The sequence below is a fragment of the Hypanus sabinus genome, chromosome X1, assembly GCF_030144855.1.
Source record: "Hypanus sabinus isolate sHypSab1 chromosome X1, sHypSab1.hap1, whole genome shotgun sequence".
NCBI lineage: Eukaryota > Metazoa > Chordata > Chondrichthyes > Myliobatiformes > Dasyatidae > Hypanus > Hypanus sabinus.
Window position 1 is genome coordinate 5599529 of NC_082738.1, and position 1153433 is coordinate 6752961.

At 41.0% G+C, this 1153433-nt stretch overlaps 5 protein-coding genes and 1 long non-coding RNA gene across 9 annotated transcripts; 1 reads left to right on the top strand and 5 right to left on the bottom strand.

Moving 5' to 3' along the window:
* Positions 1-24045: 24045 nt before the first annotated feature.
* LOC132384545 (myosin light chain kinase, smooth muscle-like) lies at positions 24046-98582 on the bottom strand. The gene is made up of 17 exons (XM_059955711.1): positions 97736-98582; positions 74462-74578; positions 73474-73626; positions 71277-71480; positions 67567-67605; positions 61723-61847; positions 59975-60128; positions 57359-57658; positions 51592-51697; positions 50369-50572; positions 47637-47854; positions 44658-44781; positions 40185-40337; positions 38556-38676; positions 35391-35487; positions 33057-33194; positions 24046-30245 (listed from the first exon to the last, which is right to left on the bottom strand). The coding sequence occupies exons 1-17, from the start codon at positions 97878-97880 to the stop codon at positions 30019-30021; spliced, it is 2625 nt and encodes an 874-aa protein (XP_059811694.1). The 5' UTR covers positions 97881-98582; the 3' UTR covers positions 24046-30018.
* Positions 98583-272284: 173702 nt separating this feature from the next.
* Positions 272285-327200, bottom strand: map3k14a (mitogen-activated protein kinase kinase kinase 14a). Of its 2 annotated transcripts, none has more exons than XM_059955712.1 (16): positions 327088-327200; positions 302039-302293; positions 299760-299829; positions 298873-299083; positions 296346-296963; positions 294969-295106; positions 294097-294226; positions 292824-292955; positions 292475-292576; positions 291644-291807; positions 290105-290264; positions 288375-288860; positions 288134-288240; positions 287377-287527; positions 284868-284968; positions 272285-277109 (listed from the first exon to the last, which is right to left on the bottom strand). In XM_059955712.1, the coding sequence occupies exons 2-16, from the start codon at positions 302253-302255 to the stop codon at positions 276945-276947; spliced, it is 2952 nt and encodes a 983-aa protein (XP_059811695.1). In that variant the 5' UTR covers positions 302256-302293; positions 327088-327200; the 3' UTR covers positions 272285-276944. The 2 variants fall into 2 exon arrangements, with proteins under 2 accessions (XP_059811695.1, XP_059811696.1); XM_059955713.1 differs by lacking the exon at positions 327088-327200 and adding an exon at positions 305630-305751.
* Positions 327201-355079: 27879 nt separating this feature from the next.
* Positions 355080-370465, bottom strand: LOC132384442 (uncharacterized). The gene is made up of 4 exons (XR_009508898.1): positions 370393-370465; positions 367711-367865; positions 359835-359910; positions 355080-355241 (listed from the first exon to the last, which is right to left on the bottom strand). It is a non-coding gene; the product is annotated as an uncharacterized LOC132384442 (long non-coding RNA).
* A 163-nt stretch (positions 370466-370628) lies between these two features.
* On the top strand, positions 370629-937823 carry myo1d (myosin 1D). Of its 2 annotated transcripts, none has more exons than XM_059955714.1 (22): positions 370629-371007; positions 479786-479994; positions 485998-486091; positions 490379-490544; positions 494125-494178; positions 498167-498262; positions 499256-499372; positions 513898-514101; positions 522317-522462; positions 530340-530454; positions 531584-531754; positions 543174-543244; positions 553537-553611; positions 560779-560911; positions 568134-568300; positions 605300-605507; positions 726385-726608; positions 736367-736511; positions 765570-765668; positions 781664-781777; positions 794727-794881; positions 933519-937823. In XM_059955714.1, exons 1-22 carry the CDS (start codon positions 370913-370915, stop codon positions 933673-933675), a joined length of 3015 nt encoding a protein of 1004 aa, XP_059811697.1. In that variant the 5' UTR covers positions 370629-370912; the 3' UTR covers positions 933676-937823. The 2 variants fall into 2 exon arrangements, with proteins under 2 accessions (XP_059811697.1, XP_059811698.1); XM_059955715.1 differs by lacking the exon at positions 370629-371007 and adding an exon at positions 469204-469332.
* Positions 937824-973927: 36104 nt separating this feature from the next.
* Positions 973928-975684, bottom strand: LOC132384440 (cyclin-dependent kinase 5 activator 1-like). Its single transcript, XM_059955595.1, has one exon. The coding sequence runs from the start codon at positions 975090-975092 to the stop codon at positions 974184-974186; it is 909 nt and encodes a 302-aa protein (XP_059811578.1). The 5' UTR covers positions 975093-975684; the 3' UTR covers positions 973928-974183.
* A 16987-nt stretch (positions 975685-992671) lies between these two features.
* LOC132384549 (26S proteasome non-ATPase regulatory subunit 11) lies at positions 992672-1038840 on the bottom strand. Of its 2 annotated transcripts, XM_059955716.1 has the most exons (14): positions 1038691-1038840; positions 1028143-1028244; positions 1026721-1026845; positions 1026069-1026140; positions 1023319-1023376; positions 1016544-1016738; positions 1014915-1015059; positions 1013477-1013537; positions 1012323-1012385; positions 1008955-1009080; positions 1004925-1004960; positions 999471-999522; positions 997665-997807; positions 992672-993173 (listed from the first exon to the last, which is right to left on the bottom strand). In XM_059955716.1, exons 1-13 carry the CDS (start codon positions 1038779-1038781, stop codon positions 997665-997667), a joined length of 1269 nt encoding a protein of 422 aa, XP_059811699.1. In that variant the 5' UTR covers positions 1038782-1038840; the 3' UTR covers positions 992672-993173. The 2 variants fall into 2 exon arrangements, with proteins under 2 accessions (XP_059811699.1, XP_059811700.1); XM_059955717.1 differs by lacking the exon at positions 1004925-1004960.
* Between the last annotated feature and the right edge of the window lie 114593 nt (positions 1038841-1153433).

Here is a 1153433-nt window from a genome sequence, read left to right on the forward strand (position 1 = left end):
ACTTTGTGTGTGTTCCATGCTGACTATGGTGCCTATTGAAAGTAGTCAAGTCAAATCAAGTCACTTTTTATTGTCAGTTTGACCATAACTGCTGGTACAGTACACAGTGAAAACGAGACAATGTTTTTCAGGAACATTGTGCTATACGAAACAATACAAAAACTACACTGAACTACGTAAAAACAACACAGAGAAAACTACACTAGACTACAGACCTACCCAGGACTACATAAAATGCACAAAACAGTGCAGGCATTACAATAAATAATAAACAAGACAATAGGCACAGTAGAGGGCAGTAAGTTGGTGTCAGTCGAGGCTCTGGGTATTGAGGAGTCTGATAGCTTGGGGGAAGAAACTGTTACATAGTCTGGTCATGAGAGCCCAAATGCTTTGGTGCCTTTTCCCAGATGGCAGGAGGGAGAAGAGTTTGTATGAGGGGTGCGTGGGGTCCTTCATAATGCTGTTTCCTTTGCGGATGCAGCGTGTGGTGTAAATGTCTGTAATGGCAGGAAGAGAGACCCCGATGATCTTCTCAGCTGACCTAGTCCCATTTGCCTGCATTTTGTCTTCTCCCTCTAAATCTTTCCTATTCATGTAATTGTCCCAATGTCTTTTAAATGTTGTTAACGTACCTGCCTTAACCACTTCAGTCCATGTACACATCACCCTCTGAACGAAGAAGTTGCCTCTCAGGTCCATTTCAAATCTCTTCCCTTAAGAGGAGATGACTCATGCCCTCTTTACAATGATGGGCAGTTACATCAAGTTCACTATTTATGATGCTGGTCAGAATGAGTGGACCTTGTTGTACGTGGCTTTTCCCATTCTCCCCCAGAAGCAAGTTGTTATGGATTACAGGAAACCTTCAGGTTACCCGACTGTAAAGGCATACAGGCCTGGCAGTGCGTCACCACCAAGGGGTTTTTCGAGTTCTGCCTGAACTTTGTGGCGGTTGTCAGGATGACTTAGTCCTGCAGCAGTCCAACACTGAGATCCAAACATCCTCTCCACGTCCACTCTATCCAGGCCTTTCAGTATTCAGTAGGTTATGATGAGTTCCCCCTTATCTTTCTGAATCAGTACAGGCTCAGAGACATTGAATTTCCTTAATCAAATACCACTGTTCTCAGGATATTTTGGAATCAACTATGTTTTAACTTGTCATGACACCAAAAGTGTTTGCTTTCTAAAAGTTTTAATTTAACAAATTGTCATCAATCTGGAACATGAACTCTGTTTCTCCCCTTACAGTTGCTGCTAGACCTACTGAGTGTTTCCCAGAATTATTTGGTTCTGGTTTATATTTCCAGCACCTGCAGTTTTTGTTTTGTTGTTGTTTGCCCTGAGATAACAAAGGTTCTTCACACTGAGAAGAAGTTGTGGGAAATGCCAGAGGAATGGATTACCAGGGTCCCCTCATCACTGAGAGCTGTTAGGCTTCAAGAATTCCCACCAACTGATACCTTGTTGGCAATCTCTCATAGTCTCCCTTTCATTCTCTGCATCAACTGAAACTGATCCTACAAACGGATCTCTGCCAATCTCTGTTCTTTATCTAAATGTGCTAAAAGCCCTGTTGATAGTGATCGACCAGTGAGGCCATCAAGTGATGTATATATAGAAGCATAGAAAATAGGTGCAGGAGTAGGCCCTTCGGCCCTTCGAGCCTGCACCGCCATTCAGTATGATCATGGCTGATCTTCCAACTCGGAACTCTGTACCTGCTTTCTCTCCATACCCCCGATCCCTTTACCACAAGGGCCATATCTAACTTCCTCTTAAATATAGCCAATGAACCAGCCTCAACTGTTTCCTGTGGCAGAGAATTCCACAGATTCACCACTCTCTGTGTGAAGAAGTTTTTCCTCATCTCGGTCCTAAAAGGCTTCCCCTTTATCCTTAAGCTGTGACCCCTCATTCTGGACTTCCCCAACATCAGAAACAATCTTCCTGCATCTAGCCTGTCCAATCCCTTTAGAATTTTATACTTTTCAATAAGATCCCCCCTCAATCTTCTAAATTCTAGTGAGTATAAGCCTAGTCGATCCAGTCTTTCTTCATATGAAAGTCCTGTCATCCTAGGAATCAATCTGGTGAACCTTCTCTGTACTCCCTCTATGGCAAGAATGTCTTTCCTCAGATTAGGGGACCAAAACCGCACACAATATTCTCGGTGCGGTCTCACCAAGGCCTTGTACAACTGCAGTAGAACCTCCCTGCTCCTGTACTCAAATCTTTTTGCTATGAATGCCAACATACCATTTGCCTTTTTCACTGCCTGCTGTAGCTGCATGCCCACCTTCAATGACTGGTGTATAATGACACCCAGGTCTCGTTGCATCTCCCCTTTTCCTAATCGGCCACCGTTCAGATAATAATCTGTTTTCCTGTTCTTGCAACCAAAGTGGATAATGTCACATTTATCCACATTAAATTGCATCTGCCATGAATTTGCCCCTCAAACACTGAACCATTATGAGCTCAAACACTGAACCATTGCTGGAACATTGTGTAAAATACCATACAGAGACTTGTGCAATAACAAATCTTTTCCTCTTCCTCTTCTTACATCACATACATGGCACAACCTTCACCACTTTAGTGGAGCTCGGGGCAGGCTGTTCAGATTCCTGATCCATGATACGCTTGGGTCCTGTAAAGTGTGAGCGCACAGTTTAAGTGACAGACCTGGGTCAGAATGGGGTGGGACTGTGAGGAGAGCAGACAGGGAGGGGATCCTTCATTTCCAAGCCCTCTTTCACCATCATTCCACCCTCAAACATCCCTCTAATCAGACTTTACTGCGTAACGTTGAGTGACTAAGGGAAGCATCTGTCCACAGGTTCCAGATGTCATTCATGGTGTGCCGGCCCCAGGTGTGCCATTGCATGCTGGTGTGTTTAATATCGAAGTCTGCAGCTTCTGTGTAGTCAGGACATCACATTACAGCTGTACAAGATGTTAATGAGACTACACCTGGATTATTGCTTTCATTACTGGTTAATTGTGGTATTGGAAGGATGTGACAGGGTACAGAAAAGATTTACGAGGCCAAGAAGGTCTGAGTTAAAGGAGAGACCACATAAACTGGGATTGTTTTTCCTGCAGTGAAGGAGGCAGAGATAAACTTGTAGATGTTTATAAAATCATGACAGTCATAGATAAGATGGATTGAACCATCTTTTTCCCAGGGGAGTCTAAGACTGGAGGTCATGGGTTTAAGCTGAGAGGGGAGAGATTTAAAGGGGACCTGAGAGGCAAGGTTTTCACAAACTGCCAGAGGAAGTAGTGCACAAGGGTACAAATACAATGTTTTAAAGATGTTAGACAGATACATAGAAAGAAAAAGTCTAGAGGGATATTGGCCAAATGCAGGCAAATGGGACGATCACAGCAAGGCACCTTAGTCAGCATGGGCAAGGTGGACTGAAGGGCCTTTTTTCTATACAAAGCATCATCACAAAGGCATACATGCTTATAGTCATTCAATCATACAGCATAGAAACAGCAACCAGCACCCATCTAAACGAATTCCATCTAACAGCACTTGCTCAATAGTCCTGACAAATCAAATGGTCATCTTAAATATGGTGGGAGTGCCTGTCTCAGACCGATGTTTGAGATGTGTCTATTTTAACACAAGAAGTATTGTGAACAAAACAGATGAGCTTAGAACATGGATAAGTACTTAAAGTTATGATGTTGTGGCCATTACAGAGACTTGGATGGTTCAGGGGCAGGAATGGTTACTTCAAGTGCCAGACTTTAGATGTTTCAGAAAGGACAGGGAGGGAGGCAAAAGAGGTGGGGGCGTGGCAATGTTGAGCAGAGACAGTGTCATGGCTGCAGAAAAGGAGGAAGTCATGGAGGGGTTGTCTACTGAGTCTCTGTGGGTGGAAGTTAGAAACAGGAAGGGGTCAATAATTCTACTGGGTGTTTTTATAGACCACCCTTTATAAACAGGGACATCGAAGTGCAGATAGGGAGACAAATTCTGGAATGGTGTAATAATATGATGGGAGATTTTAATTTCCCCAGTATCGATTGGCATCTCCCTAGAGCGAAGGGTTTAGATGGGGTGGAGATCGTTAGGTGTGTTCAGGAAGGTATCTTGACACAATATGTAGATAAGCCAACAAGAGGAGAGGCTGAACTTGATCTGATATTGGGAAATGAACCTGGTCAGGTGTCCGATCTCTCAGTGGGAGAGCATTTTGGAGATAGTGATCACAATTCTATCTCCTTTACCTTAACATTGGAGAGGGATAGGAACAGACAAGTAAGTAAACTGTTTAATTGGACGAAGGGAAAATATGAAGCTATCAGGCAGGAACTTGGAAGCATAAATTGGGAACAGATGTTCTCAGGGGAATGTATGGCAGCAAAGTGGCAAGTATTCCGGGGATATTTGCTTGGAGTTCTGCATAGGTACATTCCAATGAAATAGGGAAAGGATGGTAGGATACAGGAACCATGGTGTACAAAGGCTGTTGAAAATCTCTTCAAGAAGAAAAGAAGAGTTTATAAAACTCTTATAAAAGAGTTTATAAAAGTTTATAAAAACAGCCAAATCTGCACCAAGTGTGTCGAGCTGCAGCTCCTGAGGGACCGAGTTAGGGAACTGGAGATGCAGTTCGATGACCTTCATCTGGTTAGGGAGAGTGAAGAAGTGATAGAGAGGAGTTACAGGCAGGTGGTCACACTGGGGCCACAGGAGACAGACAAGTAGGTCACGGTTAGGAGGGGGAAGGGGAAGAGTCAGATGCTAGAGAGTAACCCCTGTGGCTGTACCCCTTGACAATAAGTACTCCTGTTTGAGTACTGTTTGTGGGGGGATAGCCTACCTGGGGAAGCGGCTTTGGCCGTGCCTCTGGCACAGAGTCTGGCCCTGTGGCTCAGAAGGGTAGGGAAAGGAAGAGGAAGGCAGTAGTGATAAGGGACTCAATAGTTAGGGGGATCAGACAGGCGATTCTGTGGACGCAGGAAAGAAACTTGGATGGTAGTTTGCCTCCCAGGTGCCAGGGTCCGGGATGTTTCAGATCTCATCCAAGACATCCTGTGGTGGGAGAGAGAACAGCCAGAGGTTGTGGTACATATTGGTACCAATGACATAGGTAGGAAAAGGGAAGAGGTCCTGAAAACAGACTACAGGGAGTTAGGAAGGAAGTTGAGAAGCAGGACCTCAAAGGTAGTAATCTCGGGATTACTGCCTGTGCCACATGACAGTGAGTATAGGAATAGAATGAGGTGGAGGGTAAATGTGTGGCTGAGGGATTGGAGCAGGGGGCAGGGATTCAGATTTCTGGATCATTGGGACCTCTTTTGGGGCAGTTCTGACCTGTACAAAAAGAACAGGTTGCATTTGAATCCCAGGGGGACCAATATCCTGGCAGGAAGGTTTACTAAGGCTACTGGGGAGAGTTTAAACTAGAATTGTTGGGGGGTGGGAACTGAACTGAAGAGACTGGGGAAGAGGAGGTCAGCTCACAAATAGAGAAAGCTTGTAGACCGTGCGAGAGGGAGGATTGGCAGGTGATAGAGAAGGGACACACTCAGACCAAAGGCTTGAGATGTGTCCATTTTAATGCAAGGGGTATTGTGAACAAAGTGGATGAGCTTAGAGCGTGGATCAGGACTTGGAGGTATGATGTGATGGCCATTACAGAGACTGGGATGGCTCAGGGGCAGGAATGGTTACTTAGAATGCCAGGCTTTAGATGTTTCAGAAAGGACAGGGAGGGAGGCAAAAGAGGTGGGGGCATGGTACTGTTGATCAGAGACGGTGTCACAGCTGCAGAAAAGGTGGACACCATGGAGGGATTGTCTACAGAGTCTCTGTGGGTGGAGGTTAGGAACAGGAAGGGGTCAATAACTTTAATGGGTGTTTTTATAGGCCACCTAATAGTAACAGGGATATCGAGTAGCAGATAGGGAAACAGATCCTGGAAAGGTGTAATAATAACAGAGTTGTCGTGATGGGAGATTTTAAATTCCCAAATATCGATTGGCATCTCCCTAGAACAAGGGGTTTAGATGGGGTGAAGCTTGTTAGGTGTGTTCAGGAAGGTATCTTGACACAGCATGTAGATAAGCCTACAAGAGGAGAGGCTGTACATGACCTGATATTGGGAAATGAACCTGGTTCAGTGTCAGATCTCTCAGTGAGAGAGAGCATTTTGGAGATAGTGATCACAATTCTATCCCCTTTACCATAGCATTGGAGAGGGATAGGAACAGTCAAGTTAGGAAAGAGTTTAATTGGAGTAAGGGGAAATATGAGCCTATCAGGCAGGAACTTGAAAGCATAAATTGCAAACAGATATTCTCAGGGAAACGTACAGAAGAAGTGTGGCAAATGTTCAGGGGATATTTGTGTGGCGTTCTGCATAGGTACGTTCCAATGAGACGGAAAGGATGGTAGGGTACAGGAACCATGGTGTACAAAGGCTATTGTAAGTCTAGTCAAGAAGAAGAGTTTATAAAACTTTCAAAAAACTAGGTAATGATAGAGATCTAGATGATTATAAGGCTAGTAGGACAGAGCTTAAGAATGAAATTAGGAGAGCCAGAAGGGGCTATGAGAAGGCCTTGGCAGTCAGGATTAAGAAAAACCCCAAGGCATTCTACAAATATGTGAAGAGTAAGAGGATAAGACGTGAGTGAATAGGACCAATCAAGTGTGACAGTGGAAAAGTGTGTATGGAACCGGAGGAGATAGCAAAGGTACTTAATAAATACTTTGCTTCAGTATTCACTACAGAAAAGGATCTTGGCAATTGTAGGGATGACTTACAGCAGACTGAAAAGCTTGAGCATGTAGATATTAAGAAAGAGGATGTGCTGTAGCTTTTGGAAAGCATCAAGTTGGATAAATCACCAGGCCTGGACGATATATCCCCCAGACTACTGTTGGGAAGCAAGGGAGGAGATTCCTGAGCCTCTGGCAATGATCTCTGCATCATCAATGAGGACAGGAAAGGTTCTGGAGGGTTGGAGGGTTGCAGATGTTGTTCCCTTATTCGATAAAGATAGCCCAGGAAATTATAGACCAGTGAGTCTTACTTCAGTGGTTGGTAAGTTGATGGAGAAGATCCTGAGAGGCAGGATTTATGAACATTTGGAGAGGCATAATATGATTAGGAAGAGTCAGCATGGCTTTGTCAAAGGCAGGTCGTGCCTTACGAGCCTGATTGAATTTTTTAAGCAACACGCACAAAATGTTGGTGGAACGCAGCAGGCCAAGCAGCATCTATAGGAAACAGTACAGTCAACGTTTCGGGCCGAGACCCTTCGTCAGGACTAACTGAAAGAAAAGCTAGTAAGAGATTTGAAAGTAGGAGGAGGAGGGGGAAATCCGAAATGATAGGAGAAGACCGGAGGGGGTGAGATGAAGCTGAGAGCTGGAAAGGTGATTGGCAAAAGTGATACAGAGCTGGAGAAGGGAAAGGATCATGTGACAGGAGGCCTAGGGAGAAAGAAAGGGGGAGGGGAGCACCAGAGGGGGGTGGAGAACAGGCAAGGAGTGATTGTGAGAGGGGCAGAGAGCAAAGTGAAAAAAAGGAGGGGAGGAGAAAGGGGGGGAAATAAATAAATAAGGGATAGTGTAAGAAGGGGAGGAGGGGCATTAATGGAAGTTAGAGAAATCAATGTTCATGCCAACAAGTTGGAGGCTATCCAGATGGAATATAAAGTGTTGTTCCTCCAACTTGAGTGTGACTTCATCTTGACAGTAGAGGAGACCATGGATAGACATATCAGAATGGGAATGGGATGTGGAATTAAAGTGTGTGGCCACTGGGAGATCCTGCTTTCTCTGGCGGACCGAGCGTAGGTGTCCAGCGGAACAGTCTCCCAGTCTGCGTCAGGTCTCACCAATATATAAAAGGCCACACCGGGAGCGCCGGACGCAGTATACCACACCAGCCGACTCACAGGTGAAGTGTCGCCTCACCTGGAAGGACTGTCTGGGGCCCTGAATGGTGGTGAGGGAGGAAGTGTAAGGGCAGGTGTAGCACTTGTTCCGCTTGCAAGGATAAGTGCCAGGAGGGAGATTGGTGGGAAGGGGTGGGGGGGACGAATGGACTAGGGAGTTGCATAGGGAGTGATCCCTGTGGAAAGCATAAAGCGGTGGGGGGGGGGGGGGGGAGGAAAGGTGTGCTTGGTAGTGGGATCCCGTTGGAGGTGGCGGAAGTTATCTAGAATTATATGTTGGACCCAGAGGCTGATGGGGTGGTAGGTGAGGACAAGGGGAACCCTGTCCCGAGTGGGGTGGTGGGCGGATGGGGTGAGGGCACATGTGCGTGAAGTGGCAGAGATGCGTTTGAGAGCAGAGTTGATGATGGAGGAAAGGAAGCCCCTTTGTTTAAAAAAGGAAGACATCTCCTTCATCCTGGAATTTTTTAAGGATGTGGCTAAACACTTTGATGAAGGTAGAACAGTAGATGTAGTGTATATGGATTTCAGCAAGGTGTTTGATAAGGTACTCCATGCAAGGCTTATTGAGAAAGTAAGGAGACATGGGATCCAAAGGGACCTTGCTTTGTGGATCCAGAAATAGCTTGCCCACAGAAGGCAAAGAGTGGTTGTAGATGGGTCATATTGTGCATGGAGGTTGGTGACCAGTGGTGTGCCTCAGGGATCTGTTCTGGGACCCCCTCTCTTTGTGATTTTTATAAATGAGCTGGATGAGGAAGTGGAGGGATGGGTTAGTAAGTTTGCTGATGACACAAAGGTTGGGGGTGTTGTGGATAGTGTGGAGGGCTGTCAGAGGTTACTGCGGGACATCGATAAGTTGTTTCATTTAAACAGTATTGCTTTTCATGGAGTATTTTTTATGATATAAACTGCTTACAATCAGTGAACATTAATAAATGCTTGTTCGGCATTTCATGTAAAAGAGTGCCTAACTGCAGTGCCCAAATCTCTGTGGGATTGCTCCAATTAAACTGTTCATTGAATGTACAAATAAACGATAACCAGATAAAATTGCAACATTTTGTACTTTGACATCAGAAACACTATTATCTTTCCAGCTGAAAAAAGAAAGATACGATCTATATTCTTAAATTTTCAAACTGTCCTCTAACAATAATCCCTTGAACTTGTTTGTGTTTTCCAGACAGAGGTCAGTACCTTTAAACATAGTGCAGGTTAAAGATGGAGAAAGACCATTCCCACAATTGCCTGTACGTTCTCCCCATGACAAGGTGCTCTGGTTTCTAAGATGTAGGTTGATTGGTTACATGGGTGTGATTGATCAATGTGGCCTGTTACTGTGCTGCACCCCTAAATTTAAAAAAAACTCACTGGAGCCAGTTGAGCTCAATGTCCCAGCACCATGTGGGAAATCTGGGTGGAACTCTCTAAAGGTTTAACAAAGCAGTGCATAATAGACTTGAGCAGAAATGAAGCAAAAGGGCAACATAGGTATTCTATTCATTCCTACCATCAGAGAGGAGATACAGAAGCCTGAAGGCACACTTTCAATTGATTCAGGAATAGCTTCTTGCCCTCTGCCATCCAATTTCTGAATGGACATTGAACCCACCTCACTACTATTTCTATTTCTAGTTTTGTACTAATTACTTAATTTAGTATTTCAAATATATGAGACCTTTTTAATTGGGCCTCTCTGGAGACGCAGCTCGTTAGCCCCTCACTAACAGCCACTGGACTCAGCGGTGAGCAAACCACCTTTCTCAAAGTCCACACGTCTAGGGTTGATATGACCTGGGTCCCAGCAAACCCGAGAGGTTGGGATGTCTCGCCCACCCAGACCCCAATCCGTGTGAATACTGTGTAACTTACTGCTCCCGTGCAATCGCCCAGTGGTGAGAAATAACAGACTGTACACTACATACAATTATAAAGAAAGGATAGTTATGATTTTAGCTTAACCAAACAGATATTAAAGAAGAGAAAAAAAACAAAAGGGCCCATCATAATTAAACAATCAAATGTGCACAGGTTGGAGCTGAAATCTTCCAAAATCTGTTGTGTTCAATGTACTCATGGCACCAACTCATATTCACCGATCACCAGTAGAATTTCCCTTCTTGGGCTCTATCAGATCGCATATTCCCACCAGATCGAATCCTATGGCCAGTTTTCTCCATCTCCCACTGCGAAAAGACCTTGGCCTATCCCAATGTCCATCACAAAACCTCTCCCCAGCATTATCTAGAACATTCTCCCAGTTCTACCATCCTCATTGGATGACACAACATTCCTAAGCATCCCAAGCACTCCTTACCTTTAACAGTTACCCAAACACTACCAGCAGAACACACTGCTTCTACAGAAAACCATTACATGAAATACCCTACAGCATTATAAATAAAATCTTTACCAGCGTGTTACACACTTCCACCACCAAAAATAGTCATGTCCTCATGACTTTGAAATTTATCAACTGATCATTAATAACATAGCTTTAAAGGAATTTTATGATGTCAGGGCCTCCAATCCATTTGTAAATGCTAGTGACAGAAGGGGATAGATGCAACACTCTGTTCCCCTGGTGCATTATAGGCCAGCCCATTTGGAGATTTCCTGACTCTTTGAGACCTTATCCCATCATCCACTTTTTCAGTTTCAGACACTCTTTGGGGTCTTTTCTGTCTATGTGGAGAGACACCCCTTGTCCATTACTAGTGCCTTCTGGCAACCCTGTCACTTGATGGAGCTCAATTTCATCCCCAGTTACCTTGGAGCCCTGTTCCCCTTCATTATCTAGCCACAAGCCTGCCTGTACACTGCTAGTCCCGCCCCCACTACATCCACATCTGCGTGGGGAGATTCAGAAATCTCTTCATCAATTATTGGGGAGTTTGCATAAGGTAACGTACCACACGCCTCATTTTCTCACCCTCTGAGTCCGTACAGCATTCAATGGTTATGTCCCCTTCATTGTCTCCACTGATTGTCTTTCTGTTCTCTCACTTCACTGCAGAGTCCTCCTACTAGGTGTAGGGTTCATGTCAGGCTCTGGGTCAACACTTACCTCTTGTCCCAGAGGTAGAAGGTGGTTCCAATGGAGAATTTTGACAGGCCCATTCCCCTCTTCTGGCTTCACCCAGAAAACTGGCACATTTGGCATCTGACTCTCCACTAGATAGGGCATAACCACCCAGCAGTCAGCCAAGTTGTGTTTCTCTGGTAGCCCCAAATTCCTTACTAGAACTCTATCTCCAGCCATCAGTTGGGAGAACCTAATCATATCTCCTCTTATTTCCTTGGTTCTAGAGACCTCTGCTAGTTCATAAGCCTTTTGGATTTCCCTCCTCATATCAGCCACATCCTTCAGATAGGACTTCTGTGGCAAATTTTTCCCACCCATCCCAAAACAGATGTCAACAGGCAACCTCGCTTTGTGCCTCAACATCAAATAATATGCCAAGTACCTGGTGGTTTCATTCTGTGTACACTTGTAGCAGTGGACCAGATGCCCAATATACTGACTCCATTTATTCTTCTTATTGATCTCCAGGGTTTCAAGCATGACTAGCAATGTCAGGTTGAACCTCTCAGGCTGGGGATCACCCAGGTATAAGGCATAGTCTTGACTTCTTGACTCTAAGCATGCTCAGTAACTCATGTATGAACCTACTCTCAAAATCCCTTCCCAATCATTGTGGGAAGGTCATAATGAACACTATATATCTACTTACTGTAATTCATGTTTTTCTCTATTATTACATACTACATTGTACTGCTGTTGCACAGGAACAAATTTTATAACATATGCTGGTGATATTAAAGCTGATTCTGATTCTGACTATGGGCTTGCAAATATGGTGTGCAACAGTGGTGAACCACTGTTTCTCAGACTGGAGGTGGAGCACAGTGGTCTCTGATAAATTAATGACTTGGCTTGTGTATGCAGCAGAGTGGGTACTTTTGGATTGATGCAACACAGACTGAATGTGGGCTCAAGGGATGAAATCTCCTCCTTCTGTGGCATAATTTACTCCTGCACTTTTAACTTGCACAAGTTAAAATCTTTGCACTTACTGTCTTTGTCACACAGATGGGAGTGTCTGAAGAACACAGATCACCATGAGCTGCTAGCATCAGAGTATACAGTTTGGGATGCAGGGGCCACTGCACAGCTGCAGAAAATTGAAATTCAGTCAGCGCCATCATCTTTGCATCAGTCTTCACTGTGGAAGACACTAGCAGTGTGCCAGAGGTCTGTGAGGGTCAGGGAGCAGGAGTGTGTGCCATTGCTATTACAAAGGAAAAAGTGCTCAGCAAGCTCAAAGGTTTTAATGTGGATAAGTCACCTGGACCAGATGGACTACATCCCCGAGTCCTGAGAGAGGTTGCTGAAGAGATAACTGATGCGTTGGTCATGATCTTTCAAGAATCATTTGATTCTGGCATGGTACCAGAGGACTGAAAGATTGCAAAGGTCACTCTACTCTTTAAGAAGGTGAAAGAATGGAAGTTATAGGCTAGTTATCCTAACCTCCTTGGTTGGGAAAGTGTTGGAGTCCATTATTAAGGATGAGGTTTCAGGGTACTTGGAGACAAACGATAAAATAAGTCAAAGTCAGCATGGTTTCTGTGAAGGGAAATCTTGCCTGACAAATCGGTTAGAGTTCTTCAAGAAAGTAACAAGCAGGGTGGACAAAGGAGAGATAGTTGACATCATTAATTTGGATTTTCAGAAGGCCTTTGATAAGGTGCCACAGATGAGGCTGCTTAACAAGATAAAATGCAGTGGCATTATAGGAAACATACAGGCATGGTTAGCAGAATGGCTGACAGGCAGGAGGCAGCAAGTTGGAATAAAGGGGGCCTTTTCTGGTTGGCTGCCAGTGACCAGTGGTATTCCTCAAGTATCAGTACTGGGAACTGCTGCTTTTCACATTGTTTGCCAATGATTTAGATAATGGAATTGTTGGCTTTGTGGCAAAGTTTGTGGATGACATGAAGATGGGTGGAGGAGTAGGTGGTGCAGAGGAAGCAATGCGATTGCAGCAGGACTTAGACAAATTGGAAGAATGGGCAAATCGTGGCAGATGGAATACAGTCTTAGGAAATGCATGATAATGCATTTTGGTAAAGGAACAATAGTGAGGACTATTATCTAAATGGGGAGAAGGTTCAAACATCAGAGGTGCAAAGGGAATTGGGAGTCCTTGTGGCAAGGCTCCCAGAAGGTTAATTTATAGGTTGAGTCTCTGGTAAAGAAGGCAAATGCAATGTTGGTATTTATTTCAAAGGGAATAGGATATAAAAGCAAGGAGATAATGCTGAGGCTTTATAAGACACTAATCAGGCTGCACTTGGAGTATTGTCAACAGCTTTGGGCTTCATATCTCAGAAGGGATGTGTTGTCATTGGAGAGAATCCAGAGGAGTTTCACGAGGATGATTCCGAGAATGAAGGGGTTAACATATGAGGAGTGTTTGGCAGCTTTAGGCCTGTACTCACTGGAATTTAGAAGAATACGGGGTGATCTCATTGAAACCTAGCGAATGTTGAAATCACTAGTTAAGGTGGATGTGGAGAGGATGTTTCCTATGGTGGAGGGATCCAGAACTAGAGGGTACAGCCTCAAAATTGAGGGGTGACCATTTAGAATAAAGTTAAGGAGGAAATTATAGCCAGAAAGTAGTGAATCTGTGGAATGCTCAACCATAGACCGTGCTGGAGGCCATTTCATATTTAAGCCCGAAGTTGATTGTTTCCTAAATGGCAGAGCAGATTCAATGGGCTGAATGGCCTAATTCTGCTCCTATGTCTTACGGTCTCATGGTCTTATGATCATGGGCACTAGCCTCCCAACATCAAGGGCACCTTTGAAAGATGCTGCTTCATAAAGGTGGCATCCATCTTTAAGGACCTCTATCACCCCTATTACACCAATTGCCTTGAGTGAAGACACACACTCAGCAATTTAGGAACAACTTCTTTCCCACCACCATCAGATTTCTGAATGGAAAATGAGCCTATGAACACTACCTCACTATTTCTTTTTTTCCCCTCTCCTTTTGGAATACTTATATCAGCATATAGGAAGGAGATTGAAAGTCTGGCTGAGTGGTGCCACAACAACAACCTCTCACTCAATGTCAGCAAGACCAAGGAGTTGATTATTGACTGCGGGATGAGTAAACTGGGGGTCCATGAGCCAGTCCTCATCAGCGGATCAGACTGGAGAGGGTCAGAAACTTTAAATTCCTCAGTGTTATCATTTCAGAGGACCTGTCCTGGGTCTAGCATCAAAGTGTCATTGTGAAGAAAGTACAGCAGTGCCTCTACTTCCTTAGGAGATTAAGAAGATTCAGCATGACATCTAAAACTTTGACAAACTTCTGTAGATGTGTAGTGGAGAATATATTGACTGGCTGCATCACCGCCTGGTGTGGAAACACCAATGTCCTTGAATGGAAATTCCTCCAAAAAGTAGTGGATACGGACCAGTCCATCATAGGTAATGTCCTCCCTCCATTGAGCATAATCTAAGCAAAGCGTTGTTACAAGAAAGCAGCATCCATCAGCAGGGACCCTCGCCACTCAGGAAATGCTCTCTTCCTTCTGCTGTCATCAGAAAGAAGGTACAGGAGCCTCAGGACCCACATCACCAGGTTCAGGAACAGTTATTACCCCTCAACCATCAGGCTTCAGAATCAGAGGGGAAAGCTTCATTGAACTTTACTCGGTCCATCACTGAACTGTTCCCACTATTTAAGGACTCCCTTTCATGGACTTTTCATCCCACATTCTTAATATTTATTGCTTATTAATTTATTATTATTATTATGATTATTTCCTGTTTACCTTTCTTCTTGTATTTGCACTGTTTGTTGTCTTTCGCATATTGTTTGTCCGTCCTGTTGGTGCTATCTTTCAAAGTTCTACGTACGTTTATTATCAAAAGATATATACTATATACAACCTTTAGATTCATCTCCACACAGGCAGCCGTAAAACAAGAATTTGCAGAAGAACCCATTTTAAAATATCCAACAAACACCCAATGTGTGGAGAGAGAGAGAAAAAAAGACAAATTGTGCAATCAATAAAAGCAAGCAAGGGCATTCAGGACCATAAATATGAAGTATGGAGCAGCCAGAACAGGCCCAGAGCCTCAGACTTAGTTCTGCACATAGCAGAGCAAATGTTATGGAGCAGCGAGCAAAACCGTCCTGACCCTCGTCTGTCATCCTGACACCCTGCCTTTTCAATCCATCTGGCCCGGCGTTTAAATCGTCAAAACATTGGGCCATTCTTCACTCAAAAACCTGCACCCTAACACATCGATACACTTTGGGTCTGAACCCTGCCGCATCATTTTGGCCCAAATTGGCCCGGTACTTAGATTGATCAAACCTCACTCTCAGTTCAGGAGGACGGGCTCCAAAACTCCTCCACTCCACTCACTCCAACTCCACCCACTTCTCCTTAAGCATGCCTTAACTTTCCAGTCAGCCTCACCTTGGGTTGCCTCTTCATTGTTTGTGGTGATGGTTTAGCATAACTATTTACAGAAAAAAATGTTATTAATAAAGTATTTACTTGTAATTCTTGTCTTGCGAATGCCAATAATTTGTCACCCACCTTCAGCCACACCACCTTACACCATGATTTTATTATGGGTATTGGATTTATTGTGCATGCCCGCAAGGAAATGAATCTCGGGGTTGTCGCTGATGGTGGGGCCAGAGACAAGGCCTCTCTGTTGCTTCCACCATTTGTGATGGATACAACTCAAAGAAGTTGTCAGGTAGATTCACAACACTGAGCTTTTCAAGTCTGAGGCCATGGTGTTGGTGTCTTTAAACAGTGTATCATAGTTTCCAGACTTTCTCCACAGCTTTGAACCCCCATGACAACAAAAGGTCATTCTTTGAAATAACAGAAATATGATAACAGAATTGTTTTGAAGTAATGGAAAAACAAAGTGTGGCTTTATCACAAGACAGGAAGTGGCTTACTGACAAAGCAGTGTGTTTTTAGTAGGACAATGTCACAAAAGTTCTCCTTCTCTCTTAATATCCAACTGTTGTTAAAGTTGTGAATCTTACTCAGCACTGGTACCTGGTCTGCCTGGCCGCAGTGAATGAGGGATGACATAGGACTAAAAGGTTTCTACCAGAAACAGGCCTAAAGGAACAAAGAGTGTGTGTGAGTGAATGTGCATTTATGCACACGTGCAACTCTGTATGTGTGTGCGCGCGTTCAAGTCTGTATGGCTGCCTGCATGCATATGTGTGTGTGTGACTAAGTGTATGTATGAGTGTGCATGTCGGTGTGGTTGTACGTTTGTGTGTTTGAATATGTTTGATAGTTTGGATACATGTCTGTGTGTGTGAATGTATGTGTGAGGGTTTGAGGGAGACTATGCATAAATTACACATCTTCTGATGCAGCTGCATAAATTAGATTGTCAATTATAACAATATTCCTCAGTGACAGCCTACCTCAAACCCTATCTCTACAATGAAGGATAACCTAAAGCAGTTTGAAGAAAAACTTTGGGCATTGGAACCATTTCCAAAAACATTCTGAACTGTTAATGTGCATCAGTGACATTAAAAGCTTGCGTTCTAAAGAAGTGAAGTCACTTGGTGACTCAGGTCATTTCCCCGATATGGAGACACCAGTCACCACCACAAACATAGAGTCAGAGGTCACTCTCCATACACACGGGGTCAGAGGTCATTCCCCATAAATAGAGACAGCAGTCAGTTTCCAAGTTCACAGACATTCACTACTCACTGCAGACACACACACATACAAAGATCACTCTGCACACACAGAGATTACTGGTCACTCCTCTCACACACATCAGACACTGGTCACTTTTAATGCACACAGACACTAATCACTCACCATACACATCCCTTTGCCCCCTACTCCCACAACACACACACATGCAGGGCACCTCCCATGTACAGATCTCTGGTTTGAACATCTCTGATGTGCACTGTATTCCTGTGAGAATCTCTCACTCCACCTCCCTCTCCCCAGCACTAACAGTCATTGGTCAGTTTTACTGTGTTGCCATTCGTCATAACTTCACAAGGAGAATTCTGGCCGTATCCGACACATGAAATCTGGCTCTCCTCTGTCAGTGGGCTATCAGTGGTTCATGCCTGCCACCTGGTGGAATACAGAGGCATTAACCTGATAGTCGCACAGGATCAGAAGCAGTATAGTTGCAAGAAGTCTATCTCATCACTAACATAGGGAAGGATCACTCTGATAAATCTGCATCAGTTCCAGGGGGGTTCTGAATGTATATGTCCCCCTCACTACCCTCACCACCTTTTCTGGATGATGATGATGATGATGATTCTTTTCATCTCCATCCTCAGTGGCTAATGCCTTCCTCTGAGCTAATGACCCCGGTTCGACACACCACAGCCAAGGCAATCACCCTCTCTGCATCTACCCTGTTGGTTAATAACAGTTTTGCATGTTTCAATAAGATCTAAACTCAGGAAAAAAGAGTTCCAACTCGCTTCACCTCTCCTGTTAATTATTTTATTTTATTTATTGTGATACAGCACGGAACAGGCCCTTCCGGCCCTTTGAGCCTCGCTGCCCGGCAACCCCTGGTATAATCCTACTCTAATCACAGGACCACTTACAATGACCATTTAACCTACTGATCAGTACATCTTCGAACTGTGGGAGGAAACCAGAGCACCGGAGAAAACCCACACATTCCACAGGGAGGAAGGACAGACTCCTTAGAGAGGAGGTCAGAACTGAACTCTGAACACCGATGCCCCGCACTGTAATAATGTCACACTATAATGATCATCTGTCAGACAGGGATCAGTCTGGTAAATCTTCACTGCAATCCCTCTATTGCAGCTACAGCCTTGTGCAGAGAGATCTTACTTAAGCAGAATAATCAGGGCCAGTCTCATCAAAATAATTACAGGATATTTTTATTTACGAAAGGCTGCTTGATCATTTACCTTCTGGATTGCCTGTTATACCTGCACTGTAAGTGATTTGTTCAAGTGTGCCTGAGTCCCTCAGAATAACAATGCATTCCATTCTCCTGTCCTTGAAAAATAGACCATGAATGTTGCGTGGTAGCTACCTACATGATAATCATACCAGTACGCAAGCCTGGGCAGGACGATATGGAGAGCAAGTGGTTGCCCATGTAGCAAGCTCCCCCTCTCCACACTTCTGATACAGTTCGGTACCAGCAGCATCACATCGGTTTCCAGTCAGCATTGAACTCAAAGTAGAACTGCCTTAAAGACTCCATCTTTGGATTTTTTTATTCCCAAAGCCTTCCCCATGAGTGGATACAGCTGCAAGGTAGGGGAGGTTTGAGATCAGAGTTTTCCTTCACCCAGGTGAGCTGCCAACCACGGCTGATGAGCCCCATCTGCCCAAAGTGACTGGTTTTAAAGTGTCAGTAACCCTCCTTGGCCCCTTCTCCTGGGACCATTTAATAGGCAGTGGGAGCTTATCCCCACCATCCCACCCCAGCTGTAATAACCTTAAGAAGCCCCTTGAAAAATAATGTTCTACTTTTCCAGTTTTTTTACGAAAAGGGAGCACCTCACAATCTGCTGCATTACACTCTATTACATTCTGAATCAGGTCCTCGCCATTCATGTCACTCATCTCATCTCCCTGATTGCGTGTGTTCAGCACTGTGCATGGAGTTCCGATCATTAATGCCAATCCACTCTTAAATCACTTGTTTTTGACATGATACAAACTGGCATAATAAAACTTACAGTGAACCCCATCAGTTCAAAGGGCATGCAGGAAAGGGGTTTGATGAGTTCATGGGAACTTGGGAAATAGAATCAGGGTGAGTGTAAATTACTGATTGTACTGAAAATCCCATTAGATTAATATGGCAACAGAGCCCTGTTGTGTCAATGGAACCCAGGTCCCATTGTGTAGAGGGAACCTCAGGAGCTGCAGCCCCAGTATTTTTAAAGGAGGACAAGAAGTGGGGCTTTGGTGTGTAATGAGTGTGTGGGAATCAGGACCCTGATGTGTAGAAACCAATGGGTGTCAGTACCATGTGGGACAGATTTCAAACTATCAGCATTTCTGAACAACTGGATGGCAGATTATCAGCTACGAGTTCCCTTAATCTCTCCAAAAAAAAAACTACCACTAACATTTATCTATTTACTACACAACTTACTGGGTGGAGATATCTCTCTCCCGAATGAGGCGTAAAGCGCTCCTTCCCTCTGCTAGCCAGCAGTCACCATTGAGCAAGTGTAGCACCTGCTTAGCCCCCCCCACCACCCCCGATGAGGGTCACGTGAAGCCATGGCAGCAGGTAATGGATGGTCGTATGAGCAGCTGGCACACATCACAAGTCCTGGTTATGTGACCACTGACACCAGACAGACACAAGAATATCTGCAAATGCTGGAAATCCAAAGCAGCGTACACACAATCGACCTACCTGGGAGAACCAACAGCGGCTGTGCTCAAAAGGATAAGAAACTGTAGAGGATGGCAGCAGGGACACTATAGTCAGTGGGACAGATAGGCGATTCTGCGTACGCAAAGAAGAAACACAGATGGGCCAGATGCCAGGGTCCACGAAGTTTCTGATCGCGTCAACAATATCCTGAAAAGGGAAGGTGAACAGCTGGAGGTCGTGGTACATATTGGTACCAACGATATAAGTTAGAAAAAGGGAGGAGGCCCTGAAAACAGAATACAGGGAATTAGGAAGGAAGCTAGGAAGCAGGACCTCAAGTGTAGTAATCTCGGGATTACTGCCTGTGCCATGCGACAGTGAGGATAGGAATAGAGTGAGGTGGCAGATAAATGCGTGGCTGAAGAATTGGACCAGGGCACAGGGATTCAGATTTCTGGATCATTGGGACCTCTTCCGGGGCAGGTGTGACCTGTACAAAAAGGGGTGGATTGCACTTGAATCCAAGCGTGACAAATATTCTTGAGGGCAGATACACTAGAGGTGTTGGGAGTGGTTTAAACTAATCTGGCAGGGGGATGGGAACCAGGATGATAGAGCTGAGGATGATCCAGCAGGTTTACAAGTAGATGACGGGTGTAACATGAATGTAAGTAAGGACAAGCCAATGATTGGGTACAAATGCAAACAGAGCAAAGAGATAAATTGTACCACAGAGGCAAAATTCAAAAGGGCGAAGAACGCAGGATTGAAGGTGCTCTATTTAAATGTGTGTAGCATTCAGAATAAGGTGGATGAACTCGTGGCGCAGTTACAGATTGGTTGGTATGACGTTGTGGGCATCACTGAGTTGTGGCTGAAAGAAGGTCATAGATGAGAGCTTAACATCAATATGCTTTGTATCAAAAGGACAGGCAGGAAGGCATGAGCGGTGGTGTGGTTCTGTTGGTAAGAGATGGAATTACGTCTCTAGAAAGAAGTGATACAGGGTCAGAGAATGGTGAATCTTTATGGGTGGAGTTGAGAAAATGCAAGGGTGAAAAAAACCATTATGGGAATTATATATAGGCCTCCAAATAGTAGCCAAGATGTGGGGTTGAGATTGCAAAGGGAGCTGGAAAGGGCATGTAATAAGGGTAATGACACAACTGTAATTGGGGACTTCAATATGCAAGGGGACTGGGAAAATTAGGTTGGTGTCAGATCACAAGAGAGGGAATTTGTTGAATGCCAGTAAGATGGCTTCTTAGAGCAGCTTGTACTTGAGCCTATTAGGGGAAAAGCTATCTTAGATTGGGTGTTGTGTAATAATCCAAATTTTATTAGGGAGCTTAATGTAAAGGAACCCTTAGAAGACAGTGACCATACTATGATTGAATTTACACTGCAGAATGAGAGAGAGAAGCATAAGTCAGATGTAAGAGCATCGCAATGGAATAAAGGGAATTACAGAGGCATGAGAGAGGAGCTTGCCCACGTGGATTGGGGGAGGATATCTGGTGAGGATGATGACAGAACAGAGGTGGCCGAAGTTTCTGGGAATAGTTCACATGGCGCAGGATAGATTTCTCCCACAGAAGAAGCTGTTCTCAAATGTCAGGGGTAGACAACTGTGGCTGACAAGGGAAGTTAAGGACTGAATAAAAGCCAAGGAAAGGGCATAGAATGTAGCAAAAGTGAGTGGGAAATTGAATGATTGGGAAGCTTTTAAAATCCAACAGAAGTCAGCTAAAAAAAGCCATAAGAAGGGAAAAGATGAACTATGAGGGCAGGATTCCAAACATTTTTTCAGTTATATCAAGAGTAAAAGGGAGGTGAGAGTTGATATTGGACCACTGGAAAATGATGCTGGTGAGGTAGTAATGGGGGACAAAGAAATGGCAGATGAACCTAATGAGTACTTTGCATCAGACTTCACTGTGGAAGACACTAGCAGTGTGCCAGAGGTCTGTGAGTGTCAGGGAGCAGGGTAAGTGCCATTACTGTTACAAAGGAAAAAGTGCCAGGCAAACGCAAAGGTCTTAAGGTGGATAAGTTACCTGGACCAGATGGACTGCATCCCAGAGTTTTGAGAGAGGATGCTGAAGAGATAATGGATGCATTAGTTATGATCTTTCAAGAATCACTTGCTTCTAGCATGATCCCAGAGGACTGGGAGATTGCAAATGTTGCTCCACTCTTTCAGGAGGGAGGAAGGCAAAAGAAGGGAAATTATAGGCCAGTTAGCCTAACCTCAGTGTTTGGGAAAGTGTTGGAATCCATTATTAAGGATGAGGTTTCGGGTTAGTTGGAGACTATTAATAAAATAAGGCAAAGTCTGCATGGTTTCTGTAAAAGGAAATCTTGTCTGACAAATCTGTTAGAGTTCTTCAAGGAAGGAACAAGCATGGTGAACGAAGTAGAGGTGGATGTCATTTACTTGGATTTTCAGAAGGCATTTGATAAGGTGCCACAAATGAGGCCACTTAACAAGATAAAATCCCATGGCATCACAGGAAAGACACAGGCGTGGATTGAAGAATGGCTGACAGGCAGGAAGCAACGAGTGGGAATAAAAGGGGCCTTTTCTTTTTGGCTACCAGTGGTGTTCCTCAGGGGTCAGTGTTGGGACCACTGTTTTTCACATTGTTTGCCAATGATTTAGATAATAGAATTGATGGCTTTGTGCAAAATTTGCTGATGATACAAAGATAGGTGGAGGGGTAGGTAGTGCTGAGGAAGCTATGTGATTGCAGCAGGACTTAGACATATTGGAAGAATGGGCAGAAAAGTGGCAGATGGAATACAGTGTTGGAAAATGTATGATAATGCATTTTGGTAAAAGGAACAATAGTGCAGATATTTACCTAATTGGGGAGAAAATTCAAACATCAGAGGTGCGGAGGAACTTTGGAGTCTCTGTACAAGACTTCCAGAAAGTTCATTTATAGGTTGAGTCTGTGGTAAAGAAGGCAAATGCAATGTTGGCATTTATTTGAAGGGGAATAGAATATAAAAGCAAGGAGATAATGCTGAGGCTTTATAAGACACTAATCAGGCTGCCCTTGGAGTATTGTCAACAGTTTTGGGCTTCATATCTCAGAAAGGATGTGTTGTCATTGGAGAGAGTCCAGAGGAGGTTCACAAGAATGGTTCCGGGAATGAAGGGGTTAACATATGAGGAGTATTTGGTAGCTTTGGGAATTTAGAAAAATATGGGGGGATCTCATTGAAATCTACCAAATGTTGAAAGGACTAGATAAGGTGGATGTGGAGAGGATGTTTCCTCTGGTGGGGGTATCCAGAACTAGAGGGCACATACTCAAAATCGAGGGGTGGCCCTTTAGAACAGAGGAAAGGAGGAACTGTTTTAGCCAGAGAGTGGTAAATCTGTGGAATGCTCTGCCACAGACTGTGGTGGAGGCCAAATCTGTGAGTATATCTGAAGCCGAATTTGATCATTTCCTGACCAGTCAGGGCAACAAAGGATATGGCGAAAAGGCAGGTGTATGGGTTGAGTGAGGTCTGGGATCAGTCATGATGGAATGGGCTGAATGGCCTAATTCTGCTCTTATGGTCTATAATGGTGGAGCAATTCAGCAGGGCAAGCAGCATCTGTGAAAAAGAGTAACCAAGACCCTTCTTTAGGACAAGCTCTGAAGAGTATTAATAATGGCTGGGTTCATCCAGTAAAGTTACTGCCCAGACGAAGGCAATTGTAAACCACTTCTGTAGAAAAATCATGGTCATGAGACCTTCATCACCCACATAATATGGCGCGGCACATAATGATGATGGTGACATAAATTACATCAAAGTTTTCTGCTGCTTGCACTTTCTTGGCTCCACAAAAAATTCTAATTTTTTGCTGAGCTAAGATCCCTTCCTACAATTCTTTACCTCAGACTCAGAAAAATTACCTCCTCTACTTTGCCTTCTCTTTTAAAAGTTGAGTTCCCTGGAACTTTTATTTCCCAAGCTTGTTAACTTTGTAACTATGCCTCCTTAATACCTATTATTTTGTACTGGTTCCTTTTGAAAGCTATGTCTAGTCAGAGAAAATGCCTTCTATTTTTATATTTTTACCATGTTCAGGAAGCCTTTATGTTTAACCGGACCACACCTTCCTCCTCACTTGGTCTCATCTGTCACCTGCCAGCTTGTATTGCTTCCCCTGCCTCTACCTTCTTATTCTGGCCGCTGCCCTCTTCCAGTCCTGAAGAAGGCTCTCAGCCAAAACATCACCTGTTTATTCCACTCCACTGGTGCTGTCTGATTTGTTGAGTTCCTCCAGCATTGTGTGTTGCTCAAGATTTCCAGCATATGTAGAATCCCCTGTGTTTGTGTATATACAACATTGTATGCCTTGTCTCTGAACAGTCTTTAGCCATTAATACCCACTTTGCAACAATCCCTACCACTTTGCGCTTTTTTATTACCTGTGTCTCGACCCGAAACATTGACTTTCATTTTCCTCTGCTGCTGCTGCCTGACCCATTGAATTCCTCCAGCATTTTGTGTGCTGCTTAAGATTTTCAACACCTGCAGGACCTCATGTCACTTGTTAGTACTTGCTGTGAGTTCATTAGTCACTGTACTTTCCAAAGCACAACACTGGTTAATTCTGGATTGCACATTTTTGTGATCAAATCCTTTATTTTCTTTTATTTTGGCCAAAATGTCATTTAGTTACAAGCATTTAAAACAATCTGTTTGATTGTCTTCTTTTGCATAAATATTCATTAACTGCAGGAAAAAAAACATGAGCATTAAAAGGGTCGGATTAACTGTTTCCTTCAATTAGAGGTTATGATTAAATGCAGGTTGCTGTTGTTGATTTGATACAAATGGTGCATTCAGTCCAGCGATCAATGTTGCTCACAAAACAACATCAATCCTTTGCCAACTTTCTATGACTTCCCATGTTGCCATCAATTCAATCACCCATCTACACTAGTGTATTTACAATAGCCAATCAACTCAAAGCCTTTCAGATGTGGGGAAAAACCATATTGTCAGGCCTGCACAGACAGGCACCTCCCAGTCTCCACTCAGCAGACAGGAGTCACCTGCCATTCATTTCCAGCTTGTCACCTGCAGCCTATTTAAACCCAGCTTTCATCCACAGTCCTTTTTCTCTCACTGAATCAGCCAGAGTATCCATTCTCTCAACATATTCAGCATCCAAAATCACTGCAACTGTGAGGTAGCTGTGGTACTATTGCTGCCCCCATTCTTATAACTAAACGAGAACATCCAGTGAAAACACACATTAGTTTTAGTGCTGTTATGATGTTATTCCCCGGGATTTATTATTCCCACTGATAAGAGTTAGCTGAATGTAGCTTATGTGCAATATTGTGGGCTGCCTCACAATCACTTACTCAGCAGAGCTGCTGAAATAGTTTCCCTTAGCTTCTATCACTTCACGTTTAATAACTTTTCAAAGATATAGCTGACAAAATTTCTAAGGCTGGCTTCATGGTGAAATTTACATCAGTATTTGGTTGCGAGAATAGAGTCTGCAGGCCAAATTCCTCTGGCCCTTCCCAACTATTCCAAAGGGAAATGCTTACCATTGACTCATAGAGAGACACAGCATGGAAACAGGCCTGTCTGGTCACCAAGTAGGTGCTATTAACCATCCATTTGCAGTAATCCTCATTTTTATTCTCCCCATGCTGTCAGCAACCTTCCTCAGACTCTATCACCCATGTACATGCTAGGTGCCATTTTAAGTTGCTAATTAGTCAACAAACCCACATACCTCACGGTGAGAGAAAACCAGAGCATCCAGAAGAAACCCATGGTCAGAGAGAGAGCAGATAAACCCCACACACTCTGCAATCAAACCCAGGTCTCTTGCACTCTGAAGCAGTGGTTCTAGCAGTTGTACTACAGTCTACAACCTAGGCCCAGGAGTGAAAGAATGAAGATATATTTTCAAACCAGGGTGATGCATAAATTCCAGGGAAAAATACAATGGTGGTTTACCAATGAGTCTGACACCCTGGTATTTTCAGGTGGTCATTGGAGAGGTCCCATTGGTCACCCCCAGAAAATAACTGAAATGTGTTTTGCAGCCACTGGAGGGAGGGAGTGTTTTGGGCGCATATCAACTAGGCTGCTTTTCCCTTGATTGTGTTGAGCTTCTTAAGCACAGAGGCAGGGAGAATGCATTTTAAGGTGCACCATGATAAATGAAGGGAAGTATTTGAGGAGCCAGTTTCATTTTAGGTTCTGGCCAATGGTGAGAATGCTGTCAATGGAGAAGTAGATGGTCAATAAAATTATTATTTCCAAAGGATGTTGAGAAGCAGCTTCTTGGCCACTGGGAAAAGTGGTTGAGGAGAATCCTGGGTGATAAATTCCCCTGTGGCAGGAAGCAGAGATGCCCACAATTAAGTGTTTTCTTTCCTGGGGTGCTCAATTGAAAAAATCTGGAGGTCCCCTGGCATGTCCTCCCCTGCTTAGCATTGGAAGAGGAAGCTACTTGAAGGTTCTCTCCATCCAATTTTCGAATGTGAGCAGGGATGCCATCTTCTTTTGAGACCTTATTGCTTGTCAGTTGAATTTTTCAGCTAATATCAGTCTAAACTGGTGACAAGACTGGAGCAGATGGTACACTGCGGCATTAAGTCAAGAACACTCAGGAATTCAGGAGGGCGAATTCTACCAGAGCACCAAACTTTACAACAAAACTTGACCTCAAATACCAGAGACAAAATGACAACATCTGATGTTGGCAAAAGCCATTTGATAACTATTTAACTTTACTTGTAAAGTCTTCATAATATTTGACTTTATTGCTGAATTCTGACATAACACTGAATACAAATTGCCCCAAGAACCTTTCTTTACAATGCACAGGTATCATAACATGAGCTCCAGAATGTTAATTATGCAAAAATATACTATGTTAGTAGATATTATGATGCCTGATTAAAACCCTTTCAAAATACAATTGTTTTACAGGTTGAGTACCCCTTATCCAAAAGGCTTGTATTTTGGGATTTAGGAATATATAATGAGATAGTTGGGATCGCCATAATTTCCAACTATGAATTTACGTGCTACCAGTAAGCAGTCTTTGTCTTACACTTGTTCATCACACGTATGTACTTAACAGTGTTCAGGGTGTTAGATTTTCATCACTGATGATCTTGGCAAACTTATCAATAAATTTCTCTGCTGCTCTGTGATTAGTAGATACCTTATCACCACAAATCTTTAAAAATTTAATGCCATGCTTATTCTTAAATTTTTGCAACCAGCCTGCAGAATATTCACAATTATCTTCGATTTTCAGTTCATCTTGATAGCCTTTGCTTGTTTCTTGATCAGCAGACCATTAAGTGGCATGTGTTCACTCTGACAGTGATGAAACCAATCTTTCAATACAATCTTTCGATATCTTCATTGTTTGCTCTATACAACATTTTTCTTTATTACACATGGGAGATCATTTCTCAGAATTGTCCATGGTGCGCAGAGATCTGTGCATTGCCTGGGAACTTTACCAGTGCCTGGTGGAACTTTCTATTTGTGACACCATGTCAGCAACTCAAAGAAAATTTGGATTCCAGAGGTTTTTAGATGTTGGAATTACGGAGGGTGTTACTCAATCTGCATCAAGATTTTACAAGCTGAAAGCAAGCAAGTTCTTAACCAAAGCTGCATAGAATATGGTATCAATTTATGCTTAATCATGCAAGGTTTAAGAGTAACTTTATGGCATGGATGGAAGATCACAATTTTGTTATTTGAGTTTTAATGCAAGACTGTTAAATTAGAAAAGATAGATTTCATTAAAGTGTGCAGGGCTCTTAAAAAACTGCAGATATTAGTGGGAGGTTGGAGAATTGGGAAGCTTTTAAAAACTAACAGAAGGCAACTAAAAATTAATTAAGAAGGTACAGATGGAATATAAAAATAAGCTAGCTAATAATATTAAAGAGGATACCAAAAGTTTCTTCAGATACAAAGTATAAACGAGAGGCAATGGTGAATATCGGACTGCTGGAAAATGATGCTGGAGAGGTTGTAATGGGGGATAAGGAAATGGTGGATGAACTGAATAAGTATTTTGCATCAGTCTTCACTCTGGAAGATACTGAGAATATGCTGGAAGTTCCAGGTGTCAGGGGTCATGAAGTGCGTGATGTTACAATTACTAGGGAGAAGGTTCTTGGGAAACTGAAAGGTCTGAAGGTAACTTCATCACCTGGACCAAATGGTGTACACCTCAGGGTCCTGAAAGAGGTGGCTTAAGAGATTGTGGAGGCATAAGTAACAATCTTTCAAGACCCACTAGATATTGGAATTGTACTGGAAGACTGGAAAATTGCAAATGTCACTCCACACTTCAAGAAGGGACAGAGGCAGAAGAAAGGAAATTATAGGCCTGTTAGTCTGACCTCAGTGGCTGGGAAGATGTTGGCGTTGATTGTTAAGGGTGTTGTTTCAGGGTACTTGGAGGCACATGATAAAATAGGCCGTAGTCAGCATGGTTTCTTCAGGGGAAAACCTTGCCTGACAAACCTGCTGGAATTCTTTGAGGAAATAACAAGCAGGATAGACAAAGGAGATTCAAATGATGTTGTGTGCTTGGATTTTCAGAAGACGTTTGACAAGGTGTCACAGACGAGGCTGCTTAACAAGCTCTGAGCCCATGGTATTACAGGAAAGATACTAGCATGGATAAAGCAGTGACTGGTTGGGAGGAGGCAAAGAATGGAAATAAAGGGAGCCTTTTCTGGCTGGCTGTCATTGACTAGTGGTGTTCCTCAGGGGTCTGTCTTGGGACTGATTCATTTTACGTCATATGTCAATGATTTGGATGATAAAATTGATGGCTTTGTGGCAAAGTTTGCAGACTATATGAAGATAGATGGAGGGGCAGGTAGTTTTGAGGAAGTAGAGATGCTTCAGAAGGACTTAAACAGATTAGGAGAATGGACAAAGAAGTGATAGATGGAATATAGTGTCAGGAAGTGTATGGTTATGCACTTTCAGAAATGAAAGGGTTGACTATTTTCTAAATGGAGAGAAAATACAAAAAACTTAAGTGCAAAGGGACTTGGAAGTCCTTGTGTAGTATTCCCTAAAGGGTAATTTTCAGGGTGAGTCTGTGGTGAGGAAGGCAAATGCAATGTTAGCATTCATTTCAAGAGGACTAGAGTATAAAAGTAGGGATGTAATGTTGAGACTTTATAAAACACTGTTGAGGCCTCATTTGGAGTATTGTGAGCAGTTTTGGGCCCCTTATCTTAGAAAAGATGTGCTAAAACTGGAGAGGGTTCTAAAGGGTTCACAAAAATGATTCCAGGATTGAATGGCCTGTCATATGAAGAGCGTTTGAAGTCTCTGGGGCTGTATTCGCTGTTCAGAAGAATGAGGGGTGACCTTACTGAAACCAGACAGATAGTGAAATGACTTGATAGAGTGGATATGGAGGGGATGTTTCCTATGAATGGAAATGAGAAGAAATTTCTTTAGTCAGGGAGTAGTGAATCTGTGAAATTCTTTGCGACAGGCAGTTATGGAGGCCATGCCTTTATGTATATTTAAGGCAGAGGTTGATAAGTCTTCAGCTTATGGGATCTATTGACTGGTGTCAGTGGTTAAAGATAAAGGCCAAGTTCTAACTGTTCAGAAACAGGATGATTATCTCATATTCTCATCTGCTATGGGGCTGCTGCAGGAAGTGACAGAGCCCAGCAGAGCCCACAACTTGTTGAGATTCCGGTGATGAGATCACTCTGCATAAACTGTTGTGGTATTTGAGTAAGGTTTAACCTTATGATTTCTTCACAGTCCTCTCTCATGTTTTGCCTTAATTTAAGCCTTTTCTCTTCACCTTTCTAGGATACAGATCTTCAGGCTGAAAGCCAGGTGCAGAGAGTGCCTGCACTAGGATAGACACTGCACACCTGCTTGCTTTTGCCACAGCCTTTGCACTCTGCTCACCTAGGCTAAGATCAGAGACTAAACTAAACAGGATACACATCTAGTTTAAAGCAGTAAAAAATTAAAAACATGAAAAAACATTTAAAATGTCTTTTTTCAAAAGATGCAGTAGTGCCTCTATGTTGTCCAGAGTTGGACCACAAAAGCAGTTGTGTTCACTTTTACCATTTTATTCAATAACTGTTTAAAATATCCTGTGCCTAACTTTTGGAATCATGCCATCAAATGCTTAACCTTCAGCTTCTGTAAATCAAAGGTAAGAGGTGACACAGCAAGAATCTGGCTGCAAGGAACGAGTGAAATGGCTTGAAAGCCTGAAAAGTTAATCCTGTCTGCATTTAATGAGCTCTAATCATGGCTGAGAAACAGCTTATAAAGGCAGCCCTCACACTGCAGTGCCTATTCATTCAACACAAACTAAGAACTGAGAAAGCTGAAAGTCTGATTTTCAATCCCTGAAATTTTCATGCTTTGCTGTGGTGTGTACATTGAGGGTCACACCCACCTAACAGTGTTTCCATAACAACCTCTCACCTAAGAGTAATGGTGGGCATTAAAAGTCACCTAGTTGCCTTCTGTCACTGATAACTGCTGCGTGCATTATGATACTGAGGACTGAGTTCTGGGTAGCAGACATATTGTACAATTGTTCATCTCTTGATGCCATGTTTCTATCTGCGATGGACCAGCTCCAGGGGGTAAACAATCAATCTGGCTGAACAAGTCTTCTCACCCAATGCATTCATTGCTTTGCATGTGTAATTCCCAGAGTCTTTCTGAGTGACATTCGTGATGATCAGTGAGCAGGTCCCATCCTCTTGATAGTCTATCTGATAATGTGACGACTCAGTGAGTGGATCACCATTTTTGTACCAAATCACCTCAGGGTCAGGATAACCTGAATCAGAACAGAAATGGGCAGAGGATGACTTTCAAAGAACCTTTCCCCAGAACTTAATCCAAATGTTGGCGTCTAGTTTAAAGTTCAATCTATGATCACATTACAAAATATTTCTGAATCCCACCCACCCGTTACCTCCCTCCCTAAACTTAGAAGATGCATAAAGTCAAAAAAACTCCAGATGATGGAAATCCGAAGCAAAAACAAAAACAGCAAAAAACATCAAGTAAGTCAACATCTGCGGGGAGAGAAATCTAACATTTTAAATCTGCATACATGGTTAACAAATTGGTTCACTGCCAATGCCATCCAGATGAAGTGATATTATATAACACAAGAAAAATGAAACAAGTATTTTAGGAAACATCCCAGAGAATTGCAGCAACTGACGACTTATGAAACCCACTAACTTATGAGGGAAAAGGTGCTGCCATTTTGTGTAAAGTCCCTCTAAATAATGAGAGTTTTCACTTATAATTATGGAAGATAATTATCCAGATGAGCTTTCTGTCATTCTATGGAACAAGCAACAATCAGAATATATAAATAAAAATATCAATGCATTTTTTTGGTTTAGAGCATTAGTTCTTTAATCTGCTCTTTACTGGAATCTAATAGAGTGAAGCTGTTTGTTACTTTATGTACAATGTACTGTGTATGTTAATCAAAATGGCTTCTTTGGTTTGCTAGAGTAGGAATGCTTTTATGTTTGATAAGTATTTTCTCTCGCAGTTGTTTAGCTTTGGACTTACTGATATGGGGACTGTATTCATTTGTTAACCAATGGGGAATGTTATTTTGTCTTGTGAGGCTGGGAGCTTGGGGGTTTTTGTGGTCTTTTCAGGGGAGTCGTGAAGAAGACGCCGAGGAAGGTGGACGTGCGCTGCACTGCTCGGTCGACCACCGGGGGTGGTCCCAGGTACGAGGACGTGGAGGTCGGAGGAAAGTGATGAGGGGTCGAATGGTTCGATGGTTGAGCTCCAACGATGTGCACTAAACTGACTGAACTTTGATAAGTTGGCGCCCTTTACTTTATTTCCTTTTCCTTTATATATAAAGTATTGCATAGTACTCTTTTAGTTTTAGTAAAATCTTTAAAGTGTATTCTATAACGGTATCTGGTGTGAGTTTGATATGGTGTGTGTGCGCACACGGCATAAACTTGATTCTCACAGCACCTGCGTGTACGGGAGGTGGGGTTGGTGAGTGGCTGGATCTCCTTTTCCTTTAGACATACGCCAGCCTGTTGGGTAAGTGTTACATTTAGAAAAAAATGAAATGACCACCAATTTAAAAAGAACATTAAATCATCAGCTTTAATCGGGCAGACCACAGTGAAAAGCTCAGAACCAATAAGAGGAAACCCTGAAACACACAGGAGGATTTTCAACTTGCCAGTCAGAATTTCCTAATTACTGAAAACAATGGGAAAGACATTCAGTGACAATTCACCAGTACTAGCTCTAAACCTAGTTAAAATTCTATTTCTATATAATAAAACAAAAAGAATTCAGCCACAATATCCAATTTGTTTGCAAAAAGGTCTAAACTCGATTCTAGCAATAGCTGAATAGTTACAGAAAGTGAAAGAGTCAATGAAGGGTCAGATTTGTGCCTTCTCAAGACGTAAGAACAAAAAATAGGCACTGATGGTGTATGGAGGGAGGTGCATATTGCAGATGCATCTTATGGTACCATTTTGAAGAGCAAGGCGGTTCCTCTTGATGTCCTGTTCCTGTAGGACTTTCTGGTAATTGTCACATTATCATTTGTGGGTACACACTTTGAACAATTTGCTTGCAACCTTTACTATATCACAACATTAATTGCACATCACTTTCAGTATTTTCCCAATAGGGAAGCTATGGTAGAGGAGGACTGAGGATATTGGGGATTTGGAGTATGACCCTGAAGGAGAAAGGGGAAGAAGTTAAAAGATTAAAGGAACTGAGAGGGTAGTGATAAGGAGAAAGTCTGAGGTTAGAAAGACAACCAAGAGGGACATCATCATGGAGTACCAATCGCAGATCGAGCAGTCTCTACAGGTGTGATTGGGGGAATTTTTGCAGATGTGGAGCCAACACTGGTGCATATCGTAAGGAATGGTATGATGTTCTGGATCTGTGACAGTACTCCCAGGGAAGGATGGGCCCTTTAATTGACAGGAGTAGTTTTAACCTTCCAGAGCTCTACCTCCTCGGAGCCCACACCATTCATCAGTCCATGTGCAAATTGTAACAATCATGTTGTAAGCACTGCTCGGGACTGAGAGCTGAGATTGTGAGGGCCTTATATATTTCTTCATCTCTGCACTGCTAACTTTCCAACTGACTCAGCAGATCCAGTTGTGTCAATTACACAGAGGATGAAATTTATAGGTACACACCAAGTATGCACATATGCAGATGCCGTGAAGTGAAGCACCTTTCCTCTAAGTAGTACTACTGTCAACCTATAATTTTGATTTTGCATAGATAGATTTTAATTATCTTTAAGTGCAAGTGCTTAAACAGTCTGAAGAATTACAACATAATTGAAAGGCATAAGTTTCAATACAAATTCATCAGTGGTGTAAAGCACTTTCAACATCTCGATATCACAGAAGGTCTGTATAAATGCAAGCCCCTCCTTTATACAACTGCAACATATGAACCACCTTCAAACTTGAAAAGAAGCACAAATAAGTTACTGAAGTCTCATCCGACAGAAAGAGGTAGTATCTGCAAATATCATTTGTCGTGAATAGCAACACAACAATACCAAGGCTCTTCTCTATAATTAAGAACTGATAGTTGAAGAAGCACTCACCCTCAATGTGACATTGTAAACAGGATGCGCTGCCTTCAAGCTCTTCCGAATCCTTCAGGGCTTTGGTGAACAATGGTTTCCTCTGAATTTGCTCATCCATGAGAGACAACACCTTCTCGTGTTGAGTTGGACTCAACACTGAAAAACAAAAACGAAAGACAGTGAAGAAAGGATGTTAAGTGACCTCCAGTGTACACTCACGGACAATAATCATCTTTCCTTGATCCAGGGAGTGGGTGGACTCCTTTATTTTCACTGTCTCCAAGTACATCAGTCTTGGGTGGTGACAGTAAGTAGCAAGGTTAAAGGAACCCACCTAAAGGAAAGTAGGCTCCTTGGAACTTGATAATGGCCTAGGAGATTCTTACATAGATTCTACCCTAATCCCAATTTCCATTTCCAGTGTTTTGTCTATTTAAGTACCCATCCAAATATCCCTTAAAAATAGTAACTGTATCTAATTCCACAATCTTCTCTGACAGTGTCTGTGTAAAATACATACCACTCAGAACTCCTTTTAAACTCTTTCCTCTCACCTTAAGGATATGCCCACTTGTTTTTGATACCTCAAGCATGGGAAAAAGATTGTGACTACTTTATTTTTGCCATTCATAACTTTATATATCAGGTCACCTCTCAGCTGCCTCCTCTCTAGTGAAAATAAGTCTCACCTATCCAAACTCTCCCCATAACTGAAGTCTGGTATGGAAACACCAATACTCTTGAGTGGAAAATCCTATAAAAGGTCGTGAATACGGCTCAGTCTATCATGGATAGAGCCCTCCCCACCAATGAGCACATCCACAAGGAGTGTTGTTGCAGGAAACCTGCCTCCATCATCAAGAACCCCCACCACCCAGACCATGCCCTCTCTTTGTCACTGCCATCGGGAAGGAGGTACAACAGCCTCGGGACTCCCACCACCAGGTTCAGGAACAGTTATTACCCCTCAGCCATCAGGTTCCTGAACCAGTGAGAATAACTTGACTCAACTTCACTTACCCCATCACTGAAATGTCCCCACAACCAATGGACTCGCTTTCAAGGACTCATCTTCTCATGTTCTCAATAGTTATTATTTCTTTCTTTTTGTATTTGCACAGTTTGCAGTCTTCTGCACATTGGCTGAACACTCATGTTGGTGCGGTCTTTCATTTAACCTATTATGGTTATTATTCTATAGATTTATTGAGTATGCCCACAAGAAAATTAATCTTAGGGTTGTATATGGTGACATATATGTACTTTGATAATAAACTTGCTGTGAATTTTCAAGTCTGCTAATACAGGTAGCATGCTGGTGAATCTCCTCTCCATTTTCTCCAGCACAATCACATCCTTCCTATCGCATGACAACTGAAACTGTAACAGAATGCTATGTTCAACACTTGGGTATTTCACAGATAGAATTTTTCACAAACAAGGTGTTTGACACCACTGTATGTGCTCAATGACATTTTCTGCATTAATGCTTCACACACAAGTGTCAACAATAACCAAGGGGACAGCAAAGAATTGTTTTTCTGGCTATTATGGTCAGGTTTGAAAGTGTTCCCTAGTCTTGAGTTATATTTGGAGATACACAAGAACATACAAATTAGTAGCAGGGATGGACAATATTTTGGGTAACTTAAAAGCAGTTTAAAGTCAAAGTTGTCAATAAGATAAATGTCCTAATGAAGGAACTAAACTAAAGAGTGGAGTCACTGGGGCAGGGAACATCTGACTGATATCTTTTATCCTGGAAACTAATTAGGAGTGATTGCAAAGACATTTGGTGGATGGATTCCCCACAGGTTCCACCAAGAGAACCAAAACTTTATAATAGTTTGGAGGTTTGCATATCAATGACCCAGAGAACTATGTTGACTGGAGTCAGAGCTTTATGCTTTGGCTCTTGGTAGGGTCACCCGTGCCAAATAGGTCAGAGGCCAGACTATGAGTGGTCCACCAGTCCTCCAGGTTTAGGGGTTCAGCTCAGGGCTAAAAACCCCGACTGGTAAAACAAAATTGTTATGGAAATAGCAATGAGGAATCCTTCTTCATCTGAGTGTGATGGTATTCCTGAGTCTCCATCCAGGATTGGCATGACTGCCAGTAGTGAAAAAGGAGCTACTGGCATGTTGAAGGAAACTCCATCGCCGTCAGAGATGGAGGATCTTCATTACTGCCCTGAATGCCAGCGGTGTAACAGGCAGTAAGTAAGGATTCCCCACAGGTCACTATAAGGTTAGATCATTGCTCAAAGGAGAACAGAAAGTAAACAAGGATAAAGAACAAAGTGGTAGCTGCCCTACAGTATGATTGACTTTGAACTGAAACTCATTGGATTACCATTTTTGTCTGGAGAATCAGCCACAGATTCTGCATCATCATGCTTGTTTAATGGGAAAGCCAGTCTTTTGAGAGCGAGTAGTACCTTGCCTGCTTTCTGAAATGATAAAAAAATGCATAACACTTTAAACTTCTCAACAAATAAAAGCACCCTCTTTTTCTAAAAATAGCTACAAAAGCATGGCACAAAATATATTGAATGGTGCAGTCACAAACAGGAGAAAATCTGCAGATGCTGGAAAAGCAAGCCAGGCAGCATCTATGGAAATGAGTACAGACAATGTTTCAGGCTGAGGCCCTTTATCAGGACTGGAGAGAAAAAATGAGATGACAGAGTAAAAAGGTGGGAGGGTGGGAGGAAGAGTACAAGGTAGTAGGTAATAGGTGAAACTGGGAGGGTGAGGGTTGAAGTAAAATTCTTGGAAGTCGATTGGTGAAAGAGATAAAGGTCTGGAGGAGGGGGAGTCTGATAGGAGAGGACAGAAGGCAATGGAGGAAAGGGAAGGGGGAGGAGCACCGGAAGGAGGTGATGGGCAGGTATGGAGATAAGGTGAGAGAGGGAAAAGGAGATGGAGAATTGTGGAGCGGTGGGGGCGGGGGAACATTACCAAGAAATCAATGTTCATGCCATCAGGTTGGAGGCTACCCAGACAGAATATAAGGTGCTGTTCCTCCAACCTGAGTGGGGCCTCATCACAACAGTGGAGGAGGTCATGGATTGACATATGGAAAATGGAATTAAAATTCCACTAGGAGATCCCGCTTTTTCTGGCAGAGGGAGCATAGGTTTTCGGCAAAGTGATCTCCCAATCTATGTCGGGTCTCATCGATATACAGAAGGCCACAGCACGAGCACCAGATACAGTAGATGACCCCAACAGGCTCACAGGTGAAGTGTCGTCTCAGCTAGAAGGAGTGTATGGGGCCCTGAATGTTAGTGAGCGAGGAGATGTTGGGGCAGGTACAGCGCCTGTTTTGCTTGCAAGGATAAGTGCCAATGGGCAGGAATAAATGGACAAGGGAGTTGCTAAGGGAGCAATCCCTGCAGAAAACAGGAAGTGGGAGGAGGGAAGGATGTGCTTGATGTTGGGGTCCCATTGGAGATAGTGGAAATTACGGAGAATTATGTAATGGACATGGAAGCTGTTGGATAGTAGGTAAGGACAAGAGGAACCCTGTCTCTAGTGGGATGGTGGGAGGATGGGGTGAGGCAGATGTGGGCAAAATGGAATAGATGGGGTTCAGGGCAGCATTAATGGTGGAGGAAGGGAAGCCCCTTTCTTTGAAGGAGGACATCTCCTTAGTTCTGGAATGAAAAGCCTCATTCTAAGAGCAGATGTAGTGGAGACAGAGGAGTTGAGAGAAGGGGATGGCTTTGTTATATGTAACAGGGTCGGGAGATGTATAGTCCAGGTTAGCTGTGACAGTCAGTGAGTTTATAAAAGACATCAGGAGATAAGCTGTTCCCAGAGGTAGAGACAGAGTGATCAAGAAAGGGGAGGGAGGTGTCGGAAATGGACCAAGTAAATTTGAGGGCAGGGTGGAAGTTGGAGGCAAAGATGATGAAGTTGACGAGCTCCACATGGGTGCAGGAAGCAGCACCAATGCAGTCGTCAATTCAACATTGGAAAAGTGGGGGATGGACACCAGTGTAAGCTGGGAACATAGACTGTTCCACATAGCCAACAATAAGTTAGGCATACCTAGGACCCACGCGAGTGCCCATGGCTACAACTTTTGTTTGAAGGAAGTGGGAGGAGCCAAAGAAGAAATTATTAAGAGTGAGGACCAGTTCTGCCAGACGGAAGAGATTGGTGGTTGAGGGGAACTGATTGGGTCTGATGTCCAAAAAGAAACAGAGAGCTTTGAGGCCTTCCTGGTGGGGGATGGAGGTGGGTAGGGACTGGACATCCATAGTGAACATAAGATGATGGGGGCCAGGAAACTTGAAATCATTGAAAAGATCCAGAGCGTGTGAAGTGTCATGGATGTAGGTAGGAATGGACTGAACCGGGGGATAAAACTGAGTCAAAGTCTGCTTCCGCATCCAGCACATTATTCTCCATAACTTCCACCATCTCCATCTGGATCCCATACCTTGTTCAATGGGACAGGAACAAGCTGAAACAATGGGTCTATCTGGACAGGCAGGTTTGTGGATCTTGGGTAGGAGGTAGAAATGGGAGGAGTGGGGTTTGAGAACTATGAGGTTGGTGGCAGTGGATGGGAGATCCTTAGAGTTAATAAGGTCAGTGATGGTGTCGGCAACAATGGCCCAGTGCTCTTTAGTGGGGTCCTGAGAAAGTGATTGCTTTCCAAAGAGTTCCTTCCTTTGTGTTTTCCCCATAACTATGCAAGTAGTTCCATTTTATGTTAGAATTAATTTGCCTTTATAAAAGTATTTTTGAATCTGCTTCCTCTCTCCTAGGCTCCTAGGCATTGAATTTTAGTTGTAAAACCAGTTTTGAAAAAGCACTCTTTCCTTCATCCTATCTGCTTATTTTGCCAATGATCTTAAATGTATGCTTTTTGCTTATGGTTTGTTGCAAGGGAATAAAAAACTTATTTCATTCCACTCAATCGAAGTCCCTTTTAATTCTAAACACTTTCATTAAATTAAAGAAGATACCCAGAATAAGGCAGTGCATATTCCCAGATAATCAGGAAAGTAGCTGGTGCATTAGAAAATGGTCTTCAGGTAGAATCCAAAAGCCTTTAGGCATAAGAGGATGCTATCAGGGACATGGATTTCAGTAAGGGTTCTGCTGTAAGCTCTTTTGGAACCAGCCAGATAAAGTGATTACTGATTCCTTTACTTAGACCTTGGCATTACCCTTAAAAGGCAAAGTCAATAGATCAGATTGATCCTTGGAGAAGTTTCGGGCCATGTTTGTAATTTATATTTCAACATCTGTTTTTTTTTGGTAACCTGTGCCACATTTCTTGCCAGCCTTCATATCAAATAGATTTCCCAAAACCTATTCAGCAGAAACATGGCACACCACACAGTGTTGTTGTTTCACAGCTCCAGGTTTGATCCTGACTTTGGTCACTTGAAAAGTCTCCTTCTTTAATCTTGCCACAGGCCCAGTTCTTTGGATCCATGTCTTATTTTCAATTGGAAGGAGAGCAAAGCAGCCTCCAAGTTACTGCTGAGGTCCTTACCCGCCATTTCTGCCTGGCTAGGAACCGTTTCATTCTCGCCTTTGACAGCATCTTGGCTGAACCTTTCTCCATGATCTGAAGCCATGGGTGGTTTAGGCAGTCTCCACTGGTTAAACGTTTTCTAGATACAAGATAATGATCATAAAGTTAAATATACCAGGCACTTGCCAAATAAAACAGAGCTGTTGGCCAACTTGTAATAATATTAAAGATACAGGAGACCAAATTGCTTAAGTTTACCTAAATCTTTGATACAATGCTTACACTCCAGAGGCAACAACAAGGTTTAGATCAGGGCAATCAGTTTCATTGTGATAATCAACACCAATGCACCTCAGGGGTATGTGCTTAGCCCACTACTCTAGTCTATCTACACCCGTGACTGAGCCACAGCTCAAACACCATCTATAAGTTTGCTGACAGCACTTCTATTGTTGGCAGAATTTCAGATGGTGATGAGAACATGTGTAGGAACAAGCTAGATCAGCTAGTTGAGTGGTGTCACAACAACAACCTGGCACTCAACATCAGTAAGACCGAAGAGATGATTATGGACTTCAGAAGGGTAAGATGAAGGGACACATACCAGTTTTCATCAAGGGATCAAAAGTGGAGAGGGTGAGCAGTTTCCAGTCCCTGGGTGTCAGTGGCTCTGAGGATCTACCCTGGGCCCAACATATCGATGCAGTTACAAAGAAGGCAAGACAGTGACTTTATTTCATTAGGAGTTTGAGGAGATTTGGTATGTCGCTAAAACACTTGCAAATTTCTACAAATGTACAGTGCAGAGCATTCTAACTGGCTGCATCACTGTCTGGTTTGGGGGGGGGGTGGTGGTGGGCAATGCACAGGATTGAAATAAACTGCAGGAAGTTGTGAACTCTGTCAGCTCCAACATGGGCACTAGCCTCCCCGGCAACCAGGACATCTTCAAGGAGCAATGCCTCAAAAAGGCGGCATCCATCATTGATCCTCATCACCCAGGACATGCCCCCTTCGCTTTGTTACTATCAGGATTGAGGATCAGGAGCCTGAAGGTATATACTCAGCATTCCAGTAATAGCTTCCTTCCCTCTGCTATCAGATTTCTAAATGGACATTGAACCCATGAGCACTACCTCACTACTTTTTTTTCTCTTTTTGCACTACTTATTTAATATAACTTTCTCATATATATACATACATACACTTCCAGTTTTTATTGTTATGTATTGCAATGTACTAATGTACTGCTGTTGCATAACAACAAATTTTATGACATATGCCAGTGATGTTAAACCTGTAAGTCTGTAAGCATGCAAAACAAAATAGAGCCTAGGTAGTTTCAAATCAGTTTAGAAATCATTGTCCTCAGAGTGATAGATTCAATGACAGAATCCCCTCTCATGTCTGAATCATATGGGCGCACCAACTCCCTTTCCCTGAGATGGAGGTACAGGAGGAAAAATGTACTTGAAGAGCAGTGAACCCACGGCCCTAACTAACATGTCAGTGGTTTAATATCAACTGTAAAATTCTCAGAGTTTTACAGGAAGTTGCCAGAGAAATGAGACCTATCCATAATACCGGATATGGGAAGCTGTAGATCCAGAGAAGAGTTACAAAGGAACATTTGAGAAGTTTCTTTACCTCATATCCTTCTGTAACAAACAAGTGATAAAATTCTTTGCATTTTCAGAGATCTCAGCAAATGCGTCCTTATCAAATTCCCAAGAAGCAGCAGTAACATTACTTAGGGTCTCGGAGTCATTGTCACCTTGGAACGGAGACAAGCCACTCAGCCTGCAATTGAACAAGGTTCACACTCAAATTCTGATATCCAACGGCAGTTTACAACTCATGAAGTTCTTTAAATCTGTAGTCATTTTTGCAGAATGAAAAATACAACATCACTCTGTAAACAGTGTGTGGAAGGGCAGAAACTCTCTGCTTGTGAGATGGGCAATCGAATTGGAATTGGGTTTAGGATTATCACATGTCTTGCATTGCATGTATACACATCAATTAATTACAGTGCCCTGAGGTGGCACTAGTGAATGAAATAACAGAATGGAGAATTAAGTAAAATAATTACAGAGAAAATGGAGTGGAAGTGTAGTGTGTTCAGTTCTAGTCGCCTCATGTGGTAGCTTCACGTGAAGGTGGAAGCTTCAGAGACGCTGCAGAGGAGATTTCCCAGGATGCTGTCTGTAAGAGAGAACATGTTTTATGAGGGTAGGCTGAGCGAGCTAGGGCTTTTCTCTTTGGAGTGAAGGAGGATGAGAGGTGACTTGATAGAGTTGCATAAGATAAGAGACATAGATAGAATGGACAACCGGAGTCTTATTCCCAGAGTCGCAATGGCTAATACACAAAGGCATAATTTCAAGGTGTTTGGAGGAAAGTATAGAGGGGAATGTCAGAAGTAGGTTTCTTTCACACAGAGAATGGTAGATACATGGAATGCCCTACCAGGGATAGTGCTAGAGGCGGACATACTCGGGATATTTACAAAACTCTTAGATAGATGCATGGATGAAAGAAAAATAAAGGACTATGTGAATGGTTAGATTAATCTTGGAGTAGGTTAAAAGGTCGGCATAACATTGTGGGCTGAAGGGCCTGTACTGTACTGTACTGTACTATTCTATGTTCTACGTTCTAGGTAGACAATAAGGTACAAGGTCATAATGAGGTAGATGGAGAGGTGTCTGCATATTGGGCTCTGTATCTAAAACCTGCCTTCCAGTGACATTAATGGAGGCAAATTTCCAGTTTAGACTACAACGCCTGGTAGCTAATTTATTTCACTTTGACCACATTAACAGAAGCAGATTTCAAGGAGAACTTGAGAACTAAGAAAAGATTGAATAGGTTAGGACTTTATTCCTTGGAATGGAGAAGATTGAGGAGAGATTTGATAGAGGTATACAAAATTATGAGGGGTATAGATAGGATAGATGCAAGCAGGCTTTTTCCACTGAGGTTGAATGGGACTACAAATAAATTTGAGAGGAATATGAGAGGAAACCTCTTCACTCAGAGGATTGTGAGAGTGTGGAACAAGTTGTCAGCACAAATGGTGCATGGGAGCACAATTTCAATATTTGAGAGAAGTTTAGATAGGTATATGAATAGTAGGGATATGGAGGGCTATGGTCCCGGTGCAGGTTGATGGGAGTAGGCAGTTTAAATGGCTTCAGCATGGACTAGATGGGACAAAGGGCCTGTTTCTGTGCTGTGCTTTTCTATGACTCTAACTTGTTTTCAACAGTTTTAGACACAGACACATGAGGATACAGGATGGAAACAGGCTCTTCAGTTCTCTGAATTCATATCAACCATAAAGGAATATTGACACAAATCCTACCCTAAACCTATTTCATTTTTCCACAATCTCATCATCACATCTCCCAACAGATCCCAGATTCTATCACTCACCTAAATAACTTAGAACAGCAAATGAAGGGAAGAAGGGAAAAGGAAGAAAATTATAGGCCATTTAGCCGAACTTCAGTGGGCGGGGAAGGGTTGGAGTCCATATTAAGGATGAGGTTTTGAGGTACTTAGAGATTAATCATAAAATAAGTCAAAGTCAGCATGGTTTCTGCAAAGGGAAATCTTGCCTGAAAAATCTGTTTGAGTTCTTCAAGGAAGTAACAAGTAGGGTGGACAAAGGAGAGGCAGCGGATATCATTTACTTGGATTTTCAGGAGGCATTTGATAAGGTGCCACACATGAGGCTGCTTAACAAGGTAAAGTCCTATGGCGTTACAGGAAAGATACAGACATAGATAGAGAAATGGCTGACAGACAGGAGGTAGCAAGTGGGAATAGAGGGGGCCTTTTCTGGTTGGCTGCCAGTGACTAGTGGTGCTCCTCAGGGGTCAGTATTGGGACCACTACTTCTCACATTGTTTGTCAATGATTTAGATAATGGAATTGATGGCTTTGTGGCAAAGTTTACAGATGATGTGAAGCTTGCAGATGATACAAGTGCTGAGGAAGCAATGAGATTGCAGCATAACTTCTTAATTAGAAGAATGGGCAAAAAAGTGACAGATGGAATACAGTGTTAGGAAATGTATTGTAATGCATTTTGGTAAAAGGAACAATACTGCAGACTTTTATCTAAACGGGGAGGGTTCAAACATTAGCAGCCCAGAGGGACTTAGGAGTCCTCGTGCAAGACTCCCAGAAGGTTAATTTACAGGTTGAGTTTGTGGTAAACAAGGAAAATGCAATGTTGGCATTTACTTCAAGGAGAATAGCAAGCAGATAATTCTGAGCCTTTATAAGACACTACTCAGGCTACACTTGGAGTATTGTCAACAGTTTTGGGCCCCATATCTCAGAAAGGTTGTGTTGTCATGGGAGAGAGTCCAGAGGAGGTTCGTGAGGATGATTCTGGGAATGAAAGGGTTAACATATGAGGAGTGTTTGGCAGCTTTGGGCCTGTACTCACTGGAATTTAGAAGAATGCAAGGGAATCTCATTGAAAACTACCAAATGTTGAAAGGACTTAATAGGGTGGATGTGCAGAGGATGTTTCCTATGGTGCAGGTATCCAGAACTAGAGGGTACAGCCTCAAAACTGAGGAGAGACCCTTTAGAACAGAGGTAGGGGGATTTTTTTTAGCCAGAGGGCAGTAAATTTGTGGAACACCCTGCCACAGTCTGCGGTGGAGGCCAAGTCTGTGGATATATTTAAGGCGGAGTTGTCTGTTTCCTGATTGGTCAGGGCATCAAAGGATATGGTGAGAAGGCAGGTGTATGGGGTTGAGTGGATCCAGGATCAGCCATGATGGAATGGCAGAACAGACACAATGGGCTGAATAGCCTAATTCTGCTCCTATGTCTTATGGTCTTATGGAACTTCCCGACCTGTTTGCCCTGACATCAGGACGCCTTGCTTTCCTGCAAGACGGCATCGGATTATTTCTACATCCACCCAGTGGGAAACAAGGCTGACATCTAGCATTGCATCCAAAATTCAGCACATCAGGATTGCAACAGGCAGAATTATTTGTTCTTTGGCCAGGTGGAAAATGGATCATCCGAATCTGTGACTGGGAGAGTGAGCCACAGCTGGCGCCCAGATGTGTGGGACAACTCAGATGTCATTTTGACAACAATGTTCCCCAGTCCAGGCTCCTCCACGGCCCCATTTCCCTAATGTTGCCAATAAACGTGTCGACCATGAAGCAACTTCAACACTACAAACGGACCTCACTGTAAGAATAATAAAAACACTACTGCGAAAAGGATCAAGGTTTGAAGCAACACACAGAAAATGCTGGAGGAGTTCAGCAGGTCAGTCAACATCCATTGAAATGAATAAACAGTCGATGTCTCAGGCTGAGACTCCTCTTCAGGACTGGAAAGGAAGGGGGAAGACACCAGAATAAAAAGGTGAGAAGAGGGGAAGGCAGCCAGCTGCAAGGTGATATGTGGAGCCAGGTGGGTCGGAAAGGGAAAGGACTGGGGAAGAAGGAATCTGATAGGAGAGCAGAGTGGACCATAAGGGAAAGGAGAGGTGGAGGGTCCCGGGGGAAGTGATAGGTAGGTAAGAAGAGTAAAAGGCCAGTGTAGGGAATAGAGTAAAAGAGGAGGGGGTTGAAATTTTTATTTTACTGAAAGGAGAAATCGATATTCGTGCCATCAGGTTGGAGGCTACCAAGATAGAATATAAGGTGCTGCTCCTCCACCCTGATGGCGGTCTCATCTTGGCACAAGAGGAGGCCATGGATCGACACATCAGGATGTGAATGGGAATTAGAATTAAGATGTTTACCCACAAGGTTTGAAGACCTTTTTCCCATCATGTGGCATTGCAGTGGAGGAGAAAGCTGTTCTCACCAAGGCCTGAAGACCAAAGTTATACATATTGCAAATGAGTGTTGGATCTCTCAGTAATACCTTGTTGAGAAGCTAGGTTGCCTAGTAACAAACCACAACAAGTGTATTAAATCAGAGGCTGTTACTAGTACAGGGGACCAGGTAAAAAATCAAGATTAAGTAGATTTTAGAAGAAAACAAATCTGACAATGAAGAATAGAGCTAGCTATGTCTCGGTGGTGATGATGATTTGATCTTCTTTCTACAATAGCTATGTTCACTTACAGGATATAACAGATGACACCAATGCTCCAAATATCTGTGGGGAATCCTACTGGATCGTAATTGATGACCTCTGGTGCCACAAACTCTGGTGTCCCAAACAGGACTTTCATCACATCATTTGCATCTGCAGAGAAGGAGAGCAAAAGCAAGTAGTGTTCGGGTAATCTGCAATACCACACAATACCAGTATATGGAGCTGGATCACTGTCCAAGAAACTGAGCAGCAATGGCCTTGAACTCAGAACAGCGCAAGTTAGATATTAATTAAAAGTTAAAGGCCTAGGTTTTGTTCTTGTCATCTCAGTCCAAAGGCGGAATCGATCAAAACAGTATGGAGAAATATGTATTAAATACATTAATCTCCAAATCACCAGCATTCATGTTGTCCAGGATTAATTTACCTGCATGGATCAAGGTCAACTCTACATAATTGCTAACATAACAGATCAGGAAAAGCTCATAAAATAGCACTGACTTTCCTGGGAACACAAGAGTTTACATATCAAAACCAAAAAAAATTAAGATAAAATAATTGAATAATACAAACTTACACAACTATGAAATGGTTCGGTGAAGATGAAAAAAACTAATTTTCAATGGTTTTAATTTTTTTTAAATTTTATTTAGAGAAACAGCATGGAGTAGGCCATACTGACCCAACAAACCACACTGCCCAGCAACCCACTTATTTAACCCTAGCCTAATTGCAGAACAATTTACAATGACCAATTAACCTACTAACTGGTACATCTTTGGAATGTGGGAGGAAACCTACATCCTCAGGAAGATCATACATCATCAGAATTGAACTCTGAACTCTGATGCCCCAAGCTGTAATAGCATCGCGCTAACTGGAAAGCCACTGTGGTAATTATTTTGTTTGCTGATGGAGCAATGGACACACTTATCAAGGATGGCACTAGAGTGTTGGCAGTGCTGAAGTTGCACTGGGGTGGCTCTTCAATTGCGGGCTGCCGCACAACATTTGACAGTGAATAGAGTCTTTCCATTAATGTGACATGATTGCTCAGATGTCTGGAAGGGAAATCCAGCCTTTGTGATCATTTCAATGGATTATTATTCATACTGCTGCTTGTATATATGTTTATGGAGTTGAGATGCCAGAAAAGTACAGCACAGGGGCTGGATTTTGAGGGTCCCTATAGGGAGGGAAGGATAGGGCACTCATTATTATTGCTGAAACTTAACAAACTCAGCCCCAACATCGTGTGGCTGCATGAGAAGGTCAGATGGATGTTCTGTGGTGACTCACCTGACACGTCAAACCCTTTCCAACATTTACATACCACAAGTCAAGCAAATCCTCTGCATTTGCCTGAATAAATGTATCTCAGTACTCAAGAAGCCCCATTTTTAATACTTCCCCTGGCAGCTCACAGGAAGATTCATGAACAAAAATTAATAATGAGACACAAGATTAGAAAAAGTTGACTAAATACATAATGAACATAAAGTGGCTGATCAATTATTTCTGGAAAACAGAAAGCAATGGTAGCACTCAGCAGGTCTGACAGCTTCCAGGTCAAGGAAAAACAAGAGCTGGTGTATCAGATCAAAATAGTAATTCTGATGCTAATCGCCACCCATAAGCAGTTCTAGACTGTTCAAGGAGTTGCCCACGATTGCTGGTGGAACTTTTAACTTTTCTGAGTCCATCAGCATCAACAAGTTGTTCTAACCTTAACAAAACATCATGCTGTCACATGGGATGGGCTGGACTGAGCCCATTGAACACATCGAACAGCCAAGCCATAGGCTTAAATGGGCTTGTTATCTCAAGGATTTTCTATGTTTCTAAATGCTAGTGGTCAAAAGATATATTTAAAAAATCAATAAAATGTTGTTAATGAAATTATTTTTTAAAGTTAAGAACAATTAACTAAACTCTGCTTACTGAAATTAATAAATTATCTAATGTCCTCTCTTGCAGTCATTGCCCTCCTTTGAAAGTATCACACCAAGTTCACTCTGATGCAGTTTCAATGGACCGTTTCGGTGATGAAGTTCAACATTCACCCTCCACCACTGCAATACACATGGTACCTTCTGCAGATACTAATGATGATCTCACCATGGTCAGAATTCACTTCAACTACTTCAGAACTTACCGCTCTGACAAAAGAGTGAGCAATTTCAGATTCCTGGGCATCAACATCTCTGAGGATCTATCCTGGGCCTAACGATTCGACGCAGTTACTAAGAAGGCATGGCAGCAGCTATATTTCATTAGGAGTTTGAGGAGATTTGGTATGTCACCAAAGACACTCACGAATTTCTACAGCTGTACTGTGGAGAGCATTCTGACTGGCTGCATCACCACCTGGTATAGAGAGGGTGAGTGGCACTGCACAGGATCAAAATAAGCTGCAGAAGTTGTGAACTCAGTCAGCTCCATCATGGCTATTATCCTCTGTGGCATCGAGGACACCTTCAAGGAGCGATGCCTCAAAAAGGCGGCATCCATCATTAAGGACCCCCATCGCCTAGGACATGCCCTCTTCTCACTGCTACCAGGGAGGAGGTACAGGAGCTGAAGGCACTCACTCAGTGATTCAGGAACAGCTTCTTCCCCTCTGCCATCCGATTTCTGAACGGACATTGAATGATGGACACTACTTCACTACTTATTTAATTAGCTATTATATATATTTACTGTAATTCATTTTATTGTTATTATGTATTGCATTGTACTGCTCTCACAAAGACAACAAATTTCTGACATTTTCTGGTGATATTCAACCTAATTCTGATTTGGATTCAAACATCTTTTAAGTGCTGATAACTCTAAAATTCCCAGCGTAGCATTCAGTGGTTGTGCACAGACATTCCTCAGGCAGTCGGGTTGGGATGAACGTACTCTCGCAGACAAGAAGGGCTCCTAGAGGTGAAGAGGAAGTCAGGATTGAGGCTGTGTGGCAGCGACTCTACTCACTACACCACATCAGACAGTTTACTCACCAAGTTTTCGGGCCAATCCAAAGTCAATGATTTTGATACGCGTGCTGTCCTTACTGACGCACACTACGTTCTCTGGCTTCAGGTCCAGGTGCACGATATTTTGCTGATGCATGAAGTGGACCCCTTGCAGGATCTGGCGGACGTACGAAACACATGTTGGCTCCGTGAGCTCAAAATCCTCATCCACGATTCGCTCAAAGAGCTCCCCTCCAGAGACACTGTGTAAGACAAGTCACATCAGAACACTGCAACCATTAGCTTTTCAAATGTAATTTGGAGCCTGGGCTGACACTGCTTTCTGAAATAGTCTTTATAAAATTCATCGAGTGAATCTATTTAACCTCAATGGCAGCAGTGCCAGAGTCTGCAGGCAAACACTCCTAACTTTCTGTCATTCCATTTCTCCTAACCTGAGCAAACATATCGAAACTCGATATTACAGTCACAGTACATTTTGTCCCAGTGATTCCCAACCCCATCATATCTACCACTCTGATGTTTCTCTCTGCTGAAGATGTGTTCATCTTCTAGTGGCAGGAGGGCCTCAGATAACCTTGCTCAGCACCGGGAGTTTGTTCATTATCTGCCCACCTTTGGTTCTCTAATCAGCTGTTTTGTTCTGCATGCGGAGGATTTGGCCGTGATATTGTTACATAACAATGACAGTGATCTTGACTAATACCTTTGTCAGAATGTTGTACAAAATGCTTATGGTCTGAACGTGTCAAAGTGTTGGGTGTGCTCCTAAATTCCGATGCAGTTTAGGCATAGAAGCACTGACCTCTGCCCGTCTGAATGGCACAGAAAATGTAGGATGGAATGAACCGGTCATGAACTTGTCAGCTATGACTGTAAAAGGAGCTCTGTTTACAGTATGTTGCGCCGTATGTGCATCACATTGATGATCTGGCCGGCCACCCAACCATAGGTCAAAATATCAGAAAAGGGGTATCATTGGTTTTGGATGACAGCTTTCAACACCCCCACCAGATGGCTGTATAACTGCCCAGTTATCAAGGGAGGCCCACCCTGATGACCTCAGTCAAGGAGGCATTACCCAACAAGACTGCACTAGCTTTGACACAAACAAAGCAGACACTGATGCAGCTTTGTCTGAAATGGTAGCCATGAGGACAGGGACCCTACAAAATGTATTGGCAAAGGGAGGAGGTGCCTGCACCATAAAGGCCAGGAGTGTTGTACATACATCCCTCATGAATCAGAGAATACAACAGATCTGGCTGACTATATCCATTACATATAAAATATGTAATATAGGATTATAGTTCCATAACTGTTATACCCTGGGAGGGAGTTGCTGGTCATTTGAAATGCCAGGAGACTGGTAGGGCAAGCATAGTGTGCTGTGGCATTATGATAGTCATTCTGCTTTTATGCTTAGTAGTTTTGCAATTTGTTTGTAATACAGTGATGTGTCCATGCAGGTTGTATTAAAGCCTATGGGTTTGAAGTAACGGGGCAGTGATACTCGGTGTATTGTAAAGGGTTACTCTTTGTGCTTGCCAAATGTCTTCACCACCATGTCCTTGGGTGGCCGTGACTATGTGACTAGCTGGAGAAGTTTTGCTTCTGACAGTAGGGGATGATGGGGATACAACTGTGAGAACACGGAAGTCATCTGGACACAGGGGTGAGACTCGTGAAGTGTGGTGACAAGTGATGGTTGGTTTGGTGTTTTGAGGTGGCCCACTGACTGCAGCACTTTATATCAGTGGAGTGGGTATAAAGTAGAGTGGTTGGGAACTCAGTAGATTTTGGGGCTTCGCCACAGATCAGATAGAATAGGAGGTGTGCTGCAGTGTGAGGGGCTCACGCACACCTAGGTACATGTTTTAATGCTTGCTAATCTGTCCTAGTAAACAAAAATAGCTAGTTATAAGGAGATCATTGGAGTTTGTGCCTTTCTGCCTTAGCGAGCCCGATCAGTGAACCTCTCGGCATAATGTAACATGACTGTGAGTGGTTCAGAGCGAGAGAGATTAGAATGGGCCACATGGATGTTCAATGAGAGGCGAGTTTGGAGCAAAACAAATTTAAACATTACACCAGTGACCCTTGTGAGGAAATGCCAGCAGTAAGTACTTGTTCTGTGCTCAAGGGCTGTGGCACCTAAGAGTCTCACATGCACAGCAGAATGATTTTCAATGAGCTGTCCCATTCTGATTGACATCACTGAACATGGCTTGGTGCCTCCAGGCACTTCCATATCATAAGCAGAGAGAAATGGAATTGAATGTCCAGAATTGTCTCCATTACACATCAGCTTTTAATAAAATTGATTTATTACACAGCAAGGAGAACCTTTTGGCCTTGGGACTTTAACAACAATCTGGTAAAAACTCACAAATGATTAAATTTATTGAACAGTGGCAGGATCTGAGCAAAATTAAATCCTGATCTGTTGGTCCATCTGCATCACATCCATAAAAACTATAAAAGCAACAAAATAAATGCTAGAGGCTCTATTGTCTATTTTGTTGGGCCCAGCTACTGAATCATATTGTTAAGATGAAATGCCTCCTAATACCCCCGCTCAGAAGCACTGAATTCACTCTATACTCAAAATTCAACGGAATGTATTTCAGAGGACTGTTTGACCAAAATGTATTCCAGAAATGTTACCACTGATATAAAGACTACCACACTTAATTCTTTATATATAATAGCAGCCTCTCATAAATTAGATTTGTTATATACATTATCTTACTTACTATTCCATCACCATGACAATCTCCGTCCGACTCTCAAAGGCATCAAGACACTGCACCAACTTTGTGTGGTGTAGACAGTTCATAATTGCTATCTCATCACGAGCACTTTTCTTGTCTTTAAGACTGCGGGCTTTGTAAAATTTGCCTGCTCGGATCTTTCCAGTGGATTTTTGCAACAACTTGTACACCTTACCAAACGCTCCTCTGGGGGCAGAAAAACTTCTTGGTTAGAAAATTACTTGGTTAGAGACCACTTGAAAGAAATTTGAGTCAGTCTGACATTTCGGTCAGCTCAGATGTTGTCAATTCGTATGCACCCAATACAACTTAAGTCAATGATTGGCTGTTGTTTTGTGCTCTGCCAGTGCTACTACCTTGTTACCTGCAGATCACTGGGAAAGCAGGCGGGCAAGATCAAATGGTCTCTCATGGGTTAGCATTACTGTTTTGCCCATTATCTTTACTACTAAGCAGGCACCTTATTCATCTCTGATTGGCCCTGTCAAATAATATACCATTGGAGATACAAGTGACAATTCCAGATAATGAGGGAGTTCAGCAGTACTTCAAATTGAATGTGGTGGCACTTACACATTATGTGCTTTCTCTTTGATAAAAGAGAAAGAATATTTCCTGTGACTAGATTTCTTTAGTCTCTGAATTTCACAGTAGAAACAGGCCCTGAGTTCACACCCACCATCAAACCATGCATCTACGTTAATCCCATTTTTACTCTCCTCTTGTTCTCAACTCCCTTCCCAGAGTATTTAATAAGCAATTTAATTTCTTTAATTCTAGATTTCTTTATTAACCACAAAAAAATCCTTGATAATAGAGAATCAGCTTTTCTTACTATGAGATTTTGTTCAATAAAATCTCATGACCAAATAAAAAATATTTGTTCCTCAGTATCCTGATGAAGAAGACTTACTATTCATCTCCAAACAGATCCAATTCACTGGCATGTCAAAATTAAGAGGGCATCTCACACTAAATAAACACCACATCATCATGTAAATTAGAAAATTAAAAAATCTTGAAACAGAAGCTTGTGCAGCAATTTTAAACACAGATATAATGCATCTATGCTACTTCTTGGTACAAGTACTTAACTTGGAAAAATGGACATTATATGCACCTAATTCCAGAGATCCCAGAAGTGCAAGGTTGGAGTGTCTGTGCCACTTTAGTAAGACAGATGGGCTGACAATGTTTGTACTTACACGCCAAGACATTCCTGTTGTATGTACAGATCAGTTAGCTTCTGAGAGGTATTAATTATCACATTAACTGCTACCTCTTCCTCCTCCTCCTCCTCCTCTTCTTTTTCTTCAAAAAAAAAGAAAACTGTATAAGATTTCATTTAAACATATCAAATATTAAAAGGCCTACATTGAGTGGATGTGGAGGTGATGCTTCCTGCAGTGGAGGAATCTAGGACCAGAGAGCACAGCCTCACAATAAAAGACACCCCTTTAAAATGGAGATGAGGAGGAATTTCTTTAGCCAGAGAATCTGTGGAATTCATTGCCACAGATGGCTGTGGAAGCCAAATTATTGGGTATTTTTAAAGTAGAGTTTGATGGGTTCACATTTAGTCAGGGCATCAAAGATTACATGGAGAAAGCAGGAGAATGGGGTTGAGAGGGATAATAAGTCAGCCATGAAGGAATGGCGGAACTGACTGGCCTAATTCTGCTCCTATGTTTTAGAGTCAGTAAGAGGCGATGATAATTCCCACACCCATAGTAAATGTAAAGGTTACTTGCAAACAAACCCAAACCACTGCGAGACTGAGTACGGGAGTTGACACTGTATGACGCGCTTCCAAATTACTGAGCTCCAACCTGAAAAAGTACAGTCGGTCCTTTATTGTAAAACTAGCAAAGATGAACGATTTTATAGCAATAAAACTAATGAGTTGTATGTTTCTCCCTTATTAGGAGAGAGAGAGCCAGCAAGCATGTCAAATTATCGGGTGAACAATGTAGTCTTTGGGGTAACTGCAAGTCTGTAATTTTGCTATTGCTTTGCTTACACTTGAGTGCTGGTAGCGGGTGCGCTTTATTTTCGCCGGTGGGGGAGGGGGATCATTGCTCGCTGCCGCTTACGCGCAGGAGGGAGGGGAGCTGGGGGGGTACTTTGGGGTTCTAACATTTAACGGCCGTTCGCTCTTGGGGCATTCCTCTGTTTTCGTGGAATTTTGTGAAGAAAAAGCATTTCAGAATGTATATTGTATACATTTCTCTGACATTAAATTGTACTTTTGAACCTTTGAAAATAAATTAGCGATATAGCGAAATAAGAGTAATTGGTGTTCAAGTTAGGGTAATTAAGCATAATAACAAAATAAGCAAACATTCTCTACTTCCTTAGAAATTTGCATAGATTCAGCATGACATCTAAAACTTCGACAAACTTCAATAGATGTGTGGTGGAGGGTATATTGACTGGCTGCATCACAGCCTGGTATGGAAGCACCAATTGCCCTTGTCTGGAAAACCCTACAAAAAGTAGTGGATACAACCCAGTCCATCACAGGTAAAGTTCTCCCAACCATGGAGCACATCTACACGGAGCGCTGTCACAGAAAAGCAACATCCATCATCAGGGACTCCCATCACCCAGGACATGCTCTCTTCTCGCTTCTCACACCACCAGGTTCAGGAACAGTTCTTATCCCTCAAACATCAGACACTTGAACCAGAAAGGATAACTTCACTCAACCCATCACTGAACTGTTCCCACAAACTATGGATTCACTTTCAAGGAGATTGCATCTCATGTTCTCGATAGTTATTGCTTATTTATTCTTGTTTTGTATTTGCATATTGTTGTCTTTTGCACACTGGTTGAATACCCAAGTTGGGTGTGGCCTTTCATTGATTCTATTATGGTTATTGGATTTATTGTGTATGCCTGCAAGAAAATGAATCTCTGTATTGTATATGGTGACAGACATGTATTTTCAGAATCAGAATCAGGTTTACTATCACTGACATGTCTTGAAATTTGTTAATTTTACAGCAGCAGTACAATGAAATACACGATAAATAAATAGAGGGGAAAAACTGGATTACATTAAATATATATGTGTATTAAATAGTTAAGTTAAAATAAGTAGTGAAAAATAGCAGGAAAAGAAGTAGTGGAGTAATGTTCATGGGTTCAATAACCATTTAAAAATCAGATGGCAGAGAGAAGCTGTTTCTAAATTGCTGAATGTCTGCCTTTGGGCTTCTGTACCTCCTGCCTGATGGTAATAGTGAGAAGAGGGCATGCCCTACATGGTGGGGAGGGGAGGGTCCTCAATGATGGATGCCACTTTCCTAAGGCATCACTCCTTGCATAGGTCTTGGATACTATGGAGGCGAGTTCCCAAGATGGAGCTGACTAATTTTACAAGTTTCTGCAACTTACTTTGATCTTGTATAGTAGTGACCCCACCCCTGCATACTAGATGGTGATGTGGTCTTCCAGTTAGGAAGTCAAGGATCCAGTTGCACAGGAAGTTACAGAGGCATAGGTTCTGTAGCTTTTCGATCAGGACTACAGGGATGATGGAGCTAAATGCTGAGTTATATTCAATAAACAGCATTCTGACATAGGTATTTGCAATGTTCAGGTAATACAAGGCCACGTGGAGAGCCATTGAGATCACATCTGCTGTAGACCTAATGTGGTGATAGGCAAATTTCAGTGGGTCCAGGTACTTGCAGAGGCAGGAGTTGATTTTGGCCATGACCAACTCTCAAAGCATTTCATCACCATAGACGTGAGTGCTACTGGGCAATAGTTATCAAAGCAGCTCACACTACTTTTCTTGGGCACTGGTATAATTGTTGCCCTTTTGAAGCAGATGGGAACTTCCGACTGCAGAAGTGAGAGATTGAAAGTGTCTTTGAACACCCCTGCCAGATGGTTGGTACAAGTTTTCAGAACCTTATAAGGTACTCCATCAAGGCCAGCCACCTTGCAAGAGTTCACCCACCTAAAAGACAGTCTGACGTTGGCATCCAAGACAGAGATCACAAGGTCCACCGGATGCTGCAGGGACCCTCATAGCAAAAGCATAAAAAGCATTGACCTCGTCTGGTAGTGAAGCATTGCTGCCTTTCATGATGTTGGGCTTTGTTTTGTAGGAAGTAATGTCTGCAAACCCTGCCAGAGTTGACATGCATCTGATGTTGCCTCTAACCTCACTCAGAATTGTTTCTTCACTCTCCGCAAGTCCTAACTGGTTTTCTTGTACAGATCTGGATCGCCAACCTTAAATGCCACAGATTTAGCACTCAGCAATCAGCAATTAATCCTCAATTCTCACAATAATCTTCAAGGGATCTTCAAGAACTCTGCACTAATTGACAGATGTAAACTGAAGCCTCACACTAACATTAAGGGTAGAGTTGGCACAAAAATTATTAGTAGCCTAATTATTAGAACTTAAAGCCCACTTTCTTTGCTGTCATTGAGAATGGTAGTGCTTAGTGTCCAACAAGGTCACCATTGCAAATCACCATGGATGAACCGGAGATTTGTAGTCTATTGAGTGCTAGACCTGTGGCATTCAAGACCAGTGATTCAGCACTATACAGGAAATCCAGGTACGACCTACGTAAGGGTATTTTAAGAGTGAGAAAACAATTCCAGTTGAAGTTAGAGGCCTTGGAACACCTGGATAATAGTAATACATACATCAGGCTGCTTTTTTATTGATTACAGTCCAGCATTCACACAATCCTATTCTCAGTTGTAATTAACAAGCTCCAAAACCTGGGCCTCTGTACCTCCCTCTGCAGCTGGATCTTGACTTCCTCACAAGGAGACCAGAGTCAGTGCGAATTAGAAATAACATCTCCTCACTGACAATCAACAACGGCGCTGCTCAAGGATGTGCTCGACTCTCTCTAGACCCATAGTAATGGTGCTAGATGCAGCTCAAACACCACCTATAAATCTGCCAATGACACAACTATTGATGGCAAAATTTCAGATAGTGACGAGGAGATGTACAGGAGTGTGGTAGGTACAGGTTGAGTAATGTCGTAGCAACAACCTTGTACTCAACATCAGTAAGACCAAGGAATTGATTGTGGACTTCAGGAAGGGGAAGTCAAGGGAACTCTAACCAGTCCTCATCAAGGGATCAGCACTGGAAAGGGTGAGCAGTTTCAAGTTCCTGGGTGTCAACATCTCTGAGGATCTATCCTGGGTCCAATATATTGATGCAATTGCAAAGACGTAATGACAGTGGCTATATTTCATTAGGAATTTGAGGAAATTTGGAATGTCACCAAACACTCTCACGAATGTCTACAGGTGAACCATGGGGTACATTCTAACTGGTTGCATCACCAACTCTTATTTGTAGGGTGGGTGCTTTCCATCGCACAAGATCTGAAAAAGCTATACAAAGTTGTAAATTCAGCCAGCTCCATTGTGAGCACTAGCCCCCCCCCCCCCCATATCGAGAATGCCTTCAAAAGGTGATGCCTCAAGAAGGCGGATGCCATCTATCATTAAAGAGCTCCCATCACCCAGGATATACACTCCTCTCATTGCTACCATTAAGGAGGCAGTACAGAAGCCTGAAGACATACATTCAATGTTTCAGGAACAGCTCCTTCCCTTCCACCATCAGATTTCTGAATGGACAATGAACCGACCCGTGAACACTAACTCACTATATTTTTTTAGACCAATCACAAACAAGAGAAAATCTGCAGTTGCTGGAAATCCAGAGCAACACACTCAAAATACTGGAGGAACTCAGCAGGCCAGGCAGCAACTATGGAGAAGAGTACAGTCAACGTTTTGGGCCGAGACTTTTCAGCAGGACTTGAAGATTCTCAGCCCGAAACATCGACTATACTCTTATTCATAGATGCTGCCTGGCTTGCTGAGTTCCTCCAGCATTTTGTGTGTGTTGCCTATATTTTGTTAGCTCTCTTTTTGCACTAAGTTCTCAATTTAATTTATATATTGTAATTTATAGTGTTTATTATTATGCATTGCATTATACTGCTGCCGCAAAACAAATTTCACAACATATGTCGGTGATATTAAAGCTGATTCTGGTTCTGATACAGTTCTCAAAGGCAACTATGGATGGGTAATTAAATGGTGGCTCAGCCTCTGAAGCCCAGTCTTGAATGAATAAAAATGTAAAAGATGTACCATTATAACTGTAAAAGCCATGTATCTAATTCTGTCTGTTTGTATTGTATTTTGTGTGGTTTTTTAAATTATTAGTTATGGTATTTTGTCACGTGAGTTTGGACATTGTAGAAGTAAGTATGTATAATCATGTATGTATTTATGTTGTTTGCTTAGTTAGAGAGTAAGAAAGAGATATTTTTTGTTAACCACTAATTTTGCCTTCGCTACACTAATTTTGTTAGTATTTATCGCTATTTTTGATCATTTGTCTTTGCTAGCTTCAAATGTACTTTTCTTGACTTGGAACTCAGTAATTTGGAAGTGCGTCACACAGCGTTCATTCCCTCACCCAGTGTCTCAGTGGGTTTGGTTTGTTTTACAAGTAGCCGCTACAATAACCATGAAAGATTGAATGAGATTAGCACATTAGCATTCTGGTGAGATCTGGATAAGGTCTGTACTATCTAGAACAAAGTTAAATCAATTTACAAATTTCATCCTCGTATATTTTCACAATTCCTTGCAATGCTCAAGTGGTTGGCTTGAGCACAGCAATGGCACAAGTCCTTGGAAGTGTAATTCTGATGGTCAAGACCAGGAAACTGACCGGGAGAAAATTTGAAACTTCACGTATTTATTTTAATAAATTTCACAAAGTGTCACCTGAAGTATACTTGAACATTTTTACAGCTGATGATACAAAGCAAGGTGCTAGCAATGGCTATGAAGAAGATTCAGATAAAGATGAAGACAACATCCCAAAATTAAGTAGTATTAATTTGTAATTTAATATTTTAATCCACGCAGAACTTGCAGGGTCCATGTCCTTACCTTCAGTGGTAATCTTGATGGGCTTGGATTCTTCACCTACTTCACTAATGCCATATGAGTTCATTGCATAAACACGGAAGATGTACTCTACACCGGGTTTCAGTTTGTCCACATGATACGATGTGTCACAACAGAAATCGGTCAGTGTTTTCCATTCCTTATCACCAGATTGCTTCACCTCAATAACATAGTTCTTGACAGCACTGCCGCCATCGTAACATGGGCCTGACCAGGACAGGTTGAGGGAATTCTTGCAGAGATCAGAGACACAAGGCCTCCCCACTGGAGGCTCTGGCCTGTCTAAGATGAAATAGAAACTGGTTTTAATCTATTTGCCAATTATTCCATTGTCGTTTACCGACCATATGACCCAGATGTATGAATTCCAACTGAACTTCAGTAATACAGCATACTTCCTGCCACAATGAGGTGAAGTTCCCAGAGGAGCCATTGATTACATATTGAAACAAGTGGTTAGAGATTAGCTGGAGAGAGATGAGACAACAGCTGCTGGAATCTGGAGCAACACACAAAACACTGGAGGAACTCTGCAGGTAAGGCAGCATCTAGGAAGGGAAACAGTAAGTCGACATTTTGAGTTAAGACCCTTCATCTGAATTCTGACTAATTATTTCTCTCCTGACCCACTGAGTTCCTCCAGCACTTTGTGTGTTACATTAGAAATTAGTTTGTGTATTGCTGTCTAATTTGCCAGGTCAAAATCAATCCCTCCTGAATCTCAATCTGCTATTTTCCAATCCAATCTGCACACTTAATGTGATTACAAACACATTACAGGAAAAGACATCAACATTTCTTTTAGAGCATACAGGGGAAAATCCAAATTATCCAGTAATGACAATCATCAAATGTTCTGAGGGAATCTTGGTATTTACAGCACTGTGCCATCAGATCCAGGACAAGTCACTGACTTAACTTCAATAACCTCTCAGCTCACAGTACAAACCACCCCCCGATCCACCAATCTCTTCTCATCCCACCATACCTCCGACCAAAGGCAAAAGCCTCAACCACCTCCAACCTCAGACCTCCTCACAATTCTATGACCCCTCGAAGACCTGACCAATCCAGCAAACCCATGGTGTCTCCAGCCTCAATGAGCAACTAACGTTCAAAGTCATCCAGCAGTCCCAACCCTTCCTGTAGCAGCTACTCACATGGTCACAGTCTCCAGCTCCCAGTGCCATCTGGACTACAAACACCAATCCCAATCCATCCACCATCTACTATCCACAACCTACAGGACTCTAGTTTGTGACACAAAGGTTGGGGGTGTTGTGGAAAGTGTGGAGGACTGTCAGAGGTTACAGCAGGACATTGATAGGATGCAAAACTGGGCTGAGAAGCGGCAGATGGAATTCAACCCAGATAAGTGTGAAGTGGTTCATTTTGGTAGGTCAAGTATGATGGCAGAATTTAGTATTAATGGTAAGACTCTTGGCAGTGTGGAGGATCAAAGGGATCTTGGGGTCCGAGTCCATAGGACGCTCAAAGCTGCTGCTAAGGTTAAGAAGGTTAAGGTGCATTAACCTTCATCAATTGTGGGATTGAGTTTAAGAGCCAAGAGGTAATGTTACAGCTACATAAAACCCTGGTCAGACCCCACTTGGAGTGTTGTGCTCAATTCTGGTCACCTCACTACAGGAAGGATGTGGAAACGATAGGAAGGGCGCAGAGGTGATTTACAAGGATGTTTAAAGAGCAAATACGAGGAAATCTGCAGATGCTGGAAATTCAAACACACACACAAAATGCTGGTGGAACACAGCAGGCCAGGCAGCATCTATAGGGAGAAGCACTGTCGATGTGAGTCTCCCTATAGATGCTGCCTGGTCTGTTGTGTTCCACCAGCATTTTGTGTGTGTTGATTACAAGGACGTTGCCTGGATTGGGGAGCATGCCTTATGAGAGTAGGATGAGTGAACTTGGCCTTTTCTCCTTGGAGCGACAGAGGATGAGAGGTGACCTGATAGAGGTGCACAAGGTGATGAGAAGCATTGATCGTGTGGATGGTCAGAGGCTTTTTCCCCAGGGCTGAAATAGCTAACACAAGAGGGCACTGTTTTAAGGTGCTTGGAAGCTAGTACAGAGGCGATGTCAGGGGTAAGTTTTTTTACGCAGAGAGTGGTGAGTGTGTGGAATGGGCTGCTGGCAACGGTGATGGAGGCTGATACGATAGGGTCTTTAAAGAGACTCCTGGATAGGTACATGGAGCTTATAAAAACAGAGGCCTATGGGTAACCCTAGGTAATTTCTAAGGTAAGGACATGTTTCGCACAGTTTTGTGGGTCGAAGGGCCTGTATTGTGCTGTTAGTTTTCTATGTTTCAATCATTTGTGACCGAGTAGGCTCTTAGGTTCTACTTGGGTTTGTGGTAATTAGTGGCATGTTGCTGCTACAAGCATCAAGAGCACTCCCTAGAGTGACTGCTTTCTCTCACTTGTCTCACAATCTTGGGTAATGACAAGCTTTCAAGTGGCAGAGCTTCAAGATGGGTGGATATCCCAGAACTCGAATTATTCGCAGAATGTCCTGTTAAGGCTTCCTTTGCTCAAACCTTTAAGTTCCTGAGTAGCATATTTGATGTCCACCTACCTACAACAGCCAAATGGATCTGATGTTGTACGTTCCCATTTTGGTCTTTCACCACAAGTGTGTAAAGTCCAGCGTCACTCACTTCCACAGCTCTTATCACGAGCTTGGTCCCAGCTTTGGTCGTGTCCACAGAGATTTGAGAGCTATTCACAATCTAATGGAAACAAATGAGAAGAACCGGTGGTGCAGCTCCCAATTTCAGACCATGTTGATGTTATACCAACTTTCAAATCATTCCAACATTACACATGAATGTTTTTCTTAAAGCAGATAAAAATACAGAATTAAACAAAGTCGAGCATTTCTGTTTTGATCTCCACCAAACAATCATCTGCAGTATAATACCAATTATACTTTATTTGCCTCCACATTCCCATCAACTCCCCACAAGGGCATTTTTCCATGGCCAATTAACCCAACAAACCGCATGTCTTTGGGATGTGGGAGGAAAGCAGAGCACATGAAGGAAAGTCATACAGGCTGAGGGAAAATATGCATGCTCTGCATAGACAGCACGTGAAGCCAGGACTGAACCAAGGTTACTGGAGTGGAGAGTCACCAGCTCTACTGGCTGAGCCATTGTGCCTTTCCTGAAAAACTGGGCTCCAGTTGTAGAATCTGTGTGAAATCCAGCAAGTGCACTGTGAGAGGTTCAGTCCAATAAGTCTTGGACATCAGACCAGCAGCACACGAGAGACTCCTAGACTTAGTCAAATTTTAACCGTGTGACAGTTCCAATTCATTGGTGTAAATCAGATTCAGGTCTCCAGTGAAAACATCCTGTCTTATCGCTTTCACGTACCCCAAGGACTCACTTTGTAACAAGCTACCACCAGCACCCTTTAACGTGCAGAAGGATATGTAGGATAAACCAAGAACTTTGCTTCTAGATGCCTTTAGAGAAGGAAAGAATAAACAGCCAATGCAAAGTGTTAGAATTTTAAGTTCTTGGAAAAATGGTGCCGCAATAAGTCTTCACCTCAATACAGATTTGAAGGTACATTAGATGAAACAGTTGGACGACAGGTAGACAGCTTGACATCAACGATGAGAGCAGAAATGTGGCACAGTTGGAGAGGTTTCAGTGCAACGGGAGAAATGGGGTGAGTCAACAGAGTTGAATGGGAAATGATAAAGGTTGTAAATGAAATCAAAAACAGAATTTTATTTGCAATGGTTTACAGTTGTCTACAAACCCCCCACATTGGGATCAATGACCTAGTGGTGGTCAGATTTGTGTGGAAAGACTCTGAAGGAGAAAGTTAACATCAAAATATAAATATTGGATGGAGTATGCTCCTCTCTAAAATAAATCAAATGTTGTTAATAGTACAGGAAATGAGAATATCTCTACTCTGGTCTTCTGCATTTCTGCATTCAACAAGGAAGCATGGTAGCATAGTAGTTAATGTAATGCTTTACAGCGCCAGTGATCGGAAGATCAGCATTCAATTGTCACCGCTGTCTGTAAGGAGCTTGTATGTTCTCTCTGTGACCACATGGGTTTTCCTCCAGGTGCTCTGGTTTCCTCTCAAATTCCAAAAAGCATTATTGGGTTCAGTTAGTGAGTTGTGGGTGTTGGAAGCTTGGTGACATTTGCATGCTGCCCTCAGCATATCCTCGGACTGTGTTGGTCATCGATGCAAATAATGCATTTCACTGCATGTTTCAGTGTACAGGTGACAAATAAAGTTAATCTTTGGCCTTTAATTTGCTAACAGAATCACGAAGCCTCACTTTCTACGCACCTGGGTTTTCCCCTTCAGCCATGTTGCAGCAATGGGAGGGGTTCCTACAATCCCAACAGTCAGTTCAGCTCGCTGCCCTGCCTTCACCTCCACATGAGTCTGTGGCGCCAACAATCGAGGCGGCCCTAAGGAAGATCAAATGTCAAACTTAACCATTACAACCACTCAAACATTTCAAGCAAATAAGAATTTTTTATTATGAACCATCTAATAACATTGTGTGATACAGCTGCAAGCATGCCATCCCCCTTAAAAGTTACTTTATTATTTATTGAGATACAATGTAGAATAGACCCTTTCAGCCTTTCAAGCCACGCTGCCCAACAACCCCTGATTTAACCCCAGCTTAGTCACCAGATAATTTACAATGACCAATTAACCTACTAACCTGTATGTCTTTGGACTGTGGGAGGAAACTGGAACATATGGAGGTAATCCACACATTCCATGGGGAGAACATTATACAGGACACCAGGTTTGAACTCAGGAACGTCCTGAGCTTTAATAGCGTTGTTCAAACCACTATGTTACAGAGGCGCATTTGCGGGGAATAGAACTGTGCTCATTATGAAAAGTTTAAAAAACACCTTTATTCAAGACATCAGGACTGTTCACTTCAACTGTGAACACACTGTCACGTAGACCAACCAAATGCACAGTATCTCTTCTCCATATCAATGGTGACATGATGGGATAAAGCAAGTTGGGACATGGGGCAAGCACACACTGAGCAGAACCTCTTGTCACTTCCCTGTAATCTGTTAAGGGCTGTGTATGAAATGAATTCAGACATTGTAAAATGCTAGCCTCTAAAGCAGTTTACTCTTATAGCAGAACAGTCTCTACACAATGAATTACTTCAAAACATACAGGAACAAATGAAAATATGAGTAGTTAGCCCCTCAAATCAGCCCCGACATTCAATCTGCTCATGGATGATTTATCCTGGCCTGAACTCTTCTTACATTAGAACATAAAAACATAAGAAATAGGAGCAGGAGTAGGCCATCTAGCCCATCGAGCCTGCCCCGCCATTCAGTAAGATCATGGCTGATCTGTCCGTAAACTCAGCTCCGTCTACCCGCCTTTTCCCCATAACCCTTAATTTCCTTACTATGTAAAAACCTATCTAACTATATCTTAAATATATTTAGTGAAGAAGCCTCAACTGCTTCCCTGGGCAGAGAATTCCACAGATTCACCACTCTCTGGGAAAAACAGTTTCTCCTCATCTCCATCCTAAATCTTCTCCCCTGAATCTTGAGGCAATGTCCCCTAGTTCTAGTCTCACCTACCAATGGAAACAACTTTTCGACTTCTATCTTATCTATCCCTTTCAAAATTTTGTATGTTTCTATAAGATCCTCTCTTATATTTCTGAATTCCAGAGTGTATAGTCCCAGGTCACTCAATCTCTCCACATCGGTTAACCCCTTCATCTCTGGAATCAACCTGGTGAACCTCCTCTGCACTGCCTCCAAAGCCAGTATATCCTTCCTCAAGTATGGAGACCAGAACTGCACACAGTACTCCAGGTGTGGTCTCACCAGTATCCTGTATAGTTGCAGCATGACCTCCCTGCTCTTGAATTCAATCCCTCTAGCAATGAAGGCCAACATTCCAATTGCCTTCTTAATAACCTGTTGTACCTGCAAGCCAACTTTTTGTGATTCATGAACAAACACTTCCAAGTCCCTCTGCACAACAGCATGCTGCAATCTTTCACCATTTAAATAATAAGCTGCTCTTCTATTATTCCTTCCAAAATGGATGATCTCGCATTTACCAACGTTGTATTGCATCTGCAAGATCTTGGCCCACTCACTTAACCTATCCATATCCCTCCACAGACTCTCCACATCCTCTGTACAATTTGCTTTTCCACTCAGTTTAGTGTCATCAGCAAATTTCACTACGCTACACTCAGTCCCCTCTTCCAAATCATCAATGTAAATGGTAAACAGCTGAGGGCCCAGCACCGACCCCTGCGGCATCCTACTCACCACTGCCTGCCAACCGAAGAAACACCCATTTATACCAACTCTCTGCCTTCTATTGGTTAACCAATCCACCACCCATGCCAATACACTTCCTCCAACTCCATGCATCTGTATCTTATTTATGAGTCTCTTGTGCGGCACTTTATCGAATGCCTTCTAGAAATCCAAGTATACAACATCCACCTGTTTCCCTCTATCCACTGCACTCATTATGTCCTCAAAGAACCATAGAACACTACAGCACGGTACAGGCCCTTCAGCCCTCCATGTTGTGCCGACCCATATAATCCTTAAAAAAAAGTACTAAACCCACACTACCCCATAACCCTCCATTTTTCTTTCATCCATGTGCCTGTCCAAGAGGCTCTTAAATACCCCTAATGTTTTAGCCTCCACCACCATCCCTGGCAAGTCATTCCAAGCACTCACAACCCTCTGTGTAAAAACTTACCCCTGATGTCTCCCCTAAACTTCCCTCCCTTAATTTTGTACATATGCCCTCTGGTGTTTGCTATTGGTGCCCTGGGAAACAGGTACTCACTATCCACCCTATCTATGCCTCTCATAATCTTGTAGAGCTCTATGAAGGCCCCTCTCATTCTTCTATGCTCAAAAGAGAAAAGTCCCAGCTCTGCTAACCTTGCATCATATGACTTACCCTCCAATCCAGGCAACATCCTGGTAAATCCAGTAAGTTTGTCAAACAGGACCTTTCTGAATCCATGCTGCATCTGTCTAATAGAACCACCCCTTTCTGAATGTTTCGCTATTTCTTCCTTAATGAAAGCTTCAAGCATTATCCCGACTACAGATGTTAAGCTAACTGGCCTATAGTTGCCCATCTTTTGCCTATATCCTTTTCAAAAGTGGTGTGACATTTGCTGTCTTCCAATCCACCGGTTCCTGCCCAAAGTCTAGAGAATTTTGGTAAATGATTACCAACACATCTGCTCTAACCTCCGCCAATTCCCTCAGCACCCTGGGATGTATCCCATCAGGACCAGGGATCAAGCCCTCTAGTTTGCTTATCACTATCTCTTTACCGACAGTGATTTCATTGAGGTCTTCACCTCCCATTTCATCCATAGTATCATTCGTTGGCATATTAGGCATGTCCTTCACCGTGAAGACCGAAACAAAATAGTCATTCAATGCCTCAGCCATTTCCTTATCACCCAATATCAATTTCCTCTTCTCGTCTTCCAAGGGACCAATGTCATCCATCCTATTCCGCTTTATATATTTATAAAAACTTTTGCTATCTGTTTTTATATTTTGTGCTAATTTACTTTCATACTCTATCTTCATTTTCCTTATTTCTTGTTTAGTTGTTCTCTGTTGCTTTTTAAAGTTTTCCCAATCCTCCAGTCTCCCAGTACTCTTTGCGACTTTGTACACGAGCTTTTAATTTGATACTATCTTTTATTTCCTTAGTTATCCAACGCTGGCTCTCCCCACACTTACTGTCCTTACTTTTAACTGGAATATACTTCTGTTGAGCACTGTGAAAAATCTCTTTGAAAGTATTCCACTGTTCCTCCACTGTCCTACCAAATAGCCTGTGCTCCCAATCCACATTAGGCAACTCCTCCCTCATCCTGTTGTAGTCTCCCTTGTTCAAGCATAATACACTAGTTTTAGATCTAACTATTTCATCCTCCATCTGTATGTGAAATTCAATCATACTATAATCACTCTTTCCAAGAGGATCCCTGACTACGAGATCGTTAATCTTACCTGTCTCATAGCACAGGACTAGATCTAAGATAGTATTTTCCCTTGTGGGTTCACTAACATGCTGTTCAAGAAAGCCATCACGGATGCATTCTATGAAGTCCTCCTCAGGACTTCCTTGACCAACCTGATTCACCCAATCTATGTGGAAGTTAAAATCCCCCATGACAACTGCCGTTCCGTTCTTACAAGCCTCAGTTATTTCTTGGTTAATCGCCTCTCCCACTGCAATATTTTTATTAGGTGGCCAATAGACAACTCCCACCAGTGATTTTTTTTCCCTTTACTATTCTTAAACTCTACCCAGATGGACTCAACATTCTGCTCCATAGATCTTATATCGTCTCTCAGAATGCCCTGATCTCATCCTTAATCAAGAGCACCACCCCACCTCCTTTGCCTTCCTGTCTATCTTTCCATATTACCTCAAAACCTTGGACATTTAATTCCCAGTCATCTCCGCCTTGCAACCAGGTTTCTGTAATGGCCACTAAATCATATGGCTTGGTACTGATCTGTGCCACAAGTTCACTAACATTGTTTCTAATACTACAGGCATTTAGATAAAGTGCCCTTATTCTCATTGTCCTTTTAGAATCTAGTGACCTATGGGATTTTTGCTGTTTACTTTTATGCACCCTACTCTAACTTTTTTCTTCACTAACACTAGCTTTGGTCTCTGCATCACTTCCCTCTTCTTTTCTGTGTGGGTTCCCATCCTCCTGCCATATTAGTTTAAAACCTCCCCCAACTGCACTAGCAAACAATCTCTCTTGGACTTTGATCCCGGCCCGGACCAAATGTAGACCGTCCGGACAGTACTGGTCCCCCCAGAAGTGGTTCCGATGCCCCACGAATCTGAAACCCTCCCTCCTGCACCACTGTTCAAGCCACATATACATTCTAGCTATCCTGCTATTCCAGCTCTGGCTAGCTTGTGGCACCGGTAATAATCCTGAGATTACTACCTTTGAGGTCCTACTCTTATTTTATCTCCTAGCTCCCTAAATTCAGCTTGTAGGACCTCATCCCGCTTCCTTCCTATATCGTTAGTACCTACATGGACCACGACAGTGAGGCAGCAGCCGACAGTGCTGGCCAGGTTCAATCCTGATCCCCAGTGCTCTCTGTGTGGAGTTTGCGCATTCTCCCAATGAATGCCCAGATTTCCCACAAGCACTTCTTGTTTCCCGCCACATCCTATAGACCCGCCGATAAGTTAATTGCCTACTCTGAATTACCTCCATGTGGGCAAGTTACAAAAGAATCAAAGGGAAGTTGGTGGGCAGTTAAGAGGGAATAAGTTGCAGTTAAATATAACTGATGGCAAAGCTCTGCTGAGAGCCACCCTGAATGTCCAAATGGCCTCCTTCTGTGTAATTGAGAGATTCAAAGGATGGAGAAATGGAAATATTTGAGATATTTCTGGAATTGTTAGGTTAGGCACTTGGATGGAAAAACCAGGTAGTTCAAAAGATCCTTGAAGACTATTCTATTAAACAAGATCTGGAATTCAGTGTGTGCTGTTAAAAAAAACCCTAAAACTTAAAAGCAAACTAAGAGGAAGAAAGCAAAACCTCAAATTAAACACAGCACATTGGTTGTAGAAAATGCATCATAGATATACATGATGTTGTCTACGGGATAGATTATTATCATAGATAATTTCCCTAGATGTTGAAATATAATAAACTTGCTGATCTGAGGAACGAAGGGATGTGTTCCATGCAAAAATGCAGCTGGGAGTGTCCCTACCCCCACTGCGAGTCAGGCTTGATCCAATGAAAATTGGGGAAGTCTGAGTGCTGGTGGTTGACAATATTAACCTATTGCAACATAATTTAGAAACATTTCCTCATGTTTCAGTGAGAGATTGAGAAGCCTGTTTTTTTAAAAAAAATCAAGCATGCAAGAGCAAGAGTGCCCATATGTTTTGGGTAACGTCAAATGTTAAGCTGCTGCACTCCACCTACCAGCTCAGGATCGGGCTGAGCCAACTCTGCAACTCCCTACATTTATCCATTTGGCCCTTCTGGGCTAGCAGTGCAGCTAGACTCCAATGACAAACACCACTACCGTCTCTAACTGAGCTGTAAACAAGAAGGATCACCTGATTTTGAAGACGGCTTCTTCTTCAAAGGGGATAAATCTGTAAAAAGAAAATGAGGTGTTAAAGAGGTGAATGAAGGATGCATGCTGATAAATGACTATGAAGAAATACCAATGCAACCCTCAGTACTCATGCTTTGTGCAAGCAAATCATTCTGTGCACACCTAAGCAGATACCGGTGGCTCAACCCCTGTTATGGAATCTGACTTTTGAATATATTTTTGTAACACAACTGGAGTTATATCTTTCAAACTCTGAAGAGGCCCCCTTTCATTTCTTCCAGGGGTATAACTATTCAATCTGTTCTCTCCTTCCCTTATGTCCAGTGTTTGCAGCGTTTAGTGGATGTATGATTTGCCTTGTGTCGGGGTTCACAGTGCCCGAGTGTATGGCAACAGCACCAGAACACATTATTGATTTGGAAATATAGGTCACCATGTTTGATTGAATTCTGCTTCAGCACAAGGTCACAGGTCTCTTTTAGTAAACTCCCCACCATCATCAGTCTGCATGCAAATTTTACTGGCTTCGCTGTTCTTTGCCTTTCCATGTAAATCAATGGGGTGCCACAGCAGCATAGCGGTTAGCGTGATGCTATTACAGCTTGGGGCATTGGAGTTCAGAGTTCAATTCTGATGTCATCTGCATAGAAACTGTACATACTCCCCATGGAAGGCCAGTTTCCTTCCACAATCCAAAGACGTACCACATAGTAGTTGTAAATTGTCCCGTGATTAGGCTAGGATTAAATTGGGCATTGCTGGGGCAGCATGGCTCGAAAGGCCGGAAGGGTCTACTCCAGGATGTATTTTCTAAATAAATAAATAAAATAAATACAAATAAATTGCCTGTCTTTTTTAAGTCATAGAGTCATAACGTCAAGTGTGAATCTGAAAAGAGACATTAGTTCTGAATCCAGAATTGACATTTGAAGAAGTGCAGGAAGAGCAGCAAAATGACACTGTATTTTGCTTTAGTGGCTTTGTTTGGTCGAAACACAAGACAATTCAATTCTTCCTTGAATGCTGTTTTACACCAACTATAATCCATCCTGAGATATGAACCTTCCTTTCACATCACCATCCTGCACTCATAATGAACTAGGGAAACATACAGTAGTCATGGGAAGCAGTTTTGTGGTTCAAATGTGCCGTGGTGATTGTGGAGCAGATGTTGTTGCCAATCCGTAGTGGGATCAGCAAGTGAGGAAGTTGAGGATCCAGTTGCACAAGGAGGCATTGAGGCCAAGCTTTTGGAACTTCAGGAGGGGTTTTGAGGGGATGATTGTGTTGAATGCTGAGTGTATGCATCTTCATTGTCCGGGTGTTCCAGAGCTGAGTGAAGAGCCAATGAAATAGCACCTGCTTTTGACCTGGTATGGAAACACCAATGCCCTTCAATGGAAAATCTTACAAAATGTAGTGGATATGGACCAGTCCATCACAGATAAACCCCTCCCCACCACTGAGCACATCTACATGAAATACTGTTGCAGGAAAGCAGCATCCATTATCAGGGACCCCAACCACCCAAGACATACTCTTTACTTGCTGATGTCATCAAGTAAAAGGTACAGAAGCCTCAGACTCTCACCAACAGGTTCAGGAACAGTTATTACCCCTCAACCATCAGGCCGTTGAACCAAAGGGAAAAACTTCACTTGCCCCATCATTAAAATGTTCCTACAACCAATGGACTCTTCATCTCATGTTCTCAATATTTATTACATATTTATTATTATTGTTATTTATTTCTTTTTGTATTTGCACAGCTTGTTGTCTTTTGCACACCAACCCTCAAGTTGGTGTGACCTTCTATTGATACTGTTATGGTCATTATTCTATGAATTTGTTGAGAATGCCCACAAGAAAATTAATCTCAGGGATGTATATGGTGACATATATGTATTTTGATAATACATTTACTTTGAACTTTGACCTTGTCATGATGGTAGGCAAATTGGAGCAGCTCCAATTCACTCCTTGGGCAGGAGTTGATATGCTTCATGACCAGCCTCTTGAAGCTCCTCATCACAGTGGATGTAAGTGTTACTGGACAATAGTCATTAAGGCAAGTTACCACATTCTTCTTGGGAGCCGGCATGATTGAAACCTGCTTGAATCAGCTGGAGTAAGAGAACCTGTGCTCTGTCTGCAACTGGTATCTTGAGCTTCCAGTTGTATGTCACTTCAACTCCCCTTCCCACTCTCACCTTAACCAGTCTGTCTTTGGCATTCTTCACCTCCACCATGAGGCTAAAGACAAAGTAGAATAACAGCACCTCATACTCCACTTGAGTAGCCTATATCTCAATGGTATGAATATTGAATTTCTCAGTTTCAGGTAACCCACAGCCACTGCGTCGCTTTCCTAGACCTGTCAGTCTGACGAGGTTTGCTCCGCATTTACACTCCTTTCTTATTTCCTACTGCTCAGCACTGCACGTACCTATCCAGCTGGGCTTCTTTTCCTCTGGCCTACCCTCCCTCTCCTCTCCCTTACCTGGTTCCAAGTGCCCATTGCTTTTCTTTTTCTTATCCATTTCAACCTATCACCCAGCAGCCCCCATCTCTAAACGCCCCTCCTGTCTCCCTCTACCCATCACCTACCAGCCTGCCTCTGTCCTCCCTCCTAACACTTTTACCAGCTACCTTCCCTCAATGTTCTGAGTCCCAATGCAGAATCTTGACCTGAAACATCTTTTTCTCTGCAGATACTGTTCGCCTGCTTAGTTCTTCAAGCAATTTGTTTTCTTGCTCCAGATTACAGCATTTCTTGACTCAGCCCAAAACATCGACTGCTTATTTATTTCCATACGTGCTGCCTGACCAGCTGGGTTCCTCCAACATTTTGTGAGTGTTGCTTGTGACTGACACCAAGAAATTTGAAATGAGCAACACAAGCTAGTATCTCTAAGCTTCAATAAGATTTTGCCTTCAAGGGGACTTGAGTTGTTGATATGGAGATTGCAGACTGGTTGGTTTGAATGTAAGCCAGCAATTTTACCTGGTGTTGTGGAAGAAGAACCCAATGTCTGAACTCCCTGGCACACATGCAAAGCAAGTACCAACAGTCATTCGTAAGACTGATTAGCATCAATAGATTTGCACAGCAGTCAAGAAAGGATTTCACAAACCATTGACTCTTCTAGGAAAGAATCCTGGCTGGGATCAAAATATCTTTGAATTTAGTGCAGCAAAATGAAAGATCAAATAGGAAAAACCACAAAGCTGGGAAGTTTGGTGTGACCCTGACCAGAGCTGCCTGGGGCAAACTAGTCCAGACACCCATCGTCCCGTTTCAGTTCAGTAAGGTTGAACACTCGAATGGAGTCAAGGTTTGGGTAAGACACTATTTTGAGGTCATTTACAGAGGGAGAATGGGTAGATTCTCACCAATAAAAAGGCGCCAACAAAAATCCTACTGTACAGTTGGAGTTGAATTCCCTCTCAGAAACTAACAGAGAAATCTGACCAAAGATCCTCTTCTCAGAAATAAGCCCACTCTCAACTGCACAGCGCCCATTCAGCAAAAGGATTCTTTGGCTAAAGTGTCCGCACTTATACAAAGCATACAAAATGAATATAATGTTGGAAAATAAATAAATAATTCAAGGACAGAAGAAGTGAAGAGGTATCTCTGGCTGGTTTTAATTGTAGGTGTATTCGAAAGTACAGCTGAACTAAAGTAGATCAAATATTAATCATTACCTTTAGGAAAGCTTCTGTTCCTAGTATTTTGATTCACATCATCTGGACACAAAAGATCAGTTGAAAATTGACTTGGTTCATCCTGGGACTGCAAACTGTAACTTTTTGTTCTGTGTTCTGAACGGGTCTCATCAAGCCCTCCATCACCATCTGTACTTCTCATCTGTTTGGGCAAATGCTTTGAACGCTGAAGAGTTTCAAAGTCTATTAAGCAGAGGACATATCTTAGTTATCATCTCAATCTGTTCTTACAACTCTAAGCAAAGAGAATATACTAGGCATTCCCTATCTAAAGCCACTACACCACTTCCTTTTTGAATGGCTATTAACAGTTTTGGGCCCCTTATCACAGAAAGGATGTATTGTCATTGGAGAGAGTCCAGAGGAGGTTCAGGAGATTGATTTTGGGAATGAAGGGGTTAACATATGAGGAGGGTTTGGCTGCTTTGGGCCTGTACTCATTGGAATTTAGAAGAATGTGGAGGGGGGTGGATTTCATTGAAATCTACCAAATGTTGAAAGACTTGATAAGGTGAAAGTGGAGGTGGGGGTATCCAGAACGAGACAGCACAGCTTCAAAATTGAGGGGCAGCCTTTTAGAACAGAGATAAGGAGGGTTTTTTTTTCACCAAAGAGCGGTGAATCTGTGGAATTCTCTGCCACAGACTGTGGTGGAGGCCATCCATGGGTATATTTAAGGCAGAAGTTGATTGGTCTATCAATTCCTGATTGGTCGGAGCATCAAGGGACATGATGAGAGGGCAGGTGTGTGGGTTTGATGGGATCCAGGATCAGCTATGGTGAAATGGCAGAGCAGACTTGATGGGCTGAATGGCCTAATTCTGCTCCAATGTCTCACGGTCTTATGGTCTTATTATTGTATGCTATTTTGGTTTACTGTAGATTACTGTCTGCTTTGATGAACCGGCTATGCATTTATGAGGATCACACATACGGCGATTAGAGGATTGCTGAGCTTTTTTTTGTGCTCCATCTGTTCAGAAAGAGAAACTGAATGAAATAAGGCAGCAGCAAGTCAGTATCAAACAAGTGACAGAGACAAATGATTAAAATAGTGGTAAAAACTAATGAAACTAGTGTATTAGCGAAATTAGCGGTTTTAATGAAATGAGCGATATTAATTGTCAACAAAAAATATCCAAGTCCTTACTAAGTCTCTAACTAAAACTAACAACACAAAGGGCAAATACGTGAATATACTCATTTAATTCTACCACACCCAAACCCATGTAACAAATTATTGTAACCCATAATAAAATTGTGCAACACAAAATATAATACAGACAGAAGATCCCAGATACGTGTCTCCTGCAGGCAATAGAGGCGATCCAGGAGAGGTTAAGCACAATGAGAATTTATTATTGATGCTGTAGAAGACCAGTCGAAGGTGTGACGAATAAAAATGGTTTTAGATGCCACACAATACACATGACAGATTTAAGGCTGAGATTTGAGCATGTAGACTGAGACGGGAGACTAAGAAACACATATTGGGTGTGGTATGAACAAAGACAAGCCACGGCTCGTAAGGGTGAGCAATTGGAAAATAAGCTGAGTTTGAGGCTCAACTGGATCAAAGCTGCAGAATATTGTATCAAATGGGGATTATGTTGAGTTACAAGAATGAGAATGAGTGTTATGTAAGACTAAAGCACACAGATTTAATGGACCAAGTATGCTCTAATATTAAATGTTGAACAGTTCAGATTATTGAAAAAGAGTTGAACATTGATAAACTGGAACAACTAGCGGTCAAATTTTATTTTACTTCTCAACCACAGTCACAAAGATTAGGTTACAGTTCCTCTCTAGATTGCTTATGTCCAATTTATTGACACCCCAACGTACCAACAAGCTCCCATAGCATTACTAAAATTCAAAAGACCAACACACATACTCATTCCTGAGAATGGCAGAACTCTCCACCTTTAGCAAAATTGTTCTTTCCTATCAGCCTTTTGTGTTTTTTTTTAGCTCACATTCATTACAATATTGTGTATGGTTACTATATCAAGTGACTTCTGTGAATTTTGTAACTTACAGACAAAGTTAACTTAAGGACGTCTGTAAAAGCAAAACCCATTCATTACCCAGAGATAGCCCGTATGGCTTATAATTCCCTATCATTCACTTAACATCGATCATTGGAATAAGCACATCCACATTCTTCAATCACCTCGAATTGTTACTGTTGCACTGCTTGAAGCTTTTCCCAAGGCATTTTCTGCAACGCACATGTACGTGCCTGCATCTTCAGGCAAACAGTCCTCAATCACCCATTGGGCAACACCATTGTTGAACGAAGCTTGGCCAAATTTTGCAGCTTTACCTGAAACAAACCAGAAAGCCATCAGAAATAATGTCTATTGGAGTATTATGTAACATGCAGTTCACTGACAATACCATTTAAAATTAATATAGCTTATCAATGTTCAAATATGAGAAGAATTGGGAATTTACTGCTTACTATGTTTGTAGGAAAACAACAGTGTGGGGCTGTTCTCAAACTGAGTGACTGCATTTGCAATGCCACCAAATCTGTCACTGGTATTTGTGACCTTAATGTGACATTAGGTCCATTCCTTTCCCCACTCCATTCCTTTGGAGGTAGTCAGCATTATTTTACATTGATTTTACATTGGTATTTGAGCTTATTCCAGCTGAATGCACTGTGTAATGATTTGATCTGTATCTTGGTACGTGTGACAATAATAAAGCAACACCAAACCAAACCATAATGACCTACTAAGGTCCACAATGATACAAGGCTGCTGCTCACCAATGTCTCATCAAGAGTAGGGTAGGCCAATAAATATTGTCCTTCACAGTGATACCCACATCTCAAAATATTAATTTAAAAAAATTAAGTAATTATTCTTTAGGCAAAATAGGAGAGTGCAGTCATAGAAAGAGTGAGGGAATTTAACCATTTACAAAGAAGTTATGGGTTATCAGCCAATCACCAAATTCAGGCATTTAATATGCAAACATTCTGATTGAAGCCATTTCATGGGTTCAGCATTGAAACCGAGGCTGTCCTATTACATTAACTAATTACCCTTGTGACTCCTGGTCACTACAGCCTTGAGTGCTTATAGCCAGTCTCTAAAATAAGCATTGCAATTGAGTTTTTCAACACTTATTTAACCAGGGATCAACCTCACCATTTAGAAACCAGGAGATGGTAATTGGACTCTTTCCAGCAACTGTGCCCCACAGTAAAATGGTGCTGCTTTCATCTGCAGTGACATCTGTCAGGAGCTTTGTGAAAACAGGACGCTCTGCAAGCACATAAGGGTCAGTCAGTAAAAGTACAAAAACCCAGTCATACAAAACTAAAATGGAACTTTGCACCAGGGTTCCTGGAACTGACTGAGATCATCAGTGAGGCCTATTGATGTTGTTAGGTCTTTCCTTTTAGAATCCAAAAGATAGTAGTAGTGGAGAGTGGAAACTTCAACCCATCAATACAGAAGACACTTGTCCCATGATGAAGGGTAACTTTTAATTTTATTTAGAGACACAGCAAGGAACAGGCCTATCCAACCCACTGAACCACACTGCCATCAACCCACCCATTTATCCTAAGCCTAATCACGGGGAAATTTACAACGACCAATTAACCTGCTAACTGGTATGTCTTTGAAACACACACATTCCACAGAGAGACCATTCAAACTCCTTACAGAGGATGGCAGGACTGAACTCTGATGCCCCAAGCTGTAATAGTGTGATGATAACCTACCTTCTGAATTACTGTTGCCAATAATTTCATTGAAAGGCATGTTTTATACACACATTGTACATAAGTTAATATTTATAAACATTATAATGTTTACCATTATAAGAATTCCAAATGTATACATGAAGTGACCGAAATGAAGAAACAGGAACAATTGAAGTTTAATTGTGGACAAAATGATTGGGTGAGGATAGTCATGTACCAAAAGGTAGGAGAGCATTTGGCAGTGTGAAATCAGTTGCCAACACTGGCTGGATTTATTCTTAGGAAGTTTCATCTTTTGGCATCCAATCACATGACATAGTCACATTTTGCTAACCTTACATCACCTGAACTCCTTATTCTCCCCATAACTTACAAAAATCTATCATCACAGAAACACTCTCAAAACACCCAAGTAACGTACGAAATATCTAATGCACAGGTACTTATAAACAGAGGCTGCACACTGTCTAATTGGTCAATATGGAAATAGCAGGGAATTAAGTAAACACTTTTTGCCTGTCTCTATGGAAGAAAATACACAAAACCAGGCAGAAATATTAGAGGATGTACGCTCTTGTGAAAATGGGTAACTGAAGGAACTATTTATTAATCAAAAAATATTACACAAGAAGCTAGCCTTATCCCAAGGCCAATAAATCCTTGTGATTTGCAGAACTTGAATGCCAATAATTACATCTCAGAGTTTTGAAAGAGGTTCAAAGTAAATTTATTTGAAGGTACATATATGTCACTACATACAACCATTTTCTTGTAGGTATATACAGAAAATACAGAGCCATAATAGAATCAATGAATGTCTGCACCCAACAGGACAATATGCCAAGAAAACAAACTGTGCAAATACAAAAAGAAAGAAAAAAAAGCAATAATAATAATAAATAAATAAGCAATAACTATTGAGAACATGAGATGAAGAGTCCTTGAAAGTGAGTCCATAGGTTGTGGGAACAGATCAGTGATGGGGCAAGTGAAGTTGATTGAAGTTATCTTGTATCCACTGGTTCAAGAGCCAGTGATAAAGACAGCGAATCCTCTGGTTACCATCTTCTAAAGTCATAAAGATTCTGGAACTGTTCCTGTGGGTTACAGGGAAGGAAATGAGAGCCCACCATTTAAGAATGGAAGGGGAGAGACAACAATGAATTGATAACACATTATCACAATGTCAGTGGCAACAGAATTAAGGAGATGATAATGGTACTAAGCAGAGAGAACATGCATTTATGAAAGGAAAAATCATGTTTGACTAATAAGCCATGGTATTTTTGTTTAGGCTGTGACAGGTAGAACAGACAAGGGAAACCAGTGGATGAGATTTGTTTGGATTTTCATAAGGCATTCAATAAAGTCCCACACAGGAAGCTGATGAACATTACGTTATCAAACAGGGACAAAGACTGGGTATAACAGATGGCTCTTGGGCGGGCAGGTTTTGAATAGTGGTGCAATATAGGGACACACACAAAATACTGGAGGAACTCCGCAAGCCAGGCAGATCTATGGAAAAGAGTACGGTCGATGTTTCAGCCCAAGACCCTTCAGCAGGACTGGAGAAAAAAGGCAGCTACTGTAGGGTCTCAGCCCAAAACGTCGACAGCAATCTTTTCCATAGATGCTGCCTGGCCTGCTGAGTTCCTCCAGAATTTTGTATGTGTTATCTTATTTCCATGTTTGCTGACAACGAACTCTACATTGGGTGAAATTATGAGCACAAAGGCCGATGTAAAGAGGCTGAGTGTACAGATGGGATAGAATTGGAATACAAGTGGTGCTACCCACATACTGTATCATAGAAAAATGAAGTACATAGAACGTAGAACAGTATAGCACAGGACAGACCATTCAGCCCACAATGTCGTGCCAAACCAATTAAATTAGTGATCAAAAAACCAAATAAACTAATCTCTTCTACCTACACAATGTCAATATCCTTCCACTTTCCTCACGTCCATATGCCTATCTAACTGTCTCTTCAAAGTCTCTGATGTATCTGCCTCTACAGCACCCCAGGTAGTGCTTTACAGACACCCACCACTCTCTATTTGATAACATTTGCCCCTCACATCTCCCCTGAAATTACCCCCTCCTACCTTAAATGCATACCCTCTGGTATTAGACATTTCAACCCTGGAAAAAAGATACTGTCTGTCTACTCTATCTATACCCCTCATGATCTTATAAACCTCTCTCAGATCTCCCCAAGCCTCTGCCACTCCAGAGAAAACAACCCACATTTGTCCAACCTCTCATTAGAGTATATGCCTTCAAATCCAGGCAGCATCCTTGTAAGCATCATTGGTACCCTCTCCAGCGCTTCAACACTCTTCTCATAGAGGGGTGCCCAGAACTGTGTGCAATACTCCAAATGCAGCATGCAGCCTAATTAGAGTTTTATAAAGCTGCAACATCTGCCCATTCACCTCCAATTCAGGGCCCCAGGCAGTCCTTCCAGGTGAGACAATACTTCACCTGTGAATCTGCTGGGATTAACTATTGTGTCTGGAGCTCCCGACGCAGACTCCTCTTCATTGGTGAGACTCGTTGTAAATTGGAGGGGGCATTTTGTTGAACACCTCTGCACCACCTGCCACAAGTGGGACTTCCTGGTGACCAAACATTTTAATTCCCACTCACATTCTGAAGTGTTGGTCTATGGCCTCCTCTTATGTCAAGATTAGGCCACCCTCAGAGTGGAGGAGCAACTCCTTCCAGTAAAAAAAATTCTCCCCCTTTCCTCCATTCCTTACTCTGACCTTTTACCTCTTGTCATCTGCCTAGAGACCCTCCTCCTCCCCTTCCTTCTATGGTCCACTCGCCTCTCCTATCAGATTCCTTCCTCTCCAGCCCTTTACCTTTCCACCCATCTGGCTTCACCTATCTCCTTCTAGTTAGTCTCCTTCCCCTCCCCCAACCTTTTTATTCTGGCATCTTCCCCCTTCCTTCCCAGTCCGGAAGAAGGGTCTCAGCCCAAAACCTTGACTGTTTATTCATTCCCACAGATGCTGCCTGACCTGCTGAGTTCCTCCAGTATTGTGTGTGTGGGGGAATTCCAGCATCTGCAGACTTTCTCGCATTTATGATTTCCATCATAGCTTACTGACTTTTGAATTCAAAGCCTCAATTAATAAAGGCAAGCATGCCACATGCCTTTTCACCACCCTAACAATCTGTGTAGTCACTTTCCAGGAGCTATGAACTTGGACCCCAAGATCCCTGTGCTCATCCACACTGTTCAGTGTCTGGCCCTGAACAGTGTACTGTCTCTTTACATTTGACCTACCAAAATACAACACTTCACATTTGGTTGGGTTAAACTATCTTCCATCTTTCCATCCATATCTGCAACTGATCTACATCCTGTTCTAGTTTTTGTCAGTCATCCATGGTATCCACAACACCTACAAACTTACTAACCCACCCATCTACATTTTTGTCCAGGTCATTTATATGCATCACACACTGGAGAGGTCCCAGTACAGATCCCTGCAGAACACCACTGATCACAGACCTCCACAGACCACTAATCTCTGTCTTCTATGGGCAAGCCAGTTCTCAATCCAAACAGCCAATTCAAAGTATTTATAAAATTGTGAGTGATTTGATCATGATGATGCTGAAAGAGACCAAGCATGCTTGTGCACATACCAAAGCACTAAGTGATTAATAGTATGAATGGTATATTAATTTTAATTAGAAGATTTGAATACAAGAGTAAGTAAGTCTTATTTTAGTTCTATATGTCCTTGGTGAGACTGCACCAGGTGTATGATGTTGATTTTGTCTCCTTACTTAACCAAGGTTCCTGCTGTAAAGAGAGTGCTATGGTTCCCGGGATGGCAGCTTTGCTGAAGGAGGACTGATTGAGTAGAGTGGAACTGCATTTGCTGAAGTTTTTAAGTCTGAGACAGGATGTCATTGGACCATCCAAAACACTTGACAGGAATGAGCATTTAGGACAGAGCGGGGAGAAAATTCTTTAGAGTTGGCTGAATACTTAGAATTTTCTACCACAGAGAGCTCTGGCGGCTCAGAATTCATAACATAGATTGATAAATTTTTAGGCACTGAGGGCAAAAGATATGGAAATAGTGCAAGAAAATGGCAGTGAGTTAGAAAAGCAGCTGTCAACTTAACAAATGGTGGAGCAGGCTGGAAGGGCTGAGTGGCTGCTCCTTCTTGTGGCATGTAAACATGTTCAAGATCAAATAGACCAGCTGAAAGGAAATTGAAAAATTCTCATTCCACAGTTAACTCATGATGCTTTGACTGTGCTATTGCATCAGCCAATTGTCACATCTAGAAATCCGAATTTTATTTGTCTGTCATAGAGTCATAGAACACTACAGCATGGGAACAGGCCCTTCACCCCATCTAGTCCATGCCAAACCAATAATCTACCTAGTCCCATCAACCTGAACCTGGACCATACCCCATCCATCCATGTCAAACCGTAAGAAGTCCTGAAATCATACTTAGGCAGTGTGGTTCAAAATTTTCATCATTTTGGAGCTAGAATTTCAATGACGAAGCTGGAGCAGTTTAGGAGATTGGATTGCCTTTTGCGGGTATTGGAAATTTCCACGACTTCACTTTCTCACTCCAAACATCACAAGGAACACAAGTAGAAAGCATAGTCATAGAAACACCGGCAACTAGCCATCAGATCGCTCCTGACTTGATGATCCTGCCACTAATGTAGGGAATCACAGATTGCTGGCACTTGCCCAGGGAAATTCTGTGTTTACGCTGTGGTGAACTATGTGCCTGTCGGGACACGCCCCTGCTGACTGCTCCTGTGGCTCCTCCCACAGGCCCCTGTATAAAGGAGATCTGAGGCCTGACGCTCGGCCTCAGTCTCCAGGACATAGTATGATAGACACTCACTCCTGGTTCCTTCTTCCAGTCAATAAAAGCCGATATCTCGCCTTACGTCTCAGTGTGAGTTATTGATGGTGCATCATACGCATGAACTGTTAGTGTTTCCTACAAAGCAGGGTGATTGTCTGCAGTGACAGTAATTGGTACTTGATCTCCAGCCACAGCTAGAATTGAACTTCAGGGGAAAAAAATACAAGGGTGTGATATTTATGGAGCAGGTCATCATGTGAATATTGATCAAAGCTGGATGACCAGCCAGATTAAAACTCTTTCAGGGCCAAATAAGGAAAAAGAACAAGGTTCATAAACAGCAAATAGCATGTGGCAAAGTTAACAGGTCAAGTCTTGTGGTGAACTATGTGCCTGTCTGGACACGCCCCCTGCTGACTGCTCCTGTGGCTCCTCCCACAGGCCCCTGTATAAAGGCGATCTGAGGCCTGACGCTCGGCCTCAGTCTCCAGGACATAGTATGATGGACACTCACTCCTGGTTCCTTCTTCCAGTCAATAAAAGCCGATATCTCGCCTTACATCTCAGTGTGAGTTATTGATGGTGCATCAAGTCTGTTCTTCTTTCTGTACATTTGATCATATTTAAGCCCAATTTTTTAGCACTTTCAATGGATAGTTGTGACATCAAGAATAAAATGAAGAACAAGTCATTGTGAAATAGAAGAGACACTCCAAACGCAATATCATATTGAACGCAACAATTTACAATTAAATTCTAAACAAATCATTCACCCAGAAATGGAGACACGCTGGAAGGCACATGCTAGTAATTATTTAGTTAACTTCCTATGCTTTGTGTGCAACTATAGAAAAGTGAAAAATTTGATATCAAAAGTCTATCCTTGCAGATTAGACTTTATGAACATCCTAAAGGTAATGACAGGTTTCAAGAGGTCAAGTATGTGATTGCAGCAGAGGTGCAGATTTGTCACTTGTAAGGGAGAGAAATGATGGGTTATGTTAGCACGTCTCTTCTGGACTCTTCATTTGTTTCCATACTTCCCCAGTATTTTTATATACATTACAAATTGATTGGTGCCTACAAAGATGCACTATGGCAGGAGGTCCCAACTTGAGGTCCACGGACCCGTTGCTTAATGGTATTGGTCCATGCCGGTGCAGAGAAAGCCTACTTCAGTCTGAGTGGAGGTCATGCACACTCGTAGGGTGAGATGGAGTACCATGACAAACTGCTGCACAGCTGCAGTCACTTTCCTTGTTTTTAAATTCCATTATTCAATGAAAAAGGGGTGTTTCGAGCACCTAAAAATGGCACAGTGTAATCCAGATTCTGGCCAATGTTATTTTGGGCACACACACCAAACATCATAACAAATGCTGGTTTACTTACTCAGATTTTCCATATTTTTTCTTTTTTTAACTTTTTCGGTATTTTTTACTTTAATTGAAGATCAGAACCAACAAGCAGATAATTTTACTACTTAATAGAAGGTTAAACATATTATGTTTTAATCCCAAATATTTGCTCAATTTACCACACAGATCCTTCAACTAAAAAAAGAATCACATATTCATTCTCACACAAATGACCTTCACACCTCACATTAATTGCCAAAATACCAGGCACCTTCCAAAGCTTTGTGTTGTGTGTAAATAAACCTTCATCTTTTCAAACATCATTGAATTAAATTTCGATATTGAAAGCATAAATTTAACAAAGAAACAACTATAGTTTTCTTGGTAGATTGGTTTGCTTGGTAAGTATAGTGTGCCCACCAAGTGCACAATAAGTCACCACATGATATTATAACAACCATTTTGGTTCCTCGTCTATTACTGTGAACTTTAATAGCATGCAAGGCCTTTATATATATTACCACTACCAGACAAACATTGCAAACCTTTGCAATAAAAGCCCTAGGTTAGGCCAAGCCAGGTCTGGGAGTACAGGAAGGTGGTAGAGTTTGGAAGTTTGGGAGGTGATGGCAGCACAGTGGCAAATCTGGTGGAGCTAGTGCCTCATGGCACTGAAGGCTCCAGTTCAATTTTGACCTCAGCTCCTGTCTCTGTGTAGATTGTACAATCTCTTTATGACTGCATGGTTTCCCCTGGTCTTCCAGTTTCCTCCCACATCCCAAAGTCCATTAATTGGCCATTGTGAATTGCCCTTGATGTGTAGGTGACTGGTAGAATCTAGCAGAAAACTGATGGAATGTGGAAAGAATAAATAAAAATGGACTCAGTGTAGGATTAGTACAAATGTTAGTTGATGGTGGGCACAGACTCTGTGGGAAAAAGGGCCTGTTACTGTGTTGAATGACTCTCTGGTGAGAGCCTGGGCCATCAAAACACTATGAGACAGGCCACAATGAGCAGGCCTCGGGGTGACACAGTTTATCCCACTCTGATGGAAATGACATCTCTTGCACCAGAGCCACTCAGACTATAAAGTGGCCGGTCAAATTTACAGAACAGCTCAAAAAAAAAACCTAGATGTCATCTCCACATTAATTACAGTGTGTAGCTTTGAAATAAGCAGCAACATGCAGTCTAATTTCAACTAGTTCAATGTTCTCAAACCCTCAGGCACGGAATATGCAGTAAACAAATACACGTCACTGGTGATAAACACTCCACATTGCACTTGGAGGGTCACATTTGGCTTTGACATGGGAAAAGTGAGTAATGCTAAGAGAATTTCCTACAGCAGTTTTCACACAACAATATGTTGGATTTCTGTGTTCATTGATGAATATATGAAGCTTGTTATTTCTCAGTCCCAGAGCTGGAATCATTTTCTGCTGTTTCTCCCTTCTGGTACTCTACCGCTCATTCAAGTACCACAAGCAGAGTCTCACTGACATATCCTCACTCCTTGCCTTCTCAGTCCTGCTTCAAACGAGTTCTCATCCTCAGTCCCCATCTCTGAGCAGAGTTTACTGCTATCATTGTGAACTCCCTATGACCATTCTGTGAAACATCTCGTGTACATACTGTCTCAGTGATCTGATCCCAGAATTGATTACCAGGGAACTACATGAATGGAGGGATATAAACTTTGTACAGTCAGATGGGATTGGTTTACAGAGACACAAGAGATTCTGCGGACGCAGGAAATCTTGAGCAACACACGCAAAATGTTGGACAAACTCAGTAGGTCAGGCAGCATCTGTGGAGGGAAATGAGCAGTTGACGTTTCAGCCTATTGACTGTTTATTTCCATCAAATGGTTGCTGTTATGTTTTGTAACCCCAAATCTAACTGAAAGGAAAACACAGGGAGTCCGGGGATAAACATATCTACTTTGGTCCTACTTTAGAGAGGCATGCACATATGACATGGTGGCATAATGATATATGACAACAAAGAATGCTGAATGAAACAATAAATTCTGCATAAGATGTTCTCAAGCTTCCAGCTGGGTACAGGGTGTCAATTTTAACAAACGTTTTGATGACAAACTCTGCCATTTTCATCAGGGATGATGCCTGGGTATGCCTAGTCTGCTGGTACATATAACCCATCCTCCATCCCTCCTGATTGGTTAGTCCTCAACAAATCAGATTTTCACATCTCATCTTGATTAAAATTGTATTCCAGCTCTTACCTAGAACAAGGCCTTCATCTTTGTCTAATTCCCGTCAGTCCATTGAGCTCATGCACACCATCAACCACCGATTTGCACTAATTCTATAATAATCCCATTTTATTTCATCTCCATGGGATCACATCCTGTTGTGGGCCAAAGGGCCTGTTCCAGTGCTGTACTATTCTGTGCTCCCTCAACCCTACTAACCCAACTTGGGGTGTCAGAGTTCAGGCAGCCTCTGTAAGAAAGTTTCTAAGTTCTTCCCATGTGCACAGAGGATTCCTGCAGGTGCTCTAGTTTTCTCCCATAGTCCAAAGATGTACCGGTTAGTAGGTTAATTGATCATTGTAAATTGTCCTAGGCTAGAGATGAAACAGTGAGTTGCTGGGCAGCACGGCTCGGTGGGCCTGGGACCTGTTCCGCACTGTATCTCTAAATAAAATTTTAAAAAATAAATAAAACCTCAACTCCTATAGGTCATGATCTAAGCTTTGCATTAATACTTCTACAAAATGCTTTGTGAACCTTTGTTACATTAAAGCAGCCATAAATGGATTTTATTGTACTTGTAAGAACACTTTTACTTTTGCTAATTAACTTTTTTTGTTGTGAGAGCAATCATAGTGAAGTAAGAACATAACTCAAAGGCATGAGTAAGTAGATAAAACTATGAATAAACTTGGTAGAATAAGAATGACTGGAAACAGAGCTGTATCTCTTCTGTTTGAAAGGTGTGAACAATGAGGTGAACCACTCCAATAATTATTCACAAGCACATCAGTAATAAGCAGTAGAAACTGAAAGACTTTTCACAAAGTACGCCCAAAGTTTAAACATACTTAACCAGATTTCCTTTTAAACTAACTTCTAACAAATATGTCAAGACGAAGTTGGTACTACCGTCCACCTTCCACTCAGTCAACTAGTCTACTCTACAAGGGGTACTGATGGCAAACTTGTAATCATTTGGAAAGCAACTCGTATACAGTGCTGGAGGAAGAAGGGTCTCAGCCTGAAGAGTCAACTGTTTATTCATTCTCATAGATGCTGCCTGACCTGCTGAGTTCATTAAACATTTTGTGTGCTTTGCACCTACAGAATTTGTCGTGTTTATAATAATTTGTTTCATGGCTGTTCCTTGTTTGGTTACTATGCCCTCTTATAATATTTATAAGTGCTGAAACAAAAAAGCAGTACAAGGTACAAGAAAGTTTGAATACAATAAAGAAAGAAAATTGTTTGAAAAGAATTACAATTGGACAATTAGAGAAAACCAAATTAAAATTTTTGCTGAGCTGAAGATAGGGAAGAAAGAGAAAGAAAGATCCCAGAACATCTCATGCAAGCCAACAAAGTCCCCAGTGGCCAATTCTACATTCAGAACATTAAAGATGTTTTCAATTCTCACACGCCAAGACAATTGTTTTCAACTTTGCTACTTGTAGATACTTAGAAGCTGACGTCAACACTAATTTAACAAGGGACGATGATACACATGTACAACAAGCTTGATCCCCCTGCATCTGCCTTATCAGTGATCTTTCTTCATTTCAGTAATAATCTGCCATTAAATTCTTCTAAACAAAGTTTTCTCATAATTTCTCCACATTAAACTCTCTGGAATTCTCCACTCTCAAGGGAGATCACTCAATGTGTTTAAGGCGGAGATAGATATTTGAAAGATTGGGGAATTGTGGGATTTGGAGAACTGGTACAGAAGAGGAGTTGAGGCCAGTATAGTACAAGAGTGAGATATGCCAACTAGTGGAATGGTGCCACAGCAACTTGGCACTCAACGTCAGTAAGATGAAAGAGCTGATTGTGGATTTCAGGAAGGTGGATAAGACGAAGGAACACATACCAATCTTCATAGAGGGATCAGAAGTGGAGAGAGTGAGCAGCTTCAAGTTCCTGGGTGTCAAGATCTCTGAGGATCTAACCTGGTCCCAACATATCGATGCAGTTATAAAGGAGGCAAGACGGCTATACTTTATTAGGAGTTTGAAGAGATTTGGCATGTCAACAAATACACTGAAAACGTCTATAGTTGTACCGTGGAGAGCATTTTGACAGGCTGCATCACTGTCTGGCATGGAGGGGCTACTGCACAGGACTGAAAGAGGCTGCAGGAGGTTGTAAATCTAGTCAGCTCCATTGTGGGTACTAGCCTACAAAGTACCCAGGATATCTTTAGGGAGTGGTGTCTCAGAAAGGTGGTATCCATTATTAAGGACCTCCAGCACCCAGGGCAAGCTCTTTTCTCACTGTTACCATCAGGTAGGAGATACAGAAGCCTAAAGGCACACACTCAGCGATTCAGGAACAGCTTCTTCCCCTCTGCCATCCAATTCCTAAATGGACATTGAATCTTTGGGCACTACCTCACTTTTTTAAAACCTATTCAATATACATAATTGATTTACTTATTTATTTTATTTATTATTTTTTTTCTCTCTGCTAGCTTATATATTGCATTGAACTGCCATTGCTAAGTTAACAAATTTCACGTTGCATGCTGGTGATAATAAACCTGATCTGATTCTGATCCATGATCATATTGAATGAACGACCAAGTGTGAGCGGCCTGCTCCTCCTCCTATATTTTTGTGTATCTACCAAGTATTTGCCGACTCTCTCCTTTCGTATTTGCCTTGCTCTATTCTCGCTGCTGCTCAAGATGGAGGTACAGGTCCACACTACCAGGTTCAGGAACAGTCATCACCATTCAACCATCAGGCTCTTGATCCAGAGTGGATAACTTCACTCAATTTCACTCAACCCAATACTAAACTGTTTCCATAACCTATAGACTCACTTTCATGGACTTACATTCATATTTACTGCTTACTTATAGTCACCTTGTGTACAGACACTCCTGTGCCTCGTGTCACTTTACGGACATACAATCTGTATACACAAGCTATCTTATATATTAATATTTATTATGCTTTTTATTATTGTGTTCTTTATCTTATTGTGTTTTGTTTTTGTGCTACGTTGGATCCAGAGTAACAATTATTTCATTTTCTTTTACGCTTATGTACTAGAGATGACATTAAACAATCTTGAACCTTATTATTATTATTTTATTGGCTTCTTTTTTCTCTTTGTATTTGCAGTTTGTTGTCTTTTGTGCATTGGCTGTTTGACCATCTTGTGTGTGATTTTCATTGATTCTATTATGTTTCTTTGTATTTACTGTGTACGCCCACAAGAAGATGACTCTCGGGGTTGTAAATGGTGACATATATGTACTTTGATAATAAATTTAGTTTGAACTTTGAATTGACTCAACCTTTATGCATTCATCTGCAGAGTCCTATTATCCCTATTGCCTTCCTACCTATTCTTACAACACTTAGTTCTTCATTAATCCCCACCGAAGAATGACTTTTTGATTCCTGATGATACGTTGGAAGCTGTAACTACACTTCCCTCTTTGAAATATGGTTCAAAATTATGGTCAGAGAGTAATGGCAGTTAAGAAAATAAACACAGTTTTTTCTTTAGAAAGAAAAATGGAAAGCTACGTAGGAGAGAAAGGTTGGACTGATATTGGAGAAGGTTGCTGCATCAACACAACATCGTGCGCTCTAGTGTTCTATGTTCTATGCTCTGTTACTATCTCCAACCTAGCTTGATAATTAACTTACTGTGGTGAACAATACTACAGGATACTACAGTGTTACTGCATTTAGTTCAGTTAGTGCAGCTATTTCACAGCTCTAAGACTCTGGGTTTGATCCTGTAACTGTCTATGTGAAATTTGCTTATTCTCTATGACTATATTGGTTGCCTTTGGCTGCTCTGGCTTCCTCCCGCCAGTTTTGCTAGTTGGTAGGTGAAGTGGCCACTTTGTGATGGGTGCCTGAAGAATTTGGGGGTTGGGGTGAGGTGGTGTGTTAATGGATGTGAAACAGAGAACAGCTTATAGGTGAATGAGATTGCTTTAAGAGCTGGCATAGACTTGTTGAGCTAATGGCCTCTTTTATAAGAGAAATATGAGAACTTGAAGGCCCAATTAATAACCTACTTATTCAATAAACTAAATTTCCTTTTACAACACAGAATTATGGTAAACAGAAGTGATCTCAATTAAAGTAACTTCCTTCCAATAAGGAATCTAGACAGCAAATTACAAACTATTTATACAATATTAGTAGCTTGCATGTCCACAAAAAGTCAACAAAATTAGTAGAGTTTGAAGGACAGACCTTATTTTTGTCATCTTTTAAATTACAATGGATGTTTGTCAGTATATTGCTGCTCAACTCCCTTCAACAACAGTTACCCTGAAATTGTTATCATAATTGCAAATTTTAACCTGATTACTTGGAAGATGCACTGACCTGTTGCAAATGTCACATTGCACACATTTTGCAAACTGCTCAAAATATTTACAGAGAGTGTTTCAGGAACCTCTGCAGAATTTGGACTCTCAGCTGGTAGAGTTTGACTTTAGTGACATTCCCTTTCTGCATCTGTTATAAGCCACTGAACGAAGCCCAATTTTAAGAAGAAGGCAGTTTACAAGCAACCTGCTCCAAAGCCTCAACCTCCTGCCAGAAGGATTGGTCACTTCTGCAAATCTTGCCCTCACACTATACTGTACATGGGGCAAATGAAGGAGGAAGTACTTAAATTCTAGTCTGAACTTCCTTCTGAAGCTATCAATAAAATTTATTTCAAGTATGCAATGTGGGAAAGTGGTTACATTACTGTATATTTAATCTTTGCGGTGCGTCCACCACTCAGTTGGCTGGTCGCACTTGCAACCCAGCTTGTTGTGCTTGTAGTCCAATCACCTCACTGCATCTGCACCAGTAATGGCTCATTGCTCCCTAATTGGTCAATGTTCCCACTGTTTCCCCAGCATCACATTACTGTTCAACTATTTATCCATTTGAATTTACTCCTTATAGTTATTATTATTCTTTCTTTCTTTTTGTATTTGCACAGTTTGGCATTTTCTACAATCTGGTTCAATGTCTAGTTGGGCGGTTGTTTGTTGATTTTCTTATGGTTATTATTCTGTAGATTTATTGAGTATGCCCTCAAGAAAATGAATCCCGGACAAGAGAAAATATGCAGATGCTGGAAATCCAAAGCAATACACACAAAGTGCTAGAGGAACTCAGCAGGCCAAGCAGCATCTATGGAAAAGAGTACAGTCAACATTTCGGGCTGAGAATCTTAGGAGTGTATATGGTGACACACATGTACTTGGAAAATAAATATACTTTGAACTTTGAACATTCTTCATTAAGTTGGAGAGTGTCATGATATATTCTGAAACTACAGTCCTGAAACTAAATAAAGAAGTGACTCTGTGATCAGTTCAGAATGCAAAAAAAGAGGACCATGGGATTAAGAGGAAAATAGACTATTACAGTAATCATGTAATCAATAATAATTATAAACAATTCTTTAGATGTGCAAGGAGAAAAAGATTGACAAAGACAAATTGAGATCTCTTACAGGCAGAAATAGAACTTATAATAGGGAACAAAATTTGCAAACTAATTGAATGCATACTCTGGGTCTAACTTCACAAAGGAGGAACTCAAATAAATAAACTCATAAATTTTAGGGAATCTAGAGTCTAGTAAGAGAGAGGTAATGAAAGAAGTCAATATTAGTAACAAAATGGAGTTTGTTAAATTAAAAAAATTTCAGGTTAATAAACCCCCACAGCCCAATGGCTTGCATCTCAGAATACATCAGCAAGTGATCCTAAAACCAAAGGCAGAATATTGGAAAGCAGTGACAGGGATCAATCAAAATCATCATGAAATTATGATTTATATTATACTTGGCAAATTTACTGGAATTTTGAGGATATGACTAAGTAGGTTCAGAGAACATACCAATGTGGTTATTTAAAGCTTCTGAAGGGTTTTGATAAGACTATAAGTGATTAACATGCAGATTTAAAACATATGGGATTAGTGCTAACGTACACAAATTCATGGTTATCCACATACTTAGTATCTACGTATCTGTGCAGGGTTCACCATCTATTACAGGAATTTGGTAAACATCATGATCCACCAGATCCCTCTTCTGTGGTGTCCGTTGACTCCTATTTGCCATGAAATGGAGTGCATTTGATGTCATGTTTTGACAAACTGAAACAATGAACCTGAAACTTGCGTGGAGAGTTAGTGTACTGTCATGGATAGAGAGATGGGTGGCAAACAGGAAAGAAAGAAGAGCAATAAGCAGGTTCTTTTCCAAGCAGCAGGCGATGGCCTGTTACACAGTACAAGGTTCAGTGCCTGCATTCTAGCTGTTTACAGTGATTTAGTCAAGCAAGTTAACTGTAATATTTTAACTCTGTAGAAGCGTGAGCTATGAGGAGGATGCAGAGAGGTTCCTAAATGATTTGGGCTGGTTGAGTGAATGAACAAATGGATGGTAGATAATGTGGATAAGGTAATCATCTTCGATGGTCAAAATAGGATGATGGATTATGATCTGAGCAGCAAGCAATTAGGGGTAAGTACAGTGGCAGTTGGCAGTCCTCGTGCACCAGCCAATAGAATTAAACATGCAGGTGAGGCAGGCAGATTGTTTATCAGCCTTCACAGCAAAAGGATTTGAGGATAAGAGCAAAGATTCTTGATTGGTCAGGACATGAAGGGATACAGAGAGAAGGCATGAGATTGGATCTGAGAGGAATATTGATAATAAATTTACTTTGAACTTTAAATCAAACCTAGCTTCTTAATTTCCTCCACATGACCAAAGTCCCTCATCTCTGAAACCATTACAGTAAGTTCTTTCTGCAATTTTTCAAGCACTTTGACATCCTTCCTGAAAATATGATGGCTAAACTGACCATGCATCTCCAACTCATGTTACAGCTTTACAATACTCTAGATCTATCAATAAAAACAAGAAACCTGTACACCATTCAGTAGGCTGTTGAATTTATCTTCCTGCTGTCAAACATTTCCAGTTTCCCCACCCCTGCTATTTAATTCTCAATAAAACTCTCTCATTTTATTATACTGCCACTCTATATTTCCCAACCCAGATGTTTATAGCAAAGTATGAAGTAATACATCTCCTGCCAGGTCTGACTGTTTTCTGTACCCTGATCTCTACTAGTCATTTACTAGTTAATTACTTCTGCCTGCAATTTCTACAATGCATTGATCCATGTAGCAACCAATTTCTGTATATGCCTGCAGGTTAAAGTTACTGAGGGAAAGGGGTACTGGAGCTAGATATGCAGGTGAGTGTCTGGGGAAATGGGATAGCTGTGGGTGAGTGGGAGCAGAGATAGTAGGATGGGAGTAATTTATCAGAGCTGGTGTGCTGAGGCAGAAAACGCTAAGTGTAGGGACTTAACTAATGATTTAGGAATGTTTCACACTTAACCATAAGTCTTTTAGAGATTAAAAGTACATACTCCTGGCAGTGCTTGACAAAAGACACTATTCCTCCCTTCCACTATCCACCCCTAGATGCACTTCCCCTGTAATGCCCCAAAAGGTGTGTTACACAGCATATCTCATCATATCATGTCAAAAGCATGATAGAATGGCAAGGGTTGAGTGCCTAATCAAATTTCACAAAATATATTGTGCATTCAAATTTTTGATCTAGTCACTTTCCATAGTATATGTGAAATGAAGGATGTATTGAAAATCTAAGGTCTTTAATATCAATAGACCTTAATTCTTCAAATGTAACCTGGGTAATACTGCGATGTAATCCTGATCAGTATAATAAAGCAGTGTCCAGCAGTAATTTCTGCTTTCTGTTCCTTGGTAAGTTTTGTATCTACATTCTTCCTGATTCTTTAAAGCTGAGTTTCAATTTTGGTTAAACATCTTTGTGCTTAGTCAAATAACACTAAAATAGGTAGTGTTTTAGACAGTGAAGGCAGGTTATCAGGAATTACAGAGGGATTCTGTCTCACTGAGTAAGAAGGCCAAAGAATGACAAAAGGAGTTTAATTTGTTTAACGTGATGTGTTGCATTTTTAAAAGACAATTCAAGGTAGGACTTTCTCAATGAGAAAGAGGGCCCTCTAAGAACAGAGGGGCCTTGGAATACAAGTAGATGGTTTACTGAAAGTGGTATAGGTAAACAGGGTGGAGAAGGCAGCCATTGACACATTTGTCTTCAACAATTAGGTTTTGAGTACAGAAGATGGGATGTCATGTTGCATTTGTGCAAGGTGATGGAGAGGCTACATTTGGACCATTGTGCTCAGTCTTGGTCACCCCATTAGAGGAAAGATACCATTGAGCCAGAAAGATACAGAGGAGATTTATGAGGATGTTGCTGGGAATAAGGGACTGAGATGTGGAGCGAGATTGAGCAGGCTGGGATTTTTTCATTGCAGCATGGGAGAATGAAAGGTGATCTTAGGGGTGCATCTTTTTAACCAGGGTTGTAGAAATTGAAAACTAGAGAACATAGGTTTAGAGTGAGAGGAGAGAGATTTAATAGGAACCCAGCAGTCAAATTTTTCACCCAGAGGGATGGAATCAGCTGCCAGAGGAAGTGCTTGAGGCAGATATATTAACAACTTTTTAAAAGCACTTTGAAGAAGAGGGATACAGATGGAACCCAGGCCAACAGGACTAGCTTGGATGGGAATATTCATCAAAATGGAACATTTGGACCAAGGAATCTAATCCAGTGCTTTATGACACCATGGAAGTCCATATACACACTACATACTAGACTATCCTCAATTCCCCACCTTCATCCAAGAGCACAAGTCAAGCATAAATTGTACTTAACAAATTCTGACTTGAATTAATGAAGCATATAGGAGGAAGATTGAGCCAGTGAGCCAGTCCTCATCAGAGGATCAGCGGTGGAGGGGGTCAACAACTTTAAATTCCTTGGTGTTATTATTTCGGAAGACATGCCATGGGCCCAGCATGTAAGTGCAATTATGAAGAAAGCACAGCAGTACCTCTGCTTCCTTAGGAGTTTGCGAAAATTCGACATGTCATCTAAAACTTTGACAAACTTCTATAAATGTGTAGTGGAGAGTATACTGACTGGCTGCATCACAGCCTGGTATGGAAACACCAATGCCCTTGTATGGAAAATCACACAAAAGTTAGTGGATACGGTCCAGTCCATCGTGGGTAAAGCCCTCCCAACCATTGAGCACAGTGTTGGTGCAGGAAAGCGGCATCCATCATCAGGGACCTCATCCACTCAGGAAGAACCTCTCCTCTCACTGCTGCCATTAGGAAGAAGGTACAGGAGTCTCAGGACTTACAGCACCAGGTTCAGAAATAGTTAGTAACCCTCAACCATCAGGTTCTTGAACTAGAGGGGATAACTTTACTCAATTTCACTCCCCCCAACAGTGGATTTTCAAGGACTTTCAAGTTGGTGCAGTCTTTCATTGATTATGGTTATTATTCTAATATGGCTTTATTGAAAAAGCCCGCATGAAAATCAGAATCAGAATCAGGTTTATTATCACCGGCATGTGATGTGAAATGTGTTAACTTAGCAGCAGCAGTTCAATGCAATACATAGTCTAGAAGAAAAATATAACAATAATAAGTAAATCAATTACAGTATACATATATTGAATAGATTAAAAATAGTGCAAAAAACAAAAATAATATATTTAAAAAGTGAGGTCGTGTCCAAGGGTTCAATGTCCATTCAGGAATCGGATGGCAGAGGGGAAGAAGCTGTTCCTGAATCATTGAGTGTGGGCCTTCAGGCTTCTGTACCTCCTACCTGATGGTAACAGTGAGAAAAGGGCATGCCCTGGGTGCTGGAGGTCACCACCTGAGATTCTACCAACAATATTTGTATCGTCAGCAAATTTATAGATGGTATTTGTGCTATACCTAGCCACACAGTCATGGGTACAGAGAAAGTAGAGCAGCGGGCTAAGCACACACCCCTGAGGTGCACCAGTGTTGTCTTGGGTTGCATATGGTAATATATACTTTCATAATAAATTTACTTTGAACCTTGAGGCTAGATTTACTAAATGGCATGTAACTTTGTCTAGCATTGTTTCTCCTTCAGGTAGCATGAAACCGGCACTAGATGATAGTTTACTGAATTCGCAGCCATGCTCTTGAATACCATGAGGGGTAACAATTGCAATCTGTTTGAGCGAGATTATGGATTAACTGTAACCTGTGGATCTGAATTCCAGCAAGAAATGAGAAAATTGGGAATGGGAATGTAAGACCTCAACATCCACATACTCACCTTTATTCCATACCCCATGGTATTCTTCTCAACAAGAAGCTATCAATCTCAGGCTTCAAGCAGCAGGTCAAAGATCAATTAGGTCAGCATAAAAACCTAATGATTTAGATTATCTTTACTTGTGGGTCAAAAATCCACATGTAGTTTAATTCACCTTTTATAACCCCAGGAATGACTTAAATCTTCTGCAATTAATAAGCTACTTTCAACTCGGTCTTTATGCGGCTTTCCGACCTACAGAGACAGCGGCTATATTTCATTAGGAGTTTGAGAATATTTGGCATGTCACCAAAGACACTCACAAATTTCTACAGGTGTATCGTGGAGAGCATTCTGACTGGCTGCATCGCCGTCTGTATGGGGGGTGGGTGTGACTACTGTACAGGATTGAAATAAGCTGCAGAGAGTTGTAAACTTAGTCAACTCCATCATGGGCACTGGCATCTGTAGTATTCAGGACATTTTCAATCCTCAAAAAGGTGGTGTCCATCATTAAGGATCCCCACCATGCAGGACATGCCCTCTTCTCATTGTTACCATCAGGGAGAAGGTCGAGGAGCCTGAAGACACGTACTGAATGATTCAGAAACAGCTTGTTTCCCTCTGCAATCCAATTTCTGAATGGACATTGAACCCATGAACACCACCTCACTACTTTTTTTTAATTTTTATTTTTGCACAACTTATTTAATTTAACTTTTTAATATATACATATACTTACAGTAATTTGCAGTTTTATTTTCTCTACTATCAGGTAATGCATTGCACTGTTGCGGCAAAGTTAACAAATCTGTCATATGGTGGTGATGTTAAATCTGATTCTGATTCTGATCCTGACCCAAAACATCAACAATTCCTTTGCTCCCATAGATGATGCTTGACTCACTGAGATCTAGCAGGGTTCAAACAATATAATTACCCTTTTCTTACGGTTTGCATATCATAACTGTCTTCTAATTACACTTTATCTTGGCAGGAGTTTATTTGTATTTTGGTTTAAACTAACATTAGTTCAAAGGGTAAAACAGATTAAGGACAAGCCAAAAGCCTGGCTCTGAATTCTGTTGTCTGTTTGTTTTCAAAATAAATTTCTCAGAATCTTAATGATGAAGTAAGTAAATAAATGGAATAAAGCAAAATTCTTATTTTATTAACCAGATGTTTCCATTGATCCTCCAAGAGAGCCACAGCCTTGTCATGGTTTGAAGGCTTGCGTGCCTCAGTGAACCGGAGCGCTATGCTGGCTGGAGTCAGGGCTTTGGCTCTAGGTGGGGTCATCTGTACCAAGCAGGTGGTCCACCAGTCCTCCAGGTCTGGGGGTTCATCTCAGGGCTAACAACATTGACAAGTAAAGCAAAATTGTTTCAGAAACAGCAATGAAGAATCCTTCTACATCTGAGTATGAATGTATTCCTGAGTCTCCACCCAGGACTTGCATGACTGACAGTAGTGAAAACCGAGAGGAAGATACTGACACGATGAAGGAAGCCCTGAACACCGCCAGAGATAGAGGACCTTCATTGCTGCCCTAAACACCAGCAGCTTAACAGGTGGGTGCAGTTTCCATTGATGGGAATTTTTATTTGAGTTTTAGCTAATCCTACTAAATCATTTTAGCACTAAACTGAATAGATACAACACTACCATTCAACAATGTACAAATGGGTAGTTTATGTGTAGTTCTAATGTACAATTCTTGCAAAACTTTCCTTATGTAACTAGCTTATATCTGCATCTCAGTGATGGCAACCTTGCCACCAAATCAAAAGATTGTAGGGTTAAGATTTCAGCTCTCAGTCCAGGCCAAGAGCTCAGCCCAGCACAGAGATGTGATGCCGAACAATGTTGTTGTTACACTACAAATCCTCCCATGTGGATACAAAATCCTACATGATGATAGCTCAATGAGCTGTGAGTTCTTCACTGTGGCTACACAATATTTATCCCTAAAAGGAAATATGAAAAAATTAAGTGTTTATTAGTATACAACACAAACTATCACAACTCTCTCAAGAAATGTTTCAAGAAATATTTCAGTGGCTGCAGAGTGTTTTGATACGTCTGAAGAATAGAAAAGGCAGTGTATAAACACTGAGCTCTCTCCTATGCATTTCAGGGTACATTTATCACATTGTCTGTCATCATTCAAAACAAGGTGTAACCAATTCAGAATAGTAATTAGTGACAGACAATAACTGCTGGTCAATAACAGTAACGTTCACATCCCAACTCTGAAACCCCAAGTCCAGGTCAACAATATATCGATTATAGAAGGATCCTCTATTCATAGAGAACTCCAAATAAAGTAAAAACAACATTTAGTAAAAATGCTGGGTTTGAGATAAAACCAGAAAATTATTATTCCCAATTTACTGAGATCAGTAGAGATTTTTCTTTTAAATTTTGTTTTCTTGTTTTCAAATTTAAGAAAATATTTTGTTGTCAGAAACAGCAATACATCTTTCCTCATCATACAGCACAGAAATTGGGAGGCGTCATCCCAATTTCTCCATACCAAGCAAGATGCCTACCCGAGCAAGCCCAGTGCACACCTTTGGACTTAATTCCTCCAAACCTTACCTATCCCAGCATTTGTCAAAATGACTTTTACACTTCTAACACTGGTATACTCACCATCCACTTCCCTCTAAAATTTAAATACTTCCCCCTCACCTTAAACCTATGACCTTTAGTCTAAGACTCCCTACCCTGGGAAGAGTACTATATCTAGCTTATCTATACCCCTCAAGATTTTATAAACCTCTGTAAGGTCATCCCTCAGTCTCTTTCACTCTAGGGAAAAAAGTCCCAGCCTGTCAAATCTCTTCTTGTTGCTCAACCCCTCCTGTCCTGGCAACATTCCTCTTAATCTTTTCTGACTTAATTTCATCCTTTTTTCTTTTTTTATTTTGTATTTGCAAAGTTTGTTGTCTTTTGCACATTGGTTGTTTGTCCTGTTGGGTGTAGTCATTCATTGATTCTATCATGGTTCTTGGATTTTCTGTGTCTGTCCTCAAGAAAATGAATGAAATAGGATGTATATGGTGACATATATGTACTTTAATAATACATTTACTTTGAACATTGAACTACAAGTCGACCCTCTCTGAAATACTGTGCACATTCTGCTTTATGACAGAAAAATAAGAACAATGCATTTGATATTTTAATAACATCTGTAAAAAGTTTTCACACAACTAGGAAATTTTAAAAAATAGTCAATTCAAAAATGCAACTTCAGATAGGGACCAATATATTGTGTATAAATGTATATTCATATATAAATTAAAATACATTCTTGTTCCTTTTAACAATCTCTGGAATGTACTCAATTCAAAATACAAATTAAGTTGTAACATTTCCATGTTCCATTTATCTAGCATTCATTCTTTATGTGGTGTGTTGTATGACGTGGGCGATCATGGTCTTTTGACCATGATTGGTCTTGTCAATTTTTTCTACAGAAGTGGTTTACCATTGATTTCTTCTGGGCAGTGTCTCTACAAGGCAAGTGACCCCAGCCATTATCAATGCTCTTCAGAGATTGCCTGGCGTTAGTGGTCACATAACCAGGACTTGTGATCTGCACCAGCTACTCATACTACCATCCACCACCTACTCCTATGGCTTTACATGACCCTGAATGGGGGCCTAAGCAGGTGCTACACCTTGCCCAAGGGTGACCTGCCGGCTAGCGGAGGGACGGAGCGCCTTACACCTCCTTTGGTAGAGACTATCTCCACCCTGTCACCCTTGCATTGCGTAATTCAAATAGCAGCGAATTTCAGGATTGAAATATAGGAACGTGTGTGAAATTGAACCAAGTTAAACTTCTGTTGTGGAGATTATTGCACACAGATGTGCATTATGATCTCCACAGCAGCTCCTGCACCAGAGAAGACACACACACACACACACACACACACACACACACACACACACACACACACACACACACACACACACACACACACACACACACACACACACACACACACACACACACACACACACACACACACACACTTCTCACCTGCCGGGGCTTTCTCAGAGACCTGTCTCTGAGTTCCAGTTTCAGGCTCTGCCGGCGATGTAACCCTGCCGGCTGGATCCCGCCTGTCGTCCGGCGGCTGAGAAGGTTTCTGCAGTCTGACGTGAAGAGTAGAAACGTAATTCATTGCTTTCGCTCTCTCTCTCTCTAGTTCACAATTCAATCATCTTTTTCCCCATCCAGTTCAACCTCTTCTAAGATACGTTTCAAACACTGTCTTGTCAGAACTCATTCCCGCAAATGAAGCCGATCAATATTTTAATATTCCGCCTCCACTACGGGAAACGCAATGCTTCTCTGTATCTGATCTTGTGTATTTACAAGTGCCGAAGCTCGGTTTTTATTCGCAGCTCTGGCCAGGCTCCAGGACAGTCCTCACGATCTTGAAAAGACAGACGTGTGATCGCACAGTGAACAACACATCCGATCGGGAAACTCCTCCAACATGGATCTCTGTCAAAATCTAACGTATGCGTGACCCATGCTTTTAAAGACAAAGGTCAGACCAGTTTCTGCCAGTAATCCGATTAAATAGCAATTTGTGTGCGATAAAAACCTTTCAGCATTGTAACAAGCTACTGGCTGTGTTCAAACCGACCGTTCTCTATGAATGGCTGATTTGTACATCGGGAACAGTGTACACGTGAGGCCCCAATAACTGAAATGCAGGAAAGAAACTTATAAATGCAGAACAATGCAGAAGTACCCAATGATGGGACATATTTTTCATTCGGATATTTATTTGTTACTCTTCACGTTTCATAGTCATTTGGTCAACTAACTCTGATGCAAGCCTCCACAAAACCGAACCTGTCCCCCTCCCAAAGTGATAGCACCACCACCCAGTAAGCATTGAGTACCATTGATGAGATCATTTGTCATTCATGATCCTAATGTGGTGGGGAGGGCAGAAGGTTCTCCAAGGCAGCCCACTCATTACACTCCCCTAGCTTCCATCTGCCACAGAGATGGTGGATCTGGTTCTCCAACATGTATTTAACCTCCAGGACTTCCCTCCTTACATTATGTCAGACTGGAGTCCACAGTTCATCTCCTGCTTCTGGCGAGACCTCTGCTCCCTCCTCCTCACTTCAGCGCGTTTGTCCTCTGGCTATCATACACAGACCAATGGACAGTCGGAAAGAGCCAATCAGCAAGGGGAGAAGCTGCTGCGATGCTCCGCTGCCTCTAACCCTTCCATGTGGAAGAAGTATCTGCTCTGGGCTGAGCTGTCCCACAATCTACACTCCTCCTCTGCCACAGGTAATGTCACCCTTTGAAATGTTACATAGCTACCAAACCCCGCCGTTCCCCATGGCAGAGCCAATGGTGAAGGTCCCATCCTCCAAGCCCCTGTGTCACTGATGCCAGGATGCTTAGAAGAAGGCACGAAGGGCCATCCTAGCTGCCAATTGCACCTACTGCCATTGGAGCCCAGCCAGACTACTCTGAGCTGAGGAAAGTCTCCAGCTGTCCACCCGAGATCTGCCCCTGCACACCAGCTTTCGCCCTGGTTTATTGGTCCCTTCAAGATTACCTATCGCATCAGTCACACCTACCTTTCATGTTCTCATTTTCAAGCCCGTTATCCACCAATCACTTAACCCACCTGAACCTGAACCTCCAGAATCTAAGATGGTGGAAAGTGGCCTGGTGTACACTGTTCACTGGTTGATGGATTTGCATCACCGTGGATGGTGTGTGAAATTCTTGGTCATCTGGGATGGGTATGGCCCAGAAGAGACGTCTTTGGTGTTGTTCTGCTTCATCTTGAATCTACCACTCATTGAGAAGTTCCACTTCATCTGGAATGGTGGGTGGGGGAGGGGGTTCCCATCAGACCTGCGCAGAAAGGCTCCTCCTAGTCTCCACTCAGTTAACTGCAGTCACCTGCCACTCGTTTCCAACTCATCCCCTGCAGCCTATTTAAACCCAGCTCTCATCCACAGTCCTTGTTTACCAATATGAACCAGCCAATCTCAACCAGTTGCTCCTAGCCTTTAGTTACCTTAAACACGTACAAACCAGCTGGATGAACTCAGCAGGTCAGGCAGCATCCGTTGAAAGGAGCAGTCAACGTTTCAGGCTGAGACCCTTTGTAAGGACTTCAGTTACCTTGTTGCCTGGTCATGTTGACTATCTGTTCTCTGTTGTTTTGTAGTCCCTTGTGGCTTGTTATTTTGCAGTTTAGTATTAAAGCTATCACTCACCACTAAATTGTCTCCACTGCTCTGAATTTGTTTCAAGTTTCGTCTATATTTCCTGACATCCTGCTAACAACATATTGTTATTACTTTCAGGAATTACAACAATGGCCATATATCTTTGGTCAAAGATCATGTTAAATGGGATGTAATGCTAACGTTGTACAAGGCATTGGTAAGGCCAAATTTGGAATATTGTGTGCAGTTCTGGTCACCGAATTATAGGAAAGATATCAATAAATTAGAGAGAGTGCAGAGACGATTTACTAGGATGTTACCTGGGTTTCAGCAATTAAGTTACAGAGAAAGGTTGAACAAGTTAGGTCTCTATTCATTGGAGCATAGAAGGTTGAGGGGGGATTTGATCGAGATATTTAAAATTTTGAGAGGGATAGATAGAGTTGACGTGAACAGGCTGTTTCCATTGAGAGTAGGGGAGATTCAAACGAGAGGACATGATTTGAGAGTTAGGGGGCAGAAGTTTAAGGGAAACACGGGGGGGGGGGGTATTTCTTTACTCAGAGAGTGATAGCTGTGTGGAATGAGCTTCCTGTAGAAGTAGTAGAGGCCAGTTCAGTTGTGTCATTTAAGGTAAAATTGGATAGGTATATGGACAGGAAAGGAATGGAGGGTTATGGGCTGAGTGCGGGTAGGTGGAACTAGGTGAGATTAAGGGTTCGGCACGGACTAGGAGGGCCAAGATGGCCTGTTTCCGTGCTGTGATTGTTATATGGTTATATGGTTAAGATACTTGGGACACTAAACAGGTTCTTCATAGCTGCCCACTCAGCCAACTGGGAGCTTTGAGAACAGGAGCTTATATTAGTCTTAACTGGTGTACCTACCACAATAAATACATATACTGTAGATCAGGGACCAACTTCATTAAGCAAGGAGTCCATGGACACCAGGTTGGGAACCCCTACTCTAGATAATGTCTCCTGCATTTCTGTGAGCGACTGAAATGGTGATTGGATTCTAAAGGAGCTTGATCATGTAAAGTAAATAATAAAGAAAGTTTCACACCACTCCCACCTGTCACAAAGATATCTGCAAATCCTCAGGTCACTTTCAGTGGCTACAGTGTTTGTGCAATGGCAACATTGATCTTTGACCTCTATCTATAACTCCTGCCAGTCATTGTTAACAGGTAAACAAATGGAGAGGTCAGTAACAATGTGCAAACATCTCAAAATGACCTTAGCTTCAGAAGTAGTGGGAGGTTAGGACAACAACATTTTTTAGTACTTAGCTTCTTGTGTTCAACGTGGCATGTATGGTGGGATGTCAGTAATTAAAAGAACAGTGGAAAAAGGAATAGTACAAAAAAAATTTGGAGTTCTGTTGTAATAGATTAATGGTGCTACCCATGCATATCATTAGATCAATGCATCTATTAGAAAACCTCTTTATTGCTCCTTTGTAGTAACACTCCTGTCTCTGGGTTCACAGGCCTCTCCAGAGCTCAGAGCACAAAATCAGAGTCATATTGAGGAATTGGTACTTTGTCTGAAGTTCTGTCTTCCAAATTATATTTTAAACCAAAGTTTGTCTCTTCAATGACACTTTTCTGAAGAGGAGTTCTCTTCAGACTTATCAGTCCACAAAACATTGCTTAAAGGCAGATTTTCTCAACATTGATTCTCTGGTGCTTGAGAAGGTATTTGTGCCCAAATTTGTCATTGTATTCCTGTGTTACAACAGCAATTATACTTGGTAAGTACCTCACTGAATGTAAAACCCTTAAACTCATCTCATGGTAGGCATCAGCTGGATTTAAATCTCTCACACTTAAAAAATTATCAGAGCTCATTTCATGCATAAGTTATCTAGAGTCCTTAAAATTTACAGAAGAACAACTCCAATTCAAGGTTCTAGGTCACATGACATGCTTCCAAAGGTGGCACGATATCTGAACTTTACTTTGTTAAAGATATTGGATCACAGTGAGCTGATGCTCCTTTTGCCTTCTGCCAGCAATTCCGTTGACATGGATAGACCCCCAGTCTGCCTATGGTTGACTATAACTCTCCAACAATAGAATATGGAAAGAGTTGCCTCCTGGGCAGTTCCTCTGGACTGACAAAGAGTTGCCTTTACTCAGATTCTGAAGAGTAGAAGATACCTCTGTGTGTTCTCTTTCAATGTGGGGTGGCAGGCTCACACCAGCAATTAAATGCACCAACAGAGTAGGGACTTGGTCCATTCGTAGGAAGGTCAGAGCAGTTAGAGACCAGGCACTGATGCATATACCTGGCACACAGGCATTCTAAGTATACACAATCACCCTCTGACCAAATCCACAGAGATGCAAATGCACAGTATCACACATCCTTTACTTCAGTAGCACTTCCTCACACCCCTGCACCTCAGTCCCTTCACTTCATCAACCCCTTCCCTCAATCACTCTATCAAGTCTACTAATTGCTGCCTTCACATCTTGGTTCTCCATGCTCTCAGATGTCTCCCACATTACTCACATCCTTTGTTCTTGTTCTTTCCCTCTTCCGTTACCTGCAGATCCTCATGATTTGCTCACATTCTCTTACTCTTCTCATTCTCTCCGTTAGTGAAGCTGCTACCTGTCCTCTTCCCTAGTGCTATTCAACCACCTGATCAGGGAATCCTAAGACAGTCTGGACTAAACTACCTTTTGCGGTTGCCTACAAGGCCTCTCTCTCTGTAATAGTTGTCTTAGCAATGTTGAATTCCAATATTAGGGTGTGTAAAAGAGGTGAACCTTTATGTTTATAAGTGAAGGAGGTGTCACCACCACAGACTCTGCATTGGGGTCTGCGCACCCTTGCAGGCTGGCTGCAGAATGAGTCCAGCAATCACGTTCACAAGTATGGATGTTTCAGCCAATTAGTGTTTCACTGTGGTGGTATTTAACTCCCTTCCTCTCATTTCAGTCTTGTCGAGACTCAGCCAAAAGCAGGGCAATCAATGTCAAGGCTCTTTGCTTAACTTATCCTGGTTCCGGGAAAGAAGACGTCCATTTAAGCTGACTCTGTTAAGAAGTTGAATTTATTTAGCAGTATGCTACCACTGCCAGGCTGCTGTATCAATGTTAGCTTTAGTTTGAAAGTTCTAGCTAATGGCCCTGTTCGCCTAGCATTTATTGTTTTTCCTTTATTTCTTCACAATTCCTATTAAAAGTCAATAAACTGTTGATCAGCTTCAGTGTCTCTCTCTTGGCACTTGGGCCATAATGTGCATCCCTGTAAGGAAGCCTCCAGTAGTTTCTTAGCATGCTAAAGAGGGGCAAGGTATGCAGATGTTTCCAATGAATGGACAGTCGCAAAGCTACTGGACTGGACAGCATCCCAGGGTGAGTATCCACGATGTGCGCAGCACAACTGGCAGATGTGTTTACTGACATTTTTAATCTCTCCCTCTCCCAGTGTAGAGTGCCCTCCTGCTTCAAATTATCCACCATTGTCCCTGTACCAAAAAAGACCAAGGTAACATGTCTGAACAGCTGGTGTCCTGACGCACCCACCTCAATGATGAGAAACGCTTTGAGAGGCTGGTCAAGGATTACATCTGCAGCATGCTACCACCCAAACTGGACCCCCTACAAATCACCTACCAACACAACTGATTGACAGACAACACAATAGCCATTGCTCTACACACCGTCCTTGCACATTTGGAGAAGAAGGATGCTTATGTGAGAATGCTGTTCTTGGACCACAGTTCATCATTCAACACCATCATTCCCTCCAGACTCGACAGCAAGCTGAGACCACGACCTTCACCCTGCCTTGTGCAGCTGAATCCTGGACTTGCTGTCAGATCACTGGCAGCTGGTAAGAGGGAGCTCCCTAGGAGCCCCTCAGGGCTGTGTACTCAGTCCCCTCCTTTATTCCCTGTATACCCATGACTGTGTCGCCACCCACAGCTCTAACCTGCTAATTAAATTTGCCAACGACACTACATTAATTGGCCTGATCTCAAACAATAATGAGGTGGCCTACAGGGAAGAAGTCATCTCTCTGACACAGTGGTGTCAAGAAAACAACCTCTCCCTCAATGTCACGAAAACAAAGGAGCTGGTTGTAGATTATAGGAGGAATAGAGACAGGCTAACCCCTATTGACATCATTGGATCTGAGGTTGAGAGGGCGAACAGCTTCAAGTTCCTCGGTACCCACATCACCGAGGATCTCACGTGGTCCGTACACATCAGCTGTGTGGTGAAAAAGGCACGACAACGCCTCTTTCACCTCAGACAGTTGAGGAAGTTGGATATGGGCCCCCAAATATAACCATATAACCATATAACAATCACAGCACGGAAACAGGCCATCTTGGCCCTCCTAGTCCGTGCCGAACCCTTAATCTCACCTAGTCCCACCTACCCGCACTCAGCCCATAACCCTCCACTCCTTTACTGTCCATATACCTATCCAATTTTACCTTAAGTGACACAACTGAACTGGCCTCTACTACTTCTACAGGAAGCTCATTCCACACAGCTATCACTCTTTGAGTAAAGAAATACCCCCTCGTGTTTCCCTTAAACTTCTGCCCCCTAACTCTCAAATCATGTCCTCTCGTTTGAATCTCCCCTACTCTCAATGGAAACAGCCTGTTCACGTCAACTCTATCTATCCCTCTCAAAATTTTAAATATCTCGATCAAATCCCCCCTCAACCTTCTATGCTCCAATGAATAGAGACCTAACTTGTTCAACCTTTCTCTGTAACTTAATTGCTGAAACCCAGGTAACATCCTAGTAAATTGTCTCTGCACTCTCTCTAATTTATTGATATCTTTCCTATAATTCGGTGACCAGAACTGCACACAATATTCCAAATTTGGCCTTACCAATGCCTTGTACAACTTTAGCATTACATCCCAACTTCTGTACTCAATGCTTTGATTTATAAAAGCCAGAGTTCCAAAAGCCCTCTTCACCACCCTATCTACATGAGACTCCACTTTCAGGGAACTATGCACAGTTATTCCTAGATCTCTCTGTTCCTCTGCATTCCTCAATGCCCTACCATTTACTCTGTATGTTCTATTTGGATTATTCCTGCCAAAATGTAGAACCTCACACTTCTCAGCATTAAACTCCATCTGCCAACGTTCAGCCCATTCTTCTAACCGGCATAAATCTCCCTGCAAGCTTTGAAAACCCACCTCATTATCCACAACACCTCCTACCTTAGTATCATCGGCATACTTACTAATCCAATTTACCACCCCATCATCCAGATCATTTATGTATATTACAAACAACATTGGGCCCAAAACAGATCCCTGAGGCACCCCGCTAGTCACCGGCCTCCATCCCGATAAACAATTATCCACCACTACTCTTTGGCATCTCCCATCTAACCACTGTTGAATCCATTTTATTACTCCAGCATTAATACCTAACGACTGAACCTTCTTAACTAACCTTCCATGTGGAACTTTGTCAAAGGCTTTGCTGAAGTCCATATAGACTACATCCACTGCCTTACCCTCATCAACATTCCTCGTAACTTCTTCAAAAAATTCAATAAGGTTTGTCAAACATGACCTTCCACGCACAAATCCATGCTGGCTACTTCTAATCAGATCCCGTCTATCCAGATAATTATAAATACTACCTCTAAGAATACTTTCCATTAATTTACCCACCACTGATGTCAAACTGACAGGTCTATAATTGCTAGGCTTCCTTCTAGAACCCTTTTTAAACAATGGAACCACATGAGCAATACGCCAATCCTCCGGCACAATCCCCGTTTCTAATGACATATTAAAGATCTCCGTCAGAGCTCCTGCTATTTCTACACAAACTTCCCTCAAGGTCCTGGGGAATATCCGGTCAGGACCCGGAGATTTATCCACTTTTAAATTTCTTAAAAGCGCCAGTACCTCCACCTCTTTAATTGTCATAGGTTCCATAACTTCCTTACTTGTTTCCCACACCTTAGACAATTCAATATCCTTCTCCTTAGTGAATACCGAAGAGAAGAAATCATTCAAAATCTCTCCCATCTCCTTCGGTTCCACACATAGCTGACCACTCTGATTCTCTAAGGGGCCAATTTTATCCCTCACTATCCTCTTGCTTTTAATATAACTGTAGAAACCTTTCAGATTTACTTTCACCTTATTTGCCAAACCAACCTCGTATCTTCTTTTAGCTTTTCTAATCTCTTTCTTAAGATTCCTTTTACATTCTTTATATTCCTCGAGCAAATCCTAAGAACTTTCTACAGGGGCACAATTGAGAGCATCCTGACTGGCTGCATCACTGCCTGGTATGGGAATTGTACCTCCCTTAATCGCAGAATTCTGCAGAGAGTGGTGCGGACTGCCCAGCACATCCGTAGATGTGAACTTTCCATGATTCAGGACATTTACAGAGACAGGTGTGTAAAAAGTGTCTGTAGGATCATTGGGGACCGGAGTCACCCCAACCACAATCAACTCCAGCTGCTACCATCTGGGAAACAGTACCGCAGCATAAAAGCCAGGACCAACAGGCTCCGGGACAGCTTCTTCCACCAGGCCATCAGACTGATTAATTCATGCTGATACAACTGTATTTCTATGTTATATTGACTGTTCTATTTATTATAAACTATTATAAATTACTATGATTGTGCATTGCACATTTAGATGGAGATGTAACATAGAGATTTTTACTTCTCATGTATATGAAGGATGTAAGAAATAAAGTCAATTCAATTCTTGGTTGAGTGGATTCTATCCCAGAAAACAAGACCTTTATTGCTTTATTTGTTGCAGTTTTATGTTCCATTTATTTGTGTATGCATATTTCGTCATGTGAAAGAATTGAACCCCACTGACCTAAAACAGAAACCAGGCCAGTACTAGGAAACTGATAAAATAATGCGTTTATTACATTTTTTACCCTTTGTTTATCAGTGAGTCACTCATCTTTCACTCATCCTTTAAAACTAATTTAACCAAACAAGTCCAGCTTGTTATTTTCCCAATAAGGGAATCAAGTTGTACAGGGTTTGTGCAGGAGAGTGACACTAACACAGAGAAGAGTTGGTTTCTTAGTGGGCTATTCCTACTTCACTCTCTATTGTTCTTATTTTTCAGATTTTTTTCTCTTTTTAAGCATGTTTATGTTGATAACAAAATAACTCATTTCTGCTGTTCTTTTGCTGTACAGTTTCATAAATCACATGTTGGGAGCTTTATTTGGGCTAAACAAATTGAAAGGGAAATCTCCAAATAATTTGAAAGAAGATAATAAAAATAGTATGTACAGTGTATGTTTGTAGACAAGAACAGTTTGTGGCACATTAGTGTTCAGTCCAGACTGCCTTGTGTCACTTTCTGGTTCTCTGCTTCCAGAGCCAAAAGCTGATGTAATTTCTCAATTCCTAAAAGGAAGGGTTTGTCCTTCCATACTGTGCTCAAGGAAGCATTTTTCTCAGGCCTGGAACAAAATGGTTTACAAGACTCGGTTACTTGATAATCTGCTTTAAAAGGGATTAAGTTAACTGAGCACTTCTACCATATCTGGTCTATTTAAACATGCAATTTTTGTTCTCAATATGTAGGCAAAGAAAAATAAAAGGATTAGCCATTTGTCATTGCCCTATGGTGATAGCTTGGGGTTACAGGACAGAACATTCATCTCACTGCTCCAGTTTACACAGGTTCAACACTGACCCCTGCTGCTATCCACATGGACATAGTCACAGAAAATTACTTGAAAAGATTAATTCAATGGAACAAAAGTGATTTGAGGTCCTCAGGATTGGTTTTGTTCATTGTAGCCTCTTCCATTGATTGGCAAAGTCAATAGATTTGAAACACTACCAGAGGCAAATGTATCCCTAATCAGCAAGGCTAAACACACACTTACCAGTTTTGAATTAGGCCACTGAATTCAATGGAACTGAATTTTTCCTTGAAGTTCCAGTCGACCATAATGTTTACTCTGGGGAATTCCAACCATATTAGTTACCATCCCACTGCATAAAGTTAGGATTTGATATTCGAGGGATGCCAGCAGTTGGAATTGGGAATCGTTAGTTGCTGGGTTGTCAGGTGAGTACAGGACTGGGTAAGGGATTAAGACCATAAGACCATTTGACATAGGAGCAAAATTAGGCCACTTGGCCCATCAAGTCTGCTCTGCTGTTTTATAATGGCTGATGCACTTTCCCTCAGCCCCAATCTTCTGCCTTCTCCCTGTGTCTCTTCATGCCCTGACCAATCAAGAACCTATCAACCTCTGCTTTAAATATACATAAAGACGTGACCTCCACAGCTGCTTGTGGCAACATATTCCATAGATTCACCACTCTCTGGCTAAAGAAACTCCTCCTTATCTCTGTTCTAAATGGACATCCCTCTATTCTGAGGCTTTATCCTCTGGTCTTAGACTCCCCCACCATAGGAAACATCCTCCCCACATCCACTCTATCAAGGCCTTTCAACAGTCAATAGCTTTCAATGAAGTCACACCTGAATTCCAGTGAGTAGAGGCCCAGAGCCATCAAACTCTCCTCATATGACAACTTTTTCAAAACTGGAATAATTTTCATGAACCTCCTTTGAACACTTTCCAATGTCAGTACTTCCTTTCTTAGATTGAGTCAACTACAGTAGTGGAAGGGGCCTCGGATTGGCAGATCAGTGGGGAAGGCCGGAAATGGACAAGTCTCTATGGTGGTTGGATACAGTTGGGGGTGGAAGGGAGAGGATAAAGGGGCTCCAAGTGAGTAGACACTACTTAAACAGGCTTTGAAGCGGAGTCATGTAAGTACATTAATGTGGACCTACCCGGATACAGTTCCCAGCACTGGCTCAGTCATTTGACACTGAGCCAGGCTTCTGGTGCACCACGAAAGGTTATTGTGACACAAGCAGCCTCGCAGGACATGCAGCCATAACTGCCATTATGGAAATAACATCTGAATTCATGTTGCTCTTTGTTAGACCACACTGCAAATGTGTAGTTCACTCTTCAGCTGCATTTTTTATTTCATTCAAATCGAATAGTATGGAATGCAACATCTTGGTACTGAGTAATCCAAGCCCTAGGTAGGCTACTCTGAGGGACTGAGGTTCAGAACAACGCATAGTGGGCAGTGGCTAAAGGTGCTGTCTCACAACTCCAGAGGGAAGGATTCAATCCTGACCTCAATTGCTATCCATGTGGTTTCCATGGTCTCATTGGAACTATATTGGATTCTCTACATGTTCCTGTTCCCTGCAATGTTCCAAAGATGTGCAGGTTGTTTGGTTAATTGGCCATTGTAAATTATCCCCAGAGTGTGGGGAGGCATGGTGACTTGATGGGAATGTGGGAAGAATTGGTGGATTAGGATTAGGCTACATGAACATACAGTAGATTCCTTGGTACTTAATGGTCTTTTATCTGTCATTGGAAATATTTATTTATTTATTGGGATACAGTGTGGAACAGGCCCTCCTGCCATTCGAGCCACAATTCCCAGCAATCTCCTGATTTAACACTCATCTAACCACAGAACAATTTACAATGACCACTTAAGCTACCAAATGTAACGTTTTAGGACTGTGGAAGTAAACCAGAGCACCTGGAGGAAACCCACGCATTCCACAGAAAGAACATGCAAACTCCCTACAGGCAGTGATGGGAATTGAACCTGGGTCACCTGTACTGTAAGGTATTGTGCTAAATGTGTCACCCACACTTTCATAAGGGCATGCTTCCACATGCAAATACAGAAGGTGACAAAAATAAGGGATTAGTGCAGGAAGAAGGAGAATATCCCTCACTTTCTGAAACAGGGTGATACATTGTTAGAAATGCTGAAAAAGCCATGAGAAGCCATTCTATTACATGTACATAACTGCATAATTTCTTCCACCTTCCTGCTTCACTCTATTTGTATGCATGCTCCAGCATTGGGTGGAATCCTGAAATGTGATACCATGATAATCTGTGTATATCAGATCAATGAGGGAAATGAATAAATTAAATGAAGTTTTTTGGTGTAAAGAATTCAAAGTCCTGAACTCTTGGAGATAGCAGTGAGAAAGCTCTGCACTGTCAGATATTCAGTACAGAGGCAGATTTGAACTCTCTACTTTCTGGGAAAAATGCCACCCCTGACATCTAATCTACTTCTGTCTTAACCTCATTTAAGATCATGATTTAATCTAATTAACTGAAATAACTCTTCCTCATGAATGCAACTTGATCCCTTAATCAATGCACAAAACTTGGTTAGGTTGGCGATTAACACGAAGATTATGTCGTCTTTAATATAGTAATAGATTAGCCAGATAGGTAGAGAAAAGAGAAGAACTGATAAAGAAAAAATTAAAGGTGTTCTTGGGTGCAATATACAATGCAGCAAGATGAATATAGTGGAATGGAAGTGCATTGGAATTGAGGATGGTTTCTCAAAGTGGTTTGAAGTAGACGTGGATGCATTGTTCTCTTTTGTAGACTCTTCAATTGACTGTGCACATCAATCACTTGGAAAAGGGACAAAAGGCAAGGGTCATCAACCTGAAACCTTACCTCTGTTTCTCTTTCCACAGAATCTACCTGACCTGCAGGGTGTTTCTAGCTTTGTTTGGTTTTAATCTTAAAACCTGCAAACAGGTTATTTTCAAGTGTTTAAAACATCATTATGCACATGTCGCATAGCAGTTAGTGCAACGCTATTACAGCACGGGATGTCAGAGAACATCCTCCCCGTGGAATGTGCTGGTTTCATCTAGGTGCACTGGCTTCCTCCCACAGTCCAAAGATGTACCAGTTCGTAGGTTAATTCGTCATTGTAAATTGTCTCATGATTAGGCTAGGATTAAATTGGGGGTTGCTGGACGGCTTGGCTCAAAGGGCCAGAGGCCTATTCCACATGTATCTCAATAATAAATAAATATTGGAATCCTGGCAATGTGCTGGACCGTCCCACCTGACAGCTGTGGGAGTAACTCAGAAGTTTCCTGCCTCTCCCATCAGCTGGTGGGCACTTTGTTAAAGGCACCATCTCATCTTCCACAGTTCAAGCCCATTCCTCGCTGTGTGGCTGATGGAGCTGAGAAACTCCCAGTGTTGGACAGCCACTACTACACACAATCCAGCCAGTAGCAGGTGTTGAATGGCAGGAGGCCTCTGCCTGAGGGACAGCCTCAAGTGCAGGGGTGGTGCTGCACTGAGATTTGCAATGCACAGAACTGCACCATGAAGACCCTACTATAGTAATGACCTTCCCTTCCCCCCCCAACCCCAACCCCAGCTGTCCACAGTTACCCTAGTTTCTACCTTGGACTGCAGCATACATGTTCTGCTGTCTTTTTAAAATTATATAGTATATACATAACTTACTCAATGACAATAAGATCATAGCAATATATTATACAAGGTCTGAGAGACAGAGCGACAGAGAGAGGCCCTCTTTCAGTCCCAGCTCTCTACATGGTATGCAAGCCAGGTCAGTATGACATGGAGAGTAAGCTGTTGCCTATGCAGCAGGCTCCCCCTCATCATGCATCTGATGAATCCAAAGCAACAGCAGAGACTGATACAGTTTGGCTCCAGCGATGTTGCAGGAGTTGCCAGTCAGTGTTGAACTCAATGTGGGACTGTCTTAGGGACTCCAGCTCCTTTGCCCCAGCTTTTGCCCCTTCTACTGTTAGTAGAAATCGTTCTGCTGGGCTTAGTAGCTAAGACACCCGTGAAGGCCAGAAGCTGGATTTGGTTGTCAGAAGCTATTTGAGATACACGCCATTGGGAGCATTTAATAGGTAGTGGGAGCTTATCCCCATTACATCCCCAACTATAACAACCTTAAGGAACCATACAATAATCAGGACTTCATAAAACACACTATTCACAGTTTCAAAGTAAAATATGATTATTGCTATCTACAACGTGCTTGAAGTCCTGAGGGGCAAAGTGACAAGATTAAATGTTTTTATTCTCATGTCCCAGCCCAAAAAAAGGCAGAGTAAATACATGTCACCCAGCATCTCCATGGAAATTACATCATCAGCACATGCGAGAACCAGTCACCATATGAAGATGTCGGTAGGGAAAGGGACTTGATGCTGGGATAGACTGCTGGCAAGTTTGGCGAGGCTTTGCACGTGGTGCATGCTTCATTTTCAAGTTTATTGTCATTGGCATGAATATCCACGATATAAATCCCATGTACATTTGTTGTTTTTTTACAGTAGCAGCACAGTACATTACAAGATTAGGAGAAACATCAGTTAACATAAATTATAGACTGTGACTTCAGATGCTGATGCTTTGTTGGAAAGGGGATCAAGCAGGGTACCATTTCTGCCAACATGCGTAGTGCTTTACCTTCAGTCACTGAGGAATAACAAACCTGTTTACTGACATTAATAGATACACTGATATTGGAGGCAGTCCAAAGGAAATACAAGTCTCATCAAGTCTACTGTCACGTCAACCAGTATCCATGTGTGCACGGAGGCAATGAAAAAAATAACTACAGCAGCAGCACAGGCACACAGCATCAGATATACAATATTCACAAGAAAAATGTATATAACATCAGAACTGTGTAAGAAGGAACACAATTAGAACAAAGAATTGCAAATTTCATTGTAGTCCAAAATGATCATAGTGTTATTATACCGAGGTAGTAAATAAAGTTGTGCAGATTGCTTTAAGAACTGAACAGTTGATGGGAAGCAGCTGTTCTTGAACCTGGTGGTGTGGGACTTTGAGCCTCCATGCCTGCTGTCCGATGGTAGCTATGAGAAAATGAACACAAAATGCCAGAGGAAGTTAGCAGGCCAGGCAGCATCTAAGGAGAGGAACAAAGAATCAAGTTTTCAGACCGAAACTCTTTGTCAGGACCATCATTGATTGTTGGAGTTTTTTGAGGGTGTAACAAGGATGTTAGATGAGGGTAAGCCAGTAGATGTTGTGTACCTAGATTTTCAGAAGGCATTCGATAAGGTGCCACATAGGAGATTGGTGAGTAAAATCAGAGCTCATGGCATTGGGGGCAGGGTTTCAACATGGATAGAAAACTGGTTGGCAGATAGAAAGCAAAGGGTAGCAGTGAATGGGTGTTTCTCAGACTGGCTGGTGGTGACTAGTGGGGTACCACAGGGCTCTGTATTGGGACCACAGCTCTTTACGATTTATGTCAATGATTTAGATGAGGGCATCGAAAACTATATCAGCAAGTTTGCTGACGATACTAAACTGGGTGGCAGTGTGACATGCGAAGAGGACGTTAGGAGAATACAGGGAGACTTGGATAGGCTGAGTGAGTGGGCAGATACTTGGCAGATGTCATTCAATGTAAATAAATGTGAAGTTATCCACTTTGGAAGCAGGAACAAGAGGGCAGAGTATTGTCTGAATGGTGTCGAGTTAGGTAAGGGAGAAATGCAAAGAGACCTAGGAGTCCTAGTTCACCAGTCAATGAAGGTGAATGAGCAAGTGCAACAGGCAGTGAAGAGGGCAAATGGAATGTTGGCCTTTGTTACAAGGGGAATTGAATACAAGAGCAAGGATGTCCTTTTGCATTTGTACAGGGCCCTGGTGAGACCACACCTGGAATATTGTGTACAGTTTTGGTCTCCAGGTTTAAGGAAGGACATTCTGGCAATTGAGGAAGTGCAGCGTAGATTCACTAGGTTGATTCCTGGGATGGCAGGGCTGTCTTATGCAGAGAGATTGGAGAGATTGGGCTTGTACACGCTGGAATTGAGGAGATTGAGAGGGGATCTGATTGAAACGTTTAAGATAATTAAAGGATTTGATAGGATTGAGGCAGGAAATATGTTCCAGATGTTGGGAGAGTCCAGTACCAGAGGGCATGGATTGAGAATAAGAGGTCAGTTATTTAAAACAGAGTTGAGGAAGAGCTTCTTCTCCCAGAGAGTTGTGGAGGTGTGGAATGCACTGCCTCGGAAGACGGTGGAGGCCAATTCTCTGGATGCTTTCAAGAAGGAGCTGGATAGATATCTGATGGATAGGGGAATCAAGGGATATGGGGACAAGGCAGGGACTGGGTATTGATAGTGAATGATCAGCCATGATCTCAGAATGACGGTGCAGACTCGAGGGGCCGAATGGTCTACTTCTGCACCTATTGTCTATTGTCTATTGATTACTAATGGCCTGAAGCATCGACTGTTTATTCCTCTCCATAGATGCTGCCTGGCCTGTTGGGTTACTGTCTAGCATTTTGGGTGTGTTACTCGATGTTATGTTTTATAATTCCAGAAACTAATCAAAAGAAAATCACAGGAGATCAGAGATGTTTTATCTACTTAGTGAGGCACTCACAGAAGATGTGGTGGTATCAACAGAGAATGCTTAATCAGAATCAGGTTTATTCTCACCCGCATGTGACGTGAAATTTGTTGAGTTAGCAGCAGCAGTTCAATGCAATACATAATGTAGAACAAAAAAAAATAAGTGAGTCAATTACAGTATACATATATTGAATAGATTAAAAATCATGCAAAAAGCAGAAATAATTGTATATTAAAAAAGTGTGGTAGTGTCCAAGGATTCAATGTCCATTTAGGAATCAGATGGCAGATGGGAAGAATCTGTTCCTGAATCACTGAGTGTGTGCCTTCAGGCTTCTGTATCTCCTACCTGATGATAACAGTGAGAAAAGGGCATGCCCTGGGTGCTGGAGGTCCTTAATAATGGACACCGCCTATCTGAGACACCGCTCCTTAAAGATGTCCTGGGTACTTAGTAGGCTAGTACCCAAGATGGAGATGACTAGATTTGCAACCTTCTGCAGCTTCTTTCAGTCCTGTGCAGTAGCCCCTCCATACCAGACAGTGATGCAGCCTGTCAGAATGCTCTCCACGGTACAACTACAGAAGTTTTTGAGTGTATTTGTTGACAGAGGCCCAGGTTCTGCAACTTCTCAATCAGGATTGTGGGAATAATGGTATTAAATGCTGAGCTATAGTTGATGAACAGCATCCTGATGTAGGTGTTTGTGCTGTCCAGGTGGTCTAAGGCCGTGTGAAGAGCCATTGAGATTGCATCTGCCGTTGATCTATTGTGGCGATAGGCAAATTGCAATGGGTCCAGGTCCTTGCTGAGGCAGGAGTTCAGTCTAGTCATGACCAAGCTCTCAAAACATTTCATCACTGTAGATGTGAGTGCTACCAGATGATAGTCATTAAGGCAGCTCACATTATTCTTCTTAGGCACTGGTATAATTGTTGCCTTTTTGAAGCAAGTGGGAACTTCTGCCCGTAGCAGTGAGAGGTTGAAAATGTCCTTGGACACCAACCAGTTGGTTGGCACAGGTTTTCAGAGCCTTCCCAGGTACTCCATCAGGAGCTTCCGCCTTGTTAGGGTTCACTCTCTTTAAAGATGGCTTAACATTGGCCTCTGAGACAGAGATCACAGGGTCATCAGGTGCAGCAGGGATCTTCACAGCTGTAGTTGTGTTCTCCCTTTCAAAGTGGGCATAGAAGGCGTTGAGTTCATCTGGTGCCGTTCATACTATTGGGTTTCGCTTTGTAGGAAGTAATATCTTCCTGACCCTGCCACAGTTGCCGTGCATCTGATATCGCCTCCAACCTCATTCAAAATTGTCTCTTCGCTCTTGAAATAGCCCCCCGCAAACAATACCTGGTTTTCTGGTACAGGCCTGGGTTGCCAGACTTGAATGCCACAGATCAGCATTCAGCAGACAACGTGCCCTCTGGTTCATCCACAGCTTCTGGTTTGGGAATGTACAGGAAGTCTTTGTAGGCACACACTCATCCACACAGGTTTTAATGAAGTTGATAACAATGGCAGTATACTCATCCAAACAATGTATTTACAATATTAGTCAAATATTAAATAGACAACATTCTTCCCTGCTGAGCTATAAACTCCAACTCAATGGAGAATGCATCTCAACTGTATACACATTGTCATACTGTATATTATATCCTCAGCAAGTTAAATTTTAAAATGTCCTATTCAGACTTAAAGACTTAAATCTGTGGAAGCCTTCTTACTCTTGTAGGATAACATCTTTCCTGACCGGGGGTGGGGTGGGGGGGATGTTGCTCTGTCACTCTGTTTGGCTGTGAAACTCTTTCAGGTTCTGGTCCCTCCTCCGTGGTGGTTGTAGGAGCTGACTCTGGGACTGTAGGAAGTGGTTCTGACAGCTCTGGACACCTCTGTTGTCCCTCACTAGGACTATTTGCCCAGGAGTAAAACAGTAAACCTTCTTGTTTGAGGAGCCTTCAGCTGTTTGTCCTGCATCCTCCTTCTGAAATTGGGTTTGAGGAGATCCAAGTGTGAGCGCAAAGGACGATCCAGGAACAGCATAGCTGGTGAGTTGTTGGCTGTGGAGTGTGCTGCACTGCAATATGCAAGGAGGAAGTTGGCGAGCTTCTGATTCAGTGTTAGTTTAGTGTATTCTGCTGACATTGCTCGTAATGTATTCTTAGGCTCTGGACTAACTTCTCCACCAAGCCATTTGGAGCTGGGTGGTATGGTGCAGATATCTTTGGAATGACTGAAACTGTTCCACAACAAACTGTGGTCTACTGTCACTGACTAAGTGTTCTGGAACACCAGTTCTTGAGAAGAAGCTTCTCAACACATCAACAGTGTGTGAGGCTGTAGTGGAGGCTATTGGGAGCACTTCTGGCCACTTTGTAGCTACATCCACTACTACTAAGAAATAGTCTAGTAAAATCCAACATGACTCCTCCGCCAGCAGGCCATTCCCAGGGATGGAGAGCCACTGCTCTTCGCACCTTCTGCATGTGTTGGCATCCTGAACAGTGCATGGCAAGCTATTTGATCTGCTGATCTACCCCAGGCCATCAGACAAAGCTTTAAGCCAATGCTTTAATTTTAACCACACCTAGCTGACTGATATGTAGCTCCTCCAAGGTTCTAGCTTTCAGTTTGGATGGTACAACATCTCTCAATCCCCACATAAGGAAATCCCCATCAAAGGCAGTTCATCTGGTGCTTGAAAAAATGGGGTAACTGGGATTTCTACTGCACATTTCAATGCCATAGACACAATTACTAACCATACCATTGTTCTTCTGTTGTTGTACTAATCACAAATGATAATAAGTCAGCATTCAGGAGTGAGATAGGACGGCTGGTTGAATGGTGCCACAACAACAATCTTTAGCTCTACACCAATAAAACTAAAGTAGTGTTTACAGACTTCAGAAAGGGGAAGGAGGACAAACATGCATCAGTCTACATTAGTGAATCAGCAGTGGAGAGGGTTAGCAGCCTTAACCCTTGGTCATTAACATATCAGGTGACCTGTCCTGGGCCCAGCACATAGGTGCTGTCACAAGGAAGGAGTGCCAGTGTTCCTCATTTCTTAGAAGGTCAAGAAGGTTTGTTATGTCACCGAACTCTCTAACAAACTACTATTGATGTACTGTTGAAAGTATCCTGGAAGTATCCATTGGACCAAGATTTTTGCTCCGCCCAGGGGCAGCTCATCCACCTTTGGTCCCCACCTGCCACCCAGCTCTCACCTGTGGCTTCAAGTAACTGTTTGCATGCAACAGTGGCTACTCCTCAGTACATTTCTTCAACAGATGGGCTAAACCAGGTGAGGGTACCCGGGATATTCCTATCCCAGCTGGCGAAGCCAGTTCTGGCAGACTGGGCAGATGAGATCAACTAAAGAGATCCAATGGCCAAGAAGGCAGTGCTGCAAAGCTTCATGGAGACCGAAGGGCATGACAAGGCACGGAAGGCGTCATTGCAGCTGAGGAAGTCTCCTGCCATGACGATGTTTTGTACCATTGGACCAAGATTTTTGAGGCCGAGAGAGTGGAACTGCCCCAGTGCAACAGCTTTCTCGCTACAAAAGTCCTTCCGCACAGGTTACGTCATCGTCGGAAACAACGGACAACCAACATGTCTGTATAGAGAGTAGTACAGGGGCGGAGCACACAGCCATGAGTTTCACCTGTGCTGATGATCAGTGAGAAGGAGATGCTATTAGTAATCCTCATTGACTAAGATTTGCCAATGAGGAAGTCGATGAGCCAGTTGCAGAAGGAGGGACGTGGGCCCATTTCTTGAAGCTTGGTGATGTTTGGAGGGAATGACTATGTTGAACATCCTGGTGCAGTCAGTGAACAGCAGACTGAGCAGAACTGAGCAGCATGAGTTCCTGTTGTGCACTGGGCTAATTGCTAGGATGACAGGGTTGTCCTATCATGATAAGCTAAAGAAATTAGATCAACATATTTTAAAATTCAGAAGAATAATGGGTCAGACATTGTAGGATAGATATTGAAATGTTTCCTCCAGTGGAAGAATCTCAAACAAGTGGGGATAGTTACAAGCTTAGTGGGTGGTCATTTAAAACGAAGGTTTGCAGGGTCTTCTGACAGAGGGTGGTAACTCTCTGCAATACCTTTCCTGGGTTGTTCTAAGTTCAAGTTCAAGTTTATGTTCAACTGTACACATGTTTACGGATAAATGAGACAATGTTCTTCCCCACCAAGGTGCACAACGCAATACATATAACTCACGCACACAATACATAAGGTAATATTACCACAAATACATTAACAAATAAAAAGGTGCATATACGCTAGAAGTTAAGAAGACACAGTATTGCGCTACTGGCATTTCATACATAATGAGACCTGGGTGGTGACAGGCAGTACAGTAGTCTCACAGCCTGGGGGAAGAAGCTGAGTCCCATCCTAACAGTTCTTGTGCTAACGCTACTGATTGATGGTAGGGGTCAAAGAGATTGTTGAATGGATGAGAGGGTTCATGCTAAGGGCCCTGCGAACGCAGTGCCCCTGATAAGTATCTCTAATGGGTGGAAGACAGATCTCGATGATCCTGTCAGCAGTCCTCACAATCCTTTGCAAGGATATGCATCATATGCCTTGCAATTCCCATACCAGATGGTGATGCAGCTGTTATGAACATTCACGATTGTACTCCTGTAAAAGGTGGTTAAAATTGGTGGGGAGAGGCAGTGGGAAGCCTCTCTTGCCTCAATATCCTCAAGAAATGGAGATGCTGCTGTACTTTATTAACCAAAGAGGTGGTGTTGAGGGACCAAGTGAGGTCTAGAGACTAGATCATTGAGAGCATTTTTTTTTTAAAAGTGAGCTTTTGAAAGATCAGAATACTTTGGGCCTTTGGGGAAGTGTTGGCATAGAAGAGGAGATGAGACCTAGGGCAGATCAGTCATGATCATATCGAATGGTGGAGCAGGCTTGAGGGACTGAATAGCCTAATTCTCCCCGTTTTCTTGTGTTCATACACTATACAGTGCAATTCAAGAAATTACCTTTGAACAGCAACTTGGTGGTTAAGTAATGTCACATGAAAACAAACAGAAGTACTTCACAAAAATATGCAAAGCAAGTGTGCCTACATTTCAGGTGATAGAAGAAGGCGGCATGGTAGCGTAATGGTTAGCACAGCGCTTTACAATACAGGTTCAATTCCTGGGGAGTTTGTATATTCTCCCCATGACCATGTGGGTTTCCTCTAGGTGCTCCAGTTTCCTTCCACCGTCCAAAGATATACTAGTTAGTAGGTTCATTGGTCATTGTAAATAGTCCTGTGACTAGGCTAGGGTTAAACAGGTAGGTTGTTGGGCTGCATGGCCTGGAAGGGCCTATTCCATGCTGTATCCCAATATCTTCAAAGAAGATATGCAGGGCAAGTTTTTTACACAGAGAATAGTGGGTACCTGGAATGTGCTGCCAAGTGGGATGGTGGAAGCAGATATGATAATGAGATTTGTGTTTCTTAAATTAGCACATGAATATGCTGTGATTGAAGGGACGTGGACTATGTTCAGGGAGGTGGGATTAGTGTAATTAAGCATCATTAGCTTAAATGGGTTTTGCAACATCATTGGCCAAAGGGCCTGTCCCTGTGCTGTACTGTTCTACGGTCAATGGTTCATAAATAGCACAGAATAAGGCACAAGGTCCATCACAGCTCCAACGTACATGCTCTTCCATTCAGCTCAGACTTGAATGTACTCCAGGATATAGGGAAATTAATGTGGGTGGATGCTCATGCAGTCCAGTTCCACTTGGAAAGTTCTCAAATGGGTCAGATGATTTAGCTTACTGATCTATTTGCATGTTTTAAGTCAGATATAATCCTATGCAAACAGAGCCTACAGTCCATAAGAGAAGGTGTAATCTGTGCTGTATTAACTGAGCCACATTACTGCACATTCTGACCCTACCTGTACTAACCCTCTCTTAAACTCCAAGAACACCTCATATTTAAAATTATTTTTCTCCTTAAAATTCCTGGTATCAGACTCTGAAAAAGGACAAATTCAGGGACTGATGTGTATACACTTTTCTGTTAATGTCCAGGGTTTTAGGATTAGAAATCTTAATATAAGACCCTGGACACCTTATCTTTTATAGGTATACAAAATTATGAGGGGTATGGACAGGGTAAATGCAAGCAAACATTTTCCACTGAGGTTGGGTGGGACTACAACCAGAGGTCATGGGTGAAGGGTAAAAGATGAGAAGTTTAAGGAGAACATGAGGGGAATTTCTTCGCTCAGAGGGGGGTGAGAGTGTGGAATGAGCTGCCAGCTCAAGTGGTGGATGTGAGTTCAATTTCAACATTTAAGAGAAGTTTGGATAGGTACGTGGATGGTAGGGGTATAAAGGGCTATGGTCCCAGTGCAGGTTGATGTGACTAGGCAGTTATATAGTTCAGTACAGACTAGATAGATGAGCCAAATGGCCTGTTCCTATGCTGTAGTTTTCTATGATTCTATGACTCTAAGAAGAATGTATCTAACTCATTAAGTGTTTAGAGGTTTTGCAAGGGAACCATTCATATATTTCCTGTTGCTTGGAAGGTTCAAGGCATTCACTTTGCTTCTCTGTACTTTACCCACCATCTAAAGTGGTCAGGATTTCCTGTGGTAATATGAGAGAATACTTGGTGGTTGGGGGCTCTACATTTATACTCTTTCCTTACCAATTCAAATGTCATATTTCAGTCTCGATGGCTGCAGGTCATCTGACCAACCTATATCACCTTCTTATTGGCTCAGGTCCATTCCAGACACAGATCCCACCATTCACAAATCTGCATGTTATGTTAAACCAAAGCACACCTTGCAAATAATTTCTTATTTGGAAATTACCTCTAGTCCAGCAAATTACCTGAAGCACCATTGTGTCTCCTTTAAAACACTGATGCAGCAAAGCAAAACCAGGTCACAAGATGAAGGATGCAGAGCAGCTTCACAAAATGGCAGCCTCCATTCCTTCAACCTCATGGCAAGAACAGAGACAACTGATGCACCTGCATCCACTCTCTTTGATTCTTTCAAATTCACTGATTTGTAGACTGTAGTTCTTTCTGGCCGACAGCCTCTATATTTATGGCCACATCTTCAAAAGTTTTGAATGTAGATAATAAGCTCCAGAATCAGAATCACAACCAGGTTTATTATCACTAACATATGCTGTGAAATTTGTTACCTTGTGGCAGCAGTTCATTGCAATGCACAGAAATATCTGCAAGTTACAAAAATAAATAAATGGAGCAAAGGATGAATAATGTTTCATATAACATTCAAAATCTGATGGTGGAGGGGAAGAAGCTCTTCTTAAAGCATTGATTGTTGGACTTTAGGCTCTTGAACCTCACCCCCTGTGATATTTGCTAAAAGAGGGCATATCCTGGATGGTGAGGTTCTTTAATGGTGGATGCTGCCTTCTTGAGGCAATGCCTCTTGAAAGTTAGGAGAACACAAACAAGTTCTCATTGAGGAGTCAGTGGTGGAAAGGCTGAACTGCTTCACATTCATGTGTATTAACATTTGGGAGGATTTATCATGGGCCCCACACATTGATGCAATCATGAAGAAGGCATGACAGTAGCTCTATTTCATTAGGAGTTTGAAGAGATTTGGTATGTCACCACATACTCTTGCAAATTTCTACAGGTATTCTGACTAGTTGCATCACAGCCTGGGCTGGAGCCTCTAATGCACAAGATTGCAAGAGGTTACAAAGAGTTGTAAACACAATCATTTTCCTCACAGGCACCACTGCCTTGCTGACGTTGAGCGTGAGGTTGTTGATAGGGTTTATCAGCTTTAAGGTTCATTAAGGTTTCTAGTAGTTTTACTTCACAAAGTCCTTTCATTACAACACAGTGGGAATACTTTCAGATCTACTGTGAAGGCAGACACAATGTTATAATTTAACTATTCTGCTTCATTGGTGCTAAGATCGTTGAATGGAGGCACATTGTCGAAGCCACACAATTCACAGCCAGAGGAACCTATTGTGGTGTAATTTAACAAGGAAATCATCATCATCACGTTCCATGTCAGCAGGATCTGATTTACATGGGTGCAATGATGAACACGATTGTGCTAAATGTATAAATTTCTCAGCCTAGATATCCATATATGTACTTTTAAAGTGTTCTTTTCTTCCTGTTTCAAATAAAACTCACTGCAATGCTGACATGAGGAGTCTGTGGACATGTAGAAAATATATCATAGTACTGGTTTTCATGCTGCTTTTAAATAGATTTTAAATAGAAAAGCAAGTGAAACAAAGATTGCAGTTTGAGCTACAACCATACTGGGTCTTTCATTAAGGTAAGTGCAGAGCCTGCTTTGTTCTAACAAGACTGGTCAAATGAACTCATTAAGTAGCTTTAATTTAAGGAAAGGAAATTATAGGGAGTGAGGTTAACCATGCCCTAAAATCTATTGATGTAAGGACAGGAAGGGATTCTGTGCACATTTCGGTTTCCTTTTTTATCGTGCATTTGCATTAACACAAATAACAGTGTAAAAATAGTAGAAAATTCCTTTCCTACTTTTCAACAGACTTACCCTCTAATGTGTTCACCAATTTTAAATTTTAATCATTGCAGGTAAATAAAGCTACATGGCTAACTGTGGAGTGTAATGGCATCAATTAGGGATGATCACATAACTTACACGCTAAAACGTTGTCTAACAACTGTGACATAGGTAGACATATCTGAATGGGTTGGCACGGTAGCATAGCAGTTAGCATAACACTAATACAGTGATGGGGACCCAGGTTCAATTCCGCCGCTGTCTGTAAAGGGTTTGTATGATCTCTCTGTGACTGTGCGGGTTTCCTCCCACATTCCACACTGGTGTGGTTTAGTAGGTTAATTGGTCACATGGGTGTAACTGGGCAACACCGGGCTAGTTAAGCTGGAAGGGCCTGTTACCACGTTGTTTCTCTAACTAAAATAAAATTTAAATTTAAAAAAATGTTAGCCCTGGTTCAGTAGATAACAACAATCTGAATTTTAAAGAAGTGATTGTGGACTCAGGAAGGCTCAGGTCACTCACATCAATGGCTCTGTTGAGCAGAGAGTGAAGAGCCTCTGAGACTCACAACACCTCCTCATATTATCTATACTTTCTGACGAGACTGAGGCGTACAATGTTCCCTGCTCCTATTCTAACAACTTTCTACAGGAGCATCATAGAGAGTGTCCAGTCTGGTTGCATCATTTTGTGGCATGGAAGCTGTTAGTCATTGAACCACAAGACCCTACAGAGGACAGTAAAAACTGCTGAGAGGATCCCTGGTGTGTTCCTCTACCAGGACCCCTCCCCCCACCTGTGATGTTTATCAGGGGCATTGTAGCCTAAAGGATTGTTGAGGATCCCTACCATCCATCCCACAATCTCTTTGAATTACTGCTGTCAGGAAGGGGGTACAAGAGCATCAGGACTAGGACTGTCAGACTGGATAATAGCTTCATCCCTCAGACTGTGAGACAAATGAATACCCTGCCTCTATCGATGTCTCACACTGTTTACTCTTCACCTGTGCTGGGCTTTACTGCATGCATTTTGAATTACATTTATGAATTTATTTGTTGTAATATTTTGTTTTATGTGCTGAGTGTGATGTATGATTTGTGGGTGCACTGTTGTCCGGAAGAACATTGTTTCATTTGGTTGTGTATATGCACAGTCAGTTGACAATAAGTTTGAACTTGGCCTCTGAACCAGTGGGATCCAGATTGAATTCAGTAGTTTAAGAGGTGACTAATGCAAAACTGAGGGATTACTGTCCTGTCTAGCAAAACTCTAAATCCAGCTTCCCTCTGCCTCATCAGGTCTTGTGGTGCTATAACAATGAAGAACAGTTTAATGTGTTGCACGTTTTTGCAATGGTGCACATTTCAGCATAGTGTGGCACAGGAAACCCAACATCTCTGTTCAGTGAACCTTGCAAATAATGTGTTTAATCTCTGTGTGAGTTCCACAAACTGCTTAAACCACATTACTGTTTTAATACCAAAAAAGGGATGTGGAGCAATTTTTAAACCAAATTACTTATTTCCATAGAGGAATAGTCTGTCTAAGCTAGTTAGATTAAAAGTAACATCCTACCAGAGGACTGACCACATATCTGGTTCAAAGTACAGTGAAGGATAAACAAAAAATAGGCTTATCAAGGGAATAAGTAATGACACATATTAGGAGCAGTTTAAGGTCAGGACCTAGTGACAAATATGAAATGAGTGCAATGGGATGGACTATAGTACTGTGAAAGGAAAACAAAATAAATCATATAAAATAAAGCTAGAAGAGTATTTCATGATCAGTACAGATGGCAGTACCAAAAGAACGTGGATGCACATGAGCGACATATAGATTTAAACAGATAGATTAGAAAAGTCTATCCTGAATTACTGGAGGGATTCTATAATGAGTGATTAGCGAAAGCTCACAAAGCAGCAGTGTGCTCGAAGATGTTATGATTTCTCTAGTGCAGGGTCACCCAACCTTTTTTATGCCATTAAGTAAGGGGTCTTTGGGCCCCACACTGGGAACCCCTGCTATAATGCCTCCCCTGATCTTCTGTAAATATGAAGGCAGATTTGTGTGAGTCCAATAAAAATTCTTTCCCTTTCATATTGAAAACTAAATAAATGATGCAATAATTTATCAGTCTGGATCAGGGTCAATGAGTTCAAACTGCAGTGAGGTAGTGAATTAAGCACTTCAACAGGACAGATCTCTACTCAATGAAATTTTCCCATTTTTCTAGAACTTCTGGTATCAGGCTCCAACCATCACACACACACACACACACACACACACACACACTGCCTCAGTGTTGCAGGAAGCCTTTATAAAGTTGTCTGGCTCATGGTGACCTGTGCTCAACAGAACACTCCCCCTCTCCAGCTGACCAAATCTCCCACACCCCAACAGGTCCAAATCACTAGAGTCATCAGCAGATTAATACCCTCCCACCGCGTGCTACAGAAGGACACATGACACTCTCCTGCAGAGGTGGGCATTTGGTTCAATGGGGTAGTCACTCCATTGGCATCACTTCCATCTCATGAAAAATTCCTGATCAGTTTTACAAACGCAGTAGCATAGCAGTTAGCACAATGCTATTACAGCTTATGGCGGCTTGTTTCCAGCGTCCTCTGTAAGCAAATTTGTACCTTACTTCCTGTGCCTTAAAAAATCTCTAAGATTGGTTAGACAAGGCCTACCACACACAAGGTCACATTAACTATCCATAATCAGGTCCTGTCTATCTAAATACTTATATATCCTGAACCTTAGAATTCTTTCCTGTGATTTATCCACTACTGACACCAGGCTCACCGGCCTATCATTTTCCACTTTATCCTGAGAGCCTTCCTTGAACATCAAAGTATCAATAGCTCTCCTCCCATCCTCTGGCACCTCATCCGTGGCTCAGGACATATAATCATATTGTCAAAGAAGGAATCACGTTGCCAAGTTCACTGATAACACAACAGTGGTGGGGCTCATTACCAACAATGAAGAACAGTCTGCAGAGTGCCAAACAAATAACTTCTTTCTCAATGTCAGTAGGATAAAGGAAGTGATTATCAACTTGCACCACTTACACCCCTCTTTACATTGGGGCACAACAGTGGAAACCGTGAACAGTTTCAAACAAAAAACTGTGGTAGGGGATTCCATGGTAAGAGGAATAGAGAGGAGCTTCTGTGGCCACAAACGGGACTCCCGTATGGCGTGTCGCCTCCCGGGTGGAAGGGTGAGAGATGCCTCAGAGAGGCTGCAGGGCAGTCTGAAAGGGGAGGGTGAGCAGCCAGCTGTTGTGGTCCATGTAGGTACTAACGAGATAGGAAGGAAGCGGGATGAGGTCCTACAAGCTGAATTTAGGGAGCTAGGAGATAAATTAAAGAGTAGGACCTCAAAGGTAATAATCTCAGGATTATTACCAGTGCCACAAGCTAGCCAGAGTTGGAATAGCAGGATAGCTAGAATGAATATGTGGCTTGAGCAGTGGTGCAAGAGGGAGGGTTTCAGATTCTTGGGGCATTGGAACCACTTCTGGGGGGGGTGGGACCAGTACCGTCCGGATGGTCTACATCTGGGCAGGGCTGGGATCAAAGTCCTCGGGAGATTGTTTGCTAGTGCTTTTGAGGAGGTTTTAAACTAGCATGGCAGGAGGATGGGAACCCATACAGAAAGGAAGAGGGAAGTGATGCAGAGACCAAAGCTAGTGTTAGTGAAGAAAGAAGTAAGAGTAGGGTGCATAAAATTAAAAAGCAAAAATCCCATAGGTCACTAGATTCTAAAAGGACAATGAGAATAAGGACACTTTATCTAAATGCCTGTAGTATTAGAAACAAGGTTAGTGAACTTGTGGCACAGATCAGTACCAAGCCATATGATTTAGTGGCCATTACAGAAACCTGGTTGCAAGGTGGAGATGACTGGGAATTAAATATCAGGTATTACGGAAGGATAGACAGGAAGGCAGAGGAGGTGGGGTGGCGCTCTTAATTAAGGATGAGATCAAGGTGATTGTGAGAGACGATATAAGAACTATGGAGCAGAATGTTGAGTCTATCTGGGTGGAGATTAAGAATAGTAATGGGAAAAAAATCACCGGTGGGTGTTCTCTATAGGCCACCTAATAAAAATATTGCAGTGGCAGAGACGATTAATCAAGAAATAATTGAGGCTTGTAAGAACGGAACGGCAGTTGTCATGGGGGATTTTAACTTCCACATAGATTGGGTGAATCAGGTTGGTCAAGGAAGTCTTGAGGAGGACTTCATAGAATGCATCCGTGATGGCTTTCTTGAGCAGCATGTTAGTGAATCTACAAGGGAAAATACTATCTTAGATCTAGTCCTGTGCTATGAGATAGGTAAGATTAACGAACTCGTAGTCAGGATCCCCTTGGAAAGAGTGATCATAGTATGTCTGAATTTCACATACAGATGGAGGATGAAATAGTTAGATCTAAAACTAGTGTATTATGCTTGAACAAGGGAGACTACAACAGGATGAGGGAGGAGTTGCCTAATGTGGATTGGGAGCACAGGCTATTTGGTAGGACAGTGGAGGAACAGTGGAATACTTTCAAAGAGATTTTTCACAGTGCTCAGCAGAAGTATATTCCAGTTAAAAGTAAGGACAGTAAGTGTGGGGAGAGCCAGCGTTGGATAACTAAGGAAATAAAAGATAGTATCAAATTAAAAGCTCGTGTACAAAGTTGCAAAGAGTAGTGGGAGACTGGAGGATTGGGAAAACTTTAAAAAGCACCAGAGAACAACTAAACAAGAAATAAGGAAAGGGAAGATAGTGTATTTAAGCACAAAATATAAAAACAGATAGCAAAAGTTTTTATAAATATATAATGTGGAAGAGGATGGCTAAAGTCGACATTGGTCCCTTGGAAGACGAGAAGAGGAAATTGATATTGGTTGATAAGGAAATGGCTGAGGCATTGAATGACTATTTTGTTTCGGTCTTCACGGTGAAGGACATGCCTAATATGCCAACGAATGATACTATGGATGAAATGGGAGGTGAAGACCTCAATGAAATCACTGTCGGTAAAGAGATAGTGATAAGCAAACTAGAGGGCTTGATCCCTGGTCCTGATGGGATGCATCCCAGGGTGCTGAGGGAATTGGCGGAGGTTAGAGCAGATGTGTTGGTAATCATTTACCAAAATTCTCTAGACTTTGGGCAGGAACCGGTGGATTGGAAGACAGCAAATGTCATGCCACTTTTAAAAAAAGGATGTAGGCAAAAGACGGGCAACTATAGGCCAGTTAGCTTAACATCCGTAGTCGGGAAAATGCTTGAAGCTTTCATTAAGGAAGAAATCGCAAAACATTTAGAAAGGGGTGGTTCTATTAGACAGATGCAGCATGGATTCAGAAAGGGAAGGTCCTGTTTGACAAACTTACTGGAGTACTTTGAGGACATAATGAGTGCAGTGGATAGAGGGGAGCAGGTGGATGTTGTATACTTGGATTTCCAGTTCGATAAGGTGCCACACAAGAGACTCATAAATAAGATACAGATGCATGGAGTTGGAGGAGGTGTATTGGCATGGGTGGTGGATTGATTAACCAATAGAAGGCAGAGAGTTGGTATAAATGGGTGTTTCTCCTGTTGGCAGTCAGTGGTGAGTGGGGTGCCGCAGGGGTCGGTGCTGGGCCCGCAGCTGTTTACCATTTACATTGATGATTTGGAAGAGGGGACTGAGTGTAGCGTAGTGAAATTTGCTGATGACAGTAAACTGAGTGGAAAAGGAAATTGTACAGAGGATGTGGAGAGCCTGCGGAGGGATATAGATAGGTTAAGTGAGTGGGCCAAGGTCTGGCAGATGGAATACAATGTTGGTAAATGTGAGAGCATCCACTTTGGAAGGAATACGTAATAGAAGAGCAGATTATTATTTAAATGGTGAAAGATTGCAGCATGCTGTTGTGCAGAGGGACTTGGGAGTGCTTGCTCATGAATCACAAAAAGTTGGCTTGCAGGTACAACAGGTTATTAAGAAGGCAAGTGAAATGTTGGCCTTCATTGCTAGAGGGATTGAATTCAAGAGCAGGGAGGTCTTGCTGCAACTATACAGGATACTGGTGAGACCGCACCTGGAGTACTGTGTGCAGTTCTGGTCTCCTTACTTGAGGAAGGATATACTGGCTTTGGAGGCAGTGCAGAGGAGGGTCACCAGGTTGATTCCAGGGATGAAAAGGTTAACCTATGATAAGAGATTGAGTCGCCTGGGATTGTACTCTCTGGAATTCAGAAGAATGAGAGAGGATCTTGTAGAAACATAGAAAATTTTGAAAGGGATAGATAAGATAGAAGTAGGAAAGATGTTTCCATTGGTAGGTGAGACTAGAACTAGGGGATATTGCCTCAAGATTCAGGGGAGAAGATTTAGGACAGAGATGAGGAGAAACTGTTTTTCCCAGAGAGTAGTGAATCTGTGGAATTCTCTGCCCAGGGAAGCAGTTGACGCTTCTTCACTAAATATATTTAAGATACAATTAGATAGGTTTTTACATAGTAGGGTAATTAAGGGTTATGGGGAAAAGGCAGGTAGATGGAGCTGAGTTTATGGACAGATCAGCCATGATCTTATTGAATGGCAGGGCAGGCTCGATGGGCCGGATGGCCTACTCCTGCTCCTATTTCTTATGTAAAATCCTGAAGGAACTCAGCAGGCCAGGAAACCTGAAGGGTCTCAGCCCAAATCGTCGACTGTACTCTATTCCATAGATGCTGCCTGGCCTGCTGAGCTCCTCCAGCATTTTGTGTGTGCTGCTTTGGATTTCCAGCATCTGCAGATTTTTCTTGTTAGTAGCTTCAAACTCTTGGGAGTGCACATCTCGCACAGCCTCTCATGATCTCAAAATACATTCCACAGAATAGGAAAGCTCACCAATGCCTCTCCTTTCTGAGGAGGCTGAAGAGAGCTGGACTTTGCACATCTGTACTCACGACCATCTGCAGATGTGCAGTAGAGAGCGTCCTGACAAGCTCCATCACTGCACGGTACGGAAACTGCACTGCAGTGGACAGGAAGCCTCTACAACGGGTAGTCAAAACTGCCCAACGCATCACCGGCACCAGCATGCCCACCATCAAGGACGTACATACGGAAAGGTGCCAGAAAAGGGCCAATAACATTCCCAAGTAGTAAGACTGATCAACACCTCCACCCACTAACCCACCTCTCCACACCCCCCTTCACCACTACTTTATCATTTCCTGTCAGTCACCTTATGTACCGACACTCCTGTGTCTAGTATCACTTTATGGAGATTCAATCAATCTATGTATATAAACTATCTTATGTATTTATATTTATTGTGTTTTTTATTATTGTGTTCTTTATCATATTGTGTTTTTTTGTGCTGCATCAGATCTGGAGTAACAATTATTTTGTTCTACTTTACACTTCTGTACTGGAAATGACATTAAACTATCTTGAACATCTTACTGCAATTTCACTCATTGTTTCCGATCAGTGATAATTCTGTCTAGTGAGTCTTTTTTTGTCTAAGTGTGAGGTTGGTAGTTACTTTCCGATAACAGAATGCAATGTGCTGTGTAAACATTCTTGTGTATTTTTGGGCTTCAGGCCTTATGTGTTTAAACAAAGTGAGAATTTATTTTACTGACTGTGAATTTGTCTAATTGGTGATACTTTTCAAATTAATGATACTCAGTAGTGATTTGCCAAATTGATCATGATAACTTTAATTAATTAGCACTTTTAATTTATTAGTGTATTTTCTACTTACAGAATTTACTGCATGTGTGAATGCAAGGATGAAGGATTCTCCTGACCCTAGTGGTATATCAGTTGCTGAGGGATTAGGTGACAATCATATAGTGAAACTTTCCAGGGGCTCAGAGCTCTGTGAGGAAAGGTGCTGACTGTACAGAATTCATTTCCTGTAACATAACACCATAAGATATAGGAGCAGAAGTAGACCATTCGGCCCATTGACTCTGCTCCGACATTCAATCATGGGTGGATCCAATTCTTCCAGTCATCCCCATTCCCCTGCCTTCACCCCACACTTGATGCCCTGGCTAATCAAGAACCTATCTATCTCTGCCTTAACTGCACCCAGTGACTTGGTCTCCACAGCTGCTCATGGCAACAAATTCCACAGATTTAACAACCTCTGACTAAAGTAGTTTCTCTGCATCTCTGTTCTAAATGGACGTCCTTCAATCATGAAGTCTTGCCCTCTTGTCCTAGACCCTCCTACCATGGGAAATAACTTTGCTATATCTAATCTGTTCAAGCCTTTTAACATTCAGAATGCTTCTGTGAGATCCCCCCTCATTCTCCTGAACTCCAGGGAATACAACCCAAGAGCTGCCAAATGTTCCTCATATGGTAATCCTTTCATTCCTGGAATCATTCTCGTGAATCTTCCCTGAACCGTCTCCAATGTCAGTATATCCTTTCTAAAATAAGGAGCCTAAAACTGCACACAATACTCCAAGTGTGGTCTCACGAGTGCCTTATAGAGCCTCAACATCACATCCATGCTCTTATATTCTATACCACTAGAAATGAATGCCAACATTGCATTCGCCTTCTTCACAACCGAATTAACCTGGTGGTTAACCTTTAAGGTGTTTTGCACAAGGACTCCCAAGTCCCTTTGCATCTCTGCACTCTGAATTCTCTCCCTATCTAAATAATAGTCTGCCCATTTATTTCTTCCACCAAAGTGCATGACCATACACTTTCCAACATTGTATTTCATTTGCCACTTCTTTACCCATTTCCCTAAACTATCTAAGTCTCTCTGCAGGCTCTCTGTTTCCTCAACTCTACCCATTCCTCCACATATCTTTGTATCATTAGCAAATATAGCCACAAATCCATTAATACCATAGTCCAAATCATAGACATACATCGTAAAAAGCAGCAGTACCAACACCGACCCCTGTGGAACTCCACTGGTAACCAGCAGCCAGACAGAATCAGATCCGTTTTTTCCCGCTCTCTGTTTTCTGCCGACCAGCTAATGCTCCACCCATGCTAGTAACTTCCCTGTAATTCCATGGGCTCTTAATTTGCTAAGCAGCCTCATGTGCAACACCTTGTCAAAAGGCCTGAAAATCCAAGTACACCATGTCTATGGCATTTCCTTTGTCTTCCCTACTTGTAGTTTCCTCAAAGAATTGCAGTAGGTTTGTCAGGCAGAATTTTCCTTTCAGGAAACCATGTTGGCTTTGGCCTATACAGTCATGTGCCTCCAGGTACTCCGTAATCTCATCCCTGACAATCGATTCCAACAACTTCCCAACCACTGACGTCAGGCTAACAGGTCTATAGTTTCCTTTCTGCTGTCTCCCACCCTTCTTAAATAGCAGAGTAACATTTACAATTTTCCAGTCATCCAGTACAATACTGGAATCTACTGATTCCTGAAAGATCACTGTTAATGCCTACGCAATCTCTCCAGCTACTTCCTTCAGAAACCAAGGTTGTATTCCATCAGCTCCAGGAGTATCTCCTGCTATAATTTGTAATCCACATTCTGGCTGCTGTTTGGAAGCCTGTATACACCTGCCATTAGGGTCCTTTTACTCTTGTCATTTCTTAACTCAACCCATACAGACTCTACACCTTCTGATCCTATGCCATCTCTTTCCAATGTTTTAATATTATTTCTTATGCACAGAGCCACACCACCCCCTCTGCCTACTAACCTATCTTTCCAATATACTGTATATCCCAATGACAGCCATCCTTTAACCAAGTTTCAGAGATGGCCACAATGTCATATTTGCCAATCAGTAGCTGAATTTCAAGATTGTCCATTTAAGTCCTTATGCTGCATGCATTCAAACACAACACTCGCAGTCCGTATTTGTTGCTTTCTGTTTTAACTGCACCACACCTCTATTGCACTGTAGCTCATGCCACTGGCTTTGATTAAGTCTCATCTCCTGCCTGTTCTTTCTATAATCTCTGTTGCACGCTATCTTTGATTTAATTTTGTTTTCCCCTTCCTCAGCCCTATCACTCCAGTTAGTCAAAGCACTGCTCATCTGCCAGTTTGTGGATTGCAATGCCCATAATTTATTAATTGGCTGGATGTATATTGGTTATATTGTTCTTTGCAGCCAGATTATAAGGCAGCAGTGATAAAATATTAGCACTTGTTCCCATGTGGTAGAATTATCACGTGAATGTCAACAGCAACCTTCATCGAGCTTCTTTCACTGCTGCTGACCCATTGCACAGATCCTTGAATGACACATTTCCATTCTCCAGTTATCCAACCAACCTTTGCCATCAGTGGCCTTAAAGGGAGCAATCCTGATTGTGTTCTGAAGGATTAAGCCAAATCTGAAGATTTTAAAGTGACAGAGTCATGAATCAAATCCAGGAGATGCATGAGAGAAAGTAAATATTGTCCCTTGGTGTTCTTTGGACTGGTTGGAATGTGGCTGAAGGGAGTCAATGAGTTTAATCCTTGGTTTAGTACATTTATTATCAAAGAATGTATAAATTATACAACCTTGAGATTTGCTTGCTCACAGGTGGCCTCAAAGCACGAATCCACAAAATATCCAATTAAAGAAAAAAAGAATAAAAATAAAAAGCCAAACCCCAATGAAAAAAAGAAAGAAAAAAATCACAAAATCATGCAAACAATTGAAGCAATCAACAAGATTCTGAATCAAAATTGAGTTCTCAATTTCATCGAACGTCTTGCTTGCTGGCTTTTCCATGGTTAACAAGGTTGTGTAAGAGACTGTACATCCTAGGTCCAATTAAGCTAAGAAGTGTGGGGTCTTTCTTTTGTTCCTCCACTTTGTCCATGTTACAGTACAGTTCCGCCCTCTCGATATACGACTCTCATTGTTCATTAGCACTATCAAATTCATCACCCTTCCCAACTGAAGACATCGCCATGCTATTTTCACTTTAACTTTGCTAGTTGTGTCTTTCACTGTGTACTATGCAGTTAAACATGGGCCCCTTTGCTAGCACCCATGATGGCCTTCATGCTGTTTAAATCTCGCTGTTTCATCCCGTAACTGTCAGTGCAGTTTGTGACATTTTCTAACATTCAGGTTCATACTCATCACCAATTTGTTGTGTCTGTGCAAAACTACATATCGATTAAATAAAAGCACACATGTGGGAGATGGCTTTAACTGGTATATTCACATTACAGTGAGAGAGAGAGAGAGAGAGAGAGAGAGAGAGAGAGAGAGAGAGAGCAATGTGTATACATTGACAATAGATCATGCATAGTGCTAAGAGAGTCATTGCTCTAAAAGAAATAGATCCATACAATACTCCAAGTACATTCTGACCAGTGTCTTATAAAGCCTCAGCATTACAACCTTGCTTTTGTATTCCAGTCCACTTGAAATGACTGCTAACATTGCATTTGCCTTCCTTACCACTGACTCAAATTGCAAATTGACCTTTAGGGAGTCCTGTACGAGGACTCCCAAATCCCTTTGCACATTTGATTTCTGAAATTTCTCTCCATTTAGTAAATAGTCTGTACCTTTATTCCTTCTACCAAAGTGAATGATCATACACTCCCTACACTATATTCCAACTGCCACATCTTTGCCCATTCTCCCAATCTGTCTAAGTCCTTCTGCAGACTCCCTGCTTCCTCAATATTACCTGTCCCTCCACTCATCTTAGTATCGTCTGCAAATTTGGCCATAAATCCATCAATTCCATCATCCAAATCATTGACATATAATGTGAACAGAAGTGGTGGCAACACTGACCCTGTGGAACACCACTAGTCAACAGCAGCCAACCTGAAAAGGTCTCCTTTATTCCCACTCTTTGCCGCCTGCATGTCAGCCAAGTTTTGATCTATGCTAGTATCTTTCCTGTAATCATGGCCTCTTATCTTGTTAAGCAGCTTCATGTATGGCACCTTGTCAAAGGCCTTCTGAAAATCCAAGTACACAACATCCACTGATTCCCCTTTGTTTATCCTGTCTGTAATTTCCTCAAAAAACAGATTTGACCGCTGAGATTTTCCCTAAAGGAAACCATGCTGACTTTGTCCTATCTCACCCTGTGTCACCAAGTACTGCAAAACCTCATCCTTAATTATGGACTCCAACATCTTCCCAACCACTGATATCAGGCTAACCAGCTGATAATTCCCTTTCTTATGCTCCCTCCCTTCATAAAGAGTGGAGTGACATTTGTAATTTTCCAGTCCTCTGGAACCATTCCAGAAACTAGTGATTCTTGAAAGATCATTGCTATTGTCTCCATAATCTCTTCAGCCACCTCTTTCAGAACCGTCATTTAAGTTTTTATTGATTAGCAACAGAGGAAAAAGTCAGCCTGGCAAATGTAGTTGTTGTGGTGATCTCATACTGGGTGAAATCCCCTACTTGTACCACAGTTGCTAGGTTGTCAGCATAGATAAAATAACACAAGTTTGGTCACTCATGAAAGTGGCAAATTGTAGAGGAAGCAAAGAAGTTTCTTGGAGTAGTCTGTGGAGTTTCAAAAGATAGAAGCAACATTTTTGTCTCGGGTTGATGTAAAAGCCTTGATGAAATGTTCCTGTTGTGTTTGATGCACATGTCTTATTGAACATAGAACATCAAACAGTACAGGACATAAACAGGCCCTCAAGCCAATAATGCCTGTGTCAACCATCATGCCAAATTTAAATTTACATCTGTCCATATTCCACAATTCACTGCCTGCTTACTTGCCTCTCTAAATACCTCTTATTGTTATAAATCTCCAAAGAAAAGTTTAAAAATTAAAGGAACAAAGTGACAGAACAGATTCTTCTTATTTCTTCAACCAGCTCCCATTCATCTGTAAAAGATTTGACTTGATCCAGCGTAAGCTCAATTTATTGGGAAAAAATGGAATAGAAGCAAAAATTAGTGTGTATTTTCCTTTTTGGAAGTTATGCACTTTTCAGCAAGAGTAGCATTCAGTCAAAATTACTTTAAAATTAAAAAACATAAAGACAACTTAATCCTTTAAGTAGTTCCTCATTACTCTGGGCACTGCACTTGTGATGACGAAATTAACATGGAGTTTATATTTTGCTCTACTTCCTGTTTGTAATGTCCATTGCTGAAGAGGTAATCTAAACCAGTTGTAATTGGGCTTCTTCCTGTTCCAATAAAAGCAAAACTCTGCACATAGAAGAACGTACTCAGATCATCAACATTGCCATAACCTATCTAGCTTTCCACTCTTCACAAGTTGCAATTTTGACAATAAATTAAAATTGTTAAAATTATTTGACTAATGCATTATAGTGAAAACTGGTATGATCACCACAGCCAAGAGCCTTTCATAATCCTTAAAAATCTGAGTCACATTTACTCAAAGTTTCAAGAGGTTTCAAATGGCTGATCAGGACTCTGCTCTCAGGCACTACAGTACCAACTCTTAACGTTAATCTTGGGAAAACAATATGGTCACAGCATTAGGTATGGTTTGTAGTAGTTTGGAGGCTAACTTCTCTCAATGACCTGGAGCGCTGTTGGCTGGAGTCAGAGCTTTGTGCTTTGGCTCTTGGTAGAGTCACCCATGCCAAACAGGTCGAAGGGTAGAGGCCAGACTAAGAGTGGTCTACTGGTCCACCAGGCTCGGGGGTTCAGCTCAGGGCGAACAACCATGACTGGTAAAACATGGTCAAACCATGATGAATTGTTCTATGTGCAGCCAAGGACACTGTTGCCCTAACTGCCAGCGGTGAACAGGCGGTAGTAATAGGCTGCACAAAGGTGATATTGTTTAATCAAAAGCATTTTGCTGTCATTGGCTGCTTAGACATCAATCTGTTTGCATTTTAGGTCACAGCGCTGCAATAATTATACCCCACCCCTTTGTCATTCTACTTAACCATTTCAACAATATGAATATGTACCCCTTTCCTATTGCACAATTCCAAATAATGCTCCCTCCAGCAAATGCTCAATGCTGGCTCTCTGAGTACCTCAGGCCCTCGACCCTTAAGAGAGGTCCAATCTCCAAGCATACTTGAGTCCTAGCCCCTTACTGATCTTCACCCTCTCAAAACTCTATTGCGTTTCTTGTACCTACTGTGTATGCCTGCAAGAAAATAAATATAGTGACATTTATGTACTTCGAACAAATTTACTTTGAACTCTGAATAGACCTAGGCCTCAGTCTGGGCCATTGTTACATATTCAAATGTATCAACAGTCTCCCCATCACCACCTCTTTTCCATTCAGCACTGATAGTTTGTACAGTCTAAATTCTGTTATTAAAATTATTTTGAAAGGGCCCCTAGAAAATTTGCCTTGAAATAAGGTTTGTGCTGTGCACAAAAATCACAAATCCTGGGCGTTAACCACACATGTCTAGCTCACAGCAGTAACAAGAGCCATAGGGCATTAACTTTATTTACTCTCAGTATGTTAGGAGCTCTTAAGGTAGTAACCACTGCTTCATCCAGCCATGAGGCTTCAGAACAGATCCATCTCTATGCGGCAGGACGTTGTAGCAATACTGTCAGCCACGTTCCTGCTGTGAATGCCAGCAGGATCTGGCACCAGTGAAAGTTGGCAGCCCAGGGATGGATCCTGGTGGTGGAGAAGTGCAGCTCAAATGATCGATTCACTTTCAATGAGATGGCTCACCTTAAGCATATGTTGCACCAATACTAAGCATGGAATGGAGACACAAGAGTCTGCAAAGTTCAAAGTTCAAAGTAAATTTATTATCAAATACATACATGAGATTCATTTTATTGCGGACATTCTCAAAAAATCCATAATTTAGCTAATAACCATAAAGAAATCAATGAAAGACTTTACCAACTTGTACGTTCAACCAGTTTGCAAAAGACAACAAACTGTGTAAACACAAAAGTAAATAAATAAATGGGTAGATAAATGGATGGATGAATAAATGAATGAATGAATGAATGAATAAATAAATAAATAAATAGATAAATAGATAGATAAATAAATAAATAAATGAGCAGTAAATATTGAGAACATGAGATGAAGACTTCTTGAAGGTGAATTCATAGAATATGGGAACATTTCAAAGTTGAATGAAGTTATCCCGTGTGGTCCAAGTGCCTGATGCTTGAGAGGTAATAACTGTTCCTGAACCTGGTGATGTCAGTCCTGAAGCTCCTGTACTTCTTCCTGATGGCAGCAGCGAGAAGAGAGCATGACTTAGATGCTGGAGGTCCCTGATGATGGATGCTGCTTTCCTGCGATAACTGTACGTAAAGATGTGCCCAATAGTTGAAAGGGATTTATCCACGATGGACTTGGCTGTATCCACTACTTTATGTAGAATCTGCCATTCAAGGGCATTGGTGTCTCAATACCAGGCTGTGATGCAGCCAGTCAATATACTCTCCACCATTGATCTATAGAAGTTTGTCAAAATTTTAGATGTCATGCTGAATATTCAGAAACTCCTAAGGATGTAGAGGCACTGCTGTGCTATCTTCATAATTGCACTTACATGATGGGGCCAGAACAGGTCCCCTGAAATAATAACAGCAAGGGACTTAAAGTTGGTGACCCTCTCCAGCTCTGATTGCCCAATGAGGACTGGCTCATGGACCTCTGAGTTCCTCCACCTGGTCAATAATTATCTCCTTGGTCTTGCTGACGCTGAGTAAAAGGCTGTTGTTGTTGCACCCTCACACCCAAATTTTCAATCTCACTCCTGAAATCCATATGCTGGAATCCAGAGCAAAAAACAACAACAATCTGCCCTGTGCATCAGGCGGGGTTTTGCCTGAAAAGCTGACAATTAACTTCCCCCTCAGATGCTGCCCACCCCGTGAGTCGTCCTGCAGATCGATTGTGGCACTGGGCATGAAATATTGGATTTAATAAACATAGGAAGTAAGGAACTATTAAAGCACTCAATATTTTTGAAAGATTTAGAATTTTTTTTAAGATTTTGAAAATGACCAAACTACATCACTTGGCGCTGTGGTCCAAATGGCCTCCTTCTTTGTAAAAATAGTATGGTGCTAAAATTGGCATCATTAATCCAGCTAACATAAGGCATCAGGCGAGGTAAGGAATTTCAATGCTGGTTGTCACTGTCCCTGAATTTCTGCAAAAGATTTGTGTAAGTGATAACTGGCTGCTGACTGCTCACTCACTGACATTAATGCACACACTCTACTGTTCATTTCCTGAACTGCCACAAAATAAAATATATAGTACATAAGTAATAAGGACATGCAAGCTGGTGAGTTGATTGGCTACTATACATTGTCCCTAATGTGGATAGAAATGTAGGAAGAATAAAATGAAATTAGTGCAGGGTTAGTGCAAATAGCTGTTTGATGGTCAAAAGTTCAAAGATCAAAGTGCATTTTTTATCAAAGTATGTACACATTATACAACCATGAGATTTGTCTCTTTACAAGCAGCTACCAAACAAGCAACCCAAAAGAATCTATTAAAAAATATCCAACAAGCACACAATGTGCAGAGACAGAGAAAAAATACAAATCAGGCAAACAATAAAAGCAAGCAATAGCATTCAGAATGAAAGTGAGTCCATAGACATGAAGTCCAGAGCAGCCGTTGTAGGCCCACACCCTCAGCCTCAGCGATGCAGCTGAGAGCGGAACCTCGTCTCTTGCCCTAACACTCTGCCTTGTCAACCCATCTGGCCCGGAGTTTAAACTATTCAGTCACTGGGTCATGCCTTGCTCTCAGATCTGGGCCATGTCGCATCGATACATAATGAAGACTCTGTGGGTTGGAGGGCCTGTTTCCATGCTCCATATCTCTGTCTGGAGTCTGAAGAAAATCACAGAATTTGTGGGCGTCCTACATAACAAAGATTTGCCAATCTCCTAAAGTTTCCAGTACTTATAAAATAAAACTCCCACACAAAGCAGTAGGTTAAAAAGTCATTCTCAAATTCAAGTTAATTGCCATTGACACAAGTATGTATATGCACTGAAAAATCCTACATGTAGTAGCATCAGAGGCACATAGCATCATGTAAGCAGAATTCACAGAAAAAAAAAATAAATTAAACATGGTTTAGAAGAAAGCACAATTAGAACAAAAAACTATTTTAGGGCATAAATGGTCAAGGTTCAGAGTGTTGCTGAACTGTAGTGATTAGCATTGTGATGGTTGGTTCAAGAATTGAATGGTGGAAGAGAATGGTGAATTGAATGGTGGTAGCTGTTCTTGAACCTGGTGGTGTGGGACTTCAGACTTTGGTACTTTCGGCCCGACGGTCACTACGAAAAGATGGCACGGCCTGAAGGTTGGATCTTTGAAGAAAGATGTTGCCTTCTTGAGGCAGCACATCAAGCCTCTTCTTTAGATAGTGCACAGGGATGTGCCTATAATGTATTGGGCAGAGTCCACCATGTCCTGTAGCTTCTTATGTTCCTACATGGTGTAATTGCAATACCAGACTCTTTAAGAAAGGAGGAAAGCAACAGAAAGGAAATTATAGACCAGTTAACCTGACCTCAGTGGTTGGGTAGATATTGAAGTCAATTGTTAAGGATGAGGTTATGGAGTACTTGGTGACACAGGACAAGATAGGACCAAATCAGCATGGTTTCCTTCAGGGAAAATCTTGCCTGATGAACCTGTTGGAATTCTTTGAGGAGGATGCAGTGGATGTTGTATATATGGACTTTCAGAAGGCCTTTGACAAGGTGCACACATGAGGCTGCTTACCAAGTTAAGAGCCCATGGTATTACAGGAAAGTTACCAACATGTGGCTCAGAAGGGCAGGGAAAGGAAGAGGATGCCAGCATGATAAGGGATTCTATAGTTAGGGGGTCATACAGGCAATTCTGTGGACCCAGGAAAGTAACACTGATGGTAGTTTGCCTCCCAGGTGCCAGGATCTGAGATGTTTCTGATCGCATCTACAATATCATGAATCTGGAAGGAGAAAAGCCAGAGGTCATGGTGCATATTGGTACCAATGACATAGGTAAGAAAAGGGAGGAGGTCCTGAAAACAGACTGTATGGTGCATTGGCCATCATCAACCATGGGATTGAGTTTAAGAGCCAAGCGGTAATGATACAGCTATAAAGGACCCTGGTCAGACCCCACTTGGAGTACTGTGCTCAGTTCTGGTCACCTCACTACAGGAAGGATGTGGAAACTATAGAAAGGGTGCAGAGGAGAATTACAGGGATGTTGCCTGGATTGGGGAGCATGCCCTATGAGAATAGGTTGAGTTAACTTGGCCTTTTCTCTTTGGAGCAACAGAGGATGAGGGATGTCCTGATAGAGGTGAATAAGATAATGAGAGGCATTGACCATGTGGATAGACAGGGGCTTTTTCCCAGGGATGAAATGGCTAACATGGGAGAGAACAGTTTTAAGGTGCTTGAAAGTAGGTACAGAGGAGACGTCAGGGGTAAGTTTTTTACGTGTAGAGTAGTGAATGTGTGGAATGGGCTGCTGGTGACTGTGGTGGAGGAGGATACGATAGGTTCTTTTAAGAGGCTCCTGGATAGGTACATGGAGCTTAGAAAAATAAAGAGCTGTGGGTAACCCCAGGTAATTTCTAAAGTAAGTACATATTCAGCACAGCATTGTGGGCGGAAGGGCCTGTATTGTGCTGTAAGATTTTCTATGTTTCTATGTAACTACCTGTGTCCATTTTCAAATATCCTGGGTATATAAAACTGCAGTGGAAGAGGCTTGCTCTCTTATTTCTTTGCTTAACGCAAAACCATTGGAAAGGTCTGCTCTGCGCGCACTTTTAACTAAGTATGTTTGCTGAATCTATGTATGTCTATTGAGTACTCAGCTTTGTAGCATCTGTAACCTGGGGGACATGAATGTTTGGTCAAATTTTTACTGTTTGTAAGTAAATGATTAACATAGCTATTCATAGAGAGTGTTTTCTGTATCACTTGCCAGACCCACAAACCTGATTCAACATGTTGGATTGTTTCTGGCATTTTTTGCATTTACCAAAAAATTTAGCAATTTTTTGTGTTAACCACTTGGTCATATATTGAAAAGGAACCCATCTGATTCTGGGAAGAGGTCTCAAACTCTGAGCCAGGCATTCGACGCTTCCTTGTCAACATCTAGTCTGCTCAGATCATGGGGATGTCTTCCATGGAAGGTCATGCTCTTCCATTGGTTTATTATTAATATCATCATTACTGGTTTATTAATGTCAGCTGTACCAAGGTACAGTGAAAAGCTTGTCCTGCAAACTGTTTACACAGATCAAATCATTACATAGTGAATTGAGCAAGAACAAGGAAAACAGTAACAAAGCAGAATAAAGTGTAGAAGCTACAGAAAGGTAAGGTGCAGTGCAAGTAAATGATAAAGTGCAGGCTCATAACAAAGTACCGTGACCACACATTTACCTGTTTATTAAAGATTTATTCAAAATCCAATACTCACCTCCCTTATTTGGTTTTATGCTCCAATTTCCTTTCCAATCAGATTCTGCCATCTGCAGCCCTTTCACCTCCAGCTATCACCTCCCAGTCTCTCTCACTATTTCCGCTCTTCCCTCCTCACCTGGATTCACCTATCATTTGCTAGCACTTGCTGCACCCCGTCCCTCCACTATCTTTTATTGGCTATTTCTCCTGTCTTTCAGTCTTAAGGGCCTTGATCCAAAACATCAACCATCTATTTCCCTCCATAGATGCTGCTTGATCCATTGGATTGCTCCTACAGTTTGTGTGTTGCTTCCAATTACGACATCTGCAGTCTTTTGTGTCTTATTAAATATTCTGAGCCTGGAATCCTGTTTGGTATTGGATTTTTTCACTCAGCATGCTGCCCACAAACATATACATTGCCACTATCAGTACATTTATTTTGAGTCCAAAAGATTCAATGCTTTTACTGCCAGTCTCCAGCCTAATCTCTTTTTCACACTATCTGACTCTTAATCATCCATATCCATAGCTTAGCAACACGTATCCACAAAGCCTATGGAATCTTTTAGCAACCATGGCTACACTTCCTTCTTCTCTGTACAAACATTCAATCCCCAAGCTTCTACATCTATTCTATGAGGATCACTGGCCCCTCAGGTTGGAGGTCAGAGGTCCATGCAAGTTTGGGGTTTGAGGCCGAGAGTTCAAATTCTGTGATTCGTGTGCCCTGGTGCTGCTACCAAAGATTGAACCCCGAAAGTAGAGGACTGAAGTTGACGAGTCCAGAATTCGAGGTCTGTTGGTCAAAGCCCTCGGTTTGGCATATCCGGGAGTTGGAGGCCCAATGTATGCAAGTCTGGGCCAGGTTCCAAACCTTTTTTATGCCACTAAGCAAATTACTGGACTAAAGGTGGTCTATCCTAGGGTTGGATGCCAGTCTGTATGTGTGAGTGGGTGGTGGATGGTAGAGAGGAAAGGGGCTCGTTTTGCTGCTGTTGTGTTGTTGCTTGTGTTCCGCAAACAAGGTGGGTATGATATGTTAGCGCCAGAATGTGTGGCAACAAATGCAGGTTGCCCCAGCACATCCTGAATGTTTCAATGTGCACGTGATAAATCAATAAATCTGAATCTGAGAACGTGAAGAGAATGAAAAATTAGATTAACAAAGAATTCATGTAAATCGGGGTTCCCAACCTGGGATTCATGGAGCCCTCAGGTAATAGTAGGGTTCACGACATATAAAAGGTTAGGAACCCCAGGTGTAAAGGGAAGGTTGGTGACCAGTATAAGCCATGGGGCCTATTTCCTTGTTTTATCTTGCTTTGGCTACGTAACTTTAATGAACACTTTGATCAATCCACAGAGTTGGTCCTGAGTTTCCAGCTGTCTGTCACTTTAATTTTCCATCCCACTCTCACTCTGATTCTCTGTCTGTGACTTCAGGCATTATTCCAAACAAAAAACTCAATGTGAAACCCAGGAAATACCTTCAGACTTCTGTTCTCAACACCAAGTTCAATAATTTCATATAATTAGCCATTCCAGTCTTGCATCTCAAATTCATTTCCTTTAGGTGTTTCTTATCGCTCTCTCCTCTCCTGGTAATTTCATGAAAGGAAGGCAAGTAACAAAATCTGGGTGAGTTTTGTGGAGCACAAGGAATCCATGGTGATTGAAAGGACTGTGGGAATCTGAGGCATTGCACATAACAAAGGGCCATGGTGTTAATAAAGTTCCGTTAGTGTAACTGGAGCAGGAAGTAACTTAATAGCACTTTAATTGTATTCTTCCTAACAGGTGCATCAATAAATTGCGAGATGGCAGGGCGTGGAGTATCTATCTATCCTGTAATTTGTGGAACTCTGAGATTATATTAATTTTTTGGACAAATAGATGAGCAGGAGGTGTTGAACTGCAGGGGTCAGTGTTGGAACCCTTGTAGAATCATTGTAGATTTGGATTCGAATGCGCAAGGCTTGATCAGAAAGTTTGCAGATGACACAAAATTTGAAAACGTTGTTGATAGTGAAGAAGGTTATCATCAGCTACAAGAGGATCTTGATCAGTTAGGGAAATAGGCTGAGGAGTGGCAAATCGATTTCATTATACATAAGTGTGAGGTGATTTGATGCATTTTGGAAAATAAAACCAGAGTTGGACTTATACTCTGAATGGTAGGGCATTAGGGAGTGTAATGGAACAGAAGGACTCGGATGTACAAGTGCATAGTTCATTGAGAGGGGTGTCACAGGTAGTCAAAAAAGCATTTAACATCAGTCAGGATATTGAGTGTGCCAGCCGGGATATTATGTTACAGTTGTATAAATTGTTGTTGGGCCACACTTGGCGTTCCGTGTACAGTTTTTGTTCATCTTGTTCAAAGTTCAAAGTAATTTTTTTAATCAAAATATATACATGCCACCATATACAACCCTGAGATTTATTTTCCTACAGGCATATTCAGCAAATCTATCAAATAATAACTGTAAACACGATCAATGAAAGAGCAAGTGCATCGAAGACAACAAACTATGAAAATGCAAATATAAATAAATAGCAATAAATAACGAGATCATGAGATAACAAGAGAAAGAGTCCTTAAGTGAGATTGTTGGTTGGAGGAACATCTCAATTAATGGGCAAATGAGTGTAGTTATCCCCTCTGTTCAAGAGCCTGATAATTGTGGGGTAGAAACTGTTCCTGAACTTGGTGGACCCTGTTACAGGAAAGATATCGTTAAAGTAGAAAGAGTGTCAATAGGATTTACAAGGATTTTGCCAGGACTGAAGAGCCTGATTTATAGAGAAGTTGGCCAGTTTATGTCTTTATTCATTGGAACTTGGGAAAATGAGGTGTAACCTTTTAGAAATGCTTAAAATTATGAGAGGCAAGATAAGGAGGATGGTAACAGTCTTTTCCCTGGATTAGAATCCAAAACTAGGGGGCATAGATTTAGGGTGAGAGGAGAAAGATTTAAAAGGACGGTGAAATTTTTTTCACACCAAGGGTGGAATGATCTGCCAGAGGAAGTCATTGAGGCAGGTACAATAGTATCATTTAAAAAGTATTTGGATAGGTACATGGTGGGAGAGGGCCAAATGAAGGAAATTGGGACTAGTTGGGTGACCACATGGTCATTGGACAAAGACCCTATATCTGTGCTGTATTGTCTATGACTCTGAGTAATGTGATTGGAAGACTGCGCTGCTAGATTTGAAGCTTGAGCATCAGCTGATGTCATCTGAGAGACTGAGTGTTCTACAAATAACACATTTCAAGTGATGGTTACCCTGTAGCTGGGTGACTGCAAAGCAGATGAAAAAGTAGTAAGCAATTAATCCAGGGAGGTAGCATCCATTATTAAAGACCTCCAGCACCCAGGGCATGCCCTTTTCTCACTGTTACCATCAGGTAGGAGGTACAGAAGCCTGAAGACACACACTCAGTGATTCAGGAACAGCTTCTTCCCCTCTTCCACACGATTCCCAAATGGACATTGAACCCTTGGACACTACCTCACTTTTTAAAAAAATATACAGTATTTCTGTTGTTGCACATCTTTTTAAAATCTATTCACTATACATAATTGATTTACTTGTTTATTTATTATTATGCTTTATTTTATTTATTATTTTCTCTCTCTCTCTCTGCTAGATTATGTATTGCATTGAACTGCTGCTGCTAAATTAACAAATTTCACATCACATGCCGGTGATAGTAAACCTGATTCTGATTCTGAAACTGAGGCCATTTCCCTCTGCAATCAGAATTCAGTTCTGGGTACTGATGGGGTGGAGGGGAGTCATGGAATTCCCCCAGGAAGTGCAACCAGAGACAAAAAGTAACTCAGCTGTAGAGGGAGACAAGACAACAGTCAAGAGTGTGTTAGCATTGGGAGATCCTGTAGTCAGAGGAACAGGAAAGAGGTTCTGTGACTGCAGATGCGACTCCAGTATGTGTCACCCAGGTGCAGAATAATCTGGTGTGGTGGGTAAGGGTGAGGTAGGGGACAAGATGGTGAACAGGAAAAGCTCAACACACACAAAATGCAGGAGGAACTCAGCAAGTCAGGCAACATCTATAGAGGGGAATAAAGAATTGGCATTTCAGGCCAAACCCTTCATCAAGACCTCCAGATTTCAAGCACAGATTTCCATGCTCAAGATTTGCGTCGTCGTCAGAATATCCTGTGAATAGATGAGGTTATTGTCCATATTGGTATCAAGACCATAAGACATAGGAGCAGAATTAGGCCATTTGGCCCATCAAGTGTGCTCTGTCATTCAATCATGGCTGATCCTTTTTTTCTCTCCACCTCAACCCCAGTTCCTGGCCTTCTCCCTGTAACCTTTGATGCCATGTCCAATCATGTCCATCTTCTCAACCACTGAGGTCAGGCTAATTAGTCTATAATTGCTTTTCTGCTGCCTTCCTCCTTTCTTCAAGAGTGAAATGACATTTGCAATTTTCCAGTCCTCTGGCACCATGCCAGAGTCCAATTATTTTTGCAAGATCATTTCTAATGCCACCATAATCTTTAACACTACCTTTTTCAGAACCCTCGTGTCCAGTTCATCTGGTCCAGGTGACTTAGGTGCTTTTAGCTCTTTCAAGCTTTTTGAGTACCTTCTCTTTTGTAATAGTAACTACACCCACTTCTCTTCCTTCACACACTACAACATCTGGCACACTGCTAGTGTCTTCCACAGTGAAGACTGATGCAAAATAGTCATTTAGTTCATCAGCCATCTCCTTGTCCCCCGTTATTATTTCTCCTGCTTCATTTTCTAGCCGTCCTGTATCTACTCTCATCTCCCTTTTATTCTTAACATATGAGTGGTGATTGATAAGTTCGTGGCCTAGGGTAGAAGGAGTCAATTTTAGAAAACATAGCACATTTATCTTTCCTACATTTACACACTTAGTCCAGCGGTCATGGAGCATAGGGATCCCTTCTTTGTAGAAGTTGGTGTCTTGGACCTCCAGAAGTAGTCCACAGCAGGGGTGATTGATATGTTTGTGGCCTAAGGTAGAAGGAGATGAGTTATTAACTTCAAACTTTCTGCTTTTTCACTCAAAGAGTTGACCTGCACATGCATGTAACAAGAGCTGTATAACTCATCTCCTTCTACCTTAGGCTACGAACTTATCAATCAGCCCTGATGTGGACCACCTGGAGGTCCAAGATGCTCTTATTACATGCACGTGCAGTTCAACTCTTTGAGTGATAATGCAGGAAGTTTGAAGTTAATAACTCATCTCCTTCTTCCTTAGGCCACGGACTTATTGATCACCCCTGCTGTAGACCACGTCTACAGAGAAGGGATCCGTATGCGCCACGACCGCTGGACTAAGTGTGTACATGTAGGAGGGGTCAATGTTGAAAAATAAATTACGCTTAGTTTTCTAAAATTGACTCCTTCTACCTTAGGCCTCGTTCTTGAAAAAGCTTTTACTATCCACTTTCATATTATTTGCTTGCTTGCTTTCATATTTCATCTTTTCCCTTCTATTGATTCTTTTAGTTGCTCTCTGTAGGTCTTTAAAAACTTCCCAATCATCTATCCACCCACGAATTTTTGCTTTGTTGTATGCCTTCTCTTTTGTTTTTACATTAGCTTTGACTTCCCTTGTCAGCCACAGTTGTACTATTTTGCCATTTGAGTATTTCTTCGTTTTTGGAATAACACATTGTCCTGCACCTTCCTCACTTTTCCCAGATATGCACGCTATTGCTGCTCTGCTGCCATCCCTGCCAGCAGCTCCTTCCAATTTACTTTGGCCAGCTCCTCTCTCATACCACTGGAATTTCCCCTAGTCCACTGAAATACTGCTACGTCAGACTTTACTTTCTCACAATCAAATTTCCAAGTTGAACTCAATCATATTGTGATCACTGGTTCCTAAGGGTTATTTTATCTTAAGCTCCCCAATCGCCTCTGGTTCATTACATAACACTCAATCCAGTATAGCTGATCCCCTAGTAGGCTCAATGACAAACTGCTCTAAAAAGCCATCTCTTAGGCATTCAACAAACTCCCTCTCTTGAGATCCATTACCAAACTGATTTTCCTAATCAACATGCTTGTTAAAATCTCCCATGACTATCATAACATCACGCTTTTGACACATCTTTTCTATTTCCTGGTGTAATTTGTGGTCCACCTTGCTGCCACTGTTGGGAAGCTTGTATAAAATTGCCATCAGGGTCCTTTTACCCTTGCAATTCTGAACTCATCCCACAAGGATTCAATATCTTCTGATCCGATGTCACATCTTTCTACTGATTTGATGCCATTCTTTACCAGCAGACCCACACTACTCCCTCTGCCTGCCTTCCTATCCCTCCGATATAACGTGAACCTTTGGACATTCAGCTCCCAACTATAACCATCCTTCAGCCACAATTCAGTGATGACCACAACATCATACCTGGCAACCTGTAATAGTGCAACAAGATCACCCACCTTATTTCTTATACTCCATGCACTGAGATACAACACCTTGAGTACTGTATTTGCTACCCTTTCTGATTCTGCATCCCTAATACACTGATGCTCACCCTGTTCGTTGTGACTATGTCCCATCACCTGCCTACCCTTCCTGACAGTCTGACTGCACTCTATCTTGACTTTTTTACCATACGTCTGATACTGATCCCATCTCTCCAGTTCCCACCCCCCTGCCAAATTAGTTTAAACCTTCCCCAACAGCTCTAACAAACCTACCTGCTAGAATATTGGTCCCTCTCAGGTTCAAGTGCAACCCGTCACTTTTGAACAGGTCATACCTCCCCCAGAAGAGATCCCAATGATCCAAGAACCTGAAGCCCTGCCCCCTGCACCATCTTCTCAGCTACACATTTATCTGCCAATTTATCCTGTTTCTACCCTCACTGGTGCGTGGCACAGGCAGCAATCCAGAAATGACTACCTGGGAGATCCTGCTTCTCAGCTTTCTACCTAGCTCTCCAAAATCTCTTTTCAGGACCTCATATCTTTTCCTTCCTATTTCATTAATATCAATATGTACCAAGACATCTGGCTGCTCCCTCTCCCTTTCCGAAATGTTGTGGATGTGATCTGAGACGTCCCTGACCCTGGCACCTGGGAGGCAACATATCATCAGGGTTTCCCATTCAAGTCCACAGAATCTCCTGTCTGTTCCTCTGACTATGGAGTCCCCTATCACTATCAGTCCCCTCTTCTCCCTCTTGCCCTTCTGCACCATAGACCCATGCTCAGTGCCTGTTACCCGATCACTGTGGCATTCCCCTGGGAGGTCATTCCCTACAATAGTATCCAAAACAGTACACTTACTATTGGGGGTAATGGCCACAGGTGTGCTCTGCTCTAACTGCCTATTCACATTTCCATTTCCCCTGACAGTCACCCAGCGACTCGCCTCCTGCAACTTCGGGGTGACTACTTCCCTGTAACTCTGATCGATGATCTCCTCACTCTCCCGTACAAGCCAAAGGTCATCCAGTTGCTGCTCCAGATCCCTAACGTTGTCTTCAAGGAACTGCAGCCGGATGCACTTCATGTAGATGTAGTTGCCCGGGAGACTCTGGGTCTCCCAGGACTCCAGCTTCCAGCAAGAAGAACACACAACCACCATATACCAGGGACAGTAAGAGAAAAACAAAAACAGAAGCTTACCCAGAGACAACACCTCGTCCGAGCTGAAGCCTCCTTTGAGCCAAAGCCTGACGCTTCTACTCTCGCCACTGGCCTACTCCCAGCTTTGGCTACCCCACTTGTCCCTCCTGTACTTCTATTTAGTTTGCAGTGCTCTGCTCCCACCACCAATAGAGCCTCTGCAATGGCCAAATGCCCACGAAGCTCTCTTTTTAAACCAGCATTGCCAACCTGCGAGAGACCTCTTCACAGTGCTCTGCTCACGTTCCTGTCAGGGCCTCTGCAATGACAGGTAGAAGATGGGATAGACTCTTGCAAGCAGAGGTTAAAAATATTAGGAAGCCAAGCCTCAAAAACAAACATTTACATTACTCCTCATAGAACATAGGCTAGAGAGATGGTGCAGGAGGATGGGCTTTAGATTCCTGAGGCATTGGAACAACTTCTAGGGGAGATGAGACCTATTCAGGCTGGATGGATTGCAGTTCAACAGAACTGGGACCAATGTCTTTCTGGAAAATTTTGGTGCTTTGGGAGAAGTGTAAAGCAATAACATGGAAAAATAACATTTTTCTCCATTGCAAAGGAGAAAAATGACATAAAAAGAGTTGTGACAGATAAAAAGCATCACAGTAAGAAACTGCAAGATTTTAGAAAGGATCAATCTAAGAAAGTGTACATGAAAGTCTAAGCTAATTTTACAATATATGCACCTAGTCACAGAAGCCAAAGGAACAAGTTTGATGAACATTTGGAGGCTTTATAAGGCATTGGTCAGACTATGTTTGAAGTATTGTAAGCAGTTTTGGGCCCCTAATCTAAGAAAGGATGATCTGGCATTGGAGAGGGCCCAAAGGAGGTTTAGAAAAATGAAGTGGATCTCATTGAAACCTGCTGAATATTGAAAGTCTAGATAGAGTGGATGTGGAGAGGATGTTTCCTATAGTGGGGGAGTCTAGGAGCAGAGGGCACAAGTTCAGAATAGAGAGATGTTCATTTAGAGCAGAGATGAGGAGGAATTTCTTCAGCGTGAGGGTACTGAATCTGTGGAACTAATTGATCCATACAGCTGTAGACGCCAACTCATTGGGTATACAATATTTAGATCAGAGGTTGGTAGGTTCTTGATTAGTAAGGACATCAAAGGTTACCTTGTACAACCTCTCCTTGTCACTAATACTTTTCAATCCAAGCAGCATCCTGGTAAACCTCATCTACACACTCATCCTTCACATCCTTCCTGTAGTGTAGTGACACACAGTACTCCAAATGTGGCTGAATCAATTTTGTACATATATAGCTGCAGCATAATTTCTCATCTTTTAAACTCAGTGCCCTGATCAAAAAGGACAAACATATCACGTGCCTTCTTAATCACACTCTTCATTGGTATTACCACTTTCTGAGATCTCTAGAGTTGCTTCCAAGGTCACTCCAGGCATCCTTTCTCCTAAGGGTCCTGCCATTTACTGCATTTCTTGCATTTCACCACCCTAAATGCAGATCTCACACTTCCCTGGGTTAAATTCCATCTTCCATTTCTCTATCCAAATTTTTAGCTGAGCTCTTTTCTGCTATGTCCTTCGACGTCTTCCACCATTATCCACAAGACACTAATTTTCATGTCATCTGCAAAATTACTGATCAGATTATCTGCATCTTCATCCAAATCAAGAGTTTCCAACCTGGGGACCACGGACCCTTCAGATTATGGTAGGGGTCCATGGTGTTAAAAAAGTTGGGAACCCCTGATCTAAATCCTTAATAGATTACAAACAATAGGGGTCCCAGTGCGACTTAAGTACCTGCAATAGGAAAACACCATTCTACATTACCATCTGTCTTCTGTGACCAAACCAGTTATAGATCAACCAACACACTGTGGATCCCATCATAACCTAATTTTCTGGATCAACCTATGTGAGGGCCCTCATAGAATCCATGCATACAACACAAACTATTGTATCTTCATCAATTAGCTTTGCCACTTCCTCAAAAGTCAATCCAATTTGTGAAACAGGATCTGCATCGCACAACTCCATGCTAACTATACCTAAAGGGTCCATGCTTTTCTAAGTGTGAGTAAATCCTGCCCCTTCTTTACTCTTCCCCAATGATTTCCCTACCACTGATGTAAGGCACAGCAGCCTCTAATTTTCTGGTTTATTACCGTTGCCCTTTTCAAACACAGAAACAACATTAGCTACTTTCCAATCATCTGGAACCTTGCCTGTGGCTAAAGAGGATAAAAAGACCTTTGTCGAGGCCCTAGCAATCTCCTCCCTTGCTTCCCTCAGTATCCTGAGATCCAATCAGGTCTTGGGGACTTACTTATATTAACATTTTTAAGACAACCTATCCTTCCTTCTTCCTAATATCAACATGCCCTGGAATATCAGTATAACCCTCCTTAATCTCATGATCACCTATGTCTTTCTCCGTAGTGAATACCAATGTAAAGTGCTCATTAAAGACCTCAGCCACTTCTCACTCCACACATAAATCTCCTCCTTTGTCCTTGAATGGATCTACCATTTTCCTAGCTACCCTTTTGTTCCTAATATACACATAAAGTTTCTTGAGATTCACTTTAGTTCAACTTGATAAAGACATCCCATGGCCCATTTTAGCCCTCTTAATTTCTTGTTTAATTTATTTCCTGCTTCATTTGTATTCCTCAAGAGCTTTGCCCACTTTTCAGTTCTCTGAACCTTACATGTGCTACCCTTGATTTTTTTTTGCTAAACTTGTAATATCTCTTGTCTTTCAAGGTTCCTGAATCTTGCCATCTTGACCTTCCATTCTTATATCCTGAGTTCTGAACAGATAGCCTTAAAAGACTACCACATATCAAAAGTAGATTTCAAAACATAGAAACATAGAAAACCTACAGCACAATAAAGGCCCTTTGGCCCATGATGCTGTGCCAAACATGTACTTACTTTAGAAATTACCTAGGGTTACCAATAGCCCTCTATTTTTCTTAAGTTTCTGAAAAGACCCTATCATATCCGTGCCCACCACAGCAGCCAATTCCATGCACTCACCGCTCTCTGCATAAATAAATTACCCCTGACATCTCCTCTATATCTAATTTCAAGCACTTTAAAATTGTGCCCTCTTGTGTTAGTCATTTCAACCCTGGGAAAAAGCCTCTGGCTATCCACACAATAAATGTTATCTTATACACATCATCTTATACACCTCTATCAGTTCACCTTTCATCTTCCGTTGCTCCAAGGAGAAAAGGCCAAGTTCACTCAACTTATTCTCATAAGGCATGCTCCCCAATCTAGGCAACATCCTCGTCAATGCACCCTTTCTATAGTTTCCACATCCTTCCTGTAGTGAGGTGACCAGAACTGAGCACAGTACTCCAAGTGGGGTCTGACCAGGGTCCTGTATAGCTGTAACCATACCTCTTGCCTCTTAAACTCAATCCCATGGTTGATGAAGGCCAATGAACCATATGCCTTCTTAACCACAGAGTCAACGTGCGCAGCAGCTTTGAGTGTCCTATGGACTCGGACCCTCTGATCCTTCACACTGCCAAGTCTTACCATTAATACTATATCCTGCCATCATATTTGACCTACCAAAATTAACAACTTCACACTTATCTGGGTTGAAATCCACCTGCCAGTTCTCAGCTCAGTTTTCCATCCTCTCAATGTCCTGCTGTAACCTTTGAAAGCCCTCCACACGATCCACAACACCCCCAACCTTTGTGTCATCCACAAATTTACTAACCTATCCCTCCACTTCTTCCTCCAGGTCATTTATAAAAATCATGAAGAGAAGGGGTCACAGAACAGATCCCTGAGGCACACCACTGGTCACCAACCACCATGCAGAATATGACCTGTCTACAACCACATTTTGCCTCCTGTGGGCAAGCCATTTCTGGATTCACAAAGCAAGGTCCCCTTGGATCCCATGCTGCCTTACTTTCTCATTAATCCTTCCATGGGGTACCTTATCAAATGCCTTGCTGAAATCCATATACACTACATCTACTGCTCTACCTTCATCAATGTGTTTAGTCACCTCCTCAAAAAATTCAATAAGGCTCATAAGGCACGACCTGCCTTTGTCAAAGCCAGGCAGACTATTCCTAATCATATTATGACTCTCCAAATGTTCATAAATCCTGCCTCTCAGGATCTTCTCCATCAACTTACCACCACTGAAGTAAGACTCACTGGTCTATAATCTCCTGGACTATCTCTACTCCCTTTCTTAAATAAGGGAACAACATTTGCAACCCTCCAATCCTCTGGAACCTCTCCTGTCCCCAATGATTATGCAAAGATCATTACCAGAGGCTCAGCAATCTCTTCCTTTACCTCCCAGAGTAACTTGGTGTATATCCCTTCCGATTCCAGTGACTTATCCAATTTGATGCTTTCCAAAAACTCCAGCACATCCTCTTCCTTAATGTCTATATGTTCAAGCTTTTCAGTCTGCTAAAAATCATCCCTACAATCACCAAGGTCTTTTTCCATAGTGAATACTGAAGCAAAGTACTCATTAAGTATCTCTGCTATCTCCTTTGGTTCCATACTTACTTTACCACTGTCACACTTGATTGGTCCTATTCTCTCATGACATCCTCTTGCTCTTCACATACTTGTAGAATGCCTTCCGGTTTTCCTTAATCCTGCTCGCCAAGGTCTTCTCATGGCCCCTTCTGGCTCTCCTAATTTCATTCTTAGGCTCCTTCATGCTAGTCTTATAATCTTCTAGACCTCTCTATCATTACCTAGTTTTTTAAACCTTCTGTAAGCTTTTCTTTTCTTCTTGACTAGATTTTCAACAGCCGTTGTACACTACGGTTCCGGTACCCTACCATTCTTTCCCTGTCTCATTGAAACGTACCTTTGCAGAACACCACGCAAATATCCCCTGATCATTTGCTACATTGCTGCCATACATTCCCCTGAGAACATCTGTTCCCAATTTATGCTTCCCAGTTCCTGCCTGATAGCTTCATATTTCCCCTTACTCCAATTAAACGCTTTCCTGACTTGTCTGTTCCTATCCCTCTCCAATGCTATGGTAAAGGAGATAGAATTGTGATCACCATCTCCAAAATGCTCTCCCACTGAGAGGTCTGACACCTGACCAGGTTCATTTCCCAATACCAGATCAAGTACAGCCTCTCCTCTTGTAGGCTTATCCACATACTGTGTCAGGAAACCTTCCTGAACACACCTAACAAACTCCACCCCATCTAAACCCCTCGCTCTAGGGAGATACCAATCAATATTGGGGAAATTAAAATTCCCCCATCATGACAACCCTGTTCTTATTGCACTATTCCAGAATCTGTCTCCCTGTCTGCTCCTTGATGTCCCTGTTACTATTGGGTGGTCTATAAAAAAACACCCAGTGGAGTTACTGACCCCTTCTTGTTTCTAACTTCCACCACAGAGACTCAGTAGACAATTCCTTCACGACTTCCTCCTTTTCTGCAGCCATGACGCTATCTCTGATCAACAGTGCCACATCCCCAGCTCTTTTGCCTCCCTCCCTGTCCTTTCTGAACCATCTACAACCTGGCATTTTAAGTAGCCATTCCTACCCTTGAACCATCCAAGTCTCTGTAATGGCCATAACATCATAGATCCAAGTACTGATTGACATATTTGGAGACTTATCCCCAAAACAGCTGCTCACAATCTACTTCTCCCAGTTTCTGCTTAATGTTGTAATTAACCTTCCCTCAAACTGGCACCTTCACCCGAGGACCAATCTTATCCTTATATATCGCTATGTTAAAATTTACAGACTTATGATTACTGTTCCAGAAATGCTTGATCAGTGAAAGTTAGATTATCTGGCCAGGTTTATTTCCTAATATAACGTTTCATACAGTCCTTCACTGGCTGAGATATCTACATATAGTTTCAAATCAGTGAAACGTTGCATATCAAATTGTAAGGAGAATTAGTTGACATTCTGAGGATTGATGCCTCTTTTCTTAAAATGTTTTAGTGATTTGGACTCTTATCCAGTGAGCACAGTTTCTGTCTTCAAATGTGATACAAAATTTAGAAAAAAAATAGAAGGTGTGCAAAAGGATACCAACACCTCTACTTGCTCATGAGGCTAAAGAACTTTGGCAAGTTCCCATCAACCCTTACCAATTTTTATCAATGCCTATAGACAGCATCCTATCTGGATGCATAATAGTTTGGTATGGCAACTGCTCTGCCTGTGACTGTAAGAAACTGCAGGGGGTTTTGGACACAGCTCCTGTCTTGTTGGGCAGAAGATACAAAAGTCTTCTTTTGTACCACCAGGCTCAATGACAGTTTCTAACCCTCTGTTACTGGGCTTTTGAACAGTCTTCTTGTACAATATGATGGACTCTTGACCTCACAATGTAACTCATTATGATCTTGCACTTTATCCTTTGCCTACACTGCATATTTTCAGTAGCTGTTTCACTTTAATCTGCATTGGTATTATTTTACCTTGTTCTACCTCAATGTGTTCTGTATGAACAGTATGCAAGGTAAACCTTTCACTGTATCTTGATACATATGACAATAATAAACCAATAGCAAAATTTAGATGGATAGTGAACTGTGAGGAGGATGATCCAGAGACAGAGAAAATCTGAGGAGTAGATAGGTTGCAGAGAAACATGAAGAGTTATATTCGGCAGGGAGATGAGAGTAGATAAAATAAAGCAGAATAAATTAGAGAGCATAACTCAAAAGAGGGACAAGAACAGGGAGATTTGAAGTTGTATCTGTATGGTTTATTGTAAGTAGTAGGGCATGCGAAGAAAGGAGCTCAAACTATATATAGGATGCTGCTCTATATCAATACTGAGTTTAAGAATAAGGCACAATTTACATTATAAATACTTATAATATATATTCAGCACAATGGGTATATGTTATGTCGTCTGCCCATCAGACTTCTTAAAAGATTGAAAGACTTACAGAGGATATAGGACAAACTTACTAAATTCCAAGGATGAGAGGTGTTCTAATGTGGGTAGATGACAGAAGGTTAAGCTTTTCTCCCTGGAATAGAGGAGGGTTCGTGTGGAGCTGATAGACAATTCTGTGGGATATAGTGTAGATAGGAAGAAACTGTCTGTAGAAGCAAAAGGGCACGTGAAATTAAGTACATTGGCAAAAGTATCTAAACTGATATGCAGCGTGGTAAACCTTTCATCCAACATATTTTTCATTGGCCTGTCAGCAGGAAATCCAGTAAGACCTAAAACCCAAGAGAAAGATTTGTAGAAAGGATTTGGTAATAGCCTAGGGCTGATGTTCAGGGTGTGAGTGTAGGTCATCAACTGAGAATGGAGTGCTGTGATCATCATTTGTAGTTGGATTGGAGAGCCAAGGATTGCAGTCATTAGGGGGACTGGGCACCTAGCAGAGAATAGCTGATCTGGAGCCTGGGCTTTGTCACGTCTGGTCAATAGATTAGTGGGGGCTGGTCAGTAACCTGGAGGGTTGTAGGGGTCACTACTGTACTGTGTGGGGTGGACAGTTAAAAGGAAGACTTGGTAAGTAAACTACCTAATATAGACAGGACCTGTCATCTGCCAGGGAGCTCCTTAGAGGACCCTCCAGTCAGATGGACACAGACCTTGTTGACAGATTGAAAGCCTTCTGCTGTTGTCCACACTACCCATTCAGACCCCACCAATGAGAGCGAAATATTCATCCCATGTTGTTGGAGCCATTCTACACATCCTGGGATCCCTGAGTGTTATGGTTAAAATGCACAGGGAATCCCAGAGAACAATCATGGACTTTCCTGTCTTAACGGTAAGTCCCCAATTTTCATTTTTCTGATCAAATAAATTAAACTGCCTAATGCAGAAACCACTACTGAACACCATTTAGTTCTTGGGCTTTGAACTTAAACACATAGTTGTGCTTAAAAAAAAAACCCTGCTTCCTGTCCAAACAGCAGCCTAGCCAAGCAGCTTGTCACCGAGGTAGTGGAGGGAGTGTCATGATCCATTGGGTTGAATTTAGAGTTATAGGGTAGTAGAGTAAAGAAACTGACCTTTTGGCCATTGATGGTCATGTCAACCTTTGTATTGATCTGCACAAATTAGTGACTCTCTAAATTCTTTTGAAGATAGTAATTATATATGATTTCCCACTGGATATATATGATATCCAGATATCAAACACTCTTTGTGAAAAAAGACTTACTCCTGAGGTCCTCTTGAAAACTCCTTCCACTCAACTTATGTCTTGATTTTTTTGATACCCTAACTATGCTAAAATGATCAATGCCCCTTATGATCTTAAAGTCATAGAAAACTACAGCACGGAAACAAGCCCTTCAGCCCATCCAGTCGGTGCCAAATACATTTAAACTGCCTAGTGCCATTGACCTGCACCCAGACCATAGCACTCCATACACTTCCTGTCCATGTACCTATACGAACTTCCCTTAAATATTGGAATCAAAACTGTATTCACCACTTCCACCCCGCAGCTTGTTCCACACTCTAACCATTTTCTGAGTGAAGAAATTTCCCCTCACGTTCTCTTCCAACTTTTCACCTTTCACCCTTAACCCATGACCTCTATTTGTAATCTCACCCAAACTGTTATATAATTCTATCAGGTCACTCCACAGCCTCTCTTGCTCCAGGGAACGAAAGCTCCCATCTTATCCAGACTCTCCCCATAGCTCAGGTTGTTCAATCAGCAACATCCTAATAAATCTCCTGCACAATCACATCTTTCTTACAGTGTGGCAACCAAAACTGTACACAATACTCCATGTGTGGCATTACCAATGTTTTGTAAAGTTGCAGCATAGACCTCCAGATATTATATGCCCCAAGCTATGAAGAGAACCATAACATATTGACTTATGTTTCCACTTTCAGGGACCCATGGGCTTGGGCCCTAGGGATGGTTAATCAGGAAGGAAAGAGGGGTGATCATGGAGCAATGAAGGTAAAGGACAGATAGTTTGTAACAAAACCTAAGGATAGATAATCACCTCAGGAAAGGCATCGAAGCTTGCCAAGTTTTGAGGCAGCTCAATAAAGCAGTAATGCAGCATGTAGTACAATTGCTCACAACTCCAGAGACTCAGGTTCAAACCCAGGAGTTTCCATGTTCTCCTGTGACCATGTGCATTCCCCAAGGTATTATGTCTTTCTCCAGAGATTCCTTGCTGGTTGATTGGTCAATTGATCACAGTCAATTATTCCAAGTATAGATGGGTGGCAGGAGGATTGGGGTAGGAATGAAATTGAATGGGAATGCAAAAATTGAAGTGAATGCTTAATAGCTGGCATGGACAGAGTGGTACAAAGGATCTGATTCTAGGCTGGAGGATTATCAAGGGGCTAAGTGTGAGACAGTTTGAATGAATTTTAAACCAAGGTGATTATGATGAAAGATGTTAAAACGGTGATTTGTCCTGAATTAGGTGGGCACATTTCAGAGTCTCATTGTCTAACTCACCAGCCGACATTGGACTGCCAATGTAATAGTTGAACTATATAAAGCAAAGGATATTTAGCACAGCCAGTGGCCTGTGACTGGGTTACATAGCCTTATTAAATCTGAGTGCAGATGTTGGGAAGAAATGTCAGGAACATACACTCAATGGCCACTTTATTAGTTACACCTGTACACCTGCTCATTAATGCAAATATCTAATCAGCCAATCGTGTGGCAGAAATTCACTGCATAAAAGCAAGCTCTTGAATCCGAGGGGGATAACTTCACTCACCCCATCACGGAACTGCCTTGTAGTTCCTAACTTGATGAAATAGTGAAATTGTTTCATTTTCGTTCCCAGCCGTTTCTGACATCTCCAAGCCTGAATGCTTGAAACCACAGTGAAAAAAAAGAGTTCCAAATTGTCTTACTGCTTATTTTTCATCAACTATTAAAAACAAAAATCACTGCTTTTTGAATACAAACACAGGCAACTTTTGTTATTTAAAAACTGTTTGGTCTAGACCCTCCCTACCATTGAGTACATCTAAAAGAAAACAGCATCTATCATCAGGGAACCCTCCATCCAGGCCATGCTCTCTTCTTGCTGCTGCCATCAGGAAGGAGGTACAGGAGCCTAAGGACCCTCACCACCAGGTTCAGAAAGTTAAAGGTATTGACAATCATCTTGAATATGAAAATGAGGGTTTGGAGGTTTCAATCACTGCTTGAAAGCTGCCCGGTATCTGCACTAGATATCTGTGCTGATTTTGTTTATTTACAGTCAGTCAAAACAACACATCAGCGTACAATGAATTAATTGCCCTCCTGCTTCAAACTATCCATCATTGTCCCTGTACCTAAAAAGACCAAGGTAACATGTCTGAACGACTGGTGTCCTGTCGCACTCACCTCAACAATAAGCAAATGCTTTGAGAGGCTGGTCAAGGACTACATCTGCAGCTTGCTACCACCCACACTGGACCTCCTACAATTTGCCTACAGACTCAACTGATTGACAGATGATGCAATAGCCACAGCTCTACACACCGTCCTTACAAACCTGGAGAAGGGGGATGCTTATTTGAGAATGCTGTTCTTGGACTACTAACCCGAATCCACTGTACTTGTTCTTACTTTTTTAACAAAATAAAAGCAAATCAAAGAATTGCTTGTTCAGAATGGTGACATGATGACAGGGAAGTTATCCATGATCTTTGCTTCATTGAGAGATAAACAGCAGGTTTCTCATGCGACAATTCTCTTTAAGTACTGTGATCTAAAATAGACAAACTGCTGGCATATCTCTCAGCTAATCATAAACAATAGAATTTTTGACAAGCTTAAATTCTTTCCTCAATTCAGCTCTAAAAATAAATTATTAACTAGAAATTATTACACAATTCAAGCTCAGCTGTTAATTTGGACACATTAAGATGTTGTTGTCAGGGAAAGGGCAGGATAGAGTTTATTTTTGATTCATTGGTTTTATGCCCTGATGTTGCAGTTATAACTGAATCTTTTCCAAAATACCTGCGGTCATAATAGTTCTGTATCTCCTATGAATAGAACTTTGAAGACTTGTATGTGATGTGAAAGTGATCTCAGGTTAGGAGATTAACAAATGGCCTTTTACGTCATTTCTTGGCAAGAGTTATCCATCATGTCCTCCAGTCAACTTTGAAAAGCTGTATGTTGTAAGACTGTCACACTCAGTGTAAAGTTATTGTACCACCATATTTAAAGTAAGTCATTAGATGCAGAAATACATTGCTGGAAAATAGCAGTTAAATATGAAAACCACTTAAAAGGAAAAAAAAATGTTCGGAAGCTTTGCTCCATAACTTTTCAAGTGTAACGGAGTTCCACAAAGCTAATTTTGGAAAGAAACCGGGCAAAGAGGCAGGGGATTGGAGGTTGGCATACATTGGGCCTACTCAATAATTGCTAAACATATTGGATGGCATCCATTAGTCTTGCGAGACCATGGATCTGTGACTGGAAAGTCTTGCGAGTGTCCTCTCCAGGGAACAGGCCTGGGCAAGGTTGTATGGAAGACTGGCAGTTGCCCAAGCAGAAAGTCTCCGCTCTCCATGCCACCGATGTTGTCCAAGGGAAGGGCAAGGGCCGATACAGCTTGGCACCAGTGTTGTCGCGGGAGTTGCCAGAGTGATGTTGAAGGCAACGTCGGACTGCCTCGGGGACTCCAGCTCCAGATTTGTCCTCAAGGTTTACTCCCGAAGCCTTTCCCATGAGTGGGTATGGCCACAAGGCAGCGGAGGTTTGAAAGAAGAGTTTTCCCTCTCTTAGATGGACTGCCTTCCCGGGCTGATGAGCTCCATCTACCCTAAGCACTGGTTTTAAGGTGCCAGGACCCGCCTTCACCCCTTCTCCTGTCAGTAGAAACAGTTTCGCTGGGCTTAGAGGCTGAGCCACATGAGAAGACCAGGAGTTGGACTTAGCTGTCAGAGGCGATTTGAGGTGCATGCCGCGAGGAGCACTCTTAAGCAGTGGGAGCTTATCCCCATTACCACTCCTCGGCTTGACAACCTTTGAATTGATGTCACACATATATGTTTATAATTGTTTAATGAGGGCCTTCAGAAATGGTTCTCTTGGAAATGGTAAATTCTTCCTCATCATCTGCAAAGGCAATGCCAGAAGATTACTTTGCTTTACGTTACTTTACTTTATTGTCACTAAACAATTGATACTAGAGCGTACAATCATCACAGTGATATTTGATTCTGCGCTTCGTGCTCCCTGAAGTACAAATCAAAGTAAATATAATAAAAATTTAAATTATAAATCATAATTAGAAAATAGAAAAGGGAAAGTAAGGTAGTGCAAGTCAGGTCCAGATATTTGGAAGGTACGGCCCAGATCCAGGTCAGGATCCATTCAGCAGTCTTATCACAGTTGGAAAGAAGCTGTTCCCAAATCTGGCCGTACGAATCTTCAGGCTCCTGAACCTTCTCCCGGAGGGTAGAGGGACAAAAAGTATGTTGACTGGGTGGGTCGTATCCTTGATTATCCTGGCAGCACTGCTCCGACAGCGTGCGGTGTAAAGTGAGTCCAAGGATGGAAGATTGGTTTGTGTGATGTGCTGGGCTATGTTCACGATCTTCTGCAGTTTCTTCCGGTCTTGGACAGGACAATGTCCATACCAGGTTGTGATGCACCCTAGAAGAATGCTTTCTACGGTGCATCTATAAAAATTAGTGGGGGTTTTAGGGGACAGGCCAAATTTCTTCAGCTTTCTCAGGAAGTAAAGGCGCTGGTGGGCCTTCTTGGCAGTGGACTCTGCTTGGTTAGCCTAAGTCAGGTCATTTGTGATATTCACCCCGAGGAACATAAAGCTTTTGACCTGTTCCACCTGCGCACCACCAATGTACACTTTGTACATGGGGTCGCACAATCCACTACTCCTTCTGAAGTCAACAACCAATTCCTTCAACTTGCTGACGTTGAGGGATAGGTTATTGTCTTTGCACCATGCCACCAGGTTCTTAATTTCCTCTCTGTACTCAGACTCATCATTACCCAAGATACGGCCTACAATTAGCATCCTGATTGATCAAGGCATGAAGGCAGGAGATTGGGGCTGAGAGGGAAATGGATCAGGCATGACTGAATGGCAGAGCAGACTCGATTGGCCAAATGGCCTACTTCTGCTCCTTTGTCTTATGGTCTTAAGATCAAAAGGATTGTGTATGATTATGGATTCATGGAATGTTACAGTTCAAAAAGATGCTGTGAAAGAATTCATTTCCATAGATGCTGCCTGACCTGATGAGTTCTTCTAGCATTTTGTGTGTGCTACTTTGAATTTCCAGCATCTGCAGGAACTCTTGTCTTTAGAATTTGCTGCTCCTCTGCGAAGTCTCTTCAAGGGAAGTTGACTCTGAAGAAGTTTAAATCTTCTCTTTGATGGAAGTTCAGTGAGACCCTCGCTCATTGTTCCCCCTCTGTGATCTCTGTTGCCCTATTCTGTCATCTTCCCTCTTTCTTTGCTGTCTTGAGGAAGGGTTTCACCCTGAATCATCAACTGTTTATTCATTTCCATAGACACTACCTAACCTGACCTGCTGAGTTCTTCCAGCATTTTGGGTGTGTTGCTTTGGGTTTCCAACATCTGCAGAATCCCTTGTGTTTATAATTATCCCTGTACTGTCTTGAAAGTGGATGGGTCAGACAGTTTTCAGGTGGCAAGAAGTTACTCACTTACCTCAGAGTTCCTTGCTTCTGACCTGCCCAGGTAACTACAGTACTGATGTAGCTGGTCCAGTAGGTTTCTGGCCAATAGTGACCCCCTCATTCATGATGTTGATGATGGCTACAGCAACAGTAATATTGTTGAACATCAAGCTTAGTTGGTTGGACTTTTTCGCTGGGGATGGCCATTGTTCATCTCTAAGGTGGCAAAAGTATTACTTGCTATTTATCAGCCGGTTCCTGAATGTCACCCAAGCCTTGCTGCATCCAGGCATGCATGGGCTGCTTCCTTTGCTGAAGTATCATGAATGAAATTTAACACTGTGTCGTCATTAGCAAATGTCCCCACTTCTGACATTTGTTGGGGAAAACCCATTTAATAAAACAGCTGAGGGTTCAGCAGGAATCTGACCCAAGCATTTATGGAAGCTGTGAATTTCAACCTCCAGTGATCATTACCACTTTGCCCAATCACATGTAGCTGAGGCTATAATATCAGGTATACATGCAAGGTGCTGATGGTTGGGTGGGACTGTGTTCTAATTGTCCAACTAACCAAATGCCTTTTATCAGACTAGTAATCATTCTTAAAATCTATGGCTCCCATTTGTAATCCTTTCTACATCTGGGAATGTGATATGTGAACTAGTGAATCTTCTAGAGACATTGCTTGTCCAGGGATATCAAACCCCACAAGGGAGTGGTTCCCCAAAAGACAAAGACATGGGGTGCTCCTAACATTGATTGATCTCCCAATTTACAAATTATGTCTATTTATAGTTGGTACTACTTGTGAGTGACAACTAAACTGGCTGCTATAACAGCAAGAACAACTTGCTCTCTTGCATGCACTGAAGCTGAGTTCTGTTGCCTTCAGCCTGCATAAACCACCAGGTGGTGCCAGATATGCATAGTAGATTGTTGCAGCCTGGCAATCAAGGCCAGAAGAACATTCATTTGAGCACAAGGTGACAAAAGCTAAGAACTGGCCTCTCAGCCATTGTCTCCTACTCATCGACATCATTTCCTGAACACAACCTATGCAGCGTGTTTCCAGATAAAATCAGTGGAAACGCAAGATAAATTTTGAGGGAATATAATTTTTCTGTGTTGAATTCCATCTTCCCAACTTTTCTTTTTCTGTTTCCCTGTTCTGGTGGTGCCACTGTCCACATCGGTACTGATGTTGTGCCTTACATTTCACCCTGCACGCTGGCTTTTGGTTCTATTTCCTTCACCTTTTGCTCAACTGCCATCCTTTTCGGCCCTACATTTCTAACACCTCTGGCATGATGCCAGCACCAAATGTATCCTTCTCACCCCTTTTCATTCCACCATCCCACACCTTGATCACTAATGCACACACTCCCCCCTCCATAGCAGCAGAGTAATGACTGTTATCACTATCTGGGTGTCTGAATGATGGGAAGAGGAAAAAAGGTTTGTGTCTGTGTCACATGTGGCTATATGCTCCCTTTTACTTTTTAAGTATTGGATTAAATATTGTTCTCGAAAGAAAGCCATTGTATGTCATTTACAGGGAGATCTGGAACAGATGAGGATAGAGACCGAGACCAACAGATCGAGTGACACCACTCGCCCCAAAACTAAATTGCAAAGTAAAGATGCAAGATGCGGGCTGAAAGGGGAGTATTGCCCGCAATTTGGTTGTGAGCCCACAGTTCAGTGTTTCAGCTACAGCTGAGGTCCAAAGAAGCAGCTGTATTTTACAACATTCCAACATGAATTTTCTAGGAAAAGTTACTATTTTGAAAATAAGTAATTGTCCAGCAATCCAATCCCTAACACAGCGTGTTCAATTTTAATCCTGGGAACTATGATAAATGAAGTCTGAGCAATTCAGAGTTATTAACCAACTCTTCAGAAGCTTGGCCAGCAATTTCCAGATGAGAGTTATACATGTGCTTCTGACATGATTTCTGTCATGGGGCAGATGGAGTGACATTATGTCCTGTGTAACACTTACTCTAAGGTACTGCAGAGAAACCTGATCTGTGTTGTCCTGGGATCAACTGCACTTTGTCAACATTTGGACAACCAGCTCTTCACATTACTACACTGGAGTGGGACTTATCAGGAAGCTGTCCACTTACCTTTAATTGTTCTGATCTCTGCTTCCTTCCTATCCTGCACTGTAATCACTCCTGTCCCTTAGCTTATCAATGCCCCTTACTTGCCATAGACTTCTGGGCTTGATTCCTCTTTCCAACCCATTCCTAACCTTAGACACAGTGCTTCAATCTTCCCCACTATGACCCAAGCCTCTGATTATATTCCTCAACTGCAATATAGGCTTTAATTAGGCTTCACATCTTCCCATACCTGGCCTCAGACGAAATTAGCTGCCAGTGCATTTATCCTGAAATATTCAGATGTGTGCAATAAGCAATGAATTTCAGCAGAGCCCAGGAACCTCAGTGATAATTGCCCATGGGGTCATAGAGAGGTAGAGCACAGAGACACGCCTGTTGCCCCAATGTGTCTGTACCAATCGTCACCCACCCATTTACACTAATCCTACACTTGTCAGGAAATAGCCAAGAGGCTTGACCCAAAAGAACAGCAGTGCAAATGATTTAGCAGTGAGTGATAACTTTACTAATAAACTGAAAAATAATAAGCTACAAGGGAACACAAAACAAGAGAGAACAGGTACTTAACTTGACAAGAAAACAAGGTAACTGAAGGCTAGGAGCAACTGGATGAGGCTGGCTGGTTCGATGGGTGAAGAAAGATTGTGCACAAAAGCTGGGTTTAAATAGGCTGCAGGTGACATATTGGAACTGAGCGGCAGGTGACTCCTGTTAGCTGGGTAGAGACTGGGAGGTGCCTGCCTCTGCAGGCCTGAAAACATGGTTTCTTCCCACATCTGAAGGATCTTGGGTCAGGCCTAACAACATTGATCTTACTTTCTAAGCTTCTGGTGGAAACCCACATGAACACAAAAAATGTACAAACTCCACATGGACAGCACCCAAGTGCAGGATTGAACCCTGCTCTCTGGAGCTGTGAGACAATGGCTTTGTGCCATGCCATTTGGGGTTCCCTCAGCCTCAAGTGCTGTAAAACTGCCTGTTGGCCATAATTACAGGACACTGGACTCATTGATAATCTAGATTTTAGACAGATGAGCACCATTGCAACCTTTCCACAACTTCAGGATATTTCAAAAGGGCTTCAAATAAATGAAATACATTTGAAATCTACTCACTGTTTCTATTATAGGAAGTATGGAAGCCTATTCGTCCACAGGAAGTTTGCACACATTCTAAGTGCATCAGTGATCAGATTATCTGCTTTAGTAATATTTGGTGAATAAATCACTAGGCATGGCTTCTCCAATATCTTTCCATAAGATGCCAGAAGACATTTTTACATCCAATGGGGAAAGCAACCGAACTTATGTTTAATGTTTCCCCTACCCAATGACAGTTAAGTAATTCAACACTGCTTATAGAATTCCAGCCCACTTTTAGACATTTTGACCCTACAACTCTGAAGTTGGTCCAAATTCCACAAACCTTTGACTCTGAGTCAAGAGTGCTAACAAGAGCCATAACTAAGTAATGTAATAATAAATCAGTCCACGCTCATGACTGATGACAAGAATTAATCTGGGGTGCTTGGATAGGTGGGGGAAAGTTATGAAGGACTCTTTGAGCTGATATGAGATTGACCATTTGTCATGTGCAAATCAGATTCTGTTTAGACATTGGCCTTATTGCTAAATATAAGTAGCCTACTTTGGCACCCAGCCAGAGACATAGGTTAATGAAAGAGCCAAAGCTTGTTGAGGGCACTCTGCCATCCTGAGCTAATGTTTATCTCTGAACCAGCAACCATGTCTGTAAGTGGGACTTTGCTCTACTTTACATTGGTGTGTAACTGTGAACTTTCATTAGACACCACAAAACCTGTGCAGTAGCCAAGATGCTCAAATCAGACAATGCTGCCTTGATGCAGGAGAAAAATTCAGGGAATTGAATAAACAGTGTGGTAAGACTGGGACCTGAGCAAAATCAGAAGTAGTAGTGCTGCTTGAGATATGACAGATAGAACTGTAATGTACTTATCTGATTGTTTACACACAAGTTGTACTATTGAAATAAATCAGGTGCAAAGGTAATGCTCTGCGACATATCCACAGCTTCTAAGTCTTCATGGTTGATTTGAGAAAATGCCATTGGCTTGAGACAGACAGTAAATATGTGACCACTGGAATGATTTACCTCAAGCCTGAGAGCCACTTTATAAAAGAAGTCTTGAGATTGGTTAATTAGACGTCAATAAGGATAAAGAAAAGCAGACAAAAATTTACAATATTTCCTATGAAGCTGATCTACAGACTGTTAACTGTCAGTGCAAGCATCACTAGAAAGTAAATTAATCACACAAACACTTAGTGACTAATTACCTAACTTGGCAATAGCCGTTAATCTTTTGGTGGCTTGCAGTCATCCTGAAAGTCACCAGGCGGGTGTACAGGAAAGTCGCACCATGATAGACTGTGGTAGCATTTCTCTTACATTGCACAAGCTCATGGAAATTAAGGCTTCTCTCGGCAGGTTGGCCTGAGCGTTCTGAGGCATCTCCAACCCTCCTGAACGAATAGGTGAATGATCACAAACAAGAGAAAATCTGCAGATGCTGGAAATCCAAGCAGCACACACAAAAATGCTAAAGGAGCTCAGCTGAGTTCCTCCTGCATTTTGTGTGTGTTGAATAATCATCTCATTCATTGCTTTAAAAATGATTACATACAATTTCCTTGTGAACTTTATGCTCAATTGATTTCAGGTCCTGGTAAGCACGTTCAAATGGGAGATTGCAAACAAAGAAAGAGGTTACTGAACCCACTGGGAACACTCCCATTACCCCCATTCCTTTTCTTCTTATTTTCCTGTACCTCAACCTCACGTCTTCTCTTACACGCCTATCAATTTTCCTTGACTGTCATTACCATTGCCCTAATTTAGTTACCAATTCACCTACCAGCACGTATTTGGGATATGGGCAGAAACCAGAGCAATCCAGAGAATCTCGTGGCCTTATAGAAAGAATATGATAACTCAGGATTGACCATGGGTCTCCAGAGCTGTACGGCAGGAACACTGAATGTACATTGCCTCTTGCTACAGAATTCCAGTGTGCTGAGAGGAACAGCTTACATCTCAGCTAGAGTCTAACAAGAGTTTGATTTACCCCACCCATGTAAAGTACATAGCAAGCACTAGCCTGCAGAATAAACATTTTGGTGAGCACTGTCTTAGGCTTTGAGTGAATTTTTGCTACCAGAAGCAAGGATTGCTATATAGTTGGTGACGTCAATCAACAAAACCCTGCTCTGTATCAAAAGAAGCAACAACAGGGGCAAGGGCAATAGGTGAAACTACTGGCTCATCTCCACATCAGACACAATCCTTCGTATCTGTGGAATCATTGGATTTATATCCTTGAAGATGTTGCATACCAACGTGCCGGGAGCTCCTTCATCAGAGCATGCAGTCACTGAAGACGGCTTCTCAGTGGCAAATAGGGATAGATAATAAATACTACTCTTCTCATCAGTACCTGTATCTCAAAATGATAAAGATGGCATTTTTGACAATGACACCCCAAAGGGTTTACCTGCCTGATAATTATTTGTGAAGTGATTTAAGTAACACAGGAGACAGCGTTGCACAACAATTTCCCACAAAAGGGAATAACATAATGACCTAGAAATTCATTTTTATTTGAAAGTGTGAGGTCAGGTGTACAAATCTGTTCTGTGGTTTGCAGAGGTATTTTTCATCAGCACCAGAGATTTGCATGTGTAATTGGTGAGATTTGTGATACACTCTGCAGTTTCTCACATTACATTGAAATTTTAGATGCTGCACACAGTGCAGTGATTAACCATGGCCTGCCTTTAGTCTTTCTTTTAATTATTAAACTTGCTTTAACGTTGTTTTATTTTGCAATGTGACCCATGTTATATAATTGCAAGAATGACCAACCATTTCTGTTGAGAAGACAGCTGCCCTGTCAAAGTAGACATCAACTCTGCATCTACCCAGTCAAGCCCCTTAGGAATGTCAACTGCTTATTTCACTATAGATGCTGCAGACCTACTGAGTTCCTCCAGCTGCTTCAGATTTCTTGCATCAGCAGCCTCTCTTGTATCTAAGAATTTTGTATGTTTATATGCACACACCCCTCTTTCTTTAAAACTCACAAGAGTACATATCCAAATAGTTTGATGCTTCTCCATTTGACAAACATGCATCCCAGTTATCAATCTGGTAAACACTTAATCCACTCCCTCTCTTGCAAGTCTATCTTTCAGTCAGAAACCTGAATTTCTATGTATTACTCTAGATCAGGGGTTCCCAGCCTAGGGTCCACAGACCCCTCGGTTAATGGTAAGGCTTCATGGCATAAAAATAGTTAGAACCCCCAGCACCAGGTACTGTACATCTTTACCAGGTATCAATATAACTTATGTACTTAAATCTTTTTGCAAACTCTTAGTCTTCTTAATCACTTGATGTACCTCCGCATTAACTATTCACAACTTATATAAAGACACTTGCCTATTAATCTGAATATCAAGGCCCTGCAATCTCCCACTGTTAAAAATAAACTCCACCTTTCTATTCATTGTGCCAGTGTGAATGATGTCACACTTTTCCACATGTTCATCTGCCATTCCTTGCTTGTTCACTTAACCTAACTATACCTCTTTGCATATTCCTTATAGTTCACGTTACCTCCTGGCTTTTTAGTATTGACATATCGTTAGTTTGAACATATTGTACTTAATCTCCTCATTCAAATCATTTAGAATGTGAGATCCAAAGGCTCTAGCACAGATCTCTAGTCACAACTAGGAAATGACCCATTTTCCATCTGCTAGCTAACCCAAACCCACGCCAGAAAATAACACTCAGTTCAGTGCCCTTTAATTTTCTGTCATCATCTGTCATGTGGGATCACGCAGATCACTCTAAAAGATCCTTCTAAAAGTCAAATCTATCTCATCAAGTGGCTTGCCTGTATTTATACTGTTTGTAACGATCCCAAAACACTGACACACGAGAACGTCGAAAAAGAAACAGGAATAGACCATCAGGCTTCTCAGATTTGTCACAGATGATTATCCGTTTTATTGTTTTTATGTGCCTTTAATAATAGACTCCAACAATTTTCCCTATTACTAAGCTGATGTGACAAAGTGATATATCAAGCTGATGTAGCAAGATGACCTGATTCAAAGCGTTTCAGTGACTGTCTACTCTGTTTCTTCACCCAATCTATAGATTTAGTAATCCTCCTTCTGTCCATTGAGTTTATATTGGGCACGGGTTGACTTGATGTAGCAGCTCCCAGTGAAATAAAATTCACATGACCAGATTAGGAAAAAAGGGGCGGGGGGTTGGGGGGAGGGGGGAACCAACCCTCCAATGTGTACCATTAAGCTAAAAGTGGAGAAGGGCACCAAGAGACATCATACTACTCAGTTTATACCCTGAAAACCTGAAAGAAAATGAGCATCGAAAGTCAAACACCTTGAAAATAAGCTATGTCACAATGTTTGTATATGGAGGGGATAAAAATCTGCAACTGGAAGCATTCAAATCAGGTGATCTTCAAAGGAAAAGAAAGTAGATGTATTTCATAGAAATGGAAGGACCTCCCACCCTTGGAATATAAAATTGTGAGGAACTACAATTGATTTTAGATGAGGGAGACAACACTTAGAATTAAAGTAACTTTCTGATCATCCTCTAATAAGAACCAGGGCATAGCCTATCAAATGGGGCCAGAACATGAATGCTTTAGGAAATTTCAATATCACATCGTGATTTACCCCTGTGATTCTCTCCTATTGCAAAGCATCTATAAAGTTGAAGAGACAATTTGAAAGGGACCTCCAAGAGAGGAAAAGGAATAGTCAAAGTAAGTGGACCAACAGATTGTTTGAACTCTATAGTGGTGTGAGTGAGGCTGACAGGAGATGTAAAGGCATGTTTAGATTCAAAAGAATTGAAATAGTTAAGTAAAAGGGATCACTAACCAACTTCAAGATGGGAAAAATCAAGTCAATTTTGACAGTGAATGAAGTTTTCAGCAAAATTAGTACCAAGTTAAGGTATTAGATGATAAATCTTGACAACATTGAACACACCATTTGAAACCTCTAACCTTTGGTCTTCGATGAAGCCAGGACATGTTACAACAGAAAGGACACAAGGGAGTAGTGGGCGCTGCAGGTGATTAGAAACATAGAAAACCTACAGCACAATACAGGCCCTTCAGCCCACAAAGTTGTGCTGAACATGTCCCTACCTTAGAAATTACTAGGGTTACCCATAGCCCTCTATTTTTCTAAGCTCCATGTACCTATCCAGGAGTCTCTTAAAAGACCCTATCGTATCCGCCTCCACCACCGTTGCCAGCAGCCCATTCAGATGAAAAAACTTACAAAATCCACTGGCATCTCCACAAGGTGTTGGAAAGAAGCGGAAAGGTTCAAGATAAATGATAATAAGATATGATAAAAGTAAAAGGAATCCTTGGCAGGTCTCAGCTACTTTCGGCTGAAGCACTTGCTGAAACTACTTTACTCTCCAGGTAAAGTGAAGCAGAAAATGCCACAGCCATCAATGAGATGAAAGCAGCAGAGGAGAAGTTAGAACAGAGGTCCTCTCCTGGTCTAATCGAACACATGAATTCTCTCACACCTCACGTCAGAATATGCAGAAAACCTGAAAATGATGTCAAATACTATACCATGAAACAGGCTTTATCACAGAACAGCCAGAAAAATTCCTGTCGCTTAGTGTGTAACTGTTCCTTCAGGGTATTTACAAAAGCATTCGTAACAGTGACAGCTTTGACAGCCAGTGAATTTGGGAGCAGGGCCAGACCTGCTGTCAAAGCCATCCTATTAGGAGAGGGATCAGGAAAGTTTGACAAAATGAATGCTGGAATTCAACCCAGAGAAGTGTAAAGTGATTAAGTGTAGAAGCTCGTATTTGAGGACAGAATAAAGGGTTAATGGGAAGATTCTTAACAGTGTGGAGGAACAGAGTGATCTTGGGGTTGACATCCATAGATCCCTCAAAGTTGCTGTGCAAGTTGATGAGGTGATTAAGAACACATATAGTGTGTTGGCCTTCATTGTCAGAGGACTTAATTCAAGAGCCATGAGGTAATGTTGCAGCTCTATAAAATGCAAAGCGGCAAAGATGCTCTTTATCGACTACAACTCTGCATTTAATTCCATCATCCACTCAAGCTAATCAATAAGCCTCAATACCTTCTCGTACAACTGGATCTTCAATTTCCTCACTTGCAGACCCCGATCAATGGCAACAAAATCTCCTCCAACACGGGTGCACTAAAAGGCTGTGTGCTTAGCCCCCTGCTCTACTCACTTTACACTTATGACTTGTGTGGCTAAGCACAGCTCCAACGACATATTTAACTTTGCTGATGACACAACTGTTGTGGGCCAAATCAAAGGTGGTGATGAATCAGCATACAGGAGGGAAATTGAAAATTTAGCTGAGTGGTGTCATAACAACCTCTCACTCAATGTCAGCAAGACCAAGAAACTGGTTATAGACTTTAGGAGAGGGAAACCAGAGGTCCATGAGCCAGTCCTCATTGGACTCATTATAGGATGAATGTAGCAATTTTAGAGAGGGAGCAGAGGAGAGTTAGCAGGATAGGATGCTGTCTGGATTAGAGAGCATGTATTCTGAAGATAGGTTAAGCAAGCTAGTGTTGTTCTCTTTGGAGAGAAGGAGAATGAGAGACAACTTAAGATGTGGACAAGGTGAGAAGAGATATAGATTGAGTGGACAGCCAGAGCCAGAGGTGGAAATGGCTAATACCAGAGGGCATAATTTTAAGTTGATTAGAGGAAATCATAGTGGGAATGTCAGGGATAAGTTTTTTTTACACAGTGTGCTGAGTGTGTGGAACACCCTGCCAGGTGTGGTGGTAAAGGCAAATAATTAGAGGCATTTAAGAAGCTTTTAGATAGACACATGGATGATAGGAAAATGGAGGGCTATGTAGGAGGGAAGGGTTAGATTGATCTTAGAGTAGGTTAAAAGGTTGGTGCACCATTGTGGGTTGAAAGCCCTGTATTGCACTTTATGTACTGTGTTCTATGTTCTATGTATCAATGTACATATTGCTGGCTCAGCGATAGCAAAGCTTGGGACTTGCATCAAATGCACTCAGGCAGTAACAAGATACACTAAAATAAAAAGAGAATTATTGGCAACTGCAGGTGAATGTGAAATGTTGCACACCTTTCCCCAGAGAAGAAAAGCAACCTCTAAACAATGCAGTGATTCTACAACTAACTGACATGTAGACTACTAGAAAGATAGCAACAACCGAAGTTACTCCTCCTGAGGCCTAAGAGTTGAGACTTAACTCTGAAACACAGATGCAAGTAATGGTCTTAGCAAGTGCACTATCTCATCTGTCAGCACAGTGGAGCACAAGGTGGATGATGGGTGGGAAGATACACTGAGACACCAACAATGTTGAGTAAGTCCTGAAATGAAGCTGACAAAGACAGTTCCAGATGCTGTGTCAATGTGACTTAGAATTAGCCCAAAATGATGAAACAAAATTATGAAAGCTTTTAGTATGCTGGCCTTTATAAATCAGAGCATTGAGTATAGGAGTTGGGATGTAATGTTAAAATTGTACAAGGCATTGGTGAGGCCAAATTTGGAGTATTGTGTACTGTTCTGGTCACTGAATTATAGGAAAGATGTCAACAAAATAGAGAGAGTACAGAGGAGATTTACTAGAATGTTATCTGGGTTTCAGCACCTAAGTTACAGGGAAAGATTGAACAAGCTAGTTCTTTATTTTTTGGAGCATAGAAGGTTGAGGGGGAACTTGATAGAGGTATTTAAAATTATGAGGGAGATAGATAGAGTTGACGTGGACAGGCTTTTTCCATTGAGAGTAGGGGAGATTCAAACAAAAGGACATGAGTTGAGAGTTAGGGGGCAAAAGTTTAGGGGTAACACGAGGGGGAACTTCTTTACTCAGAGAGTGGTAGTTGTGTGGAAGGAGCTTCCAGTGGAAGTGGTAGAGGCAGGTTCGATATTGTTATTTAAAAAAAATTGGATAGGTATATGAACAGGAAAGGAATGGAGGGTTATGGGCTGATTGCAGGTTGGTGGGACTAGGTGAGAGTAAGCATTCAGAATGGACTGGAAGGGCCGAGATAGCCTGTTTCCATGCTGTAATTGTTATATAGTTATATGGTTATAAAACCTGCCAACAATAAGATATCATTGGGCAGTTAGAGATGACAATGTAAAGCCCATACTCACTGTATGGTGTTTAGAATCCATACACTTCATCTCTCAGCAGCACACCAGGCCCACTGTCTTAACATGATATTGGTAATGGATTTGAATCTCATACCTTGGAAATATTGAAACTGAGAGCACTGAGAACAACCAGGCATTATGTCAGTTGATTTGTATGCTTCTGATTGTTAATGGCTTTCGAAGACATTCATAATAACGTCTGTTTTGAAAGCAAAAGAGGCTTAAGATAGGACTTTGCCAACTGCAAAGTCTTTCTATCTGCATCAGCAGCCATCTGAACTTGGAGAAGTATTATGCTGCCTTGAGCTGTGCTGATGAAGTGAGAGTGGAAGACCTCATGCTGAGACTACAGAGAAGAAGCAGTATGGTCCCTGATACAGCCAACTAAAAAGCTCAAAGCAATAAAAGATTTGCCCAAGTAAACAGACTCAGGGAGTTTTGAAAACATTCTGACCATATGCTTGTGTTTGGCTTATGCCTCCATAAACCTTTCTTATCTATATATCTGTCCAAGGCTGTCTACACTTTCTGGTGCGCTTAAAACATCCTAAGGCATTATTTTTGCTGAGAAGCAGCAGTGTTCATTTCTGAGACCTGTTCAATAAAGTGTCAGTAAAATAGATTGACCACACATCATCTAATAGCTGTTTGTGGAAGGTTGCTTTGCACATCTTAGTTACCACATTTCCTATGTCACAGCACTGTATAAATACTCCACTGGTTGTAGACTATGTTGGGATATGACAGGCACTACACACTGTATATTAAGCTTGCTTTCTTGATGGTAAGTGCCTGTATTCAACTTACTGACTCACACTTCCCAAGCTGTCATTTACAATATGTGGATAGTTTCAGATCTGTTATACCATTAGGACTGTTGGCAGCGATTCTCTAAAATAACAACCATCCTGGGAACGGCAAATTGGAAATCTGCTCTAGAAGTTTGACACACTCCTTTCAGTTTTGTGGTATGATATGATCTAAACCCTACAGTTTAACCACCAACTATTGTATTCACACAAACAACTTGTGATTTTATTATGTGTTCTCCACTGGAGACAATGAGTAATTCTCTGAAGAGTTTCCACAGACACCTGCCACACTCCTGTCTCAACATGTGTCCTGATTGATGCCTTTAAAACCATGGTGACATAGTATGGCCAATTGGATAGTTCCATCAGGCTAGCATCAGTGAGGATGAGCTTCGTGCCCTCACTGCTGCCTATCCACCCTTCCTCCCACCTGGACAGAGGTGCTGGTTGAACGTTACATCATTTTCCCATAACAATAAACTCAATAGAGTAAACACAGACATAGTCATACTATTAAGCATGCTGGGAATTTTGGTGATGCTGGGCTGGCAAATTTTACAGAGGGGTGGAGTTATTCTTATTAAGGTTTTGTCAGGCTGATACAGGAAGAATATTTGCTCAGGCTGTCTTTGCCTAGGATTAGAGGACACAGTCTCAGAATAAAGGAGGGTTGGTTACTTTTGAAATGTGCACTTCTTCATGCAGGAGGTGATGAAACTCTGAATTTCCCTTCACAGAGGGCTGTAGATGCTTAGGTATTGAGTTCACTCAAAACAAAGATTACTGGACTTCCAGTTATTATTCAAGTGATGGCATTATGGGTTTAATGTAGGACGTGAGGATTGAGGATCAGATGTGATTTTAATGAAACACAGTCCCTGGGAGCCAGCATCTGCCCCAATTGGCCAAATGGTTTCCTTATGTATGCATCAAAAATATTTCTTGTGTATTTTAAGGCTTCATAGTAAATTCAGGACTTCTGCATTTGCTTGATTGACCTTTGGAAGTGTTTCTGATTTTTGGTCTGGTTCTTCCTCGAAATGATGTGACATGATAATTTAGGTATGGAATCTCTATAGTCAAATGTGATCCCAGCCTCACCAGGCTTGCCAGCAGGGGTCACTATTAAACTGACCCTTCAATTTGACAAGCAGGAAGATAAAATGGTTGCTTCCAGTATCTTTACCCTTTGCTTTGTATTGATACTTTTCAGCCTTTTGTTTGATTAATGTTTAGGGCAGAATTCCATTTTGGGCCATAACACAAAATGGGTTTGAAAATCAGATAAGGAATGGAAGAAGCATAGAGCAACAAACACAAAATGCTGTGAGAACTCAGGTCAGGCAGCATCCATGGAAATGAACAAGCAGTCGAGCCAGAATCTCAAGCCCAAAACATCGATTGTTTATTCATTTCTATGGATGCTGCCTGACCTGCTGAGTTCCTCCACCATTTTGTGCGCATTGCTCTGAATTTCCAGCATCTGCAGAATTTCTCTTGTTTATATAAGTATTGATGCAATAGTGGTTTAAGATGATTGCTGAGCAAGGTGGAATCTCCAAACTGCTAGACTTCTTGTGCCTATATTTGAAAATAGTTTTCCCACCACAAATAGAGGATTTAAGAATCTCTCTTTGTTGGGACCTTACACTGTTAATCGCCAGGATATTATAATGCAAAATATTAGCAACACAAAATTCTGGAGGAGCTCAGTAAGTCAGGTAGTTGCTTTAGAGTGGAATAAACGGTCAACTTTTTGGGCTGAGACACTTCACCAGGACTGGAAAGGAAGGGCGAAGGAAGCCAGATTAGGAAAGTGGGATAGGGGGGAGTACAAGCTGGCGAGTGATAGTGAGATCAAGTGAGGGGGAAGGTGGGTGGAGGAAGGGGGGGCAAGTAAGAAGCTAGAAAGGGATAGGTGGAAGATGTAAAGGGCTGAAGGAGAGATCTAATAGGAGAGGACATTGAACCATGGAAGAAAGGGAAGGGGGAGGGCAACCAGAGGGAGGTGATGGGCAGGTAAAGAGAAAAGAGGGATTGAGAGGGTAACCAGAATAGCAAATGAAAAGAGAAAAGCAATAGGGGAAGGACTAAACAGAAGTTAGAGAAATTTGACTGTGTTGCTTAATATTTTCAGCGTCTGCAGATTCTCTTGTTTATGAAAAATATTTATGGTTGTTAATTGCTTTAGACTCTCCACATCCTCTGAAGTTTATGCTGGATGATGCAAATCAATGTTCTTTGTGACCTATTATAAAAGAGCTGCATTGCGTGCAAAGAGGGGGAACCTCAAGCGAATGGAGATGAGCATAGCTGGGTCTTTTGAATCATCCTCCTATCTATAATCTTCCAGCCGTAATAAAGTAACAAAATGTGGTTTCCTTCGAGCAATAAAACAGTTAATCCTTCCTAGTGAAATATTTTAATAGATGTCATCAGTGATATAGAATGCTCCATCCGCAATCTAATTGCTTACCCCTGGCTGTAAGCTTATGCAATCCACCCATGGCAAAGAAAAGTAATACATTATTCCTTCAGACAAAACAGATCTGTGTGGATAAGTCTACCATAAATGAAGTTTACAATCATTGTCTGCCTATATGGAGATGCAGGGGTTGGGGGCACTGCACACCACTGTAGCTCCCCATTGGGAATGTCAGTTCGCTATCCCACCGTGCAGCGGAGTGTGATCTCAGTTAATTACAGACAGAAACATGGCAATCCAGAAACTCAATAGAACACTGCCAATCACTGAACAAAAGGGGAATTTTCCACATCAGAAGGTCAACCGAGTGATATCATTCCCCTTTGGATTCTTGCCAAGGAAATGAGTCCACATGGTTCTTAGACATACACTTCATTGGGCTGGATTTAAGTAGGTCCGTCTGCATAGAAATCAACCAGGTTCTGGAATCTCACCTCAGAAGATGCTGTTTAACTTAGGCTCACTGTTCCTTCAATTATGTGCCTTCAAGCTCATGAGGTTTTTTTCAGACACAAATTTTATGATACAACCATGCATTTGCCAGTGTCATAGAGACATAGAATGATGCAGTACAGGAACAGGCCCTTCCACCCACTGAGAGAACCCATTTAAACTTGTTCTACACTAATCCCATTTTACTCTCCATATTCCCATCAACTACCACCCCCATATTCTACCACTCACTCAATTCCAGGAACAACTTAGTGGCTATTGATCTTACAAATGCATGCAGCCATGGGCAGAATGTACAAATTCCACAAAGGCTGCACTGGAAGTCAGAATTGAATCTAGTCACTAGCGCAGAGGCTCTCAGAACTGCACCACTGTGTCATCCCACACCCCTACCACACCACCAACCCTGCCAATGCCGGTCACCAATCCTCTATCTCCAAACTCAAAGCCTCCATTGCAGCCATGTGATCCAAAGCCTCTGTTTCTGTGACCTCAAGCTTCCAAGCCCCATCACAAATTCAATCACGTTCCAACCACACATCATCATCTAAACTGGAGTTGCAGGGGGATTGGAACCATTCCACCAGTTAGTGGAATAGTTGTGGAAAATGAAGTTGTTCAGCCTACAAATAAAGTCAGGGATCAAAAGGCTGAGCATGATGGAACTAATGTCTTGAGCTGTGGATATCTTAATACAAAGAGTACTGTAGCATGGATCAACACATGATATTGTCGCCATTGATGAGTTGATTGCAGGAGGGGCAGCTCAATGTTCCAGGGTTCCATTGTTTTAGACATGATAGAGCAGGAGAGATGAAATGGTGAGGGGTGGCATGAACAGTCAGGGAAAATCTCATGGCAGTGCTCAGACAGGACAGACTGGAGAACTCATCTAGTGAGGCTTTATTGGTAGAACTGAGGAATAAGAAAGATATGACAACATTAATGAGATTACATGGTAGATTACCCAACATTCTGCAGGATTTAGAGGAACAAATTTGTGGAGAGATCACATGCTGTTGCAAGAAACACAAGGTTATAGTAGCTGATTTTAACTTTCCACATATTGACTGGTACTCCCATACTGTAAAAGGGTTGGTTGGGAAAGAGTTTGTCAAATGTGTTCAGGAAAGTTTCTGTAATTGGTAAACAGCATCCCAACCAGAGAGTGTGTCATAATTGATCTGCTGTTATGGAGCGAGACAGGGCAGGTGCAGAAGTTTTTGCAGAGCAACACTTCACATCTAGTGATCACAATGTCATTATTTTCAATGTAATTATGGAAAAGGATATGTCCTTGGATTGAGATTCCAACTTGGAGAAAGGCCAATTTTAATGGTATCAGAAAGGATCTGGCAAGTGTGGATTTGGGACAGGCTGTTTACTGGCAAAGGTGTACTTAGTAAGTGGAAGACCTTCAAAAGTGAAATTTTGAGTGTAACCCTAGGTTCGGCTAGCGGCTGAATCTAGGAGAAGACAGCCTCCTGGCCTGGCCAAACTTCAGAAATCTTGTTTGGGTCGATGCTGCATGATGTGTTCCCCTGCTACAAATCAGTATCATGAAATAACAAACAGTACACAACATGCAATTAACCAACTGAGCTTTATAATTCTTAATTTGACTATATGGTTAGTAAAGAAACAAAAAGGAAAAGGGGCATTCTCATGAAACAGTCTAATACGCAATGTTGGAGCTCACTGTTCCATCCATTTGTTCCCCATTGATCTCCTTCGGGCATCATCGACCCTCGAACTCTCGTTCTAAGTCCGCTCCTGCCGGTGGTCTACCAACTCTCTCCATTCGTGTCTTCTCTCTTCATCTCGCCAACAAAAAGACTGCGAATTCCTCCTCTCAAACCCATAAGAAACAAACATGCCTTTCATTGGATGGCACACATTCCAAAACCCTGTTATCTCTAGTCATAACCCAAACATTGCTGCTACAGAGAAACCATTACGTTAGCAGTGAAACCTTACAGCACGTTACATGAGAATACAGTGTTTTTATGTTTCTGTCAGAACAAAAGGCAAGGATAACAAGTTTAGGGTTCCTTGGTTTTCATGAGATATTGAGGCCCTACTTAAGAAAAAGATGGAGGTGCATAGCAGGTATAGGCAGGAAAAAACAAGTGAGATACTTGAGGAGCATAACAAGTGCAAGTGATTATAGAGGAGGATGGACAAATCCCCAGGACCTGACTAAGTGTTCCCTCGGACCCTGTGGGAGGCCAATACAGAAATTGCAGAGGACCTAGCAGAGATATTTAAATTATCCTTCATGACAGGTGAGGTACCGGAGAATTGGAGGATAGCAAATGTTGTTTCACTATTTAAAAAAGGCTCTAAATATAAACCAGGAAATTATAGGCCGGTGAGTTTGACATCAGTAGTGGGAAAGTTATTGGAATGCAGTCTAAGGGATCTAAGAATTTTCTAAGGGTTAGACAAGGCTGATTAATGATAGCCTACATGGCTTTGAGCATAGTAAATCATGTCTACCCAATCTTAGAGTTTTTTAAGGAAGTTGCTAGGAAAGTTGATGAAGGCAGGGCAGTGGATGTCATCCACATGGGCTTTAACAAGGCCTTTGACAAGGTCCCACATGGTTGTGGGAGAAGCCGGAGAGTGGTAGTAGATTTTTATCTCTCTGACTGGAGGCCTGTGACTAGCGGTGTGCCACAGGGATCAGTGTTGAGTCTGTTGTTGTTAGTCATCTATATCAATGATCTGGATAATAATATGGTTAATTAGATCAGCAAATTTGCAGATGACTAAGATTGAAGGCATATTGGGCAGTGAGGAAGACTATCAAAGCTTTCAGCGGGGTCTGAAGCAGTTGGAAAAATGAGCTGAGAAATGGCAGGTGGAATTTAATGCAGACAAGTGTGAAGTTTTGCACTTTATAGGACTAACCAGGGTAGGTCTTAAACAGTGAATGGTAGAGCACTGAGGAGTGTGGTAGAACAAAGGGATCTGGGAATACAGATCGATAATTCCTTGAAAGTGGTGTCACAGATAGTTAGGGCTGTAAAGAAAACTTCTGGCATATTGGCCTGCATAAATCAATATATTGAGTACAGGAGTTAGGATGTTATGTTGAAATTGTGTAAGACATCCGTGAGGCCATCTTTGCAGTACTGTGTCCAGTTTTGATCACCTACCTACAGGAAAGATGGAAATAAGATTGAAAGAGTGCACAGAAAATTTACAAGGATGTTGCTGGGACTTGAGGACCTGAGTTATAGGGAAAGGTGGAATAAATAAGTTAAGACTTTATTGCCTCGAACTTAAAAGATTGAGGGAAGACTTGATACAGATATACAAATTATGGGGGGTATAGTTAGAGTAAGTGCAGGCAAGGATTTTCCACTTAGGTTGGTTGAGACTGCATCGAGAGGTCATGGGTTAAGGGTAAAAGGTGAAATGTTTAAGGGGAACATGAGGAGGAACTTCTTCACTCAGGAGGTGGTAAGAGTGTACCACCTCCTACCACCTACATGGGAGGAGTATGGAGGGGTATGATCCAGGTGCAGGTTGATGGGTCTGGACAGATTAATGGTGCAGCATGGTTTAGATGGGCCAAAGGGACTGGTTATGAGCTGTAATGTTCTATAACTCCATCCATTTCCACATTGCCAGAACCCAGCTTTCCTCTGCAACTTCTGTCTCCCCAGACTCTATGCATGGCTCCTGATCACACCTTGGTTACCATCTCAGGCTCCAATTCACAACACTAATCAACTCCCCAGATTCCACTGACAATCCTATCCCTTTCTCTGTCCGTTGATTTCAATTCTTCCACCTATTGATCCCAGCTTCACATCCTATCCCCTCTCACACCCACCCATCTTCTCTCTCACCTGCTCTCACCTATCACCTGCCAGTTTGTACTCCAACCCCCTCCACCTTTTTCTGGCTTCCACCCCCTTTCTTTCCAATTCCTTTGAAGGATTGCCATCTGAAATATTGACTTTTATCCTCCTTCATAGACACTGCCTGACATTTTATTCCTCAAGCATCTTGTGTGTGTTGTTCAAAATCTCCATATCCACAGAATTTCTAGAGTCTGAATTTCACACTTCTGCAACCTTGCAGCTGTTAGCAGTGGTGTTTGGGTTTGTTCATTCATCTGCCTTTGGGCTGGGCTGGAAGTAAACCCTCGGCTCTGCATATTTCTACATGGGAAGATGCCTGTGGAGCTTTCTCCTGTCTTTCTCAGGAGCAACTTGTCTGGTTTTGCAGCATTCTCTGCTGTTCTATTGAAATGTGGATATGATAATGAATTATCAGGGAATTTCTATTTAGCTGCAAATTTCTGAAACTGCAGTAAGTTTTGGACTCAAGTTTGTCAAACACACATCAGGAATGCTGCAATGGTTAACTTTCAGCTTTTGAATGATACTGATGATTTGGTTGAATTAAGGTGTGTTTGAAAGTTTTGACCTTAGCTGTGAGGAGATTCACTGTTGCCCTTGCTCAATGTCTACGAGGCATCTTATGTTCAACCACTGTCCACTTGCCTCCATTGCATCTCTACAATTCACATCACAACACATTTCTGAAGAAGCTTCCCAGCAAGGAGAGCCATTCATGAGGTCTTTCTTGAAACTGCTGCCTTGACAAGATATAGGGACTGTGAGCTCTAGCATTTCTCCCTTTGGTACCCACACTCCCTCACCTCTGGAAGCAATCCTTCAGAGGTGCTGAAGTCTGCTCGAATGTGGAAGTATGGAGCAAGACTACGTGATGTTTCCTGCTCCATTTCCAGCCATCCCTTCATACCCAATGCATGCAATTATTGTATCATTCAGTCAAGTGATATACCTTACCGCAACTTCTTCATCCATAGCATTGTTGTGGGCAGGTTCGACACTGTATTCACTGTTTTCAATCTGTCTTTCGGTACTCGTGGTACACAGTGCTGTACATATCACTGCCAGGACAATAGACCATTCATATACACAGAATTCATATAGGTTTTTTGGAGGTTTGGAAGAGTTTTTGTCAAAATCACTTCTAGTTACACACATGTTCATGTTCATGTTCCTCATATGTATTAGTGGAACCTCAAACTCAGATGTCACGAAGAATAGCCCCTTTGCAAGTTGACCACAATGTCTCTCAGCAAAATTGAGAGAATTGAATTAGATCCTTGGCTTACCAACACCTATCAAGCTTGAAACCCAAGGGTTACCAGGGATTCCATTGCAGTGATGACCTCTCCCTTAAACAGTCCTTCAAACTCAACTCTCAGTTTCTCTTTGTCAGAAACTGGAAAGGGTCTTGGAACTTCATGAATTGTTTACTCTTATCCAGCTCTAAATGGTATTTTCCTACCAAGTTTCTAGCTCCTTCAAGAAATAGTGGTTGAGTGAATTTGCAGTCTGCAATCTCATCTGGTCCCTAAAATATGGTGATCAGTTTATACTCCATTCCTAGATGCTGCCTGGCCTGCTGAGTTCCTCTAGCATTTTGTGTGTGTTACTTGGATTTCCAGCATCTGCAGATTCTCTTTTGTTTCTGATCAGTTCCATGGCTGCCAAGGGTCATCACACTACTCTACTGAAATACAACAGAGGCAACCTCTGTAATTCCTCCCATAAGGCAGATGAGCTTAAAGTATGGATCATTACTTGGAGCTATGATGTGGTAGCCATTACAGAGAATTGGATGGCTCAGGGGCAGGAATGGTTACTTTGAGTTCCATGCTTTAGATGTTTCAAAAAGGACAGGGAGGGAGGCAAAAGAGGTGGGAACGTGGCACTGCTAATCCGAGATAGTGTCACGGCTGCAGAAAAGAAGGAAGTCATGGAGAGATTGTCTACGGAGTCTCTGTGGGTGGAAGTTAGATACAGAAAGGGGTCAATAACTCCACTGGGTGTTTTTTTTATAAACACCCAAGAGTAACAGGGACATCAAGGAGCAGATAGGAAGACAGATTCTGAAAAGGTGGAATAATAATAAAAGGTGGAATAATAATAAAAGGTGGAATAATAATAAAAAGGTGGAATAATAATGTCGTGGTGGGAGATTTTAATTTCTCAAATATTGATTGGCATCTCCTTAGAGCAAGGGGTTTAATGGGGTGGAGTTTGTTAGGTGTGTTCAGGAAGGTTTACTGACACAATATGTAGATAAGCCTATAAGAGGAGAGACTGAATTTGATCTGGTATTGGGAAATGAACCTAGACAGCTGTCAGGTCTCTCAGTGAGAGAGCATTTTGGAGATAGTGATCACAATTCTATCTCCTTTACCATAGCACTGGAGAGGGATTGGAACAGACAAATTAGGAAAGTGTTTAATTGGAGTAAGGGGAAATATGAAGCATGAAGTTGGATAAGTCTCTGGGACCAGATGAGATGTACCCCAGGCTACTGTGGGAGAGAAGAGAGGAGAGTTCTGAGCCTCTGGCAATGATCTTTGCATCATCAGTGGGGATGAGAGAGGTTCCAGAGGATTGGATGGTTGCAGGATCTTGGAAGCATAAATTGGGAACAGATGTTCTCAGGAAAATGTGACAAATGTTGAGGGGGTATTTGTGTTGCGTTCTGCATTGGTACATTCCAATGAGACGGGGAAAAGATGGTAGCAGGAAGGAGCTTAAGAATGAAATTAGGAGAGCCAGACAGGGCTATGAGAAGGCCTTGGTGAGCAGGATTAAGGAAAACCCCAAGGAATTCTACAAGTATATGAAGAGCAAGAGGATAAGGCATGAGAGAATAGGACCTATCAAGTGTGACAGTAGAAAAGTGTGTATGGATCCGGAGGTGATAGCAGAGGTACTTAACGAATAATTTGCTTCAATATTCACTACAGAAAAGGATCCTGCGGACTGTAGGGATGTCTTACAGCAGATTGAAAAGCTTAAGCATATAGACATTAAGAGGATGTGCTGGAGCTTTTGGAAAGCATGAAGTTGGATAAGTCTCTGGGACCAGATGAGATGTACCCCAGGCTACTGTGGGAGGCAAGGGAGGAGAGTTCTGAGCCTCTGGCAATGATCTTTGCATCATCAGTGGGGATGGGAGAGGTTCCAGAGGATTGGAGGGTTGCAGATGTTGTTCCATTATTCAGGAAATGGAGTAGAGATAGTCCAGGAAATTATATACCAGTGTGTCTTACTTCAGTTGTTTGTAAGTCGATGGGGAAGATCCTGAGAGGCAGGATTTATGAACATTTGGAGAGGCATAATATGATTAGGATTAGTCAGCATGGCTTTGTCAAAGGCAGGTCGTGCCTTATGAACCTGATTGAATTTTTAAAAGACGTGACTGAACACATTGATGAAGTTAGAGTAGTAGATGTAGTGTATATGGATTTCAGCAAGGCATTTGATAAGGTACCTCATGCAAGGCTTACTGAGAAAGTAAAAAGACATGGGATCCAAGGGAACCGGTCTTTGTGGATCCAGAATTGGCTTGCTCACAGAAGGCCAAAGTGTGGTTGTAGCAGGTCATATTCTGCACTGAGGTCAGTGGTGTGCATCAGGGATCTGTTCTGGGACCCCTTCTCCTCATGATTTTAATAAATGACCTATATGTGGAAGTGGTGGGATGGGATAGTAAATTTGCTGATGACACAAAGTTTATGGTGTTGTGGATAGTGTGGAGGGCTGTCAGAGGTTACAGCGGGACATTGATAGGATGCAAAACTGGGCTGAGAAGTGGCAGATGGAGTTCAACCCAGATAAGTGTGCAGTGGTTCATTTTGGTAGGTCAAACATAATGGCAGAATATGGTATTAATGGTAAGACTCTTGGCAGTGCGGAGGATCAGAGGGATCTTGGGGTCCGAGTCCATAGGACGCAGCGCAGGTTGACTGCGGTTAAGAAGGCATATGGTGCATTAGCCGTCATCAACGGTAGGATTGAGTTTAAAAGCCGAGAGGTAATGTTACAGCTATATAGGACCCTGGTCAGACCCCACTTGGAGTACTGTGCTCAGTTCTGTTCACCTCACTACAGGAAGGATGTGGAAGCCATAGAAAGGGTGCAGAGGAGATTTACAAGGATATTGCCTGGATTGGGGAGCATGCCTTATGAGAGTACATTGAATGAACTTGGCCTTTTCTCCTTGGAGTGACAGAGGATGAGAGGTAACCTGATCGAGGTGTATAAGATGATGAGAGGCATTGATTGTGTGGATAGTCGAAGGATTTTACCCAGAGCTGAAATGGCTAACACGAGAGGGCACAGTTTTAACATGCTTGGAAGTAGGTACAAAGGAGATATCAGCAACAGTGATGAAAGCAGACACAATAGGGTCTTTTAAGAGACTCCCGGATAGGTACATAGAGCTTAGAAAAATAGAGGGCTATGGGTAACCCTAGGTAATTTCTAAAGTAAATACATGTTTGGCACAGCATCATGGGCCAAGAGCCTGTATTGTGCTGTAGGTTTTCTATGCTTTTATGTTTCTATTCTTTTGATTTTAACTTTCAACCACATTTCTCAGTCGAATACATGTACAGTCTCAGTACCTTCTTTGCCTCTTCAAGCTTCCTTATAAACTTTTCAGGAATTATATTACTCCAGACATCATGGCAACATTCTTCTTTCTATTATAGAAAAGATCCACATTAGATATTTGGCCTCTTGACTCTAATAAGTTCTTTCATTTCCTATTTGCACGGATTCAATATCATGAATTTGTCCTCTGACAGCTCATCAGCTTCTTTGAAATTGTGAACTAGTCTTGCTCCTTCAGTTACTCACTAGACTTCCACCCTCCACACTGTGTTGAAGATCAAATTATCTCCTTGTATTTGTAGCATTTCTTTCTCATTAATTGATTATTTCCCTTTCTTCCATTCACCTTGTTTGACACAATATTTGCATACTTTAAACTGTTGCTTCCTTCTGTGCTTCTGTCTGACAACATGTGTGGAATTTTACTCTTTGCTATTTATCCTGAACTCTAGGTTTAGACAGCTGCAAGGCCCCAAAAGATCTCACATACCTTGCCAGCTCTAAATTTATCCCTCTTAAGAGACACTCCCTCAATCTGACATCTCAAATGTTGTGCATAATTTTGTTACTGATCAACAAATCTCTCAGAGCACAGCTACTATTTGCAACCAGCAACTTCCATTCAGTAAAGTGCATATCAAATGTTTCCTCATTTGCCTAATATCCCTTAGAAAATGTGAATTTATCCATTGTCTTATTGTGACTAACTGATGCAGACATACACTCAGTGGCCATTTTTTAGGAACCTTCTAAAACCTCCTGTACCTATTAAATTGGCCACTGAGTGCATGTTCACGGTCTGCTGCTACTGTAGCCAGTCCACTTCAATGCTCAAGGTGTCGTGTGTTCGGAGATGCTCTTCTGCACACCACTGTTGCCTTTCTGTCAACTTGAATCAGTCTGGCCACGTTTCTCTGACATTGATCATTTACAAGATTTTTATCGCCCACAGAACTGCCGCTCGCTAGGTTTTTTGGTTTGTTTTTCGCACCATTTTCTGTAAACTCTATAGACTGGTGGGTGTGAAAATCCCAGGAGATCAGCTGTTTATGAGATACTCAAACCATCTGTGGTTAAGAAGACATATGGTGCATTGGCCTTCATCAACTGTGGGATTGAGTTTAGGAGCTGAGAGGTAATGTTACAGCTATATAGGACCCTGGTCAGACCCCACTTGGAGTACTGTGCTCAATTCTGGTCACCTCACTACAGGAAGGATGTGGAAACCATAGAAAGGGTGCAGAGGAAATTTACAAGGATGTTGCCTGGATTGAGGAACATTCCTTATGAGAATAGGTTGAGTGAACTTGGCCTTTTCTCCTTGGAGCGGCGGAGGATGAGAGGTGACCTGATAGAGGTGTAGAAGATGATGAGAGGCAGTGATCATGTGGATAGTCAGGCTTTTTCCCAGGGCTGAAATGGCTATCACGAGAAGGCACAGTTTTAAGGTGCTTGGAAGAAGGTACAGAGGAGATGTTGGGGGCAAGATTTTTTTTTTATAAAAACGCAGAGTGGTGAGTGCGCGTAATGGGCTGCTGGTGACGGTGGTGGAGGTGGATATGATAGGGTATTTTAAGAGACTCCTGGATAGGTACATGGAGCTTAGAAAAACAGGGCTATGAGTAACTTACTTATTATTCAGTTCATCCGTCATTTCATTCTCCCCCATTACTATCTTCCCAGCCATTGTTTTCCAGTGGTCCAAAATCCACTCTCCTCTCTTTTACACTTTATGTATCTGAAGAAACTCGGTATCCTCTTTAATATTATAGGCTAGCTTACTTTCGTATTCCATCTTTACCTTCTTAATTACTTTTTTAGTTGCCTACTGTTAGTATTGAAGTTTTCCAATCCTTTAAGTTTCCACTAATTTTTACTCTATTATGTGCCCTCTCTTTGGCTTTTATGTTGGCTTTGACTTCTCTTGTTAGCCACGGTTGTGTTATCTTGCCTTTAGAATACTTCTTCCTCTTTGGGATGTGTATATAATGTGCCTCCTGAATTGCTTCCAGAAATTCCAGCCATTGTTGCTCTGCCATCATCCCTGCCAGTGTTCTTTTCCAATCAGCCCTGGCCAACTCCTCTCTCATGCCTCTGTAACTCCCTTGACTTCACTGTAATACTGATACATCTGACTTTAGCTTCTCATTCTCAAATTTCAGGATGAACTTGATCATATTATGATCATTTTCCCCAAAAGATTCTTTTACCTTAAGATCTCTAATCAATTCTGGTTCATTGCATAACAACTAATCCAGAATAGTTGATCACTTAGTAGGCTCAACCACGAGCTGTTCTAAAAAACCATCTTGTAGGCATTCTAGAAATTCCCCTTCTTGGAATCGAGCACCAACCTAATTTTCCAGTCTACAGTACCTGCATATTGAAATCCCCCATGACTGTTGTAACGTTGCCCTTTTGGCATGCATTTTCTATCTCCCATTGTAATTTGTAGACCACATTCTTACTACTGTTTGGAGGTCTGCTTATAACTCCCATCAGGGTCTTTTTACTCTTGCAGTTCCTTAGCTCTATCCACAATGATTCAACACCATTTGACCCTATGTCACCTCTTTCTAATGATATGATTTCATTTTTTTTTAAACCAACAGAACAACACCACCCACTCTGCTTTCCTGTCTATCCTTTCAATACAGTGGACATTAAGCTCCCAGCTATAATTTTCTTTCAGCCGTGATTCAGTGATGCCTACAACATCATACCTGCCAATCTGTAACTGTAACAGGTTCATCTACCTTATTCCGTATACTGTGCGCATTCAAATGTAACACCTTCAGTCCTGTATTCACCCTTTTCAATTCTGTCCACCTTTTACATTGCAACTCATCCTGCTGACTAATTTTGCTTCATCAGCCTCTCCTTGCTGGGAGTCTCAGTTTGTCTCTGTTTGTAAACCAATTACCTCATCTTCAGCACTATCACTCTGGTTCCCATCCCCTCTATAAAAGCTATCTCAAGCCCCCAATTTGCCACTCTGATTTTCTCCTTGAGTACACTCCCACGTAGTCTATACTTTTGCAAGGATTTGCTTGATCCCATTTATACCTGACCCATGCCTCTTCTTTTACCTGCACAGAACTCCTGCTGGCTTTGCCCTTCACTCTAACAAGAACATGTAGGCCTGGAACTCTTCCATCGCAGCTTTAAAGGTCTCCCATTTGCCTGTCATCCCTTTGGAGTTTAAGAGGCTTTTAGATAAATACATAAATATGAAGGGAATGGAGAGATAAGGATGATACCCAGAAGACATTTAGTATAAACAGACATGAAGATCAGTGTGGGCCAAGTAGCTTTTCCAATGTTGTACTGTTTGATGCTCTATATTCCCCAATAGTAGGCTGATCTTTGTTCTCTCACTAGTAAGGCCCTATATATACTGTTTGAGGATTTTTTTCTGAATACACTTCATAAATTCCACATCATCTTTGTCTCAATCGGTATAGCATTCCCAGTCTATGTTAGGGAAGTTCAAACCCCCAACTATGATGACCCCATTATTCTTGCAACTCTCCACAATTACCCTGCAGATTTGTTTCTCTAATTCCCATTGAGCGTTTGAGGGTTTAAAGTACTCCCCGACAATGCGATTACCCCAATCATATCTCTCAGCTCCACTCCTAAAATTTTGCTGCTGAATCTTTCAGTAGTTTCATTTCTGTCTACTGACGTGAAGCTCCCCTAAATCAAAAATGCAAATACCTCTCTCATGTGTATCTAGTCAATCAGCTATGCATCTACCAGTTGCTATCTCATTGAGGTTTTATCAGTTTAGTTTTGGTCACGCAATTATTAGCAAATCCATTCTAGGAGATGAACCTAAACTCAAGCCTCACCACAAACTCTTTCTCAAATAATAATCTGTGTTGTAATGACCTCAACGGTAAGTCAGTATTCAAAACAAAACTACAACTGAAACTTAACGTCCCCAGCAGTTACCCTTTGTTGAAGTAATGCCACAGTCTTTGGGGTTCACAAGTTGTACATTTATTTCAGACCATCCTACGAGTCTGAATGTGGTCCCTGCATCTTAGCAACTCCCTATGATCCAGAAATATTTGATGTCTGCAATTACAAGGATGTGGCATGTAATTGTGTGGCATTCTGAACTTACTCCATTAAAGCCATGTGTGATGCCAGGCATTTGGTGCTAATGATGTGACGTAGTGAGAGGTCTGGACCATGGGTTCAGGGACAAGTGTTCAAATCCCAGGAAACTATTCTCAGCGACAATGACAATGTGATTGCCACATATTAAGTACCCATTGTGTTCGCTACTGTCCTTTTGGGAAGCAAATCTATAGTTGGGTAGAAAAGTGACTCCAGGCCAACTGCCTTGTCTGTCAGGATCTAGCAAGAATGGACAATAAATGCTAGCATTTTCAGTGACATCAATATCCTGTGAAGGAATAAATAGAAGAGAACATCATGCAGCCATCCCTGTCATTTCTCTTCTACTACCCTCTATTATAAAGCTCTACCGTGGATCTCTCATATGCTGAATGGTGAACTCTTAATCTACCATTCTACCTTGTTGTGATTCTTACACTTTATTTTTCTACCTGCACTGCACTTTCTCTATACCTACAACACCATATTCTGCAATACAGTACAAAAGTCTAAGGCATATGTATATAGTTGTGGTGCCTAAGACTTTTGCACAGTACTGTATTTGTCAACGTGAAACAGACAGAGTTTGTAAATCTGGCGGGAGCAAAGGATGTTGGAAATGGCAAGGGTTGAACTCATGGGAGGGGTGTGGGACAGGTGGCAGAGGAAGAGTGCCAGAAGCAGGGTTGGCAAGAATGCAGACACACCCAGCCCCGAGACGCCAGGCAAGATCATTTGATTCCAAACAATTGTTATATTGATCATTACAGAAAGTCTCTCTGGTGCTTCCCACTCCCTCCCCTCTCCCTTCCCTTTTTGCCAACCATAATTTCCCCTCTCCCTGCCCCCTTCCCACTCTCAGTCCACAATAGTGACCCATATCAGAATCAGGTTTATCATCACTCTTGTATGTCATGAAATTTGTTTTTTTGCGGCAGCAGTACAGTGCAATACATAAAATTACTACAGTACTGCACAAAAGTCTAAGGCTCTCGACCTATTGATATAGTTTTAGATACTGAATTCTACAGCTTAGGAGCATATGACTTTTGCAGTTCTGTATATTCTGTTTTCATTTTATTACCTCAATGTATGGCATATTCTCTTTGGATAGTATATGAACAAAAGCTTTTCACTCTATCTCAGTACATAATAAACCAATACCAATTCCAATGATAGGGGAATTAAGGAAAGATAGTAAATGTATGTGACCCAGTCACATTTTAGACCGTGCACTAGGTGAATGAATTCTGGCCCAGAAGCTGAAACCTTCATAATGACTTGATGGTGGTAACTGTTTTGTTCTCTGATTGAAAATACTTTTAACTTACTGAATATAGCCATCTATCTGTTTTGATTTTGGGTTTGGCTTTGATGGGCCAGGATTGTTTCTCATCCTTGATACCAACTTTGTCTAACCTCATGGGATAACGCAGGACTGTCAGGCCTGCACAGGTAGGCACCTCCCAGTCTCCACCCAGCAAACAGGAGTCACCTGCCACTCATTTCCAACTCATCACCTGCAGCCTATTTAAACCCAGCTTTCATTCAATCTCTGTTCACCCATCAAACCAGCCAGCCGCTCCTAGCCTTCAGTTACCTTGTTGTGTAGAGTATCTGTTCTCTCTTGTTTTGTGGCTTGTTTGTTTTTGATTTATTAGTAAAATTATCACTCACTGCTAAACCTTCTCCACTGCTCTACACTTGGGTCAAACTTCCTCTACATTTCCTGACACAACACAGCAACAGCAGCCTTCAGCCAATGCTGTCTGTACAGCCCATAATGGCAATTTAAACTAATCTTACTTGTTTGTATGTAGTCCACATCCCTCCATCCCTGTCTATTCATGTGCTGCTTTAACATTGCTTCTATCACCTTCACTGGCAGCACATTCCATGCACCTACAACTCTCTAAATTAAAATAAAACAAACTTGCCTCGCGGTTCTGCAATACATTTTCGCAGTCTCACATTAAAACCGTGCCCTCTAGTATTTGACATTTTTTATCCTAGGGAAAATATTCTGATCATCTATCTACTGTATACTCATAATTTTCTGCATTGTTATCAGGACTCCCCTCAGTCTCTGATGCCCCTGAGAAAACAATTTCCTTAGAGCTAATACTCTCTAATCCCGGTAACCTCTGCACCTATTCCAAGACCTCCATATACTTCTGGCAACATTTTATATAGCTGCCGCATGAATTCCCAACTGTTACAATCAACATATAGAGCAATGAATATACTTTACCAGCCAGCTATGTGCTACATGCATTGCTCCTTTCAGGAAGTTTTAGACTTGCACCCAAGATTCCTCTGTATATCAATGCTCCAAAGGGTCCTATCATTTACTGTAGACTTTTCCCTTTCATTTGACTTTCTGAACTGAACCACATCACACTTGGTTCAATTAAACTCCACTTGGCTGAATTAAGCCTCACAAACATTGATTCTCCTTCTGGTAATTATTTCTTTTTTCCCTGTCCCTTCTCTCTTCTATTCTCCACTCTGGCCTCTTACAGCTTCACATCACCACCCTTGGCGCCCCTCCCCCTTCCGTTTCCCCTATGGTCCACTTTCCTCTCATATCAGATTCCTCTTTCTCCATCCCTTGACCTTTCCTACACACCTGGCTTCACCTATCCTCTTCCAGCTAGTTCTCCTTTCCCTCCCTCCACTTTTTTATTCAGGCATCATCCCCCTTCCATCTCTGTCCTGAAGAAGGGTCTCAACCCAAGACATTTACTATTTATTCATTTCCATCGATGCTGCCTGAGCTGTTGAGCTCCTCCAGCATTTGGTGTACACTGCTTTGGATTTCCAACATTTGCAGAACCTCCTGTGTTTAAACTCCACTTGGCATTTTCACACCTATATTTCCAACAGATTTATATCCTGTTGTATCCTTGACAAACCTTTCAACAAGCAGTTAATGAAAGGTATATTACCATTGTCTGGGTCACTAAATCTATTTGTCAGCTGTGCCAGAATGTTAATTAAACAAATAAATAGATGATTTGAATTATAGGCAAAAATCCATCTCCAATCAGTAATGTTAAACAGAATGATGCAGTCTGCCTCTGACCCTTAGTTCCATTCATGTGCTTTGTGCTACTGATGAATTATTAGCTAATGTTAATCTTTCAGCATGGATTTTATACCTCTCCTGTTCACCAAATGTAATCTGCGGGGAGGGGTGTATGGGGTGTTCAGCAAGGGGTAGTACCTCCAGTGAAAGGGCTTGTAATGTTCATTCTGGGGCAGCTCACTCACCTTTGGTCCCCACCGGACAGTCAGCTCTCACCTGTAGCTCCAAGGAGCTGTTTGTATGCGACAGCAGTCATGCCTGGTACACAGCATCGACAGGTGGGCTAAACCAGGTGAAGATAGCCAGTGGCCTCATACCCTGGTGAGATCCTAGCTTCTACTTATCCTAGCATGCAAAGTCAGCTCTGGCGGGCTGGGTGGATGAGATCAACAGTGAGATCCAACGGCCAGGAAAGTGGTTCTTCAAAGTTCTGTGGAGAATGAAGGGTGTGACAAGGCATAGAAGACTTAGAAACATAGAAAATCTACAGCACATTACGGACCCTTTCGCCCACATTGTTGTGGCGACCATGTGACCTACTCTAGAAACTGCATAGCCCTCTACTTTTCTAAGCTCCATGTACTTATCTAAGAGTCTCTTAAAAGACCCCATTGTTTCTGCCTCTACCACTGTCACATTCCACACACCCACCAGTACAACAGGGAATGTCTCCTCACACTATCTTGACTGGTTCCATGAGACTCTTTACAGTCCCTTTGGAGAGCAAGGAGTTCCCTTGTTTAGATGTCATTTCCAAATAGTGTGTCTGAGAGCCCAGCACTCCCTTGGTCGTGCACTGACTTGTGGGTCAGACTCACATGCTTCTGTCTCATGAGGAGGGGCTGAATTGTTTGACCCATGTACAAGAATGTTTTGCAATAAGCAAAGGCAACCAATGAGTATAAAGCTGCTGATACCACATTGTACAATAATCCCATGTTTATATTTTCTTGCAAATTAGACAAAATACATGATGCACTGAGGCCAGCAACATTGAGTTGAAATGAGGGGCTCAGTGGAAAAACTCCAGCTATACCTGTGCCAAAGTTAAGTGACCTTTTACAATCATATCCAGTCAATTCATTTAGTTATGTCCGAAAAGTGTCCCTATTTATTTATAGGTCCCTAATGCTTCAGGTCTTTGACTGGACCTAGCTCCTAAATGCAGGGAAAAGAATGTTTAATTGGTTCTGCGTAACTGAATTCTAGTCCAGAGTCAATCACTCAAACAAGGTCCAGTAGCTATCAAAGTGTCTGCTTAGAGCAGGGGTTACCAATCTGGAGCCCACTGACCCCTCGGTTAATGGTAGGGGTCCATGGTATAAAAAAGTTTGGGAATCTCTAGCTTGGAGGAAACTTCTTTCAATCTTCTCTAGATTATTGAATTAAAAACAGAAATTGTGGAGAATGTAATTTGGCTAGTTGTGGGCAGCATGGCAACATAATGGTTAGCACAATGCTTTATAGTACAAGTGGCCTGGGTTCTATTCCCAGCACTATCTGTAAGGAATTTGCATGTTCTCCCTGTGACCATGTGGGTTTCCTCTGGGTGCTCCGGTTTCCTCCCAAAGTCCAAAGACGTAGCAGTTAGTAGGTTAATTAGTCATTGTAAATTGTCCCATGATTAGGTCAGGGTAGGGTTAAACTGGAGGGTTGCTGGGCGGTGTGGAACAAATGGGCTGGAAGGGCCTATTCTGTGCTGTATCTCAATAAATAAATAGTCACCATCTTTAGAGCTGAATGAGGTTATGGTTGCAGGCCAGTGATAAAAGCCTTGAAAGAATGAGAGGTAAAAGAAAAGAACAAAGGGCAGGTCTGTGATTGTGGAGAAAGAAGGTGATATTAAATCTCTGAGGCAATCAGTATGCAAAGTGAATGACTCCACCTACCCAAAGTTTATGTATTTCTATCAGGTCAACCCTCAGCCTCTGATACTCCAGAGAAAACAATCCAAGTTTGTCCAATCTCTTGTCACACTGATATGCTCCATTCCAGGAAACATCCTGGTGAAGCTCTGCTGCATCTTCTCCAAAACTTTCAGATCGATAATGTGGTAACCAGACCTGCACACAATATTCCAAATGTGATTGAACCAGCTGGAACGTGACTTGCCAACCTCTATACGCCATGCCCTCACTGATGAGGGCAAGTAGGTCATTGTTGTGATGGAAATAACTGGTTCTTTGAGTCTCAACAGTAGAGGCCTGGACACACAGTTTTAATAAGAAGGAATTTATTATTAAAGGGGAAGTCAGGTCAACACAAGCAACTACAATACACAGGAAGCCGTGTGGGGACAGGGTACGGTTACACATACAAAGAACAAGGGTAAAGCACTACAACAGCTATCCCCCTTGACCTTGGATAGCTGCAGCTCCCTTACCAGGACAAACGATAGACCTTCCCAAACATAAATCAATGCGCTTACCTTCAATGAGGTGGTCTGTAAGAGACATCAAGCCAGGGCCAAGTCTCACCTTTTATAGCATGGGGCAGGGCATGATAATCCAATTAAGGTGCCCAATAATTTAGGTGTGCATTGATTAGTTGGGAGGGACCAGATGTTGATTGGCATGTGGTGTGTCCTCCGACCAGCCAGGTGGCAGTGCATCTGTCACATGGCCGGTATCTCTGGATACAGTCTTATACCTTCTTTACATTCCTATTTACATGTGTTGCCACTTTTAGGGAACTGTGGACTTGTACCCCAAGATCCCACTCTGCATCAGGGTTCCTATGGGTACTATCAATTGGTGGTTGTCTATCATGTCCGACAATGACAGGAAACCTGTGTGGGAGAGTTTTTAAAGAGGAAAAGCCATTGCACTGGGGCAGTTCCACCCTCTCCACCTCAGAAGTCTGAGTCCAGTGGTACGAACAAGCATCACAACTGGGGTCTTCCTTGTGGTGCCAATGGATGACCATGACATCTTCTGTGTTTTCTCATACCCTTCACTCTCCAAAGAACCACCTTCCTGACCATTGGATCTCACTGTGAATCTCATCCATTCAGTCTGCTGGAAATGACTTTGCATGCTAGGATAGGCATGTCCCCATCTCACCTGGCTATATGGGCTGCTGCCTAACCTTACCTGTTTTATCCCACATGCACTGGGGTGTGGCTGCTGTTGCATGTAGACAGCTACTTGGAGCCACAGGTGAGAGCTGAGTGTCTGGTGGTTGCCAAAGGTGAGAGAGCTGCCCCGGAATGGACACAACAAGCCCCTTCACCAGAGGTTCTTGGACTAATAAATGACTGGTGTTATATTACCAGTGGCTTGGTGGGAAAATCAGTAGAGAAATATAGCACTGAAACAGGCCCATTTGCCCACTAATTCCACACCAACCATCAAATGTCTTTGATACTGAGCCTACACTAACCCTGTTTTATTCTCTCCAAATTCCCTCCAGATTCCACATACCAGGGACATTTTACAGCGGTCAGTTAACCTGAAAGCACACGTTTTTAGCATCTTGGAAGAAACCAGATGAAACCCATGCAGTCAAAAGGAGAATGTGCAAATTCAGTCAATAGCTACAATGAACTAATCTGCTGTTTGTCTCCAGCATTACCAACACTTCCTTGGATACAGGGAGTGCAGAAGCAAAAATAAATTAGTGACATGGTTCTCTTGGCTGCAGCATTTTCCCTAAAAATTAATTTTCTGGAAAATTAAGTAACGATGTGGAAATAAACTCATAGAATGAATAAGGAACCCTTGTTATATTTCTAGCTAAATGCATTCTTCTAAAACCAGACATTGTAAAGGACCTTCCCTTCTTTCTGATAGAATTTGATGGAGAGGGGTCCATAAAAACTCATTGATTGCAGCTTTGAATGAGAACCATCAGCGAAATGAGGAACATTGAAAAAGAAAAAACTTTGTGGGTTCGAATGCTGAATGCAAGGTGGTGTCATGGTATCGGTGTGAATCCCAGGCTGAATTTCAATTCATTTGCAAATAATTGGATGAAAGCAACCTGGCAAATGACATGTGAATAGTTTTTATTTCTATTTAAATCTGCCCAGATGCAGAAGAAAATATGCAAAACCAGTTTCTGGGAAAGTCCATCCAGTTCCTTAATTTTGGATTCGATCTGGACTTTGCTGAAGAATGAACTTTGATTTAAAATATGACAGTTTCCTTTGGTAGAAAGAGAGTGGTATTTACATCTTCCTTGCATGTGTACATGTGGTGGGAAAGATGCAAGATTTGTAAACTGGGAACTGATACCTGTCTACTAAATTAAAAAGCCTGAGAAACATCATATTTTCTTAGTTGGTAGCAGATATCATTCAGCCAAGTAAAACTTTCTGACATTCATTCTCTTACCCCCACCGTCAGTGTTTGGTCTCCTGCTTAATCTTATGCTGGAATTATTTTGAAATAGGTTTATGCTCTGAAGCTCAGGTTCATATTTCATCATGGATCTGGTTTTATTAAACAATCATCTGCTATCATTTTGGAGCACAGTTAGGGACAAGTGGGTGTAGAGGAGACAATTATGTCTGAGGCATTTAAGAGACCCTTGGGAACATGAGTGTGCAGAAAATAGAAGGATATAGACATTGTTTAGGTAGAAGGGATTTAATTAGTTTGACACAACATCATGAGCCAAAATGCTCATACTGTTTTAACTTCTTTGTGGTATGTTCTCTGTTCTAAAAGGGACCTGAGGGGCAACTTCTTCACACTGAATGTGGTGCGTATATGGAATGAGCTGCCAGGGAAAAATATAACAGCGACATTAAAGAGATGTTTGGATATGTGTATGGATAGGAAAGGTTTGGGAGGATACAGGCCAAATGTGGGCAAGTGGGATGAGGTGGCACTTAGATAAGCGTGGATGAGGTTGTGCAATGTGCCTGTTTCCATGTCATATCACTCCATGATGACTCTATAATGACAAGTGTGCATTTAAGTGAAGAATGTAAACAAACATGTTTTGTGTCCTGCTTATTCCCCCCATTGTTCATAAATGTCTTACAACTTTTTGAATTATTTTCTCTGTTGTAATGGAGGAGAGCTGGCTGGCAGACAAGTGACAGAAAGCCCCACCAATGACTGACTTTATAATGGTGTTGACTGAAGGGTAAATCGAGGACATGGCCAGGAGCACCCCCTGAGGAGACCTCAGTTGAATTTCTCACATGACGGCATCTTCAACAGTGTAGCATTTCTCCTTCCTGCCATAGAACCACATAAACGTGTTTCTGCTCTGGTCTCTGAGGTGGGACTAATCCTGACTCGGAGATGGGCATATCACATGGAACCAAGAATGGCACTAAAAATATCAATTAAGAATTGAAAGTGTATTTTAACGTAGTATTCCTTTCTATTCATCCAATTTTATTTTATTGAAAGTAAGATTGAATAAACAGAAAGTTGTCCTCTGATTCTGCAGGAGCTGCTGGGCAGGGAGTCCTTGTCAAGAACTGTAGGGAAGTATTGACCCAAACACAGAGCAACAGAAATGATTTAGCAGTGACTGATAACTTCAATAACAAACTGCAAAATAAAAGCCACAAGGGGCCACAAAACAAGAGAGAACGGATACTTAACACAACAAGGTAACCGAAGACTAGGAGCAACTGGTTGAGGTTGGCTGGTTCTTTAGGTGAACAAGGATTGTGGATAAGAGCTGGGTTTGAACAGGCTGCAGGTGATGAGTTGGAAACAAGTGGCAGTTGACTCCTGTTAGCTGGGTGGAGACTGGGAGGTGCCTGTCTCTGCACGTGTTGTTCCATGTTATTTTATGCTTGGCATTATCAAAGTACTGTCGCAAGATGACCCACAGAACTTTCAACAAAAATTGGCCATCCACTGTTGCATTTTAAAGGTTGATAGGATAAAGATTTATCTGGAACTGCTCTGGATGTCAAAATGAAGGCCTAAAGAAGCACTTTCAGCAATAAGCCAATTTAGAGAACTGTTAAAAGTCAGCAATGGGACTGGAATCACTCAGAGGCCTGAGCAGGCAAAGACCCAGAGAACACTGGTGAAGCAGTATGCTTTTTATTAAAGTTTTATGCTGGTCTTATTTTTATTAGGGAAAGCATTTTACTTCCAGATTTTTACACCTGAATTTAAAGTCCCTTTTGGCTAAAGTGAGGCCTAAGCACAAATACTTCAAGATAATCTGTTCAAAACATTGGATTAGTCATCTGGTAACTGAGCATGAAACTACTGTGTCCTTTTTGTACAAACACTTCTAAATAGAATCCACAAGAAGGAAGCAGATAAAATTGCACAGAAACTATTATGTGGAACTGAATTATTGCACTCTGTGCATTCACTATAATTATTACTCCTCAACCAAATCTTATTTCATAACCAGTTACATTATGTACATCACAGACACAAACCAATTAGCACATTGGTCCATGCCAGCATTTATGGTTATCCTAATTATGTCTAATCCTTGTTATAAAAACACTTAGCAAGTCAGGCAGCATCACTGGAAAGAGAAACAGATAATAATTCAGGTTTGAAAGTCATTTTCATAATATCCTGTTATGTTTGTCAGTCCTTCCCAAAATATCTATCTGACTGGCAGACTATCCAGGTTGGGTGGACTACAACTAGAGGTCATGGGCAGAGGGTGAAAGGTGAAAAGTTTAAGGACAACATGAGGGGAAACTTCTTCACTCAGAGGGTCGTGAGAGTGTGGAACAACTCCATGACTCTATGACTTTATGACTATCTGTGAATCGCATTCTTATTTTTACCTCTGAATCCATGAAGCCTTTTGTTTGTTTCTCTATGTAAGTGTCCCCAATGCTGGATACTATATATGTAGAGGGGTGTCTCAAACTGGTTAATGAATATTTGGTAGCCTTTACTGATTCCCTTCTAAAGTTGTTCACATGAAAGGCAACAGCAGGATGTGAGGTCTGGGCAATTCCCTTGCTGAAAAAACTGCATAGAGAAACCAGGCTAAGCAGGTGTATAAACAGCATCTCCATTGGCCTGAATGAAAATGAATAATTGAGGACAAGGTAAGTATTTACATGCTACATTTTTATGTATTGTTTAAAAGTCTTTCCAGCATATTTTCTTATTTTAATCATCGTTAAGGTGCTTTAACTTTTTGATTTTCACTTGATTTTAAATAGATTTGGTATGTTTCTGAATGCCAGGCACATGATATAAAACTTCTGCGAGGTTTGGCAGCCAGCTAAGTAGGCATTGGAGATGATGGGGCAGGTTTGATCATGATTGGTAACAAACATGTCAGGTTTCCTCTGGAGAATCCTCACCGCTTCCAGGTTTGTCTGATGCCACTGTATATTTGCTGTCATGTCTATTAAAATATGAAGTTATATTCAGGTGACTGAGGCTTAACCTCATGATATCATTTTCCTGATAATTTTCACCTTAAATCAAGGGTTCCCAACCTAGGCTCTGCAGACCCCTCAGTTAATGGTAGGGATCCATGGCATAAAAAATGTTGAGAACCCTTGCCTGAGATAAATCTGTGACTTTTTAATTTTATGGTAATTAAGCATTCTTGTCATGGCCAACATCCACTTCCTGCGACCTAAGCGATTCTGGGCAGGCAGTAATGTCTTCCTTAACTGCAGGTGTCCCTAGGGTGAAGATTCACTCATAATGCTGTTAGATTTAAAATTCCAGGATTCGGAAGCAGTGATAATGATGGATCAGCAATGTACTTTCAACTCAATTTGTTGTGTGACTTTTTGGGCAGTGGGGTTAAAGTCAAAAAGACAACTTCCCCATTTGGTCATGTGTTCCACATTCTTAGCATTTCACAGGTAAAGAAGTTTCCCTTGAATTCAACGTTTTATTAGTCATAGGGTGACAGAGTGAAGATACATCTCTACCAAAGGAGGTGCAAGGAGCTCCTTCCCTCCACTATCCTTCAGGTCACCCTTGGACAAGGTGTAGTACCTGCTTAGCTTCCCCCACCACACCCCCTGCCCCCCCCCCCATTCAGGGTCACGTGAATCCATGGGAGCAGGTGGTGGATGGTCGTACAAGCAGCCGGTGCATATCACAAGTCCTGGTTATGTGACCACTGACGCCAGGCAGACAATCTCTGGAGTATTGATAATGGCTGGGGTCACCGTCTTGTAAAGACACCGCCCAGAAGAAGGCAATGGCAAACCACTTCTGTAGAAAAATTTGCCAAGAACAATCATGGTCAAAAAGACATTATTGCCCTCAACACAGCACATAATAATGGTAGAGAGTAGCCATCTTATATTTTATGCCTCTGTAACTAATAATGCATCTACATCTATATCAAGTAAGTCCAAATCAAAGTAAGTTTGCAGATGACATAAAAATAGGTAGTGTTGTTGACAGTAAAGATGATTATCAATGATCAACTCTTTAGTTTTGCTGACATTGAGGTAAAGGTTGTTGTCATGACACCACATCACTATCGCCTTCCTGTACTCAGACTCCTGGTCATTTGAGATATGACCCATTACAGTGGTGTCAACTACAAACTTGTAGACCAGAATTTGTCCACACAGTTGTGACTGGACAGGGAGTAGAGTCAGGGGGTGAGGATGCAGGGTTGAAAATCGTAGCAGAGCTGTGGCTGCCTGCCCTTACTGATTGCAGTCTGCACCCAGTTACAAAGGGAGGTGTTGAGTCCCAGGTTACAGAATTTGGAGATGAGTTTGTTTGGAATTATCATATTGAAAGCACAGTTGTCTTTTTAAAGATTTTAAAGATCTTTCTGAATTATTATTTCTTTCTTTCTGAATTATTATTTATTTATCTCATCCCTACTTATTATTTCCTAATTAGTTAACTTAAATTACAGGTATCAACTATATAAATTATTTTTCACCTTCTCTGGTACCTTTTTACTTCATGTTTTTGTGACACAGAGGCCAGTACAATGTTGCTTCACACATTTACAACACTTGAGCTCCTATGAATGCAGATAGCAGTTCACTTTATATATCTACACAGACAGCCACCATAAACATCTGTTATAACTTTAATCATCTTCCTTTGATAACTGAATAGTGTAATAAATGGATCCAAAGAACTTTATACTGCTAAACATAAGCAAATATGATCAATATTCAGAGGAGAGGCAGTTTCGTGCCAAGCACAAATGATAATCCATGAGCTAACCAATATGCAAATATATTATCAGCAGTGTTTGAAGAATAAGGTTTAGATGCACTCCTCTTGTGTCTCCTCAGTGGCAGAAAGGAAGTGCTTTCTCATCACAAGCCATAGCTGCACTGACTGATATTTCATCAGAAAACTTTTTCCCCATCTATATGACACACCTCCTAATCCCTCAGTCAACCATCCCTCCCGAGGCCTGATCAGCAAACCTGACATCTTCCACCCAATACCTACCAGCCAGCAATACCCCATCCCTCCCACCTTCAAGGACACCCCAGACCCTAATCATCCTGTGAACACCCTCATACTTGTCATCTTCCCCTCTTCTCAGCTTCTCCTGCCTCCATTCTCTCTGATGTCAATACTCCTATGGTCATATTGGTCCTAAGAAGGCTCGCATTCCCTGATTGCCATGGCAGATGGTGCATGGTTGATGCTGAACATATACATAAAGCTGGTTATTGTAGGGTGACATTTGAGGGACAGATGAACTTAAGAACATAAGAAAAAGAAGAACATAAAACATACAAAAAAGAAGTCGAATAGGCCATTCAGCTCCTCATGTCTGCTCTGTCAAGTTGCTGAAATTCCAAAGTCTTTAAAACTACAACAATGAGTCATCAACATAAAGGCTGAAACCCTCTTGCACTATGCACAATGTTAAAATGAATTTTTCCAATATCCTGGCCAATTTGTTTTAGTTAGATCGATTCAGGTATTAAACACTGACTGTAATGAGCAAGTGACCCCTGCCCTTATTCAAATTGTGCCCAGGGTTCCTTTCACATTGGTTAATAGATAGATTTTCACATCTCAGACAAGGGACCGGTCTGCCAACAGTGCAGCATTCTCCCGAGGTACTGCACAGAAATTGCAGCATTAATCTCTAAATCTGTTAAATCTTTGCAGTGGGGCTTGAAACCATTGACTAACTGTCTATAGAGCCTTTGTCAAAACTCTGAGTACCCTCTCACTAGCTAACCTCCTCCCCATTAGGAAGTGTAAATAAAAAAAAAATATATTACAGAAAAAAAATGTGAGGTCATCCAGTTCGTGGAAAAATATAAAGCTTGAGAATTTTTGAAATGACAACAGATTGCTCGGTGTTGGTATTGGTGTTTAGCAGGATTTCAGTGTCATTAAATCGGAAGAAAAATGTATATTACAGTAAAAGAGTAGAGACATCTTTCTGTAATTATAGAAACCACACCTAAAATTCTGTCTATGGTCCAGTATTCCCATTTATGGAAGGACATACTCGCGATATAAGTGCAGCAAAGATTCACCAGATTGATTCCTAAGGTGCTAGATTCATTGTGTGGGAACATTAGGTAAATCAGACCTGTACTTGCTTGAATGTAGAACAGCGAAAGGTGATCTCACTAAAATGTACAAAATTATCATGGGACATGTCAGGGTAGTTGAAGAGTTGAGGTTTTGCACCATCAAGAACCAGGTGCCACTGTCTCAGAATATCTGTTCAGCTATTCAGGGCAGAGAGGAGAAGAAATTTCTTCACACAGAGAGAAGTGAGTCTTTGGAATTCCACACCTAAAAGGTGATGGAGCTCAGTTGATGAATATATTGAAGAGAAAGAGTAATAGACATTTAAGTACAGCCTCAGAATGAAGGGGTGGCCATTTAGAACGGCAATGAGGAGGAATTTCTTTAGCTAGAGGGTGGTGAATCTGTGGAATTCATTGCCACAGGTGGCTGTGGAGGCCAAGTCATTGAGTACATTTAAAACAGAGGTTGAATTGTTCTTGGTTAATCAGGGAGTCAAAGCTTACATGGGAGAAGGCAGGAAAATTTGGTTGAGAGGGATGATAAATCAGTCCATAAGACCATAAGACATAGGACCAGAATTTGGTCATTCAACCCATCAAGTCTGCTCCCATCGTGCTGATCCCAAATTCCACGCATGATGGAAATACGGTGCAGACTCAATGGGCCAAGTGACCTAATTCTGCCCCTGTGTCTTATGGTGTTATGGTCTTAGTTATTGAGTGAATCTAGCAACATGGGGTTAGTGCAGGAAATTGTGATGAGGTAAGTGATCAAACATGATGGGAAAATGGGCATGAAGGGCTGAATGGCCTATGCTTGCTTATGTTTCATATGTTTTATGTTCTTCTATTTCTTGTGTTCTTCTGTTCATCTGCCTTTCAAACTCTTCCCAACATAAATCAACATTAGCTAACATAACTGATGTGAATGGAGGCCACAAATGGGGAAGTAAAAGGTTGGAGTTTGCATGAGTCAGTCTCGCAGTCAAATCAGTAAAGACCACAAACTCAGTCCTGGGATATTCCTCTACTGCAGAGCTCAGATTCGCAGCAAAATAGTTTAGTTTGCAGCTCGACAGAAAGGGGAAATCTTTGTGGTTTATTGTTTGTTTGAGATTTCACGGTGTACCCTCAGCCTGCATTGTTTTGATTGCCCTGAAACAGATTTCTTGGGCTAATAGTCATTGATGATGAACCTCTTTCCTCACCCTCATTTGCAAGCAAAAATGACACCAAGTAAATGCCAAAGCACAACTGACAATGCTAGACTGCACCTGGCACTGAGAGATTCTGTTTTGGATTAAAGAGGCCTGTATTATCCAGAGATAAGATAAATTTTGAATCTAATCCTGGTCCTTTCTGATATGATTCAAAACTACACACCTTGCAGGAAGAATTGATTATAAGGGGATTTTATAGCCAGTTTTACAAATCAGCTTTATTATCCATTAATACCTAATTATAGTGATAGGATTCATAGTCAACTGTTCATTGCTGTCAATTTTATTGAACTTGAACAATAGCTTCCCTTTGACAAGCGCAGAACAGATCAAAAGGTTGATCAGATATAGTTCAATCAGCAGGCATTATAAAATAAAATGAAGGTGCCTAATATACTTACATCACATTTGTCAGGGGCAATTACTAAACTGTTTTTGTAGCTGAGCAGTGTCATGGCACAGTGCCACAGAGAAGCATGTACAAAATGCTGGCAGAACTCAGCAGTTCAGGCACCATATGGAGCGACCTGTTGGAATGGGAATGGGATGGGAATTTAAATGGTTGGCCACTGAGAAATCAGATTTTTTTTGCAGATGGAGCAGAGCTTGACAAAGCGGTCCCCCAATCTACGTCAGGTCTCACCATGACACAGCCTGAGAGAAATATGAAGCAGTGAGTAAACTGGATAAACACCCCTTGGCATGGAAACACCAATGCCTTTGAATGGAAAATCCTACAAAAAGTAGCGGATACAACCCAGTCTATCACAGGTAAAGCCCTCCCCACTACTGAGCACATCTACACAGAGTGCTGTCTCAGGAAAGCAGCTTCCATCATTAAAGACTCCCACCACCCAGGACACACTTTCTTCTCACTGCTGCCATCAGGAAGAAGGGACAAGAGCCTCAGGACTCACACCACCAGATTCAGGAACAGTTATTACCCCCACCCCCACCATCAGGCTCTTCAACCAGAGGGGATAACTTCACTCAACTTCACTTGTCTCATCACTGAACTTCTCAACAATGTATGGACTCATTTTCAAGGACTCTATGACTCATCTTCTTGATATTTGTTGTTTATTTATCTATTGATTTTTTTCTTGTTTTGTATTTGTGCAGTTTGTTACCTTTTGCACATTGGTTGTATGTCTATCCTGTTGTGGGTGGTCTTTCATTGATTCTATTGTGTCTCTTGTCTTTACTGTGTATGCCTACAAGAAAATAAATCTCAGGGTTTTATATAGTTCCATATACGTATGTACTTTGATAATGAACATACTGTGAACTTTGAAATTTGAACAGCCGATGTCTCCCAGTACCATTGTCGATCAAACTCATAATAAATAAACTTCTACACGGAAAGCTGATTTGGTTAATGGAAACTTCATTCAATACATTTGCTTCTCCATGACACATGAGGTTCTGCAGATCCAGAGTTCTGGAAATCCAGAGTAAAACACACAAAATGCTGGATCAGGCAGCATCAGGCAGCATCTATGGAAAGGAATAAACAGTCGACGTTTTGGATTGAGACGTTTCATCAGAGCTGGAAAGGAAGGGTGGAAGAAGTCAGAATAAAAATGTGGGTGAAGGGGAAGGAGGACAAGCTACATGGTGATAGGAGAACCTATTTGGGAGGGGGAGGGGGGGCAGATGAAGTGAGAAGCTGGGAAGCGATAGGTGGAAAAGGCAAAGGGCTGCAGAAGAAAAGATCTGATAGGAGAAGAGAGTGGGCCATGGGAGAAAGGGAAGGAAGAGGGGTACCAAAGGGAGGTGATAGGCAGGTGAGATGAAGAGAAGAAGTAAGATGAGAGCCAGATTGGGGAATGGAAGAAGAGAGAAGGGGGGGGAGGAATTACTGGAAGTTAGATAAATCAATGTTCATGTCATCAGGTTGGAGGCTACCTGGACAGAATATGAGGAGTTGCTCCTCCAACCTAAGAGTGCCCTCATTATGGCACATGAGGAGATCACTGACAAGTCAGAAGGAATGGGGATAGGAATAAAATGGTTGGCCACTGGGAAATCCTACTTGTTGCAGATGGAGTGAAGGTGCTTGACAAAGCAGCTCTCCAATCTAGGTCAAATTCACCTCCATTCAGGGCCCAAATAGTCCCTCCAGGTGAGACAATACTTCACCTGCAAGTTTGTTGGGGTCATCTACTGTATCTAGTGTTCCCAATGGGACTTGCTCTACTTCAAAGTAATTTATTATCAAAGTACATTCTGTATATACTGCCATATACAGCCCTGAGATTCATTTTCTTGCGAGCATACTCAATAAATCCATAATAATAACCATAACAGAATCAATAAAAGGCCACACCAACTTGAGCGTTCAACCAGTCTGCAAAAGACAACAAGCTGTGCAAATACAAAAAGAAAGAAATAATAATAATAAATAAATAAGCAATAAATCTTAAGGACGTGGCAATGCTTCGTGTAGATGTGCTCCATGGTGGGGAGGATATTACCTGTGATGGACTGGGCCATACCCATTACTTTTTGTAGACTTTTCCATTCAAGTGCATTGGTGTTTCCATACTAAGCCATGATGCACTAATCATGGACTAGTATGGAACTGTGCATTCATCCACAAGGGTCAGGGAGGATAACTAATTCCGAGCTACTGATCTGAGTATTTTGTATAAGGTCAGAGTGTGAGTAATGTGAGCTGCTGAAAAGGGTAGTTTCTTGTTTCTTGGAAAAGAAAGAGATGAGAAGGCCAGAAAGGGAAGAGGAATTGCTTTTGCAAAACTTGGTGGCATTTTCATTGGAAGTGAAATCACAATGTGTGATACTGACATTTAATTATTGTTCTGTACCTCACACGTCAAAGCAATTACCATTAGTCCTTTGGATATTTATAATATTGACTCAGCTTTCCTCTCTCCATTAGTACAGCCTGATCTACAGGACATGTGCCCCACAACCCTGCTATTGGAAAGACGTTTTTACCCTGACGAACTAACTTGGACCAGATTACATCCACAACTCATCACCACAATAATCCTAGCGTCACATAGACATTGAAAGTAGAACTGTACAGGACGGGAACAGGCCCTTCAGTCCATGATATTTGCGCCAACCATGATGCCCATCCAAACTAACCCCACCTGCCTGCAGATGGCCTATATCCCTTCAGTCCCTGTCTGTTCACTGTATGTTTATGCCACTCCTATCAGGAAGGAGACTACATAGCATCCACGCCAGGGCCACCAAACTCAAAAGCAGTTACATTCTCCAAGCAGTAAAGCTGATCAACCACCACCCACAACCCCACCACTGTTTTATCATTTCCTGTCAGTCACCTTATGTACAGCCTAGCAACACTTTATGGGTATACAATGATTATAAGCTATCTTAAGTATTTAAAATTATTGTGGGTTTAACATTATTATATTATTATTGTTGTGTTTTTTATCTTTTGTGGGGTTTTTAGTGCTGCAGTGGATCCAGAGTAACAATTATTGCATTCTCCTTGCACCTGTGTACAGGAAATGACATTAAGCAGTCTTATTAAGAGTATTTTGTTAGTATGTTCCTGTTAAAATTAAAGGCAAAGCTAACAGGTTTACGGAAACTTAGTTTTCAATGGATATTGAGGCCTAGGTTAAAAAAAAGGAGATGCATAGCAGGTATCAGCAGCAAGGAACAAAATGAGGCACTTGAGAAGTAGAAGAAATGCAAGAGAACAATAAAGAGGGAAATAAGGAACCATGAGATTTCTCTAGCAAACTTGGTGAGGAGAAGCCCAAGGACCTCCTCAGATATATGAGGGTCAAAAGGATAGCGAAGGGTAAAATTGGTCCTCTTGAACATCAGCATGGTCATCTATGCATGAGCTGAAACAGATTAGATAGATCTTAAAAGGATTTTTTGCACCTATTTACTCAGGAGACAGACACAAAATCTATAGAACTGGGACAAAATAGTAGAGAGGTCATGGACTATATCCGGATTATAGAAGAGGAGATGTTTGCTGTCTTGAGGCAAGTTGAGGTGGATAAATCCCCAGGGTCTGAAAAGCTGTTTCCACAGACCTTGTGGGAGGCTAGTGCAGAAATTGCAAGGGCCAGAGCAAAGGTATTTAAAATATCCTTAGCCATGTGCTGGATGACAGGAGATGGCTAATGTTCCACTGAGCAAGAAAGGCTCTAAGAATAAACCAGGAAATCATAGACCAGTGAGTCTGACATTAGTATTGGTTAAATTATTAGAAGGTATTTACAAACAGAAGCAATGTGTAGTGAGACTCCTAGCAGGGCGAGGCTGATGACGCAGCAGGATGAGTTGCAATGTAAAAGGTGGACAGAATTGAAAAGGGTGAATACAGGACTGAAGGTGTTACATTTGAATGTGCACAGTATACAGAATAAGGTAGATGAACCTGTTACAGTTACAGATTGGCAGGTATGATGTTGTAGACATCACTGAATCATGGCTGAAAGAAGTTCATAATTTAATGTCCAAGGATGCACATTGTATCAAAAGTACAGACAGGAAGGCAGAGGGGGCAGCGTTTCTCTGTTGTAAAAAATGAAACTAAATCTTTAGCAAGGTGACATGGGGTCGGAAGGTGTTGAATTGTTGTGAATGGAGCTAAGGAACTGCAAGGGTAAAAAGACCCTGATGGGAATTATATACACATCCCCAAACAGTAGTAGGGATGTGGTCTACAAATTACAATGGGAAATAGAAAATGCGTGCCAAAAGGGCAATGTTACAATAGTTGTAAGGATTTCAATATGCAGGATAATTGGGAAAATTAGGTTGGTGCTGGATTCTAGGAGAGGGAAACCCATATCAAGGGGCACAACAGGTGTATTCATTTGGGTTACCCAGAAAAGTTGGCAATAGCAGAACACTGCATATGCACTGACTATAGGATTGACTCCAACACCACAAAACTACTCAATGGCTTTTGGGACCGCCTGGTAAAGGAAGCCATTGAAATAAAACCAGAGGTAAAGAATTTTATTAAAGGTGAAGGTCTCGCTCTAGGTAAGAACTGAAATTTGATTGTAAGCAAGGTGAGAGAGCAGAAACCTGACTCGATGAGGACTAACCAAACAAGAGGGACAGACTACGGGACTATAAATTCTACTGGACTAGACACGCCCAGGCATCATCCCTGATGAAGATAACAGTTTGTCATCGAAACATTGGTTACAATCGATACCTGTACTCGGCTAGAAGCCAAAGAAGAGTTTATGGGGCACATGAATGTGTAGAAAATGGAAGGATGAGAACATTGTCTAGGGATTAGTTTACTTGGACATTTGATTACCAGCTTAATTAATTTGGCATAACATTTTGGGCTGATGGGCCTGTCCTTGTGCTATACTGGTCTTTGTTCTGTGTTCTAATCAACCAAGAGCTAACTGGCAGTATCAGAGCTAAAGTACTTCAGTAAATGCCACAGACATGTTAATGAGGTGATAAGAACTGTTGAAACTAGCCAGTATGTTTCAGTGCCCAAAACTTGATTGTGCTCTAAAATGGATATATTCGATAGCAGTTTGTCAAGGCATTAACCTTAGGCCCTCTGTACAGTTGAACAGTCATTGCACATTTTTGTGCACAAAGATAAGGATGAGGTAGGGATAACAGTTGTATGTTGACCCAGTTGGGGTATGTGGCATGATATGTTGAATGGGGCCACAGAACAATCAGATCCTGGAATGTTATCGAGAAAGGAGGAGTACAAACCCATCAGAGTTTTGCCTCTGTGCCACAAAGTCCTTCTTCTACAGTACAAAGGAGGTTCACCAGGTTGACTCCAGAGATGAGGGGGTTAGACAATGTGGAGAGGTTGAGTCACCTGGGACTATACTCGCTAAGATTCAGAATGAGAGGAGATCTTCCAGAAACATGCAAAATTATGAATGGGCGCTAAATGCTGCTAAAAGATAAGATAGAGGCAGGAAAGTTGTTTCCACTAGTAGGTGAGTCTAGAACTAGGGGACATAGCCTCAAAACTCAAAGGGAGTAGATACAGGATGGAGAAGAGGAGGAACTGCCTTTCCCAGAGAGTGGTGAATCTGTGGAATTGTCTGCCCAACGAAGCAGTGGAGGCTACCTCAGTAAATATATTTAAGACAAAGTTGGATAGATTTTTGCACAGTAGGGGAATTAAGGGTTATGGGGAAAAGGCAGGTAGATGGAGATGAGTCCATGGTCAGATCAGCCATGATCTTATTGAATGGCGAAGCAGGCTTCATGGGCCGGATGGCCGACTCCTGCTCCTATTTCTTATGTTCTAGGTTTGCCTCTCAGCACAATTACAGATGACAGAAGAACTTTCAAATCCACCCTTGGATTATGGCTTGACAGTGGTCTTAGAGACAGTGGACAGTAGAATGGAGTTAAGGAAAAACTTTTTCACCCAGAGAGTTGTGGATCTATGGAATACTCTGCCTCAGAAGGCAGTGGAGTTCAATTCTCTGGGTGCTTTCAAGAAAGAGTTAGATAGAGCTCTTAAAGATAGCGGAGTCAAGGAATATGGTGAGAAGGCAGGAACGGGATACTGATTGTGAATGATCAGCCATGATCACAGTGAATGGTGGTGCTGGCTCAAAGGGCTGAATGGCCTACTCCTGCACCTATTATCTATTGTCTATTAGAACACCACTCCCTAATACAGTAATGGGCATGTGAGAGGGGAGCAGCACGAGCTAGGAAGTGGAGAGTGACTCTGACTTTGACCTCCAAAGAAAATCAGTCCAGGAGCATGTATTTGAGATAGTGGAAATCCATAGATCTTAGATAAAAAAAATCACAGCCAGAATATTGGCAATCTAAATAGTATAATTTAGAAAAATGAAGGGTGTCTCTTTGAAACCTGTTGAGTATTGAAAGGCATAGGCAGAGTAAACATGGGGAGTCTAGGACCAGAGGGTACAGCCTCAGAATACAGGGAGTCCCTTCAGAGGTGAGGAGTAATTTCTTCAGCAAGAGAGTGGTGAATTTGTGGGGGCCAAGTCATTGGGTATACTTAAAGTGGAGGTTGATAGGTTCCTGATTAGTAAAGGCTTTGAAGGTTATGTAGAAAAGTAGGAGAATGGGGTTGTGAGGGAAAATGAACAAACCATGATCAAATGGTAGAGTGGGCTCGATGGGTTGAATAAACTAATTCTGTTCCTATGTCTTATGGTTTTATCTCGGGAGAAAAAGAATTACTGAAACCTGGTTCTTCTGTGACTGACTTGTGGTCAACTTTTAGATTAAAGGGTTTGAAAAACCTCGCTGCAAATAATTGTTGTATATATTAATAATGCTTTCAATTGCAGGAATTTACTAACAGTAAGACAAGAGAAAATCTTGCCAAAATATCAGTGGCAAAATTTACAGATGGATATCAGGACACCCAGGAATGGATGCAATGTTGCTCTGCTTCAGGTTGAGTAGATTGTTGGAGCTGTGTAAAGGAATGTCTAGGTCGGGGGTCGGCAACCCGCGGCTCCGGAGCCACATGTGGCTCTTTTACGTCTGTGCTGCGGCTCCCTGTTGCTTTGGGAAATAATTGGTTGTGGCGACCCTTTTCCTGGCACATCCGAACCGACTCACAATTAGATAGCCTACGGGGGTTTGCGAGCACAGAGCTTTGGAGCCTCTGCGCCATGGGGGGGGGGGGCAGGTTGAGGGAGGCTTAAAAGTGAGGCTGAAGATTTCGAATAAAGTTTTTTCCTTCGACTGCAATTACCGACTCCGTGTCGTAATTTTAGCGCTGCGTGTAGCACACCGCTACATGGTCAGTATTTAATTAAAATGTATTTTATGTTAGTTTGTTAGTTTTTGAAATGTAAATCTAAATTTGAAGATTATGGTGATCTTGTACAATCTAAATAAGACGTTGTGGCGACCCATTTTCTGACACATCCGAACCGGCTCACAATTAGCCAGCGTTCAGGCTAAGGGAGATAGCCTACGGGGGTTTGTGAGTACGTGTCTTTTGGAGCATCCGCGCCCATGGGGGGGCGGGTTGAGGGAGGCTTAAAAGCAAGGCTGTTTAGTTCGAATAAAGCTATCTTTGACTGCAGTTTACTGACTGCGTGTAGCATGCCGCTGCAACTTGTTTTTATCGCTGGCTGTCCAGAGGGGAGGTGCTGAAACGCTTTGTCGCGTGTCTGGAAGAAGTGAAAACTTTCCTGGGCAGCAAAGGGCTCACCTTTCCTGAGCTGGAACAGCCAGAGTGGCTGGAAAAGCTACACTTCATGGTAGACATGACAGCGCACCTGAACACGCTGAACACAGCTCTTCAACGGGGTAAGGACATACAGCCCTGCACATGTTGGAGGATGTTTTGGCATTCGAGCGCAAGTTGACGTTGCTTGCCAGAGATTTACAGAAAGGCACTTTGTCTCACTTCCCCAATTTGAGAGAGTTCAAACAAGGTCACGACATGATAAATTCGGAGTATTTACATTCTGCAATCATCGCAATGCAAACATCGTTTGGGAAACGCTTCTGTGAGTTCAGAGAGGAAAAAAACACATTATCCTTCCCAGTCACTCCCCTAAGCATCGATCCATCCCTACTGAATACGACTGCATTGTCAGGTGTGAGTCAACCTGAACAAGTATGATAAATATTTTAATTGCCTATTATTTTACGTATATTCATATGTTTTCATTGTTCAGTGAAATAGTCCTTTTATTTTTCAGGTTGACAGCTGGCTGACGTTATTTTTGGTTTGCTGCTGGCGGCAAATTTAAGTTTGGCGTTTTTCATAAATACAAGAAGGACTCAAATAGACGTTGAGTATTTTACTTAAAAGTAACCTTCAACCCAACGTCTCTTTTTCGGAGTTCAAAATGTTTTTGTTGCATGCAGAAATGTAATTTCGTTTTCTCTGCAGGAGTTCATCAATTTCATAAATGCAACACATTATAGTTTGTTTATACATAGCATAAAGGCAAAACAAAACGTTGTATGCAGTGTTATTTCATTTTAAATGTCAAACGGGTTTTGCGGCTCCCAGTGTTTACTTTTCTGTGGGAAACGGGTCCAAGTGGCTCTTTCAGCGGTAAAGGTTGCTGACCCCTGGTCTAGGCACTTGTGTCCATGGCATTTTTAAATGTAGTAACATTTAAATGCAGTAAATTTGCTGATGACACTGCATTGATTGGCCTAATCTCGAATAATAATAAGGTAGCCGACAGAGAAGAAGTCATCACCTTGACAAAGTGGTATCAAGAAAACAATCTCTCCCTCAATGTTGCAAAAACAAAGGAGCTGGTTGTGGATTAGAGGAGGAATGGAGACGGGCTAGCCCATATTGACATCAATGGATCTGGGGTTGAGACGGTAATCAGCTTTAAGTTCCTTGGCATCCACATCACCGAGGATCTCACATGGTCTGTACATACCGTCAGTGTGGTGAAAAAGGCACAACAGCACCTTTTTCACCTCAGACAGTTGAGGAAGTTTGGTATGGCCCCCCGAATCCTAAGAACTTTCTACAGGGGCACAATTGAGAGCATCCTGACTGGCTGTATCACTGATCACTGCCTGGTATGGGAACTGTACCTCCCTTAGTCACAGGACTTTGCAGAGAGTGCTGTGAACAGCCCAGCGCATCTGTAGTTGTGAACTTCCCATGATTCAGGCCATTTACAAGGACAGGTGTGTAAAAAGGGCCCATTGGATCACTGGGGACCCAAGTCACCCCAACTACGAACTGTTCCAGCTGCTACCATCCGGGAAATGGTACCACAGCATCAAAGCCAGAACCAACAAGCCCCAGGGCAGCTTCTTCCACCAGGCCATCAGACCGGTTAATTCATGCTGATGCAACTGTATCTCTATGTTATATTGACTATCCTGTTATACATAATATTTATTATAAATTACTATAAATTGCACATTGCACGTTTAGACGGAGACGCAACGTAAAGAGTTTTACTCATCATGTATGTGAAGGATGTAAGTCAATTCAAAGTCAATTTAATTCAATTCATGTCTCATGGTGCTTCATGTGAGCAGAAGAATATTCATATTATGCCCATAGATCACAAGCTCATTTTGTGAACCCTAATTCTTCCAAGTTCCTGAAAACAGAGATAAATTGTCACCAATGCTGGAATTTTGCTTTCGCAAACTGAATTCAGTGTGTGGATTATAATAACTGGATAATTCCTTTTACACTTTCTGATAAACTTGCCAGTGCATGTGTACTTTGTCTAAGATTGAGTAATATGTAATGTACCATGTTCTTGGTTCATCAAACCATTTGAAAAATAAAAATAAATTAGTCAGAAGTTCAAAATCAGCAATGAGAAAAGCATCAGATCCATTTAATGTTCAAGCCTTTAATTTTTTTTCAACTTTGCACTGTTAGTTTCAATCATCTTTTAGATTTCTTTGGCATTTCCAAGAAATCGATCATAAGCATAAACACACCCTGATCTAATCTTATTGGCATTCTAACAGGATGATCAAGTCCCTTGATATTTTGAACAGCCTGTCAATGATACGGAGAATATCAGCGCCCTTGTTTTTACTGCACAGAAGATTAATTTATTTGAAATAATTGGTTTCAAGTTCCAATCAGATAATCATGTTAGACTTCAAGCAGAGAAAGCAGGGTAATTGAAATAACTGTACACATTATGGTGGACTGACACCTACTCTCTGGACTCATGAAGTGGTTAACCTACTATGTTCGTAACAAAGACTGATAACACCCTACTGTAAAATATTACGAGGGAAGTTAATAGTTTGACCCTATACTATGGTTATAAATGCAGTTAGTTTTATTTGATTACTCAGTTAACGCACATTAGTATTAAAATAAGGCTTTGCAAAATGGAATAGATTATGTGTTAGACGTTAGAACAGAAGGTATGCAACCTCTGAGGTTGTAAATCATTTCCACAGATCTATCATTATCAGCACACATTTCATTCCTATTAGACCATAAGACCTAGGAGCAAAAGAAGGCCATTTGGCCCATCATGTCTGCACCGATATTCATTCATGGCCGATCCTCAGCCCCACTCCCTGGCCTTCTCCCTGTAACCTTTGATGTCATGGCCAATCAAGAACCTATCACTCTCTGCCTTGAATACACCCAACCTCCTGGCCTCCACAGCTGCCTGTGATAAGAAATTCCACAAATACACCACCATCTAGTGAAAGAAATTTCTCCTCATCTCTGTTTGAAAGGGCACCCTTCTATCCTGAGGCTGTGCCTTCTTGTCCTAGACTCTCCTCACCCATGGGAAACATCCTCTCCGCATCCCTCTCATCCTTCTAAATTCCAGCAGATACAGACCCAGAGCCATCAAACGTTCCTTGTACGATAACCCTTTCATTCCTGGAATCATCCTTGTGAACCCTCTCCAATATCAGCACATGTTTTCTAAGATGAGGGGCCCAAAAATGTTCACAACACTCAAGATGAGGCCTCACCAGTACCAAAGCATCACATCCCCGCTCTTGTATTCTAGACCTCTTGAAATGAATGCTAACACGGCATTTGCCTTCCTCACCACCAACTCAACCTGCAAGTTAACCTTCAAGGTGTTCTGCACAAGGACTCCCAAGTTCCTCTGCATCTCAGATTTTTGGATTTTCTCCTTGTTTAGAAAATAGTCTGCACATTTATTTCTACTACCAAAGTGCATGACCATGTATTTTCCAACATTGTATTTCATTTGCCGCTTTCTTGCCCATTCTCCTAATCTGTCTAGGTCCTTCTGTATCCTTCCTGTTTTCCTCAACACTACCTGCCCCTCCACCAATCTTCATATCAGTTAGACTTCATCTTGCATGGACCCTCCTCAGTGCACAATCTGTCTCCGGTCACTTTGACAATAGAATGTTTCTAAAATTTTCACTGGTATTCTCAACATTTATTTCTCATATTTCCATTTTCCTTTGTGACATCAAAAGAAGCTACTTAGCCCATATAGTATATGTCTGCTCACAAAGCAATCCCATTCCCTTACATAATTTCCTTATAACAAGCCAGCTCATCTTTAGAATGTGGGAAGATAATGAAGATTGTGGGAAGATAATGAAGATATCCTGAGGAAACACAATCACAGGGAGAACATGCAAACTCCACACTGACAGCATTGGAGGTTATGATTGAACCTGTGTTACTAGAGCTATGAGCCACCACTTACTGCACCAACCACATCTTCATATCTTGTAATCAATTTATTTTGTCTCTTTGGTTTTTAAAGGCAGGCCAATAGTTCAGTGAGCGTTCACTGTGTTCCCTGCTCTTCTTAACTAATTGCTTTGCATAGAGTTGTTTATTCTCTCTGTGATCAAGCTAAAGCTATGAGCATTTTAAGACAGCATTTTCTTGCATCATGTCTTTCAAAAGTTCAAAGTTTAAAGTAAATTTATTTTCAAAGTACATACATGTCACAATGTACAACCCTGAGATTCATTCATTTTCCTGCAGGTTATACAAGAAACACAGTAGAATCAAGGAAAGACTGGAACCGACAAGATGGACAAACAACCAATGTGTAAAAGACAACAAACTGTGCAAATAGAAAAAGAATAATAATAATAATACTAAATAAGTAAGCAATAACTATCGAGAACATGAGATGAAGAGTCTTGAAAGAGAGTCTCAGACGTGTCCCCTCCTTCATGGCAGCAACATGGCATCCTTACAATAATGCTATTGCTACACTGTTAGCATGTTCTTTCATTATGCTATTTGTTGAAGTAAATCTTTCCTTAAATTTCATGCCTCACTTATACCAAAAGGTAATGAACAAAAAGTTCATGGATACTCTGTATTTTTCATACATGAAGATAAAACAACATTCCCCTGGGAAATTGCAAATCAAGAAAACCATTTTAGATCATCCTTACATTGGGAAAAGGCCTAACCACTTGTGCCCCGAACACAGACTGATGCATCTGCTTTTGGTGACTTTCCATGAAGACTCGCCTAAAATTCACTGACACCTTCAGAGACGCTTTAATCCATTTTTGCCTGCTTCAGGACAGTATTACCTGAGTTTGCCCAACAAGAGTTTGAGACAGGATTTCTCAGGAAATGGTGTCATTGTGGCTGTGTACTAAATGAAACTATGCCATCAGTGCAAGCATGGTCCACAAACACAATAGCTGATTTGAATTCCCCGGAAATTAACAGAATCCACTTCAGAAGAAAAGCAATGTTCATATACAGGCAGCATAAGATGGAACAGCATAACACTACTCAGGCATGTCATAGTTTTTCCAAATACTGATCACTCTTAGAATAGAAACATGACTCATGGAGATTGTCAGTTTTAGACAATATTCTCACTCAAGATGGCTGGCTAACTCCTGCATTAATATTCCTATTTGAACTATCTAACATAGTGCACAGTTTAATTAAGGTTTTCTTGGTTATTTGCTTCTGGGAAATATTTTTATCACTTCCTTTAATGCCAGGTACATAGCTGCGTGAATGTCCTTTGAACCATATTTTTTGCCAAAACCAAACCCACGGTTCAACCCCTGATTAAAGTTCTGAACCTTCAAAAGCACAGCATTTTGAACATGGCAATACATCGTAGAAATGTCGTCACTCTCTTCATTGCCACCATCATAAGCAAACCACATGTTGTGATGGCTCAACTTACAATGGCCAGAACACATTGATGAGAGTACACCTGCTCTTCTTCAGATCATACTGGGTAATCTGCTCAGTCCACTAGATGGGAAAATGCAGTACCTCTTTGCTATTTCTGGTATGAAGAAAAGAACTCCCTTGACCTCACCGTAAGAATATGGTCAATAATTCATCCATGTGAATTATTCATGCTCCCATTTCTTGTCAGCTAAGATAACAAGTCACCGAACTTGGACTCAGATCCATAACTCTTTGATTCAGTGATGATGGTACAATGACAGTACCAAAACTAGCACTGTAAAATGGACTGTAAAATTAACTGTAAAATGGAGGTAATATTGCCCAGTTTATAGAACTACATATTCCTGAAATGTTGAGTATGGGTCTTAAGCCTCCTGTGCCTCCTCCCTGATGGTAATAATAAGAAGGGGTCCTCACCATGTCCTCTTCGACTCCCTCTTTCTTACCAATATTCAGTTTATAGATTAGTCTCCTTTGCGACCATCTTAGATCTACACCTTTGTCAGTATTGATTAGTTGGACTGAAGGACCTGTTTCCATGCTTTATAACTGTGTATAACTGTAAAATAAAATACAACAGAAAACAATGGACAAAGCAAGGTATTGTTATTGAATATAATTCTCTGGTAGTGACTGAGAGTTCAAAAGACTTGCAAATTAATTCTTCACCTCAATAAGTGAGTAGGTATGAAAAATGTGATTATGAGGAGGTTTACTTATTAAATTTCAGATTTGATAGTGTAGGATCACTTTATTTAGTCTACATTAGCTTTGATAGTTTTTGGAACCCTTCTTATTTCCGTGAACAAGATCCAATATACAGTTCAAATCATCTCCCCATTCAAACTTTACCCACCAGGGAGCTTCCCTCAGTGTTTCTATTATTCCTACTTTACATTTGCTGAAAGCAATTTCCAAGACTCCCAACCTAAATAGTAAGATCCATATCTCTTTTAAAAACTATCATGAAGTTGCTCCCAGTCCCATCAAACTTACAAAGGCTTCTCAGAGACATCTAAATAGGGAGAGCTGTGCCATGCATAAGTCAACCTGCAGCCTGGCATTGTTGTACTTATTGAATCCCCCACTAATGCCCCCCGTCTCTCTCTCTCTCTCACACACACACACACCTCACTGAATTCCTCCAGCAGACTGTTGCTCATTACCTTGATGATAGTTCTAAACATGGTGGGTGAGGAAGTGATGAAGAGACCACAAAGGAACAAAGAATTTACAAAGGAAAAGAAACAAGATACATGAATGACAAAGATAGCAGTAAGAGCATAATTTGGACACTAAAGCTGAAGTTTTTTACTTTGATATGACAAACGAGAAATTTTATTTCTGAAATGGAAAGCAACTGTTTAATGCTGGTATTCAAATGTATTCTTGTGGCCTTAAACATGAATATATAGGTTAAGCAAGCATTATGATGGCAAAAGAAATGTTGGCCTTAATTACAAGAGGGTTGCATTATTGGAATCATAAAATCTTGCTATGCTTGTCGAGACACAAGAAGGTGACCACAAGTTCATCAGTCCCAACCATTCAATATAATCATAACTGATTTATCTCTGACCTCAGTTCTCCTTCTGTACCAGTTCTCCAGAACCCCATAATCAATCTTTCAAACATTTATCCATTTCCTCCTTAAGTATCTCTAATGATCTGATTTCTACCACTTCAGGGGCACAGAATTCTAGAAATTCACTAGCCTCTGAGAAATGACCAGTTCCTTTATCTTATAATTATGTCCCCTTGTTTGAGGTTCTGTCACTTGTGAAACATCTCAACATCTCCCCTGTCAAATCTTCTTGGATATTTTATGGTTGAATAAGGTCATCTTTCATTCTCAGATCCAAGAAATGCAAATCCAGACTGTCCAGCCTCTCTTGACAGGACAACTATCTCATCCCAGGAATTAGTCTGGTGAATCTGCTTTGGCATGCCTCCAATGTTACTATATGTTTTTTAGGTAAAGATATCTAAACTGCAACAACACCCTGCACAAATATAACAAAACCTTCCTATTCCTATTTTTAAACTCAAAACCCCTTTGCAATAATGGACAACATAGAGGGATCAGAAGTGGAGAGAGTGTGCAATTTCAAGTTCCTGGGTGTCAAGATCTCTGAGGATCTAACCTGGTCCCAGCATATCAAAGCAGCTATAAAGAAGGCAAGGCAGCAGCTATATTTCATTAGGAATTCGAGGAAATTTGGTTTGTTACCTAAACACTCGAAAACTTCCATAGATGTACTATGGAGAGCAAGCATTCCAACAGGCTGCATCATGATCTGGTATGGGGGAAGCGACTGCACAGGATCGAAAGTTGTAAAAATCAGTCAGCATCATCTTGGGTACTAGCATCCATAGTATGCTAGACATCTTCAACAAGCAGTGCCTCCAAAAGGCAGCATCCATCATTAAGGACTCCCACCACCCAGGACATGGCCTCTTTTCATTGTTAACATCAAGAAGAAGGTACACACTCAACAATTCAGGACCAGCTTCTTCTCCTTTGCCATTGATATCTAAATGGACATTGAACCCATGAACACTATCTCATGACGTTTTTTTTTAAATTTCTGTTTTTGCACTACTTACTTTAATTTAATTATTTAATATAGATAGATAGATAGATAGACAGATATATTCCATTAACCCTAAAGGAAATTATAGTGTCACAGTAGTATTACAAGTATATACATATATTAACTGTAATTAATTAATTATTTTTTCTCTATATTATCATCTATTACATTGTATTGCTGCCACAAAGTTAACAAATTTTACAACATACGCCAGTGATATTAAACCTGATTCTGATTCTGAAATGCACTCAGTAGCCACTTTATTAGGTACTGGAGGTACCTAATAAAGTGGACACTGAATGTATTTACCCAAACTGAGGTTGTTCAATGGTATGAAAACTTGGCAAATTGAAAAGAGAGGATTATTATAAGGTATTAAGTTAAATACTTTAGATAAAAAGGGCAATTAAGTACAGGGTTTGGTTATGGGTGTCACTTAGCTTAATGACTTCTCTGCCCAATGTTGCATTAAAGAAGCCAAAAGCAAAATTGAATTTAACCATTTAATGCAGTGAATGCTGAAACTGTGAGGTATGTGCCAAGAATGGCTGATTATCATTCTGGTTTCTGGAAAGTCATGTCAGAAGATGAAATGTTATTCCTCTGGCAAAGGTTGAGCTACATCAGAACAACAAAGATGATGCAAAGAGATCTGAATGTGATTGGGTTGAGACCCGAAGCTTTGTTGAAGGTATATAACTCTGTTGTTAGGCCAATATATTATTAATGTTAATTGAGAGATAGTTGTGTGCCTTTCATTTTGAAGAGCCATTGAAGAAGACTGCAAATAGTACACTACATTTACAAACCCCATTTCCAGAAAAGTTGGGATATTTTCCAAAATACAATAAAATCAAAAATCTGTGATATGTTAATTCACGTGAACCTTTATTCAACTGACAAAAGTACAAAGAAAAGATTTTCAGTAGTTTTACTGACCAACTTATTTGTATTTTGTAAATATACACAAATTTAGAATTTGATGGCTGCAACACACTCAACAAAAGTTGGGACAGAGGCATGTTTACCATTGTGTTACATCACCTTTCCTTTTAATAACAGTTTTTAATCGTTTTGGAACTGAGGATACTAATTGTAGTAGATTTGCAATTGGAAATTTTGTCCATTCTTGCTTGATATAAGACTTCAGCTACTCAACAGTCCGTGGTCTCTGTTGTCTGATTCTCCTCTTCATGATGCACCATACATTTTCAATAGGAGATAGATCTGGACTGGCAGCAGACCAGTCAAGCACACGCACTCTGTGTCTACAAAGCCACGCTGTTGTAGCCCGTACAAAATGTGGCCTGGCATTGTCCTGCTGAAATAAGCATGGACGTCCCGGGAAGAGACGTTGCCTTGATGGCAACATATGTCTCTCCAAAATCCTAATATACACCTCAGAGTCATGGTACCTTCACATACATGCAACTCACCCATGCCGTGGGCACTGATGCACCCCTATACCATCGCAGATGCTGGTTTTTGCACCTTTCGCTGATAACAATCAGGATGGTCATTTTCATCTTTGGCACGGAGAACTTGAAACCCGTTTTTTCCAAAAACTAGCTGAAATGTGGACTCGTCTGACCACAGCACACGCTTCCACAGTCTTTCGGTCCATATGAGATGAGCTCGGGCCCAGAGAACTCGCCGGCGTTTCTGCATAGAGTTGATGTATGGCTTCCTCCTTACATAATACAGCTTCAAGTTGCATTTCTGGATGCAATGACGGACTGTGTTAAGTGACAATGGTTTTCCGAAGTACTCCCGAGCACAGGTGGCTATAATTGTCACAGTAGCATGACGGTTTCTTAGGCAGTGCCGCCTGAGGGCAAGAAGATCACACGCTTTCAACAGTGGTTTCCGACCTTGCCCTTTACACACTGAGATGTCTCTGAATTCTCTGAATCTTTTCACAATATTATGTACTGTAGATGTTGAAAGACCTAAATTCTCTGCAATCTTGCGTTGGGAAATGTTCCTTTTGAACTGACTAACAATTCTCTCATGAATTTTGGCACAATGGGGTGAGCCACGACCCATCCTTGCTTGCAAAGACTGAGCCTTTGATGGATGCTACTTTTATACCCAGTCATGATACCTCACCTGCTACCAATTAGCCTGCTTAATGTGGAGTCTTCCAAACCGGTGTTACTTGAATATTCTGTGCACTTTTCAATCTTATTTTAACAATGTCACAACTTTTGTTGAGTGTGTTGCAGCCATCAAATTCTAAATTTGTGTATATTTACAAAATACAATTAAGTTGGTCAGTAAAACTATTGAAAATCTTTTCTTTGTACTTTTGTCAGTTGAATAAAGGTTCACGTGAATTAACATATCACAGATTTTTGTTTTTATTGCATTTTGGAAAATATCCCAACTTTTCTGGAAATGGGGTTTGTATATACAATAGTGGAAAACAGCTGAGATTTTTTTTTAAAGCTAGCTTATAAAAATGGAGGCAAGTACTAAAGTACTGGAATTAAAAATGAAATTGGCAGTTTGTAAATATTGCAAAAATAACAAGGACAACCAGCTAAAAACATAACAAGAGGAAACAATGACCCATTGTAAACTGGAAACCCCCCCAAATAAGAACCAATACCTAGTAGAATTCCCCTGATTCAAATTCGGAGACAATTGGTGGACTTCAAAGGTACCCAACAAAAGTGAAGAAGCCACAATAATATAAGAAACCACAGCACAAATATTCTCATTAGTAATGGTGAGTCACACTGTTAGTGTGCTTGGAGAGGGCACTTCTCACCAATGGCTCCACCCTGATGAGAGTCTACCCAGATTTGGAATTTGTAGCTGCCAACTTGTTTGGATCATTTGGATGCTTCTAGGGTAGAAGCACCTAGTGATCAAAATAAGTTCTTTACCCACCAGTTGATTTCACAGTTAAAGAGCAGACAAAGCTGTTTCTTTACATATTAATTTCTCAAAAATCAATGTCAGAGGTTTAATATTGACCATAAATTTCTGAGCATTTACAATTGTTTCTTATTGCCTGCTGACATAGGTTTCAAGGTACATTTAATATTAGAAGATGTATTCAGTATACAGCCTAAAATTTATCCCCTTCACAGAAGTCCAGAAGAAAACCCATAGAATGATAGAAACATTGAAGCCCTCCCTTCACAGAAGCATTGATCCCCACCCATGAAGCACCAACCCCCACCCACCATATGAGCAGCAGCAGAAGCACCATCGAGTCCATCGATCGAGTCCATCGAACTACAGTTCACAACCCAGCACAGAAGCAGTGTTCTGTGATCCAAGTGCATTGTGTATTAATTTCTTACTTCTTAAGACCTGGATAGACACATACCCCATTCCATTTACTCCCAGACAGCTGCTTATGCTGGCCAACTGCTGTTGAATGTTTGCTGTTACAAATGCATCAGTTACTAAATAGAGACTCTAGATACTGGAATCTGAAGCGAAAACACAATCTGCTGAAGGAACTCAGCAGATCAAGCAGCATCTGTTGGGAGCAAAGGTATTATTGATGTTTCAGGACCTGATGCAGATTCTAACCGAATCTCCTCAACCCCTTGAGTCATTAAGGAGATTCGATTTGTTTAAAGTTCAAAGTACATTTATTTTCAAAGAACGTATACATTATACAGCCTTGAGATTCGTCTCCTTACAGGCAGCCACAAAACAAGAAACCCAAAAAGGATGCATTTAAAAAAAAATAAACATCCAATGTGCAGAGAGAGAGAGAGAATAAAAAACAAATCATGCAAACAATTAAAAACAAGCAACTGCATTTAGAACAAAAGTGAGTCTATAGACATGAAGCCCAGAACAACCAGAGCAGACCCACACCCTCAGCCACGGTTCATCTCAAAATGTCACAGAGCCTACAGACTTGATCCCCAGAGAAGGCCTATGGCTTCAGCTTCAGCATTGCAGAAAACAGAGCAAATGTTGTGGAGCGACATCAAAGGCTCTTACAAATTACTATACAGCTGTTCGTTGGAGAGCATTCTGACTAGTTGCATCACCTCTTGGTGAAGCTCCAGGTTAGGGTTAAATCGGGGAGTGTTGGAGGTTGTGGGGCATTGTGCCTCAGAGGTCCAGGAGATCCTATTCCTGTGGGAGGAAACCGGAGCACCTGAGGAAAACCCATACATTCTACAGGGTGGACAGACAAAGACTCCTTAAAGAACAGCATCGGAATTGAGCTCTGACACTCCAAGCTGTAATAATGTTGTGCTAACCATTATGCTACCTTGGCATCCAAACTGATAGGAGCACAGTTTGGAGGAGCAACATCTTAGATTCCATCTGGGTACCCTCCAACCTGATGGCATCAACGTTAATTTCCCTAACATCTGGTCACCACACCCCCACTTTGCTGTCCTTCATTCTGGTGGTCCACTCATCCCTTCTTTTCCTTTCTCCCACCATCCACTGCCACCCCTCTCTTTATTCCAGGGTCCACTGTCCTCGCCAATCAGATTACCTCTTCCACCAGTCATCTCCTAGCTTCTCACATCATTCCCTTCCATTCCCCTTCCCCCACCCAGCAAACTTCACCCTCACTGAGGCAGACCTATCTACACCTCCTCCTCCCCACCTTTTAATTCGAGCTTCTGCCCTCTTTCTTTCCAGTCCCAATGAAGCCTGAAATGTTTATCTGTCTACTCCCTCCATAAATGCTTCCTGACCTGCTGAGTTCCTCCAGCATATTGAGTCTGTTGCTTCAGAATTCCAGCATCTGCAGAATTTCGTGTGTCTACATCGATGCTGTCAAGATCAGAGCACATAATCTCTGCAGTGAAAGGGCCTTTGAATGCAGCCACTCCTCTACAGACAAGTAATTTTTGCAACTGGCAAAGGACAGTTATTACTTTGGCAAGCTTGATCAAATTTATCCCAGTAATGCTGAATTACAGGGATGTACAGAGATGGATGTGATTAGCACCTCATCCAGTATTGAAAACACACCAGCCCAGAAATGGGAAGTTCCATTTCACTCTGGTCAAACCCAATTTCCACAGCATGGCACTGACAAAAGCCCTGCAATATTATGTCCAAATTGCCTCACACTGGACACAGGGCTCCAAATTCTTTTCATCAGGAGACATTCTGGTTGCTTTTAATTCTTGAAGGATGTGTATTAAAGTGGCTACATTAGAATAATTGGTATAAAATCTTACTTGGTTTAAATATTGAGCAAATCTGCAAATTACACTCAAATGTTAATGAGATGGCCTGATTCCCTATAGTGATAGCTTTTTAATTTGATTTGCTGGAACAACAGCTAAGTCAGAGGAAAAGAGAAAACAGCAAATTCTTGTAAAAATACCATTGAATCTGGACACCTACGTCAATGATAAACCCAAACATGACAGCAGCCTTTTCTTTGACAGTAGAAGTGTGCTCCTGGTTCTCATTATTGTGCTCTTAAAGAACACAAATTCCTTCCATGTCTCTCACAGTTAACAGTAGACCAATATTAAGGGCCGAAAATGGGTGCTGATTCCCGCATCTATAACTGTCAAGAGCTTCGTCTGTACCTGTGTGTGCGTGTGCATGTGCCTCTAGACTAACAATGAGTGTCTCAGATCAGGATACCTTTGCTTACACTGTCCTCCAGTGTGTGGTAAGCCATTTCTGGTAGTTACTTCCACGGTCAGTTCCTGTCATTTCGAGTTCCATGGCTATGAGCACTCTCCTCACGCGAGGCACGGATGGTATCCCTCTTACTCTCTCTATATCATCTGAAGGTCTACATCATGTAAAGCTGAATAAGGTGGGAATGAGGGTGCCCAGACACATACACTACCTCACATATACAACCTCACGTTCAGTCACTTCAACAGAAAACAAAACTACTTGCAACCATGCCATGGCTTGCTGGACTGTAGCCCTTTGAAAGCCCAAGCCTGAATAAGGAACCAATGAGCTGGTGTGATGTATTGTTGAGAACCATATGCAAAAAGAAGCAGTCCTCAATCAAATTATGCATGAATATTTTCACAGTGATTACAATGATACTCATCTTTCACACTGCATGAGAAACTGTGGGTTGACCCTGCAAATGGTGCAGGTATGTTGGAGGATCCAATACATCTTCAGTTATTCACCTCACTCTCCAGCAGTCTCATTTCCACATCAGATGGTCTTAGATTCATTGCTCATTTCGAAGGCTTTTTTTTGAGGCAACTTTGAGCCATGAAATGATTCCACTCCCACATAGGTTCCATTACAGTGTACTGAGTTAAAAGTTCTTTAAGAGCAGGAAAATATTAAGACCAATTAACTCAGGTGGTTATTGTCATCAAAGACTTGCAAATTTCTACAGATGTGCTGTGGCGAGCATTCTAAATGGTGGCATCACTGTCTGGCATGGAGGAGCCACTACAGGATCGGAAAAAGCTGCAGAAAGTTGTAAATTCAGCCAGATCCGTCATGGGCACCAGCTTCCCCAGCATCGAGGACACCTTCAAAAGATGATGACTCGAAAAAGGCAGTATCAATCATTAAGGACTCCCATCACCCAGGACTTGCCCTGTTCTCATTGCTACCATCAAGGAGGAGGTGCAGGAGCCTGAAGACACACAGTCAATGTTTTAGGAACAGCTTCTTCCCCTCTACCATCATATTTCTGAATGAACAATGAACCTATGAACACTATTTCACATTTTTTTTTGCTTTTGCACTGCTTCTTTAATTTAATTTTTTAAATATATATTTCTTATGTAATCTATAATATTTTATTATTATGTTTTGCAATGTACTACTGCCATCAAACAACAAATTTCATGCCATATGTCGGTGATTTTAAACTTTATTCTGATTTCTGGTTGGACAAATTCCTGCTTTAATCATATGACTTGTTTCCAAAACTCCTGCTCCATCTGACATCTTCTTTATTTATGACTAGTAAACAAATGCCATCAAAGAACATGACATGGTGTTGGCAATTCTCCTGTTATTTTGTGCCTGTGTTGCCCAGAGCATCACCCTGAAATTTGTGCCTTCCAGCACTAATGCATGGGCATATCCAAGCTGCTCCCCAGAGGTCGTGGTTTCTAGCAATTTAGACAGCAACAGCAGAACAGGGCAGCCCAAGATCAGAATGCAGACAGGTACCTGGAGCACTGGAGTCTGGAGAGGTTGAATTAGATTTTATCCAATGATGCAAAGTAGTGGTAAGGTGGCAACATATCACATCTACAAATCCCAATCATGCGTTGAATACAATGAATGTCTGTCTGTCTAGGTACCATATCTTCCATACAGATCTTTGTACTTGTTCTTTGTACTTTGGATGAGTTCCATTTCCTTGATGTGTAGCCACCTGGCTAGGCTTTTGATGTACATAAGCCGAGGTCTTCAACATTAAATTTATTGAGAAACAGCGTGGAACAGGCCCTTCTGGCTCTGCCCAGCAATCCACGTATTTAGCACTAGCCTAATCACGGGACAATTTACAATGACCATTTAACGTACTAACCTGTATCTCTTTGGACTGTAGGAGGAAACTGGAGCACCTGGAGAAATCCCACACGTTCCATGGGGAAGTTGTGCAGGCTACTTACAGATGACGTCAGAACTGAATTCTGAACTCCATAATGCCCCAAGCTGTAAATAGCATCGCGCTAACTGCTGTGTTACTGTGACAACCAAATCAAATGAAGCCAAAATTTACTCCAAAAGGTGATTAATCTGTAATTGGTCCAGTGATAATGCTATTTGCATGTTTATTAAGAATCTCAGACAAGTGAGGTTAGTGAAAACCTCCTGACACATCTGGATGGAAAGGGCACATACGTGAGGATGTTGTTTGTTGATTATAGCTCTGTTTTTAATACTGTCATCCCCAGCAAGCTCATCTCCAAACTCCACCAGCTAGGTCTCAGCTCATCACTCTGCAGCTGGGTCCTGAATTTCTTGTCAGAGCTTTCACAGGCAATGAGACTGGGCCCTCACCTGTCCTCCACTACTATCCTGAACACTGGTACACCACAAGGTTGTGCATTGAGTCCCATACTCTACTTACTCTTCACTTATGACTGTGTACCTGCACTTAACACCAATACCGTCATCAAATTTGCAGACAACACAACAGTGATTGGGTTGATCTCCAACAGAGATGAATCAGCGTACAGAGCGGAGGTACAGAACTTAGTGAGCTGGTGCTCAGAGAACAACCTGCCGCTTAGTACAGCAAAGACTAAGGAGGTAATTGTCAACTTTGGAAAGTCACGGGATGATGAGTATGCTCCAGTCTACATCAACGGAGACACAGTGGAGAGAGAGTCCAGTTCCAGGTTTCTGGGAATACACATCTCAGAAGACCCTACACGGTCCACTAACACCACAACAATAGTTAAGAAAGCACAGCAACGCTTGTTTTTCCTCAGGACGCTGAAGAAAGCTGTTCTACCTGAACAGATGCTGGTGACCTTTTACTGCTGCACCATAGAGAGCATCTTAACATACTGCAGCTCTCTGTGGTATCTCAGTTGTACAGCAGCTGATAGGAAAGCACTTCAGTGGGTCATCTCTAGCGCACAGAAGATCATCGGGACACAGCTCCCAGCCCTGGAGGACACCTACAGCTCATGCTGCCTAAGGAAAGCTACAAGCATCTGTAAGGACAATACACATCCATGCAATCATCTGTTTGAATTTCTTCCATCTGGCAGAAGTTATAAGATTTTCTATACCCGCACTTCCAGACTGAAAAGTAGCTTTTTCCCCAGAGCTATAATTGCTCTGAACCAATTGATCAAGCATCATCCATAAATTTGTTATATTGCTACTTTTAATACTGGTTTTGTGGCTGTCATGCATCTGAGTTGCATTTTGTACTGCTGGACATTGCTTGTACTGGCTGGTTACTTGATTTTATTTATTTTATTTGTTGTTTTACAGCATTGAGTACGAGTGTTGCAAACTCATTTTCACTGTATTGGTGCGTGACAAATTGTACTATGCAATGACAATAAAGACATTTCAATTTCAATTTTAACCAGTCAAAGAAGGAATTCCACCTATCCCTTGACAACCTCAAGGTCTGGGAGAAATATAAGTTGAAATTGTGCAAGATAAATAAAGACATCATTCATCATTAAGGGGAACATGAGGGGAAATTTCTTCACTCAGAGGGTCGTGACAGTGTGGAATGAGTTGCCAGCACAAGTGGTGCATGCAAGCTCAATTTCCAGGTTTCAGACAGGTTTGGATAGGTACACGGATAGTAGGGATATGGAGGACTATGGTTCCAGTGCAGGTTGATTTGAGTGAGCAGCTTAAATGGTTTTGGCACAGACTAGACTGGCCAAAGGGCCTGTTTTTATGCTGTAATTTTCTGACTTGGAATGCCATGCTGAGCCATTCCTGGAGGCTCCACACTGTAATTCATCAGCAACAATATCACCCCAAATATCACAATCCTAAGGTTGTCATAGCCAGGGTGGTAGTGGGGATGGGGATAGGGATGGGGATAAGGTCCCACTACCTATAAAGTGCTCCAAATAGCGTGCGTCACTAATAGCCTCTTCTACTAGACCTGGTGGAACTGTTTCTACTGACAAGAGAAGGGGCAAAGGCGGACCATTAGCGCCTCAAAACCAGTTGCTTCAGGCAGGTGGAGCTCATCGGCCTTGGACAGCAGCCCACCTAGGAGACGGAAAACTCTGATTTTAAACGTCTGCTGCCTTGCAGCCAGACCCAACCATGAACTAAAACTGCTCACAAGACTCAGCAAGACCTTGTACAGCTGCAGCAACACAGCCCAGTTCCTGCACACAAATCTTCTTGCTACAACAACCAATGTACTAATGACTAATTATTGCACCTGAACACCTCCTCTCAGTGACTGGTGTACAAGGACAGCCAAATCTCATTGTGCTTTCCCTTTTCCCATTCTGACCATAACCTGCCTTTGTACTTTTAGAACAGAAGTGAATAATCTCACATCTCTCCAAGATTCTCATTTGTCTATCCTGCTTGTTATTTCCTCGCGTTAGGGTTAGGGTTCCGTTAATGCCCCTCCTCCCCTTCTTACCCCATCCCTGACATATTTAGTTGTTTGTTTTTTTTCTCTCTCCCTGCCCATCACTCTGCCTCTGGTTTCTCCATCTCCCTCTGGTGCTCCCCTCCCCCTTTCTTTCTCCTGAGGCCTCCCGACCCATGATCCTTTCCCTTCTCCAGCTCTGTATTACTTTTGCCAATCACCTTTCCAGCTCTTAGCTTCATCCCACCCCCTCCGGTCTTCTTCTATCATTTTGCATTTCCCCCTCCCCCCACTACTTTCAAATCTCTTAGTATCTCTCCTTCCAGTTAGTCCTGACGAAGGGTCTTGGCCCGAAACGTCGACAGCGCTTCTCCCTATAAATGCTGCCTGGCCTGCTGTGTTCTACCAGCATTTTGTGTGTGTTGTTTGTTATTTCCTCACCAGACTTTGTTCAGACATAGATTTGCAGACCTTTAGATTTGTCATCCTTGAACTCCAGCACATTTCTTCACTAATACTATTTTCTTTTTCTACTTTCCTCTCTCTGGGCTCTTGATTCCTTGAGAAATCTGGGCAGATATTTGTAACCTCCTCTTTGAAGATGAAATCAAAGTCTATTTGACTTTCCAACCTACTTTATTTTGGTCCAGTTATATTTTCACTTGTTTCTGACGATAGGAGACCCACATTGGTGTTGAACACTGAGCTGTAGTCAATAAACAGAGCCTGACATAGGTATTGCTATTGTCCAGGTGATCCAAGGTCAGGTGGAGAGACAGTGAGATAGCATTTTCTGTAGACCTATTGTGGCCATTGGCGAATTGTAGTGGGTCCAGGTCCTTATTTTGGCAGGAGTTGATTCTGGCCATGACCAACTTGTCAAAGCTCTTCATCACCGTAGATGTGAGTGCCATAGAAAAATAGTCATTGAGTCAGCTCACGCTGCTCTTCTCAGGCATTGCTATGATTGTCACCCTTTTGAAACATGTGGGAACCTCCGACTGTGGCAGTGAGAGATTGAAGATGTCCTCAAACACCCCTGCCACTTGGGTGACACAGGTTTTCAGAGCCTGCCAGGAACACCATCAGGTTCTGGCACCTTGCAAGGGTTAATCCTCTTGAAAGATGCTCTTATGTCGACCTCCGAGACAGAGATCACCGGATGCTGCAAGGATTTCGCACAGAAGTAGTTATATTAAAGACCATTTAAAAGGTATTGAGCTCATCTGGGAGTGAAACATCAGAGCTCAAAGTAAATTTATTATCAAACTACATATATGTCACCATATACAACCCCAAGATTCATCTTCATGTTGGCGTACTCAATAAATCTATAGAATAGTAACTATAACAGGACCAATGCAAAATCAACCAGAGTGCAGAAGACAACAAACTGTGCAAATGCAAAATAAATAAATAACAATAAAGTAAGATCATTAGTTGTAGGAACATTTCAACGATGGGGAAAATGAGGCTAGTTTTCCCCTTTAACTCGAGTGTTTAAAGTTCAAAGTGAAGTGTATTATCAGAGTACATCCATGTCACCACATACAACTCTGAGATTCTTTTTCTGCGGGCATACATAGCAAATCTATAAAACACTAACTGTAAGCTGCAAATATCAGGAACTATTAACTGTAAACAAACTGTGCAAAGGCTGATATAAAATAAATGGCAATAAAAAACAAGCATGAAATAAGAATGTAACAAAGTCCTTAAATGAGTGTAGCTATTCCCTTTTGGTCAAGAGCCTGATGGTTGAGGGGTAGTAACTCTTCTTGAACCTGGTGGTGCGAGTCCTGAGACACCTGTACTTCTAGCTGGTGACAGCAGTGAGAAAAGAGCCTGGCCTGGGTGGTGAGGATTTTTGATGATGGATGCTGCTTTCCTATGACAACATCTCATGTTAACACTCTCAGTGATTGGGAGGGTTTTACCCATGATTTACTGAGCCGCATCCACTACCTTTTGTAGGATTTTCTGCTCAAAGACATTGGCATTCCCATACCAGGCCGTAATGCAGCCAGTCAGCACACTCTCCACTATGCATTTATAGAAATTTGCCAAGGTTTTTGATGACATGCTGAACCCCCACAGTCTCCTGAGGAAGTAGAGGTGCTGTTGTACCTTTTTCATAATAATGTTTATATGATGGGTCCTGGACAGTTCCTCTGGGATAGTGACATACAGGAATTTAAAGTTACTGACCCTCTCCACCTCTGATCCTCTGATTATTGGCCCATGGACCTCTGGTTTCCCTCTCCTGAAGTCTACAATAGTTCCTGGGTCTTATTGACATTGAGTGAGAGGTTGTTGTTATTACACCACTCAGCCAAGTTTTCAATCTCCCTCCTGTATATTGATTCATCACCCCTTTTGAAACAGCCCACAACAATGGCGTCATCAGCAAACTTGTTTATGTTGTTGGAACTGTACTTAGCCACTTGGTCATAGGTGTAAAGCAAGTTGAGCTGGGAGCTAAGCACATGGCCTTGTGGTGCTCCTGTGCTGATGAAGATTGCAATGGAGATGTTTTTGCCAATCTGAACTGACTGGGGCCTACAAGTGAAGAAATCCAGGATCCAATTGCACAAGGGGGTATTGAGGCCCAGGTCCTGGAGTTTACTGCTTAGTTTTGAGGGGATGATGGTGGTAAATGCTAAGATGTATCGATAAGGAGCATCCTGATGTATGCATCTTTGCTGTCCAGATGTTCCAGGGTTGTTCATAGAGCCAACAAGATAGTATCTGCTGTAGACCTATTGCTTTGGTAGGAAAATTGGAGCAGATCCAAGTCGCCAATCAGACAGGAGCTGATATGCTTCAACACCAGCCACTCAAAACATTGTGGATGTAGGCGCCACTGGATGATAGTCATTTAGACAGGTTACCACAGTCTTCCTGGACACCTGCTTGAATCAAGTTGGTACCACAGACTGCTGGAGCAAGAGGTTGAAGATATCCGTGAATACACCAACCAGTCGGTCAGCACAGGTCTTCAGTACTTGGCCAGTTACTCCGTCCAGACTGGATGTCTTCATTAGATTCACTCTCTTGAAGGCAGCCCGCACGTCATCTTCAGATACTGAGACCAAAGGATCAGCAGAAGACATGGGGGTGTGTAATGGTTACTCCTGGAGATCAAAGCGAGCACAGAAGGCATTGAGCTCATCTGGAAGCGAAGCTCTGCTGTCCCCTATGTCACATGATTTAGCTTTGTAGGAGATTATGGCATTCAAATCCGGCCACAGCTATCAAACATCCCTCATTGATTCCAGTCTAGTCTGGAATCTCCACTTTGCCCAAGAGATGGCTTTCCGGAGATCATACCTGCACCTCTTGTAGCTTGATGGTTGAGGGGTAGCAACTGTTCTCGAACCTGGTGGTGTGAGCCTTAAGGCTCTTGTACCTTCAATGTGCTGGTAGCAGTGAGAAGAGAGCATGGCCTGGGTGGTGGGGATCTCTGTTAATGGATGCTGTTCTCCTTCGACAAATCTTCGTGTAGATGTGCTCAATGGTTGGGAAGGCTTTACCCATGATGTACTGTGACGAATCCACTACTTTTTGTAGGATTTTCCATTCAAAGGCATTGGTGCCATTCATGATGTTAGATTTTGCTTTGTATCAAGTAATTGCATGCAAACACTGCCAGGATGACAATGAACCCATGTACATTTCCTCAGTATTTCCCCTTCTCTTTTTGCACTACTTATTTAATGTAATTATTATTTATAGATATACACACATATTTATTGGAATTAATAGTTTATCCTATGTATTTCAATATACTACTGCTGCAAAATAATAAACTTCATGACATAAGCCAGTGATATTAAACCTGCTTCTGATTCTGGTTTAGTGTTCACTCACCATTTTCTTGTCACATATGCCACAAACTTTCACAATTAGTTTTTACATTCCTACAAGCTAACTCACCTACATCACACTAGACACAGTATCCTATTAATTACGCTCCTCTCTTATTCTGGCAGTCATCTGTCAAGGGCAAAGCTTTTCCAGGAATACTCACCTTGAAGAAATTCTGCTCCTCTCCCTGGCAAGATTTCTGTTAGATTCTTTTACACTGTCCTCAACGCTTTCAGTTTCATTTCTTGATTTGATAAAGTGTTAACCAAAACTCTCCTGCAAAGCTTCATCTCCCTCTTCAGCAAGCTGTCTGTGTTAGTACTCTCTTTCATCACTACCCTCCCTTCATTCTCTCTACTTTCCACCTTCTCTGCAAATTCTTTGATATCTAACTTTGCTCATTTTCAATGGAAGGTCACTTGACTACCTTTGAAAAGTGGGAGGAAGCTAGAGCAGCTGGGGCAATCAACCTCCACACAACACACTCTGTCCCATCCAGCCTCTTACAGTATGGGAGTCCCAGTCCGTACGTGGAGAGCTAAAATCACCTATTATATCAACCTTATGTTTCTTGCAACAGTCTGTGATCTCTCTACAAATTTGTTCCTCTAATCCCATGGACTGTTGTGTTGTCTATAATATAATCCCTTAATGTGGTCATCCCTTTCTTATTCCTCAGCTCCACCCATCTCCCCTCAGTAGACAAGTTCTCCAGTCTGTACTGACTGAGCACTGCCGTGACATTATCCCCGACTAGTAATGCCACCCCTCACCTTTTAAAACAATGGAAACCTCAAATGCAGAGCTGCCAGTCTTGCCCCTCTTGCAGCCAGATCTCACTACCTGCCTGTATACTATGAACAAAGATGTGTAAAAGTGTCAATAATTAGCAGCAACCTGAACCTGGAGACATATTTTGGTGAGGCCAAAAGAGGTAAAGCGTTAAAGACAAAAAGTGAAGATAGCAATCTTAGTCGATACCTCCCAAGTAGAGCACTGTTATCATAAAATGGTGGTATTACTCAGCAAGTCAGGCAGTGCGTGTCACTGACATTTCAGCAGGCCTAATCAAACAAAGGGAAGATTTGTATTAGGCCAGAGACCAAAGAGGATAAGTGACACAGACAGCTTGTTAAGGAGGGAGATGAAGCTTTGGAAGTGAGATTTGTTTCACACTTTATCAAAACAAGAAAGGAAACAGAAACCATTGATGGCAAACAAGGTAAAAAATCAAACGGAAATCCTGTCAGAAAGAACAGAGCATCTTCACGTTGGGTATTCCTGGAAAAGAAATGGCAATGAATTTGTTAGTAATCATTAGTCAAAAAGCTGCAGATGCTAGAAAGCCACCATTTATGTCATTTGCCCTCTCTTGATCTCCAGCCAATCATAGACTTTCCTTTCATTCTGTCCACCCCTCCCCCTTCTCTGTAACTTGAAATGCCTTTGATAACTGATGCTTTCTTGTTCTGATGAAAGATAAATGATCTGAAATTACTTTAAGTCTGTTTCTCCCTCTGCAGATGCTGCTGATGTGACGTATTGCCGATCGGTCACAGCTTAATCAGATTTTATTTCGGTTGTCCTTCATTGGACTTTCTGCTGTTCCATTCTGAGGTAAAGATTAGGTCAAAGGGTTACCATAGATTGGAAGACTTTCCAGAGCATAGTTCATTGATTTGTATACATGCTTTCAGGGGTGTACAGTTCCCATATACACACACATTGTCAAGTTTTAATGTTACTTCAAACAAAGCAAAGCCCAACATCATGAATGGCAGCGAGGCTTCACTACCAGACAATCTCAATAACCTTTATGCCCACCTACTTGTGTCACAGCAACAACCTGGCACTCAACATCAATAAGACCAAACAGTTAACTGTGGAGAGTATTCTGTCAGGCTGCATCTCTGGTATGGTGGGGATGGGAGCTACTGCACAGGATTGAAAGCTACAGAAAATTGCTAAATTAGTCAGCTCCATCAGGGGTGCTAGCCTCCATAACATCCAAGACATCTTTGAGGAACTGTGCCTCAGAAAGGTGGTTTCCATTATTAAGGACCCCCATCACCCAGGACATGCCCTCTTCCTATTGTTACCATAAGGTAGGAGGTACAGGAGCCTGAAAGCATACACTCAGTGATTCATCATCAGATTCCTAAATGGACATTGAACCTACGAACACTACTCACTTATTTGTATATTACTTCTCTTTTTTCACTATTTTAAATTTAACTATTTTATATATATGCATATACATACTGCGATTAATTGATTTTGTTTCTCTATATTTATCATGTATTACATTGTACTGCTGCCACTAAGTTACCAAATTTTACAACATACACCAGTGATACTAAAACATGATTCTGATCCTAAGGGTAAATGGAGGTTCCTCCAGCATTTTGTGTGTTGCTCTGGATTTCTAGCACCTGCTGAATTACTAGTGTTTAAGAGAATGGAGAGCAGTTTTAAATTGCACAGCTTTACCAAGCACCTGATGCCACATGACTGACACTGGCAAACACCTTGGTCAATCCTTGCCCTGAGGAGCTGGCTTTTGGAAAATCAAGTTCGGATAACAGCAGGCACCAATTAATTTTTTATTTCCTGTTGTAAGCAGTAGAAAGTCTGGAGGTGCTGGGTGACTGGACCTGCACACACGGAGTGCTGAAGGAGCTTGGTGGGTTAGGCAACATCTGTAAAGATGGGTTGGTGGTCAGCATTTTGGGGCTGGAAGGAAGAAAGGCAGAGGCAAGAGTGGGAGGGTGAGGGAGGGGAAAAAGGGTGGGGTGGTGCCCACCTGGACTCACCTATCACCTTCTAACTTGTCCTGCTTGCCCTGTCCCAGTTTTTATTCTGGTGTCTTCCCCCTTCCTTTCCAGTCCTGAAGAAGGGTTTGGGGCTGAAACATCGACTGTTCATTCATTTGCATAGATGCTGCATGACCTAGACACTGGACACTAGAATACTACGACACAGTACAGGTCCTTCAGCTCTCGATGTTATGCCAACCCATATATTCTTTTTTAAAAAAAGTAATTAAACCCATGCTACCCCATAACCCTCTACTTTTCTTTCATCCTTGTGCCTGTCCAAGAGGCTCTTAAATACCCCTGATGTTTCAGCCTCCACCACCATCCCTGGCAAGTCATTCCAGGCACTCACAACCCTCTGTGTAATAAACTTACCCCTGATGTCTCCCCTAAATTTCCCTCCCTTAACTTTCTACATATGCCCTCTGGTGTTTGCTATTGGTGCCCTGGGAAACAGGTACTGACTATCCACCCTATCTATGCCTCTCATAATCTTGTAGCCCTCTATCAAGCCCCCTCTCATCCTTCTATGCTCCAAAGAGAAAAGTCCCAGCTCTGCTAACCTTGCTTCATATGACTTGTTCTCCAAACCAGGCAACATCCTGGTAAATCTCCTCTGCACCCTCTTCATAGCTTCCACATCCTTCCTATAATGAGGTGACCTACTGAGTTGCTCCATCATTTTGTGTGCTGCATCAAGTGTTAACCCTGTTTACTGCAAGCTACGACTGTATCCAAGCTGCACTGCAAGAAAGAAATCAAGAAAACTCAAGCAATAATTTTCGTTGATCAAAATCCAGTGACTGAATGAGTGACACCTATTATTGTGGAGAAGACAAAGTGCAGCAGGAATTATAAGGTAACCATCAAAGAAGCCACAGTTAATGAACAAATCCCTCTGCTATGTCACAGGTCTGTATGTCAAATTGCCAGGGGTAAGGCATTTACAAAAGTGGATCTGCTTATTCATTATTGGTCATTTTAAGGATTTTAATGCATTTTTAGTATGTAGGATTTATTTTTTCTTCTGACACCAGGAAACAGAATAGATCTGAGGCATGAATCTATTCCTGGGCAGCAGACCACCAGCCAGGGTCTAAGCAACAGCCTCCAGTCTAGATACCAGGAATCATTCCAGGCTTGGACACTCTGGAATGACCCTTTCCCAAGCATTGAATGACACGGTGGGGAAGGGGAACCATCATAGTTCTAGGCTCGAGAGACCAACTGGAGCACCAGGCTTGAGCAGTAGGGAGAAAGCTGAGCCGAGAACCCAAATACAAGCCTGATTCTGGACACAAGAGGTCAGGGAGTATCCAAAAACCCAGGTAAGTGCCAGCAGACACAATGCTTTGACCAGAACTGCCAGAGACAGAAACTCTCCGAATACCTGAGGAATTATTCAATAAACATCACAAGCATAATGTTCATCTCCAGAAGAATAAATGAATCTCGCCCCAACTAATTGTGCAGAAAGAAGTATGTCTGAGCTTGGATGTACAAACGTTTTAAATTGTCAGCAAGGGAACAATTGAAGTTATTGTCAAGAGTAGATAACTCAAGAATATCATGATACTTTACTGTGTGTAGGCCTCCGTTAGTCTCGATAGACCATGGACTTGCGCCCTGGAAAGTTTCCAGGGCGCAAACCTGGGCAAGGTTTTTTTTTATGGAAGACCAGCAGTTGCCCAAACTGCAAGCCTCCCCTCTCCACGCCACCAATGTTGTCCAAGGGAAGGGCATTAGGACCCATACAGCTTGACACCGGTGTCGTCGCAGAGCAATGTGTGGTTAAGTGCCTTGCTCAAGGATACACACGCAGTCTCAGCCAAGTTTATAGCATAGCATATAGCATAGTGTATAGCATGGTATACACTATTCTATACTATCACTACACTATACTATACTACACTGCTCTACATACCGTATTTACACACCTGGAGAAGAAGGAAGCTTATGTGAGAATGCTGTTCTTGGACTACAGTTCAGCATTCAACACCATAATTCCATCCAGGCTTGACAAGAAGTTCAGAGATCTCGGCCTTGACCCTGCCTTGTACAGTTGGATCCTGGACTTCCTGTCCGGTCGCTGGCAGGTGGTAAAAGTGGGGTTCCTCATGTCCTTTCCTCTGAATACAGGAGCCCCTCAGGGCTGTGTACTGAGTCCCCTCCTTTACTCTCTGTATACCCATGACTGTATCCTCATCCACAGCTCCAACTTGCTAATTAAATTTGCCGGCAACACCACATTGATTGGCCTTATCTCAAACAATAATGAGGTGGTCTACAGGGAAGAAGTCATCTCCCTGACACAGTGGTGTCAAGAAAACAACCTCTCCCTCAATGTCACAAAAATAAAGAAACTGGTTGTGGAATACAGGAGGAATGGAGACAGGCTAACCCCTATTGACATCAATGGATCTGGGGTTGAGAGGGTGACAGCTTCAAGTTCCTCGGCATCCACATCACCGAGGACCTCACGTGGTCTGTACACATCAGCTGTGTGGTGAAAAAGGAATGACAGCGCCTCTTTCACCTCAGATAGTTGAGGCTATTTGGTATGAGCCCCCAAATTCTAAGAACTTTCCACAGGGGCACAATTGAGAGCATCCTGACTGGCTGCATCACTGTCTGGTATGGGAACTGTACCTCCCTTAATCACAGGACTCTGCAGAGAGTGGTACGGACAGCCCAGCGTATCTATAGTTGTGAACTTCCCATGATTCAGGACATTTACAAGGACAGGTGTGTAAAAAGGGCCGGAAGGATCATTGGGGACCCGAGTCACCCCAACCACAAACTGTTCCAGCTGCTACCATCTGGGAAGCGGTACCGCAGCATAAAAGCCAGGATAACAGGCTCCAGAGACAGCTTCTTCCATCAGGCCATCAGACTGATGAATTCACGCTGACTTGAGTGTACTCTATGTTACATTGACTGTTCTGTTTATTATAAATTACTATGATTGCACGTTGCACATGTAACATGCTGTAAGGTTTCACTGCTAAGGCTAATGTAATGGCTTCTATGTAATGTTCCACTGTTAAGGTAATGGTTTCTCTGTAGCAGCAATGTTTGGATTATGACCAGAGATAACAGGGCTTCGGAATGTATGTTATCCCATGGGAGAAATGTTGTTCTTTCTTGTGTATTTGGGGGCCGGTTTTTCATGGTCTTTTATCGGAGAGCGATGGAGAGAGAGGATGCGAATGGAGAGAGTCGGAAGACCACCAGACGGAGTGGACTAAGGAGTGAGGGTCCGAGGGGCGGCTGTGCTCGGAGGTCGACAGGAACAAATGAACGAGCAGTGAACTCCAACGATGTGCAATCTATTTTCTTTACTAACCTTCTATCCAGATTAAGATTTATAAAGTTCAATCATTTAATTGCATATGGTGTACTGTCGGATATTTTGCGGTACAGATTTGTAACCAGGCAACACATCACACAGCATCCACACGAACGAGATCTCTCAGTTTGGCGGGGCCAGAAGTTGTTTTCCCCTAGACAAACATGTGCTGGCCAAGCCTGAGGGTTACACACATTTAGATGGAGACGTAATGTAAAGATCTTTACTCCTCATGTATGTGAAGGATGTAAGAAATAAAGTCAATTCAATTTAATTGTTTGTTGGCATGGTCCAAATCATAATATTCTCCTGCCGGTATTGATATTATTGCACCAGCCTTTGAAAAAGGATGAACCAATCAGTGGGGAAAGGAGAAATATAAGCCGTAGGACCTCTGCAGGTCAGCGTATTGCATGTCACATCTTGCTTGTGTTGCCTCCACTTGCAGAGTTGGGACGATTATAAGGTGATTTATAGGCAATGGTCAAAACTAAAGATTAGGTTTATTTGTTACATGTACATTGAAACTTCGAAACCTGCAGTTTTATTTTGGATCAATTGACCACCACGTTCAAGGACAGCCTGCAGGTGTCAAGACGCTGCCAGAGCCAACATAGCATGTCCACAACTCACTGACCCTAACTGTACGTCTTTGGAATGTGGGAGGATACTTACACAGTCACAGGGAAAACAATACTCGTTACAGGAGTTGGTGATTGCTGGCATTATAAAGCGATTACACTATCTGCTACCCAACAGGAAAGTCCACTGTCAATGTGTTGCATACATTAACAAACAGAAAACAGAACTATGCTCAGATATAAATGCAGCAAATGTGGAAAATATTCAATGGGACAAGCAGCACGTGTGGAGAAAGTGGCATAGTTAAAAACTTGGGTTGAAGACCCTTCATCAGAACTGAGTAGAAGAGAAAACAAGTTAGTATCAAAGTGCAGTTAATGTCAGGGCTGAAATCGATACCAGTGTAGGAGCATCTCTAATTTGGAGAGGCCAAGGTGTCCCCGGGATAAGTTCAAAAATGAGATCATCTTCCTTAATGTATTAGTGTGGACAGTTAAGAAGATGACACCTTGTCCCTTGTTCATACAAGCCATAAGTAAGGAGGTAGAGAGTGAGAGCGAAAAAGGATCTAAATTAGATTGGCTGAAAGTGAGATCTCGAAGAGGAGTAAGCCGTGGGATAAGGCAATAACTGGGTGAGAGGAAGTTTAGTAATCAGGATAGCAGGTTGCACTGTAAAGGTTGAGAAAGGAATACTCAGTTAAACTGTATTTATTTATTTCAATGCATGAGGAATATCATCAAGGTGGATGAACTTAGAGCACATATTGGCTCTGAGGACTGAAATGTTATAGCCTTAACAGTAACATGGCTGAGAGAAGGGCAGGACTTGCAGCTCAGTATTCCAGGATGCAGATACAACAGATGTGACAGAGATACAGGTAAGTGAGGAGAAGGTTTTGTTTTTTTGATAAGGAAATACATAGCAGCAATATTTAGAGATTTCATTCCTGGGGAATTGTCTAATAAGGCTACATGGGTAGAACTTAGAAACACCAAGGGCAGTATCAGTCTAGTAGGGCTCCCAACAGTCAGTGGGAACGTAAGGAGCAGGTGTGTAGAGAAATTGTTCATAGTTGTAAGATTAATAGGATTTGATTACTGGGTGATTTTTAATTTTCCTGGTATTGGTAGGGCTACCCAGAGTGTTAAGGGCCTGGACAGCATGATATTTGTTAAAAGTGTCCAGGAAGGAGTCCTGTCTCATTATATAGAGGGTCCTGCTTCGGAGGGTGCAATACTGGACCTCCTCTTAGGAACAAGATGGCTAGAAACTGAAGTTGCAGTGAGGGAGCAAGTAGAGTAAAGTTTTGAAAGTTTTCACGTTTTATTGTTTGACAACATTGAATCACAGTGGATTTCATTTGGCTTTTTTGACACTGATCAACAGAAAAAGATTCTTCCATGTCAAAGTGAAAACAGATCTCTACAAAATGATCTACAAACGTTTGTAAATTAATTGCAAATATAAAACCAAAAATAATTGATTGCAGGAGTATTTACTCCCTTCAAGTCAGTATTTAGTAGATTCACCTTTGGCAGCAATTACAGCTTTGAGTCTGTGTGGATAGGTCTCTATCAGCTTTGCACATCTGGACACTGCAATTTTTCCCCATTCTTCTGAACAAAACTGCTCAAGCTCTGTCAGATTGCATGTGGATTGTGAAGGAACAGCCATTTTCAAGTCCAGCAACAAATTCTCAATAGACAGAGGTCTGGACTCTGACTTGGGCACTCCAGGACATTAACTTTGATGTTTTTAAGCCATTCCTGTGCAGCTTTGGTATTATGCTTGGGGTCATTGTCTTGCTGGAAACAAATCTTCTCCCAAGTTGCTGTTCCATTGCAGACTACATCAGGATTTCCCTGTATTTTGCTGCATTCATTTTACCCTCTCCCTTCACAAGCCTCCCAGGGCCTGCTGCAATGAAGCATCCCCACAGCATGAAGCAGTCTCCACCATGCTTCATGGTAGGGATGGTGTGTTTTTGATGATGTGTGGTGCGTGGCTTATACCAAACATAGCGTTTAGTTTGATGGCAAAAAAGCTCAATTTTGAGTTCATCAGACCATAGAACCTTCTTCCAGCTGACTTCAGAGTCTCCCACATGCCTTCTGGCAAACTCTAGCTGAGATTTGGTGTGTTTTTTTTTCAACAGTGGTATTCTTTTTACCACTCTCCAATAGAGCTGCAACTGGTGAAGCACCTGAGCAACAGTTGTTGTATGCACAGTCTCTCCCATCTCAGCAATTGAAGCTTGTAACTGTGAATCAATGCTGTAGAACAATAAAACGTGGAAGTGTCCAAGGGGTGTGAATACGTATTATAGGCTCTGTAGCTTTACAGTGGATTGATCCACAGCGCTGACACTTGGATTTGTGGAAAACTAGAGAACAAATTGCAGAGATGTTTGCTTCATCATTAGCCACTGGTGAAGTTCCCATAGATTGGACGATGCCTAACATTGTTCCTTTGTTTAGGAAAGGTAGCAAAGACAAGTCGGTCAGCTTGGTATCAGTAGTCAGAAGTTACTGAAGGGAATTTTGGGGGATCTAACAGTATTTTGTTGACAGAGGCTGATTAGGAGTAGTCAGTATGGCCTAGTAAATGGAAAGTCATGCTTGACAAAACTTTCAGAGTCTTTTGAAGAGGTACCCAAAAAAGGTAGATGAGGGTTGGGTAGTAGATGTTGCCTATCTGGACTTCATTAAGGCCTTCAACAAGGGCCCACATGGTAGGTTGTTCTGGAAGGTTAACTCCCATGGAGCTCGTTAAGTAGATTCAAAATTGTCTCAGAAGTAGGAAGTAGAGGGTGGTAATCAAAGATTGTTTCTCGGAACAGAAGCCGATGACTAGTGGTGAGCCACAGGGGTCAGCGTATGGACTCTTGTTATTTATTATTTATATAATTGACTTGAATGCAAATACACAAGGCTTGATCATCAAGGTTGTGGATGACATAATTAGGATGGTTGTTGATAATGAAGAAGGTTGCAGGGGGACCTCGATCAGTTAGGGAAATGGGCTAAGGATTAGCAGATAAGTCTGAGGTGATACATTTGGGAAAGACAAACTGGCATAGGATTTACATTATGAGTGGTAGTGTACTCTTGGGATTGGAATATTATGTACAGCTTTGGTCATCCTATTACTGGAAAGAGTGCAGCAAAGATTAATGAGAATGTTGCCAGAACAAGAGGGCCAGAGTTATGGTGAGAGCTTAGCCAAGCTAGGTCTTTATCACTCATAATATAGAAATGTTTAAAATTATGAGAGACATAGCTAAGATGGATGGCAACCAGCTTTTCCCCAGGGGCAGGGGAGACCAAAACTAGGGAACATAGATTAGTCCTGACGAAGGGTCTCGGCTCGAAATGTCGACTATACTTCTTCCTATAGATGCTACCTGGCCTGCTGCATTCCACCAGCATTTGTGTGTGTAACATAGATTTAGGGTGAGGGGAAAGATTTAAAAGAGATCTGAGGGGTAACTTTTTCATGCACAGGGTGGTGACTATAAGGAATGAGCTGGCAGATGACATGGCTGAGGTGGATACAATTGTATCATTTAAAAAGCACTTGGATAGGTATATGAAATGATGGGGCTTATAGAGATATGAGTTGAATGCTGGAAATTGGGATGAGCTGAGTGAGCACTGTAGTTGGCATGAACTTGTAGGGCCGAAGGACTTGCATCCAAGCTGAAGTGTTCTATGACTCTATAACATAGAAGGAGGAATGTGAAAGTTGTGACGTATAGAGCTGCAGGACAAATTCAGCATAGAGGAGACAACAAGGATTAAGCTGGGTGCAGTTCACAGGATTGGAATAAGTTTTCAGATATCCATTAGTTGCTGCTTTCTTGATTTTCAGATTGAGAAGATGCATGTTTTCCAGAATTACATCATAAGAACAGGTGAGAGATTTAGAAAGGTTCATGTAAAGCACTTCATCTAAGTTCAAGATTACTTACTTACTGTCTGTTATGGCCATTTAGGGCAGCAAGGAAAGTCCTCCATCTCTGTCTGTGCTTGGCCAATTTTGGCCTTGGTCTTGACAGTGTTCAGTGCTTTTTTCATCATGTCAGTAGTTTCATCTCAGACACACAACTCTCAGGTGGAGACCGAGGAATACCATCACACACAGATATAGAAGGAATCATCATGGCTGTTTGTTTTGTTTGACTAGTCAAAGTTGTTAGCTCCTAGCTGAATCCATGAACCTGGATTATTCTTGTCTGGCCTCTACTCTTTGGCTTGATTGGCATGGCTGGCCCTACCCAGAGCCAAGCATAAAGCCCTGACTCCAGCCAGCATAACTCTCTGGGTCATTGAGGCATGCAAGCCTCCAAACCACAGAAAAGTTATGGTCCTCTTGGAGGATTCACAAAAGAAAAAAATAGAAAGGTTTTGTGTCTGAATATAGTCCCAAAGGATGTCAAGTCATTGGAGTATCATTGGCAGTCATTAATCAAGAATCCAGAAGTGAATACTATATCAGTAACAGCTATTAAACTTCCAAGACCAAAATAAACAATAGGAATAAACATAGAAAAATAGTGAATCCTTGTTAAATTTATAATTGTTGTTTCACTCATGTATTTAATAGGGGAAAATAATATTGCATAAATCCTGTACCTAATAAATTGACCACTGAGCATATATTCGTGGTCTTCTGCTGCTGCAGCCCATCCACTTCAAGGTTTGATGTGTTGTGCATTCAGAGATGCTCTTCTGTGCACCACAATTGTAATGCCTAGTTACATGAGTTACTGTCACCTTCCTGTCAACTTGAACTAATCTGGCTATTCTCTATCCTTTTTCATTAATAAGGTGTTTTCACCTAGAAATGCCACTCACTGAGTTTTTTTTTTGTTTCTCGCACCATTCTCTGTGAACTCTAGAAGCTGTTGTGCGTGAAAATCCCAAGACATCAGCAATTTCTGAGATACTCAAACCACCCTCTCTGGCACCAACAACCATTCCACAGTCAATGTCACTCAGATCACATGACTTCCCCATTCTGATGTTTGGTCTGAACAACAACTCATCCTATTGAATGTGTCTACGTGCTTTTATGCATTGAGTTGCTACCACGTGATTGGCTAATTATATATCTGTATTAATGAGCAAGTGTACAGGAGTCTCTAATAAAGTGACTTTTGAGTGTGTATTGTCAGTATGCTAGAGTCCTGATTGAAGCTGGCAGAGCTTTAGAGCTGTTTAGTTTTCCCATAAGTTACTCCACACATCCTGCATGTTACTTCACCATGGAGCTGGAACACAGGACCATGTGCTTTACAACCAAAGAAAACAATTTTTAATTAATGTTCCCTTTTGTTAAGTGAGATATTAGCTGAGCTGATGACAAACTCTGAACCTGAAAACTCTGAGTGTAAGTTCTGTAAAAGTGAATACTGTATATAATCTGGCCTGAGACTCCAGTACAGTATTAAAGGAGTCTCCAGATGAATTATCGCTTAGGTTGTGCCTTCTTTGTAACTGCACCAATATTTTGGGCACAGGATAGATCGTCAGAGATGCTGACAGCCAGAAACTTGAAACTGCTCACCCTTTCCACTACCAATTTCACGGAGGACTAGTGTGTGTTCCCTCAACTTCCCCTTTCTGAAGCCCACAATCAATTCCATGATCTTACTGACGATGAGTGGAAGGTTGTTGTTGCGACATCATTCAAGCAGCTGATCTACCTCACCCCTGTACGCTTCCTCATCATCATACGAAATTCTGCCAACATTAGTTGTGTCATTGGCAAATCTAAAGATGGCATTTGAGCTGTGCTTAGCCAAACAGACATGGATGTAGGGAGAATAGAACTGTGGGCTAAGCACACAATCCTGAGTACACCAGTGTTGATTGTCAGAAAGGAGATGTTATCTCTGATCCGCACAGACTCCTGGTGAGGAAGTCAAGGATCCAGGTGCAGAGGGAGGTAGAGTGGCCCAGGTTTTGACGATGGTTGATTAGAACTGAGGGTGTGATTGTGTTGAATGCTGAGCTGTAGCCAATAAATGCCAGCATGACACAGGTATTAGTATTGTCAGGTGATCCAAGGCCAAGTGGAGATCCAATGAGATTGTAACCATGATAGACCTATTGTGGTTTAGGTACATTACACTGGTTCCAGATCCTTGCTTAGGCAGCAGTTGATTCCGGCCATGACCAACCTCTCAAAGCACTTCAGCACAGTCGGGGAGTTTCAGAAGACTTGGTCTGTCACCAAAGACTTCCGCGCATTTCTAAGATGTACTGTGAAGCGGATTCCAACTGGTGGCATCACCGTCTGGTATGGAGGGGTCACTGCTCAGGATCAGAAAAGGCTGCAGAGAGTTGTAAACTCAGCCAGCCCCATCATGGGCACCAGCTCCCCATCAACAAGGACACCTTCAGAAGGTGATGCCTCAGAAAGGTGGCATCCATCATCAAAGACCCTCATCACACAGGACATGTCCTCTTCTCACCCCTGCCATCAAAAATGAGGTGCAGGATCTAGAAGATACACACTCAATGTCTGAAGAACAGCTTCATCTCCCCACCCCCATACGCAGCCTTGGTATCACAGCTGTGGGTTGGATCTGGGGAAAACGTACTTGTGCAATAAACAGTGCTTCGCTAATGAGGTATTCATCCTGTATCCCTGATGAGGGGTCTTGACCTGAAATGTCAACTGCTAATTTCTCTCCATAGATGCTGCCTTACCTGCTGAGTTCCTCCAGCATTTTGTGTGAGTTTCTCTGGATTTCATCTGCAGAATTTCTTGTGTTTATGCCTCTTTAACGCTTAGAATGTGGGTGGCAGGATGGAGGTATGTCTCTCCCAAAGGAGGTGTAAAGTGCTCCTTCCATCCACGAGCCTGCAGGTCATCTTTGGGCAAGGTGTAGCATCTGCTTAGCCACCCCTCCCCCCTCCCCCTGATCTGGTCATGCGAAGCCGTGGAGGCAGGTGGTGGATGGTCGCCTGAGCAGCTGCGACACATCGCAAGTCCTGGTTATGTGACCGCTGACACCAGGCAGACAATCTCTAAAGAGTGTTGATAATGTCTGGGGTCACCGTCTTGTAAAGACACTGCCCAGAAGAAGGCAATGGGGAACCACTTCTGTAGAACAATTTGCCAAGAACAATCATGGTCATGGATAGATCGTAGTTGCCCACGTCATACAAATGAACAAGTGCTTAGACTGAGATACATTTATTGTTGGTCCAACATGTATGAGGGGCTGTGTGTGCCATACCTGGCCTAGGAATGCTTAAGGCTAATACCAGTGAAATACTCCAGAGGTAACAGATGTTACCTCTACAGTACAAAATGCACAATGGAGAGAAAAAAGTGAAATCTCAGAAAACATATCTTAACTGAAAACTCAACAAAAATAAATTGTCCAAAACACATACTGTATGTCTCTTGGGATCATCATTTCAGAGGAGTGATTCAACAACATTTCTCTGAGAAGCCGCAAGAGCATAGTGTGTGGGTGAGAGGAAATTTCAGTGATTAATCATGTTGTGCTGTTGCAGCTGTGAGTTTAAGGTTACACAGTTCCGCATTTTGCTCCACTGAGATCAAAAACTATTTCCTGAATGCTGTCCAGCTATTAAAAACAAGCTCTGACCCACAATCTGTTTAGTAGTTGAAATGTAATAATCCTGTGCTGTATACAGGAGAAAAATGAAAATACCAGCTTCTGCCCAGGTGAACCTGACTCTTTGAACTGTTCTGGTGCTTCATGGGCTTTGCAGTCTCTCTGGCAGCAGGTTCCTCTTATGAACAAACTGAGTTTCACTTCCCAGCATAAATGCCAACAAAAACTGGCAACCAGTGGAGGGAAATGTGTCATTCAAAACAACTTATTGGATGCTGTAATAGCTTCTATAGTGGCTTCCGCACATTGGTTAGTTTAAATGAAAAGGTATTTTTATTAAAATAAGATGGTATGATTTAATTCCAGCACTGATTTCTTGAACTATCTTCTCTTTCAGCAAGTCTCAGTTTATTTTCCAGCCAATAAAATACATTTGGAAGCACAAAAATTAATTAGGAAACAAGGCAACATACTTATAAACACGAGGAAATCTGTAAGAACACACGCAAAATGCTGGAGGAACTCAGCAGATCAGGCAGCATCTGTGGAAACAAATAAGCAGTCGATGTTTAGGGCCAAGATCTTTCTTCAGGACAACATACTTGCCTGGAGAGGCTATCATAAATAATGATGTAGCAGATAAACACTGTTTTAATGATATTGGTAGCATGTTGTCTGGGTCGCTGGGAAGAACTTTTATAGTCTCTCGAGATGTTTTTCTGTCCACCTGAACAGATGTTTCACACATAAGATGGCAACTCCAGCATTGCAATATTCCTAAAATACAACATGATAGTGTAGTCACAAATCCTTAGAAGGCCCTACATATCCACAAATCTCTGATTCAGAGAGGAAGTCTATTTACACTCAAAAATAAGAGTCCTGAAAGATTTTTTTCATGGGCATTAGATATGTGATTTGTATGATATGTATTCAGTTTCAATGGGAAATCAATTGTAAACAAAGATCAGGGACTTATTAAAAGAGCTATTCCGTCTGGATTCCAGGCCAAGAAGTCAACCTCTGCGAAACTGCCTCGGGTAGGTTCACCTTAAGTCAATGTCTGCATCTTCCTTGGGCTTCCAAACCCACTTCTGGGCCATGAATCCCACAGACCTCTGCTTGTCATCATTACTTAAAAACTCTCCTTCAAGATAATCTTTTTGCCCTATCTAACCTCCGAATCCAACCGTCATTATAAATCCAGTATCAGTTCCTGGGCTGACCTTAGGCCTGACCACTCTACAGAGCCTGCTACCAATACCCATGAAGCAATCTTTGCCCTAATGCTCAAACTACTAAACCCCCTAACTATCCACAGGCATCCACCTCCATGCCTTGCTCACCTACAACAACTGCCCAAACCCTAGTTGCAAACATCTCCATGACTGAAACTTGAGCAACGAGGTAAATTGATCTGCTTTTACATACAGCTGGTATAAACTTGTTGGTCTTAATGGCTTCCCTCTGTTCTAGAATCATTTTTTGATACTTGATTAATTGTACTGTAATTCTTAAGTATTTTCATCCATAAATATGTCAATTTGTGCCTTTAGTAAATAAGGCTATATCTTTAAGTGCTTAACATCCACAGCCATAAGATTCATCAGTGAAAATAGTCAGTGTGATCAGGGCACAGACACCAGCCATGTACAGTATATGCTACAATTTCAACCTCTGTGGCTCTGTGTCTAACAAAAGGTAGTGGATTCAGCCAAGCACATCACAGGTAAAACCCTCCCATTGATTGATCACACCTACATGAAACGTTGCCATAGAAAAGCAGAATCCATCATCAAAGATCCTCACCACCCAGGCCATGGTCTTTTCTCACGGCTACCATCAGGTAGAAGGTACAGGTGTCTCAGGACTGCACCAGCAGGTTTAAGAACAGTCACTACCCCTCAACCATCAAGCCCTTGAACAAAAGAGGATAGCTACACTCATTTAAGGACTCTTTATTCTCGTTATTTCATGCTTGTTATTTATTACTATTTATTTGTATCTGCATTTACAGTTTGGTGTCCATTGATCTTGTTTACAGTTACTGTTCTGTAGATTTGCTAGGTATGCCCACAGAAAAAAGCATCTCAGGGTTGTATGTGGTGACATGTATGTACTCTGATATTAAGTTTTACTTTGAACTTTGGAGAGGGCCGTAGCAATTAACATGGCAGTAACCTCACACACTGAGTTATAACTTTCAACAGTGCTTTTAGCTATACGATTTCAGAGGGTACACTCCAGTTAAAGTAGCATACTTTGGGTCAAAGTAGTAAAAAATGCCCCAAAGTCATCAATGAATAAGATGATTCTTTTACAACAATCAAGTGATTTCATGGTGAATTTTCATAGAAATGTGGTTACGTAAATAATCAAGCTTGGGAACTAATTATGACCAATTATTTAATTTTTAGAAGAGGTGGGCAATGTGGAAAAGGAGTAATGATACAAGAGACTAGAGATGCAGGAATTCTGGAGCAACACATAAAGGATCTGGAATGACTTAACGTGTGAAGGCTGCATCTCTGGAGGGAAATGGACAGTTGATGTTTCAGGTCAAGAACCTATATCCAGATCAAGTGAAGGGTCTCTCCCTGAAACAGCAAATAACCATTTCTCTCTGTGGATCCTGCCCTTACCCGCTAAGTCCCCCAGCTCCTTTGTGTGTTGCTACAGAAGGAGTGGTGGTCCTGATGAAAAAAAGAATAAAGGCAGTAGAGAGAAAGAATGTTATTTCAGAAAATTAGGAAGTAGGTCAATTTGGATGGAGCTGGAAAAAAAACACGGAAAAGAGCAGTGAAAGTTGTGTACAAGCCCAACAGTAGCAAAAATGTAAGGCAAGGAATGAATCAGAAAATTAAAGGTGCATGTGACATGGATAACTACTGCCGCCTGTAAGGAGTTTGTACATTCTCCCTGTGACCGCGTGGGTTTCCTCTGGGTGCTCCGGTTTCTTCCCACAGTCCAAAGAGGTAGCAGTTGGTAAGTTATGTGTCCCATGATTAGGCTAATATTCAATAGGGGCATAGCTGGGTGGCATGCTCAATGGGCTGGAAGGGCCTATTTCATACTGTATCTCAATAAACAAATAAATACTACAGTAGTCATGAGAAACTTCAATTTAAACATAGATTAGGCAAACTAAATTCACAGTAATAGTGCCAACGATGAATTCTAGGTCAGGAAACTGAGCAACTAATGAGGGAACAAGCCAGTAATGAGAAACGGTGAATTAATAAACTGATAACTAAAAGTCCAAAAGGGAAAATAATATGATAGAGTTTTACATGAAGGTTGAAAGTGGCTATCGGGCACATGGGGCTCATCAAACTTCAGACAGCATGCCTCGGGGAAGGAAATCTCTGATTTTAAACCTCTGCTGCCTTGCAGCCAGATTTTCCCATGGGAAAAGCTTTGGGAGTAAGCACCGAGTAAGAAATCCAGAGCCGGGGTCCCTAAGGCAGTTTCATGTTGTTTACAACTTCACTCTGGCAACCTCTGTGCTGACCATCCCTGCGGCAAATGGAGTTCAACCCAGGTAAGTGTGAGGTGGTTCATTCTGGTAGGTCAAATATGATGGCAGAATATAGTATTAATGGTAAGACTCTTGGCAGTGTGGAGGATCAGAGGGATCTTGGGGTCCGAGTCCATAGGACACTCAAAGCAGCTGCGCAGGTTGACTCTGTGATTAAGAAAGCATACGGAGCATTGGCTTTCATCAACCATGGGATTGAGTTCAAGAGCCAAGAGGTAATGTTACAACTGTATAGAACCCTGAGCAGACCCCACTTGGAGTACTGTGCTCAGTTCTGGTCGCCTCACTACAGGAAGGATGTGGAAACTAGAAAGGGTGCACAGGAGATTTACAAGGATGTTGCCTGGATTGGGGAGCATGCCTTACAAGAATAGGTTGAGTGAACTCGGCCTTTTCTCCTTGGAGCTACGGAGGATGAGAGGTGACCTGATAGAGGGGTATAAGATGATGAGAGGCATTGATCGTGTGGATAATCAGAGGCTTTTTCCCAGGGCTGAAATGGCTAACATGAGAGGACACAGTTTTAAGGTGCTTGGAAGTAGGTACAGAGGAGATGTCAGGGGTAAGTTTTTTAACGCAGAGAGTGGTGAGTACATGGAATGGGCTGCCAGCAACAGTGGTGGAGGCGGATACGATAGGGTCTTTTAAAAGGATCCCGGATAGGTACATGGAGCTTAGAAAAATAGAGGGCCATGGGTAACCCTAGGTAATTTCTGAAGTAAGTACATGTTTAGCACAGCTTTGTGGGTTGAAGGGCCTATATTGTGCTGTAAGTTTTCTATATTTCTATGTGTTTCTATGACACTGGTGCCAAGCTGTATCAGTGCTTTCCCTTCCCTCGGACTACATCAGTGACATGGAGAGGGGGAACCCGCTGCATGGGCAACAGCAGGTTCTTCAAATCTTCCCGCCCAGGCTTGCACCCTGGAGAGGGCACAGTCCACCAAAAGCGCAAACCCATGATCCCCTGAGATCGACGGCTGCCAACTACTGTAAGTGGCTAGCATTTAATTAAGTATTATGTTGTTTGCAACAAATACAGAAAGAAAATTTCAACTATTAGTCCAGCCATGGCTAATAAGAGATTAAAGATAATAGAAGCTCAATGGAAAAGGTTTATAAAGTTGCCAAAAAAAGGGCAGGAAATCTAAAGACTAAGAACACTTTAAAATTCAGCAAAGTGTGGGGTGGGGTGCAGGAAGAGCCATCGTGTGTTTATGAAGTTTTTGTATGCAGGTAGCAGATAAGGATGAAGCATTGGGTGTGGTATATTTTGACTTTCAGAAGGTCCACGCAATTGGTTACAGGCAACACCCACAATATGGCCATTTGGGTTACGGAAAGTTGCCCTTACAGAACTTGCTGAAGTTTGAGATATAGAATATCATTGCCTCTTACAGGGTTATATGAAAAATGTAAACAAAACAACAAAATTTTTCTTTCAACTTGCATTTCTTGATGAATGCACAGATAATGTGGCTTCATGTTGTAGAATATCACCATAACACTGATGACAACTATATTAAATCAAATTAGATCATGTGGAATAGGAGGTAATGCACAAGGGTGGATTAAGGAATTGTTAACTGACAGAAAACCAAAAGAAGGAAAAAAATGTGTCGTACTCTGGTTTGACTAATGTGGTACCACAGCCACCAACTGTCCATAACTGTCAACGATGTCAATAAGTGGACCAAAAGTAGTGCATCCAAGTTTTCTGATAAATAATTGTGTGTCAGTGTGGTTGTGAAGAAGATGCAGAGAAACTTCAAGAGGATGAAGAAAAGGTAACTGAATGGGCAAGAACATGGCAGAAGGAATTTAATCTAGGACCACCCCACCAGCCTTCATGTCCAGCACATAATTCTCTGGAACTTCTGCCATCTCCAATGGGATCCCACCAACAAGCACAACTTCCCATCACCCCCTTCCACTTTCTGCTTTCTGAAGGGATCGCTACCTACATAACTTCCTTGCCCATTCATTCCTCCCCACTGATCTCCCTCCTGGCACTTATTCTTGCAAGTGGAACAAGTGCTACACCTGTCCCTACACCTCTTCCCTCACTACCATTCAGGGCATCAAGCAGTCCTTCCAGGTGAAGTAACACTTCACTTGAGAGTCTGTTGGGGTCATTTACTGTATTTGGTGCTCCCGATGTGGCCTCCTGTATATTGGTGAGACCCGACAAAGATTGGGAGACCATTTCACCAAGTGCCTACACTCCATCCACCAGAGGAAGTGGGATCTCCCAGTTGACACCCATTTTAATTCCACTTCCCATTCTCATTCCAACACGTCTATCCATGGCCTCCTCTACTGTCATGATGAGGCCACTTTCAGGTTGAAGGAGCAACGATTTATATTCCATCTGGATAGCCTCCAACTTGATGGGATCAATATCGATTTCTCATCTCAAACTTCTGGTAATGGCTATTTCCCAACCCCTTCACCATTCCCCATCTCATTTTCTCTCTCTTACCTTACCTTGTTGCCCACCCATCACCTTCCTCTGGTGCTCCTCCACCCTTTTCTTTCTCCCATGGCCTTCATACTATCATACTCCCCCTTCTTCAGCTGTATCTCTTTCACCAATCAACTTCCCAGCTCTTTACTTCACCCCTCACCCTTCAAGTTTCACCTATCACCTTGTGTTTCTCTCCTCTCCCCCACTGTTTAAATATACTCCTCATATTTTTTTCTCTAGTCCTGCCAAAGGGTTTCGGCCCAAAACGCTGACCGTAATTTTTTCCATAGATGCTGCCTGGCCTGCTGAGTTCCTCGAGCATTTTGCATGTGTTGTCAAGAGGTTCAGTTGTTGTTCAGATCAAACACCAAAATGGGGAAGAAGTGTGATCGAAGTGACTTTGACCATGGAATGATAGTTGGTGCCAGAGAGGGTGGCTTGAGTATTCAGAAACTACTGTTGTCTTGGGATTTTCGTGCACATTAACCTCACAAGTTTACAGAGAATGGTGCAAAAAACAAGAAACATCCAGTGAGCAGCAGTTCTGTGGGTGAAAACACCTCGTTAATGAGAGAGGTCAGAGAAGGATGGCCAGACTGGTTCAAGCTGACAGGAAGGTGACAGTAACTCAAGTAACCACCTGTTACAACAGTGGTGTGCAGAAGAGCATCTCTGAATGCACAACACATTGAACCTTGAAGTGAATGGGTACAGCAGCAGATGACTATAAACATACACTCAGTGGCCACTTTTTTAGGACCCAATATTGTGGCTCCTGAGTATATAGACTGCTATGTTTAGTAATCTCACTACACACAAAAAAACAAGAAAAAAGGATGACAGAATCAAATATCCAATCTTCAGGCAATTAGAAAGAAGAAGGAAGTTATTTAAATTTGTAAAGTTCAAAATCGTAATGTGCTCAGGAGAAAGATGAGTTTTCTGCTTTGAGCTTGTGTTAAGCCTCTGTGTAAAAATAGAGAAAACTACTGACAGAGAGGTCAGATTGGGAGTGTGATGGGGAATTACATTGGCAGGGAACCAGAAGCTGAGAGTCACATCTGCAGACTGTGCACAGTTGGCGTACAAAACAATCATCCAATCTGAAGTTGGTTTCTCTGGTGTAAAGGAGCCCACATCGTGAACACCAAGTTTAGCACACCAGATTCAAAGAAGTGCAGGCGAATCACCTGAAAAGACTGCTTAGGCCATAGGATGGTGAGATGGGAAGAGGTGAATGGATGAATGTTGCATCGCGTATTATATCATGAGAAGGTTCCATGTGATGGGAAATGGTCAGTGTGATGGGAAATGGTCAGTGTGATAAAATAATGGAACAGGGAGTCGCGAAGGGAGCAATTCCTTAGAAATACTGGCAAGGGGAGAAGACTATGTGTCTGGAAGAAGAGAATAAAGAATCCTTGTAATTCTCTTCCCCTGAAAACAGTGATGGCTCCATCTTTGAGTATATGCAAGTCCAAGATAAATAGATTTTTGGATTCCAGGCAAATTATGGGATATGGAGTTTGTACAGGAGAGTTTTGCTAAAGGAAAAGATCAGCCATGAACACAGTGAATGGTGGAGCAGATTTGAAGGTTTGAGTGATCTGCTACTCCTAGCTCTTATTTCCTTATCTTCTTTGGTACTGCTTTCATCCTTAATTCAGTGTGGAAAATTCCCCTAATACAATCTCAAACCACACTTCAGCTAATATTGCAAGTTTTTGGTTGGGACCCAATTGGACAGTGGTACTGAATGTTTGGGAGCATCAAAACTGGTTGTAATCCAGTGAGTAGGTAAAGATATCAAATAATAAATATTTCTACTGGTAGACCTCACATGGGGAGATTGTAGGTCTGCTTCAGGCAATTGTAAATATCTGGATTGTGAAGTGAAATGTACTCAAAAAAAAGTGTTTTATTGCTCTCTACCAACACACCATCTTGAAAAGTGGTTTGAGATGTAAAAGGAAGATTAATGAGATTATAAATGACTAGAATTTCAAAATGCTTACTACTAGTTATTTAACAATGCCATTAGTTTCGGGTCCTGACAAGGTGTTCACTTCCTGTGGGAGGCAAGTGCAGAAATTACCAGGGCCCTAGCAGAGATAATTAAATTATCCTTAGCAACAGGAAAGGTACCAGTGGATTGGAGGATAGCCAATGTTATTCAGCTGTTTAAAAAGAGGCTCTAAGCATAAATCAGGAAATTATAGGCCGCTGAGTCTGACATCCACTGTGAGAAAGTTATTGAAGGTATTCTAAGGGACCACATATATAAGTATATGGATAAATATGGACTGATTAAGGATAGTCAGCACGGCTTTGTGTGTGGTATCTCATGTCTAACCAATCTTATAGAGTTTTTCAAGGAAGTTACCAGGAAAGTGAATGAAGGCAAGGCAGTGGATGTTGTCAACATGGACTTAAGCCAAGGCATGGGAGGTTGGTCAGGAAGGTTCAGTCACTTGGCATTCAAGATGAGACAGCAACATGGATTAGATATTGGCTTTGTAGGAGGAGCAAGAGAGTGGTAGGAAATAGTTGGCTCTCTGACTGGAGGCCTTTGACTCGCGGTGATCTGGATGATAGTGTGGTTAATGCTATCAGCAAATTTGCAGATGACATCAAAACTGGGGGTGTAGTGGACAGTGAGGAAGGTTATCATGGCTTGCAGAGAAATCTGCATCAGGGAGAAAAATGGATTGAAAGATGGCAGATGGAATATAATTCAGACAAGTGCGAGGTGCGAGGTTTTGTACTTTGGTCTGACCAACTACGGTGAATAATAGGGCACTGAGGAGTGTGGTAGAACAAAGGGATTTGGGAATACAGGTACATAATTCTTTGAAACTGGCATCACATGTAGATCGGGTTGTAAAGAAATTTTTTGGCTCATTGGCCTTCATAAATCAGTGAGTACAGGAGATGGAATGTTATGTTGAAGTTGTGTGAGATGTTGGTGAGGCCTAATTTGGAATACTGTATGCAGTTTTGGTCACTTGCCTACAGGGTAGATATAAATAAGGCTGAAAGATTACAGAGAAAATATACAAAGATGTTGCTAGGTCTGGAGGACCGGGGTTATAAGGAAAGATTGAATAGGTTAGGACTGTATCCATAGAACATCGAAGACTGAGAGGAGATTTGATAGAGGTATACAAAATTAAGAGGGATATAGAGAGGGTAAATGCAAGCAGGCTTTTTCCACTGATGTGGTGGGACTACAACAAGAGGTCATGTATTAAGAGTGAAAGGTGAAAAGTTTAAGGGGAACCTGAGGGGAAGCTTTTTCACTCAGAGGGTCGTGGAAGTGTGGAATCAGTTGCCAGCACAAGTGATGTATGCAAGTTCAATTTTAACATTTGAGAAAAACTTGGATAGGTACATGGATGGTCCCAGTGCTGGACGATGGGAATAGGCAATTTAAATGTTTTCAGCATGGACTAGCTAGGCCAAAGGGTCTGTTTCTGTGCTGTACTTCTCCATGACCCTATATGTCAGCTAATGGTATGCTGATCATGAAACAAAGAAAGATCTATCATAATAAACTGAAAATTGAGGGTAATTGTGAATATTCAGCAGGAAGGTTGTAGAAATTAAAGAAAAGGCATGGCATTTAATTTTTAAATATTTGTGATGATAAGGCATCTGTAGCATGAAGCAGCAGAGAAATTCATTAATGAGTTTGCCAAGATCGTCATTCATGAAAATGTATCACACTGAAAAGCTGCATCAGTTCATATGTGTGATGTAAGACAAAGACCGATTACTGGCAGCACATAAATTCCGAGTCGGAAATGATGGCGACTGATTGTCACCTAGGTGGCTGAGCTTACCTTTCTGATGGCTCAATGTACTCAATATTGTTTCATACACAAAATTAATAAAATATCATATAAAGTACCTTCAAGGTGTAAATCTGAAAAATCCAAAGTCCAAGACACTTTTGACCTCAAGCATTTCAGAAAAGGGGTACCCAACCTACAGTAAAGCTTTCAAAGAAGCAAACTATTGCAAATACAATGAAGCTTAATGAATTGAATTTTACTTCAATTTACTCAGTGAAATTTCAACTTTATCTGTGGATAAAACTGCTTGCAAAATTGTTAAAATATATTTTAATGTCTTCATATCACAGCGTGAGGTGAGGTTTTGTATTTTTAAAAACACACTTCATAGTTTAGATTCAGCAGATGATTTGCTTTCTTTTTGACAAGACAGTCCTCAGCTATGGGATGAGTGAGTTACAACCAACACCATTTTAAACCATCTACTTAGAGTTGAGTGAATGACTTGTTTCTCTTCATAATGGTTAATGCTATATCTTATTCTGTTGCAGACTAAGTTTCTCTCCTTCAGCCTCTCAGATAAGGAGTATACCCAATTCTCAGGGAAATATGAAATATCATATGGCATTATTAAAAAAACAGCATATGAATTCTCTCTTGGCCAATTTGTATATCTGAACCAATAGCAAACAATCCAGAGATTATAATATAGATTTTTGAGAGGCATTTGTTAGGTAGAAGTTGAACTTCAGAAGTACTTTATTTGTTCTTCTCAAATACCTCCTGAGTTTGTGACGAGTGCTTTATACAAGATAGGTTCTTAATTAGTCAGGGCATGAAGCGAGAAGGCAGGAGATTGGGGTTGAGAGGGAAATGGATCAGCCCTGATGAAATGGTGACACAGACTCGATGGGCTGAATAGCCTAATTCTGCTCCAATGATTTATGATCTTATTCAAATTACTAATATACGTAAAGTTATTTCATTCAAGCTCTGTCCTTCTTAACTGCTATTCAGCTTTTGTTCCTGCAATTAGTAGCATAACCACTGGATGATCAAGATGCTGCTTAATTGCACTCAGGATGTAACAGGCGTATGACCTACTCTTGTGCAACAGGACAAGATAATACAAAGTCAGCATGGTTTCCTTCAGGGAAAATCCTGCCTGATGAACCTGTTGGAATTCTTTGAGGAGGTTACAAGTAGGAAAGAAAAAGGGGATGCAGTGGATGTTGTATATTTGGACTTTCAGAAGGCCTTTGACAAGGTGCCACATGTGAGGCTGCTTACCAAGTTCAGAGACCATGGTATTACAGGAAAGTTACTAACATGGTTAGAGCACTGGCTGATTGGCAGGAGGCAATGGCTGGGAATAAAAGAATCTTTTTCTGGTTGGCTGCCAGTGACTAGTGTTGGTCCACAGATGTCAGTGTTGGGACCACTTCTTTTTATGTTGTATATCAATGATTTAGATAATGGGATAGATGGCTTTGTTGCCAAGTTTGCAGATGATACGAAGATTGGTGGAGGGGCAGGTAGTGTTGAGAAAACAGGTAGGATGCAGAAGGACTTAGACAGATTAGGAGAATAGGCAAGAAAGTGGCAAATGAAATATAATGTTGGAAAATGCATGGTGATGCGCTTTGGTAGTAGAAATGAATGTGCGGAGTATTTTCTAAACAGGGAGAAAATCCAAAAATCTGAGATGCAAAGGGACTTGTGAGCCCTTGTGCACAACACCCTGAAGGTTAACTTGCAGGTTGAGTTGGTGGTGAGGAAGGCAAATGCCATGTTAGCATTCATTTCAAGAGGTTTAGAATACAAGAACAAGGATGTGATGCTAAGGCTTTATAAGGCACTGGTGAGACCTCACCTTGAGTATTGTGAACAGTTTTGGGCCCCTCATCTTGGAAAAGATATGCTGGCATTGAAGATGTTCTCGAGGAGGTTCACAAGGATGATTCCAGGAATTAAAGGGTTATCATACGAGGAATGTTTGATGGCTCTGGGTCTATACTCGCTGGAATTCAGAAGGGTGAGGGGGGATCTCAATGAAACCTTTCAAATATTGAAAGGCCTAGACAGAGTAGATGTGGAAAGGATGTTTCCCATGGTAGGAGAGTCTAGGACAAGAGGACACAGCCTCAGGATAGGGGGCCAACCTTTCAAAACAGAGATGCGGATAAATTTCTTTAGCCAAAGGGTGGTGAATTACTGGAATTTGTTGACACGTGCAGCTGTGGAGGCCAGGTCATTGGGTGTATTTAAGGCAGAGATTGATAGGTTCTTGATTGGACATGGCATCAAAGGTTATGGAGAGATGGCTGGGAACTGGGGTTGAGGAGGAGAAAATAAAAAGGATCTGCCATGATTGAGTAGCAGAGCAGACTTAATGAGCCAGATGGCCTAATTCTGCTCCTTGGTCTTATGGTCTTATATCGAGAACCTCAGGCTTATAATATTGTAAGTGCCGTTTTGTTTATCATTGTAATGGTAATGTTAAGGATGGGATTTTCATAGAGTCATTGAATTATAGAATTATAATTTCAGAGATCTGTAACTACAGTATTAAGGGAACAGTGCAGTTTAGTTGATCCAGGACCTTGGACCAATAATCCAGAGACAAGTTAAAATTCCAGTACAGTAGCTGAAGAATTTAAACACAATTAATTAAATAATCATGGAATTTTAAAATAAAAAAAATACCAATAATGACCATAAAACAAATCATACGTTACCAAATAAAGTACCTCACTGATGGGCTTCAGGAAAAGAAGTCTGCCCTGCCCTTGTTGAGTTTGACTACCTCTGAGCAGTCCTTTGAAATGTGCTGAGCAGAATATACCATTACATCAAAGGCAGTTCACCATCAGCTTATAAAGAATAATTAGCAATGGTTAACAAAATGCTGATTTTGCTAGTGAGGCACTTCCTGAAATATAAAACAATCCGTGATAACCTTTATAATTTGTCAAAATGCCATAAATTGTTGAAGTACAAAAAAAGTATAATATAATGGAATCTTGCTGGTTCTAACCATATTCTGTTCACTCAAGTTTATACTTCATAAAAAAAAAGTTGTTTATTTACAGTCAGGCTTGTATCTGCAGTCTGCTCATGAGCACGTCTTCTGAAGTGACAGTAGCATTGTGCACTTGTGTACACACCAGAGATCTGCTGTGATATGTATATCATGTAATTGCTTACAATAACAATGATGTAATGCCCTAGTTAAGAATTTTACTGCTATGCTGTATGCATTTCATTTTAGTAGTTAGAAACATAGAAAACCTACTGCACAATACAGACCCTTTGGCCCACAAAGTTCGACCCACGAAGGACCTTAGAAGTTACTAGGCTTACCCATAACCCTCTATTTTTCTAAGCTCCATGTACCTATCCAAAAGTCTCTTAAGCAATCCTATCGTATCCATCTCCACCACCGTTGCCAGCAGCCCATTCCACGCACTCAACACTCTCTGCGTAAAAAACTTATCCCTGACATCTCCTCTGTACCTACTCCCCAGCACTTTAAACCTGTGTTCTCTTGTGACAACCATTTCAGCCCTGGGGAAAAAGCCTCTGACTATCCACATGATCAATGGCTCTCATCACCTTGTACACCTCTATCAGATCACCTCTCATCCTCCTTCACTCTAAGGAGAAAAGCGCGAGTTCACTCAACATATTCTCATAAGATATGCTCCCCAATCCAGGCAACATCCTTGTAAATCTCCTCTGCACCCTTTCTATGGCTTCCACATCCTTCCTGTAGTGAGGTAACCAGAACTAAGCACAGTATTCCAAGTGGGGTCTAACTAGGTTCCTATATTTCTGCAACATTACCTCTCGGCTCCTAAATTCAATTCCACGATTGATGAAGGCCATTATACCATATGCCTTCTTAACCACAGAGTAACCTGCACAGCAGCTTTGAGTGTCCTATGGACTCGGACCCCAAGATCCCTCTGATCCTCCACACTGCCAAGAGTCTTACCATTAATACTATATTCTGTCATCATATTTGACCTACCAAAATGAACCACTTCACACTTATCTGGGTTGAACTCCATCTGCCACTTCTCAGCCCAGTTCTGTAAAAGCAGTGTGTTCTGCTTTTAGAATGTTTTGGTTTCAGCTAAAAGATAATGGCTATGATATTCAAGCTAGGAATGTTCTGACAGCCAATCAGGAGTAAGTTTGACAGAGCAGGATGGAGAGAGATTTGTGATGGACAGTGTGGTTTGCAGGTTTTTTTTGGCGGGAGCTGTGGAAAGGACAGGAAGGAAGATGGCTGAGAATGCCATGGGATAGAGCATCCCTGTTGCATGAAATGCTTTGTGCAGATGACTGGCAGAGGACTCCCAAGAGAGAGCCCATTTGCTTGAGATGGATTTTAAGCGACGTTCAGAATGTAGTATGTGCTTTCACGCAGACCGTGGGTGCAACGTGTGAGTAAAATGGCAACTTCAAGATGAGCTCCAACTTCATGTACACGTTCGGTCTGGGTTAACTGAAATGGGCCCTTTCTATTTTTTTCCCTTTTCTTTTCCCTACTAACTGTTCAATAAAGCTGAAACTTGTAAATATACTTTCTTTATAACTTTATGCAGTGTATGATCTGTTATTTCTTGCCGACAATTGTGTATGGGCAGTATTTACACAGCATTCACTCAAATCAAGGTTCCTTTAATCAAAACATCACCATATTCCTGTTTGGTTGAACCCCAAATCACACTGATCGTAGATGCCGATTGTTTATGAAAGGTAGCCTTCTCACCGCTGAGTCCTGTGGCTGTTAGCAGGGCTGGCTAAAGCGCAGAGTTTACATACAAGCCTGGTGAGAGTTCTACAGTATCTTTAAGAATATTAGAAGCAGAGATACGTTTAAAAGAACTATGCTGCTTCATGGGATGTAATGTCTTGACACTACTTTTGTGCCAAATCTTGACATTAAACCACATATTAAGGAAGATTATGCAAAGATTGCCTAAACAGGAATAACAGGAATAGCTTAACAGAAAAGAAAAGTGGCAAGGTTTAAGGAAGAAATTCCAGAGATTATAACCAAGGCTGCCGAATTTTTTGTCACCAGTTGTGGATTAGTTAGCACTGAGATGTAGAAAGGAACTTGAACAGGAGGAACACAAAGATATTGGGGTGATGGGGGAGATAAATTGATATTAGGCAGTAAGGATATTCTTCATTGATTGAGATCCATTTGACTGTTCACAGGATTGAATGAAGATGTTGAACCAGAAAGATTAGGGAACAATCATTAGAAACTTTGATTTTAGGATTACTTTCCCACCATTCTTTGTCTGGTACATTCTCCCCATAACCAGGTGGCCTTCCTCCTGGTGCCCCGGTTTCCTCCCACATTCTACAGATGTATGATTAGGGTAAATAAATTGTGGGCATGCTATGTTTGTGCTGGAAGCATGGTGATCCTTGAAGACTGCCCCAGCATATCCTCGGACAATGCTAAGTGTTGACACAACTCATTGTATTCTAAAAATCCTACAAATGGTAGTGGATTCGGGGTAAAGCCTTCCCAACTATTGAGTGCATCTGCATGAAATGTTGCTGTAGAAAAGCAGAATCCATCATCAAAGATCTTCACCACCCAGGCCAGGCTCTTTTCTCACTGCTGCCATCAGGTAGAAGGTACAGGTGTCTCAGGACTCACACCACCAGGTTCAAGAACAGTTACTACCCCTCAACCATCAGGCTCTTGACCAAAAGGGGATACCTACACTAATTTACAGAGTCTTTTACTTTGTTATTTCATGTTCATTATTTATTACTATTTATTTATTATCTGCATTTGCACAGTTTACACTTTACAGTTCCTGATGATTATAGTTTACAAATCTTGTTTACAGTTACTGTTCTACAGATTTGTTAAGTATGCCCACAGAAGGAAGAATCTCATGGTTGTATGTGGTGACATGCATGTATTCGGATAATAAATTTTACTTTGAAATTTGAAATTCATGTTTCGATGTGCAAGTGACAAATAAAGCTAGTCTGCGGATGTTGTAAATCCAGAACATCACACACAAAATTCTGAACTCGATAGGTTAGACAACATCTATGGAAAGGAACATTTCGGGCCGAGACCTTTCATCAGGACTGGCTAATCTAATCTAATATTATACTATCTAAGGACACTGCAAATCATGAGGCTAATTTTATTTCCCCAAATGTTGAAGGTCGGAATGAGAATATCATCATACTGAAACTATTCACATTAGGGCATAAGATGTAAGAAAGTATCAACGGACTTTTAAAAAGGAGCTGCAAGAAGTATGCTTTAACTAATCAAATGACAAACATCTGAAAATTGATATCATTTTCACTATTGCAACAAATAGACGACTCATATTACAATCCTAGAGCATCCAGTCTACACAGGCATGCCTTGGACTATGCAGGGGTTCCAAACCTGGGTCCACAGATCCGTTACTTAATTGTATTAGTCCATGGCATAAAAAAGGTTGGGAGCCTGTGGCTTAGACGCATCTCAAGCTCCTCAAATAAAAGAGCAAGAAGTATACAATTATACCTCTCAAAAATATATCAGCATTTTATTTACTTGAAACTGTAAAGACAACTTGTAAAGGATCAATACTTGACTTCTGTATTCTCATTGCATTTGGAAAGTGTTACATTAGGAAGAAAGAACACCATTCTATTATGTAAAAGAGAAACGTAATTTGTGTTTCAGGGCAAAACATTTAGGATGTTATTTTACATTTAAAATCAGTTTCACTATAAACTTATCAGCTTATAAACTTATTGATGTGTGGATGCATAATGATTCCTTATGAGAGAAATTGAGCCGTTTGTTTTGAACAATTTGATGTCTCGATTTATTCATAGAGGAATTACAAGTTTGTAGAATTAAAAATGTCAATCATTTTTGGGCCAATTCAACAACAATTCTCAGCTCAAAGATGTCCAAATCACCAAAATTTGCATAATTTTTTAAAAAACATGAATCAACCATTTCTCAATGATTATTGGGTGGCACTGTAGCACAACGCTTTACAGTACAGGTGACCTGGGTTCAATTCCTGCTGCTGTCTATAATGGGTTTGTAGGTTCTCCCCATGACCACATGGGTTTCCTCTGGATGATCCGATTTCCTGCCACATTCCAAAGACATACCAGTTGATAGGTTAACTGGTCATTGTAAATTGTCCTGTCATTAGGCTGGTGGTGTGGCTCGAAGGGCCAGAAGGGCCTACTCCACACTGTTACTCAATAAATAAATTAATTATCGAAGATCTCATGTTCCTATTTCCTCATGTGCACCATGCTAAGGGGAAGACAAAACAGACTTGAACAGTGGGAAGTGCTTTTTAGATGGTGAAATGAAGAGTGAGTTAAACTATTGTGACACAGACCTTACTGCTGTTGTCTCACAGCTCTCAGTGCCTGAGGCAATTCTGATGTTGAGTGCTGTGTGAAACGTACATGTTCTATGTGTGACCATACGGATTTCTCCTCTACTTTCCTGTCATATCCCAAACAGTATACTGTAAGGTAATTGACTGTTGTAAATGTAATCCCTAGTGCAGACAAGTGGCATAAGAATGAGAAGAGGGCTGAGAAATGAGAGAGATTAAATTACAGAGCTGCAGAGAAATGTAGAGAAATAGTGGAACTGATGAGATTGCTCTGTTGGGAGTTGACATGAATTAATGTATTCCTTTTGCATGATGGAGGGAAGGATTTAAAAATTAAGATATTGCTGTACTAGTGTCAAAATAATAACATTTTTAAGTTCAAGTTTAACTGTCATTCAACCATACATGAATACCTATGAATACAGACAAATGAAACAGCATTACTCCAGGGCCAAGGTGCAAAACACAGTACCGACTCTCACACACAGCACAAAGCACATATAGCATGTATAAGACAGCAGTAAAAATATAGTCCCACACCAAAAGCATAGTCCAAGACCCTGAGTCCATGAATGTTGCAGCAGTCTGTAGTCAAACACAATATACCTTCTCTGCTCTTGAGTGTTGTCTGGACAGTAGCTCTGACTCCAGCATGGGCACCACGGCACTGCGGTGAGCGCACTGACACCAGCTCCTCTCTCCTGGGCAGCTGCAAACGGGTGACACTGGTTTGAGGCCGAGTCCTCCCTACAACTGAATCCATGCAGTTCCCTTGCTGTTCACACCCGCCATTTCAGTGAAATGGACACAGCAGTCCACATATCTAACAGTGTCTTACGATCACAAGAAATGCAACTAAGACAATCACCCACTGTTCGACTGCACACCACCTTTATGCACCAATGCCTTTCTGTCTCAGGTAGCATCACTGTTCGTGCCAAGTCCAGCTTCTCCACCAACAAACAACTAACTGATATGGTAGACCAGAAGTGCTTTAAGTTCTTAATGTCCAGCAGGGTCAATAGGGTTAAAAAAGTCAATAAGAGCTTTAGTTGGCCCCGTAGAAGCTGCAGTGTCCAAGCATGCCACCGTCTTACTGGAAGATTCCATATTTAGTACAGGTTGCATGAAGATAAAAACAATGAAAAATAGTCTGGGGAATTCCAGTGGTTAATGTGCTTTTGAGGCAACTTGAATGTTTAGCAAGGATTAAACTAAATAAATTGCAAGGACAGATGTAGGCAATTGATATTTTGTTCATTTTTCACTGAGTCTTTTAAAACTACAGAAGATCTTTTCTGGGGAAAGTATGACCTGTACAGAATGGAGGGGTTACACTTGAACCCGAGGAGGACCAATATTGTTGTGGGCAGATTTGCTGGAGCTGTGGGGGATGTTTTAAACTAATTTGGCAGGGGATGGGACACAGAACGACAGGGCTGAGGATGGAGCAGTCAGTATTCAAGTAGATGTTTTGTATATTGAAGCTGTCATGAAGGACAGGCAGATAATAGGGCAAGCCGTGGAATTAATTCAAGTGTAACAAGGGGCCAAAATTTTAAAAAAAGATGATGAATACAGTTCTGAAGGTGTTATATTTGAATGCACATAGTATACAGAATAAAGTAGATGATTTTCTAGTGTAGTTAAAGGCTGCTGTGGTGTAATCATGGCTGAAAGAAGATCATAGTTGGGAGCTTAACATCCAGGGATACATATTGTATTGAAAGTACATGCAGGTAGACAGAGCGGATGGGGTAGCTCTGTTGGTAAGAAAAGATATCAAAACCTTAGAAAGAGATGACATAGGAACAGAAGATGTAGAATCCTTGTGAGTAAAGTTAATAAACTACGAGGGTAAAAAGATCCTGATGGGAGTTACATACAGGCCCCTGGACAGTAGCCAGGATGTGGGATATAAGTTCCAATGGGAGACAGAATAGGCATGTAATAATGTTTGATAGTCATGGGGGATTTCAATATGCAGATAGATTGGGAAAATCAGATTGATGCTGGATCCCAAGAGAGGGAATTTGTCGAACGCCTATGAGATAGCTTTTTAGAGCAGCTTGTGGTTGAGCCCATTAGGGGAACGATGATTCTGTTATGTTATGAATCAGATTTGACTTGGGAGCTTAAGTTAAAGGACCCATTGGGAGGCAGTGATTGTAATAGAATAGAATTTACCCTGCAACTTGAGAAGAAATTTTGGGGGAAATTCAGAAGATGCAGGATAGATACATCCCAAAGACGAAGTAGTATTCTAAAGAGAGGATGAGGCAACTGTGGATGACAAAAGAAGTCAAAGACAGCCTAAAAGAAAAAACGAGGGCAGATAATAGAGCAAAAATTAAAAAGGTTAAGAGGGTTGTGAAGCTTTTAAAAACAAACAGAAGGCAACTAAAAAATATCTATAAGGAGAGAAAAGGTGAAATTAAGGTAAACTAGCCAAAGATATCAGAGAAGATACAAAAGGTTTTCTGAGATATACTGTATGAAGTATAAAAGAGGCAAAAGTGGATACCAGACCATTGGAAGCAGACCCTGAAGAGGTAGACAAAGAAATGGCAAACGAACATAACAAGTATTTTGTGCCAGTCTTCACTATGGAAGACACCAGCAGTGTGCAAGAAACTCAAAAGTGTCAGGAAGCAGACGTCAGTTGTATTGGTATTACTAAGGAGAGGTGAATGGGAAGCTGAAAGATCTGAAGGTAAACAAATCACCTGAAACGATGGACCATGCCGCAGGGTTCTGAGGCAGATAGTTGAAGCGATTATGGAAGCATTAGGAGTGATCCTTCAAGAATCAATAGATTCTAGCATGAAATTGACTGGAAAATTGCAAATATCACTATTGGCCAGTTATCCTGACTTCAGAGGTTGGGAAGTTGTTGCAGTCCATCATTGGCGCCATGGTAGAGAAGCAGCTAGTGCGACACTGTTACAGCTCAGAACGTTCCAGAGTTTGGAGTTCAATTCCATCACTGTTCCGTAAGGAGTCTCTGTATGTCCTCTGTGGAATGTGTGCATTTCCTTTGGGTGCTCCAGTTTCCTCCCACAGTCCACAGATGTACCAATTGATTAATATAGTTTTTGTAAATTGTCACATTTGATTAGGCTAGGGTTAAATTGGGGTAGTTGGGGTCTGCTGAGGTGGAGTGGCTTAAAGGTCTGGAAGGACCTACCCACACTGTATTGCTAAATAAATAAATAATAAATAGACTTCTGGGTACTTTGAGGTGCATGATAAAGTAGGCCAAAGACAACATGGTTTCCTCAAGGGAAAATCTGGCTCGACAAATCTGGTGGAGCTCTTTGAGAACTTAGCAGGCAGGAGAGATAAAGAAGAGTCATTAGATGTTGTTTACTTGGTGCTGCAAGAGGCTGCTTAACAAGAGCCCATGGTATTACAGGAAAGGTTCTACCATAGATCAGCTAATTGCTAATTCAGCTAATTGCAGGAGGCAAAGAGTTGGAATAAAGGGAGCCCATTCTTGTTGGCTGCCAGTGACAAGTGGTGTTATGAAAGGCTTGGTATTGTGACCACTTATTTTCATGTTGTATGTCAATGATCTGGATGATAAATGTGGCGAAACTTGCAGACAATACGAAGATAGGTTGAGGGCCAGGTAGTGTTGAGAAAGCAGGGAGTCTGCAAGACTTGGACAGATAGGAGAATGGGCAAAGACATGGGAGATGACATATAGTGCACAGGGTAGTGTCTGGTCGGGCACTTTGGTAGAAGAAATAAAGGTTTAGACTATTTTCTAAGTAAGGAACAAATTCAAAAAACAGGGGTGCAAAGGGATTCAGGAGTCCTTGTGCAGGATTTCCTGAAGGTATATTCATAGGTTCAGTTGGTGGCAAGGAAGACAAATGCAATGTCAGCATTCATTCTGAGAGGACTAGAATATAAGAGAAAGGATGCAATGCCAGGGCTTTATAAGGCATTGGTCAGACCACACTTGGAGTATTGTGAGCAGCTTTGGGCCCATAATCTAAGAAAAGATGTGCTAACATTGGACAGGGTCTAGAGGAGGCTCATGAGCACAATTGAGGAAATGAAAAGGTTAATGTATGAAGAGCATTTCATGGCTCTGGGCCTATACTCACTGGAGTTTAGAAAAATGGGGAGGCAGCAGGAAATCACATTGGAACCCATCGAATATTGAAAGGCTTAAACTGAGTGGATGCGGAGAGAATGGTTGTCATTGTGGGGGAGTCTAAGACCAGAGGACACATCCTCCGAAGAGACATTCATTTAGAAAAGAGTTGAGAAGGAATTTCTTTAGCTAGAGGGTGGTTAAGCTGTGGAATTCATTGCCATGGACAGCTGTGGAAGCCAAGTCATTGAGTATATTTAAAACATTAAAAAAATTGTTCTTGATTAATCAGGGAGTCAAAGTTTACACGGGAGAAGGCAGGAGAATGGGGTTGAGGGATAATAAATCAGCCATGATGGAATGGCAGAGCAAACTTGATGGGTCTAATTCTGCTCCTGAGACTTATGGTCTCACAAAAGATTTCTCAGGAAAGAAGGCAGGTTTTGCTCAATTTGAGAGGACAGAGGGAAGCATTCAATAAAATATAAAGCACAGCAAACCCCTGGAGGGGTTTCATCAACCAGTTGGTTTCTTTCTGTGCCACATTTCCCTTTGTCCAACCTTTTATCATCTTAGAAATAGCAGAGTGTAGTCCATGGTGCTGTGCAGTAATGTGGACCCCAGTCATTAACAGGCATTCAAAACACAAACTCCAAAACAGATGCACACTTAAAGAAATATTTATTCTTTTCTTGTGTAACACAACTGCAGGAAACAGTCCAGAAGAACGAACAGCATGAAATTTAAAAATACATTCATGTTGCAGTATCTTATTTTTATACAAATGAAATAAATATTTCATAAATTTTCACTGGATGCAACTACATCATGCTTCAGAGCTATTGTTCACAAACAGGTACATTCACATCAACAACAATCGTTTTAAGATGCATTTTGAAATAACAGCAGCAACAGTACATGTCTGGCAGATTAAATTAAAAATATAGAAAGTTATTCCAAGCAGTATTGCCATAAGTGTTTTACTGAAGACCAACAGGGGGGACGATGTCAGACTTAAGTTTATTTATTTATTTTCACATTAAGACACCAGTAAAAACTCCCAAATGCATGCCAAGAATTGTTTTCTTTAGCTACATACAAATGCATGTTTAGTGATTAAAGGTTTGATACCAGCAGTAAGAACAATATTAGGTCATGAATTCATACATCACTTTTTAAAGTACTTAAGTTAAATGGAAGATTTTTTTAAATTAGAAATAATAGAATTTTAACCACATAGGAGGTCATTCATTCACCAGATGTGCTGCATCTCTGAAAGATCCATCCCACATTATGAAGGAAAGATCTTTTTGGGAACAATCTCACTCAATAATCTTTTGACACATATTGAATATGCTTGCATCATCCTTTCAGGCAGTGCACACCAGATTATAATAATCAACTGAACCCCGCCAAGGATGGTCCCAAGCCTAGCTGTGAAAGGAAGGTTGGGCATGTGATTAGCAACACCATCCCATAAAACCCAGAGCTACAGAAATGCCAATAGAAGCTCCACAAACCTCTTCCCTGGGAGAGGAAAGATACACCAAGAAGATGGACTACACCTGGAAAGGCTAGCCCAGGGCAGAGGACTCTCGTGTGCTACTGTTGGTGGCCTATGCCCCAGTAGAGGTGATGAGCTTAAGTAATTAAGTGAATTACTAATAGTTTGCATTGTTCATAACCATGTTGACTATTTAGAAAATTTGTGTTAAATTTTGCAAGGGGTCATAAAATTAACAAAATACATAACTATGCTTTGACATAAATGACACCATCAACTTTAACCATAGATTGTACCAGATGTGGAAAATTGGAGGATTACCTGAATAAATATCCCCCTCTGTGAAAGGTCCAACAGTATGATAGAGTTTCAAAAGACCAAATGAAGATGAAGACAAAAGAGCATTCAAGACAAGTCAGGGAAATGATAATAGAGAGGCACAAATCCAGGTAAGGGTACGAGAGTATCTCAAAGGCATTGAACATACCTCAGTGCTTAGTACTGTCCATCATGAAAAAAAGTGGAAAAAACATGAAACTATAGCCACACTGCCTAGTTCAGGCTACCCCTCTAAACTTATCCAGCAGAGAAGAATGGCGCAAGTATGAGAGGCTATTGTGATGCTAACAATCACTTTGAGTGAGTTGCAGAAGTTAGTGGCTGCAACTGGAGATGACGTTCATGGCTCTACAATCTCGAAGGCCTTGCACAAAAAAGATATTTAAGGAAGGGTGGCAAGGAAGAAATCCTGGATTTAAAAAAATAAAGCACATCTTTGCCTGTAAAGAATTTGTAAAGCATCACTTAGAAAATACTGCAAAGATGTGGAAGAGGGTCTTGTGGTTAGATGAGACTAAAGTGGAACTTTGTGGCCTCAACAATAAGTAGTACATGTGGCATAAATCTAATGCCATGCATCATTCAAGTATCACCATCCCTACTGTAATGTATGCTGGAGGTAGCGTCATGCTGTGGGGATGCATCTCAGCAGCAGGACCTGGAAATCTGCTAAATACAGAGAGATCCTGGATAAAAACCTGCTACCCTCTGCCAAAAAGCTTAAACAGGGAAGGAAGTTGGTCTTTCAGCAGGGTAATGACCTAAAGCACACTGCCAGAGCAACCATTGAGTGGGCCAAAGTACTGACTTTAACCCAATCGAACATCTCTGGCAAGACCTTAAGGCTGCTGTCCATCGCCACTCCCTAACAAACCTGGCACAGCTTGAGCAGTTTTGCAAGGTGGAATGAGCAAATCTTGCTCCATTGCATTGTGCGCACCTAATAGAGGCTTATCCAAAAAAAATAGCTGTAGTAGCTACGAGAATTGGATCAACTAAGTATTGAGAAAAGGGGGATGAATACTTTTGAATGGCTGACATTTCGGGTTTTGAAATTTTAGTTATTCATGTTTGACAATTTTCCCAGTTTTTTGGGGCTCTACTGTGGGAAAAAAAAGAGTATGTCATTTACAAATCCAAATTCTCAGTTAAATTGGTCAAAATCCCTAGTTGTAATACTCATATATGTGAGTGAAGGGCTGGGGCTGAGTACTTTTACAAGGCACTGCATATTAAGCAGAGAGAATATGCATGAAAAGCAAACTTGCAATTCACCATGCCCCCTCATGCTACCAAAATTCCGGTTTGATGTTAATTCTGTGCAATCCACGACCATTAGAAAAATGAAATATTTTAGTTGCCTCTCAGATCATAAATATTAAAAATCAAATTGCCTATTATTTTGTTCCAAATATTTTTTCTTCTCCTTTGTATATGTTAGTCTGACTTCCTAAAGTTCCTAAATGATTTCAAGTTCCATCTTTGGATGGGCAGGTAATCAGGACAATCCCACTGCGTTGGTCTTGAATTTCTGACAACTTATAACTCGGCTAACTAAAAGGCAAGGCAACATTCTCACAAGAAAAGAGCATATCATTATGATAGCACATTACTATGGGATTGAATTCTTAACCTTGCCACTTCCAACAGAATGGTAAAAATCTCGTATGATAGCCAATAATTCTGCTCTTCATCTTTCATGAAGACAACAGAACACTATGCATGATTTGGCTGAAGGCACATTAACAGGGTGAGGAGGGGAGAGAAAACAGTCAACTACTGCCTGGACCACCAATATCAAGGTTGATGGCACCTTCAGTGGAAAATACATGAACAACTTAAAGTGCCTAAAGACCACTTATGCTCAGATTACTGCAAATGCTTAGGGTAATACCTCTTTTGGTTCTGGACACATTTTAAAATAGTTGTGGATAATCTTTTTCTCTTTGGTGCTAAATCACACACGATGAGAAAAATCATTGTTCAAATGTTACATAAAAAGCTTATTATGGTTAAACATAATCAGGATGTATTAAAAAATACATTGACTCAGTAACAGAAAGATAGTATTGGCTCAAAAGTCCTTTGAAAAACTATAGACAAATTGAAGGTGAAATCATGCTCAAGAGTTCATGGGCAAATTGGCTGATCTTTGTAGCTGAACAGTGACATCTTAACTAAGTGCAGCCGATGCCATCATAAAAGCTCAAATGAACAGCTCAGAGTAAAATTCAGTTCCATAAGCATTTGCTATCTGACTTCACCTTTGTAAATGACTACCAATATATAGTACCAATTCACACTTGTAATGCTTCTGTGTCACCTACGCTTGGTTACATGTCCCCACATTCGAAGAGGCATAAAGTATCAATTTACCTTCTGCTTTTTATTGTGTAAATACATTAGGAAAGATCGGGAGGGGGTTGAATGGACTTCATTTCTTTCAATAAAGCTTCTATGATATTCATCTGTATTAACAACAGATATAGAAGGATTTATAAAGGTTGGATTGGAAGCATGTTGTTAACCTCACCATGCCCCTTGCAATTCTCTGAAAGAACATTTAAATTAGTCCCACCACCCATATAGTCCTACAAGCCTCTTCAAATAGCTAGTTAATTTGCCTTTGACTGAATCTGCTTTCACCACTTGGTCAAGCAGTGCATTCTAGAACTTTCTGCATTAAATAGTTCTCCTCCTTTCTACTGCACCAACCATCAAAAATCTACATCCCCAGATTCTTGGCCTTCTAACAAAACCCAGCACTTTTCCTGCCATCAGTGCAAATCTTCTCCACATATGGACAATCAGACTCCCAAATCACATGAAGACAGTTATTTTTTTAATTCAAACTTTAAGTGATTAATTGAATTTGATTATTTGCATAACAACAACTGCAATGTTACTTTCCCTTCTAATGCAAAAGACATTCCATTCATTTCAGTGAAGTCATTCAATTTGAAAGTTACCATTTCAGGCATATGCAGTTCAAAGTGGCAAGGTAAGTGGGCCAATATCATTTAATAGTTTTGTCTCTTCTTTTTACCAACCATTAAGTCAAACTAAGCCATATTACAGGCACACCAAACTGGAAACAATATTTCTACAAGATAATTCAATTAAGTAACATTGAATAGACTTCGAACAGTGAAATCTTTTAATACGAGAAAATCTGCAGATGCCGAAAATCCAAGCAACACACAGAAAATACTGGAGGAGCTCAGCAGGCCAGGCACATCCTGGGTCTTGGCACAAAACTCTGATTGTGAGCCTGAAACATCAACTGTTTACTCTTTTCCATCGATGCTGCCTGGCCTACTGAGTTCCTCCAGCATTTTGTGTGTTGAGTGAAATCTTCTGGTTTTAGAGTCCTTTTTTGAAAAAAAAGTTTTGATGTCCAAATGCGTTGAAGGAAACTGAGCCTTAAGTAATTGAAATTCTAAAAGAATAAATAAATCAGCATCCAGAAAGTTTTAATAAAAAGCTTTTAAGATTTGAAGTTAAGATTTCCATCTTTAATTCTCCAGGTCCAGGAATTGCTGGAATTGGAAGCAGGAGTACATTTCAAGTCAATTCCAGAATCTGGGATTTCAAAGTCTGGAGAAATAGGATGTCCATTTTGCTGCACCAGAGAGAAACTTGGGACCTGGATCTGCCAACAAAAACAAATCAGATATAAATGTTTTTATTATAACCCATAGGCAATTAAGAAATTTTCTTGCATACATGTTCAAGTGACTTTACTGAACCATCAGCACATAGGTTAAGGACAGAGGGTCAAGACCGAACCCTTTGACCCATTGGAGATTGTGCTGTCATTTAATGTGGTCATTGTTTATATGTAATCTTACTCCATATACTTGTAATTGCTCAGTTTTCCTTATTTTATTTGGAAAACAAAATTTATATCTCAAATTTAAAATTATTAACATAACCTTATATCTCGAGAGACCTCCCAAATTTTGCTATACTTTACTTGTACAAATGTCCGCTAATTTTCGTCTATCTCTGGATTTCCTTTGTATATTTCCCCTTTTTAACATATTCCCCAACCAGTAGAAGTAATTCACTTATAAGTCCTGCATAATATCCTAAAACCTTTAACCTTATGACTCTTTACCATGACAGGTAAAGCCCTCCCCATCGTTGAGCATATCTACACAAAGCATTGCTGCAAGAAAACAGCATCCATTATCAGGGTCCCCCACAACATTCTCCTCTCACTCCGGCCATCAGGAAGATGGTACAGGAACCTCAGGGCTCAGACCACTAGGTTCAGGAACAGTTAATAGCCATCAACCATCAGATTCCTGAACCAAGGGGGATAACTTCACTCAACTTCACTTGCCCATCACTGAACTGTTCCCATAACCAATAGACTCATCTTCTCAACATTTATTGCTTATTTATTTATTTATTTATTTATTTTTGTATTTGCACATTTTGCTGTCTTTTACACAAATTCTTGAACACCCAAGTTGGTGCAGTCTTTCATTAATTCGATTATGGTTATTATTCTATTTTGGATTTATTCAGTATGCCCACAAGAAAATTAATCTCAGGGTTGAATATGGTGACATATGTACTTTGATAGTAAACTTACTTTGAACTTTAATTTCCAAGTAAAATAACCAATAGTTTTTTAACTCTTCCTTTGTAATTCAAACTTTTAAAATTCCGTGATCCAGCATTTGGTGGTCCAAAATGCGTGGAAAGCTTTGTACAAATCCATACAAATTAACTAATTCTAACCAAGATCTAATGAAGATTAGATCCTTCAAACGCTCCTAGAGGGAGCATTTGCTATTGCTGTTCAGGAGGATTTAAACTAATGTGGCAAGGGGATGGGAACAAGTGCAGAGAGACAGAGGGGTGTAAAATGAGGGTAGAAGCAAAAAGTAGTAAGGTGAAAAGTAAAAGTGGCAGGCAGGCAAATCCAGGGCAAAAAGCAAAAAGAGCCACTTTTCAACATAATTGTATAAGGGCTAAGAGTGTTGTAAAAACAAGCCTGAAGGCTTTGTGTGTCAATGCGAGGAGCATTCGTAACAAGGTGGATGAATTGAATGTGCAGATAGTTATTAATGAATATGATATAGTTGGGATCACAGAGACATGGCTCCAGGGTGACCAAGGATGGGAGCTCAACATCCAGGGATATTCAATATTCAAGAAAAGGAGGTGGGGTAGCATTGCTGGTTAGAGAGGAGATTAACGCAATAGAAAGGAAGGACATTAGCCTGGAGGATGTGGAATCGATATGGGTAGAGCTGCATAACACTAAGGGGCAGAAAACGCTGGTGGGAGTTGTGTACAGGCCACCTAACAGTAGTAGTGAGGTTGGGGATGGCATTAAACAGGAAATTAGAAATGCATGCAATAAAGGAACAGTAGTTATAATGGGTGACTTCAATCTACATATAGATTGGGTGAACCAAATTGGTAAGGGTGCTGAGGAAGAGGATTTCTTGGAATGTATGCGGGATGGTTTTCTGAACCAACAAGAGAGCGGGCCATTCTAGATTGGGTATTGAGCAATGAGGAAGGGTCAGTTAGCAATCTTGTCGTGCGAGGCCCCTTGGGTAAGAGTGCCCATAATATGGTGGAGTTCTTCATTAAGATGGAGAGTGACATAGTTAATTCAGAAACAAAGTTTCTGAACTTAAAGAAGGGTAACTTTGAAGGTATGAGACGTGAATTAACTAAGATAGACTGGCAAATGATACTTAAAGCATTGACGGTGGATATACAATGGCAAGCATTTAAAGATCACATGGATGAACTACAACAATTGTTCATCCCAGTTTGGCAAAAGAATAAACCAGGGAAGGTAGTGCACCCGTGACTGACAAGGGAAATTAGGGATAGTATCAAGTCCAAATAAGAAACATATAAATTAGCAAAAAAAAAGCAGCACACCTGAGGACTGGGAGAAATTCAGAGACCAGCAGAGGAGGACAAAGGGCTTAATTAGGAAAGGGAAAAAAGATTATGAGAGAAAGCTGGCAGGGAACATAAAAACTGACTGTAAAAGCTTTTATAGATACATGAAAAGAAAAAGATTGGTCAAGCAAATGTAGGTCCTTTACAGTCAGAAACAGGTGAATTGATCATAGGGAACAAAGACATGGCAGACCAATTGAATAACTACTTTGGTTCTGTCTTCACTAAGGAGGACATAAATAATCTTCCGGAAATTGTAAGGGACCGAGGGTCTAGTAAGATGGAGGAACTGAGGGAAATACATGTTAGTAGGGAAGTGGTGTTAGGTAAATTGAAGGGATTAAAGGCAGATAAATCCCCAGGGCCAGATGGTCTGCATCCCAGAGTGCTTAAGGAAGTAGCCCAAGAAATAGTGGATGCATTAGTGATAATTTTTCAAAACTCCTTAGATTCTGGATTAGTTCCTGAGGATTGGAGGGTGGCTAATGTAACTCCACTTTTTAAAAAAAAAGGAGGGAGAGAGAAACCGGGGAATTATAGACCGGTGAGTCTGACATCGGTGGTGGGGAAAATGCTAGAGTTGGTTATCAAAGATGTGATAACAGCACATTTGGAAAGAGGTGAAATCATCAGACAAAGTCAGCATGGATTTGTGAAAGGAAAATCATGTCTGACGAATCTTATAGAATTTTTTGAAGATGTAACTAGTAGAGTGGATAGGGGGGAGCCAGTGGATGTGGTATATTTAGATTTTCAAAAGGCTTTTGACAAGGTCCCACACAGGAGATTAGTGCAAACTTAAAGCACACAGTGTTGCGGGTATGGTATTGATGTGGATAGAGAATTGGTTGGCAGACAGGAAGCAAAGTGTGGGAGTAAACAGGACCTTTTCAGAAGGGCAGGCAGTGACTAGTGGGGTACCACAAGGCTCAGTGCTAGGACCCCAGTTGTTTACAATATATATTAATGATTTAGACGAGGGAATTAAATGCAGCATCTCCAAGTTTGCGGATGACACGAAGCTGGGTGGCGGTGTTAGCTGTGAGGAGGATGCAAAGAGGATGCAGGGTGACTTGGATAGGTTAGGTGAGTGGGCAAATTCATGGCAGATGCAATTTAATGTGGATAAATGTGAGGTTATCCACTTTGGTTGCAAGAACAGGAAAACAGATTATTATCTGAATGGTGGCCGATTAGGAAAAGGCGGGGTGCAACAAGACCTGGGTGTCATTGTACACCAGTCATTGAAGGTGGGCATGCAGGTACAGCAGGCGGTGAAAAAGGCAAATGGTATGTTGGCATTCATAGCAAAAGGATTTGAGTACAGGAGCAGGGAGGTTCTACTGCAGTTGTACAAGGCCTTGGTGAGACCGCACCTAGAGTATTGTGTGCAGTTTTGGTCCCCTAATCTGAGGAAAGACATTCTTGCCATAGAGGGAGTACAGAGAACATTCACCAGATTGATTCTTGGGATGGCAGGACTTTCATATGAAGAAATACTGGATCGACTAGGCTTATACTCACTGGAATTTAAAAGATTGAGGGGGGATCTTATTGAAACGTATAAAATTCTAAAGGGATTGGACAGGCTAGATGCAGGAAGATTGTTTCCGATGTTGGGGAAGTCTAGAACAAGGGGTCACAGTTTAAGGATAAAGGGGAAGCCTTTTAGGACCGAGATGAGGAAAAACTTCCTCACACAGAGAGTGGTGAATCTGTGGAATTCTCTGCCACAGGAAACAGTTGAGGCCGGTTCATTGGCTATATTTAAGAGGAAGTTAGATATGGCCCTTGTTGCTAAAAGGATCAGGGGGTATGGAGAGAAAGCAGGTACAGGGTTTTGAGTTGGATGATCAGCCATGATCATACTGAATGGCGGTGCAGGCTCGAAGGGCCGAATGGCCTACTCCTGCACCTATTTTCTATGTTTCTATGATCTAAAATTAGCTAAGATCTGTACTAATCTGTAGCTAATTACCCTGCCAGTTCAACTTTTACAGTCATAGCCAACAGCAATCTTGGCTGACAGTTTACAAAAACTTTAGATTATAGATAGTTCCTGGAAACCTTATGTTACCCTCTGAGAGTTTATACTTAGAAAGTGACTGTTTTCATGCTCAGAGGAAAATGGTCACAAGCAATTTCCGTGATCCAGATTTTGTGGTCTGGCACCAGTCAGATCCCATGAATGCTGGACTATTAGAGGGTTTCAAGCTGTCCAATTCTGGGAAATAATTTTAGTACAGCTTCAAAGGCAAAGTTATCTGGGCAAGGCATCAATGCATTAAATTATTAACAGAAATTTCTGGAGTGGGCCTTGATTGAGCTAGTGTTATCCTTCTTAATCTGTGTCCCTTCCTGGCAAACAGAAACAGCTGAATCTCAAAGGCCTAATCACTATTATTCTAATTTCTGCTTCAAAACCTGCAATTGTGCGTGTTCTTGAGAAAGTTGTGTCTTTCAAATAAGGTCCTATTCCCCTAACATCTAGCATGACTGGTCTTGAACTTACATTTTAACTTTTCACATGAGGAACTGTGAAGTAGTGCCCCTTCAATGAGAGTACCTCTGGTAGAAAGAAAATGGTCGGAAACCTTGTCCCCTTAGATATCTCAAAAATGTAAATATTGCAAAAACATCACCAGAAAGCAGAGTCAAGCCCAGATATTTACTCCATATTGTTACACTAACTACACAACTTGATTACCAATTTGAGGACTGGATACATCAAATATGGAACAAGGCAATACTCTACGTAGTACTGAAGAACTGCACTCCAGAACTAGCTGTGTCTCCAAACAAGCTGTTCCAGTACAGTTACAACACTAGCACTTACAATGCGGAAAACTGTCCAAGGTATAGCCCGGCCATAAAAGGGATTACTCACTGATGAACAGTGTTGATTTCTACAGGAACAGTCAGCTTCAGACTACATTACAGCTTGGTTCAAACATGGAACACAGTGTTGAATTCTATAGTTGAGGTGGGAGGGAGAGACCTCGATGTTACACCATCATTTGACCAAATATGGCATCAAGGTAATCCCAAAGCCAATGGGTATCAAAGAAATCACCACAATAGCTGGAATTGTAGATGAATGCAGTTACTGGAAGTCAGTCATACCAGTCCTAGGACATCACTGCAGGAAGCACCTAAGGCCCAACCATTTTCAATGACTTTCATTCCATCAGATGGTCAAAACTGGGGATATTCACACTGCACTATGTTCTACTCTATTCCCAATTCCTCAGCAAATGAAGCAGCCTATGCAGCAAAAAATAGACAACACTCGGCATGGGCTAATACAGGCATGGGCAAACTACGGCCCGCGGGCCATATGCGGCCCGTTAAGCTTTTTAACCCGGCCCACAGAACTTGATGAAATTATATTAATAAACCTTGTTAACATTTTTCCCCCGCAATCCTGGCGTTTTCCCAATAGATGACGCACTCTATATACATTGACCTTTGTTGAGGTGCAGCGTATTACTCCACATTTGCGCTTTACTTTGTGACCTAGTGGCGACCCATTTCCTGGCACATCCGAACCGGCTCACAATTAGCCAGCGTTCCGGCTAAGGAAGATAGCCTGCGGGGATTTGCGAGCACAGAGCTCCGCATATTGGCGCGCTCTCACTGTTCTGTCATTGTGCGGGTCGTTGTTGAGTTTTGGCACAGGGGACAATTGAATAAGAAGGAGCAGGACAAGTAGACCTGCATCTCCTACCGTTTTTGAAATAAAGACAGTCAGGAGGAGAGTGATGATGATAATATCTTGAAGGATAACAGAATTTTCAGTGCTTTAAAATAATAACTGTTACTATTAAAAAAAGCTGTATTTTATTCATTTAATTTTCAGTGTTTTAAAAGACATTTCAATAAATAGCTAAATACCATGGGACTTCAAAGACAGATATTTTGTTGTAATGCATTTGTTCATTTTCAATTGAAATTAAAGCACATGTTTTCTACATATCCCATGATATTTTATTTTCTCTTATGAGGTGTATTACCAAAACACTCCGTCCATCTGCTCCTGGTCCGGCCCCCCTGTCAAATTTTAGAACCCTTTGTGGCCCTCAAGTCAAAAAGTTTGCCCACCCCTGGGCTAATACATGGCAAATAATTCCACTGCCACAAAAGTACCAGGCAATTCCCATCTCCAACAAGAGTCTAACAAGCTATCCTTAACATTCAGTAGGATTACTGTTGATGGGTCCCCTAGACAACATACTGGGAAAATCACCATTAACAGAAACTCAACGAGACAGACACAAATACTCTGGCTCTGAGAGAAGTATGGAAGCAGAATATTCTGCAGTGACTGATTCACATCCAGCACACCCACACCTTCATCTATCTGGCACAAATTTAGAGTGTGATGAAATGGTCTTCAGTAAATTGGATCAGTGCAGTACCGCCACCATCAAGGAAATGACAGCCCAGTTGTTTGGCATCCATCAATCATCCTAAAAGTTCATACCTTCCATGCTAAACACAGTGACTGCAATGTGCTCCATCTACAAAATGCACTGCAGTTACTCACTCATGTTATTCTGAAAGAACATCCCAAATCTGTGATCTCTACTACCAAAAAATGCAAAGACAATATTTGCATGGAAAAAAAAACTTCCTACAAATTCCCATCTTCCCCATCCCTAACTAAGCTGAAAACCATTTAGAGTTGGAAATAGCTTGCCAGCCCTTTATCACCACAGGATCCAAATCATGAAATTGTCTCTCCTGCAAATGGCAGCTGATGCAAGGTCAATTGCTAAATATTTTTTTATATAAGACTGATAAATGTGTCAACAAATGTAAAATGGAAAATTGAGCACAAGAGAAAATCAGCAGATGCTGGAAATTCAGAGCAACACACACAAAATGCTGGAGGAACTCAGCAGGTCAGGCAGCATCTATGGAAATTAATAAACAGTTGATGTTTCAGGCTGAGAGCCTTCATCAGAATCGGAAAATTGGTCAATACCCAATAAATGGAGCTGGGTCACAGGTTGCTGGATGTGTCAGTATTATTTACCTGATTACTTATCAGCACTAATATAGTCAACTAAAACGGTGAAACCTACAATAATTTAAGTGATTCTGGGCAATACGTCTACAAGATTTCCCAACCAAATTTATGTAAACAAAGCTCTAATATATGCTTTTCCTTCAACCAATGCATTAAGGAATAAAAGTATTCTGGTGTGAAACGGAAGAATGGAGTCAATTGTTAAAAGGCCATTAATTCATAACCTGCCAACTAATCAACACCTGAATAGCATGCAGTTTCAGTTATAAAATCTCCCTATTGCTGACAAAAATGCTAAGTAGCTCCAGTTGTGATAGAAACAAAGTTTAGAACTGAAGTTTAGTGCAGGTATAATCTATTATGGTTCAACAACAAAAAAGGCAGTTTGAAAGTAGTGGGGACCATATGAACCCTCCTTTGGGAGTGAAGAAAACTTACCAGATTACTAATTCCAGTGGCAACCTGACCAACTGTAGCTCTTCGCACATCATGGACAATCAGACACTCCCCACTGAATGTGTGAATCCTGGCCTCAATGCCTAAAATTAAAAAAATAACAGAATATAGTCATAGACTTTCAACCATCCACATGAAAGAAACAGCATATGCGACAACAAAGTTTCGCTCCCAGATGAGCTCAATGCCTTATATGTTCAATTGACCAACAGAACATAGAGGCCCTTTCACAAACTCCCAGAGCCCAGAGTCACCCTGTGATTTCAGTCTCCCTCTAACTTATTTATTTATAAAACAGCTGTGCAGACCACCCATTGCTCTGAGCAGAAAAGTTTTACACAGCCTGAAAACCGTACGGTGCTTTAAGTGTATATTTTTTGTAATATGCATATTATGAATACTTAGAATGAAAATTGAGAAGTTACATACTTTTGATTTTATTAATTGAAGCATATAATCAAATACATTTCCAACTATGTGGCAACAAAGGCTATTTCAAAGGCAGGAGCATTTCAATGACTGCACATAAGCACACCCATACAGTTTAGAGGGAACAATGACTATTGTCCAGTAGCATTTACATCTACTGTGAAGAGATGCTTTGAGATTTTGGTCATGAAGCACATCAACTCTTTACTGAGGAGTGACTTGGATCCAGTCTGATTTGCCTACCATCACAACAGCTCAATAGCAGATGCCATTTCATTGGCTCTTCACTTAGCCCTGGAACACCTAGACAAAGGCGATGCATACATCAGGATGCTCTTTAATGACTACAGCTCAATATTCAGCACTATCATCCGCACAAAATTAATCAATAAGCTCCAAGTCCTGGGCCTCAGTACCTTCCTGTGCAACTGGATCCTTGATTTACTCACTTGTTGACCACAGACAGTTTAGATTGGCAATGACATTTCCTCCACAATCTCCATCAGCACAGATAAACCACAAGGCTGTGTGCGTAGCCCCTGCTCTATTTGTTTTACACTTATGACTGAGAGGCTAAGTACAGCTCCAATGCCACTTTTGATTGACTCCTGATGACAGCACTGTCATATACAGAATCGAAGGGTAGTATATATCATGTAGATATTAAGAAAGAGGATGTGCTGGAGCTTTTGGAAAGCATCAAGTTGGATAAGTCTCCAGGACTGGATGAGATGTACCACAGGCTACAGTGGGAAGTGAGGGAGGAGATTGCTGAGCCTCTAGCGATGATCTTTGCATCATTAATGAGGATGGGAGAGGTTCCGGAGGATTGGAAGGTTGCAGATGTTGTTCCCTTATTCAAGAAAGGGAGTAGGGATAGCCCAGGAACTTATAGACCAGTAAGTCTTACTTCAATGGTTGGTTAGAAAATGGAGAAGATCCTGAGGGCAAGATTTATGAACATTTGGAGAGGCATAATATGATTAGGAATAGTCAGCATGGCTTTGTCAAAGGCAGGTCATGCCTTATGAGCCTGATTGAATTTTTTGAGGATGTGACTAAACACATTGATGAAGGTAGAGCAGTAGATGTAGTGTATATGGATTTCAGCAAGGAATTTGATAAGGTACCCCGTGCAAGGCTTATTGCGAAAGGCAGGAGGCATGGGATCCAAAGGAACATTGCTTTGTGTATCCAGAACTGGCTTACCCACAGAAGGCAAATAGTATATAGAGGAGTTCTCATGGTAACATAGAACATAGAAAACCTACAGCACAGTACAGGCCCTTCGGCCCACAATGCTGTGCCGAACATGTCCCTACCTTAGAAATGACCTAGGGTTACCCATAGCCCTCTATTTTTCTATGCTCCATGTACCTATCCAGGAGTCTCTTAAAAGACCCTATTGTATTCATCTCCCCCATCACCATTGCTGGCAGCCTATTCCATGCCCTCACCACTCTCTGCATAAAAAGACTTACCCCTGACATCTCCTCTGTACCTACTTCCAAGCACCTTAAAGCTGTGCCCTCATGTGTTAGCCATTTCAGCCCTGGGAAAAAGCCTCTGACTATCCACACGATCAATGCCTCTCATCATCTTCTACACCTCTATCAGGTCACCTCTCAGCCTCCATCACTCCAAGGAGAAAAGGCCGAGTTCACTCAACCTATTCTCATAAGGCATGCTCCCCAATCCAGGCAACATCCTTGTAAATCTCCTCTGCACCCTTTCTTTGGCTTCCACATCCTTCCTGTAGTGAGGCGACCAGAACTGAGTAAGGTACTCCAAGTGGGGTCTGTCCAGGGTCCTATATAGCTGTAACTATCTTCTATGGTTTACAGTATCAACTTAGCATTCACTCATGTTAGTGAAACTAAGGCTCCATTGCTTGTGTGCCCAATTTTCAATTAGCAACTCCAAATAAACATATTTGCCTCAAATATGAGTAAGTTTGCAGATGCTAGAAATCCAGAGCAACTCACACAAAATGCTGCAGGAATTCAACAGGACAGGCAGCATTTATGGAACAGTAAACAGTATTACATTTTTTTTTGCTTACCATTGAAGAGACTTGGCATATCTTGCTGGTGATCTAGTCGATGACTGAGGCTAAAGCTGGTGCTAAGTCCATCAGTGTGACTATTCCATGACATTGAGTGAATTCCAGAACTGTAGTTACCACTTAGACTGGGCATTCCTTTTTGGGAATCCTGATAAAAGACAGTACATTTCAAGTGAAAGGTCAGGTGTAACACAGGAACCTCTTAAACACAGGCTACTCCTTCCTCTACATAGCCATTATAAAATATTTTAGACTATTGCTGTAGATTTCCTAACAAGCAATATTAGGCTTGATAGGTTACCACTTCACTGAGATATACTTACCAATGATGAGCAAGGTGCAGTCATGGTTAGTAGGCAGGATATTCTTACATATTCTTTAATAGTAAACTTACATTCAACTTTATCTCCCAATGATTTATTAAAACAAATCTTCCCTTTGGACACACCTTTCTTGTAGTCACACTTTCATTACCGTTTTTCAACATGAATTCCTCTGTCTATTAATTAAGATCACTTGCTTCAACACAGATACTCCCTGATTTGCAGTTGATTATGCTATTTGTTTGCCTTGGTGTAACTGACTGTAATCTGATCCCATAGCTCTTCTGCTGAAAAAAATCCTAATTTTAACACTCTCTCTGCAATTTAACACAAGATCCATCAGTATCTTTTGTTAAAGACACACACAGTAACTGTCACTATTCTGGCTAGTTGTCCTTGCCAAACAACAGTGAGTGATATTGTGATAGTACCTTGTCGTAATCATCCAATATGCTATAGGCATCACTGCTTAATGCATCCAATATGTGGTCCTCCAACTTTTCTGGGAATACTTGTGAAAGGTTATAAAGTAAAAATTCTGAAATAGAATACCACATAATATAAGCAGTCAATGAATTTGTAAATGTAGCATTCAAATTATACTTAAATGCTTGTTATCATGACAAAGAGGCATTTCCTCATCATTACTGAGAGAAGCGCGGAATGTGTTACCTTTTTGCAGGTTCCCATATTCCTCTGCAAGTTTTTTCTCTGCCTCACTAGTCTGGACTGAAGGCAGTGACATCAGTGGTGAAGGAATTGATGGCTCTTTCTCATCACTGAGAGGCTTTGTCACCTCTTCTGGAAAACAAATATCCTCATCTTTCAAATGTAGCTGATCAAAGTTACAGGCTAGTCTGATACAATTTTTTGGCTTCCTTCGGTAGACCTGTTGTGAATTTTTCTCATACAGAGGTGTCACTGCACCCACTGTGTTCGTGTTGAGTGGATCTCTCTTTGGGTAGCAAAGTCGGTGCCTGTTTGAGTCCAGAGCAGTTGGCACCGTTTCTGATCGAAGAGGCCGGCCTTTGGTGGTGTAGTATCTGGCATTCTGATTTACTGGTTGTGGTGTCATTACACCCTTATTGTTTCCATCATCTGATTTAGCAGCATAACTTCCTTTTTGAACATGATTACTCTGAGGAGTGCCCTTAATCCCTGCAACACAAACCAAAGAAATAAAAGAAAATCAAGCCCTGCAAAACAAACCCTAGGTATTATGATCCTGCCTTCATTAGGACAGAACACCTTTCTTTGTACCAAGGTCCACAGACCCCTTGCTGAATGGTATCGGTCCATGGCATAAAAAAGTTTGGGAACCCCTGCATTTTACCAATATTAACAAGTCACATTCTCTGAAATTCACAATGAAAAATTATTTTCCCCCTATTATCAGATGACTAGAGGATAAGCAAAATAAACATGAACTGGGTCATCCTTGGATTTCCCTCTCTTTTTACCAACAGTTTGCATCAGGCAACAGAACCTCAGAACTTCAGGATACAAACCCCGTCATGCTGTAATAATATTAGCATCCATCAAACCAAGCCTTTAGATAGACCTTGATACAATATTTCTTTATTTAGGATTATAGCACATCTGTTTTTTTTAAAAGAATCATAGAAATGCATGTATATCAAAAATCTCATCTGATTGACTGTGGGTTCTACATTTTGTTATGTTCTGCCTGCACTACCAAGGACCGGAAGGACACAGATCCCCAGTACTGCAGTTCCCATTTTTGTGTCATGTCAACTGCTAATACAAAATTACAGAAGCACAAAGCCTGAAAAGACATTCAAGCATTCTGGATCAAGGCATTTGAAAACATTTTTTGGAGTAACTTTACCCATTTTAAAATTAAACCACTGTACGACTCCAATAATACTTCACTGCCCTGAAAGCTGCAGCATAAAACAGTAACATTATGTCATCAGTTGCTCAAAGACAAAAAATGTCTTGAAATACCTGCAGAGTTTTTGAATGCTTACAGGGTGAAGGACATTACAACTCAGGAAAGATAAATCTCTCCATAGTTAGCGCAGTCCCTTATCCCCGGCCATAGAGCAACTTTTCCTGCTGGATTTGTGTGACATTGCCCATTATTCATAAGTGTGTTTCTTAGTTAAGCCCATCTAATGTCATCATGAAATGAAATCACAGATGTAGACTGGGGCCAACGAAGAACAAGGCTTAGATTTTTTGATCTCATTCACTTCAGTCCTTTATAGTCAGCAGAAGGTAGAAGTATTGCAACCTGTCAGTCAGAACGCAGTTTATCCCTGGTAGAACTTTTGACAACTGTTGTCAATTCTACAGTTTCATCTGCCATAACACATTATTAGACAAAAACATTCTGCTGCAAATAAAGGAAGCACAACAGAGCCAATGGCTCTACTTACGTTGTCTTAATGACGTCAATGCTCTGTTCACTGCTGTATGAAGTTCAGATGCACTAGCTCTGTACGCTGGGTTCTTCATTAAACCAGCCCTGATCACACTAGCTGTGAGAGGACTACACGTAGGTGGTATTTCATTCACTGGAGGATCCTCTGTCATAATCTGTTAGGAAAGTGAAAAGTAAGGTATTGGCAATGTATCTTAACAGTCATGTCTGTACACTGCTAAACTAATTAGTCAAAAAAAATTATAGTATATATTTACTCCTCAACAGTGGGGTGGAGATACGTCTCTACTAAAGGAGGTGTACAGCACTTCTTTCCTCCACTAGCCTGCAGGTCACCCTTGGGCAAAGTGTATCACCTGTTTATCCCCCCCCACAAAACTCAGGGTGACGTGAAGCCATGGAGGAGCTGGCACATATCACAAGTCCTGGTTATGCAATCACTGATGCCAGGCAAACTATCTCTGAAGAGTGTTGATAATGGCTGGGGTCACCTACCTTGTAAAGACACTGCCCAGAAGGTGACAATAGCAAACCACTTCCATTGAAAAATTTGCCAAGAGCAATCATGGTCATGGAAAGACCATGATGACCTACGTCTTACGACATGGCAGATAATGAATGAATGAATGAATATTTATACCATCAAACAAAACTTCGTCCAGTCTTTAGGGAACTATATTCATAGGTTCTACTGTGCCTATTGTTGTGTTGTTCTGGTAAATATAGTGGGCAGGCTATGTTGGCACTGGAATGTATGGCTTGTGGGCTGCCCCAGGCACGTTCTTAAATTGTGTTGGTTCCTCACAAAAACAATGCATTTCACTGTATCTTTCAATGTACATGTGATAAATAAATGAATCTGAATGAAGGCCTAATTTCATTAACTGATAAAACTGTAAATATATTTGTAGCATTAATCCCCACTTTCTCTGCTGCATAAGGTGAATCACACTTTATGTGTTTGATAGACTGGATTTTGAAAATTAACAGCATTATACTGTTCTTTGGCTCCTGCAATACCCAGAACACTCAGACTTTTGTCTTTCTTGTGATAAGAAATCAAACCTCCACTTAGCATTTCCCCACCAATGTTTGGTACCTCAAACCCTTTGGAAGACGGAGCATTATACAATAGTGTGAACAAGTGTTCTAATTACAAACACAGAGAGTGTCTCTCACTATTAGTTCATTATGTATCACGTCGTAAGAAATGGGCGATCATGGTCTTTCCATGACCATGAAGGATCTTGGCAAATTTTTCTACAGAAGTGCTTTGCCATTGCTGCCTTCTGCACAGTGTCTTTACAAGATGGATAGCTCCAGTCATTATCAATACTCTTCAGAGTATGGGGGGGGGGTGGTGGGGGTGGTACAGGCTAAGCAGGTGCTACACCTTGACCTGTAGGCTAGCGGAGGGAGAAAGCATCTTACACCTCCTTTGGTAGAGACTCATCTCCATTCCGCCACCCACTCAATATTAGAGCTGTTACAACTCTGCAGCTCTCCTTTTGTAGATTTTTAAAGTTAAACTCACCTTTAGCAGCAACTGCTTTGTTGATATAGTCTTCCAGGGATGATGCCCATTTAACATGTGCAGCATCATACAGGCAGCACTCCAGCAGTCTACCTTGACACCAAATTCACTACCTGCAACCACCTCTGGTGCCATATGTGTCACGGTACCTAAGCAGTGACTGCCTGAAAAAGAAGTTTTTATTTTACAATTCTATTTATAACATTCTGGGAAATGAAAAGTTAGGCTGCATAAAAACAGGTTCATCCCTTAAATGGCAATATCCACCTACTATGGAAGGATTTACGGCTGCATTTTGGGACAAAAAGAATACAAATGCCCCTTGTTTTGATGGTATATCAGATAGGGAACTGTACAACTAAGATATTTCCCTAGGAATGATTTGGAAAAACATGAGGTTACACACACACCCTAAAACATAAAGGGTGTACGCATTTGCCATATGAAAAGTGGCATATTTTGATTGTGCAGGCCATTGGTATTAACTAAACCTCTGTGGTAATTAACCTCTGCTGAATAAAACCTGAGAGATTTTTGGGAGGAGTTTCTTATTCCTAATCCAACACGAGCACCTATATCAGATCCATATTGCCTTCATAACTGCTCTCTTTTAAGACATGCAATTCATTGCATTAGACAGCTACAACCCAGTCATGGAGCCAGTTAACAAATAACCATCTGGTTATCCAGAGGCTACCTCTTAAAATAAGTGATTGCAGTTAATCACAACTCTAATCTCATCATCCTTCAGTTTCACTCCTTTCACTCCACTCAAAGTCCCTTACAAGCCTAAATCAATCAACTCAGCACTCACTTACAACCAAATCATACCTGCATATGTTGTCCTGCTTCCTGTTGGATTTAATTGTCTTGAATGTCCAAAGTCACAGAGGTAAACCTCTCGACCGTCGTGTGATATCAATACATTATCCGCTGTAAAAAAAATAGTTAATGGGATAGATGTTGCTATATCAGATGAGTGGACAAATTCAAAATAAAGTTTCAGCTTTTAAATTGTACAATCATATCAACAGGATTAGAGTAAAATTACAGTTCATTATGTGGAGAAAGATGAATGTGCACATGGGTGATAGTACAACTAATTCTGTGTCAAGATTGAAACCTGACGCAAAAGTAATAATGGAATTAAATAGTAACTTCTATCCTATTATGATTTTACCTTTAACATCTCCATGTATAATTCCAAGGGAGTGTAGATGTTCCAATGCCTCTAACACATGACTTGTATAATACAGAGCCACAGCTTCAGGAAGAGGTCCTCTATTCTCAATTAGTTGTGCCACCGAACCACCTTAAATAAGAAACCTCACATTAGTACTTGATGTCTATTGTTCATCTAATCTCTTTTATTAAATGCTGATTACCAGAACTTTCTGAATACTGACCTGTAATTCTATGTTCACTTTTGTCTAGAAACAGTTGGTTTTGTAAAGATTTGACTTTGATGGAACTGAATTCCAGAAGCAGAATATAAAATGTTGTCACCATTCTATTGCATACCTAGCATTAGCACAGAACAAATCTCTGCCACTTAAATTTTATGCCATTTAGCTATCACTTGAAAGTTTAATTTGGCCTCTTTCTGACCTTGGTTCATTATTAAGTATGAGTTCTCTACAGCAACTTTCATTTACGAAGCTTCTTTAATGAAATCATCCCAAAAAGCATTACCAAAGATGATAGAGAATGCACCCACCAAAAAAAAAACATTATGAGTCGTGAGCAAAGTTGGCCAAAGAGACAAAGAGATGGTTCATGAAGTGCTTCCTTGTAGGGAGCTTGTGGGCCAGAAGCTCAAAACAGATCTCACTGATTTCCGTTTCCAGAGCAGAGTGAAATTATAACCACTTCTGGGTCAAATGCACCATCAGAGATATTAAAATTTTGCACAAATTACCCTTGTTCATGTAATATGGAATCACACAATTTCCCTTGCATTGATTCTTTTGAGACCCCACCAATATAAGTCCTAAACTTATTTTGACCTTTCAGATTCCTCCCCAACAATATTGAATTCACAACCAAGATCCTCCCACCCGGCCTGATCCAGCTCTAACTGGTCCCTAGCACTCCAAAACCTGATTTTGGCCCTGAATTCCCAATCAACTGACTCAAGGTCCTAATCTTTACATTCAGTCCATGATTGCAGAATGCCTCCCACACAATATTTGCATGATGCAGCTTTAACCATCAAGCACTCGTATTTGGCTGCACTAGAATTTCTAGGCTGAAGTATTTTCAAGTAAAACAGGTTTGGAAACAAATGGGACTGTCATGGTACCAGCTAAATTTATTATGACAAATCAAATCCAAACTCTATTCCCTCAGCCATTCAGATTAGAGTATCATTGTGGTTGATTACTTGAATGAACAATGATCCTGCTAAAATTGAATACTAAATATTCCCACAAAATGTAAAATAGGGAGCTCACCTTGAATATACTGCATAAACAGAGTGATCATCTCTCCCTCTTGTACTCCTCCATAAAGAGGAACAACTCGTGGCGAGTCCAACTTACTCCAATTCAACAACTCCTGTGGCTGGAATTTGCTCACATGAATCTAGGAAAGGAGGTACATGCTGATAGATCCTCAGAAAGTATCATGTTTTTCTTCCAATACATGATCAGCTTAAAGCAAAGAATGTATTATGTACAGTTTAGAAGCTGGATTAAAACTCTCGTCTTTTTCCAACAAGTGATGCAAAATTGATTTTCCTGAAGTGAAATCATCCCTAGTTGAAATTATGATTTTTACAAATTTTGTTCTGGACATCAGGGATCCATGCCAACACATCTGGATGTTTATTAATTTGAAAGTGATACACGTTAAGTGTTTTTCACTGCTTAACAACTGAAAATTGTACTAACCAGTTCAGAAAATTGTTTTATGGCGAGGACAAAAATAACTTGCTCGGATCACCAGTGAAACAAGAATTAAAGCATGTCCATTCTAAAGTTGATGCTTTTGTGCAGGGTTCTTCCCAGCCTTATTTTGCAATTTTCATGATATTTGCAAACTCATTGTTTGAGCCATTAATGTTTACATTAAGGGTTTAATTGCAAGGTTTAAGATTTAAACAAGCAGTCTGAAGTGGGATTAAATTGAGCACCACTGGCAAGTGCCCAGGTAACTTCCAAAATTCTTTCCAAAAGTAGAGGTCAAGTTCAATTTCCCAGACAACTGAACTATACTCAAAACTGGAGAAACTTTAGTCCAACAGCTTTGCAAATACAAATTGTACAATTGCATCAACTTCTACCTAGATACTTCACTGAATACACTTCCAGTCGAACAAACCTACCCGCTTAGCAGCGCAAGTAAAATCAGTGGAGTGATCTTTTGCCATATACACCTCTCCAAATGTTCCAACTCCCAGCCGATTGGAGCAGATTGACCACTGCAAGTTCTCTTTATACTGATGATCCACAGGCTTCAGTTTCTGGACAATGAAAGAGAAGGCTTAACCAGTAATAACATAGTTACAAAACTTAATCCCTGCAAATTAATCTCTGGTTTATAGCATTAAACACATTTTATGTTTGTAGTATTGAGATCTAGCTCTTTTGTAGCAATGAAACCTAATTTCAGGAGGTGGGATATTATAGGCAGCTGCTTCGATTTAACTGGTTACCAATTGGGGATGAATTTCAAGGCAAATAAATGTCAACTGTGTTAAAGACCAACAACTTAGAATGCCAATCACACTTGCTGTCCTAAATGTCTGGCACTTCCATGTTTCTACAAGATACTTTCATCTCAGAAACAGGAGTTTACCTACTTGGCTGAATTGGTCGGCTTTGTCTGAATCAGAAGCTTATGCGCTGAAACCCACTCCAAGAGTCAAGTGCACAAGTATGCTTATGTTTCAGTACAGCACTGCATCATCACAAATGTTATGTTCATTATGCAAATTCAGAGCATATATTTAGGTGGGTATAAAGTAATCCTTAAAGCCTTTCTGATTACATGAAAGGTGATCGCACTGGCCAAGATTAGTTTCTAAATCAATGGAACCAATTTCAATGGTTTGTTGTGGAACCTTGTGCACAAATTGTCTACATATCTGCTTACACGAAAACAGTAATGATAATGAGACAAGACTCATTAGCAAGTTTGGGGCATAATAAGCACGACAGAATATATGGAATTTCTTTTTGGTCTTCCGGATATAACATTTCATTCGTAACTCAAGAAAATGATTTAGGTGCCACAGTAGAGTCGCAGTTAGCACAATGATATTACAGCTCAGAGCATTCCGGAGTTCAATTCCGGTGCCATTCTGTAAGGAATCTCTATATGTCCTCCCCGTGGAATGCCTGGATTTTCTCTGGGTGATCCAATTTCCTCCCACAGTCCAAAGACATACTGGGTAGGTTATTTGGTCGTTGTAAATTGTCCCATGATCAGGTTAAGGTTAATCAGGTTTGTTGGGGTTTGCTGGGGTGGCCTGGCTCAAAGGATCAGAAGGGCCTACTGTATCACCAAATAAAATGTGTGAAACTTTCTCGTTGTCAAGACTGAAATCACTCAATAAGCAACCATTAAGATAAAAACAGGGACTCTTGTTTGCAAATTCATTGAACGCTACCATAAATTATACAAGTCAGGCTGGAGAATCTGATACATACTGGAGTGTAAAAATGTGCAATTCAACACCTTGAAGTAGTGTATTACACACCTCATGTTGAAGGACGCCCTCACTGGTTTCTGGAAGTCTTTCACTCTGTTTCCACCCTTCTGAGTATTTTGCCCATCGCAGGGCTGGCATTGTCAAGCACCTCAAGTTCTCAGAGATGACATAGCCCTTGCTCGCAGTTGATTGGGAGGCAGAGAGCTGTGGTGGAGATGTCTCTTCTGCACTGATTGAATCAGGAATACGTATTCCAGTGTCTCCTCCCACATCATTGATATACAGCATGGCTGCATTACTGTTAAAAGAAATCCCTTGCTTTTTGTGTCCCCCATCCACGTTGACCTGCTTCACTTCAGATAGTGGTGTTAAATTCAAATTTAATTTCCGCTCAAAGTTATGCACGAGACTGTCATTTTTAATGTTCGAGGAAGGAATGGGTCTGACATTGGATTTCTTAACTCCGCCACTGAAATGCTTGATATTAAAAAATATATTTTCAATTCTTTTATCTTCCCGCAATCGGTTCTGCAGGCCCAATCCACACAATCCATGGGTATCTCTATGGGCAGAAGTAATGTGCATCTGTTCAAGTTCACAATGGCTGCTACTGCTGCCCAAAGTGCTGCTGCAAAAATCAGAGGTGCTGTTTTCAGCATCATCTTCCTGCAAATAGAAATAATGAAGTTCATTAAATCATAGGCCTCAAAGTTTATATTGTAAAAGAAGCTATATTTTAAAATAGTTCATTGGCTATATAGTTGGGAAGGTACTGCTAAAAAGAGAATTTTTTTCTCTTGGTCATCCAATCAAGTGATCAGATCTAGACACACTTTTATTTTGGATGTCAGCAAAGACACAGTGAAGTGCACAAAGGTGAATATATTGGAAGCTAAGTGATCATGTGATAAAATCTCTGGCAAAACATCCACAGCATGGTAATTCACATTAGGTTGCATAATCTAAGATTACACATATTAAACTAATTATTGTCAGTATTATTATTTCAGAGTCTCCTGTTCTGAATGAGTGCCATTACAAAGGAAACACAGCAGTGCATCTACATTAGAGGTTTGCGAAGATTTAGAGTGTCATCTAGAACATTGACAAACTTCTATAGATGTGCGGTGGAGAGTATATTGATTGGTTGCATCACAGCCTGGTATAGAAACACCAAAGCCCTTGAATGGGAAATCTTACAAAAAGTAGTGAATCCAGCCCAGTCCATCACAGGTAAAGCCCTCCCCTCCACTGAGCACATCTGCATGGAGCACTGTTGTAGGAAAGCAGCATCCACCACCCAGGTCATGGTGTCTTGTCACTGCTGCCATCAGGAAGAACGTATAAGAGCATCAGGACTCACAACACCAGGTTCAGGGACATTTACTGCACTTCAACTATCAGGCTCTTGAACCAGAGGGGCTAACTTCACTAGCCTCATTACTGAACTGTTCCCACAACCTATGGATTCACTTTCAAGGACTCTTCATCTCATGTTCTCAATAGTTATTGTTTATTTTTTATTATTTCTTTATTTTTGTATTTGCACACCGGTCATCTGTTGGGTGAGGTATTTCATTGATTCTATTATGGTTATTGGATTTATTGAGTGTGCCCACAAGAAAAGGAATCTTAGGGTTGTATATGGTGACATATATGTACTTTGATATTTGAATGCTTGCACTGCCAAAATGTGGAAGAGGCTAATTTGCTCAGCATCAACTTATGGAAAGTGGCTGTGACTTGTCTGCTATCTGCAGTCATCAGGTCAGCTTCGTAATAAGAGTGACAAAGGTAATCTAGTTTAGAAAGTCAGGATGATATGTTATGAGTGACCAGTTTAATAATTTTCCATTTTAATCTACTACTTAAATTTATAATTAAATTCAAACTGTTCCCCTTTCTGTAACTAATGTGGTGTATTGGTTTCTAATTGGACACTTTAATTGATTACTTTGGAATTTATCAGGTTGGGTTAACTAGTGGAAACAAATCAACAGATTCTAATGTCTTGAAGTTAAAGCAGAAAATTCCTTGGGTTCAGAGTCAATGAAAAGTACAGCATAGAAACAGGCCCATCTAGTCAATGCCGAACCATTTAAACTACATACTCCCGTTGATCTGCGCCTGGACCATAACCCTCCACACCCCTCCCATCCATGTACCTATCCAAACTTCTCTTAAACATTTAAATCAAGCTTGCGTGTACCACTTGTGCTGGCAGCTCATTACATCCACACTATCCTGGTTTCTCATTCCTGTAGCTTCTAATGAAATTTGGTTGATTGTGCAATCTGGATCTTGCACAGAGATCCTTCCAATTGAATATGCCACTGACATGGAACAAAACTATTTTTATGATGCCATTAATGTACCAAAAACAACCAGAGACATATGTGATTGAATGCAAATGAGAAAGCAATTAAATGAATAAAACTTCATATGTTTTTAAAATACTTCATTATTGATCAAACAGATTATGATCCAAGTTCATGTTTGCAATCTATCATCAAAGGAAATTAGGAATATGCTTATAATATTACATATCTAAGATCAGAGAAAATTTGCTACCTACTTGTACTGGTATTGGGGGGCAGCTCTCTTGCTCGGGGGTCTTCGATTGCTTTTGTGATGCTTTGGTCTTGTGTTTGGATTTTCTCCTCCTACGTTTCCTCCTGGGATATTTATTGAGTTGCTGGTCTTTCTGTAGCTGAGGCAGCTTTCCTTCAGCCACTTTTGCCACATTGTTTGGAACATTTTCTAAGTTTGATCTTTCTGCACGATTACTAGAAAAGAAAACTATCTGGTTAAAGAATATACCCTAAATTGTAACATACTTAATTGAATGCTGCAAATAATTTTATACAAAGTTTTAAAAAAAAATTACCCCAAGTTGCACAAGCAGCTTCTAGGCCAGGAATTTAGAAGGATGATGGACAATTCAAATATGATATGTCGGCTGATAAAATGATCCAGTGTTAGTTTGCAAGAAGGCTGTTCTTTTGGGGAAATCAGAATCAAGTGGGTAAAGTTTTATGACTATAACCAAGGAGATGGAGAGTGAAAACAGAAACACTGTTTTACACAATAGGTGTGCAGCCCTGGAACTCTCCTCTTTGCCCAAGTTGTTATAGGATGGAGACTGATGCATTTTTCCCCAAGACATTCACTTGAAGGGATATGGACCAAAAGTACATGAATGAATAGGAGATTTGAGATTTGAGGAGTACTAGGGAAAACTTCTGATGGTTCTTCCAAGCCTCTGCTACTTTCATCAGCCTTCTACACTCCCATCCCAGGCTGTTATTTATTTAATTCATTTTCACTGTCATCAGGTTAATCCCTCAACAATCATGTTTTTCTGAGCTAATGTCCCATTGCAAGATGAGCACTTCTTCCAGCCTCCTCTTCCTTCAGTTCAATTGTTGCTGGGTAAGCACAAAACTACTGAAAATTTCTTACCTGTAACTGTTAGGTGTGGCTATGAATTGCGGCTTCTCACAACTGGGTATGAGCTTCTGGTTTCCAATGCCTACAAGGATAAATAGTCTATTAAGTATTGCAAGACGGAGCCCATGTATGTCCTACAAGGCCAAATTCAAGAGCCTGTCCAAACCAAGTTACATTAATTAAACCAGGGGCAGGCAACCTATGGCCCGCGAGCAAATATTGGGCTACTATGCTTATTTGGCCCGCGAGCGATTTTTCCTTATTTTGAGTGTTTCACGCGACCACACTGATGGACGTACATGGCATCTTGTTACACTGGCCCCAGGTTCCATTTTGTTCCAAACCAAACACTTATGTACGAATGACGGGAAGGCAGACTACCTTATTAATATGTATTAGATACTCTCCGTGCATGCGCAGGTTTTCAGATGGGATCGTTCAAATTTGTATACAGAAACAGCGTCACTGTGTTTTAACAAGAAATCCATGCCAAATATCTAGATATTTACATACGCTACGATACTTGTTGAATAACTCGTGTTTCAAAAAATCAAAGCAAAAAAATTTCCAATGGCAATGAATGAAAATTGCAGGAAGGTAGACACTGACTGCCGAAATTTCCAAGACAATTGAACACTAGATTACTTCTTGTGGACATTACATCTCATTTAAATAACTTGAATTTACCACTTCAAGGGAAAAAAAAAATCAGCTGATACATGAGATGTATGGTCATATTGTGGCCTTTGAAAGAAAGCTGCAATTGTGGAGTACCAGCTTCAAAAAGCAAATTATGCACATTTTCCCACTTTTCAAAAAAGTAAAGCACAAGATCCAGGCATTTTTGTGAATATGGTCCAAGAATTGAGAAAAGAGTTTTCATCTCTTTTTGCTGATTTTCGCATGCATGCAAATGAGTTCAAGCTGTTTGCTACTCCATTTGATGTGGAAGTGGACACTGCATCAGAAATTTTTCAAATGCAATTGATTGAGATGCAATGTGACGATATATTGAGATCGAAATTTCATTCTGAAGATGTGTCAGTGCTCAACTTCTATAGAATATATATTCATTCAAGTGGGAAGTATCCTAACTTAGTGGACCGTGCAAAAAAAATGGCATCATTGTTTGGCAGCACTTATCTGTGTGAGCAATTATTTTCAAAAATGAAGCACACCAAGAACCATTTGAGAACAAGATTGACTAATGCCATCAACAAGTCTGACACCCAATATTGAGAAGCTTTCAAGCGACAAACAGTATCAAGTTTCACATTGATTTATCGACTGCTTGCATTAAAATTTTCTTTATTATACTTAATTTACCACCATTCAATGCATCATGTTCATACGTTTTATGTTTAAAGAGCCTTTGTGTCCTTTCAATAGATTCAAAAGATGCCTTGATTGAAATAAATTGCAACTGAGTTCTTTGGTTACTAATTGGCATCCTTGGTTAAGCACAAATGATTTTCTAGCATGTGTTATTCATTAATTTGAGGCAAAACATAACTAGTTGTATTTAAGTGGATAATCTCCATATTTCAAGTTTTTTTAAATGGCATTTATCTGGCCCATCGTCTGCTCATTAATATGCGATCTGGCCCACAGAGGCAAAAAAGGTTGCCGACCTCTGAATTAGACTCTGCAGGCCTTGACCCAATTTTGATTTTTTAAAAAAAGCTTTTCCTGAGCTGACAGCAATTAGCAATCTCAAGGAAATTAAGTTCTTAGGCATCAAGTACCTGGTGGTCAAGGGATCTAGCAGTATGTGATCGTCTCATAACATGCTCATGTTTTCAGTTGCACTGTTAAGTTTGTTTCCATAGTCAGGAAGATTTCATTTCAGTTACCATTTTTAAAATATTAAATTGGCATTCAGCTAATTGAAAAAATACAAAAGGGGAATGAATCAAAATCTTCCTCTGCATACCACTGTCTCCGTCATAAGGGGAAACTGTGGGTGATGTTCATTAATGCCAACAACCCACTTATCAGTTGCTACTATTGACACAATGCTTACGATGGGTTGGAGTAATTTCCATCTCTGTTTCGGTGTGGCAGCTAAGCAGTGAACAGCTTTTAACAATAAAAGAAAATATCCAGCGAGAAAAGGCACACCTATTGACAAGCTTTTAATTGGTTTACGCTACTCTTAGGAATGACTACAGCAGTGAAAAAGCCACCTTGGCCTGTTAGTGATTTTAATTGACTGCTGCTAAATTTTAATTAGTGATTTACATAACTTAAGCATAATTTAATACTGCACAAGAACAGATCTTTCTGCTTACCTGTTGCCTGAGCAATATAAGAAAATTTGCTCCCGTTATTATCCATTTCTTGCTTTGCTGTTCCCTCAGTTAAAACTTTCACTGGGAGAGACATCTTCATGCAGCGTTTGTTTTCAGTGAAATCAAACCACTTGCTTTCCATTTGGCTGATCGGGAGCTCTTGCTGGTCCCTGATATCAGATTCAGCGGTGTGCCGTGATGAACACTTGACTGCCATTTTCTATAACGGACCTGGAATGCAGGCAACAAATACACCTGTAAAAGGAAAAGATAGTTCAATCAAGAGTTCACTGTAATGTCGTGGCTCAGAAACTAATTATGTTGTCTAAGAAGGTGTGGTCTGTGGACTCAAAGCAATCAACCTCAGCTTGGATTGCAATTTCAAATCTACGGACTTCAGTGGAAGTGAATTTCAGAAGTAGCATGTAACAGACACCACCATTGTTATGTGTTTGGTGTGAGAAACAAAAGAGGAACTTCTATCCCTATTGAAAATTAGAGCTCATTTGACCTTTAAGGCATGTCCTAGCACTTTAATATTCCATCATCAATACACATTCCATTTTCATCATTTCTGGTCAGAAACTTTTAGCGATTTTATTTAGGCTTTTCCAACTTTCTCAGCTGACCAGGAACTAGAAAGCCTGGGGTTAGAATCCTAGCCATTAGTGAGTTTGTTATTATCAGCCAGGTTCTACATTTGGAAGAAAATATATTAGTTAAAAACCTAACCAAATGGTCAAGTTGTGTGGGGTTTTCTTTGCTTTGTGGCTGCCTATAAGGCGGCGAATCTCAATATTATATACATACGTTGATAATAAATGTACTTTGAACATTGAATTGTGCTGTGTCACTCCATCACCTTCACCACTAACTAGGATCCTATACAGCCATTACAAGTGAGGCAGCACTTCACATGTGAATCTATCAGTGTCATTTATTGCATTCGGTACTCCCTCCTCTACATTAGTGAGACTCAGTGCCAAATGGGGGAAATTGCTTTGTTGAATACTATCGCTCCATCCACTATAACAGCCAGGATCTCCCTGTGACCAGCCATTTTAATTCCATTTGCTTGGAAATGGGAATGTTTGCAGCCTCAAATATTGCCAAGTTGAGGTTAGAAACAGATTAAAGGAAAAACACCTCATATTCCATCTTGGTAGTCTCTAATCTGACAGCATCAACATCAGTTTCTCGGATTTCCAGTAACTACTTCCCCATCTCCCCACCCAAGGTTTCCTCTATCCTCTGGCCCCAGTATCCCTTCTTTCTCTTCCCCTGTATTGTATTCAAAACCAATGAATCACCTAAACCATCCACCCTGTGGTTTTCCCCATCTCCTTCCCTTTATTCCACATCCTTCTGCCCTCTGCCATCAGATTCCATCTTCTTCTGCCCTTTTCCACCTATCACCTTCCAGCTTCTCACATAATTCCCAATTCCACCCCCCACCTATATATCCCCCATCACCTGGATTCACCCATCACCTGCCAGCCCGTGCTCCTCTCCCTCCCTGCCAATCTTTTACTGTTCCTTTCCTCGAATGGAATTGTAAAGACTTTGATACGTTTTGTGGAAATGGGTCAAATTTAATCACACTAATCCATATAGCTGTCAAATAGTCAATGGCAATCTCTGTTGCAACTCACACAAATACTTGGTGCAGGACAGAATAAAACAATTAACTGTAGAATGACCATATTCCAACAAAGCACAGATTTCTCTAGAAAATAAGAGTAGAGAGAAAATGGGCAAGTCTAAATGAATGGAGTACCAATATAATATTCTTTTGTAACACTGAACTGGGTTCTATAACTGAGCAGATAATTGAAATGAGAGTCACTGCACACATAAACAGGTCCATTAGTCATCATATCTGACCATCAAGTACCAATGTAACAATCTCACTTTTCTGTTCACAACTGTGTAACTTCCCTTCCATCGCCCCATTTCTCCTGTTACCCACTGACAGGAGGAGCAATTTGGAGTGGTAAATTAATCTACCAAATAGACACGTAGAGGGCTATGGGTAACACTAGATAATTTCTAAAGTAAATGTTTGGCACAGCATTATGGGCTGAAGGGCCTGTGTTGTGCTGTAGGTTTTCTATGTAGGAGGAAACCAGAGCACCTGGGGAAAATTATGCATGGTAATTGGTAGTACATGGAAATTCCATACAGGTGGCACTCAAAGTCTGGACCAAACCCAATGTCTCTGGAACTGTGAAGTTGCAATATTAATTGTTGTGCACTATGCTCCCCATCATGCCACCATTTATGCTCCAAGTTATTAGACTATTCAATCCCCATTAACTGCTTCAACTAACACAGCTTTAGTTTCTTTTTAATTTTCATTCTTTTACAAGGAGGCAAATCTTTATGTACAGTAAGTATCATTTATGCTAAGAATGGAATATTTTGACATCCAGTGATGGCTTCAGTCATCTTCCAAGGTACTGTGGCACAGACTTGATACTAATTGAACTTTCGTTTACCTAAACCTGAGAATATAGTCCACTATAAATTATTTAATTTTCCTCCTCTTTACCAATCTCTGATTTTTGCATGAAATGCAGTGCCGGTTTATTTCAGGTTATTGTAAGGGGTATGGAGGTGGCAGCAGTTGTGCCTGAGACTGCTTGCACACATTCCACTTAGGAGCCTTTGTAGCTTGTCTGGGCTCAGTACAAACCTAGATCTCAGAAATAACTTAAGTTTTAAGGAAGACTGCCTGCAACCTTTGAACTTAAAACTGTTTTCATTGGATTCAATTCCAAGTTCTTATGTTTTGCTAACTGTAAAGCATTAGGACAGCCACAAGTGCTAGAGTAGTGTCACCTCTAACAGTGGCTGCATTGAAACAGTGACCACCACTTCAAAGTTTCCCTACCATAAATCTACAATATATGGTGACATTTATGGAGAAAAATAGCTATTCTGAAAAAATGCTTAAAATTGGTATTAGGCACTTCAAGTTACACTGATACAATAGTAATCCCATCACTGTCTGCACTTCTTTGTAAATTGTCTTCTAAAATTGTACCTGTCTCTTTCAGGAAAGCAGATGTACAGAGCTACAGAAGTACAATAACTGATCTGAAGCAAGCTTCCTGCCAACCAACAGCACACTTCACTGAAAATCCTCAGTTCTAATCCAAGTTATAGTAGCAATAGTCAGAAGATTACCAGAAAAACCTAAAGCAAAAAAAAAATTAAAGAGAATTGTGGTCAGTTCCATCTTTGAATGGGCAATACAGATGAAGAAAGAGTTTCTCTGGTCTAAGTAGCACAGACAGATTACATTGTGAAGTAGAACATGGAGGAAAGTGTTCAAGCATTCTGAAAACCTGTTACAACAGATTCATTGCCAAACAACATCCATTCAGTTTTAAAAAGAGAGTAAATAAAAAGTTTTTTTTAAAAATCGCTCATGACTTGGAATAAATATTGCAGTTAACTTCAATGAATTGACAAAGATATCCTTCAGAACTATTTCCTGGTTTGTAATAATAACATTAACCATATGTTAAAATATACTAACAGGAAAATTTAAACAGAAAAAAAGTTGTACATCTTTAACGTACGTACCCAATGGTTGGAACAGAGAGGATGGAACTACACTAGTCTCATCTCCTAACGCTGAGGAACAATTTCTGCAATTTCTAAGAAAGAACAGCCACAAAGCTGAAAGCTCTCGTGCTCTCTCTCTCTCCGGCTGGATCCAATAACATGGAAACCGAATGACCTCATCCTCCAAGCTTCCGTCTGTCATTGGCTGCTGTTTCTCCAGATTTACAGGAACAGAAATACCTCATTCCAGGAAGCTTTCTTAAGTGAAAACAGGCCTGGTTGGTTTGAGCATGCCTTATGTGTAAATCTGGTTGTTCTGGTTTAGAATTATACAAATAACATCCACCAGTATGTTTCTAATTTGGATGTAATAACCTATGATTTTCAGCTGACCATAGGCATAAAGAGGAACATACTTGAAACAAAAACTTAAAAGCTTATAATTTATTGAAGTAGCAATTACCAGGAGATTATCAGAAGAAACTAAAGCAAAAAAAATTCATTGAACATTTTTGATGGTTCAAGCTCCAAATGGGCATTGGGAGAGGGGGAGAGGGCACACGCACACATATACGTGTACATACATACTGATGTCTAATATTTGGATTCATTGGTACCCTTCTTTAAAAAGATTTTTTTGTCTGTGATTTACATCTGTTTCGAAGTTTTTTCCCTATTTTGCAGCTTAAGTCAGGAAATTATGCTAGGATCTTCAAATTAGTGATCCATTTCTGCATGTGAGGACTTCAACACAAACACAGCTCATTTTAATTACTTAATGGCAAAAATTGAATCAAGAGCTCATTAAGACCTAGGAGCAGAATTAGGCCATTCAGCCCACTGACTCTGCTAAACCATTCTATCATGGCTGATTCATTGTCTCTCTCAACTCCATTTGTCTACCTTCTCCCCATCAACTATGACACCCTAATTAATCAAGAACCTATCAACTTTACCCTTCAATAAATATAAAGATTTGGCCTACACATCCATTTGCGGCAAAGAATTCCGCAGATCCACCACCCTCTGGCGAAAGAAAGCTTTCCTCGTCTGTTTTAAATGGACATTCCTCAATTCTGAGGCTGTGCCCTCTGGTCGCAGGCTTCCCCACTATAGGAAACATCCTCTCCACTCCATCCAGATCTTTCAATATTCAATAGGTTTCGATGAGATCTCACCCCTTCCCCTACCCCCGCCATTCTTCTAAACTCAAGTGAGTACAGGCCCAGAACAATCAAACACTTCTCATATGTTTAACCCTTTCATTCCTCAGACTATTCTCATGAAAATCCTTCAGATTTTTTCTAATGCCAGCATATTCTTTCTTAGAAAAGGAACCCAAAACTGCTCACAGTACTCCAAGTGCAATCTGACCAATGACTTATCAAACCTCATCATTACATCCTTGCTCTTATATTTTCAGCAACACACACAAAATGCTGGAGAAACTCAGCAGGTTAGGCTGCATCTATGGAAATGTATAAACAGTCAACGTTTCAGGCAAAGACCCTTTTTCAGTACTTTGGTATACTAGTCTTCTCAAAATGAATGCTAATATTTCATTTGCCTTCCTTTCCACCGACTCAACTTGCAAGTTAACCATAAAGGAATCCTGCACAAGGACTTCCAAGTCCCTCTGCACCTCTGATTTATGAATTTTCTTCCTATTTAGAAAACAGTCTATACCTTTATTCCTTCTGCCGAAGTGCACTTCCCCACATTATATTCCACCTGCCACTTCTTTAACCATTCCCCTGATCTGTCCAAGTCCTTTTACAAACACCACTTCCTCAATACTACCTACTCTTCCATCCATCTTCATATCATTCGCAAACCTGGCCACAACACCACCAATTCCTTCATCCAGATCATTGACACACAACATGAAAAGAAGCGGTTCCAACACTAACCATTGAAGCACACCACTAGCCACTGTCAGCCAACCAGAAAAGGTCCCATTTATTCCCACTCTTTGCATCCTGCCAGTCAGCCAATCTTTGATCCATGCTTGTACCTTTCTTGTACACTATAGGCTCTTATTTTGTTCAGCAGCCTCACATTCGGGACCTTGTCAAAGATCTTCTGAAAATCCAAATAAACAACATCCACTAATTGGATGTTAAATTCCCAACTATGATCTTCTTTCAGCCATAATTTGAAGATGCCTACATCATATCTGCTAATCTCTAACTGAGCTGCAAGATCTACATTATTCCATATACTGTGTGCATTCAAATATAACACCTTCAGTCCTGTATTCATCATCCATTTCTTTTTTAGCTCTGTTACACTATAACTTATCCCACTGACGGCAATTTTGCCCAATCATCTGCCTGTCCTTCCTGAAAATTTCACTACACGCTGCCTATGCTTGTATACCAACTGCCCCATCCTCACCCCATCATTCCAGTTCCCACCCCCCTGCCAAAGTCATGAATTTTGCCTTTTGGTAAATAACTTACAATAAAACACAGAGTGCTAACAGTAGTGAATTAAAGTGACCTCTAGAATATTGATTTTATTTGCTAAGTAAATAATGCCTGCAATGTTCTCTAAAAGACCAGGAGTTCCAGCAGGAGAGCTTAAAAAATACACTTAATCTGCGACCCAATGCTAATGCTGATTGCTGGAGGTTTGCATTATCTGCATGCATTGGGCACAATTAATGCACCATACTGAGGGGTGGGGGTCCTTCAACAGGAAAACCATTGCCTTTGCTCTTATCAATCTTATTTCCTGTTCTCAGCATATTTTCAACAACATCCCCCCCCGCCCTCCACTAGTTTTCACCGCAGCCTAAGATGGCCCTGGCGATAATTCTTTACATGTGCTAGCCTACGTCTCATGTATTAGCATGCAAATGATGCAGTCGTACCTAGAAAACACCACCAGTGGAAAACTGACCTGCGTGTTTCACAATGGTTTTAAAGAGAAGCAAATCACAACAATTCCTCCACACAAGTTAACATCATTATCAAAAAGAGAGCTAAAACTGTGAAATAGTTTAATATTTGCATAATCTATACTTTGCAGGGTGGAGATGCATCTCTACCAAAGGAGGTGTAAGGTGCTCCTTCCCTCTGTTAGCCTGCAGGTCACCCTTGGGTGAGGTGTAGCACCTGCTTAACCCCCCTATCAGGGTCATGTGAAGCTATGAGAGCAGGTGGTGGATGGTCGTATGAGCAACTACTGCACATCACAAGTCCTGGTTATGCGACCACTGACACCAGGCAGGTGATAATGGCTGGGTTCACCAGACGTGTGAAGACACTGTCCAGAAGGTGACAATGGCAAAGAACTTCTGTAAAATATTTGTAAGAACAATCATGGTCATGAGACCATGATTGCCTACATCATACAATATGGCACATAATGATGATGATATCTTGCAGACCATTTCTGGTTGTATGCTCTTTGTGCAACACAGCCTATGTATAAATCTCTAAGACATCTTGGATCCTGCCCACTGACTGCTTAAAGCTTTATTTATGCATGGCAGAAATATTCCAATGGTCTTTTGGTCACTTTTCTGTGTTTTTCACTCTTCATAATCTTAAATTATCTGAAGCTGTGATTCAAAATTTATCTATTCATGACCAAATTGACGAATAGTCAGTTTCTAGGTATAATTGCTCTCCATTGTATTTTTCCTACTGCAGTACATTACTTCCTAAAATCAGGCCAAACAAACTCTCAATTGCCAGAGAGAATTACAATGTTTAAAAGGCATGTGGACTTACATAGACCAGGCGTTCCCAACCTGGGGCCCATGGACCCTTTGCTTAATGGTATGGGTCTATGGCATAAATAAGGTTGGGAACCCCTGGAACAGAGGGATACAGGTCTAATGCAGGCAAATGGAAATAGAATAGATGGACACCATGATCAGCATGGAGATGACAAGCCAAATAGCCTGTTTTTGAGCTGTAAGATTCTATGAACTTTTGTTTCATCATGTTTTATTACCTCTGCAGCAGGCTCAACACAATCTGAGCACAGTCCCAAATGACGGGAGGAACCGCAGGTGAGCATTAACAATTTCAACTACTTTAAGGGGAAAAAAAACACAGAATTTCTGCTCCTGACTTGGAATTCTGAGATTTATGGATTGGACAATAGTTAAAACTAACTGTAATTCATGTTGGCCTATTTCAGCTCTGTGCTTTTTTTGTGTTTTCTCGTCACCGATTGGCGGGTTGGGGGTTTGAGTGATCTGTTAGTTTTTGTGTGAGGAAAGGGTTAGGGGTGTTTGGGGTTTGCAAGTTTTTGTTTCTTTTCCTTTTCATACAGGTGGGGATTGATGTCTTTCTTTCAACTACTTATATGGTTTTCTGTATTTTATGGCTATCTGGAGAAGAAAAATTTCAGAGATGTATTCTGCATACATACTTTGATAATAAAATGAACCCTTGAGCTGTCACCACTAAAGTTCAAAAGCCTACGAATTCTTGCTAACTAGAATGTGTGCAATGGGCTGCCATTACAGCAAAAAGACTAGGAGGAGTGGAAGTCCCAATAGAAAATGTATTGCCCAGACCTGAAGGATACATTTTGGGGTAGTTGGGGACCACTGAGCTGGAGGATATAGTCCATTTGGCTTGGTATGATCGAAGCATAAGAATTGATTGTGGCCAGTGTGGTAACTGGAGGAAAATTTGGGACCCCAATCTGGTGGTAGAGGGATACCGGAACTGATTAGGGTAGTGAATAGATGTATGGTGTAGATAAGGTTTGGTGGTAGTGGAGATCAGAAGCACTGTCAGACATTTACAATGATCAGATGGAGCAGAACGTGAGGAATTGGATGTTAGTTGGATTGGCAGTGTCAAGAGGGCACTGGACAGGTCTTTGCAAGAGATTGTATTTGGGTGATTAGAGGATTGGAGGGTCACAGTCCTTTAGATTATAAGAACTAATGAAAGAAGAGAAGAGACATTAGTGCCACACTTAGGTAGGAAAGCAGAGAGTTGGTTCAGAAAGTTAAAAGTGAGAAGGGGATTTAACTTACAGGAATCACAATGCAGAACTTGCTCTCATGGTAATTTTCAACACTGTTCACTCCAGGGGCAATATGGTGCCCCTATGATGCTCCTAAAGAATTAGTGATATCTTCAAAAGATATAAAAAAAATGAGCAGGCAAGTGGAAACCTTCAGAGAAAGTCAAGACAATTTACAATGCCTGTATTGAATTTCACTTTGGTAAAGGTCAGTTCTCAAATGAGTAATGTTGATAGCCAACAACATCATCCAATGGAATTTCCAAGGCATATAATTTCATATCACAGGAAGAGAGTTTAAGCATTTGATTCTGTTACAGGTAGGCTCAAAAGGAATAAAAAATTAAGCTTTATTTCTCCCCCACATTAAACTAATTAGTAAATTGGCAATGTATTTTTCCCATGCCTTAAATGGCCTTTACAAAAGGACATTCAAAACAGCCAAAAATAATCTAACAGTTTCGTAAGCATTGACTAGTTAGATGCTTCTTATGGAGACCGCCCAAGTCAGTTTTGGAATCTGCTCCTTGACTTCTCAAAGCCTTATTCAAAGATGGCACATCCTCAGATAAACTATTCCACAGGTCTCTTAATTAACCTTCTGCATTTTTACCCTCAATATTTTTTAATTCATCCAAAGCTATGCTGCTCATATCCTAATTAGTACCAAGTCTTGCACATTAACTTCTCTTCGTCACTTCCCTACTTCCCCATCCCTTTTATTTCTTTGATTACATTTCTGTTCACTTGAGCCAATCAAATAGGATTTAATGTAGCTTGGTGTTAACTTCTATTTAACACAGCCCTTTTGAAATTGGATGATGCTGTTGGCTATTGGCATTACTCAATTGAGCATTGACCTTAGCCAAAATGAAACTCAATACAGCCATCTGTAAATTGTCTTGAGTTTCTTTGAAAGTTTCCATTTGCCTGCTCATATTTTTTTGTATCCTTTGAAGATATCACTAATTCTTTAGGAACATTATAGGGGAGGTTACACCATGTTGTCCCTGGAGTGTACAATGTTGAAAATTACCTTGAGAGCAAGTTATGTATTGTGATTACTGTAAGTTACTCTCTCCTTTTGCTCTTGATACTCTTCTCCACTTCCATTGGATCTTACGACGCCAAGGATTGGGCCCCTACAATCCTTTAACCCTCATGTTATCCAAATACACTCCCTTGGCTTGCTGTTAACTTCAAATTAACTCAGCTCTTTTGAAATGCTAGAAAAAGTAGTCTAGAACTCCTGGATTCCAAAGGCATAGAGTCAGTGGGCCAAAACTTCCAAATGATACAAAGTGAAGCCTCGCGCCTGAAAAATATTTAAAGTTTTCACAGCAGCAAAAACAAGACTTACCTCTTCTCACCTATAGCTGGTACCCCTCCTCCTTCCCTTTGTTCTCTGATCAGATCCTATCTTTTCCAGTCCTTTACCTTTCCCATCCTCCTGACTTTACCTATCACCTCCTAGCTATTCTCTTCCTCCTTCCCCCTCCCCCCACCTTTTTATTCTGGCATCTTCCCCTTTCCCTTCCAGTCCTTATGAAGGGTCACAGCCTGAAATGACACTCTTTCTTCATTTCCATAGACGCTGCCTGACTGCTGAGTTCGTCCAGTATTTTGTATGTGCTGTTACTGAGAGAGGTCAGAGGAGGATGACCAGACTGGTTCAAGCTAAAAAGGTGATAGAAACTAGAATAACCACACGTTAGAACAGTGATGTGCAGAAGAGCATCTCTAAACACACATATCAAACCTTGAAGTGGATGGGCTACAGCAGCAGAAGACAACAATCACTCAGTGGCCACTTTATTAGGTACAGGGGGTTCTTAATAAAGTGGCCACTGAGTGTGAATTTAGCCCCTGGGTTGTTATTATTCTCCACCTTCTTCATCGCCTTTCTAATAATTATATATTACTGTTCCTTGTTTTTTTCTTTACGATATATCAGCCCTCACCTTTTGTCCTTAAGTTGCATAGGTCACCTGCTTGGCAATGCTTTGATGTCTATAGGTTCTCAACAGTTCTCCTACTGTAGCACCCCAAGGCATGAAATAAAGCAAGAACAGTAGAAAACATAACTTTATAGAAGTGATAACAGTTTATAAAAAGATTGCTTTACAATTATTTCATTTATAAACAGCCTGTAACTGTAGTAGTTTTTGTTTAAAAGCTGTTGCTGTATTGTGATGCCCCATTTGAGAGTGAATTACTATGTTCACAATCCACCAAATTAGTAGGCAGGTAAATTAGACCAGGATCGATCACACCAATTATTTAATTTTCTCTTATACTAAGGAAGACTTCATGGCAAAGCCCAATGTATAAAAATATAATTTACAAGATTCTGGCAGGTCTTTGTCAGGCAAAGTTTTTAAATGCCTTTAATTAACTGATGTTTTTAATTTGACTTTAGAAGATATGAAAATCTCAATGGTCAAATTACCATTTGCAAACAGCATAACATCTGTTGTTTCATTAGAAAACCAAAATCCAACAATGAATTCATGCTTTCTTTTCAAAGAACTGACCAACTCTGATTAGTCATAAGTAACTGACTTGTACATTTTCCCACAGCAGTAAGGGCAATAGTACAGAAGAACTTATAGCTTACACCTGTTAATGCTTTTTTTTAAATTGCTTGTCAATTTGAGTTGTAGTTAAAAGACTGGCTATAATATAATACAAGTGAGTGACATCTTTGGGGATAAATAATTGAATTGAATTACAAACCTAGAAATTTAAAGTGTCATAAAAGGTACAATAATGGTGGCTGCATGCTGTCTCATTTACAATTTCAGCCCTTCAACCCAGAGCTGAAAGCTTGAGCTCAACTGAACTGCCTCTACACATTTACCTTCTAGCAACATTGACCGTTCAAAGGAAAATACAGCATCCAGGACCAAGGGTTGGGTAGCAGAAGGTTGAGGACAGAGGAGCAGTCACAAGCACAATAGGGACCTAGACTGAGGAAAGAGAGGTGCTGCATCTGTGGTTAGACAATGCCTGAATCTGAGCTGATGGAGAGAGTGTCCTATGCAGAGGCATGCTGCATCAGAGGCACCTGCTGGACCCCCAACTGGCCAGAGACTGGCAGCTTGTTGGAGGATGCGAAGGGGCTTCACTGTGATCTCAGTGGTCTGGGAAGACATGGATTAAGAAATAGGTGGCAAGGTGGAGATGAGTCTACCAAAGGAGATGCAAGGCACTCCTTCCTTTGCTAGCTTCCAGGTCACCTTTGGACAAGGTGTAGCACCTGCTTAGCGCCCCCCCCCCCGCCCCCAATCATGGTCATGAGAAACTATGGGAGCAGATGGTGGATGGCTATACGAGCAGCTGATGCATAATCACAAGTCCTGATCAATAATCACAAATCACTGATGCCAGGCAGTGAATCTCTGAAGAGTATTGATAATGGCTGGGGTCACCGGTCTTGCAAAGACACTGACCAAAGAAGGAAATGGCCTTAAAGATCATGATCACCCATGTCATATGACATGGCACATAATGATGATGATGGATTAAGTTGAGACAAGGGCTACAGATACTGGAATCTGGGGGGGAGGAAAAACAAACTGCTGGAGGAACTCAATGGGTTAGGCTGCACCTATGGAGGGAAAGGAATGGTCAACATTGTTAGTCAAGACCCTTCTTGTATTTAAGATGGTTGTAGTGGAAGGGAAGGTGTTGAATGTGGATTGGCATCAATGAGTAGAGAGAAGTAGTCAACAGAAGTAGCTTAACAACGTTCCAGTCAGCACAATATTAACAAAAATGTAGTTGTACAAAGATTAACCAAAGGTGATTGCTTGCAAGGTAATGTAGACAAATTTCATCAGTTTACATGCAACAACATGCCAAATGCACCTTGTGCCAATAAGACCTAGCTTAAATTTCTGAAGTAACATGAAATCATCCCCAAGACAGTGCTTAATGTATTTCATTCCAGTAACAGTGGATTTTCAGTTACACAGCAATAAAATAAACAATGCTATATTTCTTGGCAGATTATATGTAAAGCTCAACAGATCATTGCTACAGCAAACTCTGTTTCAGCTAAAACTTTGTTCTTCCTCACAGAGTGAACTTACTTTTAAACTTATGTTTTCCATGAAATATTCATGAGATCATAGGGCATATGGTGTACAGGGCCGTAGTAAAGTCAATACTGCCATGGTTGAATGAAACTCAGATATTTCAGACAGAGATTGAATCATACAGTACTAAAAAACTTCCCAAGTCTCTGGTGTGAAGCAGTGGGAGTCTGCTTTGCACGCCAGTTTATAATTTATTGCCTACAAATTATCTTGAAGTGACCAAGTTCGGGAAACAATCCTATCACTCAAAGACAGGAAATCAAAATCTAGGTGCTACATAATTTTTTCATTAAATCATCTGAAATTCAGGGTGAATGACCAAGTTTATCTAAACAGAACTAGGAATGTTTACCAGTCCAGTCTACTAATAAAATAAACTGTAAATAAATAGCTATTTTGAGAAAAAGAGGCAACTATCATGAATATATTTTAAGCAATTTAGATTTAATTGCAGTAAAATTTGATGTGCCATAAAACGCAACTATTCAGCACCTTCATTTATCATGAACCATTATGTGGTTGGGTGGAGGAGGGGGGGAATAAGAAGCTGCGAGGGGATAGGTGGAAGAGGTAAAGGGCTGAGGAGGAAGGAATCCAACAGGAGAGGACAGTGGCCCAGGGAACAAAGGGAAAGAGGGGAACCAGAGAGAGGTAATGGATAGGTAAGAGAAGGGTTGAGAGGGTAACTGGAATGGGAATGGAAAGAGACAAGAGGGAGGGAGGAGAAATCGATGCTTATGCCACCCAGACGGAATACGAGGTGTTGCTCCTCCAACCCAAGTTTGACCTCATCATTGTAACTGAGGAGGCCATGGGAATGGGAAGTTAAAATGAAATGGGAAGCCACCAGGAGGTCCAGCATTTTGCAGGAGCAGCAGCCTCAGGGTGACAGGAGTTAGAGTGGCCAGATAACACTATAAATATAAGGCTTCAGTTTTGCAATTGAGTGCTGTAAGCAAGTTTCTGTTGCAGTTCTTAACCTAAATGGTGGTGATGCTGCCTTTCCAATGCAGCACTTCAGTGGACCAAACATTCTTTACCAGAGACAAAATGGTAGGAAGGTTGACAAAAATATTAAAATCATTGGGTACTTCACAGGAACTGGCAGAAATTGACTGTTAAACAGGTCACTAACATTTTTAATCAACCTCCTGCACACACCTTAACACACACCCCCAAGCCCCCGAAGAAAGCTGGAAGCTGTTTATTGTGACAACTGCTTTTGCAATCTGTAACCAATCAGTTCCACTTCACTCATTGGCACTTTCTGAGTCCACTGTAATGGGATTGGGTATGTGCCAACTACGAGAGCTGTAAATACAGTAACCAGCTGCAAGCTTCTCATACAGAGACACAAATTATGGAAGTAACAGTCAGAGAGAAAAACAGTCTCAGCATTTAATACTGATATCTCTTCACCAGAAAGATTTTGCAAACTTCAAATCTCCTCAGCTAATCCCCGGTTGCCAATTGCAGTAGATGTGTGGTATATTTTATTTCTTGAGTGGACTTATTATCATTAACCTATTTTTTCCAGCATTGAGCCTTATGCCTTCAGATATTCCTTTTATCCTTTCCTTGTCCTACTTTCTCCTTTACTTTTTTTTTTACATATTTCCTTATATAGGAGGCCATTCAGACTATCAAATCAATGCCAACTCAGTCCCAGTAACTCATTCTATTAAATGTGCACAGTAACACTTCCTTTATTAGTACACCAGTCATGGTAGCAAATTAATCTAATAACCAGCACATCTTCAGCGCATGGAGGAACCCAGAGCACTTGGTCAAACAGAGAATGTACAAATTCTACATGGACAGCACTGGAGATCTGGAACAGAACGTGGGTCACTGGAGCTGTGAAACAGCTGTACTATCACTGTGCTGCCTGAAAAACTAAATCTCCAATATTTTCTAGTTCTAATGAAAGTCACTAATCTGAAATATTAATTCTACATGTCTGCAGATGCTCTCTGTTCCATTTTCTGGTTTGGTCTTGGAGATTACTGCCCACAGTGGAACATCCAGAGAGGCTGTTCATAGCATTAATGGAGAATCACATAGCTTCTGTTTACATTTAAAAATAAAGCTCTTGCTCCATTAACAACCAGTCAAAGCTGTTTCTAGCTCAGCCTACAAGGCTTCGTCGCATTTTCCTATCCCACTCACCAACTAGAATCTGAACATACAGTCTTAAGAAGCAACTAAATTGTCAGTGGCCTCACTCACATCGCAGGAGTATTTTTCAGATCCCTTACTGGTAAATCCAGGCCTATCATTTTAGTTAAATAAAGCTCCTCTGCCTTGTTATATTATGTTCAAATTTTCTACTGTATCAAAGTACAGTTTTCTCAATAAACATGTCTTATCAAACATACTGACAATTCAGCACAAAAAAAGCCCTTGGTTTGTTAAAATGGGTCGTATTCAGCAATACTTTAGTAAAAGTCCAACGGATAAGAGTTACTAGATGAGGGGTTCCCAAACTTTTTCTGTGCCTACCATTAACAGAGGGGGTCCATGAATCACAGGTTGGAAACCCCATATCTAGATACTCTGTTATCCATTGGACTTCTACTAAAGCATTGCCAAATACAACCCATCTTAACAAACCACAGGCTTCCTAAAATCTATATTTATCAGAATGCTAAATCGTTAGAATTGTGAGTAGCCTTTATGATGGTATTTTGAAAAATACTGATGTCTGAGTTATAACATACAAAACCAATTGTTTTCCTCATTACAAACCTGCCCATTATCATTACTGAAAAGGAGGGGGTGGCTGGGTTGGAGAAGACCTCTCATTCACCCTTTATAGTGAACAGGTTGATGATTAGCCTGAGAGTGAACCATGTGGACAAGTTCCATTTCCAAGCAGTATGCTGGTATGTAACAAGGACAAGAAGGAAGTTGGCTCCAACAAATCAGGGAGTGTTCCAACTATACTTGGGCAGTGATAAGCACAGAGATTAAATCTATTCCACAAAAGATTTTTAATGTGCTAGCAACACAAGCTCATGGTATCTCAGGTGAGTTTTTAAAGTGTGTTCATAGTTATAATGTAGAAAATGTGACAACTAATGTTCAAAGCACACTTCCAGTGAAAGTAATGTTATAACAAGAGATAATGATTTTTGTTTATTGATTGAAGTATAAATATTGGTTCGAAAACCAGGAAGAGCTCCCATGTTCTTGTTCCAAATAACAGGATAGCTGTTTTATGGAGCAAAGAGCACCTCATTGTAATCTCTCATTCAAAATTCAACACCTCTGGCAGTATCAACCTAGATTTTGTACTCAAGTCCTTAGAGTATGATTTAACCACATAACTTTCTGACTCAGCTTACAGAATGCTAATAAGAGCCGGCTGAAAAAGACTGATGAAGAAATGCCTTTGAACCCGGATTACAAGGTCAATGATACTGCTGTCGACCTGGAGGAACATAAATCAAACTGGGTGAAGGCAGCACATTTCCTTTCTTAAATTGGGCCAAGACAATCTCATAGATTCATTACTGGGAGTACTTTTTAAAAAAAAATATTCATTCCTTTAATCAACTGAATTTTCCAGCTGAGAACTAATATCTTGGCATTGTAATCCCCTAGATCTGCTTCCGTCTGAACTGTAACAGCATTCTGCAAGGCCACTGCTGAGGTTTTGGTATTGATTCCAATAACTAGCAAGTTTTTGACGGATCCTTATACAGCTCCAAAATTTTTAGCTTCCTTTCTTAACACAAGTGTGCCTAGTCTGTGACTGGGATCATAATTATTAAAGCATTCAAATAAAGGAATCATAAAGTCAGCATTGGCCACTGCCCATACATTTAATATTTCAGGGTTACCAGGTTTCAGTGGCTGTTAGCATTCAAAGTAATAAGGGTCATCCACAAGTACTTTCATTACAAAATTCTACAGTAAGTTTACTTTGCTATGCAGTTGTAACTATCCACCACTAGATACTTGTACCAACAGCTTCACTGTTATTTAGAAAGGAAAACAAAGTCACTGAATGCAAATTTTAATGCAGAGCAGGTTTATACAGATGACACTGCCATTAATTGGGTTTCCTGACTTCCAAAGACAGCAGAAAAACTCACTGCTTTTAATTGCCAGGTTTTATCTATTTATCAAGAAAGAACAGAGTTGCTGCAAGTAAAGATAGGAAGCTCATGGTTACTTAGCAACCAATCTATAGTTAGTGAGAGACCATGTTTTGAAGGATCTCAAAGGAAGATCAAGTTGAGATTGGGGAAAAGGCAGGAAAAGCTGAGATTTTCCCAAGGAGCACTGGTGGGGGTCTCTAAGCTTTCTTGGCCCCAGCATTTAAGTGAACAAAAGGGCCTTGCTCATTTTCAAACCCACTACAGATACTAACTCCCTTGCTCAAAGTCCTTTCATCAACTGATTAGAGGCAAGGCTCAACACGATACCTATTAGAGAGTTATGGAGCTTGGCTATAGGCCATTAAGCCTAGACAGTCTGTGGTGATGATTCAACACTCATTTAAGCTCATCAGTTTTTCTCACCCCAAATTCCAATCGGTAATTCTGCCCCCCTCCCCTGTGTCAACCACATGTGCTAGGGTTATTTTACATGGGCCAATACATTTCCTATCCACGTGTCTTTGGAATGTGAGGATAAATGGGAGTATCCATTGGAAACTGATTCAGTCAAAGGGAGAACAGGCAAATGCCACACCAACTGCATCAGAGGTCTGGATTGAACACAGGACACTGGAGATGTGATATTCTACCAGCTGTACTACTATGTCGTGCAGCATTCAAATGGTATTTTTATTTTCCATATTCTTCTCTCCTAGTAGGCTTGGGTCTTTTATCTGTTTATTTTGGAGTAAAGAGCACACATCTCTGCTCCTTATTATCAGTAACACAGGTCATTGTTCCACTGCTGTTTGTAGAATCTTTCGAAGTGCAAGTTATCTTGAACCCTACAATATAAAACTCAGTGCATTTCATTAAAGCACAGTTAAACCTGAGATGCCAAAAAGGCACTTTATAAATGTAAAATTTCATATTGTTTATTAGATATTACTGTCATTGAAGGACAATGCAGAACAACTTTACAGGCTGCTGTGAAAAGCAGATGTATTGTTAATTTCAGGGATAGCCAGATACTTGCAGCTGACACCATAGGACAGTTCATTCAGAAAATTAAAATGATAGGATATTTTCAGGAGGTACAGAGAAAATAAACAGCAGTGAAAGTCTCAAACAGAAGGATAGTTAACCATTAAGACCTAATAATAATGCCAACACTTCTAGATTTGCAAGACTGATGTAGGGTTTCAACCTGAAACATTAACAATTCCTTTCCTCTTCACCTGTTGAGTTCCTCCAGAAAATTGTTTGTTGCTCTACATTCTAGCATCTGCAGATGCTTATGTCTCAAGAATTTCTCTGTATCAGTTTCTCCTATCTATATTTTCCAGTCACATGTGCTTATAATGCTTTGGTGGACCTTGTGGTGATCTTTTGTAGAGGTTTTAAAATTTTCCTCTTCTTTATACTACTATTTTTCCTGTTTGGGTTTAAGGTTATGTGACAACACAGCTGAGGGTACAGCTCATAACAGCCAGCAGTGGGTGTGTGACATCATAGGGTTACAAATCTACATAAGACAAGCATCAATATAGTTAGAAATTTACAGGAATACAATCTTTATAATCTGATGTGGAACATACAGATTACTGGAAGTAACTGCATTTTCAGAAAAAAACTTATTGTTTTAAAGTATTTTCATAAATTACCATTTTAAGAAGGATTTTGTTTTAAAGAGGTCAGTGAGAATATTGAAAGTATAGTTTTCAACGTGGTGAGTTGAATTGCTAACACGGTCGGATTCTGCAGCTGAAGATTTATATTAACAAAGCAATATGAAATCTCATTAATCCAATATGGATTAATTTCTAGTACTGTTGCTGAACACAAGAAAGCACAGTATAAGACTTGATGACTGGAGACAAGAAGTCCTCTTGGTCCGAAGCCCATCCAGCACACCAATTTAACTTTCTCATCCACAAAGGGGTTTGTATGAGGAAAGCCATTTAGGCTCATGCCCAGCCTGGCCATCAGCTCACATTAAATCTTAACCAAAAGCAGTGACTGCTTCTCCTACATTTGGCAAACCCAGACAAGAATAATCTTTGACTCCACTTCTAAATGAAACTGCACAATGTCTATTAAAATAGTATGAATAACTACAGCACTGTAATCATTAAAATTGTTTGACTGAGATCTCACATGAACTTACAATTCAGGCTGAACACCTGTGTATATCAGAATAATTGCACTTGCAATAATTTCATCCTGGGCCTCAGGGGACTTTTAAACTGTAATTCAATGATATCAAGAAGTCATTTACAGAAAGGGTGCTTCTTTTTAAATATTGTCCTATATATGGTACACAAGCATACAGAAAATATGTTGTTAATACCATATAACTGTTGTCCCAATGCCCAACCAAGTCACAAAGTCAAGAATTTCAGATGGTATACTGTATACATTCTCTAATATTAAATGGAACCATTGAACCACTGAAATGTTACAGTAATGTTTCTCTAATCTTGTGAAATTAATGGATGTGTTTCTTGACAAAGCCTATTTTTCTGTTTATCTATAAATGCAGCCACCATTGTAGTAATTACTTTATTCATATTTGCCTATATTTTTATGTTTTCACTGTACTCAAACCACTAAGGAAAGCACAAGACCACACTGTTGCTAATAGCAAGAAGAAATTTCAATATGTACTTGCTTTAATAAATGCAGCCTGCCAGTATCCTGTGAAATCACAAAACTCAGATTATTCCAGTCACAGTGAAGCATACTAAAAATACCCTATTTCTTTACTACATCTCTCTTCAGCTCAGTAGGATAATTCAGTAGATACTTGGGGCTCAGACAACAAATGGCTCAAACTTTGCTCGTGGTCTTGTACAACACGCATGATGTACTTACTCTAATTACTCCCTATTCTCTGCTATTTTTATACTAGTTATCTTTGAAGAGGTTCTGGAAGACCATCAGGCAGGTCACTTTAAGCCTAGAGTTCCAAGAAAGGGAGAATTGCTCAGTTGGTTTCATCCATGAACTAATCCCTTGCATCATATCTCTCCAATTCAACCAGTGTTTAAGACTTGTTCCCCCAAACACTTGATAGGCCACACTATTCTAAGAGGCCTTAGGAGAGGCACTGGTGCTGTGTATACAGAATGTATCAACTTGATAACATTTCAAATGTATTGACTTGACGACACTATGAATGTATAGACCGTGGGACATTATTAATGTAAAGAAAGCCGCGTACTTTTTTAAATATATTTTTAATAAAAAATTTATTTTTGAAATAAAATTCCTTCAATACCTTTCAATTCTAAGCTGCAAATGATAGAGTAAATGCTTGAGTATAGTCATCCTTCTGAAGTTTCTCTCGTTTACAAAGAAATGAGCTAAGCATTCAAACCTTACAATACTCAAAAGTGGAGAGCTCACAAGCTCTGCCATGCTTTTCTGATTATGGGAAAGGACCTAATAGAAGTGTTATAATAGTTGCAATCCAAATTCAAACTTTCACAATGGCAACAAAAGCAACAGGTGCTTTTGGAACAAAATGGACAGAAGGAATTCCTTGGATCCCTATAGTAAATGGGCATTTTCTCAAACTTTCTGTACAATGCACTCAAATGGCATGAAGACTTCAATGCAGTGCCAATCCAATTTTTGACTCCAGATTTACACTGCAAATGCTAGCCTTTCGGATGACACTGCAGTTGTTATATACAGCTGAAGTTGTCCAACCACTATTAGTAAATATATAGCCACATTATTTTAATGCCCGTCTTCAGTGTTATGAATTTGTGATTAGAATATGATGTTAAGTTACTTCATAAGTAATGTCAAGGTGAAACTAACAAAGCTGAAATCACATTCACAGTAGCTGTGAAATGTAAATTCAGATTAATAATCTGGAATTCAAAAAGATAGTCATTTCTAATTATGGCTAGCAAATTAACATATTATTGCAAAAACCCATCTGATTCAGTATTTTGGGGATGTAATCTGACATCTTTAAGTCAGGCCTAGATGTAACTCCAGACCCATCAATGCTGGTGACTTAAATATCCCATGACTTCCTGATTGTTCTGCCCAGTTGAATGCTTGATTCATCTTCCATTTTATTAGAACTACAAAGCAAGGGTATTGAAAAAAAGATAGAAAATGCACAATGTACAATAGCCCTTTCATGCTTCTTGTGCATATTGGTTACAGCAGTGCCCTGGAGATTAATCTTCCATTCCGGAACAATCCATGAGAATTAGCAGCTATAAATCTCATTCGTTATCTCACCAAATTCAAAATAGAGCTTTTGGTAGGATAAAAGAACTAATTATCCACTTATTGTTCATTTTTAAGAATTTGAGCATCACTGGAAAAGCCTATGCCTTATTGTGACTAAACCATGAGGTTGCATGGGATATTTAAGTCACCAGCATTGATGGGTCTGGAGTTACATCTAGGCCTGACTTAAAGATGTCAGACTACAATGGGAACACCACTAGGAATGCAAATTCATTGTGCAGACCTCTTCCTCATCCCCAGACTAACTCATTCCAAAAACTATAGCAGTTACTGTGAATGATATCAATCAGACATGGAAGATTCCTTAATTATTATCCAACATATTGTAAAATATTAGTTTTATTTAATATAATAAAATAACAATAAACTGAAGTTATAAATATTAATGGAAATCTTTTCAATGTTTATCTCTATAAATTTTGAAATGACACCTTCAAAATAGTCAAATGAATTACAACAGATGGTTCGTCTCTCTCAAAACAATGCTAAAATCGGTACTGCATACTAAATAAACATGCTAGCACAATGTACAATAAAATCACCTGAACACTTGCGTCAGAATGGTTCATTGTCACTTAAAAAGTGCACACATACTTTCACCTAAGCTCTCCACGTGAAGTAGAACAAACCACAAGGATATATTTTCCATGCAAGGCCTTCAAGACTTTGTGGGCATTAAGGTGACATCAGTTGAGCTGGTTAAGACTAATCCTGCTCACAACAGAAAACAGAACACAGAGGCATACCATCGGGCTTAATGTGAACTGCTTAAGGTTTAAACTTTGAAAAAAAAATGATAAAGGCACTTAAGACTTCTTAAACAATTTTTCAAAATTTTAAATTAACAAATCAGCAGAGAGACTTTTGAAGGATGTGAAGGAAAGATTTCAAGATTTTTTTGTGCGTAATAAGCCTTGGAAAAATTAACTGGTTATATACTGTAAAAACTTGAACCCTTAGCACATTTGAAATCTTCTTCTGATTTAGAAAAACACTTAGACGATAAGACAATAAGATATAAAGCAGAATTAGGCCCATTAAGTCTGTTCCACCATGGCTGATCCATTATTCCTCTCAGCTCCAATCTCCCCATGTCCCTTCATGCCCTGACCAATCTGGAATCTACCAAACTCTGCCTTAAATACATATGAAGACTTGGCCTCCACAGTCCCCTGTGGCAAAGAATTCCACAGATTCACCAATTTCTGGCTAAAGAAATTCCTCCTTGTCTTCATTCTAAAAGGTTGCACCTATATTCTGAGGCTGTGTCCCCTGGACCTAGACTCTCCCACTATTGGGAGCATCCACTCTATCAAGGCTTTTCACTATCCGATAGGTCACTCCTCATTCTTCTGAATTCTAGTGAATGCAGGCCCAGAGCCATTAAACGCTCTTCATATGACAAGCCATTCAATCCTGGAACCATTTTCATAAACCACCGTTGCACCCTCTCCAGTTTTAGCACATCCTTTCCAAGATAAGGGGCACAAAACTGCTCACAATACTCCAAGTGAGACCTCACCAGTGCTTTACAAAGCCTCAACATTACATCCTTGTTCTTATATTCCAGTCCTCTTGAAATGAATATTAACGTCGCATTTGCCTTCTTCACCATAGACTCAACCTGAAAATTAACATTTCGGGAATCCTGCACAACTCCCAAGTCCTTTAGCACCACAGATTTTTGAATTTTCTCGCCTTTCAGAAAATAGTCTACCCTTTATTTCTTCTACCAAAGTGCATGGCCATACACTTCCCGACTCTATTTTCTAACTGCCACTTCTTTGCCCATTCTCCTAATCTGTCCAAGTCTTTCTGCAGTTTCTCTACTTCCTCAAAACTACCTGACCTTCCACCTATTTTCATATCATCCACAAACTTGGCCACAAAATCATCAACTCCACCATCCAAACCTCTGACATACAACTTCTTGCACACCTTCAGCAAAATTGTTTTCCAAAATGCTGCCCAATTAACACAGGCTCTCATTTGCCAAATGTTGATGTCAAACAGAACTGCATTAACAACTGACAGTAACATTGGGATTTCCATATTAGAGCACTGCAGTAATCCCAAATTTTGTGTCAGTTTCACAAAGTAGTGACAGTGAAATCAGATATAGTTTCACTGTTATTACTCCCACAATATCAAAGACAATATATTTTCTTCCATTAACTTAGATTTTGAATGTGATCCAACTCTGAATTATTGATGTAAAAATATTGTGAACACTGGGTGAATAGTCTAGAATTTGAATGCAAATATGAACACATATTGATGTTAGCTAAATCACAAAATAAATATACACTATTTTTTCTGATCAATAATGTTTAACTGATGTTTGAATGTTGGTTCATTAGCTGATCAAAATTAAGAAAAAGAAACAATCAACTCCAAGTTGTAGGCAATAATTTGTTGCAAAATTCTCTTCATGCAAAATAAGCAACAAATTTATTTGGTTTGAAAATATTTTGGTTGGTTTTCTCTGGATATCGTGATGAATTTCAAATGAGAAGATCTGCAGATGCTGGAAATCCAAGCAACATACACAAAATGCTGGAGGAACTCAGCAGGTTAAGCAGCATCTGTGAAGAAGAGTACAGTCGATGTTTCGGGCCAAGATCTTCATCAGGACTGGAGAATTTTTTTGTGTGTTACCATGATGAGTTTTGTATTTTCATTGTAACTATTAAACATTCTGTAAGATTTCTAATCTTTTATCCAAGTTGTATATTCCTGTCCTGATTTTATATTCCCTTAATCAAGAGATATGGAATTAGTGCATGATAATTCCATTAAGATCCATTACATTATAACTAGGGAATGGCTTCATATAAGTAACCTTCAAAGATTTATCTAGTAAGTCACTGTGAAGTGTATCCATCAAGTTTTAAGCATTCCATAAACTGTTGAATAGGGAAGCTTTCCGTGGCCCATAAATACCAAGCCAATTTCAAATATTTACAATACAAGGATTGGGTTGCCATACATATTTCCAATGAAAAATGAAGGGAAGTTATTTGAATACTCAGTTATTTTGGCTATTTTTTAAAATTTGTACAACTTATTTTCTGGAATCTTGACACAATGTACTTCAAGATAGCCAAGAAGTTAAAACTGCCTTAATTCGGGAAGAGTCCTGCACCTTAAAACATTAGTATTCTCTGGCACTTTGAGTTTGGCAACAATTTTTCAAGAATGTCCATTAAAAAAAAATTCACATTGCATCAAAGCAATAGGACCAGCAAAAAAAAATTGTGAACAATTGTAGTACTGTTCATGCAATACTAAATAAACCAGTTGCTTGTTTGTTTCCTCTCATTATTCCATAATATTAATGCACTTTATTTAAGTGAGACTACATTAATGGACTAAGTTAAATCAGTCACATATATTTTGATAACATTTTGATTATTAAATAGGAGCTGAAAGTACAACTATTTATTTAAATCATCTGTTGTGAACCTCAGACAAGTAGGTGCCAGTGATAAATATCATCCAAAACTAGACTGCAACTATTAAAAATATACAAAATAGATCGTTTGCAAATTAATTCAAGCTTCCATTGGAATTAACTTTTAAATAGTAATCTAGAGTAAATAAACCGTAGTTTCGCCATGCAAGCAATATTTCCAGGCATTTGCAACTAAACAATACAATTTAAAGCAATCGTACTAACAAGACATTTAGTAAGTTTTAATTGAAGAATAAATTCTTCATCGGACAACATACAGCATCGTTACTGTATTAATTGAAGAGTGCAGGAATGCCCCAAACAAGTGGAAGATACTCTAAACACTGAATGAAGAAACCCCACACCGTTAGAAAATTAATTTCACAAAATGTCCTCGATGCTGCTTGACAAACTTCCGTTTTTTAACACAATTCTGCCATTTTAATCTTTACGTTTTCTTAAACTCAGTAAGAATCTAATCAAAGCCTCTCCAGTTCAATACTAAAATAAGTATTTCACTAAAGCTTTCATCCCAACTCTCACCTGTGATTCCGGACCTAGTGAGACTCAGAAAAGCTAATAGTCTCGTTGCGAATTCCTCTCTGACCCAAATCGAATGGTGAGAATCAATGGCACTTCCCATTCGCGGGGAGTAGTTTAGAACTGATTAAGCATAAAACTGAAACTGAGCCTTTAATAGGAGCTAAAAATACACGTTACCAAATCAGCCTACAAACTCCAAGAGTGACATATTCTTGTACCAAGTAAAGGACACTTCAAAATGTAACCCACAAAAAAACCGATTTATCTGATTTCACATTTTTTCTATGTACTGGCAACATTTTATGACAATAACATTTTAAATTTCCTGTTTACGTTTACGTTCACGAGAGATTTCTTATTTGATCGCTCCCTCTGCTGGGGACCAACAACATTGTAACATGTTGAGTGAAGGGTGTCTCCTGCACTCAACTTCAAAAAACTGTTTTTAACATGGCGTTTCTGCAACCTTGGGATATCATAAAGAACTTTGCAGCTAATTGAAAGTAGTCTACGACATGTTACAGTATAAGAAATACCATGATTTATTCTTACATAGTAAGGTGCAAAAATATAAGTGAGATAACGGCCTGAGATTTCATTTTGGTTTTAGTTTAAGGAGAAATATTGATTAGAGTATCTGAGAAAGGTGCTTGACAATAACTTCACTTAGAATCTGAATCAGGTTTAATATCACTGTCATATGTCATGTGGGGAAAAGGCTGTTCCTAACATGTTGAGTGTGTGTCTCCAGACTCGTACCTCCTCCTTGATGGTAGCAATGAGAAGATGGCATGACCTGAATGATGGGGATCCTTAATTATGGATGGCACCTTTTTGATGCATCTTCTTTTGAAGATGTCCTTGATGCTGGGGAGGCCAGTACCCATAATAGAACTGGTTGAGTTTACAATTTTCTGCAGCTTTTTCCAATCCTGTCCAGTAGCTCCTCTATCCCAGACAATGATGCAACCTACTAGAATGCTCTCCACCCGCAGAAATTTGCAATTGTTTTCTGTGATAGTCTCCTCAAATTTCTAATGAAATATAGTCACTGTTATGCCTGCTTTGTAATTGCATCAATATGTTGGGCCCAGGATAGATCTTCAGAGATGTTGACACTTAGGAAGTTGAAACTACTCACTCTTTCCATTGCAGATTCCTCGATGAGGACTGATGTGTGTTCCTTGGTCTAACTGATGTTGAGTGCAAGGTTACTGTTACAAAACCACTCAACCAGTTGATCTATCTCACTATTGTATGCCACCTTGCCACCATTTGAAATTCTGTCAACAATAGTTGTGTCACTGGTAAATTTAAAAATGCTTGAGCTATTTCTAGCCACATAATCATGGATGTAGACAGAGTAGAGAAGAGGGCTAAGCACAAATCCTTAAGGTGCACCAGTGTTGATTGTCGGTGTACCTTTGCTTACTGCTAAAATCTTTACTATTCATCTGAGCAAAAATACAGGAGCTCAAGTAAATGCCTTTACCAAGTAATGGCATGGAAAAGCATAAGAAATAGAAACTAGATTCATCATATCTGATCTAATACTGTAAGTGCATGTTCCTTCCAAAGTCAAAGGCGAGTTCATTGTCATTTGCACAAGTATAAGTAAGCACAGGTGCAATGAAAAACCACTTGCAGCGGTATCACAGACATATAGCATCGTATAAGCAGCATTCACAAAAAAATCATAAATTTAACAAATTAAATTCAAGTTTTACAAGAAAGTATACAAAGTTCAATGTAAAATTATCAAAATACATATACATCACTATATATACCCTGAGATACACCATTTTCTCCAGGCTGCATGGCCATGTAGTAACTGAATTGTTCCCGAGTACATGGCCTTTATTACTACGCAGCTGGAATTTTCTTTTGTATAATGCTAATATAATTTTCAAATAATGCTAATATAATTTTGAAATCTATGTTAATATAATTAATTACAGGGCATTTCACAATTATGTGTTAATGAATACAAACCATAAATTTTCAAATAAAAAATATACCACAACCTTTACTTTGAAACATTTCAGACTTTCAATGTATTTACATTGTCAATGTTTCAAGTTACCACACTGTTACAAATTGTAACAATAAACACAGAATTGCAGTCAGTAGCTCATTGTTAATAACCTGTTGGCCTGTTAAATGCCAATACCATCTAGTCAAAACATTTTACTTTTGCCATTGTGCCTGTCAGCTGTCTTGACCGCCTGATATTGTTTACTTATGTTGTGAGTTGTAATTTGTGTTTGTTTGATGTGCATATTACACAACAAAAAAAAAGTAGTGCCTAGTTTTCAGGTCATGTAAAATTGCTCAGTGCAATTTAGTCCATACAGCTATAAAACAAATTAGAGGCAATGTTGGTAGTATATACAACAAAAATAACTATTTTAGTGCAAAGTGGCCATAGTATTACACATAGTGATTAAAGTTGTGCTGGTTGGTTTAAGAACCCAAAGGTTGAAGAGAACTAAGTTCCCATTGCCCGTGATTTTCTTGGTATTCAAAATTCCATTCACCACAGTCTAAAATATGGCCAACAACTAAGGTTTCACAGACCTCTTGGTTAGATAATCACAAAGATTCCTATTGTTCTGAGTAAATAAAATTCCTTAGGTCATAAAATGCCAAAACATCTCTTCCTGGGTGATTCCACCAACTTCTAAACCCTACAATGAAATGCTATTTTCCTTACCAAAATAACTAAAATAATTTCTCATTATATTCCATCTGTTATCCTTCTCCATATATACTTAACGAGTCAATACTTTTACACACACATTTTTGAACAAAAATGTTACCCATTTCTGAAGCACCAACCTTGAACACTATAGCCAGGATGCTGAAAAGTTCCATCAACTTTACTGTGCTCTGTGTACTCAGCTGCGTCTTGGTACTAAACTAGGTAAGATTGATACTGGGTGGGATTGTGAATATGGCAAAGGATGTAAAGAAGCTTCAAGGGGAGATGGACCACCTGAGCATATGAACGAAAACAAGATGTAAGGCCCTCCACCTTGGTGCAAAATATTTGTTAAATGATGATGAATTGGGTGGTACTGATATGCAAATAGACTTAAAGGACTTTTACATAATTTATTTATTGAGATACAGTGTGGAGTAAGCCCTTCTGGTTATTCGAGCCACACTGCTCAGCAATTCCCAATTTAACCCCAGCTAAATCACTGGGTAATTTACAATGACCAATTAACTAAGTACATACTTGGACTGTGGGAGGAGACTGTAGCACCCAGAGAAAGCCCATCCATTCCATAGGGAGCATGAACAGACTCCTTACAGATGATGCCAGGATTGAATTATGATGCCTGAGCTCTAATTGTATCGTGCTAACCACTATGCTACGACGAAGCCCTAAAAGCCAACATGCAGATGCAGCAAGCAATCAGAAAAGCATGTGATATAAACATGGACCAGTACAGTCAGGCATGGACCCTTCAGCCTACAATGTTGTGCAGACCTGTATAAACCTATTCCATGGTCAATCTAAACCTTCTCTACTACACAGCCTCCTACTTCTCCTACAGCCTCCTACCCTCCTACTTCTTATATCCACATGCCTATCTAAGACTGTCTTAAAAGCCCCTGTTGTATCAGCCTCTAACACCACCCCAGCAGTACGGCTCAAGGATCCACCACTTTCTGTGCAAATAACCTACCTTTGACATCTCCTATAAGCTTTCCAATACTTACCCTACACAGATGTCTCTAGAATTGGACATTATCATACTGGAAAAAAGGCACTGGTTGTCCACTCCATCTACACCTTATATACTTCTATCAAGACACCTTTCTTCCTCTTTCGCACCAAAGAGAAAATCCCTTGCTCACTTAATATTTAATCTGTTCTCTAACCAGGTAGTTAGACTTTGTTTGGCTTTATTATTCATAAGTTTTATTGCAAGGGAAAAGAAGTCTTATTGCAAAAGTTTTGGACCTTTCTGAAATTGCAACTGGAATACTGTGTACAATGTGACAAGTTCTCAGAATAATGGAATAAAGTGTACAACATGACAAGGTCCCGTATGGGAGGCTGGTCAAGGTGGTTCATTCGCTCGGCATTCAGTATGAGGTAGTAAATTGGATTAGACATTTGCTTTGTGGGAGAAGCCAGACAGTGGTAGTAGAGGGTTACCTCTCTGACTGGAGGCTTATAACTTGTGGTGTGCTGCGGGGATCGGTGCTGGGTCCTTTGTTGTTTGGTATCTATATCAATGATCTGGATGATAATGTGGTTAACTAGATCAAGGTTGGAGGTATAGTGGAAAGTGAAAAAGACTATCATGGCTGGCAGAGGCATCTGCATCAGCTGGAAAAATGGGCTGAGAAATGGCAGATGGAATTTAATGCAGACTAGTGCAAGGTTTTGCACTTTGGTAACGCCAACCAGGTTAGGTCTCACACAGTGAACAGAAGGGCACTGAGGAGTGTGATAGAACAAAGAGATCTGGGAATACAGGTACACAATTCATTGAAAGTGGCGTCACAGGTAGATAGGATTATAAAGAAAGCTTTTGGCAATTTGGTCTTCATAAATAAATGTATTCAGTACAGAAGATGAGATGTTACGTTGAAGTTGTATAAGGCGTTGGCGAGGCCTAATTTTGAGTATTGTGTGCAGTTTTGGTAACCTACCTACAGGAAAGAAGTAAACATGGTTGAAAGAGTGCAGAGAACATTTACAAGGATGTTATCAGGTCTGGAGGATCTAAGTTATAAGGAAACATTGAATAGGTTAGGACTGTATTCCTTAGAATGTAGAAGATTGAGACGAGATTTGATAGAGGTATACAATATTATGAGGGGTAAATACAAGTAGGCTTTTTCCACTGAGTTTGGATGGGACTACTGCCAGAGGTCATGGCTTAAGGGTTAAAGTGAAAAGTTTAAGGGGAACATGGGAACATGAGGAGAAACTTCTTCACTCAGCGGGCTGCAAGAATGTGGCCAGCACTAGTGGTCCATGTGAGCTTGACTTCTATGTTCAAGCAAAAATTAGATGGTAGGGGTAGGAGGGCTATCGTCGATGGGATTAACTGGTTTAACTGGTAAAACCAGTTTAACTGGTTTTAGCATGGACTCGATGGGTCCAAGGTCTTGTTTCTGTGCTGTACTTCTCTTTGACACTATGACTCTAATTTATGATCTCCTTAAGAAAGAATGTACTTGCCATAGTGGAATACAGCAAAGAATTACTAGACAAATTTCATGAATGGTAGGTTTGCCATAAGAGCCTAAATAGGCTGGCACTGTATTCTTTAGAGATTACAAAGATAAAAATATTTTTCATAGAAACTTACAAAATTTAATAGGCTGGATGCAGTGAGGAGTCTAGGATAAGGGGACAGCCTGACAATAAAAGGTAGTTCCTTAAAGACAAAGACCAGATTTTTTTAAAAAATTGTGGTGGTAAAACTTTGGAATTCACTAATATCTGAAAATCAAAAGAAATGCAGATGATGGAATTCTGAAAAAAAAATTGTTGAAAACTTCAAGAGGTCAGATGGCAAATGTGAAATAAGAATTATGTTTAATGCTCCAAGCCCAGGACCCTTACTCAAAACTGGCAAAGAAAGAAAACAAGTTTGACTTCATTAGCAGAAAAGGTGGAAAATGATATGTGTTGAACAAAGGATATACAGTATATATTGACCAAATAAGACAATACAACATTTGGATCCAGATGTTGCTTCTTTGTGTTACTCATCGAAAAACTGAACCATATATCAAATAGATGACAGGCAAGACAGAAAAGCTCAGCACTTGATGGAAAAGCATAGGTTAAGCCACTCTTTTTCTTATTCCTTTGTTGGTAACCCAGACTGAATCATCACATGTTCAATGTACAATGTTCACTGAAACATTCAGCATCTTCAAATAACACACACAAAATGCTGGTGGAACACAGCAGGCCAGGCCACCAGCATTTTGTGTGTGTTGCTTGAATTTCCAGCATCTGCAGATTTCCTCGTGTTAGCATTTTCAAATTCAAGTTATTGCAACTGTGTCTGGCAGAAGACAAGGTTGTTAGCTTATTAAATAAATAATACATTCACCTAATTCATGGCCTGAGCCAGAGAAGTTTGAAATGGTTAATGGAAGTGAGCGTTGATAGCTTCAGATAGCTAAATTGGTGTCAGTATGTTTGATAACAGGATACCTCGTTGCTAGGCGCTAAAGTTCCGAAAGTCATCATCATACTATATTTGGGACAGTACTATGGATGTGGATGGTTGTATTATTATGCACTGCAGGTTAAATTTCTTCCTCCCACATTCGGGTTTATAGCTGCTGACAGCTGTTGTTACCAAGTACTTTAAAGAGAACAGCTGTGTTTATGTAGCAAAAGCTAACATTAATATAGTACACAATATGAAAAATATTTTAGAATAATGTAGAACTCAAAAAAGGTAATACCACAGAGGAATCAATGAATTTGAAAGTTTAGCGGGAAAGAAGAATGAAAAGCTGCAAGGAAAAGATACTTTTACAAGCTTAAGAAGACTAACACATACAACACTGCTAATCAGAGTGCAAAAATCCACTAACAAGCTATACACTCATTTATTTGTTAATTTATTATTTATGACATAGAGGAAGGTTATATAGCTAATTAAGTCTAATGCTGGTTCCATTGCAATCCCATCATTTGTCTTTCACAATTTACATCCTTTTAACTTATCTTCTCTCATCACTTCCATATTGATTCTTCTTCCACCTAACCACGCTAGAGATACAGTGCCTATCAAAAGTATTCACTCCCCTTAGAAGTTTTCATGTTTTGTTCTTTTACAACAGTGAATCACAATAGGCTTAATTTGGCTTTTTGACACCAATCAACAGAAAAAGACTCTTCCATGTCGAAGTGAAAGCAGATCTCTATAAAGTGATCTAAATTAATTACAAATATAAAACAAAAAATAATTGATTGCATGAATATTCACCCCGTTCAAGTCAGTATTTAGTAGTTGCTACTTTGGCAGCAATTACAGCCTTGACTCTGTTTGGATAAGTCTCTATCAGTTTTGCACACTGCAATTTTTCCCCATTCTTCTGAACAAAACTGCTCAAGCTCTGTCAGATTGCATGTGGATCATGAGTGAACAGCCTTTTCAAGTCCAGCTGCAAATTCTCAATTGGATTGAGGTCTGAACTCTGACTTGGCCACTGCAAGACATTAATTTTATTGTTTTTAGGTCATCCCTGTGTAGCTTTGGCTTTATGCTTGGGGTCATGCCTTGCTAGAAAACAGATCTTCTCCCAAGTTGCTGTTCCCTTGCAGACTGCATCATGTTTTCCTCCAGGACTTCCCTGTATTTTGCTGCATTCATTTTACCCTCTATCTTCACAAGCCTTCCAGGGCCTGCTGCAATGAAGCATCCCCACAGCATGGTACAGCCACTACCATGCTTCATGGTAGAGATGGTGTGTTTTTGATGATGTGTGGTATTTGGCTTACACCAAACATAGCATCTGATGAGATGGCCAAAAATTTCAACTTTGGTTTCATCTGACCATAGAGCCTTCTTCCAGCTGACTTCAGAGTCTCCCACATGACTTCTGGCAAACTCTAGTCGAGATTTCATGTGTTTTTTTCAACAGTGGCATTCCCTTTGCCACTCTCACTGAAAGCTGGGACTGCTGAAGTGCCTGGGCAATAGTTGTTGTATGTGCAGTCTCTCCCATCTCAGCCACTGAGGCTTGTAACTCCTCCAGAGTTGTCATAGGTCTCTTGGTGGCCTCCCTCACTAGTCCTCTTTTTGCACAGTCATTCAGTTATTTCCATTTCTTGATGATTGACTTAATGTGCTCCAAGCAGTGACTTGGAAATTTTCTTTTACCCATCTCCTGACTTGTGCTTTTCAATAACCATTTTGTGGAGGTGCTTGGAGTGTTCTTTTGTCTTCGTAGTGTAGTTTTTGCCAGGATGCTGACTAAACAGTAGTAGGACCTTCCAGATACAGGTGTATTTTCCCTACTATCAATAGAAACACCTTGACTGCGCACAGGTTTATTTATAGCTGGGACACCTTAACTAATTATGTGACTTCTAAAACCAATTGGCTGCACAAGTGATGATTTGGTGTGTCATATTAAAGAGGGGGGTAGGGTGGTGGTGAATACTTTTGCAAAAAAATTATATTTCTCGTTAATTCAAATCACTTTGTAGAGAACAGTTTTCAGAACCCTAGGGTGCAGTTCATCTGGTCCAGGTGACTTATGCACCCATAGGTCTTTCAGCTTTTTGAGAACCTTCTCCCTTTTAATAGTAACTGCACTCACTTCTCTTCCCTCACACCTTCAACATTTGGCATACTACTAGTGTCTTCCATAGTGAGGACTGATGCAAAAAACTCATTTAGTTCATCTGCCATCTCTTTGACTCACATTATTATTTCTCCAGCTTTGTTTTCTAGTGGTCCTATATCTACTCTTTTATTTTTACATACTTGAAAAAGCTTTTACTATCCACTTTGACATTGTTTGCTAGCTTGCTTTCATATTTCATCTTCTCCCTCCTAATGATTTCTTTAGTTGCTCTCTGTTTTTAAAAGCTTTCCAATCCTCTCTCTTCCAACTAATTTTTGCTTTGTTGTATGTCCTTCTTTTGATTTTACATTACCTTTGACCTCCCTTGTCAGCCACAGTTGTACTATTTTGCCATTTGAGTATTTCTTTGTGTTTGGAATATATCAATCTTGTACCTACCTCATTTTTCTCAGAAACTCATGACATTGCTGCTCTGCTGCCACCCTGCCAGCATCTCCTTCCAATCTACTTTGGCCACTCCTCTCTCATACCACTATACTTTCCTTTACTCCACTGAAATACTGCTATTACTTTTTCCTAATCAAATTTCAAGTTGAACTCAATCATATTGTGATCACTGCCTCCTGAGGGTTCTTTTATCTTAAGCTCTCTAATCACCCCCAGTTCATTACATAACACCCAATCCATTATAGCTGATCCCCAGTAGACTCAATGACAAACTGTTCTAAAAAGCCATCTTGCAGGCATTCAACAAACTAACTCTTTTGAGATCCATTTCCAACCTGATTTTCCCAATCGACATGTATGTTGAAATCTTCCAAACCTGCCCATGAGAATATTGGTTACCCTTGGGTTCAGGTGCAACCTGTCATTTTTGTATAGGTTAGACCTCCCACAGAAGAGATCCCAATGATCCAAGGACCTGAAGAGCTGCCCCCTACACCAGCTATATAGCCACACATTAATTTGCCAAATCATCCTGTTTCTACCCTCCCTGGCATGTGGCACAGGGAGCAATCCAGGAATTACTACCCAGGAGATCCTGCTTTTCAGCTTCCTACCTAGCTCTCTAAATTCTCTTTTCAGGACCTCTTTGCTTTTCCTATGTCATTGGTACCAATATGTATCAAGACATCTGGCTGCTCTCCCTCCCTCTTCAAAATGTTGTGGATATGATCCAAGATGTCACTGACCCTGGCACCTGGGAAGCAAAATACCATCTGGGTGTCATGTTCACGTCCACAGAATCTCCTGTCTGTTCCTCTGACTACTGAGTCCCTATCACTACCGCTCCCCTCTTTCGCTTCTGTACCACAGACCCATGCTCAGTGCCAGTAACCCGGTCTCCATGGCATTCTCCTGGGAGGTCATCTCCCACAACAGTATCCATAATGGTAAACTTGTCACAATGTTTGGATATGGCCCAAGTGTGGAGAGTGACAGACTGAAGCGGGTCAATAGTTCACAGACTTTAATGCGAACAGAGTTAGAGGGAAAAGAGAACAATAAATGTTTGACCAAACAGGATTGTTAAATAAAACTCTAAAATGGAAAACAAAGCCGACACTGCGGCTGAAAGAAACAACTAAATATAAAACAAATACTGCTAGTCTTCAGAGTCATTTGACTCAACAGTCCAATTTCTCAGGCAAGGTGGAATGCAAGCAGACAGTGAAGCGTTACTGTGCTTTGCTCAAATCTCGACAAGCACTACGACAAAAAGAATGGAGTTAAATACCATCACAATGAAATAATAATCAGCTGACATATGCATATTCAATAGCACAATTGCCGTATCAGCTGCGCTGCCGGATCCGTGGTTGTGATAACACCTATTATCGAGGTGAATGGCCACAGGGGTGCTCCACACTAACTGCCTATTCACATTTCCACTTCTCCTGACAGTCACCCAACTACTTGCTTCCTGCAACTTAGGAGTGACTACTTCCCTGTAACTCTGATCGATTATCTCCTCACTCTCCCATACAAGCCAAAGGTCATTCAGCTGCTGCTCCAGATCCCTAACCCGGTCTTCAAGGAGCTGCAGCTGGATTCTCTTCATGCAGGTGTAGTTCCCTGGGAGACTCTGGGTCTCCCAGGACTCCATTATACAGCATGAAGAACATACAACAGCCATTTAATACGTTAGGTATAATAAGAGGGTAAAAAAGGGAACCTTAACAGAAGCTCACCCAGATCCAATGTCTCTTTCGAGCCAAAGCATCCTTTGAGCCAAAACCTGACACTTTTACCCTCACCACTGGCCTATTCCCAACAATGGCTGTCCCTGCATGTCCCTTCTGAAGAAGTATCAACTTCCTGCAAGAAACTTCATCACTGTGACCTGCTTCTGTCACTGATTGAGCTGCCAAAATAAGCCTGAATGCCTGTGAAGCTCTCCTTTTAAATAAGCGTTGCCTCAAATGGTTCACGTGCGCTGGTCGTGATCAGGAAACTAGTTGTTGTCTTGTATGGCATGACCTAGCAGGGGCAGATGCAAGTCTGTCCATTTGGGTGCTGGGGCTGGAAACTAGTAAAGTTACATAATGCATCATAGGTGTCATGAAACAAAGTTGGAAGAATGTAGTCAAAGGAAACAAGAATATAGACACAAGAGACTGCAGATACTTGAATCTGGAGCAAAAACACAACAAACAGGTGGAAGAACGCAGTGGATGAAGCAGCAAAGGAATAGTCAGGGCTTCAGGTGGCAACCCAAAATCAGGACCGAGAGAGTAGAGGGAAGAGAGCTGTTGACCAGAAGAAACTACAGTCTAATCAAGGACAGGGGAAACAGACAAACCAGTTCTCTTTGTTTCCCCCCATTTTGTGGACTCTGAGCTGATTCTTGCTCATGGATAATCTAATCAGAGCAACTGAATGTGGACTCAGGAAGCTTCAGGTAATGATCTGCTAAACCTGAGACCATTCTCAAACAATTAGTTATGTAGAGTGTGGATTCTACCAAAGAAGCAATCTGTAATCTCGTTAGACTCTGTCTGGGTTGCGTCATTTAACTGGTTTGGACCAGTCAGGGTGTAAAGACACAAATTCACAAGGCTGGGGTGGACAGAGCCATGAAACAATGTTGGTTGTAGCCCTGTACAATGACCAGTAAGAAGGTGACCTTGAGCCAATGGGATGAAGATCCAACAGTTCAATTGATGAAGAACATTAAGACTCAGGAGCTCCAAATACACAGGGGTGATAACTCTCTAGCAGCCAGAGACCAACCAGGGTGGAAAAGGAGGACCCCGTGGATACATGGAGATCAGAACCATGAGGACCACCTGGCCAGTGTAGACTCCTTTCCCGGGTAGTACCTTTTCTCTTCATTGACTGTTCATGGAGTGACAGGAGTTCTAGTAGGGTGCACGTGGGTGATTTTTAGTTGAGACAATAGAAATTACATGTCAGTAAATACAGATTCTCTGTGCCTCACTGATCATTATTACATGGGGCGATTCTTGTAACAGACCCCTATATAGAACTAAGAGTCAGAGGAGTGAGACAGAAGTTGGTACATGACATGTGGAACCAGATAAAGAGGGGATGATGGGCAGGTGTAACCATGTGAGCCAAAGGGAATGGAAGAAGGAAGGTTTGGACAGTGGTTTAGAGGGTAGAGAGAAGGCCTCAGAACTGAGAGTATAAAATAGAGTTGAGGTGGGAACAACAGAGTTCTATAGGACAAGAACAAGCTTATGGGTCAATTATTATGGTCATGTTTATGGATCTTGGTGGGGGGGAGCAAAGAAACAAAACCAATGGAAGAGTTCAGCATTGTATTGTGCTAAGAATTCATTGAGAGGGAATGTAGGGGAATGAAAGTGCTAAGGACAAGTTGTTTCTGATCAGATCAGAAGGGATAGTGAAAGCATGACAAAGATTATTCAGTACCATTTCATTGGCTCTTCACTCAACACTGGAACATCTGAACCGCATACATCAGGATGCTCTTTATCAACTACAGCTTGATCTTCAATACTACCATCCCCTCAAAACTAATCAACAGGCTTCAAGACCTTGGCCTCAATAATTCTGTGCAATTGGATCCTCAATTTCCTTGCCTGCAGACCCTAGTCAGTTCGGATTATCAGCACAGGTGCACTACACGGCTGTGTGCTTAGTCCCCTGCTCTACTTGCTTTATACTTATGACTGTGGGGCTAAGCACAGCTCCAGTGCCATACTTAAGTTTGCTGATGACATGACTGTTGTAGGCCGAAACAAAGGTGGTGACAAATCAGCATATAGGAGGGAGATTGCAAATCAGGCTGAGTGGTGCCATAACAACAACCTCTCACTCAACGTCAGAAAGACCAAGGAGCTGATTATTGCCTTCAGGAGGAGGAAATTGGAGTTCATGAGCCACATCTCATCATGCAATTGGAGGTGGAGAGGGTCAGCAACTCTAAATTCTTTGGTGTTATCATTTCAGAAGATCTGTTCTGAGCCCAGCACATAAGTGCAATTACAATGAAAGCATGGCAGTGCTTCTACTTCTTCAGGAGTTTGCAGAAGATTCAGCATGACATCTAAACCATTGACAAACCCATACGACTTGGCATTTTTGAGGTGTGTACTGAAATCTTGAAGGTACAGGACTTTTGGAGCGTGGCATGTGCATGCTGGACTTAGGTGGAGAAGCCCGGGCCCAAGAGTGGGGAATGAGCAAATGTCTGGCTGCTGCTGGAGTGGACTTGGAGCCAACTTGATGCAGCAGATTCAAGGTGAGGGGGTATGGCCTGGGCCCAAGAGCAAGGAATGAGCCAATGTTTGACTGACTTAAACTCCAGGCTAGATCAGAAAGGTTGGGTATACTCTTCTAAACTCTTGCCCAGACCTATCAAATGTTCATCATACATTCTCGTAAATCTCTTCTGGACCCTCTCCAATGCCAGCGCATCCTTTCCAAAATTGCTCACAATACTCCAAATGTGGTCTAGCGAATGCCTTATAAATCCTTGCTTTTATATTCTAGTCCTCTGGAAGTGAATGCTAACATTGCATTTGCCTTCCTTGCCACCAACTCAACCTTTAAGGTATTCAGTTCTAGGACTCCCATGTCCCTTTACACATCTGGGTTTTGAATTCACTCCGTGTTTAGAAAATCATCTATGCCTTTATTCCTTCCACCAAATTACATGACCATGCACTTCACTACATATTTCATTTGCCATTTCTTTGCCCATTTCCCTAATCTATCTAAGACCTTCTGCAAACTCTCTGCTTCCTCAACTCTACCTACTCTTCCACCCATCTTTGTATTATCTGTTCACTTGGCCACAAAGTCATCAATTTCATTATTCAGATTATTAACATATAACACGAAAAGTAGCAAAATATATCATGGAAACTTCATGTATTGCAATGGAAATTTGATCACTGGTGTTTAATTGTTAATGGAGTTGGTCACCTACGAGACCAACAGAGGGTGCTGTTACCATGTGTTCTCTGGGAATTGCCACATAGCATTCAGCATTCCTGTTGTGGTGAAAAGCTGCTAAAATTGCATATGTTCTGATGGAAAATATAGAGAATACATTATTTTCTCTTTATTTCTATTTTTTCCCCGATATTTATTGCATCCAAGGATCATGTTTAGCGATTGCTGGCAACCTCACATTGTAAAGTTCTTATTGGGAACCTACATAATAACATCCATTCAATGGCAGCAAAGAAACTGGGAATTTCATGTTGGCAGCTACATACCAGTAGCCCCAAAACTCACAACATTTCACAGGCAGATATATGAAGAGTTTAGATAAATTGGGTGATCCATTGGCTCTTCACTCAACCCTGGAACAGCTGGACTGCGAAGATGCATATGGCAAGATGTTCTTTATCAATTTATGGCTTGGTAATCAATATCATCATCCCCTCAAAACAAATCAGCAAGCTTCAAGACCTTGGTCTCCATACCTCCTTGTGCAACTGGATCCTTGATTTCCTCACTTGCAGATCCCAATCAGTTCATATTGGCAACATCTCCTCCACAATCTCCATCAGCATAGGTACACCACCAGGCTGTGTTCTTAGCCCCCGCTCTACATGTTTACACTTATGACTGTGAGGCTAAGCATAGCTCCAATGCCATATTTAAGTTTGCAGACAACACCACTGTTGTTGACCGAATCAAAGGTGGTAACGAATAAGGGAAGGGACCGAAAATCTGGCTGAGTGGTGCCATAACAACAAACTCTTACTCGATGTCAGCAAAACCAAGGAGCTAATTATTGACTTCAGGAAGAAGAAATCTTGAAGTTGTATATGGTGACATGTACATATGTACTTTGATAATACATTTATTTTTACTTTGAACTTTGAAAATGTTCAAAATGGTACAGATTTTATAAAGTAACTAAGAAGAAACTGATTCCACTGACATTAATTCAGTAAGCCCATGACAAATTTAGTGAAATTAGCAACAAAAAAAAACTTAAGGTAGATTGTAACACAGTTTGAGAAGTTTTATCACTTACCAGGAAGATTAGGAAACAGGTCTAGGCATTCTATCACTTACCAATATATTATTCTATTTTATAAGACCATAAGACATAGGAGCAGAATTAGAGTACTCAAGCCCATCCCTCTCAACCCCATTCTCCTTTTTTCCCAATGTAAATGAACAGCCACGCTTTAGCTTTTGGTTGATTAAGAAAAAGGGAATTTGAAGATTGGTAACCTCTGCAGATAGAGGTTATATCAGACCCATGTATCTGGACAGCTCTATCGATAGAGGTGAAGCTCATTGTCACCATGGATGTCTTAGACTCTGGAGCATTTCAGACACCAGTGACTTTACTATGACTTATACTCTGCAGCTTACCGCTGTATCACTAATGTCTCTAACTCAAGGGATGGAGACTTTGTTTGAGTTACTTGAGGAGTGATCATCAATCATCATGAGCATGAAGGTTTATGGGATTGAGGAACTTTTGATAGTTCATAGAGAGTGTTGCCTATGTGAGACAAACTATGTGGATCATAAAGGTTTTCATTCCATAATTGTGCCACAGATCTGCAACCATATTTCTCATATTACCTTACAACACAGAAAGAGACCATTCTGTCCATCAAATCCATACCAGCTCTTAGAACACACCTTTAAACCCCTTCCTCAATATCTCCCTGCAACTTATTCTCCCTCTCATTTTCTGATTTTCTTGTCACTTAGGGTAATACAATTGTCAATTAAATTGCCAGCATGCTTTTGAGATGTGTGGGAAAGTGGAGCACAGGGTATCCCACATGTTCACAATGATAACATGCAAACTTCATACAGACATCATTGGATGTCATGATTGAATCTGGCTTATTGGAGCTATGTGGCAGCAGCACTAATTGCTGCACCTCTGACAACAATGTCTAGAGCAGGTCGCAAGCCTTCTTCATTCTCAGACAGTTCACATTGGTATATTTTGGCTATTTAGGCTAGTTTTACAGAAAAGAGTTATTTTCCTTCCTACTTCACCCCTCACCCATCTCAGGGAACTTTTGACAGATAAGCATTCTTACAACCAGAGCAAGTAACCATCAGAAGCAGAGTGGCGGTGTGACATCAGAGTCTTTAAGTTTGTGTCTTAACTGATTCAAAGATGTCCTGCTGTACTTTCCATTAAGGGTTGAATTATTGTCTGCTATACACCGAAAATCCAGCTATTATGAGAGTTCATCCTTGGCCTGAAGCTCCTCAGCAGGGAGAGGAGAAAAAGGAAATTCCAAAGGAGCAACTTATGGATAGACAGTAACAAAAGGAGAAACTCTGTGAATGTAATGTTAGGGTACATTATGCATCATAGCTGAGAAATGATCTTGAAGGCCCCACTTCAATGGCTTGACTGCTAGGCAGGGGTGTAACAACTGGGTCTTAACAATTTATTTCAAATTGGTTAAACAAACTGCATGGTGTCTCTTCAGTATCTGACTGAAATACTTAATTTCAAGTATTACAGATGTCACTGAGAGGCTGCAGTCCTCAGCCAGTGGACCTCCAGCAACCTGGATTCAATTGTGACTTTCAGCACCACTTGAGTGGAAGTTACACCTTCTCTCTTTGGTTTCCCATTCTGGTATCTTCCCATTTCCCAATAGATTAGATCGATTAGCAAGTTGCTGGTTAATTGATCACTGTAAATTGTGCCTAGTATGCAGATGAATGCTTGAATTTTGAGCAATGGGTTGTGGTTTGGGGGGGGTATGAGTTCATGGGAATGTGCAAAGAATAAAGGTACTTGATGGTTATTGAGAAAAGCCTGTTTCCATGTTGTAGAACTCCTGTTTATCCAACACTTAATACCCACAATGCACAGTGAACATTATGGGGGAACAAGACCATGAAAATGTGATATCTAACAATCAGTGACTTTAGATTCCTGCTATATATGTGGAATTGTTTAATGCAATGATGCCACATTACTTACTAACCTTGGCAAAGCTCTCCCTACAAAATAGGTACACAATTAGCAAGGCTTAAAATTCCTTTTAGTGTTAAATGGAACAGTTCTGTCAAGCACTTAGCTTCATCCTGGCTTTTTTAAATGACATAGTTGACGACAGTAACAATAAAATTGAAAGACCATCTAAATACAGGCCTGTTGGAATGTTGCTCACAGCAGAAATACTCTAGCAACACACACAAAATGCTGGAGGAACTCAGCAGGCCAGGCAGCATCTATGGAAAAGAGTGAACAGTTAACATTTTAGGCCAAGACCCTCCAGCTGGAGTGGAGAGTAAAAGATGGTTAGAAGGTGGGGAGATGGGAGAGAGAAACACAACATGATAGATGAAACTGGGAGGGGGAAGGGTGAGTAAAGAGCTGGGAAGTTGATTGGTGAAAGAGATACAGGGCTGGAGAAAGGGGAATCTGATAGGAGAGGACAGAAGGCCATAGAAGAAAGAAAAAAGGGGGAGGAGCACCAAACAGAGGTGATGGGCAGGCAAGGAGATAAGGTGAGAGAGGGAGAATGGGAGGAAGGTGGGTATTACCAGAGGCTTTACCAGAAATGCTGAGTTCCTCCAGCAATTTTTGAGTGTTGCTTCTGCAGATTTCCTCTTGTTTTTGATAGGAACACTCTAGAACTGCATCTTTCAAGATTATGATATCAGACTAACCAACTATTTTGTTACTGTACCTTTTACATCATTACAATCCAGCAATGACTCCTGAAGATTGTTGTTGAGTTCCTTGACTTAATAGCAGCATTTGGCTATCAGATTTAAAAAATCCTGCCGCATTGGGTTACACAGTGAAATGAATTGGTCAATGTTGTACATTTCAACTAACCAATCTGTGGAGATGCTTGAAAAAAAATCAATAGCTTCCCTCAGGAATCAGTGTTGTCACTGTTTTATTACACTTGAACACTGATGACATATACTCAGTGGCTATCTTATTAGGCACACCTGTACACCTGCTCTTTAATGCAAATATCTAATCAGCCAATCATGTGGCAGCAACTCAATACATAAAAGCATGCAGACATGGTCAAAAGGTTCAATTATTGTTCAGACCAAGGATCCAATGGGAAAAAATGTAATCCAAGTTTCTTTAACCGTCACACAAAAGGCTGGTGGAACACAGCAGGCCAGGCAGCATCTATAGGGAGAAGCACTGTCGACGTTTCGGGCCGAGACCCTTCGTCAGGACTAACTGAAAGAAAAGATAGTAAGAGATTTGAAAGTAGGAGGTGGAGGTGGAATTGCGAAATGATAGAAGACCGGAGGGGGTGGGGTGAAGCTAAGAGCTGGAAAGGTGATTGGCGAAAGTGATACAGAGCTGAAGAAGGGAAAGGATCATGGGTCGGGAGGCCTCGGGAGAAAGAAAGGGGGAGGGGGAGCACCAGAGGGAGATGGAGAACAGGCAGGGTGATGGGCAGAGAGAGAGAAAAAAAACAAACAACTAAATATGTCAGGGATGGGGTAAGAAGGGGAGGAGGGGCATTAACAGAAGTTAGAGAAGTCAATGTTCATGCCATCAGGTTGAAGGAACAACACCTTATATACCAGCCGGATAGCCTCTGGGTTCCCCCCTCCCCCTTTCTTTCTCCCGAGGCCTCCCGTCCCATGATCCTTTCCCTTCTCCAGTTCTGTATCACTTTTGCCAAACACCTTTCCAGCTCTTAGCTTCATCCCACCCCCTCCGGTCTTCTCCTATCATTTTGCATTTCCCCCTCCCCCCACTACTTTCAAATCTCTTAGTATCTCTCCTTTCAGTTAGTCCTGACGAAGGGTCTCAGCCCGAAACATTGACAATGCTTCTCTTTATAGATGCTGCCTGGCCTGCTGTGTTCCACCAGCATTTTGTATGTGTTGCTTGAATTTCCAGCATCTGCTGATTTCCTCGTGTTCGTATTTTAACCGTGTAATGATTGATTATTGGTGCCAGACTGGGTGGTTTGAGTATCTCAGAACTGTTGATCCCCTGAGATTTTCACGCACATAGTCTCTGGAGTTTACAGAGAATAGTGTTGAAAATAAAATAATACATCCAATGAGCACCTGTTCTGTTGGTGAAGCTGCCTTGTTACTAAGAGAGGTCGGAGGAGAATGGCCAGACTGGTTCAAGCTGACAGGAAGGCGACAGTAACTCAAATAACCGTGGGCTACAACAGTGGTATACAGAATAGTATCTCTAAATACACAACACATTGAACCTAAAAGTGGATGGGCTACAGCAGCAGAAGATTCAGTGGCCACTTCACTAGGTACATGAGGCATAAGGTATTAGGAGGTACCTAATAAAGTGGCCATTGAGCGTAGATGCAATCACTTCAGCAAATATTGGAAATAGTGCATTTCAAAACTCAAATCCACAAGTTTCCAAATATACAATTCACACTTACTGAAGGTAGGAGACTGGTGTCTGCGTTTGCCAAGATATAGTGCCTTAAATCAAATACCAGAAAAGCAATCTTAAGTGTTTACATATTCCATAACACCAGAGTTCCTTCTTACCTCTCTGTCATCCTAGGCATTTACCCTCTGAAGATCATAAACTAGATAGTTTATTTTGGAATAACACTTGAGCAAACTTAAAGATATAAATCACATCATCAACATTAATGAGCTCAGTGTGGAATACCCTTCGTGCCTGATGCAGCTGCTCCATCTGGAATTCCATTTCCTTCATGCTACATCCTTCTGCCCTTCACTCTGTTAATCCATCGTCCTTTTATGCAAAATACCATAGGTGCTAGTGGGGCAGCTATTATAATGAAATTATTTCCTTCCACTTTTATATGTATTTACTGGTGTTGACAAAAAACACTATTTCCACTAGTGGTGCCACTCCTTCTGCATTAGCACCGTGTAAGCATAGAGAAATTTGTGGTGTTGATTTTGAACATATTCACAGCAAGATCCCTTCCCTAATAATGGCCATGGTCTTAGGTAACCACTGAATTGAGGGAGAAAAGTTATGTGCATTATTCAGAAGCAATCCGTTAAAGCTGATAGCCTGGAGAATATAATAACAAAGATATATTAAACTGAGGTAGGTGGTAGCTGAAATTCACAAATTCAGCAATTACAAGATGAACTAGGTAACACAGACTCCAGCTATTCATGGTTGAGATCAATGATTTGGCTGTGGGAACCAATGATCATATTTTCAAATTTCTTGATGATACTATAGTAGATGGTATTTTGAATGGGCTGGGAATGCAAAAAAGTTTCAAGGGGTTCTTGACAAGCTGAAAGAGTCTGCAAGAACCTAACAGATACAATGTAGAAAAATGAAAAGTTATTCACTTTCATCCACAAAACAGAAAAGCAGAGTATTTTTTAAATGAAGAGTGATCCGACAATGTTGATATTCAGAGGGCCTAAGTATCCTTTTACAACATATTGGATGCAGAGCTAGGTAGCACATTAAAAACCAGGATCTCTAAATTTGTAATCTTTGGATTACTTCTGGTGCCATGTGCTAGTATGGATAAGAATTAGAGGATAGGTCAGAGAAATGTGTGCCCAAAGAAATGGAGTAGGGAAGGAGGATTTGGATTTCAGGATTATTGGGGTCATTTCTGGGATGCTGGAACCTATACAACATGCATCTGAACTGGAATAGTGCAGTAACTTTGCTGGGAGATTTGTTGCTGCCTTTGGGGAGGGTTTAAATTAATTTGGTAGGGGACTGGGGCATAGATTGGAAGTGAATTTGTGAGTCGGTACATTCAAATATGGAAAGAAAACTAAGTCAAAACCAATAGGATTTACATAGATGTGATAATGTATGTGAGAAGAAATGCCAGGCCAAACTGTATCTACTGTATTTTAATAGAAACATAGAATAGTACAGCGCAGTACAGGCCCTTCGGCCCACAATGTTATGCTGACCCTTAAACCGGTCTCCCATATAACCCCCCACCTTAAATTCCTACATATACCTGTCCAGTAGTCTCTTAAATTTCACTAATGTATCTGCCTCCACCACTGACTCAGGCAGTGCATTCCATGCACCAACCAGTCTCTGAGTAAAAAACCTTCCTCTAATATTCCCCTTGAAATTCCCACCCCTTACCTTAAAGCCATGTCCTCTTGTATTGAGCAGTGGTGCCCTGGGGAAGAGGTGCTGGCTGTCCACTCTATCTATTCCTCTTAATATCTTGTATACCTCTATCATGTCTCCTCTCATCCTCCTTCTCTCCAAAGAGTAAAGACCTAGCTCCCTTAATCTCTGATCATAATGCATACTCTCTAAACCAGGCAGCATCCTGGTAAATCTCCTCTGTACCCTTTCCAATGCTTCCACATATTTCCTATAGTGAGGCGACCAAAACTGGATACAGTGCTCCAAGTGTGGCCTAACCAGTGTTTTATAGAGCTGCATCATTACATCGTGACTCTTAAACTCTATCCTTTGACTTATGAAAACTAACACCTCATAGCTTTCATAACTACACTGTGAGGTAACTTTCAGGGATCTGTGGATATGTACCCCCAGATCCCTCTGCTCCTCCACACTACCAAGTATCCTGCCATTTACCTTGTACTCTGCCTTGGAGTTTGTCCTTCCAAAGTGTACCACCTCACACTTCTCTGGGTTGAACTCCATCTGCCACTTCTCAGCCCACTTCTGCATCCTATTAATGTCTCTCTGCAATCTTCGACAATCCTCTACAACACCACCAACCTTTTGGTTGTCTGCAAACTTGCCAACCCACCCTTCTACCCGCACATCCAGGTCGTTAATAAAAATCACGAAAAGTAGAGGTCTCAGAACTGATCCTTGTGGGACACCACTAGTCACAACCCTCCAATCCGAATGTACTCCCTCCACCACAACCCTCTGCTTTCTGCAGGCAAGCCAATTCTGAATCCTCCTGGCCAAACTTCCCTGGATCCCATGCCTTCTGACTTTCTGAATAATCCTACCATGTGGAACCTTGTCAAAAGCTTTACTAAAATCCATGAAGGTCACATCCACTGCGCTACCCTCATCTATATGCCCAGTCACCTCCTCAAAGAACTCTATCAGGCTTGTTAGACATGATCTGCCCTTCACAAAGCCACGTTGACTGTCCCTGATCAGACCATGATTCTCTAAATGCCCATAGATCCTATCTCTAAGAATCTTTTCCAACAGCTTTCCCACCACAGACGTAAGGCTCACTGGTCTATAATTATCCGGACTACCCCTACTACCTTTTTTGAACAAGGAGACAACATTCGCCTCCCTCCAATCCTTTGGTATCATTCCCATGGACAACGAGGGTATAAAGATCCTAGCCAGAGGCTCAGCAATCTCTTCCCTCACTTCGTGGAGCAGCCTGGGGAATATTCCGTCAGGCCCCGGGGACTTATCCATCCTAATGTATTTTAACAACTCCAACACCTCCTTTCCCTTAATATCAACATGCTCCAGAGCATCAACCTCACTCATATTGTCCTCACTGTCATCAAGTTCCCTCTCATTGGTGAATACTGAAGTATTCATTGAGGACCTCACTCACTTCCACAGGCTTCAGGCACATCTTCCCCCCTTTATCTCTAATTGGTCCTACCTTCACTCCTGTTATCCTTCTGTTCTTCACATAATTGAAGAATGCCTTGGGGTTTCCCCTTACCTTACTCACCAAGGCCTTCTCATGTCTCCTTCTTGCTCTCCTCAGCCCCTTCTGAAGATCCTTTCTTGCTACCCTATATTCCTCAATAGACCCATCTGATCCTTGCTTCCTAAACCTCATGTATGCTGCCTTCTTCCAACTGACTAGATTTTCCACCTCACTTGTCACCCATGGTTCCTTCACCCTACCATCCTTTATCTTCCTCACCGGGACAAATTTATCCCTAACATCCCGCAAGAGATCCTTAAGCATTGACCACATGTCCATAGTACATTTCCCTGCAAAAACATCATCCCAATTCACACCCGCAAGTTCTACCCTTATAGCCTCATAATTTGCCCTTCCCTAATTAAAAATTTTCCTGTCCTCTCTGATTCTATCCTTTTCCATGATAATGCTAAAGGCCAGGGAGCGGTGGTCACTGTCCCACAGATGCTCACCCACTGAGAGATCTGTAACCTGACATGGTTCGTTACCTAATACTCAATCTAGTATTGCATTCCCCCTAGTCAGCCTGTCAACATACTGTGACATTAATCTGTCCTGGACACACTTAACAAACCCTGCCCCGTCTAAACCATTGTGGAACTGATCAGGTGCCAATCAATATTAGGGAAGTTAAAGTCACCCATGATAACAACCCTGTTATTTTTGCACCTTTCCAAAAACTGCCTCTCAATCTGCTCCTTGGTATCTCTGCTGCTACCAGGGGACCTACAGAATACTCCCAATAGAGTAACTGCTCCCTTCCTGTTCCTGACTTCCACCCATACTGACTCAAAAGAGGATCCTGCTACTTAACCCACACTTTCTGTAGTTGTAATAGTATCCCTGAGCAGTAATGCCACCCCTCCTCCCCTTCCACCCTCCTCTATCCCTTTCAAAGCACCGAAATCCAGGAATATTGAGAATCCATTCCTGCCCTGGTGCCAGCCAAGTCTCTGTAATGGCCACTACATCATAATTCCATGAATGTATCCAAGCTCTCAGTGTATCACCTTTGTTCCTGATGCTTCTTGCATTGAAGTGCACACATTTTAGCCCTTCTACCTTACTACCTTTACATCCTTTATTCTGCTTCTCTTTCCTCAAAGCCTCTCTATATGTTAGATTTGGCTTTTCTCCATGCACTTCTTCCTATCCCCCTGGCAAATTATTTTAAACCCTCCCGAACCATATTAGCAAACCTACCTGCAAGGATATTGCTCTCCCTTGAGTTCAAGGTGTCTGACTATTAAGAGGATTTTTGTGGTGTAATATATATTTGATGTAAAAAGTTATATTGTACTAATCTTAGTCGAACATTTATTGTATTTGTCATACTGTCAAGACATAATCTTGACTAACTTGTTTCATCAATTTTAATATTCAAATCAGTTTCCCATTTTTGTCTTGACTTATGAATTCCTTGTTTAATTGCCTGTTTGTGAATCAAATTATACATACAAGAAATAAATATTTTAATTTTTCCTTTATGAATTAAAGTTTCTATTTCATTAGGTTTCGGCAATAACATTGTTTGACCCAGTTTATCTCTTAAATAAGCCCTTAATTGGAAATAACAGAAAAGAGTGTTATTTGATATTTTATAATTATTCTTTAATTGGTCAAATGGCATTAATATACCTCCTTCAAAACAGTTTCCTATATATCTAATCCCTTTGTGAAACCAGTTATATAAAAGTTGATTATCCATTGTAAAAGGGATAAGTTTATTTTGAATTAAAGGTCTCTTTACTAATCAAGATTTCTTTATCGCATCATCAACATTTATCTTATTCCATAAATCAATCAAATGTTTTAGTATAGGAGATTCTTTCTTTTCCCGTATCCATTTAGATTCCCATTTATATATAAAATCTATATAAGAGTTGATAATGATATTAAGAATTTATATAAATTAAATTATTTGCCATTATTGAAAAAAATTCAAGAGGATCTTGATAAATGAATGATGTTACCAATAACATTAATAGGTAGAGTCAATGCTGTAAAGATGAATATATACCCTAGATTACAATATTTATTCCAAACATTACCAATATAATTACCACAGAAATTTTTTCAAGAGTTAAATAAATGTGTGAGGTAATTCCTTTGGAAAGGTAAGATATCAAGAATATCGTTGGAAAAATTGACATGGAAATTTGACCTAGGAGGGCTACAATTACCAATTTTTAAGAATTATTAAAAAGCAAATCAAATTAGATTTATTGCATCTTTTTTTGATGAAGATAAACCAGCATGGATTAGAATAGAATTAGACAAAATAGGAGAAAATATACCAGAAGATTTTATATATAAATGGGAATCTAAATGGATACAGGAAAAGAAAGAATCTATTAAGAGAATTTTTAAGGAGGAGATGGTGCTGCAACATTAATGAAAGAATCCAATAATGAGGGAGGAATGTCAAATGAGGCCACATTGGCAGAATTTAGAAATAAAAAGGGGGGGGGGGTGATCCCTTTGCTGAAGGCATACCACAGGCCTCCTGCAGTTAAAAGGAAATAGATAAACAGATTGGTAGGCAAATCGCAGACAGCTGCAAAACAATAGGTTATAACAGTAGAAAACTTCACCTTCTCTAATATTAACTGTGAGTGCCTTAGCATAAAAAGCTTAGAGAGGGTGGAAATGTTTGGAAGTTTATGTTGGACAGTCTTTTATGAGCCAGTATATAGATGGTCCTTCTCCAGATGGGACACTAGGAAACCTAATCTTATGGAATATAGCTGCACAAGTGACTGGGGAATTAGTGTAATAGCATTTTGGAGATCATGACTGTAACTCTGTAAATTTTCACATAGTTATAGAAAAAGATAAGGATGGAACAGAAAACAAGGTCCTTAATTGGGACCAGCCAGTTTCAAACATCATAGTGCAGGATCTGGCAAAAACAGACTGGGAGTACTTGTTTGCAAGTACATCTATATCCCATGAGTTTGGATTCAGAAATAAAATGGTGAGTTTAAAATAATGACATTAAGGATACAATTTCAGCTTGAAACTCCACCTGTTTGACAATTTCCAATTAAATTTTCTGTTGGCACAGCCTGTCGATCTGAGAAAGATCTGTTTCATCTTTATTCACTGTCTGATAACCAATGAATTTGCATTCTGAAGTAAAATAGAGCAATTTAATCCTTTGTGAATGAAAGACAAGGACAACAAACCCAAGGAACCCTGGATATCAAAGGGAGAGGGGGCTGGATAAAGAAAATTACAAATGTAGAGAATTAGAATAGGGGAGATCCCTTAGAGATATATAAAATGAAGGGGAATGCTCAAAACTAAATTGAAAATAGGGTTACAAAGCCGGGCTTAAGATATCCTGAGCAGTTGCATGTTTGTGGTGAGTTAGTGTGAGATTTAAAAAGCAACTGGGGCCTTTCAGAACTTTTCAGTAAGTTTGAGATATTGCAAAAAATTGCTTGTTTGTGATGAGTGAACACAAGATTTAACTGTCCCCACTACCACTGGTAGTGGACTGCATTAAATGAAAATCAGGAGTACCATAAAGGGAAAATATATTGGTAGGGTACTGTAGGAAGGGAATTACAGAGTTTAAGGCTTTCATAACTAAAGGAATGATTTAATTCTGCCCGTTTGAGCCAATCTAAATTTAAAAAGTACACGTATCTTGCAAAATTGTGGAAGCTACAGAGCTACAGAGAGAAGAGAATGGAAGGTTTGGAAATAAGGTGAGAATTTTCAGATTGAAGTGTTGTTTAACCAGAAGTCAGCTAACAGGGTAATGGTGGTTTTAGAATACGTGCAAAGTAGGACAAAGCAGCAGAGATTTGGTTGATCTCAAGGTCTTTAACGTTGAACAAAAGAGATTTGCCCAGATGCTTCAAGACATAGGTCTTGAAATAACAAAGACTGCATGAAGCTATCAAAAACAGATGAGCTGAGGAAAAGGTGAAACTGGGTCATATTATAAAGTTAAAAAAAGATGTTATTCCTAAAACCAAAATGTAAATTTACTAACTATTTCAGTCTTTCATGGTTGCCAAGGAGAGGGACAGAATCATAGTCTAGGATCATAGGGTAGAGCATATGTAGTGGGAATCAAAGACAATGGCTCCTACTAAACAGTTGGAGGTCATTCAGTATTTGATGTTAAACATACAGCCTGACATCTTAGACACAGAAGCCAAATAGGCTGATGGTAACTGAGCTAGTTTTAATCTGCAGACATGTGAAAACAGGCATTGAATTTTCAAATGAATTTTTTAATACTTTACTTCAGTATTCACTATGGAAAAGGATCTTGGTGATTGTAGTGATGACTTGTAACAGACTGAAAAGCTTGAGCATGTAGATATTAAGAAAGAGGATGTGCTGCAGTTTTTGGAAAGCATCAAGTTGGATAAGTCACCGGGACTGGACAAGATGTACCCCAGGCTACTGTGGAAGGCGAGGGAGGAGATTGCTGAGCCTCTGGCGATGATCTTTGCATCATCAATGGGGATGGGAGAGGTTCCAGAGGATTGGAGGGTTGCAAATGTTGTTCCTTTAGTCAAGAAAGGGAGTAGAGATAGCCCAGGAAATTATAGACCAGTAAGTCTTACCTCAGTGGTTGGTAAGTTGATGGAGAAGATCCTGGAGATGCCTACTGGTTGTTGATGGAATAACAGCTTTTTGTAGCTGCTCCTATATTACCTACTTTGCTGTTTCCAACCTGTTTTTAAATCTTGCTTTTAAACTTAATATTGTTTTACTATGAGGGCTGCCAACGGTACTAAGAAAGAAGATGACCCTCGTGTAACGTTGGAATCTATTATGGAGATGCTTCAGAAACATAAAAAAGAATTTTCTGAGGAATTCCAGCAGAAGTTCCAGCAACTCAGCTCTGAAATTAAACAAATTGATGTAAAATTTGTTTCTATTCAGAAAAGCCTTAAGTGAACATGATAAACGATTAAAGGAGAATGAAGATACTCTGACGATTTTGGATGCGAAAATTGAAGATCTGCAAACACTGTGAAAAATAGTCAAAGTCTAATGAAAAATTAAGACAGAAGATTATCGACTTAGAAAACAGAAGTAGAAGTAGAAATATACATTTCAGTGGTTACTATTCTAACTTTTCTTTTAAATCGTATTAAAAATGGATCATACCATTAATTCACTAAATTTTAATGTTAAAGGATTAAAACACCCTGTGAAATGGAGTAAGATATTTACATATATTAAAAAACTTAAGATCCCAATTTTTTTTAACAAGAAACTCATGTTCATAAATGTGATAATTTACACCTCGTTAGTCGTTGGAAAGGACTGCAATTTAATTCCTCCTTTCAGGCTAAGTCTAGGAGTGTTTCGATTTTTATAGATAATACTTTATAGTTCTCTTGTTCAATGTAAAGTACTGTTTGATATCAATGAGTGTTTTGTTATAGTATCAGGAGAATTAGATAATAAATTAATGGTATTTGCTAATTTGTACGCCCCAAATATAGATGATCCAGGGTTTTTGCAGCTTTTTTTCATTTCTACCTAATCTAAGTCTTTACTCATTGGTCTTGGGTGGACATTTTAATTGTTGGCTAGACCCAGTTTTAGATCGATCATCTTCTAAGCCAGCAATACTTAGTAAATCCAGCTTTGTTTATTCAATCTTTTCTAATGAAATGTGATATTGTTGATATCTGGCGTTTGTTACATCAAATAGGTAAGGAGTATTCGTTTTCTTCCCCATGTCCATCATACGTATTCCAGGATTGATTATCTTTTTATTGACAGACAATTGATTCCATTAGTTCGATCCTGTGAAGATAAAGAAATTGCTGTTTCAGATCATGCTCCTGTGTTTTTATCTTTAAATCTCCCAGGTTTCCTTCAAATAAACAGATTTTGGCATTTTAATCCAACTTTGCTATCAGATAACAATTTTTTAAAATTTGTGGAGAGACAAATTATTCTTTTTTTTTAAGAGAATACACCAGAAGAGACTTCTAGTCTTAGTATATGGGATGCCTTCAAGGCTTATATTAGAGGTCAAATTATTTCTTATACTGCGAGTGTTAAGAAAAAAGCTAACAAAGAGAGAATTGAACTAGCTAATCAGTTGAAACAATTAGATCAAAAATATACCTTTACTCCAGAACTTGCTTTATATAAAAGGTGTGTTGAAATTAAAACTAAATATGATCTTCTTTTAATATATCCAATTGAAACACAACTCCTAAAAGAAAAAAAGTCAATTTTATATTCATGGAAACAAAACAGGTAAATTATTGGCTAACCAGTTAAAAACCTTTATAGATAAATGGCAAATTAAAGAAATCAGAAGTCAGAAGTTAGGAAAAACTCCAGTGTCCTTAGATTTACTAGAATGTTACCTGGGCTTCAGCACCTAAGTTACAGAGAAAGATTGAACAAGTTAGGTCTTTATTCTTTGGAGCGAAGAAGGTTGAGGGGGACTTGATAGAGGTATTTAAAATTATTAGGGGTATAAATAAAGTTGACGTGGATAGTCTTTTTCCATTGAGAGTAGGGGAGATTCGAACAAGAGGACATGAGTTGAGAGTTAAGGGGCAAAAGTTTAGGGGTCACACGAGAGGGAACTTCTTTACTCAGAGAGTGGTAACTGTGTGGAATGAGCTTCCAGTAGAAGTGGTAGAGGTAGGTTCGGTATTGTCATTTAAAGTAAAATTGGATAGGTATATGGACAGGAAAGGAATGGAAGGTTATGGGCTAAGTGCAGGTAGGTGGGACTAGGTGAGAGTAAGCGTTCAGCATGGACTAGAAGGGCTGAGATGGCCTGTTTCCGTGCTGTAATTGTTATATGGTTATATGTTCTGGACATGTCTGAGTCTTGAAAAATACTCGAAGGAAGTATTTTCAAAATTTTTCTGTACTTTTTAAAATAAATTTTAAACCAAACTCTTTGACATCCTTATTCTGTATTGTTGGAGGAAAAGATATTATCTTGGAGACACCTGATTTGCACATTTTGGGTTTTATCTCTCTTATAGCTAGGAGGGCATTGTTGCTTAGGTGGAAGGATGTTTCTCCACCTATTCATGCTCAATGGCTGAGCGATGTTATGTCATGCTTAAATTTAGAGAAGATTAATTGTTCAATTTCTGAATCAAGACAAGACTTTCAAACATTGTGGGGATCTTTTTTGAATTATGTTCAAAATCTTTGATTTGTTATCAAGTACAGATGTTGGCTTATAATATGTTTTACTATATGATAAGGATTTTTCCCTTTTTCCTTTCTTTACCAAACAGCTTTTCTTGGTAGTGGGTATCGATTTTTTTGTATAATAAAATTATTACTTTTCAATATTACATTTCAATTTAATTTACATGAATATAGGGTAATGAGACTACAAGTGTGATTCACATATATTGTAAATGATATATATCCTCCTGTACTCTGTATTCTTTTTTTGTAAGTAATCAATAAAAAATATTGAAAAAGAAAGGAAGAGAAGATCCTGAGAGGTATAATATGAGTAGGAATAGTCAGCATGGCTTTGTCAAGGGCAGGTCGTGCCTTACACACCTGATTGAATTTATTGAAGATGTGACTAAACACATTGATAAAGGTGGAGCAGTAGATGTTATGTATATGAATTTCAGCAAGACATTTGATAAGGTAGCCCATGCAAGGCTTATTGAGAAAGTAAGGAGGCATGGAATCCAAGGGAACCTCTCTTTGTGGATTCAGAACTGGCTTGCCCACAGAAGGCAAAGAGTGGTTGTAGACGGGTCATATTCTGCATGAGGGTCGGTGACCAGTGGGGAGCCTCAGGAATCTGTTCTGGGACCCTTACTCTTCGTGATTTTTATAAATGACCTGGATGAGGGATGGGATAGTAAGCTTGCTGATGACATAAAGGTTGGAGGTGTTGTGGATAGTGTGGAGGGCTATCGGAGGTTACAGCGGGACATTGATAGGATGCAAAACTAGGCTGAGAAGTGGCAGATGGAGTTCAACCCAGGTAAGTGTGAGGTGGTTCATTTTGGTAGGTCAAATATGATGGCAGAATATAGTATTAATTGTAAGACCCTTGGCAGTGTGGAGGATCAGAGGGATCTTGGGGTCTGAGTCTATAGGATGCTCAAAGCATCTGTGCAAATTGACTCTGTGGTTAAGAAGGCGTACAGTGTATTGACCTTCAGCAATAGTGGAATTGAGTTTAAGAGCCTGAAGGTAATGTTGCAGCTATCTAGGACCCTGGTCAGACCCCACTTGGAGTACTGTGCTCAGTTCTGGTCGCCTCACTACAGGAAGGATGTGGAAGCCATAGAAAGGGTGCAGAGGAGATTTACAAGGATGTTGCCTAGATTGGGGAACATGCTTTATGAGAATATGTTGAGTGTACTCGGCCTTTTCTCCTTGGAGTGACAGAGGATGAGAGGTGACCTTATAGAGGTGTATAAGATGATGAGAGGCATTGATCGTGTGGATAGTCAGAGGCTTTTTCCCAGGGCTGAAATGGTTGCCATAAGAGAACACAGGTTTAAGGTGCTGGGGAGTAGGTACAGAGGAGATGTCAGGGAGAAGTTTTTTATTCAGAGAGTGGTGAATGAGTGGAATGGGGTATGGGCAGCGGTGGTGGAGGCAGATACGATAGGGTCTTTTCAGAGGCTTTTAGATAGGTACATGGAGCTTAGTAAAATAGAGGGCTATGGGTAACTCTAGGTAATTTCTAAGGTAGGGACATGTTCGGCACAACTTTGTGGATCGAAGGGCCTGTATTGTGCTGTAGGATTTCTATGTTCTATTATTAAAAGTGAATAGAAGGGCTGAAAGGAAAACTCTATGGAGGATCACAGAAATACTGGGACTGTAATGAGAAGTGAAAGCCATCGCAGTTGGCTCTCTGGCTTTTTCTCACTAGAAAAGAATAGATTTACATACTCAGGTACTCATACTACTTTGCCAAACTCAGGCTGGAGGAGCAACACTTCATATACCGTCTGGGTAGTCTCCAGCTCCTTGGTATGAACATCGAATTCTCCAACTTCCGGTAATTCCCTCCCTCTCCCTTCCCCTTTCACTCTGCCTCCTCTTCCAGCTGCCTGTCACCTCTCTCATGATTCTGCCTTCTTCTACTACCCATAGTGCTTTCCCCTTACATTCCTTCTTCACCTTTCCTGCCTGTCCCCTCCCTGCTTCCCCTCCCCTACCCCTTGATCTTTCCTCTGATTAGTTTTTCACCTGGCACCTTCCACCCTCCCTCCACACCTTCTTTATAGGGCCCCTGCCCCCTCTTTCTTCAGTCCTGATTAAGGGTCTCAGCCTGAAACATTAATTGCTCATTTCAACGGATGCTGCCCGACCTGCTGAGTTCATCTAGCTTGTTTGTACATGTTGATTTGACCACAGCATCTGCAGTGTACTTTGTGTTTACTTTTGGATTTACATAGGTGTTTGAGTTGCAAGTGACATTGGATTCATAATACAAAAACTTTAGTTGTAAACTTCTGTGCTTGGTACCAGAAATTATTTATCCTGACAGACATTCAGCCTTTACTGAGAAGGATACAACTTCATCTTGAAACTCTATCTGTTTGACAACTTCCAATGAAATTTTCTGTTGGCACTGCCTGTCAATCTGAGAAAGATCTTTTTCATCTTAGCTCACTGTCTGATAACCAATTATCAATCTATGTGTGCTCTATCCTTGTTGATCAATCTTCTGTAGGGGCCTTGCTGGAAGTCTGAAAATCTATAAATGCTGTATTCATTGGTTTGCCATATCTATTTTATTGGTCACATCTTCAATGAATAGGCTCAATCCCACCTTTTTGCTTGAGTTCTTTTATATTCCTTTTCAGTTCATTGAACTGCCTATCCTGGACAGGGACACATACATGCACTGCACCTGACAATCAAGTCAAATGGCAGCAACTTCAGCATCAGAATCAGGTTTAATATCACTGGCATATGTCGTGAAATTTGTTAACTTTGCAGCAATGATACAATATGTTAATAATAGAGAAAAAACTAAGTTACATTAAGTATGTATATTAAGTATTTCAATTAAAATAAGTAGTGCAAAACAGAAATAAAAAAGTATCGAGGTAGTATGCATGGGTTCAACATCCATTTAGAAATCGTATGGTAGAGGGGAAGAAGCTGTTCCTGAATCAATGAGTGTATGCCTTCCGGCTTCTGGAACTCCTTCCTGACGGTAACAATGAGAAAAGGACATATCCTGGGTGGTGGGGGTCCTTAATGATGGATGCCGCCTCTTTGAGGCATCGCTCCTTGAAGATATCTTGATTACTATGGAGGTTAGTACCCATGATGGAGCTGACTAATTTTATAACTCTCTGCAGCTTACTTCAGTCCTGCTGTAGGAATGAAGAAATTTCAAATTAGCACAGGTGTACTTACCAAACAATGGTGGCAGTGGAGGTGATGAGGTTGGTGGGAGCAGATCTATGATGGCACTTCAAGGAATATGTCCAAGCTGCATTAAGAGACAACAATATATTTGGAAGGATGGTTCTTTTGCTGTTATGGTTCCACTCTCCAAGCAATGTTAATCACTAGTCCTGTTTTACAACAGAATCTTCTTAATAGCACCAGACTGCATTAAAAAAAAATCGGTTTTGGACTACTGTATTTTTCATGCTACATCCTCCTGCCTGCTATGTTGAGTGCATGCCAGGAGAGGGAGGCATGATGATACCAATTAGCAATTCAGCCTGCCTTTAAGAAAGCATTAGCTACTTCATAAAAACAGAAGTGAAACAGTTCACACATGCATCAACATCCAAGAGATACTTTGTGTCATTTTTTTCAGGTGTTTCTAACTGAGATACTTGATACAAAGATGACAAGATGTTGGAATCTGAAGTGTAAAACAAATTGCTGAGGGAACTCAGCAGAGCAAGCAGCGTCTATGGAGATGCAAGGACATTCAATATTTTGGGTTGAGATGCTGCCTCATGATTTTGAGTTTCGAGGGAGAATAGCCAGCGTAAAGATGGGGAGAAAGAGTGGTGAGACAGGGGTGATGGGTGGAACCAGGTAGTGAGGAATAATGGGTAAGTAGAACCAGAAGATGACAGGAATAAGAAATGGATTGGACTGCAGACTATGAAAACGGAATTTCCCAATTTCAGACAACTCACACATGCAGCATTCATTTTTCACTCCTACTGCTCTACCTTATTTCCCTTTCCCTTTCTTTACCTTTTCCATTCCCTTCCTTCCCCTCTCTACGCCCACTTACCTAGATTTGATACCCACTCAAATCTAGTTCCATCTGCCGTTCACCCACAAGCCTATGCACCTGGATTTCTTCACCCTTCACCAACTTTTCCTATCATCTCCTCCCTCATCTGGTTCCATTTGCTAATCATCCCTCCCTTTTTTAGTTCCATTTATTACCTTCCAGCCCTCTTTCTTTTCCTTCTCTCACCCATCTGGTTTGATTTGCATTTTTTTTATTTCATCTGTTTCTACCCAGCAGCCTCCACCCCAACCATCTGACTCCATCTGCCTATCATCTCCCACCTTACCTGGTTTGACCTATTATCCCAACCCCTGCCTCAAGCCTCCTCCTCTCCTCTCTACACAGGCTACCCTCCCTTTACACTCTCAGCTCTGATGCAGGGTCCCATCCTGAAACACTGACCATCCTTTTACCACCACAGATGCTGCTTGACTCCCTGAGTTCCTCCAGCAGTTCATACAGCTCTTACAGAGCTGAAATTACTTTAGAAACATAGAAAACCTACAACACAATACAGGCACTTTGGCCCACAAGGCTGTGCCGAATATGTTCTTACCTTAGAACAAACTAGGCTTACCCATAGCCCTCTATTTTTCTAAGCTCCATGTACCTATGTACCTGTCATGAGTCTCTTAAAAGACCCTATCATTTTAGCCTCCACCACCGCCGCCAACAGCCAATTCCATGCACTCACTACTCTATGCGTAAAAAATGTACCCCTGACATCTACTCTGTACCTACAGCCAAGCACCTTAAAACCTCTCATGCTAGCCACTTCAGCCCTAAGGAAAAGCCTCTGACTATCCACATTATCAATGCCTCTCATTATGCTATACACCTCTATCAGGTCACCTCTCATCCTCTGTCACTCCAGGGAGAAAAGGCCGAGTTCACTCAACCTATTCTCATAAGGCATGCTCCCCAATCCAGGCAACATCCTTATAAATCTCCTCTGCACCCTTTCTATGGTTTACACGTCCTTCCTGTAGTGAGGCGACCAGAACTGAGCACAGTACTCCAAGGTGGATCTGACCAGGGTCCTATATAGCTGCGACATTACCTCTCGGCTCTTAAACTCAATTTCATGATTGATGAAGGCCAATGCACCACATTCCTTCTTAAGCACAGAGTCAACCTGCGTAGCAGCTTTGAGTGTCCTATGGACTTGGACCCCAAGATCCCTCTGATCCTCCACACAGTCAAGAGTCTTACCATTAATACTACATTCTGCCATCAAATTTGACCTCCCAAAATGAACCACCTCACACTTATCTGGGTTGAACTCGTCTGCCACTTCTCAGCCCAGTTTTGCATCCTATCAATGTTCCGTTGTTACCTCTGACAGCCCTCCACACTATCCACAACACCCCCAACCTTTGCGGCATCAGCAAATTTACTAAACTATCCCTCCACTTCTTCATCCAGGTCATTTATAAAAATCACCAAGAGTAGGGGTCCCAGAACAGATTCCTGAGGCACACCACTGGTCATCGACCTCCATGCAGAATATGACCCGTCTGCAACCACTCTTTGCCTTCTGTGGGCAAGCCAGTTCTGGATACACAAAGCAATGTTCCCTTGGATCCCATGCCTCCTTACTTTCTCAATAAGCCTTGCATGGGCTACATCATCAAATGCCTTGCTGAAATCCATATACACTACATCTATGGCTCCACCTTCAACAATGTGTTTAGTTACGTCCTCAAAAAATTCAATGAGGCTCGTAAGGCACGACCTGCCTTTGACAAAGCCATGCTGACTATTCCTAATCATATTATGCACTTCCAAATGTTCATAAATCCTGCCTGTCAGGATCCTCTCCATCAACTTACAAATCACTGAAGACTCATGTGTCTATAATTTCCTGGGCTATCCCTACTTCCTTTCTTGAATAAGGGAACAACATCCGCAACCCTCCAATACTCCGGAACCTCTCCCGTCCTCATTGATGATACAAAGAACATCGCCAGGGTCTTAGAAATTTCCTCCCTCACTTCCCACAGTAACCTGGGGTACATCCAGTCCAGTCCCAGTGACTTATCCAATTTGATGCTTTCCAAAAGCTCCAGCACATCCTCTTTCTTAATATCTACAAGCTCAAGCTTTTCAGTCTACTGCAAGTCATCCCTACAATCGCCAAGGTCCTTTTCTGTAGTGAATACTGAAGCAAAATATTCATTCAGTACCTCTGCCATCTCCTCCGGTTCCATACAGACTTTTCCACTGTCACACTTGATTGGCCCTATTCTCTCACGTCTTATCTTCTTGCTCTTCACATACTTGTAGAATGCCTTGGGGTTTCCCTTAATCCTGTCCACCAAGGCTTTCTTATGGCCCCTTCCGGCTCTCCTAATTTCATTCTTCAGCTCCTTCCTGCTAGCCTTATAATCTTCTAGATCTCTATCATTACCTGGCTTTTTGAACCTTTTTAGGCTCTTCTTTTCTTCTTGACTAGATTTACAACAGCCTTTGTACACCATGGTTTCTGTACCCTACCATCCTTTCCCTGTATTATTGGAATGTACCTATGCAGAACCCCATGCAACATTTGCCACATTTCTTCAGTATGTTTCCCTGAGAACATCTGGTTCCAATTTATGCTTCCAAGTTCCTGCCTGATGGCCTCATAGTTCCCCTTACTCCAATTAAACATTTCCCTAACTTGTCTGTTCCTATCCCTCCCCAATGCTATGGTAAAGGAGATAGAATTGTGATCACTATCTCCAAGATGCTCTCCCACTGAGAGATCTGACACCTGACCAGGTTCATTTCCCAATACCAGATCAAGTACAGCCTCTCCTCTTGTAGGCTTATCTACATATTGTGTCAAGAAACCTTCCTGAACACACCTAACAAACTCCACCCCATCTGAACCCCTCACTCTAAGGAAATGCCGATCAATATTTGGGAAATTAAAATCTCCCACCACAACATCCCTGTTCTTATTACTCCTTTCTCCCTATCTGCTCTTCGATGTCCCTGATACTATTGGATGGTCTATAAAAAACACCCAGTAGAGTTATTGACCCATTCCTATTTCTAACTTCCACCCACAGAGAATCTGTAGACAAACCCTCCATGACTTCCTCCTTTTCTGTAGCCTTGACACTATCTCTGATTAACAGTACCACGTCCCCACCTCTTTTGCCTCCCCCCCTGTCCTTTCTGAAACATCTAAAGCCTGGCACTTGAAGTAGCCATTCCTGCCCCTGCACCATCCAAGTCTCTGTAACAGCCACAACATCATAACTCCAAGTGCTGATCCATGCTCTAAGCTCATCTGCTTTATTCATGATGCTTCTTGCATTAAAATAGACACATCTCAAACCATTGGTCTGAATGCATCCCTTCTCTATCCCTGCCTATCCTCCCTTCTGCACCCTCTCCAAGCTTTTTCTATTTGTGAGCCAACCTCCCTTTCCTCCAGCACTTCAGTTTGGTTCCCGCATGCCAGCAATTCTAGTTTAAACTCTCCCCAACAGTCTTTGCAAACCTCCCTGCCAGGATATTGGTCCCCCTCAGATTCAAGTGCAACCCATCCTTTTTGTACAGGTCACACCTGCCCCAGAAGAGGTCCTAATGATCCAGAAATCTGAATCCTTGTCCCCTGTTCCAATCCCTCAGCCACACATTTGACTTCCACCTCATTCTATTCCTATACTCACTGTCAAGTGGCATAGGCAGTAATCCCGAGAGTATTACCTTTGAGATCCTGCTTCTCAACTTCCTTCCTAACTCCCTGTAGTCTGCTTTCAGGACCTCCTCCGTTTTCCGACCTATGTCGTTGGTACCAGTATGTACCACAACCTCTGGCTGTTCTCCTTCCCACTTCAGGATGTTGTAGACGCGATCAGAAACATCCCAGACGCTGGCATCTGGGAGGCAGACTACTATCTGTGTTTCTTTCCTGCATCCACAGAATCGCCTGTCTGACCCCCTCACTATAGAGTCCCCTATCACTGCTGCCATCCTCTTTCTTCCCCTACCCTTCTGATCCACAGGGCCAGACTCTGTGCCAGAGGCGCGGCCACTGTTGCTTCCCCCAGATAGGCCGTCTCCCCCAACAGTACTCAAACAGGAGTACTTATTGTTAAAGGGGACAGCCACTCGGGTATTCTCTCGCACCTGCTTCTTGCCCTTCCCTCTCCTGACCGTTACCCACTTAACTGTCTCAAGTCCCCGGTGTGACTATTCGGCTATAGCTCCTCTCTATCACCTCCTCAACTCTCCCTGACCAGATGAAGGTCATCGTGCTGCATCTCCAGTTTCCTAACCCGGTCCCTAAGGAGCTGCAGCTGGACACACCTGGTGCAGATGTGGCCGTTTGGGAGGCTGGGAATCGACCATGTTAGGCATGTTAGAAACCGTTTTAAATTAATTTTTAATCTTATAATGTAGAAAGGATGATTGAGGAGAAAGCTAAAAAAGTTGATAACGCTAGTTAAACATTCAAAGGAATTGTTTAAGGAGTAAGAAAGAAAGTAACCATATTCCACAAAGAATGAATGCAGGAGAACAAAACTGAAACTTGTGTTGGCAATGAAAACTAAATAGTTGAACTACAATCAAGCAGATTTGAAGACAGACATCAATAAAACAATATACGGTACTAAGAAGGACAGAGGAGTTAAAATTAAAAATGTAGTAAGATTGCATAGAATACCACACAAAATATTTATGGTTAATCTAAATAAACACCAGTAAAATTTGTATTTAAAGAAGCAGCAAGATCATTGAAGAATCCTGAGTGTCATAGTATTGAATAACTAAAAGATAGCAATAGCCTGAATAGTTACATAAATGGAAAGTTGCCATAGTCTGTCTTCCAAAAGGAGAGATACATATTAATTTTCTGGGCTCAGCAAAGAAATATCTAGAATAACAGAAATTACAGTTGAAGAAAGATGCCAAACAACTTGGGAACTTGAAAGAAGTAAGAGTACATGAAATGCTGGAGGAACTAATTTGGTCAGACAGCAGCTATGAAAATGAATAAACAGTCAATGTTTCAGGGCAAGACCCTGCTTCAGAGTCCTGATGAAGGGTAGACTGTTTATTCATTTCCATATATGTTGCCTGACTTGCTGTGTTCCCTTTAGCATTTCGTGTGTGCTGGTCTAGATTTCCAGCATCTGCAGAATCTCTCGTTTAAGAGAAGGAAGTATGTTTTTATAACCTATCACAAATTACTTATATTTAATTAAGAACAGTGGAATGCAGTAATCAAGTTAAAGTAGTGAAATACTGTAGCCAAACCATGGACATCTTTGTCTTTGTTACCCTTACTGGCATTTAAGTCCCAGTCTCAACCTTCTTTGGATAACACACATAAAATGCTGGAGGAACTCAGTAAGTCAGGCAGCATCTATGGAGGGGAATAAACAGTTGATGCTTCAGGCCGTTATCCTTCATCAGGATTGGAAAGGAAGGGGACAGAAGCCATTATTCCCCTCCATAGATGCTGCCTGACTTGCTGACTTCCTCTAGCATTTTGTGTGTGTTGCTCTAGACTTCCAGCAGAATCTATTGTGTTCATTGCTTCTTTGGATGAACACATTTTTCCTTAACTTCTTTTTACTGTCCTACCAGATACCATCTCATTATAGACATCTCAGCAAAGGGTAAACAATATTTCCTGTTCACTCTGCCTCAGACTTACATAATTTTATATTGCCAAATTAAATCATTCCTCAGCTTCCTCTGCTACAAAGAAAATAACCCAGAACAGACAACTTCTCCTCCTAAATTAAAATTCTAGGGCTCTGGCAAAGTTCTTGTAAATCTCCACTGAACTCGCTTTAATTCCATGACATCCTTTTCGTAAACTGCTGATTAAAACATTAGTCTACTCTGGCTGGGGCTTGGTATAATTTGATTTAAACACTTCTGACACAATTTTCCTGCCCCTAGATCTTACATCCTTTGGAATTCATAAGAACAAATACACTAATAATTTATAGACAAGAGATAAGCAAAACAGTAAACTACTCTATACTGTCTATAATAGGCAAAACACTTGAGGATACCCTGAAGGAAGAAGCAGGAGAATAAACATTGACCAATAAGAAGAAATCATGGGGTCAAATCTATTGCAGTTCTTTAAGAATTAAAAGACTTGGTAGAAAAAATGTACTCACAGAACATTATATATTTAGATTTTAATGAAATCTCTTGATAGCAACATTAGATGGTATGGTATAACATATGAATGAAATTTCAGAAAAGGGAAGAAAAATCAGTAAATCAATGTAAATAAAAATAATTCCATTTGTAAAGAAAGGGGTAGACAGTGGCATAAATGTGGATCAATGTTCGGGCCACAAGCTGAGTAAATTTTGCTGATACCATACCGTTAACCGGAACTTTTCAAATAATAAAAATAAATGTGTCATATAGAAGGAATTGGCAAAATTAATAGATGGGATTGAAACAGTATAGAATCAGTATAGAAAAAAGGAAGGTAATGCAGCTGGGGAAACACAATAAAATAATTGGTTGCATTGCTGAAATCGTCAACAATAGAGAAAACAACTAACAATAAATGCAGTCCTTCAAGTATGATTTTACTAAGATTGGAACCTCAAATTTACATTTTGATTGTGTGTTTTTGAATCGATTGACCGATCTGGTGCTTTGCTGTCTCGAAGGGAATTAAGTGAGGTTTTCAGTGGAGTGTGCAGCCTGCAGGCCTGGAGGTGGGACGTGAGCCCTTGATCAACTGCATTGCTTCTTTCCGATTGAGACATCAAGGGCACAAACCCATGATCTCTCTGACTGATTGAAAGTGCACGAATCTTGGGATCCACATTACAAGGATTGATCAGAGAGGCTGTGGGCCTCAATATGGGGGACTTTGGGGTTCCTGTTGTATGTATTCCTGGATTACAGTTGCTCTTTTTTATTGCTGTTATTGAGCATTTTGATTGGGGTAATCGATGTGGTCCAGGGTGCTTCAGCGACGGAGGCTTTGCCCTGCAGCCTGCAGTGGGCTAGCAGCGCGATGTGAACTGAACTAAACTGAATACTTACTGCTGGACTCCTGGCTTGATGTTTGATATTCTATGTGTAGTCCACTTGCTGTTTACCGTTCGTGCAATTTGTTCCTGTTTCACACATTGGGAGTTTGATTTTTTCTTGAATGAGTTCCATGCTGCTTCTTTGTTTCTGTCTGTTGGTGGATGAATCTACAAATTGTATTCAGTATACATACTTAGAATCTGAATCTTATGATGAGTTTTGGAATAATATAAATTATTATTTAATGCATGTCATGTTTAGAATTCCAAAAATGCAAGCTCCCAAGTGAAACATTTTCTGTACCCAAATTAAAATGCAAACTGACATACTATTGCAATACTATGGGAATGCTGCATTATTGGACAGGTCACTTTTGAGTTACTGGGGGAGGGAGGGTTCCAAGGAAATCTGATAAAGGAGATGGAGAGAAAATGTCCTCATTGCCAGAGGGCCATGAAATAGAAGATACAGAATGAATGCAATTCTTAAAAGAACCCAAAGTAATATGAGGGGAAAAATTACATGCGTGTGGTCATGGTCAGGAGCACACTGGCTAAGGGTAGTAATGATGATAGTTTCAACTGTAGTATTCAAAAAGAAGATGGAAGGAATGACTAGCTAGACTGAGGAGAGAGACTAGCTGGACTGGTATGACATGGAGCTAGTGTAGCCATAATGTGTCAAATGACCTCCTTCTGTGCCATAACCATTATGAGAATCTTAGTATTTCCAAAGCTATGGCTAATATTTATATGGAAATGAACTATCTTGTCATCATTACATTTCTTTGCCTGCTGTAATTTCTATATTCTGATGTTGTCACAGTTGCAAAGTACTTAATTGTCTGTAAGTTGATTTGGGATCTTCAGAAAGGGAAGTAAAAGACACTGCATAAATGCAAAGTTGTAAAATCATATGCTAACTGAAAAACAAGGCTATAGGAGCAGACAATATTTGTAGTGAAGTTTTTAAATTATGCATTCAGAGACTTCAGTTACAAATCCACAACCTTATTGTTCACTCAAGCCCTCCAGTCCAGGCAACATTCCTGGAAATCTTTTCTGCTTTAGCACATCCTTCCTACTGTATGGCAAGCAAAATTGCATGCAATACTCCAAGTGCATCTTAACTGAAGATTTGTACAACTGGAACAGAATGTCCCAACCCCCAAAATGCATCAATTCACACTTGTCCAAGTTAAATTCCATCAGTCATTCCCTTGTCCACTTTCCTAGTTGTAACCTTAGACAACTTTCTTCATTGTCCATTATACCATCCACTTTGAAGTTGGTACAATCTTTCTAATCATGTCATGTACATATATTCTCTTCCAAATTATTTATACAGATAACAGACAATAAAGGACCCTGCACCAGTGCCTGCAGCATATCATTGCCTCCAATCTGAAAAGCAATCCTCCATTAGCACCCTTTGCCTCTTACCACCAAGCTAATTTTGCTATCTCATTCAGGATCCCATGTAGCATAATTTTATGGGCCAGCCTACCATACAGAACCTCATTAAAGGCCTTGCTAGAGGCCACACAGATAAAGTTTATTGACCTATCCTTGCTAATCCTCTTGATAACCTCCTCAAAAAACTCAATCACATTTGAGAGATATGATCTCCCACAAAACCATGTTGACTATCATTGACCAGTCCTTGCCTTTCCAAATGCAAATAAATCCTGTCATTCAGAATCCCTTCCAATCACTTTCCCACTCCATGTAATGCTGACTGGTCTTTTAGTTCCCCGGCTCTTCTTAAACCACTAGCCACCCTACTATCTCTCAGTACCTTGTCCATGGTTAACAAGGTACACAAATCTCCTCCCTTGCTTTCCATTATATCCAGGGAAATACCCAGTCATGTCCTGGGATCTTATCCATCTTTATGACTTTCAAGACAATCAATATCTCCTCCTTCGCCATCTTTGTTCTTTTTCCTGAACCCACTAGCTTTCATGTCCTCTCAAAGGTAAATTCAAAAGTTAAGTAGTTATTTTAGACTTCACCCATCTATAGATTATGACTCTGATCCTAATGGGGATCTCCTCTCTTTCTTCTTACTCTCTTGCTCTTATATACTATTAGAATGTTTTTAGGATTATCTTTATCTAATCTCCCAAGGATTTCACATGACCATCTTTGCCCTTTAATTTACATGCCTTATACTCCTCAATGGACTCACATTATCTCAGTTGCCTTTCCCAAACATACACCTCTTTCTTTTACCTAAGCAGGTCCTTAAGATTCTTCATCCACCAGGGTTCTTGAAAACTGTCAATCTTGCCCTTCATTCTAACAGGAACTCGCAGTTCTGAACTCTTTCATTTTTCAAAAGCTTCTCAAGTGTCAGGTGTACCTTTACCTGTAAACAGCCACATTCAGTCAGTCTTTGTAAATTCCTATCTAATGGCACCAAAATTTGCCATGCCCCAATTTAGGACTTTAATCTGTGCACCAGTCCTATTCTCTATCACTATTTTGAAAACCAATAGAAAATCATATCATTTGTCCCAAAGTATCCCCAGTGGGTATAGTATTAGCTACTTTCCCACCTTCATTTCCTAAGAGTGGCTGGAACACAGAACACAGCCTCATCTAATCCCTTGGCATTATGGGCATATAGGATGTAACTCCCTCTCATTCATAACAACCAACATCACATTACTCCAAACCTCTTTTCACTTACACGAGGAGCTTTGGGCGGGCTTTCAAGGCAAGGAAAACCCACCGTATCTGCGTCTGCTGCAGTTGACAGTTCCATGGGTGCGTGCCAAGGTCCCGTTCCCCCTCCCCTTCCTGCGCGTACGCGTGCCTGCCCATCTCAGCAGCCAGGATCGTGAGGGCGCGCGCGCTCCCTTCCAAACGTGAGCGCGCGCGCTGGTCCGCCCAACCGCCAGTGTCGTGTGCGCGTGTGACGTTTCGTCTAGCTCAGGTGAGGTGCGGCTCTGGAGAGTTCGCCCGAGGAAGGAATCTGCAAGAAGAGAGGAACGGAAATCGGTGGGGACGGGATTTTTTTTTTGGCGAACGTTCTAGTTTTGTTATTTTATATTGTGAGAAGGAAGGGGGAAAAAGACTACGTGGAGTTTTGGGAAACCTGTGAGGGGACTTTAAAGTCCAAGGAGCAGAGCGGCTGTCCAGGGTAAAGAAAGTCTCTTTCACTCTCTCCCCTTTGCCCGTCCGGCTGTGTGCCGACAGATAGAAGAACCATGGCGGAGCAAGAGAGCTTGGAGTTCGGCAAAGCAGACTTTGTTCTGATGGATACGATCAATATGTCAGAGTTCATGGCAAACCTGAAACTGAGGTGAGAACTTAATAGAGGTACTAGGAGGTGGAGGGATGCATGTGATAAAGTCCAAGTGACTAAATGAAAATTTCTAACCATTATGAGCGATTTAAGGATGTTTGTGTTTCAAACACGCACTAATAGTAAAAGGATGGGGATGGTCTGAGGACCTGGATAAAGGAGGAAAATACAAGAAAAGATTTACAAGTAAGTGAAGTAAAACTTAATACACTGCAGGTAATTCATGCTGTTGGCGATATCCTTTGGTTAAGATAACAGGGATTAAAATTTTGCTACGTTGCTTTCGATTGCATTCCTAACAAGGGTGTTTTGTGTCCTACAATGATACAAATATTGCTGTAATAAACGTGTCATTAATTCTACGATAGATCGCGCCCTCAATTTTAACAGGAAAAGTTGATCGGTATTGCTACAATTAGCTGAATGTGTTTCAAGTTTTCCCAAACTGTTCTCTAAAAGATACCTGCATGCGGGATTTATGTTTTATATTCACAAGACCCAAAGCATTTGTGTGATATCTGATCACCCTAAGCTCCTTCCATATATGTTTCAAAGTTCAAAGTACATTTATTATTAAAGTACTTGTGTCATTTTCTCGTGGGCATTCACAGTAAATACAAGAAACACAGCGGAATCAATGATAGACTGCACCCAACGGGATGGGCAAACAACGAATGCACAAAAACAACAATCTGTGCAAATACAAAAAGAAAGAAGAAAAAAGAATAATAAACAATAAATATCAAGAAAATGAGATGAAGAATCCTTGGGTTTGGGAACAGTTCAGTGATGGAGTGAGTGAAGTTATCCCATTTGGTTCAAGAACCTAATGGCTGAAGGTTAATAACTGTTCCTGAACCTGGTGGTGTGGGTCTTGAGGCTCCTCTATACCCCTCGTATGTTTTTGGGGGGAGGGGTGGATTGCAAGTTTTTTCTTTATAGGTAAAAAAAGCTTTAAGGGTTTAACGATTTTGGAAGTGTGAGGGAGGTGGATTCAAATGGAAATTAAACATTTTCAGGGCCATAGGGAGTGGAACTAACCAGTGGCTATTTTGGAGAACCAGGACAGTCTTCCTTGCATTGAATGGCAAGTTATATGATTTTATACAAAGTGTTTTGTGCGACAGCCTTGGCTCTTGAAACACAAGATCAAATATTAATACTTAATAATGAGGGTAATGGGGATAAATCAGAATGTATTGTAAGGCTGTGATGATTGAGAAGTGGTTCTGGTTCAAATTTGACTTAGAGTGGTGGCACAGATTATGACGTTTAATTTTCTTTGCAGACATACTGATCATCTTGTTGCCACACAAGTTTGATCATATCTATTCTGGTAGTCACATGCTTCTGTGTGGTTTTGTGTGAAGTGGCTTGGAGGGAAGAATTTGTCTGAATTTGGTACATTGTATAACAGCTGGTTGTTTGTAAGCCTTTATTAGCATTCCAAATGCATATTTTGAAAAATGCCCCTACCTTAATGGCAGAATGAATCTCAAGTTTATAGCTAAATTGTGGCAAGATGGACAAAATTGCTAAAAGTAATATTTACCTTCCGTTTATCCACTAAAGTCTGCTGCAGAAGTAGATGGGTCTCAGATTGGGAGACGGATCATAATCCACACTAATAGTATGCTGGAAGTTTGAGAGTGTCAGTGAGGCAGAAGTGAATGCAGATGCTATTACAATGGAGAAGCTGCTTGGGAAACTGAAAGGTTTGAAGGTAGATCCATTACCTGGACCAGATGCACCCCATGGTTAGAAACATAGAAAACCTACAGCACCATACAGGCCCTTCAGCACACAATGCTCTGCTGAACCTGTACTTACTTTAGAAATTACCTGGGGGTTACACATGACCTTCTATTTTTCTAAGCTCCATATCCAGGAGCCTCTTAAAAGATCCTATTGTATCTGCCTCCACCACAGTCGCCAGCAGCCCATTCCATGCACTCACCACTCTCTGCGTTTATATAAAAAAAAATCTTACCTCTGTACCTATTTCCAAGCACCTTAAAACTGTGCCCTCTCATGTTAGCCATTTCAGCCCTTGGAAAAAGCCTCTGACTATCCACACGATCAATGCCTCTCATCATCTTATACACCTATATCAGGTCACCTCTTATCCTCCGTCATTCCAAGGAGAAAAGGCCAAGTTCACTCAACCTATTCTCGTAAGACATGCTCCACAATCCAGGCAACATCCTTGTAAATCTCCTCTGCACCCTTTCTATGGTTTTCATATCCTTCCTATAGTGAGGTGACCAAAACTGAGCACAGTACTCCAAGTGGTGTCTGACCAGGGTTCCATACAGCTGTAACGTTACTTCTTGGCTCTTGAACTCAAACCCATGGTTGATGAAGGCCAATGCCCCATATGCCTTCTTAACCACAGAGTCAACCTGCCCAGCAGCTTTGAGTGTCCTATGGAGAAGGACCCCAAAATCTTTCTGATCCTCCACACTGCTAAGAGCCTTACTATTAATTCTGCCATCATACTTGACCTACCAGAATGAACCACTTCACATTTGTCTGGGTTGAACTCCATCTGCCACTTCTCAGCCCAGTTTTACATTCTATTGATGTCCCGCTGTAACCTCTGACAGCCTTCCATTCTATCCACAACACCCCAACCTTTGTGTCATCAGCAAATTTACTAACCCATCCCTCCACTTCCTCATCCAGGTCATTTATAAAAATCATGAAGAGAAGGGGTCCCAGAACAGCTTCCTGAGGCACACTACTGGTCACCAACCTCCATACAGAATATGACCCATCTACAGCCACTCTTTGCCTTCTGTGGGCAAGCCAATTCTGGATCCACAAAGCAATCTTCCCTTGGTTCCCATGCCTCCTTACTTTCTCAATAAGCCTTGCATGGGGTTCATTATCAAATGCCTTGCTGAAGTCCATATACACTACACCTACTGCTCTATCTTCATCAATGTGTTTAGTCACACCCTCAAAAAATTCAATCAGGCTCATGGGCTTTGACAAAGCCATGCTGACTATTCTTAATCATACTGTGCTTCTCCAAATGATCATATATCTTGCTTCTCAAGATCTTGTCCACCAACTTACCAACCACTGAAGTAATACTAACTGGTCTATAAGTTCCTGAGCTATTTCTACTCCGTTACTTAAATAAGGGAACAACATCTGCAACCCTCCACTGAAAATCATCCCTACAATTGCTAAGGTCCTTTTCCATAGTGAATACTGAAGCAAAGTATTCATTAAGAATCTCTGGTTCAATACATACTTTTCCACTGTCACACTTGATTGGTCCTATTCTCTCACATCTTATCCTCTTGCTCTTCACATACTTGTAGAATGCCTTGGGGTTTTCCTTAATAATCTCCGCCAAGGCCTTCTCGTGACCCTTCTGGCACTCCTAATTTCATTCTTAAGCTCCTTCCTGTTAGCCTTATAATTTTCTAGATCTCTGTCATTGCCTAGTTTTTTGAAAGTTCTGAAATTTGGAGGGGTATATTAGTAAAGATCTTTCAAAAATCACTAGATTTTGGAATGGTTCCAGAGGACTGGTAAATTGCAAATTTTACTCCACTCTTCAAGAAGTGAGAGGGACAAAAGAAGGGAAATTATAGGCCAGTTAACCTGACCAAGTGGTTGGAAAGATGTTGGACTCAGTGTTAAGAATGTGGTTTTGAGGTACTTGGAGGCACATGATAAAATAGGCCAAAGTCGTCATCATTTCCTCAAGGGAAAATCTTGTCTGACAAACCTGATGGATTTCTTTGATGAAATAGCAAGCAGGATAGACAAAACAGAATCTGTGGATGTTGTGTATCTGAATTTTCAGAAGGCCTTTGACAATACGCCACACATGAGGTTGCTTAACAAGATAAGAGCCCATGGTATTACAGGAAAGATGCTTACATGGATAGAACATTGGCTGATTGGCAGGAGGCAAAGAGTGGGAATAAAGGGAGATTTTTCTGATTGGCTGTCAGTGACTAGTGGTGTTCCACAGGGGTCAGTGTTGGGACCGCTTCTTTCTACATTGTATGTCAAGGATTTGGATGACTGAATTGATGGTTTTATGGCCAAGTTTGCAGGCAGTACAAGGATAGGTGGTGAGGAAGCAGGGATGCTGTAGAAGGACCTAGACAGACTAGGACAGGGGTCGGCAACCCGCGGCTCCGGAGCCGCATGCGTCTCTTTCACCTCTGTGCTGCGGCTCCCCGTGGTTTGTTAGTTTTTGAAATGTAATTCGAAATTTGAAGATCATGGTGACTTGTACAATCTAAATAAAATGTTGTGGAGACCCCATTTCCTGGCACATCCGAACCGGCTCACAATTAGCCACCGTTCCGGCTAAGGGAGATAACCTATGGGGGTTTGTGAGTATGTGTCTTTTGGAGCATCCGCGCCCACGGGGACAGGTTGAGGGAGGCTTTAAAGCAAGGCTGTTTAGTTCGAATAAAGTTATCTTTGACTGCAGTGTCATTATTTTAGCGCTGCGTGTAGCACACCGCTACAACGTGTTTTTTTATCGCTATTAATATACATCACCACTGCCAATGCCTGACACCCGCCAGTGCGCGCTTTCTTTTAATTCTTCGATCCAAGGTAGGCTACCTATGGAGTAACCTTCAACCCAACGTCTTTTTTTTTGGAGTTCAAAATGTTTTTGTTGCATGCAGAAATGTAATTTTGTTTTCTCTGCAGGAGTTCATCAATTTCATAAATGCAACACATTATAGTTTGTTTATGCATAGCATAAAGGCAAAAAAAACCGTTGTATGCAGTGTTATTTCATTTTAAATGTCAAACGGGTTTTGTGGCTCCCAGTGTTTTCTTTTCTGTGGGAAATGGGTCCATATTGGCTCTTTCAGTGGTAAACGTTGCCGACCCCTGGACTAGGAGAATGGTCGAAGTGGCAGATGGAATACAGTGTTGAGAAATGTATGGTCGTGCAGTTTTGTAGAAGTAATAAAAGCATGGGACTATTTTCTGAATGGGGGAAAAAATTCAAAAATCTGAGGTGCAAAGGGATTAGGGAATCCTCCTGCAGAATTTCCTAAAGGTTGAGTCAGTGGTAAGGAAGGCAAATTTAATGTTAACATTCATTTCAAGAGTACAAGAATATAAGAGCAAGGATGTAATGCTGAGGCTTTATAAGGCACGGGTGAGGCCTCACTTGGAGTATTGTGAGCAGTTTTGGGCCCCTTATTTAAGAAAGGATATGCTGGCATTGAGGAGGGCTCAGGGGAGGTTCCGGGAATGAAAAGCTTATCATGTGGAGTGATTAATGGCTCTGGGAATTATCTCACTGCAATTTAGAAGAGTGGCGGGGAAGGCAGGGAAGACCTCATTGAAACCTATCGAATGTTGAAAGGCCTAGATGGAGTGGATGTGAAGAGGATTGTTCCTATGGTGGGGTAGTCGAAGACTACAGGGCACAGCCTCAGAATGGAGAGGCATCCATTTAGAATGGAGATGAGGGGGGATTTCTTTTGCCAGAGGGTGGTGTGTCTGTGGAATTCATTGCCACATGCGGCTGTGGAGGCCAGGTCATTGGGTGTATTTAAGACGGAAGTTGAAAGGTTTTTGATCAGTCGGTGTAAAAAGTTACGTGGAGTAGGCACGAGGATGAGGTTGAGAGGGAAATGGATCAGCCATGATGAAATGGCAGAGCAGACTTGATGGGCCGAATGGCCCAATTCTTCTCCTGTGTCTTGTGGTCTTATGTCACTGGTACTTGTTCAAAGGCAAGTTATGTTTTCAGTTTTATTGGTTTCGAGAAAAAATGCTTTTGTGAATTGAAAATATTTAGCTAATCGTCCTGTGCTTTTGGTGGGGGGGGGGGGGGGGAGAGAGATCTTAGCTGTGCTTAATTTCATTGATACCTATTTTTCATATATGTTTATTTAATCAGATGGAGCCACTCGCCAGTACTGAGTAGGAGTCCTAGTTGGTTTTTCCTCTAGTTCTGGGGCAATTGAGTAATTTTATCGTATGCCTTGGATAATGTGTGAAATCAGCAACGATGTTGGATGAAACCAGGAGGCTCACATTTTTATGGTTCATGATCGATGGGTATTATTGGTCCAGCTACTTCAAAGATTCAGACAGCATAGATACAGGCTATTTGGATCACATTGTCCACATTGACCAGTTGTCACTCATCTGTATTAATGCCATCTTCTAGTACTTTGTCTGTGGCCTTCTATACCTTCTAAGTAATAAAATTCTGAGCTAGAAACTTCTTAAATACTAACAATGCCTTTGCTTCCATCATTTTCTCCGACAGTGTATTCTAGGTATTTGTCATTCTCTGGGTGAGAAAGCTTCCTCTCATATCCTTTTATATCTCTAACACTGTGACCTATAGTTTTATCTACTTCTGGGGAAAAGTTTGCTGCTGCCTGCCTTTTCTATTCCCCTCAGAATTTTATATAAAATATGTCCCCTCTGAATCTTCATAATTATGTCCCCTCTTAATCTTGGGTGAAATCATACCAAGAATCTTCTTGTAATTGAAATGCTCTATCTCAAGTGACCTCCTGGTGAATCTGTTCCACATCCTTTTTAATGCTATCCCATTCTTCTTATGATATAGTGATCAGAACTGCACAGTACTCTAGCTCAGGTCTGACCATTGTTTCATAAAATTGGAGCACAATCTCTTTGCTCTTGTTTTAATATCTAATTAAATAAGGGGCAGTATGTCACGAGCCATTTTAACCATATTATTCCCCCCTTGCTAGCACCTTCAAAAGTTTTGAGTTTGTACACCAGAAACACTCTGTTCCTTGATATTCCCCATGTTCTTAACATTTATTCCTGTTGCACATCCTAAACCCTTATTCCCAAATTGCTTCCCCTCATCTTTATCTGGATTAAACTCCATCTGCCATTTCTCACCCATTTCAGCAAGAAATGTAGCCTAAGCCTTGCCTCTGTGCTGTTAACATTACCAATCTTCATGTCATTTGTAAACCTATTGTTGATGCCTTCCACATCTACATTCGAGGTCTGATTATTTTGTTCATTTGGCATGAACTGCTCTTATTTCCTTCATTGTTCTCTACTGCATCCTCATCTGACATCTGTTCCATGCTAATAGAGATTAATATTGTAGAACCAAAGTTGTTAAGAGAAATTGACAAAGTTGAAAGAGAAGTGTTTGTGGAAAGAATTCTAGAACTTGCTTTGCATTTGCTTTTGAATTGTGTACTTTAATTTGGGTTGATTGCTGTTCTGAATCTCTAAATTGCACAAATTTAAAAAAGACTACATCATCTGAATGCTTGGTCAACATCACTGGTTTGTTTTGATTTGCTTCCAGGAAGTTTGAGCCATCAGTGCTAATCCCATGTGAGAATCTAGTAGACAGTTGTTTAAACTTGAGTAATGTGGGTGAGGTTGTGATTTGTTACTGGTGATAAACTTCAAAACCTTTTGTGTAGGATGTAACATGTAACTGTCAGAAATCTTTGAGCTGTTTTGTTAAATAACACTTTTGCTGCCTTTTGTAATAATCAAAAGTACTTAGAGCTATTTAAGGGGCTCCCTTGTCTATTCGTCCCCCCATCCCTTCCCACCGATCTCCCTCCTGGCACTTATCCTTGTAAGCGGAACAAGTGCTACACCTGCCCTTACACTTCCTCCCTTACCACCATTCAGGGCCCCAGACAGTCCTTCCAGGTGAGGCGACACTTCACCTGTGAGTCGGCTGGTGTGGTATACTGCTTCTGGTGCTCCCAGTGTGGCCTTTTATATATTGGTGGGACCCGACACAGACTGGGAGACTGTTCCGCTGAACGCCTACGTTCAGTTCGCCAGAGAAAGCAAGATCTCCCAGTGGCCACACATTTTAATTCCAAGATGAAGCCACACTCAGGTTGGAGGAACAATACCTTATATACCGGTTGGGTAGCCTTCAATCTGATGGCATGAACATTGACTTCTCTAACTTCCATTAATACCCCTCCTCCCCTTCTTACCCCATCCCTGATATATTTAGTTTTTACCTCTCCTTTTTTTTTTCTTCTCTTTCTGCCCATCACTCTGCTTGTTCTCCATCTTGCTCTGGTGCTTCCCCCCCCCCTTTCTTTCGCCTGAGGCCTCCTGTCTCAAGATCCTTTCCCTTCTCCAGCTCTGTATCCCCTTTGCCAATCACCTTTCAGCTTCACCCCACCCCCTCCGGTCTTCTATCATTTTGCATTTTCCCCTCCCCCTCCTACTTTCAAATCTCTTACTATCTTCACTTTCAGTTTGTCCTGATGAAGGATCTCAGCCTGAAACATCCTGGCCTGCTGCGTTCCACCAGCATTTTGTGTGTGTTGCTTGAATGTCCAGCATTTGCAGATTTCCTTGTGTTTTCTTCCAGGTTCGTCAGGATGGTTTAGGGCAGGGGTCAGCAACCTTTACCACTGAAAGAGCCACTTGGACCCGTTTCCCACAGAAAAGAAAACACTGGGAGCCGCAAAACCCGTTTGACATTTAAAATGAAATAACACTGCATACAACGTTTTGTTTTGCCTTTATGCTATGTATAAACAAACTATAATGTGTTGCATTTATGAAATTGATGAATTCCTGCAGAGAAAACGAAATTACATTTCTGCATGCCACAAAAACATTTTGAACTCCGAAAAAAAGACGTTGGGTTGAAGGTTACTTTTAAGTAAAATACTCAACGTCTATTTGAGTCCTTCTTGTATTTATGAAAAACGCCAAACTTAAATTTACAGCCAGCAGCAAACCAAAAATAACGTCAGCCAGCTGTCAACCTGAAAAATAAAAGGACTATTTCACTGAACAATGAAAACATATGAATATACGTAAAATAATAGGCAATTAAAATATTTATCATACTTGGTCAGGTTGAGTCACACCTGACAATGCAGTCGTATTCAGTAGGGATGGATCGATGCTTAGGGGAGTGACCATGAAGGATAATGTGTTTTTTTCCTCTCTGAACTCACAGAAGCATTTCCCAAACGATGTTTGCATTGCGATGATTGCAGAATGTAAATACTCCGAATTTATCATGTCGTGGCCTTGTTTGAACTCTCTCAAATTGGGGAAGTGAGACAATGTGCCTTTCTGTAAATCTCTGGCAAGCACTGTCAACTTGCGCTCGAATGCCAAAACATCCTCCAACATATGCAGGGCTGTACGTCCTTAGCCCTGAAGAGCTGTGTTCAGCGTGTTCAGGTGCGCTGTCATGTCTACCATGAAGTGTAGCTTTTCCAGCCACTCTGGCTGTTCCAGCTCAGGAAAGGTGAGCCCTTTGCTGCCCAGGAAAGTTTTCACTTCTTCCAGACACGCGACAAAGCGTTTCAGCACCTCCCCTCTGGACAGCCAGCAATAAAAACACGTTGTAGCGGTGTGCTACATGCAGTCAGTAAACTGCAGTCAAAGATAGCTTTATTCAAACTAAACAGCCTTGCTTTTAAGCCTCCCTCATCCCGCCACCCATGGGCGCGGATGCTGCAAAAGACACGTACTCACAAACCCCCGTAGGCTATCTCCCTTAGCCTGAACGCTGGCTAATTGTGAGCCGGTTCGGATGTGTCAGGAAATGGGTCGCCACAACATCTTATTTAGATTGTACAAGATCACCATAATCTTCAAATTTAGAATTACATTTCAAAAACTAACAAACTAACATAAAATACATTTTAATTAAATACTGACCAATTATTTCCCAAAGCAACAGGGAGCCGCAGCACAGACGTAAAAGAGCCACATGTGGCTCCGGAGCCACGGGTTGCCGACCCCCGGTTTAGGGGAACAGTGTAGATTGTTAGGAGTCAGGTTAGGATTTACGATGGATGAGTGAGGATAAAGAATCAGGAGCAGGAACCTGTCTTGGAGTCTAGGTTGGTATGTTCTACAGTCCAAAGTCAGCAATCTGGAAATTGGGTCAGATCAATAGGCGCTGAGGAGACGATTGATTCTCAGGTCGCCAAATACCGAGTTGGAGATCTGTGCAGACAGGAGTCCTGAGAGCTGGTAACCCTCCTACAACCCCCTGCCACCAGGATTGGAGGTCTGTGCAAGTGCAGAAGTCAAGGTCTGAGGTGCTCTGTGGTTGAAGGTTGATGATCCTGAAGGTTAGGTTGTTCAGAGTCCAAAGATCAAACCTATCATTGTTAAGTCTTGGGGTCAAGGACATAGTTGAAGTTCAGAGCTTGGCGAATCCGGAGGTAAAGGCTGAGTCCAGACCAGAGACCTGAGGAAGGTTGGAGCCCTGATGTCTGGGAGTACAGAGCTCGAGAACTGGAGGCCCAGAGGCAGCTTGTCCTGGGTTTGGGGGTGGGGGGGTGTGTGTGTGTGTGTGTGTGTGTGGTTAGAGAGAGAGAGGGGGTGGTGGACGGGCAGGTAGGAAACTGGTTTGTTTTCCTGTTGCTGTCTTGTTTTGTTGTACTGGTGTTCTGTGTTGTGTTGTTATTGTGGAACATGCTACGTTGCCGCTGGAAAGTATTGCGACACTGGAGCTGCCCTCAGGACATCTTTGGATGCAAACAATGCATTTTACTGTATGTTTCTATGTGCATGCGATGATTTTGAATCACATTTGTTTCTTTCAGGGAGGAATGATTAGCTTTCTTAACTGTGTTTGAGAGAGTTGTGATTGGTAGACAATGATTCTGGAGGGTTTTTTGCCCCAGTTTGTTTCAAATGAGACTTTTTGTGATTTGTTGTGAATATTGACAACTTGTAATGCTATCCTTGACTGAATGCTGGTGCAGCAGAAATCAGAATTCTAGAAACTAATGAACAGAGACAATTAAATCCCTTCATTGAATGTCTTCAGCTCTTGACAGCAGTGTTTGCATTCTCTGCCATCAATGATATTGCCAAACTCGAGACAAACTAGTCATATAGCACAGAAATGAACCAGTTAACCTACTGAGTACATGCTATCAATCAAAAATCTTTCAATGCTAATATTTTCCAGCACTTGACCTATGGATAGAGATCCTCACACTGTTCCTGGTGTGAATAATTCATTTCCATATTGAGTTTGTTGGGTTAAAGCTTAGCAAATGAAGAGATCAGGAAGCCCAGAAGCTACTTTTAGTTCACAAATACATGTTGATATAGAAATATAAAACTACAAGACCGTATTGATTTTAAGCAAGATGTTGCAAAGCTAGCAATGTGGTATTGCTGTACACTTCCATGGTTGAGATTTTTGTCAAATCAGAGAAGTGAAAATAGAAGTCATATTAAAAAGTCAGATATTGCTTTTGATTATATATTAAAGACTTTGGTGGTAGGGTGGATGAGTCCCTACTAAAGGAGGTGTAAGGTATTCCTTCCCTCTGCTAGCTTGCAGGTCACCCTTTGGCAAGGTGTGGATGGTTGTATGAGCAGCTGAGGCATATCCCAAGTCCTTGTTATGTGACCACTGACACCTGGTAAACAGTCTCTGAAGAGTATTGATAATGGCTGGGGTCACCCGTCTTGTAAAGACACTGCCCAGAAGAAGGCAATGACAAACCACTTCTGTAGAAAAATTTACCAAAAACAATCATGATCAAAGACTCTGATCACCCATGTCATATGACATGGCACATAATGAATGAAAATTAAAGACAAAAAAATTTGAATGTTGACTTCTGTTTATGAAAGCTTGAGTATGTGTAGCTTATTTTTCCTTTACACACATGGGGCATTGGAAAGATATGGTAAGCAAAAAATTAATGCACATAGTGCTAGATTAGTGGGTGGAGCAAAGCTACAAATGCAATATGCGACGTAGTTCTTGGTGGATGAGTTGAATTGTTTTATTGGACTATATGGAATTTGACCTGTAGAGTATTGTGACATTACCTTTGTAAATTGATTAGAGTCAATTTACCCATGCTAAAGCATAATGTTTGAGGAGTGTCTTGTGAACAATTTGCAAGTCGTATGGTAAAACATTTAAGAATATTCATGGTCAAACTACTATTGAAATTTGTATTGAAATTAAACTGAGGATATTACTAGAAAGAATAATTGAAATGGACATTTAGTCTTGTTTAATAATTTAAGAAACTTTTGAAGAGTGTGTGGTGAATAATGTGCTATATTAGTGGTCAGTCTGTATGGCTTGCATTGAAATCTTTCAAAGTTATTGGAAAAATAGTTGTCATAAGAATTGATCATTGTGGAAATCGTACAACAAAATACTTTTTGTGATAACTATTAAAAGAAACTAATTAGAGCACTTTGTATCTTTAAGCTGAACTGAAGGAATATAGAAGTTATAATCATTATATACTGAAACTGAACACTTGCAAAATGTAGTTGGACTGTCTTACAATGCATTATAGACTGAGCACCTAAATTGCTCTGTTTATAGAAGTGAATACCCCAAGTTGGTACTTATGGGGACCAAGCATGTCTTATCAATAATAAGTAACTGCTGCACATCCAGTTTGTTCAGAAAGCTGGAGATTTTAGTGAAAATTGTGACAAAGTTTGAATTGTATTTCCACTGAAGTTATGGAAATAAATCATAATGGCTCTCAGGCTTTAATGCAAATATCGAATGCATCAGAGAGGAAAAATATTTTTAGGTTTAAAAACACACCTGCTAGAGCTTTTAAAATAACTGAAATCTAGCATCTGAAATCATTCAACATTGTGTTTCTTGTTGATCCATCCCTCTTGGGCTTGAAGGGCTGTCATTTGTCTTTAAATGACTGTTTCTGTCAATTTTCATCTCTAATTTAGACTAATTGTTATAAGTTTGTTTGAATCACTGGAAGATAGTGAAAGAGACTTGGCCTGCCTAAGAGCAACAACTTATCTCACAAGTAGGAAATACTTAAAGACAATTGAAGCTAATATTTGATCTTCAGATTTATAAGGTTATAAAATGTTTAAACATGGCCCTTGTTTGTGTTCACTGTTGTACACAATTGTTACTGCTTGTTTCACTAGGTTAAATAAGCATTGAATCCTACCAAGAAAACTTTCAGGTGTTTTGAAGCATTTTGCAACTAGTAGGATTCAAAGTTCAAAATAAATTTATTATTAAAGTACCTATGTCACCATTTACCACCTTGAAATTCATTTTATTACAGGCTTATCAGTAGATACGAAGAAACATATTAGAATCAATGAAAAACTATACACAAAGACAAACAGCCAATGTGTAAAATAAGGCAAACTGTGCAAATACAAAAAAATAATTATTGAGAACAGGAGTTATAGACTCCTTGAAAGTGAGTCCATAGGTAGCAGAATTTGTTCAATGTTGAGGTGAGTGAAGTTGTCTACACTGGTTCAGAAGCTTGATGGTTTTAAGATAATGACTACTCTTGAACCAGGTGACGTGGGACTTGAGGCTCCTATACCCCTTTTCCCATGGTAGCAGCGAGAAGAGAGCCTGGCCTAGATGATGGATACTGCTTTCTTGTGGCAGCGCTCCTTGGAGATGTGCTCAATGGTAGGGAGGGCTTTTCTTGTGCTGGACTGCTGTATTCACTACTTTTGCAGGATTTTCTATTCCAGGGCAATGGTGTTTCCATACTAGGTCATGCTACAACCAGTCAATATACTCTCCACTGTGTATAGAAGTTTGCCAGAGTTTCAGATGAGATGCTGAATCTTCACAAACTGTGAAGAACGATGAGGGGCTGCACTGTTATCTTTGTAATGACCCTTATGTGCTGGTCCCAGGACAGATCCTCTGAAATGATAACACCAAAGAATTTAAGGTTACTGACCCTCTGTACCTCTGATCCTTGATGAGGACTCTCTTATGAACCTTTGGTTTCCTCCGTATGTAGTCAATGATCAGTTCTTCGGTTCTGCTGGTATTGGGTGAATGGTTGTTGTTGTGGTGCCACTCAGACAGATTTTAATCTCCCTCCTGTATGCTGATACATCACCACCTTTGATTTGGCTTATGTGGTGTCATTAGCAAACTTAGATATAGCATTGGAGCTGTACTTGGCCTCTATAACACACAAAATGCTGGAAGAACGCAGCAGGCTAAGCAGCATCTGTGGGGAAGAAAAGTACAGTCAAAGTTTTGGGCCAAGACCCTTTGGCAGGACTGGAAAGAAAAAGATGAGTAAATTTAAAAAAGATGGGGGAGGGAAGAGGGAAACATGAGGTGATAGGTGAAACCTGAAGGGGGAGGGATGAAGTAAATAGCTGGGAAGTTGGTGAAAGAGATACAGGACTGGAGAAGGTGGAGACTAATAGGTGAGGAAAGAAGGCAATGGAAGAAAGAAAGAGGGAGAGGAGTACCAGAGGGAGGTGACAGGCAGGCAAGGAGATGAGGTGAGAGGGAAAAGGGAATAGGGACTGATGAAGGAGAGGGTGGGGGGGCCCATTACTGGAAGTTCAAGAAATCGATGCTCATGCCATCAGGTTGAAGGCCACCTAGATAGAAAATAAGGAGTTGTTCCTCCAACCTGAGTATGGCCTTGTTACAACAGTAGAGGAGGCCATGGATTGACATATCAGAATGGGATTGGGAAGTGGAATTAAAATGAGTGGCCTCTGGGAAATCTTGCTTCTTCTGACAGACGGAGCGTAGGTGCTCGCCAAAATAGTCTTCCAATCTATGTCAGATATCACACCAGGAGCACTAGACACAGTACATGACCCCAGCAGACTCACAGGTGAAGTGTTGTCTCACCTGGAAGAACTGTTTGGGGCCCTGAATGGTAGTGAGGGAGGTGGTGTAGGTGCAGGTGTAGCACTTGTTCCACTTGCAAACACATCTTCCCCCCCCCCCCCCCCACACTTTCTGCTTTCCACAGGGATCGCTCTCTATGCAATTCCCTTGTCCATTTGTCCTTCCCCACTGATCTCCCTCCTGACACTTATCCTTGCAAGCAGAATACCATCTGGTTATCTTCCAATCTGATGGCATGAACATCAATTTCTCAAACTTCCAGTAATGTCGCCACCCCCTTCACCCCCCCCCACCCCTTTACCATTCCCCATCCCCTTTTACCTCTCACCTTTTCTCCTTGCCTGTCATTAACTCCCTCTGGTGGTGCTCCTCCCTTTTCTTTCCTCCATGGGCTTCTATCCTCACCTATCAGACTCTACCTTCTCTAGCCCTGTACCTCTTTCACCAATCAACTTCCCAGCTTCTTACTTCATCCCACCCCCTCCAGGTTTCACCTATCACCTTGTGTTTCTCTCTTCTCCACCCCCCCCCCCACCTTTTTAAATCTACTCCTCATCTTTTCTTTCCTCCGTCCTGCCAAAGAGACTCAGCCCAAAATATTGACTGTACTTTTTTTCCATAGATGCTGCCTGGTCTGCTGAGTTCCTCCAGCATTTTGCGTGTGTTGCTTGGATTTCCAGCATCTGCAGATTTTCTCTTGTGTGTGACTTTATAAGTATAAAGTGTGTTGAGCAGGGGCCTAAGCACACAGTCTTGTGGTATACCTGTGCTGATGGTGATTGTGGAGGAGATGTTGCAAATCCAAATTAATGGGAGTCTGTAAGTGAGGAAACCAAGGATCCAGATGCACAAGGATTCCCTTTGCAATGCATTATTGAACAGTCAGCTGCCTAACTTTAGTGAGGAGGAATTATTGAAATATCTTTTCAAAAAGAAATTTGTGAACAATTTACTATCTGCCTCAATGAGACTTCGGTTTTGATTCTCTTCCTAGAGGTTAAATAGAAAAGCAGGAACATAAATTCTTTCATTACAAAGTTATAAACTAGCAGTTCTAATTTTCTGTGGAGAATGTCATTATTAATATATAAATTACATAAAATTAAGGTTGAGGAGGAGCAGTTGTTCTCATGGTGCTGACATGATTAGTGAAGATTCAAAATTGATGGGCAAACTCTAAGTTGTTGAATGATATACACAGTATTAACAATTGTCATCAAATTTGCTTTTCACAGAAATGATGGCTATAGTTTTCATTGGAATAACGATGTTGGAAGGCAGAGGACCAGGCTGTACATTGGTACCCGGTATCTATACACATCAATTAGGAAAATATGTTCTCTATGTTATTAGAGAGAAACTGAACATTTTGAACTGAACTGAACATTCTCCTTTGGAAAATTTTATAATAGGAATGGGAAATGGGCAATTTGTAGAGAAACAGACTGGATTGTTTGTGGAATAACACTTCCTTTTTCTTAATCACAAATTTTCTGCCCAGGGTGTGTATTTGTTGTTTAGGGTATATGAAATCTAATTCCCTTTTATAGGATATTGGGTGATGAAATATGCTTTCTGAAATTGCATTAGAGCTCCAAGCTTTTCTTTAGTGTTTAGTAATCTTAAGGTTCAGTTGAAAATAAAAAGATGACTGAACTCTTAGTGCAATGGTAGGAAACCTATCCTGATGGTTGAACAATGAAATAGATCTGACGTAAAGAAAATACTTAAATAATGGTATTTCAATTCTTTGTTCTTTACCTGTAATTTCCACCCCCCCCCCCCCAGTATGTCTAATAATGGACCTGCCCTGTCTTTTGGAACAGTAATGAGAACAATGTTTCAGATCATTTCTGCCCTTGAGCAATTGCCCTAATTATCTTCCAAAGCACTCTCAGTTTGGGAGCCATTTATTTTTATTAGGAAAAACTGTACTATTGAAGACCATAAGACATAGGAGGAGAATTAAGGCATTCGGCCCATTGAGTCTGTTCCATCATGGGTGATTTATGATCCCTTTTGATCCCATCCTCATGCCTTCTCTCCATAATCTTTGACATCCAGACTAATCAAAAGCTTATCAACCTTCGCTTTAAAGACTGATATCCAATGACTTAGCCTCCACAGCAGTTTGTGGAAATGAATTCTATGGATTCACCACCTTCTTGCTAACGAACTTGCTCCTCATCTCTGTTCTAAAGGGACATCCTTCTCTTCTGAGGTTGTGCTCTATGGTCCTAGACTTTCCCACTATAGTATGAAGCATCTTCTCCATATCCACTATATCTCGGCCTTTCAATATTTGATAGGTTTAATTGAAAATCCCCTCATTCTTCTACACTTCAGTGAGTACACAAGTTAACCCTTTCATTCCCAGGATTATTCTTGTAAACCTCCCTTGGACCCTCTTCTATGCCAGTATGTCCCTCCTGAACTGATCACCATATTCCATTGTGGTCTGACCAATGCTTTATACAGGTTGAGTACTCCTTATCCTAAATTCCAAAATCCAAATTGTTTTTCAGCAGTGACATGACATTACAAATGAAAAATTCCTCAGAGTGCTGGGAAGGTTCCCAGGCAATGTGGAGATTTCTGTGCATCATAGATAGTTCTGAGAAATGCCCTCGCATATGTAATAAACAGAAGTTTAATGAAAAAAAGAAAAAGATGTATTGAAAGAGTGGATTCAGCAGCATCAGAGTGAACATGTGCTACATAACAGTCTGCTGATCATGAAACAAGCAAAGATCTATCAAGGCGAACTGAAAATTGAAGATAATTGTGAATATTCAGCAGACCGGTTGCAGAAATTTAAGAAAAGGCACGGAATTAAATTTTTGAAGCATCTGCTAATCACAAAAATCTAGCACCAGAACAAGTCTATGATGCTGATTGTTTTTATACCTTACATAAAACTTATAAAATGTAAAGTACAAATATAGTGTACTGTAATCAAATTACGGTATCATAGGTGGATATAGGTATGCTTTTCTGCTGACATCTCCAGCGTGATTGTCAAATAGCAGTTATTTAAAGAGCATGTTTGAGAACAATTTTTACTGTGAAATTAGGCATTGTACACTTCAAGCATCCTGAACCATGCTTATTGCTCCACCCTCCAATAGTTAAGGAAATTTAAACAAGTTTCCTCTTACATTTTGTTTCAATACTTTGTGCAGTTTTAAAACATTCTACAACTTTAAACATTTTTATTTTTGTACAGTAAAATGTTTGAGAAGTAAAATTTCTTCTTTGATTTACAGCCTGTGAGGAGAATTTTATTCTTGCACTAGCTTTTCAAAGTCAAGGATGACCTGTTTCTACTCCGGTACTGCAAGTTTTAATTTGCTGATGAGGGCCATGGGGCAAATATCCATACGTCATTCATTCCCAAAACCACATTTTGGCAAGTTGGATCATTGCCCTCAAAAGCAAGGCTCCAGAGATCAAGACAACTAAGAGGTGGTTGGGTGGTGGAGGAACAGTTACAGGATTGCCTTGAGTCAGTGGACTGGACGGTGTTCAAGAACTCATTTGAGGTCCTGAATGACTACACCAGGGTCATTACAGACTTTATTAAAACAGCTATGGATGAGTGTGCCCCACGACATTGTTCAGGGTTTGCCTCACTCAGAAGCCCTGGATGAACAATGAAATCCAGAACCTGCTGAGAGTTAGATCAGAGACATTCAGGTCTAGAGATCAGGAATTTTATAAGAGGTGCAGGTCTGATCTTTGGAAAGCCATCTCTTGGGTGGTGGAGATTCCAGACCAGATTGGAATCAATAAGGGATGCACGACAGCTGTGGCTGGGTTTGAATGCCATAACCTCCTACAAAGCTAAATCCTGCAAATAGGGGATAGCAGAGCTTTGCTTCCAGATGAGTTCAATGCCTTCTATGCTCACTTTGATCTCCAGGATGGGGAGGAACCATCACACACCCTCATGTCTCCCGATGATCGTTTAGTCTCAATATCTGAAGATGATGTGTGGGCTGCCTTCAAGAGACTAAATCCAAAGAAAACATCCAGTCTGGACAGAGTACCTGACCAAGTTTTGAAGACCTGTGCTGACCACCTGGCTGGTATATACTCGGGTGACTTCAACCTCTCACTGGCAGTGTATGGTACCCACCTTCTTCAAGCAGGCTTCAACTGTACCGGTAACCTGTCGAAATGATTATTGCCCAGTGGCACTTGCATCCATAGTGATGAAGTGTTTTGAGAGGCTGAATGGCAACTTGGATCAGCTCCAACTCACCTACCAGAGTAACAGGTCTACAGCAGATCCTATCTCCATGGTCTTCACACAACCCTGGAATATCTGGACAGCAAAGATGCATACATCAGGATGCTCTTTATCAATTATAGCTTGTCATTTAACACCATCACCCCCTCAAAACTAAGCAATAAACTCCAAGACGTGGGCCTCAATACCCTCTTGTGCAATTGGATCCCAGATTTTCTCACTTGTAGACCTCAGTCAGTTCGGATTTGCAAAAACATCTCCACAGTCTTCATCAGCACAGGTACACTGCAGGGACTGGACTTAACCTGCTACTCAACATGCTTTACACCTATAACTGTGTGACTAAGTACAGCTCCAAGGCCATATGCAAGTTTGTTGATGACAGCACTGTTTTGGCTATATTAAAGATGGTGATGAATCTGTGTACAGGAGGGAGATTTGGGCAGAGTGGTGCCCAAATGTCCAGGTATACAACAACCTCTCACTCAATATCAATAAGACCCAGGAACTATTGTAGACTTCAGGAGCGGGAAACCAGAGGTCCAGGAGCCAGAAATCGTCAGAGGATCAGAAGTGGAGAGGATCAGTATCTTTAAATTTCTGGGTGTCATTATTTCAGAGGACCTGTCCTGGACACATCATATAAATATAATTGCGAAGAAAGCATGACAGCGCCTCGACTTCCGCTGGAGTCTGCAGAGCTTCAGCATGTCATCAAAAACCTTGGCAAAATTCTATAGATGTGTGGTGTAAAGTGTGCTGACTGGCTGCATTACAGCCTGGTATGAGAACACCAATGCTTTGAGTGGAAAATCCTACAGAAGGTAATGGATTTGGGCCAGCACATCATGGGTAAAACCCTTCCAAACATTGAGCACATCTACAAGAAACACTGTCAAAGGAAAGTAGCATCTATTATCAAAGATCCTCACCACCCAGACTATGCACTTTTCTTACTGCTGCCATCAGGTAGAAGGTACAAGTGCCTCGAGACTCACACCAGCAGGTTTAAGAACAGTTACTGTCCCTCAACCATCAGGCCCTTGTACAAAAGGGGATAGCTACACTCATTTAAGGGCTCTTTTATCTTGTTATTTCATGCTCATTATTTATTGCTACTTATATCTGCATTTGCACAGTGTGTCCATTGATCCTGTATACAGTGACTGTTCCATAGAATTGCTAAGTATGCACACATACATGATGATATGTATGTATTCTGATAATAAATTTTACTTTGACTTAGAGTCTTGAAATGCCATTAGGTTCTTTTGATAGTCCAGGTATACAGGTTGGAGGGCTGCATGCTCTTTCACAATTTACACTTGTCTTTTCTGTGCTTACAATGAATGAAACTGAAGTTCTTAGGACCAATCCTAAATGCTTCTGACTAAGTGGGGAAGCAATATAAGCAGTCTTGGATCACTTACTCTGCCCACTTGGTTTCCTCTTGGCATGGAGTAACTTGAAGGATGTTGGTTTTGCGTATGTTACTGAGGTAGACTGCCCATGGGAACTGACTGAGTATAATTAAACTTCAAAGCTGGCAGTATTGGCTTTGGAGAGGATGTTGATGTTTGTATGCTTTGCTGCCAGTTGATCTGGAGGATTTTGCAGACACTGTCAGAGAGCTCATTGGTGTCTAGGTGCTTGGCTCTTGTAAATTCATGACTTAAGCAGATCCCACATTAACTTAATCAGGCACCTCAACCTACAGAACTGAAGTGAAAGCATGTTATTCTCTGGAAGTAGGATCAAAAGTAAGAGTGTTTCCCACATGTAGCAAACCATGAAATTTAAAATAAATGTTTCATTAACTTGTATTCCAGTGCAATAAAAACAAGATCATAGAAGTGTTCCACATTGACTAATGGCTGTTTAGCGGACCTTATTAGTGTATTATTATTTTTTTAGCTCAATTACTGAGGTTGGGGTGATTTTGACCCGAATGGAGACATCATGGGTTGAGCAGTTTCATGTTTGTTTTGTACATTGTACTGTGAGGCTTGCTTGAAGTGAAGTGCAGCATTCATTGGGGCAATGTTGTAGTTTGTTTTCACCTGTCTGTTTTGAAATTTCATTTGTTGGCTCACATTGGACGAGATCACAGCTTGTAAGCAATCAAGCAGCGGATTCAAGATGGAGGTGAATTCCTGTGAGTAGTAAATGTGAGAAATATACTTACATCCAACATCAATAATCATGCTTCCTGTATTTCTGTTAGAGTTGATGCATGGTATGTCCATTGTGCCTTTAGATGAATAAAATTAACAGTAGAATTTGGGAAGTTCTTCGCCCAGTATGTGGAGACAGTTTAGGAGGTCTTTGGAAATGACTTTTTGTTTTTTAAGGCAGCAAGGATAGCTCTCTGCAGTTAACACAATTAGACTTGTCTCCTTTCACGATGGTGGTCATGATTAAAATGCCTCAGGTGTCCCCTGACATGTGCTGCTCTTTCAAGACATGGAGATGAAGTTGTGAATTTATGACAGAAGTTGTTCTCCAGGTATTTGAACCTCAATGAGGAAAAAGCAGTGAAAGCTAATCCCAGTAGGAGCCTCCCGACAAAATGCTAACTTGCAGGATCTTGCCATACTCTTTCTTCAGGAAGATGAGCATAGACTTCATGGCAATATCTGCATTAACATCAATGAACTTATTATTTTAATAACCAGAGTCCTCACAATCTCTATTTCATCTATTCTATGACAGGTCTGTTGCTTGTTTTAGTATTGCATACATTTCATTATGCAAGGATGAGTGGTTCATCATGTTTGGTAGTTAAACAATTTGATTTGAAATTTCTATCATAGAAATCTGCATTTTTTTTACTATTATTTGAAACATAATCACATTGCAATATTCTTCAGTAAGATTTAAAGGTCTTTATCTGTGATCTCCATCTAGTTACAAAAAGAATCTCACAGAAATGGGCATATCTCAGATTTTTTTTCTTGTGCCTTTACATTTCTTAAATTGTGAAAATCTTGCTGGAATAACTTGCTTATTTTTCATTGTTTGGAAGATGTTTGAAATGCTCCTTAATTGGCAAGACATAAATGTTTTTGAGGCTTTTTCTGGTATATGATGCTATATTCTGGAATATATTACCCCATCTTGCATGTTTACTGCAAAGTTTGCCACTGAGAAATAGATCGTTTTCCCTAACAATCCCCCAGCGTTAGTTGAAAACTGTAGTGAAATTATTCCAAATTTCCCACTCTCCTTGCAGTGCATTTTTTGGCCCCAAAGTTGACAATTTTGAAGTCATCAAAATGTGTTTGTGAAATTCACTGTTGAAGTTAATTGACCAAAATAAAACATAAAATATTAAGTAGCAACAGGGTGGGTAAGTGATAGATGGAAGCAGACAAAGGGTGTGGGTGGTGGGGGTAGTAAAGAGAAGAGGCAGATGGAGCCAGGTGGGAAAGGATGAAAATGGAGATGGAGGCTGGAGGAGCACAAAGACAATGTGTATGAACTTGATAATAAGAGCCAATAAGGAATAGATAAAAAGAAGATTTAGCTAAGTATTGGAGGGGATACAGTGGGTGAAAATATGTTGGTGTTTGAGTGGATAGAAAGGAGAGGGATCTGAAAATAGGTAATGTGGTGTGGGGGTGCATATGGAAAGAGGGAAAAAATTGTGGGGGTTAATGTGGCAATACAGGAGGTTAGCATGACCTGAAAATGGAAAACTTACTGTTGATGTTATTTGGTTATCGGCTACTGTCAGGTGGAATAAGAGGTGGTAGACTTCTAGTTTGTGCTTAACATCAGGGTGAACAGGTCAATTTTTGGATGGGGAGTTGAAATGTCATGCAACCGATAGCTCAGGATGGCCATTATGGGCAGAGTGCAGGTGTTCCACATGTTGCTTGCGTAATCTGCTGTCGAAGAGGCTATGTTGGGGCCACCAGGTGCAGTAGACTAAGTTAGAAGAGGTGCATGTGAATCTTCAGCAATGTCGACACTAGACCGGATAATTTTGAAAACGCTGGTTTTGCGTAAAAACGATAGGCATCCACATTAAGCATTTAAAAAATATCTCTGTCCATATTAGAACGGATATTTCAGCGAATCTCCTCCTACTGTGCATGCGCAGGACACATCTACCAAAAACAAGCGACATGTTTGGTGTCGAATCTCGCCGTGAAAGACTTGGTGCATGTTGGTTTAGTTACAGACTAGAAAAACTTGAAACAACGGACAGCTGTTGGGTCTCGCGCAGGAGGACTTAAAACTAAAAAAAAAAACAAATACTGGAGTGTATGAAGGCAACCGTCAGCGAGTTCACGTATAGATTGACCCGGCTGACGAGGAACATTGAAAAACTGACTAACTCTGTTGCATTAATAAAGCCCCTTGTTAAATGAATAAAACATGTCTGCATCAGTATTATCTTGTATTTCCATACAATGTTATATTAGGCTGTTACACATCTATTGTCAGGGAAGTACTTGTATAAATAGGTAAACCACCTTCATATGAGCAAGGACAGAAAACAGGGCAAAGTGAGTATACTTATTTATTCAGTAAGTTATGGGTCAAAGTATTTGGTAAGTACATTTCTAACTCTTCTGGCTTTAGTCTTGTTGCCATCTGTTCTGAAATTGTTGGGTTGCATTCAAGAAAACAATGAAATGGCGCGCTGCTGTCACCATCTGTTCCGGCACGTCATGGCAGCGTTTTTAGATTTCTCCAGTTACCCCATCCACACTGCTCCGGCCAATCTGGTGTTTTCAAAATTACACACTCTGGAGAGCGTTTCTCAAAATCTCTGTTTTTGGGGGACGAAAACGCTGTTTTAATGTGGACGGAGGGTCAAAACGAAGAGAAAAAGCTTCAGTTACGGATTTATCCGGTGTAGTGTGGATGTAGCCTTAGATTCACCTGGAAGATCTATTTAGGACCCTGGATTGTGATTGGGGGGTGGGAGGTGCAGGAACAAGTGGTGCACCTCCTATGGTGTGCTGGGAACATACATTAGTTAGCGTCAGAGAAGGATGTTTGGGGATGGATGAGTGGAACAAGGAGTCTTGCAGAGAGTGGTCCCTGTGGAAGGAGGAAAGGCGTGGAGATGGGAACATGTGGTTTGAGGTGGGATCTGTTACAGCTAGTGGAATTGTGTTTTGTTATTTACAAATTAACCTATTAAGTGTTTTGTCAGGAGATATGCAGGCAGTTGCCACAAGAATCTTGAATTCTTAGCTATTCCTCAATTCATTTCTAATTTTTCCATCTCCCCAATCTTCCTTTCCATTGTTACAGTGTTTTTGCTTCATTGTCAATTTCTCTGATAACTGAAGATTTTATAATCTGGGATATTTAGCTCAATTGCAACATTTTGGTCAAATTTCTGAAATGGCCACTGCAATGTACTCTTACTGCTGAGCTATTCTCAATAATCTGCTAATTTTTCCTTATTCCATCCATTTATGTGTATGAAAATTTTACCTGGTAATTGATTCCACCTATCCCAAAGGTTTTTTTTTACTTATTGTGCTGACTTATGTAGGTGTTTTTTTAAATATATTACCATGTTTTTTAATCTAGTTTATCACTTTGCCAAATCCCTTGAGCACAATTAGGCCACTTGGCCCATCATTCCATCAATGCTACTTTATTAGCCCTCGCAATCCTATTGTTCTGCTTTCTCCCTTAACCTTCAACGCCCTGACTAAAGAATTTGTCACCCTCCAACTTCCACCCAAGCCTCCCATATATCCATTGTGTTAGATAGTTGGTTCTCTTGGTTCAGACAGTGTGCTCCAGCAGTGTAGCCCTTTAGTCTCAGTGCTGAAATTCAGTGATAGTTAATCTCTCATTTCCCACACATTACTTCCAGCCATGCATTCAGCCTTCTGAAATAAGCTATTCAGATGTTGTTCTCTAGCTTATGTATGTTGGAGTGTCTTTTACTTGAATTTGCTGCAGTATTACTTTCTTCAGTCCCAATCATGTGGTCGTCTATTCTCTATTTAATGACTTATTTTTCTGATATGTAATGCTGAGGGATGCCTTTAAGGCACAATTTGTCCTATTTTTAGTTTCACATAGTTCATCCATGTCATCCCTTATTGAAATAAGAAAGTATTCCTTTGTTCAAAAAGAAACATGGGGAACAAATTGAACTATATAAACATTTACATTGAAAGTAAGTTGATAATTCAGTAAGCTGCAATAGCCTTTTAAATCAAGCTTTTGTTCTCCAGTCTCTGTACCCGTTCCATCAGCATTCGCAATATTACTATCATGTATTTCAAACTCTCAGTGTTCAACCTCCTCTCAGTCTTAAACTTGCTCTAAGATTCTTCTCCCCACCCCAGCAAATATTTATTCCTCAAGCTTGGCAGTGATTAAACATACTCTAGGCTTCACACTTCCTTTTATATGTATTTTATTATACATCTTGCTTCTGTATATTTTATAAGTTTGTAAAATATTGGTACACAATACATTTTACTTAGTTCCCATATTTTAATGTACTGTAATTAGATTTAATTTTGCTGAAGGTAAATTGTATTTAAGAAGTGTCTTGCATAAGAAGTTTGAATTGTAGACTTGTCCAACCATCTGATATACAGTGGCACGCAAAGAGTTTGGGCACCCCGGTCAAAATTTCTGTTTCTGTGAATAGCTAAGCAAATAAAAGATGACCTGATTTCCAAAGGCATAAAGTTAAAGATGACACATTTCTTTAACATCTTAAGCAAGATTACTTTTTTATTTCCATCTTTTACAGTTTCAAAATAAAAAAGGAAAAGGGCCCGAAGCAAAAGTTTGGGCACCCTGCATGGTTGGTACTTAGTAACACACCGTTTGGCAAGTATCACAGCTTGTAAATGCTTTCTGTAGCCAGCTAAGAGTCTTTCAATTCTTGTTTGGGGGATTTTCACTCATTCTTCCTTGGAAAAGGCTTCTAGTTCTGTGAGATTCTTGGGCCATCTTGCATGCACTGCACTTTTGAGGTCTACCCACAGATCTTCGATGAAATTTAGGTCAGAGGACTGTGAGGGCCATGGCAAAAATTTCAGCTTGCGCCTCTTGAGGTAGACTATTGTGGATTTTGAAGTGTGTTTAGGATCATTATCCTGTTGTAGAAGCCATCCTCTTTTCATCTTCAGCTTTTTTACAGATGCAATGATGTTTGCTTCCAGAATTTTCTGGTATTTAATTGAATTAATTCTTCCCTCTACCATTGAAATGTTTCCCGTGCCACAGGCTGCAACACAAGCCCAAAGCATGATTGATCCACCCCTGTGCTTAATAATTGGAGTGGTGTTCTTTTCATGAAATTCTGCACCCTTTTTTCTCCAACCATACCTTTGCTCATTGTGGCCAAAAAGTTCTATTTTAACTTCATCAGTCCACAGGACTTATTTCCAAAATGCATCAGGCTTGTTTAGATGTTCCTTTGCAAACTTCTGACGTTGAATTTTGTGGTGAGGACGCAGGAAAGGTTTTCTTCTGATGACTCTTCCATGAAGGTCATATTTATGCAGGTGTCGCTGCACGGTAGAACAGTGCACCACCACTCCAGAGTCTGCTAAATCTTCCTTGAAGGTCTTTTGCAGTCAAATGAGGGTTTTGATTCACCTTTCTAGCAATCCTATGAGCAGTTCTCTCGGGAAGTTTTCTTGGTCTTCCAGACTCAACTGGACTTCCACCGTTCCTGTTAACTGCCATTTCTTAATTACATTATGAACTGAGGAAATGGCGACCTGAAAACACTTTGCTATCTTCTTATAGCCTTCTCCTGCATTGTGGGCATCATTTGTTTTAATTTTCAGAGTGCTTGGCAGCTGCTTAGAGGAGCCCATGGCTGCTGATTGTTGGGACAAGGTTTGAGGAGTCAGGGTGTTTATAAAGCTTTGAAATTTGCATCACCTGGCCTTTCCTAACGATGACTGTGAACAAGCCATAGCCCTAACAAGCTAATTAAGATCTGAGACCTTGGTAAAAGTTATCTGACAGCTCAAATCTCTTGGGGTGCCCAAACTTTTGCATGGTGCTCCTTTCCTTTTTTTCACTCTAAAATTGTACAAAACAAAAAGAATACACTAATCTTGCTTAAAATGTTGAAAAGAATGTTTCATCTTTAACTTTATGACTTTTGGAAATCAGGTCATCTTTTACTCACTTAGCTATTCACAGTAACAGAAATGTTGACCAGGGGTGCCCAAACTTTTGCATGCCACTGCAAATAAACTCTCAATTCTCCCATCACACAAAAAGCTGATGGAATACAAGAAAAAAAACCCTTCAAGTTCTAGAATTCTGAAATACTCAGCAGGCCAGGGACCACTTATGGAAGGAGAAAAAGAATTAATACTTCAGGTCAAAGAGCCTTTTTCTGAACTGGGGAGTCAGAATCACTTTTATTATCAATCTTGTGTGACATTAAATATGTTGTTTAGCAGCAGTAGTACAGTGCAAAGCTGAAACTTCTGTAAATTACATAATAGTACAAAAAAAGAGATAGAGGTAGTATTCATGAACCATTCAGAAATCTGGAGGAGAAGAAACTGTTCCTGAATCATTGAGTGCTGGTCTTCAGGCTCCTGTACCATCTCATTGATGACAAGAAGAAGAAAAGGGCATGTCCCATATGGTGAGGGTCCTTACTAATGGATGTTGTCTTCATGAAGCAAGAGGAAGATGCTATTACCATTCTGTACTGATTGTAGTCTCCTAATGAGGAAGTCAAGGATCCAATTGCAGAGAGGCACAGAGGCCCTGAATAAGAAGGCCGGTGTTTAATCCTGAGCGGATGATGATATTGAATGCTAAGATGTAATGGATAAATAACAGCCTGATGTACAGTGACTTGAAAAAGTATTCAACCCCCAGCCCTTTGCTCAAATAAATGAGTATTACAGCCAGGGATTTTGATTAATTTAAATGAGAATGTTGATTTGCGAATCAGGTGCTTTTTTTTTCAGTAGATCCCAAAAAACAGGGAAAATTGTAAAACATGGAAAACTAAAATTCAAAAACTGAAATGTCAGCAGTTCAGAAGTATTCAATTCCCTTTGCTTAGTACTTAGTTGTAACACCTCTTGCAGCTTACAGCCAGCAGTCTTTTTGGATAAGTATTTATTAGCTTTGTATAATGTGATGGAGCAACATTTGCCTATTCCTCCTTTCAAAATTACTCACTTTTGCCAGGTTATTTGAGGAGCAGCAGTGGACAGCAGTCTTGAGGTCTTGCCAGAGATGTTCAGTTGTGTTAAAGTCAGTACTCTGACTGAGCCATTCAAAGACATCAATTTTCTGCTTTTAAAGCCACTCCATGGTTACTCTGGTAGTGTGCTTTGGGTCATTGTCCAACTGAAGGATGAACTTCCTCCCCAGTATAAGTTTTCTGACAGAGGATAGCTGGTTTTATTCTGGATCTCTCTGTATTTAGCAGCATTCATCTTCCCATCAATCCTGACCAGATTTCCAGCTCCTGCTGCTGAAAAACATCCCCATAACATGATGCTACCTCCACCACACTTGACAGTAGGGATGGTGTTATCTGACTGATGTGCATGTACTGCTTAGTGTTGAGGCCACAAAGTTCCACTGTAGTCCCAGCCGCCCACACGACCTTCTTCAGCATCTTCTAAGTGTCGCTTTGCAAATTCTTTACAGGCAAAGATGTGTTTTTTTTTAAGCTAGGGCTTCTTCCTTGCCACTCTTCCATTAAAAACCCTTTTTGTGCAAGGTCTTGGAGATTGTGGAGCCACGAACTTCATCTCCAGTTATAACCACTGACTTCTGCAGCTCACTTAGAGTGACTGTTGGCGTCACAGTAGCTTCTCTTAGAAGTACAATTCTTCTCCAGCAACTATGTTTAGAGGGACGGCCTGACCTTGGTAGTGTGGTTGTCGTTTCATATTTTGTTCCACTTTTTCATGATGGACAGTACTAAGCTCTGAGGTACGTTCAGTGCCTTTGAGATGCTCTTGTATCCTTTTCCAGAGGGGAGATAAGTTTTAACTGAGATAGAGTGGAGAAAAGAAGGATGGGTGTTAGAGGTGGAGAGAGCATAAAAAACAAGTTCAGATATATGAAATGAAGGCAATTAGAGATGGAGAATAAATTGGAAAATGCAGAGCTATGGAAGTAGTCAGAAACTTCGGCTATGCTTGCAGAGGGGACTAAAGATGAGCTTGTTTTATAGATGGGTGACTACAGCGGAATTGGATGGTTCTGTCACAATTTGAATTTGTTACAACAACACTAAATGCCACAGGACACAGGGAGATTGGGATGGAAAATTGCAGTGGTGTGTATCAGGAAACTCAGGTTTGCCCTTGAGACTGAATGCAGGTACTTCTCTGTGATCATTACATCTGCCTTTGATTTCACCTCTGCAGAGGAGACCACATTGTGAACACAATATCATAAGACCATAAGGTATAGGAGCCGAAGTAGGCCATTCGGCCCATCGAGCCTGCTCTGCCATTCAATCATGGGCTGATCCAATTCTTCGTTATCCCACTCCCCTGCCTTCTCCCTATACTCTTTGATGCCCATGGCTAATCAAGAGCCGATCCATCTCTGCCTTAAATGCACCCATTGACTTGGCCTCCACAGCTGCTCATAGTAACAAATTCTACAGATTTGCCAACCTCTGACTAAAGTAATTTCTCCGCATCTGTTTTCTAAATGGAAGTCCTTCAATCCTGAAGTTGTGCCCTCTTGTGCTGGACTCCCCTACCATGGGAAATAACTTTTCCATATCTGATCTGTTCAGGCCTTTTAACATTTGGAATATTTCTATGAGATCCCTCTCATTCTTCTGAACTCCAGGGAATACAGCCCAAGAACTGCCAGATGTTCCTTTATATGGTAACCCTTTCATTCCTGGAATCATTCTCGTGAATCATCTTTGAACCTTCTCCAATGTCAGTATATCCTTTCCAAAATAAAGAGCTCAGAACTGCACACAATACTCCAAGTGTGGTCTTGCACGTGCCTTATAGAGCCTCAACATCACATCCCTGCTCTTATATTCTGTACCTCTAGAAATGAATGCCAACATTGCATTCACCTTCTTCACTACTGACTGAACCTGGAGGTTAACCTTTAGGGTATCCTCCACAAGGACTCCCAAATCCCTTTGCATCTCTGCATTTTGAATTCTCTCCCCATCTAAATAATGGTCTGCCCACTTATTTCTTCCATTAAAATGCATGACCATATACTTTCCAACATTGTATTTCATTTGCCTCTTCTTTGCCCATTCTGCTAAACTATCTAAGTCTTTCTGCGGGCTCTCTGTTTCCTCAACACTACCCGCTCCTCCACCTATCTTTGTATCATCAGCAAAGTTAGCCACAAAGCCATTAATCCCATCATCCAAATCATTGACATACATCGTAAAAAGCAGCGGTCCCAACACTGACCCCTGACCCTGTGGAACTCCATTGAATAGCCAGAATAGGATCCCTTCATTCCCATTCTGTTTTCTGCCAATCAGCCAATGTTCCACCCATGCTAGTAACTTCCCTGTAATTCCATGGGCTTTTATCTTGCTAAGCAGCCTCACAGCACCTTGTCAAAGGCCTTCTGAAAATCCAAGTACACTACTCTTCCCTTCAGGAAACCATGCTGGCTTTCGCCTATCTTGCCCGTAATCTCATCCCTAACAATCAATTCCAACAACTTCCCAACCACTGATGTCAGGCTAACAGATCTATAGTTTCCTTTCTGCTGCCTCCCACCCTTCTTAAATAGCGGAGTAACATTTGCAGTTTTACAGTCATCTGGTACAATGCCAGAATCTATCAATTCTTGGAAGATCATTGTTACTGCCTCTGCAATCCCTCCAGCTACTTCCTTCAGAACCCAAAGGTGTATTCCATCAGGTCCAGGAGATTTATCCACCCTCAGGCCATTAAGCTTCCTGAGCACCTTCTCAGTCATAATTTTCACTGCACATGCTTTACTTCCCTGACACTCTTGAATGTCTGGTATACCTCAGACGTCTTCCACTGTGAAGACGGATGCAAAATACGCATTCAGTTCCTCTGCCATCTCTGCGTCTCTTACAATATATCCAGCATCATTTTTTTACTGGTCCTATATCTACCCTCAGCTCTCTTTTGCCCTTTATATACTTAAAAAAGCTTTTAGTATCTTCTTTGATATTAGTTGCTAGCTTCCTTTCATAATTCAGCTTTTACTTCCTAATGACCTTCTTATTTTCCTTCTGTACGTTTTTATAAGCTTCCCAGTTCTCTATCTTCCCACTAGCTTTGGCTTCCTTATATGCCTTCTATTTTGCTTTTACTTTGGCTCTGACTTCACTTGTCAGCCATGGTAGTGTCCTTCATCCATTTGGCATTTTCTTCTTATCTGGAATATATCTGTCTTGCACTTCCCTCATTTTTCGCAGAAACTCCAGCCATTGCTGCTCTGCTGTCCTTCCTGCTGGTGTCTCTTTTCAGTCAACCTTGGCCAGTTCCCCTCTCATGTCATTGTAATTTCCTTTATTCCACTGAAATATCAACACATTGGAATTTAGTTTCTCCTTCTCAAATTTCAATGTGAACTCAGTCATATTGTGATCACTGTTCCCTAAGGGTTCCTGAACCTTAAGCTCTCTTATCACCTCTGGATCATTGCACAACACCCAATCCAGCACAGCTGATCCCCTAGTGGACTCAACAACAAGCTGTTCTAAAAAGCCATCCTTTAGACATTCTACAAATTCTCTTTCTTGAGGTCCAGTACAGGCCTGGTTTTCCCCAATCCACTTTCATGTTAAAATCCCCAGCAATTACCCTGACATTGCCTTTCTGACACACCTTTTCTATCTCCTGCTGTAATTTGTAATCCACATCCCGGCTGCTTTTTGGAGGCTTGTATACAACTGCCATTCGGTCTTTTTACCCTTGCCATTTCTTAACTCAACCCATAGAGTCTCTACACCTTCCAATCCTATGTCATCCCTTTCCAATGATTTAATATTATTTCTTATACACAGGGCCACACCACCCCCTCTGCCTACTAACCTGTCTTTCCAATACACCATATATCATTGGACGTTCAGCTGCTAATGGCAGCCATTCTTTAGCTAAGTTTCAGAGATGGCCACAGTGTTATACTTGCCAACCTGTAGCTGAATTTCAAGATCATCCAGTGTATTTCTTATGCTTCTTATTTCATTGGATGAAGTTGAAGTGAATTAATCCTTCATTAAGATGAACAATTTGTGTCTTTGGGATAAGTGGCTTAAAATAAACAGGCATTCCACTTCCTGTTATACAAATGTTTGTATTTCCACTCCCATGTAATTTCATGGGAGAGTGCTGAGAGAAGGAGAATGGTAGATTAAGATGGAAGGGTGTACCTGAGAGTTAGGAAGTGAATGCTAAAGGGAGAGGAGAGGAAGATATGCCTGGCGCTGGAATCTGTATGAAGATCGCCAATGTCCAAGAACGAAAAAGCCAACAAACAGTTGTGGATGTTGTCCAGTCCATCATAGGAAAATCTCTCCCCACCATTGAGCACATCTATGAAGATTGCTGCCACAAGAAAGCACCATTCATCATCAAGGACCCTTGCCTTCCAGGCCATGCTCTCCTTTCATAGCTGCCACTGGAAAGGAAGTACAGGAGTCTTATTAGGTCCCACATCACCAAGTTCAGGAACAGCTATTCCTCTTCAATCATCAGGTTCCTGAATCAGCATGTATAACTTCACTGACTTCAACACTGAACTGATTCCACAACCTATGGACTCATTTTCAAGGCCTCTACAACTCGTCGTTTAGTTTTATTTATTATTATTTTTGTTGTATTTACACAGTTTGTGTTCTTTTGCATTTTGTTTATCGGTTTTTTCTTGTATTTCAATGTATAATCTTAAATATAATCTATTTTAAGCAATTGTGTAAGTCAGCTGTTGGAATCTTGAACCTTGGAATAACATTTAGGATAGAAATTAGTAGTTAATGAAAACAATGGAAAATCATTAGCTACTGATAAACATAGAGAAGTACAGCACAAACAAGCCCTTCGACTCATCTAGTCCATGCCAAAATCATTTAGATGGCCTATTCTGAATTACCTGGGCCTAGACCATAGCCCTCCATATCCCTACTATCCATGAACTATCCAAACTTCTCTTAAACTTTGAAATTGAGTCCTTATCGACCATTTGTGCTGGAAGGCTGTTCTGCACTCACAGCCCTCTGAGTGAAGGAGTTTCCCCTCATGTTCCCCTTAAGCTTTTCACCTAGCACCAATAAATGAGTTGCTATGGCTTTTCTTAAATATAAAATGCTTAATGCCATTTTATTTGCAAAAACCTACGTCAGCACAAGCCCCTGAGTGGCATGACCTGAAGATTGACAGGTTGACATAAATTGAGGTGCATGTTTATGTAAGGCAGTATACTGTTACTGGCACTATTATAATGAAGCAAGCAGTGATATAAATACGTGAAACAGCAGCAATAAAGGATGAAAAGTGACCAGTACAGGATGTGAGTGTGTATGTGAGTTGGGGGAGGTGCGGCAAGAGGGCATTCAGATGGGCTGCATGTGTGCTGGATGGCAGCAAGGTATTAAATCTAACAGTCTGAGGGAATAAGCTGTTACCCAGCCTGACAGTTTTGGTTCTTATGCTGTGGTATCTTCTGCCTGATGGCAGGAGGTCAAAGAGATTGGGGAAAGGATAGGAGGGGTCTATGCCAATGCTGGAAGCACTGTGTCTGCGTCCCTTCTGATATATGCCCTGAATGGAGGAAGGAGAGACCACAATGTTTTCAGCAGTCCTTACTATCTATTGCAGGGTCTTGTGATCTGATGCATTGTAATTCACACACCAGGAGATGATACAGCTTGTATGGACACTCTCGATGATACTCCGATAGAATATGGTAGGAATGGTGGTGGGGGTGGAGGTGGAAGTTGAAGAGGAACCTTGCTTGCCTCAGTCTCCTTGGGAAGTGCAGGTGCAGTTGTGCCCTCTTAGCTAAAGATGTAGTTGACCAGGTGAGGTAGTCAGTAATGTGCACAGCAATAACTTGGTGCTCCTGACTCTCACCATGGAGGAGTTGTTGGCAATAGTCATGCATTAGCAGTGTGAACAACAGCAGGCTGATCATGTAGACCTAGGGGAGGTGGGGTTGGTGCTAAGTATGATGGAGCCAGATATTGCTGCCAAAATGGACTGTCTGTGAACTTCATCAGGAAGTCTAGTTACAGAAGGTGGTGTTAGACAGTTTTCCCACCAGCTTCTGGGGAATGGTTGAATTGAGAGCAGAACTGAAGCCAGTGAACAGCATTCTGACACATCATTGCCCAAGTGTGACAGGATTCCATAAAGGGCGGAACGATAGCATCGTTGGACTAATTTGGGTGAGATGCAAACTAATAAGGATTCAATGTGGTTGGAAGGCTGGATTTAATCCAGTTCAGGACCAGTGTTTGAAGCACTTGGTTATTACTGAGGTCAGTGCCAGAGGGCGGTAATCACTGAGGCAGGATACAGTTTGCTTCTTGGGCACTGGGATGATGGTGGTGGCCTCAGAGCTTGCAAGAATGATGATCTAATGCAGGGAAATGTTGAAGATGTCAGTGAGAACATCTGCTGGCTGGGCTGCACAGTCTCTGAGCACATGGCCAGGTATGTTGTCAGCCAGACAGAGTGCCTGCTCCTAGGGGGAGAGAGATGGGCCTTTCTCACTGGCACATCTTTTAGTGTATCAAAATGTGCATAGAAGACATTTAGCCTGTCAGGAAGGGAGGTGTTTGGTGTATTTCAACAGTGAGTTTGTATGCAGGGATTGGCATAAAAGATAGGTGGTCAGAGTATCCAAGGTGGGGTGGAGGGGGTAGCGTTGTATGCCTCATGTATTTTGGTGTAAGCTATGTTCAGTGTGTTCTCTCTGGTAGCAACGTCAACATTTTGATTAAAATTTAGGTAGGACTGTACCGGACCTGTATGCAAACTTGGCACGTTAGCTGGCTCTGCTAACAGTTACGGGATTCAGTGAGAAAGTCACCTTTCATAAACAATATACGTCTTCGGTCAATAAGATTTGGGACTCAGCCAAACAGGGGCATCGTGCTGTTCCGATTAAAGAAACCTCAATTTGAGCTAATGCTGTGTAAATACTGCTCATGCACAATTGCTAGTCAGCACGAATAACAGATTGTACACAGCACAAGTTTTTAAAGGAAGTATATTTACATATTTCGGCTTTGTGGACCAGTTAGTAGGAAAAGAGCCCATCACAGTTAACCCTCTCCAAATATGCAGATAAAGTTGGAGCTCATCTTGAAGTTGTCCTTTTACTCACGCTGGGCCCACGGTCTGTATAAAAGTGCACACCACATTCTGAACGATGATAAAAATCCATATCAAACCAACGGGTTCTCTCTCAGGAGCATTGGCCTTTCTTCCCTAGAACCATTCATCTCCACAAATCACTTCATACAACAGGGACGCTCCTTCCCACGGCACTCTCTCCTGACCTCTCCACAGCTCCTGCCCAAAAAGATACCCACAAACCACACTGTCCATCACAAATCTCTCTCCACCCTGCTCTCTTGAGCTTTCTCCTGATTCTGCCATCCTGATTGGCTGACACAGCATTCCTAATTGGAACAGCATAACCCCTTATCTTTTAACCAAAATATCCTATGTTTTTACAGAACTGCTAAAATGAAATACCTGCAGCATAGCAGTAAAAATCTTCACCAGGGCATTACAACTGTTTTTAGGTTTGCGTGGTTGAAGTCTCCAATAAAAAAAATCTTTCAGGTAGTGTGATTTAAAGGTCACTCCTGGTGCCATGGAACTCATGTAGTGCTTCCCCAACATTAATGGGGGAGCGGGGTGTGATAGACTGTATGTTGCCACAATTACAGTGGCAATGAGCTCTCTTGTTAAGACATAGGAACAGAATTAGGCCTTATGGCCTCCCGCCAATCCATCATGGCTGACTTATTATCCCTGTCAACCTCATTCTCCAACCTTCTCCCGTAACCTACGTGACTTAATCAAGAACCTATCAACCTCTATTTTATCCATAGTAGGTGACTTGGCTTCTACAGCTATCTGGTACAAATGAATTCCACAGATTCACCACCCTCTGGCTAAAGAAATTCCTCCTCATCTCTGTTCTAAATCTATGTTCCTCTATCAGGAGACCATACCTTCTGGTCCTAAATTCCAGCATGATATGAAACATCTTCTCTACATCCACGTCATCTAGGCCTTCAATATTCAATAGGTTTCAATGATATTTCCACCACTCTTCTCTCTCTCCCCCCCCCCCCCCGCATTATTCTAAACTCTAGTGAGTACAAGCTTTGAACCATCTAACATTCCTCAGTCTTTAATCCTGACATTCCCAGAATTATTCTCATGATCTCCTCTGGACCCTCTTCGACGCCAGTACATCTCTTCTTGGATAAGTGTCAAAAACTGCTCACTATACTCTTCAGTGCAGTCTAACCAATGCCTGGTAAAGCCTTGGTCTGATATTGTTGACCACTTGAAATGAATGTTAACATTGCATTTGCCTTCCTTGCCACCGATTCAGCCTGCAAGTTAACCTTTAGTGATTCCTGCATGAAGAGGTCCCTTTGTACCTCTGACTTTTCACCATTTAGAAAAGAGTTTGCGCCTTATTCCTTGCATTAAAGAGCATGACCGTACACTTGCCTACGGTATATTCCATCTGCGTTTTTGCCCATTGTCCCAGTCTTAAGTCCTCTGCAGACTTCCAGCTGCCTACCCCTCCACCTATCTTTATAACATTCACAAAGTCATCAAGTTCATCATCCAAATCATTGATATATGAAAAGAGGCGACCACTCTATACACTACTGTAGTTACTGATGGCCAACCAGAAATGGCCCTCTTTATTTTCCTTCTTTGCCTCCTGCCAGTCAGTCACTCTTCTATCCATGTTAGTATTGTTTCTGTCATATCATGGGCTCTTACCTTGTTAAGCAACACCTTGTCAAAGGCCTTCTGAAAATCCAAATAAACACCATTCACTGACTCTCCTTTGTATATATCCTGTCTGTTATTTCTTCAAAGAACTCCCAACAGATTTGTCAGGTAAGATTCCCTCTTTTTAAAAAAAACCATGCTGACTTTGGCAGCTTTCACCATGTGCCTTTAAATACCTCAAAAGCTTAGCCGTAATAATGGACTCCAACATATTCCCAACCACTGAGGTCAGGCTACCTGGCCTATAATTTTCTTCCTTCTGCCTCTCTCCCTTCTTGAAGAGTGGAATGACATTTGCAATTTTCCAGTCCTCAGGAACCATTCCAGGATCTAGTGATATTAGAATGATCCGATATCCATTTTCGTCTCATTTACCCTTTGTGTCTGAAAAAACTTTTGGTAACCTCTTATATGGAAACATAGAAAACCTACAGCACAATACAGGCCCTTCGGCCCACAAAGTTGTGCCGAACATGTCCCTACCTTAGAAATTACTAGGCTTACCTATAGCCCTCTATTTTACTAAGCTCCATGTACCTAGCTAAAAGTCTCTTAAAAGACCCTATCATATCCGCCTCCACCACCATTGCCAGCAGCCCATTCCATGCACTCACCACTCTCTGCATAAACAATTTAAAAAACAACTTACCCCTGACATCTCCTCTGTACCTTCTCCCAAGCACCTGAAACCTGTGCCCTCTTGCGGCAGCCATTTCAGCCCTAGGAAAAAGCCTCTGACCAGCAAGACTATCTAATGAGTAATGCAGTTTGGAAATCCACTCAACTCAAACTTAACACCAAAATCAGAATTTTTAAAAGCAACATCCTAAGCGTGCTACTTTATGGAGGTGAATGTTGGAAGATGATGAAAGACATTTGCAAGAAACTTGACATGTGCCACCTAGGCACTAAGCGTTCAGATGTAGACGACGACGTGACATCTCCTCTGTGCCTAATCCCCAGCACCTTAAACATGTGTTCTCTTGTGGCACCCATTTCGGCCCTGGGAAAAGGCCTCTGACTATCCATGTGATCAATGCCTCTCATCATCTTATACACCTCTATCAAGTCACCTCTCATCCTCCGTCGCTCCAAGGAGAAAAGGCCGAGTTCACTCAACCTATTCTCATAAGGCATGCTCCCCAATCTAGGCAACATCCTTGTAAATCTCCTCTGCACCCTTTCTATGGCTTCCTGTAGTGAGGCGACCAGAACTGAGCACAGTACTCCAAATGGTGGCTTACCAGGGTCCTATATAGATGGAAAATCACCTCTCGGCTCCTAAATTCAATTCCACAATTGATGAAGGCCAATACACCCTACACCACCTGAGCCATAGAGTCAACTTGCGCAGCTGCTTTGAGTGTCCTATGGATTCGGACCCCAAGATCCCTCCGATCCTCCACACTGTCAACAGTCTTACTATTAACGCTATATTCTGCCATCATATTTCATCAAAATGAACCACTTCACACATATCTGGGTTGAACTTCATCTGCCGCTTCTCAGCCCAGTTTTGCATCCTATCAGTGTCCTGCTGTAACCTCTGATAGCCCTCCACACTATCCACAACACCCACAACCTTTGTGTCATCAGAAAACTTATTAACCCATCCCTCCAATTCCTTATCCAGCTCATTTATAAAAATCACGAAGAGTAAGGGTCCCAGAACAGATCCCTGAGGCACCCCACTGGTCACCGACCTCCATGCAGAATATGACCTGTCTACAACCACTCTTTGCTTTCTGTGGGCAAGCCAGTTCTGGATCCACAAAGCAATGTCCCTTTGGATCCCATGCCTCTTTACTTTCTCAATAAGCCTTGCATGGGGTACCTTATCAAATGTCTTGCTGAAATCCATATACACTGCATCGACTGCTCAACCTTCATCGATGTGTTTAGTCACATCCTCAAAAAATCCAATCACCCTCGTAAGGCATGACCTGCCCTTGACAAAGCCATGCCAACTACTTCTAATAATATTATACCTCTCCAAATGTTCATAAATCCTGCCTCTCAGGATCTTTTCCATCAGCTTACCAACCACTGACATAAGACTCACTGGTCTATAATTTTGTGGGCTATCTCTACTCCCTTTTGTGAATAAAGGAACAATATCCGCAACCCTCCAATCCTCCGGAACCTCTCCCATCCCCATTGATGATGCAAAGATCATCACCAGAGGCTCAGCAATCTCCTTCCTTGCCTCCCACAGTAGCCTGAGGTACATCTCATCCAGTCCTGATGACTTATCCAACTTGATGCTTTCCAAAAGCTCCAGCACCTCCTTTTTTTTAATATCTACATGCTCAAGCTTTTCAGTCTGCTGCAAGTCATCACTACAATCACAAAGATCCTTTTCCAGAGTGAATACTGAAGTAACGTATTCATTAAATACCTCTGCTATTTCCTCTGGTTCCAAACACACTTTCCCACTGCCACACTTGATAGGTCCTATTCTTTCACGTTTTATCCTCTAGCTCTTCACATACTTGTAGAATGCCTTGGGGTTTTCCTTAATCCTGCCTGCCAAGGCCTTCTCATGACCCCTTCTGGTTCTCCTAATTTCCTTAAGCTCCTTCCTATTAGCCTTATAATTTTCTAGATCTCTAACATTACATAGCTCTCTGAACCTTTTGTAAGCTTTTCTTTTCTTCTTGACTGGATTTATTACAGCCTTTGTACACCACAGTTCCTGTACGCTACCATAACTTCACTGTCTCATTGGAATGTACCTATACAGAGCTCCACAGAAATAGCCCCTGAATATTTGCCACATTTCTTCCGTACTTTTCTCTGAGAACATCTATTTCCAATTTAAGTCTCCAATTTCCTGCCTGATAGCCTCATAATTCCCCTTACTCCAATTAAATGCTTTTCTAACTTGTCTGTTCCTATCTCTCTCCAATGCTATTGTAAAGGAGACAGAATTATGATCACTATCTCCAAAATGCTCTCCCACTGAGAGATCTGACACCTGACCAGGTTCATTTCCAAATCCAGGTTCAGTACCAAATCAAGTACAGCCTCTCCTCTTGGAGGCTTATCTACATATTGTGTCAAGAAAATTTCCTGAACACACCTAACAAACTCCACCCCATCCAAACCCCTTGCTCGAGGGAGATGCCAATCGATATTTAGGAAATTAAAATCTCCCATCATGACAACTCTGTTATTATTCCACCTTTCCAGGATCTGTTTTCCTATCTGCTCCTCAAGATCACTGTTACTATTGGGCAGCCTATAAAAAACACCCAGTAAAGTTATTGACCCCTTCCTGTTCCTAACCTCCAGCCACAGAGACTCCGTAGACAATCCCTTCATGGCATCCACCTTTTCTGCAGCCGTGACACTGTCTCTGATCAGTGCAACGTCCCCACTTCTTTTGCCTCCCTCCCTGTCCTTTCTGAAACATCTAAAACCCAGCACTTGAAGTAACCATTCCTGTCCCTGAGCCATCAATTCTCTGTAATGGCCACCACATCATATCTCCGAGTACTGATCCACGCTCTAAGCTCATCCGCTTTGTTCGCAAGCTCATCTGCTTGCGTTAAAATACACATCTCAAACCTTTGGTCTGAGCGCGTCCCTTCTCTATCACCTGCCTATCCTCCTCCTCGCACTGTCTACAAGCTTTCTCTATTTGTGAGCTGACCTCCTCTTCCCCAGTCTCTTCAGTTTGGTTCCCACCCCCGAACAATTCTAGTTTAAACTCTCCCCAGTAGCCTTAGCAAACCTCCCCGCCAGAATATTGGTCCCCCTGGGATTCAAGTGCAACCCATCCTTTTTGTACAGGTCACACCTGCCCCAAAAGAGGTCCCAATGATCCAGAAATCTGAATCCCTGCCCCCTGCTCCAATCCCTCAGCCACACATTTATCCTCCACCTCATCTTATTCCTATTCTCACTGTTGCTTGGCACAGGCAGTAATCCTGAGATTACTACCTTTGAGGTCCTGCTTCTCAACTTCCTTCCTAACTCCCTGTAGTCTGTTTTCAGGACCTCTTCCCTTTTCCTACCTGTGTCATTGGTACCAATATGTACCACGACCTCTAACTGTTCTCCCTCCCACCACAGGATATCTTGGACACGATCCGAAACATTCCGGACCCTGGCACCTGGGAGACAAATTACCATCCAAGTTTCTCTCCTGTGTCCACAGAATCACCTGTCTGACCCCCTAACTCTAGAGGCCCCTATCACCACTGCCTTCCTCTTTCCCTTCCCTTCTGAGCCACAGGGCCAGACTCTGTGCCAGAGGCACGGCCACTGCCGCTTCCCCCAGGCAGGCTGTTTCTCTCCTCTCCCCCCCCCCCACCCCCGACAGTACTCAAAGTCAAATAAGAGTACTTATTGTCAAGGGGTACAGCCACAGGGGTACTCTCTAGTACCTGACTGTTCTCCTTTCCCCCTCCTGACTGTGACCCACCTGTATGTCTCCCATGGCCCTGGTGTGGCCACTTGCCTATAACTCCTTTCTATCACCTCCTTGCTCTCCCTGACCAGGCAAAGGTCATCGAGCTGCATCTCCAATTCCCTTACTCTGTCCCTTCAGAACTACAGCTCGATACACCTGGTGCAGATATGGCCATCCTGGAGGCTGGGAGACTCCAGGAACCCCCACATCTGACAATGAGCACAGAAAACTGGCCTCACACACGTACTACCTCCTTCCCGCAATCAACACAGTTAAACCTACCTTGCCTCGTCCCGATACCGCCTAAACCCATTGAGTCAAAGCCCTACCACTCTCTGCCTCTCACTCCACTGCCCGCTGGATATGGCGGACTTCCTTTTAAACCTTCCGCGCTCTACTGGCTGACGTCACGCACCTGCACAGTCTTGCCTCTCTTTTATCCGAGTTGTAAAAAACTCCCTTCACTCTGAAAAATCAGCCATTATTATTGGCTAGCTTGCCTTCACACTCTCCTTATGGTCTTTTTAGTTGCCTTCTGTTATTTTTAAAAGCTTCCCAAACCTCTACCTTCCCACTAATTTTTGCTCTATTTTATGCCCTTTTGTTTCCCTTTATGCTGTCTTTGACTTCCCTTGTCAGCCACAGCTTCTCCCTTTGAATGCTTCTTCATCTTTGGGACGTATCTATCCTGTGCCTTATGAATTGTCTCCAGAAACTAGAGATTGCTAGTCTGCCATCATCCCAGGTAATGTACCCTGTCAATCAACTTTGGCCAGCTCCTTACTCATGCCTCTGTAATTCCCTTTATTCCATTGTAATACTGATATATCTGACTTTATCTTCTCCCTCTCAAACTACATGGTGAATTCTATCATATTATGATCACTGTCTCCTTAAGGGTTCCTTCACCTTAAGCTTCCTCTTCAAATCTGGTTCAGTGAACAGCACCCAATCCAGAATTGTCTTTCCCCCAGTAGGCTCAACCACAAGTTGGTCTAAAAAGCCATCTCGTAGGTATTATAGAAATTCTTTCTCTTGGTATCCAGCAACAACCTGATTTTCCCAATCTATCTGCATATTGAAATCTTATTTGTCTTTCCTCACATTCTCAACTTGTATACCAACTGCCCCATTTGCAGTCCTATCACTCTGGTTCCCATTCACCTGCTAAATTAACAAACCTATCCACAAGGATATCGGTCCCCCTTGGGTTCAGGTGTAACCCATCCTTTTTGTTCAGGTTATACTTCCTCAGAAGAGGTCCCAATAAACCATAAATCTGAAACTGTGCACTAGTTCCTCTGCCACCCATTCATCTGTTCTATCATCCTATTCCTGCCCTGACAAGTATGTAGTACTGTGAGTAATCTAGGGATTACTACCTTGGAGGTCCTGCTCTTCAGCCTCTTCTCTAACTTCGTATACTCACTGCGTAGGGCTTGTCTCATTCTACTTATGTCATTGGTGCCAATCTGCACCAAGACCCCTGGCTGGTCATCCTCCCTCTTGAAAATCTTCAGCCACTCTGAGCCATCTGGACCCTAGCAAGTGAGAGGCAACATACATTCCTATCATCCCTTTTGTGGCCACAGGATCTCCGTCCGTCCCCATAACTACTGAGTCTCCTATCACTTTCGCTCTGGCTGTCTTTATCCTTCCTTGCTGAGGCTCAGAGCTGGCCACAGTGCCACTGGCCTGGCTGCGGCTGCTGTGCCCTGATGGGTCACTCTCTTCTGATATGTCAGTTACTGAGAGGAATGACCACAGGAGAACCTTACTTCTGGTGGTCACCCATCTACTGTCTGAAGGCTGCACTATGGGTGTGACTACCTCAGTAACTGTTCCATCTGTTGAGGTTTTCAGCATAATAATTAGTCCTGAGTACCCACTGCTTCAGTTCCAGTTCTTTGACCTTGTCAGTCAGAAGTTGAAGTTGGGTGTACTTCCTGCAGATGTAGTCATCAAGGAGACGTTTAGGTATGCCAAAATTCCACATCTCACAGGAGGAGCAATCCACCACCCTAACTACCATCCTACCAACAATTCTTATACTTTTAACTTCTCAAGGTTAATTCTAGCCTGCGTCTGTTTTTGAACAAGCCTGCTGAAAACTCTAGTAGTGGTGATCAGTAGCATTAACGCAACCATTTTAACCCTCCACTGTGGGTCTTATTGGAAGTGTGGCATTCCTTTCTGCACAAAGAGGTTAAACCCTCTAGCTGAATGGCTGTGTGTGAGATATTGTCCTGAAGCCATGTTTCTGCAAGAATAAGCACACATCAGTTCCTCATCTTACACTGAGTCAGCTGTAGATGAAGGCAATCCAGCTTGTTTTCCAGGGAGCAAACATTGGTGAGCAGTTTAACGGGAGAGCCACATAATGCCTGTCGTGAAACTAGCACTATGTTTGCAAATCTACCAACCAGTGTTAGACTCCTGAAACTTGTGATAACCAAGTCTACTCAGGCATCAATTTTTATGGTTTTATTTTTTAATTACTAAAAACAAAAATTGTTTGACTTAGCTCCATGATTAGCTTACATCATGGGATGCTGAATTTGCAAGTCTGAATGATTTCCTTTAAACATTTATCATCAAAATACTTGGCCAGACTATCCTTGGAAACAAGTTTTTTCCTGTACTCCTCTGTTCTCTGAGTTTCCTGTATAATATTTCAATGTGCGAAGTATCTCCTGGAAAGGAAATCAAAGTCATTGGCTTGGCTTCACTGAGCATAAAGAGGATAGTAATTTAATTCAAATGAAAATATTACAATTAACAGAAACAAAAGCTAAAATCAAATGTCCTAGATTTTGAAATGTTTAATTAATATCAATTTGAAAGAAATTACAGAATATGAGCCATTGTTGACCAAAGGAGGATGAGTGATAAGGAAGGATCAATTCAAGGTATAAAAACATACTTCTTTTTGAAGTCCTTATCCTACTAAAGTATTTCATCACATTGGACTAGGCTGTTGCATCCATGGTCTTACTTTGAATTTTGTGAGCAAACTCTAATTTAGCAGAAGTTTCATTGTTTTGGTTGCAATATCTGAAAGAATTTCAATGGACATTATTTACAGTGTAATTAGCATCATTCTTTGAAGGTAAACTAAAATAATTCTACTTTGATCCACCTGCCTGATTTTTGTAAATATCCTAGTGACCTAGTCAACCAGTAGGTCCCATTTGTTGAACATTGTATTTACAGAGATGAATGGAAAGAAAAATGAATGTAAACTGATGAGTAAGTGGCAAATATTGCAAAATAATTGATTTAGTCTTGTAGAGTTCTTGTAGCAATAAAGATTTGTTTGAATCACTTAATTTTGCTCTTGTTTCGGTTTGGTTAATACTTTGCCTTATGAAGATTATAAGCTTTGCATATAGGAATAGTTTGTTCCCAGGTTTCTGAGCTAGGATACAAGACAAGTGCTGCAATTGTGCTCAGTATATGGGCTGGGGAAGGTAGCTGGAAGGGGGAGAGACTTGTGTATTCCAATTTCTGATTGCAACTTAGTGCCAACTACAAAACATTTTGTGCGTAAAGGAAGACAGGATTAGATTTTCCTTCAGTTTGTTTTAAAGTCAAATGGCATGCAGACACCACCTATGCAAGCCAATAATAGCAGCCACGTAGGTAAGGTATTGGAGGACTGCCCCTCAGTTGGGAATCTTGAATTAGCAGAGCTTGAGGGTTTCAGGGGAACAGAGAAAAGTGAGAAATAATCCAGAATCCAGTTTTTCATTTTGCTTTGAACATTGTTTTCAGGATAAAGAAACCTTAGCCAGATTTATAGAAACAGTTCTTTGTTCTGTCTAATCTATTCTAGAGATTGCTGTTATTTCTTAATATAGCTTTGGGTATATAGTCTAGTCATTGCATTTCTTGGCTGGGTTAGATGATGAAATGAATGAGAACATGAACGGAATTTTAAAATAAGTGATCTGAATCTACAAGATTAATCCAAGCCACACTATCAGATATGTGAACACCACATACAGCAGAGATGCCATGCTTAATAACAGGATCCACTTATTTCTGAGAGTAATCTCAAATTCCATCTGCAGCAAGAATATTGCTCTTTTCTGCAAAGTAAGAATATTTTCATGGAACAAGAGAAAATCTGCAGATACTGGAAATCCAAGTAACACACAAAATGCGGAACTCAGCAGGCCATGCAGCATCTATTGAAAAGAATACAGTCGACATCTCGGCCCAAAACATTGACTGTACTCTTTTCTGTCAATGCTCCCTGGCCCGCTGAGTTCCTCCAGCATTTTATCTGTGATATTTTCAAGGAAAGTGCACTTAAGAAATATGCTCTTAATATAATCCATTTTGTTGTGTGTAATATATCTTGCAGTGACTAAATTTGTCAACTCAATTGTTTTCATATTGTGAAGAGGTGAATAATCAACAGGTTTCTGAGCTAAACTCCAGTAGTTGAACACTTTATTCCATGATGGCAAAAAGTTTGCTCCTTGGAGCAGTATTAATTACTTGAAGATTAATGTAGTGAAAATTGCAGAAATATATTGCAGTCAACAAATGCCAAGGTGGAATCTACTTCCTCTACCCCATTCCAAATTCCATTCTTTAAAGGATTGCACTAGAATTCAGATTGTCCCCTTAAACTCCAGGTAGAATTAGATTCCCTAGCTACCCAATTTATCAGTTCCCCTAAATATCTTAGAAGCAATTTATCCAATAACCCTAAATATCAGGAAATGTGCATGTGCTTAATTCCTATTGCAGGATCTTGAACAATAATGTTGAGTATCTGTTTGCCTTCGTAGATGCTACCTGACCCATTGAGTTCCAAAGAACTCAAAGAATATAAAAGTAATAAATGGGCAATTTTCAGACTGGCATATTTTTACAGATCAGCCCAAGGCCAATAGCAATTTGCAATTTATATTAATGATCTCTTTTAAAAAATTAATGATTTAAAGGTAGATAGCAAACTGATCTCGGGAAGATGTGTAATCAGTAAAGGAGTATAGCTAAGTAAATGGTTAAAAAAATTGGCAAGGGGAGTACAAATTGTGAAAAATTAAGTTGATCTACTCTTAGTACCAGGATTAGAAAAGCATTCTGGTTAAGCAATATAGAAACATGCCCTATGGCCCAACTTGTCCATGCCAATAAAGATACCTTTCTTAACTAATCCTATTTGCTTGCTTTTGTCTCATACCCCTCCAAATCTTTTTTTTTTCTATTCATATACCTGTTTAATTATCTCTAAGACATTCACATTTCTCACATATATATCAAAACATACAGAGAAATGTGTTATGCAACCTAAAGATGTGTTGGCGGCAGCCTGCAAGTATCACCCCACGTTCTGGTGCCAACATAGCATGCCTAACACGTTCAGAACAACACAAGCAACAGCAACCAAGTCCCATTCCTCCAACAACTGCAACTATTTACCTTGTGTTCTGTTATGACTAATCACTAGAATTTTTATTCTGTTCATTTATTTCCATTTTGTTAAGATGTCTTGATGTCACATTAAGTTGCATTAAATCAAATCATACTTTGATTTCAAGGGCAGTTATTCCCATCTGATCTTTAGAATTTTGCTAGACAATGCTGTGATGAGGTCTGGAACTGTGTAGTCATGGTGTACTGAAAATTGGGTATTAGTGAGTAGCTACATGTTGATGGCACTATCGATGTCAATGACCATTACTTTGATTAAGAATAGGCAGGGTGATGGTAAGCCACTTTTTGTGAGGAGGATGGTAGTCGGGTTTTCAATATTGTTGGATAAACACCAGTATTGTAAATTTGCTGAATCAGTTTGGCGAGAGGTGCAGGTCATTCTGGAGTATAGATCTTTCGTACTGCAGTGACAATGTTGCTTGGCCTCACTCTCTAACTTATCCACTGCTTTCAGCTCTTTATTGTGATGTCAGGTTGAGTTAGTCAAATTAATAGAGGTTGGCTTCTGGGATATTAAGTTTATCAGAAGGAAGCTTACATGGATCATCTATTCATCACTTCCAGCTAAATGTGGTTGGGATTGCTTCTGGACTTGCCTCCTCCAATTAGGCATTTTAGTTCTCCACATTTTCCAATTTGAGCTGTCTGATAGTCATAGAAGACAGCACAAAAACAGGCCCTTCAGCCCATCTAGTCCATGCCAAACTATTAATCTGCCTAGTCCTATTGATTTGCAACCAGACCATAGCCTGTCTTAACCCTCTCATCCATGTATGTACCTATCCAACTTTCTCTTAAGTGTTAAGATCAAACCCAAATCCACCACTTCTGCTAGCAGCTTCTTTCACACTCTCACCACCCTGTGAGTGAAGCAGTTCCCCCTCATTTTCCTCTAACAGTTCACCTTTCACCCTTAACCCATGACCTCTAATTCTAAGGCAACATGAGTGAATCTGCAGATGCTGGAAATAAATACAAAACACAATGCTGGCAGAACTCAGCAGGCCAGACAGCATCTATGGGAGGAGGTAGTGACGACGTTTCGGGCCGAAACCTGCTGAGTTCTGCCAGCATTTTGTGTTTTGTACCTCTAACTCTAATCTCACTCAAACTCAGTGGAAAAAGCCTACTTGTACTTGCCCTATGTATACACTGCATAATCTTGTGTGCCTCTTTCAAATCTATCCTTGTTCTCCGATGCCTGAAGGAATAAAGTCCTAATCTATTCAACCATTCCCTGTAACTCAGGTTCACAACTCCTGGCAAGATCCTTGTAAATTTCTCTGCACTTTCTCACCCTTAATGATGTTTTTCTGTAGGTAGGTGACCAGAACTGCACACAATACTCCAAATTAGGCCTTGCCAACATCTGACACTACTTCAACAAAACATTCCAACTGCTGCACTCAGTGCTTCCATTTATGAAGGCCAGAGTGCCAAAAACTCGTTACAGTCCCATCTACTTGTGACACCACTTTCAAAGAATATGAATGTGTTTTTCCAGATTCCTCTGTTCTACCACACTCCCCTGACGCTCCCCACACACTGTGACCATGTAAGCCCTTCCTTGTATGTTCTTCAAAAGTGTGTCATGTCACTCTTGTCAGCATTAAATTCCATATGCCAATTACAGCCCATTTTTCAATTGCAAGCTTTGATGGCCTTCCTCACCATCCACTGTGCCCTCAGTCTTGGTGTCATCTGCAAATTTGCTGATCCAGTTTACCATATTATCATCCAGTTCCTTGATATAGATGAGAAACAACAACAGACCTAGTCCTGATTCCTGCAGCATACCGATAACCACAGGCCTCCAATCAGAGGCAACCCTCTGCTGCCACTCTCTGGCTTCTCCTGTGGAGCTAAAGTCTAATCCAATTTGTTACCTCATCCAGAATGCTGAGAGACTGAACCTTCTTGACCAACCTGCCTTGCGGGACCTTGTCACAGGCCTTCTCTCCAGTATGTCCTGTATGAACCAGATTTTCTGAGTCTGTCCAACTTGTAAAACTACTCCATATGGTGTCCTCAGTGTGAAGAACAAATTTTCCAGCTATATGCCTGAATAATTGTAAATAATTAATGATATTAAGTGAGGAGATAATTTGGGGTGCTTTATTTTTAAAGGGTATCAGTTAAGTTAAATGAGGGTGGCAAGAAGAAAAAACTTGATACATCATTATATCAGACCTGGATGGTCTGATCTCGCTCTTCTTATTTAGCTGGCTTTTTGGGTCTGGTCTCACTCTTTGGAAGTACTTGGATGTTGCAGCCTTCCTTGTGTCCTGCAAGTATCTTTGGTGCCATACCAAATCTCCTCAAACTTCTAATGAAATATAGTTGCTGTCACGCCTTCTGTGTAGCTGCATCAATATATTGGGCTTTGAAGATACTTCAGGAACTTGAAATTGCTCACTCTTTCCACTTCTGATCCCTCTGAGGATTGGTGTTTGTTCCTTCGTCTTATCCTTTCTGAAGTCAACAATCAGTTCTTTGGTCTTACTGACATTGAGTACAAGGATTTTGCTGCGACACCAGTCAACTACCTGATGTAGCTTACTCTTGTGTACCCTTTCGTCACCATCTGAAATTCTGTCAACAATAGTTGTATCATCCCAAAATTAATTGACTGCATTTGAGCTGTGCCTAGCCTCATAGTTATGGGTGTAGAGAGTAGAGCAGTAGGCTAAGCATACATCCCTGAAGTGCGCCAGTGTTGAATGTCAGTGAGGATAGAGGGTTTATTTCCGATCCACACAGATTGTGGTCTCCTAGTGGGAAGTCAAGGATCCAGTTGTAGAAGGAGGTACAGAGGCCCAGGTTCCGGAGATTTTCGATCAAAACTATAGGATGCTTATTCTATGACATGATGCAAGAAATGATCCTCCAATTTTCATTTTGCTGTCAAAAGTGTAATGATGTTCTGACCTGAACTAATTTATGGATGTTTCACTACTTTTTCACGTGGTCCATTTTGAAATAAGTTCATATCAATACTGAATGCAGACATGCTCAATATTTAAGACCCTACAATAATCAAATAAATCAATGAAAACTGTAGGACAGGAGGACATTGGACTTGGAAGCCTAAGAAAATTGGAGTTGTTCTAGGTCACTGTAAGCAAAATACCAGCAGTGTCATGTTTACTGTGAAATGTTTCCAGCACAAACAGAACTGTGTACATAGAGGTTGATTTTACATGAAACAGTTTAACTGACAGTGTTAATCACAGACATTTCTTTATCTAATGTAAAAACTTGAAGTGCCTCTTTTGTTCCTTGCTGCTCATACTTACTATGCACCTCTTTCTTCTTCTTAATCTGGGCTTCAATATCTCTTAAAAACCAAGATTCCCTAAACCTGTTAGTCTTGCCTTTATTCTAGCAGGAACATACAAACTTTACTCTGAGTTTCACTTTTGAAGCCCTCCCATATACCAAGCATGCCGTTGCCAGAAAACAATTTATCCCAATCCACACACGCCAGATCCTTTCTGATGCCTTCAAAATTGCTCTTTCTCTGATTTAGGATTCTATCCTGAAGACGAGACCTGTCCTTCTATTGGAATCATGGTCACTATGTCTAATGTGTTCCTCTACATAGACTTGAGTGTTCTGCCCTGCCTCATTCCTTAATAAGAGATCCAATATTGTGTTCTCTCTAAATGGAACCTCAATATATTGTTTAAGGAAACTTTCCTGAACACACTTGACAAACTCTATACCATCTAGTCCTTTTACTGTATCTTTGTCCCAGTCAATATACAGTATAGAATGTTAAAATCACCTTCAGTCACAACTATTTTTCTTGCATCCCTCTGCTAACTCTACAAATTTGCTCCTCTAAATCCTGCTATTAGGAGGTCTATAATATTACCCCATTAACATGGTCATCCCTTTCTTATTCCTCAGTTCCACACAAATAGCCCCAGTGGTTGAGTCTTCCAGTCTGTCCTGTAAACACTGCCGTGACATTTTATAAGTGGGAGGGGTATTATCTTCCTATTTCTGGCCTCATTGACACATGGCAATGTGTCAGTCAGGCAATCCTGAGATGAACATCCCAGCGTTCCTGTCTTTTAACTTGGCACCTAAATCTCTGAACTCACCTTGCAGGACCTCATCACCCTTCCTTCATATGTCTTGCCATTAACATGCACCATGGCCCCTGGCTGCTCCCTCTCCCACTCATGAGTGCTACGGACCCTAAGATGACCCTGACTCTGGCACCTGGGAGGTGACTTACCAACCAGGAACCTTCTTCTCGTCCACAGAGCCTCCTGTCTATCCCTTTATCAATAAATCACTTGTTGCAGCTTACCTTTGATCCCCCATTCTGAGCCAGAGAGTTAGACAGTGCCAGAGACTTGACTGCAGTTGCTTTCCACTGCTAGGTCATTCCTGCCCCCCAACAGTATCAAAAGTGGTATTCCTGTTTTTGAGGGGAAGGGTCACAGAGATGCTCTGCACTGGCTGTTCCTTTCCTTCTACTGATGGTCAAAGAGATACCCATATCTTGCACCTGAGGTCAGTTACCTCACTGTATCTCCTGCCAATTAACCCCTTGATCTTCTGAATGATTTGAAGGTCATCCAGCACAGCTCCATTTCTTTAATACCAGCTGTAAGAAACTGTATCTGGATGCACTTCTTACAGGTGTAGTCATCAGGGACACCAGCAATCTCCCTGTTTTCCCACACCCTGCAAGAGGAGCTCTTCACTGTCCCTGACTGTCATTCCCGCTGCTCTATCTGTAAAATAAGAAAAAAGAAAGAAACTTACCTTAGATTCTGCCACTCCTCGCTGAAGTCACAGTTCCATACTAATTTTGGTGCTACCCACCAATGGCCACTCCCACAATTGCTGCTTCCAGGACTAAAGGAATAAAAAGTTTATCCAATTTCCTGGTCCTGATCACTTGTCAGCTGGGCCTGAATCATCAACGCTGTTTCTCTTAACACAGTTGGTACTGAGCTGCTGAGCATTTGCAGAATTTTGGTGTTTTTTTTTCAAGCTTTCAGCATCTGCAGCTCATTTTTATTGTTGAATCAAATATCTCACAAAATCTAAAACCTAATAACTGTCTTACAGGTTTTCTTTCCAATGTGAAGTTTAAGTTGGTGTTAATGTGGATAATTTTAAAACAATTCATAAGTTTCCCAACATTCTTGACTAGATGTGGTATGCAGTTGTTTTCTTGATGACTGGAGGGGAAGAGAAATGAGGCAGCTGTATAGACCTAAGTGGAGGAGGAAATGTTCAAAGGATGCCAAGTCCCTTCACCATTGCTTGTTTTGAAGATGATTGTAAACATTAATTTGAAATATTTTGCTTATAACTTCCAGGAAGTTTGTATTAAATCTTCAGTTTTATGTTTAACAAAGATCTGAGGGATGACTGTTTTAAAAAGTATCTGGTTTAGAAGGGAAAAAGTAAAAAAAAAACTGCAAATTGTTTATCAGGATATCATTCATTTGGGAACCTTCATTCTCTTGTGCTTCCAGGTGACATGACAAAAGAAATTTACTGTCATAAGTATGCATATCACACTCTTCTGTCAGCAGCAACTAATTCCTATACTTAGTCCAATAATATTGAGTCTGAGAAAAATTTCATTGTACTGAATTAACACTGGCATGCTATGTTTGAAGTGCATGTAAATTTAGAAACATGTAGGTATTCTTTCTGCTGAATCCTTGTGTACCGTATATCAGTAAAGAGATCGATCATTTAACGTATCAGATGCAAGCTTTTTTGCCATTGTACTGAATTTTGTTGAACCATGAGTTATATTAGTATATCTCTTTGAATAGTTGTGAGATAACTTTACTGCCTCATGTAATACATTTCACAGCAATTTCAAAAGTACATTGTATAATTTTTTGCAGTGTAAGCAAAGGTGACTCTTCATTGACTTTACAAGATCGCCCAGGGGTTTCCTGTCCTTGGGAAAGCTAAATAACCACTTCAGTTTTCCAAAATTTAATATCAGATTTCCTGATTCCAATTTCTGAGTTCAGGGAAACAAAGGGTTGAAGGTATGGGGTGAAGGGGGTCAGGGGCTTTAAGGGGGAGGAATAAGTTGTATGCCTAGTTGTTGCCTGGGAACCATTTTGTAAATGTTGGTTACGTCAGAAATTTAATGACTGATGATGTGGCTTTGAGTTTTAAACCATGCTGTCCAGTCCTGCACACTCAACAGAACTACAATTTTGTGTTTTTCCCTTGAAATGGCACAAAAACTGACTTTTAACTTTCTAAATCTTATAAACTATGCAAGTAACTTGAACTTAAAATCCAAGTGATGAATCAAAGGTGCACTGTCCCAAGGTAAAATCTATCATTCCTAAAGTGTGGTATCTACAATTGTTCACAGTACTTGTGGTGTAATTTAATCCCTGCCAATAATCCATTTTCTGGTTCCTGGCACACAACCAGTTTCCTATTCCGGTCAATACTTCGCCTTGTTCAGTGAGCTTTCACATTTGTTATGAGCCTTTTTTCCAGAAGTCCTCAATGAAAGAAAGCTGTAGATATTGTCAATCTTGTCATTTTCCCATTTAGGTTTGTTAGATAAATTCTTTTGTATTCTGACTCTCTAACAAACTTGCATTCAGGCATTCAATCCTTAATTATGGACTTTGGTGACATACTGCAAGCAGATTTATGCTGATTGGTCTATAATTCTCTGATTTCTGCCTATTGCCTTATTTTTAAAGCGAAAATGTGAAGTTCAGTAAAGGGTTGAAAGTATTGGAAATTTATAGTTTGGATGTCTGTGATGTTGGATGCAATTTCTTCAAACAAAATAGATCTGTTTTTGGTTTTGAATGAAAAATCTAGGAACACGAACAAATAGTTGAAATACAGGAAAATTCAAGGTAGCTTCTTTTGGTTGTAATGTTGAGACCTTGCCAATCTTTAGGTTGGGCACTTAAGGGTGAAAAGGCCTCTTTTCAGTAAAAATAGGTGCCATTTGAAGATAGACAGATGTAGCCATAGTTCTACAGCATGGAAACCCGCCTTTTGGTCCCACTTGTTTATGCCAATCAAGATACTTGAGGTAGCTCCATTTACCTGCTTTTGGCAATCTCCCTCCAAAATTTTCGTCATCCATGTACCTGCCCAGAAACCTTTTAACTATTGTTAATGTATCTGCCTCAATTATTACTGTTGGTAGCTTGTTCCACATACCCATCACCCTCTCTGGGGGAAAAAGACTTGCCCCTCAGATCCCCTTTAAATCTTTTCCCCCTCACTTTAAACCTTTTCCCATTACTTTTAGACTATACTGCCCTGGGGGAAAAAGACATTGGAATGTATCTTATTTATGCTCTTCATGATTTAATATGCATCAAAAATTTCACCTCTCAGCCCCTTTACTTCAGGGAAAACAGTCCTAGCCTATCTTTTTTTCTTATAATTCAAACACTTTAGTTCTGGCACCTTCCTTGTGAATCTTCTGCGTATCTTCATTTAATCGTGTATTTCCGACAGTGTAGCAACCAGAATTGCATACAGTATTCCAAGTGCAATCTTGTCAACAGCATGTCAAGATGGCATCGAGCTGTGGTCTCCATTGGGATTGTCTCAGACTTCATTGTATTTTTAAGCTTGTAAGGATGGTTTTGCAGACAGAGGAATTTTAGGGGCCAGGATAGGGTTTAGGGACAGAGATGGAGGAGAGCGAGGTCAGGCCTCTACTCCAGCTTCAAAATCCAACTTCAATTCTGTCATCCAGATCACTGATAAGTAACGCAAAAAGGGTCAGTCTGAACACCAACCTCTACAGAACACCACTAGTCGCCTGCAGCCAATCAGAAAAGGCCTGCTTTATTCCACTCTCTATCTCCTGCCAGTCAGTCAATGGTCTGCCATGCTAGTGTCATTCCTAAAATACTATCTGTGGATGTCGGGCAGTCCCAGGTCAGTGGGTCCTGAGATTGGATAGAAACATAGAAATTCTACAGCACAATACAGGCCCTTCGGCCCACAATGCTGTGCTGAACATGTACATTAGAAATTACCTAGGATTACCCATAGCCCTCTATTTTTATAAGCTCCATGTACCTATCCAGGAGTCTCTTAAAAGACCCTGTTTTATCTGCCTCCACCATCATCGCCGGCAGCCCATTCCATGTACTCACCACTCTCTGCGTATTTAATAAAAAACTCACACCTGACATCTCCTCTGTACTTACTTCCAAGCACTATAAAGCTGTGCCCTCTCGTGTTAGCCATTTCAGCCCTAGGAAAAAGCCTCTGACTATCCACATGATCAATACCTCTCATCATATACCTTTATCAGGTCATCTCTGATCCTCCGTTGCTCCAAGGACAAAAGGCCATTCACTCAACCTATTCTTGTAAGGCATGCTCCACAATCCAGGCAACATCCTCTGCGCCCTTTCTATAGTTTTCACATCCTTCCTGTGGTGAGGTGACCAGAACTGAGCGCAGTACTCCAAGTGGGGTCTGTCTTGGGTTTTATACAGCTGTAACATTACCTCTCGGCTCCTGAACTCAATTGCACAGTTGATGAAGGTCAATGACCGTATGCCGCCTTAACCACAGAGTCAACCTGCGCAGCAGCTTTGAGTATCCTATGGACTTGGACCCCAAGATCCCTCTGATCCTTCACACTTCCAAGAGTCTTACCATTAATACTACTTTCTGCAATCATATTTGACCTATCAAAATGAACTACCTCGCACTTATCTGGGTTGAACTCCATCTGCTACTTCTCAGCTCAGTTTTGCATCCTATCAATGTCCCGCTGTAACCTCTGACAACCCTCCACACTATCCACAACACCCCCAACCTTTGTCATCAGCATATTTACTAACCCATCCCTCCACTTCCTCATCCAGGTCATTTATAAAAATCACAAAAAGAAGGGGTCCTAGCACACCACTGGTCACCGACCTCCATGCAGAGTATGACTTGTCTGCAACCACTCTTTGCCTTCTGTGGGCAAGCCAGTTCTAGATCCACAAAGCAATGTCCCCTTGGATCCCATGTCTTTTTACTTTCTCAATAATCCTTGTGTTGGGTACCTTATCAAATGCCTTGCCCAAATCCATATACACTACATCTACTGCTCTACCTTCATCATTCAAAATTCAATCAGGCTAGTAAGGCACAACCTGCCTTTGACAAAGCCGTGCTAACTATTCCTAATCATGTTACACCTCTCCAAATGTTCTTAAATCCTGCCTCTCAGGATCTTCTCCATCAACTTACCAATCACTGAAGTAAGACTCATTGGTCTATAATTTCCTGGGCTATCTCTTCTCCCTTTCTTGAATAAGAGAACAACATCTGCAACCCTCCAATCCTCCAGAACCTCTCCTATCCTCATTGATGATGTAAAAATCAGTGCCAGGGGCTCAGCAATCTCCTTCCTCGCCTCCCACAGTAGCTTGGGTTATATCTTGTCCAGTCCTGGTGACTTATCCAACTTGATGCTTTCCAAAAGCTCCAGCACATCTTCTTTCTTAATATCTATATGCTCAAGCTTTTCAGTCCACTGTAAGTCATCCCTGCAATCACCAAGGTCCTCTTCTGTAATCAATACTGAAACAAAGTATTCATTAAGTAGCTCTGATGTCCGTGTGAGCAGGAGACATGAAGAGGCAGTGAGCTCGAGCATGGAGTTTGGGGTCCTGTCATCAGCTAGTGTATAGATTGATACCAAAGATGGAAGTCTGAAGGTCAATCAGAAAGTGAAAGCCCGAAGCCTGGAGACTGGGGAGCCTGTCCTGGATTTGGAGGATAGTCCGTGTGGGTGGGAGGGAGGAAAGGTGCTTGTTTTGCTGTTGTTGGTTTGTTGCTGTCGTGTTTTAGGTTCTGTTCTATTCTGCTAAGCATTGTGGGCATGCTATGTTGGTATGGGAATATGTGCTAACACTTGTGGGCTCCCCCATTGCATCCTTGGGTGTGTTGGTTGTTAACACAAATGGCACATTTCACTGTGTTTACATGTACATGGGATAAATCTAAATCTTAATATCTCAATTGGATAGCAGTAGAAGGATGAGTCTGAGTCAGCATGGATTTATGAAGGGAAAATCATGCTTGACTAATATTCTGGAGTTTTTTGAGGATGTAACTATGAAAATGGACAAGGGAGAGCCAGTGGATGTAGTGTACCTAGACTTCCAGAAAGCTTTTGATAAAGTCCCACATAGGAAATTAGTGGGCAAAATTAGGGCACATGGTATTGGGGCAGAGTACTGACATGGATTGAAAATTGGCTGGCTGACAGGAAACAAAGAGCAGTGATTAACGGGTCCCTTTCAGAATGGCAGGCTGTGACCAATGGGGTACCGCAGGGTTTGGTGCTGGGACCGCAGCTGTTTGCAATATACATTAATGATTTAGATGAAGGGATTAAAAGTAACATTAGCAAATTTGCTGATGACACAAAGCTGGGTGGCAGTGTGAAATGTCAGGAGGATGTTATGAGAATGCAGGGTGACTTGGACAGGTTGGGTGAGTGGGCAAATGTATGGCAGATGCAGTTTAATGTGGATAAATGTGAGGTTACCCACTTTGGTGGCAAGAACAGGAAAGCAGATTACTATCTAAATGGAGTCAAGTTAGGAAAAGGGGAAGTACAACGAGATCTAGGTGTTCTTGTACATCAGTCAATGAAAGCAAGCACGCAGGTACAGCAGGCAGTGAAGAAAGCTAATGGCATGCTGGCCTTTATAACAAGAGGAATTGAGTATAGGAGTAAAGAGGTCCTTCTACAGCTGTACAGGGCCCTGGTGAGACCCCACCTGGCGTATTGTGTGCAGTTTTGGTCTCCAAATTTGAGGAAGGACATTCTTGGTATTGAGGGAGTGCAGCATAGGTTCACAAGGTTAATTCCCGGAATGGCAGAACTGTCATATGTTGAAAGATTGGAGCGACTGGGCTTGTATACACTGGAATTTAGAAGGATGAGAGGGGAGCTGATTGAAACAAATAAGATTATTAAGGGATTGGACACACTGGAGGCAGGAAGCATGTTCCCGCTGATGGGTGAGTCCAGAACTAGAGGCCACAGTTTAAGAATAAGGGGTAGGCCATTTAGAACAGAGATGCGGAAAAACTTTTTCACCCAGAGAGTGGTGAATATGTGGAATGCTCTGCCCCAGAAGGCAATGGAGGCCAAGTCTCTGATGCATTCAAGAGAGAGTTAGATAGAGCTCTTATAGATAGCGGGGTCAAGGGATATGGGGACAGGGCAGGAACGGGGTACTGATTGTGTATGATTAGCCATGATCACAGTGAACGGTGGTGCTGGCTAGAAGGGCCAAATGGGCTACTCCTGCATCTACTGTCTATTGTCTGTTGATCAACCTGCATCATACTGACCCAGCTCCTGTATTCCATGCACTGATTAAGGCTTTGAACCCCCTTCTCCTTTTCAAAAGATATCACCACTTTCAGGGAGCTATGTATCACTAGGTTTCTCTGTTCAACAACACTTCCCAAAGCTTTGCCAATCACTCTGTATGTTTTGGCCTGGGTTAACTCCCCAAAATCAATCACTTTGTACACTTGTGTTAAATTCCATCTGTCATTCCCTATGCTCACTTATCCAGTTGATGAAAATCTTTCTGTAATCTTGGACAACCTTCTTCACTGTCTAGTACATCACTAATTTTGGTGTTATCCATAAACTTGCTAATATTGCCACCTTCATTCTGAAGCAAATAATTTATATGACAAACAATAGGGGACCCAGCACCAATCCCTGCGGTATATACCATTGGTCACAAATCTACAATGTCAAAAAAAAACACTTTTTAACTCCTACCACCAAGCCAGTTTTGCATCTTGCCTCATACAATTAACCTAGATCACGTGATCTAACCACATGAACCAGTCTATCATACTGGATCTAAAGTACACAAAGTACATCATCCACCATGGTCTTGTGGATTTTGAGCAAGAGTTTGGAAAAAGCAAGCGGGGCCAGTTGGGACATTCAGAGGGTTTGGGATCAGCTGTCTTTAATTATTGTATTATTAGAGCATTGGGAATGCCAGGCAGGTTAGTGGAATGCTCTTCTTGCAGGATGTGGGAAGACAGACCTGCAAGAGTTGCATCTAGCTGCAGCTTCATACAGACTGTGTTAGGGAACTGGAGCTGGATGAACTCCATATCATTCGGAAGGCTGAGAGATTGATTAACAGGGGATACAGAGAGGTAGTTATACTAAGTTGCAGGACACAATTAACTGGGTGACCTCTAGGAGAGAGAAAAGGGACAGGCAGCCAGTGCAGAGGACCCCTGTGAATGTTCTCCTCAATAAAAAGTATACTGCTTCAGATACTACTATGGGGGAGACAACCTGGCATAGTAAAGCCATAGTTGTCAGGTTTCTGTGGCTCAGAAGGGAAGTGGGGAAGAAGAGGCGAGCTGGAGTGATAGGGGATTCATTAGGGGGACAGAAAAGAGGTTTTGTAGACGAGAACAAGTTTCCTGGATGGCATGTTGCCTCCCAGGTGCCAGGGTCAGTGACATCTTGGATTGAGTCCATAGTATTCTTTAGTAAGTAGGTGAACAGCCAAAGATTGTGGTCCAAGCCGATACAAATGACAAAGGCAGGAAGGATGACTAGATCTGAAATACAGGGAGTTGGTGCTAAATTAAAGGACTGGACCTCCAGGGTTGTGATCTCAGGATTGCTAGTGAGGCCAGAAATAAAAAGATCATACAGTTTATCCCTGCAAGCGTAAGTGCTACGCCTGTCCCTACACCTCCTCTCTTACCACCATTCAGGGCCCCAAACATTCCTTCCAGGTGAGGCAACACTTCACTTTTGAGTTTGTTGGGGTCATCTATTGCATCCGGTGCTCCCGGTGCGGCTTCCTTTACATCAACGACACCTGACACAGATTGGGGGACCGCTTCGTTGAGCACCTCCACGCCGTCCGCCACAACAGACAGCTTCTCCTGGTTGCCACCCAATTCATCTCTGCTTCATATTCCCAATCGGATATGTCCATTCATGGCCTCCTCTACTGCCACGATGAGACCAAACTCAGGTTGGAGGAGCAACACCTCATATACCGTCTGGGTAGTCTCCAGCCCCTTGGTATGAACATCAAATTCTCCAACTTCCGGTAATTCCCTCCCTCTCCCTTCCCCCATCCCACTTTCATCCTGCCTCCTCTTCCAGCTGCCTGTCACCTCTCTCATGATTCTGCCTTCTTCTACTACCCACAGTGCTTTCCCCTTACATTCCTTCTTCACCTTTCCTGCCTATCCCCCCCCACTTCCCCTCCCCCACCCCATGATCTTTCCTCTGATTGGTTTTTCACCTGGCACCTTCCACCCTCCCCCCACCTTCTTTAAAGGGCTTCTGCCCCCTCCTCCTTCAGTCCTGACGAAGGGTCTCAGCCCGAAACGTTGACTGCTCGTTTCCACGGATGCTGCCCAACCTGCTGAGTTCCTCCAGCTTGTTTGTACGTGTTGATTTGACCACAGCATCTGCAGTGTACTTTGTGTTTTCTATACAGTTTAACACCTGGCTAAGATGATGAAACATGTAGAAAGATGTTGCTTAGCCAACATACAAAGACAAGACTCAAAAGGTTGAGTGTTGTGGGAATAATATTCTGAGTTGCATCTATTTCAATGCAATGAGTATTATAGTTAAAGCAGATGGGTTTAGGGCAATGGATCAGCATAGAATTATGGCATCGTAACCATTAGTAAGACTTGGTTGCAAGAGGGCACTACTGGTAGCTCAATATTTTGTGGTTCCAATGTTTTAGAAATGATTGAGAGGGAGGGGTGGCATTGTCAGGATGGAACTAGGTGAATAATAGTCTGGCATGGACTAGATGGGCCAAGGAACCGGTTTCTGTGCTGTAGTGCCCTGACTCTAAGATCTACTGCCTGACCTTGCCAATACCCTATCAAAAAAAACCTCTATCAAATTCAGGAAACAAAATTTCCCATGCATAAATTCATGCTGAATATCTCTAATCACTGCTTACCTTTACAATGATAGAAGCACCAACTGAATCTTAGAATCCTCTTCTGTAACCTTCCTGATCTTAGGCTCACTGACCTGGTTCCCTAGTTTGTCCCTGCAATGCTTCTTAATTAAAAATAATCTGGTACCAGCCTGTGGCTAACAGTTTAAAAACCTTAATTCTGCTCATAGAAATTCCTTCCCATGCTGTTCATCAACCTAGGATACACCTAGTTAGGCCCTGTATTCATTCAGCTTTGCACTTCAAGACCAGTAATACAACCTTTTTAATAACATTGATGTGTTTCAGGGCATCATTGTTGTCTTCCCTGAATTTACTAGCTTTTCTCAGAGTTAATATGGACAAGTATTTATTTTACACCTTCCTGTCTCCTGTGGACACACTAATCCTTGAGGGCCTACTCTCCTTAGCCCTTTGTTGTGTAATATACAGTACTCATAGGATCTTTTAAGATTCTTTATCTTATCTGCCTCTTTTTGTCTTCCTAATTTCCTCTGATGTACTACATCTCTGTATCCTACTTTCCTAGCCACTTATCCAATGTCTGGTTATGCTTTGAGGCTTTAAATCAGCAGTTTAGCTGTAATATTTCCCAGATTGAAGAAATTAATTGACTAAAGTATCTGAGAAAGTTTGGTTGCTATGAAAGGCGTGGTTTAAATTCATTATTCCCAAGAGATTCTTTTTCTTGGCTGGTGGAAAAACTGCAGTAAAGTGATCATTGGTCATACTGTGGTGTGCAGTGCCATTACTTTGGGTTATAATAGTTAGGTTTGTATAGCTATAGCTTCCATGAGGATTGTTGAAAGACATGTTCTGGGTGAAGGAAATCATTAATTTGCCATAATTTTTACTAATGATGTTTATAAAAGTGTTGAGTTGAGGGAGTGTATTGTGAAGGGTGGAGATGGTATGCCTTCCCCAGAGAGGAAATGGGAAGTATTTTTAACTCGTGCTCATGGGGCAGAAATCATCATTTCTGGGAATGTAAATTGTAGACTTGAAGTTTTTGGACTGGGTGGAGGCCCTTTCTAACGAGTCTTTTTGGAAAGTGTGTGGATGTTGATGTTGGTATTTGTGGGCTATTTCCATAGGTTTTGTGGTGTGTACAATATCCTTTTGTACTCCCACTGCTCCACATTCATGGAATTGTTAGGATAATTGTGGGCATAATATCAACTTGAGACATAGGCAATTATGGCAAAGTCTGATCAAATTGTACTTTTAAATTTCAATGGTTAAAATAGTTGTATCTTTAAGCCTACCCACTAGGTGCCCTGACAAGTTATCAGTATCTCACAGATCAGGAACCATCAGCTAATTAGAAGGCATCTGCTTCTTGGCACCTATTTCAGAACAGTCTCAAACTCTTGTGTTGCTTTCTTGAACTCCAGTTGCCTAAATAACCACAGTCCAAATATTTCGTATGCCTGCAGAAGCAAAGACAAAATAGCAACCATATGGGCTCCTTTACAGTGCAGTGTTCAACTGTCTTTAGTGCTTGACCTTGGACAGATGTAAACTAACATGTTTAAAAAAGTGATTTCTTTGACAATGTGGGATGTTGTCTTTTTTGTTGGACTTTTCAAATATAGTCCTGATTTTGCAGCAAAATTGCCTTCTTATATTCTAATTTGTTAAACTGAGGTTTCTCTCCTCCGAGCAGAGCAAACAAGTATTTTGATAATTATTTTATGATGTTTCCAGCAAGTATCCAAAGGTAATAGCTTTAAGAAAATTAATGAGGATCAGGTGTGAAGTTGAGAAATGTCCCACAGTGATCTATTTTGATCTGAAAGGTGCAGTTGCTCCATGAAGTTTTAATATTATACCTGAAGTGCAAAGGTATTGAAAGGCTATGGGAAAGGAGCAGAGAGGAAGAAACTGATGTAATTTCTGGTATTGGACCATAAGACAAAGGAGCAGAAGTCAGACATTCGACCCATTGAGTCTGCTCCGCCATTTTATCATGAGCTGATCCATTCTTCCATTTAGTCCCACTCCCCCGCCTTCTCACCATAACCTTTGATGCCTTGGCTGCTCAGCTATCTATCAATCTTTGCCTTAAATACACCCAATGACTTGGCCTCCATTGCCGCCTGTGGCAACAAATTCCACAGATTCACCACCCTCTGGCTAAAAAAATGTCTTCTCATCTCGGTTCTGAATGGGCGCCCTTCATTCCTTAAGTCATGCTAGATTCCCCCACCATGGGAAACAACTTTGCCACATCCACTCTGTCCATGCCTTTCAACATTCAAAATGTTTCTATGAGGCCCCCCTCATTCTTCTAAGCTCCAAGGGGTAGAGTCAAAGAGCGGTCAAATGTTCCTTATATGTTAACCCTCTCATTCCTGGAATCATTCTAGTGAATCTTCTCTGAACCCTCTCCAACATCAGCACATCCCTTCTTAAATAAGGAGCCCAAAACTGCACACAGTATTCAAGTGAGGTCTTACCAGTGCCTTATAGAGCCTCAACATCACATCCCTGCTCCTATACTCCATTTCTCTAGAAATGAATGCCAACATTGCATTCGCTTTCTTCACCACCGACTCAACCTGGAGGTTAACCTTAAGGGTATTCTGCAAGAGGACTCCCAAGTCCCATTGTGTCTCAGAACTTTGAATTCTCTCCCTATTTAAATAATCCTCTGCCTGTTTATTTCTCCTACCAAAGTGCATGACCATACACTTTCCAACGTTGTATTTCATTTGCCACTTCTTTGCCCATTCTCCCAATCTATCCAAGTCTCTCTGCAGACTCTTTCCTCAGCACTACCGGCCCCTCCATTTATCTTTGTATCATCAGCAAACTTAGCCACAAAGCCATCTATTCCATAATCCAAATCTTTGATATACAACATAAAAAGAAGCAGCCCCAACACAGACCCTTGTGGAACACCACTGGTAACCGGCAGCCAACCAGAATGGAATCCCTTTATTCCCACTCTCTGTTTTCTGCCAGTCAGCCAATGCTGTATTCAAGTATGTAATTTTCCTGTAATTCCATGGACTCTTATCTTGTTTAGTAGCCTCATGTGTGGCACCTTGTCAAAGGCTTTCTGAAAATCCAAATACACAACATCCACTGCATCAGATTTTCCTTTAAGGAAACCATGCTGAGTTCTGCCTATCTTGTCATATGCCTCCAGGTACTCTCTAACCTCATCCTTGACAATCGACTCCAACAACTTCCCAACCACTGATATCAAGCTAACAGGTCTATAATTTCCTTTTTGCTCCCTCGCCCCCTTTTTAAATAGCAGAGTGATATTTGCAATCTTCCAGTCGTCTGGAACCATGCCAGAATCTATTGACTTTTGAAAGATCATTGCTAATGCCTCCGCAATCTCCACAGCTAGTTCCTTCAGAACACGAGGGTGCATTCCATCTGGTCCGGGAGATTTATCTACCCTTAGACTATTCAGCTTCCTGAGTACTTTCTATGTCGTAATTGTGACTGTGCATGCTTCTCTTCCCTGACACCCTTGAGTGTCTGGTATACTGTTGATGTCTTCCTTAGTGAAGACTGATGCAAAATACACATTCAGTTCCTCTGCCATCTCCTTATCTCCCTATCTCCCATTACAATTTCTCCAGCCTCACTTTCCATCGGTCCTATATCTACACTCGCCTGTCTTTTATTCTTTATATACTTGAAAAAGCTTTTAGTATTGCTCTACCATCACTTGCCATTCAATTTCCTTAGGTGTATATCATTCTGTGTATGATCACTTTGTCCTCTCTATCCCTTCCCCATCTCTGCAATTTAAAATGTATTTGATTTCCTTTTTTATTAATGTATTTGATTTATTTCTTCCTTCAGATTATTTTTGCTTGGTAATCGTTATAATTAATTTCAACTTTCTAGGAACTGCATGATTTGATTAGCTTGTCATGTATTTAACTGCTGTGTATTGTGTGGACACTCAGTGCCATTAAATGCAGACATATTACCAGTGAAAACAATCAAAAGGAAATGATTGGTGACCTGATGTGAAATCTGCTCTTATGAGTTTCTTAAATAGGCAGAAATTCAAGATTTTTCTGTCATGGCAGACATGCCTAAGGTATTAACGTCATAAAAATATTTTTTTGCTGTAGCAATGTAGTACATTATAAACATGATGATGTTTCTGAACATATCCACAATATCCTGAAAAGGGAGGGTGAGCAGCCAGAAGCCGTGGTACATAGTGGTACCAACAACATGGGTAGAGAAAGGGAGGAAGTCGTAAAAAAAAACAGAATGCAGAGAGTTGAGAAGGAAACTGAGAAGCAGAACCTCAAGGGATTGCTGGCTGAGCCACGTGACAGTAAGGATAGGAATAGAATGAGGTGACAGATAAAATGCATGGCTGAAAAATTGGAGCGGGGGCAGTGGTTCAGATTTTTGGATCATTGGGACCTCTACTGAGACAGGTGCGATCAGTACAAAAGGAACAGGTTGTACTTAAATCCAAGGGGGAACCAATATCCTTGCGGACAGTTTTGCTGAAGCTCTTGGGAGTGATTTAAACTAATATGGCAGGGGTGCAGGAACCAGTATAATAGAGCTGAGGATGAGCCAGCAGGTTTACAAGTAGATGATGGATTGTATCATGAATGTAAGGAAGACAAGTTAATGAATGATTGGGTACAAATGCAGACAGAGCAAAGAGTTAAATTGTGCCATAGAGGCAAAATTCAAAATGACTAAGTATACAGGACTAAAGGTGCTGTATTTAAATGTGCATAGCATTTGGAATAAGGTGGACAAACTTGTAACCAAATTAGAGATTGGTTGGTATGACGTTGTGGCCATAAATGGCCACTGAGCCATGACTGAAAGAAGGCCATAGTTAGGAGCTTAATATCAAAGGTTATACTTTGTATCAAAAGGACAGGCAAGAAGGCATGAGCGGTAGTGTGGCTCTGAAGGAGGTGACGTAGGGTCAGAGAATGTTGAATGTGGGTGGAGTTAAGAAACTGCAAGAGTGGAAAAAAAACATCATGGGAATCATGTATAAGCCTCCAAATAGTAGCCAAGATGTGGAGTTGAGATTCCAAAGGGAGCAATGTAATAAAAAGCATGTAATAAGGGTAATGACACAATTATAATGGAGGAACACACACAAAGGCTAGGCAGCATCTATAGGAAGAAGTACAGTTGACATTTCGGGTCAAGACCCTTCGTCAGGACTGAATTTCCAGCATCTGCAGATTTCCTCATGTTTACGATTGTAATTGAGGACTTCAATATGAAAGGGAATTGGGAAAAGCAAGTTGGTGTTGAAATGCAAGAGGGGAATTTGTTGAATGCCTACGAGAATTCTTTTTAGAGCAGCTTGTGTTTGAGCCTACTCGGGGAAAGGCTATCTTAGACTGGGTGCTGTGTAATAACCCAGATATTACTGGGTAGAACAGTATGAATGAACTCATACTGCAGTTTGAGAGGGAGAAGCACAAGTATCACAATGGAATAAAAGGAATTATGGAAGCATGAGAGAGGAGCTTAATGGCTTTGTGGCAAAATTTGCAGATGATATGAAGATGGGTGGAGGGGTAGGTAGTGCTGAGGAAGTAATGTGATTGCAGCAGTACTTAGACAAATTGGAAGAATAGGCAAAAAAGCAGCAGATGGAATAAAGTTTTTGGAAATGTATAATAATGCATTTTGGGAAAAAGGAACAATAGTGTGGGCTATTATCTAAATGGGGAGAACATTGAAACATCAGAGGTGCAGAGGGTCTTGGGAGTCATTCTGCAGAACTCCTAGAGGGTTAATTTACAGATTGTATCTGTGGTAAAGAAGGCAAATGCAATGTTGGCATTTATTTCAAGGGGACTCGAATATAAAAGCAAGGAGATAATGCTGAGGCTTTATAAGACACTAGTTAGGCCATACTGGAGTCTTGTCAACAGTTTTGGGGCCCCATATCTCAGGATGTGTTGGCATTGGAGACAGTCCAGAGGAGATTCACGAGGATGATTCCAGGAATGAGGGGGTTATTTATATGAGGAGCGTTTGGCTACTTTGGACCTGTACTCACTGGAATTTAGGAGAATGTGGGGGGATCTCATTGAAACCTCAGCAAAAGCATTGTCAGTGTAGAATGCCAAGAAGCTGATCTTGTTGTCCTCGCTTTTTATTTGATATAATATTAGCTGATTGGCCCTTTGCTCAACCTGGGAACATCTGTACAGCAAAGATACACACATTAGAATGCTCATTATCAACTACAGCTTGACATTCAATACTATCATCCCCTCAAAACTAATCAATAGGCTTCAATACCTCCCTGTGCAATTGGATCCCCTATTTCCATACTTGCAGACCCCAATCAGTTCGGATTGGCAACATCTCCTGCTTAATCTCCCTCAACACAGGTGCACCACGTGGCTGTGTACTTAGTCCCCTCCTCTATTGGCTTCATCCTTGTGACTGTGAAGCTGAGCACAGTTCCAATGCCATATTTAAGTTTGCTGATGACACCAGTGTCGTTGGCTGAATCAAAGATGGTGACAAATCAGCATATTGGAGGGAGAATGAAAATCTGGTTGTCATGCCATGACACCTTTTACTCAAAGTCAGCAAGAGCAAGGAGCTGATTATTGCCTTCAGAAGAGGAAACCAGAGATCCGTGAGCCAGTCCTCGGGGGATCAGAGTGGAGAGGGTCAGTAACTTTAAATTCCTTGTTATCATTTCAGAGGATTTGTCCTAGGCCCAACACTTAAGTGCAATTACGAAGGAAGCACAGCAGTGCCTCTACTTCCATCAGACCGTGACATTAATAACTTTGACTAACTTCTATAGACGTGTGGTGGAGAGTGTATTGACTGGCTGTGACACAGCCTTGTATGGAAACATCAATGCCCTTGAATGGGAAATCCTACAAAATGTAGTGGATATGGCCATCATGGGTAAAGTCCTATCCACCAACCAGCACATCAACATGGATCGTTGTCAGAGAAAAACAGCATCCATCATCAGGGGCCCCACCACCACCCAGGCCATGTTTTTTTCTTGCTGTTGCCATCAGGAAGAAGATACAGGAACCTCAGGACTCACATCACCAGGTTCAGTAATAGTTATTACTCTATCTCTCCCCCCCCCCCCACAAAAACTTTACTCGCCCCATAACTCAACTGTTTCCACAACCTATGGACTCACTTTTAAAAACTCTTCAACTTAGGTTCTCAATATTCATTGCTTAATTATTTATTTTTCTCTCTCTTGTATTTGCACATTGGTTGTTTGTCCACCTTATTGGGTCCAGTCTTTTATTGTTTCTATTATGGATTTACTGTGAATGGACAGAAGAAAATGAATCTCAATGAATATGGTGACATATACATTGATAATAAATTTACATTGAACCTTGGTGACTAAACAACCCATTGGAGAGAAAAAATAAATTGCATTAAAGTTATATTTTCATAATACTTTCTCCACCAAGTTGTTATCTTCAGGTCATAAATGTTTCAGAAGTATTTTATCTTGGGAATAAGGGAAAATTTGTACTTTAATTTATGGTTAAAATAATAACTATTATTTGAGCTAAAAATTGGAAAATCAAAGATCAGAATAAAAATAAGCTTGACACTTGTACAAGATCAATTTTAAGTGATGGAGATTGCTTTGCCATTGGTTTCAAATGTGGGGGCAGTCAAAGTCTTGCATACATTTCATAATCATCAACATGCAACAATAACAAACAAATTTACCAATTTAGACCAAATAGCATTATAGACTTGGGCCTTAAAATAATACTGGCAGCTGGCCTGTAAGAATTGAATTTGTATCGCCGCAGGCATTCTTTGTGAGTGCAGCTGTTAATATATCATGACAATGGTGGCAAGAAACTGACTGAGTTTTGACTACTAGTTCATCTTGTGCTTTTGTTTCACAGAAGGAGAAAACTTCAGATTTCTAGTTTTTCCTGTTAGTCTTGTACTTGTGTATAATTTGTAATGCTCAATTAAGTGAATGTATCCTGATAGGACAGCACAGTTGAAATATAAAAAGAAAACACTCTGCTGGACCTGACCTCTGTGAGAAAATTAAAGCCAGATTATACTGTGAAAGTGCGGTAGCATTTGTCAGTGCACTAATGCAGCAGTAAAGGAAATAATGTGTAATATGAGAGCAGCTGTTAAAAAGAATGTTTCCTGAGTATTTTAAAAATAGATTGACTTCCAGTACAAGGATTTTGGTTCTAAACAATTCCATGCTTTGGTGTGAAAATAGCCTCAGTGCCACAGATTTCTCAAAATTTGTCTGGAGGCTGATCCTTGCCTGACCTTAAAAAAGGGCTACACAACATTTTTTGTTTTTTGCCCTACTCTGTATAATCATCTGGTGCAAGAGCCTTGTAAATAAAAATCTTGTTTTTAGTGTAGCACAAAATTTAGGAAAGATAAAACAAGGGAACTTGTTGATATGCAGGTGCAACAGGTTATCAAGAACATAAATTGATCGTGTGGGTAGTCAGAGGCTTTTTCCCAGGGCTGAAAGGGCTACCATGAGAGGGCATATTTTTAAGGTGCTTGGAAGTAGGTACAGAGAAGATGTCAGGGGTAAGTACTTTTTTAATGTAGAGAGTGGTGAGTGCGTGGAATGGGCTGCCAGTGGCAGTGTTAGATGCAGAAACAATAGAGTCTTTTAAGAGACTCCAGGATGGATAGATGGAGTTTAGAAAGGTAGAGGGCTATGGGTAAGCCTAGGTAGTTCTAAGGTAAGGATATGTTCGACACAGCTTTGTGGGCCGAAGGGCCTGTATTGCACTGTAGATTTTCTATGTTTCTATGTTTCTAAATGGAATATTGGCTTTCATTGCTAAATTACATTGAGGAGCAGGGAATTTATGCTGAAACTGTACAGGGTACTGGTGAGGCCATACCTGGAGTACTGTGTACATTTCTGGTCTCCTTGAGGAATGATGGGGAAGTGGTGCAGAAAAGGGTTCCCCGGGTTGATTCTGGAGATTAGGAAGTTTGTCTATGAAGAGAGAATAAGCCATTTGGGACTATATTCAATGGAATACAGAAGAATTAGAGGGGATCTTATAGAAATATAGAATTATGAAATGGATCAATAAAACAGAAGCAAAAAAGTTATTTCCGTTGAGTGAGACTGAAACGAGGGGATATAGCTGCAAGATTTGGCCAAATAGTTTTAGGACGGATGAGAAAAAACTGCTTTTCCCAGATTACAGTGTATCTGCAGAATTCTCTACCTAGGGAAGTAGTAGAGGCTACTTCATTACATACATTTGAGACACAGACAGATTTTTGCATAGAAAATTGAATGAAGAGATTTGGCAGGGGGCGGGGAGGGGGCAAGAAGATGGAACTGAGTCCACGGCCAAATCGTATACTTGTGGACATACTCAGTAAATCCAAAAACCATAATAGATTCAATGTAAGACCGCACCCAGCAGGGTGGACAAACAACTAATGTGCAAAAGACAACAAACTGCAAATACAAAAGAGAAGAGAATAATATATAAATAAATAAGCAATAAGTACCAAGAACATAAGATGAAGAGTCTTTGAAAGTGAGTCCATAGGTAGTGAGAACAATTCAATGATGGGACAAGTGAAATTATCCCCACTGATTCTAGAGTGTGATGGTCGGGGCGGGGGGTTGATAATTGTTTCTGATGATTGAGGGGTAGTAACTGTTCGTGAATCTGGTAGTGTGAATCCTCAAGCTCCTGTACTGCCTTTCCTGATGACAGCCACGACAAGACCTGGGTGGTAGGGGTCCCTGATAATGGATGCTGCTATCCTGTGACAGCGCTCATTTGTACTGTGCTCAATGGAGGGCTGAGCTTTACCCGTGAAGGACTGAGTCATCTGCGTTACTTTTAGAAGGCTTTTCCATTCAAGGGCATTGGTGTTTCCATACCAGGCTGTGATTCAACCAGTCAGTATACTCTCCACACATCTACAGAAGTTTGACAATGTTTCAGATATTGTGACAAATATTTGCAAACTTATAAGAAAATGGAGGTGTTGCCATGCTTTCTTCATAATTGTGCTTAGGAGCTGGGTCCTGGGCAGGTTCCTTGAAATAATAACACTGAGAAATTTAAAGTTGCTGGCCCTCTTCACTCTGATCACCTGATGAGGACTGGCTCGTGGACCTCTGTTTCCTTCTCCTGAAGTCAATAATCAAGTCCCTGGTCTTGCTGACATTGAGTGAGAGTTTTTTTGTTGTGGCACTACTGAGCAAGATTTTCCATCTCCCTCCTATATCACGATTTGTTACCACCTTTGATTCGGCTTACAATAGTGGTGTCATCATCAAACTTAATCGTTAGAGTAGTGCTTAGCCACACAGTCATAAATGTAAAGCGAAAAGAATGGGGGCTAAGCACGTGGCCTTGTGGTGTGCCTGTGCTGATGGAAGTAATGGAGGAGATGTTATCAATCTGAATTGACTGGGGTCTGCAAGTGAGGAAATGGAGGATCCAATTGCACAAGGGGTATTGAAGCCGAAGTTTTGAAGCTTATTGATTAGTTTTTATTTATTTTATTTAGAGATACAGCGTGGAATAGGCCCTTCTGGCCCTTTGAACCATGCTGCCCAACAACCCACCTATTTAACCCTAGCTTAATTATGGGACAATTTACAATGGCCAGTTAACCTACCAATTGGTAGGTCTTTGGACTGTGGGAGGAAACTGGAGCACCCAGAGGAAACCCATACAGTCACGAGGAAAACATACAAACTCCTTGCAGGCAGTGGCAGGAATTGAACCCAGGTCACCTGCACTGTAAAATGTTGTGCCAGCCACTACACGATATTATTGAATGCCAAACTGTAGTTGATAAAGAGCATCCTGATGTATGCACTCCTAATGGAGTGAAGAGCCAATGAAATAAAATTTGCCGTGGAACTGTTGTGCCAGTTGGCAAATTGGAACGGTTCCAAGTCACTTCTGAGGCTGGAGTTGACATGTTTTATCAACAATCTCAAAACACTTCATCGCAGTGGATGTATGTGCAACTGAACAGTAGTCATGTTGTTCTTAGGCACTGGTATGGTTGAGGCCTGCTTGAAGTAGGTGGGTACCTCAGATTGCCAAAGCAAGCAGTTAGATATATTGGTGAACAATCCAGCCAGGTAATCAGCACAGGTCTTTAGTACTTAGCCAGGGACCCCATCTGGGCTGAATGCTTGCTGTGGGTTCTTGTGGAGCTAAAATTAAACACCAACCCTTGGGGCAGAATGAAAAATTGTGTGATGATACTTATTGCAGGTGGTTGATTTGCAATTCTCATTATGTCCCTATTGCAAGAGTTGCCCAAGAAACAAGCATGTGGTTAGGAGAACACTTAACCCACAAAGGAACTCTTGAGAAGGAAATCAGGAGGGCAAAAAGACAAGAGAACACTTAAGAAGTGAATAAGGAGGGCTAAAAAAGACATGAGGTTGCCTTAGCAGACCAGGTGAAGGAGGATCCCAAGGGCTTCTCTGATATTTTAAGAGCAAAACAATGGCAAGGGACAAAATTGGTTCTCTTGAGTGGCAATCTATACATGGAGCTGAAAGAGGTGTGGGAGATTGGGAGATCTTAAATTAGTTTTTGTTTTGCATTTGTATTTACTCAGGAAACAGTCTGTAGAAGTAAGGCAAAACGGTAGTGAGGTCAGGTACAGATTACAGAGGAGGTGGTTGCTGTCTTGAGACAAATTAGGGTGGAAAGATTCCCAGGGACTAACAAGGTGTTCCCATGGACCTTGTGGGAGGCTAGTGCAGAATTTGCAGGGGCCCTAGCAGAGATAATTAAAATGTCCTTAGCCACAGGTGAGGTGCTGTGGAATTGGCGGATAGTGAATGTTCTGTTGTTTAAGAACATTTCTAAAAATAAGCCAGTAAATTAAAGCCTGGTGAGTCTGGCATCCATAGTGGGTAAGTCATTGGAAGGTATTCTAAGGTACTTGGTATGTTAGTAATTGGATAGGCAGGCTGATTAGAGATAGTCCATGTGGCTTTGTGCATGGTCGATCTTGCCTAACCAATCTTGTAGAGCATTTTGAGGAACTCACCAGAAAGTCGATGAAGGCAAGGCTGTGTATGTTGTCTACATAGACTTTAGCAAGGTCCCACATGGGAGGTCGGTTGCTTGGCATTCATAACGAGTTGGTAAAGGATTAACCAGTGGTCTGGCTGGAGGCCTGTGACTACTGATGTGCTACAGGGATCAGTGTTGGGTCCATTATTGTTTATCGTCTATATCAACAATTTGTGGATGACACCAAGATTGGGGTGGGGAGTGGGGTAGCTGACAGTGTGGAATACTATCAAAGCTTGCAGTGGGATTTGGACCAGATAGGATCATTGGCTAATAAATGGCAGATTAAAAGTTAATACAGACAAGTGCGAGATGTTGCACTTTGGGAGGGCAAACCAGGGTTGGACAGACAGTGAGCAGTAGGGCACTGAGAGGTGCAGTAGAACAGAGGGATCTGGGAATGCAAATCCATAATTCCTTGAAAGTGGCATCACAGGTAGATAGAGTTGTAAAGAGAGCATTGGCCTTTATAAATCAGCATTGAATACAGGAGTTGCGATCTTATGTTGAAGTTGTATAAGATGTTCGTGAGGCCTAATTGGAAGTATTTTGTGTCATTCTGGTCACCTACCTATAGGAAAGATGTAAATAAGATTGAAAGAGTGGAAAGAAAATTTACAAGGATGTTGCCTGGACTTGAGGACCTGAATTAATCAGAAAATTTGAATAGGTTAGGATTTTATTCTCTAGAGCAAAGGAGAGTGAGGGTATATTTAATAGAGGTGTACAAAATTGAGGGGTATCAATAGGGTAAATGCACTGAGGTTGGGTCAGATGGGAAGTAGAGGTCATGGGTTAATAGGGAAAGGTGAAATGTTTAAGGGGGATTATGACGGGAAACTTCTTCACTCAGAGGATGATGAGAGTATGGAATGAGCTGCCAGAGGAAGTGGTGGGTTTGATTTGATTTCAGCATTTGAGAGAAATTTGGATAGGTAAATGGATAGGAGGGGTTTGTGGTGCAGGTCAATGGAATAAGGCAGAATATTCAGCATGGGCTAGACAGGCTGAAGGGCCTATTTCTGTGCTGTGATGTTCTATGACTCTAGACATGATTAAGTTATGGATTTTGTTGCTTTTTAATATCTGCTTTCTTGTATATGTGGATTATTGACAATGTATATCTTGTACATAATGAATAACAAAGTACAATTAGTTGGCTGGGAAAATAGTCATTCCTTCACAAAAGTCAGTAACCTGTGTGTGAAGAAACCGGTTAAGAAAATGCTAGTCATAATGTTGAGTCTTTCCTATTTGTTAATAGATAGACAGTTCCTTTATTGATCCCAAAGCAAATCACAGTGTCACAGTAGCATTACAAGTTCTCAGATATACATATTAGAAGAGTAGTAGAAAAAATAAAAAAAAGTTACCACAAACAGTCCAACAGGAGGGGCTCATCATTTCACTGCCTAGAGGTTGACTCATTATAGAATCTAATTGCCAAGGGTAAGAATGACCACATATAGTGCTCTTTGGAGCAGGGCATTTGTCTCAGTCTATTACTTGAAGTGCTCCTCTGTTCAGCCAAGGTGGCATGCAGAGGGTGAGAAGCATTGTCCAAGCTTTTCTGTAGTGTCCTTTGTTCTATCTCAGCCTCCAGTGCATTCAGTTTAACTCCTATAATCAGTTTATTGAACCTGTTGGCGTCACCTGTTTTGATGCCATTGCCCCAGCACACCACCACATAGAAGATTGAACTGGTAACAAGAGACTGGTAGAACATTTGAAGGAGAGGCCTGATACTCCAAAGGACCACAGTTTCCACAAGAAGCAGAGGTGACTCTGGCCCTTCTTGTACACAGACTTTGTGTTGGTGCTCCACTCAAGTCTGTTATTCAGATGCACCCCCAGGTACTTGTAGGTCCTCACCACATCCACTAAGGAAGACTTAGTCTTTCTAAAGTCGATCACCATCTCCTTTGTCTTATTGATGTTGAGCTGCAGATGATTCAGCTTGCACCATTAGATAAGGCCCTCCACCAGGGTCCAGTATTCATCTTTCCATCATCCCTTTATACAATCAACTATTGCTGAGTCATCAGAGAATTTCTGTAGAAGTCATGACACAGTGTTGCATCTAAAGTCCAAGGTATACAGGGTAAACGGGAAGGGAGTCAATACAGTCCCCTGTCAGGCCCCGGTGCTGCTTATAGCCATGTCTAACATACAGCTCTGAAGCCACTCATACTGTGGTTTGTCAATCAGGCAGTCCATTATCCAGAATACAATGGAAGTGTCAACCTGCATTGAATGGAGCTTTCCCCTTAGCAATGAGGACCATATTGTATTGAAGGCACTTGAGAAGTCAAAACGGAAATGATCCTCACAGTGCTGCCCTGCTTATCCAAATAGGAGTAGGCACTGTTCAGCTGGTAGATGACAGCATCATTGACTGTAATGTGCTCCTGGTAGACAAACTACAGGAGATCGAGGGCTGATCTGACCATGGATCGGAGGTGAGCCAGGACCAGGCTGTCTAGGGTCTTCATGATGTGTGAGGTCAGGGCCACTGGACAGTAGTGATTTAAGAGTTTTGGTCGGCCCTTCTTGGTTGCTGAGACCACACATGATGTTTTCCACGCAATCGGGACCCTTTCCAGGCTGAGACTAAGATTGAAAATGCACTGGAGAACTCCACACAACTGCTCAGCACACTCCTTCAGGACCTTGGGATTCACAGCATCCAGTTCCAATGCTTTGCCATGTCTCAGTTTCCCCAAGCCCTTCTCACCTGTTTGGTAGTGAAGGTGAGTCCATGATGACTGTGGAGTTGATGGAAAGTGGGGGCTGGGGGAAGTGAAGACTGGGACAAGGAGGGGAGGCATTGGTGTTGAGGGAGCATTCGATGCCTCTGCACCTGGGCTGCTGTGCTGAGGGGTGTGTGAACAGAAGGGCAATTGTCAAACCAATTGAAGAATTGGTTTAACTCAGCCCATTCACAGCTGCATTTGAGGCTCTACAGCTAAGCTGATTGAAGCCAGTGATGTTCTTCATGCTTCTCCACATCTCTTATGTGCTACTCTGCCCAAGCTTGTTCTCCAGCTCTCTGCTGTGTTCCTCCTTACCCACCTTGATCTTCTCCTTTAGCTCCTTCTGCACATATTTTAATTCCTCCCTGTCTCTTGATTCAAAGGTTCTCTTTTTGAGTTTGAGAAAGGCCTTTAGATCACTGGTGACTCATAATTTGTTAGAGAATCAGAACCAGGTTTATTATCACCGGCATGTGTCGTGACATTTGTAATCTTAGCAGCAGTTCAATGCAATACATAATATAGGAGTGAAAAAATAGAATAATAAGTAAATCGATTACAGTACTGTATACATATATTGAATAGATTAAAAATCATGCAAAAAACCCAGAAATACTATATATTTAAAAAGTGAGGTAGTGTTCACGGGTTCAATGTCTATTTAGGAATCGGATGCCAGAGAAGAAGAAACTGTCCTGAAGGCGTCCTGGGTACTTTGTAGGCTAGTACCCAAGATGGAGCTGACTAAATTTACAACCCTCTGTAGCTTCTTTTGATTCCCCCCCCCCCATACCAGACAGTGACGCAGCCTGTCAGAATGCTCTCCACAGTGCATCTATAGAAGCAGTGAACTATCAGTTGTTAACTATCCCATGCGATTTTCTGTCACACCTGTCAAACATCACATGAGACATGGTATAAAATCAGATGTGAATGGGTTATGGGGTTCTCAGCATTTACTCTACGCTCCAAGCAATTTAATCATTTCAGATCATGGATGAGCATGGGAATCTTCTGGAAATTGCTTCCTAATTTTTTCTCTTTTCTTCCCCCCCCCCCCCCAAACTGCTGAATCCATCCTACTGTATTGAGTAGATTGAACTGATTGAAGATTCTGGAAATTGGAGCATATATGATCTGCAGGCGGAACTCAGTAGGCAAAGCAGCATCTGTTGGGGGGGGCAATATTCGTAAATTCACTTTTGTAGTATCCAGTTATTTCTTGAGTGATATTTGCTTTGCATTGAATATTCATTCCAGAAATATATTATTTAAAAAAGTGTTACTATGAAGAAAAGGTTCCTGACTCTGTTTCTTAAATCATTTGCCAATTTGAACCTGTGCAATTTTTTTTACTCTCAATCAATATAAGAACAGAATTTATTCTCCAGGGAACTATTTCCACTAATGGGTAAGAATACAATGTCCTGGAAAATGTTCACTATGATGGACTGAAATGTGTATAGAAATATTGAGAAGTATTTGATCTAAGTTGAAGGACATGCTTGAATATGATGTCCTTTATGACTTTATTGAATCGCTGGATATCCCAAAGTGGCTTACAGGCAAGTAGTTACTGTTGTAATTAGAAAATGTGATTGCTTATTTATTTGCACAGGAAGCATCTCATAAAGACCATGTATGTTTCTATGCAATGTGGATTAAGCATGTCTAATTGTACATCAAGCACTTGCTATGTCATCTTCTAAACCAATGCACAAAAGAGTAAATAATCAATGTGTCTGGCGGAGACCCTTCATGACTGTTGATTTGTTTTCCTAGATGCTGCCTGGCCTGCTGAGTTCCTCCAGCATTTAGTGTATGTTGCTTTGGATTTCCAGCATCTGCAGATTTTTTTTTTTGTGTTTATGGCATCTTTCCTAGATGAGACATCTCAAAATCTGCAGTAGCTTAATGTTCACACTTCTTTAAATGAAACAAATCAAGTTTGGTGTGATGCAAAAACTGGCTTTTCTTGATCCCCTGTAATACTTGAGAAAAGTTAAATATGTTGTTGAAGAATACTAATATATTTTGCACTACAATGTGATCCATAAAAGTAAAGTTCAGATGGTGAAATGATGGTGGGCAACAATTCAATGTGTGAAATATAAGCAGGTAAAGCTCTGCTGTGAGCAATTATTGCACTGAGCTTTCTCTGTTCTACCCACAGTATTGCTACACCAACTAACAACATTACCACTGTTCCCTCTAAGCTGTGTGCGTGCGCAGGTCCAAGGTAACTGAAATGTTTCCATGCACGTATCCTTTGTAGCCATGTAACTGGAATTTTCTTTTATATAATTTTTTTTTATTGAGGTGCCATGAATTTTCAGGCTGTGTAAAAGTAAATAAATTTCCCGCTCAGAGCAATGGTTGGTCCGCATAGCTGTAAAACAATGTAGAGGTCACGTTGCTCATACTATTTTGTTTTCCAGAAAAATACTTAAAGGTCAATGCAGAACAGAAATAAAAGTACATTTTCCAATGTGTGGTGCTATGTTGTAAGATAAGCTAAATGTTGGAAGCAAAACATAACTGAATACGTTACTTTAATGTTCAAGCCTCAAAGGATGAATCCAACTTGACTCATGTTGTAGCCATCTTAAATTTCACCTTGGGGAATAATTGTTCTACAGTTACATTGTCATTTATGGTTATTTGAAGCTTTTACTGAAAATTGCTGTCTTAAGCCAAAAGGGAGTAGACATTGTCTGATGATCTATTCCTTTTCTACTACTCATATTAACGTTTCTTTACATATTACTGAGATATGCAACATGGCTGTTCATAATGCAAGGGGAAGGTGAGCCAGTGCTCTGATGCTTCAGTAGTTTTGTCATATGCACTTGGCAGTGGGGACTTTAAACTCATGTGCAGTTCTTGTAAAGTAGCACTGCTCTTTTTCAGATATCTGGATAGTGTCTGAACTATTGACAGTTTGTTAATATTTTGACATCTGTATGCTGCTGGCAAGGTCAGCATATATTGCTCATCACTAATTGCTCTTGAAAAGTTGAGATGCTGCCTTGAGCAGTTGCAATCCTGCTGATACTCTCTCAGAGTTGTTGGGAAAGAAGATCCAGGATTGGCATCCTGTGCTAATTGAGGACATTATCATTCTTCTACAGCAAATAATATATTTGCAAACGTCTTAAATTTGATTCTGTGTAAAGATAGCAAATTGTAAGAAAAGCAGCATCATGCATCTCATGTCTTTAATAAATGAAATAATTTGAGATCCCCTGTTGAAAGCTACCAGACAAAATTTGACATTCAGCGCAAGAGGTATGTGGGTAGATGGTTAAAGAGTAGCTTTTATATTAAAAAAATCTCTTTAAATAATGAGGGAAAGAATTAAAAAATGCAGGACTCAAGCTGCAAAGACAAAAGTACCAATTTTGGAACTACTTGTTGAACAAGCTGTCAGAAGCTCATGTCTGCCAAAAGAGTTTCACATGTTTCCTATAAATGAGAACATTAATCTGCTGATTTTGTTTAATGAAGGGATTAGTTGTTAATGGCACCTTTTGGTTTTATTCCATCTCCAGAAATATTTAGGAAGAGGTGGGAGGAAAAGAAAGTGAAAACTGAAGCAAATTGAACCTTAAAGCCCATAAAATAAGTGCAATTAAAACTATAAGTTGCATGCACACATAGCTTGTTGCATTTAGTGTGAGGTATTCAGCCACATTACTCTGTCTTTGAGCATTGTATTAAAGAATGAAGAAACAGCTTTGAAAAAAAGACTCTAGTGATATTGGTCTAATTATCTATGTGATTTGGCAGTTTTAAGCTAATTCGATAGTTTTTCAACTAATTTTCAAGATGTAGATGCAGCATTTTGGTCATTTCCGAAATGCACTTGTGAAGGGATGATAAGCTGCCTTCTTGAACCACTGCAATATTTCTAGTGTGGTTTAGGAGGGAGTTCCACGAATAAGATTTGATAAGTAATGTGAAACTGACAATAGATTTCCAAATCAAGACAGTGTATAGCTTGGAAGCGAACCTGCAGGTGGTCATGGTGTCAAACAATACAGAAATGTTCAGCCCACTATGTCTATGCCAACATCAAGGTCTGTCTCTGCTAAAATAAAAAGAGAAAATCCTGGTAAAACTCAGTAGGTCAAGGCAGCATTTGTGGAAAGAAACAATTCACGTTTCAAATCTGAGACTCTGGCCTCAGTTTATAACTAAAGAGCTGACATTCAGAATTAAGCTGTTTATCTGGACTGAAGATGGTGAGATTGCCTGTATAGAAAGGGTGGATGGAAGTAGGGGAGAGGAGAATGGGAATAGTGCTAGAAGTTAGGATGTTATAGGTGGAAATGATAAAGGACTGATGGTGGGATCTAGATAGGAGTGGAAGAAGTATATGGAATTAAGGAGAAGGATTTGGGGACTGTGCAGTTGAGGTTAAGGAGGGGAACCATTGAGAGGATAGGCACTTGGAGGAGAGGTAATGGGGCTGGATAGATCACGAGAGAAATGGGACAGAGGGGGATGGGAAGACAGAGAATTCAATGTTCATGCTGCCGGGATGTAAACTGCCCAACGGAATATGAAGTGCTTTTCCAATAGTTTGTGTTTAGCTTCCCCTTGGCAGTAGAAGAGGCTGAGAATACTTCCAAATTTCAGAGTAAATTTATTATCAAAATACATATATGTCACAGATGAAGAGTCCATGGGTTATGGGAACAGTTCAATCTTGGGGTGAGTGAAATTATCCCCTTTGGCTCAAGACCCTGATAGTTGAAGGGTAATAACTGTTCCTGAGCCTGGTGGTGTAGGTCCTGAAGCTCCTATGCCACCTCCTTGATGGCAGCAACAAGAAGATTGTGTATCCTGGATTTGGGAGGGGGTTGTCCTTGATGGATGCTGCTTTCCTGTATTCCTGTATCACCGCTCCTTGTACATAGATGTGCTCAGTGGTGGGGATGGTTTTAACCATGATGTTCTGGACTGTTTTGAAGGCTTTTCTGTTTAAGGGCTTTAGTGTTTCCATACCAAGCTGTGATGCAACTAGTCAGTATACTCTCCACTGCACATCTGTAGCCATTTGTCAAAGTTTTAGATGATATGCCAATCTTCACAAATTTCTAAGAAAGTAGAGGCATTGCCAATGAGGACTGGCTCATGGTCCTCTGGTTTCCTCCTCCTGAAGTCAATAATCAGCTCCTTGGACTTGCTGACATTGAGTGAAAGTTTGTTGTTATGGCACCACTCGCCATATTTTTCAGTTTCTTTCCTATATTTGTCACCACCTTTGATTCAGCCTACGACAATGGTGTTATCAGCAAACTTAAGTATGGCATTGGGGCTCCTCTTAGCCTCAGTCATAAGCATCAAGCGAGTGGTGCAATGGGCTAAACACAGCCCTGTGGTGAGGAGATATTTATAATCTGAACTGACTAGGGTTTGCAGGTGAGGAAATTATGGATGCAGTTGCACAAGGATGTATCTGTAAAGAACTGGAAACTTTGATGGTGACCTGGTCACACGCATTCAGTGTTGAGCTAGCTGGAGCAGTTCAGAGTAAAATGTTCTCGTGTTTACCCACCCCAAGCTTGTCTTTATTTAGAACAAGTTACAGTATCGAGGCCTAGGCCCTGGAGCTTATTGATCAGTTTGACATGTTGGTATGGGAATGGGGAAGGGAGTTCAAATAGTTGAACATTTCCCAAAAGTTTATTTTTAAAAAATGGTTGACTGTTAAGAATATGAATAAAATTCACAAAGACAAAATCTGGTGAAAATGCATGGACAGATAAAATGTTCTATTAATATTGTGAAGTTGTTTAATTGGTATTAGGAGTTGCGAGAAATGATACTTCAAACTGTTTATTAAATTAAGTTTATCTGTAGGTAATTGGGGTACAATTCGGAAAAGATGAAAGGCAAAATTGCTTGTAAAATATGTGATATCAAGAGCAGATGGGTATGTCCTTTATGTTGCTGTAAGCATATTGGAAAATGTTATATATAACAGACAAGGCTTCAACTATTTGATTCAGCAAAATAACGATAATGAAGGGATCTCTTATTTATAAGAATAATAGTGGAACTATTGCTGTTGGATGAGAAGTTAAAATTTGGTGATTTTTTTTCTTCTCTGGCTGAGGAGTGGAGCAGGGAGAAATGTGTGTGTATTATCAGAGTGAAGGTTGCCTGACTTTGAAATGAGCTGAGACAGACTATGATTTCAGTGATTAATTGATAAATATTTTATTATTTAAAAATAGAGCACATAAAGTAATGAGATTAGTTTTTGGTGTGTTACAAGTTTCAGCATCATCAGAATTGTGTTATTAATCTGGAATATCTAATCATTAAACTGAAATAAGAATGTAACAAGTTGCCAGTACACATGAAATGCAGAGCCTGAAAGACCAGAAATCCACTGCTAAATTGAAATAGAAATCTTTCAACTGAGTCATCACAATATATTGGAAGGATGTAACAATGTATCTTCAGAATATTGTCCTCCATTAGTCTCTAAGTTCCTAACAAATTTGATATTCTCATACTGTGATTAACAATTTTGCTCTAGCAATTTTGAAATATTACTTGGTTCTATTATTGGCAGTTATACTGGTTTTCATTATTTGTAAATTCCAAATGATGGTATAAATACCTTTTAAGCTTCTAGCCATTCTGCATTATATCATATGTACATTTATGTATTTCCTCTCCCATTGCTGCCAATGGTTTTAGTTCCAATGGATGGAGGGTATTTAGCACTAGTGCTAAATATCAATGCATTTGTAAAGCAATCTCAGTGCCTCTTGGCATCTTCAGAATTTTTCAAAGGATTTTTAGCATTTTGTTTTCATTTGCAAAAGTGCATTGGGATCTTCTCTCATATTATTGATTGCAGGATAGGCACTCTTTGTGTGTGTGTGTGTGTACACCAATGCAGCATCTGTTTTCAGATTGCCATTCCAGCATGATTGTTTTGGAAACTGGGAGGGGAAAGTATATCACTAGACATTTTTAAAAAACATTACTGTACTGTTTATTACTCATAAACTTGTTGAAGATGGGGCAAGAAAGATTATTAGACTGCCAGGAATCATCTAACAATGTGACACTAATTGCTAACAATGGATGTGCTTATTTTTTGAATTGACTAATGAACTGCGTGCGCTAATAAATGAGTGTAGAGATTGGGCAGTGCAACACTGCAAAATGGTACAAAACACTGGTGATCTGGATATTGCATCAAAACCATGAAAGGAATCTTTACTGTTGAAGTCGTCTGCCTTGAATAAATTTTATGACTTTTGTGCTAGTGCAAGTTATTATACTAAAGTAACCCTATTGACATCAGGTTATTTTAATATAATGTAGTGGAAAATTGAACATTACTGAAAAGAAATGTGCAGTAAAATGTGAATTGACTATCAGCACCACTTTTTCATTGCATTTTAATTGTAGTGTTAAAGGGCATTAAAACAACTGTTGCTTGTTAACAGTTACCCTCAAACTGCAAAATAGAATGATTCATTGTTTGTAACATTCCATCCACAAACATTGTGGCATTACACAATAAAACGTTGCTGGCTGGCTGAGCAAAATCCAACAGACTTGTTCATTCAGGGGATGTGAATGTTGCTGACAATAACAGCATTTATTGCCCTAAATGCCCCTGAACTGAGGCAGTTCAGAGTTATTTTCATTGTCTGCAATTGCTCATAGGCTTGCCTAGCAATGATAAGAATGGTCTCCTTACCTGAAGACTAGTGGATCAAGATGAACTTTTCTTGGCATCTCGTTAGTTGCATTAATATTGTAACTGAGATATACTTTGCTTATATACACAAGCAACACACAAAAAGCTGGAGGAGCACACCAGGCCAGGCAGCATCAAGGAAGGGAAATGGATGTTTTGGCTTGAGACCCTTTATCAAGACTCATTCACACTGAGTCTTAATGAAGGGTCTTGACCAGAAATGTTGGCTATCAATTTCTCTCCATCGATGCTGCCTAACCTGAGTTCCACCATCTTGTGTGTTGCTCTAGATTTCTAGCACCTACAAGTCTTTGTTTTTTTTTAATATATTGTCTTTTGTGTGATTTAATTTCATTGGTTGAAATTCTCCAAATCAATTTTAAAAATAATTGAATCATAAACATTTGCCCCACTTCAGGGACTCAGTTACATGATCGAGACTGCAACTTCAGTGTGACACAGGAGGTGCTTCATTGTCCAAGGTACCAACTCTGGATGAACTGTTACACTATTTTTAGCTGTCACTGCTGTGTATTCCATTTAAAATGATTTTGTACACATGGTTAGTTCAAGAATTCTTATGCTGTAATGGCACAGTTTTTGAGTACTATTAGTAACCAGATAAAACTTTATTTGCACCTGATTGTGCAACTCAAAGAGAAAATAATCTGAATTACTCTTTTTGCTTATTTATAAGAATATGTTTCTAGGCAATACCTCTAATCTTCACTCGGTTTAGTTTCTAATCCACTTCCATCCTAGCTTTCAAGTCACTTTTATGGCTATCCTTCTATTTATAAGACCTATTTTGTGACCCACATCCCTATATGGATGCAATAAGATTATGGATGTATGCATTTCCTGTTTTCTGCTTACAGACAGGTTACATCAACATAGGTGCTGAAGAAGTGAAAGAGTGGAATATCAATTAAAACAATTATGATCATACACCTAAAGCAAAAACATTTAACCATTTTGCTTCCGTTTTTAATATTAACTTTGCAGTTGGTCAATAAAGTACAACTCAAAATTTCTTCCTGGAATTAAGCTGCCGAATGTTGAAATCTGCTTTAATCAAGATTAAACCATGTTTATATAAATTGATGTATCAAACAGAACCAGTTGAAGGCAGATGGATGTAATACTTAAGATGGCATCCTTCACAGTGTAATGCCTTCTTGGCCCTGCATGTGTCATCCAAGATAATGCATTCACATCTAGGTTGTTTCTGGTTTATGCTGAGTTTTGTAAAACTTTTTGTTTGGTTTGTGATTGAGTTTTGTTTTTTTTAAAAAGAAGTTAGTAGTCCAATTATGAAGGCTTAAAAAATATATTCCAGATCCCTTGTCATAACGCTGCCACATTTTAATTTGGCCAACTTCAGTTCAGAGATAAACACCAACCAGAGTTGAGCACCTCACTACCTTGGCTCTCAAGTGGATTATTCATCAGAAATGAGGAGTCCTACAGATATGTTGTGATATATATTTTTAATATATATTAAAATTTTTGTATGCTTTCCAGCTGTCATCTTCACTGAAGTTTATTTCTGTCACATCATCTTGTATTACCATCTTCACTAGGTTTAGTATCCAGTCCATTTCTATCCTAGTTTTCAAGTCACTTTTATGGCTAATCTTCTATTTATAAGACCTATTTTACAGCCCACATCCTTTAAAGAATCCTAGCTTCCTTCAGTTGTTTTCATTGATACAGCCCACTGTTCCTCTCCTGTTCCATTGGTAATAATGGTTTTAAAGTTTGAAGGCAAAGTAATGCTTTAGTATTCACCTAGCTAAAGGACCTTGGCAATTGTGGGGATGATTTGCAGTGGACTGAAACGCTTGAACATATAGACATTAGGAAAAAGGATGTGCTGGAGCTTTAAAAAGCATTAAGTTAGATAAGTCGCCGGGACCGAATGAGATATACTCCAGGCTATTGTGGGAAATGAGGGTGGGGATTGCTGATCCTTTGGTGATGATCTTTACATCATTAATGGGGTTGGGAAAATTACTGGAAGATTAGAGGGTTGCAAATGCTGTTTCCTTGTTCAAAAAAGGGAGTGGCGATAACCCAGAAAATAATAGACCAGTGAGTCTTGCTTCAATGGTGGGCAAATTGTTAGAGAAATCCTGATAGCAGGATTTATGAGCATTTGGAGAGAGACATAATTTGATTAAGGATGGTCAGCATAGCTTTCTCAACGGCATGTTGTGCTTTACGAGCCTGATTAAATTATTTTAAGGATGTAACAACACATTGATGAAGGTAGACCAGTGGAGGTGTTTGATAAAGTTCCTTATGCAAGGCTCATTCCAAAAGTAAGGAGGCATGGGATCAAAGGAGACATTGCTTTGTGGATCCAGAATTGGCTTGCCCACAGGAGGCAAATGGTGATTGCGGATGGTTCATATTTTGCATGGAGGTTGGTGACCAGTGGTGTTCTGCAGGGATCTGTTCTGGGACCCCTCCTCTTTGTGATTTTTATAAATGACCTGGATGAGGAAGCAGAAGGGTGAGTTCGAATGTTTGCTGAAGACACAAAGGTTGGGGGTGTTGTGGATAGTCTGGAGGGTTGTCAGAGGTTACAGCGGGACATTGATAGGATGCAGAACTGGGCTGAGAAGTAGCAGATGGAGTTCAACCCAGATAAGTGTGAAGTGGTTCATTTTGGTAGGTCAAATTTGAAAGGCAGAATATAATATTAAAGGTAAGACTCTTGGCAGTGTGGAGGATCAGAGAGATCTTGGAGTCCATGTCCATAGGACACTCCAAACTACTGCACAAGTTGACCCTGTGATTAAGAAGGCATACTGTTTGTTGCCATTCATCAACCATAGGATTGAGTTGAAGAGCAGTGAGCTAATGTTTCAGCTATATAAGACTTTGGTCAGACCCTACTTGGAGTACTGTGTTCAGTTCTGGTCACCTCACTATAGGAAGAGTGTGGATACTAAAGAGAGAGTGCAGAGGAGATTTAAGAGATGTTGCCTGGATTTCAGAGTATGCCTTATGAGAATGGGTTGACTGAACTTGGTCTGTTCTCCTCGGAGCGACAGAGGATGAGAGGTGACTGGATAGAGGTGTATAAGATAATGAGAGGTATTGATCATGTGGATAGCCAATGAGGCTTTTTCTCAGAGCTGAAATAGCTAACACGAGGAGTCATAGTTCTAAGGTGCTTCGAACAAGGTGTTGAGGGGATGTTAGGGGTAAGTTTTTCAGTGGTGGATGCATGAAATGCAGTGCCAGTGATGTTGGTGAAAGCAGATACAATAGGGTCTTTTAAGAGACTCTTAGATAGGTACATGGAGCTGAGAAAAATAGAGGGCTATGCAATAGGGTAATTCTAGGTATTTTCTGGAGTAGGTTACATGTTCGGCACAACATTGTGGGCCAAAGGGCCTGTAATGTACTGTAGTTTTCTATGTTCTTTGTTCAAAGCTCAGAAACTTCCTTATTAGCTGCTTCCACATCTCCTTTAAGGTCTTTCTTATAACCAGCTGGGTCATCTGCCTAGAGATTTCCTTTAATTCTACTTGTTTGTATTAGGCCTCGGGATACTTTACATTAAAAATGCTATACAAGTGCACAAAATGTGAAACTGGGAAGTTCAATTGGCTGTTTGCTGAGAAATTAACTAATCCTATCTGATGATTCAATATACTTCGCTCATCATAATCCAGAATTCAAAATTCATCTCTTCCACACAACTTCAATTTGTTCTTTTGAAAAAGCATAAGAACAAGAGTAGGCCACATGGTTCTTCAACCTGCTATGTCATTCAATTATCATGTCTGAGCAAGCAAAGTCCTCCACTGTATGTCTATATAAAAAAAATTGCAAGGTTCTTGGAGACATAACAAATCTTATCAAGCACCTAACCATATCAAGCTGCTGGTGTGCCATTGATTGGACATAGGAAAGATTATCCAGCATCTCCTATGTTGCTACAGATTCCAGACTCTGCCATCTCTTGTATCTGTCATATTTCATCTGCCAACATTTTGTACACCTGCTGAAATTGTTTATAGATTTTAGTGTCTGTGGCTGCCAAAAGAACTTATTTTTCCAGACATTTTTGCATCATGAGCAAATTTAGCTACAGTATATTCAGTACCTGTATATTGATTGTTAATTCAGATCTGTAAATAATTGAGGCCCGACCACTGGTACATATGGATCAGTCAGCTTAGAAATGACCGTGACTCTTTTCAGTTCATATTATTCCTGTACCATGAGCAGTAAAGCTTTCATCTGGCATCATGGCAATTTAGAACATTAGAAAGTTTTTGACAAGAACAGGCCATTTGGCCCAATAAAACTTGCCAAATTCCTATTCACATAGTGTGTTGGAATAACTATCGAGTTTCAATTTGAAGTCCCTAAGGTGGTACTATCAACTGCACAATTCCATGTTTATTCCATGTGGCCGTAACTCACTGTGTAAAGAAATGCTTCCTGATGTCAGAATCAGAATCGGGCTTATTATCACTGGTATGTGACGTGAAATTTATTAACTGAGCAGCAGAAGTTCAATGCAATACCTAATCTAGCCAAGAGAGAGGAAAAAAAAACATAATAAATAATTAAACAAGTAAATCAATTACTTGTATTGAATAGATTTTAAAAAATGTGCAAAATCAGAAATACTGTATATTTATAAAAAAAAGTGAGGTAATGTCCAAAGCTTCAGTGAGCATTTAGGAATCAGATGCAGAGGGGAAGAAGCTGTTCCTGAATCGCTGAGTGTGTGCCTTCAGGCTTCTGTATCTCTTATCTGATGGTAACAGTGAGAAAAGGGCATGCCCTGGGTGCTGGAGGTCCTTAATAATGGACACTGTCTTTCTGAGACATCGCTCCCTAAAGATGTAGTCTGAAATCTCCCTTTAACCAGTCTCCACCTATGGCCTTTTGTCCTTGTTGATGGATTAATTTTGAAGTAACAGCTGGCATCCACCTAACTTATTCCCTTAATAATTTTGAATACTTCTATAATGTCTCCCCTTACTGTATGTCTAATTAGGCTAAAAATATTTAATTCTTTCAATCTTCCTTCATAGCTCACACCTTGCAGACCTGGAATAAGTCTGGTCACCCTTCTCTGAACTCTCAACAGTGCCTTCACATCCCTCACTAGATATGGAGACCAAAATTGGACACAGTACTCGAGGTGTGGCCTCACAAGTGCTTTGTATTGCTTAAGGAGAACGTCTCTAGACATGAACTCCACTGTGTTATTATATAGCCCAACATTCTATTAGCCTTCCTAATTGCTTCTATGCATTATCTAGATGTTGATACATTGCACTTTCTAACTCAAGACCCCTCATTTGTATATTTATATCTAATATTTCTACTTCCTGTAGGTAATGTTAAATTTACTGACATTAAATTTCATCTGCCATTCATTTGCCCACTTCTGGAGGGGGAGGGGTGAAGTAAAGAGCTGGGAAGTTGGCTAGTGAAAGAATTTAAGGGCTGGAGAAAGGGGACTATGATAGGAGAGGGTGGAAGACTATGAAAGAAAGGGAAGGGAGAGGAGCACCAGAGGGAGATAATGGGCAGGTAAGGAGATAAGGTGAGAGGAGGAAACGGGAATGGGCAATGCTGAAGGAGGGGCGGGGACAATTACCGGAAGTTTGAGAAATTGATGTTCATGTCATCAGGTTGGAGACTACCCATATGGAATACAAGATGTTGCTCCACCAACCTCAGTGTGGCCTCATTAGGTGTGCTAACCCCTATTGACATCAATGGATCTGGGGCTGAGAGGGTTAACAACTTTAAGTTCCTCGGCATCCACATCACCGAAGACTTCGCTTGGTCTGTACACATCAGCTGTGTGGTGAAAAAGGCACAAGCACACCTCTTTCACCTCAAATGGTTGAGGAAGTTTGGTATGGGCCCCCAAATCCCAAGAACTTTCTACAGGGGCACAATTGAGAGCATCTTGACTGGCTGCATCACTGATCACTGCCTAGTATGGGAACTGTAACTCCCTTAATCGCAGGATTCTGCAGAGTCTTGCGGACAGCCCAGTGCATCTGTAGTTGTAAATTTTCCATGATTCAGGACATTTACAAAGACAGATGTGCAAAAAGGGTCCGAAGGATCATTGGGGATCCGAATCACCCCAACCACGATCTATTCCAGCTGCTACCATCCAGGAAATAGTACTGCAGCATAAAAGCCAGGGCCAACAGGCTCTGGGACAGCTTCTTCCACTGGGCCATCAGACTGATTAACTCACGCTGATTTGAGTGTACTCTATATTACATTGACTGTTCTATTTATTACAAATTATTATAAATTACTACAATTGCACATTTAGCTGTAGATGTAACATAAGTTTTACGATGTAAGAAAGTTTAGGATGAAAGAAGTTGAAGGATGTAAGAAATAAAGTCAAGTCAATTCAATTCAATAATTTGTGGCAGTAGAGGAGGAAAGGAACTGACATGTCAGAATGGGAAGCAGAATTGAAACGGGTGGCCACTGGGAGATCCTGCCTTTTTCTGGTCGATGGAGCATAAGTGCTCACTGAAGCAGTCTCCTAATCTACATCAGGTCTAACTGATATACTGGAGGCCATACCAGGAGGGCTGGATACAGTAGATGACTCCAACAGACTCGCAGGCGAAGCATCACCTCACCTGAAAGGACTGTTTGGGACCCTGAATGCAGGTGAGGGGCAGGTGTGGCACCTGTTCTGTTTGCAAGGATAAGTACTAGGAGGGAGATCAGTGGGGAGGGACAAATGATAAGGGAATCATGTAGGGAGTGGTTCCTGTGGAAAGTGGGTGGGCGGGGGAGATATATTTGGTGGGTTCGTTAAAGACATGAATGATGAAAGTCATCAGATGAGTGAATTTTAAATTGTAAGCAATTGCTCTTAGTTGTAAATGATTAAAATGTTTTTGAGAACATTATACACCAATATTATTTTTCGCAGTTTTAGTTTGGTATTTCAGTATATTTCACCTTGAAGTGAATTGTGGGCCAGCTTGATGTTAGCGAATAATGCCAATAATATTGGGGTTGGAGCTTTTGCAGGGAGCTGACATGTTTTTCTGTTTATGACTTAATCAATGTCAAATCCCACTTGGAGTACTGTGCTCAATTCTGGTCGCCTCACTACAGAAAGGATGTGGAAACCATAGAAAAGGGTGCAGTTTTAAGGTGCTTGGATGTAGGTACAGAGGAGATGCCAGGGATAAGTTTTTTTTTTATGCAAAGAGTGATGAGTATGTGGAATGGGCTGCCAGCGGCGGTAGTGGAGGCGGAAACGATAGTGTCTTCTAAGAGACTCCTGGCTGGCTACATGGAGCTTAGAAAGATAGAGGGCTATGGGTAAAGCCTAGGTAGTTCTAAGGTAGGGATATGTTCAGCACAGCTTTGTGGGCTGAAGGGCCTGTATTGTGCTGTATGTTTTCTATGTTCTAATGTTCACTTCACTATATTTTTCAGGTAATATCATTTAGGTAAGATCATTAGATACTGGAGCAGGCTCCTTGAGCCTGTTTTGCTATTCAATGTGATCAAAGCTGATCTGCCACAAAGCTCTTCACTCTTGTTTCTACAGTAATGAGGTAACATGTTCCAAGATGCTTTACAGAAGCATTATTTCAAACAAATAATTGGAGCACTTCAGAGAGCTTGACGGAGTTTGGCTAAAGCAATCAACTTTTAAGTACTTTTTATGGGGAGGGAGATGTAAAATGTCTTAAGCTGAAGTTACTGATAGGAAGGAGATGCAGAAACCTGAAGGCTCATCGTCAGCGATTCAGGAACAGCTTCTTCCCCACTGCCATATGATTCCTAAATGGACATCGAACCTATGAACACTACGCCACATTTTTAAAATGTATTATTTCAGTTTTTTTGTGCAAGAAGAGAGATTTTGGGGGTTGACGTGCCTGATCTGTTTTTGCTCAGTTTTTTGTGGGGAGGTGGGATTTGGGGGGGGGGGGTCTTTCTTTCTCGGTTTCATGGCTACCAGGAGAATTGACAAATTTCAGAATTGTATACTTTGATAATAAAATGAACCTTTGAACCTTTATTTTTGCACTGATTTTAATCTATTTAATATACATGTATAATTAACTGTAATGGATTTATTAATTTTATTTTTTCTTTTATATTTATCATGTATTACATTGTTCTATTGCTGCTGCTAAGTTAACAAATTTCACAACACATGCCAGTAATAATAAACCTGATTCTGAAGTAATGGCTTCCAGTTCTAACTAAAATAGGGAATGTTGAAAATAACTGAAATAGACAAACCACAGGTTTGAGGAAAAGAGGATCTAAGTATTTTAAATTTCATTTTTAGAATATTTTTATTGGTACATAATCTTCTGCAGCTATAAGATGATACAAAACTTCAACAAATTAATATATATACAATTAATAAAGCTGAAGAAAATAAAAAACTGATCATAATATATAAAAATGAAAAAAAATTATATGTAAATAAAAGAAAGAAAAAAAAACCCATCTAACTAAGAAAAAAAAACCATACTACAAAAAAAGGGGAAAAAAACAACATCCTCCTATATATGAGGATGGTAAGACGTATTGCTCTGCGGCTTGATTCCTAATGGTTTCATTGATGAGTCTTTTATATATATATATAGGTAGATTCATCAACCACCAATTCATATTTATATAAAATAAGATTGGAAGGAAACCATATAAAATAATTAAAATTAAATGATAATATTTGTGAAAAGAGCCCCATCTTCTCTCAAAATCGAATTGGGGATCAAAAGATCTACTTCTAATTTTTTCCAAACTGAGACATAGCATTACTTGAGAAAACCATTCAATTAAAGTAAGGACAGAAGTATCTTTTCATTTTAATAAAATAGCCCTTCTTGCCAATAATGTAGCAAATGCAATTACATGTTGATCCGAAGATGAAATACCCTGAATATGTTGCAGAACTATTCCAAATAGAACAGTCAGTCTGTTCGGTTGTAAATTAATTTTCAGAGCTTTAGAAATTGTAGAAAATAAAGATTTCCAAAACAGTTTTAATAAAGAACATGACCAGAAAATATGTGACAAAGTAGCTACTTCAGTTTTACACCTATCGCAGTGGTCATCTATACATGGAAATATTTTAGATAGTCTTTCCTTTGTTAAATCATAACAGTGAACAATTTAAAACTGAATTAAACAGTAATTGGCACATATAGAAGAAGAATTTACGTTTTTCAAAACTCGCAGTCAATCTTCATTAACAAAGGTCGTATTTTCTCTCTCCCAATCTTGTTTAATCTTTAGTGAGAGGTTCTCTTTTTGTAACAAAAGTAATTTATAAATTCTGCTAATAGAACCTCTCACTAAAGGATTCAACTTTAAAATGGTATCCAACAAATCAGATTCTTGCAAATATGGAAGCTTAGATAAATATTATTGTAAAAAATGTCTAACCTGAAGATATTGTAGAAAATGTGTATGAACGAGAAAATATTTGTTAATTAACTCTTCAAAAGTCATCAGTCGACCATCACAAAATAAATCTGTAAAAGAACAATTCCCTTTATTTCTCCATAGGAGAAGAATGGGATCGGTTATTGAAGGATTAAATAAAAAGTTTCGATATAAAAAGCTAGGCAACTTAAAGTGTTTAAAATTAAAAATATTGCGAAACTGAAACCAAATCCGTAAGGACTGTTTACTAACAGGGTAAAGATTTAAATTTGGCATTTTAGAGAGTTGTAGAGGTAATGGAGCTCCTAATATTGAAGTTATATGAAATTGTTTAACAGCTTTTAGTTCCAAATCAACCCATAGTGGTTTTTGGCTCTTGTCGAGCCAATATAGCCAAAAACATAATTGTATAATATTAACAGCCCGATAATACAAACTTAAATTAGGAAGTGCAAGTCCACCATCTTTTTTAGAATTTTGTAATTGATACTTATTAATTCTTGGTCTCTTATTGTTCCAAATAAAGGAAGAAATAAGAGAGTCAGTTTGATCAAAAAAAAATTTTGTTAAAAAGATAGGTAATTTTGGAAAATGTATAAAAATCTAGGTAAAATCATCACTTTCACAGCATGGATATGACCTATTAAAGAGAGAGTCAGTGGATTCCATCTAGAAAATAATTGTTTCATGGAGTCCATTAAAGGAACTATATTAGCTTTATAAAGCTCTTTATATTTTTTAGTAATTATAATACCAAAATATTTAAAAGTATTAATAATTCTAAAAGGAATATTATTATATATAAAAACAGGGGCATTTAATGGGAACAATTCACTTTTATTCAAGTTAAGTTTGTATCCTGAAAATTTACCAAAGTTTTTTCGTGTTTCCAAAAGATTAGGAATTGATTCATCAGGATTCAAAATAAACACCGAAAGATCACCTGCAGAAAGAGAAATCTTATGCATGGTTCCATTCATAGAGATACCATGAATATTTTTGGCTTCACGTAGTGTTATAGCCAAAAGCTCCAATACAAGATTAAATAATAAAGGGCTCAATGGACATCCCTGTCTAGTACCACAAGAAAGTGGAAAAAAAAGAGGACCTGAAATTATTAGTAATAATCGTTGCAGTAGGATTCTTATAAATCATTTGAATCCACCTATTAAATTTATTTCCAAAACCAAATTTTTCTAATACTTTAAACAAATATGGCCACTCAACTCTATCAAATGCCTTTTCTGCGTCGAGAGAGATAACACCTTGAGGTTGCTTAGATATTGATGAATATATATAATATATATATAATATTCATCAATCTCCGAACATTAGAGAAAGAGTAACGGCCTTTAATAAAGCCCGTTTGATCCATAGAGATGATTTTAGTTAATATATTTTCCAGGTGGTTAGCCATTATCTTAGAGAGAATTTTTGCATGCATGTATAATAGTGAAAAAGGTCTATATAATGAACATTCGGTAGGATCTTTATCTTTCTTAAGAATTAAGGAAATAGATGTTTCATAGAATGAAGAAGGTAAACTACTCTTCTCAAAGGATTCATGAAATATTTCCAAAAGATACAGAGAAAGTAATCTTTCAAATTTTTTGTAAAATCCTACCGAATAACCATCAGTCCAGGAGCTTTACCTGATTGCATTAATAAAATAGCTTTCTGAATTTCATGCTTGGTAATTGGAACATCAAGCATATGTATCAAAGTATTTCAAAATAAATTACTTTGTAGTGTAATCGTTTGCAAGAATCCATTTTAACTTTGACATTATCTTACAACAATGCAGATGAAGATGAATACTTTTTCAGTGTTTTGATTATATTGAAACCTCCATTTTGGTACTTGAGGAAAACTGGATTGATGGTCATATTGTGGCGGCTCATTTCCTAGCGTATGCGAACCGACTCACAATTAGATAGCCTACGGGGGTTTGCGAGCACAGAGCTTTGGAGCCTCTTCGCCATGGGGGGCCGGTTGACAGAGGCTTAAAAGTGAGGCTGAAGTTTTCGAATAAAGTTTTTCCTTCGACTGCAGTTACCGACTCCGTGTCGTAATTTTAGCGCTGCTTGTAGCACACCGCTACAATTGGTGACCCCGACGGTCCAAACGATTTTTGGACCAGAAATGACCGACGCCGCCTCTGTTCATGCGGTTTCGTTGAAACTGCCGGGTTTCTGGACACAGCGCCCGGACCTATGGTTCCAGCAAGCCGAAGCCCGATTCCACGTTCGCCGGATCACCTCAGAAGACACCTGCTACTACTACGTGGTGAGCTCCCTCGACCAGGACACAGCTGCCCAGGTCGCGGAGTTCGTACAGTCGCCCCCGGCAGACGGCAAGTACACAGAATTCAAAGCCCTGCTCCTCAGGACTTTCGGACTCTCACGGCGCGAGCGGGCTGCCCGTTTACTGCACCTGGATGGCTTGGGCGACAGACCTCCATCGGCTTTAATGAATGAGATGTTGTCTCTAGCCGAGGGACACACAGGCCTCATGTTTGAGCAGGCATTCCTGGAGCAGCTGCCCGAAGACATACGCCTGCTGCTATCCGACGCGGATTTCAGTGACCCCCGGAAGGTGGCAGCCCGGGCGGACTTGCTGTGGAACACCAAAAAGGTGAGCGGGGCGTCCATCGCACAGATCTCCCAGCCACGCTCCCGACAGCAAACCAGTCCAGGCCCGGCCGCAGAGCCCACTAACCCCCGGCCCAATGACCACTGGTGCTTCTACCACCAGCGGTGGGGCGCAGAAGCCCGCCGTTGCCGCCCGCCCTGCAAGTTCCCGGGAAACGCCAGGGCCAGCCGCCGGTGATGGCTACGGCGGCTGGCCATCGGGATAGCCTCCTGTATGTGTGGGATAGAAGGTCGGGACGCCGGTTTTTGGTCGATACTGGGGCTGAGGTCAGCGTTTTACCTCCGACAAGTTACGACACCCGCAGCAGGGCACCGGGTCCCCCCCCGAGGGCCGTGAATGGCAGCACAGTAAGGACCTATGGCACCCGTCAGGTGCAGCTACTGTTCGGCCCCAGCCAGTTCACGTGGGACTTCACACTGGCCGCCGTAGCCCAACCGCTTCTGGGTGCGGATTTTTTGCGAGCTCACAGCCTACTGGTTGACCTGCCCAGGAAGAGACTGGTACACGCCGAGACCTTTCAGACGTTCTCCCTGGGCGCGGCCCAGTTGCCAGCCCCTCACCTCGGCTCCATCACGCTGTCCGACAACGACTTCACCAGGGTCCTGGCGGAGTTCCCATCGGTTCTGGCACCGCAGTTCACAGCAGCCATGCCCAGGCACGGCGTACAGCACCACATCCCGACACAGGGACCACCCCTCCATGCCCGTGCTCGGCGGCTTCCCCCGGACAAGCTCCGACTGGCGAAGGAGGAGTTCCAGAGAATGGAGGAATTGGGGATCATCCGGCGGTCCGACAGCCCCTGGGCTTCCCCCCTGCACATGGTGCCCAAAGCGACGGGGGGCTGGAGACCGTGCGGCGACTACCGCAGGCTGAACGAGGCTACCACACCGGACCGCTACCCTGTGCCGCACATTCAGGACTTTGCGGCAAACCTGCACGGCGCCCGGATCTTCTCCAAGGTCGACCTTGTCCGAGGGTACCATCAAATCCCGATGCATCCTGACGACGTCCCCAAGACGGCTCTCATCACCCCGTTTGGCCTCTTCGAGTTCCTCCGCATGCCGTTCGGCCTGAAGAATGCCGCACAGACGTTCCAGCGGTTAATGGACGCGGTGGGACGGGACCTGGACTTCGCGTTCATCTATTTGGATGACATCCTCATAGCCAGCGGCAGTCGTCAGGAGCATCTGTCCCACCTCCGTCAACTCTGCGCCCGACTGAGTGAGTACGGTCTTACAATCAACCCTGCCAAATGCCAGTTCGGACTTGATACCATTGACTTCCTGGGCCACAGGATTACTAAAGACGGGGCAACCCCTCTGCCCGCTAAGGTGGATGCGGTCCGCCACTTCCCCCGACCCATCACGATCAAAGGCCTTCAGGAATTCGTAGGTATGGTCAATTTCTACCGCCGCTTCCTCCCTTCAGCTGCCCGGATCATGCGCCCCCTGTTCGCCCTGATGTCAGGTCCGAGCAAGGACATTACCTGGGACGAGGAGTCCGCCGCCGCTTTCGTTCAAACGAAGGAAGCTTTGGCTGACGCCGCAATGCTAGTACATCCCAGAATGGACACCCCTACAGTGGACGCATCAAACACGGCAGTCGGTGGGGTGCTGGAGCAGCTCATCGCAGGTCGCTGGCAACCCCTGGCGTTTTTCAGCAAACACCTGCGGCCACCCGAGCTCAAGTACAGTGCTTTTGACCGGGAACTGTTGGCGCTCTACCTGGCAATCCGGCATTTCAGGTACTTCCTAGAAGGTCGGCCCTTCACCGCGTTCACGGACCACAAACCGCTTACCTTTGCGTTTACGAAAGCATCCGACCCCTGGTCATCCCGCCAGCAACGCCACCTGTCCTACATCTCTGAATACACAACGGATGTCCGGCACGTCTCGGGTAAGGACAATGTCGTGGCGGATGCGCTCTCTCGCCCTACCGTTCATGCCCTTTCCCAAGGGGTAGACTTTGAGGCACTGGCAGAGGCACAGCAGGTAGATGAGGAGATTCCGAGTTACAGGACTGCAGTCTCTGGTTTGCAGCTCCAGGACCTCCCTGTAGGCCCGGGTGAGAGGACCCTACTCTGTGACGTCGCCACCAGCCAGCCCCGTCCGGTCGTCCCCGCAGCCTGGCGGCGACGTGTTTTCGACTCCATTCATAACTTGGCGCATCCCTCCATCCGGACAACTGTCCGGCTGGTTTCCAGCAGGTTCGTTTGGCACGGACTCCGCAAACAGGTCAGTGAATGGGCCAGGACGTGCATGCACTGCCAGACGGCCAAGGTTCAGCGGCACACCAAAGCCCCACCGCAGCAGTTCCATCCCGCCCACCGGCGTTTCGACCACATTCATGTGGATATCGTGGGTCCCCTGCCAGTGTCGCGCGGAGCGCGTTACCTCCTGACTATCGTGGACCGGTTCACAAGATGGCCAGAGGCGGTCCCGCTCACCGACACCACCTCCGAATCTTGCGCCCGAGCCCTGATCACCACCTGGATATCCCGCTTTGGTGTACCAGCCCACATTACCTCCGACAGAGGCGCCCAGTTCACCTCCAGCCTGTGGTCAGCTATGGCCAGCCTTTTGGGGACTCAGCTGCACCACACAACTGCCTACCACCCACAGTCGAACGGGCTAGTGGAGCGTTTCCACCGTCACCTGAAGTCGGCCCTCATGGCCCGCCTGCGAGGAGCCAACTGGGCGGACGAGCTTCCCTGGGTCCTTCTCGGCATCCGCACAGCGCCCAAGGACGACCTGCACGCCTCGTCGGCCGAGTTGGTATACGGCGCGCCCCTGGCCGTCCCCGGGGAGTTCCTACCAGCCCCGAGGGGGCAAGAGGAAGAACCCGCTGCAGTCCTGGGCAGACTTCGCGAGAAGCTCGGTAACCTGGCCCCCATACCCACTTCACAGCATGGGCGGCACCCGACCTGCGTACCCAAAGACCTACGGAACTGTAAGTTTGTGTTTGTACGAAGGGGCGGGCATCGGCCACCGCTGCAGCGGCCATACGAGGGGCCGTTTACGGTGCTCCGGAACAACGGGTCCACGTTCGTGCTGGACGTTGGGGGGAAGGAGGAGGTTTTCACGGTGGACCGCCTCAAGCCGGCCCATGTGGACCTGGCGCAACCGGCCGAGTTTCCGGCGCCTCGGCGCAGAGGCCGACCTCCCAAGCAGGTTCTGGCCCAGGCTGTGGACATTGGGGGGTGTATCGCCGGTTCTGGGGGGGGGTTATGTGGCGGCTCATTTCCTAGCGTATGCGAACCGACTCACAATTAGATAGCCTACGGGGGTTTGCGAGCACAGAGCTTTGGAGCCTCTTCGCCATGGGGGGCCGGTTGACAGAGGCTTAAAAGTGAGGCTGAAGTTTTCGAATAAAGTTTTTTCCTTCGACTGCAGTTACCGACTCCGTGTCGTAATTTTAGCGCTGCTTGTAGCACACCGCTACAATATCATCTTTTGGTTGAGGTAATAAATTGAGGCTATTGGCATTTTCAGGTGGACATAAAAATTGCCTCCATCTGTTTCTTACAAAAACAGTTAGATATTGCTACCTGAAAATATTTGTCCTTGCATCATTCTTGCAAATAAACCAAGGTTATTTGTTTATCATCTCACTATTGATTTTTGGGATCTGGATAAGTGTACTTTAGTGTCTGCATTCCTACCTTTTAAAAGATGGGGTCTTCTTGCAATGCAACGTTCCCTAATTCCAACACTGGAATGGTAATCATAGTACATTTTTCCAGGATGTAAATAGGTGTACAGATTTCTGCCAAGGTTTTTGGTGATCTGTAAAGTCGAAAGCAGCATCCTATGTCAGCAGCTACCTTTAATATTCATGACACGTGCTGGAAGCACATTGTATTGAAGACCTTGCCAATTCTTTGTGGTTTCCAAATGCCTTTCTTCTGTAAATGTGGTACAGTAGTATATTCATTTGTTTTCACTATCCAAATAATTAATATCTTATGTAAATTCACATCATTTTCATTGCTGTAGATTACAGAACAGTAGAGCACAGGAAATGGGCACTTAGGCCAATGATATCTCTGTAGGTGATTATACTGAACTGAAGTAACCCTATCTGCCTGCATATGGTCCATATCCCTATATTCCACACCAGTTTATGTGTCTGTTTAAATGTCTCTTAAATGTGCTTATTGTATCTGGCTCTACCACTTTCCATGGCAGTGTATTCCAGGCACTTACCTGTGTACTTTTTAAGAAGTATAACATAGTGATTATAGAAGTATTCATCCCTACCCCCCCCCCATTGAAAGTTTTCATGTTTTATCATTTTACAACAGTGAATTGCAATGGATTTAATTTGAATTTTTTGACACTGATCACCAGAAAAAGACTTCCATGTCCAAGTGAAAACATCTCTACAAAGTGATCTAAATTAATTACAAATATAGAACACCAAGTAATTGATTGCATAAGTATTCACCCCCTTCCTTTTAATATGACACCACCAAATCATCACTGTTGCAGCCAATTGGTTTTAGAAGTCACATAATTAGTTAAATACAGACCTGCTTTTTTGGAGACCTGTGTGCAGTCCAGGTGTTTCAGTTGATTGTAGTAAAAATACACCTGTATCTGGAAGGTTCACCTGCTGGTAGCCAATACACAATGAAGATGAAAAAACACTCCAAGCAACTATGCAAAAAGGTTATTGAAAAGCACAAGTCAGGAGATTAATACAAAAAAAAATTTCCAAGTCACTGAATATCCTTTGGAGTACAGTTAAGTTATTCATCAAGAAATGGAAAGAATATGGCACAGCTGTAAATCTGCCTAAAAGCAGGCTCTCCTTAAAAATTGAGTGACCGTGCAAGAAAGGGACTAGTGAGGGAGGCAACCAAGAGTCCTATGACGGCTCTGGAAGAGTTGCAAGCAGCAGTGGCTGAGGTGCAAGGAAATGTGCATACAACAACTGTTGCCTGGGTGCTTCACCAGTCACAGCTTTATGGGAGAATGGCAAAGAGAAGGCCACTGTTGGGAGGGGGAGAAACCTCACATGAAATCTTGGCTAGAGTTTGCCAGAAGGCAAGTGGGAAACTCTGAAGTCAGAAGAAGAATCTATGGTCTGCTGAAATCAAATTTGAGCCTTTCGGCCATCAGACTAAATGCTATGTTTAGCATAAGCCAAACACTGCACATCATCAAAAACACGGCATCCCTACCATGAGGCATGGCAGTGGCTGCATCATGCTGTGGGGATGCTTCACTACAGCAGGCCTTGAAAGGCTTATGAAGGTAGAGGGTAAAATGAATGCAGCAAAATACAGGGAAATCCTGGAGGAAAACCTGATGCAGCCTGCAAGAGAACTGATTTGGAAGAAGATTTGTTTTCAAGCAGACAGTGACCCCAAGCATAAATCCAAAGCTATACTGGAATGGCTTAAAAACAACAAGAATGAACTTCATTGTTTAGGAATATATCAAAGTGAACCACTAAAAGAATACTATGTCATTATATCATTTAAAGGTTTACGTCAACCTGAAGGAGAAATGGGCGCACCAGTTTGACATTAAAGAATTACATCTCTAACAATGATGCACTCTTGAAACAGGTCGGACTTTGAAGTATTAATGTAGGTTTCTGTGGCACAGTGCAATTTCAGCTAATATGTGACCAAAAGCTCTATCAAATTAATGGACAAGACTTTGTAGACCAGAAAGAAGTTGAGTGGTTTTGCTTGAGAATTGCCTGGTACTTGACAGCTGTAGACTGAACAATGAAGGTAGAGATTCTACAAGAGGCTGCACCTGGAGGAATAGAGACCTCAAGGATGTCATGCTGGAAGAAGCTACAGAGATCATTCATCATCGTTATGTGCTGTGTCAGCTGAAGTAGGTGATTATGGTCTTATGACCACAATTGATCTTGGCAAATTCTTCTACAGAAGTGGTTTGCCATTGCTGCCTTCTGGGCAGTGTCTTTACAAGACGGTGACCCCCAATGATTATCAATACTCTTCAGAGATTGTCTGCCTGGTGTCAGTGGTTGCATAGCCAGGACTTGTGATAGACACCAGCTGTACATACGACCATCCACCTGCTGCTCCTATGACTTCGCATCATCCTGATTGGGTGGGGGAACTAAGCAGGTGCTACACCTTGTCCAAGGGTGACCTGCAGGCTAGCAGAGGGAAGGAGCACCTTACACCTCCTTTGGTAGAGATGTATCTCCACCTGCCACCAAGGGATGAGAAATGTCAGGGATTTCAAAATAAAGTTAACTATCAGTGTTGCTGGATCGAGAGTGAGTTAACATGAGTGAGCCGAGGGTTAAAAGGTGAACAAGACTTGTTCGGAATTCAGATTTAGGCAAAACAATTTTGGGTCCACTAAGTTTGTGTTTTGTTGATAATCAAAACTAAAGGAAGTAAGAAAATAATAAATGTCATGAAAATTAAATGGGGGTATGTTTTTTTTTGCTTCTGGTCTGATTAAAATTTAGTGAAAAAATGTCAAGCACTTCTGATATGAGAAAAAACTGGTCTGGCTGACATCCTGTGGAGGAAAAATAATTGGACAGCTGTGTTTTGACTGTATTTGACCACACTGATCCGTAATTTCATTCTTTTTCCCTGCATTTTTCAAATTGAATACATTGGAATTGCCATCGCAGAACTAGGCAGACTTTAGTCTCAGATCAACAGCAGCCAGAATGTTACCCTAGCCATAATATATGATGGCTTTCTCATACATTTGATTATGGTTATGCATTGTTATTATGTATTTCTAGGTGACTTTTGTAGGTCATGAAGGTTCAATCTGTTCTGTAAATATGCTGCAGTGGCTGGAGTCAAAGCTGACTTATTCACATTTTATTGTACTTTATTCTAATTTATACTTATTTGATAAACTAACTTTAAAAAGTATTTTTGGATGGTAGTTTTGGCACAGTTACAGTATGAGTCAGAGCTGAAAAGATGCTTTATCTGGAGAAGGAACAATGTTTTAATTGCAGCTGGTGAAGATGGAGTGAAGGAAGGAAATAGCTGAGGGTGTTGGACTGAATTGTAGCTCTGCTATCATGAATAGACAGGAACCATCTTGGGGTCTGGTTTGGAAAACCAATGCCTTGAACTAATGTTTACTCCCTTGTCATTGATTTTACTGATATAACAAAAATAACGATGCACTTATTCTTCTGGTTTAACTTTAGTGTAGATTGCTATTAAGCTCCAGATTTTAAAGTGTGGATGCTATCTCTTTGTTTTCTCTGTTCCAGACTGAAGGTGATGGAATTAGATTTCAAGCTTTGGACCCCTTTAGTTTCACCCTGTATAGTCTTTTGTGGTATAAAGTGCAAGGAGCTGCAGGGGGTGGGGGGAAGGGCTCCAGCGCAAAAGGGGCTGCTTGCTGCTGCAGTGGTATTAGAAAGGGCCATCTGGCATACAATAAGCCTGCCAGAACCAAAGTCGTTGGTATGGACTTTCAAGCAATAGCCGAACAGAGTCTCAAGAATTTGCTCCTCAATTATAAATGGAAAAGAAGAATATGAGGCAGTTTGCCTCATTTTGGGAGCCCAACTGTTCAACATTTGTTTTCTACCTATGCTATCACTTTCCTTCAGATTCGATATCATAAAATACTTAAAGCTTTAACATCCATAATAATTGCTTTGTGATGAGGTGAGCAGATTATAACTGTGGACTGTGATAGATCTTTAAGCCTAGGTTATGCCAACTTGTACTTAAGCTCTTGCATTTGAGTCATGGATAGCTGTTCCTAAGTAGAAGAAACATATTGATCAAACACATGCATCCTCATTTGCTTTGACTGGAAAGTGCTAACAGCATAGTCTTTGTTTCTGCAACCACTAAGCTTCTGTCAGGATCTATTTCAAAGAATCTTAAATGTGTCCTTAGTATGGGGCATGAGCTTACTGGAACTTTTAAGCTAAAATATTTTCTGGGATTCTGGTTTCATTTGCTTTTGTTTTTACCTTTTAAAGAGCCTTTTAATATTTATCTTTTCAAACAAGCTTTTGGCCACTTTACTAGTTATGACTACAAGTTGTTTAATGTTTCTTTGTACTTGTGCTATTAATGCAGATATTTACAAATTGATTACTTAGATTGTTCTAATCAAAGTATTTCAAGCAATATAGAATTTCTCTAATCTTAATTGGTCTTGGGGTTTAGATCATTGAGATTGAGAGAAAGAAGCATGACTCAACTGTTGAATTGAATTTCTAGATTTTTTTTACAGGCAATTGTTCTTCCTTCCAATATTTCTTTCTTTTTGTAAATGACATTCATCTCCAAACTCCTTTTAACTTTCTTTTGTTCTTCACCCGCATGAGTAGTCAATGGGTTTCATCATTTTGAACTGCTGTGGGGAAAACTATTACTATTTTCAGATCATAAAGAAAATATCAAGTGTTAAGGTTTTTGGCTTCAAATATATAATATTCAAATAAAAATATCAGAAAATCTGAGAAGTGGTAACTTCAAATAAATTATTTGTGGTTACTCAGTATAATATGTTGAATGTATGCTGCAGCTCAGTTTCTGAATTGAAAACAATACCTTGAAAAACATTTGTGGAAAATTAAATTAAACTTAATATTGGATGTCTTCACTGAAGACTGAGTCAGACTAAACATGGTTCTGATGCTTTGAACTAGACAGAATGCTACTGTTGACTGGAAACTAAGAGGTTATACTGCCCTCTAATGGATAAATGTAAGACGTACATTTCTTTAGCATTTTGAATCAATCAATTACATTCAGGCTCCCAGAAATCTATCAAGCCCATTCTCTTTGGGACTCCGATAACTGAGCCACGTTGAAGCTGTAAATGGGAGATGTATTGAAATGCAATTTCTTGTTGGCGTTAACAGGAAAATGAATACAATAGAATTTATGAAAAATTCTACATAAAAACTGACAACTAACATGCAAAAGAAAAATAATGCAAATTAGAAAAAAATGATACTGAGAAATTGAGTTGTAGAATCTTGGAAAGTGAGGCTGTAGATTGCAGAATGAATTCAGAGTTGTGGTGAGTGAATTTATTCATGCTGGTTCAGGAGCTTAATGATTGTAGGGTATTTCCTGTTTCTGAACCTGGTGGTGTGGGACCTAAGGCTTCTAAACCTCCTGCACAAGGTAGTTGTGAGAAGAGAGCATGGACTGGATTATGGAGATCCTTGATGGATGCTGCTTTCTTGTGGCAGCGGTCATTTAAGTGTGCTCAATAATGGGGATAACTTTGCCTGTGAGGAACTGAGCTGTATCCACCTTTCTATAGGCTTTCCTATTCCTGAGCATTGGTATACCAGGCTGCAATGCAAACCGTTACAATACATTCCACTGTGTATCTGTAGAAGTTGGTCAAATTTTTCGGTGACATGTCAAATCTATGCAAACTTATAAGAAGGTAGAGGTGCTGGTAGTTGTGCCCTCTTTTTGATGACACTTGCATGCTAGTCCAAGGACAGATTCTCTGAAATGGTAACACCAAGGAATTTAAAATTACTAACCCTCTGCAACTCAGATCCCCTAATGAAGACTGGCTTATGGGCCTCTGACTACTTCCTCTTTTAGTCGATAACCAGCTATTTGGTTTTGCTGACTTTGAGTGAGTGGTGGTTGCTGTGGCACCATTCAACCAGATATTCAATGTCCCTCCTATATGCAGCTTCGTCACCACCTTTGATTCGGCCAACAACAGTGATATTGGCAGCAAACTTAATTACGGTATCAGAGCTGTACTTAGCCACACAAGCAGAAAATTAAGAATACTGCTTTAGTTATTTTAATCAGAGATTCAGCATGGAACAGGCCCTTCCAGCCCTTTGAGTTGAGCTGCACTGCCCAGCAATCCACCGATTTAACCTGAGCCCAATCATGGGACAATTTACAATGGCCAATTAGTTTACTAACCACTGCGTCTTTGGACTGTGGAAGGAACCCAGAGCACCCAGAAGAAACCTATGCGCACATAGGAAGGAGTGTGCAAACTTGCTTACAGAAGACACTGGAATTGAACTCTGACACTCCAAAGTGTAACAGTGTTGCTATCATGGTGCCCTGTGATGCACCTGCGCTGATGGGTGATTGTGGAGAAAATGTCATTGCCGAACTGACGGGTCTGCAAGTGAGAAAATTAGAAGATCCAGATACACAAAGAAGTATTGAGTCCCAGATCTTGGAGCGTATTGATTAGTTTTGAGGGGATGATGGTGTTGAATGCTGAGTTGTAGTCGATGAAGAGCATCCTTGTGTATGCATCTTCATTGTCCAGGATTTCCAGAGCTGAGTGAAGGACCAATTAAACAGCATCTGCTGTTGACATGTTATGACGGTAGGCAAATTAGAGCAAATCCAGGTCACTTCTCATGCAGGAGTAAATGATTAATTACAGTTCAATGGCTTTAATCACCTACTTTACCAGTTTGGATGTGGGCTGGTAACTTTGCAGAATTGTATATTTACAATGGTAGCAATACACAAAATGCAGAAGGAACCCAGCAAGTCTGGCGGCGTCTATGGAAAAGAGTGAACAGTTGATGTTTCGGGCCAAGACCCTTCTTTGGGACTGGAAATGAAGGGGAGAAGTCAGAGTAAGCTCCAAGTCCGCACAGAGATCTACCTTATTCAGTTAGTGTTAATTGGTTACACAGGTGTAATTGGGTGTCACAGGGAAATACATGTAGTATTTCCAAGTACAGTGTCTCAAATAAGAATAATTCTATAGCTGAATCGGCTGTAGCTGTCCAGGAGTTTCACTGTGATCTTCTTGGCTGCCCCCTCCCAGTCAGAGTAAGAAAGTGGGGGAAGGGGAGCCCTATGTGACTCCCTTGTCCACTCACCCCTCCCACTGATCTCCCTCCTGGTAGTTAACCTTGCAAGCAGAACAAGTACAACACCTGCCCCTACACCTCCTCACTCACTACCATTCAGGGCCCCAAACATTTCTTCCAGATGACACAACCCTTCACCTGTGGGTCTGTTGGGGTCATCTACTCTATCCGGTGCTCCTGGTGTGGCCTCCTGTATGTCATTGAGACCTGACGTAGAGTGGGAGACTGCTTCACCGAGCACCTACACTCTGTGCGCCAGGAAAAGCGGGATATCCCTGTAGCCACCTGTTTCAATTCCACTTCCCATTCCCATTCCAACCTATTATTCCATGGCCTTCTCTACTGCCGTGATAAGGCCACACTCAGGTTGGAGGAGCAACACCTTATATTCCATCTGGGTAGCCTTCAACTTGACTGCATCAATTTCTCGACCTTCTGATAATTGCACTCCCCCATCCACCCTTTGGGGGGGGGGGGAGGAGGAAGGTGGTAGGTGATAGGTAAAACCAGGAGAGGGGGAGAGCTGAAGTAAAGAGCAGGGAAATTGATGAAAGAAATAAAGGTCTGGGGGAGGAGAAATTTGAGAGGAGAGGATAGAAGGCCATAGAAGAAAGGGAAGAGGGAGAGCACCAGAGGGAGGTAGTGGGCAGGTAAGGAGATGAGGTTTGAGGGGGAAATGGGAATGGGCAATGGTGAGGGTGGACAATCTCCTGTTTGTGATTCCACCAATAATCATCTACACTGAAAGGGGATTTACAGTTGACAGTTAATAACCATCTTACCTTTGGGTACAGAAGGAAGCTGAAACATCCAGGGGAAACCCAGTTTATCACAGGGATTCTCGCTTCTACTTTAAAGATTAAAAAAAACTTATTACTAGGAGATTAAAACTAACAGAAATGATAGTCAACAAGCTTTGTGTACATTAAGACAAGCCAAGTTTCAGAACTTTGTATTACAATTCAAGCTTATGAATACATGGGGATACAAACACCATGTAAATTAGCTTTTTGCAGCAGCACTGTACATTACAAACATGATAAACCCATAAATTAACAAATTATGCACAACTTAAAGACAAATTCAACTCTAGTAAACTCTAGATGACTCTAGTAAAAGTTAAGAGCGAGGGAAAGAGATGTAGTCTGAGGTAGTGTCTGGGTTTTTCAGGTCATTTTAAGAACCTGGTGATGGGGGACAAAGTGGTCTTTGAACTTAAGATGCAGCTCGTCAGACTCCTGTACCTCCTGCTTAATTACAACATTGGGATGAGGGCATGGCCTGGATGGGATAAAAAGAGAAAACACTGGAAACACTTATTAGGCAGCATCCTTAGAAAGATAAATACATTAATAAATTGCACACTGAATATTTAATCATTAAACTTCAATTTTTGAAATAAAGGTGATGATTTTTGGCAGGAAGAATGACGCTGAGTAATCATTTGAATTTAGTGTCCAAGTGGGGTAAAGGGATACGAGTAGTCCACACTGAATGCATGTAAGGTTCAAGAGTTGATTTGAAGATAAATTCTTGGCAGAGTGGAGGATCAAAGGGATCTTGGGGTCCGAGTCGATAGGATGTTCAAAGCAGCTGTGCAGGTTGACTCTGTGGTTAAGAAGGCATACGGTGCATTGGCCTTCATCAGTTGTGGAATTGCACTGAGGAACCGAGAGGTAATGTTGCAGCTATATAGGACCCTGGTCAGACCCCACTTGGAGTACTGTGCTCAGTTCTGGTCGCCTCACTACAGGAAGGATGTGGAAACTATAGAAAGGGTGCAGAGGAGATTTACAAAGATGTTGCCTGGATTGGGCAACATGCCTTATGAGAATAGGTTGAGTGAACTCAGCCCTTTCTCCTTGGAGTGACGGAGGATGAGAGGTGACCTGATAGAGGTGTATAAGATGATGAGATGCATTGATTGTGTGGATCGTCAGAGGCTTTTTCCCATGGCTGAAATGGTTGCCACAAGAGGACACAGGTTTAAGGTGCTTGGGACTAGGTACAGAGGAGACATCAGGGGTAAGTTTTTTACTCAGAGTGGTGAGGGCATGGAATGGGCTACCGGCAATGATGGAGGCGGCGGATATGATAGGGTCTTTTAAAAGGCTTTTAGATAGGTACATGGAGTTTAGTAAAATAGAGGGCTATGGGTAAGCCTAGTAATTTCTAAGGTAGGGACGTGTTCGGCACAACTTTGTGGGCCAAAGGGCCTGTATTGTGCTGTAGCTTTTCTGTTTCTATGTTTCTATAAATAATACTAAAAAGTAGGGAGTTGTCTATCCAAAGTTCAAAATCAGTCCCAGCAATATTATAAACAATTCATTTTTATCTTGAGTTTTATGTAATGTGCTAACTCTTATATTTACATAATATTCTGAAGGTAAAAATAAGTGTGTCAAATCAGAATACTAATCTTAGTATTGTACCAGGTATACATCTGATTCTATAGAATAAAAATCTTACCTATTTCCTGCACATATAACTTGGTGTTGGTGTCCTTTCAGTTGTTTATATCGCACAGTACAATATTTGTATTATTGATGTCTAGCAATTATTTAAATTTTTTTGACAGGTTTGAGAAAGGCCGAATTTACACGTACATTGGTGAAGTGGTGGTTTCTGTTAATCCATACCGTTCCATGAATATCTATGGGAAAGAAACCATTGAGCAGTATAAAGGACGGGAACTGTATGAGAGACCACCTCACCTCTTTGCCATTGCTGATGCAACTTACAAAGCCATGAAGAGGAGGTCAAAAGACACCTGCATTGTCATATCAGGTAGTAATTGCTTAATTAAAGTAGAAGACTGAAAGTTTGTCTGTTGTTACTTTAAATAACTTGCCATTCATGCTTTGTACAGCATTTTAGGTATTAATATTGTGATTTAGTCAGGCTTGCAACTTCTGCCTTTTTTTTTGCTTCAATGATCTGACCATGTATATTTCTTCAAATTATGCAAACTGTGGGACAGTGCTTCTCAACCTTTTTCATTAGTGTGATCCAATTTAAACACTGGAAACATTTTATGACCCTAGAATAATGCTAATAATTCATTATCTTGCTTAAAAAAAGAAATTAGTCTTGCCATCTGTCCCTTTTCAACCTTTTTTCCATTTATGATTCCAAATCAGATTGCAAACTTAAGGTTGGAAACTGTTGTATTTACTGCTCAGAATACTTGCATTGAACTTTTTTAGATGGTTGAGAGTCCGGTTTGCTGCAAATTGAGCTTCATTGCATTGATTTTTATGATTCGGTTTTTTTTGTGTTGCTGCGCATGAGAATGGTCCTGTAACATGAGATTGTTCTGAAATGGTTCAATGTAAGCTTGCATCTACAGACTCTTAGCACGAACTTAAGATAGCACAAAGCATTTTACAGTAAATGTGCTTTGGAATTTTAATCTATGTTGTTGTGTAGAGAAAAATGTTAAGTAACTTGGAACAAAATTGTGTCAAGCTGCTGGTAAAGGTTGTTACGACTATCTAATGCGTAGATAGAAGCTTCAAGGCATGTGTAACACCTGTGTTGTGCTCGTCTTATCTCGTGTTACTTGTCACCACACTCTTTATGAAAAATTCAAATTATATACTGACACTAGGTGCTAGTGGGCCATCAGAAACTCTAGGTATAGCAAGGAGGCAGTGAATAGAAATCCCACACTTCTAAAGGTAAGTTTTATTTATATATATAAAAAACAAAATATTTATGAGTAAGAACAATGCAAAATTCCAACATTATAGCTTAGGTTCCAAATCTCAGATATCAAAAACCAAATCTCTTTTTAGTTGGAATCAGAGAGATTCATGAGGATAACCTTTATTACTTCAATTTCTCAAGCTAGTTAGATCTAGTGTTATTCCCTATTTAAAGGTTTAGAGACTAACAATTGCCTTTCTATTTATACAACACACACAAAATGCTGGTAGAACACAGCAGGCTAGGCAACATCTATAGGGAGAAGTGATGTCGACGTTTCGGGCCGAGACCCTTCGCATTCTGTGTGTGTTGTTGTTTGAATTTCCAGCATCTGCAGATTTCCTCGTGTTTGCCTTTCTATTTATCCCTAGTTCATTAGAAAAGTAATTGAATTTCTGTTCTTAAGTATTATGGTTAACTTCAGTTTCAGTTCATGTCAGTATGTCTACAAATTCAAATTCAATACCAAAAAATAAATGAATATACATACAGAGCTTAACTCCTTTCACAATTCTCCAACATCACAACTTTTAAACAAAGTAAAGCTCATTCAGTAACTTATCAAAGTCCTTGCAACAATACACAATTCTTCCAGAAAATCAAATTTAGCTCCCTTAAATGAGAAGTAAACTTGTACATCCAACTGTATTAAATCCTCTATATCTTGAAACATTTTGTTTCCATGTTGATTATTTTATCTTGAGTAGCTCACCATCTTGTTTTTTGGTTCATAGGTTGAAATAATGGGTCATCCAGAGAAAGTCAATTCACAATACTTGCACAAAAAATTTCACAAAAAATACCAATTTCCTTGGTATAATTTAACAGAACTAATTTCCGGTTACACAGTAGAAATCTTGGAATACTTTAGCAATATTGTCTCGCTATAGCTGCTGTTTGTTATAGCCATAGCTTCAATAAACCTTTTATATCGCCTCTCCTCCAGGAGTTCACCCTGAGGTTTTCAAGTAGGGTAGAGGTGCTCACTATTAATTACACTTCTAACAGCTTATATCTTTAGTTTCTAATAGTTTGCTGTGTTTCGCTCTCGCTTGTCCACACCTGCGACAGCCTCACCTCATTCTCGCATAGCTATTTTCCAAGTTCTCTTTTTTTAAATCTGTAAACCTTGTCTTCATCCCTCCATGGGTGAAGCTTTCTGACATTGCATCTTTGGGTTTAATTAACCTGGGTTAAGCATGTTTGTTTCATAAAGTCATGTCATCATTTGCTGTGACTTGTACAAAGTTCTATAATGCAGACAAAGTCTCCAAATAATATAGTAGATCTGAACAAGAGCATTGAAGCGATAATTTAAAGGGCTAACTTTGGCATAGGTGCTGAAAATTAGATATGCCTCTTTTCCTGAAATTGGGTGTCTTCAGAATCATTTCCCTTTCAGAAAACACTCTCACTTGTACTATCCCCTGTCCCCCCATTCATATACTTGCTACTGAGCTTCCTGTCCCCATTTAGATGTCTTGCCAAACCAGTCTGCCTGATCATTTCAGCAAACCATCTGCTGAAGGAACTCTGATTGTGGTTGGAATGCACAGTTATGACATGAAGTGTTGACCATTCTTTTCTATACCTCTCAGATGTTCCTCGACCCGCAGATTTCCTCCAGCAAATTTTGTTGTTTCTCATACCAGCGTCTGCAGACTACCGTCTGGTTTTGTTTATGCACTTCCTAATCCCATCTCAGCAACCTAGTCATGACATGAGCTTAAAGCACTAACCACGCCACCAAACTTTCACCTTCCCTATTCCCTAGTGTCACCATTTAATTGCCCTCTTCATTCTTGATTTTCTATACAACAGGTTCTTCATTATCTCCATCTTTGTATTGACAGGAAATTGCAGAAAAGAATTCTAATGAACCTGATACGTAGGTGCCCCTTCTCCCTTTCCCATCACCAACTTTAATTCACTTACTGCCCTCTGTGATTTGCTACCAGGCAGTACTTCATTCTTTGTATTGGTCATATGTTGCAGAGAAGATTCTCATGTGCATGATACCCCTGGGTGTTCTGTGTAGTAGAATGTTTGAGCCAGTGTAGTCTCCTCTGGTTCAACCAGAAGAATCACAGTTTCAGTCCAACTATACTCCTTGTCAACAAGTGGAAAATTTCCTCTGTTTAACAGTGTGAATGTTCAGGTCAGCACGTTTTAAATGAGAGCATTATAGAAACCGAGAAACTTACCAATGTTGTGATACTTGAATTTTCTCATGTTAACCAATGAATTTTGAACTTCCCTAATATGGAGGATAGTATTGTTTTGGTCATCAGTTGTTGTTTGTTCTGTAAAGATGAGCAGTACAGCAGAAACACTTTTAATTACAATGATGGTCTCCATGCTGAGGAAAACACAAAATGCTGGAGGAATTCAGCAGGTCAGGCAACATCTTTGGAGAGAAATAGTCAACGTTTTAGGCTGAGACACTTCAACAGGACAAGAAAGGAAAAGGCAGAGCCAGAGCCAGAATAAGAATATAGGGAAGGCAGGGGGAATACAAGCTGGCAGGTGAGAGGCAGATCAAGTAAGGGGGAAGGTGGTATGCAATACCAATTCCCAGGAACTGGTAAGTCTGCACAGAGCAGTGGATACAACTCAGACCAACACAAGCAAAGTCTTCCCCACCACTGAGCACATTTACAAAGGGCAGTGTCACAAGACAGCAGCATCCATCATCAAGGACCCCACCATCCAAGCCAGCTGTCTTCTTGTTACTGCCATTGGGTAGGAGGCAAAGGGACATCAGGTTCAGGATCAGTTATTACCCTACAAACATCAGGCTTCTGAACTGCATGGATAACTTCACTTATCACAATTCTGAGTCCATAATCAACAGACACATTTTAAAGGACTCTACAAATCATGCTCTCAGTATTATTTATATGCAGTATTATACAGTGTGTGTGTGTGTGTGTGTGTGTGTGTGTGTGTGTGTGTGTGTGTGCATATATATTTATTATGTGTATATCCAATGTTTTTGCACAATTTGTCATCTTTTGCATATGGGTTGTTTGTCATTCTTTGTGTATCATTTTTAAGTTCTATTGTATTTATTTATTTTTCTATAAATACTTGCAAGAAAATGAACTTCAAGGTTGTATATGTTGACATATACATACTTTGAGAAGTTTATTTTGACTTTTGACTTTGAGATGGCTGGGTGGGAGATGGAGTATGGAAGAAATTACTGCAAGTTGAAGAAATTGATGTTTCTGCCATCAGATTGGAGGCTGCCCAGATACAATATGAGGTGTTGCTCTTCCAACCGGATTTTGGCATCATCGTGGCAGTAAAGGAAGCCATGGACAGACATAAGTATGGGAAATGGAAGTCAAATTGAACTGGGCGGCCTCTGGGAGACGGTGCCTTTTTCAGCTAATGGAGCAAAAGTGGTCAACAAGGTGCTCCCCCAATCTGCATCAGGTTTCACACCTGAGGTTTCAGAGGAGACCACACCGAGAGCACAAGATAAAAAAAAAATGACTGACTCTAAGATTCACAGGAGAAGCATTTCCTCACCTGTAAGGACTGTTTGTGGCCATGAATGGTGATGAAGGGAGGTGGTGTGGGGCAGGTGTAGCACTTGTCACAATTGTGCAAAGTGGTAGTATCCTGTTGGAGGTGGTGGAAGTCACTGAGATTGATGTACTAAATGCAGAGGCTGGTGGAATGGTTTAAAGTCATTCTCTGCAACTGCTGCCATTTCCAACGGCTCCTTACTAATCGCACATCTTTTCCCCATCCCATCGCCCTTCTGCTCTCTGCAGAGATTGCTCTGTGTGTGATTTTCTTGTCCACTCATCCCAGTTCCCTTATCCACCCACCCACTGATTTCCCTCCTGGTACTTAACCCTGTCGCCATTAGAAGTGCTACACCTACCCACACATCACCTCCCTCATCACTATTCATGACTCCAAAGAGTCCTTCCAGGTGAAGCAGTGTCTCATGTATCAGTCTGTTGGATTCATCAATTGTATTTGATGCTCCTGCAGCCTCCTCTACATCGCTGAGACCTGATGTAGATTGTTGAACCACTTTTTTGAGCATGTTTGCCCTGTATGCTGCAAAAGGCAGGATTGTCCAGTGGCCACCCATTTCAATGTAACTTCCCATCCTAGTCTGACATGTCTGCCCATGGCTGCCTCTACTGCTATTGATGCCAAACTCAGGTTGGAGGAGCAACTCCTCATTCCATCTGGATAACCTACAACCATATAGATTTGATTAGCACACACAAAATGCTGAAGGAATGCAGCAAGTCTGCAGCATCTATGGAGGAAGTAAGCAGCCAGATTCATTCTGGATGCCTTCTAACCTAATGGCAAGCACATTGATTTCTCCAACTTCTGGTTATCACTCCTCCCTCTCTTTTCTATTATCCATTCTGGCTACCTTTTCACCTCTAATCATCTTCTCCACTGCCTTCATGACCTGCCCATCACCTCCCTCTGGTTCTCCACCACCTCCCCATCATTCTTTGGTTCACTGTCCACTCAGATTGGATTCCTTCTGGACCTTCTTCCACACTGCCTTCCCCCCCACCTTATTCTGGCTTCTTCCCCCTTCCTTTCTAGTCCTGATGAAGGGTCTCAGCCAGAAACATTGACTAGCTATTTCTTTGCATAGATGCTGCCTGACTTGCTGAGTTCCTCCAGTATTTTGTGTGTGCTACTCAAGATATCCAGCATCTGTAGAATCCCTTGTATCTATGCTGAGGAGCTGGGTTATTCAGCTGTCTAATTAATTGTGAAATGGACAGAAATGAGCCTACCTAATGTTGAAAGAAAAGGGAACTGTCAATGTGTTATGTGTGTGGTGGGGGGCGGGGGGAGAGGGAGGGTGAGTGGGGGAATGATCTTTTTGTGATTGTGCTTTTCAAACTCCTTCATGATAGCCTTTAAAAGAGAAATGTGTTCTGACTATAAAGAGAGCATGATTTTGAAAAGTATGACTTTAGTACGTAACCATTTATATATTTTAGCATCTTTGCTTATTAGCTAGATAATTTTTTTAAGTTTTGATGTTTGAAATTGTTAGTTATTATTTTTCTTTCTGAATTTCAGGCGAAAGTGGTGCTGGTAAAACAGAAGCAAGCAAATATATCATGCAGTACATTGCAGCTATTACAAATCCCAGCCAAAGGCAGGAAGTGGAAAGGTTGTAAATGCTTAATATAGAATTTGAAGAATTGTTTCCTTTCAATATTTTTTTGTTAATTCTGTATGAAGAGAAGCACTCTCAATGCTGGCTTCTGAAGATTTTCATGCATTCTGCTACTTGTTGCATTTATTGGGTTGAACTTTATTACAGGCCGTCTGCAGACAGTGAACACCTAGCACCTTAACATGCGAGCACACATAATTAAAGCCAGCTGGTGATGTAGTGGCATTTGCACCAGACTTCAATACGAGTGGTCCTGGGTTCAAATCTGGCTGATGCCATGCACACTTTCCATCCGTGCTGGTTGAATATTGACCTAGCAACTTGACACCCTGAAAAAAAGCAGACACTAGAGAAATGGCAAAGATGCCACCCAATGTGCCGCATGGTGTGGAGAGGAACAACAAAAATCACATAATTAAACATAAGATTCTGATGTGCCCATGCTCATTTGCACAAGTGGCAGAACAGTTTTCCCTCTCTCTCTCTCTCCACTTTTAGTAATTGTTCTCAGTCTTAAGTACTTTTGATACCTTTCATTACAATACTGCAAAGGTATTATAAATCTATTTCTGACATGGGATGGACTGTATAATTCCATGACAATCATGTCAAGAATACCCAAGGTTGATGTTAAAAGGTAGTTAAATACAGTAAGGTCCAGAAGCTGTTCTTTCACCTTTGGAAATGTGAAACACTTGCAGGCACCACCACTCCCAAAGTTGTTCAGATTGCCATCCCATGAACAAGCAAAACTATGTAATAAATCGCAGCTATTCTGAGTTTGATGAAAAATTCCCCAGCTTCATTGGCATTCTTAACCACCCTGAGGACTCAGTGCATGAGAGTAGCTTAACAAGTCTTACAATTAATATCAAAGCTGTTCCATACAATATATTCCATACAGAACAGTTGATAATTGTAATTTTTACCTAAGCTTCTATTCAATGTAATCCTTCCTGACGGATCTGGACTAAAGTGAATGAATTCCATTTAGATTCCATGAAATTCAGGGGTTTCCCTTGTCTAAAATTATGTATGTAAATGCTGTGAACATAATTATGAGGCATTGCTCAGAGCAGAATTGTGCAACTTTTTTTTACATAATGCAGAGGTGCCTTTTTCTCAGTGCATTTAATTACTATTTGATAGCACTATTCAGAAAGGGTTTTCCATGGATGAAATATTTGTACCTAATGCTTGCATATTGACAATGTTAGCTGTAGATAAGGTGGTCCAGTGCCTTGACAAGATGCCTCTTAATTTGACAACTGATTGTACTTAGAAAACATAGAAACACAGTAAATCTACAGTACATTACAGGTCCTTCGGCCCACAATGTTGGGCTGCCCATGCAACCTAATCCAGAAACTGCCTAGAATTTCCCTACCACATACCCCTCTATTTTTCTAAGCTTCATGTACAGGTGTCCCCCACTTTATGAATGTTCGCTTTACGCCGCTTCGCTTTTACAAAAGACCTACATTAGTAACCTGTTTTCGTATGACAAAGAGGATTTTCACTTTAACGCAAATTTTTCCCACATAAATAAATGGTTCTTCGCTTTATGCCATTTCAGCTTAAGAAAGGTTTCATAGGAACGCTCTACCTTTGTAAAGTGGGGGGCACCTGTACCTATCCAAGAGTCTCTTAAAAGACCTATTGTATCCACCTATACCACTGATGCTGGCAGTGCATTCCAGGCACCCACCACTCTGTGTGGAAAAACTTGCCTCTGACATCCCACTTGTACCTACTTACAAGCACCTTAAAAATATGCCCCGTCATGTTAGCCATTTCAGCCCTTGGAAAACACCTCTGGCTGTCCATATGATCAATGCCTCTCATCATCTTATACACTTCTATCAGGTCACCTCTCATCCTCCATTGCTTCAAGGAGAAAAGGCCAAATTCACTCAGCCTATTCTCATAAAGTATGCTCTCCAATCCAGGCAACATCCTTGTAAATCTCCTCTGCTCTCTCTCTATAGTATCCACATCCTTCCTGTAATGAGGTGACCAGAACTGAATACACTACTCCAAGTGGGTCCAGCATTACCTCATGGCTCTTAAACTCAGTCCCACGGTTGATGCAGGCCAATGCACCATGCACAGCAGTTATGAGTGTCCTATGAATACGGACCCCATGACCTCACTGATCCTCCACACTGCCAAGAGTCTTACCATTAATATTATATTCTGTCTTCAAATTTGACCCACCAAATTGAACCACTTCACACTTATCTGGGTTGAACTCCATCTGCCACTTCTCAGCCCAGTTCTGTATCCTATCGATGTCATGCTGTAACCTATGACAACCCTCCAGACTATCCACAACACCCCGAACTTTTGTGTCATCAGCAAACTCACCCTTCTATTTCCTCATCTAGGTCATTTATAAAAATCACTAAGAGGAGGGGTCCCAGAACAGATCTCTGCAGAACACCAGTGGTCACCATCCTCCATGCAGAATGCAAATCATTCGCAACCACCCTTTGCCATCTGTGGTCAAGCCAATTCTGGATCCACAAACAAGGTTTCCTTACTTTCTGAATGAGCCTTGCATGAGGAACTTTATCAAATTCTTACTGAAATCTATATACACTACATCCACTGCTCTACCCTCATCAATGTGTTGTGTTACATCCTCAAAGAATTCATTCAAGTTTGTAGGGTATAATGTGCCCTTGACAAAGCCATGATGACTATCCCTAATCAGATTATGTCTCTCCAAATGCTTATAAATCCTGCCTCTCAGGATCTTCTCCAAGAACTTGCTCACCACTGAAGTAACACTCAGTGGTCTATAATTTCCTGGGTTATCTCCTCCCTTTCTTGAACAAGGGAACAATGTTTGCGACCTTCCAATCCTCTGGTACTTCTCCCATCCCAATTGATAATGGAAAGATCATTGCCAGAGGCTCAGCAATCTCCTCCCTCACTCCCACAGTAGCCTAGAATATATCTTGTCCAGTCCCGGTGACTTATCTAACTTAATTTATTTCAAAAGGTCCAGCACACCCTCTTTCTTAAAGTGTATATACTCAAGTGTTTCAGTCCACTGTAAATCATCCCCACTCTTGCCAAGGTTCTTTTCTCTGGTGAATACTGAAGCAAAGTATTCTTGGAGCCTGTTTTCTTTATTTTACTCTAATAACTAGAGTTTTTTAGTAGCTCCTTCCAATGCCTAATTTTTAAACTATGACTTCTATTATAAGGTAAGTGAAAAAACATTGGATCAACTTGATCAGTAGTATTAAAGGGTAATTTCTTAATTTAATCCTTAATATCTCAACACTTCAAACTGAATTTAAAAATAATACTGAGTGTGTGCCTTCATGCTTCTGTACCTCTTTCCCAATGGTAACAGTGAGAAAAGGGCATGTCCTGGGTGCAGGAAGTCCTAATAATGGATGCTGCCTTTCTGAGACACTGCTTCCTGAAGATGTCCTGGGTACTTTGTAGGCTAGTGCCCAAGATGGAGCTGACTAGATTTACAACCCTCTGCAGCTTCTTTCAGTCCTGTGCAGTAGCCCCCAACCCCCATACCAGACAGTGATGCAGTCTGGCAGAATGCTCTCCGTGGTACATCTATAGAGGTTTTTGAGTGTTTTTTTGCCATACCAAATCTCTTCAAACTCCTAATGAAGTATAGTCGCTGTTTTGCCTTCCTTGTAGCTGCATCAGGATGTTGGGGCCAGGTTAGATCCTCAGAGATCTTGATACTCAGGAAATTGAAGCTGCTCACTTTCTCCACTTCTGATCCATCTATGAGGATTGGTATGTGTTCCTTCATCTTTCCCTTCCTGAAATCCACAATCAGCTCTTTCATCTTACTGACGTTGAGTGCAAAGTTGTTGCTGTGACACTACTTCACTAGTTGGCCTATCTCACTCCTGTCCGCCCTCTCGTTTCCATCTGAAATTCTACCAACAATGGTTGCATCATCAGCAAATTTATCGATGGCATTTGAGTTGTACCTAGCCACACAGTCATGGGTATATCAAGAGTAGAGCAATGGGCCTAGCACACTCCCCCGAGTTGCACCAGTGTTGATTGTCGGTGAGGAGGAGATAGCATCACCAATCCACACAGATTATGGTCTTTCGGTTAGGAAGTCGAGGATCCAATTGCAGAGGGAGGTACAGAGGCACAGGTTCTGTAACTTCTCAGTCAGAATTGTGGGAATGATGGTGTTAAATGCTGAGCTAGAGTTGATGAACAGCATCCTGACATAGGTGTTTACCGTACCATAACCTGTTTCTTTTTCTATTCCTGTTGCAGGGTTAAGAACATGCTTTTAAAATCAAATTGTGTTTTGGAAGCCTTTGGAAATGCTAAGACAAACCGCAATGATAATTCTAGTCGATTTGGAAAGTACATGGATATTAACTTTGATTTTAAAGGTGATCCTATAGGAGGTCACATCAATAACTATCTGCTGGAAAAAGTAAGAATCATTATAAACATTTGATTATGTTTTTAACTGACCTTTAATTTGGAACAACCAGGAAAGAGGAATAAGTAAAGTGAGCCTTGTGCTCTTTGTGTTATCAGGCTGTGTCACATTTTACAAGATCATCCCATTGCTCAATTGGTATTAAGGCAAAATGCAGATATTGTGGAAAGGAAAATGGAATTAATACTTCAGGTCTAAGACCTTTGGGTTGAATTGTTCTAACCTAGTCTTCAATCTGAAATTTTAACTCATTCTCTTTCTGCAGATGTTACCCAATCTGTGTGTTTCCCACATCTTTTGTTTTTATTCCAGAGCTTCATGGCTTCACTTAATAATTAATAATTTAATAATTCTGATACTGAAAGTCAATATGGATGCATTGGGATCCATCCAGTAAAGAAGAGCATATTGTGGCCCTTATTTTATCATAACTTGTATGAATTTGAATGTGACTTTTTGTGACTGCACAAAAAGTCAATTAAAATGCACTTGGAGTATTGTATACAGCCATGATCACCATATTACAAGAAGAATGTAGAAGAGATTCATCGGAAGGTTGCCTGGAATGGAGGGTAGTATTTATAAATGGAGATTAGATAGGTTGGGTTTATCCTTACTTGAACATTGAAGGCTAGGTTGTTATTTTAGAGTGGTTTATAACATTGAGAGGCACAGATAGAATAGGTGGTCAAAATACTTCTCTGAAGGCAGGGGAACCATGTATTGGAAAGCACAGGTGCGAGTGGAGAAATTTAAAGAACTGAGGGGTAAGTTTTCCCTACACAGAACATGGTGAATATTGAGTTCAAGAATCTGGATGCTATGTTTTAGCTGGTTAAGCGGCATCTGGACTATTGCATTCAATTCTGGTTGCATCTTCTCGGAAAGATGTGAGACTTTGGAGAGAGTGCAGAAATAGTTTGCTAGGATGCTGCCTGTATTGGTAGGCATATGCTGTAAGGAGAGATTGTACAAAATTGCTTATTCTGGAGTGGTGGAGGATGTGAGCAGACCTGATAGAAGTTTATAAGATTATAAGAGGCATAGATAGAGTAAGCAGTCAGTGTCTTTTACTGAGGATTGAAAAGTCTAATATTAGAGGGCATGCATTTATGATGAAAAGAGCTAAGTACAAAGGAAACATGCATCCACGGAGTGGCGGGTGCCTGGAATATTCTGCCAGGGGTGGTTGTTGAGGGAAATACAATAAATGTGTTCAAAATGCTCTTAGCTTGACACCTGAATGTGCAGGAAATGAAGGGATTATGGATATTGTGTAAGTCGATGGAATCTGTTTAGTGTTTATCTAGTTTGGCACAACATGATGGTCCAAAGAGTCTGTTCCTGTGCTGAATCATGCTGTTCTAACATCTGGAATGTGCCACTGGAGGAGGAGATGGAAGCAGATACATTTACAATATTTCAAAGGTATTTGTTTAAGAATTTGAATATAGGCATAGAGGAATATGGGCCTTATGTGGGTTAACAGGTCTAGCATAGGTAAGCATGTCAAGCAGGTGGGTCAAGCAGGCCTGTTTCTGTGCTATATTTCTATGATTCCAACTTTATAATTCAGCTTCAACTGTTCTCTGTTATGTGGTTGTCTGTAATTTATAAATATTTAATGCAGTTTAAAAAAAAATAAAGCTTTTGATTTTAGGTCAAGTAACCTGACAATCTATCACTTGAAACACCAAAGCCTATTTTACATTGACTGTCCATGTACAGTCAGTAATTCTGTCCAAACCTCTTCAACTCCTGACCAACACTGTTTATTGTGTATATTCATTGCTTTCCTGACAGTTCATAACATCCAGTAATCTTTTACCAGTCTTAGTTTGTGTTAATATTTTTGAAGTCAAACACCCTACTGATCACTTAGCTTTTTGTTGTATTTTATCGTTCAAGGTCATTATTATATTATATTGAACTGTACTGATTACTTTATAAGTAGAAAAAAATTTTAAACATTGAATGAACACTATAGAAAGGTTTATAAACTCAATTGCCTGTCTAATATGGGGTACACTAGAAAACTAACACTTTTTACACAGATTCTGTAAGCTGAGTACTTGCATGCATAGTTTCATTGTGAATTTTTACTTATTACTGGCAAATTGAATTAGTGCAGATTGTCATCAAGAATGACATGGCCAAAGTGTGCCATTTTCTATGCTGTTTGTTTCGATGATTCTATGTTCCAAATTCTCTGATTCAAAAGGCAAAAGAAATGGGAAATCAAGGAGACCAATGTTTTGTCTGGTCCTTGGGTACTCAAAATGAACAGGGACTGAAGAAAAAACTCTTGTATCACAACTGTAAGGCAAGGCTCACAACTGTAACATTTGTATAGTATTTGTGTAGAAATGCAGGAATGCTTAAAGTGCCTTAAAAGATCACAGCGTTGTTGGCATTTGTGACTTGGGACCCCTAAGTAATTCTGATCTTCCATATCTGTTCACTAACTCTACCATTTGTCATAATCTCGACCTAAGAAACTCCTCATGATCTGATTCACCATTGTTCTCATCCACCACTTAATTGTTTGGAGGGATTATTTTAGTATTGTAATTTAATTTTCAGGCAAAGTTTTTAAATTGCATTTTATTTTTGTGGTTCTTTTTTCAAAATTATACCCAGAGACTTGACTATCGAGTCAAGTCAAGTCACTTTTATTGTCATTTTGACCATAACTGCTGGTACAGTACATAGTAAAAATGAGATGTTTTTTAGGACCATGGTGTTACGTGACCCAGTACAAAAACTAGACCGAACGATGTAAAAAAAAACAACACAGAGAAGCTACACTAGACTACAGACCTACACAGGACTGCAGAAAGTGCACAAAAACAATGCAGGCATTACAATAAACAATAAACAGGACAATAGGGCAAGGTGTCAGTCCAGGCTTTGGGTATTGAGGAGTCTGATAGCTTGGGAGAAGAAACTGTTCCATAGTCTGGTCGTGAGAGCCCGAATGCTTCAGAGCCTTTTCCCAGACGGCAGGAGGGAGAAGAGATTGTATGAGGCGTGCATGGGGTCCTTCATAATGCTGTTTCCTTTGCGGATGCAGCGTGTAGTGTAAATGTCCATGATGACGGGAAGAGAGACCATAGTATGAGCTTTCTTGAAAGTTTCTAAACCTATTTGGATTGAAGTACATGATGGTTAAATGTTAAAACTTTTATTTTTGAATCTTTGAAAGGAAAATGTAAGTGTACCATTCACCAAGGCACAATTTTCTCTCCTGATTTCTGTTCTCTTAATCCCATTTTGTTTCTTGTTTTTTTTCACTCTGGCAAAATGGGAACAGGTTTGGGTTCATGCAAACCCGACAATCTCCAGACTGAGTGCTTTAATTTGGTCATCGAAAGAAATTTCTCATGCTGAATACTTGAATTTAATTGTAAAGCACTGAAATAAACTTATTTGGAATTTCATACAGATATTATTAATTTAACTGCCTTTTTGGTCATTTTATTGAGTTAACGCAGATGCCTATTTAATATCAAGTTGTAGTAAATCCTGTTCAACTGCCTTATCTAAATCAGTAATGATTCTTGTTTGACAGTCTAGGGTTATTGTGCAGCAGAGAGGAGAAAGAAGCTTTCACTCATTTTACCAGGTTAGTATGAATAAATAACTTTATAAGTCAGCTGGAATATTCAATGTAATGTCCACCATTGATTTTTGAAGAAGCCCTCTAGCCCTTTGTCCAAAAATGTGTTGTTTTTTTTCTGTCTTTCTCTCCTCCTCACCACATACATATGCATACACTACGACAGCAACAGTATTTTATAGACCTGCCAGCCTTTTAATACCATGACAAAAAATCTGCTCCTATGCCATTACTTGTTTCATTGTAAATGGTATCTTAGCTCAGTCCGATCATCTTTATTTTCTCTTCACATGTGCTTTTTGCACAGAAGACCACAGCTAAAAAAAAATGCAAAGCTTAATTTGCATTTCACCTTTCACAACATTGGGAAATTCCAGGCACTTTACTTTCAATGTAGTGATGGGATATCTGCAGTGAAAGAACTAGCAATTGTTTGTTCACAGTGAGAACTCTGTGGCAGAGATGATGGTAATTGGTTCATTTGTTTTTGATAATAGGTGAATAATAAACATCAACCCCATATACTGGTTAAAAACTTGGGTGCTTTTCTCTACTGCCTTTGAGTCTTTCACCCAAGAAGCCAAACAGATGCTCTGTGTAAAGTGTAACTCAGTCCATAGTATCAATTGAAAACATTCAGCATGGACAAATTAATGATCATGAGAAGGAATTGATTGCCAATTATCTGAAAATCCAGACACAACTCTCCAACAACAACACACGCAGCTTATGGCAAGGTCTACACACCATTGCAGACTTCAAAGCTAAACACAGTGGTGTTTTCAACATCGCTGCCTCTCTCCCAGATGAGCTAAGTCTTTTTTACGCTTAGCACGAGATTGCCAACACTGAGCTCCTGAGGAGAGCCACTGAAGCGACCTGCACCTTGGTCATTTTTGAGACTGAATTATGCAGATGTTTCCAGTGAGTGGACAGGCAAAAGGCTGTGGGACCAGACGGCATCCCAGAGCAGGTACTCAGGATGTGCACGGCACAACTGGCAGGTGTGTTTACAGACATTTTTAATCTCTCCCTCTTCCAGTGTAGTGCCCTCCTGCTTCAAAACATCCACCATTATCCTTGTACCTAAGAAGACGAAGGTAACACATCTGAACGACTGGCATCCTGTCGCACTCACCTCAATAATAAGCAAATGCTTTGAAAGGCTGGTCAAGGACTACATCTGCAGCATGCTACTGTTACGCCTGCAGCCCCTCCTTTTTGAGAATCGCAGGATCGCTATTGATTTGGGTCAGGAGACCCAGGAAATGAGAGAGAGAGACATTTGGAATGTCTTGACCACACCCCCCCCCCCCCCCCTGGCGATATAAAGCTGCGGGAAACGGCCATTGTCTCTTGGAGACGGAATTGTGTATTAAAATACTGTGCTTCGTGGAAGCCCTCAGGCAAAGTGGGCTGGTTGAGGGAGGGATTGCATCCCCCCAACCTGATTGACATCTGAGACCCTGTGAGTCAGGATAAAAGAGGGTCTGTGGGAACAGCCCCTCAGACGCACCAGAAGAAACGCTAGCGATCCCATAATAGCGAAAGCCGGTGGGAATGCCATGTGTGTCTGTTTCCATTTGCCCCGGAATCGGTGGTTCTTTACCACGGAAGAATGGTTTTTAGCTAACAACGGGAAAATCACCTCCCAACGACTCTTGAAGGATTGACATCATAAAAGAAATGGGCAAGTTTTAACCCGTCTTTCTCTCCAACCAAAAAGTTGCAGCTTGAATGAACTAAAGTGACTTTTATATTTCCATTGGACAATACATTATCCCCTAGACAATGATAGAGCTATTCCTTATCGATTATTATTATACCCGCGCTTTTAGATTTAGTATTGACGACGTATATTATCTGTATGTTTGCATTGATATTATTTTTGTGTATTTTTATCAATAAATACCGTTAAAAATAGTACCATCAGACTTCAATGGACCTCTCTATCTTTGCTGGTAAGTGACCCAGTTACGGGATACGTAACACTACCACCCACACTGGACCCCCTACAATTTGCCTACCAGCACAACCGATCGACAAATGAAGCAATAGCCACTGCTCTACGTACTGTCCTTACACATCTGGAGAAGAAGGATGCTTATGTGAGAATGCTGTTCTTGGACTACAGTTCAGCATTCAACACCATAATTCTCTCCAGTCTCAACAAGAAGCTCAGAGACCTTGGCCTTCACCCTGCCTTGTGCAGCTGGATCCTGGACTTCCTGTCAGATCACTGGCAGCTGGTAAGAGTGGGCTCCCTCACCTCAGCCCCTCTAGCCCTCAAAACAGGCACCCATCAGGGCTGTGTCCTAAGCCCCCTCCTTTACTCTCTGTATACTCATGACTGTGTTGCCACCCACATTGGCCTAATCTCAAATAATAACGAGGCAGCCTACAGAGAAGTCATCACCCTGACACAGTGGTGTCAAGAAAGCAACTCTTCCTCAATGTCGCAAAAACAAAGGAGCAGGTTATGGATTACAGGAGGAATGAAGACAGGCTAAACAGTATTGATATCAATGGATCTGAGGTTAAGAGGGTGAACAACTTTAAGTTCCTCATCATACACATTACCGAGGATCTCACATGGTCTGTACATACTGGCTGTATGGTGAAAAAAACACAGTAGCACCCCTTTTACCTCAGATGGTTGAAGAAGTTTGGTATGGGCCCCCAAATACTAGAACTTTCTACAGGGGCACAATTGAGAGCATCCTGACTGACTGCATCACTGCCTGGTTTTGGATCTGTACTTCCCTCAATCACAGGATACTGAAGAGAGTGGTGCGGACAGCCCAGCGTATTTGTAGATGTGAACTCCCCACTATTCAGGACATTTACAAAGACAGATGTGAGAAAAATCTGAAGGACCATTGGGGACCCAAGTCACCCAATCACAACCACAAACTGTTCCAGCTGTTACCGTCCAGGAAACGGTACAGCAGCATACGAGCCAGGACCAGCAGGCTCTGGGACAGCTTCTTCCACCAGGCCATCAGCCTGATTAATTCACGCTGATACAGTTGTATTTCTATGTTATATTGATGACCCTGCTGTACATACTATTTATTACAAATTACTATAAATTGCACATTGCACATTTGAGATGTAACATAAAGATTTTTACTCATGCATGTGAAGGGTATAAGCAATAAGGTCAATTCAATTCAATTCCTCATCCCTCTGCTGGAAAGTGATTTTAACCATTTGGATTACAGTTGTACTGTGAATAAGATTCACCACAGACTCAAAAGCAAATCCTGAGGTCTTCAGTTTCATAGCTCCAGTTACTACTTTGATAGCTTGGTTTGCAAACTGGCCAAGTGGTAAATAGAGCTATGAAACTTAAGATCTCCAGTCAATGGTTAAGGTTCCACAGAAATTATATCAAAGCTCTTATACTATGTGAGATCCATGCAAATGTTATTAACCTCTGATAATCTTGGTTTGTCAAAAGGCTTTAATGAATTTACCAAGCTTAATTTTGTCATTAACTTTGAGAAATGGCAGAAACCAACACCAGCTTAGTGTTTAACCCAGAATGAAACAATGAAAGCTGAAAAATACAAAAGTTTAAATGGATAGGCTGATTTCCAAATGCAAACTGGAAATTTTAGAGAGAGAATGCTGTGGAAAGAGGTCCTTTGTTTCATCAAGTCTGTATTGACCATCAGGCACCAATTTACATCAATTGCATGTTAATCTCATTTTCAGTCTCCACACATTCTGACCAGCACTAATCCCTCCACTCCCTGCCCTGACCCCAAGATTTTTCTGCTCACTTACACACTGGGGAGGATACAGTGGCCTATTAATCTATCAATGAATGTCTTTGAGATATGTGAGGAAACGTACACCAGTGATGTCCAAGGAAAGGATTGAACTTGGGTCATTGTGCCAGTTGATGCCACTGTGCTACCATGGGATGGATTTTCCCCTAGTTTTAACATATGTACAGTGATATGAAAGTGATGTATTTATATTTTAGTTACTCTTGGGAGGACCTGAAAAGTTGCTGCAATCTTTGCATATTGAGAAAAACCCTACTGCCTACAATTTCATCAACGGTGGAGGAGTAGTCAAGGTAAGCTTCCAGCAAGAAAATAAAAAATATGCAAACCATTTTGTATGTGTAAAGAAGAATGTAAAAAAGTCTCTATTTGAGTGGCAATTGAGGTGAGAATCTCAGACATGGAAACAGTCTGCACTGAACATTGTGAACTTACTCAAATAAATCTCATTTTTCCTCCCAATCCCATCAATTCCCTGCAGATTCCAACACTTTGCTCACCAATTTATAATGGCCAATTAAGCCTTTGTTGTCTACTGAATAATTTACATACTAAACTAATTTTGTTTGAAGAAACCAATGATAGTTTATTAATATATAACCATATAACAATCACAGCACGGAAACAGGCCATCTCGGCCCTCCTAGTCCGTGCCGAACTCTTAATCTCACCTAGTCCCACCTACCCGCACTCAGCCCATAACCCTCCACTCCTTTCCTGTCCTTATACCTATCCAATTTTACCTTAAATGACACAACTGAACTGGCCTCTACTACTTCTACAGGAAGCTCATTCCACACAGCTATCACTCTCTGAGTAAAGAAATACCCCCCCCCCCCGTGTTTCCCTTAAACTTCTGACCCCTAACTCTCAAATCATGTCCTCTCATTTGAATCTCCCCTACTCTCAATGGAAACAGCCTATTCACGTCAACTCTATCTATCCCTCTCAAAATTTTAAATACCTCGATCAAATCCCCCCTCAACCTTCTACGCTCCAATGAATAGAGACCTAACTTGTTCAACCTTTCTCTGTAACTTAAGTGCTGAAACCCAGGTAACATCCTAGTAAATCGTCTCTGCACTCTCTCTAATTTATTGATATCTTTCCTATAATTCGGTGACCAGAACTGCACACAATATTCCAAATTTGGCCTTATAGGCAAGACTATTGGAAGAATTTCCCCAACTTTATCAATATACAGACTACTGTGCCATCTATTAAATGAACTTTACTTTCTATGTAAAGAAAATAATTTGTTTAATTTTTAAATTATTTTTACACAGTCTGCCATAAATGATGCTGCTGACTTTAAGGCTGTTGCAGATGCAATGAAAGTGATTGGATTCACAGCAGAAGAGATTCAGACAGTTTACAAAATCCTTGCTACTATTCTGCACCTGGTAGGTCCATTTTGGGTAATTGATATAAACTCAAAAATTTATAATCAATTAGGATAAATAATGGAATCTCCTTTATTAAGTGCAGCTAACTGAAAAATAGATTAAATCAATCTTAAATGCAAACTTTGTTTGGTTGACTGAGTATTTTGCAAAGATAATTAAGAGTAGATGTGGCTAAAAAGATGTTTCCGATCAACCAAGATTTTCTGAAACCTTTTCATGTGCCATTAGTAAATGGTTGGACCAGGATTTGTTGCAGACCAAAAAAACAATCATGGATAACAGACCATTCTAAAGTAAGCCAAAAGTGTTGGAAGCACTCAACTGGTCATGTTGCTTCTGTGAGGAAGGATCAGCAGACTGAAGTGTTAACTTTGCTTTTCTGTCCTCACAGTCTGCTTGACTTAAATATTTTCAGCATTTTATTTGAGTGTTAGGGTTAGGGTATTTTGTTTTTGGATATTGGTTTTTTTTCTAAGAAGCAGAATAATTGATGCTGAGGCCATTGCTGTTCATGACTTTTAACTACTTGAGTCTGGAATAAAAAATAAAATTTGTTGATTACATCTGATTGATGTGTTAGTTAATACTGATGAGAACTGCAACAAATTACAGGAGATTGCAGATCAATTTAGCAGATTGAGAATATCTATGGTAAATGAATTTCAACACAGTAGTGTCAGGTATTAAAAATGTCTCAAAGTAGTCTAGGAAGAGAACTTCAGAATATTGGTACTAGAAGAGTGAAAGCACTGTAACCAGTAGTGGAGCAAGGGACCAGAATTATTGGAGCAAAGATCTCTCAGCATATTAAAGAGATGGGAGATGCAGATATAAGGATCAAGGCAATGAGGGACTTGAAAGAAAAATAAAGATTGTAAGGTGGCTAATGTAACCCCACTTTTTAAAAATGGAGGGAGAGAGAAACCGGAACATTATAGACTGGTTAGTCTGACATCAGTGGTGGGGAAAATGCTAGAGTCAGTTATCAAAGATGTGATAACAGCACATTTGGAAAGAGGTGAAATCATCGGACAAAGTCAGCATGGATTTGTGAAAGGAAAATCATGTCTGACGAATCTTATAGAATTTTTTGAAGATGTAACTAGTAGAGTGGATGTGGTATATTTAGATTTTCAAAAGGCTTTTGACAAGGTCCCACACAGGAGATTAGTGTGCAAACTTAAAGCACACGGTATTGGGGGTATGGTATTGATGTGGATAGAGAATTGGTTGGCAGACAGAAAGCAAAGAGTGGGAGTAAATGGGACCTTTTCAGAATGGCAGGCAATGACTAATGGGATACCGCAAGGCTCAGTGCTGGGACCCCAGTTGTTTACAATATATATTAATGATTTAGACGAGGGAATTAAATGCAGAATCTCCAAGTTTGCGGATAACACGAAGCTGGGTGGCAGTGTTAGCTGTGAGGAGGATGCTAAGAGGATGCAGGGTGACTTATTCATGGCAGATGCAATTTAATGTGGATAAATGCGAGGTTATCCACTTTGGTTGCAAGAACAGGAAAACAGATTATTATCTGAACGGTGGCCAATTAGGAAAAGGGGAGATGCAACGAGACCTGGGTGTCATTATACACCAGTCATTGAAGGTGGGCATGCAGGTACAGCTGGCAGTGAAAAAGGCAAATGGTATATTGGCATTCATAGCAAAAGGATTTGAGTACAGGAGCAGGGATGTTCTACTGCAGTTGTACAAGGCCTTGGTGAGACCGCACCTAGAGTATTGTGTGCAGTTTTGGTCCCCTAATCTGAGGAAAGACATTCTTGCCATAGAGGGAGTACAGAGAAGGTTCACCAGATTGATTCCTGGGATGACAGGACTTTCATATGAAGAAAGACTGGATCGACTAGGCTTATACTCACTGGAATTTAGAAGATTGAGGGGGGATCTTATTGAAACGTATAAAATTCTAAAGGGATTGGACAGGTTCGATGCAGGAAGATTGTTTCCGATGTTGGGGAAGTCGAGAACGAGGGGTCACAGTTTAAGGATAAAGGGGAAGCCTTTTAGGACCGAGATGAGGAAAAACTTCTTCACACAGAGAGTGGTGAATCTGTGGAATTCTCTGCCACAGGAAACAGTTGAGGCCGGTTCATTGGCTATTATTTAAGAGGAAGTTAGATATGGCCCTTGTGGCTAAAGGGATCGGGGGTATGGAGAGAACGCAGGTACAGGGTTCCGAATTGGATGATCAGCCATGATCATACTGAATGGTGGTGCAGGCTCGAAGGGCCGAATGGCCTACTCCTGTACCTATTTTCTACATTTCTATGTTTCTATTTCAAAACTGAAGTTTTACATCTATCAAGATGACATGATCAGCTATCATAAGGTGAATGGAGTTTCTTATGATTTAAGACAAGCATTAATTAAGGAGGGGAAGGGAATGGAAGAGAGTGGAATAATTGAGGCAAGAAAATAAGAGCAGATTTGAAAGCAGAATGAACCTGGTATGGACTGATAAGATTAAAATATCTGGCTTCTGTGCTTTGTAATTCTGTGTTGGTATTCTAAAATACAAGAGAAGTACATGCATTTTCAGGAAGAGTATTGAAGAAAGAAACATGTGAATTTGATAAGTATTTTGAATAACATGAAGCTCTAAATTTTTGGTTTTGGGTTGCATTGTTTTTGCAATTGAGGTTCAAATTGCTCATTATCTACCATACACTGCCATCTAATGGCTTTGTGTGTGAATAACCGTTATTCTGATTCAGAATAATGACTCAGAAGAATTACCCCATTCTCTCACCACCCTACCAGGGAAAGTGTTCCTCTTGTCCTCACCTACCACCCCACCAGTCTCCGCGTCCAGCACATAATTCTTCAAAACTTCCACCACCTCCAACAGGGTCCCGCCACCAAGCACATGTTCTCCCCCGCCCCCCCTTCTGCTTTTCACAAGGATTGCTCCCTGCACAACTCCCTTTTCCATTTGTCCCTCCCTACTGATCTCCCTCCTGGCGCTTATTCTTGCAAGCAGAACAAGTGCTACACCTTCTCCCTCACTACCATTCACGGCCCCAAGCAGTCCTTCCAGGTGAGGCAACACCTAACCTGTGAGTCTGTTGGGGTCATTTACTGTGTTCGGTGCTCCCAGTGTGGCCTTCTGTATATTGGTGAGACCCAACATAGATTGGGGTACCACTTCACTGAGCATCTACGCTTCGTCCACCAGAACAAGTGGGATTTCCCAGTGGCCACCCAATTAATTTAATTCTACTTCCCATTCCAGTTCTGATATGTCCATTCATGGCCTCCTCCACTGTCCTCATGAGGCTACACTTAGGCTGGAGGAACAAAACCTAGTATTTGGTTTGGGTAGCCTCGAAACCTGATGGGATGAACATCGATTGCTCAAACTTCCCTCGGGATCAATAAAGTATGTCTGTCTGTCTGTCTTCCGATAACGCCCTCCCCCCCACCCGCCCTTCACCGTTTCCCATCCCCTTTTCCCTTCCTCACTTTATTTCCTTGCCTGCCCATCACCTCCCTCTGATGCTCCTCCCCCCCACACACTTTTTCTTTCTTCCATGACCTTCTGTCTCTTTCAACAATCAACTTCCCAGCTCTTTACTTCATCCCTCTCCTTCAGGTTTCACCCATCACCTGGTGTTTCTTTCTCACCCAACCTTTTAAATCTACTCCTCAACTTTTTTTTCCTCCAGTCCTGCCGAACGGTTTCGGTCTGAAACATCGACTGTATTCTTTTCCATGGATGCTGCCTGGCCTGCTGAGTTCCTCCAGCATTTTGTGTGTGCTTTTCTGATTCAGTAATAAGTCTAACAAAAAATATTTTAGAAATTCTTTTCACTCCATAATTCTAATATTGAATATTTCTAACATTTAAAACTGAAATTTTGTAACCATCCTATATTATTGCATTGAAAAGCCCAAAGCAAAACAGTGCCAACGTCAAAAAGCTAAGCACAGTACATCATTCATAAGCTCCATTTCATTATTCTGTCAGGTCCTTTAAGTGCAAAGCTGTTGCTTTACTTGATCCCAGTATGTGTTTATTTCTGTGCGTTGATAGTCGACAACTTCTAGGCAGCTCACTGTTCACCTATTCACTAACTGTGCTTTTCAATTTGGCACATCTTCCAGTAGCAACTTTCTTGGTGAAGCAGACTTAAAACTTGTTGCATAGTGCAATGACCTCTGGACATAAAACACATCATTTGACAAGATCAGAACAAGCCTCAGCCACACACTTGCTGAATTAGCTTTTCTTAGGCTTATCTAGCCCAAAATTAACTTAAATTAGCAAAATTATGGTATTAATAATGTAACAAGAGTTCAATTCCGTAATTTGTTTCCACTTTATATTTACTGCTTTTGATTCTACGTTTCTTAATGTTTGGTAGGATTAAAATCTATCACAGTCTGCAAGTTGAGCTCAATGATTCTGGTTACCGTGGTAAAGGGCCAGAAACAGAAAGAATGGCAACAGAAAAAGTGAATGAATCATTGCCATTCCCTCTGTTAATTGCCAATATTTGATTCTAGAATGCATTTGATGTTTAATATTTTTGTGGAACTTGAGATGAGCATTATAATACTGAACTACCAGTATTTGCAATCAAGAATGATTTAAATAAAAAAAAATCCTTCCAAAAGGTTGCATCTAGACAGACACTCACATTTAATGCAAATTTGATAGAAGTAAAAAGTTGCAGTACATAGCTCAATAAGTGACCTCAATCTAGTTTTTTCAGCTTGATTCAAGCTGCCGATCAGGTAGTTTTCAATTGCTTTCCCCCCGCCCCCCCCCCCCCCCGGATTTGGCACTTGTATATTGATTGGAATTGACAAAGTGTGCTGAAGAGCCTGTTTTTATGCTGTCACAGAGATTCTACAACTTTAAGCTTGTAAGACTTGCTCAAAATTTAGTATTTAATAAACCACTACAATAAATAAAATTTTTACCACTTCGCATTTTACTGGTTAAGTTGAACTAATCTTCTACTGAATGTCTTCATTGTAGCTTTTTAAATCTGACAAACCAATTAAAATACATTATTAATTTTTCTTGTTTATGGAAAAGTTTTATGGAAAATTTTAATCAGCTTTATAAAAGTGCATAAAGGCAAAATGGAGAGGATCTCTGGGAAGTATAGTGCTGGAGAATGGAACTATGCTTGATAATGAATTGCTCTGTAGCTAAGGAATTATATTTACATATCTGCAGGAAAAGGAAGGCTTGATATAATTTTGACTAAAATTGGTTTCCACCTCTCAGAGATGAAGAATTGTAAAAATAATTATGAAGAATTCTCAGGAAACCATGAGTTATGATCTTAATCTTATCTACTTGAAATACTGGACAAACTTTTTTTTGTAAGTTTGCAAATTGTGGTGAACAACGTGTGCCTGTCTGGACACGCCCCCTGCTGACTGCTCCTGTGGCTCCTCCCACAGGCCCCTGTATAAAGGCGATCAAGGCCTGAGCCCAGCCTCTCAGTCTCCAGGATGTAGTATGGTGGTCACTCACTGCTGGTTCCTTCTTCCAGTCAATAAAAGCCGATATCTTGCCTTTACGTCTCAGAGTGAGTTATTCATGGTGCATCACAAATGCATATCAATAGGCAAGAACTTTATAGAAAATATAGAACATTTACATGAATGCTACCAGAAAAGAAAAACTAACAGCAGAAAGATAAAACAGAAGAGATTTTTCTTCCAGAAAAAGTAAGAGTCTGGATAAAGGTTTGATATGTAAAGAGGTTTGGTAGTGTAAGCACAGATTATAATTCTGGTTTTGGAGGAATCAAATCCTGGGGCAATAATATTAGATAAAAGCACTTGGAAGAAGTCTTTTTATCCAGAGTATATGGACTGCCTTGATACCAAAGCAGCATTTGACCAAATGTGGCAACAAGGAGTCTTGATAAATTTTCTTAAAAAGAAAACGTCCCAATGGTTGGAATCATGCCTTGCACAAAGGAAGATGTTTCTGGGTTTTTAAAAGTTGCTCATCCTGGCCTCGTAACATTACCACAACTTTTCCTCAGGTCATTACCCTAGGCCCAATGATCTTCAGCTATTTCAATAACATGTTACAAGGTATCTTGTACAATAAATTATATTTGAAATGTAGATTGTTTTAAAATTCTCTTAGTAATATTGATTGAAGAATAAATATTATTTGGAACACCAGTTAGAAACTGTGAATACTTCTGTGTGGTTAAGCCTGTGTGTTCATCCTCAAGAGTAAACTGAGCTTCAGATTAATATATTATCCATGACAGTGTATTCAAATGTAAACAAGTGTACATTTCAAAAGTGCATTTGGAATATTTCATTTCTTAAAGATGCTTTATAAATATTTTCCTTTACTTTGTCTTTCACACAGTTAGGTCCATCTGCAAAAGGTAATGAAGTAGCTGTGGGGGTTATCAGTGAAGTGTTTATATTTTCAATTTAACAGAAATCTATGCACAAGTTATTAGAGGAGGAGGAGGAATAGCTTGTTTTACTTATGTAATTTAGAAGTTATTATACGTAGCTTTGATGTTGGTGCCTTGAAATTGAACACAGAAGCAATGCCACAATTTGGACGTGTTCATTTCTGACTCATGGGCTTATTTAAATCATGTTGCACCACACCAACTAATTTTAGAAACAAGCCATGGATTGTAAATATATAATGAGTATGCAAAAACCAAGGCTTGCTATATAAGATTTTCAGTGAGGTTCAAAATTGAATTCTGTAAGTAAGTTGTTGCTTGTTGGTGGATTTACTTCAGAAAAAAGCATTAAGGTACTTGGTGTTAAAGCAGTAATAATACAAGGAAGTATCAAATGAATACAATATCCAGAGTTTTGGGGAAGTTGTACTTTGATTCATTATATAGTGAAAATACTGTACGTAATTTATGCATAGTCCAACGGTTTAATGTTACTAGTGTCTTAATAAGGCATGGCATCAGGTTTAAATTCAGACGAGAAAACATACTGTACCCTTCAGCCAATCAATCGATGCCAGTCCACATAGAACGCCACTTGGAAGAAGCACTGAGAATGACCAAGATTGTTGAACATAACCTTGGTTAGGGACTTCAGTATCTCTGAGTCTCTCAGTAGCACCACTACTGACCAAGGTAGCTGACTGTTTATGGATATTGCTGCTAGACTGCTTCCTTTGCTTCCTGTTGCAGACCCAATGATCTATGTGATGAAAATCTGCATAATCTTGTCTTTACCAGTCTCTGTCACAGATGCATCTGTCCGTGACGGTAGCAGTAGGAGTGACCACCTCACAGTCTGCATCAAATTATCAATTCATAGTTATATAGTATGAAGACAGCCCAACCCCTCTATGATGACCAAGGTGGCTATCTAAGCTAATCTCAGTTTCCTGTGTTTGGCCTATCTCCATCTCACCTCTTTCCTCTCCATGTACCTGTCCAAATGTTTTATTAAATGTAATAATCATTCCTGCCTCTACTACCTCTGGCAGCTCATTCCATGTGCCCAACACCCCCTGATTTGGATTTCCCAAAAATGGGGATAGTAGTTGGAACTGTGACTATCTTCCCTGTCTGTGCCCCTTCTAATTTAATGAACCTCAAGATGGTTGCTTCAATCTCTTCCAATCTAGAGAGATTAGCCCTAGTCTATCCAATGTCTCCTTAGAATTCCAGCCCTCTATTACTTTAAACAGCTTGTGAAGCTTATCTGTACCCTCTCTAGCTTAATCACATTCTTTATGAAGCATGTCAACTCAAACTGTACCCAATGCTTCCAAGTATTGCAGTCAAGCCATGATGTTCAATTATAATATTACATACCACTTCTTGTACCCAGTACCATGGCTAATGAAGGAAAGCATGCCAAATTCTTTCAAGTATGTCAGTTGCTGAGTCAGATAATGAAGCAATTCACAAACAACTGCCGTAGTTTGATGAATATTCTCTCCTGGCGAGTAGGCCTCTTGATTATTTGCTACCCTTGCTTTCTAAACACAGCAACTACCGCTTGTAAGTTTGCAAACAATTGTAAGTACAGAAACTAACAGTTGTTTGGCTTCTGGCTATAAATACAGATCTTAAAATGTAAATAGCAAGCAGTAATCAGCTTGAAGTTAAAATAATTATCTGTAGAACAGCTTTGCAAGCAAGCTCTAGATAGTAGATGCTCTGTGCAAAGTAAGATTTAGCTCACTGCACATGGTTTATTGCTACTTGAATGCAGCATAAGACAATGGGTTGTTTAATTTAGCTTGCTTCAAGCAAACTAGCTTGACTCTAAGTTGCTTAGATCAAGGAAGCTTGTAGAATCAGATGGATGTTATAACTTGACATCAAATATTTGATATGTTTATAGTTGAAAGAGTTTTGCACTTAAGGAAGTTAACCTGAAATTTTAATCGTGCACTGTGAACATTAAGGTGAGATCTCTGTCTTCAAAATGCTTTTGGACTATTCGTGTTAAAAGAGTATCTGAGGAAATATATGCATGTGAAGTCACCCAAGTAGTAGAAAAAGGGTACAAATGTAGAGAGTAGTTCAGGTTTGTTGAGAGTAGTTGAAGAAAATTAAGAATAGTGATAAGAGCATAACAAACTTCAAAGTAAAACATATTATCATGTTACGGATTCAAGCAACAATAAATATATGAGTTAGGCAGGGGTTTTTATAACAAATAACAAGTTTATTAAACACTGAAAACAAACCCCCCAAAAGTAAGCAAACCACTCACGTAACCGGAAATCAGGTGCTGTGTGGCAGCTTAAACAGTTCTTAAAGCAATGAAGCTTAAACAGTTCTTAAAGCGATGTTGCAAAAACAGTTCTTCAAAGTAGTAGTGCAAAAGTTCAAAATGCTCACAGTCCATTTAAGGGAGAGACTTTTTTAAGACGATTTAAATTCTCTTTCACGTCGTGTTGCTTCGGTTCCCAAATCAAACTTTTCCCACAAAGAATTTACATAGAATGACAAATGGAACGGCTTAAAGGCACTGACCTTTCCTTTACAGAACTGTTCCCAATCCTTTCTGCTATTTCACAGGGATTAACATGAGAACAGTCAACAAATTCTTTCCGAATGAGGATCAAACAAGGTTGAACCTGTTTCACTGTCGGAATCGATTTCCCTCGATCTTTTAACTCCCAAACTCCGATCTTCACTCTCCACTGATTCTCAACTAGCAGTATTATAAAGAAACTGCTGGCAATGACCTTTTAAACTTTAGGCATTAGATAAAACTTCATCTTTCAACTAAACTGTGTCATAACATTTAATCACGCAGTGGCATGAAGTCAACATGGCAAATTCAGCCACGAACTGCCCCTCCTCACAGGGAGGGGTCCTCCTTTTATACCCTGTTTTAAAAAAAACCCTGTCACATGACCTCTACTGGCAGGAAAATGACGTCACTCCACCATCACAAGACCATTACCTCAAGTCCAGTATAGCTTCAACCCCAGTCATGGGACAAGGGTACCACTGTCAAGTGTCACGGGTACATAACAATCAAAATACATACATCACCATGTACAACCCTGAGATTTATTTTTCTGTGGGCATACTCAGCAAATCTATAGAAGTGTAACTATAACAGGATCAGTGAAAGATCAACCAGAGTGCAGAAAGCGATAAAATGAGCAATTTCAAATATAAATAAATACTTATATGTAAAAAACACCCGGCTATGGATTCTGCATTATTGGTATGTCCTTTTTTTTTACTTTATAAAATTAATATCTCTGTTTTGGAAATTCATTGAGTTTTAGAAAATGGTTTGTAATTTGAAAATGTTTAAGATAGAAATCCTCTGAGTTTTAAATCTGTCTTAAGAGCATTGTTTGGATTTAAATGCATCTCACTGAAAATAAATGAATGGTGTTTAAACTACTTTGTTAGCGAGCAGTATCTTCTTGGTAGGGAAGGCAGTGACACACTGCTCAAATAGTGGTGAGAATAAACAGGGAAGTAAATTTGTCTTTGAAGATTGGGCAGCTACAGTATAATTTCCCTTTAGTGAAGGTACTCGTGGCTATTTATATCTAATAGGGCTTATGGTCTTTGTTTCAGTTTAGGATTTCAGTCAGCAAACCCAATGCCATCATAGCAGGACCTGGACAACATCCAGGTCTGTGCTTATAGTTGGCAAGTAACATTGATGCCACACAAATTCCAGGCAATATCCAGCAAGAGAAAATCCAGCTATTCTCCCCAGGTATTCAGTGACATTATCTCCCACTGTCAATATACTGGGGGTTACCACTGATCAGAAATTGAAATGAAATAGACAGACAGACATACTTCATTGATCCCGAGGGAAATTGGATTTTGTTACAGCCACACCAACCAAGAATAGTGAAGAAATATAGCAATATAAAACCATAAATAATTAAATAATAATAAGTTAATCATGCCAAGTGGAAATAAGTCCAGGACCAGCCTATTGGCTCAGGGTGTCTGACACTCCGAGGGAGGAATTGTAAAGTTTGATGGTCACAGGTAGGAATGACTTCCTTTGACTTTAAGTTCCCTGGCCCCCACCGTCTTATTTTCACCATGGGCGTCCATTCCCTATATACCTCCATCCCCCACCGAGATGGTCTCAAAGCTCTTCACTTTTTTTTGGATTTCAGACCTAACCAATTCTCCTCTACCACCACTCTCCTCCGTCTAGCGGAATTAGTTCTTACTCTCAATAATTTATCCTTTGACTCCTCCCACTTCCTCCAAACCAAGGGTGTAGCCATGGGCACCCGTATGGGTCCCAGTTATGCCTGCCTTTTTGTTGGCTTTGTGGCGGGTCCATGTTCCAAGTCTATACCGGTTTTTCCTTCGCTACATCGACAACTGCATTGGCGCTGCCTCTTGCACGCATGCTGAGCTCGTTGACTTCATTAACTTTGCCTCCAACTTTCAACCTGCCCTCAAATTTACCTGGTGCATTTCCGACATCTCTCTCCCCTTTCTTGATCTTTCTGTCGCCATCTCTGGAGACGGTCTATCTACTGATATCTACTATAAGCCTTCAGACTCTCACAGCTACCTGGACTATTCCTCTTCCCACCCTGTCTCTTGCAGAAAGGCTATCCCGTTCTCACAATTCCTCCGTCTCCACCGCATCTGCTCTCAGGATGAGGCTTTTCATTCCAGGACGAAGGAGATTTCTTCCTTTTTTAAACAAAGGGGCTTCCCTTCGTCCACCATCAACTCTGCTCTCAAACGCATCTCTCCCATTTCCTGCACATCTGCCCTCACCCCATCCACCCGCCACCCCACTCAGGATAGTGTTCCCCTTGTCCTTACCTACAACCCCACCAGCCTCTAGGTCCAACGTATAATTCTCCGTAACTTCTGCCACCTGTAAAGTATTCCCACTACCAAGCACATCTTTCCCTCCCCCCCCCTTCTGCTTTCCACAGAGATCGCTCCCTACGTGACGCCCTTGTCCACTCGTCCTCCCCCCCCCCCCCCCCATCCCTTCTCACCGATCTCCCTCCTGGCACTTATCCTTGTAAGCGGAACAAGTGCTACACCTGCCCTTACACTTCCTCCCTCACCACCATTCAGGGCCCCAGACAGTCCTTCCAGGTGAGGCGACACTTCACCTGTGAGTCGGCTGGTGTGGATGTGTCCACATCCGGTGCTCCCGATGTGGCCTTTTATATATTTGTGAGACCCGACGCAGACTGGGAGACCGTTTCGCTGAACACCTACGCTCGGTCCACCAGAAAAAGCTGGATCTCCCAGTGGCCACACATTTTAATTCCACGTCCCATTCCCCTTCTGATATGTCTATCCATGGCCTCCTCTCTATTGTCAAAATGAATCCAAACTCAGGTTGGAGGAACAACACCTTATATACCGGCTGGGTAGCCTCCAACCTAGTGGCATGTACATTGACTTCTCTAACTCCTGTTAATGCCCCTCCTCCCCTTCTTACCCCATCCCTGACGTATTTAGTTGTTTGCCTGTTCTCCATCTCCCTCTGGTGCTCCCCCCCCCTTTCTCCTGAGGCCTCCCGTCCCATGATCCTTTCCCTTCTCCAGCTCTGCATCACTTTCACCAATCACCTTTCCAGCTCTTAGCTTCATCCCACCCCCTCCGGTCTTCTCCATCATTTCGCATTTCCCCCTCCCCCCACTACTTTCAAATCTCTTACTATCTTTCCTTTCAGTTAGTCCTGACGAAGGGTCTCGGCCCGAAACGTCGACAGCGCTTCTCCGTATAGATGCTGCCTGGCCTGCTGTGTTCCACCAGCATTTTGTGTGTGTTGTTGACTTCCTACGATGCTCAGTGTTACATCTCGGTGGAACGAGTCTCTGGCTGAATGTACTCCTGTGCCTAACCAGTACATTATGGAGTGGATGGGAGACATTGTCCAAGATGGCATGCAACTTGGACAGCATCCTCTTTTCAGACACCACCGTCAGAGAGTCCAGTTCCACCCCCACAACATCACTGGCATTACGAATGAGTTTGTTGATTCTGTTTGTGTCTGCTACCCTCAGCCTGCTGCCCCAGCACACAACAGCAAACATGATAGCACTGGCCACCACAGCCTCATAGAACATCCTCAGCATCATCCAGCAGATGTTAAAGGACCTCAGTCTCCTCAGGAAATAGAGACGGCTCTGACCCTTCTTGTAGACAGCTTCAGTGTTTTTTGACCAGTCCAGTTTATTGGTCTTATAAACAACATAGCTAGGAACAGGAATCCTGCAGTGAATAACTTACTTAACTCTACAGAGCCTGTCTACAGTGCTGAAGATAGGAGTGTGATGGAATGATCTCTACATGTTCTGATTAATGCAGCTTCACTGATGCTATAAAAGCTTGACACCATACAGGATTTAGCAGTCTTCTTGATAGGCACCCAACACAGCTGTTTACTCGCTCTTCCACTGACACACTACGACAGCCAGCTGCTTGTCAATAGGATGCACTGCAGTACAACTCTACAAGACTCCTTCGATAGCATCTTCCAAGCCCAGCACCTCTAATAGAAAGATGAGGACAGCAACAACATGGGAATACCACCATCTTGAAATTGTTCTCCAAGTCACATACCATCCTGACTTGGGCATATATTGTCATCCCTTCACTGTCCTGTGGTCAAAATTCTGGAACACTCCCCCTAACAATATTGTTGGTATACCAGCCACTCAAGGACTGTATTGACCCAAGAAGGCTCACCACCACCTCAAGGTCAAACAGAAAGAGCAGCATGCTGGCTCAGCCCACAAAGTCCTTAGCCCTTGAATAAGTTAAGACAAAAATAGAAGCTAAGTGAAATGTGATGGTTTGCCAAGCACATTTCATAAGTTAAAGAGAAATTTGCAGGGCAAAGGGCACAGCAGTGTTCGATGAGGGAATCAGGGAATATGGAGTTAATATGCAGTAACTTGCACTATGGTTAAAGATCTCCCATTATATTTTTGAATGATGGAATAGGTATAAAGGGCCAGCTATTCTTCCATTCTTTCACAAGAATTTAACTTTGCATGTCAATGGCTGAACCATCACTAAAATCTCCCAATATCATTCAGTTACGTTGCTTGTATCCATCCTCAGTCAGTCACAGTAGCTGATACATACAGCGTCTATTACTAGTTCCAAGTGAACAGAATATGGTTTACAACCAATATGCCCATTCCAATTGTTTGCATCATTTGTGGAAAATAAAACTTCGAGACACAACTTTTAGGCAAAGGTTGAATGTTTCTTCACATGCTGATTGCACAGCCAAAGCATTGTAATTCATAGATTTCTCTAACTTCTGGAAATCTCTCCCCCTCCCCCTTCTCTTTCTTTTCTCCATTCTGGCCTCTCTTTTAGCACCTCTCCTTGCCTTACATCACCTCTCTCTAGTGCCCCTCCTCCTTCCATTTCTCCTGTGGTCTGCTGTCCTCTCCTATTAGATTCCTTCTTCAGCCCTTTACCTCTTCCACGTATCGCCTCCCAGTTTCTCACTTCATCACCCCCATCCCCACCCACCACTTTCTTCCTCACATGGCCTCACCTATCACCTTCCAACTTCTATTCCTTCCCTGCCCCCACTTTCTTTTTCTGGCTTCTCTCCCCTTCCCTTCCAGTCTTAGTAAAGGGTCTTGTAATAAAACATCAGCTGTTTATTTCTCTCTATAATTGATGCCTGAACTGCTGAGTTTCTCCAGCATTTTGTGTGTGTTCCTCTGGATTTCCATCTGCTGAATCTCTTGTGTTTATGTTGTAATTCATCTGTACTTCAGCTGTTTTTACTGTGTATTTATAGGGTTCATTTTAATTTCAGTTGTTCAGCAGTGTGATTTTTAACTTTAAAAAAGCTACTAATTTTAACTAGTTTAATTTATTGCTGATTCTGTTGTCCATGCAGCAGATTTTCCTCTATCTTGGTCTCTCTGGACTTGGAAAAGTGCATTAACCATGAAAATTTGCTTTTTGTTTTGCCCTTCTGCTTAAAGCCAAGTTGTGTATTTTATTTTTGTTTTGTTTTCATTATTCCTTATGGTTTGACCTATTTGCTTTTAAAACTAGGGAAATTTGAAGTTTATGATGGATGGTGACTCTATTCTCATCGAAAGCACTAAGTTGGTGTCAGTGATTGCAGGACTGCTGTCAACAAAAGCTGATGCAGTAGAAAAGGCTTTGTTGTATCGCACTGTAGCTACAGGACGTGATGTGATTGACAAGCAACACACAGAGCAAGAAGCCAGCTATGGACGGGATGCATTTGCCAAGGTAATTAATTAAAAGTAAGCTTTGGTTACAATAAAGATTTGAAGATTGCTCAAAACTCGAATCTGATAGACTGATTGCCAGAAGTAGTTACATGTTGCAACCTTTTATTTGTTACTCCAGCATGAAGTCTGGTTTACTGCAATGTCTATTTCTATATTAATATCCATAAAAGCTTGTATTCACATAACATCATGTACTTGTATGCTTGTAGGGCATTAAAGTCTACCTGAATCAGAAATTAATACACTAAGCACCACTGTAATAGGAAGAGATTTTGATGCTTAGAATGAAGCATTGATGCCAGGCATGTTGGTTCAAGTTTGTGGTGATGAAGTTATGGAGTTGTACAATGCAGAAGCAAGTCCTTTGGTCCACTTTATCAATGCTGCCCATTGTACCTAACAGCACTAATCTAACTTGCCCATATTAAGTATATGTCTTTCTTTGCCTTGGCATTTTAAGTACTTGTCTAGATGCTTCATGAAGGTTGTGAGGGTATCTGACTTCATCACCTCTTCAGACAATACATTCCAGACTCCAGTCACCCATATGGAAAAACAGATCCTTTTTTCAGATCCCCTCTAATCCTCATCTTAAACTTGTACATGTTTGTCATGGGTAATAAAAAACATATTGCTATCTACCCTATTTATCACACTCATAATTTTATACAACTCTGAGGGGTGGAACAATACAGAATTTTGTACTTTTGAGATCTCTTCTGGGGCAAGGGTGATCTACACAAGAGGGTCAGGTTGTACCAGGACTGGAGAGGGGTCATTATCCCAGACGCAGATTTGCTAATGCTACTAAGGCAGGTTTTAAATTAGATTGCCAGTGGGTGTGATCCTAATTAATGGAGGCGAATGAATGGTTGGGAATTAAGAAAAAAGTCAGTGACAGCAAGTTGAATAAAGATGGGCAGGAGCACAACAGGGAGTGGAGTGTGGAAAGTCTACTGGATTAAACTGCATTTCAATGCAAGAGGTCTGACAGATAAGGTGGGTGAACTCAGGCTGTGTAAAGCTCTATGGAAATAGTACATTATAGCCAAAATGGAAACATGGCTAAGGAAGGAACAGAACAGAATGTTCCAGGTATAGAAATTTTAGGTGGGATAGAGGTGGTAGAAAGGGATGAAGGGGAGTTGTATTTTTAATTAAGTGGAGCGTTATGGCAGAGATGAAATTACTGAAGGATCATCCAGTGAGGTTTCATGGGTAGAAATGGGGAGCAAGAGTATGATCACATTGTTGGGGTTTTACTATAGGTCTCCAAATATTCGACAGGAATTGGAAGAGGCTGTGGGGAATGCAAGAAAGGGTCATTGTGGTCGGAGAATTTAACTGAACTGGAATAGACTGATACTGTCATACTGCTAAGGGCTTAGATGGGGTGGAATTTGTTAAAGTCGGGAAAACTTTGTCAGGCAATGTATAGACAGCAAAGATTGACCTGCACCTGGGTAATAGAGTAGTCAAATGACTGAGATGACACTGGGGCAGCACTTTGGAACCAATGACTGTAGTTCTATTAGCTTGAAAATAGCTTGGAAAGGGACAGAACTGGTTTGTAGTTTGGATGTGACTAAGAAGGTCAATGAGGGCAGGGTGATAGACACTGTTAAGGTGGACTTCAGCAAGGCCTTTGATAAGGTTCCACATGATAGGCTGCTCTAAAAGGTTAAATTACATGGAAATCAGGATGTGGATGTGCTGGTCAACTGCATACACGGTTGACTTGATGGTAGGAAGCAGAGTGATGATGAAGGAAGGTTGGGTTTTTTTGACTGGAGCCTGTGACTGGTGGGGTGCCCTGTATTGGTGCCCTCCTTTGTCATCTATAACAATGATTTGGATGAGAATGTACAAGGCATGATTAGTAAGCCTACCGATGGCACTGAAATGGGTGGAGAAGGTTATTAAAAATTACTGGTCCTCTTGATCAGCTGAGTAAATGGGTTAAGAAATAGCAAATGGAGTTTAGTTCATTTTAAGTGTGAGGTGTGGCATTTTGGAAAGTCACATCAAGGGAACCTGTAGGGTGCTGTAGTTGTTGTAAAACACTGGGATTTTGGTGTTCATAGTTCCCTGAAAGTTGAGTCACAGATTGACAGTGGTGAAGAAAGCTTATGCAATGCTGGCATTCATCAAGGTATTGAGTATAAAAGTTAGAAGGTCATGGTGCATTGTATAAAATACTAGTGAGGCCACACTTGTATTGTTTTTACCTTTGGTTCCTTGCTATAGGAAAGGCATTATTAAACTGGAAAGAGTGCATTAAAGCATTACAAGGATTACAAAGATGAGGGTAGTGCTGTGGATGTGATCTACATGGATTTTAGTAAGGCATTTGACAAGGTTCCACACAGTAGGCTTATTCAGAAAGTCAGAAGGCATGGGAACCAGGGAAGTTTGGCTAGGTGGATTCAGAATGGGCTTGCCTGCTGAAGGCAGAGGGTCGTGGTGGAGGGAGTACATTCAGATTGGAGGGTTGTGACTAGTGGTGTCCCACAAGGATCTGTTCTCGGACCTCTACTTTTTGTGCTGTTTTATTAACGACCTGGATATGGGGTTAGAAGGGTGGGTTGGCAAGTTTGCAGATGACACAAAGGTTGGTGGTGTTGTAGCTAGTGTAGAGGATTGTCAAAGTTTGCAGAGAGACATTGATAGGATGCAGAAGTGGGCTGAGAAGTGGCAGATGGAGTTCAACACGGAGAAGTGTGAGGTGGTACACTTTGGAAGGACAAGCTCCAAGGCAGAGTATAAAGTAAATGGATACTTGGTAGTGTGGAGGAGCAGAGGGATCTGGAGGTACATGTCCACAGATCCCTGAAAGTTGCCTCACAGGTAGATAGGGTAGTTAAGAAAGCTTATGGGGTGTTAGCTGTCATAAGTCGAGGGATAGCGTTTAAGAGACGCGATGTAATGATGCAGCTCTATAAAACTCTAGTTAGGCCACATTTGGAGTATTGTGTTCAGTTCTGGTTGCCTCACTATAGGAAGGATGTGGAAACATTGGAAAGGGTACAGAGGAGATTTACCAGGATGCTGCCTGCTTTAGAGAGTATGGATTATGATCAGAGATTAAAGGAGCTAGGGCTTTACTCTTTGGAGAGGAGGAGGAGGATGAGAGGAGACATGATAGTGGTGTACAAGATATTAAGAGGAATAGACAGAGTGGACAGCCAGCACCTCTTCCCCAGGGCACCACTACTTAGTACAAGAGGACATGGCTTTAAGGTAAGGGGAGGGAAGTTCCAGGGGGATATTAGAGGAAGGTTTTTCACTCAGAGAGTGGTTGGTGCGTGGAATGCACTGCCTGAGTCAGTGGTGGAGGCAGATACACTAGTGAAGTTTAAGAGACTACTAGACAGGTATATGGAGAAATTTAAGGTAGGGGGTTATATGGGAGGCAGGGCTTGGGGGTCGGCACAACATTGTGGGCCGAAGGGCCTGTACTGTACTGTTCTATGTTCTATATTCCTCCAGGAAGTTCTCAAAGATCTCCGCTTCTTTTTGGATTCCAGACCTAACCAGTTCCCCCTCTACCACCACTATCCTCCATCTAGCGGAATTAGTCCTTAGTCTTAATAATTTCTCCTTTGGCTCCTCCCAGTTCCTCCAAACTAAAGGTGTAGCAATGGGCTAACTGTATGGGTCCCAGCTATGCCTGCCTTGTTGTTAGCATGTTCCAAGCCTATACTGGTATCCATCCCACACTTTTCCTTTGCTACATCGACGACTGCATTGGTGCTGCTTCATGCATGCATGCTGAGTTCATTGACTTCATTAACTTTGCCTCCAGCTTTCACCCTGCCCTCAAATTTACCTGGTCCATTTCCAGCATCTCCCTCCCCTTTCTTGATCTTTCTGTCTCTATCTCTGGAGACAGCTTATCTACTGATGTCTACTATAAGCCTATGGACTCTCACAGCTACCTGGACTATTCCTCTTCCCACCCTGTCTCTTGCAAAAATGCCATCCCCTTCTTGAAATTTCTCCGTCTCTGCTGCATCTGTTCTCAGGGTGAGACTTTTCATTCCAAGACAAAGGAGATGTCTTCCTTTTTTAAAGAAAGGGGCTTCCCTTCCTCCACCATCAAATCTGCTCTCAAACACATCTCTCCCATTTCACGCACATCTACTCTCACTCCATCCTCCCGCCACCCTACTAGGGTTAGGGTTCCCCTTGTCCTTGCCTACCCCCTACCAGCCTCTGAGTCCAATATATAATTCTCCGTAACTTGCGCCACCTCCAACGGGATCCCACCACCGAGTACATCTTTCCCTCCCACTCCCTTCCTCCTTTCTGCAGGGATTGTTCCCTACGCAACTCACTTGTCCATTCAACACCCCCCCCCCCCATCCCTTCCCACCAATCTCCCTCCTGGCACTTATCCTTGTAAGCAGAACAAGTGCTACACCTGCCCTTACACTTCCTCCCTCACCACCATTCAGGGCCCCAGACAGTCCTTCCAGGTGAGGCGACACTTCACCTGTGAGTCGGCTGGTGTGATATAATGTGTCTGGTGCTCCCGGTGCGGCCTTCTGTATATTGGTGAGACCCGACGCAGACTGGGAGACTGTTTCGCTGAACATCTATGTTCTGTTCGCCAGAGAAAGCAAGTCTCCCAGTGGCCACACATTTTAATTCCACATCCCATTCCCATTCTGATATGTCAAACCATGGCCTCCTCTACTGTCAAGATTAAGCCAAACTCAGGTTGGGGGAACAACACCTTATATTCCATCTGGGTAGCCTCCAACCTGATGGTATGAACATTGATTTCTGTAACTTCTGTTAATGTCCCTCCTCCCCTTCTTACCCCATCCCTTATTTATTATTTTTCCCTTTTTTTCTCTCTCTCTCTCTTTTCTCTTTGTCCCTCTCACAATCACTCCTTGCCTGCTCTCCATCTCCCTCTGGTGCTCTCCTCCCCCTCTCTTTCTTCCTAGACCCTCCGTCCCATGATCCTCTCCCTTCTCCAGCTCTGTATCTCTTTTGCCAATCAACTTTCTAGCTCTTAGCTTCATCCCTCCCACTCCTGTCTTCTCCTATCATTTTGGAGCTCCCCCCCCCCCCCTATTTTCAAATCTCTCGCTATCTCTTCTTTCAGTTAGTCCTGACAAAGTGTCTCGGCCCGAAACGTCGACTGTACTTCTTATAGATGCCGCCTGCCCTGCTGCGTTCCACCAGCATTTTGTGTGTGTTACAAGGATCTTGCCAGGATTCCAGAGACTGAATAATCAGGAGAGGTTGGAAGAGCTAGAATTTTATTCTTTGAGACAGCAGGAATAACAATTTGTATAGTTAAAACAGTTGGGCAGGTACATGGAATAGAAAGATTAGAATCAGATTTAAAATTACTGCCATATGTCATGGAAGAAGTGTGTGTATACGATATAGATTTTTTGCACTACTTATTTAGTTTAACATAAGTAGTTCAAAAAGAGAAAAAAATGTAGTGAGGTAGTGTTCATGGGTTCAGTGTCCATTCAAAAATCTGGCAGAGGTCTCTGAACTTTTGGACCGGCCTACCATGTGGGACCTTGTTAAAGATTAAAGACCTCTTGTCAATGTTGGCAACATGCATTAGAGTCCTCTCATTGCTATGCTGAGGTGCAACATCAAAAAATCAATTAAATTTGAGGGTTTCCTGCAAACAAAACAGTGCTAGCTATTCCTAATCAATTCCTGCCTTTCAAAGTGGAGATAAATACTGACCCTAAGAATTTCTTCTAATAGTGTTGTTGTCACTTATATAAGACAGAGTTGCATTTATTGTCATATGCATAAGTGACCAACCTACTTGCAGCAGTATCACTGCTGCACTAGGCATGATATAAGCAGCAATCACAAGTTAAACATAATTACACATGTATAGAATTTTTCAGGAAAGAACACAAGACAAAAATCAATTTTAGTGCAAGGTAAACAAGGTGGTCATTTTGCTGGTTGGTTCAGGAACTGAACAGTTGAAAGAAAGACACACAAAATGCTGGTGGAACACAGCAGGCCAGGCAGCATCTATAAGGAGAAGCACAGTCAATGTTTCAGGCTGAAACCCTTCGTCAGGACTAACTGAAAGGAAAGATAGTAAGAGATTTGAAAGTAGTTTCTTTCTCCCGAGGCCTCCCATCCCATGATTCTTTCCCTTCTCCAGCTCTGTATCACTTTCACCAATCACCTTTCCAGCTCTTAGCTTCATCCCACCCCCTCCGGTCTTCTCCTATCATTTTGCATTTCCCCCTCCCCTCCCCCCCCCCCACTACTTTCAGATCTCTTACTATCTTTCCTTTCAGTTAGTCCTGACGAAGGGTCTCGGCCCGAAACGTCGACAGTGCTTCTCCTTATAGATGCTGCCTGGCCTGCTGTGTTCCACCAGCATTTTGTGTGTGTGTTTGAGTTTCCAGCATCTGCAGATTTCCTTGTGTTTGCAGTTGAAAGAAAGAAGCTGTTTTGAACTTGATGGTGTGAGACCTCAGGCTTCTGTATGTTGAGGTTTATGTATTTTGTTTTTTTTATATTGCACTGTCTGTGGCTAGGCAACAATGAAAGTGGTTTTGAAAATTCCCAGTGGAATTTGAAGCTAATTTTCAGTTCAACCCTGATTTTAAAAGTTAGTAAATGAATATCAGTGAATGTGATGCAATTAACATGAGATTAGCAGATGGTGATCAAGATTTTCAGTTACAAATGCTTGAGAATACCTAGCAAGGAAAGCCCGCGCTATTTCCATTGTTTTTTTGCATTGGAAATAGTTCCAAGAGGCAGTTGTATTGAGAGTCTAGCACCCATGCAGCTTCCTGCTTACTACCAGGTGTTTATGCAGTGGAACACATTTCACTTGATTTGGCTTGGTGGAAAGTGTGAAAATAGCAAAAGCAAAAAGAGGCAAATAAATTATTTTTTCAAGCAGAGGAGATAAACATACTCTATCAACATTTTACATAGGAGAATGAAAAGGCTGCAGATAAGTGGTGAGACAATGACTAAAACAAAGTGGCCAAAAATGTGTTGAATGGAGTGGGTTGACTCCATTTGCTATGGTCCATGTTGACACTAACAACATGAAAGGGCAGGAAGGAGGTTTTGCCAAGAACTTTGAGTAGTTTTGCAAAATTGAAAAGCAGAATCACAAAGGTGTTAATCTCTGGACTATTACTAAGGTGGAGTGGTCATGTTGTTCAGAAGAAAGATGAACGTCTGCCGAAACAAATCTTCTACTCCCAGCTTAAAGAAGGCAAACGTAAGAGGCAGACAACAGAAGAGATTCAAAGATGTCTTAAAAGCCAACATGAAGAAATGTAACATTGACATCAACAATTGGGAAAATAATGCCAAGGACAGGAAACTCTGGCAAGCCATCATCTGAGAAGGAGCAGCAACTTTCGAAGTCAACAGATGTGCAGAATTAGAAGAAAAGAGAAGAAAATGGAAGGAGAGACAGCAACAACCAAACCCAATCTGCCATCTGGAACTACCTGTCCTGCATGCAGAAGAACTTTCAAAGCCAAGATTGGACTCCTAAGCCACTTGAGAACCCATAAATAAATCAACAGAACGAAGACCATCATCCTCGACCTCGAGGGATAGCCACGACGACAATTGGAGTTGTGTGAAAACTGGCAGAGGGCAAATCAGGTTAGAGAAGTAACCATTAGACTCAAAGTATTCTGTGAAGTAATACAGGAGTAGGTAGGTCTGCAATGGTGACTCCATCCCCCACCCCACCCCAATGGGAATCCTAACTCAAAGCACATTTTAGATCTTGGACTGAGATTTTATTTAATATAAAGGATTTTCCAGATGTGTTGATTTTTTTCATTTGACACTAAGAAAAAATCAAATAATACTTGCTACTTGGTCCAGACTACACATAGAATTGGTCTTTGCAATCCCTTGTTTGATAAAAGATAGACAGCTTCTGGCAGCTCAAGGCAATTAATGAAACATGCAAAGAAATGTGGCTTTTCCTAAACTATCATTACAAAACCAATTAAATAGAAAGAAATGCAAAGAAAATAATGCTTCCTGGAACCATCAGATTGGACAAAGACTACTGTACTTTCTATAAACAGTGGTCTGTTGGAGTGAAATCACTGACTTCAGTTATTTTGATTTTCCCCAGCATCCAGGCCAGGTAAAAATAAAGATGTCAATTGGCAAGTAGTTGAATGTATTTACCATTTTTGCTTGCTTTTTCATTTCAGGCAATATATGATCGCCTTTTCTGTTGGATTGTCAACCGAATCAATGATATTATTGAAGTTAAGAATTATGATGCCAGAATCCATGGGAAAAATACTGTTATTGGCGTATTGGATATCTATGGTTTTGAGATCTTTGACAACAACAGGTATGCATTTTTGAAGATAGTTTACAAGAAAGGCAATGTACATTCTGGCCTTTGAAAATCTGGACTAGGATGGAGAAAATTTCCATTAAAATGTAAATTTTACATTTGTATCCATCATAGACATCGGAGCACTGGGAAAATGCAAGTGCTTTTGGTACTACTAGACCATAAGACATAGGAGCAGAAGTAGGCCATTTGGCCCATCAAGTCTGCTCCACCATTCAATCATGGTTGATGATTTCTTTCCCCTTGGGGCAAAAAAAAACCATTGACTGGATGTACTGAGAACTGCTAAGCAGGAAAACTAGTAAGGAGGCAGAAAATTGAATGAGATTCATTGGGAGAAAAGTACTCTCTGCCATAGGAGATTTGTATGAGCCTGTATTTGGGCCCTGTTCTGTTGTTCTATTGAGAAATGTATTTAAAATCAGTTCTACAGCATGATTAAAAGTTCACCTATTTGTGACTAATGTGAGATAATACGGTGTTTCCAATTGTAAAATGAGAGCCATTGTGTTGTAGATCTGTCACCAACTTGTACTTCATGTGAAAAAGAAAGCAAAGGGTTTTCATTTCTGCCACAATATTTGCCGAAGGCTTTGTGTGCAAAATGTAATAAACTGCAATAATTGCTGGTACTCACAAATATTAAGTAAAAGATTTACGAGCTGAAGTGTTTCTGTAACTTGCCAAAAATTACTTTGGTTTGAATGTTGTCCTCAGCCACGCAATTCAGACAGGTGCAGTAAGCCAAAGAAATCTAGCCATGCTCACTCAAGCATTTGTGAACACACATTGTCATTTACTTGTTGCAAGGAACTTCTGTAGAACTTTAATCCGAAAAGTTGATAAATCCCAACACCAGTATAATATTCCAACTTTGGAGGTACTAGAAGACACACTGGCCTGCAAGGTTTCTTAACCTGTAAGGCTTAATTACTTATATAATTGATACAGTTAATGGATACATCATTGATACAGTCAGGGAACCCAACTGCAAAAGAACTGGCTGCTGGACTCTAGCTATCAACCTGGCATATTTGTCTGTTACTAAGGTAAGTAATGTTTCTATTCATAATGGATTTTGAAAACCAGGCCAGTACTGGACCTCGAGAGAGAATTTTGTAGAATGTCAAAGGGATGGCTTTTTAGGAGCAGCTTGTTGTTGAGCCCACTAGGGGATAGGCTGTGCTAGTTTGAACGTTGTGCAATGATCCCGAGGTGATAAGAGAGCATAAGGTTAAGGAACCTTTAGGGAACAGTGATCACAATATGATCGAGTTTCTGCAAAAAATGAGTGAAGTACAAGACAGATATATTCCAAATAAGAAGAAATTTTCAAAGGGAAGTAAGACACTACCATGGCTGACAAGTGAAGTCAGAGCCAAAGTAAAAGCAAAAGAGAGGGCATACAAGGAAGCCAAAGCCAGTGGGAAGATAAAGGATTGGGAAGCTTATAAGAACTTGCAGAAGGAAACTAAGAAGGTTATTAGGAAGGAAACGATGAATTATGAAAGGAAGCTGGCGACCCATATCAAAGAAGATACTAAAAGCCTTTTTAAGTATATAAAGGGTAAAAGAGAGTTGAGGGTAGATATAGGACAAATAAGAAAATGACACTGGAGATATTGTATTTGAGAGACAGAGATAGCAGAGGAACTGAATGTGTATTTTGCATCAGTTTTCACAGTGGAAGACATCTGCAGTATACCAGACGTTCAAGAGTGTTGGGGGAGTCCAGGACAAGAGGGCACAACTTCAGGATTGAAGGACGTCCATTTAAAACAGATGCGGAGAAATTACTTTAGTCAGTGGGTGGTAAATCTGTGGAATTTGTTGCCACGAGCAGCTGTGGAGACCCAAGTCATGGGTGCATTTAAGGCAGAGGTAGATAGGTTCTTGATTAGCCAGGGCATCAAAGGGTATGGAGAGAAGACGGGAGTGGGGATGACTGGAAGAATGGCAGAGCAGACTTGATGGGCTGAATGGCCTACTTCTGCTCCTATGTTTTATGGTCTTATAATGCTAAGTAAGAATGTATTTGCGTGGTCCATTGAAATCACTGGATCAATTAGGGGATTTCTTTCCACGTAATATTTGTACATTTAGTAGTTTAATATCATAACAATGATCAAAGGCAAGATTCTCTGTATCAGAGTTAAAGTATCTCCGAATCAGGGTAAGACTAGTCAGCTCTTTTGTGACTGAAACAAATGGAGTGGGTTGAACGATCACCTTTGTTCTGAGTCTTCTATGTTTTAATATATTTGATGTTCTTTCTGTACATTTTCATAAATTGTCTATATTTTTTGTGGTGTTGTGGAATCTTTATCTGTGGGCTTCCTATAGATTGATTGGATAAATATTTTCCGTACTTCATCCTACCTTATAAATTTTATTGTTAAGTTCTTGTCATCCTGAATTATTTTGTGAGTGAATATTCATAAGGAACCAAATGCAAAATATCATTCCACTCTTTAAGAAAGGAATAGGGCAAAAGATAGGAAATTATAGGCCAGTTAGCCTGACTTCAGTGGTTGCTAAGATGTTAGTGTCCTTTCTTAAGGATGAGGTTCCGGGGTACTTGGAGGCATATGATAAAGTACAGTGAAGTCAGCATGGTTTCCTTAAGGGGAAATCTTGCCAAACAAATCTATTGGAGTTCTTTGAGGAAATAACAGGCAGGAAAGACAAAGGAGAGTCAGTGGATGCTGTTTACTTGGATTTTCAGAAGGCCTTTGATAAGGCACCACAGAGTATAGCAGTTAGTGTGAAGCTATTACAGCTCAGGGGTTTTTCGGAGTGCAGAGTTTAATTCCGGTGCTGTTCCTCTGGAACCTTCGGTTTACCAGTTAGGTTAATTGGTCATTGTAAATTGTCCCACGATTAGGTTAGGGTTAATGTTGTTCCTTTATTCAAGAAAGGGAGTAGAGCTAGCCCAGGAATTTATAGACCAGTGAGTCTTACCTCAGTGGTTGGTAAGTTGATGGAGAAGATCCTGAGAGGCTGGATTTATGAACATTTGGAGAGGTATAATATCATTAGCAATAGTCAGCATGGCTTTATCAAGGGCAGGTCATACCTTACGAGCCTGATTGAATTTTTTGAGGATGTGGCTAAACACATCGATGATAGTAGAGCAGTAGATGTAGTGTATATGGATTTCAGCAAGGCATTTGATAAGGTACCCTATGCAAGGCTTATTGAGAAAGTAAGGAGGCATGGGATCCAAGGGGACATTGCTTGTGGATCCAGAACTGGCTTGTCCACAGAAGGCAAAGAGTGGTTGCATAAGTTGAACAAAGGGAACTATGGAGCTATGAGGGAGGAGCTGGCCAAAGTTAAATGGAACAATACCCTAGCAGGGAAGGTAGTGGAACAACAGTGGCAAGTATTTCTGGGAATAATGCAGAAGGTGCAGGATCGTTTCATTCCAAAGAGGAAGAAAGATCCTAAGGGGAGTAAGGGGTGGCTGTGGCTGACAAGGGAAGTAAAGGACAGTATACAAATAAAAGAGAAGAAGTATAACATGGCAAAGATGAGTGGGAAACCGGAGGACTGGGAAGCTTTTAAAGAGCAACAGAAGATAGCAAAAAAGGCAATACGCCAAGAAAAAATGAGGTACGAAGGTAAACTAGCCAAGAATATAAAGGAGGATAGCAAAAGCTTCTTTAGGTATGTGAATAGCAAAAAAGTAGTTAAGACCAAAATTGGGCCATTGAAGACAGAAACGGGTGAATTTATTATGGGGAACAAGGAAATGGCAGACGAGTTGAACAGGTACTTTGGATCTGTCTTCACTATGGAAGACACAAACAATCTCCCAGATGTAATAGTGGCCAAAGGAACTAGGGTAAAGGATGAACTGAAAGAAATTTATATTAGGCAAGAAACGGTGTTAGATAGACTGTTGAGTCTGAAGGCTGATAAGTCCCCGGGACCTGATGGTCTGCATCCCAGGGTACTTAAAGAAGTGGCTCTAGAAATCGTGGACGCATTGGTAATCATTTTCCAATGTTCCATAGATTCAGGAACAGTTCCTGCTGATTGGAGGGTGGCTAATGTTGTCCCACTTGTCAAGAAAAGAGGGAGAGAGAGAACAGGGAATTATAGACCGGTTAGCCTGATGTCAGTGGTGGGAAAGATGCTGGAGTCAATTATAAAAGAGGAAATTACGACATATTTGGATAGCAGTAGAAGGATCAGTCCGAGTCAGCATGGATTTATGAAGGGAAAATCATGCTTGACTAATCTTCAGGAGTTTTTTGAGGATGTAACTATGTAAATGGATAAGGGAGAGCCAGTGGATGTAGTGTACCTGGACTTCCAGAAAGGTTTTGATAAAGTCCCACATAGGAGATTAGTGGGCAAAATTAGGGCACATGGTATTGGGGGCAAAGTACTGACATGGATGGAAAATTGGCTGGCTGACAGGAAACAAAGAGTAGTGATTAACGGGTCCCTTTCAGAATGGCAGGCTGTGACCAGTGGGGTAGCGCAAGGTTCGGTGCTGGGACCGCAGCTGTTTACAATATACATTAATGATTTAGAAGAAGGGATTGAAAGTAACATTAGCAAATTTGCCAATGACACAAAGCTGGGTAGCAGTGTGAAATGTCAGGAGGATGTTATGAGAATGCAGGGTGACTTGGACAGGTGGGGTGAGTGGACAAACGTATGGCAGATGCAGTTTAATGTGGATAAATGTGAGGTTTTCCACTTTGGTGGCAAGAACAGGAAGGCAGATTACTATCTAAATGGAGTCAAGTTAGGAAAAGGGGAAATACAACGAGATCTAGGTGTTCTTGTACATCGGTCAATGAAAGCAAGCATGCAGGTACAGCAGGCAGTGAAGAAAGCTAATGGCATGCTGGCCTTTATAACAAGAGGAATTGAGTATAGGAGTAAAGAGGTCCTTCTGCAGCTGTACAGGGCCCTGGTGAGACCCCACCTGGAGTATTGTGTGCAGTTTTGGTCTCCAACTTTGAGGAAGGACATTCTTGCTATTGAGGGAGTGCAGCTTAGGTTCACAAGGTTAATTCCCAGAATGGCGGGACTGTCATACGTTGAAAGATTGGAGCGACTGGGCTTGTATACACTGGAATTTAGAAGGATGAGAGGGGATCTGATTGAAACATATAAGATTATTAAGGGATTGGACACGCTGGAGGCAGGAAGCATGCTCCCGCTGATGGGTGAGTCCTGAACTAGAGGCCACAGTTTAAGAATAAGGGGTAGGCCATTTAGAACAGAGATGCGGAAAAACTTTTTCTCCCAGATAGTGGTGGATATGTGGAATGCTCTGCCCCAGAAGGCCGTGGAGGCCAAGTCTCTGGATGCATTCAAGACAGAGTTAGATAGAGCTCTTATAGATAGCGAGGTCAAGGGATATAGGGAGAGGGCAGGAACGGGGTACTGTGTGTATGATCAGTCATGATCACAGTGAATGGCGGTGCTGGCTAGAAGGGTCAAATGGCCTACTCCTGCACCTACTGTCTATTGTCTATAAGGGTCATATTCTACATGGAGGCTGGTGACCAGTGGTGTGCCTCAGGGATCTGATCTGGGACCCTTACTCTTTGTGATTTTTATAAATGACCTGGATGAGGAAGTGGAGGGATGGGTTAGTAAGTTTGCTGGTAACACAAAGGTTTGAGATGTTGTGGATATTTTGGAGGACTGTCAGAAGTTGCAGTGGGACATAGATAGGATGCAAAACTGGACTGAAAAGTGGCAGATGGAGTTCAGCCCAGATAAGTTGAAGTGGTTCATTTTGGTAGGTCAAATATGATGGCAGAATATCATATTAATAATAAGTCTGTTGGCAGTGTGGAGGACCAGAGAGATCTTGGGGTCCGAGTCCATAGGACACTCAAAGCAGCTGCGCAGGTTGACTCTGTGGTTAAGAAGACGTATGGTGTATTGGCTTTTATCAATCGTGGGATTTAATTTAGGAGCCGAGAGGTAATGTTGCAGCTATATAGGACCCTGGTCAGACCCCACTTGGAGTACTGTGGTCAGTTATGTTTGTCTCACTACAGGAAGGATGTGGAAGCCATAGAAAGGGTACAGAGGAGATTTACAAGGATGTTGCCTGGATTGGGGAGTATGCCTTCTGAGAATAAGTTGAGTGAACTCGGCCTTTTCTCCTTGGAGTGGCAGAGGATGAGAGGTGACCTGATAGAGGTGTACAAGGTGATGAGAGGCATTGATCATGTGGATAGTCAGAGGCTTTTTCTCGGGGCTGAAATGGTTGCCACAGGAGGACACAGGATTAAGGTGCTGGGGTGTAGCTACAGAGGAGATGTCGGGTAAGTTTTTTTTACTCAAAGTGGTGAGTCCGTAGAATGGGCTGCTGGCAACAGTGGTAGAGACGGATACGATAGGGTTTTTTAAGAGACTTTTGGATCGCTATGTGGAGCTTAGAAAAATAGAGGGCTATAGGTAAGCCTAGTAATTTCTCAGGCAGGGACATGTTTGGCACAACTTTGTGGGCTGAAGTGCCTGTATTGTGCTGTAGGTTTTCTATGTTTCTATCGTCACAATAGGTCAATGGCAGATGCAATCCCCATGGCTCTTCACATGGCTTTAGACCACCTGGACAACATAAACACCTATATCAGGATGCTGTTCATCGACTATAGATCAGCACTTAATACCATCCTTCACACAATCCTAATTGAGAAGTTGCAGAACCTGGGCCTCGGTACCTCCCTATGTAATTGGACCCTCAACTTCCTAACTTGAAGATCACAGTCTGTGCAGATCGGTGATAACATATCCTCTTTGCTGACGATCAAACCTGGCACAGTGTTGTGTGCTTAGCCCACTGCTCTACTCTGTGTACACATGACTGTGTGGCTGGGCATAGCTCAAACACCATCTATAAACTTGCTGACGATATAACCATTGTTGGCAGAATCTCAGGTGGTGGCGAGAGGGTGTACAGGAGTGAGATATGCCAACTGGTGGACTGGTGCTGTCGCAACTATCTGGCATTCAACGTCAGTAAGACAAAAGAGCTGATTGTGGAATTCAGGAAGGGTAAGACAAAGGAACACATACCAATCCTTGTAGAAGAATCAGAAGTGGAGAGAGTGAGCAGCTTCAAGTTCCTGGGTGTCAAGATCTGAGGATCTAACCTGGTCCCAACATATTGATGTAGTCATAAAGAAGGCAAGACAGCAGCTATACTTTATTAGGAGTTTGAAGCGATTTGGCATTTCAACAAATATGCTTAAAAACTTACATAGTTGTACCGTGGAGAGAATTCTGACAGGCTGCATCACTGTCTGGTATGGAGTGTCTACTGCACAGGACTGAAAGAAGCTGCAGAAGGTTGTAAATCTAGTCAGCTCCATCTTGGGTACTAGCCTACAAAGTACCCAGGGCATCTTTAGTGGGTGGTGTCTCAGAAAGGCAGCGTCCATTATTAAAGACCTCCAGCAGCCAGGGCATGCCTTTTTCTCACTGTTACCATCAGGCAGGAGATACAGAAGCCTGAAGGCACACACTCAGCGATTTAAGAACAGCTTCTTCCCCTCTGCCATCTGATTCCTAAATGGACTTTGAAGCTTTAGACACTAACTCACTTTTTTAATATACAGTATTTCTGTTTTTGCACTTTTTTAATCATCTATTCAGTGTATGTAATTGATTTACTTGTTTATTTATTATGTTTTTTTTCTCTCTCTCTGCTAGGTTATGTATTGCATTGAACTGCTGCTGCTAAGTTAACAAATTTCACGTCACATGCCGATGATAATAAATCTGATTCTGAAGATCTATATGTTTATATACTCATTCTTTTCTAAGCTATGAGGCACAGTAGATAATTTCAGGCACTACTAATCTTAACTGAATTTGTATATCTGCAGTTTGGAACAATTTTGCATCAACTATTGCAATGAGAAGTTACAGCAGCTCTTCATCCAGCTTGTCTTGAAACAGGAGCAGGAAGAGTACCAGCGTGAAGGTATCCCCTGGCGACATGTAAGGACATAACATGTTTGTTTCTGTTCATGCTTGTCTAATTTAATGAGGACTTGGGACAGTGTGAGGCTTTCTCTCTATATTTAATGCCTACCCTTACATGGTCTACTTATGCCAAAGTCTTGCCAAGAATTTTGCTCTGTTGCTCTTCAGAAGGGCATTTATCTTAACTTTTTGCGTATCATGTACTTTATATCTATGAATTGTACAGTCTAAAACCATGGTAGTTTTTCCAAACTACTTCGATTTAGATTGAATTAGAGTTTCAATTTAACAGTTCCTTGGAAAATGAATTTAATCCTTTCAACATTGATTGTGATTCTGCAGGTAAATACAAATCCTTACATTAAAAAAATACTCATATTCCTAATCAGTGAAATAGAATCAGACTTTTGGCATTGAATTAAACTGGTGCTGAAGTGATGTTTTGTTCATTTTTCCTAACAGAACAGGATATAAATTGTGCAATGAAATGGAATACTTTGATTCAAAGCGGTGTTGAATCCTTATCTGTTAATCATACAAACAGAAGTGTTGAAAGATTACACAAAGAGCATAGAAAAAGGCTGAACTACATCTGCTGAGTCCTAAGTCAGCAATACAAATTTATTGTTATAATTAAGGCAGTATATTTTGGACATGAGTTATTTCTCTAAGGTGCTCAAGAGCTCTCATTGAGTATAAATTGAGTGGCGAAGCTATGATAAAGAATAAAGAAAGATGTGAATTGATATTATACCTTGCCTAACATAGTAAATGTTATATAACCTTTTGAAATGCTGTAGCTTTTGTGATGCCAGTCTATACACAGTAAAATACCATAAACAAAAACAGGATAACTTATGAGATCAAACAAGAGGAAATCTGCAGATGCAGATAATTTGTTTTAATGCCATTAGTTCAGTGATAAATTTTAGCCAGGACATTGCTCATTTTGCTACTTACTCAAATCATTACCCTGATTCAATACTCTCTATTGCAACTCAAGACTCAATGTGTGCCTCTGCTGATCTGAAGTTTGCAATGTTCCTTAAATTATCTGCTTCAACTTTTTTTTTTGAACACACAAATTTCTGCTAAATGATATTATATGAATGGAAGATCACTGTTTCCTTCTCCATCTCTACAGATTGATTACTTCAACAATCAGATCATTGTCGATTTAGTAGAGCAACAACACAAAGGGATCATTTCAATTCTTGATGATGCCTGTGTTAATGTGGGAAAAGTGACAGATAAGATGTTCTTGGAAGCCCTGAATAATAAATTGCAGAAACATGTTCATTATTCCAGCCGGAAGGTAAGTGTTCTTTGGTGACAAATCTGAGAGGGTTGGTTATTGTAGTATAGCTGATTCTGAATACATGATTTTAAAATTGTGTGTGTATATGTGTGAGTATATATATGTGAATATATATGTGTGTGTGTGTGTGTGTGTGTGTGTTAAATGCTTGCAATTTTGTCTACATTTAATTAAAATACTGGGAATTCAAAATCTTTAAAAATACTGAAAATCAGCTGTGAGTTAATAAAATATGCATGCAGTATTTGCTCAGAGGATATGAGTCAAAATTATTGTTCCAGTTTCTTGAAATAAAGTGATTGTCATTACCAAAAAAGGATCATCATCAGCGTAATGACTTGGCCAAACATCTTAGTGAGATTGGGACTTAGTGAGCCCTTAATAGTGAGATTAGGGGACTTTTTAAGTGATGATGTTGTTCTGAGCAGAATAATGTCGGGCACTTTTGCTTCTCAAAAGTATTTATTTTCCCTTCTGCTAAACTTCAGCCCTAGGTAAATGCAACAGGATTTTAGTTCAAGTGAAACTTGTAAGATCAAAATGACTTTTTAAGGATGTGAGTTTTTCCATTTTTAATTTTGGTTCAGCTCAGGTATTTCGTTCTTTTACCATTATTGTTCACCAATGCATTCCACAAGCAAATGGAATTGGTTTGTAATCTATGTGAATGCACTGAAAGATATTTTGAGTAATAATAAGATAAAATGAGTGAAAGTGTTAAATTCTAATGTATACTTGAACCAAGATCATTTGATTTGCTTCCCAAATCACACATTTATTGTGATCTGCTTTTTGGATAGTTTACCCTCTTTCTCTTCTGTTACGGCTTTACTCCCACCCATCAAAAAGAAATTCCCTTTTGGTGAAATAGAATTATTTAATGGGAGAATTGATTCACCAGGTAGTTTGAATGGAATCAAAGCTCCAACGGAATATACCAAAACAGAATAACACTTTGGAAGCACCAAAGGGTATGTTAACATTTCAAGTTCAAGAATATTTATTTTGAAAGTTATTTTAATATTATTCTGTGTTTATGTGAAATAAATTCACATTGCGGTGCCATTGCACATGAACACATTGAGATTTTGCAAGCAATAAATTGGATAAAGAGGGGTTCCACAGTTTTGTGTGCAGCTATTGGGTAATTAGACCAGATGTAGTCCTGTATTCATACTAATATGAACAGACAGATAGACAGACATACTTTATTGATCCCGAGGGAAATTGGGTTTCGTTACAGCCGCGCCAACCAAAAATAGTGAAGAAATATAGCAATATAAACCCATAAATAATTAAATAATATTAAGTTAATCATGCCAAGTGGAAATAAGTCCAGGACCAGCCTATTGGCTCAGGGTGTCTGACACTCCGAGGGAGTGTAAAGTTTGATGGCCACAGGCAGGAATGACTTCCTATGACACTCAGTGTTGCATCTCGGTGGAATGAGTCTCTGGCTGAATGTACTCCTGTGCCTAACCAGTACATTATGGAGTAGATGGAAGTCATTGTCCAAGTTGCATGCCATCTTGGACAGCATCCTCTTTTCAGACACCACCGTCAGAGAGTCCAGTTCCACCCCCACAACATCACTGGCTTTATGAATGAATTTGTTGATTCTGTTGGTGTCTGCTACCCTCAGCCTGCTGCCCCAGCACACAACAGCAAACATGATAGCACTGGCCACCACAGCCTCATAGAACATCCTCAACATCTTCCGGCAGATGTTAAAGGACCTCAGTCTCCTTAGGAAATAGAGACAGCTCTGACCCTTCTTGTAGACAGCCTCAGTGTTCTTTGACCAGTCCAGTTTATTGTCCATTCGTATCCCCAGGTATTTGTAATCCTCCACCATGTCCACACTGACCCCTTGGATGGAAACTAACATTGAGCAAAATAAATAAAGCAAAACTAACAGTTGAAAATAACAGATGCAGTCATAAGCTTGTAATATTTTTTTAAAATTATTTGGAACAATGTGCTTTGTAATGGCACTTTTTTTCAAATAATGGGGTGGTAAAGGCCCGTAGGTCTCTAATAGTGTGCATCCTATGAACTGACTACAGACATATTAGTTGTTTGATTGGAAAGGTGGAAATGTAACATAACTTTTCAAGAAGGGAGGGAACAGAAAGCACAAGACATCAGGTTAGTTAGTATCTTGAGTTGAGAATATGCTGGATTTCATGATCAAAAGGTAAAAGAAGGACATTTAGAACATTGTTAGCCAATCAAGCAGGTTTTATGAAAGGGAAACTGTTTAACAAATTATCTACAGTTCTTTAAGGAGGTAAAAGTGTCGGCGATTAAGGAGAACCCAGTGGATGCGGTATATGACCGTGATGGGTTTCATCAGCAAGAATGACGAGTCAGCATACAGAGAGGAGGTACAGCGGCTAACGGACTGGTGCAGAGCCAACAACCTGTCTCTGACTGTGAACAAAACAAAAGAGATAGGTATTGTCTTCAGGAGGGCATGGAGCGACCACTCTCCAATGAACATCGACAGCTCCTCAGTAGAGATCGTTAAGAGCACCAAATTTCTTGGTGTTCACCTGGTGGAGAATCTCACTTGGTCCCTCAACACCAGCTCCAAAGCAAAGAAAGCTCAGCAGTGTCTCTACTTTTTGCGAATGCTGAGGAAAGTCCATCTCCCACCCCCTATCCTCATCACATTCTACAGGGGTTGTATTGAGAGCATCCTGAAGCAGCTGCACCACTGCCTGGTTCGGAAATTGCACCATCTCAGATCGCAAGACCCTGCAGTGGATAGTGAGGTCAGCTGAGAAGATCATCGGGGTCTCTCTTCCCACCATTACAGATTTTTACACGACATGCGGCATCCACAATGCAAACAGCATTATGAAGGACCCCACGCACCCCTCATACAAACTCTTCTCCCTCCTGCCATCTGGGAAAAGGCACCAAAGCATTCGGGCTCTCATGACCAGACTATGTAACAGTTTCTTCCGCCAAGCCATCAGACTCCTCAATACCCAGAGTCTTGACTGACACCAACTTACTGCCCTCTACTGTGCCTATTGTCTTGTTTATTACTTATTGTAATTCCTGCACTGTTTTGTGCACTTTATGCAGTCCTGGGTAGGTCTGTAGTCTAGTGTAGTTTTTGTATTGTTTCTTGTAGCACCATGGTCCTGAAAAATGTTGTCTCATCTTTACTGTGTACTGTACCAGCAGTTATGGTCGAAATGACAATAAAAGGTGACTTGACTTGATATTTGGATTTCCAGAATGCATTTGCAAAAGGTTAACATATAATTGTGATGTTGGCGGTGGAGGGGTGGTGTGGTTAAGTTCAGAATCAGGACTAATATCACTGGCATGTGTTGTGAAATTTGTTAACTTAGCGGCAGCATTATAATGCAATACATGATAAATACAGAAAAAATAAATCAGTTACAGTAAGTATATGTATATATAATAATTAAATTAATAATAGTGCAAAATCAGAAATAATTTTTTAAAGTGTGGTAGAGTTCAAGGATTCAATGTCCATTTAGTAATCAGATGGCAGAGAGGAAAAAGCTGTTCCTGAATCGGTGGGTGTATGCCCTTAAGCTTTTGTACCTCCTTCCAGACAGTAACAATGAGAAGAGGGCATGTCCTGAGTGATGGGGGTCCTTAATTATGGACTCCGCCTTTCAGAGACACCGCTTTTTGAAAACGTCTTAGATACTTGGTGATAATATTATTGGCAGGGCTGTGGGTAGCAGAAAACAGAGATGGAATAAATTACTCAGTTTTAGATTGGCAATGAGTAACTAGTAGGATGGCACAGGGGTCAATGATAAGGTCTCTATTATTTTTACTTTATCTTTTTCTCTGCTCAAGCTGGTAAAACCTGAGTTATGAGCATAGCCAAACACTCTCATTTCTCAATTACTCGGAACTTTCAAACTATTCTAGTGGTATTTGATATTGTGGCTTTCTGAAGAATTATATAGATATTACTGTGTAACCCTAATTGTTTAATGCTATTGCGTAGTGTCTTTGGAATGACACCAGTTGCTGATATTACTATTGGGGACCTGTTCATTGTCCAAGGTCTTCCAATTTAATCTTTCAATTCAGCGTATTTCTGGTGTTTTTCACTTATTGATCTCTGTATGTTGTATGTGTTTGGAATGGCTACATCTATTACTTAAGTTCCTCTTACTTGCTTATCCTGTATTATTATATCTGGACAGTTATTATGGATTGTCCTATCTGTAATAACTGATCGGTCATAATATGATTTGTGGTATTCTGACTCTAAAACTGAATCAGGCTTGTATTTATAGTAAGGTCTGATTTGTTTTGAGTTTGTATTTTCAAGGAAGATTTTGATAAATGATGTTTGCCACTTGATTGTGCCTGTGTAAGTAATCAGATTGTGTTAACTACTAGTAGGCAGCCGTCGATCCGTGGGAATCTTGGGCTTGAGCCACTGGTGGACTGTGTCCTCCCTAGGGCACGAGCTTGGGCAGGAAGATTTGAAGAATCGACTGTTGCCCATGCACCGAATTCCCCCTCTCCACGTCACTGATATAGTCCAAGGGAAGGGCAAGTGCGGATACAGCTTGGCACCAGTGTCATCACAGTGGTTGCTAGAGTGAAGTTGTAAATGGCATCAAACTGCCTTAAGGACCCTGGCTCCGGATTTCTTCCTCAGGGTTTACTTCTGAAGCCTTTCCCATGGGTGGGTATGGCTGCAAGGCAGCAGAGGTTTAAAATTTAGTGTTTTCCTTTTCCAAGGTGGGCTGCCGTCCAAGGCTGATGAGCGCCACCTACCCGAGCAACTGTTTTTGAGGCTCATGTGGTCTGTCTTTGCCCCTTCTCTTGTCAGTGGAAACAGTTCCACCGGGTCTAGTAGGCTAAGTCACACAGAAAGGCCAGAGTTAGACTTGGTTGTTGGAGGCTGTTAGTGAAACACACTATTTGGAGCACTTTATAGGTTGTGGGAGCTAATCCCCACTACCACTCCCCAGTTATGACAACCTTAGGAAATGATCGTGTTAAATTTTTACAGGATCCTGTAATATATTGGATTGTTTCTGCTTTGTCTCTGCATTTTTTACATTTATCATCTTTTATTTGTTGGTCTTTCGTTATGTATTTTTGATATTTTTTTGTGTTTACCACTTGGTCCTGTATTGCCACAAGGAACCCTTCTGTTTCCAGGAAGTGGTCTCCAACTCTGAGCCAGGTGTTCGATGCTTCCTTGTCAACATATAGTCTGCTCAGATCTTGGTGATGCCTTCCATGGAGGACCAAGTTCTTCCATTGGTTAACTTTGTTTTTCAATAATGATAACGTCTTCATTTATCTGGGTTGTGCTCTCATTTACGTTTAGTGGTGTGTACTTACCCAAATTGCATATGCTTACGTGCAGTGCTGATTCCTGTTTTTGTTGATGAAAGTATATCCTTAGAAGTTTTATCTGACTGCTGTGTAGATGTTTAATGTCTGTTATTCCTCTTTCCCTCTTCTGCCCTTAGTAATGTTAATCTCAGTGCATTTGTGTGTACATAATATTTTCTAAAATTTATCATTTCAGTTCTTGTTTTATTATTATTATTGTCATTAACCCTAAATTTCTCTCCTACTGACAACTCAGCTACTTGCACAACTTTGTTTATGAAAGAGGTCAAGTGCTAGCCCTTGTCTAGTAGTCGACACCTGGCTTGAGAAGAGTTTCCTGGACATATTGTACAAATTCAGCCGCATCTAATTCCTCAGCAGTATGGCAGCCGCTCTCAGTATTAGAGAAATTAAGATTGTTTATTACAATTATTATTATTCTTATTCTTACAGTATACTGAGATCTCACTGTACACCTACTCAGATGTATAAGCAGATAAAATGAAAAAGGAGAAACTGCCCTCATTTATGAGATCATAGAAGCAATACTGAGGAATTATCTTTGCCCAGAATAGCAAAAAGAACCAAAATAGCTGGTGATGGGGGAGCTAAGAAAAATGTCTTCAAAGCCTCATTACAGGCCATCTAACACAAAGGAGGAGAGTATTCATCAAGGGATTAAGAAAAAATAAACCTGTGGCAAAGATAATGCATGATTCATTGGTGACTCAAATACATCGTCTTAGCAATATGTAGTCCTTCCATGCAACTTACAGTTTTTAAAAATGATTCATCATGAAACCAGCCAGGGAACCCCACGCAACTCCCTTGTCCATTCATCCCACCCCACTAATCTCCCCCTTGGCACTTATTCCTACAAGCAGAACAAGTGCTACACCTGCCCCAACACCACCTCCCTCATTACTATTCAGAGCCCCAAACATTCCTTCCAGGTGAGGCAACACTTCACCAGTGAATCTGTTGAGATCACATACTGTGTATGGTGCTCCCGGTATGGCCTTCTGTATATCGGTGATACCCAACATAGATTAGGAGACTGTTCCGCCAAGCACCTCCCCTCCGTCCGCCAGAAGAAGCAGGATCACCCAGTGGCCACCCATTTTAATTTCACTTCCCATTCCCATTCTAATTCCACTTTCCATTCCCATTCCAATATGTCTATCCATGGCCTCCTCCACTATTGCGATGAGGCCACATTCCGGTTGGAGGAATAACACTTTATATTCCATCTGGGTAGCCTCCAAACTAATGGCATGAATATCGATTTCTCGAACTTATGGTAATTTCCCCCTCCCACCACCACTTCTCCTTCACCAGTCCCCATCCCCTTTTCTCTCTCTCACCTTATCTCCTTGCCTGCCCATCACCTCACTCTGGTGCTCCTCCCTTCTTTCTTCCATGGCCTCCTGTCCTCTCCTATTAGATTCCACTTTCTCCAGCCCTGTATCTCTTTCACCAATCAACTCCCCAGCTCTTTACTTCACTCCTCCACCTCCCTGTTTCACCTATTACTTGTGTTTCTCCCTCTGCCCCCCAACTTTCTTACTTAGATGTTTTTACCTTTTTTTTTCTCCAGTCCTGATGAAGCATCTCAGCCCAAACCGTCGACTGTTTACTCATTTCCATTGATGCTGCCTGGTCTGCTGATTTCCTCCAGCATTTTGTATGTGTTGCTTGAATTTCCAGCATCTGCAGATTTTCTCTTGTTTGTGCTTGGATATTTAATATGCCTTTGTTAATTAAGATGTCAATAGTAAAGTGCTCACTGTGCATTTTCCAGAGGTTCAAATTAGTAGGATCTGTTCTTGATACATGTAAAGCTATTTATGTATGCAAATATGAGGAAATCTGCAGATGCTGGAAAGGGAAGGGGTGGCCACTAGACAGCGTAGCAGTAGGCAGGTAGTGCAGGAGTCCCCTGAGGTCATCTCCCTCCTAAACAGATATACTGTTTTGGATACTGTTGGGGGAGATGTCTCATCAGGGGAAGGCAGCAGCAGCTGAGTTCATTGTACCATGGTTGGCTCTGTGGCACAGGAGGGAAGGAGAAGGAGTGGGAGAGCTATAGAGATAGGGGATTCAATTGTAAGGGGAATAGATAGGCTTTTCTGCGGCTGCACACAAGACTCCAGGATGGTATGTTGCCTCCCTGGTGCAAGGGTCAAGGATGTCTCTGAGCGGCTGCAGGACATTCTGGAATGGGAGGGTGAACAGCCAGTGGTCGTGGTGCACATAGGTACCAACAATATAGGTAAAAAACGGGATGAGGTCCTACAAGGTGAATTTAGGGAGTTAGGAGATAAACTAAAAAGTAGGACCACAAAGGTAATAATCTCTGGATTACTACCAGTGCCACGTGCTAGTCAGAGTAGAAACAGGAGATATTTCAGATGAATGCGTGGCTTGAAAAATGGTGTAAGGGGGGAGGGATTCAAATTTCTGGGGCATTGGAACCAGTTCTGGGGGAAGTGGGACCAATATAAACAGGATGGTCTGCACCTGGGCTGGACTGAAACCAATGTCCTAGGGGGAGCGTTTGCTACTGTTGTTCAACAGGCTTTAAACTAATGTGGCAGGGGGATGGGAACAAGTGCAGAGAGGCAGAGGGGTGTAAAATGAGGGTAGAAGCAAAAAGTAGTAAGGTGAAAAGTAAAAGTGGCAGGCAGGCAAATCCAGGGCAAAAAGCAAAAAGAGCCACTTTTCAACATAATTGTATAAGGGCTAAGAGTGTTGTAAAAACAAGCCTGAAGGCTTTGTGTGTCAATGCGAGGAGCATTCGTAACACGGTGGATGAATTGAATGTGCAGATAATTATTAATGAATATGATATAGTTGGGATCACAGAGACATGGCTCCAGGGTGACCAAGGATGGGAGCTCAACATCCAGGGATATTCAATATTCAAGAAAAGGAGGTGGGGTAGCATTGCTGGTTAGAGGAGATTAATGCAATAGAAAGGAAGGACATTAGCCTGGAGGATGTGGAATCGATATGGGTAGAGCTGCATAACACTAAGGGGCAGAAAACGCTGGTGGGAGTTGTGTACAGGCCACCTAACAGTAGTAGTGAGGTTGGGGATGGCATTAAACAGGAAATTAGAAATGCGTGCAATAAAGGAACAGTAGTTATAATGGGTGACTTCAATCTACATATAGATTGTGTGAACCAAATTGGTAACGGTGCTGAGGAAGAGGATTTCTTGGAATGTATGCGGGATGGTTTTCTGAACCAACACGTTGATGAACCAACTAGAGAGCAGGCCATTCTAGATTGGGTATTGAGCAATGAGGAAGGGTTAGTTAGCAATTTTGTCATGCGAGGCCCCTTGGGTAAGAGTGACCATAATATGGTGGAATTCTTCATTAAGATGGAGAGTGACATAGTTCATTCAGAAACAAAGGTTCTGAACTTAAGGGTAACTTTGAAGGTATGACACGTGAATTAGCTAAGATAGACTGGCAAATGATACTTAAAGGGTTGATGGTGGATATGCAATGGCAAGCATTTAAAGATCGCATGGGTGAACTACAACAATTGTTCATCCCAGTTTGGTAAAAGAATAAACCAGGGAAGGTAGTGCACCCGTGGCTGACAAGGGAAATTAGGGATAGTATCAAATCCAAAGAAGAAACATATAAAGTAGCAAAAACAAAGCGGCACACCTGAGGACTGGGAGAAATTCAGAGACCAGCAGAGGAGGACAAAGGGCTTAATTAGGAAAGGGAAAAAAGATTGTGAGAGAAAGCTGGCAGGGAACATAAAAACTGACTGTAAAAGCTATTATAGATATGTGAAAAGAAAAAGATTGGTCAAGACAAATGTAGGTCCTTTACAGTCAGAAACAGGTGAATTGATCATAGGGAACAAAGACATGGCAGACCAATTGAATAACTACTTTGGTTCTGTCTTCACTAAGGAGGACATAAATAATCTTCCGGAAATAGTAAGGGACCGAGGGTCTAGTGAGATGGAGGAACTGAGGGAAATACATGTTAGCAGGGAAGTGGTGTTACGTAAATTGAAGGGATTAAAGGCAGATAAATCCCCAGGGCCAGATGGTCTACACCCCAGAGTGCTTAAGGAAGTAGCCCAAGAAATAGTGCATGCATTAGTGATAATTTTTCAAAACTCCTTAGATTCTGGATTAGTTCCTGAGGATTGGAGGGTGGCTGATGTAACCCCACTTTTTAAAAAAGGAGGGAGAGAGAAAATTGGGAATTATAGATCAGTTAGTCTGACATCGGTGGTGGGGAAAATGCTAGGGTCGGTTATCAAAGATGTGATAACAGCACATTTGGAAAGAGGTGAAATCATCGGACAAAGCCAGCATGGATTTGTGAAAGGAAAATCATGTCTGATGAATCTTATAGAATTTTTTGAAGATGTTAATAGTAGAGTGGATAGGGGAAAGCCAGTGGATGTGGTATATTTAGATTTTCAAAAGGCTTTAGACAAGATCCCACACAGGAGATTAGTGTGCAAACTTAACGCACACGGTATTGGGGGTATGGTATTGATGTGGATAGAGAATTGGTTGGCAGATAGGAAGCAAAGAGTGGGAGTATACGGGACCTTTTCAGAATGGCAGGCAGTGACTAGTGGGGTACCGCAAGACTCAGTGCTGGGACCCCAGTTGTTTACAATATATATTAATGATTTAGACGAGGGAATTAAATGCAGCATCTCCAAGTTTGCAGATGACACGAAGCTGGGCGGCGGTGCTAGCTGTGAGGAGGATGCTAAGAGGATGCAGGGTGACTTGGATAGGTTAGGTGAGTGGGCAAATTCATGGCAGATGCAATTTAATGTGGATAAATGTGAGGTTATCCACTTTGGTTGCAAGAACAGGAAAACAGATTATTATCTGAACGGTGGCCGATTAGGAAAAGGGGAGATGCAACGAGACCTGGGTGTCATTGTACACCAGTCATTGAAGGTGGGCATGCAGGTACAGCAGGCGGTGAAAAAGGCAAATGGTATGTTGGCATTCATAGCAAAAGGATTTGAGTACAGGAGCAGGGAGTTTCTACTGCAGTTGTACAAGGCCTTGGTGAGACCGCACCGAGAATATTGTGTGCGGTTTTGGTCCCCTAATCTGAGGAAAGACATTCTTGCCGTAGAGGGAGTACAGAGAAGGTTCACCAGATTGATTCCTGGGATGACAGGACTTTCATATGAAGAAAGACTGGATTGACTAGGCTTATACTCACTGGAATTTAGAAGATTGAGGGGGGATCTTATTGAAACATATAAAATTCTAAAGGGATTAGACAGGCTAGATGCAGGAAGATTGTTTCTGATGTTGGGGAAGTCGAGAACAAGGGGTCACAGTTTAAGGATAAAGGCCTTTTAGAACCGAGATGAGGAAAAACTTCTTCACACAGAGAGTGGTGAATCTGTGGAATTCTCTGCCACAGGAAACAGTTGAGGCCGGTTCATTGGCTATATTTAAGAGGAAGTTAGATATGGCCCTTGTTGCTAAAGGGATCAGGGGGTATGGAGAGAAAGCAGGTACAGGGTTCTGAGTTGGATGATCAGCCATGATCATACTGAATGGTGGTGCAGGCTCGAAGGGCTGAATGGCCTACTGCGCCTATTTTCTATGTTTCTATATCAAACCAAATTATTTTAAACACTGTTTAAAAGACAAAGAACATGTTAATAATCCTTCAGTCTGTAACCAATCAATTATGGAAAAGTTGCACTTTGAACTTAACAGCACATCATTCTTTTTGATCCTTTGACCTATTGATCTGCTTTTTCACCAATTAATCACAAGTGACCTAAAAGAATCTAAGCATATGTTAGTTTCACTGAAATGATTGGGCAGTGAATACAGTCTGTTTAGACACAGTTCACCGTGCTCTCTGACCTTATCAACAGAAATGGAAATGTATACTGAAAGTTGATATTTGAAATTGTTGCATATTACAGCATTGCCTTAACTCCTTGTCATTTATAAGATGGCTAACAAGCTGCTCTGAAGGAAACATTGATCTACATTGTGTCTCATGGTTTTCATCTTTATTTTTAGCTTTGTGCCACTGACAAGACCCTGGAATTTGAGCGAGATTTTCGGATTAAGCATTACGCTGGGCATGTTGTGTAAGTTTAGTGTTGGTATTCTGTACCCACACCTGGCCTCCGTTTCCTACAACATCTTGGATATTTTGTGCAATATGTCTTCTTCCTGAAATACCTGTTACAAGTAAAGTAATTTTTCCATTTCGAATGGAAAGGAATTTTACAAATGTGGTGCTCTTCTAATTGAACTTGGATCCTTTTGTCTCCTCACAGTGATAGCATAAGTCCTCATAGTCTTAATCACACTAAAACCTATTTAACCATTGCTTTGTATATACTGACATGCAGTAAGGTCACTTGAAAAAAGACTTCATCGTTGTGTTTAAGTTCTTCCATCTTCTGGCCTTCTCTTTCACTATTCTTTTCCAGTTATACAACTCAGAACCCAGTGTTCCAACAACTGACCTCTTACCTTCAAAGCTTCACTAGTGACCGAGTTCTCATCTGGGACCCACTTGATTATTCACCATCATGAGTGGTTTGCTGCCGCCATCACCACTAATTAATTTGATTGCCCTAGAAAATACAACTGCCTGATTGAATCTGCAAATGTTAGTGAATGAACCAAAGAGTACTTAGCCCTTGCCAGCTGCCCGTGTGAACATTGGTAGTAGAGACTGCTGCATATCGCTTTGTAACAATAAGGACCTAATTTAGAGATAAACAACTTGGAGGGTGCTCTACAGTCTGCTAAATTATATAGATTTAGAACTAATCTGGCAGTCTTTAATCCACTGCAGGCCATCAGCAAAAGAAACATCTATCATCATAATCTGCAACCTCATGTACTTCATTTTATTATTCCTGTACAGCTAGGCAATCAACCCAGGTTAAATGAGGAATGTAGAAGAACATCCCAAAGGCAGTACCAAGCATACTTTACAATGAAGTGTCAAATTAGTTGAGCAAAAGCTCAGAACCATTGTCATGCTAAACAGCAAGAAGAGCAAATAATAGACAAAGCTAAGTGATCTTGCAGCTATTGGTTAGAGATCTATTGTTCTCCCATATCTAGTCATGAATGTTGGGCAACGAATCAGACAATGAGCAACAGGGAGCCAAGGTTATTCTCACCCTCATTATAAACAAAGACATGACTCAGCCAGATCTCTAGCCAGATTCAATAGGTAATGATAGAGATCTAGAAGATCTAATCATATTATGCCTCTCCAAATGTTCATAAATCCTGCCTCTCAGGATCTTCTCCATCATTTTACCAACCACTGAAGTAAAACTCACTGGTCTATAATTTCCTGGGCTATCTCTACTCACTTTCTTGAGTAAGGGAACAACATCTGCAACCCTCCAATCCTCCGGAACCTCTCCAGTCCTGATTGATGATGCAAACATAGAACATAGAATAGTACAGCACAGTACATGCCCTTCGGCCCACAATGTTGTGCCAACCCTCAAACCCTGCCTCCCATATAACCCCCCACCTTAAATTTCTCCATATACCTGTCAAAAAGTCTCTTAAACTTCACTAGTGTATCTGCCTCCACCACTGACTCAGGTAGTGCATTCCACGCACCAACCACTCTCTGACTGAAAAACCTTCCTCTAATGTCCCCCTTGAACCTTCCTCCCCTTGCCTTAAAGCCATGTCCTCTTGTACTGAGCAGTGGTCCCTGGGGAAGAGGCGCTGTCTGTCCACTCTGTCTATTCCTCTTAATATCTTGTACACCTCTATCATGTCTCCTCTCATCCTCCTTCTCTCCAAAGAATAAAGCCCTAGCTCCCTTAATCTCTGATCATAATCCATACTCTCTAAAGCAGACAGCATCCTGGTAAATCTCCTCTGTACCCTTTCCAATGCTTCAACATCCTTCCTAGAGTGAGGCAACCAGAACTGGACACAGTACTCCAAGTGTGGCCAAACTAGAGTTTTATAGAGCTGCATCATTACATCGCGTCTCTTAAATTCTATCCCTCGATTTATGAAAGCTAACACCCCATAAGCTTTCTTAACTACCCTATCTACCTGTGAGGACATGTACCTCCAGATCCCTCTGCTCCTCCACACTACCAAGTATCTTGCCATTTACTTTGTCCTCTGCCTTAGAGTTTGTCCTTCTAAAGTGTACCACCTCACACTTCTCCGGGTTGAATTCCATCAGCCACTGCTCAGCCCACTTCTGCATCCTATCAATGTCTCTCTGCAATCTTTGACAATCCTCTACACTATCTACAACACCTCCATTCCAATCTTTGTGTCATCTGCAAACTTGCCAACCCACCCTTCTACCCCCACATTCAGGTCATCAATAAAAATCATGAAAAGTAGAGGTCCCAGAACAGATCCTTGTGGGACACCACTAGTCACAACCCTCCAATCTGAATGTACTCCCTCCACCACAACCCTCTGCCTTCTGCAGGCAAGCCAATTCTGAATCCACCTGGCCAAACTTCCCTGGATCTCATGCCTTCTGACTTTCTGAATAAGCCTACCGTGTAGAACCTTGTCAAATGCCTTACTAAAATCCACATAAATCACATCCACTACACTACCCTCATCCATATTCCTGGTCACCTCCTCAAGGTACTCTATCAGGCTTGTTAGGCACAATCTGCCCACAAAGCCATGCTGACTGTCCCTGATCAGACCATGATTCTCTAAATGCCCATAGGTCCTATCTCTAAGAATCTTTTCCAACAGCTTTCCCACCACAGACGTAAGGCTCACTGGTCTATAATTACCCGGACTATCCCTACTACCTTTTTTGAACAAGGGGACAACATTTGCCTCCCTCCAATCCTCTGGTACCATTCCCGTGGACAACGAGGACATAAAGATCCTAGCCAGAGGCTCAGCAATCTCTTCCCTCACTTCGTGGAGCAGCCTGGGGAATATTCCGTCAGGCCCTGGGAACTTATCCATCCTAATGTATTTTAACAACTCCAACACCACCTCTCCCTTAATATCAACATGCTCCAGAACATCCACCTCACTCATATTGTCCTCACCGGCATCAAGTTCCCTCTCATTGGTGAATACTGAAGCATTCATTGAGGACCTCATTCACTTCCGCAGCCTCCAGGCACATCTTCCCACCTTTATCTCTAATCGGTCCTACCTTCACTCCTGTCATCCTTTTGTTCTTCACATAATTGAAAAATGCCTTGGGGTTTTCCTTTAACCTACTCGCCAAGGCCTTCTCATGCCCCCTTCGTGCTCTTCTCAGCCCCTTCTTAAGTTCCTTTCTTGCTACCCTATATTCCTCAATAGACCCATCTGATCCTTGCTTCCTAAACCTCATGTATGCTGCCTTCTTCCACCTGACTAGATTTTCCACCTCACTTGTCACCCATGGTTCCTTCACCCTACCATTCTTTATCTTCCTCACCGGGACAAATTTATCCCTAACATCCTGCAAGAGATCCTTAAACATCAACCACATGTCCATAGTACATTTCCCTGCAAAAACATCATCCCAATTCACACCAGCAAGTTCTACCCTTATAGCCTCATAATTTGCCCTTCCCTAATTAAAAGTTTTCCTGTCCTCGCTCATTTTATCCTTTTCCATGATAGTGCTAAAGGCCAGGGAGCAATGATCACTGTTCCCCAGATGCTCACCCACTGACAGATCTGTGACCTGACCCGGTTCGTTACCTAATACTAGATCTAGTATGGCATTCCTAGTCAGCCTGTCAACATACTGTGACAGGAATCCATCCTGGACACACTTAACAAACTCTGCCCCTGTCTAAGCCATTGGAACTAATCAAGTGCCAATCAATATTAAGGAAGTTAAATTCACCCATGATAACAACCCTGTTATTTTTGCAACTTTGCAAAATCTGCTCCTTGGTATCTCTCCTGCTACCAGGGGGCCTATAGAATACCCCCAGTAGAGTAACTGCTCCCTTCCTGTTCCTGACTTCCACCCATACTGACTCAAAAGAGGATCCTGCTACATTACCCACCCTTTCTGCAGCTGTAATAGTATCTCTGACCAGTAATGCCACCCCCCTCTATCCCTTTCGAAGCACCGAAATCCAAGAATATTAAGAATTCATTCCCGCCCTGGTGCCAGCCAAGTCTCAGTAATGGCCACTACATCATAATTCCATGTATGTATCCAAGCTCTCAGTTCATCACCTTTGTTCCTGATGCTTCTTGCATTGAAGTACACACACTTTAGCCCTTCTACCTTACTACCTTTATACCCTTTATTCTGCTGCTCTTTCCTCAAAGCCACTCTATATGTTAGATCTGGCTTTATTCCATGCACTTCCTTCACTGCTCTATCGCTCCAGGTCCCATCCCCCTTGCAAATTAGTTTAAACCCTCCCGAACCATACTAGCAAACCTACCTGCAAGGATATTGCTCCCCCTCGAGTTCAAGTGCAACCCATCCAATCTGTACAGGTCCCACCTTCCCCAGAAGAGATCCCAATGATCCAAAAATCTAAAACCCTGCCCCCTGCACCAACTCCTCAGCCACACATTCAACTGCCATCTCCTCCAATTCTTGCCATCACTATCACGTAGCACTGGCAGCAATCCTGAGAATGCCACCCTTGAGGTCCTGTTCTTCAGCCTTCTGCCTAGTTCCCGAAACTCACACTTCAGGACCTCATCCCTCTTCCTGCCTATGTCGTTGGTACCAACATGTATCATGACTTCTGGTTGCTTTCCCTCTCATACCAGGATGTCATGCACCCGGTCAGAGACATCCTGGACCCTGGCACCGGGAGGCAACAAACCCTGTGGGTGTCCTTCTCACATTCACAAAATCTCCTGTCTGCTCCCCTGACTATCGAGTCTCCAATGACAACAGCTCTCCTCTTCTTCGTCAGATCCTTCTGCACCACAGGGTCAGACTCAGTGCCAGAGGCCCTGCCACCGTGGCTCACACCTGGTCGGTCATCCTCACCAACGGCATCCAGGATGGTAAACTTATTATTCATGGGAATGGCTACAGGGGTGCTCTGCACTACCTGTCTACCCTCCTTTGCTTTCCCCCTTTGGACTGTCACCCAACAACCTGCTTCCGGCAGCCTAGGTTTGACTACGTCCCAGTAACTCTCATCTATGACTGCCTCTTTCTCCATTATTAGTTGAAGGTCATCCAGCTGCTGCTCCAGATTCCTCAAATGGTCTTCCAGATCGCCCAGCCGCAAGCACTTCTGGCAGATGTGACTCTGTGGGAGAGGGGAGTTCCCCCAAGACTGCCACATCTCACAGGAGAGGCACATCACTGTCTCAGGAGGCATTGTAAAGACTAACTGGGAACAAGCTCGTCCTCCGCCTCTTCTCATTGAAGCCTCTCAAGTCAAAGCCTCAAATCTCCACTCCTTCACTGGCCCACTCACTCACTGGCCACTTTCCACTGCCACTGATCATTGCCAGAGCCTCAGCAATTTCCTCCTTTGCCTCCCATAGTAACCTAGGGTACATCTTGTCCGGTCCCGGTAACTTATCCAACTTGATGCTTTCCAAAAACTCCAACACATCCTCTTTCTTAATATCTTTATGCTCAAACTTTTCAGTCCACCTACCTACAATTGCCAAAATCCTTTTCTGTAGTGAATACTAAAGCAAAGTATTCATTAAGTATCTCTGCTATCTCCTCCAGTTCCATGCACACTTTTCCACTGTCACACTTGATTGGTCCTATTCTGTCACATCTTATCCTCTTGCTCTTCACATGCTTGTAGAATGCCTTGGGCTTTTCCTTAATCCTGCCTACCAAGGCCTTCTCATGGCCCCTTCTGGCTCTCCTAATTTCATTCTTAAGCTCCTTCCTGCTTGCCTTATGATCTCCTAGATCTCTATCATTACCTAGTATTTTGTACCTTTCATGAGCTTTTCTTTTTTTCTTGACTAGATTTTCAACAGCCTTTCTACACTATGGTTCCTGTACCCTACCATCCTTTCTGTGTTTCATTGGAACGTACCTATGCAGAACACCACACAAGTATCCCATGAACATTTGCCACATTTCAGCCGTACATTTCCTGGAGAACATCTGTTTCCAATTTATGCTTCCAAGTTCCTGCCTGATAGCTTCATATTTCCCCTTACTTCAATTAAATGCTTTCCTAACTTGACTATTCCCATCTCTCTCTCCAATACTATGGTAAAGTAGATAGAATTGTGATCACTATCTTCAAAATGCTCTCCCACTGAGAGACACGACACCTGACCCGTTTCATTTCCTAATACCAGATCAAGTACAGCCTCTTCTCTTGTAGGCTCATCTACCTATTGTGTCAGGAAACCTTTCTAAACACACCTAACAAACTCCACCCCATCTAAACCCCTCGCTATTGGGAGATTCCATTCAATATTGGGGAAATTAAAATCTCCCACCATGACAACCCTGTTGTTATTGCATTTTCCAGAATCAGTCTCCCTATCTTCTCCTCGATGTCCCAGTTACTATTTGGTGGTCTATATAAAACAATCACCCAGTAGAATTACTGACCCGTTCCTGGTCCTAACTTCCACCCAGAGACTCAGTAGACAATTCCTCCATGACTTCCTCCTTTTCTGATCAGCAATGCCACACCCCCACCTCTTTGCCTCCCTCCCTGGCCTTTCTGAAATATCTAAAGCCTGGCACTCTTAGTAACCATTCCTGCCCCTGAGTCATCCAAGTCCCTGTAATAGCCACAACATCCTAGCTCCAAGTACTGATCCACGCTCTAAGCTCATCCACTTTGTTCATGATACTCCTTAAATTAAAATAGACACATCTCAAACCATCAGTTTGAGCGTATACCTTCTCTATCACCTGCCTATCCTTCCTCTCACACTGTCTACGAGCTTTCTGGATTTGTGAGCCAACCGCCCCTTCCTCCATCTTTTCAGCTATTCTAGTTTAAACTCTCCCCAAAAGCCTTAGCAAACCTTCCCCCCCCCCCAATTCAAGTGCAACCTATCCTTTTTTGTACGTCATTCCTGCCCCAGAAGAGGTACCAATGATCCAGAAATCTGAATCCCTGCCTCCTGCTCCAATCCCTCAGCCACCACACTCTATTCCTATACTCACTGTCACTTGGCACAGGTAGTAATCTGGAGATTACTACCTTTGAGGTCCTGCTTCTCAACTTCCTTCCTAACTCCCTGTAGTCTGTTTTCAGGGCCTCCACCCTTTTCCTATCTATATTGTTGGTACCAATATGTACCACGACCTCTGGCTGTTCACCTTCCCGTTTCAGGATATTTTGGACGTGATTAGAAACATCCCGGACCCTGGCACCTAGGAGGCAAACTACCATCCATGTTTCTTTCCTGCATCCACAGAGTCGCCTGTCTGACCCCCTATCACTGCTGCCATCCTCTTCCTATCCCTATCCTTCTGAGTCACAGGGCCAGACTGTGCCAGAGGCACGGCCACTGTTGCTTCCCCAGCTAAGTTGTTCTGTACCCCCCACCCCTGCTCCAACAGTCCTCAAACAAGAGTACTTATTGTTAAGGGGGACAGCCACAGGGGTACTCTTCAGTATCTGACTCTTGCCCTTCCCTCTCCTGTCTGTTCCCCACTTATCTGTCTCCCGAGGCCCCGGTGTGACTACTTGCCTATAGCTCCTCTGCATTACCTCCTCACTTTACCTGACCAGATGAAGGTCAGCAAGCTGCATCTCCAGTCCCCTAACCCAGTCCCTAAGGAGCTGCAGCTTCACACACCTAGCACTGCCTGGGACTGTACTCGCTGGAATTCAGAAGAATGAGTGGAGATCTTATGGAAACAAAATTATGAGAGGGATAGATAAGATGGAGGCAGAAAAGTTGTTGCCACTGGTAGGCAAGAATAGAACTAGGAATCATTGCCACAAGATTCAGGGGAGTAGATCTAGGATGGAGATGAGGAGAAACTGCTTTTCCCAAAGAGTGGTGAACCTGTAGAATTCTTTGCCCATTGAAGCACTGGAGGCTACCTCAATAGATATATTTAAGACAAGTTTGGATGGATTTTTGCATTGTAGGGAAATTAAGGGTTATGGGGGAAAAGACTGGTCAGTGAAGATCAGATCAGCCATGATCTTATAGAATGACGGAGCAGGCTCGACAGACCAAATAGCCTACACCTGCTCCTATTTCTTATGTTCTTATGAATATTAAATTTGCTCTTATTGTCTACAGAAACCATTGAATTCTCATTAGCCGCTCAGGACCATAGCCTACTACCACTCAAGTTTAAACTATATCATTGAAGGTCTGTGCTTTTTCAAACTAATTGTGACTTTAACAAGTTGTTCCACTATCATTTACAACTAGGGTATGTAGGACACTGTGGAAAATAGTGTAAGTATGTTCATTTATCAAAAATGACATCTTATTGGGCCTATTTGCTGCAAATTGATGGAAGATATCATGTAGGGTTCACCTATAATCTGCTTTGTGTGGCTAGCTTGGATTTTATTATGATTACTACTCGAATCCAGATTTCTCCATATTGACCATTGAGGTGTATTTTAGATGGAAAGTAAGAGAAATTTATCCCTGATGTGAAAAGCACCTGTCTGAAAATGGCCTTAAGAAACTTTGGTAAAGATGAGAAAAATTGAAATCAAAGGAAGAAATACTCAACCGGTTGGACTTGCACTTCACACAAAGGAGAAAAACATAAACTGGTGGAGGAAATGGGTCAAGTAACATCAAGTGCGGGCAAAGTGTTAGTTTGTTTCCTGTAGAAACCACGCAATAGTCTTGATGCAGGATCTCAACCCAAAACATAAGCTTTCCTTTTGCTTCCATTGATGTGGCTTGTTCTGCCGACATCCTCTAGCAGTTTGTTTATTTGCTACATATTACAGCAGTAATGGTCTTTTGTGTCTCACACAAAGGAAGATGTTTGTGATTGTGAGAGATCAGTTACCTTAGCTCCAGGATGTAACTGCAAGAGCTCCTAGGGCTACTATTCTTCAGCTGCTTCATGAGTGTTCATTTTTCCCCCGTCATAAGGAGAGAAATGGAAATGCTTCCTGTTAATTGCACCATATTTAATTCTGATTGCAATATTTCTGAACATGCACATACAAGACATTGCCAAAATTCAGGCAATGGCTAGAAAGAAGGAAATAATGTATTTACCAGAAGTATCTGGCAGCAACCATCTCTAACAATAGACAGCTGAAGCTTTGACATTCAGTGAGAATATATTGCTGAGTTCTCCACTATCTGATTTCACCAATGAACAGAAATTCCCAAATAAATCTGTCATAAATACTATAACTGCAAGAGTCGGTCAGAAGCTGGCATCACCTGGTGAATAACTAGTTTGAGGCTCAAGTCTTTCCATTGCTTACGAGATACAGGTCATCATTGTTCTCCAATCTCCTGAACAGATAGAGCCCCAAAAACTCAAGAAGCTTAGCATATGTTAGGCAAAGCACTTCGCTTGATTGATGCATGTTGATAACCCTGAGCATTCATTCTCTCACCATTGGCAGACAGTGGTTGCATTGTGCACCATCTGCAAGGTAGCATGCTATTACTTGCCTAGGTTACTCCAAGAACAATGCCCAAGCCCACAATCTTCATAACCAGAAAGGAGAAGAATTTCACTGCGTGGAAATGCCACTACCTACACATTTCAAAGGTGCACATTATCAAGTGTTGGAAATATTTTGTTATATCTGGCATCATCATTGGGTCTACATCTGGAGCTGCCTGTCCAACAGTACTGTAGAAATATATTCAAAGGAATTGTAGCATTTGAAGAAGACTTACCACCACCTTGAGAACATTAAGCACTGTGCAATAAGTGGTGGCCTTGGTCCCAATGTCCAAGTCCTGAAAAATGAATAATTAAATATAAATAAGAGTTAAGCTCTGAAATTCTCCTCTTTATCCTGTATCACCAAACCTTTCACATCTATGATATCTCATTGGAAAAGCGTGATAAAGCTTTCATCAGTTATATAGAGATATATTTGTTGGTATCTATTAAAATGTTCTACTATGAATATATAAATTTTGCAACAATAATTAAGATAGACTATTCTAAAGAATTTCTGTTTGCTACTGTGGAAAAATGTTCCTGTTTACATAGCGTACAGAAATGCTGCCTAGTATATTTTAAATTCTTTGCTCGTACAGTTATCTAGCTATCTTCCGATTTCTTCATGATTTGAGTGAAAGGTGTGGAGGCTGTGGTCTCCTGCATTAATGTATCATGTTATTTTTGATTCAATGTGTGCTTATGATTGTCAATGTACTCTGAAGTGCCTCAAGATAACTGTGGCTTCCTGCTGCTGATGGCTAAGGATACTGTGGTGCAGTTTTGATGGTCTAAGATGGTCTATTCTGTTTAAATTTTTTCATTTATGTCAAGCCTTTTTTTATTCTCTCCATAAAGATACTCAGTTGTTGGCTTTATTGACAAAAACAAGGACACTCTCTTCCAAGATTTCAAACGGCTAATGTACAACAGGTAATGCAGTGAAAATAATTTGGTGATCTTCAAATGAAATAACGTAGGTTCTGCTCAATGTTGCCTATTCACAAACTGAAGTTTGAATTTGATTTGCCATCGATTGTTCAACAGCTTTCTATGTGGATCTCATACTTGCCCAGGCTAATTAATGTAATCTAACATTTACTGAATACAGAGGTTTTCATAAGAAACATTATTTCTTTTCATCTGTGAATGTAAGCTTGGAATTGATTATATGTAATGGTCACATAAATACATTGCATATTACAATTATCTGAAGTTGATGGCCAAATGACCCTATTTTTTTCACCTGTTAACTGAGAAAACCTGAGGGGGTAGTATTAGAATTTCTTTTTAAAAAAACACATTAAAACTGTTCCCAATTTATTGAAAAATCAACATTCAAGCACTTTGCATTAAGACAATGTCTCTCAAAATACATGCTTGAACTACTGACCAGTTGTATTTGCTAGGGCATGTGAAAATAGAATTCTCCAATCCATTTTTGGATGGTACGAGGGGGGAGGTGGGGGGATAAATTAGAGTTGTAGGGGGATGGGAACCAGTGTGCCAGAACATATCGTGGAGTGATGGTAGAGAAGGAAGTTGTTAAGTCTACATACAAAGTCAGGAATCAAAAGGTCAAGCATGATGGGACTAAATTTATGAGCTAATATTCCAATGCAAGGAGCATTGTACGAAGGCCAAATGAGCTCAGGGCATTGATCAACACGTGGAATTATGATATTGTAGCTATTATTGAGACTTGATTGCAGGAAGGACAGGACTGGCAGCTCAATGTTCTGGGGTTCTGTTGTTTTAGGGATGATAGACCAGGAAGGATTAAATGGTGAGGGGTGGCATTACTAGTCAGGGAAAATATTACGGCAATGTTCAGTCGGTACCGACTGGAGAACTTGACTTGTGAGGTGTTATGGGTGGAACTGAGGAATAAGAAAAGTGTGACCATGTTAATGAGGCTATATTACAACAGTATTTAGAGGAACAAATTTACAGAGAGATCACAGATTGTTGTAAGAAACATAAGGTTGTGATAGGTGACTTTATATTTCCACATATTGACTGGGACTCCCATAATGTAAGAGGACTGGTTGGCAAAGAGTTCGTCAAATGTGTTCAGGAAAGTTTCCTTAATCAGTACATAGAAGCCCCAACTAGACAGAGCAATACAGTTTCTGCTATCAGTGAATGAGTTGGGGCAGGTGACAGAAGTTTGAGTAGGGGAATACTTTGTATCCAGTGATCATAATGCCATTAGTTTCAAAGTAAAAAAAGAAAAGTCTCGGATTGAGATTTTCAATTGGAGAAGGGGCAGTTTTAATCGTATCAGAACAGATCTGGCAAGTGTGGATTGGAACAGGTTCAGGTAACCTTGATTCTCAAGAGACATAGAGGCCTTAGTTAAGAAAAAGGAGGAAATTCATAGCAGGTATAGGCAGACAGGAGTAAATGAGATACTTGAGTGTAAGAAATGCAATAGAACACTTAAGGGAATCAGAAGGGCTAAAAGAAGACAGAGGTTGCTCTAGTAGACAAGATGAGAAGAATCCTAAGGGCTTCCACAGCAAAAAAGGATAAAATTGGTTCTCTGGGTGATTAGACTAGAGCTGAAAGAGTTGGGGGAGATCTTAAATGGATTTTTTGCATCAGTGTTTACTCAGATGGACACAGTGTCTATAGAAATGAGGCAAAACAGCAGCGAGGTCATGGACCCTATACAGTTTGCAGAGGAGGAGATGTTTGCTGTCTTGAAGTAAATTTGAGTGGATAAATCCCCAGTGCCTGACAGTGTGTTCTCTCGGACCTTGTGGGAGACTAGTGCAGAAACTGGAGGGGCCTTAACAGATATTTAAAGCATCCTTAGTCACAGGTAAGGTGTCAGAGGATGTGAGGATAGTTAATGTTGTTCCATTGTTTAAGAAAAGCTTTAAAAAATAAGCCAGAAAATCATGGACCAGTGAGCCTGATATCAGTAGTGGGAAAAGTTATGCAAGGGATGGTTAACATGGCTTTTTGCATGTTTTTTGGGGAAAATACAAGGAAAGTGGATGAAGTCAAGACAGTGGATGTTGTCTACGTGGTCTTTATCAAGGCCTTTGACAAGGTTCTGCATGGGAGGTTGGTCAGGAAGGTTTATTTGCTTGGTATTCATCATGAGGTGGTAAAAAGCATAAGACATTGGGTTCATGGAAGAAGCTAGCGAGTGATTGTAGATGGTTCCCTCTATGACTAGAGGCCTGTAACTAGTAGTGTGCTGCAGTGATCAGGTCTGTTGTTGTTTGTCATCTGTATCAATGTCTGGGTGATGATGTAGGAAACTGGATCAGCAAATTTGCAGGTGATATCAAGGTTGGGGTTGTAGTAGACAGTGAGGAAGACTATCAAAGCTTGCAGTGGGATCTGGACCAACTGGTGATATGGGATGAAAAATGGCAGATGGAATTTAATGCAGACAAGTGCTGGGTGTTGCACTGGGAGGACCAATCAGTGTAGGTTTTACACAGTGAGCAGAAGGGCACTGAGGAGTGTAGTAGAATGGAGGATTTGGGAATACAGATCCTTAATTCCTTAAAAGTGATGTCACAGATAGGTAAGGTTGTCAAGAAAGCTTCTGGCACATTGGCCTCCTAAATCTATATTGAGTACTTAAATTGGGATGTTATGTTGAAATTGTACAAGACATTGGTGAGACCTAATTTTGGAGTATTGTGCCCAATTTTGGTCACCTACCTACAGGAGAAATGTAAATAAAAATGAAAGAGTACAGAGAAAATTTACAAGGATGTTGCCAGGCTTTGAGGACCTGAGTTATAGGGAAAGATTGAATAGGTTAGGATTTTATTCCCTTGAATGTAGAAGATTGAGGGAAGTTGTCATGAAGTTATACAAAATTATGTGGGGTATAGATAGGGTAAATGACTATTATGTGCCTAGGTAACCAATGGATATGGAGGTTAAGCTGGGGAGACACAGTTCAGTCAAGAGATGGCAATGGATGACCTTAAGCATGCAGCTATTATTGTCATCATAATTCAGTTGCAATTTTTTGAAGAAACTAAAAATTGATTACTTGGTTTCTATTAATTACCAAAGTGATCTAGATTTCCGGTGCTCACAGTGTGGCTTCCTTTATATTGGTGAGACCTGACATAGATTGGGAGACCATGTTGCCAAGCACCTACCCCTGGCCTGTCACGATGAGGCCACACTTAGATTGGAGGAACAACACCTTGTATTCTTTCTGGGTAGCCTCCAACCTGACGGCATGAACATCGATTTCTTGAAATTACAGTAATGTCCCCCAAAATATTCTACTTCACCATTTCCCATCCCCTTTTTTCCTCTCTCACCTTATCTCTTTGCCTGCCCATTGCCTCCCTCTGGTGCTTCGCCTCCTTTCTTTCTTCCATGGCCTTCTGTCTCTTTTTTACCAATTTACTTCCCAGCTCTTTACTTCATGCCCTCCCACTTTAGGTTTCACCTATCACTTGTATTTCTCTTCCCCCCCCCCCACCTTTTAAATATATACACCTCAGCTTTTTTCCTCCAGTCTTGCCGAAGGGTTTTGGCCCGAAACATCAACAGTTTACTCTTTTCTCTAGATTCTGCCTGGCCTGCAGATTTCCTCCCGCATTTAGTGTGTATTGCTTGGGTTTCCAGCATCTGCAGATTTTCTCTAGTTTGTGATTAGATTTTATCCAACGGTTTTAATAGTTGATATACACCTGCAATTAAAGCCAAATTAAAATTGAAATTCTGCTGGTACTTTGAGATTTACTTAAAATTATCTTGCCCTTGTGTCTGTCGTGTGCATTTTATTTGCTAAACTATTACTTTGCACATATGGTTTTTCATTTTGGTGCCTCTGGAGCAGGGGTATCTTTGTTTTTCAGAGCTGGATGATTGACTCATTGTTGCTCATTAAGAATGTCTTAGTTTTGTATGAATTAACCATTTTGTTTCCTCTGTATAACAGTACATATTTGTAGTTTGGTTAAAAACCTAAATCTCTCATCTTTTACTTATCTTGGTACTTTAATGGGAGCAAGTCATGGCTCATTTCTCTGTACATTGGTTTCTCTAACATATTCCATGCATGTAATGTTGCAATGAGGTTTGCTTCTACTTTACTACCATTTAAATCATGAATATGACTGCATGCATATTCAACAGAGAATATAGGACTCTATTTCCATTATATACAGTATGTTTACCAGGAAGATGAGTGAGGGGTGATGTTGTGTGCACAACTTATTAAAATGATCAGCCAATGCCCATTCCAGGAGAGATGAGATGAATTGATTTTCTCTGAGAGGGTCATGCGTTTTTGGCAAAAGCAGTAGAAATAATTAAATATTTTTAAGACAAAGGTAGAAAGTTTCATGTGCTGAGCTGCGACCTCCATTGAAGTCATGGCTCAGACTTGGGGTCAGGTTAGTGTTGTGAAACAGGGATGTGGGGGAGTTGGAGGTCAGGCTGGAGTTTAAGTATCTGCTCTGTGTTTGAAGGCCAGTGACATGGACGTGTGACAAAGGACATCTGTAGTTGAATGTTGGGCTGGCAGACCTGCAAGGGTGATGGCTGGTGCCACCCCCAACGAGGTCAATGAGTCATCAGTGGGTTCTGGGATTGGAGCTCTGTGTGGACAGGAGGTGTATGGCCCAGTGACCCCCTAGGTATGCAAATTGCCAAGACTGGAGGTTGAGGCCCAGTGTTTGGGATCTTGGTCAATGGAGAGTCTGGAGTTCAGGGCCTGGAGTTTGGAGTCCTCACTAATAGTCCTGATTAGTTGTCATTGATGATTTCTGAGGTTGATTCCAAAAATTGAAACCCAAAGTTCAATCGGATGTTCGGTCATTGATGCCTGATGGCCAGAGCCATGGGTCTGTGAGTCCACGAGGGAAGTTGAAAGCCCAATATCTGTGAGTGCTGGGGTTAGAGGACTGCCTGCGTGTGCACATGGGTGAGTGGGTGGTAGGGAGGAATGGGATTTGCTTTGCTCTTGTTATTTTGTTGTTACTTATGTGTTCTGCAAACATGGTGGGCATGGTATGTTGGCGCCAGCAAGTGTACAACACTTGCAGGTTGCCTCCAGCACATCCTTAGGTTGTGTAGGTTGCTAAGGCAATTAATGCATTTCATTGTATGTTTCAATATATGATGTGATAAATAGATGAATCTGAATTGAAGTTAGAGGTTTACAGTTAGCCTTGATCTGAATAAATGGCAGGGCAGGTTTGAGGCACTGAGCACTCAAATCTTGCTCTTATTTCTTAAGTTTTTATTAACAATTCAGGCTTCCAAAATGTGTCCCCAAGTATTGTCAGCTTTACTGGCAAGAAATTCGGCTTAACAATTTTGACACCAAGTCACAATATTTAAAGTAAGTCTAGAGATGGGACAAATTTAGAACAAAATTTAATTTCTTTGTTTTATCTTTATTTCTAAAAACTTTCCTATAGTTTGGCCATAATGGAAGTGAATTTATTTCAAGATAATGATATGCTTAACCCAAGTTTTATTTCCCTCCCCCAAAGAAAATGTATCATGCACTCCAGCATCTGATATTTTGGTCTGCTAAAGGTGGATCAGAATCAAAGTCAGGTTTAATAACACTGGCGTTATGTCATGAAATTTGTTATCCAGAGGCAGTACATTACAATAGATAATAAACTGAATTACAGTCAGAAGTATATATTTATTTTTTGGATTTATTTAAAGTAAGTACTGCAAAGAGGAAAAAAGTAGTGAGTATATTAGGTATTGAAATATTTGTTCATCTGGTTGGTGAAGGGAGGTTGAGAGGTTATTGATATGCAGAGTAGATTCTGATAGTGTTGGTGAAGGGCTGATATTTAGTGCATGGTTAATGGTATATTTGCATGGAGCAAGAACGTCAACTAAATAGTAAGATTAAATGCTTTTAATGAGTCACGTTAGCCACTGTACACATTGGGCAGCTTATAGTGTGGAAGTATTGAACCGGGCCTGCAAAGATGAAGAACATGCACACTTGAAAGCCTGCGCAAAAAAGAGAGTGCTTCCTACGCATAGGAGGCCCAATCAATTCACCATGCAATCAATCTGCTGCACTTGTCATATTCTTGCAAGCAATCTGATATAGTTCACCTCTGCTGGCTATAAATGGGAATTGCAGAGGAAGGAAATAAATGAGGTAAAATGAGAAAATTCATGAAATTTTATCCTGCTTGGTGGCAGTCAATTGGCCAGCACACCCTCGTGCAATGCTGCAGAGGGGTAGCTTCTCTCTCTGTGGCTTCCCAATTAGCTGATGTTGAGGACAGAGGCTTTGAATCTCCTCTTCACTTACTGATGTGTCCATTGATTCATCAGCTGGGATACTGGCTTTATCAACAGAGGATACTTCTGTTGCTTCCCAGGGTCCCCCACGAGTTCAGATTCATTCTGTACAGATTTGCTCAGAGCATCGAAGTATTTCTGCCCAAATTCTCCCAAGAGCATGCGGAGCAGCTTGAGTTTCATTGCTTCCTCCAGCTTTGCCACTGGTGTTAAAATTGGTAGAAGTTCATTCTGGTCCAGGAAGGATGCCTTCCATTGCAGCCAGGTTCCAAGGGTCAGTTTGCCAAAATGGATTGGGTGCTTGGAGTAGAACAACCATTCTTGTTTTGGCCCCACCCTTGTCGCTAACTGTTACGTACACGCAGAGCATGAAGGACAATGGAATAGTAGGATTTAACATTTTTACTAAGTCATGTTAGCCATGGTACATGATGGGCGCAACAAACCAGGCCTGCTGAGATGAGAAGCATGCTCCCTTGAAAGCCCATGCAAAATAAAAAGTGGCTGCTGCAAGTAGGAGGCCCAGTCGATCTACTGCGCAATCAATGGGCTGCTTGTGCACTTGCCATGTTCTTGCAGTTTATTCAATACAGTCCAGTTAATGGTTTAGATCCTAGAGTTTAGATTAGATAAAACGCATGTATTAGATATTCCTTGTATAGATTTTGAAATACATGAACAATTTTTTTTGTGTTGTAAATTGCTTTAAGTAATCTGAACATTCAAGCCTTTTAAGTGCTTGCTGCACTCTGATTGTGATTATTGTCTCACTTGTGTGTTTCTAACATCTGATTGAATAACTGTAACTATCTATGTAACCAGCTCTAATCCTGTACTGAAGATCATGTGGCCGGAGGGAAAACTCAGTATTACAGAAGTGACAAAACGTCCTTTAACTGCTGCCACCTTGTTTAAGAACTCCATGATTGCTTTAGTAGAAAACTTGGAATCAAAAGTAAGTAAATCATAAATGTCAATATTTCAATTTCATCTCAGTTTTCTGACATCATAAGAATTTAGAAAGCAACATTGAGGTGAAATTTCTTGCCATTGGTCTTTGATTTTATTACCTCTGCTTTAAAATGAATAAAATTTGCTTCCTTTGAATTAAACCTCAATTCACCATAAATGGTATTGGCACCAACTGAAGCTTGGATGATCCTGCACAATGTGAGCAACACGTGTGTTAATTTAAAATCAAATCGAAGTTATGTTGCTGTATCACTCGTGTGTTTGGTTATAATGGATGCCAGTAAATCGAGAGAAAATGTACTGTACTCTGTTCTAATCCAAGGCCTTGATGTATCTGCTTTTTCCATTGCAGCTGGAGCTCATAACCAATTAGCCCTATCCCCAACACCCAACTGCAATAATGACCATTACCAGAATTCCCCAAAGGTATTGATATTTAACAAATAGGTAGAGAGGAAGAAATATATTTCAGTTGAGAAGGAGCAATGTTTCAAAGTACAAAATGTTCTTCGATCATGTTAGTATTGCACTACTCTGCCAAAAGCAAGGGAGACATGAATCTTTTAAAAATGGAATTGCTCTCAGTAAATAGCATTCTAAGATCTCAGTTATCTTTTAATTGGCTGTGAGATCAACTGAATGGGTTTATCAGTTATGGTATTAACCCTTACATCCAGGTATTATTTACCGTGGTCAGAGGTGGAGACCTGCGCAAGGAATATATTAAAGTGCCACAGGGGGTGCGCCATCCCCAGTAGCACTATCTTCACCATGTTGAGGTAAATCCCGGTGGCAAGGGTGAACCCAGGACAACCGGTCCCACATCTTGGCTGCAGGAGGCTGCCGGGCACCTGGTCTGTTAAGGCCCGCCTATTGCGCGCCGCCAGAGCATTGCTTTTCTGTCAGGGTGTGCTCCCTTAGCCTTGTCTCAGCAGACTTACCACAAGGCAGTGGGGCTATTTACCCATAGCTGGGACAATGGTTGATGGGAACCAGGACATATCCACACAGTGGTGGGCCTGCACGCCACGTCTCTGGGGCCCACTGCTGCTCCAAGATCTCCTGTAGTTTAGCCTGGGACTGTAAGATACCCAGTTTCCACATGTGGCCCCGAGGATGCACTGCAGGAGTCTTGGTGGTGGAGAGGCACTGTACTGGCAGGAGGAAGCTTACACACTCGGCTCCTCTTTTCACTCTCTGTTGAGAAGGCTCGTCAGCAGCAATAGCTGTAAGCAGAGAGTAGCAAGCAGAGAGCACTATGTGGCATGCAACATGCACGAACTACAAGCACTACTACACTACTGCACTCGACTCTTCACACACACCCTGTGAGCAGATGCTCCACCCATACACAGATCAGACCTGAGGACCTGGAGGATGTTGCTGCTGACCGTAACACTTGGCGACAGTTGTGTAAGGACAGGGTTCGTATTCAGAATCAAAATCAGAATCAAACTTTAATCGCCAAGTACCTGTGCACATACAAGGAATTTACTTCCGGCAGATGTTGTCTCTCTGCTCATAACAATAATAATGATAAATATAAATGAAAATATAGATTATACATACAAGTAGTGCAATCCAAGTAATAGTTAGCCGACAGTTAACCGGCAGTTAACTGTTCAGCAAAGTGACCGCAGTAGGGAAAAAACTTCTCCAGTGCCTATTAGTCTTAGTCTGGAGGGATCTGGAGATGGAAAGAACAACCAGAAGACAGTAGAAGAGAACTAGGAGAAATGCAGCCATGGTTGCCATCACTACTACCATTACCACCACCACTACTGCATATACATGTTCCACCTGCAAAAGAACTTGTGGGTCCAGGATAGAACTGTATAGTCATCAAAGATCTCACCGTTAAAGGAGTGGATGTCGTCATCGGATTCCGATGGACACCCGAAGATGAAGAACCCTTACATACTGTTTGGGTCAAATTTGACCCGTTTTGACATTTGACAGCAGTAAAAACACCCTAAATGCCATTTTTTTAGCCGAAATTTAATGACTTTTCCTAACATGACCCAAAATGCACAAAAATGAAAATATTTAAAGATTTTATACTTCTGTACAGATGCCATTGAGTCTGTTCCGGGTCAAATTTGACCCATATCTATTGAAATGGATTTTAGATCTCTGAAACATTAATTAAGGATTAATCACCCATTTATTAATGTCAGATAGGTTATTTATACATTCTAAATAGATCTGTGGTTCAAAATTTGGTATAGACACTTGTTATGAGGGGATTCTTGGACGGGTCAAAATTGACCTGGACCATACTGTGAAGGTATAGAATATAAATAGTATATAAGGGTTAAACTGCAGTTCAATTTACACCTATTTCTCTGTATTTAACAACTTTTTAAAAGAAGTCTTTTAGTGTTCTTCAATTTATTCACTGGAGTTGGGTGTTTTCTCTAATTACATGATTTTTAAGTGACTTCATTTTAGACTGATTACAAACCAAGGAAAATTTATCATGTACTCCAGCATTTAATGTTTTGATCTGCTAAGATGACATGTCAGGTGCTGAAATATTTGTTATTCTGCCTGATGAAGAACTTGAAGGGAATTTAAAAGGATCTACTGATTAGATTCCGGTGGTAAATGATTGCTGGATTTATTGTTCATTCTTAATTATCCTTTAGATTGTGGTGTTCATTTTTAAATATTGCTGTCTGTGCAGTGAAGGTAATCCCACAATGCTAGGTGGTACAGAGATTCAGGTTCTCCAAGTTTAAGTATAGTGCTAGAGTGCCCTATGTCTTTCTGAAAACTGTTTATGAGATGCTCCCATCTTGCAGGATGAATCTGTCTCCATCTCCGATAGCCCTCCCCCAAATCACAGGGAGATCACAATCTACCAACATCAGGATAACCAGGTGGACAGCCAAATGATCACCTGAGATCTTCTGGAATAAGCTCAGAGATTTTACATGGAACCATAAAACAATACAGCACAGAAAACAGGCCATTCGGCCCTTCCAGCCTGACACAACTTTATTCCGCTGGTCCCATTGACCTGCACCCAGTCCATAACCCTCCAGACCTCTCCCATACATGTATCTATCCAATTTATTCTTAAAACTTAAGAGTGAGCCTGCATTTACCGTGTCAGATGGCAGCTTGTTCCACACTCCTACCCCTCTCTACATTTAGACTTTGGTGAGAGTGAGCAGTTGGCAGCTGAAATATTGTAGAATACTTAGAGGAAAATCAGGGGAAATCTTTGGCAAAGGTCAGTGAAGTGAGTAAGAGCCCACAAAGAGGTGAATTACTGAATGAAGCCGTGATGGGGCATAAAAAGTGATCCTGAGGGGTGGAAGACTGAGGCACTGAAGCAAGGATGCAATCCGGGTGTGGGTGGAACAAGGAAATATGAGTGCGCACACATCCATGTTTACATATGTGGACTAAATCAGTTCTTAAAAGTCTGAACTGCAAATTACCTTAGATTTCCTTGCTAGTGAATGAAAACCTTGACCTGTAAAGTCTGCATCTTAGCTAGTTTACAAATACCATCCAAGATTAAAATAATTTGTATTCAGTTGTCTTCCATTCCTCAAGTTGGAGTGAAGGCAGATCATCTTCAGTGTCAACAGCCTCCCAAAAAGACAACCCTTAATGATAGTTGAGGGTTTAAAAACTAGACTGGTTTTGAAAGGGTTCTCCATTGAAGTAGCAAGATAAGGTCTTTCACATCCACCTAAGACCTTAGTTAATTGTAAAATTCAATAATGTTAAATTAATAAGCTTAGATGCAGTGCACAAAATTATTAATGGAACAGAATTTGTCTAAAAACTCTCCCTGAAGCATTCAAAAATTTCATTGTTGGATATTTCATTTTAACATCAAAGAAGTGCAACCGTATTTGGTTTGAATTTAACAAATCAAATTCTTCATTGACAAATAGAAAGAAAAGTGCCAGAGAAAATTCTTTGTTAATAATGGGCACAGTTTGGTCAAGAGGAAACATTGTATGCTTAAAATCTGAAATTAAATTGCCATCCTTTTGTTAGAGAGGAAGCTCCATATTAATGAATAATTTCCTGGCTTATTGGACCTGAAGGTTCTAAGTGTATTGATTTTAAGGATTGTGAATCACTCATGTCTATCGCCCAGACTGATTGAAGGGAAGTTTTTGGATTATAAATGCTGGATGCAGTCTACTGTCATCTTGTTCAATTAAACAATTTCTTGGGATCAGGTTGCAATTTATTAACTATTAAATGACCCATGCCAGTTTAGGATCCGGTGCGATTGAAATTGTTACTCAGCTGCATGAGCTAACCATGTAGTTTAGAGAAGCATAAATGTAATCAACTTCTGAAAATTGGTTCCATTGACCTTAATAGCAAATTTCCAAAATGGTAACAGACAAGCCATACCATATCAATGGTGCTCAAAAAATCTAGAACTATTTTCTACACTGGCATCTTTGAATGCAGTCATCTTTATCTTAAATCTACCAGGCTTGGCCCGTTGATGCTTATTTACTGCAATACTTTAGTGACTTGCAAGGACGCAGGTAGAGACACAGACTAGTCATCCATATATTACTTTTTGAGACGGAATGCCTCTGACTCTGTCTGCAAACTAGCACTTTTACAAGAGATTAGAATCTCAACAGCTCCACCCCACTATATCGAAAACAAGTTTGCATTGTTTCTGGGTTAGAACACTTTGATCTCTTGTGTACCACAAGGATTGGTGCAAAGAATTTTCCTGTTTTTTATTTATATATATATATATATATTTTTTTTTTTACAATTTAGTTATGGATACAGAGAAAAATGGTTAAGTTTGCAGATACAGGTGATTTAGTGATATCTTTGATAGAAAAGAGAGGAATCTTGGGCAGCAGGGTAAAGTCGGTGAATTTTAAAATGTGCAGGGCAACAGGTAGAATTTATCTGCCTACCACCATCCCTAACGGCATGTTCCATGCATCCACCACTCTGTATTTAAAAAACCTACATCAGACATCCTCCTGTACTTTCCGCCAGTGACCTTATGCCCTCTGATATTAGCCATCTCCACCCTACATGGATTCCATGATCTCTCTGTTCCTCTGCACAGTTAAGAAAACAAAAGCCGGGAGATTGGGGCTGAGAGGAAGATTGGATCAGCCATGATGAAATAGCAAGAGCAGAGTCAATGGGCCAAATGGCCTAATTCTGCTCCTATATCTTATAGTTTATGATCCCAATGCAACTTGTCTACCACAGAAACAGGTCTATGGCAGTTGCCTTTTCTCTGGTTCTGGGGCATCCAGATAGTAAAGACACTGATGTTAAACTATTGTTGATTGACTACAGATCTGACTTCAGTACCATAATTCTAGGCAAACTCATCACCAATCTCTGGACGAGAGTCAGCACCTTCCATTACAACTGCATCTTTGATTTCCTGGCTAACAGACCACAGTCAGTAAGGATAGGTAGCAACACCTCCTGCACAATTATTCTAAACACTGGTACTCCTAAAGGTTGCATCCTCAGTCCCCTACTCTAATCCCTGTTTACTAATGACTGTATTGCCAGATTCTGCTCAACGAGGGGTGATTGATAAGTTCATGGCCTAAGGTAGGAGATGAGTTATTAACTTCAAACTTTCTGCATAATCACTCAAAGAGTTGAACTGCATGTGCATGCAACAAGAGCTGTATAACTCATCTCCTTCTACCTTGGGCCACGAACTTATCAATCACCCATGTTATGGACACTTTCTGGAGGTCCAAGATCCGTATGCTCCAAGAACGCTGGACTAAGTGTGTAAATGTAGGAGGGACTATGTTGAAAAATAACTCCGCTAGGTTTTCTAAAATTGACTCCTTCTACCTTAGGCCACAAACTTATCAATCACCCCTTGTAACTCTATTTACAAGTTTAAAATTGATACCATTGCAATGGGCCATATATTAAATAACAATGAGTCGGAGTACAGGATGGTGTTAAAGAGCTCAGTGACATGGTGTCGTGACAACAATCTTTCCCTCAATGTCAGCAAAACAAAAGGGCTGGTTATTGACTTTAGAAAGGAGGGTGGTGTCCATTTTTCCTGTCTACATCAGTAAGGGGTAGAGAGTTGAGGATGTGGCTTTCAAGTTGCCACATAGATGCCATGGCCAAGAAATCTCACCAAAGCCTCTACTTCCTGAGGAGGCTTAGAAAATAGTCAGCAAGCTCTGTCAATCATTGCCAGTTTTTATCAATGCACGAAAGAAAGCATCCTATCTGGATGCACAATGGCTTAGTATAGCAACTGCTCTGCCTGTGACTGCAAGAAACTGCAGGGGGTTGTGGGCATAGCTCAGCACATCACAGAAACCAGCATTCCTTTTGTGGACTCTGTACTTTATGCCTCAGTAAAGCAGCCAGTACAATTAAAGACTCCAGCCACCCCGGAAATTCTCTTTTCTCACCTTTTCCATCAGGCAGAAGATGCAAAAACCTGAAAGCACATGCCACCAGGCCACACCTTCAATTCTGCCTTTATTAAATCTTTCCCTTGTACAATAAGTTAGACTCCTCACCCCACAATCTATCTTGTTTCGATCTCATGCCTTATGTTTGCCTGCACTTCACTTTCTCTGTGACTGTTAAACTTTATTAATTCCATAATTGTTTACCTTGTTCTGCCTGTAATGATCTGATATGTATGAACAGTGTGCAAGACAAGTTTTTCCACTGTCTCTCAGTACATGCAAAAGTAATAATCCAATTCCATTTTCAAATTCACTAAAGAAGGCAGGGAGCAGACTTGAGTGGACCATGAACTTGTACACTCTTAAAGCTTAATTATGCTAAAAATATCTATAGTGTTTCAGTAGCATATAACAAGTGGTTTTGTAAAATTCTTTTGGTGATTCTAACTGAACTTGTGCAATATTGTCCAGATAAACACATCAACCTACAAACATTTAACGTTTCTGTGGGTCAAACTCAGTGCCATGTGAAGGTATCTATTGTAGGGAGAGTGAAAGTAATTTAAGATTACAATATTACCTTTGGAGTACATATTCTTGTTTTACACACATGTACTGATCAGTATTTAATTGCAAGGCAAACCAAATTTTTGCACAATATTAAGGTATTGCTATGATACATCAAATACAGTTTGCACAGTGCATCTGTTATCCAATGTATGCCATCATAATTACATATTAAGGATGTCAATTTATAGATTTCATTTTGTTTTCCAGGAGCCTTACTATGTTCGATGTATTAAGCCCAATGAGCTAAAATCTCCACTGCTGTTTGATGAGCAACGTTGCCAGCACCAGGTGGAATATTTAGGTTTAATGGAAAATGTACGTGTTCGAAGGGCAGGATTTGCTTACAGACTGACTTATGAAAGATTCTTGCAGAGGTAAAGATTTTTGACTAAGTTGTTACGTTTTGATTAAGGCCAGATAACTAGTTATGCATTAGTCATAACATTGCCACATTTCTGTTAAGCCAACAAGCACTGATATATGAAAAATTATGTCCTTGTTTTCTTTCCCTCTATTTTTTTATTGTGTAGTTTAGGACAGTGGATATTCTAGTTTCAAAATGTTAAGACTCAATCTGTGGATCTTGGAAAGTAGTATTTGTTGCATATGCATGATGAGAAAATGAGTGGTATAGTATGATTAAGCATATTTATTGAGTCATGTTAGCCACAGTACACACTGGGCAACTTGCAGTGCAGGGGCTACAAACCAGGCCTGTCCAGACAAAAAGACATGCAATCTCAAAAGCCTGGACCAGAAGCGAGGGCCCTCCGTGCTTAGGAGGCCCAATCAATTCACTGCACAATCAATGTACTGCATGCGCACCTGCCACATTTTCGCAATTGATGTGATGTGTTCACCCCTCCTCTCCCCACCCACCCCAATCGATGGGACCATAGAGGAAGGGAATAAATGAGGTAAACTGAGAAAAATGATTAAATGTCTATCCTGTTTGGTACTGAGCAACAGGCTGACGCATCTTTGTATCTTTGTAGACTGCCCCAGGGTAAAGGGGGGGGGGGGCATCTTCCTCTTACTGATTAGAGTCATAGAAGAGTACAACATAGAGACAGGACTTTTGGCCCATCTAGTCTGTACCAGCCAAACCATTTAAACTACCTGCTCCCATTAACCTGGCCCGTAGCCCTCCATCTTCTATGTTTCAATGAATAAAGTTCAAACCCGTTCAATCTTTCCATCTAACTCAGATCCATCAGACCTGGGAACACCTTTGTATATTTCTGTGCTATTTCAACCAAATAAGGTACAGATGAGCATCAAATAAGGTGCAAATGAGCACTTTTCCTGTAGGTAGGTGACGAAAATGGCACACAATACTTTAAATTAGGTCTCATCAATGTCTTGCACAACTTCAACATAACATCCCAACTCCTGTACTCAGTACTTTGATTTATGAAGGCCAATGTACCAAACACTTTCTTTCTGACCCTATCTATCTGTGACACCACTTTCAATGAATTAGGGACTTGTATTCCCAGATCCCTTTGTTCTACAGCACTCCTCATTGTCCTACCGTTCGCTGTGTAAGACCTCCCCTTGTTGGTCCTACTGAAGTGCAAGACCTTGTACTTGTCTACATTAAGTTCCATCTGCCATTTTTCAACCCATTTTTCCAGCAGGTCTAGGTCCTGCTGCTAGTTCTGACAGTCTTCCTCACTGTCCACTACACCCCCAATCCTGGTGTCACCAACAAATTTGCTGATCCAGTTAACGACATTAGCATTCAGATCATTGATATAGATGACAAACAATAACAGACCCAGCACACTTCCCTGCAGCACTCCACTAGTCACAGGCCTCCAGTCAGAGCAGCAACCATCTACTACCACTCTCAGGCTTCTCCCAAAAAGCAAATGTCTAATCCAATTTACTGCCTATCTTGAATGCTGATGACTGAACCTTCTTGACCAACCTCCCATCTGGGACCTTGTCAAAGGTTTTGCTAAAGTCCATGTAGACAACATCCACTGCCTTGCCTTCATCAACTTCCTCAAAAACCTGTAAGGCTGGTTATACATGACCCCCCATGCATGAAGCCTCATCTTCTAGAGGAACAATTTTGTTCCTTGCAGTCCTTTTGCTCTTAACATATCTGTAGATTAGCTGATGTTGAGGGCAGAGGCTATAAATCCCCTCTTCTCTTGATGAAGCATCCATTGATTCATCTGCTAGGACACTGTCTTCATCAGCAGGGTAAGCTTTTGTAGCTTCCTGTGTCCCAGGCATTTCGCTGGCAAAAATAATACTAATGTAGCCTGACAATTCCTCTGTCAGCCAGCTCATATTCTGCTACTTGACTGGAAGACAGCTGGTAACTAGGTTTCTTCCTGCAAGATGCGCCCTGTAGACTCGGGCTCTGGTAACAAACATTTGTGACCTAGTGTGTATATTGTATTACTGTGTGGCCTCTTGCCTGCTGCAAATTTGTTCCTGGATAAGATGCACTTAAACATTAACACTTTGCTGGCAGTTCTTCTTAAGCTTGAATATCACTGCCTGACCACAGTATTGTCCCAAAGCATCCACTTGGAAAACCTGCTGGTCCTTTTGTAATGGAGAAATCAATGCCGGTTTCTCCTCAATATGGTTGATGCAGGACAGCGTAATGGCATCTTTTGAATCCTATTTTTTGCCCAGCAAATTAGGCCGTTTGCTTCCATTGATCACATGCACGGGTAAGTGAAATAGGTACCCCGCTGAACCACATCTACCATAAAAACCCCATGCATGACCACACTACCTTCAGTGTAGCTGTGAAACACTGAGATCAGTGGTCATGGAGGAAATTTTGGAATCTGGTGTAAGGATAATTCACTTAACAAGGTGATGGCTGACCCCATATCCAGCCCAAATCTCACAGGCTGATTATCAACTGTAAGTGAATCCAAGTAAGGAGGCTGGATTCTGAGGCCCAAGTCATAGGTTTGGAAAGTGGTGCCCACTTCTTTGCTCCTGCTGTCTCCTTGCATGGAGTTGATGGTTGAATTCTACTGCATTCTGATGGCATGATGCTTTGTGAAGCTGAGGTACCCTACCTACTGTCAGAACTGAGAGAGTGTCTTTTGATGTTTGCAATCATGCCATTGGGTACAACTTTACGCACAGTGATAGCATCTTTGTGGAGTCTTACGTGATGTTGCCTGTGGGTTGTGGGTCGGAATTCCCTGGCAAACATTGACATCTCCAGAAGGAGTTCTTGCTCCAGTACTGCCTGATTCAGTGGAGATGGAGGTAGCTGAATCTGTATAAGGTCTCTCTTGACTGCCTCTCAGTGGCAAGCTGTGGAGTGTGCTTTGTCCCAAGACAAATCATTCTTTTTGGACAGGAGACTCTCCTGGGTGCTTCCATCTTTAGACTCTAACAATCAATGCTTGGATAAGCATCGTTTCTTCAAATTTGCTTTGGGAAATATCTTTGTACTTGCTTTCCTGTGCCACTAAGATCAGTGTTGTGATGAAATCATCTTTGTTCTCATCGGGGTCTGCCGTAGCTGTGAGAAGCTGAAGCATGACATAAAAGCATTGTCCTGCATCCCCAAACATAGTCCAAAGCCTGAAGCATGTCTGTCAATTCAGATTCATTCTGTAGGTGCAGAGCATAAATGTACTTCTGCCCAAGTTCTTCCAAGAGCAGCTTGAGGCACATTACTTTCTCTAGCTTTACCACTGGTCTTAACATTGCTAGGAGTTCTTTCTAGTCTAGGAAGGATGCCTTCCATTACAGCCAGGTTCCAGAGGTTGATCTTGCCGTGGGTGCACCCCAAAGTGGATTGAGTGCTTGGAGTAGAGTCCCCATTCCTGTTTTAATCCTTGTCGCCAACTGTTACATAAACGCAAAGCAAGACCGACAACGGAGTAGTGTGGTTAAATATTATAACTGACATGTTAGTACTGTACATGCTGCACAACTTACAGTGCGGTGGCTACAAAACAAGCCTGTTGAGACTAAAAGACATGCATACTCAAAACCCTGCGCCAAAAGAGGGTCTTCTGCGTGTAGAAGTCTCCATCAATTCACTGCGTGACTAATCTGCTGCATGTGGACCCACTGCATTCACATAATTGATGCAGTGGGGTTCAGTCTTCAAATTGAAATCTAGTTTTTCTGAGCAGTTTTTACATTTGTTAGTGCCATCAATTCTGATGAAGAGTCAGTGGGCATAGGAATACAGGTTAATTGGGACACATCGGGACAAGTACATTTTGGCCCATTTAAGTGTCTATTGTAATTTTCATGGACATAGTTACAAAGGTGTGTGTATATAACAAATTAGAACACTACCAATGCCACTACAGTGCTATAAAACTCTGTGTTAGTTGTTAATAGTTATCGATGGAGGAATTCATCCAATGTGCGTTGGTAGGTTCTTTTGACTGTAAATGAACAAAATCAGCACAGACACCTAGTGCAGATAGTAGACTGTGTTCATACAATGCTTTCGATGATTGTATCCTCTAAATGTTCATTGTGTGTAACTGCAACACGTGCATGCAACTGAGCTAGTTAGAAATTGTTGGGTAACAGTCTTCTGTCCCAATTAAGCGGCATCATGTCCCAAATAAATGAATGAATGGAATCCTGGCTCTTTTCTCGATATGATTTTGTTATTTAAGAATTGTCCAAAGTATGTAGCTGCTCTAATTAACTGATGGCGCAATTAACTGGAATCCACTGGAATCCCTTATGCTTCCATTGACATTTGTGGTGATCTATTAAAAAGTCAAGCTCAGTTTGCTCTCAGATGGTGAGATTTGACACTTGTAGATGCTCCTGCAATCATGGTCCTGAACTAGCTAGTGTTTCAGTAAATACACTACAGTCGGCCCTCCTTATCTGCGAGGGATTGGTTCTGGGACCCCTCGAGGATACCAAAATTCATGGATGCTCAAGTCCCTTATCCAACCTGTCTCTATGCGGTGGATCTTAAGACCCAGCGGAACCCAAGACCTTATTTAACCTGTCTCAGTGCAGTGGACATTAGGACCCAGCAATAAAGGTCTGAATCCAGTGTTTCTGTTCATGAAAATAATCACGATAATGATTGAAAATAAAGTGGAAATAATAAAGCGATCAGAAAGAGGTGAAACGCCATCGGTCATTGGAAAAGCTTTAGGCTATGTTGGTCAATGATCGGAACAATTTTAAAGGATAAAGTGAGAAAGGCTGTGCCCCAATGAAAGCTACAATTATTACTAATCAACGCAGTGGTTTAATTAATGGGTTTTGGGATCTTGGGTTTTTGATCCTCCACATCAACCCAGCATGGTGGAGTGCGCGCTCGGAAGTGGTCTGTCACTGGATCGAACTCGGGAACTTCTGTTCCCGAGCCCGGTGCCGAAACATACATTCTTAAGTGTTTTATATGCATAGAAAGGTAAAATATATGCTATATAGGGATGTAAACGTTTGACTAACTGACGCTAAATAATACTGGATGTAGCTGTTCCAACTTACTTAGTAAGAGAACTTACGATTTTTTTTCATTCCCGATCCACGATAACCCATGCACATCCTCTTGTATACTTTAAATCATCTCTAGATTACTTATAATACCTAATACAATGTAAATGTTATGTAAAATAGTTGTTATACTGCATTGTTTAGGGAATAATGACAAGAGAAAAAGTCTGTACATGCTTGAGCAACAAGCGCTGGAAGAGCACTTCCGGGTTTTCGCGATTCGCGATTGGTTGAATTCGTGGATAAGGAGGGCCAACTGTATTTGAGATTTCTATATGAGGATCTTTCCAAGTTATCACTTTAAACCACAGGAGGGCGCTAGGTGATCATCTGTTCTTTGCTTCTGAGGTGATTGAAAACCAACGAAGGCTGTGTTAGAACTCAATGTTGACCAGAGATGGTAGATTATTTCTGTCTTGCTGCTTCTACTAAAGATGGAAAAATGCCTTTCATTGCCTAAAATGGCTTTGGCAAAGTTGGATTGTGTGCAGTAGCAGATATGTGCATGAAAAATACTGCAGGGTAGAAAGAAAATGTGGGTGCATTACGTGAAGTGGCAGTCATTTGAGACAATGTTGTAAACAATATAAAGGAACGTGCACATGCTGATCTGCTTCAACTTGGCCATACTGCTGAGGCTTAAACTCTAGATTTTTAAAATGCAATCCTGTTCTCTTGTTTTCCTCTCTCTATCATCTCAACCCTCTCCATCTTTAAAATGCTTCTTAACCTTCACTCTTTAGCTAATTTAAGATACCTACCTTGCTTAGTGTCAAATTTTACTACTTGCTTATTTCCTGTTAATGTCAAAATGCCATATAAATATATTGTGATGAGAGCTTGGGAACTATAGAAAAATCATTCTCATGAATCTGTTCCAACGTCCTCTGTATCTCAGCTCCATTTCCTAATATGCCTCCTCATCCCACAATATGCATACTTAATGAAGGCCTTAGTTTTTCAAGGTCCAATTGTACCCAGATCCATAGCCTTAGGAGGAGAGAATTTCGAGCATCGACTACCCATAATGAGAAATGTCCTTTGTTCTTTTTTAAACCCTGAATACCTCCAGGTTCAAGCTGCTTGGCTCTCCAGTTTTCATAAGTCCTATGTAGGACCTTGTATAAAATTCAAACAACTTTGCCATAGTCTGGAGCGCTTCCTGGAACTTTCCTGCTCTGTGAGCCTTACATGGAGTCCTATAACACTTTGGCACAGAAATGGGCCCTTCAGCTCATCTAGTCTATGCTGAACTATTAATCTGCCTAGTTCCATTGACCTGCATTGACCAGCATCACAGCTCTCCATACACCTCCCATCCATGTACCTATCCATATTTCTCTTAAATGTTTAAATTGAGCTCATATCTACCTCATGTGCTGGCAGCTCATTCCAGACTCACTGCCCTCTTGAATGAAGAAGTTCCCCCCCCCCCCATGTTCTCCCTAAATGTTTCGCCTTTTACCCTTATGCTCTCTGGTTCTAGTCTCACCCAACATCAGGAGAAAAAGCCTGCTTGCATTTACCCTGTCTATACTCCTCATAATTTTCTAAACCTCTATCAAGTCTCCCCTCATTCTCCTATGCTCTAGGGATAAAAGTCCTAACCTACTCAACCTATTCCTATAACTCAGGTCCCCAAGTCCCAGCAACATTCTTGTCGATTTTCTCTGCACTCTTAGAGTCTTACTGATATTATGGGACATAATTACTTTTAACAAGGGAGATTAAGTTCAGCATTCAGAAATGAGTGAAAGTTTATAACTATAAATAGGTATAAGATTTAAATAAAACAGCTTTGTCTACTATGGAAGGAAGAGGCAATCTTTTCTGTTGGGTTCTTCAAATTTACAAAGACTTCCATTGGGTGTCATGGTGGAGTAGCAGTTAGTGAGAGACTATTTCACCTTTGGGCATTGGAAGTTCAGAGTTCAATCCTGGCATCCTCTGTAAGGAGTTTCTGTATGTCCTCCCTGTAAAATACTTGAGCTTTTTTTAGGTGCTCCAATTTCCTCCCAAAGACATGCTGGGTAGGTTAATTGTTCATTGTAAATTGTTCCCCGATTAGGTTAGGGTTAAATCAGGGTTGTTGGGGGTAGCTGGGTGACATGGCCCAAAAGGCCTATACTGTGCTGTATCTTTTTTTTAAAAAAATAAAACATATTGAGCTTTTTGTTAAGGACATTACAATAATTTGTTGTGCTTTCAGGGTAGTAGGAACTAAATCATTGTTCTAGAGAAACAGCAATCAATCTGCATATAGTAACACATAAACTACAATGTAACAATACAATGACTATTTTGTGTGCTTCAGTCATATTATTCAAAGAGAACCATTTCCAAGAACATCGGAGAAAGCTGCATGTTTTTCACCATAATGATCTTTGGGAACTTTCATGTTAGCTTGTTAAAATGGGTGTCCTTCTAGACAGATCTGTTGTACAACATTTCCTCAGTCTACATTCAATTGTTCCCAACCTGATTATTTTTTCCTTTTGAAGTTTTGTTTGTCTAGATTTGTATGGTTTTAATCTGTCTGTCCAACACAGCTTTGCACATCTCCCTCCAAAGTTAGTCTTCTGTACTTTCCCTAAATGTGAAATTCATGTTTTGTAGATTATTTTAAATAATGCTGAGTTCCCTTAAGATCACAAATGCGAGGAAATCTGTGGATGCTGGAAATTCAAGCAATACATACAAAATGCTAGTGGAACGCAACAGGCCAGGCAGCAACTATAGGAATAAGTACAGTCGATGTTTTGGGTCGAGACCCTTTGTCAGGACTAATGGAAAAAAGAGATAGTAAGAGATTTGAGAGGGGGAGGGAGAGACCAGAAATGATAGGAGAAGACAGCTTCATCCTTCCCCCTCCTGTCTTCTATTATTTTGGGTCTCCCCCTCCCCCTCCCACTTTCAAATCTCTCACTATCTCTTTTTTCCATTAGTCCTGATGAAGGGTCTCGACCCGAAACGTTGACTGTACTTCATCCCATAGATGCTGCCTGGCCTGCTGCGTTCCACCAGCATTTTGTCTGTGTTCGCTTAAGATCATTTTTTGTTTTTCTCCCTCTTCTTTGCACCACTCTTGTTCTTGGTCAGCTTTCTCTGTAAAATTATGTTTAGCTGTTAACCAAGCTAGATCAAGTCACTGCATATGTTTTCTCTATGTCTTCTATCTGTTTCAGCTGCCATGGGATCATCCAAGTGTACTTACTCTGGTTCATCTGTTGCTGTAACTCTTTTGCCAATTTTCTTTGTAACATTCTTACTGTCCCATCTGAAGTTAACTAATCTGTCAAAAAATTAAGAAGAGCTTGAGGTCTTTTCTGATGTGCATAGGAATAATCAGAATCAGATTTATTATCACTGACATATGTTGTAAAATTTGTTATTGCAGCAGTGCAGTGCAATACATTAGAAATACTATTAAGTATCAATCAGAAGTATAAACATAAATAAAGAGAGCAAAAGAGTGAGGTAGTGTTCGTAGGTTCATGACTGTTCAGAAAACTGATAGCAGTGGGGAAAAAGCTGTTCCTAAAACATTGGGTGTGTGCCTTCTGGCTCCTGTACCACCTGCCCTATGGTAGTAAGAAGAAGAGGGCAAGTCCTGAGTAGTGAGGGTCCATTGAGATCAATGCCACTTTTTTGAAACATCGCCTTTTGAAGATGTCCTTGATGGGGAGGATAGTGTCTATGATGGATCTGGTTGAGTTTGCAACCCTCGCAGCTTTTTCCAGTCCTGTGCATTTGTGCCTCTAAAGCAGATGGTGATTACAGACAGCCTCAAAATTAAGTAAATGTTGCACAGTATTTCTCATAACAGCAAAACATACAGTAGGTTGTTATTTAGTGATTACAACTTATTGTTCAACACCATCATCCACGACTACTAATCAACAAGCTTCAAAACTTGGGCCTCTGTAGCTCCCTCTGCAATTGGGTCCTCAACTTCCTTATCAGAAGACCACAATCAGTGTGGATCAGTAATAACATCTCTTCACTAACAATAAATACGTGTGCACATCATGGATGCATGTTTAGCCTACTGCTCTATTCTTTGCATGTGTACATGTGACTGTGTGGCAAAGTACAACTCCAACCTCATCTATGCTTCCCCAATACCAGTGTTGCTAGCAGAATCTCAGATGATAATGAGAAGGCAGGTTGAGTGGTATTGCAACAACCTCATTCAAGATCAGAAAGATCAAGGAAATGATTGTGGACTTCAGGAAGGGGTCAGCGTAGAAAGGGCGAGCAGCTTCAAGTTTCTGGGTCTCAGTATCTCTGAGGATCTATCCTGGGCCCAACACATGGATGTACTCAGAGTGGTGGCTCTGTTTTAATAGGAGGTTGAGGAAATTTGGTCTGTCACCAAAGACTTGGAAATTACTACAGCTGAGAGCATTTTATCTGGTTCTACGATAGACTGGTATGGAGCCTCTAATGAACAGGATTGCAACAGACTGCAGAGGGTGTTTGCTCAGTTAGTTTCATCATGGGCACATCCCTTCCCACTACTGAAAAACATCTTAGGAGGAAGTAGTATCCATAATTAAAGAAGCTCTGCATCCAAGACATGCCCTTTCTGCATTACTACCATCAAGGTGAGGGGAATGGTGGTGGGTGGTATAGGTGCCTGAAAACCCATGCTCAATATTTTAAGAACAGCTTCTCCTCTGTCATCAGCTTCCTGAACAGACAATGAACTCTACCTGGTTATTAGACATTTTTCTTATTTATTCATTTTTGGAATTTATAATGATTATTATGCATTGTACTGTACTACTGAGGCAAAACAACAAATTTCACAAGATATGTCAGTGATAATAAACCTGCTTCTGATTCTAGCCATTGGCATCAATCACAATGACATGACAAATCATTAAGCAGTAGTTGGGGAATTTAGACACATAAATAAATGTTACAACCAGGGATTTTGATCAATTGAACTGAGATTTTTTTTATTTGTGAATCACGCGCTCCTTTTTTCACAGTGGAGCCCAAAAACCAGAAAAAAATGTAAAACATGAAAAACTAAAAGTTCAGAAACTGAGATGTCAGCAGTTCAAAAGTATTTATCCCCCTTTGCTCAGTACTTAGTTGAACCACTTCTCACAGCTATTACAGCCAGTAGTCTTTTTGGATAAATCTTCATTAGCTTTGCACAACGTGATGGAGCAAAATTTGCCCATTCCTCCTTGCAAAATTGCTCAAGCTGTGCCAGATTAGTTGAGGAGCAGTGGTAGAGAGCAATCTTGAGATCTTGCCAGAGATTTCGATCAGGTTAAGGTCAGGGCTTTGGGCCACTCAACATCGATTTTCTTCATTTGAAGCCACTTCAGGTCATTGTCCTGATTGAAAATGAACTTCCTCCACAGATTAAGCTTTCTTGCAGAGGCTAACAGGTTTTTAATCCAGGATTTGTCTGTACTTATCAGCATTGATTTTCCCATCAATCCTGACAAGATTTCAGTCCCTGCTGCTGAAAAGCATTCCCATAACATGATGGTACCTCCAACATATTTTACAGTAAGGATGGTGTTACCTGGCTAATGCATAGTATTAGATCAACGCCTTGCATGCCGCTTAGTGTCGAGGCCACAAAATTCCACAAGACCTTCTTCCATATCTTTACAGTATCTTCTAAGAGACACTTTACCAAGTTTTTGCAGATAAGAAAGGATGTGCTATTTTGTTAGCTGAGAAGATCACCAGGGTCTTCCCGCCATCACGGACATTTACACTACACGCTGCATCTGCAAAGGAAACAGCATTATGAAGGACCCCACGCACCCCTCATACAATCTCTTCTCCCTCCTGCCTTCCGGGAAAAGGCTCCGAAGCATTCGGGCTCTCATGACCAGACTATGTAACAGTTTCTTCCCCCAAGCTATCAGACTCCTCAATACCTGAAGCCTGGACTGACACCTTGCCCTATTGTCCTGTTTATTTTTTTTTGTAATGCCTGCACTGTTTTTGTGCACTTTACGCAGTCCAGTGTAGGTCTGTAGTCTAGTATAGCTTTCTGTGTTCTTTTTTTTATTATTACGTAGTTCAATCTAGTTTTTTGTACTGTGTCATGCAAACCATGGTCCTGAAAAACGTCTCATTTTTACTATGCACTGTACCACCATTTATGGTCGAAATAACAATAAGAGTTGACTTGACTTGACTTGAGATTACTTCTTTGCCACTCTGTATAAATACCCTTTTTGTGGAAGGCTTTAGAGATTGTGGAACCATGAACTTCATCTCCTGTTACAGCCACGGACTTCTGTAGCTCACTCAGAGTAACTGTTGATGTCGCAGTAGCCTCTCTTAAAAGTGCCATTATTCTCGAGTGACTAATTTTAGAGGGGTGGCCTGACCTAGGCAGTGTGGCTGTGGTTTCAATTTTTTCCACTTTTTCACACTGAGTTCCGAGGTACGTTCAGTGCCTTGAGATGGTCTTGTACTCTTCCCCAGACTTGTGTTTTTCTATTATCATTTCCCTGACTTGCCTTGAATGCTATTTTGTCTTCATTTCGGTTTGGTTCATTGAAAATCTACCATACTGTTGGACCTTACTGAGAGAGAGGGTTATTTACTCAGGTAATTCTCCAATTTTCTACACCAACAAATTGGGTGAGTTGGCCAGTTTATATACAGTATTGCACCTGAGGAAAGTTAGCGTAGTAATTACAAAGGAGGTGAATACTTTCTCAGTCTCACAATTTTGGTTTTTAATTTTTAGTAAATTATTGACAGGTTTTGGAATTCTTCTTTTAGTTTTATATGATACACAATGTATTGTAGATTAGCTCAAAAATTCTACTTCAATATATTTTAAATTTTAAAAATGAGACAGTAAAATGTGAAAAATAGGTGTGGGCGAGGAATACTTTTTCAAGGCACTGTACTTAATGATTAAAAACTTGTGCTTATTTTGGAGTATGTCGGATGTGGAACACCTTTAATCAGAAGTTTTATACCCTTTTTCATTTTCAACAACAGGAAACAGATAATTAAAATTAAAATGCAACAAGTTAGTCAGCTGATTTGATTTTCAATTGCCATGAAGCAGAAATTGGCAGAAGTCTCGCTTCCCAACTGGCTTTGTGAGTTAGCAATGCAAATAGTTGATTAGAACTGCCTGTACTGTCAGCTGTTTACAGGGGACATTTGGCGAATGGAAATCTGGCCATTTCCGTTAGTTGCTCAGCTTATCAATAACTACAGGTGTTATTTAATTATCCCAAAACTTTTGTGGCTTTACCATGTATTGCAGGAAAATAGTTTCACTACAGAAGCTCCTGAGGTTTGATTTAATTTTTCTGCTGTACTGAGGTTTGATTTATTTTTTCTGCTTTGCTCATAACAGTCAACAGATGGAAGTACTCAGCAAGTCATGCAATGATAAGCTAACACTTAAAGTCCGTGAACATTTATGAGAACTGGAAAATAATAGAGAAGATGCAAAGAAACAGTAAAGTTAGTGAACATAAGTCCATAAGATATAGGAGCAGAAGCAGGCCATTCAGTCATCGAGTCTGCTCCACCATTCAATCATCACCATTCAATACCCTTTGATGCCCTGGCTAATCAAGAACCTATCTATTTCTGCCTTAAGTGCACCCAATAACTTGGCCTCCGCAGCCACTCGTGGCAACAAATTCCATAGATTTATCACCCTCTGACTAAAGTAATTTCTCTGAATCTCTGTTCTAAATGGACGTCCTTCAATCCTGAAGTCATGCCCTCCTGTTCTAGACTCCCCTACCATGGGAAATAACTTCTCCATACCTAATCTATTCAGGCCTTTTAACATTCAGAATGTTTCTATGAGATCCCCCCTCAGTCTCCTGAACTCCAGGGAATACAGCCCAAGAGCTGCCAGATGTTCCTCGTACGGTAACCCTTTCATTCCTGGAATCATTCTTGTGAATCTTCTCTGAACCCTCTCCAATGTCAATCTCTCTGTTTCCTCAACACTACTTGCTCCTCCACCTATCTTTGTATCATCGGCAATATCCTTTCTAAAATAAGGAGCCCAAAACTGCACACAATACTCCAAGTGTGGTCTCACAAGTGCTTTGTACAGAAACAACATAACATCCCTGCTCTATATTCTATACCTCTAGAAATGAATGCCAACATTGCATTCACCTTCACCACTGACTCAACTTGGAGATTAACCTTTAGGGTATCCTGCACAAGGACTTCCAAGTCCCTTTGCATCTCTGCGTTTTGAATTCTCTCTCCATCTAAGTAATAGTCTGTCCGTTTATTTCTTCCACTAAAGTGCATGACCATAAACTTTCCCACATTGTATTTCATTTGCGACTTCTTTGCCCATTCCCCTAATCTAAGTCTCTCTGCAGGCTCTCTGTTTCCTCAACACTACTTGTTCCTCCACCTATCTTTGTATCATCGGCAAATTTAGCCACAAATCCATTAATACCGTAGTCCAAATCATGGACATAAATCATAAAAAGCAACGGTCCCAACACTGACCCCTGTGGAACTCCACTGGTAACCGGCAGCAGGCCAGAATAGGATCCCTTTATTCCCACTCTCTGGTTTCTGCCGGCCAGCCAAATCTCCACCCATGTGAGTAACTCCCCTGTAATTCGATGGGCTTTTACCTTGCTAAGCAGCCTCATGTGCAGCACCTTGTCAAGGCCTTCTGAAAATCCAAGTACACCACATCGACTGCATCTCCTTTGTCTACCCTGCTTGTAACTTCCTCAAAAGATTGCAGTAGGCTAGTCAGGCAGGATTCTCCTTTCAGCAAACCATGCTGGATTTGGCCTGTCTTGTCACGTGCCTCCAGGTACTCCGTAATCTCATACCTAACAATCGATTCCAACAACTTTCCAACCACTGATGTCAGGTTAACAGGTCTATAGTTTCCTTTGGCTGCTTCCCATCCTTCTTAAATAGTGGAGTAACATTTGCAATTTTCCAGTCATCCAGTACAATGCCAGAATCTATTGATTCTTGAATTAACATTGCTAATGCCTCCGCAATCTCTCCAGCTACTGAGGGTGCATTTCATCAGGTCCTGGAGATTTATCCACCCTCAGACCATTAAGCTTCCTGAGCACCTTCTCAGTCATAATTTTTGCTGTACATACTTCTCTGACACTCTTGAATGTCGTGTATGCTGCAGAGTAGATTAGATTAGATTCAACTTTATTGTCATTGTGCCAAGTACAGATACAAAGGCAATGAAATGCAATTAGCATCTAAGCAGGAGTGCAAAAGTATAGTGTTATTTACAAAATAACTGAGAATAAAAAGTAAGTGCTACAGCATACAAATATAAAAGTACTGAGACAGTACAATATGGGTGCAGTACTGCTTAGTGCTGTAATGTGAGGTTCAGCAGGGTCACAGCCTTGAGGAAGAAGCTCTTCCTGAGCCTGCTTGTGCAGGAGCAGAGGCTCCTGTAGCATCTACCGGATGGGAGGGGAGTAAAAAGTCCATGGTTAGGGTGAGATGCATCCTTGATAAAGCTTTTCGCCCTGCTCAGGCAGCGTTTATGGTAAATGTTCTCAATGGTGGGCAATTGGGTGCCGATAATCCGCTGGACAGTTTTCACCGCACGCTGGAGTGCTTTGCGGTCCGATACGGGACAATTGCCATACCACACTGAGATGCAGTTGGTGAGTATGCTCTCAATGGTACAGCAGTAAAAGTCTGTCAGTATCCTGGGACAGAGGTGAGCTTTCTTGATGCTCCACAGGAAATAAAGGCACTGTTGCACCTTTTTGATCAGGATGGAGGAGTTCAGGGACCAGGTGAGATCATCGGAAATGTGGATACCAAGGAATTTGAAGCTGGATGCACGCTCCACTACAGCTCCGTTGATGTAGATGGGGATGTGAGTGTGGCTCCTAGCATGCCTGAAGTCCACAATGATCTCCTTGGTCTTCTGGGTGTTAAGGGCCAGGTAGTTGTCGGCACACCATGCGGCCAGGTGCTGGACCTCTTCCCTGTAGGCCGTCTTGTCATCCCCTCTCATCAGGCCAACTATTGTGGTGTCATCTGCGAACTTGATTATGGAGTTAGAACCATGTACAGGAATGCAGTCAAAGCTGAAAAGGGAGTACAGAAGAGGGCTCAGCACACAGCCATGAGGCACGCCGGTATTCAGGTTGAGAATGGAGGAGGAGGAGAGGATGTCTTTCACTGTGAAGACTGATGTAAAATACGCATTTAGTTCCTCTCCCATTGCTGCGTCTCTTATTACATTGTCTCCAGCATCATTTTCTATTGGTCCTATAGCTACCCTCAACTCTTTTACCCTTTATATACTTTAAAAAAAACTTCTGGTATCTTCTTTGATATTAGTCACCAGCTTCCTTTCATAAACCATCTTTTCCTTCCTAATGATCTTTCTAGTTTCCTTCTACAAGTTTTTAAACGCTTTCCAATCCTCTATCTTGCCACTAACTTTGGCTTCATTAAATGCCCTCTCTTTTACTTTTACTTTGGCTCTGACTTCACTTGTCATCCATGGTAGTGTCCTTCTTTCATTCAAAAATTTCTTCTTATTTGTAATATATCTGTCTTGCACTTCCCTCATTTTTCACAGAAACTCCAGCCCTTTCTGCTCTGCTGTCTATCCTACTAGTGTCCCTTTCCCGTCAACCTTGGCCAGTTCCCTTCTCACGCCATTGCAATTTCCTTTATTCCGCTGAAATACCGACACATTGGAATTTTGTTTCTCCTTCTCAAATTTCAAAGAGAGTACTATCATATTGCAATCACTGTTCCCTAAGGGTTCCTTAACCTTAAGCTCTCTTATCACCTCCAGATCATCGCACAACACCCAATCCAGCACAGGCTACACCCCAGTGTGCTCAACAACAAGATGTTCTAAAAAGCCATCCCTTAGACATTCTACAAATTCTTCCTCTTGAGGTCCAGTACTGGCCTGGTTTTCCCAATCCACTTTCATGTTAAAATCCCCAATGATTATCATGACATGGCCCTTCTGACACCTTTTCTATCTCCTGCTGTAATTTGTGTTCCATATCCTGGCTTCTGTTTGGAGGCCTGTATACAACTGCCATTAGGGTCCTTTTATCCTTGTCATTTCTTAACTCAACCCATAGAGACTCTACACTTTCCGATCCTATGTCATCCCTTTCTAGTGATTTAATATTATTTCTTATACACAGGGCTACACTACCCCCTCTGCCTACTAACCTATCTTTCCGATACACCATATATCCTTAGACATTCAGCTTCCAATGACAGCCATCCTTTAGCCAAGTTTCAGAGATGGCCACAATGTTATACTTGCCAATCTGTAGCTGAATTTCAAGATCATCCATTTTATTTCTTATATTGCGTGCATTCAAGTATAACACTGTCTGTCCAATATTTGTTGCTTTCTGTTTTAACTGTACCATGCTTCTCTTGCCATTAACTCATCCCACTGGCTGAGATTATGCCTCATTTCCTGCCTGTCTTTTCTATCATCTACATTGCACACTATCTTTGATTTATTTGTTTTCCTCCTCTTCAGCCCTATCACTCCGGTTCCCACCCCGCTGCCAAATTAGCTTAAACCCTCCCTAACTGTTCTATTAAACATGCCTGCTAGGATATTGGACCCCTTTGGGTTCAGGTGTAACCCGTCCTTTTTGTATAGATCATACCTCCCCCAGGAAAGGCCCCAATGATCCAGGAACCCCAAGCCCTGCTCCCTACACCAGTCTCTCAGCCATGTGTTAATATGCTTGATCATGATATTCTTGTGCTCATTAACAGTGACACAGGCAGCAATCCTGAGATTACTACCCTGGAGATTCTGCTTTTCAGCTTCCTATCCAACTCCCTGAATTCTCTCTTCAGGACCTCCTCCCTTTTTCTACCCATGTCATTGGTACCAATGAGTACCAAGACTTCTGGCTCCCTTCAAAATACTCTGCACCTGTTCTGAGACATCCCGTACCCTGGCACCTGGGAGGCAGCACACCATGCGGGTATCTCTATCAGGCTGTCAAAAACTCCTGTCTGTTCTCCTCACTATGGAATCCCCTATGACTACCGCATTCCTCACCTTCTTCACCACGGAACCAGGCTCAGTGCCAGAGACCGGATCACCGTGGTCATCCTCTGTCAGGTCACCCCCCCCCCCCCCAATAGCATCCAAAACGAGATAACGATTACTGAGGGGGATGGCCACAGGCATCCTCTCTACTATCTGAGCTCTTCTCTTCCCTTCCCTGACAGTCACCCACTTATCTAACTCCTACAGCCTCAGGGTGATTAACTCCCTGTAGCTCCTATGGATCTCCTGCTCACTTTCCTTAATAAGCTGTAGATCATCAAGCCACAGCTCCAGATCCCTAACACGGTCTCTCAGTAGCTGCATCTTGGTGCACCTGGTGCAGATGTGGCCATTTGAGAGGCTGGAAGAATCCGAGGATTCCCTCATCTGACACCCAGTGCAAAGTACTAAACCTACGGAACATGCCCTCTATTTCTCTGGGAAAAAAAAATGCAAGGGAAAAGACAAAGTCCACCTATCCTGCAGAAGCACGAATGAACCAAAGCCCTACCACTCTGCCTTAGACCACCTCGTCGAAGCTAGAAAAATGTTTTGATAGGGTGCAAGACAGAAAAGATCAAATAACAAAGGGGATCATAATTCAGTGTGAGAGTTGTTGACACAACTCAACACATCACAGAAACCAGCCTTCCCTCTATGGAGAAAAACACAAAATGCTGGCAGAACACAGCAGGCCAGACAGCATCTATGGGAGGAGGTAGTGGCGACGTTTCGGGCCGAAACCCTTCATCAGGGTCTAAGTAGCCTTAGACATTTTCTTCTACCCCTTCCATCAGCAAAAGGCGCAAAAGCTTGAAAGCATGTACCAACAGGCTCAAGGACAGCATCTATCCTATTGCTTATAAAACGAGCTAGATTTACAGGACCAGTAACATTATAATGTCTTACATAAACATGCACCTCACACTTTATACCTGTCAATCTATAGGCAATGTCACTCAGGAGCTTGTGCTGATAAAATTTTGTGACTGTACAGTATGTGCTGGATCATAACTATATGTGCTGTGTGGGACTATGTGTACTGTGTTTTGCACCTTGGCACCAGAGGAACTATGTTTCTTTTAGCTCTATACATGTGTGTGGCAGAATGACAGTAAACTTGAGCTTGAATTATTGAATGATCCCACAAGAAGGATTTTGGACCTCACAATCTACCTTGTGACCTTGCAGCTTATTGTCTGCTTGCATTGCACATTCTCTGTAACACTTCATTCTGCATTCTGTTATTATCTTGTAATATTTTTCTCTTGTATTCCCTTGTGCTACCTCAATGCACTGTTGCAATAAAATGTACTGTATGGACAGCGTGCAAAGCTGAGTTTTTCCAATGTACATCACTGCATGTGATAATATGAAGTTAGTTTCCCATTTTATATTAAAAATAAAGAAATTTAGAAAAAAAAATCCTTAAAGAGGTGTAAGCAAAAACAAAATCAAAATACAAAGGAATTGATAGACACAAGAAATTCTGCAGATGCTGGAAATCCAAAGCAACACATTTGAAATGTTGAAAAAACTCAGCAGGTCAGGAAAAGAAAAAACAGTCAATGTTTTGGCCTGACACACTTCATCAGGATAGGAAAGGAAGGGGGAATACACCAAAATAAAAGGTGGGGGGGGGCAGGGAAGGAGGATAGCTGAAAGGTGATAAGTGAAGCCAGGTTAGTGGGAAAAGCAAAGGGCTAGAGAGGAAGGAATCTGATAGGAGAGGAGAGTGGACCATAGGTGTAAAGAGAGGAGAGGACCCAGGTATTGGCAGGTGAGAAGCAATAAGAGGCCAGACTGGGGAATAGAAGAAGAGGGGAAAGAATTTTTTTTAAACTGGTGGGAGAAATCGATATTCATGCCATCAGATTGGAGGCTAAAATGGAATATAATGGGTTGCTCCTCCACCCTGAGGGTGGCCTCAGCCTGGCACAAGAGGAGGCCGTGGACCGACATATGGGAATCAGAATTTAAATATTTGGCAACCATAAGATCCACTTGGCGGATGGACTGGAGGTGCTCGATGAAGCAGTCCCCCAATTTACGACGGATTTCACTAAAATCTCCATGTTCAGGACGTGGAGCTGGAACTGAATGAACTCCAGATCATTTGGGGAGCTGAGGGGGTGATATATAGGACATATATAGAGGCAGTTACACACAAGATGCAGGACACGGGAAACTGGGTGACAGTAAGGAAAGGGAAAAGGGTTCAGGAGCCTGGTCAGAGTATCCCTGTGGTCATCCCCCTCAACAGGTATATCACTTTGGATACTGTCGGTGGAATAACCTAACAGGAAAGTCACGGTGGTCGGGTCTCAGGCACTGAGTCTACCTCTGTGACTTCGAAGAGAAGGGGGAAGAAGAGCCATGAAGTGGTGATAGGGGAGTCATTAGTTAGGGAAATAGACAGGAGGTTCTGTAGGTGAGAACGAGAGTCTTGGATTGCATGTTGCCTCCTGGGTGCCAAGATCCAGGATATCCCAAATTGAGCGATCAGCATTGGGAGGGTGAACAGCCAGAAGTCATGGTCTATGTAGGTACCAATGATGTAGGTAGGACAGGTGACTATGTTCTCCTTAGGGAGTTCAGGGAATTAGGTGCTAAGTTGTGATCTCAGGATTGCAACCTATGTTGCATGCTGGTGAGGCCAGAGCAAAGAAGATTATATAGTTTAATGAGTATTAAGGAGTTGGTGTAGGAGCAAGGGCATAAGATTTTGGGATCATTGGGCTCTCTTCCAGAGGAGATGTGATCTGTACAGAAGGGATGATTTGCACCTGAACTGGAAGGGGACTAATATCTTAGTGGGAAGGTTTGTTAATGCTGCACAGTGGGGTTTAAACCAGACTTGTAGGGGGATGGGAACCAGAGTGCCAGATCAGAAAGGTTGGGGAGGCAAATGTTGGTGCAAACTCAAAGTTAGGAATTAAAAGATTGAGCAAGGTGCAACCATGTCCTGAGTTGCCTTATATTTCAATGCAAGAAGAATTGTAGGAAAGGCAGATAATAGTGCTGAAGATGAGGTGGCTTGTTTACAAATAGAAGCAATGTGTAGTGAGGAGGGGGGGTTGATAGGGCAAAATTGCAGTCAGCAGGATGAGTTGCAATGAAAGAGATGGACAAAATTGAAAAGAGTGTATTACAGAACTGAAGGTGTTATATTTGAATGTGGGCAGTATACTGAATAAGGGAGATGAACTTGGAGCAAAGTTGCAGATTAGCAGGTATGATGTTGAATGTATCACTGAATCATGGCTGAAAGCAGATTCTAGCTGGGAGCTTAATGTCAAAGAATACATAATATATTGAAAGGACAGGCAGAAAGGCAGAGGGTGTGGCATTGCTCTGTTGGTAAAAAAAAATCAAATCATTAGAAATAGGTGACTTGGGGTCAGAAGGTGTTAGATCATTGTAGATAGAGCTGAAGAACTGCAAGGGAAAAAAGGCCCTGACGGGGTTTGCAAATAGACTCCCAAACAGTACTAAGGACGTGGCCTACAAATTACAATGGAAAATTTAAAAAAATGCATGCCAAAAGGACAATGTTAGATTAGTCATGGGGACTTCAATAAAGTCAGTTGTGTCAGGATGACAGTGGAGTAAAGGGAATTACAGAGAGGAGTTGGCCAGAGTTGATTGGAAAAGAACACTGGCAGGGGTGACAGCAGAGTAGCAATGGCTGGAATTTCTGGAAGCAATTTGGTATGTGCAGGATGTATACATCTCAAAGAGGAAGAAGTATTCTAAATGAAAGATGACATGACCATGGCTAACAAGAGAAATCAAACCCAGAGAGAAGGCATATAATAGAGTGACAATTAGTGGGAAGGTAGAGGATCGGGAAGATTTTAAAAAACAGCAGAAAAGAACTAAAAAGTTATTAAGAAGTTAAAGATGGAATGCAAAAGAGAATTGGCCAATAATATTAAAGAGTATACTAAAAGTTTCTTCAGATACATAAAGTGTGGAAGAAAGGTGAGAGTGGATATTGGACTGCTGAAAAATGATGCTGGAAAGGTAGTAATGGGGTACAACAAAATGGCGGATGAACTGAATAAATATTTTGCATCCATCTCCACTGTGAAAGACGCTAGCAGTATGGTGGAAGTTCCAGGTATCAGGGGTCATGAAATGTGTGAAGTTACCATAACTAGGGAGATGTTCCTTGGGAAACCGAAAGTTCTGAAGGTAGATAAGTCCCCTGGACTGGGTGGAATACACCCCAGAGTTCTGAAAGAGGTGGCTGAAGAGATCATGGAGGCATTAGTCATGATCTTTCAAGAATCACTACAGATTGTAAGGCTGGAAAATTGCAAATGTCACTCCACATTTTAAGAAGGGAGAGAGGCTGAAGAAAGGAAGTTATTGGCCAGTTAGTCTGACCTCAGTGGTTGGGAAGATGTTGGAGTCGATTATTAAGAATCAGGTGTCATTGCACTTGGAGGCCATAGTTGGCATGGTTTCCTCAAGGGAAAATCTGGCCTGACAGATCTGTTGGAATTCTTTGAATAAATAACAAGCAAGATAGACAAAGAAGAATTGGTTGATGTGTGCTTGGATTTTCAGGAGACCTTTGACATGGTGCCACAGATGAGGCTGCTTAACAAGCTACAAGCCCAGAGTATTACAGGAAAGATTCTAGCATGGATAAAGCAGTGACTGATTAGCATGAGGCAAAGAGTGGGACTAAAGCGAGCTTTTTCTGGTTGACTGCTGGTGACAAGTGGGGTTCTACAGGAGCCTCTGCTGGGGCTGATACTTGTTATATTATATGTCTGTGGTTTGGATGATGGAATTGATTGCTTTGTTGCAAAGTTTGCAGACAATATGAAGATAGCTGGAGGGGCAGATAGCTTTGAGGAAGCAGAGGGGATACAGATGAGGAGAACGGGTAGAGAAATGACAGATGGAATATAGTGTCAGGCAGTGTACAGTCATGCACTTTGGTAGAAGAAATGAAAGGGTTGACTATTTTCTAAATGGAGAAAAAAATATAAATAACTAAGGCGCAAGGTGACTTGGGTGTCTTTGTGCAGGATGCCCTAAAGGTTAATTTGCAGGTTGAGTCTGTGATGAAGAAGGCAAGTGCAGTGTTAGCGTTAATTTCAAGAGGATTAGTATATAAAAACAAGGATATAATGTCAAAATTTTATAAAGCACTGGTGAGGCCGCAGTTGGAGTATTGAGAGCGGTTTTTGGCCCCTTTGCTTAGAAGGGATATGCTGAAACTGGCAAGGGTTCAAAGAAGGTTCACGAAAATGATTCCAGGATTTTTTTTTTTGAAAACTTTTTTTATTGCATTTTTAAGTAGTTACAAAGTAAAGTATGAAAAAAATGTATATAACCCTTCCCCCCTCCCCTTAACCCCTCCCCCCTAACTGCCCTATAGAAAAAAAGAGAAAGAAAGAGAGAAAAAAAGAAAGAGTGCCTGGTTGTTGGAAGATCTCCACATGCTCCATGGAGTTCGTAATAACTTTAATATATATATTTATTTCTTTCCCCAAATAACCAATTGTTTCATCTTCAGAGCATCTATATATTTAGTCCTGTCTTTTGTAAATAAGGACTCCAAATTTTCAGAAATGTTTCATATTTATCTCTTAAATTATAAGTAATTTTTTCTAATGGAATACAGCCATAGATTTCTTTCTTCCAAGAGTCTATACTTAAATATGTATCCGATTTCCAAGTAACTGCAATAGCTTTTTTGGTTACTGCCAGTGCAATTTTTATGAATTCTTTCTGATATTTATTTAGTTTGAGTTTCGGTTTTATCCCTTCAATATCACCTCGTAAGAGTAGTATTGGATTATGAGGAAATTGTGTTCCTGTAATTTGTTCCAGTAAAAGTCTTAAATTTGTCCAAAAAGGTTGAATTTTAGAGCAAGACATGTAGAATGTAAAAAAAGTACCAGTTTCCTGGTTACATCGGAAACACTGATCCGATAAATTTGGATTTAATTTATTTATTTTTTGTGGTGTAATATATAATTGATGTAGAAAATTATACTGCACTAATCTTAACCGAACATTTATTGTATTTGTCATACTATCAAGACATAGTCCTGACCAATTTGTTTCTTCAATTTTAATATTCAAGTCACTTTCCCATTTTTGTCTTGACTTATGGACTCCTTGTTTAATTGCCTGTTTTTGAATCAAATTATACATACAAGATATAAATTTTTTAATATTTCCTTTTTGAATTAAAATTTCTATTTCAGAAGATTTCGGCAATAACATTGTTTGACCTAATTTTTCTCTTAAATAAGCCCTTAATTGAAAGTAACAAAATAAAGTGTTATTTGATACTTTATATTTATTCTTTAATTGATCAAATGACATTAATATACCTCCTTCAAAACAATCTCCTATATATCTAATCCCTTTTTGAATCCAATTATATAAAAGTTGATTGTCCATTGTGAAAGGAATAAGTCTATTTTGAATTAAAGATCTCTTTGCTAATAAAGATTTTTTTGTCTCATCATCAACATTTATCTTATTCCATAAGTCAATCAAATGTTTTAATATAGGAGGTTCTTTCTTTTCCCGTATCCATTAAGATTCCCATTTGTATATAAAATCTTCTGGTACGTTTTCTCCTATTTTATCTAGTTCTATTCTAATCCATGCCAGTTTATCTTTCTCGAAAAAAGATGCAATAAATCTAAGTTGATTTGCTTTATAATAATTCTTAAATGATTCCAGGATTGAACAGTTTCGGATGTTTTTCATCCATTAACAAATAACAAATAACAAAGGGGATCATAATTCAGTGTGAGAGTTGTTGGCACAACTCAACACATCACAGAAACCAGCCTTCCCTCTATGGAGAAAAACACAAAATGCTGGCAGAACACAGCAGGCCAGACAGCATCTATGGGAGGAGGTAGTGGCGACGTTTCGGATTGAACCAATTGAATAGTGAAAGGCCTTGATAGAGTGGATGTGGAGAGGATGTTTGTTATGATTTCAGAGACTAAGACTAGAGAACACAGCCTCAGAATAGTGGGGCATCCTTTTAGAATGGAGATGAGGAATTACTTTTGCCAGAGAGCAGTCAATCTGAGAAATTCTTTGTCATGGGCAGCTGTGGATGCTGAGTCTTTATGTATATTTTGAAACGGAGGTTGATAGATTCTTGATTGGTCAGGACATGTAGGGATACAGTGAGAAGGCAGGAGATTAGGGCTGAGAGGAAAATTGAATTGGTCGTGATGAAATGGCAGAGCAGACTTGATGGGCCAAATGGCCTAATTTGGCTTCTATGTCTTATGGTCTAACATCGAGGAGGCCTCATTGGGATCACCAGACACAATAAAGGACCCCAGCAGATTCATGGGGAGGGATGAGTGGACAAGTGAATCATGGAATCACAAAGGAATTGATTTCTTTATTTTGCGATTTCTTTTTTCATTTACCCAAATGATAAAAATAATTCAAATGCATACTTTACACCAGATTCACACTGCCCATTGTCTTTACACTGAAATGTTTTTAGCCTTTGCCTTTATGCAGTTGCTTACATCAGTGATACTTACTTATTATTGTTCAGTTTGTACTTTGAAGTACAGGACATTACAATCTGATGAAATGCCCTGATCCAGTCTGTTCATTATTAAGGGAATGCTGCACTATCAAAAAATAATGAGACAGATGGTGCTCAGTGTCACCACTAAACAGGTTGCTGAGATTCATTAACAATGTATTCCAATGCAGCATGAAATAATTGTTTGTTTTGGCCAGCATGGGTAATTCTCAAATGTAAGAACTCGTACTCCAATAGTATCTTTTGCTGTGGTTTTGAATTGTACCTATTTTTTTCAATTCCCACCAATTTCAAAGTAATTTTATCTTGTAAATTTATGGTAGATTATTTTCTTCTTTGCTCTTTTTTTTACTGCATCCTGAAAATATTTTTGGAGGTTGGAGTTCTTCTTTCCCTTCAATATCTTGCCAAAATTGGCCATGCGTGAGCCAAGACTAAGAGCCCTGCAGTTTATTTAACAGCTTTCACCTTCTTTGTTTCTGCCTAACATGTGATCATTTCCTTATTCATGCCTTCCAGCCCTGAATAGTTTTCAGTCGATTGAAATCTTTGCTTTTTCGTTCCATTGCCAAAAAGGCACTACAGATTTTGGAAACATTCTTTTTGGAGATCTCAGAAAAGTGAGGTTACCCTACCCTAGTATGAACCCGGGACCTGCTGAGCTAAATGGCTTGGACAATTCAGTCACCTAATCTATACACATCAATAGTGTTATGTTTTTGCACTATGAATATTTTGGCAAGGAGCTCCAGATGTATGCACTGTGCTTGTAATGCGAAAGAGTGCTGTTTTTTCAGAGGTTGCTTAATAAAAATGCTTTATCCAATGACATTTACAGAATAAAAATGAAGGTGACCCTTGTGTTCTGGCTAATATTTATATTGTAATCAATGCCCAAAACATCTTATCATATCATTTATCTCTGCTGTTTTTGGGACCTAATGTGAAAACTTATTGCTGAATTTCCCACAGTACAACTGTGGCTCTACACCAAATGTACTTCATTGCCTGAGTGGCATACTTATTCTGTTGTGGAAGGTTATGTATAGTGTCAAGTATTTTTTTCTGTCTGTTGAGCTAACATATTGAATTCTCTATCTGTTATCTACATCAGTTACAAAGTCATCAATGCTAATACATATATGCAATGTCTCTCAAAAAATATTCTGCATACTAACATAGCCAGGTTGGGTTGCAGTATAGCTTCCACTGTTGGATGGTTCCATGAACTTTTCACGATTAGCTCTTCATTTAGCTTTTATAAAAAGTATAATTGGGGAAGGGTAATTGAGAATGTGGACAGAATAATTAGAAGATGAATGTACAATTGGTATAAATGTATGCTTAATCTCATTTACTGCCTAATCTCATGTTTAATACTTAATCTCATCTCCAGTAAACTGCATCTCATTTACTGGAGAAACTGGGATGTTTAGCTCACGTTTGTCACTAATTGCAAATGGCCATATTCAAATTATCTTCAGGAAAAATAAATACTGGAACCTGTCAGTGCTATTGCACCATTATAAACTGCACCAAAATTCAAATCAGTCAAATGATTGTGCTTAATAACCTATTCCTGTCTACCAAACTGCTGCTTGACTAGTATTGACAAGGTAATTTGGGGGGGATTGCTAAAGTTTGGTTGCTGAATGTAATGATTTAAAATACAGTAACGATGCAAAAGTCTTAGGCACGTGTAAAAATATTCTGTAAAGCGAGGGGGTTTTTAAAAATACTGTAATGAAATGCTAAGTTTCTAAATCTCAAAAAAATTACTATAAAGAGCAGTAAACAGTTAAAAAAACACTAATTCAAATATATAGTTGGTGTGACCACCCTTTCCCTTTAAAACTCTAGGTAACCTGCCATGCAGTTTTATAAGAAAATCAGCTGGTAGGTTGTTCCAAGCATTCTTGGAGAACTTGCCACAGTTCATCTGTAGACTTCGGCTGTCTCGCATGCTTCCATCTCTCCAGGTAATCCCAGACAGCTTTGATGTTGCTATCAAGGCTCTGTGGAGGCTACATTATCTGTTGCAGAACTCCTTATTCTTTTCACTGATGGCAGTTCTTTATGACCTTGGCCATGTGTTTGGGGTCATTATCCAGCTGCAAAATGAAGTTGGGACCAATCAGACAATAGTATTGTGTGGTGGATAAAAATTTGCCTGTCTTTCTTAGCATTGAGGATTCCATTAATTCTGACCAGATCATGAACTCCAGTTGCAGAAATGCAGCTGCAAACCTGCAGGCAACCTCCACCATGCTTCACTGTTGGCTGCAGACACTCATCCATGTAGCACTCTCTTGCTCTTCTACAGACAAACTGAGCTAAAAAAAATTCTAATTTTGACTCATCAATCCAGTGCACTTGCTGCCAATCTTCAAAACCTTAATCCTTGTGTCTTTGTGCTGAAGTGAGTCTCTTGGTTTTGTTTCCACTCAGAGTGTTATGATATGGCAACAATGAATATAGATTTGAGACAGGTTTTTCATAAACAAATAAAATGTTTATAAAACACTGCTCAATAAAAATGAAAAGTAAACAAACGACTAACTTAACCGGAAGTTAACGGCTATAAGGCAACTCGAACAGTTCTCTGAATGAAGCAATAAATGCGAACACAGTTCTTAAAAGTGGTAATTGCAAAAGTCCAAATGATTTACACAGTCAATTAGGAGAGACTTCCCTGAAGTAACGAATTCCTCGACGATGTGACGTTACTGCTGATCCCAGCTGAAATATGCCTTGCCCGAAGGATTTACGACAAAAGAAATAAAAACAGCTTAAAGGAACTGACCTTTCCTTGGTGAATAATGCTGCGTCCAACCCTTTCTGCTTTCACAAGGCAGGGGCTATCTCAGATGCAGGTTACTACCTTATGAATGGGGATTCAATAAGGTCGATCCTGTATTACCGCAGACGACACCAACTTTGCTCAATCCTTCGGGTTCCTGCACTTCCATAAATTCTTCACTCTCCGACTGGACTAAAACTGGCAGCATTGTGGCGAAACTGTCGGCAATAACCTTTGAGACTTAAGATAGAAAGTAAAACTCCACTTTAAAACAAAACTGCGTAATTAGACAAATACGCAACATAACAGAGTAACTGACGATTTAAACAACGAATAGACCTGTGTCACAGCAAGGCTTTCAATGCCTTCAATACCATACAGCCCTCAGTGCTGGGAGGAAAGCTCCATTAGTGCAGATTGGAATTTCCATTGTATCCTGGATAATGGACTACCTGACTGGTAGACCACAGTTGTTGCAGCTTCAGAACTGTGTGTCAGACATGGCTATTAGCAGCACTGGGGCCTGACAGGGGACTGTATTGGCTCCTTTCCTGTTTACCCAGTATACCATGGACTTTAGATACGATGCAGAGTCACGTCATCTGCAGAAATTCTCTGTCTCAGCAATAGTTGGGTATATAAAGGGAGGACGGGAGGATGAATACAAGACCCTGGTGGAGGACTTTGTCAAATAGTGCAAGCTGAATTATCTGCAGCTCAACAGCAGTAAGACAAAGGAGATGGTGATGGCCCTCAGGAAGACTAAGCCTGCGCTGCTCCCTGTTACTCTTGATGGTGAGAATGTGAATGTGGTGAGGACCTGCAGGTACCTGGAGGTGCACCTGGATGACAGACTTGAGTGGTGCACCTACGCAGAGGCTGTGTACAAGAAGGGCCAGAGTCATGAGACCATAAGATATAGGAGCAGTAGTAGGTCATTTGGCCCATCAAGTCTGCTCTGCCATTCAATCATGGCTGATCCAATTATTTCAGTTACCCCATTCCCCTACCTTCTCCCCATACCCTTTGATGCCCTGGTTAATCAAGAACCTATCTATCTGCCTTAAGTGCACCCAATAACTTGGCCTGCACAGCCGCTCGTGGCAACAAATTCTACGGATTTACCACACTCTGACTAAAGTAATATCTCCGCATCTCAGTTCTAAATGAATGTACTTCAATCCTGAAGTCGTCCCTTCTTGTCCTAGAATCCCCTACCATGGGAAATAACTTTGCCATATCTAACCTGTTCAGGCCTTTTAACATTCAGAATGTTTCTATGAGATCCCCCCTCATTTTGCTGAACTCCAGGGAATACAGCCCAAGAGCTGCCAGGCGTTTCTCATACGGTAACCCTTTCATTCCTGGAATCATTCTCGTGAATCTTCTCTGAACCCTCTCCAATGTCAGTATATCCTTTCTAAAATAAAGAGCTCAAAACTGCATGCAAAACTCCAAGTGTGGTCTCACGAGTGCCTTACAGAGCTTACAACATCATATCCCTGCTCTTATATTCTATATCTCTAGAAATGAATGCCAACATTGCATTCACCTTCTTCACAACCGACTCATCCTGGAGGTTAACCTTTAGGGTATCCTGCACAAGGACTCCCAAATCCCTTTGCATCTCTGCAATTTGAATTCTCTGCCCATCTAAATAATGGTCTGCCCGTTTATTTCTTCCATCAAAGTGCATGACCATACACTTGCCCACATTGTATTTCATTTGTGACTTCTTTGCCCATTCCCCTAATCTAAGTCTCTCTGCAGGCTCTCTGTTTCCTCAACACTACCTGCTCCTCCATCTATCTTTGCATCATCAGCAAACTTAGCCACAAATCCATTAATCTTGTAGTCCAAATCATTGACATACATCATAAAAAGCAGCAGTCCAAACACTGACCCTTGTGGAACTCCACTGGTAACTGGCAGGCTAGCCAGAATAGGATTCCGTTATTCCCGCTCTGTTTTCTGCCGACTAGCCAATGTTCCACCCACGCTAGTAACTTCCCTATAATTCCATGGGTGCTTATCTCACTAAGCAGCCTCATGTGCAGCACCTTGTCAAAGGCCTTCTGAAAATCCAAGTAAAGCACATCTACTGCATCTCCTTTGTCTTCCCTGCTTGTAATTTCCTCAAAGAATTGTAGTAGGTTTGTCGGCAGGATATTCCTTTCAGGAAATCAGTCGTCTCTACTTCCTCAGGAGGCTGGGGTCCTTTAGACTATGCAGGCCTCTCCTTGACATGTTCTACCAGTCTGTTGTTGCTAGTACAATCTTCTATGTGGTGGTGTGCTGGGGCAAAGATATCAATACTGGTGATGCTAACAGGCTCAGTAAACTGATTAGAAAGGTTAGCTCTGTTATAGGAGTCAAACTGGACACACTGGAAGCTGTGGTAGAACAAAGGACCCTATGGAAAATCCTGGCCAATCTGGTCAATGTTTCTCACCATTTGCATGCCATATAGGCTGAACAGAGGAGTACTTATATTAATAGACTGCGACAACTGCACTGCTTCAAAGAACGCTATACGAGGGCATACTTACCCTTGACCATTAGGCTTTATAATGAGTCAAGTCTCTAGATGGGAAGTCATGGTCCTCTCCTGCTAAACTATTTGAGTTAACTTGTTTTTTATTCTTTCTTTCCTCTTTTCTAATATGTGTATATCTGTGCACTTGTAATGCTACTGTGACACTGTAATTTCCTTTGGGATCAATAAGGTATCTACCTACAGTATCTATTATTTAATATGTTACTTTAAGAAAAAAAACTTTTTCTAACATTTAATTTTTTGGAAAAATTTGCTCTTTTCTAAAGATACACCAATGGAGAAGAAAAAATAAACATCTAAAGCAAAATTTATATTAAAAACTTAGGTTGCCTAGGACTTTCTTACAGTTCTCCATCTCTGAAAATATTAGTTGAATTTTGTATCCCTTAAGATGAGCAGGAAGTTAATACAAAATGACAGGATTTTAATAATTCTATGATACATAAATAATTTTTAGATGGTAGTGGAGAACTGACACGGTGAAGTGTCTCCATGCCTTTTGAATTTGGATCTCAAAGGTGAAGAAACCTTGTACTGTTTGAGCTTACGGTCCTGATGACTACAACAGCATTGTGATCTTGTGAATGAATTTTAACTCAGGAAAACAAAATTTATCACCATGCATATGCTGACTTCCATCACACACAAAATGGAACGCAGTAGGCCAGGCAGCATCTATAGGGCGAAGTGCTGTCGACATTTCGGGCCGAGACCCTTTGTCAGGACTAACTGAAAGGAAAGATAGTAAGAGATTTGAAAGTAGGAGGGGAAGGGCAAAATGCAAACTGATAGGAGAAGACCAGAGGGGGTGGGGTGAAGCCAGAAAGGTGATTGGTAAAAGGGATACAGAGCTGGAGAAGGGAAAGGATGCTGACTTGCATGCTTACTTATGCAGTTAAATATTTAAAATGCTCTTTTATCCTCAGTGGTGTTCACTTAAATGGCCAACTAAATCTTGTAATATGCTATGTGATCTCACTGAATAACTTTTAAGTAAAGTTGTAATTGCCAACACTCCTTAGACAGAATTTCAGTATTTCTTGATATTCATACAAATTCTCAGCCTGACCGATCCCTCTACTAACTAATGGACATAAAAATGTATCTGAGCCATAACATTTTAGAGAGTTAAACAGTGTGCCATTCATTCCAGTCATGCCAGAAATGTGTCAGTACTAAAAATACTTTTCAGTTATTCTGAGAGAAAGGTGTGTGAAGGTTCTTTCAAAATGCTAACTGGTGTTCATCTTTTTACCTAGGAAAAATGCAGTGTTCCCTGATTTGTAGAGCACTACAGCAGAGAAACGAGCCCTTTGGTCCATGTAGTCTATGCCTAACCATTATTCTGCCCAATCCCATTAGACCACACTTGAATCATAGTCCTCCATACCTCTTTTATCCATGTATTTATCCAACCATCTTTTAATGCTGCAATCGAACCTGCATCTACCACTTCCAGTGACAGCTTGTTCCACACTCTCACCAACCTCTGAATGAAGAAGGTTCCTCTCAGATTCCCCTTAAATATTTCACCTTTCACCCATAACCCATGACCTCTAGTTGTAGTCTCACACGACCTCAATGGAAAAAACTTCCTTATATTTACCCAATCTATACCCCACATAATTTTGTATACCTCTGTCAAATCTCACCTCATTGTCCTACTCTCCAGGGAATAAAGTCCTAACCTGTTCAACTTGTCCCTATAACTCAGATCCTCAAATCCCAGCAATATTTTTGTAAATTTTCTCTATATTCTTCAATCTTATTGGTGTCTTTTCTCTCGGTAAGTGACAGAATTGCACACAGTATACCAAATTAGGCCTCACCAGCATCTTGTACAACTTTAACATAACATCCCAACTCCTCTACTCAACTTTTGATTTGTGAAGGGCAAGTTCTGTGACCCTATCTACCTGTGATACCACCTTCAAGGAATTAAGGATCTGTATTCCCAGATCCCTCTATTCTACTACACTCTTTAGTGCCCTTCACTTTGTATGTCCTACTTTGGTTTGTCTTCCCAAAGTGCAACGCCTCACATTTGTCTGTGTTAAATTCAATCTGCCATTTTTCAGCCCATTTTTCAGCCCATTTTTCATGCTGGTCTAAATCCCTTTGCAAACTTTTGATAGTCTTCCTTGCTGTCTGCTACACCCCCAAACTTGCTGATCCAGTTTACCATATTATCATTCAGATTATTGATATAGATGATAAACAACAACACATCCAGCACCAATACCTGTGACACTCCACTAGTCACAGGCCTCCAAGCAGAGAAGCAACCATCTACTACCAATCACTGGCTTCTCGCACTGAGGTCCAAGCAACTGAAACTTCTTGACCAGTTTCCATGCAGGACCCTGTAAAAGGGCTTTCTAAAGTCCATGTGAAAAACATCCTCTGCCTTCATCAACTTTCTCAAAAAAGCATTTGAGCAGCATTAGCTATCCTCCAAGTCCTCTGGCTCCTCACCTGTGGCTAAGGGCATTTTGAATACCTCTGGCAAAACCCCTGCAATTTCTGCACTAGCCTGATACAAGTTCCAAGGACACACCTTATCAGGCCCTGGGAATTTATCAACCCCAATTTGCTTCAAGACAGCAAGCACCTATTCTTCTGAAATCAGTATATGATCCATGATGTCACTGCTGCTTTGCTTAATTTCTATGGATTCTGTCCATCTCCCATCTGTCCAGATGCAAAAATCCATTTAAAATCTCCCCTATCTCTTTTGGCTGCCACATAAATGACCACGCTGATGTTCAAGGGGACCAGTTTTGTTCCTTGCTATCCTTTTATTCTGAATACATCTGTAGGAATTCCTTGTGATTCTCCTTCACCTTGTCTGCCAGAGCAACTGCATGTCTACCTTTAGCCCTTCTGATTTTGCTCTTAGATTTTTTTTGCATTTCTTTTATTCCTCAAGTGCCTCTGTTTGTTTTATGCTGCCTATACCTGCTATGCACTTCCTTCTCCTTAGCCAGGGCTTCAATATCTCTCAAAAGCTAAGTTTCCTTACACCTGTTATCCTTGTCTTTTTATTCTGACAGGAACATGCAAGCTCTACTCGCAAAATTTTACTTTTGAAGACCTCCCATCCAATTGCCAGAAAAAAGTCTATTGCAATCCATGCTTGCCAAGTCCTTTCCGATACCATCACAACTGGCCTTTCTCCAGTTTAAAGTTCAAAGTAAAATTTATTATCAGAGTACATGCATTTCACCACATACAGTCCTTAGATTCTTTTTCCTGCAGGCACACTTAGCAAATCTATTGAACAGTAATTCTAGACAGGATCAATGAGCAACAAACTATGCAAATATAAATAAATAACGAGTATGAAATGACAAGATAGAGCAAGATAGAGTCCTTAGAGTAAGGCCATTGGTTGTGGGAACACCAGAAATAGAATGCCTGAGAATCAGTCCCATCCTTCTCAATGATTATCTTGAAACTAATGAAATTATGACACTATATCCAAAGTGTTCACATGTACACACTTTTGTCAATTCCCCTGACTTGTTCCCTCTTAGGAGATCCAGCATTACACACTCTATAGTTATTGACTAAGGGTGCTTTCTTGAATACATTTGACAAACTCTATCCTATCCAATCCTTTTACATTATGGGAGTCCAGTCAATATGTGAAGAGTTAAAATCACCTACTATCACAACCTTGTTCCTCCCCTTCTAAAGTGTTTAAAAGTACGGAACCCTGGAACATTGAGCTGCCAGTCCTGCCTCTCCTACAAACATGACTCACTAAGGGCTACAATGTTATTATTCCATGTGCAGGTCCATGTTCTAAGCTCATCCACCTACCTACAATACTCCTTGCATTGAAGTAAATGCAACTCAGAACTTTATTCCCATCACACATAACCTTTTGATTCCTGTAGGCTTAACAACAATTTTCCCCACAACCACTCCAGCATCTGCCCTAGCATTCTGGAAACTTTAGTTTAAAACCTTGGTGCAGCATCTGCAAACCTTCCTGCAAGGATGTTGCTCCCCCTTCAGTTCATCTAACCAATTAATTCCCTATCATTATTTGCTTACTGTTTCTTCTTCTCCCTTCCCTTTTGTGTCTCAGAGCCAAAATTCCTGCCAGAGATTTGACTGTTGTAGTTTTCCACTGTTAGCCTGTCCCTGTCAATATTATCTAAAATAATATTATTGTTATTCAGGGAAATGGCCACAGGAGTACTCTGCACTGGCTACCTATCCCCTTTCCCTCGTCTGATGGCCTCCCAGTTACCTATTCTTGCAACTTAAGTGTAGCTACCTCTCTGTATATCCTATCTTATTTGGTGTTCATCCAGCTTCAGCTCCAGTTCCCTAACACAGTCTGTAAAAAGCTGCAGCTGGATGCACTTTTTACAGGTGTAGTCATCAGGGATACTAGCGGTCTCTCTGTCTTTCCAACTCCCACAAGAGGAGCATTCACTACCCTACCTGGAATTTCCACCTGTACTCTAATTGTACAATAAGAAAGAAAAAAACCTTTCTAGAATCTTGCCTTAACCTCAAGCTCTCCACTCTAACACTGGCCCACTCACACAATGGCTGCTCCTTCATGCTGAAGTATAATTAAAGATTAAGAACTTCAATGCATTTAACTAATTTATTTTTCAAAGCCAGCCTAGGATAACTAAGGAAATTAAAGAAGGCATCGAACCAAAAGCTCATGCATACAAAGTCACTAAGAGTAGTGGGAAACTGGAAGCTTGGGAAAACTTTAAAAAGCAACAAAGAACCACTAAGCAGGCAATAAAGAAAGGGAAGCAGGAATATGAAAATAAACTAGCACAAAATATAAAAATGGATAATAAAAGTTTTTATAATTATATAAAGCAGAAAGGGGTGGCTAAAGTAAACATAGGTCCACTGGAGGACGAGAAGGGGAAATTGATATTGAGTAATGAGGAAATGGTGGAGGTACCGGAGCATAAAAGCAAGGATCAACAGGCTCCAGGACAGCTTCTTCCACCAGGCCATCAGACTGATTAATTTATGCTGACGTAACTGTATTTCTATGTTATATTGACTATCCTGTTGTACATAATACTTATTATAAATTACTGTAAATTGCACATTGCACATTCAGACAGATTTTTACTCACGTATATAAAGGATGTAAGTAATAAAGTCAAAAGTCAATTCAATTAAAGCCTATTAAATTAAAGGCAATTAAATGACTATTTCATGTTGGAGGATACATCTATCATGCCAAAAAGAGATGATATGGATACGATGTGAGTGAGGACCTCGATACATCACTAAATAGCTATCACTAAAGAGGTAGTGCTGAGCAAACTTGTGGGTCTGAAGATAGATAAGTCCTCTAATCCTGATGGAATGCATCCCAGGGTACTGAAAGAAATGGCAGAGGTTATTGTAGAGGCTTTGGTGATAATTTACCAAAATTCTCTGGACTCTGGGCAGGTCCAAGTGGATTGGCAGATGGTGAATCTTACCGCAACTGTTCAAAAAAGGTTGTAGGTAAAAGGCAGCTATCTATAGGTCAGTTAGTTTAACATCTGTAGTTGAGAAAATGCTTGAAGCTATCATTAAGAAGAAATAGCGAGGCTTCTGGAAAGAAATGGATCCATCAGTCAGACAGGATGGATCAAGCAAAGGCAGGTCCTATTTGATAAACTTACTGGAGTTCTTTGAGGATATAACGAGTGCAGTGGATAGAGGGGGACAGATAGACATTATTTACTTGGATTTCCAGAAGGCATTTGATGAGGTGCTGCATAAAAGACTTATCCATAAGATAAGGATCCATGGAGTTGGGGGTGATGTATTAGCAGGGATAGAGGATTTGTTAACTAATAGAAAGCAGAGAGTTGGGATACATGGGTGTTACTCTGGTTGGCAACCAGTGGTGAGTGGTGTGCCACAACTGTTCACGATATACGTTAACAATTTGGAAGAGAGGACTGAGTGTAGTGTATCTAAATTTGCTGATGATACTAAATTGAGTGGAAAAACAGATTGTGCAGATGATACGGAGAGTCTGCATATAGATATAGATAGGTTAAATGAATGGGCAAGGGTCTGACAGAATACAATGTTGGTAAATGTGAGGTCATTCACTTGGGAAGGAAAATGGAAGAGCTGATTATTATTTAAATGGTAAAAGATTGCAGCATGCTGCTGTGCAGAGGGATTTAAGGATGTTTGTGCATGAATCACAAAAGTTTAGTTTGCAGGTACAGCAGGCTATCCAGAAGGCAAATGGAATGTTTGCTTTCATTGCTAGAGAAATTGAATTTAAGAACAGGAAGGTTATGCTGCAACTGTACAGGGTACTGGTGAGGCCACACCTGGACTACTGCATGCAGTTCTGGTTTCCTTACTTGTGGAAGGATATACAGTGCAAGGGAGGCTCACCAGGTTGATTCCAGAGAGGTGGGGATTAGACTATGAGGAGAGATTGAGTCGCCTGGAACTATACTCACTGGAATTCAGAAGAATAAGGGGAGATCTTATAGAAACATATACAATTATGAAAGGGATGGATAAGATAGAGGCAGGAAAGTTGTTTCCACTGGTAGGTGAGACTACAACTTGGGGACGTAGCCTCATGATTTGGGGGAGTAAATTTAGGATGGAGCTGAGAAGGAACTGCTTGTCCCAGAGAGTAGTATATCTGTGGAATTCTCTACCTAATGAAGCAGTGGAGGCTACCTCAGTAAATATATTTAAGATAAGTTTGGATAGATTTTTGCATAGTAGGGGAATTAAAGGTTATGGAAGAAAAGGCAGGGAGGTGGAGATGAGTCCATGGCCAGATCAGCCATGATCTTATGGATGGTGGAGCAGGCTCTACGAGCCAAATGGCCTACTCCTGCTCCTATTTACTACTAAGTTACTACTAAGTTGTAATAGATACCCTTTCTCAACACGTCCCCAGATACAAGATGATTTCAGAGTTCACATGGCCAAATCATGATATGCGGTCCGACCAAGAAGCTGTTAAGAAGCTGGTGGAGTGCTGTGAGTTTCAGCATGACGTGGCTTATGGGAAGACAAAACTCTTCATTCGGACACCAAAGACCTTGTTTACTCTAGAGGAACGGCGAACACGGATGATTGAACGGATCGTTCTTTTCCTGCAGAAGGTATGAGCTATTAAATGCTGCAGTGACAAAAACAGATAAAGAATGTGTAATTCTTTGAAAAATAATGATCATATTATTTTGAAGATGGAGTATACAATCAATTTATTTTTTATTGGAAATTATTTTGTAAAGCAAATGTTTTGTCATTGGCCTTGGGGAAATAAGTAATATAAATTTTATAATAAACTATTTGCTACCGAAGTTAAGTAATAGAATTTGAACAATTTATATTTCTACAATTTCATTATAAAACAAAAAAAATATATAATTCTGTTGTATTGACACCTGTATGTGCAATCCAGAGGTTTGAGTTGGCAATGCAAAGGGAAAGGAATACAGAGGAGCACTGACTATTAAGAACATGAAATACAACTTCTGCTAGAAGGTTTTACCTGATGTAAAGGTCATTAACATAAACCCATTGCTATGTATTTTACTCTAATTCCGATCTAGAAACTTGAGATGAAATTTCCAGATGATGCAGGTCAATAACCAAATAACTTTAGTATTTCCTTGATTAAGCTTTTGTTTTGTGTATAATGATTATAATGATTTTATATTAGCTATTTATGTCAAATTTGAACATTCGTTTTGATCCTGCCAAAGGGTTTCGGCTGTACTTTTCATAATATTCCATTTACTGTGTCCTTGCTCATTCACTTAACCAGTCCTTGTATAACCAGTCACACTGCATTTTCATCAAAGTCTGCTCTGCTGCTTGGCTTTGTACCAGAAGCAAACATGGATAAAATAAATTTGATTCCCTCATCCAAATTATTGATGTACTGTATATTTTGAACAGTGGGAACTGCTGGATTACTCCCTGATAGACGGTAATCACTGGTCACAGCCTCCTAACCCAAAAATGGCCAGATTATTCCATTTTCTGTAAGTTACCAATCCTCAATTTGCCATAGTATGTTACTCTCAAGACTGGCCACTATACTTTTGCTTAATCTTGTATGTGGCACCATATGTGGGATGCTAGTGCAGAAAATGCAGGGGCCCTAGCAGAAATATTTAAAATATCCTTTGCCACAGGTCTGGTGCCAGAGGATTGCAGAATAGCAAATGTTATTCCATTGTTTCAGAAAGACTCTAAGAATAAGCCAGTGAGCCTGACATCAGTATTGGGGAAGTTATTGGAAGGTATTCGAAGGGACTTGATATATACGTCCTGTATTTGGATAGACACTGACTGATTAAGAATAGTGAAGCTGACTCTGTGCATGGTAAGTTGTGTTTGACCAATCTTATAGAGTTTTTCAAGAAGGTTACTGGGAAATTTGAAGAAGGCAAAGCTGTAGATGTTATCTACATGGACTTCAGCAAAGCTTTTGACAAGGTCCTGGATGAAGGCTGATCAAGAAGGTTCAGTCCCTTGGAATTCATGATTGGGTAGAAAATGGGATTAGACCTTAGACAGTACGAGGATTACATGAGGAAGACTGTCAAAGATTGCAGCAGGATTTAGACAACTGGTGAAATGGGCTGAAAAATGACAGATGGAATTTAATGTAGTCAAGTGTGAAGTGTTGCACTTTGGGAGGACCATCCAAGGTAGGTCTTATACAGTGAGCGGTAGGTCACTAAGGAGTGAGGTAGAACAAAGGGATCTGGGAATACAGATCCATAATTCATTGCAAGTGATGAGCTGTAGATTGAGCTGTAAAGAAAGCTTTTGACATATTGGCCTTCATAAGTTAATGTATTGAGTACAAGTGTTGGGATGTTATGTTGAAGTTTGAGAGATTTGATAGAGGAATACAAAAGTATGAGGGGTATATAAAGAGTAAATGCAAACAGGCTTTCTTCACTGAGGTTGGATGGGACTACAGCTAGAGGTCATAGGTTAAGGGTGAAAGGTAAAATATTTAAGGGAAACATAAAGGGGAAACTTCTTCTTCAGGGTGGTGAGTGTGGAATTAGCTGCCAGTACAAGTGGTGGACATAGTGTTGATTTCAACATTTGAGAAAAATTTGATTAAGTAGCCGGATTGGAGGGGTATGCAGGGCTTTGGTCAGGGGCAGGTTGATGGGACTAGGCAGATTAATCGTTTGGCAAAGACTACATGGGCTGAATGGCCTGTTTCTATGCTGTAGTGTTCTCAACTTTATATGGAAGGCCACACTGAAGACCAAATACATTGGCTTCTGGTTAATTGTGACAGAACGGGACCAGTTAATTTTAGCCCAATTAAGCTGCTATCCAAGTCAGCTGAGGTTTCATGCAAATAGTTAAAAAGGGACTTAAAAAAAAAGAAAAACTACCACTTAAGTGAGTACTTAAATGAAACACAGAACAAATTAGAACACTACCAACAATACTACAGTGCTATCGATGGAGGAATTCATCCAGTGTACGTTGGCGTGTCTGTGAATGAACAAAATCAGTGCAGACACCTAGTGCACATAATTGATTGCCTTCACTAGCTCAGGTTCATCTTATAACCATATAACCATATAACAATCACAGCACGGAAACAGGCCATCTTGGCCCTCCTAGTCCGTGCCGAACCCTTAATCTCACCTAGTCCCACCTACCCGCACTCAGCCCATAACCCTCCACTCCTTTCCTGTCCATATACCTATCCAATTTTACCTTAAGTGACACAACTGAACTGGCCTCTACTACTTCTACAGGAAGCTCATTCCACACAGCTATCACTCTTTGAGTAAAGAAATACCCCCTCGTGTTTCCCTTAAACTTCTGCCCCCTAACTCTCAAATCATGTCCTCTAGTTTGAATCTCCCCTACTCTCAATGGAAACAGCCTGTTCACGTCAACTCTATCTATCCCTCTCAAAATTTTAAATACCTCGATCAAATCCCCCCTCAACCTTCTACGCTCCAATGAATAGAGACCTAACTTGTTCAACCTTTCTCTGTAACTTAATTGCTGAAACCCAGGTAACATCCTAGTAAATCGTCTCTGCACTCTCTCTAATTTATTGATATCTTTCCTATAATTCGGTGACCAGAACTGCACACAATATTCCAAATTTAGCCTTACCAATGCCTTGTACAACTTTAGCATTACATCCCAACTTCTGTACTCAATGCTTTGATTTATAAAGGCCAACGTTCCAAAAGCCCTCTTCACCACCCTATCTACATGAGACTCCACTTTCAGGGAACTATGCACAGTTATTCCTAGATCTTTCTGTTCCTCTGCATTCCTCAATGCCCTACCATTTACTCTGTATGTTCTATTTGGATTATTCCTGCCAAAATGTAGAACCTCACACTTCTCAGCATTAAACTCCATCTGCCAACATTCAGCCCATTCTTCTAACCGGCATAAATCTCCCTGCAAGCTTTGAAAATCCACCTCATTATCCACAACACCTCCTACCTTAGTATCATCGGCATACTTACTAATCCAATTTACCACCCCATCATCCAGATCATTTATGTATATTACAAACAACATTGGGCCCAAAACAGATCCCTGAGGCACCCCGCTAGTCACCGGCCTCCATCCCGATAAACAATTATCCACCACTACTGTCTGGCATCTCCCATCTAGCCACTGTTGAATCCATTTTATTACTCCAGCATTAATACCTAACGACTGAACCTTCTTAACTAACCTTCCATGTGGAACTTTGTCAAAGGCTTTGCTGAAGTCCATATAGACTACATCCACTGCCTTACCCTCGTCAACATTCCTCGTAACTTCTTCAAAAAATTCAATAAGGTTTGTCAAACATGACCTTCCACGCACAAATCCATGCTGGCTACTTCTAATCAGATCCCGTCTATCCAGATAATTATAAATACTATCTCTAAGAATTCTTTCCATTAATTTACCCACCACTGATGTCAAACTGATAGGTCTATAATTGCTAGGCTTCCTTCTAGAACCCTTTTTAAACAATGGAACCACATGAGCAATACGCCAATCCTCCGGCACAATCCCCGTTTCTAATGACATATTAAAGATCTCCATCAGAGCTCCTGCTATTTCTACATCACTTTCCTTGTCTTCATATTTCCTGCCTTGGTGTTTTGATAGAATGCTTTCACCGATGCATTCTCACCATGTGCTTTTTTTTAAATTAATGTGATGCCTACATTTCTATCGAGACATCCAGTCTTCTTTTGCTTTCAAATCTTACTGACCCAGCTTCTTCGCTAGCTCCTCTGATTTGTATTTTAAGCATTGGTCCACTGACGTGCACACCTCATCCAATTACAATGGAAAACCATTTATTGAGAGCTTTGTCAACATCTGGATCCTGAGCTTCACTTCTCATTTTTGGGATGTTCCCTGTTGTCCATGTCCATCCTGATGTATCAAGCACGTAATTGTAGAGTTTGGCATTGCAGTAATCTCTACCAGCTGATGATGACAAACTCTAACCCATTTAGACCTTTAACTGTATGGGAGTCCCAATCAATATATGGATAATTAAAATCCCGTACCATCATAACTTTATGTTTCCTGCAGTTGTCTGCTGTCTCTCTGCAGATTTCCTCCTCCAGTTCTCGCTGACTATTGGGTAATCTATAATACAACCCCATTAATGTCATACCTTTCCTGTTTCTCAGCTCCACCCATATGGCCTCAGTAGACAAGCCCTGTAATCTGTCCTGCCTGAGCACTGCTGTAACATTTTCCCTGATTAGCAATGCCACCACCCCCCTCCACCCTTCATCCCTCTGCCTCTATCACATCTGAAACATTGGGACCCCGGAACACTAAGCTGCCAGTACTGCCCCTCCTGTAGCCAAGTTTCACTAATGTCTACAGTGTCATAATTCCACATGTCAATCCATGCCCTCAGGTCGTCTGCCTTACCGACAATGCTCCTCATATTGAAATAGACACACCTCAGAAGATTATTACCACAACACACAACCATTCTATTTGTAACTTTGCATGAATCTTTAACATCATTTATTTTCACCCCCACTCCACTATCTGCTCTGGCACTCTGGTTCCCATCCCCCTGCAAATCTAGTTTAACCCCCCCCCCCCCACCCCCAATAGCAGTAACAAACCACTTTGCAAGGATATTGGTCCCCTGGTAGTTCAAGTGTACCCTGTCTCTCTTGTACAGGTCCCACCTGCTCCAGAGGAGGTTCCAGTGATTCTGAAACCTGAAACCCTGCCCCCTACACCAGTTCCTCAGCCATGTGTTCATCCTCCAGAGCATCCTACACTTACCCTCACTGGCACGTGGCACAGGTAGCAATCCTGAGATTACCACCCTCGAGGTCCTGCTTCATACCAAGCTCTCTATACTCACTCTTCAGGACCTCCTCACTCATTCTTCCTACGTCATTGGTACCGATGTGTACCATGACATCTGGCTGCTCACCCTCCCATTTCAGAATGCTGTGCATGCAATCAGAGACATCCCTGACCCTGGCACCCGGGAGGCACGACCACAGAACCTCCTGTCTGTACCTCTAACTATTGAGTCGCCTATCACTACCGCTCTCCTCTTCTTTCCCCCCCCCACTCCTTCTGCACTGCAGAACCAGACTCAGTGCCACAGCTTGTCTCAGGTAAGTCATCCCCTTCAAGAGTATCCAAATTGGTATACTTGTTGTTGAGGGGAATGGCCACAGGGGAGCCCTGCTCTGCCTGCACTTTCCCCTTCCCTCGCCTGATGATAACCCAATTACCTGTGTGCTGTTCCTTTGGCGTAACTACCTCCCTGAAGCTACTATATATAAACTTCTCATTCTCCCAAATGATCCAGAGGTCATCCAGCTCCAGTTCCCTAACGTGGTTTGTTAGGAGCTGCAGCTGGATGCACTTCGTGCAGGTGTAGTTGTCAGGGACACCAGAGGTCTCCCTGACTTCCTACATCCTGCAAGAGGAGCATTCCAACTTCCTGCCTGGCATTCTCGCTACTCTGAACGAACAAAACAAAACTTACCAGAACCTACCCTCGCCTCTGCCTGTTTACGCCGAAGCCTGTTGAGCCTAAGCTGTCCCACTCTGACTCAGTCTGCTACGACAATGGCAGCTGTATATGGCGTTTTTTTTAAACCTTTGGCGCTCTATGTCACATGCCTGCGCAGTCTAGCCTCTTTTCCCTGATCAGTAAAAAAAAAGCTTCTGTCCGAGATGCCTTTACTCCTTCACTCTCAGCCTCTTGCTTCAATTTAAAAATTCACATTTAAAAACAACTTGGGGCACTTCTCTTTGCATTTTAAACACACTAGATTGCTTTGATGTTGCTCAACACTGTCATGTCCTAAGCAGTGATAAAGTATGTTTCTAATACAACCCTTCTGAGAATGGTGTTATAGCCTGAATTACCTCTGTTCATCCATCTTTATCAAAGTATCTCTGAGAAGTAAAATAAATCAATAAGAAAATACAGCCCACATAACAATTGAGAAAGGCAGTCATTGAATAAGGAGTTACTTATTTACTTATTAGCGTTTAAGTGATCAGAATATACAGTCTTTACTATGGAGGCTATACTTATTTAAATCATTAAGACATATTGAGTATTAAAGACATGCCAAGAACATGTTGACAAGAGTTAAAGCAGGATCAGGGATTTTTAAACTGCAAATGACCCATTATTTAAAAGGAAATTAAAATACTTTCTAACTAAGAAATTGTTTAAAAACATTCAAGTGAAATGGAATATTAAGTAAGTAACTTTCTTGTCCCTTCCTAAAGTTAAGCTAGGAAATCTCCAATGAAGTGAATGGGAACTTTGATCTTTCACCAGGCCTAGCTGGAATAGATCAGAGAGGCAGTTTCAAAATAATATTGGAGAAGCCCAGCAAGACAAGGATCCATCAGTACATTCCTTTGGATATGCTAGCATCTGTCAGAGGCCCTAACTCATGATGGGTCTGCATAATGTCTGAAATTAAATTGAGGGAAAGGGTGAAAGCCATTGGTTACCAGTTAGAGCTGGTAAGATCCTGCCCCTTTAGAGATCATGAGTATTTTTTTGAAATTCTCATTATGAAATACAGCTAGGATGTTTGTAACTGTATTGTTGCAGGATTATTTAATATTTGAAATCATTACTGTTCAACTAGCTTTACTCTGCTTTTCTTCAAAGTAAAGAAAAAATCAATGCTGAATTATGGAAAATCAGTAAAATCCTTTCAATTCTTGCAGTCTAGCTCAAAACATTTTGCTTACAATCAATGGCAACACGAGTGAATCTGCAGATGCTGGAAATAAATAAAAACACAAAATGCTGGCAGAACTCAGCAGGCCAGCATTTTGTGTTTTTATTTTTGCTTACAATCAATGGTTACTTGGCTGCATAATATCAAATTGAATATAAATAAGAAAAATAAAGCCATTGTGTTTTACTGCAGTAGGGATACTATCAGCGTGTATGCACTTAGGCTACATTAACCAACAGAATGAGGCCTTGAGGATATTGTATTTAATGCATTATGGCCAAGATCTTACAATATTTTCTGTGGTGTGCTATACACATTACAGTGTATACTGGTAGCACTTCTCAATGCTTCTAGGTTTATGTCATGACATTAGTTTTCTTATTAAGGCCTGGTCATTGATGATTTTGTGATATAGTATGCATTTAGTGTACCAGTTAACATAATGGTTTACAAAAGCCAACTGTAAGATCAAGGCTCGATTGCCATCACTGTCTTTAACGAGTGTGTACATTCTCCCTGTGACCATGTGGATTTCCTCTGGATGCTACAGTTTCCTCCCTCATTCCAAAGACTTGTAGTTAGGGTTAATAAATTGTGGGCATGCTATATTGCACAGGAACAGGCGACACTTGCTGGCTGTTTTGGTGTACGTGCATTAGAGATAAGTTAACTCTTGTTGCAACCTCACCTTGATTTATTGAGTTATATTTCAATGTTGCTCTGTTTCTTTTGTGTCTACATGTTAATCTAAAAGGAGCAGCAATAGTACTAATTTCTGTGATCGCAAATGGTGAACAGAAGTGTATACTGGTATCATTTCTCAGCTGAGAGTGATGCGTGCAGTGGAGGTCTTGTGCTTTATCTAAATCACAGTTCTTCATGGGAGATATAAGCATACTATGCTGAAACAAGCAGGTCAAACAAAATCTATGAAGAGAAATAGGGTTAATATTTGAAAACCATGTCCTTTCATTTGGGTTTGGGGCTAGTTACAGATAAAACAATTTTTTTGATGCAGGAAAGGAGAAACCAGACTTGGTGGAATTCAGAATTAATTAAATGACAGAAGATGAGATTTTTCTTGAAACTTTTATGAAGAGTCCTGATGCAGGGTTTCAACCCAGAAATTGACAGTTCCTTTCCTCCCAGAGATGCTGCTTGATCTGTTCAGTTCCTCCTGCAGATTGTTGCTCCAGATTCCAGCATTTGTAGTCTCCCTTCAAAGTGTGAAATGTAACCACTTTGTTTTAAAATTTTAGGAAAAGATTGTTAGGAACAGTAATAATTAAATTGTTTGATTGAAGACATATTTTCAGAAGAAAGTTATAAATTTCAGAAGCAATTTATTGCCTGGATGTGAGACATATTAGAATTGATTGTGGTTCAGTGCCAAGCATAAAACACAGGATAGTATCATTACAGACAACACAATACCAACCTACAATTTGCAAGGCAAATGCCCATGAGCAATCAATTATTAGCTGAACAGTCACATGCACAAATTTCAAAATTCAAACTTAAGTGTGAACATATGAACAGAATAAATAATTATCAACAGAATAAGGAGAGCAAGAAAAAACATTTAACGGATGTTGTACAGTGACAGTTTGGGTATTACACCTGAGTGAGTTTTTTTTTTGAGAAGCTGGATAGCTACAGGAAAGAAGCTTCAGATAGCCTCCAATCTGTTTGCATGAACGTCACTTTTCCCGAACTTCCAGTAATGGCCCCCCCTTCACCATTTCCCATCCCCTTTTTCCTCTCTTGCCTTATCTCTTTGCCTGCCTGTTGCCTCCTTCTGGTGCTTCGCCTCCTTTCTTTCTTCCATGGCCTTCTGTCTTCTCCTATCAGACTCCCCCTTCTCTAGCCCTGTATCTCTTTCACCAATCAATTTCCCAGCTATTTACTTCATACCTACCCCTCCTGGTTTGAACTATCACGTTGTGTTTCTGCCTCACACCCCCAACCTTTAACTCTACTCATCATCTTTTTTTCTTCAGTCCTGTTGAAGGGACTTGGTCCCAAACGTCAACTGTACTCTTTTCCATAGATGCTGCCTGGCCTGATGAGTTCCTCCAGCATTTTGTGTGTGTTGCTTGGATTTCCAGCATCTGCAGATCTTCTTTTGTTTGTCAGAGATGATGTGTAGTCCTGGTGGTCATAGAGTTGTAGCATCTCCCTGTTGACAATTTGTGTGGTGCGTGGCCAAGTGGTTAAGGCGTTGGACAAGCGATCTGAAGGTCATGAGTTCGAGCTCCAGCCAAGGCAGCGTGTTGTGTCCTTGAGCAAGGCACTTAACCACACACTGCTCCAGTCCACCCAGCTGAAAATGGGTACTGGCAAAATGCTGGGGGTTCACCTCGTGATAGACTGGCATCCTATCTGGGGGGTGGGGGGGGGAGTCTCGTACTCTCAGTCGGTTCACGCCACGGAAACTAGCATAAGCACTGGGCTGATGAGCTATAAGGCTCGGGACAGACTTTAACTTTTTAACTATCCTGTTGACAATATGGTGAATAGGTGGCTGCTAGGGTGGGTGGAGTTGGAAGTAGTTTTTTCAGCTTTTTTCTTTGCTCTGGCAATGAACGGGTCTTTTAATGGTGGTAGCTGGTAGCCAAAGATCTTCTCTGCTGTGTGGACCACTCACTGTAATCTGGACTTGGAAGGAGAGGAGGCATCAGGAAACCAAACAGTGATAGAGATGGTCACAGCACTCTCAATGACGGCTGAGTAAAAATTCATCAGGAGCTGCCCTGAGATGTTAAGTTTCCTAAAATGGCATAGGAAGAATTGAATTGAAGTGACTTTATTTCTTACATCCTTTACATATTGAAAAGTAAAAATCTTTGTTACATCCCAGTCTAATTGTGCAATTTATAGTAATTTGTAATAAATAATATGTACAACAGTCAATATAGCATGAAATACAATTATCAGTGTGAATTAATCAGTCTGATGGCCTTGTGGAAGAAGCTGTCACGGAGCCTGTTGGTCCTGGCTTTTATGCTGTGGTACTGTGGATCTGGGGACTCATGGTGAAAGAGGCACTGTCGTACTTTTTCACCACACAGCTGGTGTGTACAGACCACGTGAGGTCCTCGGTGATGTGGATGCCGAGGAACTTAAAGCTGTTTACCCTCTCAGCCCCAGATCCATTGATGTCAATAGGGGTGAGCCTGTCTCCATTTCTCCTGTAGTCCACAACCAGCTCCTTTGTTTTTGTAACATTGAGGGAGAGGTTGTTTTCTTAACACCACTGTGTCAGGGTGATGACTTCCTCTCTGCAGGCGGCCTCAGTGTTATTTGAGATAAGGCCAATCAATGTAGTGTTGTCAGCTAATTTAATTAGCATATTGAAGCTGTGGGTGGCAATACAGTCATGGGTATACAGAGAGTAAAGAAAGGGGCTTAGGACACAGCCCTGGGGGGTACCTGTGTTGAGGGGCAGAGGTGAGGGAGCCCACTTTCACCACCTGCTGGCGATCTGACAGGAAGTCCAGGATTCAGCTGCACAAGGCAGGATGAGTGCTGAGGTCTCTGAGCTTCTTGTCAAGCCTAGACGGAATGATGGTGTTGAATGCTGAACTGTGGTCCAAGAACAGCATTCTCACATAAGCATCCTCCTTCTCCAGATGTGTAAGGACAGTGTGTAAAGCTGTGGCTGTTGCATCATCTGTTGATTGGTGTATCGGTAGGCAAATTGTGGGGGTCCATCGTGGGTGGTAGCACGCTGCAGATGTAGTCCTTGACCAGCCTTTCAAAGCATTTGCTTATTAATGAGGTGAGTGCGACAGGATGCCAGTCGTTCAGATGTGTTACCTTCGTCTTCTTAGGTACAAGGATAATGGTGGATGTTTTGAAGCAGGAGGGCACTCTACACTGGAAGAGGGAGAGATTAAAAATGTCTGTAAACACACCTGCCAGTTGTGCTGCGCACATCCTGAATACCCGCACGAGGATGCCATCTGGTTCAAAAGCCTTGCAACCGTCCACTTGTTGGAAAATAACTGCATACTGTCTCTCTAATACCAATCTTTGCTGTGCATACCTAGTGCTGAGCATAATGTGCTTGTCCCACTTCAATGTCTTGGTAATGGTAGTCCCAGGAACTTGAATGATTCAACTACAGATGCAGCCTCCCACTAATTTCCAAGGGGGGTGGGGGGATGTGGTGGAAGGGTGTTGTCAGTGGAAGTCAATCCTCATTTCCACTGTCTTGATAGCATTTAGCTCCAAGTTGTTACGAGCACATCATGCTGCAAAATAGTCTACCTCTCTTTGGGAGCAGGTTACATCATTGTTAGACATGAGACCAACTACAGTCATGTCATCCATGAACTTTAGGATTTTAATGGATTTGTCTGAGGAGATACAGTTATTTGTATAAAGTGAGACCAGGAGGGGTGAAAGAACACAGTCCTGGGGAAAGCCTGTGCTTATAGACAATGGATCAGACTTGTAAGAGCCCAGCCTTGCTTACTGCTTTCTTCCTGTCAGGAAGTTCATAATCTACTAACAGAAACTGTAGGATACAGCTAACTGGGTAGCTTACTGTGGAACAACTCCAGGACAATAGTGTGGAAGACGGAGCTAAAATCCGCAAGCAAGATCCTCATATAGGTAAACATCAAGACTCAGGGTCTCAGCCCGAAACGTTGACTGCTCCTTTCAACGGATGCTGCCCAACCTGCTGAGTTCATCCAGGTTGTTTGGATGTCCTCATATAGGTTTTGGGGATTAGAAATGTTGAAGAATATAATGAAGACAAGTATTGACTGTATCCTGAACTGAACAATTTGCTCTATAAGCAAACTGTAGTGAGTCTGAGGAGTCACAAATGATGCAGAACATTGTACAGTCATTTGCAAACATCCCCACTTCTGACCTTATGACAAAAGGAAGATTATTGATGAAGCAGCTGAAGATGATTGGTCCTCAGACACTTCCCTGGGGAACTCCTGCAGGTTGTCCTGAGAATGAATTAATTGATCTCCAACCACCACAACCAGCTTCCTTTGTGTCAGGTATGATTCCAACCAGCGTAGGGTTTCCCCCCTAATTCCCATTGACTCAATTTTAGCTAGGGCACCTTGATGCCCTACTCAGTCAAATGCTGCCTTGATTTCAGGGCTATCACTCTCACCTCACCTCTGGTATTTAACTCTTTCTTCCATGTTTGGACCAAGAAGGTGATGAGGTCAAAAGCTGAGTGGCCTTGATGGTACCCAGACTCAGCATCCATGAGCAGGTTATTGCTGGTTAGGTGCTACATGATAGCACTGTTATGATCTCTTCCATTGCTTTGCTGCTGATTGCAGGGAGGTGTTAAATATTTCAGTGAAGACAGGTGCTAGCTGATCTGCACAGTGCCTTAGAGTACCAAGAGAGGTACTATCAGGGGCTGTAGCTTTCCTAATGTCCCACTTTCCAAATAGTTCACGAATGTCTTCACAGAAAGTACAGGCTGGGATGGAGGGAGAAGACAAGAAGAGGGGAAGGAGTTGAACAAGGTAAATGGGGCTAGGATGAAGGGGGGGTGGTCATATTGAAAGAGAGGGGGTAGAGGCTCAGCCAATTAGGATCAGATGAAGCAAGAAAGCGCTTATACAGATCAAATCGGCAATAAAACCAATTGAGCTGATTGGTGTGGGGGGTAGAGGCGGAGACTTGGGAACACTTCTGTTTCAAGTTTGTAAGACTTTACAGGGAACTCCAAACTGAAACATAGAAAACCTACAGCACAATACAGGCCGCTTGGCCCACAAAGTTGTGCCAAACATGTCGCTACCTTAGAAATTACTAGGCTTACCCATAGCCCTCTATTTTACGAAACTCCATGTACCTATCTAAAACTCTCTTAAAAGACCCGATCGTATCTGTCTCCACCACCGTTGCGGCAGCCCATTCCATGCACTCTCCACTCTCTGAATAAAAAACCTTACTCCTCCGTACCTACTCCCCAGCACATTAAACCTGTGTCCTTTTGTGGCAACCATTTCAGCCCTGGGGAAAAGCCTCTGACTATCCACACGATCAATGCCTGTCATCATCTTGTACACCTCTATCAGGTCACCTCTCATCCTCCTTCGCTCAAAGGAGAAAATACTGAGTTCACTCAACCTCTTTTCATAAGGCATGCTCCCTAATCCAGGCAACATCCTTGTAAATCTCCTCTGCACCCTTTCTATGGCTTCCACATCCTTCCTGTGTGAGATGACCTGAACTGAGCACAGTACTCCAAGTGGGGTCTGACCAGGGTCTGATATAGCTGCAACATTACCTCTCGGCTCCTAAATTCAATTCCACGATTAATGAAGGCCAATACACTGTATGCCTTCTTAACCACAGAGTCAACCTGTGCAACTGCTTTGAGCATACTATGGACTCGGACCCCAAGATCCCTCTGATCCTCCACACTGCCAAGAGTCTTAACATTTATACTATATTCTGCCATCATATTTGACCTACCAAAATGAACCACTTCACACTTATCTGGGTTGAATTCCATCTGCCACTTCTCAGCCCAGTTTTGCATCCTATCAATGTCCCGCTGTAACCTCTGACAGCCCTCCACACTATCCACAATATCCCCAACCTTTGTGTCATCAGAAATCTTACTAGCCCATCCCTCCACTTCCTCATCCAGGTCATTTACAAAAATCACACAGAAAAAGGGTCCCAGAACAGATCCCTGAGGCACACCACTGGTCACCGACCTCCATGCAAAATATGACCCATCTACAACCATTCTTTGCCTTCTGTGGGCAAGCCAGTTCTGGATCCACAAAGCAATGTTCCCTTGGATCCCATGCCTCCTGACTTTCTTAATAAGCCTTGCATGGGGTACCTTATCAAATGCCTTGCTGAAATCCATATACACTACATCTACTGCTCTTCCTTCATCAATGTGTTTAGTCACATCCTCAAAAAATTCAATCAGGCTCGTAAGGCACGACCTGCCCTTGACAAAGCCATGCTGACTATTCCTAATCATATTATTATTCAAATATTCCAAATGTTCATAAGTCCTGCCTTTCAGGATCTTCTCCATCAACTTACCAACCACTGAAGTAAGACTCACTGGTCTATAATTTCCTGGGCTATCTCTACTCCCTTTCTTGAATAAAGGAACAACATCTGCAACCCTCTAATCCTCTGGAACCTCTCCTGTACTCATTGATAATGCAAAGATCATTGCCAGAGGCTCAGCAATCTCCTCCCCCACCTCCCACAGTAGCCTGGGGTACACCTCCTCTGGTCCTGACAACTTATCGAACTTGTTGCTTGACAAAAGCTCCAGCACATCCTCTTTCTTATTATCTACATGCTCAAGCTTTTCAGTCTGTTACAGGTCATCACTACAATCACCAAGATCCTTTTCCAGAGTGAATACGGAAGTAAAGTATTCATTAAGTACCTCTGCTATTTCCTCCGGTTCCATACACACTTTTCTACTGTCACACTTGATTGGTCCTATTCTCTCACATCTTATCCTCTTGCTCTTCACATACTTGTAGAATGCCTTGGGGTTTTCCTTAATCTTGCCTGCCAAGGCCTTTTCATGGCCCTTTCTGGCTCTTCTAATTTCCTTCTTAAGCTCCTTCCTGTTAGCCTTATAATCTTCTAGATCTCTAACATTACCTAGCTATCTGAACTTTTTGTAAGCTTTTCTTTTATTCTTGACTAGATTTATTACAGCTTTTGTACATCACGGTTCCTGTACCCTACCATAACTTCCCTGTCTCATTGGAATGTACCTATACAGAGCTCTACACAAATAACCCCTGAATATATTCCACATTTCTTCCATACATTTCCCAGAGAACATCTGTTTCCAATTTAAGCTTCCAATTTCCTGCCTGATAGCCTCATATTTCCCCTTACTCCAATTAAACGCTTTTCTAACTTGTCTGTTCCTATCTCTCTCCAATGCTATTGTAAAGGAGATGGAATTATGATCACTGGATGGCTATTGTTGAAGTTGAATTGTGTGCTTCATGTTTATCTTGTAATTTTCTGACCGTTTCATCATCTTTCACACTGGCTGCTAGGTTACACAAAATTTATGAGCAGAAGTAGGGCATTGGTCCCTCAAGCATGCTCACTATTCAAAAAGATTACTGCTGATCTTGTTCTCAATTTACAATACCCAATAATTCTCGTCATCGTTCAGTGGATTTCCTGCTGCATAGAATTACTTTCTTGTGCATAGTTGGTAATCATTAATTAGGGGCATTGAGTGAGTCCTTTGCAAATAAGAAATATTTTCTATATAAGCAGAAGAAATTCTTCAGATGCTGGAAATCCAAAGGTGCAACACACAAAATAGTGGAGGAACTCAGTGGGTCAGGCAGCACCTATGGAAATGAATAAACAGTTTTAGGCTGAGACCCTTGTTCAGGATTGGAAAGGAAGGGGGAGGATACCAGAATGAAAAAGTGTTGGTGGGGGAGGGGAGGAGGAGGACAGACTAGAAGGTGATAGGTGGGTAGGAAAATTAAAAAGGTGGAGAGGAAGGAATCTAATAGGAGATGAGAGTTGGCCATAGGAGAAAAGGGAAGGAGGAAGAGCATCCAGGGGAAGTGATAGGTGTGAAGAGGTAAGAGGCCAAAGTGGGGAATGGAAAAAGAGGTGGGGGGGATTTTTGCACTGGAAGGAGAAATTGATATTCATACCCTTCAGTTTAGAGGCTACCCAGACAGAATACAAGGTGTTGCTCCTCCACCCTAAGGGTGGCTTCATCGTGGCACAAGAGGAGTCCAAGGACCAACATATTTGGCCACTGGAAAGTTCTGCTTTATCGAATGTTGTGGAGGCTTTCAACGAAGTGGTCCCCCAATTTATGATGGGTCTCACCAATGTAGAGGAGACCGCATGGGAAGCACCAGACACAATAGATGACCCTAGCAGATTTGCAGATGATTTGATGACTCAGCTGGATGAACTGTTTGGATCCTTGAATGGAAGTGAGGAGGAGGTGAATGGTTGGGTGTAGCACTTTGGCTGCTTGCAGTGATAAGTCTGCACAGGGACAAATGGACAAGGGAATCATGGAGGGAGTGATCCCTGTGGAAAGCAGAAAGGGATGGGGGTGGATGGAGTTAAAGGCATGTTTGGTGGCAGGATCTCTTTGGACATGGCAAAAGTTGCAGAGAATGCTGTATTGGATGTGGAGGTTCATGGGATGGTAGGTAAGGATAGAAAGAATTCTGTCACTGTTAAGGCAGCAGGAAGATGGATTGAGGGCAGATATTCGAAAAATGGAGGAGATGTGGATGAGGGCAGCATCAATGGTGGAGGAAGAGAAACCCTATCCTTTAAAGGAGGAGGACATCTCTGATGTCCTAGCTAGGAAAGCCGTGACCTGGGAACAGCTGTAGCAGAGACAAAGGAACTGAGAAAAAGGAATAGCATTTTGTTTTATGATAAATCTCAGTGCACATAAATATTGAAATTAAAAGTGCAACAAGGCTGTCTTACCACCTCAATTATAAATTATCAATTTCTTCCCAAGGTGTCCATTCCCTCTTACAGGCATACAGCAACGCGGTCAACGTCTACAGAGGTGAATCAGCAGTCAAAGTATCATGCCAAGTCCATTCATTAGGACTCATGCAGTCCTGATGAAGGGCCTCAGCTTAAAATGTCAACTGTTTATTCCCCTTCATCGATGCTGCCTGATTTGCTGAGTTCCTCCAGTATATTCTGTGTGTTGTGCACGGTTTCCAGCATCTGCAGGATCTCTTGTGTTTACCATTCCCTCTTAGCCCCAAATGAACCAAGAAATTATATTAACATCTTAACAACACACACTTCTTTCTCTGATTGAGATTGATTTGGTTCCTTGTGAAAGATATTGATTGACCTACCTTTTTTTTGCTAGAGTATTTCCCAATCCACTATTTCTGTCCACTAACAGAAGAGAATTTCTGATAATCTGATTTTTGCCTGAGGTTCGAGACTTTTGTAATTGAATCCTGTTCTCCACACAGAAGGAAGGAGCCTCCCAACTATATAAATGTTATTGTGATCATTTGCCATAGAGAGCCTATCAGCAATTTTTAATGCTGTTATTTATACAAATGGTGTTTTGATGATTGTATAAGTTGTTAGTTTCAGTATGTTAGTTGAGATCTAATATTGAACCTTAATGGAGAACAGTAATGCTGTTCAAAACCGTGTCATAGCAACACACACAAAATGCTACAGGAATTCAGCAGGTCAGGCAGCATTGTTGGAAGTTAATTAATTGTTGATGTTTTAGGCCAAGACCCATCTTTGGGACAGAGAAGGAAGGAGGAAAACACCAGAGCAAAAAGGTGGAGGAAGGGGAAGAAGGCTAGCTGGAAGATGATAGGTGAAGCCAGATGGGTGGGAGTACGTGGGTGAAGAGTTGGTATGTAGCAAAGATCAGAGGGGGTGTTTTGCAAGATGCAGCAAATCTACAGTTTATTTAGAAAGTTACTGAACAAATGTTAAGTTATTGAGGTATTTATCTGATCTCATCTTCATTTTCTTAGGTTATTGTGTCAAATCTCACCAAAATCTTGCAGTGATAGGTCAGAATAGTAATAGTTCTACATCAGAAAAATGTAGTGATAAATCTTAGCTTCTGGTTTCTGCTGAGAATCAGAATCAGGTTTATTATCACCAGCATGTGTTGTGAAATTTGTTAACTTAGCGGCAGCGGTACATTATATAGAAAAAGAAAAAATAATAATAATAGATAAATAAATAGATAGATAGCACTATACCTATATTGAATAGATTAAAAATTGTGCAAAAACAAATAATATATATAAAAATAAGTGAGGCAGTGTCCAAAGATTCAATGTCCATTTAGGAATCAGATGGCAGAAGGGAAGAAACTGTTCCTGAATTGCTGAGTGTGCGCCTTCTGGCTTCTGTACCTCCTACCTGATGGTAACAGTGAAAAAAGGGCATGTCCTGGTTGCTGGAGGTCACTGCTGAGACACCTCTCCTTAAAGATGTCCTGGGTACTTTTTAGGCTAGTACCCAAAATGGAGCTGACTAGATTTACAATACCCTGCAGCTTCTTTCAGTCCTGTGCAGTAGTCCCTCCATACCAGACAGTGATGCAGCCTGTCAGAATGCTCTCCATGGTACATCTGTAGAAGTTTTTGAGTGTTTTTGTTGACATACCAAATCTCTTCAAACTCCTAATGAAGTATAGTTGCTGTCTTGCCTTCTTTATAACTACATCAATATGTTGGGACCAGGTTAGATCCTCAGAGTTCTTGACACCCAGGAATTTGAAACTGCTCACTCTCTCCACTTCTGATCCCTTATGAGGATTGGTATGTGTTCCTTCATCTTACCCTTCCTGAAGTCCACAATCAGCTCTTTCATCTAACTGATGTTGACTGCAAGGTTGTTGCTGTGACACCATTCCACTAGTTGGCGTATCTCGCTCCTGTATGCCCTCTTGTCTCCATCTGAGATTCTACAACAATGGTTGTATCATCAGCAGATTTATAGATGATATTTGAGCTATGCCTAGCCATACAGTCATGGGCATAGCGAGAGAGTAGAGCAGTGAGCCTAGCACACAACTCCTGAGGTGCACCAGTGTTGATCATCAGTGAGGAGGAGATATTATCACCAATTCACACAGACTGTAGTCTTCCGGTTAGGAAGTTGTGGATTGGATTGCAGAGGGAGGTACAGAGGCCCAGGTTCTGTAATTTCTCAATCAGGATTGTGGGAATGATGGTGTTAAATGCTGAGCTATAGTTGAACAGCATCCTGACTTCGATGTGTGTATTAGGTGGTCTAACGCTGTGTGAAGAGCCATTGAGATTGCATCTGCCATTGACCTATTGTGGCAATAGGCAAATTGCAGTGGGTCCAGGTCCTTGCTGAGGCATGAGTTCAGTCTGGTCATGACCAACCTCTCAAAGCATCTACATCACTGTAGATGAGAGTGCTGCTGGGCGATAGCCTTTATTCTTCTTAGGCACTGGAATATGTGCTCGATTGTACGATTACAGGCAGTATGAGGAATCAAAGTCAGACTAGATGTCATGGTGAGGTGGGTCACCAATAGCCTCTTCAGCATGTATGAGCACAACCAAAATAAACATTAGCTGTTGATTAGTATCTTCCTGAAGTACTTCTGTGAACTGCTCCCTCTCAAACCATGTATTAAAATATTTCATAAGGATCAGAACTGTGAAAATGTATCGTACAACTGCAATACAAAGTATTAACAAAGGATGCTTCAGGAAATTAACTCTTAGCTACTCAACCGATTGCATAATATTTAGTTCAGATAAGCTTTTCTGCCATGCTCAATGCCACAGGCCTCTTTCTGACCAACTATCAATCTTAAGCCAATTGTAGTGGAGTGATGTTGGCCAGTCTGGATTAAAAGAATCTACTGAAATTCAAGTCATGAAGCAATGATAAGCAGAAAAAAAACATTTAAACACTTTTAGTGATGGGCGAGCAATTCTCTGATTCAGAATGTCTGACCTCCTAAGCACACTCTAGAGAGAATGGGAATAATAATGACATTTTCACATATTGTGGATTTTTTCATAACTGAAAATGTTTTATCTATTACATTTAAAAAGTCTGGAATTTCTTTTTTTTTCCTACCAACAAAAAGTTAAAGCAAGGTCTGGCATCTGTTTTATTTCCATTATACAGCAATTTGCAGTCATGTAATGACTTTCACAAACAAATGCCCCAGGAGGCATTATGGAGAAATGGTAGAAATGGATTAGGTGCTGAAAGAGGTTTGATTTCTTAATCAAAAAGTACAAAGTATTTCAGAGTGTGGCCGAAATGGTTGCGGACTGCCACAATTGTTAGGCTGAACAGTCTGTTATCAGTGACTTAAAATGATAAAAAGATAAGGCAAGACTAGAGAAAGTTACTGAAGGAATTTGAAGATGAAAATTGGGATATCGATCTGGAAATGTTGATGAGAAGAGATTCAAGTATAATGGATATGTAACAAATACTACAAATAGGAACAGGTTAAATTTTGGTTGTATTGGGGTTTATGAAGTGCTGGAGTTGGAACCCTTGATGGAAATGCATTGAGCTAGATATGAAGATGGCAAAGATGTGGATAAAGCTTTTGGCAGTGAAAGTGCAAACACAATTGTGTGATCTTGTTAACCATTCATGGAATATGATGTTGCCTGGAATAAAGTACTATACTAAGACAGTGTGGTCTGAAAAATGGCAGGAAGGTGCCATAGAGACAAGAAGTTAAGCACTGAAAATGATAGCATTGTCATGGCTCAATAAAAGGTTGTTATCTTGAAATGCTGAACTCTCTCTCTCTCTCTGCAGATGCTATCTTGCCTGAACTTTTCTAATAATTACTGCTTATTTCAGCTTTGCATCTTTAACAGAATTTTGCTTTGGTAAGCAACACACACAAAATGCTGGAGGATCACAGCAGGCCAGGCAGCATCTATGGAAAAAAGTACAGTTGACATTTTGGGCCAAGGCCTGAGTCGTTGATGTAAAAGGTGGGGCAAAGGGAGAGAGAAACACAAGGTGATAGGTGAAACTTGAAGGGGGAAGAGATGAAGTAAATAACTGGGAAGTTGATTGGTGAAAGAGATACAGGGCTGGAAAAGGAGGGAATCTGATAGAAACATGCAGAAGGCCATGGAAGAAAGAAAAGGGGGAAGGAGCACCAGAGGGAGTTGCTTTGGTAATGTGGGTTTTCCTTACCCAAGGTGGTGTTTCCTGTTTCTTTCATAATGGTTCACCACAGCCGAGAAGGACCAAAAGGACCTGTGCTGTAATGTTCTATGGTTCTAAATACAGAAATAATTTGAATTATCATCCAGCTGCAGCTCCTGACAAACCGTGTTAGGGAATTGGAGCTGGATGAACTTCGGATCATTCGGGAGGAAGAGGCAGACATAAACAGGAGTTACAGGGAGATAGTCACCACTAAGAGTCAGGAGGCAGGTAGCCTGGTGACTGTCAGGAGAGGGAAGGGGAATAGACAGGAAGAGCAGAGCACCCCTGTGGCTGTTCCCATCAACAATAAGTATACCGTTTTGGATACTGTTGGTGGGGATGACCTACCAGGGGCAAGTTACAGTGGTTGCATCTCTGGCACCAAGACTGGACCCTCAGCTCAGAAGGGAAGGAGGGAAAAGAGGAGAGCAGTAGTGATAGGGGATTTGACAGTCAGGGGGACAGATAGGAGGTTCTGTGGAAGAGATCGAGAATCCCGGATGGCCTGTTGCCTCCCTGGTGCCAGGGTCCGCGATATCTCAAATCGAGTTCTCAGTATTCTCAAGAGGGAGGGTGAGCAGCCAGATGTCATAGTCCATGTAGGGACCAGTGGTGTGGGTAGGAAGAGTGAGGAGGTCCTGAAAGGTGAGTTCAGGGAGTTAGGCACCAAGTTAAAGGACAGGACCTCCAGGACAGCAATCTCAGGATTGCTACCAGTGCCACGTGCAGGTGGGTTTAGAAATAGTAAGATAGCGCAGATCAACATGTGGCTGAAGACATGGGGCAGGAGGGAGGGCTTCAGATTTATAGATAATTGGGCAGTTTTCCAGGGAAGGTGGGACCTGTCCTGGTGGGACGGTTTACACCTGAACTGGAGGGGGACAAATATTCTTGCAGGTAGGTTTGCTAGAGAGGCTCCAGTGGATTTAAACTTCAAATGTGTAGATACAAGGGGGGAGATGTATGAGAGAAGGAAGAAAAAGAAGATAGTAAAGTTGTCTGCACCGTTGGAGATAAACAGAGAGGAAGAGGTGGAGAATTTCTTAAATGCATTTATTTTAATGCTAGGAGCATTGTAAGAAAGGTGGATGAGCTTAGAGCATGGATTGATTCCTGGAAATATGATGTTGTAGCTATTAGTGAAACATGGTTGCAGGAGGGGTGTGATTGGCAACTAAATATTCCTGGATTTTGTTGCTTCAGGTGTGATAGAATCAGAGGGACAAGAGGAGGAGGTGTTGCTTTGCTTGTCCGAGAAAATATTACAGCGGTGCTCTGGCAGGATAGATTAGAGGGCACATCTCAGGAGGCTATTTGGGTGGAATTGAGGAATGGGAAAGGTGTAGTAACACTTCTCGGGGTGTATTATAGACCACCTAATGGGGAGCGAGAATTGGAGGAGCAAATTAGTAAAAAGATAGCAGATATTTGTAGTAAGCACAGGGTTGTGATTGTGGAAGATTTAAATTTTCCACACATAGACTGGGAAGCTCATACTGTAAAAGGGACGGATGGTTTGGAGTTTGTAAAATGTGTGCAGGATAGTTTTTTGCAGCAATACATAGAGGTACCAACTAGAGAAGGGGCAGTGTTGGATCTCCTGTTAGGGAATGAGATAGGTCAGGTGACGGAGGTATGTGTTGGGGAACACTTCGGTTTCAGTGATCACAATGCCATTAGTTTCAATATAATTATGGAGAAGGATAGGACTGGACCCAGGGTTGAGATTTTTGATTGGAGAAAGGCTAAATTTGAGGAGATGTGAAAGGATTTAGAAGGAGTGGATTGGGACAATTTGTTTTATGGGAAGGATGTAATAGAGAAATGGAGGTCATTTAAAGGAGAAATTTTGAGGGTACAGAATCTTTATGTTTCTGTTAGGTTGAAAGGAAAGGTTAAAAGTTTGAGAGAGCCATGGTTTTCAAGGGATATTGGAAACTTGGTTCGGAAAAAGAGAGAGATCTACAGTAAATATAAGCAGCATGGAGTAAATGAGGTGCTCAAGGACTATAAAGAATGTAAAAAAAAATCTTAAAGAAATTAGAAAAGCTAAAAGAAGATATGAGGTTGCTTTGGCAAGTAAGGTGAAAGTAAATCCAAAGGGTTTTCACAACTATATTAATAGCAAAAGGATAGTGAGGGATAAAATTGGTCCCTTAGAGAATCAGAGTGGACAGCTATGTGTGGAGCCAAAAGAGATGGGGGAGATTTTGAACAATTTATTTTCTTCGGTATTCTCTAAGGAGAAGGACATTGAATTGTGTAAAGTAAGGGAAACAAGTAGGGAAGTTATGGAAACTATGACGATTAAAGAGGAAGAAGTGCTGGCACTTTTAAAGAAATATAAAAGTGGATAAATCTCTGGGTCCTGACAGGATATTTCCTAGGACCTTGAGGGAAGTTAGTGTAGAAATAGCAGGGGCTCTGACAGAAATATTTCAAATGTCATTAGAAACGGGGATGGTGCCGGAGGATTGGCGTATTGCTCATGTTGTTCCATTGTTTAAAAAAGGTTCTAAGAGTAAACCTAGCAATTATAGGCCTGTAAGTTTGACGTCAGTGGTGGATAAATTAATGTGAAGTATTCTTAGAGATGGTATATATAATTATCTGGATAGACAGGGTCTGACTAGGAACAGTCAGCATGGATTTGTGCACGGAAGGTCATGTTTGATAAATCTTATTGAATTTTTTGAAGAGGTTACAAGGAAAGTTGACGAGGATAAAGCAAGGGATGTTGTCTACATGGACTTCAGTAAGGCCTTTGACAAGGATCTGCATGGAAGGTTAGTTAGGAGGGTTCAATCTTTAGGTGGTAATATTGAAGTAGTAAAATGGATTCAGGAGTGGCTGGATGGGGACTTCCGGTAAGATGGCGATTGTTTAGTTGCTCCGAACTTTTGCTCCGTTACTCTTCTTACCTTTGCACTATATATCTCCCTTCTTAAACCTTAGTTAGGTATTTTATTAGTTCTCTTTTACCTGCCTGCGAACACATCTATCTGATTATGGCTACCAAAAGTACTAAAACCGGGAAAAAGGAAACTTCTACGGCTTTGTCGGCTGACATTCTCGCTGTTCTGGAACAACATCGACAAGATACTTTAAGGGATTTTAGAACTGAATTTAGAACTTCTTTCAACCAGCTGAATGTCAAATTGGATCAGATTAATGCTAGAGTGGATGAACATGCTGAACATTTATCTCACATTGACGTAACTTCTGAAGATTTAAAACGCCATGTTCAATATCTTGAATCTCTCTGCTCCAGCCTCGAGGAGAAGAACAGGAAACTTTTTTCCAAAATGGTGGATCTTGAAAATCAGAGCAGACGTTGCAATCTACGAATTCTTGGTCTGCCAGAGGCCACCGGAAAGGGCTCTCCCGTTGAATTTTTTTCTAAGTTTCTCTGTGAGATCTTCGGGAAAGAATTCCTTCCGACTCCACCTGAGCTTGAAAGGGCACACAGGATCTATGTTCCTCGAGCAATTCTGGGTTCCCGCCCATGGCCGATTATTTTATGTTTTCATCAATAACAGGCGAAAAACTGCTTGATGATGGAGGCACGCCGCAGAGGTACTTTTGCTTTTCAAAATACGGTCATTCGTTTTGTGGAGAATTTTGCCCCCCAGGTTCTGAAGATGCGTGCTGAGTTTAAAGGTGTAATGAAAGTGCTTTTTGATCGCGGATTCAGACCCTCTCTCTGAAATCCAGCCGATCTTCGAATTATGCTTACTACTGGAGATTATAAGTGGTTTAAATCAGTGAAGGAGGCTGAGGCGTTTGTTGGAAGTCTTCCAGCCACCTTGTCTTCTTCGGAACCGGCCTGACCTTCTAAAATGGTTAATAAGTACTTCCCGGAGTAAAACTATTTTTTCCGAACTCAGACTTTACTTGAATAATTCAGTCATTATCTATTGAAGCTCTAAGGGCTGTAGTCAATCTCTCCCTGGACTTGGTGCGTTTTTTCTGAATAGATAATTTAAGTTTAATGTTTCCCTGCGAACTTTTAGATTTTACCTGTGTAATCTATTTTATTTTTGTATAACCTTATCTATAGAGAACTACAATTGTCTTTAACTTGTTTTGGAGGTTTGCAGTTTTTATTGAAGGCCTCCCTGTTGGTTGATTCATAGCTTAAGTTTTGCTTTTTTTTCTGTAAATGGTTGATAAGGACTCTCTTTGAATTTTATGATTTCCCCCTTTTCTCCCTCCCCTTTTTTTTCTCTTTTAATCTTTTATAATTTTTCACGGGTAGGTTAGTTTTAGTTTCCTTCTGATTTTCTTTGTATTAAGTTTTATACTTCTGTTGAAGTTGCTCCTATTTGTAATTCTGTTTTCTAGTGCATAAATTAGTTATTATTTGCTATATTATTTATATGGAACTTTTGTTAATGACACAGAACTGGAAGTCATACTTGGGTTAATTTTTTTGGTAGAACTAACAGCTTTTTTAGGTAGCCGTCTAATTTTGGGTTGCGGCGGGGAGTGGGTTCTCCAGTTCCAACACTACTCACTGTTTCTTTTGTTTTCCTTTGTTATTCAGGACATGTCTCTGTTTTGATTCTACTGATCTATGTTTGTATTTTTGCTCTCAGACTGTTATTGTACTGCTTGATTTTTAATATGCCTGCTACCTTATATGCACTAACAATTGATAATGCTTATTTCACTTAAATTTGTGAGCTGGAATGTAAAGGGATTGAATCATCCTGTTAAAAGAAGGAAGGTCTTCTCACATATTAAATCAAAGCTGACATTGCTTTCCTTCAAGAAACTCATATTCGTAGTTTTGATAATTCTCAGCTTCTGTCAAAGTGGGCGGGTCAGCATTTTCATTCATCCTTTGCTGCCAAAGCTGGGGGGGGGGGGGGTGGGGGGGGATCTCCATCCTTATTAACTCAAATATTCCTTTTGAACTCCACAATAAGATATCTGATACAAATGGCCGCTTTATTATTGTTTCTGGTAAATTATATAATACTAAAGTTGGACTAGCAAACCTTTATGCTCCCAATTTTGATGATGTTAATTTTTTGAATGTTTTTTCTCCTCACTACCAGATTTAAACTCGTACTCTCTTATACTGGGTGGCGATTTCAATTGTTGGTTAGATCCTAATTTGGATCGATCGTCCTCTGTTACTAGACTACCTACTAAATCTGCCTTAGCTATTCACTCTTTTCTCTCTAATTATGGTATCTCTGATATATGGCCTTTCCTTCATCCTACTGAGAGAGACTATTTTTTTTCACATGTTTGCCATACCTTTACTAGAATTGACTACTTTTTACTCGATAATCAACTTATTCCATTTGTCTATTCTTGTGACTATCAGAGTATACTGATTTCTGACCATGCCCCAATTACTTTGTCTTTAAATTTTCCTGGTCTCCCTCAGAGGAATAAACACTGGTGTTTTGACTCAACTTTATTATCGGATGATGATTTTCTAAAATTTATTAAAGATCAGATAACCTTTTATTTTAACACCAATACATCATCTGAAATGTCATCCCAGATTGTCTGGGATGCCATGAAAGCATATTTGAGGGGTCAAATAATCTCCTATACAGCAAATCTTACTAGAAAGTCCTGTGCAGATCAATTAGACCTCATTAATCAGATTAAAGAATTGGATCAACTGTATGCTCAAACTAAGAATCCTGAATTATACAAGAAGCGTGTAGAACTTCAAACTAAATTTAATCTTCTGTCTACTCAACCTGTCGAATGCCAACTTCTTGAAAGTAAGAGTCGCTTCTATATTCATGGTGACAAATCTGGTAAATTTCTAGCCAATCAGCTGAGGCGTTCCAAAGCCAAACAACATATTACAAAGATCCGGAAGGAGAATGGAGACTTTACATCAGATCACTTAGAAATCAATGACGCATTTAAAAATTTCTATTCTCGACTTTATTCCTCTGAATCTTTGAATCACAATATCTCTGTTGCTCATTTTTTAAATAATCTGAATATTCCTTCGCTTTCATCTGATTTTAAAGCCAAACTTAACATGCCTATATCATCAGAAGAAATATCTTTTGCAATTTCTGCATTGTCTTCAGGGAAGTCTCCTGGACCTGATGGGTTCCCCGTAGAATATTATAAGTCATTCTCTTCACTTCTTTCTCCTCAGTTATTCTCAGTATTATCTGACTCATTTAATAATGGTAAATTGCCACCCTCTTTTAATGAGGCACCTATTATTCTTTTACTAAAAAAGGGTAAAGACCCAACAGAGTGTTCCTCGTATAGGCCGATTTCTTTGCTTAATGTTGATGTTAAAATCTTGGCCAAAGCTTTGGCTTATAGATTAGAAACTCGTATTCCCTCTATTATTTCTGATGATCAAACGGGTTTTATTAAAAACTGTCTTCCTTTTTTTAACATTCGGCGTTTATTTAACATTTTATAGTCACCTCCAACTGAGATTCCTGAATGTGTTATTTCCCTCAATGCAGAGAAAGCATTTGATCGTATAGAGTGGAACTACCTTTTTGCAGTTTTAGAAAAATTTGACTTCGGTCAAAGTTTTATCTCTTGGATCAAATTGCTATATTTGTGTCCTACTGCCTCTGTTTTAATTAATTTTCAGAAATCCCTGTTATTTAACCTCAAACGTGACACACGTCAGGGATGCCCTTTAGGTGCCTTTCTCTTTGATTTGGGTATAGAACCTTTGGCGATAGCATTTCGAAATTTTCCTCAATTGACCGGGATTTGGAAAGGGGGCGTTGAGCATAAAGTTTCTCTTTATGCTGATGACTTATTACTTTTTCTTTCAAATCCGTCTACATCCTTGCCTCCAATGTTTTCACTTCTTGATCAGTTTAGCCAGTTCTCTGGCTATAAACTTAATTTACATAAGAGCGAACTTTTCCCAATTAATAAAGAAGCATGAGAATTAACATTTCGTGATCTCCCTTTTAAAGTAGTTCATAATCAATTTACTTGGGATTACAGTCACAAGGAAGTTTAAAGATCTCTTTCGTGAAAACTTTGCCAATCTTTCATATACTATAAAACAGAGTCTGTTACAATGGTCACCTCTATCTATGTCTTTGGTAGGTCGTATTAATGTTGTTAAAATGTATGTTCTCCCTAAACTTTTATATTTATTTCAATCAATCCCAATTTTTATTCCTAAATCTTTTTTTGATTCCTTAGACTCTATTATTTTGTCATATCTGTGGAAGAATAAGCGCTCTAGAATTAATAAAGGTTATCTCCAAAAATCTAAAAAAGAGGGTGGCATGGCTATATCTATCTTTTGTTTATATTATTGGGCAGCCAATATACGTTGTGCTACCTTTTGGTCTTTTTTCCATGGCCAACCAGAGTACCCTAATTGGGTGGCAATGGAGTTGAGTTCCACTAAAGATTTATCTATCTCTGCGCTTCTTGGCTCTGTACTCCCTAGTAGCTTGTCCAGATTAATTGTTAATCTTCTTGTTAGACACACTTTGCGTATATGGGCTCAGTTCAGGAAATTTTATGGTTTCCATGGTTTTTTCTTTTCTAGCCCTATCTTACATAATCACCTTTTTTTTACCTACTATGTATGATTCAGCATTCCATGATTGGTATAGGAAGAGCATTAGACATTTTGAAGATCTTTTTATTGATAATCGCTTCGCATCTTTTCAACAGCTCTCTGCTAAGTTCAATCTGCCCAATGCTCATTTTTTTTAGATATCTCCAAATTAGACCCTTTATTAATCCTTTAATTCCTAACTTCCCTGAAATGCCTGAGAAAAATGTTATGGATTTCTTTCTTTCTATTAATCCACTAGGTAAAGATTTAATATCATTTATAAATTAGCGTCCTTACGGCGTGCCCCGTGGATAAAATTAGAATGGCTTGGGAGCATGATTTAAATATCTCCTTATCTGATGAGACTTGGGACTCGATTCTCAAATCGATTAATTCAACCTCCCTTTGTGCTCGCCATTGCCTTTTACAGTTTAAGATTGTTCATAGAACCCATATGTCTGAATCTAAACTATCTCGATTTTACCCTAATATTAGTCCTCTTTGTAATAAATGCAAAAGGGGCGAGGCCTCTCTCATTCATATGTACTGGTTTTGTCCTAGCTTGGAGAAATTTTGGAAAGATGTCTTCACAACGTTATCTTATATTCTGAATCACCACCTAGATCCTAATCCTTTAATTGCTTTGTTTGGTTTTTTGGGTGAGACAGATTTACGTCTGAGTTCGACCAAGTGTGGAATATTATCTTTTGCTTCTCTCCTGGCTAGACGTTTAATCCTCCTTAGATGGAGAGATGTTGCCCCGCCCACGCATGCTCAATGGCTTAATGATATTATGTCCTGCTTAGACCTTGAAAAAATTCATTATTCAGTTCTTAATTTGGATACAACGTTCCATAAGGTCTGGGGACCTTTTATTGAGTACTTTCATAACCTTCCTCTTAACTAAGGTTTTTTTTTCGGTCCCTTGCTTTCAGCTCCTTTTTTTTTGGCAGTAGGCATCAATATCTTCTGTTGCTAAGTGTATTTACAGTTTTGGGGGTTTGAATGTCCTGATTTATATTCTCTATATTGTGATGTGGTTGGTCTGGAGTTTTTTTTTTGTTGCTGGGCTTGGGGAGGATACTAATTTTACATATCTTCAATTTGGGTGATTTCTCAATTATCTTCTTTTGTATTATATTATTATTGTATGTTTATTTTTGCACTGTATTAATGCTCTTCATTTCAATCTGGGTTTTTTTATCTGTAGCGATGTAGAAAATGTATAAAAAAAACTAATAAAAAGAGTGGTTGGATGGGAGATGCCAGAGAGTAGTGGTAGATAACTGTTTGTCAGGTTAGAAGCCGGTGACTAGTGCTGTGTCTCAGGGATCTGTACTGGGTCCAATGTTGTTTGTCTCATGTACCCCGTGACAGGTTAAAGAACCAGTAGAAATGGAAAACACATTGGAGTCTGGTATTGCTATTAACTAATAGTGTTTATTAGTAACTACGCAATACAGTAATATAAATGCAAATATATTAAACAGGTTAGCGATGATATATATGTACAGAAGTGTGGAAATAGGAACAAAACTGTGCTCTTTCATACCTAGGCGTGGATGGATATAGTCTTACAATGATGAAGAGAGTTCAGTTCAGTTTGAGGTAATTAGTTGAGTAACGTTGGAGAGAGTGAGAGGTGAGCTGATGCTGTGGATCTTCCCATTGTCTTCTGAAATCCCTGCTGTAGTCGCTGACTATGACCATAACACGTGCAACTGTTCTTCTGTGGTGGAATTATCACCCAGGCAAGGGTGGACACACAAGTAATTCTCCACTGGTCACACCTTTTTACACTGCGAGAGCCACCGATCAATTTCCCGGAATCGATCCTCCAAAAACCCTACCTTCCTGTGGGTGCAGCAGAGCTCGTCCAGTGGCCAAAACCATGTCTCTGGGTCCAGCAGCTGACCTGGTATTTATTTCAGCATGCTGAACACCAGCTGTCCATCAAACTGCTCTGCCCTTCTCTCTCTCTGTGTAAGAACTCACAAATAGGCAGTGTCCTTGTGGAAATGTAAACAAACTGCTGAGAAACCATAACATCAATCTTCCAAACATTCTTTGCCTCTCTCTCTCTCTTAATAACAAGATCTCTGCATTGGACACCTCCCCCACTCTGTAACAACTCAGTGTCCAAAAGCCTGTCTCATTCTTCCAACATTTTAAAGTAATACTCCACAGAAAATATGAACCCTAGGGGTACATAACATTTGTCATATACATTAATGATCTGGATGATGGGATGGTAAATTGGATTAGTAAGTATGCAGATGATACTAAGGTGGCGTTGTGGATAATGAAGTAGATTTTCAAAGGTTACAGAGAGATTTAGGCCAGTTAGAAGAGTGGGCTGAAAGATGGCAGATGGAGTTTAATGCTGATAAGTGTGAGGTGCTACATTTTGGTAGGAATAATCAAAATAAGACATACATGGTAAATGATAGGGCATTGAGGAATGCAGTAGAACAAAGTGATCTAGGAATAATGGTGCATAGTTCCTTGAAGGTGGAGTCTCATGTGGATAGGGTGGTGAAGAAAGCTTTTGGTATGTTAGCCTTTATAAATCAGAGCATTGAGTATAGGAGTTGGGATGTAATGTTAAAATTGTACAAGGCATTGGTAAGGCTGAATTTGGAGTATTGTGTACAGTTCTGGTCACCGAATTATAGGAAAGGAACGATGATATGTCTAGGCCTTTCAATGTTCGAAAGGTTTCAATGAGATCCGCACCCCCCCCCCATCCTTCTAAGTTCCAGCAAGTACAGACCCAGAGACATCAAACGTTCCTCACATGATAATCCTTTCCTTCCCTGGAATCATCCTTGTGAGCCTCCTCTTGACCATCTCCAATGCCAGCAAATGTCTTCTAAGATGACCATCCTGACTTTGAAACATATCACCGTTCCTTCACTGTCACTGGGTCGAAGTCATGGAATTCCCTCCCTAACAGCATTGTGGGTGTACCTACACCTCAGGGGCTGCAGTGGTTCAAGAAGACAGCTAAAATAGAGATGTCAACAAAATAGAGAGAGTACATAGGAGATTTACTAGAACGTTACCTGGGTTTCAGCTGCTAAGTTACAGAGAAAGTTTGAACAAGTTAGGTCTTTATTCTTTGGAGCGTAGAAGGTTGAGGGGGGACTTGATAGAGGTATTTAAAATTATGAGGGGGATAGATAGAGTTGACGTTGATAGGCTTTTTCCATTGAGAGTAGGGGAGATTCAAACAAGAGGACATGAGTTGAGAGTTAGGGGGCAAAAGTTTAGGGGTAGCATGAAGGGGAATTTCTTTACTCAGAGAGTGGTGGCTGCGTGGAAAGGGCTTCCAGTAGAAGTGGTAGAGACAGGTTCGATATTGTCATTTAAAGTAAAATTGGATAGGTATATGGACAGAAAAGGAATGGAGGGTTATGAGCTGAGTGCAGGTAGGTGGGACTAGGTGAGAGTAAGATTTGGCAAGGACTAGGAGGGCCGAGATGGCCTGTTTCCGTGCTGTGATTGTTATATAGTTATAAGGTGTGACCATATGGAAGTTAAAAAAAATCATGAGGGGTATAGATAAGGAGAAAGGTCATAGTCTTTTCCCCAGGGAAGGGGGATGGGACCCAGAGTGACAGGGCTGAGGATGGAGCAGTCGGCATTCAAGTAGATGCTGTGTATATTGAAGCTGTTAGGAAGGACAGGCAGATAATAGGACAAGCCTGCAGTCAGTGGAATGAATTCAAGTGTAAAAAGGGGCCAGAATTAAAAAAAAAAGATGATGAATACAGTTCTGAAGGTGTTATATTTGAATGCACATAGTATATAGAATAAGATAGATGATTTTCTAGTGTAGTTAGAGGCTGCTGTAGTGTAGTCATGGCTGAAAGAAGATCATAGTTGGGAGCTTAACATCCAGGGATACACATTGTATTGAAAGTTCATGCAAATAGGCAGAAGTGGTTGGGTGGCTCTGTTGGTTTAAAAAAAAATGAGTCCAAATCCTAAAAAAGAGGAGACATAGGATTGGAAGGTGTAGAATCCTCGTGGGTAGAGTTAAGAAACTGCAAGGGTAAGAAGACCCTGATGGGAGTTGTATACAGGCCTCTGAACAGTAGCCAAGATGTGGGCTACAAATTACAATGGGAGACAGTAAAAGCATGTCAAAAGGGCAATGGTACGATAATCGTAGGGGATTTCAATATGCAGATAGATTGGGAAAATCAGGTTGATGCTGGATCCCAAGAGAGGGAATTTGTAGAATGCCTATGCGATGGCTTTTTAAACCAGCTTGAGCTTGAACCCACTGGGGAAAGGCAGTTCTGGATTGGATGATATGTAATGATCCAGATCTGATTAGGGAGCTTAAGGCAAAGGAACCCTCAGCAGAAAGTGATCACAATATAATAGAATTTGCCCTGAAGTTTGAGAAAGAAAAGATAAAATGAGATATATTGGTATTACAGTAGAGTAAAGGGAATTACAAAAGCACTAGTGAAGAGCTGGCCAAAGTTGCTTAAATGGGAACACTATCAGGGATGAGGGGAGGGCAGCAATGGCTGGAGTTTCTGGGAGCAGTTCGGAAGGCACAGGATAGATACATCACAAAGAAGAAGTAGTATTCTAAAGGGAGGGTGCAGCAGCCATGGCTGACAAAGGAAGTAAATCAAAGACAGTATAAAAGAAAAAGAGAAGGCATTATAATATTGTAAAACTTAGTGGGAAGGTAGAGGATTGGGAAGCTTTTAAAAACCAACAAAAGTCAAATAAAAAAGCCATAAAAAGAGAAAAGGTGGAATATGAAGGTAAGCTAGCCGATAATATCAAAGGGGATACCATAATTTTTTCAGATATATAAAGATCATGGGGAGAATGAGGAGATAATAATCAGGAGCTACAGGGAGTTAGTCACCCCAAGACTGCAGGAGACAGGTAACTGGGTGACTGTCAGGAGGAGGAGGAGGAGGAGGAGGGGAAGTGCATCGCCAGTGCAGTGTACACTTGTGGCTGTTCCCCTTAGTAATAATTATACAACTTTGAACACTATTGAGGGTGACGACCTAGTGGGGGAGCCACAGTGACCAGGTCTCTGGCACTGAGGCTGGTGCTGTGGCTCAGAAGAGCAAAGAGGTGAAGAGAACTGCAGCATGCTGTGGAGTTCATGCTACTGTTCAGTATTTCCATACTATCTTCAGCATCCACTTGAGAAGACAGAGGGGGCCCTCAGATTAACATCTCCAGTATGAAACCTTTGAAAGTGCAATTATATTAGATACCTGATATTAGATACTGAAGCATTAGTTTAGATTTCTGTGTGAGGTCTCTAGAGCAGAACATGAAAACATTATTGCTCAAAACCCTGAAGGTTATTAGTTGAGATATACTGTAGTTGATACTTAAGAATGACATAAGCAAATGCATGCCCTTGATTTTTTACAAGATGTCCATGGATAATATTTATAAGGAAATTTTCTTAGGACACTGGCAAGAAGGTTCAATGAATCAGCATTCTGATAGGAATGATGGTGTGTTAGGAATTTATTTATTTATTGAGATACCGTGCAGAATAGGCCGTTCTGGCCCTTTGAGCCTAAATCCCCCGATCTAATCACAGGACAATTTACAATGACTAACTAACCTACCAACCGGTACGTCTTTGGACTGTGGGAAGAACCCGAGCACCCAGAGGAAACCCACATTGTCACAGGGAGAATGCACAAACTCCTTGCATGCAGTGGTGGTAATTGAATCCTGGTTTCTGGTACTGTAAAGCATTGTGCTAACCTCTACACTACTGTGCCATAGTATCTACTATACTTTTGGCTAGCACAAAATAATTAAGAGAAGTAGGGGGAAATACATTGACATTTTAAATGTAAAGCATTGTGCTTGCCAGGTAGTTCTAAAAGCAAACAAACCTCTCATTTCTACAGCTTTTTTCTGTGTTTTAAACTTGGCTTTTGGCTATGGAGCTGAGTTTACAAACAGATCAGCCATGATCTTATTGAATGGTGGGGCAGGCTCGACGGGTCGGATGGCCTACTCCTGCTCCTATTTCTTATGTTCTTACGTTTTGGTATCCATAGCTTTTCAGTCATTGTTAATCAAGATAAAGGATCAAATTCATTAGCATAACAAAGTTTCAAAATAATAGAGATGGGTTTACCTAACCTTTCTATTCTGAAAGTACCTGTATACCATATAACCATATAACCATATAACAATCACAGCACGGAAACAGGCCATCTTGGCCCTCCTAGTCCGTGCCGAACCCTTACTCTCACCTAGTCCCACCTACCCGCACTCAGCCCATAACCCTCCACTCCTTTCCTGTCCATATACCTATCCAATTTTACCTTAAGTGACACAACTGAACTGGCCTCTACTACTTCTACAGGAAGCTCATTCCACACAGCTATCACTCTTTGAGTAAAGAAATACCCCCTCGTGTTTCCCTTAAACTTCTGCCCCCTAACTCTCAAATCTTTCTTTCTTTCTTTTTCAATCTTTTTATTAAATTTCATATATAAAAAAAAACAGCACATAATAATGAATAGATTACAGATTCAATAAACTTGAGATTACATTAGTAATAGGATAATAATATCCTATTAAAACATCCATCAACAAAAGGTACATAAATCAATCAAGTCTATATAAATATGTATGGAAAAAAAACAAAAATAATCGTCGAAAAAAGAAGAAAAAAAAATTGAAATTATATATGTGAAAAAATATATGTTGAAAAAAAATACTAAACTAAAACTAACATGGGCAATACTCTCAAATCATGTCCTCTAGTTTGAATCTCCCCTACTCTCAATGGAAACAGCCTGTTCACGTCAACTCTATCTATCCCTCTCAAAATTTTAAATACCTCGATCAAATCCCCCCTCAACCTTCTACGCTCCAATGAATAGAGACCTAACTTGTTCAACCTTTCTCTGTAACTTAATTGCTGAAACCCAGGTAACATCCTAGTAAATCGTCTCTGCACTCTCTCTAATTTATTGATATCTTTCCTATAATTCGGTGACCAGAACTGCACACAATATTCCAAATTTGGCCTTACCAATGCCTTGTACAACTTTAGCATTACATCCCAACTTCTGTACTCAATGCTTTGATTTATAAAGGCCAGCGTTCCAAAAGCCCTCTTCACCACCCTATCTACATGAGACTCCACTTTCAGGGAACTATGCACTGTTATTCCTAGATCTCTCTGTTCCTCTGCATTCCTCAATGCCCTACCATTTACTCTGTATGTTCTATTTGGATTATTCCTGCCAAAATGTAGAACCTCACACTTCTCAGCATTAAACTCCATCTGCCAACGTTCAGCCCATTCTTCTAACCGGCATAAATCTCCCTGCAAGCTTTGAAAATCCACCTCATTATCCACAACACCTCCTACCTTAGTATCATCGGCATACTTACTAATCCAATTTACCACCCCATCATCCAGATCATTTATGTATATTACAAACAACATTGGGCCCAAAACAGATCCCTGAGGCACCCCGCTAGTCACCGGCCTCCATCCCGATAAACATCCTGTTCTCTTTTGAGAAATGCTCATGAATTATTTCTTTTTTGCTTTATCTAATTTTTCAATTTTTTGCAAAGTAAAATTCCATAATAACAATGACCACTATCTTATTCTGTTTGGTTTATCTGGGTCAATAGGGCTGAATATTACATTTGCTTTTGCAATTGCTGTGTAATATGGTCATAGTGAGTAAGAAGGTTAAGATCCCTGCATCTGATTCTTGCTGTAGGAATATTTATATTTACTTCATTGTCCACTACCTTCGATACTACACCACCACTCTGAATTTGGTACATTTTTTAACTTGCCCAGTTCACAGTGAGTTTAGACTGTGTTAAATGGTGTTAGAATGTGAAGTGTTGATTCTGCATGTTCTTGTATATCAATCACTAACAACAAAGATACAAGTGTAGAAAATAGCTAAGATAAAATGAATGTTGGCAAGGTGATTTGAATGCAGCAGCATACATGTGTTACTAAAATTATAAATCTGGAGTATTATGTGCAGTTTTGATCTCCTTATCTAAGAAAGGATATACTTGCTGTAGAGGAAATGTGGTAAAGCTTCACTTGACTAACTTCTGGTATACTGGAACCACAATATGAGGAGAAATTAATTTAATAATAGCTAGATTTTGGAAGAATGAGAGAAGATCTTATTGAATCTTTTCAAAATTATGTCAGCTAGACAGGCTAAATGTGAGTAATCTCTGGCTAGTTTTCTAGAATGGAGAATCACAGTCTGGTTTTGCAGGGTAGATTCCATATCATATAAAGCAATCCAATGATGTTATGCAGCACTGTTCTTTATGGTACTAATTCACTATTTTGTGAGCTTCGTGTTAGAGACAGAAGTGTGAAGCCAAGGTCAGAGTATGCTGATTTCTGAGAGCAATTGTACCCACGTGTATGAGGATACTTTTATGTTTTGTAGTATCTGCTGCTTGCTGAGTGTTGTGATGTTATGTGAGATCATTCACATGCAGGAGTGTCTATCATTTAGGTGTTTGTTATCCTGTGTAATGATTTGATGTTTCTATGCAAGGCTGCTATTTACCCTCTGATAAAGTTGGGCTCTATTTCTCCAGTGACCTGTATTACAGTTCGTACAATGCCAGAATGAAACCAGTTATTTCTCAGAAGGCGAGAACGTCTATTCCTTAGGCCACATTCTTTTCTTGGAGCATGTTCAGGTGAACTTAATTTCTAGATGTTTGATTTTCTCAATTATTTTTCATACCCTTTCATGCCTAATATATTCAAATAAACAATATATTCTACTTTTTTAAATTCTACAATGAAGTGTTTACTTCTGCTGTGCACAGTCTGAGGAACCAGAAGAATATTCATGTAACAGCAAAGCATTGTACGAAACTTGTACTTTCATAGATTGGATGACATAATGAAGTGCGAATCCAGAAATATGGAGAGTTGTAGAAACTCACTGGTGTCAGATAAAACAAATGAAGAGATGTGATGATTATAGTTTTTCATTATGGTAACTGTTCCACCTAATGTCTATTCTGACATTAAAAAACATTGCATATTGAAGGCTACAGAAAAATCTTCTGTTTTCTGAAAGGAATGGCAATTGTAGACTCATCACACTCCTTACGTATCAAATATTCCCTTAGGTTGTATTCTGGCAATCTTACATGATGTTTCCATGGTAACAATTAATTATTTCCCCTATGAAACACAGCTGATGCATTATAATTTCTCATTATTTTCAGTCCTTGTATCTGACATGTTTGATAGTTTAGTTGAGATTTTTCAGTTTAATTACCATGTAAATTTTAATAAAATGTCTGCTGTCCAAATTGCGTTTACAACCTAAGGGTCATTGCATAATATCAACAATGCATGAATTTTACATAGAAAACAGTTCATTGCAGATCATAGAAACAACTCCTGCATGTCACTTATGAGAAGCATTCAAAATACGTTTGAGTATTTTTTTAAAATCTTTTCTTTCCTTATGTCACCACATCTTGTTGGAATAAGGTTCTTGAACATAGGCATTCCTCTGATATATGTGAACACCATAAATGATAAATGTTAGAACTAAATGCTACCAGATGGGCAGTATCCAGGATTGGTGCTATCTGACAATTTGTGTGTCGTGGACCAATTAAATATATCTTGCACTTGAGGCACTTCTATGTATTTTTGTTTGTGTGGGCAATTGAGGCTTTTCCATGAATTCTCCTTGAGACTTCTCCAAAGCAAGGGGGTAGGGAGTATTGTTCTTCAGGCAGTGAATGATGGACTATATTTCCAAGCAAGTTGAGCAATGATATGGTCCAGAACTGTGTGAAGGTAGTACAATAATATCTATACTTAAAAGACAAAATTAACACATTTATAGATGTGACCAAATGTAATGTTACTTTCTGTAAAGTGCTAGCTGCTCAGAATGTTTGCTTGTCCTTTATTTTGTACATGACCTTTTATTCCAGCATTAAATATAAAAGCATTGAATTAGATTTGCTTGTCCTTAATCTCATCTCACTGAAAAAATGCCTGTACTGTAAAACTGCAGTAATTAGTACCAATGGCACTAAAAGATTTGGTCAGATTTTGTGAACAAAACAAAAAAGCCAAATTATATTCAACTTGCATGACTGAATGTGGCTGGTACAGCTGATGTCAGCATGTAGTGCCTCAGGAGATGGAAAATGGCGGATGGCTCATCACTAGTTTCTACAAGTATAGAGGTTCAGAGTTCACTGGTCTAGATGTACCCAGGCATCATCCCTGAAGAAGATGACAGAGCTTGTCATCGAAACGTCAGTTATACTCGATACCTGTACTCAACTGGAAGCCTGAGAAAAGATTATTTATCCCCTTTGCTTCAAGAATCTGATAGTTGAGGGTAATCACTGTTCCTGAGCCTGGTGGTGGGAGTCCTGAGGCTTCTGTATCACCTTTCTCAGACAACAGCAAGAAGAGAGCATGGCCTGGCTGATGGGTGTTCTTAATGATGGATGCTACTTTTCTTCAACAGCACTCCATGTAGATGTGCTCAATAATGGAGAGGGTTTTACCTGTGATGGACTGGGTCATATCCACTACATTTTTTTTTAGGACTTTCTGTTCCAGGACATTGGTGTTTCCATACCAGGCTGTGATACAGCCAGTCAGTATACTCTCCACCTATATAGAAACTTGTCAAAGTTTTAGATGCCATGCCAAATCTTTGCAAATCTCTCAGGAAGTAGAGGTGCTATTGTGCTTTCTTCATAACGGCATTTGCATGCTGAGCCAGGACAGAGTGAGTTCTAATAGATCCTAGACAGGCATATACTGCCAGTACTGTGATCTGCACATTTACAGTGTGCAGCCACCTGCGAGGGTCACTTTCCTTACCACTTTATGAAACAATGCTCTGCTTTTTTGAGGAATAAGGAATTAAGTTGATAAAGAACTTCTGTTCAATTAAGCTTCAAACACAATATTTTTTATTAAATGATAGTTGCAATTAGTATTATTTATCTGTAGTTCGATTTGATTTAGTTTTCTGTGTTGCAGTTTCAGTGAAGGAATCTTGATTGCAGTTGGCCATTAATTGAATTTCTGATTGCAAATCGCATGGAGGTTATTAAACTGCTGGAACATCAAAATCAATTTATCCTCGGTGGTTCCTTTTGCTTCAAAGCAGTGCTCATACGGTAAATAAAATTATTAGAAATTTGCTCGGTGCCATCTGACTACCAGAGCTGCACATGCAATCATTGCAAAGAAAATCATTCTATTGTTTTAAATAAAAACTAGCCCAAGGCTATCAGCTTCCAAAATTTGACTAAAATAAGATTACAGATAATGTGAACCCATCATTTTCATGATGAATTTTTCTTCCCAGCTCCTCTGATCTGCCTTTGGATGTGTCATAGAAACTTATAAAACAAGGGTTCCAATGTCCCATTATTCCTGTGATGGCTCATTAAAACAGCTCTGTGACAACACTAAACTCTCTGTTTCTACAGTAATGCATGGTTATGGGGGAATGTGCAAACTTCGGCATCCAGCACCAGAGTCAGCAGCTCTACTATCTGTGTCAATTTGTAACTTCCATGAAGTCTTCTCCCAATTAAAATCTCACACCTAGCTTTGTTTCGTCGATACATGTAGACACTTTCTCTTCACTTTTCCTCATCTTTTATTGAGTTGCAGAATGGCATCTCTCTGAAAATGTGGGGATGGGAAGGTGGATGTTGTAGAATTGGCTTGGAAAATAGAATATCAAATGTCTAGAAGCTTGAGCATAATTATGGACTGAATGGGTGTATTTCCCAAAGTCAGCCAGTTTTGATTTGGTCTTAGTAGGTCAGCCACCATCTATGGAAGGAATAAATAGTTGACATTTTGGGGTCTCAGCCCAAAATGTCAACTGTTTATTCCCCTCCACAGATGCTACCTGATTTGTGAGTTCCTCCAGCATTTTCATCAAAATGTCCATCATCTGAAGAATCTGTCCAGTGTTCAGATTATATTGTGATAGTGAATATTTCTTCTTGAAGGAATTTTTAGACTCTTGGACAAGGGAGGAGGTGGAAGGTGAAAGAGGTTGGGATCATGGAGGAATGGCCCATACAGTTACAGAAGAAATAAATGCTTCAGAATCCTGAAAGTGGATAGAGGATAGGTGGTGCAGAGATCTCTGTGGTAGAGACGTCATGCTGGAGACAGAGGTGATAGTGAAAAATGATATTCAGACCAATGCTTCAAAAATTAAAACCCAAACTGAGCATTGATCAGTAATTTTTGTTGGATTCATTCCATTTAATAGTATTGTTGAATGCACTAATCATTTTCCTGATAGATTTTAAGAATAGACTAGCAAGTGAATAAAGTTAACCAAATGATCATCTGGTTATCTTATGAATTTGGCTCTTTAATTGGTTATTTTTGGATTAGCCTTAATCTGAATTCATATTCTTGGAAATCAAAGTCAAAGTCCTGTCCCGAGCCTTTGTGGCTCATCAGGCTGGTGCTTATGCCAGTTTCTGTGGCGTGATTCTTGGAAATAGATGTAGTTAATTTTCAGAATTTTTCCCCAAGTATTTTCCAAAGATAATGCCGGTTCAAATACCGTCTATTTAAATTCTCATTATCTTTCTGCCTTAAAAGAATAATATTTTAAGAAATAATATAACACTGTTTTCTAGGGAATTGCCAAAATACATTGTAACTGATGACATTGTAACAGTTTAGTCACTGTTTTAACTTTTAATCAGGGCAGCCAATTCAAAATAAGGAACATTCCACAAAGTGTAATATGACATTGAGTAAACATTCTTAACAGGAAATATTAGTGCACACTTTAGCAAAAGTGGGGTTGCTGGCATTCTTTTCTGAGGTTAAGCCAGGGAGTACAAACTGAGGGTGGTGGGTTAGTTTTGGATCATTCCATATATGGAAACGTGATGGGAGTGAAAACTTTTTGCTATATTTGGGAGTGAGTGTGAGAAGATCCAATGTAAATGTGTTAATGAGAGTAATACATTAATGCACTGAATAACATACATGCTAAATACTGCTTGATTACTACATTTGATAGTTGTGTTCATATGAAGTGTCAACAGAAGTAACGGAAACATCAAAACAGTTTTAAAATCGTGAAATTATGCAGGTTGTTACTATGTGTGGAAAGGTTGAGGTTGGTTAGAGGTCAGGAAGGGGTGGATTTATTAGCAGCAGCAATTACTTGGGAGAAGGACATGTGGTATCTAGGTTATTAGGATAATGGGGTAGTTTTAATGTGGGGAAACTGAAGAAATGCAGGATATAGTTAAGCAAAAATAGAATATGCTGGAAGTAATCAGCATGTCAAAATGTAGGTGTTGAGGAAATATGAAATCTACTTTTCAGGTTGACTTGCTGTGAGAAATGTTGTTTCTCTCTCCACATACTGCTGAACCTTCTAAGAATAATTGCAACATTTCTGCTTTTCCTTCAGCTTTCCAGCATCTGCAGTATCTTGCTTTTACATGTAAATAAATATTTTAAGAAGTATTCAGGCAGTCCAAGTAGCTGCTGCACTGGTAAGATCATGTTGTCAAATTATCCTGCAGTCCTCCAAAGCAAGAGAAATAACATTACTTCTTACATCCTTGAAAATGAAATTCTAATCAGGGCACAGGGGTAACTTGCAATAACAAATCCACATTTGAAGTTTTCGAGTGATGTGAAACAATCTGGAAACCTTTACACGTGTATAGGTTTTCGATTGCATAACAAAGAAAACACAATGGAATCATGTAATTTAGGGATTCTCAACCTGGGATCTATGGACCCCCTTCTTAATGGTATTGGTCCATGGCATAAAAAATGTTGGGAACTCCTTAATGTATTTGAACTTCCAGGCAGCAGTCTCTTAATGCTGTTGATTAACGGATAAATGTCAGCCATCGTACCAGAAAGGACTCCTGAGAAAGAGTACCTAAGGACATGTCACATTTGAAAGACTGACATTGCTTCAGTTTAACATCTCACCCAATAAAACAAACTTCCAACAATAGAATCCATATCCAATATAATCCATAAATTTAGACTCCATAACAGAAATCAAGTGAACATCCAGAAAGATTATTTGCCTTGCTTTTATGTGTGTTAGGTTTTCAAGAGGGTAAGATGTGCTGTTAACTTGCAATCATCCTCCCTCTCATTGTTGTGCCTCACCTGGGAATATTGTTTTTCTGGCATGCTTTAAGCATTCTCACTAAAGGGAGCAGCGGCACTTGGTTCCATATCCCAACAGGGACAAGCCAGAACATAAATTCATAATTGATTTTGGTTATTTGTGTAGTCATTCTCAAAGGCACTGAAGTGCTTATGTAGAAACTGAAAATAATAAATCGATAAACCAAGGAAGGTGATTTAATAGTATCATTTTGCCTGAACATCGTAGTTTGTGAATTAGAAGGTAATTGTTCAAGTTGCAAAATAGTTCAGTCCAGAAATGTACATTGTTGGGAGAGTTGCCATCCGGAATCGAAGTCATTCTTTTCCAAAGGTTCAGGCAGCTGGTAAAATATCCCATTGCAGTATTTACAAATATCCAGCAGGTTAAGTTTCAGAGTTAATCAATGGCCCAATCAACCAATTGTTGAAGAAAAAGCTATGTTCTTTTCTAATGATGTTGCATCAAAGTATTTTTTTATATAGGTGGGTGGAAAACAGTGGCTTAAAGCTATGTAAATAAATAACTTCCTTATGTTGGATTTGGGATGCCCTTTAGTTATCAGGCTGTTGTTAAAAGTAAACATGCTGCACTGCTTTTTTGCTAGAGAAACATATAATGCATTATTATTCCTTCTATCAGGCACTTCAGATCAAATCATATCTGAGAAAATGTGTCAGCACCAATGTATCCACCAAAAGATGTGTAATTTCCTTCAATTTCCTCTCAGCATTTTAAAGCAGTCTTTGTCTTTGTAGCTCCCTGGTCTGCTCTTCTGTTCTCACTTATCATTTCCTGTCATGGCATTTTCTCTTGCAAACCTCAAGAGATGTAACACTTGGCCTTTCACTTCTTCCCTTCCCACTATCCAGGGACCCAAGTAGTTTTTCAGGTGGAGCTGTAATTCACATTTTGTTCTGTTCTACTGTAGTATACTGTATTCAGTATTTACAATGTGACATTCTCTATATTGGAGAAATCAAATGCAGATTAGATGTTAGTGGAGGACCCGGATTTAGTTTACAGATATGACTGTGAATTTCAAGTTGCCTGCCACTTTAATTCATCATCCCATTTTCGCTTTGGCCATTTTTGTCTGTGGCCTCCTTTGCTAATAACATGAGGCACAATGAAAGCTCTAAAAGTAACACCTCATTTGTCTGGGCATATTGCGGTTTCCAGAGCTCAAAGTTGGAGTCTCCAACTTTAGGTAATTTGTGCTTTTTTCGTTTCTGTCAGAATTGGTCTTTTCTGTTTGTTTTTATTTTGGCTCAGCTTTTACTTTTATCCATGTTCCATAGTCTTAACATTAGCACCACCTTAACAAAGAAGTATAATCTAATCTTAATTATTATATTAAGTCATCTGGTCTCAATCTTTCAGAGATTTACCTTTTGTTAGAGTCTTAGGGCACTACAGCACTGAAGCAGGCCCTTTGGCTCCATACTAAGCTGTTATTCTGCCTAGTGCCATCTGGACCCACACCTGAACCATAGCTCTCTCATTCATGTACTTATTCAAACTTCTCTGAAATGCATCCACCACATTCATTGGCAGCTGTTCCACACTCACACCACTTTCTGGGTTACTCCCACCCCTCCCTCTACCTCTTCTGCTTAAAAAAACTAATTAATTTTTCTCTATTTCCTAGTTTTGATGAAGGTTCTGTCTGTACCTGAAAAGTTGACTGTTTATCTTTCAATGCATGCTGCCTGATCTGCTGGGTTTTTCCAGTGTTTTCTGTTTTTATATTGGGTGATATGTCCTTATGGTACTCTCTTGGAATCATGAGATTCAATTTAAACAACTGAGTCAATTAGCCATTGCAAAATGTTTAAGGGGAAGGTATTGATGAGATGTCAGTAAAGGAAAAAAGTTTCTTCTTCTCACTAATCATTAGATAATAGGAACCACAAATTTGCCTACTTGTCAATATGATCATGGTTGACCTGCCCAAGGCCTTGTGACCTTTTCTGTACCAGTTCCCTATAATCTACAATTCCCTGATCTTTCGAAGTATTTTCTACTTTCAATACTCATTAGGAGGATTCCAGAGATTTTCCACACTCTGTAAAAACTATAATGTATTCTCATGCTATCCAGCTCAAGGATTCTCTTCCAACTAACACAATCACATTTGTTCATGAAGCTTTTAATCCCATGCATAAATTAAAGTTTAAGAAATGAGCTGCTTTGCGATTTCACCATATGACCTAACTTATGCTTCATCTTCTGGATGTTCCTCTTTTGAAGGAAATATTTGAGGAAGGGGAGAAAAACAAGAACTAATTAAATTTACATTGTAAACATTAATTGTACAAATAACATGGTATTAATCATATCTAATTGACACACTGCACATATTATTGTCCTTTTTATTTGAAAATTGTCCTCCATCAGTTAGTGATTAGTTAGTTTTGGAGATAGTGATCATAATTCTACCTCCTTTACAATAGCATTGGAGAGAGATAGGAACAGACAAGTAAGAAAAGCATTTAATTGGAGTAAGGGGAATTATGAGGCTATCAGGGAGGAAATTGGAGGCTTAAATTGGAAACAGAAGTTCTCAGAGAAAAGTACGGAAGAAATGTGGCAAATGTTCAGAGGATATTTGTGTGGAGTTCTGCATAGGTACATTCCAATGAGACAGGGAAGTATGGTAGGGTACTGGAACTGTGATGTACAAAAGCTGTAATAAATCTAGTCAAGAAGAAAAGAAAAGCTTACAAAAGGTTCAGAGAGCTAGGTAATGTTAGGGATCTAGAAGATTATAAGGAAGGAGCTTAAAAAGGAAATTAGGAAACCCAGAAGGGGCCATGAGAAAGCCTTGGCGGGCAGGATTAAGGAAAACCCCAAGGCATTCTACAAGTATGTGAAGAGCAAGAGGATAAGACGTGAGAGAATAGGACTTATCAATTGTGACAGTGGAAAGTGTGTATGGAAACGGAGGAAATAGCAGGGGTACTTAATGAATACTTCAGTATTCACTGTGGAAAAGGATCTTGGTGATTGTAGTGCTGACTTGCAGCAAACTGAAAAGCTTGAGCATGTAGATATTAAGAAAGAGGATGTGCTGGAGCTTTTGGAAAGCATCAAGTTGGATACATCACCAGGACTGGATGAGATGTACCCCAGGCTACTGTGGGAGGTGAGGGAGGAGATTGCTGAGCCTCTGGCGATGATCTTTAAATCATCAATGGGGATGGGAGAGATTCCAGAGGATTGGAGGGTTGCGGATGTTGTTCTTTTATTCAAGAAAGGGAGTAGAGATAGACCAGTGAGTCTTACATCTTAAGTTGATGGAGAAGATCCTGAGAGGCAGGATTTCTGAACATTTGGTGAGGTATAATATGATTAGGAATAGTCAGCATGGCTTTGTAAAGGGCAGGTCGTGCCTTACGAGCCTGATTTGAATTTTTTGAGAATGTGACTAAACACATTGATGAAGGAAGAGCAGTAGATGTAGCATATGTGGATTTCAGCAAGGCATTTGATAAGGTACCCATGCAAGATTTATTGAGTAAGTAAGGAGGCATGGGATCCAAGGGGCCCTTGCTTTGTGGATCCAGAACTGGCTTACCTACAGAGGGCAAAGAGTGGTTGTAGACGGGTCATATTCTGCATGGAGGTTGGTGACCAGTGGGGTGCCTCGGGAATCTGTTCTGGGACCCTTTCTCTGTGATTTTTATAAATGACCTGGATGAGAAAGTGGAGGGATGGGTTAGTAAGTTTGCTGATGACACAAAGGTTGGAGGTGTTATGGATAGTGTGAAGGGCTGTCAGAGGTTACAGCGGGACATTGATAGGATGCAAAACTGGGCTGAGAAGGGGCAGATGGAGTTCAACCCAGATAAGTGTGAAGTAGTTCATTTGGGTAGGTCAAATATGATGGTAGACTGTAGTATTAATGGTAAGACTCTTGGCAGTGTGGAGGATCAGAGGGATCTTGGGGTCCGAGTCCATAGGACGCTCAAAGCAGCTGCGCAGGTCGACTCTGTGGTTAAGAAGGCATACGGTGTATTGGCCTTCATTAATCATAGAATTGGATTTAGGAGCCGAGAGGTAATGTTGCAGCTATACAAGGCCCTGGTCAGACCACACTGGAGTACTGTACTCAGTTCTGGTCGCCTCACTACAGGAAGGATGTAGAAGCCATAGAAAGGGTGCAGAGGAGATTTACAAGGATGCTTCCTAGATTGGGGAGCATGCTTTATGAAAACAGATTGAGTGAACTCAGCCTTTTCTCCTTGGAGATACGGAGGATGGGATGTGACCTGATAGAGGTGTATAAGATGATGAGAGGCATTGATCGTGTGGACAGTCAGAGGCTTTTTCTCCAGGGCTGAAATGGTTGCCACAAGAGGACAAAGGTTTAAGGTGCTGGGGTGTAGGTACAGAGGTGATGTCAGGGGTAAGTTTTTTTTTACTCAGAATGGTGAGTGCGTGGAATGGGCTGCCGGCAACGGTGGTGGAGGTGGATATGATAGGGTCTTTTAAGAGACTTTTGGATAGGTACATGGAGCTTAGAAAAATAAAGGGCCATGGGGAAGTCTAGTAATTTCTAAGGTAGGGACATGTGTGGCACAAATTTGTGGGCCGAAGGGCCTGTATTGTGCTGTAGGTTTTCTATGTTTCTGTGAAAGCAGAATGGTCTCATCTGAGTCTGTGGCAGGAGAGATGCATGAACAGTGACATTTACCCTGTCCACACCACTGCATCAGCTTCTCTCTATCTTGTATTAGATTTAATGTCTTCACCAGTAACATTCAAAGTCAAATTAACTTCATTATCAAATCATGTATATGTATGTCATTGTAGACTACCCTGAGATTCATTTTCTGGCAAGCATATTCAGTATCCAAAAAGCATAGTACAACCAATGAAAGACTGCACCCAACAGGACAGACAAACAACCAATGTACAAAAGACAAACTGGAAATATAAAAGAATAAATAAATAAGCAATAAATATCGGGAACATGAGATAAACAGTCCTTGAAGGCGAGTCCATAAGTTGCGGGAACAATTCAGTGATGAGGCTAATGAAGTTTTCCTCTCTGGTTCAAGAGCCTAATAATTGAGGGGTAATAACTTTCTGAACTTGGTTGTGTGGGCCCTGATGTACCACCTTCCTGATGGCAGCAGCGAGAAGAGAGCATGGCCTGGATGGTGGTTGTAGTCCTTGATGATGGACATTTCTGTCCTGCACCAGCGCTGTGTAGATGTGCTGAAATGTGGAGAGGCCTTTGCCTGTGATGTACTGGGCCAAAACCACTAACTTTTGTAGGATTTTGTAGGATTTTCCATTCAAGGGCATTGGTGTTTCCATACCAGGATGTGATGCAACCATTCAATATACTGTCCACCATACATCTATAGAAGTTTGTCAAGGTTTTAGGTATCATGCAGAATCTTTGCAAACTCCGAAGGAAGTAGTAGCTTTGCCATGTTTTTTTTTCATATTTATACTTGTGGACTGGGCCCAGGTCAGATCCTCTGAAATGATAACAGAAGAATTTAAAGTTGTTTTGTCTCCACCTCTGATCCCAATGAGAACTAGTTCATGAAATTCCAGTTTTCTCCACCTGAAGAGAATAATCATCTCTTTGGTTTTACTGATGCTAAGTGAGAGGTGGTTGTTCTGGTATCCCTCAGTCAGATTTTCAATCCTATATGCTGAGTCATCACCGCCTTTGATTTGGCCCATGACAGTGGTGTCATGAGCAAACTTAATAATGGCATTGGAGCTGTGCTTAGCCACACAGTCATAAGTGTAAAGCAAGTAGAGTGGGGGCTAAGCACACAACCTTTAAAAATACATAGCTTAAAGAAAATTACATGCTGTAGTTTGCAGTTAGAGTAGTTCAAAAGAGGTCTGTTTAGAAGTTTTCTAAGTAGCCTGCAGCATGTCATTGTGGTTCACCAGCACCATCTTGTAGGAATATCCCTCTAACAAAGGGGTTTCTCAGCTTTTTTTTAATGCCATGGATCAATTCCTAGGAATAATATCAATATTATTGATATGGGATCAATATCTAGGAATAACAGTGCATAGTTCCCTGAAGGTGGAGTCTCATGAAGATAGGGTGGTGAAGAAGGCTTTTGGAATGCTGGCCTTTATAAATCAGAGCATTGAGTACAGAAGTTGGGATGTAATGTTAAAATTGTACAAGGCATTGGTAAGACCAAATTTGGAATATTGTGTACAGTTCTGATCACTAAATTATAGGAAAGAAAATTAGAGAGAGTGCAGAGACGATTTACTAGGATGTTACCTGGGTTTCAGCACTTAAGTTACAGAGAAAGGTTGAACAAGTTAGGTCTCTATTCATTGGAGTGTAGAAGGTTGAGGGGGGATTTGATCGAGGTATTTAAAATTTTGAGAGGGATAGATAGAATTGACATATTAGGCTGTTTCCATTGAGAGTAGGGGAGATTCAAATGAGAGGACATGATTTGAGGGTTAGGGGGCAGAAGTTTAAGGGAAACATGAGGGGGTATTTCTTTACTCAGAGAGTGATAGCTGTGTGGAATGAGCTTCCTGTAGAAGTAGTAGAGGCCAGTTCAGTTGTGTAATTTAAGGTAAAATTGGATAGGTATATGGACAGGAAAGGAGTGGAGGGTTATGGGCTGAGTGCGGGTAGGTGGGACTAGGTGAGATTAAGAGTTCGGCACGGACTAGGAGGGCCGAGATGGCCTGTTTCCGTGCTGTGATTGTTATATGGTTATATGGTTAATTCCATTAAGCAAAGGGTCTATGGACCCCAGGTTGGGAACCGCTGGTGTAACCAAACTTCCTCATTCAACAATGTCAGGTATTTGAGTTTTTAGATTATCACATGAAATGACATACTGATTCATCTCCTCCAACTTTTTCATTCCTCTACTCTTACTTATTGTCCTTTTTCTCCTTATGCTTCTATACAATGACATAATGTCATGCTGAGGAGGAAACTAGCCACGTACACTCTTACGCTACACAGGCAAAACAAATTCTGTGTATAAATTGTGCCCTTAACATCTTCATATTGATGAAATTAACTCGTATATTACCACAGATTTATAAATTTTATCTGATGGTTATAAGAAATCATTGTCAATGAACGGTGGATTTTATACAGCTTCTTCTCATCTGGTGATTAGCATATCAATATCTTTTGGACCATAGCTTTCAGCCCAGAGAGATGCTGTATTTTCACAAGATTTCCCCCATCCTTCCATGCACTTCCCTCCCATTTCTTGCTGGTTTAATCTAAGGGAAGGAGATGAAGGCTTCGAACAAGGAGAGTGAAAAATTGGCTGAGTGGTATAATAGCAACAACTTCTCACTCAATGTCAATAAGACCAAGGAACTGATTGTAGACTTCCGGAGAGGGAAACCAGAAATCAATGACGCAGTTTCTTTTGTCCTCACCAACCACCCCACCAGCCTCTGCATCCAGCACAATTCTCCAGAACTTCCACCATCTCCAACAGGATCTCACCACAAGCACATCTTCTTCCCCCCACCCATTCTTTCTTCTGTAGGGATCACTGCCTATGGTACTCCCTTGTCCTTGTCCATTTGGCCCTCCCCACTGATCTCCCTTCTAGCTCTTATCTTTGCAAGCAAAACAAATGCTACACCTGCCCCTACACCACCTCCCTCACTACCACTCAGGGCCCCAAACAGTCCTTCCAGATGAGACAACACTTTACCTATAAGTCTGTTGGGGGTTATCTACTGTATTTGGTGAATTGAGAATTGAGAATTTCTTGTATTGATTTCTTGTATTAAAGGATGTGTTGACATTAGAGAGGGTTCAAAGGAGGTTCACAAAAGCAACTCGGGGAATGAAAGGATTATCACAGAAGGAGTGTTTGATGGCTCTGGACCTGTATTCGCTGGAACTTAGAAGTATGAGCGGGATTTTATTGAAAAATATTGAATGTTGAAAAGCCAAGATAGAGTGGATGTGGAGAGGATGTTTCCTACAAATGGGGGAGTCTAAGATCAGAGGACACAACCTCAGAATAGAGGGACATCCATTCAGAATGGAGAGAAGAAGGAATTACTTTAGCTGGAGGGTGGTGAGTCTGTGGAATTCATTGCCACAGGCAGCTGTGGAGGCCAGGTCAATGAGTGTATTTAAGGTGGAGATTGATAGGATCTTGATTAGTTAGGGAGTGTAAAGTTACAGGGAGAAGGCAGGAGAGTGGGGTTGAGAGGGAAAATGGATCAGCCATGATGAAATGACAGAGCAGACTCAACAAGCTAATTCTGCTCCTGTGTCTTATGGTCTTATTGGCAGCGGTAAGCCATCTTGACATGTCCTGTGATGTTTGGCTTCACAATAACTTTATTTAGATGGAGTATGTCACACAAGTGACATACCCCACCATCTAGTTCATCCCCAAGAACTCTGTCTGGAAAGTTCCTTGTTACATGCTGTGAAGAATTCCCAGTAATTGAGAAACTATTCCATAAGATGTTTCTCCTACTTTGTGCCTACAAAGACTTACTGTGCATTCTCAAACCAAAAGCCATGGATGAACCAGGAGGGAGGTACATCATCTGCTTAAGGATAGATCTGTGGCATTCAAGTCTGGTGACTCAGGCCTGTACCAGAAAGCTAGGTATGATTTGCAGAGGACTATTTCAATGGCAAAGAGACAATTTCAAATGAGGTCGAAGATGACAACTCTAACAGAGTTTGCAAGACATTACTTCCTGCAAAGCGAAACCCAATAGCATGAATGGCAGCGATGCTTCACTACCAGATGAACAGTTGAATATGCTATGAATGCTTTAACTCAGTAGCTGAACTCTGGTAGATCATTTTGTGTATATGTAAAGTTGCTGGATTCTTTCTTTTTCAATCTTTATTATTATTAATATCAACAAAATAAAATTGGTACATAGATAATGGGATTACAATCATACACAATTCAACTAAACATGAAAGAATATATAAGCAATGATTACAGTATAAATGGGTATTCCCAAATCATAAACGATACAATATACAAATAAACAAGGCAAACCTATGTATATCATAATATATAATTTTAAAAAAAACAGAAAAAAGGAAAAAAAAGAAAAAATGGAAAAAGAAAAAAAAAGGGCTGTTTATAATATCTCACAAAAATACAGTTATCAGTGTCGTCAACTCCGATCCTCTCAACATATATAGAATCAAAACTGGAAAATCAAATAGGCCTGGAACAGGGTCATATTACATCATATGAAAATATTGAATAAATGGTCTCCATATCTTTTCAAATTTAATAGAAGTATCAAACACACCACTTCTAATTTTTTCGAAATTTAGACATAACATAGTTTGAGAAAACCAATGAAATACGGTAGGAGGATTAATTTCTTTCCAATTCAACAAAATAGATCTTCTAGCCATTAGTGTAAGAAATACAATCATTCAACAAGCGGAAGAGGATAAATGGAGTGAGTCCATCATTGATAAATAAAGTTGCTGGATTATGTCACCATAAAGTCAAATACTGATGTCTCATCAATAGATGTGGCCTGTTTCTTTCTAAATGATGGAGGAAGAAAAACCTTCCCATAATTATTATTGTGCACTTTTAATGTACTGTATATCTACAGTCTACCTGGGGATGAAATTCTCCGTGCCTAAAATCCTGTCAACAAGGAAATTCTCTCATTGTTCTATTTTAATTTACTGGTAATCTACATAATGCTGAGAAATGCCCATTTGTGGCTCATAAAAGAGGATTATTGGATAACAACCAAGGGCAAACATTCCAAGTGGTAATGTCTCCTTCTCTTTATTGGGATGTAATTGTCTCCAAAACGCATGAGATTAATCATTGCTAAAGATCTGAGATTAAACATGGGATCTTTATGACTCAGCACATCCCATATTACCAGTAGAGACTGAAATAATTTGTTTCTTATTTAACCATTCTGACAGCAATGATTTGGATGAGGGAGATGATGTGCTGGGGTGGGAGGATTGTTAGTAGCGCATTCACCTCAGATTTAAAATTGGTTTCATTACTTAGTAACAAGAAACACTTTGTCCAAATACCTGCTATATCAAACATAAGGAAATCTGCAGATGCTGGAAATTCAAACAACACACACAAAATGCTGGTGGAACACAGAAGGCCAGGCAGCATCTATAAGGAGAAGCACTGTCGACGTTTTGGGCCGAGACCATTTGTCAGGACCCTGCTATATCAATAGGTTTCAAAGGTACATTTAATGTCAGAGAAATGTATACAATATACATCCTGAAATTCTTTTTCTTCGCAAACATCCACGAAACCAGAGGAGAGTCCCAAAGAATGAATGACAGTAAATTGTTAGAACCCCAAAGTCCCCCCAAGCTCCCCCTCCCGTGCATAAGCAGCAGCAAAGCAATAACCCTCCCTTCCCCCACCAGCAACAAAGCATCAGCACCTCCTGAGCATTCAAGCGAGCAGCAAAGCATTAATAAAGACACACACTTACAGTACCCCAAAGACTACTTGTTCACCTGCTATTTGTCATACCACAGGCGCTCGCTCTCTCTCCCCATATTAAGGGAAAAAGAGGTGTCTCTGTTTCACAGCGAGAGGAGAGACATAACAAAACAACTCACTGATTTATGGTGTTGAAAGTCTGTTGCATCGCATTTTCTGAGCTTTGTGCCCAAAGAACTTAGGTCCTTGAGCATGCAACCAGCTCTCTGCTTTCAATCTTCCGTGTACTCCCACGACACATCAGGTAGCAGCACTGTTCTTGAATCAATCTATTGCCAAAGCCACAAAAATCTGGCACCCTGAAGGTGCACGAGTCTTTCAAACTGCATCCTTGGCATAGCGAAAAGTGGGTCATGAGGCCCTGAGAGTGGGTTCCATTTCCGCAAATAACTGAAGTCACCATGTACCTCTAGGTCAGGGTCTTCAAAAGAACCTTGAAAGGGATAAAAGAGAGATATCAAAGATAGAAATAAAGCTGTTTCTGAAGACGCAAGCAAAGGAGTCGCTGTGAGGCACCATGAGCACCAACATTAGTTCAAGTTTATTGTCATCTGACTCTGTTTTAAGTCTATACACACACAACCAAATGAATATATACATTACTCTAGACCACGGTGCACCCACACAGTACATAAAATAATATTACCATAAGTTAATAAAATTATAATTCAAAATGCATGTAGTGTGCAGCATAGGTAAACAGTACAGTAAATGGCTCGCTGTCTTAATGAGAGAATCCCAGTGGTGGCAAGGTATTCAATGGTCTCCGACCCTGAGGGAAGAAACTGATACCCATTCTGGCAATCCCAGTCCTGGTTTTTGTCCCTCCTTCCTGACGGTAGTGGGTCAATGAGATTGTGCAATGGGTGGTAGGGATCCTCAACAATGCCTTGGGTCCTTCGTCTGCAACACTTCTGTTAAGTGTCACAAATGGGGGGGGGGGGGGGGGAGGATGACCCCAGTGAACCTCTCGGCAGCTTTTACTGTCTTCTCTCGGGTCTTGCAGTCTGATGTCTTTTCTGTAAAACAGCTTAAATGGAGGTATATAAATACTGAAGCTTTCATACTTTGCTGTTGATTTGATTCACAAGCATAAAGTTCCATGTATATAACCAGCAAGTAGAGTACAAACATGAAATTGCCAATTTCACTAATGTAAAACAGCTTTTGAGGATTAACTCAGCTAATATTTTTGATTTGCATTTCAATAATATTTTTGTAAATTCCACCCACTCAAACTATTTACTGTTTTTTTCTCTCTTAAGTGCAAATCTGTTGAAGTTTCTAATTTAAATTTGAAGATCATTTTTAACTGTTGTTGAATCATAGTAATACAGCAAAGATATGGGCCTTTTGCTTAACAAGTCCATGAGACTGTGGTGCCCACCCATCCAGTCCCACTTTCCTGCGTCCAGCCTCCCACCCCCAACACACATGCCTGCATGTACTGTGGCTCTCCAAGTAATTCCATCATACCTACCTCAACTACTTCCTCTGACAGCTCATTTCTTATACTCATCACCCTCTGCCTGTTTCTTTTCTCACCCTAAATCTATGCCCCTAACCTGAGGAAAAGATTGTTACTATCCACATTATCTCTATTCCCCATGATTTTATAAACTTCCAAGGTCATCCCTCATTCCCCCATGCTCCAAGGAATAAAGAACTAACCTCACCTACCTCTGCCTATGACTCAAATCCTCTAATCATGGAAACATTCTTATAAATCTTTTCTGCACTCTTTCCAGTTTAACTACATCTTTCCAGTTACAGGAGGACCAAACTTCTACACAATGATCCAAGTGTGTCCTCATCAATGGTTTGTACAACTACAACACAAAACATAGGATCAAAATTAGGTCATTCAGCCCATCGAATCTGCTCCGCCATATCATCATGGCAGATTTATTAGCCCTTCCTCCTGCCTTCTCCCCATAACCTTTGATCGCCTGACTAATCAAGAACATATCAAGCTCTGCTTTAAATATGCCCAATAATTTGCCCTCCACAACCAACCGTAGTAGTTAATTCTACAGATTCACCACCCTCTGGCTAAAGAAATTTCTCCTCATCTCTGTTCTAAATGGATGTCTCTCCATTTGAGTCTACACCCTTTGGTCCTAGACTCACCCACTATAGGAACCATCCTCTCCAATCCACTCCATCTAGGCCTTTCAATATTTGATAGGATCTATTTATTTATTTGATCGATCAATTCAGATACAGTGCAGAATAAGTCTTTCCGGCCCTTTGAGCTGTGTTACCCAGCAATCCTCCAATTTAACCCTAGCCTAATGATGACCCCTTTATTCTGACTTTCCCTCCTGCCGTGTCCATGCTAGTACATTTCTCAGAATACCATAGGCTCTCATCTTGTCAAAAGCCTTCTGAAAATCCAAATAAACAACATCCATTGACTCTCCTTTGTCTATCCTGCTTGTTAATTCCTCAAACTTCCAACAGATTTGTCAGGCAACATTGTCACTTAAGGAATCCATGCTGGCTTTGGCCTATTTTATCATGTGCCTCTAAGTACCTCAAAACCTGAATCATGATAATGGGCTCCAAAATCTTCCCAACTACTGAGGCCAAGCTAACTGGCCTATAATTTCCTTCCTTCTGCCTCCCTTCCTCCTTAAAGAGTGAAGTAATATTTGCAATTTTTCAGTCCTCAGAACCATTCCACAAACTAATGATTCTTGTAAGATCATTAACACCTCAGCAATCTCTTCAGCTACCCCTTTTGGATATCTGCAGTTTAGTTCATCTAGTACAAGTGACTCATCTACCCTTCAGACTTTTCAGCATCCCTTGCACCTTCTCCTTAGTAATAGGAACGACACTTCAAATTTCTTGCATTTGGCTTGTGCCTTCCACGTGAAGACTGATACAAAATATTTATTAAATTTGTCCTTCATTTGTCTGTCCTCCATTACTACCCCTCGAATGTCATTTTCTGCTGGTCCAATATCCATTCTCGCCTCTCTTTTACTTGTTATATGTCTGAAAATCTTTTGGTATTCTCTTTTATATTATTGGCTAGCTTATCTTCATATTTGATTTTTCTTTCCTGGTGGCTTTTTAAGTTGCCTTCTGTGGTTTTTAAAACCATCTCAGTTCTCTAACTTCTCACTAATTTTTGCTAAATGACTTCTCTTTGGATTTTATACTGTCTTTGACTTCTTCCTTTTAGAATATTTCATCATCTTTGGGATACATCTGTCCTGGGCTTTATGAATTCCTCCCAGAAACTCCAGCCATTGCTGTTCTGCCATCATCACTGCAGGCATCCTCTTCCAATCAGCTTTGGCCAGCTTCTCCCTCTTGCCTCTGTAATTCCCTGTACTCCACTGAAATATTGATACATCTGACTTTAGCTTCTCCTTCTCAAACTGCAGGGTGAATTCTATCATATTATGATTATTGCCTGCTAAGGGTTCCTTTACCTTAATCTCCCTAATCAAATCTGGTTCATTACACAACACCCAGTCAAGAATTGCATTTTCCCTAGTGGGCTCAACCACAAGCTGCTCTAAAAAGCATCCTACAAATTCCCTCTCTTCTGATCCAGCACCAACCTGATTTTGCCAATCTACCTGGATATTGAATTCCCCTATGACTATCGTAACATAACCCTTTTGACATGGCTTTTCTAACTCCCATTGTAATTTGTAGCGCACATCCTGGCTACTGTTCAGAGGCTTGTATATAACTCCCATAATGGTCTTTTTACCCTTGCAGTTTCATAACTCTACCCACAGCTTTTCTTTCCATTCTACGTCACCTCTTTCTGAGGACGTGATTCCACTTTTTTCCAATAGAGCCACCCCACCTGACTGTTTCCCTGCCTCTTCTTTTGATACATTGTGTATCCTTGGATGTTAAGCTTCCAACTATGATCTTCTTTCAGCCGCAACTCAGTGATGCCCACAATGTCACACCTGCCAATCTCTAACTGCACTACAAGTTCATCTACCTTATTCCATATGCTCTGTGCATTCAAATATAACACCTTCAGTCCTGGGCTCTTCACCCTTTGATTTTGTCCCCATGTTACACTTCAACTCATCCCACTGACAATTTTGTCCTGTCATCTGTCTGTCCTTCCTCTCAGTCTTACTACGCACTGCATCTTCTTGTATACCATCTGCTCCATCCTCATCCCTGTCACTCTAGTTCCTGTCTCTCTATCAAATTAGTTTAAACCCTCCCCAACAGCTCTGGAAAATCTGCCTGCAAGGTCATTGTTCTCCCTCAACTTCAGATGTAACCTGTCCTTTTTGAATAGGTCATACCTTCCCTGGAATAGGCCAATATGGAAAGTGCCTTTCTTATCGCCCTATCTCCCTGTGATGGAGCTTTCGCAAAAGATGCACTTGTATTCTCAGGTCCTGTTGTTTCATTACACTCCTTAGTGCTCTACCATTCATAGTATGCCCTATATTGGTTTGACTTTCCAAAGTACATTACCTCAGTTACAGTATGTGTTTAAATTTATTTGCTACTGCTTGGTCCACGTTCCTAACCAATCAAGGTCAACACACCTCCTAATTTCATGTCATCTGCAATCTAGTTGATCAAGCCTTGTTCATTTGCATGCAAGTCATTTAAATGAATCATGAATAACAAGGATCCAAACTTCAACCCCTGTGGCATACCACTAGTTACTGGCCTCCATTCTGAGAAACAGCCTGCAGCTGCCACCCTTTGCTATCCACCTCCAAGCCAATTTTGAATCGACCTAGCTGGTTCTTCCTTGATTCAGGAACCCAGCTTTTCAGGAGCAACATCGGCTGCCCCACCACTCTACACACACAAAACAATGCTGACTCCTCATAATCAGTCGCTCTATCCAAATTCCTGTTGATCTTGTTGCTTGGAATTCCTGCCAGTAACTTCCCCACTACTGATGTCAGGCTGATTGGTCTGTAGTTCCCTGGATTGTCTTTGCTACCCTTCTTAAACAATGGAACAATGTTAGCCACCTTCCGGTCTTCAGCAATTTCACCAATAGCTAATGCTGAAGCAAGTATCTCCACAAGGCCCTCTGCATGCTCTCCTCTTGCCTCCCACAAAATCTGAAGATGCACTTGGTCAAGACCTGGTGATTTATCCACCTTAATATGCTCTAAAGCTACAAATACTTCCTCTCTGGTAATATAATTATTCTCCAAAACATCACTTTTTTCCTGTAACTCTTGAACAATCATGAGTGTCTTCCCAGTAAACAACAAGGGGAAATATTTGTTCAAAATGCCACCCAACTCCTGCATCTCAAGATGCTAAGTAGTCCTACTATCTTCCTAGCCAACCTTAAACTCTTAATGTGTTGTAAAACCTTTTAAGATTTTCCTTAACCTGTCTGTCTCTTTGCCCACCCGATTACCCTCTTAAGCGTATTCTTAATCTTGTTATACTCCTGGCCTCAAAAACCCAATGTATGCTTCCTTTTTTCCTTGACCAGATCCTCAATATCTGTCGTCAGCGAAGGTTCCCTAAACTTGCCAAGTTTATCCTTCACCTTACAGTAACATGCTGCTCCTGGACTCTTTATATTACACTCTTAAAAGATTCCCACTTACTATTTATTGCTATCCCTTTAAACAGACTCACACAATTGACTCCTGATAGATCTTGCTTTATCCCCCCAAAATTCACTCTGCTTTAGTTTAGGACTGTAATGTGTAGATCTGTCCTATTCTTTTACATCATTAATAGGAATATGGTCACTAGAACCAAAGTGCTCCCAGACTGCCACTTCATTTAGCTGTTCTGCCTTATTCCCTAAGAGAACGAGCAATATTGCACCAACAACTGCGAAATGTGAAGAAAAAGCATTTCAGGATGTATATCATATACATTTCCCTGACATTAAATTGGACCTTTGAACCACTCTCAGACAACTCCTCTTACTTGCCCCTCAAACATGACCTCACTAAGGAGCACCAGGCCATTGTCTCCCACACCATCACTGACCTTTTTAGCTCTGGGGATCTCCCATCCACTGCCACCAAACTCTGTTTATAAAAAAACAAATTTCCTGTTTATACCTCCTACCCAAGATCTACAAACCTGCCTGTCCAGATAGACCCATTATTTCAGCTTGTTCCTGCCCCACTGAACTCTTATCTGAATACTTCAACTCTGTTTTATCACCCCTGGTTCAGACCCTTCCCACCTACATCTGTGACACTTTATATGCTCTGGATCTTTTCAATGATTTTAAGTTCCCTGGCCCCCATCATCTTATTTTCACTATGGATATCCGGTCCTCATACACATCCATCCTCCACCAGGAAGTCCTCAAAGATCGCTGTTTCTTTCTGGACACCAGACCCAACTAGTTCCCCTTCACCACCACTCTCCACCATCTAGTGGAGTTTGTCCTCACTCTTAACAACTCCTCCCAATTCCTTCAAACAAAAGGATTAACCATTGGCACTCGTACAAGTCCCAGCTATGACTGCCTTTTTGTCAGCTACGTGGAATAGTCTATGTTCCAAGGCTACACTGGTATGACACTTTTTTTATGCTACATCAATGACTCCATTGGTGCTACTTCCTACACCCACGCGGAACTCATCAACTTCATCCACCTTGCCCTCAAATTTACCTGGTCTACTTCCAATACCTTCCTCCCTTTTCTCCATCTCTGGAGACAGCTTATTTATTGATCTCTATTACAAACCCACATAATCTGACAGCTACCCGGACTACCTCCTCCCACCCTGTAACTTGTAAAAATGCCATCCTCTTCTCTCAATTCCTCCATCTCCACCACATCTACTCTCAGGATGAGGCTTTTCATTCCAGAATGAAGATGTCCTCCTTCTTCAAAGAAAGGAACTTCCCTTCCTCCATCATCAACACTGCCCTCAACCACATCTCTTCAATTTCATGCACCAAGGATAGGGTTCCTCATCCTCACCTACCACCCCACCAGCCTCTGCATCCATCATGTAATTCTCTAGAACTTCCACCATCTCCAACAGAATCCCACCACCAAGCACATCTTCCCCTCTCCCCCCCACTTCTGCTTTCCGCAAGGATTGCTCCCTATGCAACTCCCTTGTCCATTTGTCCTTCCTCACTGATCTCTCTCCTGGCACTTATCCTTGCAAGTGGAGCAAGTGGTACAACTATCCCTACACCATCTCCCTCACTACCATTCAGGTCCCTAAACAGTCCTTACAGGTGAGGTGACACTTCATCTGTGAGTCCGTTGGGGTCATACACTGTGTCAGGTTCTCCTGGTGTGGCCTCCTGTATATCAGTGACACTGCAAAATAGATTGGGAGACCACTTCGCTGAGCACCTACACTGCATCCGCCAGAAATGCGGGATCTCCCAGCGACCACCAATTTTAATTCCACTTCGCATTCCCATTCCAATATGTCAATCCAAGGCCTCTTCTACTGTCAAGATGAGCCCATACTCAGGTTGGAGGAACAATCCCTTTTATTCTATGTGTGTAGCCATCAACCTGATGGCATGAACATCAATTTCTTGAACTTCCGGTAATGCCCACCCCCTCCTTCACCATTCCCTATCCCCTTTTCCCTCTCTCATCTCATCTATCTCCTTGCCTGCCCATCACCTTCTTCTGGTGCTCCTCCCCTCTTGTCTTTCTTCCATGGCCTTCTGTCCACTCCTATCAGACTCCCCCTTCTCAAGCCCTGTATCTCTTTCACCAATCAACTTCCCAGCTCTTTACTTCTCCCCTCCCTCTCCTGATTTCACCTATCACTTTGTATTTCTCCCTCCCCTCCCCCTATCTTTTAAATCTACTCATCATCTTTTTCTTTCCAGTCTTGCTAAAGGGTCTCAACCCGAAACATCAAATGTACTCTTTTCCATAGATGCTGTCTGGCCTGCTGAATTTCTCCAGCATCTTGTGTGTGTTACATCTTCCAAAGTAAGGCTCCCTATATATTGACTCAGGAAACATTACTAGACACATTTTACAAATCCATAAGTTGCATGATACTCCGGGTGGTGGAGTCAATACCAGTGTAATCTGCATTTCCCACTAATACAACCCTTTTATTTTTTAATACTGCCCTATTTTTAGTGACTTTAACCAGATTAATACAGTAGCTTAAGTATTGCTACCAATAAGGACACTAAAGGAGTACTTTATTTGCTCTGCAAAATTTCTCCAAGAGAAAAAAAAGAGTGGAACACACTTTGTCTATGATGTGCATATAATATTCAGATGCAAACTTTTACTTAGTGACAATATATCTGACAGATATGACAACAGAAATTGTCAATATTGTCCTGGATGTTTGGCTCCATAAGACACATACTGTTCAGATGGGCATTGAGATCAGTTTTTGTATCAATTTCACATGGGAATTTTGGTAATAAGACACTGTTTTTCAAAGCAAGTAAATCTTCCAGCTCTCCAGAGTAAATGAATGTTTCTGACTCACTTGGTTTAATTGGTACCTACTCATGTTTATACCGCGCATGAGCCTACTCCCTTCTCTTCACATATTTTCAGAAATAGTTTTTATTTTTCACTTGTGTTTATAGAACATAGAACATAAAATAGTACAGGACATTACAGGCCCTTTGGCCCACAGTGTTGTGCCAACCCTCAAACCCTGCCTCCCATATAACCCCCCACCTTAAATTCCTCCATATACCTGTCTAGTAGTCTCTTAAACTTCACTAGTGTATCTGCCTCCACCACTGACTCAGGCAGTGCATTCCACGCACCAACCACTCTCCGAGTGAAAAATCTTCCTCTAATATCTCCCTTGAACTTCCCTCCCCTTACCTTAAAGCCATGTCCTCTTGTACTGAGCAGTGGTGCCCTGGGGAAGAGGCACTGGCTGTCCAATCTATCTATTCCTCTTGATATCTTGTACACCTCTATCATGTCTCCTCTCATCCTCCTCTCCAAAGAGTAAGGCCCTAGCTCCCTTAATCTCTGATCATAATCCATACTCTCTAAACCAGGAAGCATCCTGGTAAATCTCCTCTGTACCCTTTTCAATGCTTCCACATCCTTCCTATAGTGAGGCAACCAGAACTGGACACAGTACTCCAAATGTAGCCTAACCAGAGTTTTATAGAGCTGCATCATTACATCGCATCTCTTAAACTCAATCCCTCGACTTATGAAAGCTTGTAGCTTCTCCTTCTAATTACATCTGTATTTTTCTTTGTTTCAGCTGCTTATGGTACCAGCTTCTAAATACTACCCACTTACCTTCAACTAAACTTTCCCAGCTGTTACCGAATGAGGCAGATTAATATTAATCAGCCATATTGTACAGGAGTGTGTGTGTGTCTCTTTCTCTCTTCTCCCCCCCCCCCCCCCCCACCAATGTCAGCTACCCCGCTACAATGTCAGCCAGCTACATCATGGTCGACGCTCAGCTGGAGGGCCGAAGAAGCACTATAAGGATCAGATGAAGAATGCTTTAAGGAAGTGCAAGATCAGACCCGAGGGCCTGGAGGATGTTGCTGCTGACCGTAACACTTGCGACAGCTGTGTAGGGATGGAGTTCATATTCTGGAGGTGGAAAGAACAACCAGAAGACAGCAGAAGAGAGCCAGGAGAGATGCAGCCATGGTTGCCACCACTACCACCACTACCACATATACATGTCCCACCTGCAATAACTTGTGGGTCCAGGATAGGACTGTACAGTCATCGAAGATCTCACTGCTAAAGGCTAAAGGAGTGGATGTTGTCATCAGATTCTGATGGACAACCAAAGAGATAGAGAGAATGACTCTATATGTGTGTGTGTGTGTTTTCAGCAGCTGCAGATTTTCTTGTTTGTGATTAGAGATAAGCACACATTTCTTAAAATTAAACTCCTCCATATTGGCAGAAATTTTCATTCTCATTCACACTTTTATCAGCTCAAAACTCTTCAAGCTATGTCAACTGTAATGCACAACACAAATTTTACTTAGTGAAAATTTCAAAGTTTCTTGTCTGAAAAGCATGTTTTATTAACTCACTTCCTCTGGAGCTCCTATTTAAAGCACAGACATGATTCTTAGTTTTCATTGAAATCTGTAACCTCATTCAGCTTTGTGTACAATCTTGGATGTGCATTTCCTGTTTGCTCATGAGTGTTTGAGTCATGGTCACTCTCACTCTAACCTCATGATTATTGCTACTCACTTCACATTAAGGATGTTACCTAAACTATACCAAGTGGGCAATGATATTTGCCTGTATTGCAGGCTTCAATGTGCAATCATTTGGGTATCGCATTCATGACCTAACAGATATTTCTAGCAAACTACCACAAAGAACACCTGGAATATGCACAATGAACTTGGCTCGTGAGCACTATGCTTCATCAGGCTGTCCCAATCCTCCTGACTCCTTGGGAGCATTCTCCTGTTCAATGCAGCATTAATTCAATCAGTAGCAACACTCCCTATACCTGAATGAATGTATCATTAAGAGCTGCCTGTAAGGTCACACCTACTGAGTTAATATCTGTGAGAACTTGCAACCCATCAATAGAGATGCTGTACTGAAGCCAGCAATTTCTAGCATGATGTTACATTCGGAAATCAAATTATTGTTTCCTGCTAAGACCACTTGAAGTTCTTGTGTTTATGCAGCTTTTACAAGCAACATTAGTGTGATGCATGGTGATGTTTTAATAACAAAAATTGCCATTAAGTAATAATGAATCATTGTAAATATGGGATTTCTGCTCATGCTTGTGTGTTAGGATTCATGCTTCACATTTTCAGTACTTCTGTAGCAGATTAGGCCAACACTGTGGCACAGTTGTCTGACAGTGCCAAAGATCTGGGTTTGATTGTAACCTCAGATGCTGTCTGTGTGGAGTGTACATATTCTTTTTATGACTATGTGGTTTCCTCCCACATACCCAAGATGTACAGGTGTATGATAATTGGCTGCTGTAAATTGCCCTAAGTTTGTAGTTGACTGGTGGATTTAGCCAGTCAAATGGTTGGTGTTAGTGAGAGAGCATTTTGGAGGTATTGACTATTACTCTATGCTTCAAGATATTTATAGAAAGGACCAAAGTGTTGGAAATGAAAGTTGTGAATTTGGAAAGAGTAAGATAATCTGGTAGCACGAGACTGGAAGCAATTACTTGCAAGTAGGTCTACTGCTCACGTGAAAGTAATTTAAAAATAACATAAGACTTTGTGTTCCCTCAAGTGTGAAACATAAGGACGTCATGTCCAAGAAATACTGGATGTTAAAGCATATTGAAAGTTGAATAAGAAATAAACATAGCATGTGGCAGATGTAGAAAACTGAAGATGGTGGGTTGGCAATATGCTTCAGAAAAATAAGTATTGGCAGACCATTGAAAAGTAAATTAACATAGAGAGTGAGTGAAAAGTATCACAGGTGGCTAACAATAAGGAAAATCCCAAAACCTTTTATAAATATATTAAGAACGAGAGAATAATCAGGGAAGTATCTAGTGAGGTCCTAAGTGACCACTTCTCATCTGTATGCACTAAAGCGAAGGCCATTATGGTGGGACAAGTCAGGAAGGAGGATGGTGAAATTCTACAACATGATTATAAAAAAAGTATTAAAATTTATAGCATGCTTGAGGTGCATAAATATACAGCTGATATACTAGCTGCTAATGGCAGGATGATTGCTGAGGCCCTGACAGATTTTTTTTAATTTTCAGAGCTCACATGTAAGCTGTTCTGACTGGAGGGCATGACATATGACATTTATGTTCAAGAAAGGTATTGGGAATAAGACAGTTAATTGTACACCAGTAAGTCACAGGCAAGTCTGTGGAAATAGCAGTGGTTAATCAAAGATGGTCAGCATGGCTTTGTTAGGAGATATAGTTGTTTGCCAATTTGTTTGAATTTTTATACAGAGGTAACAAAATGCATTGGTGAGGACAATATGTTTGATGTATTCTACAGATGTTTTAGTAAGGCCTTTCCAAAAGCCTAGATGGAAAGCTGATGCAAAAGATTAGAGCTCATCCAAGCAAGTTAGCAAATCGGATGCAAAATTGGCTTAGAATTTGGAGACAGAGAACAGTGGCAGTAGCCTGTGACCGGTGGCGTGCCACAGAGATTAGTGCTTGGATTCTTCCAATTATAAAGAAATGACTTGGATTTGAATGTGGGAGGTATGTTAGTACTTTCATAGATGACACAAAGAATTGTGGCATTATTGATAGTGAAGAGGATGGTTTTAAGATACAGGATAACATTGATCAGTCAATAAGATGGGAAGAATAATGACTCATGAAATTTAATCCTGATATATGCAAGATGATGCACTTTGGAAAGACTAATAAGAGTAGGACATATGCAATAAATGTTTGGGCCCTAGAGAGTATAAAGAAACATAGGGACCTTGTATGCCAAGTCCATGGATCTCTGAAAATGGTAACTACTGGTTGGTAAAGTGGTACAGACAGCATGCAGAATGTATAGAATATAAAAGTATTCCATATTGTATTCTTTATAAGTATTCTATATATGATACAATATAAAAAGGTAAATTAAACCACAGCTTGAGTATTCTGTACAGGCCTGCTTGCTATTCTGTGAAATGGTTGTGATTACACTGGAGAAAATTCACTGGGTGCTGCCTAGGATGGTGCATTTCAGTTTGGAGAAGAGACAAGATGGACTGGGTTTAATTTCCTCAGAGTGGAAAAGGCTGAGGGAGAAGATAATTAAGATATAATTATAAGGGGCGTAGACAGGGTAAATGGTAGGAAACCTTTCCCCCAGAGCAGAGGAATCAAACTAGAGAATATAGGGTTAGAGCAAAGGTTTAGATGGGACCTGAGGAAGAAAATTTTCACCCAGAGGTTGTTTAAAATTCAGAGTACACTGTTTGAAGGGGTAATAGAGACAGGAACTCTAAGAGTGGTAAAAAATATCCAAATAAGTATTTGAATGATCAGGGCATAGAAGGCTATAGACCAAGTACTTACTGGTAAATCAGAATAGCATACAGTCAGTGGCCACTTTATTAGATACACCTGCTTGTTATGCAAATATCTAATCATCCAATCATTTGGCAGCAACTCAATGCTCAAAAGCATGCAGACATGGTCAAGAGATTCAGTTGTTGTTCAGACCAAATATCAGAATAGTGAAGAAATATGATCTAAGTGACTTTGACCATGCCAGACATGGTGGTTTGAGTATCGCAGAAATTGCTGATCTCCTGAGATTTTCATGCACAACCAGGCATTACAACAGTGGAGTGTAGAAGTGCATCTCTGAACATTGAACATGTTGAACCTACCTTGAAGTGGCTGAGCTACAGGAGCAAAAGACCACAAACATACACTCAGTGGCCACTTTACATAATAAAGGAGGTACATAATAAAGTGGCCGCTGAGCATAGATGAGTGCTTGATGGTCAGCATTGCCATGGTGGGCTGAATGTTTCAGTTGACTGAGCAGAACCACCTATATAAAGATGAAAATGAGCTAATGCACCATTGTGTTTTATATTTGCAGCCGGGTGTGCCTATCTTTATGCACATGTACCTGCAAACATGTAGTTAACCGATATAGAACATCGGCTTCACAACAGTTCATTATAACTTGTCCTGCTTACAATTATGCCTGCCTTGTAATAGGAACTATGCTTTCCTGTTTGGACCAATTATAACTTGAAACTTTGACTTTTGTTTCAAACAGAAGACTCAATTGCACGAATTAAGTGCTGCTTGCTGATGGTTAACTATGCTGTTCAGTACCATATTTTTACACAACCAGAAAATAATAGAGAACTTGCCACTCAAGTTAAGCGTTAAACACTGCCAGTGTGTAAAAAGTGAAAGTTTGCTGATCTAAAGTCAGATAAATAAATAAGAAATGACAAAAAAGTATTAAGTCAAGACGGACTATTAAAAGAACACAAAATTGGTGAATCAACCTATTAAAGAGCAATTTTCATGATCTTCTAGAGAATGCCTTGTGCTAATTGCCTTCTCTTTCCCAGAATATAAGTGCTGGCAATGGAATCAGTCTGTCTATCCATGAATGATACACCTTAAATTAAAACCCTTTTTTCTACCAGCCCAGCAACACTGCAATTTTCAAATTTTCATCCATATCTTTGACTCTTTCTGTTCTGTTCCTTTTTCCTTTCTCTGTCACCGCATCCAAAATCCTGCATTTATTCCCCTTCTCGAATTGGCTTGAATCAGTGATGATAGATCATCATCTTGAACTTCTCCAGTGTTTTTGATGAAGCTACTTCCACTCTGCTGTTAGGCTAGTCACTAGGAGTTTCAAGATTTAGATCAAGCAATGATAAAGGATGTATTCTAACATTTAACTTGTATGTAAGAAACTTATAAAATTAGTCAGCTCTATCATGGATATCATCCAAGACATCTTTAAGGACTGGTGCCTCAGGAAGACAGTGTTCATCATTAAGGATCCCCACCACCCAGGACATACCCTCTTCACACTGTTAACGTCAGGATGGAGGTACAGAAGCCTGAAGGCACACACTGAGCAATTCAGGAACAGCTTCTTTCCCTCTACCATCCAATTTCTAAATGGACATTGAACCCATGAACATGACCTCACTACTTTTTTTATTTTTGTTATTTTGCACTACTTATTTTAACTTAACTGTCTAATAGAAATGTATATATTTAATGTAACTCATTTTCCTCTAAATTTATTTATCATGTACTGCTGTCATTAAGTTAACAAATTTCAAGACGTATGCCAGTGATATTAAATCTGATTCTGTAACTTTCAAAGGAGCCTCAGATAGTATTCCCAAGAAACTGCTAATCTTCTCATTGGCAGGGGATGTGGATTTTCATGTTACCGTCACAGTGCAACTGGAATACATTTTGAACATACCGCAAATGTAGCCGCTGTGCACTGGTGGTGCAGAAAATGACCTTTTAGGGTGGCAGATGTGATGTCAGTCAGGCAGGCTGCTTTGTTCTGAGTGGTGTTGGAGCTTCACTCAGTCAAGCAAGTGGAGATTATATTATCCTCCTGACTTGTGCCTTATAGCTGGTGGAAGAGATCTGGGGTATTAGGAGAGTTACTTACCACAGATAGCCAACTTTGACCTAGTCTTATTGTCATAGATTTTATTTTATTGATCCAGTTGAGTTTCTAGTTAATGGTAAGCCCAAGGATAACAATGTTTATAAACTCTATAGTGGTAAAGCTCAGCAGCTAGACTCTTCCTTTTCTGTGGATGTTGCTTGCTATGCCTCAATTTGCTATGACTGTTTCATGTAGACATAAAATACTTCATTTAATTATGAAGCCATGAATGAGTATCCCCACTTCTGATGTAGCAATGGAGCCGCTGAAGATGGTTGGGTAATTGCCACTTACCTGAACAACTTGTACAGCAAAGTCCTGGTGTATGAATGATAGACTCCTACAACCACAGCTGGCTTCCAAAGTGCAAGGCATGGATAGAGCCATTGGAACATCTGTCCTTTGATGTCAATTGAATTCAGTTTTACTAGGAACCCTTAGTAACACACTTGGTCAAATGCTGTTGTATCGCTAAGGAGGAGGGGCTTGGGAAGCTGAAACATCTGAAGGCAAATAAGTTATCTGAATTAGATAGACTACACCCCAAGGTTTTGAAAGGGGTGGCTGAAAAGATTGTGGACACATTCGTAGTGATCTCTCAAGAATTACTAGAGAATTGCAAATGTCACTCCAAGCATCATGCTCAAAATGCTGGAGGAATTCAGCAGGCCAGACAGCATCTATGGAAAAGAGTATAGTTGACGTTTCAGGCTCTTTTCCATAGATGCTGCTTGGTCTGCTGAGTTCCTCCAGCATTTTGTGTGTGTTAATTGTATGTTCATGTATGCTCTACTTTGTTTAATCCACTTTGCCCATCTATTTGCCAATTATGTTGTCAGGTTCTGAATTATTTATCAAATGTACATCAAAACATACAGGGAAATGTGTCACTTCCATTAACATCCAACACACCCAAGTTGTGCTGGGGGACAGTTCGCAAGTGTTACCACATATTCCAGCACCAACATAGCATGTCCACAATGTTTTTTGGCAGAACAATACAGAGCACAGCAAAGCAGAATAAGTAACAAAGGCAAAATAAGCTCTTTTCCTGTCTCCCACACATAAAGTCCTCTAACCCCAGGACAGGCCTCCATCCTTCAGCGGATTCGTGGATTCACAGACATTGGGCCAATTTCCCCTATGGGCTTATGGACTCAAACACTGGGCCTTTGACTTCCCCAGTGGACTTATGGATTCACAGTCACCAGGCCATCAATTTCCCCAGCCAGCTTGCAGAGATTTGCAGACTCGGGGCTCTGGCTGTCAGGCCTCAACTTTTGATCGGTCTTCTGTCTTCGATATTGACTTAAGGACTCGCCGATGACGACGGATGAGGACCCCGAATACTAGGCCCCAAACACTGACCTTTGCTGACTCATGACCGTGGGCATGTGGAGGGTTACCATCCTTATATCTCCTGCCCACATGGAACTCTGATCCTGAAACTTGCTGATGACTCACTAACCTGTTGGGGATGGGGGAGCTGGTCTGCCGGCCTGTCACCTGACCATGGATGTCCTTTGTCATACATCCACGTTGATCTTCAAATGGGGCACAGAGGCCTATTCTCTGGCCCAACCCCTAACTCCTCTCTCTGTCCCTAACCTATCCCTATGAAACTAAAAACAACTAAATCTGAGCCTTAAGATTGACTGAGACTGCAGTTCAATGCCACCTAGACCAGAATTTTGATCAGTCATTGTAAAAAAAAGTTATGCAAGGAAATATTTTCTGGGATGCCTGGCATATGTTTCTCTGCTCCTATTTTTTTCAGCTGGTGATTGCAGATCACCAGACCTGGAATGCAAAATATACATAGTTGATCGTTACAAGTGATCCATTTTTACCTTAATCCTGCCCTAACCCATGTTACTCCCATACATTCCCATCAAATTCTCCCTCACCCCGTACACATTCTACCACTCATCTACACATTGAGGGGAATTTACAGTGGCTAATTAGCCTACTAACCCACAAATTTTTGGGCAATGGGGAAATAACTGGAGCACCTTGAAGAAACCAGAGGTCAAAGTGAGAACAGGCAAACTCCACATAAACAATACTGGAAGTCAAGATGAAACCCGTGTTTGCTGGAGCTGTTGGGCTGTGCCACGATGTTGCCCTTCTACAAACTGTAGTTTGATAAGTGGAGATGCAGAATTATTGTGGCCCTTTGCTGCTCTTAAGATGGTGACTTTTGCATGTATAGCTCTCACAATTACAAAAATGTTGATTACTCACATTTTCAAGAAAGATTGCATCTGACCATTGTTCATCTTGCATGAACTATAAATGTGAAATTGTTCATGGTTGTCCTGAATGTATCATAGAAAAATAAACCTGAAGCGGGCGTGAAGCATTGCTGTTCCTAATTTGGATTTAGGTTGTCAATCAGGAAGGATTACTGACAGAGTCAAGCAAGTGATTGTTGGATTTTTTTTCTTTGTCCCTTAGATTATGCCCTATTTTCTTAATTGCCTCAGAAACCAAATTTGTTACATAATAATATATTGTATTCCAAAATTGCAGAGCAGACCTTAAAAGTTATTGTGTACATGTTTGTACTAATGTTACATACAAGTTCCCTCCCACACATTTCCTGACCTAATTTTCTTTGGTATCTTTTTTGCTTGGCTTTTTTAAAATCCATTCTGTCCTCGAATGCATCACTAGTCCACCGAATCACTTAGAACACTTTAGCTGCTTTTCTGCTTTTCACATTGCTTGTCAGTGATTTAGATAATGGAATTGATGGCTTTGTGGCAAAGTTTGCAGATGATACAAAGATTGGTGGAGGGGTAGGTAGTGCTGAGGAAGCAATACAATTGCAGCTGGACTTCGACAAATTGCAAGAGTGGGCAAAAAAGTGGCAGATGGAATATAGTGTTGGGAAATGTATGGGAATGCATTTTGGTAAAAGGAACAATAGTGCAGACTATTATCTAAACAGGGAGAAGGTTCAAACATCAGAGATGTAGAGGGACTTAGGAATCCTTGTGTAAGACTCCCAGACGTTTAGCTTACAGGTTGAGTCTGTGGTAAAGAAGGCAAATGCAATGTTGGCATTTATATCAAGGAGAACAGAATATAACAGCAAGGAGATAATGCTGAGCCTTTATAAGACACTAATCAGGCTGCACATAGAGTACTGTCAACAGTTTAGGGCCCCATATCACAGAAAGGATGTGGTGTCATTGGAGAGAGCGCAAATGAGGTTCATGAGGATGATTCCGGGAATGAAGGGGTTAGTGTATGAGGAGCATTTTTTTGGCAGCTTTGGGCCTGTACTCACTGGAATTTAGAAGAATGTGGGGTGATCTCATTAAAACCTACCAAATGTTGAAAGGACTAGAGAGGGTGGATGTGGAGAGGATGTTAATTATCGTGGGGGTATCCAGAACTAGAGGGCACAGCCTCAAAATTGAGAGTGACCCTTTAGAACAGAGGTAAGGAGGAATTCTTTTAGCCAGAGTGTAGTGAATCTGTGGAATGCTCTGCCACAGACAGCAGTGGAAGCCAAGTCCTTCTGTATATTTAAGGTAGAAGTTGATTGTTTCCTGATCGGTCGGGGTATCAAAGGATATGACGAGAAGGCAGGTGCTAAGAATCTCACCATTAACCCGATGTCCTACTTCAACTTCAACCTTTCATATCTCCCGATTGAACTCTATCTGCCATTTCTCCACCCAGCTCTGCATCCTACTTATATCACATTGTCACCTATAGCAACCTTCTACACTGCCCACAACACCTCCAACCTTTGTGTCATCTGCAGATGTACTCACCCACCCCTGCACTTACTCATCCAAGTCATTTCTAAAGATCACAAAGAGCAAGGGTCCCAGAACAGGTCCCTGTGGACCACCACTACTCACTGACCTCCAGGCAGAAAACGCTCCATCGTCTACCACCCTCCTCCTACTGGACATCCAAATCCACCCAGCCATGTTTCCATGGATCCTATGCCTCATGACTTTCTGGATGACCCTACCCAGACAAACCCCTTTACTGAAATCCATATACACCACATTGCTTTGTCTTCATCAGTTTGTTTGGCATCTCCTCAAATCTCAGTTTGGCTCATGAGGCATGACCTGCTCCTCATGAAACCATGCTGACTATCCCTAATCAAATATTTGTAAAACCTCCAGTAGTTTGGCCACCACTGACATAAAACTCACTTGTCTGCAATACACAGGATCGTCCCTTTTATCTTTCTTAAACAATGGAACAACATTTCTCATCCTCCAATTCTCAGGTGCCACTTCTATGCTCAAGCAGGATGCAAAGGTTATCATGAACACCCCAGCAATCTTTTCCCCCACTTCTCGTAGTAACTTGGGGCCTATACTGTTAGGCCCAAGGGAGTTATTTATCCTAATGTTTCTTTTAGAAGATTCAAGATTGTTCAATGTGATTTCCAGTACGCAAGACCACTGCACAGGATCAGAAAAAGCTGCAGAAAGTTGTAAACTCAGCCTGCTCCATCATGGGCACCAGCCTCCCCAGCATCCATGACATCTTCAAAAGGCAATGCCTCAAAAAGGTAGCATCCATCATTAAGGACCCCATCACCCAGGACATCCCATCTTATCATTGTTACCATCAAGGAAGAGGTACGGGAGCCCGAAGGCACACACTCAATGTTTCAGAAACAGTTTCTTCCCCTCTGCCATCAGTTTTCTGAATGGACAACGAATCCATGAACACTACCTCAGTATTTATTTTTTTTTATTATGTATTGCAAGGTAATTCTACTGCAAAATAACGAAGTTCGCGACATATGCCAATGATATTAAACCCAATTTTGAGGAGAATAAAATAATTGCTACTCTGGATCTGAAGCAGCACAAAAAAAAACAGTAAGATAAACAACAATTATTTTTCAAAAACACAATAAATGTAAGTACATAAGATAGCTTATATACATTGTATGTTCATAAAATGACACTAGGCAGAGGAGTATCTGCACATCAGAAGAGTTTTAAAACTACCTTTAGCTTAATCTCAACATGCTCCAGCATATTAGCTAGTTTTATGCTGACCTTGCATTCATCAAGATCCCTCCCACTGCTGATCACTGAAGGAAAGTACTCATTAAGGACCTCTCCTATGTCCTCCACCTCCAATTACATTTTCCCTTTTATCACTGAGTGGTCCTACCCTCACTCTAGTCCTACACCTGCTCTGCACACAAGTGTAAAATGCCTTCTTTTTACTTAATCCTACTTGCTCCTTTCTCATGCCCCCTTCTCACTCTTCTAAGCCCCTTCTTAAAATCCTTCCTGATACCTTATAATGTTCAAGAGCCCAGCCTGATTTTTGGTTCCTAAACCTTAAGATTGCTTCCTTAACAACCATGGTATCCTTACCCTGCCATCTTTCCTCTATCTCAATAGGATGAATAATTTCCTATGTTGTCTGCTCCTGTCATCGTCCATGGCCATAGGAGATTGTGATCACCATATCCAAAATGCTTACCACTGAGAGATCTGTCACATGACCAGGTTCATTGCCTAGATCCAGTATAGCCTCTCCTCTAGTCAACCTGTCTACATACTATGTCAGGATTCCTTCCTGAACACTACTTCTGCCCCATCTATACCTTTTGCACTAAGAAGATGCCAATCAATATTTGGGGAGTTAAAGTCACCCATGATAATAACTTGATGAAGGGTCTCAACCCGAAACGTCGACAGTGCTTCTCCTTATAGATGCTGCCTGGCCTGCTGTGTTCCACCAGCATTTTGTGTGTGTTGCATGATAATAACTTGTTATTTTTGCACCTATTAAAAATATAACTAGTTCTCTGCTCCTCAATGTCTTGGTGGCTATTGGGGGACCTATAGAAGACCTATATATGGGGGACCAATCCAGAGTGATTGCTCCCTTCCTGTTTCTGACTTCCATCCACAGTAACTCAGTAGATGATATCTCCATGACATCCATCCTTTCTGTAGCTATGATACTATCCTTTATTAGCAATGCCACTCCTCCTCCAATACCCGCACCCCTAATTTACCTGCATCCCTATCCCTTTTGAAATCAAGCAGCCAATCCTGCCAAGCCTTTGTAATGGCCAAATTTCAGAATGCTGTGAAATTTCACTTTGAAATTTGTTCCGAAGTCAGGTGCAGCCTGATTCGCAGCTCCAGGGTTCAGTCTAGGTCTCTAGTGCTGGCTGTGTAGAGTTTCACATACTTTTTCTGCAGCTTGTGAGGTTTTTTCAACATTCCAAAGGCTTGTATCTTGATAGGTAAATTAGCCACTGTATATTTCCCTTGGTGTGGGGAGGTGAGTGCTGGAATCTGAAGGAAGAATAAAATGGGTGTTTGATGGTCAGCATAGACTGAGTGGGCTGATGTGCCTGTTGCTCTGCTGTATGACCTTTTGACAGTCATATAGGATTAAATTTTGATTCATTTGTGGGTTTTCCTGTATCGGGGCACCAATTTTTCATGTCTTAGATTTGGATTTTAGCTCAATTCTCAAAGCCAGAAATTGCTTGAATTGGCCAAGCTTGTCAAGGGACATCCATGGAGAGAGAAACTTTTAAGTTTTAGCTCTATTCCTTTTATTGAAACTTGTATTCCTGAACTGGAGCTACCTGATAGTCGCATTGACAGTCTGACAATTTAGAGTTGAAAACTTGAGATTCAAGTTTAAGTTTATTGTCATCTGACTGTATATATGAAACCAAACAAAACAATATTCCTCTGGATCTCAGTACACCCACAAAACATACAACACATAAATCTAAATATTACCATAAATAAATTAATAAAATATAACTCAAAATGCATACAGCATAGGTAAACAGTACAGTAAACAGCTTGCTGACCTAGTGAGGAGACCTCGGTGGTGGCAGAGTGTTCATTGGTCTCATAGCCTAGGGGAAGAAGCCCCAGTCTGGCAGTCCTAATCCTGATGCTCCTGTTCCTCCTTCCTGACTGTACTGGGTCAAAGGAATTGTGGGATGGGTGGTAGGGATCCTCAATTATGATCCTCAACTATGCCCTTTGTATACAATGCTCCTGGTAAATGTCACAAATAAGGGGGAAGGGGCAACCCAGTGACCCTCTTGGCAGCTTTTACTATCTTCTGTAGGGTCTTGCAGTCTGATGCCCTGTAGCCTCGTTATCATACAATGATGCAGTCAGACAGGACACTCTCAGTGGTGCTCCTGTAGAAAGTTGTTAGGTGATGAAAGTTAAAAGGTAATCATATCTTGACCTGTTGTCATTAAAGTGTATATGAAATCTGACATAATGCATAGGGATGTTCATTTTTAGTGAACTGAGGATTATAAACTGAAATAAGTGCGTTGTTCACTTCTGTATTCTCTGTACCCCTAGAACTTCCCTTGTTCATCTACTTCATCTAGAAATGTATTTTTCAGGGGCACGTACTTGCCTTATCTTTCTAGCAAAATATACCACCACATACTTGTTAATAGGTCAATAGAAACCTATTGACAAGTATGTGCATTAGAAGATCTCCGGTCTGTATTTACATAATTGGAAAAGATGCCAAAATGCATTGAGTTTCCAGATTACAAGACCATGAGATGCAGGAGCAGAATCAGTCATCTTGCCCATCGAATCTGTTCCGCCATTTCATCATGGCTGATACAATTTCCTCTCAGCACCAATCTCCTGCCTTCCCTCCATATCCCTTCATGCCCTGACCAGTCAAGAATCTATCAACCTATGCCTTAAATATACTAAAGGTCTCCTTGGCTGCCTGTGGAAATGAATTCCACAGACTCACTACTCTGGTAAAAAAAAAATTCCTCCTCATCTCCGCTGTAAAAGGACACTCCTCTATTCTGAGGCTGTATCCTTTAGTCTTGGACTCTCCCATCATAGGAAACATCCTCTCCACATCCACTCTATCAAGGCCTTTCACCATTTGATAGATTTCAATGAGGTCACCCCTCATTCTTCTGAATTCTAGTGAATTATGACTTCCTAGTTTCTGTCATGCACCACACGTTGAGGAGAATACAACAAATAAATATATTTAAAATGCTAATATACAATACATTGATGCATGAAGGACATTACAGCCAATTAGCTTTTAAAATCACACTGGATATAAAAAGAAAGTACTATTAAATATTGATAACGATTAATATTGTTATTTGTCTGTTTCTGATCATTGAATACGGCTTGCTCTGAGAGATACAGATGGTAGACCTTCAACCATATTGTTCGTCAATTATACATGTCGAAGACTTTTCCCATTTTCATGCAGCATTCTGTGGTAGCAAGGGTCATGACCCCATTCCATACCAATCACTCCCCCTAGTCTGTAACCAAAAGAAATTGTTGTGCTCTGGAAATTTTGAAATTTTTTTGTGTAGTGTATAACTGTAATCTGACACCGATTCCTGTGGAGCACCACTTCCTACCTTAACATCTACTCTATTTTCCACTTTGTGCCCTGCTTAAAAAACTTGCAACCTCATCACCATAGCAGCTTAAATATGAAGACGCAAGATTTGCCACCTTTAGATTCATTTTGATCAATTAGTCAGAGATATAGACCAAGATTTACATGGTGCAGTAATATACTGTTTTGCCCTTTGGTTTCTAGCCATCTTTTATTATACACACTGTAAACCATTACCATTTGGTTTTATGGAACTATTTCAATACAAGGTTACTGTTCATGCATGCAGATAAATCATGTTGGAATTTACATATTTCTGACTTTAATGTGCTGCAGCATTATTCAAACTATTAATATTCTCTTTGAAATGCTGGCACTGCTAAAAAAAATGAACTGTTTTATACTTGAATTGATTTCAAAAGCAGGCTAAATTTCTATTTAGTTTCCTCGAACATATGAACTCTTAAATTCAATGGTAATTATCTGCACGATTGTTAGTTTGGTAGGTTACTTAACTGGCATAGTGTAACCAGGGAAGACAGGCAGGCTTCCTTAGTGAAGACCATTAGTGAACTGGGCAAGTTATCAGTAGTACAGCAGTTTCTGTGTTTAACATTTGCACGCAAATCAACAGTGGTAATTCACGATATCTTGGAATTTTCTATGGTGAGATTTCAACTGATGGTTTCTAATTTAGTGCTAGTTACGTCTTTACTAAAAACATTAAAGAAGAAAGCTCTAGTTCAGGGGTTCCCAACCTAGGGTCCACAGACTCCTCAGTTAGTGATAAGGCTCCATGGCATAAAAAAAGATTGGGACCTCCTGCTCTAGTTAGTACCCAAGTCTGACCCTGATTCTCACCACTTTGAAACTCAGTAGTTTCTCATACAGGTCTTTTATAAATGCTTTATTGAAGTCCAGTTCAATTTCCTGGATTTTTTTTTGCATAATGTTCATGGCATCACACCTTCAAAAAAAAAGCAAGTGGTTAATTTCTGTATTCATGTGAGAAGTTACTTACTGGTTTAATGTCACATGGGTATTCTTTAGTTTTACCCTTTTGTCTTAAGTCAGAATAAAACAAATGCAATCACCTGCTTCTGCTTTGTAAAACCTTCTTTAAACATCACTAGTTTCAGCCTTAGGAAGGTGGCGTCCATCATTAAGGACCCCCATCACATGCTCTCTTTGCATTGTTACCATTGGGAAGGAGGTACAGAAGCCTGAAAGCACACACTCAGTGATTCAGGAACAGCTTCCTCATCTCTGCCCTCTGATTTCTAAATGGACATCGAACCCACGAACACTACCTCATCACTTCTTAACATTTTTACACTACTTATTTTAATGCACCTATTTAATAGCCATATTTTTATGTTATATATACAGTACACACACTTACTGTAATTGTTTTTCTCTATATTTATCACATATTGCATTGTACTGCTGCCATATAATTAACAAATTTTGCAACATATGCCAGTGATATAAAACCTGATCCTGATTCTACACTTACCCATTCCTTCTTCCATCTTCACAATAATAGCCTGTCTATTGCAGTTTGAAGACAAATGCTACAATGCAGTAGAGATGCCTGGTTCATGTCCTTACCATCCAAATTGTATCAAATAGATTTTGGATTTATTTTTTTTTAAAAGAGAGCATGTTTCCTCTTTGCCCCTTTGCTGAATATTTATCATTTAATGGTTTAACTGTAAAATGTATACCTTCACTTTTGGTTGATGGGTACATTTTATAGAAACATAGAAAACCTACACCACAATTCAGACCCTTCAGCCCACAAAGCTGTGCCGAACATGTCCTTACCTTAGAGCTACCTAGGGTTACCCATAGTCCTCTATTTTTCTAAGCTCCATGTACCTATCCAGGAGTCTCTTAAAAGACCCTATCATATCCACCTCCACAATGTTGCTGGCAGCCCATTCCACGCACTCACCACTCTGCGTAAAAAAACGTACCCGTGACATCTCCTCTGTACCTACTTTCGAGCACTTTAAAATTATGCCCTCTTGTGCTAGCCATTTCAGCCCTGGGAAAATGCCTCTGACTATCTACATGATCAATGCCTCTCATCATCTTGTACACCTCTATCAGGTCACCTCTCATCCTCCATCGCTTCCCAATCCAGGCAACATACTTGTAAAGACGTACAAAAAAGCTGGATGAACTCAGCAGGTCAGGCAGCATCCGTTGAAAGGAGAAGTCAACGGATGCTGCCCGACCTGCTGAGTTCATCCAGCTTTTTAGTACGTCTTGATTTGACCACAGCATCTGCAGTGTACTTTGTGTTAACATCCTTGTAAATCTCCTCTGAACCCTTTCTTCAGTTTCCACGTCCTTCCTGTAGTGAGGCGACCAGAATTGAGCACAGTACTCCATGTGGGGTCTGACCAGGGTCCTATATAGCTGCAACATTACCTCTCGGCTCTTAAACTCAATCCCGTGATTGATGAAGGCCAATGCACCGTATGCCTTCTTAACCACAGAGTCAACTTGCGTAGCAGCTTTGAGTGCCTTACGGACTCGGACCCCAAGATCCCTCTGATCCTCCACACTGTCAAGAGTCTTACCATTAATACTATATTCTGCCTTCATATTTGACCTACCAAAATGAACCACCTCATGCTTATCTGGGTTGAATTCCATCTGCCACTTCTCAGCTCAGTTTTGCATCCTTTCAATGTCTCGCTGTAACCTCTGACAGCCCTCCACACTATTCACACCACCCACAACCTTTGTGTCATCAGCAAACTTAATAACCCATCCCTCCACTTCCTCATCTAGGTCATTTATAAAAATCACGAAGAGTAAAGGTCCCAGAACAGATCCCTGAGGCACACCACTGGTCACTGGCCTCCATGCAGAATATGATCCGTCTACAACCACACTTTGCCTTCTGTGGGCAAGCCAGTTCTGGATCCACAAAGCAATGTCCCCTTGGATCCCATGCCTCCTTACCTTCTCAATAAGCCTTGCATGGCTTATTCCATATACACTGCATCGACTGCTCATCCTTCATCAACGTGTTTAGTCACATCCTCAAAAAATTCAATCAGGCTCGTAAGGATCTACCTGCCTTTGACAAAGCTATGCTGACTATTCCTAATCATATTATGCCCCTCCAAATGTTCATAAATCCTGCCTCTCAGGATCTTTTCCATCAACTTACCAACTACTGAAGTAAGATCACTGGTTTATAATTTCCTGGGCTATCCCTACTCCCTTTCTTGAATAAGGGAACAACATCCACAACCCTCCAATTATGATTTTTATTTTGTGACTGCCCATGAATATTTATAATACTGAAAGGATTTGTTTCTTTACATTCAGAATTTGCAGCTGTGCTTTTGTCAGGTGTCGCTTGGGTGCTTGAGCCGTGCTTGTAGAATACCCTTTGAAGTTTTTGTGTTTATCCTGATTCCTTCCTACCCACCCCCCAATGTTGTATTTCTGCTATTTTAAAACTAGTAGTTAGCTTGCTTATTCTGGTTTTAGTGCTTATTTACTATATATGCAGCTTTGTGTCTTAGGTAAGTTATTGGTCTGTTTGCAAGTCCTGGAAGTGGTCTCAGTTAGCTATGAAAGTAATTAAATTAAATTATATTCAAATCAATTAGATATTTATTTCATTGTCGACTACTTGATAAGCTCTCCAGCTTTGCCAAATGCAATTTCCATCCTTATCGTGGGATTTTGAAGTTTTTGTCATATGCATTCCTTTCATTTTCTGATTATCGTTCCTATATTTTATGCTACTGACTCTGTTACAGAGCCCTGCTAGTCTTTCCACAATGTGAATTATTGTACCTCTAGGTAAATTCTCCATTAGCCTATATATTTGGACAATACGACTCCCCAAACTTATAGCAAAAAAACATTGTTTCATTCATAGTATAAATTATACAGTGGAAATATAACTACTGTGGTACAGTCTTGATTAATACTAGGTTCCCAAGTTCATTAGAGGCAGTGTAGGTTTATGGTAGAATATTATGCATTGTGTTATCCAAAAGCAGCAGTTGGGTGCAAGATGACTGTTTCAGACCTCCGCATTTACACAGCAGGAAACAGCAGCTGGTCTTCCCAATTAAAATTCTATCAGGCAGAATGTTCTCCTTCACAGCATGGTTGTTTGTACTGCTACTTACTGGCAGACATTGTCATCCAATTCTAACAGCTTGCTTTTTGGATAAATAGAGCTTTAATGCATTCAATGCAGTGAACTTGGAGTGAAGACTCCATTTCCAATATATCCCATTGCCCAATTCTTCACTAACAAAAACTACTGAGAAATTCAGTTCATAGGCAACAAAATTCTGTAGAAGGTACTACTACATATTGAGGGACTAAATCTTATTAAAGCATTGCTGATGAAAAGCCCTCCATGGAAATCACAATACTTTAATATACTTCAGGATTTTGTGAATAAGACATGCAAGAATTGTTTTATGTGCTTAACAAAAGCCTCAGCCCTTTACTGCGTGCAAACCATTGTGGACAAACCATAAGCAGTCGCCTTACACTGATGTCAATGCATCAGACATCGTCACTTAAAGTGAACACAACAACTCACTGACGGTGTTTGTGAATTATGTAGAACACTTTCTATATCTGTCACCCATAACGTTACCCTACATTGGCCCCCTACAGAATTTGCCAAACGTGGCATCATGAGTCCGGCTGAAGCTCATACAAGCAGCCCCACTCAGATCACATGCCTTGATTTGAGTAACAACAGGTGCCTCTGGCTCATTCATGGTTATGTTGTGATGTAGAGGGTATGGTAGTGGTGGGCCGGTGCAATGTGACCTACAGAAATACATTTAGGTTTACCCTTCTTATTTACAATACAAGTCTTTTCCCCCAGTTCCAAAACACACAACGGGCCATCATAAGGGGGCTTAAGGCGGAGTTGATGTGCATCATGGTGGACAAATATGACGAGGTTGAACACAAGTCAACTGGAACCCAAGAGTGCTGTACACCATGATGTGAAGTAGGAAAAGGTGTAAAAGAATTGAGTTTACTGAGGAGGGTAGAACGGTGTTCAGACGTTGACCAGACAGTTGTGGCATCAGGAATAAAAATCACCCATTACCCATAGTGGCTGCCTGTACACTCACTCAGCTGTAAAGGACTGCAGGTCTTCCTTTGGAGCCATTCTGAGCCCCAGAAGGACCCACAGAAGACAATTGTGTCAACACATCTGTCAGGAAGGCTCTCAGCACAACCTTTAAGGAATGGTGATACCGTTCACAAAGGCCATTGGACTGCCAATGATACGTTGTGGTATGATGCAATTTAACTTCGAGGTTCTGGGTCACTGCGGCTCAGAAGTCTGACATGAATTGGGGACGTGGTCGGAAAAAATATCAGATAGGGTACCGAACCAAGCGACTCGTGTTGGTGCCAGCTGGTAGTATGGTCCACCATGGTAAGGAGATGTGGGAAAATGTGGGAGGGGGTGAGACATGGTCAAACCATCACTTGAAAGATGTCAATGGTGCCTGAACATGATGGTTAATTTTCACCCACTGACACACAACACAGGCAGCAGTTCAATCTCGCGCATGCTTCCTAAGGCTGTGCCACACAAACTCTAAAGCAATCATTTTCTGTGAAGCCTTCTGCCTAAGTGCAAGAGGCTGTAAATGGAGTTAAAAAAACAGTACACCTCCAGTTTGCAGGCACTAAGGGGAGGGGGCAACTGGTTGAGACATCACACAGGAGAGAAACTCCTGCATTCCTGAACTTGATATCAGCCAACTGCTGTTCTGAAAGCCATGACTCTGAGTTTGGAGCTGGGTCGGCTGCCATCCCGGCATAGTCAACCCCAATGTGTTGACTATCAACAGCTGGCCATAAGAGGCAATCACTACAGTATTTTTTTTTTTGCTTTGATGTGCTGTATTTCAGGTATGAATTCTGAAATTAGGCCAGATGGCATTGCTGCCATGCAGACCAAGGCTCTGACACTTCGGCCATCGCATGCACGAGGGGTTTGTGGTCAACAAATGCTCTGAAATACTTACCGTCCAGTAGAAAACAAGAACGGTGGTGGTGGAGGCATTAGGGTGGAGCTGCCTCCAGCCAACTGTTCATACACAGCACCCACAGCATAGTCTGAGATGTTAGTAGTGTTGGCTATAGGTGCGTTGGGTAGAGGATGTGCCAGTAGGATCATGTTGGAAAGAGCTTTTTTGGTATCAGCAAATGCCTTGGTCATGTGCGTTGATCAGTCAAGTGTGTCATTAGGGCTATTGCCTTTAAGCGCACAATACAGGGGGAAGCATAAGTTTAGCAGCTCAGGGAGAAATGGTGATAGAAATTCACTGTACCTAAAAACTCCTTCAGTGCATTGGTTAGTGCGGGGCAGTGGGAAGTCCATAATAGTGATGACTTCCGAGGACCCAATGAGCAGGCCACAGCAAAGAGGTTTCTCACAGGTCGGTGACGCTTGTTTCAAATGAGCATTCAGGCTCATTCCAATGGCCCAGTGAGCAACATGAGCAAGCCACAGTGATGTGGTTTATTGTGGGTCACCAATGCATGTTTAAAGGTACAGTAGGGATAAGCGGGACAGCTATTGTTGGGAGTATACCAGTGGTGAGAGTAGGTGTCAAGCTAGCCCAAAGGAAGCTTCGGCTCGAAAGAGACATTGGCCCCTGGTAAGCTTCTGTTAAGGTTCCTTTTTCTTCCCCTCTTACTGTACCTAGTATAGTAAATGACTGTTACGTGTTCTTCATGCCAGATGTTGGAGTCTCCCCGGGAACTACATCTGCGTGAAGTGCATCCGGCTGCAGCTCCTTGAAGACCATGTTAGGGATCTGGAGCAGCAGCTGAATGACCTTCAACTTGTATGGAAGAGTGAGGAGATAATTGACTGGACTTATAAGGAAGTAATCACCCCGAAGTTGCAGGAAGCAAGTAGCTGGGTGACTGTCAGGAGAAATGGAAATGTAAATATGCAGTTAGCACAGAGCACCCCTGTGGCTATTCCTCTCAAAAATAAGTATACTGTTTTGGATATTGTTGTAAGGGATGGCCTCCCAGAGAAATGCCACAGTGATCGGGTAACACGCACTGAGCATGGGTCTGTGGTGCAGAAGGGAAAGAGGGAGAAGAGGGGAATGGTAGTGATAGGGGACTCCATAGTCAGAGGAACAGACAGGAGATTCTGTGGACCTGAATGGGAAACCCTGATGATATGTTGTCTGCCAGGTGTCATGGTCAGGGACGTCTCGGATCGCATCCACAACATTTTGGAGAGGGTGGGAGAGCAGCCAGGTGTCTTGCTACATTTTGACATAGGAAGGAAAAGCAATGAGGTCCTGAAAAGAGAATTCAGAGAGCTAGGCAGAAAGCTGAAAAGCAGAACCTCCCAGATGGTCATTTCTGGATTGCTGCCTGTGCCGTGCGCCAGTGAGGGTAGAAGCAGGATAAATTGGCAGATAAATATGTGGCTGAGAAGCTGGTGCAGGGAGCAGGGCTTCAGGTCCATGTAGGGACCAATGATGTGGGTAGGATGAGTGAGGGGGTCCTGCGTAGAGAGTTCAGGGAGTTAGGTGCGAAGCTGAAGAGCAGGACCTCCAGGGTAACAATCTCTGGATTGCTACATGTGCCACGTGCGAGTGAGGCAAGGAACAGAAGGATTATACAGATTAATACGTGGCTGAGAGGATGGTGCAGGAGGGAGGGCTTCAGGTTTGTAGATAATTGGGCTTTGTTCCAGGGAAGGTGGGATCTGTTCCGAAGGGACGGTTTACACCTGAACTGGAGCGGTACTAACATTTTTGCAGGGAAGTTTGCTAGTGCTTCTTGGGGGGGGTTTAAACTAAATTTGCAGGGTGCGGGGATCCAGAATGTGAGGGAGGATAGCCAGAGGAAGAATAAAGGACAGGTGGGGACTACACGGTTCTAGAATATTAAGTGTGTAGTAGAGAAAGGTGGGGCGGAACAAGTGATAAGGAGGACTCATGTACAGAGGGATGGATTGACGAAACATGGAGTTAAATGTGTTGAAAGAATAAGTAAATTTAGGAAAGACAACAAAATTCTAGGGGCGTATAGCCCGATGGGAGTTCGGGGAGCTGGGTTAAGCACAATAGGCAGTGATTCAAACAGAGAGAGGAGAAATGGGTTAAAAATTCTATATCTGAATGCACAAAGTGTCAGAAATAAGGTGGATGAGCTTGAAGCCCAGGTGCAAATGGGTAACTATGATGTTGTTGGGATAACGGAGACATGGCTGCAGGGAGATCAGACCTGGGAAATGAATGTACAAGGGTATACGTGCTATCGTAGGGACAGAAATGTGGGCAGAGGGGGTGGGGTGGCCCTGTTGGTGAGGAATGAGATTCAGTCCTTTGCAAGGGGGGACATAGGGTCAGGAGAAGTAGAGTCTGTGTGGATAGAACTGAGGAACAGTAAGGACAAAAGGACCCAAATGGGTCTTGTCTACATGCCACCAAACATTAGCATGGATATTGGGTGCAAGTTGAATAGGGAATTAACATTGGCATGTGGCAAAGGTAATGTGGCATTAGTTATGGGGGATTTCAACATGCAGGTGAACTGGGAGAATCAGGTTGGTGCTGGACCACAGGATAGGGAGTTTGTAGAGTGCCTACGGGATTCATTCTTGGAACAGCTTGTACGAGAGCCGACCAGGGACAAGACTATTCTGGATTTAGTGTTATGTAATGAACAGGATTTGATAAGCGATCTTGCAGTAAAGGAGCCATTAGGAGGTAGTGATCACAATATGATAAGCTTTTATCTGCAATTTGAGAAGGATAAGGGCAGCTTGGAGGTGTCAGAGTTGCAGATGAACAGGGGAAACTATGGAGCCATGAGGGAGGAGCTGGCCAAAGTTGACTGGACGGATAGCCTAGCAGAAAAGACAGTGGAACAGCAATGGCAGGTATTCTTGGGAATAATGCACAAGGTGCAAAATCAGTTCATCCCCCAGAGAAGGAAGGATTCGGCAGGGGGGTGGGGGGAAGGGGCCACAGTGGTTGACAAAGGAAGTCAGAGATTGCATAGCATTAAAAAAAAGGAAATATGATAGAGCTAAGGTGAGTGGGAGGACAGATGATTGGGAAGTTTTTAAGGAACAACAGAACTTAACTAAAAAGACAATACGGGGAGAAAAAATGAAGTATGAACGCAAGCTAGCCAGGAATATAAAGGAAGATAGCAAAAGCTTTTTTAGGTATGTGAAGAGAAAGAAGATAGTTAAGAACAATGTTGGGCCCTTGAAGAATGAATTAGGTGAAATTATTATGGGAAACAGAGAAATGGCAGAAGAATTTAATGAGTACTTTAGATCTGTTTTCACTAAGGAAGACACAAGCAATCTCCCAGATGTATGGATGGGCCAAGGACATAGGGTAACAGAGGAAATGAAACAGATTGACATTAGGAAGGAAATGGTGATTAGTAGACTGATGGGACTGACGGCTAACAAATCCGCAGGTCCAGATGGTCTGCATCCTAGGGTACTAAAGGAGGTGGCTCTGGAAATTGCGGATGCATTGGTAATCATTTTCCAATGTTCCTTAGATTCAGGATCAGTTCCCGAGGATTGGAGAATGGCTAATATTATCCCACTTTTTAAGAAAGGAGGGAGGGAGAAAACAGAGAACGATCGACCTGTCAGCCTGACATCGGTGGTGCGGAAGGTGCTAGAGTCCATTATTAAAGATGAAATAGTGGCATATCTAGATAGCAGTGATAGGATTGGGCTGAGCCAGCATGGATTTACCAAGGGTAAATCATGCTTGACTAATCTATTGGAGTTTTTCAAGGATGTAACCAGGAAGTTAGACGGGGGAGATCCAGTGGATGTAGTGTACCTCAATTTTCAGAAGGCCTTTGATAAGGTCCCACATAGAAGATTGGTGGGTAAAATCAAAGCTCAGGGCATCGGGGGGAAGGCATTGACATGGATAGAAAACTGGTTGGCAGATAAAAAGCAAAGGGTAGCGGTGAATGGGTGTTTCTCAGAATGGCAGGTGGTGACTAGTGGGGTGCCACAGGACTCGGTATTGGGACCACAGCTGTTTACCATTTATGTTAACGATTTGGATGAAGGCATAGAAAATAACATCAGCAAATTTGCTGATGATACTAAGCTGGGTGGCAGTGTGACATGTGATGAGGATGTTAGGAGAATTCAGGGTGACTTGGATAGGCTGGGTGAGTGGGCAGATACTTGGCAGATGGCGTTTAATGTGAATAAGTGTCAGGTTATCCACTTTGGGAGTAAGAACAGGAAGGCAGATTATTATCTGAATGGTGTAGAGTTGGGTAAGGGAGAAATACAAAGAGATCTCGGAGTCCTTGTTCATCAGTCACTGAAGGTGAATGAGCAAGTGCAGCAGGCAGTGAAGAAGGCTAATGGAATATTGGCCTTTATTACAAAGGGAATTGAGTACAAGAGCAAGGAAATCCTCTTGCATTTGCACAGAGCCCTGGTGAGACCACACCTGGAGTATTGTGTACAGTTTTGGTCTCCAGGGTTAAGGAAGGACATCCTGGCTGTAGAGGAAGTGCAGCGTAGATTCACAAGGTTAATTCCTGGGGTGTCTGGACTGTCTTACGCAGAGAGGTTAGAGAGACTGGGCTTGTACACGCTGGAATTAAGGAGATTGAGAGGGGATCTGATTGCAACATATAAGATTATTAAGGGATTGGACAAGATAGAGGCAGGAAATATGTTCCAGATGCTGGGAGAGTCCAGTACCAGAGGGCATGGTTTGAGAATAAGGGGTAGGTCATTTAGGACAGAGTTAAGGAAAAACATCTTCTCCCAGAGAGTTGTGGGGCTCTGGAATGCACTGTATCAGAAGGCAGTGGAGAACAATTCTCTGGATGCTTTCAAGGAGGAGCTAGATAGGTATCTTATGGATAGGGGAGTGAAGGGATATGGGGACAAGGCAGGAACCGGGTATTGATAGTAATTGATCAGCCATGATCTCAAAATGGTGGTGCAGGCTTGAAGGGCCAAATGGTCTACTTCTGCACCTATTGTCTATTGTCTATTATTGGGATCTCTTCTGGGATAACCTGTTCAAAAGTGATGTGTTGCACCTAAACCCATGGGGGACCAATATTCTTCCAGGCAGGTTTGTTAGAGCTGTTGGGAAGGGTTTTAAATAGTTTGGCAGGAGGGTGGGAACCAGAGTAAAGGGAGTCAGAATAGGACAGATGGTAAAAAACCAAAGATAGCATGCAGTCAGATTGTCAGGAAGGGCAGGCAGGTGATGGGACAATATTGCATCCAGCAGGGCAAGTATCAGTGTATTAGGGATGCAGAATCAAAAGGGTAGCAAATATAATACTCAAAGTGTTACATCTCAATGCACAGAGTATAAGAAATAAGCTGGATGACCTTGTTGCAATATTACAGATTGTTAGGTATGATGTTGTGGCCATCACTGAATCTTTGCTGAAGGATGGTTGTAGTTGGGACCTGAATGTCCAAGGTTACATGTTGTATTGGAGGGATAGGAAGAAAGGCAGAGGTGGTGGTGTTGCTCGGCTGGTAAAGAATAGCATCAAATCAGTAGAAGCATGTGACATGGGATTAGAAGATGTTGAATCCTTGTGGGTTGAGTTAAGAAACTCCAAGGGTAAAATGACTCTGATGACAGTTACATACAGGCCTCCCAACAGTAGCTGGGATGTGGACCACATAACGGTGGGAAATAGAGAAGGGGTATCAAAAGGACGATGTCATGATAGTCATGGGAGATTTCAACATGCAGGTCGATTGGGAAAATCAGATTGGAAATGGATCTCAAGAGTGAGTTTGTGGAATGCCTCTAAGATGGCTTTTTAGAGCAGTTTGTCATTGAGTCTACTGGGGATCAGCTATACTGGATTGCATGCTACGCAATGAACTGGAGGCGATAGGGAGCTTAAGGTAAAAGAACCCTTAGGAACCAGTGGATCACAATATGATTGAGTTCAACCTGAAATTTGATAGGGAGAAAGTATTTTAGTGGAGTAAAGGAAATTACAGTGGTATGAGAGGGGAGTTGGCCAAAGTAACTAGAAGATGATGCTGGCAGGGGTGACAGCAGAGTAGCAATGGTGAGAGTTTCTGGGGAAAATGAGGAAGGTAAAGGATATGCAAACACAAGAAAATCTGCAGATACTGGAAATTCAAGCAACACACACAAAATGCTGGAGGAACTCATCAGGCCAGGCAGCATCTATAGGAAGAAGTACAATCGACATTTTGGGCTGAAACCCTTCATCAGGACTGCCAGATGGTGAAGGAAGAAAAGTGAATGCAGTTACTATTACAAGGGAGAAGGTGCAAGACCCAAGGATACACACGTCACACAGAAGAGATGAACTGCACCCTAGGGTACTGGAAGAGGTAGCAGTAGAGATTGTGGAGGCATTAGTCATGATCTTTCAAAAGTTATTGTACTGTAGCATTGTGCCAGAAGACTGAAAAATTGCAAATGGTTCTACACTCTAAGAAAGGAGCAAGAAAGCAGAAAGGAAATTATAGACCAATTAGCGTGACCTCAGTGGTTAGATGTTGGAGTTAATTGTTAAGGATAAGGTTATGGAGTACTTGGTGACACAGGACAAGATGGGGGAAAAAATGGTTTCCTCAAGGGATAATCTTGCCTGATGAACCTAAATCCTTTGAGAAGGTTACAAGTAGAATAGATAAAGAGGATGCAGTGGATGCTGTATATTTGTATTTTCAGAAGGCTTTGACAAAGTGCCACACATGAGGCTGCTTACCAAATTAAGAACCCATGGTATTACAGGAAAGTTACTGACATCATTAGAGTATTGACTGATTGATACAAGGCAGCGAGTGGGAATAAAAGTATCCTTTTCTGGTTGGCTGCCAGTGATTAGTGGTATTCCACAGGGGTCAGTGTTGGGACCGCTTCTTTTTACGCTGTATATCAATTATTTAAATGATGGAATAGATGGCTTTGTTGCCAAGTTTGCAGATGATACGAAGATTTGTGGAGGGGCAGGTAGTGTTGAAGAAACAGGTGGGCTACAGTAGGACTTAGATTAGGAGAATGGGCAAGAGAGTAGCAAATGAAATACAATACAGTGTATTGGAAATGGATGGTCATGCACTTTGGTAGTAGAAATATATGTGCAGACAAATTTTCTAAAGGGGTAGAAAATCCAAAAATCTAAGATGCAAAGAGATTTGGGAGTCCTTGTGCAGAACACCTTAAAGGTTAACTTGCAGATAAAGTCAGTGGTGAAGAAGGCACATGCAGTATTAGCATTCATTTCAAGAGGTCTTGAACACAAGAGCAGGGATGTGATCCTGAGGCTTTATAAGGCACTGCTGAGGCCGTACCTTGTGTATTGTGACCTGTTTTGGGCTGCTCATCTAACAAAAGATGTGCTGGCATTGGAGAGGGTTCAGAGGAGGTTCACAATTGTGATTCCGGGAATGAAAGGGTTATCATACAAGGAACATTTGATAGCTCTGATGTTTGTACTCAATGGAATTTTGAAGGAAGGGGAAGGGCAATCTCATTGAAACCTTTTGAATGTTGAAATGCCTAGAGAGAGTAGTTGTGGAAAGGATGTTTCCCATGGTGGGGGAGTCTAGAACAAGAGCGCATGGCCTCAGGTTAGAAGGGTTGTCTATCTGAAACAGATGCAGAGAAATTTCTTTTGCAAGAGGGTGGTGCAATAGAATCAATGAAAGATTGCACCCAACAGGATGGACAACAATCAATATGCAAATACAAGAATGCTTTGGATGTGTAATTACAAATATTTTTACAAATAATTACAAATATTACAAATATTTTTGTCAGTAAAAGGATATTCATTGGGAGTATTCTATAAATAGCACAAATTACTTTCTGAGAGATTATTCTTGCATTAGTCACTGGAACCTTTAGAAACCATTAGGCCTTGGATCACTGTTACCAAACAATCTAACTAACAGTACAACACCAATAATTTTGTTTCCGACTGAGATTCATAAATATAATCAACTTGCTTTGTATAGAATATGTGCATCAGTAATTTACAAAAGAAAGATTTATGATCAGAATTATGCACCCATCAAATACAGAACCTGGTATTTCAAAAACATATCCAACCCACAAAAAGCTAGATAAATTAGATCCACTTAATTACCACCCCATCACATCAATCACCATCAAGCAGTACTTCTTGAGGAATCAACTGCTCAGTGATGTTTTATGGTTTTGCTAAAACCACTGGTCTCCAGACATCACATTGATCATGTGGAAAGCCAGGGGCTTTTTCCCAGGGCAGAAATGGCTAAGGCAAGAGGGCATAGTTGGAAGTAGGTACAGAGATAAGTTTTCTTTAAAAACACGGAGGGTAGTGGGTGCGTGGAATGCACTGCCAGTGATGGTGGGAGAGGCAGATACAATAGGGTCTTTTAAGAGACTTTTAGATAGGTACTTGGAGCTTAGAAAAATAGAGAGCAATATGGCAGGGAAATTCTAGGCAGTTTCTAGAGTAGGTTACATGATCGGCACAACACTGTGGGACAAAGGGCCTGTAATGTGCTGTAGATTTCTGTGTTTTATGTTCTATCACAGCTTTGATCCAAAATGGCCTGAAGAACTGAATTCTAGAGGTGGGATTCAAGGTTGCATTTGATCAAATGTGGCATCAACGTGCTCTGGTAAAACTGAAATTCGTGGGCATTAAAGTGAAAATACTCTAGTGATTGTAGTAATTGTTCATGCAAAGAAGATGGTTGTGATTGTTGGAAGTCCATCATTCCAGTTACAGGACATCACTTCAGAAATTCTTAAGCACAACCATCTTTAATTGTTTATTACCAGCCTTCCTATCATGAGAATATTACTGAAGATATTTGCTGATTAATCAATTCCAATCACAGCTCCTCAACAGATGATCCAGCCCTTACCTGCATGCAGCAAGACTTAGACAACATTTAGACCATAAAAGTGGCAGGCAATGACCATCTCCAACAAGCATGTGCCTAACCACCTACCATTGCTAAGTTCCCCCACCATCAACATCCTGGAGGTCACCATTGACCAGAAATTCAACTGGACCAATTACATAAATACTGTGACTACAAAACCTGGTCACAGGCTGGGTACCCTACCTCAAGTGATAACTGCATGATATCCCAAGGTTTCTTCACATGAGGTGGAGGTGGTTGGAGGGGATAAAATACTTTTCAATTTTCTGGGTGAGTGCAGCACTAGCTGTCAAGAACCTCCGTCTTATCCAGAACAAATCAGCTTTCTTGAGTGGCATCCCATCAACCTTTCTAAAAGGTATACAGTATTTCCCGTGCCATCAACTCACAGTCGCTTCAGTGTGCGCTGTAGTTACATGCCCAAGCTACCTGACTGCACCTTCCAATCCTGCCACAACCTCCACCACCAAAAGTACAAAGACAGCAAGCATATCAAAACTGGATTCCTGCTGGTTCCTCTCCAAACCATATGTCATCTTGACTTGAAAATACACTCAGTGGCCACTTTATTAGGTACACCTGCATACCTTGTTAATGTAAATATCTAATCAGCCAATCATGTGGCAGCAACTCTGGTTAAAAGCATGCAGATGTGGTTAAGTTGTTGTTCAAACCTACTGTTGGAATGGGAAGGAAAAGTGATCTAAGTGACTTTGACTGTGGAATGATTCTTGGTACCAGATGGGATGGTTTGAATATCTCAGAAACTGACGACCTCGTGAGATTTTTTTTTATGTACAACAGTCTGTAGAACAGGGGATCACAACCTTTTTTATTGCCATGGATCCCTGCCATTACCGGAGGGGTCCGTGGACCCCAAGGTAGGAACGCCTGATCTAGAATTTACAGAGAATGCTGTGAAAATTTTTAAGAAAACACCCAGTGATCAGCAGTTCTGTGGATGGAAATGCCTTGTTAATGAGAAAGGTCAGAGAAGAATGGCCAGGCTAGTTCAAGTTTACAGGAAGATGACATAACTCAAATAACCACATGTTACAATGGTGGTGTGCAGAAGAGCACCTCTAAATGCACAACACATTGAACCTTGAAATGGATGGACTATAACAGCAGAAAACCACAAACATATACCCAATGGCCACTTTATTAGGTACAGGAGTGACCTAATAAAGTGACCACTGAGTGTATATTGCTGGTCTTTTATTGTGGTCATGTTTAAATCTTGATCTTCCTTCTCCCTCAGAATATTTTCACCAGAAAAATTGCAATAGTTCAGTCAGCCAATTCAGCATCACAATTAGTATAAATGCCAATGAAATAACTTTGATTGTGTGTTTATATGTGTGGGCATGCACACATGATACAAATGAACCCAAAACAAATGTCAGGTGTCTTTTAGTAACAACGTCATATATTCCTGGAATATACTGCATCACATCATTCATTTGTTATGTGCCATGTTGTGTAATGTAGCCAATCATGGTCTTTCATGATTGTTCTTGCCAAATTTTTCTACAGAAGTGGTTTGCCATTGCTTTCTGCACCATGTCTTTACAAGATGGGTAACCCCAGCCATTATCAATACTCTTCAGAGATTGTCAGCCTGGCGTCAGTGGTCACGTAACCAGGACTTGTGATATGCACCAGCTGCTTATATGACCATCCACCACCTGCTCCCATGGCTTCACATGACCCTGATCCAGGGAGGTGGGGGCTAAGCAGGCTAATGGAGGAAAGGAGCACCTTACACCTCCTTTGGTAGAGATGCATCTCCACCCCAGCACCCAAACTGCATCATACAAGGGCAGCATGCTCCTTAGAAACTGATAATAATCACTTTTATGGAAGGAAAAAACAGACAGGGAATTGACAGGGATTTTGGAATGATTATCCAATAAGGATGGACAAGGAGAATTGAATGTGGATAGAAAAGTGGAAGAATTTAGGGAAGATCTTTCCAGACCAAAAAGCTAATGTGTTTAGCAGCTTGGTTGGTACTGGTGAGCCAAGGGAAGGATGATTGTATTACTAGAGGAAGCCACAGTGGTATGAAAGGATGGATTGAATGCAAAGAATGGCCATATTAACTCTGGAGCTTTGACAATAATAGAATTAAAAGGGACCTTGAAAGGATGGAACTGTTTGTTATTAATGTACATGTGGAAACTGACTCCATAATCAGTGGGTGATGCCATCAAAAGACAAACTGAAAGTTAAGGGAAAATATTTAGAAATTTCCCAAAGTGAAATTCAAGGTTCCATCAAGAATTACAAAATAAAATTTGGACCTACTTATCACTGGGACACTGGGAGAATTTTATAAATCATAGCAGAGCTTGGAACAAGATAAACTAACTAACACACAAGAGGGGGAAGGTAGGTGAGTGTGGGAGAGATAATGAAAAGGAATGATGCAAGAAGCTGGGAGGCCACAGGTGGGAGAGATAGAGGGCTAAAGAAGGAGCCTGATAGGCAAGAGCACCTCTCTTGGACTCACCTATTTCCTGCACATTGTGCTCCACCCCTTTCATAGAACATAGAACTTTCCCCTTTTTTTCTGGCTCTACCCTATTTCTTTCCATTCCTGATGAAGGGTCTTAGCTCAAAATGTCAACTGTTTATTTCCCTCCTTAGGTGCTGCCTGGCCTGTCAACTTCCTCTAGCATTTTGTGTGTGTTGAACTAATTAAGAAGTTGACAGGAGTAAATTTTGGATCTTTGGAATAAAATGGTTGCTAATTTGGAAGCTGTTGGATTATTCCTCTAATTATAATACTTATGCGATGCTTTACTTATTTAAAAGGTCAGAAGTTTTTTATTAGAAATTACAGAATAAAAATATTATCAATATATCTGCCGCTCAGTCAAACACATCTAAAGATGACAAACTATGCAGGACTGCTTTTTGTATTAACTCATTTATCATTTGAGTCAGCATCAATCATTCATTATTTTCTGCCAGAACATTGATCGTTTTAGTCAATTTATGTTTCATAAAGACCTCCTGGAGTCTCCCTAGCCCAGGTTTCTTGAAACCTAAAACTGACATTGGAAGGAGATGAAGTATGCTGACACCAAATACAATGCAAGCCAACAACTGCTCATTACTAAGGCAAGCCTAACCACTGACCTATTTACAAATCACCAAGTTCATAACTAAATGTATTTCACTGAGTAATTCTAAGCTGTTATTCATCTATTTACATACATTGCATTTTGAGATGTCACTGCATTTCAAAGGTTATTTCACTAACTATGGATAAAAATTCACTTTTATTTCAAAGCTCCTTGCAGTATTAGTGATTCACCATAGGTTATGTCAGAATGTCTATGTACAAGAAATTGGCAGCATTAGACCATTGATGATTAGTATGGCTCTTCATAGCTGAGTGGATATGAAAAAGTACAAAGCATGTAAAAAGTGAATGATTCAAGCTCAGCCTGTAGACACAGGCCATTCATCCACCCAATTTCTCTTCTTCACCTTTATATTCTTTGGTGATCATTTCTGCATTTTAGATATCATCATATCCTCAACACATTTAAGAACAACTATGGGATATTAATCAGCCTTCCTATTTTCAACTTGGGGTGCAAAAGCTTGGTGTGTCTGTACTACTTCCATTAGTTTGTGGCTGCACAAACTACCTCATCCTCCCCTAAATCACTGCACACAGTGCAGAACATTCACCTCCAAAGGTTCAATAGTTTGTTTATTTGAGCCAATAACACGGACTGCTGTGTCCAATCCAATTCATGAACTGAGAGGGGAATGGGACTGATGGCTAAGTAATTAAATTAGTTGTTAAAATGTAACCAATTTCTGAAGTAATTAATTTATAAATTGGCTTATTGTTGTCATATGCGCTGAGCTACAGTGAAAAGCTTGTCTTGCACACCATTCAGAAGATCAATTTATATTTAGTCCAAAGCTGTATCACTTAGGCAGTTGCCACCTGTACTATTCAAACATATCTGCAGTCTATTTTTTAAAAAAGTTTCTAACTTACTTCTTATTTCCTGAGTGAATTTTAGAAAGCCTTTGCAAAACAACCATCTGGACAATCTTTCATAATTGCAGAAGACTTCAATCATGTTAACCTGCTGGACATTTTACCCAAATTCCACTAACGTGTCACTATAGCCACGAGAGGAACAAACAGACTGGACCATGTTTATATAAACAGACACAGTACTTACAAAGCAATCTCACACTCTCATCTTGGTCTCTCTGACCACATCTCCATAATGTTAATCCCAGCATACTGACTGCTGCTGAAAGTGGAGAAAACATTCAAGAGGAACATCACTGTATGGTCTAAATGAAGCTATCTTTAAGCTTCAGGGCTGTTTTGAATGGGCTAACTGGCAGATGTTTAAGGAAGCCATCACAAATGGAGTAGATACAGACCTTGAGAAATATGACTACTCTGTCACTGGCTATATCAACAAGTCTGTAAATGATCTGACAATATTCTTGCTTTATATTCCATATTTTTCACTGTCTTGAATATTCGTTGATAATAGGAAAAAATCTATCCTTGAATAAGTTTTATGTCTATTTGAATAAAATGAGTAATCTCTTTCTTTTGGATTAATTCTTCTCCATATATCAATCAAATTTAAATCTTTCATCAATGATAAAGTTAATTTTGCTACTTTTGATTTTGTAACAACCTTTGTTGATCTATCTAAAACTGGGTCTAGACAAAAATTAAAATCTCCACCTATTAATATTTTGTCATGTGTGTCAACCAAATTCAAAAAGGCCTCTTGTATAAATTTTACATCATTTTCATTTGGTGCATAAATATTCATAAGAGTCCATAGTTCTGAAAAAATTTGACAATGTATAATTACATATCTCCCCGCAGAATCAATTAATACATTTTGTATTTTAATTGGTAAAGTTTTATTAACCAAAATTGCAACCCCTTGCCTTTGAATTAAATGACATTTCTGACCCAATCACTCTTTAATTTCTGATGTTCTATCTCTGTTAAGTGTGTTTCTTGTAAAAAAAAGCTATATCTATTTTCACTTTCTTAATGTATGTTAAAATTCTTTTTCTTTTCACCGGTCCATTAAACCCATTAACATTAAAACATTTAAAACTCAGTAAATTAGTCATTATTTTTAACAGGGTTACTCCAATCTATAGTAATACCTAACCTTTCAACTTTTGTAGTACCTTGGGGAATCTTCTTAAAATTCTCCATGTCGCTATGTGTCTACCCCCCCCCCCCCAATTGTCCAGGCAAAGAAAGAAAGATAAAAGAAAAATAGATTATAAAGAAAAAAATAACAAAATACCCCCTACTAATGTTGTGAATAAAAAAAACACAACATTAGCCCCCTCCGTTGTACGGGTCATGACAATCACCATGATTACACACGTGAGTCCCGGAGCAATCGATATGAAGTTCCCCCAGCTCCCCCGTAACATAAAAAAGTATATAGAAGAAAGGAAAAAATAACATCACTACTCTCGATTAATATTTCTCAAATTTTTACCTTTCTCCCCATATCATATAATTAAGAATATATTTAAATATTCTTCTGTCCTTAAACATTTCCAACCCAATCTCTCTTTAATTTCTGATGTTCTATCTCTTTTAAGTGTGTTTCTTGTAAAAAAGCTATATTGATTTTCATTTCCTTAATGCAAGTTAAACTTCTTTTCCGTGAACATTTGCCACATTTCTGCCGAACATTTCCCTGAGAACATCTGTTCCCAATTTATGCTTCCGAGATCCTGCCTGATAGCCTCATATTTTGTGTTACTCCAATTAAGCGCTTTCCTAACTTGTCTGTTCCTATCCCTCTTCAATGCTATGGTAAAAGAGAGAGAATTGTGATCACTATCTCCAAAATGCTGTCCCACTGAGAGACCTGACCAGGTTCATTTCCCAATACCATATCAATACAGCCTCTCCTCTTGTTGGCTTATCTACATATTGTGTCAGGAAATCTTCCTGAACACACCTAACAAACTCCAACCCATCTAAACCCCTCACTCTAGGGAGATGCAAATCAATATTTGAGAAATTAAAATCTCCTACCACGACAAACCTGTTATTATTACTCCTTTCCAGAATCTGTCTCTCTATCTGCTCCTCGATGTCCCTGCTACTATTGGATGGTCTATAAAAAAACATCCTGTAGAGTTATTGACCCCTTCCTGGTCCTAACTTCCACCCACAGAGACTCACTAGACGTTCCCTCCATGACTTCCTCTTTTTCTGCAACCGTGGCACTGTCTCTGATCAACAGTGCCACGCCTTCAACTCTTTAGCCTCCCTCCTTGTCCTTTCTGAAACATCTAAAGCCTGGCACTCTAAGTAACCATTCCTGCCCCTGAGCCATCCAATTCTCTGTAATGGCCACACCATCATAGCTCCAAGTACTGATCCACACTCTAAGCCTATCCGCTTTGTTCATGATGCTTCTTGCATTAAAATAGAAGCATCTCAAACTATCGGTCTGTGGACATCACTTCTGTCACATGCCTATCCTCCCTCTCACACTGTCTCCAAGCTTTCTCTATTTCTGAGCCAACAGTCCCTTCCTCCATCTCTTCAGTTCCCACCCCCCAGCAATTCTAGTTTATACTCTCCCCAATAGCCTTAGTGAACCTCCCTGCCAGGATATTAGTCCCCCGGGATTCAAGTGCAACCCATCCTTTTTGTACAGGTCACACCTGCCCCAAAAGAGGTCCCAATGATCCAGAAATCTGAATCCCTGCCCCCTGCTCCAATCCCTCAGTCACATATTTATCCTCCACCTCACTCTATTCCTATCCTCACTGTCGCGTGGCACAGGCAGTAATCCCAAGATTACTACCTTTGAGGTCCTGCTTCTCAACTTCCTTCCTAACTCCCTGTAGTCTTCTTTCAGGACCTCCTTCCTTTTCCTACCTATGTCGTTGGTACCAATATGTACCACAACCTCTGGCTATTCTCCCTCCCACTTCAGGATATCGTGGAAGCAATCAGAAACATCCCAGACCCTGGCACCTGGGAGACAAACTACCATCCGCGTTTCGTTCCTGCATCCGCAGAATCACCTGTCTGACCCCCTAACTATAGAGTCCCCTATCACTACTGCCATCCTCTTCCTTTCCCTACCCTTCTGAGCCACAGGGCCAGACTCTGCCAGAGGTGCGGCCACTGTTGCTTCCCCCAGGGAGGCCATCTCCCCCCAACAGTACTCGAGCAGGAGTAGTTATTGGTAAGGGGGACAGCCACTGGGGTACTCTCCAGTATCTGTCTCTTACCCTTCCCTCTCCTGTCCTGTTACGCACTTGTCTGTCTCCCAAGGCCCTGATGTGACTACTTGCCTATAACTCATCGCTATCACCTCCTCACTTTCTCTGACTAGACGAAAGTCATCGAGCATTATCTCCGGTTCCCTAACCCAGTCCCTAAGGAGCTGCAGCTCAACACACCTGGTGCAGATGTAGCCGTCCGGGAGGCTGGGAGTCTCCTGGACTTCCCACATCTGACACTGAGCACAGAACACTGGCCTCAGACATACTTCCTATTTCTATTCCTCACAGGTAACCTACCTCAACTCGACCCTTTATCGCTGAAGCCCCGTTGAGCCAAAGCCCCCCTACTGTCTCCCTCTACTCCAATGCCTGCTCTGTAAAGCTGAGATTTATCTAGGTGCTTTGGCAACAGCAAATGAGATTTTGTAGTGCACAATATAGTCAGGTCAATTTTGATGATGAACAGCAAACTCTACACCAATTGTACTCAAAACTATACTCTTTTGACTTATGAGACAACATCAGACTAGCAACCAGGATGTCAGAGCACAAATTTTATAAGGCATCAAAAGCTGATGAAAAATTAGGGCAATGGACTAAGAAACCAGCAATCTGTAAGTGACTTTGCAGGTGACTTGGGCTAGAATATTTTCCAGGATCATCAAAGGAGGAGGAGGGAAGGGAAGAAAAGAAAGCAAGGGTGATAACAAACAGCCATAATGATTTGCATGCTACTTTGTTGTTGGTGGTAACTGTAAATGAGGCAGAGTTGTGTGCTACCATTGTTGGTAGAATCAAAACTCAGAAGGAGATGAGAAGGCATGCAGGAGCGAGATATACCAGTTAGATGAGTGGTGTCACAGCAACAGCCTCGCACTCAATGTCAGTGAGACGAAAGAGCTGATTGTGGACTTCAGGAAGGGTAAGATGAAGGAACACATACCAATCGTCGTACAGGGATCAGAAGTGGAGAGAGTGAGCAGCTTCAAGTTCCTGGGGGTCAAGGTCTCTGAGGATCTAACCTGGTCCCAACATATCAACGTAGTTACAAAGAAGGCAAGACAGCAGCTATATTTCATTAGGGGTTTAAGGCAATTTGGTTTATCAACTAAAACTCTCAAAAACTTCAATAGATGTACCATGGAGAGCATTCTGACAGGCTGCATCACTGTCTGCTGCTATGGGGGTGGCTACTGCACAGAACTGAAAGAAACTCCAGAAAGTTGCAAATTTAATCAGCTCCATCTTGGGTACTATCTTCTGTAGCATCCAAGGAGCAGTGCTCTTTGATTATCTGTGTTGTAATAGCTTCTTAGAAACATAGAACAGCACAATACAGGCTCTTCGGCCCACAATACTGTGCTGAACATGACCCTACCTGAGAAATTACCTAGAGTTACCAATAGCCCTCTATTTTTCTAAACTCCATGTGCCTATCCAGGAGTCTCTTAAAAGACCCTATCGTATCCGCCTCCACCACGGTCACCAGCAGCCCATTCCACGCACTCACCACTCTCTGCGTAAAAAACTTACCCCTGACATCTCCTCTGTACCGACCTCCAAGCATCTTAAAACAGTGCCCTCGCGTGCTAGCCATTTCAGCCCTGGGAAAAAGCCTCTGACTATCTATATGATCAATGCCTCTTGAAAAAACTTCTGTGGTAATTGTATTGGTAGTGTTTGGAAAAAATATTGTAATCTAGTGAATATATTCATTTTTACAGCATTTACTCTGCCTACTAATGTTATTGGTAACATCATCCATTTATCAAGATCTTCTTGAATTTTTTTCAATAATGGTAAATAATTTAATTTATATAAATTCTTTATATCATTATCAACTCTTATACCTAAATATTTTATACCTTTTCTCGGCCATCTAAATTGATTTATTAGTCGACATTGACTATAATCTCCTTTAGTAAGGGGTAGAATTTCACTTTTATCCCAGTTTATTTTGTGGCCTGATATTTTCCCATATTCTTCCAATCTAGAAGATAATTTACGCAGCAAATACAATGGGTTTGTTAAATAAAGCAAAATATCATCAGTAAATAAATTAATCTTATATTCTTCCTGGTTAACTCTGAAACCCATAATATCTGGGTCCGTTCTAATTAATTCAGCTAATGGTTCTATCGCCAACACAAATAAAGCAGGTGATAATGGACAACCTTGTCTAGTTGACCTTGTTAACTGAAATGATGTTGAAATTTGACCACTTGTCACTACTTTAGCTTTGGGATGAGTATTTAAGGTTTTAATCCATTTTATAAAAGATACTCCTAATCCATATTTTTCCAATACCTTAAATAAAAAATCCTATTCCAATCTATCAAATGCTTTTTCTGCATCTAAGGCAACTCATTCCCTCCCTCTTTTGTGCCAAATTAATTATGCTAAGTAACCAAGTTACATTATCTGCTGATTGTCTATTTTTGATAAATCCTGTTTGATCCATATGTATTAATTTTGGTAAGTATTTAGATAATCTATTAGATAAAATTTTTGCTATTATTTTATAGTCAGTATTCAACAAAGAAATAGGTCTATATGATGTTGGTTTTAAAAGATCTCTAGATTTTTTTGGCAATACTATTAAAATAGTTGTCGAAAAAGATTCTGGAAGTTTTTGCATTCTTTCCGCTTGGTATATTAACTCCATAAAAGGAGGAATTAGTAAATCTTTAAACTTTTTATAAAATTCAGGTGGAAAATTCAGGAGGATTTATTACTCTGAAGTGATCCTAGAGCTTCTTTGACCTCTTTTAATGTAAAAGGCATATCTAATCCCTTCTGTTCTTCCGAATTCAATTTTGGAAGAGTTATTTCTGATAAAAAACCTTTCTATCTCAACATTATCATTTTGTGATTCTGATTGATACAGCTCAGAATAAAAATTCTTAAAAGTTTCATTAATTTCTAAAGGTTTATAAGTGATTTTATTTACACTTGTTCTAATTGCATTTATCATTTTGGAAATCTGGTCTGTTTTCAACTGCCAAGCAAGAATCTTGTGTGATCTTTCACCTAGTTCGTAATATCTCTGTTTAGTTCTTGTAATTGCTTTTTCTGTTCAATATATCTGAAGTGATTGATAGACAGATAGATAGATAGATAGATAGATAGATAGAGAGATACCTTATTCATCCCCAAGGGGAAATTCAACATTTTTCCAGTGTCCCATACACTTATTGTAGCAAAACTAATTACATACAGTATTTAACTCAGTATAAATATGATATGCATCTAAAATCACCCTCCCAAAAAGCATTAATAAATAGCTTTTAAAAAGTTCTTAAATAGTTTACTAAAGTGCATTGAGTGGTAACTTAAGCTCAGTCCTAACCCCGGCACTTTAACATGTCTTGCCCCTGGTGGTTGAATTGTAGAGCCGAATGGCGTTGGGGAGTAATGATCTCTTCATCCTGTCTGAGGAGCATTGCATTGACAGCAACCTGCCGCTGAAGCTGCTTCTCTGTCTCTGGATGGTGCTGTGCAGAGGATGTTCAGGGTTTTCCATGATTGACCGTAGCCTACTCAGCGCCCTCCGCTCTGCCACCGATGTCATACTCTCCAGTTCTGTGCCCACGACAGAGCCCGCCTTCCTTACCAGCTTATTAAGACGTGAGGCGTCCCTCTTCTTAATGCTGCCTCCCCAGCACGCCATCACAAAGAAGAGGGCGCTCTCCACAACTGACCGATAGAACATCTTCAGCATCTCACTACAAACATTGAATGACGCCAGCCTTCTGAGGAAGTACAGTCGACTCTGTGCTTTCCTGCACAGGGCATCTGTGTTGGCAGTCCAGTCTAGCTTCTCATCTAACTGCACTCCCAGATACTTGTATGTCTTAACCTGCTCCACACATTCTCCATTAATGATCACTGGCTCCATATGAGGCCTAGGTCTCCTAAAGTCCACCACCATCTCCTTGGTCTTGGTGATATTGAGACACAGGTAGTTTGAGTTGCACCATATCACAAAGTCCTGTATCAGTTTCCTATACTCTTCCTCCTGACCATTCCTGACACACCCCACTATGGCCATGTCATCAGCGAACTTCTGCACATGGCAGGACTCCGAGTTATATTGGAAGTCTGATGTGTACAGGGTGAACAGGACCGGAGAGAGCACTGTCCCCTGCGGTGCTCCTGTGCTGCTGACCACCGTGTCAGACCTACAGTCTCCCAACCGCACATACTGACGTCTGAAGTGTATTATATTGTAACTTCTTGTTAACAAGTTGTCTTCGTTTTTCTTCTGTCATATATCTTTGAGATTCCTTTTCTAATTTTGTAATCTCTTTTTCCAATTGATCTAGTTCTACCATATATTCCTTCTTAATTTTAGAAGTATACCTTATTATCTGGCCTCTCAAATATGCCTTCATTGCTTCCCATACTATAAATTTATCATCAACTGAATGTAAATTTGTCTCTAAAAAAAAACTGAATCTGCTTTTTCGTGAGATCACAAAAATCTTGATGTTTTAATAATATTGAATTAAATCTCCATCTGTAAATCGATTCCTCTTTATCCATCATTATCATTGTCATTGTCAAGGGGGAAAAGCTCACCAATGCCTCTACTCTCTGAGGAAGCTGAAGAGAGCTGGACAATGAACATCTATGCTTACATCATTATACAGATGCACAGTAAAGAGCATCCTAACATACTCCATCACTGCATGGTACAGAAACTGCACGGTACAGAAACTGCACTGCGGTGGACAGGAAGGCTCTCCAACGTGCACCAGCCTCCCACCATCAAGGACATATATATAGAAAAGTGTTGGAGAAGGGGCAGTAACATAATGAGGGATCCTACCCACCCTGCTCATGGACTGTTTATCTCACTCCCATCAGGGAGGAGGCTGCATAACATCCACCCCAGGGTCACCAGATACAAAAACAGAATCACGTTTATTATCACTGGCATGTGTTGTGAAATTTGTTAACTTAGCAGCAGCAGTTCGACACAATATATGATATAGAAAAATAAAAAGATAAAATAATAAATAAATTAGTAAATCAATTACAGTATACGTATACTGAATAGATAAAAAATCATGCAAAAGCAGAAATAATATATTTTAAAAGTGAGGTAACGTTCACGGGTTCAATGTCCATTTAGGAATCGAATGGCAGAGGGGAAACTGTTCCTAAATCGCTGAGTGTGTACCTTCAGGCTTCTGTACCTCCTCCCTGATGGTAACAGTGAGAAAAGGGCATGCCCTGAGTGCTGGAGGTCCTTAATAATGAAGCATTACTGCCACTCATGCTATTGGGTTTCACTTTGTAGGAAGTAATGTCTTGTAAGTCCTGCCAGAGTTGTTGTGCATCCGATTTCGCCTCCAACCTCGTTCAAAATTGTCTCTTCACCCTTGAAATAGCCTTCTCCAAATCATAACTGGTTTTCTGGTACAGGCCTGGGTTGCCAAACTTGAAAGCCTTCAGCAGATGATGTACCTCCTGGTTCATCCATGGCTTTTGGTTTGGAAATGTACAGCAAGTCTTTGTAGGCACACACTTATCCACACAAGTTTTAATGAAGTCCTGTAGGCGCTCTTATGCTTCCCTTGTCCATACCTTCTTGGTCCTCACTGCTGGTGTTGCAGTCTTCAGTCTCTGCCTATACTCAGGGAGTAGAAGTGCAGCCACGTGATCAGACTTCCCGAAGTGAGGGTGTGGAATAGCACGGTAGGCATTCTTGATGGTGGTGTAACAATGGTCCAGTGTGTTGTTTCTTCTGCTATTGCAAGTGATCTGTTGATGGTAGTTGCTTAGTGATATTTTTCAGACTGGCCTTGTTAAAGTCTCCCAAAACGATGGTGAAGGCATTAGGGTGTGCTGTTTCGTGCATGTTGATCCCATTGCTCAGAAGATCCAAAGCCTGATTGACAATGGCCTGAGGTGGAGTGTAAACTGCTACCAAAATAACTCCAGAGAATTCCCGTGGTAGTTAAAAAGTATGGCACTTTACTGCTAGATATTCCAGGTCTTGTGAGCAGAGTTGGGACAGCACTGATATATTTGTGCACCAAGAAGAGTTGATCATGAGGCATACTCCTCCACCTTTGCTTTTGAGAGACTCTATAGATCTATCCCAATGGTGTTTAGTAAACCCGTCAATCTGGATTGCTGCATCCGGTACGGAAGGGGTTAACCAGGATTCCGTGGGGGGGGGGGGGGAGAAAAAGGACACATGCGGTCCTAATGTCCCTCTGATTCAGCACCCTAACTCTGAGATCTTCAATTTTATTCACCAGAGACTGCACATTTGCCAGCAAGATAGTCGGTATCAGGGGTTTAAAACCCCGTTTCCTTAAATGCACTTGCAACCCTGACCTGCAACCACGTTTCCCGCGTGGAATCCTACGAGGATGAATCTGTCCCAAATCAGTATTGTTTCCGTCAGTTTTAAGCAGTGATAGTTCACTTAAATGCATTAAGACATCTTTGTTGACTGTACTGACCTTGGAAGCAGTTGTGCTTTTTAGCTGTATCAGGCTGAAATGGGAATATTTAATGAGAGTTCTGCTGCTACATGAGTCGCCTTGAGGTGCCTCAGAAGTAGAAACAGTTACTATCCCTGAACAGCAAGGCTGATCAACACCTCCACTTACTAACCAATCCTTCCATACCCCAACCGCCACCACTTTTCATCTGTCAATCACCTTATGTACAGATATTCCTGTGCCTAGCGTCACTTTATGGCATACCATCAATGTATATAAAAAATCTAATGCACTATATACTTTTTATTGTGTTCTTTATTTTTTGTGGGGTTTTGTACTGAATCGGACCCAGAGTGAGAATTATTTTGTTTTCCTTTACACTTGTGTACTAAAAATGACTAAACAATTTTGAATCTTAAATCTAACAGAGTCTGTATACAATATACAACCTGAAATTCATACTCTTCACAGCCACCCATGAAACAAGAAACCCCATAGAATGAATGATAGAAACGTTGAAACCCTCCCCTCCTCACTTTGCATAAGCAGCAGCAAAAGCAACTACCTCTGCAATGGCAGAAGTCCCAAAGAGTCCTTGATCCAGAGTCCATCAAGACTACAGTCCACAAACCAGCCTCAGACAGGCTTTCTCCCAGCGAGGGAGAGTGAGGTAATTCCAGAAACAACAAGAAGAGAGACCAGCAACTCACTGTTCCAGTGTTACAGTCTTCTGAATTGCTTCACAAACCCCCATCTCTAGGACCGACAGGTGAGACAAGAGATAGAGAGCAGGGGCTTTCCTCTGACAGCAGCTGGCAATTAGCAAACACACTACCTGCTGTCTTAGTGTTCCCGTCTTGATGTTTCAGTCTCCCACAATGTTTAAGTTGGCTAAATTGGTGAGGATCTGGGTAACCACAGGGCCACTCCCCGACATCTGACCTACCAGCCCCAGTGGTGTAGATCAGTCTGAAAACACACCACTTGCAAAGAACTGTAGTTTGAACTGTAGATCACGGACTCTGACAGAACCACTTGAGTAAAGCAAAATAATTGCACAATATAATAGGGATTACATCAATAAATTAAAGTTAAAATTACATTTATTTTTGAAGTTTGTATACCATATACAACCTTGAGATTCATCTCCTTATAGGCAGTCACAAAACAAAGATACCCAATAAAAACCATTCTTTAAAAAAGACCAATGTGCAGAAGAAAATCAAAACATGCAAACAATGAAAATAAGCAAATAACATTCAGGGCTTAAGTTCACAAAAGTGAGTCCACAGCCAATCATCGCTGCAGCCAGTCCAGGAACCCATTAGCTGCAGGCCACAGACTCAGTTCAGTGCAGAGACAAGTAAACCTCACGGAGCGTTGAACTGAACACTGGCCTGCCCCTGACACCCTAATCTTTTCAAGCTGGATCGCACTCAAATCAGCCAAACCTCTGGGAAATTAGTGAATTCTCAGAGAAATCATGGGAATCCATTCAGCTAGATCAGTGTTTTAATTTATCCCTGCAGTCACTGTCCACAGAACCCCAATATCTGCTCCTACCTTATCCAGGTGATGGCTGACCAGCTACGTCTTGGCACTCATCCATTTGATCCTAATGATGCACTAAGTAACTTTACTCCTAAGCCTCTCAACAGCCTTTGTTAAAATACTGTATCTGTTTCAAAAGCCAGTTGTCATATCAATGCCAAGATAGAGAAGCAACTAGTCGTACAGATCTCTTTCACAAGTTCATTTTGTTGATAGTGTTGCATTCTCTCTTTTAGCACTGGAAATGAAACCATGAGCCAAAAATCAGGTATACATCTTTCCAATGTCACAGATGTATCATTTAGTTTATGAAATACTTATAATTAATTTTCCATTTATTTATGCCTTTTTGCATAGAAGGTAGAAAAGTAGCTTTTTTGCTTTCTGTATTTATCAGCACCTGCTCCACTTTCTGACTGATTCCAAAAAGAATTGGATGTGTCCTTCAGCCACATGATGGGTATTTTGTAATTAAAATGCTCCATCAGTGCAACCCACTTCAGCTGTCTGCCCTAAAATTGTTATCTTTTCAAAGAATATGAAACAATAAATAGTGTCAAAAATTGAAACTCAAGCTCTGAGTATATCAGATGCTTTTAGATTACTTTCAGATACCTTATAAAAGTACAAGATGTTCAGTGATCAGTTTAAATGTTAAATGTCATATGAAGCCACATACTTCCTGTTAAATTGCATAAGCTCCCTATAATAATTTTGTGGTGTTCCATTTCCTTTCTCTTTGAATTATTCTGTTTATTTCAAATTGGGTGCTATTTTGTCATCCTACATGAACTTCCCATCTCTGATGACGTACTGGCAGTGTTATATTTTTCCCCTCTCTGGAAATAATCACAATTTATGTGCATTTGTAATTATGTAATTTATGCATTATGTAATTTACTTGCATTTATGATCATTTTTGTATCTGTATTAATCCTTAAGGCAATTCCACCTGTAAATCCTCACATTGATCTTTTTTTAAACCTAGTTCTATCCACATTTTATCCAAGGCCCATTTTGTCAAACCGTATAGCTGCCTGCAGTCCAGTTTTCCCTTTTAGCTAAATTGCTGCTATTCTGATACCCAAAGTGGATACGTGACCTCGCTATCTAGATACGCAAGCCAAGTTAGTACGATATGGAGAGCAAGCTGTTGCCCATGTAGCAGGCTCTCCCTCACCACACACATAATGAACCCTCAGGAACGGCAGAGACTGATACACTTTGGCACTAGCAATGTCGCAGGAGTTGCCAATCAGCATTGAACTCAATGTAGGACTGCCTTAGGGACTCCAGCTACAGATTTTCCCCCCTCAAGGTTTACACCTGAAGCTTTTCCCATGAATGGGTATAGCCACAAGGTAGCAGAGGTTTGAGATCAGAACTTTCCCTCCTCCTAGATGAGCTGCCAACCACAGCTGACAGGTCATATCTGCCCAAAGCAATCGGTTTTAAACCACCTTTGCCCCTTGTCAGTACAAATGGTTCCGCCAAGCTGAGTAGCTAAGCCTCACGTGAAAGTCAGGAGCTGGACTTGTCTGCCAGAAAGCTATTTGAGGTGCAAGTCATTGGGAGCATTTAAGAGATAGTGACAGCTTATCCCCAATACCACACTCAGCTATAACAATCTTAAGGAACCAACACATACAGTAATTTGAGTCAAATTAGGTCTTTAAATTCTAGTTAAATTAGGCACAGAGCCTTGGCTACCATTTGTTTATAAGACCATAAAATGGCTCATGGAGTCTACTCCGCCATTCAATCATAACTGATCCTTTTTTCTTCCTCCTCAGCCCTAGTTCCCGGCCTTCTCCCTGTAATCTATAAGAATATCCTTGATTCCAAGTGCATATAACTTTACCTGAGCCTACCCAACAATTTTCATCCTACAAATCTCCATTTGCCTCAATAGTCCATTGATGGAGCACATATTATGAATCTAACTGGGACTATTTCATTTGAAATGTGGAGCTGCAATTACCCAATCATCTTAAAGACATTTTCTTGATTAGGAAAAAATATATATTTAATCTAAGACCTTGAAATATTGAAAGGAATTGCCATAGCCATTAAGGGAATGAAACCAGCCAGCACTAACCAATTTGATTGGTGGAATCTGTTTCCACTTCCATATGATGTGATTTACTTCAAATGCTGATTGCTATGACTGCTAAGTCAATTGGTTACAAACAGTCATCACAGAATTCAAAAATATAGGATAGACATATGGAACAATGAACTCAGCACTGAATCAGGAAAAATACTAGGCAAGCTCAGTCCACCAAATTCATCCACATTTACCATCTGATAACAAGATGTGGCACTGTGGCATTTTACTTCCTTATGGACTCCACATGCCATACATATTGATCCTTTAGCATCAAAAAATGTCAAGCAAGCTTCTTGCTGATTGCCAACTATTACACATTTTGATCACAACATTTTCACATTAAGTGACTCTAGTGAAGGCTCTGTAGGCAGGAACAGAAAAATCATGTGCAGTATAGAACCATAGAACATTACAGCACAGAAACAGTCTCTTTGGCCCTTCTTAGCTGTGCCAAACCATTTTTTTGCCTAGTCCCACTGACCTGCACCTGGACCATATCCCTCCATACCCCTCTCACCGATGTACCTGTCCAAGTTTTTCTTAAATGTTAAAAGTGAGACCACATTTACCACTTCATCTGGCAGCTCATTTCACACTCCCACCACTCTCTGTGTGAAGAAGCCCCCCCCAATGTTCCCCTTAAACTTTTCCCCCTTCACCCTTAAACCATGTCCTCTGTTTTTTGTCCCCTCCTCTAGCCTCAGTGGGAAAAGCCTGTTTGCATTCACTCTATCTAAATCCATCATAATTCTATATACCCCTATCAAATCTCCCCTCATTCTTCTATGCTCCAGGGAATAAAGTCCTAACCTATTCAACCTTTCTCTGTAACTCAGTTTTTAAAGTCCCGGCAACATCCTTGTAAACCTTCTCTGCACTCTTTCAACCTTATTAATATCCTTCCTGTAATGAGGTGACCAAAACTGCACACAATAGTCCAAATTCGGTCCAGCTGGTCCAAATCCCTCTGCAAGCTTTGAAAACCTTCCTCACTGTCCACTACACTTCCAATCTTTGTATCATCAGCAAATTTGCTGATCCAATTTACCACATCATCATCCAGATCATTGATATAGATGACAAATAACAATGAACCCAGCACTGAACCCTGTGGCACACCCCTAGTCACAGGCCTCCAGTCATAGAGGCAACCATCTACTACTACTCTGGCTTCTCCCACAAAACCAATGTTGAATCCAATTTAGTACCTAATCCCAAATGCCAAGTGCCTAAACCTTCTTGACTAACCCCCCCCCCCACCCCATGTGGGACCTTATCAAAGGCCTTGCTGAAGTCCATGTAGACAACGTCCACTGCTTTCGTTCATCATCTTTCCGAATGTCTCCTTGAAAAACACTATAAGATTGGTTAGACATAATCTACCACGCACTGATGAGAGCAAACTAATTTGGGCAAATAAAGTCCACATGTTCCCTGTCACAAAATGATCTAGCTACAAAAGTATGTTAGGGGCCATACTAATCCTTATTGCAAAACTTAAGTTTTGTTGCAGCATGAAGTATAACAGGTTAACTACATGCTAAGTAGAATAGGCCAAGACAATAGCTCATAAATAGGAATCCAAAATACTCCATGAGCCACCAGTTGCAAACTGCTACATATGTATTTGTATAGGAAATTGAAATATTTCAGTGTTCACTCTCCTTCAGCGTTCTTTCCGTAAGCAGTTGCCACAAAGAAGGCATCAGGTCATCACCGTAGAATGAAGAGAAAAAGATTAGTGTTGAATACATTTAAATGCTGGTATCTCAATTATCTAATTCAGTAAAATAATTGACAAAATGCTTTTGTCATCATTGTTGATGATGAAACCCAATGATTTATCTTCAATTAATGCATATAAAGAGTTCCTTCATGACCTTTAAGCTTGTTTAGGCCAAATGTTTTACTAGGCAGAGATGATAGGGCATTAAATTAACTCAAAGTTTAATTTTCCTTGATTGTCTTTGAACTTTCTTTCCAGCAGTTAATAGAGCTCAGCTTCCTTCAGGGAGTTCTTTAAAAAGTGTAAATGAATCGAGAGAGAAATATGGATAAGCAGATGAGAAGGGAAATGATGATTATGCTAAGAACCTTAAATCAGGAAGGGAGGGAGGAGGTTCAAGTGGAGCACAATGCCATTTGGACTAAGTAGGACAAATAGGAGGATATATTTTATATCATTCTCAGTTCTCTCCAGTGATTTTTTTTTGCCTGTCATAACAATTCAGTGCTTTTTACAAGGTTGAGCTTAAAAACAATTAGACCATTTGAACTAACCACCACAATAAATGACCTCAATAATATACCTTACTACAGAGGCTGAAAATACCACATTAATGCTCATTTTTACAACTCTCTTTTCATTTTCTTTGCTGAAAATTAGAACGTCCATAATTATTTTTAGGAAAGCAACATGAGCATAATAGAAGTCTTTTTTTGCAATGATATCTGAAAGTGGTATAGCTGTCACATAATGAAGAGTCCTCCATCTCTTCCTGTGTCCCGATAGATTTATGATGCCAAGACATACTGGTAAGTAGGTTAATTTGTAACTGCAAATTGTCCTGTGATTAGGCTAGGCTTAAATCATTGGGTTGCTTGGTGGCGCATCTCAGTGGTCCAGAATGGCCTGCTGCACGCTGAATGTCTAAAATAAATCAGCAAATATACAAAATAAAGAACAGCTGGGTTGTGTAGCCTGTTCAAGTTAAGATGGCTTATATAATGTCAACATGATGAAATACAAGTGTACTGAAACATTAGACAGCGATTTTTAAAATACATCAAATTTTTCATCTGTTCATCAAACCAATTTGGTGTATGGTAGACTCACAGGGTTGGTAAATGAGTGGAAAATCTTTTGGGTATAAAAGGAATATGCCAAGACTTAAAAGCAATAAGGTGTTAACCTCTGACCTCCAGCATAGCCCCACAATTGAACACTTGCTGATAGAAAGGGAGGCTGCCGTTTTATTATTAACCCAACCAGATCTTTGTTTTCAAAGTTTCATATGTGCCATAACTTGGTTTATCACAGCTATCTGCAAAAGAGCAGAATAATTGACATTTCTTAAGTTGCATTGGTGCTTTTATTCCCTCCAATTTTAGTAAGATATATAGTATAAGGAAATGCTTAAAGTTAGAATAGGCTTCCAGTCGAGCAGGGGGTGCAGATCCATGATGATTCCTTGAGCGGCTGGTAGTATTTCCCAATGTATTAAAACTCAGTTGGAATACAAGCCTATAGACATCCAAATCCAGTATGGGAAACCTCACGTCTCCATGTTGTGCCCCTAGCCATCCATTTTGGGCCTTATGTGAAAGGTTGCATCTGTTTGCATTTTATCTTAAGTTGCTATGCAGAATATGTTAAGAGTTTTGATAACATGCATGTTATCTCTAGATTTTTAACTGAGCTATTAGCTACTGTTCCTCCCCATTCATAAAACACAAGTTAAAGCATAAAGTATTTAACCAGATTTTGTTAGCAACAAATTTTAAGTAAAAGCTTCATTGTCAAGTTTGCCAATAACATGAGAGTGGTGGGGCTCATCACTAAGACCGATGAGATAGCCTACAGAGAGGAGGTGGAAGAGTGCGAGACCTGGTTCCAAGCAAATAATCTCTTCCTCAATATCAGCAAGACAAAGGAGTTGATTATGGACTTCAGGAGAAATTTCATCACTCTCATCTCCTCTTTACATCAGCAGCACAGCGGTAGAAAGTGTGAGCAGTTTCAATCTCCTGAGAGTGCATATTGTGCGCAACCTCTCTTGGTCACAGAACATATTCTACACAATCAGGAAAGCTCACCGATGCCTCTATTTTCTGAAGAGGCTGAGGAGGGCTAGACAATACAATCTATACTCACGTAATTATACAGATGCACAGTAGGGAGCATCCTAACAGCTGCAGCACTGTTTGATATGGAAACTGCACTGCAGCATACAGGAAATCTCAACAATGGGTTGTCAAAGCTTTCCAATGCATCACCAGCACCAGCCTACCCGCTATCAAGGACATACTGTGTATACATGGTAGTGCCAGGAAAGAGCCAGTAACATCATGAACAGTAACATCCCACCCACGCACCCACCTTGGTCATGGACTGTTTGTCCCACTCCCCTCAGGGAGGAGGCTACATTGTATCCTTGCTAGGACCACCAGTCTCAAAAACAGTTACTTACCCTAAACAGCAAGGCTGATCAACACCTCCACCCACTAACCCACCTCTTCACACTCCTAACCACCACTACTTTATCATTTCCTGTCAGTCACCTTAAGTACAGACATTCCTGCGCCTAGCGTCACTTTATGGGCATATGCTCAATGTATATAAGCTATCCTCTGTACTGTATTTATAGTCGTATTTTTATTATCATGTTCTTCATCTTTTATGGCTCTATTTTTGTGCTGCGTTGAATCTGGAGTAACAATTATTTCGTTCTCCTGTATGCTTGAATATGGGAAATTTGATTAAACTGTCTTAAATCTTGTAAGGCAGTGCCTTTACTCTGTAAATTTTGTAAAGAATATCCTAACTGGTTGCATCATGGTCTGGTATGAGAACAAAAAGGCTACAAAGAATGGTGAATACAACCCTCCATCAAAGGCAATGCCCTCCCCATCATTGAGCATATTTACATGGAGTGCTACCACAAGAAAGCACCATCTAGGTCATGTCTTTTTGTTATTTTGTTGTTTGTGCAGTTTGACTTATTTTGCACATATGTTTTTTTTTGTAAGATTATGTATAGTGTTCCGTAAATTCTATTTCTTTTTGTTCCTGTAAGAATACCTGCAAGAAAATAACTCTCAAGGTAGTATATGCTTACATATACATCTTTCTTACTGCCTGCTAAATCGCTGGCATTTAGAGCAGCAGTGAAGGTCCTCCATCTCTGGCTGCGTTCAGGGCTTCCTTCATTGTGTTAGAAACTTCTCGGTTTTCACTACTGTCCCAGTTGGAGACTCAAGAATACCATAGTACTCAGATGTAGAAGATTCTTCATTGCTGTTTCCAGAACAATCGTGTTTTACCACTCAGGGTTGTTAGCCTTGAGCTGAACCCCCAAACCTGGAGGACTTGTGGACCACCTTTAGATCTGTTTGGTATGAGTGACCCTACCAAGAGCCAAAGGTTCATTTATTATCAGAGTATACAGCTTGAAATTCTTCTTCAAAGCATAAAGCCCTGACAGCGCCTTTGAACTTTTCTCTGAAGAGTATCAAAGATATTCAATTATTGCTGCTCGTCTCCACTTTCATGATTATTATCTTCTGTCTGGTTCCACAATAAGCTTAGTACCAAAGAGCCTACTGTTTAAATACAGAAATATTGTAGATCTTTCATTGACAATTTTAGATGGAAGCTTCGTAAAAGGAATGTGTTTAATATGCATTTGCTTCTTTGTTCTCTGCTACAGTTGTAAATAATTCAGTCCATGAGCAAGGAGAATAGGTGAGATAATAATACATTTTCTCCTTGGTTTGAAGGCAAATAGCATCGCATCAGAAAATCATTTCATAGCATGGTAAACAACTATTTTGATCTATTTTGTTTAAAATAAAGTTAACCTTAGACAGAATATCATTGGTAAAATGTAAAAAGAATGCAACAGTGAAAATGAAGCCCTTGCGTGTACCTTATGCCAAATATCCTGTGTATGGAAAAACATCTTAAAGCAGTGTGAACTCATCCACAAGGAGCTAATCTACTGTTTCATGTCTATTATCTTAATCTATTATTTGTCAGAAAGATTCCTTAATAAATGGAATCCAGTATTCTGAAACTAGCAGAAGGAGCTTCAATTGACCAGATAGTCAATAACTTACCACCTGCCTTTTGTTTGGCTCCTGCAGGGTTCCTTTGGTAACAGTTAACTTTTGCAGTAGCAGGGATCCTCCGCTGCCTGCTGCCACAGCTTTTCCATAAAACAGGGTAGATAATGAGATTATGTTAGACCTCAGGTAGTGCAACCTGATGTCCTATCCCCAGATGATTACTCTGGACTACAGTGTAACACGGTGGCATAACTCAAAGTTGCTTCCTCTAATGACTGACATTTAGTCGACTTCTGGTGCTGACTGTATGGAGTTTAAATTTCCTCTGGGTGCTCCAGTTTCATATCACTTCCCAAAGATGTGTGGATAAATGGGCCAATTGGCCATTGTTAATTACCCCTAGTGTGTAATGAGTAGTTGAATCTAGAAGAGAGTTGATGGGAATATGAGGTGGTACAAGAGTAATACTAGATGTTTGATGGTCAGTCAGCACAGACTCAGCTTCAGAATCAGTTTTTAAAAAGTGAGGTAGTGTTCACGGGTTCAATGTCCATTTAGGAATCAGATGGCAGAGGGGAAGAAGCTGTTCCTGAATCACTGAGGGTGCCTTCAGGCTTCCGGACCTCCTTCCTGATGGTAACAATGAGAAGAGGGCATGTCCTGGGTAATGGGGGTCATTAATAATATCTGAGGCACCACACCTTGAAGATGTCTTGGATACTATGGAGGCTAGTGCCCATGATGGAGCTGACTAATTTTGCAACTTCCTGTAGCTTCATTCGATCCTGTGCAGTAGCCTCCCCACCTCCCACACCAGACAGTGATGCAGCCTGTCAGAATGCCCTCCACAGTACATCTGTAGGTGACAAACTCCTCCTGATGAAATATAGCCGCTGTCTGCCCTCCTTTATAGTTGATCAATAAGTTGGGACCAGGTTAGATCCTCAGATCTTGACACTCTCTCCACTTTTGATCCCTCTATGAGGATTGGTTTGTGTTCCTTCGTCTTACCCTTCCTGAAGTCCACAATCAGCTCTTTTGTCTTACTGACATTGAGTTCAAGATTATTGCTGTGGCACCACTTAACTAGCTAGTATATCTCACTCCTGTATACCCTCTCACCTCCTTTTGATATTCTGCCAACAATGGTTGTATCATCAACAGATTTATAGATTGCATTTGAGCCACAAGAAATTTAATTGAGCAGTCATGGGTATAGAGGGAGTAGAGCAATGGGCTAAGTACACATCCCTCAGCATGCCAAAGGGCCATGATATGTGATGCAATGATAATTCCTGCTGGTAGTGGGACTTTTGCACTGTTTCTAGGTGTCTCTGATGAGTAACAGTGGAAATACATAATTTGGATTCTGTGGACATGAACTGGACACCCAGGTGGCATTTTGCCTCCCAGGTGCCAGGGTCAGGGATATCTCAGATCACATCCACAACATTTTGGCAAGGGACAGGCAGCAGCCAGATGTCTTGGTACATAGCGGTACCAATGATATATGAAGGAAAAGCAATGAGGTCCTGAAAGGAGAATTCAGAGAGCTAGGTAGAAAGCTAAGAAGCAGGACCTCCCAGATAGTAATTTCTGGATTGCTACCTGTGCCACACACCAGTGAGGGTAGAAACAGGATGATTTGGCAGATAAATGCATGGCTGAGAAGCTGGTATAGGGGGCAGAGCTTCAGGTTCTTAGATAATAGGGATCGCTTCTGGGGGAGGTATGATCTGTTCAAAAGTGATGAGTTGCACCTGAATCCAAGGGGGACCAATATTCTCACAGGCAGGTTTGTTAGAGCTGTTGGAGAGGGTTTAAACTAACTTGGCAGGTGGGGGGCGGGAAACCGGAGTGAAGGGACTCAGGGAAGGACAGATGGCAAAATAGGGGCGCTGAGTCAGAAAGGACAGCAAATACGGTACTCAAGGTGTATCAAAATGCGCGTAGTATAAGAAATAAGGTGGATGATCCTGTTGCAATATTACAGATGGCCAGGTATGATGTTGTGGCCATCACTGATTCATGGCTGAAGGATAGTTGTAGTTGGGAGCTGAATGCCCAAGGTTATACGTTATATTGTGTGGATAGGAAGATAGGCAGTGGGGCTAGTGTGGCTCTGTTGGTAAAGAATGGCATCAAATCAGTAGAAAAATGTGACACAGGATCAGAAGATGTTGAATCCTTGTGGATCAAGTTAAAAAAACTGCAAGGGTAAAAGGACATTGATGGCAGTTATATACAGGCCTCTCAACAGTGGCTGGGAGGTGAACCACAGGTTATAACAGGAAATAGAAAAAGCAAGTCAAAAGGGCAACGTTATGGTAGTCATGGGAGATTTTAATATGCAGGGCAATTGGGAAGATCAGGTTGGTAATGGATCTCAAGAGATTGAGTTTGTTGAATACCTAAGAGATGACTTTTTAGAGCAGTTTGTCATTAAGCCTACTAGGGGATCAGCTGTACCGGATCGGGTGCTATGTAATGAACCAGAGGCGATTAGGGAGCTTAAGGTGAAAGAACCCTTAGGAACCAGTGATCACAATTTGATTGTGTTCAACTTGAAATTTGATAGGGAGAAGGTAAAGTCTGACGTAGCAGGGATGTCAGCAGAACAGCAATGGCATGCGTTTCTGGGGGAAAATGAGGAATATGCAGGACATGTGTATTCCAAAATTGAAGAAATACTCAAAACGGTAAAATAGTACAACCGTGGCTGACAAGGGAAGTTAAAGCTATTGTAAAAGCAAAAGAAAGAGCATACAACAGAGCAAAAATTGAAGTTTTTAAAAACCTGCAGGGTGCAACTAAGAAAAAAATTATTAGAAGGGAAAAGATGAAATATGGAAGCAAGCTAGCAAATGATATCAAAGTGGATAGTAAAAGCTTTTTCAAGTATGTCAAAAATAAAAGAAATGAGAGTGGGTATAGGACTGCTAGAAAATGAGGCAGAAGGAATTATAATGGGGGACAAGGAGATGGCTGATGAACTAAACGAGTATTTTGCAGCAATCTTCACAATATGCCTGACGTTGTAGTGTGTGAAGGAAAAGAAGTTGGTACTTTTATTGTAACAAGGGAGAAGGTGCTCAAAAAGCTGAAAGACCTAAAGGTACACAAGTCACCCAGACCAGAGGAACTGTAAAGAGGTTCTGAAAGAGGTAGCTACAGAGATTGTGGTGGCATGAGAAATGATCTTTCAGAAATCATTGGACTCTGGAATGGTGCCAGAGGACTGGAAATTTGCAAGCATTTCTCCACTCTTTAAGAAAGGAGGAAGGCAGCAGAAAGGAAATTAGAGACCAGTTAACCTGACCCCAATGGTTGGGAAGATGTTAGAGTCGATTGTTAAGGATGAGGTTATGGAGTACTTGGTGACACAGGACAAGATAGGACAAAGTCAGCATGGTTTCCTTCAGCGAAAATCCTGCCTGACAACCCTGTTGGAATTCTTTAAGAAGGTTACAAGTAGGATAGATAAAGGGGATGCAGTGGCTGTTGTATATTTAGACTTTCAGAAGGCCTTTGACAAGGTGCCACACGAGGCTGCTCACCAAGTTAAGATCCCATAGTATTAGAGGACAGTTACTAACATGGTTAGAGCATTGACTGATTGGTAGGAGGGATGTTGAAAGGCTTTGATAGAGTAGATATGGAAAGGATGTTTCCCATGGTGGGAGAGTCTAGGACAAGAGGGCACAGCCTCAGAATAGAGGGGTGCCCTTTCAAAACAGAGATGCAGAGAAATTTCTTCAGCCAAAGGGTGATGAACTTATGGAATCTGTCGCCACGTGCAGCTGTAGAGACCAGGTTGTTGGGTGTATTTAAGGCAGAGATTGATAGGTTTTTGATTGGACATGGCATCAACGATTATGGGGAGAACGCCGCGAAATGGGGTTGAGGAGGAGATAGAAAAATAGGATCAGCCATGATTGAATTGTGGAGCAGACTCGACGGGACAGATGGCCTAAACCTGCTCCTATGTCTTATGGAAATAAAGTACATAAATATAATACTTTATAACAATCAAACTTATTAGAAAATATATTTTTAAATGCATTTAAAAGCCTTGGTATGCCCGTTGGCGCAATCTTTCATTAATTCTGTTATGATTATTATTCTTTTTTGGATTTATTGAGAATGCCCACAAGAAAATTAATTGCAGGGTTGTGTATGGTGACATCCATGTACATTGATGATAAATTTACTTTGAACTTTGTACTAATAAAAGCTTAAAAGAAATCCAAATATTTTGATTTATCATTTTAATCAAGGGCAATAATTCCAGTCCTTGGAATAGGGTCACATTTGTCTGGTAATTTAATAGTTAGGGCAAGGCTGAGCAGCCGGTTTATGGAATGTTTCCTTCCCTCCAATCAAACATTAGGGATCAGCTGGAAATTCTGGGGAACCCAGGGATGAATAATAGTTGTGATGTATTAACATTCAGTGTGTTCTGCATTTGTGTGCAGAGTACAGGCATGGAATTCCTGAATGTGCTCGGCTATACATTTCAGCTCACTAGCATTTCTCAAAAGAATTCCCAGTTGCCATTACCACGATCACATTCAATAACCACCTGCAGCATACCCATTTGAAAAGTAGAATTAATTGTATTGCTCTTCCAAAGAGTTAGAATTTTAAAAAACTGTAGACAAATAGCCTGTTTATGTGCTGCACAGTTGTGGAAGACCGTTCTATGGTTACAATTTCTTTTGAGCATGCACCAGTACTTGAACCCAAAGATCTCCTGTTTTATATGGCTCAATTCCTGTCAGTCATTCCTGGTCAAATCTGACAAAAGTCAACATGGCTCAGATTTCAAACACCTGAATTTCAATGAAAAGTCAAGCTGTTTTCATTAAAACACCTTCACCTGAACATTTTTCTTGTTAAACAACTTTTTATGTGTGGCTCAGTAAATAGGTACCTACTGGTTTCCATTTACAAAATTCCCAGTATTAAAACCAATTCAAAATTGAAGCCAGGTTATTATTTTGGTTGTGTACAGGAGACACTGCATTACAGGGGGTGTGATTGTGTGCCAAGAAAACAGTCTGTATGTGGGAAAGTATATGGTATGGTAGCAAAGGAGGTTTCAGTAAGGGCCAAAGTTGTGTTGTAACTGCAAACACCCAGCTAAAGCTTGTTAAAAGCAAGAGTTTTGTTTGCAAATGAACTGATAATCTGAAGAGCTGCAATGTTGATTAGTAATTGTGGATATGCTAGTAGAAAGAAAGCCGAAGTGGCTTCTTACCCATTCTGTAGTCTTGGGGTTGTTGATATCAACCACTGGCAAAAGGTGATCATTTTTAAATATTGAGAATCAGTAGAGCAGCCAACCAAAAAGCTTCACAAAGAATTTTTACTTGAAGAATTTTATACATTTTAACCAAGGATCAAATCACCATACTTTGTTGATGATAGAATGATGCAAAATAGTCTCGTGGAAGGAATTTGGTAAGGAAGAGAAAAAGTACTTTTCCATACCTGAAATAATCTTAAAGCTAATTCAGTCTGAATCAAGAAGTTCCCAACTTCAGTAAGTACATTAGAGGGCCAAAGTAATGATGTGGAAACGGCAAGTGATCAAAGACCCATTAAGGAACTATTAGGTCTTTATCAACATACCCTTATAATTCAATTCAAAACGCAAGGTTTCAGTTGACTCCATCTTGGGCACTAGCCTACAAAGTACCCAGGACATCTTTAGGGAGCGGTGTCTCAGAAAGGCAGCGTCCATTATTAAGGACCTCCAGCACCCAGGACATGCCCTTTTCTCACAGTTACCATCAGATAGGAGGTACAGAATTCTGAAGGCACATACTCAGTGATTCGGGAACAGATTCTTCCCAACAACCATCTGATTCCTAAATAGACATTGAAGCTTTGGACACTACCTCACTATTTTTAAATATATATTAGCTTTTTTGCACAATTTTAATCTATTCAATATGTATACTGTAATTGATTTAATTTGGGTTTTTTCCTTCTGTATTATGTATTGCATTGAACTGCTGCTGCTAAGTTAACAAATTTCACGTCACATGCTGGTGATAATCAACCTGATTCTGATTCAAAGATACTTAAGCTAATTTGGGCATATCTGCTTGTATGTTATGTAATCAGTAGATTTCTAGTCCATTTTCCTTAATTAAATATCCACCTTCTTTTATAGGTCTGGAGGGGAACGATAGCTCGACTTCGCTATAAACGCACAAAAGCTGTCTACATTATCATAAACCATTACAGGAAGTACAAGGTGAAATCTTATATCCGGGAGGTCGGCAAGCGTTTTCAGAACATTGGGACCATGAAGGATTATGGTAAACATGTGAAATGGCCAACTCCACCCAAGATCCTACATAAATTTGATGAAACATTGCAGTCTGTTTACCAAAGGTAAAATGCTGACCAGCATTATCAATGTGATTTAGTGATTGTGTAGCATACACCCTTAGATCTTAAAAACCACAAATATCACAGTTGCTCACCAGCTGAATTATTTTGTGGATGGTCTTTGCAAAACTGAACAAGACTTTTATTTGCTGAGAGATTTTCCATGAATTCTGTCAAGTGATAAGTCACATAGACATGGGTAGAGATGTGAACCTTGGCTGTTAGTGGGACAGCATAAAAAGAGGTAGTGTTTGTTGCTTCTGCAAAGTACTTTACATTCTTAAAAGGTCAAAATTCCCCCCAATGATTGAATAGAGACTGAAATTAGTTGGTGAAAGATTTTCTCATGAGCAGAAGAATTTGTAGTATGTAATCAATACTGTAGCATTGGGTTTTGACCACAAACTTGTGAAACTGAAAGTTAAGGGTTTACTGTACCGACATTTGAAATTCTATTTGGTTTTGTCCTGTAACTTTTGCTTAAGATTTAACTGTGGTTTATTCCAAACTTTAAGTAGGTTCCATTATCACAACTTGATCATTCGAGTTAAAATGTGCATCTTCCATTTTCATCTGTCTAATGAGCTATATTGAAATTTGAAATTCTATATTTAGTGATTTACCCCAATATGCAAAATAACTGGTGTGCAACTTCATTTTATCAGTTTAGAACATATTGTTTACCATTGCTTTGACAACTTCATCAGTTCCTGGCTATCAAACTTGACCATTTGGTCAGGCATCTTTAGGATTATATAATAGGCTAACTACAGCACAATACCCAAATTTATAGTACTTTATTGATCCCAAAGGAAATTACTGTATCACAGTAGTATTACAAATGCACAGATATACAGATACTAGAAGAGCATTGAGAAAATCTTTAAAAGTTACATTAAAAATAAGATGTACAAGATTTACAAGTCAAATATTACAAGATTTTCAAATTCTCACTAATAAAATGATAGTGCATTTACAGTATTAGACAGCAATGAGTGCACGTTCACACTGTCCAGATAAGAAGTGATGGTAGTATTGCAGTGTGTCCAGGACAGCAGGTTGTGGTAAACAGAAGTTAACAGGAGGGGGTCATCAGTTCGCCCACTATAGGTTGACTCATTATAGAGCCTAATGGCTGAGGTTAAGAGTGACCTCATGGAGCTGCTTTTTGGAGCAGCACAGTTGTCTTAGTCTTTTACTAAAAGTGCTCCTCTGTTCAGCCAAGGTGGCATGCAGAGGGTGAGAAACGTTGTCCAGAATCATCAAGATCTTCCACAGGATCCTTTGTACTACCACAGCCTCTAGTATTTCCAGTTTGACTCCTATAACAGAGCCAGTCTTTCTAATCAGTTTATTGAGCTTGTTGGCATCACCTGTGTTGATACCATTGCCCCCAACACACCACTGCATAGAAGAACATGTGAAAGAGAGCCTGCATACTCCAAAGGACCTCAAACCTCCTCAGGAAGTAGAGGTGACTCTGGCCCTTCTTGTACACAGCTTGAGTGAAGGACCAACACAGAAGTTCATCATCCAGGTGCACCCACAGGTACTTGTACCACATCCGCGTCCTCACCATCAATAGTAACAGGAAGAACAGAATCAAGAATTCTTTATCAAGCTTCAGGATATACTGTACAACAGCTTTAGTTTGCAATGTGTAAACAGTTCATGTAAGAGATACAGATAAGTGCAATATCTTCTAAGTGATTTCAGAAATATTTTACTGTAGACTGAAAAAACTATTTATAAAACTATAAAACTATTTATAAACAAACCAAAACTACTCATGTTAAGAATAAGCTTTGCTGAAAAATCAAAACTACCCCAAAGGATAAATGGAGAATAAATAGTTAGTAATTTTGCCAATAAAACTCCGTGCCTATAAATGACTAGCAATCATGCAGAATTTACATTTTGCCCTACTTTTGTTCATTTTTGGGAACATGGTCACCTCTAATAAGGGCAGTATTCCTTGCCCAACCCCATTCCTAAATGGACTTTGAAGCTTTGGACACTACCTCACATTTTTTTTAAAACATACTGTATTTCTGTTTTTGCATATTTTTTAATGATCTATTCAATATACATAATTGATTTACTTGTTTATTTATTATGTTTTATTTATTATTATTTTGCTCTCTCTGCTAGATTATGTATTTCATTGAACTGCTGCTGCTAAGTTAACAAATTTCACATCACACGCCGGTGATAATAAACCTGATTCTGATTCTGAGTTACCCTACTGAAAGTGGTGGTGAGCCATCTTCTTGAATTGCTGTAGTTATATCCACAGAACAGTTATAAAGGAGTTCTAGGTTTTGGATCCAGCAACAAAGGAACATTGATATGTATCCTTATCAGGGCACTGTTGCCTTGTTGGGGGGGGGGGGGGAGAGATCTTTGCCATTTCAATGCACCTGCAACTTTCGACTTTGTAATAGGTTTGAGAGGTGCTGGTGCAGTAAACTTTGGCACTTGCATGTCATTGTTGAAAATGGGGATGTTCTTAGAACTACTTCCTTTAGTATAACTACATGAAAGGACATGAAGATTTTGCCTAAGCTTTTCAGTCTGAGGATTTCATTTGCAGTTACTGTACTCAATAGCCAAGAAGTTCGGAAAAGAAAAAGATCAACTAACTCTAGTCACTGACAGGATCGCTTCTGGTACTAAACCAATTTACTTGCAAATTACAGTGCAAGTTTGCTTTAACTTGTGCCCATGTTTAAATAAAATACCAGCCTGAATGATGAAATTCACCACTCTGTCAAAAGAAAGATTTTTCAGCACCTCCGAAGTAGCAAGGGTTTCTTTTATGTATTCCTCCAAATTCAGGTTCAACATGTTACAAATTACAGAACAGCACCATGTCATTTGCAGAATGAGTACAGAGGAATATCACATCAGTCCATGACTTTGTCATTATCGGAACCATATATTGAAGAACCTTTGTGACTGAGGTTCCAAGTTAAATTAATAATCTTTTATGGAAAGTAAAATGAAATGAAAAATATAAGCCCTGCATATGGAATAATATTTTGGCCTCAATTGGTTGTGCAAAGAAGCATTTAAGACAATTGTACCAAGATTTTTTTTTAAAGTGAAATGCCACAATTTCTGCATATGTACATAATGTATTTATGTATCAAACACAAATTTAAGGAGCAGACACAATAAACTGTCCTCCGAAGTTACAACAGATGACAATAATGTTTCTCCTACTGTCAGGCTTCTCAGCCACACTAATAATTTATCCGTATCACTCTGTACAGCAGAATTTAGTATGCTCAAGATAACTTCATAAATCCATTGATCAAAAGCAGACTTATAAATTAAAAGAAACATTTACAGGATTCAAGGGGTGTTTATACAGTTCTGAAATTGGTGAATATCAGGAAGAAAGTCAAACCTCCCCAAGTTACAACAGGATTTCATTCCTTGTCTGTTGAAAATGCAGCTTCCCAGCAGTATACTAAAATTAAAACATAGGCTAACCAAGGGTAACATGTGCCATACCAGGTTGTTTAATAAATTACGAGCCCATGGTATTACAGGAAAGATTCTAGCATGGATAAAGCAGTGGCTGATTGGCAGGAAGCAAAGAGTGGGAATAAAGGGTGCCTTTTCAGGTTGGCTGCCAGTGACCAGTGATGGTCCACAGGGGTCTGTGTTGGGACTGGTTCATTTTATGTTATACGTCAATGATTTGGATGATGGAATTGATGGATGATGGTTTTGTTGCAAATGATACGAAGATAGGTGGAGGGGCAGGTAGTTCTGAATAAGTAGAGAGGCTACAGGACTTAAACAGATTAGGAGAATGGACAAAGAAGTGGCCAATAGAATACAGTGTCGGGAAGTGTATGGTCATGCACTTTGGTAGAAGAAATGAAAGGGTTGACTATTTTCTAAATAGAGAGAAAATACAAAAAACTGAGGTGCAAAGGAACTTGGGTGACTTTATGCAGGATTCCCCAAAGGTTAATTTGCAGGTCAAGTCTGTGGTGAGGAAGGTAAATGTGATGTTAGCATTCATGTCAAGAGGACTGGAATATAAAAAGGATTTAATGTTTAGACTTTTTAAAACACTGGTGAGGCCTCACTTGAAGTATTATGTGCAGTTTTCAGCCTCTTATCTTAGGAAAGATGTGCTGAAACTGGAGAGGGTTCAAAGGAGGTTCACAAAAATGATTCCAGGATAGAATAGCTTGTCATATGCAGAGTGTTTGATGGCTCTGGGCCAGTAATCACTAAAATTCAGAAGAATGAGGGGTGACCTAACTGAAACTAATGAAATGGTGAAAGGCCTTGATAGAGTGGATGTAGGGAAAATGCTTCCTATGGTGGAAGACCAAAGGGCACAGCCTCAGAATAAAAGGGTGTCCTTTTAGAATGGAGGTGAGGAGGAATTTCTATTGCCAGAGGGTGGCAAATCTGTAGAATTCATTGCCACAGGCAGCTGTGGAGTCCATGTGTTTCTGTACAGTGCCTATAAAAGGCATTCTCCTCCCAAGATGTTATTATATTTTATTGTTTTACAACATTAAATCAGTGGATTTAATTTATCATTTTTTGTCAGTGATCAACAGAAATTTCTACAAGTTAGTCTAAATTTATTACGACTATTAAACAAAATAATTGATTGCATAATTACTTACCCCTTCAAGTCAGTATTTAGTAGATGCATCTTTGGCAACAATTATAGCCTTAAGTTTGCATTGATAGGCCTCTATCAGCTTTTCACATCTGGATACTGTAATTTTTCCCCCATTCTTCTTTTCAAAATTTCTCAAGCTCAGTCAGATTGCATGGGGATCATGAGTGAACAGCCCTGTTCAAGTCTAGCCACAAATTTGCAATTGGTTTGAGATCTAGACTTTGACTTGGCCACTCCAGGACATTAACTTTATTCTTTTTAAGCCATTCCTGTGTAGCTTTATGCTTGGAGTCATTGGCTTGCTGGAAAACACATCTTCTCCCAAGTCACATTTGTCTTGCAGACTGCATCAGGCTTTCTCCAGGATTTCCCTTTATTTTGCTGCATTCATTTCACCCTCTACCTTCACAAGCCTCCCAGGGCCTGCTGCAGTGAAGCATCCCCACAGCATGATGCAGCCACCACAACACTTCATGCTAGGGATGGTGTGTTTTTGATGATGTGCAGTGTTTGGCTTAAGCCAAACATAACATTTAGTCAAAATGATCAATTTTGGCTTCATCAGACCATAGAACCTTCGTCTAGCTGACATTAGAGTCTCCCACATGCCTCCTAACAAACGCTAGCCGAAATTTCACGTGAGTTATTTTCCCAATAGTGACTTTCTCTTTGCCACTCTTCCATAAAGCTGAAGCATCCAGGCAACAGTTGTTCCATGTGCAGTCTCTCCCATCTCAGCCACTGAAGCTTGTAACTGCTCCAGAGTTGTCATACGTCTCTTGGTGGCCTCCCTCACTCGTCCCCTTCTTGCACAGCCACTCAATTTTTGAGGACAGCCTGCTCTTGGCAGATTTACTGCTGAGCCATATTCCTTCCAATTTTTGATGATTATCTTAACTGTACTCCAAGGGATATTCAGCAACCTGAAAACGTTCTTATATCCATCTCCCAACATGCTTTTCAATAACTTTTTGCAGAGTTGCTTGGAGTGTTCTTTTTATCTTCATGGTGTAGTTTTTGCCAGGATAGTGACTCCGGTGAATTTTTACTACAACCAATTGAAACACCATGACTGCTCACAAGTGGTCTCCATTTAATTAATTATAATTATGTGACTTCTAAAACCAATTGGCTGCACCAGTGATGATTTGGTGTGTCATATTAATGCAGTGGTGGTGGTGGTGGTGGTGGGGGGTGGGAATACTTATGCAATCAACTATATTGTGTTTTATATTTACAATTAATTTAGGTAACTTTGTAGAGATCTGTTTTCACTTTAACACAAAAGATTCTTTTTCTGTTGATCAGTGTAAAAAAAAAAGCCAAATTAAAATCCACTGCATTTCAATTTTGTAAAACAATAATGCAGAGGTTGATAGATTCCTGATTGGTCAGGGTTTTGAAGGGATACGGGGAGAAAAGCAGGAGATTGGGGCTGAGAGACAAAATAGATCAGCCGTGAGGAAATGGCAGAGCAGATTCGATGGGCCAAATGGCCTAATTCTGCTCCTTTATCTTTTAGTTTTATGTATAAGCCAAGGTGTATAACTAATCCATTTTGATTTTTTCTGCATGATGCAATGATATTGTTGTGAACTGATTTCTAGAATGACAGAAGATCCTCGCAACATTGTAGCAGCTGGAAAATCAAACTAGCCGATATCCCCAATATCATTCACGTGTATAGGCTGTCTGTAAACCAGGCTTTCATAATCTGGGGAGGACCTGTATTAAGAATGCTATTGGAGGCAGACCGAGCAATGTACTGACATTTAATTACGCAAAATTTATGCTAATTGGTACACAGCAACCGCTTTTATTCATACATTGTGATTTGATTTTTGATATGAGACAGATTACTCAAAATACATAGACAAACATTGGGTGCAGTTGCTTAAAGATAGTTAGAGAATACAGGAATCTGCAAATGCTGGAATCTGGAGCAATAAACAATCTGCTGAAGGAACTTTGTGGGTGGAATTCATCCTGGTACAGGGTTTAGACTTGAAATGTTGACAATTCCTTCTTCCCCCCCCCCCCCCCCCCCATGGTCGCTACTTGGTCACCTGACTTTCTCCAGCAGTTTGCTTGTTGCTAGGAAATACAGTGTTCAGTTAGGGCCAATTCAGAGCGGAATGAAGGGTGTAAATAACATCCAAAGAGTACAGAGAAAATTTGCAAGGATGTTGCTGGGTCTGGAGGACCTGAGTTATAGGAAAAGCTTGAATAATTAGGACTGTATTCCTTAGAACATAGAAGATTGAGAGGAGGTTTGATAGAGGTATACAAAATTATGAGTGGTATAGATAGGGTAAATGCAAGCAGGCTTTTCACACTGAAGTTGGGTGGGACTAGAACCAGAGGACATGGGTTAAAGGTGAAAAGTGAAAAGTTTAAGGGGAACATGAGGGGAATCTTCTTGACTCAGAGGGTGGTGAGAGTGTGGAATGAACTGCCAGTACAAGTGGTGCATGCGAGCTCAATTTCAATGTTTGAGAGAAGTTTAGGTAGGTACATGGATAGTAGTGACCTGGTGCAGGTTGATGGGAACAGGCAGTTTAAATGGTTTTCATATAGACTAGAGGGGTTGAAGGGCCTATTTCTGTGCTGTGCTTTTCTATGACTCTATAATGAAAGAATTCATCTACTCAGATGTGAAATTGTGTCATTTAATGATGTAAGGACATTTTAACAAAAAGTGTTAGTACAGATATCAACCTGCTCAACAAAGATTTTCCATTGAGCAGCTTGGTTTGATTAGATCTTGGGCAAGTAATAGCACATATACCAACTATTCAAAAAAAACTGACTTGAGGTGAGCAAATTATTTAGAAATTTAAATTATAATAGTTTCATAAATTTGACTAAAGTGTACCTGATTCTTTAATCTCCTCTATTATTCATTCTTCCTATTTCCACTTTTGATCATTCTGGTTCCTTGTTAATATTTTGCCACTCTTCATTTGGAATATAAATGTTGAGAAGAATCTGATTCTGACTTGACTATAATGTAATATGAGGGCATTCTTAACTAGACAGAGAAACCATGACCTTCTCTAGCTGCCAATTCTGGGGGCCTGCATCTTGTACAGACTAGGTTGCTAATCATCTGCTCACAAGCCCCAGTAATACTAGGAGTAGGTGCCCCTTCTTGAAGTTCTTCAAATAAGCCAGCTGCAAGCTGATTATTGAGGGCCAGCATGGCATAGGGTCACCCCATCCAAAATGTAGCCATGCTCTTAGGATAATTAGCTATCAATAGTGTGATAGTTTAAACTATTTGTGAGTGCCACTGATATTTGTAAATATTTAAAGTAATAAAATTAACATAAAAACAAAAATAAAATAAAAATTTAAAATACTTGCACTTCTCCCTTGCAACTGTTCCTTTCCATGAAAATAATTGAACTTGCTCTTCTTCCTGCTATTGGAAAAGTGAGCAGAGTCTACTGGGAATTTGGAGAAGTTTGCATTCTAGATTCCATTCAGAGTGCATTCAGGTAATATCCATTAGTCTGTTGTGGAAACATTTTATACTTATGCAGTTGCAGTGAACTTCTGCATAGTTATGGAGATAATTGATGGCAGGTAGGCATGGATCAACAAGCACCTAATGCAGAAGGTACATGCTGTTGATTTGAGTGAAGATAAGATTTTCACTGGTATCTCTGCTGGCTGGTGGTGTAGTGGCATCAGCACTGGACTTCAGGGTGAGAGGTCCTGAGTTCAAATCTGGCTGGCTCTCTTGCACGCTCTCCATTTGTGCCTGGGTTGAGTGTTGAGCTAGCAACTTGACCTCGTAAAAAAAATCCTGAGCAGCTTGGTGCAGCTACTCATTTTGGCATTCAGCAGAGCCAGAACAAAAACTTATAATTTATAGCTCTTCAGCTGAATACAGTTGTCATTTCTTTGAAAGCTGGTCATGGATTATAATTAGAGATTTTTTCTGAAAATATAATTGGAAATCAGAGCATTAATAACTAATGTTCCACATCATACGAAACAATAGGGAAGCTGAAAAATACTGGACTTCTTACTATTCCTTTTACATTTTAGATATTAATAGAAACCTCTAAAACATTCTATTTATAAGTCACATGCTGTGATTTGAGTGTTGAATGCAGTTTATATTTTGTAATACAGATTACTGTAACAAATTCCCATACAGTGATTACAGTACTGCTTTCAACTCCATGGTTCAAAGATAGTGTTCTCATCTCAAGTAGAATGTATGCTGAAGGCCTACTCCAGTGTCCACTTGCAGCAAAGCATTGAGGGTATTGTACACTGCTGAAACATCTTTATTCAGATGAGATATTAAACCAAGATGCTAGTGGCCTCTCAAAAGCTTTATATTTTTAATCTATTAATCTTTAAAACTTTGAATGGTTGCAAAACTCATTTTGTTGAAAGTGATAATTAAAAGTGAGTCTTTCTTGCATGAAGTTGTTTTAATTTTATTCCTTTAATTGTTTAATTTACAACGTAATAAATTGACAGCTTTATTTGGTATAATCCCTCACTATATTCATGGTATTTCTCCGTCAGACCAACATGTAATTGCATTTGTTACATTATTGGCCAGAAGGGCTATTTTGTTGAAATGGAAAGATGTTTCTGCTCCTGCTTTGATACAATGGTTTTCTCAGGTGATGTTATGTCTTAGTTTGGAGAAAATCAGAAGTCAAACTTTTGATCCTCAGTTTGATTTGGAGAAAAGGTGGGGTTCATTTGCCCTCTACTATCATCTGATTTGAGTTAATTAATATGGTTTCCTTCCGATTTTTCTTTAAATGGATTTGAGTTGGTGGATTGATTTTTTTGTATAGAAGCTTGTATGATGTATAGCTTCGGGGCTGTGCTCCCAATGTTTTTTTTTTCAGTTAGTAGGGGTTATTTTCCTTCTTTTTCTTTCAAAAAAAATATTCTTAACACTTTATTTTCTCTTATTATTGATATATTGCTTAGCTTTGTTAATCAGTTATTTGCTAATTTAATTCCTTATTGTACATAATGACATATTGATTTAATGTATTTTTTGTTGATCTTTAATAATAATTAAAAAAAAAGATTTTAAAATGAATTTTATTCCTACCAATAGATGGAGAGCATTTCAGCTGATTAAGAGTATCCCACCTGCCGACCTGCTGCAGGTCAGAGCAAAAGTTGCAGCTTTGGAGAACCTGAAGGGTCAGAGAGGTGACTTGGGCCTCCAGAGAAGTTGGGAGGGCAATTACCTGGCAACCGTGAGTATTAAGGATATTGCATTGTTGAGATCACATGAGATAACTTCCTTTCTTACTCTGTACTGATAGTTTTGCAGTGGTACAAAATTCTTAACTTTACAGTAAATGTTTGGAAATAAGTTTTTTTTCCAAATAATTTCAGTCCCAAGGATTTCTTCCTCATGCTTTGTTCTAGATATCATTCTCAATGTCATTAAATTTCAGAGAACAAAAAGGAACAATGGACTTTGATTTTGTTTTGATTTGATTGCTGAATTTAATTACTTCACAAAATGCCCTGTAGTTTTCTGCCAATAATCTGTGGATTTCATTCAGGAGGGAAAGTAGGTTAATTCACCAGGTGATATATTTCACACTAAATATGATGCCATTCAATGCCATTCAGGAACAAATTTAAAATATTTGTTATATTTTCTTTCAAAAGATTAAATTTGCCATCATATTTTTCAGCATGTGACATTCGGTTTATATGCATGTACTGAGCAGGAGATTATTTCAAATTTTAGCTTTCAAACTTCTGCCATATGTTGATAATGTCATTGTACACCATTAGCTGCAAGCCCTATTGATCACAGAAACTGTAATTTATAAAAAAAAACACTTTACCAGCATAAAATGAATACAAAATTAGGCATGTTGTAACCATGCCCATAGTTTCTCCCAAATGACATGATTAGTTGCAATTTGTATAAGACAGTCAAAATTACTCCTTCTGCATTTCACTTCTTTACTTAAGAAGTCAAGTGTAAATAATTAATTCTGCACCAGTTTCAGACCATTCAAAATGGGAAATAGACTTCTTGTTTTGATCCATTTATTCCAAAAACAGTCCAGTTTTTCAGGATCAATTTGATATAACTTTGGCTAGCTCAATGGTTGAAAGAGCAGGTATAGATTATTTAACAAACTCAGTTGAAAAGTTCAAAGTAAATTTATTATATAAGTACAAATACAAAGTATATCACCATATACAACCCTGAGATTCATTTTCTTGTGAGCACTCACAATAAATGCAAGAAACACGATAGAATTAATGAAAGTCCACACCTAAAAGGGTGGACAGACACAAATGTGCAAAAAAAATCAATTAACTGCAAAAACAAAAAGAATGAGAAAAAAATAATGGTAATGTAGCGGTGTGCTACATGCAACGCTAAAATTACGACACGGAGTCGGTAACTGCAGTTGAAGGAAAAAACTTTATTCGAAATCCTCAGCCTCACTTTTAAGCCTCCCTCAACCTGCCCCCCATGGCGCTGAGGCTCCAAAGCTCTGTGCTCGCAAACCCCCGTAGGCTATCTCCCTTAGCCGGAAAGCTAGCTAATTGTGAGCCGGTTCGGATGTGCCAGGAAATGGGTCGCCACAGTAATAATAATAAATAAATAGCCAATAAATATCAAGAACATGAGGTGAGGGGTTCTTGAACGTGAATCCGTTTCAGTGGGAACAGTTCAGTGATAGGATGAGTGAAATTGAGTGAAGTTATCTCATCTGGTTCAATGGCCTGATAGTTGAGGGGTAGGAACTGTTCCTGCACCTGCTGGTGTGGGTTCTGAGGCTCCTGTACCTTCTTCATGATGACAGCAGTGAAAAGAGAACATATTCTAGATGGAGTGGGGGTCTTTGATAATAGATGCCACTTTCCTGCGACAGCATTTCATATAGATGTGCTCAATGGTGGGGAGGGTTTTTACTGTGATGGACTGAGCCATATACACTACTTTTTGTAGGCTTTTCCTTGCAAGGGCGTTGGTGTTCCCATACCAGGCTGATATGCAACCGGTCAATATACTATCCACTACAAATCTATAGAAGTTTGTCACAGATTCAGATGACAAGCGGAATCTTCAGAAACTTCTAAGAAAGTAGAGGTGCTGCCATTCTTTCTTTGTAATGGAACTTACATGCTGGACAGATCCATGAACAGATAACACCAAGGTATTTAAAGTTGCTAATGCTCTCCACCTCTGATCCCCCGATGAAGACTGGCTCATGGACTTTCGGTTTCCTTTTCCTGAAGTCAATAATCATCTCCTTGGTCTTCCTAATATTAAGTGAGAGGTTATTGTTTTGGCACCACTCAACCAGATTTTCAGTCTCCCTCTAATATGCTAATTTGTCACCACCCTTGATTCGGCCAGTGACTGTGGTGTCATTGGCAAACTTACATATAGCATTGGAGCTGTACTTAGCCTCACAGTCATACATATAAAGCAAGTAGCACAGAGGTCTAAGCACACAGCTTTGTGGCATACCTGTGCTGAGGGAGATTGTGGAGGAGATGTTGTTGTGAATTCGAACTGACTAGGGTCTGCAAGTGAGAAAATCGAGTCAGAGAGTCTATTCCAAATGTTGGCATACCAAACACTGAGGATTGGATTAACAATTTCACGTAAGATTCTAGGGTGTACTGGAATTGTATAGACCAGTTCAAGAATTTGGTGAAATAAGCAAGAGAGTAGTTTGATGGTTTTGAGATTTTTACTTAATTAATTAATTGATTTCAGCTAATTAGAGGAGATTTCATTCTATCAAGTTGACTATACTTAGATTTCTGAGTACTGTCAATTAGTAGTAGTTAGCTTGTGAAGTTAATGCTGCCCATTGTCTGCATGTTAATGTTCTTAAACATGTTTTAATTGACCTGGAAATGTCCTGCTTTTGCTGAATGTAATAGCTACTACTACTACTACTACTACTACTACGTCGACTCAGGCCTAGGGGGCCAGCGTCAGGCACAATAACGGACTCTCCACCCCTCCCTCTCCCTCATCAGTGTGTTCAGTTCATCTACGTTAGCCACGTTGCTATCTTCTAGGAGCGTGTTGACCATAGTCTTGGGAGGGCACCCAGGGTTCATCCTCCCAAGCTTGGGCTCCCATGTCATGACTAGGCTGGCAGGTAGTGAGCATCGGTAGGTCATCACAGAGCTCAACGTTTGTCATGCGCTGTTGCCAACTCAGTCAAGAGCCATCCGGAGCATTCGTGTATATAGCAACCATCTGGTAACTTTCACATGGTCTTGGTGAATGTCCACGTCTCGCATCCGTACGTGAGAATGGACTCTATGACTGGTATGAAGATCCAGTGTAACAGCCCAGGACCATATTTGCCTTGTTTTGAATTAGGTGCCTTCTCTGGTCCCACAGATCATTAACTCCTGTCTCATTCCTTGCATCCCAACCAATTGCAAACAGTTCAGTCTTTTCACCTTAATCAACAGATGGTGCCACACACTTTCAGCTTCTTATCATTTACCATTGACATTGAACTTGGTGTAGTCTATTCTACCTAAAGTTGGTTGTTGAAGACAATCTCCAAAGTTTGCCGCTCATTTGCATCTCTCATCCACTGCTAAGCGCTCCTGTTCTTATACCATTGTTGTAGTGAATTGCAACACAAGTCAAGTTTATCCTTGATCTGGCTAGGAAGAAATGAGGTGAGTACAGAGCTAAGGAAAATAGACAAGATTGAGGTTTTCAATAAAAAAAGATGGAGGTTCTAAAACTATCTTCCTGGTTTCTGTTGCGCTACAAGACTAAAGTCAATACAATATTCATTTTCACAAAGGTAGAGCTACTTGAGGTAATATCAGAATTTTTGGTTTCACCTCTATAATATAGTGCATCTCTGAAACATTATGAATGAAATGCTTAAATATTTAAATAAATGAAAATAATTAGACACAGCTATATAATTTTCTCAAGAGTTGTTGGAAATTGGTAATGGTCTCACATTGGATTCTGTTCCTACACTGTATTTAATGATTTGGATGTATGGCCAGAGAGAGTGGTTTCCAATTTGGATGTTAGTACCAAAAAAGAAGCACAATCACTGAAATGCAAACTAAATAAAGTTAAAAGAAAAGTGATTTTTTTATGTATCAGATGAACCTCAAATGTATTGGATAATATGGCATAAATTATGAGGACCAAAGGTTTAATTCTTGAGTCAGCTGAACTCACCTGAGGTAACAATCTGATGAAAAAGATATATTTACGGTTTCCTAACTTTAGTCACTATTTAGTGATTGATGACAGAAAATTACCATCCATGAATGAGATAGTAGGATGGCAGTTGTGATGAACAAGGAATTCCTTGAAGAATTAGGAGAAAACTATGTTCAGTAAATCCTCAGTGAGTCTAGTCATATTTTATTTTATAGAAATAGCAGAAACAGTAGCTTTTCTTCAGCAAATGTAATGAGTTCAGCACAACACTGTGGTCCAAATGGCCTGTTGCTGTGCAGTACTGTTCTAAGTTCTATTTTTCTTCCAGTATTTGTATTGCATTTATGTATTTGCTTTGTGAATAAAAATAATCAAAGCTGTTTTCCATTCTCTTTTTTTTGTTGGAATCTGCCTTTTACTTCTGATTCTGAAACACGGACTGTCCTCCAGATGACATCCTCAATGCTGTCAGCTGCTACACAGTCAGAAGCATTAATACCATAATTATAGGGATTACAGTCATTCTTTACTCGGCCAGAAAGTCTTCTACCAACACTCGAAACTGCCACATAATGAGTGATAAGATTATTGAAATTACCTCTGTCAGACCCTCTTGCCCTGAGACTATTAATATAATTAAACATTATTAAAACTACTACTAACCCTTTTAAAATCATCAACATCTTTAAAACTAATAATATCACAATTATCAAAATCTAAAAGGTTCGAACTATCTTTAGACTGGTAATCTAAAAAGATGAAAACATCAAATCTTTTATTTAAAAGAAAGACAAACTTCTATATTTACTTAATATAAAAATCAATACCCAGAGACTGAGCACAGGAATAGGATTTTTAAAATCTTTTTATGCCTTTATAAATATTTGTAGAATATTGGGGCTTCTTGTAATATTTCAGTCCTGCTGAAATAAATTAGTCTTGTTGCCTTTCTGAGTCAGAAACACAGATCTATTTCAAAATTTGGAAGAACTCAGCAGGCTGGGCAGCATCTATGGAGGGAAATGAACAATCATTGTTACAGGCTGAGGGCTCCTCAGGATTGGAAAGGAAGGGGAAAGATGCCGGAATAAAAAAGTGGGATGATGGGAAGGAGGAGGAGTAAAAGCTGAGAGTTCATAGCTGAGAGTCCAAGTGAGGGTGAATGCATGTGGCTAGAAAAGGGTGGGGGGATGAAAGGGATTGATGTGAGAAGCAAGGAAATGATAGGTGGAAGAGGTAAAGGACTTAAGAAGAAGGAATTTGCTAAGAAAGGACAGTAGAGGAATCGAAGTTTGATATGACTGTCCTATTAATGTTTTTTTACTCTACCTGTTTATGTTTTTTGAGGTCACCGTATGATCCACTAAGTACACTTACCTTTCACAAGGTAGATATTCAAGTTGAGAAAATATTTTGTGGATTTCAGTTGCATTTTCAACTTGTGTTAAAAAGTTGTGAAATATAAGAATGCAACATGAACATTAGAAAAATTCTGATTTCATGAGTGTTGCAGAGAAGTGAGATATTCGGACTGCAGAGAACATGAAGAAGACTCCTTCAGAAAGTAAGGAGGCATGGGATCCAAGGAGACCTTGCTTTGTGGATCCAGAATTGGCTTGCAGAAGGCAAAGGCTGGTTATAGGTGGATCGTATTCTGTATGGAGGTTGGTGACCAGTGGTGTGCCTCAGGGAACTGTTCTGGGACCCTTTCTCTTTGTGATTTTTATAAATGACCTGGATGAAGAAGAGGAGGGATGAGTTAGTAAGTTTGCTGAAGACACAAAGGTTGGGGTGTAGTGGATAGTCTGGAGGGTTGTCAGAGGTTACAGCAGGACGTCGATAGGATGCAGAACTCGGCTGAGAAGTCGCAGAATGGACTTCAAGCCAGATAAGTGTGAAGTGGTTCATTTTGGTAGTCCAATTTGAAGACAGAATATAATACAAATGATAAGACTCTTGGCAGTGTGGAGGATCTGAGAGATCTTGGGTTCTGTGTCGATAGGACACTCAAAGCTGCTGTGCAGGTTGATAGTGTTGTTAAGAAGGCATATAGTGTGTTGGCATTCATCAACTGTGGGACTAAGTTCAAGAGCCATGAGGTAATATTACAGCTATAGAAGACCTTGGTCAGACCCCACTTGGAGTACTGTGTTCATTTCTGGTCACCTCACTACAGGAAGGATGTGGATACTATAGAGAGCGTGCAGAGGAGATTTACAAGAATGTTGCCTGAATTGGAGGGCATACCTTATGAAAATAGGCTGAATTGGAAGGCATACCTTATGAAAATAGGCTGAATTGGAGGGCATACTTTATGAAAATAGGCTGAATTGGAGGGCATACCTTATGAAAATAGGCTGAATTGGAGGGCATACCTTATGAAAATAGGCTGAATTGGAGGGCATACCTTATGAAAATAGGCTGAGTGTACTTTTCTCCTTGGAGTGATGAAAGATGAGAAGTGACCTGATAAAGGTGTATAAGATGATGAGAGGCATTGATCGTGTGGATAGTCAGAGGCTTTTTTCCCAGGGCTGAAATGGCTAACACGAGGGAGCATAGTTTTAAGGTGCTTGGAAATAGGTTACTAAGGCACGTCAGGGGTAAGTTTTTCACACAGAGAGTGATGGGTGTATGGAATGGCAGTGGCAGTGGTGGAAACGGATATAGTAGGGTCTTTTAAGAGCTTCTTGGATAGGTATATGGAACGTATAAATATTGAGCGCTATGCGCTAGGAAAATTCTAGCCAGTTTCTAGAGTAGGTTACATGGTTGGCACAGCATTGTGGGCCAAACGGCATGTAATGTGCTGTAAATTTCTATGTTATATGTTCATCTGTTTCCTCTAAAGTACTTCGGTCCATGATGAGATGAGAAGAGCTCATTTATCTCAACTACCGTTGTTAATGCGACAAGCACAATAACAGACAGAGTGCAATAGCTCGGTGAGAACTAACTCAGTCACATGCTGGTGGGGAAGGTGATTATTGCACACAAAGAGTAGCACACAAACACACAAGCAAGAAACTGTATAATCTGAGATAAATAAATGAACTTGAACACCTCACCATAATTCTACTGAACATTCACACCATGAATGCATTTTAAAACAAGAACAATAATTAGCATTGGCTGCGAGGAATGCTGGGGAGTGTTGTCGACCTTGCCCCCAGAACACCACAGTATAATTCCCAGAATTAACATGGTTCCTGCTAAAGGCTAGCTAGTGATATGTCCTTGTTTTTGTGTTCACTTCATAAACTTGTATTCCATTTGTTTTCTTCAATGCTTTCTGAATTAACCTGGTCACCTTCAAAGATTTACATCTTTGTTTTTATTTGTTTCTAACCGGCAGTACTTTTTTTGAAAATTGAGGATCATAAGGTCATCAATTTTGTATTAGGTTGACAACCATCTACCTACCTCATAAATCCAATTAGACCTGCTGGATATCTCCATGCTTGGATTATAGTGCATTTCCTTATTTATCATTTGTTTATCACTGATAATTTTGTATCCAGGTTGTCAGCATTCTGAAGTTAACATCCATTTCTATTTCCTCAGTGCACCTATTACATAGCATTTTGTCATTTGCCTTTTCAAAGACTATAAAGCAACAACTGTGGCATAATTTCATTTTCTTTGTAAAAGATTAGTTAGGCACAATTTCCTTTTCACAATTAGGTGCATCATTTATTAAAACATGCTTTTCCATGTGAAATTCAATTTTGTCCCGACATTAGACTGTAGTTGCAAGATATAATCCATACTCTTCTTTTGAAAAGGTACGTGAAAATTAGCCCTGTGGTGTCTGATATAACAACACTAAAAAGGAAACTGTATGTGGTAGTACAATGAGAATATTTGTTACAGTAGATATGGAATTAATAGGTTTTTATATTTATAATGCCAGTGTCATGAAAATTTTATTGAATGATGTTTGAATGATCAGTTTTTTTACAAGTATTGCACCATCACTAGTTAACTAGTTCACATAGGAAATTCTTAACCTTATATGCAGAATAGTTCGTTATTATTAACTATCTGTAGTCCTGTATCAACTTTCACAGGCATGTCCTTCTGGTTGATTACTTTTACAAGTAGATTGAATGTGAGCAAGGACTGGTTTTGATTGCCTTTATCATTTTTTTAATTAACCTGCAGCAAGCTGCCCTCTGTAATGTAAAAATAATAAAAATCTAGCAGGTCAGCCAGAAGTGGAAAAAAAGCTATTCATATTTTAGGTGAGTTACATGGCATCAGAAAATTTAATAGCATGGAAACCTATTTCAATGTTTTTAAATTACTCGAGCCTCCTCCCACTTTATTTGTTCACTTTAGCCTATCTGTGCAATTTGCACCCACTTTATAGTAACCCGTCCTACCTTCTCACTATTTATTTATTTTATTTCAGAAATCAAGAATCATCTGTTCGGATGTAATAATATATCTTTTAAGTGACTCCAGACCTCAAAAGGTTTAGTTTGTAAGCTGCCAGTGTTAAAAGGAGATGTAGATAGTTACAGGATATGTACTGTATATATATTCAATACTTTCTAATTTATTTCCTAAAGGAATTTATTATTTTTGGGAAAAAAAAGCATGATTATATTGTCAGATTCTTTTTCCTCTGTAAACTTCTAAATTGTTCTCATATAAACAAGTCAGGTCATCATCAGCAGCAGAAGGAGAGACCCAGCATCTACGCTAACCTTCAAATACTCACCTATTCTAATCATATTTTTCCCCTCAAATTGCCATTAAATTATAGCCACCGTTGCTCTATCAACCAGCATCTCTTTGGCACGGGGGAGGAAACCATTGCATTCAGGGAGAGAATGTACAAATTCTACAGAGAGCCCCAAAGTGCAGCAGGGTCTCTTCAAAACTCTTACCTGGATTTAAAATATTTCTTTGCATTTAGAAATTTCTGCCTTCACTTTCCCTGTAGCCAGTCATACCATGCTCCATTAATATGCTGTCTAAGAGAAAATTGCTTCTAATCTCTCACGTCTTTCTCCGCATGCTCATTTGAAACTAATGATCATTTGTCATGGGCTCACCCGCCTGAGGAAATAGTCTGTCCCTATTCACTGTATTAAAAAAAGCTCAATTTAAGCAATTCTTTCTGTTCACTCTTGCAGATTTTTGCGAACAAACATTATTTTACTGCATGGTTTTAATTTTTTTGTAGCTATTAAATGAGTGGAAACCAGGTACTGTTTTATATTTCAGATTATATTTATTTAAATCTCCTTTAGAATGCCCAGAATATTACTGAAACTGACTATGCTCACTCTCTATTTGCCTAGAAAATCTTGTACCTCATTAAGCATGCTTCCAGAGAACATCTCATTGAAGCTGAAAGAGGCTGCCTTTCCTTTCAAGCAATGAGTTCCAGATCCTGTCTAAAAACTTCCCCCATCTCCCCCTTTAATCCCTCTCACTATTAGTTTAAACAAGTACCCTATGGATTTTGGCTTCTCTGGTAAGGGAAATAGATCCTTCCTATTTATTATATCCTGGACCTTAGAACTTTATAAATCAGAAAACTATGCTAGTTTATGCAATCTACTGCCATCTACAATTTTCCCACCCTGGAAACCTTTTACTGATTTATTTTACTGATTTTACTTGACTATAATTTTGCATGCTGTTTTTATATTTCTGCATACTCTTTTCTCTCTTCTACAGTTTCTACTCATTCAGGGTTTCTGTTGTACTAAATGCACCTTGCTGACAAGATTTCCTTTAATTTTGCCTCATTCTAATTTCTATGCATTTTAACTTCTAAAGGCTCTAGATTTTGCAGTCCAATCCTTTTTGTTAATGGAGACATGTATACGTTGAACATCCTTGAATGCTTCCATTGATTGGAGACTGATTTACACTTACATTTGTGGAGTTATTTCCAAACTACCCTTATTCAATCACTTCTCAATGAAGTTAGAGTACCATTACTGTAATGTAGATTTCTTATATCTACATTAACTCTGTCCTTTTCCATAACTATTCTAAATCAAACTGAATAATAATTGCCATCAGTGCTGTGCAACATAGTAATGTAGCGTTTAGTGTAATGCTATTACAACATTGGCTACTGGGTTCAATTCCACTGCTGTTTGTAAAGAGTTTGTATGTTCTCCCCTTGACCACTGGTCCAGAAGATGAGATCACATGGGGTCCAGCTAGCCAGTTGGATACAAAATTGGTTTGGTGAAACAATTCAGAGGGTGATAGTGGAGGACTGTTATTCAGATTGAGGGCCTGTGACCAGTCATGTACTACAGGAATCAGTGGGAAAAAACAAAACATCTTCAGCAATTTATTAGAATTCTTAGCCGCAGTCCACTTAGACTAGTAGAGAACCCTCCAGGAAGGCTCAGGCCACTCCAATTCTCTCCAATAATTTACCCATCCATTTCACCATGCAAACTCAAACTATCCTACATTAGGCAAAGTCTGCAGGTCCTCATGAGACTCATTGGAAACCACAGGACAAGCAACTTAACCTGTACCTCAAGTGACTGCTTAATTGAGAAAACAATGTTATACTAGAATAGTCACAGACTCATATAGCATGGAAACAGTTCTTTCAGCTCACTAAATCTATGCCAACCGTTAAGCATGCATTCACACTAATCTAATTTTATTCTCTCCACATTCGTATGAACTGCTCCCCAATTTTACTAGTTACCTACATACTAGGGACAGTATACAGTGGCCAATTAATCTACCAAACACATACTGTATCTTTAGGATATGGGAGCAAACTGGAACACCCTGAGAAAACCCACTTAATCACAGGGAAAACGTGCACCAGAGATCAGCACTGCATGCAGGTCACTGGAACTGTAAGGCAGCAGCCCATACTAAGAAAGAGCATTGTGGCAGGCTCAAATCAAAATCCACACCTATTTTATCAACCATAAGATGTTCTACTTATGTGCTGGATGAGGCAATTTGAGAAAAGATAAATATACCTCCAGAAGAATATTTAAGTTTTTAAATAAATCTATTTAGTATAAGCTTTTATTAAAATCCATAGTATACTATAACTCTGACTCAGTCACAATGCATAATCATTCCAGTCCTATTGATTATTGTTTTGCTTATAGGGAAGCATCTGTGTTACCTTAACAAAGAGCATATTAGGATGTTGGCATAGTGGGATTGAAAAAATTGCAAAAGATTCTCTTATTATAGTAGCACAGTCAATTAAACTGAGTGAATATAGACAACAATGTACTATGATTTTTTTTTACAAAAATCCACAAACTACATCACTATATAAACATATATTTGCTAGGCATATGTCATTCAGTCATTATTGTATATGAGCTGCTGAGAGATCTTGATATTTTAGATACAAACTTGATTAGCAAGGAAGTTTAATCACTGTTACTTCAGCATTTATTACTAATGTAGTGGTGAAAAAAATGCAGAAACCTACAAAAGCTGAAAATCTAAAACAAAATATAAAATGGCTGGAATATACAGCAAGTTTACTGGCATCTGGTAGAAAGTTGGATCAAAGGTTTAAGTGAACATGAAGTTTATGAATTAAACATTGGTACTTTATTTTAATATTATCTTCTACCTTGCTCTTTGATGGGCTTGTCAAATATTTCTACCATTTTTCATTTATCATTCATAGATTTTATTTGTTTCTCTGCCTGGCCACATAATGAATTTAGCAACACGCAGTATTCGTGTATTTTTTGACTCTCAAGGCTACTTCTTTACCTGAAGACAACAGTCTGTGCATCTAGCCTTGTTTCCTCCAAGAGATATCAACCAACTGATGCACCATTAAGAATGCAATTACAATCTGTATTGTGACTAGGGGACCTTGCCAGCATCTAGTCCCACACCAGTATATCTGCCTTTTTGGCTCTTCCTTTCCTGTTGTTGATCTCAGAGACTGATTTGTTTGTACTGCTCTCATTTGCGATGCAATAGGATATGTTGCTACAGAAATTGTGTGACTGTGTGAAGGGGAAGAGGAGGAGGGAGAGAGAGATAGAAAGATATGCATTGGGGGGAGAGCAGAGAGGGCTCCTCTCAGCTGCAGTGGTTGTGCACTAATGAAATTCAGCATCCCTCTGGCTTGCAACCAAAGTTCAGCAGCTTTGCTGGGACTTTCATCTTTGCTGGAACCCACTGAGACCAGCAATGACCTAATATAATTGGCAACTCTTATTAGTGTATTTTGGGAATTTTCCTCCTTAAAAGGAATAGTTCAGCTGCTTGTTCAGTTTGTCAGCAACAAATTTTATTAATGTATTGTGTACCTAACATAATTGTAATTGCTACACCTTGATATCAAAGTATACAGAAAGAGAAAATGGAGTTGGTCTTTATAATGTTTTAAAAATATTTGAATGCATTTATTTTAATGTAAGTAAAAACAATTCTAATCTATCAACTAGCTTCGCATTTGACAATGAGGATAATAGCAGTATTGCATATTCAGGAATAGGTGCTGGCCAGCACATCAGGAGAACTCTAGGTTGTTCTTTCAAAGCTCTGGCATCTTTAACAAAAAACTGTTCCTCCAATAGTGAATTAGTTCCTTTGTGTGGTGTAACAGTTAGCTCATCTAAATTCTTTTAATAACACTTGACTGCATTATCTCAGGCAAAAGGTACTGTGGGATGAACTGAGCATATCCTTCAAGCTGAGTTTAAAACATGTATACATTTGTTTTTTGACAAAGGGAATCAGATCAAATGTGATTCTGTCTAATATTAATGCTTTCTTCTTGAAAATGACACTGTGTGGAATTTGCACATTCTCCCTGTGGATGCATGGGTTACCTCTCACTTCCCAAAGACATGCAGGTTGGTAGATTAGTTAACCCCTGTAAAATGGCACTAGTTCATAGCTGAGTAATAGAGTCTAAGATAGTTGATAGAAACATGGGGAGAATAAAAATGGGATTAATGTAGCAATAGAATAAATGGGTGCTTGACGGTTGGCATGGAGTTGGTAGGCTGAAACACCTGCTTTCCTGCTGTATTTTTCTATGCCACTAGTGCATGATTCTATAACAAATACGGTATATAAACTGGTAAGAATCTATGGTGAATTCATCAAAGCGCTCATCAAATTTATCTTGCTGGGCTTGCCCATGCTCTATATAGACTTTGAGGGAAAGAGAGGAAGTGATTTAAAGAAACACTCCCCGTGTCTGTCCCTCACCCTCAACTTCCCGTGACCTTGCCAGCTTCATAGTAATGGTATTGGATAGAAAGTAAAAAGAGGTTAGTTTGAAGAGGAAAAATTAGAATGCAAGAATATTATAGGGTGAGTATTTCTAAATAACATAGCTTTGGAAAAAATATGAGAAATATAATCTTGTGCAGTGTTACTTAAACATGGGAAGAAATGGAGAAATGTTATTTTGGTTAAAGCTTTGTTAAATATTTTGCACTTGGATCTATTTAGTGAAAAGAATAATTTTTGGCACCATAATATCAAACATCATTCAATAGCACTGTGAGCCCTTCACCAATGACACACTGGCACCAACATGTTCATATGCTTACTACCAGACGTCATTTTAAAATAGGTGTTTAACTATATCATGTTGTACATGATAACTTTCAAATATTTCTGGATCAGGTTTGAGTTTGTTCAGATGAAAAATGTTATAAATTTTCTGAATCTAAAAATCAAAATCTGTGCAAAAATAATAGCTATATTACCCTCTAGAATAAAGTAACTTTTAAAGACCTTTTGTCATAACTGACTTAAATAAGAGATGTTAACTTGTCTCATCTCTTCAGATGTTGATAATTTATTTCCACACTGTTGAGTTATTCATTTGAAGTGCAAAAATCACTCATGTTTTATTGGTCTAACAGGCCATCTAACAGTTTATTAGAATAAATAGAATCCACTGTTGTATCACACATAGATTTTTTTTAGTACATAAAGGTTATTATGCCATGGCAGGCAATTGTTGCAGAAGTCTAACATTGAAAGTGATTAACATGAACCAAGAAAACAGCAAGGCATCAAACAGTGAAAGGATCATAACAGGTAGACATTGATCTTTGATTGGAGTTAGAAAGCAAATAACAACAAACTGCTAAAAATCTGGATCCTTTTCTGCTTAGCTCTGAGATCTACAGTTGCAAGAAGAAGTTTGTGAACCCTTTGCAATTACCAGGTTTTCTGCATTAATTACTCATAAAATGTGATCTGATCTTCATCTAAGTCTGATCTTCATCTAAATCACAATAACAGACAAACACAATCTGCCTAAACAAATAACACGCAAACAATTGTACTTCTTCTCATCATTACTGAGTACTTTATTTAAACAATCATAGTCTAGGTTCAAAAAAGTATGTGAACCTCTGAGATAATGCCTTCTACAAAAGCTATTTGGAGTTAGGAGTTCCAATCAATGAGGTGAGATTGGATGTGTGGGTTGGAGAGTTGCCCTGCTCTATAAAAAAGAAACACAAAGTCAGGCTACTGACTGACCCTGCTCTTCTCAAGAAAGATCTATTTATGTACACCATGCCTCAATCAAAACAACTTTCAGAGGACCTTAGAAGAATTGTAGAGATGAATAAAGCTGGAAAAGGTTTCTGAGTGTTCATCAGCCGCAGTAAGAGAAATTGTCTCCAAATGGAGGAAACTCTGTACTGTTGCTACTCTCCCTAGGAGTGGGCAATCTTGCAAAAATCACACCAAGAGCACAATGTGCAATGCTGAAGGAGGTGGAAAAAGTACCCAAGGGTAACAGCAAAAGACCTGCAGAAATCTCTAGAACTTGCTGAAGTCTCTGTTTCATGTGTCCACTATAAGAAAAACACTAAACAAGAATGGTGTTCATGGAAGGACATCACAGAGGAAACCACTGTTTTCCAAAGAAAACATTGCTGCCTGTCTCAAGTTTGCAAAGAGCACCTGGGTGTTCCACAATGCTTCTGTGACAATGTTCTGTGGACAGATGAGACAAAAGTTGAACTTTTTGGCAGAAATGCACACAGCTATGTTTGGAGGGAAAAGGGCACTGCAGACCAATACCAAAACCTCATGACAACTGTGAAGCATGGTGGAAGGAGCACCATGGTTTGGGGCTGCATCGCTGCCTCATGGCCTGAACAGCTTACATTCATTGAGGGAACATTGAATTCAAAATTGTATCAAGACATGTAACAGGAGAATGTCAGGGTAGTGATCCGTCACCTGAAGCTAAATAGAAGTGGATGATGCAACAAGACAATGATCCAAAACAGAAGAGTAAATCAACAACAGAATGGTTGAAATGGTTTAAAAAGATGAAAATCTACTGTTTTAGAATGGCCAAGTCAGAGTCCAGATCATAACCCAATTGAAGCATCACACACAAAATGCTGGTGGAATGCAGCAGGCCAGGCAGCATCTATAGGAAGAACTACAGTCGACGTTTCGGGCTGAGATCTCTCGTCAGGACTAACTGAAAGAAAAGCTAGTAAGAGATTTGAAAATAGGAGGGGGAGGGGGAAATGTGAAATGATAGGAGAAGACAGGAGGGGGTGGGGTGAAGCTAAGAGTTAGAAAGGTGATTGGCAAAAAGGATATAGAGCTGGAGAAGAGAAAGGATCATGGGACGGGAGGCCTAGGGAGAAAGAAAGGGGGAGGGGAGCAACAAAGGAAGATGGAGAAGAGGCAAAGAGTGATTGTGAGCAGACGTATGATATCACACCAGCCGACTCACAGGTGAAGTGTCGCTTCACCTGGAAGGACTGTCTAGGGCCCTGAACGGTGGTGAGGGAGGAAGTGTAAGGGCAGGTGTAGCACTTGTTCCGCTTACAAGGGTAAGTACATAAGTACCAAGCACATCTTTCCCTCCCCCCCCTTTCTGTTTTTTGCAGGGATCGTTCCCTACGTGACTCCCTTGTCCATTCAACACCCCCCAACCCTTCCCACCGATCTCCCTCCTGGCACTTATCCTTGTAAGCAGAACAAGTGCTACACCTGCCCTTACACTTCCTCCCTCACCACCATTCAGGGTCCCAGACAGTCCTTCCAGGTGAGGCGACACTTCACCTGTGAGTCGGCTGGTCTGGTATACTGCGTCCGGTGCTCCCGGTGCACCACTCCACTATTTGGCATATTTCGCTCCTGTACACCCTCTCTTCACCACTTGAGATTCTACCAACAATGGTTGTATCGTCAGCAAATTTGTAGATGGTATTTGAGCTATGCCCAGCCACACCGTCATCTGTATATAGAGAGTAGAGCAGTGGGCTAAGCACACACCCCTGAGATGCACCAGTGTTGATCGTCAGCGAGGAGGATATGTTATCACCAATCTGCACAGATTGTGGTCTTCCAGTTAGAAAGTCTAGGATCCAATTACAGAGGGAGGTATAGAGGCCCAGGTTCTGCAACTTCTCAATCAGGATTGTGGGAATGATGGTATTAAATGCTGAGCTATAGTCGATGAACAGCATCCTGATGTATGTATTTGTGTTGTCTAGGTGGTCTAAAGCCAAGTGAAGAGGCATGGAGATTGCGTCTGCTGTTGACCTATTGTGATGATAGGCAAATTGCTGAGGCAGGAGTTCAGTCTAGTCATAACCAACCTCTCAAAAGCATTTCATCACTGTTGATGTGAGTGCTACCAGGTGATAGTGGTTAAGGCAGCCCTCATTATTCTTCTTAGGCACTGGTATAGTTGTTGCCTTTATAAAGCAAGTGGGAACTTCTGCTACTGTACTTGATCTGGTATTGGGAAATGAACCTGCTCAGGTGTCAAGTCTCTCAGTGTAAGAGCATTTTGGAGATAGTGATCATAACTCTATCTCCTTTACCATAGCACTGGAGAGGGATAGGAACAGACAAATTAGGAAAGCATTTAAATGGAGTAAGAGGATATATGAAGCTATCAGTCAGGAACTTGGAAGCATAATTTGGGAACGGATCTTCTTAGAGAAATGTATGGCTGAAATGTGGCAAATGTTCAGGGGATATCTGCATGGTGTTCTGCATAGATAAGTTTCAATGAGACAGGGAAAGGATAGTAGGGTTCAGGAACCGTGGTGTACAAAGGCTGTTGTAAATCTAGTCAAGAAGAGAAGAAGAGCTTATGAAAGGTTCAAAAAAACTAGGTAATGATAGAGAGCTAGAAGATTATAAGGCTAGCAGGAAGGAGTTTAAGAATGAAATTAGGAGAGCCAGACGGGTCCATGAGAAGGCCTTGGCAAACAGGATTAAGGAAAACTCCAAGGCATTCTACAAGTATGTGAAGAGCAAGAGGATAAGACGTGAGAGAATAGGACCAATCAAGTGTGACAGTAGAGAAGTGTGTATGGAACCAGAGGAGACAGCAGAGAAACTTAATAAATACTTTGCTTCAGTATTCACTGCTATTGTAGGGATGACTTACAGTGGATTGAAAACCTTGAGCATATAGACATTAAGAAAGAGGACGTGCTGGAGCTTTTGGAAATCAACAAGTTGGATAAGTCTCCGCGACCGGTTGAGATGTACCCTAGGCTACTATGGGAGGTGAGAGAGGAGATTGCTGAGCCTCTGGCAATGATCTTTGCATCATCAATGGGGATGGGAGAGGTTCCACAGGATTGAATGGTTGCAGATGTTGTTCCCTTATTCAAGAAAGGGAGTACAGATAGCCCAGGAAATTATAGACTAGTGAGTCTTACTTCAGTGATTGATAAGTTGATGGAAAAGATCCTGAGAGGCAGGATTTATGAACATTTGGAGAAGCATAATATGATAAGGAATAGTCAACATGGCTTTGTCAAAGGCAGGTCATGCTTTACAAGCCTGATTGAATTTTTTGAGGATGTGACTGAACACATTGATGAAGGTAGAGCAGTAGATGGAATGAGTATGGATTTCAGCAAGGCATTTGTTAAGGTACTCCATGCAAGGCTTATTGTGAAAGTAAGGAGGCATGGGATCCAAGGTGATTTTGCTTTGTGGATCCAGAATTGGCTTGTAGACGGGTCATATTCTGCATGGAGGTTGGTAACTAGTGGTGTGCCTCAGGGATCTGTTCTGGGACCTCTTCTCTTTGTCATTTTTATAAATGACCTGGATGAGCAAGTAGAGGAATGGGTTAGTAAATTTGCTGATGACACAAAGTTGTCATCAGGTGTTGTGAATAGTGTGAAGGGCTGTCAGAGGTTATAGCAGTATATCGATAGGATGCAGAACTGGGCTGAGAATTGGCAGATGGAGTTCAACCCAGATAAGTGTGAGGTTGTTCATTTTGGTAGGTCAAATATGATGGCAGAATATAGTATTAATGGTAAGACTCTTGGCAGTGTGGGGGATCAGAGGGATCTTGGGGTCGGAGTCCATAGGACAATCGAAGCTGCTGCGCAAGTTGACTGTGTGGTTAAGAAGACATACAGTGCATTGGCCTTCATCAAATGTGGGATTGAATTTAGGAGCCGAGGGGTAATGTTACAAGTCTATAGGACCCTGGTCAGACCCCACTTGGAGTACTGCACTCAGTTCTGGTCACCTTACTACAGGAAGGATGTGGAAATTATAGAAAGGGTGTAAAGGAGGTTTACAAGGATATTGCCTGGATTAGGGAGCATGCCTTATGAGAATAGGTTGAGTGAACTCGGCCTTTTCTCCTTTGAGCAGCGGACGATGAGAGGTGACCTGATAGAGGTGTATAAGATGATGAGAAGCATTGATCATGTAGATAGTCAGAGAGGCTTTTTCCCAGGGCTGAAATGGCTAACACGACAGGGCACAGTTTTAAGATGTTTGGAAGTAGGTACAGAGGAGATGTCAGGGGTATATATTTTACACGGTGAGTGGTGAATGCATTGAATGGGCTGCCAGCAACGGTGGTGGAGGCTGATACAACAGGATCTTTTAAGAGACTCCTGGATGGATGCATGGAGCTCAGAAAAATAGAGGGCTGTGGGTAACCCTAGGTAATTTCTAAAGTAAGTACATGTTCGGCAAAGCATTTTGGGCTGAAGAGCCTGTACTGTGCTGTAGATTTTCTATAGTTCTATGTGTTGGACTGACCAGCAGTTTGAAAAAACATTTGGTTGAAGGGGATCACACCAGTTATTAAAAGCAAGTGTTCATATTTATGCTGAAATAGAGAAAATTCTAAAGGGTTCACGAACTTTCTAACACTACTGTACATGAGCATTTCCTTTCTCCAACATAACGGATGTAATGAAATTAATTAGTTCCTTCCCTGTGTGAAGGTAGGAAGGGGCAAATCAGTTTTAATCACTATCTTACTGACTGTTTTCCCTGGTGGAAAGGTTCAGAAAGAACTATGAAAGCAATCACCTTCAGTCCTGAAAGTCTTAAGGAAATACCAGTTGTGTATGCTGAGGAAGCTTAAGAGCAAAGAAATCACTAAGTTTTTCCACCTAAATTTAGACTGAAGTAATTACAAATTCAAGATTGCCATCTTTCAAAGTTTTGGGTGTGAGTAGGATCAATGTTGAAAAATAGCAAACCCTTCATTTAAATAAGCCAAAGCATAGCTAGTCAAGTTACAGACCTATTTGTCTTCACTTGAATGTAGAAGTGTTTAAAATTGCTGAATAGTAGCACAATGAATCATCGAAAGGATAGGATTCAATTAGAACGGTACAGTATGAGTATAGAAGGGAATCATTTATTCTGTTCCCCCAGAGAGAAATGAAGTTAATTTACCTATGTGACTTTCAACCAATAGAAGCCACAGAATGTCCACAGTGCTTGGTCTGCTCACATGTTCAGTATAATTGGCATCTACAAAGAAGCTTTTGTTCTGTCCTAAAAAGGAAATCCGGGAGTTAATCTCAAATGCCTAGACTGGAACCTCCATTTGGCCTCTGGCTAAGAAAGATCTATTGGCACCAGAATGGTAAAGTCTAACAAAAAGCTCACAACTAAAAGAAAAATCAGTTGGTCAAGTGCTGGAGATCTAGCAGCTAGCTGATAACTACAAGATGCATGAAAACTTCATCACTGTCTAGGCCAGGGGTCAGCAACCCACGGCTCCGGAGCCACATGCGGCTCTTTCATCTCTGTGCTGTGGCTCCCTGTGGCTTTGGAAAATAAATGACGAGTTGTAACGTTCTCCTTCGCGTGTAACAAAACGCCGAATTAAACGTCGAGATAAACCACAGTCAATAAGAACCAGATCGCAGTAAGATTAACCATTTACTGTTCACTCTTCACATTAACATATGGTGAAAACTGTTGATAAAACAATACAAGATTGATACAGTATTTGTTCCTTCCTTAATATCACATTTCAATCGTAAATACTTGCAAAGGTGACTATAACAACATTACACTAAGGTGCAGTATACAGGCAGAGTTTACCTGCTCCATTGACTACTTTAAATACACTTCAATGCAAACTATCCGCAACTCTTTAACTAACGAAAGCATAAACATTATCGACCGTCGTTACTTCTAACAGGATCGGCATTAACATCTTAGTTCAATATATCGATTTTCTATTAACTTACAGCGTTGCTCTCACTGTGATTTCTCATGCCTGCAAAACAACTTCTGCTCAGGTGTGCCTCGTGGTGAGCCCCCACCCTCGCGTTAATTTCAAACTGGTACTTTCCCACAAGACACAGCGAAACCGGATGTGACGTCATCGCATGCCGATATATTTTACATGCAATGAATATACTTTAAACACTTCTAATTCTAACTAGAAAATACTATCGAATGAATTACTAGGTGAAAATATTATAAACTAAATAACTGTCGTAAAGACAGCACACGAGTATTTAATTAAAATGTATTTTATGTTAGTTTGTTAGTTTTTGAAATGTAATTCTAAATTTGAAGATTATGGTGATCTTGTACAATCTAAATAAAACGTTGTGGTGACCCATTTCCTGGCACATCCGAACCGGCTCACAATTAGCCAGCGTTCCGGCTAAGGGAGATAACCTACAGGGCTTTGTGAGTACGTGTCTTTTGGAGCATCCGCGCCCACGGGGGGCAGGTTGAGGGAGGCTTAAAAGCAAGGCTGTTTAGTTCGAAGAAAGTTATCTTTGACTGCAGTTTACCGACTCCGTGTCGTTATTTTAGCGCTGCGTGTAGCACACCGCTACAACGTGTTTTTTATCGCTATGAATATACGTCACCACAGCCAATGCCTGACACTTCTTTTAATTTTTCGATCCAAGGTAGGCTAACTATGGAGTAACCTTCAACCCAACGTCTTTTTTTCAGAGTTCAAAATGTTTTTGTTGCATGCAGAAATGTAATTTCGTTTTCTCTGCAGGAGTTCATCGATTTCATAAATGCAACACATTATAGTTTGTTTATACATAGCATAAAGGCAAAAAAACCGTTGTATGCAGTGTTATTTCATTTTAAATGTCAAATGGGTTTTGTGGCTCCCAGTGTTTTCTTTTCTGTGGGAAACGGGTCCATATGGCTCTTTCAGTGCTAAAGGTTGCCGACTCCTGGTCTAGGCCATCAATGGTGCAAGCACCCAAGGACTTGCCCCACTAAAAACCATGAAGGGAGAAAAACTTATCAAGGACAGCAAGACAGCCGGTGCCTGATGGAGGGAAATTTTGAACGACTCCTTAAATGCAAATTTGTCTTTCATGTAGGTGTCCTTGACCCTATCCCACAAGGATAGAGTCTATCTGATCTAGACTTATCACAAATGAACAAGAGGCTGAACTAGCCCATTACCAATCATGATCAACGGTGCCTATGGAGCAGATGGTGGCCCTACTGAAATTCTAAAACTTGACAGAGAGGGCCTTCTGGTATAAATTCACAGCCTGATCTCACTTACATGAGTTGAGGACCACAGGACCTCAGAAACACTAATCATGACAAAGAAAGGAGGCAAATCCGATGCAATAGGGTCTCCTGCTGCTTTGCATAGAAAGAGTCCTCTGTAATTCCCTCCTTCTGGCAATCAAAGGGCTTCTAGCTGAATCACCATGTGGATTCTGTTTCTCAATGATAGGAATGGAGAAAAGGTTTAGTATCTTTATTTTGGATTTAAGCACAGAGTTGTTTGCTGTGTTCATAGGGATGTTTTTGGAGACAGCACAGGGCATTAGGGTTCACCCTATGGTTTAGGGACTGGGATGAGGAAGACTTGGAGGTCAGGGGTAGTAAGTGAAGAGTGGGCACGAATTCAGGTTGAAGCATCCCCCAGTCAAACATCAGCTATCTTGGAAGTTGTATCGGTGAGGGGACCAGCAATACCCAAGTCAGAGTCCAATCCTCAGTTGGTAGTCTGTACAGATGGTGAGTTCTCGGTCAATAGTGGTAAGTCCCAGGTTGGAAATGGTGACCCTCCCCAGGTCACCAGATTCGGGGGCCCATGCAGGTCTGAAAGTAGAGGCCCAAAGGTCAAACCTGTGAAGTCTGGAGGGCAACGCCGAAAGTCAAAGTCAAAGGCAGAGGCCCAAAAGGAGTTACGAAAGTTCAAAAGAGTCACCAGAGCCCAGTTCACTAGGATCAGAGGTCTGTGTGAGTCTGGAAGTCAAGCCCATGATCAGCACTTTGGGGTGAAGTCTCAAATTGGAGTGAGTCTGAGGAGCTGGGGACAAAGACTGGAAGCCCAGAGGAAACCTGTCCTGGAGTTGGAGCCCTGTCTGTGTGTGTGTGAATTGCTGTGAGTGAATTAGTGATGGGAAAGAGGCTTGCTTTGCTGTTATTGTCTTTTTTATTGTTATTGTTGCTGCTTGTGTTGTTCTATGGAACATTGTGAGAGTGCCATGTTGTCACCAGAATGTCTGGCAACACTTACAAGTTGCCCCAGCACCCTTGGGTATGCTAGTTATTAAGGCAAGCAAGGTATTTCACTGTCTGTTTGGATGTATGTGTGATAAATACATCTGAATCTGAACTTGATTCTAAGGTTTAGATTATCTATGGAAAAACTTATAACCCACTTAAAAGTAAAGAAATTCAGCTGGAGATGGTCCAATTTCAGTACAGATGTGACCAGAATAAATTAGAATCAAAGCTTGACAGGCAAAACTATACTTGAAAAATGGGACACAATTAAAGTCAAACTATTTCAGCTTCAGTGTAGCAACATTCTCATGAAAGAGAAAAGTAGTGAAATTAAAACTCGAATTCCATGGATCACCAGAAACAGTGAGAATATAATATAGCAGTAAAAAGAGACCATATGACTGATTAAGGGTTGTTAAAACTGGAATGATTACAGGAAGTTCTAAGAGTAAGTGAAAAAGGAAATGAGAGACAATGTAAGACCTTCAAAAAAGAGTGGCAGCAAACACAAAAGGGAATCAAGAAATATTCTGCAGGTATTAAACAGGAAGAGGCTGATAAGCAGAGGGACAGGGCAATCAAGTCAAATAAGAAGCCTATTTATGGAGGCAAGAGGCATGGCTGACATAGTAAATGGCAACTTGACATGATTTTTTTGCATTATGTTGCACAAAGATTCTCAGCAAATGATGATCTAATTAAAATCTGGCTGATCTAAAAATACATGAACAATAGTTAATAGACTGTCAGGCTGAATATAAAATAGATAAACACCCAGGTGATACACACAAGCTGCTGGGGGGAATTCAGCTAGCTAGGCAGCATCTGTGGAAAAGAGTAAACAGTAGAGTTTTTGGCCAAGGTCCTTCATCAGCACAGATACAGGCCCTTCGGCCCAACCAGTCCATGCCAACCATGAAGCTCAGCCAGCTAGTCCCAATTTCCTGTGCCTGGCCCATGTCCCTCCATGCCCCACCACTACATATACCCCTATCCAAGTGTTTCTTAAATGATACTTTTGACCTTGCCTCAATCATTTAATCTGGCAGATCATTCCATTTACTCACCACTCTCTGTGTGAGGAGCAATGAGCCCCTCAGATCCCTTCTAAATCTTTTCCCTCTCACCCTAAACCTATACCCCTTAGTTTTGGACTCCCTACTTAGGGTGGAGAGAGGGAGGGACACTGTAACTATTCGCTTTATCTACACTCAGTGGAAACTTCATTGGGAACAGAAGAGTGCCTAATAACGTTGCCACTGAATGTGTTTCTGTATGTTCATGTTCTTCTGCTGCTGTAGCCAATCCATTTCAAGGTGCAACATGTTGTGTGGTCGAAGATACTCTTCTGCACACCACTATTGTGACACGTTCCTATTTGAGTTACTGTTGCCTTCTTGATAGCTTGAACCAGTCTGGCCATTCTCCTCTGACTTTCCTCATTAACAAGGCATTTTCACTCATGGAACTGATGGTCACTGGATGATTTTGTTTTTGTTTTTCACACCATTCTTTGTAATTTCTTGAGACAGCTGTACGTGAAAATCTCAGGAGATCAGCAGTTTCTGAGATACACAAGCCACCCCGTCTGGCACCAAAAATCATTCCATGGTCAAAGTCACTTAGATCACATTTTCCCCATTCTGATTTTTGGTCTGAATAACAACTGAACCTCTTGACCATATCTAAATGCTTTTGTGCATTCAGTTGCTGCCACATAATTGGCTGATTTGCTATTTGCATTAGCAAGCAGATGTACAGGTGTACCTAATAAAGTGGTTATTGAGTGTATGCCTCTCATAATTTTAAACACTTCCAAGAGGTCACCATTTCTATTGTATTCCAAGGAATAAAGACTTGGCCTGGCTAACCAGTCCCTATAACTCAAGCCCTCTAGTTCTTGCCACATTGTTGTAAATCTTCACTGCACTCTTTCCAGTTTAACCACATCTTTTCTATAATAAGACAACTATAACTGTACACAGTACTCCAATGCAGCCTCACCAATGACTTGTGCATGCCTTCTACTTAGTGTACAGGATACAATTTTTAGATTTTAAATAACGCAAAACTTAGTGAGCTATGAAGAAAGTAATAATAGTACACAGGCTTGCTGGATGGGTGGATAAGTGGCACATAAGATTTAATGCTGAAAGATGTGAACTGTTTAATTTTTGTAGAAAGAAAGAAGAGAAGCAATGTAAACTAGTGGACTCAGCAAGAAAAGCAGTAGAAAAACTGAGAAACCTTTTGACATTTGGTTTGGTTGACATGCCAGTATATGTTGAGAATATGATTGAATGGGCATACTTTGCTAATCTGAGCTCTGTCACAGAAAGAGGTTACCAGATGACCAAAAGAAAAGATACAAGACATTCTCAAAATCTCTGTAACTTGACTAATTTGTTTCCCAGTTCTGATCAAAGGTCTTGGTTCTGAGACATTAACAAAGTTCCTATCAGGGACTAATACACCCCTTCTACTGACACCAGTAAAAGAATAATAAATTTGATGGGCAGGTCACTTTAAAATTTTATTGAGAAAGAATCAGTAAATCCACAAGGCATGCACAAAAGCAATGGAAGTAGTCATTCATTTATTTAGTGCTAGAGGTCAGGCTCGGCAGGTTCAAATGCAGAGTAACAGACAGTTCAATGACCATACTGGTGGTTAAATCAATGAATATATCTTTGAACCCCACATTGTGCCAACTACACCACTGACTCTAAGAACATATCAATGCATCACAGGCCCAATGGTCATCAAAAAAACAATCACTATCACTCTACTAAGAAATTGCTTGCTGCATTTGGTAGCCCAGTGTAAAATTTGAGTTCAATATCAAAAGGCATGGATATGATTGACACAAATATACTGTAGTGGTAGCCAAATCCTTTGGCACACACTGGGATCCAACATTGATCCAGCATCTGAAGGTTATTATCACAGCTTCAAATGGACCGCAGGTAGCCTCTCTGCAACAGTGACGCTGAAACTGCTTGTAAATATCATAGTTGAAGAATGGTTGTTGGCATATTGTGTTCTCCAACATGCAGGTCCCAATACTATCTCAGAGGCTGCTTTTGAGATTGTATGAAAATGAATTATAAATTAACACACACTAAATGCTGGAGGAACTCAGCATGGCAGGCAGCTTAAACAATGGACATTTCATGCTGAGAGCCTTCATCAGGACAGGAAAGGAAGGAGGCAAAAGCCAGAATAAGAAGTGGTGGAAGGGGAAGGAATACAAGCTAGCAGGTGATAAGTGAGACCATATGAGGGCGAAGGTAGTTGGGTGGAGGAGGGGATGAAATAAGAAGCTGGGAGGTGATAGGTGGAAGAGGTAAAAGGCTGAAGAAGAAGGAATCTAAAAAGAGATTACAGTGGACCGTGGAACAAAGGGAAGGAGGAGGAGATGGACAGGTGAGGGGTGGGAACCAGAATGGAGAATGGATAAAGAGAGAAAGGGAGGTGGGAAAAAAATTACCTGAAGTTAGAGAAATTGGTTGTTGACACCATCAGATTGGAGGCTGCCCAGGCAGAAAATGAGGTGTTTCTCTTCTAACCTGAGTTTGGCCTCATTGTGGCAACAGAGAGGCCATGGACAGAACTGTTGGAATGGGAATAGGAAGTGGGTGGCTACCAGCAGTGCTGCCTTTTACAATGGACAAAGGTGCTTGATGAAGTAATTCCCAATCTTCAGACTCCTCTGTGTTGTTGTTCACTGATATCGAGGAGGCTATACCAGATAACCCCGACTGCTCACAGGTGAAGTGTTGTCTCACTTGGAAAGACTGTTTGGGGACCTGAATGGTGGTGAGTGAATCAAGATGTAGTGGCAGGTGTAGCACCTGTTACACTTGCAGAGATAAGTTCCAGGAGCGAGATTAGTGGGGAGGAACAAGTGGGCAAGGGAGCAATCCTTACGGAAAGTGGAGAGTGCGGGGAGGGAAAAATGTGCTTAGTGGTAGGATCCTGTTGGAGGTGGCAGAAGTTATGATATGCTGGATATGGAGGCTGGTTGGGTGGTAGATAAGGACAAGTGGAACACTATCTGTTTTACCACAGTGGGAGGAAGGGATGAGAGCAGATGAGTGGGAAATGGAGGTGATGCAGGTGAGGGCAACGTTGATGGTGGTGGAAGGGAAAAAGTAGAACATCTCAGATGTTTTGGAATGGAAAGCTTAATCCTGAGAACAGATGCAAAGGAGACAAAGGAACTGAGAGAAGAGAATATCATTTTTACAAGTGACAGGATGGGAAGAGGTATCGTCAAGATAATTGTGAGAGCCAGTAGGTTTGTAAAAGATGTGAATAGATAGTCTGTCTCCAGAGATGGAGGCAGAGAGATCAGGCAAGGGGAGGGAGGAGTCAGAGATGGAACAAATAAATTTGAGGGCATGGTGGAAGTTGGAGGCAAAGTCGATGAAATTGACAAGCTCATCATAGAAGCAGGAAGCAGTACCAATTCAGTCATCAATGTCAAACAAGATCCTATCCCTAAGTATCAGATGGGATACTAAGCACATCTTTTCCTCACCCTCACTTTCTGTTTTCCTTAGGGATTGCCCTCTACATGACTCCCTTATGCACTCATTCCTTCCAACTAAGCTCTTTCTAGCCACCGGTCCTTGCAAGTGTGACAAGTACTACACTTACCCCCAAACTTCCTATCCCATCTGGGTAACCTTCAACCTTATACCATGAACATCAATTTCGCTAACTTCTAGTAAAATCTCCTAATGCACCCTTCTCTCTTTGTCCATTCCCCATTCTGGTTCCCACTCTCACCCCTTCTCTTCTCCTCACCTGCTCCTCTCTTCCCTCTGATGCCACTCCTTCCCTTTCTTTCATGGTCTACTGTTCACTCTTATTAGATTCCTTCTTCTTCAGCCTTTTACCTGTTCCACGTATCACCTCCCAGTTTTGTATGTCATCTCCTTCCTACTCACTCTCATCTTTTTTTTATATAGAGTCAAAGTCATAGAAAATTACAGCACAGAAACAAGCACTTTGGCCAATCTAGTTCATGCCAAACCATTTCAACTGCCTAGTACCACTGACCTGCGCTGGTAGGTCATCCATGTACCTATCCAAATTTCTCTTAAAAGTTGAAATCAAGCTGACATGTACCACTTGTCTTGGCAGCTCATTCCACACTCTCATAACCCTTTGAGCGTAGAAGTTTCCCCTCAGAAATGGGTCATTTGGCCCTTTCAGTCTGCTCTGCCATTTCATCATGGCTGATCCAATTTTCCTTTAAACCCAAATCTCATGCCTTCTCCCCATATCCCTTCACGCCCTGATCGATCAAGAATCAATCAATCTCTGCCTTAAATATACATAATGACTTGGCTTCCACAGCTGCCTGTGGCAAAGAATTCCACAGATTCACCACACTCTGGCTCAAGAAATTCCTCCCCATCTCCATTCCAAAAGGACGCCTCTCTACTCTGAGGCGATGTCCTCTGGCCTTAGATGCTTCACATCCACTCTATCAAGGCCTTCCACCATTCGATAGGTTTCAATGTGATCACCCCTCATTCTTCTGAATTCCAGTGAATACGGACTCAGAACCATCAAACGCTGGCTTTCATGCTCCCCCCCCCTCCCCCCACCAACCAGCCTTCTATTCTGGTTCCTACCTCCTTCCTTTCCAGTCCTATTTAAAGCACTTTGCTGGAAACATCAACTGTTTATTCCCCTCAATTGATGCTGCTTGACATGCTTAGTTCCTCTTGCATTTTGTGTGTGTTGGTCAAGATTTCCAGCATCTGCAGAATCGCTTGTGTTTATGAGCTATAAATTAAAATAGTTAATTTGCTGATTACAATATGACTAGATGTAATATTTGTACTTCAATTTCTTCTTTCAGATAACATTTAGAAGTTTTGATTAGTGTGTAATTCAGAAGCTGGTAATTTTTACACTTAAAATGAAAGTTGTTACCATATATCATTTAATGATGGGAGCTATTCCTTCAGTGTTGCATTATAATTTTATATAAAGAACATATCTTTGCCATACAATAAGTTTTATAGTTTTGAAAAATATTGTTATAATTGAAAAAATGCAAGGTAGTTCATTTTATTGAAAATAAAAATGGTGTACAAAATTAGAATTCTGAAACAAAAACTGAAAATGCCAGAAATACTCAGTGGATCAAGCAGTGTCAATGGAAGGAAAGAGTTAACACTTCAAGTCTGACAGTTCGTGCCTGACCTGACAAGTGTTTTCTTCAGATGTTTTCTGTTTTCTTTTCAAGTCTTCTCTTGGTTGAAGCAAAATAATAGTTCATCAATAGTGCTTTTGTGGTGAGATTAAAAAGATTGCTCATCAACTCTTCATTACTCTTCAAAAACAGGATAATCCACAGATGACACCTGCCTTCTCTGCAAGAGCTAATGAATTGAAGCGAAAGGACAAATACATGAACGCACTCTTTTCCAGCCACGTACGGAAGGTAAGTATATGATTTGTTGGCACAGCAGGTTGTCATGGATTTTACCATTCAAACTAATCAGTAACTATCGAATTATTACAGCACAGAGACAGCCCACTGAGCCAATGCTGTTTCATTGTAATGCAATCGAGTCAGTCCAAATCCAGCAATTATTTCATTTCCCCCTTGATATTTGAATAAACTATTTGTTTCATTTATTCCACTGACTGTTATATAAAATCACATTTGTGTGTGATTATGGATCTAATTGATCAATGGTACAGTATCTAAAGATATTGGGGATAAGTAACTTTTTGAGAATGTAGGGTTAAAGATGTTTCAGCTTTTGTTTCTATTTCAAAGCCTTTTTATGGATTTCAAAAAACAGCACATCCTTAGCATAGCAACACTATAGTCAATGTAGCCATAGAATTTGTCACTGTTAATTCTCAAAATAGTAGAAATATTCTTTCCTGAGCACTGATATCCTTTTGAACAGAGAAACAATATTCAAAATCCTTGAAGTTACATTTGAAAATGGAAACTAGATTTTCAGATAGTCAGATACTGTTCAATAATGCCTTGTATACCACAATTAAAAATATTCACATTGATAACAGATGGGCTGCTATGTTTTCCCTTACAAGAAGGAGCAGGGTAATTTTTAAAACTTGTGTACTGTTTAGATCTCAATACGGTATGTCAAATACTGTAGTCTTTTTAAAGATTACATTTTGATCTAACTTCAAAATAACTCAACCTACTGGAATGTCAAATTCTATATTTAAATAGTGCTAATTTGGCTATTTTATTTGGACAAAAATAGGGCATGATTATGCTAAAGCGAGCTGTCCTGAATATTTAAAGTGGCCACCCCAGCTATCCATACTCCTGGGAGTTAGAGCATCTAAACCTCAGAAGGTGGCATGGCTGGGTGCATGTCATAACAGGACCCCCTCCCCTATGGCTAACTGATGGCCCTGGCTGCCTGGAAAGACGATAATTGTAGTCATGGATGAGAGCCAGATCCAAGTTGTCTCTTTCAGGTGCCAGTCATTTCTCCTCTAGTGCAAATCCTTCCCAGTCCATGAGATATTGCTGAACATCTGGAACAGTATGCAAGTCCACAATTCTTCTCATGCAGAAAACCTGCTTCCTATCATTAAAACTGGGTGGCGGCAGGGCTGATGGTGGTAGGGCTAATGGGCTGGCATTCACAGGCTTTAACTTAGAAACATGGAAAGTGGGATTGGCCTTGAGGGTCTTGAGGAGCTGCAAGATGTGGGCCACCGGGTTTACTTCCCTGAGAACTTTGAAGGGTCCAATGAACTTGGGCACCACTTGGAGAGGCAAATCCTGAGTTGACAGCCAGACCTGTTGCCCAGGCTGCAAAACTGATCCCTGTCTTCTCTTGCATAGAACATAGAAAACCTACAGCACAATACAGGGCTTCAGCCCACAAAGTTGTGCCGAACATGTCCCTACCTTAGATATACTAGGGTTACCCATAGCCCTCTATTTTTCTAAGCTCCATGTACCTAGCTAAGAAGATCCTATCGTATCCGCCTCTACCACCGTTGCCGGCAGCCCATTCCATGTAGTCACCACTCTCTGCATAAAAAACTTACCTCTGATATCTCCTCTGTATCTTCTTCCAAGCACCTTAAACTTGTGCCTCTTGTGGCAGCCATTTCAGCCCTGGGAAGAAGCCTCTGACTATCCACAAGATCAATGCCTCTTGTCATCTTAAACACCTCTATCAGGTGACCCCTCATCCTCCGTTGCTGCAGAGAGAAAAGGTCGAGTTCACTCAATCTGTTTTCATAAGGCACGCTCCCCAATCCAGGCAACATCCCTGTAAATCTCTTCTGCACCCTTTCTATGGTTTCCACATCCTTCCTGTAGTGAGGCGACCAGAATTGAGCACAGTACTCCAAGTGGGGTCTGACCAGGGTCCTATACAGCTGGAGTTACCCTTTACTTCAGCTTTCCTGGTAGAAGCTAACAAAATCTCCCTTGCCCTAGTCCATCTCTCCTTGCGGCATTAGACGAGATCTTCAGCCACAGAACCCCAACCTCTGCCCCGTGTTCAGGGAAGAGTGGCAGAGAATACCCACATTGGCATTTGAAAGGAGACATCCCTTGTGCCAAATGCCATAATGTGTTGTGAGTGACCTCTGCCCACATCAACTGGTTGCTCCACTCGTTCTGAACTTCGGAGGCCAGGCATCTTCTGGTACATTCTGTTGGACTGCAGGTGAAACCCAGAGGGAAGACTCACTGTTGCCCCAATCGTTTTGCATGATGCACTCCATAAATGTGATATAAATTGCAGACCACAATCCAACACAAGGTCCACCAGAAACCATGGATAGTGAAGACCTGCTGCAGGACAATCTCGGTCATCTCCATCACAGATGGAAGTCTTTCCAAGGCAATGAATTTGCAGGCCTTCAAAAAATGATCACAATTACTGTAATAGTCTTCCCCTTGGAAGGAACAAGACTCATGACAAAATCTATGGAGATGTGAGCCCATGGTCTTTCCACAACAGCCAGAGGGTCAAGGAGTCCTTGAGCTTGGGTGTGGGCTCCTTGTTCCAGATGCATACCTCATATGCCACAACGTATTGACAGACCTCCCTTGCCATTCCAGGCCACCAATATCTTCTCTTAATGAACTCGAGGGTCCAGGAAATCCCTGGGTGAGATGGCAATCTCAAAGTATGTCCCCACTGAAGAACCTGAGCTGGATGGGACTAGGAATGAACAGCTGACCCAGAGGGCTGTACTGAGGAATCTCTCCTTTTGCTTGGGTCTGGCGAACAAGTGTTTTGAGGCCCCCAATGAATTGGCACTATAACCTTGGCCAGTGACACCATTCCTCCAGAGCTGACTTGACCATGAGCAGTTCTCTATTCCCAATGTTGTAATTCACCTCTGCTGGGGATAATTACCTGGAAAAGAACACACACAGGTGCAGTTTATTATCTGAGGTGTCTATTGAGACAACACTGCACCCACTCTGACATCCAAGGTGTTCTCTTCCACAGTGAAGGGAAGGTCTGGGTTAGGTATGACCAAAATAGGAGCCATCATGAACTGCTGTTTGAGCTCTGTGAAAACAACCTCCACCTCGGTAAAAGGGCTCATGTGTCTCTTGGTTAGTGCCATCAACGGGGATGCCACCGAGTTGAAGTTTTGAATAAACTTTCGATAAAAGTTGGCAAATCCCAGGAATCGTTGGACCTGCTTCACACTGGATGGTGGTGGCCAATCTCTGACTGCCTGTATCTTACTAGGGTCCATCTTGAGACTGCCATTAGCAGTGATGAAGCCCAAAAAAGAAATAGTATTTACATGAATTCAGGCTTCTCCAGCTTGACAGAACGTTCATGATCAAGAAGCCTCTTTAGGATACCTCTGACGAGGGTGATACACTCCTCCATGGACTTCGAGAAGATTAGGATGTCATCCAAGTAGATGAAGGCGTACTTATGGAGAGCATCCCAGAGCATGTCATTTATAAAGACCTGGAAAATTGCTGGCATGTTTAAAAGGACAAAGGTCATGAACAGATCCTCAATTCTCTGTGTTGAATGCCGCCTTCCACTCCTCAGCCTCCTTTATGCACACTAGGTTGTATGCACACCACAAGTCCAGCTTCAAGAATACTCTTGCCTCTTGGAGAATCTCAAAAGCAGTGTTCATGAGTGGAAGAGGGCAATGATTCTTTAACGTTATGCAATTCAGCCCTCTATAATCAATGCAAGGTTCCCATCCTTCTGTACAAAGAAGAAGCTGGTGCTGGTTGGAGAGGTGGAGGGCTGAATGAATCCCAGGGCAAGAGCTGCCTTAATATACTCCATAGTGCTTCTGTCCAGGACTGCAAACACGTATAATCAACCCCACGGAGGACGTGCCTGGCAGTATATCTTTTGTACAGACGTAGGGTCGGTGCAGTGGAAGAATCGAGGCCTTTCCCTTACTGAAGACCTCTTCCAAGTCCTTATAGGTGGAAGGGACTTCTACCAGCTTGGGTACTGCAATTACCCATGAACCTTCCTTCGAGGATGATTTCTGAGTCGGTAGCAGGGGTGCTTTGGCAGACCCCAGAGTCACAATAATTTGAATTTTTTTCAGTACGATTAGATGTCTGAGCAGTACAATTCACCACATCTGTTATAAAAATAACAAATTTCATTTTATCAACTAGTAAAGTATCTTTAGTAAGAGAAATATGATGCCGACATACAGCCTCTGACTTCACATTCTGTTCTCTGATTGGTAGTACTTTATCAACATTAGGTTTAACTTTTTGCAAGGCCTCTGCATAAGACACACCTAACTGTACTTTATCCTGTTGAACTTCAGCTGCCTTCTTAAGCACTTCACATCCTCTGTAAACTGCACTATGTTCTCCTCCGCAATTGCAACAATTAAACTTTACCCCTTCACAATGTTCACACTCATGTTCCCCACCACGCTTACTACACCTTAGTTTCCCACGACATACTGCCGCAACACGCCCAGCCCTCTGACATTTGTAACATCTAAGTGGGGGTGGAATATAGGCTCATACATTATAACTAACATAGCCCTAACTAACTTTACCAGGGAGCTTCACTTCATCAAAATACATCAACACAGATAAACTATCTATCCTTTCCCCATATCTAACTAGTTGCCATCTCTTTCCCTTCTTAAACTTGCATCCCAATAAATGAGGCTTAACCTCTCCTATTGCAATTTCCACTGGAACACCTGTTATAACGCACCTAATACCCCTACTTTCATTGCGCAACATACTATCTTTTTGCCAAATAAAGTCTTCAAAAGTAATGCCTTCTCACATTGTTTCTTATCGTTACAAACAATTTACACTTTACCTCCTCTTAAAGTATGAGCACAATCTATATTCCCTCTAGCAGATTTCAACTGTGCAGTTAATTTAATGGGATTGATAGAAAAAGACTGTTCCAGGTCAAATATAAACAATACTTTGATGTATTCTTTCCTTTTTCCAAAATATCCCGCCCTTCCTCTCCATCACTTGTAATCATTCTAATATTATGTTTCTCTTTCCGTTTTCCAGATCTAGATTCAACTTCATTCCAACATCTTCCCTCCACTTTGCACTCACCCAAACCCTCCATTTGCTGCTCCTTTTCTAGATCCATCCCCCTACCTGAACCTATTCCCACATCCCCACACCATTTACAACCAGAGTCACTGACTGCCACTCCTCCAACCTCCAGCCAAGCAGAAACAGGACCCCATTCACAAGCACTGAACCCCAGTTCAGGTGCTCCTTAGATGTTCTATCGTTGGTGACTAAAGAATGATTGCCAATTAGCGGGACTGTCTTGAATCTTTAAAGGGCTACGCCAGCTATCCATACTCTGGGAAGTTAGAGCGTCTAAACCTCAAAAGCTGGTGCAGATAGGTGCATGTCATAACAATGTTGTATAAAACAAAAAGAGATATGAGGTTGCCTTTGATTAATGGAGGATTTATACACAGCAGGCTCATACAAACAGCGATCTAAAAACATAAAAGATGAACAAGAGTTTGCCTCTCAGTGCCTCTGATTTACCCCACCATTCAGAATGATCATGGCTGATCTGCCCCAGGCCTCATCTCTTCTTCTCTTTCAGTTCAATATCACCCTCAATATCCTTTTATTTACTTCCTCTTTAAATATGAAGAATAGTTCTGATGCTCTTCAGTTCTAACTAAATGTCCCAAATCATGAAACTGTGTCATCGAGTTCAAGATTCTCACACTAGTGAAAATATCTCAACATCTTCCCTGTCATGCCTGTTGCAGACTCCTCTTTGCAATATATCCTTCCAACACTTTTCATGTCATTGACAAACTTGGGTACTTAACACTTCTCTAGGTCATAAAAATAAATTGTAAATGCTTGGAGGCCACTATCTGACCACTAGGGCACTTCCAGTCTAATTTTTAATGATAATTGAGAGATGATTATTAAATATGACATGAACAAAAACATCCTTGCTCCTCTCAAGAGTGGTGTTGTGGTATCCTTTCCAACCTTGAGAGAAGATTAGTCAGAGTTTAATGTGCAGGAGGTGCCACTTACCACATTGCAGTATAGTCCAGTTTCAAACTGAAGACTGCTTTTCCTCTCTGCAATAATATCTGAGCAACAACCTTCTGACCAAAGGGATGCTAGTGCTACTGCTAAGTGGTAATTGAGCTGAAAAAGACCTAAAGTGCTCAAATAATCTTACGTTGCAGAGAAAATGTACAGAGATAAATATTAGCCAGAATGCTAGCTTGAAGTACCTTGCTGTACTTTCAATAATTAATTTAGAAATGTAGGAGAGAAAAGAATTTAGCCTAAGGAAATTATCCTAGTGGGAGGCATTGTGCTCATGGTAGCTGCCTGAGTCCACAGCTTCTGGTGGATAATGGTTGCCAATTACACCTGAAATGGAGGTGGAAAATTGAGGAAGAGAGTCTGAGATCACATGAGGACTAGAACAGGGTAAAACAAGCAGTGATAAAACTTTTTGGTTTGGTTAAGGATTATGAAGCAGAACCATTACAGTCATTAGTATTCCAGAAGAAGAGAGGAATGGGACATGACAACATTTAAAAAAGAAATATTTCATGTAGCCAACAAAGAGATGGGCTTGGACCTTTATATGCCTTTGTGACTACAGCCCTTAACTGGAATCAAGAAATCAATGTGATAGCATTGAAGCAAACAAATGAAGGAATTAGACTGATGGATGTAGAATAATTGTGTTTTGTTCAAGCAAAATAAGATTCTGGATATGAGGGATATTGAGAGTTAAAGAAAAAGGGAAAAAAAGACAGGTTCCAGGTCTAGAGAACTAAAGATCTGTGAGGCCCACAAAGAGTATAAAAATGTGCAGGTAACGCTTACAAACTATAATAATAATAATAATAATAATAATGCAATACAACTGATGAATATGAAACGTAAGTATCAGGAATATCAGCAAGCAAAGAAATTAGATCATAGTGCAATAAAGAGAAAATATTCGATGGAATTTACTTAAAGGCTTAAGAAAATCTGCCAAACAGAGCTCAATAGTAAAAATATAATGAAGGCAATAAACACTTGCACTATACCCATATTAACATATTCTTTTGGCATAATATCTTGGTCTGAAGCCGATCTGGAAAATTTACAAAGAAAATAACAACTGAAATAGCAAATTTTAGGAAATATATCCTCAGCCATTAAAATCAGTTAGCACCTCTGTCAATCCAGAAAGCCCATAACCTTTGTCAAAGTTGGAGACCAACCACATAGAGGAGATCACCAGCAGGCTTGCTCATCATGCCATCTGACTGGCATTCATTGCATCATCATCATTGACTCCAGACCTGGTCATTCTGTCAGAAACCATGAAGCATGTGATCATGTTAAAACTGACAGTGCCTTGGGAAGACCGGATTGAGGAGCCGTTTGAGCATAAGAAAGCCAAATACTTGGAGCTGGTAGAGCAGTGCCAGAAACAGGTGAAGTGCATGATGTGCATATCGAGGTGGCATGTAGAGGTTTTGCTGGAAGCACGCTCTGTAGAACCTACTCTCTCTCCTTGGCATTACAGGGCTGTAAAGAAAAGAGCCACCAGGACTGTCACAGAGTCTACTGAGTGAGCCTCCAGATAGCTATGGATTAAGAGGTGTGACCCATGAGCCAATGCTGGTGGGACTAAAGCCGGGCTCATTAACCCTGGCTGGGTCACCTGGGTGAAAGTGGCTGTTGTTGAAAGACTCGAAACACTGATGATGTGTCCCACTGCATCCTAGTATGTATCTCAGCATGTACTCTACATTCAAACACACTTAGATTAACACTACCAAGGACAGAAAGAGGAAGAGGAATAACAGATATTTAAAAAAAAATACACAACAATCGGATAAAACTTCTAAGGACATACTTTTGTCATCGAAAACAGGATTCAACATTCCATGCAAGCATAGGCAATTCTGATAAGAAGTATGCACCACTAAACTTAAACAAAAGCACAACCCAGAAAAGTGAAGAAATTATCACTACTGAAGAAAAGGTTAACGAATGGAAGAGCGTGACCCTCCATGGAAGACTCCATCTCCATGATCTGAGCAGACTAGATGTTAGCAAGGAAGCGTCGAACACCAGGCTCAGAGTTGGAGACCTCTTCACAAAAACAAAAGGATTTCTTGTGGCAATACAGGACCAGGTGGTTAAAACAAAAAAATATCAAAAATACAGAAAAAAAGACCAACAGATTGAAAATCATAAAAGCAGGAAATGCCAAGAGAAACCAGAAACTATCCAACACATTACGGGATCCTGCAACAGTTCAACTCAATTTGATTATTTACACAAACACAATCAAGGGACAAACATCATTCACCAAAATCTCGCTTTAAAATACAAACTCATAAAAGACACCATACCCTACTATAAATACAATCCTGATCCGGTTTTAGAATCAGAGTCCCACAAATTATATTACCTCTGAAAGTCTAGCAATAGCATTCTGAATGAGTTGAAGTTTGTCAATCAATTGCTTTGGAAAATCGGTAAAAAGGGCATTGCAGAAATCTAGTCTATTTACTATAAAGGTGTGAATTAGTTTCTCAGTATTATTATGTGATAAAAACAGTGACAAGTTTATCTCCTTTGGCTTTGGGACCACCCAAACTATTTCAGTATTACCTTCATTTAGTTTTAGAAAATTATTGTTCATCCATTTGTTTATTGCAGCCATACTAGAAGTCAGAGAAGATGGGGTGTAATCACCATCATGCTCAACTGAGATATACAGTTGTGTGTCATCTGCATAACTGTAGAAATCAGGTTTATGCTCTCTAATTATATCTCCTAAGGGAAGCATGTATAAAGAGAAGAATAGGAGACCAAGACAGCTTCCCTGAGCAATACCAAAAGATGCATCATATCTTTTAGAAAATTGGTCTCCAATACAGACAAAAAAAAAATTCACTAAGATATATGAATAAAACCAATTAAAGGCACTGCCAGAGAGGCCAACCCAGTTCTCAAGGCGATCTAGCAGAATGTTATAATCAGTTGTGTCAAAGGCAGCACTTAGATCTAGATTAATTAGAACTGAGGCTCTGTTTGCTTCAGTGCTGAGCCTAAAGTTGCTGATGATTTTGGTCAGGGCTGTCTCCATGCTGTGGTTTGCTCTAAAACCTGACTAAATCCTTTCTATAATATTGTTCTCATTCAGAACAGTCTTCGCAGAGAAGGCAGGAAATAAAATTATTTTGTTTGGGTGCCCACTGAAAGATATGGACATTGTAAGCTGAATGGCCTGTTTCCCTGCTTTATTGATATGATTCTAAACTGTGAAGGACTCTCAAGCTGTTCTGGTGTCATAGAGGCGAGAGAGATCTCTGGTGAATGTGAGTAAGTTGGACCAGGACACTAGAAATTTTTGAAGCAGTGGTGGGTTACAGATATATACACCAAGGTCAATGACTTTATGCTGAGCGAGACTTGCCTCTAGAGTAAGCAGTAGAATCCAGAAGGGACTGATGTGAGGAGAATAAAATAGGAATTGTGTGAACGAGCATTTGAGTACTAGAACAGATCTGGCAGGCCTAAGAACCTGATTCTGATATCATACAAATTGTGCCATTTAAAGTTCATAGAGTAAGTTTGAACTACTGGTAAAAGAACGGCTAAAGAATTATAAGCTTTATGTTTCCATACCTCAAAGATTTGCAATTCATTTTTTCTAAAGCTGTTTTGAGGCATGTGACATACCATAGCAAAAGATGTGCTAATTAACAGCCTAATTTTGTGCTGCACTGCATGGAGATAAATGACAGATGTCCTCCACTGCACTATCCAGAGCTTCACAGTGACATGCAGCTCATCAGCAGAGGAAGTGCATTACTGGCCTTCAGCTAATACCTAGATTGTGGGTAGATGCTAAAGACATATACCACCAAGCTTGGTACCTCTAGCTATTTGGCACTGAGACACCACCGGCAACTGTACAGGGGCACTGCCATCTGACCATTTATGATGCTAATAGAGATGAGTTCAGAAAAAAAAAACTTGTGAATAATACATGTCATCTTTTCCCAAAATATGTATCTAAAATTGTCAAATGTTATTGTAAAAGAACTTCATCTTTTGTGAGCTAATCTAAAATATGTGAATGAATGTTTATGCAGTCTTGAAGCATAACAGCAGATGAGGAAAGAGTATATCCAGTTGTGCAATTTTAGAAACAAAGGTTGTTTAATGTAAATAGTACATCATTCAAAGTTTTTAAGTCTCCCAAGTGAGTATTAATTGATATGACAATATGCAGGACTATACTGGATAACAGCTGGAATATTTGTTATATGGAGTAATAGAACAAAAATTACTAAATAGATGCATTACTAAGTAAATATGTGAGTCCTCTGCAAATTTTCAAGCTAGGTTTTCACATGTGCATACAATTCAAAGATAAACCAGTTAAAATTTCAAGGTACTTTAGCACTTTATGTCATTACCTAAGAGGACATTGGTAGATTCAAGATACAGATCGATAGCTGTTTGGATACTTAAACAATTAAGGGGTACAAGGTCAGTGCAGGAAGGTGATGCTAAGGCACAATATTGATCATATTGAAAGCTGGAGCAGGCACAAAAGGCCCACATTTGCTTTTGTGTTTGCTCCAAGTTTGTGATGTCACTTCTGCATTACACTATAATAATTATTATAAATAATTCATTAAAATACATTAGACCTCTACCTCTACCTGACTTTAAAGGCATAAATGATATTTGTACATATTTTCCAAAAGTCCTCTTTTCTATATTTTGTAAATTTTAATTAATTTTTTAAATGATACATTTTCCAACTGCTTATTTGCAGTATAACCCCAGGTTTTAGTCTTGCTGTGTTATTTCTATCACATTTTCTGATACTGGACATTTCCACTTTTTAGGTCAATTTTGAACATCAGCACTAGATGCTACTGCCACCTATCATATAAATCGTAAAATATAATTTGTACTCAAAGAAAATTAATGTCTAGAATGGATGTTGTGACTTGGGGAATTTCTACCTGTCATTTCTCCTCAGCTAACTGTAGTTTTCTTTTGTTCTGAGAAATCAGTCAGAGAATTGAGGACTTTAATATAGTGTCACAAGGTTCTTCATATCACATGGCATTGTCATTCATTATAGGTATTGCAAAACCTGAACTGAGATCACATCAGAATCGGATCAGATTTTGTATCATTGATATATGACATGAAATGTTTGTGGCAGCAGTACAGTGCAAAGGCATAAAAATCTACAAATTAGAACAGTACAGGCCTTTTGGCCCTGTTGTACCAACTCTTTAACCTACTCCAAGATCAATCTAACCCTTCCCTCCCACATAGCCCTCCATTGTACTTTCATCCATGTGCCTGTCCAAGAGTTTTTTAAATTCCCCCTAATGCATCTGCCTCCACCACCAGTCCAGGCAGCGTATTCCATGCATCTTCCACTCTCTGTGTAAAAAGCCTACCTCTGACATCCCCTTATACTTTCCTTCAAACACATTAAAATTATGCCCCCTATCTTATTTCTCTCCTGGGAAAAAGCCTCTGGGTGTCCACCCTATCTATGCCTCTTTTCATCATGTACACCTCTATCAGGTCACCTCTCCTCATCCTCTCCAAATAGAAAAGGCCTTGCCCACTCACCTATCTTCATAAAACATGTTTTCTAATCCAGGCAGCATCCTCGTAAACCTTCTTTGCACCCTCTCTAACTATTTCACATTCTTACTATAATGAGACAGCCAGCACTGAACACAATACTCCAAGTCACAAGCAAGAGAAAGTCTGCAGATGCTGGAAATCCAAGCAACACACACAAAGTGCAGGAGGAACTCAGCAGGCCAGGCAGTATCAATGGGAAAAATACAGTTGGCCCAAAACATTGACTGTACTTTTTTCCATAGATGCTGCCTGTCCTGCTGAATTCCTCCAGCATTTTGTGTGTGTTGCTCATAATAATCCAAGTGTGCTCTAACCAGAGTTTTATAGAGCTGTAACTTTACCCGCAGCTCTTGAACTCAGTCCCCTGACTAATGAAGGTCAACACATCACTCGTCTTTTTAACCACTCTATCAACTTGCACTGTAACTTTGCAGTATCAGATGGATGTGAAGCCCAATATCCCTCTGTTCTTCCACACTATTAAGAATCCTAGCTCTAACTCTGTATTCTGCTCTCAAGTTTGACCTTCCAAAGTGAATCACTTCACACTTTTACTGATTAAACTCTATCTGCCACTTCTCAGCCCAGCTCTGCATCCTATCAATGAGCCATTGTAACCTACTGAAACCCTCCACACTATCCACAGCACTACCAACCATAGCGTCATCTGCAAATTTACTAACCCACCCTTCCACTTCCACATCTAAATCATTTATAAAAATCACAAACAGATCACTGAGGATCATTGATCACCAACCTCCAACCAGAATACCTTCCATCTATTACCACCCTTTACTTTCTGTGGGCAATCCAATTCTGAATCCACGCAACTAAGTTTCATTGGATCCCAACTTTCCTAATGAGCCTACCATGAGGAACCTTGTCAAATGCCTTACTACAATCCATATATACTACATCCACTGTTCTGCTTCTTTAACAAGTTGTTTTATCACTTCCTTGAAAATACAATCAGGCTCACGAGACATGACCTGCCCTTCATAAAACCATGCTAATTACCCCAAACCAATTATGTTTCTCCAAATGGTCATGAAGCCTGTCTCTAAGAATCCTCTCCAGTAGCTTCCTCACCACTGACATAATAATGTCTATAATTCCCAGGGTTATCCCTATTACCTTCCTTCCCTCTAGGCATGTTACAACTCTCATAGCTCAACTCTGAATTTAAAAATTTTAGATACTCAACAATTGCAGTTTGTGTTAGAGCTGGCCAATTGTCACATAAGAGCAGGTATGTCTTTGGGGATGGGAACAGGATTGGTGTTTCCAACTGATTAAATTGGTGAATCGGTTTATTATTGTCACATGTACCAAGATACAGTGAAAGTCTTGTCTTCATAATGGTTGTACAGATCAATTCGTGACAGCAGTGCATTGAAGGTAGTACATGGTAAAAGAATAATAGTGCAGAATAAAGTGTTACAGTTACAGAAAAAAATGCAGTGTAGGTAGACAGAAAGGCACAGGATCATAATGAGGTAGATTGTGAGGTCAAGAGTCACCTCATTGTATGAGGGAACCTGTCATGCTTTTTTCTCACTCACTGGGCCCCAGGAACTACGTTTCCCTTTCAACTCACCAGGGGTTCAGTTCCCATGTTTCCTTCAGACTCATTGGCCCCCATTTCCCACACTCCTTGTTGTTCATCAAACCCTCAGTTCCCATTTCCTTTTTTCAACTCACTGAGGCCCTGGTCCCATGCTCCTTTCAGACTCACCAGGGCCCTGTTTCTCATGTTCTTCGTAAACTCAGCTTTTTCCTGCCTCGTGCTTCTTTTAAGCTTGCTTGAATTACTGCAAATTTTATTATAATTCTTTGTGAAATCAAAAATGTGCAAAGATATTAATAAAGGAATATTATCTAAAAGTTTGGAAAATCTGCTAGTATAGCAACACCAAACTCCTGAATATGTCAGATCATTGGAGTTTGACTGCATACAGTGGAGTTATTTACTGTGCCTTACTTGCATCAATAGGTGTAAGCCTGGAGGCTGGAAAATATTCCATTGTCATCAGATGACAAGCCAGTGAATACTTATGAGAAGCAGTAAATCACTGTTCTCACTACAAGGAATATGTTCTTTTTGATACTTTTTACCCAATGAAGATGGACTTGTGTGGCAAATGAAAGGAGTTAATTTGAAACTTATTTTGTTTTCCTTTTTACTGGAGATGAGTGACCCAACATGAACCTTGGTTGTTCTTGATGTTAGTCTCATGAATATATGTCACCCTAAGGTAAAATATTGTACATACCAGCAATTTTTCATTAGTCAATATTTGTTTCCTTTATTACCAGCTGACAGTTATATTATGCTTTAACCTATAGAACTCATTGGATATACCAGTGCTTGTAGTCATCACCCAAGTTGCAGGATTCCCTAGAGCTCTGATTGATATACATAAATGAGTAAACTGAGGCTTCCTTGTACATGTTTAGTGGGATTCTACAAAAGATCCCTTCACACTCTTTAAAATAAGTCCAGAAAACATAGAAGCAGAATCAGGCCATTTGGCCTATCGAATCTGCTCTGCCATTCAATCCTAACTAATTTATTTTTCCTTCTCAGCCCATTTTCCTGCTTTCTCCACCTAACTTTATACATCTTTACTAATCAAGAACCTATCAACCTTTGCTTTAAATATACCCAATGACTTGGCCTCCACAGCAGCCTGTGGCAAACATTTCCACAGATTCACCACCCTCTGGCTAAATAAGTTCCTCCTCATCTCTGTTCTAAATGGATATCCTTTCATCACAAGGCTGTGCCCTATAGTCCTAGACTCTCCCACCAATGGAATCATTCTCTCCACATCCACTCTATCCAGGTCTGTATTATTCAGTAGGGTTCAATGAGATCCTCTCTCATCCTTCTAAACTCCAGAGAGTACAAGCCCAGAACTATCAAACACTCCTCATACATTAATTCTTCCATCCCTAGTATCATTCTCATAAGCCTCCTATGGAACCTCTCCAATGCCATCACATTCTTCCTTTGATATGGAGCCCAAAACTGCTCACAATACTCTGAATGTGGTCTAGCCTCATAAAGCATTAGCATTACTTCTTTGCTTTTATAATCTAGTCCTCTTGAAATGGCAGCTAGCATTGTATTACTGTCAACTCAACTCAACTTGCAAGTTAATCTTTTGGGAATCCAGCACTAGAGCTCCCAAGTCCATTTGCACCTCCAATGTCTGAATTCTCTCCCATTTACAGATGGATTGTGCTCAGGGATATACTAATATAATAGCTATGTTAGGATCTTTTTGAAATTGTTGATCTCTGCTAGGTTGAAAGACACTTTGAGAAGATAACTATACTGTAGGTCTTGGTCCTGGAGTTTTTCAGGGAGAAATTAAACCAAAGCTCCTCCTACTCTGAAGTTTGAAACTAAAAGTTTGAACCATGAGACAATTTGAAAAAAAGCAGGGAAAATTTCTTTACTATCCTAGCCATTACCCGACAACCAAATACCTGGTCATTAATGTCATTAGTTTTTCTGATAAATAGCTAAGTGCAATTGGCTGCCACATCCCTCTGTAAAACAAGATTCGCAATTCAAATTTACATAATTGGCTGGAAAATGCTTTTGAAAGTCATGAGACCATGAAGGATTCTATCTAAATCTATTTGTTGTGCTGAAGTCAGAAGGGTAACCCTAGGATTTTCCTGATCTCTGTAGTTCATTGTCATATTTGGAACCTTTGGTGGTTGAAGTGAAAGTTCAGTGTCATCTTTTCTGAGATCAGTAATTGTTTACAAGCTGGTGCTTGTCTGTTTTGATGATGTCCAAGCTGTGCTGCAACAACATTTTATAAAAGATCACAGTTATTCTGTTGAATTCCCCTGGAGTGGATTGCTCACTGCTGATTTTATTGTGTAAAGCAACCTTGGAGGAAGTATTACCAATGAAACAGGGTTTTTTTTTCAAAAGAGGGAAAAATGAAATAATTACCTTTTGTAGGAAACTTTACAAGATAGGGTGTGAAACTCACACAGGATTGAACATGTGAGATCAGCCAGGATCTAGTTAAAGAGTATAGATTTCTAAAGAGCCTGAATAGCTTATTCCTATTTTATTTTAAGAAAACAAAAACTGCTTTAGTGCCATTTTCTAATGAACATTTTGAAGGAAAATCAGCATTGCCATTCACCTTGCAATGATATTCGATTAAGACTTTACAAATTTTTGCATTTTGTTAATTACCTTGTCTTGGGTTGGCTTTGTTATTCAGGCTACATTTTTTTGTGTCTCTCAACAGATAAACCGATTTAATAAATCTGAAGACCGTGCAATTTTCATCACTGACCGACACCTATACAAATTGGATCCACTGAACCAATATAAAGTGATGAAGACAATTCCTTTGTATAATGTAGGTCATAGTCAAAAAAAGTCTGACTTGAACAACTTTATTTAAATTCCATGTTATTTTTCTCCTTCCATCATCTGTTTTCTTAGGTGTAAATGAATAGATATCCTGAGGTTGTGGAAGTGATAATGCCTGAGTGTCTTTTACAATGCTTCCATGGCTTGTGATGTCTATGACAGAGCAACCTGCTGTGATGGTTGTGTCATTTCCATTTTATAACTGTCCACAATTAGATGACAGGAACAGCCTCTGGTGACTTGCTGGTGTATTCACCTTTCGACCTGTGCAAAAATGGAACTGCAGTTAGTTCAGCTCATTTGCCCAGTTCCTTCTTTACCTAACAAGACAGTTGTTTATCATTGTCATTTGGATATTCAACTCAAAAGATGTCATAAGCTGCTGCATGAGTGTCTAGAACTATACTTTTACTAAGCTCCCCTTCTTCAGTCTCCCCACCAAATGAAAAGCTGTCCATACAATTTAGACATAATATTTTCTACTTCACTTGTTAAGACTGACATCAATAAAACATGAGATGAGTCCACTGCCCAAAGCTTTTAAAATTATGTAGTGATGAGTCTATTCCAGATTAACAGCTACATAAACTCCATATATGAATCTTAATTAAAATCCAACAGAATTTTTTTCCAGAATGGATAGTTTTTTTCCCTACAAAAAAAAAACCCTTAAACATAAATATATACTGCTCATTGTTCAAAAATCAGGGTTTCTTTTTCCCCAACCACAATTTGTGAAATGGTGCTAGATCTACCAATTGTTTGTATTAAGTTCATTTTGGAGAAGATATACAATGATATTTGTACCATTATGTGCCCAGGTGTTCATTGGTAAATTCATCTTACTGTTAGAATCGTTCAGTATCAGCATTTCCGTGGTAACCTAGTTTCCATAGCAATCCCCTTGGGGACTACATCAGCTGATGTCTCGCTGTTTGGTGGAACATAGTTGCTGTGAACATAAAGTAATCAGGTTGCTTAACTAGCAAACCTCAATGTGTCTCTCTAAATTAAAGGAGATTGTCAGGCAAGGTCAACCATTTTGCTTGTGTCAAAGTCAGTCACAATAACAGGGCAAATTCCAAATTTACTGTTTGGGGATCTCAATTGCATTTGCTTATTGAAAATTAATCCAGTTTTTGTTTATGTTAATGACCAAATGAGAATTTTTTTAAAAATTCAGCCTGTGTCTAATGACACACCAGGGAAACCTAGTGGTCAAAAATACCCAATAAATTGTAGAGTTCTTAAGGATGTTAGAAGGAAACAAGTTTTTACAGTCCTGCTATCTTCACAGTATAAGTGGTTGTGCTCTGGATGAGGAGTTGAATACTAATAGATCTCTGAATGTTAAAAGTGTACTAACATGCGCTAAAGAATGACAAATTAAAATGGGCTGACTGGGCTGTTGTCTGTACTTCTTTGTCCCATTGCCTTTTATATTTTTTCTTGAACTGAAGATGCCTGCAGTTAGGACCAAATCTGCTTTAATTAGCAATAAAAATGACATCACTTCTCCCTGTACAGAAAACTGGCAGATGTCCACTTTGCTACTGTGCTCTGCAAAGCTGCTGTTAAATCTAAAGAAGAGAGGAAAATAAATAAGATGGAAGTTTGGGAAGGTGACATATGATTGAGATTGCTTCTGTTATGCATTTAATTAACAAAAAAACTTAGCTAAAAGTATTTAGAAGGACTAATGCTCATTTAAAATGTTTAAATGGACTTTAGTTCATCAATTTAAACTGCAAATGGTGTCAAAAAGTTAATGCAGCACAGATATAAGCCCTGGTGTGTCATCTAGTACATGCCAACCACATTTACCACCTGAATAGTTCCAATTTCTTGTATTTGGCCCTTATCCCACCAAGGCCCACCCCTCCAAGTACCTATCTAAGTGCTTCTTAAATGACACTATTGTATCTTCTCAACCATTTCCTGTGACAGCTCATTCCATATGCTCAGCACCCTCTGCACAAAAAAGTTGTCCTTCAGCTCCCTTATAAATCTTTCTCCTATTGCTCTAAATCTATGTCCCCTAATTTTGGACTCCTCTGCCCTGGGGAAAGGACTGTTACCATAAAAATGTGAGAGTATAAACAGACTGATGAATGTTCAAAGTTCAGAAGTTCAAAGTAAATTTATTATCAAAGTACATAAATGTCACCATATACAACCTTGAGATTGGTTTTCTTGCAGGCATACACAGTAGATCCATAATAGAAAATGCAAAAAGACTGAAATAATAATAATAATAAATAAATTAGCAATAAATATTGAGAACATGAAATGAAGAGTCCTTGAAAGTAAGTCCATAAGTTGTGGGAACATTTCAATGATGGGCAGGTGAAGCTGAGTGAAGTTATCTCCTCTGGTTCAAGAGCCTGATGGTAGAGGGGTAATAACTGTTCCTGAACCTGGTGATGTGAGTCCTGAGGCTCCTGTACCTTCTTCCTGAGGGCAGCAGCGAAAAGAGAGCATGTCCTGGGTGGTGGGGGACTCCGATGATTGATGATGCTTTCTTGCAATAACACTTCATGTCGATGTGCTCAATGGTGGGGAGGGTTTTACCTGTGATGGACTGGGCTGTATCCATTATTTTTGTAGGATTTTCCATTCAAGGGCATTGGTGTTTCCATACCAGGCTCTGATGCAGCAAGTCCACCACATATCTATAGAAGTTTGTCAAAGTTTTAGATGCCATGCTGAATCTTTGCAATCTCCAAAGGAGGTAGAGGCTCTGCTGTGCTTTCCTTGGAATTGCACTTGGGTGCTGGGCCCAGGACAGGTCCTCCAAAATGATAACACCAAGGAATTTAATATTGCTGACCCTCTTCACTTCTGACCTTCTGATGAGGACTCGCATATGGACCTCTGGTTTCGTCATCGTGAAAATAGTATTTAAAGTCAATAATAAATGTTTAATTATTCTAAATATTTTCACTCACAAGTATATATCATTTTCCCTTTATTTCATCCAAGATTCTTTGTTTAAAATCTCTAGAAATAAAAATAGATGTTCTCGGTGCAGTAGTAGAAGGAAATGGCTTTTTTATGGCAGAGCAACAAAAAATGTAGGAATGGAAGAATGCTTCCTAATCATTTATCCAGCTGTTTGATTCAACACACTCTCTGTAGTTCAGGATTCAAAGTGCTCAATTGTCCATTGTTGTGACAAGCATGTGAAATGGCCACAGGACCCCTGCTTGATTGAGTAAACCTAGTGAACGAACATTGGTTGAGGCAGTGCTTGCCTGCAGACTTATTATAATCACATTGAAACTAATGAAAGGAAATCATAATGTAGTCAGTAAGAATTGATATGCAGGTGATGATGCCTGGGAGCGTTTCATTTGAACGTCCCAATGAACAAGCCAGTCACCTTTGGTTGTTTTGGATTTTTTCTTTTTATTAAAATAGAATGAGAAACAATGAATCGCTGCTTCTCCCTTGCATGCAATGTTCATTTTACTCTTGCGTTATCATCTTCTGTTCCGTGCTTTTCCTTTTTATGAATCCACAGCAACAGTAGGTAATCCTTAACCACAGGCATTAGGCCACTTACCTTACATTGTCAGGAAACTAAAGTCCAGTAACCATGGATAAACTGTATGTATGTAGGTTATTGTTGATTGATTGAATAAATGAAGAGTCTTTGTGTTAGATTAAGTTAACTAATACACAGATTTAAGGTGAATCTTTGAACAGGCAGTATAAACACAAGACTGTGGCTGTTCAAAGGTTGTAAAGAAAGCTTTTGGCACATTGGCCTTCATAAATCAAAGTACCAAGTACCAGGAAATGAAATGTTATGCTGAAGTTGCATGAGATGTTGGTGAGGCCTAATTTAGAGTATTGTGTGCAGTTTTGGTCACCTCATACAGGAAGGATGTAAGTAAGGTTGAAAGAATACAGAGAAAATTTACAAGCATGAAGATTAAATAGGTTAGGACTTTATCCCTTAGAATCTAGAAGATTAAGAGGAGATTTGATGGAGGTATACAACATTATTTGATAGAGGTATACAACAAGAGCGATAGTTTTAGGGGATTCTGTAGTCAGGGGGGCAGATAGGAGATTTTGTGGGGCAGATCGGGAGTCTCGGATGGTATGTTGCCTCCCTGGTGCCAGGGTCCGGGACATCTCAGATCGGGTGCAGACTATTCTTGAGAACGAGGGCATGAACCCAAATGTAGTGGTCCATGTAGGGACCAACGATGTAGGTAAGGTGAGTGAGGGAGTCCTGCTTAGAGAGTTCAGGGAGTTAGGAGTGAAGCTGAAAGGCAGGACCTCCAGGGTGACAATCTCGGGATTGCTACCTGTGCCGCGTGCGAGTGAGGCGAGAATAGAATGATTATGCACATTAATGCGAGGCTGAGAGCATGGTGCAGGAAGGAAGGGTTCAGGTTTTTGGATAATTGGTCTTTGTTCCAGGGACGTTGGGATCTGTTTCGAAGGGACGGTCTACATCTGAACTGGAGGGGTACTAACATTCTTGCAGGAATGTTTGCCAGTGCTGCTCGGGGGGGATTTAAACTAGATGTGCAGGGGGCAGAGATCCAGAATACGAGAGAAGATGATATGATGAAGGATAAGGGACAGGTGGGGAATACACGTTTCCCAAATATTAATTGTGTAAAGGAGAAAGGTGAGACAGAACATGTGTTGGAAAAGTTACATGTACAGAGGGTTGGTCAGAAGGAGCATGGGGTTAAATGTGCAGAAGGTTTGGGTGATCTTGAGAAGGTCATCAAAATTCAAGGTGCAATTAGCCCGATGGAAGTTCAAGGAGCTGGGTTAGGTACAGTAGACAGTGTTTTAAGCAAAGAGAGGAGGAATGGGCTAAGAATTCTATACTTGAATGCGCGTAGTGTCAGAAATAAGACAGATGAGCTTGAAGCTCAGATGAAAATGGGGAACTACGATATTGTTGGGATAACGGAGACATGGCTGCAAGGGGATCAGGCCTGGGAATTGAGTGTACCAGGGTATACATGCTATCGTAGAGACAGAAATATGGGAAGAGGGCGTGGGGTGGCCCTGTAGGTGAGGAATGAGATTCAGTCCTTAGCGAGGGGTGACTTAGGAACAGGGGAAGTAGAGTCTGTGTGGATTGAGCTGAGGAACAGTAAGGGTAAAAAGACCCTAATGGATGTTGTGTACAGGCCCCCAAACAGTAGCGTGGATATTGGGTACAAGTTGATTAGGGAGTTAACATTGGCATGTGCTAAAGGTAATGCAGTCGTTATGGGAGATTTCAACATGCAGGTGAACTGGGAGAATCAGGTAGGTGCTGGACCCCAGGAGAGGGAGTTTGTGGAGTGTCTAAGGGATGTATTTTTGGAACAGCTTGTGCTTGAGCCAACCAGGAACGAGGCTATTTTGGACTTGGTGATGTGTAATGAACAGGAATTGATAAGTGATCTTGAAGTAAAGGAGCCATTAGGAAGTAGTGATCATAACATGATAAGTTTTTATCTACAATTTGAGAGGGATAAGGGCAGATCAGAGGTGTCAGTGTTGCAATTAAATAAAGGAGACTACGGAGCCATGAGGGAAGAGCTGGCCAAAGTTAAATGGGCGGATGCCCTGGCAGGAAAGACAGTGGATCAGCAGTGGCAGATATTCTTGGGGATAATACAAAAGATGCAAAAGCAGTTCATTCCAATGAGAAGGAAGGATTCAAAGAGGGGGAAGTGGCCACAGTGGTTGACAAAGGAAGTCAGAGATTGTATAGCATTAAAGAAAAAGAAGTATGACAGGGCTAAGATGAGTGGGAATACAGATGATTGGGAAAGTTTTAAGGAACAGCAGATCTTAACTAAAAAAGCAATACGGAGAGAAAAAATCAGATATGAGTTCAGTCTAGCCAGGAATATAAAAGGGGATAGCAAAAGCTTTTTTAGCTATGTGAAGAGAAAGAAGATAGTTAAGAACAATGTTGGCCCCTTGAAGAATGAATTGGGAGAAATTGTTATGGGAAACAGGGAAATGGCAACAGAATTTAATGCGTACTTTAGATCTGTCTTCACCGGGGGGACACAAGCAATCTCCCAGATGTATGGATTGGCCAGGGTCATAAGATATCAGAGGAATTGAAACAGATTGACATTAGGAAAGAAACTGTGATGAGTAGACTGATAGGACTGAAGGCTATAAATCCCCGGGTCCAGATGGTCTGCATCCGAGGGTTCTAAAAGAGGTGGCTCAGGAAATTGCAGATGCATTGGTAATCATTTTCCAATGTTCCTTATATTCAGGATCAGTTCCTGAAGATTGGAGAGTGGCTAATGTTATCCCACTTTTCAAGAAGGGAGGGAAGGAGAAAACGGAGAACTATCGCCCTGTTAGCCTAACGTCAGTCGTGGGGAAGATGCTTGAGTCCATTATTAAGGACGAAATAGTGGCATATCTTGATGGCAGTAATAGGATTAGGCTGAGCCAGCATGGATTTACCAAGGGCAAATCATGCTTGACTAATCTGTTGGAGTTTTTTGAGGGTGTAACAAGGATGTTAGACGAGGGTAAGCCAGTGGATGTAGTGTACCTAGATTTTCAGAAGGCATTCAATAAGGTGCCACATAGGAGATTGGTGAGTAAATCAGAGCTCATGGCATTGGGGGCAGGGTTTCAACATGGATAGAAAACTGGTTGGCAGATAGAAGGCAAAGGGTAGCAGTGAATGGGTGTTTCTCAGACTGGCTGGAGGTGACTAGTGGGGTACCACAGGGCTCTGTATTGGGACCACAGCTCTTTACGATTTATGTCAACGATTTAGATGAGGGCATTGAAAACTATATCAGCAAGTTTGCTGACGATACTAAACTGGGTGGCAGTGTGACATGCGAAGAGGACGTTAGGAGAATACAGGGAGACTTGGATAGGCTGGATGAGGGGGCAGATACTTGGCAGATGTCATTCAATGTGAATAAATGTGAAGTTATCCACTGTGGAAGCAGGAACAAGAGGGCAGAGTATTGTCTGAATGGTGTAGAGTTAGGTAAGGGAGAAATGCAAAGAGACCTAGGAGTCCTAGTTCATCAGTCAATGAAGGTGAATGAGCAAGTGCAACAGGCAGTGAAGAGGGCAAATGGAATGTTGGCCTTTATTACAAGGGGAATTGAGTACAAGAGCAAGGATGTCCTTTTGCATTTGTACAGGGCCCTGGTGAGACCACACCTGGAATATTGTGTACAGTTTTGGTCTCCAGGTTTAAGGAAGGACATTCTGGCAATTGAGGAAGTGCAGCGTAGATTCACTAGGTTGATTCCTGGGATGGCAGGGCTGTCTTACGCAGAGAGATTGGAGAGATTGGGCTTGTACACACTGGAATTGAGGAGATTGAGAGGGGATCTGATTGAAACGTTTAAGATAATTAAAGGATTTGATAGGATTGAGGCAGGAAATATGTTCCAGATGCTGGGAGAGTCCAGTACCAGAGGGCATGGATTGAGAATAAGAGGTCAGTTATTTAAAACAGAGTTGAGGAAAAACTTCTCCCAGAGAGTTGTGGAGGTGTGGAATGCACTGCCTCGGAAGACGGTGGAGGCCAATTCTCTGGATGCTTTCAAGAAGGAGCTGGATAGATATCTGATGGATAGGGGAATCAAGGGATATGGGGACAGGGCAGGGACTGGGTATTGATAGTGAATGATCAGCCATGATCTCAGAATGGCAGTGCAGACTCGAGGGGACGAATGGTCTACTTCTGCACCTATTGTCTATTGTCTATTATGAGTGGTATAGATAGGGTAAATGCAAGCAGGCTTTTCCCACTGGGGTTGGGTGGGACTACAACCAGAGGTCATGGGTTAAGGGTAAAAGGCGAGAAGTTCAAAGGGAACATGAGGTAAGCTTCTTCACTCAGAAGGGCATGAGAGTGTGGAGTGAGCTGCCAGCAGAAGCAGTGCATGCGTGCTCAATTTCAATGTTTAAGTGAAGTTTGGATAGGTACATGGATGGTAGGAGTACAGAGGGCCATGGTCCCAATGCAGGCCAATGGGAGTAGGCAGATTAAATGGTTTTTGAGATGGACTAGATGGGCCGAAGAGCCTGTTTCTGTGTTGTACTTTTCTCTGACTCTAAAGGAAGATGCATGAGTCCTTTTGAAACCAGGGTCTACTTTTCTATTTAACCACAGTTGTAGGGAAGTAGAAGTTGGAAATTTTAAACTGGATCAATATCTGTTTAGCCTCTGATGCATTTTGTGAATTTAGTAAACCCAATATACATTGTACATATTAACAGCATTTTGTACAATATGTGAGGTTTCAAAAATGATGTGAAGACACTTGTGGGGTACTGCTTTGAACTACAATATAGTGGTGTATGCCGTGTTATGAAGTATCAAGGTACTGCTCTCACTGAGGTGTTTACAAAACTAAAGTAAGTAACAGATTATCCAAAGAATGAGGAAAAAGATGTCAGTTTTCCACATGAAATGATTATGCTGATATTATCCATCATCATAGTGTTATTGTTATCTTAATGTACATGTAAGTCATATTTTAAAAAAGGAAATTAATTCTGGAGATGTATTAGTTGTTCCAGTGAAGGGTGGTGAACCTTTTTGAAAACGTGTACAAATTGGTGATAATCTCAAAGCTTCTCTTGAATGCCATGATAATTTTGAACAGAAGTTATCATTAATTTATGAGTTAGTAACGATAATTATGGACTTTTTTCAGGAAAAAGGATGAGTCCTGTGGCTTATTTACATGTATTCATTGCTTTACTATTAATGAAACTGCAACAGACTGTTAATAACATAAACACAAGAAAGTCTGCAGATGCTGGAAATCCAAAGCAACACACACAAAATGCTGGAGGAGCTCAGCAGGCCAGGCAGCATCGATGGAAATGAAGAGACAATCAATGTTTCAGGCTGAGACTCTTCTTCAGGACTGGAAAGGAAGGGGAAGATGCCAAAATAAAGAGGTGGGGGAGGGGAAGAAGGCTAGCTGAAAGGAGATACATGAAGCCAAGTGTGTAGAAAAGGTCAGTTTTACTCAAATAAAGTATGTTTATTGCAAAACAATAAATATTCACGGTGGTGCTAAACTATGTTATTATCACTGAATATCCAGTGTTCACTCACAAATGACAGAAGTTAGAGATTTATTGTCATTGCTGAGCACAATGAGATTGTAGTGCTACTCCACTCAGTGCAAAACAGCATACTGACAATTCAATTACTAAAACCACAATTAAAATAATGTCTGAGTTATTTAGAATGATACCTAATTTACTACTGAATTAAAAACAAACAACTCTAAAACGTGTCATTGTACAGTTGCACGATAGCCCTGGGGAAAAAGCTGTTTTTCAGTCTGGATGTCTGTTCAGAGGTGTTTCTGTATCTCCTGCCGGATGGTCAGAGATTGAGCAGCTGTTTACTGGGATGGGATGAGTCCATCATGTTGTTACAAGCATGTCATAGACACTGTGAGTTGTAGATCATTTCCATATCTGGTAGTTGATTCCCAGTGATGCTCTGTGCGGTCCTGATCACTTGTTGAAGTGCATTTTAGACAATTTTTTTGCAGTTAGTGCACCATACTGTCACACAGTAGGTCAGTATGCTCTCAATTCCACTTTGATAAAGGGTTATCAACAGCTTTTGGAGCAGATTTGCTCTCTTTAAACTCCTAAGAAAGTATAGCCACTGCTGAGCATTCTCTCCTACCAAGGGGGTGTTGGTGGTCCAAGAGAGTTTCTCTGTGATGTCCACACCCAAGAACTTAAAGCTGGAGATCCATTCCACTGCTTCACTATTTATGAGTAGTGGAGCTTGTTCATACCTTCTTAATTTCCTGAAATCAATAATTATTTCTTTTATTTTTTTATGTGGAGTGAAAGGTTTTGGCTATTGCTCCATTCAGACCATTTCTGCACCTTTTCTGTGTGCTGTTTTGTTGTTATTGGTAATCCAATCACCGTGGAGTCATCTACAAATTTGACGATGAGTTGGTGGCAGGGTATTTTTATTGTTTGTGGCATTGTCTGCACCGTATCTGATATAGCACAAGACCATAGTAGTATATTCTTCTAATTCAGGGGGACTTAACCTTTTTATGCCATAGGGCCTTGCCTTTAGCCCTTGGTGGACCCTAGGTCAGAAACTCCCAAATCATGTTTTGCTTGGCAGGTTCCAGAAAAAATATAAGCGGAGAGAAGTCAATGCCAACTGGCCCAACCGTTGATATCCAAATGCTGATGTGTACACCAGGTCTGTGAGGATTTCAAAATATATCATCCAATGTTACATGTTCTTGCAAATGTGCAACTGGCACCAAGATGGTGTGAGACATATTCTGCGAAAACATCTCACCGTTCTTGAGTTGTAAAATATCATTTTCTGCTTCATTTGGTGGTAAAGATAATCATTAGGTAGCTTTTTTTATGGGTGAGGTTTAAAGAATCAAGGGACTGCACTACATGCTGTATGCCAACAAATGTTTTACACTTGGCATCTTTGGTATATATGCCATAGGTTCACCAATTCTGCCTGAGGTGAAGCTTGAACCATACAATAATTGCCCTGTAATTATGATCCCAGCATCTATCATTAAAGCATATGAATAAAGTATGACCGCAGTGCTGTGTAATGGTCTTCAAATTTTCAAACCGAAAAAAATAACAATTTTTATTATTATTTAAGTATTTTTAAATATATAAAGGATAAAGGAGAGTTGAGGGTAGATATAGGACCAATAGAAAATGACGCTGGAGATACCGTAATGAGAGACACAGAGATGGCAGAGGAACTGAATACGTATTTTGCATCAGTCTTCACAGTGGAAGACATCTGCAGTATACCAGACATTCAAGAGTGTCAGGGAAGTGAAGTATGTGCAGTGAAAATTACAACTGAGAAGGTGATCAGGAAGCTTAATGGTCTGAGGGCGGATGAATCTCCTGGACCTGGTGGAATGCACCCTGGGGTTCTGAAGGAAGTAGCTGGAGAGATTGTGGAGGCATTAACAATGATCTTTCACAAATTGATAGATTCTGGCATTGTACTGGATGACTGGAAAATCGCAATGTTACTCCGCTATTTAAGAAGTGTGGGAAGCAGCAGAAAGGAAACTATAGACCTGTTAGCCTGACATCTGTGGTTGGGAAGTTGTTGGAATCGATTGTTAGGGATGAGATTACGGAGTACTTGGAGGCATATGACAAGATAGGCCAAAGTCAGCATGGCTTCCTGAAAGGAAAATCTTGCCTGACAAACCAACTGCAATACTTTGAGAAAATTACAAGCAGGGTAGACAAAGGAGATGCAGTAAATGTGCTGTACTTGGATTTTCAGAAAGCCTTTGACAAGGTGCCGCACATGAGGCTGCTTAGCAAGGTAAAACCCATGGAATTACAGGGGAGTTACTAGCGTGGGTGGCGCATTGGCTGATCAGCAGAAAACAGAGAGTGGGAATAAAGGGATCCTATTCTGGCTGGTTAGTGCCAGCTGGTGGCGTAGTGGCATCAGCACTGGACTTTGAAGGGGAAGGTCCCAAGTTCAAATCAAGCCAGCTCCTGTGCATGCTTTCCATCCGTGCTGGGTTGAGTAACTTGACCTCGTAAAAAAGAAGTTGCCTGCTACAGAAACGTCAACAGCAAAAAGTTGATGGCCTGTGCTCTCTCATGAGTTGAAAGGCAAATTCTTCTTCTTCTTTCTCATTCTGGCTGGCTGCCGGTTACCAGTGAAGCCCCACAGGCGTTGGTGTTGGGACTGCTGCTTTTTGCGATGTATATCAATGAATTGGACTATGGGATTAATGGATTTGTGGTTAAATTTGCCAATAATACAAAGATAGGTGGAGGAGCGGGTAGTGTTGAGGAAACAGAGAGCCTGCAGAGAGACTTAGATAGTTTAGGGGAATGGGCAAAGAAGTGGCAAATGAAATACAATGTTGGAAAGTGCATGCTCATGCACTTTGGTGGAAGAAATAAATAGGCAGACTATTACTTAGATAGGGAGAGAATTCAAAATGCAGAGATGCAAAGGGACTTGGGAGTCCTTGTGCAGGATACCCTAAAGGTTAACCTCCGTGTTGAGGCAGTGGTGAAGAAGGTGAATGCAATGTTGGCATTCATTTCTAGTGGTATAGAATATAAGAGCAGGGATGTGATGTTGAGGCTCTATAAGGCACTCGTAAGATGACACTTGGAGTATTGTGTGCAGTTTTGGGTTCCTTATTTTAGAAAGGATATGCTGACATTGGAGAGGGTTCAGAGAAGATTCAAGAGAATGTGATTCCAGGAATGAAAGGGTTACCACATGAGGAATGTCTGGCAGCTCTTGGGCTGTATTCCCTGGAGTTCAGGAGAATGGGGGGGGGGGGGGGGATCTTATAGAAACATTCAGAATGCTAAAAGGCCTGAACAGATTAGATATGGCAAAGTTATTTCCCATGGTAGGGGATTCTAGGACAAGAGGGCACGACTTCAGGATTGAAGGACTTCCATTTAGAACAGAGATGCTGAGAAATTACCTTAGTCAGAGGGTGGTAAATCTGTGGAATTTGTTGCCATGAGCTGTGGAGGCCAAGCCATTGGGTGCATTTAAGGCAGAGACAGATAGGTTCTTGATTAGCCAGGGCATCAAAGGGTATGGGGAGAAGACAGGGGAGTTGGGATGACTGGAAGAATTGGATCAGCCCATGATTGAATGCACAGCAGACTCAATGGACTGAATGGCCTACTTCTGCTCCTATATCTTAGGATCTTATGGTCTTATGATGTTATTATTTATGAGACAAGGGAATTGTATGATATTGATAGCTCTTTCAAAGCCTAGAGGCAGTGTTTTGTGTGATTTAATTCACATAATGAATTGTCAATTTCTGATACAATGGATCACTACATTTGGATTATTGCAGAAAGGTGAAAGCAGTATGCAAGATGCATATTATAATTTTTTTTTTACTTGTCTTTAGGTTACTGGAGTGAGTGTGTCAACAGGAAAAGATCAACTCATTGTGTTCCACACAAAGGATAACAAAGATCTCATTGTGTGCCTTCATAAAATGCACCCAGCTAATGAGAACCGCATTGGAGAGCTTGTGGGCGTTGTGGCCAATCACTTCAGAAGGTTAGAGAAATTGCGAGTATCTCGGTACTTTAACATGAGAATGTGTACACTAAACTGTACAAGGAATCATAGGAAGAACTAATGAATCTCCTCTTTTTCATCAAGCTGTTGTAAAATTTTTAAGAATTTGTTTCTTTTATTTATAGAATTACAAAGACTACAATTACCTACAAAATCATGTGGTATTTGCTTCTAAGTCCACTAAATATTGTTGACTTTTCTTCAGTTTAAGTAATAACATGACTATGTAAATATATTTTGGGATACTTTTCATAGATATGCTTGCAAATCAAAATTCAAGTATTAATGTTATTGCACTGTATAATAGGATGCACTGTACAGTTCCACAATCTGCAAAGAAGGTAAGTCAATTGCATCAAAATTTAATCAACCAAATTCTCATTTATCTCATTTAACATTGTGCAACAAAATCTGCTTTGGTACTACATTTTTAACTTGCATAGTGTGCCAAGGCTGTGATAGCACAAAAAAATTGTGAAGATAGTTACCCAAGGAAAATCTACATGGGTAGTCAAAACAGTAGGTTTTAAGGAGACAGAGAACAGAATGAAGTATGAAGCCTTGTTGGCTGTGTACAAATAAATTGGGCACAATGACAGATACATAACAAAGTATAAATGTGTACCAAAGTACTAATTAAGAAAATAATATGAACACTCAATCCTTCTACACCTCCACATTCCACAGTATCCTGAATACCTTTCATATTTTCCTTGAACAGAGGTCTAGCAACATCCTTCTTCATCCCATGTTCACACCTTAACTTAATTCTTTTCCTACAATAAAATATATTATGAAATTTGCATTTAAAAATGGGAAATGTAGAGCATTTTCTTCTCAAACTGATTTGACCCACACATCCACACTAGGTTAATATGGGAAGAGAGAAAGAGCAGAAGTTGGGCAAATCTGGGTGTCAGGCTGAATCAAGCACAACTTAGCCAATTATGCCTGCCCTAGATATATTTTGGCACATGATCTCACATCCTGTTTAGCTAAACATTTTAAGGTGCAAGTTCAGCATTTGAACTAAACATGTGCCAGTAATTTTTTTTAATTTGTGAAAATTCCTAAAACACAATGAAAAATGATGTAATTCTCTTGGTTGGACAATCTCCAGAGATTACAAAACACTTCAACTACATATGCTGACTGAAGAATAGCAGGTAAATATCACACAATGTAGGATGTGGTTAATTGTACTATCTCTATTGTGTGTTTATATTATATAATAAATATTGTAAATCCATTTGAGTGCTTTAGGCTGTCTTATGCCAAGTGGCAGGAATTGATATTCACACATGCCAACTCAGTCATTGCTAACCATGTTGTTTAGAAACGGTCCATTCATTCATCACAAAGGGTGAGAGGATTAGCTCACATATAGTTGCAAATAAAATCATTCTACTAATGCTTATGTTTGAACCACCTGTATCTACTAATTCTGTAATGATGTGCTTCATTGCTGGCCTGATACTTTGTGTGCTTTCATAGGGTGGTGCCTGTGATGACCTAATGTTAGCAGACTTGCCATCTGTCATGGCCTTTGGTAAATTGAGACCTGGAGAATAGTCAGGTTTCCAATGGGGCTAATGAACACTGGTGCCAGTTCTGAATGGAGGAAAGCAACCATTTGCAATGGAAGGAGTGACAGCTTTTGAGCAGTTACAATTGAGGGGCGTTGCCTTGTCTAGGACCACATTGATTCAGACTTCATTAGAATTCAGAATCAGGTTTATTATCACCGGCATGTGGCATGAAATTTGTTAACTTAGCAGCAGCAGGTCAATGCAATACATAATCTAGAAGAGAAAAAAATAAATACATCAATTACAATATACATATATTGAATAGATTAAAAAGTGCAAAAAACAGAAATATTGTATATTAAAAAAAAGTGAGGTAGTGTCCAAGGGTTCAACGTCCATTTAGAAATCAGATGCCAGAAGGGAAGAAGCTGTTCCTGAAACGCTGAGTGTGTGCCTTCAGGCTTCTGTATCTTCTACCTGATGGTAACAGTGAGAAAAGGGCATGCCCTGGGTGCTGGAGATTCTGTATAATGGACACTGCCTTTCTGAGACACTGCTCCCTGAAAGTGTCCTGGGTACTTTGTAGGTCAGTATCCAAGATGGAGCTGAATAGATTTACAACCCTCTGCAGCTTCTTAAAGTCCTGTGCAATAGCCCCCCCCCCCCATACCAGACAGTGACGCAGCCTGTCAGAATGCTCTCCACAGTACATCACAACCTAAGTCTTAAGAGACTAAAGAACTGATTTGTGAAAGCGACTGTCTTTTTCATGAAGGGAACCTTCAATGAGTGTGGTCTCAAAAATCCCAGTGAAACTGAAATTATTGAGCATCAAGGGAGAAAAAAATACACATTATACATATTAAGAAAGGTGGTTATAATTGTTGCAGGAGGATTATCCAAATTTCAGGACAGTATCAGTAAGGCTCCTTAATACCAATGTCTCGAATCCAGCTATTTTCAACTGCCTTGTCAATGATCTTCTCTTTCCATTGTAATATAAGAAGCAGGAGTGTTTGTTCATGATAACACAATACTCAATTTAATACACAATTTCTAAGGAAATGAATAGTCCTTCCCTGGATTCATCAAGGCCTGGACAACAGAAGATCTGGGCTGAGAAGTGGCAAGCATCTTCGATAGAATGGTCAGTCATCTGCCCTTAGCTTACATTACAAAGATATTGCCAAGTTATTCATGTTCATTATTGACCAAAATGTTAATTGAACCAGTCACTTAAATATTGTGGCTATAAGAGCAAATCAACGGCAGTGTATCCTATGGCAGAATTCACCATCTGCCATATCAAACCTCTTCTACTCCTCGCAAGGCACAAACCATTGAAGAGAATACTCTCAACTTGCATAGGTGACTATACTTCCAAAAACACTCAAGAAGTTCAAAATAATCTACCTGACTGGCACCTATTCTTCTTCCAGCCAGTAGTGCATCATAGTTGCATTATAATCCATCTACAAAATGCAATTATGTTTCTTGCCCAGGACAATCCAACAGCACTATTCAATTCTGCATCCTCTATCATCAAGACAAACAAGCAGACAGGAAAATAAGAATGTTACACCAGCAGGTTCCCCTTTAAGCTGAACACAATTCCTGACTTGGAAGTACAATTTTTCTTCATATTGATTGTTCTGGAGCTCAATTGTCCACTGACATTGCCTTCTTGAAGAGGAAATAATAAATATAGTAAGTGTGGGAGGCATTCAGCTGTAACAGCCACCTGGAGCACATTTTCCCTGTGTTTATCAAAGCAGTGATGTTCACTCACCCTCAAGTTTTATCATAGAATTGTTTTTTTTTGTTTCTGGGCATGTCATTGAAACATAGGAATTTCATTCATATTTTTACTTACACATTTATGCTTCCTAAATTTACAACTGGTATTGTTTATATGCATTTGTAATGTTAAGTGAACAAGAGTCTCACTGCATAGTATTCTTAGTTATAAAGGGTCACTCCAAAGATAGGATAAGGTTGTAGCCTTTTAATGTTGAAGGGCTAGAATACAACGCATAGAATCTTTAATTCACTATTCCACTCCCATCATTACCCTTTACGTTTGACTTGTTTCATTGATGCCCAACAGAAGCTCAGGAAATAGCATCACATCTTATAACACAACATGTTAAATGCCTTAGGACTTGATATTGAGTGAACAACTTAAGGAAAGCCCCTTCATTTCCGCACATGTAGCTGTACATTTGGTTCAATTTATCTCTTTCACTTTGTTCCATCTGAAAGTAAATATAACCTTTATCTTTGCTTTCTACCATATCACAGGTCCCTCTTTTTTGCTGCCGCCCCCTTGGCAACTTGAAACATGGGAAAAAAATAAGCAATCTAATGACTGTCTCCTCACTGATGTTGTCTGTCCCACTGAACACTTACAAAATTCCCTATTTTTGTTTCAGATTTTCAGCATCCTTTTTTTTGCTGCAAATTCTTAAAGAAGAAGCTAGTCCATTTAAGAAGTAACAGGTTTGATCTGAGCTTCTGCAGATCCTTGGCAGTGTAATTTGCTGGAAGTACTTGGATATTGAAAGGGTACCTTTTCCTAATTTTTTGTTCCAGAGTTTTCCCCACTCTTGTACATCTTGCAGGAAATAGTACAGTTAGGTGCTAGGGCAATATTGTTGACATTATGTGATATGTTTGATATGCCTTTCCCTGGCCTTTTTGTTACAGTTGTAACCATGGAAAATTTGTTTTATTTTTGATATATTGGTCACTGGTATTTAATATTACCTCACTAGTAACTTATTTATTTAGCTGAGTTTCACTGCATTGTTGTTAGGAAGAAGAAAGGCAAAAGTGTATATAGTATTCTGTATGTGGTTGCATTATTTCTGGCTCATTTTGACTGCCAGAATCTACAGAAATTACAGAGATACGGCAGTGGGATCCAAATCAGGTTTATTACTGGCATGCAAACAAAAGCTATTTGCTGTATCTCAGTACATGTGCCAGTAATAAAACAAATGCCAATACCAATTTCTATAGCCAATCTTAACAACCGTCCTAAACATTGCCACAGATAACTTTGGTGATAAGCAGAGATACTGCAAAGGAATCAGAATACAGTTTATTATCACTGACATATGTCCTCAAATTACAGTGCAAGACACAAAAATTGCTAAATGTTACAAAAATAAATAATACACAGTAAAAATAATAATAATAGCAACTGATGAAGCAAAATGCATTAAAATGTAATATGAAAAAAATGTAAAACTGCTACTAAGAAAGGAAAATAGAAAAGTAAAGCTTTTTTAAGTTGTGAGAGACAGGAAAATAATGTTATACAAAAGATGTAGAAGCCAAAGAAAGGGTGCAGAGGAGATTTACAAGGATGTTGCCTGGATTGGGGAGCATGCCTTATGAGAATAGGTTGAGTGAACTCAGCCTTTTCTCCTTGGAGTGAAGGAAGATGAGAGGCAACCTGATAGAGGTGTAGAAGATGATGAGAGGCATTGATTGTGTGGATAGTCAGAGGCTTTTTCCCAGGGCTGAAATGGCTAACACAAGAAGACACAGGATTAAGGTGTTTGGAAGTACGTACAGAGGAGATGTCAGGGGTAAGTTTTATTTTATGCAGAGGATGGTGAGTGCGTGGAATGGGCTGCCAGCGACTGTGGGGGAGGTGGATACAATAGGGTCTTTTAAGAGGCTCCTGGATAGGTACATGGAGCTTAGAAAAATAGAGGGCTATAGGTGAGCCTAGTAATTTCTAAGGTAAGGACATGTTCAGCACAACCCTGTGAGCCAAAGGGCCTGTATTGTGCTGTAGGTTTCAATATTTCTATATCATTGGACATGAATTTCAGAATTTTAATACATGTGCAGTAAGTACATAGGAAAGGGAAAAAAGATTATGAGAGAAAGCTGGCAGGGAACATAAAAACCGACTGTAAAAGCTTTTGTAGATACATGAAAAGAAAAAGATTGGTCAAGACAAATGTAGGTCCTTTACAGTCAGACAGAAACAGGTGAATTGATCATAGGGAACAAAGACATGGCAGACCAATTGAATAACTACTTTGGTTCTGTCTTCACTAAGGAGGACATAAATAATCTTCTGGAAATAGTAAGGGACCGAGGGTCTAGTGAGATGGAGGAACTGAGGGAAATACATGTTAGTAGGGAAGTGGTGTTAGGTAAATTGAAGGGATTAAAGGCAGATAAATTCCCAGGGCCAGATGGTCTGCATCCCAGAGTGCTTAAGGAAGTAGCCCAAGAAATAGTGGATGCATTAGTGATAATTTCTCAAAACTTCTTAGATTCTGGATTAGTTCCTGAGGATTGGAGGGTGGCTAATGTAACCCCACTTTTTAAAAAAGGAGGGAGAGAGAAACCAGGGAATTAGTCTGACATCAGTGGTGGGGAAAATGATAGAGTCGGTTATCAAAGATGTGATAACAGCACATTTGGAAAGAGGTGAAATCATCGGACAAAGTCAGCATGGATTTGTGAAAGGAAAATCATGTCTGATGAATCTTATAGAATTTTTTGAAGATGTAAATAGTAGAGTGGATAGGGGAGAGCCAGTGGATGTGGTATATTTAGATTTTCAAAAGACTTTTGACAAGGTCCCACACAGGAGATTAGTGTGCAAACTTAAAGCACACGGTATTGGGGGTATGGTATTGATGTGGATAGAGAGTTGGTTGGCAGACAGGAAGCAAAGAGTGGGAGTAAACGGGACCTTTTCAGAATGGCAGGCAGTGACTAGTGGGGTACCGCAAGACTCAGTGCTGGGACCCCAGTTGTTTACAATATATATTAATGATTTAGACAAGGGAATTAAATGCAGCATCTCCAAGTTTGCGGATGACACGAAGCTGGGCGGCGGTGTTAGCTGTGAGGAGGATGCTAAGAGGATGCAGGGTGACTTGGATAGGTTAGGTGAGTGGGAAAATTCATGATGACAGATGCAATTTAATGTGGATAAATGTGAGGTTATCCACTTTGGTTGCAAGAACAGGAAAACAGATTATTATCAGAACGGTGGCCGATTAGGAAAAGAGGAGATGCAACGAGACCTGGGTGTCATTGTACACCAGTCATTGAAGGTGGGCATGCAGGTACAGCAGGCGGTGAAAACGGCAAATGGTATGTTGGCATTCATAGCAAAAGGATTTGAGTACAGGAGCAGGGAGGTTCTACTGCAGTTGTACAAGGCCTTGGTGAGACCGCACCTAGAATATTGTGTGCAGTTTTGGTCCCCTAATCTGAGGAAAGACATTCTTGCCATAGAGGGAGTACAGAGAAGGTTCACCAGATTGATTCCTGGGATGGCAGGACTTTCTTATGAAGAAAGACTGGATCGACTAGGCTTATACTCACTGGAATTTAGATGATTGAGGGGGGATCTTATTGAAACATATAAAATTCTAAAGGGATTGGACAGGCTAGATGCAGGAAGATTGTTTCTGATGTTGGGGAATTCCAGAACGAGGGGTCACAGTTTAAGGATAAAGGGGAAGCCTTTTAGGACCGAGATGAGGAAAAACTTCTTCACACAAGAGTGGTGAATCTGTGGAATTCTCTGCTACAGGAAACAGTTGAGGCCGGTTCATTGGCTATATTTAAGAGGAAGTTAGATATGGCTAAAGGGATCGCGGGTATGGAGAGAGAGCAGGTACAGGGTTCTGAGTTGGATGATCAGCCATGATCATACTGAATGGCGGTGCAGGCTCAAAGGGCCGAATGGCCTACTCCTGCACCTATTTTCTATGTTTCTAAGTACAGGGGAAGTCAAGATGCTATGCTAGTGCGAAGTATCAGAATGACATTACAATTATATATGACCTCCGCGATACCAGGCCAAGAGTAACATGGAACGTTTCACGCTCCTCACTGAGGGAATTATTTGTTGAGAAGGAATGCAACAAAGCTTCATGCTGGAATGGTACAGCTCCAAAACCCGAGTTTGATTCTGGCCTTGTGAGCTCAAGGGTTTCTCCCAGGTGCTCCAAATTCATGCAAGTCAGTAGGTCAATTGGCCACTGTAAATTCCCCTGGTGTGCAAGTGAGTTGTGCAATCTCAAAACATTGATGGGAATGTAGAGAGAATAAAACAGGATTAATACAAGATTGGCTTGATGGTTGGCATATTCTCATTAAACCAAAGAGCTTGTTTCATAGCGTATTCTTCTGTAACTCCTCTGATTAATTTCTTGGATTGGAGAGAACAGGAATTGCCCTAGGAAAAGATATTTACTTTCTTTGAATTTAGAAGGATGTGAGGTGATCTCAGTGACGCCTAAAATTCTATGGATGCTCTACTGGAGGATGTTAAACCTGGCTGAGGAGTCAAGAATTAGGAGGTGTCATAGCCTCAATATAAGGCTTAATCATTCATCACTGGATGAGGAAAAATGTTTTCTAATAGAGGGTTGTGAATTTTGGGAATTCGCCCTTAAGTGTTTATAAGAATACTCCAATCTATGAAAGCAATCAAAATTGTCCAAAATGCACTTGAATATTACAAATGTCTGTAAGCATCAGAAGACAAAGTGAAATTATATCAGTTTGCAGTTAAGAATGAGTCAAATTAGTAATAGTACAAAGCATGTGAAAAATTTAACATTTTCCCATTTTCAGGTCTCTAAACATGTTTGGCTTGATGTGCATGAATCATAGGGAAACGAATCACATGTAAAAACAAGATAAATGGTTTGACTGGGTACTTTCCTGTTATTGTTCAATCTTATTTGTGGTTATTATAAGGCTAAGCACACTACTGTGAGTTTGACAGGATGTTCTGGTGTAATCCAATCACAAGAGAAAAACTGCAGATGCTGGAAATCCGAGCAACACACACAAAATGCTGGAGGAACTCAGCAGGCCAGGCAGCATCTATGGAAAAGAGTCCAGTCAACGTTTCAAGCTGAGACCCTTCGGCAGGACTGGGGAAAAATGCTGAGGAGTAGATTTAAAAGATGGGGGGGGTCTTCTATCAGACTCCCCCCTTCTCCAGCTCTGTATTTCTTTCACTAATCAACTTCCCAACTCTTTACTTCATCCCTACCCCTTCAGGTTTCACCTGTTACCTTGTATATCTCTCTCCCCTCCCACACCTTTCAAATCTTCTCAGTTTTTTTTTCTTTAGTCCTGCCGAATGGTCTCAGCCCAAAACATTGACTGTTTTCCATAGATTCTGCCTGGCCTGCTGAGTTCCTCAAGCATTTTGTGTGCGTTCTGGTGTAACATGCCTTTGGGATCTTGGATCTAGGATTGGGAGTATTTTAAGGTCATACACAAAGGAAATTTCAGACCAATGTAAGTGCACTTTTCCACCAAGTGTTTAGCATTTCTGATACCATATTGTATATTCAGAGAAAGAAATCCATTGCAAAATGTAGCTCAAAGTAAATCTATAGAATAATAACTGTAACAGAATCAGTGAAAAACCACCCAACTTAGGTGTTCAACCAGAGAGCAGAAGACAACAAACTGTGCAAATGCAAAAAGAAGAAATAATAATAATAATAAATAAGTAAACAATATCAAGAGCATGAAATGAAGAGACCTTGAAAGTGAGTCCATTGATTGTGGGAACATTTCAATGATAGGGCAGATGAAGTTGAATGAAGTTTTCCCGTTCAGTTTAAGGGTCTGATGTTTGAGGGGTAATAACTGTTCCTGAACCTGGTGTGGGAGTTCTGAGGCTCCTGTACCACTTCCCTGATGGAAGTAGTGAGAAGAGAGCATGTCCTGCGTCATGGGGATTCCTAATGATGGATGCTGCTTTCCTACGACAGCGTTTCATGTAGACTTAGGATTTTCCGTTCAAGGGTGTTCATCAGCAGCCTGATGGACACTACTATTGTTCCTACTCACAAGACACCATAGATTTTATAGGATATAATTTTGATCTCAGTTTTAAATTACTTCAATCAGTTATCAGTTCTGTATTTAAGATAGATCAAAGATATATTTTTGATTAGGTATCTTGCCCTAGTCACAGTATAAGAAGCCAATATTCCTTCTAAAATCTATATTTGAATTACATTTTTGAACTGTAAATATATACTTACCTGTTCGCTTTTAACAACTAATGCAATGCTTTGTGTCATTTTTTTGTTCCAATCTGTTGAATCATTACCATGTGGTAAGGTTTGGCTTAACCCAAACATAAGCCGAAAATGCTGGAAACACACTGCAGGCCAGGCCTCTGTGTACAGAGACAAAATTCACATTTCAGATCCAAGATCCTTCAAACCGAGAAACAGAGAGAACAAATTAGTTTTCAATAGCAGAGAAGGTAGGTGAGATTTGAGTGGAACATGGTGAATATCTCTGTATGGTGAAGCCAAAAGAGTAAATGTAGCAGTTAAGCAGCATGTAGGATAATATAATACTTCTTTGTCAATATAATGTTTTGCTAATAGTGAGGTGGGAGACATGCCAAGCAGACCAGACTATATAACTAGAGAAAGAAGAACTGAGCCAAAATGATGGCAGACTAGATAGCCTAATCAAATGAAAATGAAAATTAACTTTTACTTATCGTTCTGTGAACAGTTGTTTCTTTCCATTGACTTCAATAAATCTGCTGGAGTTATACCAGGTCTGACCTTTTTTTTCATTAAGTGCAATCGTGATCAATAGCCAGATCAGAAATGCTGATCAAGTCGACTAGTTCCTAAAGACAACTCTGATAGGCCAATCAGAGGGTTCACTGCTGCTCAGCAATAGAACACAAAAAAAAATCATATGTACCTGAGTCAGGCCTAGTAAGCAACTTGGCCAGCCTAAGTACTCAAAATTGTGAAGATGTCTGTACTGTCCCATTAGATAGCATCAGTCATCTCTGCAGTTGACTCATGAGCCCATTAGTTGTAGGCCACATCCCAGTTCAGTGCAGAGATGAGTAAACCTTGCAGAGCAGCGAGCTGAACACCAGCCCATCCTGGTGCTTAAGTCAGCCAAACAGTGGGTTGTTCCTCACTCTCGGACTTAAATAAATTTGAACATATGAACAGACTCATGAGGAGTCCACCAGGTGTTCCAGGATTGTCAGTTACCCAGATAACCACATTGAGATATCCAGATTAGTGGGGCATAGCTCGTAAATTAAAGCAGATCTGCAGGTTTTTAACTGACTTTTTAGTTAAAATCCAGAACATCAGCGTGAATTTGACTCAGCATGCTAAGCAACCTTCACCCCAATTCTCCCCAAGCTCTTAACTATTTGGTAATGCTTCCACTGCCTCATCACCCCCATCTTCATTTTGAATCGTTCATCAATGTAGGTACCGCAAATTAATTTCTAACCCTCCTTCTGAAAATTTATTGTTTAAAAGCTTTATCTCCCAATGTATCCAATTGTATTTTTGAGGATTATATCTTAACAATTTTGTTGTAAAGGCATCAACAAGTTGAAGGCCTTTCATTATCTCAGAGGACTGGAAGATTGCAAATGTCACTCCATTCTTTAAGAAGGGAGAGAGGTAAAAGAATGGAAATTATATTCCAGTTCGCCTAACCTCAGTGGTTGTGAAAATGTTGGAGTCTATTATTAAGCATGAGGTTTCAAGGTATTTGGAGACTAATAATAATATAAGTCAAAGTCGGCATGGTTTCTTTGAAGAGAAATCTTGCCTGACAAATCTGTTAGAGTTCTTCGAGGAAGTAACAAGCAGGGTGGACAAAGGAGAGGCAGTGGATGTCATTTACTTGGTGCCACACATGAGGCTGCTTAACAAGATAAAATCCTAAGGCATTATAGGAAAGATATTGGCATGGATAGCAGAATGGCTGACAGGCAGGAGGCAGCAAATGGGAATAAAAGGGGCCTTTTCTGGTTGGCTGCCAGTGACTAGTGGTGTTCCTCAGGGGTCAATATTGGGACCACTGCTTTTCACATTGTTTGTCAATGATTTGTTAATAGAATTGATGGTTTTGCGGCAATGTTTGCAGATTATACCAGGATAGCTGGAGGGGTAGGTAGTGATGAGGAAGCAATGTGATTGCAGCAGGACTTAGACAAATTGGAAGAATGGGCAAAAAAGTGGCAGATGGCAGACAGTGTTGGGAAGAGTATGATAGTGCATTTTGGTAAAAGGAACAGTAGTGCAGACTATTATCTAAATGGAGAGAAAGTTCAAACATCAGAGGTGATTTATGAGTCCTTGTGCAAGACTCTCAGAAAGTTAATTTACAGTTGAGTCTGTGGTAAAGAAGGTAAATGCAATGTTGGCATTTATTTCAAAGGGAATAGAATATGAAAGCAAAGAGCCTTTATAAGACATTAGTCAGGCCACACTTGGAGTATTATTAACAGTTTTGTGCCCCAGATCTCAGAAAGGATATGCTGTCATTGGAGACAGTCCAGAGGAGGTTCACAAGGATAATTCTGGGAATGAAGGGGTTAACATATGAGGAGCATTTGGCAGCTTTAGCCCTGTACTTACTGGAATTTAAAAGAATGCATGGGGATCTTATTGAATGTTGAAAGGACTAGATAGGGTGGATGTGGAGAGGATGTTTCTTCTGGTGGGAGAACTAGAGGGCAGGGCCTCAAAATTGAGGGGCAACCCTTTAGAACAGAGATACAGAGGATTCTTTTTAGCCAGAAAGTAATAGATCTGTAGAATTCTCTGCCACAGACTATGGTGGAGGCCAAGTCCGTGGGTATACTTGAGGCGGAAGTTGATAGTTTACTGATTGGTCAGTGAATCAAAGTATATGGCAAGAAGGCAGGTGTATGGGGTTGAGTGGGATTCGGAATCAGTCATGATGGAATGGCCGAGCAGACTCGATGGGCTGAATGGTCTAATTCTGCTGCTATGTCTTATGGTCTTATTATCAAAACAACTAGGAACAGCCAACTATGATTTATGTAACTTATCATCATCATAAATTCCACATCCAATATCATATTAATTTTTATTTTTCTCTTGAAATATGCTGGTTTCTTTAATCTTCATATGTGTGATAAGTTTGTCTTGTGTATTCATAAGATGTACTTTAAAGATCATCACTTGCTATAGATTTCTTTTAAAGTATTCAAAAAAATTCTAACTTTTATCCATTTAGTTTGTTTAGCTCTGTAAAATTAAGGATTAGTGAAAATAGTCATTTAAACTGAAAAAAAGGCAGGATTAGAATGGAGGTCTGGTAGGTCATTTAATCAACCAGTTCTAATTTTGATATTGCCAGTTCATGATGGTTTAGACACAGTCTGTGCAATATTTAACTGAATGCAAATTACTGTAATTGTAAATATACTATGTGAAGATATCATCATGTCGAATGTTTATGATTTTGAAAATTATAATGCCGTTAGAATGAAAAACATCACCAGCATAGCGATGTTTACTCTCTTAGGTCAGCAGCCAGGCATTTGTAATGTTCTCTTTCTCTCTGGTGTCTTATTCATTATCAAGATAACCTTGGTTATAACCAAGATATTTTCTAGAAATTAACTCTCACCCTTGGTCTGCATTGATAACTTGATTTCTTTTTGTCTCCTCTATCTGGTGGTTTCTTTATCTAGCAGATAATCTCCATTTTAACATTGGGTGTATAATCCCCTTCCCTCCTTCTCTGGTCTCTCAAAGGACTTTTGGTACCAAATCACAGCTATTCACTTCTCCATCACTGGTTGATATTCCCAAAGCACTTTCCTTTGTAACTGGAGAAGGTGAAAGGGGGTTTTGCAGTACCTATAACCTCCTCTCAACTACAACAGCAAGAACTATTTGCATAACATTTTTAACGTAATAGAACTTTGAAAACCTCTTCACACAGTTTTCAAAAAATTAACTTTCGGCTATAAAAGGAGGAAGAAAGAGGTTTAAAGGAGAAGGAAAGCAGAAGGATTTTTAGACACAAGGGCTTTCAGGATTCAAGATTGGTTAATATCATTTCCAGTACACAAGTGTAAAAGAGGACAAAATAATTCTTACTCTAAATCCTATGCAGCAGATTTCCCAGATGGTAGCAGCTGGAACACTTTGTAGTTGGGGTAACTGGGGTCCCCAATGATCCTTCAGGCCCTTTTTACACAACTGTCTTTGTAAATGTCCTGAATAGTGTGAAGTTCACATCTACAGACGCACTGATCTGTCTGTACCACTCTCTGCAGAGTCCTGCGATTGCGGGAAGTATAGTTCCCATACCAGGCAGCCAGTCACACCTCCTCTCTTCAACCAATATCACTAAAATGCATTATTTGTTATTTTAATCGTAATTTGACATATATAACATAGGGCAAATTGTTTGCCATATTCCCTACTGTATAATAACAACAACTTGCTTTATATATCAAGGCTATATACTAACACTGTAAAATTATCTCATATCATTACTTTTGAAGTGCAGTCATTGATGTACATAATCAGTTGACAAATGCTTTCATAAAAGCTGTGAAAATCATGATGTAAGTATAATTTAATTTCTTTAGTTATTTTCTTGATTTGCTGCTGGACTTGCCATCCAGTCTTCCTTTCCTCTCGGGAGGCTGCTTCAATGTGCCTGTTTTACATGCCTGACTGAGAGAGTCTTCCCACAGCATAAAACCGTTTATAGCTCTTTTAAGCATCTTGAAACATATTCACCAACATTTAACCCAATAGCTGTACTCATGAATCATTAATATGGATGTTTTCAAACTTTTCTTTGTGTGGGTTTGGAGGATGGGCATTCCCAAAAGCTGTTAATCAACAGCTGAGGATCCCCTTAAGTATTAATGCCTAACTAGAAATCACAGGGAATTATTGATGATGCTCTGCCTTGTGAGAGATAGTATCAGACACATGAACGAAAACTGCTATCATAACAAAAGGTCAATTAAAAAAAACAATCAGGGATATTAAGTGCTGTCAGTCAATAACTGCAGATAATTCTATGAACAAAATCTGAAAGTTGATGGACAAACATGATTTCAGAGATCTCTTTGAAATACCTTGTGGACTTTGAACTGGGAACGATAGTTTGAAAATACTAATTAAACATAAGTATGTTTTCATCTTTTATTGTCCATTTCTTCTTCCTCCCCTTTTTTATATAAGTGTTTTGTGTACAATCTGGTTTATCAATACAGGAAAAAAGTTATTGAATAAGCTGTTCACAAAGGTGAGAAATGATATCAATTGTGTACTATAGTAATGTTACTTCTTGTTGAAGCTTAATCATCAAGTATTCTGTCAGGCTCATATATGCAGTTCATGTCCCAGAACAATATATGCTCATTATGATGCCGTAGCAGACTGATGGTCTGTAATTTTAGACAGTGTATGACAATTGTCAGTGTATGGCTATTCTGACACTCTGCTTGGAAATGTGAATGTCAAGCATCTCCACTTAAATAGAGCAAAGAAAATCAGAAGATCCAATCATTCCAGGTAGCTGTCCTGTCTATCATGACAGATGGTTCTGGAGCAAAGTTGGTGGAAAATGGGCAAATGCTCAACTCCTGATTACATGTTGAGGGAGAAAAAATGTAAACAATTTTACTTAAGCCTGCATATGACCCACTATGAGTGACTGGCTAGATTGCTACGACAGACTCAGAGGTAATATTTGTCTCTTGATACAGTGTTAATGAAATGGATTTTTCTGTACTCCGCACAGGGGACAGAATGTTTGCAAAAGCTTGCAGATAATTCATGGAAAGGTACTAACATTTATGTAAGATTTAGTTCCCTTTTACAGATGGTTTAAAGGTAATTTCCTATTGTCTACTAGACTAGAATGGGTGTTGAAAATTATAATTGCAGATATCTTTCCTTGGGCACCACAGTTTACCATCTTTCCAAATACTCATAGAGTCATTAATGCATAGAAGACCCTTTAGTCCATTTGTCCTAATCTGTTTCTCTCTAACAGTGATCATTTTAGTTAATTTTTCCATGAGTATCTGCTTTTCCCATTTAAGTACATATCCAGATACTTTCAGAAAGCAGGAAGGAGGCTGATACTTCCTTTGAGATTTTGAGGAAACGTGCATACTGTACCTGGCCTTTGATAATTCTGGAAAATGCACTTAGTTTCTGGAGATGGTGACTACCAGCTTCATTTTGCGGCCATGAATCCTGTGTCTATGCCAGATAAATTCAACTCAAAATGTTGACTGAAAAACTGATTTACATTTTAATGAAACGCAAGACCCTTTCAAAAAGTGTACATTTGCAAATATTAATTCATTCCTCACCACCATTATGGTTGCATTCCATTTGATTGGAACATTACTAATTTTTGGAATTACTATTTTACCCATGTTCCTCTCCTTATTTTTTCGGAAAACTAATCCTGTGGACATATTCTTTACATAATTCTATGTTCTGTACTTTTCATGCTGTTAACACCTTTTTGTATAGTATTTGCCTCTTTTTTATTTTCTTCCCATCTAGTATTTCCTACTCATTTAAAATTCCTATCAAATATCATTTCCTTCCATCTTTTAGCCAAGCTTTTCTTATTATTTACTGGTTCATTCTTTTCATACCTCCCTCAGGTCAAATTCTGCAGTCAGCTGCATCCTTCAATGCCAATGTATTTTTTTCTTTCATAGCATCATGGTTAGAATTTTATACTTGCACCCTCTTGTGCATCATTCTATTCCTTCAGTTGTTCCTTGAGATCCGCTTTCTGTCTCAATTCAAAGCCAACATCTGCTGACTACTGACACAAAATTTCACACATAAAACTGATCCATTTCTCCACATCATTCTGCATTAACAATATTCTACACCTGCAATGGTGTTCTATTACTTCATGTTGATTAGTTCCCTTTTGACCGGACCAATGAGTATCATTACTCTATGGCACCCAAAGCAGAATTCAAATTCCTCAATGTGCAGAAACCATTTTGTCGTAATAATCTTGACGCGTACTACTACTCCATTATTTGTCTTTTTAATACATATTACTCATATTTTATTTTTAAAGACTCCTAGCAATTCTTTGTGAAGAGGTCCTTTTTTAAACACAGCTTCAGGGATTCCATACTGCTTCTCAGTTTGCCTTGCCCTCCTTCTCCAACTACACTATTCTCCTGGCCAGTCTCAGTCTTCATACAAGTGTTCATACTTGTTTTTTTGCACATTCTCTCATCTGTCGGCCATAGAATGTCTGTATTTCCACCCTTGCTGCAGATGAGGTTATCTCTCTCCTTCCTTGGCCCTCATTCCACCGATGTCCCTGTTCACACTAATCTCACCACCTACCCAGTGAAATAAATCTTCAAACTTATGAACTGAACTTTCTCCCATACCTAAATCCTTTTTTCTATGATGGCATCTCTACTACTGATGAGTTATCAGTCACTTCTGAGGAGGGCCAAGGCACTGGTGACCCCTGTTTCCATCCAAGGGATCAGTGTGAACATGGTGGAGGATTACAAATACCTGGGGATACGAATTGACAATAAACTGGACTGGTCAAAGAACACTGAGGCTGTCTACAAGAAGGGTCAGTGCCGACTGTATTTCCTGAGGAGACTGAGGTCCTTTAACATCTGCTGGACGATGCTGAGGATGTTCTACGAGTCTCTGGCGGCCAGTGCTATCATGTTTGCTGGTGTGTGCTGGGGCAGCAGGCTGAGGGTAGCAGACACCAACAGAATCAACAAACTCATTGGTAAGGCCAGTGATGTTGTGGGGGTGGAACTGGACTCCCTGACGGTGGTGTCTGAAAAGAGGATGCTGTCCAAGTTGCATGCCATCTTGGACAATGTCTCCCATCCACTCCATAATGTACTGGTTAGGCACAGGAGTACATTCAGCCAGAGACTCATTCCATTGAGATGCAACACTGAGCATCATAGGAAGTCTTTCCTGTCTGTGGCCATCAAATATTAAAACTCCTCCCTCAGAGTGTCAGACACTCTGAGCCAATAGGCTGGTCCTGGACTTATTTCCACTTGGCACAATTTACTTATTATTATTTAATTATTTCTGGTTTTATTTTGCTATATTTCTAATCTATTCTTGGTTGGTGTAACTGTAACAAAACTCAATTTCCCTCGGGATCAATAAAGTATATCTGTCTGTCTGTTTATTAAGTTCCTGGGCACCCAACTCATCCTCTTGATCATTATGCTAGTTGACATCTTCCTTCACTGTTTATAACATTCAAAGTTATCATTATTACTCTCTCTTCAAATACTTCATTATCCCTCTTCATCATCAATTACTCTACTTGTTCATGTCTCAACCTGTTTTCCTATGGAAGACTATTAAATTCTTTTCCAGCCTTTGACCTATACTACCCACCTAGCTTTACCTATCACCTTCTAGCTCACCTACTTCACATCCCACCACCTTTTTATTCTGGTATCTGCCCCCTTTCTTTCCAGTCCTGATGAAGGGCCTCGGCATGAAACGTCAACTGTTTATTCATTTCCATAGATGCTGCCTAAACTGCTGAGTTCCTCTAGCATTTTGTGTGTGTTGCTATTAAATGTATTATCCAACTGTGTGCTAATCTATTCAGTAATTTCTTCCTCAATTTTTTACCACTCCAATAGAACCAGTCCCATCCCTGATACTGTTATTGTTACCATCCAGTCCACAGTATCTTTGGGGCCCTCTATATTCTTTCTTATGAATGCATTCCCTTCCTCAACCACAAGCACAGAGTGAAATTCCATTATGTATGTTTAACATGCCCAGCCTGACCCCATGGCTGTCTCTGTGCTGTGAGAGCAAAAAATTCTGTCACAGTTGAATTATAACTTCCATCAGTTCAACAAATCATCTTTAATCTCTTTCCACTATTTGCTCAAGCTGTCTCAGTTCTGTTGAAAGCTTAGCATTCTATTTGCCAGTGAACTGAGCCTTGTACGATCAGGACCAATTGATCATAGCAGCTGAGTACCTTCACTTCCACAATATTGCTCACCTGTCATTGATGTCCTTATTCTGGATCCTGTATATTTCCCTCTCAGTGAAAATGTTTTCAACTGCATTGTCATTAATTTCTGGAACAGCTTCCTAAATAATTACTGCAAACCACAAAACACTTTTCAAAAACTTTAAACAAGTGTTCTGTCAACCCTTATAATCTCCATTTATCCATTTCCCTGGGTTAATACTTGTTTCCTTTACTTAATACTGGATATTTTTAACATTAAGCTTCTTGGTGAATGCAAATTATTTTCTTCTAATGCTATCTTTATTCTTCCTTATTTGATGCCAATTTAATGTGCAACCTGCTGGGGGAGTTTTCACTTTGATTTCTTTTTCCTCATTTCATTCTAAATGTTTATTTGTAAATTAAGATAAGCTATTCACATTCTCGAGTTGAAAATCTGCTGCAAAAGCAGTTCTGGTTTTATAAAGAAGCTCTGCATGACTTGTTTTAACTGGTTTAAAATCTTGCAATCCCAGTTCCACAGTCAGACAGAGAACAGTGAGAGCAGAGAACTGGCAGAGTCAAGTCAAGTCAAGTCAAGTCAAGTCACTTTTTATTGTCATTTCGACCATAACTGCTGATACAGTACACAGTAAAAACGAGATAACGTTTTTCAGGACCATGGCGCTACATGTAGGATGTGGTCAACTTTTGGGAGAACTGAGAATTTGAATTTTGAATAAAGAAGCATAATTGGCCAAGACTTGCAACTGTAATCTGATTTTACAAGGTATTTAGTAGATACAGGATAGATCATGGCTCTATTTTATACTTAAAGTAGCAACTCTAATATGAAAATGCCTACAACAATAAAGTGGCTAGGATGAATCCATTATTTTCATTTTGTGTGATCCTGCACTTTGTTGTTGTTCCTTTCTGCACCTTGTGGTGCATCAGGCAGTAACCTTGCCATTTCTTTAGCACTTTGTCTTTTTTTTAAACGAGGCTGAGTTGCTAGCTCAATACTCAACATAGTACAAATGGAAAGCATGCAAGAAGCCGGCCGGATTCAAACCTGGAACTACTCACCCTGATGCCACTACACCACCGGCCGGCTTCACTTTGGGCTTATGTACTTGTCTAACTGGTGAATGGTGCTGCCAATCACCAAAATGGCTTCCTTCTGTTCCATTTGATTGTAATTCTCCAATCTTCAAGATATAGATGTATATTGATGGAAAGCTACTGATGATGCTGGGAATACAAACTTGGGACCATACACAGCCACAGTTCATTGCTTGATACACCATACACTGAAGCCTTTGATTTAGAGTCTCACTCAGCTTGCTTTTGCACAAAGACTAGTTCCAGAAGTGCAGTTCACCACAGCTATTTTATTGATTAAGAGGCAGCACCATGGATTACTCAAAGACATCCTTGTGGAATCATAGATATGCACAACAGGTAGGATGACACCTAGTTATGATTTAATTTGAAAAACCTTCATCTAAAGGGGTAGATAGAAAATTAAGTACAAATAACAATATAATTTTTTCATCACTGAAAACGAGAATTAATGTGCTCAGTGAGTGGCCTACTGCACTGTTAATAGTATGATCTCCTTCTTAAAGTAGGAGTGGAAAAAATAAAATGGTGACATATAAATATGATGGATAAGAGGCAGAAATTGAAAATAAAACAGAATGAGGAGAATACTCTGGTCAAACATCTATTTACCACAGAGAGCTGTGGGTGCAGAGTCTACATGTGCAGTATATACATATAATGATGATCAGCAAGCGAATCAAAAGTTATGAAGAAGGGGCAGAAAAGTGAATGAGGAACATCAGATCACCCATAATTCTGTTGAATAGGGGAGAAGGTTCATGTGGTCTGAATGTTCTACTCCTGTTCCCACTTCTTGTGATGTTCTGCTTTCGTCAGAACCAGAATACACTGCCAAGGTGAGAGTGGCGATAAAGTGAAGAATTAAATTTAGATGGTAGCTTGTATCTTTTTTTGCAGACCAATTGAAATGTTACTGAGTGAGTTCTCTGCTGAATCTCTTCATTATGAAGGAGATGGTGCCATGAGAACCAGATTCAGCTGATTAGGCTGAAAGAAGTATTTTAAATTGCTATTATACTGGAAATTGTTTTTTTGAGACCGAGAACAGCGCAAAGTGAAAAAGTGTAAAGCATATAAGGAAAGCATGGTTTCCTTGGGGAAATATGGAGGGAGAGCAAAATGTGCTTGATGGCATGTACCATCATTCTGTAAGTGGTCGAAATCACAATGAATTTTCCATTGAGTACCAAACATAATAGGATAGACGATGAGAAGGGCAATAGCCTTGAACTTCTGGAAATGAGAAGAGGCTAGAGGAAACAGATATTCACATTATGAAGAAACTGGAATCTGGACAGAAGGCACTGCTATAGAAAAATCTAATGAAAGCTCTGTAACTGAGAAAATGGAGAGCCTGCACAGGATGTGGAGTAGGAGAAAATTGAATTGACTTTATTTCTTACATCCTTCACATTCATGAAGAGTAAAAATCTTTACAATACTTTTCCATCTAAATGTGCAATGTTCAATCATAGTAATTTATAATAATTTATAATAAATAGAATAGTCAATGTAATATAGAGTACACTCAAATCAGCGTGAGTTAATCAGTCTGATGGCTTGGTAGAAGAAGCTATCCTGGAGCCTGTTGGTCCTGGCTTTTATGCTGCAGTATTGTTTCCCAGATGGTAGCAGCTGGAAGGGATGACTACTGTCCCCAATGATCCTATGGGCCGTTTTTACAAACCTGTCCTTGTAAATGTCCTGAAGCATGGGAAGTTTCCAACTACAGATGGGCTGGGCTGTCCGTACCACTCTCTGCCGAGTCCTGCGATTAAGGGAGGTACAGTTCCCATACCAGGCATTGATGCAGCCAGTCAAGATGCTCTCAATTGTGCCCCTGTAGAAAGTTCTTAGGATTTGGGGGCCCATACCAAACTTCCTCAACCATCTGAGGTGAAAGAGGCACTGTCGTGCCTTTTTTCCCACACAGTTGGTGTGTACAGACCACGTGAGGTCCTCGGTGATGTGGATGCCGAGGATCTTAAAGCTATTTACCCTCTCAACCCCAGATCCATTGATGTCAATAGGGGTTAGCCCGTCTCCATTCCTCCTGTAATCCACAACCAGTTCCTTTGTTTTTGTAGTCATAGGAGCCTGTAAACTTAGAGTAGATACTGATCTATAGCCTATCCCAACAAAAAAGGAGTTTTAACAAAGGTCAATGAAAGAAGGCTAAGGGGAGAGTTGAAGGTGAACTATGTGAATGCAAGGGGAGGAGGGAAATTGTTCATCCAATTTGCCAGAGAGCAGACAACATTATCATCAATATACCAGAGGAAACAATGAGAAAGAGTGACTAAGACTGGAGCAATGAAAAATCCAAATATCACATTAAAAGACAGCGTAATTTAGCATAATTTCCTATTTCTGGATAATTTGTTTGATCTAAGTCAGATGTAAGAAGACCACTGGTGAACATGGACTGTTCAAGAAAGTACACTTTGCTGGCTTGGTGGGAATGGGGGTGCAGTGAGTTTAAATTATCTGTGGTGAATAGGAAACTATTGCAGTCAGTAAGCCTGGAACCATGTCAGAGTGGAGAAAGACATTAGACATTTATATAGGTGGGTGGCAAGGAGGATGTTGTTTGTGTGTTGAGATGAATGTTATTTTCTTATGCTGTACATACCCTGCAAATTGTTTAATGGTTCAAATAATTTTATGTATACATCTGAGTTCATTTTAATAATGGAATCATGCACTTCACTTCAATAACAAAGACACTTGTTAATGTTGGTTTTCATTTCTTAAAGAAGCTCTTAATTTCATCAGGTATTAGTTTATGATGTGCATATTCTACATATGTTCACTTACATCAGTGCTATTCTTAGAGTTTTTGCAACAGTCACTGCCTTCTTGAAAAGGCATACTGTCATACAGCACCAAGGTTACATTTGTTTGACCTGTAATAACAAAGTGACCAGGGCAGCCATTTATGAAAGACATATTGCACTAGCGGTTCTAAGATCCATCTGTTTCAAACAGCTGCTCCAGGGTTCAAATAAGTGACACTTTCAGCCTAAAATACTTCGGTGTGATCAATTAGCAAGTGATATTTACTGTTTCTGAAACAACTTAAAATTTAAGAGTCTGGAGATACTGCATACCAAACTTGATTGTAGTGTTAGAGCTAATGATTTGAGTCATAATGACTCGTAATATACCCAAAAAGAATATTCATTTGATAATCTGTATTACCATTTTGTTACTCCTCTCTAAGTACGACATCCAATTTGCCCTTTCACAGTAGAACATTAAGGTAAAGACTCATTGCACTGTTGCCTCACATTATAATTCATTCTCAGCGTTGTGGTCTCTTTGCTTCCTTTTCCAACATAATCCAAAGTGTTTAATTTTATGGCCTATTTAACCACAATGTCAGGATTTATCACAGATTCTAATTTCAATTTTTGTATAAATGGTCCTTTAAGCATTGGTCTTCCTCAGTTTCTCATCAGATCAAAGCTACTAGTAACAGGTATTGTTGACTATGTACAAAGAATGATTTTCACAATCGACCTACTTAGACACCTAACCAAGAAGCAGAAAGTTTTTTGTTTTTTAAACTTTTTACTTCCAAGGCAAATGCTCAGGGTCCCAATGAAGGATCTCAACTTGAAACATCAACTGTTTATGTGCTCCTCCAACACGGCGTTTTTTGTGTGTTGCACCATACAGTATATTTATAATTGGTTGTTCTATTGGATGAATGTTGGAATGCTTTCACAAATGGTAGAGTCTCCAACATTAGGTCATAAATACGAAGTCAGGGGAACGTCATTTAAGATGGTGGAACATAGAATTTTATTTTCTCAAATAAGGTGGTAAATCTCTGAAATGTTCTGCCCCAGCAGGTGATGCAAGGTGGATCATTAGAAGTATTTATAGTGGAGGTGAATAAATGTTTGTACATTGGGGAATGTAGGAGTATAGAGCAGTAGCATAGATGAGCTGTTGAAGCCGGTGTAGACCACTGTGATCAAATTAAAGATTAGTTTTATTTATCACATGTACATCCAAACATCAAAACATACAGAGAAATATGTAATTTTGCATCAACAGCCAGTACAATCAGAGGATTGTATTGGGGGCAGCCTGCAAGTATCACCATGCTTCTAGTGCCAACATAGCATGCCACAACTCACTAACCCCAACCGTTTGTCTTTGAAATGTGGGAGGAAACCAGAGCACCTGGAGGAAACCCACATAGTCATAGGGAGAACATACAAACTCCTTACAGACAGCAGCTGGAATCGGTGATGATGAGTGCTGTAAAGTGATTGCACTAACCGCTACGCTACCCTGCCACTCTTGGTAGTGTATTAAATGGTGGGGCTGGCTATAGGGCCCAATTACCTGCTGCTACTCCTATTTTCCTCTGTGTGTGTTCTCATGTGATGTTGTTACACAATCCATATTCCCTAACTGGCATAAGAATCGCAGTCTTAAGCCTTGTCATAGCAACAAAGTAATCCTATTTATCTAGTATCTATTAGAGAATCCAGTTGGATTCAGATCCACCCAGAGAATTGAATGCAGTGTTTTTCTTATTCAATCCTGACTCCAGATTTATGCCATTAATTTTGCTCCTTCCTTCAAACAGTGGGTTGAGAGGCTTATAAACATAATTGAGAGGACAGAATGTAGTGTTTACAAAACAGTGTATTACCTGCATTAATCAAATGATGGAGAAGAGTGGTTGTTTCCCTGTATAAAATAACAGTTAATATAGGCTACAAGTGTTGCAATGCGATATCTGAAATATAGCAGAAAATTTAAGCAGTAGGATCAGGTACCATTTTCAATTTAATTTACTGATTTCCATTTCAGAAAAGAGATTTCTGTTCATTGGAAATACCTTCAGCCTTCCCCATATTTTCTTTATGAATGTCCTCTTACCCTACTGCTATGTTTCCAGAATTATCTGATAAAGTTCCTTGGGGTCCCTTATTTATAGGGTCATGAAATGATGTAGATTTTATTAATTTTTAGTTAGATGCAAGGTAATATATGTTTGTGAGTATTAAATGGAGTTCTTAATATTATTGACTACATGAGATGTGTTGTATGTCATGTACTTGAGAGGAACAGATGACTTCAGATCTCTAGTTCCAAAATCTACCCACCACTTAGTTTTCCACTTGTAATCTCATAGATTAATTGTTAGCTATTATAAGTAACAACATCCATTATCATCAATCATTCAGCTACCAAAATTACTAGAAAGTACTCTAGATGTGTGTTAGTCTTTTCTTGAGTTTTATTAAAAGATTTGAAGTATTTTAACAACCCAGTTATTTATTTAGTGGGTGTTAGTTTCAGTTGCGGGATTCTACAGTAACAGCAATAATTCCAACACATTTCCTGCCTGTTTAATTTACATCCAGATTTTAAAAACCCAACTGTTAGGGCATTCTTGCAGGGAAAGGATTTAGCACCTGTCTGAATGCTTTAATTAAAGCAAAACAATCTTGGTAATGTACAGCTGCCTAGTTGGCCTGTGACAAGAGTTGGGGTTTGTGTATCAAAGCATTTTCCTCCATGACAGGTGCTATGTAAGTCCAATAGATCCTTTTTTTATTTCTGGCATTTAGAGTTTCCATTTTATTTTACTTCCCTGTGTAAGCAGAGAATAGAAGAATCTGTTTGCTGGCAATGTGCTACAAGCACAAGGAAGTCTGTGCTCTGTTACCTATAGCCAAAAGCAGAAGTCGTCGGACTCTCACAGAGCTAAATGTGAGATACTAAGCATTCAGCCTTCAACTAAACTGCCTGATTTGGTTAATATGTTTTTGATGAAGTAAAGAGAGAGTGAAGCATATCTTACAGAGTCATAGAAAAGTACAGCATGGAACATCTCAACTCAACTTTTCTGCACTCCCTCCAATTTATCCACATCTTTCCTATAACAGGGTGACAAAAACTTCACACTGTACTCCAAGTGTGGCTTCACCAACAACTTGTATAATCTCCCAACTCATATACTCATGATCTGATTAATGAAAGCCAGCATGCTAAATCCCTTTTTTACCATCCTGCCTACCTATCACTGTTTTCAACAAATTATCCACTTACATTCCTAGGTCCTTCTATTCCATTACACACCTTAATTCCCTTCCATTCATAGTAACAGTCTTACACTGGTTTGAATTTCCAAAATGTATCTGTATTTTGGATACAAAATACTCACTCATATCTGTATTGAAATCCACTTGCCATTCCTTAGCCCACTTCTCTAACTGATCAAGATGCCCCTGTAATCTACTAACATTCTTCATATCAATAACACTCCTTAATTGCATGCCATCCACAAACTTACTGATCAAGCCTCATGCATTTGTATTCAAATAATTTAGACTATAAGACATTGAAGCAGAATTAAGTCATTCAGCCCATTGAGTCTGTCCCACCATTCCATCATGGCTGATTTATTATCCCTCTCAACCCCAGTCTCCTGCCTTCTCCCCATAACCTTTCATGCCCTGATTAACTAAGAACCTATCAACCTCCACTTTAAATATACTCAATGACTTGGGCTCCACAGGCATTTAATATTCCCTCATTCTTCTACACTCTAATGAGTAAAGGTCCAGGGCCATCAAACACTCTTCAGATGTTAACCCTTTCATTCGTGGAATTATTCTTATAAGCCTCCTCTGGACCCTCTCTGATGCTGGCACATCTTTTCTTAGATAACAGGCCCAAAACTCTTCACAGTTCTCCAAGTGCAATCTGATCAATGCCTTATAAAGCCTCAGCAATATGTCCCTGCTTTTTATATTCTGGTCCTCTTGCAATGAATGCTAATATTTTATTTGCCTTCCTTACTACTTATTCAACCTGCAAGTAAACCTTTAGGGAATCCTACACAAGGACTCCAAAGTCCCTTTGCACCTCTGATGATTGAATTTTCTCCCCATTTAGAAAATAATCTACACCTTTATTCCTAATACCAAAGTGCATGACAATATACTTCCCTACGTGATATTGCACCTGCAACTTCTTTACCGATTCCCCAAACCTGTCTAAGTCCTTCTATAAATAACATATAACAAGAGTCCCAACACCGACCCCCTGCAGCACACCAGTCACAAGCCTCCATTTCAAGAAACAACCTTTAGTCACCACTTTCTGCTTCCTACCTCTCAGGCAGTTTAGAATCCAGCTAACATTTTCTTCCTGCTTTCCATGGAACCTAATCTTCCATTCCAACCTGCCATGCAGCAACTTGTTGAAGGCCTTGTTGAAGTCCTAAACAACAACATCCATTGCCTACCCTCATCTAATTCTTTGGATACTTCTTCAAAAATCTCTAAAGTTGCATCAAGCATGACCTTCCATGCACAAAACCATGCTAACTCCTCCTAATTGGACCCTGTTGATCCAAATGTTGGTAGATCTTGATCTTCAGTATTCCCTGCAGTAACTTCACACTACTGATGTAAAACTGACAGCCAGTTCCCTGGCTTGTTCTTGCTGCCCTTCTTAAACAGCATAGGCCACCGTCCAGTCTTATTTTTCCTTATGGTTGAAGTAAATTATCATTTCATGTTTGAAATGAGTTTTTGAGATGTATTTTTGAGATTTCAGCTAGATTTCAGCTTACTTATTAACACTGGGGTTGCACACTGAGACAGCCAAAGCTACTAAATAAAACTTCTCACAACACACACAAAATGCTGGAGGAACTCAGCAGGCCAGGCAGCATCTATGGAAAAAACTACAGTTGATGTTTCGGTCCGAGACCCTTCAGCAGGACTGGAGAAAAAAAGACAAGGAACCTTCCTCCTTTTATTCTCCAGTCGGCCTGAATTCTCGACTGTACTTTTTTTCCATGGATGCTGCCTGACCTGCTGAGTTCCTCCAGCATTTTGTGTGTGTTGCTTGTATTTCCAGCATCTGTAGGTTTTCTCTTTTGTGAAAAAAAACTTGCCACCTGGCCTCTTAACTTGTCTCTCCCTCTGGGCCCCTCCTCCTTTCCCTTCTCCTATGATCCACTATTCTCTCCTACCAGATTCCTTCTCCTGCTCGTTATCTTTCTTACCCACCTGGCTTCACCTATCACCCTCTATCTATCCGGCTTAAACCCCCACCACATCTTTATTCTGATGTCTTCCCCTTTCCTTTCCAGTGACCTTCCTGATTAAAGGTCTCAAGATGTCGACTGTGTATTCATTTCCATAGACGCTACCTGACCTGCTTAGTTTCTCCAGTGTTTTAATGTTTGTTGCTCGGGATTTCCAGCATCTGCAAATTTTCTCATGTTTAAAATAAAACTTGTCGTGCCTTAAGAACCTACTGTAAGATTTATTGAGCATTGCCACACACCTGACAGTATCTGTCCTTAGTCACCTTTAGGGGCAACAAGGTCAGCACTGCAGCTCAGTGCAGTTCCTCATAGATGAAACCACCTTACCTACAAATATTTTCCAGATGGAATAATATTCCAGGGCTGCTGCTAGGTTCATAATAGAACTTAGTCCTTATTAACATTCATTATGGATACCAGATGCGGCTAGAGCCTGCAAATCAGAAGACTGATCTGACCTAGATTTCTGATGTGTCTGTTCTATTTCCATATTTAGGAATATTCCCTCTCCCACTCCCTCTCCCTCCCCCTCTCCCTCCCACACTCTCTCCCACTCTCCTTCCCCCCCAATTACCTGTTCTCCACAGCTGTCTGTGGCAACAAATTTCACAGAATCACCACATTGTGGCTAAAGAAGTTACTCCTCACCTCCATTCTAAATGGACGTCCCTCTATTCTGAGGCTGTGCCTCCAGTCCTAGACTCCCCAAGCATAGGAAACATCCTCTCCACGTCTACCCTATCTGGGCCTTTCAACATAGGATAGGGTTCAATAAAATCCCAATTCATTTTTCTAAATTCCAGTGAGTAAAGGCCCAGAGCCATCAATCACTCCTCATTTGATAATACTTTCACTTCAGGAATTATTCTCATGAACCTCCAATGAACCCTCTCCAATATCAGCACATCCTTTCTTAAATAAAGGGCCCGAAATTGCTTACAATACTCTAGGTAAGGCCTCATCAGTACCATATAAAGCCTCAGTATTACATCCTTGCATATATATCCTAGTCCTCTTGAAGGGAACACTAACATTGCATTTGCCTTCCTCACCAGTGATTCAACCTGCACGAGGACTTGCAAGTCCCTTTGCACCTCAGAGGATTGGGTTTTATCTCTGTTTAGAAATAGTCTGCACTTTTATTCCTTATATCAAAGTGCATGACCATACACATCCCAAACGGTATTTCATCCACCATTTCTTTGCACATTCTCCTAACCCGTCTGAGTCCTTCTATAGCTTGTCTGCTTCTTCAACACTACCTGCCCCAACAACTATCTTCACATTGTCCGCAAGCTTGGCCACAAAGCCATCAATGCCAAATCATTGATATATGACAACACCGATCCATGCAGAACACCACAAGGCACTGACAGCCAATCAGAAAAGGCTCCCTTTATTCCCACTCTTTGCCTCCTACCAATCAGCCAATGCTCTATCCATGCTATTATACTTCCTGTAATACCATGGGCTCTTAGCTTGTTAAGCAGCTTCATGTGTGCCACCTTGTCAAGGACCTTCTGAATATCCAAGTACACAACATCCACCAGTTCTCCTTTGTCTCTCCTGCTTGTTATTTCCTTAAACTTTGGCCATCTCCTCTCTCATGCCTCTGTAATTCCTTTTACTCCACTGTAATACTGGTACATCTGACTTTAGGTTCTCCCTCTCAAATTGCAGGGTGAATTCTATCATATTATGATCACTGTCTCCAAAGGGTTCCTTTACCTTAATCTTCCTAATCAAACCTAGTTCATTACACAACACCCAATCCACAACAGCTGATCCCCTAAGAGGCCAAGCAGCTCTAAAAAGACACCTTATAGGCATTCTACAAATTCTCTCTCTTGGGATCCAGCACCAACCTGATTTTCCCAATCTACCAGCATATTGAAATCCCTCATGGCTATCGTAACACTGCGCTTTTTACCTGACTTTTCTATTTCCCGTTGTAATTTGTAGACCAAATCTTTACTACTGTTTGGAGGTCTGTATATAACTCCCATCAGTGTCTTTTTATCCTTTCAGTTTCTTCATTGAATTGAATTGACTTTATTTCTCCACCTCCTCTGCATACCTGCCCGCTGCGATACAATGTGTAAACCAACAGCCCTATCCTCATCCCTATCACTCCATTTCTCATTCCCCTGCCAAATTAGTTTCAACTCTCCCCAACAGCTCTAACAGATAAGCCTGCAAGGACATTGGTCCCCCTCGGGTTCAGGTGTAACATGTTCATTCCCCAGGAGATATCCTAATGATCCAGAAATCTGAAACCTTGCCCCCTACATTTGGTTTCTCAGCCACGCATTCAGAATCAGAATCAACCTTTGCTTACCCTCACTGGCATGTGGCACTGGCAGAAATCCAGATATTGCTACCCTGGAGGTTCTGCTTTTCAGCTTTCAGTCTAGCTCCTTAAATTCTCTCTTCAGGACCTCCTCGCTATAACAATCATTCATAAATATAACTCATGGTGGGATGAGTATTGTTACATTTGTATCTCTTCTATTGATACTAAGAATTAAAATTAAAAGCAGACATGCAATCAACAGTAAGGAAAATAGAGAATAAATATGTATTTATATAGTTCTTATGCTGGAAAAGAACTTGATATCACATTATCAAAATCATATTAATTGGGAAACTATGGCCAAGCTATTTGTTAAGTCATCTGTTAGAACCCTGAAGAGTGTTCAATATATACACACTAATAAAATACAGAGGGATAACACAAAATTCAAATCTAAAGCTGTACATACTTGCACAATATGAGAAGATAAAATATTTAATTACCTTGCACATATGGCAAACACATTGCAGGATTTTCCTTCTTTAGATACCAAGTACAGTATTTAAAAATTACAGAACAGATGCAGTTAAAAATATCCTTCAACTACTGCTAAATGTGTATGTAGAGATGGCAGTAAAACAAAATTGACAAATAGGGACCATATCAAAGGCATTTTAAATAGGCCCTTTCACCCACTTCCTCACCACCATCCAGGGACCTGAATAGACCTCTCAGGTGAAGCAGAGATACAAGTGCACCTGATGTAATCTGGTATTTTACATTCAGTATTCACAGTGTCACCACCTCTACGTAAGCAAGAGCAAGTGTAACTGAGGTCACCACATTAAAGGGCCCAGACTCAGTCCACAGTGAAGTTGAGCTTCTGGATGCTTGTTATTTCAATTCCTATAGTAACCTGTCTGTACTTGGCTCACTCCACTGCCAAAGTGTGACCAAAAAAATCTAGAAGAATGATACCTCATTTTCTACTTGGGTAGCCTGTAGCCCAATTGTAATAATGTAGAATTTGTCAAATTCTGGTAGTCCACATCCCATGTGTTCCTTTTCCACTCCAACCAGTCTACCCAGGTTCTCTGACCCTTTGTTCTCTTTTTCCATTCCTGCTTCCTGTCCCCACCCCCACCAACATCTTATTACCAAGACATCACCCACATACCATCTACCTTAGGTTGTTTCTTCTTTAGCTAACCTTTCATGTCCTTCCTCCATCTGCCCATCATCCCCCCCTTATCTGATTCCATGTATCACCTATCAGTTCCTATTTTTACACTCCTTGTCAATTGTATACGCTAGCTTTCTTCGTGTATGTTCTCAGTCCTAAAGCAGGGTTTCAACTTGAGCCATCAGCCAACCCTGCTGAGTTCTTCTATTTTTGCTCTACATTCCAGCATCTGCTGATTCTTATATCTAGCATCATGTATGATTCAGGGCTTCTCAGTACAATATACAGTCAATAAAATGCTTTTGAAAAGCTGTTATTGTTGTAATTTAGGAAGATTATCTATCAATTTGTGCTTAGTAAAATATACTAGATCTGGGCATTGATGACACATTTTGCATTTAATGCCCATCCCTAATTTTTGAGTGAATGGGATGGAGAGGATGCACATTTTTCTGAGTTACATCAGTCCATCTACTGAAAATTCTTTTATAAGATCTCATATATTCATCTGAGAGTTAAGTGAAGCCTTGGCTCAATAATTAATCTGAATAGCAGTGCTACTAATGGTCCACACTTCATCTTCTGCATTGAATTCCAATTTCCACCTTGCAGATCCAGTCTCTTGAATAAGATTTGACCCTACAATGTTCTGAATCTAAAAGAAGATCACTGCTATTGAGCTACAACTGATAAATAAAAATACAAGAAATCTGAGTAGAACTAAGTTCATTCTGCTTTGTACCCTGCCTTTCAGCGTAATTTAATCTTTGGCCTCGGTTTTCGTATTAGGAATCCATAATAAACAATACCCCTATACTCCAAAAATCTATCAAAATCATCTTTGATCATGTATAAAGACATGGTATCTATGACTCTCTGCAGTAGAGACTCACAAAGATGTAAGATTCTTTCAAAGAAGAAATACTTATCCCGAGGAGATGCCCTCCGATTCTATTCTTCCTGCAGCAAGGAAACTAATCCTAACTTTTTTTTTACTGTGTCACTCCACTTCAAACCCTTTTTTGAGGTAAACCTCTCATTTTTAAACTCAACGGTCTTCTCCTCTTCAAATGGGTTCACTGTATCAACTGAAGAAGTAGCAGCACCTCGATTCTTTTTTCTCAAATCCAACAGTCTTCAAGAGACTTGAATAGTCTTTTGTAATTTTTGTATGTACACTTTGTTAAAGCGCAGTGATGGCAGGCTACTGTATAAAGAACTCTCCTTTGCCAGCAGAATATCGGATTTCAGGTAAATGAGCCATATCGGCCAAACAGTGTTCAAAGAATGAAGGTACCACATGAAAAACCTTGAGTGTGTTTTCAGATGATAATCTAACCTTTCTAATTATCCCAAGGAAAGCTGTTCTTGTTTTAAATAATTAGTGATTTGGACGCAAAATGTTGGGTTTCTGCAACTTTATAATAATTAGTATGAAAGCAAACAAATTTCTGATTTTGCTATTTGCTGAATGTCTGTGCACTTGACTTATTTTAACCACCAGCAAGCTGGTTTTCAACTAAACACACCGAACTACAGTGAACCTCAGGACAAAAAAATCAGGTGATATTTTCCTGCTACAGCATTTATAATGGTTATTTATTCTAATGTCCTGTAACAATATAGGTGTGTTGCTCCTGGATTTTCTATATTATGAGTTTTATTCAGCAATTTGATTCCTTTTTCCAAAGGAGTCCCGCTGAAAGGTCTCGGCCTGAAATGTCGACTGTATTCATTTCCATAGATGCCGCCTGACCTGCTGAGTTCCTCCAGTATTTTGTGTGTGTTGCTCGGACTTCTAGCATCTGCAGATTTTCTCTTGTCTCAAAGGTACATTTAATGTCAGAGAAATGTATACAATATACATCCTGAAATGCTTTTTCTTCACAAACATCCACAAAAACAGAGGAGTGCCCGAAAGAATGAATGACAGTTAAATGTTAGAACCTCAAGGCCCCCCCATCTCACCCCTCCCACGCTCAAACAGCAAACCAACAATTCCCCCTCCCTCACCAGCAGAAAAAAACCATCGGTGCCCTCTATCAAACACTCAAGAATGCAGCAAAGCATCAAAAAGACACAGACTTTCAGTACCCCAAAGACTACTCGTTCACCCGGTAATTCAACATACCACAGGCTCTCTCCTCTCCTTAATAAGGGAAAAAGAGGTGTCTCCATTTCACAGCGAGAGGGGAGACATAACAAACAACTCACTGATTTATGATGTTAAAAGTCTGTTGCATCGCTTTTTCCGAACACGGTGCCCAAAGAACTCAGGTCACTGGACACACAGCCAGCAGCCAGCTTGCTGCTTTTGATCTTCCATCTTCCAGGACACACCAATTTCCTGCGGAGGCACCAACCTCGAGTCCGCCCGCCTCCAAAGCCATGAAATCCCGGAACCCTTAAGGCACGCTAGTCTTCTAGGCTGCGTCATTGGTATATCAAATAGCGGCCATTCCTGAGACCCTGAGAGCGGGTCCCATTCCCACAAAGAACCGATGTCAGCGTGTAACTCCAGGTCAGGGTCTTCAAAAGAACCCTGAAAGGGAAGAAAATAGAGATATTAAAGCTGTTTCTGAAGATGCAAGCAAAGGAGTTGCCATTAGGCGCCATCGTCCTTCTGAGCTCCTATGCTCCTCTGTAAACAAGATTCTGAGTTTAACCGGTATTTTGTACCACTGCAACATGACGTCCCAAGTGTTATGCTCAGTACCTCAACCGACAAAGGCAAGCATACCAAATAAATTTTCACAACCCTATACAACTGTGTTGCCACTTACAGAGAGCTATGGATGTGCACCCCACTGTTTATCCGTACATCAAGTCCCTGTTATTTACTCTATATGTTCTGGCAGAATTTGACTTCCAAAAGTGAATGACTTCATCCTTGTTTAATTTAAGTTCCATAGGTCACTGCTCCACACATATCTAGAGCTGATCTATGGCCACTGTATCCTCAGACAACCTTCTTTGCTTTTTACCACCCTACGAATTTTTTGTTATCTGCAAACTTTCTAATAGACCACCTGTATTCTTATCCATGGCAGATATAACCAATGACAAAGTACCGAGCACTGATTCCTACAGTACACCATTTGCTACAGACTTCTAGTCAGCAAAACATCTCTCCACCATTATCACCAAACCAATGTTGGATCCAGTTTTCCAACATATTTTGCCTTATCCTTCTGGACTAGTCTTATCAAAGCCTCACTGGGATCCATGTAAACCATACCTACCACTCTGCTTGCATCAATTTTCTTAGTTACTTCTTTAAAAATCTCATTTAGATTTATGAGACATGATTTCCCTTGGACAGGACAATGCTAACTCCTCCAAATCAGTCTTTCCAAGTGAGCATAGTTTTGTCCTGAAAATATTCTACAACAATTTCCCTACCACTAATGTATGGCTCACCAGCCTTTGGTTTCCAGGCTTATCCCTTCTGTCCTTTTTGAACATTAGCTATCCACTAGTCCTCCAGTTCATTACCTATGGCTAATAAAGATGAAAACATGCCTGTGAAAGTCCCAGCAATCTCTTTCTTTGCTTTCCTTAGCATCTTGCGATTTTTCATCTTAGGCCCTGAGGATTTATACACCCCAATATGCTGCAATATTTCTAACACTTTTTTCCTGAAATAAACATGCTGTAGAATAATGGAAACACCCTCCTTTAACTTTCCAGCCTCTAATTCCTTTCCCTGGTGATTACCAATGAGATGTATTCACTCAGGACCTCACTCATACCTGGTAGCATACATAAATAACCTCTTTGGTAATCTATTACCTCTGAAGAAACAGTCAGTCCTCAGCTAAGTTTTGCTACCAATATGCTTATTAATTTTTTTACAATTTTCTTTAATCTTCCTTGCCAAAGTCACTTAATGGCCTCCTTTTGCATTCCAAATTTCTTTCTTTAGTTTTCTATTGCATCCCTTATAAAGAACTCCATCAATAATTTCCTGCACCTGGCATATGCTTCTTTCACCTGATCTCACATTCAATATCCTCTGTCAACCAACATTCCCTAAACTTACCATCTTTACCTCTTATCTTTACAACAATATGCTGATTCTGAACACTTACAATCCCACTTATTAGATAGCTGGCTGGTGGTGTAGTGTCATCCACACCAGACTTCGAGGCGAGTGGTCCCGGGTTTGAATCCAGCTGGCTCCTTGCATGCTTTCAACCTGTGCTGGGTTGAGTGTCGAGCTAACAGCTCAGCCTTGTAAAAAACAGACAAAATCTAAAAAACACAGCAAGGTTGCCACCACATACTCTACAAGGAACAGAGAGGAACAACAGCAATTTATTACAAGTTTTTTTTCCTCTCTATCAGCTGTTACCAATCTACTTCTGCTAGGTCCTGTCTCAGACCATTGAAATTTGCTTTCCTCTAATTTGGTATGCCCGGTATGGAGGGGCTACTATTCAGGACCGAAAGAAGCTTCAGAAGGTTGTAAATCTAGTCAGCTCCATCTTGGGCACCAGCCTACAAAGTACCCAGGACATCTTCAAGGAGCGGTGTCTCAGGAAGGCAGCGTCCATTGTTAAGGACCTCCAGCACCCAGGGCATGCCCTTTTCTCACTGTTACCATCAGGTAGGAGGTACAGAAGCCTGAAGGCACACACTCAGCTTCCCCTGTGCCATCCAATTCCTAAATGAACATTGAAGCTTTGGACACTACCTCACTTTTTTTAATATTCAGTATTTCTGTTTTTGCACTTTTTTAATCTATTCATTATACATAATTGATTTACTTGCTTATTTATTGCTATTATTTTTTAATTTTTATTTATTAGTTTTTTTCTCTGCTAGATTAATAGACAATAGACAATAGGTGCAGAAGTAGACCATTCGGCCCCTCGAGTCTGCACCGCCATTCTGAGATCATGGCTGATCATTCACTATCAATACCCAGTCCCTGCCTTGTCCCCATATCCCTTGATTCCCCTATCCATCAGATATCTATCCAGCTCCTTCTTGAAAGCATCCAGAGAATTGGCCTCCACTGTCTTCCGAGGCAGTGCATTCCACACCTCCACAACTCTCTGGGAGAAGAAGCTCTTCCTCAACTCTGTTTTAAATAACTGACCTCTTATTCTCAATCCATGCCCTCTGGTACTGGACTCTCCCAACATCTGGAACATATTTCCTGCCTCAATCCTATCAAATCCTTTAATTATCTTAAACGTTTCAATCAGATCCCCTCTCAATCTCCTCAATTCCAGCGTGTGCAAGCCCAATCTCTCCAATCTCTCTGCATAAGACAGCCCTGCCATCCCAGGAATCAACCTAGTGAATCTACGCTGCACTTCCTCAATTGCCAGAATGTCCTTCCTTAAACCTGGAGACCGAAACTGTACACAATATTCCAGGTGTGGTCTCACCAGGGCCCTGTACAAATGCAAAAGAACATCCTTGCTCTTGTATTCAATTCCCCTTGTAACAAAGGCCAACATTCCATTTGCCCTCTTCACTGCCTGTTGCACTTGCTCATTCACCTTCATTGACTGGTGAACTAGGACTCCTAGGTCTCTTTGCATTTCTCCCTTACCTAACTCTACACCGTTCAGACAATACTCTGCCCTCTTGTTCCAGCTTCCAAAGTGGATAACTTCACATTTATTCACATTGAATGACATCTGCCAAGTATCTGCCCACTCACTCAGCCTATCCAAGTCTCCCTGTATTCTCCTAACGTCCTCTTCGCATGTCACACTGCCACCCAGTTTAGTATCGTCAGCAAACTTGCTGATATAGTTTTCAATGCCCTCATCTAAATCATTGACATAAATCGTAAAGAGCTGTGGTCCCAATACAGAGCCCTGTGGTACCCCACTAGTCACCTCCAGCCAGTCTGAGAAACACCCATTCACTGCTACCCTTTGCTTTCTATCTGCCAACCAGTTTTCTATCCATGTTGAAACCCTGCCCCCAATGCCATGAGCTCTGATTTTACACACCAATCTCCTATGTGGCACCTTATCGAATGCCTTCTGAAAATCTAGGTACACAACATCCACTGGCTTACCCTCGTCTAACATCCTTGTTACACCCTCAAAAAACTCCAACAGATTAGTCAAGCATGATTTGCCCTTGGTAAATCCATGCTGGCTCGGCCTAATCCTATTTCTGCCATCTAGATGTGCCACTATTTCGTCCTTAATAATGGACTCAAGCATCTTCCCCACGACTGACATTAGGCTAACAGGGCAATAGTTCTCCGTTTTCTCCTTCCCTCCCTTCTTGAAAAGTGGGACAACATTAGCCACTCTCCAATCTTCAGGAACTGATCCTGAATCTAAGGAACATTGGAAAATGATTACCAATGCATCCGCAATTTCCTGAGCCACCTCTTTTAGAACCCTCGGATGCAGACCATCTGGACCCGGGGATTTATTAGCCTTCAGTCCTACCAGTCTACTCATCACAGTTTCTTTCCTAATGTCAATCTGTCTCAATTCCTCTGATATCATATGACCCTGGCCCATCCATACATCTGGGAGATTGCTTGTGTCCTCCCTGGTGAAGACAGATCTAAAGTATGCATTAAATTCTGTTGCCATTTCCCTGTTTCCCATAACAATTTCTCCCAATTCATTCTTCAAGGGGTCAACATTGTTCTTAACTATCTTCTTTCTCTTCACATAGCTAAAAAAGCTTTTGCTATCCCCTTTTATATTCCTGGCTAGACTGAGCTCATACCTGATTTTTTCTCTCCGTATTGCTTTTTTAGTTAAGATCTGCTGTTCCTTAAAACTTTCCCAATCATCTGTATTCCCACTCATCTTAGCCCTGTCATACTTCTTTTTCTTTAATGCTATACAATCTCTGACTTCCTTTGTCAACCACTGTGGCCCCTTCCCCCTCTTTGAATCCTTCCTTCTCATTGGAATGAACTGCATTTGCATCTTTTGTATTATCCCCAAGAATATCTGCCACTGCTGATCCACTGTCTTTCCTGCCAGGGCATCCGCCCATTTAACTTTGGCCAGCTCTTCCCTCATGGCTCCGTAGTCTCCTTTATTTAATTGCAACACTGACACCTCTGATGTGCCCTTATCCCTCTCAAATTGTAGATAAAAACTTATCATTAAGTATTGCATTGAACCGCTGCTGCTAAGTTAACAAATTTCACGTCACATGCAGGTGATAATAAACCTGATTCTGATTTGTTGTATCTTGAGAACCAACTTTATCTTTTTCTGTGGCTACCTTGAAGCTTATTGAACTATGTTCACTGTTCCCAAAGGATTCCTCCACAGACACTTCTATCATTTGCCCATTATTATTCCTTAAGATAAGATCAAGTATTGCCCCCTCAGTAGAATTCTGTATAATCTTTTTCAATAAACCCTCTTGGATGCATTTTATGAATTCCAGCACATCTAAGCCCTTAAACCAAGAACATTGAAACTCGTTAACTTCAGATCTGTAACTATTTGAAGGGTAGTTGTGGAATCCCATTTTGGTTGAAACTATGTGGAATATGTAGAATTATTTTTACTTTAACTTGTCCACTCCCTTATTTGTTTTCCTTTGGTATATTGATAATTGTATCAGTACTGCCATTTGCTTTTGTGCAGGACCTGACAGTTCAAAACTGAATTCTCTTATACTGAGGGAGATTTATTGAATAGGTTATTTGTAAAACAAGAGGCCCCTTTTCTGATATTGTGGTGAAAAGTCTCCTGTAACATGCTCAACAGCAGGTATCTACTGTGAGGAAATGGCTGCACACTCACAAACAGGAAAAAAGAAGTAAGCGGTCCTAATTAAGGGAAGTGCTTACAAAATAAAAACATCCTTTTAAGAAAACCTTTCCTTTGTATTTTTCTTTCCCACAGACTACTGCATTGAACACTGAACTTCCTCTTCAACCTGCAGCTGACAACTATCCTTGCACACTGTACTGTGCAGCTCTTTCCCTGTAAATAAACATCTGGTCAGCAAATATTTCAGTTAAATAAATAGAAATTAAAACGGACTCTTAGATTTAATAACAGAGTTAGCCCCAGAGGAGACTTTCAAGGTGCCTGATCATCCAGGACAATGCAGTTCCGTTCATTTGCACCCTATGCATCTCTTCAGGCATCAGCTTCCCCTACTACCATTGCATTGTAGCTGCAGTATGCACTGTAGTACCTTGCCAAGTGTTTTCAGCAGAATGTCATTTATTTATGAACTCTACCACATAAAACAATAAAAGGAGTAGCTATAAAACAGGGGTTCCCAATCTGGGGTCCATGGATCCCCTGATTAATGGTAAGGGGCCATGACATAAATAAAGGTTGGGAACCCTTGCTGTAAAAGAGCATCTGCGTTGCTTCAGGTTGCACACTGTCCTAATCTGCAAATACTGATTGTCCCATACTACTGAATCAAAATCCTGAAATTCCCCAACCAATGTGGAAGCACCTTCATTGAATATGAATCAAGGTGGTGATATCACCAACTTTTTGAGCAATAGTTCAATTATGGTAGCTTACACAATGCTTTATAGTACCAGCGACCCAGGTTCAAATCCCACATGATTTCCTCGTAGAGCTCTGGATTCCTCCACAGTCCAAAGACATACTGATTGGTAGCTTAATTGGCCATTGTAAATTGTCCTGTGATTAGGCTCAGATTAAATCAGAGGATTGCTGGGTGGTGTGGCTCAAAGGACTGGAAGGGCCCATTCCATGCTGTATCTCAATCAATCAATCAACAAATTAATAAGTAAAGTGGTTCTACAGTGCTATTCAAAATGAGAAATGTCATGTGGCAATATTGACCATTTCAGTATTCAATTTTGATGACAATTTCTGATACCTTTGGTTATCTTTCAGTAACATTCATTGAAAATATTTGATGCCACATTCTGTTGACTACTTATTGTTGTGAAGCAAATTATGTGCCTTGTTAGGAAAATTATTTCATGAGTTGGGATTTTTGAGGAGGACACATTGTATTATTCATCACAAACGAACCAACATAAAGTTTCACTATTGTTTGAAAGTTTGCAAATGCAGAACGCATTAAACTGTCCACAGGAAGATACCTCAAGTTACAGTACCTGATGTATTCCTTCCTTCCTTAAACAGCAAATGAAATTCTCCAGGACATTAATAGTGAATGCTTCCCTGCCACCTCCAGACTGCACTGTGTGATTGGTACAGTCTGACATTGTCCTTGACTTGTCTGGACGAAGACTGATTGGTAATCGAACACAGCTGGAGCTGTTTATATGTGATAAGCCAAAGATGGCTCCAAATCCTTGATGCATAAATTACAGAGCTCAGGCACCCCAGGCAGAGAATAGATAATTACTTAATTCAAAACAGAATATGACCATAAGATCTTAAGAACTAGGAGCAGAATTGGGCCATTCAGCCCACTGAGTCTTCTCCACCATTCTATTATGACTGATGTATTATCCCTCTCAACCCCATTCACCTGCCTTCCCCCGTATCCTTTTCATTTGCTGACTAATCAAGAACTTGTCAACTTCCACCTTAAATATACCCAATCACTTAGCCTGCACAGTCTGTGGCAATGAATTCCACAGATTCACCACCCTCTGGCTAAAGAAAATTTTCCTCATCTCTGTTCAAAATGGATGTCCCTCAATTCTGAGTCTGTGCTCTCTGGTCCTAGACTCTCCCACAATATGAAGCATTCTCCCTACATCCACTCTATTCAGACCTTTCAATTTTCGATAGGTTTCAATTAGCTCCCCCTCATTCTTCTAAACTCCAATGAGTACAGGCTTAGAGCCATCAAATGATATTCATATGTTAACATTTCCCATTTCTGGGATCATTCTCATGAACCTCCTCTGAACCCTCTCCAATGCCATCACATCCTTTCTTAGCTAAGGGCCACAAAACTACTGTCAATACTCCAAGTGAAGTTCAACTGATGCCTTATAAACCCTCAGCTTTACATCCTGGCATTTGTATTTTAGTCTTCTCAAAAAGAATGCTAACATTGTATTTGCCTTCCATACCACTGACTCAACCTGCAAGTTAACCTTTAGAGAACCCTGCATGAGGACTCGCAAATCCTTTTGCATTTAATTTTCTCCCTATTTACAAAATAGCCCACGCCTTTGTTGCTTCTGCCATAGTGCATGACCATGCACTTCCCTACACTGTATTCCATCTGTCACTTCTTTGCCCATTCTCCCAATTTCTGTCCTTCTGCAGGTACCCTGCTTCCCCATCACTCCCTGTCCTTCTACCTATCTTCATATCATCCACAAACCTGGCCACAAAGTCATCAATTCCTTTATCCAAATCAGTGACATACAACATAAACAGCAGGAGTCCCAATACCAACTCCTGTGGCTCACCAGTAGCCTGCCAGAGAAGGACCCCTTTATTCTGATTCTGTTTCCTGCCAGTCAGCCAATGCTCTATCCATTCTAGTGCCTTTCCCATAATATCATAGGCTCTTATTTTGTTAAGCAACCTCATGAGCAGCACCTTATTAAAGGCCTTCAGAAAATCCAAATAAACAACATCTACTGACTCTCTTTTGTCTTAAAAGAATTACAACAGATTTGTCAGGCAAGATTTCCCTTTAAGAAAACCATGCTAATTTTGACCTATTTTATTGTGTGTTTCCAAATACCCGAAACCTCATCCAGAAAATCTGTATGAAGAAGGAAATGCAGTCTACAATGGATATAGAGCCAAACTTACTCTGTGAATCTCTTTGACATTATGATAGTTCTTTTAAAGCAAAGGCATACTTAAAACACATCATCCATGAGTAAGTCCATTTTTCAATTACAAAAGGGGTCTAGCCTTGAGGTCTATACCTAGACTTTTCAGACAATTATGATTAATTGCTGACAGTTTGTACATTACATTAACATGCATATATTACCACCTACCAAAATTTTACTCTCATATGCAATCTCTGTAACAGATGCTATGCTCATTGACACATTGCTGATGTGGAAGTTTGCCATAGCACAAATTAACTGTCATGCTACCTCAATTTAAACAATATTATAGTTCAAAATACTTAATTGGCTGTTTAGCTCTACAGTTCTACCTAAGGTCAAGAAAAACACAGTGTACATTTATTTTTATTAGTTCAGTTACCAGGAAAATTCAGTGAATGGGGTTAAGAGGTTTCGGTAAACCACACAACACTTAGAACATTGTATGTAGTGGCTCTGTACCAGAAAATCTTTTTGTCCAAATCCAGTGATGCATGTAGGGTTGTAGACAAGTGAAGGTGAACCAAAAAGAAGTGAGCACAAGGAGGACGGCTGCGCTAATGAACTGTAGGAAAGGTCCGATTTTCAAACTTGAACACCTTTGAGTAGTTTGCAGTGTTTTGTGTGGAAGAAATGTGTCATTTCACCTTACTGATGGCAATGGCCTTTAAACTATTCAATCCATTGTTTGACTGCTCTTTTTCAATGAATTTATAGCTGCTGAAATAAATGAAGCTTGTACCAAATCTCCTATTCAAATTTGAATACATATGCGTTTTAGTCAGTAATCTGAACTTTTGTGGAAATTGAAACAGGAAAAATTATTTCAATCTATTAACATACAGTACATATATTGATAGGATCATATTTTTACAACCATTTAAGTAATATTTAACACAAGCTAGCTTATCTCTCAAAGATAGATTTTCTGTGTGCCCTGTTCAGTACAATATTTAGTTTGTTATGAACATTCCGTTGAGGCTTCATTTTGACATAATATGGTTTTCTCATCCCTCTCTCAGGAAGTAAATATTCAGCTTCATTTGATTGCATTGCCAGCAAGACCTGCAGTAACAAAGCATAGGATTTGTTACAATAGAAACAATGTTAGCATCTGAATGATGCATGTCAGAAAATCAAGCCAATGACATAATGTCTACTGTTTACAATATGCAATCTCTCGATAATTACATATTTTGTCTTCTCAGTTTCTTATTTTTTCCACCACTGTTCATCTAACTTCCTCCTTCATTGATGGCCTATATATCTTACAAAGATTCAGATCCATGAGTACTGAACATGATTTGGTACTTCACCCCAGTGGTCTTTTTTATAACTTATGAGACTAGGCAATAGGTGGTGAAGGGCTATTTCACCATAGAACACATCACAGCTAATTTTTACCATGTGCTCACTGAAGCATGTGATTTTCAAACAGTAGGAAGATATTTGGAAATGCAATCCAATTTTAATAACTCTGGAAATAAAATGAAAATAATAACTAAAATCTACAGCTGTCATTGTTTGGGAGAACCTTGTTATCAGTGATAATTTAAGAAGTGTATGATCGTCAAAAAAAGAGAATTGAATCTGACAGTTCTGCAAGTGAGGATGTTAAATACAAACATAAGGAGATAATTCATGAACAGCATAGATTGGACCATTCTTTGAAAAATTCAACATTGGAAGTATCAACTAGGTGCAAATATAAACACGGGAAATTCTACAGATGCTGGAAATCCAAATCAACACATACGCAATGCTGGAGGAGGTCAACAAATCAGGCAACATTCATGGAAATGAATAAACAGTTAATGTTTTGGGCTGAGAGCCTTCTTCAGGACTGAGAAGGAAGCGGAAAACTACCAGAATAAAAAGGGGGAGGGGAAGGAGGCTAGCTAGAAGGTGATAGGTAAAGCCAGATGGGTGGAAAAGGTAAGAGGCTGGAGAAGAAGGAATCCAATAGGAGAGGAGAGTGGACTATAGAATTTGAAAACCTAGACATTATCAGTGGGAGCAATGAACTCCACTAGTAGGCTAATAACAAGGGGGCATAAAAGCTAAAGTTAGTGCTGAAAATATGAATATAAAAAAAAGTCTGCAGTGTCATTTGAATTACTTTTTGTACACTTGTACAAAACTCCACTGGTAACTGCCAGCCAGCCAGCCAGAATAGGATCCCTTTATTCCCACTCTGTTTTCTGCCGATCAGTCAATGCTCCACCCACGCCATTAATTCCCCTGAAATTCCATGGGCTCTTATCTTGCTAAGCAGTTTCATATGCGGCACCTTGTCAAAGGCCATCTGAAAGTACACCACATCCACTGCATCTCCTTTGTCTACCCTGCTTGCAATTTCCTCAAAAAAATTGCAGTAGGTTTGTCAGGCAGGATTTTCCTGTCAGGAAACCATGCTGGCTTTGGCCTATCTTATCATGTGTCTCCAGGTACTCCGTAATCTCATCCCTAACAATCAATTCCAACAACTTCCCAACCACTGATGTCAGGCTAACAGGTCTATAGTTTCCTTTCTGCTGCCTCCCACCCTTCTTAAATAGCGGAGTAACATTTCCAGTCATCCAGTACAATGCCAGAACCTGTCGACTCTTGAAAGGTCATTGTTAATGCCTCTGCAATCTCTCTAGCTACTTCCTTCAGAACCTAAGGGTGCATTCCAACAGGTCCAGGAGATTTATCCACCCTCAGACCATTAAGCTTTCTGTGCGCCAGTGACCAGGGATTAACCCTGATCTCCACCACTGTCTATGTGGAGTTTGCACATTCCCCCCATAGCCACATGGATTAATTCTCGGTACTCCAGTTTCTTCCTGCGTCATTCATGCAGGTTGATTGATTAAACTCGCTACTGCAATTTGACCTTGATGTGCAGATAAGTAATGGAATATTAGGATGGGCAAATAAAATCTGTTAAAGTTGGATGGATAGAAACCTTGCTGTTTAAAATTAGATAAATTGTATAACAGTGTACATAGCAAAAGTAATAAAAGAGAACTGACAGAAGTAATAAACTAAGCACTCCCAAGATAGACCTACCGGAAAATCAGATCTAGGAACTGAGCATTACAGAGTGTAATGTTTAGGAGAGATAAAGAGGGTAACTGGGGAGATAGGGTTGAAATAACATTAATGTAGGTAGAAGAAATGATGTAGCTAACTGTAAGACAAAAACTTAGAATTGATATGGAAAGTGATGAAAGACAGTCACCATAGTGGGGATCGTCTACAGACTGCCTTTAAATGTGGGAGTAAGGTGAAAAAACGATAGAAGGAAGTGAGGTATAGTTGCCACTGACATTGAGATGATGGGGAGGGGGATGATAATCCAAACAAAAAGATGTTTGAGACATCATTGGTCAGCCTCCTGCCTGGAATGAGGCAATGATGTTGGAAATCTCCCTTTTTACCACCTCTCTAAATCAAAACACTGCATTGTACTGCTACATCTATTGCTATATATCATTTTGAGATTGTTATCATTGAAGGTGGAAATCAATTCTTGAAGTGCAACAGCTCAAAAGCAAACTGCTTTGGTGGTGGTACCATGTCAATGGTTGCCTTTATTACCATTGTGCTGAAGTTCTCACAGATGCTCATTCATGAGCTATTCACTGTGCGACATCAATAACTCTTCCATTTCATTCAAATCCAGCTTCATTTGACAATGTCTTCTTTGAGACTTACAAATTCACAGAAGTCATGCACACATACTAGCCATAGACCATTTGTTGTTGTATGGGTTACCTCATCCCAAAAGGCACTGATTATAGTCAGTGTCTATTTGATTTTATGCCTCTTCCACATTCCCTGAACAATTGTCAATATCTCAACTAATAGAGGCAACCATGGCATATGCCTTAAAATATTGTTCAATGAAGGAGAGAAATGACAGATGACATGATATAACCTTAGTAATGCATGGATATCATCCAGACATATTTATTAGATTGCAGCACCCCTGGAAAAATGATCTTCAAATATCTCAATAATTTCTTTACAATTACTGTTGACACTGCTTCTAAGAAGAGTTAGCCGATTTACAGCTGTCTTGAAACTTGAAGCAGCTTTCTTTTTCTTTGAGGTGAATATGCATGATAATATCCATTCCAAAAGGACCCAGTCTCATCTATCTTAAACACTTGTTAACAGGGTGACTACTTCCACAATGATTCACTCCAGTTCTTTGGGTAAATTTCCCACAACTACAATGTCTGCTCTTGCTGTGTGACCTAAAACATACAAATAATGTAGCATTGGACTTTTCCTTGAAACACCTAAGTTAGCTATAGCTAACCTCGAACATAATAGTACTTCAAAAAGATCCCATCATCGCCTTGTGTTCTCTCAAGTCTTGCATGTTTTCCACCTTTATCTGGCAAACAAAAACAAACTACTGGATAAACTCAGCGGGTCAGTTGGCATCTGTGGATGATGAGGGCTGTTCAGCATTTTGAGTCCAGCATCAGGACTGAGAGTGTAGAGAGGAGACAGCCAGTATAAAAAGGTGAGAGGGAGGGTTGAGATGGGTTGACAATAATAATTACATCTAGGTTAGGCGAGGGTGATGGGCAGATGGAAGCAGATGGGAAAGAGGGTGGGGTTGAATTGAGAGACTGGCTGACAGGTGATAGGTAGAGACAGATAAAGGGAAGCGAAAATAGAAGTATTCAAAATTATCATGGGTATAAATAGGATAAAGGCTTGCAGGCATTTTCCCCTGAAGTTGGGTGAGACTAGAACTAGAGATCATATGTTTAGAGTGAAAGGTGAAATATTTAAGGTGAATATAAGGGGGAACCTCTTCACTCAGAGGATGAGGTAAGCATGGAAAGAGCTGCCAGCGGAAGTGGTAGATGCAAGTTTAATCACAACATTTAATAGAATGAGAGGGTTAGGGAGGGCTATGGTCTGGGTGCAAGTAGATGGAACTAGACAGAAAAACAGATCAGCATGGACCAAAGGGCCTGATTCTGTGGTGTGTGACTCTGATTCTATAGATGCAGAATGATGATTCTCCTTATTGACGTGTACAAAACCAAGGGTCACCACCTCAAGATAAGGGGTGATTCACTCTGGACTGAGATGAGTTCAACAGCTCTTTTGTAATGAAGTGAATTGTCTATTTAGGGTCCATACAGTTTTATCAGCAAAGCTTATTTACAATGAATTGAATTATTCTCCATCAAATGAATCAATTTGATCAAAATCAACAACACTTGGAATTTCCTAAAAGGCCATTTTGGTTTGATCAAACTGAGTAGTATAATATACTTTTGCAATAAGGAATGTATGTAGCTCTACCTCTTGGCAGATGCTCTACTTCAGTTAGGTAAGAAAGTCAACAAGACCTATGGCCACTTATATTTATTGGACAACCAAAAATAGTAAATTCATCCTACAATGGGGAGTTTTGAAATTGAATTTGCATATCCTGGTATCTCTTAGTTGGCCATGTAAATTGCTAAATTCCAAAATAATGAAGTGAAATTGTACTCATATTCAATCTCATACTCAGATGTGGCTTCTAGATTATGAAGCATGTGATTTCTAAGTAAAGGTGTCCTGTAATAGTTTCAAGAAAAAGCCTGACTATCAGCGTGGCGTTGGACAATAAATGTGGCGTCCTGAGCATGAATATTAGAAATCTGCAGTAAAACAGAAAATACTGAAAAAGTTCAGCAAGAGAGAGAGAAAAGCAATTAATGTTACCGGTTGATGACATTTCATCAGAACTAAGAATACTTAGAAATCCAACATCTTTAAGTTGTAGAGAAGGGAGAGATAAATATAAAATGAGTGTGTGTAATGCACTGGAGAGAAAGAGATTCAGTGGCATAGGATTTCAAGGAGCCAGCTAGCAAAGGATTGGAAAGGTTTGTTAATTCCTGCTGATCTGTCTGGAGGAGATAGAGTAAACAAAAAGCTGAATGAGAACAGTGGAGAGAAAATGATATAAGAATTATGAGGTACAAAGTAATCCTTACAGTTGGTCATCAATTCGAAAGTGAATCATTACTCTAGAATCTAGATCCTACTGTATTAGCTAGCCACTCTGCTATCCATACTATTATATTAGAAACATAGAAAACCTACAGCACAATACAGGCCCTTCGGCCCACAATGCTGTGCCGAACATGTACTTACTTTAGAAATTGCCTAAGGTTACCCATAGCCCTCTATTTTTCTAAGCTCCATGTACCTATCCAGGAGTCTCTTAAAAGACCCTATCGTATCCATCTCCACCACCATTGCTGGCAGCCCATTCCACGCACTCACCGCTGTCTGCGTAAAAAAACTTACCCCTGACACCTCTGTACCTGCTTCTAAGCACCTTAAAACTATGCCCTCTCATTTCAGCCCTGGGAAAAAGCCTCTGACTATCAACACAAATCAATGCCCCTCATCATCTCATGCACCTCTATCAGGTCACCTCTCATCCTATGCCACTCCAAAGAAAAGACCAAGTTCACTCAACCTATTGTCATAAGGTATGCTCCCCAATCTAGGCAACATCCTTTTAAATCTCCTCTGCACCCCTTCTATAGTTTCCACATTCTTCCTGCAGTGAGATGACCAGAACTGAGCACAGTACTCCAAGTGTGGTCTGACCAGGGTCCTATATAGCTGTAACATTACCTCTCGGCTCTAAAACCCAATCCCACAGTTGATGAAGGCCAATGCACCATATGCCTTCTTAACCACAGAATCAACCTGCACAGCAGCTTTGTGTGTCCTATGGACTTGGACCCCAAGATCCCTCTGATCCTCCACATTTCCAAGAGTCTTACCATTAATACTATATTCTGCCATCATATTTGACCTACCAAAATTAACCACCTCACGCTTATCTGGGTTGAACTCCATCTCCCACTTCTCGGCCCAGTTTTGCATCCTATCGATGTCCTCTTGTAACCTCTGAAAGCCCTCCACCCTATCCACAATCCCCCCAATGTTTGTGTCATCAGCAAATTTACTAACCCATCCCTCCATTTTCTCATCCAGGTCATTTATAAAAGTCATGAAGAGAAGGGGTCCCAGAACAGATCCCTGAGGCACACCACTGGCCACCGACCTCCATGCAGAATGTGACCCGTCTAGAACCACTCTTTGCCTTCTGTGGGCAAGCCAATTCTGGATCCACAAAGCAATGTCCCCTTGGATTCCATGCCTCCTTACTTTCACAATAAGTGTTGCATGGGTACCTTATCAAATGTCTTGCTGAAATCCATATACACTACATCTACTGCTCTACCTTCATCAACGTGTTTAGTCACATCTTCAAAAAATTCAGTCAGGCTCATAAGGTATGACCTGCCTTTGACAAAGCTATGCTGACTATTCCTAATCGTATTATGCCTCTCCAAATGTTCATAAATCCCGCCTCTCAGGATCTTTTCTATCAACTTACCAACCACTGAAGTATGACTCACTGGTCTATAATTTCCTGAGCTATCATTACTCGCTTTCTTGAATAAGGGAACAACATCTGCAACCCTCCAATCCTCTGGAACCTCTCCTGTCCCCATTGATGATGCGAAGATCATTGCCAGAGGCTCAGCAATCTCCACCCTCACCTCCTACAGTAGCCTGGGGTACATCTCATCCGGTCACAGAGTCTTATCCATCTTGATGATTTTCAAAAGCTCCAGCACATCCTCTTTTTTAATGTCTGTATGCGCAAGCTTTTCAATCTGCTGTAAGTCATCCCTACAATTGCCAAGATCTTTTTCTGTAGTGAATACTGAAGCAAAGTATTCATTAAGTACCTCTGCTGTCTCCTCCGGTTCCAAACACACTTTTCTACTGTCACACTTGATTGGTCCTATTCTCTCACATCTTATCCTCTTTCTCTTCATATACTTGTAGAATGCCTTGGGGTTTTCTTTAATCCCGCTTGCCAAGACCTTCTCATGACCCCTTCTGGCTCTCCTAATTTCTTTCTTTTTTTGTAATTTATTTTTTATTGCTAATTTCATTCTTCAACTTCTTCCTGCTAGCCTTATAATCTTCTTGATCTCTATCATTACCTAGTTTTTGAATTGTCCTTAACCTTGGGCATTGTTATGCAGTATCTTTTATTCAGTCCTCTCTCCACCGTGCTGAAACTGTGAAACTCCCTGGGCTACTGTGCTTCATGTCTACGAGACCGAGGCTTTAGGCCTACTCCAGGCTGCTCTGGGGATTCGGATCTAAGGACTCAATTTGGTTCAGTCTGCCTTTGCTCGCTTCTATTGTTTGCATGATTTGTGTTTTTTTCTCTTTCTCTGTATTGGGTGTTGGTCTTTATTTTTTAAATTGGGTTCTTTCAGGTTTCTTGCTTTGTGGTTGCCTATAAGCAGACAACTCTCAAGGTTGTATAATTTATACATTCTTTGATAATAAATGAACTTCGAGTCTTCGAATATCTCTCAAAATCTAAATATGCTGCATCTTTTGTTTCCCAATTATTTTGTTTGTTTAAGGATCTCAACCCAAAACGTCAACTGTATTCTGTGCCATGGACGCTGCCTGGCCTGCTGAGCCCCTCCAGCATTTTGTGTGTGTTGCTTGGATTTCTAGCTTCTGCAGATTTTCTTCTGTTTGTATTCAGCTTTTAGTCCAGTTAGTTTCCCATCTTTTTTTCTATAGTAATAAATTTCCTTTAAGGTTCCTCCCTCTTCCCCTTTGGCAGCTTAATTATCCATTGATAATGGAATGTTTTAATGTTGTCTTCCATGAAATCCAATCCAAAATAGCTATTTAGAATTTATGCCATTTCTCTATTTTTCAAAGTTAATGCCCTATTCTGATCCTCTAAAGTACCAGTGTTCTCTTTCACTGTGCTTTTCCTTTTTATATCTTATCTTTTTTATACTATTTGTGAGTCACTCTGTCTTCTTTTAAGTTTTTTTTTGCTTATCCTTTGCACATAATGGTACATAATCTAATTTTAGAAATATGCCCATCAGGCCTCAACAAATCCAACACCTCTGAAAAATTCTTAAAATATTAGTTCATAGTCTACAAATTACAGCTACTGATTTTGAATCAAACATTTCATCTATAATAGCTACGTAGAGAACAAGTATGTCTAATATAGTATTCTATCAAGTAAAATTGCTGATTTTAGAACCTAATTCTTAATCACCAAAATCCAATTTATTCCCTCCAATCCCTATCACCCCAGAAACATTACATATTCCAAATCAATGATCAATAAAGAGCTGCTCCTTATAAATCCTATGTACTGCTTTACTTTAACAGAATGAGGTCAAAGTCAGCAATCCAGATTAAAATAAGACACACCCATCCTGACTCAATGCCACACATAGAACTGAAGTATCTAGATGAATACCAGCTTCTGCCCTCATTGACCATTAGTTAAATCAGTTCTTCTGGAATTTTAGAGTATTTTCCATTTTAAGGCTTTCAAAAGACTCAATTTGTCATTAATATCATGCTCCTTGTTGAATTTGTCCTTTCATTGCACCTCTGCACTAAAACAAATTATTTGAATATTCTCTTTTCTATAGTCTGTTCTGACTATTAATCAACAAAAGATTAGACAAATTGTTTAGTTTTTTCAGACTAATAATTTGATGTAAGTAGTCACATACTTGACTAAAAGTAAATCTTAAATAATGGTTACGTTATTGTACATTGGATTGTCTTAGTTCTACAGTATTTTCTTTTTGAATTAGGCAAAAATCAGCATCAACAGATATTAATTAGTTTAATGTTCATGCACTTCCTGAGTGAACAAACTTATTTATGGTAGTAAAGAGAGTAAATTATTCTCAAAATTTCTGCGAGGTATGAACAGACAATTGTGCTGTGTGGCATTTGGACTCAATTCGATCAGCTAAGAAAAACAGTGAGGAATTTACCTGAGCACTTTCTACCTCAATGACTGATTTTTTTCTGTATTATATTCCCTCACCTGGGAAATTATGTTGGGGGGGGAAGGAATGAGGTATGAGTGGGTTTCACAAGTGGATGGCTTCAACTTGGAAAAAGGTTGCTGTAGACGATTATGTCATGATAGGGTTTAGTTTTGAACCTCCCATATATATGCAGTAAATGATTAAATGAACAGAATTTTCCTGTTGTTTCTTAATCCTATGAAACTTATGAAATGTCTATGTAACTCAGTTATCTTAAAAATGATTCAAAATCTGTCAGAGCAATACAAAAAAGAATTGTGAATAATTCCAATTAAGTGAAACCTTTATGAGCAAGCACATAGACTCATATCAAATGTAGAGGAATTACATGTTAACATAGTAATAATGTTACAGGATGACTCGATCAGAGCTCTGAATTAATGATCAAGAGACTTGAGTTCAAATCCCATCATGGCAGCTGTGGAATTTGAATTTTGTTAATTAAATAATCTGACATAATGTAAGTGTATATCTCGCCCATTTAGCAATCATTCACTTAGGGAATCTTTATTATAGCAAAAGATTGTGGAGAGCATTCTGACAGGCTGAATTTCTGTCCAGTATGGGAGGGTTACTGCACAGAACCGAAAGAAACTGCAGAGGATCGTAAATTTAGTCAGCTCCATCTTTGATACTAGCTTACATTTTCAGCGAGTGGTGTTTCAGAAAGGTAGCATCCATTATTAAGGACCTCCAGTACCCAGGACCTGCCCTTTTCTCACTGTTACCATCAGGTAGGAGGTACATGACCCTGAAAGCACTCATTCAGTGATTCAGGAACAGCTTCTTCCCCTCTGCCATCCGATTATAAATGGACATTGAACCCGTGAATATGACCTCACTTTTTTAATATATATGTATACTGTAATTGATTTACTTATTTATTACTATCTTTTTCTTATAGTATATTATGTATTGCATTGAACTGCTGCTGCTAAGTGAACAAATTTCACGACACATGTCAGTTATAAAACCTGATTCTGATTCTGATTGTATTTGATTTGTAATTAAACAAAGGTTTCATTTGCTGTAACAAAGGGTAAGAAACATGTTTGGGTATTGCCCTTCAGCCTGTAAAAGCCTAGTAACATTTAATATTCATTTTGGTCAGGTTAGTATGAAAGACTGTGAGAAAGAAACAAGCTATTTAAAATAGAAATAAAAAATCTCCCATGCACCTGTGATTTCCCACCTGGCAACAATGGCAATCGAATGAAAGGGTTGTAAGCCTCAGCTTGTGAATACAAGCACAGTTTGCTTTTGATTTACTGCATTCTTATTGGGAGAAGACTGACAAGTACCTGACCTCTTTTCTCACAGCAGCCAATTTCTCCCATGAAAGTTAAGGGTTTAACTGTACCTCGCACATTGCAAAGTTTCACAATTTGAAGGGTTCTTTATAAACCCTTGAATGGGAGAGACTTGTATCATCAATGGTGAGTTTGATTCCAACAGATTAGGATTTGACTTTAGACTCTCAGCAGTGTGATTTACTGTTAACTGGTAATATTTCCTATCTGCCTTCTGCCATTCAGATATATATGCCACTGTATAAAAATAAAATCAAATAGATAACTTAGCATCATCCGGCAGTAGATTAAAGCTTGCCCAGACCAGTAAAAATCAGGTTACAATTGTCTTCAAACATGAGCTGAAATTGAGAGAATTACAACACAGTAGTCAAATAAATGTCTCATGTTGCCATTCTCAGACTTTTAAGCTATTATACACCATAATCCAGTGGCTCTTGTATCCTAAAGCTAAACTCAAATTTATTATTTCGCATTTATTTTCCCTTGCTCCATCCTCAGGAAAAGGGACCAAGATGCAGACCACAGTACATTTCATCACTCTGCACACAGAAAACATAAGAGGTCCCTATCAGAACCTTGCTTGTTCTTTGCTAATAAGCATTATAGAAGCTCCATTTTGGTACAGAAATCAATATGACTGTATCTCACAAATATTGCAAAATGCTAACACTGCAAAAAAAATTACAATGAGAAGTATTCTAATCAGCTCTGAGAGTTGTTGATGTAAAGCAGTAAATAATATGGTATGCAACAAACACTGAGATGACTTCAGGGTGGCCTTTATGTGCTCCTGGCTGTAAAAAAGGAGAATTGATTTATCTAAAATGGTTTAAAGCCAGAACATTGTGTTGACATGAAAGCTCAAGTGGATAAAACCTCAAGGTTAAACTTGTAAATTTTGAAGGCTAGCTGTAGAGAACACCTCTTGTTGCAGTTGCATTTATTTTCTTTACATTCCCCAAGGCACATAAAGCAGGAGAGAGTATTTGATTGAATATATATTTCTTGTTCGTCTACAACAAAAGGACTGGAAAATAATTATTACTACAATTCCTGACCTCTTTTCAGCAGAGACTGCATCAACTGGGATGCCAAATTAATGGGAAAGGAAAAACATTTTCTTGCAGTCAAAACCCACTATCACAATATGTCACCATGTTTAAAAAAGAAGTTTAATGTATAATGTATGAAGGCACATTATCTTGAACACAAAGACAGACCATATTGCTGAGATGCAGCAGTTTTTAAAAGGCTACAAATTTGAGGGCTTCACAACAACTTATCCCAATCAAACCTTTAAGATTCACCATCAGAAGTATGGTTCATGGAATTCCACTATCATTTACAAACCAACCACATTACCAACCCCTTGAGGTCCACTCCACACCACCCACCACCAAACAACCCTGTCCAATTCATTGAGTTGTTGGAGATAATGAATAAATGAAAGCACTGGTACCACAGAAATGTCGCTTTGATATTATATCAGGATCTGTTTACAAGGAATTACAGCATCCCTTCAGTAGATGTCTGACTGAAACTCTGCAAGAATGGGCTGATTCTAAAATTCAGTCAGTGCCTTTTTTGATAATTTCCTTCCAAAGTTCTGGAATAGTCTTTCCTGTTCATTTTAATCCCTGGGATTAAGAATTTGTAATATTAAGCACTCATTTCTAAGATTTTATTTTTGTCCATTTGCACTGCATTTATTGCCACATGAATGCTTGGTAAATCTTGCATGAAATTCCTTCGACGTTTTCAGTAAATGTGAACTTCTTGTCTAAATGATGGGTCTAAATGATAGGTTCCTTCAGTTTTTTTTAAAGGCCAATGGAATATACTAACAGGATTAAGTTATTCTTCTCTCAAACTTGTAGATCATGGCTGTTCTCCATTTTGACACATAATTGGCCATCTTGGTACCATCTCAGTTAATGTTATTACCTACCAAAAATCTATCAATCTCAGCTCTGAAATTTTTAATTATCCCAATTTTATAGGAGTTCTGGATTTCCAACATCTTTACCTTGAAGAAGTTTCCTGAGTTGGTGCTACCTAGCCTAGCTGTGTTTTTATTTATTCGCTCTTGTTCTGGATTCCTTTTCCCAAAAAAACATACACTCTATTTTGTCAATTATTCTAATCGTACTTATCAATTAATTAGTCCATTTCTTAATCTTCTAAACTCAAGAGAGATACTCTAAATCTATACCAACTATCAATCTAATTTAACCTTTTTAACTCAATTTCAAACTGATATATCTGAATTGCACCTGCCAAGAGTTGTATATCCTTCCCACAATCCATTGCCATTGCATAAACACTCTAAGGAACTTCTCAGTGTTTTTTAAAAGGAAGACAAAGTAATATCAACCCACAGAATAAATATTTGTATGTGACTATTTGCATCATATCTTTGTTTAATCAGAGAAACAATTCCTTAAAGATGAATGAAAACTTGAAAAATAAATTCAGACAATAAAATTCGGACCTCAAGGTAGCTACCAGTCAGAGCCAGTAAACTGGAATATAAAGTACAATTTATGTCCACAATTACCACATAGTTTATTTTCAATCTCAAATACAATATCTAGGAACAGCAGTGTTCATGAAAAAGATGCTTTTCCATTTGCAACTCCGATAATCTGAAGTACAAATCTGCATTACAGACCAAAGAATAAATGTTTTTCTGTCCCTTGAAGATGAGATGAAATTATTGTCAGAGCCTGGTGGTAATGCTATGCTTTACCCACTAATAGTTCTAGTACAAAATTGATTGTTTGCTCAATCAATCATTTGTTTTCTTTTTGGGCTATCAGGCAAGAGCAGAAAAAGCTTGACATCAGTTTTGAAGACTTCTGATTGTCTCTGGTAATGGAGGGTAAAAGAAAAACTTTAATTTGTGTCATAGATAAAAGTATCATTAAGTGAATTATAGTCATTGATGTATTGATGAAGTATATTAATGAACTGCAGAAGCTAATGCAAAGAATTGTGAGATAAATGACCGTACAATGTGTTTTATTAAAATACTTGAATATAGGAGCCATGTATCTGTTCTCTACCTGCATTGTATTCTGTGTTGTGCATTTATTATGTTTATTATGGTAACTAGTCACATGAGTCGGGGTGTGGTCAAACCAAAAGAAATAAGTTACGAATTCTTACTTATTTCATGGCAGTTTGGAGCTTGGGACCAGCCGAGGTTGTATCTTTTGTTGACCATTGCGATAACGCTGAATAATGTTTAGGTTACACTTAGGTACAGTTAAGTTCATCGCATGTTGGCTAAATGCTAATAAAGGATCAAATCAAGGATTCCACTCTTTGCAACAAGAAGCTGAGGGCACGCCATGCAAGTATAACAACTCCATAGCGGTTGCAGGCAAACGGATATTGCTTTGTCTGGATTTTGGTTTGGTTTTGCTGCTACAATGAGGCATTGTGCTGTGGAATCTTTTGCTTTCACCTTAGAGGTGGACTGATGTTGGTTTATTACCTTGTTTAATAAAGAAGCGGAGACAAGAAAACATATTTAAACCAGAACTTGGTTGACTGACTGCTTGATTCAATAACCCAATACGTGGGACATATAGAGCAAAGAAACAAACTGTTGGAGGAACTCAGAAAGTCAAGCAGCATCATAGAAGACTAAGGGATAGTTAACCTTTGACGTCAAAGTCATGCAAAAGGACTGGCAGTGTAGAGGAGAGATTGCCTATATAAACAAGTTAGGGTAAAGGGGAAGAAAGGAAGGTAGATGATTGGTGAAACCAGGATGATGGCAGATAGATCCAGATGGGAGTAGGAAGGGGAGAGCTAAGAGACAGAATCAAGTTGGTAATGGGTGGAAATAAGGAAAAACAAAATCAAGCAGATGGGGCCAGGTGGATGGGTAGGGGAGGAGTGGAGGGAGTCAGAAGGTAGAGGCCGCTAGGACCACTGCCACAGTGAGGCCAATACAAACTAGAACAATATTTTTATCATTTATTTAAGTAGCCTAAAAACTGAACATTGAATTTTCCAACTTCAGATAACCCACTACTACTCACCTTGGTGCGTATCCCATTTTCCTTATTTAGTTCCACCTATCATCCACCAGTCTCTGTATCTGTATGCCCCCTTCGCCACTGTGCTCTTTCTGCTCATCATCCATCTCTTATCTGGTTCCAGCCTCAGCCTCTACCTTGTCTCTCCCCTAGCCCCACTGACATGTTTTTTGCTTCCCTATCTGTTTCCACCTATCACCCACCCTCCTCTGGTTGATGGAACAGCAGTGAGTAGCTTATGAGATAGTGCCCTTCTTCACTCACAAGAATTCTGTGTGTTTCTAATGAATGCCCTTGAGGTTCTTAATCCTATCCCAATTTTCCTTCTCCACATTAGTTGGTTGTTGACCACAGATCCTCAAGGATGTTGCATTTCTTAGTTTATTTTCTTATCAGAATTTTGTAAGTGCCAATACAATAGCAACACTTAAGGGGCATTTAGACAGACACATGAACAGGCAAGAAATAGAGGGATTAGTTAGTCTGTCATCATGATCGGCACAGACGTGGTGGACTGAAGGGCCTGATCCAGTGCTATACTGTTCTATGTTTTTTTAAAGAAGCTCTGAAGACATCCTTGAATCTTTTCCTCTGTCCAACTATAATGACAACTTAGACTAAAGTGTCTTTATAGGAGCTCTGATGCTGGTCTAGCCAAACATAGGTAATGGAAAGTAACTAGAGCTTCAGCACTGGAAGTATTGGTCTGGAAGAGGATGCTGATGTTGATTCAATTATTATTTCAGTAAATGTGGAGTGTGTTTGGAAACAGCATTGGTGAGTTTTTTTTCCAAATCCTTCAGGTACCTGCTGTAGGTGGTCCAGGTCTCAGAAGCATAAATGGAGTTAAGGGCGTTCATCTTGCTGTTGTTAAATATGAGTATTTTCTTCCTATATGGGTTAGTAATGAATCTAGGATGTTTTGGAACTCAGCCTATGAGCATACACAGTATAAACTCAAGCATCATCTGAGTATTGCAGGTCAGCCACTGAGATTCGGGTAGCCTCAATTCTGGAGTATCACCTTTGTAGGTTAAACAGTTTCCCGTGATCTCCAATCCCATGGGAAGTTTGCTGGAGATAAGCTTCAACATTACAACAAGACAGTTCTAGATAAATTTTAGGTGAGTGACACAGTCTTGATAGCGATCTTCACTAATGGGTCTCCGCTGTAGACCCATTGGTTAATATCATCGCTTGCAGACATATGGGGAGCTGGATTTGAAGAGGATGTTCATCGTGTCTCCCCCCACCCCCTGGAGCTGAGTTTGAAGAAAGCCATGCTTAGTAGTTATCATTGTTTTACCGGCATTTGTCTTGCATCTGTCATGCAGTGAGGACCTTGTGAACTATGACCCTATGTAAATAGAATCATGACTATGATTCAACCACTAGGAGGAAGCAGTTGAGGAGAACTCTGGAGTTACCTTTGTATTATGTAGTAAATAATGGGAAACCTTTGTTGTTGTCTTCCACTAACAATTTGGCTTTGCATAAATGAATAACTACTCATTCTCTTCTACTAATGCAAAGGAGTCAGATCCTCCAGCTACTAAGATTTCCAGGACTATGTGTCTAAGATGTCTGCATTACTAAACCCAATAGTGAATGCTAAATTTCAGTTTTGGGGCACTGAGATTTGGAGCCCAGCATGTGCAGTCCTGAAATGCAGAAACACCATTTAAGACTGTGCAGTTAGGAATTGAACAGGTACAGCAATGACTCTCTTGCATTTTCAGTATGCAGAGAGACATGATTATATGTTTGCAGGAAGTGTGAGTTTCTCTTGGCATTTCTGCCATTATGGTGATATATCTCTTCCTTTTTGTAGACGCTGATCTGTGGCCAGTTATTGTCCCATGTGCAGAGACCTATTTAACGAAGTGCTTGCTGTCATTAATGAGTTATGACTACAATTGCTATCAATACTATTCAACCATAGAAAGCACATATACAATTCAGATCCTGTCCTTACTCCTTGTTCCCCACAGATAACTTTCGCTCCTTGAACGGCTCCTTGAACTATGTGAAGTATAAAATGTTCTCAGCCAACAAGCAAACCTGAACTTGAACTTGAGACATGAATCTGGATTCCTTTTTCCAAATAAAATACTTTGTCTGTTTTATGAATTAGTTTAATTGTACTAAACAACTAATTAGTCCATTCCTTAATCTACTAAACTCAAATGAGACCTTCTAAATCTATACAAACCATCATTCTAATTTAACCCCATCTCCAACTGTTATTTAATAGTGCACCTCAGTTTCAAGATTACCTCAGGAGAGGCAGGGAAACTATGCACTTGTCAGTATGAATTAAAATTGTTCGAACATACACTGGATTTCCCTCACCCAAGGAAATCAAGATGGACCAATTTAATTCCAGTCCACACCTCTCACAAAACGGGCAAATGATCACTGTGTAGCCACTTGTCCCTTGCCATAATCTACCAAGGCCATCTTTGTTTTCAGAGAATTCCAGATGGAATGTAAATCAATTTAAAAGCATCTGTGAGAAAGCTCAGAAAAAAATTACTGCTTGGTTGAAATGGAAAGGGAGCATGGTGTGACCTTGATTCGGGTTGCTTTGAAGCCATGTTTGAGCTTTGAAATTTCTAACTATTTCCCATTCCCATGTGAGAAGAATTACTGCTGGTTCTATCCACTATTCTCTGCCAGAGTTCTGGTAATAAAATAATTTTCATTTTTCCAGACACACTGAAAGGGCAATAGTCTTTTTGAGCTTGGTCGTGGATGCATTAAATAAAAGATCGAAGCTGCTTCTCAGTTGTTAGTCTGCTAGGTGCTTGCAGTCTTCAATGATTTACCCATACAGCAAACATACCCCTGCGGAGATATGTCTATTGTGTGTGATTGATATCTGCAGATAACTTCAGTCAATTAGCCATCCTCTCAGTTGGGCAGTGCAGCTCAGTGGTGAGGTTCCAGTAAGGTGTTTTCATAAATGTAAAGGAATACAAGTGAAAAACAGCACCATATATTGAAGTGGCACAGGGAATTTAAGTTCTATTTTCCAATGAAGATAAAGCTCCAAGAATCAGTAGTTCATATTAGGGAACCACAATTTCACTTTATGTCAGAAGTTCATACACATGGAAACAGGCCCTTCAATCCACTGGGTCTTGGCCAACCCACAAGCACATTTTACATAAATCTCTGTTTTCTCACTCCCACTCTTCCCATTCCCTCCTCTTGATTCTACAATTCACCAGAGTCATGTGATAGTGACCAATTAGCCAACCAAACTGCATGTCTTTAACATGACAAAGAAAGCCTGCTTAGTCACACAAACATCACTGGAGGTTAAAACAGAGGAACTGTGAAACTGTTGGCCTGTTAGCTGTACTGTGCTGCCTGTGATCACAGATTCAGAATATGATTCTGGACAAAGTGCCATCGCTGTTCTAATGGTATTATACACACCTCTAAAGTGAGCTTTAAAATTTTTTATAGAGCAACAACAAAAATTCCTTCAGTAGTAAGTTGGCTAAAAGAATGATGAAGAATGAGAATATTGTGCAAGATAGATCATGGGGAAGTTTCAGCAGTGCATATAGGTCATTATGACTGAGTTGTATAAACTTGCATGTGCTATTTGAAAATATGAAGCACAGTTGTTTTCCCTCAAACCATATGAAGAATACTGTATTGTGCAAAATGTAATACTTTTACAAAATGTACCAGGGCCACAGTAGCATAGTGGTTAGCGTAACACTATTACAGCTTGGAATGTCGGAGCTCAGAGTTTAATTCCGACATCCTCTGTGTAACCCTCTCGCTGGGGCTCATGTACAAACTCGGCTCATTAGCGAACTTTGCTAACAGCCAAGTGATGCAGTAGTGAGAAGGCTGCCTTTCATGTCTGGGGTGGGTATGATTTCACGTTCAACCAAACAGGAACATTGTGATGTTCCGATTAAAGGAACCTCAATTTGAGTGAATGCTGTGTAAATACTGCCCATATACAACCATCAGTCGGCAAGACATAACAGATCGCACACCACATAAAATTATAAAGAAAGTATATTTACCAATTTCAGCTTTATCAAACAGTTAATAGGAAAAAGAGAAGTAAAGGGCCCATTACAGTTAAACCACTCCAATATGCACATGACCACTGGAGCTCATACTGGAGTGTTCGGTCAGTGTCTTTTAATCATGTGCTGGACCCACTGTCTACGTGAAAGCACCTGCCACTTTCTGAACTTCCCTCAAAGCCCATCTCGAACAAACTGGCTCTCTCTCAGCAGTATTACCCTTCCTCCTTGGAGCCATTCATCTGCACATAGCACTTCTCTCAACAAGGTATCTCCTTCCAATGGCATTCTGCAGCATCTTCCCTTGTGTCGTGCCCCACAGCTCTTTACAACCTTCTCCCATGTCCCACAATCCTGATTGGCTGACACAGCATTCCTAAATTGAACAACACGGCATCTAATCTTTAGCCGAAACCAAAACATTCTATCAGCAGAACACACTGCTTTTGCAGAAAACTGCTAAAATGAGGTACCTACAGCAGAGTAGTAGAAATCGTAACCAGGGCATTACATCTGTAAGGACTCTCTGGACCCTGTGGAATGGGTGGGTTTTCTCTGGGTGCTTCAGTTTCCTCCCACAGTCCAAATATGTACCAGGTAGGTTAATTGGTAGGTAAAATATCCTGTGATTATGTTAAGGTTAAATCGAGGGTTGCATGTGGTCGCTGGGCAGTGCAACTCTAAGCGTCTGTATTGTATCTCTAAATAAAAATGTTTTTTTTCATGTATGGTTAATTAAGGGCAGCACGGTAGCATAAAGGTTAGCATGATGTTTTACGTGCCAGCTGTAAAATCAATCTGGGTTTAATTTCCAACACTGCCTGTAAAGAGTTGGTGTGTTCTCCCCATGGAGTTCCCTCCCACATTCTGAATATGTACAGGTTAGAGTTAGTAAATTGTGACTATGCTTTGCAATGTCAGAAACATGACAACACTTTCAGGCTGCCCCTAGCATTTCCTTGGATATGTTGGTTGGTGACACAAACAAAAAATTTCATTGTTTGTTTCAATGTTTCAATGTGTATATGACAAATAAAGCTAATCTTTATCTTTATTGAACAAAGCTTTTAATAAATCTTATTATCAAGCTGACAATCATCTACTTATAAATTTAAAATACTATCCTAGATAATGGATCTCTAATCAGATATATATATATATATATTCAGGTAGTTGAAAGAGTGCAGAGAAAAGTTACAAGGCTGTTGCCAAGACTTGAGGACCTGAGTTATAAGGAAAGGTTGAATAGGTTAGGACCTAATGAGAGATTTGATAAAGGTGTACATAATTATGAGAGGAATAAATAGGGTAAATGTAAGCAGGCTTTTGATGTTGAGTGAGACTAGAATTAGACTGATGTTGCATGAGACTAGAACTAAAGATTAAGAATAAAAGGTAAAATATTTAAGGGAAACTTGAAGGGGAATTTCTTCACTCAGAGGGTGGCAAGAGTATAGAATGAGTTGCCAGCACAAGTGGTGGATGTGGGTTTGATATAACCATATATAACCATATAACAATCACAGCACGGAAACAGGCCATCTTGGCCCTCCTAGTCCGTGCTGAACCCTTAATCTCACCTAGTCCCACCTACCCGCACTCAGCCCATAACCCTCCACTCCTTTCCTGTCCATATACCTATCCAATTTTACCTTAAATGACACAACTGAACTGGCCTCTACTACTTCTACAGGAAGGGTAAACATATAAGAGAAATTTTGACAGGTACATGGATGGGAGTGTCATGGCAGGCTATGGCCCAGGTGCAGGTCAGTGGGACTAAGCAGACTAATAGTTTGGCATGGACTAGATGGCCCAAAGGGCCTGATTCTTTGCTGTAGAGTATTGAAACATAATGGTTGTGTTACAGAGTTAATTCAGAGAATGAGTTCAGAGCTCAATGTGAATTTCACTTAGCTTTTAAATCTGATTAAATCTGGCTATTAAACCACATATCAATGGTCATGAAGTTCTTGCATGTTTTTAAATGCAACTGATTCATTTATGGCCTTCGGGGAAAGAATCCTTAAAGGGTCTTTCCCATCTGGCCAACGAGTCATTTTGCAATGCTAAGCAAGACATTGGAGATGAGAAATAATACTGACCTTCCCAGTGACATCCATATCTGAGGAAAAGCAGGTCAAGTAACATCCATGTAGGAAGGAACAGAGACAAAAGTGAAACCACCAGTATTCAGCCATCTACATATCAGCTCCCCTTGGAGTTGTGTATATGTTCTGCCAAGCACAGGACAAACCATGGAGAGTAAGGTGTAAAAGGTAGAAATAGCAATCCCTAACACTGACCATCTGGGGAATGGTGAGTGTAGAACGTTTTAAGTTCTTTCCCTATTTTGTTTCATATTAAACACTTGTGGGCATTTAAAAGCATTTTTTATTATGTTTATACTTGATGTTTTTTAAATAATTTTCTTCTTGATTATCTAAATGTTTGAGAGGTCAATCAATGAATTGAATTGACTTTATTCTACATCCTTCACATACGTGAGGAGTAAAAATCTTTATGTTATGTCTGCATCTGAATGAGCAATGTGTAATTTGTAATAAATAGTATGTACAGTAAACTGTACAACAGAACAGTCAATATTGCTTTTAATATAGTGTCAATATATGACACTATTGTGTCAGTGCGAATTAATCTGTCTGATGACCTGGTGGAAAAAGCCGTCCCAGACCCTGTTGGTCCTGGCTTTAATGCTGTGGTACCATTTCTTGAATGGTAGCAGCTGGAACAATTTGTGTTTGAGGTGACTCGGGTCCCCAATGATCCTTTGTGCCCTTTTTATGCATCTTTCTCTATAAATGTCCTGAATAGTGGGAAGTTCACATCCACAGTGGCGCAGCACTATCCGCAGCACTCTCTACAGAGTCCTGCGTTTGAGGGAAGTGCTGTTCCCATAACAGGCAGGGATACAGCCAGTCAGGATGCTCTCAATTGGGCCCCTGTAGAAAGTCCTTGGGATTTGGGAACTCGTGCTGAACTTCTTCAACCAAATGAGGTGAAAGGGGCGCTGTTGTGCTTTTTTCATCACACTGCCGGTATGCACAGATCAAGTGAAGTCCTCAGTGATGTGTATACTGAGGATCTTGAAGCTGTTCACCCTTTCAACCCCAAGTCCATTGATGTCATTAGGGGTGAGCCTGTCTCTGTTCCTCCTGTAGTCCACAACCAGCTCCTTTGTTCTTGCAACATTGAGGGAGAGGTTGTTTTCTTGACACCACTGTGTCAGGGTGATGGCTTCTTCCCTGTAGGCTGCCTCGTTATTATTTGAGATTAGGTCAATCAATGTAGTATCATCAGCAAATGTAATTAGCAGATTGGAGCTGTAGGTGGCAACACTGTCATGGGTACACAGGGAGTAAAGGAGGGGACTTAGGACACAGCCCTGAGGGGCTCCTGTGTTGAGGGTCAGAGGAGCAGAGGTGAGGGAGCCCACCCTTACTACCTCAGCAATCTGACAGGAAGTCCAGGATCCAGCTGCACAAGGCAAGGGGAAGGCCAAAGTGTCTGAGCTTCTTGTCAAGACCAATGTCTTTATCAGAGATATCTAAAACGAATCAAACCTATTCAATGGTGTGAAAATGTCATACTATCATGGCATTCTGGAAGTCAACTTGCCTCAGAATCTGCTCCACCTCCTGAAACTCCTTTCAGGTGCAGAGGATAAACTCATATAGCCTCCATATTCATAAAAGATCATTTCTGGTGGCCAGCCCAGGTACCCTGGTGTTGTTTACCAAAACAGGTAATATCTAACATCATTGAGCTCAATTTAGAAAATGTAAAGCAGGAATCCAAAAAAAATGTCCATCCTCAAGCTTCATCCTCATTCTCTTAAATGGTTTTTTTGTTTCTTTCCCCAAGGAAGAAATATTGGGAGTGAGCCAACTGTGGTATCCAAGTTTTTTAGCTTGTTTCTAGCTTGTTCCAGTATTAGAAGATTGACAGTTTCTCTAGTTAAATAATTGGAAGACCAATGTTACTGTGCCAGGTCATTGCCAAAAAAGTCTATTCCCTCCCTGCTGTTCAGTTCCCCCCCCCCCCCCCCATTTCACACAAATCTGAGATTTTGACTCCACACATTGGTCATCACAGAGCCAATACATTTTCATCTGTGAAACATATATTTCATCTGAGGAATATTAGAGAAAGGAATTCTATTTAATCATGAATTATAAGACACCCATGATACACTGTAGAATAGTACCAGATCAGTATTTGTGATGGTTCAAGTGACATGCTATGGAGTTAGCAAAATTTGAGGCTGCTAACTCCAGAGAACTGTCTGTCACAGAGATATAGACTTCCTTTCCCATAGGCAGTCCTGAAAATCCGCAGGAAGCAATTATTACTAATATTATGATTCTGTCTCACTCCAGCTGTAAACAAATAGCTCTGGTTCCTCATCAATGACCAGTAGGGCCCTCTGATTCAGGTTTCAAGTTCAAGTATATTGTCATAGGCACACATAAGGAGGGTGTCAATACCATGAAAATTAGCTTTCCACCACAGCAGCATAAATTTTACATAACTTACATGTCAAATAAACATAATGACTCTAGTGCAAGTTGAGAAAGAGAAAAGGAAATACAGTCTGAGGTAGCGTTAGGGTTTTTGAAGTCAGTTCAAGAACCTAATGGCAGTAGGGAAGAAACTGTTGTTCAACCTTGAAGTGTCAGTATTCAGGCTGCTATACTTCCTGCCTGAAAAGAGGGCATTACCTGGATGATAGGGGACTCTGATGGTGGATGTTGCCTTCCTGAGACATTGTTTCTTACAGATGCCCACAATGGTGAGGAGAGCTCTACCTATGATGAAACTGGCTGAGTCCACAATTCTCCGTAGCCTTGTGTAATCCTGTGCATTGGATTTCCAGACCTGTCCATAATCCAGAATACTTTCCACAGTACATCGGTAGAATCAAATTGTAGTCGTCTCAGCCAATCAAAGCCCACAATGCTAGCTGTCCTGTTTTTACCATATACATGCCCAATGTGACTTGCTGGTTGTTATATTTCACTATTACAAATGTCATTCCCACAGCAGTTATCTTTTCTCCAGTATAAGTTCTTAATTGGATATCTGCAAGCTTCAGTTTACTATCTTTGAAATGTTGTTTAAACTCATTTTGTGGAATAACTCAGTCAAGCTCCATCTTATTCAATTTGCCATTAACTTCTAATATTACTATACGCGCTAACCAGAAGCCATGGATGACCAGGGAGGTGTGTGTGCTGCTGAGGACCCCTGACTCCAACTTCAGAGCAGGTGACAAGGCAGCCCTAACAACAGCAAGGGCCAAACTGTCCCGAGCCATCAGAGAGGCAAAGCGTGCACACGCCCAGTGAATCCACAGCCACATCCAGGACAGCGGCAACACGCGGCGCATGTGGAAGGGCATCCAGGGCGTCACCAATTACAGGACAACATCACCTGTCTATGCGGGTGATGCCTCCCTCCCTGATACGCTGAATAACTTCTACGCCCATTTTGAGGTGGAAAATGAAGTGGCGGCGAGGAAGTCCACCCCTCCGACAAATGACCAGGTGCTGTGTCTCACTGTGGCCGATGTGAGAAGAACCCTGTGCAGGGTCAACCCACGGAAGGCTGCTGGACCAGACAACATCCCTGGTAGAGTGGTCAGAGATTGTGTAGTCCAGCTAGCAGATGTTCTCACTGACATCTTCAACATCTCCTTGAGCAGTGCCACCATTCCAACGTGCTTCAAGGCTGCCACCATCATCCCCGTGCCGAAGAAGTCTTCAGTGTCCTGCCCCAATGACTACTGTCCCATTGCACTCACATCCATCATCATGAAGTGTTTCGAGAGGCTCGTCATGAGGCACATCAAGACTCTGTGACACCCCTCACTGGACCCACTGCAGTTTGCATACCGTCCCAACCGCTCAACAGACAATGCCATTGCAATCACCCTGCACCTGGTCCTAACCCACCTGGACAAAAAAGACACATACGTTCGAATGCCATTCACAGACTTCAGTTCAGCATTCAACACAGTCATCCCTCAGAAGCTGATTGGAAAGCTGAACCTACTGGGCCTGAACACCTCCCTCTGCAACCGGATCCTAGACTTCCTGACTGGGAGACCTCAGTCAGACCGGATCGGGAGCAACATCTCCAACACCATCACACTGAGCACGGGTGCCCCCCAGGGCTGTGTGCTCAGTCCACTGCTGTTCACTCTGCTGACCCACGACTGTGCTGCAACGCACAGCTCGAACCACATCATCAAGTTCGCTGATGACACGACCGTGGTGGGTCTCATCAGCAAGAACGACGAGTCAGCTTGCAGCGAGGAGGTGCAGCAGCTAACGGACTGGTGCAGAGCCAACAACCTGGCTCTGAATGTGAACAAAAGAGATGGTTGTTGACTTCAGGAGGGCACAGAGCGACCACTCCCCGCTGAACATCAATGGCTCCTCGGTAGAGATCGTTAAGAGCACCAAATTTCTTGGTGTTCACCTGGCGGAGAATCTCACCTGGTCCCTCAACACCAGCTCCATAACAAAGAAAGCCCAGCAGCATCTCTACTTTCTGCAAAGGCTGAGGAAAGTCCATCTCCCACCCCCTATCCTCATCACATTCTACAGGGGTTGTATTGAGAGCATCCCGAGCAGCTGCATCACTGCCTGGTTCAGAAATTGCACTGTCTCGGATCGCAAGACCCTGCAGCGGATAGTGAGGTCAGCTGAGAAGATCATCGGGGTCCCTCTTCCCGCCATTATGGACATTTACACTACACGCTGCATCCACAAAGCAAACAGCATTATGAAGGACCCCACGCACCCCTCATACAAACTCTTCTCCCTCCTGCCGTCTGGGATAAGGCATCGAAGCATTCGGGCTCTCACAACCAGACTATGTAACAGTTTCCTCCCCCAAGCTATCAGACTCCTCAATACCCAGAGCCTGGACTGACACCTTACTGCCCTATTGTCCTGTTTACTATTTATTGTAATGCCTGCACTGTTTTGTGCACTCTATGCAGTACTGGGTAGGTCTGTAGTCTAGTGTAATTTTGTTTCTGTGTTGTTTTTTACGTAGTTCAGTCTAGTTTTTGCAGTGTGTCATGTAACACCATGGTCCTGAAAAATCATTGTCTCATTTTCACTATGTACCGTACCAGCAGTTATGGTCGAAATGATAATAAAAGTGACTTGACTTGACTTGACTTGTATTGTTTGTCTATTGTTAGTATAGTAAATCTTAAGGCTTCTCAGTCCTGTGTCCCTCTCAGCATTATCAGATTTTTCAGCCACAGCATCCAGATTAGTGCTCTTTTTGAAACTGTAACATAACTTTTTTATCTTTCTCTCTTTCCTGTGCAATCTATTTATTTTTGTTTGCCTGACATGCTCTTTGTATGTGTCCTACTTTGTTACAATTTCTGTAAGTTTCACCTTAAAACTTGCATTGTTCTGGTGTGCGTGAGCTCCTGCCACAACAGCAACACAATTTGTTCAGTCAGTCCTGTTTCTGTTTAGACATTGCAATTTTGTTCATTCTCACTGCAACTCAATTGCATCTCTGGCTGCTGTTTCCATTGAAACAGCAATTTCAACTGTTCTTTTAACTGTGAGTTGTGCTTCAGTTAAGAGCCATTTTTGAATGCTCTCTTGTAAGATTCCGCAAACTAAATAATATCCATCCACATGTCCAATCCTGATTGTATTCCTTGCTGGACAAAAGCGTGCTTATGAGATGTTAGGTGAAAACACAAATTTAATAACGTTTAAAAAAAGCTTTAGCTTATATGATGTGTTTTACATCCTCCAGAGTTCTTGAAGTACCTCCAAACAAATAAGTACAAATATATCCCTCTCATTCAAAATGCTGTTACTCCAAGCTATCCCCTCTGACATAAAGATTCACCATTCAAAAATAAGGGGAGGGTGATTGTGGAGTTGTACATCCACAAGAATCTAGCTGGTTCTGAGCAGTTTGATTTTTGAAGCTGCCAATTCCTAACAGCACAATAGCTGTAAATGCCCATCTGTTTGGATGATCTCAATTCAACAGCAGTGAATACTCTGAAGAAATACCTTCATTTATGGTAAATTCTGCTGTTAAGGGCTAAAATCTTTGACAACAATTCCTCATTAACAGCAATGAAATATAACTCCATTCCGCATGGAGAACTATTCCAGCAGCTGAATAATTTATGGGAATTTTGCTGCAAGCAAGGCACTGACAAACTTGATTTACTGAATAAAAATATTGAGAAAAAGCCCATCTCTTGTTCAGAGGTTAATCCTGCAAACAGCCTGGATACAACATTAAACAAAGGCGTTCTTGTATGTCCTTCACCTTGGTTACAAGGTTTTGTAAATAGCTTCAATTTTCTTGCAGCTGTGAGATTCTGGAAGCAGGCGTGTTGCTGATAGTTTAATTAAAAATGCACTTTATCCAGAGAAATAGTTTATAACGGATGCTGATTTAACAGAAATGCTTATCCACAGCATTTTGAAGACTTGTATGTATAGCTGAGATTTTCATTCTTGTTTTCCAAGTGTTGAGTGTCCTTGCTGATTTGCTAGGTACAGGTGGCATAGCAACCACCACTTATTATTCTTGGAGCCTTCCTATCTTAAGGCCAAGGATGGTTGCCAATGACATGAAGAACAGCAGACCTTCATTTTATGTAAGTAGGGATTCCAACAGCCTCCTCAGTATGAAGCATTCCCTTAGTTCAAAGGGAATCTTTTGAACTTTGAACTTAATACTTTGCATTTGAGATAAAAACAACTTAGCACATGACCTACAAAAGAACCATAGTGAATTCCCAACACTGTTAGTTCCCTACTGAGTGACAATTAACTACAGTAGGTAGTGAATCTCTCAGCAGGGAGACTGGAGCGCTTATGGAAACTTCAGTGCTTTGCAGCACACAGTGAACTTTTATGTCAGCTGGCTGGGTCATCGTGTGGGCTGTCTGGTTGTTGTGTGTATTACTGAGGGCAGGTGAATTAGTGGGGTAGTACAAAAGAATAGAAAGATAGGGAAAAAGAGGAAGATGGGCGGAATGTCATCGACCATTATTAACTGAATTTTGTAAAAAAAATACCATTAACGTACTTTTGAATGTAAAAAGTGTTCTGACAGATATTCCATATCTACAGATAAGCAAGTGCATTCAGGTTAAGAGAATTATCTGTGATAATTCACATTGAATGGAGGGCTGACCAGTCAGGTCAGTGCTGACTGGTTGATCTGCAGGTGAGTCAGGATTCTGTTGTTTAGTTGGGTCAGTAAACTTGAACTTCTAAGAAGGTCCAGCTAGATTGAAGATGAATTGCTTCCTTTTTAGTTCTGCAGGCCCTAAAGTAGTTGATGAGGCCAATATGGGACTCAAAGACTCTACCACAAATAGATAGATAGATAGATAGATAGATAGATAGATGCTTTATTGATCCCAAAGGAAATTACAGTGTCACAGTAGCATTACAAGTTCACAGATATAAATATTAGAAGAGAAGTATCAGGAATAACTAATAAGTCACCACAAGCAGTGTGGTGACACATTTCCTTCAGCCATTTATTTCTTCAGCGGTTTGAACGGGGCACGACTGCACAAGTGCGTGGAGTGAGAACAGCGGGAAGAGCTTAAAAAGAAGACAGATTTACAGAGCAGGTGTCAGAGGAGCGGGCAACGGAGTAGTGGGAGACAGAGTAGGAAGGCTTTGACTCAACAGGGCTTCAGCGATAAAGGGTTGAGGCCAGGTAGGTTATCTGTTATGTGTGTGAGACTGGTTTTCTGTGCTCGGTGTCAGATGTGGGACTTCCTGGAGACTCCCAGCCTCCCAGATGGCCATATCTGCACCAGATGTGTCAAGCTGCAGCTCCTCAGGGACAGCGTTAGGGAATTTGAACTGCAGCTCAATGACCTTCATCTGGTCAGGGAGACTGAGGAGGTGATGGAGAGGAGTTACAGGCAAATAGTCACACCAGGGACTCAGGAGACAGAGAAATAGGTAACAGTCAGGAGAGGGAAGGAAAAGAGTCAGGTGCTAGAGAGTACCCCAGTGGCTGTCCTCCTTAACAGTAAGTATTCCTGCTTGAGTACTGTTGGGGGTAACGAACTACCTGGGGGAAGAAACAGTGGTCACACCTCTGGCACAGAGTCTGACCCTGTGGCTCAGAAGGGTAGGGAAAGGAAGAGGATACCACAGCAGTGATAGGGGACTCTATATGTTAGGGGATTAGACAAGCGATTCATTGGATGCAGGAAAGAAACACGGATAATAATTTGCCTCCCAGGTGCCAGGGTCCGGGATGTTTCTGATCGTGTCCACGATATCCTGTGGTGGGAGGGAGAACAGCCAGAGATTGTGGTATATATTGCTACCAACGACATAGGTAGGAAAAGGGAGGAGGTCCTGAAAACAGACTACAGGGAGTTAGGAAAGAAGTTGAGAAGCAGGACCTCAAAGGTAGAAATCTCGGGATTACTGCCTGTGCCACATGACAGTGAGTGTAGGAATAGAATGAAGTGGAGGATAAATGCATGGCTGAGGGATTGGAGCAGGGGGCAAGGATTCAGATTTCTGGATCATTGGGACCTCTTCTGGGGCAAGTGTGACCTGTACAAAAAGGACGGGTTGCACTTGAATCCGAGGGGGACCAATATCCTGGCGGGAAGGTTTGCTAAGGCTATTGGGGAGAGTTTAAACTAGAATTGCTGGGGGGTGGGAACCCAACTGAAGTGATGGAGGAAAGGGAGTTTAGCTCACAAAAAGAGAAAGCTTGGAGACAGAGTGAAAGGGAAGATAGGCAGGTGATAGAGAAAGGACGTGCTCAGACCGATGGTTTGAGATGTGTCTATTTTAATGCAAGGAGAATTATGAATAAAGCAGATGAGAGAATGTGGATCAGCACTTGGAGCTGTGATGTTGTGGTCATTACAGAGACTTGGATGGTGCAAGGGCAGGAATGGTTACTTCAAGTGCCAGGCTTTAGATGTTTCAGAAAGGACAGGGAGGGAGGCAAAAGAGGTGAGGCATGGCACTGTTGATCAGAGATAGTGACATGGCTGCAGAAAAGGAGGAAGTCATGGAGGGGTTGTCTACGGAGTCTCTGTGGGTGGAAGTTAGGAATAGGAAGGGGTCAATAACTCTACTGGGTGTTTTTTATAGACCACCCAATAGTAATAGGGCATCAAGGAGCAGATAGGGAGACAGATTCTGGAAAGGAGTAATAATAATAGGGTTGTTGTGCTGGGACATTTTAATTTCCCAAATATTAATTGGCATCTCCCTAGAATGGGGAGTTTAGATGGGGAAGAATTTGTTAGGTGTGTTCAGGAAGGTTCCTTGACACAATATGTAGATAAGCCTACAAGAGGAGAGGCTGTACTTGATCTGTTATTGGGAAATGAACCTGGTCAAGTGTCAGGTCTCTCAGTGGGAGAGTATTTTGGAGATAGTGATCATAATTCTATCTCCTTTACACTAGCATTGGAGAGGGATAGGAACAGACAAGTTAGGGAAACGGTTAATTGGAGTAAGGGGAAACATGAGGCTATCAGGCAGGAACTTGGAAGCATAAATTGGGAACAGATGTTCTCAAGGAAACGTATGGAAGAAATGTGGCAAATGTAGAGGTGATATTTGCGTGGGGTTCTGGGTAGGTACGTTTCAATGAGACATGGAAAGGATGGTAGGGTACAAGATCCGTGGTGCACAAAGGCTGTTGTAAATCTAGTCAAGAAGAAAACAAGAACTTACGAAGGGTTCAAAAAATTAGGTAATGATAAGAATCATGAAGATTATAAGGCTAGCAGGAAGGAGTTTAAGAATGAAATTAGAGCTAGAAGGGCCCATGAGAACGCCTTGGCGGAAAGGATTAAGGATAACCCCAAGGCATTCTACAAGTATGTGACGTGCAAGAGGAGAAGATGTGACAGAATAGGGCCAATCAAGTGGGACAGTGGAAAAGTGTGTATGGAACTGGAGGAGATGGCAGAGGTACTGAACAAATACTTTGCTTCAGTATTCACTACGAAAAAGGATCTTGGTGATTGTAGGGATGACTTGCAGTGGAATGAAAAGCTTGAGCATGTAGATATTAAGAAAGAGGGTGTGCTGGAGCTTTTGGAAAGCATCAAGTTGGATAAGTCACTGGGACTGGACGGGATGTACCACAGGCTACTATGGGAAGCGAGGGAGGACATTGCTGAGCCTCTGGCAATGATCTTTGCATCATCAGTAAGGACAGGGGAGGTTCCGGAGGATTGGAAGGTTGCAGATGTTGTTCCCTTATTCAAGAAAGGGAATAGGGATAGCCCAGGAAATTATAGACCAGTGAGTCTTACTTCAGTGGTTGGTTAGAAAATGGAGAAGATCCTGAGGGCAGGATTTATGAACATTTGGAGAGGGATAATATGATTAGGAATAGTCAGCATGGCTTTGTCAAAGGCAGGTCGTGCCTTACAAGCCTGATTGAATTTTTTGAGGATGTAACTAAACACATTGATGAAGGTAGAGCCATAGATGTAATGTATATGGATTTTAGAAAGGCATTTGAGAAGGTACCCCATGCAAGGCTTATTGAGAAAGTAAGGAGGCATGGGATCCAAAAGGACATTGCTTTGTGGATCCAGAACTGGCTTGCCCACAGAAGGCAAAGAGTGGTTGTAGATGGGTCATATTCTGCATGGAGGTCCGTGACCAGTGGTGTGCCTCAGGGATCTGTTCTGGGACCCCTACTCTTTGTGATTTTTATAAATGACCTGGATGAGGAAGTGGAGGGATGGGTTAGTAAATTTGCTGATGACACAAAGGTTGGAGGTGTTGTGGATAGTGTGGAGGGATGAAGTGGCAGATGAGTTCAACCCAGATAAGAGTGAGGTGGTTCATTTTGGTAGGTCAAATATGATGGTGGAATATAGCATTAATGGTGATACACTTGGCAGTGTGGAGGATCAAAGGGATCTTGGAGTCAAAGTCCATAGGACACTCAAAGCTGCTGTGCAGGTTGACTCTGTGGTTAAGAAGGCATACGGTGCATTGGCCTTCATCAATCGTGGGATTTAGTTTAAGAGCCGAGAGGTAAATAAAGCTGAAGTAAAGGGTAACTGCAGCTATATAGGACCCTGGTCAGACCCCACTTGTAGTACTGTGCTCAATTCTGGTTGCCTCACTACAGGAAGGATGTGGAAACCACAGAAAGGGTGCAAAGGAGGTTTACAAGGATGTTGCCTGGATTGGGGAGCATGCCTTATGAGAATAGGTTGAGTGAACTCGGCCTTTTCTCTTTGGAGCGACAGAGGATGAGAGGTGACCTGATAGAGATGTTCAGGATATTGAGAGGCATTGATCATGTGGATAGTCACAGGCTTATCCCCAGGGATGAAATGGCTAGTATGAGGGTGCTTAGATGTAGGTACAGAGGAGATGTCAGGGTAAGTTTTTTTATGCAGAGAGTGGTGAGTGTGTGGAATGGACTGCCGACAGCAGTGGTGGAATTGGAAATGATAGGGTCCTTTAAGAGACTCCTGGATGGCTACATGGAGCTTAGAAAAATAGAGGGCTATGGGTAAAGCCTAGGTAGTTCTAAGGTAGGAACATGTTCGGCACCGCTTTGTGGGCCGAAGGCCCTGTATTGTGCTGTAGGGTTTCTATGTTTCTATGTTCTATTTACATTAGATCTCAGTTTGCTCTGAAGGCTCTTAGAGCCACCCTGAATGCCTTTTCACTTTGAGCAACCATGGGCCAGGATGTTGCAAGTTTTTAAGGAAGTTTTGAGATTGCCCCCGAAGCATTTCCTCGGTGGGCTTGGAAATCTCTTCCCTGGACGGAGCTCAAATTAGAGTGCGTGTTTCTGGAGTTTCATGTCAGACTGAGAGCCATTTCACCTGCCCAACAAAATGGACTGGATGTAATCAGGACTTCAGTTTTGGGAAATTGGGCCTGGGAGAGGATGCTGATTTTAGTTTATTTATCCTGTCAGTGAATTTGTGATATCAGCATTGGTGGTTTTTCTCCATTCCCCTGAGGTATCATGTTTAGGTATCCAAGTCTCAAAATCATAGGGAAGGGCAAGAATCATTTATGTGTGGTATACTATGGGCTTTGTCCCACATTTCAAACCTTAATCATCAAATGCCTCCTTCCTCAGATGCCTAAAAGTTGTGCTGGCATACTGAAGGTACTGAATCTCATCATTAGTGTCCATCCTCACTCAGCAGTAGCTTCTGAGATATGGAAAGTAGTTCACTTTATGTAGAGTCTTGCCATGATCCTTTATCAGAGAATGTTGTACAGTGGATGCAGATAGAGGATCTTTATTTTTCAGATGCTCATATGCTTCATTAAACCAGTTGACAATGAATTGAAGTGTAGCCTCTGAGCAGACACAAATTGGCTGAGCACCAGAACTCAACAGCTGAGGATGGAATAGTTGTAGAATGAAGCAACATGGGTTGGACAATTTCCCATTAGTTCTGCAGATTAGTTCCACACTAGCAGGCAACATGTTAGAGATGAGATTAAAAGATGGAATGAGAAAGATGAGGAAAAGTCTTTGCTTAACGGTGGTCTGAGCTGTGATTGCTCTGTTATTAACCTACTGGTTAAGATCTCGCCATTGTGCATCATGTAAAATAAGAATTTACAGAAGAAAGAGAACTAGTCTGTCCATTGGAAAGAAGATTTCAAGGATATCCTCATTATTGGCTCTGACATGAGTGCGCTTGATTTCATCCCTCAACAACCTTTTCAGTCCAGCCTGCTGCCACACTTGACTAACAAGAAATTTGAAATACCTTATGCCTGCTCAAGAAATGGACCAAGGGGTCTCCCCACTGAAGCTCTGAAGTTGATAATGAGAACATTGACTTTGACTTTTTGTCAATCAAAAAAAACATCCACATCAGGAAAAGGGAATATTGCAGAGGATCTCAGAAACACGACAATCATAAACAAGAGAAAATCTGCAGATGCTGGAAATCCAAGTAACACACACAAAATGTTGGAGGAACTCAGCAGGCCAGGCAGCATCTATGGAAGAGAGTACAGTCAACATTTCAGGTCGAGACCCTTCATCAGGACTGGAGAAAAAAAAGATGAGAACAAGAAGGTGGGGAGGGGAGGAAGAAACACAGGGTGTTAGGTGAAACTGGGGTGGGGGGAGGGGTAAAGAACCAGGAAGTTGATTGGTGTACTAGATAAAGGGCTGGAGAAGGGGGAATTTGATAAGAGAGGACAGAAGGCCATGGAAGAATGAAAAGGAGGAGGAACACCAGATGGAGGTGATGGACAGGTAAAGAGATAAGTGAGAGAGGGAAATGGTGAGGGGGGGTCATTACCGGAAGTTTGAGAAATCGATGTTCATGCCATCAGGTTGGAGGCTACCCAGATGGAATTTAAGGTGTTGTTCCTCCAACTGGAATGTGGCCTCATCACAACTGTAGAGGAGGCCATGGACTGACTTGTCAGAATGGGAATGGGAAGTTGAATCATGGCTGGATTCAGGAAAAAAAGATACATTTTATGGTAAGCACAGTGAGTCTCCCCACTGACTACACAGGGAAATACATTGCAGTGTCCTCCTCAACTGTCTCCTCGCAGTGACTGATGTGCTGCTCCCCATGTCACAATGTCGGCTTTGCATGTTCAGAGCTACATTGGCCATGCTGTCACAATCCAACAACTTTCAGAGAAATGCAAAGGACAGCAGCAACCACAGGGCATAGCTTTTCTAGCCTCATGAAACCTTTTTGCTCCCTCAATCATGAGAGACGATGAAACATACTTTTCAACTTCAGCTGTTTGCATTTCTCTTCCGTGTTTTATCCTTAATGAAATTTATTAAAGAATAAATGTTGTTCAGTAGGATTGACTGTCATTCTTTGAGATAGTGCTTCTATTGATCATCTATTCAGAAATGCAGATCATGCAGTGTATTTTGTTACTGCTGACTGAATTATCTCCCTAGATTTTAGTCCATGTTTCCAGCCACAATTGAAGCCACAATTTCCTGACTCAGAGACAGAGGTGTGAATTACTTACAGCAGCTGATGCCTAATCAGGGCTACAATTTAAGGGAGGGTGGTATTGCCAAACCAGTAAGCAGAACAGCTGAATCTTCCCGCATAAATAGGAATGGCAAGTTCTTAAAATGGATAATTGATGGGTAATTTTGGTATTCTCCTGATGTGCATTGTGCTCCAGAAGATGTGGAATAGTGCCTTGCCATTAGAGTGGATAATTGGGATTCTACTAGATATAGTAAATTGTTTCTGCAGGTGGAAGCAGAATGTACTGTTGTTTTATGCTGCAATGAAGGTGGTGCACTGAGGACTTGTAGTCTTAAATATTAGGATGTAGACCAAAATCTTCAGAATCAGAATCAGTATCAGGTTTGATATCAGTAGCATATGTTATGAAATTTGTTGTTTTGCAGCAGTAGTCCATTGCAATACATAATAATAAAAAAGTATAACTTACAGTAATAGGTAAATATATATTGAAAAGAGGGCATGTCTTGGATGATAGGGGTCCTTAATGATGTATGCCAGCTTTTTGAGGCATTGGCTTTTGAAGATGTTCTGGATGTTGGGGAGGTTAGTGAGTTTAAAACTTTCTGCAGCTCTTTCTGATCCTGTGAAGTCACCCCTCCATACCAAATGGAGATGCAACCAGTTAGAATGCTCTCCACAGTACATTTGTAGAAATTTGTGAGACTCTTTGGTGAAATGTCAAATCTCCTCAAACTCCAAATGAAATATAGCCACTATTGTGCCTTATTTGTAACTGCATCAATATAAGACCATAAGGCACAGGATAGAATTAGGCCATTTGGCCCATTGTATCTGCTCTGCCATTCAATTATGGCTGATCCTTTTTTTCCCCTCCTCAGCCCCATTCCCTGGCTTTCTCCTTGTAACCTTTGATGCCATGTCCGATCAAGAACCTATCAAGCTTTGCCTTATACACCCAATGAATTGGCTTCCTCAGCTGCCTGTGGTAATAAATTCCACAAATTCACTACCAATATGTTGGGCCCAGGGATAGGTCTCCAGAGATGTTGACACCCAAGAACTCAAAACTGCTCAGCCTTTCTGAACCCTCGATGTGGACTGTTGTGTGTTTCCTTTACTTACCCTTCCTGAAGTCCACAATTAATTCCTTGGTCTTAATGACAATGAGTGCAAGGTTGTTGCTGTGACACCACTCAACCAGCTGATCTATCTCATTCTTGTACGCCTCCTCATCACCATCTGAAATTCTGTCAACAGTAGTTGTGTTGTCGACAGGTTTTTAGATGAAGTTCAAGCTGTGCCTAGTCACACTGTTATGGACGTAGAGAGAGTGGATTAGTGAGCTAAGCATGCATTCTTGAGATGTGCCAGTGTTGATTGTTAACGTGGAAGAGATGTTATTTCTGATCTGCACAGACTCCAGGTGAGAAAGTCAAGGATCTAGTTGCAGAGGGAGGTTCAGTGGCCCAAGTTTTGGAGGTTCTTGATTAGAACTGAAGGAATGATTGTGTTGAACACTGAGCTGCAGTCAATAAACAGCAGCCTGACATAGATATTAGTATTGTCCAGGTGATCCAAAGCTGAGTGGAGAGCCAGTGAAATTGCATCTGCTATAGACCTATTGTGGCAACAGGCAAATTGTAGAGGGTCTAGTTCCTTACTTGGGCAGGAGTTAGTTCTAGCCATGACCAACCTCTCAAAGTACTTCATCACAGTAGATGTGATTGCTACTGGACATGCATAAAAGGCATTGAACTCATCTGGGGGATGTTAGGTTTCATTTTGTTAGAAGTGAAGCCCTACAAACCCTACCAGAACTGATGTACATCTGATTCCATCTCTAACCTCAATCAGAATTGTTTCTTGCCTCCTAAGATAGCCTTCCGTAAATCATGCCTGGACTTCTTAACTAAGATATTTATTCATAATTGTGATAATTACACTTAGACATTTTTCTAGAAGAGCCTCATTGCAGATATTGAAATTTATTAAGACATCTTCTTTTGCCTCATGCATTCCAAAATGCTGCTGTCAACTTGCTTGCTCCTTTGATTACAGTGGGGGAGATATGTACTCCACAGACGACTTTAATTATGTAATTTGAATGACAAACAATGCATTATGAGAGGACTTAATACGTAATGGATCAGATGAACTGTCACTGAGCCGAAAGAGCCTGTTAACTCGCAAGTCTAAATGGTTAATTTAAATCTATGATGCATATCACCAACTGTGGCAGGCATGTCACTGTGCACACTACAATATTGCTCCCATTGGCTAATTCTGTAATCAAAGCAAGTATAAAGGTTACTAATTCTGTTACCATAGTTACAGAGCACACTTTATTCATTTGGGAGTATGGTTTTTGACAGCAAATGGTTTTTTTTGAGCGCATTATTGTGATTATCACTTACTGCTATTTTTATTCACTGTACTCATACTGAATTAATGATTTGAGGGTACCAGTTGTAGCTGTAGACACACAACCTCTTTTATCACCAGTAAAATGTGTGGTGAAATTAAACTCAAATGATTATTAATTGAGCTTCCACATTGTCTTTTGGTTGTTATCTGACTTAACAATAGGACTACAAGAATATATTTTTAAATAAATTGTGTGCTCAAATAAATTAAAGGAACATTTTTTTGGATTCTTTTAAGATGGTTGTCAAACATTTTTTATGAAGTTTATGCTCAGCAAGATGAAGCTGTCAGTGTAGGGAATTGAATATTTTTATTTTGGATATCCCCAAACAGTGCTACATCTCACCAAATTACTATTTGCTTAATGTGAACCCAGCTGTGAAATACCACTAGGCTTCTTGTTAACAGGAATTAATAATCAAGTACAGCCTTGTCCTTGCCTTGTAATTAGGCCCTGGATCCTGTTCCTATCTACCACAAAGTTCCACCATTTTACTGTGCCAGGAGCATTCAAGCTAATTGAAGTGCTTGGGTAAAACAGTATTAGATTTGGAATATTTTTCACCTATTGCCATTGCTTTCGGACATTGTGGCGCTTGATCAATATTGTTATAAGGGAAGCCAAAACTGTGGGTGGAAGAATGGTGCAGCTAGCAGAGCCATCTCCTTGCAGCAGCAGAGACCCGACCTTGGGTGATGTCTGCATTGAGCATGCAGATTCTCCCTGTGGCTGCATAGATTTTCTGGATGCTCCAGTTTCCTCCCACTTTCCAAAGGTTTTAGGGCTGGTTGATTGATTGGTCACTGTAAGTTGCTCCAAATGTGTACGTGAATGGTAGAATCTGAGGGAAGCTAATGAGAAAACATGGAAAATACAAACAAGGATTAACATTATAATGTAAATAAGCTTGGTGGGCTGAATGGCTTACATCCATGCTGCACCTCTTTTGGACTCAATGTAAGCTTTCAACAATTCGTGAAATGTCATTTCCATTATTTGAAATGTTCCTACAATCAATTATGTCACTTTAAGGACTCTTTATCTCGGTATCTCATGTTCTTGTTATTTATTGCTATTTATTTATATTTCCATTTGCACAGTTACTCAACATCATTATGTGCTGTGTTGTATGATGTGGGCAATCATGGTCTTTGACCATGATTGTTCTTGGCACATTTTTCTACAGAAGTGCCTTCTTCTGGGCAACACACACAAAAGGCTGGTGGAACACAGCAGGCCAGGCAGCATCTATAGGAGAAGCACTGTCAATGTTTCAGGCCGAGACCTTTCGTCAGGACTATTTTACGGACAGGTCCATTGCAAACAGAGAAAAAGGTGTCCCAGAGGTGTGGAAGTGATTGTGATAGGGACGCCAGGTACCTTCTCATGGTGGAGAGTGTCGCCCTCAGAGCTCGGCAGGAGAAACAACGGGAGGCAGAGTCAATTAAATGTGAGTACCTGGGATCCTCAGAAGGTCCAAATTGAGAAGCTCGAAAACGGATCCTGAAGCCAACTGGAGTCAGTTGGCAGCGGAGACACATTCCAAGGAAGGATATATGTCTGTAATAGCGGGTCTGGGTCAAAGTATGATCGAAAAGTTGAAGGGCCGAAGGAATTATAGATGGGGAGCAGCAAGAGAGGGTTTCACTGAACTCCCGTCAAAGAGAAGATTTAAACTTCTTCAGTGTAGGCATCACTGGCAGAGGCTTCGCAGTAGTGAATCTAAAGAGCAATCACGAGGAAATCTGCAGATGCTGGAAATTCAAGCAACACACACAAAGTGCTGGTGGAACCTGACGAAGGGTCTCGGCCTGAAACGTCGACAGTGCTTCTCCTATAGATGCTGCCTGGCCTGCTGTGTTCCACCAGCATTTTGTGTGTGTTGCCCAGAAGAAGGCACTTCTGTAGAAAAATCTGCCAAGGACAATCATGGTCAAAGACCATGATTGCCCACATCATACAACACAGCACATAATATTGACAGTGCTTTAATTTGTTCTGTATTTCATTTAAATGCATAATTTGTTACTCAGTTACATTATAGTTAGTCTTTTTGATACTTTTTAAAACTATTTCCATGAAACTGGCTAATTGGGACAGCTGCTCAATTGAGCCAAAATGTACTGGACCGACGTGTCCCAATTAACTGGAATCCACTGTACTTAAAAACTGGATAATTTATATGAATCTTCAGTGACTTTGGGGAATTTTAAATGATTGGTAACATAGCAGGTTGTGGAAGAAAACCACGACCTGTCAAACAACATTCTAATTCAGAAAAGGAAGTTAGTCATAGGGTCTTAGAACACTACAACACTACAAAAACACTACAACACTGCAGAAACAGGCCTATCAGCTCCTCTAGTTATGCCTAGTCCCATCAACCTGCATATGGACCATAGCCTTCCATACCCTTCCCATCTATGTACCTATCCAAATATTTCTTAATTGTTGAAATCAACCCCACATCCACCACTTGCACTGGCAACTTATTCCACACTCTCACCACCCTCTGAGTGAAGAAATTACCCCTCCAGTCTGTCCTGACTGAGCACTGACATAGAATTCTCCCGGACTAGTAATACTACTCTCCCCATTTAATCATTCTCATTCTATCACATCTGGAACATAGAGCTGCGAGCCCTGCTCCTCCTGCAACTGAGTCTCATTAATGGCTACAATGCTATAATTCCAGGTGCTGATCCATGCCCAAAGCTCATCTGCCTTTCCCATAATACTCTTTGCATTGAAATATATACATTAGTCCCACCACGCTCAACCTTTTTATTCCCGACTTTGCATGTAGATTTAAGAACATCTTTCCCCACAAGCACTTCACTAACTGCACTGGCACTCTGGTTCCCATCCCCAGGCAAGTCTAGTTTAAAGACCACTCCCCCCGCACCCCCATGCAGACCTTCCCACAAGGATATTAGTCCCCTCTCCAGTTCAGGTGCAAACCATCCCTTCTGTAAGGTCCTACCTTTACTGGAAGAAAGCCATTAATTTAAAGATCTGAACCCTCCCTCCTGGACCATCTCCTTAGCCATGTGTTAAACTGTATGTTCTTCCTATCTCTAGCCTCACTAGCAAGTTTATTACAAATATCACCATTATCAAAAGACAGTCTTCCTCCCCAAAGCCAAAAATTTACTGTGAAAATTTACTGTTTTGTCAATCTATGCCAAATACAAAACAACTGATATTGTACAAGAATTTGTTCTGAAGCTATAGTTGTCCCTTTGTTATCTGTCGTTCGTTCTTGCCGCACATCCCAGAAAATGTTTTGTTCATTGGTTTTAATATATGATTAAAAGTATTAAATTCTGCATAAAAGTCAAGTTCAGAAGTAAAATGATTTTGCTTCAGAGGAAATAAAAGGACTCAATTAGTGCTGAGTCATCTTTCCCTGGAGATTTTGTGAATAGGGGGAATGTGTCAATGATTTACTTGCAGCTGTATGTCTGAATGGAACAGGCATGTTAGATTAGGCAGGCTTTTCCCATATATTATTGTTAAAACAATTACTAATTTTTTCGCAACAATTGTGAACAGGACAACACAACAACATCTGCACAGCATTTCACATATTCCAGGCAAATTTAAAGCGACATTTCTTTTCTGTGTTTGTACTATTGTTTGGAGGTCTTCAATAATCGGTTGTATGTGAGCATGCACCACATGGTCATGGGTATGTCTGAGTGGAAGAGGTCTATCTGAACAATCAGAGAGTAAATTTGTTTCAAATAGGATAATGAGGTGGATGGGCTTACTGGGCACCTTCATTTCTGTTTAGTGAATTTTTTGTGCTTCAAAACAAAGTAAAGCTATAGATAATCCACGTGCCGTGCAAGTTCAATTACTCCTACACAAAGCAGTGAACTGATTCAGATGACAAGATGTACCTGAAGAAGAGACAGCTCTGAACAATCTATGAAAGTATTTCTAGCCATGACTCACAAAGAGACAGCATTTCTGAAAATCTCTGTAACTGAAAGTTGCATGGAATTGGAGTCTTCCTAATTGACTTTATTATGCCACAGCTGCTGCCAGTGTCCTATGGTTTATATTCATAAAATTGTGTAAAAAAAAATTGTGCATTCAGAAAACACCCTCTTAACCCATCATACCTACAGTGGTACTTTGAAAACAAAATCAATTAATCAATTTTTGAAATACTTTTGGATCTGCTTCCACCACCTGTTCAGCCAGTCCATCTAACAACATAATCACTTCGATCACAACAACTAAATTTTATCAGAATCCTTTCTAAAAACCAGATATGCTTCCTAGTATGCCTTGACATAAACATAGCACAACTGGGGCCTAAAAGAGATTTATGAAAGTTTATTTATCTTCCTAAAAAGATGAAACTGATTGATTGCCAAACAGTGTCATTCTATGCCAGTCCTTTGGCTTCATCAGCTGCATGGAGAGGGGGAGCTTGCAGCATGACCAACAACTTGTTCTCCATAATGTACTGCCCTGGTTTGCATACTGGCTCATGTATTGACTTCGACAGCGAGGATGCAACATCCATGGCTGACCCCGTCCAAAAGAGGCCAAAAAGAAGACTGAGATATTCAGTGGGTCAGGCAACAATTTTAGCAAGGGGAACAGAATAAACAGAATATAAAAATATTGCTGTTAATATTCTTCTTCATTTCTAAGAATGAAAGGCTTATCATATGAGGAGTGCTTGATGGCTCTGGGCCTGTACTCACTGGAATTTAGAAGAATGAGGGGGGAATCTCATTGAACCTATCGAATGTTGAAAGGCCTATGTAGTGTGGATGTTGAGAGGGTGTCTCCTATAGTGGGAGAGTTTAGGACCAGAGGATACAACCTCAGAAAAGGACAACCATTTAGGACAGAGATGTGGAGAAATTTCTTTAGCCAGAGGGTGGTGAATCTGTGGAATTCATTGCCCCAGGTGGCTGTGGAGGCCAGGCTATTGGGTGTATTTAAGTTGGGGGTTGATAGATCCTTGATTAATCAAGGTGTGAAAGGTTATGGGGAGAAGGCAGAAGAATGGGGTTAAGAGGGAAATGCATCAAGCATGATTAAATGGCAAAGCAGACTCAATGAGCTGACAGCCTAGTTCTGCTCCTATGTCTTAAGGTCTTATTTCCCACCTATTACTTTCAAACCAAAGTAGTCCCCTTTATCATGCAGCCCACTCATAGATGGTAATGTTTTTCTGCTCCTATACCTCAGGCTATGCAGTCATTACAGAACATAGTTTTCAGAGTCTGCTATGTAGGCCAGAAAAAGCAAAAGGCTTCGACTGTTGGAAATCTGAATTAAAAGAGAAAATTGTGAAATCTGTCAGCAAGTCACACAATATCAATTGAGAGAAACAAAGCAAACCTGCAGAGTATTTCCAGCACTTTCTGCTTGAGAATAGATATTTGACATTAGTTTATTGGGTCAGCCAATCCACAGATCAAGACTGAGAACAAAGAAAGCAGCTGATAAAATATCATTGTCACCACATACAATACTGTCCAACTATTTGATTTTGTCTATGAGCAAACAGACAAGTGGGATAGACCTGCATTTGTAAATGTTGCTTAGTAAATTCACAAATTTAACGATAACACTCAATTCCAATGTCAGGCAGCACCCCAGCATTCTAACTGAACATATAGGTATGTTCCTGAAGAACATATATGTATGTAACAGGGATGGAGAACAGCATATCGAAGGGCATATACAGTGTATGATATGTTTCTGGAACATTCAGTCATTAGAGTTAAAATAGTTAACTGTCTTTGTGGCTAACATTAATTGGAGTTGACAAAGTTGATTGAAATTGTCACTACAGTGTCACTTGTGAGACATGCTGTGTGCTATAATGGAGGAGAATAAAGGAGCCTTTCAAACATTGCCAGGTGGCAATTTGTATGCACAAATTACCATCAGTTCACATGCAAGAGAAACTGGATTAAAATAGTAGAATTAGGACTCATAATGCTAATATGTTTGAAAGCACAAACAAATTTGGAAACTTTCAGTAATTATTAGTAAAGATATGGATGAACATACATTTATATATTTACACATTTTAAATTTATAAAATTTGCACTTGGAACCACAGCACCGCAATGTGTTCTCATTCAAAAACTAAAAGTTATGTCAATTCCTGAGGAATATAAGTTAACAGTTTACATTGATATGTAAAAGTCGATGCATTCCTTAGAAAGGATGACTCTGATCAGAAAATCACCGGTGAATTTTTGAGATTTAACAGAAAGAATTGTTTGTTGGGTCTCATGGATTTTTCGTTTTTGTAGCATGCCTTGGATTTAAAAATTATTCTGTTATTTTACAGTCCTCTTGTCTTAAAACTTTATTCAGTGCTGTGTTTGTTCATTCTAAATTTCTGTTGGATAGTGAGTTGCTTCCAAGATAGTCAGTAACTCTAGTCATTCTGCATTGCAATTTGTAAAGAGTGCTTGACCTTTAGTGACATAGAATTATAGAACACTACAGCATGCAAACAGGCCCTTTGGCCCATCTAGTCAGTGCCAAATTATTATTCTGCCTAGTCCCATCAACCTGCACCCAGGCCATAGCCGTACCCCTCCCATTCATGTGCCTATCCAAGTTTCCCTTAAATGATTAAATTGAACCCATATCCACCACTTCCGCTGGCAGCTAGTTCCACACTCTCGCCATGCTCTGGGTGAAGAAGTTCCCCCTCATGTTCTCCTTAACCATTTCACCCTTCACCCTTAAACCATGACCTCTAGTTCTAGCCTCACCCAACCTCAGTGGGAAAAGCCTGCTTGAATTTACCTTATCTATACCCCTCATAATTTTGTACACCTCTATAATAATTTCCCCTAATTCTCCTGCGCTCTTGGGAATAAAGTCCAAACCTATTCAACCTTTTCCTAGAACTCAGGTCCTCAAGTCTTGGCAACATCCTTGTAAATATCTTCTGCACTCTTTCAGTCTTAAAGACATCTTTCCTATAGGTAGGTGACCAAAACTGCACACAATGCTCCAAATTCAGCCCTACCAACATCTTATACAACTTCAACATCCCAACTCCTGTATTTAATACATTGAATTATGAAGGCCAATGTTCCAAAAGCTTTCTTTACAACCCTGTCTGTCTGTGTTTCCACTTTCAATGAATTGTGGATCTGTATTGCCAGATCCCTCTGTTCTACTGCACTCCTCAGTGCCCGACCATTCACCGTGTAAGTCTGGTGTTGGACATAGGGATGACATGGACTGACCATAGTGGTGGTGAAGTGTGATCAGTGCCTCAGTTCTGCAGATAATGGTGTGTGAGGGTGCAGTGACCTTGTCAGATGAGTGATCCAAGAAATTAGGAGACGATGGTTATACTGTTAATGCAGCTTCCTCACAGCTCCAGCAACCAGATTTTGATCCTGACCTTGGGTGCTGTTTGTTGGACTTGAAGTTGTTTCTGTGACCTGGCAGGGTTCCTTTCACATCCCAAAGACAAACTGGATGGTACATTCATTGACTGCCCTAGGTGTTCTCAGGTATAGGTGATTTGCTGAGTGTTGGAGGGTAGACAATTTAATGGGGACTTGAGAGGACAAAATGGGATGAGTGCAGTGATGGGTGTTTGAGGTTGTATAGCAATGGCGGGCTGAAGAGCCTGTTTCCATGCAGGATGAATCTATATAACTCTACTGGTGGCTCTGAGGTGTCCACTTTAAGCTGTCCATGTCTGCTCAGTAGGCAAAGACTGCTTGCACACTGGAGGCAATGGTGAATTACATCATTGGTGTCATGGCTTCTGATGATATGGAAATGATGCACGTTTTTCAGAGTCTTGCCATGGCTATTGAATGTCTAGGCCAGGCTCTAAGCCGGAGTTAAATTGGTAGAGGAGCTTTGACTGGGGAGAGGGGAACATGCCGAGTATTTTGGAGATGATATAGCCATGAATATCAAGAATATGAGACAGATTTGATTACAGTCATTACAGCCATCTCTCCCTACTTAATCATGTGCCTCCAAATACCCTGAAACCACATCCTTAACAATTGACTCCAACATCTTTGGAACCATTGTGGTCAGGCTAACTGGCCTATAATTTCCTTTCTTTGGCCTCTCTCCCTTTTTGAAGAGTAGAGTGACATTTACAATTTTCCAATCCTCCAGAACCATTCCAGAATCTAGTGATTCTCCACAATCATTATGCCTCCACAATCTCTTCAGTCATCATTTCAGAACCCTGAGGTATAAACCATCTGTTCCAGGTGACCTGTCTACCTTCAGATCTTTCAGTTTCCCAAGCACCTTTTCCCTAGTAATAGCAAGTGCACTCACTTCTGCCCTCTGACACTCTCGAACTTCCAGTATATTGCAAGTGTAGACTGATGCAAAATACTTATTCAGTTCATCTGCCATTTGCTTGTCCCCAATTACTACTTCTCCAGAGCCATTTTCCAGCTGTCCAATGTCTACTCTTGCCTCTCTTTTACTCTTTATATACTTGAAAAAAAAATTTGGCATCCTCTTTGATATTGTTGTCTAGCTTGCCTTCATATTTCACCTTTTCTCTCCTTATGGTATTTTTAGTTGCCTTCTGTTGCTTATCTCTGTATTATAGTTTTAACTGTATTATATCCCCTTCCTTTTGCTTTTATGTTGGCTTTGACTTTCCTTGTCAACCACAGTTCCGTCATCCTGCCTTTAGAATATTTCTTTTTAGGACATATCTATCCTGCACCTTCTGGAACTGCTCCTCTGCCATCATCCCTGCTGGTGTCTCCTTTCAATCAACTTTGGCCAGCATCTCTTTCATGCCTCTGAATTCCCTTTACTCCACTGTAATACTGATACATCGGACTTCACCTTCTCCCTCTCATTGGTGAAACCATGCTTGGAATATTGTTTGCAGTTCTGGTTGCCTAGCAATAGGAAGGATGTGATTAGGCTAGCAGGGTGCAGAAAAAATTGACATATTCATTGCCAGCACTGGAGGGCTTGAGTTATATTTAGAGACAGTATAGGCTAAAGCAGTTAGATAGATAGACATCTCGGGCAACATGGACAGTTAAGGCCAAATGGCCTGCTCATGTGGTATAACTCTATGAATCCAGATGCAATGATGCACCTTGATCAACATCAGTATTATCCATATCATTGTCATTCTTTCCTCAAACTTTGTAAAGAAAAAAACTGACAAGAGCTGCATATATAATCTCTGTTCTTACTTACCGCATGTAACGCTGTTGGCATTTAGGGCAGCAATGAAGGCCCTCTATCTCTGTCCAAAACACATTTATGATTGATGAAGCACCACAAATGATAAATACTGAATAATATTGTGGATCAGGATAGATGTCAGAACAAGTCATTATGGAACGTTGCTAGTGAACATGCCTAGCATGTTTCCTTTGGCTTCTATTCATGAAGATCTTTATATGTTGGTGATTCACCCCTCACATCTGGATGCTCTCCCTCCTTTTCCTCATGGCGATCGGCCAAATGAAGATGGAGGAGGACTAACCATTTTTTCTACTCTATCTGCAGCCTTATCTCTGTATAGGGCCTGAGGGAGTAAAAAGTGGGACTGTAAATGCATACGTTGGTGTCTGTCTCTGATTTGATAAGCATATTTTTATGAAATAGAAGTATATTTAGTGACTACCATGAAATTTCTTGCAGCTTTGCTCCATTGTTTGGTCATTTGTATTCCTGGGCTAACTCAAACTACTTCCTTCTGGGGCCATCATGTGATGTCTCTGACAGCTCTAACTCTCTACTCACTCACCTACCTCTCCTCACCAATGTGCGCTTTCTAAAATCTTGAAACTTTTCTCTCCCCTTTACAAATTCTCTCTATGGCAGCTGTTGGTGCTGGACTGTCTTTAAGGATTGACTCCCATAGTGTGGTGCTGTTGAAAATTGTGCAGGTTGTTGCATTTTTCTTTATGAGTAGTTCTATGACTTTCAGAGATTCAATGTTAGTGCTTTACAGCACCCAAAAATGGATGCAGTCCAAATTGCTAGATATTCTAAAGAATATGCAGCCTCTTTTGGTTTTCCTATTAAAATATACCTTCTCAAATTGTCTACATCAAACTATACTTGCCATTTACACACCGTTGCTTCACATTTGCCTATACCTTCCTGTGTCTTGTCACAGCTTTTCCCAATATCTAAGTTCAATTTTACCCCTTTCAGTGTATGACTTTACTGGAATTCTCTTACATCAAGAGTTCAAGATGAAATCCTCTTTCAATTTGATTCCTGTTCAATTTATCACAATAAAAACAGTCATATATATATTTGAATTACATACTTTCTGTTCATGATTTACATAGATTCAGTTTCAGAATTGCAAGGAAGGGAAAAGAGGAAGAAGTCCAATTCCAGTGAATTTAATGAGGTGACTAACCTATTGCAAGTATCCAGTAACTTCTGCAAATTCTCAACTTTGCATAAAAACAAAATTATGATCCAGGCCTTCATTTAACAATTCAAGAAATACAAGCACCCAAATGCTGAGGAGGAGGGTGGGGAATGAAATAGCAATGTTGCTAAAACAAAGAGAAGCACTCAGCTTCATAACTGGAAATGATTAGAGAAAGTTGTCCATTAATAGTAAGAATATCTGCTCTGCAAAATTACAAAGGACTAATCGAGTAAGTAACTGAGCCTTAGAGACCTACAGTAGTAGCCCACATTTTCAGACAATAGCTGTTTCAATGTAATGAACAGTGGCAACAGGGTGGGTAAGGTTGCTGCAGCTGATCTTGGCATCTTTGATTTAGGGAGCAGAGCAGGATCATCGTCTTTCACCCCTACATATTGAACCTTCATCAGGAATGTGCACATTTGCTGTGATCTCCCTCTCTTTGCCCATTAACAACAACCACTTAAACAGCAAAGCATAAGGATCAATTGAAAAGAGAAAAAGCTCCTTAACTTCTGTAAGTTATTATACTCCAATCACAATTTCAGTATAGTAAGAGGGAAAGCGATTGGAAAGGTAGAAGTCTCAGCAAATAATGACCACTTCAGATAAAAATAAAACTGCATTTTTATTTCTTTTTATATAAACAGCTCAAAAGAAATAAATTATCTTTCAAACATATTCTTGAGTAGAAAAACATATTCTGTTTTTGTCATACTGCATAAGCAGGATTGATATTCGTAACTATTAGTCTGAAATGCACTCAGTGGCATCTTTGTTATGTATATCTGTACATAATAAAGTTAATGCAAATGTCTAATCAGCCAATCATGCAGCAGCAACTCAGTGCATAAAAGCATGCAGACATGCTCAAGAGGTTCAGTTGTTGTCCAGACCAAGCATCGGAATGGGCAAAAAATCTGACTTAAGTGACTTTGAGCATGGGATGATTGTTGGTGTTAGACAGGGTGGTTTGAATATCTCATAACTGTGATCTCCTGGGATTTTCACACACAATAGTCTTTAGAGTTTACAGAGAATGGTGTGAAAAAGAAAAGCATTCAGTGAGCTGCAGTTCTGTGGGCGAAAACCGTCTTGTTAGGAAAATGGTCAGACTGGTTCAAGCTGACAAGAAAGAGACATAACGAAATAACTACATGTTACAACAGGAGTGTGCAGAATAGCATATCTAAATTACAAAATATCAAACCTTGAAGTGGCTGGGGTACAGCAGCAGAAGACCATACTGAGTTCCACTCCTGTGCCTAACAAATTGGCCACTGAGCGTATATTCCCCGATTTAACCCTACCCTAATTTACAACCAGCCAATTAACCTACTAACCGGTACATCTTTGGACAGTGGGAGGAAGCCAGAGCATCTGGAGAAAACCCACTCATTCCACCGGGAGGATGTACAAACTCCTTACAGAGGATGCCGGGATTGAACACCGAACACTGACGTGCCAAGCCAACTGTAATAATGACGTGCTAACTGCTACATTACTGTAATGGGTTTAGTAAAACAGATTATTATTAATAACTCTTTCTCTATGAGAACCTGGAACATTCTAGCATTTAGCATATTCTAGAAGAATATGGGTGACTTTTTATTCAATTCACAGAGTTAACAGGTGACCAGGGATTAGAATATAGCAGTATTAAGTAGTCACATACAAATATCTTGGACAATAAAACAAACTATTGTGTTTGCTTAAGGATAAACAGATGTATTTGCTGAGATAGAGCAAAAGAAAAGTTCACTACGTTTATTCCTGGGAGCAGATATTGTTCCCAGGATTAATAATGAGGAAAGAATAAGTAGACAAGAACTATATTCTGTAAACTTAGAAGAGTTGAAAGCATCTAAAACTTCTCAGAAGCTTGACAGAGTAGATTTTAGGATGCTGCCTGCCCTCCCACACACCCCACTTTAGAACTAAATGTCACAATCCCAGAATGAGAAGTCTGTCATTTACAGTAGGAGTAAGATAAAGAGAAAATCCATTGCTCAAAAGTTTGTGAATTTCTGTAATTATCTACTCTCGAGTACTGTTGATGACCATACAATGGATGCATTTGGTGCTGAGATCAATAGATTATTGCTATTGAAGAAATATTGAGGGTAATGGAGATGATCAAAGAAAATGGAGTTGAGGTCAGAGTTCAGCAATGATTTAATTGACATATAGAGCAAGATTGAAGAGCTGAATAGGTTATTGATTTTCCTGTGTTTTGTGTTTCCAGAATAATCCCACCATCATATCTGGCTATAGATAAACAAACTGATCATGTATTCATTTTAACAAGCAAGGATACTACAGACCTCTGGGTGATTGTACAAATCTTTACAACACAACCTTATTTCAATGTCTCCCTGAATGTCATTCCTGTATATCTTTAACATCAATGGGCCCATCTTTTTAACAAGTCAGATTAAGGAGTCATTCACCCACTTGTTTAGTGAAAATAAATTTACTTCATTGTGATTTGGGATCTACCGGAATGTGAGAAGTACCATAGCAAAACAAGTATTTTTATTTGTGTTTGAAGTAAAGCCACTTGAATGATCTATTGAGAAGATTTCAGTGACTTCAGGATGAGTTTCAGAAAATAAAGGGAACGTGAGAAAGCTGGGGGAAAGTATAGATTTTGTCAGCAGGTAATACTAATTTAAATTGAGGTTTATGTAGAGATACTGTACAACGCAGATTAGGCCCTTCCAGTCCTTTGAGCCACACCACCTGCAACCCTCCCACAACCCTAATTAACCCTAACCAAATCACAGGACAAATTACAATGACTAATTAACCTGCCCGGTACATATTTGGACTGTGGGAGGAAACCAGAGCACCTGGAGGAAACCCACGCATTCAACAGGGAAGACGTACAGAATCCTTACAGATGATACTGGAAAACTCTGAACTCCAACATCCCGAGCTGTAGGCACTAACCACTATGCTACTGTGGCGACCATTAAAACAAAATGAAGCCGTCTCCCTCAAAATATTTGGAACTTTGAACACTGCTAAGTAATCTCAAATCTTGGAGTGTTCCAATCCTCAAAAATTTACTTGAGTCATCTAAAGGCCAGTCTAAACTGAAGAAGCTACCATATAGTTATTGTCTTCTGACAGTATACTGTGACACAGAGATACTTACGGGTCTGTAGGGAAGTTTAGTGACATTTTTCATTCCTAAGCCTGGCCTAGCCTCAGTTGCATCTGATCTTGTACATCTCCGAAAGATAAGGGTTAATTTTCTGCAGCAAGACAAAGGTTTATGCAAATAAGAAGTTGACAATTACTTCCTGAATAAAAATATGCAAATTAAATCAGTTAAGCCTATGCAGATGTTTATGCTACATGGACTAGTTTTTTCTCTGCACATTTGGTTTATATGCTTCCTTCAGATTTTTTTGCTGTGGTACCTATTTCACAAGAAGCCAAGTAATCTATTTGCATACCATATAGTGCCATCCTTACAACATTAAGACATTCATGAAGGTGATTTAAGTGACTCATATTCTGATTGTCTTTCTGCTGCATCTTCTTGTCAGTGCAGCTGCGCTGGAAGGTAGCCAAATATAAATCAGGCCAAAAACTGGTGTGTTGTCTGTTAAACCAGTGCCATGTCTCTCCTTTCCTCAGCTGATTTTTCTTATCCTCTTTCTTTAATTGGCATTGCCGGCCAGAAAGTAGATTTTACAAGCAGATTTTGGTGGCCATTTAACTAAAAGAGACTTGGTAACTGAGTCCAATTCTACCTTCATCTAGCCTGATATTCGAAGATGATTACAACGGATGACAGGTGCTACTTTACCAACACACGTAAGAGTTGATTAGCATTTAAGTAGGCTCCAGCAATCTCTTAGCATATGAAACAAAATTACAAAAATCTATAGCATAGCAATAGCCAATTTGGTTCCACGACTAAAAATCAGCAGACGTTGGGTATACTCAGCAAGTCAGACAGTAATTGTGAAGAGAGGAACAGAATGTCTGTCGGAACTGGGAAAAGATAGAGAACAGGCATGTTTTAATTTATAGTGTAATTGGGGAGGGGGAGCTGAGGGAGCATTTGTCATGGGATGAAGATCATAACTTTTAGTGCCATAGAAGGAGATGAATACTTGTTAATTAAGGCTGATTTATCAGAAAGAGTGTTAATGGAGGAAGATGATTGACAGCAGTAGAGAAAAAATATGCTGGAACTTGAGATGCAGTTGGAAAGCTTTAACAAAAACCAGTGCTAGAAATGCTTCGCAGATCAGCTAACACCAGTGGAGTGAAAAATAATTGATCTAATGGAGGAACAAGGATAAGAATTTTGAAGTAGAATAGAATTTTACTGTCATTGCTCAAGACAACAAGATTGCAGTGCTGTTCCAGTCTGTGCAAAACAGGTATTTACAATGCACGTAGTACGGCTTAATTTTTTAAATTAATAATTAATTAACAAAAATTACCATATTTACATGCAACAAGTACCTTCCATAGTCCATAATATTCAAAGGCCATTAACAAGCTGGGGTGCAGCAATATTCAGCTGCATAAAAGCCCTTGGGGAGAAGCTGTTTTTCAGTCTTGCTGTCTTGGCAAGTCTTTCTGTAGCTTCTATCATATAGCAGGAGATTCAACAGGGATGGGTCTTTAATGATATTATGAGTGTGCCGGAGACATCAAGAGTTGCAGATTGTCTTCAGGTCCGATAGTTGAGTCCCAATGATGTGCTGAGCCATCCTAAGGACCCGTCGGAGTGCTTTGTGATCAGTCTTCCTGCAGCTAGAGTACCACACTCTCATTCTGTATGTCAGTATGCTCTCCATTGCAAATCTCCATTGCAAATCGTTGGCCAGCAATTTTTGGGGCAGATTAGTTCTCCTTAAGCACCTCAGGTAGTATAGTCGCTGTTCTGCCTCCCCTACTATTGAGGTTGTTTTGATGGACCAAGAGAGTTCTTCACTGATGTTCATTCCTAAAGACTTGAAGCTGGAGACCCTTTCCGTTACCTCATCATTTATGAATAGTGGGTCTTGTTCGGGACCTCTTGCCTTCCTGAAGTCAATTATCATTCCTTTTGTCTTCTTGATGTTGAGTGATAAGTTGTGGCTCCTGCGCCAATCAAACAGTTTCAGCACCTCAAAAGTTCAAAGGTTCATTTATTATCAAAGTACTGTATGTATCCATATACAGCTCTAAGATTCTTCTTCTCTAGGTGGCAACAAAACAAAGAACATGAAAGTCATTCAGAGAAAAACATCAGACCCATCTCCCCCCACACTAAAAAGAACAACATCCCAATGATCATCTCCCAAAACGCCTCCCCACCGCCACCACCTCCTCCTCCTCTACAGATTCTACAGACTTGTTATTGTTTGCGATCTTGAAGCATTGTTGCTCCAAGAACCTATGACTCTTAATGAGCATGGGGTAATGAGTCAATATGACCTGATGTAAATTGTGATACAGCCAACAGGATTTTAATGACATGAGATTTCCGTGGGTGCAAGATGGAAGACTGACCAGGATAGCATGAGAATTATCATACCTGGAAATGACATACAATCAGTATTCCCAAGGAAAGCAGTAGCATTTAACCTAAAGCAAGGATAGAGTTCAGCATTGAATGCAGTTGGAAGTGACAGTCTTAGAAACATAGAAACATAAAAAAACTACAGCACAATAAAGGCCCTTCGGCCCACAATGCTGTGCCGAGTATGTACTTACTTGAGAAATTACCTAGGGTTACCCATAGCCCTCTATTTTTCTAAGCTCATGTACCTATCCAGGAGTCTCTTAAAAGACCCTATTGTATCTGCCTCTACCACCGTTGCCGGCAGCCCATTCCATGCACTCACCGCTCTCTGCATAAAAGACTTACCCCTGATATCTCCTCTGTACCTATTTCCAAGCACCTTAAAACTGTGCCCTCTCGTGTTAGCCATTTCAGCCCTGGGAAAAAGCCTCTGACTATCCACATGAACAATGTCTCTCATCATCTCATTCACCTCTATCAGGTCACCTCTCATCATCCGCTGCTTCAAAGAGAAAAGGCCGAGTTCACTCAACCTATTCTCATAAGGCATGCTCCCCAATCCAGGCAACATCCTTGTAAATCTCCTCTGCACCCTTTCAATGGTTTCCACATCCTTCCTGTAGGGAGGCAACCAGAACTGAGCACAGTACTCCAAGGTCTGACCAGGGTCCTATATAGCTGCAGTTACCCTTTACTTCAGCTTTATTTACCTCTCGGCTCTTAAACTAAATCCCACGATTGATGAAGGCCAATGCACCGTATGCCTTCTTAACCACAGAGTCAACCTGCGTAGCAGCTTTGAGTGTCCTATGGACTTTGACTCCAAGATCCCTTTGATCCTCCACACTGCCAGGTGTATCACCATTAATGCTATATTCCACCATCATATTTGACCTACCAAAATGAACCACCTCACACTTACCTGGGTTGAACACCATCTGCCAATTCTCAGCCCAGTTTTGTATCCTATCAATGTCCCGCTGTAACCTCTGGCAGCCCTCCACACTATCCACAACACCCCCAGACTTTGTGTCATCAGCAAATTTACTAACTCATCCCTCATCCAGGTCATTTATAAAAATCACAAAGAGAATGGGTCCCAGAACAGATCCCTAAGACACACCACTGGTCACCGACCTCCATGCAGAATATGACCCATCTACAACCACTCTTTGCCTTCTGTGGGAAAGCCAGTTCTGGATCCACAAAGTAATGTCCCCTTGGATCCCATGCCTCCTTATTTTCACAATAAGCCTTGCACAGGATACCATATCAAATGCCTTGCTGAAATCCATATACACTTCATCTACTGTTCTACCTTCATCAATGTGTTTAGTCACATCCTCAAAAAATTCTATCAGGCTCATAATGCATGACCTACCTTTGACAAAGCCATGCTGACTAATCCTAGTCATATTATGCCCCTCCAAATGTTCATAAATCCTGTCTCTCAGGATCTTTTCCATGAACTTACCAACCACTGAAGTAAGACTCACTAGTCTATAATTACCAATGCTATCTCTACCCCCGTTCTTGAATAAGGGAACAACCCTTCAATTCTCTGGAACCTCTCCTGTCTCCATTGATGATGCAAAGATCATTGTCAGAGGCTCAGCAATCTCCTCCCTCGCCTCTCTCAATAGCTTGGGGTACATCTAGTCTGGTCCTGGAGACTTTCCACCTTGATGCTTTCCAAAACCTCCAGCACATCTTCTTTCTTAATCTCCATATGCTCAAGCTTTTCAGTCCGCTGTACGTCATCCCAACAATCGCCAAGATCCTTTTCTGTAGTGAATACTGAAGCAAAGTATTCGTTAAGTACCTCTTCCATCTCCTCCGGTTCCATACACACTTTTCCACTGTCACACTTGATTGGTCCTATTCTCTTACGTCTTATCCTCTTGCTCTTCACGTATTTGTAGAATGCCTTGGGGCTTTGTTTAATCTTGCTCTCCAAGGCCTTCTTATGGCCCGTTCTGGCTCTCCTAATTTCATTCTTAAGCTCTTTCTTGCTAACATTATAATCTCCAAGATCTCTATTATTACCTATTTTTTGAACCTTCCATAAGCTTTTCTTTTCTTCTTGACTAGATTTTCAACAGCCTTTGTACACCACGGTTCCTGTACCCTACCATCCTTTCCCTGTCTCATTGGAACGTACCTATGCAGAACACCACATAAATATCCTCTGAACATTTGCCACATTTCTGCCCTACATTTCCCATACATCTGTTGCCAATTTATGGTTCTAATTCCTGTCTGATTGCTTCATATTTCCCCTTACTCCAATTAAACACTTTCCTAACTTGTCTGTTCCTGTCTCTCTCCAATGCTATGGTAAAGGAGATAGAGTTGTGATCACCATCTCCAAAATGCTCTGCCACTGACAGATCTGACACCTGATCAGGTTCATTTCCCAATACCAGATCAAGTACAGCCACTCCTCTTGTTGGCTTATCTACTTCCTGAACACACCTAACAATCTCCACCCCATCTAACCCCTTGAGCTTGGGAGATGCCAATCAATATTTGGGAAATTAATATCTCCTACCTTGACAACCCTGTTATTATTACTCCTTTCCAGAATCTGTCTCCCTATCTGCTCCTCAATGTCCCTGTTATTAATGGGTGGTCTATAAAAAATACCCAGTAGACATATTGACCCCTTCCTGTTTCTAACTTCCACCCACAGAGACTCTGTAGGCAACCCCTCCATGACTTCCTCCTTTTCTGCAGTCGTGACACTGTCTCTGATCAGCAGCGCCACACCCCCACCTCTTTTGCCTCCCTCCCTGTCCTTTCTGAAACATCTAAAGCCTGGCACTCGAAGTAACCATTCCTGCTAGGATATTGGTCTCCCTCAGATTAAAGTGCAACCCGTCCTTTTTGTACCAGTCACACCCACCCCAAAAGAGGTCCCAATGATCCAGAAATCTGAATCCCTACCCTCTGCTCCAATCCCTCAGCCACACATTTACCCTCCACCTCACTCTATTCCTGTACTGTTTTCAGGACCTCCTCCCTTTTCCTACCTATGTTGTTGGTACCAATATGTACCACGAATTCTGGCTGTTCACCTTCCCACTTCAGGATATTGTGGACGTGATCAGAAACATCCCACACCCTGGCAGCTGTGAGGCAAACTACCATCAGTGTTTCTTTCCTGTGTCCACAGAATTGCCTGACAGATAATCTTAGTGACAGATAATCTTGTTCAGCCCTTCGTAAGGTTCAGATAGAACAATATAGTCTGTATATAAGGATAAGGGTTTCCAGTGAGGAAGTAAAGACAATGGTTATAGCCATATTCATAATATTTAGTTTAAAGAAATTTGACTTTGTTGCTTCCACAAACACACCCTCACCCCCACCAACGCCTATCTTCCTTTCCTTTCTAATGTCCTTGGATGTGAAATGGTAAATCATCCTGCCTCTTCTTCTGTGAATTTTCTATACCAGGGGTTCTCAACCTGGGGTTCATGGACCTATCAGTTAATGGTAGAGGTTCATGGCATAAAAAAGGTTGGGAACCCCCTGGTCTACACTATTTGAGAAAATTGACCGTACCATCCTCTTCCTTCCACATCTCTTCACTAAATCCAGCTATTTAAACTGCATTCATCTGTTTCCACTTTCATCCAAGAGTTTATATAATAGTCAATAGACAATAGGTGCAGAAGTAGACCATTCGGCCCTTTGAGCCTGCACCGCCATTTTGAGATCATGGCTGATCATCTACTATCAATACCCGGTACCTGCCTTGTCCCCATATCCCTTGATTCCCCTATCCATAAGATACCTATCTAGCTCCTTCTTGAAAGCATCCAGAGAATTGGCCTCCACTGCCTTCTGAGGCAGTGCATTCCACACCCCCACAACTCTCTGGGAGAAGAAGTTTTTCCTTAACTCTGTCCTAAATGACCTACCCCTTATTCTCAAACCATGCCCTCTGGTACTGGACTCTCCCAGCATCTGGAACATACTTCCTGCTTCTGTCTTGTCCAATCCCTTAATAATCTTATATGTTTCAATCAGATCCCCTCTCAATCTCCTTAATTCCAGCGTGTACAAGCCCAGTCTCTCTAACCTCTCTGCGTAAGACAGTCCGGACATCCCAGGAATTAATCTCGTGAATCTATGCTGCACTTCCTCTACAGCCAGGATGTCCTTCCTTAACCCTGGAGACCAAAACTGTACACATGTTTGTAGTCATGTTTGTCCAAAATGCAAGTGGTATATAAATGAAAGATATTTATTACTGTTGTAGGTCACAAGTTTGAAAAGTCATATTGAAACTTAGCAGATGTACTACATGTGCAGACCACGTTTTCTTAACTTGAATCACAGTGTCTGAATTTACACGTGAAGGACTTATTTGCCAACTCATCATTTTCAATGAATCAGAATCACAATCAGACTCAGGTTTATTATCACTGGTATGTGATGTAAAATTTGTTAACTTAGTAGCAATAGTTCAATGCAATACATAATCTAGAAGGGAAAAAAAGAAAATAATAATAATAAATAAATAAATCTTATTCAGTATACTTTATACAGTACACATATATTGAATAGATTAAAATTGTGCAAAAAAACCCAGAAATACTATATTTTTTAAAAAGTGAGGTAGTGTCCAAAGGTTCAATGTCTATTTAGGAATTCAATGGCAGAGGGGAAGAAGCTGTTCCTGAATCGCTGAGTGTGTGCCATCAGGCTCCTGTACCTCCCACCTGATGGTAACAGTGAGAAAAGGGCATGTCCTGGGTGTTGAAGGTCCTAAATAATGGACACTGCCATTCTGAGACACCGCTCCTTGAAGATGTCCTGGGTACTTTGTAGGCTAGTAGCCAAGATGGAGCTGACTAGATTTACAACCTTCTGCAGCTTCTTTCAATCTTGTGCAGTCGCTCCCACACCCCCATACCAGACAGTGATGCAGCCTGTCAGAATGCTCTCCACAGTACATCTATAGAGGTTTTTGAGCCTATTTGTTGACATACCAAATCTCTTCAAACTCCTAATAAAGTATAGCTGCTGTCTTGCCTTCCTTATAACTGCATCAGAGATCTTGACACCCAGGAACTTGAAAATGCTCACTCTCTCCACTTCTGATCTCTCTATGAGGATTGGTATGTGTTTCTTCATCTTACCCTTCCTGAAGTCCACAATCAGCTCTTTCATCTTACTGGCGTTGAGTGCCAGGTTGTTGCTGTGGCACCACTCCACTAGTTGGCATATCTCATTCCTATACACCCTCTCGTCACCACCTGAGATTCTACCAACAATGGTTGTATCGTCAGCAAATTTATAGACAGTATCTGAGCTATGCCTAGCCACACAGTCATGTTTATATAGAGAGCAGAGCAGTGGGCTGAGCACACACCCCTGAGGTGCATCAGTGTTGAACGTCAGAGAGGAGGAGATCTTATCACCAATCCACACAGATTGTGGTCTTCCAGTTGGGAAGTCGAGGATTCAATTGCAGAGGGAGGTACAGAGGCCCAGGTTCTGCAACTTCTCAATCAGGATTGTGGGAATGATTGTATTAAATCCTGAGCTATAATCAATGAACAGCATCCTAACGTAGGTGTTTGTGTTGTCTACGTGGTCTAAAGCTGTGTGGAGAGCCATTGAGATTGCATCTGTCATTGACCTATTGTGACAATAGGCAAATTGCAATGGGTCAAGATCTTTGCTGAGGCAGGAGTCCGGTCTAGTCATGACCCACCTCTCAAAGCATTTCATCACTGTCGATGTGACTGCTACTAGGCGACAGTCATCAAGGCAGCCCACATTATTTTTCTTAGGCACTGGTATAATTGTTGCCTTTTTGAAGCAAGTGAGAACTTGCACCCGTAGCAGTGAGGGGTTGAAAATGTCCTTGACTACTCCCACCAGTTGGTTGGCACAGGTTTTCAGAGCCTTACCAAGAACTCTATCGGGACCTTCCGCCTTGTGAGGGTCCACTCTCTTTAAAGACAGCCTAACACCGGCCTCTGAGACAAAAATCACAGGGTCATCAGGTGTAGCAGGGATCTTCACAGCTCCCTTTCAAAGCGTGCATAGAAGGTGTTGAGTTCATCTGGTAGTGAAGCATTGCTGCCTTTCAATGAAAGCAACAGTTCAGGCTTCTTTTGTTCTCCTTTTCATTTGACTGCATATGTGGAGGACTCCTGATACATGTGTGATTAATTTCACCACTAAGAAATTCCTCAACTTATATTAGTTACTGGCAAAAAGTCATAAACACAAGAGAGTCTGCAGATGCTGGAAATCCAAAGCAAAACACCCAAAAAAGCAGGTCAGGGAGAGGCAGCATCTATGGAAAAGAGTAAACTGTTGACATTTTGAAGGCAACGCGAGAGAATCTGCAGATGCTGGAAATAAATAAAAACACAAAATGCTGGCATAACTCAGCAGGCCAGACAGGATTCATGATGAAGGGTTTTGGCACGAAATGTCGTCACTACCTCCTCCCATAGATGCTGTCTGGCCTGCTGAGTTCTGCCAGCATTTTGTGTTTTTATAAACTGTTGACATTTCTTGCCTAGACTCTTCTTCAGGATACTGGCTGCTTGATTAGTTTAATAGGCACCTTGACATTGTTGTCACTTCAAGCTCTCCACTGATAAGTGCAGAAATCCATAGTATATTAAGAGCCTCATCATGCAGTTAACTTTTGCGCAACCACTTAAAATTTACTAACACAAGAAAATCCACAGATGCTGGAAATTCAGGGAACACATACAAAATACTGGAGGAATTCAGCAGGCCAGGCAGCATCTATGGAAAAGAGTGCAATCGATGTTTTGGGCCGAGACCCTTCAACAGGACTGGGGAATAAAATGAGAAGTCAGAGTAAGAAAGTGGGAGGGAGGAGAGGGAGAACCACAAGGTGATAGGTGAAACTGGGAGGGGTGAAGTAAAGAACTGGGAAGTTGATTAGTGAAAGAGCTACAGGGCTGGAGAGAGGGGAATCAGAAGGCCATGGAAGAAAGAAAAGGGGGAGGAGCATCAGAGAGAGGTGATGGGCAATTTAGCAGATAAGATGGGCGAGGGAAATGGGAATGGGGAGTGGTGAAAGAGGCGAGGGGCTTTACTGGAAGTTCGAGAAATCAACGTTTATGCTACCCAGACAGAATACAAAGTGTTGCACTTCCAGCCTGAGTGTGGCCTCATCGCAACAGTAGAGAAGGCCGTAGACTGACATGTCAGAATGGGACGTGGAATTTTGGAAGAAGGTGTCAGAAATAGACCAGATAAATCTGATGGCAAAGTGGGAGTTGGAGGTAAAGTTGGTGAATTTGACAAGCTCCGCATAGATGCAGAAAGCAGCACCAACACAGTCGTCGATGTAGCGTAGGAAAAGTTGGGGAGTGATATCAATGTATAGCCAAGAAACAGGCAAACATAGCTAGGACCCACGCAAATGCCCATGGTTACACCTTTTGTTTGAAGGAAGAAACAGAGAGCTTTGATGCCTTCCTGGTGGGGGATGGAGGTGTATAGGGACATTCATAGTGAAAGTAAGATGATTGGGGCCAGGGAACTTGAAATTATTGAAAAGATCCAGAGTGTGTGAAGTGTCACAGATGTTCAATAGGTACATATAATGTCAGAGAAATGTATATAATATACATCTTGAAATTAATTTTCTTTGCAAACATCCATGAAAACAGAGTGCCACAAAGAATAAATGACAGTTAAACATTAGAACCCCAAAGTTCCCCCAGCTCCCCCCTTCCATGTGTAAGCAGTAGCAAGGCAACAACTACCCCCACCAGCAAAAAAGCATCAGCACCCCACCCCCCCACCGAGCATCAATAATGACACAGACTTGCAGTACCCCAAAAACTACTCGTTCACCCGGTAATTCAACATACCACAGGTTCTCTCTCTCTCTCCCTCCCCTAATAAGGGAGAAAGAGGTGTCCCCATTTCACAGCGAGAGGGGAGACATAACAAACAACTCACTGATTTATGATGTTAAAAGTCTGTTGCATCGCTTTTTCTGACTCTGCGCCCAGAGGGACGGCCCCAGAAAGGCTCAGCTGTCCGGACACACAACCCCCAGCAGTGAACCTGCTGCTCCAATGTTCCATATTCTCCCCCGACGCTTCAGTCAGGGGCACCGGCCCAGAATCAGCCCGTCTCCAGAGCTACGAAAATCCGGAACCCTGAAGGCGCACTCGTCTTCCAGGCCGCCTCCTTGTGATATTAAAAAACAGCCGGTTGTCAGGCCCTGAGAGCGGGTCCATTTCCACAAAAAACCGAAGTCAGAGTGTAACTCCAGGTCAGGGTCTTCAAACAAACCTTGAAAAGGGAAAAAAGAGATCTCAAAAATAGAAATGTAGCTGTTTCTGAAGATGCAAGCAAAGGAGTCACCGTTTAGCACCATCTTGACTTCACTCCACCCCTCCAATATAGGTAGGAAGGGATTGAACAAAGGAGATAAAACTGAATCAAGGTATGCAGATATAAGTTCAGGGTGGCAGAAACAAGCTAAAAAAAATGGGTCTAGCTGGACAGGCAGGTTTGTGGATCTTGGGTAGGAGGTAGAAATGGGAGGTGTGGGGTAAGAGAACTATGAGGTTGGTGGCAGTGGATGGGAAGTCTCTAGAGTTAATAAGGTCAGTGAGGGTGTGGGAGACTGTGGGCCTGGTGCTCCTTCGTGGGGTCCTGATTGAGAGGTAAATAATAGGAGGTGTCTCAGAGCTGCCACTGGGCCTCAACAAGGTAGAGATCAGTCCACCAGGCTACTATGGCACACCCCTTATCTGCAGGTTTGATGGTGAGGTTAGAATTAGTGTGGAGAGAGTGGAGAGCATTGCGTTCAGGAGGAGTGAGGAGCTGGAATTGGAGTTGAAGGTTGCGCAATCAGCGCTTTGAAGGTATGCTCTCACCTAAACAATAAACAATAGGCACTTTGGCGATATACTATAGCCATAAGACCATAAGATATAGGGGTAGAATTAGGCCACTTGGCCCATCAAATCTACTCCACCATTTCATCATGGCTGACTCTCCTTTGCCATTCCCCATTCCTATTTCCCTCTCTCTCTCCCCTTATCTCCTTTCCTGCCTATCACCTTCTGCTACTGCCCCTCCCCTTTTCTTTCTTCCCTGGACTGCGTCATTTGCAGGTGTAACGTAGAAACAACGTGGATATGACATTAAACTTGTACACAAATTATACCGTTATGTAGTAACCAAGACTTATAAGCACAAACAAGATTAGAGAGCTTGATATAAAATTATCAAATCTTTAATAAGTAAGAAGGGAACATTTTGTCTCAATAGGTGGAGAAGAGTTGGTCACCATGAAATTAGAAAGTAATAATCTATTTTTCAAAACTTTAGGGGAAAAGGGTTCTGTTGACAGACATTTAACAAATTAGCATTCACGCTGTTTCTCTAAATATTGTAAGAATAATGAGCAGTTGTTAGCTTGTCTCCGCATTGTTATTCCAATCTCATCCATTTTGTGTTGAGAGATCTTCGATCAAAGATGAAAGTGGGATTGTGGGTGAAGTAGGGAGAACTATTCCTTCAGACCATATGGCTTGTTAGTTCACATTTCCATATACGGGTGACAGCAAACCCATTGTTTATTAACCTAAGTGAAACCTTTAATAAAACTGCACATCACAGGTTTATTGTAATAAATGCTTTCATAGATAAATTCTATTTAAGATTGTAATACTACAGAATGAAATAACTAGATTAAGAATTTCACCGATGCATTTTTGATAAATGGCAAACATTAAAACATAATGTGTTCAAAATTCGTTAAAAGGGAAGCTTGTTCCTTCAAGCCTATTACTGGTCTTCATTGTGTTAACTTTTAAATAACAAGAGTGGAAGTATTGTCTGACAGATATTTGTTGATTACTAAAATACCATATCCAAACTAGAACAGCAACATATTTTGTTGAGCGGCAAACATTGATTCTGGTGATATTGACTGCAACGTTATCCACCACTGTATATCAGTTCATTACATATTGACTGAGACTTCAGTTACACTCATATTGTTATAGATTCTTTCAACACAATTATATTTTTATTGCATGTCCTATATACATAAGAAGTTGCAAAGTTAGCCAAAGACTCTGCAGCACTCCCTTCTGGATGTAGATCATTTCAAGGTGCTGCACAGGAGTGTTACCAAGTGAACAAGTTATGCCACGTCATAAGGGATATTAGGAAAAGTGACAAAAAGCTTGATGAAAGAGCTAAGTTTAAAGGATATGTGGAGATTATGTAGAGGTTAACAAGACTTCCAATGATAGGGTGAAGAAAGAGATGGACACACAAGAAGTCTGAAATGAAGGAATGCAGATTTCTCAGAAGGTCGTAAGTACAGGGATAAGGAAAAGCATTGAGAAATTTGAACACAAGGATAAGAATTTAAAATTTTTGGGATTAGTGGACTGGGTATCAGTGTTGTTCAAAGAGCACAGGCAGATAAGTAAAGATTTCGAAGACCTTCAACAGTAACTTAAGACCTAGTTGTAATTCACTTGCAACAAAGAGTACACGTAGCTCTTCAAAAATTATGGGAGCTAGCTTGTAGAGCAGGGTGGATCACTCCCATACCAATCCAATGTATTTAATTGCAGAAAGCAGTGTTGAAAGAGCCAAACTCAAGTGTTGAGTCTCAGATTACAGATGTGCATGAGAACAGTATCAATTAGTAATTGTGGACAGCACCAGTAGTCCACCAACCAATGGGGGTGGGAAGAAAAAACTCAGGATCTGGTCTCACAAACTTGCCTTTTGCCTTATTAATTCTTCAAACACAAACTTGCCTTTTGCCTTATTAAGTCTTCAAACACAAACTCCCTACCATGGGCAGCAGCAAAAGGAAGAAAGTGAATGAACAAAATGCTCAAATCAATTGTCCATTCAAAACATCTGGAAATAGATTATAGAATGTATCTGTCCTCTAGAATATTGAATGTACATTCTGTCAATATAATTGAAACAGGCTGAGGTTATTTACTTTAGGGGAGATAAGACTAATGTGTGGCATGAGTCAACTTTTTCACATTATAGAAAGATTAGATCGAATAGCAAAAAAAGTATGTTTCTATTTTTGGGTGACAGCAGATTTTGACATTTATTCATAAATCCAGCCAAAATTTTGTGAACATAATGTTTAGATTATGAAACTCTTACCTCAGCAAAGAATAATTAAAATGGAGGACTGAGATTATTTAAGGAAAAAGCATAATGCATAAGAAGGAGAGAGATTACACATGGAAGGGCAAAAACAAAAGGGGTGGTGGGTTGAGTAGCATCGATGGGCGATGGACAGAATGTGCCAGATGATGAAAGGATGGTGGAGCTGGAGGACAGAAAAGGTAGTTGGTACCATCCTTCACCTTCTATGGTTCACATATCACCTGCCAGCCTCTTTCTTAGCCTTTCCCCTTTCCTCTTTATATCAGCTACCTTTGTAGGATCTCAACTCAAAACATTAACAATCCCCCCCACCCATCTCCCACAGATGTAGCTAGACCTAATGCATTCCTCTAGCACAGGAGTTCTTAACTTGGGGTCCATGATCCCTGTGGTTAAGGGTACGGGTGCATGACATAAAAAAGGTTGGGAACCCTTTCTCCAGCTGTTTATTCTTTGCTCCAGATTCCAGCATCTGCAGTCTCTTGTGTCAACATTTGGGTGGGTTCAATAGAGGAGACTCATGTGGAGTATAAATACTGTAATAGACCTTTTCAGACCTAAAAACTTTTATCTATGCTGTAAGTACAGTATTTTGCAGAACAGGACTAATAATATTCTAATTCATTAACAAATCACAGGTTTATATACGCTCCATGGAACACCAACTCAAAGAAACTCTCTTTCACAGAGTTAAACCCTTTATTTTTTTTCTCTGCAAAATATTATAGAATGAATGTTTTGCCAAATAAGTTTACATTAAACAAGATAAATATTCATACATGTACATTAGTTTTTCATGAATTAATCATACAATGTTAATTCATGTACATAGCAATAAACTTGATTTTGACCACAATGGTTGTTAATCTTGGAATATATTATACTTGGGATCCTAATTAACAGAGAATTCACTGTCACATCGTGCTCAAAGGGACTGGTTGCTTAGGACCTATTATTCAACCATTCTTTTCTTTATATTTTTTATTTCACTATGGCTGTGTGAGAATGGACATGTTTCAAAGAATGATCTCATCCAGTTAGCTAAGCTTCCATTTTTAAGGAAAGATCCATGTGACTTGACATACTGCCTAATTTTCCAATCTGTGACAGGTGTTTTGGCAGGCTCCAGCTAACAAAGTCTGTTGCTTTGCTGAATATCTTGCTAGTAAAGATCCTTATGTCTTTGCAATAATGTGTTATCAACTAAATTGCTGTGACTGGTCTTAATTTAAATTTAAGCTGTTCTTGCTGAAACTTATTGAGCAGGTGAAGGCAAGAGCTGAGACAAGAGATGTTGAAACTGACTATTGATAGCATTTAGATTCCATGCTGTTTTTACGTTGCAAAGCTGGAATCTTGTCATCATTATTGCACAGGTTACATCCATCAAATCTGTGTAAATGAGACTTAAAGATTCAACTTGAAACAAGTATGTCTGTGAGATGAATTCCTACCCAACTTAATCTCATCTGTGATTCACATCCAGAATTCATACTGTCTGGTGGCATTTCAGTGCATTTTTTTTATTTCTAATAACTTTTATTTTGTTAAGTATTGAAATATATTTGAATAGCTGTACCCGAGAGGCACTGAAAAATAGTCAGAATGCCTTTCCCAGACAACAAGCTGTCATCAGGACATTGTTGTTGTGAGGTCTCAGGATATGATGCCGGAGACTAACTCACCATTCAGATCCCACTTCACCTCAGCAGCTGTCTATACAAGGTGGAAGGTCAGCTTGCTTAACCCTCTGAATCCGACAAAAATAGCAGGCAATGGGTAGGCAGCAGGCTGGATCTGAGTTAATCACTCAGTAAGTTTCTGAAATGTTGTTGGAGGACTTTGAGGAAGTAAGATGAAGTTACATTGTGTGGAGCTTATATGAGGACTAGAATCTTGAATTTAGTTCATTAAGCAAATGAAAGACATTGAAGATCCGAGAAGATGGTAAGCTGGCTTTGTGAGACTTTTCATTGGAACATCGTCTGCAATATCCCGAAAGTATAATAACTTGTAAAATTTAGTAATGGCAACTTAACATTCACTACTATATTTCATAACCTCAGAACATCCCAGATCATGTTACAGCTGATAAAATACTTCCCACAGTGCTAATGCAAAAAAAGGTCACATCCTTTTATTCACATTTCCACATAATTTGTTTTAGTGGGCTTTATTGAGGGATACTCACCTGCTCCTTTTTGAAACAGTGCCATAGTATAATTTACATCCATCTGAGAGTGTGCTCTCAGTTTCTTAAGTGCATTTATTGTAATGCGAGGAGCATTGTAAGAAAGGTGGATGAGCTTAGAGCATGTATTGATACCTGGAAATATGATGTTGTAGCTATTAGTGAAACATGGTTGCAGGAGGGGTGTGACTGGCAACCAAATATTCCTGGATTTTATTGCTTCAGGTGTGATAGAATCGGAGGGACAAGAGGAGGAGGTGTTGCTTTGTTTGTCCGAGAAAATATTACAGCGGTGCTCTGGCAGGATAGATTAGAGGGCTCATCTAGGGAGACTATTTGGGTGGAATTGAGGAATGGGAAAGGTGTAGTAACACTTCTCAGGATGTATTATAGACCACCTAATGGGGAGCGAGCATTGGAGGAGCAAATTTGTAAGGAGATAGCAGATATTTGTCGTAAGCACAGGTTTGTGATTGTGGGAGATTTTAATTTTCCACACATAGACTGGGAAGCCCATACTGTAAAAGGGACGGATGGTTTGGAGTTTGTAAAATGTGTGCAGGATAGTTTTTTGCAGCAATACATAGAGGTACCGACTAGAGAAGGGGCAGTGTTGGATCTTCTGTTAGGGAATGAAATAGGTTAGGTGACGGAGGTATGTGTTGGGGAGCACTTCGGGTCCAGTGATCACAATGCCATTAGTTTCAATATAATTATGGAGAAGGATAGGACTGGACCCAGGGTTGAGATTTTTGATTGAAGAAAGGCTAACTTTGAGGAGATGTGAAAGGATTTAGAAGGAGTGGATTGGGACAATTTGTTTTATGGGAAGGATGTAATAGCAAAATTTCATTTAGAGGTGAAATTTTGAGGGTACAGAATCTTTATGTTCCTGTTAGGTTGAAAGGAAAGGTTAAAAGTTTGAGAGAACCATGGTTTTCAAGGGATGTTGGAAACTTGGTTAGGAAAAAGAGAGATATCTACAATAAATATAGGCAGCATGGAGTAAATGAGGTGCTCAAGGAATATAAAGAATGTAAGTAGAATCTTAAGAAAGAAATTAGAAAAGCTAAAAGAAGATATGAGTTTGCTTTGGCAAGTAAGGTGAAAAAAAATCCGAAGGGTTTCTACAGTTATATTAATAGCAAAAGGATAGTGTGAGATAAAATTGGTCCCTTAGAGAATTAGAGTGGACAGCTATGTGTGGAGCCAAAAGAGATGGGGGAGATTTTGAACAATTACTTTTCTTTGGTATTCACTAAGGAGAAGGATATTGAATTGTGTAAGGTAAGGGAAACAAGTAGGGAAGTTATGGAAACTATGACGATTAAAGAGGAGGAAGTACTGGCGCTTTTAAGGAATATAAAAGTGGATAAATCTCCAGGTCCTGGCAGGATATTCCCTAGGACCTTGAGGGAAGTTAGTGTAGGAATAGCAGGAGCCCTGGCAGAAATATTTCAAATGTCATTAGAAACGGGGATTGTGCCGGAGGATTGGTGCATTGGTTCCATTGTTTAAAAAGGGTTCTAAGCATAAACCTAGCAATTATAGGCCTACACGAGGAAATCTGCAGATGCTGGAAATTCAAACAACACACACAAAATGCTGGTGGAACACAGCAGGCCAGGCAGCATCTATAGGGAGAAGCACTGTCGACGTTTTGGGCCGAGAAACTTCGTCAGAATTATAGGCCTGTCAGTTTGACGTCAGTGGTGGTAAATTAATGGAAAGTATTCTTAGAGATGGTATATATAATTATCTGGATAGACAGGGTCTGATTAGGAACAGTCAGCATGGATTTGTGCATGGAAGGTCATGTTTGACAAATCTTATTGAATTTTTTGAAGAGGTTACAAGGAAAGTTGACGAGGGTAAAGCAGTGGATGTTGTCTATATGGACTTCAGTAAGGCTTTTGACAAGGATGGTTAGTTAGGAAGGTTCAATTGTTAGGTATTAATATTGAAGTAGTAAAATGGATTCAACAGTGGCTGGATGGGAGATGCCAGAGAGTAGTGGTGAATAACTGCTTGTCAGGTTGGAGGCCAGTGACTAGCGGTGTGCCTCAGGGATCTGTACTGGGTCCAATGTTGGTTGTCATATACATTAATGATCTGGATGAGGGGGTGGTAAATTGGATTAGTAAATATGCAGATGATACTAAGGTAGGTGGCATTGTGGATATTGAAGTAGGTTTTCAAAGCTTGCAGAGAGATTTAGGCCAATTAGAAGAGTGGGCTGAATGATGGCAGATGGAGTTTAATGCTGATAAGTGTGAGGTGCTACATTTTGGTAGGAATAATCCAAATAGGACATTCTGGTAAATGGTAGGGCATTGAAGAATGCAGTAGAACAGAGTGATCTAGGAATAATGGTGCATAAAAAGTGGAATCTCATGTGGATAGGGTGGTGAAGAAAGCTTTTGGTATGTTAGCCTTTATAAATCAGAGCATTGAGTATAGGAGTTGGGATGTAATGTTAAAATTGTACAAGGCATTGGTAAGGCTGAATTTGGAGAATTGTGTACAGTTCTGGTCACCGAATTATAGGAAAGATGTCAACAAAATAGAGAGTACAGCGAAGATTTACCTGAATGTTACCTGGGTTTCAGCACCTAAGTTACAGGGAAAGATTGAACAAGTTAGGTCTTTATTCGTTGGAGCGTAGAAGGTTGAGGGGGGACTTGATAGAGGTATTTAAAATTATGAGGGGGATAGATAGAGTTGACGTTGATAGGCTTTTTCCATTGAGAGTGGGGAAGATTCAAACAAGAGGACATGAGTTGAGAGTTAGGGGGCAAAAGTTTAAGGGTAACACGAGGGGGAATTTCTTTACTCAGAGAGTGGTAGCTGTGTGTAACTAGCTTCCAGTAGAAGTGGTAGAGGCAGGTTCAGTATTGACATTTAAAGTAAAGTTGGATAGGTATATGGACAGGAAAGGAATGGAGGGTTATGGACTGAGTGCGGGTCAGTGGGACCAGGTGAAAGTAAGCGTTTGGTATGGACTAGAAGGTCCGAGATGGCCTGTTTCCGTGCTGTAATTGTTATATGGTTACATGGTTATATAGTTTAACATTTTAGTTGAAGGAAAGCACCTTTGACAATTACACAATCTCCAAGTATCACACTTGAATGTCAACTCAGATTATGAAGTAGGAAACTACATCTGAACTGTAAAGTAAGAGTTATATACTCAACACCTGATTGAGAGACAAGTGTGCTACTAATTGGGCTGCAGTTAATCCAATCTTAAGAGTACAAAATCAGTGCTGGAGCATGCTTTAGGATAGTGGAGGTAATGAGGAAAACGTTTACTGCATTGCTAACAAAGAAAAAGAGAATGTGAGAAAAGTAGAACTAAAAGTAGAAAATAATGCAGCAGCATAGTACAGCTATTAGCGGTGAAAGACAATTCATCAGGATATTTCCAATTCCAGCTGAGTTAGGGAATTTAATCCGACACATGATTCCACATATGATATCAGTAACAGATATTATCCCGCAACCAGCAGGCTTTTGAACCAGTGGGGATAACTTCACTGAACTGTTCCCACAACCTATGGACTCATTTTCCAGGACTCTTGAACTTATGTTCTCAATATTTATTGTTTGTTTGTTTGTTTATTTATTTAATATTATTTCATGTTTTTCCTTTATATTTGCACAGTTTGGTGTCTTTTGCACAACGGTTGTCTGCTCTGTTGGGTGATTCTATTATGGTTATTGGATTTACTGAGTGTACCCACAAGAAAACAAATCTCAGGGTTGTATATGGTGTATACGTGCTTACTTTGATAATAAATTTACTTTGAACTTTGAAGCTAATATGTAAGTTTTGTGTAATACATGTAAATTGCCTTAAGTTTTGAATATTTACCTATTTCTGTAAAGTCAGCTCTTCTGCATAATTTGAAGAATTATTTCAAATAATGTTGAAGTTTTACTCATGTCTAGGATGAGGTGTCACTGACTAGTTAATGGTCTCTTGTTGAAGCTGTTTCCAAATTGTTGTCAGGTAGAATTTTGATCTCGTGCAGAAGAATGAGTAGCAATATATTTACATAAAGATGATGTACCTGCTGAACTTGTCACCCCCGCTGATGAGCAGAGAAACTTTGGCAAGTTGTTACAAGATATCCCTTTACAAATATTGCAGCCAACTATTCACTAGAAATGGAGCAGGGTGATTTTTTTTTTTGGCCACTGAATGAAATGCCGAGCAAGTGGCTTAATTTATTTTGAATGGTTGACTGTTGTTCCATGTCTATGCCTACAGGCAAGTGGAGAGTAACTTCTCACGTTTTTGACTTGTCCCCACAGGTGACTTTGAACAAATGCAGAATGAGCTACATAAAGCAAATACCCTAGCTTTGATCTTGGCTAGAACTTGGACATCTGTATAGCTCATCTAATCATGTTTACAGACAGAAATGCATTCAGTATATTAAGAGGGAAATCAAAAGTGATCAGCTCATGAATGTCAAGAGCAGATAACTAGATGTTGTCTTGCTGCAAATGGTAATCACCAGTCACTTGTGAGGTCCAAAATTTACTTGCCACTTATCAGGTCAAGCCTGAATGTTTTAAGTTATTTCTGCATTTAAACACAAATATTAGTGAGCTGCCCCATTTCTAAGATCTCCTTCAGCGATGTCTTGAAATTGTCACTGGTGTCCAACCACAACAACCATCTTAGAAAAGTAAACATAGGTGCCTTACCAATAGCACAGCTGAAGTTACAATGGGAAGTGTGGAAACTAGAGACACATTACACAAGTAGTTTCATTTCTGTAGAAGACATAAAAATAATTTGAAAAGTAACAAGGAACCAGCAGACCAATGAGAGAGTGGAACCCAAGATCACTATTAATAAAAGCATGTACCAGAAAATTACCAACAATTATCATTCCCAGAACCAAATAATGAACTCCTTAGATTTTGATGTGAAGCCCGCAAGGAGAGCAGTTGCATTGGTTTGAAGCTCTTGAAATTTACACAATTTTAGAATGATCTGCTGCAAATGTAACAGAGCACATCTTTTACAATATAAAACAAACACGTGATACAATAAACCATAGAACCATAGAACATTACAGCACAGAAACAGGCCTTTTGGCCCTACTTGGCTGTGCCGAACCAGTTTTTTTGCCTAGTCCCACTGACCTACACCTGGGCCATATCCCTCCAAACCACTCTCATCCATATACCTGTCCAAGTTTTTCTTAAATGTCAAAAGTGAACCCGCATTCACCACTTCATCTGGCAGCTCATTCCACGCTCCCACCACTTTCTGCGTGAAGAAGCCCCCCCCCCAATGTTCCCTTTAAACTTTTCCCCCTTCACCCTTAACCCATGACCTCTGTTTTTTTTCTCCCCTGGCCTTGGTGGAAAACCTTATATTTAAGAATAGAGGGACAGAACAAAGAATGATGGGAAACTGATGTTACATAGTACATAAAAGAGTACAGCACAGGACAGGTCCTTTGGCCATAATGTCTGCGCCAAACATAATACCAAGCTGAAGCAATCCCATCTGCCTCCACATGGTCCATATTCCTCTTATTCCATGTACGTTCCTGTGTCTGTCTAAATGCTTTTTAAACATTGCTACTGTATCTGCTTTACCACCTCCCCAGGCACCAGTCACACTCTGTGTTTAAAAAGGTACTTCCCTCATAAATCTCCTTTAACTTTCCTGTGAACATATGAAGTTTTAATGAGACAAAGGAAGATTCTCGAGGTGTAATGAAGGTTCATCCAGTGATTCTTGGGGTGAGGAGTTTGTTCTCTGAAGTGAAACTAACACAATCTTTACTGGAATTCAGGAGAATGAAGTGTAATCTAATAAGCATAAAGGTATTAAGGAAATTGGAAAGATTATTGAGGAATTGAGAGAATGTTTCGCCTGGCTAGAGGCTGTAGAATATGGGACCAGAAACTCAGAATGTAGGTCAGCAACTTAGGACTCAGAGACTGCAATATTTCCACCTGAAGCACTAGAGATACTGTTATTGAATGTATTGAGGACAAATGTCAATAGCTTTTTGAATACCAGAGGAGTCAGAGGACACAGGAGTAATGCTACAGCCATAGTAAAAGATGAGCCATGATCTAACTGTATTTCAAACTGAACTCTCAAGAGGCCAAATAGCATACTGTGGCTTTTATGTTATGCCTTTCTTACTGAAACATTAACCCTATTTCCCCCATGATATCTGCTATCAGCATATATATCCAGTTGATATTTTTCAAGATCAAGGACTCAGGGGAAAAAAAACTCATACTTAATTTTTATCTTTGTGTCATAGTTACAGTTAGTGACAGGTTGAACTGCAATATATGTGGTAGTGGGGGTGGAGCCTTGTGGATAGCAAAGAGTTAAAGAGAATGCTATGTACAATGAATGATTCACTAGCAGTCTAATGCATGACCTAGAGTGTTGGCTTCTAACCACTGACCACTTCATGGAATGAACTCGTGTGAAATGCTGTATTTCTTTCCCTCCATCTGAAAAACAAATGTGAAATAGCCAACTTTGTCATCAGTGTTCTGGCTGAAAATGGAACCACTTGCTTCACATTTGTGAGCTCTTGACACTGTGCTCGGAAGTGGTTCCTTGGTTACAGTGCATCATCGAAAGCCTGCCAACAGGAGACAGCATGATGTGCAGATAACATCCGCAGGAGCAGACGTTTTGCAATGACCGTAGTCACAATTGTGTCAGATGTATCAGTAACCACAACTCCCACGAGAAGCATGTTAACAACAACATTGAGGAAGTCAGCATTAAAACAGAGGAACATTAAACCTGTTCATGCAAAAATGCTATGAACATCTGAGTATAATTTTGCTAAGATTAGATCAGGCTTGAACAAATTCTTATTCAGTGCAGCAGCTTCAGCAGACAGATACAAGAGCACTTTTTTATTCAGGCACATAAATTCCTATCTCTAATCCATGGCTTAGCAACTCTGAATATTTCTACTTCGAGCCATTCCTGGTACAATGATGGTGCAGCAGTTAAGTTACTGAACTAGTAAACCCAGATATCTTGATCAATAATCCAGAAACTAGAGTTCAAATCTCACTCTGCAGCTGTATTAAAATCAGCTAATAATCAGGAAATTAAAATTGAAGAAACTCGTCACTAATTCTCATCGACACGTGCATCGGCCATAAGCAGATTACTGAGAGTGTTCAGTTCATTGGGGTTAATGTAAAACTGCACCTGATTCACTAATGTTTTGCATGGTAAGATATTTGCCCTCCTTTACCAACCTGACCTACATATGAGGCCAAACAAATGTAGTTGAAGATTAAAGACTAGCTTTATTTGTCACATGTGTATTGAAACAACCAGTGAAGTGCATTGTTTGCATCAACAACTAACACAGTCTGAGGGTCTGCTAGGGACAACCCTCAAGTATCGCCATGCTTCTGGCATGAACATAGCATGCCAACAACTTACTGACTGTTTCTAACCTGCATGCCTTTGGAAAATGGGGGGGAAACCGGGGAACACAGAGGAAACTCATGCCGTCATCGTTGTCTTTTATTTGTCCTCTGAAATCGTTTAGCAAACTATACAGTTGTGCCACAACTGTTATGTGAAACTGGAGGTAGAATATAATGAAGTGATAGGTTTTAAAAGTAGGCATTGAATTTGTATCTGGTAATGTTGTGTTTCCTGAATTCACACACGCATCTGCCTAAATTAGGAGAACACTGACTCAAGACCCTGTGAAGTCTCCTGACAGCAAGCTAAACGTGGACACAAAAGCTTCTTCTGATTACCGCTTTATTTTCTCCCTCAGCTGGTGGATCAGAGCTGTACCATGTTGAACATTACTTGAACAATGAAAACGAATACCAGTCTTGCAGGCTAAATTCTGAAAATTGAGTAACTGAACTTAAAGTGCTTTCTGTACTTTTAGAGATCTGTATATAGAGTATGGAGTTTAAAAATTTTAAGACTTGAACAATGACAAAGCACAACCAAATTCTTATCTTTGTATATTCTAGGAAGGAGAGTACTTGATATTTATATATAACTGAAAAACAACTCTCAAGGGCACTAATGGCCTACACCTGTGGCACTTCTTTTATATAAGTGAACTGAAACTACAGGATATGGTGCAAGACCAGATCTTATGAATAAACTCTTCTTGGGCTACCAGCTGGGTACAAGTATCAATTTTAACTGACATCTCGATGACAAACTCTGCCATCTTCAGCAAGGCTGTTGCCTGGGGCATGCATTTGTACCCCCATTGTCCATCCCTCCTGATTGGTTAGTCGGGAAAGCACTAGATCCTTTCTCAAGACCAGACATTTATTATCAATATAATAATATCCTATTTGTAAAGCAGTCAAACACAAACTTTATCCACACAGATAATAGAACTACCTTTGAAATGAATTGCAGCAGTCCAGAAAGGGTAGTCTTGTTGCTGCTGTCAATGAAACTTCAGTCCTAAAATAACAAACTATTAAGAACCTTTCTGAAAAGAATTAAGATATTTGTTGCTTCAGTTGTTTATTTTAAAGGTGATTAGCTGATTTTCCTGTTTTCCTTGGGTTTAAAATGTGATTGAATGCCAGAAGCTGCATATTCAGGACAGTGGCATGGCTTAGCACCAATAACAATGAAACGGCCTACAAAGAGGAGGCCGAAGAGCTCAAGGACCGGTGCCAGGGAAAATAATCTCTTCCTCAATGTCAATCAGACAAGGAGATGGTTATCAACTTCAGAAGAACTCATAACATTCACACCCCTTTACATTAGCAGCACAACAGTGAAAACTGTGAGCAGTTTCAAACTCCTGTGAGTGCACACCTGACTCAACCACTCATGGTCCCAGGACAGATTATACAGAATCAGGAAAATTCACCAATGCCTTTGCTTTCTGAGGAGGCTGAAGAAAGTTGGACTACACTCATCTATACCTCATAGTAGATAGCATCCTAACATGCTGCATCACTGCATAGTATAGAAACTGCAATGTGGCAGACAGGAAGGCTCTATGACGGGTAGGCAAACCTGCCCAATGCGTCACTGGCACCAGCCTACCTGCCATCAGAACACATTACAGGAAGGTGCTGGAAAAGGGCCAGTAACATTATGAGCAATCCAACCAACCTTGCTCATGAACAGTTTGTTCCACTCCCATCAGGGAGGAGGCCAGGACTACCAGATTTAAAAGTAGTTACTTGCCACAAGCAGTAAGGCTGATCAAAACCTGCACCCACTAACACACCCATCCCGGCCCCCAACCACCACTACTTTATCATTTCCTGTCAGTCACCTTACGTACAGACACTCCTGTGCCTGGCATCACTCCATGGACATACAATCAATCTATGTAATAAACAATCTTATGTATTTATATCTATTGTGTTTTCTTTGGTGCTGCATTACAGTCAGAGGAACAATTATTTCATTTTCTTTTATGCTTGTGTACTGGAAATAAAATTAAACAATCTTGAATCTTGAATTTTGTATTAATGGGGTTCTGGCTCCATATAGTTCAGTTGTATTCAGCAAGCCTCATCAGTATATCATAAACCCATTTGTGAATGAGAATGTTGTCCCAGCGTTCCTAATCTTGACCTTCTGTTTCTGCAGATTCATGTTTCAAAATGTAAATCCATTCTTCTTCTCTCAAATATTTTCTTTCCCTTTCTACATGCTATAACATGCAGAGCAATATAAATGCTTCAACACTGATGCCCGTCGACTCCTCATCATGGATTGCCCTGTACAAGTAGCACTTAGTCACTCATTTTTAGTCCATCAGTAAACTCATTGGGTGTCCTTTGAACTAATCTTGCAATTATGTAGTATTATACCACCTTGATCCAGAGTGAGTCCCATTTCATTCAGTCTATAAGTTGAAGGAAGTTTGTATCCATGTAGTAGGGTGCTGGGGATACTGAATTTCTTATTTGAGGTGCTTGAGATTAGAACTTGTCTTCCCTGCTATGTAATTTTGTTAAGTTCCTGTAATGGGCAACCAGTACTTACGGCTCATGAGTTCTACACATGTTGGGTCTCTAGTTTATTATCTAGGAAAGGGTTCCTTATTAAACGTTGTTTTAAACTTCTAGCACTAGGACCTTCACTTTTTCTCAGCTGTTGTGAGCAATTATTCTCCATATTCTTAACTAGCTTAGCAGAAAGTAACAGTTCAAGCTACTCCACACCAGCAGAGTATAACCAGATTACAGTACAACAGCCTGGCCTGTGTATATTTTGTCTCTTCCCTATAGTACGATGTCCTGAGCTGCTTTTGACACTGAATTATAAATATTAGGACTGATAACAAAAACCTTGGTCAGAGTTGTCGTAAAGAAGGAGAGTGAGACGAATCAAAGAAGCTTATGGAAGGAATTTCAGAGCTTAGTGCCGAGACAGCTGAGAGCTCAGTTGCCACTGATGGAGTGATGAAAATTGAGAATGTACATGAGGACTGGAGAATGCATCCCTGAGAGGCAGGCAGACTGCTAACTTGAGCCTATGAACAATATTACTTTAACAGCATACAGTGAGTAGTTGATGGAAGCCAATCGTTTCAGCCCCAAGGACACAGTGGTTGAATTTGTAATCCTGAGGAATGGCCTGTCAATTTACATATACCAGTTTAAATTCCACTGTGTCACTTTGAAATTTAAATTCAGTTACCAATCTGCTTTTTAATCTAAAAAGTAGTCTTAGTAATGATGATCATGAAGCTACTGGATTATTTTAACAATCCATCTGGATCACACATGACTTTTTGGTTCACACATGACTTACCCCATCTGGCCTATTTACAACAGTAATGTGCCTGACTTATAACTTCCTTCCAAAACTGGAGCCCACTCAGTTGTATTATGACCACATTGTGAAAACAAAATATGAATTGAACTAAGATTTATATTTTAAAGGCACTGACCTAGCTGTCAAATTTGGGTTCAGCTAAGTCAAATTTATAAAATGTCCCCACAAACATCTGCCTCATTTGGGAAAACATACCATAGTCAAGTCAAGCCTAACACAGCCTGACAGGATCACCAGATACAGTAGATGACCCCAACAGACTCACAGGTGAAGGGTCACCTCACCTGGAAGGACTGCTTAGGGCCCTGAATGGTAGTGAGGGAGGAGGTGTAGGAGCAGGTGTAGCACTTGTTCTGCTTGCAAGGATAAGTGCCAGGAGGGAGATCATTGGGGAGGGACCAATGGACAAGGGAGTTGCATAAGGAGTGATCCCTGCGGAAAGTGGGAAGTAGGGGGGCGGAGAGAGAAAGATGCGCTGGTGGTGAGATCCCATTGGAGATGGCAGTTCTCTGTAACTTCTGCCATCTCCAATGGGATCCCACCACCAAGCAGTTCCTTCACCCACCTCACCCCACCTTCTTACTCTGACTTCTCATCTTTTTTCTCCAGTCCTGATAAAGTGTCTCAGCCCGAAACATCAACTGTTTACTCTCCTCCATAGACACTGCCTGGCCTGCTGAGATCCTCCAGTATTTTGTGTGTGCTGCTTGGATTCCCAGCATCTGCAGATTTTTTCTTGTTAGGAATGTGGTGATGATGTATTAGGATAAATCTTCGACCCCTTTGGCTCCTCCATGATGGACGTAATCTGGAAGAAGCACTGAAGTTAGCAAGGGGACAGCACATACTCTGGATAGGAGATCTCATTGTCTCTTGCTGAGGGTGCCTGGAAGCACCAGTACTAACTGAGCTAGATAAACAGTGAAGGTCATGGCTATCAGATTGAGTTTGTGAATAAACATAAAGGATAAACCTACTTATTCACATCCTCATCAACCTTTCTATAACACTGGTGAGACCTCATTTGGAATACTGTGTGCAGTTTTGGGCCCCCTAGCTTAGAAGGGATGCACTGATGTTGAAGAGAGTTTAGAGAGGATTTACGAGGATGATTCCTGGAATGCAGGGGCTAACATATGAGGAGTGTTTGTTGGCTCTTGGACTGTATTCATTAGAGTATAGAAGAATGAGAGGGGATCTCATAGAAACATTTTGAATATTGAAAGGGTTGGACAGAGTAGATGTGGAAAGGCTGTTTCCCTTGGTGGGTGAGTCCAGGACAAGAGGCCACAGTCTTAGAATTAGAGGGTACCCATTTAAAACAGAGATGAGGAGAAATTTTTTTAGCCAGAAGGTCCTGGATTTATAGAATTTGTTGCCACATACAGCTGTGGAGCTCAATCACTGAGGGTGTTTAAGGAGGAGATCAATAGGTATCTAATTAGTCAGGGTAACAAGGGATATGGGGAAAAAGCTGAAAATTGGAACTAGATGGGAGAATAGTTTAGCTCATGGTGGAGTGGTGGAGCAGACTTGATGGGCCAAATGGCCTACTTCTGCTCCTTTGTCTTGTGATATTGTGAAATACATTTATACGTGGCAACACAGGCAGAGGTGATTACTGTACAGTGCTTATGGAAGCAGACTCCAGGCAAGCTGTTCGAGTAGAATTATAAATCTACCTGACAAATGTGAAAAACTGTACCGGCATGTCCCAAAATCAAAGTAGCATCAATATGCTAGTTACCACCATAACTGGTATCCTACTAGTTAACAGTAGAGTAATGGAAGGTGATAATGAAAGTAATTTAAAGTGTACATACAATATCCTAAAACAGAAGAGATTCTACAGATGCTGGAAATCCAGAGCAACATACACAAAATGCTGAAGGAACTCAGCAGGTCAGGCAGCATCTAAGGAAATGAATAAACAGTTGATGTTTTGGGCCTGATGTTTCATCAGGACTGGAAAGGAAAGGGAAAGACGCCAGAATGAAAAGGTGGGGGGCTGTGGGAGGAGGATAGCTAAAAGGCGATAGGTAAAGCCAGATGAGTAGGAAAGATAAAGGGCTGGAGAAGAAGGATTCTGAGAGGAGAGGAGAGTGGACCATGGAAGCAAAGGAAGGAGGGGCACCAGGGGGAGGTGATAGGCAGGTGAGGAGAAGAGGCAAGAGGTCAGAATTCCCCAAGAATGGGGAATAGAAGAAGTGGGGAGAGGAAAATAAGTTACCTAAAGGAGTAATACCATCAGGTTGGAGGCTACCAAGATGGAATATTGGGTACTATTCTTCCACCCTGAGAGTGGCCTCATCGTGGCAAAAGAGGAAGCCATGGACCAACATATTGGAATAGGAATGAAGATAGGAATTAAAATGGTTGGCCACCAGTAAATCCTGCTTTTGGTGGATGGAGCAGAGTACTTGAAAAAATAGTCCCCTGGTTTATGTCGGGTCTCACCAATGTCTCGGAGGCTGCAGTAGGGAGCTCCAAATACAATAGATAACCCCAACAGATTTGCAGTTGAAGTGTTGCCTCACCTGGAAGGACTGTTTAGGGCTCTGAATGGAAGTGAGGGAGAAGGTAAATGGGCAGGTGTAGCATTTCTGTTGCTTGCAAGGGATAAGTGTCAGGAGCGAGACTAATGGGGAGAGATGAATGGACAAGGGAATCATCATAACCTGCTTACTGATGTCAGTTTAGGTTTTGCCAGGACCATTTAGCTTGAAAACACAGTACAGATTTGCAATAAAAAACTGAATTCTAGAATTGAGGTGAGAATAACTGCCCTTGACATGAAGGCAGCATTTGGCAGAATGTGGCTTTGAAAAGTTCCAGTAGAACTGAAATCAATTATCATCAATGGGGAGGTATTCCGATGACTGGAGTCATAACTCAGATAAAACAAAATATTTGTGCTGTGGTTATTAAAGACCAATCATCCCAGCCCCAGGACATTAGTGCAGGAGTTCCACACAACCATGTTCTTAGCCCAATTCATGTCATCAGCTCTTATCAATTCAATGATCTTCCAACTATCAGAAAAGCGGGTATTTGTTGCTGCACAACATTCAGAATTGGACTGATTAGTGGCAAGTAGCATTTTTTCCAGGCAGTAACGTCTCCAACTACCTACCCTTGATATTCAATAACATTGCCATAACTATATAACCCAAGACTTATCTTTGACAAGGAACTCAGCTAGACCAGCCACATAAACACTATGATTAAAAGACTAAATCTTTTTGGACATGTTGCAACAAGTAACACATTTCCTGATGCCCCAAAACATTTCAACCATCTGCAAACCCAAGACAAAAGTGTTTTATGAGCATTTTTCTATCCCTTGCCAGCTCAAACACATAAAAAGATTGGCACCCTTCAAGCACCCAAGCATTTGTTTACAGTTGCCCTTGACTTGCCACATCAGAACCACTTACTAAGCCCACAATCTCTACCACCTAGGAGGACAAGGACACAGGTAGGACCAGTCAATATCATGCTTGTTGTGTTGAGAAGAATGTAGGGAAATACTAATACAAGGAGGGAATTGGCAGAGAAGGTGATTTAAAAAGAGAGCTTGAGAATGGACTGCATTTAGAAAAATATATTTGTTCTTAGTTAACATCAGGAAGTTGTTTCACAATCTATGCACACTGCTGTCAGATTAGCATTTTATATTGAACTGCTGTAAACTTAGTGCAGAATTTGTGGTGTGGGCTTTCTAAATCCCATTTTCGTTCAGTTGCCAAGCTTCAGTAAGATGCCCCTATGATAAAAGCAGATTGCTTGTGGCTGGAATGGTTTTGGACACGCTTCAGTTCAGCAGCTAATGTCCAAAGAATGGTTCTGCAAATAAAGCATTTAATTGCAATTGCCTTGATGCTTTATACTTTGTGTCTGATCACTTGCTTCCACCCAGCCCAATAAGATGCAAATAAAAAATCAAATGAGATTCAGTGATAGATACTTTATTGATCCCAAAGGAAATTACAGTGACAGTGGTTATACACTCCCATACATATAGTAGTGCTTTATTGTTTGAAAAAAGCATAATACCATGCCGTACAAAATACTACCCAATGAAGTGTATAAACCACTTCCCTCCAGTCCTCAGAACTGCAGCAAGGAGTAGGCATCCTGTTGATCACAGTGCACTAAAAGGTCCCAGTTCTCATTGTGTCTGATGTTGTTTACCAAATGGTGCAGAATCCGTGGGGTTGAGTGTGTAATAAATCCACCTAAGGCAGCTGCTTTGAAATCCTGTGGAATTTTTTTCAGATTCAGAAGCCTGGGCTGATACAATGTAGAATACAGATAGTCACAGCAGCTGAGGAACAGATTCCCTGCAACACAGTGACAGCAGCTAAATGCATCACCAATCTTGTGCGAAGCACCCGCTGCTTAAACTGACATAGATCTAAGATGAGTTTTAGGATATCACACAGAATGGAAAAAAAACTCCCACTTACTTGAATATGCACCTCAACTGTGTAGGAGCCATTATATCAATAATATCTAGCTACAGCTTCCGCAGAATAGATTTTTTTAACTTAAACCAGCTACATTCTAAGGCTTCTATTCCTGCAGAGTAATTGTACTGTGTATAGAAATATTGAAACTAAGAGCAGGCCATTCAGCCCTTCAAACTTGCCTTACCATTCAATATGATCATAGCTAATTCTCCATGTTCAATACACTTTCTGCTGGTGCCCCAGATCACCAGATCTCTTCAGCCATTAAGCCATATTTAACAACTTGAGAAATATACTGAATGATTTGGTCTCAATTTCAATCTCTAGTCGAGAATTCCACTGGTTCACCAGTCTCTGGGTGAAAAGACTTCTCCTCATCTGAGTCACAAATGGCTTACCCCATATCATGTAATAAGTCTATGACCTCTGGTTTTGGTTTTTTACACTGTTGGGAACATCTTTCCTGCATCTAGTCTGCCCAGTCACATCAGAGATTTATAAGCTACAATGAGGGCTCTGGCAAGTTTAACCCTAGTCACCCCAAACTGTTTTCATGTATAAATCCTGCCACCCCATTGAATCAATCAACTGAACCTTCACTGAACTTCCTTCTCAGACAAGAACACCAAAACTGCACATGTACTTACAAGGTACTGTACAATTCTATTACAACATCTGTACACACGTCTGTGTGGCTAGGCATAGCTCAAATACCATCTACAAATTTGCTGACGAGAGGGCACAGTTTTAAGGTGCCTGGAAGTATGTACAGAGGAGATGTCAAGGGTAAGTTTTTTTACGCAGAGAGTGGTGAGTGCATGGAATGGGCTGCTGGCGACGGTGATAGAGTCAGATACGATAGGGTCTTTTAAGATACTCCTGGATAGGTACATTGGTTTCCACATCCTTCCTGTAGTGAGGTGACCAGAACTGAGCACAGTACTCCAAGTGGGGTCTGACCAGGGTCCTATATCGCTGCAACATTACCTTCTGGCTCTTAAACTCAATCCCACGGTTGATGGAGGCCAATGCACCTATATCTTATGGTTTTATGGTCTTATGGTCTAAGAATCAGAATCAGAATCAGGTTTATTATCACCAGCATGTGTTAACTTAGCAGCAGCAGTTTATGCAATACATAATCTAATTGACAAACTGAAACAATGAACCATCTGAGATTCTACCAACAATGGTTGTATCATCAGCAAGACGTCACAGAGGGATCAGAAGTGGAGAGAGTGAGCAGTTTCAAGTTCCTGGGTGTCAAGGTCTCTGAGGACCTAACCTAGTCCCAACATATCGATGCAGTTATAAAGAAGGCAAGACAGTGACTATACTTCATTAGAAGAGATTTGGTGTGTCAACAAGTACACTCAAAACCTTCTATGGATCTACCGTGGAGAGCATTCTGACAGACTGCATCACTGTCTGGTATGGGGGATGGAGGGGGGGGGGGCTACTGCACAGGACCGAAAGAAGCTGCAGAGGTTGTAAATTTAGTCGGCTCCATCTTGGGTACTAGCCTACAAAGTACTCAGGACATCCTTAAGGAACCATGTCTCATTAGGGACCTCCAGCACCCAGGGCATGCCCTTTTCTCACTGTTACCATCAGGTAGAAGATACAGAAGCCTGAAGGCACACACTCAGCGATTCAGGAACAGCTTCTTCCCCTCTTCCATCTGATTCCTAAATGAATATTGAACCCTTGAACACTACCTCACTTTTTAAAATATATATTATTTCTGGTTTTTGTACGATTTTTAATCTATTCAATATATATGTTCTGTAATTCATTTACTTATTTATTACTTTTTTTTAACTTTCTTATATATTATGTATTGCATTGAACTGCTGCTGCTAAGTTAACAAATTTCACAACATGCCAGTGATAATAAACCTGATTCTGATCTGCTATTTCTCTGAACCGACTTAGTCATCTCCTCAAAATTCCAGTAAATTTGCCAAGTATAATATAAATCATAATTTCATGATGATTTTGATTGATCCCTGTCACTGCTTTCCAATATTCTGCCTTTGGTTTTAGGATCACTTGCTGATGTATTCTGAGATGCAAGCCATTGGGCTGTGGGGGTTTATTAACCTGAAATTTTGTTAATTTAACAAACTCCATTTTGTTACTAATATTGACTTCCTTCATTACCTCTCTCTTACTAGACTCTAGATTCCCTAAAATTTATGAGTTTATTTATTTGAGTTCCTCCTTTGTGAAGTTAGACCCAGAGTATGCATTCAATTAGTTTGCAAATTTTGTTCCCTATTATAAATTCTATTTCTGCCTGTAAGAGATCTCAATTTGTCTTAGTCAATCTTTTTCTCCTTGCACATCTAAAGAATTGTATATAATTATTATTTATTACATGATTACTGTAATAGTCTATTTTCCTCTTAATCCCATGGTCCTCTTTTTTTTGCATTCTGAACTGATCACAGAGTCACTTCTTTATTTAGTTTCAGGACTGTAGTTTCAGAATATATCATGACACTTTATGAAGAATGTTCAAAGTTCAAAGTAAATTTATTTTCCAAGTACTTATGTGTCACCATATACACTCCTGAGATTTTTGGCCCAAAATTTTGCCTGGCCTGCTGAGTTTCTCTAGCACTTTGTGTGTGTTGCTTTGGACTTTCAACATCTGCAGATTTTCTCTTGTCTGAGATTCATTTTGATCAATGCTGTTTTCTTGCAACAGCATTTCATATACAGTGGTTGTGAGCGTTTTACCCATGACGGACTGGGCTGTATCCTCTATTTTTTGTAGGATTTTCCAATCAAAGTGTTTCCATAACAGGCTGTGATGCAGCCAGTCAGTATGCTCTCCACTACATATCCATAGAATGTTTGTTTGTTATGGTTGATCGTCCTAAAGTGGCCTTGCACAACATTGCTAATTACGCAGTTCAGTCTCCAGATCTGTTCTGTATTTAGATTCTCAATGTTCCAATTCTCAGGTTGGAGGACAACTAGGTGCCCTCCAACCTAATGCCATGAATATCAATTTCTCCAATTTATGGTAATTTTCCCCTTCCCCCTTTCCTCTTCTTCAATTCCCCACCCTGGCCTCATACCTCTTCTCATCATCTGCCTATCACCTCCCTCTATGTCCCTCCTCCTTCCCTTTCTCCCATGGCCCACAAGCCCTTTGCCTTTTCCACCTCTCACTTCCCAGCTATCTGGCTTCACCAATCACGTTCTAGATTGTCCTCCTTCCCCTCCCCACCTTCTTATTCTGGCATCTTCCCACTTACTTTCCAGTGCTGATGAAGGTCTTGGCTCAAAAAGTTGACAGTTTATTCATTTCCATAGATGCTGACTGACCTGCTGAGATCCTCCAGCATTTTATGTGTGTTGCACTGCACCCCCAGTGTACTGAATCAGAAAACCAACTCGTAAATGCCCCAGTAATTCCTCCTCTACCTTATTGATGTTAATTTGATTAGCCTGATTTATCTGTAGATTTAAGTCACTCAGTTATACTCTTATTTCATTATTCTAATATCTTGTATAAAGCCATCCCTAACAGCACCAATACTTTTTCAGGAGTATACTGTTCATCAGGTGGCGGGTGGAGATATGTCTCTACCAAAGGAAGTGTAAGACGCTCTTTCCCTCTGCTAACCTGCAGGTCACCCTTGGGCAAGGTGTAACACCTACTTAGCCACACTCCTCCCGATCAGGGTATCGTGAAGCCATGGGAGCAGGTGGTGGATGGTCGTATGAGTAGCTGGTGCATATCACAAGTCCTGGTTATGTGATCACTGACACCAGGCAGATAATCTCCGAAATGTATTGATAACGGCTGGAGTCACCCGTCTTGTAAAGGCACTGCCCAGAAGAAGGCAATGGCAAACCACTTCTGCAGAAAAATTTGACAAGAATAATCATGGTCATGGAAAGGGAAAAGAATAAGAACAACAACTTGAATGAAGAAGATCTTCCACAAATGCAATGATCAGATTAAAGACAGATGGAAGATCAATGATGATGATGACTACTCTTACTCATGTTTACTGACCCTTGGTATTTCTTATCTGTACCCATTCAGAAGTTGCATCACCTGAGGTAATAACGTTGCTGACCATTTGTTAATCTCCAATTTAACAAGCAACAGTAGCCACCTGTTCCTTTTTTGTCTGTATGGAATATCCCTAAATGTTCATTTCCCATCCGTATTCTCCCTGTAGCCATGACTCCATAATCCCAATCATATCAAACCCATTTCTATCTATTTGCACAATTAATTCACTTATTGAAAATGCTGGAGTAATACACACAAAATGCTGGAGGAACTCAGCAGGTCAGGTAGCATCTGTGGAAAGGAATAAAGAGTTGATGTTTTTGACCAAGAGCCCTCATCGGGACTCAAAAGGAAGGGGGAAGAAGCCAGAATAACAAGGTCAGGAAAGGGAAGTACAAACTGGAAGGTGATAGGTGAAGCCAAATAAGGGGAAAGATAGGTGGGTGGGAGAACAAGGGGGGGGGGGATGAATTAAGAAGGTGAGAAATGATAGCTGGAAAAGGTAAAGGGCTGAAGAAGGAGGAATTTGATAGAAGACAGTGAACCATGGGAGAAAAGGAAGGAGAAGGGGCACTAGGAGAAGGTGATAGGCAGGTGAGGAGAAGAGAACGGGTAAGAGGGGTTGGATTAGGGAAGGGAAAAATGAGAGAAGTGGGAGGGGGAACACACACAAAATACTGGTGGAACTCAACATTACAAATGCTCCATGCTAGAGATACATGGCTGATACTCCATGTCAGCCTTGAGGCTTGACTTGTTAATTAATTATACCCGCTTCAAATAATTACTGTAAATTAATTGTACAGGCTTCACTTATACCGGTGCCTAAGATAAAGGTGGTAATCTACCTCAATGACTATCATCCACTGCGATGAAGTGCTTTGAGACATTGGTAATAAAACATATCAACTCCTGCCTCATAAGCAACTTGGATCTATTTCAATTCACCTACTGTTACAGCAGGTCAACAGCAGATGCCATTTCATTCAAACCTAAAGCACCTGGACAGGGAAGATGCAGACATTATGATAATCTTCATTGCCTACAGCTCAGTATTCAACACTATTATCCCCTCAAAATTAACTAATAAGTTACAAATCTTAGGCCTCAATACCTCCTTGTGCAAGTGGATCCTCAATTTCCACACTTGACGACCCTAGTCAGTTCGGATTGGCAACAACATATCCTCCAAAATCTTCCTCAGCACAGGAGTACCACAAGGCTGTGTGCTTAGCTCCCTTGTCTACTGGCTTTATACTTATGACTGTGAGGCTGAGCACGGCTCCAATGCCATATTTAAGTTTGCTGACGACACCACTATCGTAGGCCGAGTCAAAGGTGGTTACAAATCAGCAAATAGCAGAGAGATCGAATATCTGGCTGAGTAAGGTCATAATAATGTCAGCAAAACCAAGGAGCTGATTATTGACTTCAGGAGGAGGAAACATAAGTTCCACAAACTAGTCCTCACTTGTGGGGGGGGGGGGGGGGGGGGGTCAGCAATTTTAAATTCCTTGGTGTTATCACTTCAAGGGATCTGTCCTGGGTCCAGCATGTAGATGCCATTATGAAGGAAGCACTGTACCGCATCTACTTTCTTAGAAGTTTGCAAAGAAAGCTTTGACAAACTTCTATAGACCTGTGGTAGAGTGTATATTAACTGGTTCCGTCACAGCCTGGTATGAAACGTCAATGCCCTTGTACAGAAAAGCCTACAAAAAATACATAAAGCGTAGGACATAGAAATCTACAGCATATTACAGGCCCTTGGGCCCACAATGTTGTGCCAACCATGTAACCTGCCTAGAAACTGCCTAGAATTTCACAACAGTAGTGGATATGGCCCAGTCCATCACGGGTGAAGCCCTCCCCACCACTGAGCACATCTACATGGAGCATTGTCACAGGAAAGCAGCATCCATCATCAAGGATCACCACCATCCAGATCAGGCTCTCTTCTCTCTACTGCTATCAGGAAGAAGGTATAAGAACCTCAGGACCTACAAAGCCAGGTTCAGGAACAGTTATTACCCCTCAACCATCAGGTTCTTGAACCAGAGGTGATAACCTCACTCAGCTTCACTTGCCCCATCACTGAACAGTTCCCACAACCTATGGACTCACATTCAAGGACTCTTCATCTCATGTTCTCAATATTTATTGCTTATTTATTATTATTATTATTATTATTATTATTATTATTATTATTATTATTATTATTATTATTATTATTATTATTATTATTATTATTATTATTATTATTATTATTATTATTATTATTGGGCCAATGGGAATAATATGGCCATAGCAAAACAATGGCCATAGTGTTCAACAGCTCCACATCAGAGTCCTTTAACATCCTCAGCGGAGTAAAACAGGGGCATGTCCTTGCTCCAATGCTGTTCAGCATCTTCTTTGCATTCCTGCTCAAGTCTGTTTTTGGGGAGGCCACTGAGGGCATTTATCTCTGTTCAAGATCAGACAGAAACCTCTTCAGACTGTTAAAACTCAGAGCGAGGACCGAACTGCAGATAAGGTTCCTCAGAGACTTCCTGTTTGCCGATGACGCAGCTGCTGCAACTCACTCACAGCAAGAGCTACAAGATCCCATGCCGTCCTCTGCGGAAGCCTGCGGAGAGTTCATCCTGACTATCAGCCTGAAGAAGACACAGGTGATGGGGCAAGATGTTGACGACAAGCCATCCATTAATATTGTCAACTATGAGCTGGAAGTCATCAGTGAATCCACAATCTCGAATAACCAGTCACTCGAAAGCAAGATCAAAAGCATATTGGAAAAGCAGCTACAACCTTCTCAAGGTTGACTAAGAGATTCTGAGCCAACAACAGACTCACCAGGAAAACCAAAGTCCAGGGGTGCACAGCCTGTGTTCTGCACACTTTGGTCTTCACCAGCAAAACTTGGACCCTGCACACAAAACAAGAGCAGCGACTCAATGCTTTCCATATGCTGTGCCTCAGCCGCATACTTGGTATCACCTGGGAAGATAAGGTTACCAACAACACAGTGCTCAAGAGCAGGCAGCACCTCCATGTTCACCTTCCTCAAACAGAGGCATAAGCGGTGGCTAGGCCAAGTCTTGCGCATGGCAGATGGGTGCATATCAAAAGACCTTCTCTTTGGGCGCTGGAGTCTGGAAAGAGGCCAACAGGAAGATCCCAGCTGCACTACAAGGACACCTGCAAGCACATCCTCTAAGTCCTTGTTATTAGCACCAACACGTGGCAGTAACTCGCCTCAGACAGGTGTGCCTGGAAGCAGGAGGTGAAGAAGAGTCTCTTGAGGTCCAAGACCACTTTGATGCAGCAAGCAGAGGAAAAGAGAGCCTGCTGAAAGCTCAGTGCCCAAGCTGCCCAAGATGTCAGAGCTGTCTCAGCATTCTGTTGTACACAGTGTGGGAAGGACTGTCACTCCTACATTGGACTCCACAGTCACAGCAGACACTGTTTAACCCAGTCCACCAGAGGCGCAAACCCGCGATCCCCTGGGGTCAACTGCTGCCTACTATATTATTATTATTATTTCTTTCTTTTTCTCTTTTGTTTTGTACAGTTTGTAATTTTTTGCACATTGTTTGGTTGTCAGCCCTGTCCGGTGTGACCTTTCATTGATTCATGTTTCTTGTATTTACTGTGATTACCTGCAAGAAAATGAATCTCAAGGTTGTATATGCTGTACAACATATATGTACTCTGATAACAAATTTACTTTGAATGTTGAACTTTGAGCTTTAATCTCCTGAGTAATGCTATGTTTTTTCCACCCCTGGGTGTCCCTTTCTTCCAATTTTTAATTTCTCCTTCCTGACCCCTGTTTCTATCCTAATTTCCACTTTTACTGTCCTCTGAAATGATAGTGTTCAATCCCAACAACCCCAGCAAACACTTCCACCCTCAAACCCAGTCGTGCATGTACTTGTTCCACCTTCCTCGGAACTGGTTCAGAAGTCCTACTGCTTTACATCCCTTAATGCATTAAATTAATCTTGTAGGACCTCATCCCTTTTCTTACCACAACGGTTCCCCGCCAAGATGATCTGCAGCTGCTCTTAAGTGCAGAACCAGAAAAGTGACATCCCACTTAGAGATAGATTTGAGGCAGCAATAACATCTACTTATTCTCCTTACAGTTGAATTCTCGATCATCATAGCTCTGATACTTTTTTTGCAATCTGATCCTCACTAAACATAATATCCACATACATCTCAACATGTAGATGCTCCACAGTGAATTCACTGAGCCCTCCCACTCCAAAATGCAGTTAGCTAGTAGCTGAAGCTGGACATACATCACACATGTGTGATCACCAGGGACATTAGAAGTGAACCTATTGCAGTTTCCCACATTGTGTCGGATAAACATTCCACAGATCTTGAACTGCTCTGCCATGAATTAAGTGCCCTAATGAAGTTCCTCTCTGTATTCTGTCCCAGAGCTTGGCAAAATTATAATACTGCTAAACCAAAGGCCAGTGTTAGCCCCGCCACAGACTCCCATTAATTCTACTGACTGTCACTTCTCTTTCGGTGAAGACAGGTCACTTACTAAAGCTCACACTCTGAAAACCACTGCATTTCATATCGAGTACTGTTCTATATGAAATAAATAATCATGTTTTAACAACATCTATGGAAATGAATAAGTATTCAACAGTTCAGGCCAAGACCCTTCATCAGGATAGGAAAGGAAGGGGAATGATCCGATTGATCATTCAAAGTCACATAGGAGGAAAGCTGGCTGCGAAGTTGCTCTTTAACTAGCCTAACCAAGCTTTGAAGTTAGTCTACACTGACATGCTGAAAAGCTCATCTTTCTGATGTATATAATGAAAAAAATTGAAGTGAACTTGAGTTGTCATGATCCAGGCTTTAGTGAGCATGAATATGTATAATAGAATCTCCATTCTCCACTAATTGGAAATGAATTGCTAATTTCACTTTCTGCATCCTCCCACTACAAATCGTCCTCTCCTGAAATCTCCAATCCTGGAATTTTTTTTTCAGTGCTTAAAGCATCTAAAGTACGTTGGGACTTCCTGAGATTGTAAAAGTTGCCAAAGGAAATGAAAATTCTTTATTCCTTTTAAATCTAAATGCATCATCTAACCCTAGATTCCTAATTTGCAAAATTGTTAGTCTTACAGTCCTCTGACTTGGTCTGACAGGTTGAAGGAAAATTTGTTGCTTTAACTTCATCAAGGATGTGCTTCCAAGAGGGTTTGAAACATAAATTTCAGTAAAAATATACTTTCTAAAACAGCTGGAGTAACTTTCTAAAACATAGGTATTTAAAACTTTGATGTTAAGAAATTAGTATTATCAACAATTCACATGTTACTCTTTTTTAATCAAACTATGATTCATAGTCATACGGCACAGAAGTAAGCCCTTCAGGCCAAATCATCCATGACAATCAGGATGTCTACTTGAACTAGCCTCATTTGACCCATATCTCTCTGAACCTTTTCTTTCCATGTATAGTATAGTATCCATGTCTTTCAAGCACCTTAATTGTAGGACATAGAGAACACTGAGGGAGAAGGCTATATAATCGCTATTTTCATCATCTTGAAATTTAGTGTTGGGGTGGTGGAAAGAATATTGAATCATACAAAGCAAAATTCTTCAATTGAGTATCAATTTTCATTTTATAGTGCTATGGTAACAAAAGAAAGATTTTTAAGACAGCAGAAACAGAGATAAGAGATAGACTAAAGTGAATAAGGGAGGTGAAAGAGATGGAAAGAAAATGTCACTTAAATGAAAGATCAAAGTATGTAAAGTCCCTTACACAGAATAGTTTTCGATTCAAAGCACAACTATTGCCTATGCTCAGAACTTCACATTCAAAGAAAAATAGATCATTTCTCTTTCAGTTTCATATTGGCAGTTATTGGAAACTCTAAATTTCTTCATAGACAGGGTCATGGGATAAGTCTGGGAATACTGTATATACCAAGTCTGAAATGGTGTAATGGAAACTTCCCAATTCAATTTGCATTGTGTAAGAAAAGAAAAACTTAATGTTTGAGCTAGTGCACCCAACTACTGTATATCAACGTTACTTCAATAAAATACCCAAGATGCTTGATGGAAGCATTAGCAGATAAAATTTCAACATGTAAAAATAGCCAACTGACTGTATTTATTTGCTGTTTCATTAATGTTCTAATTAAATATTGATAGACCCTGACGGGAGGGAACTCTGTGGTCTAGAGTAAGATGGTTGAATTAAAATCATTGGGGAATATTAATACCAGAGGCAAAGAAAGCAGGCATGTCATTGTGATTGTTCATTTAGTTTGGATATATTAATTGCTACAGCCAATTCTCCACAATGTTGTCAGCAGGCATTATTTATTTCTGTAACATTATGTTCTAATATTAATGAATGAATTTGCATTGGTGTCTTTACAGAACAAAGAAAGATAATTTATTGCTTTCATTCCATCCCTGTCCCAGGATCACTGAAATCTCTTCTATTTCTGATACTAGCTCACTAAAGTAGTACTTCTTTTGAATGCAATTGCATAACAAAGAAGAAGAAATTAAAAGCCCAGATATCTGAATGAGTGAGTTAAGAGACAATATTTCATTTGGAAAATTGAAGATCATGATGGAAATTGTTGCAATTTCCAATGCCTACATGCCAATTTTTCAACTGTTCCAAAAAAAATGCTGCTTTTAGCATTTTTTTAAAACCTTGAACCAATTGTCCATTTATGCTGAATATAAAAAAGGCCTTGAACCAGGGCCAATTTTTGAAGCTGAAACAATGACAATGTAATTAGCCAATGTAAGATGTTGTTTATCATTTGAGCCAGGTTGATTTGTACACAGATGTACAAAATACACAAAACTGTTTAGTTCTGGATATATGGAGGGGAAAGGATTGTGAGGTAACTTGATAATTTTGTGGGTTTATTTCTAAGTTGTTGTAATCTTTTAAAGTGATTTCAATAGTTCTTTCTAAACAGTGGAAATGCATATATAGCTTGAGTATCACATCATTAGGGCAGCACAGCAGCACAACACCTTACGGTACCAGTGAGCCAGGTTCATTTCCTGCCAATGTAACGAGTTTATATATTGCCCCGTGACCGTGTGGGTTTCCTCCAGGTGCTCTGATTTCCTCCCACAGCCCAAAGATGTACCAGTTGGTAGTTTAATTGGTCATTGTGCATTGCCCCATGATTAGGTTAGGGTTAAATTGGGGGTTGCTGGGCATCATGGCTCAAAGGGCCTATTCCATGCGATATCTCAATAAATAAATAAACTTTGTCATCATTGTTGCAATTTGCATATAGAAAGGATATATCAATATGTTGTGCTCATGGCCTGTTGATAATAATACATGTTTAATGGTGAAACAAGCTGGCAATTACTTTGGACCAAAAAGAAGAAAGACACTTTGCATAACTTATTGGTTTGATGACTTGAGGCCAGTGGATTCTTTATCACCTGAAATAGAATCAGAATCAGGTTTAATATCACCGGCATATATTGTGAAACTTGTTGTTTTGCAGCAGCAGTAAATTACATTGCAATGCATAGTAATAAAAACTATCAATTGCAATAAGAATATACAGTAACAATTTTAAATTAAATAAGCAGTGCAAAAAAGAGGAAAAAAATTACTGAGGAAGTGTTCATGAGTCCTTTCAGAAATCTGATGGAGCAGGTTCCTGAATCCTGAATTCCTGAATTGTTGAATGTGTATCTTCAGGCTCCTGTACCTCCTCCCTAATGGTAGCAATGAGAAGAGGGCATGTCCTGGGTGATGAAGGTCCTTAATGATGGATGCCATCCATAATGAAGTTGGCTGAGTTTCGACTTCATGCAGCTTTTTACAATTTTTACAATCCTGAGCAGTGGCCCCTCCATACCAGATGGTGATGCAACCAGTCAGAATGCTCTGCACGGTACATCTGTAGAAACTTGCAAGTGTCTTTGGTGACATACCGATTCTCCTCAAACTCCTAATGAAATATAGCCACTGTCATGCCTTCTTTGTAATTGCATCAATATGTTGGGCTCAGGACACATTATCAGAGATCTTGACACCCAGGAACTTGAAACTGCTTATGCTTTCCAGTTCTAATTCTTGATGAGGAATGGTGTAGGTTCCCTTGATTTACCCTTCCTAAACTCCACAATCAATTCTTTGGTCTTACCAATGTTGTGTGCAAGGTTGTTGTTGCAACACCACTCAACCAGCTGATCTATCTCACTCCTGTACGCCTCCTTGTCACCATCTGAAATTCTGTCAACAGTAGCTGTGTCATTGGCAAATCTATAGATGTTGTGTTCATGGCACCTGAGTGATCATTTGGATTTTTGAAGTTGGTGGGACGAATTATGCAAGTTGGAAAACTTTGAACTTGCCACAGAAAGTAAGCCCTGTATGACAGCAGTCTTAGTGTAGCACCAATAAGCATCAATTATTCAACACCTGGATGTTACAAAGAGCCAGTAAAATTTGACCTATTAGTCAGCAGTTAGAAGTTTTCTGAATTTTATGAGTACTTCTGCTTTTGATACCAAACCACATTTAAAAATTCACAAAGGCTCAGAAAATACACGATATTCAAATGAAGTTAATAATTTTTATCTTGTTGGTGCTTTTTTTGTATGTACCCTCACTCTGCTCCAGGATAAATATTAAATGGTGTCAGTGCTTAATAATAGCAAGCGTGTCCTACAAGTATCTGATATACCCAAGCATGATGTCTAAATCCAGTCTCAAACCAGCAGTAGAAATCAATCTTTCTTTTGCTTTGAGATGTTCAAACTCCTGCAGTGCCATTGTCAGATACCATTTTATAACAGGATTTCAACCTTTTTAACTTGAAGATGTGCCTAATTAATTAATCCCTGTGGGGCTATCATGTGTTGCTTTGCAAGACTGCAATAATGCAAGCCAATTTCCATTTATTTACTGCTAATTGTAATTTTAAATTAAAGTGTGCTTATCTGTTTGTCCTAATGCCATTGCAATTAAAATAAAACTAAAAAAGGCAATATATTAAAGCTTCACCATCCTTGATCATGCAGCTGTTTGTTTTAGAAATGTTGCTGGAAAATTTTCCAATGTTGCTATCCCTTTTAATAAAACCAGAGCAACAGTGATAGGAGACTCAATCACTATCGCTAACAATAGTGATCAATAGTAAGGAGGACAGGCGGGAGATTCTATGGTCACTGAAGAGACACTATGATGGTGTGTTGCCTCCCAAGTGCCAGGGTCACGATGTGTCGGAACGGCTGCAGAAGTTTCTCAAGGGGGAGTATGATCAGATAAAGGTTGTTGTGCATGTTGATACAAGTGACATAGGTGGAACAAGGGATGATGTCATGCAAAATGAGTATAGTGAGTTATAAAAGAACCTTGAGGGTAGTGATCTCAAGATCAGAATCAGACTCAGGTTTAACATCACTGGTATATGTTGTGAAATTTGTTGTTTTTTTTTGCAGTAGTACAGTGCAATGCATAATAAAATCATTAATTGTAATAAATATATAAATGTTAAATTAAATAAGTAATGCAAAACTGGACAACAAAAAAATTGTGAGGTAGTATACATGTGTTCATTGTCCATTCAGAAATCTAATGGTAGAGGTGAGGAAGCTTTCCAAAAAAGTTGAGTGTATGCCTGTACCTCCTCTTTGATGGTAGCAATGTGAAGGGGGCATGTCCGGGGTGATGTCCTTAATGATGGATGCTGCCTTTGGAAGATGTCCTCAATGCTGGGGAGGTTTGTGCCCATGATGGAGCTGGCTGAGTTTACAACGTTCTGCAGTTTTTTCCAATCCTGTGCAGTGGCCCCTCCGTACCAGAGGATGATGCAACCAGTCAGAATGCTCTCCACAGTACATCTGTAGAAATTTGCTGGAGTCTTTGGCGACATACCAATTCTCCTTTAACTCCCCTCCATGTACTCATAGGTACATGGAGGTGAGGGGCTTGGAGGGTTATGAGCTCAAAGCTGAAAACTGTGACCAGCAGAGAGGATGCTATGGTCAGAATGGACCACTTGATCCAAAGGGTCTGTTTCTGTGCTCTGTCCCTCTATGACAAAACTACAGACTTTAAGTAATTGCCAAATTGTTTAGCTGGTTTTGAGGTGAATACCTGTTACTATTGTGTTATTATTAAGAACTTATGCTAAAAAAGGATTGAAGAAGTGTTGTTTCTGTCGCAGTTTTGGTAATGGTGCTAGTTTTTCTTTTGCATACCCATTATATGTTAAGATAAAATAAATGTTATATTAATGATAATGTTTATTCAATATCCAAACATATCTTAGAAACATCTAAATCAGGAATTTTGATAAAATATTTTTCTCTCCCATTTCTAGTGAGAAAAGGAACTTTCAGGTGAAGGCATGTGATCCTGTTCAGTGTTTCATGCATGGCAAGAAGTACACCATCATTGTGGAGACCAAAATCAGCCAGTCGCAGCCTGACTTCACCAAGACTCGCTCAGGATTTGTCCTTTCCTGGCCTGGAAATTAAATGCCTTTTTTTTGATTCAGTGCATAATGCCCTTCAAATTCACCTGGAGGAATCCAGCATGAATGATGGGAAAAGGGGCGTGTCTGGTTCACATTTAGTAATATAAGCATTCATGCTGCAGACATACTTTCCAGATGATATGCCTCTTCTGACTGATCTGCATTAACCTCTTTGTTGTATTTAATATTCCTTGACCTGCTTCCAGCTGAAATCGGCTTTGTCTCTTTAGTCTATCATGAGTTTTGCCTTGATCTCTTTAATTATGATGCAGGCTCTGGTTTAGTTTTTCAGGGTTATAAACTTTTGCACTCGCTATTTATTTTTTTATTTAAACATTTTAATGCAATTTTAATCATGGAAAATAAGAGGGAGCAAATTCTTCCTTATGAAAATGCTTAATTATTTTAAGTCTGTAAATTCACAGACCATTATAAAGTTAACTGTTCTTAGGGTAACTCTTATGCTTCAGATGTTCATCTAATATTCCACATTTAGGTTCTGCTAATCATAACTTCTTTCTTGTGTCAGGCCAAAATTCTGATAGGATCTCTGCAAATCTGTGGGCCACAATACAGTTTGATTACATGCCAAGCAACCTACCTTTTCTTGTGTATTATGTTAAATGAGCAAAAACCTTGAACTTGCAAGGTCCTTTCTTTCCCATTTTTTAATCTCGTTCTAAAGAGGTTTTTGTCATGTCAGTCACACTGTATAACTTTCAATCAGACTTAGAACCAATCTTGGTTTTACAGAATGTCAGGTTTGTGTTTTACCACCCCTATGCCAACATTGCAATAGACACAAATATATTCACACATTTTTGAAGTGATGTGCTGACTTATTCAATTCAGATGCTGGCGAATGTGCTGTTTTCACCACAGCATCTGCTAACAATAGCATATCCTGATGAAGTGAGACTTTCAACTACTCATAAATTAACCTATATTCATAGCCAGAATTCATTTTATCACAAGATCTGACATAATCTTATTTAAATCTTCTTTTGGGGATAGCTTGTTTCTCTGTTTTAATTCCCCTTACATTTAATTCTGATTTTTAAATTTAATTCTAGACTCCATCTAGAGTCCCAACCTGGGATCCACAGACCCCTTGGTTAATGGTAAGGTTCCATGGTATAAAGAGGTTGGGAACCCCTGGCTAGACCAATGCCTCTGCTGTTGAAGGGGTGAACACAGAGTTCGGTCTGAGGGTAAATTCAATGCTACCTGTAGCAGGCTGCTAGGTAGTAATAGGCACTGCCCCCCCTTTCCCCTTCCCACTTCCCACTAATATACCCGGGTCCCATTATCTTCAGTGCCGCTCTAGTTGTTGAAACTGCAATCATAAGAATACAGAAGGACTGATATTTCCAGTCATTTATGCCATTGTAATTCAGCGCAGCTACTTAAAATGCAAAGCCAATATGCCTTGTCCAGTAGATGTCCATTTTTTAGAGCTATTTGCTTAGTGACAGAGACAATGCATGACCAGTTTCGATGCTTACCAAATTCTAGTCCTACATATATAAGGGGAGATTTTACATTCTGTAATTTATTTCTTCATTTGACTCCTGCAAAGTGAACAATCTATCTCAAACTTGTCCTCACATGTCAAAAGCCCCCAGTGAAGTAGTGGTGTGTCCCGATTATGGAATAGTGCTTACTACACAGTAAGTAAACATAGATGCTGTACTAGTCACAGAATACAGGCCATGCAGAGCAGATAAAGAGCCAGTGGGTCAAATTTCTGCAGGGTTTCCCTTTCTCTGCCCAGAAGATTAGCAGAAATCTCCAAAAAAGAAATAATTTCTGCTCTTTCTTGATGGCTCGCTGTGAAAGTTGTAAGGGGAGATCAGAAGAAAATCAAAGGACACTTCAGGTGAAAATGTTAAAAGTGTCAGTCAAGGATTGAAAGTAAAGCAAAAGTCTTCTAAGTCTTATTCCAGATCATGTCTGTGGAAGAGTTCCCTTCCATCCCTTCCAAGATTATTTAACTTGACCAGCATTACGGTTGGCTGTAAAATTTGCTCATTAATTCCTGTGGTGCCAACTTCATCAGATCAAGTGGCTAATTATGATGATTTTGAATCTTGCTGTGTAAAAATTGGGGTTTGCATTTCCTTGAAAAAGGCTGTATTTCATTAGCTATTAACAGCTTAGGGTTCTCCTGGAATGTGCAGTAATGCAAAGTATACATTCATTCCTTCGGGAATCTTGCAGTCCACAAAACACACAGTCCTTAAAAATCATAGCAGCTGGTGCATAAAGAACCTTGTGCACAGCTGAAGTTCAGTCTTACCTGGAAATGCAACCATTGAAATTTCACAAGTGCATTTAAACCACTTCCCTCCTGTGAGTCAAAGGCTTTAGTGATATAATTTCCTCTCATTATTGGTTTCTGCTATATTTTTCAATTTATTGTAAAACTGGATAGGTTTAATCTGTGACTGTCCACCTGCAGATCCTTGACCATGCGGTCAATCAACAAATGCTAAATCATGCAATAGGCTCATTGTCCAATCATCTGATTCAAGTTAATGACTGCAACTGACTGGACAGTGTTTCTTATTTTTTAAAAGTAAAGGAAAACTTCACTGTAGTTCAGCTGATTATTAAAAGAACTATATTCCTTTGAGTAAAAAATGTCACTTAAATAGACTCAGCTGGACTAATTTTTTTAATAATAGGTAGCTGAATATGAATTAGACTTCTAGAACTCTGGCCTTTTATTATGTAGTTTATGCATAGCTGACACCAGAGAGTCATAGAAAAGTACAGCGCAGAAACAGGCCCTTTGGCCCATCTGGTCAGTGCCGAACCAGATTTAATAAGCCACATTTTGCACATGCTGAAGTAATATCAGAGAATTATTACATCTTTTGAAAAGTGGATTGTCTAGAAGGTTCACTCTGATCAATTGCCTTTTATAAATGTACCATTTTTGGAAAGTTTGGCTCAAATGAAAAGAGATGATGGATTTTATTATTTGTTTCTCCCCAGAACAATCATGACAAAACTCTAAACATTGTTACTAATTAATATTGAGCTATATATCCCAATGAAAAAAATAATAACCAAAGATATGGGTGTATATTGTACACACTGACACATGCTTGTCACCAGGCAATCCTTATTTATTTAGCTGCACTAAAAATGCTTGATCCATCTTCAATAACCTGCGATGTTGTGTGGAATAGCCAAGGCTTTAATAACCTGTGAAGGATTCTTTTTTTTGCTTTTCAGAGCTCATGCTTGATGTGTTCTGCTGGATGTTAAGGTGGTGATTCTTTTTTGATTTGATTTACACCAATGAACTGCTGTTTTCTTCTGATAGATTTTATGCTTGCTGGTATCTCCAATAATTGACTTGAGTCAAACTACAATTCCCACTCTGCAACCTGGTTACAAAGCTTGGGAACATTGTTTTTTGAAAATGTTCACCACCCAAAGGACTGTAAAGGTATCAAACACTGACAAAGCAAATAGCATTCTTATTTTGTGTTATAGTTCAAGAGCTGAAGAGCTTGCAAGGGACCTCTCATGACACATATTGTGATGGAGGGGAGTTGCAGTGTCACTGGCAACAAGGAAAAAATTAGCTCAACATTTGGTACTTTCCCACCCCGCTAATGTGCTGACATATCAGCTTTAGTGATGGGCAGGTATCCAAAACAAGTTTATTTTATATTTAACATCTGATTTTACAAGAACAGGTGGGTTAGCTGAAAGAACATCAAATATGCAATAAATTGTGCCAGCAACACATGCAGTTGTTCAAGTGCCTTTATAGTTGAGAATTCTAGTGATTGGAACATGCACCTGAGATCTTCTGTATCGGCATCTTAGATATTACCAATTGTAATAAAATGATGTATTTAATCACTGATGTATCATGTATAAATCAACTTTACAGAATTCAGATTAAACCAAATATGGATAATTACGATATCAGAAGCATAATTTTGATTATGTTTTGATTAAATCAAAGTTTATGATGCAATTTTATTTGATATACTTTTTGATTTGTAAATTAGTGTTTCTGAAAAGCTTTGTAGCCTTTATGGGCTATTCAATAATTTACTTAATTTTCATAAATGCTTAAAATGTTCCACACAAGAAAAAACAATTAGTGCTTTCATTAAATAAAAACATTCCTTAAAGTTCTGTCAAGTGGTGATTCTTTCATGATTAATGCATTTGTAAAACATTTGTAAAACAAGGTATAACAATTCATGCAGACAAACACAGAGCAGACAAACTCTTCCCTCTACTCTTTATATGATGAAGTCCCAAGATGTGGTGGGTAAACAGCTAATTGTGTTTGGGATTAAAGAGCTTTTTTAAGAGAGAAACCAACATAAGGACACCATAAACATCAGGGAAAGATTTTAAAAAGATGTACATTGAACGGTAAAATGGAAAAAAGTAAGTTTTACATTTCAATGAAAGAAACAGGATAAGACTAACGAGTAAATTTGCATTGGTTGAGAGCAGGAAGATGGAACTGAGAAGAAAGAGTATGTAGGATGTCTAATTTCTACCACAAAATACTGACTAAGAAGGCAACTCCAAATGGGGCTGACTGTAGGCGTAACGGTAAAGTCATGAGACAAATGAAGGGCAAGAACGCAGCTGTTGGTCTTGGTTAACAGAGGCCCCAGGAGCATTTTATGAATTATTAAATCAGGAACTCTTTGAAATTTGGTCTGTTTGTTTCCAATATTAAGCCAAAATCTCTTTTTAAATTAAAGTGAGCTAAACATAACACACATCCTGTGATGTGGGTTCACCCGAGCACTTGACTTGCTGTAGTTCCACTTGGCCACTCACCTCACTAACTTCCCTTGCCAACAATCGTATATCTAAAAGAGAAACATAAACAGAAATTGCTGGAAACATGCAGCAGATCATGAAGCATCTCTGGAGAGAGAAATGGAGATAATGTTTCAGCTCTGATGAAGGGTCCTCACCTTGAGAATTGGTTGTTAATGCACACGACACACTTCACTAGATGTTTTGATATTCACATGATAAATGGATGCATGGTACCAGAAAAGGTATAATGGCTGCACACCTTAGGTAGGACTCCATTCTGCTGTCTGCCTGGTCCCTGAGAACTTCTCACCACCAATGTCAAGTCTTCTCACAGAACAGACTGGGCAAGCAAAGAGAATAAAATACCTCAGAAGTAATTGTGGCCCAGTCAGATCTTCTAGCTCCCAATCTGGTTAGGGCCATATTTAACTCTACACCCTCATGCTACTCAGAGATTTATATTTGGAACAGTGGGGTACAGGATTATTGGAGACAGATTTGCCATTGGATAGCACTGTGATCCAATAATATGCCCTAACTATGACCAACCCAGATGATGTCAAGGACAAGTTCTATGAAGAACTGCAATTATTGCCACTGTTCCAAAGCGGTCATTATCAGTGACTTCAATGCAAGAGTAGGGTCTATCAATACCTCCTGGTATGGGGTCATTGGGAAATACGGCACTGCAACAGCAATGGTCTTCTACTACTCCAGACATGGGCTGAACATGAATTGCTGTTCACCAACACTATCTTCTGTCTCCCACCCATAACAGAACTTTGTGGATACATCCCCACTTTAAGCACTGGCATCTAACTGACTACATCATCGTCAGGAAAAGAGACAGGCAGGATGCATTAGGGTGACAAAATCTATGTGCAGTGCTAAATGCTGGACAGGCCATCATCTCATTGGTTCTAAGCTGAACATCCATATCCAGCCCAAGAGCCACCCACAACAAAAGAAAGCCCGTAGATGGCTGAAAAGCAGCAAGATAAAACAGACTTTTGTTCACACTCTTGAAGACCACTTAATCTTCACCAACTGGACAATAAGAATATGGAAATTGCTTGGTCAACCTTTTGAGAGCTGATGTACAACACTGCTACAGAGATTCTGGGGCTTGCTACTAGAAAGCACATGGATTGGTTTGATGAAAGCTGTGTTGACATCAACAGCTGGATGAGAAACATCATTTCCACAAAGCTTTCCTCAGTGACCTGAAGTTCACATCAAAGAAGAATGCCTTCAATAACATATGAAAGACCATATGCCAGATGCAGGATTCCTCGCTGAGCAATAAAACTGATGAGATTGAAGCATTGCAGATAGGTATGATTTAAAGAACTTCTACATTGCACTAAAAGAAGTCTATGATCCCCACGAGGGGACACGCTGAACATGGACAAAGGGAAAATTCTTCATAGGTGGGCTGAGCACTTAAATAGTGTCCTGAATCATCCTTCAACTATAAATGACAAAGCCATTGATCACCTGCCTAAAGTAGCTGTCAATGAAGCACTGGATGTTCCACCAACCTAAGCCGAGACCCAGAAAGTGGTACATCAGCTCTCCAGTGGCAAAGTGCCTGGATCAGCTGAGGCCTATGAAGAAGGTAGTGCAGTGCTAACAGAAAAGCTCGATCGGCTCTTCCAACTCACATGGCGGCAAGAGATGATTTCACAGCAATTTAAAGACACATCCATCATCCACTTGTATAAGCGAAGAGAAAACTGACAGTCCTGCAACTATTGGAAATACCCTTGCTGTCTATTGCAAGCAAGATATTTGCTAGGATTCTTCTTAACTGTCTCCCATCACACCTTGACTCCTACTGGAGAGCCAGCATGGATTCTGGAAAGAATGTGCTGTTTGCTGTCACTAAAAGCCTTTGGCATCAACCCAGACACATGGGAACATATCGCCCAGCATCAGGTTTAGTGGCGCTCCTCCCTTGCAGTGACACATGAGGGAGAAAGACAATTGCAGCAAAGAGATGTAGACTGGCCAGGAAAGCCCTTGCCAGTGACCCCTAAGCCAGTGTAGCTGTCATCTTTTGTCCACACTGCCAAAGAAGCTTTCGAGTATGGACTGGCCTCTCCAGCCATCTGCGTACCCATAGAGCAGTCTAACCCATACTAATTGCAGATGACTAGACTGGTTCTCATCTTTGCATGATGGTCAAAGGAACCGATACAGTCCAGGTTTGTCAGTACTAAGTGGGGCCAAGCAAGGGTGCAATAGCACCCCAACACTTCCCCGGATTTTTTTTTTGCTTCAGTAGAGGTGCGGGATTCATGCCATGGACAGCCAGCATCTTCTTTCCAGGACAGCAATGGTCAATACCAGGATACATCTGTTTCAGGTGAAGTGGAAGAAAGTTTCAAGGGGTCGGTTTTCTACACAGGTTGTGGTGGGTGCATGGAATGCACTGCCAGAGGTAGTGGTACAGCCTGATATATTAGGGACATTGAAAGGATTCTTAGATAGGCACATGAATGTAAGAAAAATAGAGAATTATGAGCAGTGTAGAAGGGAAGAGTTAGATTGATTGTGGAGTCAGTTTATATAGGTCATCACAACATCGTGGACTTAAGGGTCCATACTGTGCTGTATATTCTATACTCAGAGGGCACTTTATTAGGTATACCTGCTCATTAATGCCTAAATCAGCCAATCATGTGGCAGCAACTCAATGCATAAAAGCATGCACACCTGGTCAAGAGGTTCAGTTGTTGTTCAGATCAAACATCAGAGTGAGGAAGAAATATGATCTAAGTGAGTTTGACCATGGAATGATTATTGGTGACAGACAGGGTGGTTTGAGTATTTTGGAAACTGCTGATCTGGAACTTTCACACACAACAGTCTCCAGAGTTTACAGAGAATGGTATGAAAAACAAAAACCATCAGGTGAGCAGCAGTTCTGTGGGCAAAAACACCTTGTAAATGAGGGAGGTCAGAGAAGAATGACCAGATTGGTTCAAGCTGACAGGAAGGTGACAGTAACAGTGGTGTGCAGAAGAGCATCACTGAACATACAACATGCCGTGAATGGTCTAGTGGATGGTCTAGAGATGCAGAAGACCAGAAACATACATTCAGTGGCTATTTATTAGGTACAGGAGGCATCTAATAAAGTGGCCACTGAGTGTATGTTCTATGTTCATCTCCAACAAACTTTCCACTGGAATGGAAATAATCCACAGGACCACAGTTAAATTGGTCAACCTGCATTCCCTCAGATGTCCATTCAAAAATCTGATAATCTGATGACAGGTAGTGTGAACCTTCAGGCTCCTGTACCTCCTCCCTGATGGAAGTAATGAGAAGAGGGCATGTCCTGGGTGGTAACGGTCTTTAGTGATAGATGCCATCTTTTTGAGGCATCTCCTTTTGAAGATGTCATCAATGATGGGGAGACTAGTGCCATGATAGAGCTGGCTGAGTTCACAGCTCCCTGCAGCATTTTCTAATCATGTGCCAGATGGTGATGCAGCCAGTCAGAATGCTCCCAACAGTGCATCTGTAGAAATTCGATTGTCTTCAGTGATATACAAAATCTCCCAAAACTCCTAATTAAATATAGCTGCTAGTGTGCCTTCTTTGTGAGGTGAGGTGTGGGCCTCCATTGGTCAGAGTTGGCCATGGATATTGTGTCCTAGCTGTCTAGACACAAGTCTGGGCAGTACAACATGGAGAGCAAGTGGTTGCTCATGTAGCAAGCTCCATCTCTCCATGGAGCTCATGATCCCAAAGGAACAGCAGAGACCGATAAAATTTGGTACCAGTAGTTTCGCAGGAATTGGCAGTCAGCATTGAACATAGGATTTCCTCAGGGACTCCAGCTCCAGATTTTCCCCTGGGGGTTTACTCCCGAAGCCTTCCCCATGAGTGGGTATAGCTGCAAGGCAGCGGAGGTTTAAGATCAGAGTTTTCCTGGGCTGCCAACCACAGCAAATGAGCCCCAAATGCCCGAAGCGACTGGTTTTAAATTGTCAATAACCGCCTTTGCCCCTTCAGTAGAAACAGTTCCGCTGGGCATAGTAGCTAAGCCACACATGAAGGCCAGGAGCTGGATTTGATTGTCTGAGGCGCTTTGAGGTGCCATTGGGAGCATTTAATAGGTAGTGGGAACTTGTCCCCATTACACACCCCTCCACCCCTACCCCTGGCTATAACGACCTAAAGGAACCTTAAGCCTTCTTTATAATTGCATCAGTATATTGGGCCAGGGATAGATCTTAAGGGATGTTGATGCCCAGAAGCTGCTCACCCCTTCCACTACTGACCCCTCAATGAGGATTAATGTGTGTTCCCTCGACAGCTACTTCCTAAAGTCTACAGTCAATATGCAGGGCCAACTGAGTGAGGTAATCAGTAGAAGTTGGCTAACGCAGCCACAGTTTGCCAAATAAAAGGATAAAGGAAAAACAGGAAACTACAGAACAGAGAGTTAAATGTGTGGCTGTGGATAAAGCTTTAAATGAAATCATATGGTGATACAGGAGAGGTTACAAAAATTTCCAGAGTAGAGAAGATGACAAAAAGTTTAGAAAGGGATAAGAAATTGACTTCAGGTAAAATGGAAATACAATTGAAGAATGCAGGACTGAAGGTGTTATATTTGAGTGCACATAGTAAACTTAATTAAGTAGATAATCTTGTAGCACAGTCAGAAATTGGTGAGTATGACATTGTGGGCTTCACTGAGTTGTGGCTGAATGAAGATCAAAGGATACACTTCATATTGAAAGGACAGGCAGGTTGGCAGAGGCGATGGGATGGATCTGTTGGTTAAAAAAAAAATTAAATCAAGTCATTAGAAAGAGACAGGTTCAGAAGATGTAGAATCCTTGTGGGTAGTATTAACAAACTGCAAGGGTAAAAAGACCCTGAAGGGAGTTACATACAGGCCTACAAGTTACAATATGGGAGATAGAAAAGGCATGTCAAAAGGACAATATTATAATGGCAATTGGGGATTTCAATATCCAAGTAGATTGGGCAAATGAGGTTGGTGCTGGATCCCAAGAGAAGGAATTTGTAGAATGCCTATGAGATGGCTTCTTAGAGCAGCTTGTGGAAAAATCCCCATTAAGGAAATATCATTTCTGGATTGGGTGTTGTGTAATGAACCAGATTTGATCAGGAAACTTAAGGTAAAGGAACCCTTTGGAGGCAGTAATATGATAGAACTGACCCTGCAATTGGAGAGGGAGAACCTAAAGTCAGATGTACCAATATTACAGTGGAGTAAAAGGAATTACAGAGGCATGAGAGAGAGAGAGAAAGAGAGAGGAGTTGGAAGGGGATACTAACAGGAATGACTGTACAGCAGCAAAGGTTGGAGTGTCTGTGAGGAATTCAGAAGGCCCAGGATAGATACTCCCAAAGAAGAAATATTCTAAAGGAAGGATGAGGCAACCATGGCAGTCAAAGACAACATAAAACCAAAAGCGAGTATATATAATATAGCAAAAATTATTTGGAGGTTAGATTTAAAAACCAACAGAAGTGACTGAAAAAGCAATAAGGAGAGAAAAGATTAAATTTGAAGGTAAGCTAGCCAATGATATAAAAAAAGGATACAAGTTTTTTCCAGATATATAAAGAGTAAAAGAAGTCACAGTCAAAAAAGTCCAAGATTTGCCTCCTTTCAGACAGCCACAAAACAACGAAAACCAATAGAACCCGTTAAAAAAAAGACCAGCAAACACCCAAAGTGCAGAAAATTGTGCAAACAATATATGCTAGCAAACAACTGAAGTTCACAAAAGTGTGTCCATAGCCATGAAGTCAGACATCACTGTGCAGAGTTCAGTGCAGAGACGAGGAGCAACAAGCTGACGCCCTGAACTTTTCAATCTGGCTCAGCATTAAATCATCCAATCCTCAGTTTGTTCCTGGTCCTCAGCCCATACCCAACCTTTCCATTTTGGCCCAGCACTCAAATTGATCAAGCCTCAGTTCTTTCTTCACTGTTGAGCCTTGCCTTAGTTTTGCCTAATCAAATCGCCTTCATGTCCACTCCAGCTATGGCTAAACATAGAGAGGCAAGAGTGGACATTGAACTACTGGAAAGTTATTAATAAGGAACAAAGAAATGGCAGACAAACTCATTAAATATTTTGCATCATTCTTCACTGAGGAAGACACCAGCAGTATGCCAGTCATTATTACTAAGGAGAAGGTGCTTGGGAAGCTGAAAGGTCTGAAGATAAATAATTCAACTGGACCAGATGGACTACACCCCAGGGTTCTTAAAGAGGTTGCTGGTGACTCGTGGTGTTCCACAGAGGTCGGTGCTGGGTCAGCTGCTTTTCCATTAATTTGTTGACAGAATTATAGTGTCATAGTGTGCTATAGCGCAGAAGCATGCCCTTTAGTTCATCTCGTCCATACAAAGCTGTTTTTTTACTTAGTCTCATTGATTTGCATGTGGACCATAACCCTCCATACCTTCCCTATATCATGTACTTGTCCAAACTTCTATTAAATATTGCAATTAAACCCACTATACCACTTCTGCTGGCAGCTTGTTTCACACGCTCACCATCCTCTGAGTGAGGAGGTTCCCCCTCAGATTCCAGCTAAATATTTCACCTTTCACCTTTAACCCATAACCTCTAGTTCTAGTCTCACCCAAGGCCAGTGGAAAAAGTTTGCTTACGTTACTGTATCTATACCCCTCATAATCTTGTATACCTCTATTAAATTTCCACTCATTCTCCTACGTTCCAGGGAATAAAGACCTAACTTATTCATCCTTTCCCTATAACTCAGAATCTCAGTCCTGGCAACATTCTTGTAAATTTTCTCTGCACTCTTTCAATATTACTTACACCTTTCCTGTAGGTAGCTGACCAGAACTGCACACAATACTCCAAGTCTTATACAAAGTCAGCATAACATCCCATCTCCTGTAATCAATACTGTGATCTGTGAAGGCCAATGTGCCAAAAACCTTCTTTACAAAAATATCTACTTGTGACAGCTCTTTCAAGGAAGTGTGGATCGGTATTCCCACACCCCTCAACACCTGACAGTTCTGACTTTGTAAGTTCCACCCTGGTTTGTCCTGCCAAAGTGCAACACCTCACACTTGTCTGCATTAAATTCCATCTGCCATTTTTCAACATGTGCAAAATGGTGCACTTAGAGCTAAGAGTATAATTTCTAAGTCAATCTTCCGGTAATAAAACACTCGTTGTGCTCGGATACCTCCATGATCCAGCCCCTGCCTAAGTAATCTTCTTCATTTGTCTGAGAACTCTGATTTCCAGTTCTGCCCATTTTTTTTTTCTATCCATGACATATTGCATTCAACTATGTTACGTTATATCATGTCAGCTCTGCAGGCCCCAACCTCTCAGCCCCTTTCTCTTTCTCTAAGACCAAACTTAGTGATCACACTTTAATCCTTATTTTTTCCTTTATTGGCTCTCTGTTACTTTTTACTCTCTCTGAAACACCTTGGGACATCTTACTCTCAAAATTGTTAAGAGATTTGTAAGAAGCAGCTGCGTTAGGAAAAATGGAGGAAAGAAACTACTTTAATCTGTCTGAAAACATCGCTGGGCACCTGGTTCGGTAATATCTGATGGTGCTCAAATTTACTTCTGTTGTGATCTTTTCCATTTCTGAACCTTATGATGAGTTTATTGAGGAGCATTCTTTAAATTAAATCACCTTGTCTGTGGGAGTAGATCAAAGAATGAAAATAAAAGCATATCCTGAAACCAAATCATTTCTCGACCTGAGCTGTATGGAAATACGTGGTGGGCTTGGAGTTGGCATCAAGCCAAGACTGCCTCTTGGTCCCCCTTGCACAATGAGAAAAGACCATGCTTACACTGGCAAGCAACATGAACAAAAAAACAGAGGATGTAAAATACAAAAAAGAACTTATTAGCATATCTCCATAGCAACAATGAAGCAAATACATTGGTTCTTCTATCATAATATTTCTTTCATTATCCCACATCCACAGCTCACAGAGGAGTTTAAACGGTTGCTAGAATGGCCAGGGGCATCCTGTTAGAAAACAGCACCACTATATTAACAGCTGCAAGTAGACACTAATGCTGTGAGTCACCGCACGCATCAGGGCACCTTCCTCTCTTTACGTGTGACAAGAGCATTTGGCAACATTTATCTTCTAGCTAATCTGTTTCTGAGGAGCCTCAGGGGACAACCAATCCTGGCGAGGATTTTGAGCAGGCCGTCTCTGCTCACAAGGTCGAAGGCCTTCGTGAGGTCAATGAAAGCGACGTAGAGTGGTTGTCTTTGCTCTCTGCATTTCTCTTGTAGCTGTCGAAGGGAGAAGATCATGTCGATTGTCGAGCGTCCGGGCCTGAAACCGCACTGAGATTCAGGATATACCCTTTCGGCTATTTTCTGCCGTCTGTTCAGGACCACGCGGGCGAAGGCCTCCCCAGCATGCTCAGCAAGGAGATTCCTCTGTAGTTGTTACAGTCGCTTCTACTCCCTTTGTTCTTATACAGGGTGACAATGTTGCAGTGTCTCATGCCTTGCGGCACTGCTCCCTCTATCCAGCACTGGCACAGTAGTTTGTGCAGGTGCTTTAACAGGACACCCTCTGCGCTCTGGATAGCCTCCGGTGGAATGCCATCCAATCCCGGTGCCTTCCCAGTGGGCAGGCTGTCGAAGGCTTCACTCAGCTCTTCGGCAGTCGGCAAAGCATCCAGTTCCGCCATGACAGGCAGGCATTCCACGGCGTCCAGCTGCTGAACCAGATTTAGCACTTCCTAATGAAGTTGTTGGGGGGGGGGGGAGAAGTACCCTGCACCACACATCTCACAGCTGTTTGTTCAAATGCCATCAGTACTAAGTCCCCTGGCCTCCATGGTTTTATGCACAGGTTGTGAGTGGAGGGTGAGTGGATGGATAGTTGGGGGAGGGAGGATCTCTGATGGTCAGTGTCAGTATGCCAGAGCAACAAGACATCAGCCACTTCTTTTCTGTACTGAAGGGGCCAACTAACGTTCCCTCTCATTTTTTTATATAGCAATGCAGACCAACCATTCAGCTTACATGGCTTGAAAACACTGCGGCACTTTAATTTTCTTTGTAATATGCACTCTATGAATATTTAGAATGAAAATTTAAAAATCACATCCTTTTGATTAAGTGAAGGATATAATGAAATACAGTATAACAAAGAAAGTATTTCATGTTGCATTCAGTGGGCTGACAATGAGCAACGGCTCACATTCGGTGTTTATTGTTACAATTTGTAACAGTGTTGTAACTTGAAGCACTGACAATGTAAATACATTGGAGCACTGAAATGTTTCGAAGTAAATTATTCATTATTTAGAAATGTATGGATTATATTCATTAACACATTACAGGGCATTTCACAATTATATTAACATAGATTTCAAAATTATATTAATGTAATTTCAAAATTATATTAACATAATGGTTCCTTAAGGGTTGTTATAGACGGGGATGGTAATGGGGACAAGCTCCCACTACCTATTAAATGCTCCCAATGGCGTGTGTCTCAAATGGCCTCTGACAACCAAGTCCAGCTCCTGGCCTTCACGGGTGGCTTAGCTCCCGTCTACTGACAGGAGAAGGGGCAAAAGTGAGTTACTGACGCCTTAGAACCAGTCACTTCAGACACAGGGGGCTCGTCTGCCGTGGTTGGCAGCTCATCTAGGGGAAGGGAAACTCTGATCTCAAACCTCCGCTGCCTTGCGGCTAAATCCGCTCATGGGGAAGGCTTTAGGAGTAAACCCGCAAGGGAAAAATCCAGAGATGGAGCCCCTAAGGCAATCCTACATTGAGTTCAAGACTGACTGGCAACTCCTGCGATGCTGCTGGTACCAAACTGTATCGGTCTCCGCTGTTCCTTTGGGTTCATCAGCTGCGTGGAGAGCTGCTACACGGGCAACAGCTTGCTCTCCATATCGTACTACCCAGGCTTGTATATCTAGACAGCTAAGACCATGGTCAACTCTGACAGGCATAGGCCTTCACCTCATTAACATAATATAAGAGACAATTCCAGCTGTATGGCAACAAAGGCTACGTGAATGGGAGATTGGGGCTGAGAGTGAAATGGATCAGCCATGATGAAATGGTGGAGCAGACTTGATGGGCTAAATGGCCTAATTCTGTTCCTATATCTTATGATCTTATAGAAGATAAGATCTTATATCTTATGAACATAGAAGAACTACAGCACAATACAGGCTCTTCAGCCCACAATGCTGTGTCAAACATGTCCTTAGAAATTACTAGGGTTACCCATAGCCCTCTAATTTTCTAAGCTCCATGTACCTATCTAAAAGTCTCTTATAAGACCCTATTGTATCCGCCTCCACCACTATTGCCCATTCCACACACTCACCACTCTCTGGGTAAAAAACTTACCCCTGACATCTCCTCTGTACCTACTTCCAAGCACCTTAAAACTGTGCCATCTTGCGTTAGCCATTTCAGCCCTGGGGAAAAGCTTCTGACTATCCACACGATCGATGTTTTATGGATCCCTAGGAATGTGACAATCATTACAGAGCTCCCCATAGTGAGTGAATATTTACTCCCCAGGCCATGCTCTCTTCCTGCTGCTGCTGCCATCAGGAAGGAGGTACAGGAGTCTCAGGACCATCACTGAACTGTTTCCGGGAAGGACGGGCAAGTGATGGGACTTAGTTGCAATCAACAGGCTGAGTATCAGCTCATTAGGGATGCAGAATCAGAAAGGACAGTAAATACCATACTCAAGGTGTTATATATAAATGTGTGTAGTACAAGAAATAAAGTGGATGATCTTGTTGCACTGTTACAGATTGCCAGGTATGATGTTGTGGCCATCACTGAATCGTGGCTGAAGGATGGTTATAGTTGGGTGCTGAATGTCCAAGGTACACGTTATATCGGAGGGATAGGAGGGCAGGCAGAGGGAGTAGTGTGGGTCTGCTGGTAAAGAATGGCATCAAATCATTAGGAAGATGTGACATAGGATCAGAAGATGTTGAATCCTTGTGGGTTGAGTTAAGAAACTGCAAGGGTAAAAGGACCCCGATGGCAGTTATATACAGGCCTCCCAACAGTGGCTGGGAAGTGGACCACAGGTTACAACAGAGAGTAGAAAAGATGTGTCAAAAGGGCAACATTATGGTAGTCATGGGAGATTTTAACATGCAGGTCGATTGGGAAAATCAGGTTGGTAATGGATCTCAAGAGAGTGAGCTTGTTGAATGCCTAAGAGATGGCTTTTTAGAGCAGTTTGTCATTGAGCCTACCAGGGGATCAGCTAGATTGGGTGTTATGTAATGAGAATGGATATAGGACCACTAGAAAATGAGGCAGGAGAAATAATAACAGGAGACAAGGGGACGGCTGATAAGCTAAATGAGTATTTTGTGTCAGTCTTCACTGTGGAAGACACTAGCAGTATGCCTGAAGTTATAGTGTGTGAAGGAAGAGAAGTGGGTACAGTTACTATTGCAAGAGAGAAGGTGCTCAAAAAGCTGAAGATGCAGAGAAATTTCTTTAGCCAAAGGGTGGTGAATTTGTGGAATTTTTTGCCACATACAACTGTGCAGGCCAGGTCGTTGTGTGTATTTAAGACAGAGATTGATAGGTTCTTGATTGGTCATGACATCAAAGGTTACGGGGAGAAGGCCGGGAACTGGGGTTGAGGAGGAGATAGAAAAAAGGATCAGCAATGATTGAATGGTGAAGCAGACTCAATGGGCCAAATAGCCTAATTCTGCTCCTATGTCTTATGGTCTGTGGTCTAATCATTTCTCCTCCAATTGTTACCAAAAAACCCCAACATCCCACTTTCAAGCAATGTCACTTGATGCCCATCCCTGCCCCTCTCACCCCACAACATACAAACTTCTCAATCATCTCTTTCCCAATCCTCTATTACCTAATCTGCTTTCCCAGACACCTCCATCTTGACATTTCTCCACTTCCCATTTACCCACTTTTTCAATCACACCCTTTTCCTACCCCCATTCATAATTGCCCTTTTCCCAATCAATCCATCTTCCTCACTTCCTTGTCTCACCTTATCCCTCTTGTCCCTGTTGCCTGGTTGTCCCTCGCTATCCCTTGCCAGAAGTCTTATACAAGCATTAAATGCCCATATCCAGAGAATAGTTTGCCCACAGCTCACCAGCACCTCCTGGTCCTCCTTTCAGGCTCTGCCACAGCATCACATTCATCCTCACACCCTGAATTAAACAACTGTTGATTTTGTTTACCTGAATCGTTCTTTCTAAACAATGCTCCTACCTAAATCTCTCAGTATTTTGGTTATGGAACTTGATTGAAAGGGAACTGATTAACACTTATCCTAACAAGGCTTCCGACAACCTCAGCAGAGTTCTTAAAATCAATTTAACTGTCTGTTTCTCACATTAGTGTCACCAGCTGTAGCTAAAGACAGCTGTAAATGATTTCAAACAAAAGCTATAATGATCCACACTCTGAAACTATCCCTTTGAAAATGGTGCAGAATAGAACATTATAATTGCATGTTGAGTAATATTACACTGTAAGTATAGCCATATAGAGCTGGATCTTTTACCGTGCATAATCTAAACAGTAACGCTTCCATTATAAACAATTCAAATAGCATTTCTAATGCTACATTCTATACATACGTCAAGAGCAAGAGGTTAACTAGGGAAAGAGTGGTACCACTCAGGGATAAAGTGGGGAACATTTGCTTGGCTGCAGAGAATGTGAGTGAGGTACTTAATGAGTACTTTGTTTCAGTATTTACCAAGAAAAACGATATGGAGGACCAGGATCAGTGTTGAGTGTACACATACGTCAGGGTGTTTAGAGGTCAAGGAGAAGGAAGTGTTAGGCTTCCTAATGAGTATTAAGTTGGATAAGTCCACAGGGCCTGATGGGATTTACCCCAGGTTATTGAAGGAGGCAAGTAACAAGGTTGCCTTTTCTTGTCCTCTCCAGCCACGGGCAAGGTCTCGGAGGACTGGCGAGTGGCTAATGCTGTTTAAAATGGTATGTAAAGGGGGTTTCTTCTTTCTTTCTTTGTTACCGTGTATGTAATCAAAATGGCTTCTTTGTTTTGTTAAAAGCAGAAATGCTTTTTTGTTGCGAGAGAGTGCTGGAAGCTTGTTTGGGTTAAAAATTACTGATAACGAGAATTGTATTCCTTTGTAAGCCAATTGGGATTAATGTTGTTCTTTCTTCTGAGTCTGTAAGCTATTGTTGGCGGGCTTTTGGGGAGATCGGCGTGAGGGGTTGAGAGAGAGGGCGCGATGCTGTAAGCTGGGCGAGGAACGGACCCTAAGCGGGGGTCCGAGGCCAGGAGGTACTCCGAGGAGAGGAGATGAAGCTAGATGTGCTTGGTTGACCACTTCGGGTGGACCTGAGCTGTGAGTCGAGGAGTTTGGAGGGGATCGAATGGTGGCCAGAAGACTTCAGTAATTGAGCTCCAACAGTTGTGCACAAAGTGGTTTGGACTTTGATAAGTTTGGCGCCTTTATCTTTATTTTTTCTCTTCATATATACTGTATCATTATTAATCACTTAGTTATAGTAACCTTTATAAATTGTACTCATTTAATTGCATATGGTGCACTGTCTGTTTTTGGGCGAGGCGGGGACATCACACAGCATCCACACCAGCTGATTACCCAGTTTGGCGGGGCCGAAGGCTGCTCCCCCAGGCGAGAACAAGCTGAGCGAGTCTGAGGCGACCCAGGAGGTTACAGTTATTTAAAAAGGAAACAAGTGAAAATCCTGAGAACTGTAGACTGGTGAGTCTCACATCAATTATAGGGAAATTGCTGGAGAAAATTCTTAGGGATTGGATATATGAGCATTTGGAAACCCATAGCCTAGTTAGGGAGAGCTAGCATGGCTTTGTGCATGGCAGGTCATGCTACACCAGCTTGATTGAGTTTTTCACAAGGTGACAAGAGAGATTGATGAGGGTCTCCCTACCATCTACTGGGGACATTTATCAGGGCACTGTGTACACATGGCCCTTAGTATTATTAAGGATCCTACCTATCCATCCAACGTCCTCTTTGACTTTCTACCATTAGGCAGAAGACTCTGATGCATAATTACATAATTGTGGGAAACAGTTTCTTACCGCAGGTTTCTGAACCCCCTGCACATTACATTCAAACTGTCACTAGCTAATCTGTTCTGTACCTTACAATATTTAATTTATGCACCACTTTGTTTATTTATGCATAATTAATCTGTAGATTTTAACCTTACTTTCCTATGTTATTGTGTGCTATTTGTGTTTTATGTGTACTGCTGTGCTCTACACCCTGGTCTGGAGGCGGTATACTTTGTACATGTATATAGTTAAATGACAATAACCTTGACCTGATTTGACTTCTTGGCCATAAAATATGGAGGATCTTTTGGAGGCTCATGGAATGGAATGATAACAGCTTGGCAAGGTGGCTCTCTGTCATGCACCAGCATTCTGACCTGTACAACAGTGTGGACGGAACACAGCTCTGGTACAGCTTCTTCCAACTTACCAAGTTTACAGTCATTTCTCACACAAAGTTGTGATCAATCATCTCAGCCAAAGCAACTGTGTGTCCCCAAAATTGTAATATCGCACTAAATCAAACAGCAATTTGAAGTTAAAGACATTCTGCTCCTGGAATTCAGCTCTTAGGGCCAAAGTTGTGAAGAACTCTGGTGTTGGCAGTGAGCAGCTTATTAGTGAATTATTGCCTTCTGATCACTTTGCTAATGATTGAGAGTGGACTGACGGGATGTGAATGAGCTAACTGAATTTTCCAATTTTTTCTTGAAAGTACATCCCTGAACAACTTTCCAAACTCGTATTTAGCTGTGTAAGCACAACTGGGTGCCTTGGTTATGTAGCGGTTAGCACAACACTATTACAGCTCAGGGCGTCAGAGCTCAGAGTTCAATCTGTACATCCTTCCCATGGAATGTGTGGGTTTTCTCTAAGTCCTCCAGTTTCCTCCCACAGTCCAAAGACGTACCGGTTATAAAACCATAAGATCATAAGACATTGGAGCAGAATTAGGCCATCCGGCCAATTGAGTCTGCTCCACCATTTCATCATGGCTGGTCCTTTTTTTCTATCTCCTCCTTAACCTTCTCCCTGTAACCTTTGATGCCATGTCCAATTGGTCATTGTAAATTATCCCGTGATTAGATTAGGGTTAAATCAGGCTTGTCAGGGGTTGCTGGGTGGCGCATTCTGAAGGGCTGGAAGGACCTACTTCACGCTGTATCTCTAAATAGAATTAAATAAAAACTTGGCAAAACGTGCATTAGCTCCAGTCACACTGAGCTACAATATTGTCAGGTCAATTGCATTTGCTAAAACAAGTTCTTTTTTTACATTTCTTGTGATATCATGAGGAGTAAATCAAATTTGAACATAAAAACAACAAAAAAAAATAGGAGCAGAAGCAGCTCCTCAATCCCTGAAATCCACGGAGAGCTTTGTGACACCAGGGACGTGAGGCAAGGTATACAAACCATACCCAATTACAAGTTCACCCTGCACATCAACGACAGTGACACCTCCCTTCCTGATGGGCTGAATACTTTCGATGCACGATTTGACCAGTTGAATGATGTGACATCAAGGAAAGAACCCTCTCTTCCTGAGATACTGGCACCCTGTCTGACCACAGCCAAGCTGAAGAGGACCCTAGTCAGGGTAAACCCATGCAAAGCTGCTGAGCTGGACAACATACCAGGTCAGGTGGTGAGGGACGGTGTGGCCCAGCTAACAGAGGTCTTAACAGACATCTTTAATATCTCTCTGAAACAGTCCACTGTCCCAGCAGGCTTCAAGGCAGCCACCATCATTCCAGTGCCCAATGATTACTGCCCAGTGTTGACTTCAACAATCATGAAGTGCTTGGAGTGGCTGGTAATGGGTCACATTGGACCGGTTCTCCTACCACTCAAACGAGCCACTGATGATGCTTTAGCCTCAGCCCTCCTCTCTGTCCTGTCCCACCTAGAAAATTATGCCTCATTGAATTCATCTCAGCTTTTACCACCATCTTCCCTTAAAGGCTGGTGGGTAAACTGTCCTCGTTGGGACTTAACACCCCTCTCTGTAACTGGATTGTGGACTCCTTAATGGAAAGACCCAAGTCAGTCTGGGTTGGCAACACCATTTCAACCTCCATCACGCTGAGCACTGGTGCCCCCCCACCCCCCCAAGACTGTATGCTCAGCCCACGGCTGTTCACCCTGCTGACTTACGACTGTACTGCCAGCTCCAGCTGAAACCACATCATCGATACCACAGTGGCTGGCCTCATCAGCAACAATGATGAGTCGGCATACAGAGAGAGGGAGAGAGGGTTGTCAAATGGTGTGAGAACAACAACCTCAGTCTCAACGTGGACAAGATAAAAGAGATCACAAACAAGAGAAAATCTGCAGGTGCTGGAAATCTGAGCAACACACACAAAATGGTGGAGGAACTCAGCAGGCCAGGCAGCATTTTATGGTAAAGAGTAAACAGTCAATGTTTTGGGCCGAGACGCCTCAGCAGGACTGGTTGGGAATTGGCCTGAAACATCGACAATACTCTTTTCCATAGATGCTGCTGGCCTGCTGAGTTCCTCCATCATTTTGTGTGCTTTTTTTTGGATTTCCAGCATCTGCAGATTTTCTTTTGTTTGTCCACTGTGAGACTCAGGTTTTGTTTTCACACCATTTGACAAACATCTCTATCTCCTCTCAGTATGCCGACTCATCACTGTTGCTAATGAGGCCAGCCACTGTGGTATCACCAAAAAGATGATCGGGGACTCAGGTTACCAACTCTCCAATGACTCTGCTGTGGTGAGAGTGACAAGCACGAAGTTCCTTGGTGTGCGTGTAATGGATGATCTAATCTGGACCCACAACATTTCCTCGCGAGACAAGAAGGCACAGCAGTGTCTATACTTTCTGAGGAGATTCTGAGCAAGGCTCCCTGCCCCCATTCTAACAACTTTCTACAGGAGCACCATCGAGAGAGTCCTGTCTGGCTGCATCATTCTGTGATGCAAGGTACCGGACTACAAGACCCTACAGAGGATGGTAAAATCCACTGAGTCGATCACCAGGATCTCCCTGCCTCCATGTTTGTGAACACTTACCAGGAGTATTGTAGACAAAGGGCTCAAATCATTGTTGACCATTCCTACCCACCCATCCCACAATCTCTTTGACCTAATATCATTAGGAAGGAGGTACAGGAGCATCAGGATTAGGATTGCCAGACTGGGTAACAGTTTCTTCCCTCAGGCTGTGAGATTAATAAACACCCTACCACCTCCAAGGCCTTGTCAGTAGGACAGCAAGCTGTTTACTGTGCTGTGCTTTACTACATGTATTTTGAATTATATTTTATTAACATTTATTGTAATACTTCATTTTCTGTGTTGTTTGTGTTTTGGTTTATGTGTTGCATGGGTGAACTGTGATCCGGTTGTTTCATCTGGTTGTATAAATGTCCACTCAGATGACACTAAACTTGAACCTGCTACACCTTCCTGCTAACATCTTGTGATTGGTGCACAAGAAAACACAGATCCCTCTCTACCCTGCTCATCAGAAATCTTTCTCCATCTAGATCAGAGGTTCCCAACGTTTTTTATGCCATGGACCCCTACCATTAACTGAGCAGTCCATGGGCACCAGGTTGGGAACCCCTGGTCTAGAGACACTTATGTCTATGATGCCATGAACCTCAGAACAAGTCTGGGATGAATTATCTGCTTGGAATTTCTGTTTGAAGGGATTGTTAGAAATGTTTCAGTCATACCAAGTTCTGGGCTCTGTCAGTGTTGAGAATTGAGATGTTCCTGGAGCCTTCTCTTTCTACTAGAGCTTTGATCTGATCCATTAGTTAGAGAATCAGTAAGGAGTGTGTACAGCACACTCAGCAGGTGCCAATACAGTGCTGGTGTTGACAATTATACCCAGTGGTGGCCTCTGTAACTCAGGCTTGTGCACTCACTGTATTTCCATGCCTCCAGGGTTACATGACACTATCCTGATTTGAACTTGTCTTCACTCAGAAATTCAACTCTTTTTGAGCTCAGGCTTTGGTGAGGTCTGGAGCTAAATGGTTCTTACAAAATCAAATTATCACCCAGAGTGCCAAGAAATGTACTAAAGATGAAATTTGTCACTAACCACATCCTATGATTCTCACGTCATTATAGGTACTTTGTATTTCCCAAAAGAAGGTACAACTTGTGTTCAAAACAGTATTCTGTGTTGGTACAGCTCCTCACCTCAGGACGATGGATTTGTGCAAATTCCAGTGAAAATCTCACTGTGCTCTAGCGTCACAAAATATGTCTAAACTCTCCAATCACCTGGACTGAATGGAGTCTTAACATTACATTTAGATATGGATTTATTGTTGAAAGACTAAACACTTCTCCAAACCACGCCTTAACTGTGGCCGGCACACTGCCCCTTTAAGAAGAGAGGTCGACGTGCTAACCGGATGGTGCATTTTTAAAATCGAGGTTTTCGACTCCCAATACCAACTAACTTGCTGGCAAACGTACAGTCTCTAGTAAATAAAATCGAAGATCTCAGAGCTAGGGTACTGTATCAGCGGGACATCAGGACCGCTTGCGATCTTTGTTTCACGGAATCGCGGTTAACCCCTTCCGTACCGGACGCTGCGATTCAGATTGACGGGTTCACTATACCCCGTCAGGTTAGGGCTGTCGAGTCTCTCAAAAGCAGAAGTGGCGGAGTATGCCTCATGATCAACTCCTCTTGGTGCACAAATATATCAGTGCTGTCGCAATTCTGCTCACCAGACCTGGAATATCTCGCAATTAAGTGCCGGCCATTTTACCTGCCACCAGAGATTTCTATGATCATTTTGGTAGCGGTGTACATTCCACCTCAGGCCAATGCCAAACAGGCTCTAGATGATCTGAGCAATGGGGTTAACATACATGAAACAGCACACCGATCATTTTTGGGGATTTTAACCAGGCCAGCTTGAAAAAGTCACTAAATAGTTACCATCAACAAATCACTTGTAATACCAGAGGAAACAACACACTGTTACTCCACCATCAAAAGTGCCAACTCTGCTTTTCCATGCCTTCACTTCGGAAAGTCTGATCACGTGGCTGTACTTCTACTCCCTGAGTACAGGCAGAGACTGAAGACTGCAGCACAAGAAGGTATGGACAAGGGAAGCACTTACAGGACAGCTTTGAATAGGTGGAGTGGACTGTATTCGGGGAGTCATCTTCAAGTCTGAATGAGTATGCTGCAGTTGTTACCAACATTATTAAAACCTGTGTGGATGAGTGTGCGCCTACAAAGACTTGCTGTACATTCCCAAACCAAAAGCCATGGTTGAACCAGGAGGTTTGTAGTCTGCTGTGGGCTAGATCTGTGGCATTCAAGTCTGGTGATCCAGGTCTATACAAGAAAACCAGGTATGACTTGTGAAGGGCTATTTCAAGAGCCAAGAAACAATTCCAGGAGAGATTAGAGGCGACAGCAGATGTACGACAACTCTGGCAGGGTTTGCAGGCCATTACTTCCTACAAAGCAAAACCCACCATCATGAATGGCAAAGATACTTCACTACCAGATGAGCTCAACGCCTTCTATGCCCCCTTTAAAAGGGAGAATATAACCACGACTATGAGGATGCTTGCAGCATCCAGTGACCCTGTGATCTCTGTCTCAGAGGCTGATGTCAGGCTGTCTTTCAGGAGGGTGAACCCTCGCAAGATGGCAGGGCCCGATGGAGTACCAGATAAGGCTCTGAAAACTGGTGCCAACCAACTGGCAGGGGTATTCAAAGACATATTCAATCTCACTGCTACAGTCGGAAGTTCCCAACTGCTTCAAAAGGACAACAATTATACCAGTGCCCAAGAAGAGCAATGTGAACTACCTTAACGACTGTCATCCAGTAGCACTCACATCTACAGTGATGAAGTGCTTTGGGAGGTTGGTCAGGGCTAGAATGAACTCCTGCCTCAGCACAGACTTGGATCCACTGCGACTTGCCTGTCGCCAAATATGTCTATGGTTCTCCAGCCTTGGGTAAGCTGGACAATATAAATACTGTTTATTGACTATAGCTCAGCATTTATCACTTTCATTCCTACAGTCCTGATTGAAAAGCTATCTATTAGCTTCTGCACCTCCCTCTGCAACTGGATCCTCAACTTCCTAACCAGAAGACCACAATCTGTACAGATTAGTAATAACATCTTGACCTTGCTGACAATCAGCACTAGCGCTCCACAAGGGTGTGTGCTTAGCCCACTGCTGTGCTCTCTCTATACCCATGACTGTGTGGCTAGGCACAGCTCAAATTCCATGTATAAATTTGCTGATGATACAGCCATTGTTGGTAGAATCTCAGATGGTAATGAGAAGGGGGTACAGGAGCGAGATACACCAGTTAGCTGAGTGGTGTTGCAGCAACAATCTAGCACTCAACGTCAGTAAGACGAAAGAGCTGATTGTGGACTTCAGGAAGGGTAAGACGAAGGAACACATACCAATCCTCATAGAGGGATCAGAAGTGGAGAGAGTGAGCAGCTTCAAGATCTCTGAGGATCTAACCTGGTCCCAACATATAATGCAGGTATAAAGAAGGCAAGACAGCGACTATGTTTCATTAGGAGTTTAAGGTGATTTGGTTTGTCAACTGAAACACTGGAAAACTTCTACAACTGTACTGTAGAAAGCATTCTGACTATCTGCATCGCCATCTGGTATGGAGTGCGTGGCGGTGGGGGAGGTTACTGCGAAAGATCGAAATAAGTTGCAGAAACCTGTAAAATTAGTCAGATCCATCATGAATACCAGCCTCTGTAGTATACAGGACATCTTCAAGGAGTAGTGCCTTAGGAAGGCAGTGCCCATCATTAAGGACCCACATCACCCAGGGCATGCCCTTTTCTCACTGCTACCATCAGGTAGGAGATACAGAAGCCTGAAGGCACACACTCAGCGATTCAGGAACAGCTTCTTCCCCTCTGCCATCCGATTTCTAATTGGACATTGAACCCTACCTCACTACTTTTTTTACTTCTGTTACTTTTCACTACTTATTTTAACTTAACTGTTTAATAGATATATATATATATATATACTTAATGTAACTCAGCTTTTTCTCTTTATTTCTTCATCATGTATTGCATTGTACTGCTGCCATAAAGTTAACAAATTTCACATATATAAACATATGCTGGTGATATTAAATCTGATTCTGACGATATATAAGTCACTTCACACATTGGGTGTTTAACACAAATTTACATAATTAGGCAACATTGCATAATGATGGGATTGCTTTCATTCCTGATTTGGGTATTTAAGGACAGAGACAGGTACAAATCCAACAATTAAAAGACACATTTAGTATGGTACATGGATAGGAAAGGTTTAGAAAGGAAATGGACCCCTTGGTTAATGGAAGGAAACCACGGTTTGAAAAAGGTTGGGAACCCCTGGATTAGAGGGATCTGGACCAAATGCAGGCAGATAGGCAACTTGGCTAGCATGAGTGTGTTGGTCTGAAGGGCCGGCTTCCGTGACATTTATCAGAGTTAGAGGGGGTGGGGTTGATTTGAGTGGTGGTGAAAAGAACAAAAACAGATTGAGAAAATAGCCGAATTCCCTTGACTTATTTGGGACACTATGCTGTGTAATTGGAGGCAGGAGACTGTTGCCAAACAGTTTCTACCTAACGTCAGTTGCATGCACATCATGTGGTCATTAGACACTACACCATGCTTAGAGTAAGCAGTTTTTAAATAACGTCAATTGCGTGTGTTTGTTCTCAAAAAGCAGTGATTTTTGTCACTAATAGTTGGCAAGAAATAAGCAGTAAGACAATTCAAAACTGTTTTGCTCTCTAAGGTTTCAAGCATTCAGACCTCGAGATGCCAGAAATGACCAGGAGTGAAAATGAAACTATTTCACTACTTCAACAAATAAGGTGCTATGAAGAATTTTAAGGTATCAACAATCATCTTGAATGTTAGAATGAAGATGGGGATTTGAATGATGCAATCATAGATATCATTGTATGAAGGTAGTCCATTATGTGTACTCGGTGTCTACAATGATTTTGTTCATTTACAGTCAATCAAAAGAACGTTCCTGCATACTCTGGATTAATTCCTCCGTCAATTACTATCAGGAGCTAACACACAGTTTTATACTGCTATAGTAGTATCAGTAGTGTTCTAATTTGTTTTTAATAAACAAGATCCACTGTATTTCAATATGATCACATCTCATTCTTCCAAACTGCACTGAGTATGGGCTAATCTTATTCAATGTATCACAATGAAGGACAACTTCATTATTCCGAGAATCAATCTAGTGAATTTATACTCGCTGCCTTTATCATTGATATATCCTCCTCTGGATACTGTTACCAAACCTGCACACAGTGCTCCAGTCTCTATAAAATAGTGGTAAAATTCCCTTACAATACCATTGCAATATTCCTAATTTATGATGAAGAACATTAAGATTTGTCTGACTAAATGCATGCTCAGCTTGTGTGTGGTGTCACTAGTTTTACAACAATAAGAGCATGAGTTGACCATGTAGCCTGATTTGCCTGCTCCACCATTCTAGATTAGAGCTGATTTGACTTGGCCTCACACATGTTCCATTGCATTCCCCTATAGAGCAAAACCCTATCAGCCTCAGCTCAATGAGTCAGCCTCCACAGCTCTCAGGGTGAGAGATCCTCAACGATCTCTCACCCTCCAAGTTAAGAAATTCCACTGTCTTGAAAGGACAACCCTTTGTCCTGAAACTACACTCCCTAATTTCAGATTTTCACAGATGGGAAACACGCTCTCAACATCTTTTATGAATTAACAAACCTGTTTCTCTCAACTAGTTTAAAAAGAAAATACTTTTATGTTCTCACCAAAATGATTAACCTCAAGTTGTCATGTTTTGTGCTTCATCCAACCCATTTGCCCAACCTAGTCTTTCTCAAGCTTGTATTCTCTTCACAACTGACTTCTCCTGCCTTGGTATCATCAGGAAACATAGATACGTTACACCTCATCCTGTCACAGAAATCGTTAGTATTCATTGCCAAAAGCTGGGGGCCCAGTACTGCTTTATGTACTATCTACATAAAATGACCTGTTTATTCCAACTCTGTTTTCTGTCATTTCCTGTGCACCCCCAAGATATTAAGTTTTTATATTGTCTTAAGAAAATCTTTCAATTGCTACTTTGCCAAATGTCTCAAAAATCCATATGTACTATACTATATGCACTGAACTTTCTTATTCCCCGCCCCCCCCCCCCCCACCCATGCTGGTTGCGCTCCCAACAACCTCTGATATAAACAAGAGAAGATCTGCAGATGCTGGAAATCCGAGCAACACACATAAAATCCTGGGGGAACTCAGCAGGCCAGGCAGCATCTATGGAAAAGCATATTGTCTATGTTTTGGGCTGAGACCCTTCATCAGGACAAGAGAATTAAAGATGAGGAGTCAGAGCTAGAAGGTGGGGAGAGGGGAGAGAGAAACACAAGGTGATAGATGACAGGAATGGGGTTTGGTGGAGAGGAGGGAGGGGGCAATTACTGGAAGTTTGAGAAATCGATGATCATGCCATCAAGTTGGAGACTACCCAGATGGAACCTAAAGTGGTGCTCCTCCAACCTGAGTGTGACCTCATCGTGGCAGTAGAGGACGCTATGGACTAACATGTTGGAATGGGAATGGTAAGTGGAATTAAAATGGGTGGCCACTGGGAGATCCCGCTTTTTCTCTGGCAGACGGAGCATAGGTGCTGGGTGAAGCCACCTCCCAATCTACATCAGGTCTCACTGGTATACAGGATGCCACACAGGGAGCTCAGGATGACCCCAACAGACTCACAGTTGAAGTTTATTTTTAATTTATTAATTTACAGGATGTGGGTGTCGCCAGCTAAGCCAGCATTTATTGCCCATCCCTAATTGCCCTTGGGAAGGTGGTGATAAACTGACTTCTTGAACCACTGCAGTCCCTGAGGTGTAGGTACACCCCCAGTGCTGTTAGGGAGGGAACTTCATGATTTTGACCCAGCAACAATGAAGGAACAGCGATATGATTCCAAGTCATGATGGTAAGTGACTTGGAGGGGGACTTCCAAGCAGTGGTGTTCCCAAGTTCTCAGGCCTGAATAGTAGTGAGGGAGGAGATGTAGGGGCAGAAGTAGCACTTGTTCCACTTGGAATGATAAGTGCTAGGAGAGAGATCAGTGAGGAGGGACGAATGGACAAGTGAGCCGCATAGGGAGCAATCCCTGCGGAAAGCATAAAGTGGGGGAGGGGGAGGGAAAGATGTGCTTGGTGGGATTCCATTGGAGACGGAGGAAGTTCTGGAGAATTATGTGCAGGATGCAGAAGCTGGTGGGGTGGTAGCTGAGGACAAGCGGAATCCTGGCCCTGGTGGGGTGGCTGGAGGATGGGGTGAGGGCAGACATGTGTGAAATGGAAGAGATGCGGTTGAGGGCAACATTGATGGTGGAGGAAGGGAAACCACCTTGTTTGAAGAAGTAGGGCATCTCCTTAGATATGGAACGAAAAGCCTTATTCTGAGAGCAGATGCAGTAGAATTGGAGGGATTGAGAGAAGGGGATGGCATACATTTCTCGAATGTGACTTTTCTTTCATAAAACCAGTTAGATTATTTTGTCATTTTCCTAGTACCTCCTTAATTATAGATTCCAGCAACTGAGCCTCAACTCATATCCAGCTAACTGTTTCATAGTTTCTGTTTTTCTTGTTTCTTTCTTGGACAGCTGTGTTGTATTCGCTAAATTCCAACCTGCAGTGATGTAATATTCTAACAAGAAAGGTTCTGAAGCAATTCAGTGCAGTACTATTCCCCTTGAAATATCATGCTTAGATACATTATTTTACTTTCCATATCTTTTGCTGAATGTGAAAACATTTTTATTCCTGCACTGGACACAGACTGCAGAATGCCCACAGCACAGAAGCAAAGTCTTTGGTCCATCAAGCCCATTCCAACCATTAAGCACCCAATTACAGCAATACCACATTCCTCTCAATTCCTCCCAGATTATACTACTCACCTACGCTCTGATGGCAATTGATAGTGGCCAATTAGGCTACCAACATGTATGTCTTTGAGATGTGGGAGGAAAACAGCATACCCAGAGTAAACCTTTGGCATAGAGAGAACATGCAAATTCCACACGGACAGCAACAGTGGGAGTCACAGGAGCTGTTAGACTGTGGTCCTACCAGCTGTACCACTGTGCCTCCCAATGTGCTCTGTGATCTGTCAAAACTATGCAAAATTTACCTTTGATCTGTCTAGGAATGTCAGCTCTTCTGTCCTGATTGAAGGGTCTGTTATCCAGGGTCCTTCACTCTCCATCTGAGAGAGAATTAGGGATTGAAATAATGTCTAAATTACAAAAATAGTAGCCAACATATTTCCTGCTACTTGACCAGTGCACAATTGAATGTCATGAAGACCTGTGGGTCTCTGGTATTTAAAGTTCTAAGTAAATTTTTTATCTAAGAACATTGCTGTCACCATATACAACCCTCAAATTCTTGTGGGCATACTCAATAAATATCTAGAATAATAACAATAACAGAATCAAGGAAAGACTGTCCAACTGGGGCATTCAACCAGTGTGCAAAAGACAAGAAAATTTGTAAATACAAAAAGGAGAAATAATAAATAAACAAACAAACAAGCAATTAATATTGAGAACATAAAATGAACAGTCCTTGAAAGTGAGTCCATTGGTTGTGGGAACATTTCAATGATGGGGCAAGTGAAGTTATCCCCTTTGGTTCAAGAGCCTTAACATTACTGAGAGTTAATCAGGCTGTTTGGGAAGGTGACTCCCCACTGTCTTCTCATTGGGAATTCAGGGTGTGAAATGAATGCAAACATTGCTACAGATGCACAGATCCTGAAAAATTAATCACTCAGAATGGGCCAATTCATCATTGAAGTGATTCCAGCACATGGCATTAAACATCACATTTCAAAATAAGCAATTAAAAATTTAAAATTGATAACATTTTTCAAAATAAGCAATTAAAAATTTAAAATTGATAACATTTTTAAATAAAAATACCTGTGCCAAACAGCTATTGTCCAGCACTTTACCGCAACATCTTACAAAAGAACCCTCAAGAGGAAACTGGGAATGCAATCCAAGCTATATAAATAACTCAAACGTATCACTGGAGCTGATGGAAGTTACCACTGGTTAAATTGTGCCCTAAGCACTCAGAAGTTCAAAATCTATAATATCATATGTATTACATAACATATTTGATTGAAAGAGTGATTTGGTTATGATAAGTGCTGTTAACAAAGTGAGAGACAGCTCCTCCAGCATTTAGTGTGTGTTGCTCAGATTTCCAGCATCTGCAGATTTTCTCTTGTTTGTTAACAAAGTGAGTTTGCTCTACTCAGCATTAAGTTCTCAACCATGCTTAGAAATATCTGCCACACTTTGGATTTCTCCCACTGTTATTATACCTACAGAGGCTCACTTGCAAAAAAATCACGAATTGGCTAAAAAGCTAATTAAAACAGTATTGGGAGTTAATGTCTGAAGTAAAATGGAACCCAGCAGAAGCTGCTTGAAAAACTGCCATTTGTCATGTTGTTTCTACACTGATCACTAGGGGAAGCTTTGGACTTTAAAAAACCTTTCTCCCTTTGAGCCACAGAACAGCAGTATAGGGGCTGCCCAGCAATCAAAGGCAAACTCAGCAGCAATCTTCTCTCTGTGTGTGAGCATCCCTCCAGGGCTAATCTGTCCTGATTGAGACTTGCCTTGACTGGCAGTGAATGCAGATGATCAATGAGGCAGGGTGTGTAGTTCTTTGTGTACCTAAATAAAAGGCTGCAATCAGTTATGAAACAACCAGTGATGAGGTTTCAAATATCCAGACATGACATGGACAGATGCCGACTGAAAGACATTAATGTTAGAATGGAGTCCCTTTAACTGACATCTCATTGATCATCACAGTTAATGTGCTCTTAATTTTTTTAGCGATGGCTTAGCTAAGGTCGTAGGTTGGCCCCCAGAAGCTCCAGTTAATGTCACTAAGGGAGGAAATGTGCAGTGCATGATGTGACTTCATTTGGTGTGTGACTGATGTTGAAGAAACATCAGGTCAAAGATGAAATTCCCACTGGGTAGGTTTCACCCCAGAAATGATTACTACTACTATCTAACTAGGTTAGATTGCTTTTTGTCTAATTTATATTAATGACATCATTTCAGTGTATTAAAAAAACTGCCACCAATGTGCCAAATAAAAGGATAACTGCACACCACAGTAGCATAGCAGTTAGCACGATGCTCAGCATGCTCCAGAGTTCGGAGGTCAATTCCGGTGCAGTCTGTAAGGAGTCCGTACATTCTTTCCTGTGAAACGCGTGAGGTTCCTCCAGGTGCTTCAGTTTCCTCCCACGGTCAAAACAAGTACCAGTTATGAGATTAATTGTTCATTGTAAACTGTCCTGTGATTAGGCTAATGTTAAATTGGTGAGTTGCTGGGTGGTGCAGCTTGATGGGTCAGAAGTGCCAATTCAGCATTGTACCTCTAAATAAAATAAAACTCCCAAATAGTTTTTATTTTTCTTACAAGGTTTTGACAATAAATACTCCTGTTTGACTACTGTTGGGGGTTACGGGCTATCTGGGGGAAGCAACAGTGGCCGAGCCTCTGGCACAGAGTCTGGCCCTGTGGATCAGAAGGGTGGGGAAAGGAAGAGGATGGCAGCAGTGATAGGGGACTCTACAGTTAGGGGGTCAGACAGATAATTCTGTGGATGCAGGAAAGAAACACGGATGGTAGTTTGTCTCCCAGGTGCCAGGGTGTGGGATGTTTCTAATCATGTCTACAGTATCCTGAAGTGGGAAGAAGAACAGCCAGAGGTCGTGGTACATATTGGAACCAACGACATAGGTAGGAATAGGGAGGAAGTCCTGAAAAAAAGATTACAGGGAGTTAGAAAGGAAGTTGAGAAGCAGGACCACAAAGGTAGTAATCTTGGGATTACTGCCTGTGCCACATGACAGTGAGTATAGGAATAGAGTGAGGTGGAGGGTAAACGCAAGGCTGAGGGATTGCAGCAGGGGACAGGGATTCAGATTTCTGGATCATTGGGACATCTTTTGGGGTAGGTGTGACCTGTACAAAAAGGACGGGTTGCACTTGAATCCGAGGGGGACCAATCTCCTGGTGGGGAGATTTGCTCAGGCTATGGGAGAGAGTTTAAACTAGAATTGCTGGGGGGTGAGAACTGAACCGAAGAGACGGAGGAAGGGGCAGTTGGCTCACAAATAGAGAAAGCTTGGAGACAGTGCGAGAGGGAGGATAGGCAGGTGATAGAGAAGGGACGTGATCAGACCGGTTTGAGATGTGTCTATTTTAGTGCAAGAAGCATCATGAACAAAGCGGATGAGCTTAGAGCGTGGATTAGTACTTGGAGCTATGACGTTGTGGCCATTACAGAGACTTGGATGGCTCAGGGACAGGAATGGTTACCTCAAGTGCCAGGCTTTAGATGTTTCAGAAAGGACAGGGAGGGAGGCAAAAGAGGTGGGAGCATGGCACTGTTGATCAGAGACAGTGTCACAGCTGCAGAAAAGGAAGAAGTCATGGAGGAATTGTCTACAGAGTCTCTGTGGGTGGAAGTTAGGAACAGGAAGGAGTCAATAACTCTACTGGGTGTTTTTTTATAGACCACCCAATAATAACAGGGACATCAAGTAGCAGATAGGGAAACAGATTCTGGAAAGGTGTAATGATAACAGGGTTGTTGTGGTGAGAGATTTTAATTGCCCAAATATTGATTGGCATCTCCCTAGAGTGAGGGGTTTAGATGGGGTGGAGTTTGTTAGGTGTGTTCAGGAAGGTTTCCTGACATAATATGCAGATAAGCCTACAAGAGGAGAGGCTGTATTTGATCTGGTATTGGGAAATGAACCTGGTCAGGTGTCAGGTATCTCACTGGGAGAGAATTTTGGAGATAGTGATCACAATTCTATCTCCTTTACCATAGCATTAGAGAGGGATAGGAGCAGACAAGTTAGGAAAGCATTTAATTGGATTAAGGGGAAATATGAGGCTATCAGGCAGGAACTTGGAAGCATAAATTGGGAACAGACATTCTCAGGGAAATGTATGGCAGAAATGTGGCAAACGTTCAGGGGATATTTGTGTGGCATTCTGCATAGGTACATTCCAACGAGACAAGGAAAGGATGGTAGGGTACAGGAACCATGGTCTTCAAAGGCTGTTGAAAATCTAGTCAAGAAGAAGAGAAAAGCTTACGAAAGGATAAAAAAAATAGATAATGATAGAGATCAAGAAGATTATAAGGCTAGCAGGAAGGAGCTTAAGAATGAAATTAGGAGAGCCAGAAGGGGCCATGAGAAGGCCTTGGCGGACAAAATTAAGAAAAAACCTAAAGCATTCTACAAGTATGTGAAGAGCAAGAGGATAAGATGTGAGAGAATAGGACCAATCAAGTGTGACAGTGGAAAAGTGTGTATGGGACCAAAGGAGATAGCAGAGCTACTTAATGAATACTTTGCTTCAGTATTCCCTACAAAAAAGCATCTTGGCAATTGTAGGGATGACTTACAGCAGATTGAAAGCTTGAGCATATAGACAAGAGGATGTGCTGAAGTTTTTGGAAAGCATCAAGTTGGACCAGATGAGATGTACCCCTGGCTATTGTGGGAGGCGAGGGAGGAGATTGCTGAGACTCTGGCGATGATCTTTACATCATCATTGGGGATTGGAGGGTTGAAGGTGTTGTTGCCTTATTCAAGAAAGGGAGTAGGGATAGCCCAGGAAACTATAGACCAGTGAGTCTTACTTCAGTGGTTGGTTAGTTGATGGAGAAGATACTGAGAGGCAGGATTTATGAACATTTGGAGAGGCATAATATGATTAGGAATAGTCAGCATGGCTTTGTCAAAGGCGGGTCGTGCCTAATGAGCCTGATTGAATTTTTTGAGGATGTGACTAAACTCGTTGATGAAGGTAGAGCAGTAGATGTAATCTATATGGATTTTAGCAAGGCATTTGATAAGGTACCCCATGGAAGGCGTATTAAGAAAGTAAGGAGGCATGGGATCCAAGGGGACATTGCTTGGTGGATCCAGAATTGACTCGCCCACAGAAGGCAAAGAGTGGTTGTAGATGGGTCATATTCTGCATGGAGGTTGGTGAACAGTGGTGTGCCTCAGGGATCTGTCTGGGACCCATCCTCTTCATGATTTTATAAATGACCTACATGTGGAAGTGGAGGGATGGGTTAGTAAATTTGCTGATGACACAAAGATCAGGGGTGTTGTGGATAGTGTGGAGGGCTGTCAGAGGTTACAGCGGGACATTGATAGGATGCAAAACTGGGCTGAGAAGTGGCAGATGGAGTTCAACCCAGATATGTGTGAAATGGGTTCATTTTGTAGGTCAAATATGATGGCAGAATATAGTATTAATGGTAAGACACTTGGCAGTGTGGAGGATCAGAGGGATCTTGAGGTCCGAGTCCATAGGACAGGTTGACTATGTGGTTAAGAAGGCATATGGTGTATTGGCTTTCACCAACTGTGGGATTGAGTTTAAGAGCCGAGAGGTAATGTTACAGCTATATAGGACCCTGCTCAGACCCCACTTGGAGTACTGTGCTCAGTTCTGGTCACCTCACTACAGGAATTATGTGGAAGCCATTGAAAGGGTGCAGAGGAGATTTACAAGGATGTTGGCTGGATTGGGGAGCATGCCTTATGAGAATAGGTTGAGTGAACTTGGCCTTTTCTCCTTGGAGTGACAGAGGATGAGAGGTGACCTGATAGATGTGTATAAGATGATGAGAGGCATTGATTGTGTGGATAGTCAGAGGCTTTTTCCAGGGCTGAAATGGCTGACAGGAGAGGGCACAGTTTTGAAGGTGCTTGGAAGTAGGTAGAGAGGAGATGTCAGGGGTAAGGTTTTTATGCAGAGAGCGGTGAGTGCATGGAATGGGCTGCCAGCAATGGTGATGGAGGCGGATACGATAGGGTCTTTTAAGAGATTCCTGGACAGGTACATGGAGTTTAGAAAAATAGAGGACTACGGGTAATCCTGGGTAATTTCTAAAGTAAGTACATGTTCAGCACAGGATTGTGGGCTGAAGGGCCTGTATTGTACTGTAGGTTTTCTATGTTTCTATTTTTCTAAATGTGTTGTTTTGTGGCAGCAGTACAGTGCAAGGCAAAAAAATTACTGTAAGTTACAATAAGAAAATATATATATAATAAATACCTAGTTCAATAAGAGAGCCAAATAGTGAGGTAGTGTTCATGAGTTCATGCACCATTCTGAGACCTGATGAGGGGAAGATACTGTTCCTGAATCTTTGAGTGTGTATCTTAAGGCTCTTGTACTTCCTCCCTGATGGTAGCAATGAGACATGGGCATGTCCTGGATGGCGGGGGTCTTTAATGATGAATATTGCCTCTTTGAGGCATCACCTTTTGAAGATTTCATCAATGGTGAGGAGTCTAGTTTGAAAATGCAATTTAAAAATTATACAAAAATAATGTTTTTTTAAATGCTCCAGATGATAGTGAGGAGTCTTCAACCAGGATTCTTATTTAGATGACATGAGTCACCTACAGATTGTATCTGAATGAAAATCATTGGAAAAAAATGGAAATGTCATTATAGAACTTACATAACTTTTGTGAGCAGTTTCCTTCTAGGCCTAGGGATGAGAAATAACTCTTTACCAATGACTGGAAAATTCAACTGAATCCCTTGTCTTATAAGATAAAACCAGAAACACAGGAAGTTATCAATGCATCAGGCACGATTTGTGGAGATGTAATCAGCTACAACCTTTCATTGGGAATGAACTTACTTTAACCTGACATTCACACATACATATGTTGGTCACAAAAAGAACAGGAGCTCTTATTGATCATGTTCCGCCTCCTCTTCGCCTCTGAGAAATAATAAGAATTTGCTTTACAAAATCACCTGCTCATACTCACATTATGTTCCAAAACAGTTAACAGGCAATGAATTGCATATGAAGTACTGAAATCCCAATGGGTGATCCCCACAATATGTTAACTCTCTCTCCACAGAGGCTGCTTCACTCACCAAAGTGTACACAAAATTTGGTTTACAGTTTTTAATCTCATGTTCAGTATTTACCTTACACTTAATCAATTATTTTGTATTTAGATTTTCCTAAGAACAGAATTGATTTTGTTGGATGTTCATTTGAAGGTTAGTGAGGTCAGTGCATTTTATCTGTTCCAACCACAATTCAGCGACAATGGCCCAAGTGCTTATTTTAATTTTCATATCAGAACAAACACCATAAATAAATTTTAGAATATTTTCCATTTCTGTTTCTCAACCAATCTCACGATCGTGCATTTAGTGACAAGATAGAGCCAATTATTAATGCGGCGCTATCTGCAAGGAAGAAGGTATCATAGATAATCCGTAATGTCAACAAAGAAATGTTGTCCTGTCAATTCTGACTGGATATGAAGTCAGTATAGACCCAATGTTATTAAAAATCACATATAAATTATACCTTATTTTGTGTTGCATGTTTTTGCACCTTTTGTGTAAAGTTCTATATCAATTTAACATTTTTGTTTTCCTTCTATCAACTGCCATGGTTCTATCAACTCCCCTGGCCAGTTCTGTGGCACCAACCATCTTAGCTGCTGGTAAATCAAAAACCTGCAAATGCTAGAAATCTGAAATAAAAACAGAAAATATTTGAAACACTTGGCAGGCCAGCATCATCTGTGATAGCCATACTGACAAAGTCTTTTACCTGAAATCTTAACTCTGTTTATCTCTCCAGAGATGTCAACTGACCAGATGTGAATTTCCAGCAGTTTCTGGTTTTACGTGTTTCCTCTCCAGCTCTTCTAAAAGCCAACCTTTATGCACAGAAGATCCCCTGTCAGTCATTCATGGAACCTAAGTATTGGCATTAAATATGATTTTATAAAAGTTGTAAGTTTCTGAGGAGTTTACTCATAATTCCTTTTTTTAATCTATCCTTTTCTGGTCTCACAAGCAAAGAAAATGAACCTGTGGGTTGAAAAAGTAATATTTTTGTTCAATAACATTATAATCAGAACAAAATAAATACATTTTCATATGTGCAGAATTGAAAATATGCTGGATAACTGTCTTTTCAACATTATTTTCTCTTAATAAAATTTTCACATTCCCAAACTCTGTTTCTGTCCCCACAAACACCTCTCAACTTGTTAAATACTTTTATTCCACATTTAACTTATTTCAGACTCTCAGCATCTGCAGTAACTTATTTTTACAATTTCCATTTAAGCAGAGAGAGGGAGGGAGGGAGACGAAGGGAGAGAGGGGAGAGAGAGAATGAGAGAGGGAGAGGGAAAGAGGAAGGAGAGAGGGGAGGAAGAGGACGAGGATCTTCTTGTTATTGGTGATGTCTATTTCATGTTGTACAGATTATAGAAAAAGGGAAAGGTGTGAGTGAAGATGATGCCAATTCATAAAATTGTAAACACAGAGTAAAGTATCCAGCCCCCCATGATTCAGAACTTTCACATCACCTTGCTTTGGAAGGTTGTTATTACTTTGTATTCTCAACCAAATATAAACCTGCAAGAACCAAAACTTTAGGAAATTCATCCATTGTCATGTAACAACATGTCAACCTTCCTTCCAATTCCGGATTTCTGTGGTGCATAATAGAATACAGTGGTAACTTAGTACAGAATATAACTTGAAACTTCTGCTACAAGTGGATTATACTAACAACCAAATCATAATTATTTTCCCAAAGAGCCTTTGGCTCATTGCAATCTAGTCATTGGTGAGTTTGCATAAAAGCACAAAAGGTTTGATGATGCACAGATTGATGATGAGACATATGGGCTGACAATCCTGTAGTGAAATGACAATAAATCTGACTAGTTTCATTGTTTGATTTTTTTTCCTAAGGGCAGGGGCGATGATTCTGCCCATCATATATATCCTGGCTCTGTAATTAATCTAATTCTTTCCCTTATTTCGATGTAATCCATTCTTTAACACTTTCTTTACCCATCTCCTCAAATTCTCGTGCCAGCCAGAGACACTGGGGTAATTTACAATGATCAATTAATCTACCAACCAAAACAGCCCTAGGGGGATCGAAATGGTCACAGAGGAGACATGCAAACTGTGTACAAAGTGCAGTGGAGCTCAGCATTGAACCTGCATCACCGGGGTAGTGAGGCAGCGGGACTACCTGCCGAACCACTGCGACGGTTGTTATTTATCTTCTTGAACGTTGATCGAGACCGAGGAGTCTAGAGCCACGGAAACCACATTGGTTAATGTTGACAGATTTCATTTCTGGATAGATGACCTTTCAGTAGATTAATTGTTAACATTAATGAGACTAACCTTTTACAAAACAAAAATCAAGATGTATGAAATTCACCAGCTGCCATGCTGGGACTTGAACTCGTGTCTCGATCAATAGTGCAAATATTTTGCCTCAATAATCTGAACATCACGCAGATCAGCAATGAAAGGCGAAGGTTCAATAGTGTTTTAAAATCTCATCCTGTTGCCTTAAAAAATACTCGCAGGCTCAATCGGTCATGAATGATCAGTGCAGTTTATTCATCACAGTACAAAAATAAATAAAAATTAAAAAAATTTCAACGTAAAATACAGCTGTCGCTGTTTACAGCATTGTGACACCAATATCCTTAAATTCACACACACTCACACACGCGCGCGCGCGCGCGCACACACACACACACACACACACACACACACACACACACACACACACACACACACACACACACACACACACACACACACACACACACACACACACCACAACAACAACAACAACAACAACAAATAACACCGTTTGGTCAACAGAGATTTTCACTTGTTTTTAAATAACAAATTGCACTGGAAACATCTTCATATATCAGCACTTCCAGAATGTACAGCTGAAGCCCATATCTGACAGACTTCCTGTGAAAATGGCACATCTTTTGCAGACTTCGCAATCCCCTGATTCAGAGAAAAACAGACACGTGCATCCGAAAACGGCAAAAAAACCTCCCTAACCCTAGACTCCATATTGATAAATACTTATTTGAAATGTTTAACCCCCTCCTCCCCCCCAAAAAAAAAGTCCAAATACTTGACATTTTCCTTAGGGTTTTTGTTTCCATGACAAGTGGCGTTCTTGTTGTGAGAGTCAGTTGTACTAAAATGATGTCAGGGACACCGATAGTTTGCATGCACAATACCACTGGAGCGATAGAGAGACAGAGAGAGAGAGAGAGAGAGAGAGAGAGAGAGAGAGAGAGAGGGGGGGGGGAGGGAGGGAGAGAGAGAGGCAGAGAGCGAGAGAGAGAAATAAAGAGAGGGAGAGAGACAGAGAGAATGAGCGAGAGAGAGAGAGAGAGAAACATGCCGATATTTGTTCTAAACATTTTTAGCAGCATGGAATAAATATCTTTTGTACTAGACCCCAATGGAACAAAAGAACAAAAAGGGTACACACTCAAGTAAATCGAGTTGTCTCGGCAGATGTATCGGTGAGTCTTGGAAGCGCCGGCAGACCATCACCGGTCCAACCCTATCAGTATCCTGCTTCGCTCGTCCTGGCCGCTCTCGTTCTTTAGATCAGCGAAGACCTGAGTAAAGAAGTGAGGATCCGCATTAATCTGCAACATTTTCGCACTCATGGCGTTGATTATACTGAGACAGCGGTCCCAGAAAGCCTCTTTACAGCTCTCCACTAGAAAAGGTTTGAGCGGGTAGGAGATCTCGTTGCCCATGTAGGAGTAGGACAGATAGAGGCAGGTCAGGAGGGTGGCTTGCAGTTCGTGCTCGGTGGCTACCTCCGAGGAAATCACGTCCCGGCACAGCATGTAAACAAAGACCACGTTAGCCGGCGTGATGAAGCCCTGATCCTGCCAACCCTGGAGCAGGAGCGAGCGGTCCACACTGCGCAGCCACAGCACAGGGTCGGTGGGCGACAGGTGCTTGAGGCGGTAGCATCTGCGGCAGAGGAACTCGCTCAGGCACTTCAGCAGCTCACTGGTGGAAGCCTGGACAATGACCCTCTTGGGAGAGCTGGAGCTACCGGACGTCCCGTGGGGCGTTTTCTTTACCGAGGAGACGGTGTTCTTGCTGCTGGGCAGTTGGTTAATACGCTGGGCCGGGGCTTGGGTCTGGGCGAAGGTGGAGAGGTTGGCGCAGGAGAGTGACTTTTTCAAGTTCTCGTTGTTGAGGTGGGTGACGTTGTTCTGGTAGTTGTTCGGGTTGACCTTCTTGGAGTTCTTCTTCTTTGTGGAGACGGCCACGATGCGCTTCCAGGGCAGCACGGAGATGATGGAGTGGCGCTTGAGGTTCTTGTCCTTGGAATTCTTGCTGTTCTGCACGGCTGTGTACTGACCCACCGTGCCCGAACCATCATCGAAGAGAGCCGCCTTCCTGTAGCTGGGCGACAGAGAGAGAACGGTGCCCATGGCTGCCCGGAGATGTGGCTGGCGGGGCTGAGGACGAGAGGCGCTGGGAGGATGGCCGTGTTCCTTTGTATGGCGTGGCCGCTGGATGAAGCTGCAAGTGCGTTGGCGGAGTTCACTCTGTCTGGGCAGAGGATGGAGATCCTCCTCTCCGGACCTTGCAGATGGGCACCGCAGCGCGTTCGATTTCGGTGCCAAAAGCAAACATCAGGCTTCTCCAGACCCTCTGCAGCTGCTGGGAAGAGCAGGTCTCCTGTGGGTTGGAGGCGCCGCGCCTGATGTACTGTGTTTATTGGCGATGTATCTCCGTGATAGAGGAGGCGTGCCCTGCTGCAATTAACCGGCAGGACCTCTGGATGTGTCCCGGAGTCAGGCGAACATCAGCTTTCTGCCTCCTTTTCGGTATTTTTTGAAGGAGGGCGGGCAAGATGTGACACAGCCCGGCCCAGTGTTTACGGCTTCTGCTCTCCCTGCTGGACCAGTATCTGCCCTCGAGGGATGGAGAGTGTGCCCGTATTTCCTTTAGGCGAGCGGCTGCATATTGAAGTTATTCCTCTGGAATTGGGTGAGAAGGTGAGCTCGGGACCCAGCGGCCTTTCTCCTCGTTTCCCCCTCCCTCTCCCGCCCTGAAACTGCTGCTTCCTCACTGACAAATGTTTTTTTTGCACTCTCTTCGCTTTGATTCTCCGCCTCTTTTCTACCGCGCCAGTCACAACACCCTACCCAACATACAACGAGGAGGAGCTTTTGCAATTTAACCCTTTCGCTACCATTCCAGCCGTGCCCATGAACTCGTCTGAGGTTGTAAATTCTGATGTGGGCGCCCAGTAGATGACCAAAGGAGTAAATCATCCCGGAAAGAGGTACTTCGGGAGCAACTGAGGACGCCGAGAGCGCACGATGCTCCGGTCGGCTCCCGCCTGGTAATTACCCATCACCCGGAACCTGAAAGCTGTGCTTGATGTTTATGGGTCGGGCGTGAACTGACTGACATTCTTCCTACGTTGCGACAGGTGCTTGCAGATCGAGATCGGAAGCATTTTGGGGCCACGTTGACATTGTCAAAGGCACCATATGAAAATACAAACCCTTCCTTTGCCGGACTGATTTGCTTTTCCCATTTTTGTATGTGTTCATTGAAAACACTCAAGTGAGAAAATGGTTTTCAAATAATACCAATCTATCATGGAGCTTCCTCATTCAGGGGTGGGGGAGGAGGAAGGGGGACTAAAATGCAGACAAGAGCTGCATCTACAGTGCAAAATGATAAGTTTACGATCTCTACTTTCTCACGGCTATCCAGCTCCAGAGATTGCCCAATAATTTAGGCAAATGAAGCTGTAAGTGGGTTCTGATGCGTGAGACAATTGTTTCGCAATTAGTGGATTCCAGTTTGGTATTACTGACACTGGATCTTGAAAAGATATTCGGCCCCCACAACTATTTTCACATTTTACTGTCTCATTTTCAAATTTTTAAATATACTGAAGTAGGAGTTTGAGCTTATCTACAAAACGTTGTGCATCATGTCAGATCAAATGAAGTATTCTAAAACTTGCCAACAATTTACTGAAAATTAAAAAAACAAAATTCTGAGGCTGAAAAAATATTCATCCCCTTTGTAATAACTACCCTTTCCTCAGGTGCAATACTGTATATTGTCTTACCAACTCATCCAATTTGTTGATGTAGAAAATTTGAGGATCACCTGAATAAATACTTCCTCTCTCTGTAAGGTAAACAGTAAGGTAGATTTTCAACAGACCAAACCAAAATTAAGACAAAAGAGCATTCAAGACAAGTCAGGGAAATGATAATAGAGAAGCACAAATCTGAGGGAAGGGTATAAGAGCATCTCAAAGGCACTGAACATACCTCAGAGCTCATGAAAAAAGTGGAAAAAATATGAAACCACAACCACACTGCCAAGGTCAGGCTGTTCCTCTAAACCTAGATGCTGGAGAAGAATTGCACTTAAGACCATAGGACCATAAGATATAGGAGCATTTGGCCCATCGAGTCTGCTCTGCCATTCAATCATGGGCTGATCCAATTCTTCCAGTCATCCCCACTCCCCTGCCTTCTCCCCATACCCTTTGATGCCCTGGCTAATCAAGAACTTATCTATCTCTGCCTGAAATGCACCTACTTACTTGGCCTCCACAGCTGCTCATGGCAACAAATTCCACAGATTCACCACTCTCTGACTAAAGAAAGTTCTCCTCATCTCCATTCTAAATGGTTGTCCCTCTATTCTGAGGCTGTGCCCTCTGGTCCTAGACTCCACCACTATGGGCCTTTCAATATTCAATAGCTTTCAGTGAGATCCACCCTCATTCTTCTAAGTTCCAGCAAGTACGGGCTCAGAGCCATCAAACGCTCCTCATATGATAACCCTTTCAGTCCTGGAACCCTCTTCAACATCAGCACATCCTTTCTTAGATAAGGGGCCCAAAACTGCTCACAATCCTTAACAGTACTTTATAAAGCCTCAGCATTACATCCTTGCTTTTATATACTAGTACTCTCGAAATGAATGTTAACATTGCATTTGTCTTCCTCACCACCGACTCAAACTGGAAATTAACCTAAAACTGCTTGAGGACTCCCAGTTCCTCAGATTTTTGAACTTTTTCTTCATTTAGAAAATAGTCTATGGCTTTATTCCTTCTACCAAAGTGCACAACAATACACTTCCTGACACTGTATTCCATCTGCTGCTTCTCTGTCCATTCTCCTCATCTGTCTGTCCTTCTGCAGACTCCCTGCTTCCTCAACACTACCTGCCCTTTCACCTATCTTCGTATCTTTTTCAAACTTAGCCACAATTCCATCATCAAAATTATTGACATGTACCATAAAAAGAATAGGTCCCAACACCAACCCCTGCAAATAATCTCTAGTCACCAGGAGCCAATCAGAAAAAGACTCGTTATTCCTACACTTTGCCTCCTGCCAATCAGCCAATGCTCTATCCATGCTGGCATCTTTCCTGTAATACCATTGGTTCTTATCTTGTTAAGTGGCCACAAGTGCAACACCTGTAAGGGTGGAAGAGAATGAATGGTTCAGGTAGGGGACCTCTCAGAACTGGGAGAGTTTAAAAATAAAAAAAATTGTTTGCTAAAAGGGATGGAGCCAAGAGGGTAATAGGAAAGGTCCTGATCAGGTGGAGACCAATAGAGACTGATGACTGTGGTGCTGGCTGAGAGGTCAACGTAAGTCTGGTGGACATGCATGCAAGATGAGATGAATGTAACTGAAATACCAGAATAAAAGGGAGAAGGAAAACAAAATGAATGATGCAATGATGATATAGAAAATTTGAATGGCTGATTATCTGAAACTTCTGAATTACTGTGAGGACAGTTTGACACTGGATTACAGCGGGGGGGGGGGGAACAAATGTCATTGTATAGCACAGGTATGGTACTGGTAGGAAGAGGTCTGTCATTGTATAATACTGGGGTACAGTACTGGGACCAGGTCTGCCACTGTACAGTATAACACTAACGTACAGGACCAGAGGGGATGGGTCTGTCACTGTAAACTGCGGTACAGTACCAGTGGGGATGAGTCCGTCATTGTGTAACACTGGTGCTGTACTGGTGGGTTCGGGTCTGAAACTGTACATTTTTCTGAATAGTTTAAACAAAATTAAATGCATTTCTCATGAGTGGCCCATAGATGTAGTTTGGATTGTTGATCTGTCCATCCCTGTGAAGGTCTTCTGCAGTACTGCATTGTAGCAAAGGCACTCTCTCTTCCCTGTGACTGGGTGCTCTCTTCTGTCAGAATAGGACTTATTGTTGTCACATGTACCAAGATACAGTGAAAAGCTTGTCTTGCATAGGGTTTATACAGATCAGATCATTGCACAGTGCATTGAGGTAGAACAAGGTAAAACAATAACAATGTCGAATAAAGTGTAACAGCTACAGAGGAAGTACCATGCAGGTAAACAATAAAATGCTAGATCATGACGAGGTAGATTGTGAGGCCAAGAATTCATCTTATTGTGTATGATGTCTGTTCAAGAGTCTGATAATGGGATAGAAGCTGACTTTGCTTTGCTGCTTTTGTACCTTCTAGTCCATTGGGAGAGAGAAGAAGAGAAGCCTTGTGGAAGGCTGCTCTCTTTTGTTTGGTGTGAGTTGTACCTCAGAAGATGAACAAATGCTCGAGCCTAAACTACCATGTGTTGAGTGGTGTTGTTGAGGAAGAGTGCAATAATTCATCTTTGCTACTTGCTTAATGCTGTAAATTGTGTCAATGTAATCTTTGACCTCAGCCAACCACAGTCCTTGTGCTCATCAAGAGGTGAAAATAATAACAGTAGCACCAATCAAATTCCATCTGATTGTGAAATTTCAAGGGTAGATTAAAAAAAAGAAATAACTGGGATCACGCCAGGAAAAGCAACTAAAAGGAAAATGAACCTATTCACACATTAACATAAAATAACTGAGTAGCTGGACTTTAGTGAAATCCTCTCCTTAGGAAGTGTTCAGCAGCTTCAAAAAGTGTGAGATTTGGTTAAAAATTTTAATTATTATTTTGCACAAAGCTGTATGTTTCAGAAGCAGAAGATAGTCTAAGGCAAAGGGCAGTGCCTTATCCCAACCCTCACCAACACAATATTTTGGAATGTCTTAAGCTTCTGAAAATTATGATATAAATACATGCCCATTTTATACACTTGCATATAGAATTCAGCACATTTAACTTAAGTTCTAATATCTCTACACCATCAAGATAATACTGCAGGTATATGCAAGCTTCAACACACATATCCTAATGTTGGCATTAGACAGTGGTGATATGGTGAATCTCTTCTCTTGAAACTCATTAAACCATAGCAAGAGTAGGCCATTCAAAACCTGCTCACTCAATCAATTGATCAAGGATGGTTATCTACATTCAGGACAGTTTTTTTTTCTGCTTTCTCATCATAATCCCTGGATCTTCTTCGCCTCAAGAAAAACATCTGATCTTTTGTGAATATGTTTATTGTTTTGATGTCATCTCATTCCTGCATAGCTTTTCCTTTTAGTTTGCTCCTGGACTCCTTGGCCATCAGGAACATTCTTCCTGCATCTAGCCAGTGCGGTCCTGTCGGAATATTGAAGGCCTTTCTTAGATTTCCTCTCATCTCAACTCTCCTGAATCAATCGAATTTTTCTTTACAGTTCAATCTCGCAATCCCAGAAGTAATTGTGGCAAGTCAAGTTACCTAAATGATTGACCATATTGTAATTACTCCTAATGAGTCCTGTGCAACTGCACCAACTACAGAATTCAGTATTTATTGAAATAGCAGAGATATCTTCAGTTATCTTTTGACTTGAATGTCATCAATGATGTACATTAAACTGACTAAAACCTTGCTTTGATTTAACATGCATTTAAACATCCGCCATTTTCCATCCAAAGCAATTTCAGGACGAAGATCTGATCACATTATAAACTGTAACACACCACACACTCTGTTCAGAGTGTTTATTCTGAATCGTGAAATCTGCAGTTCGTAGTAATGACAGTTATTGATTATATTCCCTGAATGTTAGTTATTGCGTTTGCGGGGCAGTTGCCTTCCAAACGCTGGAGAGACATTCTGCTACTGATGATTGTTTCATTGCTTTTCAGGTTGAATTAAAAGAGATCACGTTTGCCTTTGAGATCAATGCAAAATATACCATAACATCATTTAAGAGGACCACTCCGCCACTGTATTCTGATCAATATTTATTTCTCAGCAAATATCATTAAAATAGCATTCCAGGTGATGAACGATCAGTTTATCTAACTTTACAGCATATAAAACTGATGCCTCGTTTTCTGCATTACTACAGTAATCATGGGTTCAGAGAGAGATTATATAAATGCAAAGTTTTTTTGCCTATTAATTTGCGTGCATATTAGATTTGCTCTCAAAGTTCAAGCCACATACCTTGGCAGCAGTGAAGTCCACCTGGCTCCAGGAAAGGACTCACAAAATTAAAGTTTTCCAAGTGTTATATTTATAATCATTTAACATGGTCATGTGTGCAAGAATATTGCACGTTCTAGGTTAAACTGACAGTGATCAGATAAAAGGGTTTCATGTTTTGCCCTTTTAATTTGGCGTTTTGATCTGGTGCTTTATTGGAACATGTCCCCGTCAATTTCTAGCCTAGTGTATAATTATTTCAAAATATTATAATTCACTTTGCACCATTCTCCAAATATTTGTAATCCCTCAAGATTACAAGTGAAAATAATGTGCAAAATGTCTTAATTCTTGGTTGATTTATTATGATTATTTTTGATTAATTATAAACAAGACACGATTAGATGTTTAAAGATGCCCACATCAGATACTGATTTTAAATAGCATTTGGGTCAATTGAGGAAGTTGGTTTTGAACCTATCTTTACAAGAATAACCGAAAATAAATAATTATGGAAATTATCAGCAGTTAATTGGCCATTTTAAGTCTGCGCGGCTTCAGTGCTTCGAACACGCTTCTAAAGTGGAACTTCAGACTAGGACTTTTCCCGTGGTTTTCTGCCCACTGCTAATTTCAGCAACATAATATGAGATAACTTCTTGAAGAGGAATGTCCTGAGGTTAATTCAGACACATCATGGGTTAATAATTGGCTACGCCCCACGCCCACTCAGCACATTTTCGTTCAGTATGGAGATAAGCCAGCGAATATAATCAAGCAAAATTATAATTCTCTCTGCAGCCTCTCTGACAGCTTGGGGAACAATGCACTCACTGGCAATCGGCTCATTTAGTCACAGGAAAACAAAGGAATCAGAAAAAAATAACGTAATTTGCATTTTTAAATAAATTAACGAAGATCGCCGCTCCCGTTTTACAAAACCCCGAGAGCCGCTTGTCCTCTCCCGATTTTAGGGGATAACAGGGACATTTTTCCCATCAGCTGCTTTATTAAAACAGGTTTACTGATTCTCCAAACTTTTTTAAACAATGCATTAGCTGGCAACTGAGAACTTCGTGTTTTTAGTCTTTTAATCGATTTCGTGCATGATTTTTTATAATTGATATTGGTTGCTTTAATTCGTTTTAACTTAGGGTCCTGAAGAAGAGTCTCAGCCCGAAACGGTAGATGGTGCACAGACCCGTTGAGTGCTTCCAGAATTTTGTGTGTGTTGCTTTAGGGTTACAGCATCTGCAGAATTTCTCGGGTCTATTACTTATATTAGACCCGCTTCATCCCGATTTTAATATAGATAGTGGTTTAGATTGTCAGATCGAGCTTGGATCTCATTTTGCTGGGTAAAAGCACTTTGTGTGGATTTCATGCAAAGAGGCCATCCGCTGGCTACCGCAGGAATAACAACTCAATCCCTCATCTCGAAACCACGAACAAACTTCTAGAGGAACTGGGGCGCGCAACATCCCTAGGAGGAAAGTAATCGTGGACGTTTCGGATCGATACCCTTGATGCACCATCAATAACTCACACTGAGACGTAGGCGAGATATCGGCTTTTATTGACTGGAAGAAGGAACCAGGAGTGAGTGTCTATCATACAAGGTCCTGGAGACTGAGGCCGATCTTCAGGCCGCAGGTCTCCTTTATACAGGGGCCTGTGGGAGGAGCCACAGGAGCAGTCAGCAGGGGCGTGTCCCGACAGGCACATAGTTCACCACAACCCTACAAAGGCTCCTAATTTAAATGATCACCTCGGGCACGGTGCTTGCTGGTGGTGTATGTGAGGCAGATTTTCCCATAAAAGTTTCCCGCAAGATGTCTATTGATACTTAAAATGTAGTGTATACTTGGTAATAAGAAACAGGAGGACATGCCCTGTTCTCATTGTTAGCATCAGGAAGGAGGTACAGAAGCCCAAAGACACACAATCAGAGCGATTCAGGAACAGCTTCTTCCCTTCTGCCATCAGAGAGCAAGAGATAGTGAGTGAGTGAGTGAATTATACTGTACATATATACATACACACATTTACACACACTGTAATATTCTCTGCGTTTATCATGTAGTTCATTGTACTGCTACCGTAAAGTCAAATTTCACGACATATGCCGGGGATAATTAAACCTGATTCTGATTGGGTCATTCAGCCCACCGAGTCTGCTCCGCTATTCCATGTGGCTGATTAATTATCCCTCTCAACCCCATTCTCCTGCCTTCTCCCCGTAACTGTTGACACTCTTACGAATCAGGAATCCATCAACCACTGCTTTAAATATAGTCAATGACGGCCTCCACAACCGCCTATGGCAACGAATTTCACAGATTTACCGACCTCAGGCTAAAAAAATTCCTCGTCTCTGTTCGAAATGGACGTCCCTCTGGTCCTTGACTCTCCCATTTAAGAAATATCCTACCAACGTCCACTATATTTAGGTCTTTCAATATTCGATAGTTTCAAGATCCCTCCATACTCTTCTGAATTCCAGCGAGTACAGGCCCAGAGCCGTTAAACGCCCCTCATACCCTTTCAATCACAAAATCATTCTCGTAAATATAAAATAAACTGTCGTAGTAACAGTGAAACGAGATTATTGGTGATGATTTTTACAACATCCTTTCCGTAAGGAAATTCACTCCTACCCAGCCAACCCATAAGTGACGCCGGAACCTCAGCGAGGGCTGCGTTAGGGCAGGGTTCCCAAACATTTTTTTTAATACCATAAATCCTTACCATTAACCGAGGGGACACCTTGCCACGATTGCAGGGGCGCCAATATATTACCAACCCTTTCCTCGGGGTGCCCAAATTTGGACTTTATCCTATTTTCTACCCAAACACTTTTTAAATGTTGTGACTGTATACACCTCCAAATCCTCCAGCAGCTCAAGTTGGAAATTCACCGCCTTGCCCAAACTCCTCTTCCAATATTTCTCTTCACCTTAAATAGGCACTTTCTAGTTCCAGACTCTGGAAAAGCATTTAATACCTGATCAATCACCTCAATTTTATAAACCTAACGTTGCCCATAAGATACTACATTCCAGTGAGAATGTACCCTGAATTTCTAATCTCCCCTTAAAATACAACAGCTACAAATACATAGAAACATAGAAAACTTACAGTACAATACAGGCCCTTCGGCCCACAAACCTGTGCCAAACATGTCCTTACCTTAGAAATTACCTAGGGTTACCCATAGCCCTCTATTTTTTTGAGCTCCATGTACTTATCCAGGAGTCTCTTAAAAGACCCTATCATATCCGCCTCCACCACCATTACCAGCAGCCCATTCCACACACTCACCATTCTCTGCCTAAAAAACTTAACCGTGACATCTCTTCTGTACCTACTTCCAAGCATCTTAAAATTGTGCCCTCTCATTCTAGCCATTTTAGCCCTGGGAAAAAGCCTCTATCTATATGATCAATGTTTCTCATCATCTTATACACCTCTCATCCTCTGTCACTCCAAGGAGAAAAGGCCAAGTTCACTCAACCTATTCTCATAAGCCATGCTCCCCAATCCAGGCAGCATCCTTGTAAATCTCCTCTGCACCCTTTCTATGGTTTCTACATCCTTCCTAAAGTGCCACAACCAGACCTGAGCACAGGACACCAAGAGGGGTCTGACCAGGGTCCTATACAGCTGCAACATTACCTTTAGGCTCCTAAAATCAATCCTACGCTTGATGAAGGCCAATACACCATATGCTTTCTTAACCAGAAACTCAACCTGCACAGCTGCTTTGAGTGTCCTATGGACTCGGACCCCAAGATCACTCTGATCCTACACACTGCCAAGAGTCTTACCATTAATACATTATTCTGCCATCATATTTGACCTACCAAACTGAACCCTCCATCTGCCACTTCTTAGTCCAGTTTTGCATCCTATCAATGTCCCACTTTAACCTCTGACAGCCCTGCACACTACCCACAACACACCCAACCTTTGTGTCATCAGCAAATTTACTAACCCATCCATCCACTTCTTCATCCAGGTCATTTATATAAATCACGAAGAGCAGGGGTCCCAGAGCAGATCCCTGAGGCACACCACTGGTCCCTGGCCTCCATGCAGAATATGACCCATCTACAACCACTCTTTGCCTTCTGTGGGCAAGCCAATTCAGGATCCACAAAGCAATGTCCCCTTGGATCCCATGCCTCCTTACTTTCTCAATAAGCCTTGCATGGGGTACCTTGTCAAATGCCTTGCTGAAATCCATACACACTTCATCTACTGCTCTACCTTCATCAATATGTTTAGTCACATCCTCAAAAAATTCAATCAGGCTTGTAAGGATCGACCTGCCTTTGACAAAGCCATTCTGACTATTCCTAATCATATTATGCCTCTCCAAATCCTGCCTCTCAGGATCTTCTCCATCAACTTACCAACCACTGAAGTAAGATTCATTGGTCTATAATTTCCTGGGCTATCTCCACTCCCTTTCTTGAATAAGGGAACAACATCTGCAACCCTTCAATCCTCTGGAACCTCTCCCATCCCCATTGATGATGCAAAGATCATCGCCAGAGGCTCAGCAATCTCTCCCTCACCTCCTACAGTAGCTTGGGGTATGTCTCGTCAGGTCCCGGTGACTTATCCAACTTGATGCTTTCCAAAACTCCAACACACCCTCTTTCTTAATATCTATATGCTCAATCTTTTCAGTCTGCTGTAAGTCATCCCTACAATCGCCAAGGTCCTTTTCCATAGTGAATACTGAAGCAAGGTATCCATTAAGTATTTCCACTACCTCCTCTGGTTTGATACACATTTTTCCATTGCCACACTTGACTGGTCCTATTTGCTCACATCTTATCCTCTTGCTCTTCACATACTTGTAGAATGCCTTGGAGTTTTCCTCAATCCTGTTTGCCAAGGTCTTCTCATGGCTCCTTCTGGCTCTCCTAGTTTCTTTCTTAAGCTCCTTCCTGCTAGCCTTATAATCTTCTAGATCTCCATCATTACCTAGTTTTTTGAACCTTTTGTAAGCTCTTCTTTTCTTCTTGACTAGATTTACAACAGCCTTTGCACACCATGGTTCCTGTACCCTACCATCCTTTCCGTCTCATTGAAATGTACCTATGCAGAATTCCATGCAAAATCCTCTAAACATTTGCCACTTTTTTTTCCATACATTTCCCTGAGAACATCTGTTCCCAATTTATGCTTCCAAGTTCCTGCCTGATAGCCTCATACTTCCCCTTACTCCAATTAAACGTTTTCCTAACTTGGCTGTTCCTCTCCCTCTCCAATGTTGTGGTAAAGGGGATACAACAGTCAGACAGACATACTTTATTGATCCCGAGGGATCACTATCTCCAAAATGCTCTCCCACAGAGATCTGACACCTGACCAGGTACCAGGTTCATTTCCCAATACCAGTTCAAGTACCGCCTCTCCTCTTGTAGGCTTATCTGTTTGTACATATTGTGTCAAGAAATCTTCCTGAACACACCTAACAAACTCCACTCCATCTAAATCCCTTGCTCTAGGGGCATGCCAATCAATATTGGGGAAATTAAAATCTCACCATGACGACACTGTTGTTACACTTTTGCAGAATTTGCCTATCTGCTCCTTGATGTCCGCTATTGGGTGATCTAAAAAAAACCAGTAGAGTTATTGACCCCTTCCTGTTCCTAACTTCCACCCAGAGACTCAGTAGAGAATCCCTCCATGTCTTCCTCTTCCCATGCCACTCTCTTATCAACAGTGCCACGCCCCCACCTCTTTTGCCCTCCCCTCCCTGTCCTTTCTGAAACATCTAAAGCTTGGCACTCAAAGTAACCATTCCTACCACTGAGCCATCCAAATCTCTGTAATGGCCACAACATCATAGCTCCAAGTACTGATCCACACTTTAAGCTCATCTGCTTTATTCGTAATACTCCTTGCATTAAAATCAACACACCTCAAACCATCAAGTCTGTGCGGATTGGTTATAACATCTCCTCCTCGTTGACAATCAACACTGGCACACCTCAGGGGTGTGTGCTTAGCCCACTGGTCTACCCTCTTTATACACGACTGTCTGGCTAGGCATAGCTCAAATACCATCTACGAATTTGTTATTGATACTACCATTGTTGGTAGAATCTCAGGTGATGATGAGAGGGCATACAGGAGTGAGATATGCCAGCTAGTGGAATGGTGCCACAGCAACAGCTTGGCACACATTAGTAAGACGAAGGAGCTGATTGTGGACTTCAGGAAGGGTAAGGTGAAGGAACACATACTAATCCTCACAGGGATCAGAAGTGGAGAGAGTGAGCAGCTTCAAGTTTCTGGGTGTCAAGATCTCTGAGAATCTAACCTGGTCCCAAAATACTGATTTAGTCATAAAGAAGGCAAGATAATGGCTACACTTTATTAGGAGTTTGAAGCGATTTGGCATGCTAACAAATACTCAAAAACTTCTGCAGTTGTACTGTGGAGAGCATTCTGACAGGCTGCATCATTGCCTAGTATGGAGGGACAAAGGACCCAAAGAAGCTGCAGAAGGCTGAAAATCTAGTCAGCTCCATCTTGGGCACTAGCCTACAAAATACCCAGGACATCTTTAGGGAGTGGTGTCTCAGAAAAGCAGCGTCCATTATTAAAGACCTCCAGCACCCAGGGCATGTCCTTTTCTCACTGTTACCATCAAGCAGGAGATACAGAAGCCTGAAGGCACACACTCAGCGATTCAGGAACAGCTTCTTCCCCTCTGCCACCTGATTCCTAAATGGACTTAGAAGTTTTGGATACTACTCACTTTTTTTAATATACAGTATTTCTGTTTTTGCACATTTTAAAATAATCTATTCAATATCCACAATTGATTTACTTGTTTTGTTTTATTTTATTTATTATTATTGTTATTTTTTCTCTCTGTATTGCATTAAACTGAAGCTAAGTTAACCAATTTCACGTCACATGCCGGTGGTAATAAACATTCTTCTGATTCATCACCCGTCTATTCTCCCTCTGGCACTGTCTCCAAACTTTCTCTATTTGTGAGACAATTACCCCTTCCTCCGTCTCTTCAGTTTGGTTCCAACTCCCTCCCCAGCAATCCTAGTTTAAGCTCTCCTCAATAGCCTTAGCAAACCTCCCTGCCAGGATATTGGTCCCTCTGGGATTCAAGTGCAACCCATCCGTTTTGTACAGGTCATTCCTGCATCAAAAGAGATCTCAATGATCCAGAAATCTGAATCTCTGCCCCCTGCTCTAATCTTTCAGCCATGCATTTATCCTCCACCGCACTCTATTCCTATCCCGAGATTACTACCTTTGAGGTCCTGCTTCTCAGCTTCCTTCTTAACTCCCTGTAGTCTGTTTTCAGGACCTCCTCCCTTTTCCTACCTATGTCATTGATACCAATATGTACTACAACCTCTGGCTGTTCTCCTTCCCACTTCAGGATATTGTGGACACGATCAGAAACATCCCACACCCTGGCATCTGGGAGGCAAATTACCATCCGCGTTTCTTTCCTGCGTCCACAGAATCGCCTGTCTGCCCCCCAACTATAGTTATAATAAAACGAACATGTTTAATTCTTTTGAACTGTGGGTGGCAGTATACATCACAAAAAATTACTGCTGGTTACACACAACCATAAAATCACAAGTGTAGCCAAATCCTCCTTTATGATGTTGGCACTGGTGCTGGCTAAAGAATAGATCTGGGGAACTTAATTATTTTGCAGTATGGTAGTATTGCAACTTCTTAAAGCAATCTTATCAGCCCCTTTGTTCTAATGTTCAGTCACCTACTCCCACCAACCCCAATTCATTTATTACCAACCTACAGTAATGGTAATTCACAATAACCAATTAACCCATTAGCCAGCAAGTCTATGTGGAAGGAAAATGGAATACCTCAGGGAAATCCACACTTCCAGAAGGAATGTAAAAATTGCATTCAAGCACAAGATTGAACATGGGTCCCTGCTGTACTATTATGCCTTCCATCTGTGCATCAGATAGAACTCTACCAACTTTCCTCACCTTAGTTAAAATTAAAGCTTCCATGAGATTCATCAGTTCAAGAATTTACATCCCCTCATGAAGGATATGAATTTAGGAAACGAGAGAGAAAGCTTAATGTACAAGTGTTTAATGTCTCTAGGCCTGTATCTGGAGTTCAGAAAGATGAGGGAAGCTCTCATTGTAATCTACTAGCTACTGAGAGGCTTGGAGTGAGCATGGAGAGGATGTTTCCATTGGTAGGAAAATCTTGGATCCAAGGGCGCAGCCTCAAAATAAAGTAACATTCTCTTTAAGACTGTGATGAGAAGAAATCTCTTTAACCAGAGGCCATGTCATTTTTAAGGTAGAGAATGCTAAGTTCTTGATTTGTAAGAAAGTTAAGGATTATGGGGAGGAGGCAGGAGAAACAAAAATTGAATGGGGGAGACACATGATGGGCCAAATGGCCTGATCCTTCCCCTATATCTTATGGCCAATGCAGTTGTACCTGCTAAACAAATCCAAAAGGAGGTCCATTGACATACATCTGCCTCAAACTCGCAAATCTCTCTCCATTTCAGATGAATACTTAAATATAATGTGTAATTTATTCAAAAGCTGAGTTGAAAATTGCTTAACATTAGATGTTGAGGTTTTCTAATGCTAGCAGCAATCTGAAAGGACATTCACCAGGATCTTGCCTGGACTGCAGCAGTTCAGTTACAAGGAGAAGCTGGAGAAGTTACAATGCATCTGGTCTCAAACCTCTGCTGCCTTGCAGCTATACCCACTCACAGGAAAGGCTTTGGGAGTAAACTCCGAGAGAATCATCCAGGATTGGAGTCCCTAAAGCAGCCCTATGTTGAGTTCAAACCTGACGGGCAACTCTTGCAATGCTGCTGGTGCCGAACTGCACCTACGTCTGCTGTTCCTTTGGGTTCTTCAGATGCGTGGAGAGGGGTAGCCTGCTACATGGGCGACAAGTTACCCTCCATATTGTATTGCCTAGGCTTGTGTATCTAGACAACTAGGACACAACATCCATGGTCGAGCCTGGCCAAAGGAGGCCTCAATCAATCAATGGAGGGTAGACTAAAGGAGACTAAACATACCACATCTGAAGTAGATAAAAGGCACATTCTTAGAATGATGGGGTAAAGATTTAGACCAGACATGGAGATTCTTCACCCAGAGTGGCACTTACCTGGAAAAGACTGGATGAAGCTGAGTCACTGACAAAATTTAAATGGGTAGATAAGCACTTAAATTGTTTTAAGCATAGAAGGCTTGAGCCAAGTGCTGGGAGATGGGATTAATTTGAAAGGGTGCTCACTGGTCGGTAAGAATAAGTTAGACCGGACAGCACATTTTCCCACTGCACAATTCTAGGATTAAATTTACATTAGATAATGGTATATCATGTGACCAAGACTGATAAATTTCATAGATATTTTAAAACCAGGCGCTGAAAACATGGGGAATGAAGGCTAGGATTTATAAAAACATCATAAAATCTATTAAAGGGCTTTTTCAAAATAATACTAGTTTCAAATCACCAACATAAAACATAAAATCATAAACATGCACATGACAACTTCAAATAATCCTCACCCAACTCAACTCATTTAAAACAAGCTTTTTAAAAAATAGAATTGAAAACACTGCAAAGGATATATTAAAACAAATTTGCATCTTGGTGGAGTAAAGATAACTGTCATTCAGAAACAGAAAAATAAACCTCTGTAGAACAGCAAAAGAAGAACTGTGTATAAGATAGCACATTCCTCTAGATCAGGGGCTCATGATCTTTTTATATGCCATGAAGCCTGGTTGGACCCCAGGTTGGGAACCCTGCTTTAGGTCAATTAAAACAAATTACCACTGCTTAATAAGTAAACTCCCAACTCAATAGGAATGCCATACAAGTTGACAGGCATTCACATAATTAAAAACTCTTAAAATGCACCAGATTAAAGATGGAATTTATTTTCTTAAATTGTGGAAGCGTCAACATAATGCAATATTTCACATGATAAATAAATTGAAGAGGTGCAGAAAGTGGAAGAGATCATGCATAAAATCCGCACATTTTAAGTCAAATTGATCAAATGTAGCACCAGAGAAACTGCATTCAGGCTTAAAAACCTTTCAAAAATATAAATTACTTAACATGATCATGCTACAAAAAGCAACTCATTAAAGCAGTTTTAGCAAACAGGAGTCTTCAGAAATCTACTTGATCTTGATTTGTTAAATAACAAAATATTAATCAACTGGATTGGATCTTCAAATACTTCAGTACAAAGTTAACTGTGCTAAATAGCAACTATTTAGTTTCTGTATCGGATCATGAAGTTTCTCAACACATACGCTTGTACCTCTACCAAAGTTACCATTTTATGCAACTCCCAGTTATTGTGTGCAAGTCTGAAAGCAAGTAGAGCATTGTACTTGAGGCACTGACTTTAATGTACTTGCTTCTGACAGTTTTTGTTAATTATCCAACTATTCCATTGCACTTTGAGGCGTGGGCCCCAAAATAAGAACACCATCACGTTACAAGTGAAAATGTATCACACCTGACAATGCACTCTTGGAAATGTGGGGAAAAGCTCTTTCCTTCACATCTCCGCATCCAGTCCTGAAAGCTGTGAAGAATGGGAATCAGTAAGAGTTATTGCTGATTTTGCAGAGATTCATTTTTGAAGGCCTGCAGCAATCACAGTTACACAAGAGTGGTCTGAAAAGCGAAATGATGATCCTGCCAGCAGTTTGTAAGAATTACATCAGGTTTGCATCAAAGCGTCATAACTACTTATGTCACAATGGGCACCAAGTCATTCACCACAATAAAATTTGCTATAACAAAAAAAAAGAGAAATCAGGACTTTATAGGTGCAACATTTAGTTATTCAGTTTAACTAGCTGGAAAAATTCTCTTTTGCTCTGACTTTACAGAAGCAATGAACTCGGTAATTTTAACACAGTCCTTTGCATTTCACATCTGCATTCGGGAGCAGGTAGACCATTTTATCCAAATTCAATCCAGCAGCTATCTGCTCATTGGTGAAGCTATGATTACCAATTTCCAGAAATCTTTTGTAACCCAATACATTTTGTGCCACCATATGGAAAGAAGATCCAGAGCAACTGAGTAACATGCAGATTCAACCCAATCAAATTCCAAATGGATACTGACGGTTCTGCACGAGGCCAGTAAGTGCGTTTTACTCCAGCGTGCTTGAAAACTAGGTTCAAAACTTCAAATTACAAGCCCTTTTAAAAAAAACCTTTAGGAATATTACTGGCTGAAAATGATAGCAAATTTGAAAAGGCCACTCATGTAGCTTTTTGTGCAAATCACCTCCTTTATTAAGATATTGATTTAATATTAGTGACTCAGTTTTACCACACTCCACACACATTTAAAAGAAATTTACAGTGCCAAATACTGATGTTCCAAAGAGATTTTCTTCCTCCCTCCCAAGAAATTCAGATGCAGAAAATATGTACACCAATTCATCAGTAATACTTCTATTTAAAATATTCAAACATCAGTGGAAAAGTCAAGGCAATATTCTTCAGTATCCAGGGATTCCAGTGACCAATTTACAATGCTTGCACGTTGCCTCCTTGCTAATTTAGAAATCTTTAAAAAAAGCACACAGACATTGAAAAAAAATGTTTTCTTCTTTATTTATGAACTCATCTGAACATCAGATATACCTGATAATTGTTGGTTATCGAAAACCTTTTGTACATTTGAAATTGATGGCAAGAATCAAAACAGTGATGGCATGTTTAGGAAACTGTTGAAAAACAAGTCAGGTCTAAAGCAGTGTGATGTCAGCCGGGTCCACAGAGACAGCATGGGTCAACGGTCAACCAAAAAACTCTGCACATAAAGCAAGAGTTTGGTTAAACTCTCAAAAGAATGAAGAGCAGGACAATATTTGACAAAAGGATTTTTTTTTTTTAAATGTCACACCACCCCTGATAACCTGGGTAAAGGCTACATCAAACTGGAACAAACTTGTTCTGAACAGAATGCATTTGACGAGGATTTAAAAACTTTCGGACTGAAAGTAGGACATACTGAAAAAAATCCTAACATTTCTCCAAGCTCCATTCTCTTCTGTCACACACTCCAACTCTCTGGATCAAAGTCGTTCTCTGTTGAAGGAAAACAGATAACTAAACATATGTTGGTAGAAATGAATTTCCAGTCTGACAATGAAAGTGAAAATGGTTATAAGATTGCAGTTTTTAAAATATCTACTTGAGCATATAGCACCGGCTTTAAAGGGAAAAATAATTAACACAGGGAACAGGTAGTGTTAATGCCTACGTTGAAATATGCAGGTGGCTCAGATGGCCCTTTCAGTGATATAATTATGTATGTGTCTATGCAAACCAAATAACTATTAAAATTTAGAGTTTGTTCGTTATGTACTGTGTCATATGACACGGGTGATCATGGTTTCTCCATGACCATGATTGCTCTTGGCAAATTTTTCTACAGTAATTTGCCATTGCCTTCTACTGGGCAACGTCTTTACAAGATGGGTGACCCCAGCCATTATCAACCTCTTCAGAGATTGTCTGCCTGGTGTCAGTGACTGCACAACTAGAACTTGTGATATGCACCACCTGCTCCCTTGGCTGCTCATGACCCTGATCGGGGGCTAAGCAGGTACCACCCCTTGCTAGCGGAGGGAAGAAGCACCTTACACCTCCTTTGGTTGAGACTTTTCTCCACCCCACCATCCTAAAATTTAGGGTGGCATTTTTTAAAATGTGAAGACACCAGATGTCTGGCACCACAGATGTGTGTTGCAGACTAGGCTAAAACATAAATGTGTGGATTGGTTTCAAGTAAAGTAATCAGAATTAAAGCAGTGATATTCTTATTTAATGTGTGCACAATCAGAATTCCAACTAATGACTTCCTGCTCACAGATTCTTCTCAAGATTTGATGATACACATGTTCAAGTTCACTTTGAAATCTAAGCTTTGTTGCAGAAGCTGTGTCCCTTGTACCATGGGCGAATTAAATTGCGTATGAAGTTGCAAGGCTAGATAGGGTGAACAGGTGAGCGGTGACTAAGAATGGGAAGTACTATAGATTTGTTGATAGAAAGGATCAAAGGGGAAATGACGACATTTATTTTCAAACATAAGAATAAAATTCATTTCTTGCTGGGTGACAAAGATGTAATTAAAAAGTAAGTGGATGAACACCTGAATAGCCAAAAAGCACAGGGCTACAGAAAAAGCCACGAAGTAAGATTACAGAAATAACACATTTGGCTAGTTTGGACATCAGTCTTCTATGCTGTAAGTGCCAAAGATGACAGTGGTCAAGAACCTTTCTGCCTATGAAGTTACAATGAAAATGCCAAAGCAGAAATTTAATCAGTTATTACAGAATAACTTTTGCTTTCAAGGGTTAAAACTATGGATGGGAATTGATGAGTTTTAAAGACAATTAAGAGTAATAATGTTGAAAGTAGTCTGTCCAGAATATACCTTTCAGCTGCTATATAAAGACTATCCAATCTTACTATTTAAGTCATTTTTGAAGTAAAACATTTCTTTGCCAGCCAACCCATACTACAACACCGCTGTGGAAAACTTGCACTAAAAAGTAACAATTGTGTAAGAAGCCTTACCCCCGTTTTCACACTGTTTCAAAGTTGAAAACAGTCCCAATTTTAGTCTCAGTGTGTAACAGGGCAATTTTAGCATGACATTGGAGAATACACAATATTTTCAATATTCTGCCGAGTTCCATTATAATGCGGTTCAAATGACCACCTGATTGCTTCAAAAGCTATTCCAAGTCATCTTACAGAAATCAACACTTCCACACACAAACAAGAATCTGAGCTCAAAAATAAGTTGGGTCAGAGAACTTTGGATCAAAAACTAGTCAACATTAAAAGTTTCCACTTTCTGCTACATGTGAGAGAGTAGCACAAGTATGACAATAGCTAGTAGAACTACAGTCTCACAGTGCCAGAGACCCAAATTCAATCTTGACTAGTGCGTGGAATTTGCATGTTCTCCCTAAAAGTGATCTAGTTTCCTCCCGCATCCCGAAGACTTGTATTGTTAGGCCAATTGGCCACTGTAAATTGTCGCTAGTGTATAGATGAGGGGTAGAATCTGAGGCGGTTAGGGAGGGGGTTGATGAGAATGTGGGAGGAATACAAAATTAAATTAATGTAGGATTACTTTAAGTGGACAGCTGATGGGTGGCAATAATGGTTAATTTTCTACAGACAGGATCTAAGCAGTCAGTCAGAAAGCAGACACTAAAAAAGCAAGTTATAATATGGAGGACAGCTAGGATGTAGAGTTTGGTTGCTTCGGACAGCAAAGACGTTGTCTGCACTAGTAAGAAAAAGATTGAAAGAACTCTTTTCAATGGCAGTGAAGATATAAGTTGGTGAAAATGGTCATGTTTATTTTTGAAAATGCTAGAAATCGGCCAGCCAGCATTTGTGAAGAGAAACAGAGTTTCAGATAAGCTTCTTCATTAGAATACCCGCAAGTTTTCTGATTTCCATTTTTGGAATTTTTTTGATTTGTTATAGTTGTGTGACTGGTCCACACTAACAAATAACATCAGAAACATTTTACAAAAGAGAAAAAAAAATTCTAAATAAATTGAAACCTAAAGAGGGGAGAAACTCATTCCACTTAACAAGTAAATTCTGTTCTATTTCCATCAAAATAGGAAAACAAGATTCTGAATATGTCCAATCAGCAAGATTTCTTCCACATTCACTGATGGAGCATTTTTTGGAAAAAAAAGACAGCAAAGTAGAAAAAAAAGAGCAGTGAAACCTAATTACTTTAATGAACGGTGCATCAACAACAGTCTCTATTAAAATCCTAATGCAAGCCACCATTAATGTATGGCTTAAAAATTATATTGAAATGATTATAAATCACCCACTCTGCTCCATGATGGGAACTTTTTTTGCATTTGAAAAATATTGCAACATTAACGGGCCAGGTGACGCAAAGTAGCCCACAATTTAACAAAAGGAAGTTGTCGGATTAGTGGTGTTTCTGCAATTCCTGGTGAGTCTAGAAGTGATTCTGGTTACAAGGTGATATCTTGATTGAATATTCTAGAAACCCAAACAGAAAAGTGATCTTTACGACTTAAATGTTCAGAACTAAAAATTGTTTATTTAGTGATATAGTGTTGAGTCGGCCCTTCCAGCCACGCTGCCCCAGCAAACCCCAACCTAATTACAGGACAATTTACAATGACCAATTAACACACCCAGTACATTTTTGGACTCTGGGAGGAAACCAGAGGATCCGAAGAAAACCCACCCATTCTGTGGGGAGGATGAATTTATGAAACAGCACCGAAATTGAACTCCAAAACACCCAAGCTGTAATAGCTTTGCACTAACCCACTACCTACCATGGCATCCAAAATGAATGACCTTATTAATGAAGGACTTAATCCTGCAACGTGCAAATGCACCACTGATTTTTTTTTATTTAAAAGAGGTAGCTTGGATTTTGGTGCTTAACAACTAACCCTTCTGCTGAATATATAGAAAACTGAAGGGAGACTGAGAAGCTGATGTCATCCTGTGATGTCAGTGACACTGCTGCAAGTTTCTAACTGTACCATGTATTATGCACATAACAATATACTTGACCTGACTTGACCTTTGAATTGTAGCGGTATTACTAAGTGCCTTTTGAGAATAAATCAACTGATGATTTGCATTTATTAATAAACAGTAATAAAAGAAAGCTGCAGAAGTTCAAAGAAGGCACTGTAGCCTGCATAAACTTTGCGCAGTAGGCAAATGATTAAGATTTTGCTTTCAGATGAACGTTCTGATTCTCATATTCAGGCATTTAATGCTTATTGCATTGGATGCAAAAGTCAGAATTCATTGCAATCTCAAAGCAGAGGCATTATTATTGTGATATCTGTGAGAAATTCTACAGCACATATTCAAAATTACATAACTCCTTTTCAGTATTTTTCTGGATTCTTCTCACTTTGACTGTCTTTGTTGTTTGCAATAAACATGAGAATGCACCTAATGTGAATGGTGCTGAGGGCACTGTAAATGCCAGATGATTCCCTTGCATTTGATTTAATAGATATTATTTCCAACTTCACATGATATTATGTTGGTTAATTATCCAAAGCAGGTGCTCATGGAGTGAAAATTGTGCAACTTTGAAATGCCATGAGCTGAAAGGTCAAACTTTGACTGGTAAGAACATTGGTTTAAGTTGATTAAAGCATACAGACATAAATACTCTATTTAAAGAAGTATGCCCCAATGAACTATTAAATGAAAAGAAATACCAAATGTGGAGAAATATTGGAAGTAAAGGTGACAAGATGTGTTTGGTTAGATTACTTACGTAGCACAAGGTCACAGAGCCTGAGATATTAGGCTAAGCCACCACTAATTCTTAGCAAAAATCTGCAACTAGATCAGGATTTGCAAATGGATTCCAAAATAAATGGAGGCATGTAAGGTTATAGCGTCCACACAAATTGCCTTGAGTACGAAAGCCCACAGGTATTGTCTTATGAATACAGCAATATCAATTGCATCTGAAAAAGATTGAAAACACTTCAGTTCCTGGCATTATATTACACCTACCTATGTCAGTTTTTTTGCCTTGTTGTAGAGAGAGTCCACTACTTTACCCATATTCTGGATTGTTTCAAGCGCTGTTTCATATGTTTTGTCTACTGGAGGCTCGTCAAACACAATGAGGACTCCCTCTCCTTGGTCTAGAATACCTGAAATAAATAAAACAGAAAGATACAAGCATAACACCATAACTGGTTAGACAGTATACTTAAAACTCTGCTTGATGAATAGATATTTTTGTAATGTTAAGCAAACCAAAGTTATCCATACAAATCATTTAGTGAAGCACAAAAACACAGATCCACCAAAAACTATTAATTTGCATGATTAACTTTTTAATTGGTATTATCTTATTATTGTGATGTGCATCAAGATAGTGAAGCTTGCCATCCAGGCAAATCATGCCATACATAGGCAAAAAGAAAACAGAATGCAGGATATAGTTTTGTAGCTGACAGTCCTAGAATTGAGATTTAAAGCAATGGAACAATTGTAATAAATACATTGAAAGGATCTGCTGGGGATAGTCACAGAGTTACCATGTCCTTATGCCATCTGAATTAGGCATGTCTATTTTACCAACCATATACAATACTGTGCAAAAGTCTTAGGCACATGTAAAAAGATTCTGTAAAGTGAAGGTGCTTTCAAAAATAACGAGGGGACAGCAATTTGATGTATCTTTCATCTGCTGCACTCAGTTTCCGTAACTGACCACTGCGTTTTTGGTCCTCAATCTTGCCCATTTTTTTTTGGTGCTTCTTCAGAAGAGCTTGGACAGCATATTGTGAATCTCCTGCCTGCTGCAAAATTTCTGCTTGGGAGAGGCCTTGCTGATGCAGGGTGACCACCTTGTGTCTTGTAGCTATGCTCACTCTTGCCATGGTGGAACAATTGATTTGAAGGTTAAACTGTCAGATCTGCCACACCTTCACCTTTTAGTTAGGTTGTCCTTCACTCAATTTGATTCCTTCTACACTTTGTTTCAGTTAATCAGTTTAGTTCATTCAACTCATTATGTCATTGATCATTAGCATCCTGTTTGTTATCTTTGTTTAATCACGTACTGGGCTATATATCTACAAAGTAATCAAGTTTTTTAAAATTTAAAATGTGGTCTAATTACTTAATGTTACTTTAACAAAATACAAGTATTTCTCTAACATTTACATTTTTGGAAAATTAATATTTGAAAATATAAAAGTTTGCTCTTTTCTACTGACACACTAATACAGAAGACAAAAAAATAACAAAATGTGTATAAAAAAATCTAAGGTGGCTAAGGCTTCTACACAGTACTGTACCTCACAGGCTACATACAATCTGCTACACTGTGCATATGTTCAGCATTTGAGACAATATCCAATCTTGGACAGCTGAGTCACAACCTGGCTCCCCTCCAGCAGATTTTGCCACACCAAGTTGCAATGGATTATGGGCTCAACTCAATTGCCTTGGACCTCTGGAATGCCAATGAAAATATAACTGCTAGTTCCTTTAATTTTTTTCTCAATCTTTACAGCAAAGATGTTCATCTTCCCAAAATCCAATCCTTCAAGAGGGGAAGGGAAGAGGAACAAGATAAAATAAAACACATCTTGATGTTTGCTACTTTTGTTTTCTCCACAAATAAAAGATACTGCTCGGTCAAAATAGCTCTCTGCAAATGGAAACAGGGGTTAGATTAGGTTATATTAATTGCATGAAAAATGTTTGGTTATTGCTTAATTGAACGCGATGTGCAGAAAAAAATTCTTTAAAAATACTTAGTTTCAGCTTCTCATTTGTTTAACATTGACAGTCTACACTTACCATGAAATTTCTTGTCCAAGATCATTTGGGAAAGTTTTCTTTCCACATCACCCTAAATTAACAATATAGTGTTAAAGCAAAGTTCTAAAATACACATCCCCTGCCACAAATGTTATTTTAGCACAATTTTATGGGGTTAAACTAAAAACAAGATTCCACTCCTCAGTTCTGCTCTGTCATTCAATAAGATCATAACTGATCTACTACACTTTTTTGTACTAACTTCACACCCTTCAAACCCTTTAATAGGCAAGAAATATATCAATCTGCTCTTAAACTTATTCAGCGACCAAGTCTCCAGTTTTTTTTGGGTACACAATTCTAAAAATTTAGTCAAGAAACCATGAGGACACATAGCAGATTAGGAAACTCAGTAGTTTCTAGATAACTTTTTGTTAACTTCAGGTGCTATTAAGTTTTGCAGATAGGACAGTTACTTTTGACCATCAATCCCAAGAATGGATATAGTTTTTAAATACAGTGGATTCTGGTTAATTGGGACACATCAGGACCGGTACATTTTAGCCCAATTAAGCACAGCACCAATTAGCCAAAGTTTCATGGAAATAGTTAAAAATGTATAAAAATGACAAACTACCATTTAACTGAGTAACAAATTATGTATTTAAGTAAAATACAGAACAAACTAGAACACTACCAACACAACGATAGTACTATAAAACTGTGTATTACAGGTGTCCCCCGTTTTTCGGACGTTCATTTTACGACACCTCGCTGTTACGAAAGACCTACATTAGTTACCTGTTTTCGCTAACAGAAGGTGTTTTAACTGTTATGAAAAAAGGCAGCACCCGAAAAAAGGCAGCGCGCGCCCTGAGCAGCCAAGCTCCTCCCCCTAGAACTGCATTCTAGCCGCCATTGCCTAAACAGGTGCCAGTGAGGATCTGTACTTTATGTTGATTTATTTTGTGCATCTGTTAGCAAGATGAGTTCTAAGGTATCGGAAAAGCCTAAAAGAGCTCGCGAGGGTGTCACACAGCGTAAAACTAGACATAATTAAGCATTTCGATCGTGGTCAACGAAGTAAGGACAAAGTGAGTTTGGTTTGTGGAAGTTGATGACGATGATGTTGACGAGGTTTTGGATCCCATGACCAAGAACTGATAGATGAAGAGCTGATGCAATTAGAAGGGGAAAGGATAACAATCGAAACCGAACGCAGTAGCAAATGGCCCAAAAGTGAAGTCGTCCAGGAACTGAATGAGAAGTAACTGCGTGAGATTTTAGCTGCGATTGACAACGCTACGATTGCAGAAAAGTACGACTTTAATTTTGAACGGGTACATAGGTTTAGGGCATATTTGCAGGATGGTTTGAGTGCTTACAAAGAACTGTATGATAGAAAAATGCACGAGGCTAAGCAGTCAAGCATACTGCCATTTTTCAAGCCTTTCACATCAGCCACAGCAGATGACAAACTTTGACCCTCAACATCGAGGCAGGAAGACATAGAAGAAGGTGACCTGCCTGCCCTGATGGAAGCAGGCGACGATGAGATGACACCCCAGTCTCCTCTACCCCCCACCACCCCAACCTCCGACGACTCAGCCTAACACACCATCTTCAGTGTGCTCACTGTCTTCCCGATTCCGGTAAGTGAAACTACACTGTACATACATAAATTCTACTTTATATAGGCTGTGTATTTTTATGTGTTATTTGGTATGATTTGGCAGCTTCATAGCTTAAAGGTTACTGGAGAGAGTGTTTCTGCCAAGAGCACTTGCGCCATGTTTCTACCGAGAGCGCTTGCGCCAAGTGTTTCTGCTGAGTGCTTGCGCCAAGTGTTTCTGCCAAGAGCGCTTGCATGAGATTTTCGCTACGGTGGACAGCGCTGCAATGATTGCAGTAAAGTATTTCTACTTTATATAGGCTGTATATTTATCAGAGCATTCTTGCTTTTGCCGTATGTTACTGTTACTTTAGGTAACATGCCAAATGTGTTATTTGGCATGATTTGGTAGGTTATCTTCTGGGTCTGCGAACGCTCACAAATTTTTCCCATATAAATAAATGGTAATTGCTTCTTCACTTAATGACATTCCGGCTTACGAACCATTTCAAAGGAACGCTCTACCTACGGATGGCGGGGGAAACCTGTAGTCCCTAAATTATTGACAGAGGAGTTCATCCAGTGTATGCTGATGTGTCCTTTTGTAAATGAACAAAATCAGCTCAGACACCTGGTGCAGATAATGCACTGCCTTCCTGCATGAAGTACTGTCGTAATGTCGTTAGGCAGATGGATTTTAATTTGGTCCAGTAAGAGTAATATTTTTCCAGCTAGTATCAAATCTATTCATGACGTCTTGGCAAAGGTGTGAAATTCAAAATAAAAAGCAAAAATCACTGCTTTTTGAATATGCGTCTGTTGACCCAAAAGGGAGAACGTAATACTAGCACGTGCAACTGATGTTATTTAAAATCTGTTTGCTCTAACCAGTGTAGGGTCTAACAGCCACACGACTGATGCTAGTTGGAAACTAATCAGCAAGTCTCCTGTCTCAATTATGTGGCATAGTGTCCCAAATAAATAGAGAGAATCCTGGCTATTTTCTCAATCAGTTTTTGTTCTTTATGAGTTGTCCCAAATAAGCGGTGGTCCAATTAACTGGAATCCACTGTATTTCAAAACATTTCTCCATTACTGATTTCTAAATTTCAAATAAGCTGCTGGTTTCCTCATATAAACATCCAGCACCTAATGTACCTGGATGAAAAATGGAAAACTGACCTGCAAGTGCATCTGGCTATCAAACTACAGGAGATTTAAACTTGACGGCAGTAACTGGCCCACTAGATATAAAAGAGCATAGGCACTCTTATGAACTTTAAATTAGTGAAGTTAATTGAAAAGTGTCTTCCCTTTCATTCCTGACTCAGAGCACGTTCATTCCTTTAGTTGGAGTATAACTGCAGGTACTAGGAAGCAAAGGATTATTTCATTTGATTTGTGAAATCTAATTATGAGATAATCTGGCTTGTTACAAAAAGTACTTGGATCAGTTTTGCCAAGATTAATTGCTTTTCCTATAGAAATCAATAACAAGACCTGCAGACCAAAAGCTAAATATAACCTTGTTTTATTTTTAAAAGTTGTGCTCACAGAGCAATTGATGCCCATTAAAGTTGATACTTTATTAGTCTTGTGTCCATTCCGAAAACAGAAGATAGATTAAAAACAGAGGCAAAGATACTGCAAATTTTCTTGATTCGTTCAGTTTTGTTACAAGTTCAAATTGTTACATACCCCATGGGTATCTTGTGACTGTCTGATGACCATGATGTAATTAAGTATCTTGTGAGCATGATGTAATTGTCTTGTGATGGTGGGGTGATGTAATTTTCCTGCCAGTGTGCGGTCACATGATGGCATGTTCCAACAGGTATTTAAGGGAAAACCCCTGTTGTGACGTAGGTAGTTCGTTAGCTAGTTTTGTTGCGTATTTGTCTCACAACGCAGATTCGCTTTACTTTCTATTTTAAAGTGGAAACGTTATCGCCGGCAGTTTCACCAATCGCTGCCAGTTTTTGTTTGAGCACCTTTATTTTACCTCTACAGTCTAATATTGGAGAATGAAGACTTTACTAAAGTACAGGAACCTGAAGGATTGAGTAAAGTCATTGCCATTCAGTGATTTTTATAAAGGATCGACCTTATTGAATCTTTGTTCAGGAATAGTGGCCTGCATCTGAGATAACCCCTGCAAAATCAGGAAGGTTTGTGCAGTGTTCATCCACCAGCAAAAAGGTCAGTTCCTTAAAGCCGTTTTATTTCCTTCATCATGAATCCTTTGGACAAGACATCTCTCAGCTGGGATCAGCAGTAACGTCACGTCTTCGAAGAAATCAGTTTTCAGGGAAGTCTCTCCTTACTGACTTGGACTTTCGAATTTACCACTTTAGGACTGTGTTCGAATTTACCACTTTAAGAACTATTCCAGAGTTTGGCTGTTTGTTAAATTGCTGTATAGCAGTTAACTTTTGGTTAAGTTAGTCGTTTGTTTACTTTTCACTTTTGTTGAGCAGAGTTTAATAAATGTTTATGTTTGTTTATAAAACCTGACTCAATTCTATATTCATTGTTGCCAACCATGTAACAAAATAAATTGTGTAAAGGAAGAGTTCTATTATTTGAATCGTTAAATGCAATGAAAGATAATAACTAACAGTAGCTGTTTTGCAGATAATTTCCTCATAGCATTGATTCCTTAAAAGGCTCAGTCCTAGTGGTGTTGATTGCTCGTTAGGCTCTGGTTCAAGGATCCATATTAATGAAAGATGAAACCCAGCTTTACTTAACAAGCACTTTCAGTGTAATTTTGAATAAAGACTAGGAATGCTACCCAAAAATTTCCCTCCTTTTCCTTCAGTAATAAGGTTAACTGCATGTGCACTAGCCAAAATCAACTGCCGAAACAAAATTGGGTGGAGCCTTCCTCTTCCAAGGTGCAGCCATTTATTTTTCAAATTTAGCTATCCATGGAGATGCTCAATAAAAATGTCCGTTTTGTTTCACAGTTATTTTTTGGTGAAAACTCTCAATAAATTTCTGTTATGAGAGAACCCCAAGGAAATTTGCATTTGAACACATCTCAAATACAATTACTACACATGACACTTTTAAAAATACAGGCACCAACACAAACAATACTGTTCATGACCAGTTAATCTACCATGTGTAGGGAAAGAATTTCAGAAAGAACCTAAACACAGTGTGGCCTTCTTTGAAGAACAAAAATGGATCCCATCAAAATGAACAAGTTTCTCCATTTTAAACTAGCCTGCATCTGCACTCAGCTTCTCCTGTACTCATCTACCGCTACTATGAAATTAATCAAACTGTTGCTTTGTGAAGTGACCTGCTAAGCTTCAGGTGCCAAATCCTGAGGTCCTGCTCCTGATTGACCAAACTGCCTTTTGAGATTGTGTCTGCCAAAGAACCTTATTAAACTATTCATGATTGTCTCTAGCAAAGAAACTTTTGAAAACATTTCAAGTAAATTAAATTTAAAAATGTACCCATGTTAAACTACTCTAAATTAAAACCACAGTTAAAATAAATAAAAATTCAGTAACCCAGCTACTATGGGTAGTCTAAAGCTGTTCAAATCAGCACATCAGTGTTTCTCTTTCTTTGCTGGATTCACTGGAAATTCCACAGTTGGAGCAGGAGACAGATGCACCAGCATTTTATCTCCATCTTGTTTCTAACTTCTGTTTCAGAAATTAGAGGTGGTTCTTCACTCACTGAAGATTAGTAAAATCCAGTTCAAAATCCCTCATAGCAGTGCACTTGAATTTTTGCCTTGGAGCAAGAGTGCTCATTGGATGAATGACACCATAAGGAAAAGTGACTTTTCAAATTAGTTTCAGATGAATAATAAATTGTACAGCTTTCTACTTCATGCTGAAGTGCTGGTTATCACTTACCTTGGATAGTTTTATAATGCTTGCTATGTGCTCTATCTGTAAGAATAAGAACGACCATCTTAACATAAGGTTGCCATTAGAAAAAGCATTACTAGATAAAGAGCCAGAAACCATCTCCCTGAACAAATGGTATTATTTTATCATCACAATATAATGAAGTGCACAAGTAAGTTGTGATTTTTCACTGATTGTTGAAAATACCACTATATAATTTAATGGTAAAAAAATAACAATTCAAAATCAGGAAGAGGCAGAGCGGAGTAATGATGGCGCTAAACGGCGACTCCTTTGCTTGCATCTTCGGAAACAGCTCTATTTCCACCTTTAATATCTCTATTTCTCCCTTTCAGGGTTCCTTTGAAGGCTCTGACCTGGAGTTACACACTGACTACAGTTGTTTGCGGGAATGGAACCAGCTCTTGGGGTTTCATAACCGGTTGTTGTACAGCATGTCAAGGGCTCGGCCTAAGAGTCCGGCTCAGATTTGGAAGCCTGGGATCTTGGGGCTCTGGAGACGGGCGGATCGAGGATCGGTGTCACGGCAAGAGACTCGTGTGTCATCGGGGGAGTCAGAATATCTACAGCAGTGTGCCCGGAGACCCAAGATCTTTGAGATCTTTGGGTACGGAGCTCAGAAAAAACGATGTAACGGACGTAAACCAGCGAGTTGCTTATTATGTCTCCCCGCTCGCTGGGAAAATGGAGACACCTCCTTCTCCCTTATTAGAGAGGGAGAGGGAGAGCGCGCATGTGTGCCTGGGGCTTGTCGTATACCAGGTGAAACACAAAGTCTTTGGGGTAACTGCAAGTCTGTGTCTTTGCTATTGCTTTGCTCACGCTCAAGTGCTCGGTGGCCAGTGCTGATGCTTTTTTTTTTGCCAGTGGGGGGGGGGGGGGGGGAAGAGAGGGATTGTTGCTTGCTGCCGTTTTACGCGCGGGAGGGAGGGGAGCTGGAGGGGATTTTGGGCTCATTCATTCATTCTTTGGGGCACTCTTCTGTTTTCATGGATGGCTGCAAAGAAAAAGCATTTCAGGATGTATATTGTATACATTTCTCTGACATTAAATTGGACCTTTGATTTTCATTAAAACAGCCATTGTACTTGGGTCAATCGTGAGAATTAAAGGCATGCTGATAATATTAAATTCAGGTACGGAGTAATCAATTTATACACTAGATGGGTGATCTTATCCTTGTTTCTACATGAACAGAAAATAGTGCATTTGTAGTTTAAGTTAGAATTAATGAAATTGATCTGCTCAGAGTGAAGCGACATTTCCTTACAACATAGGAGATTGTCATTTGGTTCATCAAGTCTATACCAGCTCACAGCAATCCCATTTATTTCTGTGTAGTCTATTGTTTATTGATGATCACCAAAGTTCATCGATATCTTCACAATTTGGCCAAAATTAATAACTTTTATATAAAAGGAAGCTCAGGCCTTGGGAAAACACAAACAATGGAAAACTCATTTTTCTATTAGTGATCTATCTTCTTTGTTCTTCTTCTGAATGGCCTTGAGGGATAACTAGTTGCATACTTGGCATAGCCAAACTCAGTTGAAAGGTCTGATGCAAGGCTATGCTGTGTTGATACCAGTGGGCAACCTCTGCCACCTACCCTGCCACCCACCCCCCCACCAAGAGTCATTCTTCTTTAGTCTGCACAAGAGTGGCTCTCAGCTGATTACTTGAATACAGCGAGAAAACTTGCATCCAACCCTGCACTCAGACAATGCCCATCCTTCTAACAATTACTGGATAATGAACAGGAAAAAGATTCTTCCCTTTTCCCAAACCCTCCTTACGATAGTGCCCTGACCTTAGATGAGGTAAGATGAGTGGATTTAGGCTGTAGATGATGCTGGGAGAGTTTCCATTTAACCAATGCAAGACTAATTATTCCATGGCTACAGTAAGACATAACCACCCAAGAAGCTATCAGTGAAAACCAGCTTAAGTAAAACAGATTCCACATAGTTCAATTGTGCACTTCAGAAAATAGTTTTACATTGCCAGTTACATTCATGCATGTTATCATACTTATAATTTGATAATAAAGAAAGAAATTTAAATAAAATCAATTTCTCTCTTCAAACAGTCAAATATAAAATATTAAAAGATTTTTGTTATTACACAGTATAAATCATTGGCCACTGACTGATATTTGGACCACAGCTGTGGTTTCAAGGAATTTAACCCTAAGGTGCTTTGAGCACTACGTAGGTGCCATTATCAGAATTTAATGCGGAAGTTAAATGGTGGGAATTGACTAGGTGCCAACAACTATACGTTCAACCAGAGCTTTCATTTTTGTTTTACATATTTTATTCCACAATGCAGAAAATGTAGTACATTCAATTTTAAAAGAGCATACACATTGCTTAAGAGGGTGGGTGGCCTTTACCAAAAGAAGGTTAAAACCGTAATACATAGAGCAGAATTAAGACCATGTGGCCCATCGAATCTACTCTGGCATTCATCACAATTGATTTTTTCTCTCTCTCAACCCCATTCTCCTGCCTTCTCCCTGTAACCTTTGGCACCCTTACTAATCAAGAACTTATCAACTTCCACTTCAAATATACTTAATGACATAGCCTCCTCAACTGTCAATGGCAATGAATTCCACAGATTCACCACCCTTTGGCTAAAGAAATTCCTCCTCATCCCCGTTCTGAGACTGTACCCTCTGGTCCTACACTCCCTACTACAGGAAACATCCTGCTCACATCCACTTTATCTAGGCCTTTCAATAATCAATAGATTTCAATAAGATCCTTCCTTATTCTTCTAAACTCCAAGCCTAAAGCCACGAAGCCTCATATGTTAACCCTTTCACTCCAGAGATAATTCGCATGGGCTAGCAGTGCTGAACTGAACTAACTGAATACTACTGGGCTCCTGGTTTGATGTCGAGTGTTCCATGGTCTATCTTTGTTTCATGGCTGATAGTGAGAGTATGAATCTCAGGGTTGTATTCTGTATAGTATAGGATACAGATTTCCCTCTCTCTACCTCTTCCCAACTCAGTCCATATAGAGATCTATATCAGAATCAGGTCTATCATCGTTCACATGTCACGAAATTTGTGCTTTTTTTTTTGCAGCAGTAGTGAAATACATGAAATTACTACAGCACTGCACAAAAGCCTTAGCCAACTATGTGCCTTAGATTTTGCACAGTACTGTACATAACAGACTGATGGAAAACAAAATACAAAATGCTCATAATGGAAAAGTGGTAGCAAAATTTAAGTTATTGGTAGAAAAGGAGTCATCTTGAAGATGTTACCTTTGATAATGTACTTACACACCACATGAATTTTCAACAGTTAGTGATGGATCACAAAAATAGGTCCTTAATGGTCCACCACATATCCATGCTAATCACTGTATTCATCTACACTAATCCCATTAACCCAAGTTTGTTATGAATTGACTTTGAGACTGAGAAAATATATTAATCTAACTGTAAAAGCAGACACTAATGATCTCTATTCTCTCTACCCTCCCCTTACAAAACAAAACCCTGCATTATCCATTTTTAAAATCAGCTCACAACAAAATAGGCCATGTGTAGGCCTCCATTAGTCTCGATAGACCATTGATTTGCACCTTGGAAAGTTTCCAGGGCGCAAGCCTGGGCGAGATGTTTTTTTAAATGGAAGACCGGCAGTTGCCCAAGCTGCAAGTCTCCCCTCTCCACGCCACCAATGTTGTCCAAGGGCAGGGCATTAGGACCCATACAGCTTGGCACCAGTGTCGTCGCAGAGCAATGTGTGGTTAAGTGCCTTGCTCAAGGACACACACGCAGCCTCAGCCAAGGCTCGAACTAGCGACCTTCAGATAACTAGACGAACGCCTTAACCATTAGGCCACACGCCAACACAAGGCCATAAATATTTAAGTAGTATCGAAAAATTCAACACAACACACTGCTACAAAAGCAAAATTAAAAATGTAGAACTGCTGCGCAAATAATATTATGGAGTTCTTATTTCATTCATGCGTCTTGCAACTTTTACCTGAACTCTGGAAAAAGGTTCAATCACTCGGATAAGATTCTGCTCCAGAAGGTTGTCATATAGCTTTGCCAGATGTGTGGTTATGATTGGGTCATCCCGCAGTTCTGCTTGGAAATCTGTTAAAGCCTGCAAACCAACATTTTCAGACTCATAGTAGCCAGCACATCAAGAAATGAAAAAAATAATAACATAAACAAATTTGAAGCTTGTCATTATTGCTTTTCTTTTACAAAAGTGTGTTTAATGAAGCTAAATTTGCTGTTTCTGGCAGGGTGACAAAAGTCCTTGAATTTAGAATACTTACCTTCTAAGCTATTGTTTTAAAATATGTTTGTAATAGATCGGGTAGAATCATAATAGTGCAATATAAATAGAAACTTTGTGTCACATGGATATCCAAATGTACAGGAAAATGTGTCATTTGCAACACATTCCAATGTGCTGGGTGGGGGCAGCCGACAATGGTCGCCATGCTTCCCGTGCCAACATAGCATAGAAACATAGAAAATAGGTGCAGGAGTAGACCATTCAGCCCTTCGAGCCTGCACCGCCATTCAGTATGATCATGGCTGATCATCCAACTCAGAACCCTGTACCTGCTTTCTCTCCATACCCCCTGATCCCTTTAGCCACAAGGGCCATATCTAACTTCCTCTTAAATATAGCCAATGAACCAGCCTCAACTGTTTCCTGTGGCAGAGAATTCCACAGATTCACCACTCTCTGTGTGAAGTAGTTTTTCCTCATCTCGGTCCTAAAAGGCTTCCCCTTTATCCTTAAACTGTGACCCCTCATTCTGGACTTCCCCAACATCGGAAACAATCTTCCTGCATCTAGCCTGTCCAATCCCTTTAGAATTTTATACGTTTCAATAAGATCCCCCCCTCAATCTTCTAAATTCCAGTGAGTATAAGCCTAGTCGATCCAGTCTTTCTTCATATGAAAGTCCTGCCATCCCAGGAATCAGTCTGGTGAACCTTCTTTGTACTCCCTCTATGGCAAGAATGTCTTCCCTCAGATTAGGGGACCAAAACTGCACACACACATGCTCACAACTTACTAATCCGTACATCTTTGGAAGACCTGGAGGAAACCCGCACATTCACAGGGTACCCACATGGTACAAACTCCTTAGACAGCGGTAGGAATTGAACACCAATCAGTGGCGCAGTTAAACTTTGCACTAATGGCTACATTACCTGAGCTGTAGTCCCAGGTGCTGGTAGATGGGACTATGCAGAAAACCACGCTGGCATGGACTAGATGGGTCAAAGGCCCTGTTTGTGTAGTGCTATGACTCTATTCACCCATTTCCATTTGAAAGATAACTCGGTTTGTATCCGCAGCATGTACACTCCAAATCCAACCCTCAACCTACCAGCTCAGATGATTGGCCACTGAACTTTGATTGCTGAAAACAGTAATAAGTTTTTGAAAAGCCTTCAGAATTCGTCAAGTATCCTTGCAATACTTATCTACCATGATTTCTTGGATATGAAAATTTAATCTAGCCTGGAGATGCTAGGATTGTTCTCCTTGGAACAGATAAGACCGATAGATGTGACAGTGACATTTAAAGTCAAAGGATATAGACAGTGTGGATAAAGAGAAGCTGTCTCCATTCAGAGTCAAGGATAACAGGATAGAGAATTAAAGTGATTGGCGAAAGAACTAAAGGTGACACAAGATGTTTTACTCTAAAAAGCATGCCAATGCACTGCCAGGAGTAGTACTCAAGTCATTCAAATGTAACATTGAAGAAGAGAGCTCAATTATCTGAAAAGAAAGAACATGCAGAGCTCTCTGGTCATGGATGAGGGAGCAGGGACTGGCATGGATAATGATCAGAGTGGTTTTCCTTGACCTTCTCCAGAAGCACTCATTTGAGCCCTTTCTGCACTCCAAATATTTCCACATCCTTCCTAAAGCACAATTTCAAGAAATGCAACAATACTATTTACAAACTATTTTCTAATATATTCAATGAATTTGGGCATCACAGGTTGAGCTGGCACTTACTTATTCAGTCCATCCCTAGTGCCCTTGAGATAGTGGTGGTCTTCACGGTGCCTTCTTGGAAGTCACTGGTGTGGGACACGATCCTGAGGAACTCTTGCAGTTCCTGAGATGAGTAGCTGAGATGATAGACCTCCAACTACCATAACCACCTTCCTTTTGCTAGGTATAATTCCAACCAGCAGAGGGCTTTCTCCACTGATTCCAGTTTAGCCAGAGCTCTGATGTCAAGGGCAATTACTCTCACTTCACCCAAGTTTGTATTTTGTATTTTGTAAGTTTGTATTTTGCCCTTTGTAATCCATATCACCATATAAAATCATCAGAATCACATATGCATTTATTAACTGCATTGTTAACCAGTCCTAACTCCTTCAAAGGAGTGTACATAAGTACTCTCTGGTCTCTCTGCTTGCACCCTTTCAAACGGTGCTATTCAGCAAGTGTTTTTATTCTTCTGATCCAAGTTACCCCAGTCTCTTCTGCACTAAAATTTCCCCGGCCATGTAGTCAACCATTTCACTCACATTCTTTTGAAGTATGTTACCATCTTTTTTCTTCTTACTACACTTACAAACTTCTGGTGTATTGATGTGCATTTTGGTACCAGGTCTGGCCTAACAATGTACTTTCTATCAGTGGCACCGCAAGAATCAAGAATAAACCTGTTGCAGTAGAAAGTGTACTTTTTCCCCATTTATGTATTCTCCTGGAAACATACTAATGGAGAAAATTCACTAAAACTCACTTGAGTTAATTTAAATTTTAAAATCAAATTGAAGATACTTATCACAACTGCAAAACATTAAAAACTAAAACATCATGAGTATTTGCAGTTTGTCAATAAGCACAATGAACAAAATAAGTGTTGGAGAAATATTTTGCCACAATTTGTATGGTTATAATAACCAAGTTAGCAGTACCAGTTTGCTTGCAGTCAATTTTTAGAACATCTACAGCACATTACAGGTCCTTTGGCCCACAATGTTGTGCCGACCATGTAACCTACTTTAGAAGATGCCTAGAATTTCCCTACCACATAGCCCCCTATTTCTCTAAACTCCATGTACCTATCTAAGAGTCTCTTAAAAGACCATAGAGTACGCCCTTCATGGGCATACAGTATGGTATGATAGCACACTATTTTACTACAAAGGTTTCAAGATTTATCTTGAATCATTTTCACCCCAAATAGACTCATCATCTTCCTTTTTTCCTACATAGAGGCATCTATGCTGTTTCCTACACAGAGGCTAACAGCACATTTTTCTTATTACTATCACTATGAGGCACTGAATACTGTTACACAGAGAAATACCTCATCACCAACATTCATCATTTATTCAACTTACCTTTTCAAAGTCAGCCAATGACCGATTCTTGCTTGCCCGAGCCACACATTTTAGTGAATCGGTCTAAAGGTAAATCAATAGTTAAATATTTAAAATTAATAAAACATGGAAATTTAAAAGAACCAGTAACACTCATTTATGATTATCCATGTGCATCTTTATGCAAACTGTAACTATTTCAAGCAAGCTCTGGAGCTATACTGTACTTGCATTTTTAGAACAAAGATCAGTAAAATCTTAACTCGCTATCTCCCCCTGTTCAACATCATGTTCAATTTACTCAATGGCATAATTTTGCTAACTTTTTCATTGTTAATTTGTAAACCATTTACATTTATTTTCTTTTTACCAAGTTGTACAATTCTTCTTATTCTTTAATAATGTCTGCAGAGTTAAAAATACTGTGCTGAAACAAGCTAAGTGAAGAAACCCCAGGAAACATCCATCAACAAGCCTAAACTTTTTTTTCCACAGTGCATTTTTCAAAAAGATGTTACAAATTCTTTCAAAAATTGTTGCAGATGCTCAGTGGTATAACACTAATGGCAATGTGATGTCATGGAGATGAGGAATGTCACTCATTTCTGATGGAACACTGAGAATGTTACAACAATAACACAGCTATAATTCAAAATCCAGAGCTTTTGGACCCTCATTTGAGGTATCCAGCTATCAGATAACGAATAAAGTCCTCCGCAACTGCTGAAGCTCTCATTAAGATGTTTGGCCAAAACATCAAAGATTGCTCAGGAATAATGAAGCAGCTTCATAGGGTGCAACAATTAAGTGGAATGTGATAGACCATTTTCAAGCTAATCAGACCTAAAAGAGGAAATAGCTAGAAAAAACAATTTAAATAGTTCATTTAAACTCAGCCAAATTACCGATCATTTTACTTCATATTCCCCCCCCCCCCAAAACACTGTTGATACACATACAAATTAGCCAAATGGAAAAGGTGTCTAGTAAATGTTTGCTGAGAATTGTTCCTTGGATCCGCCATTAAAGCTGGTCCAAATACTTAAGTAAATAATTTAATTCCTCACTCCTATGGAAACCAAGGCAGCAGAGAACATCAATGTATCTATAAGAAACAGAAAAACAATATTTCCTCTCATCCTCTGCCTTGACAGAAAGCAAATAATGATCACTACCTGTCGTCCAGCATATCGGAGAGCAAGCTTCCCACTCACTAATGTCTGAACATCCTCTGGCCTGAAAGGAAAACAAATATACTAAACTACCATGTAAATCATTTCATTATTACACTCGAAGAAAAGTATGGGAAAGACAATCACCGAAGTTCCCCTTCTAGATATAATCTGAGATGCACTGTGTTCCTGCAACAGCTTGGATAGATCCTTATGGCCTTTGTTCCACAGACATTTCAAAAATCACAAAGAAAATGTGCATCTGATCAGCTTTAATTACACTAAATTGCATACTGTATATCTCTAAATCACTAACATCTGGAAATATTACAAAATATAAATCAGTAACCTAAGCCAATGAATCACACGATTAGTAATATTCTGAAATTCCAAATTTTTAAATATGTCATTGAAGTGTTCTATTTCTACCTAACTGTAATGTAGGGCACAACTGAAAGGGGTTATATTTAAAAACCAATGTAGGCCATTAATTACCTGTTTAATCACCTGTCCTCTCAGAATAGTTTAATATACATTAAGTGTCATGGTACAGCTTTGGCTATGTTGACTAAAGGCATTTACTGTAAATGAACATGAACTTTACCTCTGGCAATAAAACCTGCAGGACCTTCGGCCACTTTAAACAAGAATGCAGTAGAATGAACTTACATAAATTGTATTTTTAATAAATTATAAATTATAATTACTAATTATACATTGTAAATTACATAAACATGTCAGTCCACAGCCTCCTCTACTGCCACGATGAGGCCACTCACACGTTGGTGGAGCAACACCTCATATTTTCTCTAGGTAGCCTCCAACATGAATTGATTTCTCCAACTTCTGGTAATTTTTTTTTTACTCCCTCCCTTCCCTCTTCTTCAACTTCCCTACTCCCATCCCCCTTACATCTTCCCACCTCTTCTCCTTCTCTTACTCCCATAGTCCAACTTTCCTCTCCTTCTTCAGTCCTTTACCTTTTCCAGCTATTACCTCCCAGCTTCTTACTTCATTTGCCCTCCCCACCTACCCATCTGGCTTCAACTATCTCCTTCCAGCTTGTACTCCTTTTTGTCCCCACCCCCACCCCCACACCATTTATTCTGGCACCTTCCCACTTCCTTTGCAGACCCGATAAAGGATCTCGGCTTCACGTTTATTCCTCTTCCAGCATTTTGTGTGCTGCTCTGGATTTCCAGCATCTGTAGAATCTTGTGTCTACCTAAATTGACTCTATTTTATCACAAGAGATCAGGTTTCATATTTACAACTCAAGACATGAGCCTATCTGGATTTGAGCCTCAAAAGTATTGTTTATACACACAGCTACTCTCTTTCCCCTATAAATCAAACAACTAAAATCCAATTAAAAGGTTTTGCTCTCCTAGGTACTATACAACCTCTACACAAACAACTTTGATTAGAATGCTTCACTTACGTATTTAACATAATTTTGCAGAGCAGCATATACTTCAATGCAGTATTAGCTTTAGGGCTATCAATAGAGTCATAGCCTTCAAATGCCTCATAAAAGTAAGAGTATGCAGTCTTCCAATCTTTCTCTTCAGCAGCATGGATAATACCTATATGCAGAAACAACAAACTCTTTAACTTACAAAGCTAATCTGAAAATCATACATACTTTCTTTACTGAATCATCTCATTTCCTGTAATGCATGTAAGGAAGAGATAGAATTCAGGAACCCCAGTTAACATTATTTCTATTATAAATACATTTAACCAGATTCTAAATCAATTTGGAGAGTTTTTAAAATGGCCTTATGACCCAAACCTTTTACTTCAAAAGTTAATGCAATTAGCAAGCCTCAGCTGGGACAGCAGTTATAAATGGCGAACATGGTGAAGAAGAACTCTGCCATCAACATTCCCAAGCCCAGCTGCAAAAGGAGGAGGGTTGGGCGTAGGGTGAGCACCACCATCCTTTAAAAATCCAGTGCTACAAAAACACCAAGAGAAGCTCCAAAGGCCTCATCCCCTGGAAAGAAAGGATACACCAACAAGAACTAAACCTGAAGACAATGTGAAAGACTGGCCCAGGACAGCAGATTCTGGCGAGCTGCTGTTTGCGGCATATGCCCCAGTAGGGGTAGATGGGCTGGAGACGACATTCGAGAAAAAACAATGGATGCAGTTGACAGTCCCTCATACTATTTGGTGACCCCTGACTAAAACTGCCCACAAAGGGGTCAGTAGATAAGCCTTAAACATCAAGGACAAGGCATTTGGTGAGATAAAAGCAATTCTACTTTGCAAGGATCTGCATTCCAAAAATGAGTTACTATCTTCAGAGAGGACAAGGAAAGAAAACATTCAGACAAAAAGAGGGGGACAACAAAAATTCATGCCGCACTCTAAAACTTCCTTTCAACATCAGACTTAATCATAGACATGTGAAATATACAATTCCCTGATTTTCAGGTAAGATAGAGAAGGTCAGAGTCTTGCACTGAAATGTTATCTTTTACAATGACAGAGAATCCCAATAGCAAATAAGGCACTTCTGAAACATGATCAGTGAAAAGTATTGAAATATGGCAGCCATTTTTTCCCTCTGCAAAGTCCTAAAGCAGTAACGGGATTACCTCTAGCTAATTAGCTTAATCTTGAGTTGAGAGCTAAATGGGAACCAGGATCAAAATAAGAACTTTCAGGCTGTTTGTAGTTCAGAAATTATTTGCATCTAACCAAGGAGGAAGACATGAGCTAAGTTTAGGGTGTCCTAAACAGCATCTGACAGTTCAGCCAGTACTGCTCACCATTAAACTGCATCCTCTAATCTCTAGTCATTTAAAGTTGTGGCCTGTTTCAAGGTAAATATTTGGACGCAATGCATAAAAATTGACTGTAACTTAGTTTAGCCTTGTCAGCCTCACAGTTACTAAAATCTGTTTCCTTTAGAAACATTATCCAGTTTAAATACTTGTAGTTTATTATTAATGTATAATCTTAATCACAAGATCTTATCTCTCTTTTTTTTACCCAAAATGCCTAAAACACAGGCAACCCTTTTAAAAAGGAAAAACCTAAATTTTCCATCATTCCATACCTGACTGCATATCAAGGGCAGCTTGTAGTTTTGGTGGACAATAGATGGCATTAGCAGTTGTTCGTGCTGAGGTCAGGGCAGCTCGTGCCTTTGGCAAGTTACTCAATGCATGATATGTCTTGCTCTCCAAGAGCTGAACTTCCACCAAAAGTGCCTTGTCATCCATCTTTTTCAGTTCACGAAGCAATTGTGATCCTGAAAAACATATTAAAAATTTTTTTCAAAAAAGACTTTAAGTGAAGGTCAGTTAGAATCATTAACACTGATTTCCAATTTACAGAACATTCTCAGGAAATATAGTTTCAATCCCAGGGATGAATAATTCACATGGAGTTTGTAAAAAAAAAATAAATAAATTTAATTCTCAGGCAAAAATTTAAGCATATTACTGGATATGGAAGTTTGTTGTAAACAGGTTTCCACATGTGCTATATTAACTAAAAAATGCTTGAATGGCTGTAAGGCCATATGACATCCCAAAACCATGAAAACCAATACACAGATACAAGGAATCAAAGAAAAACAACTAAAGTGAGCGAAGTAAAAATAATGCAGTCAAGACAGCAAAGAACAGCCACCAAGATAACACACACTTTTGCAAGGAGCTATAGTGGAGCAAGGAACAACTTTGGAATCCAAAGGATTGATGTTCTGGGTGCCATGTAATTAGGAAGTTGATAGAAGTACGCAGATACCTTATCTAACAAATAATTTTTAAAAACACAAATTTAATAAGCATTGGTAACAACAAAAACAGATTTCAACAGGAGTAGTAAGTAAAATCAGCTGCGAATCCCATTACCAAATCGCAGGCAGGATTACTGAATTTATAGGTAATACACTGGACAGTAGGCTACATGGTTTACTGAAGATAATAATCAAGTTCAATTCCTGCACTAACATACTTTGCGAAGTTAAATAACTGGCACAAACTTAAGATCGATTTAGTCTTGTAAATCTACAGATTTTCAAACTGATTAATGATTCAAAGTTAAGTGAGGAAAGTTAATCAAAGGAGTTCAAATATAGCATAATATTTGTCAAGAGAAGATAAAATAGACCATTGAGTATTTGAAGCTGTTTTCCCCTAATTATGAATCAAGGGCAAGTCCAACTCTAAATTTAATTTATTCCACTTTACTGCAAAATTTACTGCACTTTACCCAACATTAAATTTAGTAACAACATTCTTAAACAAGCATGTTTAAGGTTTATGTTAAAAGGTTTCCAAGAAATTCACAGCATTCATGAGACTGCTTAACTGAAAAGATAGCTTTCAAAAATGGTTTTTAATAAATCAACACTAAACACCATGTTTCTCACCCTCTGCATACCACCTTGGCTGAACAGAGGAGCACTTTTAGCAATAGACTAAAACAACCGTGCTGCTCCAAAAAGTGCTATATGAGGTCATTCTTACCCTCGGCCATTAGGCTCTATAATGAGACAACCTATAGTTGGGGAAGTACTGACCCTTTCCTGTTAGACTGTTTGTGGTAACTTTATGTTTTATTTGTTCTACTTCTCCTAATATTTATAGCTATGCACTTGTAATGCTACTGTGACACTGTAATTTCCATTGGGATCAATAAAGTATCTATCTAAACTGTTCCAGGTCCAGAGATGTACAACAAAATCAATGACCAAAGATGCATCAAGTTCTAGTCTCAGTTTTCACATAGTTTCCTAACCTATAATCCTCTCCAGTCATTATGTGGGACATGTGAGGAAGTGGAAAAAAAACAAGAGTAATTCTTTCAGTAAACCCAGTTTAATGGGATAGACAGTTTAGAAAGTATCAAAAATGTTACCCACTATACAACTCCAGCAAAAGCCACAATTTAGTAGTCACAAGGTCTATCCAATTTCTCTTTTGGAATATTAGGGAAACAAAGGAAAAGACCTTCAAAAGGACCACAGCCTTGTTGTGGTTTGGAGGCTTGCGCACCTCAATGAGCTATGTTGACATGGCTTTATGCTTTGGCTCTTGGTAGGGTCACCCATGCCAAACAGATCAAAGGGTAGAGGCCAGACCAAGAGCAGTCCACCAGTCCTCCAGGTTCCAGCTCAGGGCAAACAACTTTGAGTGGTCAAACAAAACTGTTATAGAAACAGCAATGAAGATTCCTTCTACATCTGAGTGCAACGGTATTCCTGTGTCTCCACCTGGGACTTGTGTGACTGACAGTATTGAAAAAAAATGAGAGGAAGCTACTGGCACGACGCAGGAAGCCCTGAACATCATCAGAGATGGACAGCCTTCATTGCTGCCCTAAGCGCCAGCAACATAAGTAAGAACAAAAAGGGTATTTTGACCAAATATGATAACTTCAGAACTGTGAGATTAATTCTGACAATCTTCTAGACTGTATATCTACACAACAGCTGATTAAACCTACTGAGAGAAAATTAGGAAAATATATTTCAATAAATTCATTCTTTGTTCCAAAGGCATACATATTAGACTTCACTTTTGATACACTTGAAATTGCTGCTAAAATGTGAAGAATCACACCTGAGCAGTACTCAGCCAGCTTTCTATTACGATGAAGACTGCAGCAGGACTTCATACCTCCAACACAGCAGTTGCATTTTAAATACATGTGGCTATAAAAAGTATTCACCCCCACTGGAAATTTTCATGTTTTGTTGTTTTACAGCACTGAATCACAGTGGATTTAATTTGGCTATTTTTGACACTGTTCAACACAAAAAGACTCTTCTATGTCGAAGAGATCTCTACGAAGTAATCTAAATTAATTGAAAATATAAAACACAATAATTGATTGTATAAGTATTCATGCCATCAAGTCTGTATTTAGTAGATGCACCCTTGGCAGCAATTATAGCCTTGAGTCTGTGTGGATAGGTCTCTATCAGCTTTGCACATCTGGACACTGCAATTTTTCCCCATTCTTCTTTACAAAACTGATCAAGCCCTGTCAGATTGCATGTGGATCGTGAGTGAACAGTCCTTTTTAAGTCCAGCCACAAATTCTCAATTGGATTGAGGTTTGGACTCTCACTTGACCACTCCAGGACATTAACTTTGTTTTTTTTTAAAAGTCATTCTTGTGTAGCTTTGGCTTTAGGCTGGAGTCATTGTCTTGCTGGAAAACAAATCTCCTAAGTTGCAATTCTCTTGCAGACTGCATCAGGATTTCCTCCAGGATTTCCCTGTATTTTGCTGCATTCATTTTACCCTCTACCTTCACAAGCCTCCCAGGGCATGCTGCAATGAAGCATCCCCACAGCATGATGCAGTCACCACCATGCTTCATGGTAGAGATGGTGTGTTTTTGATAATATGCAGTGCTCGACTTACGCCAAACATAGCATATAGTCTGATGGCCAAAAAGCTTAATTTCAGTTTTATCAGACCATATGACCTTCTTCCAACTGACTTCAGAGTCTCCCACATGCCTTCTGGCAAAATCTAGCCAAGATTTTATGTGAGTTTTATTCAACAGTGACTTTCTCTTTGCCACTCTCCCATAAAACTGTGACAGGTGAAGCACCTGGGCAGTAGTTGTTGTATGCATAGTCTCTCCCATCTCAACCACTGAAGCTTGGAACTCCTTCAGAGTTGTCATAGGTCTCCATGACCTCTCTCACTAGTCTCCTTCTTGCACAGTCAGTTTTTGAGGACGGCCTGCTCGAGGCAGATTTACAGCTGTGCCATGTCCTTTATTTCTTGATGACTGTACTTCAAGGGATATTCAGTGACCTAGAAATTTTCTTATATCCATCTCTTAACTTGTCCTTTTCAATAACCTTTTCACGGAGTTACTTGGAGTGCTCTTTTGTCTTCATGATGTAGTTTTTGTCAGGATACTAACTCACCAGCAGTTGGACCTTCCAGGTACAGATGAATTTTTACCACAATCAATTAAAACAGCTTGACTGCACAGAGTGATCTCTTTTTAACTAATTATGTGACTTCTAAAACCAACTGGCTGCACCAGTGATGATTTGATGTGTCATATCAAAGGGGGTGAACACATATACAATCAATTACTTTGCTTTTTTTTAAATTTTTTTAATTTTAATTTTTATTATATTTATAATTAATTTAGATCACTCTATGTTTTCACTTTTTGACGCAAAAGCATTTTTTTCTGTTAGTGTCAAAAAAAGCCAAATTAAATCCACTGTGATTCAATGTTGTAAAACAATAAAGCATGAAAATTTCCGGGGGGGGGGGGGGGAGTGAATACTTTTTAGAGCTAAAGAAAATCAAACCACATTTATGCTGTACAAATTACACCACAAGATGCAAGTTTCAACATTCTTAATTTTGTCATTAAATCCAAAAATTGTAGAAAAAATTAATTGTATAGAATCATTCAACAAGTGGCAATTGGTTGCAAAACACATTTTAGTTGAAAATAATTGCTTCAGGAAAGATGGACAAAACTGGAAAATCAAGGCAACCTCAAGATTTACAGTCAATTTGAACTTCTGTGGATCTTTTGATGGAGCAAATTTATCCAAGCATCACTGAACAGAATTGAAAGTCTCTTAAAGGGTCAAGGAAATGATTAAAAAGTGTGTTCAAAGAAAAAGGTTTCAAGCAACAGTTCAAAAGAAAAGTGGAGACATCTGAGCGATTTCAGAGCCTAGCATCTGAGCAATAATAAGTACGATTATGAGCTTGGAAGCAATCAAAATAAGCAATGATTAGAAACAGAACTAGGAGGAAACAGAATTGTAGTTGTCTAATCAGGATAGAGATTATAAATCCAAGGAACAAAAAGTGGCATGAAGGTTAGAAATTTTTAAATTGGAACCAAGGAGGCCACTGATTCCAGACAAAGAGACTCGGGTCGAAACATCAACTGTCCATTTCCCTCCATAAGTTCTGCCTGACCTGCCAAGTTCCTCCATCATTTTGTGCGGGTTGCTCTAAACTTCCAGCATCTGCAGAATTTTTCATGTCTGTGGATGAGTGGTAGAGTTTTGGATAAAATAAATATAAACTAAGGTTAGAATGGGGGTTGGGGGAGAAATCCAGAATACTTGGAATACTTGTATCTAAAAAGTCACAACTGCTTAGAAGTGGAAATAGTCAGTAACAACAGTGGTTTGTGGGTTGAAATTGAACTTGGAGTCAAATACACACCAGTATGTTGTTTCAATTGAAGGGCCTTAGTTACAATGAGCAATTGAATAGAGAAGGTTTATTTTTCCTGGAGTGAAGGAGGCCCTCACTAGATGTACATATATCTATGTACATGTACATATTGACCTAATAGATGTACATATAACACAAAATACTCTGCAGATGCTGGGGTCAAAGCAACACACACAAGGTGCTGGAGGAAATGAACAGTCAACGTTTCGAGCCGGAGGTCGAAATACTCCTAAATACTCAGGAGGTTAGGAAGTGCATGTGGGAATGACTTGCTCAGTATGTTCAACATTTTCTGGTGTTACTTCTAGCCTCTTTCACCAATTCTCAGGCTAGATGTTATGATTTTCCAGTCCACAAAACTATCCAATTCTTTACAAACTCAGGTTGCATTTTTTGATACACAAAGATAGCCGATACTATATGCCTTTTAGAAGTTCTCAAACTGTCAAATATGAAATATTATTTTAAAAAGATGAAAATTCAGCTGTTCTGCACCAATAGAAATCCGGCTGCTTTAACGGTCTGACCCCAACTGAATTGCTGTAGATAAAGAAGCCATGGAATTGAACAATATTAGAGTTTGAAAGTTTATAGAGCTCTGCCCCCTGGTGGATCATGTATATATTTGATTAAAAACTACAATATGCTTCATCCACTGTGAAAAAATCAACATGGGTAAGAATAATGCAAACACGAGGAAACCTGCAGATGCTGGAAATTGAAGCAACACACAGCAGATGCTGGTGGAACGCAGCAGGCCAGGCAGAATCTATAGGAAGAAGCACTGTTGATGTTTCGGGCCGAGACCTTTCGTCAGGACTGTTGAAGGGTCTCGGCCCGAAACGTCGACAGTGCTTCTTCCTATAGATGCTGCCTGGCCTTCTGTGTTCCACCAGCATTGTGTGTGTGTTGCGTGGGTAAGAATAAATCATTTTTGTGATGGACCTCACTAAAGCTATTACAAAAACTAGAGGGAAAAGCTGAAATTGTTCCCATTTAAAATTGAGTCTTATCCAATTTGGTTCAACTTCAAAGTAACCCATTTGTGCTTGTCTGAATTCATCTCAAAACATGTCATTCAAAGTCAATACATAATTTCACCTTTCTAAATCTTTCAAAGCACAAAATATGAAAATTCAGTTTACTTATCCTGAAATCAGTATCAGAAACAAAAACATTTCTCAAGATATTCAAATGTAAAACCAATATTTGGCACACATAAAAAATTAAAAGTAGAGATTGTCCGTTTAACTCTACATTTCCGGTATGAATACTTCAGGAGCAAAATCAATCACCATATAGCTTCCCCAGATTATCTGAATTTAAGCACGTTATCGCACTCTATTTATCAACTCCACTCCAATATTCTTCCCAAAATAGCTTAAAAAACTACTTCCCAACAATACACACAGCTTAAAAGATTCATTAAGATCTCTGCATAATATTATTGGAGACAAACAAGCAATGCTTGAGGTGTTGAGGGTTTGGGAAATTCTTACTTTCTAAATTTACCCAAAAGTATGTTTGAATTGATGCTATGTCTCTTCCACGTACACTGTCAGCCCCCCACCCCTGTTGCAGTAATGAGTGCAGCTCCCATTGTTAGCTACTCAATAGATGAAAGGCAGTATCAATAATTACCTAATTGCAATGCCTCCTGGTACCTCTTAGTGTCAAAGTACAGGGAAACCAAGCGAGCCTGTATAGGAAATAGTAAAATGGTTAAAATCTGTTTACTTTCAGCTGAAGTCTGAATGCAAGTCATTAACACTTTTGGAGGTTTAGTCAAAGATGCAAAAAGTCCTTTTAATTCTACTGACAAATCTGTTATAATGCACGTTCAGCATGCTTTGGATAGCAATGACTGTAGCTTACAGCCATTCTAAAATGGCCAAGATGTCAGAACTGCAGAAGTAAAAATTATTGGATATGGTCACATTTAAAAAGTACATTAACAAATTTTAATTAGACTCTTGAGAAAAATATGGTCAATGGAATTATTAAGACAATTTTTTTGGAGAGAAGTGAATGAATTACTTGCCAAAACTCAAGCTGGAATTGCAAACAATTCTTTTGTATCTACTGTGAAGGCTAAGTTCTAACAAAGATATTTCACCACAAAATGGTAACATCATCCCCCCCCCCCCCCCCCACCACAGATAGTGCCTGTCCTGCTGTTTCCGGCATTCCCCGTCCACCCCAGTACAGAGTGATGGATTATTGAATTTTTAATTTTTTGATAACCCAGTGAATTCATTACATGCAAACTCAACCCAAATTTTAAGAAATTGTTGAATGCAAATGAAATAAAATTCATAAAATGATGATTTCTGTTCAAAAGCACCTAACAGCCAACAAATAGAAAAGTTTTAAAAATGTTTGCAAATTTATACCTTCAATGTATTTAAATAGCTGAAAATATTTAGCTGAAAGGCAGAAGTATTGTTGTGTCTGAAAAAGCCATCCATACTAAAGCTGGTGTTCTTACCGGAAGTTGTGTAGCAGACAGGTTAAAAAATCTTAAAAATTCATTCAAGGATTCTAATGGAGTTGAACCATACAGCATAAAATATAACACTGGGAAGATTTCAACTGCTTTCCCACTAAATCTATTTTAACATTACTGTATTATACATTAAAATGCAAGGATGATGTGATTGATTGTCCTCGTGTTTCAATAAGTTAACCCACAATTCTCTACTATGCTCAACTACTATGCAATGATGCAACTCGACAGATTATCTGTTTCAACGCATAAAAGTGCCTCTATCATTACAATATTTGACATGTGCCACTATATTCACCACTACAGCTGTCCAAATCTATCAATGGATAAATGCTATTATGCCAGCTTCAATTGGAGCCAAATCAACAGCACGCCAGAAAACAGAAAGCACAAGTTTGGTATTATAGCAAGATGAATTATCTCACACAGAGATGAGCAAAAATGCAGGTCAGGCTTGCAAGTATGCTCAGGAAATTTTCTAATGGTCTTTGACCTTGGAGGATTAACAGCACATTCTGGATAAAATCTGAAACTCAACAATGGAACCCAAAATTCTGCATGAAGGCAATAAAGGCAGTTAGCCAAAAACATTAAATGTCTGACAAATGGGTTCACTGAGCCAACTTCATTGAAAGCTACATTTATTTCAAATATCAAATAGCAATTATACTCTAGTCAGTTTTCATTTCATCCCAGCTTTCCAATACACTGCTACACACTTGAGAAGACAATAAGAAATTGATTAATCTATATTACCATCAGTGACATTCCTCAGTAATTTAGAACATTTTGAAAAAACAATTACAAAAGGTAGAATATACTTCATAATGCATCCAATACAGCCTCAAGTTGACTTCGAGATCAATTTAGAGATGTTTGTAGACTATACAGTATTATTCATCATTAAGGAAAACCAAGTTCATTCCTTAAGATTAGCTAATCAAGTTCTACCCTAATAATTCAACAGAGCACTTGGCAAACACTGGAGAGGGGGATGTGTGGGGGAGAAACCAGGATAGAATGGTGGGGAGAGGTGAAGGAGTACAAACCAGAAGGTGATTAGTGAGAACAGGTAAGGCAGAAGGTTGTTGGGTGGGGGAGGAGGGATAAAGAAAGAAGCTGGGAAGTGATAGGTGGAAGACATGAAGTGATCTGATAGGAGTGGACAGTGGACCATGGAAGAAAGGGAAGGAGGGGCACCAGATGGAGGTGATGGGCAGGTGAGGAGAAGAGAAAGGGGTGAAAGGGAAACCAGAATGGGGAATGGAAAAAAGGGGGAAGGTGTAGAAATTACCGGAAGTTTGAGAAACCATTGTTTATGCTGTCAAGTTGGAGGCTACCCAGACGGCATATGAGGTGTTGCTCCTCCAACTTGAGTGTGGCCTCCTCGTGGCAGCAGAGCATGCCATAGACCAACACGTCAGAATGGAAAGCAGAGTTGAAATGGGTGGCTATCGGAAAATCTTGCCTTTTGTGACAGAGAGAAGGTGCTCAACAAGGTCACCCTCCAATCTAATATGACAGATCTCATTGATGTAGAGGAGGCCGCACTGTGATTGCCGGATATAGTAGATGACCCCTACAGATTTGCAGGTGAATTATCAACTCACCTGGAAGGACCGTTTGGGTCCTGAATAGTGGAGAGGAAGGAGGTGTAGGGCTGGGTGTAGTACTTGTCTAGTTTGGAGGGATAAGTACCAGGAGGGAGATCAGTGGACAAGGGAATCACATAGAGAACATTCTCCACGGAAAGCGGAAAACAGCGGCGGGTGGGGGAAGATGTGCTCAGTGTTAGGATCCCATTGTAGATGGTGGAGGTTACAGAGAATGATGTTTCTCAATTTTATTTCCTTTATAAAGAGCAATGATTATGTGGAATTCCTACCTCCAAAGCCTGGCGTAGAAACGTCCTTTTCTCAGATTTCGCCCATTCAATACATTCTAAACACAATTCAACCTGCAAAATCCACAATAAGCAAGTATAAAACAAAGGAGTTAAATCATTGCTGACAAGTGGATAATCTGCAAAATCCACAACTGCCAAATACAAATAACTTCTAATTATTCTGATACATGGGGACAGTACTTTACAAAGATCAAGCATAAAGAACATCTGTCCATATCATAATTTAATATAGACACACCTTCTGCAGGACTTGATGCCTCATGACACTTCAGAACCAAATTTATGGAAGATTGACAGCTAATTTGCTCACAGCAAGGTCCCATAAACAGCAATGAAAGTGATGATCTGTTTCACTGATGTTAGGTGAGGGATTATTACCAGCTGGAATGACAGATGGTTCCTGCCACCAACTTCACTCCCATCTACGCAGTTCATGACGCAGTAAGACTCATTAATTAGGGCTTATGTATGAGATGCCAATATCCAACAATTTTTGATCATATTAATCCTGCACTAATTAGGACCCTAGGGAAGTCAATTTTACCTAATCAAAATTGTGCTTTAGTAAGTTGATCAAAACATCAGTTATGCTAATATTAGTTATCTATATCCCAGGTTATTTAGCTCTTACCTCCTGACCAGTTGCTGCCTCCATATCCAGAAACATGTCAAGCAGCGACCGAACCAACCGAGCAGCCTTCGCTTTACTGATGGAATTCAGGAATGGTCTGACATATTTCAGCAGTCCCCCCAGTTCTTTGGAGAGGAAACAAATTACAAACAATCAGAAGTACAAATGTACAAAATGAACCTCTTGAATAAATTTGGCCGTAAGAATGGCATTTTAGCTATAATGTGTTACTAAGCCTTCAAAGACTCCCAGATTTATTCAGAATAAATTTACCCCCCCCCCCCCAGACACACACACACACACATATCCCCACTGTAATTACAACTTGGTGATCACTTTCGCAGGTGCAATTTCCAAGATAGTGAACCTCCTTAGCTTAGATCACCTAATTAACTACTGATAACAGTTTTAATTACTGGTGTCAAAGCAAAAGAGTGAAGCAAAACTTTGATTTTCTTGATGCATAACTAGTTCCAGGGCTAGATCCAGTCATTAACAATGACTAATCGGTCATTTACTGGTTTGGATAGTAGCTTTTAGATCACAGAGAGATTTGGAGATAGTTTCATGTGGACTTTACGTGCCAATTTTAAAAAGTAAGCACAGCCTGTGGGGACTTGCCTGCAGAGTAGGAGATTGCTTGAGTTATTAGGTCTCACCAGTATTGAGGAAGCCAGATCGGGAGAACCAAATACAATAGACAACCCCAACGTATTCACTAAAGTGTTGTCTCATCTGGAAGCACTGTTTGGGGTCCTGAATGGAGGTGAGGTAGAAGATGAATGGGCAGGTGTAGCATTTCTCCTGCTTCCAGGGATAATGCCAGGTCGGTGGTTAATGGGGAGGGATGAATGGAGAAGGGAATCACAGAGTGATCCCTGCGGAAACCAGAGAGTGGGAGAGAAAGTAAAGATGTGTTTAGTTGTAGGATCCCATTGATGATGGCAGAAGTTGCAGAGAATGTGCTGGATGTGGAGATCAGATGTGGACTCAACTTAGTTCCTGACTAATACTCTTATAATTTGCCCTACTGCAATTTAATACTTCATAAGGTCAATACTTATCCTTATATTCAAACTTAAGGAGTTGTGATCACTGTTTCCTAACTGAAAGGTCAGTCATCTAGCCAGGTTCATTACCCAACACCAGGTCCAGCATGGCCACCCCTCTTGATGGATATCTACATATTGATTTAAGGAAGCCCTCTGGATACACCTAACAAATTCTGCCCCATCTAAACCTCTTGCTCTAAGTCTATATTCGGGATGTTGAAGTCACTCACCACACTGTAAAGAAAAATACAGCTATTACAGAAAAAAAAATCAAACCCTAAACTTATTGACTTAATCAGGCTGCCAGAAACAAGTTGAAACTTGATATTCAGATCAAAACAGAGTAACGTACAATCACTGCTAAATTTACCTGCTGCCTGTCCTGTCTTGGCAAGAAGCCCACCAAGCTCCAGAATGCTTTGCTCTTTAACACGTACAGCCTCTTCATCATCTTGCTGGATATCACGTTTCACTGACAAGTTTAAAAAAGACATCAAGTTTAGTACCATTGGACAATGAACTGGCACGTGTATTCATCACTTCCATGGGTGCAGATTTTTCTGCATTAGACATAACTACTTAAAAGGATAAACATATTTTCCATAAGTTTCTTTGATGATTTTGCTAACAATAGAACAAGAAAGCCTCTATATATTCCCTTCAACTATCCCCCATCATGCTGAGTATCAGATTTTAAAGGAGCATAGACATAAACAAAGTAATAAGCAAGCTTTCTGGTCTAGTCTCAAATTACTCAATGGGCAACTTTCCAGTTGTTAAACATCTAACAGAAATCGATTCTTTAAGGTTGTTTTAGCTGGGGTGGGAGTATGGGGATAAGCTCCCACTACCTAGTAAATGCTCCCAATAGCATGTGTCTCAATAAGCCTCTAATAACCAAGTCTAGCTGCTGTCCTTCACATGTGACTTAGCTACAAAACACAACAAAAATGTTTCTACTGACAGAAAGGGCAAAGGCACCTCAATACCAGTTGCTTCAAGCAGACTGGGTTGGAAAACTTTGATCTCAAGCCTCTGCTGCCTTGTGGCTATACCCAATAATGGGGGAAGGCTTTGGGAGTAGACCCAGAGGTAAAATCCTGACCTGGAGTCCATAAGGCAGACCTATGTTGAGTTCAACACTGACTGGCATCTCCTGTGACACTGTAGGTGCCAAACTGCAACAGTTGCTGCTGTTCCTTTGGATTCATCGGCAGCATGGAGAGCAGGAACCTAATACATGGGCAACAGCTAGCTCTCCGTATCGTACTCCGTTGGCTTACATATTTAGACAGCTAGGACACAATATCCATGGTCAACTTTGACCAACAGAGGGCCTCACTCCTCACTCACACATTATTTTAGACTTAGTATTTTGTATATTTCTATGCACTTTTCTAATACTTATACTCTAATAAATCTACTCATCAGCAACCTTGAAGTGTTCCTTCTCCCTCTTTGATCCAAATCCTCAAGACCTATTTACGTTTCCTTACAGCTATGTCATGCTGGCCCAGCCCAACCCAGTATCAGCAGACCAGTACTGCGAACCCATGAAGCTGTCAAGTCAGGCTATGCAGCCTTAAACTAATCACACCATCTCCTAATTGATCCTTTTGTCAGGCCAACCTCCAGGTGGATGACAGCTAGGACCATGCAAAGCCAGCATAATGGGCCAGATGGAAACACCGCATGAGCTACTTTGGCAAAAGGAGCACAGCTTGTGCATCACTCACTTGGGTCCTTGGCAACTGTATGCATTGCTGCATATAATAGGGGACACTGGGCAGAAATATGCAGAGATCACAGGAGACTATAGAAATGGGAAGTGTGAGGTCATGAAGAAACCTGAAAATGAGGATATAAGAATTTTTAAGTTAAGATCTATGTTTAAGTGGAACCCAATGTGTCCAAAGGTTTAATAAAAGGCTTGGTGTAACTTGGGGCAGTGGTGTTTTGATTACTTTTGTAAATTGAAGGTAGAATGAAGGAGAACCAGCTAAGAGTACTTTTGCATAGTTAAACCCAAAGCCAGTAACTGATATGGATGGGGATCTTCCTGCTTAATTTCTGAACTCCTTGTAATAAGGGCTAATGTATAAATTGCCTTTCTAATTTGCAGCTATAACTGACTAACTGACATTTTTATAGAAAGTCTCTCCAATTATACAAATCCCAAAATTTACAAGTATTTCATCTCTTTTAAAAAGGAAATCTACTTTTCTATCCTTCCTACCAAAGTTGATCATTTCCACAGTTTTGCATGTTCTCTATTTGAGCTAGTTTCTTGCTCAAATCACTTAATTGATATAAAAACAAAGAGCTGAAAATACCAGAGAGGTTAGGGAGTGTCTATGGAGAGAGAAGTAGAGTTAATATTTCAGGTCAATAATACTTCTTTAGAATGATGAAACATTTAACTGTTTCGCACTTCAGGATGCATGGAGTTTGAGAATTGGGTTTTATTTCACATTTCCAGGGACTGCAAGCTTTGCTTTTCGCTTTACTGACCTACATGACTTCGCAGCTTCATTGAACAAAGCTAAATTATGAGGAAGTTACAAAGCAGGACAGTAGCATATTTATATTCATTTACACACGCTTTCAAAAGGACTATAAAAAAACCTTATAAAAGACTGTTTCGCAAAGCTTGAAAATTGTAAGGACTGCATGCAAAGACTACTTGATTTGGTGGGTTTCATTTAGATGCTCCAGTTTCCTCCCACAGTCCATAGACATACAGGTTAGTTGATTAATTTATCACTGTACACTATCCTGTGATTAGAGTTAGGGTTAAAGCAGGGGTTGCTGGATGGCACAGCTCACTGATTGTATGTTGACTGTAGTGCACATTGGACATGAGTGTTCACTTGTGCACTTGGTATAATAGATATGTTTATGCAATTAACTACAGTTGCAAGAAAAAATTGTGAACTCTTTGCAACTGCTAGTTGTCTTCGCAAGAGGGGTTTGGCAGTATCATGCTATACATTTATTTGCAGAGGCATTGGCTGTAATTCTTCTGAAAAAAATTATGCCAAAGATAGCATTTCAATCAAAGTAAGCTTGAGCTTCTGATAATACTGTAGAGAATCAAAAAAGGAAATTAACATATTCTGATTGGACCAAACAGCGAACAATTCTCTAGAAACTGTGATTTTAATAACAATTGTACACTGTGCAGAATAATCTGAATCATATTCACCACCAATTTTCCCTATGGTGCTATCTAGTGACTGGAGCTTACAACTACATTTAATAGGTGGCAGAAAAAAAATTGAATTGGAAACTTTAATATACTGACAGGTAGTCAGAAAAATCATTTACAATCTTTTGAGCTGAAATTACAGCTTTCAAAAAGATTAATTTGTTGATCTAATTTTAACAAATCAGCATGGACAACGTGCTCACTTTAATCAAAAAGACATTGGTTAATATTACCAGATTCACATTTATACCATATTTTAAGATCTATAATAATGTCTATTGACTCTGTGATTATTTTTGATATTGCTTAGCTGGAAGTATTAAAATCAAATAATTTTATTAGAAAGCTAAAAGACTATAAATGAATTTATAATTCAATAAAAAGCTGTATGACACAACAGTTCCTTGCTGATGTTCCTCATGAGTCCCCCACTCCCCAGTCTTCCTCCATCCTAGGTTTACAGCTCTGGTTTTGGACTCTCAATCTGTCAATGTCCCTTCCAGCTAAGTATAAATATGTTCTCCACATCCAGCTAATCAGGAATAATAACTTGCACTAAAAGAATCAAATATCTCAAGGTGCATGTTTCATAGAGTACTTGAAGTTAAAAACTGATAGGGAATCATAAGGAACTAGAAGGTCCTAAAGAAGACGGAAGGGCTTAACAAACACCTTTAAACAGGAGATGCAGAGTGCACAAATAGTTTACAGACACTTTGACATCTTAGATCATACAAATGAAGGTCAAATAATAACAAATTACTCTTATTGCATCTATTAGATAAACAGCTTAGGATAAACCAAATCAGGAGTGTGGAAGTGAATGAATCATGGAAGTTGACTGAAGACAAAGACGTAAAATACAGCCCGGAGAGACTGCTGACAGGAGGGAACAGACCCCATCAGGGCTGGCATGGGCTAGCTACTCGTGCCAGCAGGATCCATCGCTAGACAGTGTATCAGATCCACCCATTTATTGCTACGAAAACTTCAAGATGAAGAATATCCCTTGAGTCTGCGAGAGCGGGGTGCAAGATGACTCATTGACAGACTACACTGTAACAAACCTAGGAATGGAAGCAATGACTAAACAGACAACCAGCACAGCATTTGACAGAGCAGCAGCGCCGGTAGGACACAAACTACAATGCTGCATCTGTGCCTGGACAAAGATAACATCAGAGAAGTGGCTCAAGATCCACCAGGGCAGGAAAAAGTGCCTGAGTGAGCTCAACCATTACCTTCTAAGAGGCAGATCAGATCTGTCGAGTGAAGCCCAGTGGCAGGATAAACACCACAGTCCACAGGGTATCAGCACCCCAGGCGAAGCTCAACCAAGCACTGATCCATCAACGGACATGAGTCCAGAGCCCAACCAACCATGGTCAGCAACAGAAAGGAAGATGTAAGGACGGAAGCCCCAAATCTTGTGGCATAAATCCTGCCAGAAGAATGAATAGAAGATCATCAACACAAACCTAGTCCAGCTTCTAGAAGGACTGAAGGGAAGTGTGGAAAGAAAACTGGAGAAGTGGGGAGACACCATATACAGCTATGGGGTAGAGAGAATTGAAGTGAAAAAACAGAGGACACAGAGGGAACCTTCAGTCCAGCCTAAGTCTTGGAGACAGCAGGAAATTGAAAGACTGGTGAAGGAAAGGAGACAGCTGAGGAAACAGTGGAGGAAGTCCGTAGAAGGGGAAAGGAAAGAACTCGAGGTATTACAAGCAGAAATAAAGCAGCGCTTGAAAAAGCTGCAAAGAGAATGCTTGAGAAAACAACATAAAAGGAAAGAATGGCAAGCTTTTACAGAGACCCTTACAAGTTTGTCAGAATCTTTGGCAAGGAGAAGAGTGGGGTCCTTAAGAGTACCTGTGAGGGAACTGGAGGAGCACCTGAGGAAGACCGACTCTGACAACTAGAGGCATGAGCCAGTCACCATTCCAAATAACATGCCACCAATCCACCCAACTGAGTACCAGATTGACGCAAGGCCCCCTACATGGAGGGAGGTGGAATGTAAAGTTAAACAAGCAAGATCAGCATCAGCTCCAGGGCCCAATGGCATCCCTTACAGGCTCTATAAGCACACTCACGGCGTCTTGAAATACCTCTGGAATCTAATGAAGGTGGCATTGAGGAAAGGAATTATACCTAAGGCATGGCGAAGGGCAGGAGGGATACTAATTCCCAAAGAGAAGAATTCCTCAACAGTCACTCAGTTCTGTCAGATCAGTCCCTGAGTGTGGAAGGAAAGATCTTCTTTGGTGTCGTGGTTCAAAGACTCTCAGCCTTTTTACAGAGCAACAACTTTGTCAACACATCAATGCAGAAAGCAGGAATACGTGGTTTCCCAGAATGTCTGGGACATGCAAATGTTATCCGGCACCAGATACAAACTGTCAAGAAAGAAAAGACCTGCATGTGGCCTCCGCCTGTCAGGAGTTGACCATGGATATTGCATCCTAGCTGTCTAGATACGTAAGCCTGGGCAGGACGATATAGAGAGCAAGTGGTTGCTCATGTAGCTAGCTCCCTCTCTCCACTCAACTGATTAACCCAAGGGAATGGCAGACTGATAGAGTTTGGTACCAGCAGTGTCGCAGGAGTTGCCAGTCAGCATTGAACTCAAAGTAGGACTGCCTTAGGGATTTGACATTAGGGATCTGGATTTGACCCCCCCCCCCCCACCCTTGGGGTTTACTCCTGAAGCCATCCCTATGAGTGGGTGTAGCTGCAAAGCAGCGGAGGTTTGAGATCAGGGTAGTCCTTCTCCTAGATAAGCTGCCAACCACGGATGACAAGCTCTTTCGGCCAGAAGCTACTGGTTTTAAGGCACCTTTGCCCCTTCTCCTCTCAGTGGAAATGGCTCTGCCGAGCTTAGTAGCTAAGCCACACGTGAAGGCTGGACTTGGTTTTCAGAGACTATTTGAGGCACATGTCATTGCAAATGGAATTGAACATCAGCGAAATCAATGTGCTGTGGTTATTAAGGAATCAAGTAAAGATTGCCAGAAAATTGTAGAAAATCCAGGAATTGTGACAGGTACTTAAGATGCCTTGTCTTCAGCAGACATAACCAATAATATCTGTTGTTTTGCTACTTGTAAGATTACTTAAGAAATTTTTCTTTTAGTTAAGGTTTGTATGAATGTAACCAATTCTGATTACTATTTTTGGAAACTGGCCTTTTTCATCAGGAGGAACATCCAACCCACAGTGACAGCTTTTACTGCCCACCACCAATTGCATTTGAGAAATTGACTGAAGGTATCATAACTAAGGAGGGGTGAGGATATCGAAAGGTTTAAAGGGAATGATATACAGGAAGGTGGTGGAGACATATGAAAAGTTTATGCCATAGGAAACTCAAGGATTGTCTTCCTTACATCTTCTACAAGGAACATCTCCACTCAAGGTGTAGCTGTGTCACTAGCCCCCAGGAAGCAGGAGTCAGTGCTTTCAAGAGTGTTGTAAAATAGAATGATTATCTTCCAGTTCTTCATTTGCACTCTCAAATGAAATGCAAAAGTGATTATTAATGAAATTTTAGGAGACTGGTAGAGCAATACATTAAAAATTACAAGTTACAATAAAAATTATAATAAAAACAATAAGTAGTGCAAAAAGAGAGGAAGTACTTCTGGACCATTCAGAAATCTGATGGTAGATGGAAAGAAGTTGTTCCTCAAATGTTGAATATGTATCTTGAGGCTCTTGCACCCCTTTCCTGATAGCAGTAATGAGAAGAGGGCATATTCTGGATGCTGAGGGTTCTTAATGATGGGTGTTGTCTTCTTGAGGCATTGCCTTTTGAACACATCCTCTATGCTGGGAAGGCCAGTGCTGATACTGGAACTGACTGAATCGACAACCCTCTGCAGATTTTTCCAATTCTGTGCAGTAGCCCCTCCGTACCAAGACAGTGATGCCACCACTCAGAATGCTCTCCAATTGTAGAAATTTTCCAGGGTCTTTGGAGAAAAAAAATTTAAGAGGGTGTACCAAAGCCACAGAAAGGTTTAAGTACCAATATATAAATTCTTTAAATATTCATCTGCAACGCTGAAAAACACAGAAAGGATGAACCAAAGGGATGAGTTGAAAGTTGGGATTTAGCAGCAGAATATTAGGGTCATAAAAGAAATAACCTGCAGGATTGTTTGCTTAAAAAAAAACAAGTTTTAACAAGAAAATCATAAAGCTACACTTTATCTGGAGGGTGGAGCTTAGTCATGATGGCACTAAGCGGTGACTCCTTTGCTTGCATCTTCAGGAACAACTCTATTTCCATCTTTAATATCTCTATTTTTCCCTTTCAGGGTTCTTTTGAAGACCCTAACCTGGAGTTACTTGCTGACTTCAGTTCTTTGTGGGAATGGAGCCCGCTCTTGGGGTTTCATGACTGGCCGTTATTTGACATGCCAAAGACGCAGCCTAAGAGCGTAGCTCGCCTTCGGATGTCCAGGATCTTGTGGCTCTGGAGACAGGCAGATTGAAGGCCGGTGTCCTGGCAAGAGATCAATGTGTCGTGGGAGTCGGAAGATCTACGGCTGTGTGCCCAGAGACCCGAGATCTTTGGGTACAGAGCTCGGAAAAAGCGACACAACAGACTTTTAACATCATAAATCAGTGAGCTGTTTGTTATATCTCCCCTCGCACTGTGAAATGGAAACACCTCTTTCTCCTTTATGAGGGAGTGAGAGAGCCTACGGTGTGTCAAATACCAGGTGAACAAGTAGTCTTTGGGGGACTGCAAGTTTGTGTCTTTCCTGTTGCTTTGCTCACGCTTGAGTGCTCGGTGGTGGGTGCCATTGCTTTTTTTTTGCTGGTGGGGGAGGGGGATCATTGCTTGCTGCCACTTATGCACAGGAGAGAGGGGAGTTGGGGGGACTTTAGGGTTCTAACATTTAATGTCATTCATTCTTTGGGGGCACTCCTGTTTTTGTAAAGGGTTGTGAAGAAAAAGCATTCCAGGATGTATATTGTATACACTTCTTTGACATTAAATGTACCTTTGAAACCTGTGATATAAAAAAGTAGAACAAATTGGTTGTTAAATATCCAAACATGAGAAACTGAAATGTTTAACTTGTATTAGAGATTTATTCACCTAATTGATTTTGGATCCTGGGCCCAGCACGCCAGTGCAATTATGAAGGAAGCACGGCAGTGCCTCTACTTCCTTAGAAGTTTGTGAAGATTCAGCACGACATCTAAAACTTTGACAAACTTATTTAGATGTGTGGTGGAGAGTACATTTACTGGCTGCATCACACCCTGGTATGGAAACACCAATACCTTTGGATGGAATATACTACAAAAAATAGCAGATACATTTCAGTCCATCACAGGAGTGTTGTCGTAGAAAGCAGCATCCATCATAAGGCACCCCCACCATTGGGAAGAAGGTACAGGAGCCTCAGGACTCACACTGGCAGGTTCAGGAACAATTATTACCCCTCCACCATCAGACTCTTGAACCAAAGGGGATAACTTCTCTTGCCCCATCACTGAACTGTTCCCAAAACCTATGGACTTACTTTCAAGGACTCTTCATATCAAGCTCTTGATATTTATTGCTTTTTTTCTCTCTCTCTCTTTGAATTTGTACAGTCTGTTGTCTTTTGCACACTCATTGAATACCCAAGCTGGTGTAGCACACATCATAAATAGCCTCTGACAACCAAGTCCAGCTCCTGGCCTACATGTGTGGATTAGCTACTAAATCCAGCAGAACCCATTTCTTTCTACTGACAGGAGAAGTGGCTAAGGCAGGTTACTGGTGCCTTAAAACCAGTCACTTCAGGCAGATGGGGCTCAGCAGCTGTGGTTGGCAGCTCATCTATGAGAAGGAAAACTCTGATGTCAAATCTCCACTGCCTTGTGGCTGCATGAAACCATAAGGAGTAAACCCTAAGGGAAAGAAAATCGGAGCAGGAGGCCCTAAGGCAGTCCTACGTTAAGTTCAACATTGACTGGCAACTCCTGCGACATTATTGGTGCCAAATGTATCAGTCTCTGCCGTTCGTTTGGATTCATCAACTGTGGGGCGGGGGTTTGGGGGAGAGTTGGCTACACAAACAACAGCGTGCTCTCCATATCGTACTGCCCTGGCTTGTGTAGATATCTAGGATGCATCCATGGTCAATCCTGATCAATGGAGGGCCTCATTATGGGATAAATGATGAAGTACTTCAATAATTTATGAATCCCTCACTTACACAATGCATTTCATTACACTATTTATACCACAAGATTTTGTATGGGCATCTCTCAAAGATAATTAAATTTAAAACAATGAAGTTTCAAAACATCAAAACTATAACATTTTACTGTGATCAAGAAAAGTTAGCATACTGCAGAAAATTCAGTTGTTGTTAATTTCCATATGCACTTAAGTTAATTGAGCCATAGGACAGTTGTAGTCAGTAAATTCTAAGTCCATTCTAATTTCTGTATCACACGAAAATAATTAAATTTAAATAAGATTCTTCCTCAACAAATCAACTATCCAAAACTCTCAGACAGGACATATTCTGAAATGACAAACTTGAATCATTCACTTTGCACATTGCTTCAAATGTTTCCTCAGACAATGGGCCTCTCCTGCATTTACAGTATAGGTGCTTCACTCGGAAGATACGTTTCTGATTGATCGGAAAACCAAATACAGGTTGTAAAGAATTTCTTTTGCATCCCCACAGACAATGTGCTTTCTTCCACTCCTCCTATTCCTCTCCTTGGCCTCCTCTGCTCTGAGGAAACAAGCCCAGCCTATAGTCTCTTCTCGTGACTGACATTCTTAATCTCTAGCGAGATCTTTTACATTGTATCAGTTACTTTGTTGCAACATAGTTGATCCCATCTCCAAAAACACAAACTGCATTTGCTTTTCGTTATTTCATTTGCAATAATCCAGATAATTATAACAACCTAGAATTTTGTAATAAAGGTTCCACTTCAGTCATAATTATCACTTTTCAGATGTTAACTTATTAGATCAGGAAATTCTATTGCATGGATATTAGCTTACATCAGTTAAGAGTATTCAATTACTGAAGAGTTACACTTTAACCCTCACAATATCTTTTCATATCCCTTCCAATGTTACTTTCTCACTCGTTGCAGACTGATTAGAGATGACACATCCATCCATCCTTACTATGACTCAGTACATTATCAATGCAGTGTCTCGGCAACTGGTCTCCCATATTCTTCAACCACTTCTCCCGCTTTTAATTACTGTACTTTGATTACTTGATTTCCTCCTCTTTGTCTAAAGAGAAACTGGGTACGATTTCCGACTATAGATGTCCTTCTCTCCCAGCTGCCAATCAACCGATGTTAAGGTATTTTTAATGACAGTAATAGCAAAAGAATCATGTGGGAAAACATGATTTCAAACCTCTCCCAAACAGGCTTTCCATTCATTCGGCTGCTGTTGCCGCTCCTGTACTCACTTCCACCTATGGCGCTCCGCATTTTATAAGAAGCCCGGCTGCTGTGTCTGAGCTGTGTACGAGTCGGTGTACCTGTCAGCCCCGTATTCAGGCAGTGACAGAAGGACGATAAATGCCGACTAGGCCCAGCCTGAACTCACAGTGAGTCAGCAGCGTTAGCCGCGCGGGCCGGCGCCTCCCGCCTCACCTCACGACGTATCTGCCCCGCATCCCTCCGCTGACTAAGGCCGCCGCCGTTATCACTTACCGATGCTATGCAGAATGTCTATAGAAGCGTTCCGATCGGTGCTGACTAAGGACTGAGCGCGTTGGAACTCCACTAATGCCGCCGCCGCCATCTTTTTCCTCGCCTACAATCACATCAACTCCCACCCCTTCACCGCGCAACCTAACATGCTCATCCTACTCGTCGTAACATCATATGAATGACAATCCTACAGCCTATCATGGTTCTCACTAGTGATGTGATTTTATTATTAAGTCCAATGAACAACCGCAATGGGCGGGCCTACATACAACTAAATGTGGTTGTACAGGAGGCGGGGTGCGTGACATCATTCTTTCCGAGCTTGCGCAGTTTTGTTTGTTGAAGTATGGGTTCTGTCGTTTTCTTACATTCAATTCGGAGCGGAGCATCCAGATGGAGCAACGTGATAATAGGTTTATTATTTCTGTGTCCGTTAAGGACACAGAATAAAAGAGTAAAAGGTCTTCTACCTTATACAGAGCCTCGTTCGATTGTATTTTAAAGGAATAGTAGACTTTTACTTTTTGAAGGTTTGAAGGAGAACGAAAAGAAAATATAAAATATTTTCTCTAGTCATTGGTATTTTGGAACCAGCGAAACCGCAGATATCTAATAGAATCCATTGAGAGTACGGAAAAATTTCCAGATTCAGCTCTGATCAGTACTGTAAGAAATTCATTAAAGTGATTGTTTATATTTACTTTGAATGCTTTTGATTTAAAGATATTGCAAACAAAATGCAGTATCTCTTGAATAGCACATCAGGCTGTGCACCCTTGACTGAAACGGTCATCGACGTGTGATACACAGCCCCGGAGACATCTTTAACCACTTGGCACCTCCAATTTAATGTGATCACATTTCATGATTAAAGTTATGACCAAATTAGGATATGCAAAGCTGTAAAATATCACAATGTAATATAATTTGTTGGTCTCTGTAATAATAACCCTAAAAGTTCCTGCATCCTTCACTAATGACCTGTTATGGGTGTCAACTGTTATTGCAGTAGTTGGAGACAGAAAAGATAGGAGAGGGAGGAGGAGGAGGAAGTCAAAGACAGTTCAAGTTCAAGTTTAATAATTAATCGTTCCTCAGGGGCTAAGGTACAAACATATTACCAACAACACACTAAGCACAAATAACACATAATGTGATAATTTCTGAAAAAATATCCAGTCACAAAGAGAAAAAAAAATATTGCTCAGGTCCCTGTGTGACATGACTAAATTGATGGTAAATTGTCCTGTTCCAGCTTGTTCCTCCGTGGAGTGAACGCTGGAGGGCAGCACTGAGTAAACACTGCTCATTCCACCACAAAAGAGAAAAACCTGCAGATGCTGGAAATCCAAGCAACACACACAAGATGCTGGAGGAGCTCAGCAGGTTAAGCAGCATCTGTGGAAAAGAGTACAGTCGACGTTTTGAGCTGACTGCTCGTTCCACCATTTCAGACAGAGCAAACCTTAACAAAATTTGGAGTTGGGATGATAAATTACAAACGTACATTTGCACCACACAAGTGCAAAAGGATGATCTCCAACAAAAATGTTCTAATCATTTCCCTCTGCCAAACAGTGGCACTACCATCATCCAGTCCTTGTGATGTTCGTCAGCCAGTAACTGTCCTGGAAAGCACACATAATTTCTGTGGCAATACATTTTAGATACTGCAGTGAAAGACCTCGGCTGCTAATCTTGCAAAGCTTTACAAGTTGGCAGAACTTACAGGGCAAAAATCTGGAATAGAAAGCTTTCCTTGAAGAATACAATTCAAGCCACAATAGAGAAGCTCATTGACATTTTGTCCAAGCTTTCATGCCTTCATTTGTTATCATCACTGTCAATATGTACCATGTCATATGACATCAGCGATTATGGTCTTTCCATGACCATGATCGTTCTTGGCAAATTTTCCTATAGAAGTGGTCCCATAGCTTCATGTGACCCTGAATGGGGGGCTAAGCAGGTGCTACACCTTGCCCAATGGTGACCTGCAGGCTAATGGAGGGAAGGAGCACCTTACACCTACCTCCTTTGGTAGAGATGTATCCCCATCCTGCCACCCACTCCATTAGTAGACCACCCAATTGGACTCCATTATGGCAGACATTTTGTGAAGTCTTTACCCCACACATTTCTAGTGACTCAATACATGAAGATTCTCTTCTAGAGTGCCTTTTGTCCCCAGAGTGTCAATGTCTAAACTGGTGAATGAAAGTGTCTAATGGATCGATGTTCTTTTGCTCTTTCTTTAAGCTCTGCAACCAAAAATTTGGCATTTAGATGATTTGGAGTTTCTGGAACAAGAAAAACAGAAGGGTATAGCTTTGTTGAGCATCTCCACTCCATCCCTTTACCTTTTCCACATCACCTGCTAGAGTCTTACTTTGTCCCACCTGGCTTCACCTATCTCATCCTCCCCTTCCCACCACCTCCCTACTCTGGCTTCTCCCCATCCTTTGAAATCCTGATGAAGAGTCACAGCCTGAAATGTTGACTAGTTATTCGTTTCCCTCCATTGATGCTGCCTGACCTGCTGAGTTCCTCCAGCGTTTTGTGTGTGTTGCACAAGAGTATAGTTACCATAGATAGACTAGGCAAGTAAAAGGGAGCCTTTGGGATGGGGAGGGGGAGGGATGTGAAAAGAAGGAATATGTGTAAGCAAAATGTCATCTAAAATAACCTCTGCACTACCACAGCCGTGGACTTTGTGGGACCGTCTCATGAATGCCAAGTTCTCACACTTCCAAACCACTATATATCAATAGAGCTGCTTTTTTTTTGTTGCTGGAGGCAGTTATATTTCTCTTCCCTGAATATTAGTGAATGTGTTACAATTCTCCATCCCATGGTCTAAATGGTGTTTCAATATGTGCCTTGAAAAATTGTTTCCCCCCAGAGGGTGCTGATGATCTGAAACTCGCAACCTGAAAATGATCAAGGCAGAAAACTTCATCATATTGAAATAGTACTTGGATAATTGTTGATATCATTTCAGAGGACCAGTTTTGGGTTCAACATATAAGTGCCATTACAAAGAAAGCACGGCAGCACCTCTACTTTCTTAGAAGTTTGAAAAGTTCGGAATGTCATATAAAATGGTGACACACTTCTATAAACGAGTGGTGGAGACTAATATTGACTGGTTGCATCATGGCCTTGTATGGAAACACCAATGCCCTTGAACGGAATATCATGCAATAAGTAGTGGATACGGCCCAGTCCATCAAGCCCTCCCCACCGTTGAGCACATCTACATGAAACATTGTTGCAGGAAAGTAGCATCTGTCATCAGGGACCCTCACCACCCAGGACATGCTCTCTTCTCACTGCTGCCATCAGGAAGAAGGCACAGGAGCCTCAGGACTCACACCACCAAGTTCAGGAACAGTTATTACCCCTCAGCCATCAGGTTCTTGAATCAAACTTCACTCACCCCATCACTGAACTGTTCCCATAACCTATGGACTCACTTTCAAGGGTTCTTCATCTTATGTTCTCGATATTTATTACTTATTAATTGATGATTATTATTATTTCTTTTTGTATTTACACAGTTTGTTGTCTTTTGCATGATGGTTGTTAATCCATCTTGTTGGGTGTGGCCTTCTTTGATTCTATTGTGTTTCTTGTATTCACTGTGAATGCCCATGAGAAAATGAATCTCAGGGTTGTATATGGTAGCATATATGTACTTTGATAATAAATTTACTTTGAACTTAGAAATACATTTGAGGAACCTAAACTTGCTGGGCTGTAGATTTACTTCTGGATGTTAGGATTAAACAGCATAGTTTCTGTCCTCATGTTTTGAAGTATTAAATTCTGCTTTCACTGTGCTGAGCTTGCTCCCAGCCTCTGCACTGGCAGACAATCTGTGCTCCTGAAAATCCTAGGGTGCTGACAAATCACTAGACCTGCACTGCTGAATGACCAGAGGTTTCTTGCTGAGTGAAACCCTAGGAATCGATGGGGTTAATAGAGCAGAGATCCCCAACCTTTTTTTATGACATGAAACAATACCATTAAGCAAAGGGTCCGTGGACCCCAGATTGGGACTCCCACTTTAAAGCATCATGTTAACTTAAATCCAGGCACACCTAGAATCAGAATCAGATTTATTATCACTGACTTAGATGATGTGTCCCCCAACCTTTAACTTGTGAAGTCTTCCCCTTCCTTCTCTGTCCTGGAGAAGGGTCTCTTCCCGAAACATCGACTGGTTATTCATTTCCATAGATGCTGCCGACCTGCTGAGTTCCTCCAGTATTTTATGTGTGTTGCACTGGATTTCCAGCATCTGCAGATTTTTTTGGTGTTTAAGATGTGACATTTGTTGTTTTGCAACAGCAGTACAGTGCAAAAATACAAAATTACGATAGGTTTCAAAAAATAAATGAATATCATAAAAAAAGGAATAATGAAGCAGTATTGAGGGGTTCATGCACCATTCAGAAATCTGATGGTTGAGAGGAAGTTGTTTTTGAATTGTTGAGGGTGTGTCTTCAGGCTCCTGTACCTTCTCCCCAATGATAGTAATGAGAAGAGGGCATATATAGATATATAGATGATAATAATGTTATTCAAATGTACAGTAGCCATGTTATTAGTATGCTAAAATCAGCAGACAGGCTCCTTACTTTTCCCAGTTATGGAACATACTTGGTCAGATCTCTATTACCCCCATTACTGCACTGACTGCAACACTTTAAATCACCTTTTTATACTTTTTTCACATTTTAAATACATATTGATATTTATGCACTTAGGCACAATTTATTCCATATCTGTACTTTAACCTCAAACTTTATTCTTATATCATTGTTTATAATTTTTGAATGTTGTATGTCACGCACTGACCAACACAACAGCAAATTCCTAATACGTAGTTTACAGCAAATAAAGGTGATCTGTGATCTTTCTGCTAAGGACAGCTACTCTTACCCTGACACTGTAATACACTTCCTTGGTCGATGTTTGAACCAAGGCTGCAATGTGGTCTGAAACAGAGGGTCCTGCTGAATCATAAATTGGGTACTGGTGAACTGTCATGGTTCCGGTTGGCCGTTCCCCTTTAACACTTCTTTCTCCCTGATCATGCCCCAATTTCAGTCAATTGCTGCTAGTTACCCAATAATTGTACACCTGGCTTTCATCAGAGACTGGGAAATAAATACGAGGACCACTCTATCAGAGGTTGCAAGTTTGTTGGTCAATTCTCATGTGATATTTTGTTCTCTATTCTGATTAGAACTATTAGTTCTAAGATCTGCTCTAGTTTCTAGGGAGTCCCTGTGAACCCTGTCTTGTCAAGATTCCTCTGGTTTCCTGCTCTATGTTCAGGTCTATGCCAGCATCCCCAACTGAGTTGATGTGCCAGTGTCCTGCATTTGGGTTCTCTATTGCCCCTGTGTAACATGAATAGGTGATTGGTGAGAAAGTATTACTTCAAACATTATGAACAATGCCTTTCATTAAGTGGCTGATCATTGGGAATAGTTTTATCAGGTGGACTGGATCTGCCCTTCCTGTTAAAGATTTAAGAAGTGAGTTGAGGGCTACAGAAACTGGGAAATCTAAAAGTGTTCAGAATTGAAGTGGAGATATCTGGGAGGGTTTCTGTAGAGTAGGCTTGTTTCCCACTGTATTTACAATGTGTGAATGGAGTCTACCTCAGATTCCATGGATAGTTGTGGAACATTTTTGGTATTTGAGAATTATTGACTTTTTATTCACTTGTTCTGTTTCATTTTGAGAGTTACTTTTAAATGTTGTCTTTTTGATGAACCAAGACAAAATATTAAATTAAATTCCTGATGATGATGTCTGGTTTTTTGCTTGTGAAGATCAGGAGGGAAGAGGAGTCCAGGTGTGATTGCTGATGACTGTAGAGGTCAATTCTGGACCGGCAGACTCTGAATCAGTAGGGACACGGGAACAGCTGAGATGTGAGTGCTTGGGTAATAGGATCCTTCCTGTGTCTTGTCTTCTCTTCAGCATTCACGCTACTGGATTCCTCAAAATTCTTGGCTGCTCCATGGATCTGTGTTCTCCTGCAGTCTCTTTCAGAAGACAGCTGCTGCCACTCACTGACCTTGATATTTGCCTGAGAGCTGTTGCTTGAATTGGTCTTTGTAACTTTTGTGTGGTGAACCATGATCCCTCTCGTTCTGAGAGAGTTCTCTGTAGAGTACTGCTTCTGGTAACTTGGTGTTGTCTATGCAAGACATGTGGCCTGGCCAGCAGAGTGGCTGGAGTTGCAAAGTGGCTTTAACACTTGGAAGTTGAGCCTCCTCCAGAATCTCATTGTTGGAGATGTAATCCTGCTAGGTGATACCCATGATGGAGCGGAGGCAGTGCTGATGGAAGTGCTCGAGTAAACTGATTTGCTTGCAGTACAAAACCTAGACATCCGAGCAGTGTTGTGACGATGGCAGCCCTGTACACCAGGATTAAATTCCTATGCTTACTTAAAATGAACAATTCAGCCAGTTTTTAGATTATCCTCCAACATCATCTTAATGTATCAAAATGGCCACTGTTTATTCCCCTCCATAGATGCTGTCTGACTTGCTGAATTCCTCCAACATTTTGTGTCTTCTGCCCCCTCCCTTTCCAATCCTGATAAAGGGTCTTGGCTTGAAATGTCAACTGTTTATTCTCCTCCACAGAGGCTGCCTGGCTTGATGTATTGCTACAGAATTGTGTGTGTCGCTATAAAAGTTTTTGGTGACATGCCAGATCTGCACAATCTAAGGAAGTAGAGGTGCTGTTATGCCTTCTTTGTGATGTCACTTGTGTGCTGGTCCCAGAACAGACCTTCTGGTATATTAATGCCGAGGAATTTAAAGCTACTGACCCTCTCATTGCCTTAATTTTTCATCAGCTTTTTAACTCATAAAATTAGTGCACCCTGCCATCCCGGTCCCCTAATGAGGGCTGGCTCACGGACCTGCAGCTTCTTCCTCCTGCTGACATTGTGAGAGGCACCACTCGGCCAGATTTACAATTTCCCTCCTATATGCCGACTCTCCACGACCTTCTGTTTGACTAACTACAGAAGTGTCATCAGCAAAGTTAAATATGATGCTGGAGTTGCTCTTAGCCACTTAGCTTTTGGTGGGGACTATATTGTGGGTTGATTGGGCTTCTCATGTGGACAATAATATTTCTATTGTGTGAAGTAACAATCTTGTTCCAGCCAAATTAATTTGCTGGTCTTATGAAGCTTCCTGAGCTGTGTTCCATGAGAGCTGCTTTTCCAGTAAATCCAGGCTGTTTCCATAGGTGTCTATGTATCATCTAGAATCAGGTTTATTATCACCAGCGTTTGTCATGAAATTTGTTAAATTAGCAGCCACAGTTCAATTCAATACAATATGATAATATAGAAAGAAAAATATGATCAATTACAGGAAGAATATGTGTGTATTAAACAGATTAAAATAGTTCAAAAACAGAAATGTATATTTTTAAAAAGTGAGGTGGTGTCCATTTGGGAATCAGGTGGAAGAGGGGAAGAATCTGTTCCTGAATCGCTGAGTGTGTGACTTCAGGCTTCTGTATCTCCTACCTGATGATAACAGTGAGAAAAAGGCATGCCCTGGGTGCTAGGGGTCCTTAATAATGGGCATTGCCTTTCTGAGGCACTGTTCCTTGGATGCTACAGAGGATAGTACCCAAGATGGAGCTGATTAAATTTACAACTTTCTGGAGTTTCGTTCAGTTCTGTGCAGTAGCCCCACCTGCTCTCTCCTCCCCACCCCCCCCCCCCCCCCCATAGCTGCAGACAGTGATGCAGCCTGTCAGAATGCTCTCCATGGTACATCTATAGAAGTTTTTGAGAGTTTTAGTTGATAAACCAAATTGCCTTAAACCCCTAATGAAATATAGCTGCTGTCTTGCCTTCTTTATAACTACATTGATATGTTGAGACCAGGTTAGATCCTCAGATCTTGACCCCCAGGAACTTGAAGCTGCTCACTCTCTCCACTTCTGATCCCTCTACGAGGATTGGTATGTGTTCCTTCATCTTACCCTTCCTGAAGTCCACAATCAGCTCTTTTGTCTCACTGACATTGAGTGCGAGGCTGTTGCTGTGACACCACTCATCTAACTGGTATATCTCGCTCCTGCATGCCTTCTCATCTCCTGAGTTTTGATTCTACCAACAATGGTAGCACACAACTCTGCCTCATTTACAGTTACCACCAACAACAAAGTAGCATGCAAATCATTATGGCTGTTTGTTATCACCCTTGCTTTCTTTTCTTCCCTTCCCTCCTCCTCCTTTGATGATCCTGGAAAATATTCTAGCCCAAGTCACCTGCAAAGTCACTTACAGATTGCTGGTTTCTTAGTCCATTGCCCTAATTTTTCATCAGCTTTTGATGCCTTATAAAATTTGTGCTCTGACATCCTGGTTGCTACTCTGATGTTGTCTCATAAGTCAAAAGAGTATAGTTTTGAGTACAATTGGTGTAGAGTTTTCGGTTCATCAAAATTGACCTGACTATATTGTGCACTACAAAATCTCATTTGCTGTTGCCAAAGCACCTAGATAAATCTCAGCTTTACAGAGCAGGCATTGGAGTAGAGGGAGACAGTAGGGGGGCTTTGGCTCAATGGGGCTTCAGCGATAAAGGGTCGAGTTGAGGTAGGTTACCTGTGAGGAATAGAAATAGGAAGTATGTCTGAGGCCGGTGTTCTGTGCTCAGTGTCAGATGTGGGAAGTCCAGGAGACTCCCAGCCTCCCGGACGGCTACATCTGCACCAGGTGTGTTGAGCTGCAGCTCCTTAGGGACTGGGTTAGGGAACCGGAGATACAGCTCGTTGACTTTCGTCTGGTCAGAGAAAGTGAGGAGGTGATAGGGGCTATATGCAAGTAGTCACATCAGGGCCTTGGGAGACAGACAAGTGCGTAACAGGACAGGAGAGGGAAGGGTAAGAGACAGATACTGGAGAGTACCCCAGTGGCTGTCCCCCTTACCAATAACTACTCCTGCTCGAGTACTGTTGGGGGGAGATGGCCTCCCTGGGGGAAGCAACAGTGGCCGCACCTCTGGCAGAGTCTGGCCCTGTGGCTCAGAAGAGTAGGGAAAGGAAGAGGAAGGCAGTAGTGATAGGGGACTCTATAGTTAGGGGGTCAGACAGGCGATTCTGCGGATGCAGGAACGAAACACGGATGGTAGTTTGTCTCCCAGGTGCCAGGGTCTGGGATGTTTCTGATTGCGTCCACGATATCCTGAAGTGGGAGGGAGAATAGCCAGAGGTTGTGGTACATATTGGTACCAACGACAAAGGTTGGAAAAGGGAGGAGGTCCTGAAAGAAGACTACGGATTTAGGAAGGAAGTTGAGAAGCAGGACCTCAAAGGTAGTAATCTTGGGATTACTGCCTGTGCCACGCGACAGTGAAGATAGGAATAGAGTGAGGTGGAGGATAAATATGTGACTGAGGGATTGGAGCAGGGGGCAGGGATTCAGATTTCTGGATCATTGGGACCTCTTTTGGGGCAGGTGTGACCTGTACAAAAAGGATGGGTTGCACTTGAATCCTGGGGGACTAATATCCTGGCAGGGAGGTTCACTAAGGCTATTGGGGAGAGTATAAACTAGAATTGCTGGGGGGTGGGAACTGAAGAGATGGAGGAAGGGACTGTTGGCTCAGAAATAGAGAAAGCTTGGAAAGTGTGAGAGGGAGGATAGGCATGTGACAGAAGTGATGTCCACAGACCGATAGTTTGAGATGCTTCTATTTTAATGCAAGAAGCATCATGAACAAAGCGGATAGGCTTAGAGTGTGGATCAGTACTTGGAGATATGATGTGGAGGCCATTACAGAGACTTGGATGGCTCAAGTGCCAGGCTTTAGATTTTTCAGAAAGGACAGGGAGGGAGGCAAAAGAGATGGGGGCGTGGCACTGTTGATCAGAGACAGTGTCACGATTGCAGAAAAGAAGGAAGTCATGGAGGGATTGTTTACACAGTCTCTGTGGGTGGAAGTTAGAAACAGGAAGGGGTCAACAACTCTACTGGGTTTTTTTATAGACCGCCTAATAGTAACAGGGTCATCGAGGAGCATATAGGGAGACAGATTCTGGAAAGGAGTAATAATAACAGGGTTGTCGTGGTAGGAGATTTTAATTTCTCAAATATTGATTTGCATCTCCCTAGAGTGAGGGGTTTAGATGGGTTGGAGTTTGTTAGGTGTGTTCAGGAAGATTTCCTGACACAATATGTAGATAAGCCTACAAGAGGAGAGGCTGAACTTGATCTGGTATTGGGAAATGAACCTGGTCAGGTATCAGGTCTCTCAGTGAGAGAGCATTTTGGAGATAGTGATCACAATTCTCTCTCTTTTACCATAGCATTGAAGAGGGATAGGAACAGACAAGTTAGGAAAGCATTTAATTGGAGTAAGAGGAAATATGAGGTTATCAGGCAGGATCTCAGAAGCATAAATTGGGAACAGATGTTCTCAGGGAAATGTTCGACAGAAATGTTGCAAATGTTCGCTGGAAAAAAAAAGTTTAACTTGCATTAAGAAAATGAAAATCAATATAGCTTTTTTACAAGAAACACCCTTAACAGAGATAGAACATCAGAAATTAAAGAGAGATTGGGTCAGAAATGTTTAAGGACAGAAGAATATTTAAATATATTCTTAATTATATGATACGGGGGAGAAAGGTAAAAATTTGAGAAATATTAATTGAGAGTAGTGATATTATTTTTTCCTTTCTTATATATACTTTTTTATGTTACGGGGGAACTGGGGGAACTTCGTATCGATTGCTCTGGGACTCACGTGTGTAATCATGGCATATTTGCGTGGAGTTCTGCATAGGTATGTTCCAATGAGGCAGGGAAAGGATGGTAGGGTACAGGAACCATGGTGTACAAAGGCTGTTGAAAATCTAGTCAAGAAGAGCTTACAAAAGGTTCAAAAAAACTAGGTAATGATAGAGATCTGGAAGATTATAAGGCTAGCAGGAAGGAGCTTAAGAATGAAACTAGGAGAGCCAGAAGGGGCCATGAGAAGGCCTTGGCAGATGGGATTAAAGAAAACCCCAAGGCATTCTACAAGTATATGAAGAGCAAGAGGATAAGATGTGAGAGAACAGGATCAATCAAGTGTGACAGTGGAAAAGTGTGTATGGAACCAGCAGAGATACTTAATACTTCAGTATTTACTATGGAAAAGGACCTTGGTGATTGTAGTGATGACTTGCAGCAGACCGAAAAGCTTGAGCATATAGATATTAAGAAAGAGGATGTGCTGGAGCTTTTGGAAAGCATCAAGTTGAATAAGCCTCTGGGACCAGATGAGATATACCCCAAGGTGCTGTGGGAGGCAAGGAAGGAGATTGGTGAGCCTCTGGCAATGATCTTTGCATCATCAATGGGGTCAGGAGAAGTTCCAGAGGATTGGAGGGTTGCAGATGTTGTTCTCTTATTCAAGAAAGGGAGTAGAGATAGCCCAGGAAATTATAGATCAGTGAATCTTACTTCAGTGGTTGGTAATTTGATGGAGAAGATCCTGAGGCAGGATTTATGAACATTTAGAGAGGTATAATATGATTAGGAGTAGTCAACATGGCTTTGTCAAAGGCAGGTCGTGCCTAATGAGCCTGATTGAATTTTTTGAGGATGCGACTAAACTCGTTGATGAAGGTAGAGCAGTAGATGTAGTGTATATGGATTTCAGCAAGGCATTTGATAAGGTACCCCATGGAAGGCGTATTCAGAAAGTAAGGAGGCATGGGATCCAAGGGGACATTGCTTGGTGGATCCTGAATTGGCTTGTCCACAGAAGAGTGGTTGTAGACAGGTCATATTCTGCATGGATGTTGGTGACCAGTGGTGTGCCTCAGGGATCTGTTCTGGGACCCCTTCTCTTTGTGATTTTACTAAATGACCTCGATGAAGAAGTGGAGGGATGAGTTAGTACATTTGCTGATGACACAAAGGTTGGGGGTGTTGTGGATAGTGTGGAGGGCTGTCAGAGACTACAGTGGGACATCGATAGGATGCAAAACTGGGCTGAGAAGTGGCAAATGGAGTTCAACCCAGATAAGTGTGAAGTGGTTCATTTTGGTGGTTCAAATATGATGGCAGAATATAGTATTAATGGTAAGACTCTTGGCAGTGTGGAGGATCAGAGGGATCTTGGGGGTTCGAGTCCATAGGACACAAAGCTGCTGCGCAGGTTGATTCTGTGGTTAAGAAGGTATATGGTGCATTGGCCTTCATCAATTGTGGGATTGAGTTTAAGAGCCGAGAGGTAATGTTACAGCTATATAGGACCCTGCTCAAACCCCACTTGGAGTACTGTGCTCAGTTCTGGTCGCCTCACTACACGAAGGATGTGGAAGCCAAAGAAAGGGTGCAGAGGAGATTTACAAGGATGTTGCCTGGATTGGGGAGCATGCCTTATGAGAATAGGTTGAGTGAACTCGGCTTTTTCTCCTTGGAGCGACGGAGGATGAGAGGTGACCTGATAGAGGTGTAGAAGATGATGAGAGGCATTGATCATGTGGATAGTCAGAGGCTTTTTCCCAGGGCTGAAATGGCTAGCACGAGAGGGCACTGTTTTAAGATGCTTGGAGGTAGGTACAGAGGAGGTGACAGGGGTAAGTTCTTTTACACAGCGAGTGGTGAGTATGTGGAATGGGCTGCTGGTGATGGTGGTGGAGGCGGATACTACAGGGTCTTTTAAGAGACTCCTGGATAGTTTAGAAAAATAGAGGGCTATTGGTAACTCTAGGTAATTTCTCAGGCAGGGACATGTTCAGCACAGCATTGTGGGCTGAACAACCTGTATTGTGCTGTTCTGTTTCTAAGAAGCTCTTACAACACAGATGATCAAAAATACAAATGCAGACTTGCAGGTAATCTATTGATTTTTGTAGGAAATTGATTACAAAATAGACTCAAAGTACATTTATTATCAAAGTATATATGCAGTATACAACCCTGAGATTTGCTTATCCACAGACAGCCACGAAACAAAGAACACCATGGAACCCATTCAAAAAGACATCAAACCGCCAACACACAAAAAAAGGTATAAATCAACCAAACAGCATTAAGATGAGGAAAAAAGACAGGGAATATAAAATGTCAAACCACAAAGTCATTGTAACAGGAATGTTCAGTTTAGTTCAATTTTATGCTGTGTCATACGTTGATTGCAGGGCCCAGAGCCAGTCCACCCAAACAGAATCACACATAATAGCAATTTAAAAAAAGAAGCCAGAAACACATGTAACATGAACTACAGAGTCCAATCTGCAAACTATGTTAATTAAATCTTGCTCAAGACCCAAGACTCCAGTGCTACCCTCCGGCGGCATTGAGCAAGAGGGAGAGAAAGAGACCAGTCAAATGTAGACACCTTCCTCTAGCAGCAGGGAGAGAGAGAGCCCCATTAAGCACAGGCAGGTGGTGTTGAACACAACAGACAGAAATTAGGGATATTAGAATGGCCTAACCAATGATGAGCACCAGGGATATTTATTGCTGCATCAGCTTTTCGCTATATTGATAAAGGAATCATAACTTGAATATTAACTTTACAGAACAAAAGGCCATTCAACATTTCATGTCTATGCCATTCATTGAAGGCTTACTCAGTCTAATCCCAACTTTCAGCCTTAGGTCTATAACCTGTGGGTCACAGCTCTTCAAGTATTTTTTAAACACTTTGAAAGTTTCTGACATTAGAACTATTCTAAGTTGAGCTCTCCAGATCATTAGCAGTGTTCATCCTCATCTCTTCTCAGGCTTGAGTTACAGCTTTGTGTTAGGGAACAGAAAGCAATGAGGGAACATTGCTAAATCAAGAAGTGATGTGATCACTGGTGTGGCCTCTTATCTAATGATAAGTTTAAGTTCAAGTTCAATTATCATTCAACCATACATGAATATAGCCACATGAGACATCATTCCTCCAGGGCCAAGGTGCAACACAAATTACCAACAGCACACAGAACACTGAATATAGCACATATGGTTACAATTTCAGAAAAAAATTTATACAGCCAGAATAATATAGCCCAAGTCCCTGACTATCTAAGAGTATCAAATGAAGCTCAGTTTGAGTCAGAATGATCTCAGGTGATCAATGGCTACATTTCTACTTTCCTTTCTACACTCCTGTATATATCTAGAATTATCTATTGCCATATATTTTCTCAGACCTCAGCCTCCTTCATTCTCATTTCCAAAAGTGTGAGAAATTCCAGGATTGCTTACCCTGAGGTGAAAAATTTTACTTATCCCTTCCACCTACTTACCAAATTTAATGACTTTCTCAGATCCCCAATCCTAAACCTGGACTCCCTTCTCTCTTCAAGGCATCTCTGATGTTATCTTAGCTCCCCTAAGTGACTATTACAAATGAGACAATGAAACTGCCCACCAACTAAACCTCTGATCATTCAAACTTCCTTCATGGCTGATGTGCACATGACACTGCAAATAGTTTTTTTCTCCACAGGGATGCCATCCTCTCTTTCAAAGCTGTTTTCATCACCAATTTTGGAAAAGCATTTTCATATTTGCTGTCCATGTTCATTGGTGTCCATGCCCTATGTCATTCTAAGTTCTCAGAAGTGTTGACTTGTCCTAGATGCATATATAGTTTTTCCATCACACTCTCTATGAATTTCTCCAAGCAGATATTTAAGCCTGGTGCAATGCCACTATGTCTTTAACAGAGGACACAATAAACATCTACTGAGTCCTCTTGATCTATCATCCTCATCCACATTATTTTCTCTGACATCACTTAAGTATACCTTCCTTGCCCAGGTGCTCTACCAGAGATGTGGGAATCTCTCCCTCTCCCAGTGTAGAGTGCCCTCTTGCTTTAAAACATCCACCATTGTCCCCGTACCTAAAAAGGCCAAGGTAACATGTCTGAACAACTGGTGTCCTGTCGCACTCACCTCAATAATAAGCAAATGCTTTGAGAGGCTGGTTGTAAAGGCAACGTAAAGATTTTTACTCCTCATGTATGTGAAGGATGTAAGAAATAAAGTCAATTCAATTCAATTCAATTCAGATGACGCAATAGCCAGAGCTCTACACACCATCCTTATACACCTGGAGAGGAGGGATGCTTATGTGAGAATGCTGTTCTTGGACTACAGTTCAGCATTCAACACCATCATTCCCTCCAGGCTCGACAAGAAGCTCAGAGACCTCGGCCTTCATCCTGTGCAGCTGGATCCTGGACTTCCTGTCAGATTGCCAGCAGGTGGTAAGACTGGGCTCCCTCACCTCCAACCCTCTGAATGTCAATACAGGAACCCCTCAGAGATGTGTACTAAGCCCCCTCCTTTAATCTCTGTATACCCATGATTGTGCCACCCACAGCTCCAACCTGCTAATCATCTGCAGCTTAATGTGAAAAAGACTAAGGAGCTGGTGGTGGACCTGAGGAGGGCTAAGGCACCGGTGACCCCTGTTTCCATCCAAGGGGTCAGTGTGGACATGGTGGAGGATTACAAATACCTGGGGATACGAATGGACGATAAACTGGACTGATCAAAGAACACTGAGGCTGTCTACAAGAAGGGTCAGAGCCGTCTCTATTTCCTGAGGAGACTGAGGTCCTTTAACATCTGCCGGACAATGCTGAGGATGTTCTATGAGGCTGTGGTGGCCAGTGCTATCATGTTTGCTGTTGTGTGCTGGGGCAGCAGGCTGAGGGTAGCAGACACCAACAGAATCAACAAACTCATTCAATAGACAATAGGTGCAGAAGTAGACCATTTGGCCCTTTGAGCCTGCACTGCCATTCTGAGATCATGGCTGATCAACTACTATCAATACCCGGTTCCTGCCTTGTCCCCATATCCTTTGATTCCCCTATCCATAAGATACCTATCTAGCTCCTTCTTGAAAGCATCCAGAGAATTGGCCTCCACTGCCTTCTGAGGCAGTGCATTCCAGACCCCCACAACTCTCTGGGAGAAGAAGTTTTTCCTTAACTCTGTCCTAAATGACCTACCCCTTATTCTCAAACCATACCCTCTGGTACTGGACTCTCCCAGCAGCTGGAACGTATTTCCTGCCTCTATCTTGTCCGATCCCTTAATAATCTTATATGTTGCAATCAGATCCCCTCTCAATCTCCTTAATTCCAGCGTGTACAAGCCCAGTCTCTCTAACCTCTCTGCGTAAGACAGTCCGGACATCCCAGGAATTAAACTCGTAAATCTACGCTGCACTTCCTCTATAGCCAGGATGTCCTTCCTTAACCCTGGAGACAAAACTGTACACAATACTCCAGGTGTGGTCTTGTGGCGACCCATTTCCTGGCACATCCGAACCGGCTCACAATTAGATAGCCTACGGGGGTTTGCGAGCACAGAGCTTTGGAGCCTCTGCGCCATGGGGGGCAGGTTGAGGGAGGCTTAAAGTGAGGCTGAGGATTTCGAATAAAGTTTTTTCCTTCGACTGCAGTGACTGCAGTGACTGCAGTGAATTGACTCCGTGTCGTAATTTTAGCACTGCGTGTAGCACACCGCTACAATTGGTGACCCCGACGGTCCAAACGATTTTTGGACGAGAAATGACCGACGCCGCCTCTGTTCATGCGGTTTCGTTGAAACTGCCGGGTTTCTGGACACAGCAACCGAACCTATGGTTCCAGCAAGCCGAAGCCCAATTCCACGTTCACCGGATCACCTCAGAAGACACCCGCTACTACTACGTGGTGAGCTCCCTCGACCAGGACACAGCGGCCCAGGTCGCGGAGTTCGTACAGTCGCCCCCGGCAGACGGCAAGTACACAGAATTCAAAGCCCTGCTCCTCAGGACTTTCGGACTCTCACGGCGCGAGCGGGCTGCCCGTTTACTGCACCTGGATGGCTTGGGCGACAGACCTCCATCGGCTTTAATGAATGAGATGTTGTCTCTGGCCGACGGACATACACCCTGCCTCATGTTTGAGCAGGCATTCCTGGAGCAGCTGCCCGAGGACATACGCCTGCTGCTGTCGGATGCGGATTTCAGTGACCCCCGGAAGGTAGCAGCCCAGGCGGACTTGCTGTGGAACGCCAAAAAGGTGAGCGGGGCGTCCATCGCACAGATCTCCCAGCCACGCTCCCAGCAGCAAACCAGTCCAGGCCCGGCTGCAGAGCCCGCCAACCCCCGGCCCAATGAGCACTGGTGCTTCTACCACCAGCGGTGGGGCGCAGAAGCCCGCCGTTGTCGCCCGCACTGCAAGTTCCCGGGAAACGCCAGGGCCAGCCGCCGCTGATGGCTACGGTGGCTGGCCATCAGGATAGCCTCCTGTATGTGTGGGACAGAAGGTCGGGACGCCAGTTTTTGGTCGACACTGGCGCCGAGATCAGCGTTTTACCTCCGACGAGTTACGACACCCACAGCAGGGCACCGGGACCCCCCCTGTGGGCCGTGAACGGCAGCACAGTAAGGACCTATGGCACCCATCAGGTGCAGCTACAGTTCGGCTCCAGCCAGTTCACATGGGACTTTACACTGGCTGCCGCTACAGTCTCACCAGGGCCCTGTACAAATGCAAAAGGATTTCCTTGCTCTTGTACTCAATTCCCTTTGTAATAAAGACCAACATTTCATTAGCCTTCTTCACTGCCTGCTGCACTTGCTCATTCATCTTCAATGACTGATGAACAAGGACTCCTAGATCTCTTTGTATTTCTCCCTTACCTAACTCTACACCGTTCATATAATAATCTGCCTTCCTGTTCTTACTCCCAAAGTAGATAAACTCACACTTATTCACATTAAACATCATCTGCCAAGTATTTGCCCACTCACTCAGCCTATCCAAGTCACCCTGAATTCTCCTATCATCACATGTCAAACTGCCACCCAGCTTAGTATCATCAGCAAACTTGCTGATGTTATTCTCAATGCCTTCATCCAAATCGTTGATGTAAATCATAAACAGCTATGGTCCCAATACCAAGCCCTGTGGCACCCCACTAGTCACCACCTGCCATTCCGAGAAACACCCATTCACCACTACCCTTTGCTTTCTATCTGCCAACCAGTTTTCTATCCATGTCAATATCTTCCCCCCAATGCCATGAGCTCTGATTTTACCCACCAATCTCCTATGTGGGACCTTATCAAATGCCTTCTGAAAATCGAGGTACACTACATCCACTGGATCTCCCCCGTCTAACTTCCTGGTTACATCCTCGAAAAACTCCAACAGATCAGTCAAGCATGATTTACCCTTGGTAAGTCCATGCTGGCTCGGCCCGATCCTATCACTGCTATCTAGATATGCCACTATTTCATCTTTAATAATGGACTCTAGCATCTTCCCCACTACTGATGTTAGGCTGACAGGATGATAGTTCTCTGTTTTCTCCCTCCCTCCTTTCTTAAAAAGTGGGATAACATTAGCCATTCTCCAATCCTCAGGAACTGATCCTGAATCTAAGGAACATTGGAAAATGATTACCAATGCATCTGCAATTTCCAGGGCCACCTCCTTTAGTACCCTAGGATGCAGACCATCTGGACCTGGGGATTTGTCAGCTTTCAGTCCCATCAGTCTACTCATCACCATTTCCTTCCTAATGTCAATCTGTTTCATTTCCTCTGTTACCCTATGTCCTTGGCCCATCCATACCTCTGGGAGATTGCTTGTGTCTTCCCTAGTGAAGACAGATCTGAAGTACTTATTAAATTCTTCTGCCATTTCTCTGTTTCCCATAACAATTTCACCCAATTCATTCTTCAAGGGCCCAACATTGTTCTTAACTATCTTCTTTCTCTTCACATACCTAAAAAAGCTTTTGCTATCCTTTATATTCCTGGCTAGCTTGTGTTTGTACCTCATTTTTTCTCCCCATATTGCCTTTTTAGTTAAGTTCCGTTGTTCCTTAAAAATTTCCCAATCATCTGTCCTCCCACTCACCTTAGCTCTGTCATATTTCCTTTTTTTAAATGCTATGCAATCTCTGACTTCCTTTGTCAACCACTGTAGCCCCTTTCCCCCCTTTGAATCCTTCCTTCTCCGGGGGATGAACTGATTTTGCACCTTGTGCATTATTCCCAAGAATACCTGCCATTGCTGTTCCACTATCATTTCTGCTAGAATATCTGTCCAGTTAACTTTGGCCAGCTCCTCCCTCATGGCTCCATAGTTTCCCCTGTTCATCTGCAACACTGACACCTCCAAGCTGCCCTTATCCTTCTCAAATTGCAGATAAAAACTTATCATATTATGGTCACTACCTCCTAATGGCTCCTTTACTGCAAGATCACTTATCAAATCCTGTTCATTACACAAGACTAAATCCAGAATAGCCTTATCCCTGGTCGGCTCTCGTACAAGCTGTTCCAAGAATGCATCCCGTAGGCACTCTACAAACTCCCTATCCTGTGGTCCAGCACCAACCTGATTCTCCCAGTTCACCTGGATGTTGAAATCCCCCATAACTACTGCAACATTACCTTTGCCACATGCCAATGTTAACTCCCTATTCAACTTGCACCCAATATCCATGCTACTGTTTGGGGTCCTGTAGACAACACCCATTAAGGTCTTTTTGCCCTTACTGTCCCTCAGTTCTATCCACACAGATTCTACTTCTCCTGATCCTATGTCCCCCCTTGCAAAGGATTGAATCTCATTCCTCACCAACAGGGCCACCCCACCCCCTCTGCCCACATTTCTGTCCCTACAATAGCACGTATACCCTTGTACATTCATTTCCCAGGTCTGATCTCCCTGCAGCCATGTCTCCGTTATCCCAACAACATCATAGTTATCCATTCACACCTGAGCTTCAAGCTCATCTGCCTTATTTCTGACACTTCTTGCATTCAGATATAGAATTTGTAACCCATTTCTTCTCTCTCCGTTTAAATCGCTGCCTATTGTGCTTAACCCAGCTCCCCGAACTCCCATCGGGCTATACGTCCCTAGAATTTTGTTGTCCTTCCTAAATTTACTTATTCTTTCTGCACATTTAACTCCATGTTCCGTCAGACCATCCCTCTGTACATGTGCCCTCCTTATCACTTGTTCCGCCCCACCTTTCTCTACTACACACTTAATATTCTGGAACCGTGTAGTCCCCACCTGTCCTTTATTCATCATCTCACTATCCTCTCTCGCATTCTGGATCCCTGCCCCCTGCAAGTTTAGTTTAAACCCCCCCGAGAAGCACTAGCAAACTTTCCTGCAAGAATGTTAGTACCGCTCCAGTTCGGGTGTAAACCATCCCGTCGGAACAGATCCCACCTTCCCTGGAACAAAGCCCAATCATCTAAAAACCTGAAGCCCCCCTCCTGCACCATCCTCTCAGCCACGTATTAATCTGTATAATCTTTCTGTTCCTTGCCTCACTCGCACGTGGCACAGGTAGCAATCCTGAGATTATTACCCTGGAGGTCCTGCCCTTCAGCTTTGCACCTAACTCCCTGAACTCACTACGCTGGACCCCCTCACTCATCCTACCCATGTCGTTGGTCCCTACATTGACCACAACATCTGGATTCTTGCCCTCCCTCTCAAGAATAACCTGCACCCGATCTGAGATGTCTCGGACCCTGCACCAGGGAGGCAACATACCATCCGAGACTCCCGATCTTCCCCACAAAATCTCCTATCCGCCCCCCTGACTATAGAATCCCCTATCACTACCGCTCTCTTCTCTTCCCTCCTCCCCTTCCTAGTCAAGGGTCCAACCTCAGTGCCAGAGACAGGACCACTGCAACTTGTTCCTGGTAGGTCATCCCCACCAACAGTATCCAAAACAGTATACTTATTGTTGATGGGAACGGCCACAGGGGTGCTCTGCTCTCTCTGTCTGCTCCCCCTGCCTCTTTTGACTGTCACCCATTTGTCTACCTCCTGTCTTTTCGGTGTGACTACCTCCCGATAACTCTTATCTATCTCTATCTCTGCCTCCCGAATGATCTGTAGTTCATCCAGCTCCTGCTCCAACTCCCTAACTCGGTCTGATAGGAGCTGCAGCTGGACGCACCTTTTGCAGGTGTGGTCATCAGGGACAACTGTGTTGACCCTGATCTTCCACATACTGCATACGGAGCACACCACTGCTCTAACTGTCTCCCCCATTACTTGATCCCAGATTAGTCAGAATAGATGAAAAAAGTACCTACCAACCTTACCATTTTTTACCTCAGCAAGCACGTAAGGCCAGTGATGTTGTGGGGGTGGAACTGGACTCTCTGACGGTGGTGTCTGAAAAGAGGATGCTGTCCAAGTTGCATGCCATCTTGGACAATGTCTCCCATTCACTCCATAATGTACTGGTTAGGCACAGGAGTACATTCAGCCAGAGACTCATTCTACCGAGATGTAACACTGAGCGTCATAGGAAGTCATTCCTACCTGTGGCCATCAAACTTTACAACTCCTCCCTCGGAGTGTCAGACACCCTGAGCCAATAGGCTGGTCCTGGACTTGTTTCTGCTTGGCATGATTAACTTATTATTATTTAATTATTTATGGTTTTATATTGCTATATTTCTTCACTATACTTGGTTGGTGCGGCTGTAACGAAACCCAATTTTCCTCGGGATCAATAAAGTATGTCTGTCTGCTTTTGGACTGTCTAATTAAAATTGCTGATGACACTACACTGATTGGCCTTATCTCAAATAACAGTGAGGCAGCCTACAGAGAAGAAGACATCACCCTGACACAGTGGTGTCAAGAAAACAACCTCTCCCTCAGTGTCGCAAAAACAAAGGAGCTGGTTGTGGACTACAGGAGGAATGGAGACAGGCTAACCCCTATTGACATCAATGGATCTGGGGTTGGGAGGGTGAACAGCTTTAAGTTCCTCAGCATAAGCATCACCAAGGACCTCACTTGGTCTGTACATATCAGCTGTGTGGTGAAAAAGGCTCAACAGCATCTCTTTCACCTCAAATGGTTGAAGAAGTTTGGTATGGGCCCCCATATCCTAAGTACTTTCAACAGGGATACAACTGAGAGCATCCTGACTGGCTGCATCACTGCCTGGTGTGGGAACTGTACCTCCCTCAATTACAGGACTCTGCAGAGTGGTGCAGACAGCCCAGTGCATCTGTAGTTGTGACAGCACATTTACAAGGACAGGTGTGTAAAAAGGGTCTGAAGGATCTCTGGCGGCCCAAGTCACCCCAAACCACAATCTATTCCAGCTGCTACCAACCGGGAAGCGGTACCACAGCATAAAAGCCAGGACCAACAGGCTCCGGGACAGCTTCTTCCACCAGGCCATCAGACTGCTTAACTCATGCTGATACAACAGTATTTCTACGTTATATTGACTGTCCTGTTGTACATACTATTTATTACAAATTACTATAAATTGCACATTGCATATTTAGACAGAGACATAACGTAAAGATTTTTACTCCTCATGCATATGAAGGATGTAAGTAATAAAATCAATTAATTCAAGTCAATTCCAATCCTATCTTCTTCTTATCTACATACATGCAAACCCTTAATGAAATCAGAATCAGGTTTAATATCACCAGTGTGAAATTTGTTAACTTTGCAGCAGCAGTACAATGCAAGACATGATAAAGAAACTAAAGAACTGAATTTCAGTAAGTATAGATATGTATATTAAGTAATTAAATTAAGATAAGTAGTGCAAAAAGCCCGAAATATTTTAAAAATTAATAAGGTAGTGTTCGTGGGTTCAATGTCCATTTAGTGACTGGATGGCAGAGAGGAAGAAGCTGTTCCTGAATCACAGAGCGTGTGCCTTCTGGATTTTGTACCTCCTACCTGGTGGTAACAATGAGAAGAGGGCATGCCCTGGGTGTTGGAGGTTGATGGAAACAGCTTTTGATGGAAGCTGCTTTTCTGAGGCACTGCTCCTTCAAGATGTCTTGGCTACTACGGAGGCTAGTACCTATGATGGAGTTGACTAAGTTTACAATTCCCTGCAGCTTGCTATGATCCTGTGCAGTAGCTTCCTCCCCCTCCCCCCCAACACCAGTTGGTGATGCAAACAGTCAGAAAGCTCTTCCACGATACATCTGTAGAAGTTAAGAGTGTTTTAGGGGATAAACCAAACTCAGAATCAGGTATAGCATCACTGGCATACTGCATGTCATGAAATTTGTTAACTTAGAGGCAACAGTATAATGCAATACATGATAAAAATAGAAAAAATAAATAGGGAAATGAATTACAGTAAATAAATGTGTGTGTTACATAGTTAAAATAAGGATAGTAGTGCAAAGAACAGAAATGAAAAGAAGTGAGTTAGTGTTCATGTAGGGTTCAATGCCCATTCAGAAATTGGATGGCAGAGGGGAAGAAACTGTTCCTGAATTGCTGAGTGTGCATTGAAATAAACTCCTGATGAGATATTGTCGTTGTCTTGTTTTTATAGTAGCATCAATATATTGCATCCAGGTTAGGTCCTCAGAGATATTGACACCCAGGAACTTGAAATTGCTCACTCTCTCCACATCTGATCCCTCTCTGAGGACTGGTGTGTGTTTTCCCTTATTTTGCCCTTTCTGAAATCCACAATCAGATCCTTTGGTCTTACTGATATTGAGTGCAAGGTTGTTGCTACAACACCACTCCACTAGTAGGTTTAGTTTCCACTGACAATATAGACATATTTATCTACCATCTTCCTTGATCCATCCTCTATTTCTCTATTATGATAGGAGATATGACTTACATCCAAATTTGAATGGATCATATTTCCTTCCAGCAAACATTGGGAATATCAAAGGCCTTGACTCCAGCTTTTCTGCAGTCTCTGCACCAGAATTAGCTTCTTTACATTCATTGTCTTAAGTTGAGGCAAAGTGATAACTAATATGTCCTCCTATCTGATGTGAAGCATCTAAATCCAAAATCCCTCTTTCAAACCAACAAGTTTTACCTCCATAATCTCACTTGCCTTACACATACCAATATATCTGCTGTATTGAGTGTCTTTGAGATCCCCCAGATACATGTTCTGTGTAGCTGATTTCAGTCAGTCACAACCATATGCAACTACAAAAGACAAACCATCAGCTACATATTTCCTTCCAGTTCACGTTCCATTCTGACTTGGAAATACAACACTGTTCATCTGTCACTGCTGAGTCTAAACTTTGGTACTCCGTCCTCAACAGCGTTGTGGGAACACCAAACCAGAACTGCAGTGGTTTAAGAAAATGGTTCATCATTACCAACTCAAGGACAATTGGGGCTGGGCAATAAATATTGGCCTTGGCAACATCTACATTCCAGAGAATGAAAAAAAAACCTCATTTAAAACATAAATATGCAGACCCTTACATCATTTAGTTAGTCAACAATAACCCTTGTGATTGTTCCAGTTTTCCATCAATTTCTGTGTCCTTAACATCTACCAGTCTTAGTCTTGAAAATACTCAGTGGCAGAGCATTTGCAATCTTCTATTCATGAATTTGAAACACTTGTAATCCTTGAGTAAGTAAATTTCTCCGTATCTCATTTATAAACAGCTAACTCCTTATCCTACAATAATACACGCCCACTCCCCAATTTCTTGACACCGCCCCCACCCCAAATGGAGGACACAGTTGAATCTGACAAGTACCATAGAAAATTCCATTCAACAATCGATACCCTGTCCCTCCTGCATCCTCTGAACTTGGGGTGAACTTATTTGACAAATTATTGTGAAACTTCACCTGTTGATGCATCTTTTACACAACTTAAGGTTGTAATATTCGTGTGCACTTTGGGGTTACTGCTTAAGGAGGAAAATAATAAACATCCATTATTCTAGGCAGTCGAACCCTAACTAACACCAGTGACTGGTATAATATACCAAAAGTCAGATCACAAGGTAGACTCACCTTTATACGGATAAACTACTCTTGCTTCCACTTAAAAGAATAACACACACACAAAGTATGAAGTATGTCCATGCATGCAATATATAATCAGATAATTATCTAAATATATTAAATTATAAATTCTATGAATTATTTACAAAGATAGAAATCTAACTAAACAAGTATTATAGAAACATAGACATTATCTATTTGATACCCTTCTTAACTGCAAATTCTTCATGCATGAGCCTCATCTAATTTTTTCACATTATCAATTCCAGATCAATCTATCAATAGATCATATCTTTAGACAAGTCTCCTTGCTGATCTAATCTTGATATAATATTAATTGTGATAACTACATTGAATTTTACATTTTCTGAATATCAATTGTGAGCTTTAAGCTGAATGCAGGCCAATAACACCAATAACACCTATTACCTCTTGCAGAGGATACAACTGTACATTGTGTTTGGTGTGGTCTGAGATACCATGCACTTCATTTGGTTGTTTTTTTTTAAGACTATGTATGCTTGTGCATCCTTCCACTCTATGTCACTTCCTAACTTCCACTCTGACTTTCGGTGAGCATTGCACCAGTCAACCTTCCTATGGACCCTTTTGAAGTTATGAAGTAATTTCCTCTCATTTTTTCCTTTCTAGTCTATTCCAACAATTACACCATATTGTTGTGCTCTCTCTTTGCTGCTTGTGTTGACATTCTGAAGTCTATGTTTACTGTGAACTCTCTGAGGATCTTTGGAGCTGCCTCCAAATCACAACGCAGTCCTCTCTTAAATAACCCACTTGACACAGGCTATTCAGTAACTCAATGACAATATAAAGGTTGGTAGCTATTTCAAACAAACTGGCAGAGGAGATGATGGAGGTGGATATTATTACAATTTTTAAAAAACTTTTGGACAGGTACACGGAGAAGAAAGGTTTAGAGGGCTATAGACCAAATGCAGGCAAATGGGATTTACTTAGGTCAGCGGTTCCCAACCATTTTTATGCCATGGACCCTGAACATTAACCGAGGGGTCTGAGGACCCCAGGTTGGAAACCCCTTATTTAGATGGACATCTTAGTCAGTGGGGACATGTTGCTCTATGGAGACATATGTACTTTGATATTAAATTTTATTTGAACTTTGAACGTAGAGATTGAGCCTTTCACCAGAACATGCACAGTCTCACCTTTAGCAGCACAATATTAATGCCAGACGTAATTGAAATAACCTCAGTGTAACACCTTCTGCTAAGTAATTTGTCTTCCACTTTCCATGTCGACTCTCATAATGATAAAGCTGTTATCCAGAAATTCATGTGAATTTGTTCCGTCATACTATCTAAACAGATAATAGACTCTTCCTCTAAACTGCTTGCTATTATGTATTGCAAATATTCACATTGAATGCATAATGCTAAAATTACTGTTGTAAAATACTCTGCTCTCATAATGGACTGTCTTCTGAGACATCCCATCCTGCTCAAATTCTTTGATCTTATTATTATTATTATTATCTTTCTCTGCTGGTCTGTTTCATAATATCATTGTTGCCCCACGAATATTTTAGCAATGGACGTTTTATGTCCAAGACTGCTTCCAAGAAAAATAACTAGATCATTGCAACAGTCAATACTTAACATCTTGGCTTTTGAAGAATATTGTTTTCTTTATATCACAGGAGTTGTACTCTGTGTTACATTATGAACTTGCATTACCAATTCTGGAAATAGCATGTTTTCATTCTCTGCCATGGGGTTCACAACAGCCCTTGACTTCATATCTTTCTCAACTTTTTCTCACTCTTATCAGAGACAACTTTAACATGAATTATGCCAAATTCTGGCTTACCTCCTCCCTCATACATCTTGAGTTTAGCTGCTAAATTTCTATTTTAGTCCAAGCTTCAGATTCCTCATTAGATAGACTATCACTGAATTCACCTGTAACAGTGTTAGTGAGTCATCATCTGTGCCTTAATTGCCATTATTGCCTCTTGGAGCGAGATGCCCACCTTTACCATATTCTCACCCTAGATCATCCTTACTCTTACAATTCCAGTATGGTAGCTACAACTTTCTCCTTCCAAGTGACCTGTTCATGGGAGCTGTGTACTTAGTGGCACCCCAAAAGCTCAATTGACCAGTAGTCTATTTTGGGCCGGGCCAATGCATCCAGATTCATTATTGGTTCTAGGTTACTTTGCTGCCCAAATTATTGGAGTTTTTTAAGGATAAGGGTCAGAGCAGGTTCAGCTATGAGGTTGCACATTGTTAAAAAGCTCTCGATTATTGATATCTAGAATGTGGCATGAAAAAATTCCATTAAAAGAAAGACCCCTACTGTTGATGAGGAGAATTTAACTATTCTTTCCTTTCATATTCAACATTACTATCAAAACACTGACTAATACCAATTAGTTCAGCCACAAACTTCATGGGTCAGAGAGTGCATATCCTGTGGTGAATGACTCACCTCCTGATACCAAAAAGTCTTTCCAGGACACTAAAAGGTAGCATTATGATGGAACATTCTCCACTTGCCTGGATGGGTGCAGCTCCAACAACACTCAGGAAACTCAACACAAACCAGATCACTCGACTCACAATCTGAAACTTCATCCCGCTAACTTCAGCACACTGTGACTGACTATGGTGTGTACCAACTATGAAATGCACTCTCTAGGCTTCTTTACTAGCACCTTCTAAACTTTTGACCCCTTATACAGTGAGAGAGGCAAAACTGGATAAGAGCCAGTAACATCATGAAGGATCCCACCCACCCTGCTCATGGACTGCTTGTCCCACTCTCATCAGCGAGGAGGCCACGTCACATCCACGCCAGAACCACCAGACGCAAAACAGTTACTTTCCCCAAGCAGTGAGGCTGATCAACACCTCCACCCACTAACCCCACCACTATTTTTTATTATTTTTCATCATTCACTTTATGTGGAGTCTGTTGTCACTTTATGAACATACAATCAACTCGTGTATATCAGTTATCTTGTGTATTTATACTTATTGTACTTATTATTATTATTGTTATTATCATTATTGTGTTCTTTATCTTTTGTGTATTTTTGTGCTGCAGAGTTAATATTTCAGGAAAAAGACCCTTCTTTAGAACAAGGAAACAGGTATTAGCCTAGATTATTCAGCCTTATAAGATTACACGTTCCGTCTTCAGTCTCGTAAGCCTTCTCTGAAATGCTTCATATGCATTAATGTCTTTCTTAAGTACTATAACCAAGAGATCGTTGAACTCTGGCACAGGTAATTTCCATTGCCAGATGAATTGAATGCAAAACTTCTGATTCAATGCGTCTGGCAATGGAATATTACATTGTATAGGCTTGTGTAATTAATTATTGTACCTGTGCACTAGCCTTTCCATTTCATGCACTGGGTCACCCAGAACCCCCTGTATCCCAGAGTTCAACACTCTCTCACCATTTAGAGAATATGCTTTTTTTCTCTCTGCCAAAATGGTCAATTAACAATTTCCTATATCATGCATAATTTGCCATATCCATGTCTAACTATTCATATTCTTTTCTAGCCTCCCTAAGCTCTTCATAGTTTATTTTCAAAGTTATCTTTGTACATCAGCAAATTTAGTTACTGTACTACCAGTGCTGAGATCTAAACCATTTAAGTCAAATGATAATGTAGATTGAATGAGAATGGAATGTTGGTTTGATAGTAACTTCTAAATAATGTTAATATATTAAAATAAGATGTTTCTTCATTGTAAGTAGTTTCACAACAGGGAATACTTTATAGTATTTTGAAAGATAAAAGCTCAAAAAACACACTGACTAAGCTAGCTGCTTAATAAGAATTCTTGCTACAGATACTTATAATCTGTTTGGAACATGCGCAGTATAATTATTGATTCTAACTGGCCTTCTGCAAGTTCCAATCCTTTACTTAATAATTTACATTTTATTTCTACTTTTCCACAAATACTGTGGAGTGCCTGAGTTCTGTTGTTGAAAGGGTTAAATGTCATGGCTGTTCTTGTGCCTGGTGATTAGATCTGACTTGCTCAGACACGGGGATGAGGGGAGCAGGCAGGGGGTAGGAGCTCAGCTGGATTCCAATAAACCTCTCCTTTTCTCCTAATGACACTGACGGATGTACCACCCTCAGTGTTCTTCACACTGGACCTGGTATTGGCAAGATCTTCATAAAAGCAAGATTAATGGTTAAAATGGGTCTTCGGGAGACTAATCCCAGCAGATTGCATGTCTGGGACTATTCACGTCAAACTGCTGGGCAGATATCAGTTATTCTGCCCATGAAAGGGGGAATGGAATAGACTGACAGCTACTGACAGAAGGGTCAGAGTTTCAAACCTCCGTGACTGTTGAAGGATGTTAGACAGAAAATAAAAGTGGGATGAGAGTCTAGTTTGATTACAGATACCCTGTTGTCAGGGTCCATTTTAGTATAAGAAAGCAGCTTGAAGACGATGAATCCGATTCGATTTGGCTTGCGAGCTTGAATGACACTCTGTTTCCTGGTTATTGTCTGTGACTTTGTGTCGTATCTACAGACACTGGGGAAAACACTGATGGTTTTATAACAGCCTTACCTCCGTCGAGTGCTTCTTTAAACCAATCGGACTGAATAACTGTCTAAATTATTCTCCACTGTCCGACTCTTTGATCTATCAGACTATCAGAAAGGGCTCGGGGTCTGCGGGTGACCTGACAAGCAGTGAGGATGAGATAGGAGAAGGTAATAACCAATGTATTCAGCTCTAAAGGTGGTGAGAACTCTGTAAAATGTCTAGCTCTGAAAAGCACCTAATTATTATTGACCCTGACTTAACCCAATTAATAGCTTTAACCTATACCTAATATTGGAGCCAAAATTTTAGAACAGCCATTTGTGTCATTGTAAAGTGTTTTATTTAGTATTTAACAACAAAAGCTCCCTTCAATACCAAAGCTACTTTTTTGCCAAATAAAGTAGTTTTTAACATGTTTAAATTCTTACCATCATGTGTTCCTCACTGGTATCAACCTCTGTCATCTTGGACGCTACCTTCCCAGGATACCACCTGAGGTCACCACCAGTCATGGTCCCACCACATCTCCAAACCAGGAACTACAGCTGCACAGGATATGGCAGGTTCCAATACTTGTCCTTTTATCCCCTATAATTGGAGTTTTATATCTGTTGCCAACTCCTGGTTAAGACCTACAGAAGGTCATCATTCAATGGCATGCTGAGAGTCACAATGAGAAAGGAGACAGTGATAAACAGTGCAGATAGTGGGAACGTGCAGACCAATGGACTGGATAATGTTGGCCGATGCCATGCCAAGGTAATGCATTAAACACTGAAGAGATGTGGCTGCTTGTTCTGTCCACTGTGACTGGCACAGGAAGAGTTGTTCGCAATTCCCTCATGTGTGGAGTATAAAATCTGCTACGGTTGTAGCTTGAACAAAAGCTATACTTTTATACTCTTTATATACTCTATATATAACTTTATAACAAAAGTATATATTTTATACTCTTGAAAATTGTTCAAAAGTGCCAGTACAGATAATTCAGAATTTATGCAAAATTACACAGGAATATCAAACATGTCAATAGACTATGGAGCTCAACTGCTCCATGCTAATCCTTTATTCAACCTGAGTTTGCTCTCATCCCACCTTATATAACATTATCAACTTATCCTCTTGCCTATTAATCAACATTTGACCTCTAGGCTGTCGCACTATTTGTTGTTATCTAGGCTCAAACTGAATTTTATGAAGGCCACACTACAGACATAAAAGTCACTTAAGATGATGGAGAATAACCCTGTGCTTGAAGAGAGAAGGTATAGTGAATTAGAATCTTCACATCATCTTCTCTGAGAAACTATTTCTCATTAACCCCCTTTTAGTCCCTTAATGCTAACTTCATACGAATGCCCTTTGGTTACTAACCTTTCTGCCAAGATCCTTTCTTCAAATGAATTACAGTTCCTCATAAGTTTAAATACCTTAGTTATACCTCCCCTTAATGTGTCAGGAAACTTAGAGGAGGCTTGAACCAAAAGCAGAGCAGCGGAGATGATTCAGTGATGAGTAATAATTTTACTAATAAACTGCAAAATAATAAACCATGAGGGGCCACAAAATAAGAGAGAATGGATACTTGACAAGGCAACAAGGTAACTGAAGGCTAGGAGCAACTGGTTGAGGTTGGCTGGTTCAATGAATAAACAGGTATTGTGGATGAGAGCTGGGTTTAAATAGGCTGCAGGTGATGAGTTGGAAATGAATGGCAGGTGACTCCTGTCAGCTGGATAGAGACTGGGAAGTGTCTGCCTGTGCAGGCCTAACAGGACCACCCTCCCTGCCCCATGGCTGGCACCTGATGGCTCATGACGATCCAGATGCATCTTGTGGAATTCCTCGATGAATAATGGATTCAAGATGAAACTGGACAGCACCCAAGTCCTCTCCTGCAAGCCATACCCTTCTCAGTTGAGCAGGTTGCTGATTGGAGAGAGCAATCTAGTGGGCCGCCTTGGAGAACTGATCCACCACTGTCATCATTACCATGGCCCCATTGGAAGGTGGCATATCCATGATGAAATCCATGGTGATGTGGGACCATGGGCATTGAGGGACTGGCAGGGAATGCAGGAGCCCAGATGGCAGCTGGTTGGAGGAATTGCACTGGGCACAATGAGGGGAGGCAGCGATGAACTGACGTACATCTGTGATCATGGTCGGCCACCAGAACCAGCGTCACAGAAAATCCAGGGCCTGTTGTGTGCCTGGATGGCCAGAGAGGGTGGTGTAGGGCCTGGCAGATCTGGTTCTCAAGATCCCAGACAGTTGAGGTGAGGATCTGCGAGGAAGGAATGTTGGGCTGAGGGTTGATCTCCATTTCAGCTGAGACGAACTGGTGAATTGACTTGAATTGACTTTATTACTTACATCCTTCATATACATGAGGAGTAAAAATCTTTACATTATGTCTCTGTCTAAATTTGCAATGTGCAATAAATGGTGATTTATAATAAATAGTATGTGTGAGCCAATTTCTCCATTGCTCCAAGAACCATTTGATGGTGAATAATTCCCTGTCTTCTTCTCCATAATGGTGTTGTGTAGAGTCAAACTTACAAGAGAAGAAGGAACAAAGATGTGTCTTCCCATTTGGTTCTTGCTGAGAGAGGATAGCTCCAGTGCCCATGTAAGATTGTAAGATATATCCACCTCCACCACAAAAGGTCTGGATGGTGGTGAAGCATCTCTCGAGCTTCTTGAAAACTGTGGTCCGTGGCAGGAGAGCAGGTTATCCATGAGGTAGGTGACTTGGTGAGGGAGGTGAGATGAGTGATGATTTGGCTGTAGTTTCTGATGAAGTGGTAGTAGAAGTTGGAGAAGCCCAGGAAGTGCTGCAGCTGTTTGAAGGAGCGCGGTCGGGGCCATTCAGTGATGGATACTTTCTCTGTTAAGCCTTCGGGTGAAAGGACGCAACCCTGGAAGGAAACGACTGGGATGTGGAACTGGCATTTCTCTAACTTGCAGTACAGTTGGTTTTCGAGGAGTTGAAGAAGGACTGATCAGACATGATAGGAATGGTCTTGGGGGTTCTTGGAGAAGATGAAAATGTTGTTGAGGTAGAAGAATCCTGCACCGGCTGAGGACTGGGATGGTCGAATGAAGCCATACTGTAGTGATTCAGTGATGGAGTCATTCATGGCTTCGTCTCGGGAGGAGAAAGAGAGAAAAGACAACCTTGGGGAGGGGTGGTGACCAGGATGATGTTAATAGTGCAGTCGTGCGGTCTGTGAGGCATCACCCTTTTACTGAAGGCAATGGCTAAGTTGTGGTTAACTGTGGGAATTTGGTGAGGTTGAGGGCTTCACGGATTGACAGGGTGAGGTCAACTGAGATTGCAGGCAGGTGATCTGGCAGGTAGGTCCCAACTCAGCAGTGGACCAGATGACTAGGCGAAGTGAGAGTCTGAGTGGAGAGCCAGGGGTAACCCAAGATGACAAGAGTGTTTGGTGAGTCAGATGGACTCATGGTGCTCTCCAATGCTCATGTGCACAGGCCTTGTGTGTGTGCTCTGACCATCCCAGACTGCAAGGGATGTCTGTCGATGGTTGTGATGCAGAAGGGGTGAGAGATAGGCTGGGTAGGCAGTCCAAGCTGCACACACAGTGTGGCATAGCACCAGCATTGAAAAACACAGTGGTGAAAAGCTAAGTCCATCTCTCAGTGGCTGATGGTTCAAATACTGGTTATTCACATTGACATTAGTAGCTGTTGTGAGGATATTTTGCTGTCTCGCAATTAATGGGTTTTGATGTTTAGCAGGACTTTGGGGGAAAAAATAATAAGAAGATACTTACATTGGCATCAGAGTCAGTAACCAGGTGACAGATTTATGGCAATTGGAGAAAGAACTGGAAGTGAAATGAGGATTTATTTACTCAGTGGGTTGATATGATCTCAAATGCACAGCCTGGTTACTTGTTTCCTGCAATGGACCATCAAAGGCCAATGGCCGTGGTTATAACTCTAAGACAAGTTATTATAATAGGGCTATTGGTTCATGTAATGGAGGTGTGGCTGTTCGAATAGAGCTGCTGTCACTAATTCTAAAAGAGTCTCCTTTTATTATTGATGCTGCATTTGTAGGTTTCCAATATTTAATTATTGATAGGGGAAGATTACAATTTGTTTTCACTCTGGTGTCATGCATTTTTTAAGTATTAAACATAAGAGATTCTGCAGATGCTGGAAATCCAGAGCAACACACACAAAATGCTGGAGGAACTCAGCAGGTCAGGCAACATCTGTGGAAATGAGTAAATAGTCTATGTTCCAGGCAAGGCTCTTCATCAGGAATATTTTTAAAATATCGTCAAGCCCACAAACCATAGCACCTTCAGAAGTAAAATGGATAAATGACAAAATTTGCAACTCAGTATAGTCTGCATTTCAGAATGACAATATTCATAGTTCATCATCCTGCCATCCATGGTTGTTTATTGTGATAAACTGAAAATAGATCTCAACATGTCACAATGCAAGGGAAGTTACAAACTTGTGAAAACCAAAATCTTAATTCTCCACAACAAGCCATTCAATTAGACTTTAAACACAACAGCTGTATACCAATGGAATAGGAGCCCAATGCCCATGACAAAAGCATGACAGCAGCCACGAAAGCTCACCCATCCCACGTGAGCAGCCACTGTCTGTCACAGCACCTGATGTGAGAAGGACTCTGCAGAGAGTCAATCTCCTTAAGGCAGCTGGGCCAGTCAACATCCCAGGCCGAGTACTCAGGGAGTGTGCACACCAGCTCACTGACACCTTCATGGACATCTTCAACATTTCACTCATCCAGGCTGCTGTCCCCATATGCTTCAAATCAGCCACCATCATCCTGGTACCAAGTACTCTACACCTTCAGAACTGAATAGCTACTGCCTGGTAGCACTGACACCAGTATCAGGTATTGCTTTGAACTGCTGTTAATGGCACATATAAAAAAACTTCATTCCTGCCACATTGGATACTCACCAATATCAAGTTTAGTTTATTGTCATTCAACTGTACACATGTATGCAGCCAAACAAAACTTTCTTCCGGACTAAGGTACACATCACAATAAATATAACTCACACACAGAACACATAAATTAATATTACCACAAATAGATAAAGGTGCATATCCAATACAAGTTGAAAAGTAAACAGTATAATACTACTGGTGCTTCATACATGAAGAACTGACAGAACCACTGTACAACAAATGGCAGAGCATTTGTCATGCACCTGAACCTGACACACCCGGAAGAACAAGGACAAGGGTCAGGATGCTGTTTCTGGATTTCATTCTGGCATACAAAAACTATTGTCCCACAGATGTTAGTAAACAAACTCCTACTTCGCGGTCTAAACACATCACGGTGCAACTAGGTGTTCCTAACCGACAGACCTCAGAGAGTCAGGATACACAACTGTTCCGCTCTCCCCATCACTTTCAATATGGGTGCACCCCCATGGCTGTGTGCTGAGCCCACTGCTCACACTCTGATCACACGTGACTGCGCGGCCAAACACACAAATAATCACATTGTCAAGTTTGCCGATGACACAGCAGAGGTGGGGCTCACCACGGACAACAATGAAATGGCCTACAAAGAGGAGGTGGAAGAGCTTGAGGTCTAGTGCCAGGCAAACAACTGCTTCCTCAACGCCAACAAGACTAAGGAGATACCGGTTATCAACTTCAGGAGAACTCACGCCACTCAAACCCATCTTTACATTGGCGGCAAAGCAGTGGAAACTGTGAGCAGTTACAGACTCAAGGGAATGCGCACCTCACACAACCTCTCATGGCCCCAGATGCATCCTACACAGTCAAGAAAGCTCACCACCAATGCCTCTACTTTCTGAAGAGTTTAAAGAGAGCTGGACTTCTGCACATCTGTACTCACGTCCTTCTCCAGATGTGCAGTAGAGAGCGTCCTGACAAGCTCCATCACTACACGGTACGGAAACTGCACTGCAGTGGACAGGAAGCCTCTACAACGGGTAGTCAAAACTGCCCAATGCAACACCGGCACCAGCCTGTCCAACATCAGGGATACATATACAGAAAGGAGATGGGAAAGGGCCAGTAACACCATGAAGGATCCCACCCACCCACCCTGGTCATGATCTGTTTGTCCCACTCCCATCAGGGAGGAGGTTGCATAGCATCCACACCAGAACCACCAGACTCAAAACAATTACTTTCCCCAAGCAGTAAGGCTGATCAAAACCTCCACCCACTAACCCACCCCTCCACACCCCCAACCACCACTACTTTATCACTCCCTGTCAATCATCTTACTTACAGACACTCCTGTACCTAGCGTCACATTATGGAGATACTATCAATCTATGTTTATAAGCTATCTTATGTATTTATATTTATTGTGTTTTTTATTACTGTGTTCTTTATCTTATTGTGCTCTTTTGAGCTACATCAGATCCAGGATACCAGTTACTTCATTCTCCTTTACACTTGAGTACAAGAAATGACACTAAACAATCTTGAACAATGTTCAATTGTTCTCAGACATAAATGATCTCAGTCTTTTGGGCTACTACGCTTGTAATATGGTTTGACATTTTTTTTGTAAGGAACTAATACCTCTTTGGATCTTGACAGTCCTACAGGTTTTAGATATTAAAGGAAGTTTTTGAGCTTTGTTGGGAAGCCTGGCATTACGGTGGATTATTTCTGGGATTTAAGAGCTAGGATTATGAAGAAATGAATTAGAGCTGATTGGCAGGGTTTAAATGGCATGATATGTTTTAATATTGTGCTTGACTGGCGTGATGTTATTTAATATTATCTTCCTCTTTAATGCTGTATTAAAATTGAGTCTGAGTGAAAAGCAGATAAAGACCAAGAAACGATAGTTTCCCAAAAGGTGCAATAGATGGCTTTTACAGCAGGACACCAACAAATGCTTCCCTGCTCCAATCTTTGTATCTGCATAAAGTCTCTTCAGGATATGCCCACTTTGAAAAGTTTTCTTTCTCCCTTCAACAAGACTTCTGTGAGACACTCTCTCTCACTGCTCCCCCCGCTGTGTAATCCAGATGAAGGGTTTCGAACTGAAAGGTCAGCTGTTCACTTCCCTCCATCGATGCTACCTGATCTGATTAGTTCCTGTCGTGTTATGTGTGTTGCTCCGGATTCCAGTATCTGCAGTCTCCTGCGTCCACACTTCATCTCTTATGGACAGATAGCACAAATGACCAGGATTTGCACACATCCTGACTTCTTCTTCTTGAGCCCATCATGCCTATTGTGCACAGGCTGTTGACAGCAGCTCATCAGAGTCTTCTGTGCTGGGCCAGTCTTTCAAGTTGTCCCCAGGTGTACTCCATCTTCAAAGGTCCTTCTTCTCCCAGGGATGAGGACTTTGGAGCTTCTGTTGGCTTTTCTGCAGCTCTGGGGGCTTTTATGGGATGGGGTTGCTAGCCCCATGTCCAACTCTCCTCTTTTTGCAGCTGGGCTTGGGACTGTCCATAGTGGAACTTCACGTATCCTGTGCTGCCTATTATTTTATTCCCAGGCCAAGATTCATGGTGTTGGTGTGGGAGATCTGATTGGACCTGCACTGTGGCCAAGGGAAGTATCAGAGCCTGCTGGGTTGGGGCATCAGAACCCAGCACGGATGGATGATGGAAAGAGAGTGGGGGCATCAGAGCCTGGCACTGGTAGGGAGCAGCACTGGAGCTCAACACAGATGGATGGATGTGAGAAGGACATCAAGCCCCAACACATGCATTGGAGTGGGAGCATCAGGGATCTCCATTGATGGGTAGTTTTTTGCAGATAGGGAGTGGACATTGGAGGTTAAAACATTAGCATTCAGTGTGATGTTTCAGAGATTAGGATATTAGAGCCTGGGACGAGATCAGGGGAATGGAACTGAGATGGTGCGGGCAAAGGTGCAGTAACAGATAACAGGGGGTCGGAGACCCTAAAGGAGAAGGGATGTACTGTAATTAACTTATGTGGTAGGTGTAAAAGTGAGTGCTGCCCAGGGCAGATCAGTAGTGTCTGATGACAGACATTCCCAGGAGAAAGGATAGCAAGTTCCTCTCGTGCTTTCATTGAGAATGATGTCACCAGGTGCACTATGTGAAAATCTTGTCAGGGTCGCCAGAGTGACTCACTTCAAAACAACCTGAAAAGATCGACTTCACTCTGGAACTGAAAAATACATCCCATTTCTGTTGCATAATATTAGGGGGAACAAATAAAGTCTTGCAAGTGAATTTCAAACCAACAATTTCTTACAGCTTAGAAGATTGGTCTTGAAGATATAAGAGTCATAGAGTCATAGCAAACTACTGCACAGATACATGCCCTTCGGCCCATCCAGTCTGTGCCAAACTATTTAAACTGCCTACGCCCATTGACCTGCATCCAGACCATAGGCCTCCTTATCCCTTCCATGCAAACTTCTCTTGAACGTTGAAATTGGGTTTGCATGCTCTTGCACTGGCAGCTCATTCCACACTCTCACCTCCATCTAAGTGAAAAGCTTTTCTCTCATGTTCCCCTGAACATTTCACCTTTAATCCTCAACCCATGACCTCTAGTTGTAGTTTCATCCACCCTCTTTGGAAAAAAGCATGCTTGCATTTACCCTATCTATACTTTGTCTACCTCATTCAAATTTCCCCTCTATCTTCTATGTTCTAAGGAATAAAGTTCAAACCTATTCAATCTTTCTTTATAACCCCAGACCTGGCAACATCATTGTAAATTTTCTCTGTACTCTTTCAATTATTTTTACATCTTTGGTAAGTGACCAAAACTACAAGACAAACTTAAAGAAGCAGGTGCTTCAAAATTCAATTTCCTTCTGCAGAGAAAAAGTTCTTTCTGCACTTTTGATTGAAATTTAGAAGAGCCTCTACTTTCCCTCACTGCAATAAATAACCATGATTGGAGTCTGGTTCCACCAACAAAACAATAAACATCCTCATCTATTTGGGAATAATACACTCAGGGTACAAGTTAGAGAAGACAATTGCCATTTAGCTGAAACCATAACCCATTCAATTCTCAGTTCTTTCAAGGTGCAGCAAGCAGAATGAGTAAAGGAGCACCAACAAATAGGGTATATTTGGATTTTTAGAAGGCATTTGATAAGGGGCCATATGAAAAGTTGAAGCACAAGATTGATGGTGATATGATAGGATAGATTGGGGATTGGCTAAATGACAGAAAACAGATGGATAAATGTGTCATTTCAGACTGGTAATTAGTAATTAGCAAAATGCCGTATCAACTGTTAACCTTATTGACTTGGATGAAGGGATTAAATACACTGTAGATAAATTTCTTGATGATGCAACAAGACATCAGTTGTCAAGTTGTGAGAAGGACACTAAGCAACTCAGTGGCACAGCTAGGAGGGCTGCTATCTTGCAATGCCAGAGACCAGGGTTCTATCCTGGCTTTAGGTTCAGAATGTGTGAAGCTTGCACCTTCTCCATGTGAGTTTCTTCTGGGTGCTCTGCTTTCCTCCTATGTCAAAAGATATGCAAGTTGGCAGGTTAACTGGCCACTGTAAATCTCCTTTCATGTGTTGTTGAGTGGTAGTACCTGGAGGGAGCTGATGAGAATGTGGGGAGAATAGTGAAAATTGGATTAGTGTAGGATTATTGTAATTGCATGCCTGACTCAGTGATCCAAAGGCTCTGATTCCATACTGTGTGTCTCTATGACAAAGACCCAACAAAGGAACATAGATAAGTGAGTGAATAAGGTTGGTAGACTGCATATAATGTAGGAAATAGAAACATCTTATACACCTTCCTTAGCTCCAAAGTGAAAATCCCAAGCTCGCTGAACATTTCCTCATGAGACATGCTCTCTAATTCAAGCAGCATCCAGGTAAATCTCCTCTGCACCTCTCTAAATCTTCCACTTCTTTCCTATAATGAGACAACCAGAACTGAACACAATATTCCAAGTGTGGTCTAACCAGGGTTTTATAAGATTGGAAAATTACCTTGCAACTCTTGAAGTCAGTCCCCTTGACTAATGAAGGCCAACATACTATATGCTTCCTTATGCATATCCTATCAGCTTATGCAGCAACTTGGAGGGACCTGTGGATGTGGATCCCAAAATCCTTCTATTCCTCCACACTGCTAAGGTTACTGCCACTAACCCTGAAGTTTGCCTTCAAGGTTGACCTTCCAAAGTGTATCACTTCACACTTTTCGAGATTGAACTCCACCTGCCACTTCTCAACTTGGTTCTACGTCTTATCAATGTCCCGTCTCAAACTATGGCAATCTTCCACGCTATCCACAACACCACCAACCTTCATGTCATCTGCAAGCTTACTAACCCACCCTCCCACTTCCTCATATAAGTCATTTATAAGAATTACAAAGAGCAGGGGTCCCAGAGCAGCTACCTGCAGAACACCGCTAGTCACGAACCTCCAGGCAGAATACATTCCATCTACTGCCACCCTTGTCCTTCTGTGGGCAAGTGAATTCTTACATTTGGCATTTATTTCTTATTCTAGATTTCTACCCTTCTTTCAAAAGGTGAATTTTTCAGGATTTCCCAACCACCACATTGTGATTCTTAAAGCTGGGTCCTCCATAGGATAACTTCCAAAGCCTCAGTATGTTGCTTAAGAGCCTTTCAGAAAAGAGTTATTGTGTTCAGCCTGGTGACATGAATATACTGTATTCACCAAAGATTCAAGCGGCTTTGGCAACTGCACGCCATTTAATTAGATTACATTCCAAAAGCCCATCTTGTCACACTCCATCTGGGTGCTACTGCACTGCAGAGCTTCACAAACAATTTGAATGGACTGAAGAAGTGAAATACTCTCTTTAATTTTGTACTGGTCAATGAGTATACAGAAGAACTAACACTAGTCAACCTTTACTGATGTGTCCACTGTCCTCTGCATCAAGAACTCCATTCCCAGGTCTCCAACTCATTATCACCCTGGCAACCATCTGAGTCTAAGTGAAAAAGCTTGCAACTTTGTCACATCTCACCGTGATTTGGGTGGTGGTCCACCTTTCTATACCACCAATAAAGTGGCACCTGGAACATCACTCTCTTCCCTCCTGCTTCAGCTCAACTGCTACTGAACACTCCACTCCACATAGTCAGTTTCATTTGTATTTTTGAATTACTCTATGGTATTGACATCTTTCTATCCATATTCCCCAGACTTATAACCTTTTCATTTATCTGGGCTCCTCTCACTCTACTCTCCTGAGCATTCCTAATTGTAGTTATTCCACCATAGAAATGCTACCAAGGAAATCCTTTCTAAACCATTCCATCTGTCCACCCTTCCTTCCTCTTTCACAATACTCCTTTGACTCAGATTTCGGTCACCTCCCCTATGAAATTTTATTTGATAATGCTGTAGGGAGGCAGTTCAGGCCATTTAACAACATGACAGATCAGAATCAGAATCGGAATCAGGTTTATTATCACTGACATTTGTCGTGAAGTGTGTTGCTTTGTGGCAGCAGTACAGTGCAATACATAAAAAATATATAAGTTATAATAAGAAATATGCAAAGTAAGTAAGTAGCACAAAAAGTGAGTAAAATGTTGATATAGTGTTCATGAGTTCATGGACCATTCAGAAATCTGATGACAGAAAGGAAGAAGCAGTTCCTAAAACATTGGGTGTGTGTCTTCAGGCTCCTGTACCTCCTCCCTGATGGCAGTAGTGATAAGTGAGCATATCCTGAATGGTCAGAGTACTTAATGATGGATGCCAACTTCTTGAGGCATCACCTTTTGAAGGTTTTCTCAACAGTGGGGAGGCTCGTGCACATGAGAGAGCTGGTTGAGCTTATCCCTTTGCAGCTTTTCCAATCTTGTGCATTGGTGCCTCCATACCAGATTGCAATGTGACCAGTCAAAATGTTCTCCACAGTTGTTGGTAGAATATCCAAGATACAGTGTTACTCAATGATGACCAGCGGAGGATCCTGATATCATTCTTCATGGATTAAAATCAGGAATCTTGGATCCCATTTTGGAAGTGGTTAAGTTTTGCTTATGCTTATTTAAACATACTGTTAGGTAATCTCACTCTCCATCAACGTGGTAAGTGGTTTTGTAGAGAACTGTTAAGTACTGGGTTTTTAAGTGGAAACACAGAAGTGAATGATTTTCCAAAAGCATTGATTTGGAATGAAACCAATTTGCCTTAAGTGCATAAGGTGATTGCAGACAGTAAACATCAACAATATGATTTACAAGAACGCACTATAATATTTTGGAATAATTAATATTAGGGTTATTAGCATGCATCTGATATCATTCCTTGCTCTGAATTCCTAAAAAAAACTGCAAGCTCCAAAAAGCTTCAAGAAGCTCTGAGGATGTTGCTTCATTGTGGGAGTGCTGCATTGTCTGAGGTGTTTCCTTTCAAATCAAACCACCTGCTTACCCCAATAGTGACTGAAATACTCAGCAGGTCAAGCAGCATCCATCATCTGAAGCACGATTATCCTTTTGTACAACTGTGTTCTCCCCAGGGTCCTGCCAACCCTTAACCTACATCTGCTACGTTCAGCAAAATTATCAACTTGTTTTTTGAAATATAGTTTTGCTACAAATGCTCTTACAAAATAATTTCTTGCGCACTCACAACATTGCTGCACAGAGGAACCATTTGGCAGTGTAACGAGAATCCTATTCTCTATCTAGCTCAAGCCTGGGAGTTCTTGATGGGACAGTGTAGAAAGAGCTTTGTCTGCATCAAATGAACATTTTACCTGATCTGCTTAATAGAACAGTGGAGGAGTCTGAGTTTTGCAGTTAACAATTATGTTAGCTTGTCTGGAGGTGTACAAAAGGCATTTTGTGGGAACTCTAGTCTATATTTTATAAGAACCCACCTAAAATACCGGAGGAACAAAACAGATCAGGCAACAACTACAGAGGGAAATGAACAGTTGATGTTTTGATGTAAATTGTCCCTTTGAGCCATGCCATCCACCAAATCCACTGATTTAACCCTAGCCTAATCACTGGCCAATTTTCAATGACCATTCAACCAACCAACCGGTAGGTCTTTGGACTGTGGGAAGAAGCCAGAGCACCCGGAGGAAACTCATGGGAAGAATGGGAAGAACATACAAACTCCTTATGGGCAGCGGTGGGAGTTAAACCCAGATTGCCTGTACTGTAAAGTTTTGGGCTAAACCACTACCATACATAGCTGAGAAGATACTCCAGTGTAAATGAGGTCAGCAAATCCCAATCATTTGACTGGGCACTGTCATTTGTCTTTTAGGGTCCATGGTCCATAGAAACAGCTTTCTGTTGATTACTATCCAGCAGCTATTACTAAACAGATACAAGTACTGATGTCCAATGGGGGCAGGTCACATCATAATGGGTTATAATGCTCTTATATTCAGATCAGAACTACACACTGGGAAGGAATGTCCCTCCTTCTGCAACTGGATCATCGACTTCCTAACTGGAAGATCACAATCTGTGCGGATCACAAGTAACATCTCCACCTTGCTGATAATTAACACTGGTGCACCTCAGGGATGTGTGCTTAGCCCACTGCTCCACTCTCCCTACACCCATGACCATGTGGCAAGACACAACTCAAATACCATCTGTAAATTTGCTGATGATACAACCATAGTTGGCAGCATTTCAGATGGAGACAAGAGGGTGTACTGGAGCAAGATGTATCAGCTAGCTGAGTGGTGTCCCAGCAACAACCTTGCACTCGATGTCAGTAAGACCAAAGAACTGATTGTGGACTTCAGAAAGGGTAAGATGAGGGAACACACACCAGTCCTCATAGAGGGATCAGATGTGGAAAGAGTGAGCAATTTCAAGTTCCTGAGAGTTAATATCTCTGAGGATCTATCCTGGGCCCAACATATCGATTCAGCTACAAAAAAAGCACGACAATGGCTGCATTTCTTTAAGGGTCTAAGGAGATTTTGTATGCCACCAAAGATGCAAATTTACACAGATGTACTGGTAGAGCATTTATTTTGGCTGCATCACTGTCTGGTATGTGGCGGGGGGAGGGGGTCAGGGAGGTTACTGCACAGGATGAAAATAAGCTGCAGAGAGTTGCAAACCTAGTCAGCTCCATCATGGGCACCAGCCTCTCCAGCATCCAGGACATCTTCAAGCAGTGATGCCTCAGGAAGGCAGCAACCATCATTAAGCACCCTGCCCCATCACCCAGGACACTATAAATTGCCATTAGTGTAGATGGGTGGCAGGACAGGAGAACAGGGAGTGGATGGGTTTGAGAAAGGGTATAGGTAATGGGGAAAATGTAGGAGAGGGTAGGACAGCTTAGACTTAATGGGCTGAATGATGACATTATAAGTTAGTTTGAATGGTCAGGTTGGGATGCTAGGCTGCTTGATGGGACATTGGAAGAGGAGGTATCAGACAGGGAGACAATTAGGAAAGTTGGGTCTTTTAACAGTGAAGGGGTGGTGTGTGTATATGGTGTATGTATGTTGTGCGTGTAGGTATGCATATGTGTGGTGTGTGTGTATGTGTATGGTATATGTGAATGTTGTGTGTGTATGTGTATGGTGGGGATGTATGGTGCATGTGCATGTGTGTGTTGTCTGATGGCTAAGGACAGAATCCCTTTAATAAAGCTAAAACAAGTTTCGATCCTACTTCAGTGTGTTAGGTCAAAATTGTTAACATTAGCTCCTATACTCAGTTGAACTGTGGACGACATGACAAACATGAAGTTACTATGATGCTTTTATTCTAAAGTAATTTAGCTGTTGGGGTTTTGATAAAATTCTGTTTTGCCATGCACAAGATATACACCTATGTGATCAGATTCCTAGACCTCAGTGTTCTCTGTCCACAAGACTCTATTTGAGCAGCTGAAGAATATCCCATTACTTTCTGTGTCACTACAAAATAATCGAGTGCCGACCTATGCAGTTAGACGAATAGACAGCAGATGGCGCCAAAGATCTACTCAACCATTGCCAACTCCTTTCTTAATGGAAGTTTGTTTGAATTTGTAAACCAAAGAAAGTTAAATCACATTTTCTTTTGTTCATTGTTTTGAGAAATGTTTTCAAATGACATTGAGACTGTGATTTAGTCATCCTTCAATTCATTAGATTTGATTGTTTGTATGCCATTTCAGTATTTTAAATGGAACTTTTCCTGGGACAAATTTGTTTTACAATTGGGCGGTTCAAAGATTGTTGCAGTCATTCAGTGGTTATTCCATGAACACTGTCTCCAGCTCTGCTCTGGTGGCCCACTGTGGCACAAAAACTGAAATTGCTGAAAATACACAAAAGGCTTTCAAAAAGAGGAAAAGCTTTTTTCTGTTAGGGGAGAGGTTGCTTTTTTGGCAGCTTGTTTAGTGGCCATATGCATGTACAGGTTGCTCATTCTCCCTGTGACCCTGTGGGTTTCCTCCCATGTCACAAAAAATGTACCAACTGCTCTAAATTGCCCGTTTGTGTAGGTTTATGGAAAATTAAAATCAAAAACAGAGTCGGTAGCAGGTGTGAGGAGAATAAGTTACAAGGGTAGAGAGAGAGGAGATGGGACAAATATGATTGCTTGACTGGGATCTGTCAGGGACACCCTGGACTAAATGGACTTCTATATTGCTAGAAGTATAAGAAAATAAAAGAAATATGAATATAGTTGGTGAATAGTGATATTGGAATCAGGAATCATAAATACCTCCTGCATTCTGACATTTACCTTTCTATTTCATATAGAAAATAATGTCTCATACATTGTAGAAAACAAACACTACAAGGTTTACTACTTGTGGGTCGTGAATACAGTGGATTCTGTCTAATTGGAACACATTGGGACAAGTACATTTTGGCCTAATTAAGCAGTTTCCCCAATTAGTTAAAGTTCCGTGGAAATAGTTAAAAATGTATAAAAAAGACAAACTGAGTAACAAATTATGTAATTAAATGAAATATAGAACAAATTAGAACACAAACAATAGTACCACAGTACTATAAAACTGTGTATTAGTTCCTAGTAGTTATCAATGGAAGAATTCATCCAGTGTACACAATGAACAAAATCAGCACAGTGCAGATAATGGATGCCTTCATACAATGGCTCTGACGACTATATCCTCCAAATCTTCATTTTCATTGTAACATTCAAGATGATTGTCGATACCTTCAAATTTTTCATAGTTCCTAACTTGTTGAAGTAGTGGGCACAAATGCACCCGACTGACATTAGTTAGAAACTGTTTGGCAACAGTCTCCTCTTCCAATTAAGCAGCATAGTGTCCCAAATATTCAAAGGAAATCCTGGCTATTTCCTCAATTAGTTTTTGTTCCTTAAAAGTTGTCCTAAATATGTGACTGGCCCAAATAACCAGAATCCAATGTACTTCTGTTTGTTCTACAGTTTATCATTTCATTTCTATATCCTGCTTTCACTCTGATTTCACTATCCTTGGATTCCAACACAGTTATCAAGAAGATCAGTGTAAACTTAAGGAACAGCACCCTAACTTCAACTTGTCACATTACAGCCTTTCACACTCAGTATTGTCTTTCAGGGAGTCACATATAGAGCAACCCCAATAGAAAGTGGAGGTAGGATATATTAGAGATGGCAGAAGTGACAAAGAATGACCTGCTGGATATGAGAACTGATAAGATAAAGACATGTTGGTTTGTATCTGTGCTATGGATCCCATTTAGTTCCCTGGAAGAGAAATAAGGAAATAAGAATGAGGAATTAGGAGAACAAATAATCCACACGATGAAGTGGGACATAAGCTCATCCATTATTCAACACTATTTCTGCTCTCATCAAAACCCGGTAATGTGCAATTGGGAAACTCCCCAAGGCCAGCTAGGGCTTTTCTCTTTGGACCAAAGGAGGATGAGGGGTGCTTTGATAGAGGTGTCCAAGATGCTGAGAGGATAAGAGGTATAGACAGAGTGGACAGATAGAGATGTTTTTCCAGGCAGAAATAGCTGATACAAGGAGGCATAATTTAAAAGCAATTGGAGGAAAGTATCGGGGGAATGTCAGAGGTATGTGTTTTACATAGAGGGTGATGGGTGTGTGGAGTGCTCTGCCAGGGGTGGTAATAGAGGTAGGTGTATAAGCAACATTTAGACAAGCACATAGATGATAGAAAAGTTGAGGGCTATGTGGGAGGGAAGGGCCAGATTGATCTTAGAGTAGGTTACAGGGTCAGCATGACATTTTCGGCTGAAGGCCCGTGCTGATCTGTAGTGTTCTATGTTCTGTGATTTAAGCTTCTGTCCTGATTTCTTCCAGAACCTCAGTGTAAAGAAAGGAAGCTCTTTGAGGAGGGAATTGGGGTGTGTTATATTTCTCCTTTCATCCTGCCAGATAATCTCCAGAGCAGGGCTGAAGTGTAGTCATTTCCACAGAATGCATGAGCTTTGATCTGGGACCCACACTCGAGCGCCAGGATAAGAGAAGGAGCATGGTGGAGCAGGACCCAGTCAGCAAGGAATTAATTATATATTGGAGGTGCGTGGTTTGATTACTAGAAATTCCAGGATTTTTGCACCCTTCTGAACTTTTCAAAGCTTAGTAGATTATAAAACTGTAATAAATATTGAACCAAACCTTTGCTATTAACAACAGCCAGAGGAAGAGTCCATAACCCCAAGGGTCTCTAAGACAGCCGTTTGCACTTTAATTTGATCAGAAACTGTAGGAAATCACTGGGAATGGACAAATAGGCGCTTTCTTACAGAGAATTGCATCTTTTTTCCAGTCTTTCACGTGGGAAAAGCTGCAGGTAGAGGCAGAGCCCACCTCATCCATCAGGCAGACTGGCAGAATAACGCACTGTTCATCAGTGACTCACAATGCAGGTAGAGGCAGAGCCCACCTCATCCATCAGGCAGACTGCCAGAATAACGCACTGTTCATCAGTGACTCACAATGCCCTCGAACATTCATGTGGGCAGCCACAAGACCCAGCTACTCCAAGGCAGCAGAAGGGAGCTGGAGCCTGACTACCACTTCTGTCAACGTAGCAGAGCAATGACCTTAAAGCATTGTTAGACCAGGAACTCTTGGCAGCAGCTCATTAACGAATCACCCGGCCTGTGCTGACCATATGGAGTCAGTGCTCATTGTACAGGGCAAAATCAAAGGGGTCAGAGGTGGTCTGAGAGGGTGTACTTTTGACTTTGGGTGGCATAACACTATGTTTTAGTGTATAACTTTTTTGGCGGGGGGGAGCTTTCTTCATACTGGCTCTACTTTCGGGGTTCAGTACTGTTTGGGGGTTCAGCTCAGAGTTCTCAGTTTGGGGAGTACGACCCTGATATTAGAGGGAAACTAAGTATTAGCTGCTTATCTACTTGGTTCAGCTTTGGAAGAACGGCTCACCTTTTGATGCCGTCTTGTGGCTCTTGTTTTAGCACACTTCCTCTGTGATGTGGTGCAGAAGATGTTTTGAGGGATGCTGTACTGTTTTTCTGGGAGGGGTGATACTGTTATGGTTTTGTAGGACAGAAGCTTTCAAGCCCCTGTTGTTGGTGGAGTGAAGGGAGTTTCTGTTCTTCAGATAGGATCACCCAGGATGTGCCCTCTTCTCATTGCTGCCATCAGGGAGGAGGTACAGGAGCCTGAAGACACAGACTCAATGTTTCAGGAACAGCTTCTTCCCCTCTGCCACCAGATTTAATTATTTTTTTATGGGGCGAAGGCTGAGAAATCAGGTTGAAGAGGAGAAATAAAGGACCAGCCATGATTGAATGGTGGAGCAGACTCGAGGAGCCAAATGGCCTAATTCTGCTCCTATGTCTTATGGTCTTATTGTCTACATATACTCCTTAGTGTAAATTATATTTTTGTTATTACGTGGTACATTGTACTGCTGCCACAAAACAACAAATTCCACAACATACGCCAGTGATATGAAACCTGATTCTGATTCTGAGAATATCATACACCTAAATCACTTCTGCCATAGTCTTCCACAGGTCAAGCACAACCCGAATCCTACCTCAGCAATGGAATGCTGCAGACTACCTCTTGTGCAACCATTGCCTTGTCTTGGTTTTCTTTGCTATAATGTCTTGTTTCTCAGGGTTTGTTTTTTCTTTACTGTCTGGTACAAATTATGTATATTTCCAACGTATTCTGTGTTTTGTCTGAACCCACAAGTCTGTGATGTTGCTGCAAACTAGTTTTTCATTACACCTGTATGCTGCCATACCTGTGCAAAGGACAAGAAATTTGAGTTGACTTGAGAAGAAACATCACCACTGTACACAAGATGAACACATGTAAAGACACTTTCTAGTGGTTTGTTGTTCATTCTTGATGCACTTTATGAAAGCGACTGTGGACATGATTAGTCATGTTGCCTCACCCTCACCAACATGTCGCAGTACAACCCAAAATCTGCCCCCAAGATCTGTCTGTTAGAAAACACTGGACACCTTCAGATGGATCCAATTGCAAATATTCAGTAATTCTTTCCCCAAAGTGAATGCTTCAGCCTGTGGCAACTGTACTTACAAAAGAAACTATGAAGGGAAAAATGAAAGGCAATAAAGAAATAACTGTGTTGGAGTGTTTGATAACTGTGCAAATATATTGTTGCTTCACACACACAAAATGCTGGAGGAACTCAGCAGGCAAGGCAGCATCTATGGAGTATTACCCCCCACCCCCACCCCGCTCTCCTTTACCATTCCCATTCCTGTTTCCCTCTCATACCTTATCTCCTTACTTGCTCACCATCTCCCTCTGGTGCTCCTCCGCCTTTCCTTTTGTCCATGGCCTTCTACCCTCTCCTATCAGATTTCCCCTTCTCCAGTCCTTTATCTTTTTCACTAATCAGCTTCCCAGCTCTTCACTTCACCCCTCTCCCCTCCCTGTTTCACACAACACCTACCACCCTGTACATCCCCCCTCCCCAACCTTCTTGCTCTGACTTCTCAACTTTTTTCCGGTCCTTATGAATGGTCTTGGCCCAAAACATCAATTATCTACTTTCTTCCATAGATGCTGCCTGGCCTGCTGAGCTCCTCCATCATTTTGTGCGCGTTGTTCTGGATTTCCAGCACCTGCAGATTTTCTCTTGTTTGTGTATCATTGCATCATTGCACTAATAGGAAGGAGGATGATGTGGAAGTCACTGATGGGATACCTTAGCAAATTTGAAAGTAAAGTTTCCTGCACAGATACTTTGTGCACTTGTGATGCATCACTACATGTGAGTAGATTTTTAGACTGTGTTAATGTATTTGCTTTCCCTGGGCAGGTTCGATAGAAGGGCCCGAAGCTCCAGGTTGGATTTTGTCCCAGGATGTGCTCCAGGTCACTAACCTTTGTGGTAAAGGACAGAGCTTCTCAGCCTGTAATGTTGACTGTTTATTCCTTCTGTAGAAGCTGCCTGACGTGCTGAGTTCCTCTGCCAGTTTATGTGTGTTACTCTGGATTTCCAGCATTTGCAAAATCTCTTGGGTTTATTATTCAAGGTGCTTCTGATTGTACTCATAGAGTTTTGAAGTGTGGTTTAACTTATCATTGAATTTATGTTCAATAACATGCCAGAAACATGTAAGTCAGGGGATTTGTTCTTTAAGTGGTTGGTACAAGTAGCAACGTTGCCCAGGATAACTGAGAAATCTCCTTTGCCCCACCTTGACTTCTGCCATGGAACTTTTCACACCCATCAGATAGGGCACCTGGTGCTTTGCTCTGGATTCCATTACAGAGACAGCAATGAGAGAATCTGCTAATTCTCAGCAAAGCAATGGAACCGCTGCATCATCAACACCGTGAAGCTAGATGCTCAAACATCTGACCCATGGGGGGAAATGTAAGAGGCCATAATTGGAGGGTTATAAGACAGGACTAAAGAATGAAACAAGCAGTAGCATGAAAACAGAGGTGAAGATTATAAATTGTGTGACTGCCCTTCCAACACCGAGGTGCACTTTGTTAATTCCGGGTGTCAGTCAGAGCATCGAGTTTAGGATTAGGGTCATTATATTACAGTTATGTAATTTGTTAGTGAGGCCTCATTTGCAATATTATGTACAATTTTGGTCATCATTTTATAGAAAAGACTTGGTCAAGTTGGAGAGGATGCAGAAGAGATCTATAAGAATATTGCCTGGGTTGCAGGCAGAGGATGGCCACACCGGATCTTTATTCTCTGAAGCACAAGAGAATGAAGGGTGGCCTCAAACAAGTTTATAAAATTATGAAGGGTATGGACAAGGTGGACAATTGTCTTTTCCCAGGGTTGAGGAATCCCAAACTAGAAAGCTCAGCTACAAGAGGAGAGAGATTTAAAAGAGACTTGCCAACTACTGAAAGATAAATAAATAAATATAACTAAAATATTGATGATAGATTAAGGCTGACTCATCTGATGGTGAATGTCCTACACTGATATTACAACGTGTGCAAAGGATTTCCTGGTTTTCGCCATTGAGATTGCTTATACCCAAAGGTGTGAGGACAGGTGACGGATAAACACCATATCCATGGGTTTCCTCTGGATGCTCAGTTTCCTCCCACTTTCTAAAAATGTATGGGTTAATAGGTTAATTGGTGACATGGGTGTAATTGGGCGGTGTGGGTTCCTTGGTCTTGAAGAACCAATTACCATGTTGTATGTCTAAATAAAATAAAGGCTTAGGTTCAAGGCAGCTAAGTAGCAGTCACCATAAGTGGAGAAGTCATTGAGATGTCAGGGGCAACTCTAGCATCTCACTGATAGAGGTTTTAGATCTTGCCCACCTCTTGCCTGCATTTGCAGAGATTATTGTTGAAGTTTTACCTTCAGGGTACAATCAACTAGTAATTTATGCTTCTCCCTTTAAGATCAATGCACAACAGTCCAATGACCATTTCAACTGTGGACTCGCTAAGACAATTCTTAGGTGTCCTCAAAGCCCTAGGCATTGTTACATGCTTTCCTTCCCATTCTCTGCTTGCAGCTAGTCAGTATGTGACAGAAAAATATGTTATCCGGGATTATCTTTGGGATGAGAGGGAGGGTTTCTGGACCAAGAGAGGATTTGCAGCTAGGACCCAACTGGGGCCTGGTGAGTGTACTTGTGGATGGCAGACCAAGCAGGCTTTGATTAGGTTTTGGGTCTTGAGGATGATGTTGGTGCTTGTTGAACTTTGGTTCTGATTGAACTGGGAAGTCTGGGGAATTGGATGTTGTAATGTATTTTAGGTGCTGATAAACTCTAGCCACACTAATATCTGCAAAGCAATAGGAACTTTAAATAAAGGTTTGCCTTTACTTAAAATTTGAAGACCCTGTATGTTCTGTAGACTAAGAGACAGCTTCTTTCCACAAGCCATTAGACTTTTAAATTCACATGTCTGTACATTGCAACAGAGTCATAATGCAATTGGTTTTTACTCCTTCACGTTGTGGGATGGATGTAAGATTTAAATAAATTCTCATTTATATATTATGTATAAATACAACACACTGCTTTGCACCTTTTAAAACAAGTGTGAAAATTAACTATTTATAAAATCATTAAAAATTTAATCTGTTGATTAACTTCCTTGGTCCATTTGACATTCTCAGCTATTTACTTGTCTCCGTTTGAACTGACATCACTTGAGAACAATGGGTGGATCTTCAACTGTAGATGATCCCATGTCAACATCATGAATAGGTTCTTCATCTCACACCACTTCAGGATCGCACTGTGATCACATGGACATTCACAATGTGATTTCTGTCATTTACTTCATATCTCCTTGGGTTACAAATTTGTCCTGCCTCAACAAGGTCCCTTAGATGAGTCTCATTTTTGCTCACAGGTCTGACAACTCTTCCACTTATTCAAAACTGTTTTATTTTTGTTTCATTTAATTGACTTTTGTTTCATTTTCTGCTCTATTTTTCTCCTTTCAGTTAGGTTGTACTAACACAACTAAGAACTCTACCAGGGTAAAACCAATAGCCGTGTGAGGTCACACAGCTTTAAACAGGAAGTTAGCCAATGGATGATTCACTATGAGGTCAAAGGGATCTTGGCACTGTCACAGGAAAGCAGCATCCATCATCAAGGGACCCCCACCATCCAGGCCAAGCTCTCTTCTCACTGCTGCCATCAGGAAGAAGCCTCAAAACCCATACCACCAGGTTCAGGAGTAGTTATTACTCCCATCCCCACCATCAGGAACTTGAACCAGAGGGGATAACTTCACTCAACTTCACTCACCCCATCACTGAACTATCTGTCCACAACATATGGACTCATTTTCAGGGACTCTGCAACTCATTTTCTTGATATTTATCTTTTATTTATTATTATTGTTTTGGGTTTTTTCTCTTGTTTTGTACTTGCAGTTGTTGTCTTTTGCGCACTGGCGGTTTGTCTGTCCTGCTGGGTGCGGTCTTTCATTGATTCCATTGTGTTTCTTGTATTTATTGTGAATGCCCACAAGAAAATGAATCTCAGGGTTGTATTTGCTGACACTTCAATAATAAATTTATTTTGAACTATCTTGGGACACTTCTTTTAGCACATACTTAAATTCCTTTTCTACACGCTGTTGAAAGCAAGATAATATGGAAGCATATAAAAAGTATTTGATGTTATTCCATTGTTTAAAATTGGTAAATTAGTTTATTATTGTCACATGTAATGTGAAACAGTAAAAAAACTTTGTTTTGCATGCCATCCATACAGATCTTTTCATCACATCAGTACATAGAGGCAGTACAAGGGAAAAGGACAGGCCAAAGTGTTGCAATGACAGAGAAAATGCAATGCAGGCAGGCAATAAGGTGAAAGGCCATGACAAAGTAGATTGTGAGCCCAGCAGCGTCTCTACTTTCTGCGAAGGCTGAGGAAAGTCCATTTCCCACCCCCCATCCTCATCACATTCTACAGGGGTTGTATTGAGAGTATCCCGAGCAGCTGCATCACTGCCTGGTTCGGAAATTGCACCGTCTCGGATCGCAAGACCCTGCAGCGGATAGTGAGGTCAGCTGAGAAGATCATCGGGGTCTCTCTTCCCGCCATCAGGGCCATTTACACTACACGCTGCATCCACAAAGCAAACAGCATTATGAAGGACCCCATGCACCCCTCATACAATCTCTTCTCCCTCCTGCCGTCTGGGAAAAGGCTCCGAAGCATTCGGGCTCTCACGACCAGACTATGTAACAGTTTCTCCCCCCAAGCTATCAGACTCCTCAATACCCGAAGCCTGGACTGACACCTTGCCCTACTGTCCTGTTTATTATTTATTGTAATGCCTGCACTGTTTTGTGCACTTTATGCAGTCCTGTGTAGGTCTGTAGTCTAGTGTAGCTTTCTCCGTGTTGTTATTTTTTTACGTAGTTCAGTCTAGTTTTTTGTACTGTGTCATGTAACACCATGGTCCTGAAAAACGTTGTCTCATTTTTACTATGTACTGTACCAGCAGTTATGGTCGAAATGACAATAAAAGTGACTTGACTTGACGTGATGTGTCCATTTTACCATAATTGGAGACCATTTAACTGTCTTATAACAGCGGGAAAGAAGATGGCATGGTGGCTTATCTTTTAGTCTTCTGCCGGATAGGTGGAGGAGAGAGAGAATGTCTGGGATGTGTGGAGTCTTTAATTATGTGGGCTGCGATACTGAAGCAGCAAGAAGTACAGACAGAGTCCATAGATGGAAGGCTGGTTTTGTGTGATGTGCTTAGCTGTGTCCATCTCTCTCTGCAGTCTCTTGTATTCTAGGCAGAGCACTTGCCATACCAAGCTATAAATCTGTCAAATAAATGTGCAGTTAACTGTGATCCATTCTCAGACACCAATTTGGCAAGATTTCATGCTTACTAAACATACACTTCTAATCTTCAGTGGGACATTGTGATGTTATACAAGTGCCTACAATCTATTCTGGTTACACACCAATGAGAACAAGTAATTACTGTCACTTTGTAAAGCCAAGATGGACTCACAGCAATGGCTGATTTGGCATAGTGATGTGTTAGGTAGAATTGCTCTGTGTTGCTAGCAATTTGTACACAAGAAAACACATCTTTTTCAAAATTTTCAATCTTTGGCCAGTTTACAAAGCTCCTAGTTATAGCTTTCATGTTAGCGATTCCAGCATAGTCTACGAGTATTTTGGCTATGATGTGCTCTCTGAGAGCACATGATATGGTGACTGGTGCTACCACAGTAAATGCCCTTGATTCTCCTGAAGGCCTTTGATCAAAACCGCCAACCCTGTTCCTCTTTCCACAGATTCTGTCTGACCTGTTGAGTGTTTTCCAGCATCATCAGTTTTTATTTCATGAGAGGAGATTTGACAGAGGTATACAAAATTATGAGGGATATAGATAGCGTAAATGCAAGCAGCATTTTTCCATTGAAGTTGGGTGGGACTACAACTGGAGGTCACAGGCTAAGGCTGAAAGGTGAAAAGTTTAAGGGAAACATGAGAGGAAACCTCTTCACTCAGAGTTTGGTGAAAGCAGCTTATAGAATAGATTGATTAAACAGTCTGAGCAGCAATACATATACACTAGGTGGCCGCTTGTACACCAGCTCAGCATTCAATACCATCATCCCCTCAAAACTAATCAATAAGCACCAAGACCTTGGCCTTAACACCCCCTTACGCAATTGGATCCTGTATCTCCTCACTTGTAGACCCTAATCAGTTCAGTTCGGCAAAAATAACTCCTCTATGATCTCCATCAGCACAGGTGCACCACAGGGCCGTGTGCTTACCCACTGCTCTACTCGCTTTACACCTATGATGGTGTGGCTCAGTACAGCTCCAGTGCCATATACATGCCATATACAAGTTTGCTGACGACACAATTGTTATGGGCTGAATCAAAGATGCTGATGAATCAGAGTATAGGAGAGAGATTGAAAATCTGGCTGAGTGGTGCCACAGCAATGACCTCTCACTCAATGTCAGCAAGACCAAGGAACTAATTGTAGACTTTAGAAGAAGGAAACAGAGGTCCATCCTCAATGGAGGATCAGCGGTGGAGAGGATTAGCAATTTAAATTCCTGGGTGTTACTATTTCAGAGGACTTGTCTTGGATCCAGCATGTAAAAGCAATTGCGAAAAAAGCACAACAGCGCCTCTACTTCCTTAGGAGTCTGCAAAGATTTAGGATGAGATCAAAAACTTTGACAAACTTCTATAGATGTGTAGTGGAGAGTGTATTGACTGACAACATCATGGCCTGGTATTGAAACACTAATGCCTTTGAGCAGAAAATCCTACAAAAGTTAGTGGATTCAGCCTAGTACATCACAGGTAAAGTCCTCCCCACCATTTAGCACATCTACATGAAACACTGTCATAAGAAAACAGCATCTGTCATAAAAGATCTTCACCACCCAGGACATACTCCTTTCTCACTGCTGCCATCAGAGGAAGGAAAAAGAGCTCAGGGCTCACACCACCAGGTTCAAGAACAGTCAATGCTTCTCATCCATCAGGCTCTTGAACCAAACTACACTCATCTATTTAGATGCTCCCACAACCTATTACTCATTTCAAGGACTCTTTATCTTGTTATCTCATGGTCTTGTTATTTATTGCTATCTGTTTGCACGGTTTGTTGTCTTCTGCACTCCGACTGATCTTTCATTGATCCTGTTATAGTTACTATTCTATAGATATGCTGAGTATGCCCACAGGAAAAAGAATCTCAGGGTTGTATGTGGTGACATATGTAGTCTGATAGTAAAGTTTACTTTGAACTTTGACTTGCTGGCTTTATGATAACATGGTATAAAACTCAGAAGCAGAGTACTTGAGCACATCAAACATGTAGCTTTATGCTCCTCCTGAGCTTCTTACTGTCTTTGGTCATCTAAATCCATCAGCACAACCTTCTCTTCTCCTTTGTGTAATTGTCCATTCTCCCTTATATAGCCATCTTATTTGCTTCAACCATTTCCTGTTCTTGGTTGTATAATTGTGAACCAGTAAGATTCATTACTCAATTAATCAGATGTTTTCTATTGCAGATCAATCCAGTTCCTTGTTCATCTGAAGAAGTTGCTTCCCAGGTGCCAGCACCTTCAATAGATTAGTTTAGAATCTGGAGTAATACTCAATGATTCCCAGAAAGGACAGAAGCTCAGTAACACACTTCAGATTCATTATTGAATCAACTTTCTTTTTAACATTTTTTAACAGTTGTTGGCGCTGGAAGCACAGAGACACTTCCAGGCTGCTGCCAGCACACAGAAACAGAGAAAACCTACAGCACAATACAGGCCCTTCGGTCCACAAAGCTGTGCCGAACACGTACTTACTTTAGAAATTACCTAGGGATACCCACTGCCCTCTATTTTTCTAAGCTCCACGTACCTGTCCAGGATTCTCTTAAAAGACCCTATCGTATCCGCCTCCACCACCGTTGCCGGCAGCCCATTCCACGCACTCACCACTCTCAGCGTAAAAAACTTACCCCTGACATCTTGGACTGTTTTGGCCATTGAACTATACAATGCATTTCACTGAATGTTTTGATGTACATGTGGCAAATAAAGCTAACTTTATCTTTAACAATCCAAAAGCATCTACCTTCAGACTGAGGTGCACAAAAACTCTGATTGTAGGAGGATGACTATTTCACTTTCATGTTATGGTGATGGACTTGCTTCAGTGTGCCATTGAAAATGTGTAGACTATCAACTGCACTAATGTAGCAGTAAGAACATTATTATTACAACCTGCCAGTTGTGCAAACTGGTCCTGGGAAAGTTGGTAATAGCTAATGTCTGTGGTGAACTGCCTGATGTAAAATAGTCATCAGACAGTTTGTCAGTTCTATCTGCCTGGGAAGAACTGCTTTTGGAATTGCCAAATTACTTCAGTATATATCTAATCAAAAACCAAATCAAAATCAAAGCAAGTTTAATTATCATTCAAACCATACATAGATACAGCTGAATGAGACAGCATTCCTCTGGTGCCAAGGTGCAAAACATTCAAAAATAGTCAGTAACATAATTCAAAATATTGAGCAAAGAAGGACATTCACTCAAAAAAAAAACATATAACTAGTCCAAGACCCTGAGTGACAATGTCCAGCAATCGATGGTACAGTCTCCCGGCCGAGTACAGATGGACACAATCCAGTCTGTCATTCCACCACTCGAACACGGGAGCAGCATTGATGGAGAGGCCAGGCCCCAGCCGAGCTCAACCATGCTGTAGCTCTTCAGTGCCTCTCACCTGGCCCGCAGTAGCAGGCAAGCCCAAGGCTTGAGGCCTAGTCCTTGCTACAACTGAGGCTACACAGCTTCCGTGTTGACTGTCCATCCATCAGACAGGGGTAACAGGCCTACGGAAACTGACATCATCACTCTCCAACAGAGTCTTGAGATCACAAGTGAAATGTCCGAGATAACCTCCCATGGTTACACTGCATCAACTCCATTGTGGACAGCAGCACGGTCCACAGCCAGGTCAGCTCCTCCAATATCCCAACTGGCTCCTCTGATATCTCATTGGGCTCCTCCAACACCAAACAAGAGAAAATCTGCAGATGCTGGAAATCCAAGCGACACCCAAAAAATGGTGGAGGAACTCAAGAGGCCAGGCAGCAACTATGGAGAAAAGCACAGTCAACATTTTGGGCTGAGACCCTTCGGCAGGAAGATCACTGAAAATATGCAAGTTAACTGAAACATAACTGAAATAATAACTACACAACAGCACATGCCAACACATTTGCACACATGATACGAAGTTCCATACCATGTGATATTCACACATTGTATGTAAATCTGCTAATGTGAGGGAGCAAATAAGAGTAGTTGGGGGTGATTAGGATTGGCAACAGGGAATGGGAAGAGTTAACAAAGTGGGAGACTGATATTTGATTCTGATATGGGTCTTTATTGTGGTCTGAGAGTGGGAAGGGGCAGGGAGAGGGGAATCATGGTTGGGAAAACTGATAGGGAGAGGGGACAGAGTGGGAAGCACCATAGAGACATTCTGTAATGATCAATAAACCAATTGTTTGGAATCAAATGACTTTGCCTGGTATCTCAGTGCTGGGTGTGTGCCACCCCCCACTCCTGGCACTCCTCCTCTGCCACCTGTCTCACACCTGTCATGGCACTCCACCCTCACCATTCCCAACATCCTTTGCTCCTGCCAGATTTACAGACTCGCTCTCTGCTCCACGTTGACAAATACAGTACCGTGCAAAAGTCTTAGGTAACCTAGCTATATTTATGTGTCTACATACTGCAGGCATATCCAAGAACTGAGATTAGGTACTGGGATTGCTCTGAATTCAACAGTGCAAATTCTTTTTAGATAATTCTTTCTGCAAAGTTAGGAACCTTGGACCTTCCAAGTGTTTGAATGTAATTTTCATAGTTACCTTCATGTTATTATTTATCTATGAGAGCACTTATTTATTACTATGTATCTGACTGTCATCATGTCTTTCTCTGGCCTCTTCTGTTCTCTCATGTTAAGGTATAGTGTCATCTCAGATACAAAGGTCATTTCATTCATCCATTGCTTCAGTGATGTTCAGGTTCCTCTTCATATGCTTAGTAAGGTCTTTCTTGCTGTTTCTGCGATGGGCCTCGTGGAGTGCTGGCCTCATGCAAGTGACTGCTTATTCAATGTTTTGGCAGTCATTCTTTAGCAATTTTAGCCCCTTGAAACTGAATGACTTAATACCCTATATCCTACAATTTGTATTAAGGTTAAGCTGAAGAATTTCGCTCATTGTATGTGCTATTACAATGGGGCCATTGTAATAACCTTAACTATTAAAGAACCACAGATCCAAAATTGAGCTATTTCTGTTAAGTAACTGAATTCATAATAAAACCCAGTGACTACACCTATTTTTATAAGAAAGAAAATGACCTCATTAGCAAATGCATGTAATTAAGGTCAAATGGGAGCAAAGACATAGGGTTAGGTCACTGGCCAAATTCCCCGGGAAATTAATGCACTAAATTCTCATACAGCTGAAGAGATATTCATTTAAATAATTTTCTCAGAACTGTATTCCCCTCTCCATGCATTAACCATATAATCTTTATTAATACCCTATGCCAAGGTGTGGTAATAGCTGACAATAGCTGGACTTGACTTAAAACAATTTCTTTAAGTCATATCTTAGTTTCATACAATTACACTCACTTAGGTACAGTTTAGGTATTTTGTCATTTAAAGGTACTCAATCGTACTATAAAGTTAGCTGGGGCCCCATTTTGGGATCCACAGACCTCTCAGTTAATGGGAAGGGCCCATGACATAAAAAAGGTTGGGAACCCCTGATATAGAGCCACACAAAATAGAGACAGGCCCTTTGGTCTACCAAACACCCACTTACATAATAATTCTTCTCTAACCACATTTTATTCTTCCCCCCCCCCCACCACCATATCCATCATGTCCCCCAGATTCTACCACTCTCTTTTTCACTAGGTGCTGCCAACTAAAAGGGATCACCTGCCACTCATTACCAACTCAACACCTGCAGCCTATTTAAACCCGCACTCAGCCACAGTCCTTCTTCACCCATTGAACCAGGTAGCCTCCACCAGATGCTCCTAACCTTCAATTCTCTTGTTCCCTTGTTGTGTTTAGTATCAGCCCTCTCTTGTTTTGTGGCCCTTTGTGACTTATTATTTTGCAGTTTATTATTAGTTATCGTCACTGCTGAATCATCTCCACTGCTTGGTGTTTGGGTCAAGCCTCCTCTACATTCCCTGACAGGGATTACTTAAAGTAGACAACTAACTCACCAACTCACACATCATTTGGGTCATGGGAGGAAGCTGAAGAACCCAAAGAAATTCCACACAGCCACAGGAAGAACATGCAAACACCACACAAGCAGATCCAGTTGTCAGAATTGATCCTGTGTCACTAGAGCTCTGTAACTACACTATCATGCCAAGTAGGAGAAGCAGCATCCAATTTGTGACTAGCAAAACCCACAAAGAGCAATATAGTAATGATTAGGCTACCTTCTGTATCATATGGTGGTTGAAGGCTAAATATTGACCAATGGAAAAATCCTCTGCCTTTGCTTATGTAATAATGTGGGGTCATTCATCACAAACACTGTCTCATTCGAAAGACAACATTTCTGCTTGTGGGCATTTCCTCAGCATTGGATGTAGGAGATCCTACAGAAGAGCAGCAGAACTTTCCTGCTGCCTTGGCTAATTTATCCCCCATTCAACATATTAAAATAGATTATCTAATCATTGTACTTTGTCATTTATATGTGCTTTCTGTACACAAAGTGGTCAGCATGTTTCTTAATAGAAACATCTCAGAGATACTTCATTAACTGAAAGGTACATTGGGATATCCTGAGAAGAAAAGGAAATGCACTATAGAACTGTGGTCCTTTCTTTAACTGATTTTGTCTTCAAGTCACTGGTGTGGGACTTGAACCCACAAACCCTGACTGTGACAGGAGCTGATCCACTGAGTCACAGCTGAAAAAAAATCTCTCAAAGTGGGCCCACAATTAAGATGACCCCACCCCAATGAACCATGCCAACAGTGTGAAACACCAATACAAATATACTATTTAACTATTGATCTAACCAGGTCAATACAATGAGAGACTTGCAATTGGCTGAAGTATTTGCTAATCTAGCCTGTTCCTCCTTTACAATTTCCAGTGGCGAGTTCCTTCCTCCAGTGTTCATTCCTTCCTCACCACTACTAAGTATCCTGGTTATTGGATCCAGCATTTTGATATCGCTGCTCAGATTAGTTCCTTCTGTCCTGAACTTGTTCTAATTTAACTGTACGTCACACCAATGTCCCAACTAACTCAGGCCCAGGAGCATTTGCAGCATTTGAGGCACCCTCTGGCCTCCAGTTACTTCCCATCACTTTGATTGTACTTGTCGACATTATCACACTCATGAAATGTGAAGTTTAATTTTTGCCAAGAATGTCAATGTCCCTGAGATTGTATTGCCACTAATTATATAAAACTGACTCTGACGATAAAGGAAAGGACAAAATGTTCACTGAAAAGTAAATTCAATACAAATTGCTCAAAGTTAAGATTATTCCAAATCATTTTAGTCTGCAATTCTAATGCTTAATGTTCACAAATAAATGGACCCTGGTTATTTTATGTGCTTTGAGTCTTTATGTTGTAAGGATGGGCGAATTGCTTTGTAATTTCATTGCCATCCAAATAGACTATATTTATTGAGAAATTAAAGGGAAACACAAAGGTCCGGCACACATAAAAGCAGCATTTGATGTTGGCAAGCATGAATTTCACCTCTGGTAGTTTGTTTTAAGGGAGGAAGACATTCTACAGGTTTAATGGTTGTGCCAAGTACTCAAAATAAGGACAAATCCACACTTTTACACATTTTACTGAGTGTTTTTGAGTAGCAAACATTAGTGAAAGAACCTGCAGGTGACAGCCTCAGTTTGAAATCTGGGGGTGGTTTCCCGACTCGGTAAGGCAACTCCCTTACCAACACAACCCGGAGAAGTACCAGCCATGTGTAATCATCTAATATGATTAGCGATTGGAAAATGGTGGGAAACAGGAAATGTTTGATTTACGCCGATGGCAGGCATGTCCCACTCTCCCCACTACAGGGGCACAAACTGGGAAAATGATTCCCAAATCTGCTGAAAGGGCTCAGAACCACCAAACCTAATCCCATTAACATTTTACTTATTGTGTTAAACAACGTCAGGTGGTGCAGACCCTTTAAGATTCTGAATTAAAGGAGATGATGTTAAGTTCTGCAGCACCATGGCTGGTCCAGGGTGGCTGGAGCCTGAGCTGTTTTTGTGTGTAGCTGCGATTTTCTCCGCTATCAATCAGCCCTGTGCCAGAATTCTGACCTATTGCCAATTACACATTCTTACCCCATTGTAGTCTCTTCTTTATTTGTCTTGTTTCTCAATCAGTAATCGGCCTGAAAGTGTTTTCCCAGCCCTAGTGGCGCATGCCTTAGCCAGTTGCTATGCATCTGTAAGAGTTTAATTGTTTTTCTTTTATTCTTTGATTAAAAGTGAGGAGGGTGAGGTCAGGGAGTGGAACAGCGAGAGAGAGGAGACATGACTGAACAATAAGTGAGAGAATGGCAGGGAGGAGTTGGTGACTGATGGTGACAGATATTAGAGAGGGGTTAAATGTGCCCTATCACCCATCCATTGAAGCCTATTTAACAGCCTCCTCCCAACAGACTACAGTCTTGGTCCTAAACTGTCTTTCTGAGATATAAGGAAACGTTAGTGGGATTTTGCAAACACAAACATGAAATTAGCTGGAATAGTTTGAATTTTTCCTTCTGCCACTATTTAAACCTATTTTTAAAATTGATTTTCCCCCTTTTTCCTACAAGAAGCCCCAGGATAAAGCTGCAAGCCATCCTTTGGAAATGAGCAGGCTACGTGACCGAGGGAATCCTGTTTCAGAGCTGACGTTCGGAAATTTGTGGTTGTAATCAGAACAGCGAACTCCTGTCACTGTGTCTCTGTATTTACTTACCTCCCTTTGTTTGTAAGCAGGTGCAGTTTACTGAGATTAAAGATGTGATAGTTTATTTATTGAAATACTGTGCAGAATTGGCCCTTCCGGCCCTTCGAGCCATGGCGGCCAGCAATCCCCCAATTTAACCCTAGCCTAATCTCAGGACAATTTACAATGACCAATTAACCTACCAACTGGTACATCTTTGGATAGTGGGAGGAAACCAGAGCACCTGGAGAAATCTATGCATTCGGGAGGAGAACTGCCTTACAGGAAATGGTAACATCACAGAGAATTTCTGAAACTTACAACATCAGAACCAATATTCTGATGAAAGTTCATGTTAACCCTGTTCCTCTTCCTACAATTCCTATCTGAACTTATTGGAATTTGTACCATTTCCTGTTTTTATTACAGAGGCTGGACATTCAGCTCAATCATATATATCTGCCTCGGGAATCTCTACACATGCATCTTCATTTAACTTGCCAACTTTTTCATTGCATTTCATGCACTATAACATCTCTTTGATGCATTTGTGTTACTTTCCTTGCTACCTCATTTGGCTATAGATTTTGCAATTAACATCAAAGCTGAGCATCAGAAGCTCGAGAAACTCAGCAGGCCAGGCAGCATCTATATAAAAGAGTAAACAGTCGATGCTTTGAGCTGAGACCCTTCGGCAGGGCAGAAGAGGGAACATAAAGTGTTGCTCGTCCACCCTAAGGATGCCCTCATCGTGGCACAAGAAGAGGCTGACACCAACATGTCAGTCTGGAATGGGAATTGGAATTAAAATGTTTGGTTACTGGGAAATTCCGCTTTTGATGGATGGAGCAGAGATGTTGACAAAACAGTACATGACTTTATTTACATTCATTATGTCATCATGTTAATACATTCTCTGTGCAAATTAGCAATGTCTCTCATGGTCTCTTTGAACAATACTCCCCTCTAATATATGAGGGATGTTATAAAGGACTTAGCCCTTCTATATCTAGTAACAGCAGGACTTTTGACTTCAGTCTTCCCCAGAAACCTTTTGCATTGGCTGCTCCAAGGTTCAGTACGTGCCTCAGCAGGTACTCCTACAACCTGGAATGTGCCAAATGCTTATGGACATCTCATTGTGCTGAAAGATGAACAAGTATGAGGCAGAACAAAGTCCACCTTTTGCCAACATAAGAAATAGGAGCAGGAGTAGGCCATCCGGCCCATCAAGCCTGCCCTGCCATTCAATAAGATCATGGCTGATCTGTCTGTAAACTCATCTCCACCTACCTGCCTTTTCCCCATAACCCTTAATTCCCCTACTATATAAAAAGTTAATGATCTTCCAGCTGTTATCGATGTTTGCCTTGGAGTGGATTTGTGGGAGCCATCTGTAGATCAGAAAGTGCTCAACTATGCAGCTACTTAAGGTAAACCTTGAGCTTTCTTGCAAATACACAGCCCAGAAAGATGTGAGCAGTTTTGACCCCCTTAGAAAGAATGTGGAGGGTTAAAAGGAGCTTGTCATATGAATAGCTTTTGATGGTTCTAGGCCAGTGTTCACTAGAGTTCAGAAGAATGAGGGGTGATCTCATTGAAACCTATCAAGTGGTGAAAGGCCTTGATAGAGTGGATGTGGAGAGGATGTTTCCTATGGTGTGAAAGTCTAAGACCAGAGGACACAGCCTCAGGATAGAGGGACATCCTTTTGGAATGGAGATGAGGAGGTATTTCTTTAGCCAGGGAGTGATGAATCTGTGGAATTCTTTGCCACAGGCAGCTGTGGAGGCCAAATCTTCATGTATACTTAAGGAAGAGGTTGATAGACTCTTGATTGGTCGGGCATGAAGGATATGGGGAGAAGGCAGGAGATTGGGGCTGAGAGGAAAATGGAATCAGCCATGATGAATGGTGGAGAAGGCTCGATGGGCCAAAAGGCCTCATTCTGCTCCTGTGTCTTATGGTCTTGTCTTGTCCTCATTGCTGCAGTGTGTATGGAAGTGCAGGAAGAACCTGATGGGGTGGGCCCTTCTCACTGCAACCCAAGTGAGGTCTTGATATTTGTTGGTGAGTTCTGCTAATAAGGAGTCTACCAAATGGTTTTGACAGTCTGCTTGGGATTGCACAGGCTCCGTTATGTTCTTCTCCCTCAGGCCTGAGGATGTTCCATGGCAGAACTGGAGCAAAGAAGGTTTTCTGTAGCATAGTTCAACTGAATGGAATCAGATTCAGAACCAGAATCAAAATCAGGTTTACTGTCACTGACATACTGTATGTCATGAAATTTGCTGCTTCACGGCAGCAGCACAGTGCAAAACATAAAAATTACTAGAAGTCACATAAATAAATAATGCAGAGCAAAGAGTGCATGTTCCGCACAGTGAGAGTGTTTAGTGAAGGATGCTGTCCTCTTGAGGCCCCGCCTCTTCCATTAGAACACTGGGACAGATATTTGCATACATGGTTCTAAGCACAACTTTGTGCAGCCACATAAAAAGGTGCTCTCGGGACAAGGATGATGTTGGCCACATTTCCCCCCTATTCTATGGAGACTTCTGCATCATGACCTATGCACTCCTTCTCAGATTGCTAGATGAAATAGAAGATTACTCTGGCGATTGCTACCACACTGTCTATGTATGGAATCCAGGGTCTGGAAAATCTCCAGTAGCTTAGCCAGATGCTGTGCCATGCTTGCATCCTTTTTATGGAGTCACAGAGCACCATAGCACAAAAGCTGGCCTTTGGTCTATCTAGTCTGTGCCAGCCTCGTACTCTACCTAGTCTCATCGACTGTCCTCAATACCCCTCTCATTCATATTTCTATCCAATCCTCTCTTAAATGTTACAATTGAACCCTCATCTACCACTTGCTCTTGACAGCTCATTCCACACTCTCACCACCCTCTGAGTGAAGAAGTTCCCCCTCAGGTTCCCCTTAAATATTTCACCTTTCACACTTAACCTATGACCTCTAGTTCTAGCCTCATCCAAGATTATGGGAAAGATCTATTTACATTCACCTCTCTAAACCCTCATAATTTTGTATACCTCTATAAGATCTCTCCTCATTCTCCTGTGCTCCAGGGAATAAAATGCTAACCTACTCCAACTTCCTCTATAACTCAGGTCCTCAAATCCCAGCACAATCTACGCTTGTATATAAATTTCTTCTGCATTCTTTCCAGCTTATTGATTTCGTTCCTGTAGATATGTGACCAGAACTGCACACAATTCTGACAGTCTCACTTCTGAAGAACACAATCTTTGAGACGACTGCAAGGGGGAAGTCTGATGCATCCGTAGGTGAAAGCAACACCTCTGCTTTTAATGAATTGTCAGTCTACTGAGTCTGAACTGAGTCAAGGCTCTAGTTTAATGTGCCATACTTAATCTCGGCTATCACAAAGTTCAGAGTTCAAATTACATTTTATTATCAAAGTAGGTGTATCATATACAACCTTGAGATTCATCTCCTTGCAGTCAGCTACAAAACAAAGATGTACAATAGAATCCATGAAATACCCCACACCACAAAGAACAGTTTACTATGAAAAAATAACTATGTTTCAATAAGAAATATAAACATATATAATTAAATCATGCAAAAAGAGTGCAAAATATTATAGATAGTATTCCTGGGTTGATGAACTGTTCAGAAAGCTGCTCCTAGTGTGTGTGTCTTCAGGCTCCTATACTGCTGGCATTAATGAGAAGAGGGCATGTCCTGGGTGATTTTGAGGTGCTGCCTTTAGGAGATGGTGGCGAGGCCAGTGCCCGTGATGGAACTGGCTGAGTCCACAGCCCTCTGCTGCTTTTTTAAGTTTAGTGCAGTAGCCAAGCCCTATACCAGATGTTGATGCGACCAGTCAGAATGGTCTCCATGCTGCATCTACAGAAATACGCTAGATCCTTTGGTGACATACTAATTAATTATAATCCTAATTAATTATAGCCATTAGCATGCCCTCTTCATAGTTGCATCAATATGTTGGACCCAGGATCAAACTTCTGAGATGTTGTTGCCAAGAAAATTAGAACTGTTCACCCTTTGCACTGTTGACCTCTCAATGAGGAGTGGTGTGTGTTCCCTTGACTTTCCCTTCCTGAAGTCCACAATTAACTCCTTGATATTACTGACATAGAGTGCACGGTTGTTGTTGCAACATCACTCAACCAACTGATCTATCTCACTTCTGTACACCTCCTCATCACCATGTAAGAATCTACCAGCAGTTGTGTTATCGGTGAATTTATAGATGGCATTTGAGCTGTGCCTAGCCACACAGTCAGGAGTGTAGAGAGAGTAGAGCAGTGGGCTAAGCATTCATCCTTGAGGTCCACCTGTGTTGATAGTCAGCAAAGAGGAGATGTTATTTCCGATCCACACTGACTGTGGTCTCCAAATAAGGAAGTCAAGGATCCAGTTGCAGAGTTAAGTGCAGAGGCCTTGGTTTTGAAACTTGTTGATTAGTACTGAGGGTATGATTATGTTGAACGCTAAGCTGTAATCAACAAACAGCAGCCTGACAGAGGTATTGCTGTTGTCCAGTTGTTCAGGAGCTTGAAGATTCGTACAACCAGATTTGGGAACAGCTTCTTTCCAACGGTGATAAGACTGCTGAATGGATCCTGACCCGGATCTGGGCCGTACCTTCCAAATATCCGGACCTGACTTGCACTACCTTACTTTCCCTTTTCTATTTTCTAATTGTGATTTATAATTTAAATTTTTATTATATTTACTTCGATTTGTACTCCAGGGAGCACGAAGCGCAGAATCAAATATCACTGTGATGATTGTATGCTCTAGTATCAATTGTTTGGTGGTAATAAAGTAAAGTAAAAGTTCCAAGACCAAGTGGAGAGCCAGTGAGATTGAATTCACTGTAGACCTGCTGTGGCAGTATGCAAATTGCAGTGGGTCTGGGGCCTTGGTCAGGCAGGAGTTAATTCTGGCCATGACCAACCTCTCAACACACTTCATCACAGTAGATGTGAGTGTGACTGGGCAATAGTCGTTAAGGCAGTTCACCCTGCTCTTCTTGGGCACTGGTATAATTGATGCCATCTTGTAGCAGATGGGAACCTCCAATTACAGCAATGAGATTGAAGATGTCCTGCCATTTGGTTGGCATAGATTTTCAGTGACCTGCCAGGTTTATCATCGGACCTGATGCCTTGTGAGGGTTCACTTTCATGAAAGATATTCTAATGCTGAACTCTGGGACAGAGATCACAGGGTCACCAGATGCTGCAGGGACCACATAGATGTAGTTTTATTCTCTCTTACAAAGTATGCAGAAAAGGCATTGAGCTTATTTGGGAGTGAAGCATCACAGCCATTCGCGATGTTAAGTTTTGCCTTGTAGGAAATAACAGCCTGTAAACCCTGCCAGAACTGACGTGCATCTGATTCTGACTCTAACTTCACTTGGTTGTTTTCCTTAGGTTATACCTGGACTTCTGGTATAGTTCTGGATCACCGGTCTTGAACACCACAGATCTAGCCCTCAACAGACCACAAATCTCCTGGCTCATCCATGGCTTCTGGTTTGGTTATGTCTAGTATGTTCTTAAAGGCACACACTCATCCACACAGATCTTGATGAAATTGATGACAACTGTGGCATATTCATTCAGATTCGAAGATGAATCTCTAAATATTGTCCAGTTCACCAATTACGAGTAAAGTCAGTTCTCTAAGCACTCCTCTGCCTCACTTGACCAATACCACTGATGCTGTGGTCCTCAGTCTCTGTCTGTGCCAGGTGATTGGACTTGTCAATTTGTGGGCATGTGATGGCATGGTAAGTGTTCTTAATGGTCGTGTATCAGTGGTCAAGTGTGTTGGTTCCTCTGATTCCTTAGGTGAAATGTTGGTGGTAGTTGGCCATAGACTTCTTCAAGCTGGCCTGGTTGAAATCTCCCACAATGATGGGGAAGTCATCAAGGTGCACAGTTTCATAACTGCTGATTACACTGCTCAGCTCCTCCAGTGCCTGCCTGACGTTGGCCAGAGGCAGAGTGTATACCACTACCAGGATAATAGCAGAAAACTCCCTTGGCAGATAAAATGGATCACATTTGATTGCTATATGTTCCAGGTCGAGGAAGAATGACTGAGACAGAATTGTCGCGTCTGTGAACCACAATGATTTAATTATGAAGTTCAAGTTCAAGTTTAATTGTCATTCAGCCATACATGAATACACATGAATACAGACAAACAAAACAGCATTACTCTGAGACCAAGGTGCAAAACACAGTACCAACAGTCACACACAGAGCTAGCAAGCATATATATCAGTAAAATACAGTCACTCAAAAAAAATAGTCCAAGACCCTGAATCCATGAACATTTTACAATCTGCAAACACAATGCCACTTGCCTTCTGCCGAGCAAATACTGGGGCAGCACCAACTCCAGTTTGGACGCCACGCCACATGGCCTCTGGTGAAGTACACAGACTCTGACACCACTCTTCTGGGTGGCTGTAAACTGGCGACACCACAGATTCAGGCCTAGTCAATGTTACAAACATGGCCACGCAGCTCCACCACCGCCTGTCAATCAATCAGTGAATCAGACTGGCAGCATTCCATATTAACAACCTCCAACAGTGACTTGCGATCACAAGAAAAGAAACTAAGACGATCACTTGCTGCTCCTACTCCTCCAATACCTCTCTGATGCAGACAGCAGCACGATCCCCTCCAAGTCCAGCTCCTTCAGTTTCTCAGCCAATGAGCAACTCGCTGATGGGGTAGACCTGCAGTATTTTAAGTTCTTAATGTCCAGCATGGTCTTGCGATTGTAATAAAAACATTTTAAAAAGACAATAACACCTTTGGTTGGCCCCATAGAAGCTGCTGCAATTGAGCACACCGCCATGTCCCTCCAAGGGGCAAATGCTGCCGCCTCTACATCAACTTAACTCCACTGTCTGGACCATGTGCTTTCTTAATGGGAAATGGCATTTGCTATCTGGGTGGTCTGCAGTCTAGAGTTTGCTGATCTGGAAGATTGATAGATTTTTATAAATGTCGTGAAACAATTTGCTTGAAGTACCTATGATGGTGACTATAGGTTGCAGCTGTAGTAGTCCTAAATGGGAATATTTGATGATTCCCTTTGCAGCTGCACACGAAGGACTTTATCAATAGTGCTACTCTCCAGTACCATTCTGAATGTGGACATCTCATGATGTGGTCTAGCCACTGGATCTGGTTGAGCATAATCAGAGTATTTGTTTTGAGGACACTGGCCAAAGACAGAGAATGACATTGCTTCATTTATGGACTTGCAAATTTTTACTGAGACACATTTGTGGTCTTTTTCCACTTCTTTGAGATTCTGTTGCAGGTAATCTGTGAATCTGAAGCACTCATAAATGTAGGGATCACTGTTGGTGGATAAAGCCGTATGTCCTGATCTTAAAACACTCAATTACTCTGTTGGTCAAAGGCTGCACTCGTGCATTGGAGGTGGTGATGTGCTCTGTTATAGATGATAATATTTATTAAGAGTTGGCTCCCAAGAAATGGAAAATGATCCATGTTTTTCTAGGTCTTATGGACCTTGATTGTCAAGAGAATGGGTTGCATAGTGGGGCTGTTTGCTGGAGGATCTTGAATTTCCAGATATTTGGTTTGAAGCCCAACCTTTTGGAAGTTTCATTGAAGGAGACAACAGAGACTTGGATCTCCATCACTGAGAGTGCATCGTTTTTGTGTGGTTAATCGGTGAGTGTGGCTGGGGTGAGGTGAACCAAGGTTTAATTGTTTCTTCTTGTCCACTTCAGCAAGAAGCTGGTTGATGTTGAGAAGCTGTATTGCAACAAGAAAGATTGAGAAGAGGATTGGTGGGATGCCACAGATCTGGTTGCCCACACATTGGAATTGGCTCTGTGGGGTGCCTGTTGGAGAAGATTGCAGCTTTCATGTTGCTGTCTAGCAATGTGAGAAGGTAAAACCTTTTAAGAACAATTTGGGAAGAATTCTGCATAATGCATCATATTTGATTGGAGTGCAGGATACTTCATGAGATTGGAAAAAGCCATACATTGCGTTTGTTATTCTCACTTGAATTGTCCCGACTAATGGAATGTCTATCAAACATGTTTTAGGATGGAATCCACATTGCCAATCTGCAAAGAGCACTTCCACATGAGTAGGAAGTGCTCGGATGTTGCCACAGACAGCTGGGAGATTCTCCTCCTGAAGGAGGTCTCAGTTATGGTATATCCAAGATCTTTGCTCCCAGATGAAGGAGAGATAATCGTGAATGTAGGTTAGGTTTTTCCTCCTTTTGAAAATTGGCATTACAGTGACCAAACTCTAACCCTCCAGAATACTTCCAATGTTATTAAAACCCTTGTATATACTGTAAATTTTTTTGCTTTACAGTTCTTTTCATATTTCCCTTGAGAATATACTGTGAGAGCCAAGATATTTGTTCTCCTTTAGTTTAAAAATATTTCCTGACCCCTTTTATCGTTTGTAATATCTTTCTAACAATAAGAGAAAAGAATAAGGAAATAGATTGCATTCTTACAGCATAAGACACTAACTAGAGCAGGGGTTCCCAACCCGCGGTGCACAGACCCCTCGGTCTATGGCATAAAGAAGGTTGGGAACCACTGATGGAGAGTATACCTTCATTGTGGAGCTTGATGAAAATAAATGTTGGGAGAATCATAACTAAGCAATTTGCCCTCATCAAGGATTCAAAAAATACCTATACACAAATAACGTACTTTTGTGATGTTGGTACTTGATAAATATTGGACAGTGCATCAGGAGACTTTTAATACTGCTTCTAGCTGAAAGGATATCATGATGGAATAGGTAATACCATGTTTGTCTCTTATGTTTCTGTCAGAGTTGATTGTGTAATAAATGTCTCCTAATATGTGCTCCCAAGTCTCCATAGTCACATTGTCCAGCAGATGGGATTGTCGGTAATTACTCCTTCCCTGATATGAGTGAATATTTGTCCTTTTTTTTCCCTACAATATGTTTGCACTGCTGGCTTGTTAAACACAAATTCATGTAGCGTCGTTGGTGTAAGTAAAATTCCACAGTGCCTCCCAGAAGAAGGATTGAGTCCGAACTGAGAAAAGAAACACTGAGGCAAATGAAGATTAGCCAAAGGGTTAAATCTTAAATAGCATTCTTTTGGACTGTGTTTTCATCTACAGACCAAAGGCATAGCAGTTAGTTGGTCAATTGGTGATTGTAAATTGTCCTATGACTAGGCTAGGTAATCACACTTAATGCTTAAATTGGGGTTTGGAAGGGCCTATTCCACGCTGTATCTCTAAATAAATTAATAAAATAAAAATAGAATCAGAATCAGGTTTAACATCACTGATAGTGTGCTGTGAAATTTGTTGTTTTGCAGCAGCAGTACATTACAAGACATTAAGACATTACTATAAGTTACAACAATAAATAACTAAAGAGTACAAAAAAGGAAAAGTGAGGTAGTGTTCCTGGACGGTCCAGAAATGTGATGGTAGAGAGGAAGTTGTTCTTAAAATGTTGAGTGTGGTTCTTCAGATTCCTGTACATCCTCCCTGATGGGAGTACCATGAAGAGGGCATGTTCCACATGGTGAAGGTCTTTAGCCATGGATGCCACCTTCATGAGGCATTGCCTCTTGAAAATGTCCTTGATGGTGGGGAGATAGTGTCTATGATGGAACTGGCTGAGTTTACAACCCTCTGGAGTCTCTTGAGATCCTGTGCATTGGAGCTTCCACACCAGACTGCAATGCAACTAGTTAGAATGCTCTCCACGGTATATCAGTAGAAAGTTGCCAGCATCTTCGATGGTATAATAAATCTAAAATCCCTAATGAAGTATAGCTGCTGTCATGCCTTCTTCCTAATTGCATCAATATGTTAGGCCCAGGATAGATGCGCAGAGATATTGACTCCCAGGAGCTTAAAATTGCTTGTCCTTTCCACTTCTGATCCCTTGATGAGGACTGATGTGTGTTCGCCCGACTTTAACTGATACTTCTGGATCCTATATAAATGCAAAACTGTATTGTTATTATTGATAGATGCCCCACAAAGCTACATTGAAGTACATTTGTCATGATGGAGACATGGGGCATTTTACTAGATGTAGATAGGTAAACAGATTAATGGAAAGATACACAGACAGACAGATTGGCAGGTAGACAGAAAGATCTGGAATGATATGTCAATAGTTGGTAAGCAGATGCATCACCGTCTGGTCTTCAGGGACCGTTGCATAGAATTAGAAAAGGATGCAGAAAATTGTACACTCAGCCAGTTCCATCATGGGCACTAGCCTCCCCACTATCCAGGACACCTTCAAAGGGTGATGCCTCAAAAAAGGCAGCATCTATCATTAAGGACCCCCCCCCCCACCCATCACCCAAGACGCGCCCTCTTCTCATTGCTACAATCAAGGAGGAGGTAGAGGAATTTGAAGACACACACTGCCTTCTGCTCCGATATCTTATGGTCTTATGATCTCAATGTTTCAGCAACAGCTTCTTCATCAGATCTCTGAATGGACAATTAACCCATGAACACTACCTCACTATTTTTCCTCTCTTTTTGCACTATTTATTTAATTTAATGTTTATATATATTGTAGTTGATAGTTTATTATTATTATTATTATTATTATTGTTGTTGTTGTTGTTGTTGTTGTTGTTGTTGCACTGTACTGCTACAGCAAAAAACAGCAAATTACACAAAATATGCCAGTGATATTTCATGAGATTCTGATCCTGGTTCTGAATAGATGTACAGACAGACTGACAGAAGAAGATTATAAGTTCATAAATAGACAAAGGTAACAGGTAAACAGACATAGACACCGACTGATGGATGGATAACAGACTGACGACATACAGGAAGTTATGGTTACATGTTACATTGAAGAATAGTTGAGTGGACAGACAGTGACAGGTACTGACAAACACAGGTAGGTATCAGTAACCATGTTCCTTGCTGAGATGTTAGCATATGATAAATATTATTTGTTCAAGATATCATGAGAAGGAAGCCCTTTCTCCTTCTATCTATCTCCCCACCCCAACTCCATCTCTGGCCCCCACCCCCTCCCTCACCTCCTATATTGCCCCCTGCTGAGGTAATAAAGGTGCCCGTCCTGACAGCTCCTTTCCTCACATCAATGTGAGAGTTATCAGCACTGGCTGCGACTGGCATTACTCAGAGTGGAAGGGGAGGAGATCAGTGACACAGCCATTGTTAGTACTATTAATCCTTTTATCAGGCTCACAGTCATTAGAAGCAGGGAAGAAAAGGCCCCTAAACCCAGGAGATGAAACCTGACAACATGAAAGAGAAACTTTTCAAACAGTGTCAGGCAGGAATTAACAGTTCAGCAAATTAGCTGAGAAAATAGGGAGGAGGTGAAACTCAGCAAAGCCATTGGGATGGGATCCTGGCTAGAGTTTGGTGTTACAAGGGAACTAATAAACAGTTTCTTATGTGGAATTTGCAGTTTATTAACCTTTTCTGTGACTGGAGAGGATTTCCTAAAGTAATATTTCTACATTATCTGGAGTAGCCATGCAAAGAAAAAATCCCGGGCACTATTTAACATCAACCCCAGAACATGATTATTGTTTTCCATGCTATTTCCTTTCATTAAGATGGTTTGGATTTTGTGGGAGAAGTGACAATAATGGGGCTTACTGTATAGAAGAGCAGAGAATTCAGGTGACTGTGCAAGCAACCCTGCTGCTCCAGAAGCTGTTCTGTTCCCAGATTACATAGAGCCCATGTCACTGAGACACATGGAGGATGTTCAGTTTCAGCACCTGTACAGTAAGTAAATATTAAAATTGTCAGAAGGTCTCTGTGAACAACATCTCTGGCAATTCATGAAGGATTACAAAGTATTCACAGGACAGAAACACGTCATTCCACATAGTTCCTGTTGGTGCTTATATTCCACATACCCTTCTACAAGCTGGAAAAGTTACCCTCCTGTTACTTTTTTGTCCACCTAACTTCCCTTCAATGGATATATGCCAGTTGGCCTGCCAACTCCTTTGTACTGTTGAGCTCCTAGTTCTTTAAAATGTATTTCCTGTGCCTGTCTAAATCATATCTGCTGACATTCAACGTTTCAGAAACACCTTCTTCTCCTCTGCCATCAGATTTCTAAATGGACAATGAGCTCATGAGCACTGTCTCAATATTGATTCATCTCTTTTTTCCTACTTACTTAATTTAATTTTCTTTTTTATATATACTTATTGTAATTGATAGTTTTTATTATGTGTTACAATGGATGGCCAGGTACATCTCTATGGATGGCCAGGTAGCAATACATCTCTAGCAAAGGAGGTGTATGGCATTAGACAGCAGGTCTTGGGTGAGGTGTAGCACCTGGTTAGCCCCTCCACCCCAATCTGGGTCACGTGAAGCTGTGAGAGCAGGTGCTGGATGGTCGTATGAGCAACTGGTGCGTATCACAAGTCCTAGTTATGCGACCATTCACGCCAGGCAGACAATCTCTGAAGAGTATGGATAATGGCTGGGGTCACCTGTCTTGTAAAGACACTGCCCAGAAGGCAGCAATGGCAAACCACTTCCGTAGAAAACTTTGACAAGGACAATCATGGTCATGGGACCATAATCATGCACATCATACATTATGCACACCACATAATGATAAAGATTGCAATGTGCTGCTGCAAATTTCATGACATATGCCAGTGATATTAACCCTGATCCCGATTCTGAATATTGAGCTTTGCTCCATTCCCTTTGGATAGAAAGAAACATTTCAAGATAACTTCAGGAAGGAGTTGAGTTTAGGCCTGCAAAGTAAGCAAAACATCAGGAGGACGAAGCTGGAGACAATGTACTGGTGTCCACTAGATTCCTGATCTATCCTTATTTGCCAGCTAGAACTGTAGTAAGTTCAGCTAATACTGATATAAGATCTGAGGAGGGAGAGCATTTTTGTCGGAAGTGTATTGAGCCATTTATTTTGTTGCGAAGTGCATCTGCCACAGCAAATAATTATAAGTAGCAACTTTTACCATTCATAGTATCCAGTGCCTGTTTTTCTCTATTGTACTTGCAGTTTATTGTCTTTTGGACTCTGGTTGTCCATCTTGTTGTGTGCTATCTTCCACTGATTCTATTATGGTTATTGGATATACTGTGTATGCCCACAAGAAAATGAATCTCAGGTTTGCATTTGGTGACATATATGTACTTTAATAATATATTTACTTTGAACTTTGATTCTGATTCTGAAACAAAATCGAAGGGTTGATGAACAGGTAAAAGACAACAACTTACAGAATTACAGGGAATATATAAAAGGTAATTCAACCAATTGTTTTGCTCTGCTGGGAGCCAACATGGAGTCCTTTAACAGAGAAACCTGCTTCTGTCTCAATGAAACAACAAGCAAGTACAAGATTAGAAAATTCCAATATAACACCTCAAGCACATCTGGAACAACTTTGACTGAAAGGTTATGCCCAGAAATTGATAACTCTAAAGTTAAGCCTGAAAGAATCAGAAGCACCAGGACCAAATTCTTCCCCATTTTCCTTTATATTTCTTCATTATGAAGCACAACTAGACTCAGCCTCGGACCTTGTCTAGCAACATGTTTGCGACATTGGGTTCATCATTTCGTGCATCATGTCAACAGTTTCCAACACTTTCTAACATTATACTTCAATGTGTCAGCCTTCTGGTCATTTTCCAAAGTTGTTTTTTTTTGGGTCTTTGAAATCTGAAAGATAGTAAGTACCCTTGATAAACTCCATGGAATAAATTCAGTGAAACATTGTGAAACATAGTGGTGACTCCTGTCCTCGTTTTGTAATTTAGTTTCGAGAAGCTGTTGCAACAAGCACAATGTGAAGGAACTCAACGGGTCAAATAGTATCCGTGGAGGGAAATAGACAATTGATGCTTCAGGCTGAAACCCATTACCTGGACCCCTTGTGCTCTGGATGACTGGGGGAAAGATGGTCAGGCCCGTGTTGAGACCATTACAAGAGTGAAAGTGACCTCTGCCTAAATGAGTAACTGAAGCTCGTTGGTCTGCTGTTAGTTCAGTTGTTCCCCTCTTAGCACTTCATATTTTTAAAAATGGTTGCTAGCATTATTTTATTTCAATAATATATTTTAATCATAATGTGAGGAAAATGGAAGGATATTGGCCTTATATAGGCAGCAGGGATTAGTTTAGTTGGTCATCTGATCACGAATGTTATTGGTTCGGCCGTAGGACTTATTCCTGTGCTGTACTGTTTTATGTTCCATGTTCTATAACATATACAGTATATATGTTCAGTACACATTTTTCTTTACATTCATTATACCGTCAGTTCAAAACATTTTCTCACAATCCATCATCACCACTCCTGTTCTCTCTAAACAATGCACCCATACATAAACTGATTGAGAGGTTGTTACAGAGAACCCAGGTCCCTAGAGTCCAGCAGAGAATCCGAAACTGCGCCCTTTCCCCATATGCTGTCACAGTTAGAACTGTAGATGTAATTCAATTCATTGTAAGCTGCATCAGATATGAGCAGTTTAATAATTACAGTGGCACAAATTAAAGTTCTAAAGTTCAAAAGTAAATTTATTACCAAAGTACAAATTCATTTTTTGTAGGCATTCACAGTAAATACAAGAAACACAATAGAATCAATGTAAGACCACACCCACCAGGGCAGAGAGATAACCAATGTGCAAAAGAAGCAAACTGCAAATACAAAAAAAGAGACAAAAAATAAATAAACAATAGATATCGAGAACATGAGATGAAGAGTCCTTTGAAAGTGAGTCCGCTAGTTGTGGAGCGAGTGACGTTATCCCCTCCGGTCCAAGAGCCTGATGGTTGAGGGGTAATAACTGTTCCTGAACATGGTGGTGTGAGTCCTGAGTCTCCTGTACCTTCTTCCTGATGGCAGCAGTGAGAAGAGAGCTTGTCCTGAGTGGTGGGGGTCCCTGATGATGGATGCTGCTTTCCTGCAACAGCACTCTGGAAAGATGGACTCAACGGTGGGGAGGGTCTTCCCTCCTATAACAGGATTGTAATCCTGCCATATATTCAAAAAACTGAGTCAATATGCAAAGTTTTGCTGCAGGAAGCTATGATTTCATTTAATTCAATTTATATAGTTATTTATTTTGAGAAACAGCATGAAATAGGCTCTTTACAGCCTTTCAAGTTGCACCACCAACATTCCCCTGATTTAATCCCATCCTAGTCACAGGACAAGTTACAATGACCAATTAACCTACTAACCAGCATGTCTTTGATCTGTGGCAGGAAACTGGAGCACCCAGAGGAATCTCACATGTTTCATGGGGAGGACGTATAAACTCCTCACAGAGGATTCTGGAATTGAAATCAAAACTCGAACACACTCAACTGCAATAGCGTTGCGCTAACTGCTATGTTTTTGTGGTGTCCCAATCTCTTTATTTCTAGTGATGATTTCTTTATCACTGATTGGCAAGTCAGGAGTTTAGATAAGATCATAAGACATTGGAGCAGAATTAGGCCATTTGGCCCATTGAGTCTGCTCCACCATTTCATCATGGCTGATCCAATATTCCTCTCAACCCCAGTCTCCTGCCTTCTCCCCGTATTTCTCCATGCCCTGACCAACCAAGAATCTATCAACCTCTGCCTTAAATATACATAAAGACTTGGCCTCCACAGTCACCTGTGGCATCAAGTTCCACAGATTCACCTCATCTCCATTCTAAATGGACGTCCCTCTATTCTGAGGCTGTGTCCTCTGGTCTTAGACTCTCCCACCATAAGAAGCATCCTCTCCATATCTGCTTTGTCAAAGTCTTTCAATGAGGTCACCCCTCATTCTTCTGAATTTCTGTTAACCCTTGGACATAGCTACAATATGTCTCAAACTTCACTACTGTGAAGTCAAGGCCTCATTTTACAACTATACACCATACTTTTAAACTATTCAACAGGAAGAATATTTACTCTCTACCTACCTTATTAATTCCACTCAATAACCTGGTATACTTGGTCAAGGCTCTTTAATTTTTGTAATTCAGTGGAACAAAACCCTTTGTGTGTATTCTCCCTATAATTTAACCCATGTGATTCAGCTAGTAATCCATTCCCATCAATATATCCTTTTGAAGACATGCCCAGAATTGCCCACAGTGTTTCAAACATAACCTAGCTAAGGTTTTGTATAAATAGCAAACAAGAGCATCAGAATTCTTGGTGTTAAAGCCAGCTTTTCATTAACCTTTTTGATCATTTTCTGTATCTGTCCATAACACTTGACCTAATATCTAATATCTAATAATCTCCAACTCTTTTGAGTCCTTCTCTGTAGTATCCAGGACATCTTCAAGGAGCAATGCCTCAAAAAGGCGGCGTCCATTATGAAAGACTCCCTTCACCCAGGACATGCCCTGTTCTCATTGTTACCATCGGGAAGGAGGTACAAGAGCTTGAAGACACATACCCAATAATTCAGGAACAGCTCCTTCCCCCTCTGCCTTCCAATTTCTGAATGGACACTGAACCCATAAACACTAGCTCACTACTTTTTTATTTCTTATTTTTATTTTTGCGCTACTTATTTAACTATTTCATATATATACTTACTGTAATTCACAGTTTTTGTTTCTCTATTATTAGGTATTGCATTGCATTGTCAATTAATGCTTCTACCCCACGGCGTACAGCAACAGTCATCTTTTTCTTTGGATCACCTGACTGCTGGGTAGCACAGTGGTGCGGTGAGTAGAGACACAACTTTATACTGCCAGAGAACCAGGACCCATCCTCTCTGTTGATGTTCTCCCTCTGATTGTGTGAAATTCTCCGAGTTGCTCAGATTTCCTCCCATTTTTCAAATTTATGTGGGTTGGTAAATTAACTGGCCATGGTAAATGATCCCGGTTGTACTGGTGAGTGATAGAGTCTTAGAGGGGAGTTGATGGGATATGGGGAAGATAAAATTAGATTAGTGTAGGCGAGTGTGGACTCAGAAGGCCAAAGGGTCTTTCAGCTCTTAGCTTCTACTCTTACACTATTAATGCCACTCCATTAAGTATTTAACTCTATGATTTGGTATCACGTGAGGACCTTTGGATAAATGAGTGACCTTGGAAGCACTGGAAGTCACAGCTCTTCAGCTTCCACTGAAGTGCTGGCACTTGAAAGAGCAGTTGTGCCTGGCCCCACTGTAAATTTATTTTCCTCAAAAGTTCTTTATGTTATCAACTTTTAGATGGAGCATTCCAATTCTGACATTTCTTCTCATCTCCCACTAGATACTTCTCTAACGATTTTAAATCATGGTAGTTACCTACTTCACAAACAGAATAATTTTATCTCCTTTATTCAAGTCTCTTTTTATCTTCAAAACCTCGAATGGATTACCTCTCAATTTTTTTGGGCCCAGAGAGAAATTACCAAGAACTCTGTATCCCTATATATCAATGTGACTGGACTATTAGTCACCTTCATGCTGTGATAGGTTGCAAAGCACTTCACACAGCATTGAGAGACAAAATTTGACACTGAGCAACAAAGGAACACATCAGGTGGCCGTGACAAAAAGTTGGTCGGCAAGGAGCATCCTAAAGGATTATAGAGATCGAAAGGTTTAGAGAGGAATTTTGGACTTCAGGATCTTGCTAGTTAAAGGCACAGCCCACAGTGATAGATTGGATCTATAGAGGTCGCAGCACCCGCCCTATATTTATTTATCTAGAGATACAGCTTGGAGTAGGCCCTTCTGGTCCTTCGAGCCACACTGCCCAGCAATATCTGACAAACCCGATTAACCCTAACCTAATCACAGGACAATTCACAATGACCTATTAACCTACCAACCGGTACGTCTTTGGTTGAGGAAGGAAACCAAAAGACCTGGAGAAAACTCATGCATTCTGTGGGGAGGACGTTACAGTATGGTGCCAGAATTAAACTGCAAGCCCTGAGCTGTAATAGTGTCACACTAACCATTATGCCATAGTGGCACACAGAGAAGCTGCTTAAAGTACATCTGCATAATAGGAAGATTGGAATTAAACAAAGTGATTCAATCCCCTTGAGTTCTTCCATCTCTCATTAAGAACATGACTTCTCCATGTCTTGTCTTTTTTAACCTGTTTTTGATCCATATTCCTTGACGTATTTACGGAAGATCTATCTGTTCATCTCAGCATTGAAAATTTCAGCTGACTCACCACTCTCCTTCACCACCAGTCTGTGAGAAAGTACTTACTTGATTTTACTTTAATTTTAAGATTATTCAGGTTTCCCCTTGCTGGAATTCCTTGACAGAAGAAATTAGTTTCCTCTTGTTTTGCCACATTCATCAAACCCTGCAGTCAGTTAAGTTGTCGCTCTTCAATGGTCTAAATTCAAGTATAAGTAATATCGAATTTTCTTTGCAACTTTTACCTTGGGTATCATTTTTGTAAATTTGCACAAAAATGCTACAAACTCAAATATATCTATTCCCATGTCATAGAATCATACAGTAGGGAACAAGCCATAGAGTTGTCACCACACATCAGACTCCAATGTAAACTAATTCTATTTTTTGACCTCTCATTCCATAGAAACATAGAAAACCTACAACACAATACAGGCCTTTCAGCCCACAAAGCTGTGCTGAACATGTACTTACCTGAGAAATTACCTAGGGTTACCCATGGTCCTCTATTTTACTGAGCTGCATGTACCTATCCAGGAGTCTCTTAAAAGACCCTATCGTATCCACCTCCACCACCGTTGCCGGCAGCCCATTCCACGCACCCACCACTCTCTGAGTAAAAAACTTACCCCTGACATCTCCTCTGTACCTGCTTCCAAGCACCTTAAAAATGTGCCCCCTCATGCTAGCTATTTCAACCCTGGGAAAAAGTCTCTGACTATCCTCATCAATGCCTCTCATCATCTTGTACACCTCTATCAGGTCAACTCTCATCCTCCGTTGCTCCAAGGAGAAAAGGCCGAGTTCACTCAACCTATTCTCATAAAGCATGCTCCCCAATCCAGGCAACATCCTTGTAAATCTCCTCTGCACCCTTTCTATGGCTTCCACATCCTTTCTGTAGTGAGGTGACCAGAACTGAGCACAGCACTCCAAGTGGGGTCTGACCAGGGTCCTATATAGCTGCAATATTACCTCTCGGCTCTTAATGCCATGATCGATGAAGGCCAATGCACCATATGCCTTCTTAACCACAGAATCAACCTGCACAGCAGCTTTGTGTGCCCTATGGACTCAGACCCTAAGATCCCTCTGATCCTCCACACTGCCAAGAGTCTTACCATTAATACTATATTCTGCCATCATATTTGACCTGCCAAAATAAACCACTTCACACTTATCTGGGTTGATCTCCATCTGCCACTTCTCAGCCCAGTTTTGCATCCTATCAATGTCCTGTTGTAACCTTTGACAGCCCTCCACAATGTCCACAACAGCCCCAACCTTTCTGTCATCAGCAAATTTGCTAACCCATCCCTCCACTTCCTCATCCAGGTCATATATAAAAATCACGAAGAGTAGGGGTCCCAGAACAGATCGCTGAGGCACACCACTGGTCACCGACCTCCATGCAGAATATTACCCGTCTGCAACCACTCTTTGCCTTCTGTGGGCAAGCCAGTTCTGGATCCACAAAGCAATGTCCCCTTGGATCTCATGCCTCCTTACTTTCTCAATAAGCCTTGCATGGGGTACCTTATCAAATGCCTTGCTGAAATCCATATACACTACATCTACATCAATGTGTTTAGTCGCATCCTCAAATAATTCATTCAGGCTCGTAAGGATCGACCGGCCTTTGACAAAGCCATGCTGACTATTCCTAATCATATTATGCCTCTCCAAGTGTTCATAAATCCTGCCTCTCAGGATCTTCTCCATCAACTTACCAACCACTGGAGTAAGACTCACTGGTCTATAATTTCCTGGGCTATCTCTACTCCTTTTCTTGAATAAGGGAACAACATCTGCAACCTTCCAATTCTCCGGAACCTCTCCCATTCCCATTGACGATGAAAAGATCATTGCCAGAGGCTCAGCAATCTCCTCCTCGCTTCCCACAGCAGCCTGGGGTACACCTCCTCTGGTCCCAGTGACGTGTCCAACTTGATGCTTTCCAAAATCTCCAGCACATCCTCTTTCTTAATATCTACATGCTCAAGCTTTTCAGTCCACTGTAAGTCATCCCTAAAATTGCCAAGATCTTTTTCCATAGTGAATACTGAAGCAAGGTATTCATTAAGTACCTCCATCAGTCTTTGATGGAGGTAATTAATGAGTACCTTGCTTCAAAGTCAAGTCATCCACATTCAAAGTCAAAGTCGAGTTTATTGTCATATCTACAAGGACAGGAATGCACAGATGGAATGAAAAGATTTCTTGCAGCAGCATCACAGGTACATACAAGCAGCATTCACAAGAAGCAGTTTCCACATTTCATTTGCACACTATGAACAATCTATAGTGACCATTTAACCTACCAACCTGCATGTGGAGAGAAACCCATGTGATCACCGGGAGAATGTGCCAACTCTGCACAGACTGAGCTGAATTCAGTATCGAACCTGGGCTGTGGTGCATGGAACTGAAGAACAACGTAAACATTTACACACTCTGAGAGAGCAAAATATTGAGTCCATTCAAAATTGATGAAGTTCAGGGCGTGAATGGCTATAGGGAGATGACAGGAGATTAGGGTTAAGCGGGAAATTGGATCAGCCGAGATGAAATGGCAGAACAGATTCAATGGGCCAAATGGCCTAATTCTGCTCCTATGCCTTATGGTCTTATAACCATATAACCATATAACAATCACAGCACGGAAACAGGCCATCTCGGCCCTCCTAGTCTGTGCCGAACTCTTAATCTCACCTAGTCCCACCTACCCGCACTCAGCCCATAACCCTCCACTCCTTTCCTGTCCATATACCTATCCAATTTTACCTTAAATGACACAACTGAACTGGCCTCTACTACTTCTACAGGAAGCTCATTCCACACAGCTATCACTCTCTGAGTAAAGAAATACCCCCTCGTGTTTCCCATAAACTCTCAAATCATGTCCTCTCGTTTGAATAACTTATGGTCTAAGTTCCTCAGAATTGACAGTAACAGTAGTATGAAAATAAAATTTGTGAGACACACTTCCATTGAAGGAGCTATTATGTGACTGCCCGGCACTCTTATTAATCCAAGCAGGCCACACAGAATACCTGAGGCTAACCAGTGCACAGTGATCATTCTCCCTGTGGGACATTTTCCCAGACAGTGTCCTCACCTGCCCTTTGTGAGCCCAAGTTCAAACACAGGGTATGTCATTGCTTGAACCAGGAGTCACTGAGAATCTATTAGGCTGTGAGAAATCTATTACCTGCCTCTTTTAAAACACTATAATTTCCCTGGGTCCTTCTGAATCTCCTTGCAACTCTCAGGGTCAAACCTAGAGACACCTGCCCTTGTTCCAGCTGTTGCTGGCTGCCCCCTATTGTTATGCCAGCTAATACACCCAACAAAAATTGAGCTGGAAAAGCTGCAATCTCTGGCGTTTTACTGACACTCATAAAGAACTGAAGCTTCGCTCTCACAGTTTATGAAGTCTTTTAAACTCTTTGACTGAAAGGCAGCCTTGTAATCACTGCCAACTGCCTATTATCTGAGAAGATATATACTTTAGGGCTAGTTTAACTTCTTTGGAGAGATTAGACATTTGACTTTACTAAGCAGCTCAGCTACTGCTTAGCTTGTAATTTTAGAGTCTGTCATTGTTTTTGTGTGTGATAATTTAAAATGGCTGTCCCTTACAGCATTGCACCAATTTAAATGGACACCATTAGGTGTTAAGAGGAAAAGAAAATGAGATTCTCTGAAAGTGACTGGGTAACTGCTCCATCTTGTTGGGGTGATGTAGCGAGAATCGTCTGTTGACTTTCTTGTTTACAAAATAGAATAGCCCCAAAGAATTGAAGATAACATAAAGGGTGTCTCATTAGTTTAATTGGGGTGTTAGAGGAAAGGAAAAAATGAGCTTCTCTGATAGTGGCTGTGCAATTGCCCCATCTGATTGGGTGAATTTACGATAGTTAATTAACCTACTAACCGATTCGTCTTTGGACTGTGGGGGGAAACCAGAGCACCTGGAGGAAACCCATGTCTACATGGGAAGAACATACAAACTTTCTTACAGAGAACACTGGAATTGAACTCAGAATTCAGATGCCCCAAGTTGTAATAGTGTCATGCTACCATGTAGCTATGTTGGTTGTTCATGCAAATATTGCATTTCACTGTAGGTTTCGATGTACTGTACATGTAATAAGTGAAACGGAATCTGAATGTAAGAAGCTTTAACCTCTTACATAGAGTTATAGAGTCATAGAATAACGCAGTAGGGAAACAGGCCCTTCGGCCCAACCTGTCCATGCTGACTGAAGTGCCCAACTAAGCCAGTCCATTTTCATAATGAGTAGCTGTCAGCTTCTCTATGTCTTGTCCAGTCAAGGTCGGCAGTCCTGCACACAGTGAGTTATACAGTTAAGTGAAGCATTAAAAGGAGGCATTTGACACATGTATGGTCAATAGCACTTAAGAAAAAAGAAAGTTATTTATAGGTCAGGAGGGAAGTATTAAAATAAAGAGGAATAAAATAAAGAAAATATGAGAAATAAATACAGGCAAATATAAAAGGAAATCCTAAAACCTTCTACACTGTAAATGTGTGAACAGAAAGCAGGTAGTGAAGCAAATCAGAGACCACAAGGAAATCTACTCATAGAGGCAGAGGATATCTCTCTTTACCAAAGAGAACTGTGGTTGGCATCGCTAACTGGATGAAGTTAGAGAGCAGATGAGAAAGAGGTAGTGTAGTAGATAGCTCCAGGGACCAGGGCATTTCATAACCTCAGTCTCTGCATTCTCCCTAGGAATGTATGGTTTATCTCTTGGTGCTCCAGTTACTCCCGCATCCCAAAACCACGCAGATAGGTTATATGAAAATTCTTCCTAGGTCAGTGATGCAAAAAGCGACACAGTGCCAATGATGCAGGTTCAATTCCCACCACTGTCTGTAAGAAATCTGTACATTCTTTCCCTGACCACGTGGGTTTCCACCGGGTCCTCTGGTTTCCTCCCACACTCCAATGATGTACTGGTTGGCAGGTTAATGGGTCATTGTAAATTGTCCTGTGATTAAGTTAGGATTAGATCGGGGTATTGCTGGACGGCGTGGCTCGAAGGGCCAGAAGGGTCTGTTCCACGCAGTATCTCAATAAATAAATAAATAGATAGATAAAACAAACAAACAAACAAATAAATAAATAAATAAATAAATAAGCAGAGGAGAGTTGATGGGCATGTGTCAGAAGGGACACGTTGCAGGGCAGAAGGAAATAAAGGAGAGGGAATGGAAATACTGGGACTGCTCTCCTATGAATTGGAAGGGATCAGTGAGAACCATCTTAATGTGGATAAATCATCTGGTCAGAAGGTTGCTGAGGGAACTAAGATTTGATATGGCAGAGGTATTAGTTACAATATTCCAGACATCGGCAAACATGGGTTGATCCCTCAGGACAGGAGAACATAAAGTATTACACCTCAGTTCAAACAGAAGTATAAGTAGAATCTGAGCATCTACTGCTTGCTCAGTTCTACTCGATTATGTTGACATCTTAGGACTGGTAATCAGGGAGAGAATTATGTTACTTGAACTGATTAGACCTTACCAGCTGAGATTTATTAAAGAAAATTGTGCTTGATCAATTTGAGGGCTTTTTGTTGAAGGAGTAGAGAAGGACGAGGGAGAAATAAGATTGATGTTGTATACGTGGACTTTCAAAATGTATCTGAATGGCAGGAAGCAGGGTCTTAGAGTGGTGCATCAGGGACTGTTCTTCACAGCTTCAGCAACCTAGGTTTGGTCCTGACCTCTAGTACTGTCTATGTGGTGTTTGTATGTTCTCCCTGTGACCATGCCTGTTTCTCCAGGGTACTCTGGTTTCCTCGTACATACCCAAATTGTGCTGATTAGGAGAATAGCCACTTACTGGTCATCCACATCTCTGAGGATCTATCATAGGCACAACATGGATGTACTCAAGAAGAAGGCACGCCATTGGCTGTAGTTTATTAGGAGTTTGAGGAAATTTGCTATCTCACCAAAGACTCTAGCATACTGTACTTCTACTGAACACTCTAACTGGTTCCACCATAGACTGGTACAGAGGCTCCAATGCACAGGATTTCAAGAGGCTACGGAGAGTAGCAGACTCAGCCAATTCCATCACATTCACAACCCTCCCCACCATTGGTGACATCTTCAAGAGGCAGTACCTCATCCATCATTAAGGACCCTCATCATCCGGGACATGTCTGCTTCATGTTACTCCCATCAGGGGTAGGTACCTGAAGACCCACACTCATCATTTTAATAACAGCTGCGTCCTCTCTGCCATCAGATTTCTGAACAGTCCACGAACATATGGATGCTACCTCATTATTCCTCTTTTACACTATATATTTTTGTAACTTATAATAATCTTTATGTTTTGCACTGTCTTGGTGGTACAAAACAACAAATATCAAGACAATAAACCTGATTCTGAGTAGTGCTTAGCCCACTGCTCTACTCTCTATATACACATATGACTGTGTGGCTAGGCATAGCTCAAATATCATCTGTAAATTTGCTGGCGATACAACCGTTGTTGGTAGAATCTCAGGTGGTGACGAGAGGGCGTACAGGAGTGAGATATGCCAATTAGTGGAGTGGTGCCGCAGCAACAAACTGGCACTCACCGTCAGTAAGACAAAAGAGCTGATTGTGGTCTTCAGGAAGGGTAAGACAAAGGAACACATACCAATCCTCATAGAGGGGTCAGAAGTGGAGAGAGTGAGCAGTTTCAAGTTCCTGGGTGTCAAAATCTCTGTGAATCTAACCTGGTCCCAACATATAGATGCAGTTATAAAGAAAGCAAGACAGCAGCTATACTTTATTAGGAGTCTGAAGAGATTTGGTATGTCAACAAATATACTCAAAAACTTCTATAGATGTACTGTGGAGAGCATTCTGACAGGCTGCATCACTGTCTGGTATGGGGAGTGAGGGGCTACTGCACAGAACCGAAAGAAGCTGCAGAGAGTTGTAAATTTAGTCAGTTCCAACTTGGGTATTAGCCTACAAAGTACCCAGGACATCTTCAAAGAATGGTGTCTCAGAAAGACAGCGTCCATTACTAAGGACATCCAGCACCCACGGTATGCCCTTTTCTCACTGTTACCATCAGGTAGGAGGTACAGAAGCCTGAAGGCACACACTCAGTGATTCAGGAACAGCTTCTTCCCCTCTGCCATCTAATTCCTAAATGGACATTGAACCCTTGGACACTAGCTCACTTTTTTTAATATGTAATATTTCTGTTTTTTGCATGATTTTTAACACTCCCAAATATTCTTTGAATACTCCCACTAATTGTTGGCACAGGTTTTCAGAGCCTTACCAGGTACTCCATTTGGACCTTCCGCCTTGCGAGGGTTCACTCTCTTTAAAGACAGCCTAACATCGATCTCTGAGACAGATCACAGGAACAAGTTGGTGATTAAAAGTAACAGATTAGTTTTCTGGAGGTAGCACTGTTTCCCCATCAAAAAAAAATTTGCATCCTTGAGATGGAAGTACTACTGGACACAAGAAATCCTGCTCCATTCTGCCAACAAACAGCATTATTATCTGAGCAGTTGCAACATTGATCAGGACACAGCGATAAATCATGGCAGGAGAAAAAACCTTTTCATCAACATTCTGGTGATAGAATACAGAGATTCAGACAGCAGAAAAAACAATAATATATATAAAAAATAATTATGGAAAACCCCTGTGTTTTCTGAGGCTAGGCCTGAGACCCTACAGCACCCCTATACCCGAGCAGCAACAAATAGCTTACTGTTACTTACACTTGACTCAGTCAAACCATAACTCTTGTCGCAAGTTCAAGTTTAAGTTTAATTATCATTCAACCGTACATGGATATGGCCAAATGAAACAACGTTCCTCTAAGGCCAAGGTGAAAAACACAGTACCGACAGCAACAGCACAAGGCACATATAGCACATAGCAAGTAAACATACAGTCACACACAAAAATATATATAGTCTAAGTGCCCAAGTAACATGTCCCATAGACTGATGGAGTAGGAATATTGTCAGCAAGAAAAATCCCTCAGCAGTCTGCAGATGAACACATGCACGCAATCCAGCTTGCCTTCCATCGAGCAAATACTGGAGGGCAGCACTGACAGGAGGGGCTAGCCCCCAACCCAGTATGGACGCCATGTTCTTGATGTCCAACATTGTCTTGAAATCATAAACAAGAAGTTTAAAGAAAACGATAACTCCTTTGGTTGGCCCTGAAGAGGACATCGTCTCCAAATGTGCCGCCATCTTACTGGAATCAGAATCTTATCAGAATCACCAGTAGCTAAACCAACAATCTCCCTGCTAACTTAGTAAATGGATAATTTTCAGTGACGTGTGACTCATTGGCCCTGGAAATAAGTGACCAATCGATAGAGTGTATTGGTAGGCTCCTTTCAATTGTTATTAGTAAACTAGATGTCACTGCTCACCAAGGTCTGGCAGCCCTGTAATCTTCCACCAGTGTCAAATATCCACCAGTGAAAGGCAGGGACTCTAAGACACTAGCTCCCTGTCCCACTTCAGATCCAAGCGGTCTATGAATGCAGTGATGCAAAACAGTTGGAAGAAGCCACACTACCAATCAGAATCAGGTTTAATACCACTGGCATATGTCATGAAACTTGTCTTCGCAGCAGCAGTACATTGCAATACATAATAATAGAGACAAAAACACACATATTAAATAGTTAAGTAAGTAGTGCAGAAGTAGAAATTTTAAAAAAGTGAGATAGTGTTCATGGGTTCAATGTCGATTCATAAATTGAATAGCAGATGGGAAGAATCTGTTCCTGAATCACTGAGTGTGTGCCTTTAGGCTTCTGTATCTCCTACCTGATGGTAACAGTGAGAAAAGGGCATGCTCAGGGGGCTGGAGGTCCTTAATAATGGACGCTGCCTTTTTGAGACAACACTCCCTAAGGATGTCCTAGGTACTTTGTAGGCTAGTGCCCAAGATGGAGCTGACTAGATTTACAACCATTTGCAGCTTCTTTCGGTCCTGTGCAGTAGCCCCTCCATACCAGACAGTGATGCAGCCTGTCAGAATGCTCTCCACGGTACAACTACAGAAGTTCTTGAGTGTATTTGTTGACATGCTAAATCTCTTCAAACTCCTAATGAAGTATAGTCACTGTCTTGCCTTCTTTGTAACTACATCAATATGTTGGGACCAGGTTAGATCCTCAGAGATCTTGACACCCAGGAACTTGAAACTGCTTACTCTCTTCACTTCTGATCCCTCTATGAGGATTGGTATGTGTTCATCAATATTACCCTTCCTGAAGTCCACAATCAGCTCTTTTGTCTTACTGACGTTGAGTGCCAGGTTGTTGCTGCGGCACCATTCCACTAATGAACATATCTCACTCCTGTGCACCCTCTCATCTCCATCTCAGATTCTACCAACAATGGTTGTATCATCAGCAAATTTATAGATAGTATTTGAGCTATGCCTAGCCACACAGTCATGTGTATATTGACAGTAGAGCAGTGGGCTAAGCACACACCCCTGAGGTGCGCCAGTGTTGAATGTCAGCAGGGAGGACATGTTATCACTGATCCGCACAGATTCTGCAACTTCTCAATCAGGATTGTGGGAATGATGGTATTAAATTCTGAACTATAGTCGATGAACAGCAGCCTGACATAGGTTGTTTGTGTTGTCCAGGTGGTCTAAAGCTGTGTGGAGAGCCATTGAGATTGCATCTGCCATTGACCTATTGTAGCGATAGGCAAATTGCAATGGGTCCAGGTCCTTTGCTGAGACAGGAGCTCAGTCTAGTCAAGACCGACCTCTCACAGTATTTCATCACTGTCGATGTGAGTGCTACTGGGCGATAGTCATTAAGGCAGCCCACATTATTCTTCTTAGGCTCTGGTATAATTGTTGCCTTTTTGAAGCAAGTGGGAACTTCAGCCTATAGCAGTGAGAGGTTGAAAATGTCATTGAATACTCCAGAGCGTTTTCAAAGAGTGATTGTGGGTGAAAACTTTATCAATGGGTATATTACCCTAGCATTTTAACAGCAGACTTTTGATTAGTTTCATATTAGTGCATTGAAGACAATCCTTGTGGAAACTATCAGACTTGGCAGTGGAGATCATGGGGTTCATTTTGGACTCATGAGCTGAGAGATGTCTTATTGATCATGTTGTTCAGTGCCTGTGTTTTCTCTGAAAATGCTTCCCTGATATTCCCCGGGCCGCATGCGCAGGATTGGAAAAAGCTGCAGAAAATTATGTAAACTCCACCAGCAATTTATGTTTTTTTATTATTATGTATTGAAATGTACCGCTGCCACAAAACATAACATATAACATATAACAATCACAGCACGGAAACAGGCCATCTTGGCCCTCCTAGTCCGTGCCGAACCCTTATTCTCACCTAGTCCCACCTACCCGCACTCAGCCCATAACCCTCCACTCCTTTCCTGTCCATATACCTATCCAATTTTACCTTAAATGACACAACTGAACTGGCCTCTACTACTTCTACAGGAAGCTCATTCCACACAGCTATCACTCTTTGAGTAAAGAAATACCCCCTCGTGTTTCCCTTAAACTTCTGCCCCCTAATTCTCAAATCATGTCCTCTAGTTTGAATCTCCCCTACTCTCAATGGAAACAGCCTGTTCACGTCAACTCTATCTATCCCTCTCAAAATTTTAAATACCTCGATCAAATCCCCCCTCAACCTTCTACGCTCCAATGAATAGAGACCTAACTTGTTCAACCTTTCTCTGTAACTTAATTGCTGAAACCCAGGTAACATCCTAGTAAATCGTCTCTGCACTCTCTCTAATTTATTGATATCTTTCCTATAATTCGGTGACCAGAACTGCACACAATATTCCAAATTTGGCCTTACCAATGCCTTGTACAACTTTAGCATTACATCCCAACTTCTGTACTCAATGCTTTGATTTATAAAGGCCAGCGTTCCAAAAGCCCTCTTCACCACCCTATCTACATGAGACTCCACTTTCAGGGAACTATGCACTGTTATTCCTAGATCTCTCTGTTCCTCTGCATTCCTCAATGCCCTACCATTTACTCTGTATGTTCTATTTGGATTATTCCTGCCAAAATGTAGAACCTCACACTTCTCAGCATTAAACTCCATCTGCCAACGTTCAGCCCATTCTGCTAACCAGCATAAATCTCCCTGCAAGCTTTGAAAATCCACCTCATTATCCACAACACCTCCTACCTTAGTATCATCGGCATACTTACTAATCCAATTTACCACCCCATCATCCAGATCATTTATGTATATTACAAACAACATTGGGCCCAAAACAGATCCCTGAGGCACCCCGCTAGTCACCGGCCTCCATTCCGATAAACAATTCTCCACCACTACTCTCTGGCATCTCCCATCTAGCCACTGTTGAATCCATTTTATTACTCCAGCATTAATACCTAACGACTGAACCTTCTTAACTAACCTTCCATGTGGAACTTTGTCAAAGGCTTTGCTGAAGTCCATATAGACTACATCCACTGCCTTACCCTCGTCAACATTCCTCGTAACTTCTTCAAAAAATTCAATAAGGTTTGTCAAACATGACCTTCCACGCACAAATCCATGCTGGCTACTTCTAATCAGATCCCGTCTATCCAGATAATTATAAATACTATCTCTAAGAATACTTTCCATTAATTTACCCACCACTGATGTCAAACTGACAGGTCTATAATTGCTAGGCTTCCTTCTAGAACCCTTTTTAAACAATGGAACCACATGAGCAATACGCCAATCTTCCAGCACAATCCCCATGATATTAAACTGGATTCTGAATTTGTATCCAGAGCTCTTCCTGACATGCTAAATAATTTCTTCCAACAGATGGCACCATTGACCTGCTTATTCCACATCTGAGGAATTTTATCCCAGATAAGAGATTCAGCAAACAGTGAATTGTTCATTGATATGAAAGCAAAATGCTACAGATCTGAAATAAAGATGGGAAAGGCTGGGCTTTATCAACAGGCTAGGAGACAATCTGTGGACTAAAACTGTACTTTTCAGAACTATTTAAATAATAAATAATTCGAAATATACTGAATAAAACTGCTTGGTGATAATTAGAGCTAGAAAATTCTGGTCATATGTTCGATGGTTATTGTGGTGAAATTAGCAGAGGAGATGTGTGAAGACATCCACAAGGTGCTGGAGGAACTCGGGCAGCATCTATGGAGGGAAATGAAGCTCAAAGCTAAAACCCACCCCTAATGAAAGGTTCCAGCCCAAAACAATGGTTGTCCTTGACCTGCTGAGTTCATCCAGCATGTGTAACAAGAGAGCTATGGATGGTAGTGAACCTAAGTGCAGAGTAAGGTCCATAATTAACTCAGACTCGAAACAAACAGGACAACACACACAAAATCCAAAGGCAAAATCACAAACAGTAGCACTAGAAATGGAACTCCTGTGATTGAGCACTGAGTGCTCAGCACAAGGCCATTAAGTACTGACTTGGAAATGGCAGATGGAATGTAGTATCAGGAAGTGTATTGTCATGCACTTTGGTAGAAGAAATGAAAGGCTTGACTATTTTCTAAATGGAGAGAAAATACAAAAAATAACTGAGGTGCAAAGGGCCTTGGGGGTCCTTGTGCAGGATTCCCTAAAGGTTAATTTGCAGGTTGAGTCTGTGGTGAGGAAGGCAAATGCAATGTTAGCATTCAGTTCAAGAGGACTAGAATTTTTATAGTAATGTAATGCTGAGACTTTATAAAGCACTGGTTAAGGCCTAACTTGGAGTATTGTTAGTAGTTCTGGGTCCCTTATCTCAGCAAAGATGTGCTGATATTGAAGAGGGTTCAGAGGAGGTTCAGAACAATGATTCTGGGAATGGAAGGGTTTCCATATGAAGACCAATTGATGGCTCTGGGCCTGTGCTCACTGGAATTCAAAAGAATGATGGGGGATCTCATTGAAACTTTTCTAATCTTGAAAGGCCTAGATAGAGGGGATGAGGAGAGGATGTTTCCTGTGGTGGGGGAGTCTAAGATTCAGAATAGAGGGAGATGAGGAGGAATTTCTTTAGACAAAGTGTGGTAAATCTGTGGAATTTGTTGCCACAGGCAGCTGTGAAGACCAAGTCATTATGCATATTTAAGGCGGAGGTTGATAGATTCTTGATTGGTCGAACTTGAGGGGATTTAGGGAGAAGGCAGGAGATTGGGGCTGAGAGGGAAATAGATCAGACTCTATGAAATGGTGGAGCAGACTCGATTGGCCAAATGCTCCCATATCTTATGGTCCTATAGGAGCCAGATGCTGCTAGGGTCAAGGGGATCCCTGGAATGTTCATAGATCCATGAGGTTCACAATGAGCTCTGGAGATTTTGTCATCATGTGGTTTTAGAAGTAATTGGTTATCTAGAAACTAATGGTGCAGAATGGATACTGGAGAAATGTGCAACCAGGAGCTGGAGATTGTGTCCAGGAAACATAAAGGCAGCAATTGAGAGTTAGAGGTAATCATGGACTAGGCCTGGGAATGATTCTTTTAATGTGGGTTCAGGAAGAGAATGGATGTTTCTTCCTGCCTAATATTCAGGGAGGTTCTTTAGGTTTTTTCCTGCAATAAATTCCTCAGCTTGGTTACTTCTGGGTGCCACTGTCTCAGGCTGAGCCAATCATTCAGATGAACATCTCTGACAGGCAGAGATTATTTGTCTAACTGGACAGTCAAATGCTGACTTTGGATGTCATAGTATACAATTTACTGTCAATACCCTCTGTGATAGGGAGTTCACCTCCATCTGCTTTGGGAGTCTGAGTGATCACTGACCCAGGCCCCAGTGTTCACCTCAGGTCTGGATACATTTGCCTCATGGCAGCAAGGGTATTAGTTGCCTCTTACAATTGACTTTAGTAGTCCTGAATCCAGGGATAGGGCACCATGGCAACATAGTGGTTACACAAGGTTATTATCGTTCAGGGTGTCGGAATTCTGAGTTCAATCCTGCTGTCATCTATATGGAGTTTGTACTTCCTCCTCATGGAATATGCGGGCTTTTTCAGGGTGCTCCAGTTTCCTCCCACTGTCCAAAAACCTAACAGTTAGTGGGACAATTGGTCATTGTAAATTATCCTGTGATTAGATTAGGGTTCAATCGGGGGATTGCTGGTTGGTGTGGCTCAAGGGGCCAGAGGGCCTGTTCCATTCTATTCTCAATAAATAAATAAAATGATAGCTTTAACCGGTATCCATTAACCTTTACTGGAAAGCAAGTACAGCACTTACAGTATGTTTGTGGACACTGAATGAGATTGGAATTGGAATAAAAGACATAGATATCAGTCAGTTGGATGGGAGTTCAGATGACCTGCTGTTTTCCTCAAGTACACTCTTGCAACACCATGAAGATAAGTTGCATAATTTGAATTTTAGATCTCCCCAAACATTTCAGTTCATTGCAATCTCCCTCCCAATCCTTCCCATGCCATTAACAGCCTAGGTCCATGACCCCTCACTAACCAAACCCACAATGCTGGCTTTCCTCCATCACCACCAATCCATATTCTCACCTCCAACCACTTAAAAATTCAAAGTAAATTTATTATCAAAGTACATAAAAGTTACCATGTACAACCTTGAGATTCTGTTTCTTGTGGGCATTTACAGGAAGAAAAGAAATACAATAGAACTTTACATAAACAGAAAAACACCAGCATGCAAAAAAATTACCAAATGTTCGAGGTTTAAAATGGTGCTACCGAAGACATGCAACAGCTTACTTGTGGCTCAAAAGCAAAGGAATTTGATTATAAACATTACTGATAACACTTTTTTTGAAGTAAATTGTGGTAACACATCACACAAACAATGAGAAGGTGAGTGAGAGAAAAGCAAACTCGAGAGATGTGCCCTGCTGATGCACTGCAAAATCGACGCTCTTGGAGTTAGAGCTGTGCTGGTTGGAGTGGAGAACGATTCAGAGAGAAGATGTCGGAACAGAAGAGTTTTGGTGTCTGTCCAACTAATCCGGCTGCGAGGCTGTATCGCTCAAAGCACCAACCTGATTTGGAGAGATCAAGAATGGCTTCTTCAGCAGAGAAATCCAGGTCAGAAGTGAATCACTGGATGGTGTATTTTAGGCCTGAAGTGGTTTGCTGCTGTGAGGCCTGGGTCCTAATGCGAGGTACAATCTGCTGTTTGGACAAACTATATGCAGGCCCATATAGACTGGAAAGGCCGGGTGTGAGGATGGATTGGTCTAAGCGCCATGCCGATTTGGAGAGGTTGACAACGGCTTCTCTCGCAGCAAAATCTAGGCCTGGAACGATTGGCCGGGGAAGGGCCCGGTTCCTAGTGCGAAATTTGGACCTATTTAAGTGCCGGCCCAGATAGTCTAGAGGTTCCTCTCTCTGCAGTGCTAAGGCTGTGAGACTGACCCTGGTTGCTATACTTCTTATCTGCGAACTTTGCGGCGACAATACAATTAACTGATTTCTAAGGCCGAGCTGCTCCGGAGATTTGGATCTAAGGACTCAAATTGATTCAGAATGCTGTTGTTGTTGTTGCTTCTATAGTTTGCATGATTTGTATGCTTTCCTCTTTCTCTGTGGGCACTTGGGTTCTTTCGGGTTCCTTGCATTGTGATTGTCTGTAAGCAAACAAATCTCAAGGCTGTATAATTTATACATCCTTTGAATCTTTGAAGACAAACTGTGCAAATAAAAAATAAAAACAAAAAACAATACTGAGAACATGAGTTGTAAAGAGTCCTTGAAAGTGAGTCTGTAGGTTATAGAATCAGTTCAGAGTTGAGGTGAGTGAAATTATCCATGCTGGTTCAGGAACCTGATGGTTGTGGGGTAATAACTGTTCCTGAACCTGGTGGTGTGGGACCTAAGGCTTCTGTACTTCCTGCCTGATGGTAATAGCAAGAAGAGGGCATGGCCTAGGTAGTGGGGGGGGGGGGGGGGGTTGATGATGAATGCTGCTTTCTTGTGGCAGTGCTCCCTGTTAATGGATTCAGTTATCAGGTGGGTGTATTGTGGTGAATTACATATACCTGTCTGGACATGCCCCCCCCCCCCCCCGCTGACTGCTCCTGTGGCTCCTCCCACAGACCCCTGTATAAAGGCGAGTGGAGGCACGGCTCCTCCCTCAGTCTCCAGGATGTCGTATGGGGATCACTTGCTGCTGACTGCTCTCTTCCAGCGAATAAAAGCCTATATTTCGCCTCACGTCTCAGAGAGTTATTGATGGTGCATCATGTATAAAATCATGAGGTGTACAGATGGGGGTGAATGCACTTGGGGAATCAAGAACTAGAGGACATAGGCTTAACTAAGAAAGATTTAATAAGAACTTAAGGGCACTTTTTTACATGCAGAGTGATATGTACATGGAATAAGCTGCCAGAGAAAGTGGTTGAGGTGGGCACAATCACAACTTTGGAAAGACAGTTGGACAAGTGCATAGATTGGAAAGCTTTAGAGAGTTGTGGGCCAAACAAGAAACGCTTGGATGGAGCATCTCAGTCAGCATGTACTAAATGGGCTGAAGGGCCAGTTTCCATGCTGGATAAGTCTAACACTTGATGTAGGCACAGTTAATTTCTCTCCTGATGGCCATGATGTCTGGCTCACTCTCTCTATGTATCAGCCTGGATTATTGACTCTGGATTTTGCAGATGGAGGCACAATATATCGACTCGGAGCTTAATTTGCCACTTCCACTGCTGACCTCACTAAACAGGGCGGGAGCTGAAACCTTCCTGGGCGCACAGGTCACTACTAGAGAACATACCCATTGAGTTCTCTTTGTAATTGATCCCGTCTGCCTCTGGCATGGAAGGGAGACTGATATGTTAATCCACAGCTCATGACTCTTGTGTCAGATCCTTGCATCTGTATGCTCTAGACGTACAGATAGAGTTCACATAGGTGTGAGAGAGTTCACAATGGTACTTCAAAAAGGATTCAAAAATGTTTAAATTTCAGTGACAGCACGACTCTTTCACTCCTCACACCCTTTGCATGGAGGGGAAGGTAGGGGGTAAAGCTAAGTGCAGAGTGAAAGGAGGTAACAGATGACACAGGAAACAGCAAAGCAGAAAAGATTAGGGTAGAAAATGATTTAGATCAGGAAAAACTCACAATTATTTTTAACATTACTCTCCCTGCTGTAGAAATCAACTGAAAGAACTGACCAGCTGTGGGTCAGCTTGCTCCATTGGTGACCTCAAGCACCACAAAGGAAGGAATACATACATAAAAGGTTTCACGACTGCAAGGACATAGAAGAAAATGAATCATTACATCACACCTTGATCTAAACCAGGGGTTCCCAACTTGGGGTCTACAGACCCCTTACTTAATAGTATTGGTCCATGGCATAAAAACCATTCAGAACCTCTGATCCAGACAGTGAAAATACAATAGAGATGCAAGAAAGAGTAAATTGCAAGAGCAATGTAGCGTAACGAGATGGAGGACATTGTGAATGTCCACACATTGTTATGAAATAATATCAACAATCTGTTCTTGTACTTACTCACCGACTTTTCCCACTGCATTCCAAAGAGCAGGCAAACATCCATAGCTTGAAACTCCTCATTTTTTAAATGCAGAAATAAACTTTATTCACAAAAAATTAACAGGATATATGACACCAATCAGTACACTCAACTTCACGTCCCATCACTGAAATATTCGCACAACCTATAGACTCGCTTTCAAGGATTCTACAACTCATTTTCTCAATATTTCTTGCTTATTTATTTATTATTTTTTTCTCTCATTTTGTATTTGCACGTTGGTGTTTGTCCATCTTGTTGAGTTCAGCCTTTCATTGATTCTATTGTGCTTCTTGTATTTACTGTGATTGCCTAACAGGAAAATGAATCTCAGGATTGTATATGATGACATACATGTACTTTGATAATAAATTTACTTTCACCTTTGAAGTTTGAACATTGACAATAGACAGTAGGTGCAGGAATAGACCATTCGGCCCTTCGAGCCAGCACCAACATTCACTGTGATCATGGCTGATCATCCACAATCAGTACCCTGTTCCAGCCTTCTCCCCATATCCCTTGACCCCGCTATCTTTAAGAGCTCTATCTAACTCTTTCTTGAAAGCATCTAGAGAATTGGCCTCCACTGCCTTCTGAGGCAGAGCATTCCACAGATCCACAACTCTCTGGGTGAAAAAGTTTTTCCTCAACTCCGTTTTAAATGGCCTACCCCTTATTCTTAAACTGGGTCCTCTGATTCTGGACTTCCCAACATCCGGAACATGTTTCCTGCCTCCAGCATGTCCAATCCCTTAATAATCTTATATGTTTCAATCAGATCCCCTCTCATCCTTCTAAATTCCAGTGCATACAAGCCCAGTCGCTCCAATCTTTCAACATATGACAGTCCTGCCATCGTGAACCTACGCTGCACTCCCTCAATAGCAAGAATGTCCTTCCTCAAATTTGGAGACCAAAACTGCACACAATGCTCCAGGTGTTGTCTCACCAGGGCCCTGTACAACTGCAGAAGGACCTCTTTGCTCTTGTACTCAACTACCCTTGTTATGAAGGCCAACATGCCAATAGCTTTCTTCACTGCCTGCTGTACCTGCATGCTTACTTTCAGTGACTGATGAACAAGGACACCTAGATCTCGTTATACTTCCCCTTTTCCTAACTTGACACCATTCAGATAGTAATCTGCTTTCCTGTTCTTGCCACCAAAGTGGATAACCTCACATTTATCCACATTAAACTGCAGCTGCCATGCATCTTCCCACTCACCTAACCTGTCCAAGTCACCCTGCATTCTCATAACATCCTCCTGACATTTCACACTGCCACCCAGCTTTGCGTCATTGGCAAATTTGCTAATGTTACTTTTAATCCCTTCATCTAAATCATTAATGTATATTGTAAATAGCTGTGGTCCCAGTACCGAGCCTTGTGGTACCCCATTAGTCACTGCCTGCGATTCTGAAAGGGACCTGTTAATCCCTACTCTTTGTTTCCTGTCTGCCAACCAACTTTCTATCCCTATCAGTACCCTACCCCCAATAACATGTGCTCTAATTTTGCCCACTAATCTCCTATGTGGGACCTTATCAAAGGCTTTCTGAAAGTCCAGGTACACTACATTCACTGGCTCTCCCTTGTCCATTTTCATAGTTACATCCTCAAAAAATTCCAGAAGATTAGTCAAGCATGATTTCCCCTTCGTAAATCCATGCTGACTCGGACTGATCCTTCTGCTGCTATTCAAATGTGCCGCTTGTTCATTTTTTATAATTGACTCCAGCGTCTTCCCCACCACTGATGTCAGGCTAACTGGTCTATAATTCCCTGTTTTCTCTCTCCCTCCTTTCTTAAAAAGTGGGATAACATTAGCTACCCTCCAATCCACAGGAACTGATCCTGAACCTATAGAACATTGGAAAATGATTACCAAAGCATCCACAATCTCTAGAGCCACCGCCTTAAGTACCCTGGGATGCAGACCATCAAGCCCTGGGGATTTATCAGCCTTCAGTCCCATCAGTCTACCTAACATCATTTTCTGCCTACTGTGAATTTCCTTCAGTTCCTCTGTTACTCTAGGTCCTCTGGCCACTATTACATCTGGGAGATTGTCTGTGTCTTCCCTAGTGAAGACAGATCCAAAGTATCTGTTCAACTCGTCTGCCATTTCCTTGTTCCCCATAATAAATTCACCCGTTTCTGTCTTCAAGGGCCCAACTTTGGTCTTAACTAATCTTTTCCTCTTCACATACCCAAAGAAGCTTTTACTATCCTCCTTTATATTCTTGGCTAGCTTACCTTCGTACCTCAGCTTTTCTCCCCGTATTGCCTTTTTAGTTATCTTCTGTTGCTCTTTAAAAGTTTCCCAATCCTCTGGTTTCCCGCTCATCTTTGCTATGTTATACTTCTTCTCTTTTATTTTTATACTGTCCTTGACTTCCCTTGTCGGCCATGGTCGCCCCTTACTCCCCTTAGTATCTTTCTTCCTCTTTGGAATGAATTGATCCTGCACCTTCTGTATTATTCCCAGAAATACCTGCCATTGTTGTTCCACTGTCATCCCTGCTAGGGTATCTTTCCAGTCAACTTTGGCCAGCTCCTTCCTCATGGCTCCATAGTCCCCTTTGTTCAACTGTAATACTGACACTTCTGATTTTCCCTTCTCCCTCTCAAATTGTAGATTAAAACTTATACATATTATGGTCACTACTTCTTAATGGCTCCTTTACCTCGAGGTCCCTGATCAAATCCGGTTCATTACACAACACTAAATCTAGAATTGCCTTCTCCCTGGTAGGCTCCAGTACAAGCTGTTCTAAGAATCCATCTCGGAGGCACTCCACAAACTCCCTTCCTTGGGGTCCAGTACCAACCTAAGTTTCTCAGTCTACCTGCATGTTGAAATCCCCCATGACAACCATAGCATTACCTTTGTAACATGCCAATTTTAACTCTTGATTCAACTTGCACCCTATTTCCAGGCTACTGTTTGGAGCCTGGATATAGGGCTATTGCACTCACAGAATCATCAAATCAATACATTCCTTTTGCCAATAAAGAAATGCCTCCTGTTTACAACGCACCAATGCCACTCATGCTTCCCTTTTGTCCAGCAAAAATGCCTCTTACTCAATGTCAGCAAGACCGAAGAGATGATTATTGACTTCAGAAGGAGGAACCCAGAGGTCCATGAGCTAGTCCTCATTGGGGGAATCAGAGGTGGAAAGGATTAGCAACTTTAAATTTCTTGGTGTTGTCATTTCAGATGACCTGTCCTGAGCCCAGCATGTAAGTAAAATCACAAAGAAAGCCCGGCAGCACCTCTACTTCCTTAGAAGTTTGCGTACTGCTTATTTGGCATGACCTCTAAAATTTTGATAAACTTCCATAGATATATAGTGGAGAGTATATTGACTGACTGCATCACAGCCTATTACGGAAACACCAATGCCCTTGAATGGAAATCCTACAAAAAATAGTGAATACAGCCCAGTCCATCACAGGTAAAGAACCTCCCCACCATTGAGCACATCTACAAGGAAAGCGACATCTATCATCAGGGACCCCTACCACCCAGGACATGCTCTCTTCTTGCTGCTGCCATCAGGAAAAAGGTACACAAGCCTTAGGATTCACACCACCAGTTTCAGGAGCAGTTACTACCTCTCGACCATCAAGCTCTTGAACCAGAGGGGATGACTTTACTTGCCCCATCACTGAACTATTTCCACAACTTATGGACTCACTTTCGTGTTCTCGATATTTATTGCTTATCTATTTATATATTTTTTTCTTAGATCTAGCTGGTGAATTCTAAGGTACGGGCATAGCCAAGCACGCTCATTTAGCAATTGCTAGGAACTTTTGGATTGTTCTAGTAGTGTTTAGTATTGTGACTTCCTGAAGTTTTACACTGATATTGCTGTGTAGCCCTAACTATTGCAGAGACTTTAGGATGATACCACTTATAGATATGTCTATTATGTCTATTGGGACAATGTATACCTTGTTCATGTTCCAAAGTATTGCTATTTTTTATTATTATTATCAATAGTATTATTACTGCATTTTTTCCTCTTTTTTGTATTTGCAAAGTTTTTTTTTGCTTATTGGTTTTTGTCCACCCTGTTGGATGTGGTCTTTCATTGATTCTGTTGCGATTGTCCCAGGAAAATGAATCTCAGGGTTGAATATCATGACATATATGGACTTTGATAATAAACTTACTTTGAACTTTGAACGATACACATGAATTGTTTGAAGGGTGCTATACGGGGCCCAACTTCTTGGTATCCAGTAGCAGCAGAACCCTTGGCTGTGGTCCTTCCTCATATCTGCACAGTGGCTGGGCATTATGGATTGAGCACAGAATGAGTAGTAGCACTTGAGCTGACTCAGATATACCCTGTTTGAAATTCAATCCTGTTCCAGTCAAAACTCAGCCAGGCCATGCAATTTCCATGTGTGGAGAGTGTTAGAACGGGCAATGATCATGCAACCATTGATCTGGGAATGTTTTCCCTAGAAATCACAGAATCAAAGTTCCAAAAGTTCAAAGAGATTAATTTTCTGTGATTGTTCACAGAAACACAATAGACTGCCCCCAACAGGATTTGTCCTGGGCCCAGCACCTAAGAGCAATGATGAAGAAAGCACGGCAGTACCTCTACTTTCTTAGAAATTTGTGAAGATTCGGCATGTCATCTAAAACTTTGGCAAACTTCTATTGATGTGTGGTGAAGAGTGTACTGACTGGCTGCATCATGGACTGGTATGGAAACAGAAATGCCCTTGAATGGAAAAGCCTACAAAAAGTAGTGGATGCAGCCCAGGTAGACCCTCCCCACCACTGAGCACATCTACATGGAGAGTAGTCGCAGGAAAGCAGCATCCATCATCAGGGACCCCAACACCCAGGTCAAGTTTTCCTCTCATCAGGAAGAAGGTACAGGACCCTCAGGATTAGGATGGGGCATCCTGGTTCACTCAGGGCACTGACAGCATTTTTCAGCTTGCAAAGTATAACTAGTGACAGTGGGCTCAGTTTTGCCTGCAGCAGCAGCCACAGATTGTAAATGCTGTATCTAAGAAGGTCTGTTTATGTAAAGTAAAACCTGTGAAAAGTAGAAAGCAAAATAGTTCACGACCTCCTGTGAAATGTTTCATCATGTATATAACTTTACTTACTAACTTGTCATTCCCTAAGGCAGCAAAGCATTTTACTGTGTGTTTAATCTGAATGAGGGGCACTTGGACACCACCATTCTCTACTTTGTGGGCTTGTGTTAATGTTAGTGTGAAATGTAAACACAACTCACTTTAAACACAAGGTCTTGCTGAAGTAGGCCCAATTGTTTTCAGATTAAGTGTGTCATCCTTTTGCGAGTGGTAGCAGGCAGATACCAGGAAGCACTCTGGGTAACTGTGAGGTCGGGGTTGTCGACATTTGTGTTCACATTTTCTCCTTTCATTTTTTGTCTGTCACTGAGCTAGTTAATAGCATGTACTGATGTGACCGTACAAAGGATGAGGAGAAAGAGTGCTGATTTACTAAGAGGGTGTGGAGATGGTGTCTTAGTTCACCCCCAGCAGCTGTGTAAGGGCTGTTCCCAGGGTCACACACCCAGACAGACAGCAGGTCCTACTGGAAGATCATCATGGTGAAAGACCTCTTTAGTCTGCCAGAAACACAATAGTCTTCCAGCACAGTGAGATGTCTGTAAGGGAATGCTGTAGAATGGATGTAGGAATATCTGCTGAATTTTGGTAAAATTTGGTGCAGCCAATGCATAAACTCAGTGAGGAAGGCCCACAGTCTAGATCAAGGGGCTGAGTCAAGTGGGGAAGCCCCTCAAGTATTAAACCCACCAAGCCACATGAGTATCAATGGCATTAAGACGACTGAATGTATTGACCTATTGACATAAAAATGTGAAAATGTAAAAATGAGAAATGCCCATTTCTCTTCATTCAGCCTTGAAACAACCAGCACAACATTAATCACTACCTTACCAGAGCAACACTATAACAAATTTGATCACTTTGCACTACAATGTGCTTTGATTTTTTTTTTGTTCTAATTGTATTCTTTCTTGTAAAATGCAAAAAAAAATGTCTGGTCAGGGAGAGTGAGGAGGTGATAGAGAGCAGTTTGAGCAAGTAGTCACACTGGGGCCTCGGGAGACAGATAAGTGGGTAACAGTCAGGAGAAGGAAGGGCAGGAGTCAGGTACTAGAGAGTACCCCTGTGGCTGTCCCCCTTGACAATAAGTACTCCTGCTCGAGTACTGTTGGGAGGTAAGCAACAGTGGCCGCACCTCTGGCACAGAGTCCGGCCCTGTGACTCAGAAGGGTAGGGAAAGGAAGAGGAAGGCAGTAGTGATAGGGGACTCTATAGTTAGGGGGTCAGACAGGCGATTCTGTGGACACGGGAAAGAAACACGAATGATAGTTTGTCTCCCAGATACCAGGGTCAGGGATGTTTCTAATCCCGTCCACGACATCCTGAAGTGGGAAGGAGAACAGCAAGAGGTTGTGGTACATATTGGTACCAATGACATAGGTAGGAAAAGGGAGGAGGCCCTGAAAACAGACTACAGGGAGTTAGGAAGGAAGTTCAGAAGCAGGACCTCAAAGGTAGTAATCTTGGGATTACTGCCTGTGCCACACAACAGTGAGTATAGGAATAGAGTGAAGTGGAAGATGAATGCATGGCTGAGGGATTGGAGCAGGGGACAAGGATTCAGATTTCTGGATCATTGGGACCTCTTTTGGGGCAGGTGTGACCTGTACAAAAAGGACGGGTTGCACTTGAATCCCAGGGGGAACAATATACTGGCAGGGAGATTTGCTAAGGCTATTGGGGAGACTTTAAACTAGAATTGCTGGAGGGGTGGGAACCGAACTGAAGTGATAGAGGAAGGAGCAGTTGGCTCACAAATAGAGAAAGCTTAGAGACAGTGTGAGAGGGAGGATAGACAGGTGACAGAGAAGTGATGCGCTCAGACTGGTTTGACATGTGTCTATTTTAATGCAAGGAGTATCCTGAACAAAGCGGATGAGCTTAGAGCGTGGATCAGTACTTGGAGCTATGATGTTGTGGCCATTACAGAGACTTGGATGGCTCAGGGACAGGAATGGTTACTTCAAGTGCCAGGCTTTAGATGTTTCAGAAAGGACAGGGAGGGAGGCAAAAGAGGTGGGGGTGTGGCACTGTTGATCAGAGATAGTGTCACAGCTGCAGAAAAGGAGGAGGTCATGGAGGGGTTGTCTATGAAGTTTCTGTGGGTGGAAGTTAGGAACAGGAAGGGGTCAGTTACTCTACTGGATGTTTTTTTTTCAGACCACCCAATAGTAACAGAGATATCAAGGAGCAGACAAGGAGACAGTTTCTGGAACGGTGCAATAGTAACAGGGTTGTCACGGTGGGAGATGTTAATTTCCCAAATATTGATTGGCACCTCCCACGAGCAAGGGGTTTAGATGGGGTGGAGTTTGTTAGGTGGGTTCAGGAAGGTTTCCTGACACAATATGTAGATAAGCCTACAAGAGGAGAGGCTGAACTTGATCTGGTATTGGGAAATGAACCTGGTCAGGTGTCAGATCTCTCAGTGGGAGAGCATTTTGGAGATAGTGATCACAATTCTATCTCCTTTACCATAGCATTGGAGAGGGATAGGAACAGAAAAGTTAGGGAAACGTTTAATTGGAGTAAGAGGAAATATGAGGCTATCAGGCAGGAACTTGGTAGCATAAATTGGAAACAGATGTTCTCAGGGAAAAGTACAGCAGAAATGTAGCAAATGATCAGGGGATATTTGTGTGGTGTTCTGCATAGGTATGTTCCAATGAGACAGGGAAAGGATGGTAGGGTACAGGAACCGTAGTGTACAAAGGCTGTTGAAAATCTAGTCAAGAAGAAGAGCTTACGAAAGGTTCAAAAAACTAGGTAATGATAGAGATCTAGAAGATTATAAGGCTAGCAGGAAGGAGCGTAAGAATGAAACTAGGAGAGCCAAAAGGTACCATGAGAAAGCCTTGGCGGGCAGGATTAAGGAAAATCCTAATGCATTCTACAAGTATGTGAACAGCAAGAGGATAAGATGTGAGAGAATAGGGCCAATCAAGTGTGACAGTGGAAAAGTGTGTATGGAACCGAAGGAGATAGCAGATGTACTTAATGAATACTTTGCTTCAGTATTCACTACGGAAAAAGATCTTGGCAATTGTAGGGATGACTTACAGTGGACTAAAAAGCTTGAGCATGTAGATATTAAGAAAGAGGATGTGCTGGAGATTTTGGAAAGCATCAAGTTGGACACGTCACTGGGACCGGAGGAGGTGTACCCCAGGCTACTGTGGGAGGTGAGGGAGGAGATTGCTGAGCCTCTGACGATGATGCTTGCATCGTCAATGTGAATGGGAGAGGTTCCAGAGGATTGGAAGGTTGCAGATGTTGTTCCCTTATACAAGAAAGGGAGTGGAGATAGCCCATGCAATTATAGACTAGTGAGTCTTACTTCAGTGGTTGGTAAGTTGATGGAGAAGATCCTGAGAGGCAGGATTTATGAACATTTGGAGAGGTATAATATGATTAGGAATAGTCAGCATGTCTTTGTCAAAGGCAGGTAGATCCTTACGAGCCTGATTGAATTATTTGAGGATGTGACTAAACACATTGATGAAGGTAGAGCAGTAGATGTAGTGTATATGGATTTCAGCAAGGCATTTGATAAGGCACCCAACACAAGGCTTATTGAGAAAGTAAGGAGGCATGGGATCAAAGAGGACATTGATTTATGGATCTAGAACTGGCTTGCCCACAGAAGGCAAAGAGTGGTTGTAGATGGGTCATATTCTGCACAGAGGTTGTTGACTAGTGGTGTGCCTCAGGGGTCTCTTCTGAGACCCCTACACTTCGTGATTTTTATATATGACCTGGATGAGGAAGTGGAGGGATGGGTTAGCAAATTTGCTGATGACAGAAAGGTTGGGGGTGTTGTGGATAGTGTGGAGGGCTGTCAAAGGATACAACAGGACATCGATAGGATGCAAAATGGGCTGAGAAGTGGCAGATGGAGATCAACTCAGATAAGTGTGAGGTGGTTTATTTTGGCAGGTCAAATATGATGGCAGAATATAGTATTAATGGTAAGACACTTGGCAGTGTGGAGGATCAGAGGGATCTTGGGGTCCGAGTCCATAGGATGCTCAAAGCAGCTGCACAGGTTCACTGTGTGGTTAAGAAGGTATATGGTGCATTGGCCTTCGTCAACCATGAGATTGAGTTCAAGAGCTGAGAGGTAATGTTGCAGCTATATAGGACCCTGGTCAGACCCCACTTGGAGTACTGTGCTCAGTTCTGGTCGTCTCCACAGGAAGGATGTGGAAACCATAGAAAGGGTGCAGAGGAGATTTACGAGGAAGCTGCCTGGATTGGGGAGCATGCCTTACGAGAATAGGTTGAGTGAACTCGGCCTTTTCTCCTTGGAGCGACGGAGGATGAGAGGTGACCTGATAGAGGTGTATTAGATGATGAGAGGCATTGATCATGTGGATAGTCAGAGGCTTTTTCCCAGGGCTGAAATAGCTAACATGAGAGGGCACAGTTTTATGGTGCTTGGCAGTAGATACAGAGGAGATGTCAGTTATAAGTTTTTAATGCAGAGAGTGGTGAGTGCATGGAATGGGTTACCGGTGACAGTGGTGGAGGTGGAAACGATAGGGTCTTTTAAGAGACTCCTGGATAGGTACATGGAGCTCAGAAAAATAGAGGGCCATGGGTAACCCTAGGTAATTTCTAAAGTAAGTACGTAGACTGTGGCCCTTCTGCACAATGCCTTTGTGGTGGTTGTACAAAGCAAGAGTGTATAATTTTTGCTGTTGGATATGAATTCCAAGATATAAATAACAAACTGATGTATTGCTAACGTTATGCAAGGCAATCCTTGCATTCAGTTGCTGAGAAATGTCCATAAGTCAGTCTCTTTGTAAGTCAGAAACACCCATGTCAGACCATGTCACCAACCACTCAGGCCATACTCTCTGTTCGCTGTTGCCATCCGGAAGGTGGTACAGGAGCCTCAGGATTCACACCACCAGGTTCAGGAACAGTTATTACCCCTCAACCATCAGGATCTTGAACCAGAGGGGGTAACTTCACTCAACTTCACTTGCCCCATCATTGAACTGTTTCCACAATCAATGGACCCACTTTCAATGACTCTTCATTTCAAGTTCTCAATATTTATTGATTATTTGTTATTATTAATACTATTTATTTCTTTTTGCATTTGCAGAGTCTGTTGTCTTTTGCACACAGGTTGTCTGTCCCTCTGGTGTGGTCTTTCATTAATTCTGTCATTGATTCTATAGATTTATTGAGTATGCCCACAAAAATTGAATCTCAATGTATAATGACATATGTACACTCTGATTTGAAGAATACATCTCACAATGCTCTGAACACATCATCAGTGATGAACATCAATTTCACAAACTTTCAGTAATGCCCCAATCCCTTCACCACTCCCAATTCCCGTTTCCATCTCTCACCTTATCACCTTACCGTCCAATCAACTCCCTCTAGTGTTCCCCCCCTTCTCTTTCTTCCATGGACCACTGTCCTCTCCTATCAGACTCCCCCTTCTCCAGCCCTTTATCTCTTTCACCAATCAATTTCCCAGCTCTTTACTTCACCCCTCCACCTCCCTGTTTCAGCCATCACCTTGTATTTCTCTCTCCCCTCCCCTCACCTCCTAGCTCTGACTTGTCAGCATTTTTTCTCCAGTCCTGATGACGGGTCTGGGCTGGAAACATTGACTGTACTCTGTTCCATAGATGCTGCCAGGCCTGCTGAGTTCCTCCAGAATTTTGTATGTGTTCATTAGTGATAATAGATTTACTTTGAACTTTGTATCCATCAGCATGTACTCCTGCATCTTCAAATGGGCCAGAGCAGTTGAACTCAGCTAAGCGAAGGTTGTGGAGGCACCTGTAATAATTACAGTTATGAGTGGATTTGATAGGGCAGAACTAGAAAGGTGACATACTGGGACAACATATTGATGCTGACCAACTCTAGGAATTCACACTGACAGAGTTTTCCATGCGTTTTCAGCAAGGGTTCCCCCAAACTTTTTTACACTGTGGACCAATACAATTAAGTAAGCGGTCAGTGGATCCCAGGTTGAAAGCCCCTAGTCTACAGGAAGTTCCAAACTCAGGCAGATGCTGAAATGTAACAAAGAGGACTGATGAAGAGAATGCATTGATTTACACCTTGACAAATTTTCAGAAGGCATGTGACAAGTCTCAGATTTGAAGCTCATGCTAGGATTCACTGATGACTCTTAACAATTTTTACAGTTGCACCATAGAAAGCATCATCTCCTGAAGCACTGCAACTTGCTATGGCAAATACCCTGCCCAAAACTGCAAGAAATTGAAAAAAATTGTAAGCGCAGCCCAGTTCCTTAAGGAAAGCAGTCTCCCCTCCACCGACTCTATCTACACTTCCTGCTGTCTCAGCAAAGCAACCAACATAGTCCAGGATCCTTCCTGCCCTGGTCATTCTCCCTACTCCCATCACCCATTGGACAAAAGTTCCAAAAGTCTGAAAGTACGCCACTGTACTTTCTGAAGGTCACCAGGCCAAAAGACAAGTTCTATTGCACTTTTATCAGATTCTCATGTGCCAAAGATGAACCCTTGGTCTCCCAGTCTACTTTGTCGTGGACCTTGCATAATATCTGTCTACAGCACTGCACTTTCTCTGCAGCTGTAACACTCTATTCTGCATTCTGTTTTCTTTTTACTACCTCAATGTATGGCATGATCTGTTGGGATAGCAGGCAAACAAATTTTTGCAGTAAGTGACAATAATAAACCAATACCAATAGCAGCTAGAATAGAAAATGTAGCTTAAGGATAGGAGGACAAGTGTCATGGGGACTGGTTGTTTTTCTGACTGTAAATGGGGGCTGAAGGAGCAACAACTGCTTATTGGTGCATATCAATGGGTTGAGAGTATTGGAGAACTGCAATGTGTGAGCTGGCTCATTGGCAATGCCTATGCCCACACATTAAAAGGCAAAAGTTGGGGAAGAGCTAAGGAGCAGGTGCATTTTGCACCCACCCCATCAATGACTGCCATATCTGACTTCCATAAAATAACCCCTTTCATTTTCATGAGGTCACCAATCTATACTGAAGAGCTAAGAGTGGACAATGGATGGCAGGATGGAGATACATCTCTACCAAAGGAGGTGTAAGGCACTCCTTCCCTCCGCTAGCCTGCAGGTCACCCTTAGGCAAGATGTAGCACCTGCTTAGCCCCCCGATCAGGGTTACGTGAATCCATGGGAGCAGGTGATGGATGGTCGTACGAGCAGCTGGTGCATATCACAAATCCTGGTTATGCGACCACTGACGCCAGGCAGGCAATCTCTGAAGAGTATTGATAATGGCTGGGGGCACAGTCCCCAGAAAGAAAAGAAAGACAGCATGATTATCAACTCCCAAATCCCACCTCCCCTCAAAAAAAATGAACAGACAAAATGGATCAGGCACATTGACCTCCAAATCTCCCAGCATGCACAAAAAACACTAAGAAGATTGGGTGAGAAAAAAGAATATAAAAACCATAAGACTGAAACAAAAGAGTCTATACTCCAAGCCCACATCCAAAACATAGAAAAAACCTGGGCAACATTCTTTGGGCGCAGCATCAAGCTCTCTCCTCTCTGGTACAGAGCAACTGATCAAAGGCTAGCAGTTGGTTCTCGCCCTCTGCACTTGCTTCGACACTTCAATCTCCCTCATCACTTTAATGGAACAATGGAAGATATAATCCGTGAAGTGGAGACAAACATCAGCTTGCACCCTGTCCTGTAAACTGCCTGCAGTTCATGCACTGCCTCTGCTTCCCAGAATTAGAATCGTCTCAGAGACTGCAGAGCGCTGGAACACCCAAACGATCGCCATCCTTCTGCACTCACTTTGATACTTCAAACAATGAAAACTATTATCAGCGAAACGGAGCTGGACATCGGCTTGCATGCCGTCCTGCAGCCTGCTCACCATGAGATTTGCTCATACTGCCTCTGCCTCCCAGAATCCTCTCAGAGACTGCAGAACGCTGAAGCACCCAAACGATCTCCAAACAGCAAAATGATCCAGAATCAGAATCAGTTTTATTACCATCAGCATGTGTCACGGAATTTGTGAACTTAGCAGCAGCAGTTCAATGTAACCAGCAAAATAAAAACAATATGCCCACAAGAAAATTAATTTCAGTGTTGTATATGGTGACATATATGTACTTTGATAATACATTTACCTTGAACTTTGAACTTTGAAACTTCACGGCAACACATTCCTATTTGCTGTTGTGCCATCCGCCACCAGGTGGCAATATTGGATGCAATATGATCAGGAGATGAACACTCTAAATATACAATCCAAATCCATTTGAATCCAAGAATAAGTTATTGCTCGCCCCATCGGAGTTCACATGTCTGACTCAGAAATGTTGGCACTGAGCCAATCTTCCAATGTCAAGATAAACAGTCAGAGGCAGAAATCAACTGTTATTTGTCAAGCAAGTCCATCTGTACAAGCTTGCAATGTATTTTTTGCTCTGCTGCCTGAAAGAATCTTGGCCATGGCAATTCTTGTTACACCTCTCCACACTGGTGATTCACTCCCAGTGAAAGCTTTGGCCCTGAACTCTGGGTTGCATACCTGGGCAGAAGAAAAACCCCAGCTAAAAAGGAATGAGAGGAACTGATAACAGCTTCCAACAGAATGGCACATCCAAACAACAAGGAAGGAATGCCCAACTGACTTTCAAGTTGGCCTATGGAAGAGTGGCAAGAGAGGAAAACTAGCTTGTTTACAAGTCTGATGCTCACAATGTGCTCTCCTCTACATTGTGGAAACCAACTACAGTTTAAGTGATCACTTTCTGGAGCACCTGTGTCCTTTTTGCCTGTTAAATTAATTCTCCATCCCACTCCCACTCTGACTATTAGACTCTGGCCTTTCACACTGTCACAATGAGCCCAACACAGGCTTGAAGTCTTTCTCTATATTGAATTCTACAACAATTCTACAACTTTAGATAACTTGGTTTCTCTCGGAGTGTTAATCTTCCATCTGCAATGTTAGCTTTGCTTGGTCCTTTTCTTCTTTTGTTTTATTCTTGCCTTGTCAGCAGTAACTTCCTCCTCTGTCTTTTGCTATTCGTGCCTTCTTCATTCTCTAACCCAGGGGTTCCCAACCGTGGGTCCATGGACCCCTCGGTTAATGGTAACATTCCATGGCATCAAAAAAGGTTGGGAACCCCTGATCCAACTGCTCCCATTCACCCATTGACCAGTTTACAGCTTATCACCATCGTCACCCTGGTTTTGCCACATCAGGGACATTGTCCCAGCAGCTTCATGAACTTCGTTTGTCTCCTTCTCAATTCTGGGTGTTCGATCTGAAACACTAACTCTGTGTCCCTTCCTACAGCTGTGCCCCAACCTACTGACTGTTTTCAATGCATTCCAGTTTTTTATTATAATGATTCTGCTGTGGTCAATCAATGGAAGACTTCTGTGACAAAAGCGGAAAAGGGAACAAGAAAACCAGTCTACACCACACCAAAAACTCCCCTGTAGCTTGTTCACTCCATTCCATGCTTCTGATGAACTGACATGTAATCCATTGCCCATGTTCTTGTTACCTCCTTGGGTCAGTTCTCCCATCTTCCCTCCTCTGTACTTTTATTGATTGATTGAGAAACAGTGTGTAACAGGCCCTTCCAGCCATCGAGCTGCGCTGCCCAGCAACCCCCGATTTTCCCCTAACCTAATCATGGGACAATTTACAATGACCAATTAACCTACTAACTGGTACGTCTTTGAACTGCAGGAGGAAACAGAGCACCCGGAGGAAACCTACGTGGTCACAGGGAGAATGTACAAACACCTTAAAAGCAGCGGTGGGAATTGAACCCGGGTCAAAGCGTTGTACCCTATTTCATGCACAGCTCAATTGTTCATGGCTTCACATGCTAATCCCATTCTCTTCTGTGCAGATACATCTCTCCAGTTTCAACTCCTTTAAACTTACATTCCGATCTATCCATACCTTGGGCCCTCCCCATCGAGATATCTGCATTCCACCTATTAAGGCCTCCAGGGTATTAACTATTTGAATCACCTTTTGCTGTCTAAGCCTCAATTTCAACCTTAAATCCCTCTGCCTCTCTAGTTCTTTCTCTGCCTTGCTAGTTTAAACCTTCTTCTTTGTCCAAGTTTTTGGTCACTTCATCTGCTTACACACCTCAGTGTCAAGTTCTGTTCATTAATGCAACTTCAGTCTGTTACTGTTGCTCGGAATCTGCTACAGGCCTGTACAGGCCTGCTCCCAGTATGGCAGAGTTTACACAAATCAGAAGGAAGGAACTTACTGACTGACTTCAAACACAAAGGTAACTAACCATTGATAGCTTGAATTATAACTTTTGCTTCCTTGCCTAAAATGGACAAGGTCGATGCTGTACTGCAAGAGTTCACAATTTGGCCACCAGCGTGTCAGCTGAAGTCTGTGGCAAGTTTGCACTCAGTACATGAAGAGGCAAATAACACTCTTCCATTCAGATTTACAGTAATTTATTGTCATATACACTCAAGCACGATGAAATTACTTGTTCACTTGAAGTTCACAGAATAAGCAGAAGGCATTGCAAAACTTGATGGGCTGAAAGGCCTAATTCTGTTCCAATGTCTCATGGTCTTACAGTTTTAAATAAATACAACAACAAGCACAGTGACAAGCACAATACAACAGAATGGTGCAAAGATGCAAGATAGTTTATTGTCATTCTTCAGTACACAAGGGTAAAGGAGAACAAAATGATTGTTACTCTGCATCTGATGCAACATTAAAAAAACACAACACAATGAACATAAAAACACAATAAATGTATGGGGCACCATAGTAGCATAGTGGCTAGGGCAATGGTATTACAGCTCGGGACGTCTGAACTTAGAGTTCAATCACAATGTCAGCTGTAAGGAGTTTATACATTCTCCTCATGGAATGTGTGGGGTTTCCTC

Excerpts from the sequence above, each read along its gene's own strand:
- LOC132384440 (XM_059955595.1), bottom strand. The coding sequence starts at position 975,092 with ATGGGCACCGTTCTCTCTCTGTCGCCCAGCTACAGGAAGGCGGCTCTC.
- myo1d (XM_059955714.1), top strand. The coding sequence starts at position 370,913 with ATGGCGGAGCAAGAGAGCTTGGAGTTCGGCAAAGCAGACTTTGTTCTG. Across the intron at positions 479,995-485,997 it reads CACCTGCATTGTCATATCAG|GCGAAAGTGGTGCTGGTAAA; the intron begins GTAGTAATTGCT and ends TCTGAATTTCAG. Across the intron at positions 605,508-726,384 it reads TCGTTCTTTTCCTGCAGAAG|GTCTGGAGGGGAACGATAGC; the intron begins GTATGAGCTATT and ends CTTCTTTTATAG.
- LOC132384545 (XM_059955711.1), bottom strand. The coding sequence starts at position 97,880 with ATGAATTACGTTTCTACTCTTCACGTCAGACTGCAGAAACCTTCTCAG. Across the intron at positions 67,606-71,276 it reads GAACAGAAGCTTTCCTAAAG|ATTTATCCCCTTTGAAGAAG; the intron begins GTAATGATTAAT and ends TTCTTTTTACAG. Across the intron at positions 33,195-35,390 it reads TGATTCTCCAGACAAAAATG|TGTTGAGTCCAACTCAACAC; the intron begins GTAATCCAATGA and ends TTTGTTTTTCAG.
- map3k14a (XM_059955712.1), bottom strand. The coding sequence starts at position 302,255 with ATGGCAGTCAAGTGTTCATCACGGCACACCGCTGAATCTGATATCAGG. Across the intron at positions 292,956-294,096 it reads GTTTATGCAGTATATTCAAG|GTGGTTCGGTGGCACAACTA; the intron begins GTGAGCTCCCTA and ends TTCTTATTTAAG. Across the intron at positions 287,528-288,133 it reads TATTGGATGATTACGACAAG|GATTCCCAAAAAGGAATGCC; the intron begins GTACTATCACAA and ends GTCTTTTATCAG.
- LOC132384549 (XM_059955716.1), bottom strand. The coding sequence starts at position 1,038,781 with ATGGCGGCGGCGGCATTAGTGGAGTTCCAACGCGCTCAGTCCTTAGTC. Across the intron at positions 1,026,846-1,028,142 it reads CAAGACAGGACAGGCAGCAG|AACTGGGGGGACTGCTGAAA; the intron begins GTAAATTTAGCA and ends TCCTCTCCAAAG. Across the intron at positions 1,013,538-1,014,914 it reads TGCAAAATTATGTTAAATAC|GCCAGAGGATGTTCAGACAT; the intron begins GTAAGTGAAGCA and ends TTTTCCTTTCAG.